Here is a 1099808-nt window from a genome sequence, read left to right on the forward strand (position 1 = left end):
GTGATGTATCTGTACCTGGATCAGAACTTAATTGTCTGTGCACACATCTCAAGAGCTCTGTTACAGAAAATTCTGCACATTTTACATGGGTACAAGTCAAGCACATAACAGACCTTCTTTTTGTAGTACCATTCACTGGTAACATTCTCTTGAAATCTTCACTTACTGACTAAAATGAAATTTAAATGTTCTGTTCCTCTAAAGCGCAGCTGTTGGTCAGCAACCTTTAAGTTGCATTTTCCTCTACACTTTACTGGACTTAGCTTTCTCTAACACCTTGCAGCATCTCTTTTTCCCCAGAAGCGAAAAAATTAATGACGTGGCATTTTCTGCATTGGGTGGTGCAAAACACAAAAGCAATAACGGGTGGGTCACTAGCAGCGATAATAAATCAGAGCAGGTAGGATTTCACCCTTATGAAGAACTAATAGCTCTGTTGCAAAGTGCGCACTGATGCATTTCTTTTGGCCGAGGCGAGTCATTTCCTAAAGGCCCCGGGCTGCGAGGGAAGTCCCACAACGCTTTGATGCCTTCTCCTGCAAACGACCCCCCCTCCCTTTGTTTGAGGCCTCGATTCCCCACGCAGTATGGGAACGCACGGGGGCCTAGATGGACACCAGAAAGTTCTTTCCAGAACCCCGACGCCTAGAGGAGGAGCTCCTCGGGAGGTGGTCCCTTGCTGCTGCCATGCTTTCGCAGGATGCTTTTCTGCTCTATGTGGTCCCGTGTATCGGTCCGGCGAGCGAGACGAATCAGCTTTGCAGAGCGGAGATTCGCGTTGGCTAATCCCCAAACTCACAGTCCCGGCGCTGGGGTAGGAAATTGGTCCCAGTCGTTTCCGGGCCACATTTCTGTTTAGTTGCATCAGTAGCAAAGCCTCCCCCCTCCCCCCCCCCCCATATCTCCCATTGCGGGCATATTGCTCTGGATTCCAGAGCGCGCTGCTTCTAGTTTTCGGGTTTCTGAAAACAGGACGGGAGGAGCCGTGCAAGGGTCCACAACTTTTTGGAAGGAACCCGGCTGTGCGCCCGGCCTTTTTGCAGAGTGGTTGGGTGGGGGTGGTCTCCGGCAGGGACGTGCACCTGCTGGAGCCTGCCCATCCCCGGGATCAATAGCGCCGTCTGTTCGCTGCGTGCGCCTCCTCCTCCAACAGAGGGGGCACGGCGAGCTCAACCGAGAGCCCGGACAGCCGCACAAAAGGCATCTTGGAGGGTTCACCAGCCTCAGCCTTCCTCTGTCCCCTTTCCCGCCCCGATGAATGAGCGGAGGCAAAGCTCATTAGAAACAAACCCGCCAAGCTTGCGGACTTGGGCGTAGGAAAAGCACGGGCGGGAGCCAGGCGGGGTAGCCCGCAGCCTGACAGACTCCGCGATGACTTGGAGGCGCCTGTAAGGGAGGAAGAAAGCGGGTTTCCCGAAGCAGTCTTGAGTGGTGGCAGCGGGACGGGGGACGAGCGCCTGGATATTTTGTTCTCTCCCCCCCCCCCCCCCCGCCCCGGGCGTCTTTCTTTGGAGTCCCTCCCCGGAGGGAAAAAAAAGTGCTGCCCACCAAAGAGGCAGACGAAGCTCCTGCTCTGTGTCACACTCGCGCGCTCCCAGTGTGAGTCTCCCTCTCTCCCGCTCCACTCTTTGAGAAATCCACGCTTCTGTTTTCTAGGATGCTGGGATGTGAGATCTAAGTGAGAAATCTTCGTCTTTTTCTTCTGCTTTTGGATAGAGCAGTCGCTTTGGTACTCCCCATGGACTGAAGAGAGAGGAGGGTGGGGAGGGCATTTTCTTGGAAATTCAATGGATATGAACTTGGGGGCTTTGGAATCCGGCTGGTTTGGAATATCTGGATGCTGATCGTCTTTTGCAGTGGCAAACGGAAGCTCGCTCAGGGGAACGAGCTGCGGAACAGAAAGATGTCTCTTGCCACCTTCTACTTCGTTTTGCCCCTAATGGGTAAGTGTCTGGGTACCAAAGCTGTGTGCATGGCTCCATAAAGCCTAGTGCTGGCTTGGGGACTCTTATATTTGGTGATTGCCACCTTGCTCTTTTAAGCGAGAACAATGAAGTTGCCTATAGTTTTTTGCCTCACATCCTTTTCCTTGAACGGTACCCAGGTAAAGCTCACAAAGGTACTGTCCACTACGTTGAACTGGATTTTAGCAAGTTGGCAGGGAAACTTTCTGATAATTGCTCATCTCTGGCAACTGAACAGTAGTGGATGTCGGGATCTGCTTCTGTAAGAGAAACACATTGTTTCTTTGCTAAGCGACGATCCTCCGAATGGGTCTCTCAAATCTGGGCTGGTTTTGACAATAGACATGATATTTGTGTGTGTACACACACCTGCTTGTTCTTGTCAGCAGGAAAGGAAATAAAGAAGCACATTGGCTACAATTACCTTTCACTTCTGCAAAGAAATCTTAGTGGTTGGAGAGAAGTCTGGGAACAAAAGCTGTCAGTTTTTACCTTTCGAGAGGAAGATGCGTTAAGCATAGCCTTTCAGAGGAGGCTGGTGGAGTGTGAAGCGATTGGAGTGCATCAGTCAGAGGGGAGACTGTTTTCATCTGGCCGTTTGTGAATGTAAACTGAAATCACCGCAAAGCCTTGGTGGAAACTGAGGGCAGGTATTGAGCCCACCGCTGTTCTTTTAAGTGCACAGAGGAGAGGTGTATTTAGTTGAGGCAGGAAAGGAATAAATCTTTTGCTGTGCGAGTTAACATCTGTGGTATTTTTCTAACAAGTCAGCCAAGCAGGCTTGCCTTTAGCTAAAAGTAGTTACTTCTCTGCAAACTCCTATGGAAGAGCATCCTGGGAGCACAACTCAGTTATCTTCCCAAACTCTGTGGCTAGTATGATGGGGAGCAGAAATGGTGATGAAGGGGTGCCGGTGGAGGAAGCTAGCTACATTATTGATTACTGAGATTTTTTTTTGGTTAGGAAGAGAGCTTGGAGCTCTTGATTATTCAGCTGCTTGAAGGATGCTTTGCTGTTCAGGAACTCCTCCAGAAAAGGAGCTAGAGTAAAGCTTGTGCTTGTCTTTGCCTCTGGACTTGTTTTCATTCCACAGCTATTCTTGCTCTTTTTAGACTGAATGCCTCTATCCTCGCAGCCTCCCAGGGACCTTCCCTGATCTCTTTTGCTTTCTTTGCATTGTAGAGGTGCTCTTGTCTGCAGAAGTGAGCGGGCTGCTTGGTGGGGACCGTCTGGACTGTGTGAAAGCCAGCGACCAGTGTCTCAAGGAGCAGAGCTGCAGCACGAAATACAGGACACTGAGGCAATGTGTAGCCGGCAAAGAGAGCAACTTCAGTCGAGCGACAGGCCTGGAGGCCAAGGACGAGTGCAAAAGCGCCATGGAGGCTCTCAAGCAGAAATCCCTCTACAACTGCCGCTGCAAGAGAGGCATGAAGAAGGAGAAAAACTGCCTTCGTATTTACTGGAGCATGTACCAAAGCTTACAGGGTACGTTGCAAAACAGTCCTCGTTTCCCACTATTAAGAAGGGATTTTCCTCTGGCTAACATTTACCCCCCTCAGGTTACTTTCAGATTCCCCTTGTGCTCTTCAGCTGGGAACGAAGGACCATTTTGTCATGTAGCCCAGCATGAGCAGTTGTTGCTGCTGCATCCGCCTGTTGTTCGGAAGTGCAGAATAAAAGATTTCCTCCAGGGGGACTCAGTTGACCTTTGTAAACTGAAGTCAAAAGAGTAGGGTATTAACAAGTGCAAAATCTACAAAACTCTCTGTTAGGTGCTGCTTTTCCTCACCCCCTTGGCCCAGGAAGGATTTTAAACATTTGTTAAGGAGATCTAACTTCAGGGGTTGCTCCTCGACCACTCTGTCAAACTGGAGTTGTTTTCTAACTGTCCTGCAGGGTCTGTACTTAAAAGTAGCTTCCTTTCCATGTGTGCTTTCCTTTCCAGGAGCTTTCCTTTCCAAGAGGAAAGATATTTTGTGAGAAAAGTTCTTTCTTGTACTTTAGATAACGTTTAAGGGCCATGAGAGAACAACATAGTCCAGTGTTGGAGCAGGGAACTTGCCAAAACATCCATCAATTCCTGCTACAACAGGACTGCTAATACAAGTTTGAACTCTGACTTTGGTTGATTAAGAATTAAGAGCACTGTACTGTTGTCCTTGTGATCTTGATGCTTTATAGTATCTACTTTGATGCTTTCATGCCTGTGGAGCTTAATTGAAATTGATATTTATTGAATGACAACAGTGAATAATTTAATGACTCTGGATTTATTTGCTGTAGCTTTAACCCTAAATTATGCTTATTACTGGATATTTTTAGCTGGATATTGTTTCCTATCACTCTTTGTCACAGAATTGTTACTTTCAAGGCATTCAGGTTTTGTTGGCTGTTCTTATTGCAGCTAAATGCAAAATAAGTTTTAATTGTGAGTATACAGGGCATTTTTTTCCCCTTGTACCTTTTCTTCCCCATAATTGCGCATGCAGGCAAGTTAGCTACAGATAGTGTTCACATTTTCATTTTAATTTCATGTTAGGGGGTGTCAAAGAAGAGTTACTCAGTTACTCAGAAGAAGCACATCTCAGAAAGCTCCCACTAATAAACTTTTGAGAACAGAAAGAGTTAAGATTTGTAAACAAACCACATTGTCATGTCATCTAGTGTAGCATAAGTAGTTGTGTTGAAAGTCTGAAAAGATCAATGTATTGTCGAAGGTTTTCACATCCAGATTCAACTGGTTCTGGAGGGTTTTCCGGGCTGTGTGGCCACGGTCTGGTGGATTTTGTTCCTAACATTTCGCCTGCATCTGTGGCTGGCATCTTCAGAGGTGGAACAAAATCCACCGGACCACGGCCACACAGCCCGGAAAACCCTCCAGAACCAGTCTGAAAAGATCCTCCACTGAGTAATAATTCTGAGGTGATCAAACTGTTGAGCGTTTGGTATGGTGGTTTCCGTCATCCACAAGGCTAACAGAGGGGCACAAAGAGGCTTCTGGTAGAGTCTCAAAGAGAGCACAAGGAGGCAAGAAATGGTCCATATTTTGGAAAGGAGAATGTGATCAAATTGGGAGAACAGTCAGCAGGTGACTGATGGGATGTGCATGTAGACAATAGCAGGCTAGAATTTCTGGACGTATTCTGGTTTCAATACATAATAGACAGATAAAAGAAGAACCTCCTGTTTTTCATTATCTCTAGGAAATGACTTGCTTGAAGAGTCACCTTATGAACCAGTTAACAGCAGACTATCGGACATAATGAGGCTAGCACCAGTCCTGTCAGGTAAACACTTTTATTATTACTGTGATACAGTGTGGTGGGATACTAGTTAATTTCTGAGAGGTTATTGAGAGATTTCTCAGAACATGGAGTAATATATTTTCTTCTATTTAAAAATCAGCCTCGTTAGATTTTGGCTCACGAAATATAAACTATAGCAAGGCTGTCTGTCCTGTGAATTCTATTGGTGTGAACTCATTTGTATAACTTTTGATTCTATAAGCCACAGACTGTGGGTGAGATGGCACTGCCTGTTCATCATTTACTCATTGCAGTGTCAGCAAGTTCAAAACAAAGCGAGCTCCACAGAGGAAGCTAACTTGACAGCTGACATCACTGCAAATGCAGTGCTTCTCTGAAGAAGCAGTTCATACACTTATTTGTGAGTCATGAGGTGCAGAGGCATCCAGTGACATACATGTATGTGTGAATAAGCCAGTTTGTCATTGGTCTTTTTGGGAAATGATAATTTACTTTTTTCCCCTAGTATTGGTAAGTGTTGTTTGAGCCACTTGTTGTTGTGTTCTGTATGCATAAAAGGTAAAAAAGTGTGTTGTAATTCTTATACTGAAAAAAATTCTGTTCTCCCCTGCCCCCACCCAGTCCCCCTTCATTCAGTTCCTGGAATGGGAAGAGAAAAGAACAGCTAAATACACCTGTAGGTGGCAATCTGATCCTCTGCCTTCAGCATTTAAAATGTCACAGTTTTTTTTGTTACAGTCATCTGTGCAGGATTGAGACAAAGGCCAATGTGGTCATTCTTTTAACTGCTTCTAGAGGGGCAAAAGCGAGGTTGTTTTTTAAAAAAGAGGAAGATACTGAATTAAGACTTTTTCAATTTTGTTTGAACTGCTATTAGAGTTTTTTTCACTTGTTCTGCTTTCAAAAAGTATTTTTAGTGTCTTTATCCTGGGTAAGCACCACAGTGTTTATGTAGAAAGGAATGGGGTACAATGCTTGTGCTTCCAGTATTTCTTCTGGATCAGAAGTCTTTACTGGTGCTATATATTTTAAGCATCACTGGAATCCTGCGGTCTAAGGTCAATATTCAAGTTTAGAATTCACTGCCTGTAAGAGATACAGCATTTCTCTTGTAAGCTGATGATATCATGTTAACCCGTATAATGAACCATTGTCACCCTCACATGCTTGCAGTCAGTGTTCTATTCCTTGGTGAAGATAGCAGCTTCTTTGGCTAGACTGAACCAGAGGAAAGGTTTAAAACACCAGAGCAGCAAAGTGCCAGTATAAATGGTATAAAGAGGATTTTTGTTTCTTGAAGGCAATCCAAATAAGTAACACGTGCCAGTTTTATTTAAATAAGCCAATGCAAACCTTGCATGTTGAACTCATAGTTCTTTTTAATGTTTAAGATCAAATTTTGATCTGTCTTTTAAAAATTATTTAATATGAATTTATGTGCCTCTTCTTCCTCAGAACGATCTACTTTTAAAAAAAATACGTTTTTTGTTAAGGAGTTAGATTCCATCAGTGTTTGCCACTGTAGATATATAATAGACACACAATTCTAACAGCTGTAATTATTCTGGAGCTGATAAGTATTATCTGTTAATTCAGATTGGATCTGTTTTATATTATTCCTTCTAGCATTTCCACTAATTTCAATGTAAGGTTCAGATCTGCAAGATTAGTTTGAAAGAGAAGGATATACCATAGACATTTCACTGACTTAGACTTTACTGTGGATATGGTAAGAAAGTTCTATTATTTTGAAGCTGTTGAAATCTATAACAGTAGCTAGCTCTTAATGATCCTTTTACTGCGTAGCTATATTAATTCCTTGAAGCGTTGCACACTTCACCCTTTCCAGCTCACTTCCTATATAAGCAGGCAGTTAATATATACTGCTTTGCTTTTTGCTGATCAGATTAGCAAAACTTGCTGGAGGCAATGTTTATATCTGTTCTTCTGCCAAACCTGGGCAGTGTTTACTTTGCCTTAAGTTTGATTTTTATGCTTACAAGGAGCTGTACAAGCCTTGTGAGACCTGTTTCGTGTGCCTTCTGTGTAGCTTTTCTTTACTGTGATCAGAACAGGTTCATTAATAATTTAGTAGAGTTGGGAAATCTCCATAACTGTTTTTAAGGATTATTATTGAATGAAGTATAGACTGGTGAAAGTGAATTGGTCATTCTTCTCATTCGCATATGTTTCTTCAGCAGTGTGGGGTCTTGATGACCTGTGCAGTTTTTATTAAGATATTTACAGAATGAGGTTTTTCTGTAGTTTTAGCTGCAGTCATGTAAGTTTATGATGCTGCAGCGAAAAGGGAATCACGTACTGGCCATGTGGGGTTCAGTCATGCAGGTCCTGCTTTTAAACATGCTTTATTGCTCCATTTAGTGGATATAGCGTATGAGACCAAGGAGAGGCAGAATCATACTGATGGCCCTTTGGTTGTTGTATGTGCAAGAAGCCATCAGCACCTTTAGCATCTAAGAGGGAGGAAGATTTGAGTGAGTCCTCTCCTCATAGCAGGGTACTGCAAGTTGTGATGGCTCCACTTCTTGAGGACAGGCCACGTCCTTTGTGTTCCTTAACTAGGTACAACATGATGCATTACTTAACTAGGTATGCATGGTTAGAGGAGTGGGGGGACATTTGACCCAGGCATCATTAGTCTGGGTCATCTAGGAGTGCATTCTGGCCCCTTCCCCTTCTCCCCTCCAAGCATAGTCCCCAGCTGAACTCCCCCTGCCACCCTAGATAACATTCTGAAAGCAGGAGAGACAGGTGGGGGCTGTTGAGGAGTTGCGTGTCAGCCCTGACTGCCCTGTCTTTGCCTTGGGGCTGGGATGAAGCACACACTTCTCCCCGGGGTGTGCTGCCAGACCTCTCACAGGCTTCTCCCTGCTCAAACTTTCAGGGCAACTTTCCAAAGGCATGTGCCCCGTTGAACCCATGCTTCTCCAGCTGGAGAAGGAGGCAAGACCTGCTGCTGGGGGTGCTGCTGTAGCTGGCACCCCTGATTGGGGGAGGAGCAGTGGCCAATGGCAGTGAGGAATGTTGCAGGTGAGCAGCACTCTGTGAAGCCCTCCACTGGCAAGCCAAGGAGAGATCCAGGAGGGAGGGAGGGAGGTCACACTGCTTGCTAGCCCTGATTGAGCCTGAGGCACTCTGAGCATGTCCCTGGGTGCCGTTCTGTGGTGGTGTGCTACTGCTTCCAGTCCCATTCAGGTGGCAAAGATTTGATTTTCACTGTCAACAGTAGAGCTAACAACTCACAAGATTCCCATAAATGAAAATCAAGTAAGCAATGTCAGTAAGAGGTTTCCTGGCAAGGGTCCATACAGTAAGAGAGAAAAAAGCTGCTAATCATGCAGTAGAGCTTGATCAGCTGAAACCGCTTTTGCATATAAATTCTGATGCTCCCAGACATTATCTTGGCCAATTTTACTTAATCCCATTGGCAGGGTTCTATAAGCATGAGTGATATGTAAATTGTATGATCCTATAACCGTGTCTCAGTGATGAACCAGCAATGTGCATTTAAGCATTGTTACACCTTTCTAAACTGAGGGTTATTTAGGTATAGTTCTGAGAATAATTGCCATTAAAAATTACACACAACTTGATGGTGTTTTTTCTGTTTTATGGTTGTTGAATAATTGTTAGAAAGTCCTCTGCTTCTTGATTTTCAGAAAGGGTTTCTCTACAGGTAGCCAAGAGCCTTGTATATCTCAAGCAGCTTCTAGGGCAACCTGAATGTAAAATGTCCTATACATGAATGTGCCATTATGCACAGTTCTTTGAATTGCAGCCACTGTTCAGTGGATCCACATGTGGAAGTAGGAAAATGAAATAAACCATCGTAAAAACATCTGTCAGTAAAAATGTGAATAAGATATGAAGATACAAATATTTATTTTTATATTGCTTTATAAATTGAATGAGAATATTACACAATAGTTGTTGTGTGTGAGGGGCTGAGTTGAGTCAAGTCAGATGTTATTTATGGTGACCTGTGGTGGGCTTTTCAAGACAAGAGTCATTCAGAGGTAGTTTGCCATTGCCTGCCTCCACTCCATCACCCTGGTATTTCTTAGAGGTCTCCCATCCAAATATTTTCCATTGTCAACTCTGCTAGACTTCTGAGATTTGACAAGATCAAGCTGGCCTGGACTATCCAGATCAGCATACATCTATTAGTCAAAATTTATTCAAGTGGTTTGACATGGCTGAGAACTTTTTCTTATAGGACAATATTGTTAAACTGGCTGATGGAACACAGATTTTAATAGTAGCATTACTGTGCCTTTATACACATTTCTAAAAATAAAATCAATTCAAGAGATATAGAATAGAAGAGTCTTTATTGATGCATAAAAATCACATCGTCCTTTTTTGCAGCAAAGCACATAAAGCTTATAGCTTTGATTTGCATTTTGACTGAGTGGGAAATAAGCATCATTCCTGCTTGCAATGTGGAATCAGGATATTCATTAATATTTTAGGAAGCTACAGATTATTAAAGGGTGCTGGTAGATTAGATATATGTACCAGTGAGCGAATGTATGTTGTATTCATTTACAGCTTACCTAGTATCTTAATACTGTTTAGTTGTCTAATGTCTCACCATCATTCTTAAGGTACTGCTTTAACTTCTTGTAAAAGTTTGATATGATTGGCAATGGGGCAAAGCCATAGGTAACTCTATAACTCTTATTAGTTCAGTACAAATGGTGCTGGGTATCCAGAGAAATTTCTCAAGATGCTTAAATGCCAGATGCCAGTGAAGCTGGAGCCAGATTCTGATGCTTTTTCATGGAGACGGGTTATCACGTTGCAAAGGTGCTTGGAACTGGCTGTGCAAGTTTGCAAACCCCATATTGGCACATTGGCTTGTAAGAATTAATCCTGAGTGATTGGCGTATTCCCTTTTTTATTATGCTAGGCCAGAGGGAGGGGAATATGCTGAAAAGGGGGCAGAAGTAATCAGTGATGCCTCTCTTGAAGTCATTATAATCCTCTTGGCAGATAACCAGAAAATCAGTATATATAAAATGCAGAGGTCTCATAGACACAGAGATTGGTCAATAGCTAGATGGGAGGAGATCTGGGAATCCTTTAAGTACCACTCTGATTCTTGGATGAAAGGCAATAAAATGTAAGATAATAATACAGTATCAATCAAATTAAGACTTTCTGAGTATGTACATGTTTATTATTATTATTTTTTCAGTGTAAAGCATGTGGTGTAAGGCAGTAGTTCCCAACCTTTTTAGTTTGGTGACCCACAATGGTATGGTGACCTACTTAAAAAAAGGTATTTATAAATCAATATACAAACACTTTTGACCTATTTATACAGGCTTTACAATTAACTTTTGGATCAGGACACAGAAAAAGGAAGCAGAAAAAGTGCAGTCTCCCTCAGCTCTGTGTCATATACTTTTCAATAACAAAAGATTTTTCAACACTGGAGACATCACGCAGTATCCTGACCCAGAGGTGCCTGCCCAGCCTAAGAATGATGCTGTTTCATTAACTAACTGCCAGCTCCTCTTCTTCCTGGTTTTCACTCAATCAAGAGGGCACTTGTCATTAATTTGCTCTTCATCCTGTTTCAGGAGATATGTGGCCATATCTAGATTTTTGTGTCCATGTAGATCTAACTTACTTCAACTTAATCCTGTTACCTCAACCAGGTTCCTTGTGCCTATGCAGATTCGGCTCACAATAGCCTAATCAGAATATTTTCCCCAATTTTTCCTGTCACAGTTTGACAGCAGTAAACTTTAAACCAAAATCAGATTGGTCAAACTCCCATCTACCCTTCCAGTCCTTCTGTCCATGAAAGAAGGATCCCCAGACCCAGCAAATGATTCCTCAGATCCTTGATCCTGAGAAACTAGGGATTTCCCTTAAACCTCCCAATTTATTCTCTTCTGCCTTTTATATGTGTGCCAGCTTGGTTTGTGTGTGTGGATACGTGTGTTTCTGAGAAAATCAGTTCTTAGGTGCTTAGTGTAGGTTTTTTGTGTTTTTATTTCCTTTTTTTGTATACAATACAGTTATTTGTTTGTGTGTACAACTGGAGGCAGAGCTACCAAGGGGCTGGGGGTGGAATCCACATTTCATAAACTTATTTAATGAATTAGCCACTAAGGAAAAGCATGGCTTGGTAATATCAGGCAGCAGAGGCAGGGAGAGGGGGGAATGGCACCTGGGGCAACAGCTGATCCATCCGCCCCTGCTCCCCCATGCCCTTGCCTCGTGCCCCACTTTCCTTAGCTGGCAGGAACCTGCCGCAGGCTGCCCCTGGCGGAGCGGGCTCAAGGGAAGAGATGTAAGGAGTGATTCTCTGTCCCCCCACGTGACCAGCTATACTGAGTGGTGTAGTCCTCCAGATGATGGGAGGCAAATCATAAAGGCCATGAATCTGCATCTTTAATTATTTGGTAACAGCTTCTACATCAGTGGACAGTATCTTATGGTATGCCAAGTCAGGGGAGAGGAGATCATTATATAAGAAGGGAATCCTATACGATTATAACTTTGCTCTCCTGATGAGCTCTCACAGTTCATCTGAAGGTACAAACAGATATCACAAACATCATGCATTTCTGTAAAAAGCACATTGCAAAAAGTACAGCCCCAATTCAAACTGAGATCATGCAGGAAGGGTTAAGGAGAGTTCACTCTTCAACCTCTGCTCAGTTTTGCTGACCAAAATCATGCTAAAAGGAAACAGATGTGCCATTTTAAACCCATTTCTCCTTTTAAACTGGAAATAGTAGGGGGAACAAATTTTTATTAGCAAGATGAGTGTCTTTGAGTGAACATCTAAATCCCACCTCCCTTCTTTGCTTGGCCTGATGGGAACTGGGGCTGTGCACAAACATAATTTGAGTTTATGGGTGTATAGAGATCTCTGTCCCATTTGTCTATGCTTTGACCCCATCTATAGTACACTTCAAATGTCAAAACAAGCAAGAGAAATTAAAACAACCTTGAGGGAAGTTCCCCTGAATGGTGAATTGGGACAGTGACACAATTTCAAAAGATTTTTAAAAAGTTTTTCAAAGCTTCCCACAAAGAAGGATGGGAGGAAATGGCAAAAGAAAGTGACAGAATGAGATTGGTCCAGATATAACTGTGTGTGGGTGTGACACACACACACACACACACACACACACACACACACACACACACACACACACACACACACACACAGAGAATATGTGTCTGCAGTGAGACACAAACTTTTGCATATAAAATAATTTTGGTAGACCCTTGACCAAAGAATTATACACTCTTTCTATCTTGGATGGTCATCCTTTTCCACTGAGCGTACAGCTTTGGGAGGCGCACACACGGAGTGGTGAGGGAGGGAAGAGACACCTGCTTAGCCAGCCAGATCAGCCAAATCAACCTTGGCAATCAGTGGGGGGACAGATGTTGCCACCCAGTCGTCCTCCTATCTGATTAACGTTACAGCCTATTGCTTCAACAAAATAAATCTCCATACATACAATAATTTTGGTGCTGCAGGTCTAAACATAGATTATAAATGGACTATACTTTGCACCATCTTGTATGATGATTGTGTGATTGTTAGTGGTAGATCATCAGCTAGTCTAATCAATTCTACTCATTTTATTTAATATGGCTTACTGTCAGATAAGTGTTTTTGGGATCACAGTCTGAATGTAGGTTATGCAGTACTGTTTGTATTGCATATCTTCTTACCCCATATAATTTGGTAGCATGTAAATTGTTGCGACGGTGAATCCTCAGCCAATAAGTGAGCAGAACTGTCTGCTTGCCCACTGGTTGAAGGCCAGCCAATCCCCCTCCCACTTTCCCCTTCAACCGAGGAGTCAGTTGGCCATGACAGGTGCCAGCGCAATAGCAGCAGGCCGCCCTCCATGCCTGCCCGGCAAAAGCCCTCCCAGTTCCTCCCGTCATCACTCCACCCCACCCTCTCCCAGAAAAAAGCCCTCCCACATCCTCCCTCTCCCAAACTACCTCCACAAACCCTCCTACTTCACCCCTCTGCCCTCTCCCACACTAAAACAGGCCTGCCACTCTCCTCCCGACCCTGTCACCCAACTCATCCGCCTCACCAGCCATGCAAAAGCCCTCTCGCTCCCTCCTCCTTTCCCAACCCGCATCCCAAGCCGGGCCTGCTGCTGTCTCACCAGCTCTGGCACCCGCCTCCCCATTTCCCCATTAATCTCCCTCCAACCCAAACAACAAGGAGAACACACCTAGATGACGGAGTCTGGCACCCTCTGGTAAGTTTGCCTTGGGTGCATGCTGCTATGGAGGCAGACTCCTGGAGGAGAGAAGGGTGGGGTGACAGATTCCCAACCAGCCCTCTGCCCCCCCTTCTAAAGCTCATTTTATTTAAGATTAAAATGGACTTTGGGGCTAGTCTTACAATAGAAGAATAACAGTAAAGTCATGTGTTTGGCTTAGGAACTGTTTTTGGTCATCCAAATCTGCCACCCGTTTTCATATACTTTTATATAAGAATCTGATCTGATGAATATATAAAAATGTTTGTGCTCACTGACATTTCTGTCTGCAGATTTGCAGAAGCAGCAAAATTTGCTTCCAGGCAGACCACATCTACCAGCATTGCATATACACATTAGCTGCTGATGCACACTTCTATTTGTTTGTAATCAGGTTGAACCCTGTACAGAAATAAATGTCTTTGGTGACTGTTTCAGCATCTTCCGGTCTGTATTTTTTGAATTACATAATACTTCCTGGATCTGTCACACTTGACAGCATGAGATTTTGCCCTTCTTGGCCTTTTTAAGAAGGCCTAACTGTGGTGCCTTCAGACCTTCATTTTCCCCCCAAAATGGTTGTGTGATCTCTTCATTCCCACCATTCCCTCTTTCCATGATGGTAGAGAGGCCAGCCTGTCACTGGTGTATGAAGTCTAAATATTTTACTTAAATTATCTGTAGATTATGAGTTGTGGAAGACTTTTGGGTAGGTGTCTGCACAAATAATTAATTAATTAATTAATAGTAATAATAGTAAAGAACAACAGGGAAAGGACATAGCTGTTGTATGGGTTTGTCATTAGGATCAGCAGTGAAAAGCTATGTTTCCGTTGCAGAAAGTTTGAGAATCTCAGCTCTTAGGTCGTTGCATTATTTCATTATACCTGTTCTATTCACTCAAAGATGAACATTTAATTTTTCCATTTTATTATACTTTTATGTTATGGTCTGAATTGTCGTAGTCAAACAGGCGGAATTTGTATTATTCATCAATTGTTGAGTCTATGTCAGAAATATTAGGCAAAAATTGTTTCTCTTTTAATAAAAGCAAATCTGAACTCTCATGTTCCCATGGGACATAAACACAGCAATCAGCTCTGTGGAATTAATGTTGCTTGAGTATTGGGAAGGATGCTGTTATGTAGTATATACATTTTAGCGATGTGATCTCACATATAGTTTTTCTGATTGCTATAGGAGCAATTTTCCAAAGTAAACTCAGCAATTTTTTTTGTACATTAGCATTTTACCAACATTTTAAAATAAGTAGGTAATGTAGCAGTTTTCTGTAGCTAAACTCATGCAATTACTTGGAATCATTGCTATTGAAATAAGTCATTAACACAATTTCCGTTATTTACTTGCTCAGAAGCACTTTAATGTCAGAGTCTAGTGAATGAGAGGCAATTTTGGCAAATGTCAAGTTATTGTCCTGTGTAGACTGCTCTCCTGCTACAAATGTAACATGAGAGAGATGAAATACAAAATGTGTAATGGCAGAAAAATAGCCTATTTTGAACTTGGAAATCTGAAGAATTGACAGGTTTTTAAGAGAGTTGATGATATCAGACAATTTGAGTGGCAGAGATGCATCTTTGCCCTCACAATCTACATGAATTTTATTACTACTTGATGTCCAAAAATAACATTTTTCCATTAAAGATTTGACATACAACAGATGACGCTCAGAAGATGTTGTTGGCTTTTAAAAATATATGTAGGAAATACCTAATGCCAAAATTTAGGCACTCTGTTTTCCCAGTCAAGAGCTCCTCTTTCCAGCCATCATTCATGATAGATAGATAGATGTATTTTGCTGTTTGTAGAGTTTTTCCCCCCTTCTCTAATTTATTTGTTACTTTTTTAAACTCGAGACGCAGTAAAATTTTATCAGTTTTTCAGAATTTATTCCAGTCTAATTACTTCAGACAAGTGACTGTTAGTGCTTTTGATACAGCTATGACAAGAGTGGACAGATTTAGTGGGTTGGATCCCACATTGTATGGAGTCAAAGATCGTGGATCTTCTCCACATTCTGCTTTTCCCTGGAGCCTTTTCTACCTCCAGAAATGTATACTGATGGATGTGGTTGGAGGACTTCAATGCACTAATAGCCGCGAAGGTCAGGCTGTTGAAATGAAGGAAAAAGGGCAAGCTTCTCCCTTTCCCCCTCTCTACTACACAGAGGTGTAGCTAGGGGAAATGGAGCCCGGTGCTAAATCTGAGTTTTCACACACCCCTCCCCCCTGGTGTGAACGGCCTCATGACCAAAAGCCGCCCTCCCCCACTATGACCAAACAACAATTTTTGCACCATGTCATCTCAAAGTCACAATCACATTATAGAACATGCCCCAACTCACAAATCTGAACACATGCCCCAACTGACAAATCTGGGCCCCCTAGTTGAAAAAACATTGAAAGTGATGCTGTTTGGGGTGGGGTGGGGTGGAGGAATCCACCCTGAAACAGCATCACTTTTAATGTTGTTTAGAGTAGAGAGACCAGATTCTTCTTTTAAATCCACTTTAAAGGGAGAATCTAGGCTCCCTAGTTTAAACAACATTGAAAATGATGCTGTTTCAGGGTAGATTCCCCGCCCACCCCACAAACAGCATCACTTTCAGTGTTGGTTGTTGTGTGTTTTCCAGGCTTCGTGACTGTGGTCTGGTAGATCTTGTTTCTAATGTTTCACCTTCAACTGTGGATGGCATCTTCAGAGGTGTATCACAGAGAGAAGTCCGTTATACACTGTGTCCAGACTTCTCTTATTACAGACTCCTCTCTGTGATACGCCTCTGAAGATGCCAGCCACAGATGCAGGCAAAACATTAGGAACAAGATCTACCAGACCACCGACACACGGCCAGAACACCCACAACAACCAGTTGAATCCATCTGTGGAAGCCTTCGACAATACTTTCAATTTTTTTAAATCTAGGGAGCCGAGATTTTCCCTTTAAATCCACTCAGAAGGGACCAGAATCTGGGGAAAATTTGAGTGTGCCTGTCAGGGGAGCAATGTTTAAGTCAGCAGTACCAAAATTTCAGGCTACTTTCAGGAGACTATCCTGATGATACCACCCAGGTTTAGTGAAGTTTGGTTCAGGGGGTCCAAAGTTATGGATCTTCAAAGGGAAGCCCTATCTACTATTAGCTCCCATTGGAAACAGTGGGGGATGGGGCAGCCCCTTTGGGGGTCCATAACTTTGGACCTCCTAAACCAAACTTCACAAAACCTGGCTGGTATCAGCAAGAGACTATCCTGATGATACCACCCAGGTTTATTGAAGTTTGGTTTAGGGGGTCCAAAGTTATGGACCCTCAAAGGGAAGCCCCATCTACTATTAGCTCCCATTGGAAACAATGGGGAATGGGGGCACCCCTTTTGGAGGTCCATACCTTTGGATCCCCTGAACCAAACTTCACCAAACCTAGCTGATATCATCAGAAGTGTCACCTGATGATAACCTGAATTTTTGATGCTGCTAATCTAAAAATTGAGCCACCTGATGGCCGACAAAGTAAAAACACTAAAATATTTTTAAAAATGCATTTTTGAGGTTTTGGCGCCCCCTTCAGGCATGTGCCCGATGCATCGCGCACCCCCTCATCCCCTGGTGGCTACGCCACTGCTACTACAGCAGTCCAATCAGTACAGCTATTATATACTTGAGTCCCTCAGTCCTGACTATAAACTTTTCTGGAGTTGGAAAGGGGTCTAGGAGGAGGGGAAGATGGGGGAAGTCCATCAATTCTTTCCACTGGTGTTTTGCAGGATCCGTTCCATCTTGTGAAATGAAAAGTCATGGGTAACTGGAAGTAATTTCTTCTAGCTGTGCCTGTGATTTCCTGTTTGTATGACAATATCTATGCAGGTATAGTTGGGATTGCTCACAAGTAAAAGAGAATTTGTGTAAACCAGTTTTAAATAGCCTTATTCTCTGTTCTGCATACTCTCATTTTTTTAATTGGTACACAATGACCTTCTTGTTATCTGAGCTTGATCCTGGAACAATTTACATAGAGGAGTGAAAGAGCACCCCTGTTGTAGAAGTAGCAACAAGTGGTACAAAGACAGATGGGGATGGCCTCCATGCGGCTCTTCTCCTGCACTTCTTCCTGCTGTTCCAAGCCCCCATTGCTTCACCTTATTGTGTTGCTGCAGAAACACCAAGCTGATGACAATCATACATGCCTCCTTTTGAGTAACTCACCTGTCTCCCTTCACAGTTGACTATGGTTAAAGGATCACTGTGGCTTATCTGTGAACCAACCCTGCCTTCAAAGCCTCTTAAAGGGCTAAAAGGGAGAGGAGAGAAAAATGGAACTTAGCTTCATCCCCCTCAGAACTGACTTCAGGCAGTGTGTCTACATCCGTGGTTCTCAATCTGGGGGTCGCGACCCCTTTCGGGGTCGAACAACCCTTTCACAGAGGTCGCCTAAGACTCTCTGCATCAGTGTTCTCCATCTGTAAAATGGATAAATGTTAGGGTTGGGGGTCACCACAACATGAGGAACTATACTAAACGGTCGCGGCATTAGGAAGGTTGAGAACCACTGATCTACATGGAGGCTCTACCTGGAACCAGCCAGCCATTCCCCCTTTAAGTTGCAGGATCCATCTTAAAGGGGAAAGCTGGGAGGACATGCTTGAACGTTTTTCCATCACAAGCTATGTTTGTGCTACAACAACTTCTACCAAAGACTGTATTGATAATACACATACCAATAACAACTCTGTAAATTTGAATAAAAACAATTGTTTTGGAAGCAAAAGGAAACTTTATTTTGGAGGATAGGCAAATGTTTCAAAAGAGGCACCTGGCAGAGACATTCTTTCCAGTGTTTGGGGAAAAAATGACTCTTCTAGGTCAGTGGCTGCCATGTGTTGTTTTTGTATATTATTAGTATTAATTAAAAACAGATTAATTGATCAATTAACTGAAAGGTTTTAAATTGCTTAAATGATTTTCTAAATGTGACAGCCATTACTAGTAAATGAGGCATTTTTAGTGGCCCATATATGTCCAACAGCATAAAAATGATGGTCAGTTATGTAGTGCTGACAAGAGTGGACCATTGCCTGCCCAGCCGAAGGTGAGGATCACAGATTAGTGTAAAACACAAGTTGTCTCTTGGGCAAAGCAAGACACTAGAGAGATCTGCAAGATATCTGGAATATTTCTGGATTTCTACCACAATACATTTGAACCAACAGAAATGTTAACTATTCTTCCCCAAGACATTATTTTTTTCAGAATTATTTAAAAAGAATATTGACACTTTAGCCCTCCTTAACTTCTGACCTTTTAAAAGACAAGTTAGAGACTCAGGAGGACAAGACACATTTACCATACATAAAGAAATCTTGATCATAGTAAATTTGAGATTTGAGAAACCCCCCGAGATGTATCTATTAGGAATTGTTGATAAAAATATAGATAAATTCAAAAATATAGATAAAAATATAGATAAATTTAAAAATATAGATAAATGTAAAGCTACACTGTTTAGATATTTGTCAACAACAGGATACTTTGAGCTAAATATTGGAGTTGATAAACTCTGTCAATAACTGAATGGCAACATAAGGATATGAATATTGTTAAAACAGCCAAGCTTTCAAGTTATATAGATTATAAATTGGACTGGATTTTAGGGAGGAATTGAGAAACTAGATAACTTATATAAAAGGAAAATATGAATATAACCATGCAGCTATATATGGTATATAATTTTTTTATTATTTTGTTTATTTTAATATCATTATTACTACTTTCTCTTGATTTTTATTTTTACTGTTATTTTTGGTTTATTTATTTAATTGCTTGTCTTCACATTAAATCGCACAAACAAATAAAACATTGTTTATTTTTAAACAATGCAATAGCCTGAAGTGCCTTTAGTTATAATGCAAATATTAGACTGACATTTCTGTTTATGCATTCTATTTTGTGAATGTTGAAATAAAAACTTATTGCCAAAAAATAAAATAAAAGCTAGCATTATTGACAAATGAAAGTTCTATTAATTAAGGAAGAAGAAGAAAAAGAAAGTAGTGTTACCAACGACCATTTTGTTCCTTGTTAAAAACAAAATGAAAAGGTAATGTTTTTACTACAAACGAATAAAAAAACTTTAAGGATAAGCAAAGATATTTCTGCTTACAAGCATCATGAAAATTATGTGTACTCTTATGTAATCTGAGAAAATGTTGCATTTTTCTTTCTTTTGTGGCTGATAGTCATTTCATTTAATTTTAGTGTACTTAAAAGTAAAATAGTGACTAGAAAACATTAACTGTTCAGAGAGCTGTTGAAGTAAATGACTTTGATGTGTTGAGAGGCCAAATTGCCTGTGTTTCTAAGTGAGCATTCTCCAAGGCAGTTGATCTGCAATATGTCTCTTACTGTTGCGAATGCCCCACCTTCACAGAAAAAAAATTAAAGAGGATTGTGTGAAGAAAATGACTTAATCCTCTCTGAAGTTTTGGTGTTGAAATTGCTGGCAGTTTAGGTGTATTTGGAAGAGTAGGGTAGCTGTGACAGCTTTGTAGTGCCAACTGTCAAGGGGGAAAAGGCTTCAGTTGATTTTTGTTTAGGCTTCAGAGAAGAATAAAAGGGGGAAAACATGATTTTAAAATGTTCACAGTGACTGAGTAGAGGCTTTTGTAGTTACTTGGAACATGGTATAGTTTCATTCGAACGAAGAATCAAGGGAAGAGGAAAACCCAAATGACTTTCATTTTAGCATACTTCCTACTGCTGATAATGACAATCCGGATCCAAAACCCAAACACACAGGTTTATTTGTCTAGCTATGATAGGATTATGACAACCAGAGATCAGGAGAGGATAAGATAAAAGGAGCATGTGGTGGGTTGAGATGAGGTCAGTGGGGATTGAGGCCAGATGTGAAAAATGGATTGTGGTATTGAACCTTAATTGCTCACTTAACAGAAACAAATTAATCAAACACTCAATTACTATTGATACTTAAAAATTGATCCCAGTTTCTAGGCTGCTGAAAAGGGCAGACAACAGGTGTTTTGGTGGTTTGGTGAACTTTGCCACCTCTTCCCCATTATTCTTTAGTGCCAGATTGCTCATTAAAGAGATGTCCCTGAATGAGAAGTTGTGGCTTCGATAGGCTTCAACTTTGGCAATCCTGGACACACAACTGTAGTGATATGCAGCAGGGGATCCCAAACTGTTTGAGCCTATGGGCATCTTTGGAATTCTGACACAGCATGCCAGGCACAACCTCAAAAGGACTGGCACAAAGTTGCTGCAGCGGGGGGGGCCGAGCCAGCCACAAGATGGCTGCCATAACTTACCCTCAGTCACAGAATGAAGAACCTTGCACTGTATTGGCAGCTGCTACCAAAGCAACATTTTTTAAAATTGCACAGCCAATAAGATCTTCTATAGCTAGTCAGGACATTTGCTGGGCAAAACCCTCCTGGCTCCACACACTTTCTAAAAACTCTTAGCAGGCATCAGGAAAGTTGTTGGCAGGTGCCATGGTGCCCATGGACACTATGGCCCCTTCCGCACACGCAAAATAATGCATTTTCAAACCACTTTCACAACTGCTTGCAAGTGGATTTTGCCATTCCGCACAGCTTCAAAGAGCATTGAAAGCAGTTTGAAAGTGCATTATTCTGCATGTGCGGAATGAGCCTATGTTGGGAACCCCTGCTGTACAAGACCAGTTCACATAAAGGTCAAGTGAGAACAAGTAGACTGGTCCTTCTCCCCATTCACAATTATGTATGAGTATGTGTTGCGTTCATGAGTACAAACTTTATGCACATAGGCACAGTCCACATGTTTGAGAAACAGTATTCCTGATCATGGAAAGAGTAAACCTATGCATGTAGGCACTGCATAGAATAGACGGTGCTCATGATTCCTTTTCATGACTGTGTCATGAGTGCAAGGCTGGTATCTCTCAAATAAGATTAGGCAATAAGGACTTCTATAGGGCAATAAGCCACTCTCTCCATCCCATAGTAAGGGCTACTGTGAAGTGGAGAGAGGCTTGAACTTTCAAGTGAGAACTGGAGCTCATCTCTCACTGGTGGACATTTCTCCTTCTAAGTTGTCTCCTAAAGTTTTGAAGAAACTTTCAACATAATGCTTTTTTTGGTACCTTCTTCCAGAAAAAAATGGGACATTCTGATCATTTTGTTTCAATTCAAGCAAGGATTGCTAGGTCAGATTAAGAAAGAGGCTTCTGCTTTCCTTCTAGGCTGTTCACTAGCTGTCCTCAGCTGCCTCTTCTGAAATTCTCCTACTTTCTTTTCTTGTTCTTCATGGACAAATGATATTTGGTCAGGCTCCAACAATTCCAGGCACCTCCTGGCAGACCTTCTATTCCCGTAGTCTTTGTGTGAACTTCTGAATTAATCTGTGTACTTCTGCACATCTGGTATCTGTTCCAGGAGCGTGCTATATTATTTCCTTTTTCTTGTCATATTTTCCCTTTCTTCTACTTTCACATGACTCATAAAGAGAACTCTCCGTTTGCTCCTGAAGAAACCTTCCTTCTGCCGCCTCTCACTCTTTCAAAGGATGTTGGCTTAGTTATACAGCCAGTTACATAACTGGTAACCAAGGGATCATTTGATAAAGTGACAAGGCACTCCGGCAGGTTTGAAAATGAGCATTGAGATCTGGGACGCAGGACATCAGAGAGAGCTTTATTGTTGAATAATGCTACTTTTGGGCACTTACAATGACAAGAGGTATGCAGAAATAGCAACTGATACTAGATGCAATTTAACTGGGCACTTCTGCAATGTGTGTCACTCAAGAACGGGAGGAAGGAGCTAAAAAGATAGCAAGAGCCGATGGGACTGGCTTGTAGGTATCTGTCAACACAGGTTTCCCACACTGCGAGCCAAGTCGTCAGTGAATGTCCCCAAACCTCAGGGAAGCCAGTAATCCAAAAGGAAACCGATCTCTCTTAGAAGTACTTTGAAGATTTGTTTACAATTCAAAACTGCTGCTCACATGTGCTTGATTACTGTGTGTCTTAGGATGTCTCTGTTAAAAGCAGCTGACTGGCTTTGTGGGCTGTTTCGGTGTGCAAAGCCTTCAGAGGTCAGCTTCATTGTCATGGCACTGGGTGAATGTTCTTGCTGTATTCATTCATTCATGTAGGCTGTTATCCCACAGATGTGAAATAATCAAGGCTTTCTCAGCCACACTTGTGTGCCTAAAACATGCCCCCCCCCCAGAAAAATCTTCTTTTTTTCAGGCAGTAAATGGTTTTGGAGAGGAGACCAAAACGTCATGAGACTGCATGTGTTGGCACAGTTTTGGACATTTTTGAATGTCCAAGCAGGCAAAATAGCAATCTGAGTAGAGTTCTTGAACATGTTATTTTGGAATGACTCAGCTGCAATATAGATGTAATTTTAGTGCTCTTACCATGTGGTCCTTCACACGTTATACTCCTTTGCAGTTGGTATGACTAATAATTTATGTAATATGATCATGTTTATAAGATAACAGTGATGACCTAACTGTATATACTGAGGATTTTATGTTTTTAATATCTTTCTGAATGGCTCAGAATAATTTTTCTTGCTTTGGTATTAATTAAGAATGATTTATTAAAACTATTGGTTGTGGTGGGTTTTCTGGGCTGTGTGGTCGTGGTCTGGAAAACCCACCACAACCAGTTGAATCCGGCCGTGAAAGCCTTTGATAATATATTAAAACTATGTTTCCTAAGAATGTGTTCCTATGACAGATGGCCCTGGTATTTTATCAGCTATTTCCTAAATTGGATCCCATGAAGTTCATGCTGGTAAAAATGGCATAATAAGGAATATTTGGAATGACACCCATATTTCAGGAAGCAAGTTCTTCCCCTAACAGATCAAAGCTATCCCTTTTATACTTCTTATTCTAGGTTCCCTATCCTCATAGCTGTTCAGAACTAATGTTATTCCGAACTATCTTATCAGTGTACGTCCTGGAGGGTGATGATGTCACAGATTTTAACTTTAAACCATTGTTTAAAACATGCTAATCCTGAGAGTTTGGTTTTAAGTTTTTGTGTAATCTGCAAACATTCATTTTTCCCCACAATTCTAGGAGACTTAAAAAGTTTTCAGTGAGAAGAATAACATATGAATGGCTTTGTGCCCAAAATAAATCTTAGAACCAGTGGAACACAGTTTGCAGCATTTATTCTTTGGAATGCTCAGAGGTCAGCACTCCTTTAGAGACAATGTACTAGATGGTTTAAGAAAGTCATATGAGGATTGTGTAATTATGTCTATATAAAATAACCACTTCCTAAAACCGCAAAATCTCTAAAATCTGGGTTGCTGTGAGAATATTGTACCTTTTCTGAAAAGGCTTGGTAAGAATTTTAGTAATTTAACTTTAACTTTAAATGCTGGCTAGGCAGAAGGTATCCTTTTTTTTATAGTCACACTAGTGGGGCCGGGCCATGCGTTGCTGTGGCTTATTGTGGTGAAATGGGAAAGGAACAGTAGCAGCAAATAAATTGCAGAGGCCATCAGTATGTGCTCATGGAAACGCGCAGGCTGATACTTTGCGATGTCATTGATGTGTGTGACCGCATCCTCCCTCACTTCTTTTCCCTTGCATGGCACCCCTCCCACTACCTCCCTCCCTTTTCCCTTTGCTAGAGTGGGTGGGTCATATCCAGATGCAATGCTCCCTCCCCCCTCACTTGCATGCCACCCCTCACTCTCTCCCCTCCCTAACTTCTGTTCCCTTGCAAGCCTCCCCCTCTGTCCCTTCCCTTTCACACCTCTCTTCCCTTGCATGCCACCCCTCCCCCTCCCTCCCTTCCATCTCCCTTGGCTAGGGTGAGTCATATCCAGATGCTGGGCCTGCTACCGTCCCTCCCTTGCATGCCACCCCTCACTCTCTGTCCCCTCCTTCACTTCTCTTCCCTTTCATGCCTCCCCCTCCGTTCCTTCCCTCTCCCTCCGCTGAATGTGTATGAGAGTAGGTGTGTTGTGTGGTAGTAGTAGGTATCTGCGTGTGAGGGGGGGAACCCCACCTGACGTCTCACATGGCAACGTGTGTATGTGTTTCACGTCCACTCGAGTTATTGCCTATGTACTGTTTTCACTGCTCATATCTGGCCATCTGAGCGAACATTCTAAGGGCACAAACATTCTAAGGGTGACAGTTACACACAGGCAGCTTTATGGCCTGGTGCGCCAGGAAAAAGATGTTTTACCTTGCTCAGGTGTGTTGTCTGACAGCGGGAGGTATGTAAGAACACAGTCGGGGGAATGAGTAAGGGTCTGTGAAATTTTCAGAGCGTTTGGGCCAGCAGGTGCGGGGGTATTCTTGTAGCAACAAACGCATGGTTCCATTTTTATATATATAGATTTACATATGTTAGTATGTTTTGTATAATTCTGGTTCTGGTTTATTTAATCTGTTCAAGAGTAACTAGAATGATTTTAAATAAAGTTCTTAAAACACAACATTGAATGATAATTGATTGCATTTGGCTAAGACCTGGAATAAATAAACTCCTGACCTCTTTCCCTCATATACCTGTACTGAATGATCATTGGAGATAACTTGTTATTCTTCATACAGTCATAACTGCTTAGTGATTAATATGCTGCTTTAAAACAGTGTCTTTTGGTTTCCATTTACCCGTTTTAATTGATGCCCCCCCATAAGTGACAGTAATTTTGTAACAACACTTCATAAGTTTGCACTGACTATATACTCGGTCTATTTTAAAACAGTTCTGTTGTTGCTCATGATTTTTCAATGGAGCTGAAACATATTACATTATGATACTTCTGTTTCCTTGGGTTTTTCTTACCTCATATGTATGTATGAAATATTTTGAGGGAGAAAAGGCAAATAATTGTAATGGAGGCCTCAATAATAAGGAAAACTTCCCATGATTAATGGACACAGTTCAATTTTCTGTATCTGTAGATTGATCATCATTTGTAAAATAGATCATTCTGTTCTGTATGACAGGATTACCTTTGGAAATTTTTTTAATGTTCACTAATGATCATCAAAGTAATATTTGTGACTGGCTGTTGTAATTCTTCCTGTGATCACCCTGCTAAGGTAATGGAAGAACATATAAAATTTGCTGGTTGGAGCCAGGGCCTTGATACCACCACTTGCTGTATTCCTTTGTTTTGCTCTTTAAAAAGAAAAAGAATGGCGTGAGGATGTGGACCTGTGTTGTTGTTTCTGCCCTTCTGCACTGTTTAAACACCTATTTTGTTTTGTTTAATGAAACTCAAAGAATATGGTGACTTTGGGGGAGGTATGGGCCACTGATGGACAGCTGCAGCCATTTTTGCCAGACCACTCACTTTATTTCTATTTCAATGGCAATCATCCCCAGGAGTGACCAATACATGCTTAAGCTTTTTGGATTTCCCTATGTTTGGTGTTTGATGATCAGTTAAGTTACAACTTCCACAGGCATAGCTAGGTAAGGCTGTGCACCCAAATGTGTTATTATTTCTCTTGTTATAAGCTTTAAACTAGCATGGCACAGGTAGTAAGATTGTGTTATTGAAAAGTGCTGCTGCTGTAAATAGTCACTGGGCCTGCCTTGTGTATGTTTGAGCTTTATGTAGAATTGTCACAATTGTTCTCATAAAGCTGCCTTATACTGAATCAGAACATTGGTCTGTCAAGATCAGTGTTGTCTACTCTGATTGGCAGGGTCTCAGGTAGATGTTTTTCACATCACCTGCTAAGTGATCCTTTTAACTGGAGATGCCAGGGATTTAACCTGGGACCTTCTGCATGCCGAGCTTTACCACTGAATTTCAACCACTCCACTTTCATTTCAGGGCCTTTGTATTTATGATTTATAATGTAATTCATGTCTCTCTCTGTGTCTATGTGTGTGTGTGCATGTGCACACAATGAAGTAGTTTGCAATCTACAGAGCACAAAAGCCATTAGTCTTTTTGGTGGCACAAGACTCCTTCTACTTAAGTTGCATTTGTAATTGTGTGTCCACCCTTCAGAGAGGTGTTTTTTTTTAATTAGGCATAGTATAGTTAATTTATAACATGCAAGGAACAGTCATGGTTGGTTGGCCAGCTTTGGTTGTTGATCTCCAGTGGTTCTGTCGTAGCTTTGCAATATGTAGGTAACTTTCATTAATGCTAATGGAGCTTAAGCTTGTAAATTCTTCGTGTTCTCAGCAGAAGAGTGGATTGCTTTTTATTTCATTTATAGGAAACCCTAAAAGTAATGGGCTGTGAAACATCTTTTATAAATCAGTCCCTCTTCGAAGCCAACAAAACACAAATAAACTTGTTCCATTTTGTCTTGTTCCAAAATTAAAGCTGCAGTATCAAGCATATTCAGTAGGATGCAAGTCCCGCTGGAATTGATGGACCTTCTAAGTAAACAGTCTTTTAGGATTGGAATTTAAATGTAGCTTTCCATCACAAACTATAGTTCAGTATTCAATGTTTTAAATTAATGAGAGATTAAAATGTGTTCATGTAACCCCAGACAGAAGCAAACAAAGAAAAAGGCATATCAAAAAGCTAATCAATAAGTAACTATACCCAGTACAGTGACTTGAGGCAAAAGAAATTGATTTGGTAAATAGCAATCTTTTCTTTAAAGCTAAACTCACTGGGATTTTTAGAAAACAATTGCAGAAGACTGTAATGTAGGCAGTAATCAGTAATCACTGTCTTGGCCAAAGTACTGTAAACAGAAGGAAATTAAGATGCTGTCATTTAAAAAAGGTTGTGATTTACAAGTTGCTGAAGTTACTTTCTGTAGACTGAATAGGACAATTTTTTTTCTTTCCTTCAAACAGTAAAGTGTACTAATTTAATAGGTTGGATTCTATTTGTAAATTGGTATTCAGGTAAAGTGTTTCTAGGCATGCGATTGACTCTGAAATTAGTGACACCACAATCCAGGACATTTGCAGTAAGGCTCAAAGTAATGACTTTTATAGATCTTTGGTAGCTGGAGATGCCATAACCATGGGTCAATAAACCTTGTTCTGTGGGATGTAACCTGCTGCGTGTTTGTGGGATGTAACATGTTGTGTTTTTGTGTTTGTGTGCCCCATCCAAACCTCTCAGGCAGCCCCATCCAGCCCCAGAGGTGGCAGAACATGTCTCCATGTCCCACTGCCTCCAAGATGGCTTTCTGGCAGCTTGGGGAGCTTGGAAAAATCTCCACCCCTGAAAAACCCCATAGGGTTTACACCAAAAGGGTAGCATAAGTCCGAGGGCCAGGACACTGCACTCTCTGCCCTCAACCCTGGGAGGGAGCTGAGAAATGTTGGCTCTGATCCCAGTCCCCCCCCCCCCCCCCCCCGCTGGCATCTGAGCAGGCTGCCAGGATGTCTGCCCACCAGCATGTCTCCACCTTCCACTAGAGTAAGTGCCCTGAGGGAGGACAAACGGTCCTAAGCAAGGCCACGCTGCTCCTAAGAGCCTTTCGAATGGGGCTGCTATGCATTACACCACGCTGGCTTTCTGTAGTGATGCTGTACTTCATCTGGCGTACCCAGTTGTTCTGTCATGAGTCAGCCTCCTGATCCTCTAGTGGCTGTGGCTGGTATTACAGGTGTGGAAAACCTTATGATTGGAACCCTATGAATGGAGAGATGAGGAATGAGATGCAAAGCCAGACACAGGGATGGAGGGAGAGTGAATTGTCCTGGGACACAACCTACAAATGTGCCCCCGCCCCCAGTCCCCGCTGCACCCATGCCCAGCCCTAATCCGCCCCAGCCCTGTGCCCACGCCACCTCTGGAGAGAAAGTCTGGGGGTGATTTTCCACCCCCACATGACACTAATGACGTGTGCGTGGGGCGCAATGTCCCCCGCCCCATTGTAGCTTTGCCACTGGCCAGACAACACATAGACTAGGAGCTGGCTCCTTGAAAGGAGTTGCAAACAACAGAGCCAAGCCCTTCCCTGCCAGCCAAGGCTGAGCCAGATGCAGTGCAGCTGGGGTTGCCTTAGCAGTTCCAGATGAGCTAAGTGTTGAGCCATCTGCACAAAGAATGCAAAGACAGCAGCTCAGTATTAAAAGGGAAAATGCCCACATTATAGCTCGATAAAGCAAAACTAGGAACAATAACATCTGAGGAGGACTGAGTCTTTGCAGAATCCTGACCTTGTTAGCAATGGCATCCTTTATAAACCCTGAGCTGAGCTTGGCTCTGTCCGGGTGTAATGTGTACTTCCTGGCAAGCTCCACATACCTGGTCTTCCTCTGAACTCTGGCTCTCAGTCAGCCTGCCTGACTTCCTGCCTGTACCTTGACTCTGGACTCCTTGAGTATGCCTTTGCTTGATGCCCACCTAGACTCTGAACTGCCTGACCATGTCCTAGCTAACACCTGCTGGTACCACAGGTTTCTGGTACAGCAAAGCTGTTCTAACACTGCAATCAGCTACCAGTGCCAGCACAGTGCCACAAGTCACCTCATTGTTCCTCATCTTTTGCACTTATTTTCTAGCATGTCAGCTTCCACAATGTGGAGTCTAGGGAGACCATCCTACAGATCACTGCTACCAAGATCACTTTGTCCACCACAAAAAGGGCTTCATTTATGGCGACTGTGAACAAGGAAGATATAGTGGAAGTATGTAAAGTGCCATCAAATCACAGCCAACCTTTGGCGACCCTGTAGGATTTTCAAAACAAGAGACTAACAGGTGGTTTGCCATTGCCTGCCTCTGCATAGTGCCTATAGTATTCATTGATGGTCTTCCATCCAAGTACTAACTGGGGCCAACCCCTCTTTTCTTTTTAGATCTGATAAGATCAGACTAACCTGGGCTATCCAGGTCAGAGTATGAAAGATATTAGGTTACTGTAATGTGCTCTAAATGAGACTGTCTTTGAAAATCGTTCAGAAATTTTGATGGGTCCTAAATGTGTTAGCTAGGTTACTGTCAGGTGTTGGTTACAGGTAACATATCACCCTGTGCTGACTCAACTTTGTTTTCTTTCTATTTTTCTGAAAGATTGTGTTGGTTTCTAATTTTTAGGCATATAATGTGTTAAAGCTGCCTTCTCTAGAGTAGTCCTATAGGGGCTATGCCAGAAATAGAGATCTTCAGGATTGCATAATCAGCTAATGTTGAACGTGCACAATTTTCACACTTATCTAAACCTGCTGGAAAATAGGATTGCAAATATTGACTTTCCTAGTGGTCTTTGGCAAGTAGGAATTTTCTTCAGACAGTTAAATAAGAAACCTGTTGTACATTTGAGAAAAATCATTTCTTTAAAACTGTTGATGTGATATAAATTAACTGTGGTTACAGTTCTGTGCAGATTTACTTCGGAATTAGTCTTATTGAACTTAGTGGGAATTGGTTCTGGGTAAACATTCAGAATATGGATAAACCTAAAGCAAGGGTCCCCTTTTGAGGAGGTGGGCACTTTTGTAACCTTGATGGGGGGGATGGTGATAAGGAGGTATTGTAGGAGACAGAGAAAGTAAAAAATGGCTGGTGCAGGAGGAGGAACCAATAGCAATACCTCCCTCCAAGGTTTGCAGAAGAATTGCATGGCAACCTCACTAAACAAATGAAAAGAAATGAGAAATGCGACATAAAAAGAAGGAAAATCTGAAGGGGGAATAGAACCACATACTAACTAAAGGAAGTCCAGGTACTTACTTGTCCTCCTGATCCTCTAGTGGTTGTGGCTGGTATTACAGGTGTGGAAAACCCTGGGATTGGAATGAGAACATCCTTGCAGTGGTGGGTGTCAGTAGAGGATTGGCTGGTGCCATGATGCCCACAGGCACCACGTTGGGGAACCCTGGGATAGAATATTAATAGGAGCTTTGTAATCAAAATTATACCCACCAATGAATTTAGTGTATGTCTGCTTGGCAGAGGCGTAGCTAGGGAAAATGGAGCCCGGTGCAAAATCTCAGTTTTGCTGCCCCCCCCCCCATGTTTGTTTGTGTTGTTTGTATTTTTTAGTGTTTTTTCAGTTTTCGGCCTGCAGAGGGCAAAGTTTTTGGGCTAGCAGCATCAACATTTCAGGGTATCTTTAGGAGACTCTCCTGATGATACCACCCAGGTTTGGTGAAGTTTGATTCAGGGGTCCAAAGTTATGGACTATCAGAGATGTAGCCCCCATCTCCTATTAGCTCCCATTGGAAACAATGGGGGATGGGGCACCCCCTTTGGAGTCCATAACTTTGGACTCCCTAAACCAAACCTCACCTAACTTGGATGGTATGATCAGGAGAGTCCCCCAAAAACTCTCTGAAGTTTTGGTGCTGCTAGCCTAAAAACTGCGCCCCCTGCAGGCCAAAAACTAAAAAATACCAAAAAACCAAAACTGAGATTTTTGCTCCCCCCCCCGGTGCACGCCCGGTGCAATGCACAACCCCTGGCCCCCTTGTACCTCTGACTCTGCTGCTTGGGATGACAGTATAACACTTTTTTTAGCTATTAAAGTTTTCTGTATTTGCAAAGCTGTTTATAAAATAGTAACACGGTTAGATTACTCGAATCTTGGAAGGGTACAAGGACTTAATTTTGCCTAATCACTCTTGATTAAGAAATATAATTACACTGATCTTTTAACAGTGTCACCCTAAGAATTCTGTTCTGGGAGCAAGTCCCATTAAAAAGCCTGGAATAGGATTCTGAGTAGAACTCTTCTGGATTGCTCCTTAAATTCTGCAAATTGCCATAGCTTTGGGAACCATTTACATACAAGATGAGGAAGATGCAGCAAGCATTCCAGGAAAAATCCAGTTTAACAGTACATAATTAGCGTACAGTTGATGCAATTTGCTAATTTATTTGTACATATAAAGTTATTAAAATACATATATAACAAGAGGTACAATCCTAAAACCAATTTGTAAACTGCTTTGGATACCAGCAATCCTCCACATTGGCATGACCTGCTCATGCACAGACAATGCAGGAACTGGAAAGGGCAGTTCCAGTGGAGAAATGGAACTTAGTTTGTATCCAGTGTAAGGTTATGCAAGCAAAAACAGTAGAGTAAGTGTAAAGGCTGTCATTGCACTCAGTGGAATGAAAAAAAACACCTCCCTCCCCTTGCCTCTCAACACACCTACATTGCTAGGATTCTGGTGAGGGTATTGGCTGAGTCTGCAGCCAATTGCAGTTCTCATCCTAAGCACAATATATGGAACAGAACACAATATGACAGGACATATGGCACAGGGTGTGTATTCTACAGTTTAGAATATGTATGGGGCCTTTGAGAATTTTAATGAGAGAATATGTTGCCCCAGCAGCCGTAGAGAACAGGCATATCAGCATATTGCTAGCATTGCTGTGCTCAGTACTTTGGTAGAAACACCTTCTCAGGTCAACCCCCCCCCCCCCAAGTATGCCAGATAGGCAAGGAAGCGGGAATCTATGATTCTGACTAGTGAACACCCCTTCCCCAGCTGAATACATTTAACTTACTTGTGCAACTCCTGATTTGACCCAATGGCCTTGAGAAGTATCATACTAATTATGCTAAAAACAATCCTAATAACCCGACCCCAGATTTTGACTCATTTGTTATCAGGGGCCCCCAACGTGGTGTCCGTGGGTGCCATGTTGACACTTTTTCTGGTGCCCTCCAAGTGCTTTTAGGAAGTGTATATAGCATATGGGGAAGAGATTGAGAGAGATATTTCAGAGAAATAGTTTGCACTAAGTGAATCAAAAAGAACCTTTATAAAAAAGGTTTATTGTAAATTTAGGAGCAGAAAGGGAAAGGGTGGTTGGATTCAAAAGTGTTGGAAAACAGCAAAACAAAATACAGGGGAAAAGCACATAGCAACAACAACACAAAGATGTTCAAATGAAAAGCAATACAGTTGAACTAAGCTCAGCATGTTACCTGTGTTGTAGCTGGTTGCTCAGAGCATGTGTAGAGTTCCTTGTGGTAAAAAGAGGTCAAAAGAACCTTCTCCCTATACAACTTCATGTGGACCCATTTTTCACTGAAGACAAGTAAAAATGTCTAACATCCAGATAGTTATGCTAAATGGAGTTGGACCTAAGCCAACCTCCTATCTAAGAATGTCAAGCGAAATTCTCCAATCCTACACAAATTGCCATCTCTGATGTTAGAGGCTACTTTTTACCAGTCAGAACCATATACTATATAGTCTCGCATCCATCAAGCACCTGCTAATGGTTCTGAGCTTCCATGACAAGTAGATGGTCTGGTCCAAACCCAATTATACTTTTCCAAACAAGATTAAGTCTGTAGGATGGCCTCCGGTTTAATGGAACTGAATAGGCCATTCAAATGGAATCTAGAGGTTCAAGATACCAGATACTCTAGATGGCATTCTTGAGCCTTAGCAGGTTTTAGGATTTCCTAGACAAGGCTGTACAAAACTTTTGTGCAAAAGTTCAAATAGCAGAAAGTAACATGGCTTACCAGTATTCATTCAAATCTGCCAGGTAAGCTTTTGTGGATCTTTTTGACTACGTACCCCAGGATATCATGATTGTATATAATGCACAGCTAGGTCCTATCTCATAGTCAGGGCTGCATTAAAGACAGGACTGGCGAGGTTTGCTAGTTCTAAAATTATTATTGACCCACTTCGTGGAATAATGCCCCAAATGCCTCATTGTTCCTAAAAATGCTTACAATGGAGTATTGTGGGGTTTCTGGGCTGTATGGCTGTGTCCCAGGTGCATTTTCTCCTAATACTTGCAATGTTTCTCTCTCTCTCTCTCTCTCTCTCTCTCTCTCTCTCTCTCTCTCTCTCTCTCTCTCTCTCTAATTTGACTGTGGACTGCGTGGATAGCCATGACTATCACAGAGCTTCTTCTAATTGCTGGATCCAGTATCTAAGTAGGTGTGTTCAGGAATAAACAAGGCAACAAGCACAGCTAGTAATATGGAACATGCTCCAAATAAGACCACAGGACCAGGAATGAGCTCATTCTGCTGCAGTTGTGCTGCAAAGCCACATTGTCTGCCAGGTCATTTTGAGCCTCTGGAATTTCGTTCAGTTCCGCATGGAAAATATAGAACATAAAATCATGAAGGGATGATGACTGGATAAGGCAGTGCCTAACAATCCCATTAACAAAGTCTGCCTAGTAAACATTGTGATTTGACAGTCACCCAGTGGGTCAGTAATGACCCAGTGCTTGCACAGGGGATGACCTTTATCTTTACCTCTGCATAACTATAACTTGTATGAGAATTAAGGACAGACCACTCTTTTTCTTGAGAGTCTATCTAGAGGCTAGTCTCCTCCAGACTAAGAAGATTTCGTCCCCCTAGCACATTATAGTATTTTATTCTTGATATTTCTTGATGGTCATTTTAAGGTTTTGCCAACTTTACCAATTTGAACTTTGGCATATATTAGATACCTGACCTTCCAGTTGAACATATTTACATATGTGTTTGGAACACCTCAAATACAGTTCAAAAAGTAGAACATTTAGGGGATGAGTACATAGTCCGATGTATTTTCTCCGTGTTTGGTTACATCAGTTTTATGCGTGGTCTTTGAAATGTGCTTAAAAGGTAGATATGCTTTGTAAGCAGGGTATATTGCTGTTTCATTGCTTACAAAGCCAGCAATTTCAAATAGCGCTACAAAGTCAGTTTAAGTCTCAAGTCACCCTGGAAATACTTGGAGCAGCATAGACTACAGTAACCTACCCCTAATTACCAGCGTAGCCAAATAGCATAGCTCAGCAGAATCTCTGCATTCAGCGAGGCAAAATTATCTCCGTCAGCAACCTTTACTTAAATTTTCTAAGACGTTTTATTCAAACAGTGCTATTCCTTGTTGCAGTTTTGAAAATCTATCCTAGAATGTCTGTCATGCTACATTGAATTTTATACCCCCGTTAAAATTTAAACAAGCATATTTTCAGCATTTTTTCCCTTGACTGAAGATTAGAAAATGTAGAGATTGGTTCAAGTAAATAAAAAAGGTGTCAGTTTTATGGTTTGGATAGGTGAGTTGACAGAATAGAAGAAGGTGACATTTTGTAGTTTACACAGATGAAAATAGCAAATGTTGGGGAAAGAGAAAAAGAGTTTCGTTATGGTAAATCATTCACTACTTAGCTTTAAAAAAACAGCCGCAGTATTTAATCCTGGAGCCTGCCCTGGGTAAGATTCCTCTTCTGTGAAGAGAGTGAGCAGTGTTGGAATCTGTTCCCAACATGAGCTCGAGTTAAGCTTTTCATATGCTGTCTCATTCCCTTTTGTCTAGCTACTAATCAATTAAAATATAACCTTGTATCAAGTTGTTGATGGTGCTTTTCAAATTATAAAATAGACAAGAAGTCGATTCAGAGAAAAAGCAAATGGTAACTGGGAGATTTACATCTGTTGCTACATAGATGAGATTCTCTTTAGGAATAGAAGGAAGTGGCATTTGCGCATTTCCTTTACATTGGGTATGTATACTGTTTAAGAAGGTAAGTGATTGATCTTTTAACTGGGGTAGCAAAGTGGGCATACTTAACTCCTAATGGTATGTTGTAAGTCCCATGTTGTAAACCCATATTGTTTAAACTGTTTACATATCTACGGTATATGATATCACCTCTTCATCTATCAAGGGAATAATATTTTGAGGAGTAGGTTTTTATACCCCACTTTTCTCTTCCTTTAAGGAGTCTGAAAGCAGCTTACAAACTTTCCCTTCCCCTCCTCACAACAGACACCTTGTGAGGTAGGTGAGGCTAAGAGTTTTGAGAGAACTGTGACTAGTCCTAGGTCAAGCAGTAGGATTGATATGTAGGAGTGGGGAAACCTGGTTCACTAAATTAGAGTCTGCTGCTCATGGAGGAATGGCAAATAAATGTGGTTCTCCAGATTAGAGTCCTCTGGTCTTAAACACTACACCACGATGGCTCTTTGGTCATTCTTCCTGTTATTGTAATTTCTTACAGATATCATTCTTGATTTTTACTAGTTCTATTGTTAACTTTGGTTTTTGGTGTGTTTAGATTTTGCAAGCTGCCTTGAATTCCTTGTGAAATAGTGAAAATGTGGATTAGAAAGACCATGAATGAAAAGTTGTTGGATTATTTGACTTGATAATAGCAGAGTGCGGAATAAGAGACCATGAGACAGCTGCTGTAATTATATAAAAGAGTTTACTTACTAAAAAAGGAAAGGGTTTACATGGAAGAAAAACAAAGAACAACTTTCTATTCTAGCTGTAACTTGATTACATTGCTTAGGACCATGTGCTTCCACATGGTGCCTATTTATTCACAATTAAAACAGTAAAACCAGAATAAATACTATAATTAGGAACTGTATAGCAGCAGATGGAGATTAAAAAAACCCACCTTCCACCACCACCACCACCCCACCGAGCCCACAGGAGGCTTGGATTCAATGGTTTTACAGTCAACCCGGCTGACCAAATGCCTGGTGGAACAGGTCTGTTTTACAGGCCCTACAGAAGCTTTGCAAGTCCTGTAGGGTCCTGGTCATTCTAGGGAGCCTGTTCCACCAGAGGGGGGCCATGGCTGTAAAAGCCCTGGCCCTGGTGGAGGCCAGCCAGATGTGTTTCGGGCCAGGGGCCTCCAATCGGTTCTCTTTTGAGGATCGAAGACTAAAATAACCCTTCAAAGGATTGTACTGTTAGTGAATCATTGTTTTTGCTGTTGCTTCACATGCTAATTGACAGTTTAAGTTTTTGATACTTTAGTCTTTATTCTTTCAATAGATTTAAGCCAGTTTTATACCAAAATGACAGGATAAAATGGTTTTAAGTAAATAAAAAAACAAAGACATATCCTAAGTTCAGATGGATGTGGCTTTGAGACACATTTGCTAATTCTGAAGAATTTATGTTCAGAGCAGACAGTGTCTGCTGAAAACCTCCATAGCATTAGAAATGTTTGCCCATCTTTACTCTTCCATATAGGAGACTGCTTCTGACTTAGATAGATCCTCCGATGCTAAGTAGCATATTAGGCAACAAGTGCTCTTCAGCGTTTCTAGTCTTGGGCAAGTGTTTAGCTACTTCCCATGCAATATTCAGTGCCTTGACTTACATGTGGAAAAATGAACATACCCAGTAAACAGTGTTACTTTCTGCTAGAATTTTACAAGTACCTTCTTCATTCAGACAAGCAAGAGTTAATTGCTGAAGTCACATGCATAGAATCACATGAGCTTCAGGGAAGATCCTTCCTTTCTTCTTCCAGCAAAAGTGGAGAGACACACACACAGGCACATTTAGACTGCACACATACCCAGATCGAGCACTTTCATTGATAGAGTTTGCTGTTCCTGTACTTAGTGTAAATTCATTTGTTATCTAGTAAATTTCTGCAAAGCAATACAGTCGCATCTCTATCCTATTATTTACTCTGCCAGCTCTTTGCACTACAACACTTTCACTACAAGGCATCTTTCTAAACTTTCAACTGTCATCTAATTTGTTACTAAATGTTTTTATGGACAGTGCAACCCTGAGGGGGTGTAACTGTGCCACAGCCAGGGACCCTGCAGCCATGCAGCTTCCAAAGAGGCTTGCTGCACCATGGTCAGGGGGTGATTTCCTAACCCCTGTTGAATTGTGAATGTAGCAACATTGCTTTTTTGCCGATGTTAAATCTGAGTAGAGGCGTTCAGGAGTCAAAAGGTCTCAGGAAGCCAACTAAGGCTGATTCCATCCCTGGGAATAACCCCTTCATGGGCCGACTCTATCCCAGAGAAGCACTGGCATGTGGTGGTGCTAGCATCTGAGTATTGTGCTGCTTTGTGGCTCCCCAGCACTGGCATAAGTGCTTCTGTGCCGGCATAAATGCCTCTTATGCTTACACAAGTGGCATTTATGCTGACTCTGAGGTCACATCACCTCCTAAGGCGTTGCATCCCCCACCCAACCCCTAGAATTGCAGAGTTAGTATTTTATTCTTCATGGATTGAAAATCATTTTATTCTCCTTGGATTTTTAAATAATTGTTTTAAAATAGTGGTTGTAAATCTTTTATGATTTTCAAATATTTATGTTAAATTGTGTAATTCTGTAGGCTTTCTAGGCTAAAGTTATTTGCGATGCATTCTTCACATCCTGCGCACCAATATTTAGAGACCCTGTGTATCTGGAAAGACTCCTGCAGAGAATCAGCATCTCTAACCATAGGAATTAATAAGCACAGTACTGCAAACAAGGGACCTTTTGAACCTCTTCATGCAGAACAGCATGAGTTTTATAACTGCTGAGTGTACTTCTGAGTTAATTAACATTTGAAGTCTAAATAAAATAATTCTCCAAAAAAGAAAAAGAAAATGAACAAAATTCTAGCGGCTGACCGCATTCTATTTTGTCAACTATCAACACAGAACTAAAATTGTACTTGGTAGCCCTGTTTGAGTCATAAGTTGTGGAAGAATTTAATATAAATCGCTAAATTGAACAGGAATTGCTTGGCAGATAAGAAATGATTTACCTGTGTAGACATCAAGGCAATTATGGTGGCGCTGGTGATGGAACATCCCTGGAAAGCTAATATTTAGTAATAAGCTCTTTGAATGGAATTGTGTAAATGCATGTAGTGTAGTGGTACACTGTTGGACTTTGACTGGCCCAGCACAAGTTCAAGGCTATAATACTCCTGGGGAAAACCATGGGTCATTTGTTTAACTCTTACCCTGACCTACCTCACAGAAGAAGAAGAGTTGGATTTATATCCCCCTTTCTCTCCTATAGGAGACTCAAAGGGGCTTACAAACTCCTTACCCTTCCCTGCTCATAACAAACACCCTGCGAGGTAGGTGGGGCTGAGAGAGCTCAGAAGAACTGTGACTAGCCCAAGGTCACCCAGCTGGCGTGTGTGGGAGTGTACAGGCTAATCTGAATTCCCCAGATAAACCTCCACAGCTCAGGCAGCAGAGCGGGGAATCAAACCCGGTTCCTCCAGATTAGAGTACACCTGCTGTTAACCACTACGCACTTCTGCTCCTTTAGGCACCTTTAGTAAAGTTAAACATACTTGGATCTGGTCAGTGCTTGGTTGAGAGGCTTCTTTTTTTAAATTTTTAATAATTTTATTGACAAATCAACATAAATCACACATACATTGTTTAAATGCTTTAAAAAATATTACAAACGTCATTCAATTCAAATAAATCATATCTACCATCTTTTCCCTGGCTCCTTTTTTCATTAAGTAACATAACGCCTCGTCCTAAAAAAACTTATGTAACATATCTTCCTTACTATTCTGCTAACTTTCTCTTTTTCCCCCCTCTATCTTATATTATTTAAGCAGTATCTTATTCTAACTTCCTACTAGCTTCATTCCTAAAGTATAGAATTTATATTTTACCTTACTCAAGACTTTCTTCTTCTCCTAACTTCAAAATATTTCTATATAATCCAACACAAATTTATATTTACATTTATGTTCTTACATATATTTACATTAAAAAAAATGAATAATCTTTACGTATTTGGTTCTTGCCTTTTGTTTTAAATAGAACAATAGCTCATAATCTCTTTACATTCTTTCCTAATTTTCATATATTTTAATAACGGAGACCAGTCTTCAATAAAATCCTTATTCTCCTTATTTTTCAATAAGGATGAAAGTTTATCATTTGCTGCATAGTCCGTAAGGGCATTCAACCAGTCTTCAACTGCAGGCACCTGCTCCGACTTCCAGTTCTTGGCTATCAGTATCCTCGCTGCTGTAGCCATATATAACAAAAGTTTTTTTATATTTCAGCGTGTTTCTTAAACTCTTATCCAAAATACTAAGTAACAGAAATTCTTTAGTCAACTTAAGTTTTGTATTCGTAATTCGCTCTATCAAATCCTGAACTTCTGTCCAGAATCCTTTTATTTTTTCGCACTCCCACCATATGTGTTCATATGTTCCCACCGCCTTCTTACATCTCCAACACCTGTCGGATTCACTCTTATACATTTTGGCTAATTTGGCCGGGCACAAGTGCCACCTGTAAAACATCTTGATCCAGTTCTCTCTTAAATTGATATTTTGTGTAAATTTGATATCTTTCCACAAATTGTCCCATTCCTCTAATCTCGGACCGAAATGTATTGACTGTGCCCAAATTATCATATTATTTTTTATTCTCTCTGATTCCGTTTCCTTTTCTATTAACATAGTATATACTCTTTTTATTGCGCCTTTCTCATCCTTAAACAGAGCTTCCCATAATTCACAGTTGTTTAATTCAAAGCCCATTTGAGCATCTTGTAAAAATTTATCTTTCATTTCAAGATAGAGGAACCACTGTTGACCATCTACTATAATTTCTCCTCTTTCCTTCATCTTCCATTTGTTGTTATTTTCTGTAACTATATTTTTATATCTGATGGGATTATATACCATGTTCATTTGTCTTAGGGATATAGCCTCTTGCGGGGATATCCACCATAGTGTCTTCGTATAGGTTGAATTTTTATAAATTTCCCAGACCATTCTCAATGCTTTCCTCACATGATGATTATCAAATTCCCTGTTTACCTTAACTTTACCATACCATAAATAGGCATGCCACCCATATATTAAATCATATCCCTCTACATTCAAAATCTGTTTGTTCTCTTGTCCCATCCAATCTTTTATCCACAACATGGCCGCCGCTTGATAGTATGTTTTCAAGTTTGGCACTCCTAGTCCTCCTCTTTCTTGCCTATCACAGACATTTTTGTAGTTAATTCTCGGTTTTTTATTATCCGCTTGGTTGAGAGGCTTCTTTGGAACCCTTTGCTGGTTTGAGCTGCAGAACAGAAAAAGTAGGGTAAAAATGAAATAAAAATAAATAATAAAATGGAAAAGGGGAGGATGTTACGTATGCTGCCTTGAGCTCCTTGGGGAAGAGGTGGGGCAAAAATGTGACTGGATTATAGGAAACATTGATTATTTTCTACTTGCCCTGTGTTTGTGATACACTGGGGCAGATGGGACTCAAAATGACTACTCAGAAAAAAGAATAAATCCTTATCTAAATACACTGCTTCAACCTTTCTGTGTTTGTCTCAGTCATGTGTAGCTTCAGCTCATAATGTTAATATTTTTACTGACAGTGAACTGAGTTCTATTGAGGCTGATAGCAACCATTCTATTGTTACGCACTCAGAGCTGCATGGATTGGGTTTTTTCAGAAGAAAGAGTACCAGTGGCTTAGAAGGTCATCTAATATTTGCTTTTTACAAATGAGTGTAGGTGGAAGCAAAGTTGCACTTCCCCACTTCAACTCCACAGAGAAAGAGAGAGAGATCCTGCACTTCAGTGCTACAGCCAACTCACAGCTGTTTCAAAATGCAAATTATTTTATATACACATTCACTGCCCTCCTTCCCCAAGCCCATTTGCAGTTTTTATGGATACTTGAACATATGAGGACCATCTTCCAACAATTAACTCTCACTGAGGAACACAAAAATTCTTCTGTTATAGGCCTGTGTTCCCACTGGGTATGTTGCTGAAGGCCAGTCTAATATAGATAGACCTATTCAAAGTTCTCAAACAAAGGTTGCACAGTATTATATAACAGATAATTGCTACACCAAGCCCTGATTTGTGCGAATCCATGGTATAATCCATATTATGATTATGAACATACAATTCAAAACATACAACTGGCAAACCATGATTTAAAGGTTTTCAGCTCTTAAATTCATGAGCCTACTCCTACCTTTGTGGTGCAATGTATCTAAAATTAGTGTGATGGCTGCAGTTGTCTCTCTCTGTTTGAACATGTGCTCAAGCTCTACTGGACACAGCAATGCCTGCTACTGGTTTTACTCCTCCCCTTCTAGATACAAAATTCAGGGGCTTTTTCAGTATAAATTCTGATGCTATGGAATAGTCCTCCAGAGGACATTAGTAGTGCACTCTTAAGCAGATACATCCTTCTGATGGTATTGAAGTCAATTGGTATAACTGCTGCAGATGGCATTGTAGAAGATCTGCATCCCTTCTGAAGATGTGTTGGAGTGTCAGACTGAACTGTCTAGGTTCAATTCCGCACAGTCTAAATATCCCAGGTTGAGCAAGAGAAGTATCCTGGTTTGGCCCAGAGGTTCACATGCTTCCCGATCCTAAAGCGGGTTTGTCCTACAATATTTCCCTAGTCCCAGGATTTTCAAAAACTGCTAAAATCGCCATATTTTTCCAACATCCCACGTTGAATCAGCTTCTGTGCAAAAGCCATGAGAGCAAAACTGATATATTTTTCCAATCCGCCACCTGATCTCCCCACCTTACATCATGTCAGTTTCATTTCTGCTGAGTTGCAACCCGCCCTTTCTGAAACTTTCCCAAAGCAAGTTTTTTGCCCTTTGACAGCTCTTCCAGGAGCCAGGTAGCAACCCATGCAGGAAAGCACGAGCGCTCACCCCATTCTTGCTCACTCTCGCTAGCAGAGCTGCAGCCTGGCCAGCACAGTCCTGCAGCTCTGGGCTCACGTTCCCAGCGGGGCCCTGGGGGGGGGGGTGGAGTGGGGAAGTGCCTGCCTGGCAGGATGCTCCCACCCTGTGACAGCCCCGAAGACCAGTCAAATGTTATTTGGTATGGGGGGGGGAGTGAGTGAGCTTTTTTACCGCCCCCAGGCCGTTGTTTTTGGCCCGTGCAGAAAGGGCCTCAGTTCTTTCAAGGAAACAGAAACCCATGTGAAGGGAGAAACCGGGATAAAATAGACCTGGAATTTTAAATGCCGAATGTAACTCGGTATAATTATGTTGCGTGGAATCGACCTAGGAGGTTTTTTGATTCACCTGGATGGTGTTTTTAACTCTCTGACTTTGAAGGGCAGTTGATTGTATTCTATTTTAATTATGTTAATTTTGTTTTTATGATGTATTTTGGTTACCAAACAGCTAAGTGGTTTTTCAATTATTATGCAAAGGCAACAGTGCAGTTTTTGATTCCGACTGATCAGCTGATCGATTGCAAATCATGATTTGTCACTAGAAACCATAGCAAAATTCCTTTAACTGTGGCTGAATGTGACTTGAGTTGAACCAGCCTGTGCTCTGAAGTGCACTCAAAGCTTTTGAATATTTCTTCTTCTCCATTTATATCAACCACTGGAGCATTGCACATGTAAGGTACTTTTCCACTGTAGCAAACGGGGAACTTCTCCTATGGGTGAGGAATGCTCTGTGAGCATCAGAGTGTCTGCAAGGAAAATTAGGACTGTATTAGGACTGTATTAGGACTGTATTAGGACAAATGTGTTGGGCTAAAATTCAACTTGGATTCGGTATCCTTATCCGTTATCTGAACACTTCAAAAAGGTGTGATTCAATAATAGAGCATCTTCTGGGCCTGGAAAAGAACCCAAGTTCAATCCTGACATCTCCAGTTGAAAGGACCAGGAAGTAGATGATGTGAAAGACCTCTACCTGAGACCCTGGGGAGCTACTGTCAGTCTGAGTAGATATTACAGACATCAATGGATCTGATGCAGGATGAGGCAGTTTCATGAGTTCATGTATTCTGCTCATGATGGCATAGTGCTCTTTGTTGATGAAGACTTAATTACTGGCTTGGTTAACCTTTGGACTAATTCCTGTGGCCCTATTTCTCTTCTCTTACTGAATGATAAAATCTACATTCTTTTGAAACATTTTGTGTCTTGTTTTGTTTTTCTGGTTTTCTTAGTTTTCTTATTTGCCTTCTCTTTTATGTGCTTAAAAAAGTTAAAGAAATGAAAATATTGACCCAGTTAAAATGATGTACTGCTTTCTGTTCCAGTGTTTTGCATCAAACTTCAGAAGTATTTTGGTGTTTCTATGAGGGGGTGGATTGGAGCTGTTTTGCTGCTCTAATTTTGAAACAACCACAGTTTCCCCTTAGAATGTTTGACCTTGTTTTTAGGTCAGTAATTTGGTTATTTCCCTCGTAATTTCAGTTCATGAAGTTCAATCTGATGGTGGCAAAGGATACTTTTAAAACCATGTAGTAGATGACACTGGAAAATATATACTAGTCCATATAATTTTCAAACATTGTATTGGATAATTATACCTGTTCCATTATGAAAAAATTTCTTACTCCTTTAATTTGACATAACAGCAGTTTCTAAAAGGGTGTGTGTGAGAGAGTGAGCGTGAGGGAGGGCATATTCCCCCCCCTCTCTCTCTCTCTCTCTCGCTCGCTCTCTCTCTCTCTTTCTCTCTTTCTGGACTAAAAATAATTTGAGAGAAAAAAGAGCTTTTTTAAATGTTGTATATTTGTAAACTTTTAAAATATATATTTTACTTGTTAAGATAAAATAGTCATGTAGTTCTGAGAGGAGTAAAAATATTAAATTTCCCCTTCTGACATATTGGACATGCTGAGTATTGATAAGTGTAACTAACAGTGGTAACCATTTGTGTCAGGTATTTTAGCAGCCATTGACTTGATCCTCTGCTTGTTTACTTAGAGAAGACTTTAGGATTGTTATTGGAAAGTTGAGTTTGAGATTCTTTGCTGTTCTTGTGCTGTACAGTCCTATTGCCTTAAATTTAGAAATGTCAGCTGAGAATTGAGCAGTGGCTTTTTAGCCACAGTTAAAGGAAGTGAATTTTTAAAAATAATAAAGTAACAAAAAAGCATACATGAGGATTTTGAGGATGGTGATTCTGCATCAGGAGAGTTTTGTCTTTGGTCGATTCCACTCAGCCTTTGGTCGATTCCCCACAGTCAGTTTATTGTGTGATACTCACACGAAAAAATATGGTTTCATCAAGACTCCCTACCACTTAAGTGCCGAACATGGATTCATCCCAGTTCTCGCACTCGTTCCCCACCTTATCCCACGTTTTTTAGAACCTGCATTGAAGTGCACTTTTTTCCCAATCACGCTTTGAAGCCTGATTGGTGAGGAGGAACGGGACAGACGCGGCTTATTCTTCCCGCCCTTTGAACCTTCCAGCCAATCAGAGTGCAGTGGGCTGTGCACACAGCGCACGCAGCCTTTTTTTGTGCCGCACTGGGCGTGGCTATGAAGGAACGTAAATGGGAAGCTACGGTATAATGATTTTGATAAATTGCTTATGCATGGCTCTGTTCGAATGTAAAAACGAGAAGAAGAATAACATGAATAGTATTAAGTTGGAGTAGTGTTCCTGCTCCAGCACAGTAGCCTACGTATTTACATAGTGACGCGGAAAAAAAAGTTTTAAAAAGTTCTTGTCCCAACACAACAGCCAATCAGGACAAGGAAGAACAGACCCACCGAGTAGATCTCGTGTTCGTGTGGAGTGTTACATTGCTTGAATCTGCGATAGACATCAAGGTCTTCACTAGACACACGCTGCAATGGGGAGGGAGAAACCGCAATGAAAAGGTGCGTTTTCTTTTGAAACCTGGTTGCATCCAGCTTTAATTTTTCAGTAGGGAATTGGCCTTTGTTTAATAATAAAGGTAGGTGGGTGAGGCCAGCTGATGATTAAAATGTTAATTTGGGAAACAATTCGAAAACAAATTCGCAAGTGTTCTTATAGCATATTTCCTCAGGCAACTACTTCTAATAATAAAGTGTGGCATGAATTATTTATTCCCATGCTTCAAAAGACATGGCCAAGTTGCAGAACCCATGCTATGTATGGGAATTGTTCTAATTTCAGTATTTGGCGTTGTCACTCAGTGGGTCTTTTGCAGCATATGGAAGAAAATACCTTTCTTTGTTTGAGACACAGGATTGCTCCTGCCAGTCAGTACTGAGCAAGATGAAGCAATGATTTGGTTCTGTGTAAGGGAGCTTAGTGCATTCATGACTGGAAGATAGCAGGACAATAATAGAGGAGAAACGTTTTTTGGTGAAGGATTTTGGATAAAAGGCATATTATGTAGAGCAGGATGAAGGTATAATCATCAGTTGTTGTTCTTTTTTTAATATATACTAGTTTTGGAGACAGCTGAGAACTGAAGAAAGCCCCAAAGAATATATTAGGAATAGAAATCAATCCAGTCAGCAATAAGGATCCTAAAAACCCTGTCTGAAGGTATAAGGCTTTAATTGCTGCAGGCAAGCAGAAACTCTCAGGCTAGACTGCTTTTGCACCAGGCGCTCTGTGTAATGGCTATTGACATCCCTTTATATATTATTTTAAAACTGTATGTTGAAATAAAAGCCTAAGCAGAGAGTTATATGCTGCATAGTCAGGCTTAGTAGATGTTTGCATTTGGTTTTACTAGCTGTTAGCATTCAATAAGATCTATCATATCCCTCGTGAGCTCTCCCCGGGGAATATATATGTTTATGATTAAATTAGCCAGTGGACTCATAAATACAGATCAAAGAGCATTTATCTAGAAGTCTGAAAATATTGATTTGTAAAGTAGGAGACGTGACTTTAAAAGCAGTTTGAGACACATCTGCTAATATTAAGAAGGGGGAATACTTTCAGAAACTTCTGATAAAAGTTTAGAATGGATATTGATGCTGCTCTTTAACTTCAAGGTTTTTTTTTTAAAAAAAGATGAATCAACTGAATACTGTCATACTTCCAGAAAAGCAAAATAGTCATACTTAGTTATAAAATGTGGATTGCAGTGTTTTTAGATGTCTGATGTACTATTTTTACAGTGGAATCCTAAGGAGTTACTCCCATTTAAGCCCTTTCATTTCTGTGAGCTTAGATTGAAGTAACTCTGCATAAGATTGATCTGTGTTTGTTACATATTATGTTTTTGTCCTGTCTTTCGTCCAAACAGCCCAGGGTAGTTCACAGCAGTTTTCCTTCCTCCGCATACTCTCACAACAACCGCGTGAGGTAGGTTACACTAAGAGAGTCTGACTAGCTCAAGATCACCAGCATTTTTCATGGCCGAGTAGGAATTCAAATCTGGGTCTCTGAGATCATAAATTAGTATGTTAGCCGCTACACCAAGCTGGCTATCTAAGTCTGCTGTCTTACAGTGCCTATTGAAAGTTACTCCAGCCTATGCAGGAAGTCAGTGTATTTATACTGAAGTAAATGAGCATAGGATTGCAGCTCTACTGGCCAATACAAATTATGTAACCGAATTTATTTAAAATATTTCTATCGCACCTTATCACCTCATACCCAAGGTGGTGACCAGTGCTGCAACCAGATAGCTAGGATAATAGTCCAATTAGCAAAATCAAAACACAGATTAAAATTCACAAACTAGAAATTTAAAAGTGTTCAAGATTTAAAGCATATAAGATCAGCAAGGGCCATAGCCCTGCTTAGACATGGATGATTTGGTGTTTGGGGTGGCAAAGAGTTGAAAATAAGGGCAGGCAGCCTGCTAGTACATACCGAGATGAGCACAAAATTGTGTTAGCTATAATTGGTGCTACTTCTGTGATTGCTGTGTGTGTCTGTGTCTCTTTCACATACATCTTTTCCCCATCAGGCATATTTTTTGACTGACAGCTTCAGGAATTATTCAGGAAATGTGGGAGTCAACCTTTGAGAAGAGATACCAAACTGCAAAGATATTGCTTGAACTGGGCATCAGTTTGGTATCTCTTCTCAAAGGTTGCGACTGTCCACTGCCTCCAATGAGGCATCAGTCTGAATTCCCAGCTGCTGACAGAATGCTACAAATGACTGGGAGGGAGCTGACTAAATTCAGCTCCTCCCTGGCCACACCCCTGCCCTGCCCTCCTATGCTAATGGTGGCAGGGGGACTGGGATTCTGGTGCCGCATCCAGTGCTGCATCCCAGCACCATGGGGGGGGGGGAGCTCAGCGACCACACTGTGGCAGAATCGTCCCTCCGCTGGGGTAAGTGCCCCAGGGAGGGCAAATCCAAACACACTCCTAGACCTTCCCCGCTGGGGTGGCAGGGGCGCTGGGACACTGGCAGTGCACCCAGCACTGTGTCCCAGTGCCAAGTGGGGCAGCGACTGCACAGTGGCAGAATCACCCCTCCACCAGGGTAAGTGCCCCAGGGAGGGCAAACCTGCCGGCGCAGCTGCACATCGCTTCCACCAGTAAATTTGTGCCCTCGCCCCTGGATGGGGCGCTGAGGTTTTCTGGAAAGTGGACACAGGTGTGAGGCTGTTGGTGCAGCTAAGGGTGATTGCAGGACCGGTGTGTCAGGCTGCAATCCAGAACTTCTTTCTTCTAGATAAAGTGTAACTTTACCATTGTATAAGGCAGTTCCCAGTGCCCTATGCTGTCTGCCAAATCAGCCTTCTGTTGAGCCAGAATGCTGTGGTTTAAGCCAGTTTAATAATATTTATGCTCCATGGACATGAATCCAAATTTACGGATTGGGCTTTGTCTTTCATAGTCAATTATTAATTGGCCGGGTTGCATATGGGATATCTTAATCTGGTTTGGCAAAAAACAGGAGAAAAAAAACCTAGGCATTCCTTTATTACCGATTTGCATCATTTATTTTATGTTTTCTGTTATGTTCATTTGTGTCAGGTATTTTAGCAACATGCCTTTAATGGGAGGACTAATAACTTCAGCTGTCATGAGAACATTATATTTTAAAGAGCACCTGAATGAAAAAAAAATCATTATCTTAATTTTTGTGCTATATTTTACATCATTCTGAAAATGATGTTGCAGGGTAATGTTTTAAAATGAGCCACTGATAGAAAAGTTGCAGTGAAATCATTATGGACAGCAGTAGATTTGTAAAACATAAATTGTATCTCCTTCTCAAAGGCAGAATGCTGGATAAGATGGCAAGTAAGGTCTTGTTTCTAACCGAAATAGATGAAAGGAGTCTAACAGCTAAAAAAATAGCAAAATGGTTCAAGGCCTTTTTTGAAACATTTCAAAATGTTTCAATAAGCTGGTTTCAATAAGGCCTGCAGAGGATACATGGAGAATCTGGAAAGCTTGTGATTTACTGTCCATGATTTTCAGTGTTATCAATTTACAGAAGACAGTTTTAACTTTTGGGGAGGGGGGTTGATCTAAAAAAAACCCTGGTACATTGCAAATACTAGGTTGGGACAAATAACAAGTTGAGGCTGGATCACACACTTGGAAGTCAGATCCTATTCCTCAGGGTCTGCCTTTTGTTCTTATGTTGTCTGCTTCTTTCTGAACTTGTCACTGAAATGTTGCAGTCAACAAAACTGAGACTATAAGTGAATCAAAGGGATAAAAAAATTCCATCATTGCTTCTAGGTACAGTTTGAGGACATATCACATGGGAATTTAGCAGTCCTTTTTCCTGTGTCTGAATCAGTTGCTATTGGTCAGCACATATTAATGTCAATTAAAAATCTGTTCTTGAATTAGTTTTAGGCACTTCTACTTAGCCAGGCTAGCTTTCTGTAATGGTTGCTACAGAAATTAGTTTTCTGTTTTTTATGAATCTGTATTAATAATAGGTGTTTTAAAGATTTTACTTATTAAAAATGTGTATTCCTCCTTCCATTTTGCATTTTTGCAAAAACTTTAATAAGTTTCCTTCAAATTCAGCTAATACAGTTCTAGCAATTAATTAATTAAAATGTATAATCTTGCTGCTGTTTGGGAATCAGGAAGATTTTCAAGACCTGGCCAACACAATCCCTGAAGGCCACTGTGGCAAAGGTCACCAGCTTCTGGCACGGCAGAAGTGCTGTTCATTCATTCCTGGAGAGAAAAAGCACAGGTTGGGAAAAGGCAAACAGAGGACTGTGTGGGCTGTGACTGTGCTGATAATCTCCAGCAATAGTGCCCACAATATATCATAGATGTGACAGCATAGCATGATGGACCGTAGGAACTAACAAACCAACCCCAGGGCAGCAGCTACAGAGAGTTGGCCCCAGGGACAGGGGACAAATTGGCCCATGGAGCTCTGATCAACACTTGTAGCCCCCACCCTACCCTACCAAAAGGCCTTGGCCAAATACAAGGGAGACAGCAACTCAAGGAGGGAATGGAGGCCTGCACAACCTTCAAGCATCACCAAAGCATGCTCACACCTCATGTCTGTTCAGGTTCAGTTTACTGGAACACAGAGCTGACCTTGTACCTGTTGATCAGCAGCAGGGGTGCCTTCCAGCACCATGGGTACATTGGTGAGGCTAGCCATGGAGGTCATCTCGGGGCGTACCAGCCTCTGCTGCTGGTGGAGGAGGAGGGGGGCCACATGGATGCGGGCCAGCATATGCCCACAGAGCACGGCCTGACTTGTCCGTGAGCATCGCCTTAATGAATGCCTGTTGTCTGTTCATGTCGCCAGCAACTGCCTTCAGCTACTCAAGGTGGCCAGTAGCCATTCCCTAAAGCAGAGCAAGGCCATCCAAGCTTTCCTGACCTCGGGACACAGAATTGCTCCACTCATGTCTAGTTTCTAGCTGCTCTCAATGGCCATCCACATGGACAAGAGGGTGATGTGCCATCGACCTCATTTTTAGGGGTCAGGCAGTTACATCTCTGTTCTGCCCAAATGAGGGTATGTCTAGCATAGCCAAGGGGGAACAGCTGGACTTAGCCAGTCCAGCTGGCCACAAGGACATATAAGGGCATTTGGACCAGTATGCTGGGGCTGTGGGTGGGCTGTCTGACCTCTTTGGAGCATTGCTGGGAGATTGGTGCCATGGGGAGAGGTAATCAATGTCCCTCTAAATGAATTGGGGGGGGCATACAGACTGTGTTCTCATCCTGCTGCCTTGTCAATGAGTTATGCTCTTTTGTGACGTGCCTGGTCTCTGAGTGTATGACTGAGCTGCCACTGTGGTGTAATATGTTGAGACTCACATAGCCTAGTGCCGACTGCAGAGGGGGTTCAGACAGGAGCCAATGAGTACAGGCTGTGGTTCCCAACAGCCTCCTGTGGTTCTTGGGGCACCAGCAGTGTAACAGCTGGTAAGGATGTTGCTTTTTCTGGGCAAAATAAATGGCTATGTGTTTTGTTGTGATTTTTGTGGATTTAGCTTTAAGCCATTGACAGAAAGTTCCCAGGTTGGTGCAGCTCAGGGAGCTGGCTAACTCCAGCCTCCAGGCCCACCCTCTTCTCTTGTAGTTCAGGGGTTGTGTTGGCTGCAATCTGGCAGGGGGCTGAGGCTTTGACACACTACTGCTCAGCACCAAATTATCTTCGGTTTGCACCCACATGTCTTGGGGATACATTTCCATAGCAGCAGCTTGGTTCGTTAGTGCTTTCATCCCCTTCTCTAAGGATTGCACTGTAAATAGACTTATTCGCATCAGAAGAATTAAACATGAACAATAAAATAAACAGTAGGCAATAAAATCCATCCCCTGAAAAGTATTTGTACAGAAATTCCTTTGTTATATATTATAGAAAATGAGTGATATTTTATAATCTTTTACTGTGTTTCGGGAATGTCAATACATCAGCTTGGTGTAGTGGTTAAGAGCAGTATACTCTAATCTAGAGAACTGGGTTTTATTCCCCACTCCTCCACAAGTTGGGTGAACTTTTATCTGGTGAACTGGATTTGTTTTCTTATTCTGCTACATGAAGACTTCTGGGTGACATTGGTCTGGTCACAGTTCTTTCAGAACTCTCTCAGCCTCACAAGGTGTCTCATGAAGGGAGAGGAAAGGAAGGAATTTTGAGCCAATTCGAGACTCCTTACAGTAGAGAAAAGCAGAGTAAAAATCAAAATTCTTCTTCATACCCTTGGCTTGGTTCTTAATTAAAAATGGGCGGGGGTAGTATTTGGAATTTTGTTGTATTTTGTATGTTTAAATGTTAAATTTATAAGTGGCCTGATGTCACAAGGAAAGACAGGGTATAAATATTTTAATAAAGAAATAAAGCCAGAAGTGAGTTGAAGGGGATAAAATAACTCTCTTGAAACTACAGGTTGCTACCCCCAAGAAGTGTGACTTCTGCCTTGCAGACTGCATCCTCTGATTTTGAAACTGCCTTATTATCTGGGAGATCCATCAGGAAACAGAAGATGTTATAGATTTAGTTAAATGGTTGCAGGTGGCAATCTTATTCCCTCTTCAAACCTGTTGTGTATGGCACCAGCAATATGTATAGTTTTGCTGGCAAGATGCCGTGTCCTGCAGCTATCTTGTTGCTTGGATGAGTGCACATGATGACATGGGCTCCAGTTCACAGCAGTTTATTCTAGACTAAGAATGTGTTAGTCTGTAAACTGCTACAAGACTTCTGTTTATTAGTTCTATATTAACTCTTCATGTAAGAAGGGCAGGGGAGGAAGTGTGTCACTTAACTGACAGACATTTTCCACCCAGAACGTTGGACAGATTATAGGAATATACCAGATAGTTTTTCAGTCAGTCTCAACCCCTTTCCCCCATCCTAGGTGACTTTTGACCATTCAGATTCCTTTGTTCTCAGCATAACCTTTTTGGGTGGTTAAAGAGCTCCCTTCTTTTTTAACAACAGAAAATCTGGCTGAATCTAACCCATCTATTTCTCTGTGGGGCTTCATCCTCGGGGTCATTATATGAGATATAATGGCAAACCATGATTTACTACTTCAAGAATGATCCTGGTGTTCCTTGGGTTTTTGTGTGCCAGCTCACTCCACCTTCTCCCCTTGCTCTCAGGCAGTTTAGTGGAAATTTCTTTTGCAGCAAACCTGAATTTCTAACTGGAACTAAGCAGTCCTTAGAGTCCACGTGTGCAAGGTTTGCTCAAACCATAACTTGCTCATTTACATGTAATGGCAGATGGATTTCCCACCTAGAAATATCTGCTTATCTTGCCTTGCAGGAAGAGAGAAGCAAATGTGCGAGTCTGAAAATCTCTAAGGTTGGTTCACATAGCCATTCATTGTTATGTCTGAACCTCACCACAGTGCAGAGATTTTGGGGTATGTGTGCCAGACAATGCAATGTGGTTGTGATGCTTTTGAATATTAGCTATTTCCACACAGATTTTTTTTCTGCCTTGCCTTCCTTATGACAACATCATTTACAGGAACATCTGCATGATATTATCTTCTTGTCCTGTTTCTATGTTTTCCATCACTTTGTCCCAGTCATATCCAAACCTGGTTTAGTATTATAATTTTAGAGAGATCACAGTTGAAGTGCCTTTGGATGCTGTGTGGATGGGAAGGTTTCTTTTTGCCAATCCAACTCAAATCACCACCATTTTTCTTGCCTCAGTCCCTGCAGGCCCCATTTTGTTCATAGGGCTTTCAGATGTCCAGAATTAGATTAAAACTCTGACATGTAGGTATAATAGACTGCATATTTTGTACCTGAAGTACTTGCATTTGCATGCATATTATAGGGAGACATAAATTGTTAATTACATTTATACTGCAGTCTGCAGTTTGCACAAAGAGATATTTGGACCAAGAATTTTCTGCTTTGAGAACTTACATATATCTTGAAGGAAATGATTTTTTTTTCAGAACAAAGGAATGCTTTTCATAATTACACAGAACATGTTGATTCACTGGTTTCATTTGTATGTTTGGAAGGGGGAAGATGGATCAAGATTTTGGGTGTACATTGATTTTCATGTGTTTGGTGTAATATGCAGAAAGTCCATTTCAATGTAAATCCCATCTCCCAGTTTTCCTTTGGAAATTCATGCCTGAAATTAGGTTTTTCAAGCTTTTATTGATGGACTAGAAACATTGGCTAGAAATATTTGATAGCAAATAGCAAAAAAGGAAAGAAAACAATGGCAACATATGGAAGGGCGGGAGAGATTGATCTATAGAGGAGGACTGTGGTGCCAGCTTTGAGATTATCTTAGGCAGATTCCGCATGGGCCAAAAAACAGTGGTGTGAAAATGGTGTAAAATGGTTTAAAACGATGTGTGGTTTTTACAACGTTTTCACACTCTGCTGAGTTTTGCCCTATGCGAGATCCGCATTTAACAGAGGAGGGACCCGCAGCAAAAGCTGCTGGTGGTAGCTTTAGTATGGTCTAGAGTTGGGGGAAGGAATCACTTTAAGATTGCACCATAAAGAAACACACATTTTCAGATTATATAAGTGAGGTGACAGGTGGCTTGAGGCACACAATCATGCCAAGGACACTGAGCATTGAAGAACAGAGCACAACGTTTGATAAATGGAAAAGTATCACAAGAGACTATATTTGTGTGACATCTCAATCACTTATCACACAGCAGTTCAGTTTTCTGAGACTCTAGTGTTACTGTGGAAAGGACAAAAGTGGTTTAGACCTGTCATCATACCTCAGTGCCACTTCCTGTAATGTTACTGTATCTCTGCAAGAAAGCTAAGCTATTTCCAAGAGCTGACAAAGCCTATGAGGCACCCCAGAGATTGGCAGCCATTGTCAGAAAAATGTTATTTGCCTGTGTCAATAGGATTGGGGTGTCTGTTCTTCCTCATGAAACACCAAATATATTTCCCTAGACAATGTTTGTTGAAATGATATAAAACACATTGTGCATTAGACAAAGATCCTGATTAATTTCTGCCATACTTTGAACAAAAGAACCAGAAAGTAATTTTTGATCTCAAAACAAAATTGCCCAAGCTCTCATGATCCTGACAGCCTGACTAAAACAGACGCACCTTACCACACAACACATGTCCAAAACACTGGTTTCATGCTACACATTTCAGTCCCAAACTTCAACCTCATAGCAGTGTTAAAACTATGCAGCATAACCTTTGCTAAATGACAAAAGTGTTTTTCTGCATGGGTTAAATTATTTCTAACAGACTTGGGGCAAAATTTAAATCTGTATGCCGTGTAAAACTGACAGTTTGTTAATACAGTGGATACATTTTTATTAAGAGTTTGCAAAGTTTTGTTTTCATGTGATTCCACCTACATTCACATAAACAGATGAAGCACCAAGGAGCAGTGGATGGTCACTCCATGGTGACTAGTGGGAATGCAAGAAATGTCACCTGGTTTGTTTTGTTTTAGGTTTGTTTAACATGTGCTAGAATCTCTCCCACTGAATTGTGGGATTTTCAAAGGCTTAACTTTGGCTGGGTTATTCCCATCACTTATATTTTCTTTTAGAAAATAAAGCTATATAATAATTTGTTCCTGTTTTGATGATAAAAATTGTACCTTCTCTGTTCACGTTCCCCTTCCATTGGAAGAAAGAATGGTATTTATTTTCAGAACATGAAGCATGTTATTTCCCAAGGTATAAATGATCATCCTATAAAACTCTGTACTCAGTTGGCATCCTTTTACACAAGGGCTTTCTTTCTTCTTTGTGAGACACTGTTGAAGAAGTGATCTTATGGTTCAGCAGCCAAGAAGTTACAGCTAAAGGCAACATTAACTGGAGGAAAGGTAAAACAAGCTAACCTTTAAAAGTCTTCTTCCACAGTTCAATCCATTTATCTCGAGCCCATGCTAATTTGCCATGGTTAAGTACAAAAATATGTAGATCCCTTTACCATATCAATCAGTATTATTTATTTAGAGAACCTGTTTAAGGGGCTCACAACTAAAACAATGAGACTAAACAATCCAATAAAACAGGTCAATAAAACTATGGCATAAAAGTAGCATAAGAACAGAAAAGTGTAAAATAATATTGATAAACCAACTCTTAGGCTCAGAGGAGACCATAAAAAAGCCAAAGGGGGGGGGGGGTAAAGAAAAATGTTTTGCCCTGATGTATAAAGTAAGGTAGGCAACTGTGTGAGCCTCAAGGGGAAGGGCATTCCAAAAACAAGGCACCCACCACTGAAAATGCCCTGTCTGTACTTGCTGCTTACCTCACTTCTGAAAGTGGGGGCACAAAGGCCCTTTCCGCACAGGCCATGCGAGTGGGAGTGCACCAGCATAGTCTATGCCAGTTCACCCCCTGGGGCCATTCAGATGAACTGTCCTGCTGGCCCAGCAGCCAACGGCATGCCCTCTGCACGGGCCACGCTGTTCCTGGTGCCATTTTACCTCCTGCCTGCTCCCATCACTCTGTGGCGGCCAGGGGACACACCCCCATGGCCATAGCTACGCCTCCGGCATCGGAGGCCAGGAAGCATGTCCCCTGGCCGCCACAGAGCAACTGGAGGTGGCAGGAGGTAAAATGGGGACTGGGAGCAGAATGGGGAAAACACTGGCTTCCACACAATGCCGTTCGCTCGGCACTGGATGGAAGCTGGTGTTCTCAAAAAGTCTCGCTCAGTGAACGAGTCGAGAAAACATCATTGTGGGCGGGGGGGAACAGCAGCAGCTATGTGATCTTCTCTCCCGCAATGATGTTTTTACCAGCCCCATGCCGCTCTAAATGGCCTGTGTGGTAAGGCTTGGGAGGTAGATCTTAGCTGATGGGCTGGATAGTATGGGAGGAGATGGCTCTTCTGTTACCTGTTCCCAAGCCACTTTTTGGCCTTAAAGGTATAAATTAGCACTTTACTCAGAAACAAATGGGTAGATCTTTCAGCACAAGGGTGATGTGATAGGTGCTTGGATAAGTTGCTTTAGACATGCCACCAATATTATGTTAGTGAGTGATGGCAGAGCTTTCTGTACTACTCCATGATTCATTTCTCTCACTCCAGTCCCAGCCCTCCACACTTGTGGGAGTCACAGTGTTGTACTAAGGTAGAATGACCAGCAATATTAAGATTATTCTAGAATAGGCCAGAATTGAGCCAAACAGGGCTGTCAGTACAAGGGAAGACAGTGTTACATTATCTGGGTAAATTGCTGGGTAAGGGCTTAGGCTTACCCCAAATAAAGAAAGAGTACCAAGCTAGAGTAGAGATCATTGATTCCAACTCTGTGTTTGAGCAGTTATGGCTGAAGAATTTTAGGAGTTAGGTAATGGGAAAACCTGAGAATTGGGACCTTAAGGGAGCAAGAACTTGGGAGACAACAAAACCCTGGAATGAAACATTCAGAATGGGTAGAAAGCCAGAATATTAATCATGTTCCCATCTACAGCTTGGCAAGGTTGCTGTTTTGTTATAGATCCGTGAATTGACATCACAGAGCACTAAAGGAGTACAAGATATTCAGCTGCTTCTCAAACAGGATATTATATTTCATAAAAGTAGGTGAATTTGCAGAGCAGCCTGTTTGTAAAGCACCACCTCCAAAAATAGGCTACATAGCCAAGAACAGATTTTGCTTTGACTAGTGCTTCCTAGGAGCTGAATGCTAATGTTGAGAAAACACAGTTAAGGAGGGAAGTAAACAAAATAATATTAAGAATAATTTCTTAAACAAGCTCATGATTAAGTGTCCATCTGCAAGGGCTTTCAATTACATTTATGGTGTGGGCCTAGCGTGTATGCTGGATGAACGAGTAGTTCAAAAAGTTGCTTTGGAACCAACACAGCCACTGACTTTGAATGATGTTTTATAACTGTGTGCCACTGCTGTGCCACCTCTTTGCATGGGGCCTGGTCTCTGCAAATCTAAAGAACTACTTTTTGTGTGTTTTTCCCCACTGCTATAGTTTGTTTAAGAGCTTTTGCTAACTGTAACCAGATTATTGACTTTTTTGACAAGCCAAAATACTGTAGGAAAGTGCAAATGCTGGTGGTGACATTATTTTGCAATGATTATTTTAGACGTTATGTATGTGTGAACAAATTTATTTGTTCTGGCTGGTGAAAGCCTGCCTGTGTGCTTTTTATTTCTTATATACCACCCTACCCCAGCTGCTTTTGCCAGCACAATATCACCCCCTGGCCACTTTGTGTAATGTGCAGCTTCTGTTGCTGCTGGTAATATCTGTCAGTTACTCAGCCAAGAGATAGGGCACTCACAGAGAGATGTTTGGCATCATTGTTTGTATTCCCTGGCTACCAGGCACACACCACCTGCTACCCATTGGCTCAGACTCCTATGCCTAATCTTCAGTGTTCAGCAGTCAGTTCAAGAACTTCCACTTGGGCCAAATGTAAAGGTGATACATCAGCAATGACTTTAACACTGTACAGTTCTGTTGCATTTCTTCTAGAAAAACACCATACTGAGAAGTTGTATTTTGCTATTTTTTGTAAAACTAGATTTTTGTACTCACATGGAAAATCTGCGATGTCACGAGCCTTTTCTGCCTTTTCAGGCAATGTCAGCATTTATGTAGAGGAAATAACACGATAGGGCTCTATGCTTTGTTTCTGCTCCAGAGTATCTCTCATGTCATCCCAGATTATATGACCAGTGCTTGGAATAGACAGCCATGTGTAGAAACAGGAGAGAACATCTCTAGGAATGCTTTGCAGTGTTCCAATCATCTTCTGCCTCAGCAGAAAGACAAAAATGGTTTATGTGGCAGATGTTTAGTTTTGCTTTTTAATCTCCTTATTAAAAATGGACACCATCTTTGATGATACGCAGTGCTATGACTGTTCTTTACCCACTGTCTCTCAAAATATTCACCACTACAGTGTTGGTTCTGGTGATGGCTCATCTCAGATAATGGTGTATTCATATATACAACTATTATGATTTTCACATCAGCCTGTTCTCCTTGGAAAATGCTCAAAGCAGACTAACCATGACTTTCATCTCCTCAGGCAGAGATTGCAAGCAGCTATTGCTCATTGGCAAAGTCAGGTTGGCTAGGAATTGTGGGATTAGAACGTTATGGAGCTTACATTGTCTCCTGTTCTAAACACTGATTTGGGCTTAGCCTCACCCTTATGTGTTTTCAAGGCATAATTGTAGACAATTACAATGGGAAAGCAATTCTCCTTTCAAACTGAAACATTCTTGGCTTGCTGGGGAAAATCTGCTGCTAAGCATTTCTCCCCAGCTTTAATCAAACTGATTCTATTTTGCATTGTCCCTTTGCATCCTGATTTCCTTCTTTGCAACACCCCTTCCACCTTCTGACTGGAATATAAAGTCTGTACATTCAGTGTATATTGGTTACATATGAAATCTGTGTATTAAAGTACAACCTGAGACAATGTATGTAGTGTTAAAATGGCAAATGAGATTCAATACTGTGCAAGTGTAAAGAGATGCATATTGGGGCAAATAATCCCATCTTCACATTTGTACTGATATACAGTTAGATTCAAGTCAAGTAGCATCTTAAAGAGCAACAAGATTTTCAGATTATAAACTTTCGAGAGTCAAAGCTCCCTTTGTCAGATTCTTATGTTCTTCATTATGGAATAATGATGAGTGAGGTCCAAAGTTGTAGGATAGAAATTTTTATATTTTCAAAGATTAATTCAGGTGGTTAGACCTGTTAATCTGTATTACTAGGACAAAATTCAAGTCCAGTTGCACCTTATGAATAAAGTTTTGCAGGGTACAATCTTTTGCCAGTACAAACTTGCAAGTACAAACTTGACTTCTTCAGATACAAACAGGAATAAAGATCCATTAGCTCTTATCAGATGGTGCAAGGCGTGTTACAAAGAAGAGCCAGTTGGAGTTCAGATGCAGAGGTTCAATGCAATATGTAATCTGCTTGATTAGAATTAGGAGATCTACATAGGGTTGGGAAATTCAGGAAAAAATAGCATGTGTAATGAGATAACAGTCCTACGACCCTGCTCAGTCCTGGTGGCAGGGTTGATTTAAATCAAATCAATTTTAAAATCATGATTTAAATCATAATTTAAATCACTAATCAGTAAGACAAGATTTAAATCATAGTTTCCCATAAAGACTCATGCTTGCTTGTATAATCTTAATATTTTCATCCAGCATATTTTCATCCATTGCTTTCCCCGGCTATTCTTTACCCCCTAGCTATGAGTTAGGTATTCATTTACTGACTAATGAATGGATGGATGGCTGAGTTGACCATGAGCCAGCTGCCAGGATATCTGACCCGCAGGGGACTCGAACTCCTGACCGTGTGAGTGGCAGTGCAAGCACTTAACCACTACGCCATGCGGCTCTTCCATTCCTGCTTACAACACATTACCTCCCATTCTGATCTAGGAACATAATTCAGTCCCACTTTTTTCACTCATACCTGCCTACCAGTTCGCAGAAGAAGGTTTGGATTTGTATCCCCCCCTTTCTCTCCTGCAGAGAGACTCAAAGGGGCTTAAAATCTGCTTTCCCTTTCCCCCATCACAACAAACACCCTGTGAGGTGGGTGGGGTTGAGAGAGCTCTGAAGAACTGTGACGAGCCCAAGGTCACCTAGCTGGCATGTGTTTGAGTGCACAAGCTAATCTGGTTCCCCAGATAAGCCTTCACAGGTTAAATGGCAGAGCGAGGAATCAAACCCAGTTCTTCAGATTAGAGTTCACCTGCTCTTAAACAATACACTAGGTTTTATATTAGAATAATAACTTTTAAGGTTAGTTTTATAGTCATATAAAAATTGCATTTATGGTTATACTAACAGAAGTACACAGATAATTATAAAATTATTCTGAGGTGAACAAGCTCCAGTTTCATTTGCACTACTAGGCCTTTTGTTTTGCATGCATGCCTGCCTAACCTATAGGTAGAGGAACTTCATTAAAATATTCCCAAACTGGGTCTTTTTTATGGCCTGCTGCCATTATACAGTTCATCCTCCATGGAGATAATAGTACGATAAACCTCAAGCTATACACACACAAACAACTGCAAGTCGTGTGGGGTAGTCTGCTCAGAAGCTTACCCCTCCTTCCTCACACTTAACTCTTTGTGCAGATCCATTGCACTCCAAACAATGTTCTATTCATTGTTTTCTTGTTAAAACTTAACATTTGAGAGGTAAGGGGCTGATTCTGTGTACATAGATTTGCAAAGGAATAATGGAATTAAGGCCGCTTTCTAAACTATGTATGTTTATGTTATGGGATTTTTTGCTATGAAGAAGAGGTGTGTTATCTCTGCAGACACAAATTCACAGCTTTGAGAACTGCAAAACTAAAAATCTGTGATAATATCTTCTAGACAGAAAAACTGCCTAAAACAATCTTACAGAAATCTCTGAAAGAACATGACATTGTGAATTAGTTAATGGAATTAATTTACCAAAAAAACTAAACATTGCATGTATATAATTAAAATTACAGACTCATGAATATAATTAAAATTATTCCTTATTTCATGATGGATAATATTTGGGCTAAAATATCTTAAATAGAAAATATCATTAGATGTAATTTTTTCTCAAAAATATATTTAAAAAAGATATATTGTTTATTTATTTAAATAAGTGATTTTTATACACCCTGCCTGGTAGTGGTAGGGATGTATTGTCCTGAACTTGTTGATAAATTAAGGCCAAGCAAGCTCACTCGGTAATCTCTTTGTAAAACTTCTCTGTAGGAGAACTGCCATTGTCAGGTTAGCAGTGGAATGCTCTGGACAAATAAATATTCTGCTGGTTTCTAAATATTGTGATGGATTTATTATGATGGATTTATTCTTTTGTGTGGGGACTGGTTTGTTTGTCTGATAGAGAGAGTAGAAGGGCATTGCTGACACCTAACAATGTGAAGCTCCCAAAGGCATCTGGTGGGCCACTGCGAGTAGCAGAGAGCTGGACTAGATGGACTCTGGTCTGATCCAGCTGGCTTGTTCTTATGTTCTTATGAAGATCTGCAGGCGAATGAACCAGAGATAGTATGGCTTGTGTTGTTAAGTGTGGTGATTGTATTGTTAGAAGATGGAAGATCCGCAGGCGAATGAACCAGAGATAGTATGGCTTGTGTTGTTAAGTGTGGTGATTGTATTGTTAAAATGTTTATGGGGACAAAGTTGCATGTTGGTTTATTACAGGCCCTGGTCCCAGAGTCTGTGTTATATAGTGCATTACTGTAATTGAGAATATATTTAAAGCTGAGGAGGGGGGCTGCCTGTGGGCAAGAAAAGCTCTGCTCATTATCTAGTATAGGTTGTAGTTCATTAATGAACTACATTGTCAATTAGCTGAACTAATTTGAGCTGTGAGCTGTATGTGATTGTGAGTTGTGTTATGTTGTTATAACATGTGGATATGTCTTGAAGTAGGTTATCCACAGGTACCATTCTAGCTTGTTAATCTTCTTCTTGATTACACCAGGAGGGTATTGTACTTCCAGAAATGTCTGTTGTAGATCCATTGGGTGAGAATCTCTTGCCTATTCTATATGTTGCCTTAATTGCTGATTTTGTTCAGAGTTGATCTAGCTGCCTATATTCCCTCATGGTTATGGTCTGCACCCTCCCTTTTTTCATGGCATCAGGGCTGCTCTGGAATAGTTTTGCCCCCTTCTTTTCTGCACTTAACTAAGCATCCTGCCACAGATGACCACTCCCAAAATTGTCATCAGTCATATCAGTGATATCACTGATATCGTAATTGGTGGTGTCCAGGAATTGCCCCTCTTTTTTTCCACAGGGTCATTAGTGATATCTTGTTGAACAAAGGACAGCAATACTTGTAAGAAGGATTTAAATTCAGCCTAATATTCTTGTGATGCTGAAGGCAATTGACTTGACAAAATCATACCTACAGTTTCTCTAGTCATCATGCTTGCATTAATGAATTCTTGCTAGACCACTGTATAGATTAAAGAAATTGTTTTACAAAGTGTAGGGACAAGAGGAGGGGGAGAAGGAGGAGAGATCACGTAGAAGGGTAGGCATGGATTTTTGTGATCCATAGTAGGTGGGGAGAAGGGGTGGATTTTCAAGGAGGCCTTATATTCAAAAAAGAAATTGCACACGGAGAATCATGATGATTCGCTACTGCTTTTCATGGAAAAACTGTAACCATTTGGGGAAAATCCTGGACAAAAACAGAGAGCAGAAACTGGCCCCTTGATAATGCCACATTGATGCAGAATTTTTTTAAAAAAAATTTAGATGATAATACAACAAGCCAATCAGGATGCGTGAAACAACCTTCTGTTAGAGGAATCGGAACAGATGTGGCTGTAGCATACAGGTGGACTATAGACTATGGATTATTTGGTGTGCTCTGGATAGAAACTGGAGGCATGCAGATATATTTGGCAATCAGTACTTTTCTGATACAAGGTGGTGTTTATGTGTGCATGATGTTATTGTAGAGCAGTGTTTAGAAAACTTAATTCTCGTGTAGATTGATTCATAGGTTGGTGGTGGGATGAAAGCTGCCCCTACTAATTGTGTACCTTCAGCATAAGGTAAAACCACCTTCCATGTTTCCACTGATGTGGGCAGAGTTTATGTGTATATGGTTTGCAAACAGGTAAACAATGACAAACATTGTTCCAAATGTCCGTAGTGACAGAATTAGCATGCACAAGTGGGCTTGATTCTATTCCCTGTATGTCTTGTAGTGTCTTCAGTTCTGTAGCTGTGAGCAAGCCATGGAAAATAAATATGAGAGTCAAATGTGTAGATTCAGTTAGGACAGTGATGGCAATTTTGATATTTTAACAATTCTTAAAATGAATTTAGGGAACAATTCATCTTTGGATGTCCTGCTTGTACTTCAGTAGGAGTTTATACTGCACTTTTAGCTTGTTGTGGCAATGAAAAATAAAATTGCTATAATGTTAAGCCTCTATTAATAGCTAAGTACCATTTGACTTATTACAAACATGCATTCAGCCGTGGCCACTGTTTACCATGTGACTCTCTCAAAATGAGAGACAGCTTGGGGAATGTTGTCAATCTGAAGAGTTAGCAAGGTTAATTTTGTTGGAATTAAAGTCAGAAATGCTGTCTTAAGAAAAGCAAACACAGTTCCATCCAATATTCTATTGTAGTAGGTAGAAGTCACTCGGATGAAGTCTTTACATGAATTTTTCAGTTTTCCAAGATCCAATGCTGAATAAAAGGATGAAAATGTCAATAGCGAAAAGTACCATGGTGTTCTGAAATAAAGAGTACGGTAACCTTACAATTTCCAACTCAGATCTCCTCTGAGGGCTCAACAAGATGATATGTGTGACAGGAATGGGGACCAAAGCCCCTGAATCATGCCATGCGCATCATCCAATTGAGCCCTCAGAACTCCAGAAATCTGAAAGCTGGTTGCTTTGGAGAAGCTGTTTGCATTCCCAGAGCCACAGGGGCAAGAAGATGGAGAAGCAACCACTCACACACTTGTGAATTCAAGAACAACTGACAACCTTTGGGATGGAAAATGGCCACAACTTTTTTGGTTACAGCAGCTATCAGAGCCTTGGTACAGTGTGGAGCAACAGATACTGGCATTTGCTGAACAACCTGTTGTCTGAAGTACCCAAATCAACCCAACCCAGCCCATCTGCTAGGGAATACCAATGAATGGCAGGATTCCACATGGGCACAGGCCTCTGTTGTTTCTCTTGCCACTTGAGAGTGAGGATGCCTTGACAGCCTCCGAGCTGGTCTCCTGTAAACCCTCATTCTTAAATCCCTTAAAGGGATCCCCAAATATGGACAAAACAGGTATACAGGTTGCATTTCCTTTGAAAAATGAATCTGTCCCGATGCTGATACCATTCAAATGCAATTGTGACAAAAGACAGGAAAATTAAAGACAACAAGCTGCAGATTGTACAACACCTGATGTAACACTCTTTAAATGCTACCAAAAAAGAGGAGGGATGAGTGGGAAAAGCCATGGGCCAGCTGAGCCAGCAGTGTGACAAGGACTTTAATAACACAGCCAGGCAAACTCCCTGTATAAAGTCCACTTGCTAGGGTCTTGCTGCTAGCCATACCAGGCCAAAGCTGATTGGCCAGGATGCATAAGGAGGCCACGCAGCCACAGAGACCTCCCCAACTGTTACCCAAGTACTCCACCAGACCCAGATGGCCCAGCCACTGCAATGTTGCCTCCCCTCTTGCCTGCATAGTGTAGTGGTTAAGATCAGGTGGATTCTAATCTGGAGAACTGGGTTTGATTCCCCACTCCTCCACCTGAGTGGCAGAGGCTTATCTGGTGAACCAGATGTGCTTCTGCACTTCTTTCCTGCTGGGTGACATTGGGCTAGTCACAGTTCTTTGGATCTCTCTCAGCCCCATCTACCTCACAAGATGTCTGTTGTGGGGAGAAGAATGGAAAGGAGCTTGTAAGCCACCTTGAGTCTCCTTACAAGAGAGAAAAGATGGGATATAAATCCAAACACTTCTTTTTCTCCATAGGGCTGCAAGCGGGACCCAGATAAGTCTGCCCTCTCCCCACATATCTATTTTGTGGGCAGCAATAAGTTTATAAGTTTAACAGAAAAGTATAAGGTCAAAATGTTTAGAATATTTATAAATTAATTTTGTTGATTAATATATGAAGATCAGTCAACATTCTTACACAGCTTCCGAAGCCATTTACAGAAAATTGCCTAAGTGACCTTCAATAATTTGAATGAGTGCCACAAGGTAACTTTGATAAAGATGACATTGAAAATTGGCTGGCAAGCCCTTTATTCTTTTTTATTTCTTTACCAATTACTTTAAAATGTTTCCCTATATTAGGGCACAGACATGTATAATGCAGTTAAAACACTACAATTTCGTCCTTGTAATGCATGTTGCCATTTCCTGCAGCGTAAAAAGGCATAGTTAGAAATGTGTTGGTTTATTTGATGTTGCTGGCTATAAGGCTCTTCTCATTCATATTGTAACCATTGAAGACTTTATTACCTGTTGTCAGCAAATGTCATTTTAATTTAATTTTTTGCAACTGGAATTTAAATCTTAGGCGCGTACTTCCTTTATAATTATATGTACTCATTTGAGCAGCATATGGCGAAAATGTATAAAGCTTATCAGAGTTAAAGAATAAGAGAAAGAAAATGAGGCTTTTATGGTGATTGCACCTGTATGGGGGCTTTAGAAGCTTATGATCTGAATCATTTATAGATGCACACTCAACACAGTTCGAACATAACTAGTACTGTGTGCTTTTATGCTGACTAAATGATAGGCAAAGCGGTTTTCAACAAATGTCTCCCAGTAGGCTGTCATCGCAGAAGCCTTGTAATATTGCTTTTTAACCTTCGCACTGGCAGCTATCCAGAAATTATTACATTGATACCAAAGCGCTTTGAACCAGTCTTCTGCCCTTTGGGGCCATATGGGAACAAATGAATTTTTAAGTTTCTCTCTCTTGTTTTTATATATTGAGAACATCTTTCAACCTCTTTTGCTTCGTGGGATAAGTGACAAAATAGCCTTTCTAGGAGGGTTATTTAAAAAGAGGGTAGCTCATATGAATTTAATTCCATAATCAGTTAGAATTTTGTTAAGAAAGGATAAGCTCTGCTTGATAATTTTGATAATAAAATAGAACAAGTGTGAGTGTTGTTCATTGTAATTGATTTAATTGGTTTAAAAGCCATGGCCTAAATTGTAGTGTGAGTAATTCAAATAGCACCGTAGACATCTGTACTTTTTATTTGTTACGTCAGGTTTGTGAATGTATTCAGTTAATATTCATTAAAGCGTTATATCACTGGGAGGTATGTAATATCTGATGCTGTTACATTGAAATGATATAAAGAGGCATGATTTGGATGCAGTTTATGTATTTATGTTGATTTACGGTGAAAATATCAAGAAGTGTCTGCAGTCCTATTTCTGGGGTAGCATATATGTGCTGTAGACTGGCTTTCTAAAACTGGAATTCAGGAAGTTTAATTTCTGTTCCAGCTCTGGCACTGTAATACTTCATCACACGGGAAAAAAACAGTGAGAGGTAGGCTTTATAGACCACAGCTCTTTTTAAATATTATGGAAGCTTGACCCTTAAGTAACATTTTCATTTTGACAAATTTGTCTTTAAACATTTTGTGAGCGTTTCTCACTCTGTCAGAGGGCAGTGTCAAAATATGAGGCATCCAGTCCTAAAAAAAGGTTCTACATTTCCCCGGCATTGACTTCTGTTTAGTATCAAGAGTATGGTACAAGAGTGAAAGGCCAATTTCCTCAACCTTTTGTTAGTTTCAGAGTAAGTACCTCTTTTGGGGGCATTCTCCTTGGCTTCAGCTTTCAGTCTATGCTGCTGGTCTTGTGAGACCCATACATCTAGGATGTTGTGGTCAAGTGTTTAAAAGCAGAGGCATACCAGCCTAGGGACATGGGGAAACCCACGTCCCAGGGCGCACGCCTTTCAGTCACGTGGGGGGCGCTGTGACTGAGGGGCACCATGACTGAAAGGCCAGTGTTGGCGCCCTGCCCTCATCCTCCAAGGATGAAGGGGAGCTCTATTCCACCCCCTGCCCCCCCGGCTCCCTGGAGCCTGGCTGCTGCTCTCCCCAGAGCAGAGCCATTTTCCCTTGGTATGCCTCTGTTTAAAAGAGAAGAAGCTGCAAATGAATCTAGACAAGATGTTGGTGTGATGTCTGAAGGTGGGGTGAGTGTGGTACAAAGCCTAGATAGTCTATACATATTTTTGGCAGATGATTCAAATACTTTTGGGTGCTTTTGACCCCATCTCTGCTAATGCAGGACCAAAGTTTACCTTTTTTTCAACTCCATCTGGCTTATAAATTTTTCCCTTCCTGACTCGGCTGACCTAGTTACGTTGATCTGTGCTACTGTATTCTCATTGCTGGATCATTTTGATATGCTTTAAAGGGGACTGTTCATAAAGATAACCTGGAGAGCCAGTCCAAAATTCTACTATTTAACCTTGTTAATTGGAATGAATCCTTATACTGCACCTATTTTGGAAAGAGTATATTTGCTGCTCATTTATTTCCAGGCTCCGTTTATTTGGCTGTCTTTTAATGCCCTTCACTTCCTAGGCCCATCTATCTGAAGGACCATTCCTTGTACAAGCTCATGTACACATGCTTCTGTTGTTGCTGTCCTCCTACAGAGAAGTTTGAACTCTAACAGCCTGGCCATTTTTAGAAGTTGCTAAAGTGCTTTGGAAAGTGATGCCAGTGGACATAAGGCACATTCCCCCTTGGTCCTTTTTAGAAGTCATGGCTGAAACTCTTGTCACTGAAGACTTTTTGTTGTTTTTATTGATTTATGGATTGTGGATCTATTGTTTTGAAGTAATTGCTAATGTTGATATATGGTTTTATCATTATTGTCTTAGTGCTCCTAGCACGTTTATGTAAACCACCTTGGACTTAGTAGATAAATGTGGGAGATATATAACATAACAATACCCTTCTCTTGCTGGCCCCTGGTATTTTCTCCTGTTTGCTGCTGATGCAACTTGAATGAACCTCAGTTTCTGCTCATGTACACCATCGGCAATCTCCTTCCTCTTTCCCACTAGCTTAGGGGATAACCTGCTCTTTCTCCCACTACTTCTTGTCAGTGCAGCTTGCATTGTTCCCAGTTGCTTTTTCTCCTGGCCCGCAGAATTCTTCAGTAAGCTGCCTCCCACAATAATACTTGAAGTTCTTTTACATGGAAAGGTAAAAAACATGGAGGTAATCCACTGCAAGAGTGGGCTGGTGTTTTTACATCCACCAACCCTGCTGAATATCACTGTTGAAGAGGCTGTTCATAATGAAATTTCAATATCCCCACAGAAAGAGATAGAAAGAAAGGTGTGGTGAGGGGAGGGAGTGGAACGTGCTTTGCTCTTGTTTCTTTCATGCTCTGGGATTCTTGTCCACCAGCCAGACATAATCCACAATTTAAAGATGTCACACAGATTCCATTAATATATTTATTGGAGTCTCATGAAGCCAAATGCTCCCAAGCCTCTTTGCACTTGCGGGAAGAACAATTCAACTCATGAATAACAAGGCTGCCAGGATTGGAAGTTTATTACCCAGCTTCATTTTTTTTTAAGCTAGTGGAACTTCTGCTGAACATTTATAGGTCATGAGTACCTGTGACATTTCGGTCATTGAGGACTGGCCAAAATTTCTCCTGCTAATGTGACTCAGTTGAATCTTTTTCCCAATTGCTTTGGAGGCAGGTTGTTTTAAAGGCACGGTGAAGGGAAATATCAAAATGGTGCCATCAATCTTTACATGAGAGGCAAAGTGTGGCAAGGCACAGAAGGAAGGGTGTGATGATGCAGATAGTCTGACAGGTGCAAAGGACCAGTGAAGTGTTTTTCTAGGACTGTGCAAACTCTGTTCGTTTCTTTCATTTTTGTCTGCTCAAATTCTCATGTATTCACAGAGAGTGTACAAAATCTTTCAGATGCCCTTCAGTGTTCAAACAATGGCATGTGAGAGTTTTGTTCTGTTGTGCAGACTGATGTGTCAGAATATGTGAAAGTGCATCATGACAAGTCAAACCGGTATTGTCTGGTCTGACCGGCAGTGACTTTCCAGGGTATCGGTTAGAGAAAAGCCTTCCTACTGCTTGTGCCTGGATTGAACCCAGGACATTATGCATGCAAAGCATAAACTCTGGCATTGTGCCACAGCCTGCCTCCCCATCCATATTATACTGTGCAGGCAAGTGTTAACATTCTGCATACAGAAATGACTGTGAAGCATTCTTTGTTATGCTGCTGTTGCAGTTTGTTTGGCTGCTGTGTCTTAATTCACAAGCCCAGGCACAGCTTTATAAAGAAGGAAGAGCAAATGTTGACTTCAAGCACATGCACAGGTTGATACCAAGTCAAAAAGCATTGGGTTGCAGGGTGATCATGTAAATACACCTCGCTTTGAGATTCATGTGATACTGACATCTGGTGTACATTCCAGTGCTTATTGTGTGTGTGTGTGTGTGTGTGTGCGTGTGCGTGTGTGTGTGTGTGTGTGTGTGTGCGTGTGATGCGCCATCAAGTCACAGCCAACTGGCAAATAAGAATAAGAGGTGATTTGCACAAGAGTATTTGATTGCCTCTCTGCAGATGGGTAGAACGGACTAGAAAGAAGATTCACGATCATTGTTTGTACCAGTGAAATAAACATCTCAATCAGAAGACAAATATGGTAGATGACTGCGACATTTGGCAAGAAACTTGCTCAAACTGAATTGCAGCTGGATGGCCTAGAGATATTATGAGGAAGGGAGGTGGTTCCCTGTGGCCATCAATTTCCTCCATAGAGTAATTCTGTAATGACTCTAGTTAGCTGGTTAGAATCACCTGTAGTTCAGGTACCTCTTCATACATTATGGAGTACACAGGTTGATTCTGTATCTTCATCCTCTGCCCGATATAACACAGATTATATACGTCATCTACCTAGCACTACTGTTCAGAAGAATGTGTAGCCCACAAAGGACAACAGTACTGGAGATCATCATAGATTTCCCACGTAATATGTAGTTTGACCATGACTCGTAGGGTCTTGCATCAGCTGATGAAACTAAACTCAGCTTGAATTATATTGTAAGATCTTGTGCTCTTCACCAGTGGATCAGCCCACAACCCACAACCAAGGCAATAGTCAGTCTAGTTAAAACTTGGGGGAAGGCTAAAACCATGAGGGAACATGTGATCTGCAATGTAGGAGGTTTTGCTCCTAGAAGGAGTGCCTATATTCTGCATGCGAGTCATTTACATCATTATTTCCTTTGCATCAAAAGCTCTATTCAATGCTAAGCATTTTTTTTTCATTCTGAGAGGAGTGCTGTTACATTTGTCTATGGATCTTTGAATACAATGCCACATTTTAAAATGTGTAATTTGTCAATATCTTTCAATAGTAATCTAGGAAAACAGTAAATCTACCCACAGAGTTCTAGTTATAAGGATGGTATGGCATGGCTGCTGCATCCTCTTTTTTTCCATCTCTGATGCTTTATTTCATTTATTTTATAAAATTTCTATACCGCTTTTCTCCTCTCAGGCTCCATGAGATGATAAGAGAATGAGTGAAATCAAGCCAGAATGAGCGAAATCAAACCAAAGGGTTTGGACATCATGCAAGCATTCTCACTGTGGGCACAAGATATGAGAACAATAATATTTTGCTATTTCACACTGCATCCATCCAATAGTTGAGTTGGGTTTGATTCCCTGCTCCTTCACATGAATAGCAGACTCTAATCTGGAGAACCCGGGTTTGATTCCCAATTCCTCCACATGAAGCCTGCTGGGTTACATAATCACTAGTTCTCTAAGATCTCTCTTCCCCACTTAACTCACAAGGTGCCTGGGGAGAAGGCAATTGTGATCTTCTTTAAGACTCCTTATGGTAGAGAAAAGCAGGGTAGAAAAACAGCAGCAGCAGCAATAATAATTGTTCTATGCTCTAAGCAGTGCTTCCTGGATTAAGCTACTTCTGCCCCTGAAAGTGGAACTGCGTATTTTCTACCCTGAAGAAAAAACTTCACTGAACATGAAACTTTAGATTGTAACAGAAAAGGCATTCACAATTCCTCTCTTTCGGGCTTTCGTTTGCACAGTGAAATGGTCTCTCTGTGCATGTTGCAGTCCATAAATTCTACATTAATGTATAAAAGCATACATAGACTGTAGTCTATGAAATTCAGCTTAACAACATCCAGATACCTGAGGGAAGGCCTCCTCCCATACAGTTCACCCCACTGAAATCTGCTGGCACTCTGTGTCATCTTTCATTCAGATAAAGGCTGTGCAGAACAGGGCCTTTTCAGTTATGGTGCCAGCCTCATAGAATTTACACCTGAGAGAGACTCACATGGCCATCTCCCATGTTCAAATTTTCTGGGAGGTGGAGGCCATTCTGTACAGAAAGAATTTCCCTGCTTGCTGATACATGCAAGTAAACTGTCGGGGGGAGGAGGAATGTAATGTGGAGCTTTGCTGCTGTTTTTAATGAGAGTGACATTATAGTAGGCAGTGTCCTTGCCTGTGTGGAAGCAGAACCAGCAAACAGATGGATTTGCAGTGGATTTATTTATTTAAACATTTCTATGGTGCCTTTCCACCCTGAAGAAACCCCTATTTTTATCCTCAGGCTGTGCGAAATAGCCATTATGAGGAACAGGAGATCTTGTGATGCAAACCCTACCCCCCCCCCCTCCCAAATACAGGGCAAGGTATCCAGTTTGGCTGAATAGAAGAGGAAGACTCACAAAGACATTCCCCCCTTTCTCTGTAATAGTGTGGTATGCTGCCTATGGTCGCACAGATGGGAGAGCATGGAGCTGTGTCAGATCCTCTCAGGATCTCTTCACTTACTAGTTCTGTGATTACATGGAGAAGGTTCGTGCCCACTGTGGGTTTAATATTTTAATTGAATTTATTTCACTGATTAGTTTATTTTAATTGGATGTTTACACTTTTACATTTTCATGTATTTATCTTTAGATTTGTATATTCCTTTGAATGTTTTTAGAAGACAAACAATGTATTACTATTATGGATTTATTAAAAATAAATAAATAAGGAAAACTGGACTTAAACTTAGCAATATAAATAGAGCCAGGTTACCAGATACTACACGATTTGGCTTCATAGATAATACAATTTTATTTTATTGAGTTTATTAGAAGCATAGTTCCTATAGTACTGTACCTACACTAGCTAAAACACTGTGTTTCCTTTATACTTGGTATGCCATTGAAGTGCTAGTGGAACTTTGTTTACAATTAATTATGATGATAGATGGTACCTTAAAATGAGCATTCAGCATATTTTCATTTGCATAGAAAATTCAAAAGATAATTGGATAGGAAACAGTATAACATTTTTGACATGGCACATGCTTCCCCAAAAGAGAGACAACAGTCTTCTAGAATTATATACTATCATAACATACAAGTAAAACTAATCAGATATGCCACATGCCCTCATTTTGTAAGTGCAATAACTCATTTGGCTGTTAGCAAAGCTTTGCTTAGTGATGCATCAATAATTAGAAACTGTCATAGTCTATATATAAAATAACACTTTCCTCCTCCTGTGCTGTTTTGTTCCTTATTATTAACACTTGTATATCTCATCTATTAGAGTACAAACATATTTCCACACATCAAGAAATGTTGAGACCATTTTTAAATCCATGTGGTGTTTTTGGACCTTTCATTAATAAAAAGCTTGATTTTTTTTACACGAACAAAACAATAGGAAAGGTTATTGTGTAGATGCAAGTGAATGTCTGCCACAATATTTCACCATGTGTGATATGTAATTAAATCATATCCAGATCAAATTTTACATTGTAGAAGTCTCATAAATTAATTATACACTACTGTATGCGCTTTGTTAGAGTTGTGATTGCTTTTGTTTTAAGCAAGCCTGCCTAACTTGACAGGTGTGCTTCTACTAATTTTTCAAGAGAGTTTCTGTTATGATTATAGTACGTCCCTCCTGGAATATCTGGTCTGTTTCAGGGAACGCTAAACATTGTTGGCATCTGGGGGCAGGGTTGACTTGTCCTAGGGTGTTTTGGATGGCATTTTTTCAAAAAATATGACATGTAAATCAACCCTCAAGACTGTTTCATAGATATAGATTCATTAAGAGGAGAGCTGGGCATGTTGATTTTATTCACAGATTAACTTTATTTCTAGTCCACCTTTTTCACAGGGGCTCAAGGTGGATTGCACATAGCAAGTCAGTACAATCTACAGAATGGGATATTTAGTAACCAATAAATATACATAATGGCACATTTAGTAACCAATATATATTTTAAAAGTAGGGCTCCACCAGAAAGAACTGAAGTATAGCATGAGCATTAATATGACACTTTAAGCAGTACAGAGATTCCATATTAGGAACCTACTACAATAAGCTAGACACAGCAATATAAGCCACAGTCCCAATCATTTATACAGATCATTTTGTGCAGTGCAACCCTACTATATTCACAGAAAAGCCCCCTTGAATAATTCCGTTGTGCCTAGTTTGTAGGAGGCTGAGAAAGTGGAAGCTTTCCTGACCTCCTTGAACAGGCCATTCCACAAAGTGGGAGCCACAATGGAAAAAGATTGTTCAAGATGTCACTGCTGAAAACTTCATGGATTTTCTAGTTGGGCACACCCAATCCATGACTCCAGAGGGCTGGCTGTGGTGCGTGGCCATGCTGCCTTGCTACTCCCAAAGAGGCTTCCTTGTGGTATGGGGAAGCTTCAAAACTGTGAAAGCCCCCCCCCCCCAAGAAGCCCCCAATGGGGCTTCTATTGACTTATGCCACTCAAAAGGGTGGCTTAAGTCTCAACATATGGCCGCCAGTATAATGCACCGAATGGTTGGTAGGGAGCGAACCAATATCAGCTGCTCCCCCAACCTGACCCAGCCCCTGCTATGCCAGAAATGAGGGTGCTGCGACACCTTCACATACTAACTTTTAAAAACTATACACATAATTCTTTACTATTTGTAAGTTCTATTCCCAATATAGCCCATTTTGTTTGAGCCAAAAAATGAACAGTTTTTAGGTGACACCATCAGCTGGAAAGATCACACTGACTTGAAAATGTGTTACTAATGCTACTTGTAACACCTGAGATAACTATAATTGAAAGTGATGTGAGGCAAAACAATTTCTATGCCATATCCAGTCTGTTTGCTTTGAATGTTTTGAAGGCACTTAGTACAAGTGCATTGTAACCATTTCCCAAGCCATCTAGCCTTTCACCATAGAAGTAGGTGGAAAACAAATATTTTTGTGAAAACAAAGAATCATTCTAACACAAGAGCAGGATTCCATACAGGGGCAAGAAGATTACCTGAAAGTGCTGGTAGATATTTCAAATGCTATTTTAGTGGATTGGCAAATGATTTTTTGTGGAAGACATGTGGTACAGTATTACAGAGCAGTTTTTCTTGAAGATCTTCCCCCCAAGAGTTAGAATTCAAAGACTGCTAGATCCGCAAGTGCTCGAGTGTGTTTATCAAATTGGCAACAACCTTTGTTCAGTGAACTGGCTATAACTCCACTAGGAATGGTCATATAGCAACCATTCATACCTCAAATTAAATGTGATTTTATTATGTTTAATGTATAAGATGTGAATAGATTAAAAAATAGTATATACAAAAACATGTTTTCTACATGTTGAGAATTTTTTTAAGTGTGTGTTTTGATCGTATGCATCTGTGGGTGTGTGTTTCTCAACAAAACTGCTAAAAATGATCAATACTTTGGCCATATGGTGCTTCAACAAAGTGAACTGCTTATAAGGATGGTGTTGAGGCACATAAGCTAGGCATTCTTTGCAGTTCAGCATTTTGCCCATAAGTGATGCAAAGGAGTCACGGATATTTTTCATGAATTTCCATTACATCCTGTGTTGCAAGTAGACCCAGTAATGGGTTTCGTTATGTCAGTTCATCCAGAACTTTTATTGTGATATTTCCATGCATATGTGATATTTTGGGCTGCTGAGTTTCTTAAGCTTAGAGTCCAGCAAACACCATCTTGATATGGTTGTTACACAGTTATTTTCAAGTTCTAAGAAAAAGCTCTTCAACAAAAATAATATCCCAGTATTATACCACAAATTTCCTACTGAGCCTACATTTCTTGCCACTTAACTCCCTGCTGTTTAGAAACTTCTGATTGTTAACCAGCATTTAATCATCTACATTTTTTGCTTTCCTTTATCACTTGCAATGCTGTCTGTTTCCATTTAATGAGGAAAACTATATGGAGCTTAAAAAATAAACACTAAATAGAGTACTTTTTATACTGCAGAAATAACTTTATAATGCACAATTTACGCTGGGGAGACTTCAGAAACAAGCTGTCGTTCCAAGTACAGAGTCATTGGGTTCTTATCAAGACCTACAAGCCATCAAGCTACAAGCCCTGATTTATTCCTACTGATCAACAAACCAAGTTACCACGTTACACTAGCAATAACACTGCTGACTTCTTTAGGCATGTTTATCAACAAGAAGCATTACAATCTCAGTGTTGGATCAGAACATTCTAATGGTGCAGCTGCTGTTAAGGATTCATTTGTTCAACATGATCATCATGATCTGAGTTCATACAGCAGAAATCAAGTATCTGTTATCCTTCCTCAGTATGAATTGACTAAGACCTCTGTCAAAACACATTCTCCACTCGTAGTTGCATAAAACTAAACCTAGCACTACATCTGTGTGTAACGAAAGAGCTGAAAGAATTTTATCACCAGCTTACCATGACCCACTACAGTGGTTGAGAGATTGGGTATAGGTTGCAAGCTCATGAAGTCCATCTCAGATAGATACCCTTCCATCCAGGTCTGGCCCCAGCCCAGCATCAGCTCCCAATATCCCTGATGGATCTTGAGCCAATGCTGGCAAGCCAAGCACCAAACAATGCCAAAGCCAAGAACACTTTCCCTTCCCTCCAGGGGACTCCATCAAAGGAGGAAAAGTCTTCATGAAGGGCATCCAGCTCTCTGCTGGCTCCAACAATAGTCAGTGAGGACCACGACAGAACCAAAGACAGGCTGTATCAGGAAAGGACAGAGGGGAGATTGGCTGGGAGCAGCCCAGCAAGTGGGCTCCCTAGAATGGGCCAAGGAGAGCGTGGAGAAGGTTGAACTGAGTGGGGATCAGGCAACCAACAGGGAGACATGCCAACCACTGGTCAAGATAAAGGCCTAAGTTGTGAGGGTGGGGCGAAGGAGGATGGGAAGAAGCTAATCAGCAGGGGCCAGGAGAGAACCCAAAAGGAGGCTCTAAAGGAGGCTAAAGAGGAGAGGAGACAAGGAATTGATTTGACTTGAGAAGGTAGCACTCTGGAAAAAAGAAGGCAAACCCAGGTACTATAGCCCTCTTTACTTCCCAACTTTGAGGCCTGAGGAGACCCCAAAGTTGCAAGGCACAACATCTGAGAGGAAAGGAATGGCATCTCCATCGAAGGAGCCTAACAACTCCCTCACTTCTCCTGTTAGAAATAGCTTTCTGAAGTGTTACATCTTCACAGACAATGCTAAACCATTTAAACACTTTTCTTTGAAAGCACTCATTGAAGGGAACCACAAATACCTTTAGCCTCAGTTCAGAAGTAAACACTATACCACAGTTAACACAGAAAAAAGGAGAGGAGATTTTCATTGGAAAGAGGAGGATAACATTCTGTCTGTACCAGGCCACTGTGCACATGAACACTGAGATGAAAGTGATGGCTTTGAGATTACATGCCCTCTGGGTGAACCATTTGGTGTACATTATCATTATTCTGGTGTCATAATACTCTAGTAGTATATATCATCAGAATCAGATGGTATGTTCTTTTTGCTTGTCTGGACAACATCAGAGCATGAATACTAAATACATTATTGATATAGTAGATAGAGGTGATTGCTGCTCTCTGAGAGAGGCTACAAAGTGTATAGGAATGGATCAAAATCCCTCATGATGATTGGGAGAGGTGCAGACAATTGAAGGAGGCTTTTAAGAATCATGATTGTGTCTGGATTTTTAAAAGGCAACAGTTGCCCAAAGCTCCTGTTTCTTTCATTTGCTCCGATAACATGGTCAGAACAATTTTCTTTTGATATGAATTGTTCATGCCAATGTGACCGTATTTTGCAATCCATTTTTATGTCTGGTGGTTCTTAAATGATACTTTGAAGCTATAGGTAGTAGAACAGAGTTCAGCTGTCAGCTTGTTTGATGGAAATAGCTTTAGGGAGTGTATTATATCAATTCTCCAAGGAGTACATGGTGCCTCTTACTCAGATTTGTGCCACTCAGGATGTTGCTTTCCTACTACTATGAAAGCTGAGTTTCCACCTCCAGCACTAGTGCTTGTCATACCTGCAATGAAATACCTGGAGTCCATGCAGTTTATGGCCAGCTAGAAAGGAACACTAAAATATTAATTCTGTGATTTCATTATGTAAATTACTCTTTATGCTCTAACAGGAATAAAAATAATAGGTTACTGCTGCTATGATACAGCCTGTTTATGGTATGATAAACTTAAAACCAATAAGGATTTTAAAAATCACTTTATTAGATGTGCCATTCTGAGAATATGGAACAAATATAAACCCAGGCTGTGTCAGAAAACACCATTATGGCTCTCATCACAAAAAGCCCTATACAGATGAGAAACGATACTTGAAAATAGGTAGTTAACATATACTAGACTTCTCTCAAGGGAACTGCAAAATGAAAGTAAAGAGAAGATTTAGTAGCAGAATGATAAACCTGAGATTGTTTTTTTTTCTGTGCACAATTCTTAGAAAGATTTAAAGCATATAAAATATCTAATGGTTTTGAATATTCTAAGGCTGAATTTGCGGTAGCATTATGTAAGAATGATGATCATGTTATAACCAAAATGTATAAACTCTGTTGAAATTTGAAACAGAGGAAGAATGAATGAAAGACTATATGATAAAAATGGCCAATAACTTTGGATATACTGGTAGTACACAAATGGATCAATATGGTTAAAGATTTTTAAATTTACATTAAATTTGAGTTACAGAGAGAATTTCTAAAAAGGATACATTATTTTTATTTCTCACTAGAGAAAATATCAGAAATGAAAATTTGAATGTGTGTTGGATGGGTAATTTTACCATTTGTAGTAGACTTGTAATAAATGTAAAAAAAAACTGTACACAAATAACATTCAACAATGCAGAGGATTTTAAACGCTAAGAACCCAATCCAAAAAGGGGTGAATGAGCTCATGGAGCAACCTGGGGTTGCACTAGTGTGTTTGCCCAAGCTGCCAGCCTAAAAGTCACTTATGCCAGTGGAGAGGGCAAATTAGGCGGCAGAGGAGCACTGGACAGCTCAGCAACACCCAACCTGGAAATGCCTGTACCCTGAAAAGCTGCACCAGTCTAAATCTGGTAATTGGTGCAGCTGGTGGCAAGCTGGGAACATTCCCAGGGGTGAAGCCAATGCTAGTCAGCAACCACTGGGGCTTTCAAGCCCGGAACGCCAATTTAGGAGCCTTGGACTTGCACCACCCCAAAGGGTGACATAACTCTGTTTAACCTGTGGAGGGCTTCCTGGGTGGCCAGGGATTCACAGATGGATTCACAAATAAGGAATTAGGAAATGTGAACAGGGGAAATGCAGGAGGGGTTGGCCATCTCAGTGGGCACCATTAACTCACCAGTCTTCTAGAGGCCATTATATTTGTTTGTGCAATGAGCTTTACTGCTAGTTAGAAATAATGTTTTTAAACTGTGGCTTGTGCACTATTCTGCTATTCAGCCAGTTCTATAGTATGCATTGTCGTAAACCATTCCACTACAAAACCTGCTTGCATATTGATTATAAAAGTTCAAAACAGTACTGGATTGGGACCATTATATACTTTTTTTGAGCGTGATATTTGTCTGAATCTGTCAGCTCTGTGGAAAGGCTGATTGCTGCTGTGAAGGGCTTGATGTATGACTGGTACAATCTCTCCATTGTGTTGCATGATTGTGTAACAATGGTTTTTATTCCATTTGAGTAGTTGAAGGGTTCCTGACCTGTTACATAAATGTTTGGACCAAAACATTTCTAATACTGGAACTTTTAAAGTTGTATTTCTAAAAACTTGGTGAGGAAAGTTGAATGCTTCCTAGAAGGGTAATAGAAATGTTGCAGTGTTACTTATTTCCTTGTCTTTTTTTCCCATAAATTGGTTTCCTGCTGTCCACACCAAATTTATGGCAAAATGTGTCTGATTACAAAGGAAGTAAATTGAACTGTAAGAATTTTCTTTAGAAAACCTGGTAGCTTCTCTAGAATGTGTGTGCCCCTCCTACCGCTGTAAAAGCTTGGGTCAAGATGTTCACTGCCTGAATAGATTAGATGTTTGATCAGAAAGAATTACTGAGTTGGATAAAATGAGCATGCATTGCCTCCTGTGCAACAAAAAAAGAGCTCTGAATGTTGCAATACAGCTGCTAATAGTTTATAAGAGACTAAGATAGTATCACACTAAGAGATTGACAGGGAAAGGATTTCTCCAGGGTTGTTGCTTGGTTATTGTTTGGTTTGTGGTGCCAAATTTAGTTACTGATGGCCGTCAACCTAGAAAACTTTGTTGGTGATATTCACTAAAACTCTCACTGCCTTACTTTTTCTCTGTCTGCCTGGTTTAGCAACAATGGTTAGTAACTCACAACCCCATTCCCCTAGCGTACACATTGTGGTGTACACATTACAGCCCTAAGCATAGTTACATGCTTCTAAGTCCACTGAAATCAATTGGCTTAGAGTTGCATTGAAAGCATCTAAAAATGTGAGATACCTATAAGGTTGTTATTATTAAAATATGCACAGTTGTTTCTGCCTCATGTCCCTGCACTACGGTTGCATATGAAAGCCACAGCATGTCTTCCCCTGCTCATTTCAGAGTCTCAATAGGATCTCTTTTTTTCTTCAGAAAATATTTGTGGTTGAGAGGAATTAAATTCTTCCCCCTTCTTCCCGCTTACCATGCTGGCCACTTCTACATGGTCAAAATATCCTTGGTTGAGCAAGAAAAATATCCCTGTGCAGCTGAGAATTCCACACAGTTCCCGGTGCTGAAGCAGGCCTGCCCCCATGTTGCCCCGCGATATTTCTCTTGCCCCGGGATTTTAAAAAATCATCAGTTTGGAGGTTCTTTTAAAAACTCCCAGTGTGACCCTGCTTGTGCCTTCTACCATGTGAAAACCAATCAGGAGCAGGACCAGTTTATTTTTCCCACCCAGCTGCCTGACCTCCCTGCCTGACATTCATTCAAGCTGCCACTCAAAAACAACAGCCAATCAGGACACAGGGCATGCTCAGAGATGCTTGCAGCTGCCACTCAAAAAATAATAGGCAATCAGAATATGGGATTCCGGGCATGCTCAGATATGCTTCTGAAGTGAATACAGAAGTCAGGGACTTGCGCGAAAGAAATTGGGGTATTTCCTCCCGGTTTTCAATGGATTCCTTCAGAAAGCAAACAGCCATGCTGGCGGACACTCCAGGATAAAATAGACCCAGGTTTATTTTTAAAAACAGTGGTGCGCAGGTATAATTTCCCCATGCAGAAATTCCTTCTATTTTTCTTACAGCTCAGCTCAGTTCCATCTCCACAGTGGAGTGCAGCAAGGGTCCGTGGGTAGGTTACCAATTTGCCTAGTTATGGTTTGCAATCACTCGCCAATTAACTGGGTTCCCCCTGACTGAAACAGGCCAGCTGAAGGGGGAAACCATCCATGTGCACAATAGGGTGATGTCACTTCTGGGTTTATCCTGGAGTCAAGAAGGATATGGGAACAGTAGCAAGAACTGTGTGCAAGGAACGGCAGCAAAACATGTAAGTTCAGGTCCTCAGCAAACTGTCTCTTCTAGTTCATGTGTCTCATCTCTCTACAGGCTGACCACATGTTTCATATTCACCTTTTCAGGCTGGGGAACACTGTGTTACAAAACCAGTCATTTTAGATGGGCTAGATTTGGGATTCAAAACATGGATAAGTGGTTGTATACTGTCCAGTCTTGGACATGGTCCATTTGCCTTCTTTTGCTAAACTTATTTAATGTGTAGCCAGAAAATTTTCCAATTCATATTTTCTCAGAAAACCCACATCACTAGCATAAATGTATACATTCATGTGTGCAATTAAGTTTTTCGTTATTTAAGAAACCAATAATATAAAACCTGAGCCTAGATTACTGAAGAAATTATAGTATATGCTTGGGCAGTGTACTACCTGTTGTACCTTCCTTTCTGGTTTTCCCCCCATCTGGTTTTTGATTATAGTAGAGAACCTGGAGGCAAGAACTTAAAAAAAAACCATCTATACAGTGCCTAGTGATATAGAGAGCTCCATAAATATATAACAGTAAATAAGCAAAGATTATATTGGGACTGTGAAGTTCTAAATTAAATTAATTGCAGTGGTATGAGTGGGTTTTTTTGGATATATTCTAAGATGGAGGAGAACTAGTGGTATATTCTTGAACAGGAAATCATGTTTATTGTTATGCATAAAAATAGCTGAAACAGCAGACCACATCACATACTGTTTGTTGTATTGCTTTCTGAATAACATCTGAAAAGAAATAGGTTTTCCAGAACTTTATAAGCAGTTATTGAATATGCAGGAACGATAGCTGGTGTTGTGACTACAGTAATGATTTCAAGAAAATCACATAAGCATCACTTTTATATGATTGACAGAATAATTAAATGTTGAGTCAAAATGTAGGTGGGTAGGAGTTTTCCTAGTTCTGAAGTCAACTTAACAAATGACTTTGCAGATTTGACCAAAATCCATAACTTTCTTTGTTTCTAACAATATTATTTTTAGTTTTAAACATTTGAAAGATAAATCATTTTTAAAAGCTTATTAAAATGTTACATGAATATTTTCAACTATAATTTATATTATCACTGGTGCATAACCTTTCAAATGAATAATTTACAGCTGTGAATAGTCACTTCTGATAATCTAATATAGTATATTATGTTGACATTCTACTGAAAGATTAACACTTATGACCCAAGTAATAGAACTGGGAAGGAAAAAAAATCCATTTCTTAGCCTGTCCTAAGCCACAGACATTCCCTTTAATTAAAACCTATTAGTCTGATGTCAGAATGTTAAAGCTAAATCTGTTTCAACTAATTTTGGAGTCTTATAAAAGCAGAAAATAATGCATAGTATGTTACAGAATACAAAATCAGGCACTGAATAATGTTTGTTTTTTTAAAAAAATGTTCAATGAATAAATGGTTTAAAAACATAAGAACAAGCCAGATGGATCAGACCAGAGTCCATATAGTCCAGCTCTCTGCTACTCGCAGTGGCCCAACAGGTGCTTTTGGGAGCTCACATGCAGGATGTGAAGGCAATGGCCTTCTGCGGCTGTTGCTCCCGAGTTTGAAAATGATTGATTAGATGAGGAAAGGAGTTAATTAATTCTTGGTGTTTAGTAAGCTTGGTATTTCACTGGTTCTCAGAAAAAGTGTTGGGACTGTTACAAGAAATGTATATGTGTCTTCGTGGAGAACCAGCAGTGTCCTATGTGAAACAAAGCAAAATCTGAACTTGCATGCAGTAGGGTCTACCAACTGCTAAAAAGAGACCCTGATAGTATCATTGGCACACACATTGTTGTATCTGAGGAAATAGCACAATCCAAAACAAAGTGAGATGCCCTCTATCAGTACTACTCTTACTGATAGCATTGCTTGTGATTATCCACTTAACTGTTAGGCTGAGTTGGCAATAACATTCTATGCTAAACTGTACAAAGATTGACATAATAAAATAAAACATTATCAACCAATCTTTCTAAATGTTTCTAAAGCAATGTTCTTTCAAATATCATTCATCTCATTCATTTCACTGATGCAAATTGATTTTGGAGCACAGCCTATCTTTATAAGCTATCATAGGCAAATGGCTTGATATCTGCTACCACCATTAATTCTTATATTGCTATTTCACTTTTTTCATGTACGCTTCACTTTTGATGTATGTGGCCTTTTAAAGTAAAGAGGCCTGACTTTGTTTAAAAGAGTTTGCAATCTATTTGTGGTCAGGATTGGACAAAAATGGTTTTAGTTCTCTTGTGACATGGTATTGCATTGATAAATAAAATTATGTTTATTTATTTTGAAAATGTTACCTCTCCAGAAAACTCAGAGCAGCTAACAAATTAAAAATCAACCTTACAATAAAATCATAAAAACAGCAAACATAAAAAGTTATCAATATTAAAACAAATTATAAAAACAAGATCCTTCCAAGGGCATTAGAACCACTGGCCCAAAGTAATATTCACAAGCATACAATGGTTTCCATAAGAAGTCCTCAAAGTAGAATCAGGCCATGAAAAAAGTAAAATGGAACTATTCAGTTAAAAGCCTTGGAAAAATCAGTTATTTTGGCCAACTGTCTAAAAACAAGTAGGTACCTGGTGATCCTCAAAGGGGAGATCATTTTAGAGGTATTTTCAGTTGTGTCCTGGAAACAATTTATATTTTCAGTTATCATTTCTGGAAACACTTATGCAGCCATTATCAAGAAGTTGGTACACAGCACAGAGTCAGAGAAAGATAAGAACACAGGATGCATGATGATTGGACTAATGTAGACCACTTACCTTACCACAGAAAGACACTGTAGAAGTTGCTTTGAGCCCAAATGCTTTCCTTTTTTCGATCAGGTCTAGGAATTTTCTGTAAAAAGAATGGCTATCTACTTAGGAGTTAAGTTGCTCATATATAACATAATGATATGGAATATATGCCAATTCATTCGTTCACCATTTTGTTTACAGAGTTTTGGTGGACTGAAATCAGAACCCATTGATGAGAAGCATCAGTGGCGTAGTGGTTAAGAACAGGTGCATTCTAATCTGGAGGAACCTGGTTTGATTCCCCACTCTGCCGCCTCAGCTGTGTAGGCTTATCTGGGGAATTCAGATTAGCCTGTGCACTCCCACACATGCCAGCTGGGTGACCTTGGGCTAATCACAGCTCTACGGAGCTCTCTCAGCCCCACCTACCTCACAGGGTGTTTGTTGTGAGCAGGGAAGGGCAAGGAGATTGTAAGCCCCTTTGAGTCTCCTACAGGAGAGAATGGGGAGGTATAAATCCAAACTCCTCCTCCTCTTCTTCTTTTTCTTCATCTTCATCTTCTTCTTCTTCCGTCTCCTCCTCTTCCTGTGATAATGTATATCTAAGCTTCAGTAGGGCTCTGCCGCATTTGGTAGGATAATGTATATCTAAGCTTCAGTAGGGCTCTGCCGCATTTGCTAAGTTCAGGATTCTGATTGCTACAACTGAACCGGTTTGGGATCAAGCTGTTAGTCTTCTATCAGGTTCCTGATATTTTTAAATTAACAGTAAGGATTCTGTAAATGGTTTGCAGAATGCAACAGAATTTCATGATGCCACACAAAATGCAAAAAACCCACTTAAAACCCCACAACAATGACAACCACAACCCTGTATTTAAGATTTGCTACTGTTCATAAACCATTCAAAGTGTAACCGTGCCTTTTTCTTTAAAGCCACCAAGATCTTTTTATTTAAATACTGTAATGTATTTAAGAAGAGAACAATGTTTTATTGTGAAAGTTATTACTTTAATAAAAAGCAATTGAAGGAAAAACAGTATCTTGGATCAGGGTTGGCAGCTACACAAATATCGCAGCTATTGTTCTTGGAGACTGTGGAAGACAAAGTAGAAATTACTTCATGGTTTCCGTTAAAAACAAAAGCCGTAAGATATTTAAATTGCATCACACATTAAATTAAGATAATCGCTGTAACTTGTCATTATGCAGTCTGTTTTTCCCCTATAGCTGGTATTTCTTCGTAAACATTGTTTGATCAGATGATTAATATGTAATTTTAATGCTTTCTTTGAAGAATTCTATCCAGTGTTGTTTTGCAAAAGTAGGCTAATAAGCCTGCATCAGAAATAAGTGTATAATTAACCCCTTTTCATGAGAAATTAACATTCATTTTCTTAGGATTAGAAGGAGAGAACATAATACAGGGCAGGTTTTGTATTCTCTGTAACTGTCTCAGGGGACCTTTAACACTCTTACAGGATTAGTGTCGGCAGTGATTCATCTGGTTACCATGCATACAGAAAGAGTGCACAGCTTCTGACCATCAAAGAGGCTTTCCTAATTATCAGCTTTTACAAGTAAACACAGAAAGATTAGAATATAAATATTGTAGAAAAGATGACTTTAGGATCCTTGAGGGAACAAGATAAAATGTGCTCTTGCGTGGAGGGAATAGCAAGATTTTTAAATGAAACCATATTATTTGTAACATATCAGTGATTGGGAGATAATTAAATATGGTCTGTGGATGGTGCACAGTATGGATAGGTGTCTCTTTTAATAAGAGCATTGCAACCATTTCTCTTCTAACTTGCATATGTAGTTTCTTTAGTAAAAGTTTGTCTTTTCATGCTGAAGAAATTCACTGGACTCTGATGAATGTCAAAGCGAACCAAGCCAAAAGGCTGCAAATCCTACTATATGTTTGCTTTAGTTCTTTTCAGTCTGGCTTCAGGGCTAGATTTGGAATAGCTTTAGTGGTGCTGGTGGATAATCTCTGTTTTCAGGTTGATAATGGGAATATATCTCTATTGTTGTTATTAGATGTGTTGGCAGCCTTGGAAATGGCTGGAGCAGTGTTGAGATGATTTTGGTCTTTTTGATCCCAGTAGCTGACAGAAATTTGCACTGGGAGATGCTGAATCATCCCTTAGAACTCTGACCTGGGAGGTGCCCCACAGTTCTGTGTGATCTCCTGTGTTGGTTGATATCTATATAAGCCCCTTAATAAAATCATCTGGAGTAGGATGTCAATTTGCATTACTTTGCAGCACTCAGTTTGCATTACTTTGTCTAAACCGCTGACTACATCTATCTTTTTCCTGGCCAGGTGACTGAATGTGATGTTCAAGAGATGGAAGGAGAACAAAGTCCAGCTGAATCCAGATAGGATGGAGATAATGGTAGCTGGCTGGGCTGCTGCTTTAAATAAGATTGTTCTCTTTACCATCAGTGTTCTGCAACTTTCCCTGTCTATAAGAACAGAAATAATCTGGGTATAAAGAAAGCAAAGCTTTAAACATGATTAAAAGTGCAGAATGTTTTCAAACCTGTTGCTGTATTCCAAGATGGTATAAATTTGGGCAGTGGGCCAAGGTAGCTACCACTAGTGTTACTGTGACAGCGAAGATGTTGGAACAGCATGAAGCCATTTCTGGAAAAGAAAATTGAGATGGTTATTGATGGGCTGAGCTTGATCTCAGAGGAGGAGAAAAAATTGTTTTTACTGGGCAGAAATAACTGGGCAGAATTATAGTCAGAATTTAAATTATGGTCAGAAAGGTACCTGCAGGATGTTAGAAAAAAATTACAGAAATAGTTGTTCTACAGTGGAATGAGCTACTTAAGGAAGTGGTGAGCTTCCCCTCGTAAACAGTGTTCATAAACAATGGAAATAGCATATCAGAGAGAAGGCAAGATTGCTACATGCTGGGATTTTTTTTGTATGATGAACTGTTCACTAACATCAGCCCCTACTTGAAGTCTGAAGTGGTATAGCCCAGACTCCAGTGTCTCATCTGCCTCAGTGCCCCAGATTAGTGTCTCATCTGCAGTCATCTGGTCAAGAGAGGAAGGTAATCTCTCAATTGATCCTGTTAATCAATACAATAGTGAGCAAGCCAAGAATGAAACAGGGTATGCCACGTAGTTCCTCTGGAGTAGGTAAGACAGCAGAGGCAAAATCCAGAACTGGAGAAGGCCACAGAGTAAGTGGTGTGTAACACAGAAGTTTAACACAACAGTACTTTGAAAAGACAGCATCATGTCCTTTCCTTTCAATTCTTGACCATTCTTGAACAAGCATAAGGAGACCAGCCTGAGAGGTCCATCAAGCTGTGGTCAGGACCACCAAAGGATTTGGACAGAATGGAGCAGATACAAAGGAGAGCAACAAGGAAGGCCAGTGGCCTGGAGACCAAGCCCTGTGAGGATAAGCTGAGGGAGTTCGGAATGTTTAGTCTGAAGAAGAGGAGGCTGTGATTGCTCTCTTTAAGTATTTGAAAGGCTGTCATTTTGAGGTGGGCAGGGAGTTGCTCCTGTTGGCAGCAGAGGATAGGACTAACAATAATGGGTTTAAATTATGGTCAGCCTGCCGGATGTTAGAAAAAAATTACAGAAAGAGTTGTTCTATTGTGGAACGAGCTACCTAAGGAAGTGGTGAGCTTCCCCTCACTGGGGAGGGGAAGTCTTTGAGCAGTGGCTGGACAAACATTTGTTAGGGGTTCTCTAGTTCAGCATTTCCCAAATGGTGGGTCGTGACCTGACGGCGGGTCATGAAAGTGAAATGCTGGGTTCCCTAATGTCTGAGGCTGGGGCCAACGACCCCACCCCCATCCTTGCTTGGAGGGCCCCACCCACCTGGAGCTGGATCAGCTGGGATGTTACAGCAGCTTTGAGGCTTCTCTCTGGCCAACCGACCATCCAGAAATGGGGCGGGGATGGAATTGCAACTCGCATCAGACACTGGTGCTGCGAGGGAGGTGGGGGCAAAAGCGGCACCCCAGGGAGCCTCCTTGACAACTATATGTGCAAACAAGGCCCGGCGCGGGGCTCACCCCTGCCAAGCCAGTGTGGCAGGGTGACATTCAGATTTGTTATTTTACTAATAAATAGGCCATGACATTTTTAGTGGGTCACTGAGGAAAGGTATTAAAATAACTGGGTATAAAAATAACTGGGAAAAAAGTTTAAGAAACACTGCTCTAGCTGATCCTGGATAGAGCAGGAAGTTGGACTAGATGGTGTATATGGTCCCTTCCAACCTTCTATGGGATTTATCAAAGCTTTGTCTTGAAACCTATTTTTGATGCAGTGGAAGTTGCAAAGGTATAATAAAAGAGACTTTACCACAGGTTAGACTACTGTTGTCAGCTTAGCTATGAATCCAGGGTCTTCTACTCTATGAATCCAGGATTTTCTACCCTAGTTTCAGGTATGTTAAGGCCCTGATACTTCTGATTTTGGAAGTTACTGTGGTTGGCAAAATTGGGTATTAGCTCAGTAAGCATACATAATGAATAACATACTTGTTATCAAATGTCTTCAAATAGGATCCAGGTGGCGAACCTATGGCACACGTGCCAGAGGCAGCACTCAGAGCCCTCTCTGTGGGCACGCGCTCACAGAGTTCATCATGTGGGGAGGTGGAAAATCATCCCCCCACACACACACACATCTAGACTGGGCTGGGCTGCTGGGTGCAATGTGCGTGCACCACGGCAACCAGGGAGGCCTTGGCCGGCGGGCTTGGTGCCTGTGCTCTATTCGAAATGTGGCACGGTTGCTTTAAAGCAAAGCCACCGACTACCACCAAACTTACACCCAAGTAATGCGCGCCTCGAAGCCAATAGTTTTTTCTAAACTGAAACCTAAGTATTCAGGTTAAATTGCCGTGTTGGCACTTTGCAATAAATAAGTGGGTTTTGGGTTGCAGTTGGGCACTTGGTCTCGAAAAGGTTCGCCATCGCTGAAATGATCAGTACAAGGCATTTGAGAGAATTTGAGCGATGCATGAACATAGTGATGAATTGGTTAATGGTTTAAATTACCCCTGCTTAACCTCTTATTGATATTATTTAATGTAGTGCTCAGGCCAGCTGTTATGCGTTCCTCTCAAGTTTCATCAGTTAACTTAGTTGACTTATTTTGGAATGTCAACTCATGATTTTTCCATATTCACATTTTAAAAAGTAGGACATTGGCTGTCAAATGGTCCCTGATCTTTATTCTTTTACAGTCCCCTAATCTGGTCTATCTGATATGGATATTTGCAGCACTGTCATAAGCACTTCATTGTTCAGTTGTCTTTATTTGCATTAAAGTCAATGGGCTTAAAAAACTCCAGATAGGTTGTTCACTGTTGGAAATTATGTAGCTTTTTCCATTTGTACTTTAAAAAAAATGAGAGTTAGCAAAAATAATGTGGTGTATTATCCACATTCCAATCATACTACCCCCCTCATCACCCATGTATAGCAGTGTTTAATGTGTGGTGTGAGACGAAGGAACAAATGCCTATTCACTCATTGTCACTTCATTACAAGCTGAGTCTAACTTTCTCTGAAGTTTGGGCCTGGTTCATAATGAGTTTCCTGCCAACCCTCATTGCAGGTGTGTTATTTTCTGAAACAAACCTACCCATGCAGTGAGTGATAATAATAATAATCTATTACTCACAGTAGTCTGGCCTCAGAACTAATGAAGTGTCAGAAAAAGCTTGGAATGACCCTGAACTCAAAAAAACCTGATCTGTTTAAGAAAGCAAGTCTGTCCTGGCTGCCTGCCAACTGCTGGTTTCAAGTTACACCATCTCTCTCACTCTCTCTCAGCTCTAGCAAGACCAGTCCAGAGGGAATTCCACAAAGGTAGCCAAAGAGTCCAGCTTAGGGAAATTACAGAAGCTAGTAATACAGTTCAAGAGTCAAAGTTGCAGGAATAAATCAAGAGGGTGCTAACAGGTTCAGCATTAGTTGAGCTAATTGTGTCCACACCCAGCACTTTTTTCAAGAAGACTTTATAACCACTGACTAGGCACTGCCTGCCTCTCAGGAGCTATGAAGACTCATCTCCACTGTGAAGACTTATCTCCACTGTCCTCAGCCTGTAGCTTGTGCTGAGCAGCCAAGCATGCACTGCATCTTCGCACCTGCAGTTCTGTCCTCATCTTCTTTCTACGGGATTCCAGGGAGTCTGGTGACCCTGGAAAACTGGGGCCAGGAAGTTGGTATGCCCTGGCTGCCTCCAAATCAGGTGTTGGAGGTGTCTCGGAGTTAACTGTTGGCTGCACTTCCGGAAGAGCCTGATCTTTCTGCTGGTCTTCTGTTGGCTGCTGTGGACGCACTGGACAGAGGCCCTCCTCCTCCAATGATTCCTCACTGTTGCTGGATTGGACCATGACAAAGTCAGAGGAAGAGGACATCTCTTCATACTTGGTCATTAATGACCATAAAAAGATATATTAAAAATTTCTGAACAAAACCGCAAATTTGGTATGATTCCAAAGGAAATCATGTCAAGGTTCCACATTTATTTTCAGTGGTTCACTATCAACAGATGTTTATAACTGCTGCCCAAAGCTGTATCATTTAAATAGATCTGTAAACAAATATATCCTTTGTGATCCTTTTATATCTTTGTAATACTTCAGTAATAACAATTTTTGTTACACAGGGAAAAAATCTTAATTTATAATAACAAGTAATTATACTCCACCAATCAGGTATGCTTTTGCCTGTGGGATGGTGTGGTGGTTTCCCAACATAATCTAAACAACAGAGAAAAATCTTATTATGCATAATACAGGATTTGGGGAATTGGTTAGAAATTAAACAGCTCTATTTAATCATTGAACATGGAGAAATTAAATATTAAGCAATCTGATTATTAGAAAAGTTTGAAGTAGCTAATCTCGTCGCTTTTTTACTAAAGCGTTTGCCTTTCTGACTGATAATACATTGTGACATGTACTCCCCTGGTGTGAATCTTCTGTGGTAATATCCATCAGTATCTATTAGATGTTGTGACACATAAGCACACAGTTCCTCAGTTGTAACCCAAATGGGTATTATGTATTAGAAGTCACTCTCCTTCCCCAAATAGTTGCTATCGGCAATGGTAGATATCTTTATCAGCATAGTTAGTCATTTTATTTTCTCTTTTTCATGCTATGATATCTTCCTGCCATTTTCAAAGATTTATGGAAAAGTACATGACATCTTAGGGGACTTATCTGGAATCAGTATATAGATTTCAGTGAAGCTTAAGCACTCAAAAGGGAAATGGAAGTATAGCTACAGAACCAAAAGCCTGAGGTCTTCTAAAACAAGTCTGCATTATAAAACAATGATTGGTTATCACCTTCAGAGTCCTGAAGAAAGAAAGTCTGGTCAGAGGTCCCAACGCTTGAGTAAATTCAGGCAGCCCTTACTAGAATACAAAATGGAAGGGGCACAGCAGGGATTTGGCTTGGATCGGTCTTTTCTGTGTGGTACAATTTTATGCTGCTTGTATTAATCCAGCGAAAAAATCTTGTGAGGCAATGGCACCCTTTTAAGGCATTATGATGTAAGAACGCTTGAAAACAAGCACGTACGCATTCTCACATGTGTTCATGGGAGATGACTTTAGTAACCAAACATTTCAATTGTCCTCAGACTCAGGCTGCATTTTCCTCCTGGTTTTTCATGAAATACTTTATATTATACCTGCAAAGAGTACCAAGTGGTGGTCACAGTTCAAATCATTTGCCAGCTAGTCATTCACCACCTCATCTTCTGTTCTGTTTAGGATTTGCTAAAGTTTTTCTCTAGGTTCCTAGAAAAAACAATTGTTTAGTGAAGTGGAACCAGTACTTCCAGCACTTTATATCCAATAATTAAAATAATTGTTTCATACTTATTCAATTGTTTCATATTTATTCAATTTCCTTAATTATGGTCATGTTCCACAAGGTTCATCTCTGCTTCCCACACCACACAGGCCATTTTTGTGGGCATTAGCGCAGCAAACCTCGCGGACCGAGATCTTCTGTTGTGAGTAAAAATGGCCAAATTGTGCAAACCTCATATTCAGTTTTTAATTTGTTGTAGTTGCTTCATGAGATGGAAAGTAAAAAATACATGTTGTTTGCTTGGTGAATCTAGTAATAAATTTTCATAATTTGAGAACACATGCAAAGTAAAGTAGTTGAAGGACATAAAATAGAATTAATGCAGATAATGCATATCGGCTCAGTGGATGTTTCTGGTGAGATATAGGTTGAATTCTGCTGGATCCCATTCCCATCAGTGAACACATCATATCCTGCATTGTGGAGACCTACAAAGCCCAGGGTCTACAGCCTCCCTCAGGAATTATTGCGCATTCATTGAGAAGCATGGCTACCAATGCAGCGTTCAGTAACCGAGCCTCTGTCAAGGAATACTGTAGGGCAGTCACATGGTCTTCTGTCTACCTTCATATGGCACTGTAAGTTGAACACCTACCAATTGGCCAGTGCATCCTTCAGAAGAAGAGTACTTCAGTCTATATTAGAGACTCCGGATGATGATCCTTGCAAGGATGATGGCACTACTTGGGGAAGTCTTGACGAGATGTCTTCATCCTCAGGGAGAATGGTCCATTGGTTACTTACTGAGAGGGGGCCTTCTCCCTAGAGGAAAGGAGGACATCTCGGCCCACCTGATTGTTCACTCTGTCATTCTCTTCTTCTGTGTCTACTATTGACCTGTTGTCTTTCTGCTTGTTCTACTTGTTTGTTCTACTATTGATAGTTCATTCCTTCTGATTGTTAATCCAGTTTCCTGAAAGATTTCTAGCTGTTATAGTTGTGATGAAGTTTCAGGTTTCACTGCTTACGGAGTCCCAGACTGAAGAAGGGCAACTCCCACTGGATCAAGGAGACTAGAAGAAAATAAGTTCTCCCTCCAATGTGGTGGTATGGTTAAAAGCAGGTGGACACTTATCTGGAGACCAGGCTTTGAGTGGCAAAGTCTTATCTAATGAACTAGATTAGCTTCCGCACTGCTCTATTCCTGCTGGGTGACCTTGGACTAGTCACAGTTCACTCAGAACTCTCTCATCCCCACTTACCTCACAAAACATCTGTTGTGGAGAGAGGAAGGGAATGGAGTTTGTAAGCTGCCTTGAGTTTCCTTACAGGAGAGAAAGGTGGAGTATAAATCCAAACTCTTCTTCTTCTTCTTAAAGTTTTCTTCTCTTCCTCTCTGATTGGAAAGTGGAAATCACCTGACAAGATGTAATCTTTTCCTAGAGAAGGCCTCTTCTCAGTAATAAAGCAATGAACCATTCTCTCCACTGCCAAAAGCTTCTGAGAACAAGTGAAGGAAAGGGGTTTTTTTTAACATCGTTCACCTCCAACTGAAATTAATAGCCCTCTGATCTTAAAAAACTTGCATACAGCATATAGGAATCAAAAGTAATACCATAAAGGAGTAGGCAGGTGGCCCATCACATACAAGGTTTCATTTGAATTGCATACCTAAGTTGATAGGGGTGTTGTATGAGACTTTATGAGCCACAAACATTCTATGGGGGGGTGGGGATAACTGACTGTAAAGTATGGGAGTCTAAACTGAAAATAGGACTTGACTGGGGCCAATCTTTTCTAGTTACTATGCTCAAATTTCTTCAGTTATAATTCTTTCCAGAATTGATGGGAAATGATGACAAATGTTCTAATAGCAAACCATGGATTACTAAAGTTCTTCTAATATATACATGTCATGTATATATTAATATATATATATATATTAATATAATATATATATATATATATATAATATAATATATACAATAATATAATATAATATAATATAATATAATATAATATAATATAATATAATATAATATATACATTCCTAAGAAGAATTACTCTTTGTGGGTCTATTGACTTCACTGAATTTATAAGGGCATGTAACTCTGCTTAAGACTAAACTTGTTAGACTGTTAGTTTTATTTAAAAGAACATCATGCAATGTTTGAAGTTCTTATACACTCATTTTGTTTGACTAAGCATTCATACTTTTTACTTTGCCGTACAAAGAGAGACATCAATTAAAAGGTTAATTTTCAAAGCCTTATTAAAAATGGTATGATAGTGATAAAGCTTTTTGAAATTCAAATTACTTTGAAACCACAGCCATCTGACTTTTTTTGCAGATAGAGGGCAGCGTGCAATTCTTTCCTAAAGGTATATTGCCCAAATCTTGATTGCATTTGTCTGAAAGAAAGAGAGTATGTGCATGTAGATTGTATGTAATGGTTTAAAATTGTATTGAAATTTTCTAAACATGGTTTGTCATTGCATGAATATGCAGGCAAGGCAGTCAGACCATCCCACCTTCCCAGCACATGCACCCCTACAATAAAAGTGTCCAGAAACATATTTGCTATGTATCACACATTTATGCTGTTCCCAAGTTATTCTCAGAAATCCCATATGTGATGCAAACTAGGAAGTTGATGAACGTAGGAACACCTGTATGATGTGCGTTTTATCCCTGTTGCTCAAATGGGGCATTTGGGATACAAACCTTGCAGGTTTTTTTGTTTTTTTAAATACTGCAATAATATAGTAGTCTTGGAAACTAAATTGATGTATTACTGCTTATATTGATATTAACCATGAAAAGCCAATAGCAGAGCTCATCCTCAGGGAGTTTACACATGAAAATTCACAGTGCTGTTTAATTGTCCTTCCTGTTGAGTGGAAACTGCTTGTGATTACTGTACAGTATGATGGATCATTAGAGCTGTACTAGATTGGCATCTCACTTTGGACATGATGTACCTGATTAGTCTAACAAACTGCAACAACATGTATCAATGACTGTAATTATCATATTGTCACTGTTTTCTGTAATGTATAAGGACACATAATTCAAGTTGACAAGCACAAAGATTTTATAGGAATGACCTATGATACCCTAACTCCTCATTAATATACAACCAAATTCACAATATCAATTATATTACCTCAGAGCTTTTTACCATTAGTAACAGTTAAAAATTAATTGCATGAGTTCAAGTTGTTGTGGTGTTTGATTGCTCCCTCTCCTTAATATTTATTTTTTTTAAAAAAAGAAAGCTTTTATTTTAGAAAAAATTTAAGGAAGTGGCATATGTTTGTGTTGGTGATTCAGACTCTTATCTGCTTTCATTGTTTTTGATTATACATTGGAATGGAGAAAAAGTGAAAATAGCCTTGAAAATAGGGCTATTGTTTATTCACAAATCAAATAAGCTCTCGACAGCTGCCCTCGTGGCTTCCTAATTCAGTTAAATTAATGTTTAAGGCCTCAGGGCAAATAGTCTTCTGGGGAGAATATGGGCATTTATTTTCGATTCCCATTCAGCATTGGGTCTTTTAATGCCAGCTCTTATTTAATGTGCTTATGTTGTGGTGAACTGTGTGCAAATTTATACTAAAGGCCACTTGGCAGAATTCATGCTGTTAAAGTCACATACAATTTACACTTGAAAAGTAAGGTCTTCCTTAATGCCAAAAGTGCACACTTTCATTTTTATTCTAATTTAAGCCCAGAAAAAAAATTAAATTTATCTGAAAGAATACTGTATTTTTAAACCCTGGCAAATTCTTCAGGAGCAATTATATCCACATATATTTGTGCTTTATATTTGGTTATTGATTGATACCCACCTTTTCTTCTCATTTGAAAGTCAAACTGGTTTACATTACTTTTCCTCCATGTTATCCTTACAACAAGAACTTTCTGAGGTGAGTTAGGCTGAGAGACAGAAGGCAACTGGCCCTAGTGAACTTCCATGACTGAGTGGGGGATTGAAATTGGGCGTTCCAGTTCCATGTCTGATACGTTAATCTCAGCACAGGCTAATCACTGAGATAAAGTTGCTCTGATTTGTTTGGTGTTTTCTTTGTGATTATGTCTAGAGATTATTTTGTAACTGTTCATGTATGAACGGAATTCAGGTTAGTTTGTCAATGCCCATTCATGCTATGCCACCACACTCTGATCCAAACAGATTTCTGGAGTAAATTTATGTCAGTTCTCCACTCACCCAAGCAAATAGGTGCTGGTGATGTCTCTGGAGCCAGTAGTCTAAGAGTTGATAGGGATTGCTGAGCCCCTGTCCTCACCTCAGTTGAGGTGAGATCTCTAATCTCAGTGGTTTGGGGGACACCTCCTTGAAAGCCAAAGTGCAGTAGGGATCCCTAGGATTTGTTTCAGAAAGCACATCTGGCGTGCAGTATCCAGAGCACATTCCATCATGGAGTGAGGATGTTACTAAAATATTTACATGTCCCCACCTCCAAGGCATGCTAATATTAATATATCTTCTGCTTTAAGGAATGATTCATCAAGACAATATGGGACATTTCCTGTTGATGAGAAAAGTATTACCTCCAATCAGAGGTGTAGTGGTGGGAAATGGCGGCCAAGGCAAAATGGTGCCCCCCGCATCTCCTATGCCCCGTGGTAGCTATGCCCCCGTGCCTCACTTACCTGAGCTGGCAGTGGGCCTGGCAGGGCAGAGGCTGCTGCAGGGCACCCCTTGGTCTGGTCTCTGCTGGGGCTGGTGGGGCTGGGCCAAGGGTTGCACTGCAGTGGCCCCACTAGGCCACTCATTCAGCCTCTGTCGGCTGAAGGAGCAATGAGTAGGTGTGGGGAACAATTCTTCCACCCCCCACACAGACTGTGGGGCTCACCCGGGGCATTTGTCCCTACCCTGCCCCGTGGTAGCTACGCCACTTCCTCCAATCCAACTGTTCAAAAATAGCCCAATATCTGATCCACCCAGGATGGGCCATCAAGAGGACAATTTGCCTTCATTTTAGTCCCCCAGTTCTTTGTCCGTATGCTAAAAACACCCATCAGTCACCTCAATTTGGAAAGTCAGATATCATTCCCTAATCATTCCATTACATTTTGATGGCAGTTATTCTTGGATTATTCAATCAAATTCAAACTTTACCCAGTTCTGATCTTGGGAATAAAGAGGCCCATGTTGAGCTATAGAATGTTCCTCATAAATGAATCAGCCCAAGTTGATGAAAAATGTACCAGGTTCCCCCATTACCTGGTACTTTTGCAAAATGTGCTTTAATCTTTTCTCTGTCCTCATTGGGCTTCTGCTGCAAGGGCTGACTGTGATTCTGATCTTCTCACTCACCCTGGATCAGGTAGCATTGACCAATTTTCCTCCCTGTCCTTGCCTCTCTCCCTTCATTATCAGCCCCATTCTTTTTTGTATTTTGGGTTTTATTTGTGTAATTGTACAGGTGGCCTCAAATGTTAGAGGCAATTTTTGGTCTACCTGTAGTGTGTCTGAGTGCTAATAAATAAATATTTTATTTGAACTGTTTACTGATAGATGTTGTGGGGGGATTAGGGGCACTGGAACCAAATATGTGGTGTCTTGTTCTATAGTCACATTTCCAGAACTGTTGTTTAGTCACAGTTATTCCATTGCATTGCATTGCATTGCATTGCATTGCATTGCATTGCATTGCAGCCTTCTTAAGGCTGCTTTTATACCTTCTAAAATTATTACATAGAAGGACTGAACTTGGAGCCTGGCATAAATATCAGTATGCAGCAATCCCGAGATTTGCATCAGGCTTATGGATGGGATGCTGTAATCAGTATTGGCTTTCCAGATATTAAAAAAAATCCTTCAAATGCCACTGTCACATGTTGCAATTTACATGGGGCTTTCTTTTTTTAGTTCCTATACAATGCATTTTGTGTGTGCCTTAAAAACAGCTTGCCAGCAGTGAGCACCCACCTCCACATTTCCCATGAATTTCAGAGAATGTGGGAAAGGGGAGGATCATTTCTTATTTGTGCTGACTTTGCAAAAGGCAAACCTAGTATGAGTGATTTTGTTTGGGCTGCTTCTGCACTGTGCAAAAACCCTTTTGGAAATGAAAAATAAGCCTCTCTCTGACATCCACAGGGAGGGCAGAGTCTTTTGCCACTTCCTGCAAGAAGACAATAGCTGAATTCACTCTTCTCCAAAACTTGTGTTGATATTGTGGGATGGAGAACAAAGACTCACACCTTACATATGATCTTGCTCCTGCTCCTCTGTGTATACCAATGGTCTTGGAGAAGGATTGGTTCTGTCTTAATTTTACTAAAAGCAACGAGGAAATAGAAGGACTGCATCAGTCACTAAGATTAAAAAATAAGGCCAAGGTTCATGGTGCAAGTAAAGTAAAAATATATTTTATTACTCAAATAAAATTCCCTACATGTTTTGCCAACAGGTGAATTTTTAGAGAATTTGTACCTGAGTTATTTTGCAAGGGACTTTTGCAGAAAACAGGAGCAATGTGGATTTTTCTTCATGACTGGTGTTTGGAGTCAATGTTGTTGGATGTCTGACAAGGGTTCTCTATGAACCTGCCACTGTGAAGCATTCTTCCTTACTCTCTATTTCTGGGTAGCATCAGCAACTGCTGCCTCCCTGGCCTTCTTTCCATTCTTGGCTTGTCATCTTCCTCTCCCTGTCCCTGTGCTTAAGAGCAGAGAGCAGGTGGCAGCTTTTTGCTGCCATTTGACCATCTGCACAGGCTCATCAACACAGGGAGCTGCCTTATGTGAGCCCTGCTCACATATTACAGTGAACACACATACATCCTGCATGAACATGTGTACAGTTGTTTGTAAGAAAGAGCCCGTGTACATTCACTTTGCAATTGAAACCAGGGACCAGTACCTGAATAAATATGTGGTTTGTACACATGTTTATCTGTATATATATGGAGACCCAGGTGGCCCATAAACCCGGTTGGCGTTTCCATCTTCAGGCCCGTGGCCACCCCTTCCTCTCCCCGGGCGGATTCAATACAGTGATCCATGCAACGGTCACCCAGATTAGACTATTGCAACTCGCTTCTTAATGCAGGCCTACCCTTGAGGCTGATTCGGAAATTGAAACTGGTCCAGCATGCGGCGGCTCGGTTGCCACGGGAGGTGCCTTCAGAGATCACATCACGCCCGTGTTGCACCGCTTGCACTGGCTCCCTGTTGAGTTCAATCAGTTTCAAGGTATTGGTGTTAACCTTTAAGGCCTTTACGCTGCCCGGGGACCTTTCGCACCTTGCGGGACCGCTCGGCCCCATACATGTCCCACGCCGGTTCCCGCGTCGCAGATAATCTACTGGAGGTCCCCGCTCTCTAGATGCGTTGGCCTGACTCAGGCTACACAGGGCTTTACGCCTCTGGTTCCTGCCTGGTGGAATGCTCTTCCACTGTTAACCGGTCTCCGCGACAGTGAATTCAAGTAGGGCCTGTAAGACCGAAGTTATTCCGCCGGGCCTTTGGGGAGGCCGGCTGCTGGATAGGTGCCCATTAACAACTGAGATCCGCTTCGTTCCCTCAGAGTCAGAGGAGTGAAAGGTTAGACGCCATCTGTTTTAAATATTTATAAGTTTGGAGCGCTGCATTTTAACTTGTATAAATTTTAGTATTTTATCTTATTATCCACTTGTATGTATTATGTTGTTAACCGCCCTGAGCCCTTTGGGGGAGGGCGGTATAAAAGTGGAATGAATGAATAAATAAATAAATAAACAAACAAACAAATAAATAAATAAATAAATAAATAAATATATGCTGAATGTACAATCGAATGCTCACTGCACACAAATTGGACATGTGGTCCCTGTAATTTGTGGACAAGGCTACTGAATCAGACCAGGTGTACCAGTGCAGGGTCATAACTTCCTGGTTACCAGCTTGTGATATGGATTTGTAACTTGCATTACCAACCTTGTAATTTGGTGTCCATGATGTATCAAGGCTAGTATTGTTTACTTTGGCTGGCAGTGGCTTTCCAGGATCTTAGGCAAAGGTCTTTCACATTACCTGCTAACCAGTCATGGTAACTGGAGGTGCTGGAGATTGAATTTGGTGCCATCTGCATACAGAGCAGATGCTGTACAGCTGAGTCACAGCCCCTCGCTGTAGCTATGATCAGCACCAAGCCACAGTCCTCAAGGGATGAATGGTGGACTGGTCAGGAGTGGTAGTGGGGGCTTATCCACCCTGCCAGTTGAGTGACTGAGTGGTGATGCTTGCTCTCCTGCCTGTCTTCCTCTGAGCAGCAGCAGCAGCAGCAGCAGCAGCAGCAGCAGCAGCAGCAGCAGCAGCAGCAGCAGCAGCAGCAATAAAAGCCGTCCTTGCTGACTGTGTGCTCTGCCCTTATAATTGCAGTGGGTCTCTTTTTCCTCCCTCTAAATCCTCAGAGCCTGCTGGCCCCCATTCTTTCTTATGCTCACTGGTTCACCTAAGCAATCATCTCTGGCTGCCCGAACGAGCCACCACTGCTACCCAGAGGAATGGGCTGAGTAAGCAAGTATTGACTTTTACTTCTCATGGTAGGTGTTACTGCAGTTGATGATGGCGATAGTGCTTTCCACCTTCCCTTTGTGTGGAGGGTGAACAAGGAGGAAAGAGGGGCTGTTGTGGCAGCAGCTACTGCCTGTGCTTTGCTGGCAGGTGCTGCATCTGATAGCTCCCACAGTATGCCCATTCTCTCAGGCTCCTCCTGGAGCAGCCATATCGTGAAACTAAATAATAGCCAGCTCCGCCCCACCCCCCAGTCCTCTGTCATGCCAGAGTCTTCAAGGGAAGTGAGGAATGATGAAGACAACTTATAAGGGTCAGTAAGTAAACCTAGCAAATTTGTGAACTACTGCTCTGTGTACAAACTTTGTCCTTTGGACCCCAAGTCACAGAGAATCAGGGACCAAAATCCAGTTCAATTTGTTGCAGTCTTCCTTCAGAAAGAAGATTCCTGTTACAGTTTGCCTCACTCAAGTTATATTTTACTCACCTATTCCTTTGCTTGTCACTTTTATCCACCTGTTCAAATATGACACAGGAACCTGCTTTCCTTTGCCCAGAAGTAAAAAAAAATCCCTTTCATATTTTAATTAACCCCCTCTAGCAGGCAAGAACAGAACCCCTGCATTTATTTCCACTAACCAGTGTTTTTGTCATTGTCAAAAGATCTGAGCATTTCCTTTCTTGGGCATAAATTCAATTAGCATTTCAATCTTTGGTTCACTTGAATAGTTCAGCCATATGTTTAAAGCAGGACAAGTCTGCTATTGTAGATAAATAGAGAATTTAAAAAGTTTAACATGGCCTAAACCATATTGAGTGAAATTGAAATTGGGAGAGATTAGCCATAGCTATCATGTTTACATTAGTTTGTCCAGGAAGCCTCCGAGTGCTTCTTGTAGTAGTGGAAATTAGAAGCTTATGTAAACTCTGAAGCTGTACAGGAATGGACTTGCAAACATTTACATGCCTTGTTTTCTGTAAAAATAAACAACTTTCTTTGTGTATATGCAAATGTATAGCTTTTTGTAGCCACCAGAGATAAATCTCCCTTATGTTTTTGAATTCCTGTGTGTTATAAAATGCTTAAATATTTGGGTTCTGTAAATAATTTATAAGCAAAAGAAGACTTCTGCTGACTTTAATGTTTTTCACTCATCATGGTGTTCCTTCTCAACCCCCCCACCCCCCGCTACTGATGCATTCCAGTGGCAGGATTCACCATTCACCACTACAGTAGGGCATGGTTAGCAATCGAAGAACTCTGTGAAAGGAAGACTTTGAAATGTTAACAAGCAACTCTTTGGCGATTGTTTTACTGACAGCTCTGGAACTGGGTGCTGAATCTTTCATTCACTTTGCCTGATGTGAGGCGGCTTTATTCTTGTGAACATCCCTTCTGTCTGAGGCAGGGGATCCTCGAAGCCATCCAATATGCAGTTTATCTGCATACCAGATTATCTTTCAAAGATAAAAACCTCTCCTACCTCTGCTGTGTAAACAGTCTTATTCTGATTTCAGAGCACTTCAGTTGATATCCTCTCTTTGAAAACAACCCCCCTTTATGATATTTGAACATGAGTTCCAGATGTGACAGTTATGCATACTCTTCCCATGGGGCTTCACTAGTAGTTTATTTTCCTCAGACACTTTATTACAGAGAATCTTGAATTCCCAGTTGATTTATCCCTGTTGTACTGTGTTCACTTCTGGCAGCTGCAACCCGGGCATGTTCACATTCCAAAGAAGTAATACGAATAGCAGCATTAGGCAGCCTGCAGTTCTTACATCTGAAGCATGTATACTCTGATGTGAATTCCTCTAAGATAAGCAGGGCTTGCATACAATTGCAGTAGAAAGAAAAGTCAAAGATAGTCACTGGCCAAGCATAACAAAACTTATCTCAAGAAGGAAACATCAGATTACTGATGTATAAAATTATGAATTAAGTATATTAGTCCCAACAAATGGCTTAGAAAGTAGAATTATAATTATTGTGAAGCATACAAAACAAATGCAAAATATGCCACCCTTGCTAGATTTGGTCTTGGCCTGATACACTCGGAATTAGGAGGTACCAAATAAAGGGACATACTTTACCCATTATCTTTAGATGTAGATGTGTACTTAATGTGTATAGTGGTTATAAAAAATAGCAGTTGTGTGTTCATAAACATGTGCATCAGGAAGCCAGCTCTGGTTGCAGCGCCTGTTTATAATTCACTTCAGTGACAAGCTTCAGTATGCCGCTATATAATGTGTGAAATAAACCTAACAAGGTCCAAACAAATTGAATTGTTCCAGAGGACGTACTATTGATCCAAGACATAACTAGGCTTAAAAAAAACACTGCAAATTTGTGGAAGAAAAGGTTGTCAGTATCTTTTTATATAAGATGGTCAAGGTTACATCCTGAGAATTTGCTAAACTTTCAGAATGATGCTGACAGAAATGAGATGTAGCTCCTTGGTCAGTTATATATGTATACCCTTAGCATTTATATAGCATAAATTATGTGAGTAATCCTTTCAAATGCCCTATAAAGGAAGAGATTGTTAGCATCCTGCTATTACAGCTGAAGCTGGAAGAATTATGCCTTGCTTAATAGTGTTTGAGACTGAGGTAACATTTGAATTAGGAGCTGTTTGTGGCCTTGAGCAATATACTATAACAAGTTGTTTGGATCATCTGATTATTGGTCCCTTTCTGGTGTTTTGGCCCATATTCAAGACCCCAAATAAGAAAATCTGTAGTTTTGGAATGGGTGTCATCAATATGCAGATGACAGCCTGTTACATATCACCTTAACAACCCAATCCAGATCCTGAGGTGGCCTGGGATGGTGCTGCTGCCATGCCACCTCCAAGGGGTTTCCAGGCAGAGTGAGAGGCAGTGAAAAGATGAACATTCCAGCTGCCTGAAAGCCTTTCATAGGGCTCAATGGAGTTATGCCAAGGGTGGCATAAGCCTATCAACCATTCTGCCGGTGTTCCCAGGGCCAAAGCCTGGTGGAAACGGACTAGCATTGGCTCCACCACTGGGAATGCCCCAGGTGTGTTAGTTTCCACATGTGGTCAGTGCAGCTATGGAAATGATGACTACAAGAATGTTGGATGCTGCAGTGCAGCACTTCCCAAACGTCTCCCTCCATATTTGCTCTCCCGGTTGGCTTGTGCCATTTATGCAGGCTGGGAGGGCAAATGCATTGGTGTAAGCCAGTATACCCTTCTGTGGCTGTTCTGCCCCTGCCTCTGGATTGGGCTGCACGTTAGTCTGTAGAACCTACTGCATCTGTGCTGAGCCAACACCTGAATGAATCAGTCATGTGGCTGAAGGACAATAAACTGAGTCTAGATAAAGTGGAGTTTGTTGTGTTGATGGGTTGTGTACATTGAAGGGTATTAGTCTTCCCACTACTGATGGGTTACATCTCTGTTTGAAGGATCCCATTAAGATCTTAAGTGTCTTATTAGACCCAAGCTTGTTCTTGGAGAGAAAAAGAAGGAGTTTGGATTTATACCCCACCATTCTCTCCTGTAAGGAGACTCAGGGTGGCCTAAAAACTCCTTTCCCTTCCTCTCCCCACAACAGACACTTTGTGAGGAAGGTGGGGCTGAGAGAGTTCCGAAGAACTGTGACTAGCCCAAGGTCACCCAGCAGGAATGTAGGAGTGCAGAAACACATCTGGTTCACCAGATAAGCCTCTGCCACTCAAGTGGAGAAGTGGCGAATCAAACCCCATTCTCCAGATTAGAATCCACCTGCTCTTAACCACTATACCACACTGGTAAATATGGTGGAGATAAATGCTTTTCCCAGTTGCATTTAGCTTAGAAAGTGACCCTTGATTTAGCAGTATTATGTTTATTATGTGGCCCATTTAGGGGGTGTTATGGCCCCTGACACCCCCAGAATATTATTTATATATTTTTGCTTTAGAAACATATTGGCCAAAAAGCCAGTTGCCAAAGCACTCCTTTGGGTGTAGGTAGCCACATGGTCACATGACAACAAGCCAAAAGGTCAGAACTGCCTTAACAAAAGCTAAGTTAAGATAATGAGTTGCTCCTAGCAACTTGGAGGTCTCATTTGAGTTAATAGCATGCTTGATTACCACACCTTGCTAAGGAAACTGTTAAAGACAAAGGATATGGAAAGCCACCTTGCCATCAGATACTGCATTTCCTCCACCCACCCAGGTCAGCAACAAATACATACTTCTCTGCATTTCCCTCCTTTGGAATGATTCTCCTAAACCCCTTGCCTAGTCCTGGTCCAAAGGTCTCAGCTAAAATCTGAATATCTTGGGCAGTAACCTTAAAAGGTTAATCTGCATGGAAGCCTTACAGCAGCTCCTCATTTAGACTAACAATGCAATTTTGGCCCTATTGTCATGGGGTTAGCAATATGTGAGCTGACTCATCAAGATCAGCACCCCCTAACCCAGCACAGATGTGCGGAAACAAAACTTAATGTGATTGGTTCCTTTTCCCGCCAAGGAACAATCTACCCTATAAAGGTTTAGTTCACCTGCAACACCTTGCTCATTGCTAGCCTATACCTCCCTTGGTCTGGTCAGTTTTGAGACACGATATCGTCCTTCACCGGGTTTCTGTGCTGGCGTGGAATCCCTGCCTTCTACTTCGTCTACTTTTAGGTAACGTATCACCCTGCAATTCCCAATTCCCTTTCTATCCTCCCACCTATATTTCAAACCTTTTTATATATTAGAACTTGGATGTATGCGCTCTTGTGCCTTACTGTATGTGTGTGTTGTTGAACCAAAATTATATAAATACGTTAAAACTTAATTTGGACTCTTGCGTTTCTCTGTGGAATATTCATTGCCAGAATTCCTTCCTCGTATTATACAGACTAAAAGATCCCCCCTGGCCCCCTCTCGCTGCCAACGTTGAGTGCTCATTCCCCTTTGCTACCTTTAAAAACCTTAATGTGTTCTGTTACACTCTTAGCAGCTGGTGGAGAATCCCTTTTATAAACCCCCTTTCCCTGTTAGGCCAGTAACAGGGGGGACCTTTTGGGGTTCCCTGAGGGGGGTCTGTTTTAGTTCTCGGTTTTAGTTCTTGGATGTTGACTGTATTGTTGTTATTGGTTTTAATAGGGAGACAGGGCTAGTATTATATTTGTACTGGTTTTTAACTTTTCCCTGTCTGCATATATTTATTTGTACACCGCTCTGAGCCCTCCGGGGGAGGGCGGTATAAAAATCTAATAATAAAGAAAGAAAGAAAGAATCATAGAGTTGGAAAGGACCCCAAGGGCCATCAAGTCCAACCCCCTGCAATGCAGGAACACATAATTAGTACTGCTATGGTAACCTTGAAGCTAGACTCCTGTGATCCATTCTACATGGGGCTGTTGTTGAAGATAATTTGGGAACTTCATCTAGGACAAAATGCAGTGACTCATTTGCTATCAGGATCCATTCATTGAGACCAAATTACAACTTTTGCCATCTGAGGAGGGGAGAATGAGCTTGAGGGTGTGGAAAGACAACACAGACAGACACCTTGTGTGGAATAAAATTTGGCCACAGCCAGGGGCGTAACGAGGCAGCCCTGGGCAAACTGTAGCCCTGGGCAAAACCTGAGTTGGATGCCCCCCCCATGGACGGCCACTCCACCACGACCAATTTTTTTTGCATCAGGACATTGGTGCCTTCAGGGGGCGAAGCCGACATAAGGGACTTCTCAAAGGGGGTACCCCATCCCACATTCTTTGCTAAGGAGATGGGGGGTACCCTTTTGAGGGTCCATAACTTTGGACCCCCTGAACCAAACTGCACCAAACCTTGGGGGTGCCATCATGACAGTCTCCAGATGATACTCTGAAATTTTGGTGATGATACATCCAAGAATGCCCTCCCTGCAGGAACATCCTGAAATTTGCCCAAGAATCTTTGTTGTGCATTGAGTTTTCTGCATTGCTGTCAATGGGGGTTGCAGGCTGGGGGGGCACATTTTTGAAGGCACAGTCTCAAAACTTTCAGGGTCTCATCAGGAGACTGCCCTAATGATTCCCCCTAGTTTGGTGCAGTTTGGTTCAGGGGGGCCAAAGTTATGGACCCTCAAAACTGTAGCCTCCATCTCCTATTAGCTCCCATTGGAAACAATGGGGGATGGGGCACCCCCTTTGGGAGTCCATAACTTTAGACTCCCTGGACCAAACCTCACCAAACTTGGGGGGTAGCATAAGGACAGTCTCCTGATGATTCGCTGAAATTTTGGTGCCGCTAGCCTAAAAACTGCGCCCCCTGCAGGACAGAAATGGAAAACCACTAAAAATACCCAAAAACGAACCCAGCATTTTGATGCCCCCCACAAGGTAATGCCCTGGGCAGCTGCCCACCTTGCCCAATGGTCATTACGCCAGTGGCCACAGCCTGCTTATTGGTATGCTGGCTGAAGGAAGCAGATGCACAACATAGGAGACAGATCTGGCACTGGGCAGCACGTCTGCTGTCCCCCAGTAATAACCTTCCCCCAGCCCGATGCATGGGGGGAAAACAAACACCTAGAGCAGCAAGATAGTGGGAGCCATCCAGGTGCTGGCCTCTGGATGAACTCCCCTTGCTACCAGGGGCATGAGCCACCCATAGCCCTCATCTGGGCATGCGGTACACATACTCGCTACCGCTCCAGGCCTCTTATGTAAGCCCCCATCAAAAGGGGAGGCCCAGCACACAGACTGTTCCTCCCCTGAATGGATCAGTCCTCATACACAACCTGCCAGGCTGTGACTGATGAATGTAAATAACCAAAAAGCCCAACATAGGGCAATACTACAAGGTCGGAAACACAAGGGTAGGTAGGTGGGAGAAGCTGTCATAGCTCGAGCGGAAGAGAGGCACAGGAAGGCCTGGACTGTCCTTATAAGGCTGTGGCCCCACCCCCTCCACCTACATCCTGTGCTTGTGCCAGCAGCAGAATGATTCTGCCTGCTGGGCTGGATGCCGGCAATGAGCCCACTCCCAGACAGCAAGGTAATTCTCTGATGTCTCATTTTGTGATCAAACATGTTTCTTTCACTGTAGTAGATGAACTGGCCTTTTATTCATTTTTGCTTGCTTTCGTGTGATCCGAAGTCAAATTATTGATCTTTCCCCATTCATCTGCTGAAGTGTAGAGGAGTGTAAAAATAGCTAAGAGGCTGAGCCATGATCCAGGAAGTCCCTGGGTTGGATCACACCTCTGCCATGAACTCATCTCTTGGCATTAAGCAAGTCACTTTTTCTCAAAGTCAGCCCCCTTCTGCAATATGGGAAATGATATCAAAGATTCACCTTATGAGATGGTTATCATAATGCATGTAGAGTGCTTTGAACTTTGTAAAGAGGTTATATTATATTATGAGGTTATATTATAGGAAAGTGGCAAGGAAATGAAAGAGAGGGTACTTTCATGTGGCGCTAAAAAAAACCTTTTGCTTTCAACTTGTGGCAATGGTTAACATGAAGTAATTTTAAACTGAAATTGAAGTGTAATACTGCTGCGGTTATGTGACATGAATTATCCTGAATCTGTGTGTTGTGTTCTTCAAGACAAATACAGTCTCCAGGCTGCCTTCCTTTTATCATCACTACATTTGTTGGAAGCTCTTCTCCTTGGGTGTTCATTTTCTAATACTAGTGGACAGTATTTCTAAAATGGAGACAATGTTAACCTTGGAACATAGATGTTATGAAATGCAAGCACAGATTGATGTTTCTCTAGTAAAAGGGGCCTGAAAGGCTTTTTTTGTCATTCACACAAATTAGACTTGGCCCTATTCAGTCAGCTAATCAACTGTATGGAAGGCAGATTGTGTGGAGCACTGTCCTCTCTATATACACTGTGTTGTATATGAATGAAGCAACCTGGATGTTTTCCTGCTTTGGTACATGCAACCAGCAGCCCCGGATTTTTAAGGGCAGCTGTGCACATGGTGAAGCTGGAAAATGCACATATTGTTCTGTTTAGGCTCATTGTTGATCACACATGGTGGGAGGAAGTGCAAATAGGAGAAAGAATATATTGGATATAGTTTCTGTTTGAATTCCTTTTACAGCACCTTACATAAACGTTCTTTCCAGACATCTTATCCTGTTGCATGTTCTACCACTCTTCCTGCGTGCTTTTTCTGTGTCTGGCATGGCTGCCTTGTTTCATCCAGATGCCTTCTGTGTTCTCTTTCTGTCTTTTCTTTAAAGTCCATTTTTTCCAGCAAAGCTTCCTTCCTTAGTGTTTTGAGTAATCCATTCAGCCTTTCTAGTTTGAATTGTGTTGACCTGCGGTGTGTTTGGAATGCTGTGTTCTAAATGCTGTGTTCTAAATGTTGAGCAAACTTGAAGAGCTAAACAATTGCTTTTGAATAATAATATTGATTTTTAAATGATGAAAGCAGTAGTAATTATAGCAGCTTTTATGCAGGTTCACATTTTCTTTCTCATCCGCTGCTTAAAGACTGACAGAGCATGCCTCATTTATGTCAGCTAAAATATTATTCAACTTTGAAACAAGAAGAATGCTTTGAATTACAAAGTAAAAGATTAGAGTATGTTGCAAACAAAACAAGCAATTCTTTTGCCAGCAAAGAGAATCGTTCAAACCCATAACACAATTTGAATTTACTTTTAATGACCTGTGATTTCCTTTTTGTTCAAATGTGCTTCTAGTACATTAATCAAATTGACATCGCCAGGATATATTACCCTCATTTAGCATTTCCATAGCCAAACAATTCTTACCAATGATGATGCCATAAATTCAACATATTTTAGTTGGTCAAGCCATGATTAATGATCCTAATAGAATTTGGCCCTGCTAGGTATCTGTGGCGCATGATCAGCCAGATAGTATTTATTCATGAAACAGATAAACTATAACTTTAGTAAGTCCAATTTTAGTATTTAGAAGGAGTGTAGGAAGGATCAATTTGATTCATTTCATTTTGGTGTAATGCTATAAAGCTGGAAAATGATCTGAAAAATGATTGGCTCTCTTCTTTCTGTGAGCCCAGTCTAGAAACTAAAGCCAACCTTGATGTCCATTTGTTTTATCAAGTCAGTAAAACTTGATTGAGCTGGCCCAGAATACAACTGAAGTGTCTTTCCAGCATGCTTATTATGTCATTGTGTGTTAGCAGTGGCATTTTATCAGGCAGCCAAGCTTTAAATATTTCACAAGGCATTAGAAGTGGGGGGGAAATCAGACGTGTTTGGAACTTGGATTTTCTTTAAAATGCCCTTGCATTTTTCATGCCAGAACATTTTTCTGGTATTACTAGTGTGGAGATGGGCCAGAATGTGTATAAATTTGTTTAATCAAGAATTATGGAAAGTTATAGAACCAAAGATTTGCAAAGAATCAAAATGGGAGCTTCTGTGTAAGTGACCAGCAAGCCTGCATTTTTGCAGCAGGTCAAAAAGGCATGTTACCAGCAGCTTGCTGGTGACTATGCAAACAAGCAAGATAACATCTTTGACATCTTGGCACTGAGGGCCTACGTGACAGAAGACAAATGCATTTTATTATTTGGTTTTTGGGTTAGAATCATTGTATAAGTCTTAGAATCATGTTTTAACATTTCAAACTGGGGAATTGTTAAAAACATTTCATGCTGGGAAAAGTAGACACTGGTACTAAAATACTAAATACTAAAATATATACATGGTCCTTCTGTAACTATAGGACATTCCTTCAGCTAAGTTAACTCACTTAAACGTCATCGGATACTGACAGAAGCTAGAAAAATTACTGCTGGCTATATGTGGTCATAATACATAGACATTGGTTGGTATTCATCTAGACTTACGTCTATTATTGTTAGCAGAAATTTTGCTACATTCTCACACACTGTGGGATCCATGTTGTTCAAAAGCACAGGTATCTTAAGAGCATCAGTTAGATTGTTATACAGAAATGGGATAAGTGCAGGTTGTGACATTCTGATTTTGCAAACCTTACAATGAAAGAGGGTATGATCGAAAGGTCTCCACTCTGACCCATATGCATGGACATAGCCTCCCTCTGTTTATCAATTTGTTGATATCTGCCATAGAGCAGGCATAGAAGGCATTAGGATTGAATTCCCACAGTGTTAAAGCTCTTCTTAATTTAGGGTTGGTGATCCACTGTAAATAATTGGCCATGTGTCCTTGTTCAATTGGAATAAGCAGGGTCAGGGGGGAACACGTTTTCCTCGCAGCTGTTATCATATCCCGATACTCTTGTTCTAATAGCTTAGTTTTCAAGCAGCTATATGCTTCTGCTGGGAAAAGTAAGTTTTATGATCTAAAGGAATGTATGTAGATTCAAACCTGCAATGCCCTGGAGGTATAGATCTCTCTGGGAGAAACCTAGCAAAATGGGTTTTTCTTGGAGGAACAAGCTAGCTTTTATGGCTATCCTTTGTATATGCATAGAGGCCATAAACTAACAGCATGTAGCGTTTGAATACGTAGGAATATAGGCTGCCTTCATGTGACCAGTTCTATCCAATTAGATTTTTAAGGTATATGGATCATAATACGTAGAGTAAGGGGATGGACTGTGTGACGTCTTTGCATCTACAAAAACTCAGGTTTTCATATGCTGGACGTGACTCTCACTTGAGAGCCACCCGAAAGGGGGCGTGTCTCTCGTTTGAGAGCACCAGGGCCTCTCCTTCAGGAGAGGTCACCTTCTGTAACTTATCTGTATTCTGTAACGATCTAAAATCTGTGTCTATCACTCGAGGGCACCAAGGGCGTGTCTCTTCCTCGGGAGAGTTCACATTCTGTAAACTGATCTATATTCTGCTAAGTAAAACTGTCTGTTTGTTTTCTAATGTCAGATGTCTTTTGCTTTATTTCAAATTTTAAGTTTTTCTTAAAACTAACTCAGCTGTGTAGGACCAGAGAGCGGCCCTGGCCCCACACTAGGATACTAAGGATACTCTGTCAGTCTGTTGTAACAAAATAGAACCAAAGTCCAGTGGTACCTGGAAGATTTAACACAGTTTATTCCTGCATAAATAAGAAGGCCATTCATTCAGTGCTTACTTGCTACTGAACTGTTTTATTTAATACTTCAGAATAAAATATTTGGGAAGCTGGAAGTTTCTCTTTGGAAAGAGACTTCAGATGAATTATATATATTCAGATTTAGTTATGAAAAGTTTGTAATGTGTTGTGTAAACAAAAAATGCAAAGGTTTTATCCAGAGCACGTTAAGCAAAACTCTGCTTGTTGAATAAAATGGATCCTTTCTGCCTTCTCACATCATTTGTAGCCCTTGCGCTGCCAAAAAAAGTTATCTTGAGTGTTGGATGATTCTCAGGAAGCATACGAGTTGCAGTATGTAGAAATCTGTGGAAGTCATGGATCTGCCCTTATGTTAATAGAAGTTTCTTCCAAGAACATCTTATGATTTGACCCTTGTATTGGAAAGTTATACCAGTTTATTGACCTGCTGGATGCTTGCATTTATTTTGTAGTAACTACAATCTAGTCAGTCAATCAAGGACAATACAAAGAACAACCGGACAACTTTGTTCATATAGTAATATAGTACATACACTGTAGGTTAAGTGCTTTCAAGTCCTATTGAATTCAGTTGGAGAAAACTGAATACTTGCTGAACTCTTTCATTGAACTCAAAGGGATTTAAAATGCTGTGCATGCACTATCTTTGCAATGCAGAAGAGATTGCTTGCTGCTAGGCTCTTCTGGATGAACAAAAGATGTGGGGGGGTTTGGGGAGGGGCTGTTTTGCTACAGCTAGGGTTAGCGCTATTTCCCCCACAATAGACTGTAGATACGTTTGTTTGTTTGTTTGTTTGTTTGTTTGTTTGTTTGTTTGTTTCATCCCCCCCCAGCCCTGTGGGTTACAACAGTTAAAACAATTAAAAACCAGTTAAAAATCAGGTGTTTATGAGCTCTGTTATTCTGGGATAAGAATTCTTAACTTACTCAAGTATGATATGCAGAATGGTTCTGATACTGAAGTCAGATAGATTGTTGAAGAACACTGGTGGTTTTGGTTATCCTCTCTTTAATCTCAAGTTTAAAAAATTTTGTGGGGTTCAGTCAGAAGTAACAATCATTCTTCTGTTGGATCTTGATCTTTTTTTCAAATCAAAGTTATATTAGCCTCTCTCCATGTATCTGGTAATTTCCCTTTTTGTAAAATCCCATTCATTGTTGCCAGGGGTGGTTCCGTTTATATATCTGCAAACACTTTGTAATAAAATGCTGCTAATCCATCTGGTCCTGGAGATTGTTCAACTGTACTTGCTTTATAACTTCTACTAGTTTCATTGTTGAAATTGCTCTATTCATTGTATCTTTTTGCATTTGAGACAATTGTGGCAAATTTTGTTTATTTAAATATTCTTCAATGTACTTTTTCCTTGATGTGTGGCTTTCAATCAGTTTCAGATAGTATTTAAACAAAGCATTCCTACTAATTTTCTCATCTGATACAATATTACCCTTCCATTGCACTTTGATAATGTATCTACTCTCTTTTGACTTTGCTTCTAACATTTTCCCTGGTTTGTTGACCCTTTCAAATGTCTGTTGTTTGGCAGACTTCAAGTTGAATTCCATTTCTTTTATTGTCAGCATTTATGCCTGTTATAAAATCTTAATACTATTCAGAATTTCCTTCTTATTTGGATTTTTAAAGTTCCTTTTCGTTTTCCTCCATCAGGTCCAATACATTTCGTATTTTCTGCTGTGTCAGTTTCTTATTTATTTGGTTATATTAGAAATCCCATCATAAATGCTTTACTGGCATCCCACACTACATTTAAGTCTGTTCCTTTATTTAGATTTAGTTCAGAAAAGTTCTGTAGTTTCATTTTTCCTTTCTGGTCAGTCTCTGTTTTTTTCAGTAGTACCTCATTTACTCTCCACCTAAATGCAGGTTATTTTTTTTTTCTTTTCCGTGTAAATATTAACACATTATGGTCTGAAAAGGCTTTAGGGCAATCTTTTGTATGTTTGGCCCTACTGGATTCCAAACCATATCTATTCTTGAGTGTAATTGATATCTTTCAGAGTAAGAAGTATATTCTTTCTCAAGAATTAACACCTTTTGATCAACACAGTTTAACTTATTCTTCATCTCCTTCATCTCCTCCTCTAACCTTTTTGTTACAGCATCGATAGCTTTTTGTTACAGCATTGATAGCAGCAGTGGCGTAGGAGGTTAAGAGCTCGTGTATCTAATCTGGAGGAACCGGGTTTGATTCCCAGCTCTGCCGCCTGAGCTGTGGAGGCTTATCTGGGGAATTCAGATTAGCCTGTGCACTCCCACACATGCCAGCTGGGTGACCTTGGGCTAGTCACAGCTTCTCGGAGCTCTCTCAGCCCCACCTTCCCCACAGGGTGTTTGTTGTGAGGGGGGAAGGGCAAGGAGATTGTAAGCCCCTTTGAGTCTCCTGCAGGAGAGTTAGGGGGGATATAAATCCAAATTCCTCCTCCTCCTCCTCCTCCTCTTCTTCTTCTTACCTCCTCCTCCTCCTCCTCCTCCTTCTCCTCCTCCTCCTTCTTCTTCTTCTTCTTCTTGTAATGTTACTGAATTTGCTTCTCTTTTTTTACTCAAATCTTCAAATGTAGTTTGAAGTTTGTTAAATATCTGCACCATTTCTGCAACATTAGGTTATTCAGGAAACTGTTTCATCCTTTTTTGAGCACTTGATGTAATGGAGTCTCTCCTCACTGTTTGTTTGGGATTTTTAGGTCTTACTGAATCCTGTTAACTAGCTATGTTCTGAATCTTTAAATTACAGTTAATGTCTTATTAACCCCTGGTCCAAAGCACTCAGAATCAAATCATTCAATTCTCTGTCTTACCCTTCTGGTCTGTGTTTCTTCTGCTATCAGCTTTTTCCACAGAGACTCTAATGTAAAAAAGTTTTGAAATCCTTTTTCTCTCTGTATTTCCTTGTCTCAGAGGATTTACATCATAAGGTCAAGAACTACTTCCCCATTCACTCAGTCCCTGCTTTCCTGGAAGCAGCTCAGATTTCACCATACAGCATTCTACAGTTTCACAGCCCCTCCTTCTTCGCAGATCCTCTATCAGTCTGGCTGGTTTTCCTTTTCTGCTTACAAATATAAATATTATGCAGCAGCAACCGAATCTTGTAAATTCAAAATCAAGCTTTATCTCTCTTTTATCTTCTCCCAGATGTTACTCCAACCATAATTTAACAATATTTTATATCTTTTAAGCTCCCATATGTATTTATTTATTTCGGCTTCCTTTTCACTTATTAAAGTTCTCTAATTGTAAACTCACAGTTAAAACATGGATCTTTCAGTCAAAATTTTCTCACAAAATAGCCAGCAGTTACATTGCGGCCACATCAAGCTCTGAGATAGTGTCCTCTCCCTGCCTCCCCCTTTAGATCAATATTCCAGGTAAAAGAAATCATGGTTAGAATAGCTGTAACCATCTTCAAGATTCCACTGTGGAGTTTAGCAAAGATGGCAGCCCGAGTCCTGGGGCTTCAACTCTAGAGCAGGTAAAAGCACCCTCTCTTCTTCCCCCTGAGGAAACCCCTCCCAGAGAAATACTGCTATGGAACAAATATGGTGGTACAATTGTGGTTCCTCTGATGCTTCTGATATCTCAGCACGATGTAACAAAATAACTTCACCAGATTGTATAAAGAAAATGGAATGGTATGTAGGAAGGGGAATCAGTGATGGAAAAGTACATCCTTCCAGCCTTCCTTGGATCCTGTTACTCCTTAGAGTGTGACCTTCTCTGTAGTGGTTCTCTCATTTCTGCTAGTTCTTGCTTCTGCCACAGCCACCTTCCATGAGCTGTGACATCACACTCCCCTCTGCCCCTTTGCTCCTCCTCTCTTCCCATCCTCTTCCCTCTTCTGATTTGATGGAGGCATTCTAATAACCATGTTCATTTTGTGTACCAGGTTGAAGTCATTATTTTTCATAAATACAACAGCAAATATCTTTCACTTGCTGACATTAAAAGGCTCTTTGATCAGGCATGAAAGGTGGAACTGAATGTTGCATGTGTCATAAAAGCCCATCAGCTGCTTTCCTATGGGAAAGTGGCATTGGAAGGGAATAATTCTCAGCAGAGAAGTTGATTCTTAACCCTTTTCTGCTTCTTTTCTGGTTCAAATCAATCTTTTTCTTTCTCTCAAATATATACTTTGAAGTGTTCAAGGAGGAAAGCAGTTTGGAAAGATTGATTTGGAGGCAGGGAAAAGGAGTAATTCACCACTTAGCCATTTTTCATCTCAAAGTTGATACTCTTAAAGTATCTGCATTACTCACATCCATCCCAAGTCTAATTATAAGTCCATCCCAGCTCTAATTATAAGCAGAGCCAATTGCACTTTTAGACTGTGGCATCTCCAGTTAAGGGTCTCAGGTAGGAGGGCTAGGCAAGATCTGCAGAGCTGTAGATAGACTATAGAGTACTGTCTATCAGGTATTTCTGTACATGTCTGTGTATAAAAAGAATTGTGTGCCACAGTTTCCCCTTGTTTAAAAAAGGTGATCATAATCTGCCAGAGAACTATAGACCTATCAGCCTTTTGGCAATTTCTGGCAAATTGTATGGCAAATTACTATTCAATCACCTTCTCTCTTGGATCTCACTGGAAAAGATCATTGGTATTGAACAGATTGGCTTCATGAAAGGGAAGTCCACCCTAGATCATTGCCTGATTTTGAGTATACTCATCTCAAAATATGTGCAGAAAGGCAAATCCATTCTTTACGCAGCCTTTGTAGACTTAAAAGGGCATTTGATTCTGTCGACAGGGGCCTCTTGTGGTCCAAACTGATGAAACTTGGAATGGACCCCAGGCTCCTCATGCTAATAATGTCACTGTATAAAAATCCCACCTGCTAAATCAGAATCAATTCATTAGGCGACTTAACCCCCCAAATTACTCTCTCCTAAGGAGTTTAATCTCTTTCTGAATGACCTTGCCCCAACCCTGAGCAGCATAAACTCTCATTGTCCTCATTTAGATATTGTTCCAGTTCCAATCCTATTATATGCTGATGATGCAGTTCTGCTGTCCTGCTCAAGGGCCGCCCTCAAGAATTTACTCCTCAAATGTAACAACTGCTGCATAGCTAATCAGCTTTCCATCAGTCCAACAAAATCCAAGGTCCTGGTTTTCTCAAACACTTGTAGCCCTATGTCCTGGTCTATTCGGGGCTCAGATATTGAGCAAGTCGGATCCTTCAGGTATTTAGGGGTTGTCTTCCAGCATAAGCCTGCCTGGACTAAACATAGAGACAAGGCCCTGAAGGGTAGCAAATGTGCTTCTGCTACTGTTCTGAAGTTTTTCACCCTCAATGGCGGCAGATTCATTCCAGCGGCCCTGAAAGTATTTAAAATGAAAGTGATCCAACATCTAATGTACGGGGTTCCTAGATGGATCCACGCATGGAAATCCAAGCTTGAACGGTTGCAGTCTAGCTTCTTATATAAAGTCTTTGGAGTTCCTCATTGTGTTCCCTATGCTGTCATCTGTCTTGAGGCAGGACAGCATCTTCTGAAAACCAGGGTGTGGGCTACCACTTTCAAATTTTGGGTGCACCTCTGTTTTCTTTCTGACTCTCACAGCCTGGTCCAACTTGTGATTCGTGAACTCCAGACCTCTGACTGGTGGCTATTAATCAAGGCTAAGATTTCCTCCTTGGGCCTTCATGGGATTCCTTGCTCATGCTCACTGCCAATGAGATTTATCATCAGTTAAAAAATAAACTATTTGAGCAGGAATACCAATACCTTTTGAGCAAGGCTCAGAGTTCCTGCTCACCCTTGTACTTTGGGATTATTCCTCAGAAACTCTGTGTTGCCCATTATCTGGACCAACTTTTTAATCACAAACTCAGATGGGCATTTTCAAGAGCAAGATGCAATTCTTTTCCATCGTCAGTACTTCAAGGTCGGTTCTCAAACACCCCTTGGTATGATCAACACTGTTCTTTCTGCCCATCTTACATTGACTCCCTTGAAACCTTGAACACATCTTTCTCTTCTGCCCTAAGTACAATAGTTTTAGACCCAACTTCTCTGCCTTAACCCCAGTTGAGTTCTCAGACCTTTCTACCAATGCAAAAATGATTTTTTTTTGCTCAATAATCCTGAAGCTGAAATAACTGAAACTGCAGCCAAATTTCTACTGTGCGTTTTAGATTAGGTTCCCTTCGTTTCTGTTCACATGACTCACACTGTTCTATACTGAATTTACCCCATTCCTTGTCCCTGTGTTGTATATGCCTAAAAAGGCATACATTCTACAAGAATTGTATCTGTTTCCCATCCTTGAGGTGAGCTTGCATAATGGAAGACCATTTTGAAAAGTGTACAAATGGGCCCTAGATAGATAAGAGATTTTTTAAAAAAGTTTACACATCAATGGCAATTTGTCTTTTTTGTTTAATATTTACAGTAAATAAATACATGTGAGATGACCAGACAAGTATGCTGATAGATATTTTAATTGGGAAAATCATTCTTGAACAGCTCATCCATATGAAAATAAGATCTTTGTAAGTCTGCCAAGGTCAGTGAGGCCTGCAGTGATCTGATGATTAAGTGCTGGTTATGCCTGGAGGTAGCATTAGCTTCTGAACCCCGTTCCTCACAATACTTTTAAAATATTTGCACAGAAATGAACATTTTGTCATTGAAGTTATCTGATTGGAGATGATTGGGCTGAAAGCTTTCTGTGCGCTGTGTTGCTGCCAGACATTATTTTGTGGGCCTGGAGAAGGAGGTATAAGCTGGGTACAGTGTCTTCCAGAGATGCAGCAAGGGGTATAACTTGGATTTGCCAATTCAGACATCACATCAAATCATAGGACAGAGCTACATGAACGGAGCTGTGTGAAATGAACTCCCAGCATTTTTCCTCCTCTAATAGCCACCTGCATGTGGAGGAAGGATCCCATTCTGACTGGAACTTCAGTAAAGCCTTCCCCACCATTCTGTTTTTCTGGTCTGAAATGAACTCATGAAACTGCTTCACTGAATCACACCATTGGCCAAATAAGGGTCAGCTCTGTCTACTTGGACAGGCAGTGACTCACTGGGATCTCACGGTCTTTTACATCCTCTACTACCCGATCCTTCTACCTGGAGATGTCGAGGATTGAATCTGTGACTTTCTGAATGTGAGGCAAAAGTTCTGCCACTGTCACACCCCCTGTGACCTGGGAAGCTGTTGTTTGGGGTGAACTTGTAGGGCAAATAGTGGATCCCTGAAACTGTTATAGGTAGATGAAAGGGTGGGAAAGGCTTAATTAACCCATCACCACTCTACAAGCACAATCAGAGTTTTATGCCTTTTAAAGGGAACAATATGCCTCCAGCTCTGTGATTAAACTTCCAGCATCACAGAGCCCTCAGCAAGCCCATGGTTTGCAGAAAAACTTCAGATTTTCATTTGTGAGTCTGCATATCAACTGGGACACCACCTCAAACTGTAGCTAAAGGTTGGCATGCTCCCATACAAACCTGTCCATAAGTTTAGATTTTTTGCATATATCCTTCCCTAAATGTTCTATTCTCAGAGACTGTTTCCGCACGGCCAAATAACAGTGCCCTAGGGATGGAAAAACGCCATCCCTACGGTGCTGTTCGCACAGTCCTTGCCCACCCAAGTGGCGTCTTCCCGCCAGCTCGGTGCAAACCACACTGGCGTGAAGGCACCGCTTTTGGCCCCTCCAGTGTCTGCGAGTACCTTGCATTCCTCTGCAGCTCCGGTGGCTGGAATGACATGCCCACGCTGCCCTATGACCCCTGAGGATCGGAGGGAAGCATGGGTATGTCTTTCCAGCCACCCGGACCTGCAGAGGTACACAAGGTATGTCCCTTGCAGACACCCTGGGCGGCTCCGTGCGGAGCTGCCCCTGTGGGCAGCGTCGGTGTCGGGACTGCCCACATGGGACCATGCGAACTGTCCCAACGCTCCACCGGCTTCATCAAAGCTGGTGGAAAGCCGCTGCCTCTGGCCGTGCGGAAACAGCCAGAGATTCAGGAAAGGGGGTGACACCAGTGTGACAGGGCCTTTTCCACATTGGGTCTTGAATTATACACAGTTGCTTAGCTGGTACTTTGTTTTCCAGTGTTAATCATAAGGTGAAAACTCTCCTGTTCACATTAGCTTTCAGTGGATTCTGCTGACTTTGCTTCTCTCTTCTGCCTCAATCATAATTATTGGCTTTTTCTACATTATAGATATTGGTCATGCTGTTGTCTGTTGTGGTCATCTCTTTCAATTGGTGATTATTTCTTGTAATGTTAGTCTTTGGTTTTACGTTGTACAAGATCTGCCTTGGAAGCCACTGGATAAGATTGATGTAAGTTATAAATCTTTTAAGAAATAGTTCTGGTTCCTCGGTTATGTTTTTGTGTGGTGTCAGAATTGATTATTACAGCAGCTCATTATGCAGTTCCCAAGATTAATAGAGAATAAATTTATCTTATCCCCTTCCCTCTTGCCCCCTAGACAAGTTCTGTTTATGGAAGGTGGGGAAGTTTAGTTACAACGTGAATAAGTAGCAGTAGTTGCAGATGTTTTGGGCCCCTTCTGCACTTGCAAGATAATGCGTTTTCAAACCACTTTCACAACTGTTTGCAAGTGGATTTTGCCATTCCGCACAGCTTCAAAGAGCACTGAAAGCAGTTTGAAAGTGCATTATTCTGCATGTGCGGAATGAGCCTATGTCACATTGTAAAGAAGTATTCAAATTCTCCCTCGTAAAAGTTGATTCAGTGAGAAATTTAGTGAAATTCATTGCCAACAAATGCATTTTTATAATAAGAGTAAGAATACTCTTGCATATAGTATGTAATATCTATTTGCTATATGTATTATTTTGTTCTCATTACAGTTTTCTATTTATGTAATCCCATTTTCTGCATCGTTAAGTATCATGTCTAATATGTATTGTGTGTTTCAGATTTTTGGGTCAGATTTTCATAACCCTAGGCCTATTACATTGTTTATTAGGTATCTCCTCCTATTGATTGTATAAATTTACACTGTGTAATCTGCCTTGAGACTCATTGAGAAAGACAGACTACAAATAGTATAAATAAACAAATGGCTGCCAACTTGGATGGCTTTAAAAGATCTGCCAAAGATAGGACTATCATTAGCTATTAGCCAATATGACTAATGGCCCAGTCCAGAGGCCACAAAGGTCAGGGGCAGTGTCATTGCCACACTGCCACCAGAGGGCTTCCAGACAGCGTGGGGAGTCAGTGAAGATCAGGAAAAACCCCACTGCCTGAAAGTCCTCCTTAGAGTCCAAGGACTATGCCAAGGGTATTCCCGGGCTAAAAGCCCAGCGGAATCTGACTAAAGTCAACTCTACTCCCAGGGACACTCCCAGCCTGCCCCCAGCTGTGCTGCCATACATCTTTTGGTCAGGGCAGCTCTATAGGGCACAGGGTCTTTTGGGTTGGCCTTCATGGAGCTTCACAGCGCCTGCTTACTTCTAACTTTGCCCTTCCCGTTGGTGTAAGTGCAATGAGAGCAAAACTCCAAAATACAATGAGAGCTATACTCCAAGACTCCCCACCTCAGATTGGACTGCACAAGCAGCCTCCGTATTCAGAGGCTGTAAATCTCTGTATACAATCACAGGGAGCAAGACACTGTGGAAGCCTTGGCCTCCTTACCCTGCTGGAAAACTTCCAAGGGCATCATGTTGGCCACTGTAAGATGTTGGACTCGACGGCCCATTGAACAATTGGTGTCATCCAGAAAGATTTCTGTCTTGTTCTCATGGCTGTTCTGAGTGGAGAGCTGTGCAATAGGTTTAGTTCAGTGTCTTTTAAACTGATATTCTACTTCTGAAATTGAGTATGGCTGAAAGGAAAAAGGTAGCAAAATGGGCTGCATTAGGCACATGTGGTTTAACTCCTGCCTCACCCTATCTTATTTCTCTTTGAATCCCCAACCCCCACTTTCTATGTTGATTGGGCTTTGTAATTGGAGTCTTAGTAACAATATGCAAGTAGAATGCTTTCAAATAATGTCAGTCTTATTTTAGAACAATAGTATCTTAATTCCCTGGTATACTGTGAAGTTTGAATTTGCAATACAGCATTGCACCCCTTCAGCGATCCAGTTCTTTGATCCCCTTGCTTATTAAAAAATGCAAATCTAAATTGTATCTTATTAATGTGTTTCTTTGTGCTAAAGCTGTGGGAGGTTAAAATCCCAGCTCTCCCAGTGCATTTGGATTTTTAATGTGCAAAGTACAATGAGTGCTAGACTTTCTTCAGGCCGTATTTACTAATCAACTGTTATGAAAGGTTTTTTTTATTATTATTATGTTTTCACTTCTAGCACTCACAGAATGCCTGGATATTAAAAGAGTAATGAACCTCATTGTTATACAATAGCTACTCTTAGCCATAAGTAGGAATCTTTATCAGTTTGCTGAAATTTTGCAATTGATAATGAAAAAATAGATTGAATGTAATATTATATATATATCTATTTTTATCTTCAATTTGCAAAATACACACACACACACACACACACACACACACACACACACACACACACACACGATTATAGAGTATACATGCCCTTTTCCATAAATGTAAGAAAGCTGGGATGATTGAAAACAATGTGTGGGAGTTTTGTCTTTGTCCAGTTCACGTGTAGCAGCTTTTAGATGGAGCCCATTCTCTCTGGCTGTCTGGGGGAATCAGTGGAAGATGCTTTTTAAATATACTGATGCAGTTAGGACCATTAAGCTGCTCTTGACATTTTTGTGTTACTCAACATGACTGCTGTAACTCTACCTATCTCTTTGGTCTGTAAAAGCTTTCTCTGTGTGCTTAATATCTCTTCTTATCTTTACTGATTTTTTTGAAAAAAATTATTTGTGGATCCACTTAAGCTGTTGAGAATTTAGGTGGATCATCATGACTTAGGGATTTTTTTTTTTATGACACAGAAGTACAGTTCTTTGTAAAGTCGGAGAAAAATGTATGGTAAAACAGAGCTTGGCTGATTTTTCTTTTCCAAACCCTCTCTGCAAACTCACCAGTTTAGTCCATAGTGAGCTTCCTCTTCTGAGGAGACCTTTCTGTAAAGCTTTTCATGAGAGCTGATGCTCTGTCGAAATACTTTGCACAAGAACTCTCTTTCTACCTATTAGTCTTCAGGGATTTTTCACACACAAAAAGGGGGGAGGGGATGCTGTCTACACTTCTAGTATAATTGCCGCCTTAGTCGTACAGAGTGAGAGGGATAGTAGGGTAAGGAGATACCTCTTAAACAGAAGGTAATCCAATAAACACATCCCTATGCCTACTTTGTCTCTTTCTCAAGGCATAAATGGAATCAGAGAAATACAATTAAAACTGAAATCTATATTGTGTTTACATTTGTAGCTGCTGCTTTGGGTTTCAGCAGACTTGAGTTCCAAGACTTTATAGGTTTCTGGTTCAATTACTGAAGAGCAGCCGCCTGTTCAGGAGCATATTATAAATTAAACTTATCATTAAATACTCTTCTCTTTTAACTGACCTAGGGCATTCTCCTAAAGTTGTTGTGAGTCTCTGTTGGGTTTCATGTTCTAGGACAGGAGCTGGCAGCATATTCAGCAGTGAGAGTCAGATTGGAACAGCATAACAAGTGAGTGTCATACCTGGCTGTTCTGAAGGGGAGGAATATTCCACGTACAACAAAATAGGGGTTTTTAGTTGTTCATACAAGAGAACAGGTCTGATCCATTTGGGCAGTGAGGTTCTGTCGCCTGAATAGTCCACACTAGCCTGATCTGGTCAGATTTCAGAAGGTAAGCTGGGTCAGCCCTGGCAAGTATTTTGATGGGAGATCTCCAAGGAATACTAGGGTGATGATGTAGAGGCAGGAAATGTAAAATCACCTCTGAATATCTCTTGCCTTGGAAAACCTCACCAGAGATTGCCTGAAGTCAGATAAGATTTGATGGCAAAAAAAGCGTAGAGGGGGTATTTCTCCCACCTTCCTTACTACTTTATTTTGCATATTTCCTTGGCTCTTGCTTATTTTCCCAATTATTTTTATATTCTTTAAATTACTTCACTCAAGATCCTCCTGTACGAACATATTTTACTTGCATACCTGCAATTTACATTTTGAGGAATGAATTTTCAGCAATGAAGGAATAAGAGGGGAAGTCCTCCTATGGATTAAAAACTGGTTGAAAAACAGGAAGCAAAGGGTAGGTGTAAATGGGAAATTCTTGCAGTGGAGAGATGTAGGGAGTGGTGTCCCCCAAGGATCCGTTTTGGGACCAGTGCTCTTTAACCTATTCATAAATGACCTGGAAGTAGGAGTGGGTAGCATGGTGGCCAAGTTTGCGGATAATACCAAATTATGTAGGGTGGTGAGAACCGCAAAGGATTGCGAAGAGCTCCAAGCGGACCTTGATAAATTAGGTGAGTGGTCTAAGAAATGGCAAATGCAGTTCAATGCAGCAAAATGTAAAGTGATGCACATAGGGGCAAAAAAACCAAACTTCACATACACACTACAGGGGTCAGTGCTATCAGTCACAGACCAGGAAAGGGGTTTGGGCATCTTAGTTAATAGTTCCATGAGAATGTCAACTCAGTGCATGGCAGCTGTGAAAAAGGCAAACTCTATGCTGGGGATCATTAGGAAAGGAATTGATAATACAACTGCAAAGATTGTCATGCCCTTATATAAAGCAGTGGTGCGACCTCACTTGGAGTACTGTGTTCAGTTCTGGTCACCACATCTCAAAAAGGATATTGAAGAGATAGAAAAAGTGCAGAGAAGGCAACAAGGATGATTGAGGGACTGGAGCACCTTCCTTATGAAGAGAGATTGCAGTGTTTAGGACTCTTTAGTTTGGCGAGGAGACGTCTGAGGGGGGATATGATTGAAGTCTATAAAATTATACATAGGGTAGAAAATGTGGGCAGAGAGAAATTTTTCTCTCTTTCTCACCATGGGGCATACATTGAAAATGCTGGGGTGAAGAATAAGGACTAATAAAAGGAAACATTTTTTCATGCAATGTGTGATTGGTGTTTGGAATATGCTGCCACAGGAGGTGGTGATGGCCACTAACCTGGATAGCTTTAAAAGGGGCTTGGACAGATTTATGGAGGAGAAGTCGATCTATGGCTACCAATCTTGATCCTCCTTGATCTGAGATTGCAAATGCCTTAACAGTCCAGGTGCTCGGGAGCAACAGCTGAAGAAGGCCATTTCTTTCACATCCTGCATGTGAGCTCCCAGAGGCACTTGGTGGGCCACTGCGAGTAGCAGAGAGCTGGACTAGATGGACTCTGGTATGATCCAGCTGGCTTGTTCTTATGTTCTTATGAGGAAATTGTTACATTGGTTGAAAAAAGGATAAAAATGTAAGAAATAACTGTTAAAGCTGATAAAAAGTGCAATAAAGTACATGAACAAAGGCAGAAAAGTGACAGTTGCAGAAATCTTACAATGGTGTACTGAGGCCGACTCAATTTATCAGCCTGCATATCTTGCAGGACATCACTGCCACTATTTCAAACTATATTTTGATTGTTGTGTTTGCAACAGGCTGCCTGGTCCAAAGCTATATGACTCTACAAGACTCTAATTCACTGGTCGGTGTTATGTTATATATTTTATTTGTTTCCCTTCCTGGTGCTCTTAACCAGCTGGGGTGACCACACTCAGTGGCATTTGCTCACTCTAAATGTCTAGCAGTCTGATCCTTTGTAGAGTTACCCCATTCTAAGCCTGCTGATATCAACGATGACCTTAGAGAATGAAGTAACATACAGTGATATTGTAAACTTTTTAAAACCGTGGAGCTGCATAGCTAGGCTGAGATTTGAAAATATCTTCAATTTCGTAAGCCTTCCAAACAACTTTCCACCATGCTTTGAAGGTTATCTTTGCATCAGTAAAGGTTAGAAAGCTCTCCCTCACTTCTTTTTCACTTCATGATGGCTAACATTTCCAGGATTATGACAGGCTTTTGCATCTGGTAAAAATTCCTGTGGGTCTACATGGAAGCCTTGGGCTATATGTTGCTTGTCTCCTTACCATTGAGAGAAGTGACACATGGAAGATTGTCAGTCATCAGAAACAATGCCCAAATATTCCTGGAGCAAAGCAGAGGTCCTTCTTTCAGACAGATGTCATGGTGTCTCACAGCAATAGAAGAAGGTGAGTTTGGATTTACACTCCCCCCCCCCTTCAGTAAGGAGATTCAAAGGGGCTTTATATTTTTCCCTTCCTCTCACCACAACAAACACCTTGGTATGTGAGGCTGAGAGAGTTCTGAAAGGACTGTGACTAGCCTAAGGGCACCCAGTATGCTATATGTGGAGGAGCAGGAAAACAAATCCAGTTCACCAGACAAGAGTCCACCGCTCAGGTGGCGGAGTGGGGAATCAAAACCCCGCTCTCCAGATTAGAGTCCCTCACTCTTAACCACTACACCACACATAAGGAATTCCATAGAAGCAGAAATAAAAGGCTCTTTGGTGAAAAAGACCGTTTATTGGGCATCATAAGTACCATAAATTTAGCTTGGGAATGACACTTCCCGCCAAGCTGGGTTATAACTCTATTTCCCCATCCCCCTTCCTGCTGCAGAGGCAGGTCCTCATCTCAGCGCAAAGATAAAGTCTCCGCCGATGAAGCTGGCCCATCGCCCGGGCTGTGGAATGCCTCCAAGGTTACTGCCACCATCAACACCATTGAAACCATTGAAACCTTGCCTCTGCCTCCATAGAAGACCCCTCCCAGGTTTATCTGGAAAAGTAGCGGTGGAAAGCAGAAATAAGTGGGAAGCGTCGATATTTTGAATAAACCATTGATTATACAGAGGAATATCCCACCCAAGAGACTAAATATTGCAAGCGTTTGCGGTCATGAGAGTCCAGGATGGCGTCAATTTATTAGTGCTAGCCATCAATAGTGATTAGAGACCTCTCTCCAGTAGTGCATTACTGAACATCAGGCAGGGGCCTCTTGGAGAGCAAGCTGGAATGATGGAAGACATGGGATGAATGTTACTAAGAAGGTTAGGCAGTGTCAGACGAGTGACATCATTAATCACTTGTGTCTGAAAAGGTCCCACGAATCTTTTGCAAGTTTGGAAAATTTATGCTGCGATCTCTGAGATTTTGGTAGACAAATACACCCAAAGCCCTGCATGAGAGAAAATCAGCCGGTGTTTATCCAACACAGCACAGAGTCCTTAGCCTGTTGTAAAGCGGTCTGGACCGATTCCACCCCTCAACTAGGGGCCGAAATCCCATTATTGAAACTCTGGAGGTCCAAAGCACAGCCAGCGGGAGTAGCGGATTCCCAGCTAATAGCAGCCGGGAAGGAGTGACTGGGCACAATTTCAGGGGTTTCTGGTACTGCCTATGAACCGCATTGTTATAGAAGTACTCATAAGCGGAATAAGCTTCGCACCAATTGTCTTGGTGGTAGTTGGTGTAGCTCGTAATGGCATACTGCTCCTAGGGTTCTATATTCGTTCTCTCCGTCTCACCGTCACTTTGAGCGTGGTAGGTAGCGACTGCCGAAGTGACTAACAACCCCAAGCCTTCAAAACGCTGAAGAACTAATGAGATGGTGGGGCAGCGGTGGAGACCACCTTATACTTGGTATTGGAATGTAGACGGTAAGCATGTTGAATGAACAACCGTTATAACTTAGGGCCGGAGGGGATGGAAGCACATGGAATAAAAAATAGGCTTGTTTAGAAAATAGAATTTACCACCACCCACAAAACCGTGTTGCCATGACTTCCAGACCGTCTGTAATAAAATCCATGGAGATGACTTCCCAAGGCGGGAGGCCACGGGAGAGGTTCAGCAGCCCATGGGGCTTTCGGAGATCGTTTTGGCTTCTGCAAACCGAGGCAGCCGCTTAATATATGCACTCAATGTCCTTGCGCGTGCGCCACCAGAACTGCAGTAGACCAAATGCAGAGTTTTAGAAACCAAAATGTCAGCCCAATGGCCATGCGTGGCGAGCTTCCAGAATACCTGCTTACTGGGAGGGAGGCGCATTACCAAGCTTATTCCCCCTCCAGCCCAAGAGCTCCATTCTCAAAGCATGGTGGGAGTCCCTTTCTTCCGCTGGGCTCGTGCAGCCGCCTCCCTCGAGTTCCCGCTTGGGAAAGGAGGAGCGAGACTAGGAATGGGGGTGGAGGGAGGTGGAGCGTTTGAGATCGGTGACAGTAACCCCAGCTGGGAGGAGAGAGCAGTGCGTGGAATGTCTCGTGAGGCAGCTCCACCCCCTCTCGGGTGGCTGAAGGCGAAGCGTCAGCCAGTTTATTGGTTTTCGGGGGAAAAAATGGACTAATGCAAAGCGAGAAGCTTGAGAGAAATCATTGCATGAGTTGTTTCTTGAGACATCTCTTGAGGGGTGGAAAGAGCTGCCAGGTTTTGTGATCCGACCAAACCTGAAGGGTGTTTATCAGCCAATTGGCGCCAAGTGGAAGTGCTGCACAGTGGCTGCAGTCTGTATCTACAGTCCAGTTGAGGTCAGCACCAGAAAATTTCTTAGATAAATAAGCACACGGAACCAACCTACCATCTTTATTTTTTTCCAACAGGGCTGCCCCAAGTGCTTTGTCCGAGGCATCCCGCGTGAACCACAAGCGGAATCCTGGGTCAGGGTGCTTTAAGATAGGTTCGGTGGTAAAGCAGACTTTAAGAGTTGAAGGCTGTTTGACCTCTTCAGACCAGGAAAGGGGCCGAACTGGCGGACAGTGGATCTTACACTTGAGTCGCGTAAAGAGGTCTGTGAGAGGGAGAGTCAGTTCAACGGAGTGGGGTATAAAGTCCACGATAGAAATTAGCAAAACCAAAGAAAGATTGGAGTTCTTTGCGGTTGGTGGGGGCAGACCATTGGAGGGACAGCGTCAATTTTATGGGATCCATTTCCAAACCCCTCGAGCGAGATCCGGTAACTTAAATAGTCAATGGAGGTCCTGGTGAAAACAACATTTGGATAGTTTGGCAAAGAGAGTTGTCGAACAAGCGTTTCAATACCTCGAACCAATGTTTCATGCTCTTCTATGGTTTGTGGAATAAATTAAAAGCGATCATCTAAAGGTATACCACAACTCCCTTGTACAATGAAATCATGGAGAACCGTTGATAAAGGGCCATAAAAGCCCGGGGCTTATAACGAATGGCATTATGGTATTCAAACTGTCCAAACTTTGTGTTAAACGCAGTCAGTGTTCATAGCCTTGTAATTCTGACCCTGTAGTAAGCTTCTCTCAGAGTCCAATTTGAGTAAAATCGCCCTTTGCCAGTGCGTCTAAAGGTCCTTGATCAAAGGAGCAAAGGGGTATTTATTGGACAGGGAGACTGCATTGAGACCTCGATAATCTGTGCAAAGGCAGTAAAGACCCATCTTTCTTTTCTGGAAACAAAGCAGAACAGCGTTAATCGTGTTTGGTAGCCCGCCCGATATGAACCTGGCGGTTCTTATCCAGAAGACGCGAAGTTCCTTCTCCTCATTAGGACTCATACGGTGAATTCTACCTTTGGGCAGTTAAGCCCTGGTTTGTATAACGATTTTGCGATCCAGTGTCTCTATGGGGTGGCAACTGATACATATTCTTGCTCCTGAAAAACTCTGGCTAGAATCATGCGCCCGGTGGGATGCCAACAGAATGCGGGAACAATGCAGCTGATCGAAACCAGGGAGGGGTGTGTCAGGAGAAGTTGGGTTTTCCCCAATTCATGTGTTCACATGGGGAAGGGTCCAGTGAGTCTAGGATCCACGTTCTTTCCAAATGAACTTTGGTTCATGTAACAATAACCATGGCATGCCCAAAACCATGGAGTGTTTGGCCACTGGCGCCAAATAAAACTAATTTTTCTCCCAATGGTGATTACCAGCGGAGGAGAACCCGGTTGTGTTTTGAACTGGGCGGTCCTTATACCGTTCCCGAGAATACCGTCCATTTTGGGTGAATAGATGCGAACGCCAGAATTTGATCAGACCTAGCTCCTCTGCCACCTGGGGTCATTAAGCAATGAGACAGCCAGAATCCGGAGCCGAGACTATAATGCGAGTGTTTAGCGGGGTTGGCCAAGCGGCTTGGACAGTAATGGGGCATACCTTCCTCACCAGCGTCAGAATTGGGACCCATGTCCATGGGGGGGGGCTGAAAGAAAGGCAAACAGCTGCTTCCCCCTCCTCTGGAGTATAGCCGATGACCGCTTTAGGCAATTACGTCGAGGTGTAGCCCCGATCTGCGTGGTGGCTTGGCAGATGGAGTCTGTATTAATAGGAGGCGGTTAGTTTGTTTCTTGGGACGGTTAGTGACTAGATGACCTGGCCCTCCATGATAAAGGCACAATCCCAGTCGGCCAGCGTTCAGGAAGTGGTTTTCAGTAGGAAGCTGGAAGCGACTTGGTAGAGCGCGGTGGCAGGTTTTAGGCGTGGCTGACCTCCGGCAGGCGATATTCAAGCGAGGGCGCCACTGGGATCCCAACTGGATCAATCCGCAATGATACGAGGAACCGAATTAAAAACACCGTTTCACGCGGCTTACCGTCCACAGCATCCGAGAAGTATTAGCATTTCATGCGTTCAGGCCACTCAGGAGGGAGTCGGTGGCGCCGCCTGAAGTCCGCAGGCAAATTCTGCAAAGCAGCGGTTGCCTTGCTGGATAAGTTTTGATAGATGCCGGATAGCTTCATTCGGCCTGGATCTTGGAAGCGCTCTGCCAAGGCTTGGAGGAATCACGAACCGATAGAGAGTCTTCATCTTACACAAATCCCAAAAGAGTCACAAACAGTGGCTGCTGCCCCATCAGGACTGAACCCGATGTCCACATCTTACAGCGCTCAGACCCGGTATAAATCATCACTTAGTCTTCCAAGTGGGCATTGGGTTGCAAAATAAAAGTAGGAAGTTTGGAGAGCGGTCCCATCAAAGCGGGCGGTATGTCGGGGGGCCTATAGTAACCCGTTCCAGCTCTTAAGCCTACGGTGATTCTTGTAGATTGAGCAAGGTTGGGCAGGCAGCTGTTGCAGGAGGGCGGAATGGTAGCTAGCTGTACGCTGGCGTTTGGGTAGCAGGACCCAGATGCGGCCCCTAGCACGGCATTATCAGTAACAGCATAGATCAACTTGGGGGGGCTTCGTTCTGCCTCATAGCTCCCTCTCCAAGCGCCAGCCAGCTCCCTCTCCTTGCGGGTCGAAAAGTACATCCTGGTGCGCATGCAGGCAGCTTTCTCGTTCAATTTAGCCAGTTGGTCCCGTTTAAAAGCTGCAGGTGAGCTCCCTTTCGTCTTGGGGCCTGACGTTGCCGTTGTAAATCCAGTCTGGAGTGTTCCAGGACTTTATCATGGACTGACAGATTCTGGGCATATTGTCGTTGGAAGCATCTTTGTACGGTCCAACTTCGAGCTGAACTTCTTTGCGTTGCCGTTCCGGTCCCTCTGCAGGTTTTAGCTCTTGCTGCAACTGTACCCGTTCCTCCTCCATAGCTGGCGTTCACGGGTCCATGCTGGGCATCACGGTGTACTTCCACTCATCCCAGGTCTCCTTAGATGGGAGAGGGGCAGATCCCGGCTGGGAGTGCAGGCTTTCTTGAGACTCTTACCGATCATCTGGAAGGGAGACGCCGGAGACACCGTAGCCACGGTGGCTCCCAGAGGCCCCTCAGGTGCGGTTGCTGACCCGAGGGTCAGGGGTCTGGTGGTAAACAGATGCAGGGATACCCCTCCCAATCCGGGTTTAGTCCCAGTGTCCTTTAGACCCCAGTGCTGTGCCGGTGGTTCTTTAGAACATCTGCAAAATCTGAGTCCAGGAACCGTTCAATGGATTCCCTGGGTTGCCGCATGAAGGTGGTCAGACCCGTCTCCTCCATGATAGTGCATCTGAGGTTTGTAATCCCACCGCAGCAGGTGGGAATCCGATCCTGGCTTTCGATCCATAGACAGCTAAGCGACTCATATGAAGTCCCCATGGTGGTCGTCCGTCCCTCGTTCCAAGGTAAGGAAGACTTCGTGCTGATCTGAAGGCGGGGAAAGAGGTCACCAGCGAGCCCACGTTCTCCCGCGGTTCCCTCCCAGTCAGAGGGGAAGGTCGAGGAACCCTCTTTGGGAGCTACAGCACCTTCGCAGTAACATTCAACCTCTCCATGTGAGACACTAGGAGTCCCTGCACTAGTAAGATAGATGGATTAGCATTCCTGCCACAATGCCAGAATTCCATGAGAAGCAGAAATAAAAGGCTCTTTGGTGAAAAAAAGGCCGTTTATTCAGACATCTTAGAAGCTCAAGTACCGCCAGTAGCAGAATGACACTTCCATGAAGCACAGGTTATAACTCTATTCCCCCCATCCCCCCTTCCTGCTTCCCATGGGAACGGAGTCCTCATCTCCCGCGCAAAGATAAAGTCTCCGCCGATGAAGCTGGCCCATCGCCCGGGCTGTGGAATGCACTCAAGGTTACCTTACCATCAACACCATTGAAACCATTGAAACCTTTACAATTATGTCTGAACCAGTTAAAAGTGGGAACCCTTTAATCAGATGTTTAAAGGGCTTGCTGTTATTGTGAGCCAAATTTCATTTTTAAGGATATAAGAGCAGAATATTTCATTAGAAGCAGAATTAAAACCCAGCAAGTCTTGTATCCCTAAAAGCCTGAACCAGAGTAAACTTATTGCTCCAGTTGCCATGTGAATTAGCATTTTCAAAATAAAAACTTAATTTAATAGCTCAATTAATCCAGGTTAAGAGAGGCGGGATGTGTTGCTGGTGGGAAGAGAGGGATACGGACTAGAGCTCTGGAAGAGTGGAGGAAAGGGAGATGAAAACATGGGAGAACCAGGTTGAGCAGCTGGGGCAGCAGCAGGAGAGTGAGTGTGAGGCAGAGAGGGGATAGGATTAGGGGGATTGAGAAAGCAAGCTTTCTGTGTTGCCTGGGCTTGGAAAAAGGATATTGTCAAGGGTCGCAGTTGTGAGAGTATCTGAACCTCTGAGTTCCAGTGCTTTAGTGTGGGGCCATGGAGCCTAAAAATATTGGCCGTGACAAGAGAGGAGGTATGGTTCAATGGAAGAACATCTGTTTGGCATACAGTGGGCTCTGGTATCTCCAAATAAAGATAAGCTCTAGTATCTCCAGATATGAAAGCTCAGAGATACCAGATAAAGATAAGATAGGGTTTGACCCCGTGTAAGGTAGCCTCTTGTGTTTATGAGTTTTTATACATTACATTCATGACCTTTTTTGTCAGTGGCATGAGCACAGTCTTCTATCACTCTGTGGGGAATGCTACTGGGCCAAAGAGGAAATAGTGTTGATTAGGGAACTGTTTAGTTTACTAGGTAGTTCTGTAATTTGGATGGTCAGTTCTTGAATGGAGAGGAATGGCAAGATATTGGGACAATATTGTGTACCACAAGCACTGGTTGTTCATTTTCATCTGAGTGTCAAAAGATCAGGTGGAATCACAGGAAAATCCCTTGATAAGAGATGTGCTTTATTGTTCTTACTTTTTATCACGATTTTGTGACTTGATCCAAGATTGAGCTTTCCTGAACTTCTGAATGCAAAGGACCTAGGAGGATTGGAAATTGTGGACTCCTATAGGAGAACCTGATTCATAGTGGGGCTCACTCTTAAAGGTGCATGCTATGTATGCCTTGCCAGGTTCCACGTTTAGTTGGTGATGATGAATGATGGTACAACAGTGTGCAAATTGTTTACAGTACATTTCAGAAATGATCAATAAGAAATACTTTGTCTTTTTTTGTTCTGCTCATATTCTGTTTTTTTGCCTCTGCTTCTGTGTCATAGCAATGTGTGAAAGATTCACAGAAACTTCTGGTTTTGGATCATTCAGTTAGATGAGGGAAAATTGTGTTTGTCAAGCTCAGCTCAGTTCTGGTTCCCAGTATTCATTAATGGATGAGCAGCCAACACCCCATCCTACATTTAAGAGAAATTTTGTTTCATTTTTATCAGCGCTGGCAGCCAGTATAGTTTTAAAAGATATGAAATGCTGTCATCAGGTAAAGCATTACAGTTATTAGCGTGTCAAAAGCATAAGCAAGGCAGAGTGTATGCTTTATGTCATCTGTTCTTCGGCTCCACTAGGGCGAGAAGACATGAATTGCATGCAGTCATTTTATGCAATTGACAAATAAGACTAAGGGTTTGCTTTCATCTACTTCACTATTTGTTGTCGAGTTTCTCTTGTAAAGTAATGAATGGATGCACCCCATTTGGCTTAAAGCAGCAGATCTATACACAGTTAATTTGTGGATAAATATGGGTTTCTACTATTGATGTTTCTCAGTTCCCCACAAAATGGTTATATTAATACAGAAGCATTATTAATCAATAAGAAGCTCTTTAAAAATACATCAGTAAGACTAGCCAATTGGCTTTAAGTACATATCAAAGGCCACAGAGCAATTTGATGTACACTCATGGTCCATTAGAGAATATCAGGCATTTTAATTATAATTTTTTTTCAAGCTGCAGTGAACCTAACAAAGCAATTTAAAATTCCTTCATTTGGCATCAGGAATTTGCAAGCATGGTTGCTTTTTAAACACAAGAACCAGTTTTGAAAAGCATTTAGCCACATGATCAACCCTGTCTCATTTTCCTGAATCGAGGACATACAAATTTAGATTACAGAGATGAAGAGCCAGACCCAAACAATAAAGCTAGGATAGCTCCACTGAAACTTACAGAGATGCTGTTTTTTCATAGTCTATAATTGACTCCCAACAGTTTCAGAAGTTATTCAGTATTCACATTGCTCTGGCAAGAAGATGGAATGTGGCCCATCTTATGTGTCCAAAAGGCTGCCTTAACTCTGGCAGATATTTGGCTGCAATTGACAAACCACTTATTTTGAAGCAATCAAGTTCACTGTAATACCCTACTCTAGAGTAAGTGGCTTTGGGAGGGGAAAAACATTGTAAGTCTCTTGTGTGGAAAAGGCCCAAAAGTTTTGGAAAAGACAATAATGCTAAGAAAAGTGGAAGGCAGCAGGAAAAGAGGAAGATTCAACATGAGAAGGATTTACTCTGTAAAGGAAGCCATGGCCCACAGACTGCAAAATCTGAGTGTGGCTGTTAGCTATAGGACATTTTGGAGGTTATTAATTCTTTGAGTTGCCTAGGTCAAAAGCAACTTGACAGCACTTAACACACACACGTAAGTACAAAAAGAACAGGAGTTCAGAAGAAATTATGATTACTGAATACAGAAATGTAGCATAACCCTTAATTTACCCTTCTAACATACAGAATTTAGTATAGGAAGATGTGGCAAAGCCATTATTAAATGAACAACTTTCATCCTTTTCAAGTACCTCAGCTCCCCAGGATAATAGAAATGTAACAGCCAATTTTAGTAGCTTGGATTTAAAATTGATTTACAGTGTGAGGATATGTGAAACAAGCAGAGGAATAAGAAATATCTGAGGCTGAACCTTTGCTCCAAATCCATGTTCATCTCGATTCCTGTAGGTGTCTGGTATTAGCTAAGAGGGTGGTTTAAGGTGTTCAGAGGAGGTGTTGGAGTCACACAGGACAGGCTGAAAAATATCAGCTAGTGCAAACCTGCAGCTGACAATTTATGAGATAGGCCTTAAAGTACATCTGGGAACAGCAAGTATCAAAATAAGGCATGCAATAAGGCACCGAATACAATCTTAAGGACCACAGACAGGGCAAGAACAGATTTGCTTTGACAGCAAAGTCAGACCATTTGTCTTGCTGCAGGCCTTGAAGTTTGATCCAAAGCTGGATCATAGCAATCTTCTAGCATTCCCTAATTTCTTGACCTTCCTTGGCTTTGGATGAACATGGGGTCCTATACTATGGGGATGGCTCCTCAGGCTATAGCATCTGGCTGCTCTGAGCATGTGAGGGAGGAGCCAGTCCCTGGGTTTGTCTAATAATGCTACTTTGTTCCTTGCCTGCTGCTATTCAGGTTGGGCTGTGGATGCAACACAACTACCCTGTTTCCCCAAAAATAAGACATCCCCTGAAAATAAGTCGTAGTAGAGGTTTTGATGAAGTGCTAAATATAAAGCATCCCCCGAAAGTAAGACGTAGCAAAGTTTTTGTTTGGAAGCATGCCCGTCGAACAGAACACCAGACCATGCAGCTGTGGAGCAGAAAAATAAGACATCCCCTGAAAATAAGACAAAGCACATCTTTGGGAGCAAAAATTAATATAAGACACTGTCTTATTTTCGGGGAAACACGGTATGTGGAACCATTGTTTCTGCCTTGGTTTCTGAATTTGTGCAGAAGGTTGGCTATGACAAAGTACTCTTTTTTGAAGTTTAGCTTATTATGTGGGGATATTTCATGGCCTGGCTAGGCCAAGTATAAATGACTTTTCCATATGTGCTAGTATTCATGAAGAAGAATGCTGTATCTGTGATCAGGCTGAATAAAGTTCTTCTAAAGTTGTGTGTTTTAAAGCATTATGTTTTCCTTTAATGTTTGCCAGATTTTTACAAGACTTGTTTAGACTGATATGCATCTTATAGGTCCATCTGTCCCACTCCTGCAGGTGATCTGTACATTCTCAACATCTTCGCCAAAGCAGCTAAATTTCTTCATTGTGAGACCGTTATAAAATAATCTATTATTACCTCAGTGGAGATTGGATGCTAGAGTATTACTTTTCATTAGTGTATCAGCAACAGTCTACAAATCATGCATAATTTTATAAACTTCCGCCATGTCTTCTCTTAGTGTTTTTGTCTGAACTGGAAATTGGAAACTTTTTAGCTTTCCCTGTACAGAACATACTCCAACTCCTTCATCAGTGTGATTGCCTGTTTCCACACCATTTCTAGTTCTATGATATCCTTTTTGGGATTGATCTGCAATTGTGTCCACCAGTTTGCCAATGGTGATCACATTATTTAACCCTTTCCCAGAGCCTGGAAATGAATGGGTGCTTTTCCTGGTGCCATGTTGAATCTTCAAGTTACATGGAGTACAGCAAGTTTTGTTACTCTTCCATGGTGGTCCAAGGTAATGGATGGGGAGAGATTATTTATTTAAAACATTTCTATGCCACCTTTCCACCTAAATAGATTCTCCAATGAACATCAAAACATTGAACATTTCAACATTAAAACTGCATTTAAAATAAAGCATAGGTACAATAAACAATTTAGTAAAAACTTATAAAGACCCAAATACATTTTAACAACACAAGCAGGAAGGAGTGTCAATTGTAATTATTGGATGTACACCAAACAAAACAAAAAAGTTTTCACCTTCAATAGCTTGGGACACATTTACTATTTTGTAAAGTATTGTGGTGATAAGAATGTCAGATTAGCAGTAATGATCTAAAGTTAAATCCAAAGGCATATCAGGGGAGAAAATGGTGCCCAGGGGCAACACCTGCTCTGGGTGCCCCCCCCCCGCGGCCCCTCCTACAGTCCATTTACCTGCAGGGAGGCCTGGGGGTGCTCGGGAGGTGGCAAGGGGCTCATCAGGCGCCTGATGCTGGCTCCTGTTCTGCCCAGCCTCCCTGCTAACAGGCAGGCTTCCGATAGAGGTGGGGAGGCTGGCAGAAGCTGCCACCAGACCGGCAGCCTGCTGTGAGCCCACTAAAGTGCCTCTTGACTCGAGGGGCACCCAGCGGGCCTGCGGCAGGCTTCGATGTGTGTGGGGCAATTTTGCGCCCCGCCCCCCCACGTGACCTGATGGACAGTGTCCTTCTGGCAGGTACGCCCCTGGTTAAATCCCATTCTACTATGAATATTGCTGAGTGACCTTGGTCAGTTGCTCTCTCTCAGTCTCACTATGAGGATGAAATAGCAAAAGATGAACTATACACATGGCTCCAAGCACCTTGGAGGAAGACTAGGATAAAAAAATGTATTAAAGTGATGATACATACCCATTGGCTTTTGTGATATTTGTTCCCTTGAAGTGGCTTCCTGTTCCATGTTCCAGAAAATTGTAGAGGCCATTGGCCTGTAGGACTTCTTGTTAGCAGTTGAAACAACTGCCACTAGATGACAATTAAGCTGTGGGCCTCCCTGATCTGTGGATCTTGTGTCACGGATGGGCATATTCTTTCCGGCAATCCCACACCCTTCTCTGTAGGTCCTGCACTCAGAGCCTGGAAGGTTGCCCAGGAGCAGACTGCAGAGAAGATAGAGCGGTTGGGAATCAGCACGACCGCAGTTGCTGCTTGGGATGGGCAGGATGGAGTCCCAAGCTCAGCCCCGGTAAGGGTGGAGAGGGGCAGACAGGCGTCATGGCACTTGCCCTGCGACGTCATCAAGGAAGAGGCGGACCTGAACCTATAAAGGCTCAGGTCAGCCTTTGTGCCGACCATGGGTTCAGGCCAGCCAGCAACTTGCCCGCCCGCCTCTCCCTATAGTGCTTTGGATTTTGTTAATGCATGATTCTTTGTCATAGCCATTTCTGGTTTGACGCCTGGGTCAAGGGAGGGGGGAGCTAGGGAGCTACCCCTCCCCTGCTGATAGGGAATGTTATGGCAAGAGGCTGACCACCCAGCAGAGTTTCACAGCAGAGCATAGCTCAATTAAAAGGCCCACCGCCCGCTGGAGCTCCGCAGCCATGTCACAGAACAGATCAAAATCCCATGCTGTGCCTCATGTTTCTGATTGTATAATAAATTGATGGCTATGGCCAGATAAGTACCCCAGCCAGAGAGTCTAGTGTGGTTATTGGGTCAAAGACTCTGACCAAGGATGGTCCTGCCCTCGGACGGCAAAGGTGAACTACCTCTGCCACCAAGACAGCCACCCAGGAAAAGAGGATGGCCCCAACTGGGTGGAGATGGTTTTACTGTTGCTGTCTGTTGTCAGTGCTTGATATCAGTGGGAGGGCAACACAGATGCAACCCTCCAGATTCCACAAGACTCATTTATTGGGGGAGATTTTAAAAATATATAGTAATTTAATAAAGGCTGCCCTGTATACCGTCATATGCAGGGACCCTCTCCAATGTGCTTCTTACGTCTCTTTATTCACCCAGCACATCCCCTTTAAATTACAGACAAATCTCCCCATTAATGCTTTCAGATTCCATCAGTTTCTTTTATTTATCACCATGTTTGTCCTTGAAAATCTTGATTGTGACTTTCTTTTTTCTTGTTTATTCTCAACAGTAAAATCATGCTTAGGGTGTCTGCTGACCGAGGCCTCCCATTTTGTTTTCTGTTGCGGATAGTAAGCATGTCTATTGTTTTGCTGAAAAGAATATACAATACATTTTCAACTTCTATGCTGTGCTCTGTATGGATGTCTGTGTTTAAATGGATTTTCCCCACTCTGTCTTCCTCCTATAGTCCATTATCGTCCACGAACAGTCTGCTGAGAGAATTGTGTGAGGTGTAACTGATTGTCATCTAGTGCAAGTGAAATCTTTAGGTGAACATTAGTCACTGTTTTAGACATGCTGGCTTGAAGTGGAAGCAGTCAATTATAGACTAGAGGCTTTATGGCTACATTATTACTATCATACTATTAGGTTTTCAGTAGCAGCATTCTGTTTGATCGATCTGTGCTGAGGACATTGATGGATAGCTTTGTTCTTCAAATGTCAAATCTGTGGGACTTCTGCACTTTATATATTTACTGACCCACTAATCTGCCCTGAATGCTTTTCCTGTCTGCAGTGTTTTAGTTTGGTAGGTAATCATTATTCATATTGTTTAAAATCTCTGCCACATTTAATACTATTCTTAATTGTTCCATTCCTTGATGGGCCTTTGACCAAATGGACTGAAGGTTACTGGAGCCCCACCAGTTTATACATCAAATGGGGAGGGTCCGACTGTGAAGCTCATATGATCTTTAATGTATGCACAATCTTGATATTTTCTTGCTGTTTCTAGAAGCATGTTCCATATTTCAAGATTAATGTTACACTGTAAACTGGACATGTATCAATACATCTTTAAAAGTTCTTTGATTACAACTCACATAGTCATATAATAGATGTCCCGTGTGAAAAGGTATCTTCCTGGTTGAAATTGTAACCCCAGTTCCCATCAACTGTTGCAGTTCTAGACAAACAAATACAAAGGCAGTAAAAATTCAAAGGGCAATGCACAGAGATTATGACATGATGCATTTGGAAAACATCATTTTAATGATGGCCTTTTACTGTCAAAAGCATTCTATTAATAGGAAAACATACATCTTATGTGCGATTAATCTTGCAGCTAAGAATAACAAGAAGAAAGCTTAGTAGGACACAAGGCGGGAAGTAACTACCCCTTTTCTCATATCCTTCAGGCCCTAGGTCAGTGATGTGTCACTCATCTACAGTATTAATCTTGCTTATTAAAATGCTTCCCAAATGATGAATGGATGGAAAGGAGGAAAAGTGAATGCATGGTTGCTACTGTAGTGGGCATGGATAGAGCTGGTTTTCTTTCCCAGGCTATTAACTGATGAGCTTTGGAAATACTGACTAAACAGTGGCATGCTGTGCTGCGAAATCTCACTGAGTCTCATAAATTAGACAAACACTGATATTTTAAGTGATATGTAAGCTTGTATCCTTAAGGGAAAATGTGAGGCTCATCATTGGGCAATTGTGATTCTTGCTGTTGACAGTGGTAAGCTATACTCAATTTTGAAAATGGTTAAATGCAGTGGAATGTAAACTGGATGGCTAAAAATCAGTGTCTTACACTCAGAACACTTTCTTGGGAGTCCCACTGAATCAATCAGAGAGTAGAGTTGCTTAGGACTCTCCTAAATCTTAACCTCTTTTTTCCACTTGCAGAAATCAATTCCACCTGCAGAAGAAAGGAAGGGATTCTTGGCAATTCTCCTGTCCCACTGCAGATTCCCACAATGCTCATCCCAATGTTATTCCTAGAGTTCACTCTTCCCTTGAGAAGAATTTTAGGAGGTTTGGTAGGGGCTGCAGTGGGTGGGGAAGGTCAGGATGTCTACATTCATTGACAGAGATCGAGCCACAGAGATGTGATTGTCCTTTTTTAAAATAATGTCATGGCTGTAAATTTGCTCTGTGGTATTTTTGTTCTTTTTAAAGATTAGAAGTCATTATTTTATGGAGTTCTAATGGAGGAGGAGGTCTTAAAATCCAAGTAATCAGCACCAGTATTATTCTGAAGCATGTCATTTTTTATGGATAAAAATGAGAAATGGAAGGGTTATTGTATATAGCTTTGATTCAATGTGTGTTTTTAGTGAGACCTGAGAGCCCATTTATGACCTTTGTTGAAGGGCTATAGAGTTTTTTTTTACAGTTTCACTGAAGTGAATCTAAAACTCTCCGGTGCTTTAACAGGATTTGGGTCAGGTTCTAAATGGACATTTATGGATCAAAAATGAAGACTGGGGTAAAAGTCAGGTGCCAAGCAGCAAAATAAGCCTGCAGAAATTCCTTGCCTTTTGGCTTTTTGTTCCATGCTTATGAATCCTTTAATTTGCTTTTTATTGAAATGAAGACTCTTTCATCATTTGTTTGGTTTAACGTGGAACCTCTGGAAGAGCTATGCTTTAATGAAATCCCAGTGGTGTGAGTAAAAACACTGCAAACTGTCACCCAAATCCAGAGAGTTAGATATATGTGTGTGTAGATGGACGGATGGATGGACGGACTTCTTTGTATGCAGTGGGTGTTTTACTGGCATCCTCAAACAGCACTTTTTATAGATTTAACCTGCTGGCTAAAGTTGTAGCACTTTACAAAACCACCTTGAGATGCAGTGTGATGTTCTGCTGTTAAGGAATTAAAATAAACAGTGCAGTTATAGATACAGATACAATCCTGGAACAAGCCTATGTCTGTGAAACTAGCTGGGAAAGGCAATTTCTAGTGTCATGGGATGAGAAATGATTGTGCCATTCCTCAGTAGATTCTCTAGGGAGCTGGATTTCTCTTGTTTCATGGGGAGAAAAATTAAAGTCAAGAAATCCTAAAATTTACAAATATTTCCAGTACTACTTACAAAAACTAATAATAATAATAAAAATAATTTTAAACATAATTTTAAAGTACTCCAGTATTCAAAGCATCTAAGGGCACTTTCAACATTTTCATTTAAACCCCTTTTCCCCATCACTAATCCCAACTCTGTCTAAAGTGAGATGGGGAATTTGAACAGAATTTACATCCATTTGTGATCAATTTGTCAAAGACTGTTTAGATTTCGAACCGTGCTGCTTTTTCTAGCACCACACTTTAGAACAGAAATGGTTGAAACATTTGCACTGTAGCGATGTGCTGATATGCCAATATATCAAACAACTGTATCTTTTTTTTTTAAGGCAAAAACTTTGGGAGAAGGGAATGGGAAAGTCAAAAGGCTGCACTTTCAGAAGTGCAACAAAGATCGCAGATGTTACTCTCTAGCTATTCAGAAGCGCACCAGACACCGAGAATGGGAGAAAAGGATTTTTATAAAAACTGGCTCAATCCTGTATGGCAGACAGGACATAAATGAGGCACAGAAGGTTGTGTCTGAAATGCTTTTTTTTTTTAAAGAATTCCATGGCAACCAGCATCCCAAAGGGCTTAGGCATAGTCTGTATGAAAGGATCCTAAGACAGAGCGGCTTCTCTGAGACCACCCAGGGAGCTCCTGGCTGAGATGAGATTTGAACTGGACACTTCCTGATCATATTAATTGCTTTTGAGCTACAAGTGGTCAAAAAACAAGTAACAAAAGAACACTTGAGTATACGTAAGAAATATTTACAGTTTCGGTGTTTGTATATATTTCAGTACTGTACTTTTTACTAAGACTTACCAGATTAACCCAAACTGGTGCAAGTTTGCAAACAATCGATCCAAGTGGAAACTTGTTGGGTTTTTCTACGAGACCAAATTGGTCATTCCTTGCCCTATTTCATTTAGTTGGCAAAAATGAAGATATGGTGCCTTCAACAGAGGTTACAGCACATGCTTCTATTCCTTTTCTGGTCTTTTGGCACTCCATCACTACACTCATGCTAGGCACTGTCTTGCCTATGTATTCTGGTCAAGATTGTAGTGTCTGTCCCATATATATTAATCCTGCTTGGGATGGATCTGTTTGAAAATTTAATCTTGTCTTTTTGTGATACTGCCTCAAAGCATAGAAGCATCAATTATTTTGTTTTTGTTTACTTCAATCTGTATATGAGAGGGCAATTATTTGCTCAGGGGTGATCCTCCCATAAAATACTGTATAAGACATTTTTAACATATACGAAGAACTTGAAGCACAGGACTCACCTCCCTACTTATCATTTTTATACTTCTTAATAGTATATCTACCAACTCCTTCTTTATGCTGTCCTTCCTATACTCTGTTTCACATAAAATGTTAGTAAATTGTATAATCCTCCACCACAGAACAAATCATACTGGACCTTCTTCATTGTAGAATGCTGTTCATGGGTCCTAGTGCTTACCTAGCCCCAGTGACGTAGGTATAGATTTTTTATGGGAGGGTTCGGGGGCGAGGCCACACCCCACTCGCCCCTGGGGGCGTTTGCCACACCTCCCCAAGCCCCCCCCAGTGCTTATAAAAGCAGCTCTCAGAAGCAAGGGATGGCATACTCTCGTGCCCCCCCCCCACCGGCTGGGCTCCCAGCTGACAGCCGGCAGTCCCTTCTCCCTCCCCTCCAGGCAGAGGAGTAGCTAGGGAAAATGGAGCCCAGTGCAAAATCTGAGGTTTGCTCACACACACCCCAGGGCGGCTGCTGTGATGCTGGAATCCACCTCCAAACAGCATCACTTTCAATGGTGTTTAAATTAGGGAGCCCAGATTCTCCTTTTAAGTCCATCTTAAAGGGAGAATCTGGGGTCCCCAGTTAAAACAACATTGAAAGTGATGCTGTTTTTGGGTGGATTCTCCCCCACCCCCAAACAGCATCAGTTTCAATGTTGTTTTAACTGGGGACCTCAGATTTTCCCTTTAAATCCATGCCAAAGGGGGTGGATTTAAAAAGAGAATCTGGGGAAATTTGGGGGGTGCCTGCTGTCAGGGGTAAAATTGTTAAGCTAGCAGCACCAAACTTTCAGGGTATCTTTAGGACACTTTCCTGATGATACCACCCAAGTTTGGTGAAGTTTGGTTCAGGGGGTCCAAAGTTATGGACCTTCAAAGGAGTAGCCCCCATTTTCTATTAGTTCCCATTGGAAACAATGGGGGATGGGGCATCCCCTTTGGAAGTCTTTGAATCCCGTGAACCAACCTTCACTTTGAATCCCATGAACCAACCTTCACCAAACTTGGGTGGTATCAGCAGCAAACTATCCTGATGATACCACCTAGATTTAGTGAAGTTTGATTCAGGGGGTCCAAAGATATTAGCTCCCATTGGAAACAATGGGGGATGAGGGCACCCCTTTTGGGGGCCCATAACTTTTGACCCCCTGAATCAACCTTCACCAAACTTGGCTGGTGTAATCAGAAGTGTCACCTGACGATATCTTGAAATTTCGGTGCCACTAGCCTAAAAACTGCGCCCCCTGCAGGCCGAAAACCAAAAAACTACTTTAAAAATACAAAAACCCACAAACGGGGGGCGGAGCTTTGGAGATGCAATGGGGGATTTGAACCCGAGAACCCCCCCTTACCTACGTCCTTGCCTAGCCCTGCTCCCTCCAGCCATTTGAAAGTGTGGAAGTAAAAATACATTTTGAAACAAAAATTTTTGCATCAAGGTACCATGTTCAATAATGTACAAAGTAATGGTTTTGTCAGAGGCAGTGCATAAAAATGAATGATAATTCTCTTTCGAGACTATATTCTAATGCAGAAGTATACAATTTTCTCCATCACTTCATCTCAATTGACCAAACCAACATCTTTGTGGAAACACTGTATAGCTCTGCTAAAACATCTGGCCATAAATAACATGACCAGATTCCTAAATGTTAGTGTGCAGGGAAGGGGAACTGTGGTCTCAAAAGGAAGGGTGGGTGCAGCTACAAGCCAAGAGGATTGGAAGAGTTCTTCATACAGCGATCACTCAGTAGACAAGCATAAGCATCCTGCTAAGCATTCTGTGTATTGGCCTTTAAAAAATAAGAGAGTGATGCATGAATATCTAATAAAATGCATTACATTAGCAGTCAAGCTCATTTTAAATGCCTGTCAATTCATATGGCATCAATGTCAATTTTTTATAGCCAACCAGATATCACATCACTCTAGTTGTCTTTTGATGTGATGGGATGAATCATAGGACTGAATGGGGTTTCAAAACCATTTAGATTATTCCTTGCTTTAAGGTAGATTCTCCAGTGTGTACCAGCTTGACTTCTTCACTTGCATCCTAGTGAATTCCATCACCCATTCTAGAATTCCACAGGTAGATTGCAGAAGCAAAGCAGTTGCTTTTTGCTACAGGTGCCTATAGTGGAACAATCAAGGCAGTTCTAGCAAATACAACAAATATATGATGCTAACCCACTCGTGCCCTCCAAGTCATCAGCCAATTTGATCTTTGAGGAAATTTCTTCAAGACCTCTGTGGGGACTTTCCTCCAATGCTAATTACTTCTTTGGTCTCCAATTTAAGGGGGCAAAGTACCCCCACACCACTAGAGTACAGAGATGACATGTCATAAGAACTTACTGAGAACCAGCTGAAGGAAAAAATTATTTGGATCTGCTAACTTTTCTTTCTTTTATAGGATTCTAGAGTGGCAGGGACAGAGGGAGAGGAAACTGCACCCAGGGCACAACCTACCCCGCACGCACCCCACCCTGATCTGCTCGTGCCACGCCCCTGGGAGGGGGTCTGGGGATGATTTTTCACCCCCACATGATGCCAATGGCACATGCCCTGGGCATGGCGGCACCCCCCTACACTGTTGCAGCTTCACCACTGCAGAGTAGGCAGGGAAGTTTGGAGACTAAATTGCTGTATCAGTTAAGATCAGCTTGTTACTCTTCTCCGAAAAATAAGTAACTTTTCCCCTCAGATTAACTTGAAACTTAGTCTACTTCCTTTGTTACATTAGAAAAATTCAAATAAACTCTTTTTAATATTTACAGATCAAATATTGTTAAAGGATTATTGATATAACTTTCACAGCCTTCCCTGTCTTCCAGCCTTATTTTTGGCAACTGCTTTATCTACCGACTCTGTATTTTATAGGTACTTCGGACAAATGTGCAATCCAGCTTTTGCAACATTTCTTTTGCAGATTCACACTCATTTACATAAATTAGCTGATTATGATCTAGACATGCATAAATTATTTTGGTAGCAACTGCATCATGCAATTCCCATTTTTCAAATTTCTTCATCTTGGTCAGGTTTGGGATTTTTAATACATTCATAACTTTGTTCTGCTCTTATATTTCTCCACTGTTGATAATTATTTGCAGTTAGCATAGGAATTCATTGCATAGTTCCCTTTCCTTTGTCCTCCACTAGGAACATTGTAGTAGCCCAAGGAAAATTTGTGTGGACATAAAGCCATCCATTCATAAATTGTCCCTTGGTTGTAGCTTGTAGCTGTAGGTTTGTTATAAACTAAAAGCAAACTTTCAGGCTCATTGTTTCAAAATATCCTCAAACAATTATTTAAAGTTAAAATCCTCAGCACCTTCCATGAATTTGGCTTATCCTCTTTTAAAATCATCAATGATTATGGCTGTTACCAAGTCTACTGAGAGCCAGCGAGGTGTACTGGATAACAGCAGGTGGACTCTGATCTGGAGAACCGAGTTTGATTCCCACTCCTCCACATAAACCAACCACATAAACCATAAGTCTTATCTGGTGAACTGGATTTGGTTCCCCACTGCTACACATGAAGTCTGCTGGGTGACCTTGGGTTAGTCACAGTTCTCTCAGAACTCTCTCAGCCCCACCTATCTCACAAGGTGTCTGTTGTGAGGAGAGGAAAGGAAAAGGAGTTCAAAAGCCCCTTCCAGGAGAGAAAGGTGGCATTTAAATCCAAACTCTTCTTCTCAGCATATTGCACAGCTTAATTACTTGTTGAATTAAAAAAGTGTACTTTTGTCTTTTCTGAATGTATTTCTTAATAACTTTATTTGACCCCGCTCTATCCTCCCCACCTCCCTCCCAAATTCTAGTATTATGTGAGATGGAGAAAGCACTCTCTATACACTTTCTCTGCCCCAAGTATAATTTCATAAAGCTTTTTCATGATCACCACTGGCCATCATTTTGCAAGACTGGAAAGTCCTAGGCTTTCCTGATAGGAAAGATGGTCCAATCACTTAATCATCTTGGCTGCCATCTCATGCACTCTTTCCAGCTCTGCAATATTCCATCTGAGGACATAGATTTTGTCTTTTTACCACTGCCAGTCTCAGCTAGTTCAGACTCCATCAGCATTTATTTAAAGTTAGGATGTTCAGTTTCAGTGTCTTCACTTTATGATTAACAGCACTGTGCATCATTTGCCACTTTGTTGTCCATCCATCCAGTTTAAAAAGATCTTCCTGGATGAACCACTTTTTCTTTTAGTGACGATTTATTTAGTATAGATGTACTTTAATGAATGTACGTATTGTTTTAATTTCAATAAATTTAATTTTTAAAAAAGAGCAGTGGACTCTAATTGCGTGAACTGCATTTGTTTCCCTGCTCCTACACATGAAGCCTGCTGGGTGACCCTTGGCTAGTCACAGTTCTCTCAGAACTCTCTCTATCCGACCTACTTCACAAGGGCCCCTTCCGCACAAGCAGAATAATGCACTTTCAATCCACTTTCACAATTGTTTGCAAGTGGATTTTGCTATTCCGCACAGCTGCAAAGTGCATTGAAAGTGGATTGAAAGTTCATTATTCTGCATGTGTGAAGGGGCCAAAGTGTCTGTTGTGGGGAGGGGAAGGAAGGAGTTTGTAAGCCATTTTGATCTCCTTATGGTTGAGAAAAGTGTGGTATAAATCCAAACTCTTTTTCTTCTTCTTGCTGACCCTCAATTCCAAATCAATTTCATATCCAGTGCTATCCCAAGAACTTGAGCTTTTTCAATGCTCTTTTTCATTTTGGTGCTAAGTGGTTTAGAACAGAGGCGTAGCTGGGCCAAACTGCACCTGGTGCGCAGTCTATATTTTCTGCCTCCCAAGGCCCCCCTGCGGTGCCCTCCCTCCCCCTCTTCCCATACTTACCTTAGTTCTTTTACTTTTCCTAGAACAGGGGTAGGGAACCTGCGGCTCTCCAGATGTTCAGGAACTACAATTCCCATCAGCCTCTGTCAGCATGGCCAATTGGCCGTGCTGGTAGGGGCTGATGGGAATTGTAGTTCCTGAACATCTGGAGAGCTGCAGGTTCCCTACCCCTGTCCTAGAACCTTTTCAGGCAAAAAAAGAGGCCTATTCACAGTTCAGGCTTAAAAACGGCTTGATGGGAACTATACTTCCTAGGAGACCTTGTGAGCCCCAAGGTCTCCTGGGAACTGTAGTTTCTCAGGCCGTTTTTAGCCTGTATTGTGAACAGGCCTTTTTTTACTCTGAAAAAGTTCTAGGAAAAGGAAAGGAAATAAGGGAAGGGGGGGGCGCCGCAAAGGGGCACCACGGGGGGGAAGGGAGAGGGACCTGGGGAAGGGGGAGAGGGAATGTTGCACCCCCCTCGTGACCTAAAACTGTGCACTTGGTGCATGGCACACATCCCACCCGCTGGTAGCCTTGCCTCTGGTTTAGAATGATGTTGAAATATATGGACTTTTGAATATTTGAACCAGTGTATCCGAATCTATACTAAGTTTAAGTTTCCAGATAATGGTGGGAATTGTTTTAGATGCTCTCATGGAATTAAGTGAATGTCGATACAGTATCACTGAATAATCATGGTATGAAATTAGATTTTAAATTCTTACTGTAACAAACACACCATGTGAATGAGTATAGTGAAGTGTTTTAGGCCACATTTGAGTTTCATGGAGTCATTTCAGTTTTGTGCTGTTCTCATTCAAGGCAAATTTGGCCACCTACATTTTCATACTTGGCACTTCTGTGTTCATAAAGAACTTATTAGCTTATACAGAGAGAAGCTTTGGAATTTCCTGTGCCCCTGCTGGGTGGATTCAAATGCTAGCTTAAATAATGCATGAACCTAAGATTTGTATAATTGATCATTGTATGATTTATACAGTGTAATTATAATTAGGTTGAGAGAAAAATTTTGAAAAGCCAGCTTCCTGGTAGCCAGAGCCATTAGCTAACAGTAAGCTGCCAAAACAAAAATTAGGTGGGAAAAAAGCCACAGAGTTCAAAATACCCATCCTAGATCTGATTTATAACATCCCTACCAAAACATGTACAATACCTTCTAATTTGTAAGTACCAAGGGTTATTTTACAAATTGGAGAGATAATTTTTCATTTGATTGTTTTAACCTAATCAAATGCAAACAACTGCAAAACTGCAAAGAGGTAATGTATAACAAAAGAAAAAGGCACAGAAGGTTGAAGAGGTTAATTAAAAATGTAATGATTGCATTTGCTGAGACTGCACTATTAATCACTTTACATCAGTGATCATATGACTTGCAAACCATTGATTATACTCAGCCATTTCATTTCCAGTATTCACTTCAAGTTAAAACGTATGTAAAGTTTTGCAAGAAGCATAGCCAATTTCTACCAGTTCAGCATGAGAAGAATAAATTATAACCCTCACACAAGCCATGGCACAGATGCTGTTAATGAGTGAGCCATTGATCTACTGATCACTTCCAGCGTTTTGCACCATCTGCTAGATTGTGTAGGAATGTGGCATCCCCTATCCTTCTGTTTCACAGGATCTAAGCCAGAATGTATTACAAAAACCCAGAAGCAGAATATACCACAGAATACTTTACATTTCTTTATTTCTCTGGTTTTGTATGCTTTGCTACAGTTGCAGGGTAAAGTTGATCATGCTTACACTGTAAGGTTGGTCAGTCATTCCATGACAACCCTACAGACCTGCGACCAGAAAAAAAAACCAAATTTCATGTGAATAATGTATATCTGTGGCAATTTAATATGAATTTCTTATTAGTCTTGGACATCAGGCTACAGAAGTTAATGTAGTGGCTAGGACTTGGATGACTGCAAGGGTCTTATAGGATTGTGAAATTCTCAGATGAGCCAGAGATTTCAACCAAGACAAAGTGGTATTGACCCATCCCTGTTTTTTATAGCCTGTTTTCATCCTTGGAAATTTTTACCACACTAATATCTTGCTGTATGCAAAGACAGTGCCACATAGAGGAATATTAAATTACTATCTCAGGCTGTTTGGGACAGTAGGTGACATGACTGCATTCCAGTGCAAATGGTTTAGGAACCCAACCTTGGTTGTTATCAGAGGTGCAGTGGGGGAAAATAGTGCCCGGAGCAAAATGGTGCCTCCCGTGCTCCATGGTAGCTATGCCCCTCGCGCCCCACTTACCTGAGCCAGCGGTGGTCCTGGGCAGCCTGGCAGGGCATGTCTGAGGGCCGCTCGACTGTAGTCTCTACTGGGTGGGACCGAGGAGTGCCCTGCCGGCAAAGGCTGAAGGAGTGGCCTGGCGGGGCGGGGCCTGGCCTGGATGAGGGGAGAAGGGGGAGGGGTGTGGTGGGCAATTTTGCACCCCTCCCCTGTGGTCGCCATCCCCTGCTTTCCCACGCTGACTCGAACAAGCTGAGTTGGCGAGGGGGAGGCATGGGGGAATGCAAAAGCACACCCCTCCTCCCCTGTGCCAACCCAGGAGCCATGTCGACCCAGGAGCCAACCCAGGAACCATTTTGCACCCTCCTGCGTGACAGGATGGCGTGCACCCAGGGACATGTGACCCCATGTGTCCCCATGTGTGCTCTGTCCTGGTTGTTGTTGTTGTTGAGACTGAGGCTTATATTTTTTTGTTTTGCTTCTGATTGGCTGAGAGCAATTCAGTCTTCCCTCCAGATGCTGACCCTTTTAAACTGCCCTTATAATCTGGTTGAGTAGTGAGTTGCTAACAGATTTTTGTGTCAATCTAGATCCAATTGGTTTGGCTCCTGGCAGCTAACAGATTTTTTTTACCTGTTCAGCTTGCCTCCTTTTGGCCTCATGGGGCTCTGCTGCTTTTTATAAAAGCTGATTTCTCCTACTTTCAGTTCTTCTTTGCACTTGCTCCAGTGTGCTTTTGAACTGTCTGAAGTGATTCTGAAAGGACCACTGTTTTTCCTCTCACCTTTTTTGGTGGAATGTTCTTTTTCAGCCATTAGAAATGTTCTAAGATTAGCTGTATATCACTGTAGCACTATAGTGATCCAGTGCATCCCACTACTGGTGATATAGCAATTTCCCAGCAGTGAGATTCATTTGGCATTACCAAGAAAAGGAGGGAAAATAATAGAGCTGCTGTTCGAAATGACTAGAGTGCTTTAGAGACAGCTCACAGATTGAAATGAGCTGTATGAACATCCATTTCTGTATCACTTTACTTGGAAACAGATCAACAATTTATGACATCTGGTTTAAAACGGTAAACTGCAAGGTGCCACTGTGTCACGTTCTACAAGGCACTTACAGACAGAATATAGTTGCAATCACTGGTTGCAGCTATAACCAATCAGAGAACTTTCATATCTGTCATTTTTGAATAGTGTAAGTCTGCCTTTCTCCTCCTAATCCACTTTGTCAAGCAGATTAGAGGAAAAAAGGCAAAAACTCTAAGAACTGTAATGACTGTAAAAATTAATTTTAATTTACTACATTACTATCTTTGATTTCTCCTTGGGAGTCTGGAATTGGAGCCAAAAACACCTTTGTCTTTTAAGGGCAGGGAGCTCTGGCATTGCTTAGCAATTTGGCACTGCAGATAATATCTGAAATGGTCAATTAAAAGACTTATTCTCCTGGAGGCGAGGCTCGGGCATCCTGATTGGGTGATTCCTAGCTCATTCTCAGGGAGGCAGGACCTATTTTCTGTTGTCACTTCCTGAGGAGGGCTCAATCACCCTTCCAGGATCCAGTATTGTTCCTGCCTAGATAGGGAGTGTAGGGCTGCAATGCTCTAGTGCCTGCCCTTAGGCAAAAACAAACCTTTTCCTTCTCAGTCTGTCTTCTCGTCAGTATTGTAAGTGTTTTATTGTTCCCCCCCCCCCCCCTCGCTCCAACTCCAAGGGAGAAGCCAATTCCCGCACAGGCCTAATGGCCTCCCTGCGTTCTTTTTCTCCGCCGCGTGAGGCCTTTGGAAGGTCGCAAGGCAGAAGGGACTCAGCGCTGCCACCTCGCCACGAATTCGCGAGCGCCCTGCTCTGCCGACGCCACCATGGGGACTGCTGCCTCAAGCCCAAACACGGCCGAACTTTCAGGAGGATCAGCTGGCTATTCCCCGCCCACCGGAGCGAAAATAAAGCTTAAAGCGGCCACAGGCGCTTAAAGCCAAAGCGCCTGGCCAGCCAAGCGGCAAAAGCGGCTGGAGACAGGAGGCCTCGTCGCTCGGCCAGGGGAGCACCAACGTCCTTACTCAGGACGCTGGATGGCTTAAGCTCTGCAACTTCCCGCGCACTCCCCCAGAGTCAAATGGAACAGTCCAGCAGAAGCGCCCGCCTGCGTCTGCAGAAGCCCGAGAGGCGGCGGAGGACTCAGCAAACCAAGAGGGAACCGACGGATCTGATTCAGACCAGCCCAATACTTCTCAGTCCAGACAAAAGGGGGGGGGCCACCGGTCAAAAACCGGGTCTCTCAAAAACCTGAGTTCCTGGGCCAATGCCTCACCAGAACTCCTTATGGAACTCTTCACTAAAAAAATGAGAGAGGAGATTTTAGAGCATGATAAGGCAAAACAAAGACAGAAACGCAAACAAAAAAGCGTCAGCAGAGGGCGCCAGAGATCCACACATAGAGTTAGACACAGGCAAACACAACATTCCAGTTCCTCGTCAAGGTCCATCAGCCCCATTGCTTCCTCCTCTACTTATAGAGACCCCCTCAACATAGAGGAGGGACGGTAGTCGAGGGGAAGTACAGACCTGTGTAGCCACTTCTCGGGAGAGCCAGGAACCCCCGCTGAACCTAACGATCCATGTAAAAGATTTTTTAAACAGGAAGAACTTCCTGCAATGATCACGAAGACCATCTTGGCACTCCAACTACAAGATGACCCAGACGCGGAGGACCCCTCCGCCCCAGCCGGGTCTAAGAAACCAGTCAAAGGAGTTCCCAAGGGGAGTAAGGAAATCTTTCCACACTCTGAGGAGACCCCTAGGGCCTTTCCTCTTCCAGAATACTTCGAAAAAAGGATGAAAAAAGAATGGCTCAATCTAGACGTTAACAAGAGCTACCTTCTCCTCAAAAAAACTCTACTGCATTCCCAGACCACGCATATCGCCACCATTTCAGACCCCCCCTGGTGGACGCTGCCGGTAGTGGCAGTCCAGTCAGGAGGCCTAGTCACCAAAGATGGTGAGGGCACCTTAAAAGACCCCTTTGATAAAAAAGGGGAGGTCACCCTCAAGAGAATGCACGAGCGTTTAGCCTTAATCCTTAGGACGCTTGCATCCTCTGCTACCATGGCTAGAGCCGCCATCATCTGGGCCAGAAGAATTCTTGCTATCATTCCCCCAGAACACATAGGTATTAGGGAAGGCATGGAGAGGATGCTATCAGCAGTCTCTTTTTGGGCAGACTCCAATCTGGATGCCTTTACCTTAACTTCCCGAGTCTTAGCCCTGGGGGTAGTGGTGAGGAGGCAAGCCTGGCTCAAGGCCTGGCAAGCAGACTTTCATTCCAAACTCGTAGTTTCCACCCACGACTATCATGGGTCCAGACTATTCGGAAAGGATTTAGATGCTGTGCTGGTTTTGGTTCCAAGAAGGGAAGCCAAAAGGCCATGCCCAAATTTGTTAGAGCGGATCAAGGACCTTCTCACAAGTCCTACTCCACGTTTAGGTCCCAGCGCACCCTGGCACGCTCACCCAGGGATGGCCGGCGCTGGTCTAATTCATATGCACCACGCAGACGTCCCAACAATAATAATAACAACACGAACAACAACCAGTCTTCCTTTCGCACGTCCACCTTTCGATCGGGCAGAGGAGCCAAATCCTTCCAACCTGATCGCACAAACCCATCCCACAATCCCCAAGCCACCGGGTCACCGGGACACAAAGATTCCACCAGAACTGGACCGGGCCCTAAATGCGACCTTTGGACTCAAGGAGGTGGTCACACCACCGGATACCTAATAGAATTCTTCCAAATTCCAAAACCCGATTTCCAGAAGCCTTTCCCACCTTACGAAACCGGCAAAAAAGGCTCAGGACGCAGCAAGCCATCCTACATCTTCTTCAGATCGAAGCCATCGAGCCGGTACCTCAGTCAGAACACTTTTGTGGAGTCTACTCCCACTTCTTTACCGTCCCAAAAAGAAACGGGGAGTGGCGAGCCATCCTCCATCTGAGGTACGCGTCCAACAGGGCTATCCGGCTACGTCACTTCAAAATGGAAACCCTCAGGTCCATCGTGGAAAACCTCAGACCCGGAGATCATCTAACATCATTGGATCTCACCGAGGCCTATCTGCATCGCAAGCCAATAAACCCTCGACACCGGCCGCTTCTGAGGTTTTATGTAGAGGATCCAACTTTATTTCCGTGCACCGGGCTCTTCCATTTGGACTCGCCACAGCTCCAAGAGTTTTTACAAAGGTCCTGCTCGCACCCATCAATCGCCTTTAAGGAACAGGGCATTCATCGCCCACCCCTTCTACCTGGGACGACATTCCCCATTCGATCAGCCTCCAGGGAACGGGCAGGGGTGGACGTGGAAATTCAGGATCACGTAACACCGACTTCAGACGTGCAGTTCTTTGGTCAACTTGCAAAAGTTCGCTGATCCCAAAAAACACGCATGGAACATCTTGGGAGCTACTTTATAGAGCACTCATGCCTAACGCTCTCTTCATACCACATGCAAAGGTCTCAAAGAATACAAAAGACTCAGCTTACATCTTTCATCAAGGCCAGAAGAGCAGCACTACTACAACTAGCAAAACTGATGTGGGCCCCTCTCTTTATCCTCCATCATGGGCAATGTTCAATGGGCCTATCCCATGCTTGCTTGGACTCTGTAGAGGTTCCTGCGAGACCGTATCAAGTGGGACATCATGCAAAAGAAAGAGAAAGCTGTAATCCTTTCGACGCAAGTCAAACACAGCCTCATCTGGTGGTCCCAGCTCAAGAACTTATCCACAGGCAAGGTCTACCTGCCAGACAACAAGGTGCAGATCTTCACAGACGCCTTCTAGCCGGGGATGGGGAGCCTCCCTCGAGCACCAGGCAGCCCAGGGTCTATGGAGCCCTCACAAGCCGCACGCCTCCCCATCAACTTTGCGGGAGATGGTGGCCATTCGACTAGCGCTTCAACACTTTCAACACCTAGTCCACGATCGCCATGTCCTAGTCAGGACGGACAACGTGGCAGCCAAGGCCCACCTCAACAACCAAGGAGGGTCGAGGTCCGCCCAACTGCATCAGGAGTCCGTCAACATCCTGACATGGGCAGAGGAACACCTCAGATCGATCACTGCAGAACATATCAGAGGGAACCTCAATGTCCAGGGGGCCCGACTGGTCGAATTAAGCCCAAACCATTTCGGAAGCCGAATGGAGACTACACCCGAGGATCTTCCGGCAGATATGCCAACAATTCGGAACACCCCTGGTGGACCTGTTCGCATCGCATCAAAACCATCAACTGCCGACATTTCTGACCAGATACCACCATCCCAGAGCGGCGCACACAGACGCACTGACCACCGCGTGGCCTCAGGGCCTGATGTATGCATTTCCACCGGCACCCGTCCTGCCCAAACTCCTGAGAAAGATCTGGAAGGAGGAAGCAGAGGTCATACTGGTGGCCCCACATGGTGGCCAAGAAGACCATGGTTTTCGGCCCATTCTACAACTGTCTGCTAAGCTTCCACCGGGCTTCCCAACACTCCAGACATTGCTACATCGCAAGGTCCAATCCTCCATCGAAATCCGGGATGGTTCTGCCTCACCGCCTGGCACTTGAACGCGCGGCCCTAGAGAGAAAGGGTTACTCTCAGAAGGTGATCAACACCATCATCGCCGCCCGCCGGCCATCCACCCTGCGCATCTATGACTCCTCGTGGAGGGCCTTCACTAAGTGGGCAACTAAGAACCAAGTCGATCCTATCCATCCCGAGGTATCCCAGGTCCTAACCTATCTACAAGAGGGCGCGGAAAAAGGCCTCAGAAGCGCAACCCTTAAAAGACAGGTAGCCGCCCTATCCACAGTCTGGATATTTACAGGGGTGACGGCCTCCGGCCACTCAGACATCCCTCACATTTCTAAAAGGAGGCGCCAAACCTGACAACCCTCCTTCAATTCATCGCCTTCCCTCAGGGAAGCTAAATGGGGTCACACTCAACGCTCTGACAAAGCATCCATTCGAACCTGTCCAGACGATCCCCCTAAGATGGCTCAGGATGAAACTCCTTTTCTTAATAGCCATCACCTCAGCAAGAAGGGTCTCCGAGCTCCGCGCTCTATCCATAAACTCTCAACTTTGCATATTCCACAAAAACAAGGTGGTCCTGCGGCTAGACCCAACCTTTATCCCAAAAGTGAGATCCTCCTTCCACCTTAGACAAGAAATCACGCTTCCGTCATTCTTTCCTAAACCAAAACATCCAAAGGAGATTCTCCAAGTACAATTCTAGACGCTAGAAGAACCCTCAAGGCATACATATTCGCACAGAGGACATTAGAAAGACCGAGTCCCTATTCATCAATGTATCAGCTCCCAACTCCGGAGCCCAGATGTCCAGAGCCGCCATCAGCTCAAACATCAGAACGTGCATCACCGAAGCCTACAAATCGTCCAACATCCCGATTCCACCAGGGATTCGCGGCATGCATTCCATACTAGAAGTGCAGCAACAGCGCTGCCAGGCTACAAATTCCCTATAGAGGGACATCTGCAAAGCAGCCACATGGTCCTCAGCGACGTCTCTTCGCCAATTACTAGCAGGCTACAATCCAAGGCCGACAACGATAATGGCATTCGGCCACAGAGTTCTTAGGAGCACATTTTTGGTGAATGATTCCACCTATTGGGGACACTGCTCTGGGAGGTTTCCAATCCAGGATTCTGGTGCCTGCGCCTCCAGGAGAACGGTCCACAGTAGATCTCTACTCCTGAAGGGACGCTCTGACGCATGACGTAGGGCATCCTGCCTCCAACAGATCGAATTCACCACAACAAGCACAAAAATAATGAGCACTCACGCAACCATACATTAGTCTATTAGACAAACAGTTAGGAGCACATGTTTTTAGGCCGTTGCCTCAGTTTTCAAATGTTATATGTTGTTACTTCCTAATGTTTCCTTTTCGTTATTGTTTGAGAAGAGGGCAATCTACTACTCCGTTACTCCAAATACTGGATCCTGGAAGGGTGATTGAGCCCTCCTCAGGAAGTGACAACAGAAAATAGGTCCTGCCTCCCTGAGAATGAGCTAGGAATCACCCAATCAGGATGCCCTCGTCGCCGTCCAGGAGAAGGCCCCTTCAGGGTAAGTCTACCAATGGACCGATCCCTTCTGTTATTTGGTTGCACCAGGCTTGCTTTAATGTAATTTAGTTTATTTATGTGAAATATTTGCATCCCACCTTTCTCTCATGACTCAAGCCAGGTTACAAATGGCTTTAGAATTTGCATCAGCAATTTAAAATAATAGTTTGGTACAGTTAAAATAATGAATAGAGACAAAAATGTAACTGAAGATTCCCAATAATACCTTCTTATTTGTTATTTCATCCACCATAAAAAGCCCTTAATATTCTCTTGTATGCTTGGTGAAAAGCAGGGTTCCTTCTCTTCCATTCTGGCTATAGGGTTTCCAACTGCATGGAGGAAGAAAAATGACACTGCCATTTAATAGAGGTTTAATGGGTTGTTATTTATCTAGTTACCTATTTACCTAGGGAGCAGCAGTGGTGTAGTGGCTAAGAGCAGTGGCTAAGAGCAGGCGCACTCAGATTTGGAGGAACCGGGTTTGATTCCCAGCTCTGCTGCTTGAGTTGTGGAGGCTTATCTGGGGAATTCAGATTAGCCTGTACACTCCCACACATGCCAGCTGGGTGACCTTGGGCTAGTCACAGCTTTTTGAGCTCTCTCAGCCCCACCCACCTCACAGGGTGTTTGTTGTGAGGAAGGAAGGGCAAGGAGATTGTAAGCCCCTTTGAGTCTCCTACAGGAGAGAAAGGGGGGGATATAAATCCAAACTCTTCTTCTTCTTCTTATGTTATGTAGCTCCATGCCATTAAAAGCTTCAGCTATCCATTTCTCTGTGTTAAGCTTTTATTAAAGAGACAGGACCTTTTTCTCCAGGCCAGTTGGCAATCCTGTCTGGCAAACCATTCAAAAGTTCTGGCCCCACAGCAAAGAAGGCCCTTGTTCTTCCAGTCACTGAACAAACAAACCTAAATAAAACATTGGTAGATTCACCTAAGTTGATTCATGGTAAATAAGTTAAGTGTAAATGGCTGTAGACAAAGGTGTGGTATCTAGGCAGTTCCATGTAGTTCCTCACCATACAACCTATAACAGGATGGATATTTAATACGAATTTAACCCAATGCCCCGTGCATCCCATATACTCCTTCAGCAAAATTCTCATTGAAATGAATGGCAGCTTTGAGTAAAGATTACAGTATTTGCCACTTGGTTATTACACACTGAAAACATTGCCCAGGGGGAGGCTTCCTTACAGATTAATGCATAATGTGGTTTTGGACATGGGAAGGGAGAGACATCCAGGGAGCAGAAATTAATCACTAAGTAATGCAGTCTCTTTGAAACAGTGTACATGATCAACAAATTGAGTTCTCAGATGTCAACAAGTACATTTAAATTCAGTATTTGCCCAGAATGGGGGGGGGGGGGGGGGCAAAAAAAAAGACCCAGAAGGATCAGTTTCAAGAGCCCACCCTTTTTACATTATCTGATTTGCTGTGATATTCGTACAAGCTTTATTGGAATAGAACATAAATTTGAAAAATAGCAAAATTAAGAAGGATTGCAATACTAAAGCAAGAAGCTGGAAGCTTTTTCCTGTTTTATTTTGCAGGGGCAGCACTTTAGAGAGGCCATTTATAAGAAAGAACAGTAGTTACGTTAACATGGTAATTAATCAAGTTGGAAGGAAAGAGGAAACAAGTTGCGAATTGACTTCTGCAGTAATAAAAAGGAATACTGAAAGATACTCTGTAAATTGGCAAGGGGTTGGTAAACAGTCCCTCACTGTGTCTTTTGAATTTTCTGTACACTAAATCACTTCTCATGCTGACACCCCAATCCAGCAAGGGAGAGCTTCAAGCAGAGGCTGATTTTACATATGGAAATCCTTACTGGATCAGGAACCACACACCTATGTCAGATACAGATTTGCACCCAGATTTCAGTATTTACTTGGGTAGAGACCCCCAAATGAATTTCTCTTTTATACTGCACCATCTGGGTAAAGTTCCCTACATCCATTAGTACTGGAATACCAATATGAATGTGAAACTGCAAGGAGAATACAATGGGACCTCGCTTTTCATTGGTAATCCATCCGAAAAGAATTAATATTTTAATATTTTATTAGACTTTTATACTGCCCCATCCCCAAAGGGGATGAAAACTGATGAAAACTGATGAAAACTGATGAAAACTGAAACCGATGAAAACCGAGGCAAACTTTTCCATAGGAATCAATGTAAATCCAATTAATCCATTCTAGGCACTCCAAAAAACATACCAAAAACACATTTTTGGGTGAATAAACATAGTGTTTAATGCTGAAAACAGTAACAAACAATAACACTAGGACCAACTTCAGAGTTAGTGGACCAACGTCGCACCAGAAAGCTGTCCAAAGAGGTCTGTTTCTGACGCCTCTTTAAGATTTGTCTGAAATGGGGCAAGACATTGTCACTAAACAAGTTGCAGACACAGCCTGCAACAGCTTTGTTTGGGTGATTTTTCCCCACAAACCCCTGCACCTTACTGCAAATTGATGAAAACCGAGGCAAATCAATGAAAACCGAGACAAATTTTTCACTAAAAAAACCGAAGGCAATGAAAACCAAGGTTCCACTGTAGTTGGTTTTTATACTTTTCTCTACCATAAGGTGTCTCAAAGCAGTTTACTGTCAACTCCCTTCCCATACACACACAATAGGCACTTTGTGAGGTAGATGAGTTTGAAGAAAACTGTGACTAGCCCAAGGTCGCCCAGCCAGCTTCTTGTGGAGGGGTGGCGAACCAAACTCAGTTCTCCAGATTAGAGTTGTCTCTCTTAACTACTACACCCCACTGACTTTCACATGCTGTCACAGACTATACTGGTTACATGCAACAGCAAAACAATTCAAGTATCAGGACTGAATCTATAGATCTTAATATTTTCATATCTTTTCTCTCCCAAGTAATTGTATTTTGCCTCTGTACACTTTAATGCTGATCCAAACCATACTTACTTGGAAAAAGGTTTGATTTATACAGGATATGAAACATGGGTAAAGCATATATACATGACCTACACATCTTTAAATTCACATGCCATGCATTAAATTTATTGATGTATAATGTTACCAGTTACTGGTCAAAGTGGGTGCACTACTTATTTGAAGTGCACCCTCCTCAGCTAGTGACTGAAAATATCTTAGCAAGCCAATACATCTTATCAGTGCATTTTAAAATGCCAAAACTGTGTGGAACACTTAATATGGGGTCTTTCCTCAGTATACTATGTTAATCAAACCTTAATCCTAGTGATGATAATGGAATTTATTTCCACATGAATTTGTTCAGGATTCAGGCTTAATTCTTGGCTAGACTAAATATTCAGTAAATGGTATAAATGGGAGGCATATGCTGGAACATGTGGCCATATTGTATTTTCTAAGTGAAATTAATTAACGTTCAGCTAAAACCTTGCAGTACTAATAGCATCCAAATCACCAAACTGCTTTCTGATTCAAAAGAATTTACAAATTGCCTATATGGGCTGGCATTAGATCTCTCTGCTGGATGAATTTGTTGCATAAAACAGTCTCATAATACACCATTCACTCATAATTCTAGTATAGCATTTGACATTGGGAAGACCTTATAGCATCCTAATAATCTTCTAACTAGCATTGTAATCACTGATGTGATTAAACTGACTACTCAACACTGGCTCAGTTCTGGGTGTGCTTTAAAAAAGCATATTATTATAGCTTTGAAATGTTGCCTTTCCAGTGAGACCATTGCACTGCCTTAGTGAGAAAGTGGGAAGAGTACATCAGTCCCTTCTGGCAAAAATGAGCATCAGATCTCCATCCCTTCCCTGTGGTGACATAGCAGGAAAATCAAGTTCTCATCATCAGCTCTCTACTAGTCTGGAAAGTGCGGCTCATTTTTCCCACCAGGATCTGAAAGATGAATTTTTTTAAGTTTATGTTTTCTTCTCTATAGTAGACATGTATCCAGCTTTATTCGGATGGTGCTTAATTTACTTTGCTCCTGAATTATTTTTGTTTTCTCTCAATTATTGTTTCATCTGTCCATGTTTTTTCCCTATTCTATTCTTTATTTGTTCATTTGATTTTAGTGGGAGTCAGGTCCCTGCAATTTTTTTTTACTGCCACCTGATTGCAATGAAATTCTTAGGAACTGTGTCTGTCACTGAGGGAATCTCCTTTGCTAGATTTCAGGCAAATAGCTGGAAGAAACCCCCTTTTGATAGATCGTTAACGTTCAAGCTTGCATAGTGGAAACAGGAGGCATTGATTGGCAGCAAAATGAGCATGCAGCTAGGGGGGCTAAACTCTGCTCTGTGCTGCATCTTACCATGCTGTATTCTGCTGTTGAAAGCATTTGCTCCCAACCAAACTCTGATACTAGAAATTAGTAGAGAGTAGTGGGTGGTGATGAAAGAAATAGAAGACAGAGTTCAACTCCTTTTCCTGCATATTTGAATAAAAATATTTATTTTTAATTAAATTTATATCCTGCCCTATCCCTGTAGGGCTCAAATAGATCCACACAACCCATTTTCTTTATCTGAGAATGGGAAGGTGCCTGTGTCTTTCACCTAATAAGAATAAAAAGTAAGTGTAATGGCAGTTTTTTATTGGGGCAAAGATACAGCTACATTACCATGAAATAAAAGATGGTGTGAGATTTCAACTTTTGATCCTCATTAATCATTCTCCTCAGATCATTCCTCATGACACATTTTTTATAATTGTTTTGACCCTGCCTTTCTTTGGGGGAGAGAGGTTTGCTTCTGTCTTTTCCTGCCTGGCTGTCTTTTAGAGTGTACAAGCAAACTATTTACCTTTATTCCCTACAGGCAATGCAATTTGGAGGAAGAGTTATATAGCTTTTGTTTCTATTCACACGCATCACTCAGTGTACAACTTCCTCCCAGCAAGTACCAATAAAGGTGTTCCTATATTGCCGGCAGGTGTGCTGTCTATTGTGAGGACAAAGATTGTAGCATGGCTAACCTATCCTGCCCTGCAGTGTCTATATTTAGGACATTAACTGAAAACATTTGCTTCTGTGCAGGTAGGCAGACACTATCCTAGGGCACAGAAAGGACTAACAAACAAATAAGACATCAGTACCTATGGGATCAGGGATTCCTCTCCTCAAATCAATGGGATCTGTGCAGTGACTGGCAAAAAATGGAAATGCTATGAATGCTTTGCAGAGATACCTGGGGGGAATGTCCCTTTGTTGGGAAAATTAGCTAACTCACCAGGTTGGAAGATGCCTTTGTCAGTTCAATCATCTGCTAAGTCACTCCCTCCCTCCTTTGCTAGCCCTCATGCTCCCTTCTCTTATCCTGTGCAACTGTGAAAAGCAGACACTGCAAGATTACAAAATTGGTAATTTTTGAAGATTTTTAGAGATTATCTGATTAGTGAGTGTGTTAAATTAGAGATATGAAAGTATAGAGGAGATTCAATTCAAATTTTGATTAATGTAAAATGCACACACCCCATTGAGCAATCAGACTATGAAGTATGGAACACAGGACAGGAGGTCCTTTCAGAGTACAGTGATGATCTCAGATATATAAATTTAGCTGCAGGATTATCTGCATAATTGTAATCTATTATATATATTTGTGTGAATGTATGTATATCATCTATTAAAAACCAATCACTAACTCAGAGCATCTTCCCTCAGCTACTCAAAGAGCCAGTTAGTTATCCATCTACTACTTAAAACACCCATCCTTACAGAAAAATGATGTAGCCAATTATCACCCTGCCTCTGATCTTCCCTTTCTGGGCAAAGTGATTGACACAGCTGTAACAGACAACTCCAGAATTTCTTGGATAGCTCAACTGCTCTAGATCTTTTTCAGTCTGGTTTCAAATGGGGCTAAGAGCTAGAGGTAGCTCTGCTGGCTTTAGTTGAAATATATATAACGTTCAGGCTCCTCTCTTACTGTGACTGCATTTGTCTGTTGCCTTTGACATAAGTGGACTATGCCATCTTGTTGAGACACCTGGAGGCAGAAATATGCATTAGAGGCTGTTTGTTGGACTGGTTCAAATCATTCCATAGGTGTGGAACCTATCGTGTGGAGTTCCACAGAGAACAGCCCTATCCCCCATACTCTTAAATCTTTATGTAAAGCCCTTAGGCCAAATCATTTGTGTTTGGGGGTTGGCCACCATCAATGTGGAAGAAATGCACCCTTATGTGTATATCTTTAATGAGATCTCCTCTGGATGTGTTAGAGGTCCTAAACAACTATCTGGCTGCTGTGGTTAAATTGAAAATAAACCCTGGAAAGACAGAAATAATGCTAGTTGGGAAGGTGCAAATGTGATGGATTTACAATACCCAAAATCTTTTTCCTCTATTTACTTTGATGAGCTGGCTGCTGATATGAATCTGTGTGGACAGCATCCCCTTTGGTAACAGAGGCAGGAGACACTTGTAATCCTTTCACTGGTGGCTCCCCACCAACCAGGGGAAGGTGGAGTTGGTTAGTTAAGACCATTGGCAGTTGCTGTGGCTGAGAGGTCTCTGACAGGTTGGGAAAAGATCAGAATGTTTAGTATAGCAGGGTTAGTAAATAACATTCAGTATCTGTTGTTTCCCTTGTGTTTTGGTTGCATTTATATTGGTTTGAACTGAGGGGTGAATGCGGCACAAAGAGTCCAAATGGAATGTCTGTCTGAATAAAACCTGCCTACTTTGGTTACTTTTTAAAACTTTAACATTGGTGTTCATAGTAGTCCTTTAACTTTCTCAAGCCATCCACAATCTTGACCATGCGGATGTAAAAAGGCGAGTGGGGGTTTTCTTCATTACTTAGGTGGTGGTGGTGGGTGTTCTCAGAAAAGGGAATACCGGTACCAGGCATCCACTTGTTTATCCAGAAGTGTGCAGGTCCCATTCTGGGAAGGAAATAGGGTCTTGCTGGTGGCAGCCATCCATTTTAAAGTCATCAAGGGTGGGCTAAGGAAGTTTAGACGTCTTTGAGGGAAATCAGGCATATTGCAAGGTGAAGTTGCCTTTCCCTGCTGTGAGCAGGCCACTACCCCAGTTCATCTCAGAAAGTCTGAGGAAGGTCATTATGCTTCCCACTTTCATGCAGTTCATTTGACCATTGCTGATACAGTTAAGAGCCTCGAGGTTGTGCTGGACATAAAATTATTGCTAGGGAAGCAAGTTAATGCAGTTGCAAAAAAGGCTTTCTTCCAATTCAGCCTAGCTGAAAAAAAGTCTCTTTACCATGATAGTGCTGATCTAACCACATGGACCCAAGCCATGGTGACATTGAGACTAGACTACTATAATTCACTGTACACTCGTCTCCAAAATCAATTCAGAAAGTCCAGTTGGTGCAGAAGACTTCAATTTAGCTATTATCAGGGGGTAGATGGAGCATGCATATTAATTCCATTCTACAGTCACTCTACTGACTGCCCATCAGTTATTAGGCTTAAGTTTAAAATATTGGCTACCACATACAAAGCACTTCATGGCCTCATGATTGCAATGTTTTACTGTGTCCCAGATGTCCAATGCCTGCACAGGTAGGATGTGGGGGTGAATCTGATTACCTCCTCCACAAGCCTACTTATGGAACAGAATGGTCAAAACTGAGGGGTCAAGGTTTAACATGGTGTTTACCTTGGAGTAAAGGACAGCATTTTCAATCCAGAACAAGCCAACTTGCATATGAGATGGACTCTTTAGATCATACTTTTTTTTGTTTATTCAGTTAAATCAGGTTTAAATTGTGCTTTTTGAACTCCTGTTCCTGACTGTTAGTTGTCCTTTGTGACTATCATGGGAGACCTACAGGGAGTCTGTAGAAGGAGGGGAATCTGTAGAAGTCTCATGCAAACAAAAATGTCACGTGCAAGCAGGAAAAGTAACCGTCCCGTTACAATTATGTATTGTTGTATTATTTCATTATTACCATCATACAGCACCAGTTTTTTACCACTTTAAATGTGATAACTTTTTTCAGTCATAAACTGGCTTATCTGTGAATCCTCATAAGGTTACATTTATAGAAAGATTATAATAGGTGTAACTAGGGAAGATGCATTGATTTTCATAAACTTTGAGTGTGGACATCTGCTACAGTGAAAAATACATCTCATTTATGAAGAAAATGGGATATAAATCATCTAATAACTGCCAGCCAAGTCCTCAAAGAATGTGCAGACAGGTTCCATGCCCAACTTAATGGATCTTGCATTTGTATTCTCAGAATTGAAGGGTGTGACTGTTTGGAACATTAAATACTTGCATGTTTTGCTGCTAATCATAAATTTTAGTGTCACAAAGCAAAGACTTAATAAAGAGATTACAAGATGGATGGAAATTCTTGACTATTCGGTTGACAGTTGCTATAAGCAATAACTCCAAGGTATTTTTGCGAGGTTTGTAGCATAAAGTTGGTTTCACCACAACACTTTAGATTTTGGTGTCATGATTTAAACACTAAGGAAAAGTTCACATTTTCATGCACATTATTTTGTAGTTTAATGTAGTTTTTCTGTGCCAGTTTCCAGTATCTTAGAACCAAACAGGAAATGAGGTAGTTCATTGCGGAAGAGTTAACAAGATAGTGTTTGTGTTATTCTTGTGCCACCTACACTGATGCTGCTTTGGAATGACGGTAGGAAGAATATCCTTGTGGATTTTTGGGTTCAGGTACACTTATTCTGCTTCTCAGAAAAGCCAGATTGGGTATGAATCAGCTGTTATGCTTGTGGCAGGATTAGTATAGAGCAAACAGCCCCAAAATCTCACAGTTCCACAGGTTTCACTGTGCAATTTATTTCTGAGATATAAGATTGTTTGGGTGCTGTGTGGTTTCCGGGCTGTATGGCCGTGTTCTAGCAGCATTCTCTCCTGACGTTTGTTAGTTACAAATTACTATCTGTAACCCCTAGCTCCAAACAATCCCCCTGTCCCCCTGTCCCCTGTCCCCAAATAGGGGTGCCAGGGTGATGTAGAGGTTAAGAGTGGTAGATTTTAATCTGATGAACTAGGTTTGATTCCCCACTCCTCCACATGAATGGCAGACTCAGTTTTTACCACATGCAGCTTGTTAGGTGACCTTAGGCTAGTCACAGTTCTCCCAGAATTCTCTCAGCCCCACTTATTTCACAAGTTGTCTGTTATGGGTAGGGGAAGAGAAAGTAATCGTAAGCCACTTTGAGACTCCTTCAAGCAGAGAAAAGCAGGATATAAAAAACAGACAGTATTGTGAATCTATAAATTTGCCAAAACACAGTGTAATGCAGTGTTGATGCTGACCTCATAGCAGTCTTTCATGGCTGAATTTGGCACAGATTCTAAATAGTATACTAAGGTGACCTCTAAGAATGTGATTAAATATGCAGCCCTTGCTATTTCTTTGCAAATATGTATGCTGATATGTACAGATCTATTATCATAAAATAAGTAATATTTTTACATCTATTAAAAGCATACAGCAGATCCCTTTGTTGTATTACTGTTATGCTGTATACACAGCTCTTACTCTTTTCTGCACTGCTTTGGTACTTCAGCCAAAAAAGAAAACAACGGAAAAATCTAGCCTGAGAACTTTTTGTTATTCCATCAATTTGAATAGGATAGTATCATAGAATAGGATTTCTTAACATAGAAATTGGATGTCCTTTGTTGTAACATTTGGATTCTATCTCTGTGTTTGCAGAGTTCATAGGCTTTTATGCAAATCTTTGTGAGATCATGTTACAGAGCAACACAGTCAGAGTGAGATAGTGTAATTCTACTTGTAGCATGACACATGGAGTATCATGTTGGGCTTAGATATGGTAAGCCCTGTTTCATATCACTCCTGAGCCATATCTTCTTTCAGTTTTCTTAGCTCAGAGCCTGTTCAGAGGATAAACTACAAGAAACTACAAGAAACTACTATTGATCATTCAGATGTAAGGGTTCTTACCAGAGCATGCCATGAAGACCATATGAGTCCAGAATTATACCATGTACTAGTAATATCAGCTGTTGTATTTTTAGATCTTTCTTGTATTGTAATAATTATATTCTTAATGTTAAATTATATGCTGCCTTGTCGGCTGTTTTAAAGATAGAAATGCAACTGATAATTCTCTTACATCAATGGAGGCACACTTGGCACAGTTATCACAGAAACCTTTTGAGAATGAAGTAAAGCCGGACAATTTGTTCCCTGGTAACTGACAAAGAAATAAAAAAGAACTGCTATTCTTTCCAGTGAAAGCAGCTGTTAGAGGTGGCACAGGACTGTGCTGGTGTGTTCACCTCCTCTGCCACTGTAAGGGGTACTTTGGCTGGTGGTGATGGCAAAGGCACTGGCAGCCGGGTTCCTTTCAGCTCCATGGTAGTGGGACCCAGAAATGGCTGCCACTGCAGAGGAATACTCCAGTTGAATGCCAGCGTGGGGGGGGGGTGCAGGTCAGGACTTCATGGGGGTGGAGTTTACATTAGTCATCTTCCACCTGGGCTTTAGGGCCGGGAATGCAATGGTTGGGACTTTAGACTTATGCCACCTAAAATGGTGGCATAACTCCATTTATCTCTGTGGAGGACTTTCAGATGGCCAGTATTTTTGTTTGTTTGTCCATTTGTTTTAGCTGCTTCCCTGCAGCACCTGAAAGCCCTGTGGAGGTAAGAGGGGAAAACCACAGCAGTGGTGGTGTCTCTGGCTGCCTTGGGCTATGGATTGAGCTGTAATTTCTTACAAAGATATGTAGCAAATATCTTTATTACCATATTCTGCTTTATGACATTACATATCTCAAACTGGATGATGCAAATAGCTTTCTAAATACCGGTAATTTACAGATAGCCAGATTTTCAACAGATAATAATAATATAATTCAATTTGTTGCAAAGACAACAAATTATGCAAATTCAATTTGTTGCAAAGACAACAAATGTGACTCCCTTTTTGATAGGCAATCGTAGCCTTCTTGCACTCCTGTCTAATTCTTGGTAGCCTGGATGGAATATCAGTATGGACTGTGTTACCAGAAATAGCCAGAAGGAATCCATGGGGCCTAGATGCTGCTGTTCTGAGTAAGTTGCATTGAAGTTATGGTAGTACAGAGTCTTTACAGAAGAGGAATTCAAAGCCAGTACTAGTCTAGCATGCCAGTCAGGAGGGTGGTTTCATTAAAGGCCGGTCAGGAGGGCAGTTACATTATTAAACATAATTACCCAGCAGCAGACAATAAAAGCTTAATGCAGCAGGCATGCAGAGAGTCCTGGGGCAACTTCTCTAGTCTTCCTTGTGGACATTATGCCACTGAACTCACAACACGTACAAAACACTTTCTCTCCTCCTACTTGTTTTAGTTGTTTCACCTTTAGCAATATCAATTAGCTCTAATTCACCAATTAGTAGAGTCTAGGTTGCAGGGATTAAAAATCACACTTTATTCTGACAATCTAATGTTTTGCTTCAGCAGTCTTTACATTCTTTAGTGCATTTGTTTTTTAATAAAAATGTGCAGCTGTTTTTTTCAATTTTTATAATTATTAATAAGAAATCTGAATTGCTAAATAGTAACAGCATCAGTAGAACAACATTTTAAGCTAATCTACAGTATGGTTTTAATGTAAAAAAATGCACACATCCCATAGGCTTTGTCATTTCTGGTCGTCCCAAATTCTGATTCACAAGTTTTTATCAATACCAATGTCTTCAATGTCCTTACTTATTTAGCAAGATCAATTTAAGGAATGCTTTCTTTGGCATCTGTCTCCAGCTAGATTAAATACAAATTTCAGCTGCATCGTATGTTGGAAATTCTGTTGATTTCACAGATTTCTTCTGAATTGGTCTCAGCTTCTTTCAATAATTTTTGTTGTTGGTATAAGGTAGGAGCTATTAGCAGCTTTACAGAGTCACAATAAGCAAAGAACCAAAGCTAAGGCTGAGCCTCACCTTATGTCTTTGTATTGTTCTAGGCCAGTGGTGGCGAACCTTTGGCACTCCAGATGGACTACAATACCTTTGGCACTCCATCATGGACTACAATTATGGACTACAATTCCCATCATGCTGGCAGGGGCTGATGGTAATTGTAGCCCATAACATCTGGAGTGCCAAAGGTTCGCCACCTTGGTTCTAGGCTGTAGTTCACAATGGTGGGTTTTAGTGCTGGATTGAAGTTACTGAATGTTTTGGAATGTACCAATATATAGTTCTGTCTTGGCATGTGACAGCTCAGAATCCATTTTGAAGTTTTCATGGTAACTGCTTATTGAAGGCAATCTAGCTTAAGCCTCTCTGCATAACACTTGCCTTCCAGAAACAAATAGGCATGTAATTACTCTGTAATCACATAGTAATTAGTGTCTACTATGCCTATATTGCATAATTATATGCCCTGCAAATTACATGGAAATTATACTTGGATTTAGCATGCAATTTTGAACACTGTGTTTTAGACAAAATAAACTTGGAGTTTAATACATAATTATAACTGCACTAATGCTGAAATTCTGTAGAATGTTAGTGCTATCTAATGGTAATTTTTTTGTGTAGTTTTGACATATCAGGCTGTGATCCTCAAAGCACTTATACTGAAACAGTCCCTTGGCAGAATGGACAGTTTTTGGAGCAAAGAGAGAGAGAGGTCTACATATAGCCTGGCCAAGTAAATGTGTACCTTTAAGAAGGAGGAGCTTGGCACATGTCCACCTGCACATTTAGCTTTTAATGTAAACCAACAAATATATGAAAACTTGTTCACCGAAGTATGCCCTGTTTTTGCAATCTACCCACTTTCTGAATGTGTGGATTGCATGAAGGGAGTGAATTTAGGCAGAAATCTACGTATATTTGTAAGAAGAACTCTGCTGGATCAGACCAGTGGTCCATTTTGTCCAGCATCCTGTTCCTCAAATCCAAACAGCTGCCCTAGACGACTAACAAACAAGATATAGAGGCCAAGGTCTTCCCTTAATGTTGCCTGTTTGGACAGTTATTCAGCGGTTTACTGCCTCTGAATGTGAACTCTCCCTTTAGTCTTCACGTCTACTAGTCAGTGTGGAACTGATCCTTCATGAATACATCTAAACCCCTCTTAAAGTTATTTATACTAGTAGTCATCAGTGTTTTCACTGGCAATTAATCCCAGTTTAATTATTCATTAAGTAAAGAAGAACATCCTTTTATCCACCCTGAATTTAGTGCCCATCAACATGTTCATGAATCTGTTGCCCTCCCTGCCACAGTTCTAGTATTATGGGACAGTGTGAAAAAGTGTGGACTATGTGGATTTTTTTGTACTGAAGAACAGTGGGGAAAGGACATGCAAGCACAAGAATTTCTTCTGACTATCTAACCTATATCTTTTAGTTCTCTGACTATGTAACCTATATCTTGGGTCCAGTAATGGTTTGAGGATCACAGTTGTAAATCTGAATTTTGCTGTTAAATGCTACTTCCTGTGTTTTATTTTGTGTTGTTATGGTCAGTTTTTAATATTGAGAACTTCTTGAGCTGATATCTTCAGTGTCTCAATAAGAATAAAATGGACGTGAACATTCCAGTACAATAATATTCTATTTCTTTGTTCCTTCTATACACAGTGGAGTTTACGATTTCAAAGGGGAACAATTGTTTGGATGCAGCCAAAGCCTGCAACCTAAATGATACCTGCAAGAAACTCCGATCGGCTTACATAGCCCCCTGTACCAGCAGTATGTCTAATGAAATCTGCAATAAGCGGAAGTGTCATAAGGCCCTAAGGCAATTTTTCGACAAAGTTCCCCCGAAGCACAGTTATGGGATGCTCTTCTGTTCCTGCCAAAATATTGCATGCACGGAAAGGAGACGCCAGACTATTGTTCCTGTGTGTTCATATGAGGACAAGGAGAAACCGAACTGCCTGAATTTACAAGATACTTGCAAGACGAATTACATCTGCAGGTAAGATAGCACATGGCACTGGGGTGATTAATGAGATAGCAGAGGGAACCTTTGAAGCTGCTGAAATTGCCAAAGCTGGAAAGTAGCATTTTTGCCAGGGAACAGGACAGTTGGGAAAGGAAATCTGACATCTTTAACATCTTATTAAACATGCATCTTGTTAAAATATTTTTTCCTTTGGAAAACCCGGGAGAGTGAGTGAGTATGTATGTATGTATGTATGTATGCATGTATGTATGCATGCATGTACTGGTATATATAAAAGACAGACCTTTTCCGGAAGAACTCTGGAGGTAAATCACACAATAACATTACAATCCTGGGGCAGTAGATTTAATTTGAAGATACAGCCTTCATCAGATTTAATTTGAAGATACAGCCTTCATCAGCAGATATGAATAGGGATATATCAGAATCATAATATTATCATTGAGCATAGGTCCGTTATTGGCCTACTGCTAAATTATACCAGAGATGTGAACAGAGGGTTGGTTGTGGGCTATTGGTTGACCCCAGAGGTTGAAATGAGACATTACACATTTTAAGAGAACTGCCTTTGAAAATCCTGAGGTGGGTTCTGCTCAAGATTGGGTATTGGGGGAAGAGAGGCTCCTGCCTCCCCTACACCATTTTCTCCCTTAGCCTTACATAGACTAGACAGACTGTCGAGGTGGAGAGATATATAGCACAGGCTACACAGGATTTATTATTTATCTGCCATCAGCTGATTGTATTTTTAGATATCATTAGGTTTTAATCATATTCTTTATTGTATGCATTGTATTATTATATTTTAATCATTGCATGCCGCCCAGAGCCAAACCCTTGTTGGGAATGGGTGAATATAAATTTAATGTAATAAAATAAATAAATTCTCAGATCAGAATGATCCAGGGCCAGGATTGTGTGCCTTACTCTGAAATTGCACAATACAGCAAGGTCTGTTTTGACTCAGGAAAATGGTACCGGGGGGGGGGGGGATCCTCCTCCACTCCACTCTTGAGCATAATCAGGCCCCTGCAGCTTTTTCAAAGGCTGTTTGCCCACAGTTTCTGTGTGACTGGTCTGAGAACCTAGACCTGACATTAAAATCTGTAACATAAAGTTTGAACTTCAGTGTTTGCTGTTCATTAAAAAACCTACAAAAATGGTAGATTATGTGGACTTTTGCTTTGTCCATGAAGATATTTCTTATGGTTCTGAACAGGAATGTATAATCAGGATTACTTATCGCAGGCTAGTTAAGGATTAACTATTGTTTTATAAGTTTAAAACTTATAGTTCTTTTGAGGGAGTTATGCTTGAGAGAGAAAGACAGAGCACTGCCTACCCATGTTATAAGATATGTTTATTGTACATGGCATATGTTCAGCCTCTCATTAACCATGTGGAAAGATGAAAATAGATCTAACTAGCAACCTGGAATATGTGTCATGGTTCTGGGATAAAGGATTTCATTTGTAGTGATGAAATGGTAAGATCAGTGATGGAACAGATTATTGCAGATACTAAGGCCCAAATCTGCATGAAACTCATTTTCATATGTTAGTTTCTGTTGGGGGGCTGTGGCTCCCTGGCAACTATTTCCAGAGTCTATATTACTGTCCTTGGTCGCTAGCTGTAGCTAGTGACTGAGTTGAACAGATACAGTTAGTGTTCCACTCACTAAATGCGATTACTTGCAAGAGCAGGTTTGGCCAGTGCATCATTTTGTGGATTCACACAGTCTTGCCTCCTATTACTATTTACAGCCCTCTCTTCATGTTACTGTCTCAATAGTAGCATTTTTCACAAGAATATCTCCTAGTGTTCCCATGCATTTGTTACTCCTAGGAAGTAGAAAAGGAGCTCTTTAATGAACATTATCCTTATATTTAAGTCTGAACCATAAACTAGTGCCTAAGATGCATCCTTCTTGTTCTGTCTTCATTTATTTCAGCATCCATGTTACTTAATTCTGTTTCAGTTCTTCACTTTCCCCTGACTTTATGCCTTTCGTTCTCCATCAGTGCACAATCCAGCTTTTTGGTTCAAAATGTTATTACTGTCTTTGAAAATGTCAAGAATATGAAAATGGATTTCTTCGCAGATTACTAGTTCCAGTTCTCTTTCCTGTTAAAACGGCACTACAACAGGTCAGGACTTTTATGGGCTGGCTCCTTGGAGGTATTTGTCTAAAGGCAGTTCATATTTCAGTGTTGATGTCTTGATTACTATAGTATTAAGTGATAGCTTCCAAGTGTAAATGATTAAACATCACACAAGGAAATGTAATATTACTTCCTACTGATTAAAATATGACACTTTTCCATGGGTTCACATCATATGTTCAGTTGCAAGTCATCAAGTGTCGAGTAATGTAATAGTGAATCAGGTAATTTACATGCACATATGAATTGATCTTTGATCAGTTGCGAAGCTCCCAGGGGTGGGGGGACATGACGCACCGGACGCATGGATTTGGGTCACGTGGAGGAGTGCAAAATCCCCCTGGCCCCATTGGCCCAGTCAACAGCCTCCTGTTTTCTCCCCCCAAAAGCTAAGCGAGGTCAGTGAAGCAGCAGCATTTTAGCACCTACTGCTCTGCCAGGCTCTTCAACCCGCTCTTGGTTCCTCGCCACCCTCAAAAGCCCAGCTAGGACAGTAGGACAGCAGCACCTTCATACCCACTGCTCTGCCAGCCTCCCCAATACCCTCCTGGTTCCCCACCACCACCCCTTCCCAGCCAGTGAAGCAGCAGTTCCTTGGCACCCGCTGCTCTGCCAGGCCTTACAACACTTACAACACCCCTTCACACCACCCCAAGCCGCTGAAACCCTATATGGCTTGGCAGAAGCCCTCCAATTCCCTTGAGCACCCTTCCCTGTCCCAAACACCCATGCCAATAGAAGACCTACCCATCAAAAGTGGCAAATGGTGAGTTGGGGGGCAAGAGAAGAGGCGGGGGGGGCAGAGAAGTCGCTCCCTCCTGTCTAGAGCCCATTTTATTGGCTGTTAAAATGGACTTTTACCACTAGTAAAAGTTATAAAAGATGTGGTGAAGGAAGAAGAAGAAGAGTTTGGATTTATATTCCCCCTTTCTCTCCTGTAGGAGACTCAAAGGAGCTTACAAACTCCTTTCCCTTCCCCCCTCACAACAAACACCCTGTGAGGTGGGTGGGGCTGAGAGAGCTCCGAGAAGCTGTGACTAGCCCAAGGTCACCCAGCTGGCGTGTGTGGGAGTGCACAGGCTAATCTGAATTCCCCAGATAAGCCTCCACAGCTCAGATGGCTTGGTGAAGAAATGGCTGCTTTGGGAAGGTGGACTCTGTGGCATTTTACCCCACTGAAATCCTTCCTTTCCCCAAGCCCCAACTTCCTCAGGCTTCATTCCCAAAATTTCCATGTATTTTCCAACCTACCCATTTTCAGTATGCTTCAACAAGCTGATTTTCATAGTTGCATTAGGCCTCTGTTGGGCTTTTCCCACAAGCAGTCTGAAAGGAAGCTTCCAAAATGCCCTAGTCTTGTGATTATAACTGCTATGTCTGTGTAACATTTGTAGGGGCTAAATGAAAACAATTATATTCAGTGGCCTCTAGGTAGTTCCTTTGGACACTGAGAGTTTGTTTAATTTTGTTTTTAAATGAGAAGAAATAAATCAATAGAACAACACTTAGGAACATGTTTGGTAACTACCGTGATCTTCTGTCTTTTGGGAAAGTCATTATCTGATTACATACCACACATATTGATACAATAAACAGAGCATTTACACTTGGGATACATAAAAGTTCTTTTTTCTCTCCTAAGGACAGTTCCTTCCTAGTTTTTCTGTTCACTTCCAGTATCCATTAAGAGAGTGGCCTTGCAAATGCTGACATGAGAACAGTCTGCTCGCTCAACCTCCTCACCTGCCCATTGACACCTTCCCCTTAAATGCATATTCCATTAAGAGTCTTTTTAAGAGAGTCAGAGAAACAATTCTCAGTGCCAAAGGAGACAAGATACTGGAAGATCCATGATCTGGTCTCCTGTGTATTTTACTGTTGCTAAACAGCGGTACTGTGACTTGACAGTACTTTCTACCACCAAACAGCAGTTTCTGAAGGCCCTGGAGCATAGCACATGAGAACAGAAACCCCTCTGTCTTACACACATACACCCCAGCTGCTGCTTTCCCTGTTAGGGGAAATATACAAGCTATCTATACATTGCCTGCATGTTTCCCTTCAGTAGAGAAGAGATCGAAAGGCCATTTGAAGCTGGGAAAATGACAACAGGGTGGTAGTGGTGGGACTCAAATAACTTAACAACCGGTTCTGCCAAAGTGGTGCGAACCTGCTGAATCCCACCACTGCAGGGTGGGAAAGTTTGAGCACGGGGTTGAGGAGGCAGCATGTATATTTTTCTCAATAAAGCAAGCAAATGTTAACATTTCTTACTCTGCTTTACAGCTCTGAACTGAAATTGGCCTCCCTGCAGTAGTAATTTAAGAATAATAAAATGGATGTCTTATCAAGTCCATTTGTGCTTCATTCTATGAGCCCTTTGGATCCAGAGAATCCATACTAGTTAGTGAAGTCCTGTACCAGCCTTATTTTGCATTGAGCCTGGTGGCTAGAGGGGCTGCCAGATACAGGTACAGGCCTTGCTCTTTCAAGGCCTCATTCCTCATGCTTGATTTTGTGATTATTTCATTTTCATTTGCCTTACATTCACACATTGACAAATTATTAATGAGGTTGAAAAAAACTGTTGATGGAATGTGACTTAATTATTCAAAAAAAGATCCAAGAGCAGCTAAGAGCTCAGTATTAATCCGTTTATGCAGCCTAATAAAGATTTAAGGAGAATGGGGAATACAGTAGAACAAAATGACTCTTTCTTTTAAAATAAGAATATAATTAAAGCATATTCATGTATTGTCCTCTGCAGCTGCTGTGCATATAATGGTCAAAGGAAACAGCTTGGCTGCTGTTTAGTTTGAAGTAGCCAAAATATTTTTTCCTTGGCTTGTTTCAGAATCCAGATGTGTTTTTGTACTTGAATAAATAAAACACAGTTCTTAAAGATGAAGCTTAGTAAGTGCTATTGTTAAGGACAGTATGTTGGCTCAATTTCTCTTCCAACTCACCCTCCCACTCCAATAAAAAAAGAAGCAACTTTTACAGCATACACGTTAAATAGGGCTTGAAAAATTATATGCAGTCTGTTTTGCACAACAGCAATTTCAAGGATCTTGTGCAAATGTTCTTTCATTAGTACTAGATATCATTAGTATGGGTCTTCTTTAAACGCAAAATGCAAGCAGGTGCACAATTTGCTTTTGAAAACCTGCCATGGAAACCACAGAGAATAACTATATCCAGAGTGAATCACAGACATCTTACTTACTTATGTATATGTACATACATACTACATACATATATAATATTGATTGGTTACCTGTTCTTTCATGTCTGAAAATGCATTTCCAAATGGCAACTGGAATCAAGCTTCACACTGTTATCTGTAAATATTAGCCAATTGTGCAAAACATTAAGAACATAAGAAAGAGCCTGCTATATCAGACCAGAGTCCATCTAATCCAGTATTTGCAGTAGCCCACCAGATGCCTTTGGGAGCTCACATGCAGGATATACCCTGTCTTTGTCCCTAACCTGAGATTTATGTGCTTTGCCCTCTAGCCCTTTGTAGACCCTATCACTTATCAACTTATCACATGCACATTGCTATATTCCACACTTGTATGTAGTTGATTTAGAAAAACCTCCCTCTGTCTGCATCCCCATAGATACTTATTCTGAACCGAAGTCACCTCAGATCCTGTTGGCTTTCCCCAGGGATCAGTTTCTGCCACCTTTTTAATGTTGAGTGCCAGCAGCCTGGTTCCTTTTTGGTCAAGATGAAAGCCCGTCCCTTTTGTACAGACCTGCCTTCCGTTCTTAACAAATCTGAAACTCTCTGCCTTACACCACCTTCTCATCCACACATTGAGACCCTGTATCTCCGTTTGCCTAGTTGGCTCTGCATGAGGAACAGGTAACATTTCTAAGAATGCTACCTTGGGGGTCCTGGACTTCAACCTGTTACCTAGCAGCCTAAATTTAGCCTCCAGACCCCCTCCCCGGGAAATGTATTATGTATCCTCATAGAGAACACTGCAGATGCCATCTGTAGAACTTCCATGGAAGTGAGTTTTCCCATTGATTGCATTGATTGGAAGAACTTCATCCACAGACTTCATCATTAATGCAGATGTAGCAACAGTTTTATACACCATAGATCCTTTGTGCATACAGACCACTGTGATTTGGAATCTTGCAAAATCCTTATATCACCTAAATAGGCGAGCATCGTGCTTCTAAGGAAGATGCAGACACCATAGTTATAACAGTTTATCTGACATGATGAAAAAGAAAAAAATAACAGATTAAAAGGAAAGTGGAAAATGGGTTATAGATGTTGAGATGTTAATTGAACACACTTTATACTAACTCATTATTATCTATTAGCAATTCAAGATGCAGAAAATCTTCAATCTGAGTTTATTCTTAACAGCTTGACTAACAGTGCAGTCCTGTGAAGTCTAAGCCAGTTGATTTAGACTGGAGTAACTCAGCATAGAATTGCACTGCAACTGATTGCCACCTATTCTTCCATCTACCCATGGTACCATCTTTGCACTGTGCCTTGTTTTCTCCCAAGAGGGGGGGTGGGAGTGCATTTACTGTCATTACTGTCGACCTTGTTGTTGAGGTTACTTAACTGAGTTGTTTTAATAGTTAATTATTACTGATTTTATTGTGTTTTTTCTACTGTATACCTAGCCTTTCAGAGGTTTATTAAATCAAATAAATAATAATAATAACTCATCTAATTTTCTGCCTCTTATCAGGGCAAGGGTGTGGACTACGTTTTTTCCAGACTGGTGAACTCCTGCCCTTGTCCTGCATTGCCCATGCTCAATTCAGTGAGCAGCCGGAGAAAAATGGGGACATTGTTGATGTAGTGATGTCATTTCAGATCCGGAACAAATATTACCTTTTCAACAAGGCTTCCCCCTTCCAGGTTGCACTCTGTGCCCCCCCCCCCACTACAACTCCTGGGTATTGTGAGCATGGTCCTGACATCTCTGACTGTGGACAGAGGTAGGAGCATCATTACAGCTTAGCATGCAGTCTTTTTTTTCCAAAAGTACAAAAGTTTATGTCCTCACAACATTCCTAGTGATACCTCAAATATTGGCCCATGTCTTTCTGATACTGGTTGACTTATAACATTAGTATCCTGTCTGGCTTCCTTGCCTCCCAGGGTTGCTTGTGTCAGAAGAAGGAAGAATTTGGATTTATACCCCACCTTTCTCTTTTGTAAGGAGACTCAAGGTGGCTTACAAACTCCTTTCCCTTCCCCTCCCCACAACAGACATCTTGTGAGGTATGTTAACCAGCTTTCACAGGTTGTGAACTTATTTCTAAGGAATCTCCACCAGCTGCTAAGTGTGTAACAGCACACAACTATTTTAAAGTATCAATGGGGAAAATAACTTGGCTTGGCAATGCTAGAGGCAGGCTGGGTAGGGATCTTTTTAGACTATGTATACCAGAAACGGCTTGAGACATATCTGCAGAGAATTCACAAAAAACCAAATTGCAGTTTAAATATTTTTATATAAGTTTTGGTTGCAAACAATCACACAGTGAGAAGTCAAGGCACATACACACAGTTCCTAGTATATAGATAGGGAGGAAAGATAGGTGGGAAGATAGAATGGGATTTGGGGAAGCAGGGGGTCATACGTTACCTAAATCAGCTGAAGAAAGTCTAGAAGAAGGCAAGGATTCAAATGACTAGCATCTGAATCCAGGCTGAAAGGAAAGCCACAGATGCGTGTCTCCACACCAACAGAGAACCACGGAGGGTTCAGAGTTAGCAATGAAGCACTGGGTTGGGGTGCACAGTACTCTTTATACCCTTTACTTGCCCAGGTAGAGGTGAGAAGGGGAACAAGTGAGTTTTAAGTTTCATTTTTTCCTAAATTCTCTGGAATTTGTGCCCATGCTGGAGCTTGCTGGTGCTGGAGCTAATTAGCAGCTCTTCTATTGTTCCTAAGCAAGTACTGCGGGACAATGGAGTCAATTGCTCTTAGATTTAAATCAGGAAGCAACAGAATGGCTTTCATGCAAAAGTAACCTCTTTGGAGCCTCCACTCAGGTTATTCAGATTTGGCTGAGACGATTTTGATTAGGACAGGGTGAGTGGTTTAGGAGAGTCATAACAATAGGTGGAAGAAATGCAAAGAAGCAACCAACTGTTGCTGACATGGTTTCTAGAAGAGATAGTGAAATACAGCATCTGATACCAAGGTGTTTTTCCATATTCTTTTGCCTTACAGTATTTCAGCAAGGTATGGTAATCAAGATCATGCCCACAAACAAAATGAGACCTCCAGGTTATTCTGGAGTAACTCATCCCCTTGATTAGATTTTGTAAAGTAAACCTTTGACCTTTGGCTTGCTGCCAAGTGGACATGCTGCTACCTACACAGAGAAGTGTATGACAACTGGCTTCTGCCAATACGATTTTTGAAGAAAATATTATGGCAATAATATGGAGGGTGATCAGGGCCGTAACAGGTAGGTGGGGCTGAGATAGGTTCAAAGAACTGTGACTAGCTCAAGGTCACCCAGCAAGAATGTAGAAGTGTGGAAACACATCTGGTACATCAGATAAGCCTCAGACACTCAGGTAGAGGAGTAGGGAATCAAACCTAGTTCTCCAGATTAGAATCCACCTGCTCTTAACCACTATACCACTCTGTCTGTCAGGAAGGTTTTCTCATGTCCTTTTCCATCAGTATCTGTTCCCGGCAAAAGTCTTTGTTTTTGATCTCCATAGTTGCGTATTATGTTAGGGTCATTCATACATTATTTATGGTTCTGCTACAAACATCATTGATTCTTGAGCACTGAATGGGCTTCACTGGCCCCCTTGATATTTAACAGTTCTGGAAAAGTTTTTGTAGCTTTTCTTGCGAAGGCCCCCTTTCATTCAGCTGATATCAACATATAGGCTTTTCGATCTTCTTCAACCTCCAAACTTCCACTAAAGTCCATAACTTCTGCATTTCAGGAAACACAGGAAAATAATTTGTGGTAGCTTCCTAAGCAGGATATAAATCCAAAGTATCACTGGCCAAAGATAATTTTCTTAATTTCAAACTACTTTGATTGTAATGTCATTTAGAATTTGCTTGAATACTGTACATTGAATACATTAATAAGTAATATTTCTTTATCCTATAGTTATATTACTTGAAGTGGATGCTCTTTTCAGAATTCAGTAGAAACCACAATACCCTTTTCCACCAAAAGAACTAAGTAGAATTGAAACTTCCTCTGCCACATGCTAGACCGTCTTTGTTTTAGAATGCTTTGCTTGAGTCCTTGTGCCTATCTGACACAACTAGGTAGGCACTAGGACCCAAGTGGACCATTCTGTTACAAAGATAATCTGGTATGTGGGTTATGAAATTACAATTCTGCTTAGTGCTTTTGGTGGAAAAGGGTATATCAGTATATCAAAACAAGACCAATAATTTCCACATGTGGGAATACCGGTTCCAAAGGGATATTTTCAATAGTGCCATTATCTTGTCTTCTAGAACAATTGTCTTCACACAATTTTCTTATTTGTAGAAAATGGTACTTTCTAATAGTGGTTTCCCAAGGACAAGCACTCCAGGTCTTGCTGACCCTGTTTTCATGCTGGCAATGAAAAGAAGCGCGTTGCACTCTGCCGCTTACCTCTTTATTTACCCATCATCTGTTTTCATGCTGTCAACTAACAGCCTATAAAAAGAACTTTCACAAAGTCATATTTTCCATTGACTAAGATCCATCTTACTTAAGCTTGGATTCCATCTGTACCTAGATGCTTCAGGTTTCTTGAGGAAGGATTACTATGATGTCATGGCAGCATTAATGGATCTAGATTTTACTGTTGGAAGGAAGCAAAGAATCAGTTGAGATCCTCTTTCTAGCCTGTAATGGGAGTGCTCTAATGTGTTTGCAATGCCCACATTTTTGATCTGGACATACATGTTTGTACTTGTTCTTTGAGGAAAGGTGGCCCATTGACTAGGCAAACCCAGGGTGAAGGGGCACCAGTGGTACCAACAGAGGCTTGCTGATGGCAGGCAACAGTCCCAAGCCTCCATGCTGCTACCCAGATCACCTTGCTTCATTTCCCCCATCGCATTCCACTCCTGTGCAGGGTAGAAGGAAAAAGAGCAAGCAGCTAGCAGCTCTACAGTGCAGGGCTCTGCTACCTCTCTCTATCTGTGTGGTGGGCATGGAAGGTGGCCCCACTTGCCTTTTCTGCTTTGCTCCCACAAAGAAGGGAGAAAGAGTTGGAGGCCACCACCTCTGCCATCACTCCATTGGGACAGGAGAATGCCAACCCAGGAAGGCTTATAGTTCACAGTGAACCCTTTCAGGCTGGCCAGTGGCTTGGACCATGCCCACCAGGCTAGCTGGTGGGAGGGGGCAATACTAGGCTGGCTAGCTGGAGTGGGGCACACATAGGTTGGCCAGCAGATGCAGGGTGGGTTGGCTAGCAGCTTGGAACACATCTGAGCTGGCCAGTGGGAGTGCAGCAGGCTGGTTGGCTTAGGGCACCAAAAGCTGTATGACAGGCCTTTCTGTGATTTGTACACATATATGTATTACATTCAGTGCACATGCACAAAGTAATGGAATATTTAGCTTCAAACATAATCCTGAACTGTTTCCTATAATCAAAATAGGGATCAGAGTGACCTACCACATAACATGCAAGGACAAGCAGTATAGAGTCTTTAAAGCACTTTGAACATTATAAGTGCAATATAAATGATTAATAGCATATATCAAAGAAGAGATTGTTGAAGCATGATATGACTTATACCAACTATAATGTTCATGTATATTTTGAAACATTTTAAAAGCATATATTATTTATTCAATACAGCCTATTACATTTTATGCCACAGTTTCTGAATAAATCTACAAATGTGCCAGTTCCTTATTGAAAATGTGAGCATTCATGTGTGAAGCTCTTTCATTACCTATATTTCAGATCATCACATTTTCAAGTTATTGGAGCATTTATAGTGTGCAAAAATGCAGGGTCAGACCAAAAGGTTTCCCCATGGAACATTGTCTTTCATGTACCACCATTTGATGTCAGTTATTTGTTATGTCCTATAGTTTTAAATGTGTGGCATATGGAGGCAGATATTTAGGGACTGTTTCTTTTATTCCACCACTGAACAATCAGTATGGTTGACCTGTGGGAAGAAATATTCTTAGGGTACAGTTTAATCAGAAGAAATCATATGAGGTGTAGAACATTTTTTATGTAATGCCACAGAGACTTGAGTAATTGTTGAATTCTGTTTATTTAAGTGAGGCTTGCACAGGAGGTGTGGATTGTGAGCCATGACTTTCATGAAAGGGATAAGGTGTATGGTTTCCATAGTCCATGATCTTTTTTTATGGATGTAATCTGTGTGAGTTACATGGTCAGATTTTTATTATGAGCTCAGATATATCTCAAAAAGACCATCTGTCTATTGCATTATTTATCCCTTACTCCAAGGAGCTAGGGATCAAGTATTTTGTTTTCCCTACCTCCATATAATGTTCACAGCAACATTCTCAGATGGATTCATCTGAAAGAGTGTGTCTGATACAAAGCCACCTCTTGACCTCCACAACTGGGTCAGAATCCTAGTCTACCCATGGTTCCATGTTAGCTCTCTAGTAATATCTGAGGAAGCTTCTTAAAGGCCAGGTTGTGTGTTGTAGGACTGTACCAATTATGTTGTGCTGTTGGAGATCTTCTCAACTCTGCCTTCTCCTGTCACATTTTGTGCATCCTAACCAGTTTTGTCTTTTGTCATACATTGACTAGCCATCTTCTACCCTCCTGCATCACATAAGGATGTTCCCTGCAGCACTGAACACACCAATTTGTAGAAGTGTAGCAGGATACAAAGCTGTCCACTTCTGCAGTTGATGGCAAATACAAGAATAGGATAAATAAAATATTTTAATGGTTCTAAAGTGCATGGGCATTCCAGAATGAGTATTATTGCATTTATGTGCATCCATGTTTGCTTTGCAAAATCACTAAGAAGCAGCCTTTGTTAACACACTCCATATTTTCTATGAAGAATGCTTTTTGATTTAAAAAAGCATCATTAGCAATGCTCAGGTTTTTAAATAGAAGATCACTTCAGAAGGTTTTTAATATTATTATGTGCATGTATATTGACATTTGCAGAAAGAATTCTTCCCTGAACTGCCTCTGAAAATGAAAGGCCTAAAGCTTTAGAATTGAAGTATCAAAATTTCAAAAAGGATTTTTGTGGTTTTTCAATTGTCTAACTTTGCTAGTGTTCTATTAGAGAAGGTCATGAACATGAAAAGTCTGGCAATAAGGGGTTATGGAACTCTTTCAAAAGACAAGGAAACGTATAGCAAGAAGGACAATGAAATAAAACGTAAGCATCAATACTTTCCCATTGCTCTTCCCTTTCAACAGATCTTCGCTTGGCTCAGCGTCACTCTTAGGACTCAGACAATAAGGCAAGCAGTTCTGAAATTTTCACTGCTGCATTTTTCTCAGTGGAGAAATTTCTTAAAGCCCACATTGGCCATAATATATGATGACGACTTAAGCAACACTGGTTTTTAAGCAAATAAATAACTTTTGCCAAGATTATTTTTGGGCATGTTAACTTAAGACAGATTCTGATTTCTATCATATAACTTTCATCACTGCTGTCTTACACCCAGCTAATCTTCCTTGTCTCAGTAAAGTCCTGTTAAAACCACAGGATGATCAATGGTAATTGTGAGTCCTGTTTTGAGTAACTTGCTGTTAAGTGGGTTGTGAAATACTCTTCAGGAAACACTGTTACAAAATTATTCTTTAATGGCATTGTTGGTGTATTCCAGTTTAAAGTATCTTTCAAAACCAAGGAGACCTCTGGTTTTATCTTGAGATCAATAGTTTAGCTCATTTCAGTCTCTAATTTGTTTACATAAAATGATTAAACAGAGGCTACGGAAACAAGCTGAAAGCAAGATGGTTAATTACATGCTACCTTTTCATTGTGAAGTAATTGACTGTAAGAACAGAATTCTGATCATTATCTTTGTGATGTGGAGCAGAATGGAGTTCAGCATTTGCTGCAAGCAGTAGTGTGGTGTGTTCTAAGGTTGTAACCTGAGACCTTGATTCTGAGTAAATATGTATTCCTTATCGTGGTGGAGTTCCCCAGCCTATGTAAACAAATGTAAAATCTGATCATCATTTTCTGTGTGGCTGCTGCCTAAAAACATCCAGCATGACTGCTCTAATTTCAGAGAGAGTCTGTCATCTGTACTTTCGAGCCATTTGGTAGGCGAAACATTATAGGGTAGCATGGCAATGACCCACTCATCACTAAAATGTAGAGACAAATATCTCTCCATTCAGATGCACCATAGAGGATTTTTAAAGCAGAGTCTGCATGGAATCTGACACTCTTCCTTGTGTGGTTAGTGAGTATAGGAATGGCACCCATAAGTATCATTGTTCATGAGAACATACCCTTATGTGCTGCAGATTGTCACCTGGAAAGTGCCATGGCTCTTGACCAGGAAGGCTGGTATTCATTTTCCATGTACTTTATTATTTTATGTGTTTTAATGAAACTAGATACCAAGAAGACACAACATGAGATGGATTGACTCAGTAAGGAAACCACCGCTCTCAGTTTACAAAACCTGAGCAAAGCTGTTAACGGTAGGACGTTATGGAGGTCATTGATACATAGGTTTGCCATAAGTCAGGCGTGACTTGCCAGCACTTAACACACACATTCGTACATACACACAAAAGTAGACTCTAACTGGTGAATGTGTTGCACCTCAAGTGTGCCATAGGATCTTTAAAGGTTTTCCCTTGCATCAAACTTTTCCCCTCCCCCACCTTGTCCCTAACCATTACTAGTTATTTTCCTCTCCATGGTGGATTCAGCACAGGCCATCCTACATATGGGTGTAGGATGTTATATAAACCGTTGGGGGGATGAAGACTTTGCCCAGGTCCCTTTTCCAAAATAGGTTTGGCCCATTTTATTCCTTTTATTTGAAAATCACTAAGCCAGCAATCATTTTGCACAGTCCTGGGTCGGAGGTGATCCCACATGAACACAACAGACAAAAAACACTCTATTTCCCTTCCTTCCATCTGTTCACTTTAAGGCCCATTCTGTCCACTGTCAGAGAGAATCTACCCGCCCGCCATTCTGTGCAGGTTACCCAGCAGGTTGTAGGCAGATACTCTGCCCAACAGTGTACAAAGTCATCAAACATATCTCCTCACCATGCCATCGAGTATGACCAATCTATGGCAACATATTCATTATTACCCAGCCATTGCATAGAGGTCCCTTTTTCTTTTTTCCCCTTGTTTGTGTTGCACATGTGCAGCTGCACAGGTGCAGTCAATCATATTAAGGGACAATCAGCATGGCTACAGGGGTTCATTTATGTATGCCTGTGTTGCTGGAAAAAAAATTTTAAAACAGAGAGAAGTGTCTCCAAGGATGCGAAAGCAACCCAGATTTTTACATGGGCTTCAGTAACTCACCTGGACAGATGAAGGGCATGTGCGTGAATGGAAAAAAGGAAAACAGTTCCCTTATAATGGATATGACCCATTATACATATGCGGTGCAGAATCTAGCCATGACTGTTGGCCTGCTCTTTCCTTTTATGTTGGTCCCTCTGATTGGCTGTGAAGCTGAAGAACAAGTGTTTGTAAGGGTCTGACACTGCCTTCTCTTTTAATAGATGTAAGCCAGTGAAGATTGGTGGGGTGAAGTAAATGCAAATTAATAGCAGCACAAGTTTTTGCTTGCCAAATATTGCTCCTTTCTTTAGGCTTGTACAGGCACCACTTTATCATTGCTGATAACAGTTTTTAGTAGCATGAGCAATTAGTGTCAGGTTGCCCTGAACCAATTTAGTCTTGCTTCACTTCCTTAGTCAAAGACCTCCATTGTCGGGGGAGCCCTCTCCCCAGCCCATGTAGCAGACTTGCTTCTGCTGTTGCTGCCTATGAAAGAGGATAGGCTTCAAAGAGAGAAGACTCTGATCTATCAGTCGCATCCTGTACATGCTTCCACAGAAATAAATTCCACTAGTTCCAAATAGGACTTATTTCTAATTAACCAAGCATATGATTGCAGTGTTTCCTCTTGATTCAGTGCATGGTTATTCAGTAGTATCACCCATTGATTCCAATAGAGCTGATTCACAAGTAAAATGTTCTTACAACTTGAATGTATGAATCTATGCATGTTACTTAAAAAATATCACTAGGATTTATTTTATTTTATTTTCTTTATTTATATCTTGCCTTTCCTGCAGTCTGATTCTATATTTTCTTGCTCAGAAGTAAATCCCACTGTGTTTATTGAAGCTTATGCCAAATAAATATGCACATGTTTGCCGCTTCAGGAGCACAAAGTACCCTGCATAGGGGGGTGATGCAGGCAGTGGAGAACCTGAGTGGAATATGGTGAGGGATATGAGAACCAGTGGGACACATTGGTTAGAGTGTCTGACTAGGATGTGGGAGACCCTGATTCACTTCCCCACTTTGCCACGGAAGCTTCCAGGGTAGTCTTGGGCCAGTCACGAACTCTGAGCTTAATTTACCTAAGGGGGTTGTTGTGAGGGTAAAATGCTGGAAAGGAGAATGAGAAGAGGAGAACCTTAGGGTCCCCACTGGGCAGAAAAGCAAGGTGTAAATGATATCAATAAGACTGTAATTCCAACTATTCAAGAAGTCTTTGTAAGGCCAACTCTACAAAATATTCAAGCAAGAGCATGCCATTTTCCCTCAGAGCACCTGGAACAGAGTAGGAATTTGATTTGGGTCTGCAATACTGAATTATTTATTAATTTGTACATTTGGTGAATTTAGGGAACTTTCTACTTTTCTAGTTATTTTATTTATACGTTTTGACTGGTCTAAGATCACCCTTTTATGAGTTTTATGACAGGTGAGGATTTCAACCTGTCTCTTACAGTGCAGCCCTTATAAGCAGAGTTGTAACCATTCTTTAAGAGCATTAATTTTCTTGAATTTAGAAGGGTGTATCTCAGTTTAGGGTTGCAGTGGCAGGTCCCAATATTGTATTAGTTCTAATAATTCATTCTTATTAATTGGACTAGTATTTTGACTTACATGGGAAGACCTAATTAATCACAGTGAGGCACAGTAGCTACTGTAGATTAGCTTTGATCTGACTTTGAAATCCTCAACTAATGAAAATTTTGTACCTCCTTTTGTGAGTGTGGCAGAATGGCTCCACTGACATCCCCCCCCCCCCATGCATGCCAATCTGCTTCCCCCACCAAGGTGTTTAGGCACCTAGAGACTGTCCTGAATATCTGCTAGCAAGTGATACCTCACTTGCCCAGCCTCCCTGAACCTTGGAGGGGTTTTCTCTTTTGACATTCTGCCACCAACGGGTCATTTTAAGCATTATCCATCAAGAGGGCAGTATTCCCAGCTTCCCTACTGAGTTGCTGTTCTAAGGCCTAATGGCTGCATCTCTGCTATCCAAGGTCTGGCTACCATGAGGGTGGCTTACCACACCTGTGTACTTTCAGACAAAATAGTGATTTAGCAACTGACTGCCTCCTTCCCCAATATCTGTTTTGAATAGCAGGTTCAACAGCAGAGTCTGTGTGGTACAGAGAACAGCTACCAGCATTTGAAATAATGCAGAATTTATTAGAAGTAAAAATCCATATGCATATTCTCCATTCAGCAATAGGTTGAGCCTGATCCAAGTTACCGTTTGGTAAAAGCTTCCCATTACTTTTGAGACCTTCCCTGCTCCATTCAGCAATGGTGGCATCAAGATGGCACTCAGGTTTGAGAGTCTCCAGGTGGACTCAGCTAAAATGGGCCTGCTAAAAGGACTCTTCTCCCTACATGCCAGTAGATTTCATCTCTTCTCCTACCTTTTTGTGGGTCAAGAAGCTTTTCCTTAAATCCCCAGGAAGATATGATCTAGCCACTTGCATTCGCAAGTCTATGGCCCCTTCCGCACACGCAAAATAATGCGTTTTCAAACCACTTTCACAACTGTTTGCAAGTGGATTTTGCTATTCTGCACAGCTTCAAAGAGCACTGAAAGCAGTTTGAAAGTGCATTATTCTGCATGTGCGGAATGAGCCTCTGTTAATTTTTGTCAAATTCTAGCTATGGTAGGAGCTGGCCATTTCATTATCCCAGACCAGAATTTCTATTAGCATTTCCAAAGTCTTGATGATTGGTATTTGGCCGACAGAGAGCCAGAGTGGTGTAGTGGTTAAGGAGTCAGATTAGGACCTGAGAAACCCAGGTTGCTGGGTGACCTTGGGCCAGTCACACACACACTCTCGGCCCTGATCCTGACTAGTATTTGAATGGGAGACCTCCAAAGAATACCAGAGTTGTGACATGGAGGCAGGCAGTGGCAAACCACCTCCAAATGTCTCTTGCCATGAAAACCCCAGCAGGGATTGCCGTAAATCAGCTGCTTTTTAACAGGAAAAGGAGGAGATGCTTAGGAACAGTTGACTTCTAACCTCCTGTCTATTTTCTGCTAAGAGAAAAAAAACCCCTTAAAACTACATATGGAGTTTTTGTCCAGCCCAACCCCAAGAATAGAAAGATATTTTTCCATAGTGGGTAAGTCTCAAATGTGCAGTCAGTTGTTAATAAGGTGAAAATATTCATAGAAATAACTGGAAGGATTTGGACTAGTCAGGACCAAATTCTCTGGTTCTGAATAATAACATGAATGCAAGTATTCTGTCAAATTAATCTCTAATGTAACCCCATCGGCTTTGCTAACTTCCATAATGTGATACCGTGGTGAATTTGCCTTCTTTATTGTGTTGCCCATCTGCAGGCAATGTTAAGGAAAGAATGTCAGCTAATTCCTCCATTACACTGTGCTGGGTTTTCTAAAGGTTATTTATTTCAGGCTGCATTAGAACACTATATGTGAATATTTCTTTTGGCAGTTTATGTATCATAACAGCTCAGTGAAAATCCAAGCAGTGAAACTAAAAATAGAATGTGATGTTATGTTTCTCTGCAGAGGAATAAGACACATGTTTGTTTAAGTGGATAAGTTAATATTAATTTGCATTCAGTTGTAAATCAACTATATTTCTATGCCCACTTAAAAAGATTAGTTCATTTTTCCAGATTTTGAAGTAGAAGGTCACTATGTGTTTGGCAAGAATCTGCATGGCAAAGCTAATCCTGGATTCTCCAAGGTTTTAAAGGAAGTGATGTGAAAGAAGTTTCACGGTGCAAATTTAGTATGGATTTCCTGAATTAGTTGAGTGTGACCACCAAGAGGTTATGTGAACCCTTGAGATGCACATATTTGTATCAAACACACATGACTCATACCTTGATTCTTATTGCACAGGTTAGCTAAATGTTTGCTTTTCTTCACCTGTCTTAGTTTAAAGCCATCCCCTTCATCACTCTACCATTTTTAATCAGTCATAATGAAATGGCCGCCTCCATATCCAGTTCATACCATCAGGTATACCCCATTTATGATAGTAAGATTTCTGTGTTTGCCTTGCCAAGCTTTCTTCCACAGTCTGAAGATGGTACAATGTTTTTCACAGATAGCCCTGTAGAAACATAGGCATTTTAAAAGCAGTTGCAGTATTTGAACATAAATTAACATAAGCTGGAAAACAGATTGTGTTCAGTCACAAAAGCTTGACAAGCCTCTCCCAACATTGTATCAACAATTTATTTTTGCTGTATATTTTGAAACTGATCCCACAGTGGTTCTTGGGGAACTGCTGGCATGAATGTTGTTTTAGAATGTAGCAGAGCCATTTGCAAACTGTAGGCTGAAATGTCACACTCATTGCACTCTTTGTCTCTCAGTCTAATTAAATGGTCCTCCAGTGACCAGTGCTGTCTTGAAACCCATGAGCTGGGTTAACAGAGAACTTCCAGTGCACATTATTGACAGTTCCCCAAAGGACAAAAGCCCTAGAGCAGCTTCCAGCATTAAAGCACTGAAAGCTACCTGAATGCACAGGTGTATCACTTGTCTGATTGTTACACTGCTCCTGTCATTATCGAAAAAAAAGATTTTTCACAGCAAATAAATAAATAAATATTGAATGTGTATCCAGCTTGGAGATATTTCTTGTGCAAATTCTCATTTGAATTGGAACAGTAAAAGCAGCACAGCCATTTGTAAAGGGAACTTTAGTATCCATGTGGTTTTAATGCCTAAGGTGATAATACTCGTGCAAAAGACTAAGCATTAGATCCAGCCACCTTTGCTACTGGCTAATACAGTCGTCTTTCACCACCAAGAAGGTTGTGCTGGGAATGGTGGGGCATACATAAACAAAAGTCATGAGGGCGTGATGATGTACAAAGGAGGAGTATTGGGCAAGATTAAGTGAAAAAACTGGCTGGATCCAGCCCAGTATCATGAAGCAAGAACTGAATATTTGAAAACTATATGTTAGTATTATAGCAGAAAAATGAACATATATGGGGCATTTCAATTCTCTAATTCTGCTTTCCCTCCTCCTGGTGGCCCCCTTCTCTCCTGTCATTCTTTCCTTATGCCCCACCTTTTTGCCCAGTGCAGACATATGACAGCTTACATTGCTCTTCTTTCCTACATTTTATCCTCTCAACAACCCTTGTGGTAGATTAGGAGCAGCAGTGGCGTAGGAGGTTAAGAGCTCGTGTATCTAATCTGGAGGAACCGGGTTTGATTCCCAGCTCTGCCGCCTGAGCTGTGGAGGCTTATCTGGGGAATTCAGATTAGCCTGTACACTCCCACACACGCCAGCTGGGTGACCTTGGGCTAGTCACATCTTCTCGGAGCTCTCTCAGCCCCACCTACCTCACAGGGTGTTTGTTGTGAGGGGGAAGAACAAGGAGATTGTAAGCCCCTTTGAGTCTCCTGCAGGAGAGAAAGGGGGGATATAAATCCAAACTCTTCTTCTTCTTAGGGTGAGAGAGAGTGACTGGATAATACCACCTTTCAATGGCAAAGTGGGGATTCAGACCTAGTACTCTCAAATTCTACTCTGATACTAATTTGAGGGAACAGCTTTCTTTCCTTCCTTCTCCTTAGCAGCCCTTCCATGAAGAAAAAACTGGCCTAGTTTCAAAAATTGTGCAGTAACAAGCTTCTCAGGTGAGTTATATGTTGGTAACTGCCAGGCCCAGCCAAGTTGAGCAAGATGTGAAAAGACTGTGACTAGACTAGGCAAGTTGTGTGGTGTAACAGACTTGCCCCACCCTGAAGGGCTGGTGTGAAGCAGGCCTGCTTAAAGAGGTCTGGGTGACAGTAACAGTATGGCAGCAGGCCCTAATTTAAATAAAAGCAAGGTGATTGGTCGATGGAAGGCACTGTTGCCCCTAGCCAATGTAAGGGGGTGCTAAAACGCTGCTAGATAAACAGAAAGACAGGGAGAACATGTCAGACAGTTCTTTGTGGAGAGTTCTGAAGAGAACACCTTGTGTTCAGTTTAGAGCAGTCTGTGGAGTGAAGTCTCTCCGCTCTGTCTCTGGTGTAAAGGAATTCTGGTCCAGCTCAGATAGCGGGCAGATTCTAGTGACTCTCCTCAAGCGAAGGAAGCTTGTGAGAGGAAGGAAGGCACTGGCTTTTTGGTGCAGAGTGAAGCGCCGGCCAGAGGCTTGTCAGTAGACACTGACCAGACTTAGGAGTCTGTCCTACCCCTATGTAACACCAGTCTTGGAAAAGACCGATCCAGTGGCAGTGAGGCCAGTTTGGGAGTAGTGTGAGAGAGGGAGGCTTTGTATGCCAGAATCTCATAGGGCATAGACTCTGTGTGTGTGTGTGTGTATTCAGTGGTTGTGGATCAGAAAGGACTAGTGTCTGTGAGGAAAAGCAAAGTGTATAAAAACCAAGTTGTTTCTGAAGAGACACCTGCGTGTGTCTGTGTATGTGTGTGAAACCTAAATAACAACTGAAGCTCTGTAACTTTTAAGTGAAAAGAACCTCTCTGAAACCATCAAGCGTTAGTACCTCTCTGAGCCAGTTTAAGAAGCCTTTCTTTTGTTTTTAAAATAAATTTCATTCGATGTGTTCAAGTTACCCTCATGCCAGCCTGCGTTTGTGTGTGAGAGGTTGAAGAGTGCCTGTCTGAGAGACTAGAATCCCAGCCAATTTTGAGTTCCCTCAATATGGGACTCTGAAGGACATTCCCCTTAGACCAAGAGTGAATGTGAGGTGGAATCCTTTATATATTTGGCAGCCAGCAACAGTTTTGGGATTCTTAGTTCCTTCCCTTTAATGGTGTCAGCAGAGTAAAAAAGAAGATCCCTGAACACTAGCCTGGGATATTTTTGGTGGCAAAGGAAACCCCACTGGTCAGTTTAGTGGGTACCTTGATTGTAGGCCACCCGTGCCGTTACAATTGGTGGCTAGTGGTGGGTTAATATCTCTCCCTCGCCCTTGAATATAAGTGACCCCATTACATGTGGCATCAAGTTGTCCAGTGGTCACAATAGAAAATTGCCTAGTGGTTGCGGCCGAGCCTGGCCATGATAAGTCCTCCCTCCAGGACAGGAGGCAGGGGAACAGGAGTAGACTTGCAGATCCACATAGCATTGGAAATGGCTCGCCTACTCACAGAAACCAAAGTATGAAGGCTGTGATATTGTTGTGGTTATCAAGAAAAGTCTAGCATGGCCACTGAGATCTCTTTTTTAAAATGTATGGGCATTTGTTCTACTGTTTTGGTGGGTTTAATCCCCTTATGTAGTTTTATTTAGATTTAAAAATTTCTTCAAATCTGGGAATTTTCTTAGGTTTGTGGAAAAATCTGGCTTATCTATTCAGGGATCAGGTTTCTGGATTTAAATATTTGCATATGGGACCACACTGAGAATTAGATATATTGATCATAACAGTATGGTGTATACGGATTTAGGAATTATTTATTAGTTGGGTGACTAGTAACAATTTATATACCATAATGACCTTGTATTATAATGTAAAAGAACCTCACTGGGCAAGTTAAAGCAAAAGGTTAACTTAGGGAGGCATCATCACAGTAAAAATCTCCACAACTCAAAATTTTCTTTGGAATATTTTTTCAAAGAAAGAAAAATGTATCCTGAGCATATGCAAAGCCTTTCCCCCTCATTAATTGGCAGCTATATTCATATTGGAGACATTTAGGATTATTCTGTTGAGTTTCTTCCATGAGTTCATGACTTTTAGTTAGTCTTAAACATTTTCTAAAAAAGTAAAATAATATGTTCTTTCTAAAGCATAACACTGACTCCTCCAGGTGTCTTTAAAAAAATGTTTGGCAAAAACTTTGGTGGCTTTGTAGCAGAAGTCTCAGAACAGCTGACATTAATGATTAAAACAATACAATAAAATCAGAGGCTTCTCAGATCCATGTTTTCATCTGCAAAAGCAGAATTACATTATAGACATTTAAAGTCAAGGCAAGGAAGCAGAGCCCCTCAAAACATACTTAATATAGGGTTATTTCCTGAGGAATGCTTTCCAGATGTTTTCACACGCTACCTTCTAGAAAATATGGTCTGAGGTAATTTTTTTGAAAGCAGAAAGAGAAATTCTGGGTTTTGTCACAGCACCAGAAAATCACCATTCTCATGCTTTATTAAATTATGCCATCTTCATTATTTGTGCAATGTTTTTCAAAATCGTTTGGTTTCACATGAAGGTCAGTGCTTTGAAAATATTTTTCATGCTGTTGACTGTAAATTATTTTAATTTAAACTTCCTTCTGAGGTTGAGATTGCCAGTTTCCCTTGGGGTCATCGCTGACATTGTAAACTAATACCTGGCCTTGTAAGTACTTAGGATTCTAATGCTTCATAGTCTTTAGATTACATCTTTTAAAAGTTCTTTTGTTTCTCCATGCCAAATGTATGAACTTATGATGTGTCTGATGAAATGAAGTTTAACTTATTTCTTGAGAAACAGTCTAGAAACCATGCTAGAGAAATAAGGCAATTTGTGCTTGTGCCTTTTAGAATTTTCTCCTTCTAAAATTCAAACTATGGAAACTAATCATGCTCAAAATGGAGACACTCCAGTATGCAGAACTGGCTAATAGAAAATAAAAATGAGAACCCTGAAGATCTTGCATAAGACATCTGATTTACCCTTCTCCCATTATTTCTTCATTCTCTTCCCTGAAGGCCCCCATAGTCCCCTTCTCTTCTTCCTGCCCAACAGTGAACCTACATTTATCTGCCCCTTTGTCTTCTGCTTTCCCTCTTGCTCCTACCCCAGCAGCCACTGATAGGAAAACGATGGCCCAATTTTATGTTACTGGGCAAGGGAGGCTCATACTTGTGGGATATACCTAACTTTCCTCTGTATTTCCCTCCCCACCCTATTTTCTGTTATTCTCATCCTGGCAACCCCCAAATTCTCTCCTTGCCTTTCGTCATTCTTTCCTCCTTTTATCTCCTTCCCATAATTAGCCATATTTCTTATTTATTTATTTCATTTATACCCTGCCTTTCTTCACAGTGGGGAGCAAAGCATCAAACATTATTCTCCTCTTGTTATTCTACCACAATCAGGCTCAAACCTGAGATTTCCAACCTCCTTACCTCAAACTGGGGACAAAAGATTCAATGTCAGCTCCCTCCCTTCAGGCTCAGTGAGCAATGATGGAAGAAGGTTAGGAAGTGGAGATGCAGTAGCAAATTAGCAGCTCTGGGGCAAGCTGGTCTCAATAGAAAGTGTTCTCAGGCAACCTAGATTAAAGCAACCCAGCTGTGTGGGATTTACACTGGTGGGTAGGGTATTTAGTATATAAGAGGCTGGAAACCAAGCTGTGGTGTGGCAGCAACTTTGTGTTTGATTCTGAAGCCAGTGATCTTGTTTAATCCTTGTTTTAACTTCAGTTTGTACTTCTGTCTTGGCTTTACTACACCTTTCTGTATTTGGTGCTTTGATAATCTGGTGTGCATTAAACTGCTTCTGCTTTGGCTATAGATTGCTTCTGACTTTGATTGGAGAATGTCTGCCTATGCCAAATGTAGCACAGTGCAACACCCCCCCCCTCCGCCCCCGGTTTAGAGAGAGCACAGAAATCTGAGATCCTTCAATACACTTTCATTCTGGTTGTGTCACAGTGAGGTGTGATTGGTTTGACTATCCAGTAGGAATGTTGGGGTCTAGAATATCTTCACTGATCGCTGTTGACTATACTAGTTAGCATGTAGTCTGTTTTCCAGACAGTACTGTTTTTATATTCCCTCTTTTCCCCCTTAGCTTTGCAAATATTTGTCATTGAACAACTTTTTACATGTGTAAATCTTTAATTCTCAAACTTCTGCTGTTCTTTCTTTGCAGTTCTGATGTAACATTTCCCATATGCAAATGTGCTCTCCCTGCCAAATGGTGTCTAGACACTGGAGCATATTTGACTAATTATTGCAGTCGCCCCAGTGGCTTGACTTCACACCCTTGACATCCTTGTAAGTGAATCAGAAATGGGTAATCTTGGCAACATTTGTGAGTATCTCTCATAAGTCCAAAGAGAAATATTTATTATTGTTGCTTCGCTTTTCTTCCGAGAACTTGCATTTTTTTCCCAGTTTGGTAGTCAAATATTGTCCTTGTCACTGCTTTTCATGCAATCAAACACCTTTAAAAAATTAAGCTCCCTTAAAGTATTGTTGAAGGCTTTCATGGCCAGATTCAACTAGTTGTTGTGGGTTTTCTGGGCTGTGTGGCCATGGTCAGGTAAATCTTGTTCCTAATGTTTCACCTGCATCTGTGGCTGGCACCTTCAGAGGTGTTATCACAGAGAGAAGACTGTTATGCACTGTGTCTAGTGAGAAGTAAACTCTCTTACTTAATAGTCTGGATCACTGTAATTAATCATTTGCACACCATTCAAAGCTAACTATCCACTAGGCCAGGGGTAGGGAACCTGCGGCTCTCCAGATGTTCAGGAACTACAATTCCCATCAGCCTCTGCCAGCATGGCCAATTGGCCATGCTGGTAGAGAACTGTGGATCCCCCCCCCCTGGAGGCCAATATATTTGCGTAGTTGCTTTGTACAGAGTTTATGTGTAAATGCCATTCTTGATCAACATACCAATGTTAACTGAAAATCCCTGGGTAATTACTTCTGGGAAGGCAATGAACTGCAGTGTGTCACTTGAATACCCAGTTTTGTCTATGGGGGAAAACTAGTGACTTGCTAATTTTTTTTTTTTGCAACAGTACCAATACAGGCTTGATGACACACTTTCTGCTTCTTGTTCCTCCTCCTCTCCTTACTTACTAAATTCCTTAGTCTTCCTAACTTTTAATTGCATCCCTGTTGGATCAAAATAATGTTTCATGTTCTCCCAGATCCCCTGAAGGGCCAATAAGAAAACCATGGAAATCAGCTCCTCCAGTGGCATGGGTTTTCAGAGGTTTACTGTGTCTGAATGTGGAGGTTCCATTTAGTCATCATGGCTTGTCATCATCTTTGATGGAACTATTTGCCATACATTTGTCAAGTCCCTTTTTAAAGTGATATCACATCACTAGTGTTGCAAGGTACCTCCTGGCAACTGGTGGGAGCTTTAGGGAGGTTTGGAAGCAGCTATCTGCATCCCTTGCACAATGATATCACTTTTAATTTGACACAGAAGTACCAGTATCATCTGGTTCTGGTGAGTTTTCCGGGCTGTGTGGCCATGGTCTAGTGGATCTTGCTCCTAACGTTTCGCCTGCATCTGTGGGTGGCATCTTCAGAGGTGTATCACAGGGGGAAGTCTGTTACACATACAGTGTAATACCTCTGAAAATGTCAGCCACAGATTCAGGCAAAATGTTAGGAACAAGATCCACCAGACCATGGCCACGCATCCCGGAAAACCCACCAGAACCAGTTGAATCCGGCCGTGAAAGTCTTCGACAATACCAGTATCATGTTGTGGGGGGAATTCTAGTACTTGCCCCCAAACTCATCCCACTGGTGTGATGCAGCACTTCTGCATCAAGCCAGAAGTGATGTCATCCCACAGGGGATACTTGTTGCTTCCCATTTCCATTGGCTTGTTTCCTCCCACCAACCACCAGAGTGTTGGCAGTCAGTTGCATAAATTGGTGGGCAGCTGGGAACACTACACACCGCTCTAGGAATCACCAGAAACACTATACTGTTAGCGATGGGATGCACACTCAAGCTCATTCCGCACATGCAGAATAATGCACTTTCAAACTGCTTTCAGTGCTTTCAGTGCTCTTTGAAGCTGTGCTGAATAGCAAAATCCACTTGCAAACAATTGTGAAAGTGGTTTGAAAATGCATTATTTTGCGTGTGTGGAAGGGTCTCAGTTTCTGAAACCTATTCCCGTAGTTAAGAGGCTGCTATGTTGTTATTATTTTGGAGACTTTGTATTCTGCAAGCTTTCAATTGGTTTTTTTGCTGAATTCTTGACTGATTTTAATTGCTTTCATTAATTGCTGTTTTCCTGCTTATGTTTGCTGCAGCTGTAGCTTTACATCTAACTGTGCTCAGAATTTATGTTTGTTTTTCTCTGTTTTGGAGACTTCTAATGCATTAATAGGTCATACATAAAATATATGTAACAAAATCAAAGATGCTCTTCTTGGCCAGATCTGTATCTCAGAAGAGTTTTTGGGCTTCCAAGAGGCCTTTCTTGTTGCACCACCAGTAAGTTTAACACACAATATCAGATTAACCCCCTCCAAATACTGTGGCCATTTTTCCCTTGAGTTTCTTCTTGTTCATAAATGTGTTTCTATCTACAAACAGTGTTTCAAGTGAATTCAAAAATTCTTTGTATTACTGCTAAGTCACCTGTAGGTCAAACAATGCCTGGGTCTCTTATCAGAAAGAGAAAACATTCATAGACATTTTATACAATTCACCAAACACCTAGACCTAGCCACCCTTTATATGTATAACCAGCATTCACAGTGATTGCCTTGAGTTATAGGTCAATTATGCAACAATAAAAAGGTCCAGAATGATAATTGCTTCTAATAATTTCCAAATACTAAAGAGTTTTTCAGCTATTCTAGGATGTTTTAAGACTTGAATGGCTTTGCTTACAACAGTACCTCCATTTCAATGTACATTATTTTGTGTCCAGAAATATAATGGGAATTGTTCCTCTTTAAAATGAATACCAGAAAGTATTTTGATAGTTGTATGAAATATTATTATTGTTGGATTCATGTATAAAGGGATTTAGGTCCCCATTTCTGTTATTGTTAATGAGCAGTAGTATGCAGGGTTCAAGTTTTATTTATTTTAATCTTCCAAAGATTGATGTCTGTTTTGCAAAGATACACTTACAGCCTGGTCCAGAGTGGGTGGGCAGGGACGGTGCCACCCCTCCCACTCCACTGCGGGAAAGCCCAAATTTTTTTCTTGAAAAAGAAGAGCAAAAATCCCCCATAGTGGGGAATAGAGATATGCCACAAAAATCATTGCGTATTTCTGCCAGTGGCTCACTGGCACACGGGGGCTGTTGGACTATGGAGGCTGACTAAGGTTGGCCCTGTCCCCACCTCCCGGCATGCCCCCAACCATGCCATAGCAGCATTTTGCTCTGGCAGGCCTGGGCGAGAGTGCAGTGCCCGGCCGCCTGGGTCAGTTGCCCCTCTGCCGTCACAAAGGACATTTCCATCGACACAGGGGTACATTGCTCCAGATTTGGCCATCATGCTAAATTGATCTATTAGTATGATAGGTATTTGTTAATATATGATAGGATCTATTAGTATTTTCTGTTAAGATTCTTCTCTTTCAAATAAATGAAATACGAAGTAAAAACAAAGTGTTTCATACAAGTTTTCCTAGTACTAGAACAGGAATATAGTTTGATTCTCCTTCAAACAAGTATGGCATAAGATCCAGAAAGGTCAAAGTTTAGTCTTTTTAGCATATTTTGTATATGGAAACAATTTGATTAATAATTTTGTTTGGAAAATAGATTTACTCTGTCATCTTTTCAGTCTATGGGAAAATGTATTGATGAATTGTGTTTCATAGAAATAAGGGTAGATCTCTCCAATTTTTTCATGTGGCATACTGAGTCTCTCCCCCGCCCCCCCCCCCAGCCAAAAAAAAAAAAGGTTAGGATACCTTGGAAACAGAAGGTAACAAGAGGAGTTTGAAAATGTGTCTCTTTAACAGCTGTCCTTTAGCACCCAAGGAAAATTCATTTGAAGTGAGTTTCAGAAGCTGTTGTAATATGGCATGAGAGTTTGCCATACAAAGTATATATGGGCAGCTTTTTTGACCATAGCCATTCCCTGTAGTATATGGTTCTGAATAAATGTATGCTACAGATAGTTTGGACCTCTTGTATTTCCCAAAAAATAAATGCAATATAGTATGCCAACTAGCATATCTGTTTGTCTGTTTGGATCCCACAGCTGAAAGAATCAACATTCCCTGGGTCAGATAGGGCTGCTGGACCAGAACATGATAGCATCATCTGCTAACAGATCACCAGATCCATCCTAATTGTTCCATAGATAAGCAGTATTTGTTTATATGCAGTGTTCATTTAAAATCTATGAATTCTCCTGAAAATAGAGTTGGCCTCTCCAATGTGTATTTTTATATTTTCCATGGGACTACTCTGTTTGGAATTAGATCAGGCACAAGTGGACTCCTTATTCCTTCCATTTATGTGGGTCTTTCCCCTACCCCAGTACATGCATTAATAAAATACTGTTAAAGTAATCGTGATCTGGTTGTTCATGTGATTATGTTTTAAAATGTCCTACTATGCTTTAGTAATATATATGCCAAATTCTGCGTATTGTTCGCATGGGATGTGTAAGAGACACTGATGAACCAAAAGCTATAGCAAATAGTGTGTGGATGCTGCTGTGTTTTTTAAAAATAATAATAATAGAACACCAGAGGATAAGCAGTATGTCTGCTGTTCTGGAAACATAGCCATAGAACTCAGTGACCTCAAAATATGAGGAAAAATTTGATGAGGATTTGAAAAGCATCCCTCCTTAAAATGTCCCTACAGACTATATATCCCTCTGCTCTCTATTCTAATCCCTCATACCCCAGTGGCAAGAAGAATACCTCAAAATGCTGTATATGGTGAAAACCTGTTTTCCTATTAGAAATAAGCTGGTTTGTTTTGTTCCTTTAATTTTCTATGGGTTTGCTCTGCCCCATATTCTATTCAGTCTGACTTTCAATTTAACTTGGAAAATCTTTGAAATGAATGACAAAGCAGCTTGATGAGTCACTTGCTATATCTTTGGGGGGGGTGGGGGTGGCACTCACACACGTACACCCAAGTGTCTGTATATATTCATGCACCACAGCAGAGAAGCCTATGCTGGTTTGTACTGTTAAAAATAGCATAACCATCACAACCTGTGGATATTTAGGCATTGGCTAAGAAACATAATACAAGTTGTGCAGAGTGGGCTCCCTGCTTGACCAAAAGGGGGTTCCTCTTAAGGGGTTCTTGCAGGGGATGTGTGTTAAAAGACAAACAACTTTAGGAACAACCCTTCCCTGTAATTGTTTCAGCATTTGAAAAAGATTGGGGAGGGGGGAACAAGAGCAAGATTCCATCATGCAAGTTCGCTGTGAGATAATATTTGCTAAGGAAGCTGAATATTTTTACTCTGCAGATTTTGCAAATTATGCATGTTTACATGAATCCGATTATTTTGTATAACTCTGGCCATCGGGAGGGCAAGGACTGTGAATGGAACACAAACTTTATCCCTTGGTACTCATCCTCAGCAATCCTCCTCACCTTCATAGCCTTTGAGGGCTAGAACCTTGCTTTGAAATGATAAAATTAAAACCAAGATTCTTATGGCCCAGGCTGAGGTATATTTGTACACAATAGATCCCACACTGTTAAGTGGCATTTACTCCCAGATACATATACCCATTCCACCAGTGTGGTATTCTGAATCTGGTGTCCAGGATGCCTGAACACGAACCTTTTATCACCCCTAAACAATGGGGAAATGGCAGTCCTCAAATGCGAGCTGTCGTAATGACATTATTCAATTATGAACTAGGCTTGAGGGTGGCATCAGTTAGTTATGTGGCACTGTGTGAATGGTCCTTAAAGCACTAACATCACTGCAGTTCTGCTGCTTGTGTAAGAAAGATAAACTAGGGTTTTAAAATAGCAAGTGAGGCAGAACTACCTGGCCATTTATTGGATGCCAATGTAGCTATTAACTGTGCAAACTACTTAGCATTGAGGCTGCCAGACATTTGCTACATGATCAATTAACCCACTTGTTTGGACAGATGTAGTTTCTTTCATACAGATTCTGAGCTCTGATTAAAGAATCTCTAACATACCTCTCTGTAATGAACTTACTTGTTGTCTTTTCCTAGCAGGAGCATTCTGAGAGGACTTCCATGTATCAAATATGCATTTTAAAGAGCAGTGCTTTTTCTTTTTTCTTTTTTAAAAATGTGCCTGTTTATACCTTAACACTTTGCTATGTACCACTGAGATAAATGTGGTGGGTTTTTAAAAAAAAAAACCAAGAAGCTCTCTTAACAGTTTGAATGTGTACAATGTATGTGTGTAAAAGAGAATTAAATATTGACAAAAAGGCAGAAGAGTGCAAGAGGTAGGACTGCCTGAAGGTTTGATTTTTAAAGATAATTTTTTTTACCACGTTGCAGATCTCGCCTTGCCGATTTTTTCACAAACTGCCAGCCTGAGTCACGGTCTATTAGTAGCTGTCTGAAGGAAAACTATGCTGACTGCCTCCTCGCTTACTCGGGGCTTATTGGTAAGGTTTTTCTTGCTATCTTTTTTCCCCCTCTCTTTTTTCCTTGGAGTGTTTGGAGTGTTGTCTGAAAGTGAAACAGAAGAGTAAAAAAGAGACACAGATTTCATTGGCAATTTGAAACAAATACTTGCGAATCAAATTTCATTGGTAAGTACTTTTCATTTATACATTTCATTAATTGTCATTTTTAAGTGTGTGTATGCTTTCAACTTGTTTTAATATTTTGATTGTTCACTGCCTTGGGGTACTGTCATCTATATGGAAAGGTGACATTAAAATATTTTAAATGAATAAGTACAATTCTCAAATAATCAGTGTGCAGTTCAGCTGCAAAAGTTATTTCCTTTTTATTTTGAGTTGAAGTTAATGGGATTCCTAAATCTGGAATTCTAAGTACAAAGTAAGAACCACAAGGATAGCTTAGCAGGGGTGGCCAACCTATGGCGCTCCAGATATTTGTGGACTACAATTCCCATCAGCCCCAGCCAATTGGCCATGCTGGCAGGGGCTGATGGGAATTTTAGTCCACGAACATCTGGAGCGCCATAGGTTGGCCACTCCTGGCTTAGGGGCTGGGGCTCAGTGGTAGAATATCTGCTTTGCATCAAAACGTCCCAGGTTCAAACCTCAGCATCTGTAGGAGGGGGCATAAATGTTGTCTCCCTGAGATCCTAGAGAGCTGCTGCCAGTCACAGCAGACAATACAGATCTTGATAGACTCTCTCAGTGTAAGGATCAGTATCATATTATACTTAAATTGATTTTGTACATCATCAGGTGGGCACCAGCAGTGTGTGTGGAGACTCCTAATGGGTGAATGCTGCAGTAATCAATTGTGAATATCCCACTGCAACAAAAGGCTATATGTGAGATCATGTTTTCCACTTCCTGGTGACACAAATCAAATTTAATGGCAAATGTAGGGATTTAGGTGTTTGTTTATCCTGAGCCTCTATTTACAAAAAAGGTTTGGATATGCTGGAGTAATTCAAGATAGAGAATTTACTGTGGTGTGAAAGTAACTTCCTCTGATTCTAAGGAGAAAACATACAGTTTTACTTGATAAGTAATCAGGTGTAGATATCACTGCAACAAAAAGGCTATATGTGGTGTCATGTTTTCCACTTCTGGTGACACAAATCAAATTTATTGTAAATGTAGGGATTTAGTGTGTTTGTTTATCTGAGCCTCTATTTACAAAAAGGTTTTGGATATCGCACAGGTAATTCAGATAAATTTGCACTGTGGTGTGAAAGTAACTTCCTCTGATTCTAAGGAAAGCATACAGTTTACTTGATAAATTAAAGCAAAGGTAATCATCACCCTGTTTCTGATGACTCCCCTATATAGAAGAAGAGTTTGGATTTATATCCCCCCTTTCTCTCCTGCAGGAGTCTCAAAGGGGCTTACAATCTCCTTGCCCTTCCCCCCTCACAACAAACACCCTGTGGGGAAGGTGGGGCTGAAAGAGCTCCAAGAAGCTGTGACTAGCCCAAGGTCACCCAGCCGGCGTGTGTGGGAGTGTACAGGCTAATCTGAATTCCCCAGATAAGCCTCCACAGCTCAGGTGGCAGAGCTGGGAATCAAACCCGGTTCCTCCAGATTAGATACACGAGCTCTTAACCTCCTACGCCACTGTACTTATCAAACATTTTCTGAGATGTCCATCATCACCAGTAAAGACAAAATTATCATTTTAGATCCTCTTCATAATTAATATTTTTCCTCATTTCTACCTCATTTCTAATTTTCTATCAAATGCTTCAGAGAATGAGACTTACACTGTGACATTCCTCTGGAAGAGCTCTTTTTAGGGAAGTGAGTAAACTGTACATAGCATCCAGATGACAGTAAGTATGTTTATGGAGAGATGAACAAACAACACAAAGGCAACCATATTAGATTTGTTTTAGGTGCAGAGTTTACACCTGTCATGAAGCATTTCTGACTGTTTCTGGTAGGTGTGAAAATCACAGTTCAAGTACTGTAGCTGTTAAACAGTTCTTTTTTTATGAGATACATCTGGAGGAAACAATAACCTGAATCCTCTTGATCAGAACAGAAATATGTTATGTTGGTCTATATTAATAGAGTAGCATTTTTGGTGAGTGATTATGCTAGTTTTTGAGTTTGATGTTTCCAGATGGAAAAATTTTCACTGAGAGGTATACTAATTTAGTGCAGGCTTCATACACAAGCTGAGAGTGTCATCTGTCCGTATGTAGATGGGTAAATTAGCATCTTTCTCATCTTCTGATAAAGAGAGCTTAGTGATTCAAAAGCCTGCATATTCTTTCACCACAAAAGATGATAGATTAAATGATGATATCTGTGCTAATGTTTATCTTTCATTTCAACAGGCTAAATGGCAACACCTCCATATCAAAAATGGGGACAAACAACACATTATGTTCTATAACCAAGGTGGCAAACCTATGGCACTCCAGATGTTCATGGACTACAATTGGCCATTCTGGCAGGGGCTGATGAGAATTGTAGTCCATGAACATCTGGAGTGCCATAGGTTCTCTACCACTGTTCTATAACAAATTGGGCCTGATTAGGCTCAGAACCACAGTGTGGGGGGAGGGGCTTCTGCCTCCACTCACACCAGTGTAAAATGAGAATAATGTCTATTCACACCCGATGAGGGTGTTGTAGTCCTAAGCCAAACTGGGGTCCTAGGGATCTTCAAAATGCCCTTTTGCATGGCTGCAATGCAGAGAAACATAGGGTTGGATCCAGATTAAATTTTCCTATGGCAGAATAGAATTTTCCTTCCTCTCTACTCTAGGCAGAGTGCAGTAAATAAAAACAACAATAAAATCACTATCTAATAATTAAAACAACTACCCAATTTAGCCTGGCTGCAACCTATAATATGTAGTTTCGCTATTAGCAAGGTCTACTAACATGAGAGTGGCAAATAAGTATGATGAGTGAGAAAGTATGATGATATGGAAGAATATCATGACTGTTTTTTTAAAGGATAAGAATACAAAAGGAGGATTAAACTGCAGATTAAAAGAAGTTGAATCTTGAACAAAGAACTGAGACATCAGATCCAATCAAACGATATATGAATGCTAGCTGCTGGCAAGAAATAACTTTGGTACTAATAGATAACTCAGAATAACAGCTGTGGGCAAGTAGTTCCCAGACATAGTGACTTTTGCTGAGGATTTTATTGGAGCCATTATGCAATTTAACCTTAAGGATAACCTAGTTCCTGCAGAGAGGTACTTTTTATGTTTCTACAGGCAAAGATACTGCACAGATGCTAGAAGAAAGACTGCAAAAACACTCTCTGGCATCAAGATCAAGGGAATGGGTCCCTAAGGAAGCAAAATCAAGTGGAGATCTGACTTTAAGAGAAAATACACATTCTTCTTCTTTTGCTAACAGCCCCAAGACATAGACAAGTGAATGGAAACTGACGAGTGTAATGAGTTCAAGGCTCGCTTGCTGCAGTTACTCCGATAAACTCATGCAGTCTTCCAAAATCAGACTTTCAGTTTTTGAAATAACAAGAATTTTGTCAAATTAATATAAAGTGAGATTAATGTCAGCATTTATAAGGACAGAAAGCCTCAACACTTAGAATTGCCAACCTCCAGTTGGGGACAGGAGATCTCCGAGAATTATAATCAGCCTTAAGATGATAAAGTGTTGAGGCTACATTGTAACCTGTCAAGATCTTTCCCTTCCACTCTGGCTTGTGGCATTGGTATTCCAGTCTTTGTCAAGGGTGAATTCAAAATAATATTCTCTGTAGAGAAACTGCCAAAAACTACATTTTCATGGTACTACTCCATATAGTGAGTGCAGCATTTCAAAATTGCTGGCCTTAGTGTCTGCTACCGGTATTGCTTGTGGCATTTGTACGCATCATCAGTATCAGAAATGTGCACTATTGTTGTGGAGAATCCATGCAGTTTAGCTAACATTTACATGTCAAGTGACTTTCAGATGTGAGGACCAATATGTGTTGTGTCACAATGCAGAACTGTTTTCTGGTCTTCATCACAGATGCTATAATTTGAATTGTCTTTGAGAACGTAGAATCTTGATGTGTAGTCAGACTGAGGATTGATTCATATAGTTGTCAGGGGGACACGTGTATGAGTAAACAAAATATATTCTTGAAACTATGTAATCTCCAGATATAACCAATGAATGCCTCTGATATATGTAACCATCCTGCTATATGTTACCACTGCCATCTGCGCATTCTTTCCTTGACCTGTGCTCTGGCTTTGGTGCTTTGTAGTGAACTAGGCATCTTCTGTCCTGTGAGAAAAGAACTACAACTGTTACCTTGTTGTGGGCAGAAGACCAGGTGACTCCGGGGTTATCTGTTGCTGACTTTAGGGTAATTTCAATTCCAGAGATTGGCTTGGAAGTTAGAGTTCGTTAGGCAATTGTTAGGCGATTGAGGGGCGATTGTTAGGCGATTGAGGGGCGATTTGTTAGGGAATATATGGGTCTGCAAATGCCCACTTCTTTAGAACTAGCTTTTGCCACTTATGGTGCTTCGATACCTCATCAATAAACGCTGCTGATTGATACTTCAGAGTCTGTTTATTGGCTTAAGGTTCCGAGATCTAACAATAGTAAAGTCACCTTAAGGTAACACTTGCTGCTTGAAAAAATCAGAGTGGATTGGACTCCCCCTGACAGAGCATAGCTTGCATGGGCTGCTGTATTCTGGACTATGTTTGGATGTTCTGATATTCTCAGTGGCACATTGTGACTTGCATCAGCTGTGGTCCTCCCAAGAAAATTGTCATCTTAGTGCAGTGATCCCTTCTGTGACAAAATGAACTGTACTGTGCTGATATGGGACTGCCTTTAAAAACCATCTGGAAACTTAATCTCTTTTGGATGCTAAGCCAAAATATCCCACCCCCCTCCGGCTTTTATTGAAGGGTTTCCATTATTTTAATGATTTATGGTCTATTCTAGTCTGAGATCTATTTAATGAATATCTTTTTTTAAACTGTAATGTTTGCTGTTTCATATCCTGGTTTGTTTTTAATGGTTGATTTTATTGCTTATTTTATGTTTGTCTATGATTTGTAGTTTTTCTGCTTTTATGATATTGTTATATTTTAATTGTGAGTCACCTCCATTAGGTCTCCAGAAAAGCATCATATAAACTTTCTTAATACATTAGTAATTTTTCTTTTGCATGGAAAGTGTTCACCTCAACCTGAATGGCTACTTTTCCAAGTTGCTGACAGGGTTGGCATTCAGATTATGAAATTCCTGGAGATATGGTAGTGAAGTTTGGAGACTGCATTCTGCTCCCGATAAAATAGTTTCTGATCGGGGCCTGCAGTTTGTTTCTAAGTTTTGGAAGTCCTTTCTTTCGTTATTGGGTGTAGAGTTGGCTCTGATGTCACCATACCACGCCCCATCAGACAGCCTGCTGCTTTTGCGAGACTTTAGCCCTTTGCAGTGGAGTTCCACCCATCCACGATACTCTGTATCCATTTTTGTAAATCTGGGGGCCCTGCAGACGTCATCCCCCAAAAGGGCAGGGGCTTTGCAGACAGTCAGTTCACCACCTCAAAGGGACACCAACAAGTGCTACAATGGACAGCATTATTGTAGGCATACTCTGCAAAAGGTAAAAGGTCGACTCAATTGTCCTGATGGTCAGGGGAAGAGAGGGACCTCAATGGGTTATATGCCACAGAGTCCACCGTTTTCTCCAGAGAGAGTAGCCATTTTCTAGAGGCGGATTGAACTTTATCATTTTAAGGCTGATTATAATCCTGGGAGATCTCCTGTCCCCAACTGGAGGTTGGCAGTTCTAAGTGTTGAGGCTATCATAACTTGGCTGAAACAGGAAGAATATGTTCACAGGAGAAGCACTGAGAAAAGTTTTATTAAGATTAAGTGCTAGAAAAGGTTAAGGAAAGTGTCCTTTGAATGGTATAACACAAATGCCATTTTCACATTGCATGCATTAATAAGGGTAAGGCAGCTTAATCATAATTTCAGGGTTTTTGTTGGTTAAATAGCACTATGGGTCAATTTTGTCCTGTGCTTTTTCTGACAATTTTTACTTTACATTGATACCAAATGCACGTGCGCGCACACACGCACACACACAAAACCCACCCCAATATCTGAAAGAAAATGAATAGAAAACACTAGAGGACACCTTGAAATAAATCCCGGTTGCCCAACAGCTCTGAAACCTCTGTGAGGGATGTTGCTAGAGCCCAAGATGTCAATAGAAAGAACAAGTCAAAGCAAGGGACTTTGCGTGCTGATAGGCAGAGTCTCAACTGGCCCCAATAACAATTGGGGGGGCTATGTAGAAGGCATTAGGGGTTGTTATTGCCCCATTATGCCCCGTGGTTGTTATTCCCCTTTTATTATGCCCCAAAAGCTGCTAGCCAGGCCTGTAATCACGGGGCCAGCAGACAGTTCCCCCAAGCTTGCCAAACCCTGTTGCCGGGCAGAACAGGCAGCCCAATGCAAAGATGGAGGGTGAAGAAAGCCCAACTCCCCTCCTAATTAGTCGAGCAGGCGGACATGCCTGCCCAGACTGGGCCTGTACTTCCCTCAACTGCTCAAGTGGGGGAGGGGATTGTTTGAAACAATCCCCCAAAGCCTCCAAGTATCCCCCAAGTGGCTTCTACGGTGCTCCGGCTCACCCCGGAGTACCTTAAAAAGCCAGCTCTTTCCTTTTCAGGCTGGGGAACAAAGCAGGCCTCCATGCAGGGAAGAGCGAGCACTGCTCTGCTTGCTTGCTGCTTTGGAAAGGGACCGGAGGCTGCTGCTTGCCGCCTTTTATAGGCGTGCATGCCCCCTTTTCCCCCACTTGACAGAGGCCCTCGGCATGTGTCCCGGGCCAACCTGGCCCCATCACATGACTGCTGCCCAACTGCGTGCATGCGCACCATCGGGACCTAGGGCTTTTGGGACCTGCCCTGGCCTCCACCGCAACGGGGCTGCGTTTTATCTAAACTACTTGTCTGTTGTTCTCTTAACTGTTCATCATTTTATGTTTTCAGGTGCTGTCCTCGATAACTCTAGCCACAGCTTTGACAACTTTTCCATATTTATACCTGGGCTTTGATGCATTGCAGTTCAGAAAATATAAAATGACTTTTTTCTGAGTTTATGCACACACACTCTCTATCCTTTCTCCACACCAAAAAAAAAAAAAGAAAAGAAAAAGGTGTGTCAGATTAATTAAGTACATTCCACTATTCCACTAGGACAACAATCTACATGGCATTGATGTCCGTAACAATTCCTATTGATTTAAATAGATATGAATTCCCCCTGCAATGAAATTGATGAAAATACTGTACATCTGAATTGACTAATGTTTAATGAGAAATAAATAATTAGAAATCCTCTTTCTTTTTGAATGATTCCTCACATCTGTCATCTGCATTTTCTCTGTTGTGAACTTCTGTGTTCTTCTAGGAATCAGAATAGCTGGTGATTTTCTGAATATATGGGTGATAGATAGGATGAAGTTTTGATTTGTAGTTATTATTATACAAATATTATAGGACTGACACATCAAATCTCCATTTGTATAAATACCTAGCTATTTTGCTTAAATCCGTTTTAATGTAGCCATTTTCCTAGGCGCATTAATCGTTTCCCCAGAATGAATTGTTCATGTGGCACACAGGTCATCTAAATGCTCCCATCATCAGATCAGTTTATCCTTTTGGCTTTTGTCAAGCTTTGATTGATAGTTCTGGTGATAGTTGTGACTACATTTTCTCCACCTAAATTTCATTAATTTAAAACTCTTGTTAAAGAATTACTAATCTTCCACAGACATTGGAGTTGTCATTCAGTGTCTGAAGGTAGAGCTGCATTGTGCTTCTTGCATCAACATACAGACATACTTTTGGTAGTTCTGTCCAGTGGCAGCAAACTTTATTTTCTACAGCTGCTATTAATACTTGTGTGTTTCATTGAGCAAAGTTGAGAGGTCGATCTGTTTGGTTCCTGTCAGGGTGCTGTTGAATGAAATGATGTATACTATTGATGCACGGCTGCATTTTCTTTCACTACACGTTGACTTTCATTTTTGACAGATCTCAAAATCTGGCACAGATCCATCGTGATGCACATGTTTTCCTTCTGTGATCCACACTAGAAAGACTTTTTAATCTCTGTGGTGAAGCCTACTATTTGTGATAATGTTATTCCAAGTATATGGCAGGGATAAACACCCAGAGAGAAAGCCAGCTGTTGCATTTTTGGGAATAGCAGAACCCCTGGCCAAAATCATTATCTGTGCAAAATTTGTAAACTACTACCAGATGACCAGAATGTGCTCCAGACCAATTAGTTTGTTCTGGATTTTTGCAATATTTATACTAACACCTGCTCATAATCTTACTTTCGGTTTATAGATTTCTTGATTGGATTTTTAATGTTATACTAGCCAACTGTAACGATGAAAGAAGTTTAGAATCCCCCCCCCCCATTTTTCTTTTTGTTTATTTAAAACGTTTCTATTTAACCTTTCTTTTCTTTTTAAGAGGACCAAAGCAGTTTAAAAGGAAACAGCTAAAACAGTGATACTTACACAGTTGCTTTGGAGTCACCTATGGTTTGTCAGAGCACCATTCCCAGTGTGGCACCTGCCCCATGTTCCAGGAAACTGGACCAGGTTATTTCCTAGCTGAGTTTGGGCTGCTGGTGATCCAGCTGTGCGAAATGCCTTCTCATGCCCAGGTCTCTTAGAAGGAGTGTGTTTAGGCACCCTTTCCCTCTGCCCCTCAAAACACTCAAATAGGGCTTGTAGAAGCAAAGAGAAACAGAAAAAAACTGCAAGGAGATTAGATAGGGAGCTAGGCTTTGCCCAGTGAAGGAAAAGAACTCAGATATCTATAATATAAGTACAAACAGCAGGGTTCCATAAAGAGGCAGGAACAGAGCAGGGATCCTGTACGTCTGGGGTTCATGAGTAAATTGGGAAAAATACCTAAGTGTCAAGCTAATTCTGTTTCAGTAGGTAAGATAATTTGGAGATATTTTTTGGCTTGGTTCACAAACCTGCTTTTGATACTATTCCACTATATTGCTGTCTCAGAAACAGTGTTGTTAGTTTGTTGTACATAGTTGTGTTTTAATGTTTGAATAATATTTGGAGTACAATCTATCTGAGGTCTCAGACAGCTCAGTGTATTGCCAAAGGCTTTCATGGCTGGAATCAGTGGACAGTTAGGAGTTTGCTGGGCCGCATGGCCGTGATCTGGTAATTTTTGGCTCTAACTTTTTGGCTGCATCTCTGGACAGCATCTTCAGAGGCATATCACAGTGAGATGGTTTTCTTTCCATGGTACAGGCAACACTTCTTTAATTTGTCCTGTCTTTATATTGTTATTCATGAATATTACAAGTCAATCATCTGTTGTCATCAAATGTCTGTACCTACTGATATCTTAAATAGAGATTTGTATCACTTACACCTCCCATGTACAGGATGGCATTTACTCTTTTGCTTCGGTTTTTCAATAAAATGATAGGTTATTGGAAAGGTTGTGATAGTGTTTTTGCTTTTGTTTACAGGCACAGTGATGACACCAAATTATATAAACTCCAACAGTCTCAGTGTCGCTCCATGGTGCAACTGCAACAATAGTGGCAATGACTTGGAAGAATGCATGAAATTTTTGAATTTCTTCCAGGATAATGCATGCCTTAGTAAGTACAATATTTCATTACTTGACATATCTTAAAGCGGTGCGTGATGTAATAGCATTTGTAGAAATTGTGGTGTTGGCAGATGAACTTGTTCCTTTATGTAAATTGAGTTTTAAAGATTGCCTTCTCAGATAGTTATTATGAAATGTCAAGTCCTGTATATACATATAAACATTTGAGAACATTTCCTGCACATCATAGCCTTACTAGCCCTCCTGAGTGATCCATAGGTTTCCATTTTTCTCTTAGAACTCTTAACTCCTCTCACTATCACTACCTATTTACTGTATTCAAACATACTTGTTACAAGAGTAATGTTTGTACTACTGGCCAATCACACATGGTTACATCCTGTAGTAACAGTGTAAAAGGAAGTGCAACATGCTTGACTAGCCCTTACATATGTTGCAGGCCTCTCAGACGTAGCTAGGAAAAATGGAGCTTGGGGCAAAATCTAGTTTTCCACGTCCCCCCCTCCGTATGGGCGGCCGCCCTCCCCCGCCACGATTAAACAATCTACTAGCAGCAAAGCCCCTTGCTGGGGAGATGCAATGGGCTGGGGAAAAGAGTAGAAGAGAAAGGACCTCCTCAGCAATGGGCTTTAGTGGGGCTGTAGCAGCCCCCCCCCCGCCCTTGCTCATGATGTGACACTTACCTGGGTGTGCATCTCTGGCTCCGGGTGGGACAGGTTGAAGAGTGTGGTTTGAGGTAGGAAGGAAGGTGTGGATAGGTGCAGGGTGGATAGGGGTGGGGTGGGGGAGGGGAGGGTGGCAAAGTGAGGGCTGGAATGGAGGAGGATGGACCAGAGTCGCTTGGGGTGGTAAGAGGGTTGAAAGGGCAGGCTTTGAGTGATGGGGGTTGGAAGGTGTGGCTAGGGGAGGGGAGGTTTGGTAGGTGAGTATGAAGGTGGGGAGGGTTGGCAGGTTAGTATTGGGATGGGGAGAGTGGCATGGTGAGGGCTGGAGGTGGGAGGGTTGGCAGTGTGAGACTTTGGGCGGGGGAGCGTTAGAAGGTAAGGCTTGGGGTGGGGAGGATTGGAAGGTGTGACTAGGGGTGGGGGAGAGTGAAAAGATTAGGATTGGGGAGGGTGAGGGTGAAAAGTAGCTGGGGGTGAGTATGAGAGTGGGGAGTTAGTATTGATGTGGGGGAGGGAGGAAAAGTGAGGTGGGGGAAGGTTAGAAAATGAGGCTTGGGTGGGGGGGAAGCTGTAGGTTAAGGTGGGGGATGGCAGGGCCTGGGCCTCCTTGCAGGGGTGGGGGGGGAGGCAGGGAAGGGCCCGCAAAGCTGCCTGTTAAAAAGGAAGGAGGGATGGCAAAAGGTGAACAGAGCAGGGGAGCAGAACTAGGTGGCCACTAGGTCCCAAGCAAAGCATTCTATGATAAAGAGGGTGTACCATTTCACATTTAAAGAGCAATTCATGAATATTCATCATAAACTAGTGGGGCCCAGCCACGCGTTGCTGTTGCAGTTGTCCTTCTCATCACAGTCCGCAACCCACACAGATGTCCATGCAGGTCCAATGATCCGCAGCATAGCCTTTTGGGGTGATCAAATGGAATCCTTCTTTCCCTTTTCAATGCACATTGTTATATGGTGGTGTCTTGTTTTTTTAGTATAAGGTAACCCTTTCCATTCCACAATGGAACTGTCCAGAGTGCAAATCCCGCTGTCCATGAGGCTGGTTGACATGCACAGTCCTGGCTTGGGTAAGGCAGAATTGGGGCAAGGAGGCTATCCCAGTCAGGCAGCAGAGGCAGGGTGGTGAGGCACTCAAATCGAGGCCAGCTCCCTGGGTTCTTAAGGGGACATGTGCAAAAGAGCAGAGCCAGTAGTGTTGGTTTGCCCCCACCCCGTGGATTTTCTTAGAAGAAAAAGGCAAACTCCAGCTCGCTTTTAGTAAAAGAGAGCTGTGGCAAATATGGGTGAGGAAGTGGGTAAGTAATGGTTGGATGTGAAAGAGGGCAGAGTGAGGTGTGAGGATGAGTTGGATGTGGATGAGAGTATGAGTGTTGTGTGGTAGCAGTGGGTGAGGCACAGAGAGTGAAAGTTACCTGCATGTGTGTGGGAGGGGGGGAACCCCACCTGACTTCTCACAAGGCAAAGAGTGTATGTGTTTCACTTCCACTCGTATTACCTAACAGTATTACCTATTTACTATTTTCACTGCTCATCTCTGGCCATCTCTGCAAACATTCTAAGCCCTCATACCAAGCCCTCAGGCCACAGACAGGCTGCACGAACATTCTAAGGGTGGCAGTTAAACATAGCCAGCTTCATAGCCTGGTGTGCCAGGAAAAAGTTGTTTTACCTGGCTCAGGTATAGACTTTCAGCGATTTGAAGGTCCGATTACCTGCCCAGAACAGGGAGGAACATCATGAGAAAATTTGGGGGCAATCCGTCCAGCCGTTTCGGCATTTGGGCGTGACTAACAAAGTCACTGGTAGCTTTTTATATATATAGATTCACTTTAAAATATAATTCTTAAAAAGGAACAACAGTGCAACCTTTTTAGAGGGCTAATAGTGCTGCTTTTGACTAGTTGATGCTTATCTATATCCTTAATTGTTTTTAATAATTTTCTAATGTGCTAATTTCAAAATGTGGTCATTACTGTTACATGCTCTGTTTCAAGAGACAACCTAGTTTCATTGCCTTCTCATTTGCTCTTGGAGAAAAAATGTTAATGAAGATAAAGCAATGACATTAGAGGACACTATGAGGAAAAATTATACTCACCCTGGCAGAGAGACCTTTTCTTCATGAAGAAATTAAAGGTGTCCCCACTTTAATAGCATTTCACAGAACAGGGATAAGTGTTCCATTATCTTTTTTGGGGGGGGGGAGGGGCGGTTAATGGATTGGCTTTTGTAAACCTTTGTTTTAAATAAAAATACTAATAATTTACAATGTGCACAATGTATTGCTAATCTTGATAGGAGTTTGGCTGTTAGTGTGCACATGTTTAGAAGAAATTTGGATTTTGTTGAAGAATCAGTACAACAAATGGTAGTGTTCTGTTGGTGCAGCACTTCATGTATCTAACCTTTCACCCTTCTTGGCTACTAGGAATGTGCATTCAACAAAGCCAAACTAGAAAAAAAAACTCCTAAAAATACCTCATTGATATTTTGGGGGTTGTTTTCCCTGGGAAAAAAATGGCAGCAAGTTAAAGGAGCCAAAAAGTGCAGCCTGAATAATGCTGATTTTTTGACAACATTATTCAGGCCACTTTGGCCCCACCACTATTTTTTTTTAATCCTGGGGATTCTCCTCCCTTTCCTTCTGTCTCTTCCTAACATCTGCTGCCTGAGTCTCAGAGGCGGCACAGAGCTGATTGCAGATCTTAGCTCAGCTATGCCCAGCATTCAGCCCTCGGGCTGCCACTGCCTCCAAAGTCCATATGAGCACAGAGGGGCAGGCAGTTTCAGAGCTAAAGGCTGGGCTCAACTCAACCAGTCCCAGCATTCAGCTCTGTACCGCCACCACCTCTGAAGTCCATGCGAGTCTCGGAGCCAGCAGGCCACAGAAAGCTGAACACTGGACTTGGCTGGGTCCATCATTCAGCTTCACCACCTGCCACTTCCAAGACCCATGTGAGGCACCACCTCCAACATCGTTATGAGAATAGGACCTTTTTGAATTTTTTTAGTTACTAGGTGTATTAAACCCAAACCCCAAAAATACAAAAAAAAATGGTGCATATCCCTAATGGCTGCCATAGTGGCTGTTGGGATTGGTCTTGGACTGATTTTATCCCATTGATTTAAAGGTGTCTTGACCTGTTTGAGTGTGGCTAAAAGTCAAGCTTCACATTCAGATGAATCTCATGGTACTGGGATTGTATCACTTTTGAATGTAGATGGGGGGAGGGCAGTGCATGATTAAGGGTTCAATGAAGCCAAAAATTCCCTACCAAATAAAGTTAACGTCAAGGATTGCACCTTAACACTGCCTTCACTTGCTATCTTCTATGTGCCAGCAGTTGTTCTTCTGTTGTCCCTTTTCAAGCAAAGTTTCATTCAGTCATTCATTTTCCACATCCCCCCTCCCCCCCCCAATGAGGCTGTATGTGCACCAAATTGTTTTTACGTTGTAGTCTTTGACTCCTAGTAGTTGTGGAATATTATTTTTAACAATGCCAGTTTATTTCATTCAGGGTGACTCTCTATCAGCGCTGCCATCTTTTTTTTCCCAATACCATGCTGCAACCCATGAAAATCCATAATAATTTTATTTACTTCTCATATAAACTTGCCCATTTGTGAAGCATATTATTCATTTCCTACATTTGATGATAAAAAGGAGGCTAAAGAGTATCTTTCTAAGATAAGTAAAATTGAAATAATTTATAATATGCTGTGGATGCACTGGGGGGGGGGGGGTGCTGGCTAATAACTTTCATGCTAAAATCCCCAGCGAAAATGGCTTGATTTCTTATACAATGAGTTTCAAATAAGAAATTCCTAAATCTATGCTGAGTCCCCAAAGACCTGATTAAAAACTGTTTTTCTGTTCATTTGTTTTTTTAAAGCCATCCAATTTACTCTTGCCGTAAACACTGTATTTAATCCCATGAAAAACTGTGATAAGCCTTTCAACTGTTACATTCTAAACTTCTAGTTTAAGCATGCATCTCCTACCTAATTATGTAGATTTTGTTTGAAGACTGGAAGGGAAAGGGAAAGAAAAAAAATCACACTTGTAAAAGAGTTCATATTTACTTACTTTATTTTTAAAATGGATCTGATAAATATATTAATATGTTGCTTACCAGAGACTCAACTGATTGTACATCTCAGAATAATGAAAGTTGTCAATATATATATTCGTATGATATCCTGTCCCACTAGGATTATTCCAGTTTTAGGGTCATCTTGGTGGCCCCACGTTTCTTCATATAGGAGTTCCCAGGTTAGATTTGTAACTGGCTATGAATGAATGGCTTGTTGAAATGTTTAGTTTATATGTCTACAAGTTAAGAATGCAGCTGCAGGTTCTGAGTTCAAAATCTTTGATGATCACAGAAATTGTATGTAAATGGAGATGACTGTGATTTGAAAAAATGAAAGCAGCAGGACTGTCTTTTTCCTTGTTCCTCCAAGTTTGTGTCTCTTAATTTTAAACCAACCTCTGCTACTTACTCTGTCATTCTTTCTTGTAGGAAATGCAATCCAGGCCTTTGGCAATGGTACAGATGTGAATGTGTGGCAGCCATTGCTACCTGTCCAGACCACCACAGCAGTAACCACAACAGCTTACAGAATTAAGATTCAGGAACCAGAGAACACCAACAATGAAATTCCTACCAATGATTTACCAGCATGTGCCAATCTGAAGGTAAGAAACTGTTGGGTCTAACAGCTGTAAAAAGTGCAAAGAAAGGGAAAGGAATCATCTGTCAAATAGAAGATTCCTTTCTTTTGAAGTGCATGCAGATTATCCAGGCAGGCTTATATTTATTTCCACCCTGCTAACTTCAATATGTTGTTGAAGTGATACATCCGAAGACTGTATTAAGTCACTCACTCATAATTGCAAAATACATGAATCAATAACAGGTTGCACTACTATAATAATGAAGAAGGAACACATTGTTTTCTCTTTACTGAAGTGCAGCAACTTTGCATAAGGATTTGATATGTGGTGAGATATTCTCACTGGTATCTTCTTTGAGATGTGGTGAGAGATTCTCACTGGTATCTCTTCTTTCAGTACATTATAAAGTATCCCCTGTGAACAGTCATCTAATTAAGGGATGGTCTGAAAATAATTCTTGATGGACTACTGGTTGATTGCTGGCTACTGGAAATGTTGCTGTAATGGTTCTCCAATCTAAAACCAAGGTTCATGTAGACAGGGTGGGCAGGAATAAATTTGCAATGATTTTAATATGGATTAGTCCCTATGTTATGTAATATTATGGTATATTCTTTCTCTTTATAATTCATTGGTTATCCTATAATCTAGGACCTCAGCATTTGGGAACTCATCATTTACAATCCAGTTCACTAAATTAAGTACCATTGTGCATGTTGAACTAACATTTAGGGTTTTGTTCACTTATATTCTCCCCCTTCCTTAGTGCCCCCCCAATGATGGAATATGTAATTTTAGGCTTGCAGTGGTACTATTAACATGGCTGTGAAATATCCAGGAAGTCACATGTTCCAGAGCTCAGACTTTGGATAGGGTCCTGTGTACAATGAGTCCATGGAAATGTAGTTTTCAAAGGCATCTAACATTCTGTTCTGAGTGCTTGGGCACCCCAGAGAACTGCACTTCTTGCAGTCTTTGGCATTTGAGAGGTACTGTTTCAGTATAGAAGACACCATCAAGGAGCTGAGGCCTTTCCCACAGATCTCATGCATAACCTCTGTGGTCACTGATGCTGGACTATTTGAGATGAGGACTCTTGAGATTGCCAACAATGCTGGGAGGAGACAGTGTGAATTAAACTCTTTCCCAGACTTTTCTAAAACAACTTGTTTTGATCAAATCCAATCAGAATGGAGTCAAAGGGAGATTGACCAGAATGTCACGCAGAGAGCATTCTCCTTTCCATAGCACAGGAGAATTCTGAGCTGCCTGTGCTAGAAGAGCAGCATCTGATACCATTTGTGTTTCTGCATCTGAGTCCTTAAAGCTGTTACTAAACTACCTGGATGCAGAGCAATAGATTTTAAAACAGGACTTTCTAACATTCATTCCAGATGTATAGAGGAGATCTAGTTGGCCTTCAGTCCTTGAAAGAAATACTGTATTTTTCTTGTACAATAAAACAATGAAAAGAATTTGATTGATGTCTTAGAAATGGCCAAGTACTTACCTCCTGTGGTAGTAAAGTACAGGGCATTAGGTAGCCTGCCAAACTGCCATGTCAGAATTAATTGGCCATCATATTACTAGCAAGAATAATACAGGCTAAGCCGATGTTGATGCATTTGTCTTTCAGGCTTCTTGAAAGTGTCTTTGAAAAACAAAGCAATTTTGCTAATTTGTACAATCCATGCCCCTGTTTGTGGGAAAGCTGTGGATTGATATGCGTAATATAGCCCAGTGCAGGCATCATACTTAACCATGTCTAATGCTAGCCAGGTTTGTTACCTTAACCCTAAGATCACGGACATTCATTGTTCCGCTTACTAAGTGCTTGTATAGGGAGAGAGCAATGGGCTGTGCTTGTCACCTTGCTTTGCAAAGGCATTTCAGATGATTATTACATATATTTGTAGCCAGTCCTAAAACAGATCTTATTTGCAAATATGCAGCCTATAGATGGTCTGATCAGTACATGGAAATTAGGAAGCCTCTGGGCACGATCCCATTCTCTCCCTCTTTTATGTATTAATTGTATGCGAATGTGTTTTCTGAATAGTCCTATCGATGACTGTTAGACATGTGAGCCATTGAAATAATTTATTTCATTAATATAACTTTTCAGATAAAACTTCACTACTGCTCCAGGGAATTTCCAATAGTGGAATAATGTTACCATTTGTTTTTTTTTAAAGAAATTCCTGTAGAATTGGCATAATGAAATTTTGAGCTGAGTTGTTTGCTTCATTTTACCATTCACACAAACCAGATTATCAGCTATAGCAGCAAAAGAGATGCCTCCTTGCAGGGTATCTGTTGCATCTTTAGTGCTGTCACAGCAGTGTCCTGAACCAGGATCCATGGGAAATTTAGTTTTTCCTAGATCCTTGAGATGGAATTCTGCATCTGCAGTATAATGGAGACTTCTCAGTGAGGCCCCTCCTTGCAAGGGTTTGCTGCTGTTAGATACATTTTGAAAAAGGGGGAGAATGGATGAGGAGTTTTGGAAAGGAACTGTGTGAATAGTAGTCCTCTAGGCTGAGGCCTTTCATTGGAAGGGACGTAGGTAAGGGGGGGGGGGTTCTCGGGTTCAAACCCCTCCCGTTACATGTCCGGCTTGCTTGAAACAATGCATGGAATGGAACAGCCAGAAAGCCCTCAGTCACCGAACCCACCCCATGAGAAATCTATACCTACGTCACTGTACAGGATAAGAAGCCGATTTTGGAATGAGTTCAAAAGTAATCATTTTACCCAAGTTTGTTACAAATCAATCTGTCAAAGGTGGGGGACAATTGCTAACATAAAATTGACAAGTTTTGAACTGAAAAATGATTCAATGTGTCTGTTGTGTGAGACATATTAACGCTTTTTCTTTCTTTGTTTGAGCCCAGTTTTAGGCTTGTGATCATGTTCAAGAGAATTTATTAATTTACAAATTAATTATCGGAATACATAGGCTGTTTTTGAACTTTCTAAATGCTCCATGGCTTAGCCAGGGAGCATACCTGCTGTGGGACTTCTCACCCTGCTTGTAGTTCCCCACTGCCACCCAGCTCTGTCCTTCACTCGAGTAAGGGGAAGCCCCAAATGGTTTCCCACTAGCCTGGGGCTTTCCCATAAGCACCGCGAGCTCTTCCATAGTCTCTTTCACACATACATGGGCATCCTCCGTTTCCTGCGTTCAGATTGGCCGAATCTCGCCCCATTCCCCCCACTTACTTTCACTATTTTAGTTTGCATGACAAATCAGCGCCCTTGCAGCTCCCCCTCGTCTAAAATCCTTGCATGTGTGATGGGATTGCTGTCCTCCACTTCCACCCCCTTCGTCTAAAATGTAAATCTAAAATCCTTGCATGTGTGAACGAATTGCCGCCCTCCCATTCGCAACGTCTGCACACACTGCCTTTCTGTCCAAGGTTTCTCCCCCCTTTCTAAAAACCAAGGTTTCTCCTTCCTTTTTTCACTAAGGGGGGGCGCCACTTCTCAGTGCTGTCCATTGGTGGGGTGGGGCGGGCCAGAGCGGCAAGGCAGGAAAACTGGCCCTGTTTATGCTACAGAGGAGTTTTGCATGCCAGTGGAAGCCTCTGGAGCAACAAAGGCATTTCAAAAAGACCTCAACCTTTGTGATTCAGGAAAGTCATGCAGAAAGCCATTGCCGTGGGGCGGCTCCAGGGCAGAAATGTGGCAGCAACGCTGCAGCACCAGGGGCTGTGCAAAATTCCCGATTGCATCGGGGCATTCCCCGGGCCAACAGAGGGGCAATCTCATGCAAAAACAGCCATACTATGTATCCCACTCCATTTATTTGAAGATTCAAAAAGTGTAAATCGTGGTCCCTGCTGTTCTGCACATTTCAGTGTCCATGATAAACAGACGTAGGCTGGATCCAAACAATCAAAATACTATTCCAGCGTTAACTGGAAACATCTTTTTTTTTCCTTTTCGCCAGTTCTTTTCCTTGGTTTAACAAGCTGCTCTTCAGCCTGTAGGCATGCAGAATTGTTGTGCTTAAAGAAAAACAGTGGCAGATGTGCCTGAATAGCAGTGGAAACCAGTCTGTCCAACCTCCCTCAGGAGGTCAAAAGCCCAGATGTCTACATGAGCAGGTGTCCCTGTAGGCAGGGGGCTTGACAGAGCTGTGTGAGAGCATCATGAAGCCTCGGCTGTTTTCTGCACAAGCAGAGGAAACTTCAAAGTTAGCTGGGCTCCAAATTCTGCTTCTCTCTCCCCCACACCATCAGTGTGAAGCCCTGAGCCCAGCTGTTATGGCTGATGAGCCAGAAGAGAGAGGGAGTCAGGCTGAGCAGCCTAGTCTGCCCGGAAAGAATCCTAGCGGCCACAACACCCATTCAACACAAGAGACAGCTGAGCTGGGAAGGAGCTGAGCCTGCACTTTATGCTGTTTTGCATCTGTGCCACCCAAGCCAGTGCAGAACTCAGTGACAGAATCCTTCCCATTTCCTAACAGAACACGCAAAGTACCCGGCTGAATTAAATCTTTGCATAACCAAAACTTGTTTAACTGCATGTGTATGCCAAACACACTGTGCATAATGGTGGGAAATATTCGGTGTATATCACAATTAATTAAAGCATGTAATTAATTGTAGCTGTACATAGTTGCTCTCTGGCATCAAGTGCTTGGCATAGTCACTCAGTGCATAGGGCAAATCAGCACAGATCATATTTACTTCCTTTCGAAGAGCACATGCTAAAAGATGGAGGGCAGGGGAAGGATTAGCTTCAAAGATGGGCTTAAGCACCATGCCCAGCGGGCAGTGAAGCACTTAGCTCTGGGTTCCCACCATGAGCCTTAGTGAAAATTGCAGGTGTTCAGCACTGTGCCCAGTGTTTGGAGATCATAAGCAGCTATATTAAATCAGAGTGTTTATTACTATTGTTATTAGCAAGTGATGTGTAGGATTTAGTAAGAGGTTCAGCTTAAAAGCTTCAGCGCCGAACTCCAAGGTTCAGGCCACAGCAGGTGTGATGTTTCATGGATGTGTAATTAGTTAGTGAATCAGCGTAAACAGAAAATGCAGCCAAGGATGTGGATGTTTTGTTGAAGAGGGAACAAGGGGACAAATCTCGTCTGTGGTCTGAAATAAAAGGCAGAGTGAACTTTATTCATCTGTGCTGCTGTACTTGCAATGATCAAGAGAGATCAAGTCACTTGGGAGTAACTCACATAGTCACACAACACTGATCCTGGCAGTGTTAGCATATGGACCTCAGTGCTGACTGTGATAAGAGAGTGGGAGAGGCGTAAAGGCCATTTTCACTGAAAACCATGGAGGATCATTTCAAAGTAATGGGTGTCTTGGCCTCTTTGGACAATCAGCCTCGACTGGCCCCATCCTGACTGTTCCAAAGCATACTTTCTTCGTGGCCAAATTTTCAAGTGATGTACTATAGCTATCTCATTTATTGTTCTAATTTAGAGATCTGCTAATGACATCTTTACTATATGAGAGCCATTTTCCCAGGAGCAGCTCCCATGTGTGGGAATCAATTCCATGTAAAAGATTCATGGCATCAATCCTTGGCCCATACAGTTGGATCATTCAGATGTCATCTCAGCTGTGGCAAGAGATGCATATGGAAAAGCAGCTCCAACTTGGCTAGGGTAATGTTAAAGGCTCTTGCCAACTACTTTGCTTTTCCTTGCTACCTTAAAGGAGAACATCATAGGCCAAAATCCTTAGGAAAAATTTTGTTTGCATGATTTATTCCGGACTTTGCTGCCATTCAGGAAATGATCATCTCATTGCAGCAGATGTTTCAGGAATACAAAGCAGCTATTACTCTTTTAGAATAAATTATATTTAAAATATTTAGAAAACTGGCTAAATGCTTAAACTAGAGAAGATTTACATTTATCCCCTGAATTTCCAGGATTATCTGACATAATGCGGTCAGCGGGCTGGCTGGCTCTAGTGCTTTACAAAATGCTTATTGCTGATTTCCCTTAAAATGCAAGCCATCTTTTAACTTGGCTTAGCAGCACAATGGTGTCACCCACAGAAGTACTTTTATTCTTTACTCATTCTGAATGCTTCTTCACAGTAAAAATATATATAAACATAAAAAAAATCATATAATGGTGTAATTTATTTTTTAGCAGACAGGTGGCAAAGTGCCTTCTAGGGCAGCCTGCCCAGATACTTCTTGAGGGAAAACAAAAGCTCATTCCCAGCTGCTCATCACAGTGTCAGCAGCCCCATTCCTTGTTAGTAGGGCACCATTTCTAGAGGGACCTCAATGGATGCTGCTTCTGCATACAGTTTCATGAATATACATTTTCTTCTTTCTGATGTTTGCTATTATCACCAGATGCTAAGGATAACACTGTGAAAGCATTGAGCAAGAATGGGAGATTACAATCCATGTTATTCACACCTGGCTTTTCCCCATATGCCACAAGTCCTGAGTTAGCAAGATCTGACCATCTTGACTAATAAGCACAGATATTGTAATAGCCTGGCTGGTGGCCCCAGACATCTCCTAGACATCACCTTCTGATCAAGTTGAAGCATTTAGAAGTCATTAAATTCAGTAGATTGGATTCAGTGATTCCCTTCCACTAGCTAAGAGATCTTCCTCCAACAGAGTAAGGCTTCTTCTGCCAGAGCAAGCTTCTTGACTTCAGTGTGTTTCTCTGCAGTTTCTGGGAGCCTCTAAGCTATGATGGAGGACCTGGACCACCTGGTGCTGAATGATAATTCTAATATAGTGGATGTTTTGAAAATCTGGTGGAAGGGGAAAATCAAAGGAGCACTTATCACTAGATGTAAATTCTGCTCACAGAACAAGGCGGGATGGTGGCAGTGTTGTTCTGTATATCAAAGAGGCAATCAGCTGATTACACACAAGGCATCTGCTGCACAATGGGGGCAAATGTGTATTGCCAAAAGTTTTCTTGTTTCGTATGTATTTCCTCAAGCCCTGCTTTCACTTTCTAGTCTCCCCACAGCAAGTGAGACCACTTCTAGCACGAATTTAATTTTGCTTTGCAACTGGATTAAGTAGATTTGCTAGCGGATCCAGCTTTGCCCCAGACCTCTTCCCTCTGCCCATAGCCTAGTCTCACCTCCCAACTCCGCCATGCTGCTTTACATGCTTCTTCCTTGGCCTCCTCTCTGTTGCCAACTCCATTCCGTTTCTCTAAATGTATGTATCGATAACATCGATATAGGAACAACACAAACAGAATCTCTTTCTGGCTCCACCTCATTACCCCCACTGTGCTTCTGCCCTCCCCAATGATCAAGAGGGAATTTTTAAAACTTTCTTTCAGGCAAGCTTTTATTTTAAAAACAAGCCTCTCTCTTGCAGCAGCAACAGCTAGAGAGAGTGTGTGTGTAGGGGAAGTGCTGGTATAAAAATATAATATAGTTAGCAGAGTGAATATAGGAAAATAGGGAAGGGTACCATGGTAGGAAACAATAAAACAGTGCTCTCTAATCCGAGCTACATGTTACTAGAGCCTTGTAAGAAGATAAGACTTCAACTCAACTTAGAACAAAAGAGTTTACAACTTCCTCCCAATGTGCCTACGTGCTCAGAAACACATCATCTATGGACCACTTCATTAATGCAGATACCTGGTTACTTGGTGCCCTGTTGGCTAATCTATCAAATGTTTACTAACAAACAGTATCATTAACTCTTTTGTAACTGAAGAGGTGACACTTGCTATACCAACAGGAAGGGAGGGAAAGAGATTTTGAGTGAGAGCTGTGCCTTTAAGGTTGTTGATTGCTGGAGTTAAGAGAAGCAGAAAAAGGAGAGACTGGTTGAGTCTTCAGCAAGTAGCTGTGGGCAGGCACTGGGCTCCCTCCTTGCATGTAAACAGATAAATGTTAGGAGAGTCCTCTGCAAGCCCACTTCATAGAGAAGAGTCCCGAAGTAAGCATTCCCTGCATAATTGGCCATAAAGTAAAAAATGTTAGAAAAACATCAGGAAAATAAACTTCCCCCCAGAAATGCCCTCTGTAGTATCCTTCTATCCAAGTGCCTATTGGGAGTTGTAGTTCCATGAATGTTTTTCTCACACATGCCCTTTGCTTAGCTACAATAGCCAACCTTGACACTGAGCTCAAGGGAGCCAGTCTCTCTCTGCTTCCCTCAAAAGCCAGCATTATCTGATCTGACTCCAACACTCATCAAAATCAGGCACTCAAAGGTCCATTTTGGCATTTTGTGTTCCCACAGTGTGGAAGAACAGAAGTGTTGTCAGCCAAAATGGATCTTATTTTCCTATCTGCTGCACTGCACAGTTTCACAGTAGCACTCACCATTTTATGTGCTGCAGCAGATTCTCCATGAAGGTTCCCCGTGGAGGTTTTCTCTGCTTGCAGCTCACCCATTTTCTATTTCACTGTAAAAAAGTAGATTTTTAAAGTTTGTTTTGCTAGCAATCTCATGCATCTCATGCAGTTTTTCCTTTTTGTTTGTTTTGTGGGGGATGTTTGCAAAGCTTCAGCAACACAAATATGCACACATTGCAGCTTCTCTAATCATGTTGTCATAGCTTTGCAGACATCCCCCTTTTTAAAAAAAGGAAAAATGACATGTGCACAGGATTGCTCAGCAGGCAGATATCTTCAACTAGGGTTTGTGGGGGGGGGGACATCTCTAGTTTAGTGATTTTTGGAAAACCCAGGTTAAGCAAAATTTAACTGGCTGAACTCATTTTGAAAAGAGAGCTTTGTGAAGTTCTTCCCCCAAACACATTTATAACATACTAAAGACGTAATATGTGTGCTGTGCGGAATCCACCATACATGACATTAAAATGGGGTTAAGACAGATTCATGAAGGATAGGCCCATCAATGGCTAATAGCCATGGAGAGTTTAAGTCAGAGACAGCACACCTCTGAATAACAGTACAGGAAGGCGCCATTTTGCCCCAAGCGCCATCCTCCCCCCATGCCTCTAGCCTGATCCAGCCCTGTACTTCTGAAACTCACCTGCCCCAAGAGATAAAGCTAAAAAGTACACATTCTCTGCCTCTCTCCACTTGCTGTTGTCTAAAAAGCTCCTGAAGTGCTACTTCTGAAAGGACAGTGAGTTTCAAGAAAGTCAGAAGTATACTGCGGGGGGGGGGGGGGGTGAATTTTCCCCATCTTACAAATTCAACCCTTAATTACTAAAAAACCAAAAAAACTTAATTGCTGCCTTCAAATGAATTCCTGCACTTGCCGATGCTCAGAGACAGGAGAACCAGAGTAATTCACATATTACTCATTAATTAAAGTAGTGTCAACAGCTTTCATGGCTGGAATCAACTGGCTGTTATGAGTGTTCTGGGCTGCGTAGCTATGGTCTGGTAGTTTTTGCTTCAAACATTTGGCCAGCATCTATGGCTGTCATCTTCAGAGACATGTCACAGTGAGATGTGTTTCTCTCTGTGCCACTGAGAGAAACAAATCTCATTGTGACATGCCTCTGAAGATGCCAGCCATAGATACAGGTGAAACATTGGGAGCAAAAACTACCAGACCATGGTCACACAGCCTGGAAAACTCACAACACCCAAGTAAACGTACTTTTTCAAAATCTATTAAATGGCGCAGTCACTTTTGCTCTCTGCTAATTAAGGAGTGACATTTTTAAAAAATAAGTATTCAGAATGTAATGGACACTCATTCCATTGTGTTCTCACTGTATTCAGTGGGATTGTACTAGTAAAAAACTGTCTTTGAATCAGCTATTTTCATGGTTACTGTTACCATATGTACACCAATGATTAATCTGGCCCTTAGAGACCAGTAAATCAATTACTGTGTTTTCAGTACATAATTTAGCTTGACTTATACAGTTATTTAATTGTGTCTGTACCAGTGTAGCTCACTCTTTTTCACCGAGACATTATGTACATTTTAGTAATAATCCCAAGAAAACAATTATAATTCCAAAGAACTATACTAGAAAACCACATTTTTAATACAAATTCAGTTTGTCATTTTTGCCTACATCATGCACCATCCATGCTTGGGTATTTTATGAGTACTGTTCATCCCCCCTTCTCCCCCCATAAAGTATGCCTTTGTGCAAAACAGTAGAATTATTTCATCAATAATAAAGATTTTACAGTTCTTTTTTTAAAAAAAGAAAGATTCTAATAGCCTGAGCATCTTTCTTATATTATAAAAGCATAGCATTTTATAGTTAACTGTAAAACCCGAGATTGCGCCTTTAAGAATCACACAGTTTTGTTTTATAGTTTAATAATTGTTCATTTGAAAATGAATGTGAGCTTCCTAGAAACCAATGTAATGACTTATAAAAATAGCATTTTGCCAAAAGCTACTGAGCGCTTCTAAAAAGCACTGATATTTTACTGTTATAGTTGCTATTCTCAGAAAGTACTTTGCATATTATTCCTACTAAAAGGAGAAATAGCATTTGAAGTTAAATCTCAGCTTTGTTTCACTGTTTTACTACAAAGGTTTCGTCCTATGGGAATAATGTCAGAATAGCTAAGTGCATGGCTGTGCCTGCACAAGAGCAATAGACCAACATATTCGTTTAAACCATATTCATGTGCTTAACCAGGTTAAGAAGACTCCTGACCCTTCCTGCTCCCAAGGTTACTTCCCATAGAACCGCTGCCTCATGGAAGTGGCTCTAAATCCCCACCATATAGAAAGCCATTCACATGAAATTATGTTAAGCAACGTAGTTTGTCTCACAAACACCAACACTGACATAAGGAATATCTTTTTGGCAGCACAGAGGCTCATGACCAAGCACCATCAACATGATGCCCAAACATTCCCCCAAACTTGGGGAGTAGCTGAGTGTGCAGCTGAAAAAGATAAGAGAACAAGAAGCATAAAGATTGGCTACCCTAGTGTGTCTTGGTACCACCTGACATGCCTCAACTAGGCCTGATCGTTTGTTACTGTTCAACAATGGCCACCCTATGAAAGCCAGTGTGATGTAGTGGTTAGAACTTCAGAGTCGGGTTTGGGAGACACATATTTGAATCTCTGTCTTGCTGAAGAAACTCACTTAGGCCGTTTCTGCACGGGCAATTCGCTGACCTGGAGGCAATTGCTTACCGTCTCAGGCCATCTCATTCTACCAGGCGCGGCTGCAGCGCAGCAGCGCCGCCCTCGCACTCCCGGCCGGCCTGGTGGCGTTTCCCCAGGCGCTGGCGCTCTTTTTGAAAGCAGCCGGCGTAAGCGCTGCCGACAAGCTGACAGCTGACTTCATGCACCGCCCTCCCACCTGGCACTCACCTTCTCCCGGGCCTCCGGCGTCGCCCGAGGCCTGGGGACCGCCCTGGCCCTGAAGCGGAAGCGGCGCGGGGCCGGAAATCGGCGGCAGCGCCGATTGAGCCAGAGCCGACTGGAAACGGCTCCAGCGGCGCCCGAGCTGCCCAGCTGCTGGAACCGTCCATGCACCAGGCGGTCCGGATCTTCAGGTGGTGGCGCAATGCGCCGACCACCGCCGTTCCGCCGCCCGATGCTTGAGAGAAAGCGGCCTAGTTTCTGCGGGCAATTCATGGCTGACCTGGAGAGGCAGTAAAACACCGTCTCCAGGCCGATACCACCGAAGGCGCAGCTACCAGCAGCCCAGCGCCTCTTACCGCCAGTGACGGCCTGAAGCGTTTCCCAGGCGCTTCCCAGCTCTTTTTGAAACTTGCCGGCGTAAACGCTGCCGACAAGCAGCGGCTTCATGCGCCCCACCTGGCACTCACCTTCTCCCGGGCCTCGGTATGCGAGCCGCGGGACCGCCCCCCCTGGCCTGAAGCGAAGCGCAGGCTGAGCGTGTCCCCAGGCCTCGGCGGCCGCCGGGCGTGAGGTAGGCAGTAGGCTGGTATCGCTGGCCGGCACCCAAATACTTCAGGACCGTCCGGCCAGGCCCGATTAAAGCGTCTTCGAATTACGTAATCGCCGATACCGCCGTTCGCCGCCCGTGCGGAAACGGCCCTAGTGATTTTAACCAGTCACATTCTTTTAGCCTAAGCTACCTAATATAGAAAGGAGGAGAGGGGGAATCATGTAAGTTATTTTGGCCCCACTGTGAAGAAAGACTGTAATTTTTTTTAAAAAAAATAGAGGATGCAGAGAGAAGAAGAGACAGAAAATCTAAATCAGAGGGGCAGACAGAAGTAGGTTGGGTGGGACAGAGATAGGTTTCAAATCCAGGTTAGGAAACTTCTGAATATTTCAGGGGTAGATCTCAGTGATAGTGGGATTTGAGGAGGGAAGAGATCTGAGAATGATATCATGCCATTAACTTCATCCTCCAAAACAGCCATTTCACGAGAGTTGCCAACTTTGCATCAGAGGCTGGAGAATTACAGTTCCCCCAGGAGAAAATGGCTGCTTTGGATGGTGGAGTCAATGGCAACATACCCTGATCAGGTTGCTTCCCTTCCTAAACTTCACCCACCCAACACTCTGCCCCCAAATATGCAGGAATTTTCCAAGCTGGAGCTGGCAGTTCTAGGGGAACCAATCTTTGTAGTTGGGAGATCTATTGTGATTCCAGGAGAGGCGCTACTGCTGAGAAGAGGAGGTGGGAAGGCAGGAGAGTGATCAGGTACAGAAAGAGAATGAGATGGGTTGGGGACAGAAACAGAGAGGAAGTGATGGACATGGAGCAGAGTATGAGTAAGAAAAAGAATGGCAGGAAGGAGAAAGAGTGAAAGGCTACAGGAACTAGTGGAAGAGGGGAGGAAGCAAAGGTAGAGGGAATGCTACAGTTCTCGCAAGTGACTTGCAGGCAGAGGCAGGGCTATGGGGGCAGGGGGTGCACATTGCACCGGGCACATGCCTGGGGGAGTGAAAATAGCCCCCCCATATACTTACCTTAGTTCAGCCTGAAAGTGCAGGCTGGAAAAGTGGCCTGTTCATTTGAGGCTGAAAATAGCCTGGTGAGAACTACACTTCCCAGGAGACCTTGTAGTTCCCACTAGGCTGTTTTCAGCCTCAAGTGAACAGGCCACTTTTTCCAGCCTACACTTTTAGGCTGCACTAAGGTAAGTGTGTGCGGAGGGGGTGGGGGAGCAGAAAATGCAAAGTGTGCACTGGGCGCAGTACGGCCCAGCTACGCCTCTGCTTGTGAGTCCCCACTTGTAGTGTTATATTAATAGGGTGGCACCAGTCACAAGCATTTTTATGATTGTATCTGCAAGTCAAAGCTCTGCCAAGGTAGCAATGCCAGTTATGAGAGAGGATGAATGTCAATAAATGCCACTGTAACATCATGCTTTGTGACATAGTGGTGATGTAGTGGTTACTAGTCTCCAGTCTTGAAGTATTTAATAATTTGCTGTCACAGCAGCTCCAATAATTATACATAACTGAATTTGTTTAAAAGATTGGGCTGACCAAGCAAAAATGCAAGGAAGCTTTCGACATTGGGCCTACTTCTTAACACAGATGGAAGTGTTACCTCTCCTGACAGGTAACCCATGATGTTCTGATATGTATCCAAGAAGTAGTTTTATGTAAAGAGATTGGGTGTTATGAATGGGTATACTGTTACTTGAATCTTCTTTGAAGTCTCCAATCCACAACATCTTATTGGAAGTACTTTCCCTTAATTTCAGTTAGGTTCCCCCCCCACCCCCCCGCCCAATTATTCTCAGCTACGTTACTCCTTGGATATTGGTATTCTGAATTATCTGGCCTTGTTTCCAAAATAGAACTGATGCATTAGAAATCCTCAATTGTTCTTTTTTCTATCTCCAGTTTTTCACCAAGGACTGTACATGGGATTCCCACAGCAATTTCTTTAGTTCATTTGTTTCTCTTCCCTTACATATGTAGTATTGAAAGACAGTTGCACATTGAAACATTTCAGAAAATCATTGATGATATTGTACATAAATTCCCATTAAGGTTTTTGTGCTTTGTGTCTGCATGTGTACCTGTGTGGGGTGATAAACCATTCCCCATCCCATTCTGGTGTAGCTGCATATATTGTTTTATCAAGATTCCTTGTGGTGTTTTACCAGTACACAGGACTATATGTGTACATCACAAAGACAGCCTTCAGAAATGCATTCAAATATACAGGCGCTTCAAGAAGCAAATGGACCAAAGAAATGGAAATCTGTGAGGGCCCTAATTCCAGAATTACTTAGAATTGTAGAATCATAGAGCTGGAGGAGGCCATTAGGCCTTCTAGTCCAACTCCCTGTTCAATGCAGAATCAGCCCTAGAGCATCTGAGACAAGTGTTTGTCTAGCCACTGCTTAAAGAACGGTAGTGAGTGTGGGCTCAATGCCTCCCTAAGCAGCTGATTCACCATTGCACAACACTTTCTCATAAATTCTTTTCCTTAATATCAAGTTGGAACCTTTCTCCCTGTAATTTGTACCCATTATTGTGAGTCCTATCCTCTATTTCCAACAGGAACAGGAACTTTTGGAAGTGTTCCTAGGTAAACTGAAATTGAGTTCAGGAGGAGAGGAACTCAGGGCAAAGTGAGCTTGGGAAACAATGGAGGACAGCACAAAATCTATGTATCTCTTGTTTCAGTAGTACTGAGCAGCTGGTAATATGTCCTGGCTTTAAGGAACAGAAATTTATATCCATGTTTAAGCTGATTAGTGATCCACATTGGTTTGTTCTCTTGTGGGAACAGGCTGAATGATTCTTTAAAATTGATACTGGGAATATTATCAGGTTGAAATGTCTGTCTTTGAGATATATGGTAATAATTATTCCAGCACAGAAGTATATCTCCTAGAAAAGAGGGAAAATGACAACTTGGGAATGATGTATTCTTTTAATATAAGGAGTGGAGGACTGATCCCCTGATTTTTCCTCATGCCCTTGTGGGTGTGTATGCTACTTCGTGTGCCTCTCCATGGCCAGTGTATGTGATTGTGTAGGTGTATATGTGAGTATGTGATTTTAAAGCATTGGGATCGAGTTCTCACCTAACGTTACCTATACATTTATGTATTTCACTCCATAAATATCATCATATAGGAATCAGTTTCAATGAATTTCAAGGCATGTAGGCTACAACAAACTTGTCTTGAATCCATATGGAGATATGATTTCAAAACAGTAACATGTGTAATTATGTTCTTCTAGTTCAAAACGTTTCAGTCATGTTTATAGGAAATTAATAATACGACAGTTAGTGGTTTGGGGTATGTTAAAATGCCTTTTCCCCTCACTAGAATATGATATAACTAGCACCTGCAAATATGGGGCCGGGGTGAAAGAATTATAATCAGAAAAGTGCAACCTTCTGTAATCTTTTCCATCAAAATATCTGAGTGTGGTCAGTCAGAGTGCAGCGGCACCTCCCTCCTGCAGGGAGGCAACAGTGTTTTGTTTGAAGGGGGGGGGGTAGACACAACAAGGCAGGCACTAAGACCCCTGTGGAGCATTCAACTACAAATAAGGTCCAGGAAATTGGTTGTCACACATGGTAAAGTCACCCACGTAGAAAAAGCTCAAGTGCAGGGAAGAAGATGGTAATTTTAAAAAATACACTGGGAAAGAAGAATTAAAGGGAATGAAACTATGAGTGTGGTGGCAGCTGCTGCTGAAAAAAATGTTATTTCAATCTGCATAGCCAATCAGAAGCCCTGCTGCACAAAAGCCTTCCTACATAGTCCTCCCACTTTCTAAAAACATTTGGTGGGCACGGGAAAAGGAGTTGACAGGTACCTAGTGCCCACAGACACCATGGGCCTTTCCCCACTTTTCCCTTGGCCGCCGTGCTGCGCGCAATTCCCAGCATGCGGCATTCCTGGCGCGCGCCTGGGTGTCCCCACGACCCCGTGCTCTGCGCAGGGTCATCCAAAGGCGCCCTTTGCAAGAGCGCCAGGGATGCCTCGCACTGAGGGGCCGCAGCAGCGTCGGGGAGTGTGCCGGGGGACCCTGCGCTACTTTCCTCAAGTAGTGCGGGGCTTAAGGTAAGTGGGGAAAGGCCCAATGTTGCGTGTCCCCATTCTGTAGCAATTGTGTGCCTCCTGGAGTGTTTTGGGAACATAGGAAAATCCAATTACAAAGTATTGCTGTAGCACCATGTATAGATGCAGCCTATATCACCATTCCAACAAGATTAGGCAGTTTCCAGAATACAGTAACTAGTTAAAACAACAAGATAAAACCCAGTAAAAGCAATATGAAGGATAATTATTGATATATACAGTGGCTTAAAAACTTCAAGATCATCCTGGGTGAAACAAATTAATAGTGCATTACTTGGAGGAAAGGTGACCCTGAGTGTAAGGCAACCCCCTTAAAAAGTTATGCATAAAAGGGATTTTTTTAATTACAAAATATAACCTGTATGCAGATTTATGATGCATGAAAGATCTTCCTTTTCTTATAGCATGTGAGGGAAAAACCTTGTCTTCCTTTCAGGTGTATAGAATATGTATAAACGAGAATGAAAGAAATGTAATAGAACCAAAATTCATGGGAGTAGTGTATGGTTTCCATTTTTTTAAATTGTAGCTTAGAATTTCTCGAAGAAAAAGGAAGTTATGAACTGGCGTGGAAAGTAAAAAAGGGACACCAGGTAGAATGTCAGGATGATTCTCCACAAGTAAAACCATCAAACAAGGCTATATCATTCTTGGCCACTTTCCTCACTTCTGAAATCAGAAGGGCATAAATAAGAGCCTGAAGGAGCTTAGCCTGGTTCCAACCCGTTAAGTCTCTAAAGGTCAAAATGCATTTTAAATTGAGTTTGGCAGTGAACAGGGCAGATTTTGTATGTTAATTCATGACGTCAATTGAATAGTATGTTTATTTTCAATAATGTTTATTTGAAAGGTGTATTGCAAGTTCAGTAAAAGATTTTAGTGAATGCAGACTTTACATGTTTATCTGTGAAGTTAATGGTTAAGCATTTTTAGGAACAGTCTTTCCCCATATTGCCCAGTGAGGTTGCTCCGCTTTACAAGCTCTGGTTATCCCTGGCCCAAAAAATATTCGGCTGGCCTCAACAAGAGCCAGGGCTTGCTCTGTCCTGGCTCCTACCTGCTGGAACGTGCTCCCCAATGAGATCAGGGCCCTGCGGGACCGGAGTTGTTTCCACAGGGCCTATTCCGTCGAGTTTTTCTTGGAGGCCAGCCAGGCTGACATCTACTGTACTGTACTGACTTAATCAGGGTTTAAGTCTTGGTTGTTTTTAAGTTGTTTATATTGTATTAACTGTTTTAAAGTATTTTTGGATATTTATTGTGATTTTATTGTAGTAGTGTTTTGAAATGTTATGTTGCCACCCTGAGCCTCTCGGGGATGGGTGGAATAAAAATCTAAAAATAAATACATTTGTGATATGTATAAAAACAATTAAGGTTTTCTATAAAGGTATCTTGCTTATTATTTTATTTAACTTTATCTCAGCCATACTTGCTTCTTTACAAGCGCTCTCTTCTTCGATCCCCTTTGTTTTGCCCATCCTTTCAAGATCCCCAACACTTTGGGGAGGGGAAGACAATCAATATAACTGCTGTTTTAGAAATGGCAAATAAGTTGTTTGAAAGGCTGCCATGTAGATGTCTTTCTACCTAAACAAAACTTCCATGTGAAGAAAAAGGCTAGCCTAGAATTTTATTTTTGAGTTGAAGGGGACTATACCCCTTGACCGCATTTGAAACATTGCTCCTAGCCCATAGTCCCCCTAGGGAAGTGCCATTCTAATGTCTATGTTCAGCACAACAACTTTTTCATTTATGCTGCTAAGATTCAACAGCAGTAGCTGTAATGAAAGTCAGTATGAACACTGCCCTGTTGAATTTTTTTTCTGCTGGCAGACACTTGTCTTTATAGCACTTTTCAGTGTTGTAGAGGAAAACCTCTCTACTGAAAAACTCTTCTTTCATTTTCTTTACCTATTATGGAGAAAATTATATTCTCAAGAAAGAATGTGTATGAATTTTACTTTCCTCTGTGTGAGAGATGGTTCCTCTGTCCATTAATCTTTCCTTCTAAAATGTTAGATTTTTATGTTAGATCTCTTTCTAAAAATGTTAGGTTTTTAAATATTTCACCCTGATAGCCTCTACCTTTTGTTAACCTCCACTTTTCTGATCTGTTGTTTCTTCTTTCCTTGGCTTATTCTCTCTCTCTCTCTCTCTCTCTCTACTCTCTCTCTCTCTCTCTCCCTCCCTCCCTCTCTCTCTCTCTTTCTCTTTCTGTAACTCACTTGCTCACACAATCTCTCTGTTTTAACTGTTTCTGAAATGTGGCTGTTGATGTTTGATTTTATGTAATATTTCATGTAGAAGCTATACACCCATGGAATTGTGAAGAAGACACAGGGATTCTGTGCTGTTTTATATGGCAGTAGATGAATTGGTCATCAGCCTTGAAAACCATTGGCATTTGTAAGAGTGTGTGGCCAGAATCTGGCATTTATGTCGACCCAGTGTGATCTGTTCTTACAGCAACAGTTATCACTCTGGTATGATGCTTTGCTCCAGCATGGGCACACGTACTGTACCCTAACACTTGTGCACCACTGAAGTATACCAGGAAACAGACTCCCCTCCCTTGTGCAACATCCCATGAATCTCTGAAAGTCCAGTTTAAAAGTGCAAGCAGGAGTGGAGATTTTCTTGTTTCAAGACAGAACCAAGTAATGTTCTCCAAGGACAGAACATGGCGATAATAGCAGCCAAGACCTCAGTGCTGACCCATTCCCAAGCTTAAAAATTCCATATTTTATGATACCTAAAATGAAGATTTCTGCTTCTTCCTCACATTAGGATGGTCAGGTAGCTCCCTAATGTCAAACAAGTGCAGAACCAGGTACAACAAAACACCTAACTTATTGTTCTTTAGTCAAATTTGAAAGTTTGAAGGTTCTGTCATTCTTACTCAGGGAAGAGATAATTGTATTTGCCTGACTTTATTGTCTAGGGTGAGACTACATTCAGTTATGCCAGGGTAAATTTACTGTCACTGCTAACAAGCTCAAAGCTTAATTCATGCTTAACAAAAGGAAACATTCTTGTCCCACATATACACTCAAAACATCTTTATAGAATTTTTGTCTTTCATTTTCTTGGAGTAACACACCAATGGACTTGGTAAAATGGATGGCTGCTCCTTGTCTCGTTATCACATGCTCCAGGCAGTGTCCTTAAAAATGAATTTTTGACTATAATATAATAATATTTTTGAAAAGTTGAAAACCCTAAGTATTAAGTATACAATGGAATGTATTTTGTTAGAAATAATAGTAAAGTGAGCATGGTTGCCTTGCCACGAGAAGAAATGATAAAGATGTGTAAGAACCTGAGAGCGTTTAAAGCATAATCATTTAAAAAAACTCATAAGCATTCATTTCAAACCATATGTTGGAATTACTTCATCACAACCTGGGAAGCAGCATGTGTAGAAGAGCAGCTTTTCACCACTTCTCTCCACGGTGTGCCTGAATCTTTACAGCAGTCAAATCTAGTTTATAAGAAAATAAGTCAAACACAGCCATTTAACTGAAGTGTTTAACATATGCTCTTAATAAAAGGCATTAGTAGGACTAAAGCTCTGAACATAAATATGTTTTTATCCTGCTTTTAACCTGTCTTCTCATTTTGCATGTAATATGCAGTGTGCATTTACAATCAAAACCTGGAAATAAATCACATTTATTTTATCCCCCACTGACCTTTTATTCCTATGTGTTCTAATAAGTTGCCTCACCTGAATAATAAACCTCAGCTTTACCTTTAGACTATTCTTCACGTACACACACCCCAATCTATTATGTAGTTTCTAGAACAGAAGGAACTGCCACCCGTTTTAGTCCCTTGACTTCAAAATCAATGGGAGCTTGCAGTGCTGTTTATTTTATTTCTCCTTTACACAATAAGATCCTATACATTTCAGCTGGTGTAGCAATCAGTGAATTGTCTCAAACCATCCCACCCTCCTGGGGCCTCATTGCAGAAAGCAAGTTCTGCAATTCATTCTAATTTCCACAAAAGACATTTTACGCCACTTTATGTAGGACTTTTAAATAAGACTACAGAGTACTATGTTACTTAGTAAAGCACCTTACACATTAAAAGTGTTATAGAAATGATTAATATTGTCATTGTCTTCTTTTAGGCGATTTTTAAAAGAACACTCAAATGGGCTCTCAATGGGATAATGCAGTGGTAGAATACAATCTTCCATTCCTAAAGTCCCAAGTTCATTTCCCACACGCATGCTCATGTCAAAATGATCATTGGTATCAGAATGTTTGCTTGGAGATCTTGGAAAACTCTTACCCATCAAAGTAAAAGGCACTGGTAATATTCTGGACTAGATGTATAGAATCAGTAGAAGGAAGCTTTAGATGTATTCCAACTCAAGGAGCATGGTGGCATACACTGTTATTGCCTTCTTCACTTTGTCCTTGGTGGTTTCTGCACGGGCTGAAAGCAACGGCTTCAGCCCAGTAAAACACCGTTTTGGCGGGGACCCTTCGCACAGGCGCCGCTGCCAAATCGATGCAGCAGCGCTCTGTGCCCGCCAAAACGGTGTATTCAAAACTCGCTTGGGGAGCGAGTTTTCCTGCAAACACTGGCTTCCATCCACTGCCATGCGAATAGCAGCGGGTGGAAGCCGGCATTTTCCCCTCCCCTCCCCGGCCCCAAACGCCTCGTTACCTTCTGCTGGCAGCCGTGTCGCTCTATCATTGCTCTGAGGAGGGAAGGGGAGATGCCCCCTGGTCTCCGGTGCTTCAGCCGTCGCTGTGGCCATGGGGGTGTGTCCCCTTCCCTCCTCAGAGCAACGATAGAGTGACGTGGCTGCCAGCAGAAGGCAACGAGGCGTTTGGGGCTGGGGAGGGGAATACGCGGCTGTGCGGAGCTTGCTCCCACAGCTGCGCATTCCATGGGGCCGTTTGTGCGAACGGCCCCATAGCCTGCATCGGCATGATTAATGCCGATTCAGGGTCTCTCCTTTGGCTGTGTGGAAACCGCCCTTATGATCAACCTGTGATGTGTTCATATAACGTGCTCATTTTTCCTAGGGTGAGTTGACAGGCAGATTGTGTTCTCATGCTCAAAATTTAACAGATTATTGGGTTTTGAGGAAATGTTTCTCTTTTCTCCCCCATTCCATCAGTGGTTTTGTCTATCCAGGCTGTTTCAGGGCCGAAGAATCACTATGTAAAATATGTTACTAACAAGCCCCGTTTTGTCAGATAACAATTTATGTTGGATTAAACTGAACTGAAATTTACAATTAAACCATTGATCATAAATAATTTTTTGTTGCATTGTTTTTAACTGCAACTTGTGATTAGTTTGCAAAAATATGTTGTTAATGGAATTAAAATAGTTGTCATAATTTAAAAGTTTGAAATACTCAAGACTTTCTTCATCCACAAAAATGGCAGCTTTTTTCTGATGGAAATGATTACAGAACAGCCTCTTTTCCTGTGAAGTATGTTCAAAGAAATGGGAGGAAAGCATTTTGGGTACGAATCATTCTTCAAGCATAAAATATTGAGAAAAATTGCAATGTTTCTTGCTTAGGTGTGAAATATTAGACTTTTTGAAGATGGTATGTCGTGGGTATTGATCATAAATTTACATTGATTTTGAAAAGAAGGAAAAACACTGCATTTTCAAGTCTGCAGGTTGTGAAGGGAAGTATAATTCTTTTTAGCCCAAAAAGGTTGAAAAATACTGGTTTGGATTTAAAAAGTTAAACATCTAGATTCATTGGTTATAAAGCATCGTATCTAGATACATACATTTCAACTATATGTTCTTTGGATCTCTCAGGCTGAAATGAAGTCTTGAATATGCTGTTAGCTTCCTTGAAATTTTCCAGTATTAATTCTTTTTTATAGAAATTAAACAAAGCTGGCACAGTGAGGTTTTTTTCTCCATGCACTCTAAATAATTCCTCAGTAAATCATCATTATTAAGCAGAAGAAAAGGCAAAACTCCAACGTGGCCTGATCAGGGATGAAAACTCCAACGTGGCCTGATCAGGGATGAATCTATGCCCCCTGGATACACACTAAGATATTGAGATCAGCTCAGTTTTTATTAAAAGAAAAATGGAGATGGGTTTTGGGACCCTGGATGGGAGTGGAGTTTCCAAATTGTTGCTTGTCTTCTTGAGATGCCTCCCCTACCCCTACACTTGTTAAATCATATTTTCATGAGCCTTCTGGGTCAAATAATGTTTCTGTATTGTTTTATTTTGCTTTTAATGTCTTATTTGATATTGATCATCCTTTTGATCATGCAACGCATCTTATTTGGGAGGAGGGGGTCTTTTATTGCTACTGTTGGTTTTTGTAAATTGTTATTATGCTTATCTTTTATCCCAAGTTACTTTGGGCTGATTTGCATGTCCTGTTCCTCCTGGATGTCTTGCTGTATAAAGTCTTACTTTTTCATGTTCTGCATGTTTCTGGGTCCATCTTGAAGCTAGTTCAGGCTCTATTAGTGATTTCCCCATTTCACCCCTGAGTGCTTTTATGGCAATCTTGCCTTTTAAAGAAGAGCTGGTTTGACCCTCTGTATAAAACACTTTTTCCGAAATTTGTTGCCAGTGAAAATCTATGCCCCCCTTTATCCACCAAATCTATGCCCCCTGGATCTCACATGTTTCCTTTCTTCCTTCTCCTCTTCCATCCATTGGTGAATATTTTCTTTTAATTTGTACAGAAAGCAAATGATTCTTCTCCCACAGCACTTTTCTCCCCATGAGCTTCTCTCCTCTCCCCACAAAATAAATTATCACACAATTTCCCCCCTTATTAAACGCACTAGCATTGGTACATTGGTCTACTGATAAGTTGTAAAAACATACCCTTGTATAGATATTACTGTTTTGCCTGGGCCCTTTAAAGAGCTGCAAGCAATGCCTTCCCTGCAGTTGGGGAAGATGGTGGATCCAAGAAGAATGCTTCCATGACCTGTTTTCCTCCTCACCTACTGTGACCCTTCCCCCATAGAAGTTTAAATCCATCTTGTGGGTTGCTCATATTTTATCAGTGGTGTGTAGCATCATTATTATACATGCACCAAATGTTTTTTATAGGGTTGGCTGTGTTTCCAACACCACTGGATTCTAATTGGAGAATCGGGTTTGATTCCCCACCTGAGTGGCAGAGGCTTATCTGGTGAACATTCCTACTGGGTGACCTTGGGCTAGTCACAGTTCTCTCAGAACTCTCTCAGCCCCACCTACCTCACAAGGTGTCTATTGTGGGGAGAGGAAGGGAAAGGAGTTTGTAAGCCATCTTGAGTCTCCTTACAGCAGAGAAAGGTGAGGTATAAATCCAAAACTCTTCTTCTTCTGTAGACAACATCTATTATGTGGGTGGGGACATGGATGGCTCTGAAGATTGGTCCCAGAATGCCAACATCTGTGCAGAACTGGAAAATAATTTTGCTTATTTATATGGCTGGTAAAAAGATTTGTTTCTGTGAATTTAATTTTGCATAATCAGATAATTAGACATATAATCTGATATCTGTGTTCCATACTTTCGTAAAACGTTCTTTATAATTGCGGAGAAAGGTGTCATTGTTTTTTCATTTAATGAAAGTACAATTTCAGTTACAAGAACTGCACAGCATTCATAACCTTTGCCCATGACAATGGGGCCCATTTCCAAACCAGAGGTGGGTAGGATCAAATCAGCTGTAGTTTGAAGACTGATATGAAGCATCATTTCACGCAGTAAAACAGCTTAAAATGTACTGAAACCAGTGGGACTTTGCAAGCCTAACTGCATATTTGATTGGAACCCTAATTAGTACAACAACTTTTTTCCTCAGGCTAGAGTGCTGGAAATGTTTCAGGTAAACTCCTGTATTCTGTGATTTGTCAACTGTATTTTTATGTTACCCTTTTCCTAAGGATCTCATGGCTGCTTATGTAGAATTTTTCTTTCTTTATTTTATCCATACAGCAATCATGTGATGTAGATTAAGTAAAGAGCAAGTGATTACTCTTAGGTCACCCAATGAGTTTCAGGGCTGAATGGGCATTTGAACTGCTGTCTCTCCAGTCGTAACCAATACCCTATCTACTGCACTGCACTGAATCTCTAGTTTCTGTTAGATGTTATAGATGCAGAGGTCCTTATAATTCTTTGCAGGTGTTGATCAAGAACACAATCTTTGTACCCATCTGTGTGCTTGGAAGATCCTCAAAAGTTATAGCTGTGCCACAGGAAAGTTGCTCCCAGACCACTGCTGTAACATCTAAAGACAACAAAGGAAAACTCTTACTTTTTTCATTCTTCACTCCAAGCTAGTGCTGTAAGAGGTGTCTATTCATATGAGACAGGAAATAAACATTTAAAGACAGCTTAGTAAAAAGTGGAAGAGTGTTTGTGTGCATATACATACTCCATCTCTAGTTCTGAACCTGCCCCCCATGTGGATCACTAGATGTAGAGAAAAGAGCCAGGTTTAGAGAGGTGGTATTCATCTGGGTAGCCCTCTAGGTTTGCAAAGAAATGTGAAAATAAAAAGAAGTAGGGTTTAAATCCTTCCAAGAGAGGAATGTTGTCTGTGCCCAGGGAGAAGAAGCCAGTCAGGCCCACACATATAGATGTAGCTGGGATTCTGGCTGAGGCAGTGCCATCAATGCCACCCCATCAACACCACCTCTCCTCTGCCGAGCAGCGAATGGAAAGGAGAAGGAGGAGCTGCTGCCGCAGGCCATGTATGGCAGGTGGGTGGGACGGGGGAGCAGGAGCCATGGCAGGCAGATGGGCTGAGGAGGAGGACTGAGATTTGCCACAGTTCCCTGACCATGTGAGCCAGGCAGGTGTAGTTGGCAGTTCTGCTGCTGAGCAGCTGGCCAGCAAGTGGCTAGCCTGCAGAAATGAGAATGGGATCCCCTGGCAACACTCATGGATTGCTCTTTTGGGTGTGTATGTGTGCATTCTTGCTTGTGTATGTTCAAACTCAGAGAGCAATTATATTTTAAATTAGCTCTAACTCATGCTGTGCCAAGGTGGTTTTAGCAATGGAAAGGAAATTGTCAGGTGGGACAGAGATATATTTTTTTCTCCTCATGACCTCTTAAATCCCTAGAATTGAGAGTCAGTTTGAAGTAGCAGAAAAATTTCATCTGTTTTAGAAAACCCTGACTGATGGCCTCCCACCTCTTTCAAACCCATGTCTCGATCCTAAAACAGACATGCAAGAAATGTATTGATAAAAATAAATGCAGAAACTGGCCCATTAAGATCTCTGCTATTGTATCAAAAGGACAATTATTTCAGCATGCTGACTTATGTGACACTTTGCTGCTCATTAACAAAAGTTAAGTATATAAGAAGTTATAAGTATATATTTGGTGTAATTTCAGTGGTTGGTTCTCAAGTTCATTAAACTAAAATTATACAGCTCAACACATATTACAGATAGCCATCCAAATTATGACACTTGGGTGATAGCTTGGCTGAGTACTGGAGAGTTTTAATAATGTTATGGGTGGCTTATAATTAGAGCAAAGTAAAGTCTGAGCCAAAAAACAATTCATGCCTGTCAGTGGGAAACACACATTGTGAGGAAAATTAAAATCACCATTTTCTGATCGCCTACTTAGGGTTTTCTGATTATAGTGCACAACCTGATTTTTTGACGGGGACTGCTATGATGGAGGGAAAGGAGACATAAAAAAGATAGGATTGGAGGACAACTGTGGGGAAACATAGAGTGAGGCAATAGAGGAGAAGAGCTGTAAAATAGGAGGACATGAGGAACAAGGGTGATTAAAAGCAGATGATTTGAGTAGCTTTCGAAGCAGTGAAACAGCCCTCCTATACTCAGAACTGGTAAGGTTAGAACGGTAGGGCATCAGAGTAAACTTGTTAAGCAAGGGTTTCTCAAAATAGGGATCTAATATCCTGTGAGGGTTCTACTGTCTTTCAACCTCTGTAATTCACAATTTGGCAAATGCTTTAGCCCTAACATAATCCATAGCCAAGATCATTTGGTGAGAGTGATAGTAATAAGTTAACTTCTGTGTTAGTGTTCTTTGCCAAGGTGCAATAGATGTGTCTAAAAGAATGAAGCAGCCTAGCCCCTTCTGGTAAAAAAGCAGTTTTACTGAGAACATTAAGGTAGCAACCCATAGTTTTCCCTGGACTATAACCATTCCCGCCTCTACACACACTACTGCATTTGAGATGTTATTTAGTAGCTGTAAGATTGTTCCCAGGAATTTAGACAATATCCACTCCTTACTACGAGAATTACCAGTGATGCTTACTGGGGCCCCGTATAGCCGCTGGGTAAGGGTCTTGGTTTGAATAACTTAACAGCAACTGGAATGTAACAGCCGCCTTTATGCCAGAAAAAATTCTGAATGCGTTTTTCTGTGCATTCATTGAGGTATGTTTCATATGGAATTTGAATTCCTGGAATGTGAAGTTTAAAAGGCAACACCTAGATATTTATAGAATGAGACTTGTTCTAGGGAAATCCCGTTTGGCCTCCATGCAGAGACGTACTGGATGAAAATGGCACCCGGAGACATCTGTTCTCCGGGTGCCTCCCCCGACTATGCCTGGGGTGGGGCCTACAGCAGGGCCCATCCCCCAAGGCCCGCTCCGAGCCGGCAGTCAGCAATCCCTTCTGCCCTCCCCTTTGGGGAGGACAGAAGCAACGGGAAGGCTCCGTGCTGGGGCCTTTGCTTTTATAAACTTGGGGGTAGGGCCACACCCCCAAGGGGCAGGGGCGGGGCCATGCCCCCAAGCTTATAAAAGCAAAGGTCCCAGCATGGAGCCTTCTAGTTGCTTCGGAGCCAGCAGCCGAGAGGGGAGCAGGGGTTGGAGGGGAGCCAGCAGCCAAGAGGGGGGTGAGACTTGGGGGGTCCACTGGCTTCCTTGGCCAGAGTTCTTGGCCTTGTCGATGAAGACATGTGTAGGGCCGTGGGTGCCAGAAGACGACAAGGCAGCAGGACTTCCGTGCTGTCTTCCTGGTCACATGGGGGGTCAATTTTGTGCCCCCCCACTTTCCTTGGCCATGTCGATGAGGGCCGAGGGTGCCAGAAGACGATGAAGAAGATGACAGAAAAGCAGCTTCAGATTAGATAGGGTAGGAACTACTACATTTGTAGAAATGCTGAAACAATCTTTTTGGATCTTTTTGAGATAGTTGTGCATGGTTTATATTTCTTGGACCACTGGTTCTTCCTATTTTGCATCTGTTTCTATTCACTCTGTATACTTGTGAAACAAATAGATCTGCAGAAATACTATAAGGCCATAGTTGGAAACAAATCTTCTAAACATCTTCACTCCTTGGGGAGGAGAGAACCACATAATAAAATCCCAAGCAACTCAATTTATGAGAGTGTGGCTGTTCAGTTTTATATTTGGAATAAAAAACCCAGTCAGCCTAAGCTGCTGAGATATTAAGCTAGTAAAAGGAATTCCACAACTGCTTTTACTGTTCTGATTTCTTCTTTGTCTGCCTTTATGCAAAAATGTTAGCTGGAGGCAAATACATTTTAAGAAAAGGTCATATTGTGGTATGGCATAAAATCCACCAAAAATAGGAAGCATAAAGTTCTGCAACTTCATTTGAATCAAGTGAATAAGTGGCTAAAAATGATGCTAACCCCTAGCTGGCTAGTGTAAGAGGTTATATTGGGGCACATACTTTAAATGAATAAATCATTCTTTGACAAGTTCTGCTCAGTAATGCTGAGCTGCCAAGAGGGAAGGGACCAGGGCGTATTTTAGTGCTGACCACAACATGCTCTAGAAAAAAACAATGAATGACATGGAATTTACCCTTTGCAACAGCCACTTGCCTTGGACATAGTGCCAAGCGACGGAAAGACGAGAGTAATCATCTTTTGTCAATTGTCAATCTTTGTTATGGTGTTCCACCAGCAATACAAACATACAGTTTGATACATTGTAGCCCCCATAAGCTGTTTTGCACAAAAAGTATGTGTGCCTCTTCAGAGTATAAAATGGACATTTGCAAAATTAGTGCAGAGGTTAACTCAGGAATGATAACCATAAGTGGTGATTTGGGGCTAGAAGCAACCAAAGGAACAAGACTGCAAAGCAGAAATACATGCAACAGTATACCAAGCATAGAAAATTACAATGATGCTAAAAATCAGACAGCAGTGACAGGAAAGTACATACATACATGGTATGCTTGGAAACTTACAGTTTCTTTGAACTTGTGAAGGATGCGTAAGGTTGACATGTATGGAATAATCTGGTAGACAGGAATGGTATAAATGGATCTTACTAAGGCTCATTCCGCACATGCAGAATAATGCACTTATAAACTGCTTTCAGTTCTCTTTGAAGCTGTGCGGAACAGCAAAATCCACTTGCAAACAGTTGTGAAAGTGGTTTGAAAACGCATTATTTTGCATGTGCAGAAGGGGCCTAAGAAATTAATTGGGAAAGAGGTTTTTTGGGGTAGGGCACCATGCTGGACAAAATAAGATCCTGTTAACAATGGTTGTTACTTATGAATAAATGTGTTCAGGATTGCAACCAGGAACCCAATTCTATGCATCTTTAATTGGAAATGATTTACACAGTAAGGCTTACTCCAAAGTATGTATCTATGGGCCTAAGAAATCTGTTAATTTGGATTCTGTTGTATTGTCGAAGACTTTCACAGCCAGATTAAATTGTTGTGGTGGGTTTTCCGGGCTGCGTGGCCGTGGTCTGGGAGATCTTGTTCCTAATGTTTTGCCTGCATCTGTAGCTGGCATCTTCAGAGGTATATCACAGAGAGAAGTCTGTTACACACTGTGTCTAGTGAGTGCATTGTATTGCAGGTGGGGTTATCAGTCAATTTTTTAAGTACTGGTAGCCAAGCTTTGTTAATTCTCAGAGTCTCTTCTTTCTTGCTGAAGTTGTCTTGGTGTTTATGTTTTTGCCAACATTTTCAAACATTTGACTTTTTTAAAGAGTGCTGGTCACTATTCAAAGTATATTGCAATCCAAAGAGATTGCAACATTAGAATACCTTAGAATGTTTGAATTAAATTCAAGTGATTCAGCATTCAAAGCTTGTGCTCTGCCGCTGCATCATGGTCCTTCCACTTATGCTTAATTCTCTGTGTGTGTTAAGTGCCATCAAGTTGCTTCTATATTATGGTGACCCTATGTCCTCCAAAATGTCCTCTCATTAACAGCCTTGCTCAGGTCTTGCTTTATAAACCCAATCAATCTCATGTTGGATCTTCCTCTTTTTCTGCTGCCTTCAGCTGTTCCTAACATTGTTGCTTTTCCAGTGACTCTTGTCTTGTCATGATGTGACCAAAGTACTATAGCCTCAGTTTAGCTTCTAGAGACCGTAGAGACTAGATTAGATCTAGAACTCCCTAACATCTTTTGGCAGTCCATGGTATCCATAAAACTTTCCACCAACACTGCATTTCAAAGGACTGTTAAAGTAAGATCCAATAGCCAGTTAATGGAAAGTTGGAAACCCTTGATAGAATATCTAGACAAAACAGAAGGAAAATAACTTCATGACTAGTTGTTTTGAAGGTTAAGGACTGTTGAAACAAGATTCAATAGAGATAAGTGAGATTTCTGAAAAATTAATAATGCTAACAGTGTGGGTTTTAAGGGTTAAAATTTGTTGCAGAAGAAACTGGAAGTCTCTATGAAATAAGTACCTTACAATTTGGTCAACTTATGTCTTTGTATATGTTTTGGATTTTGATTTCAAAGTACAAAGTGAAAAACTGAATTGGAAAAAAAGCCTCACTATATTTCCAAAGAATCAACTTTCTTCCTGTCGATTTTCTTCGTTGTCCAACTTTCACTCCCATACTTAGTAACACAGAATATGGCATGAATTAACTTGATCTTGGTTGCCACCAACACATTCTTACACCTTTTCTAGATCCTTCATAGATGCCCTTCCCAGTCTCAATCTCCTTGTGATTTCTTGGTTGCAGTCTCCCTTTTGACTGAGGATGACTCCAAGAAACCAAAAATTGTGAACAATTTTCAATGTCTTAATCATCAACCTTTAAGTTGCATAATTCTCCTGTAGTGATTACTTTTGACTTCTTGAAAGCTATAATCTTTCTTTCACATTTTCTGTTTTAACCTTCATCAGAAATCATTGGAGGACTGGTGTTTCTTTCAGCCAGTAATGTGGTGTCATGGGATATCAGGCAGGTAGTGGTTAAAGATTCAACAGTAATGGTGGTTAGGACTGTGTCATGGGATGGAGGTTTTACTGACCAATTCCAGTGCAAATGTTTGAGTTGTGGAAATGCTTTGGAATTCCTTTGGGACTGTTGTGGGTGGAATCTGCAGACAATTACAATCTTAGACAAACTGACCACAGATAATTTTCATGCTCCAATTGTAATTTTCCAGACAGCTGATTCAGCAACTAAAGTGCTGGACAATGGTGTAGAGATGGGAACCAATGCTGATTGACTGACAGGTTAAAGAGCATTGCAGCTAGACATGGAGTGGTTGGGTACATAGGACTGACATGCTGGTTTGAATCCTTCTTTTAGTGGTCTCTGCTTCTGAATGCACTTTGCTTGTTTTCCCAGTTGAAAGTAATTTATATTGCAGCACATTGTTGGATCACTGGGCTAATAAGAAAACACTATTGACAAGTGGGATAGATGCAGCTGGTGTTTAGTAAGAGTAAAAGAGTTAAGCTGATTGCATTTTTACAGTCAAATGCATTTTGCTGTTTATTGTTTATGTCCTGCTGTTAAGAAAACTGGTTGGTTGCATTGTGAATCTCTGTCATAAAGGCTTGAAACCAAAAAGAGTGTGCAGCATTGTTATCTATGAATATTTCAAGGATTTGGTTAGCCAGCCGATGACTGTGGAATAAAGAAGCCTGCTTTTGACTTTCTATAGCCAAACATTCAGGGGAGGATATCCAGTAACTAAAGGAAAGACCATATCCCAAGAGGAACTTTTAATGATCGGTTAGTCCAAAAAGCTAATTCAGTACAATGAGACAACTTCTGATATACCATCTGCCATGCCTTCTGGCACAGAAGCAATGCATGGCTCCAACTAGGTATATATGAATCTGGAGTTTGTTCCTGCAACAATCATTGTGCTTTTCCCAGCAATTGCATGTTCCAGGGATAGATAGACAGCAACTATGGTTGCCAGAAAGACCTGGATATCTCCTTCTACTACAGCTGATCTCCAGACCATAAAGGTCATTTCCTCTGAAGAAAATGGCTGCTTTGGAGGTTGATCTCTATGGTATTATATCCTGCTGAGGTCCCTCCCCAAACTCTGCCCTTTCCAGACTCCATCTCCAAAGTTTCCACGAATTTCCTAACTCAGAGTTGTCAGCCCTAGCAGCAGCCCATTCCAGTGCATTTTCGGTAGTAATTGGAACTCTCTGGAACAAGGTGTCTTTTCAAGTAGGAAATTTTCCCTCTTTTCAGAATGGGCTTACAGGAAGGCTTTCTTGAGAAAGTGTTTGCCAACTTTGGCTGAATGTCAGTTTTAGACAGGATGTTAGTGATTGTACTTTTGTTTACCCTCTGGCTTATATTCAAAGTGCTATTTTTATCTTTACCACCCTTAAGACCAAGGTACTTGAAGCCTGTCCAGGTCTTCTGATATGCCCAGCCCACCAGTTCAGGTCCTCCTTACAACCCCTGAGCTCTGTGCCCTTCCCTCCAGGTGGGGCAAGTGGCAACCACAGAGACAAGACTTTTTTTAGCAGTGTCACCTTGCCTGTGGAATGCTCCTCCCCTTGTGGCTCACCTGGCAACTGCTCTCTTTTAGGCAGCAGGCCAAAACACTACTTTTTACCCAGGCTTTTAACTGGGTAAACCTTTTTAAGGGTTGATTTTTAACATTTTATAGTCTGCTTTTGGACTGCAATACACAACACTAATTTTCAAGCCTCTCCAAGTTGTATGTTTTTATGCTCTGAGTTTTAATTAGTAACTTACACTGCTGTATATTTTGATTGTGTCCTGTTTTGTAAGCTGCCTCAGACAGGTTCCTTGGAGAGACAATACAGAATTTTTTTTAAAAAGTTCAATTTTTTAAAAAAGTATTTCTCTTAAAATGGAAAACATACAGCAATGATATTCAAAACAGCTTAGCAGCCAAACGTTCTGCACAGTCAGCCTGATATGCAGATTGCAGTACGATGTTAGGCACGTCAGAGAAAAAGACAGCAATTGGAAATTTGCTTTAAAAGGTCGGTCTGTATTTTTTTTAGCAGACAGAGACCTAATGACATTAATGACCAGGTATCAGACAGACAGGAACAGGTTAATTGCCTCCACTATGCCAGGAAAAGGCTTTCTTAAAAAAAAATAGGTGCAAACCCAGCAGACTTTGGGCAGAGAGGTCCATGGATAAAGGAAGGCTTGATATGGAGGTCTCTGATCCAGCAGGAAACACTCTGTTTCAGTTTAATTTGCTGAACTCTTCACCTTACCTCAGCTCCTGCTGTGTTCAGAATGGGTTTTGTTTTGTTTTTTGTTCCAGGCTTTGGGGTTTTGTGTAGAAATTTGAATCTCTGTTGACTGAATTAAGACTTTAAACACACAAACTAACCATGTTGAACTGATGAACCAATAGTGCAATCCAGTTGTGGGAGTGGCTGAAGGCAGTGTGGTGAAGGCATTGCTACAACACATCCAAAGGAACCTTTGGCAGCTCCAAAAGGAAAGAAAACAAAAAAACCTCTCCCACTACTTAATTGCCCCATAGGCAACACAAGCATAAGTCTGTGGGTTCCAGGTGCTGAGGTTCCTAGGCTGGAACAACTAACATTGGCTTCACCCCCAGGAAAATCCCCCTCCTCACGCTAGTGCAACTCTGCTGCGGCCCTGACTTTGGGCTTCACCACTGTGGAGCAGAGGGGTGGCCAGCGCCTTTGCTCTTTCCACTGGCAGAGTGTTCCCTGCACCGGTGGAGGGGGCAAACACATTGGCACAGCCCTCCACTGCTCCCTATGCATGTTTGGCCCCACCTCATCCGAATTGAGCTGTACGTTTCCCACATGGATGAGGAAATTATTCAGTTTTGCATTCCTTGCTTTTAAGTTTTCCAAAACTTTGTACACAGATTTTACCACTGAATACAGTATTTTAATCCTGTGTGTGTGAAGTAACTACAAACATAATAGTCTGCATGAATTTCATACACAAAACTGCTGCTTTTTTCCCATAATATAACAAAATGGCTGGGAGGGTCTGTGGCTCAGTGGCAAAGCATCTGTTTGGCATGCAGCAAGTCCCAGATTCAGTCCCTGGCATATCTTGTTAAACGGACTAGGTAGCAGGCAGTGAGAAAGACCTCCGCCTGAGACACTGGAGAACTGCTTCCAGACTGAGTAGATAATACAGACATCAATAGACCAAGGATCTGATACAGTATAAAGCAGATTCATGTGTTCTAACAGAATTATCATTCAATTGTTTGATTTTGTTTCATTACACTGAACTAATTTATCCATTCACCTTGCAGACTTGCGTTAATCATGATTGCTTTAATTCCATAAGCCTTTTTTTTCATTTAATATGAAAGCTATCATGAAAAAGTAGCTCAGCAAAGTCATTGACTTTTTGATCATTTATGAACCAGAATTTAAAACATGCTGCCTGTATTTCAACAGTGCCCAAACCTACAAACCCCTTTTTGGAAACTGATTCATTTTCCTCTCTTTCACTAATTATCCAAAACATACCTCAACTTATTTTTAGTCTCAATAGCTGAAAAGTTTGCACCACAAGAATTCTATGTTAGACAAGTCAAAGGCTGCCCAGCAAATAATGAGAAATACCTCTGAAGATACCTGCTTAAGAGCACTCCTAAACCACTTTTCCCACCCCATTTAAAGTGGGGAAAAGCAACACATTGGCTTTTCTTGTGTGACTTAAAAAAAACTTGAACAAAGCCTGGAGAAGGGAGCAAAATTCTGAGTCAGGATTTTGGGCCAGGAGCATGGATCAGTAGAGAAGCCGATTAACAACAAACAAAAAACAAAAGCCTTTAATGGCACATTAAAACATTACAGTTATTGAACAAACCGATTTAGTAAAACACATCCAATGCTAGTCCATAAGGATATTGATCCATGTTCACAAGTTCAAGTGGAAAAGAAATTACTCGTTCACATGCTTCCAGACCTAACCCATCCAGCAGGATGCAAATACTATCCCATCAGATTGAGCATGGAAATTTTCAGAACTAAGTGGCCATATTTTATTCTTGCCCTTATGTAATATACAGAGCACAACGCATAATACAGGCTTTTAGTGACATAAGATAAATGATAATAGTATACACTTAAATTAAAACCCAAGTGGCTAAAACTTACAGAAGGGCTTCTCTCTGAGTCCAAAAGCTTTTATTAAAAACCTAGCAACTAACTCTGTAGTGTGAAAGTATACGTCACTGAGCAAGTATGCAACTTTTTCTTTGTCTGATTTCCGTGTATACTTCTTTAAGATGGCTTCAAGATCGAGCAAGCGATAGTCTGCAAAATCTTTACAGTAGAGAAGCATATGCTCTGATGTTTCAGGTAGACCTGCTGCACAGGAACAAGTTCTGTTTTGCAATGGGATGTTATCAGTGGTGGGATTCAGCCGGTTCGCACCACTTCGGGAGAACCAGTTGTTACAATGGTGCTTGTAAATAACCAGCTGTTAAATTATTCAAATTCCACCAACAGAACCGGTTGTTAAATTATTTGAATCCTACCACTAGATGTTATGATATCTACCTCTTGTTTGAGCCATGGGTAGTATATTTAAACAAGCAAGCATGAAATATCTGCATCTTTTGACCAACTTTTGCTAGAAGAGAAACAAGCACATAGAATGCTGAAACAAAGAACCCTCAACATCAAAGGGCAGCTTCTCGCGGCTGGAGCTAGAAGAACTTGCTCACCCACATTTTATGGCATCTCACCATCTTTGCCAGGTTCCATGCAAAAATATATGAGCAACTCGATAAATCCACATCTTCGCAGAGAAGCCAATTCAGGGGGAAGCATTCTCTACTAGCCACACGAGCAGTTCAAGAATCTTCTCTCTTACACCAAACTTACGCTACCTTTGCTAACCACTGTTATAGTCCATGGTTGTGCCAGTGCCATCATGGACAGCCACATTTTTGGCCTCCTTCAAATGCTCTATCCTATGGCATGCTCACAGAGTCACATGTGGCTTTGTAAAAAGCCATATTTTGTTTATGAGTAAAGGGTTACTGACCTCTGTACTTAGAGTAATGAAGCTGATTTAAAAGGGGGTAGTACTTCCTGGGCACGTTATATGAGCGACTATAGCCAAAGAGACAATGGATTGCCCTCTTCTACCTGACTGAACATATTTTCCCCTCCATTAGATGCTATCACTAAAACTTTCTGAAAGGAGAGGTACTTTCACTGTTGTTTTGTAGAAAGTGTTTCCATTTCAACTCTGCTGTGTGTAGACATGAATGTTAATTTGAAGACTGATAACTGAATTGGCAGATGTGATCCATTTAAAACCAGCATTAGTTTCAGTGCAATCAATATTTTTCATAGTTAAGTATGTGCTAAGGAAAATAAAGAAACTTCATGCCATATGTGGAGTCTGAGCTTTTTCTCCTTTTGTACATATAAGGAGTGGCCTGTTTGGCCATACTATATGAGAATTGTAGGACTGTCTTTGGAAAAGGGCCTGCAAGACTGGGGTTAGGGGGTATCAAATAAGACTAATCTTCCTTCCCAATGCAATATAGATGTTGAGATTTTGACCTGATAGTTGGTTTTTTTGTTCGTTTGTTTCAACCACATTGCACACATCGGCTTACAGAATTTTGCATTGCATGATTATTTACTGAGTTCACATGATTTATAGATGCATGGCTTTTAATTAGACCAACTTTAGCCTCATAGAAAAATTCACAGTTTTTTACTAGATTGTATCATGTCAGAATCTGAAAACATGGCCCTTTCCACACGGCAGCGGAAACGCATCTCCACCAGCATAAATTTTGGCCTCCAGGTCATCCCCTCCACTGACCTTCTCATCCAGTGCTGCCTCCAGGGGTCGGAGGGCAGCGTGGGCATGTCCCTCCAGCCCTCCAGAGCAGCACTGGATAGGAAGGTCAGTGGAGGGGTCGGGAAAAGCAGTGTCTTCCCACAGGTGCAGTTCACACCGTGCTGGCGGGAAGACGCTGCTTTTCAAAAACCTCGCTCATTGAAAGCAACACCTTTGCACCACTTGGAGGTGACCAGGAAGACACTGCTGCATTGCAGCAGCACCTCCTTTGCGAACAGTACCCTAGGGCCGGCGTTTTTTCTGTCCCTAGGGGACTGTTATTTGGCCGTGCAGAAACGGCCCATGTTTTGAAGTTCATTTATTAATTACCATTAGTCTCAACGATGGTTTTGCATGATGTACAAAATCAGATATTCTGGATTAATCTTGACTTTTCCCCCAGCGCTGACCTAACCCCTGTTGTATACCAGCTGGGTCTTTGTAGGGGAGGTGGGGGAAAGTGTGGATGCAAGGAAGCCAACATTTATCAAATTCAAGTATTTGAATTTTTCTTAACAATCTGAATCTATCCATGGTTTTCTGTTATGTTTGAACCCAGCAATTAATATGTGCATTAGTGAGTTTGATGAGTATTCAAGCACTTGTACAAAGCTTAATTTTTCTTGCCCTACAATTAACAGCTCCTCTTTGTCTAGAAGTTGTGCATCTGGGGCAAAAAATGATTTGGTCTTAGGATACAATTATTGGATATCATGCTTTTTCCACAGAGTGTGTATACGTGCGTGTGTGTGTGTGTGTGTGTGTATTCCATTACCTATGATTTAGTGACAGACTGTTGAACTGCAGTACTACAGCCCATGCCAGCTTTTCCATTATATCCTCTTTTTACAGGTTTGTAACTCAGCAGTAAAATGTACTCTTCCAATTTGAAACTTGGCATGTATTGGTGCTGATTTTTTCTCTGAAAGTTTTGCTTTACAGAAGTAAAGAAGTAAGAATGCATCTTCCTTTCCTTTGAATAACTCTGGTAGTTATTATGTTTACTATTTTTGCTGAGATCACTATTGCAATGTGCTTTGCATCTCAGACTGAAAAACTAATTGAAGAGGATTTTTCACATGCAGATTTTTCCCCAACTGAAAGTATCTATTTTCCTGTGCATAGAACATGTTTTGTCTTACAAAGATTAAATACAGTTCCAATCATCTAACTAAACTGGTGAAGAGAATCAAGGTGTAAGTTAAATCAAGGCGTGAATGCTACCTCAGTGTCTGTACTGCAGATATGGAAAGGGCAGCAGGAGGCAGAGAAGATCCTGTTTACCAAAGTTGCAATGTACTTGACAGAAGGCCAGATGGAAATAGTAGTGTTGTAAGTAGCACAGTGTTCTTTGGAGCAAGCCACTTTGCAGGGTGATTTGAAAATAGTCCTCTTTGCACAGAAGACAGGATTTTTAAAAATGTGCACATCCTGATCATATCTGCTGCTGATGGAGAAGTTAATCTCTTAAAGAGCTGTCATGTGGAATAGATGTGGGCTGGCACATGAAGGATTCTGCTTTCTGAGTTGGGGGGGGGGGGGTACTACCTTTAGGCTAGAGAGCTCAAACAGAAGAGCCAAAAGGTTATCAGAATCTTCTGCCTATCTGTCTTTGATTTCACATTCACATACACTGTTCATACAATCTTTTGCATTTAGTGTTTCAAGGTTTGAAATTTTCATTTCTGCTTTGAAAACGGTGGCAAAAAATAATGATATGGAACCATAAGATATTGTTGGATGTGCTAACTGAGCTCAAGAACTGAGAGAAATGACCAGAAATGACCAATTGGGTACCATAACAAAACCACCTACAATGTTATTAGATTGGTTAAAAGAGGTAAAACAGGTGACTGTTAAGACCCATTCTTTCCAGTGTATGTAGTTCAGTGTATGTATTATTGAAGCCATACCAAGTGAGTGGTGGGAAGATGCTCTATGTTCTCTAAAATCAATTTAGTGATGCTATTCTAAATATTATGGAGAAAATATGTGTATGTACTAATGTGTACATTTTTCCACAGTTACCAAACCAGAACTTCAATGAATCTGTAGCGACGGAATTCTGTATGTCTGGGGTAAGAGCATTGCCATAATTCTGGATATCATATATATTATTTTGAATATTATTTCAGAACCTTTTCCAGGCAAAGTTTACTTGGGTGACACTGTTGTATATCCAGTTCGGATTGACCAAAATCTGTAGAATATGGGTGTTGGCAAAGGACGTTAAACCCCACACTCCTGTCAGCCAAGGCTGTACAGTCAGGCAAAGGCTTCAGACTTCGTTCCCATTTATTATTTATCTGCCAATCTTGCCCAAATAGGCCCAGAGTTGAAACAGAGACTAATGTAGCACATGGGATGTGCCCTGAGCTGCAGTGCATTCCTCAGTCAGCGCATTCCTTTGACTTGGTACTCTGACCAACTCAGGTGCTGTTTCCTGTCTCCCTTTCCTCAGAGTCACAACACAATTTTCCTCTTGCCTGCAATGGGAATGGTGTGAGTGGCCAAAGGAATAGTAATTACAATATATGAAGAAAAATGGCAAGATTAGTGAATAAGGAGATTGTGTGTGTGAACTACGAATTATTTGCTTCAACTGGACTGCTGTATATGGGCTCTGGCCTTGTGTATGATTTACCATAAGGAGCATGTTTCCCAGTGTTGAATTAGACACCTTTGTATTTATGACAGTTCATGTTGAAAGCCTGAAGTCTCCAAATTATGGTTCATAGCAGTGTTTCTATCCAAAAGAATTGTTTTAATACAAATATAGTCATTATATTCAGAAGTGTTTGGCTTATTGTATGTGTTGTGCATATTACTGTAAACATTGTGACCTAAGAGTGTCAAACCATGCCAAGAATATTCATTTGCTCTCAACCATGTAGCAAAAGAATAATTTAGTAGGTCATATGATAATTACCCTTCTCTGGTGTCATGTAATTAGTTCATAATCTGCAAGAACATGTAATCATATGGCTCTTAGTAGGACCTTTAAACATAGCTGATCAGATTTTATGGCTGACAGAATACAGATCTGGGATAAATGAAATGACAGGTGCTTAAACCATGCTAGGAATAAGGCTGACTGAAATTTTTTGTCTCTCTTGCTCTCACCTGGAACTTGTAGCCTTGGACTACTCCATAGCACCAACTAACTGACTGTCCATATCTGTCATATCATGGATGTTCTCATTTTTTTGTTTCACAAATTGTAAAGAATGTTCCTTAAGAGGAAAATCACTTCCCCTCTTCTTTGTATGCCATAATAGTGGCCAATTGCTCTACCAGGGGTGGAGTGAGGAGGAATTGCACCCGGGGCACGTGCATACCCTGTGCCCCTGCTGCAGTGCCAGCCACCTCCGCCCTGCAATGGAACACCATGCCAAGCCCCCTGATTCCACGGCGCCCACCCCACCACACCCTGGATCACCCCAGCCACACCCCTGCCGTGGTACTGCCCCCGCCCCATTGACTCTACGCCACTGTGCTCTAAAGCACACTCTTCTCTCTGGCAGATGCAAAATGCTCCTTTGTTTATTAAGGAGCTTGCGGTGATGAAATGGCTGGGCAGACATTTTAAGCACACGTGGAAGAAAATACGAAGTGAATGTCACTGAACACATGTCAGAGTAGGACTGTGCAGCTGAATAAAGCCAAAATGAAAATCCCCACCCACCCCCAGCCCATTTTCGCTTGTGTCAGGTTTATTTTTGGACTAAAAATAGCAATAATTTAAGAGAGCCAAAAAACAGGATCCCCAAAAATGCTGAATTTTTCTGGCATTTTTGAACCGCTTCAGCCCCACTACCTTTTAAAAAGGAAGGAACCCTTCTCCCCCTGCCTCTCCCTGCCCCCCCCCCCCCCTTACCTTCCATCTGCCTGTGAAGTCTGCATGGGCTGATAGGCAACAGAGACCTGAATGCTGGGTCCAGCTGGGCCCAGCATTCAGCTCAGTACCACTGTTTCTGAAGACCATGTGCACTTCAGCTGCGGGGGGCGGGGGGGGGGGGGAGCTGAATGCTAGGTTTGGCTGAGACAAGCCCCAGCATTCTGCTTGAAATTTTTCAAGATCAAGATCTGGAAATTTCTGGAAAAGCTCATATGGGGATTCTGCTTTTTTTGGCTTTTTCAAAAATGTCCAGGTCTTTTAAACTTGAACCTGAAAAATACTGGGAAAAATGGTGCACACCCCTGTCTGAGATCGTTATATCATACCTAGTCTGTAGGAGCAATAACAATGAAGTGAACACCATTTCAATGCCATACAGATGAACTTTTCCAAGCTGTGAAGGGATTCTTACCTCAGGCTCCTGAGAATGTAAACACTGAAAAGTTGCAAGTCCTCTGTGATTCTTTTGTAATGAGTTTTGCAGATAATTCACTGTTGCTGTGACATAGATGCCACAGTTTTCTATCTCATGATGCCATTGGCATGCATTGTACGGATGACTTTGAATTGGTGAGGCCTGATAAAGTGGACAATCTGCTTAGAAATATGAGGCCCACTGTGTCTAGAGTTGACCCTTGCCTATTGTGGTGATCATATCAATTTGGTTTGGTCAAATGGGTCCAGGAAGTGACAAATGCCTCTTTATAGAAAGATGTAATTCCTATTGACAGCAGTAGAGGCGTAATTTTGGCATCTCCAGGATAAAGTTAGTGAACTACTATATTCTATCCTATCTCACTCCATGTGCCAGCATGGCCATGCTGGAAGGGCCTGATGGGAATTGTAGTCCATAACATCTGGAGTGCCAAAGGTTCGCCACCACAGCCCTACAGCCTCGAAAGTAGTGTTCATGAGCTCTGACCTGAAGAAGGAATCCTGCCAGTGGCCAACATTGTTGTTGTTGTTGCAAGGTGCTTGAGCTGGTGGCGGTTATGCAGTTGGTCAGTCTTTGTGGTCCAAAATGTAGCAGTACTGAAAGATCTGCACTGGCTGCCCATTTGTTTCTGGGCAAATGCTGTTTTTAAAAATGGTTTAAATTTGACGTCTGTTTTGATGATAGCTCTTTAAATATATTATCCAAAACGTTTCAGTCATGCCAGGCCATTTTAACCATTTCATTCTGTTGAGTTTACTGTGGTTGACTTGCAACTTGTATTTAAACTGAGACCATGCACAAACACAACATGTTTCCATGCTCATTCAGGCTCATACTCCCTCCCTTTTCACTTTGCACATCGAGCTCGATTCCAAAAATCCCTAGTTTGATCAAGCTCCAGTTTACTACAGTGTCTAAATAATTCAGCACATTAGATTTTGTTTTCCACCTACAAGCCCGGATTCTAAGCCTTAGTTAACCCCTAGTGGGGGAGTAGAACAAATACCATTTCACTTAAGTGTCTGCTTTCAAACGCAACAATGAATTGGAGCTTTTTCAAAGGAGCAAAATTTTGAGTCAAGTTCCAAGTGCAAGAGGAGGACAAAGACAGGAAGAGCAAAAGTACCACACAAGTTTAGTGGTCTCAGTTTGATAGTGACTTGCTATGGGGTGCTGGAAGCTGTGGCCAAATTTTTAAATGGTGTAATCTTAAATCGTTCTAACGTGTGTTAATTGGAATGCTGTGATGTTATGTTTTTGTTTATTTATAGGCCATTAAAAGTATTTGACTTTGAACTTTGACTTATTGTGATGTGTAGTGAGAGCTTTGCATCTCTCATATATGAGGATGTGTTAATAACAGTACTGATGGTGACCAAAAGAAGTGATTGTGTCTTGCAGAATGCAATGGGAAAAGAGAATGTGGCAGGAGGTTCCATCAGTCACATGTCTTCGGAGAATTCATCTGCTCCCTGTATCAGCATCAGGTCAAGCACAGTTCTCATGCTGATGGCCACGGCACTCTCCTTCTGCTTCTCCCCACGTCCAGCAGGAACCTCGTAGCTGCTTTAACAAAAGGACCTGTATAAAGAAAAAAGGAAAAAATTGATCTGTTCCCTGTTGTTTTTCTAAAGTTCCTGTTCTAGAAGCTAAATGGAGGCACTGTGCTAAAAGAATAGTTCTGGATCATTACTGTCATGATTTCATTCCTTTTAAAGAAAGCTTCTTATGATATTTAGAGGCTTTGTGAAATACTTGATGATGCAGTGCTACCTTCCAAACCTAGAAGGTTTTTGGACACACTGTGTTTCAAAGAGATGGAGTTCCAGTTTGCTCATAAATCTCAGAAGCTTGATTCTTTCTTCTGTTATTTTAATTTTACCCCAGAAAAGAAGTTGTATTTGTTAGGATCTGGTTTCTCTCATTTGGGGACCAGTCCACCAGGAAGTTCTCCTGTGCAGTTCTGTTGTAGTGAAAGAAATCTGAGCAAGTACAATGGTACAGCTTTTGTATCCCTCTCCCACAAAGTCCTTGTAGTGTAGGTCTGGGACAGATTTCCTACCCAGCTAGAAATTGGACTAGAGTCATAGCTTCCAGATGGGGCAGAAGCATCTCCAGAGTAGACCCACATCCTGCTGTTTTCTGGTGCATTTTAGACCTGTTTCAGAAATGCATGAAAAGTATCTATGGCAAAGCCTTGAGTCTCCTTAGACTTAGTGCAACTGCCAAGTGTCTCTGGAGGCCACTAGCACACTGTAGGAAACAGTGCTGTCTTCTGGGGCATGCTGGAGGCCCAAGAAAAGACAGGGGGGTCTGGCATGGGTTACTTCCTAATAGATGCTTTTTTGGTTATATATTTTTTTTCAAATTTAACCAATTTTGAAGGAGCAAGTAAAGCAGGCTGTTGTAACTTAGTGAATGTCTTCCTGGAGAGTGAATGTTATGGAACTTTTTCGTGTTTCATAGATGGCTAACAATGTTTTAGCATACTCTTCCATGTTTATATATGTAAGGGGTTTTACAGCCCTTGCTGAGAAACAATTAAAAATCATATATCAGTGTAATGCACATATTTTCTTCAGATTTTCTGCAGAACTAGAGAGTGATATTAAACTTTCGAACGCTGCTTTTATTTTTCTGATTACAATCATATAGCCTTAACAAGAGGTTGAAAAACAATCCTGTTTTAACAAGAAACTATCGCTGGGACAGTTTCTGTAATCTAAACTTCTTTTATCTTCCTGAGGATATATTTAAAAAAACACACCAGAACATTGTTTTTGCTAAAAGGTTCCACCTATACAATTATTGGTCTTTATTGTAATTATCGAGTTTAGTTATTTTATCGTTCGTTAAATAAAAATGACCTGAATCTTAATTACTCTAGAGAAACATCAGTATCTGATTATATTTACTTCTTTGAAAGAGGTAAGGTATGTAGCTTCATGTACTTTTTAATTCTTGGCTCCGATACAGAGAACCCACAAGGGCCGCAACAGACTGCTGTGTTCACAAAAGTACTAGCCTGCATCCAGGGTTCCAAATGGAGGTGTGACTTTTGTTCAAGTAAAGGTGTGCATTCTGTAACCAGGGGGGAGTTCCCAATCGTTTGATTTTTTTCACATGTCCTGAACATTTTATGTCCTTTATGTTCCTCCTCTGAACACAAGTGTTAAAGACTTTAAAAAGAGGTCAAACTAGACTTAAGTAGTTCTTGTATCGTCTCATGCTGAAAGACTCTGCTAGAGATCCCACTCAAGTTAGTATCCTTGCATTTCAATCTTCTAGAAATATTTGTCCTGACCCCATCTTATCCTGTTGCTATCTCAGTTCCACATGAAATATCACATTAAGAAACAGTCTAGAGAAATTCAAACCCTTAATGTGGAATGTACTTATGGCCGTAGGCATCTGACCAGGGATGACTAAACGGATTGAGAGTCCTTTCCAAGTAGCAATCTTGAGGCCATGGAAGCCCATCTTTTTATACCTGCCATGCTCATGGGAGTTGTTAAGATGTGATACCTTCTCAATTGTAGTGGCATGCATTGCATCATACACATGAATGTGTTTGTGGGGTGCTAGAACCTCTGATCGAGATCTGGTGAAACAAGGTGAATTGGCGCCATTGCGCTAGCAACCACCACTTCCTATGCTCAGGCTCCTGTGAAAATCTATGTCATGGTCATGCAAAGAGTAAAAAAGGAGCACAGTTAAGTATAGGATAATGGGGGACAAGAATGTGACTCATGTACCATTTTAAAAGAATATCCATCATGAAAGAAAGGCTGTTTCAGCAGATCTCTATGTAGCAGGTATACAGCGTTAGTTATTTATAAGGAATGAGTAACCAATAGTCAGGATCAATGTGTGCTATTAGCCTTGCACAGAATGAACCTATATCTGACAACAGAAGCCAGTACATGCACTGACATAACACATTTAGTGTTACGTCTGATCATCTGTAGTAGACCCAGGAGAGCTTATCACTGAATATCTTCATTTAAATTATATGGCACTCACAGTTGCAGGGCAAACTATTCAGTTTCATTTTTAAAAAACTCACATTAGTAGTTTGCTTGGAGCTCATGGGAGCTCTGCCATGAAAAGGAATGTGAGGGATCAGAGCCTTGCATGGTTAAAAGGTTTTTACTTACTATATTGCCCTTGTACATGATTCAAGTCACTTTGATTCTCATTCATTGACACTGACTGTCTACAAGGGATTATTTTTTACTTTGTCCAGTATGTGAAAAGTTTTTTTTTAAGCTTCACATGTCATCAGACAGGCAGCACTTGTCCTAAGGACTGTCTTTATACTGAACTCTGGTGGCAGTTAAAGTAACGTAGTAGTGGCGGCCTGAGCAACAGTGATCTGCTTTTGATTGTACTGAAATTGGGAGACAGCTGCATAAGACACAAATTCATCATCGTAAATCTAGTTTGTCACTTTTTTCAAAAAATGCACAATATGCTCAGGCAGTTGAATTTCCAGAACTTTTATTTACAGTGTAGAGCCTGAATCCAGGCTCTTTGGATTATGCAGAGTTTGCATTCTGCTAACATATTGTTATGTTGTGGATGGATTGGTCACTTGGGATTGTTGTTCCGCTCCAAGAATTCTGACTTGCACAAAGTGCTCCACACAAATGGGTGAAACTGTATACACTTCAAACCCAGTAACTTAAAAAAAACTTTCCTTTCAATGTTAAACTGGAAAAAAAAAGCTTTCCCAAAAATGTTTTAAAATTCTCTGGCAACAGAATTTACCACTTTACATGTTAAATGTGAGTGACAGAGGAGTAAGCCCAAATAAAATGTAGGATTCCCCTAACTATGTCATTTATGAATGCAGCTCACCTCAGGGGGTTGAAGACAGCCACTGCATACAGGTATACTCATCAGGAATTAAATTGGTTGCAGCAGCTTGTTGAGAGTGTGCTTTGTAAATCCAAAGTTCATGGTATGTAATGTGTGAAATCACCCATAGAGAGTACCATTTCTAGTCAAGTCCCCCATGGCTTTCTTGTGGGAGCTAATAAATAATTGGAGAAGATAGTGAAAATGGGAGTGGGGGAGAATAATTGAAGATAAAAACTAGATTCTTCAACATCCAGAATAATTAGCCAAGTAATGTATTATAGAACCTGATGTTCCTAAGTGAAAACTATTTGCACACCCAATCTGAACATATTAAAATGGCTGCATGTTTCTTTTTAAATTATTTCCTGCATCCATCCTTTTATTACTATGTTCTTAGCCATTTTTCAAAAAACATGTATTGATCTTCTCTACTTCCCATCCAGAAGGAGTGATCAGCTTGTAGAGGAAGGTTTTCATACATGGATCACCTTTCTGAGCTGGAGTCTACATGCACAAAAAAGATTACATTTGAGGAAGAAAAGCCAAATCTTCTGTCTCTGGGTATATGTGAACTGATGCTACCTTTCAGCAGGCTAACTGTTTGGGGTAGTACTGGAATCCCTTAGCTCTGTAAGGAATAATAGTTTTGATCCTGTATTTGGCGGGGTAAATCCTTACATGCTGTAGCAAATGTACAGCCTGCTCCTGTAGTTTCTGGAACTTGGGGTCTGGGCTAGTCTCTCTACACTTTTTTCATCAATTATTGTGATAGGAACTGTGCAGACCCATTGACACAGTACAGCAGAACAGCAATCTTAATTGGTTTCCAATAACAAGAGGAATAACGTAAAATTGCTTTCAGCAATGAACTCTGGGTAACACAAAAATAAGGCTTCTTATGCATAATCCTGGGGAAAATAATACTTTACTTTCCCTGTATATATTAAAGTATACAGAATTCTTCATTTGAAAACAAATTGCTTATGAAACAAACCAGAACAAAAATTATGGGCTTGATATTTAATGAGATTTTTAGCAACATCTCAGAACAAATGCAGATAGGGTTTTTTTAAAATGAGTAGACTATAGCATGGACAATGTCAATTTAGCATGGTGACCTTGTCAACACAGTCATTAGTTACAGCGCTGGAGCAAGCAAATTGTCTTTCTATCCCCCCCTTTTTTTTCTGATTGCCAACCACTAATTGATGTATTGAGTGGCAAGCAAGCAAGATAACATTTAATTTTGTGAACTCATTCAGTGTGTATGTCTGCTAGCAATAAAATACACTCACTCTGTTGAGTCGCTGAAGGTTGCAGCCACTTCTGTATATGGCTCAGATAAGCATCTGCTTCACCTAATGCTAAGTAAAGGTGAGTGAAAACAGGATTTTTAAATTTCATTTTCACTTTCTAGGTGTTTGTTTTTTTTGGTATACTGTAGGTTGCCCTACCCAGATTTCAATCATGATTTTTGGCCAAGCCCAGGACACTGTCTGAAAGCCTTCAAAGGTTATACTCTGTTTCACCTAAAAACATTAGTAGATTGTATATTTCTCCGCCACAGAACCACACATGCTGGACCTTCTTTTTTATAGAATGTTCCACCTGGGCCCTAGTGCCTACCTAAACCCCCATCCATTTGAAAGTAAAAATACATGGCATAAATGCTCTTGTATCAAAGTACTATGTTCAATAATGCACAAAATAATGGTTTTGACAAAGGCAGTGCATAAAAATGAATGATAACTCATATTCGTTTGGGATTATATTCTAATATGGAAACATACAATTTTCTCAACTGTTGCACCACAACTGACCAAACAAATATCTTTATGTGAAAAAGAGTATAATTTAGCTTTTAAGCCTCCACAGAACTATGAGTTCTTGAACTCAGGACATAGCTCAAGGAAACTGTTGGCTCTTGAAAGCAAATATGCTATGCAGTCTCTGAATTTTTTTTTGATGAACTTTCAAGAAGTTCCCTTGCTATACCTTTTTCAAGATAAAGGTGACACCAAATTTGAGAATTCATCTGCCATTTCCTGGACTGTCTTTGTCTAGAATGCTCCGTTTGGGTCATGGTGCCTACCTAGTTCTGTCCCCAAGGCACTAGAACCCAAACGGAGCATTCTAGATCAAGATAGTCTGGGAAATGGGAAATGAATTCTCAAAGTCTATAATCTTTATCCTGAAAAAGATATAGACCATAATGAAATTTAGGTAACATTCCTTCGTGTTCCATCTGTAACCCCACAAACATTTATGACCTTCTGGCCCTAAGTTTTCTTTTTGGTCACATGGGTTTACAGGGACTATATAATGAGATTCTTCTTAGTTGGGTTAGGGAGTGCCATAGGTCAGTCAAACATGTGTTTTTCTACTTTGGAAACTAATCCCAATCAGAAGTGTGCCAAAGACTGGTTTTTGTGATCCTGGGAAATTGTGTACTCCTTTAACCAGCACAGGAGACTCTGTGTTTTAAAAAAAGAACATGTGAAGGAAATTATTTGAAAACCTTGTGTTTGGGCATTCAACCAAAATAGTCATCTTCTTCATTATCAAAAAAGTACTTCTGTTTTCAATGTTCTTAGCTATTCTCTGTATGTTTTGTCCAAGTTCTGGACACTAGGGGAAAGAATGCAAAAAGTTCCCAGAGCTGGGATTTATGACTTTTCTATAGTCCCTGAGCTGGTCCACAGGACCTAAAGAAGCTCTTAAGCTTTGAGAACTGTGTGATCACTGTGGTGCCCAAGGTTCAGCAGCTTCTTTGAGATGCATGGGGTTGACTAGCTTGAAGACTTCATAGTTCCCAAAAACATTACACATCAGCATTTGGGTGAGATTTTTTAATGGTCAGGATTTGGTTGAAACTGAGGTCAGCACTTGATTCTCATGTGATTTGCTTAGCTGTTCAACAAAATATTCTCTCTCATTGAACATGCAAATTTTGACCTGAAAAATTATAGTCATGCAAATTGGTTTTAATGTTAACTGCACGTAAATTCATTCCTTGGCTTAGGAAGTAGATTTAGTGTCTTAATCTTTTATCATAATCAAATAGATTTTTCCTTGGGCCCTTTTGAACCATCTCTCAGACTAATCTTAGGCCGTTTCCGCACGGCCACGCCGGGGGTTGGATCGGCGTACATGATGCGGACCCAACCCCCCCAGGACTGTTCGCACATTTTTGCCATCCCCAGGGCGCTTTATTTGGCCCGTGCAGAAAGGGCCTTAGATTCTTATAGCCCTCAGCCTAGACCCAAGGCCGCATGCCAGATGTAAGCACAATGCTGGAGAGCTAGAAGAAGTTACTCGTGTTGCATGCATCCAACACCTTTTAAAAACTGGCTCTCAGACACTTTCTGGATAGTGTTAGCATACCAGAGATCCATAGCCCAGGTAGGTATTTCACTGGCTTGCTGTTATTGCATGCAGAACAGAATTATAGTGGCAGACTAATGAAACGTTGAAAGCATCATATGTCACATTGGTTAGTTCTTATCTCATGCCAAGCAAACCTTTAAACCCAGATCCAATGCATAAGTGTATCACATCAAAACAAAAAAAATTGCATAGGATGAAACACACTGACACCTTCCTCTGTGTGGCATTGAAGTCCATGGCATTTTTCTGCAATGCCAATGGCATCTTCTAGTAAAACTACATTAGCGGTACAATCCACAAAGCAGTAATATATCATTTCATGTTAGCACAGATACTTGAAATGAAATTCGATCTTTTCAAAACCTGTATTCAAAACCTGTGAGAAGCTTGCTTCCCAAGCATTCAATAAAAGGCTGAAATCCAGATTGAAGATTTGGGGAAAGAAGCAACTGCAACAGAGTAAGAAACAAACTTCTTGTATAAGGAGTCAAGATGGCATTGTTGCCTAGCCACCTTTTGTTTAATTAAAACTTTTTTTCAGGATTTCTAGTATGGAGGCTTCTTAGTTGCAGTTTCCTGTAAGTAGCTTGTGGAAGACCATCTTGGGAGATGGGATTTGTGTTCTCATTCTAAAAAGATATCCATTATTTTGTGTTAATACATATGCTACGCTTAGGAACATCTAAAGTTTCAAGGAGACAACTGGTGGTCCCTTCTTGCAAATTCAAACAGTTCAAGTTTATTGGAAAATCAAAATGTACATTTCTCCTTTTTTTTCTGTCCCTCCCTCTCTCGAACTACTAATTTTCAAAAGCTTTGAATGAAAGATACTGCCAAACCGCCTCAAGGAAGCTGCCTCTTGGCATACTTGGAGGCTAAGGTTCCCAGCAGTCATTATCTGCTCTCTTGCATTATATATTTTTCAGATTCCAGACAATGTGTTCCAACACTCCAGTTTTTACATCCTCACCTCAAATAGATTTGCTTCTGATGAACTTGGCAGGAAATTAATCCAGTTCACTGTGAAGGATTTCTCATCTTTAAATATTTGCTTTCACTTACCAGCTCACTTCCCTCTATGACAGTTCAATTAGTGGCCATCCAGACTCTGATTTTAGAAGGTCATTTTGGTTTTGTTCCTCTTATTACATTACCCTCTGAAAAGCAGCATTTTCCCGTCTACACGTTTCCCTTTCTTTAGGCAATAGCATCTTAATCAAAACCCCTGCAAGTCAAGGTCCTATGATAGGTTTTGCTTTCCTGGAAACAAGACTGCTAGTCATTTGCAGCTTTTCTGATGTTCCTACCAGAGCTCAAAGTTAGGGGTTATAATTATGGCTACACTTACAACACAGCACCAATAATCATGGTCTTAATGACTGTATTGGACTCTGTCTATGCCACTTCTGATAATACTTCGAAAGGTGATTGTCCAGTGCAGTTTGTAATTTAATATGTGCTATTTCTCTCTTAGTTGCCATAGATCTTCTGCATTTTTAACTTATTGCCCTAACATCTTTATATGGGGCATATGGTGGTTAATTTTAGCTTAAAAGCATGATGTAGGCAGTGGAAATGTCATATGGTTTGCTGCAGTATTCTCTGATCTTCTCCTTTGAAAACATCTGACTTAGATTCCCCCACCTCACACTCCAGAATCCCTTTTGGTTTGATGTATTGCGAAGAACAGCTGGTTATGGAATGGGTATGGTGTGCCTTATTACCTTTAGGAACAGGCAGATAGTAAAGGGTGAACTGGAGAGGAGGGCAAACATTAAATCAAGTGAAACCAAAATGGATCAGGCAAAGAAATGAAGCATCTTTAGAGTGGCTGCCATAATTTGGTTTTGTTTGAGGGAATCCATTCACATTGGACTACAGGACCTGCACAAGGCACTCTCAGAAGTTTGTCAATGATTACTTGACAAGAGAGTAGGTTGGAGTTCTTGGTGAGTATCTCTTCTGTATGTATGAGAAGTCTGATATATTTCTTGCAACTTCATACTGAGCAGTCAGTTTGCTTCAATCGTTAGAAATAATACTTCATATCAATTAATTCAGTCCAGGATTCACATGCTTACAAATGTAACTATAGCCTGCATTTCCAGTGTATCTGTCAGACTAGTCTGACTATTTGAATATTCACTTCTTAAAGTTAAAGCATACTTCATTTACCCTCAGTTCTTCTTTCATCTTCTGGACATGTGCTTAAGAGTAGTCATCTTTATGGATTATTATACATCAACATTTAAAAGCTCTGCATGACAAAAACTGACTGTCATTATTTTATGCTTTCTTATTTAAGATTGAACTATTACTAACTAAAAATCCAAAAAGGTATTGTAAAAGCATGGAGGAGCGAGGGAGGTCAATCATTTTCATTGTTCCTGTTTGGCCACATCCTTCCTCCCTAAAGATCTCTCAGTTCATTTGATTCAAGCCGCTGCAACTTCTGTCTCTTTTTCCTCTGCCAGGTGCCAATAGCTGAATTTTGTCATACAGCCACTTGGAGTTAATTACTGACTAGCTACAGCAGCCAAGTTTCAAACCAGAATGAGGTTTTGTTTTCCCCTGTCCAATTTTGCTTTCTCTTAAACCTGCAAATACCTGCATTTTTTCTTCCCTCATTACTGTTTCCTAATCTCCTAGTCAGGGAATTTTCTAAAGCTCAGTGTGAAATTGTGTCTTACAGTCAATATATGATGGTTTTCTTAAAACATCCCCACAGGGCACGAAGCTGACCTCCCTCTCTTTCAATGGGCTATGAAACACTAGTGTCACCTGCAATATGCTGAGTGCTCTCACATAGTAGTAGAGCAATACATTAGAGGCAATACACTAGTTCACAAGGCCAAGCTGCTATCTGCTCTTGAAAATACAGGTCTTGATGTGGCAGAGTAATATGATTCATAAGAAACATGATGGTGTACCATATCCAAGTTTTCCAAAGAATGCTAAAAAGCAAATGGCCACAAGCAAGTGCATATTTGCATGTTCTTGTCTCCCTTAACACCAGCCGGCATCATATTGTAGTCAAAATGTAATTTGTCACCATAAAATGAAAGAAGGGTTCAATCAAACATATGTCATGTAAACAATACAGTGATGGGTACTTCTCCAATCACTATTCTGGTACCTACTACTACCTACCCTATCATCCATCCATCCATCCATCCATCCATCCATCCATCCATCCATCCATCCATCCATCCATCCATCTATCTATCTATCTATCTATCTATCTATCTATCTATCTATCTATCTATCTATCTATCTATCTATCTATCTATCATCTATCATCTATCATCTATCATCTATCAATCTATCGTTTTGCCATTTTTAAAAATTTGTCCTTGTTTTTAGTATGAAACAAGCTTCTAGAGAATTTCTACATAAGAATAATCATATGAATCATGCTTTTTTCAGACCCGTCTGAAAGTTATTAATTGAGATTCCATGTTCCATCTGTTCATAAAAATATATTATCTTATTTTAGGGGGATATGTAACAAAGGAAAATGTATTTTGAGCAGATGATTGACACTGAATTAGCAATTGCTGTGAAATGCTAGACGTCAGCCCTAGATAACAGTAATTCTGAACCTATTTAATTGTAGATATCTTCCACTGACACTAAGAGGCCACAGAGGTTCAGCTTAGCATTGAACTAATGTGATAAGATTTGCTAAAATTTCTCTATTTCTATGGTATTTTAGATCACACACTAAACCCCATGGCACAGTGTGGTAAGCTGCAGCACTGCAGTCAAATCTGTACTCACGACCTGAGTTCGATCCCAACAGAAATCAGTTTCAGGTACCAAGTTCAAGGTTGACTCTGCCTTCCATCCTTCTAATGCTGGTAAAAATGAGTATCCAGATTGCCAGGGGTAAATTGTAGATGACTGGGGAACCCAATGGCAAAACACCCTATAAACATAGTCTGCCTAGGTGCACAGAGGACTGACTACCTTTGCCTTTAAGACCTATTACATTTTATCAAAATATACCTTCTGGCCATAATAAAGAAAAAAGAAGAACCTGTGCATAGTACATTTATTAACACTCAGGTTTTTCTAAAATATTTCCCTTTAAAAACAGCTCTCATGCCTGTTCATCAAAGCTATATTTCAAACAGTGATTTGGGTGATAAGTGTTAAAAATGCAGGCAAAAAGAATAGCCCGAAGCCAGCAAGATGTGGAAATAAGCTCCTGTGCCTGGATTGCCATTTTGGACATGGTTTGCATATGCAAAATGGGAGAGGGGGAATAGATTTCTGGCAGAGAACTTTAACTTGATTAAAATTAAATAAATATTTTTTTCAGAATCAAATAGACCAAATTTTAGCCCTAATTGTTCATATAATTACTGAACCATGGCCTATCCAAGGTTGGGTCAAAGAGTTGAAAGACCATGAAGCTCTGTCTTCCTAATTTACCCACTCACAAGGAGTATATTAGCAATTATCCCATGAAATTCAGACCATATGATGCCATGAGCGATAAGCACCAAGATTAAGTCTATTAGATCTATGAATTATTTTGAATACCCTACACTTTTACATGCATTGTGATTTTTATGGTTGTTTTATAGGTATAGGCAGCGCAACAGCAAATTGTTAACTAACAAGATTTCCAGAATATTTAAAGACAGCACATCAATCCAAATGTCTATTGTATAAAGACTATGATCACGAACACAAAGTTGAAACTAAGAAAAAAGGGGTGGGGAGTGGTCTTTTTCCTTCCTCACTGAAGCAAACTACACAATGTCTGTTTGAATGTCCCTTTAACTAATGAAGTCTCCATTTCATAACCAGCATTTGTTGCATCCCACTGAAATTACTGGTGTCTGTGTTGAAGGATCCAGCGGGATTGAGTAGGCTGTTTCCAGTGGTAAAAATTCAGGTGGTCTATGAATTTTGCTGTATTTTGTTCCTCAGTGCATAGCGCTCTGTTCTAAATCATGGGTTTTTAAATTTTCACATTGGTACCTATTTTTAATAAGCAAGGGACTTAATTCCAATTGGTGCTAATCTCTGGTTAGATTGAGATTTTACACCAGAAATTACCGTGCCTCCAAGGTCTCTTCTTTGCCACATCTCGTGCACTGCCATCAGTAGCAAGAATGCACCTAAATCTAAATCAGTCAAATGGCTGTGGACCACACCATTGATGAAATAAGGGTGCCATGGGTTTATTAAATGAAATTTCTGTAATTCTGTGTCTGTTCATGTGAAATTGAAGTACTGAAAATGATTAACTGTGATTAATCCTGCTCATGCTGATGAAAAGTTGTGTGTATGTTTCTTTTACACCAAAAGTATTGAAGTTTGTGTTATTTTTGTATAATGCAAGTTGTGAAGAACTGCAGCAGACAGGAAATAGAATGCTAAGTTTGGATTAAATAATTTTCTATTCTATTACAAAGTTACAGGGACTATATGCAGGTGGAGAATAAACAATAGCATTTGAAAGTCAGAACATATACACACTGTGAATGGCTCCTATAATTTGAGGACATCTTCCTTCCATTTTTTAAAAAGACAATTTATCTAACACAGGTTTCCATTTGGAGGGTATTATCACAAATATTCAAGTTGCTATCTTATGTAAATAAATATGTTGTCCTAGAGATTTCTGTATCCCTCTCCCTCCCCCCTTCCGGCAGTTTGGGATATGTCAGGTCTTTTCAGTCGTTCTGCCGGGTGCATTGTTGTTAAGAAACAAACTACTATTGACTGTTCCTGTTGACATTGACTTAGACTTGAACTATGGACACTGTTCTTTGAACTGTCCAGATTTGCAAGTGATTTCGTGATGTTTTGTTTTTCTTTTTCGTTGGCACACTGCTCGCACACAACAAAAATGTACATATCTGAAAGAAGGAAACCCCACCAAATAAACATTGTCTTGTTTTATTAAAATAAAGAAGTAATCTGGCTTTGTCTCATGGTTTATTCTTAGCTCCCTACTGAGACTTTTCTGCATTCTGTATCTTCCTAAGTGCCATGCTCACTGTGATCGGAAACCGTACTTGTTCTGGCAAAGATGGCTTCCTCTGTTCGGGGTTTTCTCCTGTTCCGAGATCAGCCCCAGATCTGAAGGCACCACCCATTCTAATGTCCTCCCATATTCTGAGAGCATCTTCCATTCTGATGACAGCTCCTGTTCTAAAGGACAAACCAGTTTCAATTATCTCATCAGTCCCGAAAGTTCTAGGTCAGATTTGCAGCTCTCCAGATGTTCAGGAACTACAATTCCCATCAGCCTCTGTCAGCATGGCCAATTGGGGCTGATGGGAATTGTAGTTCCTGAACATCTGGAGAGCCGCAGGTTCCCTACCCCTGCCCTAAATGGAAGGGAGAAAGAACAGAAGAGTCTCAGACCGAGACATCACTCTAAGGGTTAAAACAGAGACTAAAGGGGCTAAATCAAAGTCTATCTTGTAGCAAAATTTGGCACTCCAGGAGGCTATAGTGACTACACCATTGTCAGCCCTGCCAGCATGGCCAATTGGCCATGCTGGCAGGGGCTGATGGGAATTGTAGTCCATAACCTCTGGAGTGCCAAAGGTTCGCCACCACGGGTCTATCTTATCTAATACTCCTGTTATCCTGGTCCTCCCAAGACCCCCTTCTGAACCACCATCACTTGCTTTATCTGATGTGGAGGCAGAGCCTATCCCAATTCAAGGTAAGCGTTCCACGCATAATGAGCTTGTATTAAAGAGGAAAGATAAGTTTTTAAGTTCTACAAAATCCCTGCTTTTACGTATGAAAATGTTGCTTTTAAACATTTAGTGCTGAAATTGAAAATTCACTTCAGCATTATTTAAGGCTGGATATTACAATTCTCGTGCTTTTAAAAACCAAAAACGGCAAAACATTAATTTCATATTCACAACAGAGAATCTAACATGCTGGTTTTATTACTTAAATATTCATTTTCTGTGAATGGGAAACACAGAATGTGAAACTTGACATCAATGAAATAATGACAAAAGCACATTGTTTACCCAATCATGTGAATTAGCTCCTGATTGTCTCCTAACTGTTGGCAGAATTTGTATCAATATAACAGATGTATTCTGGACCAACTTAGAATGCAAGCAAAGGATTAGGTTGACACTTCACTTGTTCAAACTACTAACCCAGGAATACAGATATGTGGACCTGTAAATTAAGTTGCAATCACAGGAGAGGGGCATGGAGGGTTGGATTTATTCCTTCAGTGCTTCTTGGCTCCAGCTGATTAGTATCGTATAGGTTTAGTATGGTTCCATTCAAAAACAGCCTCTGTTGTCGATCATGTACTGTAATACCTTCAGACTTTTCTTGAAATATTAAAGTGTGCAATCTGACATGATTCTGAATGCTTTCTTCTTCCTAAAAATATATTAAAGGCACCCATAGCTGCACCTTAATCTGTGGGCAATGATGCTCTTTGTAGTATGCATCTAGCATAAGACCAGCTGCCAGTTTTGGAACTTCTACTTAATCCAATATTAAGGTTACTGAACAGTTCCCCATTCTTACACTCATTCAGTTGAATGATGGGAATAGCCAGCTAAAAAAATGCAACTATCACCACTCCAAAGCTTTGCACATAGTGCCCCTCTGTAACATCAACTATCACTGTGATGGTTTTTATCTAAGTAAATATTTACCTGCTTATTCAACTAAAATATGTCTCTTCCCCTTCTAATAGTATCTGTTATGTATTGTTGTGCTCTCATGAAGCCTATCAATGGATGATTTCTAAAAATGCTGGTAGTAAAAAAAATGGCAAAGCATTCTCCTTCTGTGCAAATCAGTACTCTTTTGTGTCCTATTGTCTTTACTCAAACATGGTCAACCTTACATTCACTATCCAGTGCTATTAATTTTGCTTGACTTCATGTGTTAAGGTCAAAATCATTAATCAAAATTTCTAGCATTAGCACAGTTTCCTTTTCTATTAAGTGATTACGATCGCTTACTATTAATGAGTCATGAAGTTTTAATAAATTTTGGTTAGTATGAAATTGCTAAACAGTAATTATGACATTCAAGGTATGGATGGCTTCCTCTTCAGTGTAAATTTTGCCTAGTGGTGATTAAAGAAAGCCAGAAAATTGCAGGTGCAGAATGGAAGTATCCAATTCTGCCATTTTTATAGGCAATAAAAACTCAACATGGGTCTGTTTTGTTAATGCCAGGGTTTATTGCATCTCTAGTGTTTCATGGGTGTTTTTTTTGTTGTTGTTGCAAAGTTCTCTTTGTTAAATTATTTCAAACCAAGAATGCTGGTTACAAAGCCAACTAGTTAAATCTACAACTGTTCTTGGACATTTTTTCCTGTTGCAATTGCAGAGGGGAGGGGGGCAGGCTAAAATGCATCAGGACCTTTTTGCATAGCTATAATACAGAAGCAGCAATGCAGTAAGGATTGCCAAATATAATCTCTGAATATATGGCTTGGATTCTCCTTGATTTTCCTTTTCCATATTCATCAGGCAACAAGCTCCATAGACTTTGCTCTGCCTTGGCTGGATCCTTACTGTTTAATTGACTGTTTAACATACGACTGGCATATTTGCCCCCATTTAGCACCAGCATTTACTAATCTGATATTTAGTGACTTAAACTTGAATATTTAAACATGTGAATTAAGAAAACCTAATTCATGCCATTCTAGCTTCACTCCCATTTATATTTATACCAATACTGGGACTATATCTGATTAGCCATCCACATTTTATTAGCACCATTACACAGACAATTATTGATGCACTGCAGCCAAATGTCCTGGCCAGCACAAATGGTGGAAGAAAGTATAATTGAGTCCAGATGGATTCACTACTATTTTTGAAGGCACCAGACCTTCTATGCATTTTGGATAATTTACATTTTGACAATTTGGAAGAACAAAAAATTGAACTTAAAATGCTGGACCACCCTGCTCAAATTATTTCTGTTGATTAACCAAATCTTTGCCCTTGTACTTGACAAAAATCTCCACATTGTATAACTATATTTACAGCAAAGAGTAGCTTGCATGAATTAAGCATTTATCACATCAGATAACATTAATTGGATTTCAACAATCAAGCGAAGAATATTTAAACCTTCAGTTACCATAAAGCCATCTGTGCCAATCATTGCCAAAAGTCCCACTTCTCCTCCAGGGCTCTGAACCATTCCCTGTGATTTTGTCCTCATGCAAATCCAAGTGATTGCCAGCCAATCAGAGCCCATGGAATGTCACTGGGTAGGAGGGGGCGAGCCAGTCTCAACTTAAGGGTGAAGAGCCTCCCCGCCCCCAGGACAGGGGTGTTGCTGCCTCTGGATGACAGCTTCAATTTAGCCAGGTTTTTATTTAGCATTTAGTTAGACTTTGGGGTTGATTTTGGAAAGAAAGCTAGTTCAATTGAAACAAATAAGCCTCCCATTAAAGGCACAACTTTCCTAACTTATATATACAGATTTTTGTTGACAGGAAGCTGTAACAACATAAGGGCAAAAACTCTAGCAGAAGGCAGGCAAAGAATCAATATATATAAGCTTATATGTATACAGCCCCAGTTAAATGTCCCAGTTACCATAAATGCTGCATCTGTTGACTCCGCACAAATTGTATTTCTAATATTCTGATACAAACTGGGCTTCCAGGATTTGTCATATGTTTCAAGTGTTCCATTTTAAAAGGGAACTTACAGAAAACAGGTCCCAGACAATTGTAAAACATTAACAGTAATTTAACAGACGGATCTTCCACCCAAAAGAAAGTTCAAATAGTATCACTGTAAGGACACTAATAAAGGTTGTTCCACAAGCATATGAAGTAATAGTTGACTAAGCCAAATAAATATCTTGTTTTTTGACAGTGTTCTGGATTCCAATAGCCTACAACAAATAATATTCTTTGCCAGTTTGAACTAGTGTCTCAGTGTGCTCCTTATGAAGCTTGCAAGGTTGTATATTTTGCATTTCTTCATCTCCTGGCATATCCTAGCTGTAAAAAGACATGAGGTTTGAACACAAGAGAAACAACTTTTTTCTTTGAAAAACTAATGTGCAGCAAGGGAGTTATAGCTGAAGAACCACAATCATGTATGTATCAGAGGTAATTTCAGTTTAATTGCATCTAAAATTGATGATCAGTTAACAAATAATAGAGTGTTCATAACTGCTTTATATGAATATTCAAGGAGAGTTTATGGCCCACTTATATACGTTAGCTGCAAGACTGACACAAGTAGGCAACTGCAGGTACGGTCAATACCAATGCTTCTCCACAACCTACTAAAAGAACAAGGCCAATTTATAATGGACTTTGTAGCACAGACAAGTGACAGTATTGGTGCTGTCATGTAAATGTTTTCTTCCTTCAAAGCAGATCAGGTTTCAGTTGTTAAAAACTTGTAATCTATTAAATGCTAAAGGCCCTCAAAACTGTATTGTCTACAGCACAGAATATGCTGACGAGAGGCACAACAGGTCTTCTTCATTAAATTCACTAAGGAGAAAATTTGGCTGAACATCTGAAGAGGTTTTTCACAATGCTCAAGAGGTATTGAGCATTTCAGGTCCTGCAAACTAGCTGCAATCTATCTAGTGCTGAACAACTTATCTAGTAAATGGTTCCATTCACACATAATGCAAAAGCATGGCTTGTTTTAACTATGGTTAATCTGTGAAATTAGGGTTTTTCCCCCTGCCAAGACCTGGCTGGAGTCCTAATTTGTACCGTGACAAGGATGGAGCTGTAGAAAAGCCTGAACCTCAATAGATCATCTAAACCATAGTTTCAAATCCTAGATTGACATGCTTTAACCAATCATAATTGATAGAGTTCTCTGCATTCAGATGATCTGGCTATCACCAAAGAGATAGCTATGTTAGACTATAGCAGTAACTACAATGTGCTGAAACACAATGTTTTACCTTTAAGATGTCATAAGACTCCTCTTTTTACACTTGTCACAGTTCAATTGACTCATGTTTGAACTGAGTCATTATTAGTAAGTAGTTCCATATTTACAGCCTAGTCATAAAACAGACAGCAAAATAAATTAAAGAAGAAAGTGATTTACAGACTGGTACTGAGCTTCCTCAGATACTGGCATTACAGGAGGGGCCTGCACCTTTAAAATTGGAAGTGTTGAGGCACATACATACACATGCAGAATCACATTTAGCTTCCTCCAGTCCAGGACATTCCACTGCTGATTGTTGAGTAGCAGTCCTCAAACATGCTGAACTTCAGAACAATAGACTCCCACCAAGGGCTGGATAGAGACAGGATTCTTATTTCACACAGTTGCTAATTTTCTGCCCACAAGCATTTCCCCCTGTGCTAATCAAGCCGATTACAATATACATCATACCTCTGCATCCTTTACAAGTATTCTTCACAATATGGTGGAGGAAGGGGAAAGTGAGGATGGGGTATGAGTCTGAAATTGTATGCATCGAGGAATGCTGCTGTAAATTTCGTTGTGCATGCACAATGACAATAAAATGCTTATGCTTAAATAGCCCTCTTACCTTCCAACTAAGATAAAAAGACTCAGATCTCCACTCCTACTTGTGTTTGACAAAGGGAGTTTTAACTCATGAAAGCTTATACCATGAAAATCTTGTTGGCATCTAAGATTTTATTTGATTTTGATTTGAAATTTAATTTATATACAGCCCTCCCCCGGAGGGCTCAGGGCGAAGTACAACACAATAATGAAAAGCAATACATTAATACAATAGGACTAGCATGAACCATGAATAAACAACAATAAGCCAATATAATGAGCATAATAACAGCATCATTTGCAATAAATTCTAATATAGACCAATAGCAATTCAATAATACTTAATACACAATAATACTAAATATTCCTATCACAGGTCAACAATTCACAACATAACCATCATAACACTTCATAACATTTTGTAATAGCATAACACATAGTACAGTGCATAACATAATAGCATAACATCAGGTGCTACAACATCCTAACACCTATAACAGCATTAAGCCCTAAGACCTAAATCCTAAACTATTACAAGATGCTACTAGACTCAAATCTAATTATTTTATAGAAGTTGTTTTGATTTTTCTGCTATAGGATTTATTTTACCATATACAATTCTCTAATGTCATGATGACAACCCCTCGAACAATGGGCACAGAACTGAGTCCTGTGTGTTCTTTGGTTGGAACTCTGTCCCTTCCATTCCAACCACTCCCTCACCCACCTTCCCCCAACCCAGCAGCAAGCTGGGCTTGGTGGTGAGGGTGGCAGGAAGGGCTACCCCTGCCACCATCCTCTGCATTGCCACAACCCCCCCAGTGGCGTACCTAGGCAAACTGGAGCCCTGGGCAAAACCTGAGTTTGATGCCCCCCATGGGCAGCCACCCTCCCCCACCATGACCAAACAAAAAAAAATTTCCACCAGGTCGTTTCAAAGTCACCATCACATTGTAGAACATGCCCCAACTCACAAATCTGAACACAGCAGAAATATTTTTTGAAAACATTTTCAAAATGCTTTCAAAATAGTAATAATAACCTTTATTAGGCATTGAGAGAATAAAAGAAATAAAGAAAACAAGCATTGGCAGGAAGGGGGTGGATTTAAAAGGAAAATCTGGGGAAATGCCTGCTGTCAGGGGGTACCTGCTGTCAGAGGTGAAATTAAGATAGCAGCACCAAAATTTCCAAGTATCTTCATGAGACCCTACTCATGATACCACCCAGGTTTGGTGAAGTTTGGTTCAGGGGGTCCAAAGTCTCCCGAAAAATCCCTGAAATTTTTATTTATTTTTATTTATTTATTTTGAGTTTTTTATACCGCCCTACCCCCGAAGGGGGTGCTGATAGCCTAAAAACTGTGCCATTTGCAGGCCAAAAATCCCACAGACGAACCTGCAGTTTTTGCACCCCCCACAAGGCAACGCCCAGGGCAACTGCCCACTTTGCCCAATGGGAGGAACGCCTCTGCGCCCCCCTCTCCATTCTCCCACCTGCCACCTCCCACCCTCAAAGACCTAGCTGGGTCCTGCAGAGTGCTGCTGGTAACCACAGATGCTCAGCGGGGTTTGGAATAAGTCCCCCATTCCCCCTCCCAATGTCTCCCACTCCCTCAAAAACCAAGGTGGCCCTGCCCAAACACCAAGGCTCGCCTGTGTGTGTAGAGCCAGAGATACTCCGCCAATGCTCCAGGGTCCTACCAGAAGCCACCCCATTCCCCCTCACAACTACCAATCCAAAGACCTAGGCAGGCCCTGTGCCAATGGTAAGCTGATGAGGCTCCATGCAGTGCTGCACAAGGCCCAGACTAGAGTTGGCAAGTAAAATCTCTGTTCAGCTGTCAGAGGGAGTTGCCTGGCAACCAAAGGAACACTATAAAACTTCCATCTCACCAGAGTCCTTATTTTAATGTACTCCTTATATGCATATCTTTTTAGCTTTGCCCTTATGTCCCAAGCTCTCCGTCTTCCACATCCTGATATTTATTTTTATTTATTATATTTGGATGTCACTCTTTCCTTGCAGGCTCATTGTCTAGCTGCACAAGTTCCTCCATACATTCTAGCTTGCAAACGAAACTTGCTTCTCATAATTGAAATAGAATCACAGATTAAGACTTGGCTCTGTTTTGCTACTCTGCAACTAAGCTCTTCTCTCAGATGATTTGTGGGAATAACCTTTTTGGCTTCTTGAACCATGGCTTTTAATAAAATAAATGGAATTCAGTTTTGATTAGCCTTCAATCTTCTACTACTACAACTTTGGGTTACCAGATCTGCAAAGCTAGTACAGCACAGACAGTTTCTAATAATTTCTTCTTTTCATCACCATTACCACACCATCCATTATGGGTTTTTGAGTGCCCCATAATGGAGAAATGATTTCACACTTATGTTTATCCTATTTGTAACATTTTTAAAGGTTGACAATAAACTAAGTTGTAGACTTGATGGGCCATGCTTCAGTGGGCCAGTGTAATTAGATGCATGTTGAAAATATCATCTGACAACATACTGAGGTACACTAACATGCTGAAAACAACTACTCTTAAGCAGAGCTCTCTTCAAAACAAGGTACAAAATTTGTACATAAAATCTTGTAGGAGGATCTATTGAAGTAACTTAGCTCAGCTGTGAAAGTGAAGGAAGAGAAAAGGCTTTGGAACAAGAAGTAGAGTTGGATTGCTTCTTTGTATTTCTGAATCTTCCTGTTATGAAACTAGCGATTATTCCACAAAGCTTTTCCACAAAATAGCCCAGCCTTCTCCTGTTAAACCTCAGATACTTCAAGCAAAATACACATACCTTTTGTACCAACTTGAACAAAGGGGGGCAGGGAGGGAGAAGAAAGTGAAAGTGATGGTGTGTTTTAGGTGAGAAATCATCTTCTTTTGGGACATTTCTCCCCTCATGGTTTATTCATGGATTATCTGAATGCCAAACACACAGAAGTCTGAATGTTGTGGTGATTTAAACCCTAAGTAGTCAAAATGTCTGGGAATGATAGTCTGACAAAGCATTAGAGAAACAAAACTCTTTAAAAACAGTTCTTTAAAAACTTGTAATTGAGATAAATATCACCTTTCTTTAGGCAATCTTAGTGAGGGAATACCCTTTGGTTTTAATTCTCTAATTCAGATTTAATCAATGTTTGAACACGGATACATTTTTTTAAAAAACAGATAGCTGCAACAAGTAAGTACATCAAATCTAGAGGGGAACATTTAGACAGCATGGCTCAGAGGCGTATTTTGGGGAAATGGAGCTCCGAAACAGTATCACTTTCAGTGTTGTTTAAACTAGGGAGCCAAGATTCTCTCTTTAAATCCACGCCAAAGGGGGTGGATTTAGAGGGAGAATCTGGGGAAATTTTGGGGGTGCCTGCCAGGGATGCAATGTTTAAGCTAGCAGTACCAAAATTTCAGGATATCTTCAGGAGACTCTCCTGATGATACCACTTAGGTTTGGCTCAAGGGGTCCAAAGTTATGGACTATCAAAGGCCCATCTACTATTAGTTCCCATTGGAAACAACAGGGAATGGGACACACTCTTCGGGGGTCCATTACTTTAGACCCCCTGAACCAAACTTCACCAAACTTGGGTGGTATCACCAGGAGAGTCTCCTGAGGATATCCACAATTTTTGCCACCACTAGCCTAAAAGGCCAAAAACGGGAAAAACACTAAATATACAAACAAACCCAAATTTTTCTGTCCTTCATGTGACCAAATGGCAGGTGCCCAGGGACATATGACCCCATGTATCCCCGTGAAAGCTATGCCCTATGGCCCCACTGTTCACCATGCAAAAAGATTGTGCGAGGATGAGTCATCCACTATTAATTGAGAAAAGAGTATTCACTGCTGAAATAATCTTAGGCTGTTTCCGCACAGCCAAATAACAGTGCCCTAAGGATGGGAAAACCGCTGTCTCTAGAGTGCTGTTCACACAGGAGTCACTGCTGCATCACAGCAGCGACATCCTTGCTCCCCCAAGCGGCGCAAAGATGTTGCTTTTAAACCTTGCTCGTTGAGCAAGATTTTTGAAAAGCGGCGTCTTCCCGCTGGCGCAGTGTGAACCGCACCAATGTGAGAGTGCCTCTTTTGGTCTTTCCAGTGTCTGTGAGGGACTTACCTTGCGTTCCTCTGCAGCTCCGGGTGGCTGGAATGACACGCCCATGCCGCCCTCTGACCCCTGAGACATAGGCATGTCTTTCCAGCCACCCGGAGCTGCAGAGGAACGCAAGGTAAGTCTCTTGCAGACACCCTGGGAAGCTCCATGTGGAGCCGCCCCTGCAGGCAGCGTCGGCGTTGGGACTGCCCACATGGGACCATGCAAAGCCGGTGGGAAGCTGCTTCATCAAAGCCGGTGGGAAGCCGCTGCCTCTAGCCATGTGGAAACAGCCAAAGAGCCGATATTCTGGTAATAAATCTTGTAAAATGCAGTTCTTTAAACAGCTATGTTAGTACAAGTCTTTCAGATGGGATAAAACCAAAATTATATAGATTTTGAAAAAATAGGGATCTGAATTATAGAACAATGACATGCAGGAAATTCATTCAATTGGTTTTCTTTCATGTCTTCAAAAATAATAACCTAAATCACTCCCTCCAGGTTGAAAAGTCAATGTTCTATGCTTGGTGGTAGAAGGGTTGGGTAGCCTAGAATATCATTTAGTTCTATGTATTTTAGTGCAAAATACTGTAATTGTCACTCTTCAATATAGGCAAACAAATGAGAAAGAATACTAAAAAAAGGATAATAAATAACTAGATATCAGAGAAACAGTTGTGTTTGCTCCGTGCAACTGAAAAAGTTTCAGACGGTTCCTGTAGAGCAGTTCAAATGTGCATTTGTTCATCTTCCTGTTCATGGAAAACATTTATAAAGAAATGTCAAACTTGGCTGGTACAACATGAAGACCAGAAGAAGCAGGGCCACCAATGGCCAATCCCCAGTTGTGCCCCTCTGTGCCCTGGCCACCAGCAGCAGCCTCTTCCAGCTCCATGTCAAGGCCCATCAGCCACTCTGCTGCATCCCACCACTTTTCTAACCCACCCCGAGGTGCTGCCAATGAAGCCACTCTGTTTACCTGTCCTGTATGGGAAATTTTCCTAGGTGCTCTCTCCAGCCTGCAGACCCTCTGGCCATGAGAACCCCCAGCAGAAATACCAATCCCAGGTGAAGAAATTCCTGGAGATTTAGCCACAGAACCCGGGGAAGGTGAATCCTAAACTGTGTGCTTCTTGAACGACATCAGTTCACCAAGAGTTTGCACAACAGTAATGCATTCAGCACTCTCCATTTGACACTATAACGAACACATACATTTGACAAAGTCACAGCCAAAGCTACATGGAGGTGCCACTCCTTTGAACAAGTCCCTCTACTTCGGTAATATATCCAATATCTCAGTGGAGGTCTTACAAATAATGTCTCTTTGAAATCCTACCCAGGCTATGGGCTTGATACTCAGTAGAGGGACTCCCAGAGGTCATCTCATGTGAGTCGATAAATGTACGAACTGAGTTAGGAATTCTGTTCATATGACATACTAGCACTTCCATCACTGTTAACAGTATCTAACTCTGTGGCAATTCTTTAAAATTGGAACTGTTTCAGAATTCAGGGTTAAATGATTTGAACAGCACAGTGGTGCTGACACGGTTCCACTTCCACATTAAGCTAAAATCAACACATTGACAAAACCCCTATCAATAGAATATATAAAGAAATACTTATAGTATAAAAGAGAAGAAAGATATCCACAGTAATATTACTACCTGACTAAGCAACATTCTTATGACCCAAGGGTTTAACTGCAAGAAAGAAAATGGAAAGAGATATTAGGTTACTAAAATCCATTACTGGTCATTTTTGGCCTGACTCAATCACACTATGAGCAGCAGGTATTAACCTACTTCTTAGCTTTTATCTTTCAAGATCTCATCATCTATTTTTTTTATAAGAGCATACATAGTTCAAACTATTGAACAGTTATTTGAAACTTTTCTGTGTAGTATGTATGAGATCATGCAATGAATTCCTTAATGGATGATCTTCTTAGAAGATTCTGTTAGATTTTATTGATGATGGGCAACACTGAGACATGTGCAGTTCACCTTGTCTCCTACCTCCTTCACCTTTTGTCTACTAATTAGTTGTTCACATATTTCTATAACAAAAACATTATCTAAAATAAACTGTGAAAAGATGTTAAGCAGATATCATTTAAGTAATAAATATGATTTATTACACATTGGAAGATCCATGGAACACATTGTTTCTAGTTGCACAAACCAATTATATAGGCTATCCAGCCTTCCAAGGATTGGTAAACAGAAACCATTTCATACATTTGATCAAGTTGGCTATTGCCTATGGGCTTTCGTTTCACAAGAAACCAGGTAATCATAGAGGTAACTTGAATTCAGAATGCTCTGATAAGGTTAGTCATCAACTGCTCATTTTTAAGTTAACTGTATAGCTGGTGAAATAGAATGGAAAATGCAGACTAGAGAAAGTGGGCAAAATGGTCACTATTCAAATGGAGGAAAATTAGAAGTGTGGTAATGATGGTTCTCAGTATTCACTAATTATCTCTGAAATGATAGAAACAACATAATAAGAACTGATACTTCATTAATTGTCTCTGAAATGGTGGAAACAACATAAAAATTGATGCTTATTATCTCAGTCTCATCAGCCAGCATCAGTAGCTGGAGCACAGAGGATCAACCGTAAGGATTCCATTGTCAAGACACTACAGTGCCAGGACTTCTGCCATTGCTTGGAGAAGCTTCCAGTGCTCTGTGAAATGACCCTGTCCCCATTATTCTTTCTTGTGGCATAATGAGGGCTTATACTTATTAATTCATCATTGGGCACTGGCTGTGGGGAAACAAATTGTCAGTTCTGTACCAAGTGCTACTCAGAATAGTCCAGTGTGAAGGAGTTAGCTATGCTACTGTCACACTGAATTCAGTCTTCATGGGTTTTGACCCATCAGCTCACTCAATTTATGGAATTTTTACAGTGCCCCTGGGATGAATTTGGAATATGGGGGCAGCAAGCAAATATTCACTTTGCCAAGGGATTATGCAGCTGGAACTGACTAAACTTTCTTCTATGACCTTCACAGAATGGGTTGGAAGTGAGAACAGGACTGAGTTCCATATGTGAACTGCAAAACCAGTTATGTACAGGGTTAGGGAAATGATATGGACAGAGTATGACAGAGGCTTATACAACCCTGCCCGCAAGACCACTTGGGTGGAAAGTTTCTCCTGCGGTAAACCGTGAGCAATTTTCAGAAGCATGCAGTTAACACTGCAATAAACCACAACCTAATCCTTCTATGAACACTGATGATTTTCTACAATATAATATGATTGGTATATTATGCTATTTGCATAACATCAATTTTGAATTTTGTCATCCATTTGCTGCACTGGCATATCTTATACTGTTTTCTTGAATCTAATCTCATAATTTGCTTTGAGTTACAGTGAGGAAGACCATCATACTGCAAATAATAATAATAGTAATAAATTAATCTAAATCAGACTGAAAAAAGCGACCAAAGAACAGTTTAACCAAATAGTACATAAAAATTAATGTGGATACATGGAAATATGAAGCATATGAGAGAAATAGTCCTGATGTGGGCCCCAATGGAGCTATTGCCATGTAGATAAGTTCACAGTACCTTCTTGGAATGTTAACTGTGGTCTAAATTCCAGTAGAGAAATACATGCCATTAATGCAAAAGTCAGACTTCACTACCAGCACTAAGCTAAGCATTAAAAATGAAGGGATGTAGCTCATTCATTTTATCTGCCTTGTTCTCTCTCCACCCCCCCCCCCCAGCATCATTTTCAAACATCTCTTTTCCTTTGTCACTCTAAAATGGCATATGTCATCAAAAAGAAGATGATTTAGGGGAGGATACACATCATTTTTCAGACTGTATGACGACTGTTCCCATAAAAGCTGTGAGGGAGATGATAGTTTTTTCTATAACTTGTATGAAAAATCATGTCCATGAAGGTCAGATCAGGTTTCCAGCAAGAAAAGTACATCACCAACCAGTTTTATCAGACTGATTTTGGAAATTTTATGTGATCAGCATATGACTTGTCTAGTTTAACAGTTTTTATCAATTACATTGTCAGCCTCACTAAAGGCACATTTTCCTTGTTAAGCCCCCTACTCATGACTGAATTATTACCCATAACATGATTCCATGAACCCATTCAGTGCTATTAATATTTACTACACATTTCAATTGATAAAAAACTGAAATAGTTTTTCATGCAACTGTTTATTCATCCCAATTTAATCACCCCACCTTCCTGCTCTCCTTATCTTCAACTTTGTCTTCATAATTACATTTTATTGCATACCTTTTATACACTCAGCCACATAATCATACCTTTTCTATGTAAGAAATTAAAGCAAATGAGCAGAAAGAATGCAAGGGGGGGGGAAAGACAGAAAAGGGGGGAAAAACAAGAAAGATCAAAAGGGTTTCAATATTGTATTAAGGTTTGTTTAGAACTATGTGAAATATTTTTAGAACACTGAATTTCTCAACAAAATGTCCCTATAGTTCATTATACACATCTTCCCATAAGATGTTTTTAATATGTTCCTTTTAATTTGATCACCAAGACCACTATGTTGTTGTTGTTGTTATGTTTGTTTGTTTGTTTTATATACTGCCCACACCCATATTTGGCTTATGGGGCCATAAGCCAAATATAGCAATTTGGCTTATGGCCCCATCCAAAAGGGGGCACAAATCTACCCATGGAAGAGAATCTGCCCTGTCAGAGAAGTGAATCTGCTAGATTGCAGATGCTGCAGCCCTCCCCGATGCTGGGACGTGGTGCTGGATGCAGCATCAGTGTTCCAGGGCGCCTGCTGCTGATGGTGTAGTGGGGGCAGGCCAGGGCTTTGGCCTGGGGAGGAGCCAACTTCAGTCAGCTTTCTCCTGACCATTTGTCACATTACAGTGGCGGCCAGAGCCTCAAACTTAAGCCACCAAAAAGGTGACATAAGTCTATTGAGCCCCATGGGGGTTTCTCAGTAGTGGGGATGCTTTTTTGCTTTGCAAGCCTCCCCTCACTGCCTTGAAGCCTCTGTGGCAGCAGTGAGGCAGCACAGCTGTGGCTCTGCGGCTGGTTCCCTAGCCTGTGAATAGGGCTGTTGATCTGTTACTTTTCAATTCATGCAATCAATGCTGCTCCTTTGAATCATTAGCAGACCTCTCGCCTACGTTTGCCATTAAGGTATGGAGTGTAGACTTAGTACCTGAAGCTTGAAGTACCACCCCTAAGTTCTAAAGCTACGAACCTGCTCGATCCTATTTCCTAGCAGCTGCCAGTTTCTGGATCTGGGACATACATTAACAACAGAATAATAATAATTTATTTATGGTCAAAATTAACAACAGTTATTTGCCATTATTGGAAAGAACAGAAAAAGTAGTGATCTAACACAATTTTTGAAAAAGTTAATAAAGTAACTGAAGCTCAGTGAGTAGAGGAGCTGGCAAGTATTAAATCTTTCACTATAGATTTAAATTTAAGAGTGAGTCAGCACAAGAGTTTGCTCAAAATAGATTTAGCTCCTGTTGAATGTTTTAATATAGGGTAGTTTGCTACTAATGCCTGCTGGGAGAAAGAAAGTCTCTTTGAAGCACATACGGTGAGCATTTCAATGGAAATTTTATCCAAGCAATTTTTAGTTCATTGTGTTCTTTAATATTTATGTTTAGAGACCCATTCTATGCCTGATATGTTTCAATTGGGAACATAGGTCTGCCTGTGAATTTTTGTGTTCAACCCAACTGGGATAACTTTTCAGCAAATCTACCTGTATCTAAAGGGTATACCCCCGCAAATAGGAGAAAACGTCCTAATTTTAGAAGCAATTAATTTTTGTTTGTACTACAGAAAAAAATGCTTCACACTGCAAGAATAGGAGAGAGCAGAGTATATTCTCCTAACCTGCATGTTACAGTTTAAAAAAAACCTGTAAAGCTACTACACGAGAGAAGTTGACTCATGTGCTAATTCATACCACTTTGTTTTTTAAAAAACACCTCATACCTTCACTTCTTTATATGTTAACAAGAACTTGGCTTTCTTTTTCCTGTAAGGCCTAATAGCGGCTTGAAGGGATATGATTTTTGTGGAAAGAAATGCTTTTACAAGAACGAAACCATCTCTATGGTCCTTTGTGAACTTAAAATTTTGGCAAGGTTGTGTGCTTCCAGTCTTCCCATATTTTCTTGTTTACATACACAGAGGTGCCCCACTGCTTCCCCCAAACCTAGCCACCATTCTCCCTTGAGGAGAATGCTTTTGGGTTCAGGTGGTTGTTTGCCACCTGTTTTTAATTTTTTTAAAAGGTTGTTCCTTCAATCTATTGCTGCTGGGATAGATTTAAAGTGTTTTAATTTTGAAAAACAAAACAAAAAGGGGCCCTATCAGAAATGCCAGCAGAACTGTTTCTGCATGGCAGACAAATGAAGGAGGAGTGGAAAAGCTGAAGGAAACAAAATGCATATCACTCTTCTTCACTTTCCCTTCGGAGGCAGGGGAAAAAATTGCACTGTCACCAACAGGGACAAAGTATCTATTTCCCCTCCTGAGTACAAGTTTGCTTTTTGACAGCCTCTGCAGGTCAGGTGTTTTTCCTGCCTCTTGGTGAGGGCAGAGAAGAGCACCATCCATCAAGGAGTTATAGTACCCAATATGGAAATAATTCATGCAATAGTTAGTTGATAAGCCACTTCCTATGTATCATATAATCAAATCAATATGTTTCCCAGAATTCTGGTTACTGAGATACATTCCTTGAATAGCATTTCAAAGTTCTACAAAACAAGAGGAGGGTTATATGTCCCGGCAGTGTTGAACTGTTCAAAGCCAAAACAATCCCACAATTAGTCCATGGTTCTTTTTTGGGATCTCCCTCGGCATCATTTGCGCCACTAGAAAGAGTACCATCTAAGTTTCTCAGATCTCTTTTACAGGTCCCCAATAATTTTCTAATTCGTGGATTAGGCTTGAAACTGGGATGCTGAAGGTAGAAGATCTAATTTGTTTACTATCATTACCCACAAGCCTCCAGTTCTTCGGGACAATTTTCAATCCAGCTGGCTTAGAGCTGTTTTAAGTGCCATCCAACAGATGGGATTTTCCATTCAATTTCTCCTAGCTGAAAGGGCCTGTGTGCTAGTTAGACAGAACATTTTTGACATAGGGAGACAAATAGATCTTATGAAGTCACCTACATTTCTAGCACTGGAAGATCTAAGATGGCAAGTAATTATAGCATCTTACCTCTTCTTCCATGATAACAGTAACTTGAGAAGATTGTTCACTCTGGCTACATGCAATTCTCTTCCCTCCTAGAGGGCAAATACAAGAAAATCCCATATGAAAAGAGGCTTTGCCCCTGTCCTCTTGATGAAAAAGATTCCCCAGAGCATATGTTTTTTAGATGCTCCATTTATGAAAAGTCTCTTAAGGGAATCCTTAGTCCAGTGCTGGCAGGCCTGATTGGCTTGAATGACAAAGATAAATTGGACTATATGCTAACGGGCAGTGACCCCAAGATTACAAGTGTAACAGCTCACTTCTGTGCATCAATTTGTAAATATAGAAAGAGACTCCTGGCAGTTGGATCGTAAGGAATGAGGTGCCTTTTAAATATGATACAGTTTTAATATCCAGTTTAATTTGTTGAAAGTAGGGTTTTAAGTAGAATTTTAAGTTGGGTTTGACAGGTGCCTCTTACAATGGTGACTAACTTTTAATCTATGTTTTAATTAATGAAAATACTGTATTGATGGTGATGATTGACTGTAAGATGGTTTTTATGCGGTCGTTGACCGTAAATAAATTCTTCTTCTTCTGTTGTTAATTTATGAAGAACAGCCATTCCTTACAGCTCTTTAGATTTTTCATAAACTGCTCTGACTTCTGTCTGTGATGTAGTGGTTAGGAATGTTGGACTAGGATTTGAGAGACTCAAGTTCAAATCCCCACTTGTGCCATGGAAGCTTGCTACATGACCTTTGGTCAGTCACACTCACTCAGCCTAACCTAGTTCACAGGGTTGTTGTGAGGATAAAATTGAGGAGACGAGAATGATGTTTGCTGCTTTGGGACCCCATTTGAGAAAAAGGTAGTGCAGAAATTAATCAATTAATTAAGTGGTAGGAGGGAAACCAACAAGAATATTTTAAATAAGAATGTTTTCTTCTTGCTGAAAAGTCACAGCCAATTTATGGCAACACTGTAGGGTTTTCAAGGTAAGAGACATTCAGAGATGGTTTGCCATTGCCTGCCTCTGCGTTGTGACCCTAGTATTTCTTGATGGTCTCCCATCCAAACTTCTACTTGTGCAATAATTTTCAGATGAAGAACCATGTACTACTGGTGCAACAAGTCCATAGACCAGAGGTCACAGTGTTTTGCTCCCTCTTTCTGCCTTAAAGACAAGCTTTGTTGTCTTCTCAGAAGAGAGCAAGAGACTTGTGCAAGACTAGTGCCGGCTGGGATCCACTTTCTCTGAACCAGATGTTGCTTACTTGAGCACCATCTTCCTTGAACCGGATAAGACTCACATCAGTTGGCAGTTACTTTCCCCATTTCAGCACAGTAATTCTACCCCAGCTGGACTGGCCCAAGTGGGGAGGGCAGGTAACTGGCCCACCAAGAAATTTCCAGTGGATATAATGACCAGTGTGCCCCAGTTCTAGACAGGTCTTAATCTGAATACAAGCTTACTAGAACTCAGGTTACAAGCCTGTAAACTCCATCCTAGAACCTACTGGAGGCTTAATTTGCAGAAACATTTTATATTGTGGGAAAGAAGAATGCACTTCCCTCAGGACTAAATAACCATTGTGCACATATTATGAATGAGGAATCAGAGCTTGCATTGATATTGTATGTTTTTATAAGTGAATCCCTCTTATCTCAGTCTCTGTCACCTTTGCATCAATAAATCCTGCTAGCAAATATGTCACATTCAATGTAGACTAGCAGAATGTAAGACATGTAAAGGAAAAAGTCTGGATGCAGTAATTTAAAAACATGCTGCTCTAAGGTTTTATTCATCATTTTGAGCTCATATTGAAAGAGGGTTGGGGAGGTTGAATCTTGACATAAAATTCTGTTGACTTTTAGTCAGTGACAATCTGTATCCCACCCCAGAGTATGTATAAGGAATTTGTCCTACAACAACAAAGGCTGGTGACAGGACTTTAAAAGTCATTACTGCCTGCTGTACTGACTACCAGTTCAAATGTTATAGACACCATCCGGAAGCTGAATGCTTCTTGAGATTCTAACTGCATACAGAGTTGGTAGTACTAGTATGTTGCTCATAATGTGGATGACATCAATTGTACCAGCATTAGTAACTGCTTGGAATCTTAGGCCGTAGAGACGACAGAATATTTACAATGCAGTCCTCAAATATTATACGTCCCAAGGTGGAGCTACTTCCCTAATGTGCGCTGCAGAAGACCTCCACATGGTAAATGAAATAAATAATCTGATCAGAGGTAGATTCCCCACAGGTCAAATATAATGACTGTAGGGCACAATGCAAACCATTTGCGCATGGGGGGGGGGGTGTGTGTGAGGCCTTTGCACAGGTCCTGTCCCCAAAATGAGTCTGTCCTGTTTTATTTCCCTCAACCCAGGATTTTTGAAAATTGCTAAACCAGTGATCCTTTTGCAAAATCCTGGATTAAAGCCACTCCTGTGTGAATGGCCAGGCAAGAGAAACTTTATTTCCCTCCCTTCCACTGTAAGTTCCATGCCATCTACCATCAGGGAGAATGCACCTGCCTGCCATTCTGTGAAGGTCACCCAGCAGGTTGTGAGCAGATTCTCTGAGAGCTCCACAGAGCACAAAGTCCCCCAAGCATGTTTTCTCCCCAAGACAACAAGTATGACCGATCCACAGCAACATGTTCATTATTGTTTCCGAGAGCTCCAATTGCTGCCTGCACGACACACATGAGAATAGGGAAAAAGAAAACAGTTCCTTTAAAATGACTGCAACCCATTATACATTTGCTGTGCAGAATCCACCAGAATGGAGCCGGGGTGGATTCTCCAGTGAAACACCTGGTATTTTTCAAGGATAACAGACATTCCTATAGCATTAGCAAAACTTATTATGGCAGTCCTGCACATCCTAAAAAATTTCATTTTATTTTACTGAAAATTAAATTCAGAAGAATTTAGAAGGACTCAAAAACATTTTATTGACTAATGAAATTGTTCAAAGGTATCTGCAGAGCTCTCAAATATATACTTTTGGAAGAACATATACCAGAGGCGTAGCTACCATGGGAACATCCGGGGACAAGCGCCCCGGGTGCCACCTTGTGGTGGGTAGAAAAATTGCAGGTTCGTTAGTGGCTTTTTCTATTTTCCAGGGTTTTTCCCATTTTTGGCCTGCAGGGGGCGCAGCTTTTAGGCTAGCAGGTGACTCTCCTGATGATACTATTGTCAGGTGACTCTCCTGATGATACCAGCCAAGTTTGGTGCAGTTTGGTTCAGGGGGTCCAAAGCTATGGACCCCCAAAATGGGTGACCCCATACTCCATTGTTTCCAATGGGAGCTAATAGTAAATGGGGCTACCATTTTGAGGGTCCATAACTTTGGATCCCCTGAATCAAACTTCACTAAACCTTGGTGGTACCATAAGGATAGTCTCCTGCTGATACCACCCAGGTTTGGTGAAGGTTGGTTCAGGGGGTCCAAAGTTATGGACCCCCAAAAGGGATGCTCCATCCCCATTCAATGGGAGCTAATGGTAGATGGGGCTACCCTTTTTTGAGGAGGTCCATAACTTTGGGCTTCCTGAACCAAACTTCACTAAACCTGGGTGGTTTAATCAAAGAACAACACTTCTGAAGATAGCCCTAAAAAAGTTTGGTACTGATTAGCTTAAGCATTGCTCCCCTGACAGGCACCCTCCAAATTTTCCCCAGGTTCTCTCTTTGAAATCCACCTCCTTTTGGAGTGGATTTAAAGGAAAATCTGAGCTCTAGGTTAAAAAAAACATTGAAAGTATTGTTGAGAGGCTTTTCAAAAACCAGATTCAACTGGTAGTTGTGAGTTTTACAGGCTGTGTGGCAAGTGGTCTGATAGATCTTGTTCCTAGCGTTTAAGCCTGAATCTGTGGCTGGCATCTTCAGAGGTGTATCACAGAGAGAAGTCTGTTATAAGAGAAGGCTGGACACAGTGTATAATAGACTTCTCTCTGTGATGATACACCTACTGAAAATACCAGCCACAGATGCAGGTGAAACATTAGGAACAAGATACACCAGACCACGGCCACACAGCCCAGAAAACCCACAATAACCAACATTGAAAATGATGCTGTTTGGGGTGGGGAATCTACCCTGAAACAGCATCACTTTCAATGTTGTTTAAACTAGGGAGCCCAGAGTATCCCCTTAAGGTGGATTTAAAAGGAGAATCTGGGCTCTGTAGTGATGCTGTTTCAGGGTGGATTCCCCGTGTTCAAAAAATAGCATCACTTTCAATGTTGTTTAAACTAGGGAGCCCTGGGTGTGTTCAGATTTGTGTGTTGGGCCATGTTCTATAATGCGATGGTGACTTTGAGATGACCTGGTGCAAAAAATGTTGTTTGGTCGTGGTGGGGGAGGAATGCTGCCCAAATGGGGGGGAGGGGCGCAAAACTCAGATTTTGCCCCGGGCTCCCCTAGCTACACCCCTGACATATACCCTCTAAAAAAGTTCTCTGTAATGTTAACTGAATTGCCCCCAGCTGCCATCCTATTCACATGTCACCAAGTTGAAGATTCATATAAATATTTTCCAAATGGGGGTGGTGAGTTCGACCAATTTACCAAATGTCCCCACAGCCTTCCTGTGTGTTTCTGGCTGTGAGCATTCTTCCATCTATGACAGGGGTAGGGAACCTGCGGCTCGAGAGCCGCATGCAGCTTTTCTGCTCTTGCTCTGTGGCTCCACGAGCCGAGCCGCTGGCCCCATCCTTGCCCGCCCTGCAGGCAGCAGGGCGGGCGTACCACTGCCCGCAGCCGGCTGGGCCGCGCCGCGGGCTTCCCCTCTCGCCTGCCCCATTGGAGCGGGGCGGGTGCTTTCCCGGCAGCCGGCGAGGCCGAGCCACTGGCCCCATCCTTGCCTGCCCTGCAGGCGCCAGCAGAGGCGGAGGCTATCCATGCAAGCTTCTCAAGAATGAAGGCCGCGGAGTAAAAGGTAAAAAAACCCCAATATATACAGTGTTATCTTTATTTTAAATGTCAAAAATTATTTGTGGCTCCAAGTGTTTTCTTTTCCCATGGAAAACGGGTCCAAATGGCTCTTTGAGTGTTAAAGGTTCCCTACCCCTGATCTATGATGAACACTATGTTTTACTTAAAAAAAAGAAAAGAATGAAAGGGCCATATAACATTACCTATATAGTGTTATCAACATACATAACACTTGGTAGAGTTCCAAAAAAAGAAGAACCCTACCCTAATGAGATTAGGACTTAAAATTTTAGATAAAGGGAGGAGAAAGAATTGGAGGCAGATATAAACAGAAAAAGAATATAAATTCATGTCATGCACAAGAGCCAGACCAAGAAGCAATGCTCTTTGATATCACTCTAGCATCTTATGTGGGCAAAAAAAGCAAAAAGGTCCCTGGCAGTGTGTGCAATTATTGCTACCACAATCAGAATCACAACAATAAGCAGCATAAAAGTTGGGAGTTTCTACAGAGTTTTCTCAAGATGTACCTTCTTGAAATGAAAACCACTGCTTATCTTCAAAAGGTGTGTGAAAAATACTCATCTCTTTGAAACTGATTGAATGTTCACGAATCTTCACAAACCTTCTAATCATCCTTATTTTCTTGGAGGCCTTTCATTATTCTTGCTGGTATTTTCTTACACTCCAATAACCAGGAATTTACATCATTGTATGGATGGAATTTAGTACAGAGTGTCATTATTGCCACACTCTTGAATTTAATTCTTTAGAAGGGCAGGCTTTACTTTAGAAATCTAAGAATATAGTATGGAAACAGAATGCTGAACTGAAAATGAAGGACAGGGTTGTTGTCTTTTCTGTTACTATGAGCTATGCATTGTGCTGGCAGAAGGAAAAAAGAGACCAAAATATTAAGATTCTTTCCTGAAGTCACCATGTCAGGCAACAGGTGCTTTGTGAATAGCATTCAAAATGAAATTTGGAGAGTAAAAAACACTATGCAGTTTTGCCATTAGGAGCTTATATATGGTCCTTGGAAGATATGTGATAGCTTGGATGATAAAGGTCCCATTTATTCAAAGGTCAAGGGGGATAAATTTTATATCTACCTTAAGAGATTTGTGAGTATACACACCAATCAGACACATAGAGGTCTGTTATTTCTTAACCTACAGGACACCCCTTGGGTAATTGACAATTGAATCAAAATACACATTTAAAAGCTTTTTCGCGCAAGATGTTTACTACATATCGTGCTGGCAAATGCAACTTTTCCCATGTACCTTCTTAAGTTCTTCCTCCCCACTCTGTCCCATCGGTTTGGTTCCAGAAACATTTTCAGTTAACTTTATCTCTGTTGTTTTTACAAACACTTTTACTGTGATGTTTAGCCCGATCCATTTCCAAGTAGCTTCCCTTAAACAAGCAATCATAATGATTCGACAATACATTGAATCATAATGATTTGTTTATTTCTTCACGCACACACCCCAAACCTCTTGACCTTTTTCATACCCCTGAGTAGTCACCAACCTCCCCTTCAGTCATTTTCTGCTCCCTCTCCATTTTCAGTATGGATCAGGTCAGCTTTGTCAGTTTCACATGGAACAGCTCCTGGTGGCAGTCCACCCTTCCTTTCAGTCATTTTGTCTTTTCTTGCTTGGTTATTCTCTCTCCCCCTCTCCCTCCCCCTCCTTCCCTCCATTCCCCCCTCACATTTTTTGGAGTAGACTATTGAAAGAGTGTTGGCTCAAATGGATGAGGACTAAGTTAACATTGCCGAAGTAATGACTAGGATCTTGAAAAGCTTCAGTCTTTTACCTACTTTTCTCACCCTGAATGCTTTCCTTTTCATGAAGACTGGGTCTCTGGTTTTGTTTTGTTTTTTTGAGGAGGGTGCAGATGTGCATAATGGGGGATAGTGCCTCAGTTTGTGGTGTAAAACACCATTTTGGGTGCAAACTTTTACAAATTCAATGGGACTGAAGGGAAGGCACTGAAGTGTGTTGGGGAGCATTATGGGGGATTATGTATTTTTAGGATGGTTAGGGTGGGGGATGGGGATGGTTTTTAAGGTAGGTTTTATGGTGATTTTAAGATTCTTTTATATGTTTATAACTGTACTATGCCCAGGGACTTAGTGATGGGTTGGAAACAAGTATATAAACAAACAAACAAACAAACAAACAGGCAGGCAGGCAGGCAGATGAAATAATAAATAAAAAAATAAATAAAAAAATAAATAAAAAAATAAAAAAATTGAGAGATTCTCCAATATGCACAAAAAATGGGGCTTGGCTAGATGTGCATGTCAGAGAACTTGTGGAAGAATGGGGGCAATTTTTTGAAAAGAGCCACAGTCACAGAGATTAATCAACACAAAGTCATGTAGATACATCAGTGACAATGCAATAGGTTGCATCATCACTGTGCAAAAAAAGAGAGAGAATATTAGAGTGATCATTGCCCAAAATGACATGCCCCCCCATGCTGAAGTAATGACTAGGATCTTAAAGAGCTTCAGTCTTTTACCTATTTCTCTCACCCTAAATGCTTTCCTTTTCATGAAGACTGGGTCTCTGGTTTTGTTTTTTGGAGGAGGGTGCAGATGTGCATATGCGAACAAAATTGTCCTATGCAAACAAAATTAAACTGACTAAACTGAAGAAAAACAATGTTTGGAAGGGAAGCAGTGTCAGTCCCCCACTCAGACAATAAAATGCTTGTAGGTTTTCAAGGATTTTATTGAAGATGAACGAGAGACAGAAGAAGACAGTTCTGGCAAAAAGGTGCCAAGCAGTTGATAAAATGGATAGCATAATCCCCACCCCACATGGGAACTGAGAGAGTTAGAAGTGTCCAGCCTGGGGGCCCTTTCGAGCCACAGAACTCCAATAATAAAGCTTCATTTGCTGCTTAAGAAAGTAACTCTGCCTGAATTTCCATTCACACACTGAGACTGCTCATGCATGCTAAGGACATGCACTCACCGGGGGGGGGGGGGGGGGACTAAAGGAGCTAATTGGAAACTCTGTCCCTTATATTTGCTCAGAGGCAGCCTTACCAGTGTAACCCAAGGCACTGGTTAATGAGGGATTCCGTTTTATATCTTGGGGTGGTGGCCTGGAGAAGAGATGTGCTTTTAGATGAAGTCGAACATGCAACATGCATGTGAGAACACACAGACTCAGTTAGGGGAATGTGACACTGATCACTGAGTGAAATGAATGAATAGGGAAATTTTGATAACATGGAATGCTTGGAGACATTCTCTAAACATCAGCCATTATGACCAGCAGAGGACAAACTTTCCAGAGTGCACCCTAGGTCATTGCATACACTGATAAAGATCCTTCTGGCTGCTGCTTGAATGACTAGCAGTCTGTGACCTAATACAGATTATGTTGAAATTCTGACCACGGCAGTGCTATATTTAGCAAAACTGTATGGAATTGTTCAAATCATCAGTCTCTGCCAGTGGGGACCAGAAGGACAAATGCACAAGAGCCTTATTTTCTTCTAACAATGGACCTTCTCTACCCCTTCCTTCCCTCTCCTCCTTTCTTTGAATCCTCTGAAAACCAGGCATGAAAACCTTCCCATTTTCTGGTAGGAGAAGCCAAGGGTTCAGTGACAGGTATGCAAGTGGAAGAAACGTTTTATACTGAGAATATATCCATGGTGCTCACACAAAAAAGCTGTTGGAAGGTGAGATTGTGTGTGAGAGAGTGAGTGAGAGAATACAGTACTCACTATACTGATAAACTTTAAAATGTGATTTAGTCTGTGAAGACAGCAGCCTCAGACATCAAAGCTTCAGATTCAATGCAGTGTCAAAAAAAACCCATGAAGCTTTAAGACTCAACCAAGCATTGACACCAAGCTGAAGAAGAAGCTTTTACTCTCGACACTGCTGACTGAACGGATTAGGGGTTTTTTTTTTTAAAAAAAAATCTTGCACAACCTTCTCTTGCTAATGGTGCTAGTGGGAAAAATAAATGACTGAATGTTGAATGTTTGCCCAAGTGCCTCTTTATTTATCTGCTGCCTTTTGCATTGCAGGCTGCATATTTGTTAAAAATGCCATCATGAATGTGCTAATGAATTAATTATAACAAAGATATTCAATGCCCAAGCAAAGAGCGAAGCAAAAGGTTCAGCACTGGGGCATATGTTATGGTCTGGCTAAGCTATTGTTTTAGAAGTCTGAGGCTGCATTCCTAAGGACATTTATTTATGAGTTAAGTCTCCTTGCAAGCAGTTGCAGGCAATATCTGGTTTGGGGCTGAAACCAATCTAATATTCAAAATCCCCATTGCAAGATTCCTAAATGATCCTGTGAAGTTCTTTCCTTTCAGATTTCTGCAGCAAAGCAGGTGAACTCTGTGTAGTCACTGCAGAACTGGCATTGGTTTTAATGAGCTTTGCATTTGAGATTTTCAGCCAAAGAACACCACTATTCCATGTAGTCAGTACAAATTCCTCAAGTAATAGGAAGTTAGGGGTTTTTTTTCAAATGTATAAAGAAAAATATATACAACCATTCATGCTGTTATAAACCATATTAGTCTCAACAATTTTCCACGCTCACACATGCGGCAAAACAGATGCTACCCTGATAGTTGTGCATGAAAGCATAGATCATATGATTTCCCCAATATTTATGGACATAGAAAAATGTCACTTGTGAATCTGTTAACTTGAGATTAGTGAAGCACCTTCTTCTGTTGGTCAAGAAAAGTGGTGGGCAGTAACTTCAAGAAACTTGGATATATCGATTCATAAATATGGTAATGTGTGAATCACTCCTTAGTATTTCTTAATATATTGTCCTCCCGCATTGATACTTTAGCATTCATCCCTCTGCTGTTATTTTGGCCAGGGTGGTGGTTAAGAGCTGGTGCACTCTAATCTGGAGAACCGGGTTTGATTCCCCACTCTGCCACTCAAGCTGTGGAGGTTTATCTGGTGAACCACATTAATTTGTGCACTCCAACACATGCCAGCTGGGTGACCTTGGGCTAGTCCCAGTTCTTCGGAGCTCTCAGCCCCACCCACCTCACAGGGTTTTTATTGTGGGGAGGGGGGAAGGAAAGGAGAGTTATGTCTCTTTGAGTCTCCTTACAGGAAAGAAAGGGGGGATATAAATCCAAACTCTATCTTCTAAAGGGCTAGTCTCAACAAAGAGAAAAAAACTCCATGTTTAAGCTCTAGTAGACTCCAATGAAATAAAGTTCATTCCCTTACATGCTCAGAGGCTGTATTTATTGTTGTTGTTACTGCTTCATAGGTTTTAGGAATGTGTCCTAGGGTGAAATCATCTGTTCCAATCAGAAATGAGTTCTAGCTTCAGCAGGCTGAGGGTTGACCACGAATGCCTTTCGGAATCCATACTGATCCATGCTTAAGTTAGCAAAACAGCCACATTATTTTACTCCAAAACAGCCACATTATTTTACTCCAAAACTGAAAGTTCCTCAATATGGAAACTGAAAAATGGTGGCCAAAAAGGTTACTGAATACAAACTCTTACCCAAAGCTGATAAGGGCTGAATTACTAGGTTCAGTTATGTGCTCTTGCTGCCCATGTTGTGTTCTGAGTTTTTGATCTTTCTCCTCCTTTATTGAGATACATCTTGACCCAGTTCAGTTAAACAGCATCACATTAAGTTGTACCGTAAATGAAAAAGGACCAAGTCCAGAATGATGGCATGCAACATTACTTGGAAAATACACCCTAGTTCACTTGTTGTTTTAGTCTATACAATTGGATTCTGCCTGAGTAACAACCAGTGTGGTGAAACAGTTATTAATTTACATTAATTATTAAAATCCTGTTTCACTGAGACTCAATGCAGATTATACAGCATTGACTAGGACTGAGTAGGTTGGGCTTCAAATTTCCATTTAGTCACAAATTTCACTGAGTGACTTTGGGACAGTACCTCTCTCATCCTCCTAACTTACTTGCACAGTTGTTGAAAGGGTAAAATAATGAAGGATCATGAATGCCATCCTGAGCTCCTTGGAGGAATGGTGAGATAAAAATCTGGTATAGACATATCAGTACAGTCGGTTAAATTGGTTGGCCTCTGTGTAAAGGGCATTCATTTCACTTCGGAAATAAATGTTTCTACCTACCCCCCTCCCACAAATACTTCCACCAAGATCCAGAGGATCTGTACTATCTGGTCCAGGTGTTGGAGAGACACTGAAATGTTTTAACAAAATTATTTGGATATCTTTGGTGACCTTTTCAAAAATCTGCTGCCGCCACTGTTGTTGTTTTTATTGTATACATTGCTTCTCCAGCAACCAGAAGTAAGAAGAGAATAATTTCTTACCATTCTATGTTTTTTTTCCAAATTTAGTTATTCTTCAGTATCTGATCAGTCCTTGTTTTCCTTTTGCATATTACTTTTATCCATTTTTATTCATGTAGTGCATGGACCTTCATGGACCTGTATGAGGGAATTAAGAATCTGAAGAGTTTGGATTTATACCCCACCTTTGTTTCTTGTAAGGAGCCTCAAAGCGGCTTCACTTACCAACAAATAACTGCTGGGAGATTGCCAGCTCCAGTCTGGTAAATTGGTAAACAGTTGAAAACAGTTCCTAAACGAGGTGGGGAGGGAGTTCGGCAGGAGCATTATGCCATTAAGTTAACATTTTCTCCAGGGGAGTTGAACCCTGTAGTCTGGAGATGAGATGTAATTCAAAAAAGGACTCCAGCTTCCACGTGGAAGTTAGCAACTCCATTCAGCTGCACTCCTTCCCCAAATTCCACAATGGATTGATTATTTGATTATTTGATTCTGTCATAACCCTCAGTAGAAATGGGGGTATCAATTTAATGGGCTACTTGCACTCCCTTCCTCTGTAGCAGAATAGCCAATTGACAGCAATCACTTTGGAAGAGAAGCAGCGTGGAGCTTTCTCACCTCCCCAGGCAGAGAGCTTGGTTCTGGGGCAGAGGTGTAGCTAGGTAGACTGGAGCCCGGGGACAAAACTTGAGTTTGGCGCCCCCACCCCCGTGTGGGTGGCCATTCCCCCCCCCCCACAACCAAACAATGATTTTTTGCACCAGGTCATTTCTAAATCACCATAGAACATGCCCCAACACAGCAATAGTCTATACCACTCAGCAAAAATCAAACATTTAGACAATTTTTTCAAAATGCTTTCAAAATGTTTTACTACAGCAGTCGTCCCTAGGCAGAAGGGAAAGTAGCTGCCACATCCCTCCAAGCCAGGCAGTGCAAGTAAGCATGTAAATCTCTCACAAATCACCCCCAGCAAAACATTTGCCAAACGAATGTCAGCGTCATCTCTCACAAAACACCTCCCAGCCCCAGCATAACATACATGGCTCTCTCCCCAATCAAATGTCTTTCCTAATTTTGTCCTCACACCAACCCTATGAGGTAGGTTGTTAGCCTGAGAAACAGCTCCCAGCCAGTGCAAGTGGGTATTAAGCATGCAAATCTCTCAAAAATCACCCCCAGACAGCTCTACTCCAGCTGTCAAGGATGAGTGGTGTCACCCCCCCCCCCCTTCCTTGCCAGGCTCGTATACAGTGGTCCATGGGCTTAGATTGGAGAACTCTGTATAGCAGTGGTGGCGAACCTATGGCACGGGTGCCAGAGGTGGCACTCAGAGCCCTCTCTGTGGGCATGCACAGAGTCACCCCCCCCCCCACAGACACACACACACACAGCATTTATTGGTAACTGATTAATCTGAGATTTAATTATCTGTGACTGCATCCCAGAGAGTCACCCATTATTTCCCCAGCATTCCCGCTTCCTCTGGTGCAGTATCACTAGAGTGCTTTTTAAAAACATTGGCTGTTGCTATTGCTATCACACCATCCTGATTAGCCCAGTTGGGTTCAAGGTTGTCAGGACTTAGAGGCTAAGTAGGGTCACCCATGGTCACTACTTGGATAGGAGGAGACTACCAAGGAAGACCAGGTTGCTATGCAGAGGAAAGCAATAGCTAACCACCTCTGTTTCTTGCCTGGAATGCTCCATGCAAAGGATTGTCATGAGTCAGTTGCAACTCAATGGAATGTTCTCTTTAATTTGTATTCCAAAAGTGTGCACTTGAAGTTCTAAAAATCCTTTGCCATGATCTCTGAATTCTCAGCTTTCATTAACACCCCCCCCCAATAGACTTATTCTTTGCAGAGTTATAAAGCTAGAAATTCAGAAATCATGCTGGTAGATCTTTGGTAGTACACACTTTCTGACCTCCTAAACCTCATTGTGAGGCTGGGAATGGGAAGAAGCAGTGGTGGGATTCTAATTTTTTAACAGCTGGATCTTTCCCAACCAGCTGGGCAGCCTCCTTGGAAAGGAGAGTTGCTCAAGCCAGCAACCCTCACCTGGGGGCTGCTGGGGCTTCTCTCCTACAAGGAGGGGCTGGGGAAGAGGATGGCTGGGGAAGAGGTGAAGAGGGCACCACAGTTCCATCCACACGTAATTTTTTAAGCACTTCACTATTTGAATTTTTAAACAGGATATGTTGGGGATCAGTAATAAAGGCAATCTGCAGCTATCTCCTGTGCCTGTCTGAGCCCCCCTCCTAGCAGGGTGTCCCCCCTAAAAAGTGCCCCCGTACGAAGACTCCCAGTTTGGTACAGTGTGGGAACCTTGTCAGCCTCTGTCCTGCTAGGGATTCCAGCTTGCCAACTTCCCTGCCAGGACTTTGGTCCTTCCTTGTCCCAACCCCCCTCATCATAAAGGCGCCGAGCTGGCATCCCCACCACCCTGAAGTTTTCCTTGGGGTTCTGCATCACTACCTGCACCCGCTCTAACCACTACTGCTCCACAAGTGCCTGGCACCAGCCACAGGAAAGGAATCGAAACTGCCTGTTGGGGCGGGAGGAAGCGATAGACCCACGGGAGGAAAACTAAACAAACCTTCCTGGTGGAGAACCAACAAAGCTGCTAGGACTGGAGTCCCCCTCCCATTCCCGCCTATTTGGGCCTCTAAATAAAGGGAGGGAGCTGACCAAGGCCGTCTGCGCCCCGGGCCATTTGCATGCACCCCACACCCCGTGGCGTGTGCTTGCCGTCTACTCCACCAGTCCTCTCCCAGCCAGAGCCCTTTGGCTGCCGCCCGCCGTTCTCTGCTCAGAACAGGAGGCCGTGTGAAGCTGACAGCATCCCTCTCCCGCAAGTGCATGAGGTCGAGATAGGCACCTCCAGCACCCAGCCAGCAGCAACCCCTTCTTTCTCCCTCACTCCTTCCTAAGCCTCTTCTAAGGCCAGTTGTTATGCCAGGGGAGGGAGCAATGAGCCCTTGAGGAAAACTAAACAAACCTTCCTGGTGGAGAAGCAACAAGCCCTGCAAGGACTGGAGTCCCCCCTCCCATTCCCGCCCTATTTGGGAAACTTCTACAAATACAGGAGGGAGCTGACCAGGCTGTCCTAAGCCCCCATGGCGTCTGCTTGCCACCTACTCTCCCAGCCAGGCGCCCTTCGCGGCCGGCCGGCGCCGGCAGCCCAGCTGAAGCGTGCCGCCCGGCTCGTTCTCTCTCTGCTCAGAACAGGAGAGCCGTGTGAAGCAGCAGCATCCTCCCCCCTCCCCGAGTGCATGAGGTCGAATGAAGCCTCCGGCCCAGCCAGCAACAACCCTCTTCTTTCTCCCTCCCTCAGCCTCTTCTAAGGCCTTGGTGAGTCGTTATGCCAGGGGAGGGGCAATGGAGCCCTTAGGGAAAACTAAACAAACCTCCCTCGAGGGAGAAGCAACAAGCCCTGCAAGGACTGGAGTCCACCTCCATGCCCACCTATTCAAGCCTCTAAACACAGGAAAGGAGGCTGGCGGCAGCACCCGGCCCGGCCCAGATGGCGTGCCGCCCGGTGCCCCTGTTCTCTGCTCCAGAGCAGGAGGCTGTGTGAGCGACCGCATCCCCCTCCCCACTTAAGTGCGAGGTCGAGATGGCCTCCAGCACCCAGCCAGCAGCAACCCCTTCTTTCTCCCTCACTCCCTTCCTAAGCCTCTTCTAAGGCCAGTTGTTATGCCAGGGGGGGGGGGAGCCATGGGCCGCCGGATGAAAAACAAACCTGCTTCCTGTGGCTGCGACTAGGAGGGACACAGGCTGTTGAATTTGGCACTGGCAGGACTCGAAGGCAAAAGCCCGAGCCTGCTTCTTTTGTCACGTGCCTGTGCTGCCTGCTGCTGCGGCTGCTTGCTTCCTCCCGGGCCTTCTCTCACCTCTCCTTCCCTTATGCGCTGCTACAGTCACTCAGCAGGGGAGGAGGTTTGTGCAACCTCCGACCACATGCGCTGAGAGAAGGAGAAGGAGGCAAGGCACACTGGGTCAAAGGGAGGCGGAGCTTCCCCGCCCTTCGACTCTGGCAGCTTGTCTGAATGGTGGGACTGGCCCAGAGAGGCTACCGTCCAGGGTGGGCGTGGCTAAGGCAGGCTGCCGACTGCTATGTAAAGCAACTTGCCGGCGCCTTTTGCTTGGCTTCACATGATCTGGTGCAGTCTGGGGATGCGGGGGAGGGGCCCGCCGCCCGACATTTTGGCGCCCCCCACGTGACCGCCATTGTTGCGCCCGGGGACAAGGGGTACCCCTCGTCCCTATGGAGAAACGCCATTGTTCTGGGGTAAAGATACTACCATACTACAATACACATTTCTGAGGTGCTTAGTCAGTGAAAGGAAAATCCATTCCAAGGAAGAAGGAAATGAAGAAAATTACCATGGGTATAAGGAAATCATCATTATAGCAAGATTTTGATATAGGTGGTGATTTGAAACACAATGAATGTGGAACAATGGACAAAAATTGGAGCAAAAGTGGACCGGTTCTGTACAATATTAAAACTCTGCCATTCCTTCTAAATATCAGAGAGGCAATGTGTAGAATATTAAATAACAAATCATGGCATGGACATAAGCTTACATAAATTTAAAAAAAAGAATCTTGTCTTTCAGCCTGACATCATAACAATTTAATGGAGAAGGGATAGAAAAGGAAAAAAATAGAACAAAACATCTTCTCAGTTGCTTCTAAAAGGCATCCCTCCTGGCTTTTACTAAAGTTGAAGCCATTTATGAAGGTCGGAGTTTTTATCCAAGATTCAGGTCAGCTAAGCAAGTTTAGTGACATGGAACAAGCTGTCAATTGCTCTACAGTCCTGCAGGAGGATTTTAATTGGGTAAGAACATGCAGAAGGATTTTAATTGGGTAAGAACATGTGTGTGGTGGTGGGCACTTATAAGCCAAAGAAGAAAGGAAATAATCATATCATTCAAGATAATGTCTTACCATTTGTAATTCTTTTATCAGAAAATAATAAAAGTATTCTATGGCATTCTCCCAACCCTGTATTACCATTTTGTTGTTAGAAATTAAACCATTCCAGTTATCCTCATCCTCATGATCTTTGCAGCATTTTTGGAAATAATTTTATGTTTGTAACAATTCCAGTTTTTCTAGTTGCCAAACTTATTTTAACTATCCTGGCCATTAAAGCACTACCCAGATTGGAATGTTAATTCCACATGAGACTCAAAACCACAATGCTATTAACAGTTAAACTACGTATATTCAGGCTCCTGTATTCTAGCGGTTTTCAAACATTGGTCTTTGGATTACTGCCAAACCACATGCTTTGCCCTGCCAGTCCACAGAAAGCAAGCCAGCCAATCTGCTACATATGTGTTTGTGTGTGTGGAGTGTAACCTTGCCTTTACCTGGCAGCAAACAAATCTTTATTATTTTATATTATAGCTTTGTGTTTTAGTGAGAAAGATAGATTATAAACAACATAATATAAATCAATGCAATTAAAAAGATATGTCTAATAAGAAATGGGATAGGACTAGGATTGCATACTTTTGAAACAAAGATGTCATTTGAACAAAGCAAAAGTATTAAACAGACATATTAAAACAACACAGAACATAGTATTACATAAATAAAAACATAGGCTTTTTCCACACAACACAACTAAAACTTCTTCAGGGCAGAAATAGAAATGTTTGGGGAAGGAAGTCCACACAGCTTTCCCCCCAGAATGTTTTCAAAACAGCCCAAAATGGTTTTATTTGAAAACGATAAGGTAGCAATATTTTTTGCCAAAACATTTTGAAAATGATTCCTACTTGCTGTGCAGATAGCAGGCAACATTTTATTCCCCCACCCAATTTTGATCTCACTTTTGTTTTCTCTGCCGCTCCCCACCCACCACTTTATGCTGTTTCAGTGATTTTCCATGCTGTCTGCCATTTGCTTAAGTTTCCCAGGGTTGTTTATTCATCGGGCATCACTGCTGCCAACCATTTCTGTCATTAATGTACACTAACAAACTTAGTATTGCCTGTTGATTATGCGAATGTCTTGTCGTCCCCCCCCCCCCCATGAGCTACCTTTGAAACTATGGAGACATGATATGAGAAACAGCAACATGCCAGATTTCAAATCTCTGTATCTCCATAGCTTCGAAGATAGTTCACATAAAACAAACAAAAAACCCCAGGAAGAAACATTGTTGCCAAAAACCTCTTTATTTTCCCATGCTATGCAGACAAAAATAGCCAAAATGGTTCTTTTTAAAACATTTGCAAAACATTTTAAATGATTTGTGCAGAAACAGCTACAGTGTATTTTTTGGAGTGATCTGTTACGATATGCCTATTTACTTTACAAAAATGCACTCCTGAACCATTCTGTTTTACATAGTTCACAAAATGCCAAGTGTGTGGGAGCCTTCCTGACCTCCTCAAGCAGACCAAGCCACAGGAGGGGGGCCACTACAGAGATGGCACATGTAGGGGCATTTGTTGCTGTTGCCCATTTGCAGGGTGGCACCTGCAAAAGGCCCTGCTTACAACAGCAAAGATGTCATGGTGGGACATAGGTGGAGACGACACCTGCCGATATGAAGTTCCAATGCCATAAAGGGCTTTGTATGTGATAATCAGTACCTTGAATTTGCTTTGGCAACTGATGGCAGCAAATGAAGTGACTGTTGAATGGGTCTAATATGGCTGGTCTGCGTAGCTCCCAATAATAATTGCAGTATGGAATTCTGCACCAATTGATTTCAAGGGTCAGAATCTGTTTAAAGTGCATTATAGTAGTTAACTTTTACTGGTACTATGGAATTGATGCAGGTGGCCAGATTGGGTAAGTTAAAGTAGGGGCACCATCTTCTGGGCTAAAATAAGTTGGGGGAAAGCATTTTTATGGCTGCATTAACTTGCTACTCTAGCAGTAATGCTAGGTCCAATATAACCCTAAGTTCATCACCAAGTCAGCAAGGGTCAGAAGAACCCCATCAAAAGTGGGAAGTATGATGTTGCTTAAGACCTCAAGCTTCCCAACTAGTATTATCCTATATTATATTACTTTAGTTTCAATTTGTTCATTTTCAGCCATATAATTACAGCAGTCAGACAGTGGCTCAAGATGGCTACCTCACAGCATTTGGTGAGAGTGATATAGAACTGGATATCACTAGCATAATGGAGACATCCAGTTCCAGAACGACAAATGATTCATCCTAAAGATATTGTTAAAAGCCTGAATAATAAGATTGTGCCCTGTGGAACTCCCCAAGACAACTGACACACTGAAGATAACTAGTGTGTCAGCCTTCTGAGTCTCATCTATGAGGAATGATTTACATCAGTCCAAAGCACATCGTAATAACTACTTTTGGCTCAAATGCTTCAACTGGATGGGATAATCATCAAAGTCTGCAGATAAATTCAGAAGGAAGCAAAAAGTGTGGCCTTTATCTACCTTCAGACAGAGGTCATCAAATAAAGCTACCACCAGAACAGTCTTTGTCTCATAGCCTAATCAAAAAATTGACTGAAAAGGGTTCAGTGTAAATGAGCTGTCCAAAAAATACCGGAAGTTGGCCTGCTTCTACTTTCTCAATCACTTTGTCCAGAAAGAGCAGATTAGAGACTGGGTGATAATTGGCCACATCATTTACCTGTAGGGATGATTATTTAAATAGTGGATGTATAATCACCTCTGAGTGGCTGAGGGAAGGTGCCATCAGTTAGCAACTGATGTATGATGGACATTGTGAATGTTGTCCTTACATGATTTTAGTAGCCACAAATAGGCATGGATCCAGTGCACATGTAGGGATTTTCAGGATTTCAGAATCCAATAAACATCCAAATGGTTGATAAACATACCATATAATATATTAAACATTTCTTCTGGCTGGCTTATACTACAACCAGCATCCTGATCAGAGTGAATCTTCACTATTTTATCAGTAAGAAACTGCAAAAGTATCACAACTAATTGTCTGTTCCTGAGGCAAGAAAGATCCAGATTAAGGCATCCACAGATAGCTTAAACAATTGGGATGATGTGAACTAGCTTCCACTGGGCTCTAGAGCATGATTTACTGGATTCAGTAAAGTTTTCTGCCAGCATTTTTCTAGACATCTTCTTGCTGCCTTCAAGTCAGCCAGTGCTGCTGTAAATCTTGGAATTTTCTTTCTCCTGAAGAGTAGGAGAGATTGATGAGTTGCAGTCTTGTCAATAGCTCCAAGGGGCTTCTTGTTCCATGCTCCCACCATAGCTTTAACTGAGCACATGCTGAAAAGGGAGGAATTTAAAAAATCTCCCAGCAATGTGGAATCCAGTAGAATCCAGGAACTTGTTAGGGTGGACCAACTGTCCCCCACTTTTTGCAGAAGCCATATTCACCCTGGCCTTTAGATGGTGATCAAGCCACAATTCAGGTCAAATCTCCAACAAGCCATCTCCTCAAAGGTTCAGTGTAAACGTCCAATGTATTGGGCCTGTCATGATTTGACAGTGCTGCATTGGCTAATTTGGGCTGTTTCCATATCAGAAATATTTCAAACAGGTTAAGTCAAACCATTCCTGTTCTTGACACTGAAAGCAGCTTCCTAAATATTCAGTACCAATTACCCTCCAAGCAGCAGAATATGTTTATATGATGCAGAAAGGTTTAGCTTAGCTGTTCATTGTAATGTGAGCAAACACTACATTCCCTCCTGCACAGCCATAAGGGCCTCTTTCCACAGAACTTCCTCTTCAATAATTATAATGCATTACAGCAGCCATAGTTTGAATGAGATGTGTAAAAGAATGTGAATAATATAGAGAGAATGAGAGAAAGAGGACATTGACTAACAAGAGTGAGTAGTCTTATGCTTTTGTTAGCTTTTAAAATAGCGGAGAGACAATTGCTTAGACATGCATGTTGTGTGCATTATTTATCACTAGTAACACTACTGGCACTATCCAATAGGTGCCTTCAACAACTGTACATCACAACTCTGCAAGTGGTGCAGTAGTGACTAGTTTGGGCTATACCCAAATCACCATAGTCCAGAACAACAGTTAATACGTGTACTACTGGAAAATGATGGTAGCATAATGCTGTACTGCCTTCAACTTGTGTTTTTCTAGAATATTCTTTTGTATTTCTTGGTAATATTTTACCCTCTATTTTTTACCTAAAGGGCATAGGATATGCAACAATGGAATTAAAATTGCATGCAACTGATCAGTGTTCATGGTTAAATATAATCAAATGAGACATTTCTCCTCTGATTAATTTCAAGTACATTGTCAAAAGATGGTGCAGATAACATCAGATTTGCAGCATGAGGCTGGGCTGACGTCTCTCTGATTCCCAACTATCTGTTACAATGAGTGGGTAACAATCATTCCCCTTTCTAGTTTTCAAGAGGGAGATGGATCAAATACCCAAATATGGAGGGATTCTTCATGCTTCGCCAACACAGGAAGGTCTTTTGTGTATTTGTCAGATTAACATATTCTCAGATGGCATTTCCCAGAGGGAAATATCTGTCTCAAGCTGTTTTTTCAGCCTCTTGCACTCTGTCTGAATAGATTGTTATGAAATTGCATCACTAATGCTTATAGCAAAAAAGCTGTCTGGCATACACCACAATGAAACAATTCGAGTTCAAGTTACTGATATATGTGTTACTTACACTTGCACAACCCCATAACCTCCTCCCCAGTTACTAAGAGAGAACCCCACTGTGGTCTGCTAGCTGGACCACAGCAGACAGCTTTCTGTAAATCAAAGTCATTTTTTGGTGAAAGCATCTCTTTGACCAAGCTCCCCACCTTTAATGGCTGTTTGTTTTGTCCCAACACTTTGACTTAACAGGCCTAACTGTTCACATTTTGCATGGAATAACAAGGAATGCACTGGGTTCTGAAATGGTCAGGTTTCCAATTTTTTCTTCTTCCCTTAACTGGGCAGTTGTCCACTAGTTACCACAGGAAAATGAGCACCTAGAAGTGACAAGTGACATGAGAAATTACTAAACTTCCGTTTCTTTTCTCCTTTTGCCTCAAGTTTTTCCACTGGCTGTGGCAGAACACTTGCCAGATGTTACAAGATAAGTCAAATTTCTCCAATAACAAAGAGAACAAGTTACAGTAATGCATATAATTGCCTTACTTTTCAATGCAGAATTCAACATTTTAGGATGATTGAGTGGGTAGGTGGGTACATGCACAGTTAACAGTGATCTGCCAATGCCTTTGGAGTGTTAACCAGTTTAAAATAAAAATATTTTTCTCATTCTCCCCATAAGGTGACGTGAAAGGAAAGTGTTATGGGTTCTCAATGCTTCTCCAAACTAACATTATCATATGTGTCATTGTTGAATCAGATGAAAATAATTGGAGCCCCATTTGCTAACTCAAAAGCCGGAGAGTTTCTAATTTATACTGTTTACCAAGCTCAGATGCTCAAAGCAAATGTTTTTCCTTTGCCTTCCCCCTCCATTTCCCCCCTAAGGTAAGTTTGGGTTTAACATTGCCATCAATCACTGGCAATTCTTCTGTGCCAAGACATTGACATACGAAGTTACCTTCCCTTCAGAAAGCAACATGGCTCTTTTATTAAACTCATCTGTTTCAGTTGCCAAGGTCATGAGTTCTTAAGTTGCCGGAAGTTTCTCAGATGCCTGATGTGAATTTGAAAGGGAAGGGAGTTGTGCCTCTGATTTCTGGGAAGATGTGAGCTGAGAACAACTATTGCTGTGACTGATGGGCCAGCCTTCTGGGAGCAGCGATTAAAAATGAATATCATGAGATCTTTGGTCAAACTAATTTGCACTTTCTCAGTCTCTGAGACATCAGCTGGAGTGAGTTTGTAATGCAGCAGTGGCTATTGTTTAGAACCAGACCTCGCTCCATGCAATTGCTCTCTTGATGGATATTCTAACCAACAGCAGTGCAGGGAGAAGAGGCAAGAGCAGGATTCTGATGAACACGCTTAAAAGTCTATGTGTCAGAGTTGTCACTTATGCTGGGATCAGGTTTACTAACAAGCCTCAGTTGTGAAAGAGCTTCTAATCTATCATTGTCTGGTCAATCCTGGGGGTTTGAAAATGCTTAAGATATATGGACAAGGTTATTTTTAGAGGGATGGGCTATAAATTAATCTCCAGGCACTTGGCTTCCACAGATACGTTGTGCTGCTTTTTAAGAGAGGACTTTCACGTGCCAGGGCCATGTCTATATATTTTTTGAAGGGAAGCAAGAGGGTCCCCCAAATATTATATACATATTTTTCTTAATATATACATCCACATATATAATATGCACATATAATTAACAACTCAGTTAAACAACTGAATAAATTGTGTTGATTTCTATGAATTATTAGTGAACAATTACACTTATCCATTTATTATATATGAATTCCTCCTAGAATTCCTTTTGTTGTTGGAAATCAAGGGAGTTCATAGTCAGACATGTGTGTTAGATGTTAGGAAGACAGACAATGAACTCAGAGGCATGATGAGAGTAATTTGCGCCCAGATGTGCAGAGGTTCCATCTGGTGAATAACCACAGGACACATCTTGGAATTAAAATGGGTCGCAGCCCTTTTTATTCACACAGAAGCTGGGCAAGCAAGAGGAACACATCCGAGCAGCCGGTCAGCACCCCTGGCTGACTCCGGCATGAACCCCAATCCATATTGGGGGGACAGATAGGTACTTGGCCACCAGGGCACCCACCCTTTGTGGCCCCCTTCCTGCTGAGTTGTCAGGCTCAATTGCAGAGGCCTCCACGGCATGCACCATGAGCCCACCCCACCCCAAGCCTCTTAGGGAGGCCCCACACCACGGGGAAGTCCGGCACGCAAGCTCAGCTTCCCCATAAGGATGCGCTCCTCTGCCCAAACCACCAAGGCTGCAACAAAGTAAGCAGCAAAAAACCCTGCCCAAAATAGGGAGGAAGGGTGGGTCAGTTTGCTTGAGACGTCAAAGAAGGCTGGAGCAAACAGCGTGCTGCCCAATATATAGGGAGTGTGCTCCACTCCTTCAACTCGCGTGCATCACGCGATCAGGCTGGGTGTGGCTTGGCTGCCCAGCTGGCCCAGGGCACGCATGCTCACTGCTCCGTAGCTCACCATGTGCCTTGTTTAATGGACAGCAATGCTGGGAGGGAGAGGAGCAAGTGAAGGGTGGGCTCTCTGAAAACAAGAGCTCTTGCACACTCCGGCCATCAGTATTCCAGTAAGATGAAAATGTGGTAGAGAATTCATTATGGTGGGGGAAGTTTAAACTCTGATGAAGGGCACCCATTACCCAAATAAATAAAATTGATTCAAAGTCTTTAATCTATAAAGTGAGGTAGACGCCTGTAGGTTATGTTACCAAAGCACAAATCCTCCTACCTAAAAGAGAAACTCATATTTGGATCCACATGGAAGCAAGGTTTCTTAACTAAAGAAAACTTTATTATCTTCCTTTCTATTTGCCCTCTCTTTTTGAACTGCTGACATTCTTTTTAACAAAACTGTAATCAGAAAGTGATATGCATTGAAATGGGAATACAAACATGAGATTATAATGGGTAGTTAACTGTTCTTGTTCTGTGTCTCAGGTCTTTGCTGGCCCACAGAGAGCTCTTTACCTTCCCTCTTTGCATCCCTATGGCTATTGAACTAAGTCAATGAAGGGCGGTAGATTCAGGAGGGACAAAAGGAAATACACACAGTGACTGACTAAAATATGAAAATCACTGCCAAGAGATGTAGTGATAGCCACAGGAATAGACAGTTTTAAAGGGAGATTGGATAGATTTAATGAGCAAAAGTCTATAAGTGGCTACTAGCTGGCCTCCCTGCTGACTCTCATAAGTGGGGCACGGAGAGCCGAGCCAGGGGTGTGTGGGTGTGGGGAGCCAGTCATGCCCCCGGGTGCCATATAGGCCTGGTATAGCACTGTCTCAGCCTAACCTAACTCACAGGATAAAAGGAGAAGGGAAGAAAGAAGGATGCCACTCCTGACCTTATTTTAAAAGTACTATACTGATAAAAAATTACAAGTTGTTTTACCTCTAGGCTGGTGATTAAAACAAACAGTTCCTGTTTTAGCACAAAGTTCATTAAAAAAAACCAGTTCACTACTATAGCTTAGATACTGCTCAGACAGCATGATGGTTCAGGAATAGTGTGGAGAAAATATGTCTCATCCTGCAAAAGTGTTCATGTCTCATCATTATGCTGAAGGTATGAAGGCTAAAAAAGACAAAAACATCTTCTACAGTTCTGGCCTGAACAACCAACCCCCTTCCAGTTCTCATAAAAGTGACCAAAATTTCTGGTTTATAGCTGGGGTGCTTGAGGCAGTTATCAAGGTACATGAATAAACCACATCTAATCTTATCCAGTCCTCTGTTTTCTTGTTCAGACTCTGCAAACTTGTGATCAAACTCTAGTAAGTAAGATATTCATACAAGCTTACTTCTGAAACATCCTCTCACTGGAAAAGACAATAATGCTATAAAAGGGGGAAGCAGAAGGCAAAGAGGAAGATTCATCGTGAGCTGGACTGATGGTGTCTGGCCTGCAACCAGAGGCGTTCCTCCCATTGGGCAAAGTGGGCAGCTGCCCAGGGCGCCATCTTGTGGTGGGCGACAAAATTGCAGGTTCATTTGCGAAGGATTTTGTATTTTCAGTGTTTTTTCCGTTTTTGGCCTGCAGGGGCCGCAGATTATAAGCTAGCAGCACCAAAATTTCAGGGATTTTTTGGAAGACTCTCCTGATGATACGACCCAGGTTTGGTGAGGTTTGGTTTAGGGAGTCCAAAGTGCCCCCATCCCCCATTGTTTCCAATAGGAGCTAATAGGAGATGGGGACTACACCTTTGAAGGTCCATAACTTTGGACCCCCTGAACCAAACTCCACCAAACCTGGGTGGTATCATCAGTAGGGTCTCACGAAGATACTCTGAAATTTTGGTGCTTCTATCTTAATAATTGCACCCCTGACAACAGAAAAGGCACCCCCTAATTTTCCTCAGCTTCTCTTTTTAAATCCCCCCCCTTCCTGCCAATGCTTGTTTTCTTTCTTTCTTTTATTCTCTCAATGTCTAATAAAGGTTGTTGTTGTTGTTGTTGTTGTTGTTGTTGTTGTTGTTATTATTATTATTATTATTATTATTAAATCCACCCCCTTCACCATGGATTTAAAGGGAGAATCTGAGGTCCCCAGTTTTAACATTGAAAGGGATGCTGTCTCAGGGTGGGGGAGAATCCACCCCAAAATAGCATCACTTTCAATGTTGTTTGAACTGGGGACCCCAGATTCTCCCTTTAAGGAGGATTTAAAAGGAGAATCTGGGCTCCCTAGTTTAAACACCATTGAAAATGATGCTGTTTGGGGGTGGATTCCAACATCACTTGTTTAGACTAGGGAGCCGAGTCTCCTTTTAAATCTACCTTAAAGGGAGAATCTGGGGTCCCCAGTTTAAATAACATTTAAAATTATGCTGTTTCCCCCAATTTGGGGGACTAAATACAACACCATAGAATGTTTTCATAGCAGTAATAAAACATTTTGAAAGCATTTTGAAAATATTTTCCAAAAATTATTTCTGCTGTGTGGCATGGCTCATTGCTGTGTTCAGATTTGTGAGTTGGGGCTTGTTCTATAATGTGATGGTGACTTTGAAACGACCTGGTGGAAAAAATCATTGCTTGGTCACGGTGGGGGTGGGTGGCTGCCCATGGGGGGGGGGGCATCAAACTCAGGTTTTGCCCAGGGCTCCAGTTTGCCTAGGTACGCCTCTGCCTGCAACTTCTGCCTACTGCCTTGCTGAGCCTCAGTTCCACATACGGCCTGGCCACATCATGCTGCTGCTGCAGAAGTTATGTGGTTTGATGACTCATGAGGAACTGGGTTTTATCACATGCTTAGCCCAGGATGTGAGCAGCATGTACAGCAGTGGTGCAGGCAGTTGGCCTGGCTTTCATGGCAGTGGCCCCCTCTGCCTGTTTCCTGGGATTGCTACTGCCCTCACTCCCCTAGTTTTGGCCCTGTGTCACATTCTCATATGGACATCCAAAGAAGCATTCCAAGGAGTAGGAAGGTGATCTTAGCTGGAAGGTCTTAGCCTGAAACTGAGTTGCACCAGTAGCACCATTGCCATTGTTTCGTTTACTATTTTAAGAGGCAAAGAACCAGGCAAAGTCAAAGAGAAAAAGAGGGGAAAAGACATACATCTGTGTTAAAACTTAAAAATGGCCCGATCTAAGTGGGTCTGACAGGCAAGTACATCTTGCTTGTGGTAACTCAGCTTCAATATTTATTGTTCTGAAGCTGTTCTGTCCTTCTCTCTCTCTCTCTCTGCTGTTTCCTTTTTATTGCAACCTGCCTGAGATGAGTGCTTTGTTCCAAACCAGACGCTCATGATAGTGAGGCAGGGAAGGTGACACATTGAGAGGTGAAGCATGTAACACAAAATCACTGTTGTAGAGCAAAAAAAGTTCCTCAGTCATTTTTACTACCCATCTCATAGTCTGTTTAAGTGCACGCACACACACGCACACACGCATACCCTCTTTTGTGTAACTACTTCACAATTTACATGACATTTTGCTTACCTGTGCTTGAAAATCTGCCATGGGTTTTAGTGAACTGATTCTGTAGTTATATGAGCTCAAATACAGCTTATTTGTTGTAGCATATGCAAAGATATAGAACGTGAAATTTCTTTTCATGTAACTTTGTGCTTCTGCCTGAAACCACTTAGGATACAAAGCCTGTTCTACCCAGTCACTGCAAATTTGTGTCTTTGGTTTCAGTGGGGTGTGGCCCTTTAATTAGGAGCATGCTATCATACTGAGGTGAGATCCATTATTGGAAAGATATGAATAATATGTTTTCATGTAGTTAATTTTCATATGTGATACAAAAGATCATTTTTGTCCTACCTATTTTCTTTGTTAAATATCACATTTTCATTTGTTTTGTTTTATGGCATTTAATACCACTTACGTGACATATGCCAATTTTACACCATGGATTCACAGTCATTAATCTTGAACACATGAAACTATCTTATACTGTATATTTATATATACCATTGGTTTCAAAGGTCAGCTTTGGCTGCTATGAGTGTTAACAGTTATCCATTGTCTCAGGAGCAGGACTTCCACATCGCCTTGTTTGTTTGTTTGTCTGTCTGTTTGTTTGTTTAGAGATGCTGTGGATTGCACCTAGGCCCTTCTGTTTACAAAATGGCTGCTCTACCACTGCACAGTCCTTCCCAAATGTTAACAAAAATTGTTAATACGGTGTGAGGCGAGGAGAGGGGCAAGAGCAATTTCAGTGTAAGGAAACTATTAAACAAAACTGGGCTTTCAGACTGAACTGGAGTGAAATTCAGCAGCATCCTTACCTATGATGTTGGCTAAACACATAGCACAAGTATAGCCAAGGATCAGAACTGCTATATGTTCAGGCATATTATATTGCCATTCTCACTTGCATTCCCATTCATTTGGGGAACATAACTGAGAAATGTTTTGAACACAGAATATGTGCATTTCTTTAAAAAAAGAATTATTTTTATGGGCCTCTTACCTTACCATACAACCCCTTTCCTCCCACCACCAACTAACTGTCACATGAAGTTGCATCCCTTCCTTTTCACAAAGTATAAGGATCCTATCATTTTTTTTACCCATTGTCTTAACGACATATGTCTACTTTGCCTGATGGGTCTGAAAAATAAATGATTTTTTTTAGTGCCACGATAGATACACTTTCTAGACAAATCTTATCATGATCTGCAGATGACTTCTTTAGAAGATTGACTCCTAGCTTGAAAAATGGTGCGCATATCCCCTTGAGAAATACAGCACCTCCTTAAAATAGGAAATAAATTATCAGTATTCCTTGACTGTACCATCATTTTATTCTGAGATGGATAAGAAAAGCTACTTGCATGTTTATACAATGAAAACCCAGAACAAGAAATCCTTCCTGAAGGATGAAGAATATCATCAGTTGGTTTTTTTAAAAAAGTTTGAAGTATAATCTTAGGACGTGTTTTGCTATTTGTGCATTTTTACAGTTCCAGGGTCAGCTAACAGCCTCTTTGTTGAATACATTTTGATCAGGCTTCATTAAGATATATTTCAGGTGCTTTCTACTAAATGCCCAATGCCACAATTGCACAGTTACTGTTTAATGGAGCAGAATTAACCTGCGTTATAACCTGAAGACACTAGTACACAAAGTTTGCCTTGTCAATTCTTCCAGAAGAAGTTTTTAACTAAGATGTGGAGAGGTGTGAACTTAATATACGTTACAGCCTCTTACAAGAAACCCACTAAGAGATCACTTGGGTACTGGAGAACACAAATCTCACAAATCTTTATTCTTCATCCTGAAGAACTGCTGCCCCATTCCTCAGCCCTCCAACCAGCTATCTGCTTGTTAAAACACATTGCTATCCTCTTCACAAAATGTTCATACGGAAGAAGGAAAATGATATTTTATTCCTGTAAGCTACTGTTTTGCACCCAGATGTGCAGAGGTTCCTTTTGGTAAAATAACCATAGGACACGTCTTGGAATTAAACTGGGACGCAGCCCTTTATTGAGGCAGAAGCTGGGCAAGCAAGAGGAGCACATCTGTATTGTGGCCAGCTGACCCCAGCACCACACCCCAATCCATATTGGGGAGGACTGGAGGTACTGGGCCACCTGGGCACCTGCCCGCTGTGGCCCCCTTTCTTCTGGGGTATCAGGTTTGAATTGCAGAGGCCTCTGCCGCATGCGCTATGAGCTCACCCCACCCCAAATCTCTTATGGAGGCCCCCAACCATGGGGAGGACTGGCACGCAAGCTCAGCCTCCCCCTAAAGTTGTGCTCCTCTGCCCAAACCGCCAAGGCTGTGACAAAGTAAGCAGCATCAAAACCCTGCCCAAATAGGGAGGGAGGGTGGGTCAGTCTGCTCAAGGCGTTGAAGAAGGCCGGAGCAACCGCAAGCTGCCTAATATATAGGGAGTGTGCTCTACCCTAACACCCGTTCACATCACACGATCGGGCTGGGTGTGGCTCAGTCACCCGGTTGTCCCAGGGAACGCATGCTCACCACTCCAGAGTTCACCATGTGCCCTGCCCCCTGTCGCAATTACGGCCCAGTTGATTCTGGGGCCGTTATTAAGGATTGGTTATCAAGGCTCCTAAGGTGTGCTAGAAGAATACCTCATCCTAAAATGCTACTTCAAAGGTATTGTGATGATAGTTCCTTTGTCTCATGCACAATATTTGTGGGGGTGACATGTATTGTCAACAGAAGTCTTGGTACAGGAACCTCTTCAATAAAGAGAATGAGGTGACACAGCACAGAAAACACTGCTATTTCATAGTTCACTTTCTTCTTATTTTTATTGTAGTTCCTTCCCAGCTACATGGTGCTGCTGTCCAGAATGAAAAGGAAGCTCACGTCTAGTGGGAAAAATTCTTTTCTCACACTTCTGAAAAGTTCAATTAATTTCTTATCTTTATTAAACTGGGCCTAATTTAATTCTTATGGCTCTCTGCAAAACTGTGTGCAGCTGACAGACTGTATAGCATTTTTAAATACTTTAATTGTTTCTGTGCCACTTGGAACAGAGATAACATATTTCTTTTTGGCTTTAAGATTCTCCAGCAGCCATAAACTTGGAATATTAATATGATACATGGGACATAGTGCCTATTCTTGCACCTGCACAAAAGTGAATAAGAAGATGCTGTTACCTAAGGTGGAGACACAGTCTCTTAATATAGTGGGGAATATTAGCTTAGAGCAGACTGCTGATTAATATTGCAAAAATCTGGGTAAGGAATCTTTAATACAAGTGTATATGAAGATCAGCCCTCAGAAGAAAATCCACAGAGAAGGATATAATGCAAATTTGACAATCGTTATTGTAGGGATAAGGGCTTTAAAATCACTTGGTTCAATGCAGCAAACATGCACACACAGAGTCCCTAAGATATAGATAGGTTGGAAAATAGATTTGGAATAGAAAGAGGTATGGGATGTATGGGTAATATGACCTGATCGCAATGTGAAGAAAATCCAGCATTTGGCTTCAGGGGGAAATGCACTGGACACAGCGACAAAGACAGAAAGGTGTCAATGGCACTGAGCAATTGGCTCTATGGAGAGTAGGATATTTACAGGGTAAAGAACTACCTCTGGGGGTTGTTAGGACAACTTTTAGGGGATATTAGGACAACATCTGGGCAGTGTCCGAGTGGATTGTTTGAGAAATAATCAAGTGTATTGGAAGGTGGTCAGAAGAAGTTAGAGAAGGTAGCATCTGGGTTAAGATAATCAAGGGAGGCAATGACATCAGGAGTCTTCTTGTGGCTGAGAATGAGTATCTGTTCAACATGTTCTCATGTTGAGAACATATTCTTCCTTGGCTGTGGAGCTGAAAATGTGCTGATATGACAAATAAGCTGAGAGCGTGAAAATAGAAAAATAATTCTTGGAAGCTTCTTGCAGGTAGATCAGGCTATTGCAGGATATGTATTCATAGCCCTTTGCAAAGCTCAGGAATTTTGCTTTTGCATCCACTGTGATGTTGGGCCCCTTTTTCAGTTTGTTCATCAGTGGCAGCAAAAGCAAGTGCAATGGAAGCTTAATGGGCACAATCTGACCCAATTACTTGAGGAAAAGGGAAGGAGAAAGATGCAGATTAAGGAAAAGGAACAGCAAAAATGGCTGACGATGGAGACTAACAATAGCTTTCCTTACACACAGTATATCTACTTACATAACTTGTGATGTGAATAAATCCTGGAAATCTAACAAGTATATAATATCACTTCAGTTCCATGTACAGCATTCAGTTTCACAACAGCTGTCAGGAAATTCATTTAGTTTGCAAAAGGAAGCACAGGATAAATGTTAGAAACTCACTTGAGACTAAGCAATGAGCCTACTACTCAGTGGAGATTATATCCTATATCTCCCAGCCATTTAAAATTTAGCATGCTACATTCAGAGAAGGGAGGGGGGTCACAAAGTGCAGTTCTACTGTTGGTGGGAGCCCTGGAAAACTGCTATTTTTCTGACTGATTTCATGTGAGTATCTCTGTTCAGCAACCTTTTTTGTTGCCACCATGATCTTTGCTCTTTTTAAGAAGTACTATATAATGCCCTGATGTGACTATTTTCCTCTTTAGGAGATTTGTTTATACTGATATGCTCACAGGAATTACATATAATTGGTTGCATATGAAATCTTAATGGGAACTATTGCCATCAGTCTCCAGTTTGTATAATTAGGAATAATAAAGGTAAGGTACATGGGCTTCTGTGGCCTGCAAATGAACTTTAAAAGGCATCTGTACCATACAGATTGGAAAGAACATTAATCTCTTTCTAATTCATCTGTTACTGCTATTCCCCCCCACCCCAAAAGTGGCTTTTAAAACTTCTTCCTATTTAAACTACAACAGCAAATATGGGACTACAGAATGATGTTTTAGTTCTATAACTGTGAATTATCCCATTTGATATTCTATGGTCTGAATTGTGCATATCTCACAAGAGTTTCTTGGTTACATCCTTATTTTAATTCTAAATCATTTTAGATGTTGGAATTCTCTTAAATATATTTTTGCCTTTCACCCCATGTTAAAAATGATTAGATAAGAACATGATGGTTGCCTTGTTGGGTCAGATCAAGAGTCCATTAAGTTCAGCATTCTGCTTCTAACTGTGACAATGTATAAATGTGCGGGCTCAACATATAGAAGTTAAAAGCAAAATCTAAACAAATATAGGACTATAGATATACTTAATACAATATTCCTTAAAGACACGTATCCAAATGATAGCCTCATAAATATGCATAAATACAGAAAAGCCTTCTTGACCCTGACCAAATGCATTTCAGCCCATTGGTCTTTTTCAGTGGTCAAATTATATAGACCAAGGTGAAATGTATTAGTAACAATACTCCAAACACATATCCTAGAATAGATGGTGATTCAGTTGTGTGCCTTTCTCTCCTGGTCAAAGAATGAAATTATGTCTGAAGCCAGTATTCTAGAATACATGTACCTGGATCATGTCAGCAAAGTACTAAGCAAGGGGCCTCTGTGTTATATTCCTGCCTTTGATCAGAGTATTATTTGTTTATTATTATTTAAAAATATTTATACCCAGTCTTATACCAAATCTCTAGGTGGCTTATGCAATAAAAGATCACAAAACAATAAAACATCACAATAAAACATCATAAACTATAACAAAAATAATAATAATACCCACATAAAATTAACCCCAAACCCCACTCCTCCAGATTCCCCCCCCCCCCAGACTAGCAGTTGTAGAGGGGGTTTTCAGGGCAGCTAGCCAAATGCCTGGACAAAAAGAAAGGTCTTTGCTATGCACCTAAACCCATAAAGGTAGACACATGGCAAATCTTTGAGGGGAGGCTATTCTAGAGCCTGGGGACAATCACACACACACAAAAAGCTCCCCTGTGTGCCCCTGTCCTCTGCACCTCAGTGGGGTATTACTAATACATTTCACTTTCGTCTGTTTTAGGGATTATGTATGTATTATTTTAATGTCTGGAACTTCAGTATATGCTTAGTTACCGGGCCAAGCGTAATTATTTTTTACAAAATAGTTATGGTTAATTTATCTCTCATCATGTTATATATATAGGGGTTTGTATGTGGATACTCAATGTATTTTTTAACGTACTTAACAGGTTCAGTTAATGGATAAATGTTTTTTTTTAATACTGTAATTTATAATGCCAATAAAGACTTCTGTCTGTCTGTCAGTATATGTTTAGTATTTACATTTTTTGATCACTGAAGAAGGCTCATGGGCATTTGGTCAGGATCAATAATTGTCATTTGTTTTTATGCACAAATTTTTAGGGCCAGAGTATGCCATTTAAAGGAATATTGCATTTATACACACTCACAAATTCCTACATTTGTTGATTAATGCTTTTAACATATTTGTATTCCACTCATACATTTGTATTGCCTTGGTCTTTTTGGTTCTTAATTCAGTTCATTTTGGGTTAAATTATTTCCCTTTTCTTCCTTTGTCATCTAACTGTGACAAGCCAGTTGGTTCTGGAAGCTGATAAAGCAGGGCATAAAAATGGTGGACATTAGGCGATGCCTACGGATATTACATAGCAAGTCAGGAATGAAATGCAAGGGGGTATAAAAGAAACTCGCACATCATTTGATTCAATTTGAATCAGGAAATTTCACTTTTTTTCTTCTGTGAGGAAAACAGCAACTGAACACATCTGACTGCAGGCAAAGCCTCAGTGGAAGAGTATTTCTATGGCAGTGTTTAGCATTCATGTTTCTGTCATCTGTTTTTATCACTGGTCTGTTTTTATACATTATAGACAAATACATTCTACAAAGATATTTCCTTAACAAACTAGTTTTCAACATACAAGGTTTTTTTTTCTTGAAAGGGGAGTCTTTAAATATACCAGCTTCCACCTGCAGTCTGACACTGTACAGCCCAGGAAAAAAGCTCTACCACTGAATTCTGCTGCATCATAAGAAGATAACAAACACATTCTTTCCTTCTGGGCCAAGGTGCATGTTCCATAGTATATAAATTGGGTTGGAGGTACCCACCTGTGTAACAATTAAATATGATTTACAGGTTCTCCTCAATGTCCATGTGTCCAGTTTCCAATGACTTCCAAAAAACTTCAGCATCCCCCATGCTTTGTTCCTGAATTGAAGATGTCTGAGTGGAGCACTATTTGGCCTGTGGGAGAAATCCATGTGACTTATGTGGATTTCCCCAGTGTAATAATTTGGATTTTCCCAGTGGGCCACATACCACTCCTGCCCCTGAGCCATTTTAGATCAGGGAAACTGAGGAGGAGGGTGAAGCCTCTGATCCAAACTGGATACCACAACAGAGGAACTAATAACCTGGCCAGTACGCAGGGTGGAGACACCAGACCCGTCTTGTGTACTTTGTAATTTGGCTGAAAGTTTCTACAGAAATGTATATAGAGTTTTCCTGTAATAGACAAGGACCAAATGAATCTACTATAGTCTCCCAAAGCATTCAGTCATAGGCCGCTAAGAAACTCACGATGAGAAAATAACTGCGATAACCATGGCTTGATTGTTCTCAATATCTGTTCAGAAATTTGGAGCATGGGTGTTATATTCTTAAATTCTATGGCTAACAGTCACTGATATATCTATCACAATTACGTCTAATCCTTCAGGGAAGTAATTTTAATTAACTGCTTAGGTATGTTTGGCTTTTCATCTTTCCTTCTGTTGCTGAGCAAGTGTGGCTGTTCATCTCTGGAGAACCATATAATGGAACTATGTCTGTTGAGTTACAAACATCCAACATACTTAGAGTAATATTGAAAACCCATACACAATGTGATGCCTTTAATGGAAACACCCTGCAAGGCCCCCTGACACAAAGAAGTCATTTTAGGAATCCTGACAGCACCTTGCAACACTCATTTTAGCCTAGTACAAGGCACTGTAGAAAACATCACACCTAGTCTTTGGTATCACTAAACACGATCAGCAAAAAAGGCAATATGTTGAGCTTGTTGTTGTACCAAGTTGGAAAGTCTGTGTATGTGTCTTTAAATAATGGAATAGAGAGAAAAGTTTAAATTTGAGCTGGAAGAACACAGAAGAACCTGCCTGGGGAGAAAACTCACCTTTCATTAAAGCGGAGCAAACTTGCCAAGACTGCCAGGCTCAACTTAAGCTTGATTAAGGCCAATGGGGAACTTACAAATCAGAGAAAGAGCATAGCACAGAGAAAATTTGAAAAAAATTGCTAGATCAGTTATAACTAGCTAAAGGGAAATCTGGCAGAGAAGGGTGGGCGAGAGTGAGAGAACCAAGGCTCAGGATTATTGATTAAATGATGGTCAACAGCCAGGAAAGACAATATTGCTTTATTTCAGCTTCCCTGAAACCTGCAGGGTTTCTGGGCTTGCACAACATATTCAGGCCTGGTTCCTGGATGTGGGAAATATTCAGCATAGTAAAACAAAGGCAATAATGTGTGTCCCAGTTGATCACACACAGACTGAAGAGAAGGACTTCGATTTGGGCTGACTGGGGTAAAGTAAGAAATTGAAGCTGGATCGACATATGAAGCAGTGCAGACCTATTGGAGGGGTAGAGCAGCCTGGGGCTCAACAAATAAGAGGCACCATTTTAAAAATGTTTTACCCCTTCAAAAAAGTAGCAGGAAGAAAGAAAAGCTGCACAAACTTTCCACTCCATTTCTACATAGGTAAACATTAAATAATACAATTGTCCACCTACTACCCATTCTGCCACTCTAAACTTTGCTGCCTCATTTTTCTGCATGTGTCTATCTACAAAAGTTCTACCCACACATTCTCCATATCACTCTCACATCAACTTACATTTAAAATGAGCTGTTTCATTGCCAGGATGGCTATTAAGCAAAGTGAGTTGACTAGCCTGTTAAATTTATTATACTTTTAACACAGAGAATACCAGGCCTAAATGGTGCCCAGGGGCATGGCTGGCTCCCCGCCCCCCAGCTTCCTGTGTTCCACTTACAGGAGCCAGCAGAGAGGCCGGGGCTCAGGGGTGGCGCTTGGGGGCAGCTCAGATGGGTGCTGCAGTGGCATCCACCTGAGCTGCCGGCTGCTGAGTCCCTCCCGCAGCCTCCCTGCAGGCCAGCTCCTGCTTTGTCCAGGGCCTGGGGATGGGCGCTCCAGGCTAGCGGCGAAGTGGCACCCGCTGGGTGGCCCAGGGTAGTGGCTCAGGCGGTTGCCGCCAAACCCCGCCCTTGGCTCCCTGCAGACTGGCTCAGGGCCTGGGGAGGTCAGAAGCTGACCTGTTGGGAGGCTGGGGGGGCGCCACAGTGGGCAGCTCAGGCAGGTGTCATGACAGTAGGCTGGTTCTTGCCCTCCCTAGCTTCCCTGGGGGGGGGGGAGCTGGCCTGTGGCTACAGCTCAGCCAGTGAGCAGCACCCCAGTATGGGGGGAGTGGTCATGTCACCAGGGGATGGCTCAGATGGGCACCATGGCAGCAGGCCAGCTCCAGGGCTCCTGGGCTGCCCACCACTGAGCCCCACCCCCTAGCCTCCCTGCAGGGCCTGAGGAAGGCAGAAGCTGACCTGCAGGAAGGCGGGGGGGGCAGGGCTCAGCAGTGGACAGCCCAGGTAGGTGGCTCTTTGCCCTGCCCCCTTGGCCTCCATGCAGGCTGGGGGGCTGAGGCTTGGTGGCAGGCAGCTCAGGTAGGCACTGCGGCAGCAGGGCAGCTCCTGTTTTCCCCAGCCTCCCTGTTTTTTCCCAGCCTCCTGTTACGTCTAAAGCTCAGCTGGCGAGCGGTGCCCCCCCACATGATGAAACGATATATGCCTGGGGACATGGGATACATCATGTCCCCATTAGCAGTACACCACTGACAGAATGGAAAGGGCTGTTTGGATTTCTTCCTTTAAGGCCCAAAGAGCCATAAGCCACTCTAGGCATGCTCCAAACATGACTACTCATGGCATGGGCTGTGTTTGAAGCTGCCTCCAATGGTGAATTTGGGGGATCCCTCCAAGGTGGCACTTTTTAAAACCATCTCCAAGATTTAGAATTGAACTTCCCTAACTAAGCAAGATTACTGTATGGCTAATGTTATCCTTTGAGGCTCCACACAGCTGTGTGTGTAGAAATCTAAATATTCAAAACCCAGGAGTCCTGGCACTCTCTTCTACATTTTGCTAAGAGATGAGGGAAAGCTATGGACTAGCTTAACATGCTGACAATTGTTGAAAGAAAACCAACTTGGGGGTCTGCAGCGTTCATTAAAGAAATTGGAATCAGCAGGACCACCTTGCCAAGAGCAAGTTGCTGGAGCACACACACAGGAAAGATGTGATTTCTTTCCTTGGCAGTCTTGACTACTGTTGAGATCTGAATACACATTAGTTGTTTGTGTCCTAGGGGAGTAATGTTTAATAATGACAATTTCTATTGCCTCCTCCCTTTCATCTTCTCAAGACCACACCCAAAACAGTTTCCCAATAATTCATCCCCCCCACACCAAGATTCTGAATATAGTGGGAATGTTTCCTGAGGCAGTTTTCTTGAACAGAGTGAAACTATACATAGGTAGTGCCCAGTACAGTTTGTATTCAGTTCAAAAAGAACTGTACAGAAGCTGTGGCTACTGGACTGGGTATTTTATGAAACACAAACAAGATTATCAATATATAGGCAAGGAGGGATCCTGCCAATTTTTCCAGAGATTAGGTTCTGAGCCGAAAGACTAATAACTCCAACATAGCTTGTGGTATGGAAGAAGAGTAGATGGAGCTGGTTCACACATGATGTTAGTAAAACAAAGATTTCTCATATGTATTTTATGTGCTCTCATCCCGTTTCTTGGTACAGGAAAATGAACATGTGCATGGTCTTTAAATGCAGTTACGGAAAAATGCCATATATCAAGCAGCCTTCAGAGATTACATTCTATAGCTAACACATAGTGTAACATTTCCCTTATATGGATAGTATTCCTAACAAAAATACTAACCAAAATCATGCATACTTTGTCAAGCTGTCACAAACAACTGCACACCCAGGCTCTGGGAAGCTGTATTTCCTAGCATACATACTTACTGCAAAATAGCAGTGTGCCAAGTACATTGTTATATCCAGCTGTCTGCCTGCCTGTCTGTGTGGGTCACATGGTTTTATCCCCCCATCTTAGCCCAAAACCCTAGGTATATGGGAATCAGCATTATAGGTCAAGCAGCCCTCAGAACATTCACGACATAAGATGCTGCATTTCCAGCAGATCAGTTTCCCAATGTGTGAAGGTACAGTGGAACTTGGGAAGGGTAAAGAAATGATGTCATAATTGTTTGTAGGTTCAATTAGTGCAGGAAGACGCTGAGCCATAACTGCTTCAACCAGACAAAGTTCATAATGCAGCCAGGGTGCCTGTTTCCGTTTCTCTCCTTTCCCCATGTCTTGGTCGAGCAGTTTTGTCAAGAGACGCCTCAGATTCCAATGGCGCAATTAAATGTACTAATAATCTGATCAGAAGAAAATACCAAATGATTCATTTCCTTCCACTTCACCCACAGGGCACCTGTTAGTTGCTGTGCTTCTCTGTCCTGTTTCCATTTCATCCCACCCCCACCCACCCTGCCTCCAATTTGTTGCAAAGGAGTGGAGATAGCAAATCTGTTCCTAAATTCATCCTCCGCCAATGGTAAACCCAGCATAAAGGAGCAACCAGCGCTGATCCTTGTATAGACTTCAGTGCTGCTGTCTCTGGGTTGTTTTTTCTTGTAGCCCTAGGAAGATATGCCTGGTAACACTACTTCTAAATTCAATCCTATTCTTTGCCAGCTGTCATTTTAGAACTGACCATCATGCTAGAAGCAATATTGTATTGACAGGGTACAGGATGAGTGATCCCTGACCCATGACTCTTGCAATTAATACTGACAAGCAATACAAAACATCAGACAGAGAATGCAGCAGCTGACCAGATGGTACGTTTAACAGGGCAATGCTAGATACGTAGGCTTTAATATCCTAGCAGTGCAACTGACTGGCTCCGTAAGCTTCACAGGGAAAATGTGCTCTTTCAAAACCTTCAAACATAGCTCATGCCATCAACATTGGCTTTTAATCCTTCTCTGGTTTTTACCTCAAAGTCACTTTGTGTGCTAGTTCGCCCATGTTTCTAAGGACACCTCAGCATTGCAATACAATGAGCCAGCATGGTGTAAAGGTTAAGAACAGTGGACTCTAATCTGGAGAACAGGGTTTGATTCCCCACTCCTCCACATGAGCAGCAGGCATTTATCTGGTGAACTGGATTTATTTCCCCACTTCTACACATGATGTCTGCTGGGTGACCTTGGTTAGTCACAGTTCCCTCAGAATTCTCTCAGCCCCACCTACCTCACCAGGTGTCTGTTGTGGAGAGGGGAAGGGAAAGGAGCTTGTAAACCACCTTGAGTTTCCATACAGAAGAGAAAGACAGGATATAAATCCAAACCCTTCTGCTTTTTCTTCTCTTGTTGGTGTGTCTGCACATAGCTCCAAGACCACATGGAAAGCAGATGCAAATTAGGCAAGATCTATAGAAGTGTTGGCTCATGACCAGGCTATTGTCCTGCTTAAATTAATCAAAGCATGTGCCTCTCAGGCAGGTTCATATGGGTTCGAGGAAGCAATTCTAGGCCAGAATATTACTTCTAGACTAAAACAGTACTTTGAACTGAAATCAGAAACAAATCAGGTTTTTTTCCAGATCAATTATTCTTTGGGACTCACCTGAGACAGAGCCCAGAGATGAGGAACAGCCTTATTAGGAGGCATACAATATGATCCACATATGCACATCTGTGGAAGAGAGTTTCCAAGGTGTGAATGGTATCTAACACATGTACTATAATTTAAGATTTAAATGATCCCCTTTGTTCTATGAAATGGTGAGCCTTTGCTCCTTTTCTCAGGTTCCTTCTTCATTCTCTCTCTCTCTCTCTTCCTTGCTCTCTTTTTAAAAAGAACTTCTCTGAAGGAGAGATGAAGTCATCCACAGAGGTTCCACCTGGCCAGGCAAACTGGCTCTTCTTGCCAGCACTTAAAATTGCTAACTTGCTATTTGTCATTTTTATTGCCCTTTAAATTTGCAGAGAGCTTTTAATCTTTATTGTGTTCACCCCTTACAACTACCTTGTGAGGGAGATTGCTCCTGACTGTGTTACAGGTGGAAAGCAGAATCTGAGAACCAGTGACTTTTTCAAGACCAGAAGGTGAGGGGAGTGAATAAAGGGCAACATTTTAAGAAGTGGAAGGGATGGGGAACCAAAAGAAGAGATGTCAGAAAAGATTATATTGAAATAAGCCAAAGAATTTCAAGTGCAAATCTTTCTATTTCTGTTCTAAGCCGGTCATGTAGTATAAGAAGCATATTGGGGAAAGAATTAGGAGAATTGTCCCTAGAGCAGGTTTTACAACCAAAGAGTATTGAATACATTTCAAATAGAATATTTCCTAGCACCAATTGAAATGCTGTTAATTTACAGGGTAATTTCTTGTTAGAATTAAACCATGCCTGTTAGGCTCTGCTAGGATTTAGGAGATCCAGGTTTGAATCCCCACACTGCTATGAAAACTTGTTGTGTGACCTTCAGTGACTAAGAAGAAGAAGAAGAAGAAGAAGAGTTTGGATTTATATTCCCCCTTTCTCTCCTGCAGGAGACTCAAAGGGGCTTACAATCTCCTTGCCCTTCCCCCCTCACAACAAACACCCTGTGAGGTGGGTGGGGCTGAGAGAGCTCTGAGAAGCTGTGACTAACCCAAGGTCACCCAGCTGGCGTGTGTGGGAGTGTACAGGCTAATCTGAATTCCCCAGATAAGCCTCCTTCCCACAGGCTTCAGGCGGTGGAGCTGGGGAATCCTCCCAAACCCGGGTTCCCTCCAAGATTGTGAGATACACACGGAGCTCTTAACCTCCTACATTCACTGCTGCCGTCTTCTAACATTATTTTCTAACGCTAACCCATCTCACAGAGTTATTGTGAGGATAAAATGGAGATGGGGAGAATGTTCTAAACCACTTTCTAGTCCTGCTGGGAAGAAAAGTGGGGTATAAATTAAGTAAATAAATAAAATAAGTATTTTTTCAGACTGCATGTCTGTTAGGGGGAGAGAAATTACAATTTGTGATGCTCACCCCTGAAAAAATTGACTGCTAGTAGTAAAAAACAGAACAGAAAGCACACATATAGAACCTTTCTCCTTGCTATGCTTGTTTTTAAAAACTCAGGAAACCAATCCACAAGGAAACATTCAAAACTGGCATTCTCTATCTGCAACACCTCACTTAATACCACCTCATTCTGTAATGTGTATATCAGGCCTTATCATATTACATAAAAGACTAGCCATGGTTGCGACTACTCACTTCCAGCCAATCATCATGCACACATGGCTTGAGAGTGGGGCTTGCACAGAATAGGTAAAAACAATACAAATTAAACAGCAGAATTACTCACTCATGTGCTCACCATTCTCTCTTACTGCTGTTAATTACAGTCACTGTACAGTCTGCAGCTGCCTGAGGAGGAGAATGTGCAGGCATCGGCTGACCCCATGGGAGGGTTGCAACTACTGGCGGTTATATCTGCACCATTAACTGTGAATGGCAATACAGACATCCAGGAAGAGGAAAAAGATGAAGGAAAGGAACCGGTAACACATGGTCAAGGGGGGAGAAAAGGCAGGAGGGTTTGCCCCCGCAATGGCTGCCATTAACCCTTGCGCAGCAGTGCAGACATCCAGAAAGAGGAGGATGAGGACAAGGAGGGAGCTGGTGATGGGGGGCCAAGGGGGAAGAAAGGCAGGAGCGGTTGAAGCCCTTGATGGGCAACGTTAACCCACCAACTCTTTTCTAAAGCCTGTTGTAGTTTTTCGTACAATGAGCTTTGCTACTAGAAAGAAGATTAACGTGGAACTAGAGCTGTGTGATGAACAGTTAGTGCTATCTGGATGGTGCCAAGAGAATGCAGCAGTGATTTCCATGACAAAAAAAAATGCAGTGGTGATCGCAGAAATGATGTAGGCTGTTTTTGTGTACTCTCCAGTTCCCATAGCATGTTTCCTCTTTCTTCATAGCTGGATTTCCAGCATCCGTAGGAAACTAGTCTCCCAGAGTAGATAGAGTGATGGCCTCATGGAGGGCAAACAATAGCATCTATGCTAGGTAGCTGTGCCTGTGTTCAGGAACCACAGCAGCAATTCCAGGGAGTAGGAATCTAAGGTTCAGATCCACTCCTTGCTCCGTTCTGCAAGTGCTCTGACTCTAAAAAATTGCCAGTCTTCTCAAGGTCCATGCACCTGTGGAGTATGAAAGTTACAATCTATCATAATTGCCTTCAGAAATCTTTTTTCCCATTAGCAATTCCCTGATGGCAACATAAAGAAAATCGAAACTCTCCCATTGCATTTTTAGCTGTAACCTAGTTATGCATATTTAATAAGAGGTGAAACTTACTCTACTACAAAAATATGAATGTCCAGGGAAACTGCTGGTCTTAGCATTTTCCCCACAAAATTACATTATTTTTGAAACTTAGTTCCCTCTTCTCTTTCTTCCTCTCCATTGCAGGTTAGTTGCTGCATGTTAAGTCAGAAACTAGAAAGATCTATGATAAGTATGTGCATTCCAATCTCCTGTGAATCATTTGGGATCTGCAGAAGCATATGTTCCTCTCTGCATCAGATAATTTGTACCTCAGGCTTATCCTGGCTATTATTAGAAAAAGGAAAACAGAATGACCATGCTTGCAGGAACAAGCATCACAGGCTAAACCTTCCTGGGAGTTGTGGTACAAATAGCATAATGGAAAAGTGATGTGAGCCCCTCCACATTCCTGCGCAGTCAGCCACATGTGAACCATGGTTCCTCGTGAACAGTCAGAGGCTCAGTAAGCATGGCACCCCTCCCCCCTCCCTCCACTAGGGTGGGTGGGCCATGTCCAGATGCTGGGCCCCCTCCCCCTCCCTTGCATGCCACCTCTCCCTCCCTCTCCCTGACTCCCCTTCCCTTGCATGCCACCCCCTCCCCCCTAGGGTGGGTGGGCCATGTTCAGGTGCCGGGCCCCCTCCCTCTCCTTCCCTTACATGCCACCCCTCACTCACTCCCTCCCCTCCCTCACTCCCCAAGGGGGCTGGAGCCACAAGAGGGGTCGGGATAGAGGCAGAGCCTGAGCATGGTGACCCCTTGAGAGCAGCAGTAGCCAGAAAGATGGCAATTTGAAGTCTCAGGTTGGGCAGGGCTAATAATGGAGGAAAGCACAGAGGGAGGCCCACTGGCTCATAATTAGAGGACACTGTCAAAGTGCCTACAAGTGATCTACAAGTTTGGGTTGCTTGGCTAAAAAACCAGCCCTGGTCTTCTCTTGAAATTCACGAGTATATCACGGATATAATGCAATTAGCTGCGCTGTATTTGTTGGAGGAGAAAAATAATGTTTTAAATAAATAAATAAATAAAAATGTATTTGCTCATCTAGAATTATGTTTTAATTTTTTGTTTGTTTACTACTGTTACAGTCTGCCTTTCTCATTGAAGGCAGATTAAAAAATATTTAAAAAACAATTCAATCATACATCATAAGATATCCAGTCAATAATACAATAAGACTAGGATGACAAAATGTAGGGAATATTGTCAACAGAAAGCTATCAGGCAGCCCAATCCTGGCTGTGGGACAGGGATGGAATTGGCTCTTGGAGCTGGTCCAGCCTTCAGGCATAAGTGGCAATTATAATGGCAGGCAGGACAAACTGGGAGGTGGAAGAGCCTGTGCCCTGCACAGCCACACTGGCCTAAAGCTGTAGGGGTGTTCTTGGAGGTGGAGCCGACTTCAGTTGGCTTCCACCAGACCAGGGGTAGGGAACCTGCGGCTCTCCAGATGTTCAGGAACTACAATTCCCATCAGCCTCTGTCAGCATGGCCAATTGGCCATGCTGGTAGGGGCTGATGGGAATTGTAGTTCCTGAACATCTGGAGAGCCGCAGGTTCCCTACCCCTGCACCAGACTTTCCTACTGGGAATGCTCCCATGAAACATAGCAGCATAAGTAGTTTCTTCTATGGGGTTCTTTGGGTGGCAGGAGGGATTTTGGATTTCTCTCCTGATGGCACTGCCCAGAGCCCCTTTATTTATTAAACTTTTAGACCATCCTCCTCCAAAGGGCTCACCTCACCTTTGAAGGTGGTGCAGCATCATATTTGTTGCAGTATCTCCAGACACACAGCAGCTCCCCCACATCTGGACTGTGCTCCTAGGCTCTTAATGAGTCCGTGAGTGTCAGCTGGACAATGTCAAATGTGGGAATGTCTTTCAGATCTCAGCCCACTCAACTAATATAACCTTGGAGGTCAGAATGCATCTTTAATTACGTAACCACAGCAGTCAGGCAGTGACTTAGGACTTGTGGGGAACATGGATAAGGAAAGATACATACAGTTGGGTGTTGCTACCATATTGATAACAATCTCCTCCAAACTATAAATTATTTCTCCCGATGGCTTTACAGAGAGATTAAATCGCACAGGGATAAGGCAGCCTGTGGGACCTCAAGCATAAGTCTCACATTGTGATAGGTACTGGTCTTCAGTGGCAACCCTTTATCACAAAGAGTCATTTAAACCAATCAAAACCACTTGCTTTACATCTACCTCCAAAGGTCTCCTTGCTGGTCATGCTGCTTATTTCATTGTATGCAAAACATAATTACGATGATGACCATTTTTTACCGTGGAAGATGAAAGGGATTTATTCCAATCTAGGCCTGGAATGATGTCACTGTGCTAAAGTTGGCTCAGGGTTGTTCTGGTATAGTTAAGTCTCAAGGTTGACCTTTGCAATTCATATATTTCTTTCCTTTATAAATTACTAAGCTCAATTGTTTCAATGTTTAGTTCTCTAATGATGATGTTTCCATGTGGTATTATAGGGACTATTTAATTAAAAGTATTACCTAGATTCTCCGTCTGTTTCAAAGCAGCCATTGTGAATATCATGAGACACGTTCTTTGGGGATCTTATTAGCAGGTGCTCTTTTAATTGCCATTTAGTAATGTAATCTTGACATATACCAAGTGGTCTTCACCCTTACATTCTTAACAGATACCTTGAATCTCATTTATCAAACCACTTACATCATACTTGTCCCACTTAAGTTGACAGAACAGCTCCAAAGCAAGAGGATTGCAGCCAATAGAAATTAAAGGACAGACATGAAGAGGCATTCATTTCATAAAACTTTGTCCAGCCAACATTTTGGAGAGTAGAAAAACTGAGATGTTTTAAACACAATGTTATAATGAGCACAGTATGGATTCATACAACACTGGTGTGCAAGGTACCCACCACCTGTGGTCATCTCAAATTAGAAGGAAATACAGCAAAGACTAGCTAATGCATGGAAGCGGTTTGTAGTTAATGCATGGAAAGTGTCTGCACTGAACACTCCGTATAGTAGATGACAATGGTTTATTGAATACCAAAACCATGAAGTGAATGACCAGCAAAGAAATCTGTAACATTACTTTATTCATCTGCACAACATATGAGAGTGGGGTCATCCTTTTTACAAACTAAGAACAAACCGGCTATAGAGCGCTTCCTTTCTCATGGGTTTTCTATTGTGAGGATGAATTAACAAGGATTGTAAATTGCTTTGCAGACTGGAAATGCTACAAAAGTATCATGAACAAAAGTACCATTGATTTATAATTTTCAAAAGTTCATTTAGAGGGAGAGAAATGAATATGTTCTTGAATGCTTAGCAAGCCCAGTGCAATTTAAGTGATTGGAAGACAAAGATCTGGGTGGCCCAAGCAGGACTTCACACAAATATTGTGAATGAAGTCAATTTAAGTTCAAGCGTCCTAGCTCCAATGATTTTTGAGTCAGAGCCTTGCTATCACTTTCCGTACTGTTTGTGTAATGTGCAATATGTGAAGAGGATGAACTGTGGCTTCTCCCCATTTTATCATTATCCAAGCTTTCAGGGTAAAGTTCCCAGGTGTCCACTAATAGTAGACAAGTTCCTGAGGATTCCTTCCAGTGCCTGCCCATGCTCAGCTGTCTGGTGGGCAGAAGTTGGTGGGCTAAAAGGGGGGCAGCAATCTGTGTTAGTGTGCAATGACCTCATGAAGGCATGAGGGAAGTACACAAAAGTTGGGGAGGCCAATGGGTGGGTGAGTGAGTGAGCAACTATGGGGCAGAGCATGCAGGGAGAAAGTGAGTCCTCCCAGCTGGAAAGCCTTGCAGAGGTGCTGCCAAGGCCCCTGGAGCAGAGTTGCTGCTGCTGCTGCTTGACCCCAGCAAGCAGTCATGGCTAATGACAATCGCTAAGGACTAGGTGCAGGTGGAGTGGAGCCGTGCTGAAGGTCTGCTGGAGTGCTATCGAGTAGCCACTGCTCAAGCTTACAGCTGATATCTTGACATTCAGGGGTGGGGTGAGGGGGTGGCAGAAGTGAGATCATCACTCAATGACACAGGTCACCAACCCCTGTACCCAGTGTTGGGATTCAGCAGGTTCACACCACTTCACCAGAAACAATTGTTAAAATGGTGCTTGTAAACAACCAGTTGTTAAATTATTTTAATCCCAACACCGGAACTGGTTGTTAAATTATTCAAATCCCATCACTGCCTGTACCCATGCCCCAAATCTCCCATTGGTAGTGTTAACAATGATATGGGGGAGGGGGGGGAAGCTCACCATGACTATATGAAGGTGAATTTACTGGCAATTGGACACAGTTCATTTACTCCAGGATCTTGGAAAGGTAAAGGTTTTTTCCTCAATGCCTGTTATCTGAGGTCTGGCCTGCATAGGCAGCTGACTGGTATGGTAGAATCCAGCGTTGGTAGAATGGGCTTTGTCATTGCAAATTGTGAGGGACTCTTAATGCTCTCCTATATAAAAAAAATGCTTAGATTTTTTTTTTAAAAAATACACTAGAGAGCAACATTATCCAACCATTTGTTTACTTCACTAGTTTTTCCATTGCAGATAATTATTAATGTTGGAGACCTCTGAAAAATCTTTCCCTCATGAGCCTTCTGAGCTGCTATTCTTGATTCTACCACATCAGGGCTCTACCACTTAATTACCACCACTTTTTGCTGCATGTGTAGACCATGCCTGAGCAATTGTGTCACCATGTTTAGAACCTGTTCTAAATCCCTTTGGTTTCAGCTGGACTTACATTGCATACTATCAGATTGTATGGATAAAATTTTAAACAATTCCACCTGAGTTTATTGAGACTTTCTTCCCTGGCTTGCTAAATGGGGATCTCTTGTTTACCTTTGGCTACTCCCTGAAAACATAGAGAACAGGGGAATTTAAAAAGTGGCTCTCATCTTTCCTGATAATACTCTCATTTCTAAATGACAATTGTTAGATGTTACCATGAACTGACAAGAAGTATTTTCTAAGCACTCAAGCATCATAAGATAGTTCACCCTTGTGATAGATCTATGTGGATAAGGATAAGCTATGCTTCCCTCATAACTGTTATCATAGCAGAATTAACAACTGTAGTTTATGACCAGCTTCAAAGGGCAAAACCTGATCTATGAACTAAAACTCTCTTTCCTCTAGTTGTTCAGCTCCTGGCGGCTTGGAAGTATGTTTCTTTCCATTCGTCTCCATTTAACAAAATGAGCATTTTCTCCCTGCCACTAACACACACATTCCTATTTGCTTGGGAGAGGGATTTTCCATGAGCACTTATGGGAACAGCTGTTCTGAACAAACAAACAAAAAACCAATTCAAGTTGCATCTCCTACACACCGTTTTCTTGCTTCTGGGTTAATCTTTCCCTTTCCTAACTGCAAGCCTTCACTGTGGTGGGAGTAAGGTGTTACTCAGTAAAAAAAAAATAGTATCATCATTGTTTGCAGAATTTTTTTCTTTTTTTCTCTTTCACACAATTGCATTCAATTGCTGTCTGTGCTTCTATTACTGCATCACGTAAAACAGGGACTGACTAAACCACTAAATATTATTTGAAGCTACCTTTTGTCTCCTCAACTACTATTAATGACTATCTCTTATTCACCCACCTGACATGACTGCTCTCATCACTTTTCCCCCTTTGACCTCTCTTGGTGTCATTACCATTTTAGTATCATCATCTTTGTGTTCCTTGGACAGGCAGAACCATTAGTTTGCATGGCTTACTTAAAGAGCAGCTCTGGACAGAATCAAGCATATTAATGCCTTACTAATTTTCCACTCCGATTCTTCAACCTGACAGGCTTCACCATTATAGAGCGGGTTTCTCTGCTCTTTAACAAAATGTCATTGCATGACCCCTCCCTTTTGCTGGTTCTTTTTGTGAAGGCTGAGTGCTTTTCACATTCACAATTCAAGTGACAGAATAGAGAAATCAACACAGAGAAGTCATGAGGCAAAATATACTGTAGATAATCATTCTTCTCCTCTGTCTCACACTTAAAGTAATAGGTTATTCAAGACTACCATTCATACTAGTTTCTTTTCTCAGCAAAGAAATACATTCTTATGGCCAAAGCTATTGTGCCAATTTAGTTGTGAGAGCTTTTGAAGTTCACTTACAATTTTATTTTCAAACAATATAATGATGAAGGTTAGGGAGGGCAAGGAAGAGTATAATGAGGCAATGGCAGCTGAAGCTCCTCAAAGTAAGGGAACAATCTTAGGGGAACGGGGGCTGCGTTACACAGAAGCCAGAGTGACACAGAAAGGAATTTTATTAACAATGGTACCCTGTCTCTCTATGACTGAAGTAAGGGAGTCACTGCAAACCACAAAATCTTGGGATAAATAATACTTCTGAACAAAGTTGTCAATGGGCTTTTGTGCACTTACTGCTTGAGGCGTGTCTGTAAGCTTTGCAGTGCAGTTTTCATGCGGTTTTCTGTTTAAAAAGGGAAGTCTCCTGCTGCGAAGGGTCACCAGCCATGTTAATCCAATCTGCCATTTTGACCGCCTGTCTCTTCCTTTTTTTTCTATTCAACCTCCATCTGGGGAGGTTGTCTGCCACCTTTTTTGGGGGGGTGGGGGGCTTGCCATCTTTGGTCTATAGATAATTCAATAGGTTCTGTCAATTTCAGTAGTCAATTGAATTATTGGTAGACCAGCAACATGAAAATAAAAAGAAAATATGACTGGAAGAACTGTTGAGTGGGCGAGGGAAGGAAGAGAGAAGTGAGAAAACCCAGAGGAAGAGAAACACATCCTGATCCCCTTTGCAGGGAAAGCAAAAGGGAACAAAAAATTGTTCTTTACCAGGTTCCAAAAACTGCAAGGCTTCATTGCATGACTTTCCCAGTTTTGCAAGTCTCCAATATGATCCTCAGTTCCACATTTCATTAACTCTGTTTCTGAATGCAGCTTAGAATACAAAAACTTGTATTTAACTATATCTTGGACCACAACTTTAAATATTGTCCAAAATGTGTTTACATACTGAAAATTATTGTGTAGGTGTGATTTTTTTCCTACGAGAGTTTCAGTATGGAGAAATGCTCACATAGGCGAGGTAGTTGTGATTACAGCGCAAGGCTGATGATGTGGCTTGGAGCCTGCAGGAGAAGAACCTGTGATTTTGCACCAGAAAGTATTCAGATGCCAATGAAGTACTCAAGCCTTGTCAGAGGTTTAGAAACTATTCTAAAAAGACTTGTGCCATCAGCTACAGCTGGTTCTCAAATAAGGCTGTAAATACCCTTAGGTTCCCTCCTTGCAAACATGGCCTCAAGTCTGACTAAACTCCAGGGAATGTTAGCTTTCTTAAAAGGCAGACCCTGTCTGTCTCTGATAAGAACTAGAGGATTATTTATAGGTCTATTAAAGAATTCTCTGAGTCTTTCCTTCAGAGAATCAGTTTAGGATTATGCATCATTGGAACTTAACACCACATTAAATTAAATAAGATTTTTCAAATACTCTTAAATGTTGGAAATATCATAACAGGAATGCCGACCTCATACGTATTTGCTGGACTGTTTATGATTGTGTATATTGAACTCAAAATTGCAGGAATTATAAACCAAATAGAAATTCAACTGAAATTTGACATGAGTACGTTCATTTTAAATATATTTCGTAAGAGTTTTGACAGGTAGTATTAAATGGTAGTTGCAACATTTCTTAGGGAATATTCATCCATTCCATTTAGCAATGTTTGAAGCCTTCTTCCAGCCTAAGGGGTCTTCCTCCAATTCAAGTGGTTCTTCCTTCAACAGCTACATCAGAGAGAGGCTTCAGTCTTTATTGGGTGAGGTGGCTTCATAAAGCCCACCCAGAATAATCTGTCATAGTACTGGAAGAAAATGACTACTCCAACAGTTACAGACTAATTGATTTCAAAATTGGACATTGTTGTTAACAGACTAATGATTTCATAATAATAGAACTAGCTGATGAAATATGTTAGTTTTTAGAATTCTGGTACATTTATGTATTTATCTAGAAACTTCTTAAATCAAAATAAAACAAAACCCCCCATTGAATCAGGGTTACGTTAGGAACATTTTTACAAAATAAAAACATAGTTTTCATGGGGAAGAGTACTGAAAAAGTTGCAGAGTTTGGTAGGTTTTAGACCAGGTAGCTAGATACCTAACTTCCCTTAAATAGTTAGACAGCATTTGGCCTGGGGACAGAATGAGTGGAAGGAACAGGGAATGCAGCAGACCCTGGGGAAAAGGCAAAGGGGAAGAGCAGAGCAGTGAAGGGAAGGGGGAGTGCTGGGCTTTCCCCCCACCTGTGCAATGGGCTGCTCCTCAGCCATAATCCATCACCCCAACTTTTGGCTAGGGTGGTGCAATGAAAAGACCTCACAGTGCCCTGTTCATTGAGTCTGCTGCTGGAGTATTGCCTGCCAAGGTATCTCGGCACTGATCTGCTGCTTAGATTGCCGCTTCTCCACCTTTTGTTGAGAGTCAGCAGGAGCAGGAGCAGGACCAACCTGAGCTTTCTTTTGGGGTGAGCTTGGGGCATGAGAATGTTTTGGCTCTGGAGCTCACCCCAGGTACCCAAAGGCTGCCGAAGGAACTAGAGGAGAAACTGGGTCGTCTTTGAGACATCTTTGGTTCCTTCAGAGTCCAGCAGCTGCAGGCCTTCTGAGGAAAGACAGTGTTACCCAAAGTGGTGGGAAGTCTCTCCCTTTTAGTGTGGGGAATTAGCAGAAGTAGACGCTAGGTTAGCAAAAGGTCAGACAAGCTTGTAATCTTGATTGCCTATGTATTTGGGAGTCAGCTTTCCTAAGAAAGTCACAGAAAAGAGATTAAAGTTTAATGATTTTTATTAAGGGATAATAGGGGTACACAAGCACACAATAAGAGCAGCAGAATACCCACACACAGTCCTAGGATATCAACAGTTTTGAGGGAATAGGTCTGGAATAGGTAAAGAACAAATGGGGAGGGGCAATAAAAGTTATATTCACCTGATCTTGGAGCAGAATGGTCCGATGAACAGAACCAAGTGACCCATGGTTAGCTCTTGAGGAACAGCACTGTGGAATAGTATCAAAGAGATGTCCAGAGATACTGAACACTGGCAATTGGGAGAATGGGCTTTTTACAAAGAAAAATGAATCCTCAGGATTATGCAGAGCAATCCTTAATCTCTCATAACAAAGAGATTTCCTACCTTTTGAGGGAAATACAAGAGACAGACATCAACCTCAATGATTAGGTCATTGGTCTAATGGTTTGAGACATCAGCCTGATGTTTCAAGCTCAGAGTTTCTCCAAAGTGGGAAGTTAGCTGATGAAATTATAGCTGTAATGACAGTGTAAATGAGGTGGTTGTTAACGGTATGAAAGCAAGCGTGGTGTAGTGGTTAAGAGCAGGTGGATTCTAATCTGGAGAACCAGGTTTGATTTCCCACTCCTTTACCTGAGTGGCAGAGGCTTATCTGGTGAACCAGATGTGCTTCCATACTCCTACATTCCTGCTGGTTGACCTTGGGATAGTCACAGTTCTTCAGATCTCTCTCAGCCCCACCTGCCTCACAAGGTGCCTGTTGTGGGGAGAGGAAGGGAAAGGAGCTTGTAAGCCACCTTGAGTCTCCTTACAGGAGAGGAAGTTGGGGTATAAATCCAAACTACTACTACTACTACTACTACTACTACTACTACTACTACTACTACTACTACTACTACTACTACTACTACTACTACATTAGTCAGAGGAAGAAACATTAGTCAGTACAAAACGGGGCAGGAAAGTAAATTAGAACATCCATCATCTTTACCATCTCCACTGTAACCTGGAGATTCTTCTTAAGACTGCCAATAAGCATGGAGAAAGTGGGTTGTTACTAACATGGGTAATCTTGTCAGCCTGCATTGCTCACATTTGCTGCCCTGGACAATTGAGCAATTGCTCTTCCTAAGGTCAACTTGCCATTGTTCAGCTTCCCAGTTCCTGACTTTGGGAATGAGTGAAGTAAGCACACACTCGTGCCTGCATCCTCTCTCAGTCTGTGTCAGGAACTTGGGGTGAAACACCCTTCCCAAAATTAAAATGTCAATCGAAAGAAGCAGCAGAGTAGTTACTGGATTTGATTGGCAAAATCACCCCCATCCTTAATGCTGTTCTGAATCCACCTGCACCAAAACACTTCAACTGAACCGTCATAGCTGTTTGGCACAGGGGGATATTGGAGGTGGTTGCTCAGTTATCAGCCATCCTAAGCCAAAATTACATTCTGAAAATAATACAGTTGCACTAAAACTGTGTCCATCCTGTCAGAGATTAAAGGGATCAAGTCTGATAGGGACCTGTGTGTCTAGCAGGAACCAGCAGAACCTACAGGAGCAGCTAAAATAATGAAGCTAATCTGCATGCGTATAACATTCTTCTTTGCAGGAATGGGAGGTGAGAAAAGGGGAGCTGCAGCACCTAATGCTCTTCTTCAGGAACAGCTTTGTTTGGGATGGGCATGGACTGTGGCATGGAAATGCCTCACTAACTCTATGAGGGCTTTCCTTGGGGAAGTGATGGTATGTAGGTTTGTCAGTGGATTGCCACTCATTCTTCAAGAACACAGAAGTGACCTGATAGTTCTCCTTTGAACTTCATAGAACTCACTGCTTGGTTCTGCAAAAAAAAAACAACCCCTCCCCAACACACACAAACACACAAAACCTGGTGGGATTCTCTAATCTGACACTGGTTCTGCTGGGCTTGTGAAAGTAGTCTCCTGGTGTATAAGACTGTTTTGCCTGGCTCCTGTGTATTACCCTTGGTTTTGTTAGGTTTGCAGGATTGTTGTGCTGGACTTCTGTAGATTGCCTTTGGGTCAAACAACCTGCTGGGATTCACTGATTTGATATTGGTTCTTTTGGGTTCCATGTGCTTAAGATGGTTTTGCTGGCCCTCTGCATAGTGCCCTGGGTTCTTTAAAAACACTCTCCTGGGGTTCTCTGATTTGACATTAGTTCTGTTAGGGTTGTTGTGCCACATTGGTCCAGAGTTTTCCTGGGCTTCTCTGTTATACGTTGGTTCTGCTGGCCTTGCAAAACTGCTCTGCTTACTTGCACATTCTTACTAATCATTAAAGGCTTTTAGAGAGTTGTGAAGACTTTTCAAGGTGTGCTTTGTATGAAGTCTCTATGAAACATTTGGCACCTGGGTTGCTGTTTTGTGTATAGCCATATGATGCTTTAAATAAGATGCTGTTGACTGATTTTCAACCACTTTGGGCTTCAATTACGAAAAAATAGGTTATAAATTCCTTAAAAATAATATATGGAATTGGGTGCCATTCTTATTCTAAATTGGCACGTGGTATAGTCTTGACCACTATCCTACTGAAAATAACTATGTAACTATTCCTAAAATTCTCATGCCTTTCTTCTCATTTAGAATAAAAGACTTCCTAAGAGGTAATGGCATCTTATAATGCTTAGCATCTCAAGCCAAAAAAAGAGAAACACATATAATTGGACGGATTTCTTTTTCAAAGCAGCAGCATTTAATTACTGAAGGTAGGCTGCAATGGTATGTTTTTGTGTGTGTGTGTTTTAACTATCAATTAATTATATTTAACTTAATCTTTTAAAAAGAAGTACTCAGTGGTTTTAAAATGTTATTCCCTGCCCTAAGCTATCTAAGACACGCATAAGAGGGAATTCATAGTGCTGTTGGAAAAAATCTCTCAGAATTAATGGCTTTCATCAAAAGTGATTCTAGTATTTCTTGCCTGAAAAGCAAGCTGGTGGGAGTTTTTGGGCGCATGAAAGGTGTGCAGATTTGGTTCTTTTACATGTACGTTTATATGGTTGCAGCACAATAACCTAATTCTGTCCTTTCTTTTCTCTTAGTATAGTCTACAGTAATCTCACATGAGCCTGAGTCTTGCAAGTTCTGCAGAGGTTTGGCAGAACTGTCACTTCTCTTACAATACAATGCTTTCTCAGCTTGCATTCATTATTAGAGAAATATTATTTGTCCTAAGATTAGCCAGTCCCAATGCAACGCTTTAAAGTTAATTTGTAGTGATTTATCTGGGGCGGATATCAAGAGGGTACAAACAGCAAAAGTATACATTTCTCTGCTGTTGCATTTGAAGGCTTTGGAGCCAATAGGGCAAAATGGGTGAAAAAGTGAACAGTTAGTATCAGTTCCGGTTGGAAATGAAAATTTAACAGCTACCTTAATGGAGGTCAATCAAATACAGGTATCTATTGAGGCACATCTGAAAATACTGCCGCAGTTTTATATAAGCACCCTCAAAATATTTCAAACACAGAGGCTTTTACATAGTGGATTCTAATCTGCTTGAATGACTATTGGATTCAGATGTCCACATTACTCATGTCTTTATTGCAGTTATCACATAATAGCTTCAGAAGGGAAAGCTATTGCTGATAATTACAGCATTTGAATTAATGTATTGTTTATCGTATAGTGACTCATAACAAGAAAGCGTGGACTCTCTTGAGAACAATAGCTATCAATCAAAAGAAAACCAGGCTCCACCTCACCATAAAGTAGCATAAAACAGTTATTTTAAGCATCAGTTTTCAGAGACAGTACCATTTTCATGTTCAGTACACATGTATTGACACATGTAAAATAAGATCTGGTATGGAATAAGGAGGCATCAATTCAATTTGATTTTTGCTTAGGTGTGCAAATATCCAAAGCCAGCACAGAAAACAACTCACATATGATAAGGTTATTGACTAAGTGAACTAGCCAGTGTTGCCAAACTCTAGTTTGAAACTCAACAAACTCCATCTTTGAAAGCTAAAAACCTAGGGAAAAAATCCTTTGTTTCTTCTGATGAGTTACTAAAGTTCAGATTTGCAAGTGCTGTTTGTTAAATCAGAGCTTATCTGCTCAAAGTTATAGTGTGCCTTGTTTCAAGGATGGTATCATCCCTGCTAATTGTAGCTAGTTACCCTGAGCAAATTTGATTTCATATTTGAGGGGAGAAACTTGCTTATTGTGAATGAGACTTAGAAAATTCTGATTGAGAGTGTACCCTCAATGGTCAAACAATACTCACCTGTTGTGGTCAGCCTAAATCACAAATCCATACTCAGTATTAGCTAATTCTCGTTCTCTTGATTCCTTATCCTCCACTCTGCACGTGTGGAACTTTGTACAAGCACTCAAAGCATGTAGTGCCTTTTCTAGTGAGAGTCTATTGTGGTTTGTAGAAACTGGTTTTGTTACTTTCTGTTGTGTAACTGTGCGTACTGTGTGTTCATATTTTTTTTAAGTTTGTATTTTTAGTTTTAATCATTTTAAAAATAATTTTGATGTCTTTGAGTTTCTGGTTCAGAGTCTATGGTGCTCAGAGTTGCTACCACCCCAAGGGCTGGGTTTGGTCCTTGACACAAGGGTTGCCAACCTCCATTTTGAAACTGGAGATCTCCTGGAATTACAACTGATCTCCATGCAACAGAAATCAGTTCCCTGGAGAAAATGATAGTGTTGAATGGTGGGTTGAGGTCTCCTCCCATTCTCAGTCCCATCTATCCCAGGTTTTACCCACAAATCTCTAGGAATTTCCCATTGTGCAATTGGCAACTCTAGACCAAATTGTTAATTCCCCCCCCCCCAAATCCTATCAGCCATTTCAATAGAATGTGATGATTGTGGTTGTAAAGTTTATTTTAAGATGTGTGGTATTGTATATGTCTGTCATAGTGTATTTAACACTGGAACGGTATCAATAGTAGGAAGACTATCAGGGGCATAACAAAAGGGAAAAATGCGTTATTCTAAAAACACATACATTGTCTTGAAAGCAGAAACTGTCAAAGTAGCGGCATACAGGCTGGAAATACTACAGAAAGGACAGAGGATACCATCTCCACTTCAGAAGTATACAAGTGAGTTTGCAAACCCAAAATAATTTTCTTTCTTGCCCAAATAGCCTTCATACCCATAGTTGCTGTCACATATAGCTGAACATAGGCATATACTCTATGGAAATGTTATCACATACAAGCTTCCCAATTACATCCCTGTTAAAAGAAAATATAGTTGATTTGGAAATGCTCATGCAAACTCCAAATGCGCATGCAAACTCCAAATGCTCATGCAAACTGCAAAACAACCACATCTATGAAGTAAGTAGGATCAGACTGTCTTTTAAATAAGTGTATTTTAAATAGACCCAACCTTATCAATTGTGGACAAGAAGTACTGGCCAAGTCAAGCAAAGAATTTAGTGCTACATTTGGTGGAACACTGATACAGCACAGAAAAAAGATCTTAAAATATGCTCATCCAAGGTTCCCTTTTATGCACATTATAAATATTGTTGACACGAAAATAATTAAATACAGAACAGAAATTCATGACTGATGCTGGGGGAAAAAACCTATGGATTACCTTGAGTCCTTGGTGTTATGGACTCCTGCAACCATTTGATGTGCTGGTGTTTGGTACAGACAGCTGGTGCAGAGAATAAACAAGACCAAGATGTAAAGTGGTGATAAATTTTATTAGCACAGCTTTGGTGAAAAACAATCAGATTTTTAAAGCCAACTGGCCTTCCTCATGCAGCAGAATGGAAAGTTAATTCTCATCATGGGAGAGAGAGAGAGAGAGAGAGAGAGAGTACAACGCTGTTGGTCACCATGTTGGTGCATTGCATTAAGAATACAATTTAAGAATATAAGAGTCCTGCTGGCTCAAACTAGTGGTCCATCTGGACCAGCATTGTAAAGGTTTCAATAGTGTTGATTCTCAGCACAGCCGCTTGGCCTTGCCCCCCCCCCCCCACCCCCCCCCCCCCCTCCCCCCCCCCCCCCCACCCCCCCCCCCCCCCCCCCCCCCCCCCCCCCCCCCCCCCCTTACCCCTCCCCCCCCCCCCCCCACCCCTCCCCCCCCCCACCCCCCCCCCCCCCCACCCCCCCCCCCCCCCACCCCCCCCCCCCCCCACCCCCCCCCCCCCCCACCCCCCCCCCCCCCCACCCCCCCCCCCCCCCACCCCCCCCCCCCCCCACCCCCCCCCCCCCCCACCCCCCCCCCCCCCCACCCCCCCCCCCCCCCACCCCCCCCCCCCCCCACCCCCCCCCCCCCCCACCCCCCCCCCCCCCCACCCCCCCCCCCCCCCACCCCCCCCCCCCCCCACCCCCCCCCCCCCCCACCCCCCCCCCCCCCCACCCCCCCCCCCCCCCACCCCCCCCCCCCCCCACCCCCCCCCCCCCCCACCCCCCCCCCCCCCCACCCCCCCCCCCCCCCACCCCCCCCCCCCCCCACCCCCCCCCCCCCCCACCCCCCCCCCCCCCCACCCCCCCCCCCCCCCACCCCCCCCCCCCCCCACCCCCCCCCCCCCCCACCCCCCCCCCCCCCCACCCCCCCCCCCCCCCACCCCCCCCCCCCCCCACCCCCCCCCCCCCCCACCCCCCCCCCCCCCCACCCCCCCCCCCCCCCACCCCCCCCCCCCCCCACCCCCCCCCCCCCCCACCCCCCCCCCCCCCCACCCCCCCCCCCCCCCACCCCCCCCCCCCCCCACCCCCCCCCCCCCCCACCCCCCCCCCCCCCCACCCCCCCCCCCCCCCACCCCCCCCCCCCCCCACCCCCCCCCCCCCCCACCCCCCCCCCCCCCCACCCCCCCCCCCCCCCACCCCCCCCCCCCCCCACCCCCCCCCCCCCCCACCCCCCCCCCCCCCCACCCCCCCCCCCCCCCACCCCCCCCCCCCCCCACCCCCCCCCCCCCCCACCCCCCCCCCCCCCCACCCCCCCCCCCCCCCACCCCCCCCCCCCCCCACCCCCCCCCCCCCCCACCCCCCCCCCCCCCCACCCCCCCCCCCCCCCACCCCCCCCCCCCCCCACCCCCCCCCCCCCCCACCCCCCCCCCCCCCCACCCCCCCCCCCCCCCACCCCCCCCCCCCCCCACCCCCCCCCCCCCCCACCCCCCCCCCCCCCCACCCCCCCCCCCCCCCACCCCCCCCCCCCCCCACCCCCCCCCCCCCCCACCCCCCCCCCCCCCCACCCCCCCCCCCCCCCACCCCCCCCCCCCCCCACCCCCCCCCCCCCCCACCCCCCCCCCCCCCCACCCCCCCCCCCCCCCACCCCCCCCCCCCCCCACCCCCCCCCCCCCCCACCCCCCCCCCCCCCCACCCCCCCCCCCCCCCACCCCCCCCCCCCCCCACCCCCCCCCCCCCCCACCCCCCCCCCCCCCCACCCCCCCCCCCCCCCACCCCCCCCCCCCCCCACCCCCCCCCCCCCCCACCCCCCCCCCCCCCCACCCCCCCCCCCCCCCACCCCCCCCCCCCCCCACCCCCCCCCCCCCCCACCCCCCCCCCCCCCCACCCCCCCCCCCCCCCACCCCCCCCCCCCCCCACCCCCCCCCCCCCCCACCCCCCCCCCCCCCCACCCCCCCCCCCCCCCACCCCCCCCCCCCCCCACCCCCCCCCCCCCCCACCCCCCCCCCCCCCCACCCCCCCCCCCCCCCACCCCCCCCCCCCCCCACCCCCCCCCCCCCCCACCCCCCCCCCCCCCCACCCCCCCCCCCCCCCACCCCCCCCCCCCCCCACCCCCCCCCCCCCCCACCCCCCCCCCCCCCCACCCCCCCCCCCCCCCACCCCCCCCCCCCCCCACCCCCCCCCCCCCCCACCCCCCCCCCCCCCCACCCCCCCCCCCCCCCACCCCCCCCCCCCCCCACCCCCCCCCCCCCCCACCCCCCCCCCCCCCCACCCCCCCCCCCCCCCACCCCCCCCCCCCCCCACCCCCCCCCCCCCCCACCCCCCCCCCCCCCCACCCCCCCCCCCCCCCACCCCCCCCCCCCCCCACCCCCCCCCCCCCCCACCCCCCCCCCCCCCCACCCCCCCCCCCCCCCACCCCCCCCCCCCCCCACCCCCCCCCCCCCCCACCCCCCCCCCCCCCCACCCCCCCCCCCCCCCACCCCCCCCCCCCCCCACCCCCCCCCCCCCCCACCCCCCCCCCCCCCCACCCCCCCCCCCCCCCACCCCCCCCCCCCCCCACCCCCCCCCCCCCCCACCCCCCCCCCCCCCCACCCCCCCCCCCCCCCACCCCCCCCCCCCCCCACCCCCCCCCCCCCCCACCCCCCCCCCCCCCCACCCCCCCCCCCCCCCACCCCCCCCCCCCCCCACCCCCCCCCCCCCCCACCCCCCCCCCCCCCCACCCCCCCCCCCCCCCACCCCCCCCCCCCCCCACCCCCCCCCCCCCCCACCCCCCCCCCCCCCCACCCCCCCCCCCCCCCACCCCCCCCCCCCCCCACCCCCCCCCCCCCCCACCCCCCCCCCCCCCCACCCCCCCCCCCCCCCACCCCCCCCCCCCCCCACCCCCCCCCCCCCCCACCCCCCCCCCCCCCCACCCCCCCCCCCCCCCACCCCCCCCCCCCCCCACCCCCCCCCCCCCCCACCCCCCCCCCCCCCCACCCCCCCCCCCCCCCACCCCCCCCCCCCCCCACCCCCCCCCCCCCCCACCCCCCCCCCCCCCCACCCCCCCCCCCCCCCACCCCCCCCCCCCCCCACCCCCCCCCCCCCCCACCCCCCCCCCCCCCCACCCCCCCCCCCCCCCACCCCCCCCCCCCCCCACCCCCCCCCCCCCCCACCCCCCCCCCCCCCCACCCCCCCCCCCCCCCACCCCCCCCCCCCCCCACCCCCCCCCCCCCCCACCCCCCCCCCCCCCCACCCCCCCCCCCCCCCACCCCCCCCCCCCCCCACCCCCCCCCCCCCCCACCCCCCCCCCCCCCCACCCCCCCCCCCCCCCACCCCCCCCCCCCCCCACCCCCCCCCCCCCCCACCCCCCCCCCCCCCCACCCCCCCCCCCCCCCACCCCCCCCCCCCCCCACCCCCCCCCCCCCCCACCCCCCCCCCCCCCCACCCCCCCCCCCCCCCACCCCCCCCCCCCCCCACCCCCCCCCCCCCCCACCCCCCCCCCCCCCCACCCCCCCCCCCCCCCACCCCCCCCCCCCCCCACCCCCCCCCCCCCCCACCCCCCCCCCCCCCCACCCCCCCCCCCCCCCACCCCCCCCCCCCCCCACCCCCCCCCCCCCCCACCCCCCCCCCCCCCCACCCCCCCCCCCCCCCACCCCCCCCCCCCCCCACCCCCCCCCCCCCCCACCCCCCCCCCCCCCCACCCCCCCCCCCCCCCACCCCCCCCCCCCCCCACCCCCCCCCCCCCCCACCCCCCCCCCCCCCCACCCCCCCCCCCCCCCACCCCCCCCCCCCCCCACCCCCCCCCCCCCCCACCCCCCCCCCCCCCCACCCCCCCCCCCCCCCACCCCCCCCCCCCCCCACCCCCCCCCCCCCCCACCCCCCCCCCCCCCCACCCCCCCCCCCCCCCACCCCCCCCCCCCCCCACCCCCCCCCCCCCCCACCCCCCCCCCCCCCCACCCCCCCCCCCCCCCACCCCCCCCCCCCCCCACCCCCCCCCCCCCCCACCCCCCCCCCCCCCCACCCCCCCCCCCCCCCACCCCCCCCCCCCCCCACCCCCCCCCCCCCCCACCCCCCCCCCCCCCCACCCCCCCCCCCCCCCACCCCCCCCCCCCCCCACCCCCCCCCCCCCCCACCCCCCCCCCCCCCCACCCCCCCCCCCCCCCACCCCCCCCCCCCCCCACCCCCCCCCCCCCCCACCCCCCCCCCCCCCCACCCCCCCCCCCCCCCACCCCCCCCCCCCCCCACCCCCCCCCCCCCCCACCCCCCCCCCCCCCCACCCCCCCCCCCCCCCACCCCCCCCCCCCCCCACCCCCCCCCCCCCCCACCCCCCCCCCCCCCCACCCCCCCCCCCCCCCACCCCCCCCCCCCCCCACCCCCCCCCCCCCCCACCCCCCCCCCCCCCCACCCCCCCCCCCCCCCACCCCCCCCCCCCCCCACCCCCCCCCCCCCCCACCCCCCCCCCCCCCCACCCCCCCCCCCCCCCACCCCCCCCCCCCCCCACCCCCCCCCCCCCCCACCCCCCCCCCCCCCCACCCCCCCCCCCCCCCACCCCCCCCCCCCCCCACCCCCCCCCCCCCCCACCCCCCCCCCCCCCCACCCCCCCCCCCCCCCACCCCCCCCCCCCCCCACCCCCCCCCCCCCCCACCCCCCCCCCCCCCCACCCCCCCCCCCCCCCACCCCCCCCCCCCCCCACCCCCCCCCCCCCCCACCCCCCCCCCCCCCCACCCCCCCCCCCCCCCACCCCCCCCCCCCCCCACCCCCCCCCCCCCCCACCCCCCCCCCCCCCCACCCCCCCCCCCCCCCACCCCCCCCCCCCCCCACCCCCCCCCCCCCCCACCCCCCCCCCCCCCCACCCCCCCCCCCCCCCACCCCCCCCCCCCCCCACCCCCCCCCCCCCCCACCCCCCCCCCCCCCCACCCCCCCCCCCCCCCACCCCCCCCCCCCCCCACCCCCCCCCCCCCCCACCCCCCCCCCCCCCCACCCCCCCCCCCCCCCACCCCCCCCCCCCCCCACCCCCCCCCCCCCCCACCCCCCCCCCCCCCCACCCCCCCCCCCCCCCACCCCCCCCCCCCCCCACCCCCCCCCCCCCCCACCCCCCCCCCCCCCCACCCCCCCCCCCCCCCACCCCCCCCCCCCCCCACCCCCCCCCCCCCCCACCCCCCCCCCCCCCCACCCCCCCCCCCCCCCACCCCCCCCCCCCCCCACCCCCCCCCCCCCCCACCCCCCCCCCCCCCCACCCCCCCCCCCCCCCACCCCCCCCCCCCCCCACCCCCCCCCCCCCCCACCCCCCCCCCCCCCCACCCCCCCCCCCCCCCACCCCCCCCCCCCCCCACCCCCCCCCCCCCCCACCCCCCCCATTCAACCAACAAAGCCTTTTATTTCTGCTCTATGGAATTCCTTACATCCTCCTTCTTTCAGTGACCAGTTGGTTACACTGGAGGACCAAAACATAGAACAAAAACAGTACTTTTTACCACCTGTCATTTTTATCTGCAGTTCTGTTGTATTCATTCCTTGATAATTTCTTACCTTGTTCATTGATAATTATAGTGTGCATGGCACAGAGGAAAGGATGCATGTATATCTGCAGCTCCAAAATGTGATATTCTAAGATCAGGTTTCCCACAGATGTTATATATTTTGCACTATGGGAATCCTTCTGTTGTATTCAGTGGTGTAGGTGTGTGTGTATGTGGGGGGTGGGGGTGGTTGTTTGAAATACGAAGCAAAAAGTAAGGAAAATATCTTATTCTGAAAATATTTGGTCTAGATTGAGAGCATAGGTATGGTCGGTCCTCTTGAACCCAATTGACTTTCAGATGCTTTTAATATAAATCTAATGCCTAAATCCTCCAAGACACTGCATACACATATAGGGATTTGCAGTCACTCACATTGCTAGTCTGCCTATTATCCTCCAAAGATACACATCACTGGAGGAATGACCCAGCTCTGATGGGGTAGGCAGGGAAATCTGTGTCATTCTGTCTTGTTGGACAGCACTCTAATAGTCTTTGGAAGTTGTGGGAGAAAGTTTAGAGGATAGAAAGTTACCCAAGATTCTCTGAGCTCAGAAGGGTGTAACTTGTCTTAGTTAACAATCACTGTTAACAGTCTCTTTAAGCAATTGCCTGCCCAGTGGAGCAGAAGTAGTCCTTAATATGTGTGTGTGTGTATGTGTGTGTGTGTGTGTGTGTGTATAAAGCTGTGTAAAAAAGCACATGTGTAGAATCTGAATGAAAAGGATCAGACTACGAAACTTCTGTGAAGTTTTAGAAATCCAAAATATGTTGCAAATTTCCCAGTTTTACATCTGAAATTTCATTGCACAGTATTTTCACATGCTTTTATTATGAGTTCATGCTTCACTGCCTTGCAAACATCCAGCAGTTATTTAATTATTTGCCAGTGCTCTAGCCCATTTTGAAAATTGATGGCACCAGTTCAAATGCTATAATTTAAATCCTGACGCTTTCCTTAACAACATTCTTCAAGATATTTTCCATGACAGTTTCTCACTGTTGTACACATACATTTCATTTGCATGCAAATTTCTCATGACAGTTTTATGATAGATCTAAATCAAGTCCAGTTTCAACGTTTAGCTCAGGATCGGTTCCAAACCAAGGAAAATCTGATGCAACTTTACACACATGCATGCTCACATCCCAACCTTAGATTTTAAACAAATCAGGTCCACTACTTCATTGTTGACTGAGAACCAGCCAGCCTTAGCACAACAATTGCAATAAAACACACTTTTGTATTTTACAAGCTGTGGTTCTGAAAAGAGACCTGGGAAACCATAAAATAGCAAAATTCTCCATTTCGACTACATAATGAAAAATATGACAAAGTTGGCAAAAAGGTATTGAAATAAGACTAGAATGACGAGTAAGATTCCCCTTCTTTAAAACTCTGAAACTATGCCTTAACTAGCTATTTGTTAAACAAAAATTAGTAAATGATTCATCTGCTAGCAAGGTGATAAAGGTATACATAGGACAATAAGAAAAGTACCGCGGACTCTGACTAGTGGTTTCCCTCGGCCAGTGGCCAGCCAGATGCCTCTAAATCTCAAAGCAAAGCATGAAGGAAACTCTCTCCCATTGTTGGTGTGCAGCATCTTATGTGGTGCCTCTGACCATGGAGGATTCACTAAGCTATCATGGCTAATGGCAGCTGACAGATCAATCCTCCTCCTTTTAAGCCTTGACCATGTCGCTTGTGCATTCTGTATGGAAATTATTCCTCGTGTCTGCCTTGAATCTACCGCCTATCAAATTCACTGTGTGACTCTGAGAGCATAATAATTTTTCTTTATCCACACTCTTCACCATGCATAATTCTATAAACCCCTCAGTTGTCTTTTTCTATTTGCAAAATGTTTCCCATACTTTTCCTTGTGGAGCATCTTGCTCCAGCATCTTGGCAATTTCGACTGCCCTCCTTCACATTGTCCTTTCAACCTGTGGCGACTGTAATTATTCAGTGTATTTCATATTGCTGCTTATCAACCTGTTGTAAAACCAAAGTAGAAAGGAAGCAGTTGAAAAGTTGGCAAACTTAAGATTCCAGCTGATCAGAAATGGATTCTGTCCCTTGAGAAAATGGCTTCTAATAAAATTCAACTCACATTGCCCCTGGAATGTCAATATTTGCAAGTATTTAGTCAAGTAATATAAGAAAGGTATTTACTCCAATATGAAAAAAGCAAAAGTTTATTCTTTGATAAAAAAATGTTGTCTTTTTTGTGATTGCCATGGCGTTTAACAAATGTAGCTTGTGAAAACCAGCCTGCTAATGGTGGGAGTTAATCTATGTTGACAGGGCAAGAGAGCTCACATCTAATTACACTAAGAGGCCAGGAGGTCTTGGAACATGATTAATAATTAGCAGGTATTAGCACCTGTCGGGGCCAGAAGAATTAGGGAGATGAAGCAGAACAGGTCAGAAAATGAAGCACAAAAAGTCATATACAATGAAACTTCCAGACATAAAGCACAAGTGTGCCCTTTCATTAGCTTTTCTCTAAGTGAAAACATTATCATGCTTTGTTGCCAAAGTGATGGAAAACAAACAAACCCTCCCTCCCAAAGATGCAGTTGCAAACTTTATATGGAGGCCGAGGCTTGGCAATGGGATCCCACCCAGCCCGGATGATAACAATGTAAGCACTGATTTCAGGAAGAGAGAAACAAGTGCCTCGTCCAAGACTGCAGCAAATGCGAATTTGCAATTTGTGAGCTAACAAGACAAACCGAGAATGGACTGGATGGAAGGGGATTTGTGATTTCTAAATTGCTCTGAGCTGGCTAAAATTAGATCACACTGGAGAAGTGCCCCGTAAGATCAGGACTTGTATTCATCAGAGAAAGAAAATGTTGACTCTGAAATAAATGTAAGGTCATGTACTGGAACCATTTTTTAAATGAGAAAAAAATAGCAGAGTGCTGAAAGAAAGCTTCAGTGTAGAACTTCTATAACTAATAGGGATTATCCCAATCAGGTGGCAATAGCACAAACAAGAAAACACAGGTGAAAATTCATAGATAAAAAAAGGGCTAAGATGGAGCCTAACCTCTGTTATTTTAATTCTGAATTCTCCCTTTGATGGCCACCATCTATTTAATCCAGTCATCATGAAAGAACCATAGGTTTAGCTCACTGTACCTTATAACATTTGTGTATAATGTCACAGGTGGGGAGGAGCTAATATTCATCAGCCAACGGTGGATCTGATGATTTTAGGGGCAACATTAGATACCACAGTGTGCATTGTTTCTTACAGGTGTGGGCATATCATGCAGCCCAGTCAGGGTTCTCATCATGGGCCACTGTTTTCTGGGTGAAGAGAAGGCCATACATCAGTGTTGGAGGGACTCATATCTGCTTTCCCCCTCTGGCAAATGTTCAATTGGGGCAGTAAAAGTAGGATGTCATGGGGCCAGGCCCTTCCCTCTTTCCACCAGATACTGAAAGAGGGAAGTCATCCTGAAATTTTAGTATGACACTTAGGTGAGAATGATTCAGTGCAGACCAGGGGTGCCACTCTAGTAACAGCAGCTATTAGGGGTCTCATAATAATTCAGGCAGACTACCTCAGTGTAAGGTTGTGGTTTGATGTGTGTTTCTGTTCAGCCAGCCTGGCCTTGGAACATTCCACGATCTGGACTGTATGCCCAGGATGGCTGCTGGAGTTAACCTTGCTGTCTGCGCTTATCATATATGTTTGAAGCTTGCCTTTTTCTATCGTGGGAATTGTAGTTGGGAGTTCTGGGAGGAGCCGTTTTGCCCGTAAAAGAGGCGACCCGATTTGGGGAAGGTCAGAATCTGCATTCCGTGTATTGTGATTCCTGAAGTTTATGAAATAAAGAACTATTCAAAGTTACTTGATTTCTGGTCCTTCGAGGTTCCTTACACTCAGAGTGTTGCTTGTTTGGTTGGAGCTCCTCCAGAGGCTTGTCTGGATGGGCACCTATAAACCTCTGACTATTGAGAAAACCAGGTATGATGCCAATATGGTCATTAGAAGGGTAGTACTGGGAATGGAGATGTAGTTTATACCCCATCCTTCCATCTGCCATGATATGTCACATCTGTACAGAAACGATAGGGTCCACCTATCTGAGGACAGGTGAGACATTTACCTAGCAGAGTAAAAAAAATTAATGTATAAATAAATAGATATAAATAGACAGGATTAATCAGCAGACACATTAAGACAACTGCTTGTTGGAGGACATGTCCAGAACAGGCCATCACATACCTTGTGGCTGCGTGCACTGTGAAGAGCCCTTGGAGCTGAATGACATCTTTTGAACCTGGTAGTCGTCTTCTGGCACATCAGGGCAGAGGGATAATGCTGGGCACCTCTTTGCCCAGAGAGATGTGATAATCAAGGTCAGAAATATCAGTTGAGTTTGGAGCCAGAGCAGATCTGTCCAGAAGGCCGTTCATACAAATGCCAAGCACAGCTCACCCTCAAAAACAGCAGTTTATTGAAATAAGCAATGACATATATCAGCCATTTATGTAGGTTGAAAATAGAATATCAACCATTATGAATGTTGAATATAGTTAAATAAACCAGCTGAACCCATCTTGGTATCTCGTGTCTTCATTTGAGGGTGCTGGAGCAAACTGTTTGCCATGGGCAGCCGCCACCACAGAGCTACTCTTCAAGCAACCACTAATCATTCTGTTTGTTGAGATTAATCTGGCTTTACTTATTTTGAACCAGGTCTCAGAATCTTCTCAGACAGGTAGGCTTTCATGTTACAGAAGGCAGTGCTCTACAACACAGATGAGCAGAAGAGAATTTCTGGCAAGTGCAGTGTGTTATGTCATAGTACCAAAGGCGTGAAGAAAATACCATTTGCTAAGTTCTTTATAAATATTTAAAATGATAGCTGCTGTGTCTTCTGTAGTTTCTGATTACTCTACCTCAGGACCATTATGAGGCCAGTATTTAATTCAATATCAATAAAGGCCTAAATGAATGTGTGACTATGGGCTTTATAAGCTACCAAGTGAAGAGAATGGCTCTACCAATCATAAATGAGCTGAAGCTATAAATGAGCTATATGTTCAACTTTTCTCATGCCTGCATAACTTCATCTGACAAAATATTTTGTTCTACACTGCTGTTAAATGTTTGGGGATGGTGTTTTTTGCATCCAGCTACACTATGTAACAGTGGCTCATTCCGCACATGCAGAATAATGCACTTTCAAACTGCTTTCAGTGCTCTTTGAAGCTGTGCGGAATGGCAAAATCCACTTGCAAACAGTTGTGAAAGTGGTTTGAAAACACATTACTTTGCATGTGCGGAAGGGGCCAGTGATTTTCAGTCAGTGCCTCAGGAGATACAATTGGCTCATTGACCTACCACCTGAGATTCTTTTGAGCACCATTCCCCAATGTGGTATCTGCCACGTGTTCCAGGTTTAGTGAGAAAGGCTATTGACTAAGGGAGCTTGTGATTGGCCGATGGAACCACCTGAAAATCAGAGGGACTACAGGATGGGTAAGATGTTAATTCCCTGTAGTGTGGGCCTTGGGTAAGGAATGGAAGTAAAGAGCCTTCCTCTCCAGCACCCCTTCCCCAAAACACACCTTTCTCTGCAGCCTTCATGTTCTTATACCAGCACCCAGACAGCTGCCAAGAGAAGAGAAAGTTGGCCACAAAGAACAGAGAGTAAAACTACTACACCATGGCACCCAACCAGGAAAAGTACAGACTGGCCATAGTGGGAGGTGGTGGTTTTACTTCTCTTTCTCCATGATTAACTTGTTATTTTTCTTGGCAATCTTACCCGAACTGCTGTGTTGTGCTGTACTGTGTAGAGAGAAGAAAGGCAGAGAGGGAAGCCCATCCCCTCAGTTGAGATACACAAGGGATGACTAAGTTTCAACAGTGGTAGGGATAGGTAATCTGGTACTTTAAAAGATTATAGTCACATATTTAATATTAATAATTGTATTTTATTTATTGTGTGTGTGCTATCTGTGGGGTAGTCATGTGGCTATTTTGCTCAGTGCTGTGTTTGTGAGTCTCTGTGAGCCATGGAGTTAGTACTAAAGCTTTGTAAAAATGTACTCCTGTTTAAAAATACAAATAACAGTTTCAGAGATTGCTAAAAACAATTTTGTTTACAAACTATATTTTTATACTAAACAATGCAATGTATGAAAAGATAGTAAAGAGTACATTAGAACTATATCAGTACCAATGGTGCAGTTGCTAGAGAATTCAACTTAAGACCAAGGCTCTGCTCAAATACTTGCTCAACTATGTGAGTTTTGGCCAGTCATTCTGTCTCAACCTAACCTACTTCACCATGAAGAGTGTAAAAGTGGAAGGACATCATGTAGATCATCTTGTGCTCCTTGGAGAAAGGGTGGGATAGAGTTATAATAAATGGTTCAGTATCTATCCCTCTCTCTCTGGCTGTCAAGTAACAACTGATTTACAGTGACCCCCACAGGTTTTCAAGGCAAGAGACATTCAGAGATGATGTGCTGTTGTCTTCCACTGCATCTCCTTTACATACTTCTAACTGAAAAGATGAAACCACTAAGAGTGCAAAACATTACACAAATTTTGAAGCTTAGAATCTCCATATTAATCCTCTCCTTCGAGTTTTCTTCATATTATAGAATGACATTCAGAAACTGCTTGCCTGCTCTGCTCTGAAAAGGTTCAAGAGAGGATTTACAATCTCAAGTACAATATTTATATTCTTTGACCACTTGCTCCCCTGCACTTTTCATTTCAAAATCACTCTTTGACAACAATTTTATAAAGGCAAAATGAATAAGTTTAAATGAACAGGGAGTCAAACTTATTTGAAATGTGTCCTTCATAGTTTTTTATTTATTTTCCCTACCTGATTAAAAATTCCTTGTTCCTCTTCACTGAATTGTTTAGAGGATTTCTTTCCCTGTTCACAACCTCTGTCCTGATTAAAACAAATTAGTATCAAAGATCCCCCAGTCAAATGAGGAATCATTAATTGAGAAACATGCAATGCTCCTTAATTACCTTTAGAACAGTCAGCAAACAAATAATCCTGGGCTTCTAAGGGGCTGGCATGTACCACACACTACAGCCTTATTCTCAGTGTCTGCTGGAAGTAAATTCCACTAGTGAATACTTTGGGGACTCTCTCTACAAGCCTCAGTAAACATACTGTAGATTGTTTTCTAAAGAAGGAAAAAAGAACATGCTATTAGTTGACTAGAAGTGAAAGATGTTTCCGTTTATTAGGGTGATTGTAGCTTTCCATTTGTTTTACAAGTGCTAGTATTGACAGGGAAGTCCTTATTAGTGGTATACACTGCAGTATTTTGAAAACAATATGTGTCAGACGTGATGGATGTTAACTTTTGCTGATAAAATTTTTAAAAAGCATTGTATTCAAATGTCACACTTGTTATGAATGCGGGTTGATCTGACATTAAAAGAATACAGTTTTATTTGCTGGAATGAGTACTCAGATTTTCAGCAGCATCACAGAATCAGAATGGCATTATTAGGATGACACACGACTTGGCCAGATTACCAGGTACACCCTGCCCACTGATGGGGGATGGCGAGGAGTCAGGGTTGCTAGATGTATGTCAGGAAACTCCTAGAGATTTGGGAATGGAGTCCGAGGATAACAAGGACCTCATTGGGATACAATGCCATAGAGTCCCACCTCCAAAATATCATTTCTTTTTCTCAAGGATCTGAGCCCTGTAGTCTGGAGCTGAGTTGTAATTCTGGGGAATCTCAAGGTTCTACCAGGAGGCTGGCATCCCTACGTTAAATCCTGGGAGGCAAGTAAGCCATCCAGTAAGCAGTTACATTTCCTTTCAGGGAAACCTAGCCATGCTCTTTAGAGGCAAAAAGAGGCAAAAAGAGCCAACTTGCCTAAACACCAATTAATGGGTTGGGAAGGGTAGGAGAGAAACTTTGTGATCCATGACTGGATTATTGGTAAATTAGTCTTAGAATTTTTGCAGTAATCCCCTGTCCCATTGTCATTGGTCCAATGGAAACTTGACAAACCTAGATATAAGAGGGGTGACTCAGCCACGGATGCTTCTTTGGTCGATTCCCCAAGTAGATACAAACCTGTTTGGTTTGCTTTGGGACCTTTTGAGCACGGGTTCATGGTCCCCACTGCAGCTTCTGCCCCCTTGTTCCCTGAAACGCAGCAGCCACGCAGGAGTCCCCACTGTCGGTGGATCAAACACGCGATCCTCTCAGGGGCTCTCCTGATTGGCTGCTGCGTTGTGCTGGGGCATGAATATTTTTATTTTCCAAAGGATGAATCCACGTCTCTGCGAGCATGCGCAGAACGAACCTATGCAGGAATGTGGAAACGGGCGATTAAAACAAAGCCCTGTTTCCATGTGCCTTCGTGTAGTACTGTTTAAAATAAAAACTCCCTCATCCCTGGCAGGACTAAAACAGGCAATCTTCTGGCCATCAGTGCAATGCTTAACCAACTGTGCTATACAGCCACTACTGGTTTGCTGGGGGAAATGCGACTTAAGTGCACTCCCAGCCTGGCCATGTGGATTGCAAATTGCACTTTCCACACTCCAAGGGGAGAGAGCGTTGCAGGGTTTAGGAAACTGCTGGTCCCGTCCGATCCCTAACAGCAATTGTCCAAAGCCTGGGCATACACAAAAAAGGAGTAAAGTCATTCCAAAATGGGGATGAGGAGGCACAATTGTCTGAAGCCCCCTCCCCACCCTCCCCCTTTGTTCTGATAAGCCGAAGGGCTGGGAAGGGTTAAGCTTACTGAGTTTTGCTGCCCAGACCGGAGCAGGAGCTGGCGGGAGGCATGCACACCTGTTGCTTTCCTGTTCCTTGCTTTGGTGGCTGAAGTAGACACAAACACACTCCCCTACCCACCTCCCCACAACTACAAAAGGATTAAAGTGTTCAGAGTTGGAGATTTATGCCAGAAATCATGAATGTGGTGCAAAATGGAATTGACTTTCTCCAGCATTTTAAGGAGCCAAAATAAAATAAAAACTTCCTCATCCCTGGCAGGACTCAAACAAGCAACCTTCTGGCCATCAGTGCAACACTTAACCATCCATGCTATATAGCCACTACTGGTTGGTTGGGGGAAATCCTTTGTATTGTATTCTTTGTTCCCTTGTATTGCCCCCATTGCCTCAGATCAATGTGTACACGTCGGTTTTCAGTGCAAAAAAGAGAAAAAAGAAAAAGAAGGCTGCGTTCACATTGTGCACAGCCCACCATGGCCTGATTGAATGAAAGTGATCCACATCACTTGCAAGGGCGGGAGTTTGAATCTGAATTCACCCTCCCAACTTCCCCACCGCTCCAGATTAGTCATGCGTTTTTTCAAAAGGTCTACTTTCTTCCAAGTTCTGAAATAATACGTGCTGGGGGGGGGGGGGAGGGGGAGCGGCAGAACCTGGATGACTGCGTGTTCGGTGCTGGTGTAGTGGGTAACTCCTGGAAACCTGGATATTTGGAGTGATGAGCACGCATTTAATGGTGAGTGGGGAATCGGCCAGAGTCAGTCATTCTAATCTTTGTCCTTTTCTGGTCCTGGGTCCTCCCTAATTTTTTTCCACAAGTGCTTCCTTGACACTGAATCAAAGGCTATTTGTAGATCTACAAAGGCCACAAAAAGGCACTCTTCAGTAATGGCCATATATCTCAGCCAAATGATATAATAATATACAAGACCAACAATATTCTCTAGGAAAATCCAATCAAGTAAACTACATAAAAGGACAAAGACATATATTTTTTTCCAAATATAGATAATATATGAACAGAACGATAGTTACTTGGATAATTTTTATCCAGTTTCTTATGAACAATTATTGCCATTCACCATTTATTAGGGATTTGACCTGTCTGGGCAATGGTAGTAAAAATGGGTGCTGATATATCACACCACCAGTTGAGATTAACCAAGAAAAATTCAGCACAACAAGACGCTCTACCTGTTCTCATAAGCCTGGTGGTTTCCCTAATTTCTTCTTTTGTTATTTCTGATTAGGATGGTAAATTCTCAGGTGGTTCCAAAGTAATGTCCACTTAGCCACTAGAGGCATACAATGCTGAAAAGTATTGGTCCCATGTGCTGGAGGGATACAAAAAATAATTAATTTATTAGAATACTGGGAGGAAGAAATGTATGCCCAAAATTATTTGGAACTACTATTCCTTGAGGCACTTATTAAAGTGCTCCATCCACTAAAGCTTAACTTTATTTTTTTGACAGCAGAGGTTCCAAGAGTAATAAGGAATTATGGCAGTTCCTAAGTCTTCAACATTTAATGTTTATAAATCTTCCATAGCCCCACATTTCTTATCGAGCCATGGGCTCAAATATGAATTCAGTAATCTGAATGGGTGAGAGTCTTCCATGAAGAAAAGAGTTTACAGTGATTCTCCCACCTTCTTGTTTTTTATCATCAGAAATTGCTGTTTTTTCCACTTCTTTCTAATCTCTAGGGAATGTTGCCACTTCGTCATCTTCCTGGTACTGAATCCTGACAATATCATATCCCTCACCACCTGCTCTTGAAGCAGTGTTTCCTGGATCAAAAGTATAACATAGTGCTCTTCACATAAGAGTGAAGTTTCCAGACATGGGGTTTCAATACATCTCCTTATTGAGTCATTTGGGAATTATTGGAAGATCTTTACAGTAAACAAATGCTTTTGTTTCTGCTGAAATCTAAATATTCTAAAGCTAATGGGTGTTGTTCAGGCCTTCAACTTAAGTAGCCGATGATGGCAATTCACTTATGTAGGCCACCCCAGAGAAACAGAATTGCTGATGCTCACCTGTACATTCATAAATATGTTTTCTCTACTTTTCTTGGGGTTCTAAACAAGCCCAGCAGAAATGTTTGTGTACATAAACAGATGATAAAACTTTTCACACTTTATAAATACCAATTTTTCCAACAGCCATTCTACATCCCAGATGAGATGTTCCATTGTCTTTTTAGCAACCCTGAAATAGGTACAGAAATACCCTGATGAAATGATTTTATATTTGAGTTGGTTCCGGCACTATTGCTCTCACCTGAAGACTAAAACAGATAATCACTGACAGACAAAGAAAAAAAAACATGGCGAAATCATGTTGTGGCTCTGCTTCATAATTTTGGATTCTGAAGAGGGTTTTTAAATGAAGCCCTCCCTTGATAAGTTCATTAAATCCTATGCTCAGGAAAAATGTTTTCATTAGATTTTTGGTATTGTACAGGTTATCGTGCAGCTGTAAACTGAAATCTTTTAGATTTCATCAACTGACTGACACATGGCCAAAGCCCCCCTTTTAAAACACTTAGCTGTGCAATACACGCAACACTTATATATACGAAAGGAAAACCTTAACAGCACAATGAAATTAATGCATTATTACAAGGAAATGTAAGGGATTTCCACAAATAATTAATTTTAGCTATTTTATTCTATGTATATTGATAGATCCGACTGAAATCGCCCCATTATGTGTGGGGTGCCGCAAGGAGCGATACTCTCCCCGATGCTTTTTAATATCTACATGCACCCCCTGGCGAGTCTAGTTCGGAGTTTTGGGCTGCGGTGTCACCAATACGCTGATGACACCCAGCTCTTGTTCACAATGGAGGGCAGCCCGACCTCGGCCCCTGATGCTCTCCAGCGTTGTCTTGATGCTGTGGCTGGTTGGTTGAGTGCAAGTCGGCTGAAGTTGAATCCCACTAAGACGGAGGTCCTGTGGCTGGGTCGGGGGGAGTGTCCGGTGGCCTTTGGCCTGCCTACCCTTCTTGGCGAGACGTTAAAATTAACTTCGTCCGCCAAGAGCCTGGGGGTGACTCTGGATCCATCTCTATCATTGGTGGCCCCGGTCACACAGACAGCCCAGGCAGCTTTTTACCATCTACGGCAGGCACGGCAACTGGCCCCGTATCTCTCCCGTTCTGATCTGGCCACTGTGATCCATGCCACGGTCACCTCTAGATTAGACTACTGTAAATCGCTCTACGCGGGCGTACATTTGGCCATGATCTGGAAACTGGAAACTTCCATACAGAATGCGGCAGCCAGACTCCTTTCCGGAGCAACAGCTAGGGACCGGATTACGCCGGTCCTGTACCAACTGCACTGGCTGCCAATCGAGTACCGGGTCATGTTTAAAGTTTTGGTACTGACCTTCAAAGCCATTTGCGGCCTTGGCCCTTATCTGAGGGACCATCTCTCCCTATATCGCCCTTCTAGGCCCCTCCGTTCATCGGAGGCGGACCTACTGGTGATCCCTGGCCCCAAGGCGATCCGGCTGGCCTCTACAAGGGCCAGGGCTTTTACGGCTCTGGCCCCTACCTGGTGGAACAGGCTTCCAGGTGAGATCAGGGCCCTGCGGGATTTACAAAGTTTCCGCAGGGCCTGTAAAACGGACCTGTTCTGCCAGGCGTTTGGCCAGCCGGGATGATATCAACCGCAATAATAAGTAAACATCTGGCCTCCCGTGGGTTCATAAAAGGGGGAATAGAATAGAATAGTTGAAGCCATCTCTAGTTTAATATTTTATGTATTTTAATTAACTTATATTTATGATGTTTTAAATTTTTATGTTGTTGGAAACCGCCCTGAGCCTTCGGGGAGGACGGTATACAAATATAATAAATAAATAAATAAATAAATAAATAAATAAATAAATAAATAAATAAATAAATAAATAAATAAATAAATGTGAGAAGTCCAATAAATGAGGTCAACATCAATGTATGATAGGGAGAGTGTAGGGGTTTATTATTTCCCAGAAAACGGGCTCATCTAAAAAAACACGTTAGGATAGAATATTGGTTAACCAATGTATCTAGGGCGGAAAGGAATATTCCCCTGAATACATATATCATAACCTAACCTGCAGTTGATGTTCAAGGTGGGTAACAATATTTTTTCACAATCCTTCTGCAACCATTTGTAGGGCAGATTGCACTTATTTCAGTCTTGCACATGGGGAAACTTAGGTCTACTATAGTCAAGAGTGAACTGAGTCAAGCTAAACTTTTGACGTCCTTCCATCCTCGAGTTATCATTCATGCTCTTACCCTTTCTTGAGAGAAGTTTGATACAATGGAGACAGGTGGAAGATATGGGCACTTCCATCTTGGCCTGCTATAACCGATAAGAAGCTGTATAGTACACATTAGGAAAAAAAGATGAGAGAGAGAGAACATGCAGCTGCTTTGAAGAATTCACCAGAAACAACAACATGAGGAAAAAATACAGAACTAGTCAAAACTGTTATTACAATCTCTTTTTCCTTCATAGTTTTCAAAAATAGCTCCCCAAAATATTTTGTCCAGCCAATATTCTTCACACATCTCATCCTATTTTTATGCATGTATATTCACATTGCATAAGTGTCAGGCCCTGCCATCATGGGCCTGCCAAAACGCACGTAACATACCTGGGCATGTCTGGCTGCATGTCCTTGCCCAAGGCCAGAGGTCTCTGTCTTTTGTTCTTGCTGTAACGAAGTGAATAGAGCTTCCCAGCTCTCCCTATCTATCTTTCTCAGGGAGTAGCCAGGCCATTCCCAAAACATTGTAACTATTTCAACTGTCTTCAACTGTCCTTTCACATGCTGATATTGGGAGAGTGCAAAGGTGGGGGCTATCCCACTCCACCCATACTGTAATCTCAAGGTTTATACTGGGGGCCAGGGAGCTGGGGCCTCAGTTTCAGCTACCTGGCCATAGGGTACTGACACAATGCTAATAAAGCTCTTGAAGGCATTCTTGAGTCTTGTTATTGAATGGGATACTAGACCCTTACAATAAGGAAACAGATACATCTTCTGTGGTTCTCAATACTTTGGATATTGTCAATTGTGTTCCATGTGGCTACTGAGATTGACAAAATTTCTGTGGCATTGGTATTTGACTACCATCTTCATGTCAGGCTTCCAATCAAAGGAACCCCCTTCCCCAGATTTTGTCCATACATTACTAATAATTGAATGTTGTAATGGTTAAATACTGTGAAATAGGCAGCTCAACCTAGGGGGAGTGGACCTAACTGTGGAGCCAGCACAGGTGCCCACACAACCAGCACAAGGGGCAAATGTACCCATGGGGGACCTGATTCGCAGGTGGCTGGACACGCCTTAGCTCTACCACCACAAAAGTTGGAAGACCTAGCCAAAATGGATGCCAGCATGGGGGTGGGTGGGATGGTGATCCTGGGGGTGAAGCCAACATTTGTCTGCTCCCACCCAAGGTTTTTAGCCACAGCTCTGGCCCTGGATTTATGCCACCCTTTTGGGTGGTGTAAGTCCACTGACCCCAATGGAGGGCCCTCCAGATGCAAGAAGGGTTTTTACTGTTTTCACCCTCCCTGTCCCTCCAGAAAGCTCTTTGGAGGTGGTGGGGTGGTATGGCAGCAGCACCATCCCCGGATGCCTCCATGGTTTGAATTAGGCTGTAAGTTTGTATGATTCAGGCATGACAGAGACATTCTGTTTTCACGTGGCTTAAGGAAGACTTACTAAATGTATTATCAATTCAGGAATCCATTTCTACTATTTTCTGAAGACTTTTCAGGATTTTTTTGTCCATAGCAATTAGAACATTTGTATTATATTTCCAGGAAAGGAGGCATTCAGGTCAGCTGGCTGTACAGTTCTGATTCCAAACCATCTGAAAGGATGGGGACTATCTAGTCATCTGTGTCTATGGTTCTCATTTCAAAGCACTGACTTCTGTAACTCTTGTTGGGAAGCTTGCATTGACTTCTGGGATAATTTCCCAGGAAGGGACAGGAAAAATATTAGGATGATTATGTTCTCTGGAAGAAATTTTGAGATTACTGTTAAAGTAGCAAAATTTTCCTGGATAGTAAGCAAAATCAAGAATAGATAACTAATAATGAATTTAGTGTACTAGTCACTTGCGACTGGCATTGTTTGCAACTATTTAATTCTATTTCTAAAGTTTATACTGACAGATATGTTTTTAAATAGCAAAAATGGGTATTAAATTGGTCTGAATGCATAACCAGGACTATGCCTAATTGAGTGTGGATTTAATTTAGTATTGGAAAGGTTTTTATTCTAATTTTATTCTAATTTTAAATTTAAAGTGTATTTTTGTAGTTTTAACATTAATATCTACATATGTAAACCCCCTTGATATCAACCTGGTTAGGGACTGTCAACAAATACTGTTGCTGCTGCTTCAGTAATAAGCCCTCCAGAGCTTTGGGATTTTAAAAAACCTCTATCCAATGAAATACAGTTAACATTTGCAACCATCAACACTTGTGGCAAGTACTCTTGCCAGACATCACATCACCATTATTCTTTTTAGTCCTTTATCTACTGCTGCTTTTAAAGGTTTTAACTGTTTTTATCTGTATACAATGGTTATCGTGTTGTACACCGCCCAGAGCCCCTAGGGGATGGGGCGGTCTAAAAATCTGAAAAATAAATAAATAAATAAATAAATTATTGTTGTACTGCTCTATGCCAATAAAGGGTTGCAAAGATTGCATCACCAGCCAGGGAAGGTGATGAGCATACTGTCTAGCCTTAGCTTATCTCCATCACGAGTTGAATCTATTGAATGTAGCAATGCCAGTGCTCATGTTAATATTCATGAATGAATATTGATTTGGAAAACTATGAGCAGCCCCAAAAGCTGGTTTATTTGCTTTGTTTAAAACAAGAATTGGAAAATTTTGAATCCTTGACAAAATTATCTTGACTTTAGGAGGCATTTTATCATATTTTTCTTGGATCACAATTCATTGTTCTTTAGCTGTGTCCTTCCAACTCAAGAGGAACCTTCCATTCATGAACAGCTTTGATACTAGAAGAAGTCCTTCCACAAATGGAAAATTCCTTCATAAATGAAAGGTATTTTGGGGGTCCAACCACAGTGAGAGGTTCTTAATTAGTGGAGAACTGTTGCCATCTGAATTAATCTGTTATAATGTATACTGTTTTTATATTGCTATTTATTGTGTTTTTATAGTTTTATGAGTATTGTTCACTACCCTAAGCCCTTTGAAATATAAATATTTATAAATTATAAATATTTATAAATTATAAACAGGCATTAATTGTCACTGAAAATAGTAACAAAGGGTTTCACTGTATTGTAAGAACATTAAAAAAACATGCTAGATCAGGCCACTGTCCATTTATATCTGTATAGCTTGGAAAAATGCACATATATACACATACTGAATAAAAAGTATTTGCTGCTAAAACCACCTGCAACAAATGTGAGAAACATGAATATATATATATATTTAAAAATATATGAATATATATATATATTTAAAAAAGAATGTCCACACAAAATCAATCAATACAATCTCCTGAAGTCAGTGACAGACTTCTGGAATGGAAGACACATATAGTTAAAGACATCCAACCACTTTGCAGAGGGCTGATGCCTTGGCGGTGAAGCTGTTCCACTGTGGTTCCCATTTGCCACATTTTTAATACCATTATATTCTTGTTCCAGGCCCAGCCACGTCACAAAGGAGTAGAAGGCTGGAGAACTCTTTACCCAAAATAATATCAACAAAAATGTTTAGAGGAAAGCTTGGCAAAAGCTGCCTGTTACATTCAATAGGTTTTATTAAATAAAACAATGAGCACATATTCCATTATAAATGAAAAATCCAGCAACCAGCAAAAATTATAATTCTGGCCAGTAAGTTTCAGGTTTAATATTCATTGCTCTACTTGCATTGAATGGACATTAGCAATTGCCTGGTGACTGCAATCAGCCAAATTTTTATCGAGGAACACCTGAATGCCTTAGTTTGTAGATTCATAGAATTACTGAGTTGGAAGAGACCAAAAGGGCCAACAAGACCAACCCCCAACAAGACCAACCCCCTGCCATGCAGGAATACACAATCAAAGCACCCTTGACAGATGACCATCCAGCCTTAGTTTAAAAATCTCCAAAGAAGGAGACTCCACCACACTTCGAGGCAGTGTATTCCACTGTCAAATAATCAAGGCCTTGCATAATATAACATGCACAGTAGGTCTACAGGTTGATGGATGCTCTAGGTTAAACCAGAAGGAGAACAACATAAATCCCAGGCTCACCAGAGTCTAGCTTAATTGGACAGACTCAAGACTGCTGAATAAAATATATCTGGTAATATGAGAGTTGCTGGGATAGAAAATCTGCTGCTATAAAAACACCTCCTAAACACAACACAGCCATAATATGGGATGGGAAAGAGACTGATGCAACGGATATATTTTCCTGCCGGGTTATTAATCTGTAGAAATTCCATCTCCCTTATTTGTCACAATTATTAGAACAAATCAGAATTCCTCAGGAAAGCATGGGATTAGTGGAAAGTAATTCACCTTTCAAACCTGATTAGTACCCAACGGGTAGTAAAAGATTAACTAGTGTAGCAAACTTAAGCGCCAGATTTTCACCCCAAAATACATTTTTAAAAATTAGCAGCATATAGCTCATATCTTCACAAGCAAAGCCATTGTTGTAGCTATATCATATTTTCCCAACACACAAACGACAATATTTTGACAGTGGCTAAATGTGCTTTATTATTTATGGTAATGCTTGAATTCTGCTTTGAATATTATTTTTAAATTTACAAATATTATCCTGCCTTTCTCCCAATAGGGATTTGATAGTGATTGTGCCTTTGACATCACTAGTGATAAGCCGCAGGAGCCTCCCCTCTGCCACTTCTATAGCATTTTAATTTTTCTTTACCTTCATTGAAGCAGCAGGGGTCAATTGGGACAGCTGCTCTAGGTATTGTCCTAGGGGAGCCATGCTGGGAGGAACCCAACATTCAAGCTGTTGGAGCATCATTGCTGCCACTGCGGCTGGCTGACAGTTCATGCTGGGATCCCTCTGTCCAGCTCATTGCTGCAGATGCAACTGCTGCAACACTGGTAAAAGCAATGAGCTGGCTGCTTCATGGCAGGCAGTAAGTGGCTGGTGTGAATTGGGAGGATGCTGCCTTTTCCCCTGCCGTAAAGCGGACTGTAGCTGTGCCCCCCCCACCCCCACCCCATGCCAGCTTCTTGCCAGCTCACTGTTAGGCTGTGTGAGATGCTTGGAGAAAATGAACTGTTACCACATGGACATCCTTACCCATTTTGAAGGATGGACTGGAGAATGTTTGGAGCGCAGGAGAGGCTGCTGTGTCTGCTAAGGTTGCCAGCAAGGGTAGGAGTAACTGGGGGAAATGATGTCATGCCAATGGTAGGATGGCTCTTCCATGAAATATCCAGAAGTGATGTCACAACACTGGTTGACAATGATGTGACACTAAATCCTAGAATTTCACTTTGGCATTATGCCAGTGATGTGACATTAGTTTGGACTATTCATCAGAATTGATGTTATGCCATTGGCATGATGATGCTTTTAAATGTTTTTCCCCCTACCATCAAGCAACGGATAAGGAGGAGATCTAGTGTCCATATTGCCACCTAGTTCTATTCTGTTTGGGGTCAAGGAGAGACTTTCCCTTACCAACTATCCCAGTGTAAGAGAGTCATGATCAGCTGAGCAGGTGCTGCAACTTCTCCCATGCTTTACACCTTTTCCAACCTAAATGTGTAAGGCTCATTCCGCAAATGCAGAATGATGCACTTTCAAACTGCTTTCAGTGCTCTTTGAAGCTGTGCGGAATGGCAAAATCCACTTGCAAACAGTTGTGAAAGTGGTTTGAAAACGCATTATTTTGCGTGTGCGGAAGGGGCCTAAGGTACATATGGGTTGCATTTTCTCCACCCATGTCTTGCTTCCTGGTTGTCAGGCAGCAGTAGTAATAAGCTAGGCAGTGGAGCCTCCTTCTTGGGTGGTGATTCTGGGGCTCCATCACTGATTTGTTTCCCCACCCCTGGCACTAAAATCACTAAGGCCGTTTCCGCACGGAGGTGGAAGCGGCTGGGTCGGCGCCGCTGGGTCGGCGCATTTCGCGACAGAGCGCCGTCGCCCGGCCGACCCGGCCCAAGGCCCGGGGACAAGGTAAGTGCAGGGAGGGAGGGGGGAGACACCTTGAAGCCGCTGCCGTTCGAACGGCAGCAGCTTCAAGCCGGTGTTCCCGGGAAAGTGCGCTTCCCAGCACACTCCGGAAATGCCGGCTTGGCGCTGGTCGGGCGGCACGAGGGCGGCGCGGCTGCAATGCAGCTGCGCCCCCTGTGCGAATGGCGGCCTGGGGACGGCGTTTTTGCCGTTCCCAGGCCGTCATATTCCGCCCGTGCGGAAACGGCCTAAGACTTCCCTTCAAACTGTTTCCCTTCAAACTATTTCAGTAACCCTTTAAAAATAAAAAAAATAGTGGCTAACACTATCATAATTACAAGCTTCTTCCTACAGCAATTATTGTGTGCCCTCTTCTCCAACACAAAGAACACGAATACTTCCCCCTCCTTAAAATAAAAAATACTGCCTACTGAAACAATAAAGTTATTCATTCATTCATTACCTTTATTTGGCATAGGATAAAACAACAATCAGACTGACAATAACAACAATAGAAAAGGTTATTAGGTGATCAACAGGAGTGCATAGTTGTTGATAAAGCTGTTGCCAAAAACTTTGCTACATCTGCAGTTCTTTTAGTGCAGCAGTCATTCAAAAGCAGACGTGGCTTGTCTTGGTCAGAAGTGGCAAGACATGAATTAATATGAGGTTCAATGTAGAGACTCCTGAGTTCTGTGTGGCGAGGACAATACAGGAGTATATGAGCAGTTGTTTCCACTTGGTTGGGCGAACATTGACAAGTTCTTGCTTGTAATGGGACCTGAAGGAATCTGCCATGGAGAACTGCAGAGGGGAGGACATTTAGACGAGCTTGCATAAAGAAGCGTCTCAGTAATGGAGATGAAAGATTTTTGAAGTAGGCCGGAAGGGATCCATCAGGTGGCAATAAACTTATTCTCTATCCCTTATGTTGGGAAGATATATCATATTTTTGCTATTAGAATTCAGAATCAAAGGAAAAAATCCATAGTGGACACACAGAATTTGTATTAATGCTCATGCATCTTACATTGCCTGAAGAAATATTGAATCAAGTTAAATCCAGGATAAAAGAAAATATTCACTTGTGAGACACTAAAGCAGAACCAACTCAAGAAGTAAATGGAAAAGCTGTTATATCGATCACCTGGAAATATTTCACTATGAATGTTTTCATTAGTTTGCAAATGGTTTTCCCTTTATGAACTTTTTAAAGGATGACAAAACACGTTTGTGAGTCATGCATAAATTCTATGTTAGTCCATCTTTTTAAAAAAAGACACACAGAGTACCTACCTACCTACCTACCTACCTACCTACCTACCTACCTACCTACCTACCTACCTACCTACCTACCTACCTACCTACCTACCTACCTACCTACCTACCTCTAATTGCAGTTTCTTGTGATTTAGGCCTGTTGATCAGTTGTTTTAAACCACCATCCAATCCCTTGGTTCTGGTTACATCCTTGTGAAGGTTTTTCTGCACTTTGGCTTTCAAACTGCTGCAGAGATTGGGGTTTTTTGGGTGGAGGGAGGAACTTCCACACAATGTGATCATCTATCTACTTTTGGGAATGTTCTTGTCCTTGCAACATTCCTTCTCCAAACTGATCTGGTACAATCTTTCCTGAAAGAACCCAATCTAAGTGCATTAACAAGCCATCTGGGCAAGAAGGTACACATTTTTGAAGAACCCACCCATTATTGTCCTTCTGATAGCCCCTCATGGCTGCTATTTTCCCCTCTGTACCACTGGAGGGCTTATCAAAGGCTGAAAAAAAGATAATTACTATTGTGCTTTTAAAAAGCCCTCATCCCTCCAAGTGGTGTAGTGAGGGGATAATGCCACTAATGGAAGAGAGTGCACATAAAATTCCCATGTGGAGGGTTCCTTGACAGTGGAAATGTGTCTATATTTGTGGCAGCAATGGCAGAGAAAAGAGAGAATCCTTGCTGTGTTGTTGCAGCCTGAATCTCACTGCCCCACAGACTGAAATTATACTTCATGTTTTTAAAAATGGATGTTTGGGTTCCCTGAAGAATGGCAAAGTTTAAAAACCCTAACTTTTTCATGCCTGTGAGAATATGCTACAATTCTTGTGACTTGTCTGCTTTTCCTAATCAAACAAGATGAGGGAAGTACAAACGGCAGCAAGAAAACAGTGATTCAGCAAACAATGTAACTCACAGGTGTCTTCACAGCAAAAGGTAGCAGATGATGCTATAAACAATAAATAATATTTATAAACTATTAAGTGTTTAATACATGATCAGTGGATTTGTTGGATTTTTTTTGTTTTTAGTAACTTGCATCTGAGTAGAAATGTACAGAAGAACAGAATCGCACTTACCTGTAAATGTTGTTCCTCAAGTCGTCTTTTGTGCAGGCACACATGGACTGTGCACATGCAGCCCTGTTGTGGAAACATCTCCCTCCCCCACCCCCAGACAGTGATGCTGAGGGAACCATCCTGCCCAAATGATCACATGACAAAGGGGAGGAGGAGCACTCTTCCCTCAGCTCTCCTTCCACTGCTGTGAATGTCCGGTGTTATTTAAAACAGGTATGTCCAGCAGGGATGGAGAGAGGGATGTGTGCCTGTACAGAAGACTACTCAGTGAACCAGAGTTACAGGTAAGTTCAATGCTATCTGGATGGTCTTGCTTTGCAGTCCCACATGGGATAGCAGCAAGCCTTAGATACAGAGATGGTGGGGTGCCTCATTTCACTTGAATAATGCTTGCAAAATTGCTCTCCCTACACTGCTTCCCTACAAGAATCCACAAGCATGCTGGATGGTGAATGGATTGGACCACGTGGCTGCCCTACAAATATCAGATAGATCAACATTGGCAGAGAATGCAGCTGATGATGCCTGCCACCTGGTCGAGTGAGCCCTGATCAAGAATGGATCTTGTAACTGTCACAGAATTGTAAGGTAACTAGATGGCTCTAGAAACCCATCTGTACAGGGATTAAGTGGAAACAACCTTTCCCTTGTTCCAATCTCGAAAACACACAAAGATGTCATGACCCTTTAACATTTTAGCCAGTGTTCTGAAATATGTCTTTCTACTGAGAGTTTAATGCTGAAGCAGCCTTGAGAATTGTTTTGCTTTCCATCTCTCCCTGTACCAGTCTGCCCTTATCTAATTTTGCAGCTGGGTGGGGCGGGGCGGGGCAGGGCTGAGTGTCTTCATCCCAGTTCTCACTGTCTGAGGAATGTGTATGAGTGTAAGTGTGTGACAGTACTTTCCCGCCACAGGGAAGGTAAGCAGGGGGCAGGGTGGTGGTGGTGGTGTAGGGGGTTGTAGGCCTGGTGTATCTATGTTGGGGATATATTGTTTTGCTTGTTCTAATGTACTCAGTTCTGACAATTTAAGTTAACAGCATTTCTATGCTTGCAATCAATAAATAAGAATTCTGCTTTAAAAGTACTGATTCATTTACTGGAAGAAGAGTTTGGATTGATAACCCATCTTTCCCTCATGTAAGGAGGCTAGGGTGACTTAGGAGCTCATTTCTCTTCCTCTTCCCACAACATGCACCTTGTTGAGGTAGGTGGGGCTGAAAGAGAACTGTGTGACTAGCGCAGGGTCACCCAGTAGACCTAATGAGTAGGAGTGGGGAAACAAATGCAGTTCAACTAATGAGTCCACTCCTCAACTGGAGAAGTGGGGAATCAAACCCAGTTCTCCAGATTAGAGTCTACCACTATACCACATTGGCTCAATCAAAGGGATTGTTGTCAACTCTAAAAGAGCCTGTATATTGAAGATAGAACAATAAAGCTCTTTTAACATCTAATGAATGTAATGCCTCTTTTGCATTTGAGGTGGGATGAAGAAAAAACCACAGGCAATACAATGGATCAGGTGGGACAGGTGGAACTAACACACAATTTTTGGAAAGAATTTTAAACTGTGAAATATGGCAACTTTATCACTGTGGAACTTAGTGAAGGGAGTATCCACCCTTAATGCTCTCATGTCTCTCACCTTCTGGGGAGAAATTATAGCCATAAGAAGGTAGTGTTATATGGCAGTTAGCTTAAATCACACTTAGACATAGGATCAAAAGGTTTTCCCAACTTAGATAATACTAAGGATAAACTCCACTGTGACACCGGAGGGTGGATGGGGGAAACATGTTAAGATTTTTTCAAAACCATCTTTGTGAAAGGATGGGAAAAGAGAGATTTAGAGTTAACAACAAATTGAAACAAAGAAAGAGAAACTAAATGAAGTTTAACAGATACATTGGCTAAGCCATGTCTTTCAGACAACAACAATCCCAAGATGCTGACATTGATATCTGCCAAGCTGGGCAATGTCCACATCATGATGCTGACTGACATTCTGTCATCGAGGGCAAGTGTAATACTGGCCAGTGCAGTTTAACAGCTGATGAAGCTCCATCCCCTCATCTTGGTGAAAGAGACTGCTGGTTGGCCTTTGAAGATTTTGCTGAATCTTTCTGGGGAGAAGCATCATGGCAAACCTTTTTCTCCCTCTCCACTGGCTTAGATCGAAGGTTTTTCTTTCCCTTTGAAGTGGCTGGTGGTGGTTCTGATGCTGCACTGTAAAGTGCAGTGGGCCAGATTTGGGGGGATAATTGCAGGGACATGGTGGAGGAAGAATAAGGCTTCTCGGGCACCTCAAGTGACAGTTGAGGGCCAAGGGATTTCTCACAATGTGGCCTTCAGTTGGCTCTCTCTTTCTTGTCTGGTCATGGAAATAAGTAAAGAACAGGCCTTGCAGGATGAGGTGATATGGCCCTCTCCCAGACAAAGGAGACAAAGGATATGGCAGATTGTCAAGATACTGTTGAGACCCTCGAGCATATTATGTTTTCTTGCCCGAGATATACGTTACCAAGACTCTGCCTACTTGTCCCGGCTCTAGGAAATAAAACAAGTTGTTCAGAGCATGCAAAGACTATTCACCTGTTGAATAATAGCAATGGCAGAACCACTGGAAAAACTGCTGAATTTTTATTAGAAGTGCTCAAGTCAAAGACATAATGGAAGCTTGACCACCTCTTCTGTACCAACCTTACATGCTTTGTCCAGTTTTGTCCTGTTTTAACACCAACTCTGTCCTGTATTTTGTTTTATTGATATGCCTAATAAAGGTCAGTTGACGTTGACATGGCTATCATTTTTAGCCATCTTGCCTCCACATTTCTTACATTTTTTAAACAGAGATGTTGATTTCTCTGTGTTTTCCTTTTATTTTTTCTTCAGCAATAAACCAGAACTCACACAGAAAGATCCTCTCTGAGTGGTGACAAAGGGAGAACTAAGGGAAGAGTGCTCCCCCTCATCATGTGATCATTTGGGTGGGAAGGCTCCCTCAGTGTCACTTATGGGGTGAGGAGGAGCACTCTTAGTTGTCGAGCTTCATATAATCGTCAGAGCTTCCTGTGGCAGGCCTCAGTGGCATAACGCCAAGGGGTGGGGGTGGGGGTGCGAGACGCACCAGGCACGTGCCGGTGTGGGAGCGTTGCAAGGGTGTTCCGGGGAAGGCACAGCAGGTCTGCATATGCATAGTCCCATGTGCAGTAGCACAGCAAAACCACAAAAATGAACAATCCTGTACAATTACACCCTTCCATGCCCACCGCTGACTAGCAGACTTCGGATTACCCTGTTGGGCATGTTGCAAATGCCTTTATGTTGCTGCAAGAGCTCCTGGTTATCACATTTTATTTTTGCCCCTTTCAGCCATGGATGTTTATAGTTCTCCCATCCTGCTTGTATCCTCACAAAAACTCTGGAGTAGCAGGAAAGACTCAGAGAGTATCTGGCCCATGAGTACACAGTGAGCTCTATGGTAGAGTAGGGATTTGAACCCTTGTTTTCCACATCCTAGAACAACACTGTAACCACTATAAGACATTGACAGTAAGGGCTTTTTATCACAAATCAAAGCTCCAGTTTTACATGTGGCATGTGAAACTCATGGTGATGATGAGAAAGTCCAAGAATATCTCAAGACAAAACACTTACTATAACATTCACTAATTTCTTTCATGCAGCTACTGCATTTGAACTAAGGACAAACATTATAAAAATTACTTTCTCCCCCAACTCAAATGGTACTGTCAATGATACTGCATTTAAGGTTAAATATATTTGAGCATTTCAGGGTAATTGTTTCAAATCGTACATAGAGGCAAAATATTTGACTCAAGGGAAATTTAAAAAAACTGGGGAAATGTAGGAAATTTACAGCCAAGTCTTTTATTTCTCTTTTGACTTTCTTCAAATAATCATCTTACTCATACATGCCAGTTCTAATGACATTTTTCTTCCACCAAATCAACACTACAATGACAGAAGGGTTTGTTTTTTTCTAAAAAAAAAACCCCCAAAACTGTTATTTGAGTTACAAGTGTTCAATGACTGATAATTTCCAACAGATTTTTTTGCCCTAATTCTGCAAGAACTTAAATGTAAACTGGATCATTTTTAGATTTATGTGCACATAAGTTCTTGGAGAAGCAGTTCCTTTGTTTCAGAGTAACAATAAAGTGAGGTCCGAACAGTCAATCAAAAATCATCAAACTGTGACAACATAACTTTAGAATAAGAATTAGTCTCTTTTTGATATGTGAAAATATTCCAACAATCATGCCAGCATAATTTATCAATATGTAACTAATCAAAACAGTATAGCAGTCATGATAAAATGTAACCTAATCATTCTGGATGAGAGGGAACGACATACTGTACAACAGTTCCGTTTACAGAATTTTAAATGTCTGCTTTTATACATTCAGTCCTCATCCAACTTAACTTATCTGATGTTTGAATGGCATTACAAAAGAAACACTACTAACTCACAAACAGGGCATTATTACTGCTACTGCACCACCTTGGCATGCAAGTAACTATGTGAAGTGTAAACAGTGACATCTCATCCCCTTTCTGAAAGAAAATGAAAATAAAAAGGAAGCTATAGTAGTAAACATCAAATATATTTCTTTCACTTTCATATTTACCAAACTCTATCACAGGTAAGAGTTTACACTGCTGTGAACTATTTCAAGAGTTGTCAGCTCTGGAGATTAAGAGCTGCTATGCAATGGTTTATCTGGGGAGGGGCAGAGAGGAGTTATTTGAACCAAGCACCATCTGCCTGGCTCACATGGGGGGGGGGACATTTTGGTCCTCTCCACTCTGCACTCACCCCCTGGTTAAACTCCCCCCCCGCCAAACTCCCTTGCCACAGCAAAAAAAAAGCCTTCCTGGGGCATGCTCCTGGCCACCTCACCTTCTGGTAAGCTAGGGAGGAAGCTGGGAGGGAGGAATGCTGCATTGCTGGCTTGCTCGCTTGCCCTACGTGTCTAGGAGTAAGTCAGAGGCACTCTGAGCGCTGCAGGCAAGGCCCAGCGTGATGTCCTGCTGGGCCTCACCTGCCGCATTCAGAGTGCCTCTGCCTTGCTGCAAGGCACTCGGGGCAGGTGGGTGAGTGAGCAAGTGGCGTCGCCTCCCTCACAATTTTCTCCCCATTTTAAACTTCTAGTAAACTAGGGAGGAAGCTGGGAGGGGGAAGCAGCACTGCTTGCTTGCTCACCCACCCTGTGCAGCAGCGGGAGAGGGGTGGAGGGCAGGGTGTGGAATTTGGCTGGGGGCTGGGCATAGTGCCCCGGGCTTGGTCTGGGTGGCCTTTTTTGAAAGTACACCACTGCTGCTATGACCTTCCAAGGAAGCTCTAGCAAAAGGACTTGTTTTGTGTAATTTGCCACAAACAGTTAAGGTGCAGCCTGACTACATAGAAAATTGCACACTTAAGTCCCAATGAAACGAATGAGTTTAAAGAGGACGGGTAAGCACTGCAGTTGCACTGATTTCACTTACATGTATTTAAAGTTCTCTAGACTGAGACTGTGAGAGTAGCCCATTCACCTGCTGCAAAAGACTCTGTAAATCCTACAAGCTATGTAGGCAACAGGCTGTTTTTTTGTTTCTTATTTCCTTGCAAATACCTACAGGAGGGTTTCCCTTTAACTTTTGGGTTCAATGACTTGTTGATTCTCATACAGAAAAGCTATTCTAAGTATCTTGAATACTAAAAGATCTTTGGTGGGTTTTAGAGTGATTTATATTTTGAAGTGCTGTGAATTTTTTTGCAGGGAGGAAATGAAGGACAGTTTAGTCTGCTGTTTGGACTCTGGAAAGGCGGTTGGTGCGGCCAGGGCAACATTATTGTCGAAGAACCGATCAGGGCAATCAGTTTAACCCTGAGAAGCCACCCAAATCAAATTTAAGGGTGCCCTAAAACCAATGACATCAAGAAGTTTATGTAAGCTCAAACCTGCATTGTCCTTTGGCCTTCCTTCAGTATCACATTAGTAAAACAGAATCAAACATACTATTGCACAGGAATAAAGAGTTAAGCTCTTCGGAGTCTTGCAGTTTTGGAAATGACTGTTACAAAGATCTTGGCTGCTGGACAGGCTTTCTCATACTCAATCAGCTGTGATAATGAGTTAGTTGGCTGGCATGGAAGACAGGCATTTACTCTTTGCTTTATTTCTCATTCAGAATTCTTATGAAGCAGAGTCCACCTTTCATCCTGCTTCAGCTGGGATCGTTACAGGATCTTTTGGAGGGCAGAAATCCTTGATATGCAGAAAGCCAGTTTTCAATATGCTATCCTTAAAATATATGGATATTTTAAAATATCTGCCGACCACCTACTTCAAATTCTGTTTTCATAAGTGGGAAATGATAATATATCTAGTAATGCCAGTTCCTGCTTTAAGTGTTTGCATCTTTAAGTGTTAATCAAACTGAGCAACCCATTACTTCTATGTACGTAATGAATCTTTCAGAACTGTTCCATTTTCAGTGATATATTTCCTTCCACATTATAAAACAATGCACAGTCTTTTTCATTATTTCCTGATATGGATAAGAAAGAAGAAATGTTTTGTTTTGCATATCATTACTGATATATTTCCTCAGACTCATCCAAAATATTTATATTTGCTCTCCAGGATGCCCTGCTTAGATGGCACAGCTGGATGAAGGTTGTGGTTCAGCCGGGCCGCGTGCTTCTGACCATGATCTGTACCATCATCCAGAGGTTGCCTCCACAAAAACTGAGGCTGTAGTTTAGCTTACTATGGAAGCTCGTTAAAAAAGAAAAAAATTACAGTATATACAAATGCATTCTCTTGATTTCAGACGCAAGTTCCTTGACGTGTTGAAAGGTGATGTTTTCTATTTCTGACTCCCAAACTCTTATCTTTACACTCTGAGGGCTTCTGTTGTGAAATGTCTATCAGTGCACTTGCAATTGCGAGCCCTGAAAGGAAAAAAAGAAGAGGAAAAATGATTTCATGTCCTGCTGTGAGAAGACTTGCATAGACTCTCTCTCTCTCTTTATTTCATGCCCAGCATATTTTAAACTTTTCAGTACAAATCTGTTTCCAAATGAGAAGAAAAGCTCTTAGATTCAATGGCCCTAAAAACTTACTTGTGAGAACTGCCTTCTTAAATTTGAAAACAAAAGAGATAGTAAGGGAGGTGCAGAATTTAGATATTTTCTGTCATATTTTGCAGATGATCTAAAAAGAACCATTTTGGCTTTTTTGGTCCACAATTTCTCACGTCTGTGTTTGATGCAGCTCGTGCCCACCATTTTCTCCCACTTGTGATTGGTGCTGCCTGCCATTTGGTGAAGGTTTCCCTCAGAGATTTTCTCTTCTTGCAGTTCATCCGCCCATGATTTCACTGTATAAAGTACATAAATAAAATTAGTTTGGACTGGCAATTCAGTGCACATGTTGATTTTTTGTTTTGTTTTGAGGGAGGTGTTGTTGAAGCGACGATGACACAATACAAGAATCTTCAAAATGTACATATTTTGAGTCATCATATCTTTGGAGACACCTTCCTCAAAACAAAACAAAAATGAAAAACAAAGGGAACCTCCAAGGGAAACCTTCACCAATTGGCGAGCGGCAGGGAAAATCACAAGTGGGAGAAAATGACAGACGCAAGCTGCGGTGAAAAGAAAAGAGCTATTAGAAGTTGGATGAAAAAAAGAAGACATTTTCAGCTCTCTGCACAGCAAGCAGGAAATATCTTGACCCAGACTTGGAAAAAGATTGCCAGTTCAGCATTTTCTTAAAAAACTGGGGTTGAACAGAAATAAATGTCCTGAAGACATTTTAGGGAAAAAGCTGTATGGAGTTCTTCCCCAAAACGCTTCTTTTAACATCCTCAAGATGTTTGACTTATGCTGTGCAGAAAGGACCTAAGTTTGTCTTCAGTAATACATCTCCACATAGAGGTCAACCAAGAATAAAACCACACATTATTAGTCAGTCCTGGCAGTGAGCATCCTGCCTATAACCTGGCAATCATGCAGTTTCTCAACATGTATATAACCACAACAATAACTATTTTAATTGTTGATACATTTCTTCATATAATCATAGCAAAGCACAGCATAGCACTAAGCCTTTATTGGCATATAAGACAATACAGGTAAAGCATAGCAAAGCAGAGATAGCTGGCAGAAGCTACCCTGTGCAAATAATGTTTTATTGCCAAGAAAATCCCTCATGTGTTAAAAAACAAAGTTTTTTCAAGGAAATACTGGCACCCTGAAGTCTTCTTGTCTTTTGCATTAATATCAGGAAATGGTTTGCTATGTGTTTCTCATTCTGCAATCAGTGGCTTTAATGACAAGTGATTTTGTAAAAAAATAAACTGTCCTTTCATTGTGGCCATTCTGTCACACATAAAACAAACTTAAACTTGGTCCACACTAACCAAGGGACATTATAAGATGATAAGACATTAACGCCAGGAAAAGTTAAAGGCAGCAAGAAAAGAGAAAGACGCAACCTGAGACAAATTGACTCTATAAAGGAAGCCTTGTCCCTGAGCAAGGTTGTTAATAATAGGTCATTTCAGAGGGCATTAATTCAAAGGGTCGCCACAAGTTGGAAGCGACTTGACAGCACTTAACACACACAACCAAGGGACAATGAACGTGGCCAGGAAGAGACTGCAGGTTTTTATCTGAAGAAGAGTCTTTAAAGAGAACCCCCTTCCCTGCCCCCCCCCACCTGTTTTATGTCCAGAGGGGTTAAACTGACACACTGAAATAATTTTCTGGTAGTGAAGCCTTTTCCCAGTCTGATCTGTGAACATACATATACATACCAACTGATATGGACTCAGACCTGGCATGCGTATCCTAGACTCATTTGGGTGATACATGTGGTAAGGAATATCTGAACTATTTCCCACTACTACTGCCACAACCTGCATCATAAACTGGTTTTATTTAATTGGTCCCAGAGACTGAGTTACCACAGGAATATTTTGGGGTTGCAACAAAATTGCACATCACATATATCATGAGCCAGCACAACATATCTCTATAACACTCTGGCTCTGGTCTTCACATTACTGTTCCTGCTTTCTAGTGACTAGTGGCCCTAGTTGAGCAGAAAGATGGGACATAGAAATTGCAAATAAAAATAAATATTTATCTGTATTTTGAAACACAGATTTCACTTGCTTCCCCACAGCTACAACTATAGACACTGGCTATAATAATAGATCAAGCATGTTCTGATTACTGTCCAAGGTCACAAACAGAGGCATATAGGGGGGGGGGGGAAAGGTGCCCGGGAACAACTGCTTCTCTGGGTGCCCGGCCCCACATCCCTAACCCCATGCTTGGGGGTGGGGTTCAGCGGTGGGGCTTGGGGTGGGGCGGCTCAGACAAGCACCGCAGCCTGCTGCTGCTGCGCTCGTCCAAGTCACCCCCCACCTCCCTGCATGCCGCCTCCTGAAGAAGCTGGGCTGCAGGGAGGCGGGGGTGGGCAGGCACTGTGGCAGGTGGCCCGGGAGGTAGCCTGCTGCCGCCATGCCTGTCCGAGCTGCCTCCACCTCCAAGTCCCACCCCATAGGGAGGGAAGGAGGCGGCTCAGACAGGCGCCATGTATCACCCACAGGGACAGGGGAATCAAATGGCCCCTGGGTTGATGCGGGGGACAAGGGGGGCAATTTTGTGGGCCCCCCGCTGGTGCACCGAGGTCATTTGACCCCCCCATCCCCGTGGACAGAACCGCTGGTTACAAATGTTGCCTTTTTGCTAAACCAGGCCCCATCCTCACTTCCATTGTCACTGTGTGGATGAACTTAAGTGTCCTTGTAGATTCCTGCAGACAATGAATGCATTATCAGTATAATTACAGGATAGGGTCTGCTTTTTAAACACAAGGCCGCATTTTAGCCACAACAGCAAAAATTACTGCTTCAACTGTTGCAGGTGTGAACTCTATAGGATTTGGCTGCATAATGTGCATTGAATGTGCTTGTCTATGATCCTATGGTAGACAGTAGCTATTGGATATCTCCCAAACCATCCAGTTTGGAGCTGAATCATAACTACTTTTCCAAAGGTTTCTTCTTGCTCTTCAAGTATGCTTGCCAGTGTGCTGTTTTACAGTGCAACACTAGTGTGCATAAAGAACTACTTCTTTTCAATCTAATACTGCATACTGGAGCATGCTGGCATGCTGTTAGAGTTCCATTAAAATCAGGTCACTTCAGAAGATCATTTTTCAAAATGTCACACAAATCATCCGATGAAATTCACTTATTGTGTTCTCTGGGCCCAGCAAAGCTTCTTGTTATCAAAGCAATACAATTAACTGGAGGAACAATTCATTATTTCAGACTGGCAGTCTAGAAGAATTTCATTTACCAAGTCAAAATGATGCACAGATGCTGCTGGCAAGTAGAATTTACATAAAAATGCAACCAAAGAGTTGATAAAAAATACTATGGCTTAAATATGTAGTGTACATTTTACCTGTCTTTAATCAGGTTTTGTTTTCAAATCTTAAAGAGTTAATATTATCAGTGAAAAATGTAGATCCTGAGATATTCTCAATTTGTCAGCCCTAGTTTCCAGGTGTGTTTAATTTACCTTCCATTCATGAATTCCCCCTTCCACCTTACTACAGGAGGAGTGAAATTTGTCTGGCTAAGCACCATAACATTGATGCAGAATTAATGACTCATTTGCATAGGTTACTTTGTGATCCCAAGACCTAGACACGTCAGGTCCATCTTAAAATGGGATTTTTTTTGGAAAAGTTTAATCAGAGTTGGTTATTTTCTATTTTAATGAAAAATATAGACTGTGCGTAAAAGGAGTGGTCATTCTGACGTGTTCATGGATATGACATTAGTTTTTTAAAAAGATAACTGTATAAACACTGGGAACCAAGGAAAAACAATATAATCTTGGTTGCAAATAGAATAACTATAGTCTTCCCCAGTGGCAATTAAATGGTAATAGTTGATCCTCAAACAGCAAATGTCTAACCATAAAATTACTGGTGTGTGGTTTTTTTATTTTTAACAATTATGCAGAACAATTAATAAGTACAGAAATAAAATGTACCACATCAAACCAAATTGCCTTGCAAAATGTGTTCACCATTTAAGTATAAGTGGAACATTTGAATTTTACATCTAAACAATGGGTGCTGAAAATGGATTCATTCTGAGATATTCTCTCCCCCACCCCTCAACGTTTGCAAGAGCAGGCAACGTGATATATTTTAATTTTCCAACAAAACAGCTCCATTAGGCATGAAAGGTTAATTGCAGGCTTAAGTGCAATTCAGGGAACAGTGCGTAAGCCTGTGGTGAACAGAGGAAGCTTGCTACAGAGGCAGCCTGAGATAAACTGTTTGCCCCACTGAAATGTTTTACTACCTCATTTACTAACTGTCTTCTTTTACTGCTTATATTTGTAGTTCTTTAAAACCTTTAATAGCTCCAGTTTTATTTCACTGTAATCCAATTTAAATAGGAATATCTAGGCTGGGATGTTTAAAATTTTTTCCCCTCTTGTTGTATATAGCTGCACACCAAGTGACGCAAGGCCAGATTACCTTTGAGAAAAAGGAACTAACATTTTAAACTTCAGTCTTATTTGCTGGGTGGGAAATGTAAATTTCTCCCTCTCTTCTATTGTTCATTTTAATTAAAAATGTATCAACTTCATACTTTCTTCTTTGTTAAAATGCAGGGTATTAAAGATGACCTGCTTGGTTTGCTAAAACAGATAACTGGAAAACATTTTTCTCCTTTAATATATACTGTGTTGCAAGATACCCTTCTGGATGAGTACCTTTATTAATTAAATTCCAGCACTTTTCATATTGTTATGCTGAACTATCTGCATTCATAAAACAGATCATACCACAATAGTTCCAGTAAGGAAACAGCAAGTGGGTTCTTAACAGAATTAAAGATCTTAATGTCAATAAATAAGATTGGGACCACCCATTCACTTCCCCCATCCCTCTCTTGTTTTCCTGTGTTTCAGGGGTGGAGTGCCAGGTTGTCTTTGTAATTTGTGCCTTGTTATGCTGTCTTCCTTTTTATGCCACAATTGCTTTGGATTGTATCAGCTCGGGACTGATCCATTTTCAAGGAAAAGTAACCTGTGTGCCTGTTTCTCCCATTTTTAGGGCACTAAAACCCCAAATAAAGCTCAGGGGCAATAAAGGTGTCCTCACCTTCAAATGGCAAGGGAGATGAAATAGCAGCCAGTGCTCATGTGGAATCCTCCATCTCATGGTATCCCCACCAGCAGGCAAGTTGAGGGGGTGTCGTGCATATTGGCCAGCAGGCAGGTTGGCCAATGCCAGTATTTCTTGCTCCATGCTGTGCCAAGGCTATGACAGTTGTGGCCATTTTAATTCTAGCAGGTTGTCTGTAGTTACTGCACGTTCTGTGAGTAGTGGGGGTTGTCTGCCTCACGGTCTCTTTGCCCCATTAGTATTGGGTCAGCAACAAGTAATAGAGTAACAGTTGGCACATAGGCAAATGGAGTAGAGAAAAGATGGTCTTGGGAATGAAATTGTGAAATTTCACCCTTCAATACTGCTGTAATTTCTATTATCACTTACTGGTATCACTTATAAGTGATAACAGCAATCAAATGGATAAAAATAAAATGTTATAGTTAGATCATTTTAGGTTCAAAAATTGTAAACAGAATATTTGAATGTTGATAGATTTACTTCTCCACATACTACTTCTTATTTAATTCTTATGTAATAATGTTCTTTTTATATTTTTATATTCTTCATAAAATAAAATTAAAATACTGTTGTAATGTCTTTTCTCCTTTTCCTGCTACTACATTTGTCTGAGGAATACTGCGATTCACTATTTTACTATCAGAAATCCCTGAGCCGGTGAATGTCCATGTAGCTGGTTCCAAACAGTTTTAAAACCTACTTAGAAAATGATAGGAATTAGAAGGTCTAATTTGTGGTTAATGTAGATCACCATAGAGCTCAACAAGTACATCTTTACTCGTTATCTCATCTGTACTATTTATAATTACACATGGGCATTTATTACTGGGTCCAGTCATTTATTATGACCATTTAGGTGCACTAAAGCACTCTGAGGGTACATATGAAAATATCCTGGTTCATCAACTCTGAACCATTTATAACAGTGTGAGATCTGTCTGAACTGTTATGCTGAAGTTTATATTCCTGCTAACCTTTACTGTTAGCTTAAACTCATTATTCACACAACTGAAGAGAGACTGATAAGTTAAGAACAGTTCCTCTCAGCATATCCTTTTTCATCTCTTGTCTCAGTATTTACTGAGTACTTCTTAGTACTATGTGGGCTATCACCATAATTATGGCAGCTCCTCCTTCCCATTCACTACATAGCTGATAGCTGTCACTTAGTCTCCCAAATGGTGGAACTTCCTCCACATCCACAGAATTTCGTACACGGATGCACCATAGAACACTGCTGATTTTCATATGGACCTCTGAGTGTATGTGTGTGTGTAAGTGCCACCAAGCTGCTTCTGACCTACGGCAACTCTGAATCTATTATCTCCAAAATGTCTGATCTATCACTAACAGCCTTGCTCAGGTCTTGCAAACTGAGGGCCACATCAATCCATTTTTCTAGCATTATTGTCTTTTCCTGTAGCTCAGCTTCTCATAATGTGGCCAAGGTATGATAGCCTCAGTTTAGCGAATTTAGCTTCTAGAAACTGAGTACAGGCTTGAATTGATCTAGGACCAATTGGTTTTCTTTTTGACAGTCCACAGTATCCATAAAACTCTCCTCCAACACAACATTTCAAAGGAATCAACTTTCTCTCAGCTTTCTTCATTGTCCAGTGATCACACCCATAAACAGTAGCAGGGAATATTACGGAATGAATTAACTTGATCTTGGGAAAAAGCCTGTTGAAATGATTGGAGGTACTGTACTCCCTCATTTTTTATATTCTTTCAAATCTATTACTCTCCATGACCATCTTACTTTCTTCTTTCTTAATCCCATTTCTTCCCAGTTTCTTCTTCCTCAGTCTCTACTTGTTCCCTTCATCTAGTAGCAATCTCTCTCATCACCTCTCCTTTATCAGAACCCAACTTTCTCTGCCGTACTGAAGCTTCTTTTCCTGGGTTCCCCCTTTTCCTTCTAATGCCCTTTATCAGCTGTGGAGAAGGAAATGCATATAATGCCATGAACCACAACTCAGTTAAACTAAGAATATGTGGACCAAACACAGGTCATTCCCACTGATCTCTAAAAGATGAAATCTGATTTATATTGCTTAGGTCTGGATACATCTGGGGTTTGCATTTATAGGCATCTGTTTAAGACCTAGTGCCTGAGGAGGGCCTACCACTGACTCATGCCAAGCTACCTCTATCTCTCTTCCTTTGGCCAACTGTGAGGATTAAGCCCATCTTAGGCACCACTCCCTTCTTAGTACTATGTGGGCTATCACCATAATTATGGCAGCTCTTCCTTCCCATTCACTACATAGCTGATAGCTGATAGCTGTCACTTAGTCTCCCAAATGGTGGAACTTCCTCCACATCCACTATATGGGGTAAAGCTGGCTTTGAATTCAACAGCACTTTAGAGGCCAACAAGATTTTTGTGATATAAGCTTTTGAGAGTTAAAACTCCCTTTGTCAGATACTGATGAAGAGAGCTTTAAGACTCTCAAAAGCCTAGATTCTGAAAACCTTGTTGGTCTCTAAAGTATTACTGGACTTAAGAACATAAGAACATAAGAACAAGCCAGCTGGATCAGACCAAAGTCCATCTAGTCCAGCTCTCTGCTACTCGCAGTGGCCCACCAGGTGCCTTTGGGAGCTCACATGCAGGATGTGAACGCAATGGCCTTCTGCGGCTGTTGCTCCCGATCACCTGGTCTGTTAAGGCATTTGCAATCTCAGATCAAGGCGGATCAAGATTGGTAGCCATAAATCGACTTCTCCTCCATAAATCTGTCCAAGCCCCTTTTAAAGCTATCCAGGTTAGTGGCCATCACCACCTCCTGTGGCAGCATATTCCAAACACCAATCACACGTTGCGTGAAGAAGTGTTTCCTTTTATTAGTCCTAATTCTTCCCTCCAGCATTTTCAATGAATGCCCCCTGGTTCTAGTATTGTGAGAGAAAAAAATGTCTCTCTGTCAACATTTTCTACCCCATGCATAATTTTGTAGACTTCAATCATATCCCCCCTCAGCCGCCTCCTCTCCAAACTAAAGAGTCCCAAACGCTGCAGCCTCTCCTCATAGGGAAGGTGCTCCAGTCCCTCAATCATCCTTGTTGCCCTTCTCTGCACTTTTTCTATCTCCTCAATATCCTTTTTGAGATGCGGCGACCAGAACTGGACACAAGTACTCCAAGTGCAGTCAGCATCCACTGCTTTATATAAGGGCATGACAATCTTTGCAGTTTTATTATCAATTCCTTTCCTAATGATCCCCAGCATAGAGTTTGCCTTTTTTTACAGCTGCCATGCATTGAGTTGACATTCCCATGGAACTATCAACTAAGATGCCTAAATCCCTTTCCTGGTCTGTGACTGATAGCACTGACCCCTGTAGCGTGTATGTGAAGTTTGGATTTTTTGCCCCTATGTGCATCACTTTGCATTTTGCTACATTGAACTGCTTTTTCCCATTTCTGAGCCCACTCACCTAATTTATCAAGGTCCGCTTGGAGCTCTTCACAATCCTTTGTGGTTCTCACCACCCTACATAATTTGGTATCATCTGCAAACTTGGCCACCACGCTACCCACCCCTACTTCCAGGTCATTTATGAATAGGTTAAAGAGCACTGGTCCCAAAACGGATCCTTGGGGGACACCACTCCCGACATCTCTCCATTGTGAGAGCTTCCCATTTACACCCACTCTTTGTTTCCTGTTTCTCAACCAGTTTTTAATCCATAGGAGGACTTCCCCTCTTATTCCTTCATTGCTGAGTTTTCTCAACAGTCTCTGGTGAGGAACTTTGTCAAAAGCCTTTTGGAAATCCAAGTAGACAATGTCCACTGGTTCACCCCTGTCCACATGCCTGTTTACACCCTCAAAAAACTCTAGTAAGTTTGTAAGACAGGATTTTCCTCTGCAAAAGCCATGCTGACTCTTTCTCAGCAGGTCTTGCTTTTCTACATGTTTTATAATTTTATCTTTAATGATAGATTCTACTAATTTACCAGGAACAGATGTCAAACTGACTGGCCTGTAATTTCCCGGGTCCCCCCTAGATCCTTTCTTAAAGATTGGTGTGACATTGGCCATCTTCCAGTCTTCAGGGATGGAGCCTGATTTCAGGGATAAGTTGCATATTAAAGTGAGAAGATCAGCAATTTCATGCTTGAGCTCTTTAAGAACTCTTGGGTGAATGCAATCTGGGCCAGGGGATTTGGTAACATTTAGTTTATCAATGGCTGCCAGAACTTCTTCCTTGTCTACCACTATCTTTGCTAGTTCCTCGGATTTGCCTCCTAAGAAGCTTGGTTCAGGTGCAGGAATGTTCCTCACCTCCTCTTGAATCTAGCTCTTCTACTGCAGACCAACATGACTACCCTTGGGAACTAACTATATGGGGCAGGCACCAGTTGTTGCTTATTTCTGACTCCAGCTGCTCATTCATGATCCTGAGTGAGGAGAAGCTTACTGGGTGGTAGTAGTAGCTGGAAGTAACTGCTTCCTCTTGTCCTCTCCCTCTGAGGGGCAGCTCCTGGCTGCAGTCAGATGGATGTTGAGCAGGGAGGGGGAATGCCATGCCTGTCATACTGTAAATGGTGTCTGGGGAGAAGAAGCAACATTGCATGCTTGCAGTGACAATGGCAGGCCTTAAAGGAAAACAAGTGATTTGTCATTGCTACCAGGTACCCTAATAATGGAGGGTGAGGGAATACCCTCCACCTGCTGCCACAGGTGCAGTTGTTCAGGGCCTCTCACAACAGAAACTCAGTCCTGCTTGGATTCAGATGTGTTGTGAAAACACAGAGAAGCAGCTGAAATGACCATGCAAGATAGCACAAAGATCATTCATGAATCTAATGTGGAACAGCCAATTATTTAAAACAGCTATGGTAGTAGACTTATAAACTAAAATATTGTTAAATAACCATTGGAAGCAAAGTTGAGAAACCAGGCAGATCTGCATTACACAGCTACCTAGCACTGCACTCAGCTTCTTAAAAATCCAATTACACAAGCTTCTTACTTAGCATAGATATTTGATGCATGATAGATCTTTTCCACCCAAATCATCAGTTTCCAATTTTAAAGTGTGTCTACCCATTAACAGTGAATCAGTTAATCACAAGAAAACATACCTCAACCCTCACAATGCTGTTTGTCATTCTAATTTGTTTTCCAGAAAACGCCTATTCACTGATTTGCTACTTTGCAAGACTACAGTGCAATACTTTGATCATACAGGCATGTCATGCAGTTTTCAAGCTAATCCCTATTTGCAGCACTAGGAAAATTCGGTGTACAGATGCAATCCATTACACCTCCTTTTTAGCAAGCCTCATCGAAAACAGTGGGTCTCTATGGGAATAGTTTGGGCAGTTTTGACTCTTCATCTCGGTTCACTCCGTTCTGTTGTCTGCTAATTAATCAATGACAGGACAGGCACACTAGCAAGAATCAGAGAGTTTGGAGGTAATGAGACGCAAGCTATAATTAAGAACTGTATCAAATCCCCTTTCCAATTCTGAAATTGGAAGCCCCAAATTTTATTTCAGGCATAAACATTACAGGCATAAATTAGGCAAAATGACCAGTATGCATACATATACAAACTCAAGTTGAATTTACTTTCTTGTTTTATTTTTTTGTTGTCAATTCTTTGCAGCTAGGTAATGAAAAGGACAAACCAACCAGGAAGATATGTATTGTTATCTGTATGTTAGCGTCAATTGGGAAAACAGTGGCTTACTTAAGCCAATTTAGGCTAGGAAACTGCCTTGGGGGTAGGGAAACTTCAACCTCTATCCACTTGCACCGGGGTCCCAACTAGAATTGGTCCTCACATGCCTGATGTGTAAAGAAAAAAATAATGCTATAAGCACCATTCACTGACACCCAGTATTTTGCATTGCTGAGCCTTAAGAAAGGATCTGTGGGAATAGGAGACAATGTGCTATAATCACAATAATCTAGACTTTACATTCATTACGATGCTGTTTTGAAACACACTCTTTTTTGTTTTTAAAGAAACATAGAAACCGAGCACATCTATCCACCTTATACAAGTACCAATATAATCTCCTTTAATCCATGTCTTTACCCTGGAAATCTCATTCTGTTGTTGTTTGACAGGCCAGTCAAAATAAGATATAACAGAGAAATGTCAAACACATCACAAGAATGATAGTCTTTGGAACATAAAATTAAGGTCTTCATTTTACCCAGATCACTCTACTTTTCTTTTTCATTTTATCCATTGCAGTGTGGAAGTTGAAGCCTTGCTCAATGTTATAACTCATACACTGCACAGAACACACCATTTTGGTAAACCTGTTATAAAACTGCAACTGTTTAGGCAAGGCACATTTAGGCTCAATTTGTCATTTGAAAAGTGGGAACAAGGATGTATGTGTTGAGGACTGCAAAGCACACTGCATGCTCAAACTATGGAAATGATCAATAAGAATGTGAGATTCAAAATACCAGGTGGTTTTTATAACAGTGGCATTTTTAAAAAAAACTGGAATTAATAAAACGATTGTACCAAACTGATCTTTAGATGCTCTACTTTACAAAATCCTACAATTTCTAAAGAGCTTCTCCTTCTCGCTTCAAATATACTCGGTATAATAGGGAAAATCTGCTCCATCTGAGTAATGATCAAAGCTTCACTGTTTATACAGTTGATACTGTGGAACAAGACAGCAACTTAGAAAAAGAAAACAGTTTAAAAGTTTAAACCTCCCCATTTGTTTTTTTGTCTCAGGTTCTTGCTGCTGCTTATTCTTAGCTCCTAGTCACAACCCATTCTTGCAAGAATACTGCTTTTGTTCAAAGGTTTACATGACCCTCACTCTGCCCATTCCTCCATGTCACAGCCCCCCTACTCTGCATCAGTGGCGATGCTCTACTTCTGGATCACTTATGGAGTAGCAATGCCTGAAGCGGAGGGAGAATCATGGGCCTGGCTGGCTTGATTGTTTTAGAACTGATAGCCTGCTTGTCTTATGGAAGAAAAATGAATGTAGAGGTTGCTACGAAGTGAGTGAAGGGGAATGTGGATTTTCTTCCAAGAACTGATCTTCATATACATTGGTATTAAAGATCCCCTACCCAGCCTCTTGCAATATTAATAAGCAGTCTGCTCTGAGCTAATTTTCCCCACATTTTTGAGAGTAACACCAGGGTTGAGGCTAAATGTGTATGACTTGCCGAAGGTCACCCAGCAAGTTTCCATGGCAGAGTCGGGATTCAAACCTGGCTTTCCCAGATCCTAGTCTGACACCTTACCCATTATACCAGGCTGGTTTTACACTCACTCTATACTCATACACACAAATGTTCTCATACAAGGAAACACGAACTCTCTCTCATACATGCATATTCAGATGTATATGCTTTCTCTCACACTTACTGGCTTGCGTATGAGATTATTATTCTCTCCCCACCCCGTTATCTAGCCTGTACATATTTTCCATACTGCCTTGGCTACTGCTGGGCCAGCCAGAATTAGAGTAAGGGAGCCGATTAGGTTGCTTGTTGCTACCTGTAGCACCAGTGGTCAGCCAATGCTGTGCATGGCAGCAGTGCTGCACATGTGCACCCATCCTCCACCTGTTTCTGCTCCATTATTCATGCATGTACAGTGCATGCATGTATAAAACAAAAAGAATGGAAAGCTGGGAGGAGGTAGGAAAACTGACTTTCACCTGCCATGCTCAGTAATCGCAGAGGAAACTTCCATATTGGCCTGGCTAGTAGTTTTCCACCTGGCAGCACGAATATTAACTGTCTACAGAGGGAAGGAGACAGAAGCCTGAGTATTAGATGAGAGGGAATAGTAAAATGTTTGAAAAGAGTGTCTGTGTTTAGGAATGCCAGAAGCTAACCAGAGGCTGCAGGAGAATTCAGGGACTTATCAATATTTTGCAGTTAGTTAATGATCTCTATTTGCCTTACTTGAAATTTGCCTCAGAGAGAAAGCCATCTTCCTCTTCTAAAAATCTAAAAGATATATTAGTATCTAAAAGATACTCTGATCGGGTTTAACTATATTCTAATTAACACAGCCAGCTCCAGCTTTTTGTCCAAAGAAGCACTAGACTGAGCAAAGCTCTGTCTCCCCCTTTACTTTCATTTTGGCTCTCAAGAGCTACGCCTGAAAAATAACAAGCTATTCTGAAAGGCTAACCCTGAAAAGGCTAACAATTAATTGCCCCAGCGCTATCATCCTTCATGCTTTATAGATCGTTTCTTGAGAAAGGTCTCTAAACTCAGTGCTTGATTTGTATTTCTCCCAACAGAATGAGCTTGATGAGGTCGATCGGTTGGCAGCCAGGCAAAAAGGGCTTGCATGTGGACCGCCCTGGTTTTTAACGGCGATGGGCGGCGACAGGGTTTGGCGTCAGAACCCTGCGTCCTGGCCAGCCCCGAGCTGTGCCACCCAGCGCCTGCGCCGGATGGCCCAGCGACGCGGCAGCCTGGCAGAAGAGGGGAAGGGGGGCAACGCGGCGCCCTTCCCCTGGCAGCAATGGCGGCCCAGGTAAGTCTGGTCCGCTTCTTTCTCCCAACAGAATGAGCTTGATGAGGTCTTTGGAATAGGACTGCTATTTTCCTGCAAGGGGCAGGACATCACCAGCTCGCAGCCCTTGGTCCCCATGGTTGTTCCTGCAGCCACTGGGGAAAAAATGTTTTAAAAAGCCATCAGTGATGGCATGATGTCACTTCTTGAGAAAGCTCTCTAGGTTTTACCATAGATTGTCTGGTGATTCCCAGGTTTTCCCCAGAAAAGATATCACTGTGTTACGGGCAGCATCTCTTTATATGTCTGTTCTCCCAAGTCCTCCCTATGCCTCTGCCTATATCTCTACTCCCCCCCCCCCAGTTGCCTGGCAACCCTACTTTGGAAAGAAGTTGCTTTGTTTTCTATTTGTAATATATTCTAGAGCTGTTCTTTCTCCTATGATCTGTAAACTAGTTAGTGATGACTATCTTTATGAAGATGAATTATTATAGAGGTGTGTTAAATTCCAGTATGCTGGTTTAATCATAAATACATATTCTATTCTGTCTGGAGTGTGTACCCATAATGTGTTCTAACTCATACATTATATTCAGTAAGGTTGAATAACTACAGGAATAAGAAGGGGCTTTTTTATTGCTAACATTCTGCTGGAATATATCCTCTAAACATAGTTTTTCATTTGACTTCAATTTGAAGAACGAAGATTTTCCAGGTTTTCAGTATCTTGCTGAATTCTGCAGTTACATATTCAGTGCATTCCTGAATGTTGCTTACAGTCGCTATGGTAAACAAATAATCTTTGGAATTTAATTCAGGATTAAGTCAACCACTTCTTACAATTTTGAAAGCAGATCACGGTGTGACACCTCTAGGCCTCCAAAGGTTTATGATGCATGGATTGTCAGATTATCAGCAGTGCATCCACTAGTTTCTTGCCACTTTTGAGGGGGGGAGGAAGAGAAAGGAAAGCACAAGAGAATTAGCACCTTCCTCTCAAGTTTGGGCCAGGTCCATTAGCAAAGCTGGCACAATCTCATATAGCACACTCATTTTACTTGGTCCAGCAGAAACTGGACTAATTTGCTTATAGATTGGAGTCACAAGAATGTTTTCATCAGGAAAGCAGATGTAGAGGAAATGTTCCGCAATATTGCACAATATAAAGAAAGCCATGACAAATATCTTGCTTTTTACAAATGACACATACATCTTTTCAAAACCGAATCTGTCGTCTATATAGTATTATATATTCAGTATACAATTAAAAATCCTATAATAACCTTTGCCTCAATCAGTAACTACAGTCAAAAAGAGTTCTGTAACTCCCCCAAATCCATCACATTCTTATTTTATAATACAGAATTAATTTTATTGCAACATAAGCTTTAAAACTGATCTGATTATCATTTCTACACAACACCGGGAGAATTTCCCCATCAGCAATACCATGGACTCATTAATTTGATTGCAATCTGTATCCTTCTTGGAAACTAACTTGGGCAAATTTTAGGAGGGTTGCAGAATAAACATACAACAAATAAGCAAAATTGTACCAGCCTGATTCAGTATTGGTAGTTTGATAACACTGTGGCAATGTAAATTGGTGGGGTGGGGGACGTTGCTGCCAGATAGGCAGAGAAGGAAGCCATTTGCTCAATCTGCTCAATTCCCCAGACCAGATGACAAAGAAAGCGCGGCCGCGACTCGAACGCGGCCGCCGTTGCGGGAGGGCGAGGGGCCCGGCGAAGGCTCCAGGCCCGTTTGCGCATGCGTGGCCGTCCCGCGCATGCGCAGAGGGCCGGGCAACTCGGGCTCGCCCTGCGCAAGCGCGGGCGAGCCCCAGCTGATTGGAGGCGTGCTCTCGCGATAAGCGGGAGCACGTCTGCGGAGGGGGCCGGAGGCTGGGCCTATAAAAGGCCCTGCCTCGTGGTCGCCGGCCCCACTCCGCAGGAGAACGCCGAGGGATTTTCACTTCGAGGGAACGCCGCACAAGGATTTGTCTGGGTATGGTGGGGGGGGGGAGTGGAGCCGATGGGTTGCGGCAACGGCCGCAGCGCCTTAGCGGGGGGCGACGGGCATTTTCGCCCCCCCCTTTTTCACCACGGGACCTCTGCAGCCTGGCGGCAGCCGGGCTATTAAGCCGGTCGAGTGCAGGCCGCGGCGCAGCCGGCCGCGGCGCCTTAGCGGGGGCGACGGGCATTCTTGCCCCCCCTTTTTTCACCACAGGACCTCTGCAGCGATTGAGCCGGCCGAGTGCAGGCCGCGGCGCAGCCGGCCGCGGCACCTTTAGTTTGGCACCTTGGGGGGGGGGAGACCTAGCAAGCATGGTGGCTGGGACTACCCGGGCGCACATGGCACCCCCCCTCCTTTTTCACTCACCAGAACCCCCCCCAGCCAACGTTGCCGCAAGGGAACAGGGGCATTTATCCCTGAGCAGGGGGTTGATTCCCCACTCCCCAGGGGGTGGCAGACCTTGTATTGGGGAATGGGTTTAATCCATCACCCCCCCCCAATGAAGCATGTTGGGTGGCTTCAGGCCAGTCACAGTCCTCTCAGAACTCTCTGGCCCAACGCGCCCCCCCCCCGTTGTTTTGCCTATCATGTCGGCTTTGGGGAGTGAAAGCTGCACAGTCCAAGAGCTGGAGTTTGCGGGCCAAGGGCAGCAGGGGTTGGCCACATACTTTTAACAGTAATCTCGGCTATTTACTAACGTTTTTGCCTTGTTTTGGGGATCTCCATTTCCGTTCCTCGTCCAGCTGGCTGAGTAGCTATTAGACGTTTAGTAGTTGTTCCCATTGGTATAGAGGGTTACCACACTGTTGCTCATTGCAGTTCTGTAGCTCATTGCCCTCATTACTCACTGTTTGTTACATCATGGCACCCGCTAAGGGAGATAAAAGGAAAACCCCGAGTGAGGATCAGGGCCGGGCAAAACAAGCCCCCAAAGTGAGAGTTACAGCCTCTCGTGGGTCGGGTTCCAGCAGAGCACAACCGGGCCCCTCCCAGGGAACTCGTAGAGAGCCCCCTTTAACTAGCAGGCCCCGGCGAGCAACGGCGGGGAAGGCGCCTGCTTGGCGCGACCTAGATTCCCCAGCAGGGGCTAGGGCTGGGCAGCCCATTCCTTCATCCCATGTTGCCCGGCCTAAGCGCTCTCAAGGGGCAGCCACTAGAACTTCAGAAGCCCGGAGGAGGGTGGCAACAACCCCTGTGGTTAGACGTGCTGTGCAAGGGGCAGCACCAGCCCCCCCCGAGAGTCAACCAGGGGTTTCAGATCTCAGCACCCAGATTTTCAGTGACTTGGTGAATACATTCGCAAGGTTGGCCAAGAGCTCTTCAGCCAGTGGGGCAGTGGCCTCTTTCGCAACTACATCAGCAGGCCCATCTCAGCCAGCAGGGGACCAGGGGGAGGAGGCCTTTTCACAGGAAGAAGAGGAGGAGGCTGCAAGCCCATCATCGGCGGAAGAGGGCGAAGGGTCCAGCCGGGACCGCCAGCGTAAGAAGCCAAGGAAAGGATCTCGCTGGCATGCATCTCGGCGGCGTTCTCCATCGTCTTCCTCCAGTGAGTACTCCTCGGATGAAGACGCTCCTCGGGGGGAGGGAACATTTTGGGAGGATGCGGCAGCCATCCCATCACTTCCCCCAGGCCTGAGCGATCGCAGGGACCACAGCCTGGGCTTCCCGCCAGGGGCCCCACCCCCACCAGTCCCCTTCAGCGGTGCGAAGCCCACCAAGCATCCCCCAGGAAAACACCTCACCCGTAAGCTGAAGGATAGGGCCCTCAACGGGTATTATGTGGATATTTTTAAATTTATCTGCCCAGGCGCCTCTTCAGGTGTCACGGGGTCCTCCTCCACCAGACCCAAGGTCAAACGGGTGGAGAGGAGCTTTGATAACTGGTTACTGGGTTTTGGGGAATACATGGCATTGGTTTCGGCAGCTTACCCGCTAAGGGCTTGGCACCTGGCAACCCACCAGTGTAATGTGCTACGGGCTCGCCTTATAGGGGGGGACGCTGTGGCTCTGAGTTACGACGAAGAGTTTCGCAAGGATGCATCAGGTTGCAGTGATGCTCGATGGGACAAGTTAAATCAGGAAGCATGGACAATGTTTGTTCAGCCATTTGCCCGCCCCCAAGGTCACTCTTTTAAGAAACGGCCTAATTACCGGGGGGAGGGCTCCTGCCAGGTTTGCTGGGAGTTTAACTTGGGCAGGTGCAACAGGGTAAAATGCAAATTCGAGCACTCCTGCGAGGTTTGCCTAGGCCCCCACACTAAGACAACTTGCACAAGAAGCAAAAAGTCCCAGCCCTTTCGTGGAGCCCGGCCCTCAAGTAGCCAAACTCCCAGAGGAGGGGGGCCGGGCCAATCCGCCCCAGCCGCCACATCCTAGATTGGGAGTACTTGGGTCCTGGGGAACCCTGGCCGCGTCCCCGGTCAAACTCCCCGCATTACAGTCCCTGCTATCTGGCTACCCCAACCGGCCTGTTGCCAAATTCCTTTGGGAGGGGTTTTCTCAGGGTTTTCACATCCCATACACTGGCCCTAGGGTGGCAACGGACTGCGGCAACCTTAAGTCTGCCCGGGACATGCCCCTAGTGGTAGAAGCAAAACTTACGAAAGAAGTGGCTCCTGGCCGCATGGCTGGCCCCTTTTCCTTCCCCCCCTCTCCCAAACCTGAGGGTTTCCCCCCTGGGTGTGGTGCCTAAAAAGGCCCAAGGAGAGTTCCGTTTAATTCACCATTTATCCTACCCCAAGGGGTCCTCAGTAAACGACTACATAGAGCAGGACCTCTGCTCCGTCCGCTACGCATCATTTGACCATGCCATCAACCTGATCAGGGCTTGCGGGCCGGGGGCTCTCCTGGCGAAGTGCGACATACAATCCACCTTCCGGTTACTCCCCATACACCCAGACGACTTTTGCCTGCTCGGCATTAAATTCCAGGGGCAGTGGTTTATCGACAAAGCCATGCCCATGGGCTGCTCCATCGCCTGTGCAGCCTTTGAGGCCTTCAGTTCCTTTTTGGAATGGGCAGCAAAGGGCCGGTCGTCCAGTCCATTCATTACGCATTACTTAGACGACTTCCTTATTGTGGGGGAGGCGGGCACCCTACAGTGCCACCAAAGGCTTCGCGGCTTTCAGGCATTGGCGGCGGAGCTGGGGGTACCACTGGCTGCGGAAAAAACCGAGGGCCCCTCGCACACCCTGAATTTCCTGGGGATCACATTGAACACGCTACAGGGCACATCCAGCCTCCCAACAGACAAGTTAGAGGCCATTAGGGAGCTATTACTCCAGCTGCAAGGGAAATCTAAATGCACTTTGAGAGATATCCAGAAGTTGCTAGGCCACCTAAATTTCGCATGTCGGGTCGTGGAGCCTGGCAGACCATTTTGTGCCCGCCTGGCACATGCCACTAGAGGAGTGACCACCCCCCACCACCACATATGGCTGACCAGGGGCATTAAGGATGACTTGGCGGTCTGGCAGGAGTTCCTCGCCCATTTTAACGGGATCTCCCTGTGGCAGGAACGGGTTCACCCTGAGTCCACTTTACAGGTACATTCCGATGCTTCGGGCACATTGGGGTTCGGGGTCTACTTCAGAGGGCAATGGTGTGCCCAACGGTGGCCATCAGACTGGGTGGCGAGGGGCCTGGGAAAAGACCTTGCCTTCCTGGAATTTTTTCCAATAGTGGTGGCTTTATGCCTGTGGCGCCAACAGTTTGCCAACTGCAGAGTCATCTTCTGGTGTGACAACCAAGCAGTGGTCAAAGTGATCAATCGGCAATCATCTCGCTCTGAGCGGGTTATGCGGCTTGTTAGGAAGTTCGTGGTGTTGTCTTTGATCAATAACATTTCCTTTGTGGCCCAGCACATTCCAGGTGTGGAGAACGACATAGCGGACGCTCTCTCCAGGTTCCAGATGGAGAGATTCCGCCTACTCGCCCCTGGAGCATCCTCGGATCCGGCACCCTTTCCACAGGAGCTCTGGGCCCTTGGGAGGACACAATCATCACCGGATTCCTGAACTCGCTGGCTCCAGCAACGCGGCAGGCTTATCAGGGTGCAATCCATGCCTTCTTCACGTTCCAACAGTCTCAAGGGGTGCGGGGAGCTCCCTCGGTCACCGAGTCTTCTCTCCTGATGTACCTTGGTTGTTTACACACGCAGGGGCGGTCTCCCAAGACCATGCGCACACACCTGGCCGCGGTATCCTTCTACTGCAAAGCTTCAGGGATTACGGACCCCACGGGATCCTTCCTGGTCAGGCAGGCCATAAAGGGGTGGGCCCGGATAGCGCCTAGGGCCAGGGACGGGCGCCTCCCGATTTCCCTGAATTTGCTCACTCAGATAGCCGCGACACTACCCCGGGTGTGCACATCCCCTTTTGAGACTTGCCTCTTTAAAGCAGCCTTTAGTTTGGCATTTTTCGGGGCTTTCCGAAGCGGGGAAATTGTCTCAGCCTCTAGGGAGGGCGCTAGCGACAGACCCCTGTCACTCAAGGATGTCCGGATCCATGAGCGCGCTATATATATCCACCTGCGGCAATCCAAGACGGATCAGCAGGCCAGGGGCACCTGCATCTCCATGCAGGCCTCCACAGCCCCTGGTCCCTGCCCGGTGAAGGACATGGCAGCTTACTTGGCAGTCCGCCCGAAGGGGGGAGCCCCTTTATTTGTCCATATCGATGGGTCTCGCCTCTCGCGCTACCAACTGGCGGCGGTGCTGAGGCTTTGCCTATCGGCCCTACGCCTCCCTGCTGCATCCTATGGGCTCCATTCCTTTCGGATCGGAGCAGCGTCCACGCTAGCGGGGTTGGGAGCCCCAGCCGGCAGAGTCATGGACGTGGGCCGTTGGCGCTCTTCGGCCTACAAAACATACATCAGGCCGTTTGCGCATCAATAGGGTTCTGCGCCCTGTGGCCCCACCTAACCTGCATTTTTGTCAGCTTTTTTAGGATACCAGAGAGTCATTTGGGTGGTTGGCCACAGCATCGTCTTCTGGGCCGGCAGACACGCAGCCTCTTCAGGATGGGGTCGGGACCTGGGCTTACACCACCAGTCCAGGCTATGTTGGATCGGAAGAAGAGGCATGCATTGGCAGGACCTTCTCCCCACCCTTCGGACCAAGCTGAAAGTTGCCAAGCCCCCCCACGCGCTGGTGTTGCAGCTCGGAGAGAACGACATCCCTGCAGTGAAGAGCGTGCAGCTGTTACAGACGATGTTAGCAGACTTGGACTCCATTCACCACCTGCTACCGGAAACTACGATCTTCTGGTCTCACTTGTTGGGAAGACGCGTCTGGAAGGGTGCCTTGGACCCGCTATGGGTGAATGGAGCCAGAGCGAGGATCTGCCGGACCGTGTCGCGCTTTGTTCAGGGTTTTGGGGGGCGGGAGGTTTCACATCGGGACATTTCACCTAAGGTGGAAGCACTGTACAGACAGGATGGGGTTCATTTATCGCCTCAGGGCACGGATTTATGGTTGCATAGCCTTAGAACAGCATTGTGTGATTGGCTGAAGGCATAGGAGGCATTTGGCGGGAGCCGGGGGAAGGGATTACCTTCGGCCCGGCTCTGTGGCGGGTTGCGCATGGGAAGTGATCCGCTGGCAGGGGAGCGGGGAGAGCTCCCCTGTTTATTACACCTCATTAAGAGGTAGGGGTGGAACAAGCCCATGGTTGGAATGCCCCGCGGGGGGCTAAGGAGCTTGCGCCCCTAGCGAAGGATGGAGATGGGGCCCCAGTCATGGGCACTTCGCCGGTCTGGAATGTCCCACTCTGATCTTCTGCTTGGCTATATTCCTCCAGCAGGCGGGCTGTAGGAACTAGTCATCCTCTGGGGAACAGCACTCGGGCTGCCCAGATGCTTGGATCACCTCCCATGCTGCGCCAATTTGCCTTCCTGTATTTTCGGTTAATAAATTCTTTGGCTATGGCCATTTGCTTACCCACACTATATATATGCTGTCCGGTGTATTATTCTGTGTATCTGGTCACTGAGCAGGAAGGGCCACACCTCTACACGCAAAGAGAAAGCGATGGTTCCACGCTGAAACCTGTACAGAACTTTGAGCTGCAAACTGAGATCTGTGCAAGAAGATGGAATACTCCTTGCTATGCTGAAGAATGCTCCCTGTGGCCAAACAGTAGCATCGGCAACACATTCACCTACATCAAAGATACAAGGAAATGGAACATCCCACTTGGGCATGTGTACCAGAAACCAATGAGTAGGGTTAATTTATTCTGTTTTATTAAAAAGAACAAAGAAATTGACAGGTTCTTATGTTTAGCTCAAATATAAAAGTGATGAAACCAATTGAGACTACAAAAAAATTCAGAGTTATCATAACAAATTCACTCTTGCAAATTATTTTACCCTAGCGTTCTTTCTCCTCTCCCTTTTCTTTGCCCCTTGCCTTTTCCTTATGTATTGTTTCAGCAGAAACTATGGGCTACTTGACTGATGTTACATTCAGTAAATCATAGCCATCCTTCTAGTTCAAAGGGAATGCTTGACAGTGGCTTTCAAATGTTTTTCTCATTCCTAATCTCCTTATCCTTCATTTTACAATGCAAAATTATTACAAGCAGGTTATATGGGTCCCTTGAAAACCTTTTAAAAGTCTTATATTTTTCGTTTCTGATCTTTTAAATTTAGTCAAGTTTTTTCTGAAGGAAAAAAAAATAAGAACATTTCTTACTGTAATGATATTATATATAAATGTCTCTCTGTATTCTACATGGGATTTTAACCACTCTTGTAGACAATTGTGTTAATTTCTTTTTTTATTAGCAGTAATCCAAACACAGCCTTATTTCAAAAGACAATCATAAAAAATTTATTACAGCAGATCTTCCAATCAAATCATTGCCCTTCCTCATTATTCTGGTCTTCTGATCAAAGCTTAATGGACATTTTTTAGTGTTTTAACTAATAACTGTTGTTTTTATACATCTCCACATGTAATGTACTTCACCCAGGATCCCCAGTTTTTAGGGTTACGGAATTGTCTACCTATGAAACTTAATCTTCACCCTTTTATACATGGTTTTCATAGACATAGGAAAAATATGGAGGATCATTCTTTAATCCTTGGGTTCAGTTTTGTGAATTCCAAACATTCCATGAAAAATTTCTCCCTATATTAAAGGCAAAAGGAGCTGGAGGATGTTGTTTCTAAAATGCACAGGCCTATCGGGGGGGGGGGGGGTCTTGAGCCCAAGGTGCCATTTATGGGGGTGTATATGGGGGGGGGGGTCTTGAGCCCAAGGTGCCATTTATGGGGGTGTATTTGCAGGCCCCCTCCAACTGTGCCCTGGTCTGGAACTACCCAAGGACTTCAGAACTGGGATGTAGTTGAAGGCTGATGAGCTTGCCTCACCACCCCCAATCTTCACATGATGATTGTAAGCAGGGCCAAACAGGTTCACCCCACCCCCATCTCCCAATCTCCATGTGGAGATGAAAGCAGCAAGGCCCATTTGAGCCTGGCTCAGGCCAGGCCTGGATCTAAGCCTGCAGCTTAGAACCAGATCCAAGCCTGGCTTCAGCTGGAGTCAGACTAAAGATGGCTGGTGTCATCCATCTAGCTTTATACTGTTGGCTCTGCCTCCCAAGCTCCATACTGGGTTGGAGGTAGAACGTGGGGGGCACTTGCTGCTCCCATTTCCATGTGAAAATCAGGCAGGGTCAGCCCCATCACCAACCTCCATATAAAGATATTACGTTGAACATAATGTAAACAAAGGACATTTTCCTAGTGGCAAATACACAACCTCCATATAAAGATCGAGGTGGGGTGAGCCCAGCTGGTCCTGCTTGCAATTTCCACATGGAGACTGTGGGTAGGGCAAGCCTGGCTGGTCCCATTAGCAATCTCCCCATGGAGACTGCAGGTGAGGTGAGCCCAGATAGCTACATTCGCAATCTCCACATGGAATTTGCAAATGGGGCAAGCCTGGTTGGTCCTGTTCACAATCTCCACATGATGATTGCAGGTGGGATGAGCTCAGCTCACCAGCCTTCAACTGCGCTTCAAACCTGCCAGGGTGTCATTTTGCAAGAAGTATCTTACTGATGAGGGACATCTTGGTATACTACTTGCTTTTACTTGAAAATTGGAGCAATACCGGTACTTAAAAGCTCTAGAACAGGGGTAGGGAACCTGCGGCTCTCCAGATGTTCAGGAACTACAATTCCCATCAGCCTCTGTCAGCATGGCCAATTGGCCATGCTGGTAGGGGCTGATGGGAATTGTAGTTCCTGAACATCTGGAGAGCCGCAGGTTCCCTACCCCTGCTCTAGAACATCCAAATAAGCACTGTGAAGTATGCCCATTTCACTTTGCCAGTATGCCCCATCTTGACCAGAAAAACACTTTTATCATTAAAATGCATATTTGTTTTCTTAACTGACCAACTGTTAATGGGAAACAATAACTATAGGAACAGGTCTACCCTGAAGTAAATTCCATTCTATTTGCTTAGTCTCAGGAAAATGTTTCTAGGATTGTGGCCTAAAAACTCAGAAAGTGAAGTAAAATTTCCCTTCATTGGCCTACCTAAACCTACTGAATTAAATCTCTCTCCACCCCCCCCCAAGTACTTACTTTTTCAGACAATATTTTACCCCCTTGCAGTTGCATTTACTCACAAGAGTAACCTACAAATACAATTAATTTAAAGCACAAGATAGCTCATGGATCTTTGCTGAAGCAACCTGTACATCAATAAGGTCCAACAGAGCTGTGAAAAAGAGCGGCTGAGATTTACCTTGGCCGCCATTGCTGCCTGGGGGTGGGGAAGGGAGAGCAGCAGGCTCAGCGCTGGCAGCCACCCCGGAATGGGGCTGGGCAACCAAGCTGCTGGCATGAGCAAGTGACGTGCCTGAAGTAGGCGGGGCCACATCCTTATATGGGCAGACTGGGTCATCCCGCCCCTCTTCTCACTCGAGCACCGATGACTCTTCTGCCTTCCCTCCACCGTGGGTCTGAGTTTTTTGTTGCTGGCATTCTGATTACGGTGATTGTTGTTATTTGCATTTCATCTGTCACAGCCTGGCAGGTTCAGCATGGGGACTGATCTGTTCAGGGGAGGAAGTGACTGCATGCCAGCCCTTCCCATTTGGTGGGGGCTCCATAAGAGGCCTGGGTGGTGGACTGAGCCTGCCGAGGTGGAGCTGCTGGTGGTTTGCACCCCCTGGCAGCAAGGGGAGTTCATCCAGAGGTCAGCATCCAGATGACTCCCATTATATTGCTGCTCCGGGCATTGGTGTTTTCCCCCATGCATTGGGCTGGGGGGAGTTATTATTAGGGGACAGAAGATGTGCTGCCCAGTGCCAGATCCATTCCCTATGCTGCGCCTCTGCTTCCTTTTGCCATCACAGGAGGCCAAATTTTACCCACACAATGGGGTTTCTGCGTCTCCTTCTGCACGCTCAGGCCACTTCCTCCCCTCCTCTTTGCTGAAGCAACCTGTGCATCAATAAGATTCAACAGAGCTGTGAGAATTTTTTCTTCCTCTTAAGTAGATCACTGGTGTGATCACTGAATAGATCACTGCTAAGAAAGCAATGGAAAACCATGTGTGAGCTGGCACTGCTTGAGATTGGAGCAATCTTCCTCTCTCATACCTTTCACATTGTCCAGTCTATTTCACAGGCGTTGCTTCACAGTCAGAGAGCATACAAATTAGAAAATAATTGGGTGTGAACAACCTGGTGCTTAAGAGAAGTCTGCATTAATGATGGAATGCCTGCTCTTAACTTAAAGATTATTTTCATGAGATATTGATTACACCACATACTACTCTGGGCAGTTAGGAAAGTTAAAACATTCTCTGCTTAGCATTTCAAATAGTGTCCTGATTTAAATGAGATTTCAATTTTAACGTTTCTGTTTCCAGATTTTTCATTTGCAGGAATGCATCTTCCAAACCCTTATTAGCCCACATGTACCAAGTCTCTTAGTCGCAGCAAACACAGCAATCCTCAGACATGCTCATAGGACAGCAGTAGAGTTTAATAGAGAGAGAGGCCTGGTGACACAAAGTCTCTGAACACAGACAGAGAACAAGAACAACAAGAGAGCAACAACCGGCTCATGATAAAACACCAGGCTTGGGGAAACAGACCTACCTACCTGAAGGAACATACATCACAGAAGATGTGCTTGATAGTCACAGTAAAATAGTGAAAGTTAACACAGAATTTTACATGTTCAAAATCTGAATGAATATTCACTGATTTATTTTTCTCTTGTTCCAGTTGTAGCATATTCTTGTGCCAGTTGTAGCATATTCAATGCAGCATGCTCCATTCAGTTCAGAAATCACATGTTGTTCCTATAAGAACTCTGGTTACTACAAGGCTTCTTAACCATCCTCCTATACTTAAATTACCCATCCGTTATGCATATACTTAACAAATTTCCTACCTCAAATATTGAGCAAATATCCTCCCTCTGCCATGAAACTCCGTGGATAATTTTAGGTCAGATTCCTTTTCTTCACCTTACCTACTGCAAATGGTTCTTGTGAGAATAAAATGAATAAAATGGAGAAAAGAAGAACCATGTGTGCTGTCCTGACCTCCTTAGAGGAAGGGTAGGATAAAAACTAAACAAATAAAAATAATAAGTGCTACTATAGATCCAGGTGGGCAACTGTCTTGGTTTGAAGCAGTGAAAGAAACTTGAATCCAGTGGCAACAAAGTTTTATTCTTGGTATAAGCTTTTGTGTGCGTGATATTTGAAGAAGGATACATGCACACAAAAACTTATACCTAGAATAAAACTTTGTTGGTCTTAAAGGTGCCACGGGGCTCAAAACTTTTTTTTACCGCTATAGAACAGAGCCCTGTGCAGAAGTTTAAATCCATGTACAGATATTCATGCATGTTTGTGTGAGTGAGGATTGTGTTTGCCTAGTCCTGTCCACAACTTGGTTCTGTCTGCACATAGGCCTGTGTATGTATATCCCCAAATGAATGGCAATCTGCAGATGCACGGAATGTAATTAACAATGACACTATTGGAAGCAATGAATGAAGAAAACACCTAGAATGTATGCTAAGTGGCCCATATCAGAAAGAGTGAAAAAGGCTGGTAGTTCACAAGCTCTTTAAATTATGAGGATAAGCAGCCTCTTCAAGAGCTGTTGTGAAAAAGGTCTCCAGAGACCACAAAGCTCCAGTTAGAGCACTGAGGACAGAGAGGCTGGAGAATTAACAAAGGCTTTTGTTTGCTTTTTCTTGGACTTAAGTATCCACATAAGAGACTGCTCACATAACAATCTGTTCAGCATTCACGTAAGTGGAAAGAATGCAGTAACTAACAAAAGCTTATTGCTGGCTTGAACCACATGGAAAGGCAGTAATCTGTCATTTGCTAGTAGATTCCACCTCCCCTTATTGCTTCCTACATTTAATGAAACAGTAGGAGCAAAGGCAGCATGGGACATGCTGGGCTTTCCATTGGATGGAGACTACATAGTGCTTTTATAGTGGCTATGCAATAACCTTGTTAGTAGCTAGCATGTGCTCCCTAATTGTCTTTTTTTTACCGATACAGAATGTGACCATGTTTCCTTTAAAAACTAGAGATGCTGTTGAAAAGAAGCTGAACCTTCCCTGCTGGCATTAAGACCGAAGCAGTGCTGCCCATACCAAGAATTGGTGAGATGTTTTGCCTTCACCAGAACTCTATGAAATAAGCTAATATTGAGAAATGGTGACCCGGAGTCTGTTTGTGGCTGCAGGAAGGCGTATATAAGGCTAGAGTTCTGCTATAGAGTTCTGCTACAGAGTTCTGTCTGAGATGGCCCATTCACTTACACAATTTTACACTTGCTGTTTTAGTTATCAAGTGCACAACTTGTATGTGTGAAAATTTAATCAGGGCAATCCAGTATATCTTGTTTCTGATTTCTTTGTTACATTGGCACTTGAGTATCAATATCCAAATACAAAAAGCATACCTCTTTTGGAGTCTAAAGCATTTGCTCATGTAAAATGGGACTGTACCCATCTATCTCTATATATAAAAAGCTAACCGTGACTTTGTTAGTCATGCCCTAATGCCGAAACGCCTGGACCAAATCGTCTGCAATTTTCAGAGACCTCTGCTCACCCAAGCGAGCATGTTTTGCCACACTCACTTCTACCAAACACCTCACCTGTGCCAGGTAAAACACTTTTTTCACTCATGAGGTGGATGCTGAGCCGCCAAACGCTGCGCCCGTTAGAGCGGCGCACCCTCCTGGCCCCCACAGTTCCACAGTGCATGCCCGACATCGCCAACGGAGAGGAAGCCCTTCAGGAGACCTCTTTGCCGCCACGGGAGGCAGATGCGTTTTGCTGCCTTGTGCCCCAGCGGGGACATGGCCCATGTTGGCGCCACCCACCTCCATGCCACCAGCAATGCAGCCACCGCCACATCTGGTCCCTGCCTGAGGATGGCGGTCCGGTGGCACCAGCTCCACTGACGGCCCCGGTCACGGCCTCCCTGCGGAGCACCTGCAGGGCCCTCACTGCCCACTGCTGGCCCGGTTTCGGCAGGACCATGCCCTCGGCCCACGCAATGCGCACCCTTCAGACCACAGCGACTGTGCACATCCCGGGGCAGGGCAGAGCTGATACGTTTGGAGGGCCGCCGTGGTCTGAAGGGTGTGCATTGCGTGGGCTGAGGGCATGCTCCTGCCGAGACCGGGCCAGCAGTGGGCGGCGAAGGCCCTGCAGGTGCTCCGCAGGGAGGCTGCGACCAGTGCCATCGGTGGAGCTGGTGCCGCCAGACCTCCCTCCTCCATCAGTGGCCGGATGTGATGGTGGCTGTGTTGCTGGTAAGCGACAGCAAAGCGTGGCCGGGTCCGCTAGTTTTAAATACCTAAAAAAGCCAGTTGGGAAAGGATCAGATAACTGCTTTTAAGGTTTTTGAATGGGATATACAGTTGCCACTTCTGTCCTGGAAAATTCCTGGAGATTTGGGGTGGTGCTGATGGAGAAGGGGAGTTTGGGGAGGAATTTCACCTAAAACCTCAGGTATACCATAGAGTTTGTCTTCTGAAGCTACTTTTTCCTCCAGGGAAACTGGTCTCCTTAGGCTGGAGACCAGTTGTAATTCTTGGAGAACTCCAGACCCCACCTGGGGAGTGGCAACCCTAAAGGGATATGTACTGAACTTTACATTACATGTACCTTTCATACTTCACATGGGGTTGATGTATTTTGTACTTAGATATCTATATCAAATGCAAAATGTAAACCGAAAATCAAACCCGGAACAATTCAGAAAAATATATCTAAAATCATAGCACAGACTACAAGTATAATGAATGAGCTTTTATTCTAAATATGAAAGTGTCTTGGATCTTGACATGAAAAGCTGCAGTATTTATCATTCTTGAATCACAGGGGACAAACCAAGGAAACTAAAGCAGGAGGTTTTTATTTGTGAATTGGTATTATGTTCTTCTCCCTGGTGTTACTAGAATGATAAATGCCTTTCTTTATGAGGAAAAGAAATGTTTTCGTGCTAACAATCCCCTCTATATATTAATGCCTTGTTCCCCCTCCCCACCAAGTTTTTCCTTAAATCCATCCCACTGGCTGGATCCATATATCAAATGCTTTTTATTCAAATCTCTTACAAATATTCTTGTTTAGGTTTCATCAGAGCATCTTGTCCATAATTATCTGCGGGTTGAGTGTGAGGAGCATTAAATATAAGGTATCCAAGACTTTTTGCAGCCCTTACCAGCTGTGCTGCATAAACTGAGAGATGCATTCCAGGATCTCTCGCAAAGCTGCATAACATACTGGTATAAAACCTTTCTGACTGTGCAATTTTGCACATTTACTACAGTTTGCACTTCAGCACTCCAGGCAATATTGACTTGGTTGAGACATCACATCAAACCATAAGTGACTGGGATTGGGAGATTTTTGCACCAACGTGACCTCTTTCCATTTGAATGAATGTCATGATGTAATTAGATACTTCACAACTGTGACAAACCATGGTTTGCTATTATATTTAAAGTGGCTGTGACCGGCCGAACTGCTTACAGCCACCAGGGCCATTCTCAGACAAAGATTCCCTCAGGGACCCCCTCATCTCACCAAGATCCAACTCATTATATCACATGAATTACCCAGCTCCACAGGCTCTTGGGATTTTGCCCTTCAGTCCCACCTCCTTTTAGAGTCCTTGTGCTTCCTCTGCAAAGGACTGCATTTCAGGAACAGACTTACAGAGGAAATTTTCAGTGGGCAACTTTTGCCTCAGTGCCACTTGAAGGTAGGAGCAAGCATGGCCCAGTAGTTCTGTTAGCAGTGAGTTTTACTAACTCAAACTGGGATGTTAAAATATCCCAGAAGCAAACCAGTGGCCTCTACAGTAGTACAGGCCAGTGTTGCAGAGGCCACTGGGCTGAGACATGGCCAGTGGCACCAACAATGGGTGTTAGTCTCCCAAGTGGCAGTGCTGCAGGAGGAGGCAACAGGTAACATGACATCCATCATTGGCACCACTGGACAAGCATCAGCTGAGTGGCCTCTACAGCTCGGGGGCCATTCGGCTTGACTTGTTCCCAGCCATTTTACCTTCCAACTCTGCCAAGTCTGTTTCAGTTTCTAAAATTCTCACAAGAAATATTGTGAAAATAATATTCACAAAAGGAGAATACATAATACTGAAGATCAGTTTTTACTTATCACAGAAGAAGCATTGATAGAAGTGAAATTATGCAAGGAGTCTCAATCTAAGTATTTAACAGAAAAGTTCATAATAATATGTCTACAGTTTCTTCTCACTGTAGACCATCTGCCCCCCCCCCTTTCCTTACATATTGTTCCTCTAGTTCTCATCACTCTCTAATTTTAGCCGAATGAACAAATGCTTCAGTTTCTTGCTTTCACAGGTTAGCAAGAAACACTCTGGTGCTGGGACAATGATTTAAGGACTTTATGCCATGAAGATTATATAGAAGATGGAGTATTTCCTTATGAGTCTCACAGAATGTAGCTTGTCAGTGAAATGGCATGTGACTCAGCACGGGTGTCTTTAAATCTACATAGTGCTGAGCTGCTTGGGAGATACTGTTTTTGCCGTTCTTTAAAGAGTAAGCTAAAGAAACACTGTCATCAAGCAGGAGTCTTGGGCATTATCCTGGTAAGCCACCCTAAAAGGCAACTACTAGGACAAAATAACTTTTACATGCTGCCCTCCGTGCTTTGCTAGCAACCTACTCTGCCTTAAATTGGGCATGCACAAAAGCAATGTTCACTTCATGTCATAGAATACAGGCTAGGTTTAAAGTAACAATTTAGTGAATAAATACACAACATGATTCATACATCATTCATCAGTAATATGACATGGGGTTTGGCAAGATTGAATGCCTTTATGCACTGCAGATTTTTTTAGCCTTTTCAGCAGCTGTCGCTTTGCCCTCAGCTTCAACTGTTGGGTGGAATTCATTTTTTACAGACTTGCGATGCTGCAATAAAGGTGACTTGTACTTTAAGGGCCTCATTTTGGCTTGTTCTCCTAAACAACAGTTAGGAGACGATTACTGAGTCTCTCTCTTGGGTTTCAAAGATTTCAAAATGCAATTCCCTCATCCTTCCACGTTAATCACTTCAACAATAAGGGAAAAAAAGAATCCCAAATGCAACTACTTTTAAAATACAAACCAAGATTCTCAGGTTGCTCAATTTGGTGATCAGAAGAAATATGTGTGGGCTTTAATGCATTTCCTCAGAATGGTGGAATACATGCACGGCCATCCCAAGAACTTTTTGTGCACAAAGCCTGCTGGTTCAGGCATGGCACCATGTGAACTGGCATGAGTACACTCCCCAAATCAGAGGGCTCTGGAGCATGCCGAGCTGCCAGCCAGCCAGTGGTTGCTCACTCTACTCATTCTGGATGCCTGGTACTATTTCTTGCTGTGATGTTGCTTGTGCCACAGTCCACTTTTGGGGCCCAGGGGTAGAAGGCCCTGATCCAGGCCTCAGTTGCACTGGTGTGGCAGGTATCTAGCAGACCAGAGCTGCTGTCACCACCAGCCCATAGGCCAGTGTTTTCCAACCTTTTCAACATCATGGTACCCTTGAACTCACTCTTCATATCTCATGGTCTTCTCACCTTCCCCTCCCAGTTTCCCTGCTTGCCACCCCCTACCTTCCCCTCCCAGGGTGAAGGTAAGCACGGGGGTGGGAGGTAGGAAGTGGCTGCTGACCTTGTGGCAGGCTCTGCCCCCTGGGCCAGCTCCATATCCTTGCTGGTGCCGGTAAGGGACACAACCAAAGTGAGGGGGGGCGGTAGGATTGCTGCGGTACCCCTGGGACATGCTCCCGGCACCCCAGGGTACCATGGAACCCTGGTTGGGAATTGCTGCCATAGGCAGAAGGCCCGAGTCTGACTGCAGATGCCAGATGGCCAGAGCTGCTGCTTTAACTGCAGCCAGCCTTTGGAATGTATGTGGAAGGTCTTGGTTCGGCAACATCTGAGCTATGGGTGGGTGTGGAGCCCCGGGGCTACCACTTGCTGCTATTCATGACTCTGAAGGAGGTGAGCAGGAAGGATAGCTGATATCACCACCTCCATGTCAGGACAATGGCATCCATGGCATTTGCGCAGCCAAAGCTAGTGGGAAGACTCAAGTTTTCTAGGCTTTTAAGCCTACAATAAAATTAATGCAAAACCTTCAAAAATCACTCAGACAAACCCTTGACTGAGCATTATGAGAAAAATGAAGACTGACTGAAGTGGAAAAATAGTATATAATACAGTCTTTCCTGAATCACTTCAAAGTTCAAGTGGGGGAGCTTATACCTGAATATTTCCTCACATAATATTTTGTTTCCTTATGCAGAAAGTCAGTACATCAAGGACAAAGAGTGCTCAAAAATGCAGGAATTTTATATGAGGTGAGGGTTTTTCAGTTGACCAAATACTTGTCTGGACAATTATTAAACTAATATTAGAGCAGATCGATTATTAAACTAATATTAGAGGATCAGCAGTGGCGTAGGAGGTTAAGAGCTCGTGTATCTAATCTGGAGGAACCGGGTTTGATTCCCAGCTCTGCCGCCTGAGCTGTGGAGGATTATCTGGGGAATTCAGATTAGCCTGTACACTCCCACACACGCCAGCTGGGTGACCTTGGGCTAGTCACAGCTTCTCGGAGCTCTCTCAGCCCCACCGACCTCACAGGGTGTTTGTTGTGAGGGGGGAAGGGCAAGGAGATTGTAAGCCCCTTTGAGTCTCCTGCAGGAGAGAAAGGGGGGATATAAATCCAAACTCCTCCTCCTCCTCCTGCTCCTCCTCCTCCTGCTCCTCCTCCTCCTCCTCTTCTTCTTCTTCTTCTTCTTCTTCTTCTTCTTCTTCTTCTTCTTCTTCTTCTTCTTCTTCTTCTTCTTCTTCTTCTTCTAATATTAGACTATAAAACAGATTGAGTATAATTTTTGTGGAGTAATAAATTTTGTTCACTTGGAGAAGTCACTTGAAAGGCACACAGAATACAAAGAGGGCATTTTTGGCCTAACCAATTTCTGGAAAGAAATAAGTGCAACACAAGATGCTAAATTGCAAATATTGGTTACTTTGTAAGGTTGCTTGTAAAATAATCTGAGGAAACTTCTCTTGGTGGTGGTGGAAAGTGCTGTCAAGTCTCAGCTGACTTATGGCAATTCCACAGGGTTTTTAGACAAGACACATTTGAAGGTAGTTTGCCATTGCCTGCCTCTGCATGGGCTGAGAGAGTATTATTTTTGTATCTAAGTCTTAGTGTCATTTTAAACGGAATGTAAAGTTCTTTTTTTACAAAAAACAATCCATTACAATGATGGGTCAAAAATGAACTGGAAAACTTTTACCAACTCCAGGTATTTTTTCCTAGGTAATCACAGATAACTCTACAAAGTCATGAAGAATTTTCCAATTCAGATAGACTTCAGACTACAAGTGTCAATGTTAACTCTGACACTGACAGGCGGCCTTCCTTGGAAATGTAGATCTGATATCGAGAAATCTTCAGGTTGAACCAATTTTTTCTTTCACCTCTGCCGCTGAAGGCTGGTCTCATAGGACTTTATTTCAAGTGTAGACCTGTCAAATCTCCCAACTGCCTTTCATTACAGAATTCTTTCTGTATGTTCTTCATCAGTTGTGTTAAAATAACAAATTCTCTATTGATTGATTTTTGAACTGCAAGTGAACCACCTCAAATTTTTCCTCTCTTTGCTAAAATGGCAGAGAGGAGAATGATGTAAGCTGCTTTTGGTCCCTGTTTGGGAGAATGAAAGTATAAATGAAATAAATATAAAACCCCACTGCAAATAGGGGAAAGAATTTGGAGTTTTGGTTGTGAATAGCTGCTATATGCTAAAATATTAGAAATATGTTCTTGTCATACACAATATGGAATATAGTGTCCAATCAGCTGACTGAACATAGATTTTTGTCAGTTAGACTTAATGGGCATTACTCAATGCACAGCAAGATAATAGTGAATGTCTCAACCTATTAAATTAGTACTCTGAGTAAAAATATAGTTTATGTTTAGATATTTAGGGGGAAATTTCCATGCTTCGTGGCCTCAACTTAGAGGTGATCTATGTAAATTTCTGGTTGGCCCCCCAGGTATTAAGGGGGGACATGAAAGACAATATATGGAACTGTAGAGATGATAATAGCCATTTTCAACTTGCTAAGAAAATGGTATTTTAAAAAATGATATACATTTTCCATCCTGGAACAGGATGGATGAAGAATTTCTGCTTGGATGAGGTGATACAAGTGCAAACACAATATAATAGAGGACAAGAAAGCAATTAACAATGAAATTCAATGATGCAAAAAATTTCTACAGATTAAATTCTTCCTGAAAAAGTCCCTGCCATCTATTGTAAAGGGCACTGTTGAAAAATCTTCAAAATCCATATTGCTAGATACAGCATGGACAGAAAATAGTTTACTTCTGAGTTATTTTGACTTATAAATTTCACCCCATCTACTAGACCAGGGGTAGGGAACCTGCGGCTCTCCAGATGTTCAGGTACTACAATTCCCATCAGCCCCTACCAGCATGGCCAATTGGCAGAGGCTGATGGGAATTGTAGTTCCTGAACATCTGGAGAGCCGCAGGTTCCCTACCCCTGTACTAGACATATGCGCCATGTCCACAGGCAAAGAAATACTGAGTAAGCACATGCAGAATTAGACTAATGGGGTGTTATTTATAGTTCTGTTTTAATACTGCAAAGAGAATGGCATTACCAATGCCCAGATCTTAACACACTTAGATGAATGGAACAAGCCAAATCCATTGCACTGTCAACCCCATTGCACTGGGTTCCATTGCACTGTCAACTGCTCAGCAGAGACCCAGCTAGCAGTGGTATAGGAGAAGGCAATGAGAAAATCAGCGCCTATAATCCTGAACACTGGCTGTGTCTAACCTAGACAGCACCTCTAAGGCATATGGCAGCTGCTCATCCAAAACTTACTCAGCAAGTCAATGAGTTAATGATAATTAACTTAGGCGGATTCCGCATGGGCCAAAAAAGCAGTGTGAAAATGGTGTGAAAACAGTGTAAACCCCCCAAAAATAGAATTAAAAATGGGAGTGAAGGTTAGAAACAACTGTGTAAAATTCCTGGAGTAAGTTATCAGGAGATGAAGAGGGCATTTGCATTTTTAAAAAGGAGAAAAAGGAAAAAGAAAAAAATGTAAATTATAGTAGTTCTTGCAGAGGGATGAAGAAGCTTCCACAAAATGTGCAGTCTGTACTTAACAACCTCACCACAATCATACTAGTAGTAGGTACTCATCTGACACCATGATTCTGCATTACAGACACCATGACTCTGAAAACATTCCACTGGAACTAAGACTCTGTTCTGTGTGAGGTGCATAAACCTAAGGAATATGTTTCTTCATTTTAATTAAGAACAAAGTGAAAGATAATTAAAGGGTTCTGTCTATCCAAGATGAATGTGCTATGCCTCCTCAAAGCACTAGTTTATAATTAATTCTACTTTAAAGTCACATGCACTGAACTGAGGGGAGACTGAAAGGCAATTGTCTGAATATTCCCATTCTACATTCCACCTCTACAACTCCGAACGCAACTGAATTAATACATATCAGGGCATCTGGACATTTCTCCAAATACATTAAACTGTACATGCAAAATATTTTCAGATCACTAGTATTTTTTCTTTTATTAGGTGCTCTTTGAGATCCTAATTTGTATGTAATACATGTTTGAAGTTAGCCTTATTCTTCCTTTAATGTTTGAATTTTACAAACTCAAATTTGATCACTGGGCCCCTTTTCCCTTAGCAGAAAGAGAAGTAAAATACTTCATTAAAGGATAGCTGTAGGTGTCAAACTGTAAGAAAATGCAAAGTGACAATATGAGCAATTTATTGTAATGAATAATTTGAATTAAGATTTTATACGAGGGCATAGTACAGTTTGACTCTTCACAGTATTTCAGCTCTCTGTATTTCATATATTGGTGCATCTGTTTTGTTTTGTTTTTTGCTTTGGAAAAGAAAGCCGTGAGAAAGCCTTGTAAAAATATGCATGCCAAAAGTATTCCTGATTGAAATTTGTCTGCCTTTCCTATTAATGAACACTAGGTCAGGCAAAGATAAAGGGAGACAGTTCATACAAAGGGAGACAGTTCATATTTTCAGATCACTCCTTGGCTCTCTTCATACAATCTTCTCACACTTTCCAGTGGGCACAAATCTTCTGGCCCCAGTGCTACCACCACGTAATTGCTAGTTTGTCAGCATGGTGTGTTTGTGTATAGGCTTCATCCCTGCAACTGGGAATGTTTAGAATGCAGCATTCCTGCACATGTAGACATTCTCTGCACATAGGCACTATACACATGTGATCACGTGCAGAACAGAACAGGGCCAGCAATTCTGCACTTAGTCCCACTCTGTGCACTGAGTGAATGTGCAAACAGATTATGTGTAGAAAGCCTACTGTGAGATATACATGTTTTACATAGCTAAAAAATATGTTCAGCCTTAGGCAGTATGGTGGAAACAGCATGAGAACATTCATATGTTAATGGGTTTTTGCACAATTGAGAACATACATATTTTTCCCCAAGTACAGACAAAATACTAAACAAATTGAACTTGAGGGTGACTTACAAACTGAGCAGGTAATATAGGACCAAGTGGTCCTTTTCTGTCTGCAGTTTGATCAAATATCCACAAACTGAAGAGGTCAGCCTGTATCGTGCTTGTAGTTGTTCAGATTGCAGTTCTGCAGCGGAACGTTTCCCCATAAGAGGGAAACAGCTATATCACAATCCTTCCCCTTGTTTTTTACTTGTATGCCAGAGCATTCAACCAAGTGAACTCCCTTTCCACAGTCTGAAGTGCTGTACTATAGACACAGGCTAACAACCTCCTTTGCTGTTTACAAGAACAAGGCTTTTGTGTGTCCCTTCTGGGAAGGAATGTATATATGTTATTTTTAAAAATTCCATTGAGATAGCTCATGTTAAATTGTTTTCTAAATGTTCAACTATTCGATGTTCTTATTTGTAATTTCTTGTTTAATATCCTTTTGACATTTTTAAGTCACTGATGAGGATTGTTTTGTATTCCTGCAGGACCCACCTTTTCCAGAAGCATACCCTCAAACATTTCACAGATGAAAATAGGGACATATTTGTAACACCTGAATACCCACAACAAGGATCACTGCCCAAGACTTCCTCAACCTTACACATTGCTAAGGGCACTTTTCTGGCTGGTGTATGCTGTATTTGTTTACTCTGCATCAGCTTATCCTTCACTGATTTAAAACCACAAGAGTATTTGATTTTTCCTGTTAAAGATATACTTGAAAAACATAATTGCTCACTATGTTACCAAAATGTTATTCAAAATATACCTTTGAAGCAGCAGTGAATGAAATGGCAAGAAAGTGGTGTACTGCACAATATTTTAGTGTTCATGCACATGCATTTACATGATACTACATTACAGACAAAATGAGTCTGTTCCCACTTACAGATTTAACTTCTATGAGGGACGTAAATCCTACATAATGAAAATCTCTAGCAACCTGTAATAACACATTTTTAACAAATGTTAAGTCCACAAGAAACAATGGGAAAAAACAATTAGAATAGTGATTTACCAGGGGCATATACCAGAAATTAGGAACACTGGGGTGCATGCATAGGAATGATTGCCCCCCAGAGAACTAAGCCTCCGTGACTCCTCCCGGTGCTGGAATGTGGTGCAAGATGCTGTTCCAGCATCCCAGAGCCTCTGCCGCTGCCACTGGTATAGCAGGGGTGGGAAGGGGCATGGCCAGGGAAGGAGGCAACTTTAGTCAGCTTCCTCCTGGCCTTTGCTGGTGTTATGCTGGCAGCCCATGCTGTGGACTTAAGTCACCCCTTTGGGCAGCATAAGTCCACTGAGGCCCATAGAGGCATCAGTAGCAGGGAGGCTTTTTGATTTTTCAAGTCTCCCCACTTGAGGGAGGCAGCAGGGGGGCAGTGGCTGAGGGTGGCCATGGCACAGCATCAGATGCTTGCTTTTGGATTTATTAATATTTGCCATCCTTTTAAATCTTTGGTCAGAACCAAGCACCACCAGTGCAGTTATTTTATTACTTCTCTTGGGGATCTTTGTATATTACAGAAATTGGAAAATATATCTATTTACCTAGTTCAATTTTCCTGTTACTTCAGAATTCTCCCTGTATTTTCTCTAGTGCTTTAGTTACAGACTGCTATTGTTTGCTAATTCTATCATGCACAGCTCTAATTGTTTAAATTATAATTATAGATGTTAAATGTTTGATTTTTATGATAAAATGTTCTTTGGAGAAAAGAAAACAGAAATCTGATGAATGCAAAATGGAATTATTTAGAAATCACTAATTGCATACTAGACAATTAAAATTAGAAGGTTTTTTGACGAAATAATTATTTTAATTATATAGCACACATGTTTAGTAGTTGTAAACACTCCAAAATTTATCATTAAGATGGATTTTCATGTATACTTAAACTGATCTTATTTAGGAAAAGAAATAAATCCCTGCAAGGAGAATCTATAAACTGATTCAGTCAACATACCTGGATACAGATTTATATTCAGATATGGCAAAAGAGTTCATATTTATTTAGCATTTTTAATATGCAACAATCTTAATTTATTCCCTTAAAAACCTAAGAATTAGTTTTCCCATATATTGCTTCTTGACTGATTAATAAATTGTGATAACAGAGTGTGGCTTCCTTAACCCATTTAGTCAATTTAAAGTTAACAAAGAATTTCTCTTCTCTCAGCGGGGTGTAGTGGTTAAGAGCAGGTGGACTCTATTCTGGAAAACCAGGTTTGATTCCCCACTCCTCCCTCTGAGTGGCAGAGACTTATCTGGTGGACCAGATGTGTTTCCGCACTCCTACATTCCTGCTGGGTGACCTTGGGCCAGTCACAGTTCTTCAGAACTCTCTGAGTCCCACCTACCTCACAAGGCATCTGTTGTGGAGAAAGGAAGGGAAAGAAGCTTGTAAGCCATCTTGAGTCTCCTTACAGGAGAGAAAGGTAGGGTATAAATCCAAACTCTTCTTCTTTTTCTTTCTTCTTCATCTAAGTGCCCCTTCACATCCAGTACTGGGGTAGTGGTGTTTACCTAGCCCACAATGGACTAGAAACCTTTTCTGCTTGTATACAGATCATGCATACTCTGTGTCCGGGGTCGGGGAATCCTGGGATCACCCCAGATAGCTGGGGTGCTGCTGGGACACCCGAGATAGCATCAGCGGTCCCAGTGGATGCAGCTGGCAGCCCAGCGGAACCACGCTCTGCTGGCCAGGCAGGAGGCGGGAGATGGGGAAAATCAGGCATTCCAGGGCACAGACGAGCCCAGGTGGTTGGAAGGGAGTGGGGCACATCACGAGGAGGGAGCAAGTGATTGGGAGAATAGGGAGAAGAGGATTTAAGGAGGAAAGAGGGACAGACAGGTGATGGAAATGAGAGGAGGACCATAGACGAGGAGGAAGCGTTGGAAAGCAGAGAGAAGCACGAGTTTAAGGAAGTGGATAAGAGTGAGGGACACAGACAGAAGGGGGGAGGAGGTCTGAGTAAGAACTGGCGAGGATGGACGGGTGATAGGGAGAGCCAGGACATCCAGCCAAGCTGTGGGTATGCAAGCTCTTGGACAACTCCGCCCCAGAGCCTAAGGCAAGAATGGGTCAAACAACACCTGGGTAAGGGAAGATGGGAAGGATCAGGCCTCAGCGGTGGAGCCGGGGAGGTGGAGCACCACACTCTATATATTGAGAACGTTTACAGCTCAGCAGCTGGTAGAACATCTCCCTTCCATTTGCTTTGCAATGATTGGTGGGATCCATTCCAGTTTACATAAACCAGTATGGTATTTTTCTGAGACAGAACTATTAAATTAGACTTCTGCCCAACAGACTACTACAGTTCTACCACTCCTTAGATAATATCCCCTTCAGTTGAAGATAGAATTGCTTTTATTTTATACTACAGTGGAAACTGCTGGTCACATGCATGCTTAGTAACTCCACATATAAAAATGCTTGCAGACCTTTCTAGATATTTATGTTCTACACCATCTGTTTAAAGGTTTTCAGTGATTTAATTAAACTCCATGAACCAAATCATTCTCCCCCTTCATCTATAGATATGTATTAACACATAATTCTAACCTGCTTGTGATATTTTATGTTCTGTGAATAAGAACATAAGAACATAAGAACAAGCCAGCTGGATCAGACCAAAGTCCATCTAGTCCAGCTCTCTGCTACTCGCAGTGGCCCACCAGGTGCCTTTGGGAGCTCACATGTAGGATGTGAACGCAATGGCCTTCTGCGGCTGTTGCTCCCGATCACCTGGTCTGTTAAGGCATTTGCAATCTCAGATCAAAGAGGATCAAGATTGGTAGCCATAAATCGACTTCTCCTCCATAAATCTGTCCAAGCCCCCTTTAAAGCTATCCAGGTTAGTGGCCATCACCACCTCCTGTGGCAGCATATTCCAAACACCAATCACACGTTGCGTGAAGAAGTGTTTCCTTTTATTAGTCCTAATTCATCCCCCCAGCATTTTCAATGAATGCCCCCTGGTTCTAGTATTGTGAGAAAGAGAGAAAAATTTCTCTCTGTCAACATTTTCTACCCCATGCATAATTTTGTAGACTTCAATCATATCCCCCCTCAGCCGCCTCCTCTCCAAACTAAAGAGTCCCAAACGCTGCAGCCTCTCCTCATAGGGAAGGTGCTCCAGTCCCTCAATCATCCTTGTTGCCCTTCTCTGCACTTTTTCTATCTCCTCAATATCCTTTTTGAGATGCGGCGACCAGAACTGGACACAGTACTCCAAGTGCGGTCGCACCACTGCTTTATATAAGGGCATGACAATCTTTGCAGTTTTATTATCTATTCCTTTTCTAATGATCCCCAGCATAGAGCTTGCCTTTTTCACAGCTGCCATGCATTGAGTTGACATTCCCATGGAACTATCAACTAAGACGCCTAAATCCCTTTCCTGGTCTGTGACTGATAGCACTGACCCCTGTAGCGTGTATGTGAAGTTTGGATTTTTTGCCCCTAAAAAAATGTGGCATTCCATCATCTCTATTATTTATTGAGATTTCTATTTATCTGAGATGCCCACCAATGTGCAGCTTCTGACATAATTGCAGACTCTGCAGTGGTGAAGCTCCCAGGGGACCAGTGCCTTGGCCTTTTGGGTGCACAGATTTGGGTCATGTGGGGGGTGCAAAATCTCCCAGCCCCTCCCCCTTCCCCCCCAGAGCCTCCCCTGTGGCCCCCACACTTACTTTAGGAAACAGAACAGGCTGGAGAACAAGCCTGCCTGTTCTGGTGGGAACTACATTTCCCAGGAGACCCTGGGAAATGTAGTTCCCACCAGAACAGGAAGGCCTGTTCTTCAGACTGCGTTCTAAAAAATAATGTAGAGGCGCCGACAATTGAGTGGGTATGATTTCCCCCCCCCTTACGGCCTGTGGGCCCCACACTTACTTTAGAAACCCGGGCAGACTAGAGAACAGGCAGCTTCTGTTCTGGTAGAACTCCCATTTCAGGGTATTCTGGAAAGGAAATGTAGTTCCCACACAAACTGGAAGCCCTGTTCTGCAGCCTACTTGGTTTCCTAAAGTAAGTGCAGAAGCATGTGAGAGCCTTAGAGATTTCCTCACAGTGCCCCCCCTGCAGCACACTTACTTTAGGAAGCGAGCAGGCTAGAGAACAGGCTTCCTGTTCTGGTGCACATTTCCCAAGTTACCCTGGGAAATGTGGTTCCTGAACAGGCCTCCTCCCAACAGGTTTCCTATAAAAGATGGAGATGAATTGCCGCTGGGGGGTGCAGAAAAGCCAGAGTGCACACCAGGCGCACTTTGGCCCAGCTACACCTCTGAGACTCTGGGATAGTCACTGCCTCTTTTTCTACCCTGCTATCATCTGCAAATAAGCCAGTCAATAGTGATGCATTATGTATTTAATTTATTTCAAGATATTGGGTGACACATCTCTGATTTGCTTATCAATTTGCTTTAAAACTACTCAAATATGTACCTTAAATATAATGTCCTAATATGGATTTAAATGCTTGGTTTTACACATCCAAGATTGAAAATTCTAACCTCATTCACCCAATTTTTCACTGTATAAAATGGGACAAAGGCTTCTTAACTTAGCGCACCAGGTTGCCGGAAACCCTGATTTATAAATGGGCTAGAACAGCATTTAGTTCTAGTGCTATAGACATTGCAAGCATTTTATAAGACTCAATTGTTTATCTACAATTCCTCCCCCTTTTAATAGTGATTAAACTGACTAGATAAGTGAGGGTAGCTCTCAACTATGTCAAGTAGTATCAATTGAGTTAAAAATTAGGTATGGCATGTCAATTGCAGGGGAAGTCCAATCTTGTAAATGACCTCATGCAACTTAACTTCCTAGCATTCAACCTTTCATTAGGACAGTGACTGAAACAAAAGTCCAGTTTACCCAGTGATCTGGTTGCTCTGTTTCTGCTCCAGGCAATAACAGCATGGGGAAAAATAAACATGATATTCAGGGAAATATAGAAGTAACCGTAGACAGTGGTAACCAACCACATAGCTAGAAAAAAATTAAGATCAAAAGTTTACAATCCTCTGCATATAAGCATCCTATCATTCCTTCAATTTCCACCACTGAGTAAAGGTTATTGGCTACATTTCAGAGACTGAGGGTGTCATTTGGGGGGCTAATATATCAGTGTGAGCTATCAAAATGAATAAAATATAAAGAGCTTACTTTTTGGACAGATCATTTCTAAGCATATAAACTTTTATCATACTTTTGAAAAAGTGTCAAACCACTCAAAGGAGCACTTTAAAATATGATTTATGAAAAAGTTCGCTTTTATAGGTAATAGGAACTCTGTAAAAGTCCTTCAGAAAATAGAGTTGCCTTAACTTTCAACAAAGAAACAGTTATAAAATTGGTGACAAGTGGAATCAGCAAGGCAGAATCATGGCCTCAACACTGAATCGAAGTGTTTCAGTTAAATACATACATTACAGCTGATGAAGTTCAGTTTTTGTTTAACATAACAGTTTTAAACCAATAGATCACATGTTTATGTAACAACAAATTACTTTCATATTCACCTGCTGTAAATGATATACTACCTACTAGAGTAATCTGAGTAGCATAATAAACATTTTAAAGGCAAAATAAAACATACAGATGGGATACTTCACTTTCAGTTTAGCATGTTTTCCTAACAAATTTATTCAAAATGATTTTTTAAACACTTTCCTGTTAGTGGTATATTAGTGCTGGTGATTGTTGTTTGAATAACTACTGTAACTTGTTCTTGAGGCTGATCTGAAAACTTCAACTGTGCAAAATGCGGCTGCATAGGTTTTCACGGGGATACCGTGGTGAGCAAATATATATCCAGTGCTCTTGCAGCTACATTGGCTTCTGGTGGAGTGCTGAAACAGATTCAAGGTTTTCGTTTTAACCTTTAAAGGCCTAAGCCAGGGGTAGGGAACCTGTGGCTCTCCAGATGTTCAGGAACTACAATTCCCATCAGCCTCTGTCAGCATGGCCAATTGGCCATGCAGGTAGGGGCTGATGGGAATTGTAGTTCCTGAACATCTGGAGAGCCGCAGGTTCCCTACCCCTGGCCTAAGCAGTTTGGGGCCATCATATCTCTTGGACTGGCTTGCCACATGTATCCGTGCTCCCCCCACACACACACACAACATTACACTCTGTAAATAACAACTTAGTGGTGGTCTCGGGTCTCAACATTATCCAGCTATCGTCAACTAGGACCAGAGCTTTTTTGGCCCTGGCTTAGTGGAATGCTCTGACAAATGAGACCTGGGCTCCATGGGGCCTGTAACCAGGTCCTTGGTGTAGGGCAGCAATAGTATCCATCTGGTTGGCCTTCAACCCCCTTCTCCTCTTCCTTTCCTCTATTTTTTCTTATTGGTGAGGTTTTGTTTATATTATTAATTCAATTCTTAATGTGAGGTATATTTGGGGCACCATGGTTTGTTGAAATATTTATACAAACACATATTGAGCCCTGTAATATAATGCTATCCCATGTGGTATATATGGCTTCATTAGTGAGCAAATATATACAAAAATCATCAGGTATTTTGAATGCAGCCTTTATAGACTTAAAGGCTGCTTTTTATTCAGTTTCACATTTATGATTATGAAATAGGTTATATGCTTTAAATATCTGCAACAGAATGCTGAAATTAATAATGGACCTCTACTCTGGGAACTATTTGTACATTAATATAGACTGTGAAGGGTATTCATCAAATTAAATAAAACTATATAAAGGAGTTCAATAAGGCTGTGTCCTTGCACCACGTTTATTTATTCTGCATTTAAATGATTTTGTAACAACTTTACAGATCATATCTACTCTTTAAGAAATGTTCTGTATCTTGAGCGTGCTTAGTATATTCCAGCACTTTTAGAAACTTATAAGGTGTTACTGCGTATTCCATATGGCTACCAGGTTTGGGTTCAAGGTCCAATAGAGCAACTTGAAAAACTATAATTAACCTTCTTCAATAAATTACTGGTCCTTCCATCATGTATTGCTTGAGCTTGCCCTTCCTAAAATTTCAACATTGATAGGGAAGAGAGTTATAAAATGTAACTATTACTTATCTAGTGCAAAGAATGTTTCTGTTTTTGCAGTACTAGCAAAACGGGTGCATAGATGGTTAAGGTGGCGTAGAACAGGTAATGGCAAAATGAAGCAGTTAGGGTGCCATTTTTCTGTGGGTTAACTCAGCAATGACTCACATCATGTATTCAGAAACTAGTTAAATGTGACTGGAATGATACCCCCCCCCCCAAAAAAAAAGAATGCCACAAGGAAATGTTCTCCATTAAATTTAGGTATTGAACCTGCTGCTAATACTGTTTTATCTCTGTATTTCTATATATTAATAGTTCCTAAATTGAGATGAGCATATATGATTGCAAGCTGTGATGCACTTCCAACAGCCGAGATGAAGGGCTGTTATTCATGAACGCCTTCAAATCAAAGATTCTGTGACTGTCAAATGAATGTACTCAATTCAACTGTGCATGTGTTTTTGACTGTCTTAAATATGAAGCAGAAAAGGAAAAGTTTCTGACTAAATGAATAGCTAATCTCCCCCTTTCCTGATGTTGTCAAATAAGGTTTCTTCTTAATGGTCTAAATCAAAACTGTGTAGTAGATGTGGCAAAATTTTGCAATTTGATGTAAAAGTTTTAAAAAATGGATGTATGACCTACAGGCTATTAAATAAACTATGAGCTTCTGTTCTTACCTAGTGCTTCATCCTATAAGAATTGTGGTATGCTTAAAGATTCCATCTTGTCCCCTACATTGTGTAAGATCCACATGAAATGGGGATTTGGTATTCACTGTGATTGTATACTGATATCACTGAGTTGAGTCTTTCTTTTCCCTTGATAGAGTGAGTACCCTCTGTCAACTGGCAGGGATGAGGATGGGATCTGGAAGTGACATCACCATGCCAGCAACACCAAGATATTTGGTCATAAACTCTATAGTAGAGATTATTTTTACCATGGAGTTTTTCCCAAATACGAGAACACTTCCCTGATGTCACCAGTGCAATTATACCACTTCTGGAAATGGCATCATAAAATAAGTAATGTTGAGGCCTAGGTATTTTAAGCTGGTAAGACTCCTGACAGCCAGCTGGATAGCTCCTGTGGGAGGGGATCCAAAGGTGGAGATCCCCCACTCCTGGTGGGGAGGGGGCTGGCAACCTAAATAGTTTATTTATTTTATTCAATTTAATACCCTGCTCTCTTTGACCTAAGCCAGGCTCAAGGCAACTAACATACAGAGTTATAATCACAAACAGTGAGAAAATAGAATCTGTGAATCTGTTCCAGGATTCAGAAATGAGCTAGATACAGGGTATTCTGGGTTCTGGGTATTAGAAGGAGCAGCACCTTCTAAGGAATTTATTTTGTATAAATCAAAAGAGAGAGCTTGTTACAGTGAAACTTGACTGTCTGAGGGGTTCTGGGTGGCAACCAGCCATGTGTAAAATGCAAGACATCAGGAGGGCCTTCTTTTAAAAGGGTATAGGATCACAGTTAATCTCTATGAAATGCTGGGTATTTTCATAGCTTTGTTCATTGTATGTATTATACTGTTGCTCTGTTTAACTATGTAATCTGGTTTTATGGCAATTGGATACATGCATTATACTGGTCTTATAACATTGTTTTTAGTTGGGTAATCCGCCTTGAGAGTCAGTAAGAAAGGTGAACTATAAAAGCAGTGATGTAAATAAAATATTTTTTTCTCCAATATAGCACTTACTCTGGAATTCTTTGCCAAGAAATGCTTAGTTAATCCCCTTCCTGTACTTAGGACTAGGATCAAGCCCTTCCTTTTTATAAAAGTTTAAAACTAGAATAATAATATCATGTACAATAGGGAATTTTTACAACATTTCTAGAAGCTTAAAAACAGCAGCCTAAGATTAACTGTTCTCTATAATATCTTTGCAATGTATTATTAGGTCCAAATTATAATGAGATATTAAGAATTCATACTGCTTCTTTAATTGTGTAATATTCTGGCAGGAATGGGAATCCACTATAATGTGATTCTAGTAGGCATGGAAAGTAGAAGAAAATAGTAACTGAGCAGGCTATTTAAGCCTTGCCACAGTAACATTTAGTCACACTAAAGGCACTCACTTTCCCACTATTAACTTGTATTGAGTTGTTAGAAGTTTGCAGAATTGAAAGAAATATAATAGACATAATGGAATATATATCAGACATTATGGAAACCCATAAATGTTTGTGGAAATGTATTCTATTTCATTTATTCTAAAGACACCTTCGGGCTTATTGAGGTCCTCTTCTTAACAGAACTCTGCATGTTTTCCTTTCCCCCAAATAATGCTAGCTTCTTAATTCTCTAACTTAATTCCTTGCCACCACACTCCCACCAGGCCTCAATCACAATACTGTTTTTGTTTGTTTTTCAATTTTTACCCTCACACTCATGACAGTGCTTCATTTTTCAAATCAATGGTGCTGAGGCTAAACACTACATACAACTCCTCTCATTTCTGTTCCAAACAGGGTTGGGGCTAGAGATCTCCCAGAATTACAATTGAACTTTAGATGATAGAGATCAATTTCCCTGGGGAAAAAATGGGAGCTTGTTAGACTCTGAGGAACCACACCCCTCCTGAACTGATTCCCCTCCCCAAGGTATGTCCTGTACAGGCTTTGCCTCCAAACATCCACAAATGTCCCATCCTGGAATTGGGAACACTAGCTCCAAATCAGCACTCCCTCCCAAAGTGGTTGTCTCCAAAAATGAAAGGCCATTAGGTTTGCTTATATACATATGTGCAATATACAATCCAGCCCTTATTTGGAAAGCTGGCATATCTAAGGGAAGTCAAAGATGGTAACTTCCTCCCAGCCTAAATTTACTTACCTAGGCATAAGGGAAACAGAGTATATTGCCATAGTAGCCTCAGTCTATTTGTTGCCTATTTATCTGCCCTCATGTGATAGATTTATACTAAATAGAAATGACATGCTGATCTATGTGACTAAGCAAGGAGTATACTAATTGCTCTGTTTCTCCAGAATTGCTACTGAAATAAGTCACATTGTTCATAAAATAATGTCTGGCTCAGCATACAAAAGATGTCATACTACAGAAATATTTTCTGTGAGTCGATGCTAATGCCCCTCAGCTGCAGTATTTTCTGAAATGCCATGCCCTTCAAAGTGCAATAAGGAGACGTAATATTGGGAAAGTACTACATTCTATCATTAATCACTGGTCATTCTGATAAGTGCAATATAGCAATCATCTACTATATAGTCAAGATATAGTAGTTACTAGGTAGAGCTAGTAGCCAAGCAGGATTAAGGAGATTCCTCCCCATTTCTCCTCATGGGTTTCTGAAGTGCGCAAGCATATAAGCACATCAGTTAAATCAATTTAAAAAGGAAATTTTGATGTGATTGATCCTAAGTTGCAGCAACTGTCCAAAAAAGAAAACGAAAGCGAGCAGAAAGCTCCAGAATGCTATGCCATATCCTAAGTGCACTCAGAACAGTCTCATTACTACTATTGTAGAAATAAATGTAGGGAATTCAGAACCCCAGACTTTGTGGGAACATTGAGATGGGGTTAATTTCATAAGCATCTCATAGTAAGATTTCCAAGTTACAACCAAAACATTTGCAGTGTGATTCCATACAGTTACCATATCCTAAGCTTATTGAAATCCATAAGCAAAATATAGAATAATCTGGAACAGGATCGCACCTTGAGCTGCAACATGGGATATCATATGTAGTATATCAAATATATATTTTAAAATATCCATAATTAAATTCATAATAGTTTTAAAAATAATATATTATACAAATAATGGATCTGGAGAAATTCTATTGGCAGCTATGAAAACATGTGCGATAACCCTTCCACCCGTGTTCACCAAATGTGATGTCCACTCTTTTTTCTTTATAAATAAATATAACATAAGTACCGACTAATTTTTGTTCTCTTAATTCTTTCCCATATGGTAGCTGTCAACAGGAATATACCCCGCAAAAAAAAACACCCCTTTTATCTCCTTTTGGTATTGTGTAAGAGGTCAAAGTGGATGGCCTGCCCAGTCTTAAGGAAAATTGGGTAGGATTCCAATGTTTCTTCAAAGGAAGATTTTATTTGTAACTGATAGGTAGCTTCAAGGTTTCAAGAAAAATATTTACAAAATAAAATCAAGCTGAGACAACAAATACTTTGAGGATTTCATTCAACATAAGTTCACTCTAATATTGAATCATTTATATGCCATTAAAGGTATTCGATTCGATTTGAATTCACTCTAATACTTTCTGACAACTTTTCTCTTACTCATAGTTCTTTCAAATGCTGTCTTTATTTTGTCTAACAATTTACTGACTCTCTGACTTTCCTTGTATACCCTCTGATTTTCAGACTAACTCTCTCAAAGAGCTTCGACGCTCTATGACTTCTCACCCTAACACACTCACTTAAGTTTGCTACCAAGGAGCTTTTACTCATTTGGTGTTTTTACTCAGAAGCCCTACCACATTCTGCAATGCTCACACAGAGCTTTACGGCTCCCACTAGAGCTTTGACACTCCCAATCCTTTCACGCTGAAATCCTGTCACACTCTGTGCAGTCTGACTCTCTGACACTTTCTGCCAGTCCAGCACAGCACTCACACATGTACACTCTAGAATCAACCAATCATATTGCTCTTCCATCCCCCTTTCACCCCACTTTCTCTCCAACTCAGCTCTCAGTTTAAAGTCACACACACATTGAAATAATTACAACATGATTAGCATAATTAGCTTTTTCCTGCTCATTTAGCTTCTTCAGTTAAGCTACAGTAGACACTATCATTATACATGATACTGAAACTATATATATTAAGTAGAAACACATATGGAAACTTTATACATAATTTGACATCATTAATGGTAAACTGCAGATTCTAAATGTTTTCTCTCTATAAAATATTAATTTTCCATGAATATAGGAAAGTCCAATTATTCCAGAAAACTAGTAATTTTCTGTTATTTTTCCCAGGAAATATTCTACACATTGCTGCATTTCTTCAATAGAGTTGTTTAATAACCTGGAAGAAGACAGAATTGCTAATGAAGTGATAGAAAAAAACCTGCTCTCAACAAATGAATAATTACAGCCATTCTGTCACATGACAGTTACAATTAAGTCTGAATCCATTTCCTTATATTTAAATGTTCAGAGAGAAAGAAATATTGTTTGAGACCTTTTCACAAGTGTTGAGACTTAGTAATTTCTTCAACCCACTAACCACTTCAGTTGGTACAGTATGAGTGAGCTGACATGGTGCTATAAGAATCCCACCTACTTTTCTTATAAACATATGCTGCTAGTATATTCTTCACAGAGGCTACTTTAAGAATAAATGACCTTTCTGTTACAAACTAATAGCAAACAAAATTGGTCCCAATTGTGTCTTGAACAAAAGAAACTAGAAGTAATACAAGAGCTTCAATCAAATGCATTTTTCTCCATTTCAGTCTCTCTGGTCTGTGAGCAGCAGGGAAGCATTAAAACATAATCAGGGTTTATAACAAAAGCACACAACTGTGGAGAAAACTACAAACCCACTCTTTAATTTGTCTTAGGTCAGGTCAATAAAAAAATGAGGAATTCATATTTTGGATCACCAAACCAAATAAGTTTTACGCTTGAAATCCAGATATGAGAGTTGCTATTTCTCTCAGTCCCTATCACACAAATACAGGTGTTACTCAAAATGGTTGGCATCTGTCCCTTTTAGTGAGAGCAGACTCTTTGGCTTAGCAAATGGTCAGGCAAGCTCGAGATCTTTGTTGCCTATATATGCCAAGCTCAGTTTTTGAAAGAAATCTGCAGGAATGCAAATAACATTTAACAAATTTTTATTAAGGGATAATAGGAGTACACAAGCACGCACTAATCAAAGCAGCAGAACATACACACAATCCTAGGATACAGATAGTGTTTAGTGGATAGGTCTAGAGATAGAGATAGGGAATATGGGGGAAGAGTGGGGTGATCCATTACAGTCAGCAAGCCACACTGAACTCCAAGAAGGTGGAAAGCATATGGCACGCGGCATGGCTGACTCCAAAGGCAGGCTCAGAAGTACTGGGCATAACAGTGTAGCTAGACCAGCAGTCTGAGTGTTGGGCGAGGGCCTATTTTATAGGGGAGATCTGACCCTTTAGCCATGCTAAGAGAGCTTATTCTCCCAGGACAAAGGCGATTTCCTGTTCTCCAGAGGGGAGACAAAGGATGGTGCTAGGGTTTAAGTATTGGGTACTTAAAGTTGAGTGTTGGGTGCTTGGGCTGAATATGTTGAGCACTGAAGATATTTGGGGCTAATTATATTTTAGGGTGAAGCTGATAGAATTGCAGCTTCAGGACAAAGCCCAACAGAAACTAAAGTGATCAGTGAGGAGTTAGAGGAAGGAATCAGGTTAGTTTTTGTGTTGTGGGGAACACCTTGTAGCACTTTCTTTAGTGTAGCTATGTGTCTCTGGAACACCCTATCCAAGGCTGAAGATGGAAGCAGCTCTTTCCTGACTGCAAGCATTGTTTACTTGTAAATCCCCTTATGGAGGGAGAGGCAGGCTATCTGCATCACAGATGGTGAGAAGGGAAGACCAGGCGAACTATTTTGTCCTTGAGGGTAATTCAGGCCATGCAGGAATGGGCTTCCCATCTAGGAACTGCATGACAAGCACCCCAAATTTTGGCAAGATGGGTGGAAAATAGGTCACCCCGCTCACCAAGGGTCAGTCTGATAACACAGGCAGTGTTATGATTTATGAACAGGAAAACTGTTTCCACCCCCACTCGTTAAGATCTGACAGTCCACCTGTTCAGTTAAAGAAGGGCCAGTTAATGAGTTTGAAGTGCCATTCAGACACATGAGAGTGCATTGCTAGGAAATTCAATTACACAAAAAAATCTCTTTTTTACACTGATGATTTGTTGGGGAGTGATAGTAACTTCTAAACTGTGGTTTCTTGAGAATTCCGCTGACAAACCACAGTTTCTAAGGTTTTCAGGTATGGTTGGGAAAAAATCAGATAAAATATGGAGCAGAGTCTCCAATTTATTACTGGTTATTGAAAAAGAAAGCCTGATTTTAATTTGAAGAGTACATAAGAAAAAGGAGGAAAGACTAGTCATGTAGAGATACCTATTTTCGCAGTGTTTACTTAGTTGACAAGCTGATCAGTAATCCTGTCTGTGCAACATATTCGGGGATATGGCAATTCATATAAGTGGAAGTGAGAATAGAAGTGAATGCGCTTCTGTTACTCTGTTACCCAGCTTGCCCCTGTGCAAGTACTATCACATACGAAGCATCTTGTAAGAGCCAACAGACATCATGTGGGCAATACTTTGGGATCTTATGCATGTATATACTAGTATCCCAAATTAGGGTACCAGAGAGAGAGAGAGCGAGAGCGAGAGCGAGAGCGAGAGCGAGAGCGAGAGCGAGAGAGAGAGATTTTGAAAAAGAAACATTTTTATATCCTTAATAAGATACAGAATAGAAAAATGGAATGGCAAGAACAGCAAAACAAGGCAGTACATTAAACAAATGCAAAACCTTTACATAAGCCAACTTCCTATGAGCTGTTGTTTACTGCAGGGAAACATGGGAAAGGGGTAGCAGAAAGGCAAGCTAGCAGTCCTTTCGGGAAAAAGGTGGAGAAAGAAAACATATGAGTCTGATCCTGAAAAGAGGAGTAGATGATGAAAAGCAGATAATGAAAAGCAGCTCTGGGGATCAAGATCCAGTATTCAAAGGAGGAGTGGTTTCAGCCAGAGTGAAGTGAACAGTAATGCTGAAGAAGTAATGCTGAAGAAGCAGACCACAAGCCAAATGAACAGGCAGCAGGTTTAGAGGGCAATTTTTATACAACTTTAATTTTATCAACAGCAAGGCAGTGGCTTTGCTAGTATGAGATTGGGGCCATATACACACTTGTGGGCACTTTTGCATGAAGTATAGATTCCCTTTGGTTGGGATTCTTGGTTACAAGCATGTTTCTCATGTTCTCAGATTAGAGAATCCCCATAGTTTCTGAAAGCTCTCAAAGTGTGCTTTTTCCTCTCATTGCAGGTAAAGTGAAGGGAATCAGCATGTGTTGATGCCAGTGCTGATGCCATAAAGATCTAAAGTGAATACAACTGGGCAACAGGTTTGTTCAAAACAATTGAAGCAGCAGAACTACAACATTCACACTGGAAAGTGAATGTACCAAATTACAATGTCATTCTAGCAAATTTAGTCATCCTACTTCATCTTCTGTCTCAGCCTTTCAAAACATCATTTTCCTGCATATTTGACAACTCTCCTTTATAACACAGCTGTGGTGGCACTGCAAGTCTGTAAAATATGCACTCAATAGAGACATCTGTCTACTAATCACTCATTCCTGAGTTACAGGCTCAGCCTCTGTCAAACGATAACAGAAAACAGTTCTGATTTCAGTGCTGATGCCATAAAGATCTAAACGAATGTTCTCTATACTGTGTTCAATTTCAACAAATTCAGATGCCCAAGTATGCCTTCAAGGTACACTCAGACTTTGACCAGTAACTCCTGCTCTCAGCTCCCAGGTGATTCAGTGACCTCTGTTTACTTGGCAATGAAAGAATTATTTTTGTACACATCACCCATTCTGTAATGCTTATTTATATATTGTAGGACTAATGGCTAAGCCATGAACAGAGCTGTCTCAAATCCAGCCCTTAAACTCTACAAAATCTTAAACATACATACTTACATATACAATTCAGCTCCACATGCAAATACAGCATATGGAATACATTCTGGTTACGTTCCTATGGTAAAAAAAATCCCCCACATGGTCATTATCACCATAGCCGTGGCAGGGCAGTGGGGGGGGGGGAGATAACATATGAGCCAAGGTGTTCAGGTGATGTTTGCTCCCCTGGAAGCCCTGCTTATGTAATGTTTCTCCTTCAGCCACAAAAAAAAGCAGAAATTGCATGAGCAGATATTCTCAGGAATTAGCTACTTGCCTGGCTGCCTAGTTTACAAATTACTTCCTACATGTGGTTGTGGTGATAGAGATATTCCACATGGAGGATTTTTAGCCATATGAAGCAGAGTGAAATCTCTATTGCCATAAAAGGGAAATTTCTAGTGAATATCAATAGAAACAAAATTTCACTCTGTGTACCTAAATGAAAGAGTTGTAACTACTGAGAAACTATTGTGTTTCCAGCCATGTTAACGTAAATAAAAAACCCCAGAGCCTTAACAATGCATGTGTTTACGCTTGACAAGGTATGTAGATTGTTCTCTTGAACTGTAAGATCTAGGGGGATTTTTTTTTGCTTTGATGCAAGCTTTTATGTCACATTTAGAAATAAGAATGAGAATTTTCATTATTCAGAAACCATCCACCATCATGAAACATTAATAAGTTGTAGTAAGAATATGCATGATACTGTGCTTTTTAATGTGTCTTCAGACTTCACCACGACTTGAGAGTTTTATTGTTCTTGTTGTTACTGTTTTTTGATTAACAGAAATAATCAGAGATAATATTTTGGTGAAACATTATATCAGAAAGATATCATTTGGATAAAACTCCAGATTTTTAATACCTGAGGGGAAAAATTACAGAGTTTCTTAGCTCAATATTGATGAACCGAAAATATCTGATTATATATGATTTATCCCACAGGTACTGATAATGGGAACAATGCACAGACTTCCGTGTGAATGCATTCTAACATTTAATCCTTACATGCAAGGCAAACGTACATTCTAATATATTATACAACACTTACACTTTTGTACAGTTAACATATAACTGTAAAAGTATTTTTCCTTATATGTGTGCTCAATGGTAAAACAAAATTATTTACATTGCAACTATAATGTTCTATCATAGAAGCAGAGTATTAAAGGAGTATGAATTATGGAGCAAGACACTGATGGGACATACTGAACTCAGTGCAATAAGTTATGATAAATTAACTCCTTCTGGCTTGTGAGAAGCTTTTGTGATAAATAGGCAGAAGGGCTGGAAACATGACAATCCATACAAAAATTCTGGGAGGTGATATAATAACACATTTTTAAGTAGTACCCCCCCCCCCAAAGACTTCTCTTTGACATATTAAATTGTTACAAAGCCAAGGAAGCAACAAAAGATGATCTTGCATCTCTTTTCATTTACATTCCATTTCAAGATTTTCAGACGGTAACCTTGCTACAGTATTGAAACCAGTACTTCTCCAGTCACAAGCATCAGAGTTTCATAGATCTGCATCTTATATGTTTTACATTACTTATACATATCTATACTAGAGCCATATTAATACAGTTTTCAGCCTCAGATCCGTTTGATTGCTGATTGAGAATTGTTTTTTCTACTCTGAATGTTGTGCGCTGCTATGCATATAGAATTACTTAAGAGAAGGCACAGCTATGAATAGATATGGCTGCATATCACATAAAGCAGTAAAATGTATGTGATGTGTTCTTAACATGGCTGTGCTTCGTATGGATAACAAACTGAAACAGAAACAGAGGGCCAGTCTAAGCAGTAAGGAATAAGTATGGTTGCTAAGCTCTAGGTGAGACCCTGGAGGTCTCCTAGAATTACCTGGAGGTCTCCTAGAATGGACTACAATCTCCCTGGAGAAAATGGGTGCTTTGGAGAGTAGACTGTATGGCATATGCCACTGGTCCTCTTCTTGCCAAACTCTGCCCTCTAAGGCTCCACCCTCCAAATCTCCAGAAATTTTCCAGTCCAGAGTAGACAACCCTAGGAATAAGTCAAAATAAAAACAAACGCATTGGGGGCCTCTACTGCAGCCATTCTTTTAAATTGCCCTTAAGAAAAGGAATTGACTGAGTTGAATACAACTGAGTGATTCCTCAATGTTACAGCACTTCCCAGCTTGCCATGTATTCTTACAAGTGTAATTTAAGCCTGCATCCATAAATGTATATCTAATGCTCAAAGGTCTAACAAATGTGGATCCATATCATTACTCTCTTTAAAAAGCTTCTTGAGCTATAGTATTAAGCAGTCTCACTTAGAAATAAGTTCTACTGGAATTGTGGTATGGAAATAAGTTTCACTGCAACCTCTGAAGACAACTACGAAGGGGACCTTCTTCACAAGTTCAAGCAGAAAAAGCACACAAAGAAACTTGGTTGACTTTGTTACATGTTTGGGATAAACCATGCATCAACTGAAGGTTTTTGGGTTATTATGGGGTTATTCTGTATATGTTAGAATTTATTGTTGATCTGTCTTGGTTTTTTAATGGTGTAGTTATCTTCCCTGAGTCATAAGGATGATGCCAATTACATTTTAAAGTCTGACTGGGAGGTACAACTATTATTCTATTATGTGGTGTTATTGCATAAACAGGCAGCAATGCTGCATTTCTTTAAGTGTGCAAGTATTCCACAGCAAGATGATTTGCATGCTAAAATCTGAAAATATTTAACCAAAGTACAAAAGTAGTGAAATGTATGTTCTAGTTGCAAATTACCAAGTTTTGGTTGAAAATTCTCTGAAACATATCCAGTGTGTGAACAAAACAGAAAGCCTTACCTTGCAGGGTTAAACATTTTATAAAAAGTGACACAGCTGCATCTAATGTCAATGTCTAAGAATTTTCTATTGAGCTTAATCCTTTCTGGCAATCTGATATTCTGACCCTATCTTAGTCTTGGAATAATAAAATTACTGTTTCTCTTTTAGCTGAATATATACTACTTGTTAAAGGTCATTCTCTGCTCATAATTTGCTTGCTACTCTGCATACACAATGGGATTATATGAGCAAATGGCACCAATAAACCCTCAACACTTATATAAGAAAAACGGTCTTGTTAACACATTTTTGACTATGTTAACTGCAAATTAGGAACTCTTCTATTATTTCAGCCTATAAGACTTCATATATAACTTATAATTATTCAGATTATAATGAAGGAAAGATTTATAAGCAAGATGCTAATCAATGGCTTGGCTAGGCCCCAAGACCATTTGACCCCTCTTACCGTAGGCCTTTTCTGCATGAGTTGTTTATATCTTGCCACCAAATGCTACTTTTTTCTTTTAATTCCATACTTTCCCCCCTCCATTTGATCTTTATAGTCCTACACAAGATGTGACCAAGGTATTCGAAGAAATGCCTATTCCTGTATAAACATGTCTAATTACTAAGGTCATCATCTGAAGCCCATCTCAGTTGTAAAGCATCACCCCCACAGATATTTGGCTGGTGCCCCTAGATATGCTCTTGCTATTTTCTTTGTTTAGGTCTCAGTTATAACCTTTGATAAAAATGGCCTTAACTGTTTTTGTATAGTATTCCTTGGCAGGGAACTTTAGTTAGATCCTGTCCCTTTAAAAAGCCCTCTAGAGGCAAGAGCACTACAGCATCTTTATTAGCTAGCAGATCATTTGATTCAGTTTGTTTTAGTCTCAGGTGCTTATGGAAGCCTGAAGACAGCAATATCCCAGACATGTAAGATGTCAGAGACCCATAGCATTTTGAGTGATTAAGTTCCAATAGATTGCAGGAAAACAGAATCCAAATAGAGGACACCAGGGAGGACTCAGCACACACAGAGCAGACTTCCTTAAAAACAATTAAGAAATAATCAGAGCCTGCAAGCTCTTCAATACTATTAACCCCTTTTTTGAACTGTTGCTCATTTGCCTATGGGTCTTACATTCTGTTCTGGCTAAGTGCAAGGCACCTGCTACTAGTTTGCTTGGGGAACAGAACAGAACAGCAGTGGCGTAGGAGGTTAAGAGCTCGTGTATCTAATCCGGAGGAACCGGGTTTGATTCCCAGCTCTGCCGCCTGAGCTGTGGAGGCTTATCTAGGGAAATCAGATTAGCCTGTACACTCACACACACGCCAGCTGGGTGACCTTGGACTAGTCACAGCTTCTCGGAGCTCTCTCAGCCCCACCTACCTCGCAGGGTGTTTGTTGTGAGGGGGGAAGGGCAAGGAGATTGTAAGCCCCTTTAAGTCTCCTGCAGGAAAGAAAGGGGGAATATAAATCCAAACTCTTCTTCTTCTTCTTCTTCTTCTTCTTCTAAATATCCAGGTTTTAAGTTTCCCTTTTTGTAATATGTAATTTTAGTGCACGATTATTTTAAGCTGTTTTTTAAATTTTTATATTTTTTCAAGCACCTTAGGTAATATGACTGCAACCAACATTCATTAAAGGAAAACCAAACGAGCCTATTATGCCACATCATATTAGAGATAATATCTTAATATGTCTATTTTTCTCTTCTTCCCTCTCTCACAACTTTTCCCCATTTGTATTATATTTATTTCAATTTAAGCCATTTTATGTGGTAAACTTCTTTGAATATATCAGCAGCAGTATATAAAGGTAGCAAATAAATGTACCCATGGCGTTCTGGGATTCAGACAAGTCCAATGAGAAACAATGAGCAGTGATAGAAGAAAGGTTGATTTTCCAAGAATGCAAACTCTCCTGGAAAAATTGACCATGGACTCTTTCATACAATTGTATATAATAGAGAAGACAAATATACTATTAAAGAGGGGTTCAGGACAAAATATATTCTTCAGTCAAGGTGCCAACTCACACAGCTGAACTGGCAAGCAAGCATAACCAATAAGACACTGGTTCAGACTGCCAGAATGAACCATGAACCTTGCCCACTCCTCCTTTCAGTTGTTGCTGCCTCCTCCATTTGGGAAGCTAGCCAAGTGCCTTGCAGTCTCATAGACACATGAAACTGCCTTATACTGAATCAGATCCTTGGTCCATCCAAGTCATTATCAGCTACTGTGATTGGCAGCAGCTCTCCAGGGTCTCCGGCAGAGGTCCTTCATAGCACCTACTACCTGGATCTTTCAACTGCAGATGAATTGACCTTCTGCATGCCAAGCAGATGCTCCGTAACTGAGCCACAGCCTCTTCCCACATGCATGAGAAAGGGAGTTGTTCTGTTTCAGGCACTGACATGTCGGTAGCTTTGTTAATTGTTGCCAGCTGGAAGCAGCAGTAGGGAGCATGGTCTAGCTGCCCAGCTCAGTTGCAAGATGAATTCACAGTTTATTGTTGAAGGCTTTCATGGCCGGAATCACTGGGGTGCTGTGTGGTTTCCGGGCTGTATGGCCGTGTTCTAGTAGCATTCTCTCCTGACGTTTTGCCTGCATCTGTGGCTGGCATCTTCAGAGGATCCTCTGAAGATGCCAGCCACAGATGCGGGCAAAACTTCAGGAGAGAATGCTGCTAGATCACGGCTATACAGCCCGGAAACCACACAGCACCCCAATTCACAGGCTGATTCCGCATGGGCCAAAAACAGTGCTGTGAAAACGGTGTGAAAACAGTATAAACCCTTTTACACCCTTTTACACCCTTTTACACCATTTTCACACCATTTTCACACTGCTGTTTGTTCAGGGCAGAAACCTCTATTTATTGTGCCTGATCTTTTTCCATAAACTTGGAAAACAGTGTCATTTTGAGGACACATATATAATATTGTCCTGAGTACAGTCACTTCATGTAAAGATATATCAGCTTGAGTAGTCATTAAAGCCTTGGTGAGAGAATGATAAAAAAGAATGAATGGACCCAAATTGAGCATTGCAAAAGAAATGTATAAAAACTGGTGGGAGAACATTTTAATCTCTCTTTGCACACTACCTTTCAATTTAATACACACAAATATCAAAGGGCAAATGAGTAAGAGGATGTAAAATCGGAATTCATTAACAAATTTGATAGCATTCCTGGGCAGCGGTCCTCATGGTACAAAAGATAAATTGTGAACCAATTTGGTTGTGCATTGTATTCCTGATATGTTTGAGCACAGTGTGCGTGCGTTGTATTCCCATTATTTTTAGGATATATTTGCTCTAGTAGAGGTTTGCTTTTCCCCCTTCATTTTGCTTTGTCTTTCATTATCCTCAATTATCCCTCATTAGTTTTTGTGCTGCACTTTGTGCACTTTCAGTACACAGACACCAAACTTGGCAAAGAAAAGAAAATGTTAAGATACAGAGTGAGGAAGAAACAAACGGCCTTGTTGGTGTTGTGTGCTGAGACATTTATTTGTCAATAAATTTACTCATAGATAGGTGTACCACTTTGACACTTCCAATAGAATGTTAAAGGCCCTTAAAGGACAGGTTATAAGAAGCTGTGAATGTATCAATAAGTTAGATAATCTGTAAGCATGGCCCAGACAATATTTTTAAAAACACAAACAAGCATCTGCCTAGGCATTTAATATGATCTTCCAGTTTTTATATGTACGCTTGCCAGAATATTCACCAAGCAATAGTTCGCACAAAAATAAAATTGTGGTCCGTATTAGCTTCTTATGTCTTCATCTGGGCATTATACATGTAAAAAAACCCCGCACATTAGGTATAGCCAAAGCATCTCTACATAGTCCCAAACACAATCTGTTATTCAACTTTATGTTCATCATTTTCTCATATGACAACTAATCCACACTTTATTGTAGGTAAAGTGGGCAATATTTGATGGGTATAATATGTCTAGAGGAAAGTTATTTCATTTATCTGCAAGTCTCTTACAAAAAAAGAGTACCTTGAATTTTGTGATATTGATCCAAAAATCATCAATAATAAACATTCAGAAGATTTCCTTGCTTTTGACTCATCTTTGCATCTATTAAGAAGGCACTTGGATATTTAAAAACACTGCTGCCAGAGCCATGTGAAGGGGAAATGGGACCTGGGGACAAAACCTCCTCTGGGTGCCGACCCCCACAGGTCACAGAGCCCCGCCCCCGCATCTAAAATATGCTAAAAAAAGGTCAACGGGTGAGCAAATGAGTGGGGGTCTCACCTTGCATGGTTCCTGAGTTCCGCGGCTGGTGGCGGCACAAGCGGAAGGGAGGGCACATGAGCACTGAGTCTCCATGACTTGCCGGTCATGTGGGGGCCAATTTTGCACCCCCACGTGACCAGATGGCATGCGCCCGGGGACATTGGGTACCTCATGTCACCGGGCAGATATGCCTCTGCCTGCTGCACAAAGCCAAGGTACAGATAATTATGTGATATATGCATTTTACTATTCTTAGAAAGGTAACACTTTATTTCTAAATTATGAAGAAGAATGTGGTGATAGTTATTCCCTTATTTCCGTTTTACTAATGTTATTTATTTATTTATTTATTTATTTTAATTATTTTATTTCTTGTTTTTTATTTGAATCACACAGGCAGCAATCAAATGAACAGGTATGGTTGCTTTGGCAGGGTTAAAACATAGAAGAATTTAAATTACAATATATTAAAGTAGATGAGCATTGTGGCTCTCACTGACAGGACAGCAAACTTGGGATCTGAGCAGGGTCTGAGAGCCACATACACAAGCTGAACAGATTTGGTACTCAAATACATGCAGTACTGGGGGCTCATTTCGTGAGATGTTGGGCCAACTGCAAACCTTATTTATTTCATCGAGTGGGTTGTAAAAATCTGTACGTCTACAGTGAATTATTACAGATGCAGCATGAAGAACTTCCAAGATTTGCCACAATTATTTCAGTGTGTGTCATTTTAACCATAGCATTCACCAACTTTATATTGCATCTCCACAATGCATTTCCAGCATCTGAGACAAATTTCTCATAAAAGACAGATTTAGGTTGCTGTCAAGATTGTTATTCTCCCTTACACTATTTTGATTTAGGAGACCAAAAATAGTCGCGTTTCACTTTACAGTTATCAGATACTAGATAATCAGTACCTATCCATTTGAAACACGTCACTATAATTAAAAGAAATAATTTTAGTTTTTGGTAAATCTGGCTCATTGAAATGATTCAGAATTGGCATCTGTTGAAATGCATCTGTTAATCAAGGGTTATTTAAGGGGAAATCTTAAGCATCCCTTTTGTCTACCTTCTCATTACTTCATATACCTTTCTAGGGATTTTTTTTTGCTTTGCTAAAAAATGATCTACATTTCCCTATAACCTAAATATCAGCCAATCTAGCAGCAGCGGTAGAAACTACTGCTCAGTTATTAGATTGTTTCCCTACACTGACTTTCTCAATTACATCCTTAAAACTAGCTCTAAGATTTTTTTTTAATTTTCTGTAATAGCTTGCATTCTCTTAGGAGGCTTGCTGGCTTCATGTATTCTGCAATTAACTCCTGGCTTCTTGCTGTTATGACAGTACTTTGTCTTTGACATGTTTTGTGAATACATCCTTAGGAAAACTATCTCAATTAGATACTAAGCTCATCCTGTCTAGAGATACAGGACTTCTATTAAGATCTCCCCACACAATAATTGATTTGATTTGAATGTCAATAAACATGAAGATTTGAAGAACATTAACTAGTTCTTCCCAGAAAAAAAAATCCTAAACATTACCAGCTTATCTTATGCTCCCTTTGTTGCTCTATGTGACACAAGGGTCATGGACACTCTCTTGGTTGTGAGACACCAAAGCCTGGAAGTGGTTGAAAGGCTTGAAAGCTCCTCAAGGGGGTCCCACTGGTTCCTGTGCCTGTGATCTCAAAATGGCCTCAGTGCTCACTGGTGGGTTGCTGCAGACCTAGTGGCGTTTGACACTGAAAAGCTTGCTCCTCTGGTGCTAAGTAGACTTGTGAGAGGGGAAAGAAAGGAAACTAGTAGCCCCATTTCTTTTCACTGGGATATCACTGACTTTCCATTACTCACATGGGGTCCCTACCCATGGGCTAGGGTTGCCAACCACCAGGTGGTGACTACATTTCTCATAAAAGACAGATTTACAATTGATCTCCTGGAAACAGAGAAAATTCACTTAAAGAAAATGCCAACTTTGAAAATGGAATCTGTGCCATTATATTCCTTTGAAGTTCCTCCCTCCCCAAAGCCCTCAGGCTCCACTGTTAAAATCTCCAGGTATTCCCAACTTGGAGCTGGCAGCCCTATCAGGGATGATTGGTCTCTCTGAAACCTCTCCCCCTAATTTCACTGCTATTTCTGTGGGCTTGGGAACTCTGGTGCTCAAAGATAGCCTGGCTGAGCTCTAAGTGGCTGCTGCCTCAGCCTCTGGGATGACCTAGGCAACCAATACTGGCTGCTTTACTCCAAGCTGCACTTCAGCCAGCTTTTCAGTCACCCCGTTTCTCAGAACTCAGCTGCAGGCACTAGCAAGGTTTCCAATATGGCTGTGCTAGAGACCTTTTTAAAAAATATTCCTGCCATTAAATAATGAAGTGGTTCATGATATTTTCAGTATTAGGTGTCTCAAAAAGATGCCAGTTCATGGTGGGGGACACATAGGGTGATTCTGCATGGGTCAACTAAAATGGGTTGAGGCCCTTTTAAAAAGTAATGAGGGGTCCCCGCAGAATTTGCCCCCAAAACGCTGCTAACTTGTTTTAATGGTGAGAACCTGGGTTGGATGAAAATCACAAATTTAGATACTTATTTTCATTAACCTGGCTTGCAAACATTTCCTGCCTGCATGTGTGAACTATGGCAAGCAGGAAGCTTTCAATCCTCAACCCCTTCCCTCCACCTTCCCTCCACCATTATGATGGATTCCCCAAGCAGCTCTCATTAGAGGGGATACTCTAACAGGCAGCCACTATGCTGTGCAGCTAGGTGGGAGGGACTCTCAGGTGGGGGGATTCTCGGCGTCATGGTTCCATGGAAACACAGCATTTCCATGTGAACTATGCTGCCTCCTGCCTCTGGGATCCCAGCAATCCCAGTGGCTGCTGCAGATGCTGTGCAAATGGCGACAGACGCAGCAGTAACGGGTTCCACGACCTGTTGCTGCCTGTGCAGAATCAGCCACTTATACAGACAATGTGATTAGTCCTGTGTAAATGGTTGTGTTAACCTTATATGTACCCTTGCAGTTAAGGAATGGTTGCACTTTTCTGAAGCAGCTTTCATATAATTAGACATGGTGGTCACCTGACCAAGCAGCATCTCAGTTAATATCTGAGAAAAGAAGCTGTGGTGTGTTTTCCCATCACCCCCAGTACTTAGTAGCTAGGGAAACATAGCGAATATTGATGGCGGTGTTAGCTCTGATGTTGATTGCAATGTTAACTCTGATAATTCCTGAAAAACAGTAAACCTGTTGGATAAAAAGACCACAAGGTGCTTTTAAAAAGTCAGTTCCCTTCTACAGCCTCTCCAAAACACATATTCATCTATGAGTCTTGCTTAAGAACTTCTTCATCCTACAATGAGTGTTTTTCCTTATAAATATCAAATGTAGTTAGAACAAAAGACAGTTCTGGAAAGTAATTGCTGACATGGATGGTCAAAATATGCAATGGCTTTAGAGTGTTTTAACCCCTCAAAACATAATGAGAGTGGAAATTCTAGAACAGCTGTCCTATATGACGTCTTGCAGGGTGCAGGACCACATAACCTTCAGGGTCTTTATAATGCTGGGCTTCAAGCAGCCATTCTGTAACTATCAATATTGTTGTTTATATACACAAAATGTAGCCCTTTATGCAACAAATGCTTGCCTCGGGGATATTAGCTGCACAGTGGGGCTGTATTGTGGTCTTCTTGTGTTTCTCTGTTTACATGCGAGGAGGCAGCCTGCCCTGCAGCTGCTTACTAAACTCTCAACAGGCCTCTGCTTTTCCTTGTTCTCTTAACCTCGCCCATCAACTCTCTCTTGAAGGCACAGATCTCACCACACCCAGTAGTTGCAAGATAAAGCCCTTTAAATTGCACCTATATTGCTATGCCTGTGATTGTAGTAATATGAACATTGCAGCTCCTTTCCACCCCCACCTCCCAAAAAAAGAAAGAAGCAAAGCAATTCCCTGGACCACACTCTGCTGAACAAGGGGCACAAGTCCTAGAACTGATATTTCTCTCCCCCCCACACACACTGATTTTCAAATGCAATAAAAGACAGAAATTTTGCAGTACTTTTCTGTTTATCTTGATATATCAATATAATAAATAACAAAAATTGAAATAATAAATCTGAAAAGAAGGAGGAGAGAGGCATGCAGGGAAGTATGAGGGAGTGAGAGAGGCTGGTGGTGGGTGGAGGGAAGATGGCTGGGACAAAGCTGTTCTAGTGGACAAATCTCCCCTGCTCTGACAGTGAAGAAAATTAAAGTTGGCTTTTAATGGAAATTGAAAATGGGGCTTGGGGAAATACATCTGTGCAAGAAACTTTGCTGCAAAGGACATTTGCCCCTGCTATGAAGCCGACTCCTGGTGCATAATGGACCTGAGTTTCCCATCTTTATTTTTGTCTCCTCGACATTATTTTGCTATTCCATTTTAAACATTCTAGCCATTTATAAAGTGTGATATCTGCCAAATGGCACTCAGACTAATCCAGACACCTGTTTGGTGTGTCAGATTCCCAGAAATTATTTTGTAAACAGACTGAAAAGTATAATAGTACTTGTAGCTGAAGTCTGATACTAAAAAGGTATCTCATCAGTCTTGCCTATGTATTGATGGAAGATGTCTGGGTAACCAACTGGAGGATCATCAGTGTGTGATGGAAAAACAGATGACATTATGAGAAAAGTAAAATAGGTGCTGGTGTTTATATCTCTTACGAACAATGGATAACCATAAAAAATAGACATGGGAGAAGGAGTTTGAATTGGCACTGGACCAGGGGGTTGGTTAAACCCATACCATTTTCCAGGTAGGAATTGCTCTCCCAACAGCTATTGCTCCATTGGGGGAAAAGACAGATTTCCCTGCCTAGTGTGGCTAGAAGAAGCTTTGAGGGGGAAAATTACTACGAAGAAAAAGGTACAAATTAAAGAGCTGAATCCTCCTGCTCTAGTGGTTTGGCCCTGAGCCAAGTCCCAACTTCTATGGCTGCTTTTTAAAATAAAATGTCTGGTCACTGCTCTCCAACCTAACGAGCAGTTCAGTCCTCAGAAAACAAAGGTAGGGAATGCTGATGCTTGACTAGGATTTTTCCTGCTTTTCCTAATAATAGCAGGGATTTATGCTGCAGTTTGAAGTATGAAATATAAACAGATTACTTATGAGGATTTTGAATATAAGGCATTCATCAGCACTCAATCCTTTTTCAGGAAGGGCCGGCTTAAACAGAAGGACAAAACCCATACTTCCAGCTGTAAGTAATTATTTTAAGTTTGCTGAAGTACACCAACTGCAGTAGGACCTCCCCCCATCCTCAGGATGTAATAATTCTTATGAAGGTCACTTCATTATTAAAATGAACCTCATGGAAAGCCAGACTGCAAAGCATGCTCATGTAACAAAACATTCTCACTGTGGCCAATCTGTATCATTCTTCCATGATTCCCCCAGTATACTGTCTGTCCAAAGATAAAAATGATAGAATGGTCAACATACCTGCATGTCAGGTGATTTTGCCCAAATACATTAACTGTCGAAACCCATACCATTTATCAGAGGTCCAAGCCTGAAATACGTGGCCCTAGCTGATGGCTTTATAATCTATAGGTGTGGAGAAGGTTTGCTTCCCTCACCGCTTGCCTTTTAATTTTCAATCTGACAACTATAGTAGATATTATAGAAATAATTTCTCTGGCAGCCTGAAAAGTGTGAGATGAAAAGATTCTTCAAATTGGACAGCTGCAAACTTTTAAGTGTTTCTTTTAAGGCAGAACTGTCCCTATTAGGCTTTCAAGCAACTAATAACATAAAGCTTTGACATCCTTCTGACAATGTTTTCCTGAATCATAAATTGCTCATGCATTAGAAATTCTCCTGAACTGGCACAAAAGATTATGAAGTAAATACAGTTGTGAGAGGAGCATGAGGAGGAGCCAGAGTTCAGTAGCAGCTTGCATACTTTACAGTACAATCCATTCGGTTTACTTCGTTGTTTCTGCATTGTTATCACTCCAATTAGCAGACTGGGCACAGGAACAGATTTGCTAAGGTAGGGCAATGTCTGCATACCAACCTCTTCTATTTTGGGGATCTCCTTAAGGGATCTTGGACTCTCACCCACAGGTACCAAGGGAATCGCATAGTGACTTGTGCCCATGTGGGACCCTGGCTTCCTCCAACAGGTGGGCTGGGAGGGGGATAGTATATTGGGTGACAGGCAGGTCACCTAATATTGGATCTGCCACCATGCTGTGTCACTGTTCCTTCTGGTGTAGTCAATAAAAGTTGTGGCCTATTTTCCTCCAGTTTTGGTGTAAATTCGGTTTGTTGTTACCAACCCCTTCTAACCCTCTGACTGCAACTTATAGCTTTTTTAAAGTGACAGGGCTACATCTCTACAGTGACATACTAGGAGCATTAAAAAAAAAACCCTCAAAAGTCCCTCCAGTAATGTGGTGGGGAAAATGCAGGGGAAATAGTGACTAACAGAGGAAAGAGAACCGAAAACTATTGTGAAGATGTTCCATTGCCAATTTGCATGCTTCTTTCATTCACAGCAGCGATGAATAGAAAATGGAAAATCTTCCCCATGTGGATGCAGTCGCAGCATGTGCCACAAAGCACTAAGTACTGCAAGGATTTCACTTAAATGTAGACAAGTCAGTTTGTTTTCTCCACAGTCTAAGGCAAATAAACCATGAGATGCCACAGAATGATCAATCTGATCGCCAATTGAATAACTGTGAGTCACTCTGAACCAAATAAACAAATAAACAAATTTAAACAACATTTTAAAAAATAAGGAATTGCCCCGCATTCCTAGTGATCCCTGCCTGCCCCCCCCCCCCCAGCCCCGCTCCAACAGCAAAATTCTATTGATCTCCACAATCCTGCTTCAGCTGCATAGAAGTTTACCACCAGGGGATTCTGAACTGGTGATCTGACAGCCAGAGTGAAGATAACCAGTGGGATCTATGGAAATTAAATAATGTAAGGATCTGTTAGATTCTGGACAGGACACACTGTATTAAAACCATAAAACAAGTGATTGGTTTTCTAGGAATTCAATGTGAAAAGACAAAAAAAGAAGGCAATAGTTCCAAATCTGCAATTTAATGTGCTGCATGTTAGGAATGCAGGACTGAAGATTATCTATTAGAACATGTGGGGAAAGGTGAAAAATCAAGCCACTTAATCAGGAGCTGGGAAAAAAAACTTCTTTTGCTGATTATTAATTGTGATTCAGGCCAAACCATGTTACATTTGGAAATATCCTATCCTGTCTCAAAGGTAACTGAAATTTATATTGCATTAAAACTCCTGGGATATAAGGTTGCCTTGCCAACTTATTGGGTTAAGGAAAGTAACACTCTGCCATAAAAACATAAGTATACAAGTCCATAAAATGTACAATTTATCTAGATCCTCTGTGTCCTGAAAAAAGAATCTGCTCCTGATTTTTCACACCTTCACTAAATGCTACAAAGGCTAACTTCAGACTTGTGTCCCCCAAAATGGCACAAACTATGTATGTTACATTCATCGAGAAGACAGAGTATTACTGCAATAGTATAGTTCTAAGCACAGTGACATCCTTCTGAGATCATTCACATAAATGAGCATAGAAAGGTGCAACTCTGTTTAGGGTTGGACTGTAAATAAATAGAAAATGCCCTAAATACCATGTTTCCCCAAAAATAAGACAGGGTCTTATATTAATTTTTGCTCCAAAAGGCTTATTTTCAGAGGATGTCTTATTTTGTATCTGTAACTAGGGCTTATTTTTGGAGTAGGGCTTATATTTCAAGCAACCTCCCAAAATCCCAAAAAATCATGCTACGTCTTATTTTCGGGGTAGGTCTTATTTTTGGGGAAACAGGGTATAACATATCATTTTCATCTGGACTACAGTACCTTGAAGTAGCAGCTGTCTTTCCCTATTTTACATTAGAATTAAGGTTCAGTTACAACTGTGATTCTCCTTGCATTCAATAAATCAAACAGCCAAAGGCTAACAGTGCCTGTCTTATAGCCACACTGCCATAAGGTATAATCTGTACACAACAGAAAAGCATACTTTTATTTAGGCATTATGACATTAAAAAAACTTCAGCTTATAGAAACAGTTAAATTCCTTCTAGGCTACAATTTCTGCATCTTTTTTGGTAGCTGTTAAGTAACTGCATAACATTAAGGCACTAGACCATGGCACCCTGTACAGATCCTTTAGTGTGTAATTAAGCACATATTATCTGTCAAATACAAGTGATTCCTTTATTTCATTCCTGTTCTTAACATTCCCAGCTGCATTTCTTGGAAACATATAAGATATCAGCAAACATAAAATTGATTTATATGGCATAAATGCTTATTACTGGCTTCAAAAGTCACCTTCCCTCCTATATAGTTTATATCAAAGTTGGCACAAAAATGATATAGGACTGGAGAACAGCCAGTCTCTCAACAAGTCATTAAATGGCAACTTTGTGTGTTTGCTAGCTGTCTTCAAAACTTTTTTTGCCTTTTTCTTTGATGGTCTGCAAAAATGTTCATATCAAAAGAAGGAAAAGCAAACGAAGAATTCATGAAACTGAAGAAAGCTTAGCTCTATAAATTGCTTAAGGGCCTGCCTGGGGAAACTGGTCCAATTTGAAAGAACATTTTTCTTTTCATGAATTGGTTTTCTTTACAATTTCATATTGATTCCATTTAACGCTGTGTTCCACCTCACTGTAGACTAGACAAGTATCTTACCTGGTACCCTGGGAAATGTGTGGGGATGAATAAATGCTAACCTGAAAAAGAAATTCTATGTATTTTGGTTAAAGTACAAAAGTTTCCAGAGCAATTGTATGATCCAATAATAACTGCAACGTTTCAGTACACAAAGCAATCTACACAAACAGAGGTACAGATGTCTAGATGTGTGCGTGTGTCCTCTTGCATCTATATATACTTCTTAAGTTGAGATGAAGGGATGTAAATACTATGTTGGGTGCAGAACAAATTTTCAGCTTGTGCAAGAGCTTGTGCACCGCAGAACAGCAAGAAATCGATGACAGGAGCTGCTTAGCCTAAGTCAAACTTATTACATTACTGGTTTCATTTTGTTCAAAATCTTGTGCAACCAATTTTGAGGCACTATAATATGTAGAGAGGAAAGTGCTAGATGTTGTACAGGTCCATTTATGTTTTTGCTGTCACATCACAGGAGCCAATCCAGTGTGTGTGTATTAATGAACTTTCCACTTGAAAAGCTCTGAGAGATGTGGGCCCAAGATCTTGGAAAAAACATATAATATGTGCAATAGGAGGAAATGTGGAGGAGACATCATAAATTGACTTTAAGTGCAGACTTAAAAGAGAACTTTAAAATCTATCACGGGTGGTATTTGACACCAGTAAGGCTAGCACAAATTTTTAAGAAACACTCTCCATACTGCTGGAAGTACAAAAAAAAAATTAGGCACCTACTTTCACCTCTGGTGGACCTGCCCCAAAATTAATTTTTTTGGGGAAAAAATCCATAAAGAATCTCAAAGAAGAACGGGTAAAAAATTTAAAATGCTTCCTAAAAATTATTTATTAGGTATATTTATTAGGTACATTTCAAGACAATGCTCTTCCACAAAATATCAATTTATTTTTATATCTCTCAACGGCGGCTCGTATCTAGGTAGCAAAGCTCTGGAAGAATGCAAAAGCCCCCAAATGCACAGATTGGATGAACACGCTAATAGAATACAAAGACATTGTTAGAATATCTATTCACCTTAAAGACATCTCTGCTAAATGCTATGACTCAACCTGGACACCTCTGATTCAACACCAAAAGAGAAGAACTTAATATCAATATCAATATTAATACTTACATTAGCAAAACTCAAAAGTTTCTTTCACAAATTTTCAGTTAAAATGCATAGATAAATTGAAAACACTATCGCTGTTTATTATGTTAAGTAAATTTAATGTTATAAATTCTCACTTGATGTGTAAATAGGTAATGGAATTCCTGTGCTTAGAAGTACAAAGAGTGATTGAACTGAATCAATTGAATAGAAATATAACTTAAGGAAATAATAGGTTAAAGATAAGTTAATAGTTTATTATCTCTCTCATATTATTTATTTATTTATTATATTTATTTATTATATTTATATACCGCCCTCCCCCAAAGGCTTATGTAAATTGATGATGACAAAAAGACCTGAGAAGCTAAAACTCACAATTTTTATTGTCATTATTGTTTTATCATTTTCTTTGTTAATATACTATTATTGTTGTTATTTAATTTTTCCTTTTTCTTTTTTCCTTCTTTCCCACCTTTTTTCTTCTCTCTAGTTAATATATTACTGTAAATAGATTTGATTTTATTAAATTGATGTAATACAGCTGATCTGATATCTCTTTTTATGTATCTGTTAATTTTAATTATTTTTTTAAAAAATCTAACGAGTGTGTGAAGATGGAGGCAGTCTAGGTAATTATTATAAATCTGGGAACATGAGATAAGGAAGAATTGCAGCCATGCTTGTGTTGGGGGACATACTGTGTAAGGTACAGGTGACACATCGTTGGGGATAACCATGGCTTGTGTTGAGTACATTTTTATGTGAAATAATTGAATCTTGGATCTTTAGGTTAAAAACTTATTTGAAGTGGTCATCTGTTTTCTTCTGCTTCTAGATCTCAGAAACCTTTTCTATATCTATTTCATATACAATGCAAACCATGGTATGATGGACATTAACTTTATAATACGACTCTAGTTTTAGAGTAAGGCTGTTGAGAGGGGCCATGGCTAATTGGTAGAGCATCTGTTTGGCAAGCGGAAACTCCCAGGTGCACTCGCTGACAACTCCAGTTAAAAAGAATAGGGTAGTAGTTGATGTGAAAGAACTCTGCCTAAGTCCCTGGAGAGCCACTGCTAGTTCAGAGTAGACAGTGCTGACCTTGATGAACAATAATCTTATTCAGCATAAGTCAGCTTCTTGCATTCATGCCCATGTTCATGACTGCAAAATGCAAATACATTATCATTTAACTGAATGTTATGAAACAAGACTTGTACTTTTTCAGAGATGTATCCAACTCATAGATTTAAAACAGAAAAAGGGGATTCTTTGATTTTGTTAACTGAAATGCAGGAGGTACTATCAAGTTAAACACCCAGGTACAAAACCGCAAATAAACAGATTCAAAGAGTATGGAAGATGATTTCCATAATTAATTATAAGTCACTTTCTGCTCTAGCTCTAAGCACATTAACCTGAATATCTATTAGATTGAAAAAAATGTAAGAATTAATAACAATACATTTCAATCTTTTCATTTACTCAGTTGATTAGCAGAGCATAGCTCTAATAGGATTACAAAGAGTAATGATAGCAAAGTCAATCATTTGTGCTTTTAACCCTGACATACAATAATGACCTCCATTTGCAAATTCTTGGCTACTACTGTACAGTTCTGCAGAAGACAGATAATCTAAATTACTTTGTCAAATTCCTCTGCACATTTAGAGGCTTATCTCTTTTTCAGACAAATATTTCAGAAACAAAGAAATAAAGGTCAAGGAAGAATCATAATAAAAAAAAAACAATTTACTTTTTAAATTGGTCCAAACCTTTACAATAAAAGTAGATAACATCAATATCTAGCTAGCTCGTTCTCACTTACAGGGTGCATGGGTTGCAAATACCGATAATTTCCCACAAAGATTTTATAATGCAGATTATGAAATACCAGCACTTTTTTAAAAACAACAACAACACAAGCCTCCTCACCATCTGTCATTTACAAATGTGTGTCTTTTTGCAGTATTGATCACACAAACAAAACCTGCATTTTCTTTCAAAAAGGAAACATGGAATAAGATAGACATAACAGTGAAAACTAGTAGTGACATTTGTTTCCATATTTGTTAATTTGCTTGATTTCCTTAATCCAAAAAGTTGGCAATACAACATGGATGTCCCCAACCAAAAATCATCACTGTATTTATTATTTGGATTTTTGTCGCAGTTAAATCTCTGTGGTAGTTTTCATTTTATAATCTAGTTAAACCAACAAATATGCTTCGTGCACACAGTGATGTCAGTTCGCTCATTACAGTATATTGCTATCATCTTTCATCCAGAGTCATAGTGACCACTGATATTTGTGTACTGCTTCCATTGCACATGGCAGTGCAGGCAAAATATATTATAGGACTTTCTTGGCATACCTGAGCTCCTCCTAATTGACTTAGTTCCTGTCACGCCACTGTTTTACCCCTAGCCTTCTTGGGGACAGACCCTGACAAGTGTGCCAAATTTCTGAAATTACACTGGAACTTTGTGCTGCCAACATACACTTGATGTACGTCTGTTATTATCAGCCTTGGGCAAAAGTACCACTTCCTAGCTTGAAGGATTCGGAGTTCTTAGCAATTGCTTAAACAATTGTTACTGTGATGGTTTCTGTACAGCCCAAGTATAATGGGCTGAGGAAGCTATTTATCCCATTTTAGCAAAGAACTTCACACAGGACTCTTCCCCAAAATGGATTCAGCCTGTTATATTTCCCTCAACCTGGATTTTACAAAAATCACTAAACTAGCAATATTTCTGGGGGAAGTGTTATTAACGTGCTGTGCTGAAACCCACCTGTGTGAGCTTTGGAAGAATGAAGATTGTTTTCTCATAAAGGTCTGCCCTTGTCTCAAAACTGTGACTATTGTACCAGTGTCAGCAGTCATAGCAGCCAGCCCTTAAATTTAGTTGCAGATATATTTCAATTGACAGTGCCGATCAAACAAAAATGATTGGAAATCCAACCAAGAACAATTCTTGATATTTAAACTAAAAAGGAAACTGATAAGACATTAAACATACAAATGTCCAGGATCTGTCCAAAGCATTTCCCACATGATGAACCACAGCTAGTGTTGGATGAATTTTACTTGCTTTGTATTTTTGCTGTCAGATGTTTACTTGCTTTGTACTTTTGCTGTCAGATGTTTCCTTCTGCATTGTGGCACAAAAACTTTGGTAGGATGTAAGAAGTGGCCACAGAAGGCAAGATTTGTTTGCTTTGGGTGCTTCAAGCGGGTCCTAAGCTTCTTACATTACTTACTTTACTCTTAGTCTAAAGAGAAGTGTGAGAAAGGCAGCTACAAAGTCTTAAGTGACTGATGGTGAGACCCTGCTGGAGTGGTCTGAAGCTAAATCTAATGGGGATCTGGATACAGAGATTGCTGCTGGATGCAAAGAGGTTTCCCATACCATCAAGACAAAGAGGATGCAAGATAGGGAGTTGCCAGACGGATCTGTCTCCTTTGCTACCCTTGAGCTGCCTGCTATTATTTTATTTTTATTCTATTATATTTCTATACTGCCTCTCCCCTTTTGGGCTTGAGGGGGTTTCCAACATGATATAAGTATAATAATTTTGGTTGCTATGGTCTTTTGAAGCTTCTCAGTGTGGGAATGGGGCTTCCCATCATCCTGGCCCTTCTTCCTCTAGACAGTCCAGGATTGCCACATCTTTGGTGGTGCTTATCCTTTCTTTCACATTACTCTTCAAATTTCTTTAAACTTCATATGTACAGATCTGCATATGATACACATTTTATATGCATTTCGAACATACTGATATATTTCCGTGTACTTTGGTAATTATATATCCAATGCATCTCTCTCTCTTTGTCTCAAGAATAATCATGACACACAAAAGGAAAAATGCAAAAAGAACGTGCATGCACTTCTGCTTTGCAATGTAAGGAACCGGACAACATATTTTAAGGAGAAATTCTTATTAAGGAGTAATTCAGATACACACAACAGCTCAAAAGCAGGCTTATGGAGGAAGAATGAAGGGAAACAATTTCTCTGCTCCTCAAGGCTGCTCTGAGCTATTGTGGGGGAAAAATCCTCTTCTTTTCTGCAATCCCAGAGAGGCCTTCAGTAGAAAGAGGGAGAAAATAATGACTCTGCCATTAACACTGAAGAAGAGCAGGGTGTATATTTATGATACATCACTCATTCCACCAATTGGGAGTTGTGTTGAAAAAGGGAGAGAAGAGGGGCAAGGAAATTAGAGGTTTTATCCCTTCCTCTGATACTAGCTCTTGCTTTGTGTGCCCTCCCCTGCTAGAACCCATCTCCTTGGTGAACTTTCAGTGATTAGGGGGAAAGGATACAACATCTGCAGTGGCAGGACAAAAAAAGACACATAATGGGAGAAGAATGAAAACCACAGAAAAAAGGAGGAAGGCAGCAAACACAGAGGGTAGAGAAAATAAGGTAAGTAGCCATGGAAGTTCAAAACAAGTGATATGTTGGTGGGACAAAACTTGGGAGGGCCAAGAAGATAAAGGTGAATGAGAGGATGAGCTGAAAGTTCTTCTTTCATCCCATTTCACCATCATTACCATGCCTGTCAAATTTCATGCACATTTTCCTGGTAATTTATAAAGAACAAGTTGGCCACTTCAAAGGCATCTAATCTTGTTAATGGATTGTTCTATATGCCAGCCTGAAAATATGGGCAAGTAAAAATAGCACTGAATCTTGATTAAGCCTGCCTTCAAAAAAAACCTTTCCATTCTTGATAGAAGACCTATTGACTGCACTTTCCTAAATTTGCTAAAACCTGGGTTTTGGAATTATAATATGGTTGGGCCGTGTGAATGTATACACATCATTTAAGGTCACATGAAATGTTCAGAGTGTTCATGAGTTAATCAGAACATTCAATGTTGTCAGGAACAGAAGAGCCATAAGGCCACTTCTACATAGTGTTTTGGGTTTGTCACCTCCAAGAGGGAAAGGCAATTATAAGAACCAACAAATGTTTGTTAGTGTTGTTTTACTAAAAGTTCAGTGAAGTGAGGAACAGCCCTCCATCAAATCTTCATATCTTTAGTTAAGAAGTAACACTGACAGAAACGTCAAAGATTGGCTCTCCATGACTGCCCTTCCCTCCATGGAACCAGTCCACAGAGTCTCTAACACTGTGGTTGATTGGCTGAAAGCTGACACAGCAGAACAACTAGTAGGAAACACACTTCACCTATCCTTCAGCTCTTCACTCAAGCAGCAGAAATTCCATAATGGTGTGAGGAAGTGATGAACCTCCTCTGGTACTACAACATTCTCTAGAGTTCCATTCCACTGAAAGAGTCAACCTCAATGTAGACAAAGCAAGCTTGAGGGAAGAGTTGCAGTTTCTCCTATTGACTAGAGATGATGGTTCGGGAGCTCCGACCCAGCGGTTCGGCCCGAGCTGGGCGAGGCTCGGGTGAGCTCGGGTGCCGTTGGGCCGAGCCAAGGCCCTCCAAACATCAGCAGCTCCGAATCCATGAGGTTTGGAGCAGCGGGTCCCCTGAACTGCAGCTCACCCCAAGCCTGGGAAAAAAATCCTCCCGTGCGCGCAATGAGCCCTGCAAGGGCAGCGTGGAATCCCCGCCGCCCAAAAAGAAAAAATCCTCCCCTGCGTACACGCAGATGAGCCCTGCAAAGCCAGCATGGGATCCCTGCCTTGGCAAAAGAAAAAACCCTTCCGGGTGCACGCAGTTGAGCCCTGCAAAAAAGAAAAAAACCCTCCCAGCCAGCAGTTTTAAAATGTAAACAAACACTCCCAGCCAGCAAGGTTCGGCTGGACACACACACACACGCACACACGCACACACGCCCCTGTGGCGCAAAACTCCAGCACCCCAACCCAAAACAACCCCCCTGCAACCTCCCCAAATTCCCCCAGCAAACTCATTCAAACATTCAAAAAAAACAAGCCGGGGAAAAAGGGAGATGCCAGCTGATCCCACTAGCCGGGGGGCACACACCTGGGTTTTGGAATTATAATATGGTTGGGCCGTGTGAATGTATACACATCATTCAAGGTCACATGAAATGTTCAGAGTGTTCATGAGTTAATCATGAACATGAGTTAATCATGAATACACCCCTGCGGCAACACAACTCCAACACCCCAACCCAAAATAACCCCCCAAAATGACCCTACTCACACACTCGTTGCTGCTGCTGCTGCTTCCCAGTCTGACGACTGAATGATGAATGGATGGAGCAGGCTAGCACAAGGCTGGGCTGCTGCATTGTGTTACTGTGCAAAACTGGGGATGGGGCACGCCTTTTGAGGGCCCATAACTTTGGCCCCCCTGAACCAAACTACACCGAAATTTGGGGGTATCATCAAGACAGTCTCCTGATGATACCCTGCAATTTTGGTGCCAATACACCCCAAAATGCACCCCCTGCCAGCCGAAATGTGAAAACACAACAAAAAAATAAAAATGCATCCAAATTTCTCGGATGTTCCTGCAGGTTCAGATGGATCCGAGCTCAGACAATCCAAGCCCCTCTATCTGAGGCTGGCCCAAATCCGAACTGGGGCCAAATTTTTTGCCCATCTACCAATCCTACTATTGACCTTATTCTGGGCTCTCCTCTTGGCTTGAATCACTTCTCAGAGTCTATCAAGCCACCCATCTCTCTCTTGGTTTTCTGAGCTTCCTTTTAAGGTCTCTACCCTGTAATGGTGTAGACCAGTGGTTCTCAACCTTCCTAATGCCACAACCCCTTAATACAGTTCCTCATGTGTGGTGACCCCCAACTATAAAATTATTTTTGTTGCTACTTCATAACTGTAATGAATATGTGTTTTCCAATGGTCTTAGGCAACCCCTGTGTAAAGGTCATTCGACCCCCAAAGAGGTCGTGACCCACAGTCCGTGTCAGGTTTTGCCTCATAGTTAGAGTTCGGGTGACAATTTATCACTAAATAAATGCTTTTTAAAAACCAAGTTAGGGTTAGAGTTTAGCCAACAGCAGAGGATCGGATTCAGATTAGGGTTGCATTGTGTTCTATGGAGCAGCAATGGCACAGGAGGTTAAGAGCTCATGTATCTAATCTGGAGGAACTGGGTTTGATTCCCAGCTCTGCCGTCTGAGCTGTGGAGGCTTATCTGGAGAATTCAGATTAGCCTGTACACGCCCACACACGCCAACTGGGTGACCTTGGGCTAGTCACAGCATCTTGGAGCTCTCTCAGCCCCACCTATCACACAGGGTGTTTGTTGTGAGGGGGGAGGGCAAGGAGATTGTAAGCCCCTTTGAGTCTCCTTCAGGAGAGAAAGGGGGGATATAAATCCAAACTCCAACTCCTCCTCCTCCTCCTCCTTCTTCTTGTGCATGGACTAGGAGTAGGCCTATGGTCCATGTCAGGTTTTGCCTCATAGAGTTCTGGTGACAATTTATCACTAAATAAACGCTTTTTAAAAACCAGGTTAGGGTTAAGCCAACAGCAGAGGATCGGATTTGGATTAGGGTTGCATTGTGTTCTAGTGCATGGACAAGGAGTAGGCCTATGGTCCATGTCAGGTTTTGCCTCAAAGTTAGGGTTCGGGTGACAATTTATGACTAAAAAATTCTTTTTAAAAACCAAATTAGGGTTAGGGTTAAGCCAACGGCAGGGGATCGGTTTCGGGTTAGGGTTGCATTGTGTACTAGGGTGGTGGTTCTCAACCATCCTAATGCCGCAACCCCTTAATACAGTTCCTCATGTTGTGGTGACCCCCAACCATAAAATTATTTTTGTTGCTACTTCATAATTGTAATGACTATGTGTTTTCCAATGGTCTTAGGCAACCCCTGTGAAAGGGTCGTTCGACCCCCAAAGAGGTTGTGACCCACAGTTTGAGAACCACTGGTGTAGACCCAGAGTTGGTCCCCAACTCATCCCAACAAGTGGCATGAGCTGGTTAGCTCCCTGCGAGGGAGAGCCCTGTCAGTGTCACTGCAAATGGGGAAATCCCCACTTCTCTTCCCGGGGCAATAAAACCCAGCTGGTCTCATAAGAGCCAGCTGGTTTCATTCTCTCCCATTATCAGCTGAGTGGGAGCATCCCATCTTGGAAATGAGATAAGGCTAGGCATCTCTGCCAATCCCATGCTCATTCTACAAGTCCATACTCCTTTGAGGAGCCCCTAATACTGAGTGCATCCCCCATCCCACAAAGTATGCCTTTTTTTTCTTGTGCAGGACATCTGGAAGGACAGAGTTCTAGGAAACCATGTTAAGAGAGGATAGGGAATGTGTTAAGAGACCCTATTGGTGTTTCAACCCAACTGTTGATATTATCAGAAAGTGAAAAATATGCTGACTGTCACATGTAGTTCACATTATGCTTGCTGACAAGGTTATCAAAAGACTTCAGTAACACAGAGAAAACTCCAATTTGATATATCAAAATGCACCACCTTAATTATTTTTAAAGATCTGAAAGCCAGACATGAGTCTCTGTCTCACTTGAAAACAGAACATGCTGCCAATTTTCTAAGAGCAGGAAGCAAGCACTCCAGCAACCCAAGAAACAAACAGAATAGGAGGCTGGAATTTGGGAATTCTGAGCAAGACTTCGATTGGCACAGCAAACGCTGCAGTAATAGTTAGAAGCCTAACTCTGCAATGTGAAGTACAGCTACATCCTTCTAACAGCCTAATCCAGAGCTGATGGGCAAGCAGGGATGGCACTGTTCCAGCATTCCCACAATGCAGAAAGTCCAAAAATGTAAAGGAAAAACACTCATCTCAAAATCCCCCATGGGGTGAATGGAGATATGGTACAAAAATCATGATGTATTTCTGCTGGTGACTTTGCTGGGGCACAAAGGTCGACTGTGCTTTGGAGGCAGACTAAGGTTGGCCCTGCCCCCCAGAAAACCCCTGAGATGCCCCCACCAAGTTGGTGCAGCTAGGGGTGGCATGGGAGTGCCAATGCAAGATCAGGTGCTGTGGCCTGTTGTTGCAAGTTGCCTTAATGGCCAAGCAACAGTGGATTGCACCTCCACCAGGGTAAGTGCCCCAGGGAGGGCATTTCTGCCAGCATAAGCCTATGTCACCTCCAGAATGGGATTTGTGGGTTGGGCTGCAAGACTACTGAAATTGGACTCTGCTTAGGACTGCATGCATGTGAAACTGGAGAAGCCATAGATATTAGGGATTTTTCCCTTCATTTGCTTTAACTGTCCTTGAACTAGGAAAGAGAGATTTATTTTGTATGTGTGTATTACACACACACACACACACACACAGATACACAGAGTTGAAAAATGTTGGCTGCATGTACTAGCTGGTATACAGAACTATATGAACAGTTATTCATAAGGACATAGGCTTTATTTTCCCCTTGTCAATCTAGAATTTTACCGAACTAGCTTTTAAAATATTAATAGCCTAGCCTTGTGATGAAATGGTCAGGATGGTAGCAAACCATACAAAATTTAGCTGAACAGATGTAAGGTTCTACTGGCTTCTCATTTTTGTCTGCCAGTGGGCTTGAAAATATACCTCCAGTGCTGAAATTAACAGCTTGATGTAAGGAAAGGACATGAATATGTACCTAAAACAGCCCAGCAGACAAATAAAACCTGAGGGGTATTGAGAAATGATGTGTTCCGAAGGCAAAATAAAACACTTGTTGCCATGTATTTTGAGTTTTTTACCCTGTCATCAATCTCAAAGATAACCAGTGTAAATAGCGCAGAACAATATACAAAAGACCACCTGTCAAAATATGCTGCACACCACTTTATTCCACAGCATCACTGAAGTTTCATTCATCTCAACTCTCTATTTTGTTAAATGTCTTGTTCATTTAAAAAAAATCAGATCATGACATTATAGAACACAAATGACACACTTAGTAAAGCTTGGAGACCAGATAATCCACGAGCAAATACCCATACACTGGCACCTCCACTTGCCCAGTTGACATAGATTTAGAACATCCCAAAAATTGGTAATGTCAAAACTGTGGAACTTCTTCCCCAGGGAGATTCATCTGCCTTCCTGTGCCATTGCCTTCCAGCAGCAGGTAAAGACCTTTTTGTTTTGTTTAACATTCCCCCAGTAAAATCATATAGATTCTCCTCCCTGTTTGTGTTGTGTTTGTACAACTATATATCTAATTCCCATGTGTGCCCCCAGCCTGTGGATGTTTAAATCTGCAGATGGAAGCACCCTTGCTCCAAACAGATGCTTAGCAAACTTGTGGTACTACCCAAGTTTGCAGACAAATCTGAACTCTAAAATCCTAAACAATAAAGCGCGAAGGAATTGAATGTCGTGACAACAAACCCTCAACCAATGAGGGAGCAGGATTCCATTTTTTAAAAAGTGTTGTCTGGGCCTGGCTGTTTTGGGCCCAGTTGAACTAGAGCAGAGTTTCCCAAAAAATTTTTTCCATGGCCCGATTATTTTAATACCTCTCTTTCGTGACCCACTAAAAATTTTATGGCCTATTTATTAGTAAAAGAAAACACATTTGAACGTCACCCCGCAATGCATCTGCCCGTGCTGGCTTGGCAGGGGTGAACCCAGCCCTGCACCAGGCTTCATCTGCATGTGGCAGAGTCAAAGAGGCTCCCCGGGATGCTGCTTCCACCCTCACCTCCCTTGCGGTACCAGTGCCTGCTGCGAGCTGTGGCTCGGTCCCCGGCCCCTTTCCACGTGGTCGGCTGGCCAGGGAGGAGCCCCGAAGCTGCTGTATCATCCCAGCTGGTCCTGCTTCAGGTGCGTTGTGCCCTCCGAGCAAGGATGTGGGGTGGTTGGCCCCAGCCCTGGACATTAGGTGACCCAGCATTTTGCACTGGGTCACGACCCACCATTTGGAAAATGCTGATCTAGAGAAAGTTGCTAGTAGCTCTGCAGGTCTGGTCATTCAAGAGGAGGATGCTGGCAGCTGCTCCAGGCCAGTTGTGCCACAGGGGGTAGGTGAGGAGAGCAGCAAGGGTAAGGGGATGAAAGGAGTGCCAAGGGTGGGAGGTAGGAAGGGATGCACCCTCTTCACAAGTTTCTTGCAAGTTCCCACTTGTAACAACAGCAATAATATCCCACAGAGCCCCAGAACTTATGGGGAAAGAAGGAAAGAGACAGCTCAAATAGCATGCTTTCAGAAGACTGAAGTGTGCAGCTACAGCCACCTCCTCCCTTTCAGCTTTATTGTAGCTGTTACAATAAGAACCTTCCTATCTATCATGCTACATGCATACATGCTCATGAACAATGGCTGTAGCCTTACCCTGCAGCAATGTTGCACATTGACTAGAGCAACCCACACAGCATGGCTGCAAGGGCTTATAGCAGTAGTAGTCTGACCATCTTTGGCTTCTGCACCCTGGCCTAGCATACAACAGAACACCTGAAGTGGCTTTCCCACATGGGCTGGTCCACATATATTTGCACCTCTGCATATTGCCCTCTGTGCCAGCAAACTAAGGCTAGATTGTGACCACAGTTACATAGCCTATACTTTTGAGAACCTCAGTGTTTTTTATGGTTCAGCAATAAAAGAAGGAAGAATGAGCAATGTGGTAATTTTTTCATCAGAGCCGCTATATTGAGGGCTTGAAAAAATATTAAAATATAGCTCTCTAATACTGAGGGCATTAAACAAAATGAACAAGACAACAGGAATGCAAGGGGCAAAAAGGTAATGTATAAATTATCTTTTAGAAAAGCAAACTGCCAAAAATGCTGCTGAAACTGAAAGAAATGACTAACTCAAGGTCTGGCTATATAGTTGGACTGAAATATTGAAGAGCACAGAAAGAACAATCTAGGAGTGAAATAAATTTTCAGGAATGAAGAGCAGAGAACGGGTCTTTGAAAACAATAAAAAACTGTACAAACTAAACTTTAGGAATAGGGATAGCTGGCAAAGCTTAGAAATCTTCATGTAAAATCCTTATGAGTTGTTCAGACATATAACTTAATGTAGACAGAACAAAAGTAGCAGTGAACCATACCAGTTAATCTGGCTACATCTGAGTAAATATATGCATAATTGCAAATATTACACAAGCATTAATACTGCACCTGTATTGATATTTATCTGGGAAGAAATCAGTGGAATCAATCAGGGTTGCCAACTCCAAAATAAGAAATTCCTGGAGATTTTTTGGGCAGGAAGGAAAGAGTATGAGGAGGGAAGGAAGGGAAGGAAATAGTATGAGGAGGAGAAGTAGTTTACCAAGGATGTGATGCCATGCAGTCTACCCTCTGAAGCTGCCATTTTCTCCAGGAGAACTGATCTCTGTAGTTTGGAGATCTCCTGTAATTCCGGGAGAACACCTGGCCCTGCCTTGAAGTTGGCAACCCTAGGGTTTACTTCTAAACTTTAAAAGCACATTGCGTGTCCAAATGCGTAGAACTGAAAGGTAGGATGGCACTAGAAAGGAGCTTGAGCCAACTTGCTACAGAAACCTTCATTTCAGGCATTAGTCCATATCATCCAAATTATGATATCGCATAAGACCAGGCTGGAGAAAGCATACCACACCAGAGGTGTTTAGTCGGTCACGGAAAATGTTTAGTAAAGCAAATCCAAGTGGTTCATGCAACAGGGCAAAGTAAAAAAATGAGCACATTCTGATCAATAATTACCTCTAAGAACTGAGGAGGAACTTCATCCGGGGCATTTGTGGTTATAAAATTTCTCCAGAAATGTCTAAATAAGCATGAGTGCCCAATAGAAGGCTATGTAAACCTAATGTACGTAATTAGTGTCATCTATTCCTTTCCCCTGGCTTGACTAATCTGTCCCAAATGATGGTGCAGATATGGATGGTATTTGGTGGAAAGCAAAGTATTCACAGAATTTCAACTCTTCACAGTTTTTCTTAGCTGACAACCTAAGGCTCTGGAAGATATTTGTGGCATTAGAACAGCTAAGGCCTGGTGGATACAACTTAGCACTTCCTATGGCAAAATATTCCCCAGACTTCCCCACTTCAGACTGAAGGTGGGGAATATTTGGCCACACATGCACCTGGAGAATTGGGATAGCAGGGAGATGTGCAGAGAGGGAGAACAGGAGTGTGGGACAGCAGGCATGATGAGCAAGCTGGCCTGAAAATTGTGAAGTCATCTGCAGAGTGAAACCATACATCTACACATCCCCCTCCACTGTGAGCCAATGGGTGGGATGTGTATGTCAGTACCTGTTCAAGTGTTTTGGTAGTGAAGGGAAAAACAGTTAAAGGAATGATGTGAATGGATTACTATGACCTTAAGGAGAGGGGCTGAGAAAGGAGTGTGGCAAAGAGAGGAAGGGAATGATGGGTTTGAAAGCATGGACTGGGAAACAGGATGAGAATATTAAGGAGTGCAATAGAGGCTGATGAGGGATAGTGGAAGGAAAGGTGGAGTGGAAAACAGTCTGAGGAAAAGGAAAGGATGCCATATAAAAGAGGGAGAATGATAAGGACGAATGTGGAGGGTGGGCCTATGAGAAAATAAGAGTTACAGGGAATGGAAGTTCATTGGGTAAAGAAATAAGGGAATTGTGTGTGTGTTGGGGGGAAAATGTGAGGGTAATGTGAGGGGGATCAAAGGTTGGGGAGGAGGAGGAAAGAATGAGGAGAAATGCAATGGCAGAACAATTGTGGAGGGTGGAAAGAGAAATGATATGAATGCAGGAAGAATGCAGAGGAAGAAAGAGATACAGAGAGGATGGCAAAGGAATAGCAGAAAAGGACTAAGGAGTGTCAAAGATCACACACACGCACAGAAGTGGAAAAGTAAGAATGATGTGGCTAGAAAGAGTGAACAGGGGAGGAATGGGAATTCAGTCCTATGTGAGTATTTACCACATAGCATTGTTTTCACTTGCTCCCCATCAATTTCACGATGCATGCCCTATACTACCATTGCCCTTCATGCTGAATTCAAGAGGTATGCAAGGAGCAAGCTAGAAATGATCCAACAACTTGATTGCTGGTCTCCATTTGTTAGGAATATCACCCATTTTCTAGTAAACACTGGACTGCCTTCTGTAACCCATTCTATATTTACTCAGTTTCATAATAAGTTATAATCTCCCACATCCTGCAAAGCTATTCAGTTGTGAGTGATGGATTGGCTTTTCCCCACCTTCGAACAATTGCTACACTAGTAAAGTCAATTCCAGATTATAATCAGAAGCAAACATAATTAAATATACAAAGAGAGCCAGATCTAGTTATAGCCAGTCATTTTGTTAATATATCTTAAAACGGATTCCCAGTATGACACAATCTTAGGGTAGTTCCAAAAAGAAGCAACTTAGTTTTCCACATTTCCACATGTCCCGGTATATATGCTCTAAACTTGAATGGGGTAAGGTATTGTCAGGAATGGATTTTGCACACACCTTCTCTGAGCATTAATTTGGGGAAATATTGCCATAACCAGGTCCACATCCCGTTTGAAATAATGGTATCTTTCTCCATTTCTCTTAGTAGGTAGTGGTGTTGTTTTGTTACCATTTCATATAAATTTCATATAAATTACTTTTGAATGATTACTTCAGAACCCATCTGGTGCTGTATTTTCTTTATAATATATACATAGTATGACAAATCTGGAAACACTGAGATGCAGGCAATCTGTGCCCTCCCATAAATTCAGTACACCTTTTAATAGTGTTGTCCTATACTAATTTCCTTTTTCCAGATATATTATGCTTCCTCTAGCTCTAGAGATTTTTTAATTTATCCTTATCCTTGGTTTCTTTATTATAAAATACTGCTGAAAAGATCTACCCATGGTATATGCATAACTTTACTACATGGGCTTCACTTGATTTTATCTGTCCCTTTTCACAGTGCTATATACTATATTTCATGTGCCTCCCATACTAAATTGTTTGAAAGCACTGGCTTGGGAAGTAGCTGAAGCTTTGAGTATTACCACTTTTAGTGGATCAGCTTTCATTGTATTTTCTTTCCATGTGTTTGCAAATGGAGAAGGCCTGATTAGAGATCCAAGGGTTAAAAGCAAGACCGCAAACTCCCCCAGTACATATATCAATCTATCCCCTGCTACAAGTTGATCATCATTTCCTATTTCTACTCAGTCATTTCCCTAGTTTTTTCTCTTCTTTCAGACGGCATCACTAAATATTTCCTATTCCAAATCCTTCAAAACATTCAGTTGGCAGATCTGTGAAACCATGCACACTGAATGAAATACACAAATCTGATTTATAGAAAAATATAATTTACATGAATTATTCTAATTGGAGAGTTTGTTGTTGCAGCACTAACAGTGTGATCCTAAGGAGAGTTACTCCTGTCTAAGCCATTCATTTCAGCGGGCTTAGACTGGAGTAGCTCTAGAGAGGATCGTGTTGTATTTTAAATTCAGAATTCCAGAACTTCTGACTAAATATATACATAGGCAGACAATATTCAACTAATGATGCCTTGGAAGTCTTCCTGCATTGAATTTCTCAACTTATTTTGGTATTCCTTATTACCAGAAATATGCACTGCCATGGCACTCATGATGTTGGAATCTGAGGTTTTTTTGGAGTTGCATTGAAGAGGATAAAACAACATCAAAAAATTGCGGACAGGGAGATAGATTCTATAAAGTGTTCTGGGAGACAATTACTTTATCCCACAGCCTTTGGCTTATTGAGTGCCATGATGGTCTGTGTTGTTCTGAATCCTGTATCTAATATGAAGAGAAGTGTTCAGCCTGTGTTACAGAGGCTGAGAAGGCCAAAAGCAAATTTTAGCAATTTAGATTGGATTGGCAGCTGAGACATTCCCAACAGCAGTATGATCCAGTAACAATAGTTCATAACTTTAGCTATAGTCAGTCATTCCATGCAGTGGGGAGAGGGAGACAGAAAGATAAGAGTTATCTTGAAAATAAGCTCCAGGAAGAAACAGAAGCATCACAATTGCCAACCACCTCTCAACATTGCTGTTGGTCTGTAACGCCAAATTTGCTGTGTGTCATCCAGGCATTATTTAACAAAAGAACTTGTCTCCCTATACCCAGTTATTTGTGCTATGCCATTCTGCTACAGTTTAGAATGTTCAAAATGCCTTTTATTCTATTTTACTTCAGTCTGCCTTGATTTTCTGTGCTATATAGCCAGCGGGGATACAGCATGAACTATGTGGGCTAATCAGTCTGCTGATAGAAAAAGCACTTTAAACTTCACAAGGACTTTCAAGTGTATTCTTTGGTGGATCTGGCTCTACTGTGGCACCACTGCCATCTTCTAAGGTCACTAACCCCCTCTTCCCTCCCATTCCAAGTGTGCCCTTTCACCTCCGGCCTTCCCTTTTCAAGCTTTGAGCCAGCTATACCCTGCTGTTACCAGGGCTTATCAGAGAAAGAGGATCCTCTTCTGGCTGTGCCTGGGACAGTTCCACCCACTTGGCCCTAGCTATGACACCGCTGTTGTGCCACTAGTATCTGTGTGCCTGGTTTTTGTAAAATGGCAGTTTGCTTCAAAGGGGATTAACAATTGAATAGTCAACACAAGGGAAACTCAGTGGGGTGTGCACTGTCAGTTTTACTTTACATTCCTTGGTACAAAGGAATGATTCAATAAGAAATCAATGTTTTTGATGGCTGAGCAAAGAATGCTTATTAATTTAATTAATTTAGAATGAGTGATAAACAATTCTATCTATCTATCCATCTATCCATCTATCCATCTATCTATCAATCAATTAATTATATTTCATAGACTGCTCAGTCCCCAAAGGGCTCTGAGCAGTGTACAGGGCCCATAAACAAGGCTGGTAAAACAATAGATAGAGATATAAACATTAACATTAAAACCCTTAAAAATTTTCCATAGCAGCATCCACATAAAATCTAATTAAAATTACATTATTTATGGCATCCAGTCCCAAGGCTGGGAGGGGACCAGCAGCGCCGAGAATGATGGACTACAGTGCCAGTAATGCTGGAGATGGTACAAACACAATGCAGGGGCATCAGAAGGGGGCAGGCAATCCGCGGTCGGCCTCCCCAAAGGCCTGGTGGAACAACTCCGTTTTGCAGGCCCTGCGGAACTCACCAAGGTCCCGCAGGGCCCTAACCGCTGATGGAAGAATGTTCCACCAGGCAGGGACCAGGGCCATAAAGGCCCTGGCCCGAGTTGAGGCCAGATTCATCATTGAGGGGCAAGGGACCACCAGTAAATTGTCCTCTGCTGAGCACAGAGGCCTATTGGGACATATGGGGTAAGATGGTCACGAAGATATGAGGGCCCCAGGCCGCAAAGGGCCTTAAAGGTCAATACCAACACTTTGAATTTGGACTCCAGTGGATAGCAGGTGACTGAATAATATTATTGATTTCAAAATACTACTGGATTCCCCGTAGTATTTTGTATGAAAATATTGTATCAGGTCTTGTAAAAGTATACCCCTGAAAAATTATGTATATCTATACGTGCTCTTTAAGGGGTTTCTTCTTACCTGACTGACCAGGTGGTGGAACTCCTGATGACCCCCTTGGCAGGCATAAAAACACAGTCAGTACTGCAGCTTTATTTCCTGAGCAAGGCTCAATAGCAATTGGTTTAGGAGAGCCCTGAAATAAAAGAAAAAATCAATATTATTATGTGATGTGATATTTTCAGTTGCTGTTTTTTGTTTCTTATCTAAGAGCTACGTCCACATACAGAAACACACTATCATGGGTTTTCTGAAGAATGCACCTTGTTTAAAGAATGCCCCTCTCAATGCTTAGCCTTAAAGATAGTTTTCATCAACAACTTGCACTTTCTAATTAAAATAGCAGAAAAGACCTCCAATAAAATATATAGTAGGCATTTCAGCAAATGTATTCAGATTTAAATATGAATTATTGAAACATTCAAATCAGCAGTGTGATTGTTCAGCACTACTATTACTCATGGGATTAGTATCACTCAGTAGTTTGCAAAGAAAATATAGCACAAACAATATTGTGTTACATTTTATAAAACAGCTGTGATTGTGCTTTTTCTTCAACTAAAGTCAAAGGGAATTTAACACTGAAGATGAAAGGTGTTGGATCCCCTTCCCCCTTGAAATCTAATACACACATACAAAGTCTCTCTATTTAAAAATAAAATGCTGCTAAAAATCACTGCCAGCCCAAGCCAGAGCTGGTATGTGGGCAGAAGCAGCACCGTTCCACCACTGCCCCCCCACCCGGTCCAAGGGGCTTTCCTGTGATGCAAGAATGCCCAAAAGTTTAAAACATCTTACCTTTAACTCTCCCATAGGAGGAGGCAGAGATATACCACAAAAGTTGCAGCATATGTCCAAGCCCCAAGTGTCTGCTGGTGCAAGAGGCTAAACCGGCAGTGGAAGCTACTAAGGTCAGCTCCACCCCCGGGAATGCCACTGCCACACAGACACAGCTCAGGGCAGTGGAGAAACACTGGTGGAGAGCTAGGTGCCTTGGCTAGGCATCCCATGGCTCTGCCGGACTAAGCCAGTGCCGCATCCAGAGGGGGATTCAGCACTGTCTCTGGATTGGGCTGTACCAGATATAAACCAACACTTTGGTGTTTTGACCAATATTCAACTCTATGCTCACACTACTGCCTTACCGAGTGCAAAAAGTATGGCATTCCATTTCCATGGGGATAACACATGAAATAACTGTTTTTATTCCAGTTCAACTAAATTACGTTGAACATACAGGATTGCATCCATGGTCTCTGGTGTCATCTCATGTATCACTTGTCAGCATGGGCTCATGTCTGCTATCATAATATCTATCATAGCCCAAGTCCAAACATGGCAAAACTGGGATAGTTTTCTTCTGAATTTAAGAACACCATCATAACAAGCTGTGGACCCAAGAGGAATCATGGGGCCATTGGGAAATATCTCCCTCACACAAACACATTAAACTAATGAATTTACCATAAACTATGTCAAATCATTGGTCTACCAAAATCAGTGTTGTCTACTCTATCAGAGGTCTTTCACATTATCTGCTACCTAATGCTTTTTTTAAAAAATGGAAGTTCTCAGGGATTTGAGAGTGAGATTTCTCTTCTTACTTTTAACTATTTGCCTGGCATAGCATTCTGCCCCTTCAGAAGATTTTCCAGTCCTTGTCATACTTTTTTTTAACAAAATCTTTTAATTTTTTCTTAATTTAAAAAGTTATGTTTCTCATACCTAAAGAACCAATGTACGTTATGCTGCTTTCATGACCTCCATAGCAGACATCTGCTTTACAGCTGGATATAATGATAAAGGATAACAAATCTGGTGATATCTACATAGCCAATCTTCGGGGTAAAACCTAGCCTTGTTGACATCAATTAAAATCCTACTGGCTGTATTAAACCAATAATGTAATATATTACTACCTTTCTTTCTCATGTAGTTTCTGTTTTTTACACATATACACTGTTAATGGTTACAAAGTATTATGTTAATTTCACCGAATAGCCTCTTGTTCTAGTATCATCAGGAAGACAGAATAATGTCTATCTACTATTTCTGTACCGTTCACATTTTTATTGTGCACCCTTTAATAGAAAAAAAATACTGCAATCCCAATTTCTTTTCTGCACTAGCCCAGCACTGTAATGTCAATTTTGACACTGACTACAACTGCACACTGTAAGCCAAATGCAGTCACTCCACCCGCCCCCCATTGAGACAGCAAGCCTAAATAGTCTGCTCTGAAGAAACTCCCCATTTTATTCAATCAGCCTTGAGGAACTGCTCTTTGGGTTCCAACCTCAGAAACAGCCATTTTATTTTTCTCCTCTAAGCTTTCTTATTTTAGGTTATTCCAGTCTCTGCTTGTCAACCATGCTGCCTTCCTCTTGGACTTGGTTGTACCGTTCCTAATCTTTGGTATAGTTTGTATTTTGTAATGGGGTTAACACTTCAAGCCCAGTGACATGCATGTACCCATTGTGATCCTAGGCAGAGGTCTGTGTAGTTGTATCATTAAAGTGCCTAGTGTGTTTTGCAGCTTTTACAAATAATAAACCATCTCATGCTATTCAGAGTGTCAGCAAAGCAATAAATAAACACATGAATAAAAGGTGTTACATTCCACAACTCATGGAAGTCAACGGTACTGTTCATATTGATACAAGCTAATTTGCAGTACATACACAGAAGTGGGGCTGAGAGCACTGTAGTTTAGTAGCAGGGCTATGAGGACTAGTAATGTTCTTAGAAGGTCCTTTAGAAGGCAGCATTTCAGAAAGATGCTTTAATGAAGGGAATAGGATTGTAGACTATATGTACCAACTGTTCCTGTATGTATTATCCCATTATGTAATTTCTGCGTTGGTAACATGTCGTGTTAATACTTATGCTTTATTTCAGATTTCTTCTTGCAGTCCAGTTCCTATTATATTACTTATTGAATGTCCCATGCTGTTGATTCTATTGACTTTGTGCAATCCACCATGAGAAAGGTGACCTATAAATAGTATGCATGCATGCATGCATGTATAAATAGGCATCTAGTAACATTTTGGGGACTGGACATAGAGATTTTGTGAGTCTAGTATTGTTTCATGTTGTACATAATATATTAGTAATTAATATTAATGTTTTGTTATCTGTGAGGAGTCCTACTGAGGAGATAAACAGAATATAAATGATACGAGCCCCTCGGGGGATGGCGGTATATAAGTGGAACAAACAAACAAACAAACAAATAAATACAGACAAATAAACAAATATACTCTCTACTCCCTAGGTGTGTGTGTATGTCTGTCTCTGTGTGTGTGTGTGTGTTAGGGCTGGCAACTCTGGATTGAGAAATTCCTGAAAATTAGGGGCAAAACCTGGGGAGAACAATTTGAGGAAGGGAAGGAGCTCAGCAGGAACAGGATGCCACAGAGTCCACCCTCTAAAGCTGCCATTTTCTCAAGGGCAATTGTAGTTTGGAGAATAGATTTTGCTGGTCTCAAGGGCTGGTCCAGCCAGGCTGTATGATAAGGTATATTCATGTCATTCCAGAAATCAAGTAGAATTTTTATGACTTGTATGTATGTAAAAGTATTATGGGGTGACAAAATGTTTTGCTTGAACACTTAGAATGGTAGAAAAGCCCTTGTAGTACAGAATGATAATATTTGCATCTATTGAACAGCAGTTCTGCTGTGGTGGGAGAATCCAAATTAAATTAATATGAAGTGTTCTACATGGATCTGAAGACTATTCAGTGCCTGTAGTGAGTGTAAACATAGCAATGAAACTGCTGATTGGCATAAGCTAGAGAGACACATCTTAGCATTTTAACAGAATGGCAGAATTTGCCAGAACATCTCCAGGTACAATTCAAATTGTCAGTTCTAACCATTAAAACCATACATGGCCTTGAAGCAGGGAATTTAAAAGACCATCTATTCTTTTTAAAAAAATAATAATAATGGAAAAGCCTACAAACAAAGAGAAAGGGACAGAGAGAAAGCATAGAAAATACATTTAACAAAAGGGTTCCGAATTTCATCTATACTAAGTATTAATATGCTTAAGGAATCACTACTTGCTAATTACCTAATAAAATTAACTCTTAATTATTATTACTAATAAGCTTCACATTTTCCCATTATATCTTTTTTCTTAATCTTCTATTCCTTCAATCCATAAATGATCAACTCAAAAATATCATCAATCAATTCACAAATTATCTCCAATCCACAAATTATCAAGGCAAAAAGAGAAGCCCCCGGTTTCATTGGTACATTAGTATTTCAGATCTTTTGAACTGTTGACTGTATTTATATCCATTTTTTTAGCTTTGTTACAAGTCCACCATGATGATCACATTTCCAAAATGCATTCAAAACATTTTTGTACAACTTTGACAATTTCTCTGGTGACATGTATGTAGAAATTCTCCTTCAGAAATTCTCCTCCAAGATGTAGAAATTCTCCTTCAGACTGGTACTTGATGTAAAATTAAGCCCCTTTGACCACATATTTTCCTATAGTTCAATTTGTATATTATGCCCAAAATTAATGGCCTATTATCATATTCTTTTACACGTTCTCCTTTTCTTTCAAATCTATGTGAATTTGACTGCAACTAAGATCCTCTGCAAAGGTCCTGCCTTGTGTACATTCATCTTCAGGATGAGGGTGGGTGGTGATTGAAGATAGGGCGTCCATTGTGGAATTCCCTCCTCCATTGTGGTGCCTCCATTGTGGTGCCTCCATTGTGGAATTCCCTCCTCAAAGCAGTTAAGTTTTACACACCTGGAAAAATCAAATCTATTCTCTCAGGCATTTTTAAATTTCTGATTTCTCTCCTTCCCATCTTTTCAAGGGCTACATTTTATTCTTTTGGTTCTGGTTTCTTTGTAAAGGCAACTGATGTATTTTAGATCCTTACTATTTTTATCTTACTATTTGTCGTTGTTTACTGTACATTGTTTTTATTTTTATGCTACTGTTCAGACATTTTTGGTATTTTACTGAGGTATGTTTATTGAAGTTGTGAGCTACTTCAATTGATCTTCATGGACAATGAAGGTTATAAATAGTTTAAACAACAAGCAGCCCAATCCAGGGGAGAGATTCCCTTCTGGGGTTGGCGCAGCCCAGTGCAGGTGTCCACCCTGCTGGCACAGGGGGCTAATGCACCGGGGTACTTAACCTGGCAATCAGGCACCTTGCACCTCAATGGCATCCAGTCCAGAAGCTGCCTCCATTGGCCAGGCCTGCTGGCACAAAAAGCTGCACTGGCATGGCTGGGGGCATTTTGGGGGCCTGCTGGAGGATAGGGACGACCTTAGATGGCGTCCTGACCTTACCTTAGATAGCAACCTTACCTGGCTGGGCCCCCTACACCTATGGGGCTGCTGGTGGAGATACACCATGTTTTTCATGGCTTATCTCAATTCCCCTCTGTGGGGAATTCTCAGGGCTTTAAAAAAACTATTTTGTGCTTCCCGTACTACAAGAGCTCTCAGGATCATCCTGTAAACAACATATGGGTTGTGAATCTTTGCCATGATCCAGAGATATGGATATAAAAGTTCTGACAGAGGCACAAATATTCCCAATCTAAAACTTGGGTTTATGTTGGTCAGCTGAAGAACCAAATGCACATGACTATTCTGTTGTGTTATGAGAGACGCATCCATGATAGAGGAGTCAATTTAGTGCAGTGGTTAGTGTCAGCCTAGGATCTGGGAGACCCAGGCCTGAATCCCTGTTCTGCCATAGAAGCTTGCTGGGTGTCGTTGGGAATGTCACACACTCTCAGCCTAGCTCACTTCACAGGGGTGTTGTGAAGATAAAATGGAGGACAGGAAAATGATGTGAGCCTCTTTGGTTCCCCATTTTGGGAGAAAGGTAGGTATAAATGAGGCAGGTCAATAAATACATTTCTTATGGCTCTTTCAATCAGAGTGAATACATTTTTGTGGTTTGCTTTTAAAAAGATGTCTGTGAGGGTCATGTGGGACAGTCAAAATAAGATGTAGAAATATATAACGTTTGTGAAGCAAACAGAAGAAACTGAGTACAGTATATTCGCAGTGCTTAAAAAAGTACTTACAAAGTTACAATTAGTCATGTTTCCATATTTTGCATATGGTAAATCATGCATTTCTCTTTTCAGATTCTACCCTTCAGCTGTATATTGAAGATATTTCCAAAACACATGATTTCAAAATTATTTATTTCACTGTCTTATGCATAAATATTTAGAAAGCAATTCTGTCTTGTACCAAGACAAAAAGGGAAATATTTTGATTTCTAGTTCAAAGCCATTAAATGCTCCCATTTACATGCAAAACGATATATAAAGTGACTTGAGGATATAACAAGAAATGATATCTTGCCATATTAAATATGCTGAAAAACTAATCTGCAGTATGGAAATAAAACTTCCTTTCCTCTGAATAAGCAATTATTTATTTCTCTTTAACTAACACATAGGAAATAGCATTTATAACTGTACAATGGGGTATATTTACTAATTTAAGAGCAATAAATTATATTTTTTCCATTCGCCTTATGCAGGCAACTTCTGAAGGATCACCTATGAGTTTATCTGAACATGAGAATTGAAATAATGTGAATCTTTAAACATACTTTTTACATGGAGATTCACTAGCCCTGCTCACATTTTACAGGAAACACACATACATGCTGTCTGAACTCGTCATTGACTGTAATAAATTGATGATGATGATACATGCATAAGCCTGTTTGTAAGAAAGAAATAACATGCATTCACTCTGTGAATGGAATCCAGACATCAGTACGTGGCAAATGTGGGGTTTGTATCACATGTTCTATTGCACATGCACTGATTGTAAAAGGAGACTTACTCAACATACATACAAAGAACCATCAAATGTACTCTGCAGAGAATGTACGCATGTTCACTGTAACTTGTGAACAGGGATACTCTCATAAAGATAATGAACAACAGAAAAACAACAGAAAAAACAGCAAAGCAGAACTGGCCTGCAACCAGGCACTACTTACAGCTGACGCCCACCCCCCACCATAGGAATAGCAGATCAACTAATTACAAGCATCTTTCATGAATGTCTGAATGTCTATGTTAGAATTCAGCTTATTTATTTATACAAAAGCAATGTTTTGGTGGGTGTATGGTGAGACAATGCTGCTTAGGAACTGTAGTGTGCTGGTGGGCAAGCAGAACATGCTGTCTGAGCACATATGTGACATTCCCAGTTTCCTGACCCTTGTCTGGCTAATGAATTCTTGTTGCCAGTTTGGAGGAGGGCTGTCTTAGCAAGTTTTCAATGTTCTTAAAATAACGGCTAATAGACTTGTTATTCAGGAAGAATGTTCCCCTCACCCCTCAACATGGCAATGTGAAGCCTCCTTCCCCCACCGTTCAGTCCTGTTGCATTTACTGTTATAAGGATCATATTTTCATAAGGCATATGCTCCTTAGTAGCATAGGCAGCTGTCCTGTGCTTCATCATTAGATCATTAGATCACGCAAGAGCTAGGCCATATTGTCCTATAAATTATAGTCCCATTTAAACCAATTCCAGCTCTTAGGAAGAAAAGGATAGTATTTCATCTAGAGGTTGAGTGAGACCACATAAGAGGTTAAAATAAATAATTTTGTCATGTGCCAGCAGCAGTTACTGGGCTGCCTGTTCTGAAGAATATGAGCATTAAGAGAGACATTTGCCTCAAATAATCTAATTAATAACAAAAAGGCCTTTACTGGCATATATAGTCTAATTAATTGTCACCACTAGCAAAGTTCGAAAATAAGGCTACCAAAATCATAACAGAATAGTAAATCTATGGAACATTCCTAATCACTGTGTGTTCATCCAGCCACTGGAAGAACCTCTTCTGCCAGAGGAAGACTCCTTACACTGGGGAAAATCCTATTTTTTAGCATAAAATTTCTGCAGGATGAAAAACCAACAATGAGTATTAAACAAGCAATGCAATGAGTACTAAACCATTTTTTGTGAACATCCCAAAGCCAAAATAGTTCTAAAGCAACATTCCTTGAATACTTCCAGTCCACCAACCTAGGATGAAACCACTTCAAATATCACCCCGTTCTACAGAGCTCAGACAACATAGAAACAATTTTGGGCAGCATTCTTCCTACTACTAGAAGGTATGGAATAGCCATTCATGGTTGATATATCAGCTGAAAGCATTATGATCTGATCTCACACAAGAAATACAATCTTTCTGGATAAGTGATTCAAAGTATTATCAGAGAACATCTGTTCTAAACAGAAATTTAGAGTTAAGTTCAATTGGTGCCACAATTTATCTACCTTTCCCTCCAAGATGACATGGATATTTTTTCCTCCAAGATGACACGGATATTTTTCCTCTTCACCAGTATATCCTGACAACTACCCTGTGATGCAAACTAGGCTAAGAGTGATTGGCAAGCTTCATCACCTGAGCTGCATCTCAGATCTTCACAGTTCTAGTCAGACCCTTTAACCAATACACCACAGCTGACTGCTGTTATCCAATCAGGATACAGTGAATAGTGAAACAGATGACAGGTTTGTTTTTGTGCTTTATATCATATATTTCCCAGCTGGAAATGTGGGAGGTAAAATTCCTCACACTAATTTGGGCTGATGGGATGCCTCTGCATTTATTTATTTTATTTAAAATATTTGTATGTTTGCATCACACTACCCTGTGATGCAAACTAGGCTAAGAGTGATTGGCAAGCTTCATCACCTGAGCTGCATCTCAGATCTTCACAGTTCTAGTCAGACCCTTTAACCAATACACCACAGCTGACTGTCAATCAGGACAGTGAATAGTGAAACAGATGACAGGTTTGTTTTTGTGCTTTATATCATATATTTCCCAGCTGGAAATGTGGGAGGTAAAATTCCTCACACTAATTTGGGCTGATGGGATGCCTCTGCATTTATTTATTTTATTTAAAATATTTGTATGCCACCTTTTCTGCCAAAAGTCTGGACCCAAGATGGGTAATAACAATACAAAAGCAGTTAGATTTTTAAAAATCAACACTAAAAAAGCAAATATAAAATAGACTAAAACCAAATTAAAACACCAATTTAAAAACATCTGATGCCTCAGAAACAAAGAAAAGTAAAAAAAGCAATTTGTAGAGTTCTCTTGGATAGCCAGCATGGTATAGTGGTATAGTAGTTAAGAGTGGTGAACTCTAATCTGGAGAACCAGGTTTGAATCCTCACTCCTCCACATTAACCTTGCCGGGTGACCTTGGGCTAGTCACAGTTCTCACAGAACTCTCTCAACTCCACCTCCCTCACAAGGTGCCTGTTGTGGGGAGAGGAAGAGAAGGACACTCTGAGGCTTGTAAGCCATTTTGAGGCTTATTCTGTACAGGCAAACCAGGTTCATGTAACCTGTTTCAGTTGCCTGTACAGGGGCCAACCAGGATCGCAGGAATCCCAGTGGCAGGAGGTGGCACATTTCACACAGGAAATGCTGTGTTTCCAAGATCCCCCGCACTGAGAATCCACCCCTGAAAATCTCCCCCACCAAAGAATCCCCCCTCCCGAGAATCCCACCCACCTATCGGCAAGGCAAAGTGGCCACCTACTTAAGAATCCACTCTAATGGCAGCTGCCTAGTTCACACAGGCAAGCAGGAAGCATTTGAAACCTGTGTTAAGAAGAGTTTTGAGTTTGGATTTATATCTCCCCTTTCTCTCCTGCAGGAGACTCAAAGGAGCTTACAATCTCCTTGCCCGTCCCCTCTCACAACAAACACCCTGTGAGGTGGGCGGGGCTGAGAGAGCTCAGAAGAGCTGTGACTAGCCCAAGGTCACCCAGCTGGCGTGTGTGGGAGTGTACAGGCTAATCTGAATTCCCCAGATAAGCCTCCACAGCTCAGGCGGCAGAGCTGGGAATCAAACCCGGTTCCTCCAGATTAGATACACGAGCTCTTAACCTCCTACACCACTGCTGCTCCTTAAAGGGGAAAAGTTGGTAATTTAGCAACTTTAATTTAACCCAGGTTCTGGTAAATAGAACAGATTAGAAGCGTTTGGTGACTGTTGCATGAATCTGGACCTGGCCCACCCACCCTGGGAGGGGGAGGGGGAGGGGGAGGGGAGGGGAGTGAGGGGTGGCATGCAAGGGAAGGGGAAGGAGTGAGGGGTGGCATGCAAGGGAGGGAAGGGGAGCAGGCCCAGCATCTGGACATGGCCATCCCACCCTAGAGGAGGGAGGGGTGGCATGCAAGGGAGGGGAGACAGTGGGAGGGGAGCTTCCTCCTCCAATGTGTTCTGTTTGGCCAGTGCAGAATCAGCCTGAGACTCCTTAAGGTAGAGAAAAGTGGGGTATTAAAAACAACTCTTCTTCTATGTGCCTTTTATTTTTGAAAGTCACAAATATTTAATACTTTAAATCATTGCCACTGTAAAATTTCAACAAATTTGAAAGATCATTACTGTTTATGTTTGCTGCTGATAAATTTCATTAAAAAACAAAACACATCTTGACTCAAATTGTGCTAATTATTTTTTTCTGACTCTCCCTTCCCCAATCAAATGCATCAGGCATTTTCTGTTTTTGCCTGAGAAAATGTTTTATAGCATGTTAAAGCTGGGGAAGCAGAAGTGCAATCTTGGTGTATATCATTTCCAATTTTTGTTGCAGGAGACCCAGGCAGCATAGAGCAAATGATAATAATTCAGATACCCTTAGGTTTGTCAGTTGTTTAAAGATAAATACATAATCATGAATCAAAGTTATTTCGGTGTGACATGACACGTTCTTTGAAATGTACACTTTATCATGCACTTTCCACAGCTTTTGGGGGACAGATAAGGCACATGTTTGTTTGCCCAAAGCACTTAGCAACTGTGATTTATTTATTGGAATTGTCACGTTTTGGATGGAAGGAAATGGCTGTTACGCTGTGCCAAAAAAGCAGCCAAAGATAGTCAGACAGTTAATAAGTTGTTTGGAGTAGATAATATAAAGAGGGATCTTATTAACTGGCTTTTCTTTTTACCTTTCCCTTTGTTCAACTAAACGCAACTGAAATTGATGTATGAAAAGTCTACAAAAAGGTTAAACATATAGGAGATGCTCCAGCCAAAATTAAATAAGTTCCGGTCCCTCTAATTTCAGTGGAAGAGTTAAGCAGACGCCTAGCTTCTTCTCAGTGGAATCAACAAAACTGAAGTGTGACTATCTTTAATCAGTCATTGTCCACAGTATCTTCAACACAAAAACAAATGATCTTCCTCCTCAAAAAGCCAATATAAGGCCCTTTCCGCATGGGCGTAATACAGTGACCCAGGGACGGCGTTTGGGCTGCTGTTTGAACAGGAGGCGCTGCTGCATCACAGCAGCACCATCCTGGCCGCCCGGGAGCAGCATGAAGCCGCCCCTGTTAACCTCGCTGATCAAACGAGGTTTTTCCAAAGCACCGTCTTCCCGTCGGCGCGGTGTGAACAGCACCAGCAGGAAGACACTGCTTTCCCCCTCCCCTCCACTCACCGTCCCATCCAGCGTTGCTCTGGAGGGCTGCACAGCCCCACCCATGCTGCCCTCTGACCCCTGGAGGTCGGAGGGCAGCGTGGGCAGGTCCCTGCAGCCCTCCAGAGCGACGCTGGATGGGATGGTGAGTGGAGGGGGGCAACTGGCGGTGGCTCCATATGGAGCCACCTCTCTGGCTGAGGGGAAAGTTGGGGCCACTCGTACGCTAGCGTGTGAACGGTCCCCGAGCCTCCACCGGCATGATTCATGCCCGTGTGTGGAAAGGGCCCCTGTCACAGTGAGCAATTTTTGTATCCTGTCCTAGTTCACATAAATTTCCAAAGATTTTCCATGATTTACACCTGCAGTTTTCAGAATTACACATATCAGTCATTTTCTTAAAGTGTTTTGGGATTTTTTTTGGAAGAGAGACTTTAAGATAGTTTGGTAGCAAATTAGTATTCAGAACTATAATATATTATTGCCCCACCCCTGCTCCTCAATATAACCCTGGGACCATGCTTAAGTTCCATTATTTTATCATTTAAACTTGATACTAACTCTTTCAGATTCTGAATTCAAACCTTTGGCTACCATAAACCCAGTTATAGCATTCAAGTACCACTTAATAAGTTTGATGCAGATCCTTCTTATACCTTATTCAACTTGGGCCATGGAATCATACTACCACACTTAGCAGCATTTTTAACTCTTTTTAATATATACCAATTATTTTGGTTGAGACTCTTGAGAAAACAAAGGTGTCATGAAAAGGAGAAGAAGAAGAGTTTGGATTTATATCCCCTTTCATTCCTGTAAGGAGACTCAAAGGGGCTTATAAACTCATTTCCCTTTTCCCACAACAGACACTTTGGAACTCCATAGGTGAGGCTGAGAGTTCCAAAGAACTGAGACCAAGGTCACCAATGAGGAATGTAGAAGCGGGAAATAAATCTGGTTTACCAGATAAGACTGCTGGTCATGTGGAGGAGCAGGGAATCAAACTCTGTTCTCCAGATTAGAGTTCACCTGCTCTTAATCACTATACCATGCTATCTAAACACAGGTGAACAGTTAGTGATATGTTCAACTGTGCTAATTGCAATTGGAGAAGAAACTGCAAGTTGAACCAATAAGTGATCAAGCATCCTTGCATACAGAAGGGGCACACTGTGTTTTATTATTTTTAGCTCTGTGCTTTTATTTTTGCCAGCTTGTTTACTTTATCACACCTACATAACCCAGTGATCATAAAAAAAACAGGTGAACTATTTAAATCAGGAATAATTCTTGCATCCACTTTTTTTCACTACTTTATAGAAATTGTGATTATATTTTTCTGAGGCAGGGAACCTATTATTACTTAGAGAACTATGTGTTTCTCATTCATGACAAAGGACTTGTCCAAATGACTGCCTTCACATGCTCATGACCCTGTAGAATTTGAAGTATATTCTATGGAAAGTTATCCGCTTTCTGCAATGTGACCTTCCTATCTCAAGGGATGTCAGAAACTACCCCATCACATCCTCCCTACTGCAGGATCCCTTAGAAAACTGGCAATAGTGCCAATAAGTTCTTGGAGGAGGTGAGATTCCCATACTCCCTTCTCCTCTGAATTTCTGCCTGGCTACTGAACACAAGTGTAACTAACTAAATGGTGACAAAGATTAGTAACATGCTTCAGGAATGGTTGCCACCCATACAAAGCTATATAGAACTCTTCTAAGTATGCTAAAGTCACTGGTCTTAGAAGGGTCTATCGTGGCTTAGGACTGCACTGTAAATGAGCTGAGTGTGTGAAAGGTTCTATAATTTATATTCCTAGGGGAAGAGCCAGTCATTTTTTAAAAATACTTGACCATCAATTTTCTGGGCAGTCATTTGAAAGTTAGGTGCACCTAATTTTTAAAAGTGCATTATTATGCCATAAAGGCAAATAGATCACGAAAGACTAAATGTCTGCCATCTCATGCCAAAAAAGCAATTAGAAAATTGGATCAAGGAATTAATGTGGGTATGTTACACCTGTCAGCTGTAATAAGTATTTTGACACGAGCAGAATAAAATTTGACACAGTGCACAAGTACTGATCTGATCCACCAAGTATTTAAAATGCAAACAGCTATGCATTAATCACGTCTGTGTTGCCAAACCAGAACATTTTAATGGTATTCTTATCATAATTTGTCTATAAATAAAAATGATTCTTTGAGCAGCTTAAATAAGTTACCCCTTTACGGATAATGATAATTTACACTAATGTAAAAAATTTAGTTCTTAATCATATTATTAACACTGTATTTATCCAGTGAATACCAACCAGAGTAAACATGATTGCTTTGTATGTAAGCAATCAAGTGTGTTGATGTGATGTAATTAACATGGCCATCTTAACACCTCACAACTGCTTCTTGTGCAGCCTGCAAAAATTCTAAACAGGATTTTGCTTTCCTTTTCTAACGAATCCTGTATCACAGGGAATGCAACTGGTTCTTATATTAGCAGTGCTTGACACATTAACGGTCTGACCCTAAACTTTTCCTCTGGTGTCTATGCCTTTGTGGATATGGTGTATCTTTACAGGGTAATGTTGGTGCAATGAAAACATGCTGCCCTGTTTTGTATCATCCCCTGGAGTGGCTATTGGCCTCCTTAATCCAAGCCATTGATGTTCTACTCCAGCAAATCCCAGGGTAGTATTTTACAAAACAGAATTAAAGTTATTTAATCAAGGGTGGAAGTAAATGCTGTATTTTGAAAGCAAAATCAAGTTACGTAGGAATACTGAGAACAATATCTCTTGATTACATCTACTTCAGATAGTGGATACTGCAGTGTAGTGTAGACGGGCTATACAACCCAGGTTCATCTTCCCAACCCTTGAAGAGTTATGTTGGGCTAGTCAACAGGGTTCAGCTAAATTTAGCTTTTAGGTTTCTTGTGAAGATAAAATTAAGCATTCATGTATATGTATGGGTGGGGTGGGGTGAGGGGTGACTACAGCTCAGAGATCTCTCCCCCCCAAAAAAAGGCAAGATGCAAACGTCATAAACACAGAGATAGCAATATTACCAGGGTTTTAATGTTGACCTGTATCTCTGGGTGAATTTTGTTTGTGGTCCTCCCCTTTTAACTTTCAGTCCTTTCTCAAAACTCAAAGCACCCCCTGGCCATCAAGTGGGGAAGAGGGGGAGTACGGTTGCCAGATCCAGTTTGAGAAACTTCTCAAGATTTGGGGAGGAAGCCTCAGGAGGACAGGGACCTCAGTGGAGTATCATGCCATAGAGTGTCTATCTTCAGAGGTGGGATGCAGCTGGTTCTCACCGGTTCGCGAGGGGGGGTTACTAAAAAATTTTGTGTGCCGAGAGGGGGTTACTAATCGGGTCTGCAAAATGCCGAGAGCCGGTTCTCCGCAAAACGTTTTACAGTAATGTAAATGAAACTCGGATCACTTGTAATGAAAAGGTTACAAGTGTAACAGGAGGTAACAGTAACTGAAGCGGAGATCTGAGGAAATAAAGTGGAACATGAAAGAAAAACGAACAAACACACGAGCAAACTCCAGCTAAGAATCCTGCTCCTTTGTGCTTTCAACTGTTGTCAGCAAGTTGAATAGGATGGGCATTCTAGTGACAGAAACAGGCCTTTTCTACCTTTAACACCTTTTCTACAAGAGGGAAGCTATCACGGATCTCCCCCGCTTCCCTCTCATTAAAGAGGAAGGGGTTTTATTCAAGTGAATCTGCTTATTGTGATTAGGGTTCTCAACTAACACTCAGCATCCAGAACAAAGAGCCGGTGCCAGAGGTGGGATCCAGCAGGTTCTCACAGGTTCCCGGGAGTAGGTTCCTAATTATTTGTGTGTGCCGAGAGGAGGTTACTAATTGGTGATTTTTGCCTTAGTTACGCCCCTCCTCTCAGCAGTAGCACGCAGAACTTGAAGCAGTCTAGCAGGAGGTGCATCAGCGTGCGTGGCAGCTTGCGCCTGCGTGCATACGTTTCCTGCCCAAGGACCAGCGCAGCAGCTGTGTCCTTGCCACTGCCCCGCCCAGGAATGCCTGGCCACGCCCACGTCGTGCCCAGCCCCATTGGCGCTATGCCACAGTTTGAATCTCACCACCATGGGAACCTGTTACTAAAATTTTTGGATCCCACCACTGTCTATCTTCCAAAAGATTCATTTTCCCCAAGGGAACTGATCTCTGTCATCAGGATATAAGCTGAAATCCTGCAGGATCCCCAGGTCCTATCTGGATACTGACATCTTTAATGGAGGGGGAGGAGGTTTGTTTCATCATGTATTTCTTTCTTTCAATCCTCCACAATGATTTTTTTAGGCTGCAGCAGAAACCTCTAATGGCATTCAAGTAAAACAGATAGAACAATCTGATACAATTAAGAACAATTATATACATGTACAAAATTTAAAAAAATAGGAATAAAACATCAAGAAAAAACAGTCGAAAACAAAATACAATAAAGAATGCTTTATAATAACAATACGAAGGAACTTGGCTGTTGACTCCAAAAATTCTTCTGACCCATTATCTAAAAGAAAAGGGGGTTTCTGTTGATCTGTAAGATCACTATTGCCAGGCAGCCAGGGTATTAACAACTTCTCCCTGGACACAGAATATAAAGGGCAATGATATAAAATATTCTGGACAGACTCTTCCCAGTTTCTTACTGCAAATACAAAATCTTTCATGGCTTGGTATTTTTAATTCTCTACTAAGTCTTGGAGAAGGCAGCATGATGTTGCATCTCGCCAAGGAGATCTCACATTAAAACTTTGGTTCTGAAAGCCAATATAAATATCTAGTACACTCAGTTTTCTCAAGGGAATCCTTAGATTCAAAGGCGATCAAAATCTACTAGCCTGAAAAATCAGGCTCTGGTACTCCAAATCATTGCAGATTCATGTATAGTATTGTTGTAGATTCTTGTATAGTATTGTTCACAGACATCTCACTCAAAACAAAAAGGGAAAAAATAACTCTTGTACAGAATCACCTGGCAAAACAAAGTTTATTCATGTACTTTTTACAGTGAAATCATGTGCAGATGAGCTGCAAGCAGGTGAAACCTCCATAGGAAACCTTCACCAAATGGCGGAGGCAAGAGGCTCCTGAAGAGGGCAGAAAATGGTGGGCTCAACGGCAGCAAAAACAGAAGCAAGTCCTGAGAGGCATGAGAAATAAAGCATCACCTGCCTGCTTCTGTTTGTGCAAGTAAGCAGGAGACATTTTCAACCTGTCTTCAGGAAAAAAAGGATTGCTAGTATATCAATTTTTGAAAAGCCCAAGTTGAGAAAAAAATTAAACATCAGGAAGACATTTGGAGAGAGAGCTGTGTGAATTTCTTCCCCCAAAAGTTTTTATAACATCCTCAAGACGTTATATTTCTGCTGTGTGGAAAAGACCATTGTCTGCCAGAAGTCTTGAGATTTTGCAGATGGTCAGGCAACTGAAGCTTTTGCACTTAAAGTTCATCTCTCAAAAGTATACCATTTGGGAATCCTGACCAAAATTATTAACTGTACCATAATTGTTAATTACCGTATTCAATACATTTTTGTTGGTGCAATTTTTTTAACTGAAAAAGAATTTAAAATGTATATATTAATGAAATCATTGCACAAAAGCTTCTGCAGAATAAAATCTATGCTTCATGAGGAACATTTTCCCCAAAAATATTGCAACAGTCTGCTTGTTTGACAAAAAAAATCTGTAGGCTTTACTCTTCCGGTCATTTATTAAAATTGTCTCCTTTGTAAATCTTTCCATTGTACATTATGACATTTTATTTCCAATCTATTCTCAAGAATGAATTTGAACATTATCAATGTTTGCACTTCTTTGCTGCGACGCTTTCCAGTTGCGACTTGCTTGGTGATTTACAGCTTTAATTAATTAAACTCCATCATGCCCTATGTGGTAGGTAAGTATTATTATCTATTTCAGAGCAGTGATCTATGAAGAGAACTCTCTCCAGTGGCTTCTTAAACGGTTGCCACCAAAATGAAGGTAGAACTGAGATAATTTCCCTTCTTCCACAGCTAACTCACTCTTCTTGTCAAGGAGAATTTATCCTTAGGGCTTGCAAAATTATATCAAAATAGCACATTATATTCTGTTTCCAGAACCCATTGAAACCATAAGGAAAAATGCAACTGCACAGAATAGCAATGAAGGTAGTAATCTCCTATGGATATTTTACTCTATTTTTTAAAAAGGAGCATATTTTAACAGAGAATGATAGTCTCCTGATGATATTCTAACCTGTTGAACAGATTTTGCTCTAGAAAAGATATAAATTCTTATTTCAGGAGATGCACTTGACAAGGGTAAAGTTTATAAACCAAAATCACTAATATGATTCTTATGAGGCAGCAAAGATCTGGTTTTACAAAACTACAAAGAGCAGACTCTTTGCTTTTGTATCGCTGTATTGCAAGGCCACTGTTGCAGAGACTGTTTTCAGTGATGCAGCAGAATTGCTCCCAAGAAAGCAGTCTCTATAGGACCAAAGAGACTGCCAGAGGAGAGAGCTGGAGTGTGAGTAAGGAAACAGCAGACCAAGGGAGGTGGGAGTGTTAAGACAGACAGGTTCACAGCAATAATGGGAGGAAGGAAGGTGAAATATGGGCCACTGATCACAATCAGATGCAAATCCCGCCCACCCCCCCAAGGTCTCAAGTGACTTATTCTTTTCAGCAGCCTTTTATCCGTTCAAAATGTGCCTAGCAAAATGTTAAAAGCAAAACATGAATACATGTAACTGTAGAAAAATTGGAAGAGAACAACATCAATGAATGCCCTAAAATATAAACAGATAAGGAGAAAATGGAGAGTTGTAAATATTATTACAGTAGGGGAAAACGCTAATAGTGCTGGCATAACAAATGACTCCATGCTATAAATATCACAGAAAGTATGAAAAATCATGTAGAAAACTAATGAAGGCATAAGGGATGTTCCATTCCTACCATTCTTGGAACTATTCACAGGGTAGATCCAAGGCTGCTGTCGCATTCCCCCAAACATTTTTCCTAAGTGTATCATTAGTATAGAAAGGCCTTACTACCCACCCATATAGGATACTGGATCATAACAACAAGGCATCTGGGTATTATAGAAAAGCTATTACTATTCCGCTGCAGATGGGAAAAAGGAAATCAATGAGACATTTCTCACACGTTGAGGAGCAAAATGTCACCAACATTAGTTACAGTAGACTTCCCATTATTTCAGCAGCCTAGTTATTTAACTGCACAGTGTGACCTCCCTTTAACTGTTGTGTATAAACCAAATCACATTCAAGATAAATTTCACACACATACACACATACCCACTTATACCTTATGGATATTTAGTTGCATGTCACCTGGACCATTTGAACTAATAAGATTGAACTGTATACACTGTGGATAATTTTACATTTTAAACAGCTCTTACAATTTTTAAATGCAGAACAGAGGTTCAGATAATCCCTTTCCCCGATAATACAACATGTATCTGTGGTCAAACGTTGCAGTGTGCATATCACATTGCCAGAGATGGCTAGTTTGATGAAGTGGTTAGAGTGTTCAACTAAGATGTGGGAGATCAGAGTTGAAATCCCCATTCTGTTATAAAACTTGTTATGTGACGTTGGGTCAGTTACTCCATCTCTTTCACCTTAATCCATGCAACAGGGCTGTTGTGATGATAAAATTGGGGTGAAATGGGTTACCAGCTCCAAGTTCAGAGATACCTGAAGATTTTGAGGACAGAGCCTGAGGAGGGTGGGGTTTGGGGATGTTCGGGCCTTCAGTGGTGTATAAAGCCATAGAGTCCAGCTTCCAAAGTGGCCATTTTCTCCAGGTGAACTGATCTCTTTCTCCTGGAGATATAATAGCAGAAGATCTCCAACTACCATGTGGACGTTGACAATCCTATGAAAGGCTATGTAATTCTGCCCTGAAAATCTTGGAGGGAAGTTAGGATAAAAATGTACAAGTTAATCCTATGAATAAATTATTGAAAGTATAACAGATTAAAATGAAACACTACCACCTACATGAATAAAACCGGGTTTTAAGCTAACAGCCCCTATATTGTTCATGTTTATTTACCTTATTCAGGCCCTATGCTGCGCACATTACGCTATCCATACCTAATAGCCTGATTTTATGCTCCTGCTAAGATGGCTGCTGTTGTACCCCTACAAGGTAATCAATGTTAGGGTTGCAAATCAACAGAGAGAGGGGGTGGGGGAAACAGCTAATTACTTGAGATTTAATTACTTAATTAAAATATATATACTGCTTTTCTGTTGGACATGTGATGAGTTATATATTTAAATAAATACACAGACATCTGGTATCTGCTATGAAACATAAATTTAAGATATACATGATGCTTCTGGTCAGAAATAAGTGGACACTTCTATGTTCTATTTCTAGGATTGCCAGCCTCCAGGTTGTGGCCAGATGATCTGCTATTACAACTGATCTCCAGGCTATAGAAACCAGTTCACCTGGAGAAAATGGCCACTTTGGAAGGTGAATTCTATGGCATTATTCACCATTGAAGTCCCTCCCCTCTCTAAACTACACCCTCCTTAGCCTCCACTTTTAAAATCTCCAGGTATTTTTCAACCCATAGTTTGCCACTCTATGTATTTCATACATATTACCTCTGGGGGCATTTTTTCTGTGTTTTGGATAGTTTTAACACAAGTTCACTAATTTTAATGAGAGCTACTTGTGGGCAATGAGAAGTATTCTGAGTTACCCCCCAACCAGTATGCTGTTTTATCCTAAAATCAGAATATGGATTAGAAAGAGCACCAGGATCTATCAGCTAAGTTGCACAGGATGAAAACCCTTGAAATACAAACTTAAAAAAATTCTTAGAACAGGTCATTTCACAATTTTTTTCTGGATCTTCTAGGTGATGCACAAGCTGTTCTGCAAAAGCTGGACAGCTATAGTCTGTCACAGAAAAATAAGTTAGTAGAATTGTATAGTCCTCCGCCACAGAACTCAACATGTTAAACCTTCTTTGTTGTAGTCCTAGTGCCTACCTAGCCCTGCCACCCCCCACCCTATCCATTTGAAAGTAAAAATATATTTTGCCTTTAAGTTTAATTATACAATATTATACAAGAAAATAAGGGTTTTGACAAAGGCAATGCATAAAAATGAATGATAATTCTCATATTTTAAACTATATTTTAATGCAGAAGATTACAATTTTATCAACTCCTGTACCTTAACTGACTGTACTAAAATCTTTTTCTGAGACAGGGAATAGTGATAGTTCACAAATTATCAGTTGGAGACCTCTGATTTAAAACACAAGTGAATGAAAATACAATTTGTGGTGGTTTCATTTTTTTTTTTGTCCTCAGCCTAACTTCTGAATTATAAGGGAAATGTACATACATCTAGAAATGTGATATAAACACAAGAGGGAATAAGTCTTTATACAAAAATAATAATGTTTAACTCCTTTTGGGGAGTTGGAACTTTTGAGAGATTCCTAATCTGCTATGGTTTATTCAATGAACAGCTTATATGACATGAAATGTTAATAGTATATCATAATATTAAGTTGTTTTACGCATTCATTTTATTAATGAATATGCCCATATACACGATAGGTGTTAGCCAATTTGCACCTGACTTCTTAAAAATAAGATTCAGCTAGTTCTCTAATTAACCATCTGTAAAGTGTTGTTGTGTAAAATAGTTTTACTGTTGGTTTAGTAATGTCATTATGTTGCTGTGCTGTACTTCTGAGGATATTCAGCTTTTACTGCAATGCAGAAATTAATCCATGAATGGAAGAATCCCACGGTCAAATGTGAATTAATAGTGGATTCTTTTTATTCATTCAAAGGCATTCATATTAAAGGTGGACATCACTGTTCTAAAACATTTTTGGCACTTCCTGAATCTAAGCACTTAACACCGACTGTGATGCATTCCATATCTATTATATCTGAGAGGACAGTGAAGGTAATGTATTTCAATAATGGAAAGTAATAAAATACACTAGAAATGGTCCATTTCCAAAGGATACCTTCTTGAAATTTATTACATTTTGTTAAAGATAGCCATTTTATAACCTGCTTTTGAAGAGAGGCTAAAATGAGAGTGTGGTGCTTTTTTTCAACCAAGAATGCTGAGAACTTTGCACAAATGGAATGAGCAATTGAACATATTTTGTTTAAAATGCCCTTCTGATTGCCTTGAATTTTTAGTTACAAGCAGTACTGCCTGTGTTACATTTATGCCATTGTAGCATTGGCAGCTAGGTAACTGCCATTGTAACATGGCAGCCAGGTAACTGCTGACAGTTCAGTTCAGTTCAGTTTTATTACGGCCATTAGGCCAGCAAAAAAGAGCAGAGAAGAACAAGAAAAAGGAGGAACAACAAACAAAAGAGCAATTGAATTTGCACTGAAATCCACGAAACAGAAATCCACACAAAAAATATCATCAGCTTGTAGCATTCTTACGGTCACCCTCATGTGGTCTGGCTCTTGGTCCCAACATGGTTCTTCTCTTACTATATGCCAGCACACAAAATTTAGCTACCTGCTGAGATATAAGAGAAACTCGGTCTTCCAGCAAAATTCTCACAAGAACTGAGTCGGAATTAACTACTAGTTGTAAATTTTCTGCACTGGATAAACAATGGATGGAATTAACGCCTTCCTTTCCCCTTTATGCGAGTTCACAATGCAATAAGAATATGTAATACAGAGTCCACTTCCCCTGAGTTACAAAACACATAGTCTCCCTATGTCGTGGGATTTTTTGAAATCTCGCCCATTAGGAAATTATGGCTGATGGAAAGGCGATCAAAAGCAGGAGCTTCCTTGAGAAAGGCTCCAGCGGCATTTCGTAGATGTTACTTTATATTGACAAGGTAAAGGGGCAGCCGAGATACCTGTCCAAGATTTTAATGGTTTATATAACGCCGGTAACAAGGAGAAATCTGTTTGCATTTCAATATCATTGAGCCGTTGATAGACCAAGGCTGTTGCTCTGCAATGATCCAGTTCCAATAATTGTACAGGATTGGTAACTGCTGACCATACAATTACTACCTGATTACTACTCTAACCATTATACCCTGCTGGCTTTTAAAAATATTAGCAATGCTGTTATAAAACCATATACTATCCTCCCCTCAGAGTTAATTGTGTATCATTTGATGTTCACATATCTAATTCTGAATGAGTCCATAGAGGATATGTTCAATAGATCCCCTGAATGGAGCTATGGACACAAGATAGGGATTTCTCTGCAAGCCTGGAAGAAGTCCCAGATTAAATCTGAAACGGAAGGAAGGAAGGAAGATTAAAATTATACAAAATTCCTGTAGCTTTGAGAAAGGAATGTCTGCTGAGCTCTCAAAAGTCATTTGGAAGGTTGCTAGGCAACCACTATTGCTGAGCCTTCCAAACTTTGATTTCTGTAAAGCAAAACTGGAAGAAGAAGGGAGGAGGGGTGAACTTTAAGATCAAAATAGCCCTGGAAAAGGTCCTGTCAAATATCTGATGGAGTAGTAATTGCTACAACTTGCCTTGCTACAGCCATTGGAAACATACCTGGACCCAGCAGGGCAATAGCCACTGCACCACCAGTTCTGACTGGCAGTGAGATCATTGCACTACTGAGCCTAGCAGCAGCCACCCTAGGATCAGTGGCAACTGCATTAACTGACCCTGGGTCCAGCACTGGTGACAACTGCACAATTTGCTCCAACTTTTCCCAGGGAGAGCCTGGCAGAGGAAAGAAAGGAGGAAAAGGTAAAGAAAAGGGCAGCAGATAAAAGCATGGTGGTGGGTGGGAAGTAGAGAAGGAAACAGGAAAATGGGAGAGCCTATGGGAGTTGCGAGGGAAAGAAAGATGGAAGAGTAAAGGAGGGGATACATGGGAAAATGAGATGCTGCTCCAAGTTCTCATTTGTTTCATCATTAATACGCACATAAGCACTCGAATTATTAGTTTAAAGAATGTCCAAGTCTAGAATACTAAAATGAATTTGTCCCAGCTTTTCTTAACCACAGCAGCATGTAGTTTTGGGAATGGATGAGTGTAGCTTTGCTGCAGAGAAGTCATCCCTAATAGGGAGACAACATGTTTTGCCAATAGTTTTCCTTTGGGCAGAAAACGGTTTGGCAGACAGAACAATTGCACCAAATTATTGCAAGAATCTATGTGCCCAACTGTTGCCAGTTTTATTGCCTTTCCTACTGCCAACCTTTTGGACAGTCAGCCACCAGGAAGTTGGTTGGCACACCATCAATCCCCATTAAATATTTTTTAATCTCCTAAAAGAATGTGATGAACAGGAGATAGGAAGGTGGCAGGGGTGTATGGGGGAAATTGCAGGCAAATAGTATGAGATGTGTGTGCAGTCAGGTTTTTTTCAGTGAACCAAGAATATAGGCAAACTGTCTGAATACAAATGAACAATTTGCCAAAATTATGATTACTGTGACAGTAATTCATAGTCAAATCGCAACCCAAACAGTCCATGTGATTGAGCCTCTCTGTTTCAGACTTGCATAATAGCTTGCACTAGCAAGAAAGTCCATTATGTGAAAAAACACAATGCGCTCTAGAAAACTGATGCTCCTGAGGCAAAAAACATGGATATCTAGTGCAAACACTGAAATTGCACCCCTCCTTTAACATCTCAGTTTCGCCAAGGAGAAGCAACAGGGTGCCTGTGAATATGGGAAGAGTCCTCCCAATCTTCATAGGCTTTGCTAAGATTGGGGCAGCAGGATGCCTGTGAAGATGGGGGGCCATTCTGTAAAAAAAAATACAATGGGCTCTAGCAAGTGGGAACCCACAAGTGGACACTCTGGAAGACATTACCCACATTTTATTTCTGTTCTCCCCCTTCTTTTTTGCCTCTCACTCCCCCTCTTCTCACCCCTTCTCTTAACTTTCTCCTCCTCCCACTACCCAATTCTCTTTCTGGTTCCCTACCCCAGCTCTTTCTGTCAGCCCCAATACCCCAGCTCTCCCTTTCACTGTCTTTCTGCCCCGCTACCCTACCTTAGATCTCTCTGTCCACTTATTCCAGCTCTCTCTTTCTACCCCAACTTTCTATTCTGTATGTTTCTGCCATCCTAAACTAGCTTTCATTCTCTCTTTCCAGCCATCTACCCTAGCTCTCTTTCTATTTCTGCCCCTACTCCAACTCTCTCTTTCTCTATGCCCCCCAGCCCAATTCTTAGTAGCTTGCCTGGAGGTCTCTGGGTGGCCAAGGTAAGGCCTCGCCACCCACAGCTCCACTCTCACCGCATCAACCAGAGCTGTTCTGGGTATGGCGAGACCTCACCCCCAAACAGCCTGGGGCAGAAAGCCCTGTTCAGTCCTGGCCACTGGTCTCCGTCACCTTGAATGTATATTCCCTTTGGGTTGGATTTTTTGTTATGCTCATGTTTCCCTCCCTTCAGAATTCACCACACTTTCAGATCAGAGAATCCCCATGGTTTCTGAATGCTCTCAAATGTAACTTTTCCTCTCCCTTCACAGAGAAAGTGAAGGGAATCAGCATGTGTTTAGCTTTCTTTGGGTTTTCTCACTCCCCCCTGCTTTTCCCCAGTCACACAACAGCTGTTTCTCCCACTCTTCCAGCCACAACTTTAGAAGGATTGAAAGGGCTTTTGTTTTGTTTTTTAAAAATCATAGTGAGAGTCTATTGCTAGGGTGATAGACCCTTGAAACTGTCATGTAACTTACACAGCCTGGTGAATTAATTCTAGACCAAAAATAGCACCTCCCAAAAAGGTAGCAAGGCATTCTCCCTAGACAAATGTTGACCAGAAAGAACAAGGAAGTGGGGGAAGGGGGCAAAATTGTGGCTCAGCTCAGCTAGGGACACTTCACAGCAGGAGAATCCCTGTGTAAAGAGAAAACACAGGAAAAGCCAACTGCAAAGCAAATAGCTGCAGGATAAGTAATGCATGCATAACTGGCCAGCGTTAGCTATTACACGTGGATTTTTAAAAACTTGTTTCCTTAAATAGCATATTCCTGTGCTATATCATGGGAGAACCCCAGTAGGGCAGGTAGAGTAAAAAGAGATTGAATCAATAAATAGATATGAAGTTCTCTTGCTATACTGGAGTGTGTGTATTGGAAGAAGCTGTTCAATAACCAGAAATGAAAATTTATCTTGGGAGCATAGAACTAGTTCTCTGGAATGAGTCAATGAAAGTCATCTTCAAGAGTTTTCTAGCTGAAGAATTTTTCAGCAGACTAGAAGGTGCTTTGTATCCATGTCCTAATGCTTTTAATGCTTTTGCTAATTTTTTTAGAGATGAAAAGATCTTCATTTAGTTGGCTTTTCTCCCAGGTACAAAGCAAGGAACTAAAAAAAAGTGTAGTTTGATTGGGCTAGTTGCCTATTTATAATCCAGTATTGTTTTTAAATACTAAGACCCAACAGTCTTTGCTAAAGTATCAAAATGATGAAAATATTTTTCTTGTCTCAGCCATAACTGGGGGGGGGGGGGATGACATACAAAGAGACAGCAAATCACCCCACACCCCATTAAAGATAGATGTAATAACAAAACAACTTTCTGGAACATACCAAATTGATTGATTGGTACAGCAGCTGACAGAGTCCTGACGCAGCATGGAACAATGGCTCCCACAATTGGCCAACCTGCCTGCTGACTGATGTCTTCTCTCTCACCTCAGCCCACCTGCTGTATTGGGGGAGATACCATGGGATGGCATGGATGGGCTTGGCTTAACCGGTTTAACTGAAGCTCTCTCCAGGAGACTTTGGGTCCTACTCATTTTGGATCAGGGCAGTACATTAAATGCGTTATTATTATTATTGGGGCTGATGGGAAGAAATAAATGAAATGGATAGCAACTTGCAATGTCAATATACAATACTATCCAAAGTCACAACTTGGGTCCCTACACATGAAACAGCCTCTAGTAACATCTTCATACAAATTGGTAGTCAAATCCTTCTTTCACATTCAGTCCTTTATTCAGTTGCCTACATACCCTCCCTTCCTCCTGCAGACAGCTGCTCCTCTTTGATGTGCCCAGTTGCGACTCAGAGTCTATTTCTCAATTGAACATTCACTTTGCCAGCAGTGACATCAACTATTAATGTTACAAAATACTGAAGTCCAGATGCCCTTGGAGGAAGCAGAGTGAGCATTTGCAGAAATCTTAACATTTGTGGAATATGTTTTGTGACCATGAAAACAGATGACCTGCATAGACTGGCAGGTGGCACTGTATGTAAAGATATTAAAGGCTTAACTGGATGCACTACAGGGATTATAATGATGTAATTGCTAGGACTAGTTTCTGGCCAACACTGTGTTCTGTCTAATTAGTCCCACATCACACCATAATTAAGGAATAAGGTGCAAAGAATGCAGTCTTAGTCATCAAAGCCAGAAACAAAGCCACAATAAACAAACTAAAAAGAGCACCTTAAACTACACAAGAGAAATCTCACAAAAAAAACTCTGCTACCACACTGACAGATGTCTGTCTATGTTTCACAACATGCTAATTAGCATACATTTAACAGTACTAGCCTGTTTTGTTTCCTGACTTCCACTGAAAGAATACATTGCAATCATCACTAGCTGGAATTTCCATAAACATTTGAATTTCTCATTTATTTTAGGAATAGGAAATTCACAGTTCACATGTGTCAGTATCTTTAGGCAGAAAAAGAAACAGTCCATTTCTGATTATGAAGAAAGTACATCCCTTTCTATCTCTGCTTGGCAGACATGTTGATATTCTGCTAAGGGGTCTGCAACCTGTGGCTCTCCAGATGTTCATGGACTACAATTCCCATAAGCCCCTGCCAGCATGGCCAATTGGTCATGCTGGCAGAAGCTGATGGGAATTGTAGTCTGTGATCATCTGGAGAGCCGCAGGTTGCAGACCCCTTGCCTGTGAAGACATCTTCTGAGGATAACATTCTTAAGAGTTAAGCTTGCAGTAGGTACGGACCCTGGACCTAGTAGTCAGTAGGAAAGAATGTTATAATGATATACGTACATTCAATGCCTCAAAATGCTTGCTATGTTCAACATTAAAGTCAACAGCTACAAAACCTGTTCATAAGTTACGACAAATACATGTACAATCCATGTACACTGTATTTTAATACATATGTTAGATAATTCTGATGTTATATTCAACATATAGATAGCTAAATGTGTGATACAACCCCATACTTATTCAGGTACTGTTCTATGATTTCAAATGAACACCCTAGGTTGGTTCTTTCTTACAAATGGATGTAAATATTTACCTGCAGGATGTACTTATGTTCCCTGTAAGATGTGAACAGGGCTAATCCCTCTCATGGAGAGCACTGGTATGAATTCAAAATAGCACTTTTGCTGAGGTATCAGTTTGTGCTGTGGTCCAAAATCAGAGCTAATTTTTTTTTATCAACTTGTAAAAGTTATCTGGCATAATATCCAGACTTTCACTATGGGCGATTCCACACACTAGTAAAATAGGTTCGACCCAGTTCCCTGAGAAGGGTACTAACCTAGGTCGAAGCCATTGTTGTTCCCCACTGCAACCAGCTTGATCCCAGCTCGGAGGGTGGAATCATCCTGTGCCTCTTCGCCTCTCCGTTCTGATTGGCTACTGTTCTATGGCAATGTTCCGTCTATCCACACACACGTTATAAAAAAAACTGCCACAGGAATGGAGGGATGAAATTGGTACGCGGAAATTGTGCGCTGTTTGTGCGACCAGCTATCGCTTTGAACACAAGAAAGAAGGGGGGGGGGAATTAGGTGTGATTTTCGCCGCAGTGGTTCTCCAGCTATACGCATGCCCAAAACACCAGCTGTGATTGGCTGAATGGGGGACTCCTGGCACCAGAGATTCCGCACTTTACTGGAATCGAGCTGAGTTTGAGCGTGGTTCCCTCAAAAAGTAGTAGTTCCCAACTGGAGTTGGAAATTTGACCATTACATGGTGCAAAGCTGGTACAAAACCACATTGATCCCAATGGTTGTGCGGAGCACTTAGGTCAAACGCAGCTCGAAATTAGGTCGATAACACAAGTGCGGAATCGACCTATGACTTCTATCTGGCTCTGCAGGAAAATGTTTGATTGCGGTATGCCTAGTAGTTGCTGACAGCACAGCTATTGGTCTGCTTTTGACAAAGGGTATTAATGATAGACCTCTTAAAGAGCTGCATGGAGAGACAAAAGGACAAATGGAGGACAACACTAAATCCTGCAAAGGAGATTGAGGCCGCCCTTCAAATATTGGTAGCTTTCATTTACACAACTGTGTCCAACTGAACTGCTCAGTGTGACTCCCCATGCTGCTGCTGCCCATGGAAAGGAATGAGAGTCCTTCCCCACTCACCCCATTGGAAACACCTGCAGGGGTTGGGGTCTGGCAGCTACAACAGGAGTTCCATTAACAGCCAAGGCAGCCAGCTTGTTCAGCCCTTCCTGGGACAGATCCTCCCTGTTGGTTTGCCTGCCATCCAGCCAAGCAGAAGTTGACCTGGTGAGCTGCCACCTGCTGCCAATGGGAAGGAGTGAGAGTCCTTCCCCACCCACCCCATAGGAAACACCTGGAGGGGGTAGGGTCTGACAGCTACAACAGGAATTCCACCAGCAGCCCAAGGCAGCCGCCTTGGGCAGTGGCTGAAGGGTGACGACAAAAGGGTGGCGCCCATTGTGGGCCCACTCTATGCAAATTCATGTTAGCTCCTTTGGAGTAATTTGGGTAGTATTGTTAGGTTGTCTTTTTGCACCAGTTATAGTAGTAGTTTAATTTATTGTTAATGCATTGATAAGAACATAAGAACATAAGAACAAGCCAGCTGGATCAGACCAAAGTCCATCTAATCCAGCTCTCTGCTACTCGCAGTGGCCCACCAGGTGCCTTTGGGAGCTCACATGTAGGATGTGAACGCAATGGCCTTCTGCGGCTGTTGCTCCTGAGCACCTGGTCTGTTAAGGCATTTGCAATCTCAGATCAAAGAGGATCAAGATTGGTAGCCATAAATCGACTTCTCCTCCATAAATCTGTCCAAGCCCCTTTTAAAGCTATCCAGGTTAGTGGCCATCACCACCTCCTGTGGCAGCATATTCCAAACACCAATCACACATTGCGTGGCTAGAAGTGTCTTCCTTTATTTAGTCTCCAATTTTCCCCTGCATTTTCTGCAATGAATGCCCCTGAGTTCTAGGGGTAGGTTGTGAGAAAGAGAGAAAAATTCTCTCATGTCAACATTTTTCTTACCCCATGTATAATTTTGTACACACTTCAATCATATCCCCTCAGCCAGCCTCTCCAAACTAAAGAGTCCCAAACGCTGCAGCCTCTCCTTCATAAAGGTGTGTGCCTCCAGTCTCCTCAATCATCCTTGTTGCCCTTTCTCTCTGACGTACTCTTTTCTGTCTCCTCAATATCCCTTTTTTGAGATGCGTGACCAGAACTGGACATAGTAATTCAAGTGCGGTCGTGACCACTCCTCTTTATATAAGGGTAATGACACAATCTTTGCAGTTTTATTATCAATTCCTTCTGTAATGATCCCTGTGCATAGAGTTTGCCTTCTTTCTAATAGCCATGCATTGAGCTTGACATTCCCATGAAATCCATCAACTAAGACGTTTAAATCCCTTCCTGGTCTGTGACTGATAGCACTGACCCCCAGAAGCTGCATGTGGAAGTTTGATTTTTTGCCCTGTGTGCATCACTCTTAACATTTTGCATACATTGAAACTGTAGCATTTCTGCCATTTCTGGAGCCCACTCTCACCCACTCCTATCAAGGTCCGCTTGGAGCCTCTCATAATCCTTTGTGGTTCTCACCCACCCTACATAATTTGGTATCATCTGCAAACTTGGCCACCACGCTTATCCACCCCTACTTCCAGGTCATTTATGAATAGGCAAAGAGCACCTTGGTCCCAAACGATCCTTGGGGACACCACTCCCTACATCTCTCCATTGTGAGAACTCTCCCATTTTACAATCCACACTTTGTTTCCTGTTTCTCAACCAGTTTTAACTATATAGGAGTGGACTCTCCTCTTATTCCTTCCTTCATTGCTGAGTTTTCTCAACAGTCTCTTGGTGAGGAACTTTGTCAAAAAGCCTCCTTTTGGAAATCCAAGTAGACAATGTCCACCGTTCACCCCCCCCTTGTCCACATGCCTGTTTTACACCCCTCAAAGAACTCTAGTGTAAGTTTGTAAGACAGGATTCTGTTTCTGCAAAAAAGCCATGCTGGACTCTTTTCTCAGCAGGTCTTGCTTTTCTACATGTTTTATAATGTTATCTCCTAATGATAGATCTTATACTCAATTTACCAGAAACAGATAAGTCAAACTGATCTGGCCTTGTACTCTCGGGTCCCCCCCTAGATCCTTTCTTAAAGATTGGTGTGACATTGGCCATCTTCTCCAAGTTCCCCAGGATGGAGCCCATTCCAGGATAAGTTGCATATTAGTGACCAAGATCTGCAGTTTCATGTTCCTGCAGCTGTTTAAGAACACCCAGCTGAATGCAATCTGGGCCAGGATTATCACTGGTACCATTTATTTTATCAATGCCACAACCTTCTCCTTTGTCTACCACGGGCTTAGTTCCTGGATTCTACTTCCTCCTAAGAAGCTTTCTGGTTCAGGTGCAGGAATGTTCCTCACCTCCCTCTTTGGGTGAAGACAGATGCAAAGAATTCATTCAGCTTCTCTTGCAATCTCCCTGCCATCTTTTTTAGCACACCCTTTTGTTCCTTTTGTCATCTAACGGGCTCTGCAATTTCAGCTTCCTTGCTGGCTTCCCTGCTTTTGATGTAATTTGAAGAACTGTTTGTTGCTGGTCTTGATGTTCGCAGCTACAAGGCCATGTTCCTCATAATCCTTTTTTTGCCTCCCTTACAGCTAACTTGCTTCTCTTTTTGCCACCATTTGTGTTCCCTCTCATATTCTTCTCTATCAGCCAAACTGACTTCCATTTTCTAAAAGACATTTTTTTTTTCTGATAATTTCCTCAACCCTCTTTGTTAACCATGGTGGCTTCTTTGACTGGTGCTGCCCTTTTCTAACCTGGTGGTGGAACACATTCCAGTTGAGCTTTTATTACTGTGTTTTTAAATAACCTCCAAGCATCCTGGATGGGGTTTTGACTCTCTTTGATTTTCCTTTCAGCCTCCTTACACTATCCCCTCATCTTTGAGAAATTTCCTTTCTGAAGGCTAATGTAACTACTAGTAGTTGCCACTTGTTCGCATAAGCCAGATACTGAATCTGACAGCATTGTGGTCATGTTCCCACTGCTCAACAACACTGACTTCCTGCACCAGGTCCTGGGTCCCACATAGAATTAGATCTATAGGATCACCTCTCCTGGGTTTCGGTTCCACCAAACCATCTGCTCTAAGCCACAGTCATTTAGCATATATCCAGGGAATGCTCTCTCCTTACTATGACCTGAACATGCATTTTTCCAGTTTATATGGGGATAGTTAAAATCACCCATTACCACTACATTTTGTTTTCTTGGCCTCTCTAATTTCTTTTTTCCATCTCTCAGAATCCTCTTGTGCACTTTGGTCAGGGGGGGCGATAATATATTCCTAATGTTAAACTGGTGCTGCACCCACCTGGTATTGATATACATTCATTAGTGATTCTGTAGGGGAACCAGCTCCCTTGCATTGTCTATTTTATGTGATACTATGCTCTCTTTGATGTAAAGGGCAACTCCACCCCCAATGTAAGCCCTGTCCTATCTCATATAGAGCCTGTAGCCTGGTATAACAGCATCCCACTGGTTCTCCTCCTCTCATTCCACCATGTCTCTGTAATGCCCACTATATCAAAGTCCTCCTTCAAAAACTCTGTGCTACTCCAGCTCCCCATTTTAGGTCTAATGCTTCTACTATTAGCATAGAGACACCTGTATACCCTGTCTCTCTGTTCCTTAACCTGGGCATTTGATTTATGTGCTTTACCCTCAAGTCTTTTGTAGACATCTATCCCCTTGTCACATGCACATTTGCTATGTTCCCTCACTTGTATGTGGTTGATTTAGAAAAAAACCTCCTCCTCTGTCTGCATCCCCATAGATACTGTATTCGAACCAAAGTCACCTCAGCTCCTGTCGGCTTTCCCCAGTTATCCAGCTCTAAAAGCTGTTCTGCCACCTTTTTAATGTTGGCTAGCAGTCTGGTTCCTCTTTGGTTAAGATGAAGCCCGGCCCCGCTTGTACAGGCCTACTTTGTCCCAAAGGTTCCCCAGTTCCTGACAAATCTGAAACCCTCTGCCTTACACCAACTTCTCATCCGCGACAGACCCTGTATCTCCGCTTGCCTAGCTCGGGCCTAAGTGCTGTGGAGCTGGTAGCATTTCTGAGAATGCCACCTTGAGGTCCTGGACTTCAACCTGTTTCCTAGCAGCCTAAATTTAGCTTCCAGAACCTCCGGCTACATTTCCCAATGTCATGCTGGTGCCAATGTGTGGACCACAACTGCTGACTCCACCCCAGCACTGTCTAAAAGCCTATCCAGGCGAGCGTGACATCCGTGAACCTCGGTAATTGTGGCAGGCAAGTCACCATAACAATACCACAAACCCAACTCTCTACATTTCTAATGATCGAATCACCCACTACAAGGAGCCCCCACCTTCCTCCGAGGGTATCCTCAGTGTGAGAGGATAGCTGATCACCAGTTAAGGAAGGGATCCCATCTAAGGAGCATCTTCCCCACCTCAGACTGGCACCCTCCATCCCTAAGGCCTTCATTCTCCATGACATCTGAAGAGATGTCACCTTTGGGAGTGGGACCCGGACTGTTAGGTCCTGAAAGCCTCGTCTGTCACTCCCTTCTGCCTCTTTCAGCTTCTCCAGGTCTGCCACCTTGGCTTCAAGAGAGAATGCACACGCTCCTTGAGTGCCAGGAGCTCATTGCAGCTGTAGGCACACCTACTCGACTTCTGTCCTAGTGGCAGATAGTCATACATGTGACACTCAGTGCAAAACACTGGAAAGCCCCCTTCCCCCTGCTGGCTTTCTGCCTTCATATCTGATTTGTTTAGATATTTAAATATTAAGCTTTTTAGTCACTGCCCCTGGAGCTATCTGCCGCGTATCTATCTGTCAAATATGTCCTTATTAATTTAAAACAAAAATTAAATTAAAATTGCTTGCTGGTTCCAGAGACTGAACTAAAAGCCCCACCCTCTCAGGGACAAAAGCCCCACCTCTCAGGGACAAAGAGGAACAAGAGATGAACTCTGTTAACCCCTGTTAAGCCCCACCTTCCAGATTCAAAGCAGACCTTACAAGGAGAAAAGAGATAACCCCTGTTAAAATACACTTGTTTTAGTGCTGTGGCTTTGAGAAAAGCCCTCCAAAATGAACACCAGCAGGTCACTCTGCTCTTCCTGGCCAAGTCTCTTCTGCTGCTACTCCTCTCTGCTGGTTCCAGAGACTGAACTAAAGCCCCACCTCTCAGGACAAAAGCCCCACCTCTCAGGACAAAGAGGAACAAGAGATGAACTCTGTTAACCCCTGTTAAGCCCCACCTTCCAGATTCAGCAGCCTTACAAGGAGAAAAAGAGATAACCCCTGTTAAAATACACTGTTTTAAAAGCTGCGGCTTTGAGAAAAGCCCTCCAAAATGAACACCAGCAGGTCACTCTGCTCTTCCTGGCCAAGTCTCTTCTGGAAGAACTAAAGCGCGATCCTTTACCTGAGAGTATTCAGGTTAAATTGCCATATTGGCACTTTGCAATAAATAAATGGGTTTTGGGTTGCAATTTGAGCACTCGGTCTTGAAAAGGTTCGCTAACATTGATCTATGACAATAGTTTACCAGTTTTCTAACCAGAGTAAAAAGTATAACTAGATATTCAAGCACTTTGCCATGTGAGTCTCCTCCTTCAGTCACTACACTGGTTTCCTGACCAGGATCAAATCCAGCACAAACTCCTTGCTTTTATCTTCAAAGTCTTCTGCAGTCAGCCATCTGACTACCACCAAGCTTACTCCCAAGTAACACGCACCTTGGAGCCAACTGTTTTTTTTAAACTAAAACTTTGGTATTCAGGTTAAATTGCCGTGTTGGCACTATGCAAAGAATAAGTGGGTTTTGGGTTGCAATTTGGGCACTCAGTCTCAAAAAGATTCGCCATCACTGCCCTAGGCACTTTCCAGTCATCCCGCCTCCTGGCCAAAAGAGTCCGCGGTCACGCCCCTGAGCTGGCAAGTGTGGGGGAGATGCACCGGGGGCTGCAGGAGTCCGGGGAGGGGGCGTCCCCCACTCTCGATCAGTGGGGCTGTGGCTCATTGTCTCCCCCCCACAAAGCTGGTGAGTGTGGGGGAGGTGCGCATGGGGCTGTGGGAGTCCAGGGAGGGGGCTGCCTCCACTCCCAGTCAATAATAATGTCTGAGAACAGGGTTGCCAACTTCCAAGTGGGAGCTGGAGTGCTCTCAGAATTACAACTTTTCTCCAGACTACAGAGATCAGTAGCCCTGGAGGAAATATGGTCATTTTGGAGGTTTGACAATACAGCATCATTCACACCATTGCTGAACTCCAAAGGTACTACTCCCAAACCTCCAGGAATTTCCCAAGCCAGAGTTGGCAACCTTCCATTTGATCCAAATCACTCTTACTAATAATTACAATAATGCAAATGATGAGTCTCTTCACATAAACGCTGTATCATTAAAAGAGAGGATGTCCATGAAATTCCAGGTTCCTTTAGCTGTAATCTGGAAAATCTCATTGAGAAAAAAGGTTTATGAAAGTCTCCTCAGGTATTACAATGTTCACAGGAGCTACCAAGACATGTGAACAGTTGCCTCTGAGAGTGAGCAACTCAAGTACTGCCAAAACTACCTCTAAAACTAGTATTGTTTTACTAAGCAGTTTGTACACATTGCAGGATCAATGAAAAAAATGACTTCAGGTTTTTGAATGAATTTTTGTGCAGAAAAGATACCCTATTTGCACATGTCATTTATTTATTCACCCTGGTTATTTGTCATACTGCTCAAGCTTGTTAATTTATTGTCTGTTATTACAAAGTCACATAAACTGTCTCTAGCATAAATTGCTTCAGAGTGTGCTCTGAAAAATCTTTATGAGATTATCTCTAAAGATTTAAAAGCAATCTTAAAATCAGAGAGCCTATAAGGAACTCAGCTGGTTCACATCTGACCAAACTAATCAGATTTTAGGAAAAGAAGTGCACTAATTATGATTTTACGATAACTTCTACAATTTAGCTTGTCATTGCTCACCTGTTTCATATGGTTATGTGACATTCTCTTGCAAATTTTATATTAATCTCATTTTTGCACCAACTTTTGGTGTGTGCATTTTACTTGAAAATAATACCTTTTTAGACTAGATATGGTGCTGGCATAAGTAAACAATTTTCTTCCTATTAATCCCTCAGAATTTCCTTGCACCAAAACTCCAAGATGCTGTTTTAAACTTGAAGAACAGAGCTTTTTTGTTTAACAAACCTCAAGACGCACTTATATTGATTCTGTCCTAATGAGATGGCTTCACAAAATGAGGAGTTACATTAGACATAGCTCCAGCAATATTTGTAAGAGCACCTCGCATAAGAGATGTTCGTAAACAAATAGTTGTAGCATATATAATAAATAGCATAATAAATAGTTGTAGCATATATAATAAATAGCATAATAAATAGCATAATAATAAATAGCATAATGCTCAGGATCACAGCCAAGCCTGCCTGTAACAGCACCATTCAAAATCTGTGAACAAAAAATAACCCCTGAAAAATAACCCCCCCAAAACTCCATTTGACATTATTAATTATATCCAAAAGAGTGACTTTATATTTTTAAGCAATATTTCCATATCTTTTGGGTTTATATCTTCTGAGATCATAGTTACAATCCAGGGTACAATAAACCCTGTTCACAAGTTACAGTGAATGCACATACATCTGTTTACAGTGTATACTTGATGGTTCTTTGTATGTGTGTTACGGTAAGTAATTCTTATGTTATAGTCAATGCATGTACAGCTGAACATGTGATATAAAAGCATTGGCATTCCACATATAGTAGAACAATTATTTGAATAGACTAGTTCTGCAGTCTATGGTTGGCTCCTTGCTGTCACAAGGAGTGAGTAGTGGTATTATTTAATTGAATGTTAATGATCTCTTGACTTGATTAGGTTTAACCTTTTATGAAGTAATCAAATATAAAGTTCAACTTGTCAACAAAAGATGATGAAGGAACTCTAACCGGATCTTCAGTTTTGTTAAAATCAAACCAATCTTTTTTTTTTAGTTGAACTTGTCCCACCCTCCATTATCAGCCAACACTTGGAATAAATAAAATGATTGATTCATAAACTACTAAACCAGGGGAATAAAGCAGATTCATGGCAATCCTACAGCCAGTTACCCTTAAAGATGATTACTGACATTCTATTAAAGTCAACGGTTGAACTGCCATCAACTTTACATAAAGCCTTTTGGTGAACTGATGCAGAAGTACAACTGGCATTGGTCCAATAGTTCCAAATCTTAATTCCAGACTTTGATACTAATGCATTTTTATTATTAATCTGGCCTGTTTTAGCTGTAGCCCTGGATGTCAGCAGTCTCAGGTTGATGATCTCTCTACCCTAAGCCTCTTTCCTGCCTCCTTCTCCCTAGTGGCTCACAGCACACATCATTGGATAATGGTAATGAACAGTTGACAGAGTCCTATGTCACTGTCTCCATTGGGGGGCAGGATTGTTGGTGTGCATGCCCACAGCAAGATGGGGGCCCCAAAAATGAATGAACAGGGTTATATTTGTTTATTAGTGGGATCTATCAAGGGGATAGGATGGGCAGTTTCTCAGATGTATCCTACGAGTCACTTTTCTATTGATGTCATAGACAGTTCAAACTAAGATGGATGCCAAATCTTTCTTTGATACTAATTAGGGGTGAGGGGCAGAGGTGTATATAGGGAAAATGGAGTCCAGGGCAAAATCTGAGTTTTCTACCCTCCTGCCCCATTGTCCCTAGATATTGCCCCAAGCTCCATTTTCCCTAGATATGCCTCTGTCAAAAAGCCTTTAAGGGAAGAAAAGGTGCATAGAGGAGCCCGAAGGGGAGATGACTGGCAGCAGAGGGGAGTGGCTGAGTATGGCAGGAAGTCCGGTGCCTTGGCCCCATTTCCCTGCTAAAGGTGGCCTGGGGTGGTGCTGTGGGGAGCAAAAGGCCATCCAGCAGCAGCAACAGAAGGCTTGCAGGAGTGGGAGGCTGCCAGCCTGGTCTACAGAAGTTATTTTTAGTGGTGGCTCCAGCAAAGGATTTGGGAGAGCCCTAAAGAGATGGCGAGGGTGCAAAGAATCACGCCCTGGCCAGATGCCTCTGCCAAATGCCAGCAGCAGGCCTAGAAATTGGGGAAAGCTGTAGGGCACCCTCTCTCGCTGCACCCTGCCCAGCCCATCTGCCTGCAGGCATCTCCTCCCAAGAGGAATGGGGGCACTGGGAATTGCGAGCATCTCGGGGCTAGTGGGAGGTTGATTTTCCGCCCCCACTTGACCAAATGACGGCTTCCCAGGGACATATGACCCCATGGGTAGGGGGCTCTGCTTGCCACATTACTCTCCACCTCACTATGCATAACAGCAAACAATGCCTTTCCTGAAGTCTCTGCCTTTGCAATCAAAATAACAAAAGGCACACCTGTCCTCTAGCTCACAAAGGATATGCAAGAACTAATCTGTTCCTGAGTTTTTTCTTCCTTGCCGATCCAATCATAACTTTTCTTGTCCTACTACCTCAGCACCATGAAACCTTGCTTTGAATTGGAATACCCTGAGTTGTAAATTGCAACGGTCCTGCCTCCTTGAACCTGTGGCTTTCTGAAGGAAAAAATCCTGTAAAACATAGGTGGAAAAGATCCCAGTTACCCCTCCTCTCGCAGGGCAAGGTCTGTCCCTGCTAATTCTCCAACCTAAAATGGGACAGACAGCAGTAATTTGGTTAACAATTTTGCTTGTCTATTAGATATCTAGTTCCTGGCTGGGCACTCTATCTAAGCTGGTTGAGATGGTCCAGGGCTTGGTGATGGAAATACATAGCCTTTCTGGAGACTTCAATATTCATGCCAGTCATCTTGTCTGGGTTGGCTCAGATTCATAGCTTTTTGGCCACTATGGGTCTCTCAGATTATAACAGGCCATATACATGTAAAACCTTAGACTTGACTGTCCACACCAAATCTTGGTAGGAAGGTCTTGTTTCGGGGCTGAAGGTTCAGTGTGTTGTGTGGGCCAACTACTACTTCCTCAAGGCATGGGATACTGTGACACTTGCACTCCATAGGGATGGGGGACTGGAAATAATGAAGACATGAACTCAATTGCTTTTCAGAATGTTCTGGAGGATTTTAGAGTCCTAAGTGACATCTCTGCTGAGAATGCAGTAGAATCTTGGAATGGGAGGCTCCTGGAAGTTATTGACATGGCTGCTCGCACTGACCTCTCCCACCACTGAGGCAGAACCCCGTTTACTATGGAGGTAGATAATCTGAAGAGGGCCAGTATATGTTTTTAGCAGTGATTGCAAAAGACTCAAAGTGAATTTGGCAGTGCAAACTCTAGAACTCACTGGAAGATCTATAAGGTAGCACAGACAGCAGCAAAAATATCTTGCTCCTTTGCTATCATTGCTTCAGCTAGTTCATAACCAGGCCATCTCAGTTCAATTTATTTTAGGACTTGCTGACACCTAACTTTGAGTCCTTCAGTTCTCAGGAACTGATTATTAGTTATGATACTTTTGCAAAGCTTTTTGCTGATGAAATTTCTCAAATATGTTCTATTTAGATTTGATTGTAATACAGCTGAGGCAGTTGAAATGTGCAGTACATAGTTTGGTTCCTTTCTGGATCCTTTTAACCCAGTTATTGTGATGGATGTTGACAAGATCTTGGGATATATGATCTGTGAAAAACCACCTCTTATACTCTGGATTCTGATTTATCCCGAAATTACATAAGGATCACATCAATGTCCCTCATGTCCAGTCCCATTAATCAGTCATTGACATGAGGTACCATTCCTTACGCCATTTCTGCATGGCCAGCTGAGTGGGGGTGCATCGGCATAGTTCATGCCGATGCCCCCGGGGCCATTCGCATGAACAGCCCCACTGGCTGTGCAGCTGCTAGTGCAGCCTTCGCGTGGGCTGTACCGCTCCTGGACGCCTCCTACTGTCTGCCACCTTCCATAGCTTTGTGGAGGCCAGGGGACACGCCCCAGTGGCCAGAGTGATGCCTCTGGGATCAAAGGCCAGGCGGTATGTCCCCTAGCCTCCACAAAGCGACAGAAGGTGGCAGTAGGTAGGAGGCATCCAGGAGCAGCACAGGAAATACCCCGATTTCCACCCAGTGCCGTTCAGTCAGCAATGAATGGAAGCTGGCGTTTTCCAAAAACCTCGCTCAGGGAGTGAAGTTCAAAAACGCCATTTCAGGGGGGGAGAGCACCGCTGCATGGATTTGGCAGCAGTGCCAGTGTGAAGGCTCCTGCCCAAAGGTGTTTTATCGGGCCAAAATTGTTTGTTTCAGCCTGTGCAGAAACAGCCTGTCACTAAAACAGGCATTTATCTACCTGTTCCTTTAAAAATGCAAGAAAAGAATGTTTTGGCCAATTATCATCCAATCTCTCATTTGCCATGTCTGGGCAAAGTGACTGAGAGACCAGTGGTAGAATAACTCCAAATCTTCCTAGAAGACTCATCTGCCATAGACCTCTTTCATTCTGGCTTCAGGCTGGGCTATTGAAGGAGACGGCACTAGTAGTTTCAGTTAATTATATCAATGTAGACAAGGGTGGTCTAATTTTGCTGAACTTAATTTATTGGCAGTCATAAATACAGTAGGTTATGCCATCCAGTTTAAACATTTGGAGGTAGAAGGAGTTACCAAGGTTTGTGTACTGAATTGGTTTACATTGTTTCCTATGAACTGGGATCAAGAGAATTCCCTTTGGAGTTTAGTTGTCATCAGGGTGGGACTTGACCTGTGGGGCCCCAAAAGGCTGAGTCTTACCCCCATGCTATTTAATCTCAATGTAAATGCCATAAAATTATTCTTGGTTTTGGAGTGAACAGCCATCAATATGTCAATGACACCAAGCTTTACATTTCTGTTTCCAAATGGCCCAATGATGCTGCAGAAGTCTTGACTGCTGTAGATAAATGATTCAGGGTGAACAAGTTGAAACTGAATCCCAAAAAAATGCAAACTGGAAATACTGAAGTCTTGAAGGATGTTGGCCTTTCCCACATTCTATGGGGGTTCAACTGACCCAAACGGACTCACTGTATTATACTTTGATATTATTATTGCTGAAGAAGCAAGTTAATACAGCTGCAAAAAAAAATGCTTTCTTCCAATTTTTTTTAGCCCAGAACATGACTTCCTACACAGAGTCTGCCAATCTGGCCATGTGCATCCATGTCATGGTAACCTTGAGGTTAGACTTCTGTCATACACTCTACATAGTTCTGCCATTAAAGCTAACTCAGAAACTCCAGTTGATGTGAAGTGCTGCTGCATCTTCATTATTATTGCACATTTGGTGGATTATGTAGTCACTATTCTGCAGTCACTCCACTGGCTACTAATCAGTTACCAAGTCCAATTCAATGTACTGGTTATCACTTACAAATCCCTTTGTGGTTTTGGACCCACACATTGGCAGGACTGCCCCTCCCGCTGAGCTCCATTGCAAGGGTTTTGCAAAGTTTGAGCAAAATCTTCTGAAGATACCATCAACTCTGCAAAAGGGTAAAAACCACAGTAGGACAGGACCTGGGCTTTTGCTATTGTAATACCCATTTTGTGAAATTACTTTTGTGGTCCGGGTGGCTCCCCCACCACTATCATTCTGCAGAATGTGTACAGAAGAATGTTAGGAAACAAGGTCATAGCATAACAGAATAATTCAGGAGGGAAGATCAGTGGTTCATGTGTGGTCATTCACAAGATCCTAGATCCTATTCTGCATCATACAAGATCTAAGAGCAAAACAAAGTTTGTGGAATCCCCCTGCAGCAGACCCTCAAGAACACCATATGAGGCAAAGTGGGGGTCTGAAGCAGGAGAGGATAAATTGTCCTCCCTTCCTCCAGTGATGTAGTCTATTTAGTACATTTGTATCCCACACTTTCTTTAAGGAGCTCTGGGAGGTCTATATGGTTCCCCCCTCCTCAGTTTATTCTGACAACAATCCTGTAAAGTAGGAAAGACAGAGAGAGTGACTAGCACAAATCATCCAGTATGTTTTATGGCAGAATAAGAATTTTAATTCCCCAGATCCTAGTCCAGCATTCTAACTATTATACCACATGGTCTGTTCCATTATTACAGAGACATAGTACAATTGAAGCTGTATAAGCATCAACTATCTTTGAAGCAACAGATGGATAACAGCATTTCCCTATTCCTGCCAAACAATTATTCTGCAAGTTAAATCAATATTGTTCCATTTTTGCAATTTGTGAACAGAGGAAGGATGATGTGGGCAGGGTCAGTCAGTGACTATGACAGAGTCAGGTGTTTCCTCAACAATTCATCACAGAAACTTTTTGTGATATCACCAGGCAACTGGCTGCAAGCACAGAAGCCTATGCAGCAGAAGAAACAAAAGGACTTTGAGGAATGGTTCAACATGTGGATGCTGCCTTTCAGCAAAGAACACTGAGAACGGTTTCTATGTGTGTGCATTATTGGTATGCAAGCAAACATTTTGCTGCAAAGACAGTCTTGGCTGTGTACTCTTTGGAACTCTGTCAGCATGCTTAAATACCTTGCAAAGGATTTAGCGCAGGTAGATGTCTGGCAGCTCGCTGTGTAAGATTATTTTATAAACAGATTCCAAATGACAGCACCATTAAAAATATTTCATGGCTTTTAAGTTCAAGTCAGGCATGATACCTCGTTATGTGAGGTATTCCATATTACTCCTTAACTAGACATTGCAACGTTAAGTGCATTAAATTAAAGACACCCTGGAGGAGGAGGGCAATGTGTCCTCTATATACAGGAATCTCAAGAATATTTTAAATATATTGTGGACATCACTTTTAAAAAAACTGGTTACAGAAACAGTTGCTATTGATGTTCAGAATGAGCTCCATCTTCTAGCCTTAATGCAGAAGCCCTTGTACCCAGACAGTAGATATTTTTTGCTCAGTTGAAAACTTGCAGTGTTATTGTGGGTCACTTATCTTCTCAAGCCTCAGTTATTGGGAGATATATGAGTGACCAACCTTAGCAGCTGTTTGGGTGGAGGAATAATCAAGTGATTGCTGAGAACACTACAAAACAGAGTTCTGGTATATCACTATGTGGAATATTGTTAATGGACTTTCAGAAGCTCAGACCACATGCACAGCAAGTTCTCAGCAGATGATTAGAGGTCAAATGCAGGTAGCATTAGCCATCTGAAACAGAGGCTCTTTCCACACGGGCGGTAAAGAGCGCCCCAGGGATGCTAAAAACAGCATCCCTGGGGAGGGGTTCGCACAGCCACTGCTGCTGCTGGCCTCGCAACCCCCGAGCGGCACGAAGACACTGCTTCCATACCTCGCTCCCTGAGCGAGGTTTTTCAGAAGCAGCGTCTTCCAACCACTGCCGTGTGAACGGCAGCGGCTGGAAGGCACCATTTCCCCCCCTTTCCCGAACGCCTTACCATCCCCTCTGGCCTTCTGGCGTGTCGCACAGGCCAGGGGACACGCCCCCCTGCCCTGCAACTCCAGAGCTGTGGCGCAGGGCAGGAGGGTTGTGTCCCTTGGCCCGTGCAACGTGCCGGAAGGCCAGAGGGGACCGTAAGGCATTCGGGGGAATGCTGCGCCATCTTCCCACTCCTACCGGGACCGTCTGTGTGAACGGTCCCGGGGGGTGCGTCGGTGTTGTTTATGCTGATGCACCCCTGCAGTGTGGCCATGCGGATACGGCCAGAGATGAGTATGTGCCTTAGCTTGCTATCCGGATGCAGATGGGCCAAATTATCACTCAGGGGACTGTGTTTCCAGTTCTTTGAGGGACTGGTAGCTTCATCAAGAATATGTTTCTCACTTCAGAACTAGCAAAATGGTCTGCTTGTGGCATTTGACTTTGTCTATCCAAAGGGACCTTGGATGTCCAGGCAAATACCAATTTCTAGGCCCTGATTTCAGAACTACCTTGGGGTACGAGTCTCAGTTTCTGTGTTCACACTTTTAACAGGAATTTACGATAACCCTTTTATCTCATTTACAAATACAATTTAGCCATTATAGCATTGTGTGTTTCAGTCACATCTTACTATTACCTAAATGCAAAGTAAATAGTTCTACAACACTATTGACAGTCATGATAAATTGCAAGAAACCAAATGAGCAAAAAGGTACCATGTCTGCCACTGCAGAACTTGGGAGATTGTAAAAATAACAGAAACCTTTAATTAACTCAGGAAATTAAAAGGTGACTTTAATAAAGCAACCTGAATAACAAGACACACTCAGATGAACTCACTAGCACATGTTAATCAAGAACACGAAGTAATTTAAAGTACACAAATGGTTAGGTGCTTACATATTGCTCAGATTAATCTAAAGACAAATATACTTTACATGGCTGCCTAGATAAATGATGAAAAACCATGACATTAAGGTTCATAACTGCCAACATAAATGACACGCTTTCAATGATTAAAAAACCAGCACAGTATTGATTTCATTATGAACGCTTGTTATACTATAGGGGAGCTCAACTGAGAAGCATACCTCTTTGGGAATTTCTATAGGTTAATGGGTTGCACAATATTCTTAGAACTCACCCATGTGGACACATTTGGCTTATTTGCGATATGGTACAGACACCCCAAATCGTTTTGACATAAGATACAGTATTAACACAGAGATAAATTGCAGAGGTATAGCAGTGAAAATAATAAGAATCTTGTGGCACTCTGAAGACTAACAAATTTATTATGGCATAAGTTGTTGTGAGACAGAGCCCAATTCATCATATGCACAGTTGTGTCAGCTGCATCTAATAAAGTGGGATCAGGCTCACAAAAGCTTATGCCATAATAAATCTGTTAGGTTTCAAGGTACCACAAGACTCTTTGTTATTTTAGATTTTGGATATCTAACTTCAATTTTTGTAATAAAATCAAAATATTACCAGTCGGGCCATTCTCCTATCCCTGTAAACCAAACCTTGCTATGATCTTCTTTTGCACCTGCCTCTAAGTTGGCAAATCATGTCTAGACCTAAACTCAGAAAATGACAAAAACTCAGCGCCATAACACCTATCAGTTGGTTCAATGTAATTTTAAATTCCAAAGAGTTATGAACAAAGCCATTACTAATATTATTTATCTAAAGGCACAACCTGGAAGTACTAGATGTAAACAAAAAATAAGAGGAGAAAGATAAGATGAGAAGGAGGGCAATCCTGTCTAGTATTCCCAGAAAAGGAAGTACAGAAATATACCATTAGTAAGCACCTGGATCTGGGGCCCTTTACACACAGGCAAAATACAGCGGCCCAGGGATGGCAAAAACGCTGTCCCTGGGCTGCTGTTCGCACAGGAGGCGCTGCTGCATCGCAGCAGCGCCATCCTGGCTGCCTGGAAGCGGCATGAAGGCGCCGCTTTAAACCTCGCTAAACAAGCAAGGGTTTTGCAAAAGTGACATGTTCACGTCGGCGTGGTGCGAACCGCACCGCTGGGAAGACGCCACTTTTCCCGTCGCCTCCACTGACCTTCATGTCCAGCATTGCTCTGGAGGGCTGCAGAGACCCGCCCACGCTGCCCTCCAACCCCTGGCAGCGTGGGTAGATCCCTGCAGCCTCCAGAGTGACACTGGACATGAAGGTCAGTGGAGGGGGCTGACCGAGAGGCGGCTTCATGCGGACCCACTTCTCCGGCATGGGGGAAGTGGGGGCCACTCACACGCTAGCATGCGAATGGTCCCTGAGCCTCCACCGGCATAAATTATGCTGGTGGAGGTTCGTTTCCGCAAGTGTGCGGAAAGGGCCTGGGAGATGAATAAAAAAATTCAAGTGCACTTCAAAAAATTGTGAGGAAAACTGAATTTAGTTAAAGTAGTGAAGATAAATTTGCAGTATATTTTGTCAAAAGCTTTTTCAAGGTGGAGCCCGCACAGGCCAAAAACAGGAGCTAGGAGGGCAGCGTGGGTGTGCCTCCCTGTTCCTGTGGAGCTCTGCCGGGAGAGAAGGTAAATGTGGGAAAAGACAATGGACGTGTCTCCATGCGGAGGCAGCCCCACTTGCGAATGACCCTGAGGCTCCACCAGCATTATATATGTCGGTGGGACTCCACTGTAGGGGCCCATGCAGAATCTGCCCAAGTGAGAGAAGGCAACTTGGCTGAAAATTTGCACACTGAGGACGGTCTTGGCTGGATTTAGGGATCACAGTGATATAGGCATCATATAACAATGAAGGGAATCAGAAAGACTTTAAAAAATCATTATACAATTGATATAGTTTTAAATTTAGAAATCTTCAAGAACTTTATATCATTCAACAGGCAACCCATTTGGTCCCAGAGATTTATCATTATTCATATTCATTATCACTGCCTTTATTTCACTGATGCATAAAGATTCAGCAAGAATCTGTCACTAAATAATACCTGAACTTGAGAGATCAAGGTGAGAGAAAAATATTTCCAAGCCTTTTTCTGTACATTATTTGCCTTTACTGTACAATTCAGAATAATACCTATAGAACTGTAAATGTATTTCACTAGAGGGTATATTATTATTATATTATAGTATATTATTTAGTTCATATTTAACTTTTTGCTGTTCCTGATAAAGATCTGGTGTGGGAAACACAACAAACTGGCTTAAAAATATTTCAATCTGTCTTTCAACATTATTTCTTCCATTTCTTTAGACTTCTTCACATGCAGTGATTTCCCTTCTAATAAAAGCTTTACAAGCATCCCATTCAATAGCATGAGTACTATCTGTTCCTTGATTTATATTAAAATATTCTGATAACTCAGACATCATCTGATTTTTAAAAGTCTCATCATTAAGAAGAGAAACACTAATATGCCATAAATCAGGTGGTCTAGCCCAGTCTGGAAACTGAAGGACTAATGATACGGGGGCATGATCAGAAATAATAATAACATCTGTATCAGAGGGAATAATCTGGGGCATAGAGAAGATGAAAAGAAAATAATCTAACTGGAAACAATTATGATGCACAGAAGAGTCTAATCTCTGTCCACTGGGTGCCATATATGCCAAAGATTAAACAAACCTATCTCAGCCATACAGGCTTTAATTATAGATCTCACCAAAGAATATTCGTAGCATGGGGGTGTGCTTCGATTCAAAGCTGTATCTAGCATGCTTTAAAATCTCCCCCCCCCCAACAGATAGTAATTTGTAAATTATGCCAAGTGGTTGAAATGTGCCTGGAGAATCTACATTTGTACATATACATCAATCATAACAATGATAGGATAAGAGCTTTTCACTACCAAAATATTAAAGTGACCACTGGCTCCTTGAGAACTCAGCTGCTGTCTCAGGTTGCTGGCATTCTCTCTCATAGTCCCAGCATTCCACCTCCTGACATGCTCATCTCACCACTCACTGTTTCTGCTTCCTCAGCTGCAGCCCTCTCAACTTTACTGACCTCTACACCACCTTTTAAAGCCCTGCTCTTCGGGCCTGGTCCCACTCTTCCATTGGCGTTGGTGTCTCTCTTCCAACTTTGTTTACTTCAAACCAAGCCAAGAGAGACCCGAGTTGCTGTGAAGATTTGGGGTTGCAACCACTGTAGCATAGATGGGGAGGTTGCAGCTAGTGTGCGAAGAGGTCTAGAGAAATGACCTGTCTGAAGCAGAAGCAATAAAAGACATCCCCCCCCCCACTCATGGAGGGTTTCCTACTAATTCTGAACCATTAAGCACAATTATCAGTGATTGCAGATGAGCTGTTTGCAAGAGTCCCTTTTCCAACCTTCAAAACATTTAGCACAATCACAATTAAAATAAAATAGGCAGAATAATTTGACCTAAACTAGATCTAGTAGCTTAACTTAAAATAATGATGTGGCTCACTACAGTCATATTTCTCCACCAGGGTCAATCCAGCATTCTTATATAGAAAGCTATAGTATAGTAAACAGCAAGATCTTTCTGGGACTCTGCAATATCTCAAATTAGGATTTAGATTTTATGTGGAAGAAATATAGTTAAATTTTTTTACAGGATTTCATTGTGGATTTCTTAATTCCAGAAGAGCAGCATTTCATTTCCAGAATGAAACCCAGAACTTCCACAGATCTTAAAACAGCAGTATAGATGTTCTCTGTTAAAACATCAGCTTAGTATTTTGGTACAAAAGTAACTAAAGGTCTGAATGAGAACAGGCATTCATGCAAAGGTAGTGCCAGTACAGTAAAAATGCTGCAACATTACCACACACTTTAAAATACTTAGAAATATCTATTTAGAAAGGAAGTCTTGCTTCCTTATCCCTACACCTAAATCTCTGGATTGCCTCCTTTCAAGTGAAAAAAAAAATGCTGCTGTACGGTCAGTCCTATAACTGTTGTTTTAATGAACTGCATGCCTTATCTAGGAAAATAAGAAAGCAGAGCTGTTCCTCAGAATAATATTGTGCCTTTCCTATTCCCTCCCATCTTTTTACAGAATATCTCAGCTATGTTACAGCATTCAACTTCAGACTTTTATTAAGAATGTCTCCAGTTCAGTCAAATGAATTTAGGCAATTTACAGTTGTACCGCATTGATTTGCAACAGCCATCCCCTCCAGTTTACTCATTTCCTAAAGGAAATTGCAAGTTAATAGAAAAAGCAGTACTGGAACTGCCTCACATCCTATAGTTATTAATTAAGCAAAGCCTGGTTCGGTAACTAGGGATACTAAAAATATAGACTTAAACAAAGCCCTCTGCTCCCTGAAATGAAGTTTCAACTTCAATAGTCATTCTATATAATGCATGCATTAAAATCTTTATCTGCTTAAGTTATTTAAAGACAGATATTTTTAAGATCGTCTTTTAAAGATATATTTTTTTAACAATGCCCATTTTTAGAAAAAAGCTAACAAATATAAGAAAATATCAAGTTAAATCACATGATTTTCTTTTAGAAACTGAGGATTGGATCTTAAAACCTCCTTTTCTGCTCATGGAAGAGAAAAGTAGGGTAGCCACCTCCATGTAGCGCCTGGAGATCTCCCAGGATAACAACTGATCTCCAGACTACTAATATTTGTTCCCTTTAAGGGTGGACTCTATGGCATTATACCCGTCAGAGATGTTTCCTATCCTCAGATCCCATTCTCCCCAAACTCCATCCCCAAATCTTCAGAAATGTCCTAACCCAGATCTGACATCCCTAGAAAAGCAATTTTGGTCAATCTCCCCTTTCACTATAAACCCCTTTCTTTACCTCCCATGAAGTTTCTGAGGAAACACTGAGGGACAATTTCACAGGAACTGAAAGACTGCAGCATGGGAAGGAAGCTAGAAAAATGCCATTTATTTAGTGCAGCTTCATTCATACTGCACAGAATCCAGGTCTTATCGGATATCCTGCAGAACATATACGAAGAGCCTTTCCCCATAAACAAAGTCAGAAACTCACTTCTTTATTAATAATATACAATAGGTTCAAAACTTTAATGTTCCAATGTACCAAACTTTTAAATGTTTATGATAGCCATAGATTTCACAGGCTAATTGTACTCAAACATGCAATAAAATGTTAAGAAAGTGGACAGCATGCTGGGTGAAATGTACATAATCCCAGGTTCTGGCAACTGCATTTCTTTTCTTTTTTTAATGTTGAATATTTTCTTGAAAGGTAACAGGTTATCATTTTACTGAGTCTTAAAATCAGCTTCAACAATAAATACTGACACATTTGTCAAATGGTCTATAAATTCTGAAGGTAAAAAATATATATTTTTGTTAAAACTCTGGATGCTGAAGATAGAAGCTGTTATGAATGTTAAGAAAATGAGAACAAGGGCTTGGCATCCTCCGATGAGTCTCATACAAGCCGCAAACAAATAGAATAACAAAAGCATTTGTCAGATGAGAACTGGAACAAATCACAGCTCACAGGGTAGATAAATTAAGAGATAGGAAAAGCTGTGTGAAAAGTGGTAGGTTTTAAAAAAAACAAATGGGGTTTACATTTCACTCGGTTTCATGAAAAGAAAAGATAAAGCCACTTTTCAGCAGTCGATCACCATCCATTCAAGTTTGCTTTAAGTAAGCCATTCTTTCTTTGTGCCAGCTCCAAGCAAAATTGCAGGCGTCACAGGAAAAACAGAGGGAGGATGGGTGCTGAAGGTCAATGGGTAAATGAACACTTGTTACAGTGTGCTTTCAGAGGCTTAATTCTAGCCATGTGAATTCTGCTTCAAAGAGGGAGAGCTTGTAGGATGTGGGGCAGTAGTAGCTAGAGCTAATCCAAGACTTACCATTTACTACTGGTTTCTCTGTTGTACCCCCTCCCCACCACCATTTTGGAGTTGTGCTTTGAACATCATTCTCAAACCTTCTGAAAAAATGAAAGGTCTAGAAGGATCTGTTCAGAAGGATACAGAGAACACTGGGGGAGTTAGTGAGCTATTCTGCAGAGCGTAGTTCAAAAAAGGTCTGAGACAAGGAGAGGAATACCTCATCCTGCCAAACATGCGACTATAGGCATGCTGACAGTGGTAATAATGGCAAACACATTGGAAGTGTGATCTTGTTTGGTAGTATCCTCATGTGGTAAAACACAGCCTTGTTGCTCTGCTTCCCTTCACCACACTGACATGTAAATATGCAATGCAGCAGGTATTGCAGAGGATGCAAGCTCTGCATACACCTCCCACATCCCATTCCAGGTCTCTGACTCCCTTGTACAGGAAGGAATCTGTACCCTAGAGCCTCATCACGGGGTGTGTGTGTGTGTGAATCCTCTGGTGGAAGCAGGGTGCAGGTGCACTGGCAGATTTCCTCTCCCCAGGGCACTTATTCCAGTGGAAAAGAGATTACGCTGGTCATGGCGCCAAAGTCCCTGCCCCTGCCACTGGCATAGTGGGTGTGGGCCAAAGGCATGGCTGGGGTGGAGCCAACTCCCCACCGGCCATTTGCAGAGTTACACCAGTGGCTGGGAATTTAGACTTATGCCACCTTTTTGGGCAGTGCACATTTTTGTGGCAGGTAGTTTTCATTTTTTGAGTCTCCCCACACCTCCTGAAAGCCTCTGGGTGGACAGTGGCCAAGCACCCTTCTCTTGGATGGGGCTGAAAGTATTAGAAGAAAAGGAGACACTTGGGGGGGAACACTTTAAAACAACATGGGAAGCCCAGCTTCAATTAACAAAACCAAATGCATACAAATTACCTTTTATATGCATACATGTATGTACACACACACACACACACACACACGATCTTTTGAAAAGATGATGTGTCAAAGAGGGTCTCACTGACTAACTGAAAAGTCTGAAGACATAATTTGGATTACCCAATACATGCATGCACTGCTTAACCTGGAGCTGTTTGTTTCACTAGCTAAGCCAGTCCACCATTTTGCTCACTCCCTGCATCCTTGTTTTCTCCACGCAGTCTCCATCTTGTGATGTTGCCTGCTCCCCCCCCCCCGCTTTTTTTTGCAGTTGTGGTCTGGCATTTATTCACTAGATCATGTAAGTTTTATGCCAGTTTCAGGGTCAATTGCTCTAATAATAGATCCTCAGTGTGAAGATAAAAAACCAAACAGCTCTTTTGATCTTTCTAAAATGGTGGCCAGAAGAGTAGGAGAAACTGTGTTTGTGTGGGTGGGGAAAGGCAGGGAGGAGCAAAGAAATCTGAAGGAAGCAAAACACACGTGGATTCCCTGTGAAAGGAGAGGCAAAGTCGCACTTTTGGAGCTCTCAGAAATCATAGGGATTCTCTAATCTGAGAGTGTGATGTGCTGAAGAGGGGAAAACGTGTGTGTAACTGAGAATCCAACTTGAAGGGAAGGTACGCTCAGTGCAAAGGAGTCCACAAGTCTGTAAAGGGCCACAGATAACTTTGACTTTAAATGTCAAAATTTGATCTTTAAACTTCAGCTTTCCAGGGTAGGGTATGGTATAAATCTAAACTACACTAAACTAAAAACTACTGAGGAGTCCTAGAATAGGTTTTTGTAGATGCACAACAGACAGCCACATTCTGATACAACTCCAAGGACACCCCAACAGAAAACAGCAAACTTTTTTTTTTCAAATTTGGATACTTATGCCTGTTATGAACTCCAAGTTATAAAATCTGACTGAAACCATGGTAAAAAGGACTAGAAAAAATGAAGCTATCCTGCAGAGAGTAGCTAATTCAAAAGTGAACTGTGTTTTTCACACTTACAACAAGGCTGACAGAGGCCAAAGAAGATGAGATCAAACCAGGTATCTTCCCTTCCCCCCTCTCCTAAGTGTGAGGGCTGGAAAGACTGAAGCCAGCACTTGGCATGAAGGGACAACCCCCACACCATTGCAAGAATCACACTCAGCTGACAGAAGCTTCATAGATGTGATGGGGACTCCTCAAGAATCAGGTCTCCAGAAGCCTATGATGAGGTATACTTCTTCCCTCTACCAGGAAGGCAGAGGTTAAGATACCCAACCAGCAGCCTAAATACTAAGGCTACACTTTAATCCCCTATGACAAGTCTAACAGGTCAACTGCATCAGTTATGACTTCAGGTTAGAGATTACTGTACTTCATAGAATGTTTTAGCTCTTAATTTATTCATACAACAGATTCAGAATAATGTCTGCAATGTAGTTATTAATTAGACAAAATCAAGCATAAATGAAAAGTTAACCTATTTTTCATTTAAGATTTTAAAACCCAAGCAGTACTGTGCACATTTGTTCAGGTAAGTACACTGGATGAATAAACAAGGAGCCGTTTACTTTTGTAAAGCACTTCAGTTCCAAGCAATCGAACTACATTGGTCTACCGTTAGCATTAATAGCTACAAAGTAGTACAGTTGGCTGCTGGCTACATGTTTTCTTCTTTGTTACATTTATATTCCATCTTTCACAGGGCTGGAAGCACATATAAAGGGTTCCCAGGCAGACACTCATCTTGCTATTGATTGGAACCAGGTAGTTTCAATCACAAGCTGCTGTATCAGATGCTTTCAGACCATTCCCTGTGTTTTTTTAAAAAACTAGTGAACAGCAGTGGGTCATGAATCAGATATCCTAATTCCTGAACCTGTGTTTTTGGTACTGGCAGTTTACTGAGTCTCTTACTACCATTTGTTCATCTGTTCTGTTGGGGCTGTGGGTTTATGTTAGCAGTGGAATTGAGGCACTCCAGACACAGATGTTTTAATGTTACAAACAGTCTGTCTTGCCTTGACCCAAGTGGCTGAATAATCAGGCAATATTTTTTTTAAAAAAACTTTGTGATGGTGTTAAGGCATTAGACCACCTTCCTTACGACAATATTTCATTGGATTTCAAACTGTACTTTATCAACTCAGGGCCTCTTGCTGGAAAAGGACACATTTTAGGCATGCTGCCAGTGGTGGGATCCAAAAATTTTAGTAACAGGTTCCCTCGCCAGCCCCCCCTCAGTAAAGGGGGCAGAGGCATACCTAGGCAAACCTGAGCCCTGGGCAAAGCCTGAGTTGGATGCCCCCCCCATGGGCAGCCACCCCACCACGACCCCCAAAAATTTTTTTGCACCAGGTCATTTCTAAATCATCACCACATTATAGAAAATGCCCCAACTCACAAATCTGAACACAGCAATGGTGAAACACACAGGTTCTTTGATAGAGACTGGTGAGATAAAAGGTACGGAAGGCCGAGAATCCATGAATTGCAGTCTCTGAAAGGGATTAACCCAGTTCAGGGAGTTACATTATTAGTCGCAATTGCTATATGGAACCTTCACGTTCAAAGGCAGGATGCCTCTCGGGGAGGCGAGGAGGGTGTGGAGATGGAAAAGCGGACCCAATTAGTAACCCCCTCTCGGCACACACAAATAATTAGTAACCCACTCTCGGGAACTGGTGAGAACCTGCTGGATCCCACCTCTGCATGCTGCCCTGATCTATTTGTTGATAACCACGGCAGATGATTTACAGTGGAATCCTAAACAGAGTTAAGTCCATTGGATCCTTAAAAAAAGGAGCTCCATGATTTTGGAAGATTATACAATCTGGGAAGAAAGGAGATTGATTAGCATGCAGTGAAGAATTTGGAGATGCTGTGTAACTGCAACCCCCATCTTTGCCTTGTTATTGTAAAATACTGTAATGGAAGTGTATAACACAATATCTTCATATTGTCTGCCTCCTCACCTGCCAATGAAGAAACATGGGATAATGTGGTGCCCTTAATTTTCATTACTATCTATTACCTAGGAGTGAAGGGTGATCTTCAAATAAACCTGCTGTTTTTGGTGAAAGCCTCGTGTTTTTCATTCCATCTAGTTTCATTCCATCTAGTTTCACTAAGATTTATTTATATAATATTTGTTTCGTTATTGAATAGACTCATGATTATGACTTCCAAATAAGGTATATGCCAACGTGAAGTTTACATAATCTAGCATTTCTGTAGAATATAGTGCCTGGATTCCTCAAGCTAGTTGTGGCAGATTCGTGGCAGTTTCATGAATTTAGGAACATCACTAACAACCTTCACTGCGCCTACTTGTGTGTGATTTTGTATGATATTAAGAAAGCAACAGAATGCTGGCTCCTTTGTTTAATTACACAATATCTATTCTGATGCATTTTATATCATCTATATAGTAAAATGTCTTTTATTACTAATCTTTTTGATGACTAGGCCAGCATTTTAAAGAAATACAAAAATCATCTATTATTTTAAAAAGGTTCTACTGTTAACATCAGAAGTTTCCAGAAGGAACACAGAGATTTGTCATGCACAAAGGACTTTTAGATGGTTCTTATCCAGTCTACTAGCTTATATTTACAATTTTTTAAACCAACTCTTCACACTGCCACTTAATCTGTAGCAGCCTACATATATCTAATATAATAATGCCTTTGATGTCTGGCTTAGATTACAAGTAGGAAGCAAGATACCTTCCCTTTATGATACTATAATGGAAGTATTTCAAATTTTTAATGACTTATTGTGGAAAAAGGATAATTCATTCACTGACAAATAATACAATAAATATCAGGTGCAACTGCAGAAGATATATAATGATCCTCCATCTTTTGTTTTTTGCAAGTCTTATCTGGACTACAAATAATTTACCTTACCTTTCCCCAGCATTCAAAATACTTTAAAATTAATGGAAGCAAACTAGGTGAAACTGATGGAACTATGAGTCATTGTAAGCTGGTTAATAGAGATTTGCATTTCATTTTTATAAGGTTCCAAAATCACAGAGCTGTCAATAAAATCTGCTGGAGTCCTTGGGTGAGGGTAGTTGGTTATGCAGAAGTCCACAGAGTTCTTTGTGGAGTTTCAGTGCAACTTTAAGATGCTTTGCAGAACCTGTGGTACTGATTTCTCTCCCTATACCTTTCTCTCCAGCTGAAAGCCCTGACTATGAATTATTGTATCCTAAAGCAGAGTTCACAAAAATAAAATAAAAATCAGGGGAGGAGGGAATGGATTACTACCTATGAATTTACAGAACAGAAGCCCGAAGTTGCTGTGCCAGAATGATGCATCATTTGTTCCCCGCCCTGTTGATAACAGTTACATTTTTAACAGTTTACACTTTTCAAACTGATCTGATATTCAGTGAGAAAATGTCATGAATAAATTATGATAGAGTCTTATTGTAGAAATGGGCTAGAGTAAGACTCATTTGTGCTTGTCTCATTGCAGTTCTAGGAGATATTTTTCATCCTGAGGAATCAGTGAGGCCCTTTCCGCATGGGCCAAAAACGACAGCCTGGGGGCGGTAAAAATGCCGCCCCCAGGCCGCCGTTTGCACAGGCGGTGCTGCTGCAACGCAGCAGCGCCGACCTGACTGCCCTCCCCCTCCCCCAGGGCGGCGTCAGGCCGCCCTAAACAACAACCCTTTAAAGGGTTGTTGTTGGGGGGAAAGCGTCTTCCCGGCGGCGCGGTGTGAACCGCGCCACCGGGAACACGCTGTCTCCCTGCCCCGTCCCACTCACCTTGTCCCCGTCGTCGCCTGCTGGCCGTCGAAGCCCCGCCCACGCTGTCCTCCGACCCCTGGAGGTGAGTGGGACGGGGCAGGGGGAAGAGGCGGCTCCGTGCGGAGCCGCCTGCCATTTGCCGGCCTCTGCTGAGGCCGTCCGCATGCGTGCATGCGAACGGCCTTCGTCTCCACGTCTCCGGCGTGGAGGCGACAGGGAGGCCGTGCGGAAACGGCCTGAGTATTTTTTCCTTTCAAAACTTAAGGGGATGAGTCAACAATTACAAAACCTTGGCAGATCTTTGGTCCTGAGGGAAAGTCCAAGCTCTATAGTCATCTTTGAGAAATGCTGACAATGGCCTTGATGAAGGAAAAAATACAGAAAGAAGTACACATATGTCGGATAACTTGTGTTTTGCTTCCTCTTCCTACTTCCCCTGAAAAAGTGTCCTCTAAAAATTTTGTTCCATACCTTGGGTGCTGTGTGGTTTCCGGGCTGTATGGCTGGAAAACACACAGCACCCAAGTGATTCCGGCCGTGAAAGCCTTCGACAATACTTTGTTCCATACCATTGCAAGAATAACTCAAAAAAGCTGGAGACTCCAGAGTATTGGAAAGACAAGGTGCCATTGCAGTGGATGTGTGGTCCCGCCCCAGAAGCAGGAAAAGCCAGGCTCCCTAGTTTGCATGGGAATCCCCCATTCATGACTGAAACCTCATTTTTGAGCCTTGCGGGAGTCATGGGTTGGATTTTTCACCAGTGGATATGTAGCTTTCTGCCAGTCAACTCAGCATTTACAATAAACTCTCAGACCACTGACTTCGAGAGACAAACTGACTACTAGTGTAGTATGCCTGAAAAAGCCATACAGAGATTTATCAGGCAACTCCTAAAGAAAAATGAACCTCAGCGGGGACTCCCACAACATTCTGTTCTGTAAGGGCCTGATTATCATGGGGTAACTTTTACTGTGTATTTCATCATCCAGCCATATACCTTTTCGCCACATGAGACTACACTCATCAAAGCACACGTGTAGGGTTCTCTCATCAGTCATATCTTGCTGCTGCCTTTGCCCATCACCAAGAAGTACATGCTAGAGAGTAAAGAACAATTTCTGTATTGATTTAGAGAGAAACTGGAGATTTCTGGTGGTGGTATACATAACTGATACAAGAACAACACACAGTATCCATACCACACTTGCCAAAGGTCAGAAATCTGAGCAGAGTTTGTGACCAATCTATTCTGTAGGAAATTTAATAAAAATGGAAGCTCTGAAATATATATTTTATTAAACAGCAACCCATAGCATAATATTAACCAATCCAATCGTATACCATTATGATTAGGCTAATAATTGACCAAATAAGCTGGAACAATTTTCAACCCAAGAGATAAAAAGAACAATTTACACCAATTCTGTTGCTTTAAGCCAATCTCATTCCTTACAGTTATTGCATGTCTGTAAAGAATAGGTGATGGCTTGACAAAAGGGATGCTAGCTCTTAGCTTCACAATGACACTATGTGCTGCACTTTGTAATATGGATAATAGAATGTCAAGGTGAATTGAAGCAGAGCTTCTCACAACATACTGCATCCTTTAAGGGGGGACAGGTATATACAATAAGAATACATCCTGGTTTCCCATAATACCCTACTTATGCTATCTGATTTCTTGCCAATAATATGGTGAACCATAATTTCTGCAAATGGAAAGCATTTGGAGAAGCAGATCTTCTACATTTTCTTCCTCACCATCAGTCCACTGCACACCACCAAAAGCAACTGCAAATGGTTAAGAGACCTCTGTTACATTATAGATCATATAGTACAAAGGGTTGCAATGAGCAAGGGGAATTAGGCCCTACCCTGCTCTTGCATAAGCAGAACAATCCCCAGAACCAATCTTGTTCTACTCATGGAAGACGGGAGATATTACCCAATCCCCATTCATTACTGTAGCTTCCTGTGCTACAAGGCAATTATATAGCCCCTTAACCATTTCTTGTTACATCAAAGAGCATCAATCCAATGTGGCGTAGTGGTTAAGAGCAGTGGATTCTAACCTGGTGAACAGGTTTGTTTCCCCACTTCTACACATGAAGCCTGCTGGGAGACCTTAGGTTAGTCACAGTTCTTCAGAACTTTCTCAGCCCCACCTAGCTCACAAGGTATCTTTTGTAGACAAAGGGAAAGGAGTTTGAAAGCTGCTTTGAAACTCCTTACAGAAAAATGAAGTAAAAATCCAAACTCCTTCTTTTAAGGTACAACATGCCACATACCGGTTGTTTCCTCTACCTCTCTTCACATTTTCGCACCTAATGTATAATTTTAAGCTCCAGCAGTCAGAGCTGAATGATGCATCCCATATTTTGAGTGCACTGATTTCTATAGGACATCCTGATCTTATTCGTGATGATTTTCCAAATAATATTTGATTTGCTTTTTTCATGTCAACAACACTTTTAGCTGGATCCAAGATAATTTTTTCAAGAGATATGAGCTAACTCAGACTCTAATAGTTTGTAAGAGCCATTGCAGCTATTCAGTCCTCCCTCAATGTATACTTTACAGTTCTTTGTAGCTTTTTCTAGCCATTAAAGACTATCATCTAAAATACAGGTTCCAGTTATAATCCTTGGAGTACTCAGCCCTTTACACTGTGATTACTGATCAATTTATGTATTCCTCCCTCCCCAGATTTTTCAAACAGTTGCTAATCTATGAAATAGCATTTTTTTGTTGACAGCAGAGATACTTAGCTTTTTTAAGTGCCTCAGCTAGTGAAGGGGGCTTATTGAAAGCTTTTTCCAGTTTGTCCATCAGCCTATTCCTTTGTGTTTCTACACTGGGTAAATAGCATATAGTTTTAAACTATCAATATCCTGATGTTGGCACAATACTGTAACTTGCATCATACTTCTAGCTCAGGCACAGCTAAGTTGGCCATCATGAGATGGGTGCTCTCCAGACTGCAGAGATCAGTTTCCCTCACCAAACATTGTCCTTGCCAGGATCTACCACTAAATCTTCCAAAATTTGGCAACCCCAGGAAAGCAGTAGTCATTTATGCTGTGTGACTCCAGTGTTCTTGCTTTCTCCCACACAATACTAGCAATAACAAACCGCACTTGTGTAGCAGAGGTGTGGGTAACTGGCTGCAAACAGTACTACAACATGGAATCCTAGTAGCCATCTGAACAACAGAGAGTTGGCAGAACCTTGGCTTGTTTAGCTTTTCTTACATGATTTCTCTTACAAGAGGCCTAGTCACATAGTTATTCTCAGCTTGGCCAAGTCAGAATGTTGCAGTAGCTAAGGTAGTGAGGCCATGATGTCATGCCTCAGTAGAAACTGCCAAAAGTTCTATGATAAAAAATGAAGAGTTTGCAGCGATCCCTAGAAACTTGAGACATCATTTCTAGGTTTTCTCTAGTCAGTCCTAGAGACTTGTGACACCACAGTATTACAAATGCTGATTAAAAATATTATTTCTTCTACTGGCTGCTGAAGTGCTAGTGGACAAAGCCTGATGTGGGCAGTAGATATTCTGTTCCCAGCAGGCTCATGATAAATTGCTTTTTTCCACTGTGTCTGGTGATTGGACCATGTCTCTGAGATCATGTTTGTTGATTTCCACAAAATATTCCACTGTTTAGGAAACTGCCTCATATTTAATGGAGGGCTGTAAAGAGGGAAAGCATAAATAAGAATGTCAATGTAAAACAGACAATCTTAAAACAAACATGGATTTATATTTTACTTTTTGCAAAGGCATGGGAAAATGGATTTGTTTTCTACGATGAAAGACCTGGCTGCTGTTAAAAGTTAAATGTGCCAAATGCTGTCGGGAAGGGGGACTGGCACTAGTTTATTTATGTAGAGTTTTTATATCAAAAGCCATCTCTGTTTTTTGTAGCAGCTTCATTACTAACAAAAGGCATCCTTTTAGATACAAGGCTTATTTCAACCCACTTCCAGTTAACTTGCCTATTATTTGGACATGCACAATCTACTAAAGCATGCTAAAGCAAAAATTTTCTGAAGTCATCTGGAGAGCTCTCCAGGGCACAGAGCCAAGGCACAACATATTGCTGAACACTTAAGATGTCAAAGCCAAGGGAACAGCAGAAGTCATGTATCAGATTTTAAGCCCTCTCCATTACATCTCATTCCCTTAATGGAGGCAGATGTAAGAAGCAGCAGATTCTGTCCCAATAATCAGCCAGTTTAATTCCTGATGCTGCAGCACCATACTTAAACAGTGGTCCAAAATAGTTCTTCTGGTTATATTTCCATAAAGAAGGAATGAAAAACATATGGTAAATTCATGGCATTAATTCATTCATTATGTTTCAAACCCAACCTTGCTCCAGAGTTCAATATGAGCCCTTTGGGGGTAGGGCAGTTTATCAAATCGAAGTAGTAGTGTAACAACAACAACAACAACAACAACAACAACAACAACAACAACAACAACAATAATAATAATAATAATCACCATATAACAAAATCACCATATGTCAGCTGCAAAAGGCCACCCTACTCGGCTCTGCACGCATTATTCGTCGATACATCACACAGTCCTAGATGCTTGGGAAGTGTCCGACGTGTGATGTAATACAAAATCCAGCATATTGATCTTGTTTGCTGTGTATAACTGTTTTGTATCAATATAATAATAATTTGTGTAGAAAATAGGATCATTTTTAATCAGCTTCATGGCCCAGGAAACCATTTGAACCCCGATGTCCAAGTCCAACATTTTGTCTTCCAAACCACACTGAAAGGAATCAAATTATCTGTAAGTTTCCTTACATATTTCTCCTTGAAGTAGAGGGGAGCTGTGAAGGGTCATAGATAAAATAGTAAAGAACTTCTAATGAAGTAGACTTATTTTCCATGCAGGATCACATTTTCTGGCAAGAACCGTGCACCAGTCTAAATGGTTGTTAATTAATTAATTAGAAACATTTTCCTAATGCTTGCCACTCAACAACACACAAGGCAAATTACAAAATGAAAAACAGACATGATTGCTGTTTTTTTAAAAAAACAGGGAAAATATTGTCCATGAAAGCTTTTGACCAACTGAAAACCACAACAATTATTCAATTTTATTAAGATTTCTTATTAATAATTCTGTAATAGAAATAATCAAGGGACAGGACACAAAATATGTTTGTTTTTTTACTAAATAGTAAAGTGCTTCAAAGTAGAAGCTTCTACTGTAGATAAAATGATACATACTAGTGTGAACATATTTACAAATATGATAAATAATAAACAAAAACCATGCATTAACTGTTTGCAAGTAATCAGCTTGTCCATTCTCCAGCAATACTGTTTTTATAAAGTGTTTTGGCAACTAGAGGTTGTATTATGATTGACATCAAAAAGAAGAGACCTTGCCTGAAGACTTGCAATTTAAGAAGATGAGAGTGTAAGGTAAAGGAAAGTCTCATGAATTGTAGGATTTTTTAAACCTTCAATATTTGAACCATCTTGGTAAACAGCCTTTCTTGTTCACAAAAATAAAATAGTACTATTCAGTGGAATCATAACATACTGGTAAAAATAGATCTATACTATGCTACTTATAACTGTTCTTTCTCTCTCCCTGGTCTTCATGCTCAGCAATGTAGATATTCAAATAACTAAAAACCAAGCACTTCCAGCTGCAGGGATTAAGTTTGAAGAGGCAGAAGCTATTTCCACAGTTATTAGCATTTCAGTTAGAAGGATATATTTGTAAACCAAGACGATCCTTTCATACTACCTTTTCATGTCAACATTGAACTTTAAAAAATTGAATTTTGAACCATGACTCAGTGTTGGGAGATTTTAAATTACCATAAAGTGCAAACATTTCTGCTTTTGACAGTTAAAATGCCAGTTAATAAGCAGGAGAGTAACAATTATGGTGAATATTCGGAGTGATCCATATTTTCCAAGATACAGAATCTTAATGAAAGTAATCTGTAAATCATTCTCAGCACATTATGGAGGCCAGAGCTATAGTCAAACAAAGAGATATAACCAGACCCCAATTACCTGGATTAATACTTCAAAATCTCATTCCTGCTTTTATTGGCAGAAGCTGCTAAACAAATTGATAAACCCAAAATCATATCCCAAGAAGAATACATAGAACAACGATGATATACCACTGCAATAGTAGCAAACTATAAATGATCTATAGGTGATCAAGTTGCTGTGGGAGAAACAATAAAGTAGCGGCTGCGATTCACCGTGGCCGCCATTGTTGAGCAGGGAAGGGGCAGCCAAACATTCACTGCTCTCCTTCCCCATTTCAGATCTCGTGGGACTAGCAGCAGCCCACAAGATCACTGCCCTTCTTTAGGAAGGCGCATCAGTGATGCGTGGGGTCATGCTGATGTTAGGGTGACTCCTGACGTCAGCTAGAGGATGGAGGCTGGCCTAGCCTTTATAAGGCTGGGCCCAGCGTCCTCCTGGCCAGTCTTCAACACAGGACTTTTGCCCACCCTCCCCTCCCTCTTTTGTTTGGTATAATGTGTTGTGTTGATTCTGTCATAGCCGATGGCGGGTTGTGCATGGGGGACTGATCTTTTGGTGTGGGTGAGCTGGTGAGCCACCTGCTTTGATGGGACCTCCATAAGAGGTTTGGGGTGGAGCAAGCCAATGGGTTAGGTGCCCAGACGTGGGCTACTAAGGCTTGCGCCCCTAGCAGCAGGGAACTCTCCAGGCAGTGGAGACTGCCCGACTGGTCTTTCCCTTTGTTGCTCCTGTGTGTTCTGGTTTTCCTCAGCCTGTAGGCTTGTGGAAATGGTGGCTGTTGGGGGGCAGCCCTTAGGCTACCCAACACAGAGATCAGACCCCATGCTGCACCTCATGTTTCTGTTTGCCTTGAATCAATATCTTTAAAAAAGGCTATGGCCATTTGCTTTTCATAGTAAAATGAATGTGGCTCTAAGTTCCTTCACTCGATCAGCAAAAGGAAGATCCAAGGCAATCTTCAGATATAAACCTATGTTGAAACCACAGCTCACTCGTAACCAACTAACTGCAGTACTAGAACCGCTAAAGTTCTAGAAATGTTGAAGCATGGAGAAAAACTTAAATATCAAGAAAAACATAAATGAATGTAATACACTCTTATCACATTTATACTAAATTCACACATCATGTAGTTCCTTGATCCCTTTTCTTGAAGGTTTTCCTCTTCACAGAATATAATTCCTAGTACTGTGATTTCCAAAATGAAAAGATGTAGGCAGAGATAGTGTGTCTGACACATCTCCTTCACCCATTTCCTACTGACAAGTGCCATCTCAAAACTGATTGTGTACAGTAAGTGCTGAAAATAGTCTAGTAAAATAGAAGTATACAGAAGGACTGGGTGCAGAAATAGTATGGTCCCAGAAACACTATACAGGCAAACAGAAAACATATTTGCCTTGGGAGGAGGGGAGAGGGATAAAATACATAACCCTGTAATGTAATTAAGGAGCAGCAATAGAACTGGATATTCAGTTATGCTAATGATGCAAGATGGCTATGTTAGTCTGTTGCTGCAGAAGTATATAAGAGTCCTGCAGCATGTTAAATAGTAACAGAATTGTATTCCTGAATAAGCTTTTACAGACTAGTGCTTATTTCTGAAGTGGCCTCTAAACTAGAATAAAACTTAGGCCGTTTCCGCACGGCCTCCTTCGCCAAGAGTGCTGGCGGCGTGAAGCGGAAAGTTTCTCCGTTCACATGCAAGCATGCTTGGCTTAAGCGGAGGTCCGGCAGACGGTAGGCGGCTCCGCGACGAGCCGCCTCTGCCGCTTCTCCGCGGTGTCCTCATCATTAAGCCTGCCAGGCGTCACAGCCGCCCACGCTGCCCTCCGACCCCTGGAGGTCGGAGGACAGTGTGGGCGGGGCTGCGACGCCCCGCAGGCGACGAGGAGGACACCGTGAGTGGGGCGGAGACGGGAGACAGCGTCTTCCCGGCGGCGCGGTTCGCACCGCGCTGCAGGGAAGACGCTCCCTCCCCAACAACAACCCTTTAAAGGGTTGTTGTTTAGGGCGGCTTGACGCCGCCCTGGGGGGAGGGAAGAAGAGTCAGGTCACCGCTGCTGCAACACGCTGCTTCGGACATGCAATGGGGGGTTGAACCCGAGACCCCCCCTTACCTACGTCCTTGGCTTGACCACAGAAGACCGAATGTGATATTGTGACAGCACTGAAAGAAGCAGCTACTCCAAGGATTTCAACTACTGCATGTTAGATAGCAAATGGAAGTTCTCATGCAGGACTGCACTGAAGACACAATGACGAAGAACAAGTTCTTCAGAGATGAAGAGGGAAAGCCAAACTTCAGGTTCTGAGATAAAAGTTGAGAGGAAGCTGATGGGGAGCACTGTAGGGCATCAACAAAGAGACATAAAAGTAGAGTAGAATAGTAGAAAGCAAACTCTGAAGGCTGAAAGTGGTGGGTTGCAGCTAAACAGTCCACACTAATCCCTGTATCAGTTCACCACGATATTAATTTGAAGTGCTAGAATGACTTGTGCCTGTTCACAGTGCAAACTAATTTCCAATAAATAGTAATGCATTAATGGTAAAATCCTGATATGTTGACATGTGAGTTTTATGGCAATTTCAGCACATACAGTTGGTTGCAAGTATTCATTAAATGATCATATTCTGCCATACCAATGCAAATGCCTTGATAGCTGTGTAGTATATTGTGAGCACATGGTGAGATGGCAGAATACAGATACACTGAATAATAATCACACCAACAATTTCCTTGTGTGTGCACATCAGCTGGAATACAATAAATCTGCATGTTGGCATAAATTCAACATTGTTGAATTAGCCTTTTGAGATTCTTTAAAGAGACTTTAATTGTGTTGAAATATGTAAAATTATGTTCATTATAATTCTCATTTGACAGTCTTATGATTTCTTGTCTAATTAGTGAAGGCATTTTTGTTTGAATGACTTGCTCCTTGCCAGCATCCTCTCCAATTTCAACAGAAATGCAGGGTTTGTGACAGCATAATTTTAATTTTGTTATTACAACTGCAAAGTATTAAAAATGAAATAGAGGAGTTAAAACTTTGAAAGGGCTCCAGTAAAATAGCACAAAAAATCTAATTCATATGTATTCACTGGCATTTACTAAGTGAAAAGCCTCTATAATATAGCAGACATTGGTCTGTTCTGCACAGCACAAAAAAGATGTCTGTGGGATGTCTTAAAAAGAGGCAACTGGTTCTTTTCAGTCCACACACCCAAAATAAGACATCTGGGGGAAATCTTAAAAAGAGGCAAAGATGTCAGAGTAGAAGAGTTGCTTTTCCCCACCCAATTATTTTGCTCTCTAGTCAGTTTCATCCTCCACTTGCACCAGACATTTTGTGTGCTGGGAAAGAGATTCTCCCTGCCTCCATTTGCTGATGTTTGCTCTGCAGGCTCCAATCCTGGGAACCTTTTCAGCCTGAAAAGGACATTGTACTCAGCTGGTCCTGCAAGTCTGGCAATATATAGTTTCCCTTTTTTATTTTTGAGGAGCTATCTTCAAAGATGCACAGACATGCATAAGAGAATTTTAGTAGCTCGGAGGACTCCCACTGAACACATTGGGACCGTGGAGAACAGGTCTACTGCCCATTGAGAAAAATTGATGATAGGCATACATGTGATACTACTTCCTGAATACGACATTCCCATGCTCCATGTTCCTTGCACTCTTAGAAGGATGAGTGAGAATTTATAGTCCACCTATCTTTCCTGTAAGGAGTCTCAAAGTGGTTTACAAACTCCTTTCCTCCCTCTCTTTACAACAGATAGCTTGTGAAGTAGGTGGATCTGAGAGTTCTTAGAGAACTGTGACAAGCCCAAGGTCATCCAGCAAGCTTCATGTGGAAGAGTGGGGAAACACCCAGACCTCCAGATCAGAGTCTGCCACTCATATGTAGGAGTGGGGAATCAAACCTCGTTCTCCAGATTACCAGATTAGAGTCCACCTGCTCTCCGCTCAACGGAGGCTAATCTGTTAGTGGTCCCTGGCCCCTCAATGATGCGGCTGGCCTCCACGCGGGCCAGGGCCTTTACAGCCCTGGCCCCGGCCTGGTGGAACACCCTTCCTCCTGGTAGGGGTCTGGGTTCCGCGGACCCTTGGTGAGTTCCCGGGTGAGGGCCTGTAAAATCCTGAGTTGTTCCGGCTGGAGGGACCAGCCGCTGAAACGGTGCCCCAGCCAGTCTACCATCTGGGCTCCCATCTACTGTGGCTCGCCTCCCTTCCTCTCCCCCAATTTCCCCTGGGAGAATTTTAATGGAAAATGGGGTTAGTCGGACGCCTTCCTATTATTATATTGTTAGTATAGTGTTACCGCTGTTTTAATGTTTTTAATAACCTATTTATTGTATTTTAAGTTGTTGTACACCGCCCAGAGCCCCTAGGGGATGGGGCGGTATAAAAATGTAAACAATAAATAAATAAATAAATAAAATAAATTAACCTCTATGGCACATGCCATCTTGCTATGTTGACTCCTCATGTCATTGGCCTTAGGATCATGTCGAAGAAACCACTGGATGGGACACTGCCATCCATAGTGAGTCTCTTCACTCCCGCTGCTTGCTCCAGGCAATGGTTGACAGAAGCCCACTGGTTCACAGCATAACAACTCCCGATGTGATTGCTACTGTTAAATGCCGTCACAGTGTGCATGTGGATTTGCATGTATGTTTGTCACAGGGATTAGTTTCTTAGTGGCATCTCTATAGCAATTTTAGCATTTGCACTGACCGAAAATACAGTGAAAGAAGGAGATGGAGGAGGTTCTGTTAGGATGGCAACCAAAAGCAAGGAGAGGTTTGGACAGGAATGTGGTTAATATGCATATGCCCAAAATATGATGCAAACTTTAGTAGGGGATCTTGTGTTTACACTTAAACAAAGCAGAGGGGTCCTATTTTATACAATCCTGAATGTCATTGACAGGGGAGCAAAAGCCTTCCTCCTGCATTAAGCTCAACTGATTTCAGCATTTTTCTCCCAGCCTATCAACTTCAAGTATCAGAGGAAATTGCTGAAATAAGTAAACCAAATTCAGCAAAATAATTTGTGCCAAGGTGGGTTTTAGCGGTTCTTGCTTGATGGAACTTATTAAAATATACACTTCTTCAAGTGGAGTCATCTTCAATCTACAAGGGTTGCCTGTTTGCCCCCAAACTCAAAAAGACTGCTTATCTTTTTTTTCTTCCCTCTATCCCACTGCTATGACCCCAGTGTAAACTGGTGCCCCCATTCCTATTTTCAAATAAAAATAAAGATTCTGAGAGCTCTCAGGATGATCACATGGAAAGATCACAGATCTCCTTACCCCAGGTGTCATCTGGTTTGGCTCAGAGCTGCTGAGTGTGGCAGATACTTTCCCCAAGGATTTGCCTCTATGACCTTTCCAGGCTGCAGCACTTGCATTCCAGTTAATACAAACAAAATTATTAATCCTGTGTCCTTCCAATAGATATATCATGCAAGCAGAGGAGGGAATAGCAAGCAAGAAGGAAACAGTGTTCATACAAAATCAAGGCAGGGCAATGACTGGCAGTAGGTTCTAACAACTGTGCCTTGCTAGAAAATTGAATTACTACTATATTTGGTACTGGAAGTAGGTCTTGGCGTAACAGAATTATACCTACTACCTATCCTATATGCTGCTTATGCTAGCTGGCCTAGCATGAAATCTGGTCATAGAGTACATGGGGGGCAGGGAGTGGAAACCTGAGTGTAATAGACCATGAAACTAACAGGTCAGGGTCCTCAAGCTCCCTGTTCCACACCATTTTCCATTAAACTCTGAGGCTGCAATTCCACATCCGATTGTGTGTGCTTAAGCTTATTGACTTCACTGGGGTCACACGGACAACATAACTAGAGTTCAGCCAAAGACAAAGTGAAAACATAATATGTACTATTTGTCTTTGATTAACAAAACATTTGGACTAGTGAGAGCTGCAGAATAAGGACAGCATATTTTCCTCTTGACAGGCTAAGAAGTAAGGATTGTTTTCCACTGTGCATTTACAAGGATTCTGTCCTGCCCACATAGTTAAACATGTTTCAAGCAGCCAGGATATTCTTGAGAGTACACTGCACAGACTGTCAGGCTTTGCCCTGTTAATTAGCTTCTGGTTTTTCTTCATTTAATTGCATTATGCTTAGGGTCAGACTTCTAGTATTGACAAAGAAAAGAAGTAATGACTCCAGTTTCTTGGCACTTCCATGACTTTTTAATGACTTCTCAAAAATAAGTGCCAGTAGAAAATGAAGTTTGCTAGGATAAAGTGTGTTCTTCTCTCTGTAACTATGTCTTCTTAAATTGCCATTTAAAAATAATGGTTATTTCTTGCTGTGTGGAATAAATAACATTCAATCTACAAATACGAAGATAATACATTCCAACTGTAAATCCTACAATATTTTATTCCCCTGTGTTGTCAGTATCAAGTAAGAGCTGTCATGAATGTAAAAAAAAATCTTAGTTTTACACACACAATACAAGTGCAGCCCTTTAATAGTCTTCCAGTGGTTTGGGAGGTTCCTTTTAGAGCCAATCATACTTGGAACTATATCATGTACTAAAGTACTTTTGTATATTATATGTGTTTATATGCTATATAGCTTTATAGTTCATTGTTAGTACATATTTACATTCTTATTTCACATATTTGCACTTGGGGTGTTGTTATATAGGGTTTAATGTTATTACACAGCATGTAAACATTGCCACTGCAGCATTAGAATGCAACGTCATTTTTTATTATTCATTGCTTCCATTGTTGTCTGTTGCATGCTGACACATGTTTTGCTTTCCTTTCAGTGGTGTAACAAAAGGGACTTTGAGAAACCTTTACACAATTGAAACTTACTGTAAACTGGCTCATGCAAGGCTGTCATGTCACCAACATGTAATAATTATACAGAAGTTATGAAGTAATATGGCAACTGGATGACCAATCAAAAATCTAGGAAAGGGAAAAAGCTTACAGGTCCTGTCCAGAGACAAGAAGGCAACAGCTGGCCCATTGGTGAGTCTTCATACAATGGCAGTTTGGAGTGGAGGATGTGGGAGAGCCCAACCAGACAAACAGATGCAGCACATAGATCGTACATTGCATGCCCTGGTCTACACATGCCATCAGCTATAATGACTGTATTCCACAGAGCTCTTGAACACAAGTAGCGTCTGATTGAAATAATCTCATAAACCACTGTTGTGAGCAAAAAAATTTAACTGTCTGTTGTGGGTTTTCCAGGCTGTTGGGCATGGTCTGGTAGTTTTTGCTCCTAACGTTTCATCCACTGGTTTAGAACTATGGCTGACACTTGCGGATAAAATAATTAGGAGCAAAAACTACCAAAACATACAGCCCAGAAAACCCAAAGCAGCCAACTGATTTTAGCTGTGAAAGCCTTCAACAATACAAAAAATATTAATTCTATCTTACCACCAAGGACAGCAGGTAATGGCCAGCATGGCCCTCAGTTTTTGCCAGTCTTTTCTCAATTACTAACCAGTCGATGGTTTGGGGCACTATAATATGTATGTTGTTGTATCTTAGACAGCAAACTGGAAAGCCTAGATGCTCATTAAACGGCACATATTTTCTATCCAGAATGGCACATTCACTTTGCTTCTTATTTACTGCTCTGAAGGCAGACAAATCTGTTTATAAAGCACCCCCACACACTCACAAATTAGCATGTAAAAGGGAAGCAGAATATTTCTTCATGCATAATAAGCAAGCTTGCTGTTTGTGCTGAGTGAAAGTGACTGTATCCCCACTATCTTTTCCATATGTGCAAGACATAGTACAAAGTAGTTCTTTCCATACAATTTCAGAACCACATTAGATGAAATCGTGTGAACCCTCTGTTGTAGATTCCATTGCTGCACATTCACACTGTGATTTTGTTTAAAATTATATTAAAATTCTATTTGTTGCTGCAGTCACTGCACTAAAGATTATACCAGAAGAACCACTAAGCACATTTCCCTTTCTACTGACACAACATCACTAGATATAACCCAAGGATGGACATCAGGTTAACTGGTATAGAACTCTTTTTCACCTATGATAAAAACAAAAGTAACTCTAATGCAACTGTAGAATCTCACTACTTTTGCTTAACTCTCTTCACATAATGTTAATATGTGTAAAGCTTTTGAGATGCTAAAAAGTGTCTTTTCATGATAAAGGAAGCAGATGCTACAAAGCTAGTACGTATTGATGTTTTTCCAATACTGGATCTTAAGTATAATTCAAAGAATGAGAAGCTACTATTGTTTTCTTTTGACTAAAGGATAAGTTCACTTTTCTTCCTCAAAAGCAATGAACAATAGCTCTTACAACATATAGGCTCATTCCGCACACGCAGAATAATGCACTTTCAAGCTGCTTTCAGGGCTCTTTGAAGCTGTGCGGAATGGCAAAAACAGTTGTGAAAGCAGCTTGAAAGTGCATTATTTTGCGTGTGCGGAATGAGCCATACAGAATTGCTTACTGCCCTCCTCGCACTAGCTCAAGACCTCTCATGCCTTTTGCTATGGGTTTTTAGAAAATGAATTAAGCTGCCCTTCTTACTGCTTCTTTGGAAAACATAACTTTGTGGCTCCTTTCTCCATTCTAGGAAATGTCACTTTCTCCCACTGACCTTTATATGCTTAACATTTACATATACAAAAATGCCATTACATAAACACACATATAGATATAAATTAGAAAGGTATATCACATATGTTCATTCAGGACAAATAATAAATCAGGGGATATTTAGTGCAGCCTTCCCGGAGTCAGACATAAACCAATTAAATAAATAAATTATTATCAGATGAATCTTTACTGTCCACATGATCTTTTAGTGTGGTAGACATAGATTAACTTTATTCTACACTACAGTTCATTTCAGTGAAATTTTTTTGGAAATGTTGGAGATCATGTGCCAGATGGGAGTGGGAGATCTCTTGCCCCCAAGAAGTCTTTCCACCAGAACTTCAGTAACCAGTGGGAAAAAAAAAGATGTTAAAAAATTGCCATCAGTGATGGCATGATATCATTTCCAGGAAAACCCAGAAGTATCACGTCAGGAACATTCCTATCTAGGAAGAATAGAATAAAAATTACAGAGTAGAATAGAATACAGAGGAAGAATAGAATAAAAATTATAGTCAACAGGGATAAATTATTTAAAATAATATGAAACATAATTATATACATCTTAGGCCTGACATTAATTTAAAGTGAGAAATATGATGTTTTTTGTTACGACTAGAGGTAACTGACAATTCTTATTCTTATCAGCTTTTATTTTTATTTTCTTAGTAAGCTTGATCTTACAAATTTTTAATCTTTTTCTTTGCAACTCTGCCATACAAACCAAAATGAGCCATTTAGTTACAACACTGGATGCTGAGAGAGGAACTCTCAAGTGCTATTATCTTTGGTGCAATCAAATACACTACAATTTGTGCACTGTATTACAGTTTTGAAATGTGTCACGATATGAAGTGATTCATGCTTTTTATTTTTCTTGACAACAGATTTTAATATTTTCTGGTATTTAGAGTGTCAACTTTTGACAACTTATATTACATTTTATTTTCCGGCTACCTGAAAGCTAAGTTATGAGGCTGCACCCAAAATAAAGTCTATCATTTAACTACAACCTCCTCTACTGTTTTCTTCTTATGGATATTTTGACAGAGAGAATACTATGACATGAAGCAAGTAAGAAAAGAATAAAGTAGCCAATAAGAGGGATAGGCAGTGAAGATAGAGGATAATTGAAACAAAAAGCTGGGTCTTAATATATTTCAGATTTTTACAACCATCAAGCCAGAAAATGTTTGTTTTATTTATTAATAAAATATTTAGGCTGCTCTTGTCCCTTTCATCTATTACAGTAGCCCCAAAGGAAGAAGTACCCTTCCCATTTGTGCAGGAGCACCTAAAATATTTATTCAGAAGGAAATCTATCTAGAACTCTGGCCCTTTCCTCACGGGTGAAATACAGCAGCCCAGGGATGGCAAAAACACCGTCCCTGGGCTGCTGTTCGCACAGGAGACTCTGCTACATTGCAGCAGCACTGTCCTGGCTGCCCGGGAGTGGTGTGAAGGCACCGCTTTAAACCTTGCTCATTGAGCAAGGTTGTTGCAAAGAGGCATCTTCCCATTGGCTCGGTGTGAACTGCACCGCTGGGAAGACGCCGCATTCACCATCACCTCCACTGACCTTCATGTCTAGCATCGCTCTAGAGGGCCGCAGAGACCCGCCCACGCTGCCCTCTGACCCTTGGAGGTCGGAGGGCAGCATGGGCGGGTCCCTGCAGCCCTCCAGAGCGATGCTGGACATGAAGGTCAGTGGAGGGGGCTGACCGAGAGGCAGCTCCGTGGGGAGCAGCCTCTCCGGCTGGGGGAAAAGTAGGGGCTGCTCGCACACTAGTGTGTGAATGGTCCCTGAGCCTCCAGTGGCATAAATTGTGCCGGTGGAGGTTCGTTTCCACATGTGTGCAGAAAGGGCCTCTGATGCAATCATTGAGTTCTCACAGAGGCAGAGGTCCTGTTTGAATTTGAGGGACAACTATGGATATCTAATTCAGAGGAATATATGGATTTTTTTCTGAACATAGGAAATGGATTGCCAGCTCTTGGTTGGGAAATACCTGGAGATTTTCTGGGTGGAGAATGAGGAAGGCTGAGTTTGGCTGGGGGGGGGGGGATGACTTCAATAGGGTTTAATGCCATAGAGACTACCTTCTAAAGCAGCCATTTTCTCTAGGGCAATTGATCTCTGATGTCTGAAGATCAGTTGTAATCCCAGGATATTTCCAGCCACCAACCTGGAGGTTGGCAACCGTAAACAGGAATGAATCCTAAACAGGAAGGCAAAAATCCTTTTGTGCAGAGGTGTCCCTGTGGTGACTCTGGACTGAGAAAGCCACAAGTTGAAAGTCAACAATGTGAAAAAAACTGTATCATAATATTACAAAAGTACCTCATAACAATGTAAAAGGCTTACACTGAAGAAACTGTGTAATAATTAACAACTCTATTTACAATTTTAAAAAAAAACTTTCCAACCATTACTATCGTCTTCTGAGAGTCTGCTTTGAGTGCCCCCACCTTCTGAGATTCAACGGATGGCAAGCTAGGAGACAGCCCTCTCCATCAAGGTACCAGAACTCTGGAACTCTCTTCCCAGAGAGTCACTTTTGCCTCTTTCTGTTGCTGTCTTCCACCAGTGGGTGTTTTGTTGTTGTTTTTAAACTTTGTCTGAAGTCCCTTAGTAACCTCTCCTCCCTGCCCTATGTTTTAGTTGTTATTTTTATGTTTTTGTGTGTATATTTTTCTTGGTTTTAATTATTTTTTGTATATAGGATATAAGCCCATGTTGAGTTTACAGAATAAATCAAACTAATCTTATTTTTAAGTTTTTTTAAAAAAAATTATTATTTTAACCATATATGGCAGTAATACTGGCCTACCTTGCAGAGTTTCTGCAAGTACAGGTGTATGAAAGGTGTTGCCTAAAGTGCTGTACAGATTTCATTTATTAATTACTGAATAAGAAAACTATATGGCACCAAGTGAAAGGGAGGAAGAAAACACTTAAAAGAGGAATAGGAACAAAGAAGTTCAATGCAATACGAGATTTTAAAAATCACTATAGGAGCTGATATTGACCTAGGAGTCGTTCAATATGTTAAAGTAACAAATCCATCAGAACACCTAAACGTTCATGTTGGTCGACCATATCTTGAATATCAATTCCCCAAGTCAGTTAATGAACTCTTGGCATTTTAAACCTGACTAAATCATTAAGAATGAAGAAAAACAACAGCTTAATATTCAGCTACCTGCTCTGCTGAAGGAAATGCTACGGCATTAAGCCAGTGAACCATACGGAATGCAGAATTTTTGCATTTACTGGAGTAAAAACCTTATCTTTTTCTAAAATACACATAACTAAATCCAAGAAGTGGTAATGTCAATGCATAACCTTTTTACAGCTAGAAATTGAAAATGTTCTCTAATATTGCCACTTCAAGTTTTTAAAAGTAAGAAAAAAATTCAAGATAATGAAAAGGCAGTAGGTTTGGTGGGAAGGGGAAAGGAAAGCAGAAAGACATGTTGGCTGACTTCCAGTTGTTCCATTTCTGTACCCTTTAAAAGTTCTGCTATGATCTCCACATCCTATATCAGAGGATAATTAAAACAGAGTCAAAATCTTTCACCATCATTTCTTTCAAGCCCATTTTTCATTATTCCAATACTAAAAATTTACCACATTCTAAAAAGCTCTTAGGAGCTACATAAATCCATGGGGCATCACTCCATCTTTTCAAGTTGATGTGAAAAAAGAACACAACGAACACTGTTACCAACTGAAGTGACTATTTGCTGATGTTGATGTTCATAAATACTGGGCTCTTAACATGGATTTTTATTACAGGTGCCACCAAAACTCATATTACATATACTTTTAATCCAAACTTCAGTGGACTACCTCCATATGAAACCAAAAATCACACCCCAAATTATTCTCTACTTTGAATTCTGTATCTAAGCCAAAAAAAGATTTCCTCCTTTCCTCTTCTAACATAATGTCTGTGTAGTAAGTACCAGGCAGGCAGTAGTAAGTAACATAATGTCTGTGTAGTAAGTACCAGGCAGGCAGCTTTGTTAGTAAAGAGATGAGAAGAGGAAGAACCTATCTACCAGCTGCCTCCTACTCATCTGGCAATGTTTGAGGAAGGTGTTAGCATGATTCCTTAGGGACACTGGGAAATTAAGATGTTATTTTAACAATACTTGAGATTCTTGGGGAGGGCAAGCTAGGAAGAAGGGAAGAAAGGGAAACACACTTGTCCTGAAATGGTGGCTGAGCTGGCCACCTGTGGGGCCAGCACCCGGGACTCACCCAAGCCAGCTCTTCTCTGCTAAGTGACTCCCCAGGCCACTCACCCAGCTCTGAGGAGAGGGGCAGCAATGGGCGGAGGACTTCTGCAATGAGCATGTGGGCAGAAGAGTTCAGCAGTCCAGTGGAGGGTAGGAGTATGCCAGGAGACGCAGACTCTATGGGAGCAAGCCACGCTGTGGGGAAAGGTAAGGTGGAGCTTGGGAGCAAGCAGGAAGGGAGCAGCAAGGGAGATGGCCCCAATGCCACTGACTAGGCCTCTGGCATCAAGGGGAAGTCAGGACCTAGGGAAGGTCTTGAGGGAAGCTCGGCTAGTGAATGGATCTAAGGGTATAGGGCCAATATAACCAAGGAAGGGCAAGTCCTGGATAGGGAGAGCCAGAGGGGGGGGGGAGTATAGATGGCAAAAGAGGGAGGCAGGGAAAGGGGCCAAATAGAAAGTAACCATCCAGCAGTTCTTCGAACTGGGGAGCTGTGTAGATCACAACGGAGAGCAGTGGCAGAGCTACAAGGGGAAGGGGGGGTACGCCGTGCACCGAGCGCATGACTGGGGGGCAGTGGAAAATCCCCCCAGGCCCCTCCCCTTTCCCCCATGGTGCCTCCCCCACATGGCACCCCCACCCCCTTCCTATACTTACCTTAGTTCCTTTCCTTTTTCAGAACTTTTTCAGGCTGCAAAAGGCCTGTTCGCAGTAAAAACAGCCTGAGAAACTACAGTTCCCAGAAGACCTTGGGGCTCTCAAGGTCTCCTGCAAAGTATAGTTCCCATCAGGCTGTTTTTACTGAGAACAGACCTTTTGCAGCCTGAAAAAGTTCTGAAAAGGAAAGGAACTAAGGTAAGTGTGAAAAGGGGGAAGGGGGGCGCCGGGGGGGGGGGAAGGGGGCACCGGGGGAAAGGGGATGCCACGGAGGGTGCCATAGGTGGGCGGAAAATATAGAATGCACACTGGGCGCAGTTTGGCCCAGCTATGCCTTTGAGGGAGAGGTAGTTGGTGAGCCCTCCTCCCTCAGTTCTGAGGCCTCTGAGGACACAAGGGCACTGGATGACCATGCCAAGGAACAAGGGAAGAAAATGGTCCCACCACTCTTGAGCACCAGGCACCAGGACTTTTTTCTCCCATCAGCTAGCCAAGCTACCTGCTGCTTCCAGCCTTCATCACAGCAGCAGGGAAATCTGATTCGGAAGAAGTGAAAAGAATGAGTCTGGCATCCTTTCTCCTCCTCCAACAAACTGAGCTGAGATTGAAGATTCCTGCTTTAAAAGAAACCACTGTGTTACAAGGTCTGAATTGGTGCATTTTTTATCACAGATTAAATGGGATTCTGAATCAGGATTAAGCCATGGGAAAGAAACCAACTTTGATTTGTTTAATGTCCCAGGGCGGGGTATCAAAACAAACTCTTTCAAGCAAGGATCTTGGTTCAACATGCAATGAAGGGAGCAGTCCAAGGATAAACCAAGCTTCTCATGGATAGATTCATTCAGGATTGCAAACCAGTTAACATGTGAATGTTGACCAAAAGCTAAACTTCTTACAATATCTAATGGTTTGGCTCTGTCAGATTTTAATGCTTAATTCTCACTCTACTACTTCTGCTAACGGTATCACACCTTGAAAGAAATAGGTCACACATTTACTACTTCATAGTCTTGTTGAACAACTCAGCAGGGCCTGAAGTGAAGATGCAGTGGCAATTCCTGAAGCAGTCCTTAGGCTGTTTTCACTGGTACTATCTGAATTAGTTCAATTTCTCATATAACCTGCATTTGTAGTTTTTATGCAATACTATGTCAGACTCTCGAACATGGAAATAACAGAGACTGTAGGAAAGTTGAAAAGCAGTTTATTCCATGCGAAGAGCAACAATGTATAGCAGGATCTGAGCTAGAGAGGTCCGATCCAGGACTTATATCTTTCAATCCCCCCCGTTTCGCCCCACACCAAATGTCCATTACAGTTTCTACTACTACAAAGCTACAAACAACCTGGGAACCTTTCACACCTCTTTGAAGATGGGCTGGCGCCAGGAAATTGCTAACAGGACATTGCTAGGAAGGGAAGAGGGAAACAGGAAAACAACTGCAAATCACACACAGCAAGACATCAAGATACTGACAGGCATGGTCCTGACATACTACTGGTTTGCTGAATTTTCATGTTTTGTTTTGGTTGGAAAAAACTGCACTTTCCAGGGGTGCAAAAAGATCTGTGAATCTCAATCTCCCACTGCAATGTTTCCTGGCAATAACTATCCTTTCATTGGCTGCTGTGTTTTTTTAAGCACACTGATCTTCACCCAATACTACGAGCTTCAGAATAAGCCTACTATTAAATACCTAAGATGCAGAACCAGCTAACATGTGAAGCCAATAATACAGATTGCTCAAATATATCACATTTACTGTAACTTCCTGATTTCTTAGGAATATGGTTTCTGTAAGTACCCTAATGATTGGACAGTCAATTAATAAAGGCAGGTAGATATTTGTATAAGGTGTAAGACCACCATTGCCCAACTCTGAATAGCCAAGGCTAGCCTGATCTTGTCAGATCTCAGAAACTAAGCAGGGTTGACCCTGGCAAGTGCTTGAATGGGAATACCAGGGCCATGACACAGAGGCAGGCAATGGCAAACTACCTCTGAATATCTCTTATCTTGAAACTCCACTTGGAGTCACCATAATCAGATGTGACTTGATGGCAAAAAAGACCACAGTCTATCTCTTGTGATGCTTTATGATTTATGGCAATCTTGATGGAAGAATCTAAACATTACAATGGCAATTTTTAACTTCAGTACTTATTACCTTTTAAAAAAAATTCTGGGTAGTTTGGCTTTAGATACATAGCCCTAATTATCAAAAAATAAACAAGATTTTTAAAATTAATTTTGGCTGCATGATTTTTTTCTGTTACAAGATATTGTAGATAGCTGGTTTTGAAGGCAGCCTATAAAAGGACAGCAAAATGAGAATAGACTGCAATTCCTGTTTAATTGTGCTAATCAATGTAACTATATAACTGATTGCCTGCACCTTCTAAGTAATCAGCCCTTATTTAAACAGAAAATAAAACTTCATTCCTAAAATTGAAAAATAAATACACAGCAATGGCAGTGAAATTGAGGTAGCTGCTGTTCTCTGCACAACAGTTGCAAACATACTGTGCAACACTTCATCTCAAAAGACTTGAAATACTACAAAACATTGTTTTCTCACAACTCTATTCTCATTGCTAAAAGGTGACTATGGGTCAACATCAGCACTCTGGAGAAACCAGAGGTTTACAGCTGTTGAAATTCTTAAGCCCAGCCAGATTTTTAAATGATGTCATGGCGATACAGATAATGCTAGTCCACTGTCAGATCTATGGATGGCAGTTATGGTTTGTATTCAAGGGGCCCAAATAATTGAAATAATCCATCTGCTCTATTTTATTTTCTCTCTCTCTCTCTCTCTCTCTCTCTGGCTCTGGTGTGATTACTGGCTGCCTTGTGATATTTGCCAGTGATGTCATACTTAATGAAGCAGCCGCTCTCCCTCTGGATCTTGGGAGAGAGATGTTATGCTTTGAACACTGAAGTGTATATTACAGAATGAATCCACCTGTTCTAGACATTTTTTCCTTACCACTGTTACCTTATGGGACCCAAAATCTGCCTGGGATTCTTGGTCATGCACAAGGAATTGACAGCCTTGTGCATAATTTGTGAAAGCTGATAGTGTTCTAATTCATCATGAATCCCAGATAATTGAAGTAATTGACCCACACCGGGCTACTGTTTCAATTTCTGCCGGAATGGGACATTTGCCTATTGTCTTGCTCACTCAAAAGGCTGCACTGGGTATAAGCCTTAATTACTTTTTCCACAAGACAGAGTAGGCCGTAGAGGGAAAATCATATTATTTGCATAGCTCATTTTAGTGAACTCTTAGACACTAATCTGCCCTCCCTGTTTGTATCTTTGAGTTTGGTTGCCATCTCAGCATAAATACAAATGAATACATACAGAGGAAGAGAGAACAGAAATATGGTTACCAATAAAAAGCTACTTTCAAGAACACTGCAAGGGGAAAAAAGGGAGATTATAAAGCCAAACAGTATCGGAGCATAGTTTTTCAAGAGCTGGCAGTTCCATTTAAAAGGGCTGCTAACTGTTTTACAGTTGGACTGTTATATTAGAATTGCACGTGGATAAGTGAAAGAATATAAAAACCACACAACAATCAGCAATCTTATAGCACAGAAGATCTCAAATACTATTTAATACCTATCCTATTTAACTTCTAGCTAATATCGTGCCAGGAGTAGGAACAGACCATGCAGCAACAAAGTTCTCAAACCAGGATCCCCAGTTCCCCAGGGATGCAGAAGGGTACTTGGAGGGATCGGTGGAATACTATATGGAGCCACGCACCCCTGTCATGGTAGAATACAATAAATAGTGACAATCTGCACCTTGAAAATACAGCATACTGCTATTTTCAGAAGCTAACCTTATGTACCAAGTGAGATCTTCTGCTAGTGAATTCTTATTCTACTCTCAAGCCTATCAAGGGAACCAAACTGCTGTCTGCTCCTCCTTTCCTTTGCCCAGTTCTCCTCCTCTAAGGGAACCGCTCTCTGTTAAAGGCAGTTTAGCGGGGAGTTTAGCGGGGATGAGATAGTGTTGCCGGGTCAGCCCTGCCCACTGGCAGGGGATGGGGGTAAGGCTGCCAGATCCAGTCTGAAAAACCTCTGGAGATTTGGGGGTAAAGCCTGAGGAGGAAAAAGATCTCAGTCGGGTACAAAGCCATAGAATCCAATCTCTAAAGCAAACATTTGTTCCTTGGGAATTGATCTCTGTTGTCTGGAAATGAGCTATAATTCCAGGGGATGTCCAGGACCCACCAGGAGGCTGGCATGCCTGGGATGAGCCGAGGTGGATCTTTGTTCTCTAACCAGATATAAGCAGCAAACGCAACACAGCACAGACGGGATGGTTGGGTTCACCATGGCATTCTGTCCAAAATTACTCAGATCAAATTCCTCTCTTGTGTTTCCTGTTCCTCATACAATAGATGGGGCAGCAAGTGTGTGTAAGAGCAAGAAAGGAAGTGGCAAAGCAAGGCAAAGCAGCTGCAAGCCAAACGGTGCCCTACACCTGCAAGGCTAGTCACAGTGCACATTTCCTGGGTCAAGCAGATGCCAAGAGTTCACTTAGACTCTTCTCGTCCCAGACAATTGCCAGCCTCCAGGCGGGGCCTAGAGATGTCCCAGAATTACAGTGATCTCCAGAATTCCCCCCCCCCCGCAAAAAATATGGCTGCTTTGGATGGTAGACTCTGTATCATTACACCCTGCTGAAGCCTGCCCCCCAAGCCCTGCCCTCCCTAGGCTCCACCCCAAATCTTCAGGAATTTACCCATCCAAACTTGACAACAATTTCTTGTTACCATGTGGGCATTACAGCCCCTTTGCTGAAAAACAAAGGAGAAAAATGCATGACTCACACACTCTGTTTGAAAAGGATGAAAAGTTGTTTAAAAACTTTCCATTCAGTAACCTGGAATTGAAGAGAACTCCAGTCTTTTCACATATGAGGGAAGTAATTTCTGCCACAAAAATTCTTTTGGACATTTTTACGCCATACAGATAAGGTCAGTTTCTTGTACTGAGAATTGGTTTATCTTGCACAGTTACTTTGGGTTGATTCATTATGCACAATCACATTGAAATCAAAACAGGGGTCTCAAGATCACTACAGCATGAGACTCTCTGTTGTAGCACATCATATATTTGCTGGTTTGAAAGACTTCCTACAATATACACCCCTTGCCATTTAAGCTGTTTCTGCTGTGAACTTTTCCCACCTGTACCTTCAGCTTTTTATTTTCACATCTACAAGGGACTCCCCCACCATCCCATGGTGATTTTAAGCATGAAAGGGTAAAGAAGCAATCTCACAAAACTCCTCAGCAAGAAAGGCTAATCTGGCAACATCAAATGATGCAGTTAGTCATTTAACTATTACTTCTACTCAGCCTTTCTATACAGATGCAGGGCACAATGTTTCAGAAAGTCAAGATAATCTTTTAGTGAAAAGGACACATTTTACAGCTAAATTGTACCATGAAAATGAACACAATTTCAATCTGCCATTGTCTTCTTTTAAAATTACTTTGACAAAAAGTATGGGTTTTATGTTGCTATTTAAAAAGCAAGTCCCTCAAATGTTCCTTTATATACAGAATTGTTCAGCCAACTAATAAAGCTATTCTGACTACTACTTATGTATTTTACATCTTCTAATTGTAAAAACCAGCATAACATACATGTTTCACAAAAAAGCAAGTTGCCATTTTTTTTAAAAAATAATAAGAATAAGAAAAATAATAAGAAAGAAGAAGAAGAAAAAAAAAGAGATAAAAATGAACTCATATTCTTGTATCTGGTGTTAAAAGTGAAGAAAGAGACTTTCTTTATGGTTTCTCTGTTTCCAGAAAATTAATACCAACTACAGAGAGGGAGCTGGTAAAGAAATTACAGTTGCATATTTGTGGACAGCTATGCGAAACAATGGGGAAAGGGCACCAAACTGTCAAAACAATGGTTCTATTTAAGTGCCATACTATGTACAGGAAGATGAGTGACTTTATTTCATGATAATTGGCACTAGAAAACAATACACTGTAGCATTTTGTCACTAGTGGGATTTAATTATCCTCTATTAATTATATCCATGTGTCAGCAAAAGGGCAGAAACCAAACCTTTAAAAGTAGACAAAGAAAGTCATTCTACAAAGAAAATCATTCTACAGATGAGGTTGCGGGGAGTAGAAAAAAGAAACAACAATATAGCTTGGTGACAATACAGAGCAGCATCTTTATTCTGGAGACAAAGTAGGATGAAAATGTGAGACTAACTCATAAACAAAATGAAGATGATGATTCAGGAGGGAATATGACTCTAGAGCCCAGTGCTGCCAGAGACGGCAGCTAGGCCCAGCTTGGTAACCAGCAGGAGATCAAGGAGGCGGATTTTTCCTGTAAGTGATGTGAGTTCTTTCAAAGAATTAGTCTGATGCCCTTTTTTCCTCCCACTGAAAATGAGAGGCAGGGTGGGGAAATCCTAGCAGTAGGCAATGTGAGAAACCTCAGCTAAGACACAAAGCAGATATTGTTGGTCAGAGAAGACAGTACTGATCTTGACAAACCAATGGTTTGAGTCAGTGGCCCATTCTGCACAACACAAATTTTAAAAAGAACTGTTTGGGCTTCTTTTGTCTGCAGAGCACTGGGTGGAGGGAAGCGTTCCTAGGAACAAAGGTTCTTTTGTCTACTCCCCTTCTCCAGTTCTCACTTTCTGTTTGTGCAGCTTGTGCCCACCATTTTCCGCTGCTTCAGATTTCTCCTTGCCGCCTGCCATTTGCAGAAGGTTCCCACAGATGTTTGCTCTGCTTGCAGCTCATTCCCCCATTATTTCCATTTGTAAAGTAGCACAAACCAAAAGTGAGAGCTGTCAGGCAGGAAAAATAAAATGTTTCCTGCTCTCTGCACAGCAAGCAGGAAATGTTTTCAAAGTGACTTTAGGAAAAAAGTCGCTAGTGTTGTGTTTTCAGAAAAGTTCATTTTGAAGAAAAATAACTTGTCTTCCAAATGTTTTGGGGAGAAAAAACTGTGGAATTCCACCCCAAAATGCTTTTTTATAAATGTCCTGAAGACATTTTATTTGAGTTGTCCAGAATGGGTCACTAAGAAGCAGCTTAATATGCATGCTTGAGTATAGACCTAGTTCCCACATGCAGTGGCTGAGCGCCAAGGGGACGGGGGGTGCGTCGTGCACTGGACGCGTGCCTGGGGGGTTGGAAAAGCGTCCCTGGTCCCTCCCCCTTTTCCCCACACCTCCCGCAGCCCCCCTGCGGCACACACACACACCCTGCTCCCCTTCCCACACTTACCTATGTTCCCTTTCTTTTTTTAGTACTTTTTGAGGCTGAAAAAAGCAGCCTATTTACAGTTCAGGCTAAAAACTGCCTGAGGAACTACAGTTCCCAGGAGACCTTAGGGCTCACAAGGTCTCCTGGGAAGTATAGTTCGTCAGGCAGTTTTTTTCCCTGAACTGTGAAGAGGCCGCTTTTTTTCAGCCTCAAAAAGTACTAGAAATAGAAAAGGAATGTAGGTAAGTGTGGGAAGTGGGGCGGGAAGTGTGTGCCACGGGGGGGGGGGGGTGCCGCGAGGGGCGGGTGGAAAAAACACACTGCGCACTGGGCTCAGTTTGGCCCAGCTACGCCTCTGCTCACATGGGTGATTAAGCTTAGACTTAGATGATACTGATAGCGTAGGAGGAGTTCATAGGCTTGCTCCTCTAAACAAAACAAAAATCTCTTGCAACAGGGAACTAGAATGTCAGAGGAAAGAAAGGAATCCTTAGCCCTGACCTGTAACTTTTCTTTAAGAAAGAGATTTAATAGTAGAGTGATACAATTCAGCCACAGATCTCCTTTCTCAGTGACAACAAGCTTGTACTTCAACATTTATTTTAATCAGCTTCATTACATGCTAGCAAACTTATCTTTGTACATTAACTGGGTCTGGATCTAATATTTCAACAGTCAATAAGCTTCCCATCTCCCCTCACACGCACATGCAAATATAGATATCATAGTGAGGGAGATTCCACTAATTTTTTTTTTAGCTAAAACCAACTGACATAGTCCTAAGGCAGTATGTTTCAGCTGTAATCTAAAGAGTTAGCAAAAATACACAAAGTGTGGTGGAGCTGAAGTTACAACTACATTCAAAATTATCTTACAACACAAAGTTGATTAAGTACCCCCGCGGTGCTGCCTGCATTACAAGGTCTTCTTGACTTAGACCTGGGTCACAGTGACAGTGGCAGTGAGTGGAGGCTTGCCCATGAACTGAGCCTATAACCATTCTGCCATGACCCTGATTTGAGCCAAAGAGACCCCTCTCATGCTGCCAGCTTTTGGCTAGGTACTAGTAGTCAGAGCAATGGGCTTTCGTGCACTTACTGCTTACCTCCAGGCCATTTGTTTCACAGTGGGGGTTTTCCCGTGGTTTTCTGTTTACCACACAAGAGATTGGCCAGAGTGATCAATCAGTTCTCAGGTCTATTCAGCAAAGTCTAAAACAGTTTTTATTTGCAAGGAAAGGTCTAAAACAGTTTTTATTTGCAAGGAATAAAAAATAAACAACCATCAGGCATAAGAACTAGAAACTAACACCAAGAGTTCCACCCAGTAGAATCAAACTTACACAGTTAATAGGGGAGGAACATTTAACAATTTCATTTAGGGTCAATTTCATTTAGCTAAATATGTGAACAGTTCTCTGACTTTTAAAAGAGTAAACAATAGTTGTTGTGGAATCTGATTCAAATTTTTTTTCAAAAAAACTTTTTTTGCGGGGTGGGTGGGTTGGGATGTGAGGTACTTTTCCAAACTCAGCCAATAATGAACACTTACTCTTCACAAAACCATGGCATTGATACCTATTTGGGATAACTGAGGCTGGGAAAGTGGCATAGGAGAAATGGTTAAGTCGTCCTTTCTGTCCTGTAGCCCAATTCGAGTTGGGTCCACTCATAAGTGTTATTTTCTTTTTAAAAATTCACGAGAACACCATTCATGGATCTCTGAGTGTCATGTCTATTTTGATCCATGATAACTTGTTCTGCTGTTGGAGTAATTTGTAAATACCATGTTTTTGTTTAATTCCTGATATGAATAAGTGCAATACATTTTCATTTAGAATGTAATTCAGCTACCAAGTAACACCAGTTCTCTGATCAACATATATCTCTTCCCTTTCTAAAAGTCCTCAGAAGCCATTAGGTTACAGCCCTTACATAAAAATGTTGCTCATTTTCTGTATCATGCCGCAACAGCTGTGAGCCTGGCACTTATTGTCGGCTAGAAAATAATTCTGAACAAAGCACACCTGAGATTAGTGGATAACTGGGAATCGAGAACAATGATAAATCAGATGAACATGACAACACATACACAAAGACTCTTACAGGGAATGAAGAGAAATCCATGATGAGAATTTGATGAGGAGCTCCCTTAGGTAAAACATATTTGAGAAGTATAGGCCCTACCATTTAAGGGCTGCTTCAGGAAGCCCTATCATGTGGAAGAGTGTCAGGATATCTTGACAAGGACTGTGTTTATTGAATCAGGAATTACTGCTACACAAAAAGGATTCTGATTTTATCTCACCCCAGATCTATCCTTCACATCTTGTTTTTGGATATACATGATTACCCAGATTACACATGGGTGTTGCACTCAAATCTTGCCCTCAGTCCTGAGACTACTGGCAAGTGTAAGCGATGGACAAAGGCTACTCATGACCAAGGTTGTGACCAATGCAAACAACTGTGAATCCTCTTTTACAAAACCAGAATTCTCAAGCAGCTGAGCTCATGAATCATGGCTAGAAATTTGTAACTCCTCCTCTTCATAAATGTAAAATTGAAAATCATATCCTTTGGCTGTGCACTGAGATAAATTAATATATATTTCAACTTCTCTGGCTGCAGATTGCCTCAAGCTATTTGTTCATAGAAATAGAAATATATTGCAGCTCTAGGAAACTGCTAGACAGATGTCATGGCTCCCCATATTATTGATTCTGCATAGTTTTAGATTGACTCCTGGTTTTTCTTTATATTGAAAAGATTCTCAAGAAAACAAAGCACACAGTTGTGGCTTGTCCCTAAAGAGTAATATATGTTGCACACTTTCATTACTGATACTGCTGGAGTAACACAAACTTCATTTAATGACTAACGGAACTTCCTACGTCAAACTGAATTACAAGATTGCAGTTTAACACATGTTATCTTGGTCATTAGGTCTTAGGCATTGAGAACCATTCTTTTAGGCAATGGTTACCTTGTGCCATGGCTTAAAGATCATTCAGCTGTCTGAAATGCTTTATTTATAAAGATTGTTCTTGTGATGAGCACTTTTGCAATGATGAGAAAAGGCTAAAAAGGAATGCGCATTTCAGATAAACCATTCAGTTTATGATGTTAGATGGGATGATCAATCAGATCATTTGACATCTGAACTGATTTATGGCACTGAACTGTTTTACTTTACAGAAGAACTGGGAGACCTGTGGAACAAATTGTATTCACAGCATCATTTTGTTCAAAACTCTGTGTCTTATGATGGCTGAAAAAAGATTTGGAAGTTGTATATATTTGCTTTGAAATCCAAAAGAACTATGGCAGTTGACAAGGTTCTGTAGGGGGGATTTTTTTTTCTGAACATGTCTTTAGCTTTCTACTTAGTAATACCACTAGTGTGCTCCAATCATAATGGAAATAAGTCAGTAACCTGCGATGCATTTTCCTAGAGGTCCAGGACTTTGTAGAAACTATAATGCTAAAATGGTCAGTGGTACCAAATCAACAAATCTTCTAGGCCCTCCTGAGACTAGCCTAGCATGTATTAATGCCCCAACTGTGGTTGGTCCATTTTTTTACTAAGAGGAATACTTTAAAAAAGAACAGAAAAAAGCAACAACAAGATCTCTTATCATATCAATAACGTCCTGAAAGGTAAGGATGCTCTTGATCTGAAAGAAAAGGAACACCCCCTCCATTCCACCTTTCTCCACATAGTCATGTGAACATATTTTTTGTTTGGTTGAACTGAGCGACATTTCAATATTGTTACTGAACTATAAAAATACAAAGCCATACATCGTTTTTATCTTTCAAAGATTCTCATACATATTTCACTATTTTGAGGAGGGACAGATATTACAGAAGGCTTTAGGCACTAATTAAGACTTATATTATTGACCTAGGAGAGTTGAATGAGTCAGGGACTCACAGCTTACTCCAGTTAGCAAAACCAACTAAAACAGCCACTCTTACCATGCTGTTTGAACTATCAAGGCTGGAATGGACAGAGGTTCCTTAATCCAGAAGGAGAGGGAATTTGCTTGCCAGGAGCTGAAATGCAGCTGCAACCTAGTGAGGAACTAGTGTTTTAGAGGGAAGAATTGACCCCAGCCATAACCTTGACCAAACTTGAGAGTACCTAATTCATTCCTCAATCAGAAAATGGATGGCATTTTATCCCAATTGTCTTTCCCAGAGCAGAAATGTTGCCCAAATGTAGGGAGGAATTAATTCATTAAAGGAAGCAAGTGTGGAAATTGTGGCAGCAGGAATCAAGTTATCACATTATTCCTTAACTGAATTGTTCAAGTGCAGAGGTTTCAAGACAAAAAAATCAACTTTGTGTTATTCCTGAGCAGTGGCATAGCTGAGTACCAACACTTTAAAAAGAAAAAAGGGGGGGGGAGAATCACGATAGTGGCCTGACCCAGGGGAGGGGTGTAGTCCAGCACATATTTGGAGGGAAAGGGAATACAAGGCAAATAATGGTGGGAAAATGGATTACCCTGTGGTATCTGGAACCTCTATTGCAGGGGTCTGCAACCTGCGGCTCTGGAGCCGCACGCGGCTCTTTCAGCCTTATACTGCAGCTCCACGTGGCCTGGCTGTCGGAGGGTAGTGTGGGCGTGTCCCTCCAGCCCTCCAGAGCAGCGCTGGAAGGAAAGGTGAGTGGAGGGGCCGAACCGGAGGCTCTCCGGCTCGGTGGAGCTTCGGGGCTGTGGAAAACGGGTCCAAATGGCTCTTTGGGTTGTAAAGGTTGCCGACCCCTGCTCTATTGCAATCATGAACTGACAAACAGTCACTCCAACAACCTGACCCCCATGGAACCCTCTCGGCCCTTATGTGGAAATAGCCCTATTTGGGCTAGTTGCAGCAGGGGATGTGAAGATAAGCCCCAAGTTCATCCCTCATAAGATGGAAATCACCTTCTGATTTCCTGCTAGGGATACTTTGCAGAGTCCCAGTATTGCTGAATTACTGGGATTCCTAGCTGAGCTGAGAGTAGGGTTCTGATCCCCCCCAAAAAAGTGCTGTACCTAGGCAAAGCTTAAACACAGCAAAATCAGTGATTTGTGATTTCTAATTTTGCTGTGTCCTAGCCAGCAATTGATTCTGTTGATGAATCAATTGGGAGTAGGGTGGTGTTCATGTTAGAAAAATGCACAAAAACTACTTCAATCATGTCTATCATGGTTTTTATTTTGGTGGATTTTATTTAATGTTGATTTATTGAAGATTGCAAACTGTTTTGAAGATCTTGCAAAGGAGAGCGGGATATACATGTTTAAAATAAATAAAAGAACAGGTCAGCTGACAATACTATAACTGAGTCTTCTTTTGCTGGGCAGGGGTCTAAGCAGTTCCTTAACAATTTATTATTAAGTAAATATAGACTGGCAAAATTTAGAAATATTAATTTGATGAAGTTAATCATGTCTCATTGCAAGTATTTCAATGAGCCAGCTTATTTAAAAAACCACTGGTAGTGAACTGCTCCTTCAAAATGTCTTCATCTTGGATTTCTCTTCATGGTGCATGGAGTCCTGCAATCAGACCTGTCAATGGGTTTGAAGTAAAGGTAAATTGGAGGTAATTACTATAGTATATAAGAGCAGCCCGCTCCACAAGTTATTTAAATTGGAGCACACAAACTAAAGCTGTTTTACAGTGCAATTGCAAACTGAGTTCCACCCTTCTAAATGTCAATGCACTTAGAAGTGTATAATTCTGCTTATGATTACACTGTGAGTGTACAAAAGTCAGAACCACACTGACTCTCATGCAAGCATTGTACCTATGATCCAGATTAACTAGCTTGCGGGCAAATAGGTCGATACTATCCAGGCTGAGGTAGCCATGGAACATTTTGATCTTTTATAAGCAAAGGAATATCTACAGTGATTAAACTGAGTAGAATCTTTTCTCACAAAGCCTGGGATTTGTTATGTGCTGCAAAAACTAGTATAGTAGCTTCAATTTTCCAGCTAATTCAGAAAGTCTTGGAATTTATTTACCGGTAATTAGTCTAGGTACAAGAAGTCAACCAGTGAAAATACACAAGGTGCACTACTTGGAAACAATGCTAATAGTTAATTTTCTGCATGATGTTGGAGCCCAAAAATAAAAGTTAATTTACACTGTAATTAATTAATTGTTTAACGGCTTCCTTTTGAGAAATCATGTGCCATGAGGGTATATCAATACAAATTGCTCTCACATGGCAGCTTGATAAGCCACCAAGTATAACAGGTTTGTGTGCACACAGCAACTAATTCTTACGAGTGTTGGTTATGAGGAATTATTGAAAGAATTATTGGAATTTATGTAAAATAGCTTCAGTGAAACAGAAGCTGCTCTGTATTGTGGCAGGATCATCCTATTATTTCTGGAGGCGGGGAGATACCAACACAAGTGATGTGTTCCCTGAATGCCACCACTTGCCCCATTATAAAGTACAGAAATTATCAAAGAGAGCAGAGAAATATCACCATGATAGGGCTACTGTAACCTCAGGTAAATCAAGCACTGGCATGTTTCTGTTTTATATAATTTACTCTCCCACAATGTTGCTACTTCATATGTTGCTAAAGTTATCCGGCCTTGCTCATCTGACCTTGACCTTGAGGAACTCAAGGGAGTGCATAAGTGGCAGGACTATTTTCTGCCTGCTCAAGGAAATATTTCTAATTCTCAACATAGCCACACCTATGGCCTTCCAGTCTACCCTAAATCCCCATCTTCTTGCCCTTGAGGAAGGACTTATTGGGGCCAGACCCAGCAGCAACCAGCTACTTGCAATTTGTTCAACTCACCCAGTTGGGGAAGTGGCTACTGAAAAAACTTGATGCCACACAACTCACACGGGCTCAGGGGAAGCATTTATAAAACCTCCACAACTTGTCCAGGTCTGGAATGGCCACAGCTCAACTGTGTAACTTGCTACCACGTGGGTTTTGCAAATTGGTAAGACTTTTCATAGGGCCAGGTTGCCAGGGGGAGCGGAGGAGGGAGACCTGAGACCTATTACATACAGTGTAGTGGTTACGGTGTTACACTAGGATCTATGAAATCTAGATGCCAATAAACAGTTTGCCCTAGAAGCATACCCTGGGAGCCTGAGCGCCAGCCTACCTCCCCGGAGGAGGAGCAGCTGGGCAGGGAGCCTGCTGCTCTGGCCTGCCTTCCCAGAGTGCATGTTAGTTTATTCTAAGCTTGCCTCTCTGTTTTTCAGGATATTCTGTAATTCCCCTCCCTCCAAAACTTTTTGCCGTTTCCCTGCCCTGGCTTGATGAAGTTCGAAGCTTGAATTGTCCTTGCTTTGCTTTTCTTCACTTCGCATCTTGTCCTACTTTGCCTCATCATCTCACTGCTTCTCTTTGGTTTGTCTTTCATTTCCTAGGTTTTCTCTTCTCTAGGACTGCTGCTGTTTCAGTCCCATTCAAATTGGCACACTTAACTGATGGAATTCTCTGACTGTTTAGCCCACATTGTATCTTGATTCAATTTGTTACTGCTCAACATCTTTTTGATCCTTATACTGAATGTATGAGCTAAACTAATAGGTGTTACCAATTTTCGTTTATACTTTAATTCCATGGATATATTTGGTTGAGGTTTGGAGTAAAACAATTCAAAAAGGCAAGTGAATTAGAAAATAGACAAAAATGCTGTTTGATATTGGAATCCAGAGCCGTGACAAATGCTCAGTGGCATGTAAGAATCAACTATATATCAGGAAACTGATTATTGCTAAGCATATCTTAACAGACAGTCCTGTAAGGGTACTCTTAGACAAAAATGATTGCAGTGATTAGTTGCAGTAATGGAGTAAATAGACCAATGTATGGAGCAAAACAATAGAAAATTAAAAAGTTATCCATCTGAAAGGGATAAATGTTACTGATAGAGGTAAAATGAAAATACTAATTCAATTTCTAATTGTATTTGTATTCCAATATTCTGCCTAGGATTTAAAGGTCTGTGATGGGAAATTCTAGGAGACTTGGGTGGTATTGCCAAGGAAGGGAATGGTTTGGGAAAGGGCGGGACCTCAGCACTGTATAATACCATAGCACCCACCACCAAAAGCAGCCATTTTTTTTCTCCAGGAGAACTGATCTCTGTGGTCTGATCATGAGGTATAATTTTGGGAGATCTTCAGCCCCAACCTGGAGGATGACAATCTGAGGCTCTGCATGGCATTCTCAAAAAAAAAAAGAAAAGAAAAGAAAACCAGGGAAAATGTCACAGGGCAGACTCGCTTTGGGGGTGGGATCTGTGCAAAGTGCCCCCTCCAAAATGGATTTTTTCCCATTCTAGACCCGTGTTTAATGGCCTGTGCGAAGTGGGCCTTAGTGGTATGTGCTTTGCATTCAGAAAGCCCTGAGTTCAATTCCTAGCATTTTTTAGGCCTCTCTTCACCATGCAAAATAATGCACTTTCAATCCACTTTCACAAGTGGATTTTTTGCAAGTGGATTTTTCTATTCCACACAGTAAAATCCAGCCACAAAGTCCATTGAAAATGGATTGAAAATGCATTATTCTGTATGTGTGGAATGGGTCTTGCTTAACAAACTCAAACCGCAGGTTTAAGAATGTCCTGTTTGAGAGTCTGGATAATTTTTTGAGAATTTTGAGAAATCCCGGGTTGCAGCCGCTTGTGAGCAAATGGCTGGGCAGGAGGCGTTTTATTCGGCTGCACTTTCCTTTTTTAAATTTTGTGGCTTATATCTTCATAGCCATGCATGTGCAAATGGTCGTATCATGGTACTGTGAGATGTCAGTATGGCTGTGGGAATTCATTTGTGCATGCCTGCGTAGCTACATATCAGTGGGAGGTAAATAAAAAAAATTAGACGCGCCTCTGTGCAAAGGTACAACAACAACCTTCCATGGGCTGCAAACAAAAACAGGAAAGCGGGTAACTTTATTGTGACTGCAACCCGCTATACGTTTGCTGTGTGGAAGGGCCTGAGTGATGACACACAAATGGAGACACATGAGAATATTCATCCCTACCACAACCACACACAGACACGCAATACAGAATTTAACCCTTAGTGGCCAAGTGAATTTAGTGGGAGTTGGAGCTCCTAGGCCAGGGGTAGGGAACCTGCGGCTCTCCAGATGTTCAGGAACTACAATTCCCATCAGCCTCTGTCAGCATGGCCCCTGTCCTAGGCCATAAAAAACAAGGTATTGTAAGTAGTATGAGGCTCTTTTAAATCAACAAATACCAAATTATTATTTGAAGAATAAAAAGGCTGTAGATGTAGAAAGTGCAATCAATTTAAGGCCAGAAAAATCTGCCTTCAAATCTGCTATTTTTAACACACTGTACAAATTGCTGTTCAGTTGCCATACCAGTTCACTTGGTATGGTTTGAGGATTAATGCTAGAGCATATTGAAGAAATTTTTGTTCATCGTATGGATGTTTTAAAATAATATTTATATTGTTGAGTTTTATCGTGTTGTAAGCCGCCCTGAGCCTTTCGGGGGAGGGAGGCCAATAAATTGAAAGTATAAATAAATAAAATAAATAAATATTTTTGAAATGTGTTAAAATTCTCCATACAAAATACAGTGGAGCCTTGGTTTTCATTGGTAATCCGTCTGAAAAGAATCAATGGGCCTTTCCCCACTTACCAATTGTTGCGGACCAATCTGGCAAAATGACCCAGGGTTCTGCAGAGCTCCCCACGGTACCAGCGACGGCAATGCGGCCACCCTGATTCTGGCGCTCTTCCTCCCCCTTAGTGCATGTCATTTTTGGACCTGGTCGGAAGAGCAACATTTTGGAGTGCCCCGCACCGAGCGCTGGGTTGTGGGGAACATCGGCAGATATTAGTGCACCACAAGGAACGAGCCAATCAGAAGCCAGAACAGGAGGTGGACAAAACACGACTGGCGATGTTATGACGACATGTGCACATGTCAACGACCAAAAAAAGAGTCCAACCTCCAAAACCGCACGCCAGCCAATCAAAACAGAGACCCACCCTCCAATGGCTGCGATCGCTGTGGAACACGTGCTCTTGGGGAACGCTGTAATTCTGACCCTGCGTTCTTTAGGGAAGATTTCCCGAAGAGCAAAATGATGTGGGGAACAACTTATCCGTGCTCAAAAGCTGCGGAGTCTAACAAACGCGGGGTAGACGCCCTTTGCCCACAATAATTGGTAAGTGGGAAACGGCCCAATGAAAACCGAACCTGATGAAAACTGGGGCAAACTTTTTCATAGGAAGCAATGTAAATCCAATTAATCCGTTCTAGGCACTCCAAAAAACATACCAAAAACACATTTTTGGTGAATAAACATAGTGTTTAATGCTGAAAACAGTAACAAACAATAACACTAGGACCAGCTTCAGAGACAGTGGACTAATGTCGCACCAGAAAGCTGTCCAAAGAGGTCTGTTTCTGATGCCTCTTTAAGATTTGTCTGAAATGGGGCAAGACATTGTCATTAAACAAGTTACAGACACGGCCTGCAACAGCTTTGTCTGGGTGATTTTTCTCCACAAACCCCTGCACCTCACTGCAAATCTATGAAAACCGAGGCAAAACAATGAAAACCAAGACAAATTTTTCACTGAAAAAATCGATGAAAACTGAAATAGATGACAACTGAAGGCAATGAAAACCAAGATTCCACGGTACCTTCAGCTAATGATATCTACTAGTTATTTTTAAATTCTGAGCAATGTTGTATGCTTAAACAACCAAAACATTTCAAATTATGTTAAAAGGATTGATTTGTCTGAACAATTCAAGGATGCAACAATTTATTTGTCTTCTGCTATCTGAATTAATCGGTTTGCTCATTTTATTACAACTAAGTGAATTGATTACTTTCATATATTTCCTTTCAACTGTGATCTGAATGCTCACTTAAGCATGTTTCTTTTTTCTTTGGGATTTTCTTTTGTTCTGCTACCTAACTCCACTCTGCAATACATTCCAGTACCTAGAGACTGCACTTCAAGCAGTTTATATCTGCTTTTCTGATATTTCAACAGCATTGCACCAGTATAATAAATAAAAATAAAAAGAACAAGAAATCCATATATTGCTCTGTATGGCTCACGGATAATCCTAGGCAAAAGTTTATAGACTATATCTACATAAATACATATTAAAAAACATCATTTTCCCTTGCATGTTCCTTCAATTATTCTTCTTTGTACAAAAGACACACCATCAAATGAGCTGCAAAAAACAAACAAACCCCAAAACCAAACCAGGAAGGAAAACATCTTTTGCTGCATATTCTACTCGTTATTTTCCCAATTCTCTTGGCTTGCATATTCTTCCACCTTCCATTTTGTTGCAAGTACTACTTTGGCCACTATTATCAAATATCAAAACCGTTATTTGAAGATTTCTGGAATTTTTTTGGCAATATATCTAGTAACATGGTCTTGGAATCCATTGCAAATTTAATTTTTAAAACTTTCTGAATATCTGAATGAATTTCTATTTTGTAAAACTTTTCTACACATCCATCACATATGATACAATGAACCATCCACTTCTTTACACTTCCAACATTTCCCTTTGCAATTCTTATCAATGTACCACTAATAAAACATCTTGTACCAATTTTCTCTTAATATTTGACTGGCTGTGAATATTATAAAGCTTCCCATTGTTGAAAGGATATTTCTTCCTCAAAGTTCTGCATCCATCTTAACCATGCATATTTTCACTTGTTTTGTTTCTGTATCAAATTGAAGTAATTTATAAATTGTTCTAGTAAATATACTGTAGTGATTATTTTTCCCTAAAATAATGCAACTTCCAAAGCAAATGGAATTCTCCAGCAGTACCTTATTTCTTTCCTTTGTAAAATTCATTTAAAGAATTCAAAATCCCTTCTTTTTCTCAATACGCTAACAGACAAGTCTTGAAACATCTGAACTTCTTTTCCTGCTACTTTAAGTGGAGATACTCTTTATTTCATGCATGGCCCAGTCCAGATGGGGAGGGTGAATTGTCCTGTGGAGGCAGTGCAAGGCTGCATTGGCAAATTTGTCCTCCCTGGGGCACTTATAAAAGCAGAGGGGCAAACATGCTGGCGGGTGGCCACTGCAGCCCCTTGGGACACCCAAACATGCTGGCCTAGCCCTGCTTCAGCTCTTCCACACCACCATCAACTCTGTTGGTGCAGTAGGGTCATGGTGGAAGTGTTCCCAGGGGTGGAGCAGACATTAGTAGGCTTCCACCCCAGGTTTGCTAGTGGTTGGGTCACTGACTGGGGCTTGAACTTGCGCCATCCTCTTGGGTGGGATAAGTCCATTAAGTCCAACACAGTGCTTTTTGATGGTGGGGAACTTTGGGAGGATTTCTCCCTTCCTATACCACCAAAAAGCCCTCTGGAGGTAGTGGAGTGGTGCCGCAGTACTGCTGTCCTGGCAGCCAAGCGCTATGGATTGGGCTGCCTGTATTTCATGTTTTCTTGTGCATAAATTTGACCGGAGTATCCCATGAAAACTTATTCTTAAATGCAAAACTTGAATTTATTCAGAATATCTGATCAATTTCTGGAAAGTCTCCTTGGATCTTCAAACAGCCTTGTAGCAGCTTATGGACAGTATCTTCTAAGCTTGACTTCCCAAAATCTTCGAATATTCCTCTAAATCATAGATAGTTACTTGTACACTTCCAAGATTTCAGTTTTTTGTTCTGCCTTTTCCACCCACAGATCTTGCCCTTCTAGGTGCTGTTCCATTCTTTTCTGTTTTTCTTTGATCTTCACCATTTGTGTATGCTTTTTTGATTTTTGATAATCCTGTTTATATCTCCTGCCTCTTGCTTTGTCCTCTCTTTTCTATCTTCTCCTGTGTGTTCTGTTCTGCCTGCCTAATTCTTTTTTATGTATTCTTTTAGGCTTGTCTGAATTTTTCTTGAGTTGTTTCTTCCAATTGTTTAATTTGATTTGTTACTGTTTGTATCTGCTGTATCAGTATTTCTGAAATTTTATCCATCCCCTCTGGAGCATTTTGTCAGTCATCTGCACTCATCTTCTTAGTCTCTTGTTATGCTCCAGTGGCAATTATATTTTTTTCCTGTTTTTTTCTTCTTTGTACAATTATTTTATACAATCTTTTCATATATTGTGACATTTCCTAGATACTCAACAATATTTAAAACAGTACAATTCTTTCAATTTGTCACTTAACTCAAACATTACAGCCCATTAACTACTTTATACAGCATACATTTTCCAGTGGCCTATTGGGGCTAGTTCCACATCACTTGCATTCACAATGACGTTATTGGAAATTACTGACAACTTCTAGGAGACCCTTGACATGCACTTCTCCTACTCAAAGCTATTAGATATCAATAGAAAATAATATGTAAAGTGGACACTTCCTCAGTTACACTACTGCTCCATTAAAAAGCAGATATTATGTTGATCAATAGGTGTTACGGTCTTAGGATCATTTAAGTGTCTGGTACCTTGAATCTGCAGTTTTTCATGAACAGTTCTAACATTTAATCAAAGTACGTCCCATTTTATTCTGTGGGGCTTACTATGAGAAAAGTGTTCTCAGAATTGCAGCCTCTGATATCCCAATCCATTTAACAATTTAAGTGCAATTAAATTTTGGAGAGTGTAGAATTGCCAGCTCTGTCCAGGGAAATCCTGGAAATGTGGGGAGGAAGGGGTCTGGGGAGGGAGGAAGTTCAGCAGGGACATGATGTCATAGGGTCTACCCTTTGAGCTGCTGTTTCCTCCAGGGGTACTGGTCCCTACAATCTGTAAATCAGCTGTAATTCTGAAAGAACACCAGACCCCACTAGAAAGCTGGCAGCCCTATGGGAGAGGTTGAAAAACATGAAACCTTGTCATTCTATGCAATGAATGGAGTATGAAGAGCCACAGGTTTGGGCAAGAAAAGTTTACATATTTTTAATTTTTAAAAAGAAAAGTCTAACTAAGCCAACTAATTTTTCCACATCAAACAAATGAAAGTAATCCAAGGAGGAAACAATGTGCATCTTCAAAGCAGCGTGGGCATGCACTGATCTGTTTGCCCCTCCCCTAATGGTGTAAGATGCACCTATGCATGTGGGAGACCAAACAAGGTGATGGGCAGGCTTAGCACCCAACCCAGAAGAGGCTGCCTCCCCCAGAGATGCACCAGCGTAATGTAGGATGCTGATGTGACTAGGGGCGAGCTAGGGACATTTCTGGGGTGAATGTCCTGGGAAAACTCTTCTTATGGCCTGGGAACACTCCTCTGGCTGCAGACTTTGCTCTATGGAGCTATTTGGGCAGCAGGAACATTTTTGAATTTTCTTTCTTCCTGCACTTCCTGAAACCCCTTGGGAGCTGGTGTGGCATTGCCTTCACCACGCCATCCCTACCGGTAGGAATCACAGAGCTCCCCCCACCCAATTTGGATTGGGCTGTAAATGTCCTAATTATATACACAGTCTGTACACAGTCTCTGGCTGCAGACAGTCTGAGATTGAGTGAAAGTGCATTGGGCAATAAAATAGAAATAAGGAAGTTAACAGTCAAGGAAGTAAAAGAAGCAAAATAATCAAAGTTTTGTCGAAAACCAAAGTAAGAATGTGACAGAGTCACAGGATAGAAAATACCTCCCCAATATGAATTGTCCCCTGTCCTTTACTGCCCTGATAACATAAACAAATTGTTTTTTTACATCTGATATTTCTTCTAGCTATATATCTTTGTATCTGCAAATTAGTGCTCTGTCCTCGTGTTGTGAGAGTAAAAAGAGAGCTTATTTTCTAAGTATCTTTAGTAATCCAGAGTTTTTATCTTGGGCCAGCATAGGAAATCAATTTCTTCCTCACAGACAATTATTCACTTTTGCTTTTTTATAGATAGCAACACTTTTCAAACATACTAATGGAGGAGAATGAAAATGCATCAGAGGAAGGAACTGTGAACAAAGTAGCAAGCTCTCCTCATATCTTCCCCATCTTCATTGTGTTTATGGAACCTGTACTTTGCAGGCCTATGTAGCCAGATTTCTCTCCAAGTTACATGGAACCGAAAATAGAAACACAAAAATAGAGTTGAAAGAGACCACCAAGATCATCTAGTCCAATCCCCTGATCAATGTAGGATATCTACAACTTCCTCCTCCTCCCTTCCCCCCCCCCCCCCCCATTACCTGGGCCTGTCTAACTACTTGAGGGAAGTTCAGTGCCAAGGCACCTAGCTATATCCTGAACAGGATAAAGATGAGAAGAGATTTGTGAATTCAGCCAACATTTCCCGGACCATTTTTGTTCTAGAAGGCTCCACTTGAGTCCTACTGCCTATGTAATTCTGTCCCCAAGGCACTAGAACCCAAGCGGAGCATAGATGGTTCAGGAAGTGGTGGATGAATTCACAAATCTCCTGTCATGTTTATTCTGAACAGGGTATACTTGCACTACAATCTACCAGACTTGCAAATCTTGTTAGCAGCCTATGTATTATCATAGGCATTCATGGATGGAATCAAGCTGTTGTGGCTCTAGTCTGGTAGATGTTGGTCCTAATATTTCACCCGCATCTATGGCTGGTATCTTCAGAGTAATGTCAAGATGAGATGTGTTTCTCTCCATGGCACAAGATGTGTTTCTCTCCCTTTCAGCAACCCTCTACCCCATAAAAGTATGCTTTTATAAAAATGAATCTAACCTAGCCTTGCTTCCGTGATTTTTTTAAAGAAGTAGTGACTTTCTATTGCAAAATGTGACTGAAGTTTAATTGAAACTATTCTCAAAATGCAATTTGAAAGCCAATTAAAAACTGAAACGAACTGTATTAAAATTTTCCTGCGTCTTCTGGAATGAGACCCTATTTCTTTTCAAGAATTCAAAAGCTCCCTTCTGAAAAAAAAATGGACAGCCTGAAGCACACATTTTCTAAAACTGCCTGGTGTTGTACCCCGGACTGTTCAATAACGAGATTCTGTATTCAGACAATTTATTTATTATGAAACAGCGTCAGGGAAAAGAACGTAGACTTCTATTGCCAGAACTAAAGTTTAAGTGCCAAAAAAACCCTTCCATTATACCCCATGTCATGCTTCTCCACACCACACCACAAAGACCCCTGAACACAGGTTCCTAAGGAGTGGTTGGGTCACCCCTAGTCCCATAGTCCAGAGACAGTGCAGCCATCAATTAGGTCAAAATACCCCACACTCCCCACTGCTGTGGAGAGAAACAGCAAGCAGGTGACTAATAAGTAGATAAGGCTTCGCCTGGGAAATGAAACTAAAGCAAAGGCAGACAGGAGGGAGGGAAAAGGGAAAGAGGATCCCATGTTCCACCTGAGAGTCATGGCAAGATGAAACCAGAACAGGGCAGATCATGATACCTGACTTCAGTTGTTCTAAAGTTCAGAGAAGAATTCTTGTTTTTACAGTTAACTTATGCTAATTATTGTTTAACAAACAGCATGCCTCTACTTAATTGCCTAGCACTATCCTAGTTAAACAGGAACACAAGCCCTATGCTGAAATTTAATTTGATCTTTTTAAACCAGTTTCTAAAACACAGTTTCTAAAACACAGCTTCTGGCTCATTCCGCACAGCAAATTTATACAGAATTGCAATCGTTATAAATGAATTCGTTTTCCATTTATAAAAAGGGGAATTGAGTTAATTTATAACAATTGCAACTAGTTATAAATACGCTGTGCAGAATGAGCCTCTATTTAAAACCTTACCAGAATCTCAACAATTAAATGGCCCAAGTGAAATCAACAGGAGCACTACACAATAACTCCACCAACCGCACAGAACATAGTGGCAATGCTAAAGTTCCAACGAATAATCCTCCCCCAACCACCCCTTTGGAAATTAAGGATAAATCAAGGCAATGATAAAAACAGACCCCCAAATACTCTACACAACTAAAAAGGAGAATAGAAGTCTTACAACAAATAAAAAAGTGAAGTTAAAGGGGGGGGGGACCAGAAAAAGCAAGCAGCAAAGCACACACACCCTTCCCACACCCACACCAGAACCAGCAAAGGAAAGGGAAAACATAGCAAAGGATAGAAATGGTTATGGGGCAAAACTAAGGAAATTATTTTTAAAAAGCAAGCAGAGCCTCCCCTCTACAAGCCCAAGGGACAAAAAACAATGCAAAACACAGCAGCAAAAGCAGAGAATTAAGCAGGAGGAAACAAAAGGCCTTTAGTTCTTACAAGGCCCTTTGGCCTCCGCCCACCAACACCACACCACCACGCCCAAGGAATAAATGTAAGGAACTGAAAAACTTTAAACAGTTTTTAAATGAACCAACTGGTTCAAAGAAATCAATGGCTGATGATCTTATCCAGACAGGGAGGCAGGCTTCAATGCAGCTCCAGTCACAGCAGACCCACAACAGCAGCACCAGGTGAAATTTTTTTCTTTTATTTATTTATTTTTATGATGTTCTGTTGAATCGTCCAGGCCTGTAGTTTAGGTAAAAGTGTCCTAGCATATATTTTCCCAATGACTGATATTAAACTAATTGGGCGGAAATTGGCAGGATCCAATGGGTCACCTTTTTTTATAAATAGGTACAATTTCTGCAGATAACCAAGACTTGGGAATGAGGCCTGAGTCATTGATTTGGGTAAACAGATTGCCCAAAAGAGGTGCCCACCACTCTATGTGCGACCTCAATATCTCTGGAGAGATTATATCCGGGCCAGAGGCTTTGCGGGGTTTCAATTCAGATATTAGATCCATGATTTTCTGAGTTGCAACAGGAGGCTAATTGTCGTTAGATGAAGCTTAGCAATACACACTCCAGAAACTTCTCTCTGTAATGAAACCTAGCTGCAGCCGTGGCCTACTTTTACACTCTTTGTGCATGCTCTGAAAAATTTGAAAGAAAACCAGCCAGGAAACAAGTCCTGTGTTTGGGCAAACAGCACTGTTCCCTCTAATATGCAGTGCTATTTATCACTACCTCCTTTCCCCCTCCCTGCTGCTCCCTGGGAAAACTGCTAATGGAGAGAACAAGGTTGATGGATTCCATATTTGAAGGCAAACACTTCCTACTCCAGTGATGGTGTCATGCCCCCACAGAGCCTTTGTTTATTTCCCCTTTAGTTTCCCCACAGTTAGTATGGGTTTAGCTATGTTTTGTACAGTATTCAGTGGGAGGGAACCGAGTTTAGTTCTGTCCCTTTAAGAAGCCCTAGGGCTGGTGTTCTACGGCAGTTATTACCCAGCAACCTGTCTGATTTGGCAGTTAGGGGCCAACGGAAGCTGGGTGACAGCGGCAGTTAGGTGCCAACGGAAGCTGGGTGACAGCAACAAGTTAGACAGTCCAAGATGTTTTAGACTCTCAGTATTTAACAGTCCAAGATGTTTTAGACTCTCAGTATTTAACAGTCAAAGATGTTATAGATTCACAGTATTTAAGTTAAACAGTTATAGATGTTATAGTCTCACAGTATTTACAATAAATTCCAGACTCCAGAAAGTTGCTGCAACAAAGTAACCTTTATTTAGTTAGACCCGGGAGGAGTCAGGGTCTGTCAACATTGTTACAATTAAAGCTTTAAGTATTGAACTGTTAACTGAGTCAGTGAGTCTTACATTCTGCTTTGGCCGGGTGCAGGCACCTAAATAACCACCTGGGGAGCAGAACAGTCTAACTTGCAGTCTAACTTGAATGTTTCCAGTTTCCAAAAGGCCGAATTGAAAGTTTCAGTCGGTGAGAAGCAAGGCAGGGAGCCTTTGCAGTAAAGGAACAAAGAAAGTCTGCCTCGCAACAGTAAGAGATTGGTTCCTATAAGCCCTAAAGAAGCTGGGCATAGGGAAGTTGAAGTCTTCTTTGCTAGGAGCACTGGCAGAAGAGAGAGATTGGTTCTCTATAAGCCCTAAAGAAGCTGGGCATAGAAAGTTAGAAGTCTCTTTGGCTAGAGCACTGGCAGAAGAGAGAGATTGGTTCCTATAAGCCCCAAAAGAAGCCAAGCATACCACAGGAAAGTTGAAGTCTTCTTTGCTAGGGAGCTAACCTGGCAGAAGAGAGAGATTGATTCCTATAAGCCCCTAAAAGAAGCTTCGGGCATAGGAAAGTTGAAGTCTCTTTGCTAGGAGCACTGGCAGAAGAGAGATTGGTTCCCAAGCCCTGCAAAGAAGCTGGGCATAGGAAAGTTGAAGTCTTCTTTGCTAGGAGCACCGGCAGAAGAGAGAGATTGGTTCCTACAAGCCCTAAAGTAGCTGGGCATAGGAAAGTTGAAGTCTTCTTTGCTAGGAGCACCGGCAATGCAAGAAAGAGAAGAAACTCACTCAGAGCCAACAAGCTCTATTTCACAAAGCAATGCTAGAAATAAAAAGCCCACTACCAAAATGTTAGCATCTTTGCAAGATCAGGTGAATGTATTGCAGCTCAAATGCTCTTACAAAGAGCATGCGTGGCAAGACCTCCTAGCAATTTATCAATCTGGAAAATGCCTTGTACAAAAAGAAGAAATCATTGAAGAACAAGCGGCTCGTCAGGCACAGTTAAAAGCCCAGGAAGCAGCCCATCAGGCACATCAAGCCCAGTTGAAAGCTCAGGAAGAGGCTCGTCAGGCACAGTTAAAAGCCCAGGAAGCAGCCCATCAGGCACATCAAGCCCAGTTGAAAGCTCCAGGGGAAGAGGCCTCCGGACAAGCAAAGGAAGTAGAAGCCGAGCCTTGTCAACACTAAAACAAAGAGCAAAGGCAGAAAAGCTGATAACAAGAGCTTCAAGCTTTTGGAGCAAGGCCTTAAAGAGGAGTTTATTTACCTTCCGGGCTCTGGAGGAAATAGGAGGGAAGGAAGACCCTATGATGAAGGTATCTTCCTATTTAATACAACAGTCATCCAACTTTGGAGAAGTGACTGCTGAGTCGGAAGCCAATTCAAGGAGTGACAGAACATCTGGTGCCAGCTGCAGAGATCGAAAAGCAGAACTAATGTCCCCAGATGTCCAAAGTGCAGCAACCAGATACATCGACATTTCCAAGGATGCCTAAGAAGTGCAGCAACCCGTGTTGGTGTTCCAGATGCCCAAAGAGCAGCAACCTGTGCCGATGTTCCAGAGGCCAGAAGTGCAACACCAAGCAACTTACTTTCAAACACAGCCTAGTGTGTGGTGATACTCAGAGGTGACCAGCCGACATTGCGCGGCAGATCTGTGGAACAGTCTGCCCCTGCTTGGCAAGCCAAAAAAGAGAAGCAAGATTGGCCAACAAGCTCACACAGCCGCGACAAGGTCAACACTTGTCACCACTCCAGTTGCAGCACATACTTTAAATCCTGGCAGTTCCTCGACAGGGACCAGAATTGCTCTAAAGATGACAACTGTTCCTGCAGTATCATCAACTCCACAGCAGGCTTTTACCCAGCCAAGAAGCAAGTTAAGCCAAACAACCATCGTTGTGGCATTACAGCACCCTATGAAAGTCTCCGGAGAGTGAACTGGGAGAAAAGGTGTGATGAGAGGTTTGATGTACCCTTGCATGAGTACTGCTATGTCAGTGTATGAAGATGAAAAAAAACCCAGTATTTAGAGCATGATGAATCCATCAGTAATTCATCCAGATAACAGTGTACCCTGATGCCCTCCACCTGTGACTCATCAGCAAGGGCAGAAAAAACAAAAGTCAATGTACATGAAAAGAAGCAAAAATCAGCTCGGGCCTGTAAAAAATCCATAGGCGAAAGTGAGAGAAGAGATGGTACTGAATCAGAACCTGAGATAGATGATTTGATGCATAAGTTGATTGTTACATCCTCACTGGTGCAGCAAAGAGGAGAGAGGATGTGCATCAGGAAAGGAGATAGAAAACATCACAGATCCAGAAGATGATCTCCCTAGGTAAACAGTTGGCACTCCAGTAGCGCATGTTCCAGACATGTCACAGAATCGTAGATGTTGTTCCTGGACAAGTTCGGAGAAAATAACACAGGTCAACACACAAACAGGGAAGTAAAAAATGAAAAAATATCCTCTCTTAAGAAAACACAAAAGAATTTCTAAAGCAGGGAGTTCTGCAAATGGCTTTTCAATCCACCTCAGTTATGCATCCCATATGGGGAGAAGTTTTACATTGGGAGAGAATGATAGGGGATAATAAAAGACTCTTTGGATGCTTTATACTTTTGAGATGTGTTAGCAATCTCACACATGAAGTCTTTAGTTACATTGATGGCAGAAGTAGTCTCTAATAACTCAATAGTCAGCCTTTCCTAACGCCAATTTCATCAGACCCAGAAAATCCAAAGCAGCATTTAATAACACACCAGCAATTTTGTTAACTTTTAAAACTCCAGAAGTGGGACTGGATATAATCTATAGCTCCTCAGGATTTAAAAAAGGAATACACTACAAACAATGGCAACAGGTGCAAAGTCTTTTGGCTAATGCATTCTGGAAGAGATGGAAGAGAAGAATATTTGCCATTGTTACAAAAAAAAGAAGCAAATGGGAAGAACCCCAACAAGATCTTCAAGTAGGAGATCGTGGTCTTGAGGGGAAGGAAAAAAAAGAATCTCCACGGAGGTTCTGGCCATTGGCCATTGTGGTAGAAAGTAGTTCCAGGAAGGAGGGACCACAGAGTGCTTTTAAGGTTAAATAATAAAGACAACTAAAGCAACAGGTGAAGGAAGAGACTTTGCTGAAATTGATAAGCCACAGTTCAGCTTTCCAGGAGCAAGATCGAGCAGATGGGCTGCCTTCCTTTACATGATGCGACAGCTCAATCTCAACAAACATGGCTCTAGAAATAACTCTGAAAGCTTCCTGTGACTTCTACCACAGTGTGGCAACAGACAAACATGAAAGGAGAGACTCCTCTCTTTGTAGCGGTGGATAAATGTCGCCTTGTGGAAAAACGTCCATTTTCATGCTACTTAATGACTTTTAATCCCTGATTTTAAGAATGAAGATGGAGATTCTTCTTTATCTCCAGAGAGTTCCTGGAACGTTGAACTCTCGAAGTGAACCACAAGCAGTTTGAATCTCTGCAATCAAAGATTGTTGTTAGTTTTATAAGAAGTTAGCATAGAAGCGTTTATAGTTAGGTAGTTAGCATAGAAGTTTACAGTTAGCATAGTTGATATTATGTATTAGGGATAGATAGTTATTAAGAGTAGTACAGTAAGAATAGTTAAGTATAGTTAATGGAAGTTGATAAAGGTAAAACTTCCAGAGGAAGTTTTAGGCGGGAGTGTCATGCCCCCACAGAGCCTTTGTTTATTTCCCCTTTAGTTTCCCCACAGTTAGTATGGGTTTAGCTATGTTTTGTACAGTATTCAGTGGGAGGGCAAACCTTTTTGAGAACCTTTTTGAGACTGAGTGCCCAAATTGCAACCCAAACCCCTTTCCTCTGCTCTGTTTTAACATCAGGATACCCTATATCACTGGGACCTGCCGTCCTCCCCTTTTTCTGTTCTGAGGGGAAGGTTTGAAATTAGGTTTATTGGGCGCCTTCTACTTTTATTATATTACCGCTGTTTTAAATAGGATTTTATCACTTATCTCAGTAATTTAAATTATTGGAGCCTATGTAAATTGTTTTTATTGTTTGCTCCTCGTTAGTAGTGTATTAGATTTTATGTTGTAAACCGCCCTGAGCCCCTTGGGGATAGGGCGGTATAAAAAACTAATAAATAAATAAATATTTATTGCAAAATGCCAACCTGGCAATTTAACCTGAATGCTGAGGTTTTAGTTTAGAAAAAAACTGGTTGCCTCCCTCTTCCTCCACTCCACCTGCTTGAGCAGAGGCCAGCCTGCTCTAGCCTCCAGCAAGTCCCACGCGCACCGCTCTGTGCCTCCCTAGCATCTCTGCCTCCTCTGTGCCCCCCCAGGCAACAGCCACCCGGTGCACGCACATCATGCTCAGTGGCCCAGGCCAGCCTAGATGTGTGTGTGTGTGTGTGGGGGGGTGATTTTCCACCCTCCACATGACGAACTCTGTGTGCGCATGCCCACAGAGAGGGCTCCGAGTTCCACCTCTGGCACCAGTGCCATAGGTTCGCCATCACTGCCCTACTCCCTAAAAAAGCAGCTATGATTGGGTGAACAGTACAGCTCCCCCTAATGTTTGCTTGTGAGAAATGCTTCATTCTCCCTCCCTCCTATTGCCCTGGAAACTTCCAAAGGTGAGGGAAAGGGAACTTTAGAAACCTTTAACTGTAGTATGCCCAAATAATAATGAATAAACCCATTTTTTCAGGGGGTTTTCAGGATGGGACTAACTGGCTAGCATGAGGAATTACGATGGGTATTCAACTGAAGAAAATATCCAAAAGATAAAAGGTAGTGTATTTGGGGGCGGGGGGATTTTTGGCTCTGGTATACCTGAATGTATACACTAATGTCTGCTTTGGAGATGCTGAAAAAAATGGCAGAACTGGAGAGGGAGAAAACGGAGATGTCAAGAAAAATATCAGATTTCAGAGAGAAGTGAGATAAAATCATCTTTGGTAGTAGCTACAAGGAAAGAAGAAAGCAGAGCTTAGAAGTTAAACTTTCTCTCTTTAATATAACAGTCAAAATCTGTTTTTTCAGATGGAAGGCAAAATATCTCCACCATTCTCTGGCTAATGCTTGAAACAACACTTGGACCATATCAGTTTCACTTTTCCTGTTTTTATCTTTTCCTAACAAAACTTTCATCTCCTACACAATTTCTGTTCCAGTAACCCTTCCCTGAACCATGTGGTTTGGCTTGCTTCAGATCAATTTTCAATGAGCTTCCTTTCCATATCTAGGACCTGGCTCATCGTGACTGCTCATTTTGCAGGGCTGTTTCAAATTCAGGAAGATTAAAGCTTTTAGTACGCAGGGCATGTCAAAGGAAGTGTCAGGGAGAGTGGGCAGCCTACTTTAAGAAGAGCACATGAGTCACTTTAATTGTCTCCCCCATTTTACTTATATAACAAGGGTTTTTTTTAAAGAAAAGGAACCTACTGCTCCTCAAAAGTATGCCTGTAATCCCAAAGATGGGCCCAGTGTTCAGTGATAGATCAACTGTATATTTCTCTCTTTTTACCTTATTTGGAAATATTCCCAGATGCTGAACCACACCTCCTTTTCTTTCCCCAGTCAAATGGGACTTAAATCATCCACCTGACCCTTTCTCTCATTTGATGTCTGGAAATAAAAGAATCAATTTTTGTCTCTGGCATTTGTCTTATCTACAGCCATAATCTATCCCGCAAAAGTTTTTAAACTGGCTCCAAACCACCTATGTTTGTATTGTTACCAGCCAGACCTGAGGTGGGATGGGAGGGGGGATTTTTTTAGGAAGAGGTGTCTCTACATGTCCTGCCTCCCCTAAAAGGTGCCCTAGAAGTACAGGCGAAAAATAAACACCATCTCCTGTACTGGCTCAGTGGTACCATTAGGGAAAAGATCTGTTTGAGCAAGTCTCCTGTGACTCATTCAAATGCACAACATCCAGCTACATCTTTCCTAAAGCAATCAGGAAAGACAAAACCTAAGCCTGGGGAAACTAGTTCCCATTTTGGGATTAAAGCACACCTGATCTCCAGACAAAGAATATGCTAACTAACGCAATCTAGGTCTAATGTATTGTCGAAGGCTTCCACGGCCAGATTCAACTGGTTCTGGTGGGTTTTCTGGGCTGTGTGGCCATGGTCTGGTGGATTTTGTTCCTAATGTTTCGCCTGCATATGTGGCTGACATCTTCAGAGGTGTATCACAGAGAAAAGTCTGTTTCACACTCTGTCTAAGTGAGAAGGGAAAGTATAGTGTGGTATATTATCCATGTCCCAGGTGGGGAACCAATCATTAAGTGTTTGGGTGGAACTTGCTATGCAAAGGTGTGGTTGAGTGCATTGTATTGCGGGTGGGGTTATCAGTCCATTTTCTAAGTACTGCGAGCCAGGCTTTGCTAATTTTTAATGGTCAAGCTTTCCAAGCGATAAAGCCAGGATGCTTCCCCACGCCAGCCAAGCCGCTCTGGCTGCGGCGTGGGGGCGCAAGCCCGTTCGCATGAATGGGTGAAGTGGAGGACGGCAGACGGCAGGCGGCTCCGCATGGAGCCGCCTCGTTGCTACTCGCTTCACGTAAACAGCCGTCGCTCACACGGCTGCCCTCGAGTTCGCCATCGCCCTCCCACTCTGGCACGGAGGACAGTGTGGGCGGGGCTGCACGCCCAGGCAGGCTAATTTGCGGACACCGCGGAGTGGGCGGATCGGAGACAGCGTTTCAGCGCGTTCGCGACCGCCGCCGAAGACGCCTTCCTCAACAACAACCCTTTACAGGGTTGTTGTTTAGGAGGCCTGGAAGCCGCCCTGGGGAGTGGAAGTGGAGTCAGGTCGCTGCTGCTGGGCGCTGTGCAGCAGCGGGCGCTTGTAGAACGCGCCTGGGGGGCTGGGCGCTTTAGCTCCCCAGGCCGCCTAATGGCACGGGGTCAGCGGAAACGCCAAAAGCCCCCTCTTCTTTCTTATTGAAGTTGTTCTTGGTGTTTGTGAATCTCACCGGCCTCCCTGTGCAGTCTGGACATAGTAAGCTTCTGGAATTAGTCCAGAATTTCAGTGTTCTCAAATAAAAAATATTATGTCCAGTTTTGCTTAACACATGTTCTTGCAAGTGCAGATTTTTCAGGATGGTTATTTACAGCAAGTCTTTCGCGGTTCCTTAATAATGGTCTGAATGCCGCTGTGCTTGTGGTTCCTATGGCGGCAGACCTTCCACAGCTATAGGGTATGCGATATATTCTGCAGAAGTGAGGGTCTCTCTCTGTCCCTTTGCTGAGTGTAGCATTTGCTGTATTTTCCTGGTGGGTTTGAAGATGCTCTGTAGGTAATGCTTTTTCATCAGTTTCCCTATTTGATCTGTGATTCCCTTGACGTATGGTAGAAATATTTTTTCCTGCCACAAAATGTTTTAAAAGGTTTGTGTGGAAAGTATCACTGGTCCATTCTGCACAGCAAAAAGAGAACATCTGGAAGACATTTTAAAATGAGACGACTTTTTTAAAATTTTAGACAGCACAAATAAGACATCCTGGGGATGTCTTTAAAAAAAGCCATATCTCATGTTTTGTCTGGACAGTGCAGGCATTAGAGGAGAAAAGAGACTTTCCCCCACCCAATCGTTAAGCTCTCTGGTCAGTTTCCTCAGCTTGCACTCAACATTGTGTGTGCTGCTGAAGGGATTCTCCCTGCCTCCATTGTTGAAGGTTTCCCCAGGATGTTTACTCTGCAGGCTCTGATCCTGGGCACCTTTTCAGCCCAAAAAGTACATAGTTGTACTCAGATCTTCCTTTCAATATATAGTTTTTCTATTTTATTTTTTTCTATTTTGGCAATATATAGTTTTTCTATTTTAATTTTTTTTTGGGAGGAGCTGTATTGGAAGACACAGCTGATTCTCGTGTGTGGGTCTGCATACCTTTGAATAATACAGTTCTTCCAAAATTAAAAAAAGAAAACTACATATTGCCAGAATCAGCAGAAAGAGTGGAGTACAGGATCGGAGCCTGCAGAGCAAATGTCCTGGAGCAACCTTCAGCAATGGAGGCAGGGAGAATCCCTTCAGCAGCACACACAATGTGAGGCAAGTTGAGGAGGAAACTGACCAAAGAGTTTAACAGGTGGGTGGGAAAAAATAAGATACCTCCTGAGCACTCAGGCGGATGTCGACTTGCAGATAACTTCTAGAAAATACTATGCCATTAAAGGTTGTCTTGTCTTCTAGAAAAAAGGTGCACATTTTAGGGGCCTCAAAGTAAGGAACTTTGAGCTGAAATAAGGCGTCCTGGGGATGTCTTGGGGGGGAAAGTTGTGTGGAGTTCTTCCCCGGGACATCTTTTTTTTTGTGTGTGTCCCCAGAACACCTTATTTGTGTTGTACAGAATGGACCACTGTTTCACTTATATATTCAATGGATAGGAAGTTATAGCTCTATCTACCTTCTCTCTCTTTCATTGGCCTCACATCTGCGTCCTTCGTTCTTGAACAGATTAACTTGTATAGTTACTGACTGATTTTTTTATGTGGGCTTCTAGTATTGTGCATTACGATGAATACTTGCTATTATTTTGACAGCTTTAGTTTGCTAATTCTCTACTTGCAGATATCTGTTACATTATTCCTTTATGGCTACTTCAGTTTGGATTTAGATTCACACTAAAAGCTGGGCTTTGGGCCCTGCCATTTCAACATACTTTTTGGGTCAAAGCATCAAAGGACGGCAAAGAAGAAGAACAAGAGATATAAAGCTTCAGTTTTTGTAGTGAGATACAGCTATCTAAAGAATGATGCCAGTTCAAAAATTAACAGAGGGGGCTTTCCAAACAGTATGAAAAACCCCTTAGACTTTTAAAATTAAAAAGAACACTAACAGGTAACTTGTGATTCTAGTCTATAGATGTGAACTTAAAACTGCAATTTGTCATTAGCTGTGGACACCAATACTCAACAGGAAATAGCTGCATATTGCTCCTTGATTTGCCACCATATCTATGATAATTCTGATCTTTATCAAAATGAATACTAACTCCTACTGCTCATTAAAGCTGTCAGGTTTTTTTTCCACAGCTTCATCTGGCTCATAATTGAAATTTTTATTTTAAGAATGTCATGTTAACGTTATTGCTAGCTATGGAACATCTTGTGAAGACTGCAACATTAGAGTTAATTTGGCTCTACATCTCTGTTAATGGATACTGTCTGAAATATAATAAACTGTGGGTACCCAGACCTCAAACAAAATATGTCAAGGTTACTTTCCCAATTACTGCAGTTTGTTAGACAGCAGTGGGGAACTAGGGATCATTCTTCATGTCTCTCAGATTTCAAATAGCTGATAAGGTCTTTGTTATATTGACAAAAGTGAGTCTTCTAACACAACAGGAAAAGATCTCCCTGTGTGGCTACTATCAATGTTTACACAATCCAGCAATATCCCCCCCCCCCCCCCAAATAGTATTAAATCAGCAACTGCAATACTGCTTAGAAGGGCAGCCTTGTTAAAATTAAAAATGAAACACAGAATATACCCCATTTGTAAAGAAACTATCCTTTTCATTTGGGTGCTGTGTGGTTTCCGGGCTGTATGGCCATGTTTTAGCAGCATCCTCTCCTGGAAGTTTTCGGGCACTGGCATCTGTGGCTGGCATCTTCAGAGGATCAGAGGACCAGATGCCAGCCACAGATGCAGGCGAAACGTCAGGAGAGAATGCTGCTAGAACACGGCCATACTGCCTGGAAACCACACAGCACCCAAGTGATTCCGGCCGTGAAAGCCTTCGACAATACATTATCCTTTTCATGCTGTTAGTACAGTGCATATTGTTTTATACTCTGTTATCATTACTTTCCTGGAAGTAAAACCAAAGCAGTCTTGGATTAAGGCACAAAGGTCATTGGGGCGCCAAGGTGGGGGGACGACTAATTTCAGCTAAAGAGCCTCTGAAGCCAACAGCATCGTGCTGTAGTCACAGAATGCACTTTTTAAAGCACGTAGTTCTCCACTGTCGTCACTAGGGCTGATTCCGCATGGGCCAAAAACAGCAGTGTGAAAATGGTGTAAAAGGGTTTAAAACAGTGTAGAAGGGTTTATACTGTTTTCACACCGTTTTCACACCACTGTTTTTGGCCCATGTGGAATCAGCCGAGGGGTGAAGGGAAGGCAGAGCATGGACAACAGGAGACCTTTCTGCAACATTTACCAGGAGTCTGAGTGAAACCTTTGCTTCTCAGATTTTTCTAAACCCATCAGCCAAGCCAGCACTGGAGCAAGGCAAGACCAGTCAGGGCAGGCTACAGCACTTTCAGGACACAGCCTCTTAATAAGGTAGTTATATCCAGCAGTCTATGGTTTCTGTCTTCTTTTAGTTCCACCCGCTTAATAGCTTTCTCGGCACAGCCAGATCTGGTGAAGAGCTGTCCTGTTATCATACCAGGTAGTAGCAATTAAAAAAAAAATGTCATTGTCTTTTCCTTAATTTTTCCAAATCATCCATATACTTCTTCTTCCTCCATTTTGTTCTCTTCCTTTTATAATCTGCCATTTCTCTATTCACACATCTGAAGGACCACATCTGTAAAACAGACCTGTTCCACCAGGCTTCCCATACTGCCTCGCTAGGGTCCTCCGCTCCTCAGAGGAGCGTCTGCTGGAAATCCCCAGCACAAACAGATCCAGCTGGCCTCTACAAGGGCCAGGGCTTTCACAGCCCTGGCCCCTACCTGGTGGAACAGGCTCCCTAAGGAGACCAGGGCCCTGCGGGACCTTCAAAGTTTCCACAGGGTCTGTAAAACAGACCTGTTCCACCAGGCTTTTGGCCAGCCAGGAGAGCCATCAGACCCTCGTGTCATCTAGGCCCCCCATGGATGGGATTGGGAGAAGGGAACTGTCACCATATTGATTGTTTTAAATTACAGACTGAATTACTGTTTTATTTTATATATTAAATTATGATGTACACTGCCCTGAGCCTACTGGGGAGGGCGGTCTAAAAATATAATACACAAACAAACAAATAATATCCCTCCTTATTTTTCAGCCTTGATCTCCATCCTGTTTGGCAGCTTAGAAAATATGTAATAGTAGTATAGCAGCAAAACTTTGTTAATATTATGAACAGATGGGGGGATCAATATTGCCCCTTAATTAAACTAGTATGGGGATTCTCTCCCTTCACTTCTTTTCTTCTTCTTCTTTTTGCTGGCCAACTAAAAGCTGACTTTTCAAGGCAAGAAATATTTGGACGTGGTTTGCCATTGCCTGCCTCTGTGTCATGACTTTGGTATTCCATGGAGGTATCACATTCAAATATTAGCCATGGTCATAGCTGAAAATTTCTAATTGGCTCACGGTCATAGCGGAAAAGTTGTAACTGGCTTCCATGACATGAACTTAGATTTGAACCTGGGTTTTCCAGGTCCTGCACCGTAACCACTACTATACTATATCATAAGCATGATAGTAGATTGTTAATCTGACTTAGCAGTGATGAACGAGAAGCAGAAGTTAGAACTTAGCTTAGTTTCCTTTGTAAATACATGGGGGTGGTTGTCTGGAGATAACCTTTCGCCAGGATATTCTGATTCCTGTCATTTTTGACCCTGGCACTCCCATGAAAATCTTATTTTGAGATTCCTAGTTTTATTTTCAGATGAGTTATGCCTGCCGGAAATGGATTGATGGACATGTGCATTCTTTTATTATTACAGATAAATAGTAACAGCCAGTCAAGTAATTTGTTGTGTTATGATTTTTGGTTTGGATCAGGATTTATATGTGGGAGACAGATGGAATCTTTGTCTGGGAGCCCATAGTAACTCTCAGGTGTTCTGCGGGTGATCTTAGTCTTACAGCATGGTCTCAAACATGTTTATTTGGATAGAAGTCCCATCAAGTTCAATGCATATTATTTCTTATTTTACAATGTGATACTCATGCATGCCCTAATACAACAAGGTATGTATTACTGTAATGGCACACAGAATACAGTTATTTCCTATGCAGTTGATCCATATCTTAATGGCTACCCATGCACAATCATCCTAACAGTTTTGCACTGAACTATATTTTGCATTAAACTAGAATGCTGTATTGAGGAATGGTCACTGTTCCTGAAATGGCAGAACTTATTCACGCTTTTGCACTGGAGTTTCACCCGGGTCAAATATACCAGACATACACACACATTCAGAGAGGGAGGAATATTCTCCTGTCTTTCATGGGCAGAAATGGGAAGGATACATAATTTTCACAATTTATATGAACTCAGCACATGATCCAAAATTCCACTCTGGTTGCCAAGCATATTTTATACTAGAAATACTGAAGCACAGTGTAGCATCCCTGTTCTGCTAAGGGTTTTTTTCTCTGTTGCACCAACTCACAGGAGTATTATAATTCCTGATCTGATGGTCCTGTCTTCCCAGCTTAAGAAAAACCACAAGAGAGAAACAAGATTCAAGCTGGTTGTCTCTGAAGCAAATATAGAATCAATCACAGAAGATAAATCTCTGGAGCAGAACAATTTCTCTCATGTGTCAGAGTGTGTAAACTTTGTATAAATCAGCAACTTAAACCATAGCATGAGAAAATACACTCGTGAGAATGGTTATACCTGAATTAAGGAGATCATTTCAGTGATTAGCACAGAAAAGGGAACAAATTAAAAATTGCACCTGCCATTATAGAGGATGTGACAGAAAAACATGAAAGACATGCAAAAAATAACTTATTTTTACCAATGTTAAGTTCACGTACCCAGATCTAACAGAAACTGGTACTGTGATGTAATTATCTCTATAACAGTATATGCCCTAAAGTTGGCTGAAATATGTCATGGTTTCTCCCCGCCTTCCCCAATTACCAGTTTACTTTTTCAGTTATTCAAAAGAAGATTTCATCCTAGAGTTTACAAAAAAAAATTACTTAGATGCAATTCCTATAGGAGCTAGCAGTTAAAATGAATCTATGCTGCAGTCTAACCTTATTTTAACCTCATTTGACATGTGAACAAGTACATGGTTAAAGTGAGCTTAGAGGTTATAAAGCACTGGATCTGAGGAACAAAAAACAATGCTTTAGAAGGGGAAATCCTTCTTATAAGCCCTGCCACACAGAGAGATTTGGAAAAAAGGGGGTCTTCTCCAGGCTTCTGAAGCCACTTTCAAAGTCTTAACAGCACATTAGTGCTACTGCTTGAATGCTGCTTCTAAAATTGGAATCAGGAATGATAAGAGGGAAAGCATACCTTTTATAACCAATATTATTAGAATATTTTACTGTGTTCAAAACAATTCAGAAAACTGAATTTAGAAAACTGAACCAAAACATAAGATCACTGACAAGGAAACTATACTGAAGAACCAGAGTGAAGTTGATGTAGTTTCATATTATTTGCATACGAAGGAAGAATTGCATCAGATTTCCCTCAGAGTGCACTTTCACAAAGTGATGCACATGCAGAGTAATGCAATTTCAATCCACATTCAATGAATTTTCCAGCTGGATTTTACTGTGCAAAATAGAAAAATGCACTTGCAAACTATTGTGAAAGTGGATTTAAAGTACATTATTCTGCATGTGCAAAAGTGCCTTTACTGCTCCAATAATCCAAAAAGCCACACTGAGTAGAATGCTCCCTTATATGCAACTTTGATGATACATTCAGAGTTGGATTGTGTAATCCAGCACTGGCTTTCTTTCAGTGTTTCATATTTGCTTCCTTCATACCATCAGCTCACCTCCTTCTCTGTTCCTTCCAGGTCATATTCGAGCCTTTGCTTTAACACCAGCTTCTCCTTTTTATCCTCCTTTATGTTTCATCTCGGCCACCCATATGATTCTCAGATCATTAGTTCTTTGCCTGCTCCGGAGTTCTTTCAACTCTTAATTCCATTGAATTCCACTTCATTCCTTGATAAGTATACTCATCCTCTTGACCTTGGGTCCTGTGTGATTTTCTCTAGAGTTCATCCACTGTACTGGACACAGCAACAGAAACAACTACAACATCCCAGCAGCCTCAGTCAAATACAGCATGCTATATCCTAACTCTGTGTACAGCTGAGCACAAACAACTCGGTAAATTTCTGGTTCATGTTTATAAAACCCAAATTTTTTTACTGAAGCTGAATAAAGCTGATACCCATTGGCTTTATTTGGCTTTGAACCAATCGTGTGTGTGTGTGGGGGGGGGTGTTAAAACCCAAACAGGAACATTTTCAGTTATCCCCACCTGCTGTTTCTCCACCTACCTCTTCATCATTTCCCAAGTCCATGTGGGGGGAGAGGGGAAGTGGCAGAATGAGAGCTTCAACCAAATGTGAAGTCCAGCATTCAGTTGAAGCTCTCTTTCTCAGCCCCACTGCTGCTAGACTTGGGAAATTGTGGTATGGCTGAGAGAGCTTCACCTGAATGTTGGACATCTGCATTCAGCTGAAGCTCTCTCTGCTGATAAAGCCAAAACATATTTGGCTTTGTCAGCTTGCTGAGTAGCCTGGGATGTTTTTTTGCTGATTCGGTTTTTGGTGATTTGGTTCTTACTGAATCACCACCCCTAACACTGTGCTTATTTGTGTGCTTAGTCAATATGCCCTCCATCGTGAAAATGAGCTGGGTGTCATCCAAATATCGATGGCAACTCAGCCCAAAGCTCCACACTAGCTGAGTCAGGGGTTGCATATAAACAGCATTGGGGAAGGATGGCCCCCTGCAGCACCCCACATATAATGGAGAGTCACCTGGAAACCTCAGTCTCCAGCATCAGCTTTGTGCTGGATGGCCTCGTATCTCTGCAAGTAATGTTGTGGGGTGGAGGTTTCCAGGTGACTCTCCATTATATGTGGGGTGTCGCAGGGGGCCATCCTTCCCCCAACAGGTCATTATCTACCATATCTAGCTCAACCACGATGGCGACTAACACAGTCTCCATCCCATGACCAGCACAGAAGCTTTAGCTTCTAACACTTTTAAGATATAATGCAACCAAAGAAATATTCTAGTCTATGGTTACCAAACTGACAATTAGCAACTGAATTTCATCTCACTAGCCGATCATTTTGTTCATTTTCCCACTATCAATTTATCATAACACAAAGGTGAATCCATTCTCAGGTCATTAATAGGAATTCAATTAATATTGTCAAAATATCAACAACCTCTCATTTACAAAATCTTAGCCTTGGATGGAAGGTAAAGTATTTTGATTTGTGGTGACTAAAAATGTTGCCTGCTTTATGAAAGATGAGATTAGCAACTTTCACTCTAATAGACATTGACAATATCATTTTCTTGTAAAGTTACATACACACAAAATAAATTTTACTGTGCTTGAGAAAAGCTAGCTTCAGTATTTTGATATTGTTAAACTGAAAATATGCACACTCAAATATATTAATTAGTAAATTATACCCTTACTATGTCAAGATATGCTGAAACACCTGCACTTAATCAGTCAGCCAAACTTAATGTTGTATTCTTCCAGTGGACCATGAAATCTTGTTGCGTTAAATCTTCTATTTTAATTCCAGTGAGTTTTATAGAAATCAGATTAAGTAGAGTATGTTCAAGACAGCAAGATCATTTGGAAATTTAAAAATATTACACTTGATCTTTTTACACCTTCAACTGCATGCACAGGAGTTATTAAAAAAGATTCATATAACCATTAAAACAGTGCTGCTTTAAGCTGACCATTCTGAATCCACTTGCTATTCAGCAGTCTCCAGGACCTGTTCATATATTACTTTCTCACCAAAATTATTCTTAAGGGGAGGTTTGGAGTAGGTGTACATCAGCACACATATTCCTTTCAGTACTTCTGCATAGGTGTGACAAAGGGGCAGTAATCATCTGAGGTAAGGGGATATCTTGCTTTCAGATAACCAGAGGATCTCCTGGTTCGGACATTCACTACCCCATAGGGCTAGAGGAGGGGTGCTGCACAAGCCCACTCCCCAGAGAGAATTTTAAGGGAGATAGAAGGCTTAACTATGGGGTGAGGGAACTGGCTATCATGCTGGCTTCCTTCTGCTCAGGCAGTACCTTTGAGCAGTGCCAAGGGAATTAGACTTCTAGCACAGTGGTTCTCAACCTTCCTAATGCCGCGACCCTTTAATACAGTTCCTCATGTTGTGGTGACCCCCAACCCTAACATTTATCCATTTTACAGATGGAGAACACTGATACAGAGAGTCTTAGGCGACTCCTGTGAGAGGGTCGTTCGAGTCTAGCATGTCTCTCCAGTGTGTATCTTTGACTCTGGTGAGAGAGTATTATGCTACGATGAGTGAGAGAGAGTATTATGCTAAATTATTTATTTATTATTTATTATTTGGATTTACTAAACCACCCACCCCCGAAGAGCTCTGGGCGGTGTACAATATAAAACTTCAGTTAAAATACATCGTACATTTAAAACCAAAACACCACATAAACCTAAAACAACCATTAGATGTTGAAGCTCTATGTCCCAGAAGCAGGGGTGCCTTAAAGGTAAGGACCAACACCTTGAAGGTATTTTGGTATTCAGTTGGGAGCCAGTGCAGATGGTGCAGCACGGGAGAGATATAGTCCTGCATAGAGGCCCCCACGAGAAGCTGCACTGTTGCATGCCGGACCAATTTAGGAAAACAGTTGGGAAGAGGCTATTCCTTGGAGAGACTCAGGCGTGTTACGGAGCACCACTTCTGAATCTGGGTCTTCATTTTTGGTTGGTGGTGGGTTATGAAGTTTGGCCATTTCACAGTGCTGCATGGGCTTGGGAAGTATGGCATTGGGAGGAGTGATGTGTATCAGTCAATCAATCCATTACAGTCATAGCCCAGCACAGAGCAGCATAAGATAGATAAAATGCTTATAATTTAAGGGATAAAATATATTAAAACAATAAATATATCTCTATAAAAATCTACTGACAGAAGAAAATTGGAAACACCAAAGCAGTATAGGAACATAAAGGGGATGGGATGAAGGTGTAAATATTGAAAGTAAACTAGGCATAAGGGAACAATAAAATCAGCGGATAAAATACTGTAACTATTAGATCACAGTACAGTAACTATTAGATTAGAATACTGTAACTATTAGATCTGGTAAAACAACCTCAGTATTCATTAAGACTATTTAACAGCACAAACCATCCTAGGACATACTTCAAGTGCTGCTACACAAAACCTGGCAACACTGTGTGTTATAAGATGATTGCTATCTGTAAGCAGCAGGGAAATATTAAATTGTTCTGTGTGACCTGGAAATCTATGCAGCAGTGGTGAAATAAAACTAGTATGTATGTTTTTATAGTATTGATATTGGAGAAACACATGTTCTGATATTTCTATGTGCCCAGATCCACAGGGACATTTTCTAAGTGGTATGTGTAGAAAAAGAGCAGGGATACATTTGGCGCTTGCTGCTTTTTTCATATCCGTGCCACCATCAAAATTGAAATTTAGAAGGATTTCTCCAGTTGCCTTCATTTTGACCTTGATGCTATGTAATGCCAGACTGATAACAAATAAAATCTCTTTGTTAAATGATGTGTTGGCAAATTAAAAGCTTGGTTGTGTGTGATGCAGATCATGTCTGGCTGTCACTACTAACTTTGTCCAGTTATGCAGTCCACCATCAATAGCTATGTGTGGTAGGAAAAACTGCCATAAATCTTCTTCTTGTGCTGGAGAACAGGAGAGAGTTGGTATCAGGAAACACTGGCCTTGCATATTGGATCACTTCTTACCATTTCCCAAGTCCAGGTGAGATGTGTGTGAGTATGGGGCAGAGGAATTATTAGACCATGGTTTGAGAACGGCCAACAGAAACAATACAGAGAACCACCCTACACCAAATTGCAATACATCCTTTAGACAGACCACTCCTGCTTCGAAAATGCTAAGACCAATTCTTTTAATGGTCTTATAGCAACAACAGTTTAAATTATTAGCAGCAGCGCAAGCAGGCAGAGCTCTGAATCCTTCAGTTTGTTTCTGGTTTTGTTATTAATTAACTTTGTTTAATATCACAGCTGCCAGTTCATTACAATGTGAGACTCACACAGAGACCTAGGACGTTATAATGTACTGATGTAGTATTTGTGCAGATCCAAGCAGGGCTGCCTTTTGAATCTGACAGATGTTGATTTGGTCAATTTGAAGGTGTTTCAAGTGCAGCCTGACCACACTGGCGAAGCTACCAGGGGAAGGGGTGTGTGCCGCACACCGGGCGCATGGTTTTGGGTCATGTGGGGGGCAGAACATTTCCCCCAGACCCCGCCCCCTTTCCCCCAAGCCCCCCCCGCGGCGCCCCCCACACGCTTACATTACAAACTGAGCTGGAAATCAGGCTTAAAAGGCCCTGGTGGGAACTACATTTCCCAGGGTCTCCTGGGAAATGTAGTTCCCACCAGGGCCTTTGAATCCTGTAAGGGAACAAGCCTGTTCTCCAGCCTGCACAGTTTCTAAAGTAAGTGGGGGGCGCATGCCACGGGGGGGCGCCACGCCAGGGGGGGAAGCCAGAGTGCACACCGGGTGCACTCTGGCCCAGCTACGCCTCTGCCTGACCATTTTGCTATCTGGTCAGTTTCACCCTCAGCTTGCATTCAACATTTTGTGAGTGTAAGAGGATTCTCCCTGTTGCTATTTGCTGAAGGTTGCCCCAGGATGTTTGCTTTGCAGGCTCCGATTCTGGGTGCTTTTTCGCCCCCCCCAAAAAAACCCATGGTTGTACTCAGCTGATCCCACCAATTCCAGAAATATATAGTTTTCCTATTTTTTAATTTTCAAGAGCTATCTTTGTAGCTATGCAGAAACACTCAAGAAAATGTTAGCTTCTTGGAAGATGGATCAGCTGCCCGTTGAAACGCATTGGGTTGACCTGCCCTCCACCAGCTGATGGGTTTTTTTCTTACTGCACACTCTCCACCTGGAGACTGGAATTCCTATTTTTGACTCCATTTCAGGAGAGGGATTTCACTATGTCCCCCCTATGTAAGAAGCTGAAAAGCTAAACTAACAAGACACCAATAACTTTATAAGAAGCATGCATAGCGTATGGTTAAGTTAATTTAGCCCTTACATTCTAAAATAAGGATGTTAAGCCAATTTTAAGTTAATTAATTTAGATTAATTTAGATTAATTTATTAAGTTAATTAATCCAAAATTAAATAATGTCCAACTCTTAACCCTATATAAAAAGGTTTGTCTTCTGTGACATCAAACATAGAGGAAGAAAGAAATAATTACTGGGGATAAACCAAACTTCTGTTTTCCCCTATGGCTCAATAAAAGAACTATGGAATACTCTGAATAACATTCTTCATCCAGGTATTACAAATGTTTTTCAGAAAGAACTTGGCATTAGCTAAATAAAAAAAGAAAAGTCTTCAAGCAATATCTCAAATGAAGAGATTCAATAGCCTGAGAGACAAAACATTTTCCAGATAAACGAGGCAGCATGAGTGGAAGGGTAATTTCCAGCTACACAGAGTTATGACAAGCTAGAGAAAAACATATTGCATGAAGAGGTTGTGGGGAGGGAATAGGTTGATATGATTGTTTTGAGGTCAAAGTGTAGAGCAAACCAGTGCAGAAGATGCAGAAAGGTAGAGAAGCTATTTGGAAATGAGTTTAGAGAAGAAAGAAAGAGAAAGGATAGAAATTGGGATGATAAGACCTTCAGTTTCCTGGGGCAAGAAAGGCACCTGGCAATGTGACCACAGTGACAATAGTATTAGACTATATAGTGGAAAGAATAGATAGAATGGCAAGAAACAGTATCACAAAGAAAGGAAAGAGCAGGATTTCAGGGATAAACACTGAAGAGTAAAGACAACAGTAGTGTGGTCATTAGCAACTGTTGGGAGATAACTACAACAGTAGAAGTCTTGTTATAGAATGAAATGGAAAGATCTTAATATTTGCTGCAATGCAACATTATGTGGGCTATACATATATCTAAATAAATAAACAAATTATCCAGTCACCTTGTGGTGGTGCTCCACAAGAATTTTGGATCTGTAAATGCTCAAAATCTCATGCCATTCATGCTGGGCAAGTCTTGAGAATCATTTACTATAAAATCACCAGTATAGCATAGTGGTCAGTATCCGCAAGATTCAGGGCCTTTCAGCACATGGGTGGAAACGAGCCTCCACCAGCATAATTTATGCTGATGGAGGCTCTGGGACTGTTTGCACGCTAGCGTGTGAGCGGCCCCCACTCTCCCGCAGCTGGAGAGGCGGCTCCACATGGAGTCGCCTCTCGGTCAGCCCCCTCCACTCACCGTCATGTCCAGGGGTCGGAGGGCAACATGGGCGAGTCCCTGCAGCCCTCCAGGGCGACGTTGGACATGACGGTGAGTAAAGGCGATGGGGAGAGCAGCGTCTTCCCAGCGGTGCGGTTTGCACCATGCCGCTGGGAAGATGCTCCTTTGCTTCACACCACTTTCAGGCGGCCAGGAACAGCCACCCAGGGATGGCATTTTTGCCGTCACTGGGCCACTGTATATCGCCCGTGTGGAAAGGGCGTCAGATTCAGAAATCCCAATCTGTCATGGAAGCTTGTCACGACCTTGAATCAGTCAGTCAGTCACTCACGCACAATCTATCCTGAGTCAAGGATAAAGGATATGTTACAAGGATAAAATGGAGGAGAATGTTGTAAGATAGTTGAGTTTGAGATGCTTAACAAAACTCTTATTTTTCCCAGCTTTTTGTTGATCTGTGGACATTATTTAATTATATCAGTACTGTGTTTCTTTTTGCCTATAATACCATCTTTTGTTTGTAAGGTATGAATCAATATTATGGGTGGTTAATAGGATTGAGCAATACCGGACGCATTTGGTAAAATTTGGATTCAGGCTTATTCAGGCATAAAATTATCTGTTTGCCCAAATAAGATGAATATCATATTTGATATATACGGGTATATTTGGGACTGCCTGATTTTTTTAAAAAAAGTTGGGTGTTTTTTCAGGTTTTGGTCTGCAGGTGGCACATTTTTAAAGCTAGCGGCACCAGAATTTCAGGGTACCTTCCGCAGACTTTCCTGCTGGTACCACCCAAGATTGGTGATATTTGGTTCAAGGGATCAAAAGTTATGGACCCCCAAAGGGGGTGCCCCATCCTCCATTGTTTCCAATGAGTGCTGACAAGAGATGGGGCTATTCTTTTGAAGGTCCATAACTTTGGACCCCCTGAAGAAAACTTCACCAACCTTGGGTGGTATCATCAGGAGACTCTGTGGAAGACACCCTGAACGTTTGGTGCCACTAGCTTTAAAAATGTGCACTTCACAGACCCCATCAGATATTCCCCATTGGCTGCAATGGAGCCACTTCAGAGTACGGAATCTCCCAGCTCTTCAGTAAGTTCTATGATGGGAAAAAATAATTGTTTTTTTCCCACCATTGACTTAAGTGGAGCTTGCTGTTATGCCCAGCTGGCTCTGTGCTTGAGATTTTATTGGGGGCTTAGGGGGAGGGGTCTTGCTCTCGATAGGGGGGCCTATTTCCCACAGGACTGCTGATGTGTCTCCTGAAAGGAACCAGCCAACTTTGCTGAGGTTTGGATGGCTGGGCATTCGTTCTGTGGGCATCAGGTTCACATTCAATCAGGTGCCCACAGCATTTGCCCCTCCCACGCAAACTTCAGCAAAGTTGGCTGCTGATTCCTTTCAGGAGACTTACCAGCAACCCTGCAAAAAATTTGGAGCCCCTACCCAGAGCAATACCTCCATGCGTGCCCCCCATTGAAATCTCTACACCAGAGGCAGCTGGGCATAACAGCAAGCTTCACCCCATCCAACACCTCCCACTGCTTTTTGTGTCACTATGGCACCATGGTGTGTGGGGCATGTGATTGTTGCGTTCAGACACGTGGCTAAGGGGTCAGGCTGTAACGTGATAATGTTTTGGGAGTGACTTAGTGCAAAAATCATCCATGAGGGTCCATGTCCTTAAGCAAGTTTTTGTGCCACTACGGTGCCAAGGAGTGCGAAATGCAAGATTGTTGTGTTCAGACATGTGGCCAGGGGCATGAGCTGTGATGTGATTATTATTTTGGGGTGGCTTACTGCAAAAATCATGAGGATCCACAAGGATCCATGTTTTAAGCAGGTTTTTGTGCCACTGTGGTGCCAAAGAGCGTGGAATGCATGATTGTTGTGTTCAGACATGTGGCCAGGGGCATAAGCTATGATGTAATTGTGATTTTGTGGTGATCAAGTGGAAAAATCAGGAGGATCCATGAGGATCTGTGCTTTTTAACCACATTTTTGTGCCACTGCAGCACCATGGAGCATGGGATGCATGATTGTTGTGGGGGGGTGGCAAGCAGAGGCAGTGGGAGAGGAAAGTGGGGGGTGCAAGCAGGGGCAGTGGGAGAGGAAGGTGGCGGTAGGAAGCAGGAGCAGTGGGAGAGGAAGGTGGCGGTGCAAACGGGAAAGGGAAGGAGGAAAAAGAGAGGGGAAGAGAGGGGGGAGAGAAACGCTGGCAGGAGGAAGGGAGAGAAAGAGAGATGGGTCCTCTCCCTTCGCCATGGCACAGGGGCATTCATTCAGGCCAGGGAACTTTAAAGTTTAAAGATCGCAGGCCTGAAGGAATGCCAATTCAGCAGTGCTGAATCAATACAAGCCAAGCCGAATAGCTTGAAAATGGATCGGCTAGCATTTGAGTGGCTTGCATTCGGCTCAAATGCAAGCCAAATTGGCCGAATTGCGCTGCAAGTCGATCCTTCTGGCGATTTGGCACAGTCGAATCGCCAAACCTAGTGGTTGTATTGCTTTGGATTTTATTGATTTTTATTGCTAGATGTAACAATTTTTACAGAAGTTGTTTGCTTCTGATATTTACTGGGATTGTCAGCTGCCTTTGTTATTAAATTGTTTGTATTGCTTAAGCTTGTTTAATTGGAAGTTTACCCTCAGAGATACACTAAAGTTAAAAATGTGCTGCCTTATCTGCCAATATGACCTCAGCTATCCAAATGCAATTCTTGTGATTCCAGAGGATGAAAAATGGGCCACTGAAAGTTTGGAAATCACCACTGGGAAGCTAAGGACTCTGCCATGCCAATATATTCCCCACGCAAATGTGTCTCTAGGGACAGACAATATATACTGAATGAAAAAGATTTTGAAATTCTACCTGTGAGTATGGTTGGGACAAATAAATGTTTATAACTGAGAAGAAATTATTTGACAGGAGGGCTGACTGGTAATTCTTGTTTCTCTTCTTTACATTAATGTGAAAAAGACAAGGTCAGAAACTTTCATATAGATGGTATTTTTAATATTTAAAACAGACACATTGTAGAAATCCAGTTTTGAGACAAGGGAAATTACCCTACAGCCATTTCCCTTTCTTATGCTTCTGGGAGGGTCATCTGCTTCTCACAATATGGAAGCTGAATTTACCATAACCTTCTGAGATCAGAATTTTGGGATGGAATTTAACATAGGAACAACTATGGCTCCTTAAGACTGGCAAGTTTGAAACTGTTACCTTTTACTAGCAATATGTTCTTTTCCAATCCAATTGCATTTCCACAGTGGTTTTACCCATGAAGCCTTTTAACTGCACTACATCTGTTAGTTTAGATTGAAGGTGCAGCAGAACAACAGTACTTGGTGTATTGTGTCCATGGCTTTCTGGCAGGTGACACAATTACATTTTACACATTAAAGTTAGTGTGGTTTTCAGTGTTGTACCCTCTTAATCTGGCAACTAACAGAGACTTTATATATACACCTAAAAGAACATGGGAGCAAAGGTCTATTAAACCTATGACCTGTGGGGAAAAGGTGACAAGAATAGAATCTGAATCTGCCGAACTTGTGGTATCAGGGGAGTAGAGAAACTATAATGCTGAGCAAGCACATATACCACTTTCATTTGGTACAAAATAATCAAGTATGCTTGGGTTGCAGATTTTAAAATTGCTCATTAAATTATTTAAATTAAACAAGAAAATAAGCCTAGCCAAAAAAAAGTGCATTTCTTTGCAAAGCAAGTTAAAAAGTCTCGCCACCTTATTGGCAAGGGGAAAATGGAAAGGTAGCTTGTTAATGTAAACTTCAATTACCTGAATGCACAAAACTGGATCTTATTGTACTTTAAGAAAACCACCCTGAATTCTTAGCAGCCCTTGTGGAGCAATGAAAGGCAGCTGCACAAAAGCTTAGGTCCAGGTTTAAATGCTACAACAATTGATCTTAGTCTTATTTCAGCCTCCTGAAATGTTTTTGTTGTTGTTAATTCAATGGATTTATTTTAATAGTTTTGAAGATAAAGCTCCAGTTTCACTAGGGCTGTTTCTGCACAGCCAAGGGAGAGAGCCTGCATCGGCATTAATCATGCCGATGCAGGCTCTGGGGCCATTCGCACAGATGGCCCCATGGGATGCGCAGCTGTTGGAGCAAGCTCCGCACAGCTGCATATTCCCCTCCCTGGCCCCAAACGCCTCCGTACCTTCTGCTGGCAGCCATCACTCTGTCGTTGCTCTGAGGAGGGAAGGGGACACACCCCCATGGCCAGAGCGACGGCTGAAGCACCGGAGGCCAGGGGGCGTGTCCCCTTCCCTCCTCAGAGTGACGACAGAGCCACAGATGCCAGCAGAAAGTAAGGAGGCGTTTGGTGCCGGGGAGGGGAAATGCTGGCTTCCACCTGCTGCCGTTCGCATGGCAGCGGATGGAAGCTGGCGTTTGCAGGAAAACTCGCTCCCCAAGCAAGTTTCAAAAACACCGTTTTGGCAGGCACAGCACGCTGCTGCATCGATTTGGCAGTGGTGCCTGTGCGAAGGGTCCCTGCCAAAACGGTGTTTTACCGGGCTGAAGCTGTTGCTTTCAGCCCATGCAGAAACCGCCTTGGATTCCTAAAAGTACATGTAAGACTACATTAATTACACACATAGAAATGTGATACACAAGCAAGAGCTTAATATGAACTGATGAGATCAGGATGAGATCTCTGTGTGTGCATATGAAATGCTCCAGATTTTGGAAATATTCACTTCACTACCCACCAGCTTCATCCATTAGAATTCTTCATACCACTGCAACAACAGTTACAGCTACAAAGGTGACACAAGAGTTTCTGCCCAGTGTTGAACGACTGAGTCAGAAGCAGTTAATTGCTTTTGTCTGGGAAGGATTCAAGGTGCAAATGAAATTCCATGCTCCAGTGAAGAAGAGAAACACTTTTGCATCAACTTTTGCATCTACTTCAAATAGCGCAGAAATAAACAAAGAACAATATTGCTGTAAAAGCTTATCAGAACATCTTGTATTGCTTAATAATGGCCTGTTATGCTAGAAGAGTAGTAGAACTTCAAACACATATTGCAACATGACCTGATGCCACTGGAAAATGTACTTGCAGAAGAAAATGGAAAATCAAAATAAAATCAAATAATTCCTTGCTGACTTGCGGAGAGAAGCAACCCCCTGACCACTGGGACAAAGACAGAAAATATTCAGCTATTAGGTGAGGTGAGGTAAGAAATCTCCTTTGCACTGCAATTACACTTCAAACCACAGTAAACACACAACGAGAATATCCACCTTCCATCTAGCACATAATCTCTCAAATACTCAAATATTATGCCCACATTAGGAAGTGTTATAGGGTTGCCAACTCAGCCTGGGAAATCCCTACAGATTCAGGGGGAATGCCTGTGGAAGGGTAATTAGGGGGAGGGATTGCACCTTGAATCCATAGGCTTATAATTTGAAGCCGTAGGCTTCGCCGTAGGCTTAGCCTTCCCATTTTGTCATTCCTTCTAGGGAAATTGATGCCAGTCCTCTGGAGATGAGTGAGAATTCCAGGAGAATTCCAGGCCCCACCTGGATGTTGTGAATCCACTGTAATAACTAGATGGGATAGGTACAACTGAAGGTTCAAGTGCAGTCATCATGGTGAAAACAGTAAACAAAAAGCGAATGGCAAGTATATATTGGCACACCCAGAGGTAAATGCTGTGAACCAGATTATCACGAAGACAATATTTCTGCACCAAGAAAACTCAGGACAACATGACTGTAAAAAGCAATACTAATGAACAATATTTTTATTAACAATCCAAGTATTAGACCTATAACAATATGGACAATAGTTATTCCAATCTTACATCTTGCACACAGGAGCTCATGGGCCCATATTTATTTACTGATTGATTTCTATCCCACCCTTCAAATGCATCCCAAGGTGAGTTACAACCATCTAAAAAGAATTCCCACATTACAATAGAAACAGCATCATACACAGATAAAAATTTCTAAAAATATACCTAAACTAAAAACATACCTAAAACACACCTAAAAACACAATGATATCTAAAACAAAAACATAACCAAAATTTTATACCTAAAATATACCCTTACTATACCTAAAATATACCCAATGATATCATCGAAAGCATAAGAGTTGTTATATGTCATTAAAAGAATCACATACACTTCACATACATTTCTCATCTCCTTGGAATTAGATATAATATAATTGAAGGATAGAAAAAGTGACAGTAGTAAAAGAAACTTGCAAGTATGCTATCCTCATAAAGGGAGAGTTTACTTCACTAGCATTAGATCTAATTGCAAATACATGTATCACATATTAAGAAGGAATAATACAAACAATTAATGGTCATTCAAAATATAGTGACATACCTATTATGCACCTATTATACACAAGTCCCCTTGATCTTAACCATCACAAAATAAAAGTAGATGCAGATGTGCTGTTCAAATGAAATGAGTGAAAATCCCATTACAAGGAATTTTGTGTTTCCGGTAGAACTGTTTGGTAGGTTTTTTCTAATAAATCACACCATAGCAGAAGGACAACAAAATGAAACAGAAAAATAGGACAACCTTCAAATAAATCTACTTTCAGTGTAGCATTCTGACTGAAACCATCCCTTTGCCTCTATTTACTACAGGGCTAAAAGAGAATGATGACCATTTAGGGCAGATGTAATTTTTATTACCTTGCTTCCATATAGGGTTGCCAACCTCCAAGTGGGATTTGAAGATCACCTAGACCCACAACTGATTTCCAGACCACAAAGATCTGTTCCTTTGGACCAAGTGGTTGTTTTGCAGGGTGGGGTCTGTGGCATTATACCCTTTTGATGTCCCTCCCCTCCCTAAACTTGCCCTCACAAATCTCCCTAAACACCTACTCAGTGCCATCCTCAGGAATTTCCCAAACTGGAATTGGCCAGTCCACTTGTATATGTTCAAAATAGATCCTCAATTTAACTTAACAATACCAAGGATCCTTCCTTTCTACTGAATTCTATGCCATAGACATCACAGGCCAATCAATACACTGTACCACATTGCTTAAGTATTCAGTGCAATATACTTCATTGCTACACATTTTACTTTAGTGGAAAACTTGAACGGTATCCAGCCCACGTATATGTTAATCAGGCTAGGCAGGATATATTCAAACAGTGAACACTAAAACAATTACTAGAATATAGGAGAATGGGTGGGGGGAGACCCTAATAAAACCTCTAAAATATAATTAAAATATTTCAGCTTCCACATCCATTAGTGTCTTAATAAAACATGTCATGGAAAATGACAGTAATTAACTTTTGATGTTTACTTCTGAAGTTTAATTAAATAAACTGTATGTAAACAATCCAAGCCCCACCACCTACTCCGTCCTTTCCCACCCAAAGAGAATATAACAAAATTCCACTCCAGATAAATTAGTGAAACTTCACAATATCAATGAAGTTCTGTATGTAGCCATGAGGCCTTCAGTCTCAATAGTTGGCACTTCCCTTTGTTTCTCTGATAGGCAACATCTGCAGGGCAGATGATACTGGGGGGTCCTGACAGGTGCACCTGTTGGCCATAATCTTTGCACAGCTTCTTGGTAAGAGGAGTTATTACAAAAATGCTTTGGATCAGATATGATCAAATTATGTCAGCAACAAATATTAGTAGCCCCTATTTATGAGAGCCTTAACAAGTAATTAGGTAGGTGCTTAGTATTTGGGTCTGCCTTACACAGTATAAACTGATGTTTTATTTATTACATTTATACCATGCCTTTCTTTCTTGGAACTTAAAACATACATTAAGTATCCTCAGGGCCCTCCACCAAGGCACCAAACAAACCCATACTTTGGCTGCTCTTTTACGCACCAGCAGGCATGAAACCTATGCCAACCATTTGTTTATAATACAATAAATATACAGTGGGGATAAATTTGTTGCAGAAGATCCAAAGCCTTTCCTCAAAAGTACCTCTTCTTTCTGGAAATCTGTACTTCTCCAGAGTTTAAACACAATCCCCCTTCCCAACTACTGGTCCAAGATAGACAGCTGAATAAGGATTGTTTGTTCGTTAATTTAGAACAGTTTTATGCCACCTTTTCAGGAACCTACCCAAGATAGCTTGTGTGTTTTGTCATCTATTCACACCTGACTTATGGCAACCCTTGGTGAGGTTTCCAAGGCAAGAGATGTTCACAGGTTGCTTGCCATTGTCTGTCTCCATGCCATGCCCTTGGAGGTCTCCCATCCAAATACTAGTCAGAGTCAAGGCCAAGAGTATGTGACTGATACAAGGTCACCCAGCAAGTCTCCATGAGAGAGTGGGGATTTGAACTTGTGTTTCCCAGATCCTGGTCCATCACCCTAATCATTGCACTACTCTGGCTCTCCAAGACAGATTACAAAATTCAAAATCATTAAAACACAACATCAAAAATATTAGAATCCAGTGTGAAAAACTCAGCAACACAGAATTCATATGAACAGGTCACCAAAAGCTTAAAATAACCATTTCCAAACTAAACTAGTATTAAACAATCATTGCCTTAATTGAAAGCCTGGGGGGTCAGAAATGTTTGGACCTAGTACCAAAAAGAGAGCAACACAGGCACCAGGTGAATAAACCTCAAGAGGAAGAAAATTCTATAAGCAAAGTGGCACTACCAAAGCAGCCCTATGTCTGGCTGCCTTCCACCTCACCTTGGTGGGGGACACCACAAGTAGGGCTTGCAAGGCAGGTCTTCTCTGGCAGGCTGAACAATAAGCATAGACATGGAAGGAAACACAGACAGACAATCCAATCTCTATAAGAACCAGTGTTTTACATATGTGCACTGAAAAGATAAATCCAAGCATGATACCTGGACAAGTTCCCAATTACTTCCCTAGGAAGAGCGTTTGAGATTATTAAAAGAAAAGTTCCAAGAAAATAAAGAAAGAAAATGTAGAACATTAGAGAATTCTTCAAGAAGGTGCATTAATGTTCAGCAAAATATAGTAAACAAAGGTAAAGCAGCACAAATATGAGAGAATAAAATACCAGCTCTAGTTAGATTATCCACTATCTATTTGCATTTTTTTTTCTTACTTTAAGCCGACTTTTTCCGGAACTTATTTCATGCATTATTACTCTATTCCAATGCAGTATTACATTACTTTGTGCATTATAATTTCTTTTCAGAGTGCTGCCTTTACAATAAAATTGTCATAATGTAGCCATTAGTCACAAATGACAACATATTCCATCTACAGTACTCTTCAAACCTCACAAATAAACCCAGAATAATGAAATTCATTGTGAAGCTCATTTTAAAGAGCAATCTCAGTTAATTAAGATAGATGTGAACTGTTACCTAGGGGGTACTGCACACTCAGAGGACTAAATGCGAGAGGCTTGTTTATTATATGCATCTTATAGTCCTTTGGCTCTTATCTGCTAAGAAAGAGCTGCCAGGTGAGCAGATTGTCACTCCAGTCTAAGCTAATAGATTCTCTAGTGGCTTTTGTTACAGCTCATGTCACACAACTGAAACGATGAGCCTCAAAAACAGCACAACATATGTAGCTGCAACTTGTCAGCTCCAGGTAATCAGGTTCTTTTTGGTTTCAGAAGCAGATGCAGTCAAGATTCGCAGTGTAAATATGCAAATAGCAATGGTCCCTCATCAGCCCCACAGTTCCTACCTCTAACGGCCCTCGTAGAAAGTCTGTTTGTTCAGCTCCTACTTCCAGCGCCACATCAACGGAAGCAAAGGGACGGCTGGCCATCTGCTGTCGTTCCCGCATAAGTTGCTGATGGGAAAAAAAATTATGTGTCAACATATCGTCTTACAATATAACACTTCATATCTTCCTTTACTTAACAGTGACTCCAATGACAGTGATTGCAGTGCCTAAATGGCATCCCAGAGGAGTTTCAAGGTCAAAGTATCAAACTGTGTTAACGTATGAAGAGCAATACAGGATGAACGTATGAAGAGCAATACAAGAGCAATCCACCTAGGGGAAGGGGTCATCCAATTAAGACATTTTTGGGTTCATCTTACTAGCAATTCCGCACACAGCAAGAAACCAATAGCTAGCATGGGACTATCTTTTTGTCAGAGCTTCACTGGCTTACAGTGATAACATCTTTAAAGCCCCATCCAAAGGGCAGGGGGGCAAATTCACTCATGAGAGTGGCGGGATGGCTGCGCCGGTGGATTCAGAGCACATCTGAAAAATTGGCTTTTGCTAGATCACTATAGAACATTTTCAACCTAACGTACTTCATGGGTGTTGTACGGATACAGTGGAGGAGAGCGATATAAGTTGCTTTGGTTCTCTTTTGGGGAGAAAGATGAAGTAAATAGACAGACAGACAGACAGACAGACAGACAGACAGACAGACAGACAGACAGACAGACAGACAGACAGACAGACAGACACCTTTATTGGCATTATGAATCACAATATTAAGAGAGAGAAAAAGAACAGATGAAGTAAATAATAAAAACAGGTAAGGACAGAGGGATATAAAAGGTAGGTGCATGGTAAGGATAAAATTGAGGATATGGGGATGCCAAGAGGAAGAAATAGTGGGGGAAGGTGATCAAAGAGCAAGTAGGGTGCTTTGCAGGTTTCCCACCATTCAACAGAGCCCATCCTGCCCAGTACAAACAACTTGTCCAGGCTGCCACCATGCAAGTGGGCCAGACTTTTTCCAGATAGAGGCTGCCAGGGGCAGGGAATGAAGGAAAGCCAAACACAGGTAAAGGCAGGTTGGCTGGTAGATGGGAAAGAAAGAAGAAAGCAGGAAAAGAGTCTACAGGGATCTCACAGGGAAGGAGGGAAATTGTGGGGAGAAGAAAATGAGGTGCCCCCTACAAATCCTTGCAGGTCCCTGCTTGCAATTATAAATTTCCTTGAACTACTAGCTCCTCTGATTCCCCAACTTTAATTTTAAAAAAGTAAGTCTCTCACTGTGGATATGTAAGGGGATTTCTGCAATGCAAGGGACTAGAGTCTTTTTAGAAAACATAAAAGCTGTGAAGTCAGAGGAGCCAATAACATTGATTGCTATGTATAGCACAATAACAGTCTAGCAGGTGCTGATTTTTTTGGAAAAATGCCAAAAACAACTCTTTACTAGAGCAGAGGAAATGGAAGCTGCAAAGGACGAAGGACGAAGAAATGGTGCCAACGTGGGTGAAACATTTAAAAAGTGCCCCTTCCCATCCATACAGTGTTCAAAGATGTTTTAACTGAAACCTTTCAAAAAGATCCTATCAAACCACATTTAGGAAAGATGGCATCAAACAAGAGAAAAGATGGGAAGTAGACAATTAGGGAACAACACTGTGTGGTTACCCCACCAACCCTCTCCAGATTGGATGCCAAATCATAGCAAATTCTCCTTTGGAGGAAGCTGGAAGAAATTACATAGATAGTAATTTTCTATGGAATGCCAAAACAACCATCCAGGTGCACGCATGCTTATTCATTCTCTCTCATAGGCTGTCATGTTCTCAACTTTCTCTTTCTATTCCTCCTCCCTAAGCATTTCTCTAAGTAAGGTACCCATATGGGGACACGATTACAAGAAATTCTCAATTGAATTCCCAACTGATAAAGGAATAAATGCAACAAACTCGCACCAAGCACAAATCCTTTAGCCTTCAGATTCCCCATGCATTTGTACTGAAGCCAGACAGAGTTATTAGAGACAGTGTCTGAAGCTCGCATGCAGCCTCTTCTGTGATTACTTAAACATGAAGAACAATGTCTGTGCATTAGAAAGCTGGTGCCAGCATAACTGTGGAATCTGAAGCTCTCTCTTATACTCGGGTTACTTAGAAAGCCTACAATGTGACAGCAATGTACAATGAGCCACAGCCAACCCACCCAAGCTAATCTTTGTTTCCCTCAGCTGTAACAGTGCAATGAATAAGAGTAATGGGGAGCATTATAATAAAAAACTTACTACTCTGAATTCATGCAACTAATGAAAACAATGCTCAGTAATTAAATAAAAATTAATTGTGCCATTGCTTGTTTCTTCAAATGAGCTGAAAATCATGGCACCCAGAAGGAACAAAAACTCTTCATATGAATGCATTTTTCCCCTTTCGCATTTTAGATCATCTTGTGTGAATACTTCAAAGGATATGGCCCTTTCAGTGAAAATACAGCAGTACTCTAATATTCAATTCTTTAAACTCATTTTTGAGATAATAAAGGATGTCACTGAACTCTGCCAAGCATCCACAGACATGCAACTTCCTGACTTATCTGGCTGACACCTTCCTTTTTCAAATGGTTGAGGATGCAACAAGGGGTTTGGTCATGATCAACTTAATATTAACCAACAGAAAATAATTGGTAGGTGGGATGAAGGTGGTGGAAATCCTCGGGGGAAATGGCCATGTTCTCCTAGAATTTCTTTTGCAGTGGAGAACCAGGAATGTTCACAGCCAGACATGCATGTTAGATTTTAGTAGGGCAAACTTTAATTAACTCAAAGGCATGATAAGAGTCATTCCATAGGCCAAAATTCTGGAAGGGAAAGGAACCAATGAAGGGTGGGCGCTCCTAAAAGAAGAGGCATTAGGAGTCAAGCCATTATTATTCCAACAAGATGAAAACATAGAAGAGGATCAAAGAAGCCAATGTAGATGAACATATAACTCAGTGGTGGGATCCAAAAATTTTAGTAACAGGTTCCCATGGTGGTGGGATTCAAACTGTGGCATAGCGCCAATGGGACTGGGTGGGGCACAATGGGGGCGTGGCCGGGCATCCCGGGGACAGGGCATTCCTGGGCGGGACTGTGGCAAGGACCAATAGCGCCAATGGGACTGGGTGGGAAACAAATGCACGCAGGCACAGGCTGCCACACATGCTGGTGCACCTCCTGCTAGACTGCTTCAAGTTCGGCGCGCTGATGCTGAGAGGAAGGGTGTAACTTAGGCAAAAATCACATGGCAAAATCACCAATTAGTAACCCCCTCTCGGCACACACAAATAATTAGTAACCTACTATCAGGAACCTGTGAAAACCTGCTGGATCCCACCTAACTCCATAATGAGCTAAGGAATAAAAAAAGAAATGTTCAAGAAATGGAGGCAAGGATTGACCAGAGGGTTGTTAGGCATTGTAAAGTCAGTGATCACAGAGGTCAAAGCTCAGGGTTAGCTGAGGCTGGCCAGGGAGACTGAATACAACAAGAAAACCTTCTTCAGATTTGTAAGGAACAAACACAAGGTAAAAGAGTTGATAGGCCCATGGATGAAAGTGGAGAAACTGGGACAGAGTGAAAGTAAAAAGGCTCAGTGTCTATTTTGCCTCAGTCTGTTTCTCTGAAAAAGACAATGAGTTCACTAGAGAAAGTAGTGGGCAAGGCATTGTGTCCAGGTTGCTGGCTGACATGAACAGAGAGGTTGTTGAGAGGTACCTGGCTGAATTGGATGTGCACAAATTCCCTAGGACTGATGGTAAGCACTTGAGTGTTCAAAGAACGTTCTAAAGAGCTTGCAGAGCCATTGTCCATCATCTCCCAGCCATCTTGGAAGATGGGAGATATGCCACAAAATTGAGCAGTATGAATGTTATCCCAAGTTACACAAGGAAATTCCACAATGTCATCAGGCTCTACATCAGAGTCCTCACTGTCCCGGGACTGTCTCATGACAAAAGTAAAGCTGAGCCAAATGTTCATCTCTATCCCACCTGCTGTCTTTAAGACCCATACAGATGCAATTCAACAAGGCCAAGTGCAGAGTTCTACATTTGGGTAATAAAAACAGGAAGCACTCATACTGGACCGGGGATACACTGTGGATAACACTGTGTGAACGAGATCTAGGGGTATGAGCAGTCAGTGTGATGCAGCAGCAAAAAAAAGAGGCTAATTTGGTCCTGGGATGTATCAGCAGGGGCATAACATCCAAACTGCAAGATGTCGTAGTCCCAGTTTATTCTGCATTGGTCAGCCCACATCTGGTGCACATTTCTGGAGGCCTCCCTTCAAAAAGAATGTGGACAGAATGGATTGCTCTCTTTAAGTATTTGAAAGGCTGTCACTGAGAGGAGAGCAGGGAGCTGTTCCTGTTGGTAGCAGAAGATAGGTCTCACAATAATGGATATATATTATAGACAGAAAGGTACCAGCTGCTTCAATGGAAAAAAAGACAGGAATGTGGACTGAAATAGAACACATTTTCAGAAAATTTTCAAAATACCAATTTTCTTTCTCTCTTTTGGGGTGAGGTGGAAAGCACAGTCCCCTGTTGCTGCCCATAGGGAGAAAATGGGAGTTTAAAATGATGTTGCAGCAATGCCACTACCAGTCATGTGACCAGAAGTGGGTTCATGCACCACTGTGATGCCTAGCCCCATCCCTTAAATCTATGACGCACTACTAGAGCATTATGACAACACCATGGCGATACTTTTGGTTATGCAGCTGGAAGTGATGTTGTGCCATCATTCAATATCTGGCCCCATGCCCAAAAATCCTAGAATTTTGCCAGGCTTCTGCTGGTGTAACCCCTACATAGGAAAGGAATGAACCAGAAAAAGGTGCAGCTTCATCTAGAGGCAGAAGGGCGCAGAATGTATGGAAAGCAGAAGGAGGAAGCAAGGCTGCTCTACTGGGAGCTTGAAGTTTAATCAATTAATTAACACCTAGTTTAAGGGCTGTGTTTATCTGGTGGGAGATCTCTTGGGACTTTCGTCTTCTGAGGCCAGTGCACCAAGAATTCATCTGGAGACTTCCAGGGCTACCTACAAGAGGAAAGTAAAGGACTTGGGGTTGGCCAGCTGCGAAAAAGGGAAAGTTAATTGTTAAACTTGAATAAGGTCATGGTTTTATTTATATTACTAAGTTCTATGCTGATACATGATTTGTTGAGTGAAAAGAAAAAAGAAAACTTGTTTCAAATTGTTTGCAAGATCCATTCCAAATTCTGACTCACAGAACCCACAATCTGAGATTACACTGGCAGGTATATTTTATTACACTTCATTTTCTATCATTGTCAGCTGCTTGAGACAAATGAAGGATAATTGAGACAAATGAATAAAGAAGCAAGTTGTGAATTTACCATAATATGAAAATCACCATGTTACAATGACCCACTGTATTGCCAGAAGTGCTGAGTCATATTTCTTAATTCAAAAGCAGTTGCAAAAGCTGATTAAAAATTTCTTTGAAATCTGACATCACTTACACTGAAATATTACTGGGCATGATTCACATTTATTCTCAGATATGGCAATGAGCAAGTCTTCTCAAGAATGATTTAAATAAACTTATATGACTCTCTAAGATTCCATCCTTTATTGAATGATTAGCTCAAATAACCTGCTTTCAGATATCAGTGCAAAATTATACACCTGTATTTGACTACATCACTGCTGTAAAAATTACATACTCTAAATGGTTTCAGTAAGACTGCTCTATCAGTCTTACTGTGGTCTTCAAACTTATGAGTTTGAAGACCACAGAATATATCTAAAGATTAATTGTGCTTCAACATTACAACCTTATTGAACAACTGAAGCTATTTTCTCCCTAGAGTTTGATGTTTTGCTTTTGCTTTTATAACTAATTCCTGGGTCTTGCTGAAGAAGATCATCAGCCCTTGAAAGTGGTGCACTTGCTCCTAGACATAGTTTAGGCTGAGGTAGAATGGCCAGCCCAAAGTGACCCTGTAAGTTGATGCCAAGTGCGATTTGAATCCAGGTTTTTCTAGACATAGTTTAACCACCACACCACACTGGTTCTTCACCTTTCAAGGATTAGCCATCTCTTTTTGCATTCCCCTATACAATTACAACTCCTGAAGCTTTCTGAAAAAGGGATCCAAGACTGCTTGACCTTCCCTGTCTGCAAACGCCTCACAATGCATGGAAGGGGGTTAACTGACTCTCTTTGCTGTTTCTGAGATTCTCCTCCACAGCCTGAAGAACCTGGACCTCCTTTCTCTCTTGGTTTGGCCCCTTATATGGGCCAGGCCTGATCATGATCATGACCAACAGCCTCACAAATTCTCACACCTCTTCTCCATTTGCCTGACAGTTTAGCTAGTCTGCTGCCTTAGCTACAGCCACTGCTGGCAGTTCTTCCAGGTCTTTAAAGAGGTCACTTAGGCCTGTATAGGAGCTATGCATAGCCTGGCCTAGCAGTGCCAGGTCTCTTGCCATAGAGGTGGTCATAGGAGCTGCTGGCAGGCTCATGGTTGGTGCCAGGGTCATGGGCACCTGCTGCAGCCTGAGTAAGTCCAGGAGAAGATATAGCCAGGACAAGAAAATAAGATAAAGAAAGCAGAAAGTGCAGGGATGTGCTTCTCTTGTAGACCTCACTCTCCAGGATCCCTTTCATGGAATCTGGGGACAAAAATTGTGGACTAGAGTTTTAAAACCATATTCCGTGATTTGTAGAGGTATTGCGCTACTTCTCACACACAACAGAGTATAAAAATGTCTTGGGACATTTCTGTATTTAGAGAAGTATCCAGAAGACTCATTTGTCACAATGTCTAAATTTAGGTTTGAAGGGAGAACTCCATAACTCCATAACCAGAACATTCATGTGATATACCAAAAACTTAACATAATTTTAAATGCTGTCTAATACATAAAGATGCATTCTTATTTGAGTCAATAACTACAAGATGTTGTTTGCCTTTACAGAATATTTTCCTGACCAGTAGCAGTCATGCTGAACTTTCAACAATCATTCAGATTTCAGTAAATCCCAAAGAAACAGGAAAAAACAGATTTGCTTTATTTTACAAAAAACTACACCATGTCTCTGTTAGATAGCAATTAACACATATTATTACTGTCACAGTACATCTTTGTAATTGTATAATTAAATATTGCCACTGTTGCAAAGATGAGTATAATAGTATCAGAAAACCATTGTCAGATTCTTACTTCTCTAGATACAATGATGTGTAATTTTAGAACACTTTCCAAAAATAACAATTTCTGACATAATGAATGTCTAATTTGATCACACACATCCTATTTCCCATTTTGCTGTCCTTAAAACAGCTCATTCTCATCTTATTTTTCTATTAGGTTGATTATGCACAATGTGTGTGATGCACGATGGGGGTGAGTGTCCATCGCAGCAAAATTTCTTGTATGGATGTATTTCCTTGAGTCCGGCTTTCACTTTCCTTTCTCTCTGTTGCAAGCAAGATCACTTCTTGCACAATTTTAATTTGCTTCACTGCCAGAGTGGGACAGACTTGCCAGTGAGCACAGCTTTGCTCTGACATCTTTCCTCTGACCCATGGTCAGCCCCTCCCATTTGCACTCACGTACATGCCTCTCTCCTTCCCCCTTTTCAGATTTCTTATTGCTTCATTTTTTGTTATTTATTATATTGAAAGATTGATATAGCAATATAAACAACTAAACACTGCAAAAGTGCTGTCTTTTTATTTCAGTTGAAAACCAGGGTGCATGTGTGTGTGGTTTGCATGCGTATGAATTGCTTGCCCCTTTCTTTGGGAAGGGAGTGCATGGGACTGAAAACCACTAAGGTTAAAACACCTGCCTGGTTGAGGCCTTTTACCAGCCCCAGGGAGTAAGAGCCAAAAAAGAGGCTCTTCTTCCTCACCCCTCAGCAGTGGTGGGATCCAAAAAATTTAATAACAGGCTCCAATGGTGGTGGGATTCAAACAGTGGCGCCGCCGCACACACGCATCTCCAGTGCCTATTGGGCAGTCCCTTTAGTCCCTTTAGTAACCCCTTCTTGGCACACAGAAAAAATTAGTAACCACTTCTAGAGAAGTGGTGAGAACTGGTTGGATCCCACCTCTGCCCCTCAGCTCTGTCCAGTACCTCCACTGCCCACAATGCGATCCAGGTGCACATCGATACACAAAGGGTGCAGCTGGCAGATAGGCCTCCAGAGGGTCAGTGCACCTTGCAGAGCCCCCATGCACTCCTCTCTCCCCAGTTTTGTGCCTCGTCTAAAGAGCTGTTCTCCTCTGGCTGAGAAGGGAAGGGCAAGGGAAGTGGAAAGGGGGCTGGGCAGGGAACAGATTTCAGGGATATCAGAGATTTGACTCCAGTGCTCATACCTGTCCCTGGGGTGTGACAAGATCTGTACCTTTAAGAGGGAGGTGAGAGATGGAGTTAAGAGAACCAGACCTAATGAGACTGCAGCAAGCAGCTGTGCAGTACTCTGTGGAGTGGCTCCTCCCATGCTGTCAGACACTGGGTTCTGAACCAGTACTCAACAACACAAAGCAACTTTTTTATATTTTTTATTTAAAAGAAAGATTGCAAAATAACAGCTTTAAAAATAGACAGTGACCATTAAATCATAAGGTGCATATACAGTCACACAAAACAATGAAGTACACTTACTTACTAAAATAAATACTGGCTTGAAAACATAGCAGAAGTCCTCATTGCATTGCCAAGTTCTTCAAGGAATGAAGAGGCAAAAAGGACCAAAGACAAAGGAAAGATGACTGCTAACTCTAATAAAATTAATTTAGGTCAAAAGCTGGCCACACCAAATAATGATCAATTAACCAATCAAGTATCAAGTTAGTGATAACTCTTTGGAAGATCAGCAAATTACCCCTTTCTTTGAAACTTTCAATTAGGGCCCTTGCCGACCAGTCAAATCCAGCTGAAAATCATTGGAGATGATTCCATGCCCATAAGAAGGAATCTGATCTTGGTAATGGTACAGCTGCTATCTCTATCTTTAAGCACCTGAAACTAAGTTATGTGAAAAACATGAGGGACAGAAGACAAGATTTCTTTATGAGTTTTTCCAAAAATCAAAATGGAGTCTCTTTGGACATAGCAATGTTCAAGCAAAATTGTTATTCTCCTTACACATGTGAGGAGAAATGTGAGACAACATTATAGCCCCACTGCTCAACTGACAGCCCTGAGGTAAGTTTTCCATACATAAGGGGTTTTAGAGATTCAAATTAACAGGTTCTACTCATTGAAAAAGGCAATTTAAAGACCCTGAGAATGGCATTTGTTGACTTATCACTTCTTTTTCAGCCCAAGAACTTGGTTTGGTTGAACATCATATTCTTAAAATATGACCATGTTATAAGATATTGTGAAATATATAGCAGCATCCAAAGAGACCATTTTGTAGACAATTTGACAGCTGAGGGAAGGATTATGCGAAGCACCCCACTGTTTGTTGTGTCTGAGCAGGCACACATAGTATGCATCTTTTTTCCCTGTATGGAATAACTCATGTAGGAAAGTCATCCCATGCAACACATAGAATGTTCCTATTACATGTTACCATGCTGCCTATATATTTATACTCTGAATAGTGGTACTTTTCTACCACTTATATCCCAAATACTAATCTAAAAGCATGAATTAATTCCTATTACGTACATTAAATGTTCACACTCAGAGTTGGATGAATTATGCCTCGCCCTGACCATTTCCTTAATTACTTATAATTTGTACAAAACAACTTCTGCCTCCTGCTTTGGACCTATTGTTGTAACTGTTGGCGTTACAAATCTCTTTAAATTAAGTCAACTAATTAAATAAGTTGCAAGTGGATCAGTTTTTCTTGTGCACAGAAAATAGTTAGCTGTACACATGTAGCTTCTAGATAAACTGGTTCAGTTATCCTGGCACACACTGATCATAAAGCAAAATAGATTTTTGCCATTTTATGGATAGAGAACATATAAATGTTTAAAAATTACAAAATGCCATACACTGCAGACTGATTCTTTCTCTGCTTTTTTAAAAAAACAAACTGTCTGACCAGGGAGGTGGGATGGAGCAAGGATTTTCCAAGGTGTGTGTTAACACCAGTTTGCCACAGGGGAGATATGAGAAGAGCGTCATGTACTTTGTGCCTTGGCTTTACACCAAATGACATAAAGGATTATTTAAACAGGCCTAATCCAGCAGGCAGCAGCTAAGATGCACTTAAAATAATGTGTACACTTGTCCTTCATTTTTTGTACTTCTACTTATACCCCACTGCCAAAAGGTCAAAGAACTGTATATACTTTTTGGAAACCAAATACTAGCTACTTGTAATTTCTCCAGAACAAATCAAAATGGGGGGGGGGGGGAGAGAATGATCACTGAAAAGGTCACTTTGTTGCTGGAGCCAAGGAACATTTAGTGTACCATACACTGCTGCTCAAGCAGCATGATGTGAACATACCAGTAGAACTTTTGTGTTAATACCGTGTAGGGTTCTGTTATAAAATCTTACCTTCCAAAATAACATTACATTAATACAGTAAAGAAATAAACCTTTACTATCCTTAAATAATTTCTGATCCAAAAGGGTAAATACTCCATGCTTAAAATGCAAAGTAGAACAAAGGAAAAGCTATGCTGCAGTCTTTAATATTGAAAATGCTTCGAAGACACGCAAAATGATCAGGTAACACTATACATTATCTGAATTTACAAGACTGAAACTGAACATTAGATATAATGTCTGCCTCCCCTCTACCCCCCGCAACTTGGCAACTATATCTTCCAACAAGGTGGAGACAGCAGCACATGTGTACCACCACTTCAGAACTCTAGTATGCTTAAATGGGAGCCACATCTTACCTACATGATAACAGTGTGGCATTCAACTACTGTAGTGTGGTAGTTGAGGGTGTCAGACTAGGATCTGGGAGATCCAGGTTTGAATTCCCATTCTGCCATGGAAGTTTGTTGGGTGATCTTGAGCCAGTCACATACTCTCAGTCTAACATACCTCACAGGGTTTGTTGTGAGGATTAAATGGAGAGGAGAATGATACAAGCTGCTCAGGTTCCCCTTTTAATACACACACACACACATATGTATATATATGTGTGTGTGTGTGTATGTGTGTATGTATACATACACACACACACACACACACACACACACACAGAGAGAAAGAAAGTTCACTTGCTAAATAAAAGTTTCTGTGCATATGTGGTGACAGGAAACAGCAGAAAGCTCCTAGATACAGTTCTGCACCACAGTGCTCTGACTTCTCACCTAAGTCATGATAAATGGAACTTAATCTGGTTATTTTTTCACTTTAGTGAGTTCACATAGAAGATCTGCATGGTCTGTTATGATAATCATGTTAGAGGTTCCCCAAGAGATCATTAAATCTTCCTGTAGGTGTACCTGACTCCTGCACTTCTTTCTTCTTCTTAATCAAGTGTATTAAAAAAAATCTATACCAAAAAATTTGATTATTTTGGTATTAGCTAATGGAGCTGTTTGGGAGAGAGGTCTATTAGAACACCTACGCTGAAAAAAACTGTATTCATCCACAGGGAAAAGGATAGTGAAGGAAAGCGATGAGGAACATCCACAATATCTAGTTTAAACATATTGTTCCAAGTATGAAGTAGAATTATTATAAGCAAAAAAATTGTACTGAAATATGTGTTTGTGTCAATGATTTCAGAATGAGGAAGACTATCTTGAATAATCACCTTTACATAGAGAAATGCTTTTTACAAGTTTTATCCTGTGCTGTGTTTATGATTCATACAGTTTAAGATTTGGCTCAGGGACTCTCTCTTGCTCCTTTTACCAGTTGTGGTGGGGATAGGCTCCACCCTTCAGTTGCCTCATCAGGCAGGGATCTGCTTCCAGACCAAAAACAGGGCTAGAGGGACCTCTTGTGGATCTTTGAGTCCAATCTTAAACTATAAACAGCATGAACACAGCACAGGGTCAGACTTTAAAGGAAGGTTTGTACTTCAGCAGAAAGTCAGAGAAGTGTTCTAAAGGGGAGTTTTTCATGGAAAGAACAGGGAGTTATGGGCTATCAGTGGCCCCTTGTAGCTCATTCTGTACAAGCTCACAGGTCAAACTTAGATGTAGCATTGGAACTGTCTGGGGTTCCTAAAGACAACATCAAAGCATCTTAGCCTGCTTTTGTTGTTAATCAGTGACGGCAATCCCCTTCCCCACCTTTCCCACCTTGGGAGCAGCAGTGGCGTAGTGGCTAAGAGCAGGTGCACTCTGATCTGGAGGAACCGGGTTTGATTCCCGGCTCGGCAGCTTGAGTTGTGGAGGCTTATCTGGGGAATTCAGATTAGCCTGGGCACTCCCACACATGCCAGCTGGGTGACCTTGGGCTAGTCACAGCTTTTCGGAGCTCTCTCAGCCCCACCCACCTCACAGGGTGTTTGTTGTGAGGGGGAAAAGGCAAGGAGATTGTAAGCCCCTTTGAATCTCCTTCAGGAGAGAAGGGGGGGGATATAAATCCAAACTCTTCTCTTCTTCTTCTTCCTATATTTTAAGGGTAAGATTATCCATGTAATTTTAAAGATTAGCCTATCTTTCTAGATAAATTCTTGACTGCCTTAAGCAATTAACAGCAGCACTATACAATGACTGATCACAGTGAAAACTACTGGGAATGTTTCACACATTCTGGCTATCAACTGATCATGCTTATCATGTGAATTACAAAACATGTGACTGTATTCTGGAATCTAATGCATGGAAGGGGAAACTCTGATCTATGAAATGAGTTATTAATGACACTTAGAAACAGCTTCTTTGTTCAAATGCTGCCTCAGCTGGATTTAATTAATCAGAAACAAGGTGCTACTCTTCAGTTTCCCACAGCATTTAATGTGTCAACAAGCCCATCTTCACTTGGACACTCACTATCACTGTGGCTGTGTAAATCAAAGTACTCTAGCTTTGTTGAACTCAGTCAGACTGTTTCAAAGGGGGAAAGTGGGACAATTTAGAGTTCATCAATTATATCACATCAAATTAGCCTCCATCATCGGCTCAACTGGACAGCTTTCATCTATTCTAATTTACAACAGAAAGGACAGCCAAGTATAAAATAGGAGCGATGAGAGAGTCAAAGAGAATATCTATGGCTTTACTTAGCAAGAATGATGGTTCTTTTCAAGTACAGCTTCTGTTGGGGTCGAAAGATGCAGCCACAATTAGTTCCTTAAGGGGCTGTTTGATTAGATAGCCTTTGTCCTCATTTAAGCTACTGGAGTGATAAACATTGCTTAGTAATCCTGCAGTTACCGTTCTGTACAAGCAATACTTTATATTTAGTCTATCACAGTCAGAAAATGTGTTGTTGCAATTGCAGATTGAAAAGCTTTTATCAGACTTGGCAGTTTTCTGCTGCAAGTGACCTGTTTTAGCACAGTAATTTTAAACTTACTGTTACTCACCCATATATAACCAGATACGGTGAATGTACATCAACCTACACTTCCGCATTTACTATGAGCATTTTGATATACTGTAAAAACACAGTGATTTCAATCATTGTGAAAGTTTGTATCATATATTGAACCATGGGTAGATTTCATCGTTACTCAGTTGTCTTAGACTGCCTTCATTTCTTTGTAAAAGGTTATTTCAACAACCTTTACACAGTTTCAAAATCCTACAATTGATTGTTGAAGCTGAAACAGTACTAAGACTGATCCTCTGGGATGATGTTTCTGTAAACTAATATTAACTCCTCAGGTTAGACTTAAAGTTATACCCTGCTGAACTTGTTTATAGACAAGACACATTATTATTCTAAGGTCTGCTGGTTTAATAGCATGTTGGGGTTTTTTAATTACAAACTTTCAAAATGTTTCCCACATATTATGAATGTAAAAGGAAGACAGATTGTAAGACCTGTTTGGGAACATCAGGGACCTTTGCCTTTTTAAATAAAATAGGCAATTTATGTATACCATTTTCTGTAACTACCTTGGATAATGTTACAAGAACACAATTAGAATTCCCACAATCCCCATTATTTAGGGAACACATCAGGGATATTTGAAATGTCGTCTAATTTCTCTGTCAAGTAGAAAATTGCTAGTTATTTAACATTTTTTTTAAAAAAGATTCATTTCCTTGTACTGACAAGGAACTTGCCATATGTTAATTTTAAGTGAGTCATTGGTAAACACTTTCACAGTTGGTATTTGATTAATTAAAATGTATTTATGAAGAGAAAGATCATACTCTAAGGAACTGATGAAGGAAAACAGTGATATATGATACAGGAGACAGAAGAATTGTATGTTCAAATTTATTTCTTCCAGCAAAATGGCACTTATGGAAACAGTGGGATACCGATTAAGAAATCTGCGAGGCCCAATTGTATGCTAATTTTTTTCTGCCATCCTTTAGTGTTTCAGGGAGCAGAAGTCTCATATTCATGAAATGATCAACACATGGGGCTGAGTACATGTTGAACATGGCCTGTGTACAGAGCACAGGATGGGTGACAGAAATATTCACTTTTCCCCACAAGAACTGAATCTGATCTTGAAATTGACAAGACAATTTACAAAGTTCAAGAATATGAAACAGTGGCAGTATGGCTCCTGAGGGACAGAGATGTCCCAGCAGAAACAAAATATTGAGGAAAGATTAATTAAGGAGATAAATCTGGCTGAAGAAAGAATGTTGAAAGAAATCTTGCTGTGGTATCAATCCAGAGAAAAAGATCTTATAGAAACAAGGCACTTCTCCAATGACTGTGTTTGTCAATATTCTGATAAACAAATGGAAGATGGCTTCACTTTCCATTTATGTATTGACTTTGAGTAGGAGCAAATTGTTCACATTAATTAACTGTCTGGGAAATAGAGCTGTTGGTTGATTGAAAGAAAGTATGTCAAGCAAATAGCCAGGGCTAGTCCAGAAGGCAGTCCAAGGTTGAGCATGGTTCAGTCAGAGTCTAAGGCATTAAGACAGGAGAAGGCAGTCCAAGTCATGTGTCAAAGTCATACCGACAAGTCAGAATACCAGGAATTCAAATTATAACCAGACAGAAGGCCAGTGTGGGAGTGGGTGTGGATATGAGCTGCTTCAACAAAAGCCAAGTTTAATTGATGTCTTAAATATGACCTTATCTCAATGGCGTAGCAGACCCAGCTGTTGCTAATTAGTCTGATCTGACAGGGAAAACATGGGGGCTATAGTAAAGTTCTATTTTACTAAAGGGAACAGTTTGACTAATCCAGTCATCAAACTGTTTGGGAGTATACTAATACCTAGTTTGATTTATGGCATTGATATTTGGGGATGGGGAGAACAAACATTGCACAATATGGGAAAAATTCAAAATCTATTTAGGAGGCCAATCTTCACCCGCCCTAAGGCAACTCCTGTAGCCCTTAGGAGGGCTAAGCTAGGACTATATGAGAGCCCAGGCAAATGCTATAATTCTGAAATATTGAGTGAAAATAGCACTAAGTGGCACAGATACACTGGGTTGTCAAAGCCTGCTGTTGTTTTGGACCATATGAAAGCTTTTGCAAACCATTCAGGTTCAATGTGATCTAAATAATCTCTGATGATCTATTAAGATCTAGGGGCAAGGGATATGATTTGTGGAACTGGATTTATCAAATGGATGTAGTATAGGATAGAGGTGCCATCTCTCAATCAAAAATTGCCTCAAATATTTTAAAAGGGACCATGGTAGAACTCCATACTTAATGAATTTGATAACCTTAAAGTTAAGAGTGGCTTTCACTTATGAGAGACTCCAAGCCATGCCAACCAAGCTACATAATGGGTGGTTTTCCAGTGTACCCATTTGTAAATGCCTGTGTATTTGTGGTACAGAGGCAATAGAGGATTTTACCCATTATGTTTTGGAATGGCCACTTTATGTGGAACTTAAAAAAGAAAATTATTAGAAGAATACTATAGTTGGCTGGTGAATCCACTGACTGTGGAAAACTGATCTTTTTGATGTCAGACAAGGACCCTTATATGTCTAACAGAGTTACACTAGAAAGATAAGGTCCAAACCTGCCAAATAAATCTGTTTAGCAGTAGACATCTTGTGGTATACTATAATGGAAATGAATTGAAATTTTTAAACTGTAAGTTTTATTCATAATCCTCTAAAATATTTGCTTTTTTGTTTCAGACAATTTTAATTGAGAAGATTTTTATAATTTGAATGTATTTTAACTGTAGGTATGGTGTACGTCTATTTATGTATGTGTTTTGCACTGTTTGTGATGGCCTATGGTTAATGCAATAAAACCTTCTTACTAGATAAGGTTTGGACAAATATTCTTGCAGGGAAACTCACATGCCAGAAATAGGAAAGCTGCAGAAAATCTGCTTTACATTTGTGCATAGTCTTCACACATGAAATCAGTCAAACAGCCTGTACTTAGTTTAAAAATACAATAAAACAATTCTGAAGAAAAAAAATAAGCAAATTATTTGGCCAGCTCTATATAAATTGCATTTTTAAGATCCACAAATTATAATAATTTTGAGTTGTTCCTAACGGCTGTGATTTAGTCACAACTGAAATAGTTGATGCCAAGAAGCATATTTCAGTGGACTGTAAAAATAGCATACAATCATTCCTATGATTTCTGAGATTTTTGTTTTCATTTTTGACAGAGGAAATTTTTGAGCTAATTCACTAAAAGCTTACAGGAACAAACTATCAATGTTTTCTCAAAGTGACTTTTAAGAAACTGAAATAAAAAAGGAGTATATGCCAACAAAAAAAATACAACCTGAATTTATGACATTTCCTTTCATCATGGCAGTTTCTCTTCCCAGTACCAGGTACAATACAATTTTCTTCAATTATTGTACTTTCCAACACTTTCAGACCATTGAATTGAATAGTATACCGCAAATGAAAGATTCTAGAAGACATATACATTGTATGTTCACCCCACATGTTTATTATCTATATACAATATAAAGTTACAAGAGGTGGTGAAACAATAAAATCTGTGCACATTCTTCCTCTCTGACCTGGCCTCCTCCTTGCACCCCATGTTTCAAGGGCCAAAGCAGAAGAAAGAAGTAATTTCCTTCCTTTCTTAGTCCAATAAAAATACTTGGCTATAATGATACATAAAATAACCTGAATGAAAGGAAAATGGTACTTCATGCTGTATGGGTGTAGGACAAACTGATTAAGCTAGTACAAATTCAGGACTGGAATTCACACAGAGTCACTAATGCTGCAACATCATTTGCTTACTAAGAATTGCTATCCTGAATCAACTATTTCATGAAGTTTTAACTGGATAAGAATCAATTATTGTAAAAGAAACCTGTGATTCCAAAAGTTTAGTTCATCCCTTTTTGAATTCTTCCTGTTCCAAATTACCTCTCAATGAGGTAAGCATATAAAAATTTAGACTCACAATGCAATTCAGAGCTCACTTTAGACTTACAGCGCAATCCAGAGCCCTCCAAAGGGCTTAATGGACCTCCTGGCATTCCAGGAGGCAAAGCTGGGGTGAAAGCCGACTAATGTTGGCTTCCCCCATCCCAGTCACACCTCCAAAACACCCCTGCTACACCAGCAGGGCTGGTGGTGGTGCAGAAACGTTGATGTGGCACTTTGCTCTCAAATCTGAATAGACAATACAGAGAACTAGCTGGAAATTGGGAAATAGCAATATATAACTTTGTTTATAAAATTTTGGGGGAAATTATGTAAATCTATCACTCTGTAAATTATTATTCTCCCATCATATGTGGGAACGGACACATTTATCTCTGTAAACAGGCAAGCATACAAGCAGGAAAAGAAGATTTGGCTTTGAATTCAGCAGATTTAGAAAGGTTAGAATTGCATTGCTGGTTATTTTTCAAAAGCTTATTCATGAAGGATGACCCATATATTACACAAGTTGCCAGTTATTTTAAGAATTATTCTGTAAAGTACTTCTTTTAAAATGACTAGTTTTAACCCTTGTGTTTATTCAAAAAGGGCTAATTTCTCTTCCCGCTCCCCACATCTCTGCATAATTTGTATATTTATATATGAGGGGTTTATCCCATTAGGCAGTTTCCCCTAAAACATATTGTGGTAAATTTAAATTCATATTTAAATTTGAATGTAAAGGCATAAAATAAGACCATTTTTTGCACATACCCACTCATTCATACATATGCGCGCGCACATGGTTATAAAGAGGAAAACATGCCTTTTGCTGCTTGTCAAAATAGTTACCCTGTGTATTGGGGCATTTTTAATATGCTCTTCTAAAGCTAATAAAACTTTCCATAAATTTCAAATTCAGCTGTGGGTTATAATTTGAATGCACAAGTCTTACCCTCCCCCCAATGGTTATTGTTTAGTTATTTATTTAAATGTATTCTCTGTCTCTTCAAACCAGCCCAGGGAAGTTTACATTGCAAAAGCAAGCATTTCTGTGTACATAATTAACCAGTTGACGAGGGAAAATGGGGCCATATATTTAAAAATTTGGATTGGGGCACAGAGAGAACCCTTTAAACACCAACCCTGGAAAGGAATCAAAATGTAAATTGTGATATATAGGAAAACATCATACAACACTTTTAACTACTCTCCATCCTGAATGGGGAAGGGAGGCTGCCTTTGTTAGGTCCCATACTGGAATGTCCAGGAAGGCTAGATAGATGCAGCAACCTTCTCTATCACATCAGTTCTGCTCCCCTCACCACACATTCCCCTAAACTAAAAATCCCCAACTGTAGCCTCTTCTAGGGATAAAAGTGCTTCAATCCTCTGAAACTGGGTGACCTGGGACGAGTCACACCTTGTCAGCTTAACTCACCTCACAGGATTGCTATGAGGATAAAATGGAAGAGAGGGGGTGAATTTTGGCATACACAGTCTAAAGAGCAGTTTTAGGTTGTTTATTTCTGCCTTCTGTACCTGAGAGTGGAGACTGTTGGAACTGACTGTCTGTAGCCAAGAAGCCTCCTCTTGCCCTAAACCTGTTTTCTGGGGTGCTTCTGGGACACTGCCTGGAGTCTGCTGGAGTGTAATTTTTGGTCTGTATTGACAAGGAACTTATTCTGAAATTCTAAATGGGAGTTGTATATGTTGCCTTTCTTTAAGTTGTTTATTTTACCTATATTCCACAAGTGTGAACAAGCTCAGCTGATTAATGTTATGAAGGTCAAGACAAGCACTTCAGATTTCTTCGTCTTTTTTTTCAGTTTCTGTTGGGTTTTATACCTTCCTGCATTGCAACCAGAAGCAGGGCCCTGGACCCTTGGAATCATTTTGCTCAGCTCTGTGACACTGGCCCATTCTTCACAACACAATTTCTTTAGGACGAAAATAATAGTGTGTGGGAGCGGGGAGTTCTGCTTGGCTTCCCCCCCCCCCAAAAAATGTATTGAAAATTTTTTATTTGGAAATGCTAAACTAGCTATGTTTTTTGCCAAAATGTTTTGAAAATGTTTCCTCCTTGCTGTGCAGGCAGTAGGAAACGTTTTATTTCTCCCATCTGATTTTTCACCTCTCACTTTGGTTTCTCCACCGTTTGCTGGCCACCGTTTTCTGCAGCTTCAGTTATTTTCTGTGCTGACCCTCATTTGTTCAAGTTTGCCAGAAACATTTACTCATCTGGCATCATGGCTGCCTGCCATTTCTGTCATTAATGTACATTAATAAACCCAGTATTGCTTGCCAATGACACAAAAGTGTCATTTTTCCTTTAAATTTTTTGTGAGGTCTCTTCAAAGCTACAAAGACACAATATGAGAATCAGCAATATACACAGATTTTGAATCTCCATAGCTTTGAAGGGACCTCCCAGAAAAAAATGGAAAGAACCATTGTCACTGGAAACATTTTATTTTTCCACACCATGGCCCTTACCGCACAGGCCAGGGAAGCAGCTGCACACTGGTATACATGATACCAGTGGAGCCCTGGGGCCGTTCGCATGCTTCCATGTGGGCAGCCTCGGAGCTGTCATGGCCTGCAGAGGCGCCTCCACATGGAGGCGCATCCTGTTTTTTACCTTCTTGCCCTGCACAGCTCCACGGGGTTGAGGAAACACACACACACACCCGTGGCCATGGCAATGCTTTGGGGGTAAGAGGGCAGCGTGGGCATGTTTCCTAAAAGTGGTGTCTCCAACCTGGTGTCATTTGCTCGGCACCGGGTGCAAAACAAAGTTTTTGAAAAATGTCGCTCATTGAACAAGTTTCAAAAACTGTTTCCCTGCTGGGGGGGGGGGGAAGCACGGTGCTGCCTCATTTTAGAAGCATCAGCCCTGCGAAGTCGCCCCTGGAATATGTTTTTACCATGCCTGGGGTGCTGTTTTTGGACTGTGTGGAGAGGGCCTATGTTAACAAAAAAAGCCCAAATGGTTCTTTTTAAAAAAATTGCAAAATGTTTGTTGTGAGGGACTATGTAAACCATGAGCTACTAACTGTAAGAAACAGTAGAGCTCAATGGTCTTAAGACAGTAATTCAATTCCTAAACAAATAGACTATCACAGTGCAAGCAACAGAGCTGAGAGATAGCAATGCAAAAGTACTTGATACTAGCCTTTCTTTCATTGAAATACATTATGTTACCCTAGCATTATAATACATTCCATTTCCTCTACCACTTCATTCCTAAAATCACTTGTAACTACTCAGATTAATTGTTCAGTCCAATATTCTGCTGAACTACTGGTTTTGCTGGCCATAGTACTATTATTTCTATATGAATATATAGCACTATGTGAAAAGGGTCTGGTAGGAATGAGGAAGGAATGGCAAGTAGACAAGCTCTCAAAGATCATGTCCTATGTATGATCTCACCTAATACAAGGCACAGCTAGCACAAACACTAGAGAGTTGTTTGTAAACTACATATTAAACAGAACAAAAGCAGAAAATGCACTGTTCAATTCTCTGGTACTTTGAAGAAAAAGTTAAAATGTCAAACCATTACCATCAACAATTTCTTTACATAAGCTGATTTATCAGCATGAAGCTATTTCGCCCAGTTAATAGAGCAATCCAGATATCCTGTGTCGCCTCCAACAGCACAGAAAGGGAGAAAAAAAAGCAAAAATCCTCCACACTGCCAGAAAACCTTCCATGGAGTTAAATGGATTTATGCCACCCAAAAGGACGGCCTTAGTTCAGGGCTGGGGCCACAGTGCAACTGGCTACAAAATCGCAGTGGAAGCCAAATAATGTCAGCTCCATCCTAGGAATGCCCTGGTCTGCCCCCCCTCCTGCCATGCCGGCATCCATATCGGATGCCAGCACAGCTCTGCAGCTGTCCAGATTTCCAGGTTCGCCTGCTGGGGAACAGAGGGGTTTACATCCACCAATGTGTTTGCTGTACTGTGCTGGTGGGGATGCCTCCTATGCAGCCGGGGGGGGGGGGGGGGGGGTTTGTCAGCATGGCTCAGCACAGCTCCCTGTACATTGGGCTGTTACAACCCCGATTGGGCTGTACAAATGTTTTTGTCACTGTGGTGGATTTTCAATGTGCTAGCAATGCAGTACTGCAACAGCAACTTACTATAAGCAAAGGTGATAGCTACATTTCATTTTAAAAGATTTATTTGAAAGTTGTCTTGTCGAGTCCCAGCTGGTTCAACAATTTTTTTTAACCAGTGTGTGCTTTGGCCTAGAGGGCTGCTGATTATGAAGTTCCAGTTTTTAAGCCTTTACTTGCCTCTTGTGGAGATCTTCATATTCTATCTTCAGTTCTTGTCATGACCTTTGGATCCTCCACTTCTTGTTCCTTGCCTGCTTGCTTGCATGAGATCCTTGAACTCTGCTGCCAACTTGCCAGAACAGGATAGCAGCAAATTTGACAGTCAACATATTGTTCTATTGCAATGAATTAGCAGAGCAAATAATAGGGCAGAGATGCGAGTTGTTTTGTAGAGCTTCACTAAACAATACGTGAGTTTACACTAAATATCGGAACAGCAAACTCTAGCTATGCAAGTGCTCAGTCTGGGTGTCTGTGCAGTCTATCTGTGTATGTGTTTCTGCCTCTCCTCTTTTGCAGGAGGAAGAAAGGAGAGATGTTTCCAGCAGCTCCTGTGATTCTAGGCATTTGACTTCAGCAGTTAACTCTTGCTTGGCTGAATGAAGCAGGCACTTGTAAAATCCTAACACATATTCCATTGCTGGAATGCTGTGAGTCCCTGAATGCTACAAAAGCAGGCATACGTTGTTAGGGAAAACTGATCAAAGCTAGAGACTAGTAGTCTCTGTACCAGTCAGACATCTCTGTGGTGGGGGCTTAAGGATGTTTGGACAAAACATTACTGGGGAAATCTCTGCAATCTTTTTATAATGTTTAATCTGTTTCATACCCAATCAAAATTACATGCATTTAGAAAATCAGTTTTAATCAGAGACAGTATCCAGGATTTGATATTAAAATGTAGTGTTGCTTAAACTGATACATTACCTCTGTTTGGTTTAGATGGTTTTGCCAAGCAGGGCATAAAATCCTTTACATCTTAGTTCAGAAGAGGAGGAGTTTGGATTTATATATCCCCCCTTTCTCTCCTGTAGAAGACTCAAAAGGGGCTTACAATCTCCTTGCCCTTCCCCGCTCACAACAAACACCCTGTGAGGTGGGTGGGGCTGAGAGAGCTGTGACTAGCCCACGGTCACCCAGCTGGCGTGTGTGGGAGTGTACAGGCTAATCGGAATTCCCCAGATAAGCCTCCACAGCTCAGGCGGCAGAGCGGGGAATCAAACCCGGTTCCTCCAGATTAGATACACGAGCTCTTAACCTCCTACGCCACTGCTGCTCCTCCAGATACAGGTTCCAGATGCAGTTGGCCACATAGTTTTTGAACAACCCATGCCCCAGCATGGCTTCAGCAAAACTCCCCTTTTTACCCTAAGGAGGGTTCAGATGAAGACACGAGTAAACATTCATCTAACCTCTCTCATGTCTCCTTTTGGGTGGAAATCTTCCCTGATCAGACATCCCAGGTGGTGAGTAACCACACCTTAAATAAACCTGTTAATTAATAAATTGGGCTGTTAACTGTGGTTTGTCTTTGTGTGTGGGTAACCTTGCTTTTCTGAGGACTTTATTACCAGAATATTAGCTGAAATAATTAAAGGCTTATAAATGCTTCATGTTTTTTTAAATCAAAGTTGGCTGCGTGTGTGTGTGCACATGAGTATTAAATTTCTCTTAAGGAAGTCTTCTTAACACTGCTTTTGTGCTCAGCTAAGTCCCTGTAATTAACCAGTTGAGTTTCTGTTTGGATAGCTTGCCCCACTCTATTCCATACTCTGTTGTCTAAAACAGCCTGCAAACCAGTGAAATATGATTGGCAATATTTTCATGCTATGTACAGAACCAGAGTTTACTATTATGATGCAAGCACTTCATAGTTTCTATGGCTGTTGGGGGCTTATTTTGTCTAATCAACTATTTTTTGCTGAATAACATGAACAGTGGAGCTCAGAAGTTAATGAGTCTGGAGGAACATCTGTTAAAAGGACCTGATTACCATATATTTGCAGGGAAATGAGACCATAAGGACAGACAGAAACTGATGAAGAGCCTGCTTGGCTTAAGCGAATAAATAATGCAGTCCAGGCCACACGATGAGCTTTTCAATAGAAAACTAATACACTCTGCTTCTTCCCTCTAGTGGTTAACACCAAGTGCTAATTTGATGCCTTCTCCAATTGTTCTGTCCCATGTTTCTTGCCAACATAAATAATGAATGCTGCCTCCCCTTTTTTTTTTTTTCTGAAGGAAGAGTTTCACAAGTGATGCTGCTTTATTTACCCCACAAAAAATTCATAAAATGTTGCATAGTCCCAGAAAAAGATAAATGGGCTAATAAAATCATCATTGTTGTCTGTTGAATGATTGTCAAAAGTTTAGAGTCCCAGCCTTTGCAGTATTCTATGAGGGACCAAGAGTCCCACCTTTTCCTATAAACAGGGCCAAGTGTTTGATCCTGCAAACATCTACAGAGTTGCCTCTTCCTCCTGAGGGAGTGTGAGAGGCCCAAGATGATCAGTGTGCATTTTTCCTCCATGTCCAGGGCCCCCAATGGAGACAGGTTCATTCATGGGATCCCTGATCTGTTGGCTCTAAGGGAACAAACATGATTCTGGGGTGCATAGAGTCTTCGAATAGTGGAAATTGTGGGAAGCTCTCCTTCTGGGAAGTCTTCTCCCAGGTGTAAACAAGGCCAGGGCAAGTCTTGACCCCTGCCAGATTTTGACTCCAGACAGACTTGGACTGTTTTTTTTCATTCATGCATGTATAGAAGGGGCAGTTTAAAGAGCGTGGAACCCTGCCCTAGATTTTGACAGTTTTGGAAGCTTTCCTTTCCTTCCTTCCATTCCCAGAAACAGCATGAACACTGAGCAACCACTGTCAGCTCCAGTTTTCAGCATTAAGCAGAATGACTGGGCTGTCCCAAAGACCAGATCCAAATATTCATAATACTGTACATGGAACTGTTTTTATTGGGCTAGCCACCAGGACCCAAGATCTCATTCTTGGCTGGTTAATCCTAGTTTAAATCCCATCGCTACATACGTTAATTTTTCTCTACAACTATAAGAAGAAGAAGAAGAATAGTTTGGATTTATATCCCCCCTTTCTCTCCTGCAGGAGACTCAAAGGGGCTTACAATCTCCTTGCCCTTTCCCCTCACAACAAACACCCTGTGAGGTAGGTGGGGCTGAGAGAGCTCCGAGAAGCTGTGACTAGCCCAAGGTCACCCAGCTGGCGTGTGTGGGAGTGTACAGGCTAATCTGAATTCTCCAGATAAGCCTCCACAGCTCAGGCGGCATAGCTGGGAATCAACCCCGGTTCCTCCAGATTAGATGCACGAGCTCTTAATCTCCTATGCCACTGCTGCTCCTACACTACACTAATTTACACTGAATCTAATTTGCCGTTTTTTCATACATTTACTCAAGAAATATCACTATCATGTTTGGTATTCACACTCTTAAATAATTTGGCATCAGTATCATGCCAGCATCCTGCACCTCATTTCAATCCCTTTCAAAACTTCATCCCAGCTATCTGGCTAAGCATTTACCATGTTGTAAAGTTAATGGTGAATCTGCTGTCTGTAAATGCTTCGATGCACATGTAAGGAAAATGTTACAGAAGACGTTTATCTATTTCCCAGTCTGCCATGGCAGTAAGATGTTAATTCATGTTTGATGGAAATACCCAAGCAGTTGAAGATTGCAAAGAATCTTCTGGGAGCTGGCAGATTCAAGACCTGGAACATTAACAAATTGAGAGGCATCTTTCAACCCTAAAGTTCATCATAGTTCATAACTTCTTTTTTCCCCAACATTAATACATGCCAGCTAGGCTGACAGTCTCAGCCTAACCTACTTCACAGTAGCAGAGGGAGAGTAAGGGGTGGCATGCAAGGAAGGGGGAGGGGGCCCGGCATCTGTACATGGCCCACCCACCCTAGCAGAGGGAGAGAAAGGGTGGCATGCATGGGAAAGGGAGGGAGTAAGGGGTGGCATTCAAAGGAGGGGGAGGGGGCCAGGCATCTGTACATGGCCCACCCACCCTAGCAGAGGGGGAGGAAGGGTGGCATGCAAGGGAAAGGGAGGGAGTAAGGGGTGGCATGCAAGGGAGGGGGAGGGGGCCTGGCATCTGTACATGGCCCACCCACCCTAGCAGAGGGAGAGGAAGGGTGGCATGCATGGGAAAGGGAGGGAGTAAGGGGTGGCATGCAAAGGAGGGGGAGGGGGACCAGCATCTGTACATGGCCCACCCACCCTAGCAGAGGGGGAGGAAGGGTGGCATGCAAGGTAAAGGGAGGGAGTAAGAGGTGGCATCCAAGGGAGGGGGAGGGGGCCTGGCATCTGTACATGGCCCACCCACCCTAGCAGAGGGAGAGGAAGGGTGGCATGCATGGGAAAGGGAGGGAGTAAGGGGTGGCATGCAAGGGAGGGGAGGGGACCCGGCATCTGGACATGGCCCACCCACCCTAGCAGAGGGAGAGGAAGGGTGGCATGCATGGGAAAGGGAGGGAGTAAGGGGTGGCATGCAAGGGAGGGGGAGGGGGAGGAGGAGGGGATCTGGCCCACCCACCCTAGCGGATGGAGGGGGATGGAGGGGGGAGGGGAAGGGGATGGAGCGGATGGAGGGGGAGGGGGAGGGGGAGGGGATCTGGCCCACCCACCCTAGCGGATGGAGGGGGAGGGGAGGTAGGGGTGGCATGCAAGGGAGGGGAGGGAGTGAGGGGTGGCATGCAAGGGTGGGGGAGCGAGTGAGGGGTGACATGCAAGGGAGGGGAGAGGAGGGGAGGGGAGGCATGTAAGGGAGGGGAGGGGGCCCGGCATCTGGACATGGCCCACCCACCCTAGCGGAGGGAGGGGGAGGGGAGGGAGGGGTGGCATGCAAGGGAGGGGTGGCATCCCCTACCTTTTATGTATTTACGGGTGACTCACAAATATGCTTGAACAAAGCTGTATTCAGTCACTACAAGGACAGCCTTTCACATGTAAATCGTTCTTGCCCTAACATCTGATGTCCATGTTGAAGAGCAAATATGCCAGAAGGGATGTAACCTCAGCCATGGCATTGAGACAAAAGGCAAACCCACCCTGGAATCCACTCCTTTGGCTAGTCTTGGAGCAAATGACAACAGAGATGCCGGTTAGGTCAGGGCTGCTCCCAATCAAATGGTTCTTTCCAGAGACAGAACCTGATTGCAGAATTCTCACCTATGTGGCTCAATGGAATTTCCTCCCTTAGCTGACATCAGTGACCAGAGTTGTAGAACAGATGATAAAGCCTGTGTTGGGAGACGCAGGGCTGCTCCTGATACACACATTCTTCCCACAAACAGTTATGACAGGAAAGACCTCTAAATAAAAAATCAGTAGTAAATCCTACAAAATAATGTAAGCCTGAAATATTACTCCACTGAATAGCCAGCGATTTGTTAGATCTAGCAAAACTATTTTAGTAGTTCCTGTGGAATAACTATTCAAAACTATTAAGTTACGAACAGTATGCTTCACATTCCCAAATTAAATTCTCATGCCTTGATAGATACCCTGCTGACCAATAAACATCAGCCACCATAGATTAAGAAATAAAAATATATATTTCATAAAAATTGATTATGAAGTAAAGGCTGCAGGTTTTGTTCATTCCAACAAAGTATTCCATTCATCATACATTAAAGTGGGTTAAGCATGCCGATAAAAGAAATAATTCAGAATTGGATTTGATTTTATTGCTCACTTAGTTAAGAATCAAATTCATCAGCAGCCTCACACTGATGGGGCACAAATAAATCTATAATCAAGTGATTCTCAGATGTATGGGCTTAACTCTCACAAGCAAGGGGGTTCTGCAACTTAAGCTACTTAAGCAGTCTTTGAGAGACCAATAGAAGCAATACAGAAACACATAAATAAAGAAAGCATTCTTTGGAACAGTCAAAATATGTTTTTCTTCACCCCAACAACAAATCATTTTTATCCCAGACAAAGTAGCTCCTTGAGGCTGGGGTAGATGTAGTAGACATAAACTCAGAAATGGACCACAGGATTGTGCATTAATTCCACTGGTTCTTTCCCACAATGGTATTCATCACAATTCTGAGCCATTTTTGATGTTCGCAACAGTGACCAATAACCAGCATTTTGTTTAACCAATTCTTGGAATTAGGAATTGAAACTAGTTAGCAAACTTAATCAAGAGGAATTCTCATTAGCTTAATAGGGGTCAGCTTTGGTCCTAATATTAATAGAATGAAATTTCATGTCCCATTTGCAAAATTTTAACTTCTTTAGTACTCTTCAGCAAGTCCAAATCCATTAATAGGTTAATAAAATATCTCAAAATAAATAAATAGAAGCTGATACACCACACTTGACTCCTGTTAATTTTTTTCTGAAGTGCTGAAATTCTGTTACTATTATGCTTGGTTCATGACATATGGGCCTCAGAATTGCCAGGTTTTCTAAGGCCCTTGATTGATTGATTGATTGATTGATTGATTGATTGATTGATTGATTGATTGATTGATTGATTGAGCGAGCTCAGGGTGATGTACATCACATGTACAATATCACAATAAAATCAATATAAAACAATGAATTAAAAGTTGCAACAACAGATAACAACTGCTGATGCCAACTTTCCCCCTCAACCCCATCCCGCCCAAGGGAGGCCTAGATGGTAAGAGGGTCTGTTGGCTACCCCAGCTGGCCCAAAGCTTGGTGGAACAGGTCCGTTTTACAGGCCCTGCAGAAACTCTGTAGGTCCCGAATGGCCCTGGTCTTAGGGAGCCTGTTCCACCAGGTAGGGGCCAGGGCTGTAAAAGCCCTGGCTTTTGTGGAGGGCAGCCGAATCTTTTTTGCAAGGTACAGGCACGTTAGTTAGATACGGCTTCTCTAACCACAGAGATTAATGGTTAATGTCAAGAGACAACTCTTAGTTGTGTATCCAAGACCCAAGAGCACTCTTTAGGTATCATACTGGGGGGGGGGGGGTGAGACCTTGCACAACCCTCAGGATCAATAGCTGTTTTTTTTACAAAAATGTCAGTATCTTAAAATTATATTAAATATTTAATATGCTTGTGATAATGTACAAGCTATTGTTCAGAGATGCAACCATACCAAAAGCTAGAACAAATATATTCCTCAGATACTGCTGGAAAGCATGTGTGAAATAAACCATATGTAGTAAACATTATGACCTTCTATCATTGTCAAAAAAATTACTTGCAATGAGAAATGGTAATATATTGGCCATACAGTGGCCCTGAATGAAATGTTGATATGTATCACTTTCCTTGTGTTTAACACTGTAAATCATTCAGGCAACTAGTACCAGCTGCCTACAGCAAACAAAACTCCAGAGCTCCTGTAAAAAAAAGCAATACAGAAAGGCTCAGGTTCTTAGCAAAACCATCTCAAAAGTCAGAATCTACATTTGGAAGAAGGTAAAGAGAGATAATGAAAAGTAGAGTTGGTGAGTTGGATAACATGAATCATCTATTTGGGCCGAATCACTACGTATTCGGACCATAATCGTCCCAAATACATTATGCTGAATACAATCCAATCCAAATACAGTGGTACCTCGGATATCAATGCCTTTGGTGATTGCCAATTTCAGAGATCACTTCCATCGGCTTCCAAGGCTATACAAACAGTGTTGCTCGTGCGCAAATGACATTGCACATATGCAAACGGACATGAGCAAACAGTGTACCTCGGAGTACGCCGTTTTCAGTGTTCGCCAGACGTCGCCGGACGGATTACTGGCGAACACCGAGGTTCCACTGTAGAAAGTATTCGGATTGCCTTGTATGTATTTGGGGGCATTCGGGGATCGTTTAAGTGAATCCCAAATGCTGCCACTTCCCCCTTCCCCGGCCAAGCACCTGCAAGCATGGATCTTTAAAAATCCCTGGCATGCACACAACTGTAGGGGAAAAGGGGGGGAGGTGACAATAACCCCTGTTCCTCGGCAAGCGCCTGCATGCTGTGGAGCTTTAAAGATCTTTAAAGATCACTGTCATGCAGACACTTGCCTGGAAAGGGTGTGTGTGGACTCTAATCACTTTTGCCAGCAAGTGCCTGCATGCTTCAAATATTTAAAGATACTGGTGTGCAGGCACATGCTGGGAAAAGGGATTAGAGTCCAGACACACCCTTTCCAGGCACTATGTACACTATCCATTATTGTAAGATTACCAACCTTGAGGTGGGGCTGAAAGATGCCCTGGAATTGCAAATGATATCCAGACAACAGAGATCAGTTCCCTGGATGCTCTGGAGGGTGGAATATATGGTATTATACCCCACTGAGGTTGTTTCTGCATGGTCCAAATATCCCTGGTTGAGCAAGGGAAATATCCGAGTTTGGCCAAAAAGTTCTCATGGTTCACAGTCCTAAAGCAGGTTTGTCCCATGATATTTCCCTCATCCCAGATGTTTCAAAAATTGCCAATTTGGCAATTCTTTTCAAAAATCCTGTGTTGAACCCGCTACTGTGCAACCACCAATGGAGCAGAATCATTATTTTTCCTGCCCAGTCACCTGTCTCCCTGCTGCCTGCACTCCTGATCTCCCCACCTGACATCATGTCAGTTTTCAACTCTGCTGAACCGCCAACCATTGCCTCCCACCCTTCCCGAAATGTTCCCCCAAGCACGTTTTCTGTTTATGGGTGCTATTTTGCCTGGGCTAATCAGGAGTGGAGGCCCAAAATGTCCCCGTTCTCTTTTCTGTACATGTACTGGTTGCCCAGAGAGCATAGCTAGGGAGATGTGCGCTTTGGGCCGAATGTTAGTGGGCATATTTGGGGGGAGGGGAGTCTCTCGTTTTCCACAAAAATATGAGAACGTGAGTGGGAATGTGATGCGATGCTGTGCCCCAATGTTTTCTTGCTGCTGCTTGCTGTGTTGAAGCCTGCACTGGGCCCTATCCAGAACTGGAAAAAGGGGGGGGGGCTTCATGCTCCTACCCTAAAACAACAGAGCAGTTGTAAAGGCAGGCGCCAGCAATTCAAAAGGCAGGGCAGAGATGTTCATTCAAGCTGCAACCACTAAACAACAACCAATCAGAATGTGGGACACCAGGGATGTTGGCGAATGCGTGGCTACGCTTGCGGTGCAAATGCAAAAGACCCACACTCATGCGAAACAAACTGGAGTATTTCCTCTTGGCTTTTACTCGACTCCTTCACAGAAACAGTCAGTCATGCAAAGGGAGAAACTGGGATAAAATAGACCAAGATTAAGACTGTAACTTGGTATAATTGTGTGGTGTGGAAGCGGCCCAAAGTCCCTCTTCTCTTCAAACTCCATCTGCCTGAGGTTCTAGCCCTCACAATTTCCAGGAATTTCCCAATCTGAAGTTGGCAGCCCTATGTATTAAAATAATCTTTTAACATCATAATGTGTCAAGAAGACTCTTGGGTGTCCTTTAGAACCAAAAGCATTTTATGAGACAGACTGATTACAAATGTAAATTAGAATTTTTGTTTAGTGAAGGAGTAGGAAAGGAAGATTACATATTAGTATTCTTTGCTTCTGTGTCTTTTTCATATCCCAAATCCTATTCTGTTCATTGTTACTCAAGATAATCAACATGTCTCTGGTGTACTGTCTTCAATTCCCTTATTTATGAATCTTTCCTATCAGAAAATGTGGCCAGAATTCAAAAAGAGTCTGAAGTTTTTAAAAACAAATTCATTAAGCCAAAATGTCTGAACATCATTTTCCTTTCATAGGATATATGCTTTAAAAAGTAGTCATCTGAATGCTAGAAATAGCTTTGTTTAATAAGAACACAGGAAGGTTGATTTATTTTTGCTGTTTGCATAAAACTACCAAGCAGCCTGTAATCAGGTTTGCTATGGCAAGAGACAAATAAGTTTGGATTGCAGCCATTTTATTTAAGCTAACATATTTATTTGTACATCTTGAGGATCAAATGTTCTCCATCATGTCTCTATTTTTCTGTCTGATTGTCTCCCAGTCTCTTTGGGTCAACAGATATATATTTTTTAAAAAATAGATCTTCTAAATATATCCAAGTTATTTTGGAACTTGGTTTTATGTAGGGCCTAAAGGAGGCAGAGCTTACCTGTTCCTGTAAGAATGGCTGTTTAAAGGTGGTGATATTGCTCAGCCTGGTCAGGCTAGGGACCCCTGGGAGAAAGTGTCAGATGGAGATGAGGGGATAGTTTTGGTTCCAGACTCCCAGGCACTACCTGTAAATGAAGTCTGAGCAGTTAGTAGTTGCTGCAGGACCAGGTTCAGACGCTCAGAACATTCAGGCTGGGATTCACAGTCAGGTCCAAGTTCTGAGATTCCCCAGCCAGAGTCTAGTTCTGAGACCCCTCAGCCTCTTGATACTAAGCCAGAGGGGACCCTGTCACCCCCACCCTGTCTCCAGACCCCCAGGAGCAACACAGGAGGAGACTGTGTGCTAGTTTACAGCAAAGGAGACACAGCAGCAAGTTAGCAGCTATGGGGCCAGCAGGATTTGATGCAAAGTCTTTGCAGGAGCCAGACTAGAGTAACTCAGCTGCAAGACGTTATTGTACAAGTGAAGAGAGGTTGCAGCTGAGCTAGCTTGTGGCAGCAAAGTTGTGAGTCAGTTTACAGGTCACTGTTTCTGCTTCTAGCCTTGCCTTGGTTCCATGCTCTATGTAAGAAGTCCAGAATGCTAAGAAGTCCAGAATGTCTGTTGGTTGCTGAGGGCCTGTCTACGACAGGTGGAAACCATTGGTCAACCACAAGTCCTACCAAGCAAAGGTCAAGTATTCCTGAAACATCGAACAAATGCCATATTGGAGAACAGTGCTTAGAATAGCAACATGTGGCTCCCAGATCACTGACTATCACTGCTCTACACAGTGAAAGACTGGGGTTGCAATGGTGTACCCCCTGTGGAGCAGTTGCATTAAGCATCACTCACATCTCAAAATATGAGGCACTTCTTCTGTATCACAAGCCTTGTCATTAACTTACCTTAAAATAGATGCCTTAGAACCTGAGCTGATCTTCCAATTAGACCCCAAACCAATTCTGAGTTCTTGTCTGAACTACAGATCCTACAGGGCTTCTCTGTAGAATAAAGTGTAGAATGACCGAAACAAAAACAAAAACCCCAACCCCAAAGCACCTCTACTTTGAGGTCAATCTAGAGCAGGGGTCTGCAACCTGTGGCTCTCCAGATGTTCATGGACTACAATTTCCATCAGCTCCTGCCAGCATGGGAATTGTAGTCCATGAACATCTGGAGAGCCACAGGTTGCAGACCCTTGATCTAGAGCAATAGATGAAAAAACTTCTCACTTGGAGGCAAAGTATTCCCACTAAACCCCAGAGTAACCAGCCTAACTCCACAGCAGGCTAAGGGAGGGATGGAAAAGTCACATGGTGAAGTGGATAACCATTGTTCTATCAAAGTTATTGCTGTCTATTCTGATTAGCCATGGCTCACCAGGGTCTCAGCTGCAGATGTTTTTCATTGAGTTATTACTTGATCCTTTCAACTGAAGATGCCAGGGACAGAACCTGGAACTTTCGTAGGCAAGTACTCTACCATTATGAAAGTTTAGTCCTCAATCACTGCTAATTAAAATCTGAACTCTTATTAAAAAGTTACAAACATCTACATAATATGCAACTTCCTGTTACTTCTCTGGTCTCTAGATTCCTTTGTAAGGCCTCAGTTGCAATTCCTGTAAATACAAGTTAAAATATGTCTCTGTATATGAAACTGCAATTTATCTTCTTTATGGTCAATCACAACCACAGGTATGCTTTCAGAGTAGGATCTTGTTTGCAGTAGTTCTGTTTTCCACATAAAAATCTGTGTGGCCACATTGTTTCTCAGTGTGGACCAAAAACCCATCGCTTACTCATTCATCCATTGTTCAACACAGTATTTCCAACCCAGCCATAGAGAGAAAACACTTGGCCCCTTCTGAACATGCAGAATAATGCACTTTCAATACACTTTCAGTGCACTTTGCAGCTGGATTTTACCTTGCAGAATAGCAAAATACACTTGCAAACAATTGTGAAAGTGGATTGAAAGTGCATTATTTTGCAGGTGTGGAATGGACCAAAATAAGCATCTATTCTGCTATTAAGTAAGATTCTAGAAGTATAGAAAAAGAAACGAAGGGTCCTTCTTCAAAGTCAAGCCTGTCAGCCACCAAAATATTTGTGGGTTTATTTTTAAAACAGCCTTTCCATGTCATTACCCAAGATTGGTTCTCCTAACCCAGGGGTAGGGAACCTGCGGCTCTCCAGATGTTCAGGAACTACAATTCCCATCAGCCCCTACCAGCATGGCCAATTGGCCATGCTGGTAGGGGCTGATGGAAATTGTAGTTCCTGAACATCTGGAGAGCCGCAGGTTCCCTACCCCTGTCCTAACCTCTCAGTGAGCCTTTGACATTGTCTTCCTCCCTCCAGCACACTCATATTAGTCCTGAGCTATGTAAATACATAGCAAGTTGGCGATTAGGAAATAGGCAATAAAGTCCAGTCCCTGCTGCTTGATGCTGTTGTGTGATGGCAATAATCCAACAATTAAATTACAAAATTAATTTCCAGCTAGTCCCATCCTGTCCATGCAAAAATATTATTTTGTGATGTTTTAAACTGCTTGTTTGCATTTCGACAAGCTATTTGAAGACCTCCAGTGATTTACATCATTCTCTTCTTTATTTTATCCCAAATGGAGACCCAAAGTGGTTACATCATTCTCCTCTCCTCCATTTTATCCTTACAGCAAGTCTGTGATGTAGGTTAAGCTGAGAGAGAGTAACTGGCCCAAGGCCACCCAGCAAGCACTCATGGTAGAATAGAGATTCAAATCTGGATCTCCCAGATCCTAGCCAGACACAGAACACTACACCACAGTGGCTCTGGATTGTCCTCAAATTATTTTTACAACAACATTTTGTGACATCTGCCCTATTTCAAACATGATCAAAAAGAGAGAGTAGATATGCACTTGTAATATAAAAAAAAGAATTAATGTTTCAAGATTTGAATACTGAAGGAAATTTGTTCACTGGGGACTAAGCACACACCAGGAGAGCCATCTGTAGAGTCCTACATTCCTTCCCATTTTCTTTGCTTGCTGACAGGATGTAAAGACCAAGGAGGAAAGGTTTAAATCTCTCCACAGTCAAAGCATATGGAACTTGTCAAGCCAAGAGCAATCAAGCTTAGCTACTTTATGCAGAAGAAAGAACGGATAAATCTGGGACTATAAAGCCCACTGCAAAGAATAAAATGAATCTGATAATGGACTGCAGAACAGAGATTCCTAGAACTGTGCCATTATTTAGTAGGGACGCTTAGGAAAGTAATCTTGTATATTTTCCACATTTGTGGAAATATGTCTGTAAAAATCACACTGAAGTGGTATTTCAGACTTCATGCAAACTGCATTGTATTACAAGAGATCAATCTGTTAACAGAAACTTATTTTACTTCTTTGCTAGCACAGTATGGTAGGCATGAATTATGCTGGTCCTTTAATAAAACAGAGTTCTTGGTTTAAAATATCATTGCAAATTTTACAGGCTGTTAAATAAACAATGCTCTGTGTGTTTATATTGCTTTTTGTCTCCCTGATTGTGTCCCATTCTACTAACCACCTGTCCAACTTAACTTTGATTGGCTATGTATTGTCTGCAAATAATTCAATAGGAAACAAATATGTTACTGTTGTATGAAAAACAGAATGTGTTGTGGGACCTCTGATTATTGGTCAGTGTTGGAATTTTCCAGGCATCTGGTTTGCAACCCACACTGCATACAGTGAATTATATCTGTGTAATTGAGGATGATGAATGATCTGACCCACTCAAAATGCTTAATGAGGAAAAGGCTCTGCACGGGAAAAAAAAAAAGGATAAATATAACCAAAGAAGAGGTTGTAGGAAGGGATAGAAGCCAGGCTACAGTTTGACACCAATTAGTGTGCAATCCCAGTGGGTTCTATTGTTTGGAAATAGGTTGTAGACTTTGAGTAACATATGTTACAAAGTGAGAAGTAATACTAACATTGATTTTGTAAGCAACAAAATGCTAAAACAGGGCTGAGGTTCTAAAGTACATGATTTTAAAAAACCATTTGTCTGGGGACCTACTTACTTCCCTAACAGTAATTCTAGAAACTGTTACAAAATGCTAGACTGGTCTTTTAGCAGAGTCACAGAACAAAACTAAATTACATTGACATATATTAATGTCACCTTAGCAAAAGTAACATCCATGCTTGCACAAACCCACTGATTACCACAGTGACTTTACCAACAGATCAGTTTGGAGGGCATGCTAATGCCTAACATAATCAGTGTGATAAATTAGCATCTTCAGACTGGCATTTCACACTTGGATGCCATGCTGTGGCAAGGGACTATCCCCAGGCCAACCTGCCATTCTTTTAAGATATTAAAGTCATTCCTTTCCTTATTGCCTTTCTCCTGTTTCCAGCTGATCATCTGGTCTCAGCCGCACTCTGAATAGGGGAAAGGCCAGATGGAGACCCTCTTGTCAGGAGCTGAAAAAAGAACCAGGCAGTGATAGGCCTGGCAGTGAAGGAACAGAGAATGAGAATCTATTATTCAGCAGCAGACACAGAGGAGGCGGTTGCACAAAAGAGAAAAAAACAGTTGCCATGTTGTTCCCTCATTTCATCCAAAAGACTGAATCCATGCTTCCACAATGCAGTATGGGGTGATTTGGGGGGGGGGGGGAGGATCATTATATGCATTGTTTTGATCCTGGTGATGTGATTGAAGAATTCTAATACAAATAAAACCATGCTAAAAGAACACACATATGGTGAAATAAATACAAAGCCATAGGTGTGATATTTTCCCATTTTCCTTTTTACTATTCAGAGCTTCTCCCATGCTCCATCTGACATTCAAGTCTGGCTCAAAGACTCTAACATGATGGACACTTAGGATGAGAGATGCTCATTGCCTGAAGTTCCTTCACCCCCAGGATTTAAATATGAATGGAGAAATCTAGCAGCTGGTGTAAAGAATTAATTGTTGAGGTTTCCACTGCTACTGTGGCAGAACTCCAGCACCCCTTTTGCAAAGAGAAATTCAGATAATGCCTGTTCATTATGTTTTTATATTGAACGAGCTAAGATTGAATCCACAAAGATCCAGAAGATACCAGTGAGCAGTTTCCACCTGACATTAACTCTAATAGATTTTACATAAAAGTCATCTTCCTACATGATTACCACAAGAGCACTGTGGCATATGACTTGCATTAATGTTGCAACATGAATATACAATGGGAAGTGACAATTAATAGCAAGGAAAGGTGGCAAAACATACATCTGTGCACAGAGAGTTTTCCTTCATGTGACTCGTAGGTCATTGTTTTATATCAGGGGTAGGGAACCTGCGGCTCTCCAGATGTTCGGGAACTACAATTCCCATCAGCCCCTACCAGCATGGCCAATTGGCCATGATTTTAAAAAACCATTTGTCCGGGGATTTTAAAAAACCATTTGTCCAGGGACCAATTGGCCATGCTGACAGAGGCTGATGGGAATTGTAGTTCCTGAACATCTGGAGAGCCGCAGGTTCCCTACCCTGTTTTATATGAACCAGACCTGCAATTTTTGCAAGATAAAGTTCTGGCTTGCTCCTCTTTTCAGGTAAATTCAGGCATACTTCTAAGTTTAGTGAAACATCTACTAGTTTAAAGATTTAAGGAAGCACTAGAATATGTTCTTTTACCAGAAACAGTTGAAGAAAAGCTGGTTTGATTTCTTTTGTGAAAAGTTCAGGGTACTATGGGCGAAGGGGGAGAGATAAAGCACCAAGAATCCAAGCAGAGAAAACTGCTTCTCCAAGTACTGTGGAATTCACAATACAATTCAAAGCAACTGAAAATCCAAAAGCAAAATGAAAGAGATAGTATTTTCTGAAAAGTGCCATTTCCCCCAAGAAGCTGTCTTAGTATTTACTATTCACAGAAAGTTTTATGACTATCTCAGACTATGCAAAACATGATATTCTGTCTAGTGATAGGAGTAAACACTGGAATAACGTTACACTAAATTCCCTGCTTTTATGCAATTCTAAGTTTGAACTATAAATCCCTCAACCATCAACATTCCAATCCTATATGTACATTTAGCAAAAAAACCCACTCCATTTAATTCATTGTTTGTTACTCAAATATAGGGTGTTATCTTTATTCTCAGTGTCAGACTTTCCATTATCCTTGTTCAACAATGTTCTGCAAGAGTAACTGAGAACACCATTGTTATCATGGGCTGCATCCACACAATAACTATTTTTCATTGGCTTCAATTTCAACTGAAAATGCAGAAGCATTTGAGTTGGCAATAGAGCATGCACACAATTGGGCAGTGAATTATCACCTGCTCCAGCCATTTCCCTGCCCAGGCTTTTTACTGAAAGAAACCAAGACTAGAAGGCTGGCTGGCATTGTGTAGTTGCCTAGCCATGGCCACTGAGGGTATTAGTTTCTTTAAGCTACAGGAACGGCTTTAATTTCTGGAAGAGTTTTAGCTGCTCAATGATTATTTTTTCAAAATGTGAGATCATTCTGCAAACCTAAGGGTTTTCTCAGTTTTTGTAGAAACATGTGTCTTGTCTGTCCACGAACCCCACAGTGATGGAAGCTCTTTTCTCGGGAGATTTTTCAAACACTGAGGAACAGCATCTTTCAGAAGGTTGGATGGTTTCTGTCTCTCTTCCAGATTATCAACTCTCTCACCACTTATTGTTAAGAAAAGTATCTGTAGACGGCATTCAATAAGCATCACTGTGCATGAAATGCAGAAAAAACTGCTGTTTCAGAATTATAACTTGACTTGACAACTTACTTTTGTTTGATTGTTTTTTTAAAATTGGTGCAGCACCTTCTTGAACACTTTAGCAAGGGGGAGAAACAGCTATTAATGCTGCTCTTCCAAAAAATGGCATAAGTGTTATCTTAAGCCACAGATTATGATTATGTATTATGCAACAGTTCACACAGTTAATACTACATACATAAGGGGGAAAACAGCACACTTGATTCACAATGACTAGCAAAGATGTGTGATGAACCAATATTAGTCTAGGCTAAAGTTTTTACAAGATATGAGTTATCAGAAAAGCTGCTGTTTCAGGATTATAACTAGCTCATCTTATTTTGTAAGCAGTATAATGGAAATGAATAAATTAACTATTTATAAATATTTTCAAGAAGATGAAAAAGATGATTTATAAATATTTTCAAGAAGTACACACATATAAGATATAATGGGGATAATTCTGAGGGATTGATCATTTACTGTGAAGTTTAATTATACATTGTTTTTGTATGGTTTTATTGGATCGTTGAAACATTTTAATATGAAGGGGGATCTCTGAGGCTTCTGCCTCTTGAAGCAATGACAGATCACCAGTATTCTCCTTTCTTGCTCTGAGTTGGCTGCACATCACAGCAGATATTACATGAATTGCCAAAGCACTTTGTTAACAAACTTATTTTCCAGATGTGGCTAAAGCAGGGACAGAAGGCTCAAATGTTCTAACATCCCTACAATTCAATTACAGTTATCTTATGGTGCCATCACATATTTCTCTTCAACAATCAAACAGCCTCAGCTGGAAACTCTAAGCAATAACATAAATAAAGCGCCATCTGGCAAGAATAATTAAGGAAGGCTGGAAATAAAACATTAATTAGCCCAGTATTTCAAATGACCTTCAAAGGCCTGGTTATGAAATTATCTCCAAAACAGGTAATCACTTATTTCATATTGCAGTTAAATTTAACTAAGCATGAATAAATAATTTTACACTTTGAACCTACTACTGCATGTTATTGACACAAACTGATGATCAAATTGTTTTGTTTTGGTGTAACAACAGCCGTGAAATGGAAAACAAATAAAGGTTAGAAGCAGCTGCACATTTTTGCTGTCTCATATATCTGAAATAGTGGGTACATGATGCTTGCTCGCAATACAGTTCTGTTTTAAAATGTATTCTAATTCTTTATGGGATTTCATTCTATTATCCATTATAGTCAACTATTAAATTTGCTTTATGAAAAGTTTATGTCAGGAATAAAAATATTTATTCTAGTACCATTCAGTAATACAGATGAACAATCAACTTTACTAACCAAAAGTCTAAACAATGCCCATTCATAAATATTATATATGCTCAGAGTCCAAATGAATTCCTAATCATTCAGGAATCAGTTGGTAAGCTTCTGATATAGCCATGCATTCTGCCGCCTTGCTGCATGGTTTCAGTGTCCTGGCAGCACGGGAACAGGATCAAGGAGAAAGTCCAATTTAGCCTATCAACCCCATACATAATAGTTAATAAACAAGACTGTCTCAATTAGCGTGTCAGTGCATAGCGTTTCTACTTGAGACATATATGTGTGTTTTAATGGCTGGGGGCGGGGTGGTGGTGGTTCTTTAATGTTTTAGGAGCACAGCTTTGCCTGTCTCCCAAAGCCAAAATAGGGTGATAACACTAGTATTACATTTACATTACACTTATTATGATTATTTTATAAATGATTGATTTCAGACATTTTAAAAATGTTACAATTAAAATGTGTTTCCACATGTGAAGAAAAGAAGACCCAACATGAGATGGATTGACTCAACAGAGAAAGCCACAGTCCGCAGTTGGCAAGACCTGAATAAAGCTGTTGCTGGCAGGACATTTTGAAGGTCGTTAATTTAGTGGGTTACCACAGATTGGTTGGTTGATTGATTGATTGATTGTTAGATTTTTACCTTGCCCTTTCCTGAGGGGCTCAGGGCAGCAACATTTTAAAACTATCACAGTAAAATCATATTAAATATATTAAAACAATTAAATAATCAATTACTAAAATGATCTAAACTCCAGATGGCGACTGACAAAAATCTAATATGTCCCTCCCCCCCCCCCAGGAGGCCAAAAAGTAGATGTTAGCACCGAAGCAACTTAATGGCATTTAACATACACACATATGTGAAGTGTTGCAAATATTCTTTTCAACTTTTGCTACCACATGACTTGCATGACTCACCCAGGTCTGGCTGTTTGCTACTGTTCAACAGAAGCCACCCCATGAAAGCCAGCATAGTGGTTAGAATTTCAGACTAGGATCCAGGAGATCCCATTTAATTTCACCATGGCTTCATGCCCACTGAGTGTTTTTGGGTCACACAGTTTCAGCATAGCTTACCTCATAGGGTTGCTGTAAGTATAAAGTGATAGATAGGAGAATGATGTAAGCTGCTTTGGGTCACCATTGTGCAGAAAAGTAGGACAAAAATGAACTAACTGTGCAACAAATATAGCTGAAGATAGGAGGCCAGATAAATAGTAAGCTATCGTATATACTCGTGTATAAATCGACCCGCATATAAGTTGAGGCACCTAATTTTACCACAAAAAACTGGGAAAACATATTGACTCGTGTATAAGTAGAGGGTGGGAAATGCAGCAGCTACTGGTAAATTTCAAAAATAAAAATAGATACCAATAAAATTACATTAATTGAGGCATCAGTAGGTTAAATGTTTTTGAATATTTATTTCAAAGAAAAACAATAAACTAGCTCTGTAAGCCCTGATTCTCCCTTTACATCCACTCAGAAGAGAGGGGGGTGATTTAAAGGGAGGATCTGGGGAAAATTTTAGGGTGCCTGTCAGGGGAGGAATGTTTATGTTAGCAGTACCAACATTTCAGAGTATCTTTAGGAGACCCTCCTGATGATACCACCCAGGTTTGGTGAAGTTTGGTTCAGAGGGTCCAAAGTTATGGACTCTCAAAAGAGTAGCCCCATCTACTATTAGCTTCCATTGGAAACAATGGGGGATGGGGGCACTCCCTTTGGGGGTCCATAACTTTGGACCCCCTGAACCAAACTTCACCAAACCTGGCTGGTATCATCAGGAGTGTCACCTGATGATACCCTGAGATTTTGGTGCTGCTAGCCTAAAAACTGCGCCCCCGGCGACAAAATAAAAACCCTAAAATATTTTTTTAACACACCTCACTCGCGTATAAGTCGAGGGGGGCTTTTTCAGCACAAAAAATGTGCTTAAAAATTCGACTTATATGCAAGTATATATGGTAATTTGTCAGTGTGAAAAAAGAATAGGGAAATATGAGAATATGGGGGTTACCAGGAGAAAGCAAAGAGAAAACAGTAGGGGGAGAAAATACAAGGGAAACTTAGGTACACCACAAAAATCCTTGCATGTTGCCCACCACGCAGGTGGGTCAGGCTCAGAAAGAACTGTGCAACTTGGGCAGAGTTTTCCAGTGGTGGGGCTGCCAGAGGGAGGGAAAAGCTGAAGATAGACTGATGAAGGTAGGTTGGTTGAAGAATGGGAAGGAAGAAGGAAGCATTCAAGCAGGAAAAGAAAATATAGTTATGGGGCTTTCAGAGAAGGGAAAAAGGAAATAGTAAATATTCTAAATATATCCAAGTTATTTTGAAACTTGGTTCTATGTCAGGCCTAAATATTCTATTTTCAAGTGCTTAATACAGAAACGCACTAGGCATGAATTAGAAATGGTATGAAGAAAAACAGGACTTATTACATGGTTACATACATGGGTTACTTGCCTGACAACTATTTAGAACACATGTTTTCACACATTAATATGGAGAGTCAGACATCCCTTAAGACAGAATAGACAAAACAATATAGTGATTTTACTGCATTTTATATACTGCACTTTTATACTGAATTTTACCATTGGATGTCATATTAGTCTTCTAACATAGATCCAGTTAAAGTGTTACATTTCTGGTGTTAGAGCCTTAATAGCATGATTCAAATGAACACCATTTCGCTAGTGTTTATAAAATGATTATTTTGAGTAAGAATGGAGTGGTGAACTTTGCAGATTGATTCTTAAGCTACAATATTTACTAAAATGCAAGACCATTGTTTTGTTGTTGTTTAAAAGGGGAGCAATAAAAATAACAGGGGCTATTTTACATTTACACACAAGTTACAACTATGTCCAATAATAATCTGTTTTGTGTATAGCATATTTAAGGAGTCATCTTACATTTAGGTTCATCTATCTTTCAAGTAAATAAGGCAGTGCCATTGTTGGTGCCTTTTGATAATGGTGTGGAAAACCATGGCAACCTAGCTCCTGTGCTGCTAATAAACACTTTTACTATGATTTAAAGATTACTTTCTCCAGATATTTAAGAAAAACACAAAAATATGAAATGCATGTATAAGTTCGACAAAATTTCCTTCAGTACTACTTCAGTACTTCAGTTGCTGCCATAGCTTTCAAGTTTCTGAAGGATGGTTTTTCTATTTGGCTGCCGGAACACTGTAAACAAAATTCAACTGAAAGCTATTTAGTTGCCACAGGCTGTCATGAAGGACAATAGTTTAGCTGGCTTTAAAAGAGTAAACAAATTCATGGAAGACAAGTCCTTCAAAGACTATTAACCATGACTTATGGAAGCTCCAAGGTCAGAAGCAGTAAACTTCTGGATCCTAGTGCTGGAGGAAACAACATGGGCTTTGGCCTTTGTACCTTGTTGGTAGGCCCTTCAGGGGCTCTTGATTGGACACCTTGTGAAACAGTATGCTGACTAGATGAACCAGTGGTTTGATGCCACGTAGCTCCTCTTGTGTTCAATTGTGCATACATTTCTTCGTTCAACACACCTTGTGCCTGCATATCACATTTGGGTCCTTCCTTCATATCTTGAGGAGTCCAAATAACTTTTATTACTGAACAAAAGCAAGCATGCTAGTAACTGTGATTTGACATAGAGTTTAATGGACATGCTTTTCAGAAACAGAAGACACAACCGGGGGGGATCAGTTACCGTATATACTCATGTATAAGTTGAGTTTTTCAGCACATGAGTTTTTCAGCCCATCTCCCATTGTTTCCAATGGGAGCTATTAATAGATAGGGCTACATTTTGAGGGTTTATAACTTTGGACCCCTTGAACAAAACTTCACCAAACCTGGGTGGTATCATCATGATAATCTCTTGCTGATACCAGCCAGGTTTTTTGATGTTTGGTTTAGGGGGTCCAAAGTTATGGATCTCCAAAGTGGGTGCCCCCATGTTCATGAAATATTTTTTATTCCACCACACTAGCAGCCATCACAGTTCATGAAAAGCATATTACATAATCCTTAACATTCTTACAGTTAACTTTTAAAGTATGACTGTATATCATAACACATAACTAGTAGTGGATATTTCCTGTTTTGTTTTCTAGAAAAGTAACCCTTTTACCAATTCTAGAAAAGTATGCCTTTCACCAAGACTTCAGCTCTTCTACACTTTTCATAGATTAACAAGGTTGTTTTATAACAGAATAGCAGAAAGAAAAGAATGGCTAGAGATAAAAACCTAATGTTGTACAACCATTAATCTGTTTTCTTAACTTTTTTGTGTAAATAAAATAAGTTCATAATATTGCTGCACTTTTCCTTCTACATTACTAAGGATATAACATATTAAAGTAGAGCTTCTATCTGAGGGCCAATTAATAAATGTTAATTGTTCTATTTTGTTATAGTGCATATTATCATGCAGACAGTGAGCCAAGGATCGTCATCAAGTGACAGAGTCACCTTTTCTTTAACCTTAGGCTGTGGAGTGTCAAATGACTTGCACAACTGCTCTTGGCATGAGGCCAAGAAAGCATCCTTTATTCAATAACCAGATCATGATAAAACTTTGGAACATCCCAGACACCATCTGGAAAACTAGACACACAAGTCAAAAACCTTTTTGGGGAATCTGAAAGGCAGATCTTCTGCACACAGTGTGTCCTCTGTTCACATACATCTCTCTACTAGGGTTAAAGGAGGCTTGTGCTGAAAGCAGAAAGAAATATTGTTTTCCTGGGTAGTTTTAGCTGATGAATTTCTGCTTCAACTGTTCCAGGTTTTAAGAGTTTTTGAAATAGTACAAGTATAGTACAATCCTATACTTGTTTACTTTGAAATAACCCTCCAATTTCTATAGATCTAACCCTTAAGCAGACATGCAGAAAAAAATTGCAGTGTTCGTGAAAGTTACTCTATTTAAGAAAGTCTTTTAATTTTCATTTAACTGTGATTTGTTATATTAGTAAGGGAATCCTCCCTAATAACATCCTTAGGTTTGATATTGAGACCATGTTTTTTTATTTTCCTCCAGGGCCAAAGACAACACAAAAATAAGGGAATCAACATAAGAAGTAGAATGGAATGTTATCTAAATAAAAGAGAGAAGATATCTCATTATGAGGCAAGGTGAAGCAAGCTGCTTCAGGTGGCCATCGGAGTCCTGTTAAGAGACTATGGATTCAAATATGTTATTTATTCTTTTCTTGCCTATTTTTATACAAATTAATGACAAACAGATGGCAGCTGCTACAAAATTAGGAGGATAGAATGTCACAGCACACTTATATATAGGCATCCAGTTGTTCCAGACATGCACTGAGAGATGCTCCTCCCCCTTAGATAGTTTCTGCTAAAGGAATGCATGGGGCAATTGGCAATGACACTGTAAGATTTTCTGGATTTTCTGATGGTACTCAGATAACTAGTTAAATTAAATTAATCTGGGGCTGTTTCCGCACGGCCATGATGGGGGTTGGGTCGGCGTACATGACGCTGACCCAACCCCCCTGGGAGCAGACCGCTTCGCATCGTAACGGTCCTTATAGAAAACTATGGGGACGACGGGGTAACCGATCGACTGGCGCTGGTTAAAGTTTCAAGTCGACCTACCGTCTCTGCGGATATCCTGCGCATCGCTGAGGCCAGGGGACACGCCCCCTGTCCTGTGTGACTGCTCCAGCATCGCAGGGCAGGGGGACGTGTCCCCAGGCCTTGGCGACACGCAGGATGGCTGCAGAGACGGTAGGTTGACCGGTCACAGGGGGGAGGGATGGCGCCTTCAAGCCGCTGGAAGCCGCTGTTTTCCGTAAACCTTGCTCGGGAAGCGAGGTCAGAAAACGGCAGCTTCGGCGCCCTTCCGGAAGGTATGAGGGGCCCTGTAGCGAGAACAGCTCCCACTGGGATGGCACGTTTTTTGCAGAGCCCCCAGGGTGCTGTTTATGGCCCGTGTGGAAAGGGCCTGGGTTAATTTTAGTTAGCTACACATATGTCCTAACCTAGATGGCCTAGGCTAGCCTGACTTTTGTTAGTTCTCAGAGGTTAAGGAGGGTCAACCCTGGCTAGTATTTGGATAGAAGACCGCCAAAGAATACCAAGTTTATAACATGGAGGCAGGCAATGACAAACTACCTCTGAATGTATCTTGCCTTGAAAACTCTACAGGGTTGCCATAGGTCAACTAACTTGAATGAAATCCCCTTCCTCCACTTATGCAGCAAGAGGACTATGAGGCTGCTCCGGTTTCTCACATATTAATATCGTCTGAGTTGATGCTCATCTTTGTAATTGTGGTAAAAAGGAGATAAAATATGAGGCAAGAGAACAAAATGGTATTGGGAAGATGGAAGATACTCTGGGGCATAGCAATTTAAGCGTGCCAAAAAAAATTTGTGACTTGATGGGTTTGGACTCACAAGGTCTCCTGGGAAGTGTAGTTCCCACCAGACTGCTTTTTCTAAGGTAGCAGCAAACTCTTAGCAGCAAACTCATGAATTGGTAGGACATCTAAGGTAGTAAGGTAAGTGGGGGGGGTAGGGCACCACAGGGGGGCAGGGTTGGGCAGTCATTTTTGCCCCCTATGGTACTGCTCCCCAGGAACCACTTCAAATCACCAAGAACATCCTAAACCAAAGCTGGCAATTCTAGACCCCAAGACCTGTCACCAGTCAGCTAATCTTTTAAATAAAAAGCGAGCAAACCAGTGAGCTAGCCACGATTAAATCAAACACTATAATATCATGTTTTTAAAAGTCTAACTTTTAAAGTTTGTGTTATCAATATTATTTTCTACACATAGTACACAATTTGAGTCCACTAACAAACACCAACAATTTTCCCCAGGGCATGAACCCTCCAGGAGCCAAAGTTTATTAGACAGTCACTGATTTTGTACATGTGGGTCTTCACATAGCCTTATGGGTATTGCACAGTTTGTTGCTTTACTTCACTTATACTCCCCTCCTTCATTTTAGTAACTGACCAAACACGCCTGGCTCCTGGGTTGTAGATTTTACTCACAGCACTGATGAAAAAGTAATTACAAGGCAGAATGAAGTGAAACTGAAAGGTAGCAGCCGCTGTGAAGCTGCAAGCTATTAGGTAGCTGTTCAAGTTGAATAGCAGCAAGATGATCTGAGGCTCATGAGTGATCACAGCTGCTGAAATGGCATATTGCTATGAAGTTTGCAGCATCACTAGTATTTATTTATTGATTACAACATTTATACACCAAATCTGCTCAACTTTCAGGCATTCATGTTACGAATTACATCACAGACATAATGATTTTCTCTGCAATCATGTTTAAATCCTTCTTCCAAAATGATGTCCACTGGAAATTAGGAATTTGCCATTAGATGATATATGTCTTCATGCAAATTCAAATTATTCTCATTAAATAACAAAACAAAGTCCATGGTAATTCCATGATAATGTTAAAAGTATAATATAAACGCACAAAGCTCACACCAATTTTTTGCAGTAGCAAAAAATTCATTTTAGCAAAGTGCTAAATAAGCACTTTGCATTATACTTTCACTCTGATCTTTTAGGTGAGTATGAATTAGTAACGCAACAGATGACGGCTAGATTTAAAAATGATATGGCTAACGATTCCTGAGTATGTGGAAAGTGGCTCCATTAGGCTTAATAGACTTCTAAGTATATGGATTTTCTGCATATTATTTGCTTACTAACCAGTGGCCAATTAAATGCACTGTTCCAGTTTAAATTTTGGCTGCCATAAAACAGCCAGTGTCAGTCTCAGGAAGACGAAAGTCCATTTCAGCCCAAACACAGGTATCACTAAGTCTCTGAACCATACTGTAAAGAGGTCATTGCTTAATATGGTTGATTGAATTCAAGTATCATTAGAAATAGTAATGAACTGCTTTTTTGTGTAGCATGAAATGGAAAATCTGTCCAGCTGAAATCAGTACGAGAATGGTAAGGATAATTTGGCAAAGATAATAAAAGTTTGCAATAATTATGATATACTGCATATCAAAAATATGGATTGATTCAATATGCCACACTGTTAAACAACAGAGAAGAAAAAGTTGAGATTTTATATAATTTTTCACCACAATTCCCCTTTCTCAAAGCTTTAAATGGATATGATTGAATAACATAGTACTGTAGCTGCACTGGTTTCAATAAAATTGCACTGCCGAAACTAGGTATTTAACCAACCCCTGTTCCTGTTTTAAGATAATTTTCATTTACAATTGCCATGTTATTTATAGCAGTAGTGACCAAGGGTTATCACTCACAGACGGCATTGGGAAGGGAGAAATTAGAGGAAACAGTTTGCTGAGAAATCTCTAACTTCCAGTTTAACTACTGGTGATGTTATAATTAAGGTTTAGCTCATGGTCATTTAACTTAGCAGGACAAAGGTGATGGCTCACATGTGAAGAGAATGAAGATGTTTGCACAGGAACTGCCTTCTGTATATGTGAGCCATCAGCTGGGAATTAAATAGGGCCACAGATCACTCTTAATATAATGGTGTAGCTACAAATATAACACCTTTGTCCTTCTAAGTTAAACAAACAGGAGCCAGAGTTTAATTATAGCGTTATTCCTGTGCCTCCATTACGGTTAATGAGGTTTTGTACCCCCTTAGAGATTTTTTTTGCTTGTGTGTGTGTGTGGGGGGGGGAATTACAGTGTGTTTTACAGAACACAGATGGAAAGAATTTAACACTAGGGGCATGCATTCAGTAATGTTGAACTGCAAAAAATGGCTTTCTAAACTCAGCCCTAAGGGTATTTAATTCCGAGGTGTCTCAACAACTTATCTATGGGGTTCCCCCGTGGATTGATGCCTGGCATATCTCATTGGAGAGAATTCAACCCAGATTCCTCTACAAGCTATTTGGGGTTCACCACTGTGTACCTTACACTGTCCTTTGCCTTGAGGCAGGACAACACCTCCTGGAAACAAGGGCATGGTGGATTACTCTTAAATTTTGGGTCCAGCTATGCTTCTTTCATGACTCAAACAGTCTCATTTACTTTGCCCTTCCCGAACTTCAGATGTCTGCCTTGTGGGTCCTTACTGAATCCAAGATTTTTTTCCCCTGGCTTTTACTTGCGACCAGCTCCTCATGTTCTCCTTCAACGAGATCCTCCATTGCATTAAGGAACCATTATTTGACCAAAAATATCAACTTTTAATTGGCAAAGCAAGGAGTCTGTGTTCCCCCCTTTATTTTGATATTATACCCTGGAAATGTAAGATAGCTGGCTATTTGAATGTATTGTTTGACCCCAAGCTGAGATGGGTGGTTACCAGAGCAAGAACCAACTCATTTCCTCTTACACTATCTCCAAAGAGATTTACAACATCTCTACACAAGAAGCATGTTTGTTGATTCCAGCTATGAAAGTCTTCAACAATACAATGAAAATTATCTTAGTGATCCCACTTTCCAATAGAAAAAAATGTGTATACAACTGTATAAAGAATGTACTTCAAGCTGTTGGAGTCAAAATAGATAAACATATATTTCCCACTTACTAGTGCCATGGCAACAATATATTCAGAACACAAAAAAAGAACATATTGTAAAACTAAGGAAATTTATCCAGGGACAGATGCTTAAAGTATACAGAGTCCAAAAACAAAAGGTTTGGGCCAGAACCTTGTTAACTATAAATATTTTAATTACTTGGACAGCTGATATTTTAAATGAACTTCAGCCACCTTGGCTACTGTACAATATATGTGTGCCATATTGTGTTGTCTTGATTTTCCATTCAAAACAAAACATTTCTGAATAGGAATTTCCTAAATAATCTAAAAAGAAATATTCTATGTAGAATATTTATATGTGTTAATACTGTATGCATACTTTGCACGTGACTGAATAATGAATGCAGTAAGGAGCTTTTAAAATATTGCTAATTCCAATTGAGTGCTGCTAGAGTTAAAGGTTTTTTACCAGCCTATGTGTGCCAGCAATAATATGCAAACTAACTTCAAAACAGAGCTCAAATTGAATTTACATATGATAGGTCTACACATTCTTTTCACAGCTTAGTTCAAATGAATAGCTTAGCTATTGACAGCATAAAAATATCACTATACCATCATTACTTTTCTATATGACTGATGTAATTCCAATCCTCCTCCAGCCAGAATTAGCTGCAGTATTAGAGGTATAGTGCAACAGAACTTAAAAGGTACCATATGAGTTCTGAAAAATAAGTATTGCGGGTAGATGTATGGACCCCTCCCCCCCTGCTCAGGCTACCCAACATAAACCATGATGAAATAAACACATCATATCTCAGTATGGGTAAAAATTATGGCCATAGCCAGAAATTTTATTGACAGAGAGTAGACGGAAGCAAATGGTGCAGCATGGGAGGGGTGATCCAAGCCTCTGGGCAGTCCGAGTGCTGTCCCCCAGAGTCAACCAAATTCCCCGAGTCCGCCTGCTAGAGAAATTGACTGGAGTGGCAAGATTAGAATGGGGCATTCCAGGTGGGCTATGTGCCCCTGTCTGGTGCCCCACTCCAACTGCTGCTAGGGCTCAAGCCACCTTAGCCCCCAGCAAGTGTTTGAACTGTCAGCTTGCTCCACCCTGACTTCTTCAGGAGGTGTCATAACAGGAGAGCTCCCTCAGCTCTCCCTTCCCAGTGGATCACCCCCCATGAGCAACCTTTTGAGTGGCATAAGTACATAGGGCTCATTGAAGGAGTTGGCAGCAGGGAGGGTTTTTGAGTTTCTCCCTTCCCTGAACTACCAGGAAAGCTGCCCTGCCTGTGCCATTCCTCTGGATTGCGGTGTAAGATAACTGTATAAATCTATTCGTAATAGCAATTTAAGTTTCAAGTCAAGTCAAGTAGTATTTATTGTTTGAGCCATTGGCTATGATATCCAAAAATACATACAGTTAAAACATTCAGATTAAAATATTAAACTTATATTTAGGTTAAAATACAAATAATTTATATTCACTATATCTGAATTAAAATGCTCAATCAAATACTTTCCATGTCAGGTATTTTTACAGATTCTTCATACTAAACTAAGTTGACCACAAGCTCATTGAATCATCAGTTCAAACAGTGATTGTTTGTTCTGTGATATCCCTGTTGACTTTAAAATGCTACAATTTTTATATTGATCTAAAAAAATACACCATCCCTGGCTGAGATCATTGCCTGTCCCTCCTTATACCCCTCTCCTATCCATTTGTACTTACACTGTCCCTTTGTGGGATCACAGAGGTTCAGCCTGAAGTGTCTAATAACACTGCTGCAGTTGCTTCGTAACATTAACAGTGTGATCCTAAGCAGAGTTACATTCTTCTCATTAATTTTAGTGGACTTAACACTCTGACCATCAAGGGGAGGTCGGGGATGTTCACTTATTGTATTCCAAGGTATGGCCAAAGCCACATTCTATTGTATCAAAGTTCAGAAATTCCCCAAAACAACAACAATTGTGGTGGCAGAAGATAATATGTTTGACAATACTAAAATATGTAGAGCTTGAAAAAATACACACACACACACACACATATACAACTGACAAACAACAAATAGTTTTTAAAAGAAAGTGTCTAAAAACAGGTTGCAATGTACAGATGACAATGTACAGGGAGAAGGACAAAATTGTACAGTCACTTTTCTGCCAATCAAAGGGCAACTGGGATATGAAATTCACCTTTAACTTGGATCCAGAAGGGTACTTAAGTTTGCCCTGTTAGATACTTCAGTCAATATTGCCATAAACTTCAGCTCTGTTCACCACAAAACCTCCTATTACAATACAGATAAAATAGTGAACACACTTAGCTTGCTAAATGAGTAGTCTTGGTATTTTGTTGTGCTTGATAACTGATATTTGGTAGTTAATTCACCCACATTGTTGTCATCCTTTATGTGACAGACAACATAAATTGCAAAATGTCTGATGTCAAGCTTCCATTACTACTTTAAATGTATGTCTTACATATTTGCCACAAAACAGTTTAACATCAAAAATCTAATCAACACTGTTATGTAGAAACTTGTAGTCTCTAAAATTTATTTGACAGAGGCCCTGGGGGCATGCCTTTTATTCCCATGCTTTACCTCATTGCAAGATAATTATTTTTTATGCCAGCATCTATTCACAACTCAGTGAAGGACTAAAAATGATATAAATATTTTATACAGCATGTCTGTGTCAGTTATTTCCAGCCCTCCCCCTCCAACAATATGACTGACTGCAGCTCAAATGAGATGAAGCTAATCACAATTTAAATTATATCACACAGTTAGTGTTCAGGAAAGCATTTATATAAAGAGTGGGCGAAGGGGGAAGTGCACTATATTTAATGGAACTGCTTTTAATATCAGCTGCCTAAGCAGCTAACAACAAATTTTCAGTTAGCATTTTAAACACTTTTAAAATGGGGATGAGCAGTAGAGACTTCTTGGAACTAGAGATACTAGCCCCCTTCCTCTTGATTCTATTTCCAAATCTCAGTAGGTGGGAGAGATGGAGGGCAGAGACTAGGAGAAAAGAAATCCTCCTCTCCTCTACAAAGAGAAAACAACAAGACCCCAGTACAGGAGAGTGGGCCATATTGGGTTGCATTTTGGTTGCTGAACAGTGAAGCAGAGGTATTCTGTCATGCTTAGACTTTGTTGTGATTACTTCAGTTCTCCAAATGATAAATGGGAATAGATGGATCGTTATTTGAGAAGAACAAAGTAAAACAAAATGGATACTAGGAAGTAAACCTTAAATGACAGCATACTATATCTGATTATTTGAAACATCCAGGGTCTAGCAGTGCTTCAAGGATTATCATTTGTGAGAAAAAGGGACTTTGCACAAGTACAAAGTAACTGTGGATTTTTTTCAGCCACAGATAGTTTAGGCTGAGAAATGCCTAAATGATTGCCAATAGTCATACAGAATGACTGCCTAAGGATGTCAGATTCCAGGTGGGACATGGAGATCCCTCAGAATTACAGCTCATGTCCGGTCTACAGAGATTATTTCCCCTGGAAAAAATGGTGGCTTTGGAGGATGGCCTTTTTGGAATTGTATCTCACTGTATCTCACCTGTCCTCCCTACCCCCCCCATCCAGAAATATTCAGGAGTTTCTCAATTTAGATATGGCAACACTATCCCCCATCCCTTACCAGTGGCCAGGGGTAGGGTGGGGGGAACCTGGGAACCAGATTGGTCTAAGTCACCCACTGAGTTTCAGGGCCACCTTTTTAGTCAATAAAGTACATGATTGAACTCAGATTTTCCTGCTGATTTTGGCAATGTATAGTTTTTCCATTTTAAAATTTTCAATGGTGTGTCTTCGAAGTTACGACAACTCGAAATGAGAATCAGCATGGATTCTCGTTTCAAGCTGTCATAGCTCCAAATACCCGTCATAAAAAAATTTAAATAGGAAAACTACACATTGTCAAAATCGGCAGGAAAAGCTGAGTTCAATCATGTACCTTATTGACTAAAAGGGTAGCCAGCCATGATGCCTGCAAAGCAAAAGTCCCACTCCATGTCGGTACACTCCATGTCGGTGATCCTTGGGACAGGGTTAGCCCTGAAGGGGATCGAATCTCGAATGAACATTGCAACACTGCTGCCCCCCCCCCCCATAGCCCTGGGTAAGCTTAGTGGATACATGCAAAACCTGGGGATGAGACTTCACCCAAGGCCACTGTCTCGCCATCACACACCCAGGTTTCGGTGATACAAGCCAGGTCCATTTGCTGAGCCCCAAAATAGTCTCGAAGCATCACGATCTTGTTGTTAATGAACCTGGCATTGATCAGCACCAAGGATAAAGCAGGGAATGCCTGAACCCTGCAGCCCTCATTCCTCAGGATAGGCCAGAGGTCAGAAGTGGGTGATCATTGCTGTACTGACATCCACTTTGAAGACCTGCTATCAAAAAAGAAAGGTGGCAAATAATATGTTAAATAAATTTATTAAAATCTCCAGTTGTGCACATTTAAAAATCTTTACTGGAAACCTGAACTACTGAAGAAATTAAGCTTTATAGTTACTGTAACAGTAGCTAGCGCAAGCTGAATGGGCACACACACCTAAGTTTCTGTCAGCCTTACTCTAATTGCCACTTCTTGGGTACACTGATAGCTCTGTAAGGGAATTTTTACTTTTCCCTCCAAAACTGACTGCTCTTACCAGGCTCTTGAGGCATAATAACAAGCAAACAAAGATGAAACGTTTATTTGTAGAATTTCAAGAAAATAAGTAACAGAAATAATTAAACTTTTCTTTTTTTTCTGGCAGGAATATTTTACTAAACACTTCAGTTGTTTCAGATATTCTATTATAGTTTACAAACAGTCCTCTGACTCAGTTTTAACAATCCTAGTAAACTTCCTTCACAGGGAAAATCTTTCCTTCACAGAACTTGGCAGATACTTAAATATCCAACTTCTTTCATTAAAAGAGGGGCACACTGGGCTTTCCAGAGCAGGCTCTGGGGTATTCCACTTGGAAACTCTCTCCTGACTCTAGCGCACTCTGCACAGGCCAAAAACAGTGCCCCTGGAATGGTAAAAACACCGTTCCAGGGGCACTGTTCGCACAACTGCTGCCTCTGCATCGAGGCAGCACTGTGCTTTTCCCCTGAAACTAGCAGGGAAGTGTTGGTTTCCTGAAAACAGGAAACAGGTTTTGGAAAACAGTGTTTCCCAACCGGTGCCGTGCTTTAAGGCGTCTCCTGCTTTCCCCAAATTTACTTTCTCACTCTGTGGAGCTCTGCAGACATGATGAGACATGCCCACACTGCTCTTCAACCCCCGGGGGTAAGTGTGGGGACAAAATGGAGGTGCATCCGCGTGGGGGCCACTGACACCTCAGCGGGCGAATGGCCCTGGGGCCATACCAGCATCATATATGCTGGTGTGAAGCCACTGCGAGGGTCTGTGCGGGATAGGCCTATTTTAATTAAATAACACACACCCTCAGAGACTTCACTGTCCCATATCTAGATGTTTTCTCCGCAGAGACCTACAAACAAGCCTTCCATGTAAATTAAGTATTGCCCTTGTGATGATGTTTCTCTAGGACCTTGGCTCAGGTTTCCCATTCAGCCTGGCCTTCCTAGTCCTTCACCAAAAACTGACTATCCACCCTCTTGCTGTACCAAAGCTCTCTCTTTTTTCACTCTTTTCACAAACACCCACCCTCTGGCTTTTTAAACAGCTGCAGTTCCAGCCAGCAAATCAGGTGGAGCTCTGAGTTAACTCTTTAAATTCCTTTTGCTCTGACAGAACTGCACTTTAAAATTAACTCTTAATCAGCAGTTTGTCACAGTTACATTCATCCTGGGATGACTTTCACCTACTCAGTAGCATTTAGTGAGAAGAATTTTTTTTAACTCATACACCACATATTATATTATAGATTTCCTTCAGAATACCAGCTACATGGAACAACAACAAATTCATTTCTACCTTTAAAAAAAAGTTCAGGCAACTTACAATAATAATATAAAGTTCCCAGGATTTTGTGCTCAGCACTTTTACTTTTCCTCTAAGGATGAGGCACTGATGCTTCTATGGCCCCTTCAAAAAGGAAAGCACAAGGGTGTGGCTGCAGCAGTAAAATATATTGTTTCAGAAAAGGAAAAAGCCTTAGAGAGTCACCCTGCAATTCAAGGCATACAAAGTACTTTCACGGGCAGTGTATCAGCAGTATATTTGGTGCTGGCCTCTGGAGAGAAACCCCCTGCTCTGAAGTAACATCCATAGCTGATCATAAGCAATGAAGAGCAAAAACTGAAGGCCACCTGTCAGTGATCAGCAGAGCTTTATCTTTTTTCTCTCAGGCATACTCTTTCAGTGGGGAATCAAGGAACATTAAACTTAAGTAAGCTCTGTGACGACATGAATAGAGAGCCATAAGGCTCTAAGGAAATTAAGCAGAGATTAATATTGCATTGTAGAAGGCAGTTCAGCGCAAAGTTGCAGATTCTTGAATACAATTAAAAGGCTTTCAAGTAGCAAATGCTGGGAAAGCCCTCTGACTGAGCTCTTGGATAGCCACCGACAGCAAGAGTAAATGTTCATACAGAGGTTCCACAAGCCTGTAAAATAGCTGCTGCGGGGGGAGGGGGGTGCTGAAACCTCTTCTCTGTGTGCACCACATCAGGTCTATGCATGCTTGAGAAGTGGAATATGCAATACACATGTGATCTGAAGTTCTTCTGTCAGCCACAGGAAATTTGCAATGTGTAAATCAGCCATTGTGAGAGTGTCAGGACAAATGACAGGCTGCTTGAAGAAATGAACAGTTGAGAAATTTTATTTCTTTACTTCATTTATACCCTGCCTTTCTCACAACACCCCTGTGATGTATGTAAGACTGAGAGTATGTGACTGGTTCAAAATCACCCACCAATTGGCCATGCTGGCAGAAGCTGATGGGAATTGTAGTCCTTGAATATCTGGAGTGCCATAGGTTCGCCACCACTAGCCTAGTCCAACATTCTTACCACCAAACCTACTGGCTGTCTGACCTCTCAGAAAGATCTCCTTTATCAGCACCATCCATGAACTCTTCCAGTTTATCCAAACCAATATGTAACAATTTCCTTTCCTACCAGTTGTACAACTTCAGAAATTCATCGTTTGAGTATATCTGGAAAGCCAATGCTACAAATTCAAATGATATATTTGCAAAGGTATCTATATACAAGAATACTTCCCAAAGTAAACACTTACTAACTAAATCATCTCTGCCTTATAACACCTTACAATGGCTTAGGAGCCACAAAGCAGAGTATTATGTGTCTGCCACTAAAGTACAATGTATATATTACTATTTAACAGGATGTGTCATGTCATTGGGGTGTTGTATGGTTTCCGGGCTGTATGGCCGTGTTCTAGTAGAATTTTCTCCTGACGTTTCGCCTGCAACTGTGGCTGACATCTTCAGAGGATCTAATGGCAGTAAACCAAGTGGAGTCTATATACCTGTGGAATGTCCAGGGTGGGAGAACAATTGCCTGTTAACAAGGGTAAAGCGTGCAGCTAGCAAGCTTGATTTGCATGTGTTGGGTGGGAAAACAATGACTAATGAACTAAAGACAATGACTAATGAACACCACCCAGAGAAAACAGAAATAATGGGGGTTAATGTGGAAAAAAGACAATTAGAGAGAGGATTAGTAAAAAAGAAGATTAAATATTTGGGTATTACAATAACATATACAAAGGAGAAGATGGTTAAATGTAATTATGAAGCAAGGTGGAAAAAATATTAAAACAAATAAAAGAATGGGATAAGAAGACCTTATCGATTACAGGAAAAATCAAAGCATTAAAAATGTGTATAATGCCGAAAATGTTTTATTTATTTCGAACTCTTCCGCTGGAAATTAAGAAGAAACAATTTGAGGAATGGGATAGAAAGCTGAAAGCTTGGGTCTTTAATAATAAAAAACCAAGAATCATGAATAAGATCATATATATGACAAAAAATTCTCTAGGTTGGGGGATTCCAAAAACGCAAGAATATTATGAAGCATTCCAGATTAAGAGTCTGATGAGTATAAATGAGGATAATGTCGAAAAATGGGTTAAGTTTGAAAATGAAATAAACAAAGGAGTTGGTGCACATGGTATTTTCAGTAAAGAGTTAAAGAAAGGAAATAAAAAAGCAATAGGACCAAGAAAAGTCTTGCTAGATATGTGGAAAAAATGGAGAGGTAAATGGATGCCTGGCATATTATAGCCATATGTGGATAGAATGTGCAGAGGTTAAAAAAATTTGGACAATTGTATTGTTATATATCGAGAAAATGGTGAAGATAAATATTGATTTAAATAATGACTTAATGTTCATGGGTGTAATGGAAGACAGAAGGGTGGATAAACAATATAGGTATATGTATAAAATAATGATTAAAGCAGCACATGCAACAATAGCCTTGGGCTGGAAAGAAAAGAAAAAATGGACACTTCAGAAATTGTTAGAATATATCTGGGAACAAGTGACACTTGATATTTTCGATATATTAACCAAAAATAAGATGTGGCAAGATAAACAGAATGAAATTTTGAAGATATGGATAATATACGTGGACTGGATGAAAGAAGGAAATTACTTGCTTTACAATTTTTAAAAATTCAAAAAAAAGAAGGGTAGGCAAGTCCATTACACTGATCTTATCCCCCGTAAGTCCTCCATATAGTAAAATACTTCCTAAACCCTAAATCCTACTGGGCAACAGTGGGCCTCAGCAGTTGCTGATAGCTAAAAGATATTGAAAAGAAGCACCAACATGCTCTAGTCAGTGTAGACTATTATCAATATATTACACAATTTATAAATTTTGCTTTCAAATAGGCTATGAATTATATCTGGTAATGGTAAATGAATCTGGGGATGGTAAATGAATTTTATTGAGTTTTCCTCCAAAAGAGAAATGAAGTTAAGGCTTCCAAATATTGTTCTCTGAAGCACACTGTAATTAAGAGCCAAGCCCTAGAAACCATTTTTTCCTAGTCTCCTATTACTTCATTTTTATGTTACTCCGTTTATATTAGTCTGCTTATTTAACAACTCAATCTCATAGACAATTAAACAATACCCACAGAGGTATACAAATGTCCGACCCAATCAGTTCCACCTTATTAAACTTCTTTCATTGTTTTGTTGCATCCAGAACAATACAACAGTAAAACAGTCCTGTTGATGCAGCTGCCTTTATGAATGAATCTGATGAAGTGAAAGCAATCAGAATAACAAATTTAGTTAAAATATACAACTAATAAATATGCAAGATATTACATAGCTGCAAATTAAAAAATTTACCCGGCTCTGTTACTATTCAAAACTGAATAACAACAACAACGCAACTGCAGAACAGATCTTTTGTTCTTACTATGAATGATTTCCAAATTTATAAAGACACTAGAAGACAAACATTAAGGTATTTCACAATTAGTGGGACGGGACCACCGTGTGTGTGTGGGTACTACTTGTGTGTGTACTAGTGTGTGGGGGGTGGGTGGGGGGAACTACTTTTAAGGACAGACTGCCAAGACGGTACTTGAATGATTGGTTTAAAAACGCAACAGGAATTTCTGCAGTAACTGCATATCAGTTTTTCATCCAGAAAGAAAGAGGCAACTTCTAATCTTACATAGGAAGATATTGAAAAGATTTTAAAGTTCATTGCACATAGAGAAAACCCTTCAATGTACCTTTTTAAGCTTTTGGGTTTTCTTCCATGTAAATAATTTCCATTCAAATTTAGGGCTTATCTATACCATAAACACGTGAAAAAAATAATTAAAAAATTATTTGGGGAGTTATTCTCACTCCCCAAACACACATAAATACATACAACTCTGGGAATTGTGGTGTTACCCAGCTTAACAGTGAACGAACTTATTTTTATAGAACAATGGGGAATTACTCGGCTTGACAATGCTTTGGGGAAATGGCTCACTTGGCAATGTGAGAGACAGGCTGGGAGGGGATCTTTTTAGACTATGTATACCAGAAACGGCTTGAAACGTATCCACAGAGAATTCACAAGAGACCAAATGGCAGTTTAAATATGTTTACATAAGTTTTGGTTGCACACAATCACACAGTGAGACGTTAAGGCACTTACACACAGTTCCTAAGTATATAAACAGGGAGGAAAAGATAGGTGGGATGATAGAATGGGATTTTGGGGGAGCAGGGGACTTATACGTTACCAAAGATCTGCAGAGAAGTTCCAGAAGAAGGCAAGGATCTCTATGCCAACATAGGGCTCCAAGCGAAGGACGATATATCGTGTCTCACACCAACTTGATCAAGGGAGGTTCAGGTTAGAAATGAGCAATGAGTTTAAGGTGAGCAGGACTTTTATAGGGTGGATCGCTAGTTTGGCGGGAAAAGCAACCCTTTGCATTAGGTTTCGTTTCTTGCTTCTATGCTGGTTGCGGGGCTGAGCTAATTAGCAGCTCTATCTATTGATCTACTTCCTGGGACAATGGGGCCAATTGGTCCTAGATTATATCAGTAGCTCTGAAAGGCTTTATGCAGAGGTACTTCCTAAAGTCTCTACCTTAAGTATTTAAATTTAGCTGATGCTTGAGTGATTTAGGAAAGGGTTTTGTTGTTAGGGAGATCGTATCTGAGAGGTTGGGGAAATGCAGGGAAGAAGCAATTGTTTGGGAAATGTTTTCTCAAAGGCGCAATATCAGGAGCTTCCAAAGAAACAGCTTAGTGAGGTGTGGTGCTCAGGAGTTCTGAAGACTCCGTTATGTTAAAGGAGTATTCTGGCAGGGTGAGATAATCAAAGATGCATGTCCTTATTATAAGACGTCCAGCAATCAAACGGTTTTGCCTTAGGCTTGTTCTCAGCCTGGACACTCTGCTATCCACCCATACAAACATGGAAACTGGCATTTTGCAGCACACAATATGCGAAACAATATAAAATCCAATAATTCATAAGGCAGGGTATGCAGGACAGGGTTACAGTGGTATGGCAAAGAACATGAGAAGCCTCAGAAATTCCTGACCTACCTCACAAAATTATGGTTCCCAAGATTTTAAATAAAGTATGTAGAGCTGAGTAAAGAAATAAATTGCCTAGGAAAGAAACAAACTTTGCCTGGAAACTCCTCCCCCAATCATGCATAAGAACACAACTGAAATCAAGAAATCTTGCTGGTGCAGAGAAACTAGATGATCTCTACAGCATTCTTTGCCTAAGATTATCAAAGACGTATCTTGGATAACCTGCTATAATAGTAGGCCAAGTCTGACTGAATCCATTAAGATGCAAGCATCAGGAATGAAAATAACAGTGAAGGGAGTGATCTTTGCCACACAATAGTTTCACATAGCAGACAAGTGACCTGAAAGTCACCAAGACAATTCCCGTATTTTGTCATACAAAGTACAGCTTTGACAGGTCATGTCTCTTTGCAATACAGACCTTTAAGTGATAGTAAATTGAAACTATTATATACAAATCCTTTTTCAAAGTGACTGTCAACATTAATACCTTATTTTAGTAATAATCATGAATTGTCTGTGACATATTTAGGCTATTTGAATGTAAGATAATAATAAAGTTTTATACAAGAGTATTAAAGTCCATAGTGTTTGTAATCTGTGTTCTCTGACCGACAGAGGTCATGACAAAAAAATTCTGACATGGGAAGTTCCGTCTTTCCCTGGAGACAAAATTTACCGGCCCCAGGCTTCCACCAATAGCCACATTCAGGATTCCTAATGAGCTATTTGGCTTTAATAACCTTTCCAAATGGGAAGCAAGGAGGGCACCATTTTAATTGATGTCTACAAAACAATAAATGCTTTAAAAGACTTGCAACTGCTGCTTATTTTAAAATATCTGTTATCATTTCAGCTATAATCATTCTCAAGTGTTCAAAGGTCTAGGCTGCTGCTCAGGCTAAAAATACAAAGTATATTTTAGCAGCATATAATTCCCTTTAATTTTCACCGCATGACAGGCTTTTATAGAAGGCCAGTAAAACTGAAATAGTTTCAATCATACCATAACAGCCACTGCTAGGATCAACTGGACTATGCAACTTGTTGCTAATTTTTATACAACTTCTTCATTAGCTGTGGATTATAGAAATTCATTGCATCTAAAATCAGACCAAATTTTGATAGGATAAATATTAAGAGATACCAAAGTAAATGGCTACAAGTTGTGTCAAAAGTTACAGGAGTAAAAAACCCATTTTGTTCAATGAAAACATATGGGAAGCTAAAATTACAAATTATTTCCAGAAAATTAAAGAAATCTCGATCTTTTTGCATTTTTATACTTAGTGTCCCCCTTCAGAGCTTACAGTTGGGAACATTAATACTTGTCTCAGGAAATATTAAGGGAACCACTATGGAGGATGGACTTTATAGCATTATGTCCCGTGAGGTTCCTCCAAATCTCCAGGAATTTCCCAAATCATAGTTAGGAAACACACATACAACACAACTAGAATCTCAGGAATAGGGATAGACTTGATTCCTTTTCCTTCGTACACATGTGGAGGGAATGAAAGCAGATATGTATTCATATGCACAGGTTTACTACTTCAGTAACAACTAGGCCAAACAAAGTCAAGTATATAGAAAATACAGAGGTGGTAATTTTCTATAATGCTTTAATCTGAGACTTCTGATAGCACAATTATTCAGCATTAAGCAATATAGCGAAGAAAAATGTCATTAGCTATCTTAAGACAATTTCCTAAAAAAATGAATTTCACTTCCAGGCCCAGTTTCAATATAAGGCTACAATGATTCTGGCATGTATACTGTAGAGATGTTTTAAGAAACAAAACAAGAACAAACACCCAGAAGCATTACTATGCCAGTGGCTGGATTTCAGCTCTTAATGAATTTTAGCTCTTAATGGCAATCCCTTATATAAAAATATAAAACTTTCCCCATCTGCCCTGCTACTGTCCTTGGCAAAGCTGAGAGGGGGGGGGGTGCAATTTCAGTGTTTGCACTGGACACCATTTTTAGATATGCCCCATCCACATCTCTTGCCCTTGGAGTATTAGCTTTCCAGAAGTCATTGTATATTTTTTTCACATAACTGGCTTTATTACTAGTTTTGTCATAATGTGATCAAAGTACAACAGCCTCAGTTTAGTCATCTTAACTTCTAGGAAAAGCTCAGGCTTGATTTGATCTAGAACCCACTTACGGCATACATTATTAGCAGCTAAAAAGCGGGGGGGGGGGGTGACCAATGTTCATTATTCCATGTGTATTAATAAAATATGTCCCAAATTTCTAAATTAGTCAATGTTTACACTAAGCATACTATAGAAAACCCAGAAGGGACAGCTATTTTAAGTTACATAGATGTTATTTATAAATCTGCTCTTTCCAGCTACTATTTTTGGGGAAGGAATTGCCTAAAGCTGACTGTCCAGTTAACTCATTTATGCAGGGCATAGTCCCTGTATATGGTCACAACTGGCAGCATCAGCTGATCTGTGGCCCTTTCGTCCCTTTATGATCTTGTTACATATGAATGTTCAAAGGTGGCAGAAAAAAACCAAATAAGTATGCTAATCTCACTACACCAGACATCATATGTTTCAAATAAATTGCAATGACGCTTCATAGGTCTGTAACAAACCAAAAGAAAAAGAACCGATTCTATAGTACTAAATCAATTTTGCCTGAAAGAAATGTGTTGCTAATGCATTTTAACTGTAAATATTTTTAATGTTTTTTCTGCATGCAGCTATTTTAAACTTATACAAGAAAACTGAGCTAATATTTGGTAATGTATTAATTAGCCAATGAAATGGTAAGGACTACAGACTAATTTCTTTATGGTGACCTTGAACATGAAGTCATTGTGAAGTATCACTGCTGCATTTATGCTGTTAGATGTAGGAAGACTGTGTGTCCCTCACACTTCGCCTTGCATCACTGAACTGTAACAAACTCTGACAGGTATACTATGCACCTCTAAACATTATGACACTCTTCTTGTGACAGCTGGAAAAGCTGGACACAATCACAATTCACACATTTACTTAAAGAGAGGATGTTCTGCCCATATCCTGCATGTTGCTAAGGAAACAGCAGGAGGCAATGACATACATTTAGAATGGTCAGTTAGACATCTCTGTTTTTCAGAATGCAATGCCAAGACAAATGTCAGATATAATTGCTGCTGCTTAAAACCTGGATAATTTGTCTAAGGATTCTTCTGTGTGTAACACTGTCATAGAAACCCCTGTGTTTCTTTAAGTCTTGCCATGATAAGTAACCTTGTTCTGTTCTAAAAAGGATTCATGATAAAGGTCATTTGCTATAGCAATAATATTTGCATAATAATTGCATGTGTGGACTAAAGTTTGCAAATCAAAACAGCACTTTGAGAAATTCTGTCATAAAGGATATTTTGGTTCACTAGATGTCCACAATAGACAGTGCTTTATTTCTGAAACTACATAGAAGAACAGAACGTTAACATTTAGAAATGTTCATTGGAAAAGAGAAATCAGTTGGTGAATACTTTTGACAATAGGCTCAGGTGATGGGTAAATTTTCTGAGATATGTTAATTAATGTCTCTACCTTTTATTAGATAGTTTTGACATTATGTGAGTAATGTAATGAAAATGGCACTGTATACTTACACCATCTGCATCAAACATGCAGGGTTTTTTGCCCTTGATTCATAATTTTCCCCAGGAACTTTATATTTTAAAACAGCTTAAGCTAGAAGCTGGTATGTTCTGGTAGCTTGAGACACTAGGTTTGTATCACAGGAACTGGGTCCTAAGTAGTGCAAGGTTCAGCTAGGACTAGAGATAAGAGAGAGAAAATTAATAAAAATAAGGATTTGGAGCCAGTGGAGGTGTCTTTGATTTCCACCAGATTTCTCAGCTGCTGCTCTTCATACCATATCTCAGGCTATTCTGAAGGTAAAGGATCTTTTGGAATTGGTATTTGAGGAGTTTGGGGAAATTACAGGGGAAGGTGGAAGAGAGCAAGTCCCATGAAGTGTGCAGCATTCCACTTGCAATTCTTGGCATGGAAGTTGAAATTTCTTGGGCAAGTTAGTTTGTTGAGATATTTTCTGCTTTTTTGCTGTAGCATTGATGACTTTCTGAATATATCCCATGAATACATACACACATCAAATGTCACTTCAGAAATGGTTATTCATGTAGCATTTTTGAAGATGAATATTTAAACAGAACCTCACAAGGACAGATCAATGGATACACAATCCCTAAATATTTTTCCAGATGAATACATTCATGAGATCACTTAAAATTGCTCCACTAGTGCTAAACATTATATCACAATCAAAGATTCATTTTATAGCAACTTCTTCACTAGGCCTACTATTGACTTTATCTCCTCAAAGTAATCCATTATGACAATCATTAAGTTTGACCTATATGACAATCATTAAGTGCTGTACCTTATGATTCTTGACAAATGTATTTTCTTTTATGTACACTGAGAGCATATGCACCGGAGACAAATTCCTTGTGTGTCCAATCACACTTGGCCAATAAAGATTCTATTCTATTCTATTCTATTCTATTCTATTTGCAGACCCATACTAAACTTTTTAAATGGATTTTTAATCTCACCGCTTTCAATGGACTTTGGATGGTATAACTCTGTTTAGGATGGCGCCAGTAGTATTTAAAGAGGGAAATAAAGGCCAAAATAGGAAAATGGCTAAAGAGAGGAAAATTTACAGGACTGTGTTCTGTAGCCTTTCTCACCGATGAACAGTATTAATATTCAATTAAGATTTTAAATGTGACTGAAAATTGTAGTGGGTACCAGACTCATGGCACACTGGATGCCCCTATTTGCTGATGGTCCAGCTTGTATAAGAGTGAGCTGTTGGTGCTAAATTCCTAGATTCACAAATCATCTAGAAAGTGGTCTGGTAGTTTTTGCTCCTAATGTTTCACCCACACGTCTATGATGATTATAGCAAGAAGCACTTTTTCCAGTTATCCCGCCGTTGCTATTATTCAGCAGGTGAATAGTCTTTGTATGTTCTGAACAACTTTTTTAATTCCCTAGAGCTGGTACAAGTAGGCAGAGTCTAGGTAACGCATACCTCGGGCAAGAAAACATAATATGCTCGAGGGTCTCAACAGTATCCTGACAATCTGCACATGTTCTATCTTGTGGAATATTCAACTATCGGCCCTTAAGAATGGCAGAAGGGAATGCGTTACATCTAGCTCGAGTGATGATCCATTTCTGCCTGGGCTCTGACAGTTGGGATAGATATTTAGCTGTGAAGCTAATTTCAGGATAGATTGCAAAGTGCAAGGGAGAGCAAGATGTCCTGGCTGCACTCAACAGCAACTGGTATTCCTGGTCCAGTAGCCTTCTTTATAGGGATAGCCAAATTTTGATTGCAGATTGCATAAAAAAGGTTTCTAAGGAGAGACCTAAAGAGGTTATTTTGGCCTCTCTATACATTTCCACCATTTGGAGGATTGAAGGGCTAAATGGGTAAGGCTTTTGGCCTCAGTATTAAAGCAAAGATGGGACCAGAATTTTAAAGTAGTCATCCACGCTCAGGTTTCCAACAGGTGCTGTCCTGATTTGAGACACAGAACAGCATATGGAACACAGTGGGGTACCCCAAAAATCTTGTAGAGAAATTTGGATTGGGCTCTCTCTACAGATTTATTCCAAGCTCCAATCCAAAGGGGAACTCCGTAAAGGAGCAGTGAATTGAATCTCTGAATCATAAACATCTTCTTTCAGAAAAAAATGAATGTGGCAAAATTCCTGTTTAGCGATGGAATTTTATGATTCTTTTTGCAGTAAGAAGATGACACTAATTTTTCAAACATGACATATTTGAAACAATTGGTGTATCATTTAACTCTAATACACAATATTTAAAAGTCACAAGGCTAAGAGGCAGATAAGTCACTATCTCTTTTTAAAATAGCTCTTCCTTCACACTAGACAAGGATTCCAAAAACATAATAGTGTACTATATACAACAGGTTAAAATTATTACTGTACAAAGACAACTCAAATTACAAATAACTAAGTATAAATGAAGTTGGGACTCCTGTACCCGTAATGATTAATTTTAGTACAACTATGTAAACAAAGACCCATTGTTTAGCATCATTACCTAGCATTTCTAGATGCCTTTATTTTGAATACTGACATATCCTTAGAGATGCAAATTTGTAGAGAGTTGCTCCAATAAAAATCCCTTCAAAAATATCAGAGTTCCATGATTCATTTCACCAAGCACTGTTTCCATTCAATCTACATGAATTATTCTACAAGGTTATGTGCAAAATCCTCAATCTACAACAAAACAGCATCCCTGGCTTTTCCTGTCCATGTCAAGTCATCAATAAGCATAAGATGAATTTGGAAAGGAATAATTTCTCACAACATGCACTGTAACTAGAAATGTTTGAACACCTGCCAGTTTGGCTCATATCCTGTTTGCCAGTAAAGATTATGCAGCTGATTAATCAGTGGCCTGTTTGCAACCTATTCATATCTGTTAATGTGAACAGGCTACTAACAACCATCAGAGGATAACTTGCAGCTGATGAAGGATCCTGCGAGGGAAATTTTGCTTTGTAACCATCAGGGCTTTGGGGGCCAACTCTCAGCTAATTGTGCTGTTCAGCTGCATGGCAGGTTCTTTTGATCTTATATCCTGGAAACTGTGCTCTGTCTCAGACTTGCTGAAATTGGAAGCCCTGTAAATAAGCCTTTTCTCTTCCCCACCCCAAGATGTCAGCTTGGACTGAAAATAAGTGAAGAAGGTCAGCCCTGTTCTCCTAGATCGAGCTCTCAGTTTTTTGTAAACAAAGGTTGCTCCACCCCCCCCCCCAACTTGTCAGCTGAGTTTGCAGAGAAAAGGATCAGACTCAAGAAACTTTAGAGAAAAGTAAAGGAACAGTTCTCTTGCCTCTTCCTCTAGCAATGGGAAGATCAAAACCCAGTTGCTTCCACGTACATCCAAAATTTGGAGGAGAAGAATGAAAAACGATCTCTGTCTCCTCTCCCTTTTGTAAAGAGATCAGAAGCCTAGTGCTTCTGTTCATTCCCCACTTGGAGTGGAGGAAACAGAAAAGATCTCTTTCAGCTCTCTCTTTTACATTAGAAAGATCAGAAGCAATCGGCTTCAGATCTCCAACTTCATTGTGCAGCTCTTTTTATGAGGAATGTGATGGATTCGCAGCTGATTCCCCCTGAAGCTTTCTGGTGTCTCAGCAAAATGAGGCTAGAATTTAGGGAAGTACTGTAAGATCAGAACTTAACTCCCAGCTGATCCGCTAATCAGCTGTGGGTGGATTTCTGACCAAAGGCAGCTGCAAATTTGTTCAGCAGCTGTTCAAGCTGAAGATAGCCTTGATCAGCTCATAGTCTGAGCTCAGGTGTCCATGATGGAATATTTGACTGCCAATAATTTTCACTGTTAATTTGCAGCATTCCTTATAACAACATCATGCCAGCTAAAAGCAGACTTATGGATGTTATTGGAATAAGTATTATTAGACATGTACCTTCATGAGTACTGGAACCTAACACACCTAGAAAAAAGGGATGACTGGCATAATAGCTGCAGATTTCAAAATAATGCAGAATAGTGTTGTGCTAAATGGTTGAACAAGATCTCTGCAGATCTGCAACCAAGACATCAGAAAAAGATTAAGGCTAGGAGGGGCAGTCATGAAGGAGTTAGGCCCCTTCCGCACACGCAAAATAATGCATTTTCAAACCACTTTCACAACTGTTTGCAAGTAGATTTTACCATTCCGCACAGCTTCAAAGAGCACTGAAAGCAGTTTGAAAGTGTATTATTTTGCATGTGCAGAATGAGCCTTAGAAAATATTCTTAAGTGTAAGGATGTGTCACTGGCAACCAAGATCAAGAGAAATTCATGCCGTAGTATTCCCTATTACTAAGTAAAGGTGTGAAAACTGAAGAAGGCTGAAAGCTGACAGGAAGAATGTAGATTCCTCTGAAATGTAGTGTTGAAGCAGATTGTGATAGATACTGAGGACTGCCCCCCTCCCAAAAGGCTTCTAGATCAAATCGAGACTGGACTGCTCCTAGAAGTTAAAATTACTAAACTTTGGCTGTCATAATGGTTGTGGTGGGTTTTCTGGGCTGTGTGGCCATGGTCTGGTAGATCTTGTTCCTAACGTTTCACCTGCATCTGTGGCTAGCATCTTCAGAGTTGTATCACACCTCTGTCATAGTTTGGTCACATGAGAAGACAAGAGTAACTGGACAAGAGTAACTTAGGAATAATGCTAAGAAAGGTTGAGGGCAGCAGAAAAAGAGGAAGACCAAACATGAGATGGATCATTGACTATAAAAATCAAACATCAATTCTCAGTTCGAAAACACCTGAGCAAAGGTATCAATGATTGGATGTTTTGGAGAACATTGACTCATAGGGTTACTATGAGTCAGAATTGACTTGACAGCACATAACACACACACAATGGGGTGGTGGGTGCATCCTTCATTTGGATCACCAGTTTACCCGTTAAGATTTTTTTTCCGAAGAAACAAGCCCTTCATTTGTGAAATTGTTAACTATTTCAGAGATCAGATTTCCAAGACAGATAACCAGACTCTAAAAGGGGACCGTCAGTACACAGTAGACAAGCTAAAGGCTTCACACAGCAATATAATTTTCTTCCTTCGTGATTTGCAATGTTTGGCGGCAATGTGGATTCCCATTCCAATGTCTACTGCCAAATGTGCAGCTCAGCCCTGAATATACTGCCCTTAGATTGGACTGTTTTCAATTATTATTGCCATAGGCATCCTGAATATTGCTATTATATCTCACAAATCAATACATACAAGATGGCAGTCATTTGGTTTTATGTACTGTAGTTGTGATTATATTTGTCTACTGCCTGTTAAAAATAAAACAGCTTCTTGAAAGTGAGCTGCCAGATCCTTAATAAGGAATATGTGGCAGGTTAGGCTTCTTAGCAGAAGTAGTTACTGAAAGAAAGAACACAATTTATGTTGGTTCTAACCTGTTTATCTATAAATAATGGTGATCTTGGGTCTGGGTGTTCCCAAATCCCTGCTGTCAGAGAAGGAAGAAATTCTGATAAATACCAGCAGCAACTTTGACAAAAGGTTACATCTTCCCTATTCCAGTTCAAACCCCTCCTTTGAACAATGTTTTTCTAGCTCTTGAATGAAATACTGCAGTATATTAAAATAAGTCCCATCCCCCAGACACTTTAATGGCTCCACATTATGGAGGCCACTTTGCATTTATGAAACATCAACCCTCAGTTTGAAAACCTAACATTTTTATGTTATAACATTTATAACATAAATAACAGACAAGAACATTTTAAATATAACGCTTCAAACTTTGTTGGTAATAACATCATCATTAATGCACACACTGGGCTATAATGTTTCTCTCCTTTGTCATTTTTGTAGATACTTACGGTGCCCTGGCAAAAAGCACCAGGATGACATTGTAGAAGTAGCAAAAAAAAAGTATACCCTTTTAAAATAAAAAAGTATCTTCCCTGTGCCCACATGATAGTACGATAAGAAGCACAAGGGAAAATGCAAGTTCATGAAGGGACTCTGCAAAATCAAATTCACAACAGGGAAACAGGAGTGTAGTAGGTAAGATCCCTTGGCCATTTCTGACTTCTAGACACAGCAAACAGATGCATCACAGGATCTCCAGAGCTTTGGTTTTGACAGCTATCAGGGGTAAACAGTATGATGCTTAAAGTAAAGAATATGCCATAGTGTCAGCTGGGCATACTAGTATTTGTATTTTTATTTGCCTATTTGACATTCAGTTGTGCTGTACAGTGTTCTCCCTTTCTTCGCATTTTGTTTTCACCCCAAGCCAAATGCTCAGCTCCCAACTGATTCTCACATAAGCCATATCCCTTTCTCTTGCTCTCTCCTTTTCCACAATCTCCAATTGATTAAGTAATGAAGCAGAAATAGTTACATTTATACAGTGAAGAAGTAAAGTAAGGATGAGAAGTTCACAAATGTTCCAAATAGTAATATGAAGAGAGGATTTATTTATAACAAAATTTCAGATATATACAAGCAGGCTTAGTCAGATAAAATTAAGCCAGTGGGAAAATACCTGCAAGTTAAATAATTTCAACATCAGTTATGAAGTTACTACTTATTTTGTGTTTTATGTTTATTTGCTAGTCAAATTTTGCAATTTCTTAGCTTTACATTAAGCGTCTGAAGGTTTTAGAAGGTCTTTGTCTAGTTCCTTTTACATTTTACTCTAAAAACTGCTGTAGTATAGTGCGTAGAGCAGTTGCTTTTGGCCAAGGATAGGCTGGTTGAAATATACAATCACTCACAAAGCAGAGCACACTAGATGATACTGGACACCTCACTGTTCTTGAGCCAACTCTCTTTGGAGGATAAAATAAGATAATCCCAAGGGGACCACAGACATGTAATAAAAATAAAACAGTTTAGTGTTTGCCTTGGGAAAAAAACACAGGAAATTACATATATACAAGCCGAGAAAAAGATATCTACCTAATTAAGGGGCAAAATTGGTTTTCTGAACTATAGTACAAGGCCCAATCAGGTTAGCTTTCAGGCACAGTGGTGCATAAAAATTTAACATGAGTATGGGCATAATGCTTACATACAATTAACGTGCTTAGGTCCAGTTAACTCTTGCAGGGAGGACTGCAGCCAAAGTAGACAGTGGTAATGATGACAAAATTTTACCAGTAGCTTTGGCCAGGAAAGTTAAAAGTAGAATATATTAAGCCGACCTTAAAATGCACATTTAGGAGCCTTTCATTCTTAAAAGAAAAAGAAATAAAAAGGCATATTCCAGATAATAGCACCTAACTAAACTGTTTTTGGCACCTAATATACTGTGATAGCTTAGCTTACAACAACTCTGAAACTATTTACAGTTAAAGCAATGACAGCAACAAACCCACAGCTGTAGCAGTGAAACACCTTGCTAGCAGGACATCAATCAAGCTACGGGACTGCAATTTGCAGATCCCTAGCTGGATGAGCAATCATGCACACAAATGCATGCTGTGCATGATATTCTGCTGTGATCTAATTGCTGCTGTTGTGCACAATCCCAGTCAGAGAATCAGCACCTGTAATGAGCAAGTCAGAAGGCGTATATCAGGGGACTGGATATATTTTATGTCAAGCACAGTCAAGTCGCAGTCAACTTATGGCAACCCCATAGGGTTTGCAAGGCAAGTGACTACAGAGGTAGCTTGCCATTGCCTTTCCCAAATTGGTCTCTCTTATCCAGCAAACAGCTAATTAACACGACTGTTGAAACTGTGACATGACTATGTCCATACAGTTGCAGCTGCTACTTGCATACACTGTTGGATCAGAGTCAATAGTTGCAACTCAGCAAGGTCATCTCATTTGCAAGCAGAGCTTCACAACAAAGGCTATATACACGGAAAGAATTCTACATGCCCCCCTAGTTCTATATGCCGACATCAATACAGTCATTTCAATAGTATATTTTTGTCTATAACAAATTGAAATGTAATCTTGATATTACAAAGTTTCTCTTGCTTTGAGGTGTCAGTTGATGTAAAGTCTAAGTTGTCTCGGATGGGGCTGAAGTTTGCAGCTTGGGGGTCCTGAATTAATTATTGTATCTAGATGCTTGGAAATAGCTGAAGTCAGATGTGTCCTTTACCACTCTGTTTGCCTTCCAAGCCACCCTTCCCCAGAGGGGCTCAGGGTGGCTTACAGTGAAGAATTCATCACATAATAAAACAAAAATATAAACCCCACAAAATTAATTAAATTCCAATACAACCCTATTGTTAGCACCATTAAAACAAGGATAAATCAAACAACCTAATGCCTCCCATTCAATATCTCTTATCAGTCATGTTGGGGGAGTGGGGAGGAGAGGGAAGGATGGAAGGAAGGAAGGCCATCAAGATGGAAAACTGTTGCTGATCTCAGCCATGAGCCTGGTAGAACAGCTTTGTCTTACAGGCCCTGCACAATCGTGTTAAATCCCTCAGAGTCCTAGTCTCACAACATAGCGTTCCACCAGACCTGGGCAATGGCAGAAAAAGCTCTGGGCCTGATTGAGGACGGTCAGACTGTTTTAGGGTCAGAAACCACCAGCAGATTATTTGATGTGTGCAACTGTCTCTGGGGAACATATGGGAAGAGTCAGTCTTGCAGGTAAGATGCTCCCAGACAGCTTAGGGCTCTGAGGATTAATACCAAAACCTTGAACCTGATCCCAGTGACGTAGGTATAGATTTTTTATGGGGGGGTTGGGGGCGAGGCCACACCCCCACCTGCCTCTGGGGGTGTGGCCATGCCTCCCCAAGCCCCACCCCCAGCCTAAGTGCTTATAAAAGCAGATCTCCGAGGCAAGGGATGGCAGACTCCTGTGACCCGCCCGCCCCACCTCCTCCACCGGCTGGGCTCCCAGCTGGCAGCCGGCAGTCCCTTCTCTCTCCTCTGCAGGCAGGGTAGCTAGGGGAAATGGAGCTCAGTGCAAAATGTGAGGTTTGCGCACCCCCCCCCCCCGGGCGACTGCTGTGATGCTGGAATCCATCCCCAAACAGCATCACTTTCAATGGTGTTTAAATTAGGGAGCCCAGATTCTCCTTTTAAATCCACTCTAAAGGGAGAATCTGAGGTCCCCAGACGAAACAATATTGAAAGTGATGCTGTTTGGGGGTGGATTATCCCCCACCCTGAAACAACATCACTTTCAATGTTTAAACTGGGGACCTCAGATTCTCCCTTTAAATCCATGCCGAAGAGGGTGGATTTAAAAAGAGAATCTGGGAAAATTTGGGGGGTGCCTGCTGTCAGGGGTACAATTGTTAAGCTAGCAGCACCAAACTTTCTTTGGGAGACTCTCCTGATGATACCACCCAGGTTTGGTGAAGTTTGGTTCAGGGGGTCCAAAATTATGGACTCTCAAAGGTGTAGCCCCCATCTCCTATTAGCTTCCATTGGAAACAATGGGGGATGGAGTCACCTGCTTTGGGAGTCCATAACTTTGTACCCCCTGGACCAATCTTCACCAAACCGGGGTGGTATCAGCAGCAGACTATCCTGATGATACCAGCTAGGTTTAGTGAAGTTTGATTCAGGGGGTCCACCCTCAAATGGGTAGACCCATCTACTATTAGCTCCCATTGGAAACAATGGGGGATGGGACACCCCTTTTGGGGGTCAGTAACTTTGGACCCCCTGAACCAAACTTCACCAAACTTGGCTGGTATCATCAGGATTGTCACCTGACGATAGCCTGAAGTTTTGGTGCCGCTAGCCTAAAAACCGCGCCCTCTGCAGGCCAGAAACCAAAAAAAAACTTTAAAAATACAAAAACCCACAAATGGGGGGCAGAGCTTCGGACATGCTATGGGGGGTCTGAACCCGAGAAACCCCTCCTTACCTACATCCTTGCCTGATCCAGTACTTCAATGCAGCTGACGGAGATCTGGCTGGAATTGAGTGTGCCATGGAGTCTCTGTAAGAACTTGGGAAGCTGCATTCTGAACCATGTTTGTCTCTAGATGTGCCCAGGGTTGCTAGACAGAGCCTGAAAATTAGCAGGTGGGGGAGGGGGCAGGGATGGGAGGGGTTTGAATGGGAATTCTGAGGACTCATAGATTCAAAGATTGTCACTTAATGGATTGTACCCATTAGTGACATACTGATGCTGAGGTTGGCAGTGCTTTTTTCCTTTTTCTCCCACCACCCCTTAGAATGGCTGTGAACAATGAAGACAATCAGAGGAAGGCCTGCTGCCAAAATGGGAGGCTTGTCAATCCTGCCCATGCCTTTTGTTAGAGAAGAGTGGCCAAGCTATAGTTATTCATGGTCTAGTAACATTGAAACTGTACAAAGGTATCCTTTGCTACATGGGGCTCTTTGGGGTATGGTTTTGGAATTCAAAGTATGACTGCTAGAGTATACACTGGAACACTGTTTGTTTTCATTTACATCGTCTGCCTGTTCACTGCTGAGTTTAATTCAAAATGCTAGGGTTGACCAATAAAAGCCCTAACTGGTTTGGGACCAGCTTGTATTAAGGACTGTTGCCTAATATATTTACCTACCCAATTTCTTAGATAGACATTTGAGACCTTTCCACCCTCTGAAACATGGTAATACAGGGCATAAGCCACTATATTTTCTGAAGAGGCACCAAGTTTGTGACAAACCTCCCCCTTTCCCTGCCCCGGCTGGAATTCCAACTGTCAAAATCACTGATTGCATTTCAGTGGACAGATTTCTTTAAGAATCTTTGAGCTTTTTTGAGAGTCTTCTCTTGAGAGATTTAATTTGATTTTGTATCCTTCCTTCTGTAATATCTGTTGAATTAATTTGGTTACACAACTGCTTAAACTTACCAAGTTGTTTAATTAGTTCTGATTTTATAAATTTAACAAATGTTACTTAGAATACTTACTTTCAATTGCAAAATGGCAAAATGTTGAAAGTCTAATGAATAAACCAGATTATGAACATTTATTTATTCTAAAAGGAAACTTTGTTAAGCTTTTCATGATGCATCATATATTTAAAAAAATTCCAAGCAATTACAAGGGCAATAATGTTTATTTTTCTTTACCTCACTACTGCATTAAACAACTAAACTACTTTAATCAGAGAAGTAAAGGAAATGTCATAAGGATTTATTACTTGACACATGAAGCAATATAATAATTTTCTGATGCTTACCAACAATACAGTAGCCAGCATATGATCCCCAGTCTTTAATTTCCCAACCGACAAGGAATTATGTATGTAATTTATGCTTATGAATGCATTTTTTTAATATTACAACACTAAACTGGTTGTTATACTGCACATAATGGCCAACAGTAATGCAGGATAAAAGGAATAACTGAAATGGGTTAATGATCAAAACACTGTCATTGTGAAATTAAAGGCCCCTGTCCTTTGCCAATAAGGTGTTCACTGGAATACATAGAGGCTGCAACTCTGACTTTGGTTACATTATGAGACAGATTGAATCAAACAATGGAAACTTAGATTGAGGTGATACATGGCCACAAAAGTAAATTCAATTACAGACCATAAAGTAAAGTAAAGAAAATAAATGAAAGATGTGACCCAGGATGTAGACCATCCAGTGAGAGGGACTGACTAAGAAATCAAGAAACATAGGCCAGCACTGATGATACAAGTTTGTTCAACAGAAAGAGCAGAATTGCAATTCAATTGCCTGAATAACCTAGCTAATCTTGTTAGGATATGCATTTATGTAAAATTAGTCTCTGCATTTCTGTCAGAGAGCAGCACTTAGACCCTTTTAATTTTTATGGCCTACGGCAATAACAATAGCAATAATTTAACAATCTGACTCTTTACCATTCAGATTGGTTTTCTAAGGTCTGCCACCTCCAATAGCTCTCCAATTTAACAGTGGCGAAACCGAACTTATTTATTTTGACTAGTCCAATCTGGTTTTGCATTATTGGAATAAGTTACTGGGTTAAAGCTTCCTGACCAAGCTGCAAGAAACCCAGATACATCAGCTATAATTCTATCCCTTTCATAGCACTGCCTGATAAACAAGGGCAACACAGCAGGCACACTGCCTCACGTCGAACATGATCACAGAGTTATGGGTCACTGTTTTCTTGACCTTTCTTATTGGCAGTTCAAAGCTCTGCCTTTCATCAGGACTGTTTCAACTGAATCTGTTATAAAATACTTCAGTACAGATTACACATGTTAAGTAAATGCACTTATTCAAGAGCTGAGCATGTCACAAGAACTTAAAATAAAACAATCTGTGGATTCTAAACATTTGTTACTGTAGTTCAGCTGCTATGCTTCTGTAAATACTTTGGCCCAGAAGATTTATAGACAAGGAATCTTAAAAACAAAAAAACTTTAAACACAGACACAACAACAACAACACTGAGAAGTTAAGTAAGGAAACATCTTAACATTCAGGAAAGGTTAAAATAGCCACTGAATAGCATAAAATGTATAAAACTAGGTTACACCTGTAATCATTCTTAAGAAACTAGAAAACAAATCATATGTCTATTCATTACAGTAGAAAACTGTCCTGGGGGAAAACCAGGATCATACATACTGGGATGTTTACACCTCGGTTCCTCCCTCTGCCCAGCAGCCCGTCAGCATGTTCAGGCCAAAAGGAAGAACTCCAGGTGATTATGCATGGCCCCCGATTTACTTTCATTTTCCTTACTGACATTGCTGCACATGCACAAACTGTCCCGTTTTTCCACCATTCTGATTGGCTGCAGCCGGCGAGGTGGGAAAAATAAACTGGTCCATCTCCTACGATGATTGCATGGGAGCGGGAGCAGTGCAGTTTTTTTAACAGAACCCCCAATTTCATCAGTTTTTGAAAGGCGTGGGATAAGGGAAATCTCACGGGGCGGGCTCGAGTTAGACACGGAAGCCATGCGGAATTCATGCCCAAACCGGAATGGTTCACTTCCTTATCCCAGGATATATTTGGCAGTGGGGAAAACGCCACAGACATATGCTTAGCTTAGAGCTCTTTTAAATGGCGATGTGCCTAAAGTTGTGCTATTGGGAATTATCTTTATTTAGTTATTCTTGACTATTTATTTATCTTTGAATGATAACAGGCCATCCATGTTTGGTGTTGACCATAGCCTATTTTCACACCTAAAGCAAAAACACAGACATGATCTATCAGAGCCTCAAACAGGTTGAAAGCTGTTGATCTTAGTTATCAAATGGAGGAGGATGTGTATAACTCTCTGTTCACTCACTCCAACTGCAAGATCAATTTGGTCAAAACCCCTACTGCCTCTTAAGAAGGTTGCCCTTGTACACAGAAAAATTGCTAAAGGAACCTGGAAATAAGGGCAGCATGCTTCCACTCAAACGGGTCTCTTTTCTCTAGCTCATTTACAGTGATATATCCAGCAGGAACTATCAGTCTCCCTTCCTGAAGAGGACTTTTCCTAAAGGAAACATGATTTTATGAAACTTCAAAAAATCACTTCCATATTTACTGATCTAGTAGGCAAGCACCATATTGTTTTCCCCTGAACCTCTGACATTTTGACTCTTTCCTGAACACAACTGAAGCAAACAGAAGACTACAGGAATAAAAATGGAATTTAGAGAAGACTTAGAAACATTTGTATAAAGTTACCTCTAATAAGTAAATGGGTACATGATCAATAAAAGAAAGAGGAAAGCACAATATACAAACACATTGAGGAAAAGTTCAGATGACAGTAACAAAAACAACACAACTCTCACATTTCGCTTTCAGCTTAATCTCAGTTGAAACTAGCTCTGCAACCAACTATATAACAGCAGAAAAATACTGTAAAGTATAATTTTGCAGCACCTTTATAAGTCAACAAATGCCTTTTTACAATACAACCAAAATTGGAGTGTTAGGTTTAAGCACCTGTTTTGGAAGGAAAACTGTTAGGCAACAACTAAAATAGATGAATGTTTCACTAGCCTGCAATTAGATGTCGATCTCACCTCAATCCAGAGAGACATTCAGACATTTTGCTGATTTGTATTTATAGGTATTTTTGAGTGGCTTTAGCACATTACTTTCAACTTTAGTCACTGTCGCCAATGCATCCTTCTCCTAACTATTTGTGGCAGGCTCAGTCAGCCTATCTATGCTGGGTAGGTTTTCCCACCTTTTCTATGACTGAGCTGTTTTGATGGTAGTGTATGAGGTGTTTTATGTTTGTCTGCTCAGCCTTAGGAACTCCAGAAAGACAAAGGGAGCTTTTCAAGGCATTAAATAAAACTGGTTCAACAAACAAAAGTAAAATGTATTGAACAAACTAGATGGCATTAGGAGATATTTCAATGGATAGAATCCAGGCAGTAATTAACATCTGTTTTGACCTAGGTGCAGTTCTTAATCAAGATTTGGAAGTTTCTTCAGTTGCCTAGATATTATGAGAACATAATACAGGGTTGGTGTTACTGGCTAATGCTTTCACTATGACTTTGGGTTCTAGCAGGCTAGTGCCCTTTCATATAGAACCCATACAGCCTTGACACTGTTAGCGACCCACTTCACAAAAATCTCTCTCCTGGGGTGATTTCGCACTCACCAACTCGACCTAAGCTTGACCGGTCCGGCTTAAGTGCTGATTCCTCCATTACTCCATACAGCAGCCGAGGTTGTCCTGCTGGAGCCTAGCTCAGAGGGCGGGATCACCTCAGCGTGTCATTCGCTCCTCGTTCCTGATAGGTTGCTGCACTGCGGTGGGAATTTGAGCGTGCATCCCTTTTTTTCCCTTTTTCCATTTCGTTGCTATGAGCAGCGTGTAATCTGCCCTCCGTTTATGCGCATGGCCGTTGCTTCTATACAGAAGTGGGGGGAAGGCGCGCTTTTCGCCGGCACGAGTCTCCCGTTCCGTGCATGCCCAAGACATTCGCCTATGATTGGCTGAACGAGCGTATTGAGGTGACGGAGATTCCCCACTTTACCAGCTTCAACCTGGGTTTGCCCAAAAAACTGTACCTCCCTAGTGGAGTCAGAAATTTAACGGCAGGACAAAGCAGAGCAGGAACGGACTTGCGTGGAACTCGATGGATGTGGGGAGTACCTAGGTCGAACCTAGGTTGAGTTGGTGAGTGTGGAATCGCCCTTGAGATAACTATAGCAGAACACTAATACACCAGATTGGGAATCCACTGTATGTATAATTCCCATTCCATCTGGTTTAGGAATTATTCTTCTACACTCTGAAGATGTATTTCCTTCCCTTTTATTTATGGTCACCTGAGAAAGTAACGACTATTACACCTTCAGTCTTGACCACTAAATAAAACTCCCAGTTCTCTTGTCTGAGTATTTTCTCCTTTCAACACATGCTGACAATCAGTATATTTCAAGTCAGATCCACTTCCTAACTGAAATCCCCTCAGAGCAGATGTTTAACATACACAGTTAAGGGGCTTGATATTAACTTGAGGGGAATCCAAATCCAAAAAGCTCTCAAAATGTTTTCCCTCAGAAAAATACCTCCTCCCTGAGTCAGCTGACTGTTCCACCAATCAGAGCACAGGCCAGTTTACCCAATCCTAGGAAGTTTTTCCCCACTTTGTTGTGATAGAACACTTGTTCCACTGACTGACATTAACTTTTAAACCTCTATTTTACTGTGCTGTCCATCACATCACTCATCTGAATGATGGAAATAAAGATTTAACTCAAGGTGTTCATAAGATGCAAAGCGCTGTTTCATCCACTTGACTACTCATCATGTAATATTCAGCACTTGATGATTCACAGCTGTATGGCCCTTTCCCCACAAACACTTTAAAATGTTTTGAGGCAGGAAATAAAATGTTTCTTCCAAGGAGTTTTGCATTCTTTTCCCCCAAAATGTTTTATTTGAAGCCTCAAAATGTTGTAAACACATTCTCTTTCCTTGCAATTATTTGGGCTGATTTTTTTAAGGCTTTGTGTGCTATCCTTTTAAGATGCCATTTTTGTGAGTTCACTCCTTGCCTGCAGAAGCTCCTTGCTCTGTTTTTGGAGAATTTTTTTAAAATTTGGCCAGGGGCAGGAGGCTTAATCTTCTCAGCATCTACTACAGAACAGTCAGGGAACTGCAACATGAGACTGTAGACCATGATGCACTGATTTGTCCACACATTGGGTGAAAAAAACCAGGGAAAAACAGAAAATGGCAGTCAGGAATAATATTTGTGTGCAGCACTTGAGTGTCTTTACTCAACAATTCTATCATTACAATTTCTAATTTCAAGATTTTTTCAGTTGCTTACAGTTGCTTACAGGGACGTAGGTATAGATTTTTATGGGGTGGTTCGGGGGCGGGGCCATGCCCCCACCTGCCCCTGGGGGCGTGACCACACCTCCCCAAGCCCCGCCCCTGTCTCAGTACTTATAAAAGCAGCTCTCAGAAACCAAGTCTCCCCTGCCCTGCCTTACTCCAACCCCCCCACCAGCTGGGCTCCCAGCTGGCAGCCAGCAGCCCCTTCTGCCCTCCCCTCTGTGCAGAGGTGTAGCTAGGGAAAATGGAGCCTGGTGCAAAATCTGAGTTTGCACGCACCCACCCGCTGGGCGCGTGCACCCCCCTGGGCGGCCACTGTGATGCTGGAATCCACCCCCAAACAGCATCACTTGCAATGGTGTTTAAACTAAAGAGCCCAAATTCTCATTTTAAATTCACTTTAAATGGAGAATCTGGGGTCCCCATTTAAAACAACACTGAAAGTAATGATGTTTTGGGGTGGATTATCCCCCACCCTGAAACAGCATCACTTTCCATGTTTAAACTGGAGACCTCAGATTCTCCCTTTAAATCCATGCTGAAGGGGGTGGATTTAAAAGGAGAATCTGGGGAAACTGGGGGAGAGGTGCCTGCTGTCAAGGGTACAATTGTTAAGATAGCAGCACAAAACTTTCAGGGAATCTTTAGGAGACTCTCCTAATGATACTACACAGGTTTGGTGAAGTTTGGTTCAGGGTTCCAAAGTTATGGACCCTCACATCTGTAGCTCCCATTGGAAACAATGGGTGATGGGGCACCCCCTTTGAGAGCCCATAACTTTGGACCCCCTGGACCAAACTTCAGAAAACCTGGGTAGTATCAGTAAGAGACTCTCCTGATGGTACCAACCAGGTTTGGTGACGTTTGGTTTAGGAGGTCCAAAGTTATGGACTCTCCAAGGTGGAGCCCTCATCTTCTATTAGCTCCCATTGGAAACAATGGGGGATGGGGCACCCCCTTTGGGAGTCCATAACTTTGGTCCCCCTAAACCAAACTTCACAAAAACTGGGTAGTATCATCAGGAGAGTCTCCCAAAACACCTATGAAATGTTGGTGCTGCTAGCCTAAAAATTCCACCCCCTACAGGCCAAAAACCAAAAAACACTTTAAAATATTTAAAAAACCACAAACGGGGGGTGGAACTTATGACATGTAATGGGGTTTGTGTTGGAATAAGCGACTTCTGCATGCCTGGACACTGGGGGGTGCTATGTATCTCACTCTAACTGTGATGTTGCCTCTCTTGTTTGCCCTCCTTGTCTGGGCCAGGAGACCGCCCACTAACTTCCTTTCTTCCCCATGCTAGCTTCACTTCTGCTCTAGCCTTTGAACCGAGCGCATGGTCAATGGCAGCCTGCTCAGTGGGGCCTTTCCCACTGCAGCATCCTCTCACATCCACACACGTGATGGCGCGTTAGTTGTGCCCACTTGTCATAGGGAAAGTAATCTCTTTAGTCTAGGGTTCTTTCTATCTACCTTTTCTTGGAACAAAGTTGTGAACTGAAGATGATTGAATAAATGTAAGTTTTACCTTTTACATTTATGTCTCTGGAGAACTTTCTATAAACTGCACTCACACACACTACTGGGCATATCCATGACTCTAAACAAAATCTAACAGTTTGAACCCAAGAACGCCCCCCCCCTTACCTACGTCCTTGATTGCTTAAGCTGTTTAACCTAGATATGTGACACACATACACTAACAAATGTTTCTTCTGAACATGAGATTGTGAAAACTGAATTGAAAAATATATACAATTCTTAGAAAATTCACAGGCTTTTTTCTCTCATATACATACATAAATATTTCTTCTGTTTAATGCATCCGTATCATAAAAGATACCTAAATGTCTCAAATGGAAAAAAAGGGGGGGAAACTGTACCAACATCTAACAAAATTACACTCCGAACCTATTTTTGATCCATCCATCACTTGGTTTTATATTTTTTCACAACAGTTCACAACAGTGGTATGCCACCATAAGCCCCTCTGTCTCATAAACATCAGCTTCAACTGCCCAACAAACAAAGAACGCTTTCTATTTTTATGACAGTATTAATTAAAACAATTTAATGAGGACACTGTTTCAGACTGTTATGAAATCAAGGTTAGATAATACCACACTGTCAAGAGATGGAACAACCACCAAAGATTCAGCGTAGCCCAAACAATCATGCTTTGCCTTGCCAACCTGATGAAGACAGGGAGGATGTTAATATCAGCAAGAGATCTTCTCTGCCAGCTCACACAATCTGGTTAATGGAAAAATAAAACCACTTAAGCCTTGGCTGGTACAATATTGCTACTGAGGAAAAAATAGGTTTATTGGGCAAGGCTCTTAACCATGCAGAAAACAAGCACATTCATTTGAATTGTAAATAGTTACTCCAAGCAGAAGCTCTCTATTTCCTCCCCCCCCCCTTTATGAGGAACTGAACAAAAGCGTATTTAGTGAGGTGTAAAGACACTTGAACAGAAACTGCAACTCAACCAGAGCCAAACAAGGTGTCTTTGGATAATGGAATAAACATGCATGGTGAGTCTGAAAACAGCCAGAGCAACATCTGAGATAATAACAACCATTTTAGCCAAACAGATGGCCAGGTGGCGATATAATGCTTTGTTAACTTTGTAGCAAGGGCATAAAATTGATTTTTCTCACTTTATCATCATTGAAAAATAAAAGGAAAGGGGGAGGGAGAGAGGAAAAACCTGCCCTCAGAGCTGTTTATAATTCAGAGGTCATTTGCTGCATAAGATGGTTCTTTTCTACAATTTTCTCATAAAACCTAAAAACTTTATGAGTCTCCACTTAGATGAGGACATTTTTCACTCACCTACAGTTGGAAGTATTTCCAGCACTATATAACAGCAAGTGGCAAGGCTAAAGTGCAAATTATCATTTAGATTGTGCCTCGAGTGTCATTCCTTCAATGCAAAATGCAACACATTGTTTTACTGCTATGTTTCTCACTGAGATAAGGTTTTTGTTGACCACATGAATCAATATTGTGGTGTTGGTCCAAGTAGAGCCTGACCTCTCCCTTCTAGTTATGAAGCGATGGGACTTTTTACTTCAGTGAGCATTGGTTAAGGCATTCTCATTTTGTTTCATCAAAGGGTTTTTGAGGTAAGGTTTGGTCAGTCATCATTTACCATTGTCTTCTTCTGCGCAGTACTAACCATGTTTAGCTGGATAAGATTGATAAATAATTCTCACACATTTATTGCAGATAGAATGAAGAGCTATGGATCCAGAGGAAAATGTAATTATACTTTTTCATGAATCATATACTGGTAAGTTTTTTCTCCATGTTGGGCCTAACAGGCCAGGACCAGCTGAACTATTAGGCAAACTCTAGCAATAGCCTAGGACCATGGTGGCGAACCTTTGGCACTCCAGATGTTATGGACTACAATTCCCATCAGTCCCTGCCAGCATGGCCAATTGGCTGATGGGAATTGTAGGCCATGAACATCTGGAGTGCCAAAGGTTCACCACCACTGGCGTAGGATGACAGAGTAAGTGCCAGTCTGAGAGACACCAAAAGGACACCCAATTAGCTGCTCCTTCTCTTCTAGCCTCCTCAGGTATACTCACCATTGCATTGACAAGAGGTTGCCACCTGCAGTTGCATGCCCAACAGGGTAGGTAGAAGCATGGGAGAGGGAGAAAAAGAGGGAGCCTGGCTGCTGTGCACCCACCCACAAGCTGAGACTGTGATATGGCAGGATTTCACAGACTGTGATATGGCAATATTTCAGAGAATTCCAGCTCTACTCCAGCTTCTCTTTCAGCCAGGTGATTGGGTTGCATGTTGCAGATATGGCAGTCAGTTCCTCCTGAGCCTCTTACCTGGCTGTTTATAAGGGCATCAAGAATCTCTGGACCAGCTGTAACAAGTGCACCAGCATTTATTTAGATTTTTCCCCTCATTACCATTTAAAAGTTTTGCATTAGCCAACTATATTTATTGAAGTAATCAAATATAAATTACATAACAAAATAGTCACACAAAAGGATCCATAGTAGAGTTGCCATCTCTGCGTTGGACAATACCTAAAGTGTGAAGAGGGTGGAATTAGGGGAAGGGAGGGACTTAATATAATGCAAGTGACTTTTTCCACACAGAACATTTAAAATGTTGTACAAATGTTTTGCAAAGAACCATTTTGACTTTTTTAACCAGACATAAAGAGCATGGCCTCAGATGTTGTTTGTAATTCATTAGCTGGCTCATATGGGAACCACTATGTCATTTAGATACCATTAAACCCCTAAATGGAACCAACATAAGAACCAATACTTCAAGCCCATAAGCCAGTGTGATCAGTGCAAATTATATGGCAAAGCCAAAAGCAGCATGATGAGATGTGATGATTCCTCAGGTATGTAAAGCTAAACTTGTTCAGTGTTTTGTAAGTCAAAAAAATCACCTTATTTTGTTCCCTTACATTGCTATTCTGTGTGCACTGGCATTTAAAACATTGCATAATGTGCTGTGACAACTCACCACTAACAGAACTCTCCAAACAATCTTCAAACCTGTCTATAGAAATAGTACATTCCCATAATACATCCTGGAGGATTAATCATCGGGTACGTTGTAGTGATTTTTCTTGAGAGCTTTTCAAGTCTAAGAGCATACATGACTTTTAGATAATTTATCCAATAGCTTTCAAGAACTCTCAGACTGAACAGATAACCCTCACCCACAACTGGTTTGAGACACAAGATAATACTTTTTCTTGTCATCCACTGAAAAAGGGAAATGTCAATTAATAGTAATAGGTAAGTGTTTGGTGTTAAAAATATTTCACAGTGACAAACACATAAATGTCAAATACACATAAATTCTCAACCTAGGTAGGTTATGAATAAAAAGTCACAACCAACATAATACAAAGCATCCTACTCTACTTCAGGAGTGTACATCTCTATGACATAGGTAACTTTTAATTTGTACTCTTTCAAAATGTTATGTAATGAACGAGCTAAGAGAGGTCTCTAGGGTTCACAAGAAACAAGTATGTCTTTGTATCATGCTGCAAAATTCAGTTGTAGAGCTAAATTAAGGAACAGAACTGGAATTTGTCTTTTAAAAGTACCACAATGGCCCTTTCCACACTACAGGTTTAGATTAACTATTTGAGGCTGCTCCATATTCTACAAGTTTTCCACACTGTCGAGCCCTGTAGCACGGATTAGTTTTGCTCACTTTCTGATTTGCGCCACTTCTGGCTGTTTACTCCACTTTTCCCCTGCCCCTGTATGTATGTAGAGTTTTTTCAAAAACCCTGGTTTAACTCCAGATGTGTTCGGCTAGTGCAGGGGTAGGGAACCTGCGGCTCGAGAGCCGCATGCGGCTCTTCTGCCCTTGCACTGTGGCTCCACAAGCCAAGCCGCCAGCCCCATCCTTGCCCACCCTGCAGGCAGCAGGGCGGGCGCACCAACTGCCCATGGTCGGCCGTGCCGTGGGCTTCCCCTCTCGCCTACCCCGTTGGAGCAGGGCGGGCGCTTTCCCGGCGGCCGGCGAGGCTGAGCCGCCGGCTTCATCCTTGCCCACCCTGCAGGGAGCAGGGCGGGCGCATCCATGCGTTTCTCAGAATGAGCGGAGTAAAAGGTTAAAAAAACCCCTATATATATATAGTGTTATCTTTATTTTAAATGTCAAAAATTATTTGTGGCTCCAAGTGTTTTCTTTTCCCGTGGAAAACGGGTCCAAATGGCTCTTTGAGTGTTAAAGGTTCCCTACCCCTGGGCTACTGTGTAAAACTTTTGTGGCTGCTCCACTTTCAAGGTGAAGTGATGTAAAGTGATGCACATAGGGGCAAAAAATCCAAACTTCACATACACGCTACAGGGGTCAGTGCTAACAGTCACAGACCAGGAAAGGGATTTGGGCGTCTTAGTTGATAGTTCCATGGGAATGTCAACTCAATGCATGGCAGCTGTGAAAAAGGCAAACTCTATGCTGGGGATCATTAGAAAAGGAATTGATAATAAAACTGCAAAGATTGTCATGCCCTTATAAAAAGCAGTGGTGCGACCGCACTTGGAGTACTGTGTCCAGTTCTGGTCGCCGCATCTCAAAAAGGATATTGAGGAGATAGAAAAAGTGCAGAGAAGGGCAACGAGGATGATTGAGGGACTGGAGCACCTTCCCTATGAGGAGAGGCTGCAGCGTTTGGGACTCTTTAGTTTGGAGAGGAGGCGGCTGAGGGGGGATATGATTGAAGTCTACAAAATTATGCATGGGGTAGAAAATGCTGACAGAGAGAAATTTTTCTCTCTTTCTCACAATACTAGAACCAGGGGGCATTCATTGAAAATGCTGGGGGGAAGAATTAGGACTAATAAAAGGAAACACTTCTTCACGCAACGTGTGATTGGTGTTTGGAATATGCTGCCACAGGAGGTGGTGATGGCCACTAACCTGCATAGCTTTAAAAGGGGCTTGGACAGATTTATGGAGGAGAAGTCGATTTATGGCTACCAATCTTGATCCTCTTTGATCTGAGATTGCAAATGCCTTAACAGTCCAGGTGCTCGGGAGCAACAGCCGCAGAAGGCCATTGCGTTCACATCCTACATGTGAGCTCCCAAAGGCACCTGGTGGGCCACTGCGAGTAGCAGAGAGCTGGACTAGATGGACTCTGGTCTGATCCAGCTGGCTTGTTCTTATGTTCTTATGTTCTTAAGTGCCCGCCTAAGCTGTGATGCAATTCAACCCAACCAATCGGAAGGCACTACTGAATTGGAGTTGCGCGCACAGATTTTTAAGTTTCGATTTGCTCTCACTTGCCTTTTACTACTCCTCGCGGTCAGTCATGCTTTCCATTATCTCTCTAGCACTCGTTGGATTGGCAGGAAGGAGCATGACTCATTGTTATGCCGTTTACTCGGGGAAGGCTGTCCACAAGAGGCAGAGAGCCCCCCCCTTTTGATGCAACCAGCGTGTACTTCAGAGATGCTCTTGTAGAAGGAAGGAGATTCTCTGCTACAGTGGAGGGGTGGGGGCTATCCAGGGGCGTAAAGAGGCAAACTGGAGCCCTGGGTAAAACCTGAGTTGGTGCCCCCCCATGGGCAGCTACCCAACCACGACCCATTTTTTTGGACCAGGTCATTGGTGCCAGCAGGGGGTGCGTTTTTAGACATATCGGCACCAGAATTTCAGGGTCTCATCAGGAGACTGTCCTGATGCTACCCCACAAGTTTGGTACAGTTTGGTTCGGGGCAAAGTTATGTACCCTCAAAAGGGTAGCCTCCATCTCCTTAGCTCCAATTGGAAAGGATGGGGCCACCCCTTTTGAGGGTCCATAACTTTGGTCCCCCTGAACCAAGCCTCACCAAACCTGGGGGGTATCATCAGGGCAGTCTCCTGATGAGACCCTGAAAGTTTTGAGACTGTGCCTTCAGAAATGTGCCCCCCAGCCTGTACCCCCCATTGACAGCAATGCAGTAAACTCACTTCAGAACAAAGATTCTTGGGCAAATTTCTGGGATGTTCCTGCAGGGGGGGGAGTTTTCGATGTATTGGCACCAAAATTTTGGGGTATCATCTGGAGACAGTCCTTATGACACCCCCCAAGTTTGGTGCAGTTTGGTCCAGCTCCCATTGGAAAGAATGGGGGTGGGGCACCCCCTTTGAGGATCCATAACTTTGGTCCCCCTGGACCAAGCCTCACCAAACCTGGGGGGATCATCAGGGCAGTCTCCTGATGAGACTGAATGTTTTGAGACTGTGCCTTCAGAAATGTTCCCCCCCCCAGACAGCCCCCCTCTTTGGATGCAACCAGCCTGTACTTCAGAGATGCTCATCTAGAGCAGGGGTAGGGAACCTGCGGCTCGAGAGCCGCAAGCGGCTCTTCTGCCCTTGCACTGCGGCTCCACGAGCCGAGCCGCCAGCCCCATCCTTGCCCACCCTGCAGGCAGCAGGGCGGGCACACCAATTGCCCACGGCCGGCTGGGCCGCGCCGCGGGCTTCCCCTCTCGCCCGCCCTGTTCGAGCGGGGCGGGTGCTTTCCCAGTGGCCGGCAAGGCCGAGCCTCTGGCTTCATCCTTGCCTGCCCTGCAGGCAGCAGGGTGGGCGCACCAATTGCCCGGCTTCCCCTCTCACCCGCCCCGTTGGAGCGGCGAGGCCGAGCCGCTGGCCCCATCCTTGCCCGCCCTGCAGGGAGCAGGGCGGACACATCCATGCACTTCTCAGAATGAGCGGAGTAAAAGGTAAAAAAACCCCCAATATATACAGTGTTATCTTTATTTTAAATGTCAAACATTATTTGCGGCTCCAAGTGTTTTCTTTTCCTGTGGAAAAGGGGTCCAAATGGCTCTTTGAGTGTTAAAGGTTCCCTACCCCTGATCTAGAGGGAGGGGAGAGAAGGAGGATCCAGGCATGACAAGCTGGGGGCTGGAATAGAAGGGAGGGTAGGTCAGAATCACCAAGATAGTTAATAACCCCAGTGAAGTGAGAATACTACAGTTTGTTTTTAAAGTGCAGGCACCAGCTCTATATTCTGTTGTGCAACTCTGTATTCTGTTATTTTCGTTAGTCTTGGAGCAGACAGAATTTCATCTCAGGAAAAAAATAGCAAGGTCCTTGTTGCTTTTTCAAAAGACACATTCCACCCAAGGATGTCTTGTGCTCAGTTGTGGAGAGCCACTCCATTGCAAATGAAAAAGAACTCTGTACATGCTTTTGGGTTGCCAAAAGATCTGCTGGAAAATGTCCTTTATTTTAAAAAAAGGCAAGGCTTAATGTGTGGGAATGCGGAGCACAGGTGCACGATAGGCAATTGGAAGGAAGTGTTCTGAGATCTTGTTATACCCCCGCGAGAAAGAACAAGATAACGGTAGCCAATAGGAAGACAGGAGTGTCATCTTCTTGTTGCCACATCACGCAGCAATGCATTCGAAAGTACCCGCCCCTGCACGGCACAACAGTCAATCAGGACATCCATGGCAATTGAGGGCAACAGCACTTTTCGGTAGTGTGGAAATGTCGGCTTTCTTGAATCCGATGCAGGACCGGATACCTTCCATGGAATGTAGATGAGGTGTGGAAGAAAAAACCTACATCAAAAAACTTAAGTTGCTGCTCTACATAGCATTAATCCACATCTACTTTACATTTTCTGCCAGTGCGGAAAGGGCCAATGCTTGCTTAGTAAGAAATGCCCGTATTTCTTCTCTGCAGAATAGAATTTGCTATAAGAAATATGCTGTTTTAATATGGTATTGCATATATATTAGACATAATTTTGTGTTTTTGTTGCTTTCAACTGTATATTCGATCTATCACATTACCCTGTAATATATATACTGGGGAGATCTCAGAATCTGCAGCTGAAGTGTACACCAAATCCACGTTGGTTCACTGTCTTTTTTACTGCACTGCTTCATTTCTGACCTGCTTTCTAAAATCCTCTCCCACCACAATTTAATCCAAGCAAAACTTAAAAAACAGAAATGGAAAACAAAACTGTCACTCAATTAAACTGAGTTAGAAACAAGAGCTCTATGAGTTCTCAACAGCCACAAGCCCAGAATCAGCACATACAACCACTTGTAGACCTCCTCACATCTTCCTAGAGTTAACAACCTCCTGGTGAAGTCTGGAGTTTTTCTGGAATTTTAAGTGACATCCAGGTGACAGAGATCAGTTCCCTTGGAGGAAATGACAGTTTTGGAGGGCAGATTCTACAGCATTACATCCTTGTTTAGCCCCTTCCCCAAACTCTGCCTTCCCCTGGCACTGTCCTGAAATCACCAAGAATTTCCCAAGCTGGAGTTGGCTACCCAACATCTTCTGTCTGCAAATCCCATTATTGTAACAATTTGCTACAACCCCTCTTTTTCTGCAGAAAGTAATGGTGAAGGTGACATTTTAAGTGACAACCTAAAATAACTCATTGCTTGTCTGGACTCAGGGAAGAGGCCACATCAAGCACACAATATGAGGTTCCTGATTGTGTTTTCACTCAGCACATTTGATTTGGCTTTCGTTTTACTATCCAGCATCGATGAATGTGAAAACACAGATGTTTAGGTCCTCCAGTATTTTTTTAATGTCAGTGCCAATTCATTCTTTAACTGATGTTAAACAGGGATGGGGAATTTGCTCCAAAGAGGAGAGAGAAAGAGGAAACACATGTTCACAGAACATGTCCCTGATACTATAGTCCCAATTATCTGAGCCTATGCAAAATCTACACTAGCCCAAATATTGTATCATGTTGTTGCTCAAAGTAAAATGTCTAATGAAAAGGAACATGCATTTATGGTGTAAAATTGTCAGGGTTTACAGTGAGAGAGACAACCCTACCAATTGAATAAATTATGAATGTTCTTAATGATTAGGTGGCAATTAGATTGTAAAGGTCCTTTTAAAAGATTTTTGGCAAGGGCAGCAGATGAATTAAAAGCAACATCTACCCACATATCAAATAGGGTTACCCACCTCCAGATGGGGCCTGGAAATCTCCTGAAATCTTCAGACTAAGGCAGTGGTGGCGAACCTTTGGCACTCCAGATGTTATGGACTACAATTCCCATCAGCCCCTTCCAGCATGGCCAATTGGCAGCATGTTGGAAGGGGCTGATGGGAATTGTAGTCCATAACATCTGGAGTGCCAAAGGTTCGCCACCACAGGACTAAGGAGATCAATTCCCTAGGAGAAATGGCAACTTTGGAGGGTAGATTCTATAGCATTCTACCTCATGGAGGTCCCTGTATACCATGATTTAAAGGATAAATACGTCTTGTGCTGGTTTAGAAAACAGACTCTTCAGGTTCCTGGATTATGTGGTAGAAAGCCTTCATGACTGGGATCTATTCTGGGTTCAATCCTGCTTCAAAGAATTTTTGGAAAGGGAATACATCACTGGACACTAACTGTTGTAATACAGTATAAGACATGCCAAATACTGGCTAGCTATATGTCAGCAGAGGACATGATTTAAAATTCCATATGGTGGCTGGAGATTTGCAGCTATTACAACTGATTCCAGATGACAGAGATCAGATGCCCTGGATAAGATGGCTGCTTTAGAAGGTGGACTGTATGGGGTTATGCTTCACTGAAGCCTTCCCCTCATAAAACCCCATCCTCATCAGGCTTCATTAAAATCTCCAGGTATTTCCCAGCCCGGAGCTGGCAACCCTATGCATGAATTAGTTGCTTCAACACAGAAAAAGCTGGATGCTGTAAAATGCAAAATTTCTGCATTTAAACAATCTAGGTATGTGATATGATTAAATGGGAAGCAAAGACACTTGCCAGCACATTGTTTGTATCTACTTCTTAGCACAAAGGCCATCTTCTTTCCTGTTACCCAAAGACATTCTCAGCTTGAAGGAAGAATATTTTAGCTCCCTAGCTGATTCATATTAATATATTATATTTGCTTTCCTTATTTAAGCAATATATTACAGATTGCTTCTTCCAGTTGTGCTCTGCTTCCCCATTATGCTGAATATCTAATAAAGACAAAAACAGCTTCTTAAATTAAAAACATTAATAAAACCATGACTTGAACAGACTGTAAAATTAATGTTGAACATAAATAACTATCCCTACATTTGATTATTTTTTCTTAGTCTGAAAGTATCATTGCAGCAAAAAAGTCTCCCAGAGAATAAGAAAAAGCTATTTTGAAGTAACTATGTTTTGTAGTGTCAGTGTTTCAGTTTTTGATGTCTAGATGTTTTAAACAGAAGACTGGGACCACATCATGTTTCCACAGATGTTTGAGTCCATGTGAATACATATGGTTATTTTTTCCTTATCTATCAGGAATTATTTATAATCACACATGGCATCAGTCTTCTGTGAACAACCACCAGAGTTGGTGGATTTTGTGGTTCAGAAACACGGACGTCATCACTTCTTAAATCATTATTTTCATGCATAATTACATTTTCTCAATCACACCCTAATCATAATCCTCTACACCTGTACCACTGAAATGGTGCTACTGACATGGAGGGAAAATGGCAAGATGTATGACTAAACTCCCACACAATTTTACTGACTTCAAATATGCTTGTGCAGAAGATATTTTCAGTGGATTGTGCTTATGGTGTAGCTCTACTGCCATCAAGACTCTTTCAGCTCAAATATGGGCTGTAAGTTTTCTCAATAAATAGCCTGGATAGTAAGGACAGGAACTGTAACAGTGCCCTTCTTGAATATGAATGGGAAAAGAATCCACTGTATACCAACAACTACAACAAATATTGATAGTTACACAGGCCCCTTCTGCACACGCAAAATAATGCGTTTTCAAACCACTTTCACAACTGTTTGCAAGTGGATTTTGCCATTCCGCACAGCTTCAAAGAGCACTGAAAGCAGTTTGAAAGTGCATTATTCTGCATGTGCGGAATGAGCCACACTCATCAGTCACATAGTATTCAGTTATCCCTTCCACATCACGGGCGGCACCCCCTGTGATCTGGAAATCTGCATAAAAATTCTTGGCCCTCCACACCAATGAGTTTGAATGTTTCTTTTTCTTTTATTTAACTTTAAAAATAAATTGTGTATATTTATGGTATTAAAATATAAAATATGCTGATATTATGCAATACTATACATATATTTTATGCATTTTCTGAGTTTCTAAACTTTTTCTGTGTCATCTGCTGATCTTCACGTGGTATCTGAGGCTTCCACAAAATGCCCCCCAAATTTCCATTTAACTTCTTATGCTGACCTGCAATAGATCAAAACCACGATGGGAAAAGTGGAAGGGATAACTCTACTTTCAAATCAAATAGCCTCAGGTTTTCTGATACCAATATGGCAATGAGAAACTGCAGCTGTAGTCTCAGAACCAAGCCTGGGTTTGCAGAGTTGACATTATAACTTCTGTTATTTATCCAGAGCTCACTGTACTTTTGAGAGCTTTGGATAAATGACATAAAAGGCAGTTCCCTCTTTCCAAATAGCTCACAACACACCATTTTAATATTAAAACTTTCATTTTCCTATAAAAGCAGAGTCACGGACACTCCTAATATCATATTTACAGTCTTTTTTAAAAAAACAGGTGCACTACATATTAACCTTGCTGGAAAAGAATAAAACCTGAAGGGATTTTTTTTTCTCTTCACATTTAAATGATGGCCTTTTTTTAGCTTGCAAACCAAGTACTGTTGTAAATCTCAAGTTGGATGAAAAACACAAATATCCTTATCTTATCATGAGTCCCACATAACTACAGTCATATTATCTCCTCAGAAACTTGTATTAAATATGCAGGACAGACACTACATTTAACAATAAACTGCTGCCAGCCATGATTATGTGTACCCGCATTTATACACATTATTTTATTGTTATCATAAACGTCAGCCATTCAACATCAAAGGCACCTTCAGTTGAGATTTAACAAACATCTATCTTTGAAAAGAAAACTGCAATTTCAATAATGGAGCTTATTAAATATGTTCAACAGTACAAATGGAAATGAAACTAAACAGAATTTATTGGAAGCTGACCAATGACATTAGAAGAACAAAAGCCCATTACAAAACTGCCATCTAAAGGGTTATATTTTCGTACTTTTTATTTTCCCCAGTAAACAATTGTTATTCTATTTGTGCATTTTACTATTTTGAATATAGGCAATTTTGCAGGATTTTTCAAGGCATCAAAAGCCCATTTAGAATATTGAGTTGCCTCCCTCTGTTTCCACTCCCCATCCACAAGTAGAAGATCAAAAGCTGTGAGCCTGCCCAACTGTTAATATTCCCGCAGAGGGTTCAACTCTGAGTGTCTCCATCTTCATACAAGAACAGATGGCTATTGGGAACACAGCCTTCTCTGTGGTGGCAGAAAATCAATAAAAACCTTGTTTGTTTTTATGTTACCTATTAATACAAAAATGGTGTTGATGATAGTTGAATAATCAGCTCTCCCTACTGGTTGAAGGTTCTTCAAAAGGCACTTAGAGAGCTGTAATTAGTAGGAAGGATATACAAACTTTAAATAAATAAATTGTGTGAAGCTCATGGAACAGACTTTCCTGCCTCTCAAAATGGGGGTGGTGGGAAATGCCATCAGTATCAGAAATCTTATGATGATCACAAAGGCAACAGACAGAAGTGGTTTGCCATTGTCTACCACCTCTATATAGCAACCCTAGACTTCTATGGAGGCCCCCCATCCAAGTACAAAACAGATCTGATTCTGCTTAGCTTCCAAGATCTGACAAGATCACGCTAGCCTGGGTGATCTAAATCCACTGTAGTCTACCAAAATTATGCTCTTATGGATCACAGGACCATCTTAACCACCTCGACTCCACCACTAACAAAAGCATCATTCTGCTAGTGTAAATGCCATTGTGATGCAAAAACAGCCTCCTTGGATCCAAATCATAATTCCCAACTATGCAATATATGCAGATAGTTGAAACTGAGGTGTCAGGCAGATCATATTAAAAGGAGTACGAACAAATGGTTCATCCTCATCATATTAAATGGAATATGAACAAATGGTTCACCCAGTTAAGTCACGTGGGGGGCGCAAAATCACCACCCACACCCCTCCCCCCTTGTCCCGGCCTCGCCCCAACAGACTGCTCCCGACAGAGCTGGCTGATCGAGCAGTCTGTTGGGAACTGCCCCACCTCCAGCAGAACCAGCTGAAAGAGCAGTCTGTTAGGGAGGGGCCAGGCCAAGGAGGGAAGGGAGCCCAGCCCTGCCAGGATGCCTGAGGCCACCATAGCACCAAAGGGACATGGGGGAGAGGGTGCGGCCCGCAGAAGACTTCCCTCCCTCCTCCCCCACCTCAAAATCCCAGCCGGGCCTGCAGCGGCCTGGCAGAAGCCCTCCCTCCCTCTTCCCCCAACCCAAAAGCCCAGCTAGAGCTGAGGGGCCCGGCAGAAGCCTCCCTCCCTCATCCCCCACCCCAAAAGCCCAGCCAGGCCTGCTCTGGGCAATGCCAGCTCTCCAGCCCCCACCCACCCGCAGCCAGCCTGCTCTGCCCATGGATCACAGGATCCATGGGCAGACCCAGCTCTCCTTACCTTCCTGCCCCCCAATCCCCTTTGAAATGACCTGGTGCAAAAAAATTATTGTTTGGTCATGGTGGGGGAGGGTGGTTGCCTATGGGGGCAAAACTCAAATTCTGCCCTGGGCTCCATTCTTCCTAGCTACACCTCTGGCAAAGGCCACCACCAAAATTTCTTAAATCTGTTTGAACAATGGGGGGGGGGAGGGCACGGGAGCAACACAAAACAGTTAGATGGGAAAATTTCCTTGACAGGATGGTGAGATTCTATGAACAACATTCCCATAGAAGCTACAATTCAAGAATCCTTCTTTAAGCTTCAGATCATTGCCCTGGTAGCTTCCAAGATACCGAGCCCTTGACCAAGGACACTGTATCTACAACGGCATCTACAACAGTAGTGAAAAAACATCTGCATTATAGTGGCAACAGTAGCATCCCCACCAGTTCTGAATCCCTCCCCCTTATTTCTCTATAGTGCTGCATCATAGAACTACAATGTGGCCCAGTTGGAAAAGGGAAAACAGTTCTGCAAAGGGCTAAAAATGGTATGATTGGTAACACCCCCCCCCCCCAGGCCCTGGACTTGAATAGCTATAAAACACACTACAGCAGGAGACATTTTCTATCAAAACTGGGAAAAGCCAACCAACTGAATTTCTGTCATATGTCTGTTGAAAGCAGATCTTTCCTCTTGCACAAAAAATTAGTAAGGTTTCTGATTACAGTTCTCTATTTGGAAAAACCTGTACATTGAGCAGCACTTAGGCATAACAACTAAAAGACAAACATCAGAACAGAATCTTAAATTATAACATAAAAATCACTAGAATGAATGAAAGCTGCAATCCTACAGTTTGAGTTAGTTCTTACTAAACATTTATATTTGGATTTTGGAGTATGAATGGAAAATGCATACATATTTCTGTTTGGGAATGTTTAATATGCACAGTAGAGATTGTTCCGTCAGAATCTACTAGAGTTAGAATTGGCCTAGAGAGATTCCATTCCATTCCCCGCCCCACGCATTAACTTTCATAAACTACATTATTTCACTCGCCCCATTATTGATTTAACAGCCCAATCCAAAATGAGGAAGCTCAAGGGAGTTTTGGAGGTGGCGTGACCTTATGCTGATGCAGATACTCTCTCTAGGGCACTTACTGTGGTGGATGGGCAAATGTGTTGGTGAGTGGCCACCATAGCCTCCCAGGATGGCCCAACATGGTGCTGAGTACTGTGTTAGCGCCCCAATGCCACTGCCAGCCCTGCTGGCATAACTGGGGCAATCTAGAAGCGTGGCCAGGGACAGAACCAATATTAGTTGGCTTCCCCTCTAGATGTGTCATGGTCCCAGGTACTGACCTATTCTAGCCTTTTGGGGTGGTATAGGTCCACAAAGCCCTATGAAGGGCTTTCCAGCGCTTTCCCCATGCTGCTGAAAAGTCCTCTGGAAGTGGTGGAGGGGCAGCATCACTGCCCCGGCCCACCCAGGCTTCTTGATTGGGCTGTAATTATTACAAGAAGGGATGCTGTCATTAAGAAATAAAGAAACTGCCCATTAAGTATGAGTGCTACCTCTTTTCCTCTGACTGCAATGGGAGCAATTACAGAAGGACCAAACAAGAAGGTGCTTAGAAACACATCTTTGCTGGGTTTGGAGAGTCATTTAAATGAACATTTAATAATACTGGACATGAAGAACAGTTTCAGAGCATGTGGTGTTTGATTAAAAATGAAGTGAAAACTCAACTGGCATTGGGCTTTGATCTCAAGTATTCCCAACCAGATGAACTGCTTGAGGCCAGTCCACAAGGGGGAGAGCTAAATGAAGAAACTAATAAGATTATGTATAATGTTTGCCAGTACACTGATTGGCATGTACTTCATAAAGATAAGGATCAGTTAAGAAGAGATGTCTACTGCTGTCATATGATAATTAAGGTTGAATGAACATATTCTCACAGAAGGCGAGAAGCTCATAGATCTGCAGGCCACAGCCCCATTTGTATGAGGCTGTGCATGTTAAACTAACAATCTTACTTTTGTCTCCACAGTAGCAGCTTGCCAGAGAAGCAAAATGTTGGCCAGTTTTCTGCTATGCTATAGTACCACCACTGCATGAGGACAGAGAATGTTGTTGAAACTACCACTTCTGTAGGGATCACATGACACAAGGCAACAAGAACTTCTAGTTGGCCCTATAAAACTGCCGACTTTGGCCTGGCTCCTCAGACTGAACAATTTCTTGGCTCAGGAATAAATTGAATGGATCTTGGACTTCCAGGAGTTATGAACTGTCTATGTAAATACATGCCTGTCTTCTGAATGCTAATGTAAGGTATACTCTAAGATGTCGTTGCACTAATCCACTACTTGCTATGAGACAGCTGTGTTAAGCCAGGTTAGGCCAAGTTGGGAACAGCATGCCCCCTCTCAAACTCTTTGCAGATTGTCCTTTGTACTCTGAGGAGCAGCAAGAAAATCTGCTGGGGCAGGTCTCTTCACCCTCCTAACTGTTTGTGGCAGCCCCAGGGAGCCTCCTCACTACGCTGGGCAGGTTTTCCTGCCTCTTCTATGACTGAACTGTTTTGTTGATAGCTTATGAGGTGTTTAAAACATCTGCTCAGCCTTAGGAGCTCTAGAAAGGTGTAGGGAGCCAGTTTTTCCCTTTTTTAAGGTACCAGAGAACAGAGGAAAGTTCATCAAACACAAAATAAAAATTTATTAAACGAACTAGATGGGATTAGGAGATATTTCAAATAGATGGAAATCAGGCAAGAGATAACTATATACAATTTCAGAATTTGGCACAGGCACAGTTTTTAATTCAATCTTTATAAGTTTCTCCAGTTGCTTAGATGTTATCAGAGCTTCTTTGCTTTAAGATGGTTTAGATAGATGTTACAGGCTAATGAATTCACAGTGTCTTTAGGTTCTAACAGATTGGTACCCTTTCACAGAGTACACTATTAGTTACCCACTTCACATATATCTCCCTCCTGAGGTAATATTAAGCAAAACACTAATACTCCAGAATGGGAATCCATGTGTGTGTGTGTGATTATCATTCTAACTGGCTCAGGAACTCTTTTATATCAGAAGATATATTTCCTTCACTTGTATTTATAGTCACTTATGGAAAGGATCACTACTCTTCCACTTTCAGCTTTGATCACTAAATAAAACTGCTAATTCTCCTGTCTGTGTACTGTTTGCTGTCAACACAATCTGAACTCAGTATATTTCCATCAGAACCACTCCCTAATTGAGTGGCACATGCTCCTAGGAAGTTTTCCCCCACTCTGTTGTGATAGCACCTTGTTTCACTGATTGACATAAGCTTTTAAATCTCTGGCCCCTTCCGCACATGCAAAATAATGCGTTTTCAAACCACTTTCACAACTGTTTGCAAGTGGATTTTGCTATTCCGCACAGCTTCAAAGAGCACTGAAAGCAGTTTGAAAGTGCATTATTCTGCATGTGCAGTTCATCACATCTTCATTAGGTGTAAGTCATAGGAGGACGCTTGAAGGACAGCAGAGCCTACCAACATTGTCCTACTTGCTAAGGATCAACTTCCAGCAATAGAAATCAGCAACCATAGGATGGATTTTCCCATTGCAATGTCAGACCTAAACAATAATTCCTAGCTATACATATCAAAACAAGAATCAAAATGGTTTTATTCTGTTAACTACCTGTGTTTCAACAGATTTAGTTCTCCATCTAACTGTACCAAAAGATGTCTAACCAATGTATCAGCTCATTTTGCACAGTTGACTGGTAGCTAAATTGAACAACATAAATTAAAATGGTCTGTTCAAATATTCATGTTATTCCCAACAGTATCTGTCAACTGTCCTAAAATAACACCGCATCCATTTTAATTAGATTTTGCATTTCAAAGCATTTTTCCTACACGTACACAGATTTCATATGGCTTATATCAATTCTTGAAGATAAAAGAAAAGACAAAGGCTATATTTAAATTATTAATTATGTATAGGAGAAAAGTATGGCTAATTTACCTAGCATTTATGCTAATAAAACAAATAGCTGCTCAGATTTGTGCATTATAATAGATTCTCAACCTTTGGTGAAATTAAATAATGCACCAGAGGATGCTGTGGTGGCTTTAGTACTGCTTTTTTTCTGTGATAATAAAATATTGTACAGATGATGTGCTGGTATGTAAGCAGTTTACATTCTATAGCTGGATCAAAGACAAAAAGTGAACATGAGAAAATGAAAACCTTTCCAAAGTAAAGGTTTTTGACATATTTTATTCGGTACATCCTACACCATCTTTTGTTCGTATGATGATACTGGTTGAAATCTAAAAACAGAAAAGAGAAGCTAGTTATTTAAAAACACAAAGAAAATATTGATTGGTATTTGAAGAGCTATTTTAAGTGTGCCCAAGAGCTTGGGTACAGTCTGTGGGATTCCCCCCACGCACACTTTTTCTCCCCGCTTTGATGGCTGCAGCATCAAGCCATATCACAAATGGCTTTTGAAAGTCTACTTGTTAAAAGTTGCTTGCCTGTTGGCATGGCAGGTTGATGTGGAAGCTCAAGGGGTTATTGAGAGGATAGAACAGATGCACTTATTGGGATTGTTTGTACTAGTGTTGAATGTTTAGTCTACTGTACACGAAATCTGAAGCACTGATTTTGATACATATTTGCTATTTCCTAAAAGCTATTTGACTAAAAAAAATCCTCCAGTTATAATATTCAACACCAACAACATCAAAGCCTTACAGACGTGCATAAGAGACCTATAAAGAAAAAAATTCACTAATAAATACCTCCACTTAAAAGTCTGCTCACTCAAAAGCTGCTGAACTTCTAGCTAATTATTATCCTCAATTTCTTTTTGTAATAAATGTATAAATATCCAATTCTTGCAGATTGTAATGTTGTCATTAATGAGCAAGCACAGGTTCTTTCACATTTCAAAGCAGTTCTGCTCAAGGACTGGTGAGGAGGATTAGTTATGCAGAGCTTAAGTTAAGTAACTCATAAACTGGAACATATTCTCTAAAAAGAGACAGAATTTGGTGCCCAACTCACACAATACCTCAAACAAGACGCACCACTGGAATTCATCCCACAGATAGCAGACAGCTCTCGTCTGCCCCACCAACCCTCTTATCAGTCTTTCCACACATCACTATTAAAGACTACAAAATCATGTTATTAGTAAAAACAATAGAGAAGATCACGCTGTTCTACTCAAGGAAGTAATTGTTTAGATGTGTAAACTAATAACCATGTTCTAGTTATGCACTAACATACACAGATCATGCAGAAATCCTAACTGAACTTAAAAGGAGTATTAATATTTTTAAAGGTTAAATATAGAAGATAACAATTGTTTACTCTTTCTGCCAGAAGAATTATCTCTACCTTGACATCTGCTTTGCATTTATTTTTCATAGAAGAGTGAAAGAAAGGCAGAGTATAGCTTTACTATCATATGTTTACTCAGACAACAAACAAAAAGGACCACATTTAAAAAACTCCTTCCATGTTTTAGCCTCAATCCAAAGCTACCGCCACCTTTTATCCTCTTAGCAGGTTCATTTTTGGATCTCCCAGTGCAATGCTTACTTAGAAAACTTGCATGCCACATCTGAGTATGTGAACATTATAGTGAAATGCAGAGTTCCTCCAATCTAAACTCAAAGCATAGTAATGTGCATAGTAATCACCAAAATTCAGAAATTGCTCCACAGTACAAAAAGATATTAGGTTTAGTTAACTGTTTAGATACAATAGTTATTTTAAATCAGAAACAAACATTTTAACTATGAATACAAATGCAGAATGATGTAAACTATCTTTATCAGCCATTCATTTTTGTTAATGATCCAATATTTCCATTGACAAATACAGTGGCCTAAAATAATTCACTGACTTTGCAGTTTAGACATTTGTCATGTGATACAAACCAGATAAATTCTAACCAAAATATCAGCTCACATTTTATGAAATATTCTGGAATAGATAAAAATAATGGTCTGTTGAAATATTAATGATATTCCCTTTGGTATTTTTTGCTGATACATCAATGTCTTAAAATAAGATTACATTAATTTTAATTAGCTTTTGCATTTCAAAGAATTCTTTTCACACAAAGTGTGATGTTATGTGACTTATGTCAATACTGGAAGATGAAAGGAAAGCCAAAGGTTACCCGTTAATTATTAATTACCTCTCAAAAATAAATGTAGTAAGCTTTGTTTGTATTAGCTCACATTAGCTGCTCATGAATGTGGTAAAAGAACCCACAAAATATTACAACATCAGCAAAGAAAAACATTCTGAACCATAAAATCTTCTTCCTGGGAGCTTTGTGAGCAACACTTTTTTCTAGCACTGCCTTTCAGATGCTCCAAGAAATGACTGGTTGGATCAAGAGAGCTGAAACAGAGTGGACATTGCTACCTTCCCCTTTCCACTGCAGCCTTGTCCCTAACCCTCACACACCCAGAACTTGGACGATCCTATGCACTATGAGGTCAACCCTATGGTCTGCAAAAAAAAAAATCTCGCAAAGTTCAGGTCTATATTTCTGCCATGAGTGATAAGACACAGGCCAGAGCATTCCCATTCTCTAGAAAGCCTTTAGGGGAAAGGCATTAAAAACTGTAGGATGTTCCTTTCAGTTACAAGTGACACAATAACCACTAGCTATCTTTAAAGAAGAAATAATTCTCACAATGAAGGCATTGTCTCAGTTTAGATATCACATGAAGTCATGGTTGAATTAAAATATGATTAGTAAGATTATGTGAAAATACAACATTCTACTACTATAATCAGTTATGATACATCAAACCAGGTTTTAAAACCATGGACTGAAGTTGGTTTAATGGTCGCGATTCATCTTAACTCTGGTTTCAGTTGATGAATGAATACAGACATTCTTGCTTAACCTTGTTTCCTTGAGGCAACAAAGACCAGCACATCAGTTGGTTCAAGGGGGCAGGGGGTATAGGAATGAAAGAAGGGGGGAAAGCAGCTTTTTAAGGCAAATGATCATTTCTGAGCTGAATCCTGCTTTCACCATTGATCAATTGAAGCATGTCTTTGTATCTGAACCCAGTCACTGTTCCTCAACAATAAATACAATTCTTGCTAAATACAGGTGTCAACTTATTTTTAAGCTTTTATTTAACATATGAACAATATTGTGATTATGCAGTCATATTTCATAAAATAAACACTAGAAAAAGTTTCACATATGAGTTGCACATCAATTTATACATATTTACTTGAAATGTTTTGCAAAATTGAAAAAACCTGCACTAACTCCATCTACTGAAAAACTGTAATGTTTTTGCAGAATTGTACTTACTATATGAGAATAGAGAAAGAAGACATTTTCTTTAGTATACATTCACACACACACACACACACACACACCTCAAGAAGCTTGGGAATAAAAAATGACCAGGTAAAAATTTACGCTTGCAGTTCCTGAACATTTCTGGCCAGAAGCCAGTTTTGCTGTCATGAAAGTCTGAGGTTCAGAGTCTACTTTCAGAACATGTGGGCAACCAAAGAGAAACAGTAGTAACTGAGGAAGAGCACAGTAGGTTGGGGAAGGTCTAGAGATTCCACCTTCCCAAGATGTTGTTGTTGCTATTTCTGGCTACCTTGAGAAAAATAAGTACCTGAATAGCACTGGCAAGAATGCTGTGATGTTAGCATCAAGACCAAGATAAGAATGTGGCAAATTCTGTATTCTCCTTTTGCCTGTTAACAAAGAATTGCTTGCATTTGTGCGCTTAAGAGTACTCCATGGATCTGAACTGCCACGCAGCCAACTATACCAGTTTATGCAGACAGGGTGTTTTTCTGTACATTCACACTGTGCTTAGCAGAGAGAAGGCTTTAAAGTGTCATGATTACAACGACAGTGTCAAAAGCTTGAAATAGACAACCCAGTCAGAAATACAGAATGGTTCGCAGTTGGACATGTTTTCTATGCATTAAGTGACAGCTAGCAAGTAGAAGCCCTGGACAAAAAGAGAGGCAGAAGAGGATGTAATCGGTTCCCCTATAGTCAAGGGGATCCCAAAATCTTCCAATAAAATCCTAAGCAGAGTTATACTCTTCTTGGCCCACTGGGCATAACTCTGAATAAAACAGTACAATTGTTTTTCAAAAACACAAACACACTTGAAAAACATGGAGAAATCTCCAGTTGAACATGTAGCATTTGAAGAGAGCAATAAAAGTGAAAGGACCATGTAACATCTTTCCCTAGGGGCTGTCTTTTCTTTTATGTGTGCTTTACCTGAGTAGGGGAAAGCCAGAGAGATGAATTTTCTGTCAGACACAAAACACACAGAAAGAAAAATTAAAGTAGTCACATAACTGAATGACTACAAGCTTTCCACTCATTCTGCCATAAAAACTGTAGCTCACAGAAGTTTGAATATTGATTTAGAGATCATATTTCCCAAACTGTTTGACAATTGAAGAAAAATTGAAAACCTAATGAAAAAATGGTAATATGCATGTTTTGACATGAAGAGGGATAGAGGAAATTGATACTACTATTACAGGGAAGTAAACAGATCTGGGTGGAAAGCAAAATGAAGTCAGAGAAATTTTAAGACAACTAGAACAGATTGGCATAATGAATGTAGATTTGACAGGTGTATAATTGAAAAACTGAATATCACAATAATATTTGATTTTGTTTGAATGCCTCACTTAATGTAAGAGTCTAATACAGAAACTGAAATTGTTCATGGGCCTACACATGTAATCTAACAACACTTTCCCACCCAGGATAAGGCAGACTATTCTGTTCTGGCATTGCACAAAAGAATGGCAAGAAAACTGAATGTGTGGTTCAAGGCATTGCTTAATTTCCCCAATATGACAGGGAGATTGTCTGTACCCCTGCAGCTCCGAATTTCCTCTGGAAAATCACCCTCCCCAATACAGCAGCCCAAGTATTAACAATACCTCTCTCCGTCGAGAAGCCCAACAGGTTTGTTTGATTTTCCAGACCACAGCAGCCACCAACAGCAGCGACAAGAAACAACTGCAATCACAAAGCAAGAATAATGAATTAGAGACCAGATGGCTTAACCCAGCTTTTCTAGAACTAAAGATGGTTGATGGCACAAAGGCAATAAAGGTTAAAGAGAATATATATTCCAGCTTCTGACAGGCTCATTCCGCACATGCAAAATAATGCACTTTCAAGCTGCTTTCACAACTGTTTTTGCCATTCCGCATAGCTTCAAAGAGCCCTGAAAGCAGCTTGAAAGTGCATTATTCTGCGTGTGCGGAATGAGCCACAGAGAAAAGTAACTCCAAAATAAAATGAATACTGATCCCATCTCTGTAATGTCTGATAACAGATGTAAGTTATTCAATATGCATTTCTAAAAGTTTTGAGTTTTCTCAAACTGATAGTGGTTAGCATGGCATAGTGGTTAAAGTGTCACACAAGGATCTGGAAGACCCTGGTTTGACTCCCCAGTAGGCATGAAAGCTTGCTGGGTGAACTTGGACCCGGCGCATACTCTCAGCCTAACCTACTTCACAGGGCTTCTTTTGAGGATAAAGGGGAAGTGAGGAGAAGATTGTAAGTCTCTTTGGGGCCCCATTGGGGAGAAAGGAAAGGTATAAATACCAAAGGTCATTTACAACAATTAAAAAAGGTAAATACATCAAATTATTACTAAATTAATAACAGCAATAGCTAAGAATGCAACTCTCAATTAAATATTATAGATTAAAGCTTAATCCAGAAATAAACTATTTAACTTAATGGGTTGAATTCGGTGATCTGTTAGTGGAAGGTGCTGTATTCTCCCTAGCAGTTCTTTCCACCCCAAGATTGATTCCTGGAGTTTCAGGACCACCACAGACTAAGGTTTTGGGAAATGGGGGACGGATGGACTGCAGGCTACCAAGGCATCTGACAGAAAGCTGAAAGGGAAAGCACATCAGAACACTCTCCTGGTAGGAAGCTAGCCACCGAAATTTGAATTAGTTAATTCTTAGAAGTCACATAAAGAGAACTGCAGGAAAACAATACATGGAGTTATAAGGGCAAAGATAATAAAAGCCAGATCCCGTTTCTTCAGGAAGGAATGTACTATACTCTTTCTTAGGGAAGCTGCAGCAGTGCTCGACCAGATTGTAAAGTAGGGCAGATTCCCTTTGAAGATTAAAGGAGTTGACTTACTCGCCAGCTTCGTCAAAACTATTACTGTTTGCATTTTGGGGGTCCAGGCCGCTATAGGAAACAAAATGGTAGGTGCAACTATAGAAAACAAAAGTGCTATGTTTAACACTGCAAATGAAAATAGTTTTGATGAAGCTGGCTCATATGTAAGCTTTAATTTTTAAAGAGAATTGGGGGGTGGGGGAGACAGGAGAGAGACAGGAAGATGTGGCAGTTTGATCCAAATCTCCTCACATCTTTCCCTGAGAAAGGGTATACCGTATATACTCATGTATGAGTTGACCCGCATATAAGTCGAGGCACCTAATTTTACCACAAAAAACTTATTGACTCGTGTATAAGTCGAGGGTGGGAAATGCAGCAGCTAATGGTAAATTTCAAAAATAAAAATAGATACCAATAAAATTACATTAATTGAGGCATCAGTAGGTTAAATGTTTTTGAATATTTATTTCAAAGAAAAACAGTAAACTAGCTCTGTAAGTGGAAAAGAGGGTCAACAAAAACAATATGGTCTCAACAATAACTTTAAAAGTACAAAAACCTTAGCTCAATCAGCAACCAAGCTAAAACACAAGAGTTATAATATTTCAAAACTGGATTTTTGGTCAGGGGAGGAATGTTTATGTTAGCAGTACCAACATTTCAGAGTATCTTTAGGAGACCTTCCTGATGATACCACCCAGGTTTGGTGAAGTTTGATTCAGGGGGTCCAAAGTTATGGACCTTCAAAAGGGTAGCCCCATCTACTATTAGCTTCCATTGGAAACAATGGGGGATGGGAGCACCCACTTTGGGGATCCATAACTTTGGACCCCCTAAACCAAACATCACCAAACCTGGCAGGTATCAGCAAGAGATTATCCTGATGATACCACCCAGGTTTGGTGAAGTTTGGTTTAGGGGGTCTAAAGTTATGGACCCTCAAAATGTAGCCCCATCTACTATTATTAGTCTCCCCATTAGAAACAATGGGATGCGCGGTAATTTCCCCTTACTGGGGGGGGGTCCATAACCTTTGGACCCCTGAACCAAACTCTTTACCAAACTTGGGTAGGTATCATCAGGAGAGTCTCTTTGAAAATCCCTGAAATTTTGGTTAAGCCACCTATCCTAAAAAATGCCTTCCCCTACAAAGCCGAAATTTAATAAAAGTAAAAAAAAACCCTAAAATATTTTTTAAAATACACTTGGCTCGCGTATAAGTTGAGGGGGGCTTTTTCATCACAAAAAATGTGCTGAAAAATTCGACTTATATGCGAGTATATACGGTAGATGAAACTTAAAACACTCACATACATTCTATGTGATAGGTGTCACTTGGCATCTATCAGATTCCAAAATCCTTCCCAAATGCAAACCTGGCTCTTCAGAAATGGAGGGAACAAACCTAAGCATTTCTACTTAGAAGTAATTCCTATTTTATTGACTAAATCTGATTCCAAGTATATTGTATTCTTCGTATTGTAGCCAGAGAAGAATTCTTCAGATTGAAGCCAGAAAGTGAAAGCACATTTACAGCAAGCAACTCCCTTGACAAATACAGAATCCCTTACCATGATCAATTCTCTATCATCTACAGTGTCAGTTATACAGCTCCGTCACATGCATTCTTACACTTTTGCCAAACAAAAGTGTTTTGCCATTGATCCCCTTGCAGTGTCTCATTCAATGCCCTGACCTGGGAATCACCATTCATTTCTAGCTGCTCCTGCATGACCGCTTACAAGTTTGTAAGATATCCCTGTTTCATCAGGCTCACAATAATTCAAGAGCATTTATGAAAAACGTAATGTAGAGAATTACAAATAATATGAGATTTCTTCGAGCAAGCTTTTTATGCCACAACTGCCTCACGTGGAATGAATTGTTGCAGCCGCCACACATGAAATATTAAAAAGCAGAGTAGATAAATATCTATGGTAAAACCAAGTTTGCATTAATGCAAGAAAAAATACTTGATTACATTTAAGTTCCCTGAACTTTTATGCTTTGGAATTCCTGCGGCTTCATATTATTCAGGGTTTTCAGATGGTCAAGACATTAATTTTTCAGATGGCTTGGTAAATCAAGCAATATTAGCTTCTTCTGTACACTTTGTGAAATGCTGTGAACAGCATTTAAAAGGAAATTGTTCTGTTAAAGTTCTGCAAAGAGCAACTTTTCAGCAAAACCAGCTTTAACCGTTGTTAGGGGAGGGTACAAACAAGTCATAATGTAATCCATGAGAGTCTTGCTATTTATTTCAGTTGGACGTAGGTGGCATTCTGAATATTTGACAGCAGTAATACCAAGCTATAGATAAAGGAAGTAGTAGTCACCCGAGCAAGCACCAGGTTGTTACTGACCCATGGGGAAACATCACATCACAATGTTTACCAGGCATGTTTGCAGGGTGGTTTGCCAATGTCTTCCCCAGTCATCTACATGGTAACCCCAGCAAGCTGGGTACTAATTTCACCAACCTCACAAGAATGGAAGGCTGATTTAACCTTGAGCCAGTTACCTGAAACTGAGTTCTTTCAAGATCCAACTCAGGTTGTGAGCAGATCTTTGACTGCAACACTATAGCTTACAACTCTGTGCTATGGGAACTTTTCACAACAAGTTAGTCAACAACATATAGCATACTGTTCTTGTGCATTCCATTGCATGAGCACTTGGGCATATTTAAAGTCCTCCTTCTGAGGACTGAGCTCTTGGCACTTCCCAAGTATATCCATGAGACAGGGGCTTCTATCTTCCATGGAATTTCTGAGACTATTCACTTTGCTCAGAGATTAAACACATGCATTGCCAAGTCAAGGATATCAGGCAGAATATGCTTGGATCTTAGGCCCCTTCTGCACACGCAAAATAATGCGTTTTCAAACCACTTTCACAACTGTTTGCAAGTGGATTTTGCCATTCCGCACAGCTTCTAAGAGCACTGAAAGCAATTTGAAAGTGCATTATTCTGCATGTGCGGAATGAACCTTAGAGAGCCACTGCCAGTCAGTCAACACTGAGCTAGAGATACAAATGGTCTAATAGAGTATAAGGGAACTTTATATGTTCAGATGATACAACACTTGTGTTGCAACTGCAATATTCTACCAGTGCCAAGTTGGTGTTGGGTTGCAAAATAATCCTTCTGGTTTTCACAGCACTAATAGTATTGAAGTTCCATTCCCTTCATGGTATCTCCTCTCTGTTCATATATGACTTGCCCAGGATTTCCCATGGTACAATAGCATGTACTAATGTCCTAGAAAGAAATATTAAAGCAGGTCTACTCAGGATTGTAATTAAATATTTAGGTCTTAAAGTGGAACCAGCTTATACACAGCTGCCCAGTCCTTCAGCAAAGACAAGCTGTTAAGGTGGGAAACCATTCACTTTGGAGTGCTAATTTGGACTGTGGGATAAAGGTCCTGTTTACTGCTGATTAAAATATGATCTAAAATCAACCACTGTTTAACAGTAGTGGGATTTTAAAAATTTGCACCTCAGTTGATGGGTGGCTGTTCAGTAAGGTAATAACTTGCATCTTAAACTGTGTATTAGTCACTGTATAATCTCTGTCTTTGGTATATGCCAAGAAGTAAGAAGTGCCATGGATAAAAGTGATGTGAATAAGCTACAGGAAATGCTGTGCTTGTAAATTTTCATTGTTGGTACAGTTTTACATAAAATATAACATTCAATGTAGTAAAAATTTTACATGGGTCAGTGAAAACATTGAATGAATATAACTAAATGAAACTGACAATGCTGGAACTGCAACCATCATCGTAAATTTTGAATACTTACATCAAGGATTGAAATTAATTTTTGAGAAGTTTGAATTTGACTTACAATTAATCATAAGCTTAATATTGAACAAGTCTGTTACAGTGATTAAAATATTGGTCTGCAGCCCAGGAGACCCAGGTTCAAAACTCCACTGTGCCCTGAAAGTGACACTTTTTCACAAGCCCATTGTGTGGTTATAATGGGAAGGGAAGGGGACTGTCTGCCCTGTGTTCCTTGCTTGATGGGGGAATAAGAAAAAATAGATTATCCATTCTGAAGTTCTTTGTTTTCAATAAACAAATAATTTCAACAGCTTATTTAGCATTTCAGGATTGTAACTAAATATGGTAACCTTGACCTAAAATCAACTATCATCTGCAGGAAAATAAATCAAGCTTGTTGACTGTACAATAGGTCCACCATGAAGCAAGAGCCAGTGTGGTGTACTGCAGTGGTGTAGTGTGGTGCTAGGATCTGGGAGATCCTGGTTTGAATACCCACTCTGCCATGGAAGTTTGCTAGATGAACTTTGACCAGTTATACACTCTCAGCCTAATCAACTTCGTAGGGATGCTGCGATGATAAAATGGAAGATATAACTATGTAAGCTCCTTTGGGTCCCAACTAGGAAGAAAAGTGGGGGCATACATGAAGTCATTTTTTTTTAAAGTACAGTGTGATTTGCTAGGTTTAAAGAGAATCAAAAATATCTAAGCTCAGCAAGACTGAAAAAGAGTGACATACTGACAGTGCATATGTGCCTCAACCTATGGAGGAACCATCAAAGTCAGTGTTTCGCTGTTGAAGTAAACCTGAGTGAATTTAATTTCTGTCAAGGAATTCAGACAAATATAAGAACTTTCAGTGTCATTAGCATAAACTGTAGTGTCATAAATGTTATAGAAGGAAGGTTGATTCTGAGTTAAATTTATTCAAATGAAAAATAATAATAGAACACATATCAGTTTGTATCCCATCTAGGATGTCCACAGGAACAATGGTGGTAGCAATTTTCTTCAATTCTACCCTTCCACGCAGTCCAAAATGCCTCCCAAAATCCTGCTTCTGGCCCCAGGAACAGCTAGGGAAGAAAGCTGAAGTCTCCCGTTGAAACGAGGAGAGATTTGTGAAAATAGCCCTGCACATTGCATTGAAATCTGCGGTAAGACTCAAGCAATAAAACAAACTTGCACTTACCTGTAACTGTTGTTTATCAAATGTCTTCAGGAATGCATGGGACTAAGCAGATGCAGGCCATCTACAAAGAACTAACCAAAAAGCTTTTAAAAGCTTTTGAGCTCTTGGAGCACCCCCCCCCCCTCCTCCAGGATAAAGAGTGTGCTGGTTTCCTACCCAAATGGTCATGTGAAAGGAGGTGGGGAGAGAGCTACTCCCTCAGTTCCTCCTTTACTGCCATGGAAGAGATGTGGTGAAACGATGCAGTGAAACCAATCCTCACAGTGGAGAAAAGTGGGAGGGATGTGTGCCTGCACAGAAGACACTTGATGAACAACAGTTACAGGTACCGGTATATCCACCAAAGTGAGAGACTTTTTCCACAGAATAGCCTTAAGCTTTGAAGCTTGTTCATTTCAGGCCTTTAGAGTGGAAAGACAGCAAGATGGACACATATCAGAGTCTTGCGTGTTGTTCTGATTCATCTTAGTGCCACATTTGGAAAACTTCTTGAATAATGCCATCATCAAGGAAGAAAAGATCCCGAAATAAATTGAAGTGCTCAGCTATGCAGGTCCTCTCTCCATAGTGGTGAAGAGATAGTTTTCTCTGTCTCCTCTGAAGTGACCATTTGGGTGGAAAACCAACCTGCTATCTGCTCTGGAGAGGAGAGAGGATAGCACTCAAAGCACTCAAAAGCTTCTAGTTCTGGTCAGTTCTCTGTGGGCAGCCTGTGCCCGCACAGTCCCATGGAGAACTGCACTAAAGACACAACAATGAAAAGTAGAACTATGAAAATGTAAACTGAAATGGAAGAAAAGGAAATAACATTCTTGCACACTATTAATAACACACACATATAAACAAAACACAACCCATTACACATTGTATAGGGACTTCCAGCTATCTCACCTTCGACTACAGGTTAACTTTAATTTCAATTCATACAATTAACATTTTGATTCAGCAATTGTTTCTTAATTGTCTTCCGGTAATTACAATCTACAGCTTTCTTTAGATTTCAAACACTGACACTACTGCATTTGAATAGTTTTTCAAAAGGTATTCTGTAAAAGGTTTCCAGTGTTGTGAAAAATTGTCCAAGCTGTTATCTCTTAATGCCGTCAGCTTTGCCATTTCTGCATATTTATAACTCTTAAAATCCAGTCCTCTTTTGTTGGTGTCTTATTGGCCCTTTCCATACAGCAAATGTATAGTGGGTTGCAGTCAGGATAAAGTAACCCACTTTCCTGTTTTTGCATACATATGCATCCAGGCAGGCAGCGATTGGAGCCCACAAAAACAATGCAGGTTGCTGTCATGCCTTGGCACAGAGGCATGTCTGGTTTTTTTAATTTAACTCCTACCGATGTGTAGCTATGCTGGCATGCACAAATGAACCCCCACAGCCATGCTGATGGTTCACAACACCACGATACAACCCTTTGCACCTGCATGGCTATGCAGATGTAAGCAGGGGAATAAAAAAAGGAAAGTGCAGTCAAATAAAGCGTCTCCTGCCCGGTTCATTTGCAAGTGGCTGCAACCCTGGATTTTTAAAAAGACTCATGGATAGTGCGATTCTCAAAAACCCAGTTTGGGGGAAATAACATGGGGCAGACTTGTTTTAGGGCTGGGATCTGTGTGAAGTCCCCCCCCCAAAAAAACCCCATTTTTAACTTTCCTTATCCTGTGTTTATTGGTCTGTGTGGAATGGGCCAGTGTCTCACCATTTTTGTGCATATAGAGTCCTTGCTGCAGTTGTCACATACATCTATTTAACTTTCCAGATAAGTATACTCTAAGGCTACTTGTTTGATTTTCCAATTCCAGTTTTGGCAATTTTCATAATTACTCAAAATCAACCCATCACCCAAGCAACCATTTAGCTGTCGCTGAAACATTTTGGGAGATGTTTGCCACTAAGCAAGGCTAAACTTGATTTATAATTGTCAAACATATCTTCTGAGATCTTTACATCCATGACAACCATTTTCATATGTAACAGCCAAGACATTTTCTTTGCTGCTTTAATTGTGGTTTTTCATCCTCTCAGCTGACCATCTCAATAACCAGTAAATCTTTTCTAAAAGAGGCTGTGAGTAGAATTCACTGACTTGCAACTGATGCCACAGCATCGATTTTCAGTCAGGAATGTAAGCAATGTCTAAATATGGGTTATATAATCTAAAATAATCTATTAGAATGCAAGTGCAATCAAAGTTAATTTAAATGTTAATGTGCAGTTCTACCTCCAAAATGGTATTCTAAAATTAATCGCCAAAGTTCATTTGAAACTCACCATACACAGAAAAGCATTCCTTTGCACATAAGTATATATATTATATCACTTATATTTCTGTGAACAATATCACTCATTTCTATCCATACAAATTAACTTGCTTGTATTAATGTTGCTATCATACAAGTTACTATGGACAGAAGTTCATAGCTGACATGGACTAGAAACTATCCAAAGTCAGTGATTACAGGGCCTGTCTTGTCTCATCCGAATGACTTCGTAAATTTGCCAAGATATAAAAAACTACCCCCAACATAAAAAAATGGAAACTTAGTAGAAAAACAATTGGTAAATCTAAGAGATTCAGATCAGAACAGGTTGCTTTCAGAGGTTACTGCACAAAACTCACAGGTGAGTTTGACCTGGATATAGAGTGTTTGACAAATTTGGGTGCTGTGTGGTTTCCGGGCTGTATGGCCGTGTTCTAGCAGCATTCTCTCCTGACGTTTCGCCTTCATCTCTGGCTGGCATCTTCAGAGGATGCCAGCCACAGATGCAGGTGAAACGTCAGGAGAGAATGCTGCTAGAACACGGCCATATAGCCCGGAAACCACACAGCACCCAAGTGATTCCGGCCGTGAAAGCCTTCGACAATGTTTGACAAATGTCAGGAATCCTGAATTATGGACTTTTGGAGTAAAGATGAGGAATACAAACATGAGGAATACAAACAGATTTATTTATCCAAATGATCCTGTTAATCCTGGACATGGGAACATCACTGACAGCTGGATAAGATCTAGACTGGGGTTTTGTTTCCTTTCCTGCTGCAGGTATTTAAACCTGGGAGTGATCAAAGGTATGAGTTCTTGGTTTGAGTTGGATGGTAAGAGCCAAAGGTTCTTGGTTCCTAGCCATGGCTCACAGATTGTGGCCCTGAGAGACTTTGCTGAGTTTCATGTTGCCATATTCTCTGCATTATAGTGCTCAGGACAACAAAAAGACTGGTACTGCAAACGGGCGAAAGTATGGTCAAGACTGGTTTGGATTTTTATCCAGTACATAAAGAAAGATGCAACACATTCCCGGAAAATACTTAATTGACAGCATGAGCTTAAGGTACACTGACAAAGCCCTCAAATTTTAACAACATGCTGTCAAATGAAAGCAGATCTTCAGTAAAGATCATATAGTTTATAGCCTAATAAAGTTCTAGATCTGAACTCTAGTAACTTTAAAGTTTCTTCTTTTATCTATTTCAAAGAGGGAGTAAAAAGATTTATAGGCAAAGGGGTTTAATTTAAAAAAATGGAAATAGAATCTCCATAGAATAAATAGAACATCTGACCCGTTAAGTGAAATTCTGTTTCTGCTACTCATATTTCAAATAATGTTATGCACCTATACTGCAGGAAACTGAATACATGACCTTCATGGCTGAAATATTTTATACTTTTTCCAAGAAGTGAAGTTGCTTTAAAATATAACATATGACTGTCTGCAAAGACAGTCTACTGTATTCCACATAAATGCTTCAGAAAGTCAGTTCTTGCAGCAACTTCCAAAGAAAAGTACTGAATTATACATTTACCCCTCCCCCAACATTTATATTAAAATAATGCACACTGCAATAACTTACAAAGAGGCTAAAAGAGAAACACTGCCCACCCCACATATTTTGATATGATTTTTTAAATATCTAGCATGGGCCCATTCCGCACAACACAAATAAAATGTTTTGAAGCTGAAATATCAAATATTTCCTGCGGGAATTCTACACAGCTTTTTCCTCAAAATGTTGGAAAGATGTTTTATTTTGAAAACACTAAATAGTGTTTTTTTTCCCCTAAGACATTTTCAAAAATTTCCCTGTTTGCTGTGCAGAAAACATGCTGTCAAATGAAATTTTCCCGCCCAACTTACTGGCTTCCACTTTCATGTTCTCTGCAGCTCGCAGGCACCATTTTGTGCTGCTGTAAAGATGCTCCGTGCCACGGGACATTTGCTGGAAGTTTCCAATGGAGGTTTCCTTTGCTTGCAGCTCATTCACCCACAATTTCAGGTAATAAAGTACATAAATAAATTTAGTTTGGACTGGTGATCCCACAAACGTGTCATTTTCTTTTCTTTTTTTGTTTTCAATTAGACATCTTCAAAGCTACAACAACTTGATATGAGAATCTGCAATATGTGCATATTTCAAGTTGTCATAGCTTTGAAGATGTCCCATTTGAAACAACAGCAACAACAAAAAGAAAAACGACACCTGCGTGGAATCACCAGTCCAAACGAACTTTATTCATGTATTTCATACACTGAAATCATGGGTAGATGACTTGCAAGCAGAAGAAACTTCTGTCAGAAACCTTCAGCAAATAGCTTGTGGCACGGAGAATCTCTGCAGCAGCACAAAATGGTGGAGACAACAAAATGAAACTGACAAGCTTCAGGCAGCAGGTGGGGGAAATAACTGTTTTGGCTTGAAACGCCTTATTTTTCAGTGATTCTTTTTAAAATGTTTCTTTTTAAAATGTCTGCAAGATGTTTTAAATTTTCTGTGTGGAATGGGCCATGCTTAAGCAATGCCCAGAAATGCAGATCATGAGGAACCAAGGATGAAGTTGCCAGATTTCCCCAACTGGCGATATTGTTTCAGGAAAGTCTGCTGCACTTGCAGAACATTCTCTGTTCGGCCTTCTTTACAAGAAATTTCTCCTATCCTCCTTCTGGCACAGTGGTAGGATAGTTAGGAACAGACGAAGGTGACAGATAAGAAAAAGCGTATCATCTTACACTGTTCCTGACCAATCCACATCATGATAGTACAACTGTGTACAGGTTCTGACACATAGCAACATTTGTCAAGGTTTCCTTTTAAAATAGCAATTCTGATGTTTTTGTCATTATAGGTTCATGTAGGTGTGGCAGGTGCAACTGCCAGGGCGCTTATTCCCACAAAATGCAGATTACAGCCAGTCTCCTTCAAAGCCTTGCCTTTGCATTTATGTTACTGGTTGTCCTTCCCAGGCTGTCCTTTAGTGTCTGATTGCAGGGTGTTTTCACTTAAACTGATTATGAATACAAAATGTAATCAGAAAGCCATGCAGTCATGATGTTGGAAGCAAGAACTCTGTATGGACATTAAAGTCCTAGTTAAGCTAGGGAACATGGGAAGGCTAAACTTCAGCTCCACCCAGAAAATTGCACTAACCCCTGGCAAAATGAAGGTGAAAAAATTCAAAGGTTCTGAAGGCACCTGGTTTTATTTTTAGAAAATGGTCTGATGTACATGGAGCTATGCAGCTCTTTTTCAAGAATGCTGTAATTCCAATACAAACTTGTCCTGACTTGGATAGCCTAAGCTAGCTGGATCTTGATAGATCTCAGAAGCTAAGCAGGGTTGACCCTGGATGAAGGACATCCAAAGAATCCCAGGGAATTTTTGTGATGTGGAGGCAGACAATGACAAACAACCTCTGACTGTTCCATGCTTTGAAAATCTTACTGGAGTTGCTGCAAGTAACTTGACAGCAAAAACAAAACAAAACAACCCTCTATATATACACACACACATATATATACATACATACATACATACATACATATATATATTTATATATATATTTATATTTATATATATTTACATATACATACATACATACATATATACATATATATATTTACATATACATACATATATACATATATACATATACATATATATATGAATTTCCAATTGCTGTTTTAAACAACATATCACTCACTCAATTCAAAATCCTTTTACTGCAAAGATGCATCACATGAACTGGAAGTAAACACATGAAACTGCCTCATATTCATAGACCAATGTGGGAAAAGCCCTTGTAAATGCTGGGCTAAATCAAAACATATACAAAAGAAATGAGCTATCACTGAAGTGGTATGTCCTGTAGAATCAGGGAGGTTTACTTCTGAGTTGGGATTACCAAAGAGCATTGTGATGGCCATGAACACAGTTTGCTTTAAAAGGGAGTTAAAGAGGTTAATGGGATATTGGCTTATTATGGCTATCATCCATAGTAACGAAAGGGAACTTCCACAATAAATGTATTGTTGAAGGCTTTCACGGCCGGATTCAACTGGTTTTCCAGGCTGTGTGGTCGTGGTCTGGTGGATCTTGTTCCTAACGTTTTGCCTGCATCTGTGGCTAGCATCTTCAGAGGTGTATCACAGAGGGAAGTCTGTAACACACTTGTTTGCTGGCCCTCCAGGACAACTGGCTAAACAGTGTGCAAGGCAGGGTGATGGATGCAGGTGGGAGGGATCAAGGCTGTTTGATGTTCTTATGAATGTGTTGCATAAATATCCGCTACAATCCTTTGCAAACTGAGTTAATAGAAAGGCCCTCTTCATTTAATAGCACTTCCTCCTGAGACATACTGGCCCTTGAACACACTAATCATTATAATTTTTGACTGACAAGCATATTTGGGATGTTCAAAAAACTTTCAGAAACCCTTAACTTCAAAATGTTTACCAAAGAAGGATTCAAGATTACTAATCTAAAATGCAATGCTCTTCTTCCCTGTTCTCCTTGCTACAGAAGCATTTGATGGAAATACTTTATTAACATTCTAGTAATGAAGTTACAAATGGCATTTCATTTGATTCCAAATGCTTCTGTTCAGCACTAATCAATAAAATGTAATACATTCACAACTATAGAAGCCTGCTAGTATGTGCATTGCCCTTCTTCTTACTGCCTTGGTTTATTACAATGCAGAATAAGAATCTGCAATATTTCTTGGCTGCTGTAAACAGGTTGCTCATTTCTTTGATGTCACTCATTTCACAGTCCCATTTCTACTGTGTCTGAAAGGAAGGAAAGCTGGCGGGCTGATTCACAGAGCAGCTTGTCATTTGCCATAACATACAATGACATTATTGCCTAAAGCAAAGCCTGGCTCTCTTTGTCCTTTAAAAAAAAAGACTTCACTGCCATCACCCCAACATTTTGTCACAGGGTGAACATTTGCTATAAGTTCACATTTTGCACTACAGAAAAGAACAATTCTACTAAGTCTTGTAAATGCGGAATGTGTATCTTCAAACCCATTTATCACAGATGACTTGCTCGTCTAGTCAGACAAGTTGGTCTAATTCATGCTTTAATACAGAAAGAAGAAAGCAGTATTATGATAAAAGAAAACCAGCTAAGATGAAGATCTCTGAGAAGAGCAGCTCCATACACTCCACAGCTGCTTGGAGTATCCTTTCACTAAACACTGTCAGAAGGAAACAGGACAGGAAGTCACAAAGTGTGGGACAATTTAATGTCACTGTTGTAATGTAGGCAATAATATCTTAAAGTGATTATAGAGAACAATTAGTACACAGATGCACAGACACATTTTTTTCTTGTGGAAAGGTTGGATCCAACCCATAATGCCTGTCTGGGGACTCCAAGATATGAAAGGATTACAATTTTGTGCCAGTGAGACTGTTCACAGTGCCCATATAGTACATTCACAGAAATATCAGCTTCTTCACCAAGAGAGACCTATTTTTAAAAATCTATGATCTATAAAGACCTTGCCAAAATATAGAAATGCAGTTTATTAAAGACTATGGCCGAAAATACCCTAATAAGATTTTTAATTCACATATTTACATTACTATTGGGTTGGGGTAGGAGGAAGTCAAAAAATGACTAACCATTTGCTGAAAGGACTTTCCATGAGAAATAAAATGTCTATAGCATCCACACAACTAATGCACTAAAAGCCATTCAAGTCTAGAAACATGCAATTTGTTAATATTAATTTGAGTTAGAAAGGGGTGTAAAACAGAAGTATTACGAGTCATTGTAACTTCACTCACTTACTGAGATAGGAAAGCCCATAACACTTTTTCTAGCAATCTTTCTCCACTTCCAAAATGATTGATGTACCGTATATACTCGTGTATAAGTCAACCCGCATATAAGTTAAGGCACCTAATTTTACCACAAAAAACTGGGAAAAATTATTGACTCGCATATAAATCGAGGGAAATAAAAATAGATACCAATAAAAGTACATTAATTGAGGCATCAGTAGGTTAAATGTTTTTGAATATTTATTTCAAAGAAAAACAGTAAACTAGTTCTGTAAGTGGAAAAGAGGGTCAACAAAAACAACATGGTCTCAACAATAACTTTAAAAATACAAAATCCTTAGCTCAATCAGCAACCAAGCTAAAACACAAGAGTTAAAATCCTTCAAAACTGGGTTTTTGGTCAGGGGAGGGATGTTTATGTTAGCAGTACCAACATTTCAGAGTATCTTTAGAAGACCCTCCTGATGATACCAGCCAGGTTTGGTGAAGTTTGGTTCAGGGGGTCCAAACTTATCGACCCTCAAAATGCAGCCCCATCTACTATTAGCTCCCATTGGAAACAATGGGGGATGGGGCACCCCCTTTGGGGGTCAATAACTTTGGACCCCCTGAACCAAACTTTACCAAACTTGGGTAGTATCATCAGGAGAGTCTCTTGAAAAATCCCTGAAGTTTGGTGCCACTAGCACCCCCTAGTGACCGACAAAGTAAAAACCCTAACATATTTTTTAAAATACACTTGACTCGCGTATAAGTCGAGAGGGACTTTTTCAGCACAAAAATGTGCTGAAAAATTCAACTTATATGCGAGTATATATGGTAATAGGATTCACATGACAGAAGCTGCTTTCATACAGGTCATCTTGCAAGGTACACAAGATAAGAAACCTAAATAACATATCATATACATTGATGAGAATAATAATATATACCAGCGTTTCTCAAATGGTGGGTCATGACCTAGAAAGTAGAATGCTGGGTCAGCTAATGTCCAGGGCTGAGGCCAACCACCCCACCCCCATTCTTGCTTGGAGGGCCCCACCCACCTGCACCCAGACCACCAGGATGATACAGCAGCTTCGGGGCTCCTCCCCAGCCAGCCGACCACCCAGAAAGGGGCTGGGGATGGAGCCCCAGCTCGCAGCAGACTCTGGTGCCATGAGGGAGGTGGGGGTGGAAGCGGCACCCCGGGGAGCCTCCCTGACACCACCATGTGCAGTTGAGACCCAGCACGGGGCTGGGCTCACCCCTGCCAAGCCAGCATGGGCAGATGTGTGGTGGGGTGACATTTATTTTACTAATAAATGAGCCAGAACATTTTAGTGAGTCATGAAAAAGAGGTATTAAAATAACTGGGCTGTGGAAAAAAAAGTTTGGGAAACGCTGATTTATATAACATATTTCACAAACTTGAGGCTCTACATATTGTAGATGTATCAAGCAAGAGAGGCATATTAACAAGATGACCACTCTTATTTAAAGATTGTTAACCTAGATGTGGCAAGAGCTAAAATATTCCTTTAACAAAATCCTGTTTGACTTCATATGCAGTAGGATTTCAAAGCCTAGCTACTTTAACTCTGTAAACTCTGTGTAATTGCAAAACTTAACTCCTATTGTGCATATCTTTTTAAAAAATCAAAGTGAATTAAGAAGTCCCATTGTGCCACAGAATCAAACTCTTGGTTTCCCTCCCACAGTAAATCCCCCTACCAAGCTTAACCACAGTTAATGCTTAAGTTGCTACCAATCATTACATGGTTTTATTCAGGACAATGAAAACAAAAGTAGATTGTGAAAAGCTTCAAGAGGATCTCTACAAAGTATAGCAAATGAGGTTAAAGGTAAAATGATGTACATGGAAACAAGAAATCTAGACTTCACATAGATACTCTGAACTAGCAGTGATCTACTAAAAAATATATGGAAATCATGGTGCATAGCTTGATCGAAATGCCGAGTAAAAAGAATTCCATCCATGGAATTATTTAGAAAGGATTGAAAATAAACAATTACTCTTGCGATATTCTTGTGCAGATTTATAGTGCAAGTAAGTCACATTTGCAATACTCTATAGAGCAGCGGTTCTCAACCTGTGGGTCACGACCCCTCTGGGGGTCGAATGACCCTTTCACAGGGGTTGCCTAAGACTCTGCATCAGTGTTCTCCATCTGTAAAATGGATAAATGTTAAGGTTGGGGTCACCACAATATGAGGAACTACATTAAAGGGTCGCGGCATTAGGAAGGTTGAGAACCACTGCTATAGAGAATACTGTAGTCATTCATTCTCAAAAATAATATTGTTCAGTTGGAAAAGAACAGCCAAAATTACCATCGGATTGGAGAACCTTCTCAACAAAAAAGTCTAAAGAGATTTTAATTAAGAAAGAAGAGGACAAAGGTGGATACAGAAAACACTTTCTGTTTATACCATAAAACTAAAACTTGAGGTCACCCAATGAAACTGATGGGCAGTAGATTTAGAACCAACAAAAGCAACTGCTTTCATATAACGCCTAATTAATTTATGCAATTCACTACCAGAAGATGCGGTAATGAGCATCAGCTGAAATCCTATATAAGAATTAATCAGATTAATGGATAAGAAAATGGCTATATGGAAACTTCCTGTTCAAAGTAATGAATACCAAATGATGAGACAATGATAAAGAAGTGGGGGACAATGATAAAGAAGTGGCCTTAGTGTCTGGCTTGTAGGTTTCCTGGTTAGCTACTGTGGGAAAACAGAATGCTGGAACAGATGATTTCTTCATCTGATCCATTAGGAGTGACTTCATCTCCTCAAGCTCTTATTATTTTTCAGATCTTGGTGACAATAAACACTGTAGCATTAACCATGGTTGAAGTCAGTTGGCAAAGGAAATTTATACAAGAGATGTGAGGGTTGATGAAATCCCACTCTTTTAACTGTATGTAAGATGCAAGGAACATTACCTTGGCACCATCTGTAATGGCGTCTTCTCTGTTTTTTGCTTATAAATCCAAAGTTAATAGTGATATGAAGAACTATGACTATCCCTACAAAATCCAATTATACTTTAAAAGAAGTTAAAATACTGTTTGGCTCTCTTATAAAATGTATGAAACTGAACAGCAGAGTAAACAGGCAGTGTATTTTGGATAGTAATGTAATTTCGTATTTTGGGGAGATGGACGTATTTGAGAAAATTCGTTTCATGTTTTCATTCAAGGAGATTTTAATACACTAATTTCAAATGCATGCACTGGGGAGGGTTCTGGTATGCTGAACACATTCTGAGCAAACTAATCGCTCATGTCCTAGAAGCAGGGATGCAGTCAGCTTTCCTTTCAGGGTTGGGTCATCACATTTTAAGGTGGGGTTTCAAAGAAATGAATGGGGCCAGCAGGAATTTCTTCATAATAAATAGAACCTGCTATAGCCCACTTGCCAAGTTCAAGTATTTGCCTGTATTTTAGAATCACTGCAACCTTAATACATCTTGGTAAAACTCTCCTTGTTTATGATGGATGCAAACACAGATTGTTGTTATATCTGCACGCTGTACTCATACACAGGGTGTGACTGAAAGCTTCCTGAACTGGGAATCCTGGAATCAAATTTACGTGATATGCCAATGCAGGTGCTTAGGTAGTAACTAGTATATTACAGATAAAGGTAGGTGGGTAAGGGGTTCAACCCATCCTATTAATAAAAAGGTTCTTAAACCAACAAATTTCTGCTGAGATAGATAAAAGAAAACACCACCAAAAAGTATACCACACTCCAAGTCTGCAAAAGGTAGAAGTATTTTTTTAAAAAAAACCTGTGTTCTCCATCTTTGCAGAACGTTAAAATACTTTAAAAAATATTAATGAAGTCTCTGCAGTAGGTGTTTCTAATCTTGTATTTATGAATTTGCATAATATTGTGAAATAAAACTGGTAAACCTTTGATAATTATATTTACATTTCTATTGCATATTCCTTTATTAGAAACTACTGAGTCTTTATTAGTTTCAAACTAATTGGCTGGTTTCATTCACATCACCTATCTAGTTTCTTTGTATATTTCCTCATGTTTGTTTTAAAAGTTGTTGACAAGGGGTAGCAAATCCACATTTTGACAGCATGTGTCTTGGTGTCTATTGAATTATTGAAAAACTTTACCTGAAGAAGGTGACAAAGAACTGCACCAGATCCATGATGGTATTGTGCTGTGAAAATGCAATCTGCAAAAGAGAGACAAAAGTGAATCACCTTCATACCCAGCTATGAAAGTTGTTTAAAAAGCAACAAAATTAATGGGTAGGAAAATGTTCTGCATGACAAAGGAAATCAGGGCTGCATCCATGTATTGCTGAATATTGTGTTATCATTGTGCTACAACAATAATTTGCAACTAGACTGTAAAGATTACTAGCCTTTGGTGTAAATAAGGCACAGGCATGGCAAATCAACATGTTGTTGCTCTCTCCCAGGCAGATGAGTGTTCATCATTCTAAGCCATCTTCATCCTACACTACTGGCATTTCTTATTGAGTAAAAAACTTTCTCATTGAACAGTCCAAAAATGTTTTATTTCATGAATAAAAGAGCTGAAACTACACACATCCTAGCTCCAGGGTGGTCAAAAAAGAACTGAGGGAAGGGCACCTCTGTCCCTCCTTCACATGCCCAAAAAGAGTTGTTGACTAAGGTACGAGATGGAAAAGAGAGGGAAGCTCTCCAATGAGCTGATCTTTCTAGAATCTTTTGAAGTCTATTCTCTTAGCTGGCCTGCACATGCACAGTTCCCATGTGAATTTGTGCAGAAGGAATGAAGATGAATATTAATATAGCTAATTTCTCAACGCGGCCTATCCATGGTCGCTCAAATCCAGAGACTGGAACCATGTACAGACAAGACAGATGTTTTGATAAAACTAAAAAAACACACCCAGGTTTGCCAAAAAATCTGATCTAACCCTCCAGTAGAAGTAAATACCTGTATTTTAAAGGAAGGAGTTCTTAATGGCCACTGTGGGGGTTGCTAAGCAACTACAAAGATATTGCCAACTTTGGAAACTTAATTTCTTTTGGCAAAAGGAGGGAGTGTTATCTTTCTAGAAAGATCTGCACAAAGGTCAACCAAACATACAAATAGATGCTGCACAGGTGACCTCTTCAGATGTCAGGAGGACAGCACACATGCAGCCTGTTCAGAAGCAGCAGTAAGATATTTAGGAAGGTGAGTAGGTGAACAAGATTTAGCCCCCTCCTCATGTAACTGTTCTGGCTGCACACCTGATTACTGCTTTCTGAAGAGGGTCTGCCAATCCACGCAGCCTTGCAGGCAGTTGGATTGGAATTTAGAATATTTTTTTTTGCATAAAGTCACTCAAACCTTTTCCTGCAATATATCCTTATCAAAAATCACCTTTAAAATGCATTTAACATTTTCATTTGTACTATATTCTGTCTCAGAAAAAGATGATGGTAAGATTGTACATTCCTCTGTCACAGAACTCAACATGCTGGATCTTCTTTGTTGTAGAATGTTCTGCCTAGGTAGGTCCTAGTGCCTACCAGTTTACAAAAGGCAAGTATTGGTGATAGTCTTCAATGAACTATAAATTGACTTGCATCAAAGTACCATGTTCAATAACGCACAAAAAAATGGCTATATTCTAATACAGAAGCATACAATTTTCTCGGCTGTAGAACCTCAATTGATTATACTAACATCCTAGAGCCAATCTTGTTCAGTGTTTTGTAACATAAGTAGAGTTTTTAGGAATTGTACTTTGGAGTGTGTTGTACTGAATTGCTCTCCAAGTTGCTTACAGAAGCACATTTCCACATAAGGCAGATTGTCTCAGAAGACTTTGCCAGAGTTAAGTTCCCTTAAGTGGTACGTGCACTAATGTAATACATTCTCATACTAGACATTTGCACCCATTTATCTTTCTGGCATGACCTCCCTGTACAACATCATAACGTCATGATTTGTGGCACTGCAGTGCAGTAATTTTCAAGATAAATATGTTAATATTCCTAGATGTTATATTTGCTCACTCATTTTAATTCTGACAGGTTTTATTGAAAGTGGGCTAATTATTGCAACCAGTAGATTCATGTAATTCTTCATAACTTCAGTTTTCCACAGTACATAATACCATACAATATTTGATGTCATAAGCATCAAACAAGCACAGAACAGACCAAACTGAGGGGGAAAAAATCTTATTAATGATGTGGCCCCATTTCATTTTAACTCTTTGTCGTTTGAATGCCAATTAAAGGCTTTATGTGTGCAACTCCACTCTTATTACTGATGACATCATAAAGTCTACACAAATCCTAATGAAGCACTTACACACAGGACTCCATAAACACAACATGAAACTCTTGTAAATTTAAATGACGATTAACAAAACAAAGTAAAATTTTAAAGCCTTGTAAACAACTTAGGCCACATTCAGATGTCACTACAAAAATCTGTTTTTAACAAACACTAATTTAGCTTATTATGCTCATCGGTTGCCTTCTCTCCGCTCCCTCCCCTCATTCATGTCTTCATTTGGGAAGCCTTGAATTAAACTCCCATTCACTGCAGCATCTGCATGGAGATTCCTCAGTAGATTCATCCCCATAAACTAGTATTCTTAAGCTTACAGAGTTGTTGCTGACCAGTGTAGACAGTTCTGGGCTACATGGACCACTGGCCTGACTGAGGGTGAGGTAGTAGCATGTGATTGATGTGCAAGGTTTAAGTATCCATTTTAAGGCTGTCAAGCCTTTGCTGGGGGTGGTGATTCTTAGAGAAATGTAACATTGCTTCCATATTTCTGCCAGAAGTGACATCATACTGTCACTGAACCTCTCCCCACTCCCCTCCAATCTCCTATAGTTATCAAGCCATGTCTAGGGACCCTAATCTACTGGCTTCTTATGAGAATTAGTTACAGGAAGTTATCTAATACCAAGAAACAAAATTAAAGGAATTTCTAGATACTAAGAAAATCAGAAGTTGCAGAAGACTTTACAGCCTGCATTATAGAAATTATTTTTCCTGATGGTGTCAGCAGTCACTCTGTCCCTTATGTCACAGTTACCAAGGAATTTGCAATCAATAACTGCAACCCAGCTGATTACAAATTATAGCCACATAAAGGTATTTTCAAGTACAAATACCTGTATTGGCATAGAATTAAAATATACATCTATTCATAGAGATTTATAAACTAAAATGGTAAAGTTAGGGTTAAAACTGACATTATAACTGACATTACATTGTATCCTTATTCATAATTCATACAGGTCTTCACTCTAAAAAAATTCAAGATTTAATAATTACATTTTTCATTGTTAAAATCTGTGAAAAGTACAAAACTACTAAGCTTTTAAGTTGTGGATCTCTATCAGACAGGAGGAAAACAAATTGTTTCTTTTTGCTTTTAGCTGTGTTGACCTGAGCCACTGGGGCAATAGGTTTCTCCCCTAAGTCCTTATAGAGCTTACAGTTAAAGAGTATCTGGGAGATTCTCCCCCACTTGCACAAAGCTGCATGGAGTATGGCACGCGGAAGAATCGCCTAGAAAGGATGGATGACGGGAAGGAGTTCAGCCTGGGCATCATAAAGATGCGTCTGTGCATGGGTCGGAAAGATGAATTGGAAAGATAAGATAAATTGGAATTGGATGCCTAAGAATTATGAAGAAAAAATTCTTGGGTTGTGTAGAAATAATGTTGCAATTTCCTGCCCACAAATTCTTTGTACAGTTGTCCTTAGTATACTCAATTGATCAGCCTGAAGCAAAAGGTCAAGGTCAATTCCAATGGATCTAATCAAATGAAGATTTTTTTTATACCAAGACTCATCGATTGGGAATTGAAGAGAACATTCAGCCAATATTTGATAGTAATTGTCCAGGTTCTCATTTTGACGAGAGGTTGTTTAATTTCTGCACAGACTGTATAGTAATTGACACATCTAAGCATTCCTGTAATTTGTTGGAGAAAGTGGGCTTGGGGAAATTCAACTGCACTGCTATATGCATGTATCCACACCAGCAATCCATATAGCAATTGTGGGATTACTTTCACATTAAAGATGGTAGTAGCAGCAGGAAGAAGTTGATTTCCTTGAAAGAAATAAAAATTGGAGATTGCTGACTCTGAGCATTTGGCTAAGTTAATCAGTGGCAAAGCTACAAGGGGCGGGGTGTGTGCCGTGCACTGGGCACATGCCTGGGGCATGGAAAATTTCCCTCAGGCCCCTCCCCTTTCCCCCTCCCCCTTCACGGCACCCTCCCCTGGCACCCCCCTTCCCCCTTCCCACATTTACCTTAGTTCCTGTTGGGGCTCACAAGGTCTCCTGGGAAGTATAGTTCCCAGCAGCCATTTTTACTTAGAACAGGTCTTTTGCAGCCTGAAAAAGTTCTCAAAAAGGAAAGGAACTAAGGTAAGTGTGGGAAGGGAGGAAGGAGGGAAGGGGGGCACTGCGGGGGGGGGCGGAAAATATAAAATGTGCACCGGGCGCAGTTTGGCCCAGCTACACCCCTGAAGTTAATAGCTTGAGATCTACGAGATGACCAATTCAAATTGTAGTTAAAAAACAGGCCCAGGTATTTGAAACATTTAACTTGTTCAATCTCAGTATCTTCAACTTTCCATTTGGAAGTTTCCACCATAAAGGTACATTACATCAGTTATTTCCAAATCAGCTAAATGCCTCAATTTTCTACATACACAAATTACTGTATCAAAAGGCAACCAGCTTCACAACTAATCCATAAATTTTGTATAGGTATGGATGCCTGTGTATTAGAAATCAGAAACATCAAAAGAATGTCCTTTACCAGATTTAGACAAAAATTGTTGTGTTGATATTTAAAATAATTACAAGTGATATATTTAAGACCATTAAACATCCAGAAAGCCACATTGCATACAATTGATGTGGGTATAGAAAAAGAAGGGTAAGCTGAAGGTAGTACGAAGGTCATGTCTACTGCTGAGCAGCAACCAGTGGACAGCAGTTCAGGCAAGAGAAGGTAAAATAGTCAGCAGTGCCCAATTAAAGTCAATGATGTCACTGGTTCACTTTCACCACTATTGGCCAATCACCAATTATACAGCGACATAGTGCATGAAATGCTCAATCTACTATGCCTCTATTAAATGATACATGCTGATAAGGATGGGGGTTCCTTCTCCCTCCTTTATTGTTTCTATGCATCTCCTATATTCATGCAATCACTGCTGACCTGCCTATAAAACATATAGAAGAGTTTGTCCATTCACATCTACAAATAAGAGTGAATTTCTGGTGAATTTTTGTGATTCTTTCCACTAAGAGAATTTTTTAGTCAAATCTATATTTCAAGTACAGAAATAATGGCCCCAGTAATGTTGCCAATTACAATAGTTTAACTATAGAATATCTTTGCTGACTAAACGAGTTTGTTATTTTATTCTGGTTTTAACTGATTTTAACCATTATTGTAAGCCTCCTTGAATAACAACGAAAAGTGGAGTACAATTGTTATAGCACATAAATAAATAAACCGGTTGACCACTGTATGAAACAAGTTGCTGGACTCGATGACAACTAGTCTGATCCAGCAGAACTCTTCTTATGCCTCTATGAGTAAAGAGACTCATTCTTATTATTTCAACAAGGCAGCAAACAATGAATTCTACATAGTATTACCCTTAAGGGTTGTTTGGAAGTTGCAGCAGACACAGCATATAATTGCTTTCTTACTGTGAGGTTAAGCTGATAGGGTCACATTTCATAGATGCTTTCTTGTGTCTATAAGCTAATATTGCTGGTGACCCACCAAGATTTACAAATAAGAGTTTATTGTTTCCTGTCCAAGAACTTGAAAATTGTTCATTTTATTCTATGATGGTATAGGGAACTTCTTTGTTGCTTATTAAATCAGGTAGAATTACTGATGCAAAACAAAATTTTAAATAGCATGACAGTCTGCTCAGTCTGAAAAATGAATGGATTCTGATGTCTAAAAAAGCAAAATATAAGTCCATATTCTTGCAGTGACAGATAAACTTTTGTTCATCCCAAAAGTTGGAGAATCCTTTGATTAGAGTTCTATCTACCTGCCTGGGAAAGGCATCAAAGGGATTGACTGAACCAGTTTAATTATTTTTTCAAAAAATTACTTTTTAATTTTTAATTTTCTGTTTGTTTTAGTTGCTTCTGCTTGGATTTGGTGGTAGGTTGATGAGGCAGGGAGACTTAGGGCCCAGGCCCAAGAGCCCAGGCTAAGGCTACAGGCCTGATTTGACTTTGGTTATTTAAAAGTTTCCCAAAAACCCCACCGAAATTTAATGCTTGTGTTTCCCTGTTCTTCCCCTGTTCTGGTTCTATAAAAATTAAATAATTGTCTGTTTGTATTTTTAAAGAGTTTTGTTTTAAGATTGCTGTTGTTGTTACCAGGTTTGTGGGGTGATCTTTCTTTACTCTGCATAGATAAACCTCCTCCCCCCCCCCCATGGTTTCTAAAAGGACATGGGGCTACCCCTTTGGGTACCGAAAGCATTGGACTTCCTGAATCAAACTTCACCAACTTGGGTGCTCTTATTAGGAGAGTCTCCCACAAACCTGCAAGTTTGTCTCTACCTTGAAAAATGCGCCCTATATATTATTATTATTATTATTATTATTATTATTATTATTATTATTATTATTATTATTATTATTATTATTATTATTATTATTATTATTTATTAAGCTTTTATACCGCCCCATCCCCAAAGGGCTCATATAGATGAAAAACTGCAAAAAAAAAAACCCGTCCAAAAATTCCCCAAAGGTTCAAGTGAAGCTGAATTTTGGGGGTTTTTTTCTAGGAATATTCAGGTTTTCCCAATCAGGTATTTAGGTTTTTCAGTTTTACCAATAATTTTAAAAACAGAAAAAACCATACCTGAATTTTACCAATTTTGTTGGTTTTGCTCAAGCCCAATCCTGACCCTACACATTACACATCTGTTTCTCCAAAACTCAAGCATAGTCCATCAAGCTGAATCAAGTGAGAGTTCAATCTGAACATCTTTTATGAGCAAGAAAGGCTAAGACAGCCTGTCCCACTGCTATCACCCTGAAGGAAAGTTGATCCCTAGCCAGTCTGTACTTTAATAAATAATCTTATAATACAAACACTTAAACACTTAACCTTATTATCTCATGGTATTATACACAGCAATGATTAAAAACCAGTGAAAGAGTACATCAGAAAGGATTTTTTTAAATTTTAAAACTACTCTTCCAAAAACAACACAAAAAGTCATAAAAACTGTTGGCTGAACAATTTTATTTAATGAAACCTACATTTCAACAGTTCACATTGCAATCCGTATGCATGTTAACAAAATCTCATTATAGACTTTGCTGCGAAAAAAAAAGATTTGGTCTTGGAAGCTGGAGGGAGCAGATACCAAGAATGTGCAGTTATGAACAAGGACAGAAAGATTGATTTGGGAAAATTAAGAATAAGTGAGAAAAATAAACTTAAGTCAAATTCCACATTTGAAATAAATATAACACTATCTGCTAGTGTTATTATTTTCTGTAACAAAAGCAAATACAAACCTCCTAGTTAGGGGGTTCCCTCCCCCAAATGCATGTTTCTGCTAGCATAAGCTATAAGTCAATGGGGCAATTATTTTTGCCCGTTAATTGCATTATTTCATTGTTGATAAATTAAGAATCACAAACATGAAAAATTAAAAAAACAGCCAAACTTCAGCAGACAATCTAATAACCACCACTGAACCTTGTTGGCATATTTAATATGGTAAGGTCAGACATAGTGTCAAGTAAATTGCCTGGAGAGTGTTGATATGGATACTTAAACTCTATAAAATTATTACTTCTTACAGTATCATCAAGAATTGTAATTGAATTTCTTCCTGGATAAAATTATTATGCACCCCCGCAGAGCCAAAATGTGTGTTCTGTAGTAGCAGACAATATTAACATGTTAAAATTCAGTGTCAATCCTCTGCAAGGAATATGAACAGACCCCTTTTTGAGTGAGACAACCTTTGAAAGCACAAGAGACAACAAAACATACAAAATTTAGAACACACGCACCTGTGGCACCTGCACATGTAATAATTATACACTCCATTCTTTGAAAAAGAAATACAGGAGTTGATTATCAAAAGAACAAGCAATAAAAACACAGATGGATAATATAATAACTGACCATGTGGTAAATTAGAAAGCTTCTTAATCTACATTTCCAACTAAAATACACATTATCTTTGTTCAGACATGGAACCTACATAATTCCTTCTTTCTCTTTCTAGAAATACCACAACCCTCTCTCTTACCCAATGTTTTGAACTGAATAAAGTCCATTTGGCAGGGTTCAAAATCTAATGCACAGAAATCCATAAGGGTTTGTGAGGTGCCATCTGCCCCACTATTTCCTGTTTCTCTTTGCATATCATCATAGCCTGTCCTTTCCTACTTCTCTCTTTCCCATCCACCTGCTAATATAACTTTATCTCCTCCCCATCTTTAAATATCTATCCTGCCCTATCTCTGGGACTTTCACCCAAGAAAACTATGACCTGGTTGCATGGTGTCAGCTATCAGGGCAAGCCCAATTGCACAGTGGAGAGCCTGAAGTGACCTGTGAGGAGCATCCCTGTTTTTCCATCTCAGCACACTAATCTCCTTCCTTCCACTTGGCAATCCCTATATCATGGCCCTTCTCTGCTTCCTTCTCCACTAAGCTTGTGCAGAGTTCAGTCAGGTGTCATCTTCTGCTTTGTTTTCCTTCATGCGGGACTCAACTGAGTGCTACGCTCTATTTTGCCTTGTGTAGGGCTCAGCTGAGCTAGATGCCACCCTCTTCCTTTTCTTCTCTTTTGAAGGGCTTCTCCAGGACAAGTGGCAGCCTCTGCCTTGCCTTAGGCCTGGCTGGACATTATCATCTGCCTCACCTCACAGGCAATTGGACATTACCATCTTATCTGCCTCACCTTGTGAAAGGCTCAGCCAGGCACCACTGTCCACCTCTTCTCATTCTGGGCTCAGCTAGATGCTGCTGTCTGCTTTCTACAGGCTGGCTGCTAATGGCCTTTCTTTGCATGGGCCAGGTACCAGTGTCTGCATCACCTTGAGCAGGATGAGTCAGAAACATCCTCCATCTCTCCTCTTGTGCAGGGCTCTAGCAGACTGAGATGTGATTCTCCTACCTTGCTTCAGGCTGATGAAGCACTGCCTCTCCCCTTCTGCGCAGCTAAGGTGGGTTGGGCTCAACCCTTCAGTTAGAAATCTGGCCAGCATATGTGCAGGTGAGAGGCCATCAACCCACTAGGAAGCATCCTCCTAATGGTCAAACTTGGCCCTGCCTGTGAGTTAAGTCAACTGGGAATGCGTTACTGGCCCAAGATCACCCAGAGAGCTTCCAAAACAAATGAGGGAAAAGTATTTTCTTAAACATATGAAGAACAATTTCACAAGTTTTATTTTTAGCAATGCACAAAATGCTACAGAACAGTGGAAGTCATAGATTTAAAAAAAAACCCACTGTATTTGCAATAATACTTGTTCTTGATTTCCCTGGATTAGCATATTTAGGAGGCATCTTGCAGAGCCTCAGGTTTTAACCCACAAATCAAAAGGTTTATGTCAGCAGGTGTAATGGATTACATGGAATTGTATAGTCTATGATATCCCAAGATTTATATTTCCAGTGCCACTCTATAGAAATTGCAAATCTTTGCATGGCACAAAATTTCCTCTGTTAGTTATCCAAAGCATCATTCTTTTGAATCAGGACAGAAACTCATTTTGCAAGAGCTCACTGTCTCTTGATCACATGTTGATATTTTGAAAACTAGATATGTTCATGTTCTCTCCTTCTCTTCCCTGTCACTGTCAGGACATTTCAATTGAATTAGTATGGAAAACACATTTTTATCAGTATCACGATTAAACACCCAGTGACATTATTTAATGATTCTATATTGTGAACTTCATAAAACTGAAAGTAAGAGCAAGTGCAATGAAAGTATAAACTGTTTAGTTTTCATAAAACAGGGCTGCTCTAAAAAACAGACTTTTGTCCAAAGAAGTTATTCTGAGTCACCAGTATTCTACAGACAATGCAATTGTATAACTGTAAAGTGCCATCAAGTTGCTTCAAAATTATGGTAACTCTGTGAAGTAATGACCTCCACAACATTCTATCATTAACAGCCTTGCTCTAGTCCTGCAAACTGAGGACCATAGCTTCCTTGACTGAGTTAATTCATCTCATGTAGTCTTCCTCTTCTCTTGGTGTTTCAGCTAAGACCACTCTACCTTGAGTGAATCTGCTAGGAGTTCTGTCGCTTGATAGAATCCAAATTCTTTATGATATGGTACAGCTGGTACCAGCCGCCATCATCAAACATCTGGGTGTGACCTTGGATGCATCCCTTTCCTGGGAGGTTCAGGTTGCAAATACAACTAGGACAGCATTTTTAGACCTCTGTCAAGCTCGGCAGCTCACCCCCATCTGTTCCACACTGACTTTGCCACAGTGATCCATACAACAGTCAGCTCTAGAATGTAACTTCCTGTACACAGGGCCGCTCTTGACATTTCTCCAAAAACTTCAACTGGGCCAGATAATGGTGGTGTGGGTCCTGAAGGGGATCCCACACAGGTTATATATTCAATCTGTGCACTGTCAGCTGCACTGGTTGGCAGTTTACTGGATCAGGTTTAAGGTTCTGGTGCTTATTGGTGCTAAATGGTCTGAAACTGTTGTATCTACAAGACCATCTTCTCCACTATACCTCTAGAGAACCTTATATGCCTCAGGAAATAACTTACTAGTGGTCCCTTGCCCCAGGATTATCCAACTGTCCTCAACCAGGGCCAGGGACTTTTCAGCTCTGGCCTCACCCTGGAGGAACTCTCCGTCTAGTACGACCAGACCCTGCAGGACTTAATTCAGTTCCATAGGACCAGTACAATGGAGATGTTCCACCAGGCATATGGTTGAGGCAAAAATAGTTTAGTAGATGAACTTACCTCCTTTCCCTTTCCCCTCTTCTCCTCCCTTACTTACTGATTTACTTACTGTGACCTTTAATAGACATAATTGAAATACACAAAATAAGTATAGCATACGCAATGAACAACAAAATAATCTCTATAAATAACATCCAGTCATGATATTCCATATAATAAAAGAAAATATTCATGCAAATATCACAATACAACATAGATAAAATAACTAAGCCAATTAAAATAGCACATAATCAATTCATACATTAGACTGGAATATAGATAAAACCCTTATTTATCTAAGGTTAACAGTATTAATAAAAAATTAGATACTAAAATGGAGATCTCCTTATTAGGGCCTGACTACAGGAACAGAATTTTCTGAGCATTATTAAAGGAAAATTTTCTCTGGCCCCTTCCGCACATGCAAAATAATGCGTCTTCAAACCACTTTCACAACTGTTTGCAAGTGGATTTTGCCATTCCTCACAGCTTCAAAGAGCACTGAAAGCAGTTTGAAAGTGCATTATTCTGCATGTGCGGAATGAGCCTCTGTAATAAAGGTGAAAGAAATATACTACGGGGATCAGCAAATAAATGGCATTCTAGAATAATGTGTGTTAACGAATCAGGAGTCCCAGCCCCACGTGGACATAGTCTCTTATGACAGGGGATGTGTAAATCTCTACCAGAGAGAACACTGGAAGGAAAAGCATTCATGCGGGCTAAAGTAAAAGCCCTTCTTTGGACAGGAACTTCAAGGAATTAAAAATATTGGGCCATACGACCCAGTTGATTCTGAATGCCAATAAATGCAGGAGAACACACAAATGGTTGAGCAGGAAAGAGTTTTTGATGCTCTTGGTCCGATAATCCCTTTTTAATAGATCTAAATATATTTCTTTCATCAGAGTAATAATGAAACAAAAGCAATTCCAATCTCAGTTAATTTTAGCATAATTGCTTGAGACCATTTGGACCAGTAAGAACCGCTCTTTAGAAAATCCAGTAAACATATGATAAGATTTCTAAAATGTATTTTAATCCAATATTTAAAAGTGGCAATCCAAGCCATAACTTCAACAGAGCTTCGGCCTAATTCAGCACACATGACCAAGTAAGGGACACATTTCAGAACTCCTAACATTTGTCTAACGAAAGAAACTTGCACGCTTTCAACGGCCTTATTTAAAGCTGTAATCCAGACTGGGATGCAATATAAAATTTGAGAGAGAACCTTCGCTCTGAATACTGGGATTGCTTCTGGGACAAACTGATTGCTTTTTAAGAAAAAGAACGGTTTTATTTGTTTTGCAGAATGTCTGGCTAAATTGATTACATGGGAACGATGAGCTGACCAACTTAGGTTGTACTGAAAAGTGATACCTAAAAATTAAAAGTTTTAACCTGTTCAATTGCTAATCTACCAATCAACCATTTCTGAGGGTACAATCTTTTTTTTGGGGGGGGGGGGACATAACTTTACTTTCAGCAGAATTTATTATAATATTATTGGTTTGGCAATAATGATGCAACGAGTTTAAATATCTTTGCAGATCAATTCCCCTCTCCTTTTTTCCCCACCTCTCTTCTTCTTTTTCTTCCTTTCCCCTTTTAACTTTCCTCTCTCCTGGTTCTTTTTCTTTTTCTATTTCTCTTTTCCTCTTTCTATTTCTCTATTGTCTCAACTCCTTGAGGACTTGTTACTTCTAGATCACTGTGGATCCTCTGCCTACAACTGCTCAAGAACTCACCTCATGAAGTAGGAAAAAAATTAGCATTGTATAATAGGTATGCAATTAGACTGCTGTTTTTAAAAATTGATTAATACAATATTTTGATTCTAGGTTTTTAAAATTGTATTGTATTATATGCATTAATTATTGGAAGCTGCCCTGAGCCCAACCTGATTGGGAAATGGCAAGGTATAAATAAAATATAAAATAAATGTTGCTTTCAGCCTCACTGACACACACAAGCACCCTTACCACATTAACATGTGCATTCAAGAGGGGAACAAAAATGCATAGACATTTGTGTTCTGCAACTAATAACTGCTGTGGATGGATTAACCTGATCTTCCAACAAAGCAGGCTTGTCTGTTTAAAGCTGGCACATTTCCTACAGGTAGGAAGCATTTACTGCCTGGTTGGGAAAGAGAGTAAACTGGCACTCATAATAAAGTATACATCAGCATGACAAAAAGGAAATAAACACACCAGCTAGGAACGGTATGTCCAGTATTCAAACTTGTCTAATAGTAGAGGCTGCCCAATAGTGAGATAGGTCCAATACAGATATTAAATGCTATAATTAATGTCTCCAAGTGGAGGCAACAAAAAGGTCTACTAAGACCCAAAGATTTAGGATTACTCTTAACACAGCAAAACTCAGAGAGTTGAGGGAATAACAGCCAGCACAATGGGATTCATCTTAATAAACCTTTGTTGATACAGATTAGTGTGGGAATTAACAATACAGAGCATGATTTTTAAAAGGTTTTATGCAAACTATCTAGTAGATGCTCATCAAAAGACTGGTTCACACTTGCATGTTCATCTCTTGACTGAAAAACTTAAAGCATGAACTGACTCCACTGAAGACAACTGGGTTGGAGTTTTGACTCAGTTATTGGTGTGAGACAATCTCTTGATCCTAGTGACAATGAGGAATGAATGGCTTGTTTTAATGTCATTGGCTTTTTAACGGCTTTGGAGGCTTTGTCCTAATTGCAATCCAACTGGAGCAGGTCACTGGACAGTCAGCGTAATTTTTTTTCTAAACAAATAATACATATATGGATATCTAAACAAATAATACATATACGGACACATTTTTCCTACCAGATGTTTTCTCTGAGTTATGGTCAAAAAGGATCATGCCCCTTTAAAAATTCCCATTATTTCATAAGTGAAAATATGATATGATATGGATATATTATAAAATATAAAATATGATATGGATCTTGCTTTTCAGACTTTATTTAGTTCCAACAATTCAGTTTTATTCTATCTAATTTGAAATGCATGTTAAATGCTTAGCTACAGCAGCCTTTGGGCTCCTGGTCATACTTTCTATTCTGCAGAGAACTTCCTCAGAATGTGCAGAATAATAAAGCCAGAATGCTTGATTAAAAATGCCCTGGCCTGTGATTGGAAGATTTATTGCATGCTTGCCCCAGTATATTGAGAAATGGATTTGCTGGCAGTAAATCATATGAACATAATAAAAATATCTACACCATTGTACAGTCTCCCAAGATTAAAGGGACCTGAATATTACAACATAAGGCAAACTGCCCCAGTGTTTTAATTTTGTTGTTGTTAGGATTACTCCTTAGGATCTCATATACAATCCTTACTGCAACAAATACTAATAAAGGAAATGTTTATTCACACATTAAACTTCACAGTGGTCTGGAGATGCATGGGGCTCTGTCCCTGAATGCCACTTGGATGTGATTCTGACCATCTAGGAGCTATGCACAAGTTGCACTGAGCTTTAGGAAGACTAGAGAAGTTTGAAGTGAGTAGGGGAGGGGGATGTAGGGGTTAATCTTATTTTCCATGTCCAGATAAGTTATTTGTCAATGGATTAGGCACCCAGCTGGAATTAATCATTAGCCACTAAAATACGGTTCACCCTCCACTGTGGAATCAGGTTTTGCAACAACTCCATAAAAGAGCAGGTACAGAGGGGTATCCCAATGGATAATGATTCACCAAGACAATGATTTAGGTAAGATTCTGAGGCTAGACTTAGTTTGTAATATTTTATGAGTCACTGAAGGTCATTCAGTTTGTGGAAAATTAGTCAGTTTCTAGTACATAGATCCCCTCCGGGGATAGGGCGGTATAACAAGTTTAATTAATAATAATAATAATAATAATAATAATAATAATAATAATAATAATAATAATAATAATAATAATAATAATAATAATAATAATAATAATAATAATAATAATAATAATAATAATAATAATAATAATAATAATAATAATAATAATAATAATAATAATAATAGTACATAGTATACACCAGCATGACAATCAACCTATTGATAAGGATGTGGCTAATATGAACCTGTTATTGTTAGGTAACTTTGTATTCTGTTGGAAAGTCCTTTTGAGGGAGATGGAATTCATCATGCAGGACAGGAATAAGATCTGCAGTTGAAGGATATAGAATGCAAGGAGCACACCAAAGGATGACTCAAGGAAGTCAAAGTAGACTGGCCCTTGCCAAATGTTGAATCCAGACAGGGGTCATTGGCACAACAAAGTAAACAGCATCCAGGATAAAATGAGAAAGGTAAAGGCAGGACACTCACAGGATGAAATAGGATGAATTACAGAGGTAGGTGGCACCTTAGAAGTGAAAACCATCCTCTGAGACAATCATACAATCATAAAGTTGGAAGAGACCCCAAGGGCCATTGACAGATGGCCATCCAGCCTCTCTTTTAAAACCTCCAAAGAAGGAAACTCCACCACACTCCGAGGTAGTGCATTCCACTGCCAAACAGCCCTTACTGTCAGGAGGTTTTTTCTGATGTTTACATGGAATCTCTTTTCCTTCACTTGAGCCCATTACTCCTGACAATTCCTCAACTGGTCCTGCCTTACATTTCCTTCTCACAACAAGAAAAACAAGGGCCTTTAGCAGGGATAATAGTACCCCTAGTTTGCTTGAACGAGTCATGCTGACTCTTTTCTGAAAGGCTATGAAGATAGTAATTTTAGCATTGGCCTCAATCAACACAGTTCTCTTTTTCTTTAATAAAAGTTGCAATCATTTTAATCCAAGTATAGCATCTTCTCGTTCCTATCATGTCAAAAGAATCTTGGATCTTCATTTTTTTCCTTCCTCTCATGAAACTGCTTAGAGCAGGGAAACTGAAAGAGCACTTGAAGTGTATTTAAATGAGTAACTGAATGTTATCACTTTTCATTTCAGGACCCTATTTTCTTATGCTTCTGTATTCATAATGAGGTGGGAATATAGCCCCTGAGGTAAGGTGTCAAAAATATTAATTTGAGAGTCTGGAAATCTGAGGTGCTCTTTTTAACATAACCTTTGATTGAAAGATGTCTGGACATCACCACAGCAATTCAAGGATGGGTGACATAGCACTTCATCATGCTTCACACACAATTGTAACAGTCCCATTGAAATTCAAGAGTATACTCTTAATACTTCAAGTTCTATAAGATTTGAAGTTTTCTTCTTATGACTAAGGGGGATTTGTATCTGGTGTTTAATAGGCCCTTTCTGACCTGGGACTTCATGTTACTGCAAAAAAGATTTACTCTATTTGCAAGGTGTTGTTTCACTTTAGAGAGTAATGGGCATTTTTTAAACTAAAAACTTTGGTATAAGGAGATTTATGACCAAAAGCCTGAGGGACAGGGTGTCAGTACAGTGGCCCCGAGCTATAATTTAACTAGTCACAAAACAGCTGAATCATGATAAAAAAGAAGAAGCACAAGTCATCTCTAGTCGCCAGATACAGCTAGAATTCCCACAGTTCAGCTGCCTGTGCTAGTACCTGAAGACCAGAGGTGAAACAAACATGTGTGTGTGTGCATACCTGTGAGGAAGAGAATGAGTGAATAATGAATAGTTTTTAAAGTCAGTTAGGAGTTGTAACAAAGAATGTAGCATTGATAAAGGCATGAATTGTAACACAACAATTAACATTTTTCATACTTGAAAGCCCTATTTGTGACTCATGCCATCGAGGCAAGGTGGTTCCTATCTTGATATTTTGCTATGTCTATTAAAAGAGAGTTTTGCATTCTGCATAAAATCTGTATCTGTACAGGGATTTCTGTTAGAGGAGTGGTTGGTTATGGTCTATGGTTTATTAGATTTGTATACCGCCCTCCCCCGGAGTGCACCTTCTTCCCCTCTCCCTCCTGTTGCAGCTCTAAAAGTCCCCTCTATGCTGTTCCTAAGGGACTGGGGACACTCAGGAACAGAATGATTGCCCAGAGAGGGGGACATCTGCCAAGGGGGGGCGGGAGGGAGGAATTAGCAAAAAATCCCCCCTAGTTTATACAGAAATGATTGGTTGGTTCTAATCCTAGGCTCATTCTGCACATGCAGAATAATGCACTTTCAAACTGCTTTCAATGCTCTTTGAAGCTGTGCGGAATGGCAAAATCCACTTGCAAACAGTTGTGAAAGTGGTTTGAAAAGGCATTATTTTGCATGTGCGGAAGGGGCCCTACATTGTTTGTTTTATTTCTTCATAGGTTTTGTCTTTGAACAGCCTTGGCATTGATACCCTCAGAAGGAACACCTACATTTTGCTAAAGCAAACAGGCATTCTTTCTTTATAGTACTCTTTATAATATATGCAGACTGAAACTTTCAGGATATATGATAGGTAAACAGCAACAGCTTTCCTTACATTAGATATTAAAAACCCACATTCCCAAACATTTATTTAATTTCCCTCCTACTCTGAATTCAAAATGCATTCTATTGAAACCAAATCATTTGCATAGTGTAGTATCACAGATTAACGGATCAATTCTTCTTGAGTATTTGTTTTCTTTTCCCAGTACATTTAAAAAACTTTTAGTACAAAGTATTTATTTTTACTTCTATTCATATTTAACAATTATTGATTTTTCCCCATTTCATATGTTACGTTTTCAGTGAAAATCAAAGGTATCAAAAAAGAACTTCAGCTTTGAATCATATGCATATGTATCATAAAATAATAGGATGTCTTTTTCTTTTTAAGTTATAAAGGCCCCAGAGGAAGAGTTTGGTGTGGCTGTGTTCCATAGATTCAGGTTCCCCTCGCTTCCTTATGGGTTTAGTGACCCTGGATAGTCTTTGAACATTCATTATTTTGTCATTTTACACAATGACATAAATCAAAGATGTCAGAACTCAAGTGCATTCTCGGGTCAGCCATTTCATTATTGAATGCTGACAGGTTCTGAGGTGTTGGCGACAATGATTCATTAGATATCAATATTTTATTTGACATAACTTTTAAATACATAGGGTTTTTTACATGTATTGGCATAAAGTAATTTCAAACAGTTGACAAATCAAACCAAAATACAGTACATGTGCTGTAATATTTCTGACCAATTTTTCTCAACCATGATGTTTCAGTATAATATCCATGTGTCTTTAAAAATGTATTACAACATATTAACACTACAGCAGCATTGCAATATTCCCTAAAGACAGGTTTTATAAGAGAAAGATTAGCAATAGTTCACATGTTGCTAGTAGAAATAATAGTTGTTACCTACTGATTTATTGTACAACATAATATTAGTAATATTTAGTAATTACTATTACCATCTTTCAAAAAAATGACACGTAGCAATGTTAAAGCAAAAAATTCATTTTTAGCATTACAATATTAACTAAAATGGTAAAGGTGGGATCAAAATAATTTCCTTAATGTAGGTATGCCAGAATGGTGTAGTGGTTAAGAGCAGGTGCAATCTAATCTGGAGAACTGGGTTTGCTTCTCCACATGAGCAGTAAACTCTTATCTGGTGAACTGGATTTGTTTCCCTGCTCCTAAACATTAAGCCCGATGAGTGACCTTGGGCTAGTCACAAGCGTTTTCTCCACAGCCAAAATATCCCAGGGGAAAATCAGGATCATACATACCGGGATGTTTCTATCTTGGTTTCTCCCTTCGCACGTCAGGGCGTTCAGGCCGGGAGGAAGAACTACAGGTGTTTATGCACAGCCCCAGTTTAGTTTCATTTTCCTTGTCAACATTGCCGTGCATGAGCAAACTGTCCCTTTTTTCTGCCATTCTGATTGGCTGCAGCCAGCGAGGCGGGAAAAATAAACCAGTCCGTCTCCCACAGTGTTTGCATGGGAGTGGGATAGGCGTGGTTTTTTTAAAAGGACCCCTGATCTTATTGTTTTTTTAAGGCGTGGGATAAGGGAAATCTCGCGGGGCGAGCCCATTAGACCTGGAAGCCATGTGGAAAATTTGGCCAAACCTGGATGCTTCATCGTCTTATCCAAATATATTTTGGCCATGGGGAAATAACCACAGTTCTTCAGAACTCTTTCTGCCTTACCTATCTAACAAGGTGTCTGTTGTGAGGGGAGGAAGGGGAGGTGCTTGTAAGCCACCTTAAGACTCCTTACAGGAAAGAAAGGTGGGGTATAAATCCAAACTCCTCCTCTTTTTCTTCTTCCTGCGTAGAGGGAATTCCCCACCCACAGATCCTCTTTCCTGCCATTGTTAGGAGCAGTAATGGGGGGGGGGGGGAAGCTGGCAGGCCCATGATGTGATGTCAGGCCCATGGGAAAATCTAGAAATGAAATCATGCTTTTTTAGGAATCAGCAGAAGCTCTGAAAATCTTTAAAAATCATCATTTTGCAATAGAGATGACCAACGTCACTTCTGGGGGAACTTGACCGTTATGGCAGTTCTCTTCAGGAATTGCTGAAAACTCCATCATTTTGCCAGTGACCCTTTCCGCACAGGCCAATTAAACTGGGATAACACCAGTAAAAAACCCGGGTTGGGGGGAACTTTGCACGGATCCTAATCCTAATGCGGATCCGCTCCGTATGTTGCCGCCCCACCTGGGTTTTTCAAGAATCACGTTATGTGCAATCCTTTTATTTTAATGCAGCTCACGGCTGAGGCCGAGCAAATGAGTGAACAGCTGTGGCTGTAAGCTGCATTAAACAAGGGAATTGCACACAATGAGATTCTCGAAAACCCTTTTCCCAGCTCCCATCTGTGGAACCATGCTAGGAAACGGGCCGTATCATGGCCTGGGGGAGTCGGTCCTTCACAGACAGGCTGGGGCGGGGGGGGGGGGGGGAAGCCAGCAAGAAACAACAAAAATGATGTGTCTTCGTACAAAGGTGTGCGCCCCAGGCAATGCACTGGCTGTCCACAGGACAGCCAGCCAAGCGAAGGGGCTGTGGCGAGGGTGGGTTTATGTAACCTGCCTTTCCCCCACTTTTATTGGCCATGAGGAAAGGGCCATAGAATTTCCAGTGATTCCTACAGAAACACGATCTCTTATCCACGATATCTCTTTTCCAGAAAGTGCAACCACACCACAGCTGTTGGCTGCCCTTTGTGTCCCTGTCCCTCAGGTCTACTGCTGAGTGCTGGGATGGGCTTGGCAGCCCAAGTTTAAGAGCTAGGTAAAAGAAGCTGAACTCCCAATGACTCCCTCTGTTGTGAGGAAGAGGAAGAGGCATTTGAATCCATCTCCCAACTTCCCTGCTGAACAAAGGACCAATGGGATTCCAGCTTTTGTTTACCAGATCCATAGTGTGCTGTTATGCTTGGTGGATCAGACTGTAGAGAGTGACACAGATGATTCTTACCAGATAGAAACACATAGGTAGAAACCTAGCAACCCTCCTCCATCTCCAATTATTCCTATCTGATTATTGCATAGAAGTAAATTATAAATTTGTTTTCCAAATCAAAGATTTCCACCATAGGCAATATGTATATAAATATACAAATATATATAAATATGCTAAATGTGGATTATAAACAGGGAGGAGATATTTGCTGTTTTAGTTATACTGTTGCCTTTTCTTGGAGCCTACTGGGATTTTAAATATTTGATATTTTGGTGTTTTGTCATCCTTGAATGTTATATTATATTGTTTATATTTTGACCATATCTGTAAGCTGCTCTGAATCTGGCCATCTGACTGTGAAAACCGGAGTAGCAAATTTAAATAAATAATAAATAAATGTGTACAGTTCTGTTGCTGCTTTTTAGCCTTAAGTTTGTTTATCCTTAGAAAAAAAACACTCTTCCTTTCCATGCTCTGAAATTAAAATTGCTATATGAATGATTCCTAAAATGATTCACATATATGAAACACATTTAAATTATGACATCAGTTGCAATCGACTTAATAGTGAATTACCAAATCCAATTTACTAAGAACCTTGTAATTCAGATTAAATTAAATTTAACTCAATTTAAACTGTGATGTATAAATGTTGGTTAGCTTCGCTATTGCAGAAGAATACAAAGTATTTAGCTCAGTGTGGTCTATTTGTTGTGCAACTTATAAGCACTTGACATACTTAATGTGCTTTTTCTATTCAAGTGGCCATATACAGTCAAAATTCCTTTTTATTCAAATTAGAGACAGAGAGTGATGTTAACATCTGTCAGAAAACTATGATCCCAAATCACTTTGGACAATGTGAAATATGTAGCTGACACCCACTTGTTATTGGGGTGAATCCCTTGTTCTTTCTTACCATTTTAGTGAGCAAAGTTTGTTAATTTTTTTATTAAAATAACAACAACCTTTATTAAGAATATAATTTAGTAAAATATATACACCCCATTTTTCCTTTAGGTGAAACTGGAAGTCTTACTTCAGTCTAAGAAATTATCCTTCAACTTGGGCACTTCTATTGGAGAAAGAGTCATTTAAAGGGATAGTTGGATACACCCCATTTTTAATGTCCAGTTCTTTATTCAATATCACCTATTCATGGATACATAGTTTTTACTAAGCAATATGTAAATCTTCATAAGAGGTAATGGTTCCTCCTAAAGCCGTGGTGGCGAACCTTTGGCACTCCAGATATTATGGACTACAATTCCCATCAGCCCCTGCCAGCATGGTCAATTGGCCATGCTGGCAGGAGCTGATGGGAATTGTAGTCCATAACATCTGGAGTGCCAAAGGTTCGCCACCACTGTCCTAAAGGTACCTTGGAGGAACAATTTGTACATAACATTACTTAAACAGTAATAATCTCCATATTGTAACTGGATTATCACATGATCAGTTGATTTATACTGCATTTTCTTCAAGATCTTAGAATTGCATTGGGTACACTTTGCTGTCATACTGCACTTTTTTTAACCAAATTAGCCATGCAAGATCATTACAAAAATGTGTCCCTTTTGAAATTAAGCCCCATCAAAGGAGCAGTAGCTTTTCTCCTGTTACTTTCAATTATGAATTCATCAAAATCCTATGGCTCAGCATCACACCAATTTCTATAAAACTGACTGCTTTATTATCACCCCACCCCACTGCTTTTATTTATTTCACACTTCCTTTATAGTCTGACAATTTTGGAGGCATGCTGCAAATCCTACATGCCCTAAAGCAATCAGGCTCTAACAATATGTTACATTTTCCCCAGGTCCGCTCAGAATCTGGGCAAGGGTTACCAACCTCCAGATGGAACCCAGAGATCTCTAAATTACAGTGATCATTTCTCTGGAGAAAATGACTGTGCTGGATTATCTATGGCATCATACCCTGATGAGATTCCTTTCCCTCCCCCAACCCTTCCCTTAATCAGACTGCACCCCAAATCTCCAAATTTTCAGGTATTCATTTGTGAGTAGGGATGTGTATTTGGATATCTGTGGTGTGAATATATATTATCAATATTTTCTGGATATATTCTAATGTATGTATGGTATCTGGGATTTTTCAGGATACCAGGAATGGGTCCTGAACAATCCCAAAAAGGTTAAGAAGCAACTGAAACACAGGAAACCAGTGTTTTAAAGTTCCTGTGTGTCTATGTCAAGTGTCTTCTTTCTGGGGCTTGGTTTCTGTTTGCTTTGGCTTACTTTTAAATTAGTTGTAGGGTTTTGTAACATTTCAGCAAGTTGGTTTGTGTCTGGTTTAAATTTGGAGTGGATTCTGTTCCATTTCTTTGATTCTTTGGTTGTACATTGGGCTTGATTCTCTGATTTTACATTTGTTGGGCTTGCCACAGTGACCCTGTTAGGTTTATCTTGGAAGATTATCTGGTTTGAAATTGACTTGAATGCCCAGGATGTACATTTGTTGTGTTAGGCTTTCCACATTGTTCCATGCTTCTACTGGAATTTCTTGGTTCTACATGGGGTCTTTAGGCTTGTTGGTTCTGTCTGTTTGAAGAGGTTTTTGACCAGGAGTTGCTTTGCTCACTGTGTCTTCTGCTATTCTTTGCTCAGAACAAAGTATGATCACCCCCCCCCCCTCTACAGGAAACAGTGGAAGATGAATGGGGGCACCTTCTTCAGGAGCCCAGAAAATTAACTTTAAAATTGTGGGTTATTTAAAAGACTGGAACTGCTGAAGTTTTGGTGCAATTTGCTCAAAAACAGCTCTTTGGCTATCTGTAAAGATTCCCCATAGCAATAATGGAGTCAAATACCAGAATCCTGTGGAAAAAATGGTCCAATTTGGAACCCGGGTAACCAGAAATATCAATATTTTTCCGTTCTTTACTCTCCACATTAAAATATATAGTATTTTTAAGGAGCACATCCCTGCTTGCCTCTGGAAATTCAATTCCTGACACACAGACTCCAATTTGGATTAGTGTATGAGAAGCAAGAGCTTTTGCCTCCCACACCATGCAATTTTTTTGATGTGAAATGATCCAAGGGAGGGGGACAGTATTTCCGCTGGTTAAGGCTCCAAGTGTGTTGATAGGGTCCTCAATGGCATTCCTAGTAGGATAGATAACATTAACCTAAGGATGTTTCATGTCAGGATGATGGCATGGGAGTGAAGGCATAACTCCCCTCCTTCTCTGCACACCCCATGGTTCCAACCTACATCAGGCCCTGCACACTTGAGAACTGAGTTCCAAGCAAGGAACTCACAAAACACTTAAGCGTAGCTATCGTAACAGACTTGGACCTGACTTGAGGAGGCATATTGTGTAATTATGGCCTCAGTGTCCTCATTTTGCGCATCTCCCAGCTGCATAGAAGGAACAGGGCTTGTATTTTATAATAGCAAAATAAAGGAAAGACAAAAGCAGGAGGAAGAGCTGCAGAGAAAGAATTGGTGTTGATAACATTGCTTATAGTTTCCTTAGACTCCAAAGAGCATATTATGGAAATGTTTCACTGCAATAGTACCATTTTTTACAGATATATGTGGTAGTGCCATGATAATATAGAAAATCAATTATACCCGCCACAGTAGCACAGAAGGAAACTACCTATGGACTACCAATTAGACCCAGAGAATCTATATTTGAAGAATAAAAAAGCAACAGTTTTAGATGTGCTATTTTAGGAATCAACTATAAACTGAAGAACAGAGTAGGACTGTAGGATTCCATTTTTAATGAACAAATGGAGATTTTTTTTAAAAAAAACTGTACTACACTAAATGGTGCCCAACATTTTTGCATAGTTACTTACAAGTCCAAATTTACTCAATATGGTGTCCAGCTTTAAACACACATACACACACAAACACACACACTGCCCAAGTGAAAAAGCCTCCGACCCACTTTCATAGGCTTCACTTAGGGGATAGTACCCACAAGCTGGAAAACACTACAGTAAAGCATCCTTCAGAAGATGAAGGAAGTGTCTCATCCATGTCCAAATGATCATCCTAGCAGGGAAAACCAGGCTTCCTCTAATCGCAGTATCCCACCTGATCCCCCATGAATTTTGTAGCTTTATATTTAACACTGAACTAACCTGTAAAATTATAAATGCACATTCTTAAGAGATAAAGAACTGCATATTAATAGAAAATTCCAGATCTCCCTGACAGTGGCTTGTTTTCTGTACTTTCTCTTTACTCCACTATGAGGAGCTGACCTTCTCACATAACATAAAATATCTGTATACAATTCTGACAAACATTACAGGGTGCAGACAAGAGCCAGAAATAAGACAGGTAGCTGAGGAGCCAGATGTCCGCAACATTTATGAACAACTAACAAGGTAGCTGTCTCCTTTCTCTCATGAAACAATAGCCAATCCGTCCACATTAAAACTCCCAACAGCTAAACTCAACAAACTCAGCAAGATCCAGGTTTAAGACAAAATTCAATAAGAATGGTGCTCCAGTTTGAAAGTGATCCCCACTGAGTTACCTCTGGATTTCCAACAGAGGAGCTTTAGAGGAAAAGCCTTTTGGAAATAGGAAATCAAGGAGATCACTCATACAGTAGAAGACTCTGTTTCATCTGTTCCAGAAGATGCCATCAAGGAGCCTGCAATTGTGGCTCTTCCACCAGAACTTCCGGCCCTTGCTCCAGATTCTTGGGCAACTGTAGTAATGCACTGCTGACCCAGCAGCACCGTGGTAGAACGTTGGCACACCTGCTTGGACCCTCTCCTGACCTTCTGGTGCACCCGCACCCCACTCCTCAACCCCCCGTGATGAGTCACGGGCCAGCATGAACTATCTGGCTCCAGTCACCGGGCGTCCCCAGACAAAGGGACAATGATCTGCCCCAAGGTGAGAGATTAGGCCCAGGCAACTACGGCTCCTTTCTCCGCCGACGTAGCCCAGCTAGCAGGTGAGATCATGCATCACATGATGATCTCCCGGCTCTCCAGCCTCTCGGACTCTCCCGTCCCGCCCTCTACACGCCTCCCCATTTAGAATCGGCAATAATAAAGGTGCCAGGAAACCAGCGCGGGGAGGCTAAGCTAGGAACGCCACCCGGACCTCCAGCGCTCCCGCTGCTGGCGATCTCCACCGGAGATGTTATCTCCGGCGTCTCGTCGTTCTTGACTGCGCTGGCCCTGCGCTGCGACTACAAGCTGGTGCGAAACCAGGGAATCCTCGAACCTCCCACCCTGCTCACCATCAGCCTGGGAAAGGGCGGCGATACCCGAAGTCCGGCTGGATGCGAGGCGATCCAGGGATACACACGTTTCCCAGTGCATACGCCTGTTATCCTCTGGATCCCGAGCGATCCAGAGGGTTCTGGCGTCCTAGGACACTGGGCCCTCGTCCGGCAGACACCCGGCTGAAGTATGGGGAGCTTGCAAAAGGAAGCCAGACGGCTTGTGACAATGCCGTTGAAAGCCCGAACTGAAGCGTTAGCTGAGAAATGCGGCAGGAGTCCCGTAGAAGAAGAGGGAGAAGGAGCCTGCGCCAAATGGTGGTTGAGAGATTTTGAAGCTCAATGTCCATGGTACCCGAGAGGGGGACATTTGAATCTCTGGTAAGGATTCTAGGAAAACATCGAGCACTCTTAGCACAGAGCCTCTGGCGCTACTGAGCCCGATGTCACCAAGCTACCTGGCGATGGATACAATGCTATGTAAGCCATCAGCCTGCATGAGGACCCTGTGGCTCTCCTTGCTATAGGCCGCCCTCGCTTTCGATCTTTCACCTTCAATTCTCAGCCCGGAAGATTTTTCTCTATCCACTAGAATTGGGCGCCCTGTCCTCCTTCTGCTCCCCCCTTGCTCCTCCGCCTCCTTCCAAATTCTCGAGGCTCGACAAGCCGCCTCTCCTTGCTCCGCCTTCATTTTTCCGAAGCCCACTGGCACCTCCCGTCAAGCCCGCGTAATGGCATGGTTTCAAGACCCTGAATTAGGCTATCGGTGAATCACCGCGATCTGCCAGCAAATGAAACCCTGGCCGGAAGGCGATGCTGACCTATCCTACGCATTGTGCCCGTCCACTTCACAGATAAATTACCGAGCTGGGGAGGGATTGGCATAGTCTCGGCGGGTTGCTCGATTACCGCCCCTTGAGCTATAATATCCTCACCGAGCTCCAAGCCAAAGCTACATGCGGGCGACGTGAGGGAATCACCCTAGGCTCCCCTCGTAGAGAGGCATGCTGGAGGCAATCGCGAGGGGAATCACCTAATGGTTCGGATTTACGACTGGAAAACCACACCTTTACGCATGCTCCTGGAGCCCTGCACAATTTGTGGTCTGGGAAGCCCGAGTTCCGCCAACAATGCATCAACAGGGAGCCGCCTCCGGTAGCGCCCTACATTGTGCCACGCTCAGTTTTACTGCGGTTTTGATGCTTTTCGCCAACCCCAGCGATCGGGTAGCCCTGCCTGAGGCCCACCCTTACGCAGTGCAGCCTCTGGAGATGCGCTTCATAAGGCATTTATCAAAGTCCCCTAATGCCGCTAACCAGCCAGCCCAGAGTTTCTCCACCATCCGGCAAAAAAACCCCAAAGAGCCCTATGCGAAGTTTGTGAAGACAGGGCTTCAAGGAGCTCTCAAAAGGCAGGTAGATGGCGAAGGAGGCCCAGAATAGGCTCCTCGCTAAGCCTCGCTAAAGATGAGCAGCCCTCCACTGAGTGTAGAGCAATCAGGCCTGGGCAAGGCGATCCTTTGAACTCAGTTTGGCCGACATGCTTAAAGCTTGCCAGGACGCCGGATCCTCAGCTGCTATTCAAACTGAACCTCCTGGCCATGCAGCACTCTCCACCACCAGGGGACAGCCCCCCAGAGGATGGGATTGCTTTAACTCGCGGCAGGTCAGGACGGCACTTCGGAGGGAGTGCAGGGCAGCCCGGCGGGGGGTCCCTACAACTTGATGGAGGAGGTCCTCCCCAGGGAGGGAGAAGGCCACCTAAAACCCGGTGCCTAACGATGCCAGAAGGCTTCCACTGGAGAAAGCGACTGCCCGTCGGGAAACTCCCGCCCGGGCATCTCCCCGCAACCAGGACCAAGGAGGAGAGTACTAGGAAGTTGCACTCCAAACCTTACCAAGTGCCCCTGCTTAAAACCACCCCACTCGTGCATTCCTGTCACCATGTCCCAGCCTATCTCCCTTTAACAGTTCCCCCACGAGGGTTCTTGTCTTAAGCCCCAGCCAACTTGATGATTTGCCGAGCCCCATCCCTACCGGGGACTATTGGGCTAGCAGGTGCTGCCAAAGAGCCTCTGTCACGCTGAACAGGGATCTGTTCATCGTCCCTGAGTGATCGAGCTCCGCGCTGCCAAGGACTCCATCCATTCTGCCAGGTCTGGACAAACATCCCACAGGAATTGCCTGCGAGGAGCCAGCCCTGGCGGCTCAGTTGATTCTCTTTGCCCCATCGCGTTGCCTCAAGCTACCGACCCAATAAAGGCTACAAGCCCCAGCAGCCAACATGGTATTTCAGCCCACACCACCATGCGCAGCGGTGGAGGACGCCCTATCGGGGAGCTCCAGCCCATACCTGGGAGCTGCGCCATAGAAGGATGGATTCAAGGGGCCTGGGCGTTGTCTGACACCCTCGGGCGCCGTGATGTTACCGTCATCAACAGAGCAGCCAAGTGGCCCGACTCAGTGGCGACCGAGCTTACCAGCACATCTTGGGGGTGGAGGGAGACAAAACCCATGCGAAGACGGAGCATCCGCCCAGCTCACAGGTCCAACAAGCCTTAGGACACCGGCGTGACACAGCTCACGAGGTCCATATCGTTTTTAGACATCCATGTGTCAATCTCTGGGGAAGGGACCTTCATGAGTCCAGGGTCCAAGGCGACTTTTGGTCTGGGATGGGTAAAGCCATCACAGATCATTGATCCCAATTGTGCCTTCCGAAATTCACTTTCTAATTTCCGTAAAGGAAACCTGTTTCCCTCTCCCCTTCTCTTCTCCTTCTTGCTTTTCGACCAGTAAAGGCGGGAGGGCCAATTGGCTGACTGGCCCTCCCTAGATTAAAATCTGGGCCCATCCTGGATACCGCCCAGCACTGCCAGGACAGGTCCCCAGTTTAAAAAAGGAGGCTACCAAGCGCACCAAATTCACCCTTTAAACCAGTTTGGAGGCGCCTCCAGTGATGATGGGCATTATAGCACCATCATCACTTCTAAGGCTTGCTTTGGCGAAACCGCCCCTTAAGGAGTGGTTTTGTTGGCTTAGCCCTTCTCCTAAGGATAATTCGGATCACAAATTTCTCAAGGCCACTCCAGCCTTCCTGCATTAGCCACCAAGGTCACGGTAAGTGCAACTCCCTTGCAAAGAAACCCCCCCCCCTTTTTTTCTTTTGTGTGTGCGAGGAATCTGCCTCTAATCAGCCTGCATTTGCTTCATTCCTGGGATGCACTCCATCCCCCCAAAGGAGCTTCCAAAGCCCCTTTTGTGTTGCTGATTAAGCATGCATACCCACAATCCCCCCCAGGGACCGCTTCTGTCCCCTCCCCTCGAGGCTGGCTCGGACTCCTCACCTTTGACGCACCCTGATTGGCGCTCTGGAAGCCAATTTCACCAGGGTCTGCATCTCTACCTCCTGCCTGGGCAATCCCCTGTCAAACAATTAAAGGGAGAGAAGGGCCCCCCTAGTAGGCATTGTGATAGAAGATGCACTTAAAAGTGCAACCTTCCATTTAGAGCTGCCAGCAGGCCTTCTTATAATAATAAACTCTAAACTCCCAACTCAAACAACAAGCTTCGATCTTAGATCCCGTCAATATCCGCTCTAGGAGGAACCGGGCCTGGGCTGGGACTCCGGGCCTCCCCATGGCACCTGGGGGAAGGGGGTGTGTTCAAGTCCTTTCTTCCTACAGGTCCCTGTGGACTCCTGGCTACTCGCCATGACAGGCCAGCTCCGTGGAATGGCGCCCAGGAGGAAGAAACCAACCCCCATCCGGAGATGGAACACATCTCTCTAAAGGATCGCCATTTCAGCGGTCCTCAACAGGAAGGCAGCGGTGCATGCCAGCCCAAAGACCCGAATGACCTTGGGAGGCGTCAAAGCGACCATCCAGCCAAGCCTCAAGAGTCGCTGCTGCGTAAGCAAAACCACCCTGAGACACCCTCGGAGAACCTCTGTGCTGCTCTCGCCGCATAATCATCACTGCCAACTCAGGCGGCCACCATCCCTTTGCCTGCTCTGCTGCCTCCTGCCAGCGGCAATGCGGCCCACCCTGGCGAAGCTTTCACCAGACCAACATCTAGGGAGCAATTAGCCGCGCTGCCAGCGTCTGCGTCCTTTTGCCTGGGCCAATTGCACCACAGGAGGAGCTTGCTAAGCTCCTGTCTGCTCCCGATCTGCAAAGCCGGAGACTTCCTAAGCCCGGAGTCTGGGTTAAGCCCCTTCATGAATGCCTCATCCATCAGGTACTCTATGAGCTGACTGGGACCGATCAAACCCTCCGGCTGGCGGCTCTCTCCCTTGTCACCAAGACTGGCCGCTATGCAGATCAACACCTGCGCCCGCATCACCGAGCAGCAAGCGGAAGGAACCGACCGGGGCCATTCATCGGCTGGAAGCCAATTGGAACTACACACACATGGAGGACATTCCCCGATGATGTTGGTATCCTGCTCCCCAGGGGCTGGTTCAAGGACCTGTGGGGAGAAGAGCGTTAATTACATTCCAGCCCGACTCTCTGCGGGACTCTTTGTTGCCTCAATTAGCCTCACCATGCGTCACCACCCTAGGCTCCACCCAGGAGCCGGGCCGCCCGCCGCCCGCCATCGCTCTGCTCTTCGATCCACTCCTGTCCGGGCCTTGTGATGCGCCCTCTCCAAAGCGGAGTTTGTCTCCTTGCGACTTCCTTAGTGGGAGTCCCGGACGCTGCGCCTCCTACAAGCTAAGACTATCGGCCCGGATGGCCTAAGCCCTTCTTGAAGTCTATGTCTACCTCCACGCTCTGGATGCCCTGGCCTCAGAGCAGCAGGAACAAATCAGCGACCTTGAATGTCGTGCCGCTATTGATTACTTGCTGTTGTTGCATCACCAAGGTTGTGAAAATGTACATAATATGTGTTGCTTTAACCTCTCTGACAATTCCCAATTTATTCATATGAAAGTCACGTGAGCTGCAAAGTTGTATCTAATCTGAAATATGATGTTTTGCCCCATTGGTGGTCAATACTCTGGAGCTGGCTGCGGGAGGAGGATAGTTGAGTGCTATTGTGCAGCTCTGCATTGGTTTAATTATGCCTCATTATCGATCTTGTTTGCCGTTCAGTGTGTGTCTAATATTGCCTGTAATCGTGTAAGTAAGCTCCCTTCAATTTCCCTGAAACCCCGCAACCAAGTCCCTAATGGTTACACAAGCAGCTCGGTCAGCTTGACTCAGACGCAAGGGAGGAGGACATGCGTCCTTTAAATCAACTCCCTAGCATTTGGGTCCCCTTCTAAAATGTAAAAGTGAGGAGATGTAGTAATGCACTGCTGGGACCTCAGCAGCACCGTGGTAGAACGCTATGGCACCTGCGCGGACCCTCGGCCTTCTGGTCGCGACTCCGCTGCCACTCCTCAACCTCATTATGATGAGCTTCCGCGGGTCTATGAAACTATTCTGCTCTCGTCAATGCGAGTCCCAGACAAAGGGACAAATGGGATCTGCCTCTCAGGTGGGAGAGATTAGGCCCAGACGGCTTACGCCTCTTCCCTCCTCGCGACGTGCAGGCAGCTGCAGGTGAGGACCATGCATCACAATGATGATCTCCCCGGCTCTCCGCTCTCCTCCGGACTCTCCTCTGGTCCGCCCTCTATCACAACAGCACCCCTATGAGTTAGGAATCATCAGCAATGAAAAGGTGCCAGGAACCAGCACGCGGGAGACTTCGCTTAGGAACCACCCGGACCTCCTCACAAGCCCCGGGCCAAGCCAGGGCTTTGTATCTCCCACCAGATGTTATCTCCTACAGCGTCTCGTCAGTTTCCTTGCTTGTTGACTGACGGCGTATTCCACTACAGCAACTAAATGCCAGGCCAGAACCTGCCCACCACGAGCCACTTCCACATAGCAGGAGCAGCAGAGGCAAGCAGGTTCATGCTGAAGTGACTAACAGGAGATAGAGTGCCAGATTATTAGCCCATGAATCTGCTATGGAACCAGACTAGACTTAGTTCTCTGCAAGATTCTGGCCTAATTAAGACCCAACTAAGAGAGTTCCAAAAACTGCCTCCAAAATAGCTGGGGCTGCTTTTCTTTAGTTTATTTAACATAACAGAAAGGACTGCTCAGTTCATAAGGCCACAGTACTTGTGTAACAGACCCAGATTTTGCCAAGTGGTAGTCTGCTGGGTATGTCCTGACTTTGAAGGAGACCAGCAAACCAGGAAGCCTGGGGTCAAAATAGGATCTTTCCATCATTTTATTTTATTTTCTTAATTTATACCCCACTTGGCAAAGTCTGGAGCTTGGTCTGTTACACGAGTATTGTGGCCTTATGAACTGAGCAGTCCTTTTTTAGCTTAAATAAACTAAGGGAACCCCCCCCCCCTTATGGTTTTCTGTTCATTCTTGGGATTTGTGGCAAATGAGTCAAGAGCTGAAGGAAACCTAGCAAGTGTGAGGCTGAGGGCTGAAGCCCTGCTCAGCTGTCCTGTGGGAATGACTATTTTTTGGCCCTCAAGGCCAAGAGGAAACAACTGGGACTGGGTCTGGCAGCACCCAGGAAATGGAAAGAGGGACAGAACTACAGCCCCTGGGTGTGAGTGGAGAGGCGGGACGCCACAGATACTTTAACTGCTAATCGCACTTTCTGTCTAACTGAGCTATGATGTGTCAAGCATACCAAATCGACAGCTGTGAAGAGCAGATTCAATGCCCAAGTGACTCATAAGACTACTTGAGGTGACAAATTGATTAGAACACTGGCATGGTGTGGGAATGGGAGATCAGTGTGACTTTGGCTGGTTGTTACTTCCCACTAGACCTGTATCACAAAATAGACTGCAGTGCTTTTGACCAGGCAAGTATGTTCTTGCTGTAGTGCACCTCTGCATCACAACCAAAAAGAATCACCTTGAAGTAGCACAGCAGCTTAAGGAGATAAAATTAGTACAGCCTATCCAGCAGTTGTATTATTTTTGCTCAATATTTTCTTTTTAGATTCTGGGCCATCTATAATAATAGCCTGTACTTATACCTGTTAGTCTCCCCTCCCCACTTTCTTTCAAACTATTTTGCCATCTGAAAGCAGGGGGAAGATACTAGATTGGGGGAGAATTGTGTTCATTTAACAGAGTGGAAGTTTCACTCAATGTCCCTTTTCCCTAGGAACTTCACTGGGAAGCAGCACTAGATTCCCCTGCCTTTGTCATTATCACTATGGCCCTTTCCGCACGGGCCTAATATGGCGGCCTGGGGACAGCAAAAACGCCGTCCCCAGGGAGCCGTTCGCACAGGGAGCGCAGCTGCTTCGAACGGCAGCGGCTCGAAGGCGCCTTCCCTCCCCCCATGTCCGGTCAACCTACCTGCTCTGCGGCAACTCTGGAGCAGTCGCGCAGGGCAGGGGGCGTGTCCCCTGGCCTTGGCGACATGCCGGAGGGCCACAGAGCAAGTAGGTCGACCAGACGACGGCGCACCGCAGCGCAGTCATCCTGGTAGGTTCTGGGACCGTTCATGCGGTCCGTGGCCACGCGGAAACGTCCTAAGACAAAAAAAAAAAGAAAGACTGCCAAGGTTGTCAACCAGTTCTGCAAATGCTGATATTTAACCTAACCCCCAAATGTGAGCCTGATCACAGTTTCCCAGCAGCTCTGAAAAAGAAAGAATGACAAGGATGACAACCTGCAGGTCTATTCCTGCCTGTTCTTTCTCAGTAGCCTTCAGAATAGTTTCTAGAATAGACTTCTGACATGACTTTGAGTGAGCAGAGTCAAACTCTTTGCATATGTACCATCAAGTCACAACCTAATTATGCTAACTTCAACCATTATTTTCAAGGCAAGTAAAAAGCAGAAGTGGTCTGCCATTGCTTTCCTCTACAGAGCCTTCTTCAGTGGTCTCCTATCCAAGCACTGACCCTGCATAGAGCCTGAGACCTAACAAGACTGGACTAAACCATGCTGCCTCCCTCCCATAGAGCTCTTTAGGCCCATTCTAATATTATGAATGTGGGAAGACTGGAGAATTAAATAAAATAAATTTATTTTTTCTAATAATTCATACTATTAGCTTTGCATTGTAATCCCATTCCCAGTTCCAACTTCATCAATGAACAACAGGTGAGGTGAACATATTTTTGGTCCCAGACCCAATATCTGTTTTAGATTTCTAGTGGGGAACGGAGAAAGTGAAAACATCTGTGCCAGCTGTATGAGATGTGGGCTAAGCTTGTGTTTTCCTCCTTGTTACAAGTATGTAAGACTAGGTATGGCCAGTAGAATAAGCATTTTGACAAGAGTCAAAGGGCTTTTGGCTCAAAGTATTGTCTCCCAAGGTAAGTTGGGCCTATGAATCCATGACCAGCCCAGGATGTTGTATTTGTGTGTCTAAATTATATTTTTGTGTTTCTTTATAAGTCCCTCTGAATTTCTGGCCCGCACACGCAAAATAATGTGTTTTCAAACCACTTTCACAACTGTTTGCAAGTGGATTTTGCGACTCCGCACAGCTTCAAAGAGCATTGAAAGCAGTTTGAAAGTGCATTATTCAGCATGTGCGGAATGAGCCTCTGTAGGAAAAAGTAGATAAAGTAATTAAAGAACTCTAGATTGTTGTCAGTGAAGAAGAATAGTGATTTCACTATTCATTTCCTGATTTTAGACCATTTCCTGATTTTGGACCATTTTAGACTTTAGACCACTGATATACAGATCCGATGCCAATATTAAACAGTTTAAAAATAGATTCTGCTTCCAGTCAGACAGAAACGCCTCTAAACAATAACATGTATTTTTTAATAAAAAGTAGAAATTATTTTATATATGAAACAAAAAAGTACAGCTCTCTATGTTTTGCTTCTGTAGGTGGCATAAGAATAGAGACTTCAAATCTTCAAGGAAAATTGCTTTAACAGGACACTCTGGAACAAAGAACAATTCTAGTAAACAAACGTTCACATATTTTATCATAAAGGGCTACCTACTGTTTTCATTTCAGCAACAGTGGAAAAATAAATGCAAGCTATGACATTTTATTAAATACCACTGAGTTTTCCATATACAGTATTAGTTGAGAACCACTGGTCATATATGCGTGCTAGTGCAAGATAATATTTGCTTGGGTAAATCTGGAATGATTTAATTTTACTGTATTCATTAAAAATTGCCACATGGAAAGAAAAACTGCCATGAAATCTTTTATCTTATACAATGTGGCATACTACCCTTGGGAAATTCAAAAGATGTTATAATTCCTATAAACACCATGTTGGACAATGTATTTTTTTTAAAAAAAAAATTTGAGATGCCATTTTTTGCTCAAAGGACCAAAATTATTACTTTATTATTATTTATTTCATACATTTCTATTTCACCATTCCACTCAAATTAGAATCCCAAGGCAGTGAACATATAACATTCCAAGTATTAAATGTTTAAAATACAGACATATATAAGATGTTTAAAACAAATAAACAAATATGTAGAATATAAACATACAAAAACACAAACAGGAAGCAGCGCTAATAAGTGTTAGTGGGGGAATGACAAAATCAAAAAGTTTTCATCTACTAGTGAAAGACAACAACAGGGAGATACAACAATAGGGAAAGAAAAATATATCTTAGGAGGGAGATGGTATGGGCCTACAAAGTAGAGTCTCTGGAGATGACCAGAGTAGTTAGGTAGGTTCATATGGGAATAGATTATCCTTAAGTTAGATAGATTCATATAGGGGTAGGTGGTCCTTATGGTATGCTGGCACAAATCTGTATAGGGCTTTAAGGGTTAATACCAGAACCTCAAATTGGGCCCAGAAGCAAATTGTGAGCCTGTGTAGATGAAAACAGGCTGGAGTTCCATCTATCTTATCTATCCATCCAATATACAGGGAAAACATAAATGTCGCAAATTACATTTGAGAAAACCACAGCTGCTTGTAATAGCAATTAGTTTGTCCCTATGATTATTTAGGTTATGATTTTGTTTATGGATTGATCGGAAAGGAACTGTCAGTAATGCTCATCTAGTTGCTAACTACATCTGCCAAATGCTTTATCTGTTCTTGGAACTTCTGTTAGAAAGAAATAGTTTCAAATGACAGTTCCGAAGTGGAAAAAGCAAAGAAAAATGATTTGTCCCACTTATCAGTGGTCAAGGGTTAATAAAATATTATCTCCAGTATCAGGAGAAGGTTTTGCAGTTAACCCCTAAAACAGCCTATAATCTGATAAAAAAGGTCAGTCCATCTGCTCAAAAAAGCAAAACATGGGGAGTATTCCAGCTGATAGGTAATGCACTTAAAGATTCATTAAAGGTCATGGAAATACTACACAAAACTCCAATTGAGACTTTAAAAATATCATTAAGTGCACTTTCCAAGTCCACTATAAAACAGCAACACATTATGTGTCATTTAAATTGCTTGCCATTTGTGCCCACACATTTATTTCATAAGCTTGACTTTGATGTGTTTTTGATTGTCAATACAGTTGAAGACTTAACACTACTGTGGCTTATGCATTGAAAGCTTCACTTCTTCTAACATAAAGTTGTTTGAATTTAAGCATATATTAGGAATATTTCAACATTTTAAAATATATACATATTTATGTAGAGTCCATCAGATAAATAATACAAAGGGAACTAGAAATAAATTAAGAGATTTCTCAGACTTTGCATATAAACTTCCCCAAGTAAATGTGAGAGTAAATGTTTGAGCCACTACAAAGCATAGGTAATACAAATCAAATACTATGACTATCCAAGGAGCGCTTATAATGACACCTGAATGTGTGGCAGGCAGATATGAGACATTGTTCAATACATTAGTAGTTTGAATGTCATGGTTTGGAGCCAGACAATAATTCCTGCTAGTAGAGGGGGAAAGAATTTTTCACCATTTCTTCATTCCTATGGCAAACCTCTGATTTGCCCTTCATGCTATTTGAGGGGGAGGGGTGTTCTCCTATCACCCAGGAGCAGAATTTCAGGGAGATTATTTTGCTGATGCTGGAGTGAAGAGGCAAAGTAATTCCTTTCAACTAACATAAATGCTTTCTGATTACATAAATTATCATTAGGATCCAACCCTAAACGAAGCGCACATAAATCCATCACAAAAGCCTAATTAATTGTCCTAATTAAAAGACAGTCCTATAAAACCCAACACAAAAGCTCATTCTTCTTTCTTACCATTAAGTGGGCTTGGAATAATGTTCCAATATGTCAAATTTCATGCACATTGTATTACAGGAACATCCTGTACTTAAGATGACAAAAAATAATTTTATTTCGTTGGGTCCCTTCTCACACTTGCTAAAAGTGCACCAGATTCCGATTTCCAAATTTATTTCCAGAATTAGAGGTTACCATTTCAGAACCCATAACTTTCCTGGTTCCACATCCCAATATCTCCATTGTACTTCTTTAATAGAAATCTATGACCATCAAAGGAGGGTATTCATTCCAGACAGGCTTTCAACTTTTCTCACATCTTCACAACAGACACTGAATCAATCCCCTTTACCAGTTGGCCTCTTTTGGAGCAACCTAGATCTTCTAAAGATCATGGCACCGACATAACAATCTACCTTTCTCTCGGGAAATTGGCTTCAATTGCAGACTGAGGGTTTCATCATTTCAAACACATCAGACTGACCATATTAGGCACATATTGAATAGGGCTGAGATTTTCAAAATCAGCTAACAAAATTTGAAGCACTGTTCCTATTAAAGTTAATGGACAGAAGATATCTAAATTCCCTCAGTGGCTCTGAAACTATAACCAATAGACATACTACAAACTGCAAAATATGGCATTTAATAATGATGTAGAGGATATGGTAAAAGTGAGTCCTCATTAGAAATATAACCATATTATTCCGGAAATCAAAGTGTAACTCTACATGATACAATAGGGGGAAAACAAGCAACATCCATTAGTTTTACTTCATAATATAATGATGTAGAAACTTAAGCTCCCTACAGTGTGATAATAAATTGTATTAAGCTCTTGTGAGCTGTTCAACTGCCTGCTACAACAATATTAATATGTCCATAACTAACTTAGAAGACTGTTCAATCCAATTATGTTTGTTTTTAGTTCAAACAATCAACATTTCTGTCAAATATTCAATTACAATGTATCTATGAAATTTTATATCATTGTGATTAATCCAGAATGAGAAAATGATACTGCAAATTGATTTAACCACTGAAACATTTTACAGACAAATCATCATATGGAGAAGAGGTGAATCAATCCTAAACAGAAGGACTAGAGAACGCATGAATTTGTCTGACTCATATGAGCTTTTCCCTTTCCAGTTAGAATACAGAGCTATCTCTTCTGTTGAAGGAAAAGGGAAATCCAGGAGCTTTGTATGGACATAGTAACACACATGGGAGGTTAATGTGGCTGGCTGGGATCTATAAACAGGAATGTTTGTGTCACACTTCCTTTAGAAAGAAGTCTGAGTTGCAGCATGCCAGCTTGATAGTCAATTCAAACCAATGATGCCCTTGTAGATATTACTTGGGATTTGTCCAGAGATGTTTCATTCATTTTCTTCATTTTTGTTGCTACAGTTTTTCCTACACATATACCAGATGCATATGCACACATATGCACACTCTCTGCTGGTGGAAGAAATTTCCACCAGTGGAGTGGAACTTTCCTGTCTACTCCTCTCACTGCATCACAAAACCTCCTCCTGAAATGCTAATTGTGCGGGCCAGAATCCCCAGGAGGAGTCCAAGATTATAGTGGAAGGACTACTGCAAGAGAAGAACAGATGGGACCTCCCACTTCTGCCAGCAGTGATTTCCACTAGATCCAACTTGTTATTCTTAAAAAAAAATTAATCGCCAGCCATAGCCAATCCAATTTCAATCCAATTTACTTGAACTGGATAGTTAAGCATATATTTAGTGCTTTGCTTCTGATATCAGAGGGACCTAGACATGCTTAACTTTGGCTCAGCCCTAAGTACACCTAAATAAAACCACAACACAAATTAACCGGAAACTTGCTGTCAAGGAGTTTAGATTCTTTCTAACCAGTTTATATAATTTGTTGTCACATTCAGTTGGAAATGAGAGGATACATAGACAACAAGTAATCAGCAATGGAACTATTTCACTATACAACATTTAAAATGTAGAAAATATCTGGGACTAAATAAAGTCCACTACATTCATAACAACTTGAATACACATGAACACATGAAACTGCCATGATCATTAGTCTATCAATGTTAGCATTGTCCACTCAGACTGGCAATGGTTTTCCAGAGTCTCAGGAAGAGTTCTCTTACCTAGTTCTCTTAACTGGAGCTGATGGGGATTGAACATGGGACCTTCTGCATATCAAGCAGATGATCTACCACCAAGCCATCACCCCTCCCCTCTATTACTGAGCCAGTGACCCTATGTAATGACATATTTCCATTAAAAATATTCATCTTCTTTCCACTCCCTCTCTTTGCAGGGCATGAGTAGAAGAACCAGGTCCTTATGGGGATTGGACGAGTACTGCATGCTTCCTGCTCAGCATGTAGCTGAGTTCTCCATCTGATCAAGGAATAAACCTTTGAAGCCAAGTACTAGTGCACACATAGGGATGAGGAAAGAAATCAGGCTACGTTGTACCCTATCGGGGTTCTTTTCACATATGGCTGCTACAATCACAATGCACGACATCGAGCACATTTAAGTATCATTTAGTCCCACCAGTTTACATGGGAAATCCATAATGAAGTTCAGGATAAGGGAAGACAATACACACCAAACTGCTGCAAAGTTAGATGAAAGTCACTTACAAGCGCAACAGAATTAATATTTGAGATGCATTGCTCACCATCTTTTTATACTGCACTAGTTTCTAATTGCCTGATTTCTTCCCTTGTCTTGTAATCAATGTTAACTAGAAAAGTTAATACGTTTTGCAAAAGAAAATTCATTAGCATTTAATTTAGAACTCTTTTTTTTCAGTTCACAGCATAGCAATCTTTATAAACCTTTTAAAGACTGCAAGGTTAAAGCAACAAGAAGCTTAAATTATTTTAGCAAACACCACAATACTTCTAGTGGCAAGTTTGCACTCTACTCGCAACTTGGTCCACTTTTTGAACTAGGAAAAAGGGTTTTCTTGCTCATTTTTAATACAGACTTTAAAAAAAATCAAAATAAAGATGTCATTTTGCATACTTCAGTTGCAACTTTTGCCACTTACTGGATTCTATGTATTTTATACATTTGTCTTGAATTTATCTGGCTTTCTTGTCCCTGCAAAGTTGTTCAGTAGCAGTGCTCTTTATGAACAGTTTTCCCTTATTTAACTACATTTGCATCCAAGAGGAAACAGAAAGGTCTCTAAGTTCCTCAAAGTGAAAATGATGTTACTTCCAGAATCACTAAATGAAGCCAAAGAGTGTAGGCAGACAATTCAGATTGATGTAGAAAATTAGCGCCATAAAATGCCACCTCACACTGAGACAACCAGGTTCCCATGGGAAGTCAACAAACTACTTCATCAAAGGCTTGTTTTGAGACTCCATGAGATTGTCTCACACCCAGACCAGAAGAAGTTACTAGTACTTGTGGGGCAATAATGTGAGCCTCCAAACAACTTAGTGAGCCATCCAGAATAAGAAGTGCACACGGACTTACTTGGGCGCCGTTGCGGCAGGGGAGGATGAAGCAGATGGCTCACCTTCCCTGTGCAGTGGGGAAAGTGGGTCATGTGATGGGGGAACCGTCACGTGATGAGGGAGCCAATGCCAGGCTCAGCTCAGCCTCTTCACGAGGCTTCAAACAAGGAGAAGGAATAGAGTGTGGAAATATAGTGACACTGTACTGCTTTCTGGGAAGGTCCTTAGGACTGAGGGGGAATATCCCAATTGATTGAATATATATAAGGTGGGCAATGTGTGCATGCCTATATAATGTCACTCACATGCTACGCTCATAAAGAAAGGGCTACTCAGTTCCAGAGAGGGCAGACTGATTATCTCTTGGAGGGGAAAATTTCCTCAGTGCAGTAGCATATTTGCCCAGGAACATGGGGTAACTCATGTCCCCAGGCACAACCAATCTGGTCACGTGAGGGCACAAAATCGACCCCTTACGTACCAGATGCCTTCCAGCCCAGCAGCCTAGGCTCGAGAAAAACTGCTGGGCAGGGAAGAGGGTCTGCCCTTGGCTCAGCTCAGCTGCCCTTGGCTCCTCTTCCTGGCCCAGGAGCGGGGCACAAGAGAAACTTGCGCTTGCTGCTGGACCGGGAAGAGAGGCTGCCCTCGGCTTAACTGCCCTCTGCTCCTCTTCCTGGCCCAGCAGCCGGGCCAAGAGAGAAACTCGCACCACCACTGCTGGGCTGGGAAGAGGGGCTGGAGCCCGACTCACTCGCAAGTAAGCAGGGTTCCACGCCGGGGAGAGGGTCACCCAGAGGGGTTTTTGCCTCTGGGAGCCATTTGGCCCCCATACGCCTCTGCCACAGTGTGTCTGAAAGCTTAGGGTTGTTGCACTGTAGCCATGTACCCCCTCCTCCGACACACACAAACTATGGAAGTAAGAGACTTGATGTAATCATGGAAGCATTAGCTGGGAAACACAAATGATCTTAATTTTGAAAACAAAGGTGCTAAAGTTCAACATATGGTGCAGCTTGCCAACTGCTTTTAGAGAAAACAATAGCCGTTATATAAAGGCATACCTTTTAAGTTTGTTTGTTTTTAACTTCAGGACCCAAAACATTTAAGGTCAGCAATGCATCCAAACCAGGATCAGGCACTAAGCTAAAATTCTAAGTTAGATGTCCAGTTATACACTTATATAAGAAGTCCAACACAAAATATAGGGTAAAGATTTAGAGCAGTCACATTCATAAATGTTTCTGTTCTCGTTACTCTTATTTATATGAATGCCAGGCAAAATTTTGAGGCAAAAAAACCTCATGTCTCCACTACAAAGGAAGAAGCTGGCATATCAGAGTTTCTTTCAACCCTTCAGGATACCTCTTCTACTTACAATAGAAGCAAATTGATTGTTTTGCGAGTAATACCACTGCAATTGATTTTTCTTCTCACTACTACCACCCCAGCACAGAGGAATACATTTTTAAAGTAGTTTCTAAATAAATGCAGTTTTTAAAAAGTGAATGCCCACGAATATAAATGAAGTCTTATTAGGTTAGAAAAATCAGTGTAATCATTTTACAAAAAGTGCTTAATCAGCTTAGGGAGGCTATTATAGGCACAGTATGCATTAAACAGCATTTCCCCTTTTCCTAATAGCTGTGGGGAAAGCAAGAGCTGAGAGGAAAAATCTATTTCCATTGATGCACAAAGGATTAACCACTTGAACACTCCCTAATATATGGGTTATAGTAGGCCTGAGAAATATCTAGAGTTGTTCACACCTGTTTTCACTAAAGAACAGTATCAAACTCTTCTAAAGTATTATTGAGCTTCACAGCCTCTGCGGGGCAAAGGTGATGCTTTCAACACAAAAATAATAAGCTCACATTAATTTCAACACAACCCTTAGAGGAACCATTAGTTGAACAGAGACTAACATTCAATTTCAAATAATTTGTACACAGCAACATGTACACCATTTTCTAATATCTCAAATATGCACAATTTTCCCATTAAGGTATCTTCCAAAAATATCCAGAGGAAGGTGCCATATCTTTCTATCTATTCATTCCTTTTGGTTACCATTTGTCATACTCAGTATTGTAGTATGGGAAACATATTAGAAAAATGAAATGTTTTTTAGATCAGGCATTTTTAGCGCCAGTGACAAAAACATAATGTATGAATCTTATCCTGAGGCAGGCACCTGGCGACTTCTTCTGATAACTGAAGAGGCCCATCTACCATTCTCTTAATTCTTGCCAAAGCAAAGCAATCTCTCATCATCTCTGGTGAGCCCCATCAGCAGATTCTGAATTATGATAGAAACAGACAGTGTGATGGTGGGCCTCTATAGACAGGGATCTCAACACCAAATGTCCAGCATCCAGTCATAAGGTCCCTAGTATAAATATCTGATGACTTGTGCCTACCAACTATTGGAAAATTCACCTGCTAGGCTAACTTTTCTCACCTGGTCATCTGTACTGTCACACCAAATGGTCAGCAAAATTTTAGTACACATCAACCTCTAAAGGACAAAATAACAAGGCTACTCTCTCATGCTTTGCTTGTATATTTGGAAATAAGTCAATAGGGTTATATATCTACCCATCTCTATAATAAGAGTTAAATCCATTTTTATTTGAGGGGGTCACCACAGCATATATGATTCTCTTCCATTTTATCCTCACAACAGCACTATGAGGTAAGTTAGGCTAAGGACGACAGGTCAAAAATCACCCAGTGAGCTTCACAGATGATTGGGGTCAGGAATCCAAACTCCCCTATCTTAGTCTGAAATTCTAACCACCACACCACACACTAAATATTTAGGAGGTGTTTTATTTTTCCCGCCTGACCATTTTGCTGTCTGGTCAATTTCACCCTCAGCTTGCACCCAACATTTGTGCGCCGTTGAAGGGATTCTCCCTGCTGCCATTTGCTGAAGGTTGCCCCAGGAGGTTTGCTGTGCTGTGCTGTGATCCTGGGCGCCTTTTCAGCCCAAAAACTTGCATGGATGTACTCAGCTGGTCCTGGAAATATACAGTTTTCCTATTTTAAAAACTTTCTGGAGGAACTATCTTCGAAGGTACACAGACACACATGAGAGAATCTTAGCCACTTGGAGGACTCCCATTGAAAAGCACTGGGACCACTGAGGACTGATGTACCACCCATTAAGAAGCACTGCCCACACAAATTCCAGGGAGGTCAAGAGCAAGTTTAAAAGGAGGAAAGTTCTTTCTCATCAACATGAAGCAATCATGCTTGATACAGTCTCCATACTTGTTCATTCCTACTCCTTGTCACTGTCTGGGGCTAGTGAAAGAGGGGAAAGACCATGACCAAGGACAGCCTAGAGAAGGGGTAGGGAACCTGCGGCTCTCCAGATGTTCAGGAACTACAATTCCCATCAGCCTCTGTCAGCATGGCCAATTGGCCATGCTGACAGAGGCTGATGGGAGCCAACAATTCCTGTTGAACATCTGGAAACCGCAGGAGCCACAGGTTCCTACCCAACCTAGAAGGAAAATGTGTGTACCTGCAAAAAGCTTGTCTTGGCCCTCAACATTTTTCTGCACAGCATAACAACAAATCCAGCAAAAGGGGCAGGGCAAAAGAGACTGGGTAATGCTAGGCTCTGAAATAATGATCCACATTAGTCCTTTCCCCAATTGCAAGTTTAGCATGATAAAGACACCAAAATGGGGGTATTAGTTTTTATATATTTTATATTCATTTTAACAGAGGTGTTTTTTTTGGGGGGGGGGGGGGTTCAATGAAACTACTTCCCATAACCTTCCTAGATTTCCATGATCTAATAAATCATGATCCTACACCAAGTTATTTTTCATTTGTATAATCTGTAGTATGCAATTATAGCATAATTAAATGCATTATCTTTTGATTCTGCAATTTACATTGAGATTTGATGAGAAAACCAGACAATAAAGGAATTAAACAAAGAAATAAATATTTTATAAAAACTATTAATCTCTTAGTCATTTTGTTAAAGATACAGCCCAGTTCTGGACTATATCATACTCCTTTGGCATGACATAACCAAGAACACTGCCTTTCCTAACAAAGTAATATCTACCTTTGAGCAGTATCTGCTATTAAATGTTAAATGTGATTACTACAATTTAACTAGATAAAAGAAATAGAAATTGCTAAAAGAAATATCAGCATTTGCTTGCAAAACAAAGAGATGCCTTTGATTTGAAATACAGTATTTACAAACCTACAGCCATCAGTGAATGATATCTTGGTCTATTCTGAGGAGAAACTATGCAACTGGGACATTAGTTACTGAGTTCTTATCGCAAGCATTCAAATGACATACAAATTAAAACTGTGTGTGACTGGAAACTAATTATCTCTTAATTAGGTGTTTGACTTGTTTTTAAATTTTTAATTGAAATAATCTACTATTTACAGTGCTCCCATGCCTTGGCACATAATTCTTATCACCACAATTATTTTTTCAAAGCAAATTCATTTAATAGGTGAATAGAAGGGGGAAGGTTGAAAGGCAAGTTGAGGATCACCTAGACCAGTCTCTGGACTGTGAAGAATGCTATAATTAATTTTTTCCCAGCAAATTTATCAAGTTGTTTCAAAAAGCAAATTTATCAAGTACTATATAAAAATATTGGTTCATTTTCCAAATTGTACTACAAGGGCTGGATCCAGATTGAATTGGCTCTCTCCACTGATATCTCTTCCCACAGCAGACCCTCTACAATACTGTTCTTTAAAGTCCCCTATCACCCATTACCTACATTGTGTGGAGATCAGTGGTTGTATGGAGGGATTATATACTGAGAGTATCATTATATACAAAGAGTATCAAGGCATCTAGCCCTAAAGTATAACTTTAGAAGATGAAGCATCAAAATTCTCAATGCAGAGTAATTTTTTCTTCATATATCCACACTGTTTCCAGATCATTCTTTATATTTAGGACCTGGAAATCCCCCAGAATTACGGCCTTTCTCCAGACTACAGGGAGTACCATTGTATACTACTGAAAGTATAAGGAATGAATTTTTCTCAGCACATTTTTTAATGCTGAAAAGAAGCCCCCTCAGCTTATACTTTCGAGTATATGCACGGCCTGAATTAAGATAGCCAGGAGCTGGGGCTGCTGTGGGGATCCAGTAAACTTATGTTGCTGCTTTTTTTTCCTAACTTTCACCAGAGGAGCTGTAAAAAACAAGCTGTAAGGACAACTCTGCATAGCATTTCACAAGCCAGGAGTTGTGTGAAGTAGTAGTATGTGGGTTAGTGTTAAAAAGGAAACCAGAGGCATTTCTCCTCCTAAGAGGGGTTATTGAGGTTGGTGTTGCATTCTAAGATTAATACAAGTTTCTTCATACAGTAGTTTACTGCCAAAATACTCGATGTTGCACTGAGCACAAAGGAACTTTCTTTGAGAGCAGAAGTTTAGGCTGGCATGGCTATGAATCCCAGAATTATTCTACATTTGAGAGGAAAGGCAGTGGTTCATTTGTGTTCCAGGTGTGCTGGAAAGCTGCTCGTCCCTAATGCAAACTCTGTTAAGCAATCTCATCTTGCTCCCAGATCTTCTGTTTTAAGCTGCTATTGAGTCAAGTTCGAAGGCTTATACTCAAGTCAATAAGTTTCCCATTTTTTGTGGTAAAATTAGGTGCCTCAGCTTATATTCGGGTCGGCTTATAATCGAGTATATACCGTGGTTCCCCTGGGCAAAATGAATGCTTTGGAGAGTCAACTTTATGGCATCACATCCCTTTGAGGATCCTCCCTTCCTCAGGCTTCATTCCCAAATTTCCAGCAGCTTCCCAGCCTAGATCTGGAAACCCTACCCTCCCTCATCCACAGCCAGTGGATGAGGAACATGGCAGCCCTAAAGCATAAAGCGTCTTCCTTCAACAATCAAATTCCACTAACACACAGGATTTTAACAAGAAAACAACTGGACAGGAGCTTTTTAAAAATGCAAAGATAGTACGTAGATTAATGTTTTAATCCAAAAACTAATATGCCCTCTGTTGCAGGTCAGGTAACTCACTACATAAAAATTAGCCAAATATTTTTTAAAAAATATATGCTGCATATGATTAATGCTACAGCTTGCAAACTGGTATAATGTCTCACTGTAGAGTAGCTAGTTTCTAGAAGCCAGGTAAGATTTAACTTAATCTGATTGAAACATTAGGAGTGTTATAATTTTTACTAACCTGTATTTTGATTGGCCATGAAAAATTGCTGACATATACATAGAAAGTTATATTTGGGTTGCTCCTAAAGTTGAATTTTTCACAGGAAAAACTATCCCTGTACTCCTTGATATTAGCTTTTGAAAGCACAGGAATCTCTTCTCCGGATATCGTTCCAGCTATAATAAAAAAAATACATAAACATAATGAAAGGCAGACTTTTTCTTTCAGTTTGTAGCACATCTGTTCCTAAGAACTCAATACACTAATAAGTATACTTCACCAGAGTTATATGCTGAAACAAATTCACATCTCAAAAAGGCTTTATCACAATTTCAGCAAATATAACGGAGCTGTTCTAACACCATTTCCAGAAAATGTTTAGTGGAGAAGAATTTTGGGCCCATCACAGGTCAGTCTCCCACAATATATTGCATGTTTGCAAATAAATGTTTGCCCTTCAAATGTTATATGCTCCTCAGTTGTAAACATGGCAGAGACTTGGGAAACAGATCAGTCACACAAAGCTTGAGTGGCGGGGAGAAATGTCCTGTTCCTACCCATTCTGCATGATTAATTAAAATGCTATCAATAGTGTTCTCCTTGGATATATTTTCAGAAAGTCAACAGAACCAACTGAAACAAACTTTCTAAACAAAGCTTTTCTTTCCCTTTATTAAAACCAATAGAGAAATGGGGTTCAGAGGGTTTTTTCTTTTTTAAAAAAAAAGAGGAAGATAAGCAGGTTCTTTTATCTGCACACACAGAAGAATTTTATTGTTTGATATCAATGTTAAGGTTAATAATTAAATTCCTAGCTTCAACATTGAAACAAAGAAATTAAAAATCTCAGCTCTGCAGTAGTTAAGAAAGTAATTTATCTTAATTAAAATCACTTCGTTCATAACACTGCCATTCTACAAATTTAAAGAGCATACAAGGTTTTGCTGCCCAAGTAATTTTAATTGAATAGGGAAGAAAGTTAACATGTTAATGAACCTTTATTCAGATTGCAAATTATTATCTGAGTTTTAAGTAATATCATTAATAATGGCATAATGAGAATCGGAAAAGAATACATTTTATTAAGCTTTATTAATAAGAAACAAAACGGCAATCATGTAAATATAGTTTAGACTATTAGTGCTTTAGACAATATGGCTTAAAAAAACCCATCAAGGGCTTTCTTACCTGTAGAACCAATAGACCAAGTGATATTCAGGTTAAAGTTGTTTGATGCATTAATTGATATGTCCAAATTTTTGTTTGACTAAAAATTTAATAGGAAAATAAGAACATTACAAAAGTCTGTTATTTGAATTAATCGTCCTAATAAAAATAAATACAGTCATTCTAAGGGATCCCCTGATTCTAAACATATTGATCATGTAGTTAGAAAGTTCTGAAAATACAAGGAGGGTTTCCTTTTCTACAGCTGAAAACAGGGAAGATCTTTATACACTTCTATGCCCTAGCCTAGCACAGTGATGGCAAATCTTTTTGGCTCAGCTTGTAATACATTTGGAAAATGCTTAACTTTATTCTGCTGGCGAGCCACCCCTCCCCCTGAACAAAACAGAAACAATTATTTATTTATTTATTTATTTATTTATTTATTTATTAAAATCTAGTCCAGTGATGTGTGGTGCTCAATTTCAAACAGGGAGAATGGTTATTGTCAGGTGTTGGTGAATGCCACCGTGTCAGCCAAATCATTGGGGCATGTTACCTTCAACACATGTGTCATAGGTTCGCCATTACTGTCCTAGCATATGCATGTGGAACCCTGAACCAATCATTTAAAATCAGAGCCCAACATGTGCTCAGAATTTACTTCAGAATTAAAGTAATGTGGTACTGAGAAATCAAAGCTCCACCACAGGGTAAGTAGCTGCACACACAAAAATTGCTATATTTTTAAAGAGCAAAGCTGATTATTACACAGGTATAGGCTAGGTTCATATATAAAATTTAACCATGGTTAAGTAAAAACATGCATGCATCTTGCTTGTGATGGGCTTCCCCACCCCAGACCAAAAGGAAAAGTTCTGGCAGGCCAATGGCCTTAGAGGCCACTTTTCCCCAACAAGGGCAATTCCACTCCCAAGCAAGGAGTAGCTCTCATCCTGTTCAAGGTGGCCCTCATTACCACAACTGTGGCAAGTGGGCAGCCCTTGCAGCTGCCATTGTGATGAACTAATGACTGTTGCCCCAAGCTGGGCAGATCAACAGCCATAACAGAGTGCAAGGCTACACAGACCTGTGTGGGGCAGGAAAATTGTCACAAGTGGCTGAACCACTCCTTTGAAGGGCAAGTGAGCAACTACCGCAAGCAAGGTATCTTTGGCTCCTTTCCCTTCTCTGTTGAGGGGTCAGAATGTTAAAAAGAAATTCAAATCCAATAGCATTTCAAAGACCAACAAAATTTTCCAGGATATAAGCTTTTGTGAGTCACTTCATCAAGAACAAATAGAATATTTCTTCGTGGCAGAGAAGATAAAGGAGTCAGGGTCTTGAGTATGATCCTGCCAGAAGTCAGGTTTATGCATTTTTTTTAAAAAAAAATAACCATGATTAAACAAGAGACCTAAGTGCAACAGCAATGTCCACATTGACAAATAAATGCACTTGATGATATGCTTCAAGGAGCAGCAGTGGCGTAGGAGGTTAGGAGCTCGTGTATCTAATCTGGAGGAACCGGGTTTGATTCCCAGCTCTGCTGCCTGAGCTGTGGAGGCTTATCTGGGGAATTCAGATTAGCCTGTACACTCCCACACATGCCAGCTGGGTGACCTTGGGCTAGTCACAGCTTCTCGGAGCTCTCTCAGCCCCACCTACCTCACAGGGTGTTTGTTGTGAGGGGGGAAGGGCAAGGAGATTGTAAGCCCCTTTTAGTCTCCTACAGGAGAGAAAGAGGGGATATAAATCCAAACTCTTCTTCTTCTTCTTCAGTTACAGTACTACATGTGTAGAATCAGATACAGTAACTTCAAGTCAAGTTGTTCTACAGTTGGTTTTAAGTAACAACCGATGCCAATAACGCAACCTATGAATTTACATCAATAAGCTATTGTCAGGTAATATACAACATTATAAAAGGCTTCTTCATATTCCATTCGAGTCAAAGAACTATCTGCTATGGGCCAGTGGAAAAAGATGTAGCCTGGAATTTGCCATCAAGCACGGAACAGGTGCCTAATGTATACCTTATTTTATTTATTCATTATTTTGATTTAATATCCTGGTCTTCCTGCTGGAGCAGACTCAGAGCAGCCAACAATATAAATAAAATACCATTTATATAAAATATCATAAATACACATCTAAAATCTTCTAAATCCTTTATTACTAATACCCTCCAGAGGGAATGCTACTGTCATTTCAGTGTTCTTTTTTGTGAAGAGATAAATGTGAAAGATCAACTTTTCTTTGGGAGATAAGACTAATATCATTACACTCAAGACATTTCATCAATCCAGCATGACTGTTTAGTTTAGTAATGCTTACACTTTATTGTATACACATGTACTCTAACTATCATTTAAACTCCAGAGATAAAACATACTAGGTTAAATGTCCAGCAAATCCAACTGACTCACACCTTAACATCAAGTAAGGAGTTGGCTGAAGTTAAGCAGCTACCGTGTCTATAAATCAATCTTGAAGACTGCAACATTGATAATAGGTCAACTGCACACAGAAAGGTTGCTTCCAAGGGATTTACTCCATCCCAGAAAACAACAGAAGGAGATTAAAGATCATCTGGATTTCTGGAGGTGTAACTTTACCAAGATATGTTGGAAGAAAAGTTGGTTTGTGGTCTAAAGTAAAATAGGTATATATCTTACTTCAAAATCCATATTCCTATTTACAAATTTTAACAAGTTGATGAAACATATGTCCTACTTTTCCTAAACCAAAAACATTGTTTGTTTCATTCCTACTAATTGTTCCCATAGTGCAGGACAAAAGAAGAACCAAATACAATGAAAACCTAGGCCATGAACACAAAGTGATCATTTTAGAGATAATATATTATATTGGCTCACCTGTTCAGGATTTGCAATGAAGTTTATGGCAGTGTGATGGCGATCATCTTCTTGTAATAAACTGAAGGTAAACTGATAGTCAATCAGCAAGCTATCTGTGGACAAAATATTTAGAAGTGAACAGCTATTTATTTATTTCCAGATACATCTCTAGAGTCCTGCTCGAAACAGTTTAATGAAAGAGCTTACAAGTAAAAGTGCATAATGAAACACATACATTGTGTTAAATTCAGCATAGCTGGATTCAAGTATGCATTTTTAGCTGAGATTTATCAGGCCTTGAGCATAAGATTACCTGGACTCTGGGACAAATAATATACTATGGAATTAGGGACAGACTGGGCTGGAAGTCTTTCTCACCTTCTGTGCTTTTGCCTTAGTTTGCTGCTTCCAGCCTACTGAAGGCACAGCAGGAAGGAAACACAGTGGGAAATGTAACAATACTGAGAATCAGAGTACAGCACTTTCCCATTTATTATGCCAAAAAATACAATAACTTTTAGTAATTTATCTGAAGGAGTTCAATCTCACCTGAGATTCAAAGAGGATCACCACAGGCAACAAGAAGGTATAACAAAAATTTAAAACAATAACCTAGCAGGGTTAAAACATGCACAGACTAAAACATAACTAAGTCTTTTCAATAGTTACTTTACTCTCCACAAAAAGCTCTCTGAGAAAAAAAGCTCTTTTCAAATGTCTTCAGAGGCAGAAAGCAAAGGTTATTGATGATGATGATAAAGACAAGAAATATTTCTGTTACATTCCAGGGGGACTTATTACTGTGGGGTTTAGGTTTCCTCATGGGGGACTTCAGCAAAAAATCGACAATATGGTTAACTAATGATTCGAAGTTGGAAACTGTCTCATGTGGTGAGTCAACATTAACAACAAGAGAAGCACTACTACAAAGACTATGGCCCTTTCCGCACGGGCAGAATATGGAGGCCTGGGGACAGCAAAAACCCCGTCTCCAGGCCACCATTCGCACAGGGGCATGGCTGCTGCGCAGCAGCCGCCACCCTCGCCCGCTCCCGACCCGGCCTTGAAGCGGCATTTCCAAATGCGCTTCCCCAAGCGTGGTTTTGGAATGCCGGCTTGGAGCCCACTACCCGTCTTGAAACGGCAGCGGCTTCCAAGCGCCTTCCCAGGCAACTCCGCCAGTTCCGCCCAGCCCTCCGACGTCGCGAGGAGCCTGGGGACCGCATACTGCCCCTGGAGCCCTGGAAGCGCGCACAGGGCAGGGGGGCGTGTCCCCTGGCCTCAGCGACGTGCCGGAGGGCTGCGGGACTGGTGAGTCGCTCTGACGATGGTGCAGCTCTGGGCCGTCGTCCCAGCCGGTTCTGGGACCGTCCATGCGGGGCAGCGTGGGTTACGCTGACCCAAACCCTTCCGCCTCCGTGTGGAAGGAGCCTATGAGACCTAAACAAGTCCTGGAGTGAAACAGCCAAGTTGGAGGACCAAATCAGTCTGGATAGATACCCAGCTGATGGCATACAGACCCTACAAGCTTCTTTACACTTGGATAGAACCAGACAGAGAGGGACGTGATCACCTAACAGGAAATCCCCAATTCGGAAGGTTTGAACCATGGATTTCAAATATGGAGAAATCAAACAGTAGTCAATAACACTACAGTCGGTAGAGGAGATTAATGTAAAGTCCTGGGAATGATCATAACATACTAGACCATTTAACCACAGTTTATTGTGGCTAATAGCCAATTGAATTAGTTTCTTGCCAGCTGCATTGATATGATGGTCTTTAGAATTGTGAACTGTGGGTAGTAGTAGAAAGGAGGAATAATCATCATCAAGCCCCTCATGTTCGAGAAAAGATACTAAATCAGCACCGACTCTTGCGTTAAAGTCCCCCAGTAGTAGGATTTCACTGGAAGGATAGTTAGATTCAGGTTCCTCCAAAAAGGAGGACAGACTATCCCATAAATCATCTAGGGGTGCTTAGGCAAACAGGGGGAATATATACGTTGATGAAGATCAATGAATTATTTTCCCATTGAATCAGGATAGCCTGAGCAATCTGAGAACGAGATGCAAGTACATTGGGATTGAGAGAAGTAGCAACCAGAGTGCAAAGGCCCCCAGAAGGGTGATCAGGTTTACATGTTTTAGTTGCTGGGAGACAAAAGGGTTCAAAAACTTTCATTCATATAGTATGGGAGGACCAGGTCCCATGAAGAAGGATTAAATTAGCCTTTGCAGGGAAATCACAAAAATAAGAGTTCTGCGATTTATTTCCCTATCCTGAGATATTCCAAGAAAGGATGGAGAGCTTTGTCAAATCCTGGCATTACTTGGCTAGATCCGAGGTCATAATTTCAGAAGAATCATATTGAATGCATCCATTGCCATGTTTCCTTGCCAACACAGTCAAGGGTGCATGTAGCTCTGAGTCCATAACAGAGCAGTTGTTTGAAATGATCTTAGATATATGTTGTCTGGTTGAGTTGTTCAAGGAACTGCTAGGATGGTGTATTTCAATTGGTACTTGAACAGAGGTGCCGGAGGATCCAGTGGTGCCAAAAGTGTTGTCAAAATTTAAGGGGGGGGCAACATCCGTAAAACCGGGGTGGTAAGATCCGAAGGTTCACCTGTAAGTATGGGAAGTGCCAGCCCCAATTCTTTGAGCTCCTTGGCCCTTGATTTACCTATAGATGTAGAAGAATGACCACTGCTCAAAACCTTTTCGGACCTGAGATCTATGTCCATGTCCAAAGGAATTAAAGGGGCTTGGTGGCATTTGTAATCCAGTTGAAGTGGAGCAACAGACTGACTTGCTGCAAAGGTGCATGAGTATTCAAAACAATTGTCCAGAAATGAAGCAGACACAAATTCCAAAGGAGGAGAGTGGTAGTCCACTCTATTGGCGATGAACTGACCAGAGCCCTGCTAGGCAGGTCTGTCTGGATCTTGGGAGAGAATAAGACCATCAGCAGTAGTTGAAGAGCAAGTTTTGGTTAGGATGCTATTGCCAGAGGGCATAGAAATACCATTAGCAGATGTGCCCGGGTAAAGGTTATCAGGAGACTGGAAGCCAGCATCACCAGCAGAATCGTCAGTTAGTTCAGCTTGACATTCAAGACATTTCCATTCATCAATAAGACTCTCAATCTCTGGGACAGGTGAACAAATATTAGTAGGAGCTAATCTCCACCCATGTGTTTCCTTATTACCCAATCTCTTTAGTAAAAGGGAAACACCATGAGAAATGTTAAGGCTGTGATTTGTTGCAATTTACTGGAAATAGCCGAGTCCTAGATTCACCTGAGTCCTAGATTCAATATGTCTTTGGGCCTGCTCCTCAGATTCCTTCCTTGCTACCTCTTGCATCCTTATTGCCGCATTAGACACTGACAAACATAGGTCCCATGGAAGGAATCTGCTGCTGTCCAAGCCACAAATGTCACCTCCCTAAATCGATGTGAAGGCCTGGTCCTACAGGGTTCCATAGCCATCTCGTCTCCCTCTCTTCCTCCATTTTGGCCTTTTATTCCCTTTCTTCCTGTCACAACCACTCCCTAACTATCTTGGCTGACAAAAGATTAGGCCACATTTAGTCATTTCTTTTACTTAAAAAAATATGCTCAGCAGAGTTCTCATCTGTCTGAGACTTTCTACCATTTTGTCTTTTGGGCTCATCTCATTTCAATAGGGGGTAATTTCCTCAGGCATTTATGTCTCAAGGATATTTCACATGGTTGTATAACAATATACCAGGCAAAATGCATCTGACTCATAGCAGAACTTCAGCCATGTGCCAGAAGGTATTTGTAATGCTGAAAAACATTCAGCATTGGCAGGAATTTTAACAATAGGATCAAATATTTAAAAGGAACAATGCAGCAGAGGATATTGCTTTATAAAATAAACTGCAGAAAGCCAAAATCCACATAATAAGACAGATTCACATTGGTTTATTGACACAAGCCTCATTTTATTATTAAGACACCCCCATCAGCTAATAATCTTTTATTTCCATTACAAACATTTAATCAAAACAACTACAGCTTATATATCCATAACCTTTATATTCAAAACGTAGTCTACTCAAGAGCTTATTTGTGACTCTGCATAAGACAGACTCACAAAACAAATTACTTTAATTAGGAAAGAAGCCCATATTGATTGCAACCAAATTAAAATGAGACATCTAGCATTAGGAGAGTGAAAAGTCTGGTAACTTAAAGCAACCAGATATTATGTTTCCATCAGCTCATTCCCACCCACTTTACAATGTAAAGGGCTGTCCCTAACCTCCATTGGTGAGAGGCACCACCTTGAAGATTTCACAGCATTTTTCAACAAACAAAAAGTCCACAGTCAAGCACCATCATGCAACTGAAACCAGGGGTCATAACTGAAATTATGATAAGAAATTACTCAAAATCACAATGTAGATACAAACAGATTAGAAACAAATCAATGCTTCAAGGCTTTGATACCAAGATTCAACACCTATACATGATGAGCTAGAGAGCAAGAACAATGAGGAGGAAGAGGAGGAGGAGGAGTTTGGATTTATATCCCCCCTTTCTCTCCTGCACGAGACTCAAAGGGGCTTACAATATCCTTGCCCTCCCCCCTCACAACAAACACCCTGTGTGGTAGGTGGGGCTGAGAGAGCTCCGAGAAGCTGTGACTAGCCCAAGGTCACCAGCTGGCATGTGTGGGAGTGTCCAGGCTAATCTGAATTCCCCAGATAAGCCTCCACAGCTCAGGTGGCAGAGCTGGGAATCAAACCCGGTTCCTCCAGATTAGATACACGAGCTCTTAACTTCCTACGCCACTGCTGCCACTGAGCCAGAAGAAGCTACCCATTTTGAAACAATCCATATTGGCATTTCCCAATGAATGATTACCAAACACATGGGCTGCAATGAAAATTCAGAATGCCTGGACTATATAGTTAGGCAGGTGGCTTGCTTACAACTGATAACTTTTATGACGCTATTTTTGTAATTTTATTGTAATGTTTTTGTTAACCACCTCAAGCAGGTCCCTGAAGAGGGAGTCATGTATATTTTCCAAAATAAGTAAATTAGTGAAACATATTCAATTATTCAGGGCATACATATAAATGTATCTTCCATGTAGAGCCTGAATTGTTCTTAATGACATTTTAAAAAACACTCCTTTGGCACTAGTTAACACCTCATTATAAGGACGTTCGCTGTCTGACTGAAAGTATGATGTGGCCACCTATTCTTAGCTGGCTTCACCTCTAGCAATCATTTTATGTCTAAATCCACCACACTGTGTTACAAAGGTGCCCATCTTCAAAAATATTTGGGACCCCTGGCCTAGGGGATGGGGATGGGATTTTTTAATAAAGAGGCCATGGAGGGGATGCTGTGGGTCAGTGGTCAACAGAGTCAGCAAAAGTGTGCAAGGAACTCAAGCAGGGTGTTATAGAAACATGGAGGTCAGGACAGCATCAGAACTGGACTCTGGAACTGGAAGGGGTACAACAGAGGAGGTGGCTCACATCAACCCAACCGTGTGAATCTGTAAGAAAACAAGGGAGGTGACAGGCAGGATTATTGAAGTAGAGCCGTTTTGGAGATGACTGCACATCTTCCAGAAGTATTAATTAAAATGTAAAATATTTCATTCCTATCTGCAACCTGTTATTCCAGTGCCACAGCATAGATTCTGATTCAGAGATCTGTCATTCCAGTGTGTGACCTATTATTCCACTGCCTGAGCACAGATTCTGTTCCCAGGGGCTGCCCCTCCAGTATGAGTGCTGTCATTCCAGTGTCAAGGTAGTATATATGAGACTTCATTCAAATCCATTCCACATTTTCTTTGCTACCTGTTTTGTATTGAATGAATTTCAACAGAGTCAATGCAAGTCAAATGGCATTCCTGGTTCCCATTGTTTCAAATGGGCCTTCCAGCCTCCCACATTGTTTCCAATGAGCAAACCTGTCGTTCCTTTTAGTACATCCCACCAGAAGAGCAGATGGGTAACAAACAGCGCTGCACTTCTACTTAACTTCTACTTAACATTTTGGGCATCCTTTTTAATTAGTATTAGCGGGCACTATTCATTATTTGCCATTGTGCTGAATGCCCTTCCTGAAGTGCACTGAAGACTCTGTCTACCTCAGTTGTGCTAAGTTCGTAACTGTTATGATTTAGTTTTACTTCTTTTTGTAACGTTGTGTCCATATGAAATGTTTGTTACTTTAAACTTTGTTATTCCTGTTTGAAGTAATTTCACATTTCTTTCCCAACCACAAGGCTGTTGTCATTATATTGATTTAAAATTCCCCCCAATTCTCCAACAGATATCTATGTAGCCAGGGTTCAGCTAGATTACATACATACTTTCACTATAACAAAGAGGAGAATAATGAAAGTATAAGCAGCATACAACTACGTATCAGCTACAGAGTATATAAGTTTTTTATCTCTTTGCTGCTTGAAATATATTCTTAATAAAGCACTAGTAAGTTATCCAAAGAAGGGATTCATCTTCTCTTTCAGGTGTCTTTTGTCCCTTTCATATATGTAATTCACAGCACGTTTTTCATTCAGAAAGTGTTAATTAGCTATAATGATTTTCTTATAGGACTAGCTGTTAAATGTCTCATTCCACATAGATTTCTTTCTATGAGACAAATTTTAATGACGAGCATGAGATGTTAAAGTGCATGTTCCATTTTCTGCTATTAAAATCTTTTAATGTCTAGATTTTTACAAATGTTTGAAATAATTACTTTAATTAGTATTAAGCATATAAAAAGCAACATTTTATGAATAGGTTAATTTACATTGGTGAATTGTTAACATTACTCTGTTAGAAAGTTTTGCATTTTTTTTTACTATGGTTTACATTTCTATTTCCTTCCTGCATTAAAAAAAAAGCACATGTATGTAAAAAAAGAGTTTTTTTTCTTTTACTAGAGTACTTCACCTAGTCAGTGGCATCACTAGGAAGTCCCTATGCAGTTACTCTAAAGCAGAACAGAAGCAATTTACACCCACGTTGCACTCATTAAGACCTACAGAAGGTCAAGAGCAGGCTGAGGCAAGCTGCTCCTTACAAATTATTTGAAATTAAAAAAACAACCACCAGACACTGCAGTGGTTATTGCTTTTTAAAACATCAAACACATCCTCGCACTTCAAAACAAAAGCATTCTTTTGGATAAACAAGAATAGTTAGAATCAATTCTGCATGTCAGTAATGAGTGCTGTAAAAAATCAAGCACTAAAGAAAAACATTTAAATGAGATACAATTCAAAGCAACAGTTTAATTTCCCTAAAGTTGCTTAATTTTTAAAGGAGCAATTCCCTTTCTGATGAGCACACTTGGCTCTGGGAAAGGTTAATGGGAAGTTTCTGCTTGTATCCGACAGGGAATAAACCCATTGTTCCAGTCAAATCTCCATAAAGTATGCCTTAACATTTCACCTCTTAAATGTTTTACCACAGGCCACAAATGTCCAGGCCTCCAAAACACAGAGGGCAAACTTGCATCTGCACAGTGGTAAAGTTATTGCAATAAGCCATTATTCTAAGTGCTGCCTGCATATGAAAGTCATACTTTTTACTTTTAAAAAGTAATGTAGTGTTACATGGCTTTACTGTATCTTAGAGCCATTATTTGGGATGTTTTGAACTACTGATGGTTTTTAGAATTCATTTAGCTCTCTAAAACCAAAGGTATTTTGGTTCTTTTAAGCTGGATATTGTAAAAGAATCTGTACTTTGGTGGCGGGGAATTGATTATCACTTTTATTTTACTTTATTTCATTTATACAGCTTTCTTTCCAAAGGCAACCCCTAAAGCAGCTTCCATTGTTTTCCTCTCCATCATTTTCTCTTTGCAACAATTCTGTAAGGCAGATAAGACTTATGGCATGTGAGTGTTGGAAAAGGAACTGAGATACCCAGGTTTAAGATCATGGATGTTTTATGAGTAACCTCTAGGCAGTATCACTGAGCTTGCAGACTGTATCATGGGGCAAAAGGATTTTAGATGGCACAAAAAGACTAAATGCTGCCACAGTATCAAGCTGGCATAGCATTTGCACACTTCACACCTTTTTTTGCTTATCTTCTATTATATGAGCAAGTCCATCTTTCTCAACCACTTAGACAGTTACTACCAAATGTGTTATTTACATTTAAATTTTCAAAAATAAGGACAAATGTAATTTATGGAATTCTGTCAGAATATCAGCTTTGAGTTCTAAAGGAATAGACAACACACCACATAATACCGTTTATTATAATTCTGATAACTGTTTAATTTTAAATTGGTAGAAACTTGTCCTAGATCGAGTTATTCATTATAGAGACATACAGTCTCTACAGAACTGTTATAGAGAAATAGAGTTTCTACAGAAAAATCAACATTTGTAGAAGGAAACCCTGTTTCACAAACTTTTTGAAGTCCTTTGTTCAAAAGTACGTGGTGATCTAGTAGAACTTGCAAAACGTCACTGACTATTAACCATGACAGTTAAATAGAACCTCCATATTCAGAAGCTGTGTATTCTGAATATTATTTCCTTGGAAGCAATATTAAGGGAGAATCTGACCTCTATTCCCTGCTTGTAGGCCTTGAATTGGATTTTGGTTGGCCAATATGGGAACTAGAATGTTTGATTAAGTGTATGACTGGTTTGATCCAGCAGGATGCTTCTTTTGTCCTAAGGAGAACTGAGTTGGAGCATTCTGTACAATGTTTTTTGAAACTGATTTTACTTGACTAAATTGCAGGAATGGGTTGATGGATACAAACAAAATTCTTTACATGAGAAAAATCACAACATTGTTTTATGCTATTTTTTGTTTTAATATGAATTTCACCATGGTACAACTTAATCCAAATTTACGACACTTTTATTCCTTTAGGAAACATTATTCATGGATTATAGAAATATATTCCATTATCAATGTATTGTGCTATAATTTCTTTCTCTTTTCTGTATCACATGTATATTGTTTTGTATTGCTGATAAGGGCTTCTTGAATACAATCCATTCAGATATATTTTTGTTTGCAGTGCTAGTTTCCCAAAAGAGCTCTATTATTGGGCTGTACAAAATGTTTCTCTAGCCAGGTTATGCAACAGTTGCATATTATACCACTACCAACGCTAACTCGGTATAACCCCAACCCCCTTTTTCATTGCGTTATATATTCAAACACTTTTTTACAAATTAGCTGGAAACCATGCATTGCTGTGAGACCACTTATCCCCTTCTAGTCCAATATTTTGCTCCTAGAAGTAGCCACACAGATGCCACTTGAAGCTTACAATCAGGACAACATTCTTCTTTTTTATCCTAGTATCTGGTACTCAGAGAACTACTGTTTTTAGACACTGCCATACTGGTTTCCTTTGGCTATAATTGATGATAGGATATATACTTCCACGGGCAGAGCAGGTTTGAGTGGCTGGAGTTGATGGTGGTGTGAGTGGCTTAGGGAGTGGGTGAAACTTGTCACACCCTCAGATTCTGCAGGCATCAATTGGTACTGTATTCTGCAGATAAACTTGCAAGTACACACAACTGCATATAAGTTGCAGATATGTTATTTCACAGTTCTCCAGAAGGCTATTTATCTGTAATAGCTTCATTATTTTATATTGTATGTTGTTTATTTAAAAAACAGTGAGTGTACTGATTACATGGAATAGATTACAACTCTGATAAATATAGCACAGATGTGTTTAGAAAGTGAACGGAAAATGAAGACTTCATATTTTATAATGGACTGTTATAAAAAGATCTGGACGCATTTTAACAAAAATGCCATATATAAGGGACATGGGAAAGCCCCAGTCGAACTGATCGGTGCAAAATTAGATTCTGTTCTTAAAGCACTGGGACACAAAATCCCATGGTTCTGTAAGCCCTTTTGCTTTCTTTGATTTAAAGATGTTAAATGTGTAATTTCCAACACTTTGTATTAAGGCTAGCGTTCAAGATGGTTGTTTCACTAGCCCTCTTTAAATACTAGAGAATTTTTAGACAGCATTTATTCTTACAGTCCCAAATATTGAAAACAGAATGACAGTTTGTGGTGATTAAAACTTCTACATTTAACAATAATAAAAATAGCCTCAATCTGCAAAGTCAATTAGTGTCAGATATAATTGCTGAAACCCATTATTCTAAGTCAAGCATGACAGCTTTACAATTACAGTAGGTATTTAGTTTAAACAAATTAGATCCCCAAAGAAAACTAACAGTAAAAAGGAAGTCGCAGAAAATCAAATCGGTGGGCCATTTCTCACAGCTTCCGTGAATTTCTGATGTTGTTTCCAAAATCACAGGCATCAGTTTTTGTTCCTGACTTGATATTTCAACATCATTGATTAAAATGATTTCTGCTAATGACAGTATTACTTTAATTTTCAGTCTACAATAATTTCTCCAAAACATTATTTGAGTTCTGCAAGCCATTTAAACATAACAAGGCTGCCACCTAGTGTTTCGTAGCATTTTCTATTACTCTTTATTCAATAAGCAAAGAAGAAATATTTTCCTTATTAGTAAACTATTTAAATCTATACATTTAAATATATTTGCATGTACAGATAGATGTTGCTCCTTTCAAGCATTTTTAAAAGCATAAATGGTATTTGAATAACAAGCGTTTTGAGCTTGTTTAAATTTGTTTATATTTAAATTCTGTAACTTTAACACGCTCTGACCTGGATGCCCCAGTTTAACTTGATCAAATCAGTTCAGAAGCTAAACAGGGTTGGCCCTGGTTTGTATTTGGATGGGAGACCAGATGCAAACAATGGCAGACCACCTCTGTTAGTCTCTTGCTTTGAAAACCCTGCGGGGTCGCCATAAATTGGCTGCAATTTGATGACACTTTCTACCAGCTTTAGCAAAGCAGATCTAGTTATTGTGCATGTGCAGAGGGATAGATTATTTACTAGTATAATCACAGGCTTTCATATGAACAGTGTCTGCTTCCATCCGTTGATCCAGGGTCATCCGAAGTATGATCCGAAGAGAAAACTAGAGATGTTTCAACATCTAAAGCAGAAGTCTTCACCTGTGCCATCGCAATCCTTCTCCACTATTTCAACAGCTCCAAGTATGAACTCATGAGTTTAGCTGCAGTAAGTACAACAAACAGTAACTCCTTCCTTTAGATGTTCAGAGCACAGTTTCCAAGAAAGTACCTTCTTTCTAAAATAATATGTTTCCTGAAAAAACTAGGTGCTTTAAGTACCTAGTGCTATTATGGTAAACTGTGATGACATGATGAAATGGCAGTAGGATTACAGATATCCATAAACACTTGAGAGACTATTAAAAATTGTTAATGAATGTGACTGGCAAATGAACTATTTTAAGAATACTGATCACCATTGGTTTCCTTCAAAAGGAACAAAACAATGGAGCAGCTGGGGAGAAAACCACAATCAGATCAGACTAGGGGTGAGCAAAGTTGGTAAATTATATTCAGATTTTTCTTACATTTTTCAGGTGCTTAAAATCCAAAATTTACCTAATAAAAAAATCTCCCCCCACTCACCACTGTTTCTCAGGTCCACATCTAGGAAATGATGGCAGGGTTGGGGGGTGGAAGGCTTGAGCTCCAATCCAAAAGGCAAAAAAGCTCTTGTAGCTCTTGTTCCTAACGTTTTACCTGTATCTGTGGCTGGCATCTTCAGAGGTGTATCACAGAGAAAAGTCTGTTACACACTGTGTCTAGTGAGAAAGGAAAGTTTAGTGGGGTATATATTGTCTATGTCCCAGTGTGGGGAACCAATCAGTAAGTGTTTGAGTGGAACTTGCTATGGAAAGGTATGGTTGAGTGCATTGTATTGCAGGTGGGGTTATCAGTCCATATTTTAAGTACTGGGAGCCAAGCTTTGTTAATTCTCAGAGTCTCTTCTTTCTTGTTGAAGTTGTCTTGGTGTTTGTGAATTTCAATGGCATCCCTTGCAATCCGACACACTAACCTTCCGAATTGTCCAGAATTTCAGTGTTTTCAAATCAAATGTTATGTCCAGTTATGTTTAGGACATGTTCTGCTACTGCAGATTTTTCAGGATGGTTAAGCCAACAGTGTCTTTCATTCTTCTTAATACAAGTCTGAATGCTGCATTTTGTGGTTCCTATGTAGCTGAGGCCGCGTGGCCGCCCCCGCCTGGGCGAATGCAGCTTGTGCCGGGCCTGCCCATCTGCAATGGCAGGCCCTGGTCAAGCCGCAGCCACTCTTATAAAAAGTTATAAGTTCTCCAGAAAAGTGAAGGTCACAACCCTTTTCTGCATCTTTTTCTCCTTTATAAACTACAAGATTCTAGTTTTTAATCTCTTTTTACTTAACAAGCATTGTAAAAAAGTTATTTTACTGAATATAAGATCATCAGTGACATTACACTTTCAGTTTACAGTTTTAAAAGAATTAATTAAATTAATTAAATTAATTAAAATCATAAACTGGCATCAGACACCCACCCACCCTCCAAGTGACATTGTGGAAAGCAAGGGAACGGAGCAGGCAAAGGGGGTGCCTCACATACCATTTCATATATTCCAAAGTAACTTATTTTATTTGTTTCTATTTTAATCAATTTAATTCCCCGCCCTTCCCAGTCAAAGCCAGGCTTACAGACATCATTTAACACCAATCACTGAATCAAATTCAATACAATTATAACAATGAACTTTAAAACACAATAAGCATATTGATGGCGAAATCTTGGGTGTCCAAAGGATGCCTACATAGCATAAAATCAAATGTCAACACCATCACATATCTGACCACCACTATTGGGAGGGGGAAGATGGGAAAAGATGTTGGGGGTGGGGGCAGAAAAAGGAAAATGGACCCATGATTGCCTCAAGCAAAAGCCCAGTGGAACACCTCCATTTTATAGGCCTTGTGGAACTGATTTCACACGGCCCTGATGTCAGCTAGAAGGGAGTTCTACCAGGCCGGAATCAGGGCTGAAAAGGCCATGACTCTGGTTGAGATCAATCAAAGGGACCAGGGATCAACAGAAGGTTACCACCAGAGGAACGTAGCATCCTCCATTGGCAATATGGGGAAATGCGGTTTCAGTTAAGAGGTCCCAGACCACACAAGGCCTTAAAGGTTAGCACCAAGACCTTGAACATGATCCAGAATTCAACTGGCAACCAGTGCAGATGACAGAACAAGTCTAATAGGCACTCTTATCAATGTCCCGATAAGGACTCTCACAGCTGCATTCTGGACCAGTTGCAGAACGAATTACAGTAATTCAGTCTGGAGGTGACCTTTGCATGCATCACTGTGGCCATCGGTTTAGCCTGATGAGGATGAAAAAAAGCCAATTTGGCCACCTGTGCAACTTGGACCTCCTCCTTTTCAACCTCCATTCTGGAGGGGAACCTTTTGACGATCCCCAGCCTGAGAGATATTTGGGTGGCTTCAACAATTGGCATCTGTTTATTTATTGTTTTACTGGCTGTAGTTTTAATTGATGTGGTTGATGAGGGCCATGGGACTCTCCAGAACTTGCCCATCCTCCTTCTTGTATGAGAACCTATAGAAGGCAATGGGTACACAAGCTTCTGGGGAAGAGTAATATAGCAGTGGATCAGATGCATTCTGTCAGGTGATCATAGCCAAAGATGCACACAATCTGCCTACAGTATTCTTCATACACTTCACTTTATATGGATATAATATCCACAGGTTCTTTTAATACTCCATTGTATAACTTAGAGTGCTTGCTATACTATTAGCTAATAGGAATAGAAATCGTTGGTGTCTAAATTATCTGTAAATTATCTGTGAATGGGTGAAACAGAAATAAAGAATCAAATTAGCTTGCAGCACTTAAAGCTCTTAAAACAGAGCCGTCACCCATTAAGTCAATGAAACCCACCCTAAGGGTTCCATAATATAGATTCACCAGAAAATCAATGTAACAAGATCTGCTCTTGTGACTGAAGAACCAATACCAAGGAAACAAAGCATTTTGTTAATGAGGCATCAACACAGGATGCAAATTTGTTTTTAAAATAATGAATCTATTCTGACTGTAGGTTTAAAATCGACAAGAGACCTAAAACCACAAACATTTTACAATATTTTAAAAACCTGGCAGCAGACAAATAGCTTGGTTATTTAAGAGGTGAAAGGCCAGCTTGGAATGGCACAATTTGTTTCAGATCAAAAAAGATTTATGAAACAGCACTACTACAGAATACTAAAATCCTTCTTGGCAGCATCTAGCTTCAACAAGTCTTATTATTTTCATATATTTTCACAACAGTATTTATATTTAGATGACAAAATAAATATTCACAAACCCGAAATGTTTGCAGAGAGAAAACATTGGTTTGTATCATACTTTGCTGTCATTTCCATATGTCAAAGCTCTACAGGCAACCACAAACCCAGGCATTACTGCTAGAGTGATGATATCTGAGAAACTTGCATTACATAATTTGCATTCTTTAACAATTGCCACATGAATGACTTTTCTCAGAGTCCTCATTTGGCTATTTTGTCATATTACATAATGAGATCCAGAACATTTAGAAATTCAGCTCTATCAAAAAGCATCCTGATATCTCTTCAAGAAAAGAGAAACACAAACCCTTAAAATACAGAGCTCCTACCCAAATTAGTAGTGGTTAGATGTGTAAGTAAGAGTCTGTTCCTTAAACTTGATAGATGGATAGCAGACATCAACCACAAAATTATGAAAAGTGGTATTATTTTCACTCTCTATGCAAATTCACCACTGATTCAATTCTAAGTGGCATTCAGAAAAACAGCACAACCTCAATGAAGAGCTTGCTCAAATCCTAGGCCAGAAAGCTTCTTTGAGTTTCTCGGTCTTGATTCCTTCTTGATGGGAATCATTACCTTCTTCTCACATGGCTATCGCAACATTGAATATGGATTGTGTTTGCACCTCACCTTTTCCCAATCAGATCAGGGCAGAGTACAGTGGCATCCTACTTTATTCCCATGGTAATCCTGCAAGGTTGGTTAGAATAACTTGCCTAAGGCTTAGTATTATAACTAACCAGAGAGTTCTTTTTTTATTTCCAGATGTGGAACATTACCATTAATATATCATTGGATAGTACCCAATCTGAAGTGGTAGATTAGAAAATATATTATCGTTAGTATTAAATATGTTATCATCATCATCATCATTGTTGTTGTTGTTGTTGTTGTTGGTATTTTGATTTAATAGACCGGCCCTCCTCTTCCAGAGCAACACCTGAGAATAATGAAACAAACTACTACTTACAGTAACATGTTCCCCTGAGTGGATTGCCAAGGTACCTGTTTTCTGAGTCACAGCTGCAGGAGAGGGGAAAAAAATAAACCCAAATAATTAATAATTAGATTATGCTTTATTACATTGTCTGCATTAACAAAGAATAAGTATTGGAAAACTATACATTTTAAATACGAGTTGATCTAGTTAGCAGAAATGCAACATTCGGCCAATTTTAAAATTTATTTTATTAACGTTCTATATCCTCTTTCCCACCAGTGAAAACTACACCACAAATCTCAATTACTTTATAGAAAAAATGTTTCTGCAGCAATAAGGGTTGAAAAATGCCTTTTTAAAATAAAGCGCTGCAGTAAAAAGTTGTGGGCAGAGTGTACAGAGTGTAGCTGGGCACATCCTGAATTCCATGTACTGGGTAAACCACAATTTACAGTGAAGGGTGCTGTATTTCCTTTGTTCTTTCCCTTGTTCTGAGAATGGGTGGGGAGAGGGTGACAATAGGAAGGCCTGTGGGGTATCATGTGTTGGCTGGCTGCTGCTTGCTTGCTTCTATCTATTGCTGATATGGGGATGTTGTCAGCATGCTGCTCTGTGATTGGTAGGTGTTAATGGTGCCAGTATGCATATCAGTGCAGTTACTATGATTTCACCTCACCTTATATTTTAGCCTCTGGAGATTTTTTTCGTCTGCTGAAAAAGCACAGGATACTGACGATACTCTGTCACACGCAAAAAACAAAAACAAAATTGTAACTTCATTCGCCACATGCTGGACCATCTTTGTTTCAGAATGCTCCACTTGGGTTCCAGTACGTACCTAGTTCTGTTCGATAAGCACTAGGACCCAAACGGAGCATTCTAAAACAAAGATGGTCCAGCATGTGGTGAATGAAGTTATAATTTTGTGTTTTTTTTTCTTTTGGTGAGACAGTTATAGCTGTGCATTGGTGCCCAGTTAAGACTAAGCTGTAAATTAAGAAAAACTGATCTAGGTTCATTCTGCAGGTTTTGCATTGCTAGAAGCTATCCACTTTCTCTCATAATCAGTGCCTTTTCGCTCAAAGTTAATTGCTGAAACTGACTCATTATTGTAAAACTGCACTAAAAGTGAACGCTGCCAAAGTCAAAATTATAAACTGCATTTACCAGCAGATATTCATATGATATTCATATGATATTATATAGCCAATCATTTACGGAAAGATCATACTGCTGTATGGTTATAATTATGTTAATTTTAAGAAAGCAACATTTAACAATATTTTGTAAAACACATAATTTCAACTTGAAGTATTCAACAATAATTATAGATTTCAACCTTTTAAATGTTTGTATCAATGTTAATTACAAACTAACTTGATTCTTCAGTCAAAAATTAACTGAGTAGAAATGTCTATAGATGATTTCAAGTGATTTTTCACTTCTATATACTTCTTAAATTCTCAGCACTTTTGCTTTAATTTTTAAAATAAAAGCATATTTCATGCAAGAAGAATCCACAAAAATATCTCGAAATTTTGCCCCGGACGCCATTTCCTCCTGCTATGCCTCAGCTCCCAGTCTCCCCCCCCCCCCCACATCCCCAGCAAGTCTCCCTGCCCATGGATCAGAGGATCCATGGGCAGAGCAAGCTCTCCCAGCCTCCCTCCCATCCCCAGCATGCCTCCCTGCCCATGGATCACAGGATCCATGGGCAGAGAAAGCTCCCCCAGCCTCTTCACCCCATCCCCAGCAAGCCTCCCTGGCACAGACTTTAGGGAATTACAAATTGCTTATTGTTGGTGTGCTACTAGATATGGCAGAATTAGGTTCCTGAAGGAGTGGTGTTTGCTCCCTTTTAAAAAAAGGCACCAAGTACATTGCTTGTTGCTAGAACAATCTCTTGAAACCTATGCATTCTATGCCAATAAAGGCTTGCTGAATATCAAGAAACCTATGCATTTTTGCCATATTTTAAAAATCTTTTTTGGCAGACTTTTTGATGCTCTGTATGAATCGACTTTTCAGCTTAGGGTTTATCACCTAGGCAATTTGAGAACTCCCTATCTCTCCCCCTCACCCCAATTTTGTTCCAATTGTGAAATCCCTTCTATATCTCTAGTCTTAAGGGATCTATGTAAAAGTTAAAAGTTACTACCTCAGTCTCTGCATATATACCAAGCCTGATGCTGCTTCCAGTGAAAACAAATGAAAGCCATTTGGAGGTTCCTTTTATTTTATTTTTATATTTTTTCACAGCAGTAATAAAACATTTTGAAAGCATTTTGAAAACATCAAAAAATTATTTCCACTGTGTGGCATAGACCATTGCTGTGTTTAGATTTGTGAGTTGGGGCATGTTCTATAATGTGATGGTGACTTTGAAAAGACCTGGTGCAAAAAATCAATGTTTGGTCTAGGAAAAGCAGTTCCTGTACACTCACTACTGATAGACATTCTCAGGCTTAGAAACAGGATGACTGGCAAAGACTAAAATCTTTTCCTTTCAGGCTGGCCAAATTGGGTGGAGAAAGGGGGTGTGGCAAGGAAAACACAGTCATGTCACCTCCTGTTCCCAATGATAAAAATTTGACATTTGAACTGAGCTGTTGCCTGAATATCAGCCTGTTTTCTCGCCTTTTCCCTTCCACTATGTGATGATTCACTCTACTCAAGTTTCATAATTCAGACTGAAGAAGAAGAAGAAGAAGAAGAAGAAGAAGAAGAAGAAGAAGAAGAAGAAGAAGAAGAAGAAGAAGGAGGAGGAGGAGGAGGAGGAGGAGGAGGAGGAGGAGGAGGAGGAGGAGGAGGAGGAGGAGGAGGAGGAGGAGGAGGAGGAGGAGGAGGAGGAGGAGGAAGAGGAGATGATGATGTTTGGATTTATATCCCCCCTTTTTCTCCTGTAGGAGACTCAAAGGGACTGGCAATCTCCTTGCCCTTCCCCCCTCACAACAAACACCCTGTGTGGTAGGTGGGGCTGAGAGAGCTCCGAGAAGCTGTGACTAGCCCAAGGTCACCCAGCTGGCATGTGTGGGAGTTACAGGCTAATCTGAATTAGAAGGGTAACAGGCTCCAATAACACTTATAAAAAATTTTAAACTCTGAAATCAATTAGTTCTGCATATCAGGATCAAAAACAGTCAAAAGCTGGGCTCTTTAAATGGCAATAATATCAGCTCTTTCCAAGTCCACCATTATGACAATACTTTTTAGTATTAGAATGATGACAGAGAGTAGTGGGAGCAACCACAAACGGCTGCCATGGGAAGTGGAACTAACCACTAACCAATGGGAAGTGGAACTAACCACTAACCACAGAGCCCTTCGGGGATGGGCGGTATAAAAGTCCAATAAAATAAATAAATAAATAAATAAATAAAATGTCAGGGAGTGGGGTGACACATAACTCTGAAAATAGATCTTCAGCATTTCAGACAGAAGTTCTGTTTAACAGGTACCTTTGAAAATTAACATATTGTTTAAAAACATTTTTCTTGCCTACACAAAATAAGTATACATGAACTAGCAAAAACATCACCATCTGGCTGTATCTGTCTTCATCTTGCAGACATCTAACACACTTACGCAAAAGGGAAAAAATGCTTCTCCTGGATTCTTTTTAACTTTAGATGAGCCCTTCTCTCATTCATCCAGACATTTTCAGCCTGCGCTATTATGACAGCTGGTGCTAAAGGGCTGCATATGTGAAATGTATAGTAAGAGTGATATTCTGAGCAAATTCTGATAGAATCATAAATGTGTTTTAAAGACTTATCAAGATATGTATTACTAACACACAACATATATTGTAGGGCTGCCAGACCCCTGTTGGAGGAAGGAGATCATCCACTTTGGACTCCTTTCCCCCAATGCCATCCAACTGTTTGGTGGGGGTCTTATCAGATTTAAAATGAGGCCTTGGTCACTGCAGGAAGTAATGTCATCACACAAGCAATCACAGGGGAGATTCCCTGGTATTTGAGAAAACTCTGTGGTAAAAACAGGTTCTACCATAAGGTTTTTGCTCAGATACCACATCACCTCCCTCATTGTTGTCAACAAGATCTAGGCTTCATTTTAAGCTTGGTAAAATTCCCACCACCCACCTCCCCTGCCGATGGCCAGGGAGATCCTGGCAATGGTAATATATTGCTTAAAATAAACATGAGCAAATTATTAAAGCACTGCATAAGAGCCCATAATAGGGATCCCTGTTGTGGTGCTCAGGACAAGGGAACACTCATACACCATTTAAAATAGCCTTTCAGCTTTCCTCTCAGGCGCTGAAGAGAAGGCTTTATCTCCCTCCTTTCATGTCAGCCTGTCTGCTCCTGTCCTGGATGTTGCTGCTTAAGATGGAAAGTAGTTGGCTGGCTTGGGGTGGGGGCTTAACACCCACATTCAAACCAGCTTTGCTTCCCAGGTGGCTGTTAACCCAGCAGCACAGGAACAAGATGATGCCAGCAGGTTGGAACAGGAATTAGTTCTCTTTTCCCACATGTGCTAGACATCGAGTTCTCCCTGTTTGCAGCAACATCACTTTAGGATGAGAAGAAGGCCTTTTCTCTGCTATCTCATTCAGGTTGGCCAACTTAATTTTGTTCCAGGCTGGCTCAACCGTGCTGAGGACAAAAGCCAGATGCTAGTTTGAGTGGGCCTTTTCCCCTTCTCCAATTTGGACTGACTGACTTCTTCTGGTGTTGCCCTCCCAACCCTAGACCAAATAGGTGGGAAGGGAGGGTAATGGACAAGGCTTGGGGCAATTTACAATCAGGAGAGAAGATCTTTTTTTTCAGTTAAAGTTTTCATTTGCACTTGAACAGCTTGACAACACAAAAAGAAAAATCACCAAAATACTTGCAATTTTGTCAGCATTGAGTATTAACATTAAAAATTTTTTGTATTTTTAATAAAATAAGTAACACTGGATCTTTATAGTTACTACTAGTTACTACTGAATAGTTCCCTATTCAGACTCATTTTGGCAATCCACAAACCTTCAAAACCACTAATCATCTTTTTGTGTGTGTTTTTTCCTCTGTTTTTTCCAAAGGGTTTCCAATTATCCAAAATTTAACTAAATTCTTTTCTTTAAGTAACAAAGTAAGTTGGCCATCGCTGTCTACTCTAATATCTTTTGTAGGTATAGCCAGAATTTTCCAGGAGCGAAGATCCATGTGTTAGGGCTGCCACAGCTGCTGAAGACAGGGCCATACTTACCTGTAACCACTGTTCTTCAAGGCCTTCTGTGTAGGCACATAGTGGGATCTTTTATTCATCTACAGAACCAATCAGAACTCTCCTGGCCTGAATGAGAAGCCTGATGGGGACAAGCTGTTCATGGCTCCACCCACCTCCACCCACTTCTCAAAAATGCTGAGTAGACACCAAAAAGTGTCCGTAGGTGCTACAGATTGAGGACCCCTGATTTCAGAAGCTGCATATTTCTTCTTCCAAATTACAAAGGAATCATAGCATGATAAGCTCATTGGACACACAAAAACCAAGATACCAATACAGCATAGCTTGTTTTAACTGGCTTTCATTCTTCTAATCTTTTCCAATAACTGGTCTTTGCTTCCTGCTTTCATATGAGGGCTCCAATCCAAATCATCTTCTGCATATGCACAGAAAAGACTGTTGATTTTCCTTTCCAACTTCAACCCTCAGGGACTGCACTGAATGTTTGTCTGAATAATTTCTGGAACTTAAAGCACAGCTTTTTCTAATGGTTTGAAAGGTTGTGCTGAGAGCACAAAAAAGATTGCTGCATGAGCAGCCTTCTTTTGTTTTCCTGGCCTGATTTTTATATTTCAAAAGCTATCCTGAAAACTATCACATTATACAATGACAGGGCTTTTTTGTGCTTGTACTCACAGGTCTGAGTACCAGAACCTTTTTGTGGGGAGAGGGGATTCTGCCAAGGTCTAATCTTTGGGAACCAGCCCATCTTACTCACGCAGAGTAAGAGAAAGTGTATCCTAGCAGGGATCGGAAGGAGGGGGAACTTGGGATAATCGGCACAACCTTATCTATGACTACTAGTATCTTTTCTTTCTTTCTTTCTTTCTTTCTTTCTTTCTTTCTTTCTTTCTTTCTTTCTTTCTTTCTTATTTTTATTGACAAAAAATCACTGCGTAATGATAATAGTATAATTTGGAATACAGCACTCCAATGAGAAGTTCAATCTGTTACCTCCAAACACAGTTCCATTGAGGGAAATGCTTTGTCATATAGAAAAACAATTCTTGTTCCATATATTCTATAAATTAACTGTGAACTTGTTAAGAAAATGCTTCTGGGTAGGAAAAAATCTTTTGGCAAGCTTTGCATAGCAACATTCCAAAGAACCTACTCTATGATTATTTAATGACTGCATTGTGCTATCGTACAATATACATTTTGTGAGTGTTGTTTAAATAGCAAGTATTGAAGTTTTTAAAGAGCTTCCAGATTAATGATTTTTTTTAAAAAAATCGAAGTATCATTTAGTGAACATAAAGTAATGGGTTAAAGGTAAAAAATCATTTTCCTTTCTTATTTTGGAAAACAATATTTAACAGAGATAAATTTTTCAATGTGCAAAACATTGTTCATGCTTGTAATTTATCACCAGTTATTTCAAAAAGTTCTAAAGGACACTAGAGTACAGACAGTTCGGACTTTCTCCATGTTCTTATTCTTTCATCCTTCCTCACAAGAAAAGAGCAACAGGAGTTGCAGGGAGAAAATAAACTTGCCACATATCTAGAAAAATGGAAACTCAGATTCCATACTTCACTTTTATCAGTCATAAAATTCTGCACTGAAATCACAGTGGAAACTCCATACATTCCTTTTATACACATCCTGATGTTTGCAAACAACGTATTTGAAAATCAAACATGCCAGGCTCATGATGTCCATCATCTTGTGTAAAACATCCCATACACAAATTTGATGGCTATGCTTTGTGACTACAATTTGCCTCAAGTCACTATGGGAGAAAAGTGAACAAAAAGAGTGCTAAAAAGAATGAATTTGCTCTGAGCTACCATTGACCCTTGCTCAGAATTGTTGCAGTTTGATAGTTACTGCAGTTTTTTAGTCTTCTATTTCATTTTCAGATGGAACATGAGAGTATTTATGTACTGTGGTTTTGAATTGTGACTGTATGTAGCATTGGCAACACAGGAATTCCTTTGGGTCTTTCACTTATTTAACTGCAGTTTTCTAAAACTGTGCTTCACTTTTAAAAGTTATAGTTATGTGACCTTTTCTGATATATGTGAAAACACAAAGATACTTTCCCATTTTATACACATATGTAACTATAGTTTCGTCTGGTACACCTTCGAAAGGTTGATGGGGTGTCTTACTGTGCCCCAAGAAGAGGACTTCTAAGAGTTCATGAAATAAGAAAGAGTCCGCAATGACTCTCATCCATAATTTTGAATAAATATGATTGATCTTTGAGCGGTCCAGACATAACAGCCAGAATGTAAAGTGCCCTCATAAGTAGTTCTGCTCATGCCCTAGAACTTCTTAGAGGGCTCCCCCTTTCAAGGTCCTGCGTGGAAGCACTTTCCTCATGTTTAGCATGTAAGAATAGTTCTTGTGCCATCTTGTGCCAGATTTTGTGCCATCTACAATCCAGTTTCTCTCAACCAATCAGTTTTAAGTGAGTTTAAGAAATGTGAAAGAAGGTTTTTAATTAATGGCATATTTTAAAAAAATACCATGCCTTGGATCCTAAGTCTTCTGCTTGTGTCCCTCCCCTATCATCTGCCCCAGAAGCAGTTTTTCTCTGTGGAATACAGCCCAATAGTGCCAATCACTTTTTGGTTCATTGAAAAAAGCTGCTTTTGCATAATCAGAGGCACCTAGCACCAGAAGAATCAAACGTGCAGCATAAGTCTGCTGCTTCTGCAACAGGAAATGATACAGTGCAACCAACCCAAGCCCATGAAGCAACATTAGTGTTACAAAGGAAGAGTTCTATCATGATTAAGACTACTGGTCACAAAAGCATATGGCTGCCATTTTAAATATGGAAGATTATGTGAAGAAAGCAAAGTGACTTTACTGCATCCTTACTGATAGAATCTCACTCAAATCATTATGAACATTGTTTGAGTCAGTGATAGATAATTATGAATACTAGATTATTTCAATGGCAGCACTTTTAGGTTCCTTGCAATACCGGTATCAGCTATTTATGTAGTACCGTAGTGATTTTGACAAGAAAATCTGCTTCAGTGAGGGTTAAAACTGCGATATGGACATATTTTCAAAATTCTAGTCACTGAAACAAAGGAAAACAATAGAACTATACCACAACTATTCCTATCCCATGATTTCCCATAATGAATTAATTGTTCCCATGTGACTATTACTTTTCACCTGAACTTTTTATTACCCAGTTCTAAAATCTTTTAGGTTAATAGGCTATCTAAAAAATACAAATCTAGATTTTTTTAAAAAAAGTTCAAATAAATCTCTTTTCTTGTTTTACCATTCACATAAACATTTTAATCAGACAGGAGAGATAACAGTATTCACCAAGATCTGAAAGCCATCTCAGCACAAAAACAAAATAGCAGAATCCTAGGAGAATGTTGAAAATTAGTAAAATAGTGAACATCATTTCCTAAACAAGCACAGATGAAAAATAGTGATCAAACTAATCTACACCAAAAAGAAAACTGCTGACGGTTTCCATGTTCCTAGAGCTAAAAGGGGGTTGGGTTGTTACATTCTCTCCACGCTTACAAGAGTTCCAAAAAATATTGTGCGCATTACTGAATGTGGTTTCAGAGATGCTTCACAGACATAAAGGAAGAAACAACAAGTGTGATAATTAGTACTGGAGAAATGCCCTAAGTATAATTTTTGGATTGAGAACTGATTCCAATGATATATCAGCGCCCAATGGGGGAAAAAACTTCTGTTCATTTCAAATGGCCATTTTTCTTTCCACAGAAGTAGATATTTCTTTATTTTGTATTTCTTTATTTGACTTTTATGTTATTTTAGAAGACATTTGGAAACAGTAACATCATCTCAATTAGCTTCTGCTGCATACATTCAATAGTTCTAGATGTTTTTCTGTGTTATTTTTCTTCAGCAGTTGTCTAAAAACTGCTTGGATGACAGGCAGATAGTCCTGAAAGCACGGCACATTTCAAACCCTAACACTATTCCCTACTAAATATGACTTAAAGGAGATTATTCTCCAGAAAGTTTTCCAAACTAATTCTGCACACATAAATGCTGTGAGTAGAATCTCCAATTATGTATACATCCACTGGGCATATATCAGAACCGTCTGATCCACACATAGTATGGGAAGCTATTTTGCTTCCAATTTTCACCCTGTTGATCCCTATCCTCAGAGAAACCAACTCTTTTATGCCGCTTTTCATGCGCATTTCAAGCTATTAAAACTAGTGTCATAGTGCAGTTTAAGATTTACATCTTATACGCTTCGTATTGCAACAACCAATCTTTAGCGTAAATATTCACACAATATAAATATAGTAAGAAACATTATAACATGCTGATGAGCATTCCAGGGAATAGTGACATTAGGAAAATGACACTGTGAGGACAAAGACCTGACATCTATGAAATAAAAAGTCAATTTAAATGCACAAAATAGCTGAAAGGGAAATATGCACAAACATTAGCTATGTTAATGCAACTTGCTTTGGAGGAAGAGAGAAGGAGGATTGATTTAAGATCACTGAGTAGATGAAGAGAAGAGGCAGAACACAAGATGCTGTTTTACAATGTCAAACACAAAGACAAATCTAATCACAGATTTCAAAAGGAGAACTTAGAAAATTATTTTACAGTGTATGGCAAAGCAGTTCATGAAGGAAAAACCAGCCCCACAAACAGTGTTATTAAATAGACTTTTTAAAAAATCCAGAAGACACAAGCTTGAACTCTTTAACAGGCCTATCACGTCCAGAAAAAGGCTGAAAGGGGGATTCTTGAATGTCTTTCCTTATATAAATAGAACAGAGTTAGTTAAAATATCCCTTCTTCAATATCAAAATTGTTTGTCATGTAGAATGCAGAGCAAATTATTCTCCTCTGCTTAATATGTTATTGCCCATTTTCTGCATCATTGGACTTCTTGAGGAATGGATTCACACAGCGGCCACTTGTGAGGCCACTTTACTTTTGCCCGAATGGCACTGAATAGCAGCAAATTCACAGAGTTGATGAGGTGTGTGTCTAGTTTCTGCATTACCATTTCTTTTATTCATCAGACCACAGTAAGGAGTCTTCCTGGCTGAATGAAGGCTACATTTTTATAGCTATCATTTGTCAGTTTCAATTTCATCTGTGCCCATCTCTAGTAAATGAGAGCCAGTGTAGTATAGGGGTTAAAGTGTAGAACTAGGAAACCCAGGTTCAAATCCCTATTTGCACCATGGAAGCTACCTAGGTGACTTTAAGACACAAACTTCAGTCCTGACCTTGGCTAATATTTGGATAAGAGACCAAGGTGTTTAAAGGTGTTTAAAGTTAAAGAAAATACAGGATTTGGGTGTTATATAACAAATGGAGGGAGCAGAAAAGAGGGTAAGACCAAAGATGAATACTAGCTTGCAAACAAGAGGTGTAGCTGGGCCATACTGCACCTGGTGCCCACTCTGTGTTTTCCGTCCCCTCCCCACGGTGCCCTGCCCCCTGCTCCCCGCCCACCCACACTTACCTTAGTGAAACAGTGCAGGCTGGAGAAGTGGCCTGTTCCCTTCAGGCTGAAAACAGCCTGGTGGGAACTACACCTACCAGGAGACCTTGGGGCTTGCAAGGTGTCCTGGGAAGTGTAGTTTCCACCAGGCTGTTTTCAGCCTGAAGGGAACAGGCCGCTTCTCCAGCCTGCACTGTTTCACTAAGGGGGGGGCGCTGTGGGGATGCGGGGAAGCAATTTCTCCCCCCCCCCCAGGCACATGCCCGGTGCAACGTGCACCTCCCTGCCCCCTGCCTCTGTTGCAAGCGCAAAGGTTGGTCATGCTCTCATAGCTAGTAGAAGTAACTAGAAAGGAAGGTAGAGAATAATGGCCAAGGAAGGAAGTTATTGGAAAGGGCTGAATTCTACCCACAGCTCACCACAGCCTTGGTCTGTGATTTTGATTAAGCTTTTCTTCTTTCTGTCTCATTTGCATAGTGGGAGTCTAATTTATACTATTTCATTGGCAGCTACATAAATTAATGCCAACCTAATCATTGTGAAGTGTAGGGAAGAAATAGAATGCAAAAGGAACATTTAATTCAGATAGTTAAACAGGATAAAAGAGTTGAATCAAATGAAAACATTGGCAGAATGAAAGGATTTCAAGGCTCAAGTAAGCATTACTCAGATAAATAAAAGCAAGGACAATGTTGATAGCATTATAAAACCCAGCCAAATCGGAATGGGATAACAAAGAAAAGTTTGTTCTCTCTCCTTTTTAAAAATTTGCCATGAAGTGAAACCACACTGCTAACCATCAGTACCCAATTACAGTAGTTCCTATACATAAAATCCTTGTTATACATTTGATGAGCATCGTGGTTTATTAATGTTATTTATCATCAATTATATATGTAGTTTGGTTGAATTTTGATTAGAGTTGATGATGCTGTATTGTGGACTTGCTGTTTATAATGTCATGTTCACTGCTGTTTATAATGTTATGTTTTGCAATATTTAATATTGTTGTATAATGTTATGGTGTTACTATGATTTTCTACTCATGGTTTTTGTGATTATGATATTATGGTATTATGTTTATTGCTGCCATGTATATTGTGAGCTAGCTGCCATGTAGTGTTATATTGATAATGGTTTGTGTAATGCAGTTGCATCCTGTAATTCCAACAGGCAAAATCACACCAACATGACAGCTAGCTTTGATCTCCGGAGAGAGAAACCGGAAAGGCTATGGAAATTTACCAACACATAGGAGACAAATGGGCTCTTCAAAGGGTTGGAGTGCTGCATGGCAAGGAGGGGAGTTTTCCTGAGGGGAAAAGACAAAGGAAAAGGGGCATTCCCTCATGGACCTAGCCCTGAGAAGAATCTCTCTTGGCTTGGGGTCTAAATAAGAACAACAAGAATTTGCTTAGCTGAGAAATCACTGTAACTGAAGTTTATTTTTATTTCTTTGTTTTGAATTTTCACAATAAAATCCTTGAGAACTCAGCTGGTTTGGAGTTATTGGAAGAAAGAACCCAGGTTTTACTGAAACAAGTGTGGCTATCCCAGGCTTGATTTCGTCATATAATAGCAGCGATAGAGGAGTTGACCTCCACTGATCCTGGCTATCCATCATATGGTGGCCGGGGGGGGGGGGATCAAAGCTAGCTAGTTGGTGTGATTTTGCCTGTTGGAATTACAGGATGCAACTGTATTGCATTATTGATATTTGTTACTTGAAATACTGTTTGATATTGCTGTTATATGTTATGTTATTGAGATATATTTTGCTGTGCACCGCCCTGAGCCTTTCGGAGGAAGGCGGCATACAAATTAAAGTTCCATTCCATTCCACTGGAGCAATTGGCATCAATGACAGTGGGCAACAAGATGGAAATGTAACATGAAAGGCAAATCTTGCTCTCCACGCATAAAAATAAATACTACTGCTAAAACGTTTCTTCTTTATTCACACTTCACAGTACTGCCCAAGACAGAAAAAAATGGAAAATAGCAGTAGGTGGATGCATATTACATCCAGTAGAGGCCATAAGAAGAAAAAAGCAATCTTTGCTACACCAGGAAGCTTTTTAATAAATATGGATCACCATCCCCAGTGCCAACCTAACTGGCTTGTTTAACTGTTTTATAGAAATAAGTTCCTTTTCTTCATCGTACTGTATATGTATGATGTCTAACATAAGCCGGCAGAGACTAATGGACATCAAAATAAGACTCTGGGAACCAAATCCATTGTATATGTTTATATACACGTGCATATGTGTGTAAAATTACAAAAATAGCCATTTTAATAATTAAAAGCTAAATAATATAATTTGCTTTGGATTGGATCTTACCAGATTTTCAGCTTGCTCTCTTCTGAGTCCCCCCTCACTGTAGCTACCATCCCATGTGCTTTTAAGAACACAGGTACCATGTTCCCTGGAGTAGCCTTTTGGGTGGTCAAAACCATAATATGAATAAAACAATACTTTAAATATTCTAATTACTTCAAATGGCCATTTACAAAAATAAAAACATGTCTTCTTTACAGGTTGTTGTGGGTTTTCCAGGCTGCGTGGCTGTGGTCTGGTATCACAGAGAGAAGTCTGTTACATATTGTGTAACACTCTGGACACAGTATGTAACAGACTTCTCTCTGTGATACACCTCTGAAGATGCCAGCCACAGATGCAGGTGAAATGTTAGGAAGAAGATCTACCAGACCCCAGCCACGCAGCCCGGAAAACCCACAACAACCAGCTGAATTCAGTCATGAAAGCCTTTGACAATACGTTGTCTTCTTTAATTGTTTGTAACAGCAGTCTAACAGCTCAATGAATGATTGCACTGCAAGGGGATTTCTTATATTGCTTAATTTTTATAGGTAACGTCTTTAAATACTGAATCATATTCTCTCATAGAAATACATGGGAATAATCAAACAGAACAGGTCAAACAGAAGCCTGTTTTTCACAGCCTTTCTTCAGAGCAACTTGTTTTCTCCCTTTATTTGAACAAAGGAAGCAACAATAAAGTGTGTGTATTGATCGAGCCTAACTTTGATTGAAAACCAAACAAATATTATGATGGATCATTACATAAAGAAGTGACGCATAAACACTGAAAACTTTACAGCAGGTTTTATTTTGCACTGTTCAAATCCCATTGATCTGCATCAGTGCACTTGCTTTCATCATAAACAGGCATACAAAAAGCCAAAGGGAAAAGGGGAAAAAGAACAATGTAGAGTATTTTCATGCCCAAGCTAAATATGCTTTCATAAAGCATAACTTTATACAACGTTGTTAAGCATAAATGAGAACCAGCATGTTTTAGTGGTTATGAGCAGCAGGCTCTAATCTGAACTGGGTTTGATTTCCCCAATCCTTCACATTAGGCCTGCTGTGTAACATTGAGCCAATCACAGTTCTCTCAGAACTCTTTCAGCCCATGTGAAGGCAGGCAACAGCAAAGCACCTCTGAATGTCTCTTACTTTGAAAACCCTACAGGTGACTGAGCACATGCCCACACAACATTTTTTAAAAGAGAGAAACTAATTCCAAAATTAAATTTACATTATTGCTTACTTTTAAAATTTAAGAGATTCAATTAGCATTTTTCTAAGGGAATAGCAGAGTGGGAAATTTGGGTTGTAGCAGGAGGGTGGTAGTCAAGTTACTCGACAGACAGAAATTCTCATTGGTTGTTGTGGGTTTTCCGGGGGCTGCTTGTCCTGGTCTGGTAGATCTTGTTCCTAACGTTTCACCTGCATCTGTGGCTGGCATCTTCAGAGGTGTAGCACAGAGAGAAGTCTGAAAAACCCACAACAACCAGTTGAATCCGGCTGTGAAAGTCTTCGACAAGAAATTCTTATGTCCACAAATATACACACATGGATACAAAACATTATTTTCCATTGTCCTGAAATGTTCTGGCTAAAATTCTAAAGTAAGTACTAACTTCATGTGTTTACTAAGATCTTTAAAACCTGAGAAAAGAAAAACACAGTACAACCTCCCAGGATGAACACACAGGATACAATTTGTCCTCACTACCTTCCCCCTACATTTTCTTAACTGTGCCCACACTCTTTTCTACAAGTCACAATGAACAGGAATGAACCTCCACCTGCTACATAATACCTAATGTACAAAATTTTCATTGTGAACAGGTTGCAATACAGCCTAGCATACAGCAGATTTACATCTTCTAGAAAAAAAATCTACCTACTTTTACTCAAAAATGCCTCTAAAATTAATCACAGGTTTGCAATTGTGATTTCTCCATTAAATAATTTATCAGTTGGGGGAACACCAATGCTCCCAATAAACCTCATCAGATTCTATATTAGATCATCTGGACCCAGATCAGTAGAATGCCTAGTTAAATCATCTCAGGTCAGCAGTTTTCCAACCATCGCTTCAGATCCTCTGAAGATTCCAGCCACAGATGCAGGCAAAACGTCAGGAGAAAATGCTACTAGAACACGGTCATACAGCCCGGAAACCACATAACACCCCACTGCTTTCAAATTTCTTCTTCCACATATCCTATCCTGCAACAGGTAGTTTGACAACAGGTGGGATATGTGGCATAGGGAACCTATTTTCATCATGAGAAAAGGTCTCTCTTAAGATGTCTAAAAAGCTTTGTATACTTGGAGCAATCTCATTACTGGAAGCTGTTTGGTCATGGACACAGATCTGTCGGCATCGGACTACTGCCAATGTTTTTTTAAAAAAATGCAATACCCAACATCACATCTGTTTTTCTTGCCAGTTTGGTCTTTTTCCTCACAACTTTCAATGCACATGCCATTTGAGTAAAAAAGCAAAGCATCTCAAGTTGGTTGCTTGGGATCAGATTCAAAAGCAACCTGAAAACTGGACACTATCCTCCATCTGTATGTTGGTTTCCATGCTAATATACAGCATTCCATGCTAATATAATATACACTTGCACATTCCCACCCACACATTGGACTAGACTGCACCAGGAGTGGGCAGATACTAGTGCCAAATGCTACAAACAAATGTTAGTTCATATAACATTCCCCTACAAAACTTTTAACTTTTGGATATACATACTGTTTCCCATTGATATAATTGTACTTTAAGACGTTTCTAGGATGTTATTAATTATGTAATGAGCAACTTTTCACTCACCAAAAAGGCAATTCAGATTTCTGATCACTGTGTTACATATAGCCTGGGTTCTTATTCTAACTGCATAATGTTCTACATTTACGGCAAAAAGCTAGAGAAAAGAGGTCATGTATGGAATGCAGACAAGAAAATGCAAACCATTACACTGATTATTCAACATCCTTTTGAAATGAACCTGAATGAGAATTTTTTCATGATAAATTGCCAAATAAAAGCTACATGACAGACGCATAGCTACTCATTTTAATTGTCTGAGACTTAATAGTTCTATTAATAAAAAGCAATCTATCTTGCATAAACAAAAGCTACTGAAGAGGAAGGGAAAAGCTGTAAACATTGCTAAGGAAAAAGACAATAATTTCTAGAACACTTTCCAGACATTAAATAGATTAAGAAGAGATTGAATAGGAGCAATTTTCTGTGCCTGAACCATGATGGAAGTCACTATACATGTGACCTGCAACAAGACCTCTCCTGACTCTAGAATTACTTTTGGGTGGCCTTCCCACTGGTTAAATATCAAATGGTTCAGCAGGTAGGATATCAGAGGTAACCCTTTTGTATGATACAGTGAGAATACTCATTTTCACCATATCATATTTGCATGAGCCCAAAGCCCTTATAACTACTACTGAAAAAGAATAACATTTGATTTGCAAAAGCTATGATTACAAAGCAAGTAAGAATTTTGTTTTCCACCATTTATATTTTGTAATCCCAGTAAGCATTCACTGAGTGACATCATAGTCTGTACCCAAATACATGACAGTGATAATGTTTACACCTGCAAAAAGTTAGCATGTGAAGTCTAATATCTTAAAAAGGCAAAGTATCAAAACTAAATGCAACACTGGTGCCGCTAATTCCCAGTCTAAAACAAGAACTGGGCCACTAGTGAAAATAGATATCTAGAATCAGAGCTCTTTCTTGCTATGCTTTCCTTTTGTGCTCCTCATAGTGGTGATATTGGTGATTCTGTGGCTCTGACCAAAAGTCAAAGATGACCCTCTCACACACCCCTTTTTATCTGTCCCTTCTTCCAAGAAGCTCAAGAATCCTACAACTAGGGCTGGCTCAAGAGGTTTTGGTGCCCTAGGAAAACTATGATTTTGCTTCCCATCTCCATCCCCATACACACATATTCATTCCAGCAACAGGGTTCCCAAACACCTGAAGAAAAAAGTTTTGTTCCTTTAAGAGATACTTGATGGAATGCTATTGACCAAGAGACAGTGTTCAGAGAAAGAAGAAACATTTGCAGGTTTGCAAGAAGGGGTTATAAAAACAGGATAAATTGGAGAAAAAGAGATAGCAGCAGCATTCAAGAGTAAGGAGGGCAGGAGAAGTGAAACTGCAAGAAGAGGAGCAGGGCTTGGTGTATGGCACCTGCCCAGTAGATTGTGTATGCTAGTAGCCTTAACTCTTGATGACCCACTGCCTTTAGACAGGTGGAAAGCTCCCTGCCAGGTTCAAGGCACAACCACCCAAGGACCAAACCTTTGTGGCGTGTGGGAAGGGAAAAAGGAAGGTCTGTGGGACATGAAAGTCCCCCAACTTCCTGGGTTTCATCTGGGTAGCTACATGAGTGGCTGACCTTGAGGAGAGGTAAGGGCTTTGAATTTGTTGCACAGTCAATTCCTAACACAGCCTGCCATGCTAAAACTCCCAGCTTCCATCCTTCAAGGCAGCTATTGCTGAACTGATTGAACATTGTTGTTGTTGTTGTTGTTGTTGTTGTTGTTGTTGTTATTATTATTTGTTCCACTTATATACCGCCCTCCCCCGAGGGGCTCAGGGCGGTTTACAACATTAATACAAACAAGTGGAAGGATAAAATACAATATTAAATATTAAATATTAAAATGCAGCGCTTAAGTTCTTAACCATTTAAAATACAGATGGTGTATGACCATTTAAACTCCTCTGAGAGGGGGAACAGCGGGTCCAAGCTGTTAACAAGCATAATCAGCAGCCGGCCTCCCCAAAGGCCCGGCGGAATAGCTCAGTCTTACAGGCCCTGCGGAACTCATTTAGGTCCCGCAGGGCCCAGACAGCTGGAGGGAGAGCATTCCACCAGGCAGGGGCCAGGGCCGTGAAAGCCCTGGCCCTGGTAGAGGCCAGCCGTGATGATGAAGAGAACACATGTGCAACCTGCACAGTTGCAGCTACAGCCTGGCTTGGGAAGGACAGATGAGTGTGTGGGTGATTGCCTGGCAATGAGTAGATATGGCAGACAATTACTCCAACCCTTGCTGTCTCCTTTGTTGTTGGCTGTGTGTTTACCTCAGGCTGTTGAGGGGTGGGGATTCTGTTTATTCACTCAACCAATTTGAATCAACTGCCACTCGCTGCTCTTTTGGGGGGGGGGTTATCCTTAAAGCTCAATCCTTATCTGGTGTGTGTGTGTGTGTGTGTTTGAGGGCTTGCCCCAATATTAAAGATCTTTCAGAGCAAGGTTCTTGCACAGCTACTATATGGTGCTGAATTCTGGGGGGTGGTATGATAAGGCCATTGATTAAATTGAAATTATTCAAAACACATTTCTTAAGAAAACCTTAAGCTTGCCTCAAGCCATTACCGCCCCTTTGTTATGTTTGGAAGTTGATATTCCAGCTATTAAAACAGGAATCCACCTTAAGCTGCTACTATACTACAAAAGGATTGTGCATTTAAATAGTAACAACTTAGATAGCCTATGTTATGAGATTAAAATAAGGTCAAATAAATGGGAAAATTTGTTGACCCTTATTTTACAACAGTATGAAATAACATCCTAAGAGTTTATAAAGTCCTGAGGGTCGAAACAAATCAGTTCATGGTTTCTTAACAAAGATGTCTTCCAAGACACAAAGAGTGCTGCAAATTCAAAATGCTCCCCTTGGTATTCAACAGTGAAAAAAAAAATCATTGCTCAATATTTAACAAATCTTACAGATGCTAACTTCCGAAAGGCCTTTACCAGCTTAAGATTTCAGTCTTTTCCAACTGACTTTATCTTGGGGAGATATAATAAAACCCCGAAAGAACTATGGTTGTGTAAATGTGCTTTAGGTCAGATTGAGGACCTCCCTCACTACATTTTGAGATGCCCTTCTACAATTATATAAGGGCTAAATATCTTAACAAGATCTTAAAGGAACTGAATGGCAATGATGAAGAAAAAGTCAGTTTTCTCATGGTTGGCGTATTCCCAGAGATCAGAAAAAATGTTGCCATTTTTATGTTCTTATCTGCAAAAGTAAGAAGGAAGAGGGCAGTCGGAGTAGCTTAGAGTCACACTGTAACAGGGATTGTAAGTAGTGCTGCAACTCTACATGTGGTACTTCATTCTCGGTTCCTAATTTAATTTGGCATATTGTGCGAGGCTTTATGGTTTATGATTATTGTATTTGATGACCTGTGGCTGACAAAATAAACACACAAGACATGCTTTAAATGGGGAAGGAAAACCGAATCTTGCAGTGGAGAAAAATTCTACAAAGGGTTGAAAAAAAGGGATTTTTTTAAAAAATCAGAAAATAAGAAAAATATGGGAAAACACTGGGAAAACTTGTTAAATGGGTCTTGTATATAGACTGACATACTTCTTTTGCTAGTGTGGTATTCTAGTTAGGGGTTTGCCAGTGAAGCATATTGGCTAGAGCAGGGGTAGGGAACCTGCGGCTCTCCAGATGTTCAGGAACTACAATTCCCATCAGCCCCTACCAGCATGGCCAATTGGCCATGCTGACAGAGGCTGATGGGAAATGTAGTTCCTGAACATCTGGAGAGCCGCAGGTTCCCTACCCCTGGGCTAGAGTGTTAGACTAGGTTCTGGGAAATCAAGGAACAAATCCCAACTCACTGCAACTTGCTAGGTGTCCTTCGGCCAGCCAATTTAAATCTTAATCGACTTCACAGGGTTTTTGTGGAACAAAATGGAGAAGAGGATAATGATGTACACTCCTTAAGGTCCGTTGAGGAAAGACAGTTAAAAATGTGTGAAAGAAATACATTTTGAATCCACTGTTATTAATTTTCTCTAGTACACATGTTTAAAATTGTAACCCATGTGGGTAGGAAACAGCACACATATTGTAACTATCTAAACCAGTGGTTCTCAACCTGTGGGTCGGGATCCCTTTGGGGGTTGAATGACCCTTTCACAGGGGTCGCCTAAGACTCTCTGCATCTGTTCTGCAGTGTTCTCCATCTGTAAAATGGATAAATGTTAGGGTTGGGGGTCACCACAACATGAGGAACTGTATTAAAGAGTCGCGGCATTAGGAAGGTTGAGAACCACTGATCTAAACAGTGAAAATCTGTGCAATGGGCTGGAGGTTGATACAGAATTCCTCATGTTTCACTCTTCTTTTAGGAAGCCAATGAACCAAAAAAGTCATAAGTGTGTAATGTAATGAAAGAAATTGACTTTAAGAGAGCAAGTTTTAAGACACTAATGGTCCAAAAGGTAAGTCTTCAAAAAGAACCAATCATAATATTTAAAATATACTATTTAATAGCACTCCAGCACTCTAATGATATTTTCCCCCATTTTCTGACAGGAAATGCTGCTTGGCTGGAACAGCAATTTTGTTAATCACCAGGTTATGTATCTCTTTCATTCTATATCTTTCCTTGATAGAGGAAGTGATTTTAAAATATTATTGTGAAATAAATGCCATGTAGTGCCACTCATCCCCCCAAGCAAAAGGAACATGAACTTTAACAGGGAAAAAGAGATAACAAGGTATCAAATTCACTTTTTAAACCTGGATAACTTATCACCAAATCAGTAACATGGTGAACCTGGTCTAGTATTACATGAAATACAGCTCTACATGCTATAGACCTAATGCTACATGCTATAGACTGGTATCTTCTTCTACACAAGTATAAAGAAGAAGAGAGGGTAACAATCTTTTTGTAGGATTTTAATAGGAATTTTCTTTTCACTGCATTGGTAAGGATACAGAAGATGTTTAATTACATTTGCATCAGAATACTGGCCCATACCTAACAAAACAATTAAGAAACCGAAGTGTCTTTAAGTTCTTAAAAGTGGGCAACAGTTTCTGCTAGTTCTTTTAAAATGTTCTTCCCAGGGGTCAGCAGACCCTCGGAATGAGTGTAGTGGGAGTCTGCAGCGGGAGGAGGAAAACAGTAGAAATCTCAAATCTTTCTTAAGAAAACTTAAGTTTTTGGAAAGTGGTTGGGTACAGGTTACTATATCTTATTTAGCCATTCAATACAATATATCTTATTTTAGTTTTCATAGTTTTATTCTGGAATAAATCCTACAGGTACAGTGTTTCTGAATTGCTTTCCTGAATCACACTTGCCCAGCCAATTAGTATATGCATATCTTACCAATAATAAAGCGCTAGAGGATGGAATGTCCAACAACGAACCCTCCACCAATAAGGGAGAAGGACTCATTGGAGGTTAGTGGTGGAGGGTTTGTACTTGGACATTCAAAAAAACCCCCTCATCCTCCCCACCCCCCACCTAGCAAGCCCTTCTGGCCCCTACCTGCCCTCATCCCCTGCCTTATCTAGACCCACTGTATTTCTTACCCTACAGCGTATTGTACTGCTAATGTCAAATAATTTTGTTTCTGGGAATTGCTGAACACACAAGTATGTACACTAAAGTATGTACACTAAAACTTTCCCAATATAATGACAGCATGCATACTCACTGATACTGAATTAAAACAGACGCATCATTAGGCATTCCTATGAGATGCTGAACAAGCCCTTACCATACCACAGCTGCACCAAAGTTGCTAAGAGAGACTATGCAAGCTGTAGATGCAGAAGTGGCTTGTATTATTCTCTCTGTTCAGATTCACAGCACAACAATGGTAAGAGACTTAATGCATAACTTCCTTCGGTGCTTACTCAGCCCCTCCCAACAGCATCTAAAACCAATCTTAGTGAGTAGATATTATTCATTTCCTCCAAATGCAGAATCTTCAATCTAATCTTAAGCTAATTGACTAGAAATAAGAGATGGTTCAAATATTACAAGCCCCAATTTAATAGTGCAGAAGAATGCTTCTGAATGCAGGTACTTCTCACAGAGGAACTTCTGGCAATAATATGGAGTCACTTCACCTGTTTAGCTCCAACAATATGGTAAAGTGGTTCAGAAATGCTATGGTTCCCTCATAGAGTGCCACGAGGCAGTAACACTTGTCAGATGTATTCACAGGGAACTTGTAATGTTTAAATCAGCCTTTAGTCCAACTGATGTAAAATAGTTGGAACTGTGGCTAAATGTAATCTGCCTTGACCATTTAAAAATACTGTGTACTAGAAAACAATTAATACCGTATATACTCGTGTATAAGGCCAACCCGCATATAAGCCGAGGCACCCAATTGTACCTCAAAAAACTGGGAAATTTTATTGACTCGCGTATAAGCCGAGGGTAGGAAAGATCCATCAGGAGGCAGGGTGCTGAGCCGGCAAAGGAGCCACAGCTGGAGGAAAGGAGCGCCCCATAAGCCTTTGGGGGGCTTTTTAAGGAGGGGCAAGGCAGTGCGCACGGGTCTGGGGAGAGGGAAAGTGGCTGAAAGCAGGAGAAAGGGAAGCCAAGAATGCCTCCTCCCCCTCACTAACTCATGCTTTCTTTCTTGCAGGCTCAAAGTTTAAGGTGTTGTTTCGGGGAAGCTGCCAGCTTTCTAAGCTCTAAGTCTGCAGGGAAGCTGCCTCTCCAGGCAGCCTGTCTATCGTTTTCTTAAAAGGGCAATGCTACAGCATTGCCCTTTTAAGAAAACCATAGACAGGCTGCCTCAAGAGGCAGCTTCCCGGCAGCTTCCCTGAAATAACGCCTTAAACTTTGAGCCTGCAAGAAAGAAAGCATGAGTTAGTGAGGGGGACGAGGCTTCACCACTCATAGGTAAGCGCTGTGGCTCTGTGCGGGGGGGAGGGGGTGACCCGCGTATAAGCCGAGGGGGGCATTTTTCAGCCTTAAAAAAGGCTGAAAAATTCGGCTTATACGCGAGTTTATACGGTAGTTAAAAATGCTCTGTAGTAATACTCAACTCTGAAGTAAATTTACTCAGTATTTGAACAAGAAAAGAAAAATAGGTTGCCTTTGAAAGGCTAGCACGGCTACACTAAAAGAAATGTCTGCCTTTTTCTCCCTGGATTTCTACAGCTTCTGCTACATGAAATAATTTGTTTTATACAGTCCCCATGATTTCTAAAAAGCCTGTGCTCCAAGGTCATGGCATTCACTCCACACTATGAACAGTAAGGAAGGGTGAGGGTGGGAGGAGCAATGCTCTGCACTGCAGCTATGACTTTGTAATCAATAGGATTCTTGACAGGAATATAAATCTAACTTACAGAGTGAACAGCTAAAGTTTGAAATTTTCATGGAAATCCTTACTTTAGTAATCACAGATTTATAGGCTTGCTGCTGAGACTGCACAATGGCCTGCCCAACAAGTGGAAAAACAATTTATATCCAGAGCTGCAGCATACCAGTGTCTGAGCATGCATTGCATAGAGCTTTTGGTCCCGAACAGGAGAACATAACACACATAATTTACCAACACTGAAAAAAACGATTCATAGCTCTTCAATAATTTTCGACAGGAACTTGGTACGTGATGTGCCTTTGGAAAAGCACATACAAATAAAAACTCTCATTTGGACTGTCAGCCCATTAATGGTATTACTTGCCTTGTCATTAAGGCAGAAACTCCATGCAGACTTGCCTGGGCATAAGAACCAGAATAAAAAAATAAATATTGTGCTGGGGTAGGGGGCAAAGAAAGAGTTAATTAGATTCTAAAGGGGAAAGCTCTACCACACATATTAAATCTTACCAAACATCTCTATGCTTTCTACACATTTTTATTCAGAAGTATGTTTACAATAAAAATTATATTTTATAGGTCCTTTTACAAAAATCTAATTTGAATCTTTGAACATTGCTAAAAATGCAAACTAAAAAAAATAGAACAATAATGAAAAGTCTTCCAGATCTGTCACACTAAAGCCCTTTCCGCACATGCAGAACAATACACTTTTAATCCACTTTCAATGCACTTTCCAGCTGGATTTTACTGTGCAGCAAGCAAAATCCACTTGCAAATAATTGTGAAAGTGGACTGTAAGTGTAATATTCTGCATGTGTGGAAGGGGCCTAAAAAGATCTTGTCGAGATAAAATTTAGCTTTAATCAGCTGCAGGGCAGATATTCAACAGAAGCAGCTTCCATATATAGAAATTATTCAAAGCAAAGTGCCGAAGTTTGGAAGTCAGTGTAGGAATCCATTAAAAGCAAACTTCTCCACTACAACGTACCTTTCCTCTTATCTCTCCAAATTTAAGAATAAGTTGCAAGAGGGGAGCCTGTCCTTGATATCCTATTAGGTATTTGGTTATAGGAACTATAGAATCCTACTAAGCATAGGGCTACATAGGAACTGAAGACTCCTCAATGAATCCTAATTGAGATCTGACCTCTCATTACTCCTTGAGATTCAATCAATTTTTTTCATTCACGGTTGAGGACCTACTATAGATGTTCAATGAACCTATGGATTAAAAACAACACCCCCTTCTCTCCTGCCCTTTCCCCCAGTGTCCATTGATTCAACATACATTGGAATGGAAAGTGCCACTTGTACAAAACTAAGAATGTTTACCAAAAATGGACATGAGGGAAAGCATTTCTCCGAGTGAACCCGAATCCAGATTTCCAAGCCTCAGCCATTTCTGGAAAAGTATACCTAAGGATTTAGTAAGTTTTCTGTAAGTCACATTCTGTAAGTCACATTCAATCAGCGTTCCACTTTATAATACTGACAATGGTTGTCTATATTTAGAATAGAACAAAGAATTTTCTGTCTAGGAATGTAAAAGGAGCAATTCAGGCTCACGTATTACTTTGTATGTACATGCACATAAGTTCATTAGGTGGTAGGAGAAAATAAAAATTTGTCCTTTAAAAAAATTAATCACTGGATTACTATTACTTGATAGCAGAAGAACAAACACCCCCCCCCACACACACACACACAGAAACACAAATAGGCTTTGTTTTATTTTTGTATGATTTTTATTTTTTTCTTTGTACTAGTAAGCAACATTACTGATAGAACACATAATCTGGTGCTGTTTAAAAATTTAAATTATCATTTTTAAATGCCATCAAAAAGAAACAAATTTTTCTGCTGTGTATTTTTCATTGTTTGTACAGTGCAGAGAAAAACTGTTTAAATTTAAAAAGAAATAAATAACTTATTAGGAAGAGTCAAATTATCTTCACTACAACTCCTTGTAGACCTATACACTGAGGTTAGCTCTTGTAGCAATGTAAAAAGTGCACTTAGGAAAAAGAGCACTTAGGAAAAGACCAGAATTTTCTTCCAGAAAGCTAATTTATGCCAAGCCCACAGTGAAGTGATGAAGTAGAGATGAGCTCCCTACTAAAGATTTCAAGTGTTGATCATCATAAAGTCTGCTATGCACTGCAATATTTCAAATGCTTATCATTACTCTCAAGTAGTCGCACTGACTTCCAAAATTATATACTTTAATGTTTATTTCAGGAAGTCCTAAATGTTCAGTTATGACTCAACGAAACCCAGGTGGCAGAAACAGGGACGTGGGTATAGATTTTTATGGGGTGGGTTTGGGGGGAGAGGCCATGCCCCCACCCACCCCTGGGGGCATGGGCACACCTCCCCAAGCCCCGCCCCCAGCCTCAGTGCTTATAAAAGCAGTTCTCCAAGGCCAGCAACGGCAGACTCCCCTACCCCGCCCACCACACACACACACCACCGACTGGGCTCCCAGCCAGCAGCCGGCAGTCCCTTCTGCCCTCCCCTCTGGGCAGACACATAGCTAGGGAAAATGGAGTCTGGTGCAAAATGTGAGTTTAGCGCCTGCCCAACCCCCATGGGCAGCCGCTGTGATGCTGGAATCCACCCACAAACAGCATCACTTTCAATGGTGTTTAAACTAGGGAGCACGGATTCTCCTTTTAAATCCACCTTAAAGGGAGAATCTGGGGTCTCCAGGGGGTGGATTTAAAAGGAGAATCTGGGGAAATTTGGGGGGGGTGCCTGGTGTCAGGGGTGTAATTGTTAAGCTAGCAGCACCAAACTTTCAGGTTATCCTTATGAGACTCTCCTAATGATACCACCCAGGTTTGGTAAAGTTTGGTTCAGGGGGTCCAAAGTTATGAACCCTCAAAGGTGTAGCCCCCATCTCCCATTAGCTCCCATTGGAAACAATGGGAGATGGAGTCCATAACTTTGGACCCCCTAAACCAAACCTCACCAAACTTGGGTGGTATCATTAGGAGAGTCTCCCCAAAAATTCTGAAATTGTGGTGCTGCTAGCCTAAAAACCCTGCAGGCCAAAAACCGAAAAAACACTTTAAAATACAAAAAAAAACACAAACGGGGGGCAAAGCTTCGGACATGTGATGGGGGGTTAAACCTGGGGGAAAAAAACCCTTACCTACATCCGTGTGCCTCAGAAAAAAAATCCAGAGGTCACTGAGGTGATTCATGGTTGCCAGCAAGAATGAGTCCTGTCTGGCAGGTTAACAGCTAGAGCCACAGATTTTTTGGGGGGAAAAAAACTGGAAATGTTTGAAAAAAGTCAAACTCCCCAGCTGGATTTTTCAAATATTTTTCAGGTATTTTAAAGCCAAACCTGAAAGATACCCCCAAACTGACCCTTGTTCACAGCTCTCCTCGCTGCACCACCCTTGTTGCAGGCCAGCTGAGCCAACCCCTGCAGTCAGGTCTGCTGGCTGACCTGTGGGAATAGCTGAACGCTGACAAAGTCTAAACACTTTTTGGCTTCAGAAATTTAGCTCTATCCAGGTAGATAAAAAAAAAAAAACCAACAACCCCAATCCCAAAATGGCTTAGCCAGGAGGGATGTGGATTTTGGTCTTGCTACTTCCAGTTGCACAGCCCTAGTTACTAATACACCAGGAATGAACATAAATGTCAGCACCTTGGAGAGGTACAAAAAGCAAAAAAAAAAAAATCCTTGCCTTTTAAATAACATGGTAAAACAAGCTTCATAAACACTCTAAAATTTTACCATCTTCTGCTCAGGGGCCTCTTAGCTTGGTGATACGGTTCTATATAACCATCCCCATTCTGTCACTCAGTCTGACAGTCTCTGCAGTTTGGGTTATGATCACACTAATATGTATATTATTTTATAAATTCTGACCTCACTGGATATAAATCTCTTGCCTAATTATAGCTGTTCCTCCAGAAACAAACAAACAAACAAAAAAACCCTCTGTCACATGCATTTGAACAATAACTAAACATTATTTTGGCTTCTCTTCAACTTTCAAAGTATGTCAGTAACTGAATTTCAACTATAAAGAACCTATACAAAACACTAAGCACTAATTTTTCGTTTTCATTTTTATAGCAAAAAATTCTCTATCGAAAAATATTTCCAATATTCTGAAAATATAATCACCAAGAACAATTTAAACCGTTGATCAATTGATTTGGGTTCTTTTTCGAACAAACAAAGCAGAATAATTAATTATCCAGTCAAATACTTACCAGACAATATTTTAAAACATCTATACTTCTTTATTAGCATTTACCACAGGTTTTTTTTTACAAAAAATGTAATAAATAGGATTTATCTGAAGGAATGTGAGGGATACAGGGTAGGCTGAATCACTGTGAAACCTCAACAGCAGTCACATTCAAGAAAAAATGAATTTTTACTGAAATCACAATTAACTTTGAACTTAATTTTAAATAAAATGAGGATCTATTTTTGTACTCACAGTTGACACTGGTCTCCTTTGATCCCTTTAGTTGTACAGAAGCATTTTCCTGTTTGCATGTGACAAATATTTGCATGTCCACTGCAGGTGCAGGCTATAAAATCAAAGAGAAAACAGGTTTAATTACTCGTTTTGCCATTGGATATCAGTTTATGCAGTTGATGGATGGAGTACTGCATTTTGTGGCATGAAGAACTATTAGCAAATCAAGCTGATGACATCACTGCACAGTTGCCATTGGTTTTGTGATCTAACTTTAGTTGCTTAGTCAATAAATATTTCCCCAAAATTTCCTATAAATCCTGGCTCCAATAATAAATAGATAAGGAAGGGAATTCTAATGACTGGTTCCAAATGTAGGAGAAAGATCAAGGAATACTATAATGATACATTTATTACCCAATGTGGATAAGGAAAACAGAAATTATCAAGATGGTATTTAAGACCAAAAATATAATATGAGCCCTATTGGTTCAGACCAGTGTTTCATCTAGTCTAGCATGCTGACTCACATGGGTAAAATCTGTGCAGTCTGGAAATTTTTCTGAAAGCAATGGAACCATTTTTCCACCTCAAAAGCAATACTTTGGGATGACTATGTATTTGGGGAAAGGCAAGTTATACCAGGGTACCAGAAAATGCATCTCATCTAGGCATTTCAAGATTTCAGATATGTATCTCTAAGGAAAAACTGCAAATAAGTTACAGAGTTGTGTTAAAAACATAAACAATAAAGACTCTGGAAAACAATGAATGGTCTAAGGATCTATTTTAAAATAACATTTTGAGCAATTATAGTTCCAAGACATATTAAAAAAATTTATTTTACCAACCATACAACTGGTCAGCTATGAAGTACTTTATACCATGCAAGTTTATGGAAAAAACTGACAATTTCTTTATGCAATATGCTGTTCAACCACTTGTCAAGTTAATTTGTATGGAAATCTGCAAGGCTTGGTCAAGAACAATAATGACTGAAAGTATGTATCTGATGAAGAGAACTGCATCCTTCTAACTTAATATTACTATTATTATTAGATTCCATTGCATTATGCATGATTTGAAGATCCATTGGCAGCATGAAGCTTATTTCTCCCTAATAATGAATTCATCCACATATCTGTATATTGAGTTCAAATATTAATCATAACCTGAAAGAGATTTGATGACTGATGATGAGGGAATCTTTTAAAATGTGTCCTGAATTTCTATATAAGATAGAGTGGAAGGACAGAATGACAGGCACTGACCAAATATGACTAGCTTTTCACTGTTCATGCATACCCTTCCAGAATAGTAAAATCAGAGTGTTTACTATTTCATTAGACACTCTATGGAAAGTTTGCCATTGCTGGTGCATTACCAGTAATAATCTGTGATGCCAGAAATAAGCAGATGCCTAGTGCTGGGTTTCAGGGAGAAGACTGCCATGTAAGGCAGTTCATGTAAGCAAGAGTGAGGGAAAGAGAGCCCTTTGCCCTGTGAAGCCTCTGGCTTGATCTTCCATCTCTAACCTCCCATTCATCCTAATATGTTCTCCCATTCTTCCCCATGCTCTGCTACTTTTTAATCATTGCTTCTCTCCTTCTCCCCATCCCTTCTGTCAGAAATTAGACTGTGATCTCCTTAAGATCCTAGTTCACTTCTGATATCACTCTGTAAAGTGTAATTTGCATTCATGGTGATATGTAATAATAGCAGCAGTTGTTTGGGTGCTCCCAAGAAACATAAAGGAATTGCACATTATAAACTGCTAAATTTTATTTTCTGTTTCATAATCAACATTCAAAATATGATGGAATATATAGTGGACTGAATCCAAACTATGGTGAGTGACCTGTGGCATCCTTTGCAAGGACCTGTGGCATCCTCTTTTTTCAGAATACCTTTGCCCTATTCCTCACCGTCAAAGATCAGTGTGGGATATGATGACAGGGATGCAGAGGGAAGGAGGAAAATCAGTAGATTCCCACACTTCTGCAATTTTTTTTTATTTCAGTTGTCCACAAAGTCACACAAGAATGGCAGTTCAGGAGATTTTTCTGGCAACTTCCCATTTCCTCTGTAGCCCCTTGCACCATAATCACCAAACTTTGAGAACAGCTGTAGGGGTTGCACAGGAGGATGAACAAAGGGGAAACCAGCAAAGATCCCTCTCGAAGCAGTTTGCACATGGCCTCAGAACACATCAAACAGCAGTGCTTAAGGGACAAAAACACACTTGCTGCTTTCAAAAACGCTGGATAATGCACTTTCAATGCGCTTTAGCAAATGTTTGCAGTAGGACTGCAGTTACAAATAATTGTCAAAGTGCATTATTAAATGTCATCTCTGTGCTTTTAAAAAATGTATGCATGTGTTGCTGTAGACACCTCCTCAGTAGAGATATTCCCTCTGGTATGAGAGAGAAGCAAACATGCCACATGCACTACTCCTGTAACTGCTTGCTAAATTAATTTTTAAAATTTGATGCTTAAGTAACAAAGAGTATCTTCTAAACATCAACCACGTAATCTAACAAATTAACTAACTAAATGTTGCAACTCTAATAACTATTTCAGTTAAAAGCAACACAGGGTAAAAACAACAACATGTATTCCAACCAAATATTGTTTTTGCACAGTATAGTCTCATCTGAGTACACTAAATTTCTATACTTCAATTGTCTGCAAAAGGCAGGATCAACTCAAGTAAGGCAACCAATGGAAAACACCATAAAATTAAGCAGTGGCACAGATAAAAGTAGTCAGTTATCAGATTAACTATTCAGAGGCACAGGGTCCTAAGTTTAGAGACCTAAAGCATCCTTAAAGTAAGGAAAAGAATAATGAGGAAGAAGCAGGTAGGGATTTAAGCAAAGGACCTGGAAAGACCATGAATAACTGAGCATGATTATTTAGCTGCATGAACAGAAGAAATTAAAAACAAAAAGGCAAGCTAGAGGAAAGATATGGCAAATGAATACCTTAATGGAGCAGTTGTTCCACTAGAGATGAAACCAAGCAAGGGAGTTAAAAACTGAAGTGAATTTAGAGGCTCACTGAGCCATCAAGTCCTACTGACATCAGTATAATAACAATAACTACACATCTGACTGTCATTGTAAAGGCAATTTGCTTTTTAGCACCTACAATTTTATAAATTTCTCATTTCTTGCCATTATAGTAACATATGCCCTCTCCAATTCATAGTAATACAAACTGGAGAACCACAGGGAAATTCTCTTACAAAGCACAGTAGTGTGAAACTACTCCTATCAGAAACAATGAACAGTTTTCGGCTCACCAGCCTTGAATATCAGAAATCACTGCAGTGCACTGCACTGTTGGCCTATGGCACTAAACGGAAAATTGCTCATCTACCACAAACTTCAGCAGAATATTCTGGGAAGGTGCTAGTGCAACTATCCCTACCCATGCTACACAGAAATCTTTAGTGTGTCAAATTAGGCCTGGACATGCATTCTCCCATCCTAAACTCATTCCCACTTTATGATATTGTAAACAGTTAGGGATTCCATTCTCTTCACAAGATGAAAAGTCAAAAGGAGAGGGATGAGAATTGCAGTAAGCACTTCTCTCTGATTCTGTTTAATCCTCCCAGTAAGAACCTATAGCTTCAAAGTGGTCAAAGTTTGACTTAGGAAGGAGGCGACATAGCTTGCAAAATCATAACTGGGAAATGGTGACAAATATTCCCTAAGCCTTACTTTTCCTTACTTTACAAAATCACATAAAAAGCCCTCTATTCTCAGTTCAACCCACCCCCCACCCCCCATATAATGCTTAATATTACACAAATCCTGTAGATTCATGAATATGCTCAGTATTTATCAGAAGATTCTGGATTTATTTTCCTTTAGAAACTAATATTATTCTGCATACCATAAATGTGCCCCAAGCACTGCATGCAGAAATCCCTGCCCTGGCTATGAATCACCATATTTTGCTGCCCAACCACCAAGTTCTCCATGATGCACTGAATAAAATTACTACCTTCATATATGAAATTTTGGTTCACTTAAGATGGCATGCCATAAAATTGACATTTGTATTATATTTTCTATTGCTGACATTTTCCAGAATCTTTAAGATACTGAATCCTTTATCAACAAAATCCTCCTTTTCAAAAACTTTAGTTTTCATTATGCAAGTTCTACAATGTCTTCAGAAAGAAGTTAATTAACTTACTCTAATTATTATTTTTAATAGGTTTTATAACTGTAGTATTCTACTTCAAGCAAAAAAATGAACAAGAGTTCCTGATTTCTAGACATATGCAGCTCCTTTATACAGACAACCAATGCTAATTCAGGGCATGATTATTTGAAATATCACCACTAAATTAATGATGGCAAACTCCCTGTAGCTTGATTTGGCTTGAATCTGGTTGGTAATTACAAGTATCTTCAGAGAATGCATGAAAAAGGTTATTTCTGAATTTTTAAATTGGCTCATTATATTTTGCGCTTGCAAGTTCTTGCAATGTCATTTGGGAATTGTAATTCCTTGCGTCAGACATAGTGGATAGACATTATAAATTCAACCCTCACCCTCCCCTCCAGAAATAAAAATACACAGGAGGAAGAGTGAGTTTTAGATCTGCACAGGGACAGCAACCACAAAAAACATTTGCAAAACATAATCAAAAGAGATGACTCAAACAGTGAAGTTGCCAAACAAAAGGTTTTGTTCGGGCAGTCTACTCAATGAAGTTCTCAACAATTAGTGAAAGTTAACAGTAAAGCTATTAATTGAACTCTGCATGTGTGTTTACAAAGCAGCTGTCTCTGCTGCTGTTTCACAGCAATCAACACAAGTTTCACCAAGAGCAAGTGTTTAACATTTCAGTTGGAATTTCAGTTGAGTATAATGCCACAGCAGCCATTTTCTCCAGGGAAACTAATCTCTAATCTAGGTATCTGTTAACATTATTCTATATTTGCAGGCCCCACCTGAGGTTGGCAACCCTAGGAACATACCAGAACTTAACACTATTGTATTTTTGGAACTTTTCTTCAGAAGTCTACATAGGGCTCCCAGATGTTCTGTTATTTCAGCACTGACTATACCCAGATCTGAAATCTGGTTTCTGTAGGTGAATATGGAGAAAGAGAAACAATTCCCAGAAGATTTACTGTCGTGCGCCTTCTTCCTTTCTCTCCCAAATGCACCCATCCCATTCTTGTGACACAGAAAAAGTTGAAATAATCTAGTAGTTTGTTGCAGATCACTCTGGCAATTTTAGAGAGCAACGAAAGATGTTTCCCAGCTCCTAATAACCTCAGCAAATTGGCCTGGACTGGGATGCATAAATTAGGCAAACAATTGCTAGTAAAGAAGGCTAACTGATATTCTATTGGGGGGGAACTCAGGATAAAATGCAATAGTTGCTTCAGAAGTTCAAGGAAAATAAAGGGAAATGCATCAGTGTCAAAAGGAGGGTTAAAATAACGATGGTATAGTGGTGGGCGCTGAATAAGAAACAGCAGAAAGAGGTATAAACTGCACCACCACCACCACCACCCCCGCCCCAGCAATTGGCAAGGCATGGTTTCTAGCAATTCTCACCTATATCAGTCATTATAGTTTCAACTTGGTGCCCCAATGCATCTAATTTCCTACCCTCTTTACCAGATGGGGCTGAATGCCTCTATTGTCCACTCCTTGGTTGCATTTTCTCTGTAATCAGAGATAAAAGTAGAGAGTGAATTCCCAGAAAACAGCAACTGTCCTGTCAAATATTGTAGTAGTTCTCTAACTTCTTAGAGTTAGAGAATGTAGCCAGGATTTTTGAAAGCTTAGTCCACATATCTTATGTAATCTCTAGTAACCCATCGAAAAATAGAAATGTCGACTCTGCATGAACATGCAACAATATTTTGTCCTTGGACTTATGCACTGTAGTCAAGACCTCTATCTCCAGTATCTTTGCCATACACAACATCTGTTCCACGCAGAGCCTCAAGTCTTCTGATGGTGAAGCTGGTGGAGCTTCTGGCACCTTCTCATCTGGAGTACTCATATGCTCAGAATCTTCCTCTGAATTGAGTGCACTTTCTCCTTCCACACTGGATTCGAAAGCAGATGTTTCCCTTGCCAGTCTATTTTCACAGGTCTGCTGTAAGTTCTCAGTTGTGAAGCAGATATTTGAGCTAGCTGTGCCATTTGCTGTTGAAAAACCAATCATGCTAGCAGCAGTATTAAGTTCTGTCTCAGCAGCGCACTCACCTCTGCAGCTCTTTGCAACACAGGCTCCCTTCTTGGTTCCATCCTTGGTTCCAACAAAACTCTCAGTTCCAGCACCAGCCTCAGTTCCAAATGTTCCTCTCCTTCAGACATGGAAAGTGCTGGTTACAGTGATCTCATTGAAGACATTCTAATAATAGGTAACACCGCCCTAAACCAGTTCTCCATCTCCCATCTAGGACTTTCTGCTAAATGCTTCATCTTCTCTTTGTGCTTCACCTTTTGTTTTGCTGGTGGTTCTGAGCAACTCTTCGGAATGGAAGTCTCCCTTTGTCATCTATGTGACATCTCCTGATCCAATTGCAATGCTGTCGGAACCAAAGCAGCTGACCTTTCAGAGGATGCTTTCAATTTCAGTCACATCGACAGCCAACAACGACTTCTCATATAATGCTACTTTTAATGTAGAGGCCCTTTCTGATCTGGCCTTCACAGTGAACAATTTTTGAAGTTCTCCCAAGCACAACAAACAAAGGACATGCCCATCATTACAAGTCATTTTCACACCACATTCTGTGCATTTTTAAAAAACCTTGCTGAGCCCTGCTAGCTGCTCTGCCAACCACCGCCTATCATAAGGAGTGGGGAGAAACAGCCAAATTCTTCATTGAAAAGAGAAGAAAGCTTGACTGAACCTTCCTCCATAGTAGTGAAGAAGGAACAAAGGGAGACAGTTTGGGGCCTTTGGTCTAGTTCAGGGGTAGGGAACCTGCGGCTCTCCAGATGTTCAGGAACTACAATTGCCATCAGCCTCTGTCAGCATGGCCAATTGGCCATGTTGGTAGGGGCTGATGGGAATTGTAGTTCCTGAACATCTGGAGAGCCGCAGGTTCCCTACCCCTGGTCTAGTTACCATTAGGAGGGAACACACACATGATCGGCAGCCACAAGAGTGCTCTCTAATGTTAAAGTTGGAGAATTTCACCATGGTTTGGACTGTGTGCACACAGTTCCAATGTGGAAGTGCACAGAAGACCAAAAATGAACAACCAAATTGCTCATGATCTTTGAGGAAGAGGTAAGGTGGTGTTCCACAACATCAAAGATAGACCTATTTTCTATCAAGCAGATAGGGTTAGGGTTAGGTGCTGGCAAAATATGAAAAGTACTAGCAACAAAGCCCATTGCGGGAGAGATGCGGGAGCAAGCATCTCCCCCTGCAATGGGCTTTACTGGGGCTGTAGCAGCCTCCCCTGGTACTGGTTCAACACTTCCCACTGGCTGGGGCAGCTTGTTGGGGGAGGGGGAAGGGCTTATGTGGGCCCACAGAACAGTGGGCTCCAAGGTGTCGCTGCTCCACCAGGTGGAGTGGGGAAGGCAGTAGGGCTTCTGTGGGCCTGCATAGCAGTGGATGCCAAGGCATCGCTGCTCTGCCGGCTGAGATGGACTGTTGGGGCTTGGTCTTGGGTTGGGGGAAGTTGGGTGGGGGAGAGGATGGAACATCAGCCACCAACTTTGTAGTCCTGCTCACTGATTGGTGGAGGGTTTGTTGTCATGAGATTCCATCATTTAGCCATTTAATGGTTAGGAACTGTAGGACTTGTTCAATGAAAGAACAATCAAAAGAAGAGGAGAAAAATGTGGGAAATTATTAGAAGGGGATCATCATTACCCCTTTACTTGAGCACAGTATGCTGGAGCAAAAGGATGTATAGTTTGGAATCTTTAACAACGATGGCCTCTTAACCTGGGACCCTCATTATTTTCTTTGCAACTGCTAATTCGAGGTATATCATTAGGAATATGCAGAGAAGAAGAAAGTTGTTTAAACCTGACTGTGAGAAAACCATGCACAACACTCATCAGGTTTAAGATGACATTTGAATTTCTTTTTCACCTCTTTTCTAGCTAAGTATGGAATTGGTTTGAAAAATCTTGGGAATCATAGTAACACTCTTAGATTCAAAGGCAATTTGCCATTTTCTTTTACAAAGGTGATAAATCTGCCCACCCTTTCTTCAGGTCCAACTGTTCATGATAGCTTTAACTTCCAGTTTCGCAGATGAAACCACAATAGCAATAGCATTCCCATCTTTACTCATTCAATTTTTATTTCTCTACGTTCCCCTTAAAACCCAGTATATATGACATCAACACATTTGTAATTCAGTACCAAGCAGTTACCCCCTTCTAAGTCCACTGAGAAGTAAATACATGCATAAGAGAGCACACTGGGTAGGATCACACTATTGATAACATAACAAATGTTCTGAACAGGCAAATATCCCCCTTTTTGTTTAGATAGATAACGGTTTCTTTGAGAAGCTATATTTAAGGTTGCACACTCTGAGCTGGGAAATTCCTGGAGATTTGGGAGTTCTTCCTGGGCAATTCCTGGATATTTGGGAGTTGATATGTGCCTTTAAGAAAGAGTCTGAGGTGAGAGAAAGTGTTAAGGCAGAACCACAAAAAGATGCAATTGGAGCTGGAACTGGGAGAGTTTGGGCTGAGAGCTGTTAAATAGCTGTTAACTATTTGTTGTTAACTTTAATAAATACTTGTTGAAACTACAATGGTTGTCCTGCCATTCACCATGACACCTGGGGAAGGTGAGATCCAATGAAGGGAAGGAGCTCAGCAGGATATAATGCCACAGAGCCTGACCTCAAATGCAACAGAGGAACTTATCTCTGTTATCTGGAGCTCAGATGTAATCCCAGGAGATCTCCAGGCCCCTCGTGGCACCCCCCCCTTCCCCCACTTACCTTAGTTCCTTTCCTTTTCCTAGAACTTTTCCAGGCTTAAAAAAAGGCCTATTCACAGTTCAGGCTTAAAAACTGCCTGATGGGAACTATACTTCCCAGGAGACATTGTAAGCCCCAAGGTCTCCTGGGAACTGTAGTTCCTCAAGCCATTTTTAGCCTGTACTGTGAACAGGCCTTTTTTTCCAGCCTGAAAAAGTTCTAGGAAAAGGAAAGGAACTAAAGTAAGTGTGGGAAGGGGGTGGGGAGTGCCGCAAGGGGACGTCACAGGGACTGCCGTGGAGGGAGGGGCCTGGGGTGATTTTCCACCCCAGACGTGCACCTGGTGCACGGCACACCCCCATCCTATCCCCTTGTAGCTCCGCCACTGCTGAAGACTGGCAATCCTAGCTATATTTCAACCAGTTATGGCAAGTCAAGAGTTTCAAATGACATAAATTGCAAATTTAAAAACTCATATTTACAAGGTAAGTCTAACACTAATGATATCATGCCCCCTTCAAATGTCATCAGTATATTCTTATAGGAGCAGCAACAGCATGCTTTTATAGCACATTTAGAAACATACCCTCCTTTTTATTATGTTTGCAAGTCTGTGTTTATTTTTTCCACTTGTCTACCCTTGACAAATGTTCAAAAAATAATGAGCTTTTAATATAAGCAATGTTTACTGTTTAATTTACCACAACCTAACACTTAAATGTTTGATTTTACAGCAAATGATTACAAGGAAGTCAGACAACTAAAGACAGTCAAATAGCAGAATTGTTATTAGCAGTGACAGTGAACTACTAAATATACAGTATGCTTTTTATTATAGGAGAAATATGATGGTTATTTTATTCTATTTTTGTCCTGTAAACACATACCAAGAAGAATGTACTCACATGCAGATGCATCTTAAGAACTCTATCTTGAATTTTAATTTTCAGAACAGTTCTAGCACCAAAAAATCACAACCCAGATTCAAAACTTGATTTGGTCTGAGTATGCACATACAAGATCTGGTCCAGAATTTTAACTGGGGACCCTGATTCAAGGTTAAGGCAACACTGCCATCAACTAATGAGACACACATGGCAGGTAAATTCCAGGAGGTCTTGGATGACCTCCACTGTTCAATGCTTCTGGCAGCAGTCCATCTATTGCATCTCAAAGATAACAATAAGAACATAAGATTCCTAAAGCTGATCAGAGGAACGGCTTTTTTACAAAAGTTCTCTCTTTTGTAAGTATAAAGATGAGCACAACAACCTCCAGGTAATTTGATGTAACAATCTACTGCAAAAGTTCAATATGAAGTGCCCCTGCAGCACAAGTTGATAGAAGAAAATAACTTTGCAGCAGATGTTTGTTATCTAGATTTTGTGGATTTCTTAAAAAAAATGGAACTTGAATGGAAACAGTTGCAGACGTTCCGCTTCCATTTATTTCCTTGTGTGTCTAACAAGCCACCTTTAATGGGATCACAGAAAATTAAGCAACACATCCATTTTTCTTCCACCCAAGGATCAATAATCTCCAGGCTCTCTTCAACCAGAATCCATTACATGACAAAGCCCTTACTTTCTCATCCATGTAACTTTAAAAAACATTTGAGATACTTCAGTTTCAGTTCAATTCTGTAAATGTCCACATCTTCCAACGTTGCTGTGCAGATCTGTTTGGTCTTATTGTCATTTTATCTTTGTTTCTATCTAGTTTTTTCTGTGTACTGCACGAATTTCTGTGTACTGCACGAATGGATAGGCTCCTGTGTACCAGAGCTCCACCTACAATTGGCTCAGTCTTTCAAGTTTCTACTGGCATCTTAGACTTAGAATTCAGACATCACAATAAAGCTTCAGCTGGTTAATTATGGTTTGTCTGGCTTTAACTCCCTCCCTTCCCCCCTTTGTGTGCAGAATGGCTGAAGACTTATTTTTTAGAAAGTCTTCAACCAAACTTCCATTTGCCATGACACAGAAATACAGGTTCCTGACAGTGCAACTGTGTGCAGTTATCCATCTAACCCGCTGATTTCAGTAGACTTCAACCAAAGTACCTGTGAATAACCAGCAGTTTTTGCCAAAACCTACCCACAAAACAAGATTCTAAACTGGCATTCTAAAAAAAGTCAGCTCTTGAAGCCTCCACTGAGCAAAGTAAAAACCAGGAAATAGAATAAGGCAGCACAGAATGACCTTCCAGAGAACAACAGGCCAACCAGCCAAACTCTTACCTTTCCCTTCATGTTTAAGTTAATGTGGTTACTTGCATTATTTTTATTCTGTTGGGGTAACTCCTGTGACTTCCTTCTGCTAAGTGAGAAGTCTTCCTCCAATGGAACAAGAATTGTTCCTTAGCAGAAAGGAGCCAGATGATCCAAATTGCGGCTTTTACATAAGAAAAGCAATACTCCATACAAGCCTGATCTGGATGGCCCAAGCTAGCCTGGTCTCATTGGAGCTTGGAAATTAAGACGGATCAGCCCTGATTAGTATTTGGATGAGATACCACCAAGGAAGACAAGGATCCTTACACAGAAGCAGAAAATAGAAAACCATCCCTGAATGCACCTTGCCTTGAAAACCCCATGGGGTTGCCTTAAGTCAACTTGACAATACCTTCTACCACCACATCCTCCATATGCATTCAAGCACAGAAAAGATGACCATCAAGTCTGCTCCCTAAAAAGATGAGACAACATTCCAAATTATAATAAAAATGTTCTGAAATCATCCTTCCTTCCCCGATGCTGCTAAAATACCTACATCTCTCAAGCACTTGCTTCATTCCAGAGGATGTGTTGCATCCCTTAGGATAGCATAAGCACTGAAAAAGTATCACACTGCCTTTCTACTCATCACATAAACATATAATTGCCAGGCATACTGAGATGTCTGTTTCAAAATCATAACGTTCCATTTAAGGCCCAAACTAAAAGAACAAACATATTTCTGTCAATGTCCTTCAAGAGAATAGAAAGCAGAAACTGCTGATCATCAAAACAGTGATGAAATCTGCAGGACTCTGAATGGATAGTATTTATGGCTATCTTCAAACAAGCAAACAAAAACAGAGCTCAATTGCCTTCCCCAAAGACAAACTGAGGAGCACATGGAGCTCTAGAGAGCTCATCCTTTCATGTTCAGTACACAGTTCCCACATACAGTGCCAATGTTGCAATAACAAGGAAGCATTTGAGTGTGTGGGACTTCTGTTTCAGCATTCGAGCTCTTGCACATGGCAGAAGCTTCTGAGATATAATCTTCTATGAAAGGCTGATTATGACAATGGCAACCTTGAATCAAGTTCTTCCTCCTTTCCTGGTAATGAAATTATGAAAACAAGTTCACGGTGACATGCAGCAAGCAAGCTGGCACTGATTTACACAAACAGATAATTCTGGAGCTGCATAAATTCAGAGCGCAGGTAAAGTTTGTTTATTGTAAATGCAATCTCTCTCTATGATAACACTTTGTAGAACTAGCAACTTAGTAAAATAGTTAGAACCATTTCCTTGGTAGGTTAGGCAGGATAAATTTGATGCAGGATGACATTCAGTCATGTAGATCTCCGCCTGCTGGGTGAAATGTTACTGTCGTGGGAAGCATGAACTATGTCATGCAACTGCATTAATGATTTACCCCTTAATTAAGAAATTTTATATCTGACATGGTGAATAGCAACTATCATCAAGATTCCTAAAAAAGATTCCCAATAAGAAAACGATAAAATAATATCGTGATTACTTTAATTGTAAATTAGTAATTTCAGAACCTTACCTAACCACTTCATGTGTTTTGAGGCTAACCATTTACCTAACCACTTCATGTGTTTTGAGACTAAATTTATGTAGACATCATTCCATATTAGGTAAATTCCCCTTAACACTACCATAATTTTTCACTCAAATCTATAACCGCTCAATACTTACATTATCCATTAGTAAAACCTGTGAACATGGCCAATTTCCAATCCTTGTGCAACTATTTGCATCAGGGTTTTTTAAAAAAAATGCTGCTCAGCAGTAAATATTGATATTTATCAAAACCATTACTACTAGTTCATAAACAGCTTATTAAATAATAAGCCTATTGCTTCTAGGCTGCCTCAGCAGAAAAATATAGTTACTTATGCTGACAGCAGAATAGCTACATTTTCATAAAACACAGGTTTTAAGCAATTGAATTTAAAACACAGTGGTTGCTTTACTCCTTATTTCAAGCACAAATGAAAAAGGACTTCCCACTGCAAAATGAGTTCACTTCATACATTACAATTTGTTTATCTTGCCTATTAAACCAAAATTAATAATTTTCAGTGAACTGAAGAATGATTTCACTGTAACTCTCTTAAGAGGCATTAAAACAAATGTGCCATTGCTACTGATTTCAACTTGTTATACTGATTTCATAACATTTAGAGCAATGTTTAATAAATGCAAAGTAGAATTTTCAAATGGTTGTGATTGTCAATGAAACACTGCAAAAAGGCATTTACAACCATTAAACATGGAATGTGAATAAGAAAGCTGGCCACTGAACTAAAAAAAACTACCCACCAGAAATATTGTAGCATTTTGAGAGTCCCATCCAGAGGGGTGGGGAATCCACTGGTCAAAATGGTTTGCATCCATGCCAGTGGATTGTCTCTCCCTGGGACACTTACCAAGGAGGAGGGGTGATTCCACTGGTGTGCAACCATCTCCAACCCTTTCCCCTGCCACAGTGCTGAGACGTGGCGCGGCCATGGAGCAGCCAATTTTTGGATAGGACTGTTGTACATTAAGTTACTACATTTATAGTCCACCTATTTTGCAGAGACTCAAGGAAATTTCAAGCATGAAGTATACTGACACCACTGGTTGTCCCAAAAATCAGACTATCAAGAGAATTTCAAGAAGGCCCCTCTATGATGCGGCTGGCCTCCACTAGGGCCAGGGCCTTTACAGCCCTGGCCCCTGCCTGGTGGAACAGCCTCCCTCCATCTGTCTGGACCCTGCGGGACCTTGGTGAGTTCCGCAGGGCCTGTAAGACTGAGCTGTTCTGCCAGGCTTTTGAGGGGGTCGGCTGCTGAAAGTTTTTAACTTTCCCCTGTCTGCATATATTTATTTGTACACCGCCCTGAGCCCTCCGGGGGCGGCCGGTATAAAAATCTAATAATAAATAAAAATAAATAAAGTGGAAAAGTTTTGTTCTGGAAAAAACTGTCAAAGTTCGAAGGGAAATTTTAACAATTTTGAGGAAATCATATACATTTCTCAGGGGCTTTGCAAAAGGCTACACTAAAGCAATGCTGCCTTTGATTTTTGTCTAAAATAAAATCTGGAGGAAGATATTCAGGGTTCTCCCACATGAAGCATTTGCAAAATTGTTGGGGGGAAATTTAGAATAATTTTGATAGAACATGTAAGATGCGAGCAAAAGGAAAAAAGTATACTTTTGCAATTAATCTTCTGGAAACAGGCACTCTATATTTCCCCTCTTCCCAAAGGTAGCAATAGGTATTTTTACACAGAGCAAAAAATAGGGGCCTAAATCAGATGTTGCTGTGTTTCAAAGCAAAGTATATGCAACACTGAAAATGCAAATCAAGATCAGGCTTAAGTTAAACTTTTTTGGGGGGTACCAGATTAGTTAAATATCAGACAAGGAAGAGGTACACTGTTATGCATAATTGTTAGCACCATCTGAAAATTAATAAATACTTGACACTAAGATCAGAATTTTCAGGCCTTATGTGTCATATGTCAAAAATTACTGTATTAGCTAAAAACCATATGCTGAATGCTAGACTATACGGAAGCAAATTAAACATTTGCAGGAACAGTCATCTCTTCTAGTATCAGTCCCTTCAATTTATATTAATCAGAATGAAAAACTTGAATAAGAAAACATATTACTGAAGTAATACACATAGAAAAATGATACACCACCACAATGTTCCAGAACATTTATTGCACAATTAATACAGAAATGCTTACAGGAATTTGGCTTTTGTGAATGCTAATCAACATAATTTAGAGTCTCTGTCTCAATATTCTGTGAAATAAAGTTTGATCTTGCTAATTGCTGAACTCAGTGAAAACCTGCAGAACAGAACATATGTTTGGTACAAACACCTTAAAACCATGTTCCTTCTTTGTCTTCTGAATATTCATTGCGCCTGACATTATAACTCGAAAGCTTGCAACAGCTTTATATCAATGCTTGGTCCAATAAATAAAAATATCTCACTTGCTTTGTGACACTTTCAAGGTGACCAAAGTTTATGTCTTTCTTTTAACTCCTTTTGGGTCCCTGCCACATTCAATACAGGGCACCACAAAGCTATAGGAGCCATTCCTGAGAAGTACTGCTTCTTTATTAACAACTGAGACTGTACATTACTTTGTAATTTCCTTCACCTATTTGGAAAGCTTATCCATCAATAGAAGGCATATCGTTTATTCTGCCTAGATACAATGAAGAGCAAGTACATAGAATTTTAGATGACTTCCTACCTCTCTCAGTCTGACTTGGCCACGGTGATCCATGCCACGGTCACCTCCAGGTTAGACTATTGTAACTCACTCTATCCGGGCCTTCCCTTGTGGCTGATCCGGAAACTGAAGCTGGTCCAGAATGCCCCAGCTCGTCTTCTCACAGGTGATTCTATTAGAGACCACATATCCCCCATACTGCGCCGCCTGCATTGGCTCCCAGTGGAATTCCGAATCATCTTCAAGGTGTTGGTGTTGGCCTTTAAGGCCCTTCGCAGCCTGGGGCCCTCATACCTTCAGGACCGTCTGACCCCATATATCCCAAATAGGCCTCTGCGTTCTGCAGAGGCGAATCTACTGGTAGTCCCTCGCCCCTCAATGATGCGGCTAGCCTCTATCTGGGCCAGGGCTTTTACGGAACAGTCTTCTTCCAATTGTTATGGCCCTGTGGAACCTTGAGGAGTTCTGCAGGGCCTGTAAAACTGAGTTGTTCCACTGGGCCTTTGGGGAGGCTGGCCATGGATCTTGCTGCCCTGATGACAACCCCTCCCCCTGATTTCATCAGTACCATCTTTGGCCTTCTGCCAGGTCCCCTCCCGAATGTGGGACCGGCCACTGCAAACTAATTCTGTATTTTGCTGCTACTGTTTTTAAAATAATTTTAATGTTTATATGTTTATATTTTATTATTGTATATTGTATATTGTATGGTGCCTTTTTGGCCTTATTGGCTGCAGCATTTGGCCTTATTGGCTGCAGCATTTGGCCTTATTTGGCCGCAGCATAGTAGACCATGACCTTCTGGTCCACCGCCTCACTGGTATCCAGGTACGGGGGTCAGCCCTGAGTTGGCTGACTTCATTCCTCCGAGACCGGGGACAGCAGGTAGCATTGGGGGGAGAGAACTCCCAGTGCTGCCCCATAGTATATGAGGTGCTGCAGGGGGCGATCCTCTCTCCAATGCTCTTTAATATCTAAATGCACCCCCTGGCAGGTTTGGTTTGGAGTTTCGGGATGCGGTGCCACCAATATGCGGATGACATCCAGCTCGTGTTCACGATGGAGGGCAGCGTTGTTTGGAGGCTGTCGCTGGCCGGTTGAGGGCAAGTCGATTGAAGTTAAATCCTACGAAGACAGAGGTGCTGTGGCTGGGCCACAGGGAGCAACCGGTGGACTGTGAGCAAACGCTGGACGGTGAGGCATTGTACCTAGCCTCTTTGGTTAAAAGCCTGGAGTCATCCTGGAACCGACGCTTTCGCTCAAGGTCCAAGTTGCCCAATTGGCCCGGGCTGCATTCCATCATCTGCGGCAGGCACGGCAACTGGCCCCGTACCTCTCCCGCATAGATTTAGCCACAGTCATCCATACAACGGTCACCTCCAGGCTTGATTATTGTAACTTGATTATTGTAACAATACACTGGCCTGCCTTTGACCGTGACCTGGAACCTTAAGCTTGTCCAACATGCGGCAGCCAGGCTCCTTACGGGGACGTCAAGTTGGGGCCGAATTACACCGGTCCTGTACCATCTCCATTGGCTGCCCATTGTTTTCTGGGGAATGTTCAAGGTGCTGGTCTTAGTCTTTAAGGCTATAAACGGACTTGGGCCTGTATACTTGAGGGATCGCATCTCCCCATATTGCCCCGCTAGGACCCTCCGATCTTCGGAGGAGCATCTATTATTGGTCCCTGGCCCAAAACACGTCCAGCTAGCCACCACTAGGGCCAGGGCCTTTTCGGTTCTGGCCCCCTTCTGGTGGAACTGGCTCCCTAGAGAGACCAGGGCCCTGTGGGACTTGTCAAGTTTCCGCAGAGCCTGCTAAACAGACCAGGCATTTGGCCAGCCAGGCTGAATGTGGTTACATCGTCCCAGCCTCCAGTGGGCTTGAGGAGGGTGGGGGGTATTTTTCTCAACATCTGAATTATTTTAGTTTTCTACTTGGTTTTATTTGTATATTGTGGCTGGTTTTACATAATATTATTATGTAAGTTATTGATGTTATGTTCTATGGTTGTAAGCAGCCCTGAGCCCTTCGGGGGAGGGTGACCAATAAATTGAAAGAATAAATTATTGTTCACCACTCAGAGCCCTTTGGGGGTTGGGCGGTATAGGAAAATTAATGATAACGATGACGATGACGACGAAACTGTAGATCATGTCCTCAGCTGCTGCAAAAAGATTGCCCAGACTGAGTACAAACAGAGACACAACTCAGTGGCCAAGATGATCCACTGGAATTTATGAAAGAATTACAACATAAGAACAGCTAAGAACTGGTGGGAACATTGTCCAGAGAAAGTAATGGAAAATAAGAAGGTCAAGATCCTGTGGGACTTTCGAATCCAAACGGACAAAGTGTTGAAACATAATACACCAGACATCACCATGATTGAGGACAAGAAACGCTGGTAATGTGAAATAATTTTATATCATAAGGATACTGAGGAAATTGAATTTAGGCAAACTTTAATTTATCACTGCCTCAACCAAGGGTGCACAATTGTTCATAAGAGAACTTGATCACTAACATCATGCAGAACCTGTTAAAAGATTATCATTAATCCTCTGGAAGTGATCAAGTGAGCATGAAAAAGATAGAGGTGTAAAATATAAATCAACTTGCTGGATCTCTCCAGTACTAACCTAAGTAAAAAGTAGTCATCAATTACAGGACCCAAGTTCACTTCAGTTTAGGATTAGCTGCTGAGTTAGCAAATAAACTTCTTAAAGGAAGCTGAGCCAGAAGAGCTTTTTTTTTAAAAGCAGTACAATATAAATGTTGCTGTTATTCTCTCCTTCATTGGAGGTTTTTGTCATCTTACAGAAGACTTCAAATGAATATTTTTGCAGGAACAGTTAAAGCACATCTAGACATTAACAATATAATTCTCTTCCCCTGCCCTTCCAATAACCTCAAGCAGTGATTAATGAATTTTAACTGAGAAAAAGGAAATCCTTTTTGTTCACAGGGGTGGCAGAAAGCCACTCTAAATCTTCTAGGATTGCCACCTCCTACTGGAGGAGGAAGAGACAGGGCCAGCTTAGATTCCCCAATGGTTTAAGAAATATCGGTTTATCTTAGTTACCTTCACGTCCCTATCCCTGCATTTCTTCTCTCTTAAATGAAGCCCAGATGTGTCAGATTTTTTAAAAATATATTGAAGTATTTATTTACTTTTAAGGCCAAACTACATAGCTCAAAGACATTGCAAGGGGACATATTCAAATTGGAGTCACAACACCAAGACTGGACAACCCTTTCTGTTGCATTGGAGGAAGGAATTAAACCCTTTTAGTTAAAAAAGGGGAGGAAGGATATATAGGATATCCACAGGTCTTAAAGCAGTTTGGGTAGCTGATGTGCATGGGAAAAAGAGAAAACCATTGAGGTCCTCTCCCCAACGCCAATAATAACTGGTTTTCCTTTTTTGAAAATGAGAGATCCTTGTCAAAAATCATGTATATGATGTATTGTTTAGTTCCAAGTGCCACAATTCTATTGATCCATAAACTTGACTAAATGATCATGACAACTAAAAATAGAACCGATTTCAATGACTAAAAAAAATCAATTTTCTCAACCTCCAAAACAAACAAAAACGCATAGCACTATTGTCAGAAATCCTGGTTGATATGAGCTTGAATTATTTTCTCTATATTACCCTATTCTGAGATTACCAACAAAAACAAGCAGTTTCCAGGTTACGGATAACATTCTTATATTAAGAAATAAGTATTAGCGTAGAGAAACTTCTGCTGTATTTTACGAGAAGATTACCAAAAATATTAAGATTATTTCTAGATTTTCAGATTTTTACATTGATGTTCTAATTTTAAAAATTATCAAGTCAACTGATAGTAATTTGACTACCTGAGTGTAGTTTATATCAAATAGGAATAATGGATGTGTGAGATCTAATCCAATCTCTCTGCTCCACTTGCAATTATCATAAGTAATTTGAATTTCAAAAAAATTTCCCCTGTATTTAAGATCAGCAGGAAACTACGGATTTTGACATCTTTTGTTCATTTACATTATTTAATGCCTATTTTTTTCCTGACTTTCTGCCAAGAAATTTAGAATGGCATACAAAGTTCTTCCTTCCTCTTCCTCTCACAACAAGCCAGAGAGGTAGGTTGGGCTGACAGAGAATGACTAGTCCAAAGCTGCCCAGTGGGTTTTATTGTGAACAGTAACTTGAATCTGAATCTACGTATTTCTAGTCCAACACACACTGCCCCAAATTTGCTGTCTTGTTCCAGTAAACTGGCAACCCAGAGATTCAGTCTGATGAGAAAGGCTTGCAGAGTGCCTGAATTGCTTATGGTTTCTTTTTGTTGATTTCAATGGAAACAAAACTGAGTAAAAAAAAAACTAAAAAAAGAAAGAGCAAATGGAACAAACTCAAATGATTTCTGTAAAAAAGCTGCTGTGGAAATGAGGTGGGAGAGGCAGGGTCGACCGTAGTCAGCCTCCAGAGCCTGACTTACCCCCATACACCAGCGGAGTCACTGGCGGAAATATGCCACAGTTTTCATGGTGTATCTCTAATTACCCCTATGGGGGCTTTTAGGTGAGTTATTTTTGTTTACATTTTCAAACTTCCCAAGCTGCGGGAAAGCCCTTTGGAGCAGGTAGAGTGGCACCGAAACAGCACCATTTGCACCCTCCCATCAGCTCTGGATTAGGCTGTTAAACTACTTGAAACTAAAAATGTAAGCCTGATGTATAGCTATTCTAGTCGCACCAAGGACTTGGACATGCCTCACAGAATTTTAACCACCTCCCCCCCCCCCCGCCCCTCAACCAGCAAACCTCTGTTGTTTGAAAATCTCATAAAGTGGGTATGATCATGTAACTTCAGGAATATTATTCATAGAACTGACCAACCCCATCCCCGAAGCCTGTAGAACTTGTTGTGTTGATCTTTGGATCCAACTGGCTTTTATTTAACACTGACATGTGTTGCCGTTTACTTCCTGCTGCCTCTGATGAAAATGCACAGACTGTTTTTGATCTGGTTTTGAAGTGTACAGCACTGTGTTTTGTTTTAGTCTGAGAAACAGCTATCTCTGCATATCTTGTAGAAAAATGAATAAATTAAACAAAGGGCTTGTGAAGTGAAGGCTTATTGCAGAGCTGCTTTGAATACTATTAAGCATAACCTTAATTAAAATGTATCAAAACCTATGCACTGTTTGCATGTTACATTATAAATGCTATATCCTACACAATTACTTCATGCAGACTAAGCAAATAAATGTCTGAAAACAATACTAATAGAAATACAAAACTGTATCTGAACATGCTATTAGCAACTGTTGTTTTCTATGAACACAGAGAAACTATCCAACTCATGCAATGGGCTGGAAGGCAACTGATGGAGCAACTTTACTGAAGTTAAGCTGGTTTAGGTCTCTTCAGTGTCTGACAGAAGTTAGGAACAGCATATTGAAGAAAATACCAGAGATTAAAGGATGGCAGATTTCTTCAAGAAGGACCTACTGTTTTAGAAAGTGAAGTGAAAGCTGGACTGAAAGCAATTGGGAGAAACAGATCACCAGAAGTACATGTAGTATCAATAGAGCTTATTACTGAAATTGAGTCCATCAAAATCTTAACAAAATATGCGAACAAACATGGAAAACAAAACAATGGCCCACAGATTGGATACCCTCAATTTACATTCCAATTCTGAAAAAAGGAGATGTCAAAGATGGCAACAACTATATGACCATAGTATTAATTCTCATGCAAGTAAAGTGATACTCAAAATAGAATAACAAAGACTGTTGCCATGTATGGAATCTATAAATGCCAGATGTTCAGGCCAGATTCAGAAAAGGAAGAGGCACTAGAGATTATACTGCAAATTTATGCTGGTTACTGGAGGATAGCTTGCATTTCACAGATTATAGCAAAGTTTTTCACTATGTGAATCATGAGAAATGGGTGTGCTAAAATATCTGATTGTTTTGATGGGCAACCTGTACCTTGGACAAGAGGCTGTTTTTAGGACAGAATGTGGAAAAATAGAATGGATTTCAACTGGCAAAGGTGTCTGACAAAAATATACATTATCTGTCTATCTGTTCAATCTATATGCAGAACAAATCCTAGAAAGTTGACAGGAAGAATGTTGATTCATTTGAAATGAGGTGCTGGAGTAGAGTTTTTATAGATACCAACCACCAAAAGGCAAGTAAGTGCGCTATAGATCAAATCAAGCCTGAAACTCCCTGGAAGCTAAAATTACTAAACTGAGTCTATCATACTTTTATCACATTATGACAAGAGTTACTAGGAAAGTGAATAATGCTAGGAACAGCTGAAGGTAGCAGAAAGAAAGACCAAACATATGATTGACTGACTGAATCAAGGAAGCCATGGCTTTCATTTTGCAAGACCTGAGCAAAACTGTTAACGATAAGGCATTCTGGAGGTCATTAATTCATAGGGTCACCATAAGTCAGACGTGACTTGATGGCTCTTAACATATGCCCACACTCACTCACTCACTCACTCACTCACTCACTCACTCACTCACTCACTCACTCACTCACTCACTCACTCACTCACTCACTCACTCACTCACACACACACACACACACACACACACACACCCCTATGTAAGGCCACTGAATAAAATTGCCCAAAGCTCTGGTTTAACATCTCTTTAAATAAGCCACGAGGAGTTGTCATTTTTCTCTGTCTTGGAGAGATTCTAGATGCTGAGGTGTGTGGCTGAGAGAAAACAAGCTGAAACTGAAAAAAGAGAAAACATATGTCAGTTGGGGTGCTGTGTGGTTTCCGGGCTGTATGGCCGTGTTCTGGCAGCATTCTCTCCTGACGTTTCGCCTGCATCTGTGGCTGGCATCTGCAGAGGATATGATAGTTGGAAAGGAAAGCAAGTGGAGTATATATACCTGTGAGTGAAAGTCAATAGGTGAGGGCATCTGAATAGGAATGGCCTGGCAACTGAGTAACAATGAAGTGTAGCATGTGAGTAACAATGGAGATAGCAAGGTCAATAGGTGAGGCATCTGAATAGAAGTAGTCTGGCCTTTGTTTCCTTTGATTATCTATAGTCATCCTGTGTCTGTGTGCAGCTGATTAGTCACTGTCTTAACTCTAGTGTTTTTCAAAACTGGCAGTCAAATTCTGTTCATTTTCATAGTTTCTTCCTTTCTGTTGAAATTGTCCATGTGCTTGTGGATTTCAATGGCTTCTCTGTGTAGTCTGACGTAGTGGTTGTCAGAGTGGTCCAGAATTTCTGTGTTTCAAATAATATCTGTATATTGATTTGGTGGCACACATGGCTTGGCCACATCTATTTTATCTTCACAACAACTACGTGAAGGGTGGTGAAGCTGAGAGAAATGACTGGCCCAGGACAGATACACTATCCACTATGCATCAATGTCTTCTTCAAGTTAAAACTGGAGTTTTATAGAATCCAAGATGACCATTAGAAAAACAAATTTGTATAATTATTAAACATGCTTCTTCAACTGTAACTTAATTTATGATAAAAGTTACATCAGCTGATCTGGTCATGCTGATTCATGGTACTGTAACCTCAAGGCTGGACTACTATACTCTACATAGGGAAGCCTTGAAGAGAACTCTGAAACTTTATTGGGTTCAAAAGGCAGCAATTTGGTTGTTATTAAGGTCTGATAATTTGTTCACATCAGACCTATGCAAAGATCTTTAGAGTGGTTCACTGTTCATTTTGCAGGTTCCGTTCAAGATGCTTGTTTTTTTACCATAAAAGTCATCACATGGGCCACAAACACCCAAAGGATAATTTTGTCTGGTGTTAACCTTTCAATCTTCACAGCAGATCCTCCTTGCTGCCCACTCTTGCAGAGTAGATAAAACAGCTGCTGTGCCATATCAACCTTTTTCTCACAGCAGCAATCTGAACTTGACATTGCCTTCCAGAAGGGAAGGCCCACACGTTCTTTAAGAAGAGTGTATGTAAGGAAAATCATTCAGCAGAACTTTAGAAGTTCAAATAGAGAAGACAACTGATAATTTTGCTGAATTGTTCACTATTTTAATGCTTTTGGGTATATGGTTGTTGCTTTTTCTTTCTGGCTGTAATGCACTTAAAGGAGAAATACAGAGCTGAAGAGGGTTTTTTTTTAATAAAAATAAATGCTGGTCTTCTCTTAGTCCAGAAGCTTCATTCAGGAAGGGGTTAAATGAGAGAAATTCCTTTTGCCAGTCTTGCCCATTATAGTATATGAGTTCAAATAATTACTGACATACCTGTTATCACTAATTCATTTCCATGAGACAGCCTAGATTTGCATTAGTGCACAGAGCTACAGGAGCTACAAGGAATAAAAGTAACCACAGTGGGATGGAAAATCAGCCACTAATTTGGCAAACACCCATGTAACTTACATGCACACAAATTATGACAGTCAATGCCAATTTACAATTACGACAGAGAATTCTATAAGACACCTACTCCTTCACAGCTATGTAGAAAATGTTCTACTATAAAATAAGTATAATTTTTAAATACTATGGAAGCTTGAATAACCAATTCTGAAATCATGTCTCACATGAACTTGCACAGGTAGCCTCTATCCAGAGCATGAGAAACAAGCAGTAAAATTTATAATTTTATAGGCTTATAAATTGATTTTAGCCATTATTACATTACACATAATTCACTAAAGGTGACAGAATGCTTATTTGGTTAGATAGCTAATGTATCCCTAAAGAATAAAAACTGCTTTAATATATCACTTTGTCACAGAGCTACTAGAGAGTGCAGAGGAACATTTTGTCAACTTCAGGAAATAAGAAAACCATTAAGAATTATTTAAACCTTCATAAAACACTAAGAAAATGTGCAACTGTCAATAAGGATAGACATTAATCTTTCTCTTGAATATTTTCTCAATATATTTAACTTTAACTTATCAAATGTGCATGTCGGCATAGACAGTATTGCATTTTAAATTGCCGTGAAGCCAAATGAACCCACTAATGAACAGAGGCGTTCAGAGGTCAAAGGGTCTTCTGAATTAACAGATCAACAATTTTACCACACAAGAAATGTGTCATGTATTCTGTTTTCAGCTGCTTAAGAAAGGTGACCTTCTGTTTCATGAATATTTTGGAAGTTCAGTCTGCTTCACCCTATGCAATTACACAGCCTGCAACACTGGTCAAAACATGTTCTACTCAGTGTTGGAAGAGAATTTGAAAATGTACATTTCTCTGCTTCCATCACATTTGTTTGAACTTTTACATTTCTTTGCCACTGCCACATCTGTACATGTTTGTACAAAATACAGAATTGCCACAATCCTAACCTATAACTGCTTAAGTGATAGAACACCTCAAACAGTTCCAGTCCACCCTCCCCCTCTCCAAGCCTCACCCTTCCATCTTCCCCACCTCAATTCTCAACATTCCACCCTTCTCTCTCAAGCCACATCCTTCAACCCTCCTGCACCCCAAGCCTCACCTTTCTACCCCAGCCTGACAAAGCCCTTCCAGCTCCCCCCAACTCAAACAGCTCCAGTCCACCTTCTCCCCACCCCAAATCTCACCTTTCCACTCTGCCCCACCCCAATACTCACCTTTCCACCCCACTCCAATCCAAGCCAAACCTTCAACCCTCCCCCACCCCAAGCTATACCTTCCAACCCTCCCCATCCCAAGCTTCACCTTTTACCCTCCCTCACCCCAAGCCTCACCTTTCTATTCAGCCTGACAAAGTCCTCCTGCCTCCCCTCACCCCAAGCAGCTCCAGTCCACCCTCTACCGACCCTAGCCTCCCCTTTCCACCCTCCCCCACCCTAATACTCACCTTTCCACCTCCCTCCATCTCAAGCCACACCTTCCAACCCTCCCCCGCCCCGTCACACCTTCCAACCCTCCCCATCCCAAGCCTCATCTTCCCACCCTTCTCCATCCCAAGCCACTCTTTCCATCCTCCCTCAATCCTCACCTTCCCACCCATCCCAAGACACACCTTTCCACACCCTAAATATTCACAGATAATATCCCTGATTTAGTAACAAATCAATAGAAATTAGGCATGCTCAAAATCTAGATATGCCAGGCGAATTTAATTGGATCAAACTTAATTCCTCAATTATATACAAGGAAAGCTCTTAATCTCATTTTTTATTAAACTTTCTCAGTAACTGTGTCAAGCAGCTTTGCACCTGTGCAGTAGCCACTTGTTTTATGGAGACATGTTGTGCCTTGGTAATAAGCTATAAACAACATACTTAAGCAAATCTTTTCAATTATAGGAGGAAAAAAATCTATTCCCTTGGATCATGGTTTATACTCTGTCCACATTTTCAACCTCTGCAGTTCAATAAATCCTTCAAATAGCCAACACTTAATATACTACATAACTTCCTTTTTGAAGCAGAGAAATCAGCATGATCTGTTCATGAAGTGACTGCAAGAAGTGATCATAAGCTTAGCTATGGCAAGCAAACACTAGTGGCACATAGAGACATTGAATTCAATTCATATATCTCAGACTCTTTTTTTCCTTTGAACCACGTACCTTTTCAGAATTGAAAGTGCCAGCAGCAGAAAAGAAGGGATGACAACTGCAAAAATTCAGTCAGACCACAGAAAGGGACAAATGAAATTAATTTGGGTGTATCCAAGCAGCTCAATGAAGAAGACAGGATTGCACTTACCTGTAATTGATGTTTATCAAGGTCTTCTGTACAGGCACACATTGGGACTATGCATGAGCAGGCCAAGTCATGGTGAATGTTCTTGAGCTTTAACCTTAAAAGGCGCTCTGATGGCTGTTGGTCGCGTGCTTGTGTACCCTCCCAATGGAACAAGACCAACAGCCCAATGCCCTCTCCCTCAGTTCCACCTGAGCCCCCACAAGAACCACTTCTGCAGAATTCAAGACAGGGCAGGAGGAAGGGAATGTGTGCCTGCACAAAAGGCCTCGATCAACATCAATTACGTGCAACCCTGTCTTCTTCACTGGTCTTCGGTGCAATCCCACATAAAATTCTAATGAGCGCCACACATTACGGAAGTGGAATGAGTTCTGTACAACAAATTTATTCATTCCACAAATAATATAACATAATGCTTTATTCAACAACAGCATCTCAGGCAAACATAGACTGAAGTACAGCTTTTCCTACTGCGTAGCGTAGTGTAGCACAAAAGTATTGGCAAAGCCCACAATGCCGCCCTGATTCAATTCAAGGTTCTGGTATTGGATTTTAAAGCTCTGCCCAGTCTGGAACCAACATGCCTGAAGGACTGCCTTCTCCCAAAGGAAACCACCTGCTCATTCTGGTCTTCCTCAGAGGCCCTGCTTGGGTTGCTGTCATAGTACCAAAACTCTCTTCCCTGGGAGATTTGTCTATCTCCCACTACTGGTGTCTTTCTCCAGCAGGTAAAGACTTTTTTGTATCTTCAGGCATATTCCCAATAAGTATTAGTGGCCCTCCTTCTAATGTTTATGTGTTTTAGTTGAATTTTATATTTTAACTGTATTTTAATTGTTTAAAGGTTTTAATATTACGTTCACTATCTTTTTGACTCTGATTGGGTAGAAAGGTAACATAAAAATGTTCTAAATGTTCAACATAAATAAATACTATTTAAAATATTTATAGACCACTTCCAAGCTACCATTGAAAGTGCCTTGCAGCAAGAGGCTGAAACATATCACAATTGTATAAAATTAGTACAAAATAAAAATTAGCATTAAATTTTAAACACTGACATTAAACATATTAGAAACAAGACAACTAGAAAATATATTTGTCAGTCAGAAAAGTTGTTTTGCAAACAAAAGCCCACTGGTGGATCAAAAGGAAGGTTGTACAGTCCTTCTGGAATGCAAGCAAAGAGGAATGTAATTTTTATAATTTAGAGGTTATTCCTCAGACTTGGGGCTGCAACTGTTGTCAGTAGCAGAGATTCTCCCCCTCCCCGCCCCCGTCCCACAACAGATGGCAAATGAAAAGACTTATGAGCTGTTTTCCTGGCAAAAGTAGTTCATGATTTTTCCATCATAGTTCCCACTCTATGGAACAGGCTCTCTGAGGTGTTGAAAGTGGGGTGTATCCAGTAGCTTTTAGATAATACTGCAAAGTAATTTTATTTTCTAGGGCTTTTCCTAGGGCTTTTCATGGGATAGAGGCTGCATACATTTGGCATGGGGTGAGAGTAGTTTTGGAAAATTTTAGTGTACTTTCTGTGTTTTAAATTTGGGGTTATTAGCTGCCCTGAGAAAGAAAAGCACAGTACAAATTTTTAAGTAAATATATTTGACAGCGCTGGAAAAGATGACAGGTCATGCACAACCGTATACATTAAAAGCAACTCTTTCAACTGATCCTGAAAAGACACTAGGACCCAATGAATTTGAGAAAGCAAAACTGAAGTGCTCACAATATCTAACAGATGACATGTTATTCCATTTTGCTGTGTTCCATTTACCAAAAAGGGCTAGGAAAATCTCTCTTTCTTGAGGAAATATTCTCCTTGTATAACTTTTATGGAAACAGTAGAACATGTATTAAAAAAAACTTACCTGTACACTGCCCTCCATTTGTTGGATCCCCATAGTACCCTGGCATGCATGTTTCACACTGCTTTCCAGTAGTTAGGTTTTTGCACTGATCACAAACATTACCGTTGACACAAGTACTATGGCCATTACACTGGCAAGCTGGAATACAAAAGACATCAGAAATGAATTTTAGTTGTTTTATAGAATAAGTAAAAAATACAGAATGATTCCAAGCTATTATACAAAGTGGCACAGAAAAGCATGACTGCAAAATCTTAACATCATGAAGATTTAGTTAAATGAAAAAGAATCAGCTTGAAGCAGGCAGGCTGAGAGCTGTAAATAATACACTTGGGCTGTGTCACTGCCTATATTCTTGTGGGTTGATTTATTGAAGAAATGTATTCTCCTACTGCTGAATACAGAAACTTTACCTCCACCACTGGAAGAAACAAATGCTACAACTCTGAGGAGTTATGGGAGTATCAAGGGAGACCGGATTATTGTTGGAGGGTCTACTCTGGTGAAGGGGAGTGGAATGATATAGTGTGATCCAGTGGGTTAATGAAATTGTCATGAAGGGAAGAAGGGAGCAACATTAATGCAAGATTGGTGAAAAGAGTGACAGATGGAGCTAGCTTACTAGGCAAAATAGATGAGAAAGTGGCTAAACTCTTGGAGAATACACAGATTTCTTCCTTCAGAGTTTGTTCAAAACACACCATCCTACATTAAAGACAGCATGGATTTAATTTTGAAGGTAGAGGACTTACTTGTACCACCTAAAGCTTGTCTTGTAACCATGGACATCTCTGGCTTTGTATAGCAACATCCCGCATGATGGGGCATGCAACACTGCCCAATTTGGATCAAAAAAGCAACAAAACTTCCCACACACATTTTCTTTTGGACTTCTTAGGTATTATTTTGGAAAACAAGTTTTTTTGTTTGTTTCAACAATTACTTATTCAAACAAATTAGAGGCATTAGCATGGGGTCACCTGTGGGTCCCTCATTAGCCAATTTATTTATGGCATTATTTGAGGCAACCCATATCACTAAATCCTCATAACAATCCATTTTTGAGGATATTATTTTTTACAGGAGATTCATCATTTTTTTTTAAATTTAGAGCTATGCAAAATACAGATGCCTTCACCACCTGGCTAAGCACCGGGCACAATACTATTAAATTCACTAGTTGAAAGTGTTCAGAGATTTTACCTTTTTTGGATTTGTGGGTAAATGTCACCAGACAAAGAACTTTGGCAGTAACATTGTACAGGAAATCTACTGACAGAAATAATTATTTACATTTTGATTCATTTCTTCCATGAATCAACTTACCATACCATACCAAAATAAATTCCACTTGAGTTAAGGATTACAAGAGAGCAATGCCGTCCCCCCCTTCTTGGGGTGGGTTTTTAAATTGAGCCTGGACGCCTCTTGTTTAATTTGCTAATTGTTAGCCACTGTTTTTATGTATTTTAAGATGTTTTATTGACGGAGCCTATGTTTGTATTGTACCGGATTTGCTCCTGCTTATTGTTTATATATTATGTTGTTCACCGCCCGGGGCCCTTTGGGGATCGGGCGGTATAGAAATTGAATTAATAATAATAATAATAATAATAATAATAATGATGATGATGATGATGATGATGATGATGATGATGATGATGATGATGATGATGATGATGAGAAAAACAAAGGTAAATTTACTGACTAGAGCAGTGGTTCTCAACCTTCCTAATGCCACGACCCTTTAATACAGTTCCTCATGTTGTCATGACCCCCAATCCTAACATTTATCCATTTTACAGATGGAGAACACTGATGCAGAGAGTCTTTGGCGACCCCTGTGAAAGGATTATTCGACCCCCAGGGGTCCCGACCCCCAGGTTGAGAACCACTGGGCTAGAGGTTATCCGTGGGAGACACTTAAGAAGGCTAGGTTCAAGGCTGATGCCGCTGACAGGTGCTCTTTGTTGACATCCAAGCAAAGGAGTCTGAGAGGATCACAGGGTCGTTTGAATCCTCCACATACTCGGTGAGAGTATCAAGAAGATCATTTCGAGATATTGGCCCATCATCCCGGAATTGCTGGACTGTGAATCATCATTCCTTGGGGATTGAAGACAAGCAAGACTTTGGGCAATTCTCTGGTGAAAGCAGATGTTAGAGAACTTATATAGGTGCAGTCTATTGTTTCTGGGCATTTTAAATGTGGCACTTGTTCAGTGTGTAAATTATGTGAGGAATGTAAAGAGACTGAGGTAGCAGAGAAAGGGTTTAAAAAGAAATTGTTATATTTTTTCTACCTGCAGTTCCTCCAATGTTATTTATATGGTCTGTTGTCCATGCAAGTTTTATTATGTGGGGCACATGAGAAGAAAATTGAAGACTTGCATTTTGGAACACTTATCACACATCAGGAACAGCATGGTAGTGGCTCCTTTGGTGTCCCACTTTTCGGAAGAGAAGCATCTTCTGGAATCCCTGAAATTCCGGGTTTTAGAGACAGTTACCAACTTAGGAAGTCTGATATCAATCAAACAAAGACTGCTACAAAGAGAAGCCTTCTACACCTTTAAGTTTAACTGTGCCACACCAAGATGATTAAATCACGCTTTGGATTTTTCATCTTTTGTTTAATTCACAGCTGTTGGTATAAGTGACTGCTATGTCAGTTCTTTTTTGAAAACTGACTTCTTTTGATTACTTTGATTACAGTAATCTTTTGATTACTGACTTCAGGTGCACCTACCCCAATGGAATTAACAAGATGGGAGATTCACTAGAGACCGAGTTGGCCAGGTCTCTCTGCTAAACATACCAGATAGGGAGTACAGAGACCCAAAATAGAACAGCCTTGGTGAGAAACAAGGACCAGAGGAGCAACAGACTAATATGTCCTTTAATAGATTAGAAATAATATTTTTGATATCAATTCATATAACATGTATCAGAGCCCAGGTGAATGAGCATCTGAGAATAGGAAGAATGTCCATCTAAAGAAATAATGATATAGTTTAAAGATGTGTGCATTGGTTAAGGGGCAAAAATTTCATATTATGAGCAACTTGTAATCCCTATTTTTTAAATCCATTATGACAAAAAGTAGCAATCTTAAATTAACATAGCTTTAATATAGTTTAAGAAAATACATCTGTGGTGGTTAGATTGAGTAAAATGAAGCTTGAAGGATAAAGATAAGGATAAAGAGTAAAGTGAAGCTCTAGGCTCTGAAGCTCTAAAGGATAAAGAGTAAAACAAAGCTCTAGACTCAAGGATTTATTATGTCTAGGATTATGTTGTATTGGAAGGGGAAAAAATCAGGATCCTCCATAGTTACCTGGAACTTTCCTAAAGTGGCTCCCCCCCCCCCCACTAGCCTCTCTTTGGACTTTTCTGCATGAGTCTACAGGGCATCTTGCTGCTAAATGTTACACTTTTTTCTTTTAATTCCACACATTTGGTTCTGAAAACATTTTCCTTTAATTTTTCTCCCTTACTGTTTTTCTGAGCAATATTTTTTTAAAATGGGTTTCTGAGCCAACTTCCCTTGAGCATGATCAGATTGAAATGGTCTTTATTTCTCTGCCCAAGCAAATACCTAGCCCAGTGGTGGCGAACCTATGGCACGGGTGCCAGACGTGGCACTCAGAGCCCTCTCTGTGGGCACGCGCAGAGTTCCCCCCCCCCACACACACATCTAGGCTGGCCTGGGCCGCTGAACTCGATTATTAGCATGAAACCTAAGACCTAGTTTTGGGGAAGCAGTGTAGGTAACCCTGTTAAGCACTGTTAAACCCCACTGATTTTCATGCGAAGAACAAAAGTGCGATCCTTTACCTGGGAGTAAGCTCGGTTGCTGGCTTCTGAGCAAACCCTCCTAGGGTCGTGATTCACCCGTTGGAAGAGTTGCACGGTTGCTTCAAAGCAAAGCCACCGACTATCACCAAGTTTGCTCCCGAGTAATGCACACCTCAGAGCCAACTGTTTTTTTCTAAACTAAAACCTCAGTATTCAGGTTAAATTACCGTGTTGGCACTTTGCGAAAAATAAGTGGGTTTTGGGTTGCAATTTGGGCACTCAGTCTCGAAAAGGTTCGCCATCACTGACCTAGCCCTTATCTACGCCCAACCTCCCCTTCATCCATTTTTTCTTCTCCCTCCTTCAGCAGAGAAAATGAAAAAATATTATTCATATCAAATAAGTGATAGAACATAAGTATAGAGAGTGATCCCCTCAGAACTTACATTACCCTGAGCTCTAAATTACTCTGTGCCCCTATGTAGCTGCCCAACCTCCCTTTGTCTGCTTTCTTCTCCCCTTCATCCTTCATTTTTGAAAGGAATTTAAAATATTTTTCTCCTTCTTATAGCACAATAGCAATGTAACATAAAGGTGAAGATACACTTTGTAGTTAGGAGCCAGCAAAATTGACAAGGAAAGTTGCTTTTGCAGGATGAAATTGAAAAGGGATTGCCACAGTAAAAACTGTGCATTACTGCAGATCAAATGTGGCCAAACAATTGGGGGGGGGGGCGGCTTCGTGTTTCTGTTCCTTCAGATAATGACACCAGGTTATCTCCTCCAAAATTACTATTAGTAACCACTGATGAGGATGATGGCCTGAAGTCAAGAACTTAATTTATAAACTGGATACCACTGGAAAAGCCAAGCTGATTAAAAATGCAGTTGTCCTAACTAGTGACTTGTCACATGGCACCTGAAGTACTTTTCTGCCACTCCCATGCCATTGGTGTGCATATATGAAAAACTAAAAGGCAGTTCCAACTGCATTTGTGCCCATGTGAAAAAGAGAAAGGCAGTTTTAAATGTGCTTGTATCAGGTTTCTGACAAGATTGATGACTATGCAGCAAGGATGATTTACAATCACATTCCAGCCTTCCTGTGCTTTACAATGCATGTGTGATTTCAGCTTTATCTAGTATACCCAAGGGCAAAGAAGTACATTAGCATATAAGGCCAGCTGATTGTTAAGGGATTTCTCTGATAGGATGTTAGCAGCAGCAGCTCAATGATTCTCAGACATCAAGGAATGATGCTTGTTGATGCCAGAGAGCGTGGATTAGAACAGCAACTGAAACTAAGGGTGAGTCAGAAAGGACCACAGCACAAGATGTGGCCTTGTGGTTTGCTATTCAACTGTTAGGATCAACTTGTGGCTTTTGGAATGTAAAAGTTACACTCTTTCCCCAAGTTTTGCTCACAATGCCTGCTAAATTACATCTCCCCGAACAGTCTTTCTTGCCTTATAGCAATTGCTAACATGTATGTTGGGGCAAGAATGACACTGCCTACCCACAAGAACTTCAGTGGCCAAGATTTATGATTCCCATGGGAGGATTTCAATACTGCTGTTGCAGAGCATCCACACGTTTAGGACAAATTTCTCAAACTGAAATTTGGGGACCTCCAGTGGGTCTATGAGGGCACTCGAGGTTTAGAAACCTTTTTCTAAGGACTGAGGATAAGCTCTTCTCATGCAGGCCATCTCTCGCCACATCAGAAACACACTAACTCCACAGTCATACTGCCCCCTCCAAAGAACTTTCTTGCAACACAGGAAGCCCAAAAAGTTTTTTAAAACTCTACCTGGAAATCCCCATAGGGGAAAGCAGAGATACGCCACACAAAATATGGCATATCTCAGAGCCTGGGGCCATCAGCATAAGTGAGCAAGTTCAAAAGTTGCTTATGGTTGCTTCTTCCCTTTCTTCCCCTTATTTTAAAATATTATTGCTTTCTCTCCTGTTTGTCTTTCACCCTGTCATTAACACTATTCCCTTCTTCCCCATCTCCATGACAATTTCACTAACCCACTGGAACATCCTATTTCATCCCACTCCCTTTCACCAGAGTAGACCCAATACACCTTTCCAAGTTCTCTCTTCCTCCTCACGCTGTATTCTTGTTCCCCCTTCCCTTCACTCCTACCTCCACTTCCATCCTCTTCCTCCTCATCTTCTTTACTACCTTCTTCCCACCTCTGTCTACCAGGTTCATGATAACCTTCAACATTCCTCATTCACTTACCTTCCACTCTTCACCAATCAATCACTTGACCCCTTGCCACCTTTCACATCCTCTCATCCCATCATCCTTATCTTCACCATTCCATGCCAGAGGTGCCACAGAAGGAACAGCAGGAGGCAGAACGGGCAGTGCCAAAGCTCTTCTCACTGCCTCAACAAGTGAACACCTAGTGCACCAGTGCAGTCTCAGTGATTGTCTTCCTTCTCTTGCAATCTATATTATTGGACTTCCTGAGGTCTCTGGAGTCATATTCTCCATCTTGGTATCATATTACCTCAAGTCTAATGGCCAATGCTGTTAACAAATTACCAAAGCTGCCAATGCTGTAGTCGTTATGTTCACATTATGTTATGTTCACATTATGTTCAAGCCCTTCGGGGGTGAGGCGGCTAATTAATTAATTAATTAATTAATTAGATTGATTCCTTTTGGCAGGGCAGGGGCGGGGGAGGGGGGTGTGCAGATAGGATGGTATGCCATGAATAGAAGTCCATGGTAGAAAGGCCTATTCTTATGCATACCCAAAGGTTTCCCCAGAACTTTTCTGACATTTGTGCCTAGTTCCATTATACCAAATTCATTATCCCCATGAGAGTCAGGTTTTCTCTATTAGATGGATAATTACTAGTAGTGGCCTGGATATCCATAAGCAAATGCATTTGGCTCAAACAAGGGTTTTCAGTGTTTGCCCTCATTGTTTGCCAGGTAGAAAATGATTTTAAAAAACCAAAATTATGAAAACTAAATAAATGGCTTTCTCTCCTTTTCACTGTAAATATATTTAATTTTCATTCTTACTTGACTTTCATCATTTTTGCCCATGAATGGAAAAGGAGCAGGAACCCAGAGCTTTGAAATCTTTATAAATTGGAATCAGGAAGTGTTGAAATGATCAGAGGATGATTCAGACATTCTATATATCTCTAACTAGCGGGGCCCGGCCATGCATTGCTGTGGCAATTGTCCTTCTCACCACAGTCCGCAACCCACACAGATGTCCATGCAGGTCCAATGATCCCCAGCATAGCCTTTTGGGGTGGTCAAATGGAATCCCTCTTTCCCTTTTCAATTCACATTGAAAAGTGTCTTTTTTTTTAGTATAAAGTAACCCTTTCCATTCCACAACGGAACTGTCCAGAGTGCAAATCCCACTGTCCATGAGGCTGGTTGACACGCACAATCCTGACTTGGGTAAGGCAGAACTGGGGCAAGCAGACTATCCCAGTCAGGCAGCAGAGGCAGGGTGGTGAGGCGTTCAGATCGAGGTCAGCTCCCTGGGTTCTTAAAGAGCCATGTGCAAAAGAAGAGGAGGCAGTAGTGTTGATTCGCCCCCACCCCGCAGATTTTTTTAGAAGAAAAAGGCAAACTCCAGCTCGCTTTTAGTAAAAGAGAGCTGTGGCGAATATGGGTGAGGAAGTGGGTAAGTGGTGGTTGGATGTGAGGGAGGGCAGTGTGAGGTGTGTGAGGATGAGCTGGATGTGTATGAGAGTATGTGTGTTGTGTGGTAGCGGTGGGTGAGGCACAGAGAGTGAAAGTTACCTGCATGTGAGGGGGGGAACCCCACCTGACGTTTCACACGGCAAAGTGTGTATGTGTTTCACTTCCACTCGTATTACCTAACAGTATTACCTATTTACTGTTTTAACTGCTCATCTCTGCCCATCTGCGCAAACATTGTAAGGGCATACCAACCCCTCAGGCCACAGACATGCTGCACGAACATTCTAAGGGTGACAGTTAAACACAGCCAGCTTCATGGCCTGGTGCGCCAGGAAAAAGACGTCTTACCTGGCTCAGGTATGGACTTTTGGCAATTTGAAGGTCTGATTACCTGCCCGCAACAGGGGGGAACATCATGTGAAAATTTGGGGGCGATCTGTCCAGTCGTTTCGGCGTTAGGGCATGACTAACAAAGTCACTGTTAGCTTTTTATATATATAGATTATATAAACAAAACCTGCCCACTTTTTGAGCTTCACAGTCCTGATTTTGCAAAACAAAGGAAGAATTACAAAGAATTTTTACCCTCCCCCCCAAAAAAAGTTCCTTAGCAAACATTATAAGGGCACAGAATGTTTGCAATTAAATGCTCGTGGCTGAATATAAAAAAACAACCTATTCAATATTTATTTCATCATTCATAGTGAAATTTAAAGGTGTCCTGTTACTTTTTAAATATTGTAGTAGTTTTCTAAATGAATGTTTACAGGTTTTCATGCATTTTAAACAGGTTTCATATTATAATAGCTTTTAGTTGACTTTTATGATTTGTATATTGTAACCTGCTCTGAGACCTTTAAGTATAAGGCAGGATAAAAATAAAGAAAGAAAGAAACCTTTATATACTTTGTGAAAAATTAAAGTTGTTGTTTGGCATGTTCCATATGTCATTCATTCACACAGCATAAATTCTCAAACATGTGATATGTATTTTACTTGAACAGACATCTAATTATCCCTAGGTGAGAACAAAGTGCTAAGGGGACCAAAGGGAAGTTGTGATTTTTTTAAACAAAAGTCTTAAAATACAAAAACCTTGAAAATGTACCAATCGAAATTAAGCATACAAATCTGATGTGTGAAATCACTCCATTCTTGGAAGAAATGCATCAATAGCTCTCTTTATTCTACTTAACCAACAGGGGGGGGAAAACAAATCAGGAAATCCTACCTGGGCAATGGATAAATGACCACTCATAATTTTTCTCTTTGGGACAAAGATTGTTGTCAAGAACCATTTCAGCAGGATGCACCCCAGTTAACTTTACGGGCCCTCTTGAAGATCCTTCCACACAATGGCCTTTGCCTGTGTTGCTGGGGTCATTACACCAACCACATCCTGGGTGTTCCAGACACTGTCCACAAGTCCTCATTCCAGAGCAGTTCTGAGCTGTAATATGCAAAGTACAATAATAATAAGTAAACCATTTTGAAAGCTGTATACTACTTATATAATTCAGTGACTATACCATACTATTATATTGTAACAAATGGATTACTGTTCCTAAAAATAATAGAAAATATTGGAGCTATAACTGCACAAATAAAAAATCCCCTTTCCCGCTAAAGTGTCAGATGTCTGTTACAAAAGATGCATTGTCAGGCTTGTTTATTACACTTCACCGCACCACTTTACTGCAGGGAGCTTTAAGTCAGAATTTGACTGCTATGGGAGGAATTGAACATCAGTTTTGTCTCTGATCAGACTGTCTGGTGATTCCAAAGGTGGTAGTAGTTGTTTTCTTTTTATTTCTTTCCAAAAACAAAGAACAATTCCACTGCCTTAACTACCTGCATTTGGCTGAGTGAATATTGTTCCCTAGTAGTTTGCCTTTAGAGTGCTTCCTATGTGGGTGTCTATATATTTTTACTCCAGACCATGAGAGACAAAACAAATAAGACATTGCCTTTTTATTGGCCAGATTTCCTTTCAGTGCATTTTCGTGCAGCCTCTGGGACCTTGTTAGTATCCTTTATTTGTACAAAAACAAAAATCAAACAACAGTGTTCCAAATGTGCCACCAACCAGAATTCCTTTTGCAGCTATAGCCCTTGATTTTTTAAAGTCTGACTTATTATTTAAGGAACAAACATAATTATAAACACACTGAACTCCTACAATGTCATCCTAAGCAGAGTTAATACCCTTATGAGTCTATTGAAGTCAATGGGTCACAAGGGTGTTTAACTTTGCTTAGGATAGCACTATCAGTCAATATTGTTTGTCTTGAATACTTGGGTCATGAGATGTACTTTCACATACTTCTCAGTCTATTAAAGTTGCTCACTGAAAATGAAGTTTTATAGAAGGCAGGATGTGTTGCCTTGTGAGGAATTTTGAGATAGCTATGAATTATACATGTCCTTCATAATGATATTTTTGCTACAGTTTTTCATAGAACAAAGGCACCATGTCTACCATGCTTGTAATTTGTTTTTGCAGCAGTGGGGTGTGATTTAAAGGGAGAATCTGGGGAAAATTTGAGGGTGCCTGTCAGGGGAGGAATGTTTATGTTAGCAGTACCAACATTTCAGAGTATCTTTAGGAGACCCTCCTGATGATACCACCCAGGTTTCGTGAAATTTGGTTCAGGGGGTTTAAAGTTATGGACCCTCAAAAGGGTAGCCCCATCTACTATTAGCTTCCGTTGGAAACAACTGGGGATGGAAACACCCACTTTGGGGGGCCATAACTTTGGATCCCCTAAACCAAACATTACCAAACCTGGCTGGTATCAGCAAGAGATTATCCTGATGAAACCACCCAGGTTTAGTGAAGTTTGGTTCAAGGGGCCAAAGTTATGAACCCTCAAAATGTAGCCCCATCTACTATTAGCTCCCATTGGAAACATTGGGGGATGGGGGCACCCCCTTTGGGGGTCCATAACTTTGGATCCCCTGAACCAAACTTCACCAAACTTGGCTGGTATCACCAGGAGTGTCACCTGATGATACTCTGAAATTTTGGTGTTGCTAGCCTAAAAACTGCGCCCCCTGGCGGCTGACAAAAATAAAAACCCTAAAATATTTTTTTAATGCACCTCACTCGCATATAAGTCAAGGGGGGCTTTTTCAGCACAAAAAATGTGCTGAAAAATTCGACTTATATGCAAGTATATACGGTAGTTAATTCTTCATCAATGAATGCCAAATGTCAAGGCCAAGGACAAATTACAGAGCACATCATGCAGATTATTTCAATAAGCAGTTTTCATCTAAACTGATACTAAAACAACAACAAATATTGTATTTGCCTTCTTCTTCATCACTGACTCAGTTCCTCTAGGGTTGCTATTCAGAACTATTTCTCTCACATTACACATCTAATTTCTCCAGCACGGTGTATTTTTCTCACAAGCATGTGTTCACCACATTCCTAACCCTGAAGAACACTTAAGAGTTCTTTCACATCCATTCATTTCATGTTAATACACTGTGTAAAAATGGGATGCTCATGTAATGAAGGCTAAAAGGGCAGACACCAATCTCATAAAACTATCTCAGCTAAACTCCATATTACTATGGAGATACTGAGTATTCCCAGTTACAGATCTATCATGTTGGCTGCACACAGCATCTGTACTGCCTTGTACAAGATGAGCCAAATGCTTGAAATATAGTGCAGGCTCAATTACCCTTTCCGGGGGGGGGGGGAGGAGAGAGAGAGAGAGAGAGAGAGAGAGAGCAAAGATACAAGTGGGTGGCATCTCTCCATGTGCACAGTCCAGAAAATAAAAGCAGCATGAGGGAATTCTTGTGGAACAAAATAAATTACATCATAAAAGGAGAAATGTGCTCAGAACACAAAATCCTAAAACCATACAGATCAAGAATTAAAGCTAGCTGAATGCAAGCAGAGTTGAGGATTCCAAAAATCCTGCCAGAATCGTGGTAGACCACTGGTAAGTGGATATGTTTCTTTCCCTTACATTCAAAAGAAGTATGTAAAGAAAGAGAGGTGGAAAACCTGGATAGAAACTTTTGGCAATATTTGATGGGTCTCCATAGATCTGAACAAATAGTGTAAGATGAACAAACATCTTAGTGACCATGGCCCATTCTGCACAACAAAAATAAAAAAAAATCTTCAGCATGTTTGAAAAAAGCATTTTGGGGTGGAATTCCACACAGTTTCCCCCCTAAAAATGTTGGAAGATGCTTTATTCTTGCTCCTAATGGATTTTTCTGAAAACACTGAATTAGCAACTTTTTTCCCCCTGAAGTCACTTTGAAAATATTTCCTATACTTGCTGCGCAGACAAACAGGAAACACTAGGATGCTGTGGGTTTTCCAGGTTGTATGGCCACGTTCCAGTGGTATTTTTTCCTGACGTTTCGCCTGCATCTGTGGCTGGCATCTTCAGATGTGCCAGCCACAGATGTAGATGAAACGTCAGGAGAAAATACTACTGGAACACGGCCACACAACCCAGAAAACCCACGATGTCCTAGTGATTGTGGCCGTGAAAGCCTTCAACAGTATGTTAAACAGGAAGCATTTTATTTTTCCTGCCCAACTATTAAAGCGTGACAGCTCCTGCTTGACATTTTCTGTTGCTTCAGGCTGCTCAATGCCACCAGCCATTTGCAGAATGTTCCCACAGACATTTCCTCTGCTTGTGGCTCATTTCAGTGCATGAAGAACATGAATAAAGTCAGTTTTGACTGCCAGTTCTGCACACATATCGTTTTTCCTTTTTTAAGAAATGAGATATCATTGAAGTTACAAAGACTAACATGAAAATTGCAGCCGATTCCTCCTCTCTGATTCAGCTTACAACACAATGCTTTTAAGTTATACCTGTTTCCAGCTAAAATCCTGACAGTAATTTTGTCTCCTCACACATATGGATGAAAAAAGAATTTAAGGGCAGAAACACAGCATTGCCAAATCTTGGTCAAATGTCACTTATGAGAACCAAGCAATAATAAAAAAAATCTCATAGTCATGACCAACTACAGAGGAGAACAACCATACCATTAGCAGCAGTGGGCTATGTGGATGTGGGGAGGGAGTAGTCTGCTAGCCTTAATATGGCCACCCTTGGACAGGACAATTTATACCAAATGCATCCTGAATGGGTAATGTTATATAATTCTGCCTGGAAATAAGAGGAAAGGAAGTTGTGTTTTATCTCAAACACCTTTCTGGATTGTCATTATAGGCATTTAGAAGACTTGATTAAAATGAATGTGCAAACTGATGGACTCAATGTTATATTTGGCATGCAATCAGTTCCTACAGACCTGAGAATATGTATTAGTATTCAATCTGCAAGGCAAAATAATGGTATTTTCGTAGACTTTTGCTTATTGAAGCATTTTACTTTAAGTTTTTTTTCCAAAGGATTCACTTTGATTTGTCTTCTAGCAGTCTGTAATTTGGAGGGGAATTATTTCACATTGGGCCAGTTGGCATAGCACAGAACAGAGCCTCTTTGAAGAAAGTATTTCAGAAAAGCTTCAAGTGCACTTTTAAAGCCGAATTTGCCATTTCAGTCAGCACATCACTGTTGTTGAACCTAGATTTTATCTCGCTGTTATTGACATCATGAAAGAACGATGATCTCCAGAACAGCAGGGATGCTAAGCCACAGTACAGAAGCAATATAGTATACAATAGTAACATCCTATCCTGTTATTAAATACATTTAAAAGTAACTGGTGCTGCAGAATGTTGCATTCACTTTTTGAAGAAGAAAACTACAAATTCCTTGGCAGCCATCCACTGTTTTCCCTATAACACTGAAGTGCTTTTCAGAATACTGGTTCAATGGATCAAACAGGTGGTTCATGAACACAAGTCCATACAGAGGTGTAGGGTGGGGGGAAATGGCACCGCAGTCAAACACCGGCTGAAAGAGCAGCCTGGTGGGGTGGGGGCAAGGGAAGAGGTGTGGGGGGCAATTCTCCACCCCCCACACCAGCTGGCGTGCCCCCAGGGACTTGTGACCCCACATGGCCCTGTGAGTGCTGCGCCTCTGAGTCCATACCGCCCCCATAATAGAGCAGGTCTAATTTGTGGCTGCATTTCTCTTCTTTGGATAGATAGATGTACCATCTATTAAAAGTTCAATTAATTAATTAATTAAGAACCCAATTAATTAATTAATTAATTAATTAATTAATTAATGTGCCTGTGGTTGTTTCCTACCTCCTACCTCATTGTTTAAATAACTGGCAACTGGCTCCTTCCCTCTTCTTCTTTCTTGCATACACACAAAAATACTACTTAGAAAGTAGCTTTGGTTATTCATGACATACAGATACAGATGTGTGGGTTAACCAGAGTTGATTGCTGTGACATAAACCCTAAAATCTTAACAGGGCTCAAGAGTACCACCTGGAGTATCTGGGATCTTAGACACGAGAATAACCCATTAATTTCCATTCCACATTGGATCATCTTGACAGTTAATTTTTTTTGGACAAAAGACAATCCAGTTTGGGCCAGACCAACTGTTGTCATGGAAGTTCAGAGCCACCACCAGTTTTTTTTAAGAGGGTGGAACTATATTTTATGCAATCCTAACTGGCAAGAGTTGCCTCTGACATCAGAGATGGAGCTTTGCCTGCCACTGACCAAATGAGGAGGCTGGCTTAAGTCTAATTCCTTATAGTCTAATTCATAAATGTCTAAGAACATTAGGGATTTTTCCTTCCCTTCAGTCTTATTTATTTATTATGTGATTTTTATATTGTACTTTCCTTATTCAAGCTCAGTTTCCAACTTTCAATGAAACAACATATAATAAAACCATATATTATAAATTAACTATAAATAATTTAGAACTTACAATTAAAATTAAAGCTTAAAATAGCACAGAAATTCACTTTGGCACATTTGGCCTCATCTACATTCAAGAGCCCTGTTTCTTGATGACAATGTAATTTGGATGAGTCAATGGAGGGAAACTAGAGCACAGGCAAGAAAGGGAAGGAGAAATGGATACAGGACAGGTGCAGAGTAAATTGGGAGGGAAAAGGGAAAAGGGAGAAAATGAGGAGGGAAAGGGGAGGGGAAACTGCCCATCATAGCAACATTTCTTATACTGATGTATTTCCCCAAGTTTTGCTTTCAATTTCCATTCTCCCCAAGTGAAGCGACATTACTTTGTGCAACTTTAATTTGCTTCACTACCAGAGCAGGGGAGATTTGCCAGTGAGTACAGTTTTGCCCTGAACATCTTCAATCCACCTACCACCAGCCCCTTGCACTCCCTCCCACTCCCATGCACATCTCTCCTCTTTCCCCTTTCCAGATTTGTTATTACTGATTTTTTAATTTATTGTATTGATATATCAATATAAGACAATCACTGCAAAATCGCTGTCTATTATTACATTTGAAAACCAGGAAAAGTGTGTTTGTGTGTGTGAGACACACACACACACAGAGAGAGAGAGACAGAGAGAGAAGAGAAGAGAAGAGAAGAGAAGAGAAGAGAAGAGAAGAGAAGAGAAGAGAAGAGAAGAGAAGAGAAGAGAAGAGAAGAGAAGAGAAGAGAAGAGAAGAGAAGAGAAGAGAAGAGAAGAGAAGAGAAGAGAAGAGAAGAGAAGAGAAGAGAAGAGAAGAGAAGAGAAGAGGGGGAGAGATATCAGTTCTAGGTTTGTCACAGCTGATGATGGCAACCTCTTAGGGTCTTCAAGGCAGTTTGCTGTTGGCTGCCTCTACATCATGACCCCAGTATTCCTTGGTGGCCTCCCTTCCAAATACTAGCTAGGGCTGACCGTGCTTAGCTGAAGAGATAAGATCGAACTAGCCTGCGCTATCTAGGTCAGGATGAAGATTTTGTTGCAACCTAGGTAAAAGTTAGTTAGTTCAACTGAATAGCTAGTTAATAAACTGCAGACTTCTCATCAGAGAAAAAGTTGATGAGAAGAAGAAGAGCTTGGATGTATACCCTGCCTTTCTCTCCTGTAAGGAGACTCAAAGGGGCTTATCAGTGGTGTTCCTGCCTAGGGACAGGGGGTACCCTCTGTCCCCGGGCGCCCCCCATTTGGTCACGTGGGGGGCGCCAACATTTCAGGGTCGTTTGTGTGTTTTTAAATGTTTTAAGTGTTTTTTCATGTTCCGGCCTACAGGGGGCGCAGTTTTAAGGCTAGCGGCACCAAAATTACAGGGTACCATCCTGAGACTGTCCTGATGATACCACCCAAATTTGGTGATGTTTGGTTCAGGGGAAGCAAAGTTATGGACCCCCAAAGGGGGTGCCCCCATCCCCATTGTTTTCAATGGGAGCTAACCTGAGATGGGGGCTACCCATTTGAGGGACCATAACTTTGGTCCCCCTGAACATAACTTCACCAAACTTGAGTGGCATCATAAGAATAGTTAACAGATGATACCCTGAAAATTTGGCATCAGTAGCTTTAAAAATACACCACTTCCAAGCACCCCAAGAAATTTGCCCAAGATTCTTTGTTTTGCAGTGACTTTGCTCCATTGTAGCCAATGGGGAATTTCTGAGTGTGTAGGCAGGCTGCACATTTTTGAAGATAGAAGCACCACACTTTCAGGGTCGCTCCAGGAGGGCCTCCTGGTAATAGCATCCAGGTTTGGAGACCTTTGCTTCTGGGGGTTCAATTTTATGGGCCTCCAAAAGGCTTATTTTGTTTCCCCGCTCCTGCACATGAAAGCCTGTGGGCTGAGTTCTCTCAGAACTCTCTCAACTCCCCCCCCTCCCACTCCAGAAGCAAAGTTCACCAAGCTTGGATGCTATTACTCAAGGCCTCTTGGAGCCACCTTGAAAGTCTGGCGCCTCTCTCTTCAAAAATGTGCAGCCTGCCTCAGAAATTCCTCATTAGCTACAATGGAGCAAAGTCACTGCAAAACAAAGAATCTTGGGCAAATTTCTTGGGGTGCCTGGAAGGGATTTATTTTTAAAGCTAGTGACACCAAAATTTCAGGGTATCATCTGTTAACTATTCTTATGATGCCACCCAAGTTTGGTGAAGTTACGTTCAGGGGGACCAAAGTTATGGTCCCGCAAATGGGTAGCCCCCATCTCAGGTTAGGTCCCATTGAAAACAATGGGGATGGGGGCATTCCATTTGGGCGTCCATAACTTTGCTGCCCCTGAACCAAACATCACCAAACTCGGCTGGTATCATCAGGGCAGTCTCTGGATGATGCCCTGAAATCATGGTGCCGCTAGCTTTAAAAATGCGCTTCCTGCAGGCCAAAAAAACACCAAAAATACCCCCCCAAACTCAAATACCTTGCATTTGCATTTGTTCATATTTGGGCAGGACATAATCGGACAAGAAAGCTTCAGGTTACAGCTCCTGGATCAATAAAAATAAATGCACACTGAACACACACAGTGCCATAATTCTGTCTCATTATGAAAGGATGAACAATGTGGAACAGTTCAACTGAAGGGAACTGATGAAATATCCCCATCAATAGGACTCCTCCATTCCAAGAATGAAAATACCATATATTTTGACAACTAATAGTTAACACAATAAACTTGGAGGTGGATTGCCTAGGGGGCATACTCTTGACTCAGAAAAAAATGCACACAAAAACTAGACAGAGCAGGAGTATAAATCCTTATACTAAATTACCTTTAAGGCCTCTGCAATGCTTGCTTTCACTGTAATTCTCTGTCCTTATTCATATAGAAGGTACAGAATTAAAGTAGAAGTAGATTTGATTCTACTTAACGAGACTGTTCCCTTTAGAAGTAATGAGAAAATTGCTTATTTTTCTTTCCTGCTACTCACCAAGTGGTATAATGGGCATACATCAAAATATTTATGACTTTTTTCTATTATTTATGACTTTTTTAAAAAGCCAAAATAATTCACTAGCTTTTGAACTACTAAACCTAAAAACTACACAGTGCAATTTTATAAAATTATTTTCTGATTTAGTTCAAGGTTTCTTTTCTTGCAGTTTAAGTATTATAATCGCAGATATTTATTCACTACCTCTCTTGGAAGCCTTCCCAATTACTTAACGAGTTATACAATGAGCCAATGTGTACAGCACCGTACACGGGGCTCAGTGAGTGTGCATGAGACATTTTGATCGCGGTTCATTCATGAAAAATACTGTAGAAATTAAGTGTATTGTAAAGAACTAAAGTAAGAATAAGCAAAAGTATGACAGATGTCACTGAACACATTTCACATATGAAATTAGCATTGCTAACACAGAAACAAAGAATAGGAAGCTGCTTTATGGGACATCTAGCCTACACCAGTGTTTCCTCCAGCTTGCATTGGCTCTCTAAAGTCCTAGGCAGAAGACTTTCCAACCTTGCTAATCATGATCCTTTTATCTGACATGCTCAGGATTAAACGTAGGATCTTCTACACACACAGTTAGCAGAATCCTTCCCTGAATAGTTATGAGTTGGTTCAAATTTTTATCTTGGCCACAAACTCACTATTTACCGATAGGCAATAGTCTTCCATCAGTATGGGAATAAAAACACTTGATAGGATATCTATAGGAATTGAAAGCAAATGTATTTGGTATCCTCTGGTTAAAGAGCTATTACAGATTATTGTTCTTACTATATTTTACATTCCTACTAATTATCAGAATTAACAACATTCACTTCAAGTAAATACTTACGAGAGCAGGTGGTGGTCTGCCACTCCAGGCACTGTCCATACGGAAAGGAGATTATGTAGGCATTTGAGTCAACACATCGTTTTGTACTGCTACACCACATACACTCCATACCACTGCTTGTACAATTGGAGCATGTTGTCCTGAGAGAACAGGGCTTTTTGCAGGGCCTAGCATTTTGATTTGGACTAACTAAAGGCAAAAGAAAAGAAAACACAGTAGAAATTCAGTATTTGTTTTTCCTATATTATCTTATGTAAGTGAACATACTTCAACACAAATGTTTTTCTTTTTGTTTATCCTGGAATACTTTCAGAAGATCACGCTTGCAAAGAAGCATACGGAGATATTTCATACTAATTCAAATGATTTCTTTGAGCCAACAACTCAGCCCAGTGACGAAGGGAGGGGGAACTGCACTCGGAGCATGAACTGCCTGCGCACGACTTCCCCACCCCGACACACTCCATCCTGCCCCCGAAACACCCCGACACGCCCCGCCCTAAAACACTTCCAACACGCCCCTGGCCCTATCTCCCCACATGACTGCAATGGCGGCGCCCGGGACAAGCTGCCCTGGAGGTCTCCATTGCAACTATGCCCCTGCCCTCCCCCTTATAGGAAAGTTATCCTACATATTGTTTTGTTAAGGTCTCTGTTAGTAAATACAGTACTGAACATTCAGGAAGTTAATTTAGATAGCTGGAAAACAATATTAACTGAACATACTTTTAATAGGTACCATAATCTATGACCTTTGGTTTCCACTGCATTTGATAAACAGTGCATAAATAACAGTTATTTACTTCAGTGGTGGTCTGTTCTCCTTTAAACAGTGTGCATTTTGTTTGAGTCTGATTTGTCAAATGAGCATCTGCCCTCTGGCATATGTATTTGCAAGTCAGTACAAATGCAATAAGGACAGTTTAAAAAGAATTATTTTATACACTAAAGAAAACATTTTTAACAGCATGGTGCATCCTGTCTCCTTTAGTAGCATGTACTGTCCCTGAAACCAAACACAGAATTTACATAACTGGAACAACTAAGAAGCAGCTATAGAGCTGCCAACCTCCAGGGAAGGCCTGGAGATCTCCCAGAATTACAATTGCGTTTCAGACAACAGAGACCTGGAGAAAATAGCTGCTTTGGCAAGTGGATTTGCTGGCGTTATTCCCTGCTGAGGACCCCAGCAGATAACAGCAAACAACTGAATGGAACAGTGAATTTGGTAATTTTTTAAAAACTAAGTACAAAACAGAGAAATATATGTGTATTATTTCTTCCAAGGATTGTAATCACAGCATCTGACCACTTGACATCAAATGTAGTGACTTATGGCAAGGTGAGTGCATGGGTTTTACATGCAACAACATTATTTCAGATCTCTTTTTTCAGTTTTCAATGAGACAAGGTTCCCAAATAAAATTAAAAATGACAGACACTCAAATCACTCCTTTGTTCCCTAACTTATGTCAGACTTACAATGCAATCCTGAGGGAGGGCGTGAAGCCCCTCAGGAGGTGCTATGACCCCAGTGCTGGAGTACACATCACTTGGACCAGCATAAGGGGCATTTACACCAGCGCAAAAAACAGTTACGCTGGTGCTCAGGTGCCAGCACTGCCACAGCCCCAGCACTCCTCCAGCACAGCAGTCTGTGCCAGCACCAAAGGCGTGTTTCTGGGGGCGGAGCCAGCTTTAATCAGCTTCCTGAGGCCTTTCAGGCCAGGAATACCCTCATTTGCAGGTGCTGACTTATGCTGGAAAAACATTTAGACGTAGCCCATGGAGCTACATAGAACAGTTTTATGGGGGTTAGGAGATTGTGCCTATCAACTTGCCAGCTGTTGCACATTAAGCCTCTTTGGAGGCAGTGTGGCTGTGTTGTGCCTGTGCCAACCCTGGCTGCAGCACAACTACCCCCTCTCAATATTGCAGTGACCATTAACAATTGCATTATGTCAGGACTAAGAAAGGGTATCCTAACATATCCTTGAAAGATCATGAAATTGGCAACACCACAAAAGCGTGAAAGTTTAGCAACCCCACTTAACATCCACACACCTCAACTGTAGCTACTGTCTCTTTTAAAAGACAAAACAAAATTATAACATCTATTGTTACAAATTGTAGACAGTTCCATCCTGGGCACGAATAACATGAAACAATATTATTACTGTATATTCTATTATTGTTTCATTATTTTGGGTAAGACAAATGTGCATATAAGAAAGGATGCACTTTGTAGAATCTATGTTTTTATTTATTGCAGTTTCCATAGAGAACCATGCTTTTTAAACGTAAGGGCAGAGAAAAGAAAAATTGTTCCTAAAGCCCTGGGCATTGCTTCAAATAAAATATGCTTATAAATTAAATTCAGAAGCAAAGAGCCTCATCCAAAGGGGGGGCAAATCTACTCCTGGGAGTGGCATGCTACCAAGTGCTCCCCGGGGCATTTACCCTGGCATAGGGATGATTCCGCCACCTTGTGGTGGCAGTCAGCCCTCCCGCACCTGCCGCTGGAATGCAGGCTCCTCAGGACAACACAGCTCAGTATTTCTACCAGTTTATGCTCCAGCAGCAGCTCAACGCACAGTTTCACAGACTGGCTGCAGTTCAACAGGCCACCACTGCAGCCAGACAACAGGGGAGCTCTCCAAACACAAGAACCCATCAACAGGCGACCATCACACAGGCCTCAATGAATGTAGCTACAATATCCAAGGCCCCACCAGCCTGAGCCAAGCAACGCCAACTGGAGCAGTGAGCAGCTGCCAAATGAAAGGAATTGGGGTGGTTCAGCCCTTACCAGTAGTCTCTGCTGCTCAAAAAGTCACTGTGAGACAGGAAATGTTGTGCCTGTACTGCAGGGCCCCTGCTGCCACCTGTGTAAAGAAGGCAGGCCAGGGGCATGGCCAGGGAAGAAGCCAACATTGATCAGCTCCCTCCCAGCCTTTGCTAGCATTATACCAGCGGGTTCTACTTCAGACTTAAACCACTGGAAAAGTGCTGTAAGTCCATTGAGGCCCAAAGAAGTTTCTTGAAGGTGAAAAGGGGTGTTTTGTTTTTTGCTTTGCAAGCCTCCCCATTCTGCCAGGAAGCCTCTATGGGAGCCGCGGGGTGGTGCCACACTGGCGCTGATGCCCAACGCCTCCATTAGGAATGGGGCTGAAAGTCTTGCTAATGGACTAAACATCGTTGTATACAAAAACAGTGCATTTCTAGACTGTATCTGATAACATTCCAAAGAGGACACTGCTTCATAAAACAATTTATGAATCTATTTTAGACCCTTTAATAAGAACATAAGAACATAAGAACTAGCCTGCTGGATCAGACCAGAGTCCATCTAGTCCAGCATTCTGATACTCGCAGTGGCCCACCAGGTGCCTTTGGGAGCTCACATGCAGGATGTGAAAGCAATGGCCTTCTGCTGCTGCTGCTGCTCCTGAGCACCTGGTCTGCTAAGGCATTTGCAATCTGAGATCAAGGAGGATCAAGATTGGTAGCCATAGATTGACTTCTCCTCCATAAATCTGTCCAAGCCCTTTTTAAAGCTATCCAGGTTAGTGGCCATCACCACCTCCTGTGGCAGCATATTCCAAACACCAATTACACGTTGCGTGAAGAAGTGTTTCCTTTTATTAGTCCTAATTCTTCGTTCGAGCATATTTAATGAATGCTTCCTGGTTCTACTATAGTAAGAAAGAGAGAAAAATTTCTCTGTGTCAACATTTTCTACCCCATGCATAATTTTATAGACTTCAATCATATCCCCCCTCAGACGTCTCCTCTCCAAACTAAAGAGTCCCAAACGCTGCAGCCTCTCCTCATAAGGAAGGTGCTCCAATCCTTCAATCATCCTCATTGCCCTTCTCTGCACTTTTTCTATCTCTTAGATATCCTTTTTGAGATGTGGCGACCAGAACTGAACACAGTACTCCAAGTGCGGTCGCACCACTGCTTTATATAAGGGCATGATAATCCTTGCAGTTTTATTATCAACTCCTTTCCTAATTATCCCCAGCATAGAGTTTGCCTTTTTCACAGCTGCCATGCATTGAGTTGACATTCCCATGGAACTATCAACTAAGACGCCCAAATCCCTTTCCTGGTCTGTGACTGATAGCACTGACCCCTGTAGCGTGTATGTGAAGTTTGGATTTTTTGCCCCTATGTGCATCACTTTACATTTTGCTACATTGAACTGCATTTGCCATTTCTTACCCCACTCACCTAATTTATCAAGGTCCACTTGGAGCTCTTCGCAATCCTTTGTGGTTCTTACCACCCTACATAATTTGGTATCATCTGCAAACTTAGCCACCACACTACCCACCCCTACTTCCAGGTCATTTATGAATAAGCTAAAGAGCACTGGTCCCAAAACGGATCCTTGGGCGACACCACTCCTTACATCTCTCCATTGTGAGAACTTCCCATTTATACCCACCCTTTGTTTCCTGTTCCTCAACCAGTTTTTAATCCATAGGAGGACTTCCCCTCTTATTCCTTCATTGCTGAGTTTTCTCAACAGTCTCTGGTGAGGAACTTTGTCAAAAGCCTTTTGGAAATCCAAGTAGACAATGTCCACTGGTTCCCCCTTATCCACATGTCTGTTTACACCCTCAAAGAACTCTAGTAAGTTTGTAAGACAGGACTTGCCTCTACAAAAGCCATGCTGACTCTTCTTCAGCAGGTCTTGCTTTTCTACATGTTTAATAATTTTATCTTTAATGATAGATTCTACTAATTTACCAGGAACAGATGTCAAACTGACTGGCCTGTAATTTCCTGGGTCCCCCCTAGACCCTTTCTTAAAGATTGGTGTGATATTGGCCATCTTCCATTGTCACTGTTTTGTTGTTGTTGCCTCCTCACATTAGTTTGTCAATGCATGGCTGTTTACATCAGGGCTTGACATGTTGATTATATTGTAATATGGTAAATAGGAAACGCTTCATGGTTTCTTAGTTATTAGTCTATTTTAATGGTAAAACATCATGACTAGCCCAAGGTCACCCAGCAGGAATGTAGGAATGCAGAAGCAAATCTAGTTAACCAGATAAGAGTCCACCACTCATGTTGAGGAGTAGGGAATCAAACCCAGTTCTCCAGATTAGAGTCCACCTGCTCTGAACCACTACACTATAGAAGTAGAATCCCAGACATAAGAACCCTGTATATGAAATCAGAAGTCAGCTAACACAACTTTCTGCATAATTCTATACACAAAAGGTGATGTTACAACAGCTACTGCTGAGAAATTAGCTCATATATGGTATGAAACAAACCTTTTCCCTAGAGCAAAGGGACGTACACAGTAAGTGCACTTGCACAGAAAGTCAGACTGCCACTGAGTTTATTTTGAACTTCTGCTCCCTATGACTATGCAACAGCCAGTGCCTTCCTTCCTCTCACATGCTTCCTTCCCTTGAGGAGAGTCACAAGAATCCTGCCAGCTATCTGAGCTGGACCAGAATTCCTTTACACCAGAGACAGAGCGGAGAGACTTCAATTCACAGACTCTGCTCTCAACTGAACACAAGCTGTTCTCTTCAGAACTCCCAGCGAAGAACTGTCTGACCAGCTCTCTCTGTCTTTCTGTTTATCTAGCAGCGTTTTAGCTTCCCTTACATTGGCCAGGGGCAACAGTGCCTTCCATCGACCAATCACCTTGCTTTTATTTAAATTAGGGCCTGCTGCCTTACTGTTTCTGTCACCCAGGCCTCTTTAAGCAGGCCTGCTTCACACCAGCCCTTCAGGGTGGAGCAAGTCTGTTACATGTGACATCATCAATCACTTTGTATTGGGCTGCCAGTACAGAACGGCAGCATGGGTAAATGAGAGTGAGGATTGGGAGGACAAAGAGGGACAGCACTAAAACAAAATGGACAAGTTTGCGAAAAAAAATCCAAAATCAATAGTATAAGGAAGTGCTTTTCTACACTTGCTAGAAAACAAAGTAAGCCCTACTCATTTCCTTAAAACGAAGGAAGCTGATATCAGAACATACAAGAGTGTGTATAGCCCTTTCTGAGCTTTGAAAAGAGAAGTTTTGTAGTTATATTGGAGCTGCAAACTCCACATGACATCATTAGAGCAATGGCATATTAATACTACTTTTAATGATGCAAAAATGGCAGGTAAAATTATCACAGAAATTGTAAAGAATTTCAAGAAGAGTGTTTTTTCTACTTACCCAAGCCCAATTATTTAAATGTTACTCTTGAATTTAAAATGTTAAGACAAAATTATCCAGTTATTAAGCAGACGTTCAACATATGAGTTCTTTCTTTTAAGCAATCTTTAAATAAGCTTGATGTGACAAAGTTAACAACTGAAATATGGGAGCTTCCTTACCAACAGGCTTCTCACATACAAGGCCATCAGCCATGGCAGTACATGGGTTTGCTTTCAGACCAGCTATTTCTGCCCTTTCGAGATAAGCACAGAATCCAGAATCATTCGGTTCTCCAGGAAGCCACTGCAATGTAGTATTTGTAAAGGGAGACATATCATCCCATCCCCAGTAGGAGATATTGATCTTGCGTAAACCTACCCAAGGTGATATTTTCTGTGAAGGAAAAAGAAAAAGTTGCATGAATAAACGGAATTATCACTAACTGCTTTGCTCAGACTCAACAACAGAACTCCTGTGCTACACTCAGAATGCTTTAATATTAATTTCTACCACTATTTCCCCATATGTGGAATATATTTATTCAAACTACAATTTTCATCCAATGGATTCCATCTTCCCAAGAGGAGCCACCTACAAAGCTTCTGTTTTCTTCAGGTAAACTCAATTCTATTCCTGAACAGAGAGGAAAAGGTGAGCTCGGTGCTCAACAGAGAGCAAAAGGTAAGCTCTGTTTTTAGAGTGTTAGCCTTAAAACCATCTCTGTGTGTTTTGAGCAGAGAGAAACAACAGTGATCTCATTGTGGGGGTCTATTACAGACCCCTGAGCCAGATTGAGGACTTGGATGATGCCTTCCTGGAACATCCTAGACCTAAAACAAGGGAATGGACTATTTTAGATCTGCTCCTAATCAACAATGATGACCTAATTAATAGGATAGAAGTGGTAGAATCCTTAGGCAGGAGTGACCATGTTCTCTTGGAGTTTTACAGTGAAAGGGGATGCCACTGTACTCAGACATGCATCATAGACTTTTAGAAAGCTGATTTCAGTGAACTTCGGAAACTCCTGAGTGTGATCCCATGGTTAAAAATTCTAAAAGAGAAGGGAGTGTATGATGGATGGGAGTTTCTTAAAAGTGTGATCTAGAAGGCACAATTTCTAGAAGGCACAATTTCATACAGTTCCAATGAGGAAGAAAATTGGAGGTGTCTGAGGAAACTAGGATGAATGTCTAAAGAACTTTCAACTGAGTGGAGATATAAAAGGGACATGTACAATAAACAGAAAATGGGGGAAATCACCAAAGAGAAATTCAAACAAATAGCCAGGACATGCAGGGAGAAAGTCAGAAAAACGAAAGCTCAGAATCAGCTCAGGCCTTTTTTGGTTATGGCCATAAAAAAGGAAGAAAAAAGATATGATAGGGGTTACTGAATAGAGAAGATGGCAAAATATTATAGAGAGAGAGGTAGAACTATTCAATACCTTCTTTACCTCAATCTTTTTCCAAAAGGAAAACAGTGCTCAGAAAACACAGTAGGAGAAATTCAGCACAGAATAAATAAAGAGGTAGTACAGGAATGTCAGGCTACTTTAAATTAATTCAAATCTCAAGGGCCTGAACTACATCCCAGGATAGTAAAAGAATTGGCAGAAGTAATTTCAGGACCACTTGCTGTAATCTTTGAGAACTCCTGGAAAACAGAAGTCCTAGCAGACTGAAGGAGGGCTAATGTTGTCCCCATCTTGAAAAAGGGGAAAAAATAGGACCAAACAATTATTGCTCAATCACTCTGACATCAATACCAGGAAAGATTCTACAGCAGATTATTAAGCAGTCTGTAACTGACGCGGGGAATACTATAATCACTAAAAGTCAACACGGGTTTCCCAAAAACAAGTCATGCCAGACTAATCTTATCTCTCTCTCTTTTTTTGGAGTGACAAGTTTAATAGATGAAAGGAATGGACATAACATAGTTATGGACATAACAATGGACATAACATAGTTTGATTTTAGTAAGGCTTTTGACAAGGTTCCCCATGATATTCTTGTAAGTAAGCTAGTAAATTGTGGGCTAGACAATGATGCTGTTAGATGATGCTGTTAGATGGATTTGTAATTAGTTAACTGACTGAACCCAAAGGGTGCTCACCAATGGCTCATCTTCAGCCTAGAGAGAAGTGACTAGTTGGGTGCCACAGGGTTCTGTCCAGGGCCCAATGCTTTTTAATGTTTTTATCAATGATTTGGATGATGCAATAGAGGACACGCTAAACAAATTTTCAGATGACTACACTTTGGCAGAAAAAATGAAGTGCACAGATACAGGATGGGTGACACCTGGCTTGACTAGAGTACATGTGAAAGGGATCTGGGAGTCTTAGTAGACCACAAACTGAACAACATGATCAGCAACCATGAAAGCCAATGCAATTTTGGGCAGCAACAATAGGCGTATAGTGTCTAGATCGAGGGGTGTAATATTAACTCTCTACTCTGTATTGGTCAGACCTCACATGGAATACTGTCTCCAGTTCTGGTCACCACAGTTCAAGAAAGATATTGACAAGCTGGAAGGGGTCCAGAGGAGGGTGACCAAAATAATAAAAGGTCTGAAATCCATGTCCTATGAGGAAAGACTTATGGAGCTGGGTATGTTTAGTCTGTTGAAGAGAAGATTAAGGGGTGACATGACAGCTATGTTTAAATATTTGAAGAGATGTCATGTTCAAGAGGGAACAAGCTTGTTTTCTGCTACTCCAGAAACTAGGACAAGGAGTAATGGATTAAAGGTACACGAAAAGAGATTCCACCAAAAAATTAGGACGAACTTCCTGACAGTAAGGGCTGTCTGACAGTGGAATATATTGCCTCCGCACAGGTCCACAGCGACCCTAACATTCAGGTGTCACCACTGAGAAACAGAAGCAGCCAGCTGCCAGTACCTCTGTCGCCTTGCACTGGCAGATGCGGCAAACATGTTGGCATGATTTGACCCCCCCAGAACTGGGCCATTAAACTTGTAATAGCTTTAAGCATTCCTTTTTCTTTTTCTTTGAAAAGAGATAAGAGGATAAGCACTGACATTTGTCTTTCCTCTGTGGCAACAGGAGAGGAGATTCCTCAATAGGAGGTCTTTTCAAGTTGTAACAAGAGCTACCTTGGGTTTAGAGAGGTGGAACCCTTTGTGAGTCTTTAAAAACATCAGGCAAATTAGGCATTCATTTTGATTCAGGTGTGGGGATCATAGTAGAAATAAGCCAGATACATGGGCCTTTGATTATTATAAAAACTGTAAAGTTCTACTCCATTGCCAATCATTTTATACTGCCTGAATTATTCATATATAGATAAAATACCTACATAATAGAGGAAGACATCTTATAGTTATTCATAATGAAAAGATTTAAGACTTTGTTCTAAAAAACAAAAACATTATGAGTATATATTTTCTAATCATTTGTAATAATTCTAAAAGGCTTTTATTTTACATAAATAATTCAGTTTTAAATGTAAGACTTTTACAACATAGATATTTTAGGCTAGAAGACATTTTTCTCGTTACTCTCCCTACATTTGTGAACTCTACTAAATGATCTGTAACAAAGAGAAGTCATCTAAAATGAAATCGTATGCTCTAAATCATCATGATTGGAACCTGAAAGAACAGGCTTAAAAAGGAAAATCAAGGAAGATCTCAGCAAGCTTCTGTGGCAACTGATAGCACATTCAGACTGGCTTATACAGAATAAATGGAACAGGACAGACAGATAGGGATAAAAGAGAAATTACTTTTGGGAAGGGAACCTAAAAGTAAGATAGAGCATAAATCACTGCAACATTTTATTAGAAGGTTTTGATAAGTAAACGATCACTTAACCCAAGATATCACCTTAAAGTGCACACATTCATCTACCTTTATTGTATACCACATGCAAGTTATCTCAAATTCATAGAGATGTTGTGTTGCAAGCCATAATTCATTTGAATAAAGATATGCTTGGTACCATGTCACCTTGCAGAAGTTTGCAGCTTTAAAACAAAATCCAGAAACTGAAATAGCCATTTCTCATTTTTACTACAAGCAGTCAGTAAACTATCAGAATGATAGGCTGTCATAAACTGTAATATTAGATCTGAGGGGGTTCTTTGTACCAAGTCATTTCTTTTCCTCTCTAAAAACCTCATCCCCACTATAGATTTTGGCAGGGAACAAGACTTTGTATGCAGTGAAAATAATGTCCCTCCCCAGATACTCACTTCACCTGCTCTGTATGTCCTTAGTTGAAATAATGTACAGTCTCTTTCAAAGGCAGCTCCACTAGTTATCAATAGAGATGCCATGGATGTATTATCAAAACTGTTCAGCACAGTCAAATTTATCTTGCTCAGTGCTCATGATCAGACTGTGAGCTGACCAAAGATTATGTTCAGAGTGCATAGAGGAACCTGAGAAGCTACTGAACAAGTTTTCAGCTGCCTGGTGGTGAGAAGCTGGCTTACAGCTGATTGGACAGGAGACATCTGACCACTTTCCCAAGAAAATAGCTATACAGTGAAGTTACAAAACAGAGGAAAGAAAGAGCTTGTCCCCCCATGCCAGCTGGGTAAGGGCAGAAGCAGTGCTATTAATCTCTGCATTGAAAAAAGGTAAAGAGCTTCCCATTCCCCCTTAATTGGGCTGAGATTAAAGCAATATTTCTGAGCTCCCCCATGCAAAATTTTGAGAACTCCTGCCTTTTCTCTGCAATCTAAGCCAACTAGCCAACCCCCCAATTGCTCCATTTTAGTGAGCCTGGGAAACAGCAAAGTTTCCAGGATGGAAGATCAGAAGAAACTTATTTTTAGATGATCAGCTGGGTGTTATTCCTGATCCTCACCCTCCCCCCCACCACCTTTTTTTTTTTTTGCTTATAGAACAAAATGTCTCCAGCAGATCAGAAGTCAACTCCAAGCAGGCTGCTCATTAGCCAGGAGTCAGTTCTGATGGCAGTAAGCAGCCTGTTCTTTCAAAAACACACGAATGGGTTACAAACAGCCAAGTAGCTCATAGATTAATTAGTTCCCTGGCAAAGTGAATGTGAGCTGAGCTGGAAGATGTTTGAGGATTCCTAGGAATCCGTGAATAACTCTTCTCTGTTGGGAAATAATTGCAGGACTGCACCCAATAATCAAGAGGGGGGGAGATGCAGTGGGAAAAATAATTACCCCCCCCCCCAAAAGAAACCCCAGGCACAGTGGATTTTGAGATTGAAAGCTCTGATCCTTCATTATTTAAAAGAAAGTTTCTATTTGCTACCCCTCATCTGAAATAACAACTGAGTCTGGCTTACATTCTGTCCTTCAAAGTTCCCTGTGGGACCTTTTCGCAACATTATTTTATAGCTGACCTACATTCTGCTTCTTATCCTATATGTACCTGTAAGACTAATCTGTACCGTTCATTTTTTAAAAATAGTGATTTCAACAGTATGCTTTTTAAAAATATGTTCTCTCAAAATGAACCTGTCAGGAAATTTATTCAGCATGCACCAGCTTCTGGCTAATGGGGCATCCACTTATCAAGCATATTTCCCACATGCTCAGCTATCAACTGTCTTTAAAGAAACTGTTTTTAGACAAAAGTCTAAAAGTCTGAAGTCATTCTTCAGACTACTTTATATTTGGATATATTTATATTCAGACTACTTTATATTTGGATATATTGGATATATTTTACAAGCCCCTCAAATGAACATAGGCAAAATGCACAGGGATTGTAAAGGTAAATACATTATTTTTCCCACTGCACCTATTATTAGTATTATTTGCTTTCTCTTATTCTTCCATGGCAACATATAGTGACTGGAGGATACTTGAAAACAACAGATGCCAAACTTCAGCCACATACAGACACAGAGAAATGCCCCTTCACAATGTCAACCATCAGATACTAAAAGACAGAAAATATGTTTATGTTTAGAAGTGTATGTTTAAGATGACAAAGCTAAAGAATGAAGATATATAATTCACATGAAATTATTTGTACACAACATTTCTACATGATTTTCCTTATTTTTATTTAATTGGGTTTCTCCTGGGCGGATTCTGCACAGACCATAAAGAGCAGTGTGCGGCCAATAAAAATGCTGTTGTGGGGAGAGGGCTTCACGTGGCTTTCTCTGCTGGAGCAGAGCTGCAATGGCCTTTACCCCCCACAATGGTGTTTTTGTTGAGCGAGTTCTTTGGAAAGCGCCGTTTGTTCATTGAGTGACTCTTTTGTTAGTTGAGTGAGTCTTTTGGAAAACAGCAGCGTCCACCCAGTGCAGAGCAAACGGCAAACTTACCTCTTCTCCCTGTGTAGCTCCGTCAGGATGAGGGGACACACCCCTTGCCCCCGACCCCCAGGACGTTGCCAGGGCCACAGGGGTGGATCTCCTTGTCCCGACAGAGCTACACAGAGAGGAGGAGGTAAGTTTTTTAAAAGCACCACACCTCTATGTGGAGGCACCACCAGGGGCGCTGGCACATAAGGGCCACCGGCACCAGGGCCGCTGGCACACGACCAGGGTTGCTGGCCCCAACCCTGCACTGGTGTCATGTACACTGACGCCCCGCCATTCCTGGGGCCTACACAGAATCCGCCCTGGATTTGCCATCATCTTATTTATACTGATTTAATTCTGGATTCAGCTCACCATATATAAAGAAATAAAATGTTCATGTTTGAGCTGCCTACTATACCAATTTTATTATTAACAATGATAGATGACCTGTTCCTATAAAAGAAATAAATTTGTACAGTTGTATAAGACTTAACTAAGAAACAGATGCTTCTCGTATGTACCTGCCCAGGCACTGAGATCACAGGGGAAGGCACTCCTGGTGATGCTTCTCCCTGTTGAGTTGCACGAGTCAGGGGCACACAGGAGGACTTTCTCCATAATTGCCCCCAGGCTCTGGAATAGTCTCTCCTTGGAGATCTGCCAGGCACCTAACCTTTATGGGTTCAAGAACATGGTAAAGACTTTTCATCCAGGCATTTGATACACCTCCCTGAAAACTCCTCTACAGCTGATAGGGGTGAGGGAATAGGGGTTGGGTTATTTTAATACTATTTACATTATTTTAATTGTTAATTTTATTAATGTTGTTTTAATTGTGTGTTTTTTAAAAAAATTAATATATGTACAATAAACAGAAAATAGGGGAAATCACCAAAGAGAAATTCAAACAAATAGCCAGGACATTCAAACTGCTCATTGGCATACAATAAGCACGAAAAAAGATTGTGGGACTTCCTCCTCTAGAGACTCTCAACAACATTCTGCCAGTTGAGCAAAAAGGCAACAAGAGAAAAAGCAGGGGAACAAAAGATCAGCTCCTCACAAAATGATTTTGGAGAACTGTCGAAATCGGAAGACAAATCTACATATGGCGTGGATTGACTACAAAAAGGCATTTGACTCGTTGCCCCACAGTTGGATCATAAAATGCTTAAAAACCATTGGTGTGAGCAAAAACATCATAATGTTTACTGAAAATGCAATGAAAAACTGGAAGACGGAACTGTTAGTTGGAAGAAAAAAGTATGGAGTGGTCAACATCAAGAGAGGCATCTTCTAGGGGGACTCATTGTCGCCCCTACTATTTGTCATTACAATTATCCCACTGACAACAATCCTAAGGAAAACGAATCTGGGATATCAGATGGCAAAGAATACCCAGAAAAGTTCGCACCCGTTGTACATGGACGATTTGAAACTTTACAGAAAATCAGAAACTGAAATCCAGTCGCCGATCAACATAGTCCAAATTTTCAGCTCAGATATTTCAATGGAGTTTGGACTAGAAAAATGTGCGACACTAACAATCAGCAGAGGGAAAATTAAAGAAAGCCAAGGAATTGAAATGCCCAATGGTCAGACTATTAGAAACAACCAACAGGAAGTTTACAAATACTTGGGCATCTTGGAGTTGGACACCATCAAACACTATCAAGTAAAAACAATTGTTGGTAGAGAATACAAGCAAAGAGTGAGGAAAATACTGAAGACTAAACTGAATGGCGGAAACACAATAAAGGCGATAAATACATGAACGATTCCAGTCATCAGATACACAACTGGCATTGTAAACTGGACTCTGGCTGATTTGGATGAATTGAATCGAAAAACGAGGAAACTCCTGACGATCCACAGTGCGCTACATCCGCATAGTGATACTGACCAGCTAAACCTGCCACGCAAATCCGGTGGCAGAGGACTTTTACAAGTGAAACAGACTGTCAAAGAAGAAAAGCATGCACCTGCCGACTATGTAAAAAGCAGTGAACAATGGGAACTTAAAGAAGTGAACAATAAATAACTGCTGAAAGTTGACATCACGAAGAGAGAGTATCGTCAGAAAGTGTTGAAAGAAAGGACAGAAAGTTGGCAAAACAAGGCACTGCATGGCCAATTTTTGAAAAAGATCAAAGGAAAAGTGGATGACACCAAAACATGGGGATGGTTAACATCAGGGACGCTAAAGAAAGAGACAGAAAGCCTAATTCTCGCCGCTCAAGAACAGGCGATAAGAACAAATGCAATCAAAGCAAAAATCGACAAAACTTCAACTGATCCCAAATGCAGACTCTGCCAGGAAGCAGATGAAACTGTGGACCATGTACTCATCTCCTGTAAAAAGATTACGCAGACTGACTACAAACTCCACCACAACAGTGTGGCCAAAATGGTCCACTGGAACATTTGCAAAAATTATGACTTGCCCACCTCTAACAACTGGTGGGAACATCAAACTGAAAAAGTCCTCAAAAATCAGCAAGCCACGATACTGTGGGACTTTTGTATACAAACAGACAAAGTCCTGCAGCACAACACACTTGACATTGTCATCGTGTATTTTGTATAATAATAATAATAATAATAATAATAATAATAATAATAATAATAATAATAATAATAATAATAATAATAATAATAATAATAATAATAAAAAGAGTCCTTTTGCTTCTTCCCTTCTCCTATATTAATCTATGCCAAATGTGTCTGGGCTGTTACCATGTACATTTGAATATGTAAGGTATACATTTTGTGGGACTCATTTCAATATATGTTTCACAGGTGGCACATACCATTACTACTTACCTAGGTTGCCTTGCAACCGTAGAGCTAATATACTGATATGAAGTCCTTGAACCACAAATAATCTTCAGGTCTAGAAAACCCTTCTGGTAGCTTGACTGTATGTATTGTTTTTCATAGAAAGATGATATACAAATCTAACAAATGCTTTGCTCATTAAAACAGACCATGTCAAAGTGAAATCTTTCTTTGCTATATAAGGCAAATACTGAATACCCCACTCTTCCATTAAAAAATGGCGCAGAATATAACCATGTAATATTCTTGAAAGTTGAACAAATACCAATGTGATGTAATGCAACACACTTTAACACATAACCTACTATGAAGCAGCCTGTGAAGCCAGCGTAGGGATTCCCTTTATCATAGTGGTAATATTAATTTTAGATAACAGTTGCCTGAAGAGTGACCGTCCAGTTGTATTGCCCCAAATCCATTAAGTTTAAAGGACTGATACTCAATCCTGTATCTTAACCGACAGCCTAAGGTGACTGAGGATGGCACCACTGCTACACTGCCCACCACTTCAGAGGGCTTTCCATTGGCCCAGGGAGACAGAAAAAAGCCAAAAAGGGAAAAAAACCACACAGACCACCAACCAGTGGTACAGGGAGAAAGAAAAGCAAAAAAGCCACAAAATACACCCTCCAACAAAAACCTCTCCATGGGGCTAAATGGACTTATGCCACCTAAAATATGGCTTAAGTGTCTTCCCTCCTGCTGGTGTTCCTGGGGCCAAAGCCCAGTGGGAGCTGACTAATGTCACCTCTGCCTCTGGGATTGTTCCCAGAATGCCCCCAGCTGCGTCGGCCTCCACATTAGGCCAAAACAGTGTGGAAATGGTGGCCAGAAGTGGGTTTGACACCAGTGAGCTCCACAGTGCCTGCTCACCTTTCTGTTTGCCCTCCGGACCAGCGAAAGTCCCACTTACTCTTGCTAGGAGGGCAAATGCTTTGGTACAAATGTGTGCCAACTCCAGTGGCCTCCCCATTTGGACTGCGCTGAAAGGAGAGCGATACCCTTCTAGATCGATTCATTTCAATGGGCTTTGAAGGGTGCAAATCCACTGAGGACTGCACTAAAAACACCTGAACAACACTCAGATGTGTATCTGTACCTCTGCTTAACCACATCTTCTAGAAGACTATGCCCAAAAGGTTTGAGAGCAGTAAACAGTTTTTAACAACATCTTTAAAGTGCAATAAGCATGGTTACAGAAAGGTTTAAAAAGTCTGTATCCTTATGATCCCTCAAATAATAAGACCATCAATAATAAGACCATGGTGCTTCGAGATTTTCTTGGAGCCCAACAGGTGGACCTGGCATGTATCACCGAAACCTGGGTGCGCGAGGGTGAGACCGTCGCCTTGGGCGAGGTCGCGCCCCCGGGTTTCGCGTGCCTTCACCGATCACGAACTCAGGGCCGGGGGGGCAGTGTGGCATTGTTCATTCGTGAATCTATCCCCTTTAGGGCAGCTCCTGTCCTGGAGGTCACCGGCATAGAGTGTGTCGGCCTAGAGTGGTTGGCCTCGGAGAGGTTGGCTGTCCTCCTGGTGTACCGGTAGCCTAGCGCACCAGGAGACAGCCTGCCGCGGCTGCTGGAGGTGGTAGCGGACTGGGCGCTGCGGTTCCCCAGACTCATTGTCTTGGGGGACTTCAACGTCCATGCCGACGCCGCCTCATGTACGGCGGCCACGGACCTAGTGTCATCCATGGCGACGCTAGGCCTCTCCTTGATAAATTCTGGCCCCACCCATGAGGCCGGGCACACGCTGGATTTGGTCTTCGGGTCGGGAATAAATCTGGTCGTATCCTCTACTGATAGAGTGCCATGGTCCGACCACTATGCCCTGAAGGTCCGGGTGGACCTGCCACACCACCCCCGTCTAGGCGACGGGCTGATTTATGCCCGCCCACGGAGACTCATGGATCCACTTGGTTTCCTGAATGCTCTACGGGACCCTGAACCCGCCGGCACGCTCGATGAGCAGGTGGAGGATTGGAATTCCCGTCTCTCCGATGCCATCGATGTTGTTGCCCCCCGGCGCCCTCTTCGCCCCCGCTCCCGGCGCGCTCCATGGTATACTGAGGAGCTGCGCCACATGAAGCGGGGGCTTAGACGGCTAGAGCGAGTGTGGAGGAAATCTCGCGACGAAGCTGCGCGAACATCTTATAGGACGCTTATGAAAGCCTATGAGGTGGCGACGAAGGAGGCGAAGAGGGCTTTCTTCTCCTCCTCCCTCGCGTCCGCTAGCTCTCGCCCAGCACAACTGTTTCGCATAATTCGGTCGTTGACCTCCCTATCGGAGAGATCCTCAAATTCCCAATTGAGTATTAGCTGTGAGGCATTTATGAGCTTTTTTGCGGATAAGATCACGTCGCTCCGCCATGACCTTCCATCCACGCTTACTACAATTAGCAAACTGGAGACTCCCTTGCCGTCTTCGGGTCCTTGTTTGACCCAGTTTTCCCTGCTCTCTGAAGCCGCTGTTGACAGAGCCTTAGCTGCTGTTAGACCTACTACCTGTCCTCTGGATCCGTGCCCGTCCTGGCTTGTGAAAACCTGCCGGGCGGAGTTACGACCCCATCTGTTGAGCATAATCAATGGTTCCCTTGAGCAAGGAACCTTCCCGGATGGGTTGAAGGAGGCAGTGGTCCACCCACTCTTGAAAAGACCATCGTTAGATCCTAGTGATCTGGCCAATTACCGCCCCGTCTCGAACCTTTCGTTTCTGGGGAAGGTAATTGAGAGAGTGGTGTTGGAGCAGCTTCAAGGTTTTCTGGATGAAGCATCGGCTTTTGACCCCTTCCAGTCCGGCTTCCGTGCTGGGCATGGGACGGAGACTGTTCTCGTCGCCGTCACAGATACATTCCGTATCCAGCTCGACCAAGGCGGATCGGTGCTGCTGGTGTTGCTAGATCTCACCGCAGCGTTTGATGTGGTCGACCACGACCTTTTGGCCCACCGCCTGGCCGCCTCCGGAGTGCGGGGCACTGTCCTTCAATGGATAGCCTCGTTCCTCCGGGGCCGGACTCAGCAAGTGAGGTGCGGGGACCAGGCCTCCCGGAAGTGCCCGCTTCAATGCGGTGTACCCCAGGGGGCATTACTGTCCCCGCTGCTATTTAATATCTACATGCGACCCCTTGTTCAGCTGGTGCGGAGTTTTGGGCTGATTTGCCATCAGTACGCTGATGACACACAGCTCATTCTGTTGATGGAGGGGGGAGCAGCCGCCACCCCTGCGGCTCTACAGCACTGTTTGGAGGCGGTCGCTGGTTGGTTGTGACAGAGCAGGTTAAAACTGAATCCATCGAAGACGGAGATCCTCTGGCTCGGCCGCGAGGGGGGGTGGGATCTTCCAGCGGCCGGTGTGGGAGGGGGTCACATTGGCGCCGACCCCCTCTGTTCGCAGCCTGGGGGTCCACCTGGATTTGTCTCTTTCAATGGAGACCCAGGTGGCCCACACAACCCGGGCTGCTTTTTTCCATCTCCGTCAGGCCCGGCGGCTGGCTCCCTTCCTCTCCCGAACGGATCTGGCCTCCGTGATCCATGCAACGGTCATCTCCAGATTAGACTATTGTAACTCGCTCTACGCGGGCCTTCCCTTGCGTTTGATCCGGAGATTGAAACTGGTTCAGCATGCAGCGGCGCGCTTGCTGACAGGCAGCGCCGCCTGGGAACACATCCAGCCCGTGCTGCGCCAGCTGCATTGGCTCCCAGTAGAGTTCCGGATCATCTTCAAGGTGCTGGTGTTGACCTTTAAGGCCATACGCGGCCTGGGACCGTCGTATCTTAGAGACCGCATCACCCCATATGTCCCTACACGGCCTCTCCGATCGGCGGAGGCCAATTTACTGGTGGTCCCTGGCCCTTCAGTGATGCGGCTGGCCTCCACACGGGCCAGGACCTTTACGGCCCTGGCCCCAGCCTGGTGGAACGCTCTCCCTCCAGCTGTCCGGGCCCTGCGGGACCTTGGGGAGTTCCGCAGGGCCTGTAAGACTGAGCTGTTCCGCCGGGCCTTTGGAGGAACCAGCCGCTAATAGTGCCCCCTTTCTCTGGCCCTTGTCAACTGGGCCACCTGTCATCCAACGCGACTCGCCATGCCTCCCCCTCTGAGGGGGGAGGGATTTTTATTACTGGACTGCTGAACGCCATTTTAACAGCTGAATTTTTATAACTAGAATAGGATTGATAATTTTTATCGCTGCCTTAAATGGTTACTTACTTTATATTGTATTTTATATGTTGTAAACCGCCCAGAGCCCTTCGGGGATGGGGCGGTATAAAAATCTAATAAATAAATAAATAAATAAATAAATAAATAAATAAATAAATAAATAAATAAATACAGTATTATAAAGGCAAGGAGAATTTGCACTGTCAAAGTCAATCTCTGTTTGACAAAGAAGTCCTCCAGCTGCAATAGGTTTGGTGAATTCCTAACTGTAAACAGTACAACAAGCATAATTTGGCATTAAATTTTAAAGATTCCTAATTAACTTCCAAATTAGCTACACAATTTACCTGGAGAGTATATTTCTGTATTTCATCCAAAACAAACTCAACTTCTTTTGAGGTTGTTAACGATGCAAGAATCCCATTCAAGCCATAGCAGTAAAGTCTTGCATTGTCGTAGTTTTCACGACTAGAGTTTATACGGAGGCAAGCATCTCCAACATGATTCCATCCTTCTCCACACAGATGAGCTATAAAGAATTACACAAGCTTAAAAGTAGTTGTGAATGAAAAAAAAATCACATTTAGAAATGTGCTTGAGCATTACCTTTTTAGAACACAGTTCAGTTAAGCAGGCAAACAATCTTTTTTAACATTCTCATTTTAAAAGAGGTCATAGTACTGATATATGATGTACTACAATTACACTTACACAAAAACTAAAATGTAAGTAGAAGCACAATGAGTTACACAATGCGTTAACGCCAAGCAATCTTAGGAAAACAGCAGCATTTGTGATTTATTTAAGCTTTTCATATTATCATGGTTTACATCAACAGATTAACATTTAGGTGACATGTTGATGGGTGCCTTCAGAAACCATGCGGAAATTAAATGTTATCTAGACGATTGCAGCTACATTTGAATTGAAGCCAAATGTTCAGATGCTTGGTTTTGTCATTTTTTGTTCTGATTACACCATGGCTTATGTTGAATTTCATAGAGCCTGTGTTCCTAAATACAGCTTTGAACCACAGTCACCCTTCTCTACACACACACAAATGTTAATTTCAAACACATATTTTTTCCTTTTTACCTGGTAAAGCCTGGCATTCTTGCTGTCGCTGGTCCCACTGGCAGTTAAGGTTTAGTGAACAACTTTTACAACTAGTCAGCTTATTACAGATTTGTTCATTTCTCACATGGCATTTGGTGTAGTTTTTTACTGACTGGAACACAGAGATGCAAAATGTGTTAATTGTATGAACAGCGTATAATCAGATTGAAGCTGCAGGAAGAGAGTTAACAAGCAAATCATTTGAATTTATGGAAGTTAAGATGAGGTTTATCCATTGTCTTTCACATGTTTGTCAGGAAGAGGAAAATCAGAATAACTATTTCATCTATTTAACAAGTAGGGCCACATATATGAGAAAGAATCCAACATTCATAGAAGTTCTGAAAGTACCTTTAAAAATTATAAGTTTTTCATCTATTAGAAATTAAATTAACTGAAACAGTAGACATTCTTGGGCTGATTAACTAGTTCTTCCAAAGTCAGGGACTAATTTTATCAACACAGTGCTAGATCAATTCTCAGGAGACATGTATTCAAATAAGTACATAGTCACAAATTCCTGAGAGGTCTATTAGAATCTTTCAACTTCAGCGCTTCAGGTGTAAAATGAGGGAATCATAAAGAACCAAAGCAGTCAAAAGAACCAACAAAATCCAATTGCGTGGCTTCTGCACATTAGATGTCCCATATAAATTAACAGTATTTTCACAGGATGCACAGGCATGTATTCTACTGCTCCTGCTCTCTGCTGGTGGCATGTCATGGTCTGGTTTACAGACAACATAGGAGAGGGATGCTGTTATGTGGGGCTGGAGCCTTATCTGTCTAGAATTCTAAGGAATTTTTCCACCCACCTCCCACCTGAGTGTATCTTCTTTGGGCAAAACCTCATAGGAACAACAAGAAAATCTTCATCTTTCAGAATTTTGTAAGAAACATTCAAGTTCACAGAACCTTTCTACAAGTTATATATGACCTCTTGCATTCCATATGTTACTGTTCATTTTCATTTATTTTTAGATGTTCGTGTTATGCAGAATGCAAGTGAGCATTCACAACATTTGTTGTTTGCATATGTAAATGTAACATACTTCACGTTAAAATGCTTAGAAGCAGCGACCAGAGAAGAATTAGGTCTCTACCTACAATCATTTTAATTGATCATATGTTCAGTTATACATGTGTGAACCTGTCAAACATAAAGATAGGGAAACTGAACAAAAAAGGAATTATGCGTTGCGCACCAAAGCTGCATGAATGTCATTCATGTATTTGTTAACTGTTAATAATCATGCATAAACGTGTTCAAATACAATTCACCCATCCAACCAGGTGTATATACAGTGATATATATTCTCTTACACTTATGACCGTATACTTATACTTAGACGTGTCAAACTCACGGCCCTCCAGATGTTATGGACTACACTTCCCATCATCCCCCGCCAAAATTAACCATGCTGGTAGGAGATGATGGGAACTGTAGTCCATAACATCTGGAGGGCCATGAGTTTGACACCTGATTACCTGTCACACATAAAGATAGGCCAGTGTGTTTTCTGCTTGGGCATTCATACACAACATGTTAAGGAAGAACTGATCTTTAAAGGAGGGCAACGAAGACACCTGGGGAAAAACAGAAAGCAACTAAACATGCTGAGCATAAACAGTTAAGGGGAACACCTAGGGTTGCCAACTTCCAAGTGACAGCTGGAGATCTTCCACTATTATAACTGATTTCCAGGAGACAGAAATCCATTCATCTGAAGAAAAGGATCACTTTGGAAGGTGGGCTCTATGGCATTATATCCCATTAAAGTCCCTTCTTTTCCCAAACTCTGCAACCCTAGGAACACCTGAGATAGCAATTGTTAGGGAAAAACAATTCAGCTGCCGGGACCTATCAACAAAGAACTTGTGGAATTTTCTTCTGTGGTAGGCTGGAGATGACCATCTGTAAATACTGAATGAACTCTAAGGAATCACTTAATGGGTAAAGTAATCACAGATAGTAGGAAGACCCTGCTGCTACATCAACTAGCAATGAGAATTAAGAACAGGAACCACTTTCAAACTGCCAAATTGGATTAGAAGCTGTTCATATATTCAAAACATAAGATTCCAGTCATACAGAGCTACTGATAGAATGAATCAGTCATCTAGCTCCATTTTCAGAGTGAAAGTACTATGAAATAAACCCATTATGCTGAAGGTCTTACTGAAAGGTTTGCAAAGACAATCAGAAACAAATGTGAAAAACCACCATGTTCTTTTATAGAACAGCAAATTAGCCAGAACAAAATGTTGCAAAGTGACAGAAGGCAAGCCTGTAAAATATGCACAGATGAATTTCAGAAAACCCTTTTTATACCTATTTGCACTTAGTTTGGCTCAGTCATTATACATTATTGACAATGCTGTCTGAGAGGTCGATTACAATGAATTTTAAATTGCAAGCAAGCACCATCTGCTCACCTAACACTGTCCCCACCTAATATTCCCTGTTAACATGTCATTATCACAATGTCAAAATCCTGAAAAGTTCAGGCTGCTTTCAAAAATGAAACCATATGGTCGTAAGCAACAATAAATGCAAAGAGAAAAGAAGACAGAAAATTAAGTACATTTTTACCACTTCTTCAATAATATGGGTTTTTTTACTAAAGAAATCCAAAACTGTCTAACGATGCTTTTTTAAAAATTAAGCTATTGGTAACTATTCCGTCTGTTCTCATCTTATCTTTGCAATTCCAGATCGTCTTCTAAATCCAATTTACACATTCCTTCCTGGACAAATCTCAGTAGCCTAAATATAAATGCAAATCCAATAGGTAATTGCTGTTAACACTAAGATTCCAGCCCAAACTACCAAACCCAATTAAATTCTGAACAATAACAGCACATTTGTTGCACAAGTTTTCATGTAGCTGCAAAAGGTGTAAAATAAATAAACTGACACATTGCAAATTTTCTTTTCTTTATTTCCATACACAACGGTAGCGTATTCACCACAAAAACTTAACTTTCTCACTTTCACCTTAGCATCATATGCTACTTTGTGGTGAGTAAACTTGGATACTGGAGAAGACTTGGGCTACAGTGCGTGGAAAATCTTGTAGGTAGATTCAACAGACATACTTTGTTGTTATGCTGTTATGGGCAATCCCAACTGCAATGCGGGCTAGCACAATCACCACAGACCAAAATACAGAAACGAGGAGAAGATTTTGGATTTACACCCAATTTTTCTCTCCTGTAAGGAGTCTAAAAACAGGTTACAAACTCCTTCCCTTCCTCTTTCCACCACAGACACTCTGTAAGGTGGTGGGGCTGAGAGAGTTCTTTGAGAGAACTGTGACTAGCCCAAGATCACCCAGCAGGTTCTATGTGTAGGAGCAGGGAAGCAAATTCAGTTCACCAGGTAAGAGTCCACTGCTCATGTGGAGGAGAGTGGAACCAAATCTGGTTCTCCATATTAGAGTCCATCATTTTTAACCACTGTACAACGCTTGCTCTCCTAAAAGGATCTCCTCTCACACATGCTATTTGGTACCTCTTCTTTGAGGTATCTCTTCCATGCAGTTAAGTTATACTACAGAGCCAATAAACTATGAAAGATGCCGCCTCTGGGATGCAGCCTAAAATTTACTAAACCAAAGACAAAAGAATGGCTACTGCCTTGTAATTCTGATCTTATTTCAACATTAGTGAAAACATTTTTTTCCCTTTCAAATTCTCTGGTGCCTTCAGCGTTCTCCATGACTTACCAAAAATAATTGCTACTATTTCAGTATGTTCATTCGTTAATTCCCTCAAGATGCAAAGATGCATATACAGTAGACCAACTGATTAAAGTAGTTCAAGGTCTGTTTGTTCATGCCAGTTTTCTGGTTATTTTTAAGCACTCCCTTGCTTGTTATCAGTGCTGCAAATGACATTTTACCCATTCTAAGTTTCTGTACATGCCAGTATTTGCTTGTTAAACTTCCATGCAATTAAATAGTCCAACAGCTATATTTTTCCCTAACTGGTCTGGGAATACAGTTTTCCTGTGTTTCTCCATTTCATGTCCATTTCCCAGTGCTTTGGGACTCTAAGCAAGATGTGTTTTAGTAAAGTTATGGCCATAGAACTTTAAAATAGGCCTGCCATTCACAAATCACTTGCACATTCATGGTTGAGATGCATAAATTCTTGGCTTAATTACTATTCACACTGAGAGAGCAGAATAGGAGATGTTTTTGCTATTTTGGACATTGCACCTCTTTGTTTTATACTTCTGTTCACCAGAGGGAGATTTCCTTTCTTTCCAAACATATTTATTGAGATTCTTTAACATTGCTCACTACTTGCTTTTGTTTTCATTACTACAGCCACACTCCCACCTGTGACCTGGAATGGTGTCTCACTTAGGTTGAAGAAGAAGAAGAGTTTGGATTTATATCCCCCCTTTCTCTCCTGTAGGAGACTCAAAGGGGCTTACAATCTCCTTGCCCTTCCCCCCTCACAACAAACACCCTGTGAGGTAGGTGGGGCTGAGAGAGCTCCGAGAAGCTGTGACTAGCCCAAGGTCACCCAACTGGCATGTGTGGGAGTGTACAGGCTAATCTGAATTCCCCAGATAAGCCTCCACAGTTCAGGCGGCAGAGCAGGGAATCAAACCCGGTTCCTCCAGATTAGATACACGGGCTCTTAACCTCCTACGCCACTGCTGCTCCTGAGCCTGATTGCTCCCCAAACTACATGTTACTGATAGGGGATATTTCTCCAGCTGCAGAGCAAGTTTTGCTTATCTCTTGCCTCCTCCAATTCTGGTGATCTTAAATTTGACAGGCGGACCAGATTTTAGACCCACTAGTTCTGGGAGGGGGGGGGGATCCAAGATCAGTGAACTGTTGAGCTCTGAAAAACAGCCTCCGCCTTCTTTTTGTTTTTCTGTTCATCTTTATTTTATTTTTCCTTTATTTAGAAAAGAGAAACTATTGCCCTTAACCAAAGGACTCTTCTCTTCCAAACTTCAAGCAGTTTAGAGAAAGTCTCCCTATTTCAGAGACCATTAAAACTGATGTGGACACTAATCCCTGGAGACACACACAAAACCTTTAGTAGGATCACTTCTTTCAGCATTTTCCTTCTAGACTGTGACTAAAAACTTACTTCCCAAAATCCATCAAGAAGACAGTGAACTTGCCTGAAAAAAAATGCTACATAGTGAAGGCTGGCAAGATAAGGGAGAAGGGTTTTATCCCTCTTCCCCATATGCTCAATTTTTTGTTTATACATACAAACAAATTTTCTGACTCATACACATGAATAGTAGATTCATGCATAACCATTTCCCTGAAGACCTGCTTCAAGATAAGAGCACCTAAGGTCACAGATTGTTGTGTGGTGGTGTTTTTCTCACATTTCTTGGTAGAAGCCCTAGCATATGCTACAAAAAGGCAAGTGAACTGCTTATCAAGGGGTAAATAATGGTGTTTAGAAAGGTCAGACTCTGGGTCTCTGATTGCCCCTCCCCATTGGCACACTTTTCCAAGGGTGTCAAGACTTTAAGTGTGTGAGGGGAATTGGGCAAGTAATTGTAGAAACTTCTACTCCCACCTTCTCCTAGAGTGCAAACAAAACATTTGACTGCTTCCTGCAATCAAGCAAATGTCCAATAGTTGAAACAGCTCATGGAAACAGCATCCCTGCTTATATAAAATGATGGCACTTCCCATGTAGGGTTGCCAGTTTTGGGTTGAGGAATTCATAGAGATTTGGCAAGCTGGGGTGTAACGCCACAGAGTGTACCCTCCAATTCAGCCATTTTATCCACAGGAACTGAGCTCTGTTGTTTGAAATTCCGTAAGATCTATAGCTACCAGCTAGAAAATGACAACCCAATTTGTAAGCCAGCAATGCTACCGGAATAATTGCCGTGCTCAAAAACATCACTCAGGGATGATGCTGTACAGCAAGCAGCAACATGAGCTAATTATTCTAGATGGGCCTCATGTCTGTAACTGTAGAATCATTTTTCCCCTTGCTGTTCTTTCCCTATTCCAAGCTACCACAGGGCAACAGAAACCGAAGACAGTGCAAAAGAATTGAACCTGAAAGCAGAGTCCAGACATGGAAACTGTGGCACCACCAGAAAAAGTAGCCCAATCTGGCCTATGTATCTGAGGTAATTTCATTCAAATTTATTCATCTTCCAAAAAGATATGTGAACAGGAGGTCTACACATTACAGAGATCAGGTAATCTGGATAAAACATCTGCTTTGAAAGGTGGACTCTGCAGCATTATACGCCACTGACCTCCCTCCCTCCCTCCCTCCCCTTTCCCCCAAACCCATTCTTTGCAGGTTCTCCTGTCCCAAAACTCCAGGAATTTTCTAACCCAGAGCTAGCAATCCTATGCACAGCACATATATCAGTGTGGTATAGTGGTGAAGAGAACTGGACTCCAATCTGAAAACCTAATTTGAAAAGCAGGGTACAAATCCAAACTCTTCTTCTTCCTCTGGATATATTTCCTCTGGACAAACTTGGACGGCACACTGTTTTGATTGGGATCAACGACAAAAATGCAATTCAGATGTCAGGGAGCTGGATAAATGTGATGGTTGTATAAAATCTAAAAACACGAGATTTTTTGGGGGGTGCCAGGAAGAAAGTCATTATAATGACAGACAATAAGCAAACTTGCAAACTATTTGAATCCATTCTTTATTTCATTAAAAAAAACCCAGTTATTTGGCTGGTGGCTCCTAGGGTACAATAGCCAAGGAATATTGCTCTAAGGGTTCAATATCCAAGGGAGGCTTTGAGGCAGCATATGCCACATATAGCATTCTAGAACATTTGTGGGCTTATTCTAAACATTTTTTTGTGGCTCTGAACCATTTTTGTGTGGCTCTGAACCATTTCTCCCATAAGACTGCTTTCAGCTGTGATGCCAACTCATGTCTCTCCTTAGGTGTGAAAAGTGACAGGCCACACAGGTGTCTGAGAGAAATGTCATCCCCCAAACAAATTAGGCATTCTGTGTGCTCATCACTTTTTGCCACCGGGGGAGGGCGGTATAAAAATGTAATAATAAATAAATAAATAAATAAAAATCTTAGTGCAGTACTGAAGTACTGGTGGCACTTTTTAAATAAAGCTATTTATTTAGGTGACTAGACAAAAGATGCTGAGATGAAGTTCAAGGAATATCCTCTCTCCACAGTGGTGAAAAGAGGACTTAGGCAGGAGCACTCTTCCTGCCTCTGTCATGTGATGGTTTGGGTGGAGAAAGGACCCTGCTCTCAACTGAAAATAGAAGAGAGGGGGAGCACTCCAGAGACAGTGAATCTTCAAATAGCTTGAAAATCTATTTTCAATGGCTGGCCTGCACTTGCACAGTCCTATGTGGCAATGCACAGAAGACATGAAACAGAAGTCTGCAAACAAAAGTGAATTACTGAGAAGCTTCAATACACTTCAATGTGTCGATTATGTTTCATGCTGTTTAGCATCCCTGGCCTGTTTTAGAATTTCAACTTCACTGCTTTATCAATAAATGTAATATATGGTAGGGGAAAGTCCAAAGTATAATTTCTGTTCATTTTCCAACTGTCCTTACATAACAGGGCTTAAAAGATAAATACTTTGTAATGTAATAGATTCAGTGCTTTCCTTTCTTTGTTTCTTATCTAGATTTTTTACTGTGCAACATATATGAAAAATTACATAAAGCTGTTATTTGCAACTTTCTTTTCAAACATCACTCCAAATAGTTTTTTTCTAATATTTGTTTGCTTTAAAAGAGAAATATTTATCATAGCTATAAATGTTTTTATCAATGCAGGAAAGATACCCACAGCATTCTGATGTACTTCCAAGGGTTTACCTTATCACAAGTAATTTTACTCTCCTGTCAGCACACTACTGTATGCCACTGATAACACATAAGTAAAGTCAATCACTGTTGATAGTAATCTTCACATTTTTCTCAAGGAAACATTTATTAGGGTGGTAAGAAGTGGGGGCAAAGGTGGATTTAAGAAAAAATGCAGCCAAGTAGAAAAGCAGCCAAAATTTCCTATTTTCTTATCAGAAATTTCATATGCTATAGACAATGTGCAAAAACATGAACAATGTATCAAAACCAGCAATATGTACTCAATGTGAACAACCAGTGACACTGGAATGTACATCTTATTTTAAAACTAATCATAAATGTTTATTAACCAAGTTATCAGTCTGTAATATTGGAGAAGATGTGCTAATTCGAATACTATTGTTCTAAGGTAAACATATTTACTTATTTAGATAACCTGCATTTTTTGTTAGATTAAAATGTTTCAAATAGAAGTGTGGGACATATATGCAAGTCCCAACTTTGCCACAGATATACGTAATGCTCTGTCTCAAATTAAGCCAAGAAATGTAATACTTAAAACTGGTAACATCAGTATGAATGTATAGCTGGTCACTGTTTGGACTTTTTGAATACATTTGCAATGAACTATGACTTTCAGAAAACATACTGAAATAAAAGTGTTTAAGACATTTTATTTATTCCTGAAAGAAAGATCCTGATTATTTCATATGTACAATGTTACAGGATTCTAGCAAGCTAGGTGGGTCTTCTTAGAAACAAAAGTCTTCCTTTAAGATCTTTCTTTGAGGAAAATTCTCAACTTTGCTGCCTTACACGTTATGTTACACTTTTGGTCAACACCCCCTCAGAAACACCTGGAAGATCCTGTAACAGTGTCTTGAGCTCAATTGGCTGAGAGTAAATTAACTGAAATTTAATCCACACAAGATAGGAGTGATGCTAGTTAAGAAGGCAGTATCTGGCTGGTGTTCATCTACATCAGGGGTAGGGAACCTGCGGCTCTCCAGATGTTCAGGAACTACAATTCCCATCAGCCCCTACCAGCATGGCCAATTGGCCATGCTGACAGAGGCTGATGGGAATTGTAGTTCCTGAACATCTGGAGAGCCGCAGGTTCCCTACCCCTGATCTACATGGAATTAAACTGTCTTTGGCAAATCAAATTAAGACATAGGGAGTTTTCTTGGATATAGCCTTGATGATAGATAAATGGGTCAGAAGGGTTGCTAGAAACACCGTCCTTCAGTTATATCTTGTTCATGCCTGTCTCCATAGTTAAGCTCTGCGGTTTTCGCTGCACTGAGCCACACTTACTATAACCTCCAGATTGAATGACTGTAAACTGTCCTTTGAGGGTGGCCTTTGAAGATATCTGGGAAGCTTCAATTGCTATATAATGAAGCAATATGCCTTTTATCTGGTATCAGCAACTCAGAACATACAATTCCAGCACTGTATTAATTCCACTGGATACCTTTCTCCTTCTGGGTTAAACTGAAAGTGCTGGTTATTACCTTTAAAGACCTTCATGGCCAGGGCCTTCATACTAATCCAACTATATCATCCAGTATACTCCCATAAATTGGTTGTATTCTTCAGACAGTCTTCTCCTTGGGGTGCCCTCTCTATAGATTATCTGTATGTAGGGTTATCAGCCCTCAGCTAGCAATTCCTGGGAGAGTGAGGGATGGGGAATTATACAAATAATGTTCCAAGAGATGTAATGTCACCTATAGCTGCATAACCAAAAGTAACATTGTGGCATTACAGGATATTCTAGGACTTCCCAAAAACACTTCAATAAAAATCAGAGTCTCAGGAAAATCCTAAAGCATCCCACGATGTGGTGATAATATCTTATGCAGCAATGCAGCAAGAATCCAGAAGATGCTGTTTTGCCCATATTCCCCCCACTTCCTTACTGAGTAGAAGTGGGGGCCAAAGTAAAGATCATGGGGAAACCAAAATGGGCAACCTGGCCTCTTTATCTATTTGGCAACAGTTAGGTCATGAGCTTTTGCTGTGGTCAGTCAAGTCTTTGGGAATAGGCTATCACAACGGGTGTTGGGTATGCATTCACTTGCTGCCTTAAGGAAGCACATAAAACAATTTTATTTCATTGGGCATTGGCCTTTTTCACCAAGTTGTTTACAACAAATCTTACCACCAAATGCAACTTTCCCCCCTTAAATTCCACATTTTTTTTCATTTGGTTCTGGAAATGTTTTTGCTTCATTTTTCTCCACTATTTTTTCAGCGGTTTTACTGCAATGGTTTTTCTATTTGCTTCCAAGCCACTTTCCCTTAAGCATGTGATTTTGTTGAAAGTCCTTATTTCTCTTTCCCACCAAATACCTGACCCTTATCCATGACCCTGTGTAGTCACTCAACCTCCCCTTCAGCCATTTTGTCCTCCCTCTCATCCTCCACTTTCAAAAGGATTTTTAAAACTTTTTTCCTTTTGTCATATCAAACTAGTAGTGTAACATGAGAGCAGAAATATGAAACAGGGACAATTAGATCAGCTTTGTCAATTTCATCTAGAGCTTGTGATGTTAACATTCAGGAACAGATATAAAGAAGCAGGAGTGATTGGATCAGCTTTGTCAATTTAATATCAAACAAGCAATGTAACGTTAAGACAAATATACATTGTTTCCAATGTAGGCGCAGGTGACATTGACAAGGAACTGCTGCAGTAACAATTGTGCATTACTGCAGCTCCAGTTTGGCTGGGAAATGGGGGAGGGGAGTTGGAGGGCTGAGTTATGTATTTTTGTTCCTTCAGGTAATGGGCCTGTCCAGCCTGCTTTTTTTTTTTACTTTCTTTTATGTGCATAGTTCTCTGTAGCAGAAATGGAGCCTGAGACATTTTTGAATTGTCGCTTCAGTGTAACAAAAAAAGGGGGGGAAGGTTGTTCTTCAGCATCACATTTGATATCCCACCACCATTGGAAATAATATGTTTTCAGCAGTAGCATACAGAAAAAAGACAAGTGAAAGACAAGGAGGAAAATGACAAGGGAGGAAGGAAGGAAGGGTGTGGAATGATTTCTCAAAAAACAATGCTAGGTTTGACTATTGGGAAAATCTGTTGTAAGCTGTGAATGTGGAAAAGACTGGAGGATAAACTATTTTGGCAGGGTATGGCAGATTTGTATGCATTTTTAAGCAATGTGTTTTTAACTATGTGCTTTTTAAATTTATTACTGTTTTGTGTCATTAAACCTGTGGTTGCAGCGTGAATCTCCTTGAGTCTAAAAAGATTAATTATGATGTAACTATTTTGAATGAACAGTATCTAAATAAAAGCTTTTTAACAACCAGATACTGTGGAAGAACACTACTGAGAACCTTAGACAAATATGATAATCACGTAGGATTTAAATTATTTGTTTGATTAGGGAAAGGACCTGGAAAACAAGGTGCTTCTATGAGTTTCATTATGTTTCTTTCCAGTTGTATCAAATGACTTAGCAATTAATTCATGATGTACCCATTTAATATGCATTTCAAACACCTGATTATATAGTAACATTTACGCTCAAAGGCACCAAAGAGCCAGTTAATGGTTATAAAGCAGTGTTGTTAACAAAGCAACCTGATAGTCATAAATACTCACCACACTGCAGTTACTGCTTGCTGAAATGCATTTCTTGTCATCGCACCACTGACAGCCATTTGTATTGGCAGTACAGCTGGCACAGTCTGCATATCTATAACATCTGTCATCTGCTGCAGCTATAATACAAATAAGAGATAAAACAAAGCATCAAGATGAGAAACAAAGGATGTCACACACAAAGGATGTCGTACATTTTTAACACCTGCTAGAAATGATACCCAGAACTTACTCATTGTAAACATGACCTTCGATTCAATATTCAAGTTGCTCCACATGTTCAGTACATTTTATTTATACTTTTCACTGAATGGTTGCGCCTATCTCAAAGGAAGTCCCAGAGCTGCCAAATTCTACAGGGATGCCTATATTAGTCTGCTGCAGCCAAAATTATAAAAAGTTTCTTGCAGCACCTTAATTAATTTATTGCAGTATACACTTTTGTGAATCTGAGCACAGTTCATCAAACAGCTGCTGAAAAGTTTTCTTGAACTACAATCCAAAATGTCAGCATAAAATACTGAGTACCACAACCTCAAGAATAAATTTTCCCAGGGTTTGAAAGAATTGCTTGGGACAAGTGAATGTGAGAAAGTTCTGTGATTATTGAGCCCACAGACTTCGGGATCTAACTCAATATTTACAAATATCTGTTTGACATGAGAAACAAGAATTAAATCTGCTCAATATTATCTGTAGCCAAGAAATATAAAACAGTCTTAAAGGTTATGGTTGACCACAGATTTTATTTATATGTTAAACGTTAAATGAAGTGTTCAGGGAACTCAGAATGATATACATCCCAGGGTTATTTGTTCCATTTTAGTTTCATCCCATTTTAACTTTCTTTGTTGCAAAACTTACCTCACTCTTATAGCTGAGAGGGTTCACACAGGGCTTCTGTTAAACCCTAGACACTGCTGCAGTCATATGTAACACCAAACTCATTTGGAAATTCAACTCCTATATTCCCTACCATCTCTGTATGCTGCTGGTAGCAAGAGCTCATGAGATCATGTGGAGCCAAACCTGAACTATGGGGAGGTCCAGTCCTAACCTGAACCGGGTTTATGTCGTACATTGCACTAATTTCCAGTTTTAACTGGGCTAATATTTTAAATGTTGGCTTCATCGTTACCCAATTCCTTATACCTTTAAACAATTTCTGAAACGTCTACATGAGATCCGGTTCTCCTTTAATTGATTGTAGCCCAGTATACAGACATTATGCACAGATAAAGTGATTGTGTATGTTTCTTTTTTTGAAAAAAAAAATTCTGGTCATACACTTGGTGTTCATGTGGTGATAACATGTTCAGATTAGTGCAGAGCCAGCACATTTATTGTCATTCTCCTTTACGTGTCCTTACTGTACAAGTTGGGCTCTGTGAGTGGAAGAGTAAGAAAAGGATAATTGTATCAAGTACCACCTGGTTTAGCGTGAAGAGAGGAGACCCCAGAGAAAGACAACCTGCCTCCAAGCCCCACCATGGTTTGGCACATCCTCCCAGTGAGGTGCACCCTCCATTGCCTCCCAGAAAGGTGAGCAGTGGCAGAGCGCCAACAGGGCTGTGTGGGGCGCGATGCCTCGGGCGGAGCAGCGAAGGGGGCATGGCCGGGCCATGGAGGGGTGTTGTGTGGTGTTCTGGGGGTGTTCCAGGGCAAAGGCAGGTAGCGTGCATGCACCCTGGGCATAGTTCTCCCTCGCTCCACCTCTGAGGGTGAGGCAACACCACCACTGGCCCCTAGTAAGTTTCTCAGGCTTTGAGGCCCCAGTGTGGCCCCCACAAACTACCAGACCCTCCGCAGTCTCCCAAAGCACATTACAAGCATAGGAGGTAAGAGCTTGCACTGATGCATAGACCAGGTGCATGACTGCGTGCCTGGCATCTTGAGGTCTCACTTCTGCTAAGGAAATGCTAGGACACACTGATAAGTCACCACAATATCTGAACCCCAGTAGTACAGGAGTGGAATCAGGATTAGTACAGGAGTGGAGTCAGCTTGTAAGGAGAAGTCTAACATGGGACCCAGTGATAACTTCCTATATAAGACTGCAACTAGTGTGGGATTAATTTCTCTGCAACCCTGCTTATGAACATACCAACTGCCTGACTTGCTTTGTTCATGGAACCTCACTATCTGACCTTGGACTACTCTTGGTGCATGATTCTGGATTGGACTACTGGACCCTAGAGTCTTGACTTGGACTTGAGCCCTTACTGAGAGACTTGTCGTGGTCTGCAATTTGCCTCCAACCTGGTGAGCAGGACACCTCCTTTTCTTCACTACAGCCCTAGTTTTCATGGTTATCTGTCCACATGGATCCCTCAACTCTAAGCATCTTTCTGAGTAAAAAAAAAAATACCAGAGAAGGAAAAAGAAGGGATAAAAATCTCTGCTCTTTTTTATGCATGATTTCAATACTAGCCTGCAATTTCAAAATACTCCCCAGTAGTTCTCACTCAGAACATCCAGTTTCTAAACATAAACATCACTTATCCTTTTTCATGGATTTCTTCTATCAATTTTCTCTCTGTTGTAATTTGTATCTATACCTAATTATCCATTTCTCCTGGATAATGACTTCATTTCCAGTACATTTTGTCCAAAATGATTGTCTTTCAGTTGAGTGGAAATTCATTTAAACAAGTGGCTGTAACTAAAGCATAACATGAAAACAACAAGAAAACCTACTAAAAATACTACAAAATCTGGTAAAAACGTTAAAGAATAATCCAGATGACAATGAAGAACACTAATATAATTCTGACAGCAAAGATAAAAAAGAGGGCATTATCTGCACGACACACTATTATCAAATAAGTAAAGTTCCTCCTTTCTGCGCCACTTGCATCCTGTTTGGGAGTGGAGTGGCACCACCTTCAACACACTGCTCTCTGGCTGCCGAAATGCTCTTTACCTTACCATCTGGATTGCACTATTAGTTTTCAAGTATAACATAATGAAGATGGACAAATCTGAAAGTTTTTTTCATTAAACTATTCATCAAAATAGGAAAATATGGAAGTCTAGTCAAAAGAGCAGCTATTATATCCTTATCTAGATATAGTAAATTATATTTACAATTCCTTTTAAAAATTATATTCCGTCTTGTAATTGCCATTTCTTGGGACAAATATAGCTTATATGAAACACTTTAAACAAGCAAGTAAAAAAAATCAAAAGATCACTTACCTATTTTTCTAGGACACTTTGCTCTAAGAATGTTATTAATATGGTCAGATTCCCATGACATGCAGTGATTTTTGTTCCATAAACATCTTAATCCAGGTCCAGCATTTTTACAAAGCTCTTCATCTCTGAATGCTTCACAGTTGGGAGGTTTGTACACAAGGATGTCATTCAACAAAACACTTGAAAAGCCTCCAAAGATATACATAGACCTATTAAGACAAATAAAAGGAACATGCATGGCACATTTAGAAATGGAAAGCATTATTAAAAGCCATGGTCCTTCCTCAGCCACCCTTCTTTTACATGTTATCCATCATAAACCGAAGAGTAGTGAAAACATGATAAATGTATGCCAACGTACCAGAGTTGAGTGCTCTGGAGTTCCTTGCATTAATAGTTTCTTCATTTTACTAATTTACAAGACTTATTTTATTATTTAATTAATTGATTTTGTATTGTATGTATAATTTGAGCATGGTTGCTTGTGTGGGCCAGTTGACCATAAACATTCATTAATTTCAAATATTGGAAGCAGCATGAAACATTTCAGCTGAAATGCTTAACCTTGCCAGGAGTGTACCCAAGTTACGTTAAGTAAAACTATAGTTTTTGTATAACACTACTTAAAAAGGAGGTAATTTTCATGCTACCTTTTAGACAACACAATGTTAATTTAAAAAAAACTCTACTCTTACTACTTGACATGTGTATATACCTATTTAATATTCAAGCCAGAAAAGAACCATCCACTTATTTTCCTTAACTGAACTCACTGCTTTGACAAGTAAATCAAGACAAGGAACTACCATGATGTGTCGACCAAAGATCAATTTTGTGATGCACAAAAGGAATACATTTCAAACGTATTATTACTGTCATCAGTAACGTACATTTCAATTGCCCATTTAAAAGTTTAAGACAATGTTCCAGTATTATTACTACTATAGATGTACTGTATATATCAAGTGACTATTTCATGTTGCTTCCAATATTCTTATGGATGCTAATCATTTACATGTTATCATTTCCTTGAGAATCTTGACATGGCAACATGGGTCATTCCTTCTCACTACAACCTCACAAAATCATTCTAAAAGTAGGTTAGGAAACAGTAACTAGGCAAAAAAAAAGGAAACTGTAACTAGGTCACCCACTGAGCTTTTCGATGACAAAGAAAATCATTCCCATTCGTCCCTGCTCCTCACCCCAAGTCCAATGTTATCAGTTACACAGCGCTTATTCTTGTGAACCAGACCTTAATCAAACACTGACAAACACAGATGAAAATAAAAACTGTACATTCAAGAGAGTTTTTCACAATACTTTTCTCCTTTTGCCATACATTTTGAAAAGTATACTTTACCCATTGCTGACAACTGCTGAGTGACCAAATCTGTTTACATCGCGATGAAGATTAGGTTTGGGAAGAATTTTCCATTCATCACAAGCTAGTGAAACAGAAAAAAAAACCCAGAACGTCCTATCATTCTAGAGAATTTATCACAAACTATTAGGATAAAAACAGACATTTTAACAATCAGTCATATGGACTTCAATGAAATGTGTAGCATATATAATATCCTGTAACTTGCTAATAATTCAACCCTCATTTCAGTTCTTCCTAATTAATTACATTTTTTAAATATCCAGGGGAACTATTTTTGAAATATCAAGGAAGGAGTGGGAATGAGATGACCTGATTCTTTATGATGCCATCTATTTTATACATTATTTATTAATCTATTGTTTTAATGTGTTGTACGGGTTCTTATAATTTTAATCATTTTAATGCTATTGCTGTTTAAAATGTTTTATTATGTTGAGTTGTTGTAACCTGGCCTGAACCTTTCCAGCGAGGAAGGGATAAAAATGCAACGAATGAATGAATGAATGAATGAATGAATGAATGAATGAATGAATGAATGAATGAATGAATGAATGAACATTCACTAAATAAGAAACATGATGAAAACCAAGCATGAGCAAAAGACTGGAATTTCATTGTGATTATTCCTGTAGAATAGAAACAGTTTCCTACTATTATCATTACTATCCTACAAAAGTCTTATACCAAAAATCACAAAAGTATTTAAAAGAAATCTGATAGGGCATATATATACTTTTCAGACTGGTAACATTTACACTTGAATCTTATAATGCACATTATAGCAAGAACAGGGGCAGGGGGGATCCATATTGCATGAACTGAATAAAGAGCTGGGGTTGGGATAGTGATGTTTATCTGGGAGGCATTCTCTTTCAAAGTACTCCTTGTGTCAATGATCTCTGGCACTGAATGTGTGGGTCATGTGTGGAATACCATGAAGCGTTTGGCTGTCTTGCTGATGTACCAGCAAAACTGCTTGAAGTCATCTCTGAATCGGCCTTGAAATACCCTGTTTCTTGTTTTCTGTGATTTCAGCATCCATGTACATTTGACCACATCATCACAGGCAGCGGCCTGGTGTCATCCATGGCAGCGCTGGGATTCTCCTTGGTTGCAACGGACCACACCTATCAAGCAGGCCACACACACTGGCCTTGATCTTTGGGATGGGGATGAGTGTGATTCTGAGTCAGACCACTGAAGGTCCAGGTGGACATCAATGCCCCTCCCCCCATTTAGCCGATGGTCCGCCTGAGGGGACTTATGGATTCAATTGGTTTCCAGAACACCCTGAGGGATCCAAAGTCTACTGCCAGTTCCTTTGATGTGCTAGTGGAGGATAGGAATGTCTGACTCTCAAGGCATGGTATAGGCCATTTTGGATTTCCATTGGGTAGAAATATGGGATATAAATATCACCAAGTATAAACTTCATGAAGGGTTAGAAATACTCTGCAAGGAAGAAAATACACACACGCACACATGTATGCTGTATATTCTAAGGCTAAAAATACAATGAGAACATACAAGTCTGTTAGATGCAATAGTAACTTTTAAGAAGTTTGCAGATTTTTTTGAAGTAAAAGTAATTAAGAATGCCTTTACATTTAATTACAAATATAACTGAAAATACAAATTAATTGTGATATACAGTACATACTTCACATTTTAGTTTAAATATTCACAAACATTTGAAGCTTATAATATTTTAGAGGAATCGTATGGGAATCTGCCAATTATTTCTAACAACTATTGATGCTAATATCTTTCTGAATGTTAGGAATGAACTTTCTGGAAAATCATGTTACTTAATAAAATATATTGTATTCCAATATGGTTTAAAACTAAATTTGTATTGTACCAGTTACATAAAAAACAAGATACCACAAATGTTAATCAAATAAAGCTCACTAATCTCTAGTTATACAGTCGAAACTGCAAGAGTATTCAAGAAATCAAACTTAAAATCACAAGGGACATCCGCTAGCTCATGTCTCACTGTTCCAACGTTACACTTTATAAGGTTAACTTTAAAGCCTCATTTTATTTACTTTTATCCTGACCTAATGATATTAAAAATCTCAGCTCCTCTGAAAAGTTGCCAACTCTTTCTGTTTAGGATTAAATTTTAAAATGTGCATGCTAAAGAATATACCACACTACTAGTTTTATAATTTCTTTTATAGCAATATTGCATGTAGACACATTGCATTCAACATTCATAGGTCTACTATGCATGGAGGAAGCAAAGGGATATCAAAACTCATCTAACCTTGACACTTATGAAAAATCTTACTAAACTGAAAAGAATGATGACCCTATGCTAAGTCAAAACTGCCAAAAAATCCCTGGTTCCATCCTGTGTGCACTCGTTCTAAGCAACACTCTAGAAATTTTCCAGATTTGGGGGATCCCTTGAGGGTTGCACAATGCTGATATCACTTCTGGACTCGAAATGTTGGTCTTTTTCACATGAGTTGTTCACAACATATCCTGCCACCAAATGCTACTTTTTCTTTCTTTGAATTCCACATTTGAATTCCACATTTTTTCCCTTTTTTTGGTTATGGAAATGTTTTTTTAAAATTTTATCTCTTTGTCATATCAAACTAGTCATGTAACAATGAGGCAGAGATACAAAGAAGCAAGGCCGATTGGATCAACTTTATCAAGTTCATATCAACTTAGTGATCCAAGGTTAGGGAAGAGATTGATTTTTGAAGTAGTGGGGAGCGATCGCATCAGCAATAGAAGGCTGAGGTGTTGGGGTAATTGAAAACAGTACTAGGAGTAATTGCTGCATGTAATCGGAGACAGTGGCAGAAATGATCATACGGTACATTCCTGCTGATCAAATTTGGCCAAAATATGTGGATCTTTGTTTTTCTGTTCCTTCAGGATATGAAACCTACTGCAAGAGTTATTTTGGCTTCCATTTGGGCCTGGTAGTTCTCAATAGCAGAAATGGAAATTGAGACATTTTTTACTGCTGCTTCAAAATGTAACTGCACAGTAATGCTAGAGCACCTGTATAAAAGAAAAAAAGGGAAAGGTTCTGCATCAGGGGTGACATCCCACCACCTCAGAAATAATAACTTTTCAGAAGTAGCATGCAGAATAAACACAACTGAAGAGATAAGTGGGGGAAACCCAAAACAATGGGGGGGGGGGGACGTAAATATGCAGAATGATTTCACAGAAAATATTTCCAAGACACAAGGTTTGACCACTGGGGAAATCTGTGGTAAACTGTGCATGCTGAAAAGGCCAGTAACACAGCAACACTGATTCTCCCATTTTGATCCCACTGCTTCATGAAGTGATAAACAATTATGACTTATGATAAACAATTATGAATGTAGATCACAAGGGTGTAAAGTTGCCCACCATAGAGAGCCACCTGGTAGCCCTAGGTCTACAGCATAATGTATCATGAATCAGTCTTTTCTCTATTCTTTATTCCTATTTCCATTTTTGCTGAGGATACTTTTTTGTCATTGCTTGTCTTTATGAATCCTTTTGTTTTGTTTCCTTTTTGTGATTTCACACTAATCTAACATACAGGACCTATGATTAGAAGTCTGACGGTCTTTCGTTGTCACCTCCCTCTCTCACACACAGGTTCCATGATCCTTACATATTCTCTAGATTACGTTGTTAGCCTGCCATATGAGTATGTACCTAGAAATTAACACTGCTCTTTTAACAATGAAGGACTGCAGCCAAACTCTTACTTAGACACTTAGTAGATGGTCAAGTATATGCAAAGAATCCTGGGAACTCATAATATTTGAACATCTTGGATTAGTGAGTTAAGCAGTAGGTAGCAGCAAAGATGTTTGGTAGGAATGCACTTCTTTGAAAGTGTAGTTTTAAAACACTTTGTAGAAGTATCACTACCATTAATAGTCCAACAATGAATGGCTATTAACCACAAGTGCCCAGGAAAGAAAACGAGGATGATATTAAATAATATGGATCTTTCTTATATTCCAGTGTTCAGCAGCCCAGGAAACACTATCTTGTTGTTGGGTTTTTGGTTTTTTGGATTACAAGAGCTTTACATAGAGAAAAACATTATTTATTGGAAGATAAAAGTGATAAACAATTATTAATTCAATTTCTATTTCAGGAATATTTTTTTCATGTGAACTATACAAGTCAGCTATATTTTATCACAACACTCTCCCAGCAAGATCTTTCAATTATGCTATAAATTCAAGAGTCTTCAAGATCCCATAATTCAGTGGTCTCAGAGACAGCTTACGGGAGCAAATAAGATCTGTGTGTACAGTGACCAGTTTTTCAAAAGAAAAGAATAAAAACAAAATGCAGAATGCACTTTAATTTCATGGGGGGCGGGAGTCATTTCAACACGTTTCGTCCCCTAAGAAAGCTGGGACGGGGGGGTGGGGAGGTAGTCTGAAGAAAAACCAAATAATTGTTAAAAGGCAAGTTTAAGATAAGGAATCCTTGCACCCTCCAGATATAATAATTCCTTGCTTGCTTGTGTTATTTGTCAAACTGGCAGGTCTTTTTAACAGAGTATGGAGTAGGGGTGGGGTGAGAGCATGTTACAAATAGCCTTTCTTCTTATCTTCCCCGGCCTTCTTAGTAACTGCTTGAACACATTGAACAGACCGCTGTGGTAGAAAAATAGTTTTGCCTAAAATCTCAACTAGAGCTTTTTCCTCTAAAGCATATATTTATTCACATCAAGTGCAACAATTTCAAAGCAGATATATTTTTAACACAAGATATAATATCAATTGTCTTCTGGGTAACCTGTTCCTACTTGCCCTTGCCTAGGGCAAACTGTGTGACCAGAGAAAGTACAGTACAACCCAATGTTTATTTTAGACACACATTCTAAATACAGGCATTTACAAGATAAAACATGTAGTATGTAAACTACAGCCTCATTGATCAAAGTGACCCTAGGCATCTCCAGTCATTCAGAAATTCAAGTAATGGGAAGTGTAGTTTATATAATGTTGGAATGGAACTGCATGAGACACAAACATTAAATTCAGATAAACATGATTTTGATAACTGAGCTTCACTGAAAGTTAAAAAAAATACACTAGAAGATAGTTTTAGTCCCTTTGTTTACAGTCGGGTAACATCATGCAGTTTTGACTTAAAGTATTGATTTGTTTGACGTTGAGCTTCAGGACTCTGGATGGCAAGTCAACAAAATAAAATATCCTTGAAGTTTGGCACAAATGTAGGAAACTTCTTTTCCAGTTTATTCTATGTCAAATAAACCTCTGTTTTTATTTTAGTCATAAAAAGGACCCTTTCTCAGTGAAACATCGAGGCAGGCCCTATTTGAAATAGCGTATAATAAATTTCACTACCAGTGAAACATCAGCAACACAACCTACATATATAACAGGGTTCTCCCCCAAACACCCTTAAAAAAACAACAACAGATAAACTTAGGTATGCCAATGAACTGAAGCAATTACATTATTCTGATTTTGTGTTCCTAATATTACAACAATAAACAGCTACAATAAATTACAGCTACAGACCTTGGCAAAATGTCTTGAGGATGTTAAAGGAAGCATTTTGCAGAGGAACTCTGCACAGCTTTTTTTCCTAAGCATCTTCAGGAAGTTTTATTTCAGCTCAACCTGATGTATTTAGAAAATGCTAAACTAGCAATCTTTGTCCCCAAGTCATTTAAGAAAATTTCGATGACATGTCTTAAAAGCTATGACGACTCGAAATGAGAATCCATGCCGATTCTCAATTCATCGTAGCTTTGAGGACACATCATCATTTTGTTTTAAAAGAATGGAAAAATTATACACTGCTTAAATTGGCAGGAAAAGCTAAGTTCAATCATGTACAATCAATTTGAATAAAAAAGTGGGTGACTGGGGTGCCTGCAGAGCAAACATCCCAGGTGATCTTCAGCAAATCGCAGGATGCATGGAGGAGTCAAGTGGCATAAAATGGCAGGTGGTGGAAAATGAAAGTACAAAACATGTAAGTTAGGCCGGAACAATAAAACACATGGCAGGCGGGGATAAAACCCGCTGTCTCCTCAAACGCTTTATTTTCGTCCATGCTGTCTGGACAAAAAAATGAAAAGATCTTTTAAATTGCCCAACAGCCATGGGGGGTGGGGTGGGGGTGGGGTTTCAGCACTTTAAAAGATGTATGCTATTGGGGAATGACAAGATTGCCAGGTGGTAGCATGCTAACAGCCTGATATACTGTTAATTTGATTTTGTTAATTTTATTGATACTGTTAATGGGTCTACTGGGATAATTAGTTATTGCATTATAGTGTTATGTACTGTATTATGTTATGATGTATTATATTTTGATGCTGTTCACCACCTTAATTTATTGTAATTTATTGTAGCTGTTTATTGTATACCGTAAGCCCTTCGAGAGAGGGCGGTATACAAATTCAAATCAAATCAAATCAAGGTCAGGCCCTTAAAGCAAATTTTAATTGCTAAATTTTCCTCTTAAGTGACATGGGAAGTTATTGATTTAACTGTGGTCACTGGCTCATCATCATGTTTTATGTCATATCTGCTTGGATAACTTGTACAAAAGCAGCAAGTCTATGGATAGAACTCACATATATAAGCAGAACCTTCAGAAATAGGGGAATATATTTTTCACTACACTTCTCTCTTGCTGGTGATACTCATGAGTGATGAAGGGGAGAGGACTCTTTGGAGTGAATGATTCATAAGGAAGGAGAGTTATGACATGTATTTTGGCCACACAGTAACTTGCCTCATATTGTGGAAATGTTGTGGTTATACCATATTGTCTACATAAGACTGTAAGTAATACACAGGAAATCTAAAATTTCCAAGGTAAAATTTTTAGAAATTCAGCCAATTATCTAGCCAAAGTTTCTCTCAGATCAAATAGGATAGACTACTGAGGCTTAATGTCATAAAAGTCTCAGAGCAGCTTTTAAATATCATTTCATATACTGTTTTGCATTTTTTAAACTTGGTATTCCAGTCTTATTACGATGATTAATGTAAGTCTCATACTTCTCCCACTGCATAGCTAAATTTGGTAATTGGTCTTGATTCTCACAGAGAAAGGCGGACTATAAATAAAGTAAATAATGAATAAATAATAAAATAAAATAAAATCATTTCCTGGAGAAAGCTGACATGAGTTGGGAGATCCAGGTTTGAGATGCCTAATCCCAAAATCTCTGCAAACTTAACCGAAATTAAGCTAGAATGTATAAAACAGATTAGGAAGAGTGCCATCAAGTTCAAGTGGATGTTAGTATAACAGAAAGTTATAAAAGGCAAAAAAGGCTTTCTTTCAAAAGTTGACATCTTCACATATCAGAACAGGCACTGTCAAAACAAGTATAAACTGGTGATAAGGCAAATGAAACAAGGATTTGAGGAGTAAATTGCGAAAATCCTTACAATAAACATTTTTTCATACATCAGAAGCAGGCAAACAGTCAGAAATGGGTGGGAGGGATTAGACAACAAATAAGTAAACCAATTACTAAAGGAAGATAGAGAAATTGCAGGGAAACTGAATTAATTTTTGTGTCAATATTCACTGTGAAAGATGGAACCATGCCAGTACAGCTATTTTCATGGAATGTATCTGAACTGCTGAGTGTCAGAAGAGAGCAATTTAAACTCTTCTCCCTTTCTGGTATCAGTCTACAAATGTCCTATGACTTTGGTAATAAATGTTCCTAGGGTTAGAAAGGACTGCTGAAGAGAGAGGAATATAGATCTATGATTCTGAATCTGTAGACTGAGGGATCCAACTTTATCCTTAATTCTGTTTTTCCATCTAATCAGTAACTCACTGACCTGTATTTTACCACTCTCCTTAGCAAAGTTTGAAGAACCCTCCAGCATAAGGAGCTTTTATCCAATGTAAGTGACTCTTCTCCTTAAGCTGAAGGAAGGTTTCAAACACTGCTGACCCAAGTGATAAGATACAGACTGTTGGATTTGGGTGTCTGATACATTTATATTAAAAACACGTCTTCCACCCCCCACCCCCACCCACAGAGTATATTTTTACATATGGTGCACATTGCAGGATTTGGGTATTAATCTGGCTAAAGGAACAGCACAGAAGAATAAACTTGCATCTAATTAATCTTGACACAAGTGCTATACTATGACACAAGTTTTAAAATGAGAGAAATTACATTTGTCATATTTGTATTGTATCAGATTAATAATGCATGGAGAGTGAGACTGGTAGAAATTATAGATAATATGTTAAGTGCTTAATTATGTAGGAGCAGAAATAATGTAGCATTACAATTTTAGAAATATAGAACATTACACATTTTATGTCAGAAAAATAAGGAAAAATTGGTTATGCGATGTGTCTCAAGTTACATTTACGACTGTCCCAGCACACACATAGTTGATTACAATTCCTATATTATGTGACAAGAATATATAACCATTAGAAGTAATCAATTGAAGTGACTCAGGGGGCCTACATATTTTAATTTAGGGTACAAATAAAAATTACAGCCTTTAAGCAATTCAATACTTCCTCCCATACTAAATTAATGAAGAACTCTGAAAATTAAAGTAACAATCACATTCGAAGCTATTTCAAACATCGACAAGCTCTGCCAGAAGAACAAACAATGAAACAGAAGGCCATATATTGCTGCTCTGGGGAAGTTGCAACTATAGAATAATATAGAATAATAATTAGAATAATAATTAACTAAATTGCCTCAGTTACCTGGATAGTGAGACACAATGCTGGCTCTATCTTCATGTTAGAAACCAGATATTATTTTGAATTTTTTCTATGAAAATGTCTATACTGTTACTCCAGGGAAGCAGCCAATGCTTTCAATACCCAGCTGTAGATGTTTACAGAACCAGTGGGTTGAGAAAATGCTTTCTTCCAACAGCCTACTAAGCTCTTGCTAACAATCTATTGACTACGACAAAAATAATATTACTTTTGTGTACTAAAATTCCATAAGCACCAGATATACAGAAGTTCTCAGAAAAACCTATACCTGTGTTTATTCAAACATTTTGAAATATTAATGGCACGCAGTGCAACCCTCAACACAATTACACCCTTTGAAGTCCATTGACTTCAACGAATTCAAACAAAGAAATTTATTTAGGATTTGGACCTTAAGGATGGATCTCTTTCTTGAAATGTAGGCGTGTAAACCTTCCAGGTTTGGTGTACAGGGGGGAAAAAACACAGCAACATGGTCAAAATTGATGCAGGAGATTAATTTGTTGGACTGTTGAAACATAGAAGGGATGTCTCAGGGAGTAGCTGTGTTTTCCATACACACCCTCTGCAGTGCCCTGCCCCCCCTGTCCCCACCCCCACCCCTTACCTTCCCTTAGTGCAGGCTGGAGAAGCAGCCTGTTTCCTTAAGGCTGAAAACGGCCTTGTGGGAACTACACTTCCAATGAGCCCCTGGGGCTCGCAAGGTCTCCTGGGAAGTGTAGTTCCCACCTGGCTGTTTTCAGCCTGAAGGGAACAGGCTGCTTCCCCAGCCTGCATTGTTTGACAAAGGTAAGGGGGGGTGCTGCGGGAGGGGGGGTGGCGATTTTTCGCCCTCATGCGCACGCCCGGTGCAACGCGAGCACCCCCAGCCCCCTGGTAGCTCAACCTCTGAAGGGAGAAGGACAGAAATAAAAGGAATCTTACAGTGAAGAGCAGGAAGAGATGAACTTGCAGCATGTACTGTGCTAAGAAATGTGGATGGCTCAGATTGAACAGGTTGGTGCAAATAAGGTGAATACTTCTTTGAGTGTTTTGCAGCACATGGTAGAAAGAGATCAGATACTAAACAGTCTTACTTTTAAACAATTTCATCCTATAACAATACATTGGTTTGTTCCATAAACACTGCAACTTACTATTTATCAAATTTAGAATTATCATGATAAAATGCAGCTTATCAAGCAAGTAAGCAGCTTAGTTGCTTTTCACATAGCAAAACACCTTTTCCAAATCAGACATTGTAAGAATATTAGCTGTGCTTCATATGTTAAGGGTGCTTTACTTCAGTGTCAAACAATTACTTAATCTTAAATATAATACTTACCTATATCATAAGCCAGGAAATCAGCAGAAAAACATTTTGCACCATTGCTCAGAGATGTATCGTTATGGGTATTTCCACCAAAAATTAGCATAGCCCCACTGATTAAAACAGCTGAATGGAGATATCGGGCAAAACCACTCTCTTTCAAAATTGTCCTATTGAAAATAAGAAAAAACACATGATTATATTGTGTCAATTTTTTAAGATAAATTAATACAAAACAAATGGGTACAAAACCATTCTCTGAAACATGTTAACAAATGCTGAATTATGAGAGATTTTCTTAAAACTTTCCAGTGGTTTCTTGTTCTCCGTTTGGAGTAACATCTCATGGCAATCCCATGAGAAATAGCACACAGGGGTATTTCTTTTATAGATCAAAGACCAATCCAACTCCCCACATTCCAATACTATAATTTTATGAAATTGATGAACTCCAGGAATAGGTGAATGCCATCTGCTCACAAAACCCTGAACCTTGGCAGTCTAGCACTATAGTATAACTATGTCTACATGAGCAGATAGCTGATAATCTAATTCTCAGTCTCGGCAATGAATATAGCAGGAGGCAGTTTTACCTCTCCTCTTCATAGTGTATGTAAGAATATGAGGAGAGGGAAAATATGTGCCTTATAGTATGCATTCCCAAAACCTAGTGTCTAATGTCCATCACAATCCAGCCTATCTGAAACATTTAGGAAAAGTGTCCCTTTCCCAGTTTGAAGGGCTCATTGGAATGCAATTAATTAGTATCAGAAAAGATGATTTTATTCTAAAAGTAATTTAATCCATAGTTTCCTGAGCAGAGCTGTTCATGTTTCAAAGTTCGTATAGCCTAGTGGTAGCGAACCTTTGGCACTCCAGATGTTATGGGCTACAATTCCCATCAGCCCCTTCTAGCATGGCCAATTGGCATCTTTGAAGTTTGATGAAGGGAGCTTTGACTCTTGAAAGCTTATACCTGAAAACCTTGTTAGTCTCAAAGGTACTACAGGACTTGAATTTAAGCATCCTAGATGGTGGGAAAGGTACAGAGACCACAGAGAGCAGAGAACTCAGTACTGTATGTTTGCAGGATGTGTGGCATTTCTACCTCAGGGAGCCCCGAGTCATTCCACCTACGTGTGGTATTCCTCCTCTACTTTGTATTACTTCTTTGGCTATAGAAAAATAGCACTGCTATTGGATATTACTACATAGCACATGAGGCAAGGCTAACAGATCCTTATTTAAAAAGGGGGCACCCTGTGTCAATCTCATACTGTACCATCACAGCATAAGCTAGTCAAAAATCCCACAAAAACATTCATGGAAAAGATACTATTGCACAATATTTTAATAATGCAGAAAAATTAATATAAAATAGAATGCAAATATTTCAAAACACTGTTCACTCAAACCATTTCATAATCATTCTTAGGTTTTATTAGATACAGAATATTGCCTGTATGGCACACAACTATTAGAAAGCAAAAGAAACACCTTCTTACCATGTCCGACTGTTAACTTCATACTTATAAAGATCATCAACCAATCCATATTTGTTACCAGGCAACGCTTTGTATCCACCATGAACATAAATAGATTTTGTTGTATCATCATACACGCTGGTATGGCCATATCCACCCTGCACAATTGCCCCTTTTGTTTCTGGCACAAGCCACGAATTTGATCCTTTAAAAAAAATGACATACATTGAAATATCCCCTCACCAGTATATTTTGTTCAGATAAATAATTATTATAACACAATTACGAAATCAGTATAACCCTCAGTCTAACCTATTTTGCAGTGCTAGTGTGCAGGTCAAACAAGGGATGAGAGAATGGTATATGCCACCAACAACTCCTTGAAAGAAAGGGGGTAAGATCAGCAAATGTCTGTTATATGTCCATTTAAATGCAATCATCTCCACATTTTTATGTGTACTGTAAGGTCATGTAAATTCGTATCCGTATACACTTACAGAAAGTAGAAATCAATATTAACCATTTATGTAGCAGTTAAAGCATCATTTGTACTTTCGGGCACATACAATTACTAGGTATTGGAAATTCTATTTGTGTGAATGACCAACAAGAATTCACAGGTGCCTGGTCCACCCCACTTCAGTCCTTCTTGATGAATAACTGCTAGTGCCCAAAGCTATCTAGTCTTAAAGAACCTTATTTTTTCAGTTGCTTACACATACTTCTTTAGGAAGAAGGAGGAGTTTTGATTTAATCTCCACTCTTTCTCTCCTATAAGGAGACTCAAAGGGGTTTACAAACTCCTTTCCCTTCCCCTCCCCACAGCTACCCTTTTATTGATTGCCTTGCTATTTATTTATCTCAATCTATCTTCTTCTGATCTATTTATTTATACTTTTATTTTATACTTTTATTTTATACTGTTAATGCCAATAAATGTATTGAATTGAATTGACAATAAGGTTGCAATAAACCCAGAGTATCCTTATAATGCATTTTATGAAAAAGATAAACATTTCACAGAACCTAGTAATATAAACATGGCAAACCTATAAGAAACTATCATACTGCAGATTTTTTGTTCTGCATTTTTGTGTTGTTCGTTCAGACGCATGCAGTAGGGCTCTATTACAGCATCTTTTTGGTTATGAATAAATATATTGCTCTCTGGTACAAAGAGAGAAAAGCTCACCTATGGATGAAAACTATGAAGAGAGAAGAGCTATAAAGACACCCCTTAAGAAGTTTCTGAACTCGTTGCCCTTTTCATCATGGTTGTTGAGCTGCTTGAACTCTGGGAACTGAAAACGGTAGCTAAAACCTGGACTAGAGAAGAGTAACTTTGCAGTCTTGTGGTCTGGCAAATTTGCAAGATGCAAGGAGGGATTTTTTTTAGCCCAACGTATTGCTTATTCAAATACTGTGCTATGAAGTTCAAGATTTTGTGGGTTCAAAATCACAAAAATCTATGAGAAATAGACGCTCAAATTTTGCTAAATAGGAAAACAGTTTGAGAGGCATTGGTAAACTCAAACTTCCTCATTTGTCAATTACTTTTTAGACAGATGTCTGGATTATATTTTTCTAACATTGTTTAAAAATATGAGTAAAAGTAGCTACTTGTATGTTATGAGGTATTACAGATTTTGATTAATAATTCATAACTGAGATATCATAGAGTCAACAAGCTTTTCTCTCTTTGCCCATTAACAACTGAGATCCGCTGTTCCCCCCTCAGAGTCAGAGGAGTGAAAGGCTGAACGCCATCTGTTTTAAACATTTATAAGCTTGGAGCGCTGCATTTTAACTTGTATAAATTTTAGTATTTTATCTTATTATCCACTTGTATGTATTATGTTGTAAACCGCCCTGAGCCCTTCGGGGGAGGACGGTATAAAAGTGGAATGAATGAATGAATGAATGAATGAATGAATGAATGAATGAATGAATGAATGAATGAATGAATGAATGAATGAATGAATGAATGAAAGCACTTGCAAGCTGCTCTTAAATACCTGTATGAAGAAACAGCAAAGTCAGCAAGATATTACTCAGCTGCTGCTAACCAGCAGGATCTTCCTCAGCTCCTCCACAGCTAGCAGTTTTGCAGCAAAAGTTAAACTGTGCACTAAAATGCTAATATTGAAAGAGTCTGGTTAGTCTGTTGGGGAAGCTGGTTCAAATGTTCTGCGACACTATATTGTGCCCTAGATCATGCTAGATTTTAGTTCATGAAGGCAGGGATACAGGAGCAAGATGTCTCAGTAAAACCATAAACAGCAAGGACTTGATACATTTGTATGGTTTGGTTGTTGATTTTTTAATGTAGCTGAAATAGCCTTCTCTACTTTTGCTTATTTCATATAAAGTGACTGCTTATATAGACACTCATATCCACCCAGGTGTAGTCTATTGCATCCTTTCTAATCAACAGCTATTGATGACATCTTTCCTTTAAATTCCACATTTGTAGGCTCTTTCATCGAGCAAAATCAAGCAAAAGCTATCTTCAAAAGGAATATTCATTGAATATAATTTGATAAATGTCTCAGTTTGATTTCTATCATCTGGAAGCCTAGAATTGTATTTATATTCTTGAGGTGTTATGATCACCTTTGGGGTTGATAGGAGAGCAAAGAAGCTTCCTTTTGCCCTTTCATGCTGTTGTGAGAATTATGGCTTTGGGGAATCAATAAATCTCAGGAGAGGAATTGTGTGGATCGTTTTACTAACTTAGACCATAAAGCTTTTCTGGGCTAGTCCACAGGGAAATTTATTTTGCTTCAGGTTAGCAATACCTCATAAACTTTCTAAGAATCTCAATGTGAGTCTCAAGGAGAGCATAATATTATTGTTTTGTTTTAGCTGAAGCTTAAAAAGTATCTTTTTATCTTAGAAAATTTCTCAGTAAAGTATCTTCTGGACCGACTTGTTTGGATTAGTAGCAGGCTGGCGTTTGTTCTCAGAGCCAAAATGACATTTCTTTGGCTTCAGAAAAATAACTAATAGCATTTTTGGCTCTGATTAAAGATTGCCTTTTTTTCTTGGAAGAGAGTAACATGCACTTCCCTCTGCCAGCTTACTGAAAGTTAACCAAATTGCTCCAGGGGAAATATCTAAGAGAAATGTAATGACTATGGCAATCCAAAGGTTTTTACATTGTACATGAGAAACAATTCATGGTGATAATGTTGTTATAAACCCCATTTTGAGAAAGTCTAGCTGAAATCTTCATAAGAAAGGTCAGTAAGTTTCAATGAACTTGTGTATAGCTCGAACTAGTGGGATCAACTTTCACAAGTCATGAGCCTAACATTAAGGCACAATGGACAGAACTGACTCTGGAATAACAGTTAAGAATCCGCATCAAATAGTGGTATTGCAATAGAAGCTCAGGCAATAGTTCAGGGCAAGGAAAGTCTGAAGGTTAACACAACCTGATGGATTAATGGATATATGGTTCAAGAGCAACATAACTACATTTAAGGAGAAGTCCAAGCCCACTGTCAACTTTCAAGAGCAGTTCAAATTCAGTTGACAAAATAAGAGTCAAACTTCAGACATAGTTGAGGATTCTTAGTTTATGAAATTGCTGCAGAAAAGGCCATCCTACAAATGAAACCTGGTCTCCATGTCAATCTCCAGCACTCAATAAGTGCAGATTCAAAGACAGTTACAATGAGGACTGCCCTGCAGTTTCACATGCTAGCAAAATGCCTGCCTGGTGGTATGTGTAATTGGAATGAGGGAGGCTTATGTATTGCAAGGAGTCTGGGTTGACTGAGTAAAACTCTGAATTCCCCCCATGTGGAATTTATCAGGGGGGAATGGTCAACCCTGTGTTACGCTAGCTCAGGGGTAGGGAACCTGCGGCTCTCCAGATGTTCAGGAACTACAATTCCCATCAGCCCCTACCAGCATGGCCAATTGGCCATGCTGACAGAGGCTGATGGGAATTGTAGTTCCTGAACATCTGGAGAGCCGCAGGTTCCCTACCCCTGCGCTAGCTCAATAGTTAAAACGTTTTAAAATGGTGATGGGGAAGTAACTCGGCTTGGCAGCAAGAGGTAGACTAGTGGTGGGATCTTTGTAACAACTATACTATAAATTGGCTTGAAACGTTCCACAGAGAATACAAAAGAGACCAAATTGAATTTTAAGTATTTTTATAAGTTTTTGGCAAAAATATTCACACAGTGAGACGTAGAGAAGCTTACACGCAGTTTCTAAGAGATATAAAGAGGATGGAAAAATAGGTTTGGATGAAAGACTAGGAAGGAGGTTGCAGGGACTTATACGTTACCAAGGTTCAGCTGAGAAGTTCTTGGAGAAGACAAGGATTCAAATGACCAGCATCATGTCTCAAAACCAACCAGACACAAGAGAGGTTCAGGCTAGTAAAGAGCTGGAACGAGCCAGCGAGCTCACTAGGAGCTAGCTAGCTAGCCAGCTAGCGCTACAGATAGTAAGGAGCAGCAATAAGCCAGCCTGCGAGCCTGCAAGCCAGCCAGCATGCGAGCATGGAACTTGGGGTGCACTGTACTTTTATACCCCATAGCATAGTTTGGGGCCGGAGCAAGGAGCTCTCCTCCTGAAACTTCTGGATTTCCATGCTGGGTTTGCTGAGTTGAGCTAGTTAATAGTTCATCTATTGATTTCTAAATGTCAGGACAGTAGGACCAATTGTCTTGTGATTGGATCAGGGTTTGCCTTGAATGGCTTGGGCAGAGTTTTTTTTAGGAGTCTCTGTCCAGATATGTTATTTAAATTTGGCTGAGGCTTTGAGTGGATCAGGGAAGGAACGATTGTAAACGTTGATAATTGCTAAAGGTGTTTAGATAGAAATCTTGTGACAAGGTGTATCCCAGTTCCTTTGTGTTACAGTAACCTTAGCAGGGTGTGGTAATCAAGATACATCCCACTGGATTATTACAAAGTGCTTGGAATAGGATAACTAAAATAGACCGGAGTACATTACTGAGACCAAAATCACGGACACAAAAATCCAGACTGATGTGGTCAATGGACTATACACCTATGTATGAAGTGATAAGGAACAGCATACTAAGGAATTGGCACGTGGTTAGAGATTTACCTGGATGTGATTTACCCCCATTAATAGGTCTACGCCGAACAAGAAATCTGAGACAAACAGTGGTCAGGGCAGACTTGCTGGATAAACATGGACCAGCTCTGACACAATCTGGACATTTTCCTTGTAACAAATGTGCACAGTGCCAATGCTCTCTATCAACTGCAACAATTGATATACCTGGATTAAATTTGCAATGGCGATTGAACTCATATACGTCATGTGACACACGGAGATGTATATACTGACGCAATAGGTTGCCCTTGCCCAAAACTTTATATTAAAGACGTTAGCCAGATTAAGACTAATCCAGGGTGGCAGAGCATCGCGAGTTGCGAATCAGAACTAATGGCAAGCAGGAAGCTCCCTTGGTGGAGCATTTCCAGGAATTACAACACAGTGGGAAATGGGACCTACGTTTTTTGTGTATTATATCATATGCAAGAAGAAGATTTTCTGGGGGCAATGTGGAAAAAAAGAGTTGTTACAAATGGAAAATAGATATATCTTTAAATTCTCCAGACAGATAGAATAGGTCTTAACAAAACGCTGGATTTTGCATATCATCTGTAAGATTGGCCGGCAGCTGCACAGGTGGTTTCCTACTAAGGCTGTCTTACATGTAGCCTCCAGTCTATGAGGTCAGCTAAAAGACAAACGGAGAACTTGCAGAGATGGGAGCAGGCAACTCTTAATAGAGAGCCGGTGAGTAATTGGGAATAGAGATAGATGAGGTGGACTGGTGCAAGAAAGATAGGGAATAGGCATAATTTTTTGATTTCCAGAATATATGTATCTGTGTAATCTTAATTTCAGATATACCCATTAGGAGCCCTTCAAAGAACTGATGGAAGTTGTTTGGAACATATGTGGGCATGACTGAGGAAGAGCGCATCTAAAAACGCGTTCTATAATGCCACAGCAGGCGTTTCTATGGGACTATATGAAAGTGAAACTTCCTGGTTACAGTTGTATGAATATATGAAACTGCTACATGAAACCTGAAGTTTCTTTGGTTACTGAGTTGTATGAATATATGAAAACTGAAGCTTTGTTGTTTTCTAAATAGAAAAACTGAATGGACTAAGAGACTATTCATATGTTTAATTATAAGAGTTGAAAAGCACTTATGTCTTATTGAGAAGGAAATGTCGCAAATATTAATAGAAGTGTTGAATGGAAACAAATTAAAATATAAGATCAATGATATAAGAGCAGACCCAGCCAGAGTGCAACGTGTGTATCTTTGAATTTGTTTGGGTTAATGGTGACATTGCACTCTTAAAGATAGTTGGTGATAATCAAGATACATGTCCATGAGGCTTTCAGTCTCTGTTAGCTGGAATAACTCATTCAGTGATTTAATTTTGCTAGTAGGCCTTTTTGCACTTGGCCTGTTTTTGGTTTGGACATTCTGCTACACACACATAGTTGCTGATATTTGCCAGTATATTATTGTAGAAAAATCATATTAAATCCATATTTCAATAAGGCAGGGTGTGAAGGGTAGGGCAACACCTGTGTTAGGAATACAGAGCAAGGTTTTGTCCTCACTACTACAATATTTTATGAGAGAAAGTAAGGACGCTGGTGGATGCCCACTGGCGTCAGCAGGAGGATTAGCACCCACCTTCAACTCAAATTACAGTTTTTAGTGCAACAATGTCACAATCACACAGGGAGATAGCCTTTCAGGGAATTTATTTTCCTACAAAAGAATTTGCTTTACAGTAACAGTATACATCACAATCCAAATGGTCTAAGTCAGGCTTATGTAGTCCCTAATAAAGAAGGATGTATTGAGTTAAAGACACCATCTGGAATTTTACAGCTTTAAAAATGGTCCTACAGCTGCAGGACTGTAGATAAATGCTGTATGGGAATTTAGGAACGTTTACTGCAAAATGTATTGAGCTTCAGTGGAAGGAAGGTGTGGTGGTGAAATGAAACTTGAGAATTATCCCTTTCAAAACATGAACTACATGGTGTAGACCAGATCTTGCAAACTAAATTTTTTGTAAAAAAAAATTATAATCCATGTTTACATAAATGTCCAATGTAATAAAAGCTTTTCTGACTTTCTTTTATAAAGTCTGCATTAATATTTGATAAACACAATCTATTATCATTGTAAAAAACACAGGAAGTTGAGATTAATCTTGAACTACTAAGTAAAATGCATTTTTCCACTATGCAAAGCTTAAAGCTATGAACTGAAGTTTATTAAACTGTGCTCTGGAATATATCGTTTCACAAAACCTCTACAAATAAAATTTTAACATTTTAAAGGAAGTCATAAAATGGAAACAAATCCTACACTTCAGCTGCAGCCCAAGTATAAACTATTCAATGAACAATAAAAAATGCATTTCAGTTTTTAAGTGAAGCAGAAGCCTTCTTTGTAATCTACCCAGCCATATATCTCACATACAATGAAACCTGAAATTCTTCCAGATCTTTAATACTTAAAAGTACACTTTTCATAGTGTTAACTATTAATGAACTATGCAGTGTCCCAGTATGTTATTGTAACTTTTTATTTTGTTTTTCTTCACTTATATTATGCATTGTCATAGCAAACTATGCAACAATTATTTTGTTTCAAGTTTTATACCACACAAACGTAGTGTACAAAAACTGGGAAACCTGATGGCTTCTGTACTGGTTGTTAAGTCTCTTCAGAGGGGACTAGAATCAGTTAATGGAGAAAATGGCTGCTATGGCATTATGCACCATTGAGAGCCAGTGTGGTGTAGCAGTTAAGAGCAGGTGGATTGTAATCTGGAGAACCTGGTTTGATTCTCCACTGCTCCACCTGAGTGGCAGAGGTTTATCTGGTGTGCCAGATGTGTTTCCGCACTCCTACATTCCTGCTGGGGAGACCTTGGGAGCTAGCTAGTCACAGCCCTTCTTTGGAACTCCTCTCAGCCCCACCTCCATTCCCTCAAGATGGCGCCTGTTGTATGAGGAGAGGAAGGAAAGGAGCTTGTGAGGAGAGGAAAGGGAAAGGAGCAGCAGTGGCATGAGCCAAGCTAAGAGCTGGTGCATTCTGATCTGGAAGGAACTGGGTTTGATTCCCCTGTTCTGCCACTTAAGCTGTGGGAGGCTTATCTGGTGAAACTAGATTAGCTTTGTGCACTCACCACACACACCACAGCTGGGTGACCTTGGGCTAGTCACAGTTCTTAGGATCTCTCTCAGCCCCACCACCCACCTCACAGGGTGTTTGTTGTGAGGGGGGAAGGGCAAGGAGATTGTAAGCCCCTTTGAGTCTCCTACAGGAGAGAAAGGGGGGATATAAATCCAAACTCTTCTTCTTCTTCTTCTAAGCCACCTTGACTTTTCTTACAGGAGAGAAAGGCGGGGTATAAATCCAAACTACTACTCCTCTTCTTCACTGAAGCACCTCCCCTCATTAAACTTTAAACTCCACTTTCCTCAGGTTCCACCCCCCTTATCTCCAGGTATTTCCCAATCTGGAGCTGACAACTCTAATCCGGAATACTATTGAAGCTTTATTACTTCAAAGCACTTGTTTTAGATCTGATCATTACTACTTCCCCCCCCCCATTTCTTCATTTTTCTCTCTGTTACATTTTAAACTCTACCCTTTTTCCTTCTTCCTTCTTCTCTCCAACCCTAAAATATTTAACCCCCTACCTGTTTTGTCACTGCAGGTCTCCCATTCCCTTACCTTTAAATACTTTCCCAATCCCCATTTGCTTATTCACAAAGCTTTTGTTCCAAGGCTCACCTGCGATTTTTTACTCAGCTAAACTGACAGAAACTGCACAGCTTAAGATTCTAACAGCTGATAGTTATAACATACAGAACCTTTCTATCATTTAGTAACAGCTCAGACAAAGGCTAGTGGAGGCAAGTTTCAGGTCCAGGCAAAGGCAACCAACCCAGTGAAATGTAACATGTTATGATGAGATAAACAGATCTGCAACAGCAAGAATAGGAGAAGATTCAGTATAGCTATCTATAAAATTCTGACTACTGCATTAATACAAACTTGCTTCAAAGAGGAATCACGATTGACAAGTCTGCAGGTATTAATTTAAAATCATTAAAGATTCCTACATGCAATTTAAAAAAATAGATGAATACCTTGGAACAATAGAAAAATAAAATTCTTCACATTCTTGTTTCTGTTTAGCATTAATTAATATCTACATTTTTTATGTTCCAGGGATGTTCAAAGGTTTATAGAATAAGAAGATGGCTTTGGATTTTAAAAAAGTATTCTGTTGCTGAGTAATATTTTTTGTTTGTACTCTTAAATGAACAAATTGACACTGGAGAGTAGCCGGCTGAATTCTAGTGCAACTGCAGAATTTAACATTTCAAGGGGATTAGAAATTTCTGCAGTCGTACAAATAATAATGTGAAACATATCCACAAATATCTGTAAAATCAAGCATAATAAATGCTGAAATCAATTTCAGAAGGAAAATATCAAGAATCAAATGGACCCTTCAGGTGAAGAGGCCCAAATTTCACCTGTTATCTTCAGAGAATTTTGAAGCCTCCATAGCAGCCAGTGACGAAGGGAGGGGGAACTGCGCCCGGGGCATGAACTGTCTGTGTGCCCCCTCCCACTCCCACCCTGAAACACCCCCAACATGCTCCAGGCCATGCCCCCGACGCGTGACTGCAATGGCGGTGTCCGGGGCAAGCCGCCTCGGAAATCCCCATTGCAGCTACATCCCTGATAGCATTTATTTACCTACCCCCTACATTTCTGGGCAGTACTAACCACCTCCCTTTAAAAAAAAGGGATTGGCTATTCAAGGAAAACAATCAAGAAACCAAGCTTGTAATAGCTGCCTTACTGCATGTCCCCTTAGGTGCCCCATGACAACAGTTACTGATGCCTGCCTCATGCAGGGAGAGTGGAAGGAGGAGAGATGGACCATGGGCCAATTGAGAACATCTTGGCAATTCCCTCCCCAAGAAATCCAAGGAAGCTACTGGCATTTGTAAGGCTTTGGTTTAAAGCTAGGGGAATGAGGCAGTGGCGTAGCGCCAAAGGGACCAAGTGGGGCATGATGCTAGGGCGAACGTGGAGGGGTACAACCGGACCACACAGAGGCGTGGTGGAAGTTCCGGGGTGGACGGTGCTGCGGCAGGGGTGCAAGGCTCGCATGTGCCCAGGCGCAGTTCCCTCTTGCTCCACTTCTGGAATGGGCAAAAACATTATTAGACTACTCAAAGCAACTTCAGTCATTTGGATATTTAAGTATCTCCCCCTGTTCTGATATGCATCATATTTATTTACTTTTATTAAAAGCATTTATAGCCCACCTTTCTTTCTAAACGCAAAAACATAAGGTACTGGACATATTAATAAGAAAGTAAACTTACTAATGTAGTACTCTTGAACACTGCTTGTGTAGCCATATATTACAGAGTAACCAAAAATCACAATCATGACAACATCTTTGTTATCCAGCTCCACAATGTGTGCAGAATGCCCTTCAACTGCATATTGCTGTCCATGTACAAGTACTGCTGGAATTCTGGTAGTCCAGGTCTGACTGGGTATGTTGAAAATCCATAATTCATCAGTGACATTCCCAGTATTTGTTTCAACCTTGCCTCCATACATGTAAATGTCATCCTGTAGTAAAGAGTAAATATTATCAAAAAGCAGTAAATATGAGAAGTTAGATATTGCTATCGTATATTGAATAGCTAACTATAATAAGAATTCACACCCAGGACGTACCTTACACAATAGAGCAATAACTGTGTGGTTCAATTAAGAAAATCTTTACTGATAATAATGTAACAACTATTTTTTCTTAAACATCGAAAGTCATATTTTATAGCTTATAAGCTTTACACAAAAGTAGACAAAAGTAAACAGAAGGCAATGCTCTCAATGAAACATCCAGAAATTGTAGTCAAAGATGCCACCTCTGGATTGATCTAGCATTTCAAATGTTCTTCTTCATGTTTGACAAACTACGACACATGACATGGTGCCTCTCAGGCCTTTCTTCAACAGCTGTATGTAATCTCAATCAGTAGCCCTTCATTTCTCCCTTAAAACCAAGTTGTCCACACAGCTTCTAAACACCTACTACTCCCCATTTGCTTTATTTGTTTATTAAAACACATCCCGCCATTCCCCTTGGTTGAAAGAGGCTTACAATAATAAAGACACCCCAGCTAAAAACAAAAATAAAATGGCAAGGCCAAAATCCCGTCCCCCTTAAAAGATCCCTGCTATTTAAACCCCCTCAAAAGCCCTGGCAAACAGACAGGTCTTGCAGTGCTTCCAGAAGGTCTTCAGGGATCCCAATCCTCAGAGCTGGAGCTATGATGGAAAAGGCCAAGGTTCTGGTCGAGGCCAGATGGGACACCCTACATGGTGGGATAGCCAACAGATGGTGGGATAGCCAACAGATGGGATAGCCCTACATGGTGGGATAGCCAACAGATTCCTGATAATCATAGCTCAGGGGTTGGGTCTGCAACCTGCGACTCTCCAGATGTTTGTGGACTACAAATCCCATCAGCTCCTGCCAGCATGGCCAATTGGCCTTGCTGGCAGGGGCTGATGGGATTTGTAGTCCATGAACATCTGGAGAGCCGCAGGTTGCAGACCCCTGTATAGCTGATGCACAGGGACATACAGAAGGAGATGGTCCTTCAGATATGTAGGTCTCAGGTAATGAATGGCTTTAGGTCTTAACCAGCACCTTGAATTGAACTTGAAAGTGGATTGGCAGCTAATGAAGCTGTTTCAAAATGAGCAACATATGTTCCAAGTAGCTAGCTCCTGACAACAGTAGAGCTGCCACATTCTGGTCCAGTTGTAGTTTCTGGGTTGTCTTCAAGGACAGCCCTATGTAGAGGAACTGCAGTAATTCAGAGACACCTTTGGTTTAGGAGCAGCCTTCTGAAGTTTCAGTCAAAGCTGGTCTTCAGACAGACCTAGTTGTTTGAACCTTCTGTAGTCTCTCACAACCTACACAGACAGTTCACACAGAATCTCAAGGTAGGCTTTCAGCCACAAAGCTGACAAGTTGTTTCAAAAAGCAACAGGAAAGTAAGCACATTCTGCCCCTTGCCCTGGGAAACTTCTTCTTGTCAAAATGATTCTTTGGCCTCTTTGTCACCTGAGCCTTGAGTAAGTTCATAGTAGCCTGCTGACAAGCCACAAAGTTCTTCACCATCAATTTCCAGTCCTAATCTTTGCCTCTTGTTGCCTGATCCTGGCCGGGTCCTGCGGCACCACCAGTCTTTAATGGATTATTACTGGCTGCCAACCTCCTCTATTGCCCCAGAGCAGTTCCTGGCACCACAGGATTAGATAGGAATGGCAAAAGAACTGCATCGTCTTTTTCTTCATCCGTCCCACCATAGGTATACAGGTGGGAATGTCTTCCTATTAAGCCAACATCTGAGTGGAGTAATCCTTCCATATTTACAAGATTCCCAGAAGAGACTTGTACTCCCCAAACCTCCTTCTCAAAGTTCAAGAAATGCATCTCAGTCCCTTAAATTGTAATGTCTATTTCTGCTGCCCCAGGCCCACTCAGGCCTGACTGTGACTCCGTTGGCCTCACTGCTGTAGATGTTCTATCCCTAGCCTCCATCCCTCACTTTTTGAAATAACAAACCTGCACTCAGTCACACCATTCATTGAAATTTACTCCTAAGTAAACTGGACCAAATCCTGCTGCTGCCATGTATCAGCATAGGCCCTTCTGCACTCAGTAACGTAATCCAAGCACTTCTGTGTTTGGCGAGTAATCTATCACCAGTAAATATAAAAACAGAGCTTTATTAAAACAAATCCACAAAGTTGTTCAAGTAAAACAGAATTACAGCTTGGTAATGACAGGATACATAAAAATACTAAAAGCTATCTCACTACATACTCGCAGATTCCTACTCAGAATAGCTGCCCTTCAAGCCTTATGGTTGTGGGCATAAGTAAAATTATCTCTCTTTGGCAGCAAAGGTGGGGTACGGTAAAGGGGAATAACTGATGCTACAAAGATGAATCTTTGCACAAAACACTAGCCATAACTTGGTGACTCCAACTGACCAATCCAGAGGGGGTCACGACTGAATTTTCCAGTCTTGGAGTGAAAAGGCGCTCTCTCACCTGAAAAGAGCAAGTGGTCCCTCTCATCCAGAACCTTCCCAACTGAAGCAAATCATCCCAAGTAAGTGTTGTCCTGAGAAAGGGCCTTGAACAGATAAGAACAACTGAACACAGCCTGTACTTGTGAATTCATTCAGCTAGTTAGAACTAGAAAGTTCCTCTATGATGGCAACTCTCTAGATGATGTGAATTTTTGGGGAGGGGACCAATTTTCTTGGGTTACAAAACGAAACTACAAATTCAGAAAAGGCTAATAACAGTCATTCCTTGAAACAAAATAAAACAATTTCCCCTATTTTAAATGATCAGATAAGGATGCCTGTAGAAACAAAGACAATGAAACAAACAAATCCATCTGTTAGGATAGGGTAACTTGATTTCAAAATGCATTATTGGATGTCTGATTAAAAACAGAAAAGGGTCATCAAGGACATCCTGTTCTTATGCCTTACACCTTTGATAGTGAGGAGAGGTTAGCAAGAGTTATGTTAACTGACTAACAAGATAAAGCCTGTTCAATATCTTGACATGCCTGTCTGCATAGAAAGTTAATGGCTATGCCTGAAACAAAGGCATGCCATTGTACCCTCCTTGGAAGAATCAATTTGTTCTCTTCGTATATGTTCATTTCGTTCTTGTCAGATGTGGTTGAAACAAAACATTCTACAAGTCTGATAGTGTTTCCACTAAGCCATAGAGTGGGAAGATGACTCTGATTATTTTCTGTGAATAACAAGGTTTATATGGAAAAAGAACCCTGAAACATTGGCTTAGACACTTTGGACCACTAATTTCAAGAGTATTGTGTAGATATGATTAGAATACATACATGTATCTAAATATTCAGGGTAAAAAAATCCAGTGCTTTAAGTGTCCACTCCTGCCAAAATATTTTCTTTGTATTGCTCTTGTGGTAGTGCAGATGAACCACAAATATTATCTGCACCAGGGAAGAGGACAAGAGGACCAAAAGACAGAGAAAAATTCAGTGGTGCTGGAAGGCCTGGGAAAAAGCCAATGAGTTCAATCCAGCAGCAAACTGTGCAGGTTCAGAATAAACTATTAGCACCCATAGCTTAAGACAGTGGTGGCGAACCTTTGGCACTCCAGATGCTATGGACTACAATTCCCATCAGCCCCTTCCAGCATGGCCAATTGGCCATGCTGGAAGGGGCTGATGGGAATTGTAGTCCATAACATCTGGAGTACCAAAGGTTCGCCACCACGGGCTTAAGATGAGTTTGGGATACTGCTGGAAGCCCTCCATTCTAGTCCTCTGTTGCCCTACTCAAGATAAATGTTGGCGAAGGGAAGGGTTGAGGCTTTCTCATCGACCATATTTGTCTACTGTCTCAGAAACAGGCTCAATAAACACTTAGAGCAGTGTTTCCCAACCTTTTCGACGTCACGGTACCCTTGACCTCACTCTTCATATCTCAGGTACCCTTGAGGCTCGTTTGATTTTTTTTTTTTTTGCATTTTTAGGGTTTTTTCCGTTTTTGGCCTGTAGGTGGGGGGAGTGGCAAGCAGGGGGGGGGGAGGGAAAGCAGCATTGACAGCCGCGTTGTTTGTTTGCCTAAATTTGGCATGGAGTGGGGGGATTTAAAGGGAGAGCTTTCTTTAAATCTACCCCCCAATCCCTGCCGAATTTAGGCAAATAAAACAATGCTGTTTTTCAGTGTTGTTTAAAGGGAGCCCATGAGGCTCCACCCTTCAAAATCCATTTAATTCCGATGGGGGGCAGTAGCATTGTCATGGTACCCCTGGGACGTGCTCATAGCACCCCAGGGTACCACGGAACCCTGGTTGGGAGTCAATGACTAAGAGGCTCATTGGGCATTGAACACTGACATTGGGGCTCTTCAATGCGTAGTGGGCTTGCAGAGAGGTCTCCTCATATTTTTTTGTTTACACAAGAGGAGCCATTCTCTGTCTACCCCAAAGGCAGCTTGCTGGTCTCAATGGGCCACTGCAGTCTTTCCTGGTTCTCTTAACACCACCACCCAACTCTTCTTAAAGGCACAGATGTAATCACACCCATAATTGCAAGATAAAGGGCTCTGTTAAAGCACTTTAAATTGCATTTATATCACTATACCTGTGATAGCAGGTATATCAATATTGTAGCCCCTTTCCCAGCATATCCTCCTCCCTCAAAAGAAAGAGGTAAAGGCATTCCCTGGATATTCCCTGGACCACATGCTGCTTAAGTAAGGGGCCATGTGCTGGATCCCCCCCCCCCTCCAGCTGCTGCTGCAGCACTGAAGCTATGTCAGCATAGGAGACCACACCAGCACAGTGGGGTGGTAGGCCAGCAGTGTTCCCAGGCTGGAGCTGACTTCAGTTGGCTTCCCCTGAGGCTTCAGTCTGGGAATCTCCCCCTTATGCCACCAGAAAGTGTGGCATAAGTTTTTTTTTCTAATATGGTTATTCAGGTTGCAAGAGATTTCTTGGTTTTTCCTCCTTTCCACACTGTCCAAAATCCCTTTGGAGGTGGTGCGGTGCTACATTCACCTTGCCATTTTCAGCCACAATGGAACTCCAAGCAGACTGCTCATCAGCTGGAAGTCTGCGTCTGATGACAGTAAGTAGCCTGTTCAACTAACTAAGCAGACTGACACCTTCTGATGAATGGAAGTGAACCAAAGGGACAGGTGGCTGTGGTGGGTTTTCCGGGCTGTGAGGCCGTGGTCTGGTAGATCTTGTCCAAAGGTTTCGCCTGCATCTGTGGCTGGCATCTTCAGAGGTGTATCACAGAGGGAAGTCTGTTGTGTAATCTTTCTATATATATAAAAAGCTAACAGTGACTTTGTTAGTCACTCCCTAACGCCGAAATGCCTGGACGGACTGCCCCCAAATTTTCACAGGATGTCCCTCCCTGTTGCGGGCAGGTAATCGGACCTTCAAATCGCCAAAAGTCCATACCTGAGCCAGGTAAAATGTCTTTTTCCTGGCGCACCAGACCATGAGCTGTTTGTGTTTAACTGTCACCCTTAGAATGTTCGTGCAGCCTGTCTGTAGCCTGAGGGCTTGGTATGAGGGCTTAGAATGTTTGCGCAGATGGGCAGAGATGAGCAGTGAAAACAGTAAATAGGTAACACTGTTAGGTAATACAAGTGGAAGTGAAACACATACAGACTTTGCAGTGTGAGACGTCAGGTGGGGTTTCCCCCCTCCTCACACGCATGTAACTTTCACTCTCTGTGCCTCACCCACTGCTACCGCACAACACACATACTCTCATACACATCCAGCTCATCCTCACACACCTCATTCTGCCTTCCCTCACATCCAACCACCACTTACCCACTTCCTCGCCCATATTCGCCACAGCTCTCTTTTACTAAAAGCAAGCTGGAGTTTGCCTTTTTCTTCCAAGAAAATCCGCGGGGGGGGGGGGGGGGCAAACCAACACTACTGGCTCCACTTCTTTTGCCCGTGGCCCTTTACGAACCCAGGGAGCTGGCCTTGATCTGAGCGCCTAACCCGCTGCCTCTGCTGCCTGACTGGGAGAGCCTCCTTGCCCCAGTTCTGCCTTACCCAAGCCAGGACTGTGCATGTCAACCAGCCTCATGGACAGCGGGATTCGCACTCTGGACAGTCCCATCGTGGAATGGAAAGGGTTACCTTATACTAAAAAAACAAGACAGCACCATATAACAATGTGAATTGAAAAGGTAAAGAGGGATTCCATTTGACCAACCCAAAAGGCTACGCTGCAGATCATTGGACCTGCATGGACATCTGTGTGGGTGCGGACTGTGATGAGAAGGACAATTGCCACAGCAATGTGTGGCCAGGCCCCGTTAGTTTTAATATAAACAAAAAACACATTAGCCAATGTCCACTGTAATTTCTATATTAATACTTTATGAAAACATTACTGTTTTAATAACTGTGTATTAAACAGTGTATTCCTATTTTCAGCACATTTCTACCTTTCTTCCTTCCTTCCCAACCTCTAACACAGCGTATTTATCAGTAATTCAAGAACTGTAAAACTGTTTTCTTTTATAACAGGAATAGATATTGTTTCAATATACTGTTTGATTCCTTTTGTTTACTGTTGTACAACTATTTTAGAGGTATGAAAATGATATTGCAATAAAGTCTCCTGAGAAATAATCCCACTTTTCTATGACTTGCATTCCTTCAACAATAGCTAAGGTTTAGAAATAGCAAAGATTTTTGCAGAATGTCAGTAATGCTCAGAATTATTGGGTAAAAATTCCACAGAGACATCAAATTAATACATGGAGACAAAATTATCAATTAGATAATTTTCTCTTCCTTCCACTGTGTTCAGTAGACCATGTGTTGATGAATAGCAGATGACTGAAAGTAATACCCTGAATCTCAAGCAAATCTCATTGAAATAAATGTTGTTTTTGCTGTGGCAGTAGTTTCAGGAGTACGCCCTAAAATGTTTTCAAACAATGTATAACTTAAGAAGATCAGTTACTGTTGCATATTTTTATAATTTCAACCAAAGAATTGCAATTAAAGATCTGCAGGCTGGAACAAGTTGAACATAGGTTTATAAATAATTATCTCATTTATCCTCCCAAAAGTCTTGTGATTATTCTTCCTAGTCTTTGGAATGCCTGTTTTATTTTGAATGTGAGACCAAGCTTAGCTCTCAATCCAATGAACAAAGACATGCTTTACAACCCACTGCACTGCTGAACAAAATTTCTTATATTTTAAGCAGGTTCTTCTTCAAGGAAACAAAGGCAGATTACCCACTGCGGGCTATTCCCTACCCACGCCCCACTCTGGCGTGGAAAGTCATGCCAGAAGTGCTTTCACTTTTCCCACCAAGAGGCACTAATTTGAGAAATCACAATGAGGAAGAAAAAGATGTTCTCTTTAAGCGACTCAGAATTCCAGTTATTCCAAGTGTTGACATAAAGTCTATAGTTTATACATTCTATAGCAGGGGTAGGGAACCTTTAACACTCAGGAACATCAGATCCTACTCGAAAAGGCTTCCAGGACTTGCTCTCCTTTAGCTCTAGGTATCACCTACACTGGTAATAAAGGAGCTCAATACCTGCACCAGATAACCATGCCCAGGCTCCGTAGAGCAATGATGTTGGCCCGTTGCAATGCCCTTCCATCAGCCGTATCAACAGGGAGATTCACTAAAACCCCTTACCACCAAAGGCTATGCATATGCAACGGGAACTGTGTTGACTCTATAGACCATATTTTACTTTATTGTCCACTTGACACAGGACCCAGAGTCAAATACGTGTCACCTCTGCTACTCAAAAAAGAGTATGCATCTGACTTGCAAAAGATTACCTTTCTGTTGGACAGCTCCAGTAGTGATGCAAATGATGCAGTCACCAAATTTTTGGATTTGTATATAAAACAGTGCTTTAGGAGCAAATCCTGAACATCAGCCTTCTCTACCTGCACATTTATTTTAGCTTCCCTCTACCTGGTTAAGTGGATCTGTGTATATAATGTTGTTATGCCAATAAAGGTTCTTTGTGTTTGTAGAATAAAACAATTTTTTTCTCATGTCAAAATCCCAAAGTATAGAAAACTTGAAAACTGAGTTACACATAACTGGGAGAACAGCAGTGTAGTCATGTCATAACCTCAATGAATGAAATAATAAATATTTAGCACAGATTTTTGATGCTACCCGAAATGATCCAAACCTGATATAATGCAATGGTGTGTCCATATCTCTGAAGAGGTCCTTTCAGTACAGGTACTACATTCCATATGCTGCTTTCCAAGTTATAACTGAAAGGTTTAAAAAAGGAGAGTTTAGTTTAGTTTATTCAATTTATATCCCGCCCTCCCCCGAAGGGAGATGTTAGAAAAAAAATCATAAGAAACCACAAACCACAAGCCATTATTTAAATGCTGTTTGAATGAAATTATTTATTTACTGATTTTGCCAGGCCATTCTTTCAGTGCAATTTATGTTGGGGTGGGGGGGTCTGTTTCATGGCTGCCGGAGAAGGCACCACTGCAAAGCAGCCTACCATTTCCTAATGGGTTTCAGATAGTGCGGTGGCAAACGAAACTGGGAAGTTTCCCTGGCTGGCTGGGCAGGTTGTGGAATCAACAGGTTGTGCCACACTTTGAGGTAGAGTAAGTAGCTGGCTGGCACAGGGGATGTTCCTGGGCTGAAAGCACTGTGGAAGCCGACTAAAGTTGGCTCCTCCCAGAAATGTCCCTAGAACACTTTCACTCATGGCAGCACAGGCTCCTGCAGCAGAAGAACATTGGGCCAGTGGTAGTTTCCATGTTCCGCAGTGCCCTGCCACTAGTGAATTCCCCCCACTAGTGCAAGAGGTACTTACGTTGCTACGCTCTCATGCCACATCCACAATGCTCCCCCCCCCCCCCCCCGTGGACTGTACTGTTAAACTTCTATTTAAGACCCAACATTTGTTGGCATGTGTTCTCCTAAACCTTTGGACACATATTTCAAATGAATATAATGTACCAAAAATTGTTATTAATACCAAATAACCACAGATGTTTATTAATGCATGAGAATATGGGGAGAATTCTAAGGAGTTAGTTTCAAGGTGTGAGGTTTTATTGGTATGCTTTTATTGCTATTGTTATATTTGTATGTTGTCATATATATTTTATGATATGTATGACTGATGCTAGCCACTCTGAGCTGTCATGACAGGGAGAGTGGCATAAAAATGGAACAAAATAAAATAAAATAAATCATCCAAAAAAGCCTTTGCTTCATCATTAAAGTGATACAAGAATTACTGTACAGCTTACAAGCCCCCTTTGATTACTAGTGAAAATGTGAAATGCCTTTAACACAAATACCAAGTATTCCCTTCCCTTGGTGTAATTTGCTAGGTTGTTCTTGATGACCTCGGGATTGTGGGTCAATTGCAATGGGGCAATACTTCTTATTTATAGACAAATCTCTCCAAGGTAATTTCAAAATACTGAAGTGTTAAAAAATCTGGCATCTAAAATGTATAGTGCAGTTCTATGCAGATTTACTCTGCTGTAACCCTATTGACCTAAATTGGCTTAGACTGGAGTAATTCTGAATAAGACTGCACTATTGGTTTACACTGCACTGCAGAAAATACCTTCCTAAAATTAAGTATCAAGCAGTGAACTAAGTTATGCCAGGAAAAAGACAGTTTAAGAAACATTCTTTAAAGCTTTCACTGTGGAGAAGTAGTATGACAACAAAGGCATGCTACTTATCAGATAACAAAAACATACAAAAACAATATTACAAAGGAGAAATAATATTGCTTACTTTAATACCATCTGGAATGTGCTGTAATTAAATGCATATCCACCAATCACCCACATAAACTTTCCGTGTAGAACTGTCTTATGGGAAGCTCGACCTACAGATGGGCTAAAAGGCTTCACATTGGGTAGTATCCAATATGACTCCGTGGAAGGAACATTCAAAGAGCAATCAGGACCTGTTTAAAAAGAAATTATATCTGAATATCATTATATAATTTGCTAGACAAAGCTACAAAAGTCACTTGAAGATTACATCATAAAGCACTGAACAGTTTCGATGAAACTCAGGTAGCCCCATCCAAAGCCCAAGGCAGGCAGGGACAGTGCTGCTGTCTTGCCAACCCACTGCCTCCATAGACCTTTCAGGCAGCACGGGTAAGCAGCTTAAATTAAAAACACCCTTGCTAAAGACTTCCACAGGGTTAAATAGGGTCCATAGTCCCTAAAGGCCAGATGGAAGTCAACTAACATCGGCTCCACCCCAGGACTGCCCTGCCCACACCTGTATTGGTGTCCAATTGGATGCCAGCATAACTCTGCAGCAGCAACCATTTCCAGGTTTCACCACAATGGAGCTGAGGGGCAGCCGAACACCAGCGTTTTTGCTCTCTCCACAGAAGGGGGTGCCCCTTATGTTGGTGGAGAGGGCAAAGATGCCAGTGCAAGGCCATGCCGCTTCTGACCAGTGATTCCCACCCTTTGGATGTGGCCATAAAGATTATTTTTAAAAGCAATCAAACATAGCAATTACTATAAAAGAGTGCTGAATGGGAAAATACACCTAAATGTCTGTCACTGCAAAAAGCTATATTATGTTCAACAAAGCAACGTACTTTTATGAACAGAAACATAAGAAGCTTAAAGGTTTTTGTTGTTGTTTTGATAAAATTAAAAAGCTTACTGGTGTGTATAAAGAGAATATGTGTTTGTATATTTGCCTTTTATTTCAAAAACATATGAAAACTCTGACTCTCAAAGTTTCCACTTTGACACTTTAGTATTGGTCCTAAAAGGAAAGTTAAACAGTGTTCCTTAGAAGCTATGGCTGGAAGTTGGATCTTAAACATTTCTTGGAAACTGAGCTTTTTGTTGCTTCCTATCTGCAGTTTCCTGCTTCCCCCCAAAAGCTGCTCCTGGACACTATGAAATGTGGTTTAATGCGATAGGAGCTGCTGGTGGTATGAACTGATAGAAATCAATCTTTACTCCTTATGCCAGACGATGTGTTTTCTTCTTATTCTAGGAAACCACTGGACCTAAGGCACTTGTAGAAAACACTGTAAAATACTGTACATTTGCAAATACGTAGCATATTTCTGATTTAAGGAAGAAAATAGCTACAGTTAAGTAGATTTCCCCAGGACAAATTAGGAATCACTGCTGACAAATAATTCACAAAACATAATCTTGAAAGCAATATGGAAACAACATTTTGTCTTCTCCTTTTCCTTTCAGAATGTCTAAAAGCTGAGAAATAGATCGTTATGGGATAGGGATGCCAGCCTCCAGGTGGGACCTGGGAATGCCCCAGAAGTACAACTCATTTCCAGAATTGGGGAATCAGTTCCCTGGGCTGGGGACAGATTCTGCAGGCAGTGCTGACCAAGCTCAGCCCTATATGGAGGATTCTATCTACCTCCAATACCCTTCAAGTGCCATGGGGCTTAAAAAGCCTTTGAGGGAGGAAGATCAGGAAGATTCCGTGAGCTCAGCTAGCTCAGCCCCGCACGCAGACTCTATCCCCATTCAAGACACTTCAAGCCCTGTAGGGCTTGAAAAGTCTTGTGGAGAGGAGATCAAGTAGTCCCTCCAAGCTAGCTCAGCCCTGTACGAATGATTTAACCCCTACAATGTTTTTCAAGCCCCACAGGGCTTGAACTGTATTTGGGGGGGGGGGTGATCCTTTGGCCTAATTCCAATAGATCCTTTGACCTAATTCAGCCTCGCACACAGGATCTATTCCACTCTGATGCTCTTCAAGCCCCTTGGGGCTTGAAAGACATTGGAGGAGGATGGATTGGCCTGATTCTGCATGCAGGAATGAGCAAGCTCAGCTCCACATGCAGAATCTGTCCCCCCACCACCAGGAGCAATGCTTTCCACCTCACCATTTCCCAAGCCCCCGAGGTCTTGGGAAATGGCAAGGGTGGGGAGAACTGAAAAATGTGGGGTTTGGGTTTTTTAACCCACATTTTCCAGAAATACCACAATAAAGCTGAGAGATACTGGCTTTATCTAGCCTTACCAATAATTTCTGGGTTTAAAAAACATGAACCCAAAATTTATTGTTATTTTTAATTGGTGCTCAAGCCTAAAAGAAATCTCGTTACATTACACAACTAACGTGAGTACGGGGATTTACTTCATTACCACAGTGAAACCACAAAACATAGTATTACCATTAACTTTAATTATACTCAGAGTCTTCTCTTGGCATAAAGATGAAAAGGAAAGCAAAAACATTTGCAATTATCAAAATGTTAATTTATGTAAATTATTTATTTTCGACAATTATTTATTTTTTACATAAAAGACCAATTTTCAAAACAATTAAGGAAAACCTGGTATCTGTCTGCTCAGCTTATTGGTACAAACAGGACAAGCAGAACACTATGCTTATTTTTGTTCTGTAAAGCTACAGAGGTATGCTTTTCAAAGATACCAGGAACTGAGAAACAGAAACATACAACTGTGAACAGTTATTAAAGTGTTAAACTACAGATTACCCACACACATCAGCACCAGCTCGGTAATAAGTGATAATAGATAATTAACACTGGTGGGAGCATCCCCACCATACCCTTCTCCTAGCATCCCATTGTGACCCTACCCCACCCAACAGTCAACCTACCTTTCTCTGCCCCTGTATCTTAAGCTGTCCCCCTTCCCCCACAACAGCCTTTGCCTAGGAAAACTGTTGTCTAGTTGTGTAGTGCTGGCCACCTGGCCAGGCCCACCTGCATGATAGGGAACCCTCAAGGACTTGAGGGGGGACACCTCACTTTCCCCTTTATCCTCCTCCCCACACTATTTCCACTTTCCTTCCTCCTATATCCTCTCTTTTACCTGCCTTATTCTCTCCTTCTCAGCCATTCACCAACCAACCTTTTATCTGCCTCCTATCTTACAAAGAAAATCTCAACATTTATTCAATATACTTGCAACAGTACTATTAAGGGCTGTCCTTCAAACAACAGCTAATATACTAATATTTCAAAAGTAAAAAGCCATTCCAGATGCAAAAAAAGAAAGAAAAAGAATTCATAAAAATGAAATAAGATTATTAACTAGATCAACCTTGTCAAAAGGGAATTATCATTTAATTAATTAGGAACACCATGGTGATCCACCAGATTTGAATTCACATGTGGGTACAGTAGCTCTGCTAGTGCAGAAAAGTAACACAGACCTCGTATTTAGCTCACTCAAATACAATTTCAATCAAATATTGGTGAGTGGACGTACCAAACACTACTTAGAAAAAATGAATTGTGTTTGAATTAATATCTTGTAAAAAACCAAATTAGTTCACAAAAATGGAAAACGGTAGCAAGTTTCTCTCCTACTCTGTACTGTTTCGAAAAGTCCTTTCATGGCAGAGGTGATACTGACAAGGGATCTCAAATCCTTCGTCAGCTTCCCCTGTGAAGTGAAGGTGCTTCTCCTAACTCAGGTTTGTCAGTTTTATCACTTCCTTTGAAGAGCACTGTAGATTAAAAAACAGCTCACTTCAGCTTGAAGGCTTGCATGCAAAGGCTAAAAACAGCTTAGAAAACTGAATGTAAAATGGGGGTTTTTAGCTACCAGAGCAGCAAGGTCCAGGAAATTCCTTCAATGCAGATGCGAATGGATTTCATAACATAAGCCGTGATTATACTATACTTAAATTCTAAGCATACTTACAAACACATGTCTGAGCTACTCTAAAACTGTATTGTCGAAGGCTTTCACGGCCGGAATCACTTGGGTGCTGTGTGGTTTCCGGGCTGTATGGCCGTGTTCTAGCAGCATTCTCTCCTAAAACTACTTATTATTGAATTGCCTTTAACATATAATTCAATGCTCCTAATAGACTAATAACGTATCTACCCCTAATTTGAGCATTTATTTTAAGAAGCACAATGTATGTCTGCAGGATAGGGCTGCCAATTTTAAGTTGGGAAATTCCTGCAGATTTGGGGGGTAGATTCTGGGGAGGGTAATATTTGGAGTGTGTGCTTGTTTACTAGGGACTAAGTTTGTGCTTGTTTACAGTAGGGACTAAGAATAGGTTGGACATACTGCTTGTTTACCAGCTGCCTAGATCCGAGGTAGGCACCCAGTTTGAGTTGGTGGAGGTGACTTCAAGCACAGTGCTGAGCACACCTAGATTGATTCTTCTGGGGGACTTCAACATTCTTTCTTAAGATAGGTCACCAGCACTTCCCTAATATTTTAAAGCTTCTTTGACTGCCTACAGCCATGGTGGCGAACCTTTGGCACTCCAGATGTTATGGACTACAATTCCCATCAGCCCCTTCCAGCATGGCCAGTTGGCCATGCTGGAAGGGGCTGATGGGAATTGTAGTCCATAACATCTGGAGTGCCAAAGGTTCACCACCACGGGCCTACAGCTTCTCTCAAATTGTGGTGGACCCAGCACACGAAAGAGGTCCCAACATAAAACTTAATTTTTTGAATGTACCTTTGAGGAAAGGTCTGGTTTTAGAGTTGGTGTTTTGGTTTCAACCATAGTCTGATTACTGCCTACTTAAGGGGAGGGTAAATGTGACCCCAACATCCTGGTGGAAAGGGGGTTCAGTTAGAAAAGTCTACCCATGGAGCACATGGATTCTATTGGATCTCAGAAGACTCTAGGAGTTTTTAGGATTCCAAATATGTGCTCTATTGAGCCTTGTGAAGCTCCTTGAAATTATCAACAAGGCTACCCCTCATGGACTTCTACTTCCTATGTAGCAGAAACCACCCTCTTAGTTTATCACAGGACTGGGTGATCTTAAAAAGGAAACATCTAGTTAGCTGGCAAAGAACTAGTACTAAATCTGACAGATGATTCTTTATAGCCCATTAGAGGAGGAGAAGAAGAAGAAGAGTTGGATTTATATCCCCCCTTTCTCTCCTGTAAGGAGACTCAAAGGGGCTTGCAAACTCCTTTAGCTACTCCCCTCACAACTAACACCCTGTGAGGTAGGTGGGGCTGAGAGAGCTCAGAAGAACTGTGACTAGCCCAGGATCTGCAACTTGCAGCTCTCCAGATGTTCATGGACTACAAATCCCATCAGCCCCTGCCAGCATGGCCAATTGGCAGGGGATAATGGGAATTGTAGTCCATGAACATCTGGAGAGCTGCAGGTTGCCGACCCCTGGACTAGCCCAAGGTCACCCAGCTGGCGTGTGTGGGAGTGTACAGGCTAATCTGAATTCCCCAGATAAGCTTCCACAAGCTCAAGCAGCAGAGAGGGGAATCAAGCCCAGTTCGCCCAGATTAGAGTGCACCTGCTCTTAACCACTACACCACTGCTGCTCTCATATAAAGACATATAAAGCAGTGATGACAGCAGCAAAAAGCATTACTTTTCTACTATTCCATCATGTGGTTCATTATCATCCCAATTGTTCAAGTTGGCTTAGCATCTGCAGACTCCTAAATCTGAGCATTTATTTTCTTATGAACAGAGAACATAACTGTGACACTCGTGAAAAGTTTCTTGCTGATAAAATATCACAAATAAACTCTGGTCTGGATGCTGGTTGTACCATAGTGTGACAGTTCCAGTTCTGCCTGTCCCAGAAGCAATTGCTTTTACAAGGGAGGGATGTGAGGGATCTGGTGCCCCAGATGCCACTAGCCCAGGTTAATTTAATCAACTACCTGGTGGCAGTGAATAAGGGAAAAAAGTATTGGGTTTCGCCCTGTGCAGTATTTGAGTGAGGGATGGATGGATAACGAAAGGGAACTGGGCCATTCTGTTGATTTCTCTGGGAAAGAGGAGAGAGCAAATGAAGGGGTTAGGGTTCTCTCTGCCTCTAAAGGGAGATGGGAAAGGTTGTGAATTGTGACTGAATGACCTATCTGAAACCCTAAACCTATGTGATAAAGTTTGAGAAGCATGGTAGGGTCTCTGAGTGAGTGACGAGGGTGCCACACATAGGTCACTCAAAAGAAATATCTAATATTCACCTGGTTTACTTATGGACCATTTTGACTCAGTTTCTAATGGGCGTTTTGATGGACATTCACAAGATCCCAGGATCTGTGAAGGTTACTACCCGTGCCCTCGATCCTTTTCCATGCCAACTGCTAAAATCACATGAGGATCAATTCAACAAACTCTAACTATCTATTGTAAATCAATAACTAACTTCCCTTGCCTACTCAGAGGCAGTTATTCATCTGCTACCCGAAAAACTATCTCTACAGAAAGTAATGTGGCCATTTATATCATAATCTCTAATCTGCTATTTCTAGTCAAAGTGACTCAGACAGCCCTAGAAAGTGTTCTTGGACAACTCCTTTAATCTGGACTGTTTTCATTCTGACTTTAGGTCAGGCTGTAGGATGGAGATTGCTCTGTTGACTTTAGTATATGACTTCCATTTGCAGGTAGACAAAGGCCATGCCTCTGTTGCTCCTACTAGATTTATGTGCAACCCTTGATACAGAAGATCATACTATCATGTTGAGGCTTTTGAAGGCAAAAACAGATACTAAGGATGTTAATTTGGGACTGTGGACTGTACTATTTGTGTATAGCACTGTCTGTTGCTGTAAGCGTGCTCCTACTATGTAATTCCTGCATCATTTAACATGTCATGTTAATGTTTATGCTGTGTTAAAAATTTCTGCAGTCCACAAGCAGCTCCTGGCTTACTCATACTTAAAAATTAATCAATGTTAGCACTAATTTTCCTAAAGGCAAACTGAGATTTTTTTGCATTCTGATCAGATCCTGGCTTCTGATATTACATTGGACTTGTACCTTTACATTTCATATAAGTTAAACATTAGCTGTATACCTTTTTGTATTAGGTTATGAAGAGATATTTTGTGAAGAACAGTGACACCAAGTGGTAAACTTAGTAAAAAAAAATCCTGAAACTTTAATCAGCTCCCCCACCCCAACATATTTAATCTTCTTATTTAAATACAATAGTTCTAATGCAGTCTGGGATTTACGAAGATAATCAATATAATTGTTAGCATATGAATTTTTGCTTTCAAAATATCTGATAAATTTAATTATACAATAGACAAGCAGGCATTCCACATATAGCAACTATTAAAAACACCTGGAAAGTACTGCATTTCACAATTTATTCTAAGAAAACTAAGATGTTCTGAATGAGAAAGGTTTACTGGATTCAAAACATCAAATTTGCAACCTTAAAATATGACTAAATCGAGAGAGAGTTCACAACAACTGTGCAAGATATGACTGACAGCTCAGACACAGGAAATTTCTTTTCACTCTGAATGTGTTCACTATCATTTCATATCTGCTGCTGCACACAGTGGTTAGCACTAAATACTATCCAATTTGGTTCTATGAGGAGAGTTCCTAGACACAAACTGTTCTTCTGAGAGCCTCTGTAATGTGTGTTGGTTGACCTCAAGAAACTACTGATGTACCACAGCAGTTAACTTCTAAGAATATGGAACTCAAAAGTTTTGTCCCCACTGAAGCAGCAATCTCAGGATGGTCCTTTCATGTCTATGAACCCATGGGCCCATTTCTAAATGCGTTTTGTACTTTGTGAACCACCCCTTGGTATACAAGACAAACAAAGAAACATAAATAAATAATATCATTAAATACGTAACATTTGATACTGGTATGTTTACTAGTTAGTCAAGATTGGCTCTTAATTTCCTGAAGGCTGTGCATCTGTATATTTCAGATGATGGCACTTCTATCCATAATACATTTGGTTTCACTCTAAGTGTACTTGCTGTTATCTACTGATTAATAAGGTATGCCTGCACCTCCCTTAAGGGTGATATCTCCCTTGGTGGCTGGCCACACTGGAACAAAAATGAAGCAGATTCCTGTTCCAAAAGATGCACTGACAAAATGAACTCCTTCATGGCTGCACCATATGTGTTCATTACAGGATTCATGAAGGTATCAAGCAGTACAACTGTAAACCCCAATGGATTGTGGGCTTGTGTGTTTTCTCCTGGTGACATATAACTGAAGAAAGATTGAAGAAAAATCTGTGAAGTGGTTTAGGAATTTTCTATGGAAGAAAACAAGTCAAAATTACCACTTGCCATCTCAAACTTGTGGATATGCCTGAAGTCCCTCTTTGGATCCTAAATCTTGTTTCCACTGCAAGTGTATTTGTTGTTCTAAGAAAGTAACAACTTGTTATCCTAGGCATTAGCAGGACATGCTATTGGAGTTGCTTAGAAGCTACCTCAGAAGTCAGATTAATATACTTGGGACAGTCAATCTAAATGGGATTGCCAGAAGCTATTTGGATATACTTTCCCCTTCCTAACCAATGTAGAAATTATGTTCTTGGACAAGCAATTTCAGTGCTGCAATCATTGTTCCTTTTCAAGTACTGAGAAATTAATACGGGCCAGAAGGAGCATAAGTGGTAAGGGGGAAAGCATATTAACAACAAAAGTATAAAAAAGGGGGTGAAAAAAACATGAATTTTTTCCTTCTTTTCTGGAAATGTCACTTGCCTTCAAGATGTCATCACTTAGAACTGAATATGTGCCCATGTCCACTTATAGTTGAGGCAGACATGAGCAACAAGGCTGCTGTCTTTGAAATTCAACTGAGGGAAGGATGACAGATACCAATTTCAGGGAACTTGACTTTTACAGCCCTTTTGGTTGCTTCACACATTCATAGAATTGTTGTGGCTAGCTAAAACTGTTTTGCTTGTGAGGTTTTCTTTAAGAGGATTAAAGCTATCAGATCTCTGTACAATTATTTCTGGGAAAATACTGTTATAAAAGATATTTTCATCTTGTATCTCTCAGAAACTACAGAAAGAGCTCTAAAACAGCATATAAACCTACATATAAGCTCATTATTAACATACACATAAGAGATTCATAGCACAATCCAGATGGAGGGATGCTCTGCAGTGGCCGGAGACAGCACAGCAAAGGCGGCAAAACCCCCTGCTGCCGCCCAGAATGCTCCATAGAAGACAATGACTTATGCCATGTGTTATCATGGCATAACTCATTGGTCTGTGGCGGGGGTGTTCCCAGGATGAACATCTATGAAAGCTGACTAAGGTAGGCTCCACCCTGGGAATGCACCTAGCATGCCTCCAGCTGCTGTGGCATCCCTGTTTAGGCCGGTGCAGCTTCAGGGCAGAAGCCTCTTCTGAGGGGTCAGTGTCGCAGGGCTGTGCAGTGGCCAACCACCATGTTTGCCCTCTTTGCTGGCTTGAGTGGCACTTCTGCCACTTATTGGGGTGAGCAAACATGTCTGCATGGTTCACGTCCTTTCCACAGCCCATTCTGCCCCCTCCCCTTCTGGATTGGGTTGCCCATAACATAATTTCAAGAAAACGTAGTTCAATAAAATACCACAGACTATTTGGTTTATACTTAACAAAAACAGAACAAATATAGCTAGTATAACTAGTATAATTGCACTGTCCACATCATGAGGGTTATGTCAACAAAATGGAAGGCAACAAAAATAGTGAGGGGTCTGGAGACCAAGCTGTATGAGGATGGGTAGGAGATAAGTATATTTAGCCGGGATAGGCAATTACGAAGAGGTGATATGATAACTATCTGCAAGTACTTGAAGGGCTGTCGTAGAAAGGATTGTGCAGAGTTGTTTTCTGTTGCCCCAGAAAATCAGACCAGAATCAATAGGTTGAAAGTAAATCAAAAGAGTTTTTAGCTAAACATTAGGAGGAACGTCCTGACAGAGTAGTTCCTCAGTGGAACAAGCTTCTTCAGGAGCGGGTGGCCTCCTTTGGAGGTTTTAAGCAAAGGCTAGATCAGGGGTCAGCAACCCGCATCTCTGGAGCCATGTGCGTCTCTTTTGTCCTCGTACTGCGGCTCCGCAGCAGCAATGCCAATGACGGCAAGTTGCACTTGGGACACGGTGAGCACGCCTCCTTCCCCGCCCCCTCCTTCCTTAGGCGTCTGGCGCCTGGGAAGGAGAGGAAAGGACGCCAGAGGGAGGGAGGGAGGGAGGGAGGGAGGAGGAGGAGAAGGAAGGAAGGAAGGAAGGAAGGAAGGAAGGAAGGAAGGAAGGAAGGAAGGAAGGAAGGAAGGAAGGAAGGAAGGAAGGAAGGAAGGAAGGAAGGAAGGAAGGAAGGAAGGAAGGAAGGAAGGAAGGAAGGAAGGAAGGAAGGAAGGAAGGAAGGAAGGAAGGAAGGAAGGAAGGAAGGAGGTGCACTTGCCACATTCCAAGGGCAACTTGCCGTCGTTGGCATCACCGCCACTGTCTATCCCACCCGCTTGGCTCAAGGCAAGGCTTGGGGAGGCTCTTTGGTGCTAAAGGTTGCCAACCCCTGGGCTAGATGAACATCTGACGGCAATGGCGATTCTATGAACTTAGACAGACCATGAGAGAAAGGGTTGCCCCAATGCTTATTTCTCATGGCCCTTTCTTACATGCCCAGGGTAATGCTTATTGTACTTTGGGGTCAGGAAGCAAATTTCCTCTAGGCTCGATTGGCAGGTATCCTGTTTGTTTGGGGGAGTGGGCTAACTTCCTTTGGGCATAGAGCAGGGGTCACTGGGGAAGTAAGGGAAGGCATAGTTGTGAATTTCCTGCATTGTGCAAAGATTTGGAGTAGATGGCCCTGAGGGTCTCTTCCAACTCTAATTTTTCTATGATTTCTATTCAACATTTGAGTTCTCATATATAGTTCAGATGCAAAGCAAGAAAGCACTACAAATACCTGGATCCTACCTAACACAAACACTTCCATAATGGATTCCAAATTGCTGCTAAGTGACAAAACACAGAAGAGATCTGATATTGCTCAGAGACTGCCATCTCTTTTGGCACCATTGCTGGCTTCAACAAAAGCTCTCTCATGTGGCTTTTGATATGCCAAAGATGAGCATCGATGAATTTCATTAGGTACACAGAATCTAATTTAGCTTGACAGCCTTTGAACCTAAATTAGCTGTCATCAATGTGGTTGAAGAGACATATTTTATAGCTTTTTAAGTCACAAAGTCATCTTATTTAAATATCTGAAAGATTCAAGTACCGTATATACTCGAGTATAAGATGACCCGAATATAAGCTGAAACACCTAATTTTACCACAAAAAACTAGGAAACTTATTGACTTGAGTATAAGCCTTCGAACTTGACTCAGTAGCAGCTAAAAATAGAAGATTTGGGAGCAAGATGAGATAGAGTTGCTTAACAGAGTTTGCATTGGGGATGAGCAGCTTTCCAGCACTCTAGGAACACAAATGAACCACTGTTTTCCTCCAAATGTAGAATAATTCTGGGATTCATAGCCATACCAGCCTAAACTTTGCTCCAAAGAAAGTCTTTGTCTTCAGCAACATCAGTATTTGGCAGTAAACTACTGTATGAAGAACTGTATTCATCTAGAATGCAATGCACCAATAACCCTTAGGAGAGAAATGCCTCGGTTTCTTTTAACACACACACACACAACCTAGTTGTAATGCTATGCAGGCTGTCCTTACATCTTGTCTTTACGGCTCTTTGGTGAGTTAGAAAAAAAAGCAGCAACATGCTTACCAGATCCCCAAAGCAGCCCCAGCTCTGGTGGCCATCTTGGAATTACCGTATATACTCGAGTATAAACCGAGGGGGGGCTTTTTCAGCATTACACCGCCCAGAGCCCCTTGGGGATGGGGTAGTATAAAAGTTCAATCAATCAATCAATCAATCAGTAAGTAAGTAAGTAAGTAAGTAAGTAAGTAAGTAAATAAATAAATAAATAATGTGCTGAAAAAGTCGGCTTATACTTGAGTATATACAGTACTTAATATTAAGAGTACTATAGTCTTTTAGGAAGAAAACCCATTCTTGATGGATAAAATACAAATGGCAGATGGTTCCTGTATATACTCTCTTGATTGTAACCACATAACATTGTACATATACATATAACACTTTTCATTTTGACTATCATTTTAAGTCTCAAAAATGATTGAAGGGCATCCAGTTGCATCATCCTTTTCTTTGCATCATCCTTTTCTGCTACCAGACCAACAAGATTGTTGTCAGAAATGTAAGTGTGGCTGAACAACCAAAAGCTGTTCCTTATCTTTCAGTATTCCCTTAGGTATGGAATGTTAATTCTGATCCATGTTACAGACCATGAACAAGTATCTTAGAACTGCTGAAGACCTATGCACTGAAATGGACAGTACTATGATACAGAATCAACTATCAGGTACAATATTAATAACAGGACTTTTTAGATTGATTATCTTGTCATTCATAACCTTGATTCAGAATGTTCATTCCAAACTATCCACTAGATGTCACAGTTGCTCAGAAAGACCACTATACTACCTTCTACTCACTTTATACCTCAAACTGTACAGTTTTTGTAACCATTTAACAATTTATCCAAGCACAGAATGAATGGAACTGCTATCTAAATTCTTTTTGTAGTGTGTGTCATGTTATTCCCTTTTATCTGTTAGTAGCAAAACTGAAAAATAAACCATGAAAAACATTCATTGGATGTAAATCTTTCAGTAAGAAGCATAGTACTATGTTAAAAATCTTTTAAAAATAATCCTGCAAAAGGAGTTACATATTAAAAATGAACTACATCCTCACACATAATCTACCTGTCTGTCAAGAGACAATTCACTTTCTAATCATCTGCGTACCCGTCACAGCAATTTATAGACAGAAGCATTTTGTCCTCTTTTATTCCACTTCCCAGTCTATACTTCTAGCTATTTCCCATCAATCTCTTTTCTGCTCTGCTTTATCCCTTCCTCTACTCCTTGCTATTTGGCGCTCTTCCTAGTCTTAGGGCGTGCTTTCTTTTCCTCATCTTTTAACATACTATTCCTTTCTCTTTATACCAGTCGTGTAGCTACCATGGAGCGAGGGGCACACATCGTTGGGGTCACGTAAGGGGTGAAAAACTGCCCCCACACCCCTCCCCCTTTCCCCCCTCATCCCGCCTCACCAGGTCTGGCAGAAGTCGCTGCTGGGTGTCCCTGCCTGGCCCCGCCCAACCAGCCAAGCCCCATAGCCCAGAGCAGCCTGGCAGGGCCGGGCCACATGGCTGGGCGGCAACACAGTCAGGCTGCTTTTTCAGCCAGCTGAACTAAGGGAAGTGGGGTCGGGGGATACAGAAGAATGGGGCCCCAGAAGGCCACACACACACACACACACTTACCTTAGCTCAGCCGACAGCCCAACCAGGCTGGTTTTTTAGCCAACTGAACTAAGTGGGGGGGCGGGCCCCAGGCGCCATTTCCCCCCTCCCCCCGCCACTGCTCTATACTGCTTAGTGCCCTTTCCAAAAACCATCTGTGACCCCTCTTGAAAAGGAACTAATTTCCAGAAGTTACCGGCAGTTTTCTCTCCACTACAGGCCACGTTGCATGGACCAGCCTGTTTTGCATCATAAACTTTTTTTTTAACCAGAATAAGTTGCAAAAGACAATAGTTAAAGATAGATTGGTTGAATCTGAGAAAAACTGCTGGCTCACATTTTCAAACAATTCTCTATTGTCACAAAAATTAGATACTTCCTTTACAGACAAAGCAGATTTGAGCGGGTTTTAATATCTTTGTTACCTAAAAGAAACTTAAAGAATTGCAAAAAATGAAACAACTATGTTTTTGCATGAAAATATTTGCTGAAGATATAAACAAATATCTAATTCAGTATAAAAATTAATTGAAATTGAAGAGTAGTTTCCCTACAACCTGAGTCTCCCATTTCTCCTCACAACATGGTACCCCAACTGAAACTAACATGGGGTGCTTAGTAGGCCCAGACATTCAGCCTGATGCTTTCACTGCTGCAATACCATAACATTCCCTGGCTTTTCCAGTGGTCACCAGAAAACAGAAGCAGGAGTTCCAGTCACTGGAACAGGGTTGCAACAGTCCAGGATATTTTGGCTAAGCCATATCAGTGTTTTAGAGCAATATGCTCAAGGTCTTATTCCAAATAAGACAATGTTCTGTGTTGGGGAAATAGGCTCAAGGAGCAACATCCGAAAAGAAAAAAAATATGTTAAGACCATCAGAGCATTTTATGAAATGAAGGGACATTAGACAATAGAAACAGAAATTTCATGCATTGCACAGGTGCTACTTAAAACACATCAGAACCTCCAACTCAAAAGTAGTTGGACTGCTTGAGCTACCAAGTATTATACCATTTATCTTTTCATTTTTCTAGACTGATCCATCTGGAACTTCAAGAAGCAATAGTAATTTTAAAGGCACTGAAATACAAAATAGACTGCCAGGAAATACTTTGCCAACTCACCTTGCCAACTGTCATTGCACACACACAGTTTTTCTCCCGTCAAATCACAGTAGCCATGATCAGGACTCCCACAGTTAGCTTTACAGTAAGGAATATCACAGGCTTCTCCCTTCCAGTACTTGTCACATTCACAATATACCCTGCTTGGAATAGAGTTGCTAGTTGTGCACTTTCCATGTCCTGAGCAATTATTGGGACACGAATTAATTCTGTAATAATCAAGATGGGAGGGGGAGATAAACCATATCAACATGCAGATAATCATCATTTATTTTAAGAGACTCTTCCTTATGTTATCAGTCAGAAGATAGCAATATCTTAAGACAGCAATGCTTAGACAACTTACTGCAAATTTCTTGTCACTTAGGTCAAATACTAACCTCTAATGAGCCATTCAATCGCAAAGTCAGAACTGGAAACCCAGTAACATTCAAGGATTGTTCTTTGACGTTGCTTTCATATTTTCACCCTCGTATGCATTACTTTAGTGATACATAATTAAGACTACAGAGGCCTCTGCATGCACGAAAATAACCATGGGCTGCTGAAATATATATTTCTGTTCCTAAATGCACAAAGATGATACCAGTTTTGCTGCACTTTGAAATTTTACAGGTACTTAGCCTGGCCAGGGGCTTTTCTAGCTTGGAAGCAAGACTGGGAGCATCTTTTTGCCAGCTGAAGATGACCTGGGATACTTACAGGGATGTAGTCTGGCAATAGAAAGAGGGAATAGTCTGGCAATAGAAAGAGAGTCTTGATGCCCAGGTACTAAGTAAGCTGGACTTCTGTAGACTGCAACAGACCACGAAATTAGAACATATATGCCTTTACGTTGTTCTTTGAATTTAAGCTTCTTTGAGTTCCCAAATGGAGAGAATGTATGGTATAAATACTTAAATAAATAAATTACATTTCACAGAGAGAAAACTAATGAGTGTGATCTACAAAAAAATGAAGGGGTGGTGGGAGGCTATGCCTCAGTGATAGATCATCTGCTTGGCTCGCAGAAGGTCCCAGGTTCAATTCCTGGCATCTCCAGCTAAAAGGTCCAGGTGACAGGTGATGTGAAAGACCTCAGCCTGAGACTCTAGAAAGCTATGGACAGTCTGAGTAGACAGTACTGACTTTGATGTACCAAGAGTCTGATTCTGCACAAAACAGTATAAGGCAGCTTCATGTATTCATGTACAGCACATGCACCTTTACTGTTTTGTCTTACATAGTCTTCCATGGATAACATTCAGAATGTTTTAAGAAGCCTTGAAAAACACATGGCATTATGCAGCACCAGTAACCAGTACATAGCTACAGCTATAGGGCTGGATCCTACAGAGTAATGAGCAATCTATGCCTTCAGTTTGGAAAAAGAAGCAAAGCTGTACCAAGACTGGGGATGAATACAGATGTCTATTTACCATGCGGTAATTTACAAAGGCATATAAATTGAGGCAGTTTCCACACGGGCCAAATATCCCAGCAGGTAGCCGGGATACATGGCCCCGAAACTGCCCTGGGCCATTCACATGGTCCAGAGCAGGGGTCCATGGGACCACAGTGGGTTGCTGCCATGCCTCTGCATGGAGCTGCAGCTGCCTCCCACGCCCTACTTCCCCAGGGCCTGGGGACCCTCTCCCCAGCCCAGCCAGCATCACAGCTGCAACCAGTCAGTCACCCTGCGTCTGTGTGGCCATGCAGCTGCGGGGTGGGGGGGCAAAGGGGACGGTGTAGTCACCGTCAACCTGGCTCCCTGCCAGGGCTGTTCACTCGGCCCCACCTTCATGCCGGATTTAACAAAAAGAATCACAGATAGCATGGGAGTTTTCCCCAGGATTCACCCAGTTTAGGGGCGGGAACCATGCGAAGTTCCCACCCAAACCAGGTTAAATCCCACCCCTACCACGGGATATTTACCCATGCAGAAGGGGCCAGATTGATTCTACTACTCTATAAATTGATGTGGAAAATGCAGTTCGAAAAGGCTGTGTTTCTTCTGTAAACCAACATCTAATCAGAAATTTAGGAAAGAAGGGTAGTGGTTTTAGGAGGGTACACATGTTGGTTTAGGAGGGTACATCTGAGTCCAGTAGCACCTTCAAGACCAACAAGCTGTTCAGAGTATAAGTTTTCAAGTATCAAAAATCTCTGCATCAGAAGGGTATTGGTAAAATTATTAAAACTTGGAACAGTGTATTTATCAAGTGGTTATATGCATATTAAAGTAAGGCTACTATTTCAAAAGTATTTGTCTTAATTCATCACAGGACTATAAATGTTTCCTACAGACATTGGACTGACCTATTTTGTTCATGATATATTAAATCTGTCAGTCCAATATGAGAGAGAGCCCACAAGGAATTATTCCACAACTGCATATACAAACAATGGAAGAAACGGAGCACTTATGCTTATTATTTTTCTTGAAAGAACCGTTATCAGTTTGAGAAAGCTGCATTTCTCCTGTAAACAACATTTTTCATAATCTTCAGGAGAGTTTAATGTTCTCTGTGAAAATACCAATTTACATAAAATATTCAAACACTTTAAGTTCCAAATTTAATTTACTATATCTCTGCTGATCAGTAAACAAAAACATGACTGATAAAATTACTTACGAGTAAAAAATATTAAATCCTGTTAGATTATAAGCAGCATCACTAAAAAAGTGTAGTAATGCATAACCAGATGTAGTAACTACTTCAGGAATAGTTTCATTTCCACGAACTTCAGGAACTATAAGACCACTGCAAAAAAAATGATGTGGGTTTCATATTACCAATGACACCTACAATAAACAGTAACATATTTAAACAATCAGGAACTATAAAACCACTGCAAAAAAATGACATGGGAGCTTCATAATACCAATAACATAACAGTAACAGATCTGGATAATAACAATAACAATAATAAATCTGAATAATCAGGTGAATGTTCAGAAAAAAACTGGGAACATTCTAGAACAGCACTCATTAAAGCAAGTCATGCATACTGAATGACACAGGGTTTTTCATTTCAAAGATCTGCTTCAAATTCTTATCCAAAGATACCGGGGCCAACTCAACCGCCTGTCTTGGAGGGGGTTGAGTTGGCCCCGGTATCTTTGGCCTGCAGCCTGGGGGTCCGCCTGGACTCTTCACTATCGATGGAGGGCCAGGTGGCCCATGTTACCCGGGGTTGCGTTTTTTCACCTCCGCCAGGCTCGGCGGCTGGCTCCCTATCTCTCCCAGTCCGACTTGGCCACTGTGATCCATGCGACGGTCACCTCGAGGTTGGATTACTGTAACTCGCTCTACGTGGGCCTTCCCTTGCGACTGATCCGGAAGTTGAAGGTGGTCCAGAATGCGGCAGCCCGGCTTTTGGTGGTTACTCCAGGATCCACTATCACCCCTGTGCTGAAAGCTGCCTGCACTGGCTCCCAGTGCCAGAGTTCGGATCGTTTTTCAAGGTGTTGGTGATGACTCCTTTATAGGCCTTCACAGCGGCATGGGGCCCTCATACTCTGCGGGGACTCAAAGCATCACCCCCTTGTGTCCCAAACAGACCGGCCAAGTCGCGTTCAGTGCGGCAGAGCTGCTGGAGAATCCCTGGCCCTATCGCGATGTAGGTGCGGCTGGCAACTTGACTCGTGGGCCAGGGCCTTTCTGACCCTGGCCCCTGCCTGGTTGGGAATGCTCACTACTCCTTCCAGCTGTCCAGGGACCCTCGCTTGGGACAGCTTGAGTGAGTTCCGCCCATGAGGCCTGTAAGACTGAGCTATTCCACAGGGCCTGGGGGGGGGGCTGGCCGCGGTTTTATCACCCCCCACTGAAGCTGCCACTTTTCCATCTGGCCGGGCCCTGGTTTCCATCTTGGGTCCTACCTATCCCCTCCCTCCGCTGGCCTGTAGATCGGGCGCTTGCTTGTTTTAACCAGTATGTAACTGTAACTGTTATTTAAGTTTTAAAGTTTTAAGTTATAAGTTTTAATGAATTAAGCTGCACTCGTGTGTTTGATAAGTTTTGCTGATTGTTGTTTAATGTGCAGCTATTCTGTGAGCCGCCTCAAGCCCTTCGGGGGTGAGGCGGCTTATAAATCCTATAATAAATAAATACATACATACATTATGAGCTAGAGTTTGAATTTTATCATTTGGAAGCAGGCTGTAGTTACATTTCATTGAAGTCTTTGACTGCTGCAATTAAATTTAGACTTTTGCTTCGTTTGGTTTTTTAAGATCATGACTCACTACCTATTTTACTACAATGGCCACAATAGCATTCCCACAAGCCATCCTGGAGCAAAGTTAAGAAGCACTGGAATAGCTTTACTATCCTCTTCTTCGGATATCACTAGTGTTAGGCAGAACATTTTGAACTGTTAAGGAAGTATGATTAGGATAGAATTAACCAGGATGCTAAAAGCTTTCCAAGCCATTTATTTCCTGTCCAGCAGCAATATTTTAACTTTCTTACAGCTCCAGCATATCATCAGTTTTTCTTTTAAGCCTGGGTAAATGCACCACCTTTGGCAGATACAGTGGGCCATTGTACTGGACTCCCTCTAGTCCAGAGATCTGTCCATGTGGAAGAGCAGACATTTAATCATTAACTTATTTTTGTCTCTTTCTGGAGTTTATATTCCTCTCAAAGGACTTGCTTTATAACTCCTCTTCTTGCTAAGTTTCCTGTCTGTTCGTGTGATTTTCACCTTTTATTTGTCTTGGCTGCTAGCAATAAGGAAGTTACATCCTCTGTAGTTAAATTTATTCTTTCTGTTCTTAAAATTAGGATCTTTTATGTATCATCAAAACCCCGAAACTGATGTTTGTTAAAAAAAAATAACACTTTTTATTTAATAATTTTGGAACTTTTTTTATTTGCCCTCATGTTTTGGTGCATGGGTGCTCACATTTCTGAACAAGACAGGAATAGTAGCAGATAATTGCTCAAAAACAGTACTGTCTGGTCTTCAGATTTACATGAGAATTTTTTTTTACTTGGCATATACATAGCTAAATGATAAATTAAGTAATATAGAAAAGCAAAAATTATTTTTAAAATTCAGGAAACAACTGAAATATTAACACGGGAAGCTGCAATCTGTACAATCAGAATTGGGGCTAATGTAATACACAAAATAAATCCAAATGTATTAAAGTCTGCTACAAATCTTGGAACTTTTATCACTCAGGAGAGGGATCTAAATATCAGTGAAAGATATAAAAACTCTAGCAGTTTTTAACAAGTCCAACAAATGAGAGTACAAAACTGGTGGTAGCTCTGATCTTTTAATAATCTACTATCTATGGTATAATTTTGTAGTACATACAATGTTTACAGGTCTGCCTATATTGGATGGTATTGAACTGTGATTAAGTATATGGAGAACAGTCAGATTTCCTATTTTATAACAAAAACACTGTTAGCAGATTTGGCTACATGTTCTACAGTGTTCCCAGACATTTCTGTTACTGTTCCTAGAAATTTCTGCCTTGTGAGGTTGAACAGGGAGTCAATACAATTTAAAAAAATTAATTCTGCGCATTATTCAAGGGAACAGTGAGTCACCTCTACACCAACACACCAGCAATTATTCCACCGAGCTTCAGAAAAGCCACAATTTTTGTAAGATACTGAGACTGTAAACATTTCCTTTCTTTATAAAGTAAACAGTTTAACATGTAAAAATAACTTAGTCCAAGGATGTATTGAGAGAAGTGAAATAGAAGAAACAACATTTTTCAAGGATATGAACCTGTAGTCTTCACTGTGTATTTAAGATTAGACTGGAAATGTTAAAAAGTAGTAATTAGTGCTAGGCAAATTTTCTATAACTCAAATGGTAATTGGATCAACAAGTGGTATCAGTTAACAGTTAGGGTAGGCTGAGCAGATGTCCCACTTTTGGCGGGACAGTCCCGCCTTAAAACAATTTGTCCCGCGTCCTGCGGGTTTTTTCAAGTGTCCCGGTTTTTGAAAGGCTGCCGCACTGCCTTCTGGGGTGCAAGGCAGTGCGGCAGCCTCCCCCACGCGCGGCCGCAGGAGCGCACGGCCTTCTGGGGCGCTCCCATTTCCCGCCCTGTGACAGGGCGGGAAACGGGAGCACCCCAGAAGGCCATGCGCTCCTGCGGCTGCGCGCACCTGCCTACTCGCCCATCTGGTCACCTTAAGTTAGGGGGAAATGATCTGGCTTTAATCAAGAGCTCTGAACTTCTGATATTATTGTTCATGTACATTTCTAGCATCGTCACTTGGAAACAACAGTGTAAGTTAAGGTAAGATATTGCAAAGGTCATGGAGCTGCATCCTACCCTGTTTCCCCGAAAATTAGACATCCCCTGAAAATAAGACGTAGTAGAAGTTTTGCTGAAGTGCTAAATATAAAGTATTCCCCGAAAGTAAGAAGTAGCAAAGTTTTGTTCGGAAGCATGCCCGTCGAACAGAACACCAGAGCATGCAGCTGTGGAGCGGAAAAATAAGACATCCCCTGAAAATAAGACATAGCGCATCTTTGGGAGCAAAAATTAATATAAGACACTGTCTTATTTTCGGGAAAACACAGTATCAGCTTTTCTGCAAGTGGCAGAGATGCATTTTGCAAGTGGCAGAGATGCATTCCCTTCCTAATTTCAGATCCCTCCCCATGGATTTCTATGCATCCAGGTCCACAATACGTGACCAAAACAACATTTTTGCAAAATAGGCGAGGGGGGGAGCTCCTCTTGCATGCACAAAAGAAAACATAGCAAGATCCTACTCAGTGTTTTTAAAACTGTTCCTGGATGCCAAGTTGATACACATTTTCTTCATGACCTCCTGAAAGAATGATTGTTGCCTATGGTGGCAACTGTTTTTTTAAAAAATTGTTCTATATTAACAATATTCTCTCCAACAGTGAAGCCTTTTTTCTGCAACCCTCATACGTTTGCTTTGGTAATGGAAACATGTATATGCTGCATGGCTCTATCCTTTGGGTATATTATGTTATGATGAGGACTGGATTGCTGGGCTGACGGCAAGGTGATGTCTGAAAATCACATTCCCATTTACAAAAAGTTCAAGTTCAGTAATCAGAACAATTTTATTAAAATTCAGTGACAGGTTAAAGGAATCACTTGAGCATTTATACACCGTGGATGTCATCCTTGGCTACACAGTCTGACGACTGCTGGTCAGAAGAGGGCGAAAATGACAAAAAAAAAATACATTTCAAGTCTAACTGAGATAATTTCAGGTCAAGAAGACTCACCTCATAATTAATGTGAGCATTAAGTGCTAAGGAAATCAGCTCTTTATATTTTAATTTTAGTAGGGGCATTTTACACCATATAAGATGCAAAGACCATTCTGACTTTTAAAAGCCATCATAAAAAGGACTAGTATTCTTGACTGTAAAAAAAAAAAAAAAAGGCGGGGGGACTTGGGCTAGGTAAAATATGGTCTTAAATAGGTAAATGGATAATGAAAGAAAAAAACAGAATAAGTATAGCAAATTTAAATGCTTTAATGCTTACTTTCAATTCAAATATAACTATTTTATTACATTACAATAAAAGCAGCTAAAACTGAAGTACTTACCTAAATACAGCTATTAAAGGTGCATATATTGAATCTCCATCATAAACATACATATGATCCCAACTACATTCTGTGGCAAAATGATTAAATCTTAACCTTAAAACTGAATTTGGACTAGAAGAAAAGAAGAAAACAGCAAACATATTAGTAGCAGCCTGTTCAGAAATAGCATCTGCTCTAATGAAATGCAAATATATGCACAGCCATATATCATTTGAAGGCAAGAATTATTTTTGAGCATAGCTATGACCTTGGTTTTTTTGAAATTTAGTTTGCTTTTCATTGGCTCCGCTGTATATGATGGACGGAAAGTGCCACCAAGTTGCAGCCAACTTATGGCAACCCTGTAGGGTTTTCAAGGCAAGAGATGCTCAGAGGTGATTTCCCACTGCCTTTCTCTGCATTGCAGTAACCTTGGATGTCCTTGGTGGTGTCTCATCCAAATAATAACTGATCCTGAGATATGATGGAAATGGGCTAGCCTGGGCCATCCGGATCAGGACACCACTGCATATATATAGTTGCTTACAGTAAAAACTACATCACATAAAACTACAAAGAATGTGCATTGTTAAAATACAAAGAAAAGTTAATCCACAATTTATAGACAGAGAAATTCACTCAGCAGGAATTATAAAATCTGTGCTGTCAGAAAGGAGCAAATAGTTATTGTAAATGAAATTATGTTATCTCGGAATATGCCAATTTCATAATAGGAGTATTTTACTATAAGTGCAACATCTCTATTAGCAACAGTTAAAAATCTGACATCCAAAAAAATGACTGACAGATTTATGCTGCTGAACATGTTATTTAATTAAATTCTTCTGGACCAAGAGTTATTTCTGTTAAATAAGTTAAGCAAAAACCTTACTTATTTGGGCATTCGCTGTGAGATTGAAACAGGAATGTTACCTAGAATGAGTATAATTTGCATAAGAGCACTCTATGCGTTCAGGGCACCAATCTCCAGGTAAGACCTGGAGATCTCCTAGAACAACTGATCTCCAATGACAGAGATCAGTCCCCCAGACAAAAAGGCTGCTTTCGAAGGTGAACTCTATGCCATTACAACTTACTGAGGTCCCTGCTCTCCCCAAACCTCACCACCCCCAGACTCCACAGTCAAAACCTGCAGGTATTTCCCATCCTACAGTTGGCAATCCTATATGCATATGATTTGAGTAGCTTTTAACACAAAAATATACTTACTATCCTTCAATTAACCATGTACATTTAGTTTTGTATTTATAATTTATTGGTCCATCTGTTAAGTATCCAGAAGGCTCAGTTAACCTACAAAAAAAGAAAACAAGAATAATTAGTTTTTCAAGACAATCACCTTTTTCTTCTTTTTAACAAACATAATATCTAAAAGGGTAATATAAAATGAAACAAAACTATGAAAAGAAACATAATTTCTTCAAACTGAAATGGCATAACGAAGTAGTAAGACGAAGAAGATATAATAATATTGCTCCAATACTTTTCCAACAAGAACTGCCTAAAGTTGCTTACAATGAAATAATAAAACCACCATAAAATAAAGACATAAAGATATCCAGAGAAGCACTAAAACTGAGCAATATAAAAGATTTACTATGTAGCATACGCTAGCTGAAAAAAGAAATGTCTTGTGGACAGCATATAAAGAAGGGCTTAAAAGAGGCTTAGTTTGCAGGATAGAACATTACTGTAATAAATCCAAGGTAATTAGCAATTCATGAAAGATACTTTTCAGGTCTTAGGACCAAAACAGATGGGTGATCCAGGAACAGATTTTTCTATTATTTTTAAAAGGAGCACTGCAGTTGAACAGGGCTCCTATTCTGACAATATCACTCTGTGCGTGTGTGCGCACGTGTGTGTGTGTGTGTAGGGGGGTTATTTAACCCTTTCCCCACATTTATTACTTTTGGAAATAGAAAACTCCAAAGATCCCCCCTTGTATATACATTTTTCCAGCACTAATAATAGTAGGAGAAGACTATTAAACTTTACACTGCCAATTCAAATAGAGGTTCCACACCCAGTGGCAGATTGTCTTGTTAATTAACTGAAAAAGTTACCACTAGAGAGACTGTGAACTTTGTAAGAATGCAGTTGACAGGCAAATACGCTGTGTTCAATTACTATGATAGCATGTGAACTGAACCTTTAATCTCTTTGCCTCATCACTGTCCTACATTGCAGTTGTGCAGTGCCTGTGGTGGCAGAATTTCAGTTCTTCTGCCTTACGGTTGCTGTTGTATTCACACAGAGGGTGTAGAATTGACTCTCCCCCAAGGAGATGAATGGTTATACCACTTAGGTTAATGGTGCAGGAAGAATTAACCCTATGAGGGTGTGCAAAAACATGCATGCATGAAGTAATGTTGATAATTCACTTAAACAGCAAATGGTTGTTGTTTTTTAAAAAACAGAGTATTTATTTATGACACTTATAAGATCATATACTGCCTCCTTAAATACTGTGGCTGGCTGGATCTAGGATCATAGAGTCAGATGAAGTATGGAATTCTTTCCTTGATGTCTTAGTAGGACATTAGGCCAGTCTTCCATAGGTTCTTGTTGTTTTGGGTGCTTTTTGAGGAAAATGGGTGAGGTAGATCACTGCTGCTTATATAACTAGTTTCCCTTTCTACCTATTTCTATTGGCACAAACTATTCCATCCAAGCCTAAAGTTCAGGGGGGACGGAGAAGAACTCTTCCACACTGCTTTGAGGCATTCGTGAAGGATATCCGTTTCTGGGCACTCACCACCATTACAGTAATCCTCAATTGTGCTGCACTAAGCTAAGCAGACAGCTCTTGTCTACTTTCAGGTCACTAAGACATACATCTAAATGGATCTGGCTGGTTTCTTGCCAGCTGACTCAGAACCATTCGTAGCTTTCCCGATCACCACTGCTGTTGAGGACCTATTGGTTGCAATAGGCAGACTGTTGCCAAAGGACAGAACCACAGTGTCAGAGGCCTCTATCGCTGTGGCATCAGTCACAATTGAAGCAATGGGAATGAGTGGTATAATCAGGCAGCAGAAGGAATTGGAGTAGATAGATAAACAAATAACAACTTTCTTTTCTTTTTAAAGTACATAAAGAGCCAAGTTAAAATGACGGGCTCACAGAGAGTCTCTGCAACAGCACAAAATGGCAAGCGCAGCAAAAGGTCAGGTGGCAGCCAGGAAAAAAAAACATCTTGGGCTGTGCAGGAGACAAAAGCCAAAATGGTTCTTTTAAAAAAATCAGCCAGATGTTTTATTTGTGTTGTGCGGAATGAGCCAATAACTAATAATAATAATAATAGGGTTATTAAAATACAAATAGTGAAGGCTAAAAAATGAAACTAGCTCCTCAATTTCAGGGTTAACTCCAACAGTAAAAGAAAAATTACTGAGACTTTTTTAACATATTTAAAATGTTAGAAGAAAAAGTTCAGTTTTTTTTTTTTAGGAATACCTAACCAGCATCCATGTTAAAGAATGACTACAAAACATTTTATTTACCTCCAACATTGCAACTTTCATTTCAGGTTTCATTGAATGTGACGGATATTCATTTATTCAGTGATCTTGGCAGCTTCCTACTCAAGATATACATATTTCCTCTAGCTTTCAGTAAAACAATGTAAGTGATAGAAGGGTCATTTCTATTACATTCAAACCACTGGCACCAGTGACCTGCCAACTACTTTTCCATTTCAATGCAAATTGATTTTTTGGATAACAATTTCCAGAAAAATGGAGGATAACATTTGATTAAGCTTTTTTTTCCTCTAAGAGGAATAACAGATATCCTTTTGGCCATTCATCATGAGCAATATAACATGAATGACTGCTATCATTTTAAACATATACTTCCATTTTCTTTGATTCCCCACTTACCTCTTATGAAACTGAAAACTTCCATAAATGCTTCATTTCAAATGTCAGTTTTCAGATTTTATTTTATAAGTAACATCAAACCTCCTGCAATACACATTTTACAGTAATGTTTATAAGCAAATTCCAACCAAAAGAAATTGGAATATAATGAGAAACCTAATAAACTTTGCCTGAGCAATTCCAGGTACGAACAGGGTCACAATGCTGTGCAATTTAAAATGCCACACTACAGAAGTTTGCTTCTCCTAACAAGCTCAGTATTAACAATCTTAAGATAAGGAATTAGACTGGAATAAGTGATGAAATATGAACTACTCAAGTGTATGTTGCGACCATGGAAATATTGGAGAAATATCAGTAAGGAATGAACTGGGGTATTAGAATTAAAAAAAACTCTGTGCATACATTACACTATCCTTGGAAATGAACCCATTATAGCACCTGACATCCTTTTTTCCCCTGAACATGAAGGAACTGGTGGCTATCTTCTAAACAATGCTATGATTTTAAAACTGTTAACTCTTGTTATAATGGACATATATAGTGTGTATTCTCTACAAACAACCCAGAAGTAGCTACTGCTAGGAAAGGTTAAAATGTTTTTTTAAAACAGCACAGACTTGTGTAATGAAAGAGAGAAATAAACTTCAACCTATATTGCAGAGAGAGGGCCAACACTTTTATTCTTACAGATCGGCTGGGAAACAACAAAATCACCAGGTCAAATTTCACCATCTGGGAGATAGAACAGCATCAGTCTTCCCCTCAAAAGGAAGGCCTTCAAATTTAACCCTAGTATCAGGAGGTAAAGAGGATGCTCTGAGCCAAGCATGTCATCTGAAGTCCACTCGAGATGCCATGGCCCTGCTAGCACTGTCAGTGCTACGTCTCACAGCATTTAACTGCTGTTTATCCAGCCCGGATCCTTCAGCAAACAAGACTGTGCACAAAGTCGTTTTGTCCCCTGATAAAGAATCAATCCATTGTGCCATTTGGTCCCAAAGGAACATTTGATAACATCCCATCACAGCAGTGAAATTGGATACTCTAAGACCAAGAGCACCAGAAAATGCTTTTTCTACCTAAAGTGCCTAATTTCCTCCCCTCCTTATCCATAGGAAGGAATGTGATCCAGACCCTTAGCATGAGAGGAATCTCAGTAACCATGGAATCAGGCAGTAATAGAACTGGAATTCTGACCCTTCCTGCTTTATTTTATAAAATTATATACTTTTCTGGTGGAAACTTGGCTACAAGATAGCCTAGCCTGCCCTAATCCTCGCATCCCAGCTTGCTCCCAAATACTCTTGATTAAAGGGAAGGCAATTGGCCCTTTATAAGTACTATATAACACACTCATTATTGGATTCGAAGTCTTCAGATCCAACTGAACAGAATCAATGACCTTTGCCATTCAGATTAGTTGCTCTGAACAGAGTATAAAAATCCTCCACTGGGGAGACTGAAGCCAAATAAATGACATTGTCTTCAAGAGAAGGAATGGACTTGTCTTCAGACTCTGCATCTAAGTTGAGGGCAGATTAGATCATGATGTAGACATGGTCATGAGGGAGTCTTATCATGTCTTGACTTTGAAGAGTGTTTATCAGTCATCTTCAGAGGTTGACAGGAAGAGATATGAGCTGAAGAGGCATGTCCCAATGGGCACATGGAGGCATATACATCCTGAACAGCAAGCTTATCAAGATTGGCAAGAGTGAGAGTGTAAATCTTGCAGCTGACAAGAGGAATGAGGTGCCAAAATCACTTTCTGCAATCCAAGGGAGGCAAGGAAACTTTGAAAACGTTATCCTCTGAAGAAGAATATTGTCTGCCAAAAAAGAAGAGGGTATCTTCAGATGATGGAGGAACTCCGAACTCTTGGGAATGGCAGAGTCAGTTATAGGAGTTAATGATGTTCAATGTTGATATTGAGAGGCTCCTCAATTCCAACATCAGCTGTAACAAAGACTCCATGTAGGCAGAGAGTCTGACGGACACCATCAAGAGGATAATCAAGTTCAAACAGGAGAGTCTTGACATCAAGTAGACAATTATCAATTTCAAGAAAAGACATCCAGTTGACAAACGGGAGAATCAGACTGAGGATGCATAGGTGATGAGCCTTCATGTTGAGGAGACAACAGTAATCAACATCAAGAGACCTTCAGTGTACAAACCAGAGAATCAGACTGTGGACACGCTGGCGATGACTATTGGCACTGAGGAGACAACAGATACAGATGTATTCTTAACCTTCTTTTTGGCCTTTTTAACAAGGGATCAGAAGTTGGTTGTTTGACCATCAAAGCCAAGTCAGGGTTTAGTTCATCTGGAGCCAAAGGGACTGAGCAGATCATATGAGCCCTCTTTAAAGATTTCTCAGTGGGAGTATCCACCGAAATGAGAGATTTTTCCCACAACAAAGCCTTAAGCCTTGAAGTCCATTCATGTCTGGTCTTTGAAATAAAAAGGCACAAGATGGATACATCTTGGAGACATGAGTCTCACTGAGGCACAAAAGATATTCATTATGCTCATCATTTTAAGCCACCTCCATTCTACAGTGGAACATTTCTTGAATAATGCCATCTCAACAAAAATGATGAAAGAGAAAAAGAAAATTCAGAGATAAGAAAAAGTGCTCAGCTGGTCCTCTCTCCATGGTGGCAAAAAGAGAACTGAGGAAGGAGCACTCTCCTCTCCTCCAACACGTGACTGGGTGGGGAAATAAGCCCACTCTCTCCTCCAGAAAGACCTGGAATGCTCCTATAGCTCTGCAACTTGAGAAAGCCATCTAGTCAGCTCTCTGTGGCCAGCCTGTGCCTGTAGGACTGTTCCACGTAGGACTGAACTAAAGTCATGACTAGGCCTGAGAACTGATAGAAACTATCAGTAGATTTCAGGTTAGAGTGTTTTTAACTCAGAAAAGCCAAATAGATCCAATGTCCATCAGCTCTATTTGACTCTTACCCAAAATATTCGATTCAGATTTACCGAATCACCAAGCCCAGACATGACAATGAACCAATATTTTTCATACCAGTATTAAAAAATACATATGAGTTTTCTGCTGATTGTTCAGACAAGATTCTGACCAGACCTATTCAGGTGCCTTTCATGAGGATCAGATCTCAGGACCATTACAGCTCTGAATAATTTAGATGAGTGTTAATAAACATAAAGGGTAAGATGATCTCTAATGCATCCAGAATCAAAACAACACAAGGTTTCTTTAAAGATAGCTGCAATCATTTATTTAGAAAGCAACGGAATCCATGACCTGCATTGACTCTCAGCCCTCATGGTACCCTAGAAGCCAAACACATTTACACTTCACTGAGATGCTGCCTTTTATATTTCTTCTGAGAAAAAGATAGTACCAGAATTATGGATCACACACTTCATCATACAGATCTAAATGTCTGAAACAAAAACCCTATTAAAGTAGCACCCTAATTAATGGCAATTTCACAGCCCAAGTATTTAGGTTTTGTGCTGAATTAATGGGAAGATATTATTCTTGATGTAAGCAAAATATTAATATTGAAGAAATATATATAACGCATCTGGTTAATCTGTCAAATAAGCAAGTGTCATCTCATTCATTAACCAAGCAGATCTTCCACTTAATTTCTGAAACTGGCAAATAATTGCATAATCTAAGGCAACGTCTGTGCCTAATTCATAAAAGAAGCAGAGCATTTCATCACTGCAGGGGGTAACTTCTATGAAATAGATATGGAGTGGACAATTTCATGAATTTGTCTAAGACACTGTTAAAGTTTCATTAATTAAGCAGAGACTCTACCAATCTCATACATTAGATTTTTCTTTTTATATAACTTCTATATGACAGGTGATATGAAAACCTAAGAACTCAAAGAAAATCTCAAGAGAGAAAGAATTGCTAGTTGATATGTTTATTACGTTCACCCATTTGGTCTCATTTAGGGAAGACTTAATCTGTTAGTGCCAAGGCATAAAGTTATTCTATTACTGTAACGTTTTGACTTTGCCTTGGACAATTCAAATGCCCAAACAGGAAACTTCATACACATCATCTTCACACGTTGTCCTGATTTTGAAGTGATGAAGATCAAGGTTACTGCTATGGTTGCATTAATTCTCTACAAAGACAGACATAACCCCCATTCTGTTACAACTGGGTTTTGAACCTCAGCAGAACCACCACCAAATATTTCCAATCTAAATCTTCCTCGGTCACCAGAGCCCCTTAACTATAATATATCATAAGGCAGACTGACACTTACCATCTGCTATGTTATTATAGACCATGTCATCACAAGACACGTGCCATCATCATTACAAAAGATAAACACAATGAGAAAACTATGACTCACATATATAACTAAGCAGCACTAGGTGTCACTCTAACCCTGGACTGCTTGCTACCCAGCATGCCAGAAAGACCTGTACTTAGAAATTAGGCCTCTTAGGTAAAGAAAGTCGAATCTTATTAAGTAAAAAAGCTATTTGTTCTACTGCCTGTTTAAGGCACATCACTTGGCTTCAAATATAAAATATGCTATCATTGCAAAATATAAGAACAGGGAGAAAATTTAACTATTTCCCAGTTTTCTGTTGTTACTATAATATTTTAAGGCTAAATCAGGGTAAGGATGTATGTGTGTTCTAGGAAACCACTTTTAACTTATGGTGGTTCAGACAAGACCTCAATTATACAAATTTAGCATGCTTAGAAGAAGAAAGTGAAGCGGGATAAAAGCCACCTCTCCTTTTGGTTTCAGATGTCCCATTTATCTGGCCCATCTACAGGCAGGATGCTACTACTTTGGCATAGCTCAGTGGTGGCGAACCTATGGCACGGGTGCCAGAAGTATCACTCAGAGCCTTCTCTGTGGGCACGCGCAAACAGAGTTCATCATGTGGGGGGGAAATCGCCCCCCCCACACACACACACATCTAGACTGGCCTGGGCCACTGGGCTCGATTATTAGCATTAAACCTAAGACCTAGTTTTGGGGAATCAGTGTAGATAACCCTGTTAAGTGCTGTTAAACCCCACTGATTCTCACGCAAAGAACTAAAGTGTGATCCTTTACATGGGAGTAAGCTCAGTTGCTGGCAATCTGGCTTGCTTCTGAGTAAACCCTCCTAGGGTCGTGATTCACCCGTTCGATGAGTTGCACGGTTGCTTCAAAGCAAAGCTAACAACTACCACCAAGCTTACTCCTGAGTAATGCATGCCTCGGAGCCAACCATTTTTTCTAAACTAAAACCTCAGTATTCAGGTTAAATTGCCATGTTGGCACTTTGCGATAAATAAGTGGGTTTTGGGTTGCAATTTGGGCACTCAGTTTCGAAAAGGTTCGCCAACACTGGCATAGGTGCTAAGGCCCTAACCTGGCAATCAATCTCTGGATTTTTGGTGGGGTCTATGAAGAGCTAGTGGAAGACACAGCCCCTGTGTGGCTTACTTGGTTGAGGGAGGCAGGTCAGGAGATTTAAAGCAGGAGAGCAGTCTACGGTATCTGCCTTGGAGGAACTCTCCCCAGATGCTGGAGTGGTAGCAGCATGAGGGAAAGTGAGCTCCAGGCCAGTGGTATTGCCCCAGCACACCTAATAGTTGTTTAGGCCCTCAAATCACATCATAAAATAGAAAATGGGGAAGATAAGGGATGCCAAAAGACCAAGGGGAAGAAGCCACTTGATCACACTCTGAGGAAATTGCCAAAATTGGTTAAAGTGTGAAATGAGGTTTCCCTGCAAGAAGACTCATTCTAAAAGCAAAAACCATAAAACAAAAAAGCACACTGAACCTGACAGGGAATAAAGACTTGCAAAATTTAATACACAAATTGCACACTATGGACGCTGCACAAACAATAGTCTCACTTGCAGCCAAATATGTTTGCATTATTCTCAATGGCTAGAGATGCAAAATACAAAATGACATGGTACATTTTGAGTCCATCCATGTAAAACAGTATCACAGTAAAGTATAGCGCCCAACTGGAAGGGGTGGAGAATGAGATCACCAGTCACTCACGAATAATTCTCATTTCATGGGATCTTTAACCCCTTCATCAGCTTTCAATGCTGCCCTTATTATTTCTGGAGAATGTATTAGCTGTTCAATGCATGTAAAACTCCATCAGGCTAAGCTAGAGAATAGCCCAAGCCCATAAATTTACGTATTAAAATTTGTGTATATAAAATTATTCCCTGCTGGGTTAATTGTGCTTTTTGTTTTATGGTTTGTGCTTGACACTTGAGACTATATATCATTCTAAAAGCAAACCATTCTAACATGCTATGGAAATGACAGATTCCAGCCACAAACAATAGTGTTTGTGACAACACATGATAAGTATTTCAGAAGATTTACACAAATTCTTAGGAAAATGTTCAACAATGTAAAGAAATCAAATTGGTTTCCTTCCTGAGTTAGTTATAAGTGCTAAACCTCATCTGAATTCCAGCACATCTGACCAAGTTTCAGTGGGTGTAAAAATGTTCTGCATCATGAGGGGACTGGTGGGAGGAAACAAACTTGAGACTGTGGCCATTTATGTATCTGTGTTCTGCTCTGAGTAAGTGTACATTCTCTTTGGGTCAGATTCTTGATTGTGCACGTTTCCCCCCCTTCTGAACTCACCCCATCACAGATCTGAAAAGGTGCACAGGTCCAAAATCTCTTCAAGTGAGATGTTTCCTTTCTCTTCACTGAGAAAGCAAACATCTTCATTGTATATTCAGCTCACTTGGCTTTGCTTACCCTTTCCACCTTCTCCTGCCTGTCCCCACACACCCAGTTCCTCCCACTCTTGGCCAACAAAGTGACCCAAAGGGTTTTCTTTTTTTAAAGTTTTTTTTAAGAGAGAGAGAGAAAAGTAGCAGGGAACAAGAGAAGCAGGAGTAAGGGGAAAATAGCTGGCTCAGACAGGAAATCTTCACAGTGGGACAATTCCTGGTTTGAACTGAACCCACAGGAAAAACCCACTGTGAAGAAAAGAGCAACAGGGTAAGCCCTGTATGCATAATAGGCCTGTGACAGCAAGCACAATAAATCAGCATTCAACAGCCTTGTCATTATGTGAGTCTCACTGATTCTGATAATTTGGGCTCCAAAGTTATGGACCCCAAAAGGGGTGCCCCATCCAGCATTGTTTCCAATGGGAGCTAATAGTAGATGGGGCTACATTTTGAGGGTCCATAACTTTGGACCCCCTGAACCAAACTTCACCAAACCTGGGAGGTATCATCAGAAGGGTCTCCTAAAGATACTCTGAAATGTTGGTACGGCTAACATAAACATTCCTCCCCTGACCAAAAATCCAGTTTTGAAGGATTTTAACTCTTGTGTTTTAGCTTGGTTGCTGATTGAGCTAAGGTTTTTGTACTTTTAAAGTTATTGTTAAGACCCTATTGTTTTTGTTGACTCCCTTTTCCACTTACAGAGCTAGTTTACTGTTTTTCTTTGAAATAAATATTCAAAAACATTTAACCTACTGATGCCTCAATTAATGTAATTTTATTGGTATCCATTTTTATTTTTGAAATTTACCAGTAGCTGCTGCATTTCCCACCCTCACCTTATATGTGAGTCAATAAGTTTTCCCAGTTTTCTGTGGTAAAATTAGGTGCCTCGACTTATATGCCGGTCGACTTATACACGAGTATATACGGTACATTAATTTTGATTGGTTTCAATGGAAACAAATATTTCTAGGGCCTGTATCACTTCTGCTTGGTACTAAAGATTGCTAAATTCTAGGTAGATTGAAAAAGTGTTTCTCCCTAGTATTCTGGGCAAGTGAAAAATCATTTTAAAAAACCCTCTTCAACAGGTAAGCCAGCTTTTAAAAAGGCTGACATAATGCTGACAGCATCCACTGAGCTAAAAAGCAGACAGAAGGGCACACTGGCTGGGGAATATTCTTAAAATATTAATAATAATAATAAGCCTTTATTTGGCATAACAATAATCATAACACAATAAAAAACCTGAGATAAAAGGTATACAAATACAAAGGTTTAAGATAGAATATAAATTATTGATTGTGCATCACCTCCAGTAAAAATTGTGCTACCAATTCACAAGTTTCATTGTCAGAATTGTCCAGAAGGAAAGGAAGTCTACCTGATTCTCCCATTTCACTAGGTATCCTAGAAAGAATATTGGAATATTTTGATCCCCTGATATTACTTGAGATTTAGGGCAGCAAAGCAGTTGATGTACCAATGTTTCAATTTATTTATTCACCTCCTAGTATACCCTTTACGGCTCATTTTTCAAGTTATTAAAATCTACCACTTAATAAAGCGGAGGGGAAGGCTTATTGAAGCGGAGCAGAGTGTGAGGGCTCTTCTCTACGTGGATTAGTCAAAAAAAATACAAATAGGGGAGCCATCCTGTTTTGATATAGAATTGCACTGAAAGATGTAAGGGTGAACAAGTTTTCATAGCAACCCTAAACCAATTGAAATCCATTAAGCTTTCCAGCAATTTTTATTTTAACAAGTTGTAGGATTCTAGACTAGATAAGCCCAGGGGAAGCGAGTCGAGAGATATACCAAGTGATTCAATCTTTCTTCCGATCAGAGAGAACCATGGATTAGCCTGAGTATCAGACAAAAGTAGGTGAATCAGCGAGTGCTCATCATGCGAGAAATGCAGAAGTGAAGTAAAATTTAAAAGCTCTCAACCAAGCCCTATAAACTAATGAATTTTGGCCCAGTTCTAAACAGAGGGCCGCATACGGTACACAATTTGGCAGGCCCATAATTTTACGGAAAAATTTGGATTGGACAGTATTCAAGGAGTCGTCAACTGCTTGGAGCCAGATAGGTACTCCATAAAGTAACTGCGCTTCTATCTTAGAGTTAAAGATTTTTAGTGCTGCTGGGACAAGGGAGTGGCCCTTTCCATAAAAGAAGCGTGCAATGGCAGAATAACTGATGGTAGCAGCTGCAATAGCAGCTTTTTTGTGGGGTAACCAGGAGAGGTTATAAGAAAATGTAATTCCAAGATATTTGTATTGGTTAACCTGCTCCACTGGCACTTTATTAATCGCCCAGTTATGTTTTTTGTATTGTTTGGCAAAGATCAAAATCTTGGTCTTTTGATAATTGATGACTAGTCTGTACAGTACTGCCCACATCTATTCAGCAGTCGACTAAGTCCCCCCCCCCCCCCCCACCCCCCGCCCTCCCTCCCCCCCCCCCCCCCCCCCCCCCCCCCCCCCCCCTCCCCCCCCCCCCCCCCCCCCGCCGCCCCCCCCCCCCCCCCCCCCCCCCCCCCCCCCCCCCCCCCCCACCCCCCCCCACCCCCCCCCCCCCCCCCCCCCACCCCCCCCCCCCCCCCCCCCCACCCCCCCCCCACCCCCCCCCCCCCCACCCCCCCCCCCACCCACCCCCCCCCCGCCCCCCACACCCCCCTCCGGCCCCCCCCCCACCCCCCCCCCCCCCCACCCCCCCCCCCCCCCACCCCCCCCCCCCCCCACCCCCCCCCCCCCCCACCCCCCCCCCCCCCCACCCCCCCCCCCCCCCACCCCCCCCCCCCCCCACCCCCCCCCCCCCCCACCCCCCCCCCCCCCCACCCCCCCCCCCCCCCACCCCCCCCCCCCCCCACCCCCCCCCCCCCCCACCCCCCCCCCCCCCCACCCCCCCCCCCCCCCACCCCCCCCCCCCCCCACCCCCCCCCCCCCCCACCCCCCCCCCCCCCCACCCCCCCCCCCCCCCACCCCCCCCCCCCCCCACCCCCCCCCCCCCCCACCCCCCCCCCCCCCCACCCCCCCCCCCCCCCACCCCCCCCCCCCCCCACCCCCCCCCCCCCCCACCCCCCCCCCCCCCCACCCCCCCCCCCCCCCACCCCCCCCCCCCCCCACCCCCCCCCCCCCCCACCCCCCCCCCCCCCCACCCCCCCCCCCCCCCACCCCCCCCCCCCCCCACCCCCCCCCCCCCCCACCCCCCCCCCCCCCCACCCCCCCCCCCCCCCACCCCCCCCCCCCCCCACCCCCCCCCCCCCCCACCCCCCCCCCCCCCCACCCCCCCCCCCCCCCACCCCCCCCCCCCCCCACCCCCCCCCCCCCCCACCCCCCCCCCCCCCCACCCCCCCCCCCCCCCACCCCCCCCCCCCCCCACCCCCCCCCCCCCCCACCCCCCCCCCCCCCCACCCCCCCCCCCCCCCACCCCCCCCCCCCCCCACCCCCCCCCCCCCCCACCCCCCCCCCCCCCCACCCCCCCCCCCCCCCACCCCCCCCCCCCCCCACCCCCCCCCCCCCCCACCCCCCCCCCCCCCCACCCCCCCCCCCCCCCACCCCCCCCCCCCCCCACCCCCCCCCCCCCCCACCCCCCCCCCCCCCCACCCCCCCCCCCCCCCACCCCCCCCCCCCCCCACCCCCCCCCCCCCCCACCCCCCCCCCCCCCCACCCCCCCCCCCCCCCACCCCCCCCCCCCCCCACCCCCCCCCCCCCCCACCCCCCCCCCCCCCCACCCCCCCCCCCCCCCACCCCCCCCCCCCCCCACCCCCCCCCCCCCCCACCCCCCCCCCCCCCCACCCCCCCCCCCCCCCACCCCCCCCCCCCCCCACCCCCCCCCCCCCCCACCCCCCCCCCCCCCCACCCCCCCCCCCCCCCACCCCCCCCCCCCCCCACCCCCCCCCCCCCCCACCCCCCCCCCCCCCCACCCCCCCCCCCCCCCACCCCCCCCCCCCCCCACCCCCCCCCCCCCCCACCCCCCCCCCCCCCCACCCCCCCCCCCCCCCACCCCCCCCCCCCCCCACCCCCCCCCCCCCCCACCCCCCCCCCCCCCCACCCCCCCCCCCCCCCACCCCCCCCCCCCCCCACCCCCCCCCCCCCCCACCCCCCCCCCCCCCCACCCCCCCCCCCCCCCACCCCCCCCCCCCCCCACCCCCCCCCCCCCCCACCCCCCCCCCCCCCCACCCCCCCCCCCCCCCACCCCCCCCCCCCCCCACCCCCCCCCCCCCCCACCCCCCCCCCCCCCCACCCCCCCCCCCCCCCACCCCCCCCCCCCCCCACCCCCCCCCCCCCCCACCCCCCCCCCCCCCCACCCCCCCCCCCCCCCACCCCCCCCCCCCCCCACCCCCCCCCCCCCCCACCCCCCCCCCCCCCCACCCCCCCCCCCCCCCACCCCCCCCCCCCCCCACCCCCCCCCCCCCCCACCCCCCCCCCCCCCCACCCCCCCCCCCCCCCACCCCCCCCCCCCCCCACCCCCCCCCCCCCCCACCCCCCCCCCCCCCCACCCCCCCCCCCCCCCACCCCCCCCCCCCCCCACCCCCCCCCCCCCCCACCCCCCCCCCCCCCCACCCCCCCCCCCCCCCACCCCCCCCCCCCCCCACCCCCCCCCCCCCCCACCCCCCCCCCCCCCCACCCCCCCCCCCCCCCACCCCCCCCCCCCCCCACCCCCCCCCCCCCCCACCCCCCCCCCCCCCCACCCCCCCCCCCCCCCACCCCCCCCCCCCCCCACCCCCCCCCCCCCCCACCCCCCCCCCCCCCCACCCCCCCCCCCCCCCACCCCCCCCCCCCCCCACCCCCCCCCCCCCCCACCCCCCCCCCCCCCCACCCCCCCCCCCCCCCACCCCCCCCCCCCCCCACCCCCCCCCCCCCCCACCCCCCCCCCCCCCCACCCCCCCCCCCCCCCACCCCCCCCCCCCCCCACCCCCCCCCCCCCCCACCCCCCCCCCCCCCCACCCCCCCCCCCCCCCACCCCCCCCCCCCCCCACCCCCCCCCCCCCCCACCCCCCCCCCCCCCCACCCCCCCCCCCCCCCACCCCCCCCCCCCCCCACCCCCCCCCCCCCCCACCCCCCCCCCCCCCCACCCCCCCCCCCCCCCACCCCCCCCCCCCCCCACCCCCCCCCCCCCCCACCCCCCCCCCCCCCCACCCCCCCCCCCCCCCACCCCCCCCCCCCCCCACCCCCCCCCCCCCCCACCCCCCCCCCCCCCCACCCCCCCCCCCCCCCACCCCCCCCCCCCCCCACCCCCCCCCCCCCCCACCCCCCCCCCCCCCCACCCCCCCCCCCCCCCACCCCCCCCCCCCCCCACCCCCCCCCCCCCCCACCCCCCCCCCCCCCCACCCCCCCCCCCCCCCACCCCCCCCCCCCCCCACCCCCCCCCCCCCCCACCCCCCCCCCCCCCCACCCCCCCCCCCCCCCACCCCCCCCCCCCCCCACCCCCCCCCCCCCCCACCCCCCCCCCCCCCCACCCCCCCCCCCCCCCACCCCCCCCCCCCCCCACCCCCCCCCCCCCCCACCCCCCCCCCCCCCCACCCCCCCCCCCCCCCACCCCCCCCCCCCCCCACCCCCCCCCCCCCCCACCCCCCCCCCCCCCCACCCCCCCCCCCCCCCACCCCCCCCCCCCCCCACCCCCCCCCCCCCCCACCCCCCCCCCCCCCCACCCCCCCCCCCCCCCACCCCCCCCCCCCCCCACCCCCCCCCCCCCCCACCCCCCCCCCCCCCCACCCCCCCCCCCCCCCACCCCCCCCCCCCCCCACCCCCCCCCCCCCCCACCCCCCCCCCCCCCCACCCCCCCCCCCCCCCACCCCCCCCCCCCCCCACCCCCCCCCCCCCCCACCCCCCCCCCCCCCCACCCCCCCCCCCCCCCACCCCCCCCCCCCCCCACCCCCCCCCCCCCCCACCCCCCCCCCCCCCCACCCCCCCCCCCCCCCACCCCCCCCCCCCCCCACCCCCCCCCCCCCCCACCCCCCCCCCCCCCCACCCCCCCCCCCCCCCACCCCCCCCCCCCCCCACCCCCCCCCCCCCCCACCCCCCCCCCCCCCCACCCCCCCCCCCCCCCACCCCCCCCCCCCCCCACCCCCCCCCCCCCCCACCCCCCCCCCCCCCCACCCCCCCCCCCCCCCACCCCCCCCCCCCCCCACCCCCCCCCCCCCCCACCCCCCCCCCCCCCCACCCCCCCCCCCCCCCACCCCCCCCCCCCCCCACCCCCCCCCCCCCCCACCCCCCCCCCCCCCCACCCCCCCCCCCCCCCACCCCCCCCCCCCCCCACCCCCCCCCCCCCCCACCCCCCCCCCCCCCCACCCCCCCCCCCCCCCACCCCCCCCCCCCCCCACCCCCCCCCCCCCCCACCCCCCCCCCCCCCCACCCCCCCCCCCCCCCACCCCCCCCCCCCCCCACCCCCCCCCCCCCCCACCCCCCCCCCCCCCCACCCCCCCCCCCCCCCACCCCCCCCCCCCCCCACCCCCCCCCCCCCCCACCCCCCCCCCCCCCCACCCCCCCCCCCCCCCACCCCCCCCCCCCCCCACCCCCCCCCCCCCCCACCCCCCCCCCCCCCCACCCCCCCCCCCCCCCACCCCCCCCCCCCCCCACCCCCCCCCCCCCCCACCCCCCCCCCCCCCCACCCCCCCCCCCCCCCACCCCCCCCCCCCCCCACCCCCCCCCCCCCCCACCCCCCCCCCCCCCCACCCCCCCCCCCCCCCACCCCCCCCCCCCCCCACCCCCCCCCCCCCCCACCCCCCCCCCCCCCCACCCCCCCCCCCCCCCACCCCCCCCCCCCCCCACCCCCCCCCCCCCCCACCCCCCCCCCCCCCCACCCCCCCCCCCCCCCACCCCCCCCCCCCCCCACCCCCCCCCCCCCCCACCCCCCCCCCCCCCCACCCCCCCCCCCCCCCACCCCCCCCCCCCCCCACCCCCCCCCCCCCCCACCCCCCCCCCCCCCCACCCCCCCCCCCCCCCACCCCCCCCCCCCCCCACCCCCCCCCCCCCCCACCCCCCCCCCCCCCCACCCCCCCCCCCCCCCACCCCCCCCCCCCCCCACCCCCCCCCCCCCCCACCCCCCCCCCCCCCCACCCCCCCCCCCCCCCACCCCCCCCCCCCCCCACCCCCCCCCCCCCCCACCCCCCCCCCCCCCCACCCCCCCCCCCCCCCACCCCCCCCCCCCCCCACCCCCCCCCCCCCCCACCCCCCCCCCCCCCCACCCCCCCCCCCCCCCACCCCCCCCCCCCCCCACCCCCCCCCCCCCCCACCCCCCCCCCCCCCCACCCCCCCCCCCCCCCACCCCCCCCCCCCCCCACCCCCCCCCCCCCCCACCCCCCCCCCCCCCCACCCCCCCCCCCCCCCACCCCCCCCCCCCCCCACCCCCCCCCCCCCCCACCCCCCCCCCCCCCCACCCCCCCCCCCCCCCACCCCCCCCCCCCCCCACCCCCCCCCCCCCCCACCCCCCCCTTTACACCCAAAAAGCCTTTTATTTCTGCTTCTATGGAATTCCTTACACCGTCTCTTCGGGAAGGAGCTAGACGCTGTCCTAGTCAAGTCCAAAGGCAACAAAAAGACCATGCCTAGGTATGTCAGAGCAGAACAGGGCTCCTCCAACTACAGGCCATTCTCCACATTTAGATCCCAACGCACTCTTGCACGGGCTCCCAGGGATGGTCGACGCTGGCAAACCTCAAACTCCTTCCGCAAGCGGAATAATTATTACTCTTCCAATACCGGCAGCAACAATAACTTCTCTTCCTTTTGTCCCTCCAATTTCCGACAAGCGAACAGAGGTGGGCGGTCGGCCCCGAACAACCGTGGTAACAGATCCTGACTTACACGGGATACCGGTCGGCGGTCGCCTCCAATCCTTCCAGCACATCTGGGTAGGCGAACATGTCAACCAATGGACCTCATCAAATTCGCACAACTACCAAAACCCCGCTTTCGTCACTACCCGACAGCTTGCAACCCGGACAAGGCTCACAGAACCCAGGAAGCCATCCGTCATCTACTCACGATCAGGGCAATAGAGCCGGTACCTCCCTCAGAGCGTTTTGGCGGCATTTACTCCCATTTCTTCACCGTGCCCAAACGCAACGGCGACTGGAGGGCCATATTGAACTTGAAGTACGTGAACAAATTCATCCGATTGCGACGCTTCAAAATGGAAACCCTGAGGTCCATCGTAGAGAACCTCCGACCATCAGACTACATGACATCACTAGACCTGACAGAAGCGTACCTTCACGTGCCAATAAACCCACGACATCGGCAATATCTCAGGTTCACAGTGAACAACGCCCATTTCCAGTACAAGGCCCTCCCCTTCGGACTCTCCACAGCTCCGAGAGTTTTTTCCAAGATCCTTCTAGCCCCACTCACAGCCCTACGACTCCAGGGCCTACACGTCCACCCTTACCTGGACGACATCCTTATTCGATCCAGATCCAAGGAGATGGCGGTCCAGGACCTGAAGGTAGTCATGACTACACTAACCAATCACGGCTTCCTGATCAACAAGCAAAAAAGCTCCCTTACACCGGCAACAAGGATGCAACACCTAGGAGCGGTCATAGACTCTCTGCACAACTCTCTTTTCATTCCACACGACAAAATCAGGAAAGTTCAGTCGTTGGTGAACACGTTCCTACCGGCCAAACAGGCCTCCATATTGCAACTTGCCAGCCTGATGGGCCTACTGATATCGGTCATAGACATGCTGCAATGGGGGAGGTTCCACGCCAGGGAACTACAACGGTTCCTCAGACCCCACCAAGACCGTATCATGCAGAAACAGGACCGGTCGGTACCACTCACTGCCCAACTCAAAGCCAGCCTAGCTTGGTGGTCCCATTACAAGCATCTCTCCACGGGCAAGATCTACCTGCAGGAAGACAGACTACAAGTCTTCACCGACGCCAGCCTCAAGGGATGGGGAGCCTCATTCCAGAAACACATCGCACAGGGCCTCTGGTCTCCATCCCAGTCCCAGATGCCAATCAACCTCCTCGAGATGATGGCAATTCGGCTCGCCCTACACCACTTCCGCCCCTACATCCAGGGCCACCACGTCACAGTGAGGACGGACAATGTAGCAGCCAAGGCCCACCTCAACAATCAGGGGGGCTCACAATCCATCCGGCTACATCGCGAAGCAGTACGCACCCTCACATGGGCGGAAACACATCTCAAGTCCCTGTCGGCAGACCACATCAGCAGCAACCTAAACATAGAAGCAGATTGGCTGAGCCGTCAGATGGTACTGGAAGCAGAATGGAAACTCCATCCATCGATCTTCCAGCAAGTAGTACAGAGGTTCGGCATGCCATCCATAGATCTCTTCGCATCGGACAAGAATTATCAGCTCCCAGCATTCTTCACCAGGTACTACCACCCGAGGGCCCAGGCCACAGATGCCTTAGTCACGCCATGGCCGCGGAAACTCCTATAAGCCTTTCCTCCAATTCCCATCCTGCCCAAATTGCTGAGGAAGATATGGAAGGAGAGAGCAGAAGTTATCCTGATCGCCCCCTGGTGGCCAAGACGACCATGGTTCTCCTCCATACTGCAACTGTCCAGCGCTCCACCCATGCAGCTGCCGACACCAGAACACATGCTGTCTCAGGGTCCAATCTACCACCCGGACCCCCAATGGCTGTGCCTAACCGCGTGGCACTTGAACGCGAATCACTAAAAAAGAAAGGCTATTCCAGGAAGGTGATAGAAACCGTCATCGCCTCCCGCAAGGCGTCTACCAACCGGATCTACGACTCCTCGTGGAGATGCTTTGTGTCCTGGGCAAACAGAAATGCAGTGAACCCTATCAATCCTAGCATCCCGCAAGTCTTGTCATTCCTTCAGGAGGGATTCGAGCGCGGTCTCAGAAGCTCTACCCTGAGGAGACAACTAGCAGCCATCGCCTCCATCTGGCCTCGCGTGCAAGGAGCTCCACTGTCTAGACATCCTGATATCCTCAGGTTCCTAAAAGGGGTAAAGCAGAAACAACCACCAGTCATTCACCGCTTCCCTTCGTGGAAACTGAATACGGTCCTCACCGCGCTCACCAAACATCCGTTCGAACCGATCCAGACTATACAGTTAAAATGGCTCCGCATGAAACTCCTTTTCTTAATTGCAATAACCTCTGCAAGAAGGGTCTCAGAGCTGCGTGCTCTATCTGTGAACTCTCAGCTATGCATATTCCATAAACATAAAGTTGTACTCAGATTGGACCCAACATTCATACCGAAGGTGAGGTCTTCATTCCACCTAAAACAAGAAATAGTTCTACCAACATTCTTCCCGTCACCATCACCCCCCAAAGAGCACTTGTGGCATTCACTGGACGTCAGGCGAGCCCTCAAGGCCTTCATCATTCGCACGGAGGCGATCAGAAAAACAGAAAGCCTGTTCGTGAATGTGTCCGAACCCAAACTGGGAGCCCAAATGTCATGTGCTGCCATCAGCCAGACCATTAGATCGTGCATAGTAGAAGCTTACAAATCCGCAAGCCTTCCCATACCAACAGGCATCACAGCACATTCCACTCGCAGCGCTGCCGTTAACGCAGCTCTCAGGCGTCAAATTCCGGTGGAGGACATATGTAAAGCAGCCACTTGGTCCTCCACCACCTCATTCATCAGGCACTACAAATTACAGTCCATTGCAGACAACGAAGCTGCCTTTGGACACCGTGTGCTTGAACACATCTTTGGAGAGTAATATGCCCACCCAATAGGGGACACTGCTCGGGGAGGTCCCAATCAGGATGCCCGAGGTCGCCTCCAGGAGAACGGTCCATTGGTAGACTTACCCTGAAGAGGCCTTCTCCTGGACGGCGACGAGGGCATCCTGGCCCCCCCAGAGAAACATTACAGCACACGACTACCAGTTTACACGTGAGGTACCCTTCATAGGGTTAGGAAACCTCCAGTTAGTTAGGTCAGAGAGTTCACGTTGTCTCATTGACCAAGTTGAGTTATACAGTGGTTTTTTAAGTGTTCTAACAAATTGTTACTTCCTGTTGCTACTTATATGTGTCCTAGTTTTTTCCTTCCTTTTCTGCTATACTGCTGAGCAAATATTCACTGGATCCAGAAGGGCGGTCCAACCCTCTACAGGAAGTGACAAAAGAAATCTGTCCTGCCTCCCTGAGCAAGGGTTGGAAATCACCCAATCAGGATGCCCTCGTCGCCATCCAGGAGAAGGCCTCTTCAGGGTAAGTCTACCAATGGACCGGTCTCCACATGAGAAGAAAGATAGTTGTGATGGAGCTTAGGCCTTCCTGCCCTAAACAAAATGGGTAACAAGGGGAAGGGGGTGTGGTGTCATAAGCCCTGCTACACTCAGTAACATACCTGAGCACGTCTGGGATTGACCAGTAAACTTACCCCAATAAAAAAAAAATAGAGATATCAGAAAGTTGTTAAAAACAAATAGAATTACAGCTTGAAATAGACAAGATATTTTAAAAAATGAATGCTAAATTTCTGCAGACTTTTAGAAATCCTAAACAGCCTAGCTGTTCTTGAAGCCTTTAGGTTATGAGAGATAATCAGCAAAATCCCTCCTCCCCCCCCCAAAAAAAACAAACAAAAAAGGGGGGTAAAGTAAGGTTATTGTGGTGTTACAGTGATGAGTTGCAGTGATGATCAATTATTGTGGTGTTACAGTGATGATCTGTTACAGTAGTGAGTCTTTGTTTAAAACACTGACCATAGTCTGGTGACCCCCAATGAATCACTTTAGATGCTGCCTTGACTAGACTTTTCAGACCTGGAGCAAAATGACCGTTTTCAACTGGAATAAGCAGATAACCACTCCCATCCAGAATATTTTCAGCTGAAACGAATCTTCCCAATTAAGTACTAGCCTGGGGAAACAACCTTGGGAGATAAGCAGTGGCTGAACAAAGTTGGCACTTGTGAAATATTTTGCTAGTTAATGCTGCAAAGTTCTAAAAGGAATACCTTCTTGACAGAGGGCACTTTGTTACAGTTACTGTGGCGCAGTTTCAAGTAAACAGACATTGCTTGACATGTATCTGCCTTTATAGTTGTGTAGAGTGTATTGGTGAAATAAACATTAGAAAACATCAGCTTGGTAAATGATTCCCTACTGCAAATGGCTCTCAATTTCATATTCACTAATAGGATAGTGCATCAGATTTGGAGAGCAGTAAGGAATCTATTTTCAGAGAAAAAAAACCTGGAAAAGAAAGCAGTTGTAAATAATTCCTCCGACATGTACTATTAGGTTATATTATGCTGACCTTCTATGAATCTGATACATCTCTGCCAAATAAACGTTATCTTGAAGATCTGTAGTACATGCAGAAGTCAGAATTGCAAGATGAAACTTGGTAATCATCTGAAACTCTGCACTGAGGAAAATGGCACTGGGTTCTCTCAAGAGTGTCAGCAATGCTAGATGGCCTATATTGGTTGAATAGAGGAGGAGGGAAGCTCATGTGGGAGGCTTGCAAAAGTTATAATGCAAGTTTGAAGACTGGTTAATCATAGAAATGATATTATTGATACTAAATGATGTGTATGATTAAATGATATAATGGACATGTCACCAACATGGATGAGATTGTTACTCATGTACCAATAATCTGTTTCCTATATTCTTCAACATAATGTGACAAAAGAACAGTAACCATCCTTATTTAATATTGAGTATTGTTTGATATTACACAGAAGTGTATATAAGATATCACATTGTTCCAACTCCCCTCTCCAAACCCCTGGATATTTTCCTTAGGCCATTTGAACAGTGCATTTCGAGATAAGTTCTTGATGTCTGATGATTGTAGAGTGACAGCCTGCTCGACTCTGCCCCTGTTCCTTCGATGTAGATTTGAGAAATGAGGCAGGTGTGGGAAGAGAAGTACTATTTTCTGACCAGCCCATACTCACCACTTAGTATGTGAGCTTGCTGCTGTCCCATGTGGGGCTGCAGAGAAGCCACACTGATGAAAAAAGGGTTGCACATACTGTCAACTGTCGTTCATCGAGTGGTCTTCTGAGCAGACACACATCCCCCCACTTCTGTCCCTGCTGTGGGCTGTTTTCTCAGAGCGCTTGCAGCGTCCATGCTGGTGAAGGGAGATGTACTTTCCCTGCCTTTGTCATGTTCCTGTTTGGGTGGAATATGTTGGCGCAAGATGGAGAGCGGGGAAACTCTCCAAATACTTTGAATCTTTTGCAAAGCCCTTTAGTTTTCTCCATAACTGGCTTGTGCTGCCACAATCCCATGTATGCCTGCATTAAAGACCTTTTGATGAACAACAGTTACAGGTAAGGGCAGACCTGGGTTTCATGCTCTAGTTATCATAGATATAACCCAACAGATGCTAATATAGTTTTTCCAATTGGTTTAAATAGTCATGCAAACTCTTTTGGGACTAAGTTGGTTTCCATTTGCTGACCTAGGTAGCCCAGGCTAACTTAATCTCATCAGATCTCAGAACCTAAGCTGGGTTAGCCCTGGCAAGGATTTGGATGGGAGACCTCCAAGGAATACTGGGGTTGTGTCGCAGAGGCAGGCAATGGCAACCCACTTCTGAACTTCTTGAAAACTCCACCAGAGGTTGCTATAAGCCAGCTGTGATTTGACAGCAAAAAAATTGTAACAATTTTGCAACTGTACTGTGGCCATGGCTACCTTGAAGTAAGGTCAGCCATTATTGAATTAATGTGTAAGAAGTCATTCAGACATACAGTATGCATTTGTATGAATGATTTTTAGAAACTTACTGTGTCAAAGTTGACACTGAATCAAATGTGATGCCAAAGTAAACAGTGTTCGCGGCTGAGTTAGAAAATGAGCTTGAATGTCCGCTGTGAGTAGGCTTTAATTTCTGTTTCTTAAGTGGCATTGGAATGGAGTTTCATTTGCTGCCTTACAAGCAAATGAATTTCTGTAAATAGGTTAGTTGTGCCTATCAGTTGATCTACACATGTAATAAGAAAGTTTCTTGAAGAGGAGACACAACTTGTGTTTGCAGGTAGCCATGTAAATATTATGTGTTTCATTGTAAGAAATTCATATAAAATTATGCATCATAGAAACAATTGAAAAGTTGCCAGAGAAATTGTCTTGGTTCCAGTGTTGTTAGATGGATTATCCTGGAAGATCTACAGGCTTGCTTGGAGCCTTGTGGCCTCATTCATAGATTTAAAATTAAGAATTTTCAGTCTTGTAGCCAACAATAGCTACTTTGTTCATCCAATCAAAAACTATTATTTGATTTTTGCTGCCTAAGTCAGGGTTCTGAGCCATGGTTTAATCTTAGATGTAATCCTTGTTTGGAGTGTAGACAACAAACATTGTTTAGAACTCAGATAAAACAAACAAATGAAACATTATGGACCGTTCTTGCCCCTCAAATTAGTGTTAAACTGGTTTTTAATTTTGAGCATTGCAGCAGGGGAAAAAGTGTGATAATTTATGTTACCATGGAAAATATACTGTCTTGGATATTTTGCTTGGAGCTATTTTCAAACTGCCCGACAAACCAGTTTTCCTCTTGGGAAAAATTAGGGGGGGGGGGATTTATGCAACCCAGGTTTTGCTGGGTTATAAAATGGAGGTCCCAGCATTTACAAGGAGCTGCATTTTACAGCCTGGGCCAGTAGCACGAGAGGGGAAGCCATTGCACCATGAATCTGACTTGGGGCCCTGTGAGAATCAGGGTCCTGATTGGCCATGAACATCTGGGGGAGGTCACCCTGCCTCACCCCTATATAATCTATATAGCCAACTGTGAGGTATAGGGGCTCTCTCTCCTGCTTGACCGGCTGCTCTTGCTACATACCTTGTATTTGTACATAGTTGATGTCATGAGGTACAGCAGATTTAGTCAGTAACATTCATTTCAGGTTGATAAATATTTTTAAGCTCATTAAATACACCACAGGTTTTTGTTCTTTTTTTCCTCATCGAATGACACTTTTGCAGCTGAGAAGATGAAACACTTGGTTACTTCTGTTTAATGTTTAGCCTGTTTGCCTAAGGCCTCCAATTTAGAATTCTCTACAGAAATTAATTTTTTCAGATAGAAAAGCATGCATTGAACTTTTCCACTGGCCATCTCTACTTCCATTAGGAGTTAAGGAAAGAAAGAAAACATGATCATTATTCCAAATTTGTAGAAGAGAGAAGCAATTTATAGTACAACAAAATGCAACTTTAACTAGAAAGAAAAATGTAAGAATAAAGAGGTTACAGACTAAGAAAGTCATTTCGGATAGCTTTGGAGGCTAGTGTAGATTAATAGTGTGAGTTCCCTCCCAATCTTAGTTCTGAAGCTGTGATGATGTTTTTTTTAATGGTTGGCTTTTTATACTGAGTTTGTAATAAGTATGATTTGTCATGGAGATTTTTGATAAAAAGCTTGATGAAAAGTTTTAAAAAAATCAATAGTTGACTATATGGATGATGGAACCCTTGAATGAATTTAAGTAAAAAGTGTGTCCTGTTTTTCTGAGAACACCTTTTCTTGTTCACAACAGCTGCCCAGAGCTGACATATACACAAACTGTTCTTTACAGAGTTTAAACTTTACAGAATCCATATCAGTTCTTGTAAACTACAGCTATCTAAAATGAAGAATAATCTTTACAAATATGATACATCTATTTGAAAGGGCATTTTCATTAATGATGTGTTGAATAGATCATGTTGCAGAAAAGAATGGAACTGAACCAGTTCTCCTATGATGGTGTACTAGCCTTATTTCATCTGAAATTAATCTTGTATTTGGCCTTAAACCACTATTACATACCACTAAGTTTAATGGTAGTCGGGCCCATTTTGATGAGGAAGGAAAAGAAGAAGAAGAAGAAAAGTTTGGATGTGTATTTTTTCTCTCCTGTAAGAAGACTCAAGGGGGCTTACAAACTCCTTTCCCTTCATCTCCCCACAACAGACGCCTTGTGATGTAGGTAAGACTGAGAGAATTCTGTGAGAAATGTGAGTAGCCCAAGGTCACCAAGCAGGCGTCATGTGAAGGAGTGGAGAAACAAATCTAGTTCACTAGATAAGAATCCACTATTCAGGTGGAGGAATGGGGAATCAAACCTAGTTCTCCAGATTAGAGTCCATTGGCTCTTAACCACTGCACCACGCTGGCTTTCACAAGTTGGTACAGTAGTAATAGCTTTTTAACCAGTGCCAGGATGATTCAGACCCATTTTCTATTCTAAAGGAGGAGCTGTAATAAGGTACAAGTAAACTTGACAGTACACATCAGTTGTTGTTATTATTTAAAACTAAGAGGGATGAAAACCTGTTTGGCGGTAAATTGCAGCGGGAACATGCCAGACAGTTTTAAAAGGGCTCCTTCCTTTGTGTGTTCTCTAATTAGAATTGTCCCTGTTAGGCGTGACTTTTCTTGCTGTAAGTGGGCCACAAGTAGGATTGCTAGGTCCGCCCTGACCACTGGCAGGGGATGGGGGAGGGTTGCCGGACATAGATTGGGAAACTCCTGGAGATTTGTGGATAGAGTTCAGATAAAACAGGGATCACAGTAGGGTACAGTGCCATAGAGCAGTGGTTTCTAATCTTTTTTCCACTCAAGTACTGCTTGGCAGCCCATTTTCCTCAATTGTGCCTTCATATTAGAATTAGAATTGAAAAATTGATTTTAAACTTAACTTAAAATTATGACAAAAACTGCAGTTGGTTAGGAAAATGTGAAACAACTACTTCACCAAACACTGCACAAAGGCTGCACTGAGATGTTCACAAAGCGAAGAAGAGTGAGATCCTGTGAAGAGGCTCATGCACACTGCAGGGACATGTTCGCCAAAATAGCAAAGCTAAGGAAAACAGGCTTTTCTCCAAGTTAATTAACCAAGGAAACTCACACCACAATTTGTCATAAAGCTGAATTAATTTCACAACTTTTGATTTGTATTTTGTCTTACATTGTTAGCATTAATTTACCTTTCCCCTGTATTATATGATTTTTTCATGTACCCCCCCAAATGTTCTAGGGTACCTAATTACATACCTCAGGCTGGGAACCAGTGCCAGAGATTCCACCTTAAAATCATCCATTTTCTCCAAGGGAACTGATCTCTGTAGTCTGGAGATCTCAAAGAGCATAGGTGTCAAATTCACGGCCCTCCAGATGTTATGGACTACAGTTCCCATCATCCCCTGCCAGCATCATGCTGTACTCCATAATATCTGGGCCGTGAATTTGACACCTGTGACCAAGGGGATCCCCAAGTCTTACCTGGAGGCTGGCATCCCTAGTTACATGGATACTATTCATTTGCGTGTAACATGCATCCTCAGAACTGAGCACACCTTTTTTTACATTCCCATGTCACACAGATGCCCAATAACATCCCATTTTCTCTCTCACCTTCTGCCTTCCATTAATGCACAGAATAAGACAGTGCTTCTTTATAGTAAAATCAAAAAGGTGAGGATTATTCAGACCCATTTTCTATTCTAAAGGAAGAGCTATACTAAGGTACAATTAAACCTGACAGCACACATCAATAATTTAAGTTGCAATAATTTATATATCCTAATAATTTATCCATAGCCTCGACAATCTTAGTTTGAACTAAAAGATGTCTAGAAATATTAAACTGTGAAAATGACGTTGAGAGCAGAAAGGCTGAGGTAAGATCTTGAAGGAAAGGCCTGATTCCCAGCCTCAACTCAGTACCTAACAAGTGATCTGTCTGGCATTAAAAACACTTGGGGAAATGGTGCCAGACTTCAGGACTTCACTGTTCTCCATCTGTTTTACTGCTCTTTTTTATACTTAGTCTTCCTGGAAAAAATCCTTATTTCATAATTCTTCAAATTGAATTTGGTATCACTGGTTCCAAGCGGACATCAAAGTTGACCTTTGTTCTGGAAACTAATAATAATGTAAGCTTCTTCAACAGATCAGACTTTTAAACAATGAACTTGGGCATTTTAAACCAAGGGCAGGAACTGGACCTTTGGGAGCCCATGGTCAAATATAGCCCTTGTGTAAATATCATTTTCAAAGTAATTATTATGAGGACTATCTTCAGGTACACTTTCCTGTCATAGTGGTTTGTGACTCAAAGATCAGCTATTATGTCACTGGTTTATTTTTGTTTGACTTATAGATGCTGAAAAGATGCTTCTGCCAATTAAATGGTCATGGTTTTCATCTGACTACGCAACTCAAATTGCTTGCTGCAGAACAATTATTTTTCTAGGCAGACTAGTGCCCTGGAAACAACACAGTCTTGTTATTTCCCATCTTGTGGTCTGAAAGGTATAAAGAACCCTTGTGTCCCCTTGGGAGCATATTATTATTAGAAAGTTTTCCATCAGAAATAAAAAATGACAAAGTTTCAATATAGGTGAGACTCAAGAGGCTTACATAAAGCCCTTGAACTAGGTCACAGATGACAGTCAGATTGCACTATATTAAAATTGTAAGATCTTCTATTTTATTACTATCTGGACATAAATTATGTATTACGTTCTTATTTTGTCTCTGATGGGTTATATTGTGTGAGAAAACAAAAACCAAGAAAATACACAGATAAAACTTTTGGAACTTTTCTTGTGGGAATGCTTCAATAGTCATGATATAATTTCATTGTCCATTGTGTCTATTTTTGCTGCAATTGCTGATTACCCTGAGTATTTTAGGTATTATGATGAAGGTTTTGCTTTCAGTTATAACAGTTCCTCATTGTGTAGTGACTTTTCACTAACAAATATTGTCTCCCTTTGCCAGCAGTTTAAGTGCCACAAAAGATGTAAATTTCTTGGTGGGGGTGTTGCTATTCAATTGTGAAAATTACATGTAAGTCTGTATTTGGTCATGAATTTTAAGAATCCATGGTTCAAACAATTTGGCAATTTTAAAAACCTCATTCTGTTTTTTTAGAATTGTGTATTTTTGTTAAGCCACTGTTACCCATTTTGATTGGTTGCCCGATAAAAATGGAATAATTAGCAATAACAATTATTAGTGGCCTAGTGCAGAAACATGCATGTTCTCATTCAAGGCCACCAATTTATATTCTATTTCTCAGCCTGACCCAGATGGAATCAATTAAGACTTCTTAGCATTTTAAATATTTGTTTAAAATCTACCTTTCTCACAATTACTAAAAGGATTTTTCTTTGCTCTCAAGTCGATCCCATATAGGGTTTTTAAAGCAGAGAGTGTTTTGGAGGTGGTTTGCCATTGCCTATCTCCATGTGACATCCTTGGTATTCCTTGGAGGTTTCCCATCCAAATACGCAGAGGCGTTCCTCCCATTGGGCAAAGTGGGCAGCTGCCCAGGGCGCCACCTTGTGGTGGGCGACAAAATTGCAGGTTCATTTGCTGAGGATTTTGTATTTTCAGTGTTTTTTCCGTTTTTGGTCTGCAGGGGGCGCAGATTATAGGCTAGCAGCACCAAAATTTCAGGGATTTTTTGGGAGACTCTCCTGATGATACGACCCAGGTTTGGTGAGGTTTGGTTTAGGGAGTCCAAAGTTATGGACTCCCAAAGGAGTGCCCCCATCCCCCATTGTTTCCAATAGGGGCTAATAGGAGATGGGGACTACACCTTTGAGGGTCCATAACTTTGGACCCCCTGAACCAAACTCCACCAAACCTGGGTGGTATCATCAGTAGGGTCTCACGAAGATACTCTGAAATTTTGGTGGTGCTATCTTAATAATTGCACCCTTGACAACAGGCACCCCCTAAATTTCCTCAGATTCTCTTTTTAAATCCACCCCCTTTCTGCCAATGCTTGTTTTCTTTCTTTCTTTTATTCTCTCAATGTCTAATAAAGGTGGTTGTTTTTATTATTATTATTATTATTATTATTATTATTATTATTATTATTATTATTATTATTATTATTATTATTATTATTATTATTATTAAATCCACCCCCTTTACCATGGATTTAAAGGGAGAATCTGAGGTCCCCAGTTTTAACATTGAAAGGGATGCTGTCTCAGGGTGGGGGAGAATCCACCCCAAAATAGCATCACTTTCAATGTTGTTTGAACTGGGGACCCCAGATTAACCCTTTAGGGTGGATTTAAAAGGAGAATCTGGGCTCCCTAGTTTAAACACCATTGAAAATGATGCTGTTTGGGGGTGGATTCCAACATCACTTGTTTAGACTAGGGAGCCCAGAGTCTCCTTTTAAATCTATTTTAAATAACATTTAAAATGATGCTGTTTCCCCTAATTTGGGGGACTAAATACAACACTATAAAATGTTTTCATAGCAGTAATAAAACATTTTGAAAGCATTTTGAAAATATTTTCCAAAAATTATTTCTGCTGTGTGGCATGGCTCATTGCTGTGTTCAGATTTGTGAGTTGGGGCTTGTTCTGTAATGTGATGGTGACTTTGAAACGACCTAGTGGAAAAAAATCATTGCTTGGTCACGGTGGGGGTGGGTGGCCGCCCATGGGGGGGGGGCATCAAACTCAGGTTTTGCCCAGGGCTCCAGTTTGCCTAAGTACGCCTCTGCAAATACGTGCCAGGGTCGAGGCTGTGTGTGTGTAACTGGCCCAAGATCATCCAGCAAGTTTCCATGGCAGGGTGGGGATTTGAACCTGGGTTTCCCAGATCCTAGTCTGACACCTTAACCACTGCAGGACACTCACATGGTTGAATTGTTTATTTTAAGTCAAAAAAATCTTGCAGTAAACAATTCAACTGCTTGATCATGTAATTATATAATTATAATTATTTATATAAATACATGATAATAAAATTATATATTTATAACTGCACTGATCGAAATAATGAATGATTTATTGTGATTTTTTGGGGTATATTAGTATTTCTTACTAACCGTACTGTTTCCTTTTTTAATTTATCAGAAGGCTTGTACAATGAGACGTGATGAGTCCTATTTGAGTTTCTCTTTCTCTAATCCAGACATGGTATACTCAACATACATATACATTTGATTTCAGTACTAAGTGTATTTTACGTTGGATCTTAGGAAGTCATTCATTTATTCATGGCTCAGACATTAAAGTACTTAGATTTGGACCCAAAACCTTTCTCCAACTTTTCTGTTGCAGAGGCAGTTTTCTACTGTGGAGCACATTCTTCTAGCGTTAGACACTTCTGTTCATATAAGACCAGTAGCTTTCAATGAACTGAAAAGTGCCTGGTGCTAAAGGAACAGACCAACAGACAGACAGAACACATTTATTGGCATATAAAGTGCTAAAGGAACATGGTTCACAGCAGAAGATTGCCTCTGAAATGACCAAATAAGAAGAACTGAACATAGGGTTGCTAACATCCAAGTGGTACCTGGAGCTCTCCTGGGATTACAATTTATCTCCAAGTAATAGAGATTACCCCCCACCTCTCCAGGAATTTCCCAACCTGCAGCTGGTAAATCTAGCTGGAGTCCAACTGTTTGCTTTCTCTTCCATAGAATGCCATAGATCTCTCTGTATACTTGCTGGTTGATAGTTCATTGTGGTGACACAAAGACCTTCCACCCATTTTCATATAAGACTTCTGGTGAAGAAGGTTAAATAAAGCTTTGTCTAAGTATAGCTGAATATGACTAACATCCAGAGCCCCGGTGGGAGAATGTGGCACTCCAATTGTGCTGCTCTGCCACCTTCAAGAGGGCTTTTTGACAGTGTGTAAAGGCAAAAAACAGACAAACACACTGCCCCCCCTCCCCCGCCACTGGAGAGCCTGCCACTAGGCTCAGCGGACTTATATCTCACCTTTCCCTCTTGTAAGGAGACTCAAGGTGGCTTACAAGCTCTTTTCCCTTCCTCTCCTCACAACAGACTCCTTATGAAGTAGTTGGGGCTGAGAGAGTCTGAAGAACTGTGACTAGCCCAAGGTCACCCAGCAGGAATGTAGGAGTGCGAAAACGCATCCGGTTCACCAGATAAGTCTCCGCCACTCAGGTGGAGGAGTGGGGAATCAAACCAGGTTCTCCAGATTACAATCCACCTGCTCTTAACACACCACGCTGTGTAATGTTATTATTTCTGTTTAATGAGAGAATGACCAAGATCAATTTGTTGCCTTATACTCTTTCAATGTAACATTCTGTAGCTCTTCTTGAGCTTTTTATTGACTGTTGTTTAGTTGGTTTCCAAGATGTTAGAAATACTTTCATCAATTTAAGACCTTCTAGGATTTCCTTCTATCAGCTATTACAGGGTATCCTTGTTAGTAAAAGAACATGGTTCTTTTGAATTGTGCAATACATACAAAACAAGAAAAGTATACTTTCAGTAGAGTTTTTCACTGTCTTGTTTGAGATGCAGTAGAATACTATTAGATTTTTATTGATTTCCACTGGAGATAAATTATTTAAGGAATGGAGAAGTGTGCTTGGGCACTGTCAGCACTACATTTAGTTCATATATTAGGTCCTGGAACTTGACCTCTTTCATTATTTGAACCTGTCTGTTGCCCACCACTGTTTTTTTTTCTTGCGGGGGGGGGGGGATAATTGTTAAAGTTATTGTATTCTGAAAACAGTTGGTATAAGGGCAGTATGTGGGGGTTGGCCCTCAATTGTTTGTTAATGGTGTCTCCTTTTTTAGTAGCACAGTGAGGTTTTTATGTTGTGAAGAATGGTTATTTTAACTTAATGCACGTAAGGAAGAATATATTTGTTGAAATTACTTTATTAAATATTGTAGCTACATCTCAGTGATAGCCATGTTTACTGGGAGGTAAGAATTGGCTTATGCAGTTGAATTATGCCGTTGAATTATAGGGAACCCAAATCATGTGGGAAATATTAACGTAACCAAAAGATAAATGATAACTGTTTTGTTATCACTTAGGCCAGGGGTAGGGAACCTGCGGCTCTCCAGATGTTCAGGAACTACAATTCCCATCAGCCCCTACCAGCATGGCCAATTGGCCATGCTGGTAGGGGCTGATGGGAATTGTAGTTCCTGAACATCTGGAGAGCCGCAGGTTCCCTACCCCTGATCTACAGATAGTATCCATGTTGCTTTTGGGTATTTTTAGAGGGCACACAGTTATGGTCTCCATCCACAATTATTCAAAGCAAAGCCTCAGACTGGAAAACAATAGTTGAACATGATGTTGGCAGAATTAAAGCTCTTGATGTATCCAGATGTAGCAAAGTCTCTAGGTCCAGCATTTGTCTTAGGGAAATATTTATCCTTTTAAATAAAGAGATTAACAAATATATATTTTTAAATCATATTTTTTGAAAAAGTGGTAGCCATTGAGAGTGCACACAGGAAAACTAGTCAGGGAGTATTTCATCCCACAGCCCTCAGTAATAGCTTTGCAAGACTTACAGTGGGCTGCTGGGGCAAGGAAAATTGGAGATTTGGTTTATTGAAGCCAACACAGTTTCTTTGTTTTCTGTTTAATTTTACCTAGAAAACATCTTTTTTCCTTATTTTTGACATTGTTTTGATTTTATTTATCTTATTCACTATTCCAAGGACGTAGGTAAGGGGGGGGGTTTCTCGGGTTCAGACCCCCCCATTCATTTCCGAAGCTCCGCCCTTCCGTTTGTGAGTTTTTAAAACATTTTAGTGGTTTTTCGGTTTTTGGCCTGCAGGGGGCGCATTGTTTGGACTAGCAGCACCTAACTTTCAGGGATTGTTTGGGGGACTCTACTGAGGATACCACCCAGGTTTGGTGAGGTTTGGTTCAGGGGGTCCCAGGTTATAGACTCCCAAAGGGGGTGCCCCCATCCTCCATTGTTTCCAATGGGAGCTAATAGAAGATAGGGCTACACCTTTGAGAGTCCATAACTTGGGACCCCCTGAACCAAACTTCACCAAACCTGGGAGGTATCATCATGAGAGTCTCTTATTGATACCACCCAGGTTTTGTGAAGTTTGGTCCAGGAGGTTCAAAACTATGGACTCCCAAAGGGGGTGCCCCATCCCCCATTGTTTCCAATGGGAGCTAATAGGAGATGGGGGCTACACCTTTGAGGGTCCATAACTTTGGAACCCCTGAACCAAAATTCACCAAACCTGGGTGGTATCATTAGAAGAGTCTCCTAAAGATACCCTGAAAGTTTGGTGCTTCTAGCTTAACAATTGCACCCCTGACAGCAGGCACCCCCAATTTCCCCAGATTCGCCTTTTAAATCCACCCCCTTCGGCATGGATTTAAAGGGAGAATCTGAGGTCCTCAGTTTAGAAGAAGAAGAGTTTGGATTTATATCCCCCCTTTTTCTCCAGTAGGGAGCTTACAATCTCCTTGCCCTTCCTCCCTCACAACAAACACCCTGTGAGGTGGGTGGGGCTGAGAGAGCTCCGAAAAGCTGTGACTAGCCCAAGGTCACCCAGCTGGCATGTGTGGGAGTGCACAGAGCAGGGAATCAAACCTGGTTCCTCCAGATTAGAATGTACCTGCTCTTAACCACTACACCACATTGAAAGTGATGCTGTTTCAGGGTGGAGGATAATCCACCCCAAAACAGCATCACTTTCAATGTTGTTTAACTAGGGACCCCAGATTCTCATTTTAAGGTGGATTTAAAAGGAGAATTTGGGCTCTCTAGTTTAAACACCATTGAAAGTGATGCTGTTTGGGAGTGTATTCCAGCATCCCAGCGGCTGCCTGGGTGGAGGGTAGGGGACGCAATGGAAAACGTATTTCTGTCAATAACCACCCACCCCACCCCAAGACTGTGCTTATACCCAGGGAACAATTCTTACTAACCTTCAAGCATATAGGAGAAAAAGTCTCTTTTTTTAAAAAGGCAGTTAAAAATTTTACTTGCACAGCAGGCAAAGGCAGAAGTTTGGTAAACAAGAAAACAGGAAGTTAGCACAAATAATATATAAGAGAAAGATCACTGTGTACGTCACTCATTCTCATATAAGCAGAGGGTGAGGGTTTATTTCAAAACTGTTGTCAGCAGGAAGTACTGAACCTTTTCTATCTGCCTCAGCGTGTTCTGAACTGTAAAATAGTTTTTCTCCCAGTCAGGTTTCAACACTTGAATTCAGCTCAACTGGGAAGAAAATGCTGAAGGAAATGGAGGGCAACGTAACAAAGCATAGAGCTAACCTGTGTCCTCTGTTTTTTTTAAAAGATCCTTGTTCTTTACATGAGGTTGCCTATTTATTGTTGCTACTGGGTCTAATAGCAGTTGCAGGGATTATTTATTTATTTGTTTGTTTATTCATACCTTGCTTTCTCCCCCAATGAGGAACTAAAGTGGCTTACAACATCATTCTTTCTTTCTCCATGTTATCTTCACAACCACAACCCCAGTGGGATCCAACCAGTTCTCACCACTTCTTTAGAAGTGGTTACTAATTTTTTCTGAGTGCCGAGAAGGGGTTACTAAAGCAACCTCCCTGCCCAATAGGGACTGGAGGTGCGTGTGTGCGGCGACGCCACTGTTTGAATCCCACCACCATCAGAACCTGTTATTAAAATTTTTGGATCCCACCACTGCACAAACCTGTAAGTTAGGTTGGACTGAGATAATGAATCTAGCCTTATAAAGCTTACATCGTATCTGAACCCAGGTTTCCCAGATTCTAGTTTGGCACCCCAACTACTATATCACACTGGCTCCCTTGGGGAAACAGTGCAGACATAAAGGGATGACTTTCCTCAAATCAGTCTTCTACAACTGCTCTTGATTGATTGATTTAATTTATAGGTGACTCTTCCCAAACATACAACTCTTCACATCATACAATTACAATTAAAATATATTACACAATTAAAACCATACAAATCTTCAAATAGCACCATAAAATCTCAAACCGGTCTATCAGAGAGAAAAGAAAATGATTTCAGGGAAAAGGGAAAGGAAGAGGGAAGGGGAGGGGTACAGAGGCCAGCTAGATGACAACTGTCACTATCCTCAGGTACAGGCCTGGTGGAATAACTCAGTCTTACAGGCCCTGCAGAACTGCAATATGGAATATTTAAAACATAGAACATTCTAATCTATCCTCCTCTTTTGTCTCTTGCATCTTGTCTGATTTGATCCTGATATATGTCTGTCTCTCCCTCTGCAATGCACAGATATTTAGATGAAACATCATATGTTGCCTAATAAGTGTCAGTTATAGCATCCCTTCTATCCCCCTCAGTCTGTAGCACTGCCTGTCTATACACCTCTCTTGTAGCCAAAATATATTTTGCTTTGGCAACAGCGCAGCCCTAGAGAGAACAGAATAGGAAGCAAACAGGAGCCAGTGTGTTGATATAGAATCATACAGAAGCCCTCCTCCAAGCACTTCTTTGAGATAAATGACCTGGAAGTAGGGGTGGGTTGCGTGGTGGCCAAGTTTGCAGATGATACCAAATTATGTAGTGTGGTGAGAACCGCAAAGGATTGCGAAGAGCTCCAAGCGGACCTTGATAAATTAGGTGAGTGGGCTAAGAAATGGCAAATGCAGTTCAATGTAGCAAAATGCAAAGTGATGCACATAGGGGCAAAAAATCCAAACTTCACATACATGCTACAGGGGTCAGTGCTATCAGTCACAAACTTGGAAAGGGATTTGGGCGGCTTAGTTGATAGTTCCATGGGAATGTCAACTCAATGCATGGCAGCTGTGAAAAAGGCAAACTCTATGCTGGGGATAATTAGGAAAGGAATTGAGAATAAAACTGCAAGGATTGTCATGCCCTTATATAAAGCCGTGGTGTGACCGCACTTGGAGTACTGTGTTCAGTTCTGGTCGCCACATCTCAAAAAGGATATTGAAGAGATAGAAAAAGTGCAGAGAAGGGCAACGAGGATGATTGAGGGACTGGAGCACCTTCCTAACGAGGAGAGGCTGCAGCGTTTGGGACTCTTTAGTTTGGAGAGGAAACGTCTGAGAGGGAATATGATTGAAGTCTATAAAATTATGCATGGGGTAGAAAATGTTGACAGAGAGAAATTTTTCTCTCTTTCTCACAATACTAGAACCAGGGGGCATACATTGAAAATGCTGGGGGGAAGAATTAGGACTAATAAAAGGAAACACTTCTTCACGCAACGTGTGATTGGTGTTTGGAAAATGCTGCCACAGGAGGTGGTGATGGCCACTAACCTGGATAGCTTTAAAAGGGGCTTGGACAGATTTATGGAGGAGAAGTCGATTTATGGCTACCAATCTTGATCCTTTTTGATCTGAGATTGCAAATGCCTTAACAGTCCAGGTGCTCGGGAGCAATAGCCGCAGAAGGCCATTGCTTTCACATCCTGCATGTGAGCTCCCAAAGGCACCTGGTGGGCCACTGCGAGTAGCAGAGAGCTGGACTAGATGGCCTCTGGTCTGATCCAGCTGGCTAGTTCTTATGTTCTTAACAATCACATCAGTACAATCATTTTTGGTGGCTGCCATTTTATATGTTTGCTGTTGGGAAAATGTCTCCGTCGAGAAGCAAGCCTTTATTGGCATAGACAACAGTACAACAATAATAAAAAACGGATTAAAAATCATATACAATACAGGACATAAATGTTAGGTCGAAGGAAATCTACTGGCGTTTAGTAATATCCAGGAGAAAGTCTGCCACTATCATACAGAGAGAAGGATCAGGGTTGTCCAACAAGTAGTGTAATCTAATTAAATTGGGGAGATGGGGTAAATGTAAAGGAGTAAGATTCACATACTTCGATCTGATTTCCTTGAATCTGAGACAGTGTAGTAATTGGTGGGCCAGAGATTCAACTGAGCCATTGTTACATGGGCACAATCTTTTAGCCTTTTCTTGCTTATTAAATCTGCCACGTAACAAGGCAGAAGGCATAACATTAAACCTGGCGAGCATTATGGCTCTCCTTTGAACAGGGTTTATTAAGCAATACAGGTAGTGTGCCAAGTGGCCCTGTTCAAATGGGAGAGAAAAATACAGGGGGGGAGCACGTTTTCTTGGCTGCAGTGATTAGGGTAGAGAACTCTCTATCCAATAGTTGACCTTTTAATTTCCTATAAGCTTCTGAATAGGACAAAGGGCAAAGTGAATCCACTGACAGTCCAATAGAGGCCATTTTTTTCTTCAATTATGGAAAACCAGGGGTTGGAATGGGTGTCAGAGAGCAGACAGTGGACCAGGGAATTACAGTCTGAAATGTCTCAGTCATTGACATATGTACTCCTCACTTCTACTCCACTTTTCTTGAGCTTTATGCCAGATGGCTTTGAGGGCTAGATCAAAGATTTTTAGTATTATTTCAATTTGGTTTAGTTATAAGGAAAAATAGCAGGATACATTTAGTTTCTGGCTTTGATTCATTAATCATTTGATTCCACCTCCATTGATGGTGTGGCCCCATCTTGTCCAAATATTTTACACTTATGAAAACCTTTGATTTGCAGTTGTAATGTGAACACCTTATTATATTGCAAGCGCAGCCTAGAAGGATTTGTATAATTTCATTCTTAATGTTACGTCCCTTCTTTCTAAATGCATTAAGTGTATTATTTAATTCTAAAAATAAAATCCTGCACCCCCCTCCCCATACAACTTTAGCTCCGTGAATAAAGCTATTCACACATTTTGGCTGCCATAGGAAATTCTATTAAGGATATAAGCCTCTTTCATAAATCGAGCAATTTCCATATCCACATCTGGAGAAAGGAATTATTTAGAATGTTAAAACCATATTGAAGAAAAAGAGCAACTGCTTAATAATTCTTCAATTAATGATAATAAATTGACAGATCTGTCTTTACTTAGACCTGCCAAATAACTTCATCTGACAGAAAAGTTTATCATCAGTTTAACATAGTTAAACCACATTGGCATTCAAAAATCTCAAACAAGATTCTGACACCTCCCAACGATTTTATGTCACGCACATTGATACAGAACTTAATATATTACTTAAAAGTTTAATATTCCTTCACTTGCATTAATAATCAGTTCATTACATACATTTCAGCCTTACAGTTTGTATGAATGTATACAATAAAGCATAATTTCAGTGGAATATTCTCATTATCTCAATATCATATAAGCCATTTGAAACCATGTTTGTGAAATATAAATCTTCCAAATAAATCATTTTAATTAAAAAGACAAATTATTTTTAATGACAGTTTAGTTATTGTACGATAGTAACACAATAATGCATTTATTAGTTTTAAATGAATAAATAATACCATAACGTTCACCCTTCCTTCTCATGCTTTAGCATTCCATCATAGTGCAGCAAAACATCCCTTGGATCTTTTTGCTTTTAGTTTCCTTATGCTTTGATAGAAATGCTTTTGTTTTGTGTAAAAGCATACTTAAAATGGTACAACTGCTGTTACGCAGGCTCTTTTCCAAAGAAGCAAATGAAGCTACATTGGCTTAATTGCACACTAGACTTGGATGTTTGTAACTAGTGAAGCTTGAAGTCATTTTGGCTCCCAAACTATGATGTTCTATTAAGTTTGGAATATTTATATTTTTATTCTCCTCATGCTAATGTTGCTTATACTTCTACTTTATTTAAATCTTGTCCCCCTAAATTGTTGTCACTACAATATACTTCATAAATCTGATGTTGGTTGGGAATTCTCTTTACCTACATTCTGTCACCTTCTTGCCTTGGCTTGCTCTCTGGAGCACAGGCAAATTATCTGGCAGAATTTAAGGAAGAAAAGTAAAAATGTCCCATTAGTAGACTTCTCTAGTAATCAAGATGTGTTGGACACGTGATGTATCAAATGGATTTGCTTCATTTGCTTTTGTGCCAGTGAGGACCCCAAATGGCTTGTGTAATTCTTCTCTTCATTTCTTTACCTTCTCAGCAATCTTGTGAGTAGAGCTGCCAGTGCAAGGTTAGCAATAGGGGGAAGACCTATAAGGAGGCAGGGGCTATGCCGGGCACCGGGCGCATGCTGGTGGGGCAGAAAAATCACCATTTTCTCCCCGTATGCCCCTGGGGGAGACTCACTGAGGGGGCTTGGTGGGCTTCCTGGTTTCATTTTAATTCTTCTTCCAGAGTGACCCAGAGGTGAAATAATGACATAGAATGACACTATAACATTTGAAGAAGAAGAAGAAGACTGCAGGAGACTCAAAGGGGCTTACAATCTCCTTGCCCTTCCCCCCTCACAACAAACACCCTGTGAGGTAGGTGGGGCTGAGAGAGCTCCGAGAAGCTGGCGTGTGTGGGAGTGTACAGGCTAATCTGAATTCCCCAGATAAGCCTCCACAGCTCAGGCGGCAGAGCTGGGAATCAAACCCGGTTCCTCCAGATTAGATACACGAGCTCTTAACCTCCTACGCCACTGCTGCTATGGATAGTTTATCCATAGAGTTTTGGACAAATGCTAGAGTGTTACCCCATGTGCCTCTTCTGGGTAGTTCCAGAAGTAGCAACATGCTGTTGGTTAATGCCTATTGACCCCATTTCCCCCACCATTATCCTACCACTACTCAGCTGAGCTATAATCGGCAAGAACCAGCTAGGGATCGAACTCCAGGTTGGAAAATTCCTGGAGATTTGGGGATAGAGTCTAGAAAGGACAGGGTTTGGGGTGGGGAGGGGAGGGGAGGGGAGGGGAGAGGAGCAGGCCAGATATTATTCCATATAGTCCAATCTCCAAAGCAGCCACTTTCTCCAGGGAGACAGATTTCTGTCATCTGGAGATCAATGGTAATTCTAGGACTGCTCCAGGTCCTACCTTGAGGTTGGAACCCATAGAGCCAGAAGGGGCAGGGAAAACTGGTATCCTTACTTGCGAAACTGGTAACACTGATAGAGTTATTGACTCAAGGTCACTCAGCAAGCTTCCATGGCAGTGTGCAACAGGTTTAATGGTTTGATTCTCCTACCTTAAAGGAGTGAGTCAGTAGGTTCCAAACAGTGGAGAAGCTTTTTGCTGCTATATTTCTCAGTATAACCTAACACCTTAACATATAGCAGAGTTATACCCTAATTAAAAGCCCCATCCCAAATGGGTTTCAGAGATATGCTAGTAAATTCTGAAAATATGCTGTCATGTCAAGAGATACAGTTACCTGTCTTCTGTGGTGACTGATGTCTTCAGGAGTCCAGTTGGACTGCCTTAGCGGTCTCCCTATGTAAGAACTAGCGGGGTCCGGCCACGTGTTGCTGTGGCTATTGTCCTTCTCATCACAGTCTGCAACCCACACAGATGTCCATGCAGGTCCAATGATCCACAGCATAGCCTTTTGGGGTGGTCAAATGGAATCCCTCTTTCCCTTTTCAATTCACATTGTTATATGGTGGTGTCTTTTTTTTAGTATAAGGTAACCTTTTCCATTCCACAACGGAACTGTCCAGAGTGCGAATTCTGCTGTCTGTGAGGCTGGTTGACATGCATAGTCCTGGCTTGGGTAAGGCAGAACTGGGACAAGCAGGCTCTCCCAGTCAGGTAGCAGAGGCAGGGTAGTGAGGCACTCAGATCGAGGCCAGCTCCCTGGGTTCTTAAAAGGTCATGTGCAAAAGAAGCGGAGCCAGTAGTGTTGGTTCGCCCCCGCACCCCGTGGATTTTCTTAGAAGAAAAAGGCAAACTCCAGCTTGCTTTTAGTAAAAGAGAGCTGTGGTGAATATGGGTGAGGAAGTGGGTAAGTGGTGGTTGGATGTGAGGGAGGGCAGAGTGAGGTGTGTGAGGATGAGCTGGATGTGTATGAGAGTATGTGTGTTGTGTGGTAGAAGTGGGTGAGGCACAGAGAGTGAAAGTTACCTGCGTTTGAGGGGGGGAACCCCACCTGACGTCTCACATGGCAAAGCATGTATGTGTTTCACTTCCACTCGTATTACCTAACAGTATTACCTATTTACTGTTTTCAATGCTCATCTCTGCCCATCTGCACAAACATTGTAAGGGCAGACCAACCCCTCAGGCCACTGACATGCTGCGTTCTAAGGGTGACAGTTAAACACAGCCAGCTTCATGGCCTGGTGCTCCAGGAAAAAGACATTTTACCTGGCTCAGGTTTGGACTTTCGGCGATTTGAAGGTCCGATTACCTTTCTGCAACAGGGAGGGACATCATGTGAAAATTTGGGGGGCGATCCGTCCAGCCGTTTCTGCGTTAGGGCATGAGTAACAAATGCATGGTTATATAGTTCAAACAACTGTGCCACACTAGTTGTCAGCAGAGGCGTAGCTCCAAGGGGAAAAGGTGGGGCGTGACACACCAGGCACACGTCCCTGTGGGAGTGTGGCGAAGGAGTGACAGTTGCATTCCAGGGTGTGACGGGCGTTACGGGGGGACGAGGGCATGGCAGGGGTGGAGTACGCACCAGTGCACCAGGCGCTTTCCTCCCTCACTTCTTCCCTCATTGTCAGTATATCTATTTCCCCATCCTTTAATTTTTTTCTTAAATATACAGCCTGCAGAAATTTTGTATAATTCCAAGATTTTCTCCATTATAAACATCGTTTGAGTCTAATAACTTTTGGGTGGATTTTATAATAATGGACAAACTCAGCAACTTACACAACAACGGCCTTTATTGGCATACAGACCCAGAAACTTAATTTTTGTAAATTGTAAACTCACATGAAAGGATTCTTATCAGCACATTTGTTTTAATGACCTCCCTTTCGTCATGTGTGTTTATAACACCTCCTTTTGTTTCTAATGCTCTCCTTTTTTTTGTTCTACAACAAATCTGATGCTTGATGGACAAACATATTGATCCTTTGTAATGCTTTAGTATTGTGCTAAACAGTATTCTCTGGTCTAAAGGACTCTATTCCTTCCAATATTGTCTTTACTTTGATTGGCAGTTTGGAGAAAAAATGCTGCCTTTCCCCTAAGAGGTTAAACTGTTAGAGATAGATTGATCCCCCCTCCACATAAATGTAAACTAGAATAAATAATTAAAAGTGGCCTAAATCTTAGATTTGATGCAGTCTTCTTTCCAACACAGATACAGATTCCTTAACGTAGTATGAAATAAAAAACTGGGATTGGCTCATTTGTATCCCTATACATAGTCTTAAATTAATAAAGTCACTGGTTTCATGTCACTCTTTAATACTAAATAGTTATATAGTACACCCAATCACATATAATTTGGCACAATTAACAAACTACTCCACAAAAATACAGTACTAAAGCATTTTCCCCAAGAGAAGCAGAATGTAATTTTGATAATTAATTGCAAAATAGTCTATAAGTTGGTGAGCTGAATTGCTACCAGTATTAATGCTGAACTATTAGTCGGTGCACTGAGACAATATTAGGGAGGCATTATTAGAAATACATTTTCTTCTGTAATCTACCATTTATTTGTTGGAAACTTGTTTTGGTTTATTATGTTTATCACTTTAATTTATTGATTAAACGGTCATGAATTTATATACAAATAAAACAGTACTTTTGAAATACAATTATTTATAATTCTGTGTTGTCTCACCAAAGTCCTGCTCAAGGTGACTTTCAAAAAAAAGAAAAGAGTAAAAAAAAGTCATTAAAAATGAGCCATTATACATAAGCAGCATAAACGTTATTAATAAAACAGAAGCAGACCATTAGAAGGCTGCTAAGATCAAACTCCTAATTAAAAACCTGGTAAAAATCTCACCACAGAAAATGCCCTGTCTCTGTTTTTATTTTTTTACTTATTTAACAAAAAATGTATTTATATCCTGCCTTTCTGCTCTCATAACAGCCACCAAGGTGGCTAATTAAAAAGTAAATAATAAAATGACTCATTAAAACAAAAAAACCCTCATGTACACACATAATTAAAACAATTAAAAAGATAACAGTAATCAGTCCCCTGTGCAAGCATTAGGTCATTACTGAACCATGGGATAATGTCACATCACAATGTTTACTAGGCAGGCTGTGTTTACAGAGTGATTTACCATTGCCTTTTCCAGTCATCTACACTTTACCCCTGTAAGCTAGGTTCTCATTTTAGTGACCTTGGAAGGATGGAAGGCTGAGCCAGGTACTTGAACCCAACCCACATCCTTTGGGATCGAACTCAGATTGTGAGCAGAGCTTTGACTGCTGCACTGTTGTGCCAGAGATAAAATATATACAAATACGTAAAACATCAAATAAAACATTGGCAGGAACATGAGAGATCACCGAGGGAACTCTAAATAAAACAAAAAAGTCAACACCCACCTTATCTTTGAAGAGAGAGAACAGAGAACAGGGCTTGAGAAGAAGATATTAACTGGTGGGCTGGATAGGATGGGAGGAAATAATCCTCTAGGTAGAAGAAGAGTTGGTTTTTATACCCTGCCTTTCTCTCACATAAGGAGTCTCAAAGTAGCTTACAGTTGCCTTCCCTCTCTACTCTCCTCCCAGCACCTTGAAAAGCAGATGGGATTGAGAGGGTTCTGAGAGAACTGTGACTATCCCAAGGTTACCCTGTAGAAATGTGAAGGAGTGCGGAATCAAACACAGTTCTCCAGATTAGAATCCACTGCTCTTAATTACCACACCCAGGGCCGTAGTGAGGAAGAACTGCGCCCGGGGCACATGTGTGCCCTGCGCCCCAATCCCCCCCCATGCCTCAGAATGACCCCACCCCGGCACACGCCCAGTGTGTTGTGCCCCCCTTCCCCTTGACACTGCGCCACTGACCACACCACACAGGCTACGGTGCTCTGGCCTCAAACCCATTTAGAACCTTAAAGGAAAGGACCCACATTTTGGATTGTGTTGAAGAACACATGGGTAACCGCTGCAAATCTTTCAGCACAGGCGTGATACTATTCCTGTAACTAAAGCCTGCTAGTAGCCTAGCCACTGCATTTGGCACTAATTTGAAGCTTCTGAACCATTCTCAAAGGTTCCCACTAGGATTTCTATCCCCCTGCCAGGGCTCCAAGCCCCCACCTGCACTGTTCAGCCACCTGGCAGAGGAGAATTACTATACTCTTTTTTTTAGAAAGATTAAAGTAGAATTGTATATTCATCTGCCACATGCTGGATTTTCTTTGTTGTAGAATGCTCTGCTTCCGTCCTTGTGCCTATGTAGTTCTCTTCCAATGCAAAAAAACAAACAAAACTAAAAAGATCCTCACAACTTTGTTGGTGATTGAGGAATAGTTCAGGGAGAGGCACACAAAGTTATAGGCCTATGCAAATTTTCTTGCAGAGCCTCCTGGGCAATTGGGCCTGGCCTCTCCCTCCGAAGTAGAGCAGGAGCATCAGAGCTGAGCTCCATATTGGCTCTCACACACAATAAAAGAGCAGGAAAGAGAAAGAGAGAAGAATGGCAAAGGCAAAAAGGAGACTTTCCCCTCTCCTCTGCCCCGCCCCGCCCCGCTCCGCTCAAACAGCAATACAATCAAAGAAAGCCGGGATAAGTCCTCCATGGAGACTCCCTGCGTGGCCAGGGAGAAGGCGGGAAAGATGCAGCTGGCAGAAGTATTGGAGAAGTCAGGCATGGAAACAGATAATGCAGTTTGCAAAAGGCAAGTACTGCTGATAGTAGTTTGATGCGTTATAAATGCTCTTGTATCAAAGTACCATGTTTAATACTTCACAGAATAACGGTTTTGACAAAGGCTGCACTAAAAAAATAAATCATAATGCTCATAGTCATTCAGGACTATTTTCTACTTTGGAAGCAAGCTACTTTCTCTATTGCCACTCCACAACTGACTGCACTTTAATCTTTCCATGGAAAAGAGTACAGTTGCAAATAGAGAACAGCATAGATATCACTTCCAGAAGTGGTATCAATTCATGACCACCATGGGACACTTTAGTATTTTGGCAAAATTCTATGGTAAAAATGGTATCTACAATAGTTTTTTTGATCATTTGAAGATTATGAGGACCCTCTCTCCCCTGCATCTTTATGCCCCACATAGAAGGCATTCCAATATGATCAGAGCATGGATCACTGCATTGAGATCATGCTTTTCAAGGAATGGCCATAGCTGGCAAACCAGCCAGAGCTGATAAAAGACACTATGGACACCTGGGCTTCCAATCATGTTTTGGGTCTGTCTGTCAATGCCTTCTTGGATGAAGAAGAGATCAAGGAAACTAGCTCTAGCTTCTGGATCCCACAAGAAAATCCACTGGACAAAGCAGAGACTCCACCACATGCAGAGAGGGAGTCTAAGACCAAAGTCAGTATACCATACCCTCATCTCACAAGTGTGGAATCAGAAGCTAAAGTAGAAGCACTACAGCTGCCAGCCTCACCCCTTGGAATGGCAGAGAAGGCAGGCCCAGAGGGAAGCACAGGATAAGTGTTTTAGTGTGGGGTTGGCAGCTCAGCACTGATCAACCTCAGCCTGTGAGCTGGAGTCACTACAGGATCAGGGTTGAAAGCCACACAGGCCACACCTATCTGTGGATGACTCAGCAGGTTGAGATATTGCACCTGCTCCTGATCAGAGTTTCACTGAGAAAGGTGAACCAGTGTGGAAGCAACTTATCCATGACCCTTGTGTACTTTCTGGAGGTCTGTTTCCTAAAATTCTGTGTTCTTGACCTTTGGACTGGGTTTGGACTTTGTTGCTTGGATTTACCCCTGACCATGGCCTGGCTTGAGCTTTCTGCATTTGCTCTCCTATTTTGGTGCTTGAGCTCCTAACTATGAGTGTGTTGACCGTTATGTGCTATAGACTATAGTTACTGCCTTTTGCCTGCCTGAAAGTTAGAACCCAGAGATTTAGGATCTAGTACCACCCACAGGCTACGAACCTGCTTCATTAGGAGGAGTGCATCCCCCTTCCAGGCTGGGCTGGCTCAGTAATCCCTGAGCATTTGATCAACAGCATTTCAGTTTTGTCTGTACTGAGCTTCTGTTCATTGGCCATCATCCAGCCCATTAACTTCCTCAGGCACCTATTTAAGACTTCCATAGACCCACCAGCCTTCTTTATTAAAAAGAAATAGAGCTGGGTGTCATCCACATATGACACCTGTCTCCAAAGCCCCAGATGACCACTACCAGCAGACTTGTGTATATGTTAAATAGCATGGGGATAAGAGGGAACCCCACAGGTCCATATAGCATAAATGAGGCCAAGGAGAAATCCCCAGCATCATCTTCTGGAACTGATTTGTCCAATAAGAGTGGAACCACTGACACACAGTGCCCTCTGCTTCCAGCACAGCCAGACTGTGCTAAGACCTGAGATTGAGCCAGTCCAGCAGAGGTGTCTAAGTCATGGTACATACAAGCAATTTCATCTGTGCAATGCATTTCAAAGGAATCTCAGCAGGCTTGTATGTTTTATGGGTCAACATCCTCTTGGGCTTCAGATAAAAGCTCTTTTACAACCTGGAAAAGCTCTGCCAGATGGTATTATGCCAACGCAATGGTTGCAGAAAATGGGCTTGCTTTGCTGCCATTGCTGCCACAGACCTGGCATGATGTGTTCAGTTGTGTTTGCTTTGAGTTTTTGTCCACTTGTGCTCTAACCATCTATTTCAGGAGCCGTAGTGGCTAAGAGCAGGTGCACTCTGATCTGGAGGAACCGGGTTTGATTCCTAGCTCTGCTGCTTGAGTTGTGGAGGCTTATCTGGGGAATTCAGATTAGCCTGGGCACTCCCACACATGCCAGCGGGGTGACCTTGGGCTAGTCACAGCTTTTCGGAGCTCTCTCAGCCTCACCCACCTCACAGGGTGTTTGTTGTGAGGGGGGAAGGGCAAGGAGATTGTAAGCCCCTTTAAGTCTCCTTCAGGAGAGAAAGGGGGGATATTAATCCAAAACTCTTCTTCTTCTTCATCCAATTTTAAGATCATATTATCATGAATTGGTGTGAAATCTGAGAGGTAAATTGATGAGCTAGATATAACTGAAAGAAGGCACTTCTGCTAACTGCACTGACCTGTTGATCATAAAGTCCAGGACCAAGAGTTCCCCAAGCTCTTAACTAGATTTAAGGCTGATAAATCAATACCACGAAACACCTGGCTTTTCAGCCAGTGTAGCCTCTGCCTTATCTAGATTAGGCTTCAATTTGTTCTTCCTCTGCTATTTGCCTTGTGGCCTCAAGATACTTTTTTAATTTCACAAAACGTAAGCCCTGGTTTTCTGCTCCTATAAGGGCCACCAAGGTGGCTAGTATTTTAATACATACGTAATAAAATCATCTCTTAAAAACGAACAAAGACACATAATTAAAACAAAACCAGAGCTAGCATAATAACAGAAATAAAAACAACATTAAAACATTAGGCAGGAAGGAGGCATTTCACCCAGAAATACTTGCACAACCCCCTCCATAATTTTGCCCCCAGAAAGGTGATTAGACTCAGGGTGATAATTCTCTTATTCAGAGATGACTTCTCAATATGTCTAATCACATCATATTTCAGCTGTTAAGGAAACATACCTAAGATGCACGTATTTCCCAAAGGAATTTCCATATTTATTCTGGCATGATTTTAATAGCCTGGATGGGTAAGGATCCAGTTTTCAGGAAGTAGCAACTTGAAACTATCCATAGATGTCTGACAGTGTCCCCCACTGCAGTATCTACGCTCAAATCAGCATGTAAATTGGGTCAGATGAAAGAGACTTTTATCAACACAGAATCAAGCAAAACTGTACAGCAAACGCTAGTGGCTGAATTTTACCCTTACATCCAATTTAAGGTGGTTTGGTCTGATGCAAATGTAAATCCATATTATAATTATGTGTCAGAATCAAAATGGCACTGACCCTAGGATGACCGCTTGCATGTCACGGGTTTGCTGACCGTTCAACATTTTTAGGACAGGCCGAAGATGTGGCAAGAAGATGCTGGCATTAGGGGTGTGTGTGTGTGTGTATCGCACCAGCTGAATACAGCTATTAAAAATACCGAAGACCTCGCAGAATTAAAACGATAGTAACCTAAATAGAAATCAGCAACACAATGTCAATTCCGTGTGTGCTTGTTGCTGTGGCTTTATTTGTCTGTTTGTGTGACATACTGTTTGTAAGTTGTTGATGGAAAGTCTCCTAGTTGCCCCCCCCCCCCCCAAGTTTAGGAACTTGTTTTTTGTCTTGCGGAAAAGATGACAAGCCCCCTCGTTTGTCCCTCCCTTCTATTAACACAAAACCGACTTGCTCTTTCTTTCTCCAGTGTGACGGTAAAAGTGATGCAATGAGGCAACGCGCTGCGCCTTTAAGGGGCTTCTCTGCCGCACATGCTCAGCTCTCTTTGTGTGGTAGTTTTTCTCTCCCCGGTTCCCCTGCAAAGCTGTAGCAAGGAAGCAAACCCCACGTCGTTGCAATGCTCGCCAACTCGTCTCCGTCTGCAAAGACGGAGGGGGGGAATTCCTCCTGGCCCTGAGGCCGGCGGTGCCAGAGGACTCATTCTGGGACAGCAACTTTCGGGGGCGGGAGGGAGAGACTCAGCTGGCCTCTGCGCCTCCCCTTTACTTTTCAGCTGGAGCCAGGAAAGGACGGGCTGTTAGTCGTTTCCACGCAGTTACTCTAGCAGCAGCCAGCCTCGCGAGCTGGAAACGGAGCCGGCTGCGGCTTCCCGGCTGCGGGGATTCCTCCAGAGAGAAGCCGCCGTTCACACGGACCGAGGAGGGGCCTGGCAGTGAAGGAGACGGCTCGAAATAGAGACGGCGGAGGGAGAGCGGGAGGCGGGATCCAGGCCCCCCCCCCCCCCCCCCGCGCCGCCTTGGCCAGACGCTTGCAATTAGCCTTTTAAAAATGGCTGCTTGCAAACTGTCAGCTGGGACAGAGGAGGGCTTTTAATTACGACCCAATCCCATTTCGGGGGCAAGAAAGAACGAGGAGCTGCTTGCCTGCCTCCCCCCATCTCTCGGTCAGGCTTCGGGACGCTGGAGAGGCTCCCTCGGAGCCCGCCCGCCCGCGCGCGCCAGAGGAGGAAGCATCACCTCCGCCGTCGCCCTTGTCCCGCGGTTGCTGCTTACAAAAAGGGATAAGCTGCGAAGCCCCGGGCTGGGGAAGAATTGGGGGAAGGGGGAGGAGAGGAGGAGGAGGGGCTACACGAGCTAGGCTGGGGCGAGGGGGCGCATGTTGTGAAGACGGGAAGCTGCAAGGTCAGGAGACACCGTCCTCCTCCGTTCATGGGAAACGGGGGCGATGAGCCCTGAGGAAGAAGAGGAAGAGGAGGCGGGGAAGAGGCTGCTGCTCGTGAATTACCTGAGAGGGTCAAGAGGAGGTGTTGTGAGGAGCTGAGAAGCTTGGGAAGGGAGGAAAAGCAGGATTTAGGCCACTTCCCCCCCCCCTCCCGTTTGAAGGAATTAAGGAATTCTGTTCAGGATACATTTGCCTTCTCTGTTCCTGTGCTTCGGTGAAGACCTGTTCTGTTTCTCCATCCTCCGTCCACCCCCTGAGCTGACCTGGGTGATGTGTGTGGTGTGGTGGAGATTGCTTTCAGCCTGGTTCAGTCTGCACAAGGAACTGGGTTTATTGGTCTTCTCTCAGCTCCATCCCAGCTTTGGAGAGAGCTGGTTGTGGATGTGCTCTGTGGCAAAGATCATGGATCCTTTGGGAAGATCCCTGCGCAGGATGGGAGGCCCTCCGGTGATCCTTGGAGCCTGGAGACCTTTTTCGTGTTCCTCTTGCTGCTTCTCTTCCTTCCTGGATATGAACAACTGGCTGCTCTTCTATGGATTATTGTACCTGGTACTCTATGCTCAGGTCTCCCAGTCTAAGTCTTGTGAAAGAACCTCCTGCTTTTCTGGTCGGTGTGTCAATTCCACCTGCCTGTGTGACCAAGGCTGGGTAGGAGATCAGTGTCAGCACTGCCAAGGCAGGTTCAAGTAAGTCTGGTCATCTGACGATGTCATTCTACCTTTGCTGTGGCTTTTGGTTTTATGCCTGGGCTGTGTTTGTAAAAGCTAGAGCCTCACAAAGAATAAATCCCTTGGCCAAGAATTCCTTGATCACTTGAAAACAATTTGGCTTTGATTTTAATGAAAAGGCCAAGAGGAATCATGTGAGATCTCTTCACTGTGGTTTCCTTTGGGATGCTTGTGACAGTAACATATCTTTGGTGTCTTTCCTCTGAGCAAAATAAATGTTAATTAGAAGGTCTTTCCCTCAGAGCAAATAGGTTTTTGTTTGTCTTCTAGTACTTTTAAAGCAACCTGGCTTCTCGAAGTTCTTTGACAAAGTACCTGTTAATAACACATACCTAACCTGATATTAGTGTGTGTGTTTGTTACTGTCAAGCCATGCTAGTTGGCAGTAATCTTCACCGGACATTTGAGAAACACGTTTGCTAAAACTAAATGTGTGAGATGTAAAAGAGAATTGCGGACAGTAACTGTGGGACACATGGACACACTTTCACAACTGTGCCCTGTATGTAGAGTGGGAGGAATGGCATTTTATTAATTCCTACTAAAGATGCCTGAGAGGGAATTTATATAGCATAGTAGATGAAGTTACAAGTACAGAGCTTTGTACTCATATCTGCTAGTGATGTGAAGCATGACCTTGGGAGAGATAACTTGTTTCTCTTTGCTTTCTTGTTTAGTAATGTGTGAAAAGAGTCAAGTAATCAGCACTTGTTTTTCTTTTCAAACGTTATTGTAAATATTACAACAAAAGTATATACCGTAATGTATACTTTAAGTTCTGCTTTTGGGTAGGACCTTAACAGAGATAAAAAACTTCATGTTTGCAAAAGACCAGGATAGAAAATGTGTTTCACAGAAGTACGGGTTCCAGTTCATTTTTATTTGTTTATGTTGTTTATTGACGTTATTTTATTTATGTTATGTTATATTTATCATTTTATCCTTCAGTTGGGTGAAACCACTTGTTTATTTGGGAAAGGAATAAAAAGTTACTTTGCAGAATGCAGAATTTGGGGGTGACAAGATTAATATTTTGGGGGTTGAAAAGAGATCAGTGGTAGTATGATCAGTCTGTGGAGGATTGCTATTAACATTAATATAAAGGCAGTGATAATTTTAGCAGGTACATATTTTGTGGGTTGTGTGTTTTGTTCAGAAGTGATGCACTATAAGTGACTTTTTCTTACTATGTGGAGCCACTCAGAAGATATGCTATAGATGCTTTGAGTTCTTCAAAAAGATCCTTCAAAAAGATCCTTTATAACTCAGTCACACTTGACCAACTTTTTGTTAGGACATGTATAATCCTCTGATGATGTTTTATATCCTAGATTGGAGTTATTGAATACAATAATCAATATTTAATTCTACAGTTCTGTTATACATTTCTTAGGTGGATTCTATTCATTATTTAGTGTGAAAGGATAAGGACTGATTTGCATGGAAAATGAAACAGATTGAGTGAGCATTGCATTAAATTTATTGAAGAACCTTAACTGTTCACAGTTAAGCAAGAGAGATTTGACTGCACATTAAAAACATAGTTCTTCAATAGCAGAATAGCAACAGTGTTGTATATCCTACATTGTATATTTTGTTGTATATCCTGCATTGATAATCTTTTAAAAGTCTAATTAATGCCATTGCTTTATATTGGAGAAATGGACTTTATTTGAATGGGATACTTTAAAGTTCATCTGAAGAAAAAAAAAAGTGCTCTCATCCACACCTTTTATAATATTTGGTGGCTATAGGGACAGTAAAAGCCACCTGTTTCTTCAAACTCTAAAGCAAGTCATACTCTTGGTGAAGATTTTTGACAGTTCAGTTAAGTATCTGAATACCAAGAAATTACTTTAATATTCTCTGACTAGATGGATGCTGGGAGGATAGGCTGTACTTGAATATTTGATTTCACTCAAAGAATTTGTGATTTATGTTAGGTTTGGAATGGGAATAGGTTATCTTACCAATGCAGCGAAAGTATAGTTGGTAGGCTTTTACAGCAGTAAAATTGGAGTAGTTTACATGTAACCTCACCAGCAAAAGATACTGTAGTAATTAAAAAATGATTGTAGTAAATGTTCTGGAAAGTATTACTGAATTTCCACTGATAACCCATTGAACTCAGTAACAATTATTGAGCATATAGATTGATAATTTGTATAAAAGCATGTGTGAGTTAGATCCTGCAGAGGAAGGTGGGCAACAAAAAGCTGGGGCTTCAAGGAACCTCATGAACAAAATGACACAAAGGCCTTCAGTGAGAAGGAGGATTTGGAAGTCTTGTGGTAGAAAGAAATGGGGGTAATTTCCCCCAATTTTGCCTCACCATTAGACTGCTCTACTGTTTTGTCGAAGTGGTTTCCCTGACTACTAGCATCAGCTTCTTGGTTGTAGCAAGGAACTGTGGGGGGAGATGCAAGTAATAAAGAAAGTAGTAAATGAAAGTACTAAAGACCCTTGCAATTGTGAATTGTAGGGTTCCTTGTAGAGTGTGAGAGTGAGACTGAAAGTTCAGTCCACGGCCCATCATGCATCGAATGCTTACCTTGAGCCTCCTCACTGCACAGTGGGCTTGTAGTGGGGTCTCCTTGCATTTCTCTGTTTACACACAAAGAAGCAGCCTCCAGTACAGTTTGTCCTCTGAACTCTGCTGGGCCTCTGCTTCTCTTGGTTATCTTAACTCCGTCCACCAACTCAGCCTTAAAGGCACAGATCTCATCCTACTTGGTAGACCCAAGATTGCTGGCTTTGTAAAAACTTTTAAATTACTGTCATATTGACATTTTTGTTATTGCAGCTATATTGATATTGCAGCCCTTTTCCAAAAAGCAATCCCCACCCCAGAAATGAAAGAGGCAAAGCAATTCCTTGGACCTCAGGCTGTTGAAGAAGGAGATCATATGCTATATCTGATATTATCTCCTCTCTTCCCTCCCTCCTCTTCCTGCTGTTGCTGCTGCTGCAGGAAAAGAGAGAAGATTGTTTTAAACTAGAGGCTTGTTTGAAATAAAGTTTTAAGAAGCCCCCCCCCCCCCCATCATCAGGGAGGACAGAAATAGAGTGGGGGCGGTGGAATGGAGCCAAAAAGAGACCCTGATTCTACTGTTCCTTGGAAAAGCAAACTCTGCTACTATATTGAGATATTGGTATATCAATATGAGCATTTAGAAAAGCAGGAAGGATTCAGCAACATGGAAGGGGGGATGAGTGGGAAAGTGTGGATGGCAGTGCGACGGAATGGAGAGGTGGAGCTTGGAGACTAGCCGTGGGTGGAGGGAACATGTCTGGGTCAGAGCTGTGCTCAATCTGCCCACCCTGACAGTGAAGCAAATTAAAAGTCATGCTACAAGTGGTGTTGCTTGCTGGGGAGGGATTGGAATATGAATGTGGGGCTCAAGGAAATACGTCCGCACAAGAAATCTTGCCTCAATGGATGTTCGCCCCTGTCACGCAGCAGAAACATTGTGCATAATCGGCCCATAATTCATCTAAGTCAACATCCCTGTTATCCATTCAGGTAACTGAGATTGGCCCCTCCCCCCTTGTCAGAGTGTACTGATTTAAATTATATTTCTCATTGGTACTAGCAGTATTTCTTCAGATGACTCATGTGTGTATGTTGGAAGTTAATGAATTAAGTTTTATTGTAAGCATAATCTTTAACTGTATTGAACTCAGTTTTCATTTTGAAGCAAGCCATTTTTTAAAAGATAATCTTAATTGAAATCTTCAAAATCCAACTTTAAAAAATTGAACCTTGTAGAGGTTGTCTCAAAGTACTCTGTTAGTATAATTTGCAATTGTAGCAGTTTTTAAAATTAAAAAATTGTATGCAATCCTCCTCTCATAGTTTGTCAACGTACTTGTACAGATGTAAAGTTCTGAAACTCATTCTTTCAGAGAACTCATTAGAATAAGAAGAGGTTTGAATGACAAGGGTCTGTCAAAGTTTCTCTTTTATAACAAGATTGTAGCTAGTTTGGCTTGCTATAAAGAGAGTGATAGGTGTTAGCAAACCTTGGTGGCACTGATGCCGGTAACATATCTGTCTTAGGAATGTTGGTGTTAATTCTCATGTAAGAACTTTTTTCTTATCAAAAATAATACCATAGCAAACAGACATCAAAATGATTGATCAAACTTGGTGAGCATGTGTCAAAGTTAATTGACTGATTCCATGGTAACTAACATTTCCTCTTTAGGGGATTTGTTAATGGTGAAATTACTTTTTAAATGCTGCTCTGGGATAGATTAGAGATAAACGTTATGGAGGAAACAATAAGCATACAAGGTAGTAAGAGCTATAGTTATTCCCTCTGCCCTAATCAACACACCTTTATTAAAATATTATGCTTCCTTATCCCCAAATGTCAAATAGAAGAAGCCTTTCCAGAAATAAATAAATAACTGATCTAGAACACTGGAAGAGAAGGGAAAACATGGGATCTTGAAGGACAAGGGTAAAGTAGGTAAGAAAATGGTATCAGGCAGGTGTCCACTCTGCATCTTGCACTAGCTAGATTCTCTGACAGGAACTAAATAAGGAAGTTCCCAATTTGGTTTTTTTACTCAGGGGGTGACAGTATGTGAGGCAAAGAATGACAGAGCCATGAGCATCTATCTATCCTGGGGGGACAGTCTCCTCTCTGACCCCTCCAAGTTGTATGTCTATCACGCTTGGAAGCTGAATGCTTACTCATCACTGTACTGTCAGTTTGATAGAGGACTTTCTGTGAACAGTATGCTAGCATTTGCACAGTGTTCCTTTTCTTTTATTAGGTGGCACATACCTCCACACCAGAGGGAAATTGTACTTCAATTACTGATAAAATACAATATATTGCAAATAGCATACAAAGAAGTGCTATGATTTCATGCAGATAACTATGGAGGATTCTGCACAGCATAAGTATAATGTTATGTTTGTGCTGTGTGGAATCCACCTATGTGTTGACTGATCGTTTATTGGCAGTGGCTTTCTTATGTGGTACATCAAATGAACTGGGAAAGTAGTTTCAATGCAAGTTAAAAGAACAGAAGTGGTTTCAATGCAAGTTAAAAGGAAAGAGAAGAACTTAAAATGTATTGTGATTGCCAGACTGCTAATGACTCAATAGGTTTCAGTTCTTTTAGTGCATCAGTTTGCCAGACTCACACCTTTTCCACACTGACGTCTTTTGGCTGGTTTCCCCCATGGTGAGATCACAAGGTGCAGCTCTGAGTTGGTCTCTGTCACTCCCTACTGGAGAGTGATCCCATGGAACTTGCAGCCTTAGCTCTGAATTTTAGCTTCTGCAATTTATCCCTCACCTCTTAAAATGGATAGCTTTTTTTATTCAGGAGGCATTACCACCATGCTTTATTATGTATATATTTGGACTACTGGTTAAAAAATTGGCAGTCAAAGTCTGATTTGCAAGGGGTGGGACTGACACTTGCAAAAAAGAGCCACTTGGAAGATGAGCATTTGTTGTGGGTGGTTCACGTAGATCCCAGATTCAAACAGATTTCCTCTTTCAAGGGGAGAGAATTGTATGAGCTGAATTTCCATGAGCCTGTATCACATGTTATCTATGTAGCAGACCTACTTCTCCACCATGTGAAGGTTTTACCTGGCCTGTGTATGTTTCACATAGCTTCTCTTTCTCACTCTCCCATATTTTGTTGAGACTATGGTAGGATCAGGTTTGCGCCTTAAGCTTGTCATATACTTTTAAGGACTGTTACATTTTTGTAGTGAGATGGGGCACTACCGGTAAGTCTGGTTGGTGTTCTCTATCAATTAGATGATGTAACCAAGGTGGTGGGAAAGATTGGGGGAAGCAGGAGACCGAAACAGGAGTTGAAGCACTGCCTGCCTCACCAATAATTTTTGTGTGAGCTTTAAATACTGATAAGTATAAAGGACACTATAGCTTAACCAAAAAATGAAAACCAGTCAGTGAATGCAACTGTGTTTTCATCTTGAGGCTGGCAAAGGAGGAGTAGATTGGGGAATCCATATTGAATATTGCTTGAGCACCTGTTCTGAGTGGAACTTTTCAGGACATAAACTCAGTTTCTGTCCTTACTTGCAAATATCTGTAAAGTTTCCTCAATTATTGGTGGCAAAAATGTGGCAAGGGGAAAGAGTTAATTATCGAATCTCTGTGGCTACAGTCTGTACAAGAAAAGCTGGGAAGGGAGGAATCTAGTGTATTAATCTGCTGCATTTTCAGACAATTTGAGATGCATTCAATTATACCATTTAGTCTGATATTTTAACTGTCATGAGGATAATTCCTTACACTCAAAGAGTTCATTATTTTATGAAGGTCCTCTGAGGTCAACACAAAGTGCTTGCTACCTAGGATTTCCTGTTTTGGGGCCAGTTAAGTCTTTCCTTTTCGTACTCAAAGATAATGGGGAGGACATTTTCTTCCCTGAAGTAAGAATGTTCTTTCTCAGCCATATGCTAAATATAGCCCTTTAAATGGTTGTTAATGGAAGCTTTTAGCATGTTTTCTCTTTATTATATTCTCAGTTATTTCCTCCCCCTGCATCTCCAGGTTCAGTAAAAGTTGCATGTTCCTTCCCAGTCAAAATACAGTATTGGCTTTTGTTAGTAATGTTGGTCCCATTTGTCAATATTATATATCTCTAAAAAAAAGATAAGGCATATTGGCGACTATGCCTTTTTAAAGAGCTGCGCAGGCGCGCGAGTAGAGGTGATAGTCCATGCTGATGTGAGCACATGCAGAGAGTATTGGCGACTACTCACAGTTTTCTTGAACCGTAGTAATTTGTTGCACAATGGACTTTATTTCCAGCTTAGTAAATATTACTCACTCCCTCACATAGAATTACGAGCATTATTGCAGAGCCATATTTGTAAATGCTTCTAAACTCACCTTGTATTTTTCAAAAGTCTCATGGTTCTCACTGTCCTACTCTCAGATGAATCACTGCCCTGGAAAAAGTGTTCTCATTTTATATAATTATTTGACCAACAATGGCTTCAAAGTTTGTAAACTAAAATGCTGTATTTGTCCTACAACAACAAGAAAATGTGTGTGCTCCTGTCTGTCCCCTTTCTCTTTCAGGAGCTTTGTACAATTGCCTTCACCCTACCTCTTTTAATACTTGCTAAACAGAAAGCAAGACAACAAGAGTGAGATTAATTTATCCCTTCCTGGGCAGTTCATATGCATGAATTACAAGGTGAGATAAACAAATGCAGTATGTTTGTGGACAAGGCTGTTGGGAATAAGATGAGTTAGAAACTTAGAGCCTTTCCTCTCCAACAGCTGATGACTGAGTAGAAGAGGGAGGAGTATCATCTTGGAACATGTGTTTGAAGTATGTGGCTGTTTCCTGATTATGTCAAAATATGGTTCTCCTTCATGTGCTGAACCTCACTTCAATGACTGTAGTTAGTACAAAATAATAATACCGTAGGTGGAAACTGAAATCTAACTGTTCAAGGATATTCACTGCTGGTAGCTATTGCTTTTTGAGGTTACGATGCAGTCCTAGGCTCAATTAAACCAAATTCTGTTGGGAATGTTCTCCTTTTTCAGTGAATCAGTTTTATCTTTTCACAGTTCTCTTTTCTAAATATTAATACTGTGAGCACCAGTGCTGGTGTCCATACATGCTTCTGTAAATATGGAAAAAACTTCCAGTCTTTAAAGCAACAACTGTGGCCAAGTAAGAGTGTGATACTTACTTTATCCTATAGTCTCATTTTAACAAAGGATCCCCCCTCCCCACCCCCTAGAGTTAATGTCTGTCTTCTACGTTTTTACCTCCTATTTTTCATCTGAAAGACTGGGGAGCAAGGTAAACAGAGGGAGAGAGAGGGAGGGAGGGGTGGCATGCAAGGGAAGGGGAGGGAGGGGGAGGGGGGCCTGGCATCTGGACATGACCCACCCCCCCTAGCAGAGGGAGGAATGGGACGGGGAGGAGTGCCATGCAAGGGAAGAGGAGTGAGGGAGGGGTGGCATGCAAGGGAGGGGAGGCCCCTCTTCTTTACAGCCTCTGCTCTTGTGTCAACACCAAAGCAACATAGGAGAAGGCTGATAGCAGAGAAGGAGGAATAAGCTGTCATCTGAGAAAAGAGCAAGCTGGCCATCAAAGGAGGATTGTGATGGTTTTACTCTTCTTCCTCCATAGCCAGCTGGTGGTCTTACTTACTGGCATTTTGACAGTTTCACTCTCTTACCTAACCTGCTGTGCCTCATGTTCTGGAGAAAGTGAAAAGGTGCCCTTATTCCAGATATACAAGGAATGGCTAAGGCTCAGTGGTGGTGGAGATGGACCATTTTACATGCACAGAGGACAATTTTTCATGCACAAAGTAATTTCAGAAGTTATAGTTACATACAATATTAATAGCTAAGTCTTATGTTGTTGTATGTGTGTATTTGGAGCCGTGCATAGCAGGGGAAGCCAACCTATGGCATTCCAGATGTTCATGGACTACAATTCCCATGATGGGAATTGTAGTCCCTGAACATCTGGGGTGCCATAGGTTGGCCACCCCTGGCATAGAGCATATACTAGTTGTGTGGCTGTTTTGGTTGCTGCTAATTGTGAATATAGCTCTCTGTGAATTGTGGATCAAGGACCACTACAGTATTCAAAGTGCTTGACATACGTTATCTTGCCAATATTATCTCCACATTGCAAATAAGGAGTTGAATACATTGCAAATAGGGGGTTGAGCAATGGTGTAGTGGTTAAGAGCAGATGTACTATAATTTGGAGGAACCGGATTTGGTTCCCCGCTCTACCGACTGAGCTGTGGAGGCTTATCTGGGGAATTCAGATTGGCCTGTACACTCCAACACACACCAGCTGGGTGACCTTGGGCTAGTAACAGTTCTTCTGAGCTCTCTCAGTCCCACCTACCTCACAGGGTGTTTGTTGTGAGGAGGGAGGGAAAGGAGTTTGTAATCCCCTTTGAGTCTCCTGTAGGAGAGAAAATGGGGATATAAATACAACTCTGCTTCTTCTGCTTTGAAAAGGTGGTTTGCGTAAGTCCAGTGGTGGGATTCAGGCAGTTTACACCAGTTTGGTAGAACCAGTATCTAATTTTTTGTTGAGTTTGGAGAACTGGTTGTTAAAAGTGGCTTTCAGAGCCCCGGAACAGCTGGGTGCCAGACTGCTCTGAAGTGCTAAAAGCCCTGATCAGCCTCTCCCAGGGGAGCAAGGGGGCTTTCAGAGCAGTGACAGCAAGGTCCCTTTGCCCCCCTCCACCCCCACAAGAAGTTCCTCTGCAGCAAGAAAGTGGGCGGCGGGGAGGGAATGTGTGACGGGGGGCATTGGGGGGGGGAGAAACGGTTGTTAAATTATTAGAATCCCATTACTTCTAAGACCATCAAATAAGTTTACTTGTAGAGCGATAAGATTTGAGTTGGGACTTCTTAATTCATTGCTCAGTCTTTTACCTGCTATGCCAGCTACAAAGTAGTTGTTTCTTATCTTAGTATTACAGTAATTCATATGAAAGTATGTAGTAGTTCCATGTAGTTCTTTCTAACCAAAATGTTCAGGTCTTCTGGGGGGGAAGAGTCCTTGATTTGAAATATGTAGGGTCATAATGGAGTTAATTATTTTTATGTAACTTTTGAGACTCTCATTCCCTTTTCTTTCCTAAATAGGAGACTATAAAACAGATAATTATTTTCAGAAGTACTTTAGGTGTCCTCTTTCATCAAATAAAAACAGACTAGGTATATAGATTATTACTTCTAGGAGTATCTCTATCTAAAAATGTTATTTAAATTGGATGAGTTTCTTAAAAATTAAACTAATGCTTTTTTGTACTCATGAACTTCATTTTAAGAAACATTCAAATTGTGAACAACTGCCAAGAAAATAGCCTACCATTCACATGATATTTTTCCATAGCCTTATTCACCTCCTTACTGTGATTTTCAAACTTGTGTGATGCATACTTTAATGGTTTGATAGGATTGGTTCTGCTTAAGAAGGATGATAGTATTTACTAAGTTGTTCAATAATTTTTATCTCGCTATCCAATATTGTTTTGCTGCCATTTAATTTGGAAATAGTCTGTTAATTTCCAAATTAAAACTTGTATAGGTTTTATCTGACAAATTATAAAGTATAATTTTATTACAACAGTAAAACAGATTGCTAGGAAGGTCATGGAGGATGTTACAAACTAAATCGCTCATGAATTACTTTCTAAAATTTTAACCTATTTCTGAGAAAGCATGCACTGACCTACTTCTGTTTTCACTGCAAGCACTGGAAAAGTGTGTGTCTAATACACTTTTGCAGATTAATTTTTCTTTGTGGCACAGTTAACAAAGACTAAAGCAAGTTGGGAAACATTCACATTTAAAAGTTGTAGTGCTTTCAAATTTTTAACAGTACAGGTGTATATAATTTTGACTAACAGGTGGCATATGTGAAATAAGCATCTGTCAAATCTATGAAAGTGAACCAGTTATCCAGGAGGGGCATAATATTTGGCACCCTGGTAGTAAACTGTATAGAGGTTTGTAGGGCAAAACTTATAGATGTAAAAAAGCATGGGCAAAATTTGTGCCCTGTGTTCTGTTGTACAGTTATCAAAGGAAGGAGCAGAACTCCCTTGGCGCTGCCTTCTGAACTCTGCCCTTGAAATGGAAGCAGAGCCAATGAACATGGTGTCCCTTGCTCCCAATCTTGAGAAGCATTGTGGAAAGATACCAAAGTCCTGAAAGCTGATGAAAGATCCTGGAAGATCAGGAGGATTAATCTTTCTATCTCTTTATACAGATCATCAGAACAACCAAGTCAGTGTCATTCTTAAACCTGAGTGGGAAGTTCGATTAAAATAGGGTCAGATAATTGATTTTGTGTAAAAGTTTTTGGAATAGAACTTATCCCAGCCCTTGGTTGGAACAATCAATGAGATCCAAAGAGATTTAGTAAAAAAACCCTAAAAGCTATCTTCTTCAACATGACTGGGATCACTCTCCCCCTGTCATTTCCCTCCCACAAGGAGACTTTCAGTCCAATGACTCTTGCCTAGGTAGACATTATTTGATAAAACAAAGGACTGAACAGGGATTAAGTTGGATCTTTTCAAGAACTGTATCCACGTCCTTGGGTTGTCTTAAAAAAAAAATAAATCAATTTGTTTTGATGGACTCACATCTGAATTTTAGCAATGTTTTTCTCAAACTGTAGTTTCCCCTCCATTACATGTAATTAAGTAAATTTTTTGGATAATCAGGTTTATTTATTTATTTATTTATTATTTTACTTTTATACCGCCCTCCCCCAGAGGGCTCAGGGCGGTGCACAACAACAATAAGACAATAAATATGTCAAACATTAAAATATTAAAACAGTTTAAAAGCAGCATTCGATTTCTATATCAATTAGATTAAAAGATGGCATCCAGCTAGTAAAACTCCTACAAAAGGGAACAGCGGGTTTAGCTGTTTCTGGCACCCTATCAGTGGCTGGACTCTCCAAAGGCCCGGCGGAATAACTCGGTCTTACAGGCCCTGTGTAATTCATTGAGGTCCCGCAGGGCCCGGACAGATGGAGGGAGAGCATTCCACCAGGCAGGGGCCAGGGCCGTGAATGCCCTGGCCCTAGTGGAGGCCAGCCGCATCATAGATGGGGCGGGGACCACGAGTAGATTGGCCTCTGCCGAACGCAGAGACCGGCGTGGGACATATGGGGCCAGACGGTCTCTCAGGTACGAAGGTCCCAGACCGCGTAAGGCCTTAAAGGTTAACACCAACACCTTGAAGACAATCCGGAACTCAACTGGGAGCCAGTGCAAGCGATGCAACACGGGCATGATATGGTCTCTGAAGGCACCTCCCGTGAGCAGACGTGCCGCTGCATGCTGGACCAGTTTCAATTTCCGGATCAGCCGCAAGGGAAGGCCCGCGTAGAACGAGTTGCAATAGTCTAACCTGGAGGTGACCGTTGCATGGATTACAGTGGCCAGGTCCGCCTGGGAGAGGAAGGGGGCCAGCCGCCGGGCTTGTCGAAGATGGAAAAACGCAACCCGGGTTACCTGGGCCACCTGGGTCTCCATTGAAAGAGACGAATCCAGGTGGACCCCCAGGCTGCGGACAGAGGGGGTCGGTGCCAATGAGACCCCCTCCCACACCGGCGGCTGGAAATCCCTCATCCCCCCCCCCACGGCCTAGCCAGAGAAGCTCCGTCTTCGTTGGATTTAGCTTTAACCTGCTCTGCTTCAACCAACCAGCTACCGCCTCCAAACAATGCTGTTTAATGTCAGGTTTAATGTCACATCATACTGTCTGATTTGTCTTGTAAATTATGATTATAAAATTTTAACAGTTTTAGCTGGTGTAGTTAAAAACATTATTTCAAAATATATTGTATATGATTGTCAGGATTTTTTCAGGAGATACAGCTGGATCAAATATTAGGTTCTTCACATAATCGACTTTATTAACTGCACTAGGATAATCTACTTAAATTCGATTTAGAAGTTAAGCATCCACAATATATTACGGAGATTGCTATTAATACGGGAGCAATATAGTATGTCCATTATCTGCTCTGTTGTTCAGTGTTTCTCTTGGACCACTTGCTATTAAAATTAGAGAATCTGATAATATGCCTGGTTTCAAGATAGGTTCTTAGTATTTAAAATAAATCTGTTTGATTATGATCTAGGATTGTTCTTAACTAATGTGTAAACCTATAAGTGAAAACCACTATAGATTCCTATCTAAAGTAGGATATAAATGTAGATGTAGATAAAACAAAGTCTTCCTATTAACCATGACCACCCGTGACCTGCCTCCCCATAACTGGCTATCTAATATAAACTTAAAAACGTCCAGTTACTGGTACCTATTTAGGAATAAAAATAAGATATCATGGAAATATAGATTTAATAGCATTGTAACTGACATAAATAAACTAGCTCCTTGGGTGTCCCTTAATTTATTTGTATTTGGTCATATTAATGTAATCAAGATGGTAGTGATTTTGAAACTACTTACAACAAACTGAAGTGATTATGCCATTAAAACCTTTGTTTTTTGTTTTCAACGAATCTGAAAGAAAAGGGGTTTATAACTCTAGCAACTTCACTTGTGCTGTTGGGATAGATATAAATTACCACCAGATATTTCACCTTGGCTTCAGCTGCATGTGATGGCAGTTGTTTGCAACATTATTTGTTAGGAGTTCTGTTTCAATGGAAAAAATTAAACTTGGATATGTATATGTTTCTAATGGTTAATAATGAAGTCATTACATTATAACAGGTTTCCATAACAAGTAATGGTCAGATTCCAATATTTGAATTTATAATGATGGAAAGTTTTTAAAATGAGGAGTAGAATTCTGAGGCGTCGTGTGGAGTTTGAAAAATTATTGATTTCAGGATGGCATGCATCTTCTATGTAGCCTTTACAATATATTGAGTAGAATCACTTAGCTCTAATACTACTTTTCAACACAAGTTAAATAAGACTTTGGCCTGTGTGATTCCAGATAAACCTTGGAAAAATGCCTTTTTATATTTCTGCTTTCTATTTAAGTTTATTACATGCCCTTTACCACAGTCTCAGGGTGGGTTACAATAAAAATATACAATACACAAATATACAATTTGCAAATAAAAATATACAATATACAAAAATATATATCATGACACTAAAAACACAATAAAACCCCAGACACAATCTAAAATCTCCCACACAAACCCCCCCCCCCCAACAAAAAGGAGAAGGGTACATGGAACCTGCTGGACTGTCTCCCATCAGGAAGATTCAGCCAAATGCCTGGTCTCCAATTTCTCAGTGTGCCTGTGACATAAAGAGAACATCATGAAAAGAATACTCCTTAATTCCCCTTGCGCCCCCCCCCCCCATTAGCCAAGATTTATGAATCAGATATAGGTATTGTAAACATCCTAATGTTGATTTCATCCATATATAGTTTTAGGGTAAAGAAGTTCTGGGGTGAAACAGTGAAAATGATAAAACTTGAATTAAAAATAGATCTTCCATTAAGGCTGGAGGTACTGCTTCTTAATTTTATGTTTGTGGTGCCAAGAAAATTTCAAGTGATATTCCTAAGTGTAATCATATCAGCACATCTGGTACTTCCAAGTTATAGGAAACAACCTTCCTTTCCAAGTATGCAATTACGGGCAGGGAAAACAAAGATGATTAAACTAACTTGTTTACAGCATGGTAAGATAATACAAGCGTTGGGAAGAGAATAAAAGGTACTGAACAATTATGGTCCATACTCACAAATGATTTAGATTTAACTTTTGTATGTAAATTTGTTATTTCCGTTGTATGTATCTGCTACTGTGTTTTTTAAATTTTCATTTCATTATCTTTATTAGGCATGGATAAAACAACATTCAGACTAACAATAACAACAATAGAAAAGGTTATAGGTGATTAACAGGAGTGCACAGTTGTTGATAAAACTGTTGCCAAAACCTTGATACGTCTGCAGTTTTTTTAGTGCAGCAGTCATTCAAGCAGACGTAGCTTGTCTTGGTCAGAAGTGGCAAGACATGAATTAATATGAAGTTCAGTGTAGAGACTCCTGAGTTCTGTGTGGCAAGGACAATACAGGAGTATATGAGCAGTTGTTTCTACTTGGTTGGGCGAACATTGACAAGTTCTTGCTTGTAATGAGACCCAAAGGAATCTGCCATGGAGATCTGCAGAGGGGAGAACATTTACACAAGCTTGCATAAAGAATTGTCTCAGTAATGGGGATGAAAGATTTTTTGAAGTAGGCCGGAAGGGATCCATCAGGTGGAAGAAGTCCATAGCTCAACGATGAGCAAGGCCTGTTAGTTTCAAATAGCAGTTTTTGTCTTTCCAAATCAAGGACTCTTTGTTTTAAGATGTGAAAAGTACCAATCTCATCCGAGTTGGAAAAAAATTCCACAGAGAAACCTAAGGTTGTGATATAATTTCTTGGTTCCATTTGGAGCAGTATGAATCTGCGAGCGTGTGCCATGTTAACCTTCCTGGCCTTGCACTGTGATGGAGGTGCACCCAAAATTTTAAGGCTGATATCCAAACTCTTTTAGTCATATTTAAACCCATTTCTAGGCAAAGGCTGACATATGCAACACAGTTGGGTAGTCCGAGAAGGTTGCAAAAAACCTTGGGCTGAATTCTTTCTAGGTCTTTAATTGGGCCCCTTACCCATATTGGGCCCCATGTAGCATCTTTGGGATTAATTTGGATTTGAAGATTTTAACTGCAGAAGGTATATATTGACCTCCTTTAGTGAAAAAGCAGCGTTTTATCGCAGCAGTATTGCGTTTTGCAAGGGTGGTAATGTGACTGAGTTGAGGTGACCATTTCAGATTGAAATGAAACATCATCCCCAGGTAGCGGAAAGATGGCACTTGTTCTAATGCACAGATCAAACTCCCGGCCCTCCAGATGTTATGGACTACACCCCCACTGGGGTGTTGGTGTATTTCTCTGTAAGATGATTAAGCATTGTGCAACGATCATAGGTAGAGTTCTGCTGTGTTAATAGAAATAATAAAAAGAAATGGGGAGACCCTCTTATATCAAACGTTCTTTGAGATGCTTTCTAGCCTTGTAGGGTTTTGTGTGTGTGTACTTGAGTTGTAAAGAGTATATTGCGAAGTGAGCTGAATCAATACATTGTGACTTAAATTATAATTAAAATGAGATGCACATTATTTATGAACAAGTCGGCAATTCTTACAGTATTTTCCTCTTGAATTTCGTAGACCTATGTGCAGGTTGAAATATCCCAGGCAACAAACCCAGTGGCCAGAAGGCAGACAGTATACACATGCCCAGAGAGAACAAAGAAAAAGGAGGAATAAATTCCACTGAAATCATTATCCTCATCTTTATTATTTCTGCTTTTATTTCAATATTGTTTTTTCTGCAGGGAGATTTTCCTATAGTTTGGCATTGAAACAGGAGTGGGTATTTTGGGAGTATCTGCACAAAGTCATTCTACTGTAGGTGTGGGGCATCTTGTATGGGTGTCTTCTCCACCAGTTGCAGAGAGACAGGAAATGACAAATTAATTATCCTTGTGCTTCCTGTGCAATCTCCGGGGTCGCTTTCCCCCAGTATTTTCCTGTCTCTGCAGAGAGCAGACGTGTTTTTTGGAGACTCTGGCAAAAAACCCTCTGTTTGTTTTCTGTTCGTCCTCTGTGTTTGTCTGAGGTTTGTCTCACAACCGGGTGAGTGCTGCGTTCCGGTTTAGGGAAGTGCTCCAGGATTAACTCTCAAAACAATTAACTCTCAATAGGGGATTAACTCTCAAAAACGCCCCAGGGCAACCCCTCGCTCTTAGAACCCCTCCCAAGCCGAAATGGAAGCTAGGTCTTTTTCCCCAGAGCGGGAGACTTTTGCAACCTCTGCTGCTGAGCGCACTCGCTCTGCAAACCCCGGGAAAGCCAAGAAAAAGTCAGGGGGAGCAAAGTCCACTTCGGCAAAAACAACCGCCAAAACGTCGGGCGCGGGAGAAACGGGTTTCAGGAGCACGCGCAGTTGATCGCTCCTTCCAAGAAGAGACGTCTGCAAACGGACGGGAGTTTCGCGCCTTCCCAGGGCGCGCCCCTTGAGGGAAACTCCACGGCCGACTCCTCCAGCCTTCCCAGGGCTACGGAGCAGTCGTGCCTCTCTGAGGCTGGCATAGACGATCGCGCGGTTCTTCCCTGTGTGTCACTCAGGCAAGACCTGCAAAATCCAGAGCAGGGGAGCTCGGCTCCAGGACAAATGACTCCAGCTTCAAGCTGGATGAATGCGCCCCCTGCAGCCTTTGCAGAACTACTCAGGAGGGAGATTGACAAAGCATTGGATGCTAGAGATCAAAGGCTTGCTGCCGCCCAACCCCAGCCTCCATCCTTTAGATCACGCAGTCCCCGCAGAGAGGACTCCGTTTTTCACAGAAGGGACCCCTTAGCCCTCCCAGAGGAGGAAGAAGAAGGGCTATCTAGCCTTGATGAGCCTGTTGATGGGGAAAAATTCTCTGACTCAGAGGAGACCTCTGAAGCAATTCCTGAACAATCCACTCAGTTTTTCAAACTAGATGAAATACAAGCCTTAATTTCCAAAACTATTTCTGCCCTGGATCTCCGTGATCCAGAAGACGCGGAAGAACTCTTATCCCAATCCTCTGCACCTGCCCCCAGGAAACCAATTAAAGGGTTCCCAAAAGGAAAGTCTGATTATTTTCCTAATGATAGCGAAGGAGAAAAATTCTTCCCAGTACCAGAATGCTTTGTCAAAAGAATCCAAAGGGAATGGATGAATCCCACCTCTCACAAAGGCTTGCCCAATAATTTTAAGAAAAAATATTTGATGCCTCAACAATTCCACATTCTCCTTCAAAACCCTCTCGTGGATGCCCCTGTGACGGTCTTGCATTCTGGAGCCTTGGTAGCCAAAGAAGGGGAAGGGAACATCAAAGACCCTCTGGATAGGAGATCAGAGGCGGCATTACGCAGGTCTCATGAATGGTTGGCAGCAGCCATCAAAACTTTGACCCCCTCCTCCACAGTGGCCAGAGCCACAATGGTGTGGCTGAAAAGACTCCTGGAAATGATCCCAGTCGAGGCTAAAGGTGTCAGGGAGGGTATAGAAAGAATTCTATCAGCAAACTCCTTCATAGCAGACGCCACCTTCGATGCCATGGCTTTAGTGGCAAGATCCATGGCTTCCAACATGATTGCTAGACGCAACGCATGGATCAGACCGTGGCAAGCTGACATTCAATCTAAGCATGTAGTGGCTGGATACTCTTACTATGGAGAAGCATTATTCGGAAAAGAGTTGGACCAAGTACTTGTCCAAACAAAAGATAACAAAAAGACAATGCCAAAATCTGTCCGCGGACCTGACAGATCGTCAAACACTAACAAATTTACTTTCAGATCTCACAAGACCCTCCCTAGGTCTCAACGCGATGGACAAAGAACAAATTGGCAAAACCAGCAGTCCTTTCGGAACTACAAGCAACCACCTAAGCAGTTCAACAAACAAGGAAGAACCTTCAACTCCAACAAAAACAAGCAATGACTACCAAGCCATTCCGGTGGGAGGCCGCCTCCAATTTTTCCAGCACAGTTGGCAAGGAAATCACGTGGATAGGTGGACATGGGAAGTCATTTCCACAGGCTACGTGATAGAATTCAATATCATCCCACGCCATCATGTGATGATTTCACCACTTTCAAACGACCCGATCAAAGCCAACAGAACTTTGGAAGCAATCTCTCACCTATCAAAAATTCACGCGATCGAGCCTGTACCTACAGTGGAACTGTTCTTAGGGACTTATTCACATTTCTTTACAGTCCCCAAACGGAACGGGGACTGGAGAGCAATTCTGAATTTGAAACATCTCAACAAATTTATTCGGGTCCCGAAATTCAGAATGGAAACTCTCAGGTCGACAAGCTTCGTCATTCACATCAAGACCTGCTGACATCACTGGATCTGACCGAAGCATATTTACACATTCCAATTCACAAATCCCACAGGAAATACCTAAGGTTCGGGGTCCAGGATCATCGCTACCAATTCAAGACTTTACCGTTCGGGCTGGCCACAGCTCCTCGGACTTTCTCGAAAGTGCTTCTGGCCCCAATCATTCTACTAAGAGAACAAGGGGTACACGTTTACCCTTACCTCGACGATCTGCTGATACGCTCACGTTCTATCTCCAAGGCCAACGAAGATACCAACGTAGTACAAAAAGTCTTGTCTCAACACGGTTTTATCATAAACAAAGAAAAAAGTTCCTTAACTCCCTCTACTCGCTTGAACACCTACTGTTGGACACAGCTCAAGACATGTTCTTTATTCCAGAAGAAAAGATCACAAAAATCCGCCAGACAACATTGGAAATCATGTCTGCCAAACGCAACTCCTTGCTGAAACTCGCAAGCTTGCTGGGACTTTTCATATCGGTAATCGATCTGACTCAGTGGGCACGACTACATGTGAGACCACTACAACACTTCCTTCGGGCATACCAACTGGACATCATCAACAAGAAAGACAAGCTTCTAACACTATCTTCAGAAGTTCGACAAAGTCTGCGATGGTGGACGACTCGGTCCAACCTGAGACAAGGGAAACGATATCTACATCCTCATCATCAACAAATATTTACAGACGCCAGCCTCCAGGGCTGGGGGGCTGCACTCAACCAACAATACGTCCAAGGCATCTGGTCTCAGGAGGAATCCAAGTTACACATCAACGTACTGGAAACTCGAACGATTCTCTTAGCTCTTCAGCATTTTCTGCCCCAAATTCATCATCAACATGTCATCATTCGAACAGACAACGTAGCCGCCAAAATGCATATCAACAACCAGGGCGGCTCCAAATCAGCCAAGCTTCACAGGGAAGCGATGAAAATCCTCCACTGGGCAGAGACAAACGTAGCATCCCTGGAAGCACTACACATCAAAGGGTCTCAGAACCTCACGGCAGATTGGCTAAGCAGGCAGAAAATATGTGAACACGAATGGCAACTCGACCCATCTGTCTTCGACCTCATATGCAAAACCTTCGGGCATCCGGAGATCGACCTGTTTGCATCACAGCAGAACTCACAACTCCCGAACTTCATGACTCGGAATTACCATCCACAAGCAACAGCTTCAGATGCTCTAAACGCAGTGTGGCCGACAACTCTCCTCTACGCGTTTCCTCCGTTTCCGCTAATCCCTCGACTTCTGCGCAGGATAATAGCGGAAGGCGCATCAGTGATATTAGTAGCTCCAAGATGGCCCAGGAGACCATGGTTCTCCACGATCCTGGAACTGTCAGTCTCAGAGCCACTGACCCTACCAATCACGACCGAGTTCCTGACTCAGGGCCCTATTGTACATCCAGACCCCACATGGCTAAAGCTGACCGCGTAGAACTTGAACGGACAAGCCTAAGAAGAAAAGGCTACTCGGAGCAAGTTACAGCCACAATTTTAGCGGCCAGACGCAATTCCACGGTCAGAATCTACAACTCCTCATGGAAGGCGTACGTCAGGTGGTGCCAACGTAAACAACACGACCCTATAGAACCGGCAACCACAGTCGTGTACTCCATGGGTCTCAAATGTTCCACCTTACGCAGACAATTGGCAGCAATTGCTACAGTCCTCCCCCTCACAGACAACAATCCAATCACCAGACACCCAGATATCATGAATTTCTTGAGGGGAGTCAAATTATCTCAACCAGCAGTGATCCACAGGTTTCCCTCCTGGCGTCTACATTCGGTCCTATTGGCACTCACAAAGCCCCCGTTTGAACCCATCCAAACGGTACATATCAAATGGGTAAGGATGAAGACCTTATTTCTGATCGCCATAACGTCAGCAAGAAGAGTCTCTGAACTGCGAGCTCTATCAGTAAACAATAAGTCTTGTGTCTTTCATAAAGACAGGGTGTGTCTCCGTACGGACCCCACATTTATTCCAAAAGTGAACTCACAGTTTCACGCTCGCCAGGAGATCGTCGTTCCAAATTTTATGCCAAATCCCTCTCATCCAAAAGAAAAATTATGGCACACACTGGATGCGCGCCGCGCCCTAAAAGCGTACATTATCAGAACGGAAAACATTCGGAAGTCGGAAAGTATGTTCATAAACATTCACCCTCCCAAGTCGGGGGAACTAATGTCCAAAGCAGCTATTAGCAACACCTTGGAAGCATGTATATGCGAAGCATACAAAGCTTCTGGTCTCACCATTCCCTTGGGAATCACCGCCCACTCAGTCCGTAATGCGGCCGCCAACGCGGCCTTTAGAAATCACGCATCAGTGGAAGACATCTGTAAAGCGGTAACCTGGTCGTCTATTTCCACGTTTCCTTCGTTCGCCATTACAAAATTCAGTCCCTGGCCTCGGCAGAGTCAGCCTTTGGCAGAAGGGTTCTGGAGAGCATTATCGGGGACTGATGAAACCCACCCGAATTCGGGACACTGCTCTGGGAGGTCCCATACAAGATGCCCCACACCTACAGTAGAAGGATCCATTGGATACTCACCGTGAAGGGTCTTTCTACTGTAGGTTAGTGGGGCATCTTGGCCCTCCCTAGTTTCTATTAGTGCCCGATCATGCTCTCTACAGAAATTTGTTTGAAATTCCTTCAGGGAAGGCCTCAGACAGACAACAGTTTAGGGTTATTGTTCAGCCGTTGTTGTCTCCATGTTACTGTTATATGTTTGTGTTTACATGTTCAATACTACTGTGCCAGGCGGGGGAACTGAGGGAAAGCGACCCCGGAGATTGCACAGGAAGCACAAGGATAATTAATTTGTCATTTCCTGTATCTCTGCAACTGGTGGAGAAGACACCCATACAAGATGCCCCACTAACCTACAGTAGAAAGACCCTTCACGGTGAGTATCCAATGGATCCTGCCCCAACTACCCAGATTTCCCTGCTTCGTGGTGATCTTTTCCTGATCTGGTTTGATAAGATAATTTTGAAAAGACGTGGTGTCTTTGCCTATCTGTGTGCGGAAGAAGGTGCAGGTCCTGCCTGTATAGTATCATTTTGTATGCCTTAGTCCCTTGGTCATCATTTGCCTCCTTGCCACCAGAAGACTGTTCTGGGGCTTTCTAGAAGATTGGCAATTGCTACATCATTATAGTACCATAACACTGCTTTCAGAGGGACAACAGAGCAGCCACATAAGTTACCATACATTTTCATTGGCTTTAGACACCATTTTCCTATGCCACCAAAGGACTTTTTAAAATGGTGATTGCTATGGGTTTATAACAGTCTATTGCCACGATGTACTAGTTCACAGTAGTTGGAGTCCCTAGCTTTGATCAAAAATTGTTTCCAGCCCCAGCCCTTTTTATTATATGGATATAAGTTTTGTACTTTCCCCATCAGGCTGTGTGGGAAGGTTTAGGATTATGACCCAAATGTTTTAGCGGAGAGAGGTTATAAACATCGTCCTGGTCTACAGCATGGTTGCAGAAAATACATTGGAGTACCTGCAAAGACTGAAGCAATATGAATAACATTATAGGCCAGGGATCTCCAGCCTTTTAGAATCTGCTGGTACCTTTTAATTCTGAGACAGGATGGTGGGTGAAGGATCAAAACGGCTGCCACAGGAGGCTCAGCCAATCACAAAATGGCTGCTGCAGTTTACCTTCAATTACACAGTGAACTTCCTTTTGCAATTGTGGCAGCTGCTGCCAAAGCAACATGTTTAAAAATTTGCACTGACAATCAAATCTCCAATGTAACAGACCAGGTGATTGGGAGCAACAGCCGCAGAAGGTGATCGGGAGCAACAGCCGCAGAAGGTGATCGGGAGCAACAGCCGCAGAAGGCCAATGCGTTCTCATCCTACATGTGATCTCCCAAAGGCACCTGGTGGGCCACTGCGAGTAGCAGAGAGCTGGACTAGATGGACTTTGGTCTGATCCAGCTGGCTTGTTCTTATGTTCTTATGTTCTTATAATGGCCAGTTACAAGGCTTGTTGGGCAAAAGCCCCGCCTTGCCCTGCTCACTTTCTAAAAACACATTGCAGGTGCCAGGAAATGTGTCAGAGGGAGCCCTGGTGCCCACAGGCAACACACTGGGGATGCCTGTTATATGCCCTATTTAATATAGCAAATGCTGCTGTAACGTAACACCACAAATGACAGAGAATTATCATGTATATGTAAAGATATAAAACTGCATCTTTTTGGATAAATGGAACAACAAAGAGATAGAACGTAAAATTGAAGTAAATGGAGAGATCATATTTTTCCCTTACCTAGTTTCAAGGACAAAGCAAGAAGAGAGTGCCAACTACCTTAGACCAGCACGATGGAGTGAAGGATTTCTAATCTCACCCTTTATCTTTTGTGGGATTTCTCTCTGTGAGTCCAAGAAAAGATATGATTTTGGAGTGCTTAGCCAAAACATATAACTCTGCCTAGAATGCTTATATTCCGGGAAGGCAGAACGCACAAGTATAAGAGGATTCACAGAGAAGGCAGTGATATGGGTGAAGCATTACCATAATTTTTCTTGCTAGGATTTATATTTCCTTATCTATGCTGAAGGCATAAATTGGGTACTTGGCCAGAGCTTCCAGTGCTATTTTGGGGTCTCTAGCACCAACTGAAACTCCTGCAGAAAGCATTCCTAGCCTGTGATGCACAGCAGAAACAGTTGAGTTCAAGGAAACAAAAGGAAAATAGGTCAGTTAACATTCCTTACATAGTATCTCTAGTCTTGCTCCATAAAGTAGAAATATAATGATCACGTTCAACAAGATTATTTTTAAGGATATATGTTTATACATTCAGTGCTAATTGCCAATTCCTGAAGGCAAACTTAACATTGGAAGAACAGCTGTCTAAGAGAAGAAGTAGTCCAAGGAACCTAATTTTTACAGTGTTGTGGGTTTTCTGGGTTGTATGGGTGTGTTCCAGTAGCATTTTACTGGAACTCAGCCATACAACCCAGAAAACCCACAATACCCTAGTGATTCTGGCTGTGAAAGCCTTCGACAATACATTGAACCTAATTTTGACAAATATTTGACTGGGAGGTGGTCAACTGTAAATTGAATCATTTTCAGCTGATTAAAACACAATGCAAGATGTTAAACCTTTGTGTAATTTCTTGTCATAGAGCAGGGTTGTGACTCCCACAAATCCTGTGATTGGTAAGGAATGTGCTGTGGACAAAATTAATATATGCTGTTTCAGTCCGTGCTTATAAATATGCAGAATAGAAGTTGTGTTGACAGATTTCTGGGTAATCTCTTGGGAACCAAGTTATTGTTTCCTTGTCAGGATTCAAACTCTGTACAGGGGTATTAATTTTTAGAAGTTATATGAAGGTGTTTGTTATCACCATAATGAAGACATAAAATAATCAGTTAAGTATTTTATCTCTTTTTTTAATAGAAGTGGAATATGGTATGTGGTATTGTTAGGTATTGTTATTGTTACCAGACAAAGTATACAATTCAGTTGCTTATTCTTGTTCTAGTTCTGTAAAGAGTATTTTTCATACTCATGAAATCCAAGCTACCTTATCATGATATTTGAGAATTGTCTAGAAGGAAGGGATGTAATGTAGTAATGGAAGTGAATATTTTTATAGTGAACTAGTGCTGAAATAGATGGGCCATAAAGTATGTAATGGAAAAGCTTGTGGGCGGTTTAGTACTTATATTCAGTGAGAGACTAGAATCTTGATAATCTGAAATACTGGTAGGTCATTAATTGGGCTAACTAAGATGAAATATACTGAATAGAACACATTGATCCTTCTATGTTTGTTTTTTTGTTGGCTGGTTCAGAAATATGTTATGTTTACATTGTCCACTTTCCAGATGATGTGCAAGGCTATTCTTGATAGGTAGGCTCTTTGCGCTTAAAGAGCATAATTTTGCAAAGCTGCTTACAACTGTGCATTCTTGTTTTTAAAAATTTTAATTGTATGTTACCTTTGAGCCAGGTGTTCTGTAAGTGCTTGTGCTACCATTGTCAATGTAAAAGATGGAATATAAATATCGTAATGTTGTTTAAGTGCTAGAATCCATTAATGAATGGGAACCACTGGATTTTTTAAAAATGTTGCAAGAAAAGCAGTCATTTGTACTGCAATCTTAGTCGCACTTAGCTTCTAATGAGAGAAATAGTTGTTCATGTTCGTAGCACTATGTTTGACTTTTGTGGGCCAAAGAAGTTCATAAGATACTTTGCAACTGCACACCTTATGTTGTAAGTAGTTCCTATAATTCCTGCAAGTAGTTCCAGGGTAGTTGCATTCAAATACTAGCGTGAGCTGGTAATTCTGTGCTATCTGTGTTACACCTGGTCCTGGGAACTTCTTCCTCAACACTATATATATCATGAGTCTAACACAGGGGTAGGGAACCTGCGGCTCTCCAGATGTTCAGGAACTACAATTCCCATCAGCCCCTACCAGCATGGCCAATTGGCCATGCTGACAGAGGCTGATGGCAATTGTAGTTCCTGAACATCTGGAGAGCCTCAGGTTCCCTACCCCTGGTCTAACATAATCAGTGCTCACTTCTGCTGGCTGTGATAGTCCAACATTTTCTGCATTGAAAGATGTACTGTGCTGATGTTTAAGGTTTTACTTGGGGATTCTTGAACACCAAGTGGCTTGGCTCACTCCTCCCTTGCCCCTTGATGGGCTGTTCAGCTGTCTTTGGGAGGCTTGACTGTTGTTGGACCACTCTTTGTATTTAATTGAGGAGACACAATTGGGCCCCCTGGAGGTTCCTTTGCCCCTTGCACCCCGGATCTACCAGTGCAACTTACTGATTGACAGCTGCTTGAGTCTGATGCCTTGGGTTGAAAGATTCAAGGCACAGTTAGTCTATGGGCTGCCATGGGCACACCATGAGCCTGTTGTGACATTCTGCAGTCCCCCATGGTGTCCTTACATATCCATCACCCCCACTCAGCAAGGTTTCAGAAAGGTAGGAGAGGCTGGAAACTCTGCAGTAGTATCTGAAGTTATAGGAGTCTTTTTGAGGATAATATGTGGCATGTCATGTAGAACTACTGAGAAACCTGATGTATTGCAGTTTTTATAGCATGTAGTGTAAATAAAACTCTCTTCCTTCAGTGACTAGGCTGTATGATGTGACTGTATTGGCTATAATATATTCCAGAATTGTATGTTTAACTATATGGTAGGAAAAAAACATTTAGTGACCACTGTGGCATACTTGAGTAGACACACATATCCTTGGGCTCTAGGGTACAGTATTTGGTGTGCAGATGATGCAATAACCATGCGCTGATGTGGGGACTGCTGGATTACAGGCTTTTCAAAAATTCTGCAAAAGGGAGGTGACTGCACTGTGCTTAGATGTGGAGCATAGCTTATTCTTTTTGTCTAAAAATATGTTCGTTGCCAATCATGGATCTCCACCCTATTTTGGCAGTTCTAGAAGCAAGCATCTGTCTTTGATTAGCTTGTTGCAGATGTAGAGCTTGTGAGTGAACATGCATGCAGCAACTGTATGGCGGGAACGAAACATAGTAAACAAGGTAGAATCTCATTTTTAATTATCCTGGACAGCTTTGCTGCTCTCTGCACAGAGCTGTACCCATTGGTTCAGAATAAATTCTTTCAATTTGCAAAATTATAATGAAAGTATACCCTATTGGAGGAAAATGGGACTTTCTAGATTGTTTGGTGTTCGCCTAGACTGGATTATATTCATAGTTTAATATTTCCTGAAGTGCACCACCTGCTATCCAGCTCTTGTGGATGAAATAGGCAGTTCTTTTGCAACTGTGGACCCTCAATGCTGCTCTTTCCCCTTCCTTTAAAAGAAGAAAGCTTAAGAAAAAGCGAGGTGTATAATTGTGTGCTTCAATGCAGGAGTCGGAGACTGCAGGTAATTGAGGGAGATTGCATGGTTATCTAATCTGGTCAGCTCCCTGAATGAGAATTTGGACTAATAACCTTGCTTATGCTTCCTGCTTAGTTCACAAGAGATGGCACAGAATAATTCTGTGACTAAGGGCTGTTTTCCAAGAATGAGAGACAATTCCTTAAGATCAATCCTACAAATGTCTCTGGCAGTTGAGTTATACATTAGGTCACAGAGCTGCAGGAGTTCATTTTACATGCTTATTTTGACTGTGATTCAAGCAATGGCAGCAAATATCAACTGCTAAATAGTTCCTGTGTTTCTGTTCGTCATCTTGATTCCAAGTTTGTCTGATTAATCTACTGGTATTGTTCTTTCCAAGGAAATTCCTTCAGTCACCTTTGATGACTGTCATAATTTTTCCAAATGAATTGAGTTCTTACCCTGCAAATGTAGTTTTAGCATTCAGTATTCCCGGAGCAAAGGCCAGTATCTCAATATTTCTTCATTCTTTATACTCAGTGTAATAAACATCAAATAAAAATAACTGTCATTTGATATACAGACCTTCCCCATATGCAGAAAACACTGCAGAGGTTCCTAGAAGGTGGCTGTTACAGACGAGGTCGGGACCATTCAGGCAGAGCAAAGAATGGTTATGCTTTTCCTGTGAACAGGTTGTGCTGAGCTGTGTGACTGTGGGGTGAGGTTAAATTGGAGGTAAGTGTCAAGCTCAGGTCAGTTTCCAAAAATGCAGTCCAAGTGGGCAAAACAGCTGAAAACATAGAAGCAGGTAGCCTAATGAGGTCTGAGGAAAGAAAGAAAGAAAGGCTTACAGAGCTGAGAGGCATAACGGGTGCAGGCAAAGGCATAATAATGAGGAGGCTAATATGCAGGAGAGGCTTTGATGCAGAGAGTTTAGTGGTAGGAGTAGAAAAGCAGGGGCTAACCTCAGAAGGAAGAGGCAAAATCCAGTAAACCAGCGATTCAGTGTCTAAATGAGTAGTGTTTCTGGACCATCCCCAGAAAGCCTGCAAGGTAATCCCCATCTCACACACACATTGTGACTGCAGCTAATGAAATTTTAGTGCAAAAAAATTGCAACTTCCTTAGAGTTTAGAAAAGATATATCACATTAAACTATAAGTTGGGTGCTGTGTGGTTTCCGGGCTGTATGGCCGTGTTCTAGCAGCATTCTCTCCTGACGTTTCGCCTGCATCTGTGGCTGGCATCTTCAGAGGATCTGATGTTGGGAAAGCAAGTGGAGTATATATCTGTCCAGGGTGTGTGGGGAGTGTCCAGGGTGGGTGGGGAAACCTTGTCTGTGAGTAACAAAGAAGGCAACCAGGTCAATAGTTGAGGGCATCTGAATAGAAGTATGAGTAACAATGAAGACTATAGCCTGGGAGTAACCCTGTAGATAGCAAGGTCACTGGTGGGAGCATCTGAATAGAAGTATCCTGGCCTTTGTTTCTTTTGTCTATGGTCATCCTGTGTTTGGGTGGAGCTGGTTTGACACAGTCTTGACCCTAGTATTTTTCAACACTGGCAGCCAAGTTCTGTTCATTTTCAGAGTTTCTTCCTTCCTGTTAAAATTGTCCATGTGCTTATGGATTTCAATTGCTTCTCTGTGTAGTCTGACGTAGTGGCTTTCAGAGTGGTCCAGAATTTCTGTTTTTTCAAATAATATTCTATGTCCAGGTTGGTTTATCATGTGTTCTGCTATTGCTGATTTTTCTGGCTGAAATAGTCTGCAGTGCCTTTCGTGTTCTTTGATACGTGTCTGTGCGCTGCTTTTGGTGGTTCCTATGTAGACTTGTCCACAGCTGCATGGTATGCGATAGACTCCTGCAGTAGCTAGAGGATCCCTCTTATCCTTTGCTGAACGTAGCATCTGTTGAATTTTCTTAGTGGGTCTGTAGATTGTTTGTAGGTTGTGCTTATCAACAAACACCTTGTGAGGCAGGTGGGACTGTGAGAGTTCCACAGAACTGTGACTAGCCCATTGTCACCAAGCAGGGATGCAGGAGTGGGAAAACAGCTCTGGTTCATCAGATAAGAGTTCCACCTCTCATGTAGAGGAATGGAGAATCAGACCCAGTTCTCCAGATTAGAGTCCACCTACTCTTAACCACGGCACAACACTGGCTCTAGAGGGACTGAATCTGCTTGTCTTGGATTTGTAGAGCAAGATAAATTCTGAAGTGGCTATGTGTTCATGGATAAAACCCTCTTCTTGGAAAAGCTGTTGGGTTTAGTGACTAGGAGTACTTTCTATCAGCTCCATATATTTTAGCAGCTCTCTTTTTAGACTCAGCCAATCTGGCCACAGTGATGGCTGGGTTGTTGTAATGTGCTTTTATTTTGAGCTTGGAAACAACCTGGAAACTGCAACTTGTTCAGAATGTGACTTCCTGATTACTCCAGGCACTGGCCAATGGTAATCTGTATTGCCCCTCTTAAATCAGCATCATTGGTTGCTAGTTTGTTTCCGTTGCTTTTAGGATTCATTCCATCAAGAAGTGTTCAGGCTTGGGACTTCTGTTACAGATATGGCACTGAATGGTTGTGCTTGGCTTGGCTCCGGCTGTGCCGGGCACTGATGTTCATGTGTGCAATTATGAAAAGAGCCGTGAACCCCTCCCCTGATGAAAGGGAGGGGGGTTCTTTACATTATTAGCTATCAGAAAATGTGGAGGTACATCTGGGATATTCATTTGAGGCAAGTCCGGTGACAAAAAAAATAGCCTCAACACTAAGTAGGGCTGCCAACCTCCAGGTGGGAACTAGAAATCTCCCTGAATTACAACTGATTTTCAGTTTACAGAAATCAGTTCCCTAAGAGAAAATGCCTGCTTTGAATGGTGGCATTATAGCCAGCCGAGGCCCTTCTGCTTCCCCAAATCCTTATCTCCCCAGGATCTATCCCCCCAATGACCAGGAATTTCCCAAGACAACCCCAATCCCAAGAGAGGAGCACTTGTCCCTCGCCAGTTAATTCCTAAACAGCACAACATGGACTTATGGAAAATAACCTGCCTTTGGGGGGATATAATTTTCTTTTTAATTTGTTTAACATCATATAATACTGATGAAGGGAATTAATTTGTTAACAAATATATACACTGAATTAGGATTCAACAATACATGTAATGGTATTGAGCAGGGTTTAAATGATCATTGTGTTGCTGTGAATAGTCATTGTGTAGCTTGTATTTTTAAGTTTTGCATAGAAATGTCATAATCTAGAACTAGGATCCATTTCACGGCCCTTTAACTCCATTGTTCGCATTTCTTTTCCTATCTGCTGACTGAGTTCACTCCAAGCATCTGATGAAATAGCCTGTGGCCATTAAACATTTGCTGTGACAAATCCATTTAATCTTTAAGGTGACAAAGTATTGCTTTTTGATTTAGCTACAGTAGACAAAAATCTACCCCTCTAGAATCTATCTCTGGAATTAATTATTTAATTTCCACCAAGTTTTTAGAAGAGCTTAGCCAAGGAATTTCTATTCAGCCGGAGTCCTGAGTCTTGGAGGGAAAGATTTCTAAGCACCTGCGTAAGGCACATCTAGGCAATTACCTTGGGAATCAGAGGTGTAGGACCAGCAATCAGTTCTGTCTCAACCCCAAAATGCCTGCCTGTGGCTTCAGGGTCTGTTGTGGGACACAGCAGTGCAGGAACATTTCACCACCACCCCCTCCTTCAATGGCTAGTTTGTTTGGAAGCCTGTTCCTTTCCTTCCTCTATGGTGTGGTTGGACTTGGCCCTCTTTTTCCTCCCTTAATAAAGCCGGGCCCTCCTTCCAGTGGTGGGATCCAAAAATTTTAATAACAGGTTCCGATGGTGGTGGGATTCAAACAGTGGGGCCGCCGCACACATGCACCTCCAGTTCCTATTGAGCAGGGAGGTTGCTTTAGTAACCCCTTCTCAGCACTCAGAAAAAATTAGTAACCACTTCTAGAGAAGTGGTGAGAACTGGTTGGATCCCACCTCTGCCTCCTTCCCTTTTTCTATGTTTCTCTCTCTCTCTCTCTCTCTCTGTGTGTGTGTTGGGGGGTGGAGATGGAGGCCAAGCACTACTGATATAATGCTTCCATCTCCAGGTTGGATAAATTCCTGGATATCTGGGAATGGAGCCTAGGGAGGGCAGGGTTTAGGGTTGGGAGTGACGTCAGTAAGATGAAATGCTATGGACTCCACCTTCCAAAAGAGCAATTTTCCCCAGCAGAACTGATCTCTGCTTTCTCGAGATCATTCGTAATTCCAGGAGATCTTCAGGCCCAACCTGGAGGTTTGCAATCCTATTACTGCCGCATGTCTTCATGCTGTGCTACTACTGCTCTCCCATTCTGGTCTACTAGAACAATACAAACATGATGTGTTGCTGAAGCAGTCATTTGACATTATTCTGAATGATGCTTTGCTTCCACAGGAGCTCTTAAGATAAAATATGGGAGTATAAAACAAAACCAGTAAAACCCCGTCAATGCAATTAAGCCTTTTGTGATGTGGTAGCTATTTCAGATTCTGTCATGTGTACAGTGGCTGCCATATGCCAAACCATTCTGTTTTGAATCCACAGTGGATCTGCAAAACACTGATTTACCTTTGGTAGCTTGGTCACAGAGAGAATGCCTGTAGCTGTGAGCCTTCTCACAGTGGAATTTGAAGCAGCCATCATGCTCCAGGTAGTTTATTTGTTTCAGCCTACTGAGATTTTACTATTTAGAAGAACTCTTAAAAACATTCTGGGGTACTGAGGTTGGAGGATTGCTAGTAGGATTTTTCCTTTTCTGTAACAAGTTTTTGCTCTGGCAGCAGAGCTTTGTTGTTGCTTGAATATGTAATGAAGTTATGAACCTAGGTTTCACATGGGTCTGTTGCTATGAAACCGATCATTATTTTCCAAGTAGAACACTGACTACTTTTAGAATTTAATAGGTGGAAGGAAAGGAGGTGGATTTATGAAACAGAAGAAATAAATAGCTTTGCTGATTAGTTAATTCAAGAGAGATGAATTTCTTCAATGTTTACCTGTTCCATCTGATAGCTGCTTGTTGTTTGTATAGAATACATAATTGATCTCTCTGCAGGTTAACTAATCAGTAAATTTTATTGGTCTGAGCCTTATTTATATCCGTTTCAGCTATGATCATTTTCCCTGCATGAAACGGTAATCATGCAGTCTCTATTCTTTTGCAAACAATTGCGGTCACAGGTGTTGCAGTTCTGAGCCAAGGGCTTTCAAGTCCGGAATGAATAATCTCAGTGTCTGGCCACATGGATTTTTATACAGATTTTTTTTTTAGTTATAAATGAGCACAATCACAGTAGAGTTAGAAGAGAACACAAGGTATAAGCCCTGTCATACAGGAATGTACAATCAAAACACACTTGACAGATGACCATCCAGCCTCTGTTTAAAAACCTCCAAAGAAGGAGACTCTACCACTCTCCGAGGAAATATATTCCACTGTCAAACAGTCCTTAACTGTCAGAAAGTTCTTCCTGATATTCAGGTGGAATCTCTTTTCCTTCATCTAGAATCCATTACTCCTTGTCCTAACCTCTGGGGCAGCAAAAACAAGCTTACTCCCTCTTCAACATGACATCCCTTCAAATATCTAAATATGGTTGTCATGTCACCCCTTAACCTTCTCTTCTCCAGACTAAACATACCTAGCTCCCTAATCCGCTCCTCATAGGACATGGAATCAGGCGTTTTAACATTTTGGTCACCTTCCTCTGGACCTGTTCCAACTTGTCAATATCCTTCTTCAGTTGTGGTGTCCAGAACTGGACACAGTATTCCAGGTGAGGTCTGATCAATGTAGAATAGAGTGGTACTATTACATCCCTCAATATAGGTACTAAAAACCCCTTTTGATACAGCCCAGAATTTCATTGGCTTTCTTGGCTGCTGCATCACACAGCTGACTCGTATTCAGTTTTGTGGACTACTAAGGCTATTAGATCCCTTTCACATGTACTGTTGTCAAACAAGGTATCAGTCATCTTATACCTGTTAATTTCATTTATTCTGCCTGAGTGTTTATCTTTCATTCATCTCTGTTGAAATTCATTTTGTTAGCTACCCCTCCTAATTTGGTGTCATCTACAAATTTGATTAGCATGCCCTCTAATCCGTCATCCAAATCACTGATAAAAATCTTGAATAGCACTGAGCCCATGACGGAATCCTGCAGAACCCACTAGTCACTTCTTTCCAGGATGAAGATGAGCCATTGGTGAGCACTCTTTAGTTTGGTCAGTCAACCAATTACAAATTCATCTAACAGTAGGATTGTCAAAGGCCTTACTAAAGTCAGGTACGCTACATCTACAGCATTCTCTTCATTTATTAAACTTATCACTGTCAAAAAAAAGAGATAAGATTAGTCCGGCATGACTCGTTTTTGAGAAACCCATGTTGACTTTTAGTGATCATAGTATTCCCTTCTGAGTGTCAATTGCAGACTGTTTAATGATCTGCTGTAGAATCTTTTCTGGTGTTGATGTTAGGCTGATTGTGCCATAATTGTTTGGGTTCTCTTTTTTCTCTTTTTGAAGATGGGGACAACATTAACCCTCCTCCAATCTGCTTATCATGATATTAGTTTGGAGCCTGTGATTCATCAGGGGAAAGCACTGACAGCCAGTTCTCTGCATTTCCCCTACACAGTGCTTTCTACAGTTTATTGCTGCCCAGGGCCAAGGAAGTGAGGGCAAAGGGAGGATAGATCACAGACACCTGGTTAGGTGAAATGTTCACAGCTTGTATTGAGTTCAATGACAAGAGCATTGACATAGCCAGGATTCAGCAGTGGGTGATCCTCCCGCCAGCCAGTGACACCAACTCTCACTCTAGCCCACCTTCTGAGTGGAAATCAAGTGGGATGGGCAAATCCAGGAGTTCTTCTGAGGCATGGACCAATGTGTGGTTTTTTTGCCACTTGAGGCCTAGAGCTAGGTGACAAGTTCCTGAGCTGGGCATGTTGCTGGATGGCCTAGGCTGGATGGCCTAGACCAGTGATGGCAAACCTTTTCGAGACCAAGTGCCCAAACTGCAACTCAAAACCCACTTATTTATCGCAAAGTGCCAAAATGGCAATTTTACCTGAATAGTGATGTTTTACAGGTTCTGGTGGGTTTTCCGGGCTGTGTGGCTGTGGTCTGGTGGATCTTACTCCTAACGTTTCACCTGCATCTGTGTCTGGCATCTTCAGAGGTGTATCACAGAGGGAAGTCTGTTACACACTGTGATACACTCTGTGACTTCCCTCCGTGATACACCTCTGAAGATGCCAGACACAGATGCAGGCCACGGACCCTGTGATCCATGGGCAGAGAAAGCTTGATGAGAATGGGGGGGGGGGTAAATGGGAAAACTGTCACTGCCCATGGACCCTGTGATCCATGGGCAGAGAAAGCTTGATGGGGGTGGGGGGGGGCGGATGGATCAAAGGAGACTGGAGCGCCACTCTCTCTCTGAGAGATAGCCTCTCAGAGAGAAGTAGGCCCCAGCTTTTCCTCTCAGAGAGGGGAACTCCAGCCTCTGCATTTGTTTTGGGGCTTTTTTATGCCTAGAAAGGGTCCCTTTCTTGGCTAAAAAAAAAATGCCCTGGCTGGAGTTTTGGAGGCCACCTAGCAGATCGTTGCCGCCATTTCCCCGTCTGCCTGAGGAAGAAGGCAGCCACCTTCTCCCTGGGGCAGAGGGGGTTCCCTGCTCGGCGCCGTCTGCTCGCAAAACGCGAGAGCAGGCGGCCCCGAGCAGGCCGCTACCGCCGTCTCCCCCTCTGCCTGAGGAAGAAGATTAAGCACCTTCTCCCTCAGGCAGAGGGGGTTCCCTGCTCTGCGCCGCCGGCTCCCGTGCCGCAAGAGCAGGCGGCCCCGAGCAGGTCACCACCGCCATTTCCCCTCTGCCCGAGGGAGAAGGTGGCTGCCTTCTCCCTCGGGCAGAGGGAGAATGGCGGTGGCGACCTTCTCGGGGGAGATCCGGGCACTCACATGCCTGGCGAGAGGCCTCCGCGTGCCACTTGTGGCACACGTGCCATAGGTTCGCCATCACGGGCCTAGACCAGAGGGGGCAGTCTCCTCTCAAGAATGTATCCGATGTTTTAAAAGAGGATTCATTTAAAACGTTTTGAGGTTGGAAGGAAAACATTTTGCGGGAAAAACTATGATGAACTCCATGAAGGAAACATTTTATTTCCTGTCTCAAAACATCTTAAATGAATTGTGCAGAAAAGCCCAATGTGCAGTTATTGCTGGATAGGGTTTGAATGATGAGGGTTTTTAAGGATGCTAGTTTATTGTCCGGCAGGCTGGAGGTGCTTTGGATGGAATCTGTTCAGACCTCCAAGTATGTCAGCTGGGTGGCTGGGTCCTTGACTTTTTTGGGGGGCCAAGGCCACACTGAACTTGGCCTCTAGGACCTATAATGTGGTTAGGCAAAGAGGAAGTTGTCCAGGTAGCGAATGATATGTGGACACTGGTGCAATCCTTCACAGTTACTGTTTATGAAATAATGAGTAGCTTTGTCAGCAGGGAGCATATTAAGATCAGATATTACTCCCTGTTTCTAGCCTGTTGTCTTTTCCAGCTGTCATCCCAGAATGTCTGCTATCATGGCTCTGTGTATTCTGTATCAGTTATTGTTTCAAGTGCTTAGCTCTAAAAGAGCATACTCTTAATACTAAAAGCTTTTTATCTGTAACTGTGTTCCAAAGTCAAGAAAAATGTTATGGGGGTATCATTGTTCTCTAGTATTGACTTTCATTCTGGGAAAGAGGAATGATTAAATTCTGCTCTGTTGCAATCTACAATAATATGGCAAATGGCTTGGAAACCTTCTCGTTTTCACTGAAGTAAATTTGTAGTCATGTCAGTGTTGCACTATTACGGTGGATTTATAATTCTAGTTTGCCAACAGATGGTGTAAAAATAATTATGGGCTTCATGCAAATGTGAAAAATTATTTTCCTGCTCTGCTTTCATTTTTATAAAGCTTTATAAGAATGAGATGTATATCAAAACTGTTCCCCCATTTGAAAGATTCTTGTGCTGAGTCTTTACATACTGGTACTGCTTCTAGTGTTAGAATCTAAAAATTGCAATTAACAGTGTATCAATTGTGAAATAGTCTTCAGTAGTATTCTTTTGTTAGTCTTGTAGTTTGTAGTTGTCATTTACCTGACATGTATAATTTTGTGATATTCAAGCAAAAGTCAGATACTTGAGCAGCATTGGCATAGTGGTTAAGAGAAGGTGCACTCTAATCTGGAGAACCGGGTTTGATTCCCCGCTCTGCCACTTGAGCTGTGGTGGCTTATCTGGGGAACTAGATTAGCCTGTGCACTCCAACACACACCAGTTGGGTGAGTCACAGCTCTTCAGAGCTCTCTCAGCCTCACCTACCTCACGGGGGGGGGGGGGGGAAAGGAAAGGAGATTGCAAGCCCCTTTGAGCCTCCTTACAGGAGAGAAAGGGGGAGGTATAAATCCAAACTCTTCTTCATTTCTTCTTGACTGCATTTTAAGGCAAAAAATAAATCAAAACTGATCACATCAACTACCTGTTTAGTGACTGTGCATGTGTAGGAGCAGTTTCTTTTATTTGATCAGCTTCATTTCATAAATGCAATATTAAAAATAGAGTGATTCATAAGACTACCCCATTAAATTGGTGTGCATCATGCTCTGATCATTGCTGGGCTTTTTCACTATTCAGTATCTAGTTTGCTGCATGTACCTTAGTTTACCATTAGGCTCGTGCTTCACAGTATGGTCTCCCAGCATTTCCTTATTTACACACGAGGGTATGCCGCTGCTTCCCCTAAGCCTAGCTGCCATTTTGTCTGCCCCCTAAGGAGAATACTTCTAGGTTCAGGTGATTGTTTGCTGCCTGTGTATGAATTTTTAAAGGACTGTTTCCTTGAGCTGTTGCTCCTGGGATGGATTGAAAGTGTTGAAATTAAAACAAAAACGAGCCCTATCAGCCCCCAAGAAATGCCAGGGGAATTGCTCCTGCATGGGCAAGGGGAGGTGGGGAGGATCAGAAAAACTGAATGAAGCAGAATGCATACTGCTCTACTTCTCTTTCCCTGCACAGGCAGGGATATAATTGCTCTTTGCCTGCTCCTAGAAACTGCAGGGCTTCTCTGATCTGCAACATGGTAAATTCTGAAGAGAGGGAACAAATACCCAATTGAGAAACTGACTTGAAGAGTAATGTACCTGGAGAGACCAAATGTGTGCAAAAGGTGAACTCCTACCATCACCTTCCACCACTGATGCTTGATCACTTGAGCACAGGAGGAAAAAAGAGAGGGGCATCAGAGCCCTCTATGAAATCTAGAAATTTTCTACAATCACTGAGGTCTTTACCATAGAGGTTGGAGCAATTCCCAGAGCATTGACATCATATGACATCATAGTATCCGCAATGTTCTCCCTTCCCCAGCCTCACCACTCAAAGCATGAGGGAAGAGTGGGTGAATGGGTTCCCCCATTGATCTTCTCCTATCACAGAGGGTAGGTAATTGGCTAAGATTGGTAATAAAATCTGGGTCCAAACTCAAAAACCTTTTAAAATCATTTCATATCAGAGTATTTTGTGGTAGGATATAGAAATAAAGGTGCCTAAACTTCTTGTCCTCTGTTTATATGTAAACTTTACTTTGAGTTGCCAATACCTGGATCAGAGCCTGGGAGAGTGGTGCTTAGGGAGAGTAGAGACCTCAGTAGAATATAATGCCATGCAGTCCACCTTCCAAAGCAGCCATTTTCTCCAGAAGATGAGAAACAAATGTTTTAAATTAATAAACAATTGATGTATTCTGGAGATCAGTTCTAATAGCATGCTTATATCTATCACTGCTTCTGCAGAAATAAATGCCATATAGTCTTCGCATGGAGATGAAATTGTTAGAAAATAACTCAACAGATGCAAAAAAAGCAAAAATGTAAGCTGAGGTTAATTTGAGATTTATATAATGGAAAATATTGCACTAAAATGGCCAATGATGTCACATGAATTTAAATTGGCATTGAGAGCTCTGCTTTGAGATTTCTTGCGGCTCTTCTTTGACAGTGTTCCCATATTAGGGATATATCAAGCAAATGCGGCAGTGCTTTGAGGCTTGTTAAATAATGGATATTTGACTTTCTCATTTTGTTCTTCTAATGCTTCCTTCAGTTTACTGAATGTCTACTGATATTTGCTGCTGGAATGGTACTATGTAAAAACTTTATTATTCTGGGAGTAGAACCATTTATAAGTCTATGGAGGAAGTGTAAAAATCCACCTGTATCCATTTAAAACTGGGCAAAAATCCACCTGTATCCATTTAAAAGGAAACCCTTTACTAGTTGTGTGTGTGTATTAGTTACAGAAACACTTTTTCTGTGAATACATAAAAAAGAATGTATTATGGTCTGCCCATTACATAAACTAGCAGGTTGTATGCAGTAGTTTCACAAGATAACTTCTAAGTCTGACGTAGCAGAGAACCATTCAGGAAAAAGATCTTGTTTCACTTAATAGTGTATCCAGATTTATGTGCTGTATTGCCAAAAGACTTCAACAGACTATAGTCTTGTTTTGTTCATAAAATGCATATTTCTGTCTTGTGCAGCAACAGGTTGTCTCAGATCCTTGGGGAAAGAAAGATGATATTTAACCCTTCAACTTCTACTTGGTTTCACTGTCCAAAACTAACTTCTCCATCATGGTATTTAGGATTTTAAAGAAGAAAATATAAAAAATGGCATGATGCCAGATGATCTATACTGATATAGCTCTTGAAGCTATGCAGGTTCTAAAACAGTGACTTCTTCCACAATGGTGGCAGTTTTCCTTGAAGACAGTTCTATTTCTGTTGTTCTTATCACGTATCTATATATCCATCAAACACTTGCCAATTTGAAATTTTGGAAGAAAGGGTCTATTCAAACATGCTAATTTAATTTTACAAATGGATCTGTACTGGTATGGCCTCAGTGTAAGTGGGATCATCTGCTTAGGAACTAAAGGCCACAAAAAGTTTTAAGTTAACGTATTTCTTGTGGCAGATGGAAGCGTCATTTCTTAGGCTTTATTAAAGAGTTGATCAGGCACATTTTTTCAGCTTACCAGTTATGACCCATCTCTTGCCTCTTTCTTGCTTATAAGCATTGTTCTATTCTGATAAACTGTATTAAGAGGTTGCTTCCTGTGACATATGAGTGTTTTTGAGAGACATGAAAAGCTGCTCCCTTTTCTTGTTCTTTGTTACAGCCAGCACACTACTTCTGCAAAATTTAAAAGGTTAATTCTTGCCCTTGCATATGCAAGAGTATTTATGTCCTTGTGTGGCACTTTGAGATTCTCCAGGTTATCTCATGTCATTCCTTTGAATGACAGAAAATTATCTGACTTTCAGTTAGTTTGGGGAGAATGGGGCAAAAGAGAGAAAACAGCACAAACTCTTATAAGATGAGGCATATAGTAAAAACTAGTAGTGTTTGGGTAACAAATGACTTTCAAAGAAACAAATATCTAACTTTTGCTTTTGGATCAAAATGGAAGGAAATATCTTCTGCACAAGGTTACCGCCATGAATTTCTGCCATAAAGAGAATCCTGTATCTTTGGAGAGACTACATAATTTTAAATGGATGTTTTGTGTTCAGTGTTAAGAGATTGTTTTGGATAATATGGCTGCCGCAGTGCCTTCTGGGGCGCTTCCCTGTTCCCTGACTGGGGAGCGCCGCCGCAAAAGGCAGTGTGCTGCTGTGGGTGCGCGTGCGCGCGAGCCCCGCTTTCTAATACGAAAAATCTGGTCACCTTATTAAAAAGGTAAAGGACAGGGTCATTACTGAATCATGAGGTGATGTCACATCACGACTATGTTTATGGAATGGTTTGCCATTGCCTTCTCCAAACACAAACCACAAAAATATGATTTAAAAAGCAATGTAAAACACCACATTTTGGGCTACTGCTGGATCAACTGGCCTGGCTCATTCAAGGCTGCAGGTGAAAAGCCATAGGTCAAAGTCTTGCCTCTCGAATTCCAGCTTGTATCTCTGGCCACATCTGCAGGTTTAACTACCTGTAACAGAAAGTGAAATGGAAGCTTGCACACAGCAAACTCTGGTAGCTTCAACAACGATCTCTTTACTGCATTAAACTGGAAGAGAACATAAATGGAGAATGCTAATCTGGGCATGCTTAGACAGTACAGCTAAGATCTAGATACTAAGTTGAAGTCCCTCCACTGCATACCTGGAGGGGAAAACAGAATGGTTCCTGATGACTCTTTTAAAAGAAGATGCGTACACATCACACACATATATTACCTTGTGCAGCTGGCAGAGATGTTCTCAAGGTTGCCCTCTCCCGCTCCTTCTATATCAGGACGGTTTTCCATTTCCAGTCTAGGATTGTCAATTCTGGGTTGGGAAATTCCTGCAGGTTTGGGGATGCAGCCTAGGAAGGACAGAGTTTGGAGAGGGGAGAGATCAAATGAGGGTATGATGCCATAGAGACCATACTCTGAAGCTGCCTTTTTCTTGAGGCGAACTGACCACTGTAATCGGAAGTGAATTCTGGGTGAATTTCAGGTCCTACCTGGAGGTTGGCAACCTTAACTGCGACTGGAATTTAAACAGTCACCCTGTACAGTATGTTAGATTGTAAGACTGTAAGACTTTACATTATTGACTTTACATTCTGTAATCTGCTTTGAGGGTCAGTGAGAAAAGCAAGCTCAAAATATAGTAAATAATAGTGAATATTTTCATTGAAGATCAGCAGAGTGTGTCTGCTAGAGAACACTTTACTGTATGTTTATTAGTCAGTCTCATTGAATAAAGTTCCTTTCTCACTTTTTTCCATCTGTTCTCTCATTTTACCATCTGTTCACTTGCACTTGAGGCATTTCTGAAAATTATTAATTATCCTTTCTCTATGTGGGGAGGGGCAGATCTCACAACCAGCCTTTCACTTTGAATTCATCGTGATCGGTCATCTTTTAATTTTTGTAATAGTGTAATTACAAAATTAAACTAATAAAAATTAAGAAGAGCAATGTATTTGAATAAACTAAAATATTGCCCTGAAGTCTCTCCCCTGCTCCCTGATTCAGGAATGCTCTGGCTGTAAGAGAACAGGAAGTAATTGTCTTTGGTACTTCCCTTTGCTTTCCTGCTTCATGAAAAAGATGAGAAGACAATAGAAACCAATTGGAATGCATTTGACAGCAATCTTATCTAGCTATTCCCAAAAACCTGAGTGAATGATACCTATTCCAAAACAAAAAAAAGCTAGTTGTCAAACCAATATATGTGTCTGAGGAAACCATGTTTTGTTTTTTAGCAGTCTTCACCTCGGTCAGCAGATCTTGTTAATTTTTTATAGTTACAGCTGTTGCCTCTAGCATAGGCCTGCACAGCCTGTGATCCACCAATCCACATTGCCTGTTTGAGACTGGAAAAAACAGAGTCCCTGGTGGGCTTTCATACACTGCTAAGGTCTTGTTTAGTTTGACAGAGAACACAGCGTGAAGATATACTGTGAGACTGAAAGCTTTATTGTGATGTTCTAGAAGTCCAGGTGGAAAGAACTGCTTTGCATATGTTCAGTAGGATTACTTGTTCCCCCTGCCCTTTGGGTAACACATAATATCATATTAAGAATATACACATAAAAGAAAGAAGGTTTTAGAATTGGATTTTGGAAATGGTTCCATATCAGTATGTTGAAGTACCCCCCCTCCCCCCCGCCTTTTCAATATTCAGACTCATTGGGGGCGGATTCCAGAATTATTTTTTGTCCAAAATTGCAGAGAACCTGTCCTGCCTGTCCACCAGTTCTACATAACAAGTTGCCCCGGCCATCCTGTTTGTTTCCATTGTGTCCTCCTATAGGACAAAAAATCCCTGCTAAACCACAGCTCAGTGTAACAAGTATAACAGAATCAATATATAACCAGAAAATCCAACATGGAAAATCCCTCCAGCACAAACTTTACAATTGAGAACTTTTCAGAAACAGAAAAAAATGTAAAGCAGTTGAAAATTTTAAAATAGACCAAGAGAAACCAACAAAACAGCACAAGCTTTTCAAACTCTTTTAACAACAGCACAAAACAAAGCCAAAGAAAACTCTTTCTGAAAAGAACTGAAAGAAAAACAAAGGTCCTTTTTCCCTCCTCCAGCTGCAACCTGACAGGGAACAAAAAACACAGAAAAACTTGAACTAATGTTTTAAAACAGAAGGCAAACCAGTCCTGGCACAGATCAAGAAGAAGGTCCAGAGGGGCACCAGAATTACTCGAAGGCACAGATGGATTAGAGCTGTACCAGCACACAAAATATATTGCGAGATGGAGACGAAGGCCAGCTTCTTAGCCTCTTTGGCCATATTCCGAAAGCTATGGGCAGTGAGATAATCATTAAGATCAGGCAGACAGTTCTAGTGCTTCCTCCACTTATGTGTGATCTCATTGCCTGGGAGACCTGCCCCCCTTCTTCCATTGCTGGGGAACCTGTAAAATTGTGTGTGTGGGTTGAGGGGGGGACTGGCCGGGGTCTTTTAAATTCTGGTCCTGGATATTTTTGAATAATTCTGAAAATATTCAGGAACTGGATACTGGCAAGAGATAAGCAGAGGTGGTTTGTCATTTCCTTCCTCTGCGTAATAAGCATAGCATAGCAAGCACATTTTTCCTTGGTGGTCTCCCATCCAAGTACTAACTGTGTCCAACCCCGCATAGCTTCCAAGGTCTGAGATTAGTTTTTTTTAACAGAACCATATCTAAACATATCTAAACTTATCATGATGTTCTTCAGTTGATTTAATTAAAATATTGCCATTTTTTTTTAAAAAAATGACCATTATTTGAATACTGTGTCCTAGGAAATAGTATTTAGAAATCCAGTGAAATGTGTTTTAGGAAATACCCTGAAATTCAAAATCTTTAAAATGCTGTATTGAGTAATGTTATAATGATTTCAGAGGCAGCAATTGCAAGTAATTTATTCACAAGATTTTTTTGTAAGTCATCAATCACACTTGTTTTATTAAATTGGATTTCATATCATATACAAGGCTTTTGAGTAATCATAGGTTATCTTTATGATGCATTTATTAACAGGATTTTATCTATTTTACACTGGAAACAGGTTTTCATTGTGCTTAAAGCACATGTATAAAATGTGGTATTTGCAGTCTCTCCATTGAAAAAGGTTTTGCTCAAACTAGTATATACTATATTCTTCACCAAACTCTAATGTAATTGAAACAAAAGTTACCCTGCAATTTTTGGTGGAACAGAATATTTTAATATCTTTGTATATTTCCTGCTTTTTCGTCTTTATGTTGGAGTAATTGCAACATTTATCTCACTGAACAAATTTCCTGTCTCAGCTGGATGCCATGCAGTCTTTGACCAATATTTCTCTGGAAAAATCTGAGTTAAAATGTGGACATTTAATACTCTGCTTAGTGACCTGCATAGTAACTTGAATTTGCATCTAGAATCCCCTGTAGGGCAGTAGTCTGTTTTCATTATTGTGACCTGGCCCAGGCTAAGTAAATTCTGATCACTTCAGTTCACAGATAACACTTGGGCAACTTCACTTCTAGGCAAAATAGCTGGATGCAGGTAATATCAGTGGAATTCTTTTTAGCATACAGTCAAATGCTGCAATGTGCTGTTGCTCTTTCTGACTGCATTTGATTTGGTGCTTTAAAAAAGAGGCCCGTTTCACTGACTTCTGTTAGAAGAGTGTGGTAGATGTAATTCTTGAAATTCTGAAGCACCTGCTACCAATCTAAAACATCCTGGGAGAATAAAATAATCAAGTTGAAAACAGGTCTGTGTAGTTGACCTGCACAGTACATATCTGTTCACAATTCCATTCTAGCTATACCATTTCATGCTAGAACAAAGTGCTAGGCACTTAGCAGGATGTCAAAATTTAAATGTTGCTATGAAGAGTTTAATTTTAACAACAACGTTGGAAGCCCAGCAAAACGAACAAAGATGTTTTTAGACCACTATGGTCTGTGTTAGGATCTCATAATTGTATCTTTCAGTTTTGTTTTCTTTCGTTTTCAGAAAAAACTGATCAAACAGTTATTGCAATTACTATAACACTATTACATACGTATGGGTTGCCTATATTTAGAGCATGGTATGCATTTCAGTGTTCCATTCTTAAGGATTATTAGACTGGTAAAGTTACAGAATAGTGGAGTGTTTTTCCTTACATGAGAAGACTGATCAGGGAGGTTGAAAGTGTCTGGTTTAAAAAATCAAGGCAGCTTTCACTGTTATTGGGAAAATAATTGTAAACTGTTACACAACACACTTCATTTTTCAATTATTTTTAGACAGATAAATTAATCTACTACAACTTGGTTTAATACACTGAAACTGAGTGTCAAAATGTTTATTCTGTTGTATATATAGATCTTCAAGACAAGTGTTCACAAAGCAAGTTTCATGTGTTTGAAAATGTACAATAATAAAAATCTTGTCCAACTATTTGCAGGCATGACTGAAGTGTGCCTTTGTCTGACAAGGGCCAGAGGCAGAAGTAGGGTTGCAAACTCTTGGTTGGGAAAGTCGTAGAAATTTGGGGGTGGGACAGGTGGGATTTGTGGAGGTGGGACCTTCGTAGAGTATAATGTCATATAGTCCATTTCCCAAAGCAGCTATTTTTTCCCAGGGGTCTCTGGTCTGGAGATTGATTGTAATTCAAGGAGATCTCCAGGCTCCACCTGTAGGTTCGTAACTGCAGAACAGAGTGTGATGTGGGAAAGGCTACAAGAAGGAAGGGAACAGCAATGTAGAAAGAGGCTGGCTTGGAGCCAGAGAATGGTGTGAAGATGGAAAATGAGGAAAATGAGAATGAACTGAAAATGAGCTCCAGGCTTGGCTCATGAACTTTTCTTCCTTTCTGTGTATTGTCAACTATACATGTTGTAGTAAAGTGTTGGACTAAGATCTGGGACGCCAGGTTTGAAACCCTACTCTACAACCAGATCCTCTGAAGATGCCAGTCACAGATGCAGGCGAAACGTCAGGAGAAAATACTACTGGAACATGACCATACAACCTGGAAAACCCACAACATTCATTCATTCATTCATTCATTCATTCATTCATTCATTCATTCATTCAGTCACTGTTTAATCATCTGAAGGGTGGCTGATTTACCATCTTTTTGTTTTGTAGTTACAAAAAATACTTGTTTTTTAAAAATTGCTAATGATAGAAAATATTCTTAAATGTGAGGATGTGTCACTGTGAACAAGATAATTCATGCCACAATATTCCCCATTATTACTGATGTGTGTGAAAGTTGAAGAAAACTGACAGGAAGAAAGTTGGTTTATTTGAAATGTGGTGTTGAAGGAGAGTTTTATAGATACCATGGACTGCCAACGAGACAAAAAAGTGGGTTCTAGGACAAATCAGGCCTGAACTGTCCCTAGAAGCTAAAATGATTAAACTGGAGCTAGTATAATTTGGTGTCATTATCTGAAGACTTAGGGCCCTTTTGCACATGCAGAATAATGCACTTTCAATCCACTTTCAGTGTACTTTGCAGCTGGATTTTACTGTGCGAAATAGCAAAATCTACTTGCAAACAATTAAGTGGAGTGAAAGTGCATTATTCTGCATGTGCAGAAGTGCCTTCAGTGGGAATGTTGAAGGCAGCCGGAAAAGAGCAAGACCCAATGTGAGATAGGTTGATTTTTATAAAGGAAGCCACAGCTCTCAGGTTGCAAGACCTGAGCAAGGCTGTTAACCATAGTATGTTTTGGAGGTTATTAATTCATATGGTTGCCGTAAGTTAGAAACAACTTGATGGCACGTTATACATGCACCTGTTATACATGCACACACCCTGTATTTCTAAATTTTAACCTTTCCTTTTGGTTTGAGAGTAAAAGATGGTAATGCTTTTTAAAAATTAAATAAAATATTTTGAAAAACAGTCACATATTCCTGGCAGGTTTAATATAAAAAACAGGATTATTCAGCATATCTTGTAAAAAGGCTTTGCAGTTTAATTACATACATGAATGTGAATGTTTAGTTTGGCAGGATATATATTCAGCGTATCTTATAAAAAGGCTTTGCAGTTTAAATACATACATGAATTTGAATGTTTAGTTTGGCAGGATATATATTTTATATGCACTTAAACTGTAAAGGAGCTTAAAAGCCTGTGGACTACTACAACTTTTAATTACATTTAAATCCAATGTTGTATTCTGTTTTAGGATAATCCTGTGGTTCCCTTTTATTAGAGGCAGATATACCAGGACTCACATTGGTGCAGCATATTTTAATGCAACGTAATACTAGGAGATATTGTCCCTTTACTGTCCCCTTACTATCACAGTGTTACACACTGACAGTGCTTGAACAGAAACTATGCAAGGAAAATATCAACACATTGTTCATGCCCCTACCCAATATATATCTTCATTTTTGCTTCCTCTTCAGATATTTTCCCAGCAACCAATAACACCACCTAGTACCTGGTACAGTACCTAGTTTGAAAGTTTTTGGGTGGGGCCTATTGATGTCACATTTAATGTAGTACTACATATGATCACTATGTATAATCATTGAGACTTTCAAGAGATGGGATGTTCAGCATACTTGATTTTTAAAAAATGGAAATTACCTATCTGCTTTATCTTTATAAATAAAAATGGAACCATGTGTTTGTTGCTTTGAGAATAACCCCAAACCTGCTGGTCCAAACGCTCTGAAAATTTCACAGACACTTACTCATTCCCCCGACTGTGTTCTTACGTACCTCCCGCTGTCAGACAACACACCTGAGCCAGGTAAAACATCTTTTTTCCTGGCACACCAGGAAGCTGCCTGTGTGTAACTGTCACCCTTAGAATGTTCATGCCCTTAGAATGTTCACTCAGATGGCCAGATATGAGCAGTGAAAACAGTACATAGGCAATAACTCATGTGGAAGTGAAACACATACACCCATTGCCGTGTGAGATGTCAGGTGGGGTTCCCCCCCTCACATGCAGGTACCTTTCACTCTCTGTGCCTCACCCACTACTACCACACAACACACCTACTCTCAAACACATTCAGCAGAGGGAGAGGGAAGGGATGGAGGGAGAGGCATGCAAGGGAAGAGAAGTGAGGGAGGGAACAGAGTGAGGGGTGGCATGCAAGGGAGGGGAGGGAGGGGGCCCAGCATCTGGATATGACCCACCCACTCCAGCAGAAGGAGACGGGAGGGAGGGGGAGGGGTGGCATGCAAGGGAAGAGAGGGTGGGAGAGGGAAGGGATGGAGGAAGAGGCATGTAAGGGAAGAGAAGTTAGGGAGGGGAGAAAGTGAGGGGTGGCATGCAAGGGAGGGGAAGGAGGGGGCCCAGTATCTGGATATGACCCATCCACTCTAGCAAAGGGAAAGGGGAGGGAGGTAGGGGGAGGGGTGCCATGCAAGGGAAGAGAAGTGAGGGGGGGAGAGAGTGAGGGGTGGCATGCAAGGGAGGGGAGGGAGGGCCCAGCCAGCCTAGATTCCCTGAATACTGAGGTTACAGTTCAGAAAACCAGGTTGCCTCCGAGGCACGCGTTACTCAGAAGTAAGCAACAGTGACATACTTTGAATGACTGAGTCGCGCCCCTCAGAGGGTTTACTCAGAAGCGACACCCATTGCCACCACCCCAACTTACTTCCAGGTAAAGGATTGTGACCAGTCAGCCTAGATGTGTGGGAGGGGTGCCTTTCCATCCCCCCCCCCGGAATGCGGTCACACACATCAATTACATTGTACAGTATCAGCCTGCGCATTTCCATGGCCTCTGCAATTGATGTGCTGCTACTGTTCCTTTCCCACTTCACCATAATAAGCCACAGCAACGCGTGGCCGGACCCCGCTAGTATGAAATGTAATTGAGTTGTCAGTGCCAGGTTATTGCTTTCCATCGCCAGTTTACATGTGAAATATTTACCAAAAGCAAACATGGAGAAGTCTAAGATGTCATATATCTGTAATATGACATCGCATCAGCTATCTAGGAAAAAGTGATTTGCTCATAAATCCTACTGAGAATCCTTTGTTGGTTAAATTAATGTATTTTTATACCACTCTCAAAGCTTTTGTTGGGGATATTTAACACTGAATTACTAAAATGGAAGATTATGAAGTTAAACCTTTTTCACAAATCATATCTTCCAATCTACAATTATCCTCCAATATCAGGTATGTATTTTGTGGTTATTGTGTAGCAAGGGAAAAAAGTGCTTGAAGACTTGGCATGAAGTATTAGAACCTGTTTAGAAGACTTGGCTTCCCATTGTCCAATGCTTCCTACTGCAGTGTTGTTGCTTATGTAGGCTTTTCTAATGATCTTCAGGGTATGGGTAATGATATTGAATTGTTACCTGTGGGGAGATGAGAGAGACACCAGGGCATCAACAATGGGTAAAATATGTAACAGACAGTTCTGGTGGCGACATACTTGATTGGCAAATTTTATTACGGATATTTTTCTGGTTCCTGGTAGCTTAATATTTTTGTTTTTCTTTGAAGATTTCCATAGGGGGAGGAGGAGGAGAGGACCTTAACCAGTCAAAAGGAGGTAACAAACACTCTTCCCCAAAATTGGATAATTGGCATTATTCAGTGAGTGGCCCATAGGGTTACTAGCGTTGGATTGAGAAACACTTGGAGATTTGGAGGCTGGAGCCTGCGAAGCAAGTTTTGGGGAGGAGAGGGAGTTCAGTGGGATATAATGCTATACAGTCTACTTTCCAAGGCAACCATGTTATCCAGAAGAACTGTTCTCTGTCATCTGGAGATCAATCATAGAAGTGGGAGATTTCCAGGTACCACCTGGAGGTTTGCAATCTTAGTGGCTCATTGTCATTCCAAGGTGTAATAGTTAAGTTAACCGGCCTGAAGTATGTAGCTGAGAGATTCCTGTTCTCCTGGAGGCGACCTCGGGCATCCTGATTGGGTGATTTCCAACCCTTGCTCAGGGAGGCAGGACAGATTTCTTTTGTCACTTCCTGTAGAGGGTTGGACCGCCCTTCTGGATCCAGTTCGTTTCCTGCCTAGCAGCAGGGAGAGCAGGACTTGGAGCTAGCTCCAAGTAAAATACTTGGCAAAATCCTTTCTCATCTATCCTTAGCCTTTGTGGTTCCGTTTCTCCTTCGTCTATTGTTGTAAGTCCGTCTGTGTGTGTGTGAGAGTTAGCGTCTTCGTCCCCCCCCGCCTCCTCGCCCGCCTTTGCGCAAACGGCTGCCTTATAATGGCCGCCTACAGATCTTTTCCCCCTCCACCCGAGTCCTTTGGGAGGTCCGCTGCAGAGGGAACGAGGGCAGCCACCCGTAAGGGGTCGCGCAGACCCGATTCTCCCAGCACCTCCTCGGAGTTTTCAATTGCTGCCTCTACCACCAGCGCGCCAACGGCTAAGGCCGGAAAAGGCTCGAAGAAAAAAGCGGGCAAAACGGGGAAGGAGGCAAAGCGGCAAAAGCGCCTGGAACCTCCGGCGCAGGAACCCTCTCCACGGAGCGCCAGCGCCCCTTCTAGGGCCGCGGAAGGCGTAGCTCCGGGGCATGGCCAGACTCCCAGCCCGCAGACGAGCGCGGCAGCGCAAAGGGAGGCCCCCGACGAGACGGAACGGGGAGAAGGCGCGACGGCCGCCATTGCTGACGGCGCCCCTCAGGAGGAGACGCAGGGTGCCATTTTGCATCCCAGGCAAGACGTTGCAGTTAGGGGAGGGGGAATCCCAGCAAACCAGGCTAATCCCTCACTGGCCAATACACACTCCTGGGCCAATGCCTCCCCAGACCAAATGATGCGCATGTTCCGTAAGGCCATGCGGGAAGAGATTAAGAAAGATAAACAGAGACACAGGTCCAGCCATAGAACCGGACGCAGGAGGAGACGCAGGTCCTCGTCATCTTCTTCCTCCTCCAGCTCCCCACCCCCACCCCTCAGATACAGGGACCCCCTTAATTTACCAGATGAAGAGGAGGGAAGTGAGGGGGAAATCAGGGACTCCGACCATTTTTCCGAGGTAGATGAAACCCCTCCAGAAACAAACGACCAGTGCAAAAGGTTTTTTAAGCAGGAGAACCTTGCACTGATGATGGCTAAAACTATCGCTGCCCTTGAGTTGCAGGATTCCGCAGACGCGGAGGACCCTACCTCCTCCCCCAACCCCAAAAAGTCAGTCAAAGGGGTTCCTAAGGGAAAGAAACAGATGTTCCCCCAGGATGAGGATCTCCCACCAGCCTTCCCACTCCCAGAATATTTCGAACGTCGCATCAGGAAGGAGTGGCTGAACCTAGAGGCTAGCAGAAGCTGCCCCTCCTTCCTTAAAAAATTGTACGTGCTGCCAGATCATATCCACACCATGATCCAGACACCCCTAGTGGACGCCCCAGTCGTTGCCCTTCAGTCGGGGGGACTTGTCACCAAGGATGGGGAGGGGTCCCTAAAGGACTCCGCAGACAGAAGGGCAGACGTATTCCTCAAACGGATGCATGACCGCTTAGCTCTGACCATCAGGGCATTGGCCCCATCTTCAACCATGGCTAGAGCAGCTATAGTCTGGGCTAGACGCATCCTTGCCATCATCCCCCCAGAACTCCAGGGTATCAGGGAGGGCATGGAACGCATGCTTATGGCCGTCTCCTACTGGGCCGACTCCACATTTGATGCACTCACATTGGTCTCCCGCATCCTAGCACTAGGCGTCGTAGTACGCAGACAGGCTTGGCTGAGACAGTGGTCAGCAGACTTTCACTCAAAACAGGTAGTCTCCACATACGATTACCATGGCTCCCGTCTGTAAAGGATTCAATGGTGTTGATGGTGAAGTAACCTTGCCCCCCCCCACCGCAGGTTCCCTACCCCTGCTGTAGATGAAGGCTGTGGCTCAGGGGCAGAGTATCTGCTTGGCATGCAGAACGTCCCAGCATCTGCAGTTAAAAGGGACCAGGTAACATGTGATATGAAAGATCTTGAGCTGAGACCCTGGAAAGCCATTGCCTGTCTGAGTAGACAGTACTTAGCTTCATGTGTTCAGTATAAAAATCAACAGAAAATTTAGATTTCCAAGCCCAATTTTAACAACTGCTTGGCCTCCTTATCAAGGCATAGGACCAACAGCAGTGTTTTCTGCACTAAAGGAGAGAGGAAAGGAGCCTGCTCCTCAAACACTTTCACTTGTACCCAATTTACAATGGTCTGTGGGCCCTCTCCAGATTGCTAACTGCAGTTTTCTCCCACACAGATGTAATCTTCTGCACAGCTTGGGGGGGGGGGGGGGGTTGTTGCCTTCCCAGATCTCCCACATATCAAGAAACTGTTTCCTAGTAATTAGTTTCCATTCGTTCCAGCCAACTATTCTAGACTATTTAACTGGTAACCTGCCTAACAAAGAAACAGACATCTAGCATCTGAAGTGATATCAAGAGACATTTATCATTGGAAGGGGGGGGGGGGATAGAGCAGTCCATCTCCACCTCTTTTTGCCCTTATACAGGATAATGGTAAGCTATCTTTGCTTGTTCTACTGCAGTTTCGAATGGGGGTGTGACTGGGCTGTCCACACAGAAGAACGTTCTGAGCTTCTAAAACTATTCACAGTCTTTCCAGTTCATGGCAGTCTTTATCGTTTTGGTTGCTTGGTAAGAAATGGCAAATAATCATATGGATCTGAAGCAAAGCAACATGAAATTCAGTTCTACCTAACTTTACATTTCCTATCACAGATTAGTGGCTTCAGGTGTAAACAGGAAGGCAGAGGAGATAAAATGAATATGGAAGGGAGATTGGCAGTAATGTCTAGCCACCTGGAAAGGCAGATTAAAATCAAGAAATATCCTGTCTGAGCAGAAAAATGCTATGACATTCATTTTACCACAGGTTCACAGAAAACTGAAGTACTTGCAGTTTGATTCAAATTGGAATGTTTCCAAGTAAAGGTTTTTGACAGAAGCTGGAGAAACATTTAATTATGCATGTGGTTCTAACACTAAATTGCAATATGTATATTTTCCAAGTGGAACACTTAAGAATTTGCAAGGATATACTTCATAAAGGTAAATGTAGATTATGGTTCAAAGGAAAGGAAAAACTATGGTTTGTGCTAACCATTTTGTGTCTTCAGAATCAGGGTTTGCTGAATCGGCGTCCCCCCCTCAATCTATGGTTACATCTTAACCACGCTAATATGATTTCATCTAATCTTGGATTTTAAGGGGTCATTTAGAAACTGTTTAAGATCATCTGTTCCATTCACAGAAACTGCAAGAAATTTTTTCCAGCTGGAGTACTTGAGATTACTAGAACTCACAACCCCACCCCCACCCCAATAAAATAAAGAGAAGGCTGGAATGAGAAGCTGCAGAACTGAAATTCATTACCAGGCACTGTCCCCATGGCTTCAGAAAAGAGCTTGTACCTCAGGTTACCTAGGCAATTTGTTCAATTTACCAGCTGTTGTTATAATAATTCTTTCTTCCACAGGTTAGCCCTAGATAGTTGATATTGAATATTCTTGAAGTAGAAATTAAACCCTGGTGAAATAAATCACAACCAAGTCATTCATTGGTGTTGGAATATCAGAAAGGATAGCTGCTAATTGGAATTGAGGTCTCATATTTTTCTCTTACAACCTTACAGTTTGAGAAATAACTTTCATTTATGTTTTATCAACAACTACTTATTTCACAAAACATACTAATGACCATATCATACTAAAAATCTTTCTTGTTATGCTATCTACTTTGGGCAGACCACCTTAGAACAACCTATTTTAGGATTTATTGGAAATCAAAAACAGGGTAAGACAGAAACAAGATGAGGCAGGACTGAGAAAAATATGATTTAGTGAAAACTTTGTAAAGCACTTGTGAAGCTCTTTATCCAAAAATTATACAGCAGAGCTAGTGCTGTATGTTATTATTCCATAAGCATTTCAACCTAGTTTCCAAGAGTTGCTTTAGAACATTAACTATCGTGTGTGTATATATAAAAAGAGAGAGAGAGGGACTTTTAAATTATGGTAATTACTTCTAATATGCAGGTATTCTGGAAGAATGTATATATTTCACCATGCTCACTGAAAGCAAAAAATAGCTGGCTAAAGAGTAGACTGGATCTAAGTCTGGCCTCCTCAATTCTTTTTGAGGACCTTTGATTTGACAAGTAGATTAGATTGAATTCATCTTGACCCACTAGCTCTTATAAAGTCCATGATCAGTGACAGCAAGCATGCAGTTTTGGCAGAAGAGACAGCCCCCTTCACACACACGTACCCTTTTCTTTTAAGTCTCCTACTTTCGTTTTCTTCTGTTTTTCCTTTTGGATCTGCAGTAAAAAATATTTTGAGCAACGAATGAATGATCAATTTTGAGCATTAAAGGATCTCTTTTTTAAAATTATCTCTACTAAGAAAGAAATAGAAGCTGTTGTTGGAACAATATCAAACAAATTTTAAGACTCTCAGACTTAAAACATTCAAAACGGATGGTTGGCTACAAAACTGAATTATTCTTCCTTGATGAGGTATGTGGACTTTTGATTGTGACTAGTTTTTTGGAGTGATTTGCAAGCATTTGAGAGACCCTATAATCTAAAAGTAGAATGAGAATGTCATATTAATTAGTTTTTTATTCATGTTAATATTAAATTTATCCTTTGCTAATATAAATGTGAAGTATATGAATACAAATTAATGCAAATTAATAATTTAATACACATAAATTTTATTATATGTAGATGATCATAAATAATTCTGAATGAATTATTTACATGAGTATGATAATATGTAAAAGTTGGTAAACTGATGTATTAAGCTTCTCTTTTCTACTTTTAGGGAGTACTTTTAGGGAGTATGAAAAAAGTATTTTTAGGGAGTGCTTTTCTATTTGAATGTAATTGATTTTTTCAGTTTAACAAGCAATTAATGTAGATCCTCATATTATTCTTACTGTATCCCCCTTTGTTCTTTTTTCTTTTCTGCATTATTCCAGCCTGCCTTCCTGCCCCCCACCCTCAAAAGCCCATCCCAGATAGGTGAACAGCGGAGCCTTGGTGCATGCTGCTCCACCAGCCCACTAAACCCTGAAGGGTCCCCCCCCCCCAGCTTCTCTATTCCTACCCCACATAAGCCTCACTTTTTCACCCTTCCTACCCCAAGTCTTACCTTCCAACCCTTCCCCACTTCCCCCTCCTCCCTCCCCCTCCTCCCTCCCCCACCACAAGCCTCTCCTTTCCACCTTCCCCCATCCTAAGCCTCACCTTTCAACTCACCCAAGCTACTCCTTTCCACCTTCCCCCAGCCCAAGCCTTACCTTTACACCCTCCCCATCTAAAACCTCACTATTCCACACTCCCCCATTCCAAGCCACAGACTCAGGATCAGGTAGATGGGAAGCATCATGTCAGAAGTAGGGGGGACTGCTATGGTGCTGGTAAAGCCCATTGCAGGGGGAAATGTTCCTCACCTCCCCTTTGCTAAGGCCTATTGCATCTTCCCTCCACAATGGGCTTTGCTGCTAGTCAATTATAATATTACAGACTTTACATGATATGCATCCATACCAGCATATAAATATGCAGTGCAAAGTCAACCGGTTAATGCACCTGCTGAGAATTTTGCAAAGAAAACCCCCACACACAACTCCAATAACCTGTAAATAAAACGGTGAGTCAGGAAGGTCACATAATCCCTCTTCTACTCTACAGTACTAAAGAAATATAAGACTCTATGACAGCAGGAACCTTATGATAAGTTTATAATTAGATCATTTGTAACTGTTGCAAAATTAGAGGAATGCTTGAACTTTTAAAAATGTGCTCCAGCAGAGAAAAGTCTTCATATTATACCATTCATACAGGTGCAATGTGTTTTAAAATCACACTGTAGTGACACATAGTAGAGGTTAGATATTTGAAAGCAGATACTGTTTGCTATTAAAATTGCATCTTATTTTTAAAGACTTAGTGGAGAGACTGAGTACTGTGAAATTAATAAAATCCCTGTGTCTAGTGGCATACACATAAATGAAGCTAATTGAACTTGCTCCTGGAAAGCTATACTTAACAGCACCTATTCTGTTGTGAATATATGGAACTGTAGCTTACATGCTTTTTCAATGTGGAAGAGCAAGGGAGTATGAGAATATCACTCACGTAACAACAAAAAGGGCAATAGTGAGTAGAGGAATCAGATGACACCGGCCTTTCTTTTTCTTATGTTAGCAAGAAAGCTGGCAAGAGCCAATTCATTATTCTTAAGTAAATAAATACTTCTACTTTACAATAAAATTAATCTTACAGAGAAATGTCTACAAGGCACATAAAATCAGTACCTAATCAGACCTGTTCAACTGCATACATTTATGAAATTGCCATATGGTTGGATTCAGCAAGTCTCTACCGACATAAGGGATTTCCATCAGCAAAGCAGCTCTCAACTCTCTCAAGCAGCCCCAAAATACTCTCTGGAATACTGCTTGTGGGGAACAGGGACAGCAGGTGAGTGTCAGGTCTTCCATGGGACAGGTGAACTGGTGAACCCAGCCCAAAGGGAGATATTAGATTTGAGCTACTCTTCCAAAATATAGTTCGGATCTGGATCAATATATCAGTTTTTGTTTTACTGCACTTAAAGTAGGTTGGGCAAGTAAAATGAGGTCAGAGGAATACTGAATGTTTCCTAAGGAATTTATCAAAATTATCACTATAAAAGATTAAACCTATGGTAAGGTATGGTAATGTGTGATGGAGTCGTCTTCTTCAGAGGTTTTTAAACAGAGGCTGAAATGCTATCTGTGAGGAGTGTTTTGATTGTGTATTCCTGTATAGCAAGGGGTTGGACTTGAGGGTCCTTGTGGTCTCTTCCAGCTCTATGATTCTATGAATGACACAGAGAAGAATAAAAGTATAGCTTATCATTCCCATTCATGGCTTCATGAATTGTCTTCATGGCTGTAATGTCTACTACTCATTTTGTCTGACTCCTAATTAACAAATATTAAAGTTGTTTAGTTTTTAAAAGAAAATTAACTTTTTTTGTTTTCATTCCATTATGATTAAATAACACGAATTTGCAGAATGCTGCTTAAGCCTGTAAGCTTGGCACTAAACATTGTTTTTATTCAGCATGAAACACAGGTTCAAGGTCTACATGAATTCAAGACTAGAATGCCAATGACTAAATTTCCATAAGTCGCAGACACGGTAATGCAAACAGTATGATTTCTCAAGTGCAGTTTTGTTCAAACACTCAAATATATACAGTTGTGCATATTTTCCAAACATTATTTGGTATTGATTTTTCTACATGGATACTTCTTAGGTCAGTTATTTAGCTATCAAATAGTCATTATTAACCAATAACAAAATCAATTTCTCTTGCTTTTCAGAGCAAGACAGTGTGCTTTATTCTGTTATTGTTTATAGTGGTGTATGCATTCCAAAATTCCTGATTCAAAAATATACACAAAATCATTGTTTAGGTTAATTGCTGTGATTTTCTGGGACACAAATCCAGAATTCTTAGGCATTGTTTTTTTAATAAACCCTTCAAAAGACAGCAGCGGGCATCTTGTTGTTCCTTGATTCTCCTGATTTCCCAGATAATGATGCTTCTCCTTTCAAAAAGGATCTTTGCAAGGGATCAGGAAGTGAGTATTCCCAGCAAATCACTTTTGGATGCAGGTCCCAGTGAAGGAATTTCTTTAGGTGCATCTATGTTAACCTATGAGTGCTCATACTACTCCATGTGCAGTTCCAAATTTATGGAAATAACTTCTCACTTGGGGGTTCTTTAGGATCAGAAAAAAGCCTGGGGGGACGATGCCTGTCATCAATTCATGCTATCCCTTGAAACTCACTCAATGAAACTTGCCATGCAAACGGCACTAGGTTGGAGGCGTTGCTTTTTGGCGTGACTTACCTTCTCTCCCTGTTCAGCTCTGCAGGGATGAGGAGACATGCCCATGCTGCCCTCCAACCCCTGGGGCATCGTCCCTGCAGAGCTGCACAGGGAGAGAAGGTAAGTTTTCTAAAAACAGGACGCGCCTCCATATGGAGGCGTCTCCATGGGCCGCGGCAACTTTGGGGCTGCCTGCACAGAAGCGTGCGAATGGTCTCGGCGCTCCACCAGAGTCATTTACCCCAGTGTGCAGCCACTTTCCTGACCCATGCGGAGTGGGCCTAAGATTCAAAACAGTGAACCCAGCAACTATATATAAACAGCATATTATAAATACCTTGGCATACTTTAATTCAGTTTTTTTAGAAGGAAGATATACATGTATTCCTTACTCTAATGCATTTGCCCTGCCCAATGGACATGGTTGATTCAGTTAATCATGTGTTGTTGCATTGTCCTTTGTATGGTGACATTTATTTGCTTTACCTAACCTCAGTCACAAAAATCATGTACACAAATATTGCATCCACTCCATCTCATTGTTTTAAAGAAGAAGAGGGAGAGGATTTATATCCCGCTTTTCTCTCTTGTAAGGAGTCTCAAAGCAGCCTATAAACCCCTTCCTTTCCTTTCCCAAAGCAGAACTTTGTGAGGCAGGTGGGGCTGAGAGAGCTCCAAGAGAACGGTGGCTAACCCAAGGTCATCCAATAGACTTCATGTGTAAGAGCAGGGAAACAAACCTGGTCCACCAGGTTAGAGTCCCCCACTCAGTTCTCTGGACTAGAGTCCGCTGCTCTTAACCACTAGACCAGAATGGCTCATGAATAGGTGAGGTATAGATGAGAAGAGTCACTCTCAGAGTGGCTTGAGTCAAGCCAAGTGTCACTCTCAGTCATTTCAGAGTAAGAGCACAATGCCTTTACATGAATATATGAAGAAAGTGCATTATGTAGTGAAGAGGTTTTCCAGGAAACATTTAGAAACTCTCTCTGTTACCTTGTGGAGTCCTAAAAAATAATAATACTTCCCCTAGAATCAGCTACTTGAAGCAACAGTTTCAGCTTGCATAGTAAGGCAGACCCTGTACACATTCAAATTCCTTTCCTGTTCCCAACTACTTCTTTTCTTCATTTGCTATAATAAAATAGGACTTTTTTAAAACATACCCTGCTCTCAAGGGAAATTGCATTATTGTAAGTGGAGTCCTCCGCCATGAAATCAGAAACATGTAACAGAAATGTAATTGTAACATTGGCTAGAAGAAAGAAGAAACCTTGGCCCTTGTGTTCAATGGCATTTCTAATTTGCTGTATTGTATTTGCATATCTGAAAAATTCAAGAGTAACAATTCATGTTTGCAGCTGATTGTTGGTTGCCTTGAGTCATGCAGAAATGAAAATAAGCTTTAAAACAGAATCACTGAGCAAAATACCACAACCTCTCTGTCACCGGCTAGTATTCTTTAACCTTTAAAATACATGCAGTTTAAAAATATTCAGTGAGCTTGTCTTTGAATGGTCGTATTGGATACATTCAAGTGACTGCACCTTCAACTTTATTAGAACGCTCACTATACAACAGTGAAAAATGTGAATAGTCGGGACTTGGGAGAAGAAGATAAAAATGGAATGCAAAGAATGCTTTAAAAACAGCAGATGTCTAAAAGGAGCAACATGTCTGTGTTCTGCAATATGCAACCAGCCATATCTGATAAGGAATCCATCTCAATATTAAAGCCACCTTGCCTCTCCAGTTCCCACTGTGAAAATCACGTGATATTTCGTAGTATTATTTCTAATCATTACAAGCAGGCAGAATTCATATATTTAGATCTATACATCAGTTTGGCTTGCAAGATATTCATTTTAATTTTTTAAAATGTAAAACATGCACCATATTATATTTGATTTGAATAATAACAACCCCATCAATTCCATTCATTGTTTAAACTGGGGGGGGGGGAGGGCAGGAATTTCCCATTATCCAGATGCTCTGCTCCAAATACACTCTTAATCACAAGTATCCTTACACATACCATCAGCCCTGATTCACAGGCAGATTAAGTTACAGCTGTATTATAGACATATCTCCAGATCATCTAATGGTTGCTGAATTCCCTAACAAACCTACTGTCACAAGAAGCCACACCTATTGTCTAGATGCTCACGCATCTTATCCTTAGACATTTTGGTGATAACAGCTGTGGCAAAGCATTATCTAGATTGCATATGGAAATGAAAACAAATCTGGACTTCTATTCCTAAGGCTTAGGCTAAAGCCATTCCCACATTAACCTCCCCTCACCCTCATTAAATTCAGATTGTATCTAATGAATGTACAAGTCCAATGTCTATTACACTCAGCCAGATAAGGCCTTGCACTGAACTGAGAATCTATTTTCTAGTAAAATTCATGGTATCAAAATTATGCAGTTATCATAGACAGATCATCTATCACCTTTTCGGGATACCCCTTGCTCCACCAATAAGATTTCAAACTTCTTTGGAAGATGATCCCACTTTGATACTATTGTGTTAATAATTTTGGCGAATTGTTGAATGGCAACAAAATTTTAAAAAAGAGCTCCTGTTTAACGGGGTATTCCTTTCCCTCAGGGACAGCCAGCAGTGAAGCTGGATGGAACCCAAGCAGCTGAGATATACAGCTTCTTTGCACTCACCTTTGTATATATCCAGTTCTTCTATCCCTAGTCTCCTGTGTGAAGGCACAAGCTACAGGGCATGGCAGCAAAGTTGTGGAAGAGAAAAATACTATTTCAATGTCTGCAATTCATTTAAAGAGCTGAGCGTACGCTGGAATAAATTGTGTCAGTTTTTTCAGGTGCCACTGGCGTGGGTCAGATCCACAAAACTACAGCTCTCCAACTACAGCTGACAAATAGTCCTGAAAATTAACAATCCTTGACCAACTCTAAGTCCCACAAAGGAGCCTACCAAAAGCAAGTTTCCATAAATGGTCATTGTGGCAGAACAGCACCACTCTGACCTGCAGGCCCTATTCCACAGTGCCCTCCAAGGCACCAGCTTCTTTCTAGCTATGCTTTCAGGAAAAAGCTGACCATAATTTCCTAACCTCCTCAACTAATCATGGGGCAGTATCTATGGAACTTTCCAGGGTACGAGCACCTTCCTGCCATGCCTGATTCACAGCTAAATCATATAAGTTAATTAGAAGGTCTGAGAACATGTCCTTGAGGAGAAACCATGGTGTGTAGCGGGGGTCAATAACACCTGCAGAGCATCTAGGAATGAACTAGGACAGAAAATTCCTTCCAGATCAATTCTCATTTGACGGTGTGACTTGACCATCTTGTGTCCACCAAGCCTACTATTTGCATATCTAAAAGCTAGTTGTGTGAAGCTGACAAGCAAATAAATCCCCTTCCCTTCTTGTAACTGTGTCCTGCCAAGAGAGAGAAACCTTGTTTAAAACTCAGGTGAAAGTTTTGCTCAGTTCAGACCTCCAAGAAAAATGCATTTCTCCAATCATCATGAAAGTTAATCTTTAAAAATGTAAATCAGGCCAAGCTGTGGAAAGTTTGTTTATTAATACAAAAAAAACCCCATAATCAACTGCTGCACTTAGTGGTGGTAGGGAATTAGTTCCTGTTTCACAACTAATGGATACCACAAGGCATACCACAACAATTAATGCCAGAAAACTAGATTCCAGAGCAAGATATTCCGAATATAACAATTACAACACAAAAACAAAAGAGGGCAGGCAGAGGGAAAAAAACAGCCTGTTCCTGGGCTTCCCTTTTCTTAACCACTTCAAATGGATCAGCACAGAAAAGTCACCAGTCCAGTAATCCCCACTACTAGCCAGCCAGAACTAGGCAAAAGCAAAGGCTAGGACAGTCAGGATAACAGTCAGTGTCTCCACCATAATATGATAGTTTAACTCTTTTATGCCTGAAGCTCCCAATTTCTCCTTAACAGTAAAGCACTAGGTCATTATTGATTAATGGGATGACCTCTGTGCAAGCCTCAGGTTATTACTGCCTGATGGAATGACATTCCATCATGATGTTTATTAGGAATAGTTTGTTTTATGGAGTGGTTTTTACCATTGCCTTCCCCCAGTCATCTCCAATTTACCCCCAGCAAGCCAGGTGCTCATTTTACCAATCTCTGAAGAATGGAAGGCTGAGTCAACCTTGAGCTGGCTACCTGAAATCAATTTCTGTCAAGATCAAACTCAGGTTGTGAGCAGAGCTTGTACAGCAGTACTGCAGTTTATTATCTGCACCATGGAGCTGTTGTAATTTCTTCTTAAACCAACTTAAATACAAATAAGCCTCATCTGAAAGCAGAACTGTACTTCACTGAGAAGCTGAGAGCCAAATTGAGAGCCACTTTGGAGAGTATTTGATTTTAAGGCAGGATAAAAATGTTCTGATAAATTAAAACCAGCACCTGTACCTCATCCTTCCTCCCCACCCCCACCTCCTCCAGGGCTAACAGCATTTTAGGAGAGAGGGCCAGACTGTGTCTGTGTGGTACAGAGTTTAACCCCCTCCCATTTCCCAGATCAACTTAACATTCCCTGCAACTTCTTTGAAATAGAAGAAAACCCCTTCATCTCCTGCATTGTGTCTTACTTTATACACTGACTATATGGTATGGTGGTTAAATTCTACTGGGGGTTTCTGGGTTCAAATTTCCACTTGCCATGAAATTTCCTGGGTTACCTTGGACCATTCATTCTCTCTTAGACTGAACAAGGGAAGAACCATGTTCCCTATCCTGAATCCTGGAAAGAGGGGCAGACTAAAAATGCACTTAATGGACAGGTAAAGTGACAATGGCTTTCTACTTGCTGAACTCAAATGGCTGATTGATACATATCTTTTTTTTTTCATGAAAGAATATACCTTAGAAATATCAACAATGAAAGGATAATTGATCTGTGCTGCACTTGAGCTGTCCTGCATGATGAAAGGTCGGGTAAATCCGGCCTATCTTTGCCCATTGTATGCCACTTTCTAGACAAATGTACTCATTCACTTGCCCTAGGGATATTACTGCAAAGGTACTATACCAATGTGAACTATCACATGTTTCATTTTTCGTTTGCTTTTGGCCTGCTTCCCTTCTTGATGCAGAAACTATTCTTGGAGGGCAACCTCTTGCATGCTGGACTCATGCCCATCCTAGCTAGTGAATGCCATCTGGGAAAAGCTGAGTCCTTTGTTGGCTGAGGTTATTAAAGCATTAAAGGCGGGGTGCCAGATGGCCTGAAAGTTGCAGCTGTTTGGCTTCTGCCCAGATAAATAATAATGGAGGCAGCTTCCTCAGGTAGCCATTCTGTTTTCAACCTTCAATTGAGTTAACAGCCACTCTAAAACGTCAGTCATTCAAGGATATGACCAGCAAGTTGAACCTCTGCTTTTTACTAAGACAGGCCTGTAGAAAAATGTTGGTCCCTTTACAAGAGGCTTAACATGCAGAAATGCATTGATGCTTTTCATGATAATGAGGTAAACAACTTCACATGAAAGGACATTTTACCAGTGTTCAGTATCTGCATTGGTTTCTGTTATTTTTGAGGTCTGTTTTGCTATAGAAAGCCTTTTTTATGATTTTGTGAGTTCTATGTGTTGTAGGCTGTCATCCTAAGAACACTCCCCTGGGAGTAAGCCCACTGAACAAAATGACACTGACTCAAGTAGATTTGTATATGATTACTTCCTAGACTGCCTTGTGACTTTACCAAAAGAGGCAACCATCTCACCACACTGCAATAAAGTAATGAGGTGTAAAATTAAACATTCAGGAAGAAAATAAACTGACCAGATATCATTTGGCGAACTGAAGCTATTCTCGCCCTATTGTACTACATGTTTATAACCAGACTGGAAAAATGCCTGAATAATGAAATTAGAATATCCAGACTTGTCAGAGATTTGATTGCTCCATAGTTTATTTAACCTGTTGCAGCTTTCTAATGTCCTAGCCCATTCTCAAAGATTGTTCTAATTCTTCACATAATTGTCATGTAGCATAAGGTAAAATGGCAGGCCTCAGCCTCCTAGAATTAATTCAAGAATAACACATTAAGAAACCATAAACATAATTCAAATAAAATATTCTGACTGATAAATTGGGAGATACTAAGCAGGTTTACAGAGCCATATGAAGAAGAAGAGTTTGGATTTATATCCCCCCTTTCTCTCCTGTAGGGGCTTACAATCTCCTTGCCCTTCCCCCCCTCACAACAAACACCCTGTGAGGTAGGTGGGGCTGAGAGAGCTCTGAAAAGCTGTGACTAGCCCAAGGTCACCCAGCTGGCGTGTGTGGGAGTGCACAGGCTAATCTGAATTCCCCAGATAAGCCTCCACAGCTCAGGTGGCAGAGCGGGGAATCAAACCCGGTTCCTCCAGATTAGAATGCACCTGCACTACGCCACTGCTGCTCCCTAAGCTAAGGTACGCTTTTCCAAGTCCTTGGACTCCAATGAGAAGGAGATAACTCTGTTTTGGATTACATTTTTAGGCCTTGTATTATCAACTGTCCACTAGAAGGATTACACATTTTTAGGAAAAGATATTTCTAAGCAACAAACGGGCACAGTCATTAAAGATGGCTAGAAAAGGTACTGTCCCAGTGTGAACTATCATATGTTTCATTTTTGGCTAGAAATGTGGCTAAAAATGAGAGACATAAAGAGCCATTTTTCTACATAAATGGAGACTATTAAACATCTACAGTGTTACATAACTGACCTTTGATGAGATAATGAATTCATCTGGATCTCATCAAACATGTAGCCATGGCAATGGAAGATATGTGGCTACATGAGCTTTTCAAAATGTCTTCAAGCTGTGGCACAGATTTAATATGCAAAATCAAGTATGCAAGGTTATTTATGTTGATTTACAACTGGTTCACATTGCTCCTGGTTGCATCATTTAAACAAATGCAATGCGTGTTCAAAATCAGACTGTTGTTGCTTAGGCTTGTGATAGTCATAGATAATAGCTGTTCCATTTTAAAAAATAAATTATAACATTTTCTTTTCTTCTCTCTCTCATTTAAACACTTATTAATCTGGGGCTTTAACAGAAAATGGTGTTTTATACACTAAAATTAGTTGGGGGTGAAATAATTTTTATCTGTGTTTTGTATTACACTCACAGTTTCATGGTTGCTTCCTTTGGTTTCTAATGCACTTCTTCATGTATTAAAGTAATAATCTATATCCTTTTAAAAACTACAGGTGAAACTTTTCATTAAAGAGTATGCAATGAAGATAACTGAACAAGAGTAGGGTTATAATCACATAATCTTCTGAAGAAGAAAAATCCTTTTCCATCTATCATTTTCCAACCACGATTTGGGATATGGAGATGAGGTGCCAATTGTAAAGAAATAATTTGAGATCTTTGTTCCTCATTGTGGAGTGTCATCAGCGTGTCTGAGTGCAGAACAATCACATTACTGAAGTATATCAAGGATATGTACTGGGGTAAAGAACAATATTGTGGAATATATTTTGAATGTAACAGTTATGTAGGCATTTTGTGAAAGTATCAGAAAAATTCTGTAGATTACAAACATCAAAAAGGACATGAATAAAGAGATAGTTCTCTTTAGAAATTATTTGTGATATAGAAAGAAATGAATAAAGAGATAGTTCTCTTATTATGAGATAGTTCAAGCTGAAGAAAAGCAACTGATCCAATGACCTTATCAAATACCTGACTGCCTTTGGGGTTGTAGCAATGCTGAGCCAAGGGCCCTGAATCAGAACTTCAGACTCAAAATGGATTTTTAAAATTTTATTAAACAAAGAAGGTAAAACATAGGCTTAAAAACATAGCAGTGAATGCAAAAATCAAAGTGTGATATAATTACACGACTAACACAATAAAAGCTAAAGCCTATACACCAGAAAGAAATACTTGAAGGCAAAAGGGACTAGATACCTTCAGTACATGCACAAAGTTCCAACAGAATGTCGGGCAGAGTAACAGCAAGGGAGAACAGAGGAAAAGTAACAGCTACATTCATCCAATCAGGGCCTGCTTCAATCAGAAAGTTCTAAACAAATAGTAGATTCACCACTCCTTCCTGAATCAAAATATATCCAATCAGTCTAGTAGTGGGATTCAAATAATTCAACAACCGTTTCCGGTGGTGGGATTCTGCCCCCCCCCCCCACCAATGACTCTAATGGAGCACGCCCAGGGTGGGGCAATTCCACGGCCCATTATCGCTACACCACTGCATCTTCTTTATATGCATTTAGAAAATTGGTAAAGATGCACCTATTTTCCCTGGCCTTTGGCTATAGAGATAGTTTTTCCCTTTGATACTTTTATGGATTTTTAAACAGGTTTTATGAATTTGAATAGGTTTTATTGTGACAGGTTTTAGTTGTTTTTACTTTGTATTGGAATTTATTATTTTTATGTTGTAACCTACTCTGAGACCTTCAGATATAGGGTGGTATAGAAAGGCATAGACATACATAAATAATATTTAAATTACAGAAGCTAATAAATGTATAATAGTGATACTGTGGAAGCCACAGATGCTCTGGAAGCAGCAGTAGCAAGGTGCAAGGTACACCCTCTTATTGTCATCAAATTTCATTGCCTACTTCATTGAAGTTGTACCTAAACAATTTTTATTTCTCTGTAGGTTTGGTCAGCTCATTTTTAGAGAGGAAGATTTATTATTCTCTTCTCCTCCAGCAGCTCTGTCACTATTAAAAGCATCTGTTTAGTGTACAGTCAGCTTTTCCAAAAATAATTGGATATACACTTCTTCTAGGGTGCCAGAAACAGATCAGCACCTGCAACACTCTCTACCTTTGACGACCTGGATTCTGCACTCCAAGAAGATCCTCAGACAATACATGCCTCACCATATGAGACTTGGATCAACTTGGATTTTTCTCAGTAGGAATACAATGCCATTGGAAGAAGACTCATTACAGAAAATGGCAAATGGTATATGATGACATAGTCTTCTCATTGCATTATTCGAGGAGAATTTTGTTAATGTTACTGCACTTTCTTTCTGGTTTAATGGCATTGGGTGAAATCTCCCAAATAACAGCATTTACAAATGACTGTCTTACGTAAGCAGCTACCGGTAATTACTTGGTCAACATACCACATATTTGCAATTAAAGTATGAGTTTAATCCCAACAGCTTTTCAGCTGGTAAAAATAGCTTGACCACTGCAAAAAGCTAGGCTGATGATCACTGGGCTTACTTGCCCAGAAGCATTGTTTAATGAATGTGGTAATAAGGACTGGGAGAGATTGAGTAAGAAAATTGGTCAGATCCAACAATATAGCTTGAATTTATGGATTCACAAGTGGGGACCTACGAGAAACTTGCAGGAATATCTTTCCTATTCCCCCACCTTTGCTTCCTCCTTTCTTCCCCTACTTCTCTCCGACTTTCTCCCTCCTGTAATCCATTTTCTAACTTTCTCTTCCTACTCCATGCCTGCCACTTTCTATCTCTTTTTGCCCCAATCACATCACTCTTTTATCCAGCCCCCCCACCTGATGACTCTTTCTCTCTTTCTTTTTCCACCCCAATATTCTTTCTCTTTTTGTCCCCATCACTCTCCCAGCTTCCCATCTAATTCCTCCTCCACATACTGCTTCCCGCCCTGCTTCGCCCCCCGCCCCCCCCCCCACAACAGCAGTAGTAATAGCAGTGGCTCTCCCAGAATCGTAACAGATCCCCTGGAATTATAAATGAACTCTAAATCTGTTGCCCTGGAGAAAATGGCTGCTTTGGAGGATGATCTCTTTTTTGCATTATATCCTGCTGAAGCCTCCCCCCCCCCCCCAATCTTGCCCTCAAACTTCACCACAAAATATCTAGGAATTTTCCAACCTGAAGCTAGCAATACTAGGCCTGGCCCCAGGAAGTCCTCCCACAAAGGCTAAAGTAAGCCAGGAAAGGGTGCTGCCCCCTTGGTCTGCCTTTTACTCACAGAACCTAAAGCCTGGCATACTGTGGTTGCCTAGGAACAGCCACTTAAAGCTACAGCTGCTCCTTTTATCATATTTGGGGGGTTTTCAAACCCCTTTTTAAAGATTTCACTTTTTTTGCCCCTTTCTGGCTTGTAGAAAGATCTGTCTTCCTTGATCACAGCTCTACTCACTAAATTTAAGTATTCAAAGATTTAGTCGATCTTGCTATTAAAATATAAGATAGTTATGGAATTCCCATTGCTACAGTGATTATTTAGCACCATCACAAAGAACCCTCCAAACCCAGGAAAATAATTCTTGATCTATTTGTGGAAGGCTAGTGCAAATGGTGATAAGTGAGCCCTATTCTGAAGGGAATTTCATCACTACCAATCTAAAAATGTAAAGTATAATTTTATTGAAATGGTGTGATGTGTACCTCCTATGGATAAAACAATTAACTACCAGAGGAAAACAGATTTTTAATCTAATTTAGTTAACTTTTATTGTTAATATAAATTACTAACTTGTGTGATATTTGCTTTGGTTTCTCTGGGCTATTTTTTGTATTTTAAACAATTTTTAAAATAGTATTTTTAGTTGGCTATAGATTGAACATGCTGTGATTGGGATGTATTTTGATTCTGTTTTGTGTGCTGCTCCGAAGATCACATAGCTCAATATGCCTGGTATATAAATACTTTAACAAATACCTTTATTTTACAAAGGTATTTCCTCAGTTCCAATATATTTTAAAAACATTTGGAATATATTATTAGTTCCTTATCCTGACCCTGTCTAAGAATACAGTCTAAGATACAATTATGTATGGGTAACAGCATGCTAAAGTCTCAAGTTGGAGCATGGCCTTGCTCTAGTGAATTTGCCTGAAGCAACATCATTAACAGATTAATATTTTAGGTAGGACTGTTTCCTGGAGTCTGTCTCCTGAATAATATGATATGGGAACGAAAGATGCAGATGGGAAGGCGCATCAGCATCTTTCAGTTATGAGAAGCATAAAACAACACTTGTAAACAACACTTGTCCACAATCTGCTACTTGTCAGAAATGTACTATAAATGGCTTCATATGGTTTGCTACTCCCCATTCTGTTAATTGTAACCTTGGCAGTGATCTTTCCAAAAAAGGAATAAAAGGGGGTAAGATGGAGCCGTTTGAGAAAAGAATTACTGATTGCAGAACTTCCCAAAATCCTTTTGTCTCCAAGACCTTATGAAACAGTACTATACTTTTGATTTGCATTCTGGGATGAATAATTTGTTGGAGCAATCTACGGATTTACAAGAGCTGCTACTAATTCTCATCAGAATTTTAGAAATGTACAAAGCATTGACAACAGTGGCAATCCATTTGATTTTAAGAGAATAGGATTGCATTCTTAAAATATGAAAATCATTATATACGTGTGCAAAACACTTCTATACTACCCTGTCCATTTTTCAAAATGGATTTACGATTGATTTATATTAAATTTCTACATTCTGGATGAAGACCACCAACCTTTTGTTCTTAGGGGTACTTATACCTGAATAGCTCCTCTGGGTCCAATAGGATTTTTCTGTGAGATTTAGTGCTTTGCAACATGCATAAAATGCCGTTAAGTCTAGACCAGAAATATTACTTCTGGGATGGAGATATTGCAGCCTGTCTATTGTACTTCCAGCTGACAAGTAAAAGGTTTGTCTTTTGGAACACATGTCAGAAATATGACATGTTTTCATCATTCCTCAGAATTAGTTATAGGTCTCTGAATGCATTAACTGACTGAAAGAAAACTATCAGGCAGGTTCTGAATCACAGTGACAATTGGCAAGTGCAAATGGCAATGTAATTTTAACAAGCACTCAACACAAATCTCAACATTGCATCATTTAAAACTCAAGCCAATTGCTCTCCCATTAGAATGAATGGAAGGAAAATTTTCCAAAGCCACTGCCTATTAAGGTTGATGCTGTCATTGGATCAAGTTGGGAAAGGGGTATATCTCGAAATATAAATTTACATCAACTTCTTGGGTCCTTATTTTGCAGATAACTACTAGAGCTGGAAGAAATATATTTAACAGATTTCATTATAAATTATTAGGTATATCATAAATTATCTTATAGGTGCCACATAAATTAAAGGTACTAATTGTATGCCACATTCACCAACAAAATTATGGCTAAAATCCATGGTTTGGGATAACATTGTATGTTGGTACAGCCCTTATATAAAAAGTTGCTCTCTGCACAAATCGCATTTATTTCACTGCAGTAAATGCAGTACCTGCTGGGACATGTTGCTCACTTTGGTCTTCAATCTGCACAACACACAGTTGCCAGACATCTGGCAACCACATGATGAATACTGCAGGGTTTCAGATGGAAGGTGAAATAAATTCAAAGAATATATTGGGTTTTTGTATATTGAATACACAAAAGCTTTAATCCCACCTAGTTCTGCAGACAATAGGTGGTAATTTTTGCTGATTCCCTCCCTTATCCAGGAGGACTGAAACTCTGTCTGAGTGATTCCCAAGGATCCACCATTCTCAAGGAAAAGCATTTAAGGGCAACAAAGAAGTTATGTTCTCTGGACCAAAATCCCTCCATCCATTGACATTTTTTGGTTGGATTCAGGCCATCATTGTGGTTGTGGTACAAATACAAAAAACAAATCGAATAATCCCATTAAAATAATTATTACAATAAAATCAATAGCAGCAGTACAATACAACCCACTTATAATTTGATGGATGGCGTCTGGTCCTAAGCTCTGGCAGGGGACCGGCAGACTGTTAAATATGAAGACAGATGATATGTAGGGCATCAGGAGAGGTAGTGACTCAGTGGCCAGCCCCCCCAAAAGCCTGGTGGAACAGCTCAGTTTTGCAGGCCCTGAAGAACTCACCAAGGTCCCAAAGGGCCCTAACAGCTGGAGAAAGAGCGTTCCACAAGGCAGGGGGCAGGGCTGTAAGCCCTGGCCCAGGTGGAGGACAGCCACATCACAGAGGGGTGGGGGACCACCAGCAAATTTGCCTCTCAAACGGAGAGTTTGAGTCAGGGCATAAGGGGTAAGGCAGTCTCATAGGTATGAGGGCCCCAGGCTGTGTACGGCCTTAAAGGTCAATACCAATACCTTGAAGACAATCCGGAACTCCACTGGGAGCCAGTGAAGGCAGCACAACACGGGGGTGATATGATCTCTAACTGAACCACCCATAAGAAGGCGGGCCGCCGCATTCTGGATCAGTTTCAATTTACGGATCCTCCATTTGTATGTTTATCAAACATCCATTAGTGTTCCAATACAGCATTCTCTTCAGCTCCTTGTTCTGTCGAGAATTTACCTAGACATGCTAATTATTGCTTTCATTATTGTTCTCTGCAGTATATTCTAAATATTTTTCTATTTTTTGGAAGTTACTTCATAGATTTATTTTTAGAGTTCTCTCCTTTCAAAAAGAAAATTAAAATGCATGAAATTGCCCTGTCAGCTGTATTGGACTGTTATTTCAGCTTTCCTCAGATCTAGCATTTGGAGGAAACATCCTGCTGGAAGTTGGATTTTAGTAATTTCTCAGATCCAGATCAGCCTCTGGGCTTTTGCCCAAGAAGATGTTGAAAGTCCATGGAGACATGGTGATTATTAGTACTGTGCCATGAGTATCTGCTACATTTTACAGTCAAATACAAAGAAGCATATTCCCTAAGAAGCACAATTTAAGGCTGTTCGTTTGATTTCTGTTTCTTAGCATCTACCTGTATATTATGATTAAGGAATAATTTCATTTTGATATGCAAAAACAAAAGACAAAGCTCTATTTGAAATGTTTATCAGATTTTAAGATTGGGATATGGAATTATTTTCTTCCCTTTATTGGCACGGTATCTGTACATCTGCTTGCCACTAATTAGCTGCTTGTTGTAATCCATACATTACAGTTTAGGAGATACAGATAGCAGAGTAGTGTTATCCTACCACCAGCATAGCAGAGATTAGAAACACAGCGGCAGGCGCCTGGTGGCCTTTCTATCGGGGAGATTCTGCCCACTAAAGGCCAAATGAATGGCTTTAGTTCATGCTAAATTCCAACATTAAAAACTGGTTCTTGAACTCAGGTTACTATATTCCATTTTCCTGCTTTATAAAAGAGATTATGGTAGGAGATAACAAAATTATATAATCAGTTTAATTTAGAGAATGTGACATCTTAGAAACACTTCCCTGGGAGTAAGACCCAATGATTAGACCTGCTCAGGATTGCTCTCAGTGGGCTTAGTCACATTTACTTGTGGTGTAACCTTTGTCACTACAGTTGGGATATCTCAAGGAATTCCTTCTCCCAAACAAAGTCCTCCAAACTTTGTATGTTATAAGATCTTAGAAGATTGTGAACGTTATAAGATTATTGTTATAAGATCTTATTATGAATTCTACCACTAAAAAGTGTAAGGTCATCATTCACTGGAAATATATCATGGTCTGTGCCCTATACTTTGCAGAATTCTTTCTCAAAAGAAACTTTGTCATCCTTGGCTGTCTTAGATGAGCACTAACTATAGTTTTATTTGTGCAACACAAAGCACTGGTCTTCCTACATATTACTCTCTACATATTATAACAACCACAAACTGGTTGCACAAAATCATCTAAAGAGAATAATCTAAGCCAGTTTGCGTTTCCATTGTGAATAAAGTAAATAATACATCCCAATACCATTATTGGACATTACGATATTTGTGAAAAGTTACCTGGACATGCAATGCAATAGAAAGGACTTCATCATTCAGGAAGAAATGCAACAGATCCACCAGCCAGATGCACTCCTGGTCATTCCCAGTTCCTGAACACCCAGAAGCAAGGTCAGATGCAGAAGAACTTTCAAGCTGCTGATTATATAAACTGTCAGGAAAGAGTGAACCAACCCAGGATAAACCGATCCATTGCTTGTTGGAATCCCTGGACTCCAATGGCAAACCACTCTCTCTTACCTGGACTGAGACTTAATTATTTGCCCTCTTTTAGTCCATTATTGATTTTAGGCAACTATTGCTATCCTAATCCATAAAAGGAAGTAATGAGGAGAGTATCATCTGCTTCATTGACGACACCTTTTCCTCCTTCCTCTAGACAAGCTGCATCCACAGTTTTCATAGAATCTGTGAGACATTGAAGGCAGCAATTCCTCTGCACTGCTTTCTGGAACCAGCCTAAAATGTAAGCATGGAATTGCAGCAGTAATACAGTACCTCTGACTTCCAACATCAACAGACACTCCATGATTGTATCAAAAGCTGTTGAGAGATTAAGAATAATCAACAGGGTCACACTTCCTTTGTCTCACTCCAGAACAACCATAGTAGCCACTGGGCGAAAACTATTGGATATTTCCTCCAGGACATGTGGTAGCTGTGACATTGACATTGTGACGTTGAGAGCCAGCCTGGTGCAGCAATTAAAAGCAGTGGACTCTAATCCAAAGAACAGGATTTGATTCGCCACTCCTCCACATGAGTGGCCGATTCTAATCTGGTAAATCAGGTTTGTTTCCCCACTTCTACACATGTAGCCTGCTGGGTGACCTTGGACTAGTCACAGTTCTCTCAGAACTCTCTCAGCCCCACCTACCTCACAAGGTGTCTGTTGTGGAGAGAAGAAAGTAAGGAGTTTGTAAGCTGCTTTGAGACTCCTTATGGTTGAGAAAATGTGGGTATAAATCCAAACCTCTACCTTCTTCACCACCAAAAATTTAATGAGAAGACCCTGTAGAATATTTTTAACACCACTCTTATAATGTAGATGGGAATGGTCCCTCCCTCAAGGAGGCATTAGTTACTCTCTACACACAGACAGACCACCACTCCTTCATGGGAATACTTCATTAATATAAGTCATATGGGCAAAAAATGGTACGCATGTGAGACCACACCAATGAATTGGATGACTACAACAAACAATTATAAGTTATGTGAAACTGGCACAGACAGGACATATTGAAGGCCATAGAGAAAATCTAGGTTGATTAATTAGAGAAAAATCAGTACAGGCTCAAAAGAAATGCTACTTTCTATACAGCCACAACATAAAGGAATGTGGGGAAAATACCAGAATTGGTAAAGACATTGCTAAAGAGAATTCTTTAACATAGTAAAAGAAAGGTTTCATTGCACATGCAATATTTTGAGGTCTCATTTATGTAAACTAGATTTCTATTTCTACCAATTTCTACCATTATGATAAAATGTTAATGGTAAGGATTCTAAGATTAACAAGGAAAATGAATAAGTAATCAAATCTTCAAACGTGCAGGGAATTTGCAGGGATATTAAGAAGTAATTCTATTTCACAGTCTTAATTTTCATTCATGTGTCTATACAAACTTGCAGTGACTCCAGAATCTTTTATATACATTACAGCCTGTGGAGCTGATCTTGCCAGATGTAGTAACACTGGATTTTTAAAATCTCAGTAGGTGATTTGTTGATTGCACAGTAGAAATTAAACCTACCAAATGGTTTTTGGTACATACACAGCATACTTAAACACACAGCAATTAGAGATTAAATATATATATATTGTTAGAGTACGAACAGTGTGACTACAAATAGTCAATACAAGCATCTGCCAAAATTCAAATTATATTGGTTCTGTTGCAAACTCTAACTAATTACTGTTGTTACCTTCTACATAAACTGGTGTGTGTGTGTCCCATCTCTATGACTGGTACATGTAAAGGTAGAACCAGCACAAACTGAGTAGTCTGGAAGGCAAACTGCCTCCTCTTCATTCACGGCTATTTGAGGGGGGGCGGGAATAACTTTTCCTTTTCAGGCACATCTCCCTCACAGAGGCGGGCCACTGCCACAGTGGTGCACCCTTATTCTTATTTACAGTATATGCGTATATTATTTTATTGCTATCGGCTTATGCACCAGAGCTGTGTGTCTTCTTAAATGCACAACCTGATATCCAAAGAGTTAATTCAGCTGTAGCCACAAGGATAATATAGGTCCTACATGCTACTGTTTTATATGAAATTTATTTATACATTCATATATAACTCACAGGCCCACAGGAAGTAGCTTTAAAAAAGAGGATGACTCAATTGCTTTCCTTCAGTTGACTTTGCATTCAACTCCTGTTTTTTAGACATCCCATAGTTTTGCATTTTTTCCTACCACAGCACTGAATAATAGCATCACTGTCTTTTGGAGGGTAAAAAAAGCTGCATGGTTAAAGAATACAGTGTCTGCATTGTGTTATTTCAAAAGCAGCAGCAGGACACATGATTATGAAGAAACAAAAACAATATGATGTACCACAGCTAGAAGAAGAAATTAGCCGCTGCTATATGCCCTAAAATGTTACTGTGTCAAATTGGTTATTTTAAGTCACACTATAGACATGCACAATGTGAACTAAATGCAATGCTAATATTTGTATACCATCTACTTGAATTATTTCTTAGCTTCCAAAGCAATATGTTTCCTCTGTTTTCTCCCTTGTAAACAACAGCTACCAAAGAGTTTGATTTCATTAAAACCAAGATTACATAGTCCTGCCAATAGTCCCACCCCACCAAGGACTTCCTGCCACCTGCACAGCAGAATCAACTTGGTTTTCTCTTCCTCCATGACTTAGGAAAAGTGAGAGCTATGGGGAGAGAGACGGATCAAATCTGTTACCTAGCTTAACAGTTATGAATATATTTTTCAAAGTAGCAATGGGGAATTACTCAGCTTGGCAGTGCGAGAGGCAGGCTAGGTGGGATATTTTAGACAACTATACCAGAATTGGCTGTTGAAACATTCTATAGAGAATGCACAAAGAGACCAAATTGTAGTTCAAATATGTTTGTATAAATTTGGTTTGCAAGCAATCATACAGTGAGACATTAAGGCACATACAAACAGTTCCTAAGTATATAAACAGGGAGGAAAAGATAGGTTTGGATGATAGAGTTGGGAGAGGGAGCAGGGGACTTATAAGTTACCTAAATTCTGCAGAGAAGATCTTGGAGAAGGCAAGGCCAGCATAGGGACCCAAGCGAAGGACGATATATCGCGTCTCAAACCAACATGACCAAGAGAGGTTCAGGCCAGTATTGAGCACTGAGGCTTTGGTGTGCAGTATTTTTATACCCCTTTGCGCAGGTAAGGCAGGAAATTCAAACTTAGGTTTTGTTTCTCTGCAACTGCTTGGGGTTTCCTTGCTGGACTTGCGGGGTTGAGCTAATTAGCAGCTCTATCTATTGTCTCTACTTCCTGCGACAATGGGGTCAATTGGTCCTAGATTACATCAGTGAAACCTTGAATGGTTTATGCAGAGGTGCTTCCTAAAGTCTCTGGCTAAAGTATTCAAATTTGGCTGAGGCTTGAGTAAATCAGGAAGGGATTGATTGTTAGGGAGATCGTATCTAGAGGTTGAGGAAATGCAGGGAAGGAGCAATTGTTGAGGAAATGGTTTCTAGTGGCAGAGAGAGATATCACAATCTCAGGGCATGGTATACCTGTATTATTTGCATAGCTGCAGCCATGGCAAGGTGTGGTATCCAGGAGTTCTACAGATTCCATTATGTAAACGGAGTGCTATGGCAGGGTGTGATAATCAAGATGCATGTCCTTGTTATGAGACGTCCAGATTGTATTACTCATAGATCTAATCTCAGCAAACAGATTGTTTTGCCTTGGCTTGCTTTCAGCTTGGACACTCTGCTATCCACCCATACAAACATGGAAACTGGCATTTTGTAGCACACAGTGTAAGAAATAATATGAAAATCCAATATTTCATAAGGCAGGGGATGAAGGCCATGCTAACAAATACCACGCCTAGACTTCACAGAGTTCAGTGTATTCAACAGAAGTAGATGACTGGCATTATCAGCTCTGATTTATTTATTCCATTTATCCCCAACCTTCCTCCTTAACAGGAACCCAAAGAGCTTACACTATTTCTCCTTTACCCATTTTATCCTCACAACAACCCTATGAAGGAGGTTAGGCCAAGAGTACAGAACTGGCTGCAGGTTCCATGGCAGAATGGGCTTTCAAACCTCGATCCCCCAGAACTGTCAAAACTCTGACTGTTGACATGATGGTGCACTTACTATACAGGAGAATGGGATACTCAACCCTTAGAATAACAGAAATATTAAGTGCTATGCTGCATGCTGTGATAATTTATACACACCAACAATGATAAATAATCTTAAATTCAGTTCAACAGCAGTAACCCTTAATTAGGACATTTTCTATCCTCAGAGCATTATTTTACACATGTTGATCTGGACTGATGTGGCAACATGATTCTGCATATGGACTGCTTTAGAAGACCTGGAATGGCTGAAAGTTATTTGGCATTTTATTAAGAAAAATTAGTGATACTCTGATTGATTATCCGGTGCTTTCAGGGTAGTTTATTCATTGTCCAAAATGCTCACAACATAATTAGGCTTTTGAGAAATCTTTGTGTAGGAGGGAGGATGCAATTTATTAATGTTCCCTGCCTATTGTCAAGTATTTATCTCTAGAGACTTGCATTTCCTCTTCTGTGTTTCCCAGAAAACAATTATCTTTATGTTGCATATCATCCATTTACCTGGGATAGATGTTAATCTGACAGGGAGCTTATTTCTTGGATCCGCTGCCTTAGAGATTCCTAAGTACAAGAGAATCTTCACTTTGGCACGTTGCAATGCCTTATCCTCAGCTTTTCTAGAAAGCAGATGACTTCTCATTTCTTATTCACAATGGGTTTATCCTTGTCAAATGGGAAAGGGTGAGACAGTTGATCACCTATCATTACATTGTTCCTACTGTAATGATACACATTCTCAATATATTATGCCAATTTTAATAAATTCCCAGGAAAATCACAGTAATTTGACACTTCTCTCCTCCTTTCAGACTACTCTAAAGAAATTGCTTATAATATGACAAAATTTTGTATAATAGCTTGCACAATCCAAAAGCAGATAGCTGAGTCTTCCAAAATCTGGCCCATTCTATTTTAAAATGGATATGAGAATTTTGAAATGTTGGATTATAACAGCACACATAAGTTCTTTCGTTTAGTCTTGGAATTGGATATGACAGTTTGTAATGTTTTTATTAATACTTTTCAAGCTAATCTTGTGTCAAATAAACTGACCTGAATGATTCTTGGATCCCCTCCTGCCAGCCCTTTTTCAAGGATAATTGTCATATTAACTGTCTTTCCCTGGTAAGATGACTCAATTTAGAAGTAAATTACACATTTTAGATGAAATTTTTGAACACATTTTCTGATAGGGCCAAAAGAGAATTCCCTGGTTCAGAAGAAGCCCTTAAAATATGGGCCAGAGAGGTGCAAAGCTTTGTTTTTCTCTTGAAAAGACCACTAGGAAGAGATGCTTTTAGCATTTTAAATTCCAAGCTGTCTCTACCCTGCTAGGTGTCATCTTTCTAGCCAGGGGCTGTGTATGTATGTATGTGAGAGGGGTGGGTGGGGAGGGAGAGAAAAATGTCCATCTTGTTGTATCCAGCCAAGCCTGCCATTTGCATTTTTAAAGCCTTGGAGGGTGAGGCTGGAAAGCAATTGACCCCCACCCGCACCCCCACCTGCCTTCTGCCAAGAGAGAGGAACCCCTTTCAATACACAAGGTGAATATTTTGTTCAGTCCAAACCTTCAAAGAAAAATGCATTCCTCCATACATACACAAAAAAGCCAACGAAGAAATCTAAAAAGGAGAAAACTGCAGTATACAGAAAGTTTGTTTGCAAACTAAACTTTGTACATCATATCAGATAGCTTTCCTGGAGATTTCATGAGGGGATTCTTTGAAACACACACCCTGAAGTGGTGGAGAAAGAGATGTAAAAAGTTCTTGGCCCAAGGAGGAGAGTCTCTTTTGGACTGATTCCATCAAGGGAGACAGAGCTTTCCCTGAGAATCTGCTGGAGGTGGAAATTGCCATGTGAAGGATGTTCCAAGCTTGAGCTTCAGGCTTGAGCACATCTCCATGGAACAGTAACTCTTCAGACCAACTGCAACTTTTAAATTGAAGAGGCTGCCCTAGCACAAGGTCTGCTGTTTAACTACATGGATATGCTACAATTGGAAGATGCCTGGAGGGTTAAAAAGCCAGACTTTAAAGACTATACTTTATTTTCTGATAGACACCAAACATCATCAAGGATTGGTATGTGCTGGGTATCAAAAACCATAGCCATCAATCTAGAGAGTGTGAAGATACAACCAATGACTTTTGCAGATCATAATCATTTAGTAATAAATTGGCAATATCTATCTGTCTGTCTGTCTGTCTGTCTATACCTACCTACCTACCTACCTACCTACCTACCTACCTACCTACCTACCTACCTACCTACCTACCTACCTACCTACCTATTACATGAATATATAGTAAAAATTTTGTAAAAAAGATTTAGAAATTTTTTTTCAGAAAAAACAACACAGCCGATATTCCCATTGCAATTATTTGGAAAACCAGCAAGGCTTATATGATGGAAAACTTAATAGCCATAGCAAGCAAGTGGGAAACAAATGCAATGAAAAGCAATTTTAACTGAGAATACTTACATTGATTCATTCTGAACAGAACAAATACGACGTCCTGAGGATTCAATAAAAGGCATCGTGGAGAGGAACTCCACACAGCTTTTTCCCCAAGATGTCCTCAGAATGCCTTATTTCAGCTCAAGCTGAAATATTTTGAGGGACTGTCCTCCACAGTTCCCATGCTTTTCAATGAGAGTCCTCCAAGCGGCTAAGATTCTCATATGCATATCTGCATATCTTCGAATACAGCTTCTCCCATTTTTTTAAATAGAAAAACTATATATTGCTGGAATTGTCAGGAAGTGCTGAGTACATGTACTTTTGGGGCTGAAAAGGTGACGAGGATCAGATCCTGCAAAGCAAATATCCTGGGGCAACCTTCAGCAAGTGGAGGCACGGAGAATCCTTTCAGAAATATGCAAAAGGCCAGGCACAGGTGGAGGGTGAAACTGACCAGAGGGCTTACCAGTTGGGTGAAAAAAAGTTTATTCCCTCCTCTGATGTCTGATCCCTGTGCAGAGGCGTACCTAAGCAAACTGGAGCCCTGGGGAAAACCTGAGTTTGATGCACCTCCATGGGCAGCCACCCTCCCCCACTGTGACTAAACAATGATTTTTTCCACCAGGTTGTTTCTAAGTCACCGTGACATTATAGAACATCCCCCAACTCACAATTCTGAACACAGAAATGGACCATGCCAGACAGCAGAAATAATTTTAAAAAACATTTTCAAAATCCTTTCAAAATGTTTTATTACTACTATGAAAATATTTTATGGTGTTGTATCCAGTCCCCCCAATTGGGGGAAACAGCATCACTTTCAACGTTATTTAAACTGGGGACCCCGGATTCTCCCTTTAAGGTGGATTTAAAAGGAGAATCTGGGCTCCCTAGTTTAAACAAGTGATGCTGGAATCCACCCCCAAACAGCATCATTTTCAATGGTGTTTAAACTAGGGAGCCCAGATTCTTCTTTTAAATCCACCTTAAAGAGAGAATATGGGGTCCCCACTTTAAACAACATTGAAAGTGATGCTATTTTGGGGTGGATTCTCCCCCACCCTGAAACAGAATCCCTTTCAATGTTAAAACTGTGTACCTCAGATTCTATCTTTAAATCCATGCCGAAGGGAGTGGATATAATAATAATAATAATAATAATAATAATAATAATAATAATAATAATAATAATAATAATAATAATAATAATAATAATAATAATAACAACAACAACAACAACAACAAAAACAACAACAACAACAGCAACAACAACAACAACAACAACAACCTTTATTAGGCATTGAGAGAATAAAAGAAAGAAAGAAAACAAGCATTGGCAGGAAGGGGGTGGATTTAAAGAGGGAATCTGGGGAAATTTAGGGGGTGTCCGTTGTCAGGAGTGCAATTATTAAGATAGGAGCACCAAAATATCTTCGTGAGACCCTACTGATGATACCACCCAGGTTTGGTGAAGTTTGGTTCGGGGGTCCAAAGTTATGGACCCTCAAAGGTGCAGCTCCCATCTCCTATTAGCTCCCATTGGAAACAATGGGGGATGGGGCACTCCCTTTGGGAGTCCATAACTTCAGACTCCCTAAACTAAACCTCACCAAACCTGGGTGATATCATCAGGAGAGTCTCCCCAAAAATCCCTGAAATTCTGGTGCTGCTAGTCTAAAACCTGCACCCCCTGCAGGCCAAAAATGGAAAAAACACTGAAAATACAAAATCCCCCACAAACGAATCTGCAATTTTGTCGCCCATCACAAGGTGGCGCCCTGGGCAGCTGCCCACTTTGCCCAATGGGAGGAACGCCAGAAAACAAACAAGAGGCAGCTTTTTAAAAGACGTCTCCAGGACGTCCTATTTGTGCTGGGAGGAATGGACCACTATGTTCAAGAGGGTTTTCTGCGCAGGCAATAGGGTTGCACGAATGATTGAGACTATGGGTTATACTTTTAAGTAGGATCCCATTATGCAATTTCTGCACCTCTTAATGTGTTCTGTTAATATTTATACTATGCTTTAGTTCTTCCTGGTGGTTCCAGACCACTAAAATCCTAATGCACTGGTTTCTGAATGTCCCATTTTGTTGACTGTACTGACTTTGCATAATGTGCCTTAAACCATAAATAATGTAACTAAAAATAAAATAATAAGATTTCCAGACAGCTGGCTACGTTAGAGCTACTTTATGTTTGTTCCCTCCATCAGCATAAGGGGCATGCATGCTAGTGCAGAGAGCAAACACACCATTGTGCAGGTGCCACACAACACTATGGTGGGCAAACCCAGAAGTGGGTGCTGCCTGGGAGCTAAGCTGGCATCCTAGCAGATGCCAGTTCAGGAATGGCAGGCGCTAAAGGCATACCCAGGGGTGGAGCTGACTTTAGTCGACTTCCACCAACATTCCAGCCCAGGAAAGCTGCCCTGCTGTGGCCACAGTCTTCGGCTATGGAGTGATCTGTAGGAAGGGTTTTTAAAAATTTCCCTCCTTTCCACACTGCCAAAGCCTTTTTGGAGGTGATGTGGCGCTGTCCCCAGCTGCCATAGCACTCCCCCCAATTTGAATTGTTGCCCATTTGTTACAGAAAAAATAGATTGTAGCACCTTAAAGGGCTTTATCTTTAAGGTGCCACAAGACCCTTCTTTAATTTGACTAATAATAATTTATAGAGTGGTTTAGAATGTTTAAGGCACTGGACTTTCACTGTCATGTAATCATGTAAGGAGGCCAGTAGTGGCTTTCCTATATTGCAGTTGGAAGGCTGGAGCTTATGATGTGCCTAAAATCACATACTGAATGAACAGGTGGCACTGGCAGTCAAACTGAGGACTACTTCATTCAGATCTCTGTCTCTTAGCGGCTATGCACCAGTTCTGTTTTTCTTTCCTCTTCATGGTCTAACATGGATGGTCCGGGCTAATCTCTCAAAAGCTCTGCATAGGAGAAATCTTTCTTCATTACAGGGGACAGGAGATTTGGGTAGGGGGACTAATACTCTGAACACTTCCAGTCTTACACTGGAGTTACTCCAGTCTAAGCCCGTTGAAAACATAGTTAGAATTCTGGCAGTGAGTTACATCTTTCTGGCAGTAAGTTAAACTGAGTTACAGCTTTCTAAATCCATTGACCTGAAAGGCTTTAGAAGGGTATAACTTTGCTTAGGATTGGCACTGTAATTGCCTCTTTTTAATGGATTCCAGTTACAAATCCTATTTGACTCTCTTTCTAAAAGCAATTCAATGCCACTGGCTCCATAGTAGACAGAGCCACAGAGAAGCACAGGATAACAAAGGAAATTCTCTCTACCTGTCACTGTTCTTTTGCACTGTCTTTAAAGAGCCTGTTCAATGAAAACAACCAAGAGAAGGCACATGTAATTCTATTTTCTTTCTTACACTCTTCCAATCTTCTTCCATTATTGATGGGTTTTTGTCAGCAGCCTTGTTGTGATGGGAAGTCCTTCTTTATTCACTTAAAGGAAATCAATATTGTATTGAGGAGTCCAATTTTTAATTCTCTCTATTGTAGGAGTTTTATGTTTCCTTTTATGCCAATGTAGTTCGCCATGCAAAAGTCTGAAATGTATTTTGTTGGAATGTTATTGATATTACATTTGCATGACATTGATTGGTTTAATATGGACCTTTTGCATTCCTATAAAAAAGGATTTCTCGGAATAAATATGCTCAAAATGGTAAATCACAAAACAAGCAAAAGCTGCATTAAACCTTCTATAACCTTGGTATTGCCTTATTGTTCATAGTTGTGAGAAGTGCACAAGAGTCTCATATTTTCCAGCCATTGCTACATCTGCAGTCATAAAGATAAAACTCACCCGCAAAAAAAAAAAACCCACCCAAACCTTAAAATTTCGTTTAGAATATTGGTCTGTTTTAGTGTCACATCCTTGGACTTTGTACCAGCTATACCCTGTTCAGGAGAAAGATGACAGGAGATTTGTGAATTCACCCACCGTTTCCCTGAATGTCTCTGTGCTTGAATGCTCCACATGGGTCCTAGTGCCTACTCAGTTCTGTTCCCATGGCACTAAAACCCAAATGGAGAATTTTGGCACAAAGATGGTTCAGGAAATGGTGGATGTATCCACAGATCTCCTGCCATCTTTATCCTGAACAGGGTATAGACCAGAATAAACTGCAAATATAACCCCCCGCCCTTTGTGATGGTGATAGGAATATAGCTTTTCAAGTAACATCTTATGCAGGTTAGCTAATTTTTCTATAGACTGCAACAAATTATTTTCATCCTCTCTCCACGAAACACAGTACTAGTAACCAATCGGAAATTTAAAACAATTATTACATCTTCCACTTTTTAAAAAGAGTCAGAAGCTCCGGTTTACTTAATAGGTGAGGAATCACCCTGTAAATGAACTGTTTATAGACTGCTTTGGCAAAAATGTTCTGTGTATACAAAAGGTTGATAGAAGGAGGAAAATTCACCACACCCCGTGGCAGAAGGAAGCAACAGTCCATGGCCTTTAGATGCCTGGGGAAAAATTTGCCATGGTGCCCACCTCAGAAATAAAAGTATTATCAATTAAGTACACTTTGCTGCTCTGATACAACAACCAAAATCTACCTCACTCTGTTTAATGGTAGGGCACACATATGCATACCCAGATGGTTTGAATCTGGAACCCTCATATATGTGTGTGTGTGTGTGTGTGTGTGTGTGTGTGTGTGTGTGTGAGTGAGTGTGAGTGTGAGTGTGTGTGTGTGTGTGTGTGTGTGTGTGTGTGTGTGTGTGTGTGTGTGTGTGAGAGAGAGAGAGAGAGAGAGAGAGAGAGAGAGAGAGAGAGAGAGAGAGAAGCAGACCTAGTCCTTCTTTCTAGCTAGTAGGGGATGAGTTCTACTCAACAGACATTGCAGGTAGTCAGTTCTGGAAGATGTATCCAGAGCGGACTTTGAACAAAAGTGCATGTAAGGAACTGGTTGCTTTGCCCAAGTACCTAGGCATTGAGGTTAACATTTAAACAAGTCTTCCACATATACTAATTAGCTTAAAACAGCTTTTACCAGCTTCATTAAGAATATTGTTTCATTATCATTTTTTGAAATATTTCTGCTGACCAAAGAGGAAAGAAAACAGATGATACATTATATTTAGGCTGTACAGTGGAAAAAAGACTCTAAGCTATCACCTTTGTGAACATACACAGTTTGGGAATTTTCCACAGATTTCTGTAAAGTCAACAGAGTTGGTTTGTGACCATAAAACATATGGTGCATGCCTAACTAAAATCTCTAAAAGGAATATGGCTAAGTATGGCTTCTTCTAACACAGAGATCAACATTCATGGTGGGAAAAGGGTTCAAAATTATTGGAGAATCAAAACATGTCTATATCAAATGTTCAGGAAACATGATAGACAGTGAATGATTTAATGTTTTCTTATGTATGAAGCTGTTGGGTGGTCAGATGTCTTACTGGGATGGAAGGGAAGACTATGTTCTCAGTTTTTACAATCCACTACAGCCAATTCTAAAGTATACCGATCCTGAAAGTCCTTTAGGACTTCTTAGTGCAGCTGTGCTGGAAATGATGCAACAAATGTATCCAATTAACTACAGTAGAGAGTTCTGTTGGGTGCCAAAGGCACATATTGTGCATTTTACATTCCCTTGGCAGGTGGGTGTGGACACCGGATGAACATGAGCTAATGCAAAGCATAGGGAACAATATATTTGGCCTCCTGTAAGTGTATCAGCCTTCACCAATATCATCCCAGTGTACTGCATTTACTTAAAAGGTAAAGTTATAGTAGGATTGCTTCTTATATTTCAGTGCCAATTTACCTTGTACATTATTCATGCATAATTGCATGGACACATTCAATCAGCTGCAGCCCTGAATGAGATGGCACAGTGTTCTCATCTCCTCTATATATTCATCTCCTGAAAACCCCAAGGACAACTTAATACACACCATCCTTCAAACATTTAATGCACAGTGAAAATTCCTTTCACAGAAGAGCTGAGAAGCCAACATATCTTTGTCACCTGAGACCAGCTGGCTATGGCAGGAAAGCACAGCACACTTGGGAGCCCATATATCAGCTGCAGTTATTTTTGCCAGTTTTTGTCAGCACAGTGGTACTTCTGGACCTGACCCCTCCTATTGCAGGGTCAGGGGTCTCCAATGAGAGTGGGGAATGTGCAAAAGTCTCCCTCCCTTACTGGAAGTTTTCTGCAGGATTCAACCAGTGCACACCCACAGTAAGCACAACGATTGACTTGTCTCTTCCACAATGGAATAACAGTAAATCTGTTTAAAGAAGATTCACTCAGTCCACAGCTTTTAACTTTTGGGGTGGGGATGTGGGGAGTAAATGTTTGCCGTAAAAAAATTCCAGCAGACATAATGAACATGAAATTGAAAGGGCTAGACGTTAGAGCGTCCTCTGAGCAAAACAGAAATTTACACAAGCTAGAGCCCAAATTATTATTATTTATCATTATAGGCATAAAAGATCCCAAATTATATCACAACAAGAGCACTGCCAAGATTTGCCCAAAATACAAACCACCACACTGCATTATAAGTCCCGAAGCAGACCTTCAAAAGAACCGTTGTAGCAAAGGCAGGAGCATATAAAGCTTATCTGAGGACTAGTCTTTATCTCCAAAACAAAAAGAAAAGAAAAGCCAACTGAAAGAAGGTAGATGGGGGACTGAGAAGAAGTATCTGTTTCTCTTCCGAGGCCTACCTGCTATAGGTTGGTAAATACCTGGAGATTTGGGGGTGGAGCCTGGGGAGATGGGTTGTGGAGGGGACAGGTCTCATGAGGGCACAATGCCAGAGTGACCATCCTACAAAGTAGCCAATTTCTCCAGGGGGGCTGATCTTTTAGTCTGGATATCAATTGTAAAAGTGGGAGATCTTCATACACCAACTGGAAGTGGATTGCTATGCTTTCTTCCACTGCTTTCTTAATTCAATGTTTAAGTCTTACAGACTAATTTCATTCCTCTTCACCTTTATATGCAACTGAAGACCAAGTCTGCCAAAAACCACCCAAATCTCATCTGGCCTCACTCCTCACACCATCCAGACCCAACTCAGTTCATATGAAAACCAGTCACATGTGTCACCCAGCTCCATAAACCACCAGGGTGGCCATGGCCTCCAAAATCTTGCGTGGCTACTCCCTACTCTCCAAAAATGCTGCTTCATGTCTACCAGCATCCTAAATTTAGGTCAGCACAAGTACAAGTAAGCAGCTTCCATTCCTATGCTTGTGATGTCAATCATTCAAAGTTTCAAGCAAGTCTATCCACCCTTTTGCAATCATCTGTCACTTTAGCTTTACTCTGTAAGGAGTCCCACCAATGTTTTCCCTAAGTCTATGACACCATCTTTCAATATACAAATACAGAAGTAGAAAAGCAACATTGTCTTTGCTGTCACTGAAAATGTCAAAGATAAATCAGGACAGTCCTTTAACCACACTATGCTTCATATCTGAAATCAAAAAGGATGTTTATTAAATAAAAGAGAACAGCTGAATTTGATAAGAAATAAAACAAAATAAACAAAATGGAAGCTTCTGGACTGTGCTGGATATTATAGAGATGCAGTGGGTGCTTCTCAGAATGCATAAGAAGCGACAATATTCATTTCACAACAACTGACAGAGCAATCTTATGCAGTTACACCATGTGGATGACAACCGTTCATTTCACTGAGTCCAGTAGGACCTTAAAGACCAACCAAATTTCCTGGGTATTGCCGTCTGAGGGTGGAACCTTCTCGTGGATCCTCTCCCAATAATCACAATAAACCTTGGCTGGGATAAATCAATTGGCTATAGCCATTTATTATACAAAAGACAGAAGCGTGAGGCGAAGCATGGGTCTTGATCTGATCGTCATGACGAAGCTCCCGATGAGCAGGTGGCAGGGAAGTTCCTACAGATTGAGCCTCCCGCTCTCAGCTGAGGGGCTCTGCCGGGATGGACGCTTCCTGGCAAGTAAGAGTGGCTGTTCACCCATTGGCCCTGTCCAGCAGGGAGATCACCTCTTGCCGCCGTCGGCCACTCGAAGTGGGGGAAGAGATAGCTCCCTAGCTCCCTTTCCCTGGCCCTTTCGGATCAATACCCATGCGCCAACCGCTGAGGGCTATGACAAAAGAATATGCATTAACAACTTGTAAAATTAGGGAGAGGCGGGCGGGCAAATTGTTGGCCGGCCAAAGCACATGGCTGGCACAAAGGAGGGCTTGGTAATTTAAAGACTTGGATCTGCCCTCCTCCAGTGACGTCTACTCTGCTGATTATAGGCCAGGGCTCAGCCTCCGCCCTGGCCTGGGCAATTGCAGCCCGTTCTGCTCCACTAACCCACCCCGAGCGGCAATCGCAGCCCGTGGTGATTCACAGCTGTCTTTAGCACTCAAGAGTCAAAGCCCTTCATCAGAAATAGGAGCTGACAGCTTGGCAGCACAATCCATGTGTGTGTGTGTGAATCCCCCTCTAAATGCGGCACAAATCTTGATCCTTCTTGATCTGAGGTTGCAAATGCCTTAGCAGACCAGGTACTCGGGAGCAGCAGCAGAAGAAGGCCATTGCTTTCACCTCCTGCACGTGAGCTCCCAAAGGCACATGGTGGGCCACTGCGAGTAGCAGAGTGCTGGACTAGATGGACTCTGCTCTGATCCAGCTGGCTTGTTCTTATGTTCTCACAGGCTTCCACTGGGGTATTTATGCTGGTGAACAGGCAAATTCACTGGTGCTCGGCCTCTGTGACACCCCAGGACACCTGGCCATGACAACTGGCTTCACGCTGGCACTTGCATACTGTTCCTAGCTGCACCAGCATTCTAGGGGCATTCTGGGGGGGGGGTCAACCTTAGTCATCCTCTAGACTCCTCTCAGCCCTCAAATGCTGGCGGAGCTGCCAGTGGAGATACGCCATGAAAAGCTATGGCATATCTCTATTCTCCCCTGTGGGAGAGTTGGGGGGGCGTTTTGAACTTTTTTGGGCTTCCCATGCTGCAGAGAAGCCCTGTGGAGCAGAAAGAGAGCCACTTAAGCAGAGCCGTCCTTGTCCGCCTCAGGTCTGGATTGCGCCGTTAGACTTCTTGCCAGCAGACTAGGATCCCCAGTAAGAGCTATTTGCAGAACCAAACAAGTGAATTTCCACACACACACAAAAAGGTAGGAGCAGGTTGCTCAATATGATTAAATTATAACTATGAAGATACAATGGCTAGCTTATCTGACGCTGACTGCACAAGTCACCTAAAATGTTTGTAGAATGTTTTTGAGCCCCACTTTTACTACTATGTTTGTCCACACTCACCTTCAAAATTTTCATGGCTGCTATGAGGTGTTTTTTTTTTTTCTCTTTTGGGGGTTATTTGTAGAAACAATACTTCATGGCATCTTAGATTCTCTGTAGTAATTGTGGGTTTGCACATGAGTAAATTTATCCATGCATAAGAAACTGCAGGAAGAAAATATTATGGCATGTAATTGTGAAGTTACTCATGAGTGAATTAACCCACACATAAGAGAAAATGCCAGAGGGAGAGAAGAGTGAGAAAAACAGGCCAAGATGGTGGAAAATAAAGAGCCAAGGGAAAAAAGGTCAGCTCAGGGCCGGGAAAAATGATGCCAAGGGGGAGGCTGACCTAGGGCACAGATGTATGGAAAACGGCAGTGGGAAAGAAAAAACCTTTTAGAAATGGTTGCACAGCAAAAGAAGATGGTTTGAAAACGTTTCAGACAAAAGGATCCTTATAAAAGGGGTTTCAAATTCAGAAGAAATGTTTTCAGGCTGGAAATAAAATGTTTCAAAAACCAAAGGGAGAAAAACAGTGTGGAACGTCATAGGGAAAACATTTCATTTCCTGCCTGGAAATGTTTAAAAGTTGTGTGTGGAAAGGGCCCCAGAAAGGTGAAGCCTGGTACCATAGAGAACTCAGAGATGAGCCCGTCCTGCATGGAAGGCTTTTAGGCTATTGTACAAAACAGTTTAGTTCAATGAAGGCGTCTCTAAGCAGCGCACTCTATTGTCCTGCTACTGTCCCTGAAAAAAGAACTCTATGGTGATATCAGCCCATAATTTAATGGATTTTTGATCATTGCCACCTTTTGCCTTAGTGGGAAACTAAATTTGTTTCTCTTTATTTGGAAAAAATGTTCTGACTTGGGCATCCCTTAGGTAACTGCCTATTCTGCCCCAAAGTCTTTCCCTTTTCCTCTGATTTTAATTTCCCAGCCTGCTTCAGTGCTTCATTTTTTTTTAAAAAAAGGATAAGGAATATTTGCATAATTCCCTTTGAATATTGAAGCCTAAACCTATACTTTCATTAAGACATGAGTGAGAAGTGGCAGAAGAGATGTTTCTCTCTTATGCTTGACTTCCCAAGAGTAAACTGGGACCCAAGAAGGAAGCAGGCCTCATTTCACACACATGGGTCTCAAGCATACATTTTTCATCCTGAACACACATGGTAACAGTTCATATGGCAACTCTCCAAAGCAAAAGAGTCTCAAGTACTCAAGTATATTCTTCCAATGTAGATTCAAAAGGGCTGCTTCACAGGAAGAGGGGCTAACAGAGGTTGCAAAACTTACAGATTGGTAGAAGGGAAGAAAGAGAATGTTTGTGTGAATCAAGTACAACTCCATGTCAGCATAGTCAAACTTGTGAATATGTGAAAATATAGACTCAGGAGTAATGTCCACTCCTTTCTACTGAATTAGTCACCTGTAAATGGAGCTAACACACAATGTGATGATATATCTTATGGTTGCCAGCTCTGAGTAGGGAAATATCTGGAGATTTTGGAGGGAGAGAGGGTTTGGGTGATGGGTCAGACTTCAGCAGCTTGCAATGCCATAGATACCATCCTCCAAGGCAGCCACTTCCTTCAAAGGAACTGATCTCTATTGAGGGGCAGATCTAGGGGGACACAAGGGGTAGGGGATCCAGGTGCCACATCAGGGGTCATGTGGGGGTGCATTTGCCCTCCTGCCCCTCCCCACCCATCTGCCTCTTGCTGGGCCCACCGTGGCCACTTCCTCCCCCACACACACACAACTAGCCACTTGCTCACTTGGCCCACTCCTTGCTCACCCAGCCCGCCACAGCTGCTATGCCTGCCCCTCCAACTCACTGCTGGCCCACCACATGGAGCGAGAGAGAGAATTGGGAGGGAGGAGGGAGGGAAGTGAATGTGCAAGCAGGCTGGTGCCTCCAGGCCTCTGAGAGCCCGTAGCCATCCCAGGCTGCCTCTCCGGTGCCGCCGCTGCTTCTCCAGTCCAACAGGGGAAAGTGGCAGGAGGCAGAGTCTGGTGGGACCAGTGCACCTGCCTTGGGTGGCCACTTGATGGGGCAGCTCAGACTGACTGATGCACAGCCCAGCCGGGTTTCAGCCTAGCAGGAGAATAAGCTGGCTTTAGACAGGGAGAGAGGTAATAGAGCACCATTTCCCTCCACCCCTCCCCAGGGGATGCAATTTTTTTTGGGGGGTGCCATTTGAATACTTGCCTCAGGTGTCATTTTTTGCTGGTACTCCTCTGTCGCTATTGCCTTGACAGCAATTGTAATAGCAGGTATCTCCAGATCTTACCTGGAGGTTGGGAATCCTACTTTTCAAACAAAATTGAGCAGAAAAATGAACAACCTTGTATTAGTTGAGGGAGCAACCCAGAAGGAGTGAAATGCTGAAGCAAGGAGGGAACATTAACGTTTCCTCGCTAACTGCAGGCTTCCGGAATCTTTGGTACCTCAAGCGGAATCACATCAGAACCGAAATCTGTACCCTGGAGGAAACTTACCCTCTCTGTGGGAAAGAACACCAGTGAATAATTGGCATGAGACTAAAGCACATTCCGTCATTAACTTGAAATTATTCTTTCTGTCATTTCTTTCTGCAAGGTTTCACTTTAATAGTACAAATGTTAAATATCTCCTAAAGATGAATGGGGAAATGAACACCATTAGAACTCTTTTATTTCTCCTGAAAAAGAAATCATTATCATATTCAGTTCTCAAGGGCTAGGAAGTCATGACTACATCTACAGAAATTTGACCTTTGAAATTACTATTTCAAATTCTGTTGATAAAGGGGGGGGGGGGCGCTATGCAGCTGGCAGGCCTTACATTCCCACCACCTCCTCTGGGACATTGACACATTAGCTTACAGGCTCTTGTTAGAATTCTAAGCTCCTTAGCTTTCATTTTCCAAAAGGCAGACATTTCAGTTCTAATTGTGCTGCAAAGATTACAAATGTGAGGGCACTGAGTTCCAGATGGCAAATTAGGATAACCCTAAACAGATTGTTGTAACCGCATATTTTGTCAGCTTCTCATACAGTTTTATGGGAGTGACCAAGATAGGAAAATCAAAGCTATTGCCCATCAGATAACAGAAAGAGCACCAAATGTACATATCTATCAGTTGAAACTGTAGAGGCCTGGATGCTACAGAGTACATGCACAGGGACATGGATCTTTCCTGCCTCCTGCCTTCTCACTTTCCCCAGAGGTCCCCAGTGGTGGGATTCAGCAGGTTTGTACCACTTCCGCAGAACCGGTTGTTAAAATGGTGCTTGTAAACAACCAGTTGTTAAATTATTGGAATCCCACCACCAGAACCGGTTGTTAAATTATTTTAATCCCACCACTGGAGGTCCCCCATGATGCTAATGCACTGGAGGTTGAAGGACTTGTGTAGACAAAAAGCCACAAGCCCAGGGGAAGGGCTTCAGTGAGCATAGAGAACCTTCCCTGTCACCAGCCAGCCTGGTCCCTTATCCTTCCCTGCAGTCCCATCCCTAACACCATCATTTTGGATTCAAGCATGCCTCCGATACTAGCTTGGTGGAGCGTCAGGAAGCTACTAAGAGAAAGTGAAAATGAACCAAATCTAGATCAGGGGTCAGCAACCTTTACCACCCAAAGAGCCATTTGGACCCGTTTTCCACGGCCCCAAAGATCTACTGAGCTGGAGTGGTGGCTCCTCACCGAGCCGCCTCCAGTTTGGCCCCTCCACTCACTTTTCCTGGAGGGACACGCCCTTGATACCTTCCAACCTCCAGGCAACACAGAGCCACAGTATAAGGCTGAAAGAGCCGCATGTGGCTCCGGAGCCGCGGTTTGCAGACCCCTGATCTAGATACATCTTTACAAGTACACATCACAAGGTTTCATGCCAGTGGGCTTATACATACAATAAAATATTGAAAATCCACTTGATTTAGATTTTTAAAAGGAAAAAATGGGAGGGAAGAAAAATACATCAACATACCAGTCACTAAATTTAAAAAATCTTTATCAACTTTTCAGTTGCTTCACAAATATGAGAACAAGGTTTCTGATCTACAGCAGTTACAAAATGAAAATTTAATTCCAGTCTAGTGAAAGATTGAAAAGGAGCCATATAGTAAGGTTCTTAGATGTAGGGTAGGACAGAAGCGGACAAATGCAATGTAATAATGTAATACATCATCTCCCTATGAGGCAGGATCAGAGTCAAGCTATGTCATATTGTTGAGCATAAGTGCTCAGTTGTAGAAGCCTAGGCTCATAAGCAGAACTTGAAACTGTTTTCCTAGCATCCTTCTGCAAAATGCACACATTTATGCTGAAACTATTACATTTGGAGATAGATTTAATTAGATTGAATTAGTGTGTATTCATATTGTAGCATATTCTGTGCTACAGAACACAGCACAGAACATCAAGCTGATACGGCCTCAGCTTGGAGGATCTGTAGTGCAGTGAGAGGACTAACGCTGCCCTTCTTACAAGCATGAGCAAAGCTGCTTAGAGCACCTCTGAGAATGTTGGGGCCACCCCCTCCAGGAAGGGCAGATTGGATATTATCGTCACTTGGACTTCCACTGGTAGGCCAATTGTCTGCCCCCCTGCAGCAGGGCCTGGACAGCCAGGTGGCAAGAACCGTGGCACCCAGCTGAATCCAGGGCCAGGGTGTGCTGGGCAGACAGGTCTGCTTTTTCTTCTCCCCTCTCCTTTTGGGGACTGGGGCTTTCAGGCCCCTTTTCCCCCCTCAGTCTGCCCTGCTCTCTTGAATTTGGGGTCTACTAGTGGCGGAACAGCAGGAGGCAGTGGACCCATTGCAATAGTCACCTGTATTTCAGCTAATCAGTCCTTGTGGTGCTGTCTGAATTGTTGGGGCTTACTTCGGCTTGCTCTTAGGGCAGCCTCTCACTAGAACCTTTTTTTTGTAAATTAAAGGGCCAGTTCATCCCCCAAACTACCTTTCCAGAAACTCAACAGGCTTTTAATAGTCTTCAGAGAAAAGTCAGGAGCTTTGAAACTACAGATCATATCAAAAGCAGCGTTTAAAATGCGGTGTCATACATTTCAAAACTCAGTGTTAGTTTTGCACACATATGCAGTAGCGATTCATCAAAGCTCTGGTCCCATCTGGAGAATCCCTGACTTCAGTAATACAGACACTAAAACCCTTAATGAGGCAAGTACAACAAATGAAGCTGCAGTTTCAGATTCACCCTGAATGTCCACAGTTCACAATTAGTTATCGGGAAATGACTACCCAGCTTTACTTTCTCTCCTCTCCAAAAAAAAAAAAGAAAAGAAAGAAAAACATTTAGTGCAGCAAAACACACAACTCACAACTGCTAGCATTCATTGCCCTAAATCCTATTAGAACAGTATATAATGTTTATCTACCCCTACAGATGCACACTAATACATGGCTGAAATAGAGTCTCTATTTCAGTTTCCAAGATTAAGCAGCAGATGCTTAAGCGACAGCTCGTGCGAAGGCTCTATTGCTTTTATATAACACAGCACTATATATTTTTTGCTATATGGTACTGCAGAACACTTAACTCAAATTACAAGTGAGCAATAAATGAAGCAAGCACATATAGAAATTAAAAGTCTCCTTACTGCTAGTAGTTTGCTCAGTTGAGAGAATGCCTGTGTTCAGGGCAAGGAACACAAATCTAGAAAACTGGAGCAGTTTATCACTAAGGAGCAAAATGTTGTACGTAATACACAAGCAAAAGTATTGCTACTGCAATGAATTATTAGGCTTACAACACATAGAAAACTAGTATTTCAGGAAGAAGGGACCAGTTTATCCTTCTTCCTAATGTACCATTTTTCTATGTACAGGGAATCTTTTCACATACAGAGGCAGATTTGCACCTGGAAGTTCAGTCTAAAAAAAAGCTCTCTATGACTTAATCCAGTAGAATACAGAAGGACACTTGAAACATGATAGAGTGTAATAGTATGTTAGAAACCAGCTTTTACAGATATGAATTAGTTAAAGGCTCGCCAAGATTATAGAATTAAGTAATACAACCCAGGAAAAGCTTTATCACTGGGGCAGGGTGAATGGCATGTTCTGAATGCTTCCCCTGTCCATAAACCTCTTCCAATATTAAGAAATTATAGTCCAGTGTGGCTGGAGCATTTCATGAAAAGCACAATATAGAGCAAGGTAACTGTGGTTACTAGTGTAATTTTAGTACTCAATTTACTTGGCATCAGATGATGACATTGTTAACTCAATGTGTTAAGGAACACCACACTTGCAAGTGGCCTAAAAAGACAGACTTACATTTCTATTGCAACCCAAAAGTAGTAGGTCCCAACAAAATCATTTATGGTTCTATAGAATGAAAATGCTAATCCTAAACAGATTCATAGCCAGGAGGCATAATCCAACCATTACAAACTGATAGTGGGAGAAAGTGGGTTTGAGATTGGGACTATATTGTAGGGTATTTTGGTTTTTAGTTGCAGCAGTTTGATCACATCAGTATAACAGGAGCACTGAAGAAATTAAATTAGATGTTGAGGCAGGTCTTAAAGTCACCTTCCATTGAATTTTTCAAGAAAGATAGTGCACGCTGTTACAGAAAGGGCCAGGAATAAAGGGGAACAATTACTGGTATTAACTAAAAATTATGCTGGATGCTTCTTCAAGCCATGATCAAGCCTCTCAGCTAAATATGCTAAGAGAGTCCACAGACCTAGACTGAAATGGTCCTGGAGAGAGATAAGGAACAAAGAAGTAACAGAATAATCTGGCATTTAGTAGATTAGAAATGGTACAATATCAAAAGATGTGTGCAGAGAAAAGTAATTTACTTTTAAGGTTTGGACTGCACCAAAACCTTTATTTTTAGTTTTAAAAAGTTTTTCTCTGTTTTAGCAGAGTAATTCAATTACTCTCCTCTAGCCTTGCCATAAGGTGGGCTGCAGGCCTAAACAAAGACTCTAAGTTAACAGGAAGCTTTTAAAACTTCTAAGTTAAAGAGTCTGCCTTAGAATAAGATCAGCTGGGGCACATGCAGAGAGTAGGGCAAAGGAATTGCATTAATTGTGGTGGGTTTTCTGGGCTGTGTGGCCGTGGTCTGGTGGATCTTGTTCCTAATGTTTCACCTGCATCTGTGGGTGGCATCTTCAGAGGTGTATCACAGAGGGAAGTCTGTTACACACTGTGAATTTCATGTTTACCCTTTTTGCTTGGATCCTTTGCTCAATCTGTTGTTGTACTGCAAGTATGCTTGTGAACATTTTCTTTTTAATAAATGTTTTCGTATTTTTAATGCTGGTAATTGTTCTCTGCACCACCTAGATCTTCACTGTTTGAACACGATTAAGTACTGGGAGAAGGAGGGCAGTAGGCATTTGGCAAGTGGTTAATCCCCCAGTGGTGTGCAAATGCAGTATACTGTCCCCATGGAAACTAGATGTTGAGTAGTGGGAGATGTAGGCATGAAGTGAGATCTTAGAAGGTGAAGGAGAAAGTAAAAATATTAAGGGTGATAGAAATGTACCGGTATTAGTTAACATCAGCTCTTATCAGACCTGCCAGCTTAGATACAGTATGAAATGTCCCCCAATTTTAAAAAAGAACATTTCCTACAACATCCATGAGTCAGTATAAACAATTTATATATGTGAGTTAGTGCGGGAATAAATCATGGGTGCTCTAAATAGAAATAAACTGTATGATTGGTGTAAAAGTTCTGCAAGATCCAGATGTCAGTTTGCCTCCATATGTTCATGCTTTTGTCTGTAAAGTTGTCAGCATCTTCTTGATCTTTCTTAGGAATAGATGCTTTCCTTGATCATGACCAACAATAAAGAAAAAGTTACTACTCCAGTTGTTGGTAGTGGTTAGACACCTTTAAATCCAACTGCGATTTTTTTTCTTCTTCAAATGGCAATACAGGGAAGGGAAACCTGATCTTTCTCAGGTGGTAATTCCTATAAAGATCAGGTGGTGACTGTGTGTGAAACAAAAGAGGGAAAGGAACCTCCTTCCCCAATAGTCAGGAAAACTTGTCAGGCAGAGACGTGGATGGCCACTGGTGCCCAAATACCTCAGTGGGCAAGACGGAACCGCACTTGTGGGTTAGTGGAGTTGTTCAACCACAATGAGTGTCTGGGATCACATGCGAGAAAAGTCTGAGGATGGCAAGAATGTCCAGCTAAATATAGAACGGAAGATGTAAATCTAAGATGTGGTGTATTGTCTGGGCCTGCAGATAATCCTATGTATAAGAATCACTATTCTTGATATTTTTGGTATGATAGAAAGTAGTGAGAAAACATTTTTTTGAATATTTTAAGCAAATCCATGAATATAGGTAACTTTTATGCTGTTTGCATGTGCATGATCATTAGTCAATGATAAATATGGGAAAATCTATAATCTATCTGTTTCTGCAGATACTTTTTGCCTATATTCTGCTTATTCTTTGTATTTTAATGGTTTCAAATAAGTACTCTCCTTTATCAGCTTTAGTGAACAAGGTATGGTACTATCATACTCTTCAAAGTGAATCATTGCTAAAAGTGTAAATGATTATGATCCAATAAAAAGCAAGATTCTGTAATAATATCTTTAATAATATTTAAGTGAATTCTATATCTAAAATAAACCAGAAATGTTGTTGAAATATATCTTATGCCAGGAGATTAATGACTATGCAAGGAAGTTAACTAGACTTAAGTGCATGCATAAAATATCACTTATTACCACTCTCTCTGGTATCCTCCTGCCAAGGTTGTGCTTAAGAAATTTTCCATGAATGTCCAAATATGAAATGCCAGAAAAATTTCATGTTAGTTTATTCCCGCCTCAGTTTGACTCCGAGTATAAGATTAGACTGTAAGAGTAACTTTGAGTACACAAGACACACAATCAGTGTCTGATTTTAGAATTCAAAAGGATGATCTGTTGCTGTTTTGGAGCTCACCTATTGATATGCAAGTTCCTTCATGTGTGGGAGCTACTCGTAGTTTTGTAGACAATGCACACAGGGAGGAGTTATTTTCATAGCAAACTCCCAAAGACACCATAAATTCTAGCAATACATGCTAGTATATTTAGAATCATCCTATGTGAGTACATAGGCTTTTCCCATAATTCATTTCCTTGTGCATGTACTTTTGCTTGCTCTCCATTTTTAAAGAATGCAAGCTATGTTACACAAAATAATGAGAGCTCTTAACACTGCGGGGGTTACATTTCAGCAGCTCTGCGAAGTTGCTGTTTGCAGGAATGTTTACATGCTAAAATTCTGCAAGAAAATAACAGAATGTGCCATGGAGGTCAGCTTTTGAGAATCTCAGCTACATTTAAAAGTAAATACAGGTGATGGCCTCAAAGACCTGATGGCCTCAAAGACCTACTGGAAGCAATGGCTGCTGAAATCTCAGAGTCTAAAAGGATAGCTGAATGAGAATCCCAGTGGATTGCAAAGTTCCTTATTCATCCTTAAATCAAGCACAAACAATGGAAAGTAATCGGGAAACATCTGAACTTGTATTAAGAAATTATGTATATTGTCAATTAACCCAGCTTGGGGATGACATTTCATTTTAATTTAAACTCAGTATGCACAATCCCTGGTTTTCAATATTTTCCTACTTGGCATGTCTTTCTTAAATTATGCACTTTTATGAATATTATTTTGCTTGTTTTGTTGCTAAGTTTCATAATTAAAAACAGGCTCAAGGGCTAAGGCCTGAAGAACAATGGTTCAGATTAATCCCTGAACAACACACTGGGTGATTTGGTTCATGCCTCTCTGACATTTATGAAGACCCATTCAATTGAAATCAAAAGCTCTTACAATGGGCATTACCTCAGGCCTCTGAGCTATGTAGAATCTCCAAGGTGCACACAACCATTTCAAGCCCTCACTGGTTTCTTCCACACATGCAGAATAATGCACTTTCTATCCACTTTCACAATTGTTTGCAAGTGGATTTTGCTGTTCCGCACAGCTGCAAAGTGCATTGAAAGTGGATTGGAAGTGCATTACTCTGCATGTGCAGAAGGAGCCACTAAGTGTTTTCCCTGTAAACACTTCCTTTTTTAATTTCAGGCCTCAAGAAAAAAATTACCGGTATTACTTTTCATGTCTTTCCCCCTACATTTTATGCCTATTCTAGCTACTCTGTAATAAAACAACCCATGAGAGTGGGTTACTCTGGCAGCCTTCAGTAAACCCATTTTTAAATTTCTCTGTTGTTATCTTGCAGGTAGAAACCGGGCAAGCTACCACAACTCCCAGCAGAGCCACAGTGATTTACAGTAATGCTACAGTCAGTTTCAATTGAAGGGTCAACATTTGCACTAGGAGGGTGCTGAGTATGAAAGCAGTACAGAGCCTTAATAGCTGTGGCTCAGTTTACTTTTCTTTTTTTTAAGAACAAGAATAAATATTCTGAACTGGCTATTCCACAAATCCAGGCACCTCTTTCTCAACATTATCTCAACATTGCTCATTAACGTTTGTGAGAACACACAAGTGTAAACAAACACAAGTAAGAGGAGGTAATTCAGCTTAGAGCAGCAAAGGCTGGAAAATAGCAAGTGGTTGGTAAACAACTCATTTCAAGGGACAGGTGTATGATGAAATGGGAACTTTGCCAAATAGGATTTACTTCCAAGCATAGATCATGGAATGGATTCAATAGACTGTGAATGGAGCTGGGCTTATGTCGTTTGCTGTGTTGGCCTTCTTGTTGCAGCTGTGAGCTTCCTGAAAAAGCAGATAGTGTAGAATGGGAGACGACTGGGAATATTAGTGTCACAGAAACAATGCCCCTCCCTTTGTGCAAGCAGACACAAGATTTCAGATGCGACCCAACAGATCTTGCCAGTGGGGAAGGCATTACTGGCTTTTTATGGGAAATAGATTGCAGTATGACATGCTGTGTGGAGCCCATTTCAATTCTGGTTGCAGCTGATTGTGGAAAATAAATCCTTCAGCAGCATAAAAGGGTTATGGTGTGGAAGCAACTTTAGTCAGATAACTGACTCATTGAGCTCCCATTGTTTACTGCAACAGTCAATAGCTCTTCAGAAGCTTAGGCAGAGAGATCTTTTCCCAGCCATGCAACCAAGATGCTTTTTTAAAACTTGAAATGCCAGTCACTGAAACTGGGACTCTGCATATGAAGTATAAGTTTCTCCTCTTAAGCAACGTGCTGCAAACGTTTTTCCTTTTAAACAGTGTGCTGCAATCAGAATCTTTCTAACCCAGTACTATCAGCCCATTTTCAGGCAGTGATTTTTTTCTAACTTCTGACAGAGTATTCTCATTTAACAGGACAGGATCACATATATGCAAAAGTCATGTTCCCTTGTTACTTAAAAACACCAATGGTCACTGCACTCCATCAAGCAAAGGGACAATGTCCTCTGAAACTCAATTTAATAGGATGGTATCAGATCACTTCAAATCATTGCTAGCCATGAAGCTCATTGAAACAGTGAGTGATGTGACACAAGTTGGAGGTCTGCCAGCTTGACTTACAATCACATACACCTTTAGAGATCTCACCTTAATAGTTCTGTCACTTGGTGCAGCTTGGCGCTCTGCAAGGAGGGGGGGGGATCTTCTGCTTTCACTTCCATGCTATTTTCCCTACCAAAAAAAAATATGGTGGATCCATTTGCCCCTTCCTTGGCCTCCATGATCATGTAACCAAGGAAATGTGAACCTGAGGGAGGACTGAGCAGTGGCTGTTTCCACTAGGAAAAATGATGTGGGAGTGAAGGTAGAAGCCCTTTTTCTCTCCCTCACGGTATTCTGAGCATCACCAAGTAACAAAGTGGTTTTTAAGATGTATTCCCCTGATGAACATGTGACTGTGAGTTGGGTCAGCAGATGTCCTATCAGATTTATCTCATATGTTGTTAGTCCTTCAATGATGCTGGATCAGTTGCTGTCTCTCACCTTAACGCACATTGCTGAGGTTGTTGTCATTATGAAGTGGGAGGGAAAGATCATGTGAGCCAGCGTGGTGTAGTGATTAAGAGCAGGTGCCAGCTGGGTGACCTTGGGCTAGTCACAGTTCTTTGGAGTTCTCTCAGCCCCACCTACCTGT

General features: G+C 41.6%; 2 protein-coding genes and 1 long non-coding RNA gene across 3 annotated transcripts; 2 read left to right on the forward strand and 1 right to left on the reverse strand.

Moving 5' to 3' along the window:
• The first annotated feature begins 1145 nt into the window (after positions 1-1145).
• Positions 1146-259199, forward strand: GFRA1 (GDNF family receptor alpha 1). Its single transcript, XM_048506187.1, has 9 exons — positions 1146-1943; positions 3147-3449; positions 5168-5251; positions 169456-169795; positions 200582-200691; positions 210256-210390; positions 215553-215728; positions 253702-253755; positions 257413-259199. The coding sequence occupies exons 1-9, from the start codon at positions 1838-1840 to the stop codon at positions 257572-257574; spliced, it is 1470 nt and encodes a 489-aa protein (XP_048362144.1). The 5' UTR covers positions 1146-1837; the 3' UTR covers positions 257575-259199.
• A 115385-nt stretch (positions 259200-374584) lies between these two features.
• Positions 374585-950559, reverse strand: ATRNL1 (attractin like 1). Its single transcript, XM_048507055.1, has 28 exons — positions 950482-950559; positions 949270-949383; positions 944326-944454; positions 941711-941919; positions 927253-927427; positions 925655-925742; positions 917225-917480; positions 906784-906967; positions 905294-905448; positions 895189-895273; positions 893826-894034; positions 890628-890746; positions 879150-879282; positions 878402-878583; positions 864965-865178; positions 858602-858790; positions 849182-849400; positions 840462-840599; positions 812473-812566; positions 784875-784927; positions 769601-769695; positions 766743-766821; positions 765573-765730; positions 719321-719382; positions 700888-700966; positions 596808-596915; positions 465774-465888; positions 374585-377673 (listed from the first exon to the last, which is right to left on the reverse strand). Exons 2-28 carry the CDS (start codon positions 949320-949322, stop codon positions 377549-377551), a joined length of 3705 nt encoding a protein of 1234 aa, XP_048363012.1. The 5' UTR covers positions 949323-949383; positions 950482-950559; the 3' UTR covers positions 374585-377548.
• Positions 435758-448938, forward strand: LOC125438606. Its single transcript, XR_007245350.1, has 3 exons — positions 435758-435768; positions 444705-444712; positions 448680-448938. It is a non-coding gene; the product is annotated as an uncharacterized LOC125438606 (long non-coding RNA).
• Positions 950560-1099808: the final 149249 nt, after the last annotated feature.

The sequence above is a fragment of the Sphaerodactylus townsendi genome, linkage group LG08 (genome assembly GCF_021028975.2).
Source record: "Sphaerodactylus townsendi isolate TG3544 linkage group LG08, MPM_Stown_v2.3, whole genome shotgun sequence".
Classification (NCBI taxonomy): Eukaryota; Metazoa; Chordata; class Lepidosauria; order Squamata; family Sphaerodactylidae; genus Sphaerodactylus; species Sphaerodactylus townsendi.

Excerpts from the sequence above, each read along its gene's own strand:
- GFRA1 (XM_048506187.1), top strand. The coding sequence starts at position 1,838 with ATGCTGATCGTCTTTTGCAGTGGCAAACGGAAGCTCGCTCAGGGGAAC. Across the intron at positions 5,252-169,455 it reads GCTAGCACCAGTCCTGTCAG|TGGAGTTTACGATTTCAAAG; the intron begins GTAAACACTTTT and ends TTCTATACACAG. Across the intron at positions 253,756-257,412 it reads CGGAATTCTGTATGTCTGGG|AATGCAATGGGAAAAGAGAA; the intron begins GTAAGAGCATTG and ends TGTGTCTTGCAG.
- ATRNL1 (XM_048507055.1), bottom strand. The coding sequence starts at position 949,322 with ATGTATGTTTATGATGGAGATTCAATATATGCACCTTTAATAGCTGTA. Across the intron at positions 917,481-925,654 it reads ACACCATTGCATTATATCAG|GATGACATTTACATGTATGG; the intron begins GTTTGGATCATT and ends TCTTTACTACAG. Across the intron at positions 840,600-849,181 it reads GTCATTTATCCATTGCCCAG|CTTGCCAGTGTAATGGCCAT; the intron begins GTAGGATTTCCT and ends TTTGTATTCCAG.